Raw genomic sequence first — 914,863 nt, 5'->3', positions numbered from 1 at the left:
CTCGCGTCGGTCGAGATCCAATGACTGTTAGCAAAATATGGAATCGCTGGGTTCAGGAGGGAGCAAGTAACGCCGCGCTTGATCCCAAGGGTCTCGTATCACTAGCAGTCGAGATGACAGGCATCTTATCTGCACGGCTGTAACGGATCGTGCAGCCACGTCTCGATCCCTGAGTCAACAACCATCTGCACGAACAGTTCGACGACGTTTTCAGCAGCACGGACTATCAGCTCGGGGACCATGGCTGTGGTTACCCTTGATGCTGCATCACAGACAGGAGCGCCTGCGATGGTGTACTCAACGACGAACCTGGGTGCACGAATGGCAAAACGTCATTTTTTCGGATGAATCCAGGTTCTGTTTACAGCATCATGATGGTCGCATCCGTGTTTGATGACATCGCGGTGAACGCACATTGGAAGCGTGTATTTGTCATTGCCATACTGGCGTACCACCATTGGGGTGCCATTGGTTATACGTCTCGGTCACCTCTTGTTCGCATTGACGGCACTTTGAACAGTGGACGTTACATTTCACATGTGTTACGACCCGTGGCTCTGCCCTTCACTTGATGCCTGCGAAACCCTACATTTCAGCAGGATAATGCACGACCGCACGTTGCACGTCCTGTACGGGCCTTTCTGGACACAGAAAATGTTCGACTGCTGCCCTGGCCAGCACATTCTCCACATATCTCACAAACTGAAAACGTCATGTCAATGGCGGCCGAGCAACTGGCTCGTCACAATACGCCAGTCACTAGTCTTGATGAACTGTGGTATCGTGTTGAAGCTGCATGGCCAGCTGTACCTGTACACGCCATCCAAGCTCTGCTTGACTCAATACCGAGGCGTATCAAAGCCGTTATTACGGCCAGAGGTGGTTGTTCTGGGTACTGATTTCTCAGGATCTATGCACCCAAATTGCGTGAAAATGTAACACATGTCAGTTCTAGTATAATATATCTGTCCAATGGATACCCGTTTATCATCTGCATTTCTTCTTGGTGTAGCAATTTTAATGGCCAGTAGTGTATTTTACAGTAATAAAGAAACTTTCAAAAGGTTCTGCATAAGGTTCCATATGGCGACTTAATGGCAGAAGCCTTGCCATAGCTGGTGAATGCAGTAGCTTTAGTTGATGGCATTGTCGTTATATGGCATAAAATTACATAGCTGCTTCTGAAATTGCTCTTCAGCAGAAATTCTACAGTCAACGTCAGACCAAATTCCATAAATGCTGTAACAGTTGATGGTTCCTACCTCTACTATTGGATGATAAAAGGGAATTACCCAAAACACAAAGGCGCTGGAATTCAGAAGGCAATGAAAGTAACTCACAAACTCATTAGTGTTGGCACTACCAATAACAGACTCACAATGCAGGCTGTAAGACCATAGTGTAACACAATCTTCATGGCTATTGTGGGGTTTAGATCTATTGTTTCAACTGATTAGTTTATCATCCTGACAACAATTTGCAGAAAAGTAGTTATTCAATATTACTATTTAATTGTATCTGCCTATACCTGGGCATAATTCCCTTTTAATATTTTTGCACATACCAAAGTATCATTACAGTAGCACAAGCCTTCTATGAATTTACTACAATAAGACACATATCACAACATCGCGTTAATTCTGTAGGGATTGGCGCTCAGCAGGCTGACTAAAAATTATGAGTTACAGCTTCTAATGTGGCAGTCCTACAGACGCAATAACGAACTCACAGATACTGTATTCAATGTATCACGCGATCCTTATTCAATATCGCTCATAAATATTAGAACTTATTATGCTTTTGTATCTATATTTATGCTAATTACTAGTGAACTTGTCAACACTGACTACAATCAAGTTATATTGTTTTGTCAGATATATAAAAATTCAATTAATCAGATATGTAAACTCACTTATTGTTCAAAGTTAGTGTTTGATGAAAACTGACACACCGCTAGAAAATGTACTGTAAACTGCAATATACTGTAAATATTTGTATAACTATAATTACAGTAATTGTTTGGTTAATTATGACTTGATGATTATATATTGTTGAAACCACTTGTATTACAATTTGAAAATGTAATTATAATATTATTTGCTGTTATGTATCATCAGTCTGCATTTGGGCTTCATCATGTAAGCTGTATTGATTCTAAATTTCTTGAACTGTAATTTCAGTGTTGAATGTATTGATTTTAACTGTCCACTTGTACAGACAAACAGGAGTCTGAGGCCAGAAAGTCCGTGACAGTCAACAAGCTTTAGATCAATTTCCTATTAACTTCTGCATATGCTGTATTGGAAATATTACTAAGATTTATGAGAATGCAATAAAAATTAAAGATACTGCATTTGTCTTTCATTAGAATTTCCTATAAATGTTTTTTTACAAGTTGGAAAATATATATGTGCGCAAAAGAGTAATATCCCTCCGTAATGAGTGAGATGTTGAGCTCAGAAAGAGGAAGAGGTGTTAGTATTGTGCCATGCATAGCTTGGGGGTAAGTGTTTCTAGAAAGGGAATGAAAGAAGGAGAAAAACATAAAGTGAAGGTGTTGTGTGGAATGTTGAAAACTTTATAATCATTATTTTTATTATTTATTTTTATAACAGTTTTCATCAAACTCCTACTCTGTTTTAGCTAAGTAATCCTTCAATGTATAAAATGTACTGCATAACAGGTACTTCTTAGCTGCCTTTTTAAATAAGTGTATTTTTGTAATTTCTTTAATCTCTTTTGGTAATTTATTGTACAGTTTTATTCCTTGGTAGGAAATGTTGTTTTGAGTTTTATGTTTATTTTTTCTTGGTAAATGTAAGTTGAGTCTATTTCTTGTTGCATGGTCATGGACAGAGCTGTTTGTGCAGTAATTACCAACGTTACTTTTGATGTGTACAACTGACTGGTAAATGTATTCACATGGAGCAGTTAAAATCCCCAGTATTCTGAACAGATCTTTACAATGAGCTCGACTAGTATTTTTGGTTATTAGTCCTTGGCTCTTTTCTGGAGTTTGAAAATTGTGTTCATATTTTGTGCATTTGTTCCCCAAAAAAGAAGGTCATAGCTAAGAATTGAGTGTACATATGAATAATATGTAACTAAAAGACACTTCTTGTTACACACTGATGATAGGATTCTAAGGGCGTAACATGCTGATGACATTTTGTTGGCAAGTACCTTTGTGTGTTCACACCACTTCAACTGAGAATCAATATTCATTCCTAGAAATTTTGCATTTGTTACACAGTTTATAGAGGTGCCATCTGCATTTAATTTAACATAGCCCCATTTTTCCTCTTCAAACTGAAGTTCATGGCATTAGTTTTCTTTATGTTCAATGTCACTGTATTACTTATTGACCAATCATAAACTTCCTTGAGAGTTTCACTTGCTTTCTCAGCAAGGAGTTCTCTTGTTCTCTCAGTGACTATACTATTGCTGTCATCAGGTAAGAGGATTTTTTCACCATGAGTAACACTACTGGGAGAGTCATTGATGTATATCAGGAACAGTCTTGGTCCTAATATGCTGCCTTGCGGAATCCCTATATTAATGTATTTGGGTTCTGATAAGTGTTTTACTAAATGTTTGGATCTATTTGAAGTATGTATTATCTCTATTCTTTGTACCCTATCTATTAGGTATGATTGAAACTAGTCATTAGCTACCCCTCTTATTCCTAATGCTTCTAATTTATTTAATAGAATCTTGTGGTCGACTGTATCAAACACCTTAGAAAGGTCCAAAAATATGCCTGTTGGTTGGTTGGTTTGTAGGATTGAAGGGACCAGACTGCTAAAATATGCCTGTGTAATACTCATCTTTATCAAGAGCATCAAGAACAACTTTAATGAATTCTACTATGGCTGACTCCGTATTTTTGCCACTTTGGAAACCAATCTGTGATTCACTTAAAAGATTATATTTATTCAGGTAATTCATTAATCTGTCTTTCATAATTACTTCTATTATTTTTGAGAATGCTGACAGCAGGGAAATGGGCCTGTAATTTTCTGTGTGTTCTGCATTACCTTTCTTAAGCAAAGGTACAACTCTTGCCTATTTTAACTGGTCTGGAAATGTCCCTGATGTGAAGGATTCATTTATTGTATTTGTAAACGGGCCTTGTATAATCCCTATATATTGTTTCACTACACACATTGGTACTTCATCTAAGCCTACTGGCTTTATTTTTTAGTTTTTGAATTGTTTTACTGACTTTATTCTCTATGGTTGGAAGTAACATCATTGTATTTAGTGCAACATTATTCACAGGTGTTATTTTTGTTTGGGGGAATTTTTGCTGTAACTTCTCTACAATACTTGAAAAATGCTCGTTTACATAGTTTGCTAGGTGCTATTGATCATTTATTACTTTATCTCCCTCCCTTAGCAGTATGTTATTCTGCATTTGTTTACCTCTCCCCGTTTCCTTTTTTGTGGGCGGGGGGGGGGGGGGCAAAAGGTTACACATCTGATGTCATATGACAGCTGCAACACCTGCACATGTCATATTTCGCTGACAGCAGCAACAGCACTTCCTTATCTCCAAGTGTCGTACCAGAAATCATGACATCCTGCCACCTGCCAAGGTCAAGGAGGGGGGGGGGGGGGCTGCACTTCTGCAAATTGCGCTTGAAGTACCCCCCACCCCTCTATCCAGCATCCCATGCTCACGCATTCCGATATTATGTTTGCATTACTGACTTCCAAAAACCTAACAGTTTTGGTCTGAAACTGTATGTCAGTCGCCATGGAATAATGAAACACGTAGTAGTGTATTTCTCTCTAAATAATTAAAACCAAACACTTTCATGTGAAATATAAATAACAAAATACGAATTCTTATTTCTTGAATATGAGTGTCTTACTATAAACACTCGCTTAAAAGCCCTCAAAATTTAAAGAAAATTCAGTCCACTTTCACCTCCTTCTTGTTCCTGTCACCAGCAGATGATTGCATTCAAAAAATCTATATTTCTCCCTAAATAATTAAAAACCAACATCTGCTTGGAAAATATATATAACATTTTAGGAAGTTGTCTTCATTGAACATGAGTTTTATCTTAAATACCATCCCACAAATCCAGAAAAAGTGGATTAGAAGCAAATTCCAGTTCTTCCAGTTACCAGCAGATGGGTGCACTGAAAACATCGACCATAGTTCATTCTTTGCATCACACCAATAGATAGCTTCAATGGAAATCAAAAACGCAACAGAGTCGTGAATTCATTATTTTCCATATCTAAGATGTTTCAAACGTATTAGAATCCCTACAAAATACGTCAGCAGCGCGAAAAATGAGAAGTTTACATACATCAGCCACTTCAGCGGAAATTTAGATCATAGATCACGATTTCGTGCTGCTGCGAACAGAATGCTGCATGGTTACTAAAACGCAACAGAGTCGTAAATTAATTATTGTCCATGTCTAAGATGACGCAAAAATTTTAAAATATCCTCAGAATACAGCAGCAGTGTGGAAAATTTATAATTAAATTAATACATGAAAACCACTGTTTGATGCCACAATATTGCAAAAAAATCGTCTGCAATGTAAAAGAAAGCATGATTTAATTTCCACATACATATATTCACCAAATTAGTGTCGAGAATTCTGAAATATGTGCCTCATGTGGTAGATTTCAACAGTTCACCTCTTAGGAACTGAGCCTAAATTTTGTATATCAGAAATCTACTCTGAACAGACCTGTAGCTGCATAAAAATAAGTGTCAGCTAAGGAAGCACATAGACAGACCGCATGTAATTGCTCACAGCACACCTTCAAGTAAAATATTTCCGACAGGGAAAAATGTACAATGTCTACATCGCTAGTCGAAGTTAATACAAGGAATGTTGTCTGATGTCACAACATTCCAAAAAAAAAAAAAATGGTGGAAAGCGTAATTCGATTACCACATACACACATATTCGCCAGATTAGTGCCCAGAATCCGAAGATTTGAACAGCTGGCGTTTTAGGAATGAAGCCTAAAAATTCGATGTAAAACTACCCTGACCAGGCCTATAACTGCAGAAATATAAGTGTTAGCAAAGCAGACAAATAGACACATTGAATGTAACTGCTCACAACACAGTCTTAAATGAAATATTTCTGAGGAAGTGCAAAAAGTACGCTGTTCACGTGGCTTGCGAGGTTAAAACATGAAAAACTCCATATGCTGTCACAATAATGCGATAACCCCTTGCAGAGTAAAAGAAAGAGTGAGTTAATTTCCACACATACACATATTCATCAAATTAGTGTCTCCCAATCTGTTAGTGTATGCATCATAATGGATAGGATTTAAAGCCTGCTAACGAGTCACACTTTAGAGGTAAGGCCAAATAGCTTGTTGTAGTAAAACTACCCTGACTAGGTTTGTAACTGCAGAAAAATACACATTAGCTTAGCAGACAAACAGACGCTTTGAACTTAGCTACTGCCAGCACACCCTCAGAGAATACATTTCCGCGTTTTAAAACAGTTCTCAAGCACTATTTTAGGAGGGACAGTGATAATACATTTTGTTCTTCACTAGAAACAAGATAACCGTTTTTACTAATTGCAAATTATTCTCACTATTACAAATCACACAGGCCTAGTGCAGGCTACGTAAATAACAATAGTTTGCAGTCAGAAGGCTTTCTACAAGCTTTGCAGACTGTGTCTGTCCGGCAGTATTGCTCACAATATTCTAAAAAATACGTCAGCAGCTTTCAAACTGTGCAGTTGTATTTGCAGAAAATATAGCTCATGAAAATAAAAGCCTGTAACCAACTACACTGGTAATTTCCAAGACTGATTGCCTATCGAAGTCACGGGGTCCAAACATATATATCGAACGTGCGATCGTAAATCGATCATGCAAATCTGGTGGCGGGCGTTATGAGTATGTTTACGGTCGTCGCTGCAGCAGCGACAAAACAAGAGCGTTACAAAAATACTTGTATTTGCAAAGGATACGACTTACCTTACTCGTCGTCGGTGTTATCATCATGTGAAAGTCCATTACGGTGGTCTGGATGGATTATTTGGAAGAGTCGAACCATGTATTCTTCCTGATACTCGTTCGTTTTCCTCACTGTCCGCAATGAAATTGTAAACGGTATTTCAGCATCGAAACTGTTCTTACAAAGTTCTACACACTTCGCACCACCACAGTCTACATACTACCATCTTTCCTCGTCCAGTGGTGGTCCATATTTGCTACAAAAAGTCGAACAATTTTCTACACTGGATGAACATGGAATTAGATTTTTCCATGTGAGAGAATCCACCGAAGAAACATCAATAACACCAGACATCCCTCTCACTAACGACCTAAATCGCCTGAGTTTCCCTAGCAACTCACAAATAATTCGCAGAGGTATGTAATGTAGAGCAACTAAGTGAACGACGGAAAACAGATAAAAAAATGACGATCACAAATAATTGATCACAACGTCCGCCACAAGAGTCCCACGATCGATTTACGATCGCATGTTCAATATGTATTGTTTGGACACCGCAACTTCGATAGGCAATCATTCTTGGAAATTACCCCACCACAGACACAGACATGCAACACAATTGTCTTATTACGAAAGGAAGGAAAGAGACAACACAAGCACATTCACAGCTTAGTGAGTTTATAAACACACGACCAAAGATGTTAACAGTAAGACATGTACCATTTCCAAAGACAATGCCAGAATCGATATCTCGGAAAAAACTACATACCGTACATTGCAAGAAGCGTCTCACTTTGCAAACACAAGTTAAGTATTGTCACATCTAAATTATCTGTTTAATTTGAAAATGTGTGAAATCTTATGTGACTGAACTGCTACGGTCATCAGTCCCTAAGCTTGCACACTACTTAAGCTAAATTATCCTAAGGACAAACACACACACCCATGCCCGAGGGAGGACTCGAACCTCCGCCGGGACCAGCCGCACAGTCCATGACTGCAGCGCCCTAGACCGCACGGCTAATTCCGCGCGGCAGAATCTGTTTAATTGATTAAAATACGTGTCTATAGGCAAAATCACCACGAAAAGTCGATTTTGTACGCCTTGCAGCCACAAAGAGTCACTATAATATGCATAACACCTAATGCAAGACTATATATGACCACCTTACATTGCTATAAAGGCTATACAAACACCACAACATGAACTAAAGTGATGCTATTGTCTGTGGCATACAGACACCCGCGAGCTGCAAACAACAGAGCAAACGGCGATGACGATGCCTCAGGTGTAAGTGGAGTGAGGGAGCAAGGGTGTGGGAGGTCCCAGTTTGGGGATCCAACACACGAAATACGTGAACTGTGCACTGGTATGTGCGTGTTTACAACAGAATAACGTCAGCACCATACCTTACCACAGTGATCCATTTACGCTAGTTTGTAGATTCCATGACTGGGTTGGGGGCTATGTATCGGAATAAAATGGTATAAACAGAAATAGCAAGTCACATCTGGTAAGCAGTAAGTGTATATACATGAGAATAAGTATCGCAAGTACGGAAACACGTCACAAAATCTGTACAACTATGTTATGACATGTTCTTGCTGGATATCTGTACTCAGAATGTAGTCAAAATTTATCACTTCACAGAACAATTGCTTGGGATTTTACCTATCGTGCATGTATGGGTGTGTGCTCGAAGTCATTTAAAGAGACATATGAAAGAAGTTTTGTCACCTGGGATACATACATCAGAATTTTGAGCACTAACTTGACAGGAAATGTCTGCATTTCTTTTACATTGCATGCGTCTTTTGCAATATTGTGACATCAAACAGTGTTATTCCGTGTATAAACGTCAAGTGATGTAAACATTGTGCTTTTTGCACTGCCTCAGAAATATTTTAGTGAAGGATGTGCTGTGAGCAGATACACTCAGTCTGTCTGTTTAGCTGATAAGCTAACACACAATTTTCTGCAGGTATAGGCGTGGTCAGGCTAGTTTTGAGGCTTAGAATTTTTAGGCCTAATTCGTATGAGCATCAGATGTTGAAATCTACCATTGGAGCACATATTTCAGAATTCTGGGCACTAATTTGTTGAATATATATACACTCCTGGAAATGGAAAAAAGAACACATTGACACCGGTGTGTCAGACCCACCATACTTGCTCCGGACACTGCGAGAGGGCTGTACAAGCAATGATCACACGCACGGCACAGCGGACACACCAGGAACCGCGGCGTTGGCCGTCGAATGGCGCTAGCTGCGCAGCATTTGTGCACCGCCGCCGTCAGTGTCAGCCAGTTTGCCGTGGCATACGGAGCTCCATCGCAGTCTTTAACACTGGTAGCATGCCGCGACAGCGTGGACGTGAACCGTATGTGCAGTTGACGGGCTTTGAGCGAGGGCGTATAGTGGGCATGCGGGAGGCCGGGTGGACGTACCGCCGAATTGCTCAACACGTGGGGCGTGAGGTCTCCACAGTACATCGATGTTGTCGACAGTGGTCGGCGGAAGGTGCACGTGCCCGTCGACCTGGGACCGGACCGCAGCGACGCACGGATGCACGCCAAGACCGTAGGATCCTACGCAGTGCCGTAGGGGACCGCACCGCCACTTCCCAGCAAATTAGGGACACTGTTGCTCCTGGGGTATCGGCGAGGACCATTCGCAACCGTCTCCATGAAGCTGGGCTACGGTCCCGCACACCGTTAGGCCGTCTTCCGCTCACGCCCCAACATCGTGCAGCCCGCCTCCAGTGGTGTCGCGACAGGCGTGAATGGAGGGACGAATGGAGACGTGTCGTCTTCAGCGATGAGAGTCGCTTCTGCCTTGGTGCCAATGATGGTCGTATGCGTGTTTGGCGCCGTGCAGGTGAGCGCCACAATCAGGACTGCATACGACCGAGGCACACAGGGCCAACACCCGGCATCATGGTGTGGGGAGCGATCTCCTACACTGGCCGTACACCACTGGTGATCGTCGAGGGGACACTGAATAGTGCACGGTACATCCAAACCGTCATCGAACCCATCGTTCTACCATTCCTAGACCGGCAAGGGAACTTGCTGTTCCAACAGGACAATGCACGTCCGCATGTATCCCGTGCCACCCAACGTGCTCTAGAAGGTGTAAGTCAACTACCCTGGCCAGCAAGATCTCCGGATCTGTCCCCCATTGAGCATGTTTGGGACTGGATGAAGCGTCGTCTCACGCGGTCTGCACGTCCAGCACGAACGCTGGTCCAACTGAGGCGCCAGGTGGAAATGGCATGGCAAGCCGTTCCACAGGACTACATCCAGCATCTCTACGATCGTCTCCATGGGAGAATAGCAGCCTGCATTGCTGCGAAAGGTGGATATACACTGTAATAGTGCCGACATTGTGCATGCTCTGTTGCCTGTGTCTATGTGCCTGTGGTTCTGTCAGTGTGATCATGTGATGTATCTGACCCCAGGAATGTGTCAATAAAGTTTCCCGTTCCTGGGACAATGAATTCACGGTGTTCTTATTTCAATTTCCAGGAGTATATATATATATATATATATATATATATATATATATATATATATATATATATATATATATATATATACTGGGAAATTAACTCGTACTTTTACGTTGCAGACTTTTTATGTAATACTGTGACGTCAAACAGCGTTTTTCATGTATTAACCTCTACCAGCAATATAAACATCGCTTTTGGGACTGCTGCTCTATTATGTGGACATCTAGAATATTTTCAATATGTAGTGTTTCTTCAAAAAGAAGGAAGGAAGATTCGGTGTAACGCCTCATCGACATTGTGGTCATTAGAGATGGAGCACGAGCTCGGATTGGGTCAAGGATGGGGAAGGAAACTGGCCGTGTCCTTTGAAAGGAACTATCCCAGCATTTGACAGGAGCAAATTAAGGAAATCACAGAAAATCTAAATCTGGATGGCTGGGCACAGATTTGAACTGTGATCCTCCTAGATGTGAGCTCAGTGTGCTAACCACTGCCCCACCTCACTCAGTTTGCATTTTTTAAATTAATACTGGAGCTATCTATTGGTGCAGTGCAAAGATCGAAATATGGTCGCTATTTTAGAGTGCAGCCATCTTCTGCTGACTGGAGGAACTGGGATTTGCTATTATTTCGCATTTTCTGGTTTTTTGGTGTGGTGTGTAAGGTAAAACTCATGTTCAATAAATACTAATTCCTAACTGGTTGTTTATATTCTCGAAGCTAATGTTCGTTTTTAATTGTTTGTAGAGAACTATCGATATTTCGGTGCAGGCATATGCTGGTGGCAGGTACAAGTAGGATGTGAAAGTAGAGTTGCTTTTGTTTACGTTTTGAGACATTGTGGGAAAGCGTTTAAGGTAAAAACTCATTTTCAACAAACGGATGTTCCTGTTCGGTTAACAATATTTTATATACCAATGTAGCCCAGGTAATCGAAGCCAATATAAACTAACACAACTGATGGAAAATGCATCACTCTTCTAATTACACATCGAAATTGTCATGAAAAAAATAGCAGTCTTAATGAGTGGGTCATAATGCAACACGTGTACTGGGGCAAAATCGCCGTCCCAAAAGGCTGCAGAGAGGCCAGTAGTTGAATACGCGCTCTCCTGTGTATATGATCACAACTGCTGAAACTGGGGGCCCTCTTACTTCCCCTCACCCCTTCCCCTCCTTCCCCCCACCTTCAGGGGAACACAGACATTTTTTCCAAACGGCCAGCTGCTGCCACCAAGACCTGCTTTGTAGTCAAAAGCCATTCACCCGGCGGACGAGATGGTGATCTCCTTGATGTGACTGTCCAAACACTGGCCCTACACCAACACAAAAGGGATATTTAGCAACACTGCCCCGCTCACAGGCCACGACATGACTGGAGCACAGCTGCCTACAGCAAACACACACACACACACACACACACACACACACACTGGACTGTCCCTCACACCAACCCACATAAGTGCCCACTGTTCTCATTGTGGAAGCATTGCACTGTAACATATGTATTTAACGTCAACACACCTTCTGTAATCGAGTCTCTTAAACAAAAATACAGTCGTGACGATAATAAACGTCTTCTTTCATCAAAAATAGGCGCAATCAGCTTTCTTTTAGTTTTACGAGCAAATCGGTATAGTTTTTATGTTCGACTGCAGGACAGAATTCGCATCTCATTATTCTGTGATATCCAACAAAGACACCGCCACCACTTACAAATATCAGAATCAGACAACAGAGGCGTATATATGTCCACCCTGCGTAAAATTGGAAAAACATCTTCCACTATTTTGCTGCGCATATAACCTCACAATGTCCTCATTATTTCGAACGTACCATCGGCGTAAAGAAAAGGCAAAAACTTACACTTCGAAAAAACACAACTATGTTAAGCAATTTCTTTTACCTTGATGGAAAAATTACACGACCTTAGAGCGTTCAAATCAGTATCTGTAAGTAAACTGTCACGCACGTGTGTGTTACAGGCATTTCAGACACGTGAAACAACATTAGAGAATACACTCTTTCACGACATTTGGTCACACGTCGGAAAAAAACACAATTATTTTACGTTTGACAACAACGAACCGTAATTGAAGAGGACGTTGCTGTTTTGTACACCATCGCACGTTCTGTTTTACCAATGCGATGCCATATTACACTGACATGTAAGAAACAAATCGTGAAAACTTGTCTTGTAATAGAACCACTGGTAAGATTTCGCCGTGTCTCTCTCTCTCTCTCATATTACATCGAAACCGATCGCCAAAGTGTGCATATATTTTTGCTCCATAACTCTCCACTACCGACATGTCTGTAAAGTTTCTATCATACAGCAGATTATCGTATTCCTCGTTTGTAAGCAATTTGATCATCACAGCCTGTTTCACGCAATATACTCACATGTCGGCAAAGAAACTATCATTTCTATGTTCCACTGCGAGCTATTATTCAAGTGGTGTTTACTTTATAATTAGAGATTATGAAGTATGAAATAACACAGGCCTTGTGGTAACATCTGTTTTTTGAACACGCAATCGTGATGATAGTATTAAAAACAGTGATGATTTCATGAGAAAAGATTTGTATGAGCAAAATCGGTGTAGTTTTGAGAGTACCATCTGCATCCAGACTTTAACCAGTTATACCACTCCGTGTAATAGAACCTCACATAATACTGTGTCTCTCTCTTCTGATATATCGAAAAAACAAACACCATCTGCATGTTGACATCGAGCATATTACATATAGAAGTGCTTCTCCATTGGAGCATGTGGCCAGTGCACGATGCTGCTTGCACAGATCTGTCGACTGTCCTGGTTGATACCATATCCAACAGACTATTAAACAAAGAGACGGTTCCTGTATTGGTTGTTTGGTTGTTTAATATATTGGTTTTTCGGCTGTAGCACATCCACGCAGTGTATGACTAGACCTTTGTACACTGCCACACACTTCATTGTTCTACCGTGACTTTGAGATCTGTGTCGGCTACTAAACTGACATTAACATGTTTCGACCATTTGGATCTCACAGAAATCTGAACATCGCATGTTGTAAACTACACAGCTCCCACAACACACAGGTTGGTAGAAATAAGACAGAGAGTTGTTATTTCTCATTGACATGGAAGACATTGCAACGTATGGAAACTGGAAGCGTTTGTGGCACTGTAGAGCGTTTCCAACGGGTATCTGAAGGTGATGACGTATACAGTTCATCTCACCTTCCACAGTGACAGGGTAGTGAATGTCTCAGTGTTCTTTTTCAAAGGGCTTGTGTCCTCATGTGGCAGTCATGTACATTATTACTTTCCGGTGTAGACCATCGCTGGAAGGTGCCATTCATAACACCCCCAAGGTAGCTGAAATAAAAAGAGGTACGTTATCTTGTTGGTGAAAAAAAATAAAGAAAATAAAAACATGTGGAGAACATCACAGCATATGGAAGTAGGATGAGTCCGCAGCATTGACGAATGCTGCCAGACAACATTTAATCTCATACTCCATAGTGACAGGTAGTAGACATCCAATGTTCCGCCAAGTCCCCCTCCATCTCAATCAAGCCTCTCAGGTCGTGTAATTTTTCCATCAAGATGAAAGAAGTTGCTTGACATAGATGCATTTTCTTCGAAGTTTAAATTCTCGCTTTTTCTTTCCTCCAATGACGGTTTCGAAATAATATGGACATGCTGCGGCAATTTTCGCAGCAAAATAGTGGAAGTTTTTTTTCCCAATGTCATGCAGGTGTATTCAGATCATTTGTAATCGGTGGTGGTGCACTTCGTTGGATCTTACAAAATGAGATGCGAATTGTATCCTGTAGTCTGTAAGCAGGCTGTTTATGTTTTCTTATCGACAACGTTACGTAGCGCTCGGTATGAAAATCACTGGCTGTGCTGTGTGCAGTCTGTAGCTAGTTTGCATTGTTGTCTGCCATTGTAGTGTTGGACTACAGTGGGTCTGCATCTTTGATGACCCACCAATACCATTATTTCTACAAGGATTACAGTGGGTCTACACCTTTGATGATTGACAAGTACCATTATTTCTACAAGGACTGCAGTGGGTCTGCACCTCTGGTGGCCCACCAATACCGTAATCTCTACCAGGACTAGAGTGGGTCTACTCTGTGATGACCTACCTACCAATATTCTTCAAAATTTCGACTGACTCTGCTGAGGGTTTGCTCTGTTGTGGCCCATTACCTGTCTGCATGTCAAGAGTCAGCACTGTCTTTCCGTTGGAAGGACAACACCACTTCTTCAAGACTGCATGGAAATCCACTACTTCTGTGTGAAATTTCTTTTGTGAAAAAAAAAACTGTAATGCTTATTATGATGAATGATCAGGACTATCTTTATGGACTGTGAGAAAATTTTAGCTTTTGACCAACATTGTATCAATAAGTGTGTGCATTTGATTTCTTTGTTATTGTAATTATGAAAAATTTTATCAAATCATTATTGGCCACTGCCCAAAACAATTTGTAAAATTTTTTGTGGGGAGCATGGGGGCTATGTAAGTAGGCTGTTTATGTTTTCTTATCGGCAACGTTACGTAGCGCTCGGTATGAAAATCACTGGCTGTGCTGTGTGCAGTCTGTAACTAGTTTGCATTGTTGTCTGCCATTGTAGTGTTGGACTACAGTGGGTCTGCATCTTTGATGACCCACCAATACCATTATTTCTACAAGGATTACAGTGGGTCTACACCTTTGATGATTGACAAGTACCATTATTTCTACAAGGACTGCAGTGGGTCTGCACCTCTGGTGGCCCACCAATACCGTAATCTCTACCAGGACTAGAGTGGGTCTACTCTGTGATGACCTACCTACCAATATTCTTCAAAATTTCTCGGTATGAAAATCACTGGCTGTGCTGTGTGCAGTCTGTAGCTAGTTTGCATTGTTGTCTGCCATTGTAGTGTTGGACTACAGTGGGTCTGCATCTTTGATGACCCACCAATATCATTATTTCTACAAGGATTACAGTGGGTCTACACCTTTGATGATTGACAAGTACCATTATTTCTACAAGGACTGCAGTGTGTCTGCACCTCTGGTGGCCCACCAATACCGTAATCTCTACCAGGACTAGAGTGGGTCTACTCTGTGATGACCTACCTACCAATATTCTTCAAAATTTCGACTGACTCTGCTGAGGGTTTGCTCTGTTGTGGCCCATTACCTGTCTGCATGTCAAGAGTCAGCACTGTCTTTCCGTTGGAAGGACAACACCACTTCTTCAAGACTGCATGGAAATCCACTACTTCTGTGTGAAATTTCTTTTGTGAAAAAAAAAACTGTAATGCTTATTATGATGAATGATCAGGACTATCTTTATGGACTGTGAGAAAATTTTAGCTTTTGACCAACATTGTATCAATAAGTGTGTGCATTTGATTTCTTTGTTATTGTAATTATGAAAAATTTTATCAAATCATTATTGGCCACTGCCCAAAACAATTTGTAAAATTTTTTGTGGGGAGCATGGGGGCTATGTAAGTAGGCTGTTTATGTTTTCTTATCGGCAACGTTACGTAGCGCTCGGTATGAAAATCACTGGCTGTGCTGTGTGCAGTCTGTAGCTAGTTCGCATTGTTGTCTGCCATTGTAGTGTTGGACTACAGTGGGTCTGCATCTTTGATGACCCACCAATACCATTATTTCTACAAGGATTACAGTGGGTCTACACCTTTGATGATTGACAAGTACCATTATTTCTACAAGGACTGCAGTGGGTCTGCACCTCTGGTGGCCCACCAATACCGTAATCTCTACCAGGACTAGAGTGGGTCTACTCTGTGATGACCTACCTACCAATATTCTTCAAAATTTCTTGGTATGAAAATCACTGGCTGTGCTGTGTGCAGTCTGTAGCTAGTTTGCATTGTTGTCTGCCATTGTAGTGTTGGACTACAGTGGGTCTGCATCTTTGATGACCCACCAATACTATTATTTCTACAAGGATTACAGTGGGTCTACACCTTTGATGATTGACAAGTACCATTATTTCTACAAGGACTGCAGTGGGTCTGCACCTCTGGTGGCCCACCAATACCGTAATCTCTACCAGGACTAGAGTGGGTCTACTCTGTGATGACCTACCTACCAATATTCTTCAAAATTTCTCGGTATGAAAATCACTGGCTGTGCTGTGTGCAGTCTGTAGCTAGTTTGCATTGTTGTCTGCCATTGTAGTGTTGGACTACAGTGGGTCTGCATCTTTGATGACCCACCAATACCATTATTTCTACAAGGATTACAGTGGGTCTACACCTTTGATGATTGACAAGTACCATTATTTCTACAAGGACTGCAGTGGGTCTGCACCTCTGGTGGCCCACCAATACCGTAATCTCTACCAAGACTAGAGTGGGTCTACTCTGTGATGACCTACCTACCAATATTCTTCAAAATTTCTCGGTATGAAAATCACTGGCTGTGCTGTGTGCAGTCTGTAGCTAGTTTGCATTGTTGTCTGCCATTGTAGTGTTGGACTACAGTGGGTCTGCATCTTTGATGACCCACCAATACCATTATTTCTACAAGGATTACAGTGGGTCTACACCTTTGATGATTGACAAGTACCATTATTTCTACAAGGACTGCAGTGGGTCTGCACCTCTGGTGGCCCACCAATACCGTAATCTCTACCAGGACTAGAGTGGGTCTACTCTGTGATGACCTACCTACCAATATTCTTCAAAATTTCTCGGTATGAAAATCACTGGCTGTGCTGTGTGCAGTCTGTAGCTAGTTTGCATTGTTGTCTGCCATTGTAGTGTTGGACTACAGTGGGTCTGCATCTTTGATGACCCACCAATACCATTATTTCTACAAGGATTACAGTGGGTCTACACCTTTGATGATTGACAAGTACCATTATTTCTACAAGGACTGCAGTGGGTCTGCACCTCTGGTGGCCCACCAATACCGTAATCTCTACCAGGACTAGAGTGGGTCTCCTCTGTGATGACCTACCTACCAATATTCTTCAAAATTTCTCGGTATGAAAATCACTGGCTGTGCTGTGTGCAGTCTGTAGCTAGTTTGCATTGTTGTCTGCCATTGTAGTGTTGGACTACAGTGGGTCTGCATCTTTGATGACCCACCAATACTATTATTTCTACAAGGATTACAGTGGGTCTACACCTTTGATGATTGACAAGTACCATTATTTCTACAAGGACTGCAGTGGGTCTGCACCTCTGGTGGCCCACCAATACCGTAATCTCTACCAGGACTAGAGTGGGTCTACTCTGTGATGACCTACCTACCAATATTCTTCAAAATTTCTCGGTATGAAAATCACTGGCTGTGCTGTGTGCAGTCTGTAACTAGTTTGCATTGTTGTCTGCCATTGTAGTGTTGGACTACAGTGGGTCTGCATCTTTGATGACCCACCAATACCATTATTTCTACAAGGATTACAGTGGGTCTACACCTTTGATGATTGACAAGTACCATTATTTCTACAAGGACTGCAGTGGGTCTGCACCTCTGGTGGCCCACCAATACCGTAATCTCTACCAGGACTAGAGTGGGTCTACTCTGTGATGACCTACCTACCAATATTCTTCAAAATTTCTCGGTATGAAAATCACTGGCTGTGCTGTGTGCAGTCTGTAGCTAGTTTGCATTGTTGTCTGCCATTGTAGTGTTGGACTACAGTGGGTCTGCATCTTTGATGACCCACCAATACTATTATTTCTACAAGGATTACAGTGGGTCTACACCTTTGATGATTGACAAGTACCATTATTTCTACAAGGACTGCAGTGGGTCTGCATCTCTGGTGGCCCACCAATACCGTAATCTCTACCAGGACTAGAGTGGGTCTACTCTGTGATGACCTACCTACCAATATTCTTCAAAATTTCTCGGTATGAAAATCACTGGCTGTGCTGTGTGCAGTCTGTAGCTAGTTTGCATTGTTGTCTGCCATTGTAGTGTTGGACTACAGTGGGTCTGCATCTTTGATGACCCACCAATACCATTATTTCTACAAGGATTACAGTGGGTCTACACCTTTGATGATTGACAAGTACCATTATTTCTACAAGGACTGCAGTGGGTCTGCACCTCTGGTGGCCCACCAATACCGTAATCTCTACCAAGACTAGAGTGGGTCTACTCTGTGATGACCTACCTACCAATATTCTTCAAAATTTCTCGGTATGAAAATCACTGGCTGTGCTGTGTGCAGTCTGTAGCTAGTTTGCATTGTTGTCTGCCATTGTAGTGTTGGACTACAGTGGGTCTGCATCTTTGATGACCCACCAATACTATTATTTCTACAAGGATTACAGTGGGTCTACACCTTTGATGATTGACAAGTACCATTATTTCTACAAGGACTGCAGTGGGTCTGCACCTCTGGTGGCCCACCAATACCGTAATCTCTACCAGGACTAGAGTGGGTCTACTCTGTGATGACCTACCTACCAATATTCTTCAAAATTTCTCGGTATGAAAATCACTGGCTGTGCTGTGTGCAGTCTGTAACTAGTTTGCATTGTTGTCTGCCATTGTAGTGTTGGACTACAGTGGGTCTGCATCTTTGATGACCCACCAATACCATTATTTCTACAAGGATTACAGTGGGTCTACACCTTTGATGATTGACAAGTACCATTATTTCTACAAGGACTGCAGTGGGTCTGCACCTCTGGTGGCCCACCAATACCGTAATCTCTACCAGGACTAGAGTGGGTCTACTCTGTGATGACCTACCTACCAATATTCTTCAAAATTTCTCGGTATGAAAATCACTGGCTGTGCTGTGTGCAGTCTGTAGCTAGTTTGCATTGTTGTCTGCCATTGTAGTGTTGGACTACAGTGGGTCTGCATCTTTGATGACCCACCAATACTATTATTTCTACAAGGATTACAGTGGGTCTACACCTTTGATGATTGACAAGTACCATTATTTCTACAAGGACTGCAGTGGGTCTGCATCTCTGGTGGCCCACCAATACCGTAATCTCTACCAGGACTAGAGTGGGTCTACTCTGTGATGACCTACCTACCAATATTCTTCAAAATTTCTCGGTATGAAAATCACTGGCTGTGCTGTGTGCAGTCTGTAGCTAGTTTGCATTGTTGTCTGCCATTGTAGTGTTGGACTACAGTGGGTCTGCATCTTTGATGACCCACCAATACCATTATTTCTACAAGGATTACAGTGGGTCTACACCTTTGATGATTGACAAGTACCATTATTTCTACAAGGACTGCAGTGGGTCTGCACCTCTGGTGGCCCACCAATACCGTAATCTCTACCAAGACTAGAGTGGGTCTACTCTGTGATGACCTACCTACCAATATTCTTCAAAATTTCTCGGTATGAAAATCACTGGCTGTGCTGTGTGCAGTCTGTAGCTAGTTTGCATTGTTGTCTGCCATTGTAGTGTTGGACTACAGTGGGTCTGCATCTTTGATGACCCACCAATACCATTATTTCTACAAGGATTACAGTGGGTCTACACCTTTGATGATTGACAAGTACCATTATTTCTACAAGGACTGCAGTGGGTCTGCACCTCTGGTGGCCCACCAATACCGTAATCTCTACCTGGACTAGAGTGGGTCTACTCTGTGATGACCTACCTACCAATATTCTTCAAAATTTCTCGGTATGAAAATCACTGGCTGTGCTGTGTGCAGTCTGTAGCTAGTTTGCATTGTTGTCTGCCATTGTAGTGTTGGACTACAGTGGGTCTGCATCTTTGATGACCCACCAATACCATTATTTCTACAAGGATTACAGTGGGTCTACACCTTTGATGATTGACAAGTACCATTATTTCTACAAGGACTGCAGTGGGTCTGCACCTCTGGTGGCCCACCAATACCGTAATCTCTACCAGGACTAGAGTGGGTCTACTCTGTGATGTAGTGTTGGGCAGCGGCAGCTGGATGTGAACAGCGCGTAGCGTTGCGCAGTTGGAGGTGAGCCGCCAGCAGTGGTGGATGTGGGGAGAGAAATGGCGGAGACTTAAAATTTGTAAGACTGGATGGCATATATATTATGATTATTAAGGTAAACACATTGTTTGTTCTCTATTAAAATCTTTCATTTGCTAACTATGCCTATCAGTAGTTAGTGCCTTCAGTAGTTTGAATCTTTTATTTAGCTGGCAGTAGTGGCGCTCGCTGTATTGCAGTAGTTCGAGTAACGAAGATTTTTGGTGAGGTAAGTGATTTGTGAAAGGTACAGGTTAATGTTAGTCAGGGCCATTCCTTTGTAGGGATTTCTGTAAGTCAGATTGCGTTGCGCTAAAAAATATTGTGTGTCAGTTTAAGCACAGTCTTGTATAATTTTTCAAAGGGGACGTTTCAAGTCGAACGTAAAAACTATATCGCTTTTGCTCATAAAACTAAAAAAAATGGATTGCTCTTATTTTCGTGGAAAGAGGACATTTATTATCCACTGAAATGCCAAAGAAACTGGTATAGGTATGCATATTCAAATACAGAGATATATAAATAGGCTGAATACGGCGCTGCGGTCGGCAACGCCAGTATAAAACAACGAGTGTCTGGCTCAGTAGTTACGTCGGTTACTGCTGCTACAATGGCAGGTCAGCAAGATTTGACGTGGTGTTATAGTCGGCTCACGAGCGTTGGGTCGCAGTACCTCCATCCTAGCGATGAAGTGGGAATTTGCCCATACAACCGTGTGCGTGGAGGTGCGCACAATGAACTGCGGTAGCGTTCTCGCTTCCCGCGCCCGGGTTCGATTCCCGGCGGGGTCAGGGATTTTCTCTGCCTCGTGATGACTGGGTGTTGTGTGATGTCCTTAGGTTAGTTAGGTTTAAGTAGTTCTAAGTTCTAGGGGACTGATGACCATAGATGTTAAGTCCCATAGTGCTCAGAGCCATTTGAACCATTTGAACAATGAACTGCTCCATCTGCATGACTGCTCTGCAATCACACTTAAGTCCCAGTCAGAGGGTTCATCGAGCCGTCTTCATACTAATTCTCTGTTACTCCACTCTCGAACAATTTTTCGCTATTAATGTCGACGTCAGCAAAATATTTTCGTGTTCTGAGGAGAAAGTTGGTGATTCAAATTTTGTGAGAAGTTCCCGCAGCAACGAAAAACGCCTTTGTTTTAATGAATCCTGTATTCTGTCACTGACATTCTGTCCCCTATTTCTCGATAATACAAAACGTGCTGCCCTTCTTTAAACATCCTCGATATACTCCGTTAATCTTATCTGTTAAGGATCCACGCCACGCACCAGTACTTCAAAAGAGGAAGGACAAGCGTAGTAGTGTAGGTAGTCTCTTTAGTAGGTTTGTTGCATCTTTTAAGTGTTCTGCCAATAAATTGGGCGCTGGCCGCTGTGGCCGAGCGGTTCTAGGCGCTTCAGTCAGGAACCGCGCGGCCGCTACGGTCGCAGGTTCGAATCCTGCCTCGGACATGGAAGTGTGTGATGTACTTAAGTTACTAAAATGTAGACTTTCACGGCCGGAAATATCATGTCCATTATAATTATCCGGGCTGTTATGCCGTGGTCGGTTGGTGAATTCTGTGGTGATTCCCAACGTTTCGTCTCCGACTGCGGGAGACATCTTCAAGGGGGTCCGTAGCTCGATGGAAGGTCCAACACACCCACTGGCTCGCTACTGTCTGCCGCTAAATTCCGTGTCCGCGCGCCCACGCGCCGCGACGTGACGTCACGTGTTTTGAAAACGTCAGTGCAAAGAACTGTTTCTAAACGTTTGGAAGAGCACAAGGGAAATTGTAGAAGTGGAGTAACGGAACGATCAGCTGTTGCGGAGCATGCTTTGCAGCCAGGGAACCACAATATTCGTTTCGAGGAGACGCAAGTACTAGTGGCCACGAGCGGATATTACGAAAGACTCTACAGGGAGGCAATCGAAATCGCTAAACACCCAAATAATTTCAACCGAAAGCAGGAGGGCGTCAAATTAAACGGTATATGCATGCCGGTGTTAAAGAAGATGTGTACCACGCGTCCACTACTGGGTGATGGCAACGGCGATCGACGGCGACGGACAGCGGCCAATTGCACTGACGTTTTCAAAACACGTGACGACACGCCGCGGCGCGGGGGCGCGCGGACACGGAATTTAGCGGCAGTCAGTAGCGAGCCAGCGGGTGTGTTGGACCTTCCATCGAGCTACGGACGCCCTTGAAGATGTCTCCCGCAGTCGGAGACGAAACGTTGGGAATCACCACAGAATTGATCAACCGACCACGGCATAACAGCCCGGATAATTATAATGGACATGTACTTAAGTTAGTTAGGTTTAAGTAGTTCTAAGTTCTAGGGGACTGATGACCTCAGATGTTAAGTCCCATAGTGCTTACAGCCATCTGAACCATTTGAATAAATTGCAGTCTTTGGTTCGCCTTCCCCATAAACATTTTCTATGTGTTCTTTCTAACATAAGTTGTAATTCCGAGGTTTCTACTTCAATTTACAGCCTATAGATTTGATTGATTTATCGTGTAACTGAAGTTTAACGGATTCATTTTAGCACTTGGATGCCCTCACATTTCTGATTATTTAGGGCCAACTGAGAATATTCACAACATACAGATATCTTTTCTAATCGATTTGCAATTTGTTTTGATCTTCTGATGACTTTACTAGACAATAAACAACAGCATCATGTGCAGACAACCTAAGACGGCTGCTCTGTCTCCTAAATCGTTTATACAGATAAGGAACAGCAGAAGGCCTGTAACAGTACCTCAAGGAACGCCAGAAATCACTTCTGTTTTACGGGATGGCTTTCTGTCAGTTACTATGAACTGTGACCTGTCTGACAGGAAATAACTATTCCAGTCACATAACTGAGACGATATTCCACATGCATGCAATTTGATTACATGTCACTTGTGAGGTACTGTGTCAAAACCTTCCGCAAATCTAGAAATACGGAATTAATTTAAAATTCGTTGCCTATATCGCTCAGCACTTCATATTACAAAGAGCTAATTGTGCTTCACAAGAACGATGTTTTTTAAATCCGTGTTGACTATGAGACAATACAGCCTCTCTTCGAGGTAACTTACGATGTTTGAACACAATGTATTTTCCAAACTCCTGCTGCATGTCGACATCAGTGACTCGTGCCTATAGTCTTGCAGCGACCTGTGCAACTTTCCAGTCTTTGGGTACGGATCTTTCGTCGAGCGAGCGATTGTTAAGTATGGAGCTGTTGCAGCGCCATACTCTGAAAGGACGCTAACTGGTATACGATCTGGACCAGGAGATTTGCTTTTAATAAGTGATTTAAGTTACTTTATTATTGTGATCCATGTGGGGTCAGCTCCGTCTTTAGTTAAGTAATTTGATATAAATTTTCCAATTTCTGTCGACACTATTTCTTTGAATTCAAGCTACATCTGGTCTACACTTACGTTCTTGATTTGGTAGGAGTTGAGATTGTCTCTCAGGAAAAGCGTCAAGTGAATTTTTATCCGTTTTTTGGATAGATATATTTTTCGTTTACTTTTGGAGGATTTCAGTCTCGCTGCGACAACCCTGTGTTCACCGACCCTTGTACACGCTTTGATGCACGTTATTAGGTAATCAGCCTGAGCAGTGCTGCGGCTCGCGTTGGTGCTGTTTGCAGGTTTGCGCCCTCTGTTGGAGGCCAGACGGTATCGTTTACTTGGCATGGTTGCGGTTGTTTGTCTTCTTCTCGTGTTGACTCGTGCCACTCGGTTTCGCAAGCGTTGCCTGTCCGCTAGTGGCAGCAGCGGCGGTTATCGATGTGTAGTAACTGTTGCCCTATCTTTGGGGCGACGTCGTTCTTTTGCCGGGTCGTGTGAATATGCGAGTTCGATTGGGGACACTGGAGGAACAAGGTTCGCGCTGTGCGTCAATACCCCGGGACTGCTGGCGGCGCATATGGATTGCCGGATGGAAGGGCTGTGGTCACGATGGTGCACGACCTCGTCGTAAACCGGATCCAGCAAGCTTTAAGATGAGTGCATTTCAATCCAAGTAGAGAAACCTCCACCATTGTGACATCTCGCGATTCCCCAGTGCCTTGGGTTCGTGTTGCTGCTCGCAGTGTCGCCGAGGCGTAGAGTGGTAGTGGTTCCTGTCTCGTTCCGGGCGCTCTAGACACAACATTCTGCGGACGTAGGGCAGTCCGCCGGTTCCGGCTTTGGCGTATTGTCCCATCATTGCATTCGGTTTATCGGACATCAGGTAGCTTCAGCAAGATTATCATTAGTCATTCGTTAGACTGCCACTAGTCTGAGTTACCATCTTGTGAAGTGAATGCAACTCTTGGCTGCCTATCTCATCGCTCGCGGAAGAGTTTCTTGCCGGACCTTCTCAGAGGCCGATTCCTGGAGCACTGTCTGGTTCAAAATGGCTCTGAGCACTATGGGACTCAACTGCTGAGGTCATTAGTCCCCTAGAACTTAGAACTAGTTAAACCTAACTAGCCTAAGGACATCACAAACATCCATGCCCGAGGCAGGATTCGAACCTGCGACCGTAGCGGCCTTTCGGTTCCAGACTGCAGCGCCTAGAACCGCACGGCCACTTCGGCCGGCAGCACTGTCTGGATCAGTTGCTTGTTTTTTAATTAACTTTTGCTAATGCATTTCCTGTTTTACAGCAGGTTTCAAAATTTTTTTTATGTTATTGCCGTTCCTGGCGTGTATCGCCTTCAGCCGTGATTGTGGTCATTTGCCTTAAAATTCTAATTTGGTATTTGTATATTATCAGTAAGCCTTAAAACCTTATGTACTGCCGTTTGTGGCGTTTGATGCCTTCTGCTGTGTTTGTGGCCACTTACATTAATATTTCAATGCCTGTAAGTTGCAAACTGCAGCGAGTTCTTAAAAAATTCTTTATTTATTGCCATTCTGGGCGTGTAAGGTCTTCACCAATGATTGTGGTCATTTGCCTTAAAATTCGAATTTGATATTTGTATTTTAGCAGTAAGCCTTTAAAACATTATTTACTGCCATTCCTGATGCCTGATGCAGTCTGCTCTGTGTGTGGCGACTTGCCGTTATTATTTCAGTACCTGTGATTTGTAAGTTGCAGCGAGCTTTAAACAATTCTTAATTTATTGGCATTCTGGGCGTGTAAGGTCTTCTGCTCAGATGACAGTGGCTTGCTTTTAAAACTTTATCTGTTGTATCTGTATTTAATGGTTATTGTTGTTGTGGTCTTCAGTCCTGAGACTGGTTTGATGCAGCTCTCCATGCTACTCTATCCTGTGCAAGCTTCTTCATCTCCCAGTACTTGCTGCAACCTACATCCTTCTGAATCTGCTTAATGTATTCATCTCTTGGTCTCCCTATACGATTTTTATCCTCCACGCTGCCCTCCAATGCTAAATTTGTGATCCCTTGATGCCTCAGGACATGCCCTACCAACCGGTCCCTTCTTCTTGTCAAGTTGTGCCACAAACTGCTTTTCTCCCCTATTCTATTCAACACCTCCTCATTAGTTACGTGATCTACCCATCTAATCTTCAGCATTCTTCTGTAGCACCTCATTTCGAAAGCTTCTTTTCTCTTCCTGTCCAAACTATTTATCGTCCATGTTTCACTTCCATACATGGGTACACTCCATACAAATACTTTCAGAAACGACTTCCTGACACTTAAATCTATACTCGATGTTAACAAATTTCTCTTCTTCAGAAACGCTCTTTCCTTGCAATTGCCAGACTACATTTTATATCCGCTCTACTTCGACCATCATCAGTTATTTTGCTCCCCAAATAGCAAAACTCATTTACTACTTTAAATGTCTGATTTCCTAATCTAATTCCATGATCCTCGTTATGCTTTTGTTGATGTTCATCTTATATCCTCCCTTCAAGACACTGTCCATTCCGTTCAACTGCTCTTCCAAGTCCTTTGCTGTCTCTGACAGAATTGCAATGTCATCGGCGAACCTCAAAGTTTTTATTTCTTCTCCATGGATTTTAATACCTACTCCGAATTTTTCTTTTGTTTCCTTTACTGCTTGCTCAATATACAGATTGTATAACATCGGGGAGAGGCTACAACCCTGTCTCACTTCCTTCCCTTTCATGATGCCCCTCGACTCTTATAACTGCCATCTGGTTTCTGTACAAATTGTAAATAGCCTTTCGCTCCCTGTATTTTACTCCTGCCACCTTCAGAATTTGAAAGAGAGTATTCCAGTCAACATTGTCAAAAGCTTTCTCGAAGTCTACAAATGCTATAAACGTAGGTTTGCCTTTCCTTAATCTTTCTTTTAAGATAAGGCGTAAGGCCAGTATTGCCTCACGTGTTGCAATATTTCTACTGAATCCAAACTGATCTTCCCCGAGGTCGGCTTCTACCAGTTTTTCCATTCGTCTATAAAGAATTCGCATTAGTATTTTGCAGCTGTGACTTATTAAACTGATAGTTGGGTAATTTTCACATCTGTCAGCACCTGCTTTCTTTTGGTTTGGAATTATTATATTCTTATTATTATTATGTTCTTATTATATTATATTCTTATTATACTATTTAATGGTAATTTGCTGAATTGTAACTCACTGAAAACACTATTACTTACACTGTTGTTTATTCCTTCATTAATAACGTGTGGTATTTTTTTTTATTTATTGTTGAGTCTGGAATTACTGATTTTGAAATAAATTGTGTGTAACTGGAAAAGGCAACCAATAGCAACTGATTACGGCCCCGTCCACAATGCTGTCTCCCCTTGACTACCACCAGGTTTCACAACCTGTTGCTATAACTCTTTGGTAAGAATCAGACACGAATGCAGAGCAGTGTACCTGTAACCGGTCGACAGTGGACGGCATGCAGCGGCGAACCAGGCGGCATCCAGGGCTAGGCGGACGAGTCTACAGTCCGCCGCTGAACTGAAGAGCGAGCGAGCGAGTCCCCACTCTGCCAACCCGGCTACGTCACGAGGCCCTCCTACAGGCTGTTTCACAACGGAGTACTGGCCCTGCCGCGGCGCACGCTTAAAATCTGTCGCTAAGCCGATATACCATCTGACTTTCGGAAAAGCATCATCCACACAATTCCGAAGACGGCAAGAGCTGACAAGTGCGAGAATTATCGCAGAGTCAGCTTAACAGCTCATGCATCGAAGCTGCTTAGAAGAATAATATACAGAAGAATGGAAAAGAAAATTGAGAATGCGCTAGGTGACGATTAGTTTGGCTTTAGAAAAAGTAAAGGGACGAGAGAGGCAATTCTTACGTTACGGCTAATAATGGAAGCAAGGCTAAAGAAAAATCAAGACACTTTCATAGGATTTGTCGATCTGGAAAAAGCGTTCGACAATGTAAAATGGTGCAAGCTGTTCGAGATTCTGAAAAAAGTAGGGGTAAGCTGAAGGGAGAGACGGGTCATATACAATATGTACAACAACCAAGAGGGAATAATAAGAGTGGACGGCCCCTACTCTTCAATCTGTACATCGAGGAAGCAATGATGGAAATAAAAGAAAGGTTCAGGAGTGGGATTAAAATACAAGGTGAAAGGATATCAATGATACGATTCGCTGATGACATTGCTATCCTGAGTGAAAGTGAAGAAGAATTAAATGATCTTCTGAACGGAATGAACAGTCTAATGAGTACACAGTACGGTTTGAGAGTAAATCGGAGAAAGACGAAGGTAATGAGAAGTAGTAGAAATGAGAACAGCGAGAAACTTAACATCAGGATTGATGGTCACGAAGTCAATGAAGTTAAGGAATTCTGCTACCTAGGCAGTAAAATAACCAATGATGGACGGAGCAAGGAGGACATCAAAAGCAGACTCGCTATGGCAAAAAAGGCATTTCTGGCCAAGAGAAGTCTACTAATATCAAATACCGGCCTTAATTTGAGGAAGAAATTTCTGAGGATGTACGTCTGGAGTACAGCATTGTATGGTAGTGAAACATGGACTGTGGGAAAACCGGAACAGAAGAGAATCGAAGCATTTGAGATGTGGTGCTATAGACGAATGTTGAAAATTAGATGGACTGATAAGGTAAGGAATGAGGAGGTTCTACGCAGAGTCGGAGAGGAAAGGAATATGTAGAAAACACTGATAAGGAGAAGGGACAGGATGATAGGACATCTGCTAAGACATGAGGGAATGACTTCCATGGTACTAGAGGGAGCTGTAGAGGGCAAAAACTGTAGAGGAAGACAGAGACTGGAATACGTCAAGCAAATAATTGAGGACGTAGGTTGCAAGTGCTACTCTGAGATGAAGAGGTTAGCACAGTAAAGAAAAAAGGAATTCGTGGTGGGCCGCATCAAACCAGTCAGTAGACTGATGACCAAAAAAAAAAAAAAAAAAAAAAAGAAAGAAAGAAAAAGCCGTGTACAGATACGTCTCGGCTGCGTTTATTTTTAGACAAATGCATTAAGACCATAAGGAATACAAAAAAGATAGCTTCTTCCGAAACACAACTTTATAGAGTAAATAATACTAAGATAAGAACGGAAGTCAGGATTCTACTACAAACATAGAACCAAATGCCTGTTGATGTGATTGTGTGTTTCTTCTATTGCTAATCGTAAAACGAACCCCATAAATGCAATCAGTCTGTCGAATTTAAGGCTTGTCCCTACTTTGTGTTTCTACTAAAAAGTAGAAGTTTTCTTTGAAGGACTGCATTGAAACTTAACAATTCTTGCACCACAAAGAGTGTTTAAAAAGTAAGCAGAAGTTTATAATTTTGTGTGCTGTATTAGTCCAATTTGCACTGCTTTTATGTCACTGTCTTCATAAACACGCCTCAAAAGTATGTGTTCAATTTATGCATGTTGTGTATTTACTCTGTTGTCAGCTGTCAGAGAGGTTACACGTGTTTTGGTAGCATCAACGATTATTTGTTTTGTATAGAGATAAATTTGAGTATCTGTATTAAATGTTGTTATAAGAATGGAATAAAGTGTATGAATTTTTAGAAATGGTAAATATTGCTTTTGGTGAGCCTGTTATGAGTAAACCAAGGGCAGACAAGTGGTATAAATATTTCAAAGCAGGTCTTAAAGGACAGCAGTTTTACAAGCATGGAAGAGATCAAAATTGCACAGTTAAGAGACTATAAAGTATCCCGAAGAAACAGTTCCTAAAGTGTTTCGGGAATTGGAAAAAGCACTGGCATAAGTATATAGTATGTAATGGAAAATATTTTGAAGAGGATAACATTGCTGCAGATTAACAAATAAAGTTTTTACCAAGAAATAAAAATTAATATGTGAACGCACCTCATATGTCAAGATTTTTGCTTAGAAGTCCAGAATCGGTGTACATATTTCGAAGGAAATCTCAGCAGTGTTTTGAATAGCTATTGCGCACAAGTTTTAAGCAATATGTCTTAGAATCAGGTGAATAGAGACCGAGATTGAGATTTAGTGATCCATAAGCATCAAAGGTTTTACGTGATTTTGAAACTGTAACGATGGGTGTCCTCCTAAAATTATTAGTTTTCCTTCGTGGTGAGTCCAGTAAACCATGCCTCTTATTTCCCCATTCCTACTTTATGCGCCCTATTGGGTGAGACTGACGTTTGCATAAATTGCAGCCCTTTGATTGGGACTGGTAATACTAGCCAACATTTCCTTTTGGGTCGTCTCTTCAATACGAGCTGTAATAACATTAGAGACGACCGAAGACTCGTTACTCCGCAGATACCTCCTCCTCTTCCTCATATTCTGCACATTTTCGTGCAATGCTAGACGATTATCCATCACTTACACATATAGAAGTACATCAGTAAGTATACAAAGTTAGCTCGCTGACACTGGAAACTAAGATCCCACGAACAGAAACGACTTGTATCACTGGACGCCCATCGATACCACTAGACAGGTAACGGTCAAATAGGTTTTGGGTGCCCCTGTAGGCCGGTGGCAGCGTTCTTCCGGGAAAGGCCAATTCCCCCACCAAAAGCGCTGCTCGCTCTTGAGTTTACAGACAGACTAGAGCGGGACAGTCTGGGCGGTGGGCGCGGAGCGATGTGTGTGTGGGCTGGAGAGCGACGACAGGTGCTCGCAGGACTGCAACGCTCCTCCTGTCGCATTTCCTCAGGGTCCTCCTTGTAACGGTATTCGAATTACGTAACCATTACGGCAGCTCACCTGAGCCTCTCGATACCAGCAATATTTTACTGTGTTTCTGCAGAATAGTTAACATATTTCTGAGACAACATTCAGATCTTATTTCATTAATGTAGAGGTACTTTGATACATCGATATGTTTGTATTGCAATGATATTATTCTTATGTGTATTCTTTCTTTTGTCACTATGATCTTTGACGTGCTTGTAACTCGATTTTTGGGCGCCTAAGCGATTGTTAGTTAGAGTTAGAGAGTCGGACCTTGAGAAAGTCAAGTCTTGGACGTCATGTTGGAAAGACGCATATTGTAGCCAGTTTATAAAATGTGATCTTTAACAGTGAGGAAGATGTTTTCAAGTATGTTTTCTATTGTGAAGTGATGTTTTGTGTGTTACGTGATATTGCAACAAAAGTAATAAAAAAGAAGTGTAACTTAAATTCGGAGTGGCTCAAAATGGTTCAAATGGCTCTGAGCACTATGCGACTTAACTTCTGAGGTCATCAGCCGCCTAGAACTTAGAACTAATTAAACCTAACTAACCTAAGGACATCACACACATCCATGCCCGAGGCAGGATTCGAACCTGCGACCATAGCGGTCGCTCGGCTCCAGACTGTAGCGCCTAGAACCACACGGCCACTCCGGCCGGCAAATTCGGAGTGCTGATTACTTTTTTACATCACCATTGTCCTGCAAAAGTGTAATCTTCAAGAATGGTTTGTGAAACAGATCTATAAAACTTTTGAATATAGCAGAATAAAACCTAGGCCTCTTTGCGTCCGAGCTTAGAATCATCACCACCTACATTTTCGACGATTGAGCCATGAGTTCACAGCGAGACCAGCGTAGGAAACACGAAAAGATGAGTGCCTAGTTTATTCATTATTACATGAAATGACTATATTAACTGTGCTCTAATGACACCTGCCACATAATAACTTTGCAGCGTGAGCAACACCACAACCATTGTTAATTTTTGGTCTTTGTTGTGGTGGGGTTGTTAGATCCTGATATTACATCTGTCAGCTTTGTTCTGTTAAGAGTGACGTGTTTTGTTCCATTTGCATCGAAATCTTGAATCCAGTCGCAGGTCTGCTCCGATACTCGGTAAGCTCGCATTTTTCTCACCAGACGGCATTGCAGGACGGTGTCAAGTGCCTTCCCGGAGTCGAGGAACACGTGATCAACCTGAGCGAAGCTCTCGACAGCGCTGTGGTTCTCTTGGAGGAACGGAGCGAGCTGAGTTTCGCAACATCTCTGTTTGCCGACTCCATATTGCTTTTTTATAGATAATATTTCCGATCTCCAAAAACGTCATAATTCTTGAGCATAAAACACGTTCCATAATTTTACAACATATTTATTTCAACGATATAGGCTTCCAATTATGTGCATATGTTCTACGTCCCTTCTTGAAAACGGGAATGACCTGCGCTATTTTCCAGTCGGTAGGTAGGCCTACCTTTCGTTGCTCCAGCGATCTACGATAACTTACTGCTAGAAGGGGAGCCAGTTCTTTCTCATAACCTTTGTACAATCTTACACGTATCTCATTTGGTCAATATGTCTTTCCGCTAGGAAGCGATTAGAGTCGCATTCCTATTCCGACAACGGTTATCTCAATATCTGCCATTTCGGAGTGTACACGACGATTCAAATGAGGGATCCTTTACGATCGTCCGCGGTGAAACCATTTCGGAAGAGCGAATTCAGTATTTTGGCCTTCTCCCTGTTATCTTCCGTTTCGCTAGCTGCATGTTAACAAAGTGACTGAATAGAGAGTTACGAATCGCTTACTGGTTATTACGTAAGAAGGAAACATCTTACGGTTTTTACTCAGATAGGTTGATTTTCAAAGGCGCTGAATGCCTCTCTAGTTGCTCTTCTTACAATCATTTTCGCTTCATTCTGCTTTTCTTGACACCTAGGTTTTGACTTTTCTTAGATCTGTGATGAAGCTCACTTTGTTTACGTAACAGTTTTATAAAATGGCTATTAAATTACGGCGGGTCTTTCCCATCCCGTAAGACCTTGCTCGGAACGTACTTCTCCAAGACGTACTGAAAGACGCTTCTCAATCTTCTTCATATGTTCTCCACATCTTCGTATTTATCACCGAATATGTGGTGTGGACTACTCAGATGCTTTGCCATTTGTACCCTGTCATCCTTGCTAACCGTAAATATTTTCCTACATTTCTTAAGATTAATTGTGAAACCCATAGTGACTGTTGCTATCACAGACTCATGGTCATTGATACCTTCCTCTACATTAATTGATTACGTAAGTTCGAGAGTACAAGTTTATATGCCAACTAGCACTGCAGATGAGGAGTGTATTGAAGAAATGTATTATGAGATAAAATCAGTTATTCAGATTATCAAAGGGAGATGAAAACTTAATAGTCATGGGGGACTGGAATCCATATTAGGAAAAGGAAGAGAAGGAAAAGTCATAGGTGAACATTGACTGAGGAATGAAAGAGGGAGCTGCCTGGTAGAATTTTGCACAGAGCATAATTCAATTCAACAATTGGTTTAAGAATCACGAGAAAAGCTTGTATGCATGGAAGAGACCTGGAGACACCGGAAAGTTTCAGATTGATTATATAATGATTAGACAGACATTTAGAAACCAGATTTTAAATTGTAAGACATTTACAAGGGCAGATGTGGAAGGCTGAAATTTAAGGAGATGGGACCTAGATAAACTGAAAAAACAAGAGGTTGTGGAGAGCAGCATTAGGGAACGACTGACAAGAACGGCGGAAAGGAATACACTAGAAGAAGAGTGGGTAGCTTCGAGAGATGAAATAGTGAAGGTAGCAGAGAATCAAGTACATAAAAAATTGAGGGCTAGTAGAAATTCTTGGGTAACAAAAGAGATACTGAATTTAATCGATGAAAGGAGAAAATATAAAAATGCAGTAAATGAAGCAGGCAAAAAGGAATACAAACGTCTCAAAAATCAGATTGACAGGAAGGGCAGAATGGCTATGCGGGGATGGCTAGAGGACAAATGTAAGGATGTAGAGGCATATATCAGTGGAAAATTAAAGAGACCTGAATGAAAGTCAAGACTGCAGATGTAAAACCAGTCCTAAGCAAAGAATGGAAAGCAGAAAGGTGGAAGGAGTATATAGAGGGTATATACAAGGGAGATGCACTTGAGGACAATATTATGGAAATGGAAGAGGACGTAGATGAAGACGGCGGGAGAGATATGATACTGCATGAAGAATTTGACGAAGTGCTAAAAGGCCCCAGGAATAGCTAATACTCTGTTAGAGCTACTAATCACCCTTGGGAGAGCCAGCCATGACAAAACTCTTTCATCTAGTGGGAAAGATGTATGAGACAGGCGAAATACCCTCAGACTTCAAGAACAATATAACAATACCAATTCCAAAGAAATCAGGTCCTGACAGGTGTGAAATTACCGAACTTTCAGTGTAATATGTCATGGCTGGAAAATACTAACACGAATCCTCTACAGAAGAATGGAAAAACTGGAAGAAGTCAACCTCAGGGAAAATCAGTTTGGATTTCAAAGAAATGTAAGAACACGGAAGGCAATACTGACCCTTCGAAATCTCATAGAAGATAGGTTAAGGATAGGCCAGTCTATATTCATACCGTTTGTAGACTTGGAGAAAGCCTTTGACAATGTTGGCTAGAATACACTCTCTCAAATTTTAAAGAAAGAAGGGGTAAAGTACAGGGAGGAAAAGGGTATTTACAATTTGCATGGAAACCAGATGGCAATTATTAGAGTCGAGGGGCACAAAAGGGGAGCAGTGGTTGAGAATGGAGTGAGACAGGATTGTATCCTGTCTCTGACGTTATTCAATCTATGTATTGATCAACCAGTAAACGAAACCAAAGAAAAATTTGGAGCAGGAATTAGAGCCCAGGGAGAAAAAATTAATACTCTGAGGTTTGCCGACGACATTGTAACTCTGTCAGAGACAGAAAAGGATTTGGAAGAGCGGTTGAACGGAATGAGCAGTGTCTTGAAAGGAGGATGTAAGATGAACATCAACAAAAGCAAAAAGAAGGTAATGGAATGTAGTCGAATCAAATCAGGTGATGTTGAGGGAATTATATTAAGAAATGACTCACTTAAAGTATTAGATGAGTTTTGCTATTTGGGGATCAAATTAACTAACGATGGTCGAGGTAGGGAGGATATAAAATGTAGACAGGTGATAGCAAGAAAAGCGTTTCTGAAGAAGAGAAATTTGATAAGATCGTGTATAGATTTAAGTGTCTGGACGTCATTTCTGAAAATATTTGTATGAAGTGTAGCCACTTATGGAAGCGAAACATGGACAATAAACAGTTTAGAAAAGACGACAGTAGAAGCTTTTGAAATATAGTGCTACAGAAGAATACTGAAGATTTGCTGGGTAGATCACATAACTAATGAGGGGGTACTGAGTAGAATTGGGGAGACGAGAAGCTTGTGACACAACCTAATTAGAAAAAGGGACTGGGTAGTAGGACACATTGTGAGGCATCAAAGGATAACCAATTTAGTACTGGAGGGAACTGTTTCTCTTTTCCTGATGAAGGCTATGACCGAAAGCTTTGTTTAAGTGTCTTTTGATTGTGCCTGTCTGCAACTTCACGTTTCTTCTTTACGGTAAGTAGCAATTGCCTACCTTTTGACTGTGAGACGTGTCATCAAATGAATTCACTGTTACAAAACTGATAGCAACCCAACAGGAATGGAAAGATCTAAGTTGAGCAAGACAAAGAAAGACAGAAGGAAGGCAATTTATATCAGATAGACAACAGTGGTCAGCAACATACTGAAAAGAGTTAATACCTTTAAATGGCAGTGAGTTGGTCATGTCACTCCAAGACAAGTTGGCAAATGATCAAATGCAAAAATAAAAACCGAAGGAAAGACCACTGCACATATGGGATAGTGATGTAAGAAAGACAGTTGGGCTGAATTGGCAACAAGAAGCTCAGGCTACGCAGAAATGGAAGAACTGCGGGAATTGTATGTTGCACACAGGCTCAGAGAGGCCAATCACCAAGTGATCAAACTGCCTGCTAATGATGATGATGATATATGAAAGACACAATTTTACAATTTTGAACGTGAATCAAAACGTTCCCATCTTGCTGAGGCCCACTTACAGAGTTCATTATTGCAAGTTCTATCATACTTTTATTTGTACTTGAAGTTGTGCATTTATTTATGTTTGTCATTTCGTTACTTTACAAAAAAAAACATTAACTTTGAATGAGAAATCCAAGTCTAAGCTTCCTGTAAGATGTACAGATATGCACTTCACAAACCAGTTTAAATTACAGTTAAGGAAATATAGAGCAAAAATCAAAACTTTTATTGAAAGAAACTAAATTAATTTATGGCAGGCAAATTGTCTTAATGTATCTGGTTATAACTGAGAATGTTTGTCAGTTTGAGAGATAATAAATGTTTTAAGAATTTCTTTTGGTCGCAAAATAAAGGAATAAAGTATTAGTCTGCCAAAATTAGAAAGACGCATAATTTTAATTTTCAAGTCTCTTAGATATTTATATGTAACTTGAATAATGTTGAAAGTCAAGAAAAAAAGAAAAAAGAAGAAATTCAATTGAACATATTTTCAGGAATGACGGTGATAGACAAAAATTTAAGAGAGTTTCATCTGAGAATTTGATGATATGAGTTATTATTTTACTTATCATCGCATTTATTTGATCGTCTGCAATACAATTGATTATGTATGTATGCCAGTTTGATAGCGGAGCTGAACGAGAATTACTTTTGGTCCATTAGCCACAGAACTCTGTTGATCACAGACGTGTGTGTGTGTGTGTGTGTGTGTGTGTGTGTGTGTGTGTGTGTGTGTGTGTGTGTTACAAATTATATACAGTTTAGACCGCTCACATCTCTCACAAAATCCTGGTTGGTTCCTTGTGTCAGATCGCCCTCCATGTGCAAAGCTACATCTAAATGTTGTCCCACAAACTCTACTGTCAGCATTCTCATCCTGATCTCTGTTAAGATGAACTCTTGCATTAATTTACAGTATACTTTACACTTACATTTCCCAAGACAAGCATAGCAAATATTACACTACTGCCCATTAAAATTGCAACACCAAGAAGAAATGTAGATGATAAACGGGTATTCATTGGACAAATATATTATACTAGAACTGACATGTGATTACATTTTCACCCAATTTGGGTGCATAAATCCTGAGAAACCAGTACCCAGAACAACCACCTCTGGCCGTAATAACGGCCGTGATAAGCCTGGGCATTGAGTCAAACAGAGCTTGGATGGCGTCTACAGGTACAGCTGCCCATGCAGCTTCAACACTATACCACAGTTCATCGAAAGTAGTGACTGGCGTATTGTGACGAACCAGTTGCTCGGCCACCATTGACCAGACGTTTTCAATTGGTGAGAGATCTGGAGAATGTGCTGGTCAGGGCAGCAGTCGAACATTTTCTGTATCCAGAAAGACCCGTACAGGACCTGCAACATGCGGTCGTGCATTATCCTGCTGAAATGTAGGGTTTCACAGGGATCGAATGAAGGGTAGAGCCACGGGTCGTAACACATGTGAAATGTAACGTCCACTGTTCAAAGTGCCGTCAATGCGAATAAGAGGTGACCGAGACGTGTAACCAGTGCGACCTCATACCATCACGCTGGGTGATAGGCCAGTATGGCGATGACGAATACACGCTTCCAATGTGCGTTCACCGCGATGTCGCCAAACACGGATGCGACCATCATGATGCTGTAAACAGAACCTGGATTCATCCGAAAAAGTGACGTTTTGCCATTCGTGCACCCAGGTTCGTCGCTGAGTACACAATCGCAGGCGCTCCTGTTTGTGATGCAGCGTCAAGGGTAACCGCAGCCACGGTCTCCGAGCTGATAGTCTGTGCTGCTGCAAACGTCGTCGAACTGTTCGTGCAGATGGTTGTCGTCTTGCAAACGTCCCCATCTGTTGACTCAGGGATCGAGACGTGGCTGCGCGATCCGTTAAAGCCGTGCGGATAAGATGCCTGTCATCTCGACTGCCAGTGATACGAGGCCGTCGGGATCCAGCACGGCGTTCCGTTTTACCCTCCGGAACCCACCGATTCCATATTCTGCTAACAGTCATTGGATCTCGAGCAATGCGAGCAGCAATGTCGCGATACGATAGCCGCAATCGCGATAGGCTACAATTCGACCTTTATCAAAGTCGGAAACGTGATGGTACGCATCTCTTCTCCTTACACGAGGCATCACAACAACGCTTCACCAGGCAACGCTGGTCAACTGCTGTTTGTGTATGAGAAATCGGTTGGAAACTTTCCTCATGTCAGCACCGGTGCCAACCTTGTGTGAATGCTCTGAAAAGCTATTCATTTGCATATCACAGCATCTTCATCCTGTCGGTTAAATTTCGCGTCTGTAGAATGTCATTTTCGTGGTGTAGCAATTTTAATGGCCAGTACTGTAAGATACCAAAATTACAGCTGAAAACACCGTTAACAACAGTTTGTTAAACTACAGGGTGATTCAAAAAGAATACCACAACTTTAAAAATGTGTATTTAATGAAAGAAACATTATATAACCTTCTGTTATACATCATTACAAAGAGTATTTAAAAATGTTTTTTTCACTCAAAAACAAGTTCAGAGATGTTCAATATGGCCCCCTCCAGACACTCGAGCAATATCAACCCGATACTCCAACTCGTTCCACACTCTCTGTAGCATATCAGGCGTAACAGTTTGGATAGCTGCTGTTATTTCTCGTTTCAAATCATCAATGGTGGCTGGGAGAGGTGGCCGAAACACCATATCCTTAACATACCCCCATAAGAAACAATCGCAGGGGGTAAGATCAGGGCTTCTTGGAGGCCAGTGATGAAGTGCTCTGTCACGGGCTGCCTGGCGGCCGATCCATCGCCTCGGGTAGTTGACGCTCAGGTTTCATAACTAACCTTTTTCGTAGGACTCTCCATACAGTTGATTGTGGAATTTGCAGCTCTCTGCTAGCTCTGCAATTCGATTTTCCTGGGCTGCGAACAAATGCTTGCTGGATGCGTGCTACATTTTCATCACTCGTTCTCGGCCGTCCAGAACTTTTCCCTTTGCACAAACACCCATTCTCTGTAAACTGTTTATACCAACGTTTAATACACCACCTATCAGGAGGTTTAACACCATACTTCGTTCGAAATGCACGCTGAACAACTGTCGTCGATTCACTTCTGCCGTACTCAATAACACAAAAAGCTTCCTGTTGAGCGGTCGCCATCTTAGCATCAACTGACACTGACGCCTAGTCAACAGCGCCTCAAGCGAACAGATGTACAACTAAATGAAACCTTATAGCTCCCTTAATTCGCCGACAGATAGTGCTTAGCTCTGCCTTTTGTCGTTGCAGAGTTTTAAATTCCTAAAGTTGTGGTATTCTTTTTGAATCACCCTGTATAACACATGACATGACACGCTCAAATGACTACACAGCAGCAGCACCCAAAGATAGTCATCACCGAACAAAGCTGTGTCACGTTTCCAGCACCCTGCGAGCGGCTGAGTCTACTCACTTGACGGTGCAGTAGGCGGCGGTGAGGACCGCTGTCTGGGTGATGAGCGAACCGCCGCACACAGTGTTACTCTCGCTGACGACGAGGGCCTGGTATGGGAACTGGCCGACGCCTGCCAGGTGGCCGTCGAGGATGCGAAACTCTACGCTTTCAGCATCTCGGGAATATCGGGGTCGGGGGCACCCTGAAACAAGACGTGATGTCTGCTCTGAAGTCTCTGCTGTTTTCATCACTCCGAGGTGTGCAGAAAACACTCTATCAACGTCTAACCGTGACTTTACGGCTCAGGGTGTGGCTTTAAACTTTCTCTTGGTAGGGGAGTGGGTGTGGCGCCACTCCATTGATTGCCGTTTTGTTTCAGGTTCGAAGTGATGAACCCATGTTTCATCGCCTGTAACAATCTTTGACAAGAAATTGTCACCCTCAGCCACATGACGAGCAAGCAATTCCGCACAGATGGTTCTCCTTTGCTTTTTATGGTGTTCGGTTAGACAACGAGGGACCCAGCGGGAACAAACCTTTGAATATCCCAACTGGTGAACATTTGTGACAGCACTACCGACAGAGATGTCAAGTTGAGCACTGAGTTGTTTGATGGTGATCCGTCGATCATCTCGAACGAGTGTGTTCGCACGCTCCGCCATTGCAGGAGTCACAGCTGTGCACGGCCGGCCCGCACGCGGGAGATCAGACAGTCTTGCTTGACCTTGCGGCGATGATGACACACGCTTTGCCCAACGACTCACCGTGCTTTTGTCCACTACCAGATCACCGTAGACATTCTGCAAGCGCCTATGAATATCTGAGATACCTTGGTTTTCCGCCAAAAGAAACTCGATCACTGCCCGTTGTTTGCAACGCACATCCGTTACAGACGCCATTTTAACAGCTCCGTACAGCGCTGCCACCTGTCGGAAGTCAATGAAACTATACGAGACGAAGCGGGAATGTTTGAAAATATTCCACAAGAAATTTCCGGTTTTTTCAACCAAAATTGGCCGAGAAAAAAAATGTGTTGCATTACTTATTGAACTGCCCTCGTACAACCGATTTGAAAATTTAAAAAAAAAAAAGGGAGAGAGAGAGGTAGGAAGATTGTGTTTAGCGTCCCGTCCCGTCGATATCCAGGTCATTAGAGACGGAGCACAACTCGGGTTGTGTCAAGGATAGGGAAGGAAATCGGCTGTGACCTTTGAAAGGAACCTCCCCGGCATTGCCTCGAGTGATTTAAGGAAACCACAGAAAACGTAATTTTGGATGACTGAAAGCGAGTTTGAACTGTCGTCCTCCCGAATGCGTCTTTGTTTAGTCGACCTTTCAAGTAGCAGAAGTTGGTTACGATGTAAGACAACAGACGCTTTTGGTTACAACTGGAAATTTCCTACCCTGTGTTTACCTTATTACGCCATTTACTCTGCTTATATTTACTCAATCAGCCCTTATAGTACGATTCCAGTCTTCGCTGTACGTTTCGTTTTTAGAAACTGTGTCTAACGTTACTCATATTTATTAGAAGATAACATCACCTGCTCCTGGCAATCACATAACAGATTTCGTGTCTGACCATTACCAAGAACTATCTCAACAACAATGACAAGTAATAAGCACTGCTCTACATATATATGTTACTGTGAATGACCGAAATTGGAGAATGTCGACTTTCACCTGTGAATGTCAGCCGATACCAAATACGTAGGTGAAAGATCGAATATTTCATTACATTTTTTTGCCTTCGGACCCTCTCTGGGTGTGTGTCGACAATCACAGATATGTTCTGGTGAAGGTCCAAAACAGAAGAGTCAAAAAACAAGCGACTGGCTCTCTCCCGCCAAATCCTTTGTTCTGCTCGGAGTCAGTCAGTTTTGTCAGTCTTATGCAAGCTTTGATAACGCGAGCAACGTTTTCTTAATTTTTTTTCCGATACCCCAATTTATACTAAATGAATACTGCACTAAATCGTGATCTTTTTCATGAAAAGTTAAATGCATTAATTGCGGGTAAACGAGAAGACAATTATTTTTATTTTTCTCAAGAAAAGTATTCTAAAATACTTTCTGAAATGGTTTCGGCTAAAATTAAATGAATCACACCTTTGGATTACAGACGATTAAAACGTTTTAATGATGAAGAGAAGTTAATTGTACCATTAAAACCAGGGGAAACGAACATACAGTATTATGTTACCAATGAAGAATTATACGGTATACTATATCAAACTCACATCAGAATAGGCCACGGAGGAAGAACACATATGCTTAAAGAGTTGCAAGTTAAATACAAAAATATTACATATGAAGTTGTAATGTTGTGTTTAAATTTATGCAAACAGCGTCAAATGAAACACAGTGCACCTAAGAAAGGTACTGTTGTGAAGCCAATGGTTAGTTCTGAATTAAACTCAAGATGTCAAGTTGATCTGATAGATCTGCAGTCAAACAGAGATGGCGATTATAAGTTCATAATGGTGTATCAAGCTCATTTAACTAAGTTTGTCCAGCTACGACCTTCGAAACCTAAAAGAGCTGAAGAAGTAGCGCATCATGTTCTTTCAATATTTCTAATATTCGGTGCACCAGCAATATTGCAATCAGATAATGGTAGAGAATTTAGTAATAAAGCCATATCCGAAATATGCGCTACGTGGAAAGATGTTAAAATGGTTCATGGAAAGACTCGTGACAGTCAAACATAAGGCTCAGTTGAAAGGGCCAATCAGTATATACAGAATATGCTAACTGCATGGATGAATGATAACGATACAAATAAATGGTCAGATTGTTTATCCTTTGTTCAATTTGCCAAGAACACTACATACCACGAAGGAATACGCCAAAGTCCTTATGAAACCATGTTTGGCGTTAAAGCAAAAAGAGGCATAGCATCGTCTTTTTTGCCTGACGAACAAATCGCAAATATTGAAACTGAAGAACAACTCGAAGAAATTGCCAATACTTCTGAAACCGAAGACCAGCTTGAAGAAGCTGTTAATGCTTATAAAAAAATTTGAGGGGTGGTCATACCGAAATCCATATTTCAAAGAAAAATATTGAAGAGGACCTACAACGTCTTCACATCAAATTCTGTCTGAAAAACACCAGTTGATTTCCACAAAAAGAGCAGCCGCGAAAGAAAATCTTCTACTGCAAGCAACAAAGATGTTACAAACCTCACAAAAACAATATCCTCCTGCTCAAATTGGTCATAACGTACGAATACAAGTCCCTGATATCGACCGTGGTCGTACAGATAGCCGAAATGTGTTAGTGGTTGTTGTTGGAATAGAAGACTCCAACTTCTGTACACTGGTAAATAAAAGTGGTACCCTCAAGCAGCTTTACACACGTAATCATTTCGTAATTTGTAAAGAAAAGTTACTTTCCATAGATGAAATTTCTTTTAAAGAAATGTCGCTGAGAGAAGCAGCTGCAGCTAATTCGAGAAGTGGGGGACAAGGCTATACACGCTGTCACTGCAAAAGGAAGTGTTCCACAAATAAACGCAGTTGTAAAAGCAAGAGACTCTTGTGCAATTCAAAGTGCTTAAGTTGTTGCAATAAATTAGATTTGAATCACGTAAGTAATTTTTTACAACTATTATTTTCTTTTCTCATATAAAATGTGCTGTGTACTTTAAATTCTTGCTCACTCCTTTAAGAAAGAGAGGCGAAAAAGTTACGTCACCCTTGTGACGCTTTATAGCGACTGAATTACGGAGAAGAAAATATAAATCTCCAACATGTTCAACATTCACCATTAGTGCATGGTGAATGTCAACATTTACCGGTGTAAGTCACTAATAACGGTATTTAGCAAATATGTGAATGTTGACATTCACCGGTGAAAGTCGACTTCTCCCGATTTCGGTGTTCCACTGTAACATATATACAAGCAAGCCATTCAATGAAACTGAGATATCTCAGTCAGAGTACGTCACAAAATTCCAATTCACATATCTATGTCGTAGCACCTAAAAGATGACGTTTTAAGTAATATCAGATAAAATACCTTCCCTTGACAAAATCTGATTTCAGATTTGTACTTCCCCAATGAAATGCAACCGTTTTATACACGCTGACGTTATTTCGCTATTTTCAGTGATTTTTGTTCTGTTGTGTTCTTAGTCACTTTGATCATTGTTACTGGACGTCAAATCAGTATTCTGTAAACACAATTTCTATGCGAATAGAATTTTCAGTCTCAGAAGGATTGTATTGCTTACTGTGTTGCACTGCATCTTCCGTAAAACTCACCTTCAGTTTAATTTGAAATTATGTTAATAGATAGTTTTTGGTCTGAGAGAAAGTACGTTAATTGAGATAGGACTCAATTGCTGGTATTCAGGTGTTTCAGATATATGATTTTTTTGCACTAGAACATTCCGTATACTTTCTCTTTATAATTCAAAACTCAGCTTCACCTATAACATCAAAACGATGCCATGAATCTGTAACTATGGGCATAACGATATCAAATGAGTTAACTATATCCACAGAACTTGTCAATTTCAGTATCCACTAATTGACCTCGATCAAATGGCAGAAGATCACCAAAGGTTCGCTCCAAGGTCAATCCACACCCATCCGTTCCAGTTATCTACATCTACAGCTACATTCACGTGATTACTCTGCTATTCACAAAAAGGTGATTGGCAGAGGGTTCAATGGACCATCTACAAGCTGTCTCTCTACCGTTCCACACTCGAACGGCGCATGGAAAGAACGAGCACTTCAATTTTTCTGTGCGAGCCATAATTACTCTTATTTCATCGTGATGATCATTTCTCCCTATGTAGGTGGCTGCCAACAGAATGTTTTCGCAATCGGAGGATAAAATTGGTGATTGAAATTTCAGGAGAAGATCCCGCCACAACGAAAAACTCCTTTGTTTTAATGATAGCCACTCCAAGTATCATGTCTGTGACACTATCTCCCCTACCTCACGATAATACAAAACGAGCTGTCCTTCTTTGTACTTTTTGGATGTCATCTGTCAATTCCATTTGATGCCGATCCCACACCGCACAACAATACTCCAGAATGTGGCGAACAAGCGTGGTGTAAGGAGTCTCTTTAGTAGACCTGTTGCACCTTCTAAGTGTTCTGCCAATGAGTCGCAATCTTTGATTGGCTCTACCCACAGCATTATGTATGTAATCGTTTCAATTTAGGGTATTTGTAACTGTAATCTGTAAGTATTTAGTTGAATTTACAGCCTTCAGATTTGTGTGACTTATTGCGTAATCGAAATTTAGCGGATTTCTTTTAGTACTCATGTGAAAAACTACACACTTTTCTTTTTCAGTGTCAACTGCCACTTTTCGCACCATACAGATATCTAAATCATTTTGCTATTCGTTTTGGTCATCTGATGACTTTACAAGACAGTAAATGACAGCATCATCTGCAAACAATCTAAGACGGTTACTGAGATTGTCTCTTATGTCGTTACTATAGATCAGGAACAATAGAGGGCTTTCTTGGGGAACGCCGGATATTACTTCCGTTTTACTCGATGACTCTTCGTCTATTATTATGAATTGTGACCTTTCTGACAGGAAATCACGAATCCAGTCGTACAGCTGAGGCGATATTCCATAGGCATGCAGTTTGGTTAGAAGACTCTTGTGAGGAACGGTGTCGAAAGCCTTCTAGAAATATAAAAATATCGAATCAATTAGACATTCCCTGTCGATAGCACTCATTACGTCATGACTATTAAGAGCTAGTTGTGTTTCACAAAAACGATATTTTCTAAATCCGTGCTGACTACGTTTCAATAAATCGTTTTCTTCGAGGTACTTCATAATGTTCGAACACAGTATATGTCCCAAAACCCTACTGCAGATCGACGTTAGTGATATGGGCCTGTAATTCAACGGGTTACTCCTACTTCCCTTTTTGGGTATTGGTGTGACTTGAGCAATTTTCCATTCTTTAGGTACCAGTATGGATCTTTCTGTGAGCGAACGGTTGTATATAAATGCTAAATATGGAGGAACCTGACTGGTATACGATCTGGACTGGAAGCCTTTCTTTTAATTAAGTGATTTAAGCTGCTTTGCGACACTGAGGATATCTATTTCTATGTTTGTCTTCTTGGTAGTTGTTCTATAGGTTAGGGGCACCGAACAGGCTACATTTATCAAAATGAGATGACAGAAAAAAAGGTATAATGATTTGAGGCTTTAAGAAAACTTTCTTGTCTGCCTGTCTTTGAACACGCTTATCTGCGAAATTGCCTGACGAATTTTCATGGATTTCCGCAGGTATCTTGAGTACACCTTTAGGCATATTTTTGTCGTAATTTCATCAAAATCGGATCACGGAAAGAAATATAATCATATACACTGTAAAAATGTACGTATGTGTGTATGTAAGATTTGCATGTCCGCCGAAACCGTTGGACTGATTTCAACCAAACGTGGTACACATATCACTTATTGTGTGGGAAGAGTCTCTGTGCCAAAGGGGTGAAAGTGGGGATGAAAAATAAGTGCAGCCCTTACGCGTGAATGTGTAGATTTCATTCATGCAGTATTTCAGAACGAGAAAACTTAGTGACATGCAACAAATTTTATATGTACACGTAATTTTCAGTCTGATGCTACCGCAGCTCGACATGTGATGCAACCCTTAGTGGCCTGCCTCTCTGTTTTCTATTTGAATATTTTGTAACTAAAGCGTCATCGCTTCATATTTATTTTATACATGACATGTCGGTTTTAAATGTTTTATTTCTGTTAGAAGTGGCCCAAACCTAGGTCAAAAAGACTTCATTTTGGCGACCGAGGGCTACACTGTTTTAATTTTACCTTGCAACAGTCGCTGAAAATGCAGCCATGTTTAAAGCTTTAATAATTTCAAATCTTTAAGAAACTTTTCCTTACTGACCCTTCGACCCTCCCCCCCGCCCACTCACATGCAGTGAGGAAAAGAATTAAGTTTATCGCGTACTGCATTTTCACTGTTCATTCTCGGCATCAGGAACGACGTTTTAATTTCTTACATCATTACTACTAACTGCATTAGCTACTCATTTTGCAGACAGTATTCACTTTTACCACTAAAAATACCAGCAAAATTATATTGTTGTACGACACATCATTGAGTATATATGATGTAATAACTAATGAAAATGAAAAACTGCCGGATCATACATGACGTTTAAATTCATTATCGCACACATCAAAAAAAATTTTGTATCTCCTCGTTTCCGAGAGTTTCGGAACCTGTGCAGAAAATTGGAATATAAATCAACATAAACATCATTTTCGCCCTTTTTATTGCTCATGATAACCACACATTGCATGTTGTACCACCATACAGCAAGACCTTCAGAGCTAGTAGTCCTGATTACTGTACATGTCCTCTTCCATTGATGCATAGTAAGGCATATCCAATTCTGTAGAATTATAATAATTAGTAATATTTAATTAAAACTTTGTTTTTCCTGTAAACCAGCAAATTCAATTGTCTGTGGTTCAAAGAAAGAAACTGGAATTTTTGGATTATTAAGTCTCTCTTGTTCTAATTCAAGTGAACATTCTGGTTTATATTTAACAACAGGAACACGAATTTCCGTACTTTTACATCAATTTTACCTTCTTGTGGAAGTGTAAAATTATCATTTTAAGTAGTCCCACACAGAATAGAAACTTCTTTATCTTTCCTCAAACTCCAACTAAAAACAACAATTGAACCACTTTCATATGTATATTCTTTTTAATCTTTTAAAAAAGTTCACCAAATACTTCTAATGAATGAAGAACTTCATTGTGTTTAGTTTTAATTTTTCCATTGTTAAGAATATGACCCTCCATATTTAATTCATTCGAAAAGGAAGAAATTAAACAATTAAGAGTTGAAGAAGAAAATAAAAAGATGTTAGATTCTAGATTAAGTGTTACTACCTTTTTTAATTGTAATAATGTCAAACAATTTTAAAACAAGTATTAATCGGTTTAATAGCTGATTTAGCATCATGTGAAGAAAAATCCATTCACTCTGTGTGAATAACATCTAAGTCTTATAAAGTTGTGAAAAATTAGGATGAATGCAACCAGCAACATTATTAATATTAATTCAGTTTCCTTCTCTATGAAGATTAAAATAATTTTTTGTTTTCTCATTATCAAGAAATGAGTAATATTATTATCTTTCAGTTTGGTTCAATATTTATTAAGGAAAAAATTTATTAATTCATTTGTAAAACACCTGTTACATTAACACCATTGAAATCAATTAAATTCCCTTAATCATCAGTTATAATAGATTCTAAATTTTGAATAGTATCGAAAATTGTAATTTTTAAGGACAATTTGCTTCATAAAGTATCGGGCCACCAAATTTATAATTCAACTAAAATGAAGTGCTAATGCGACAATCTTAATGAAAACAATCATTATGTTTAATGAATATTCAATCAGCCAAATTTAAATTCACATTAATAAAATAAAAATGGAATAATTTTAGGAATATCTTTAATGACAGTTCTTTTATTAGCTTCAAAAATTTGATTATTAAATCCTAAAAAACTTCCAACATTATTTTCTTCTATATGAATGTATAACTTTTTTCAGTTTCTATTGCAATTCTATTTCAAATTTTATCTATTAACATGAGTATTTGGATTTTTCGAATGAATAAGTTTTCTACATTTTTTGAAGTATATTGATCAACAAGAATTTCCATTGCTTCTCATTTCGATGGTATACTTGGAAGTACAAAAGTTGAATAAAAACCAACTCTCATTGGTAGAGTTAATCGTTTTTCCAGAAGAGAAGAATTATACTCAATTGAAATAATTTAATCAGTTATTTGTTAAACATTATGTAAATAAAATTATGAAATGTGAACTAAGAAAAGAATCCAGAAGCGAAGTTAAAAATATATAATGTATACTTTTACCACATGCAATTCGATGTGCAATCTCAGGACCAAGTGGTTGTCGAAAAACAGCATTAATTATTGATAATTATATTTTAGCACCAGGGTAGTTACGTTGGAAAATATTTATCATTTGTATGTCCATTCAAAAGGTTTAGATCAATCAAAATATAAAGAGTTTATAAAAAGACGTGAAAGAATTGAAGATAAAATGAAAGAAAAAATTATTAGTTTTATTGAAAATAAAGATGAAAATATTCCATTGAATAAGTGAAGCTAATTCAGTTCAGGTTTTTGATAATTTCATCCTTGAAAGTCTAGATATGGTTACAGACTATTTTAACAGAGGAAGATTTAAAGGAATAGACTTTTTACTAAAGTCAAACTTATTCAACAATTCCAAAACAATTAATGGTATATAATTTAAATTTTTAAAATGTTTCTAGACACAATAATACAAATTTAAATCATATTTATCATTAATTTTTTGGTGGTGTTTTAAAGTTTGATATATTTAAAGAATTATATAGTAAATGTGGTGTAAAAATAAATTTGGTTTCATAGCAATAGACATGTCACGACAAATTAAGAAAGGCAAAAATTAAACATTTTTTAAACATTAAACATAATGAACAAAAACTGTAAACATAAACATTGAACATAACCATTACACATAAGATATTAAAAATAAATATTAAATGATAACATTAAACATAAACATGGAATGTAAATGTTATACATAAAACGTTGAACATAAATGATAAACATAAACATTAAACATAAAATAAAAAATTATTATCATTATTTTATTCTTAATAAATGTTTTCAAAATACGATCCAGAAATTGTTAAAAAAAACAAGCAAAATAAAAAAGTTAAAGATAAATTAAAAGAAGAATTTTCAAAATGGAAAAAACAACCAAGAACAGAATGTGAAAAATTTAATCAAGAAGATCAGCCGGTTATCGAAATAATTGAAAAGGTAAGCAAGGAAAACAAATGGTTTCTTATAATCAACACTATTGAAAGAACTTGACGATGTTCCACTACCTGATTCGATTGATGATAATCCTGCAAGGTATGACTTCACATTAAGTGAATCAGAAATAAGGAAACTGTTAGAAAACTGTGAAGAGGAAAGATCAAAATTAAAAGACAAAGATGTGTATAAAAGTGAATGTAAGTGAAAGACTTTAATAATTTATCAATCATACAAAAATCCTGCTTCTGTTTTGAAGACCTGTTGGTCCTTATAAATATATTGGTAACTACCATTAGAATTCTATGATGTTCAATTAAAAAATTGTGGAACAGGATATGAAGGGAAAGGCGGATTAAAGTAACTTTTAACTAGGAAACAAATAACTATTGATGATTTAGAAACAGAATTATTACTCTTCGTTTACAAAGTTAAGCAAGAATTTCATTTGATTCAAATGCCATATATAATGAATGTAATCAAGCTAAAATAAAATCACTTACAGGAAATAAATATACTTGTTTGATAAAAATGATTGTTTAATAATATTTTCATAATTTTTAGATAGAAATCTTACTGATTTATCAGATAAACTTTGTTATGGGTTACAAAAATATTCAGAAAAACCAATTGAATATATTTGGATGAATGATGTTAGAGATTTAACTGGTGAATAACAGTAATTCATAGTGAAGAATTAGCTGGAAATAAGAATTATTATAATGAAAAAGTTGGAATCACAAATGTTAACAAACAAATTTAGTGATTTTATTTTTAATGATCCAGAAAGAATATTAGTTAATTAGTTATTTATATTAAAAATATTTTTGAATAATTAACGACATACATTTTCGAAATGTCACTAACAACAAAAAGGATTAGTTAATACTTAAATAACAAATTACCATTTGAAGTATATCTTCCAAGCTATAAATTTTGTGACTCAGGAACCAAATTAGAAGAAGACTGGCTAGACAAGAACAAGGAATTACTCCACTAGATGAAGCATGTAAAGAACATTTTATTTATATAGAGATAATAAAGACTAAGAAAAAAGACATGAAGCTTAAAAAAAACTTCAATTAGTTGCAAAAGAAAGAATACTTGCAAGTGATGCTTCTTTAGGAGAAAAAATAGCTCCAACTGCAGTTAGAGGAATTAAGTATGGAAAATGTAAATTAGGAGTGGATTTAGAAGTTGTGCCAGCTGAAGAAGTCTTAAGCCTGCAGTTTGATAAAAATGGATAGAGTTCATAAAAATTCTTTATTATTTTTTAATCTATATAAATGAATAACATTTCGATTGATTATATTTTACTACCAACTGGTAAAACTACACCAAAATCAATTAAAATTAAATTAAATAATGAACATATTATAGTACCATTTTAACCGGTGTACATAAAAAAGAGAAATAAAAACGACAGTTCAAAACCCCCATCGTCAGGGTATTAAAACTGGTAGAGATTTACTTGTTTCATTATCTATAGCTGTTGTAGTTAAGGTTATTGAATATCTAACAAAAATGAAAGAAGGTTCAGGATTAACACAATACAAAGGTGGAATTCACCTATAACTATTAGCCACATTATCTTATTTAGCAGCTGTTGGTTTACTTCCTGGTGGTTCTACACCAATCACAAATGCAGTTCTACATTTAAAAAATGACATAAAGAATAAGAAGTACAAAAGACATAATTTTGAAATGGAGAACAAAGCACCAGCTAAAGAAGGCTCCAGCATGTAGCAAGGAAACCGAGTCAAAAAATTTGAAATAATTTAAGTATTTTGTAATCCTTTACCTAATTTTGGCATAGAAGAATTAGTTAATTAAAAATTAATCATTTTTGTGATGTTTGTATAATTGATGAACTACCTAATGAACCAAAAAATTTGGCATGTGGAATAGTAAATTTAGATACTTCTGATCGTGTTATAACTCATTGGATTTGTTATTATAAAAATAACGTCATAAAATTTGTTTTTGTTTCATATGGTGGAAATATTCCGAAACTACTAGTTAAATATTTGGTAAAACATAATCTTTAGTACAATATTGAAAGAACACCAAGTTTGGATGAAGTAATTTGTGGTCATTTGTGTTTATTTGTTTTGAAATTCTTTCACATGAATTATAAGATTAATCATATTTTAAATTTAATAAATGGTCATTTTTTGAAATAAACTCAGTAACGATTTAGGAAAATCAAAATATTTTCAGTCATTAGAACCTCAGGATCTTCAATCATAAAGTAGAGACATTAAATTTTCAGTATATAGACAAATAAATGATTTATTAGGCAAGTTCAGAAAAGAATTAATAGTTATTTTTAAAGTAGCTAAATATTATATTTATTTCAGAAGTCGAAGAGTTGTTAATCTTAACGATCCAGTTGATAATTTGATTGCAGTTATTAAAATATATTTGGAAACATGACATTTAGAACTTGAACAACAATATATAAATGTGTTAAACATGTTTCAAAATTATTATTCTTCAAGAAGGATATCAAAAAAATGTTTTATGCTATTATATTAATAAACAAGAACTAACTAACTATTTTACAAGAAAGGGAATTCAAGATTTTGTTTCAGCAATTGAGTTAACACCATACTAAAATGAGCTAAAAAGACTTAATTGCAAAATATGTGATATACAAATTATTGAATTTACTTTTAAGCCTGGAGGGGAATAGAATTACACAATTTCAATGAATATGATTTTATACTTAAAAATTTCGTGATGTTACTGAAAATATAAACAGTGTTAACATTTAATTTTTTTGATATTTTTTTAGTGTTATTGATAATCTTTATAAAATTACTCCTGAAATCCAAGGAACAAAAATAGTTCAAAAATAACATTTTCTACCTTTGGTTTAAAAGGTTCTGTTAATACTATTCCAGCTGCTGTAAAGATAATTGTATTTGGTAAAACAATTAATTTAATTCTTATTCTGTATAAATAAAGAATGTTAATCACATTTACTGTTTGAAGTGCAAACATTTTTCTGATACAATTATTCCTAGTAGGTTACCAACTAAAAATGTAAAGTAAAGAATTGAAGGATTTTGTTCAATTTGTTAAACTAAAAAAAGGAAATTCACTAAAGAAATTTTATAGGCAAAGGGTTGTCTCTGAAACACACCATTCAAATATTTGTGAATAAATCAGTAATGATTTGCTTAAAACCATGAAAATGCATTTGAAGAGGAAAATGTAATTTCTTTTGAAATAGATTATTTACAGCAAGCTGATTTAAACGAAATAGACACTGGAAAGTTGAAAGGAATTTCGAAAATAAATAATGGCTATAAATGTTTATTAACTGTTATAGACATTTTTTCAAAATTTGCTTGGGTTATTCGGATTAAAGACGAAATAGGTAAGAATTTAACTCATTCTGCATAAAAATATGTCAAAGAATCTGCAAACTGATAACCCAAAAGAACTTTAGAAGAAATAACTTCAAGTATTAGTGAAAAAAATAACACTTATAGTGAATTAAAAGCAACTGCTGTTGAATGGTTTAATAGATCATTTAAAGAAAAGATGTGGAAGAAACTTGCTCTTCAAGGTACTGCATATAATTTTCATAATGTTTAATGTTTCATTGAAGAAAGCAGAAGTTATTTTAAAATGCAAATAAAGGTTAACAAAAGGTATTTAATGTCAAAACCATTTGAAGATTTTAGATATTAGGTAATGGAATCAAATGATGGATTTATGAATTTTGCTTTTTAAATGTATATAAAAAAATATATTAAAACTGAATTATGAAAAAAGTATGTGGAAATTTAGTTTTATATTATAAAAAATGTTTGTAAGGTTGTTTCCATCTTCAAACAATTGTTCTCATGAAAAATTACCTGAAACATTGAAATAATTTCGATGGTAGTTTATTACTAAATCTTCTTTCAATTGGTTATATAAATTTACTGAACTTGGTACATCATTAATTCTTAAAGATTCGGATGTCTATTTCTGATAATATTTATTTTATTTTGTCAATTTTAATTGTGTTCAATCATCATAATACTCATAATTAAAATCGTAGTCAAATTTCTTGAAATATCAAAAGTAGGTCTTAAATTTTCACCAGTTAATTGAGGAAAACATGTGGTAGTAATATATTTATTTATTTATTGCTATTGTTTTATTTCAACTGCATCACAAATTACTTCCCTGAAACTGTCTATTCTTTCATCTTTGATATTATTCAAATTTTCCAAGTGAGCTATTTTCTCTTTCATATTATATTCACCATGTTGTATAATAGATAGTAAAACATCATTAGTGACCCACATTTAAATGGTTTTGCTTATTCTTTTTTAGATTTTATAGTTAAAGAAAATAGCACAGAATCAATAATGAAAACTGTTTTATTTTTTCATTCAAAGTCAGATCCCTCAAGTCAGTGAGTCTAAAAATTTCTTCACATGTTGTTATATCATCTACAATATTCTGAAAGATTAGAAACGTCTTTCGCTTTAAACCATACATTATATATTCTACAATAATTATTATAAAATTTTTGTTATTATAAATAAGTTTATTAATTTTTATATCCCCTAGCGATTCCATTTACATAAAAAAATTAATATCTTTTTCATTTTTATGCTAATAAATTGTTTCCTAATAAATGGCTATTTAGTTTTGTTTCTGAGAAATATTTGCGAGATTATTTATATCTTCACGAAACTCCTCTGGTGAATACTCTACCAAAGAATTGAAATAACTTCCAAAGTCCAAAATTTGCTTCCATTTGTTGATATAAGCCAGCCGCGGTGGTTGTGCGGTTCTAGGCACTTCAGTCCAGAACCGCATGACTGCTATGGTCGCAAGTTTGGGCATGGGTGTGTGTGATGTCCTTAGGTTTGTTAGGTTTAAGTAGTTCGAAGTTCTAGGGGACTGATGACCTCGGATGTTGAGTCCCAAAGTGCTGAGAGCCATTTGAACCATTTTGTTGATATAAGTTTATTGAATTTGGCACATAATTAATTCTTGAATATTCTTTACAATTACAAATCTATCTCTAATAATATCTATTTGATTTTGCAATTTTTTATGTGTGTTCTCATAACATAATAGTCATAATTAAAATCATAATCATTTTCATCACTTAATCGAGGATCAACATGTGGTAATAATGTATTTCAGAATGAGATTTTCACTCTGCAGTGGAGTTTGCGCTGATATAAAACTTCCTGGCTGACTAAAACTGTATGCCGGATCGAGACTCGAACTCTGGACCTTTGCCTTTCGCGGGCAAGTGCTCTACCAACTGAACTACCTAAGCACAACTCACGCCCATTCCTCACAGCTTTACTTCTGCAGGTAGAGCTTTTGCCCACGAAAGGCAAAGGTCCTGACTTCAAATCTCGTTCTGGCACACAGTTTTAATCTGCCAGGAAGTTTCAATAATGTATTTATTTCTTCATTTCTGTCGAGTAGTATTCCAATAGCATCATGATTCATCTACTGTGCAATCAAGATAAAGAAATTTATGAAGAAATTTAAATAACATGAATTATTTGCCTTCAAAATCATGTTGAAAGATTGTCAGAGAAAGAGACAAACAGAACCTCTTTCTAATTGGCAGATCAAAAACATTATTTGTGAAATATGTGGAATGGAAGTAAAATATTCTTCTAAATTTATTCATAACTGTGGTCATTCAAAGGATGAGAAGTAAAAATAAAACATCAAAAGGATAAAGAAATTATTTATCTAAAAGTTCAATGATTTTGTTGATAATGTGTTCATAAGTTTTATTTACCAAGACATCAAAAATTACAATATCATGAAAAAGTATTAAAAACTAATTATTTCTATTTTTATTTAATTTTCTATGGAACTGTTTCATTCTTTTAAGAAATAATTTTTATCATAATGTATTTTATTTATAATGACCATATGGTAAAGTATTAATTCCATCTTGCAGTACAACCCATTTAAAATCACTAGAAAAATTCTTTTGGAAGTTTGTGGTAATTTCCTGTGGGACCAAACAGCTGAGGTCATCGGTCCCTTTGCTGACACACTACTAAATCTAAGTTAAACAAACTTACACTAAGGAAACACATACACCCATGCCTGACGGAGGACTTGAACCTCCAACAGAGGAAACCACAAGAACCGTGGCAGGGGTGACCCAGACCATGCAACTATTCAGTGCAGCGTCATCATCAGAAATTATAACAATTTTATCACATTCAACTACATACAATTTATGTTTAAATGATATAATTAAATACATTCTATACTGTTTTATTTTGGCATCTCAACAATTTTTATGATCATCATAAGAAATGTCATTTTTTGCAACAGATTTTTTAACTGCTTCAGATTTTTTTATATTTTTATCTTCTACATTACAAGCATACATTTTTGCTCTTAAACTAACATGTTGTAACATAATGTTTCGTCAATTTTCATCTTACATATGGGCAAAAAATTTCTTATTTTCTTGGGGAGTCCATAAACATTATCCTACGGAAAATCACCTTCAGTTGCTACATCGTAAATGAAAGAATCAATATCCATATGACATAAACCAATATTTTCACCAGTTTTGGTTTCATAACATTGTTGTGAAAATCGTACGTTTTTATTTTCGAAATTTCTAGAATACTTGTTCCTATAGAAATTGGTTCATTGAACCCTATATTAATTTTCTTCATTTGAATTGCTACTAAATTTCCTGAAAATACAGTAGTATGTTCATAATTTGGTTTTGAAATATAATGTGTATATTTTCCTTCATGTGTTATAATTTTAATTTTTTTATATTTTCCCAAATACTGAAATATTCATTACCTTGTAGAAATCTTTTTCAAAAACGTTAGCTGCCCATTTTCTCAATTCTGCATTAAAATCAATATATTTCTTCAACCAATGTGATTGTTCAAATGAAGAAACAATATAAATTTTCTTTAATTTTAATCGAAGATTTAAATATTGTTTAAGATTTCATTATGTAAAATATATTTTTCTTTGTTATTTAAAGTTGTTAATAATTTATTTCCTCCTTCTGGTGCTAAAACTAAATCTTTATGTTAATCATGTCACTTTCTTCGATATTCAACTACTAAAATATAATGGCATTTATAATAGTCTGGTATTGTAAGAATTTTGTAGCATGAAAATATTTTGGATCCATCCAGTTTATATTTGTAATTGCTAAATGCTGAGTCATAGGAATCCATATAAATTATTTGCATGTAATATTCTAGATCTTATGATTGTTTTTTAATTAAAATTTACCATATATTTGTTATTTGATTTACCAATCTTTTAATACTTTGAAAAATTCCACCTCGGATTCATTTTCCAAGAAATTTAATCAAATCATAATCGTGAAATAAATCTAATTTACCTTATGTCATTATTACCATAGCATCCCAAGCTACTCCTGGTACAGTAAAATACTAAGATGGATCAAGTCTATATGATTTAATACAAGTAACGCAAATATTTTCGAAATCATCTGCTAAAATTGAAACATCAGATGTGTTTTACAATCTTGTATATTCATCTAAATTTTCAATATTAAATTTTTCCCAATCTGTTTCTGCTCTATTATAATCTTCATCAGAAATATTATCTTTATTAAGTCTTGAATAAACATGTTCTCTTTTTTTGGCAATTTTGTTTCTTGTAATTTATCTTCAGCATCCATATATTCATAAGGATAAATTCCTTTTTTAATTTTAATTATTAAGTACAGTTGTTAATCTTCTAAATACTTTGCTATTTCTCTAAATTGTTCTTTTGTAATATTTTAAGATTATTTGTCAATACCTGAAGACATAAATTTAAATGTATCCAAAATTTTAAAGTAAATCATCTTCAACAAGTTTAGTAAGAGAAATATATTTTGTTCATTATTTGGAATTGCATCCATATCTTTATTATAAACTGCTATATCTTTAATAAAAGGTGAACATCGTAATTTTGTTTACAAGTTTCAATATCTTTTAATAAACATTCGAAATGTGAGTAACTTAAAAAAGATACATATAAAGAAGGATTATCGTTTTTAAATTTAATTTTTTGATCTTTAAAAGGCATATCTATTTTTACTTCTTTGTTTTTTACAATCGTTTTCATGAATTTCTAATTTTTCTTGTGAATGAAAATATCTTAAACATCTACCACAAAGATAAATTTTAAGTCCATTTTTAGTTGTATGTGTACTAATTAATCTAGAAAGATTTTCATCCACCGATAATATGAGCTACTTTCATTTCGAATTAAAAGAGGATTGACATGTTTTTCTAGTTTATTCTGTGTATGGTAAAGAGGATATACAATATTTCTCGTACATAGCTTTTATAGGCATAAAACTAATTGAAATATTTGATTTGTTTTCAAATTTTAGAATATCTGTTAACTGAACATGAAGATCAATTTTTTATTTTTCAAACATTTCATCCAACTTTAATCCAATATTTTCATAATTATTTATTCAGTCTAAATGATCGTTTACCTGATATAAAGCTAATTTCATCCACTAAAAAACATTTTCGACATTTGTTTTCAGTATTAAGTACAGCTTTTTTATCTTTAATTACTTTTCATAAATCGATATAAGAAGAAGGAAAAATTGTATTTTGCCTATTAACATTTACTTCCAAAATGCCAATATAAAATAAAGACCAACCACAGTTTTTCCTTTGCATTTCTTCCATTTCAGTAAATAGTTTATTTGTTTATTTTTCCTAATAATCTTCTAAATCAGTTGTTCTACAAAAAATTGAGTGTGTACAGGATTAATGATTGTGAGAGAATATTTATGGGGCAGACTGGTAGGACATTTAGAGACAGGTGGAATCAGCATGTAGCATTAAACACTGTTTTAAGTTCTCAGCTTTGAGACAACACCTTCGCACTGAAAACCATACAGTGACCAGCATTGAAAGAAATCTCGGGGTCTTGTACATTCTAGAGAGAAGAGGAGCTATGAATGTCCTCAAAGAATTGAAAATTTATATTCGTACCCTCCAAAATCCAGAAAAGTTGTTAGATTGGCTGGCAGAATCTAAGAATAAGACATTTTTTGGCCAGATTAGACGAACAACATGAAATGTATTAAAGTAAGTGCTATCCGAGATAAAAGTTTGTCATTTTCATAGATATTATTGTTTGCATAAACCAGTGTGATAGTCATGTGTTGGAGATTGCTGGTCATGTAATATCTCAATGTAAAGCCATTGGTACATGTCCAACTTGCTGTGTACTGGTTATTTGTTGTTGAACTTTACGATATATCAGCTGCTATTCCATAATATTAGACAGTTGTTGTTCATGTTTGTATTTCTGCATGGATATATTACATGTCACACATGACTCTGCAGCACATAAGGCCAGTTTGATGCTCACTTAGTTGCGCATTTTATACAGCACACTCTTCTTTAGGTATGTTTATATACAGGCAAATTTCGTTGCATGCATATCGACCCTATACATAAACAAATTCGGTTCAACTAGTTTATGTCGCTGTCTTAGGACATGTTGTTATTTGTCTGACACTCTCGTTTGCTCTACATGTCTTTGTGGTGTCACCATATGTGAGTGCCTACTGTAAGTGCTGGTATGATCAGTGCAGGATGTCAGTTGTAATTACTTATGAATATGATGTTAAAACGTCTTCTGACGTATTTCTGCTAGGTGCAGATACTGGATATTTTCCCATGACACTTTCTTTTTGATGTCTTTCGGGAAAATGAAGCCACTACTTACTTAGAGCTGAGTTTTCTTTCTCATATTATGGTTTCTATACTACTGCAGTGTTCATTTAGGCGCCACAATCGTAGGTGATAGGCCATAATAGTTAGGTCACTGTGTTCTTAAATCTAGATCAGCTTCTCTTTTCATCCATATACATGATGTGAGACATTAGTGACCCACATGGTGGTTTTGTTTTCATAGTTAGTTTACATCATATAAATGTGCTTTATTTGTGTAATGGGTTCCCCCTGGCCCCCTTGTGTTCCATTTATATAAACGATCCTCACTGTCTTTCTCCTCTCCCCTCAAATTAATGTTTTTATTTCTCTACATTTTTATAGTTTTGATGTAGACAGTTATTCCATGTACCCACACTCACTCCACTTATTAGGTGTTACTGATCATTATGTCCAGATTACAGTTATCCATTACGTTGACCCATTGCATATACATGGTGTGTGACATTAGTGGCTTAGGTGGTAGTTTTGTAATCATGGTTATTTTAAATCATGTTTAGGTTTTATTTTATGAAATGGTTTCCCCCTTCCCACCCCGTAGCCTTCATTCTTTGCTAATTTGGATACAGGCTGATAAAACCTTTACTTGTATACACTGAAGTCATGAGATGATTTCTTCACTCAGTTAACAAATTCTTCCACAATACATCACAATAGTTAGGTTACAGTATGCTTATACTAGTCTCACATGATTTCCTCTTATTATCTTGATTCTTTACATGTATGTTATTTCCGATATTAATAGCCCATACTGTATATATGTATTGGTCCCACAGCCACTTTTACAATTTTCAGTGTAGGCTGTTATTTCTCTTATTCATGCCCACCAAAGTTATTTGTTCTGCTTCAGCACCGTTGCTTTTTGTCATGGTCAGCGAGTGACAGTGACCGATTTCAGTTTGTGTCTAATAATGCTGATATAGGAATGCACAGGCCGCACGAGTTTCTATCTATTTTTCTTGTTGTGCACGATGTGCGAGATGGATTCAGCCTATTCTCTTGCCACTTACTGTTGTCTTTGGTTAGCAGACACATTACGCCGATTTCACTTGATTCTTCTGATCTACATGCCCTGTACAGGTATCTTGAACAGTTACTAATGAACTCCAACCCTTAGTCTATTTTACTAGGTAATCCTTGGACTACTTAATCCACTATCCCCATCTATGGCTGCAAGCTTATGGTTGGATTACACTATATGGTCATTTTGCATGGCTAATTTTTTACGCATTTAATATGTCAAACCAATATTCATATGCCTTTCTTTCTTGGTATATTTTTCATAAGCTCTATGATGCAAGTTGTCCTGTTAACCCTTTATGCACCACATAATAACTTTTTAATCACAAAATATATCTTGTACATGTATCATAATACTAGTGGAGAGCACTTGTGAGGCACTGTAACGAGTTAGGATGGAGTTAACAGTCTGGTTGTATCCGTTTTGATGCAACTGTAGCAAATGTAAGGATTTGCATTCCAGTCATTCAATTTGTTCGAGTGACAATCATATATTATAAAATAATTAACTGTGAACAGAAATAGTAGACATAGGATAATCTGAGATAGTGAACTGTTTCATCTGGTGACCATGTTGTAGGTATTGTAATTGCCATAACAAACAATGCCTATAGTAACTGCCATAACAAACAACATCTACGTAGATTAAGCTTGGTACAAGAGAAACCGATTGAGTGGCACTTTATGCTTAACAGGGCACAAGTCAATTTAAAAGGCATTAAAATAATATCAATAAAGATGACGATGGAGTATGTGGATGAATGTGACGCTGTGTAAGAGGAAGAGGGTGTACGTGAAACAACTGTAGAGGAATGTTGGACATGGATGGAAACTGTGAGGATGCGCCGTATTAAAACTTGTCTGAGTTTCCCAAGTGATTTATTATTTCCAGCTACAGTGTCCTGTCCCTCTCGGTCTGCATCACCAGGTCCTACAATGCTGACGACACCACTTTGCTGTCTGCAAAACGGTTCGGCGTGGAATGGCTGCCTCAGCGACCCATGCAGCGCACTGCTGTGTATCGGCCTTGTACGGCTGTGGAGTTGTGACGTCAGGAGGCACCAGCAGTCAACTCAGTGGTCCCCACCCCTGTCACTTCAGCGCCGCCCGTTGGGAGCTGCAAGGCGGCCAGCGGCGTGCCTCCTTGCTGGCATGGCCGAGATTGCAACGACAACAAGCGTCAACGGTCCGGCGTCCCTCACCTTGGTACGCCTCCGGCATGTCTTGGGAGCCAACAAGACAGCCCACAGTACCAGGTCGTGGCATGGCCCGTCGCTGGCTGGCTGCGGACCTCGCATTGGCCTCAGAAGGTCAAACCAGCGACCTGCTGTGGACTGGAATGCTGGCGCCCCATCTGCTGCTGCATGTAGCTCATGGTGTGATACACCCCGCCGTTCAGGAGAGCTGTCACACTTGAATGCTTTGTTAGTGAACCGGCGCCTGTTTATACGTAGCTGTGGGCCTCTGTTTAGCTAACATGCTGCTCCGAGTCATGTACTCATAACATCTAGGTTGGGAAAGTGGGCGCCTTCTGCCTGTAACCTGCGCCATGCAAACCGCTGCATTTACTCTTTTCAGTGGGTCTACGGTCCTGTGGCCGCCAATCTACTTCGCAACGACTAGTAGCATAACTTACTGTCAACAAGCTGGGTGTAACTTGTGTGCTCAGAAATATTGCACTGAAGCTGAACTTTTCGCATCTTAAATGGTAGTGCTGCTACACAACTGACTCAAAAATCCAGTCAACAACAACAAGTACTGTGGGAAAGGCAGGTTCAACAGTAGGTAGAGTCAGGTTCAGTAGGAAAAGTGAACACTAATTTTGTGTTGAGTCACCTACTTAGTTTAATTAGTCAAATAAAAACTAAAATGAAAGCAGCACAATGTGGAATGGAAGCAAGTCAGATCAAGATGAAAAGCGATGTAAAAGTAATTAACACCAAATTAGAAAAGCTAGAAACAGAAATGAGAATTGGTCAGGCAGAAAAGAAAAAGAAAATGAAACAGAAATAACCGAAACATGGACAGGCCAAAGAAAAGTCGAAAATAAAATCACCTCTGATCCACTTAAACAAGAGGAAACAACTGCTTAAGTGGAAGCAACACTGACCAATGAACTGAAATATCCAAGGCAGGAATATGTTGGAGAAATCGAACAAACAGATAGAAAAAGCTGTAGAGAAGAGGATGTTGAGTGTTGCAGGTGAGGTGGAGTAGAGTGAAGCAAATCATAGAAAGACGAGAGGACACCTATGGTCCAGTCAACGAAGGAGAACTCTTGTACTACTAAATTTTTGTGTAGTGGTAGTAGGAATGTCATCAACAACATAGTGTGAGCATTGGGTTGGGGACAGTGATGGCATGTAAAGTTCGCCGTTTACGTTTTGTCGCATAACTCGAAAACTACAGCTTTTAGCGTAAATGTATCATTAAAAAGAATGAAGGTCCAGTCCTACAACATGTCCTGTATATTTTTTTCTCTAGGACTAGTGGATTCCACATTGCAAAAAAGTTCATAAAGTTAACACTGACCCTCTGCAGTACTGTGGGGAAGGGGGGGAGAGGAGTTTATTTTCCATAATGTGCGCCAACACTACATGGAATAGAGATATGAGTTATTAGTAATATTAAACCAAGGCACACATGTGGAGCGAATCATTCTACTCTACACAGCTGGAGAGCAAATAGATTCCCCCTGGCATGTGTGCGTACTGTGACACCGGTCATTTATAAGGCGAGCTGCAGAGTGTCAGTGCTAACTTTGTGAAACACCCTGCAGTTGTTTCTTGTGATGCGGTGGGTTATATGACTGGGGAATCGCCTGCCCCCTCTTCACTTTTGCAGATCTATGATGGAGGGAACTCGTTGATTACATTCTGGATATCTACCTACCCTTCGCACTTCTGCCCTCCATCCCCCTCATTATCCCCCCTGCCACACCTCCAGAATACGGTTTGCCTCTTGATATGGCTCTACTCCATTTAAATGTGGTACACATATGTAATATTTGCTCTTAGCCCACTTAATTTAACAGTATAAGTCAGCTGTATATCATTAAAATACTATTTCTAATTGCCTGAGATTTTCCTATTGCCAGCAGTGTGTCAACTAATATTCCTAAAAAAATGAATCTTCCTTTTTTTGTAGAAAATGTAATGTAGTTTAATTTTGTATGGTGAAACATTTTCGCTAGATCTAAATAAATTTGCAGAGTCTGAATATCTTAGTATCAGGTGTGTTAGGTGTAAGTGTGCTACCTATCAGTGATGTATGAACATTTGTGCTGGACAAGGACTTGAATCCAGCACAAATTTTCATATGTCACTAACACATAGCACGTCCATATATAAAACACCTGATGCCGATATACTCGCACTCGGTGGATTTATTTCGATCTCATTTTAGACAGCCATCAACTGTTGTTTCATACAGGCAAGTATTTCCGCTAGAAGCAGCGGTTTCGAGTTATTCAAGAGAAACTAAAAAAAGTAACCTTTAAACGCCCCCTCACCCCAACGCTCACGTCCCACACATAGTGATTTTCAGTATGTTGTTCTTGGCAGTACCACTGTACAAAAATTTGCGAGTACACGAATTTTCTCCTCTGTCCCCCCTATTTTGGTCTATGGTGACTGGGCAACAAGGCCAAAGTAGAAACTCTGCAAAAACAAATCATGGTATTAGAACCAAATATGAATATGATGTAGTAAGAAACAGAATAATGTTCCAAGATTGTTTTAATACTACATAGGATAGGGAATGAAACGTTTAAGTGTCACTGGGAAAAGGTGTAATTCAATCATTTTGAATGCAAAAGAGCAGCAGCTGTTCACACAGTAGATCTGATCCAAGAGCTGTGAAGAAATATACAGTACATTTGAGCGAATCGAAGAAAATAGAATAAGATTGCAGTGTGAGGGGAGAAGATATCCAGGAGTGGATGTACGGAGCATTACGTCAATGTCAAAAATTTGAGGTGTTTGTCCAAAAATTTTGCTCATAGGAAATTCTAGCTAACGTAGCAAGAGAATTTCCTTTGAGCTGAGGGTAGAGTGGAGACACTGTTTCAGCTTATTGTCAGAAGATGCTCAACAATTTATGCCACACAGATATGTTTCTCAGTGATGAATTAAAAGTTTCAGGACTGTGACAGCAGCTGCCAGCAGCAGTGTGAGGACTTGTAGGATGAGTGCTGTGAAATGACGTGGACAGTCTTATGAGAAGAGTTCAAAGGCCAGATGGCAACTTTAATAATAACTGTGCATTGGAGCACTGGAAGAATGGCATGCGCCATTTTTCACAAAACTATGGTAACAATGGGCAACTGAAGATAACAGGCCCTCCACACAGTAGTGATGTGCATTCCTACCATGCAGCTGCCTTGCAGCGCACAGTTTCTGCCAGTATGCAGTCACTGGATCTTTGCACTGATTGGCCCAACTGCAAACTGTGTGTTACCAAACACAATGTATTAATTAGTTTGCTACACAATCAGTTTCAGTCGTAAACACATCATCATCAAGTGTGTTGTGACATCAATGTCTAGTGTGTGACAACACATAACCACTATCAAACAACATATCATGTTCCAACATCTCATTTGAACTATAAATCGGGAGCACATACCTGTACAGCATACAATACAACTGTAATGAAGCATATGATAATACTATGTACTCTGCTACAGTGGAGGTGCTTGCTACCCTATGTAATATGGTATGGAGGGATTCAAGGTAATCTGATGTAGTGGAGGGTGCATTGCACAAACGTTATGTGGCAGAGGGTGCATCATACCAATGTTATACGCCAGGAGATGCTTCATACCAACATTCTGTGGATGAAGATGCCTCATACCAGTGTTGCGTATGGGAGAGTTCTTCCTACCAGTACTGCTAGTGTTATGTGGCAGACTATTCATGATACCAGTGCTTCATGATAGTGGGTACTTTGTACAAATATCATGGTGTGGAATGTGTTTCTTACCATTGTTACATGGTAGAGGGAGCTTCTTACCAATGTGGTGCATAGTGTTTTGTATCATTGTGACACTGGGACGGCTGTTCGTGCTAATGCTGTGAGGCAGGTGTGATTCACACCAGTGCTGTGTGGGGGAGGACACTTTGTAACAGTTTGTTGTCATGGAGGGTGCTTTGTCCCATTGTTATGTGTCAGAGGGTTTTTTATACCTATGTTGCATAGCAGAGGGTGCCCCTTTCACAATGTGTGCAGCCATCTTTGTGGAAAAATATTGAGATAAATGTATGACACAATGGAGATGAAATGCAAGTCTGAAATCCCTAACAGCTCTCAGCTAGAAACGTGTTGTACGTTGAACACACAAGTACTGAGTCAGGAGCTATACAGATTCCCATACAAGGGAGGCAGGCTGAGATCATCACATATGTAGTGTCCTGATCATCTGTCTGTGGCAGGTTGCACACCATTTTCAGCTGAACTAAGACGAGTTTTGGAGGAATATTACAGAAAATTTTTATGTGGAAATGACATAGTTCACTTAATTTGGCGTTCCATTGTAAAAAATGGGTGTAAAGATCAAGCAACAGCCATCACCAAGTGTAGCCTACTTACTTGACAAGTTAAGCCTATAGTCCCATTAAGAAAGCTACATGTGTCTTGTATTGCTTTGAAGATGTATTTACATATTTTGATAATATGCTCTTTTACTTTTCAAGAGAATATTGAATTCTGATCTGGGATCAGAGATCGAACTTAGTTCTGTGTGGAACCTTGGCCAAAGAAATTACTGCTACCGAGACTCATAGTAGTACACCAAGGCTTTCATGCAAACCAAGCAGCTTTCAGACAAACTAAGCAGCCACCATGATGTTAAGTGTTTACAAATGTTGTGTGTTATATTTGGGGCTTTACTTATACTTGAGTATTATGAACATATACCTTTACATGATACACAACATTAAAGATCTCTCCAAACCAGTCATATTAGTACAGTTTGTTGTTGTAAATTGTGAGAAAATGTGACATCAGTGAGTAAGTGTGCTATAGATCTTATCTTGAGATTAGTTCTTGGTATTATATGGAGTTAATAATAAGGAGGAAAATATATGAACTTTTTAAACAGCATTGACACCAAAGCTCCAGCTTCTAAATCTTGCACCCTTCCTCAATGTGGTAACCACATGCTGCACCTGTTCGAACACAGTGCTATGTCAGAACTTTCACTAAGTACAGCAAATATAAAACCAGTCAAAATGGCAACTGTATTCCTCTCATGTAGAACATGATGATCTTCTTCCTCCCCTGAAATGGTGTTTGGTAAGATTTTGTATTAATTAAAAAACACATGAGCTAAAGTTCATTTCTGTTTTGCAAGTATAACATAACCCCAAATAGAACAGATGATCGAAAACAATAAAAAGTTAAATCAGGTAGTCAATAATGGTAATTATATTTTTCTAGAGTGAACATGATAAATTATCTTACTCTCCTCTAAACTTGTGTTTGGTGCAGTGATCCATTACTGAAAAACTTCCAAAGATGTCATGTAAAAAAAGTTCCATCTGAAGTAGACCTAAGATCCTAAGTGATAAAAAGCTGTAACAGTCAATCAGCAATTAGATTATTTTTTTCTAGTCAAGAACAACATGCTGTCGTTATATACTTCCCCTGATACACCATTTGCTAAGACCTTACCTAATTTTACCTAACAAACTTCTAAAAATTGTCAGATGATAAAAGTTCGAGCTTTCACCACCAGTAAGATTACCTCAAGTAGACCTAAGATCAAACTGCCAAAATCTTTACATACTTTGATAAATATTAAAGATAATTTAAACTGTGGAATAACATTGTGCCACTTAATTTGAGGGTCCACTGTCAAGTTTTAAACATCGGTTGTAGCTTAACATGTAAGTCATACCAATAGTGCAAGTAACTGAGCAAAATGAGTTTTGTATTGTTATAGAACAAATCTTTACGTATTCTGCCAAATAACAAATAGAATTTTTCGGTTTTTTAAAGCTCTATTTTACTTTGATACTAATATGAAACTATAGTTGTTGCCAAGTAGGTTACAGAGAACAAGATAGCCAGCTCTTTGTACATGCTGTTTCTTCTTAATGGCTGTTGTACATGCTGTTTCTTTTTAATGGCCCAATACTGGGCTGTGATTAGGGGAGCAAACTATGTTTGTTTTGGCCTACGAGGTCTCTGGTTGGAGTATTTCGAAGAAAGAAGATACACATAATGAGCTGTAACTGGGTGACCAAAGTACATGAGTTTGGCTTAGAAGCTCTTTGAATAGCCTATTTCCAAGAAAAGGGCTTGGTGTGGGAGAGGAGGAGGGATGGAACATGATGGCATCATAATCTTGGCACTGCTGCTCTTATTGCCACAGCTGTGTCTCCTACTAACACAGCACAAGGAACGACAAGTGTGCAGATTTAATCAAAAGAGTACATTGTTTTCCTACTAAGGAAAATGTAATGTAGCTGAATTGAATCAGAAGATGCTAAGGAAATTGGATAAGGAAAGAAGAAACTAAAAGTAGTAAATGAGTTTTTTTTTTATCTGGAAAGGAAAGTAGCTCATGATGGCTGTAGTGTAGATTATACTCCGTTTGTTAGTAAAGTTCCAGAAAAGGTATTTTTTTAATAGAAAATTGCGCTAACCAAGTAATGATCCTAATTCCTGTCGAAGAAGTCCCTTAGGCTATGTATACATAGTTGCCAACGTTTCAGGAGTTCTCGGAAGTAAGAAGGGAACTTTTCATCTGCTCATTTGGCACAGCCAGTTGGATGTCTCGCGGTATCTCGATGAAGCTTTCCTTTCAGTCGCCTTTCGCTCGGGGAAACAAGAAAAAATGGCAAGGCGAGAGGCCGGCCGAATCTGGCGGATGTGGGGATACCAATAATAGAATGTCTAGCCAGATGCTCGGTAGCAGATAAAGCAGTATGGGGTCTCGCAATGGCATGCAGTGAGAACCAGTCCTGAGAATGCCACAAATCAGGAAGGCGATGTCGAACTGCTTGTCGAAAATGTTTCAAGACTTCGATGTAAGGAGACTGGTTCACTGACCTGTAAGAAGATGCTCATGGTTAATTAATCCATTACTATCAGATCATGCGATCAACATTGTGTTTATTGTCGAAGTTATAGTTTTACTTTTTTTGAGGCTGATGATCCAGGACTCCACCATTCAGCACCTTGACGCTTCGTGTGGGGGTCATACTGGAAGCACCAACTTTCATCGCCAACAGTAATCTTTGACAAAAGCGTGAGATCGCTTCTAGCTCCATCCAGTAGTTCAGCAGAAATTTTTCCTCTTTGCCCTTTCTGTTTCACTGTTAGTGTGTGAGGGACGAGTATCGCATTAAGTTTCTGTTCTCCTAAATCTTCACATAAAATCTTATGACACACATCACGTTTTAGATTAAGAACTTTTAATGTCGCACGCACAGTTAAGTGACGGTCTTATTGCAATAAACGCCTGACTCGCTCCACGTTTGCGTCGATATGTTCTGTGGACGGGCGACCAGCCCTCGGGTCACTCTAAAACCGCCTTCTTGTAAGTGCGTCGCCTGCATATTCTTGCTTTATCACTGTCCACATTTCACTAGAGGTTTTCCAAAGCTTAAGGTAGAAGTTAATGTTCACTCTTTACTCACAGTCTGCATCCATTGTGTCACTGTAACTACTGCACCAAGACCCCAAACAATATGTTGCTAAATACAGCAATGCCATCTAGTGTGTCTGCACAACATGGCCAAGGTCATTTCAAGGACGCACACATACCAGGTAACATATAAACAACAATTATTCCTTTTTAGTAATGCAAACTCAGAAATAAAAAAAGAACCTGCCCTGGAACTTTTTTTAACAAAGGAAGTATTTTCTTAAGGCATCTACGTATCGGGAGTGTACACAAGTGAAATGTGGACGATAAGCTGTTTTAGACAAGAAGACAATAGAATCTTTTGAAATATGTTGTTAAGAAAGAACGCTAAGGATTATCTGGATGGAACAGATAACTGATAAGGCTTATTCGAAATGAGGGGGGGGGGGAAGAACTTTATGCCACAACTTAAATAAAAAAGGAATCTGTTTTATGTTACATGTTTTGAGATATAGTGGTATTGTAATGGAGGGAGATGAGGTTGGGATGGGATGTGTGGTTAAAATGTAGAGGGAAACATAGACTCAAGTACTATAAGGCGGTTCAAATGGATGGGGGCTGCAGTAGTTATGTGGAAATGGAGAGGCTTGCACAGGATAGAGAAGCGTGGAGAGCTGCAACAAACCAGTCTTTGCAATGAAGATAACAGCAAAAACAAGACAGTGGTGCTGTCTCTCTCTCTTCAACCTGTGTTTTGGAGAAGCAAAAAAAAAAAAAAAATTTTACACGTGTAACACGTCCGTATTTTATGTATCCCCCTCGATCGGGATCTAATAGCAGCCCAAATGAATAATTAAATAATGTGATCGTGTACCTAATGGGGCTGGCAATCGGAATGGACTGCTACGGAGTTGTTACATTCCATTTTGTCCTTCTCAAATGCTGTAATAACGAAATGTCTGGTGACAAGAATAACACCAACACAGCTTCACTAATCAAGACTTATATTCGTCTCAAAAACACAAGAAAAAGGAGGAGACAGCCACTGCCTTCGTCATACACTTTTAATAACGGCTAATCTCAGCACAGGCTTCTTCGTTATTCATATTCGTCACACGCTGATACAATCACTGCCATCCAACACTGCAATCCAACACTGCAAATCCAAAATAATGCCGGCGCGGTAGACGCGAAATCAAAATAACGGCGCAGAAATACCACTGATCACTCTCGTAATTATACTTTATCACTTTCCCAGTATTATTCTAACACAAAGGGGTTAAACCGCGGCGATGGCCACTCCCTTTGTCGGTAAAACCTTGCATTACAACAACTGCCGGCTTCCGCACAGCTCGGCCCGCCACACGGGACTGACTCAACTCTCCACTCGCTCTCGCAACACGACACTATCGATAGTTTGCCCTACCGACCTGTGCCGAGTGCAAACTTATAGTAAGGGCCTACGGACCCCTTACACACGAGAGAAAAGATTCATAAGTTGGACTCAAATCGAGGTGAAAAGATAGCAATGAGTTTTGCATTGCTTGTAAAAGAGAGGAAGAATTATGTCACCTCTTTCAATAGAATGAACAGTCTTATCAGCTTAGAATACTGACTGAGGGTAAGCCCTATATAAATAAATGTGTACCTGAGACAGCAGAAAGAAGGGTGGTGACAAACCTAACATGAAAATTAGTGAGAACACATTTGATGAAGTGAAAGGTTTCCTTGCTTTGGACAGAAACTCGAGGATGACGAATAAAGCAAGAGAATGTAAGAAGCAGACTAACGCAGACAAATAGAGATTTCCGCCACAGAACACGTCTACTGTTATTCAGAGTAGACCAGGACCTGAAGTTTCTCAACTACGCCCACCTGGAGCCCAGAAATTTATATGAGTCGTAGACCGTGGGGAAGCTGGAAAAAGCGAGAATTGAATTGTCTGAGGTCCGTCGTTACAGAAAGTCCAAGTAGTCCTGTGTTCAGGGAATGAGTGTCGTGGGTATACACAGTAATTCTGGAATGCAACACTGCCACTCATGATGAGGATGTTTGCCGTTGTCTTCCTCCAACCTGATGTGAAGTATTAAGTGTGCATCTCTGTCACGTGAATAAACGTATTGAGTGTTTGTAGAGTGGAGTGTTGTGTCCGTGTTGTAAGTCGAATAGAAGAGAGACGCTGAAACCTTGTGCCAGCAAATAGCCCACTCCACTCGAATAGCACTAAGAGGGCTGCAGAATTCGGCTTCCTTATCCAGTGGACAGATCATCAGCAACAGTGTCACAAGCTATCAGTTAATGAGACACTGTGCAGGTGTTTGGAATATAAATCCAGACCTTTGGCCACCTTACCAGCCAAATGTTGCCACCTAATTTTTCCACCATCAAGATTCGAACTGACATTCTCCTAGTCAAATGCCACTGCGCAAACATGTATCAGTCGTCTGTACTAGAGAGGTAGGTGCTGTTACAGAAAGGTGTAGAGAATTAATTAGAATAAAAAGTGTGATATTTCTGTGCAGAATTGTCGTGGTGAGGAGTGTGTAGAAAACAGTGACTGAAATGAAAACAGTGTGGTGGGATTCGTATCAAGATATTAATAAACAACTGCAGGGTAAGTAGATAGAACCACTGGATGCAAAAATGATAGAGGAAGGCATACTGCAATATAGGGGGCGAACATTAACAAAACTGACAAACTGCTGGGACAGATTCATGACTAGAAATCTAGGAAAGAAGCTGTGACATGAACGTGTGTGCAGAAGTGCGTCGTTGCCATGGCACATGGCGCTGCTGAATGATGGTTTGTCTCACCACGTGCTGTGTGTTCCTTTTGCGTTGCAGGCTGTGTGATTGACACAGCGTACTGTAAACAACTGCTGTGTCAATCACACAGCCTGCAACGTACGGCATGTGCTCAGACAAGCAGCACCTGGTTCAAGAATCATTAAAGAAGGTTGTATACATGGAAGAAGCCTGGAGATACTGGAAGGTCCCAGATAGATTATATAATAGAAAGACAACCAGAGGTTGTAGAGAGCTTCAGGGAGAGCATTAGGGAAGGATTGACAAGAATGGGGGAAAGAAATACAGTAGAAGAAGAATGGGTAGCTTTGAGAGACGAGATAGTGAAGGTAGCAGAGGATCATGTAGGTAAAAAGACGAGGGCTAATAGAAATCCTTGGGTAACAGAAGAGATATTGAATTTAATTGATGAGAGGAGACAATATAAAAATGCAGCAAATGAAGCAGGCAAAAACGAATACAAACGTCTCAAAAATGAGATCGACAGGAAGTGCAAAATGGCTAAACAGGGATGGCTAGAGAAAAAATGTAAGGATGTAGAGTTGTATGTCATTAGGGGTTAGATAGATACCGCCTATAGGAAAATTAAAGAGGTCTTTGGGTAAAAGAGAACCACTTGCATGAATATCAAGAGCTCAGATGGAAACCCAGTTCTAAACAAAGAAGGGAAAGCAGAAAGGTAGACGGAGTATATACAGGGTCTATACAAGGGCGATGTTCTTGAGGACAATATTATAAAAATGGAAGAGAATGTAGATGAAGATGAAATAGAAGATATGATACTGCGTGAAGAGTTTGACAGAGCACTGAAAGACCTAAGTGAAAACAAGGCCCCAGAAGTAGACAACATTCGATTAGAACTACTGACAGCCTTGAGAGGGCAAGGGCTCACAAAACTCTAGCATCTAGTGAGCAAAATGTGTGAGAGAGGCGAAATATCCTCAGACTTCACGAAGAATGTAATAATTCCAATCCCAAAGAAAGCAGGTGTTGACAGATGTGAAAATTACCGAACTATCAGTTTAATATGCCACGGCTGCAAAATACTAACACGAATTCTTTACACACGAATGGAAAAACTGGTAGAAGCCGACCTTGGGGAAGATCAGTTTGGATTTCGTAGAAATGTTTGAAAACGTCAGGCAATACTGACACTACGACTTATCTTAGAAAATAGATTAAGGAAAGGCAAACCTACGTTTCTAGCATTTGTAGGCTTAGAGAAAGTTTTTGACAATGTTGACTGGAATACTCTCTTTCAAATTCTGAAGGTGTCAGGGGTAAAATACAGGGAGCGAAAGGCAATTACAATTGTACAGAAACCAGATGGCAGTTATAAGAGTTGAGGGGCATGAAAGAGAAGCAGTGGTTGGGAAGGGAGTAAGACAGGGTTGTATCCTATCCCCAATGTTATTCAGTCTGTGTATTGATCAAGCAGTAAAGGAAACAAAAGAAAAGAGGTTCGCCGATGACGTAATTCTGTCAGAGACAGCAAAGTACTTGGAAGAGCAGTTGAACGGAATGGTCAGTGTCTTGAAAGGAGGAACTAAGATGAACATCGACAAAAGCAATACGAGGATAATGGAATGTAGTCGAATTAAATCGGGTGATGCTGCGGGAATTAGATTAGGAAATGAGAAACTTAAAGTAGTAAAGGAGTTTTGCTATTTGGGGAGCAAAATAACTGATGATGGTCGAAGTAGAGAGGATATAAAATGTAAACTGTCAATGGCAAGGAAAGCGTTTCTGAAGAAGAGAAATTTGTTAACACCGAGTATAGATTTAAGTGTTAGGAAGTCGTTTCTGAAAGTATTTGTATGGAGTGTAGCCATGTATGGAAGTGAAACAAGGACGATAAATAGTTTAGACAAGAAGAGAATAGAAGCTTTCGAAATGTGGTGCTACAGAAGAATGCTGAATATTAGATGGGTAGATCTCATAACTAATGAGGAAGTATTGAATAGGGTTGGGGAGAAGAGAAGTTTGTGGCACAACTTGAGCAGAAGAAGGGATAGGTTGGTAGGACATGTTCTGAGGCATCAAGGGATCACCAATTTAGTATTGGAAGGCAGTGTGGAGGGTAAAAATCGTAAAGGGAGACCAAGAGATGAATACACTAAACAGATTCAGAAGGACGAAGGTTGCAGTAGGTACTGGGAGATGAAGAAGCTTGCACAGGATAGAGTAGCACGGAGAGCTGCATCAAACCAGTCTCAGGACTGAAGACCACAACAATAACAACTCTAAGCAGCAGAATAGTCCGGTGTTCACATCGGAACAAGCCGAGAAAAAGAGCTTGAATTGTTGTGTGACAGGATTGGTGTCTGTGAAGATAATTTCTTCGTATAGCTATGCTGCCTCTCGACTGTCCCCATCTGCTTGGCCATACACAAACACGATCTTTGCTTCTTCCTGTCATAAATACCGGACTATTCTGCTGCTTACAGTACAGTGCGTTAATCACACACCCTGCAACACACAAGGAACACACGGCACGTGCTCAGAGGAACTATCATTCGCCAGCGCCATGTGACTTGGCAACGAAGCATTGCCGGACACTCGTTCATAGCACCATTTTTTCCCCATTTCCAGTCACGAATCCGTCGGTGCAGTTTGTTGCTTGTTGTAATGCTCACACTAAAAATGTAAATGTCTTGTGACTAGGGCCTCCCGTCGGGTAGACCGTTCGCCGGGTGTAGGTCTTTCGATTTGACGCCACTTCGGCGACTTGCGAGTCGATGGGGGAAGAAATGAAGATGATGAGGACAACACACAACTAGTCCCTGAGCAGAGAAAATCTCCGACCCACCCGGAAATCGAACCCAGGGTCCTTGTGATTGACATTCTGTCGCACTGACCACTGAGCTACCGGGTGCGGACAATGCTCACACTGTATATGGTATTTTGTGTAGTAACACACTGTATTTATTATCTTTGAACTCTTACTTTGTCTCCATTCATCATACATTCCACTTGTTTTGGAACAATTTCGCCTGAAAACAGCTATGAAAAACAATAAAATCGTTTATTTTTCGTTAAAATAATCACACGAGCTCTATTTTCTACATAAAGCAAATAGTTGAGGATGTTGAACGTAAATAGTACTTTGAGATGAAGAAATTGGGAGAGCAGATCAAGTAGTAGCTGACTATAACAAAGTAATCAGAAGGAAAGAACAGAAATAGACACATAGATTAACCTTGACAATGGCAACAGGAGCTATGAAAATTCCTTGGAAACGAATTGGCCATTTTGAACATTTCACTGCATAATATAATCATTACTAAAAGTTCACTCACTCCTTTTCGCCATAACTGTCAGCAGAGCGGATATCACGAAGTACAGCGCGCGCACATCCATCGCTGCTGCTACTGCTGCAGGAGCTGCAACTGCAGCGGCCAGCCGTCGCACCGCCTTATATACCGCCACTGCCGCCTGTGTGACGGCCCACACACTCGGAAACTTTTCAGTCTCTGGCGAACTCGGCGCCGCCATCTGTATTAACTGTTACAGTTTCTACTTCTCACAAAGTAAGTGTTTCTAAGAAACATGTAATTCTTTGCTCTCTAACCTATCTCTACAAGCCATAAACATATCGCTGACATATACACTCTGTTCATTTCTTTTGCTGCATTATACCTTCCCCAACATTGGTTCATCCCAATAAGGTTCGCCTCCATAGCGTAGCGGCAGCGTTACTTCCTACCACACAGGGGGCCCCAGGTTCGATTCCCAGCAGGGGACTGGGTGTTGTGTGTCCATCATCATCATTGACTCGCAAGTCGCCGAAGTGGCCTCACGTAAAAAGGACTTGCTATACGGCGGCCGAACTCCCCCGAATGGGGCCTCCCGGTCAACAGTACCATACAATCATTTCATTTCATCCCAATAAGGTCATAAATGCAGCTCAATAAATTGATAAGTTCCCAGTTTCTCGTTCTGTCGTAACAAGTGCATTTTGTCACAGTAGGTTCAAGTAAATTTGTCATTTACAGCCAGTAAGGTTTATTTTCCAGCAGAATTTGTCCAAGACTGTCTTGCAGAAGCCACTTCATCAGGTAAGAATTTTTTTTTTCATTTAACCTTCAACGTTATTAGAATTCACATTAATGAACATAAACTAATAACAACATTAATCAAAAACATGTAGATTACTAATTTAGTTAGTTGAACCACAAGTCACATCCAAGAACTCTTCAAATTGTACATGTGGTACTTTCTTGGTAGGTCAAAGACAGTCGGTTTTTCAAATGATGTATCGGAATTATTTGAGTTTCGCAGTTCCTTGGCTTTCTTCCAGTATTGCCCAGTATCAACATTATCTTCTAAGGCTACAGCTTCTGCAGATGGTGGTTTTCTAGAGCAGAGTCCTTTCACATTTATGTAATAAGTGGACAGAGAAAAGTAAGTGGTTGATTGTTTTGAATCTTCATAAATTCCTCGCTGTTGTGGTGACTCAGGCTCAGTAGCCAAGAGCTGGGAGTGCCGTTAATCATGTCCTAAACAATTTGCACTGTGTGACAGTTCGGCGTCTCTTTTCTTGATGAAGGGTTGTTATGCTACGTGGGGAAGTAGCGTTCTGTCACTGAACGAGATAGAGGTAAAGGTGTTACTCACAACGTAAATTCCGAAGAGCTCCACGTAGATTCTGTATGATATTCGTTGCAGGGAGTTTGCAGCTGTCTGACCAAGTTTTCCCTGTAGCAGCAGCATTAACAGAACAACTTACAGTAGAAATCTCTGAGTGATTATACCATTTGTAAAAGTAGGATATTTCTCTCATCAATAGGTTATCATACGTAACCACCGACTTACCCTGTCCCAAAGAACTTGGTTCTGGTGGCTGTATTTTGCTTGCCAAAATCACCACAGGCTATTTTCACTCTTGGGCTGATTTCTTCCTGACTCAATCGACTAGCTATCTTCAGCTGCACGAAATACAAAAATTCATTATCAATTGATAAAGTCCGTGCAAAAATATAATCTACTTACGTGTTTGGGATAAAACTTTTTTATTTTTCGACACAGTCTCCTTTTAGACTTATACACTTCGTCCAACGCTGTTCTAATTTCTTGATCCCTTTCGAATAATAGGAATTGTCCAAGTGTGCAAAATAGCTATTAGTTGCTGCAATCACCTCCACATTTGAATAAAATCTTTGTCCCGGCAGCCATTTCTTCAAATTGGGGAACAAATAGTAGTCTGGGGGAGCCAAGTCTGGAGAACAGGGCGGATGTGAGACGAGTTGGAATTCTATTTCCATTAATTTTGCGACCACAACTGCTGAGGTGTGTGTTGGTGCATTGTTGTGATGGAAAAGTAATTTTTTGCGTTCCAATCGCTGGCGTTTTTCTTGCACCTCTGTTTTCAAACGGTCCAATAACGATGAATAATATGCACCTGCAATAGTTTTACCCTTTTCCAGCTAGTCGATGAGGATTATCCCTTGCGAATCCCAAAAGACAGTCACCATAACCTTTCTGGCCGAAGGAATGGTCTTCGCCTTTTTTGGTGCAGATTCTCCCTTGGTAACCCATTGTTTAGATTGTTGTTTGGTCTCAGGAGTATAGTAAGGCAACCACGTTTCATCCACAGTGACGAAACGACACTTTAAGTCCTGCGGACTTCCTGAACAGCTGCAAACCATCCTTGCAACACTTCACACGATTCCGTTTTTGGTCAAGCGTGAGCAATCGCGGAACCCATCGTGCGGATAGCTTTCTCATGTCCAAATGTTTATGCAAAATATCATGCACCCTTTCATTCGAGATGCCCACAGCACTAGCAAGCTCACGCATCTTAACTCTTCTGTCATCCATCACCATAACAAGGATTTTATCAATGATTTCTGGAGTCGTAACCTCCACAGGGCGTCCAGAACGTTCAGCATCACTTGTTCCCATATGGCCACTCCGAAAATTTGGAAACCACTTATAAACTGAAACTTCCTGGCAGATTAAAACTGTGTGCCGGACCGAGACTCGAACTCGGGACCTTTGTCTTTCGCGGGCAATTGCTCTACCAACTGAGCTACCCAAGCACGACTCACGCCTCGTCCTGGACATTGAAAAATAAAAGAAGTTTCAGTGATGTAAGTACTTTTTTTCTATTCCATTCCGAGAACTTTTCAAACCACCCTCGTACTATGTGTGTGATGGACTCTAGGAAGCAAATTATGTACAATGCAGACCCCTCCTTTTACAAAATGCTGACTGTTCTTTCTTGTTCTCCGATGTCAGAGGCAGATCTGAAGGGGAATTCTCCCTAGTGCGAATCTTCACGTGCCACCACAGACAATATCGGTCCTCTGTCGCATGCATATGGCAGACAATTCTGAATACTGTACGATTCGAGCAATTGGCCAAATGAAAACCTACAACGAGGCACCTCACAAACACTCTTAGGTGCTGATAAGGCTGTCTCACGTGAGTATATGGTATCTCCGTCTATTTCACAGTGATCACTACTCAACATCTGACGTTGTTCACGCCCTTTATATACCATGCCATGCCTTACAGCACTAAACACGAACAACACTAATTCACTCTGGTGCCCATTCTACTTGTCACAGGGAATACCAGCTCCATAATCATTTACATATCTGCCCTTGGTGTCTGCATGTATGAATTTATGTTGACATCTCACATTTCTTGTGCGTGTTTCGTTTCTTAATCAGACAGTATATTAATTATTGATTTCTAATTTGATAGCCCAAAGGCACATCGTACCACTGTCCCACTGAGCTCAAACTTTACGTATGCCATTTTTGATGGTAATGAATCAAACTGGGGGTAACATAATGAAAATTATAAAAAAATTTAAAAAACCCTTAATATGTGTGTAACTTCTTCACATAATATATCTGGATTGTTGTTGTTGTGGTCTTCAGTCCTGAGACTGGTTTGATGCAGCTCTCCATGCTACTCTATCCTGTGCAAGCTTCTTCATCTCCCAGTACCTACTGCAACCTACATCCTTCTGAATCTGCTTAGTGTATTCATCTCTTGGTCTCCCTCTACGATTTTTACCCTCCACACTGCTCTCCAATACTAAACTGGTGATCCCTTGATGCCTCAGAACATGTTCTACCAACCGATCCCTTCTTCTAGTCAAGTTGTGCCACAAACTTCTCTTCTCCCCAATCCTACTCAGTACCTCCTCATTAGTTATATGACCTACCCATCTAATCTTCAGCATTCTTCTGTAGCACCACATTTCGAAAGCTTCTATTCTCTTCTTGTCCAAACTAGTTATCGTCCATGTTTCATTTGCATACATGGCTACACTCCATACAGATACTTTCAGAAACGACTTCCTGACACTTAAATCTATACTCGATGTTAACAAATTTCTCTTCTTCAGAAACGCTTTCCTTGCCATTGCCAGTCTACATTTTATATCCTCTCTACTTCGACCATCATCAGTTACTTTGCTCCCCAAATAGCAAAACTCCTTTACTACTTTAAGTGTCTCATTTCCTAATCTAATACCCTCAACATCACCCGATTTAATTCGACTACATTCCATTATCCTCGTTTTGCTTTTGTTGATGTTCATCTTATATCCTCCCTTCAAGACACCATCCATTCCGTTCAACTGCTCTTCCAAGTCCTTTGCTGTCTCTGACAGAATTACAATGTTATCGGCGAACCTCAAAGTTTTTATTTCTTCTCCCTGGATTTTAATACCTATTCCAAATTTTTCTTTTGTTTCCTTTACTGCTTGCTCAATATACAGATTGAATAACATCGGAGAGAGGCTACAACCCTGTCTTACTCCCTTCCCAACCACTGATTCCCTTTCATGCCCCTCGTCTCTTATAACTGCCATCTGGTTTCTGTACAAATTGTAAATAGCCTTTCGCTCCCTGTATTTTACTCCTGCCACCTTTAGAATTTGAAAGAGAGTATTCCAGTCAACATTGTCAAAAGCTTTCTCTAAAAATGCTAGAAACGTAGGTTTGCCTTTCCTTGATCTTTCTTCTAAGATAAGTCGTAAGGTCAGTATTGCCTCACGTGTTCCAGTATTTCTACGGAATCCAAACTGATCTTCCCCGAGATCGGCTTCTACTAGTTTTTCCATTCGTCTGCAAAGAATTCGTGTTAGTATTTTGCAGCTGTGACTTATTAAACTGATTGTTCGGTAATTTTCACATCTGGATTTTCATATCTGGATATCTTCCAGTAACTCACAGGTTCACACACACACACACACACACACACACACACACACACACACACACCAAAATCTAAAGCTATACTACATGGAAGAGGGTACTTCTTATCACTGCTAGTAAATCCTTTCCCTACTCCACTCGCAGAAGGAGAGTGAACTACCAGGAGTGTGCCCATGTAATGGTAAGAAGGTAGGGGAGCTGGGCTTCATTTCAGAGGAAGACGACTGTACTAACGATGAGTCACATTTGTTTACTGGGTTTACTCCTGAGCCTGACGTCTGGGACCAACAGAAAGGATATCTAAGCATAGTTTCAATTTAACATGGTCCACATTTACAATATTACACAAGCACCAACTTATCAATATTTTTTGTCGCACATAATATCTAATCATCAACATATTAAAACACCAGTTGTGCAAACACATTATAAGTGTCCTTCCCAAATGTAGCTACATAAAATTTAAGTCAGTCTTAGTGCACTTCTGGCATATAGAAAACCGCTGTTGGACATTAAATTGCTACGGGGAAGTAGTAACTTCAAGCTTTACTCGTAATGTTGAGTACTATATGCTATAAATGATTGGCAATAGCATCAATGTGGTACAGCTTCTTCATTTAGATGACTGAAATTCTATTGTTGTATATTTATTTGCTGATTATTTTTCTCCCAGAACAACTTGACAGATCTTCAGCTATGTTCATAAAAATGCGCACACTGAGAACAGTTCCGAATCGAGATAAGAATCAGGCAGACTCTCGATGTATGGAAAGCTTTTGTGGGCATTTCTGGACCACTGGATCACATGTTTAAACAACGAAACTTGAATTGAACTTAAGACTCGAAAGGTATTTAATTGACACAGACAAATGAAGTATGCGTTGTGTGTGCAAAACCTGGGTAACAGTTGACTGACTCGTTTGTGCACTCTGAGTCCTTATATAGTTTGTGGTTTTGTGTGTGCGGTCGTTCTACACATTTGCTGTTTTGTAATTGTAATACTATTCTAATCGAAACATTAGTTTTAACAGAGTTTTGTATTTTTAGAATCTGCTAATTTACTGGCACAAAGTAGCAGAAATTTTTCTGTAACTTAATTTCTAATTTACTATGGAAACTTCGAAAATTCTTAATTTTGTTTACCTTAAGATTTTTGGCTGTATTACTTTAAACATACTGTGTTTAAAAATTAATTTCATAGATAGACTCAGATGTGTAATTAAGTATTTAACAATAAAGTTTACCTCGCAGTCTTCTAAATAAAGTTTTAACTATTGCATAATCTACATCTTCGTCATTCAGTGTTTATCAGAATTCACGAAAGTAAAAGCAAGTATTAATTTCTCCAATGTTTCCTGTTTTTGTCTTTCCTTACTTTTACCTATTCCAAAAATAAATGATAGGGTGACGATCTTTTGTTAAATATAATGTACTGTGCAGAAGTAACCGAAAAGATATTTTAACCTTAATTGTTACGAGTTATAAATATAGTTTCGTCTCAATCATCGCGTAATTTAGATATAAAAATGTATCATAAAATATGCATAAAAACCGGTATCGAAATTTTGGCTGTCTTCCTATCCGTTGAGAAATGATTTGTCAATTTTGTGGCGCCAGCGAAGTCAGGGAGCGTAGCGGCCCGTGCAGTGCTGTTCACAAAGATTGCAGTAAATGCGAAAACGCATGCTCGAGAAAAAAATTGATGTGCAAATTTTTGCACAACAAACTTTCACATAAGACGCAGGACATCGGCAAACAATAGGGAAAGATGTCGTGGCCAATAAAATAAAAGTGTTCCATGAAAGTGTGTTGTACATACAGAGCCACAATTTTGAAGGTCGTGCACACGAAACAACTCGTGCACTTGAATCAGAACTACATGCACCAATTTCGTACTAGCGATAGCAAAAACACCTTCAATAACGAAGCTGACGCTAGAATTAGTGACTTGCCAACTACCACCATCGTCATTTTTTTTCCTCGATAGGACTGACCGTCCAAAAGTGTTTCTTCAGGACTCTCAAAACTAGTTTCCGGAATATGTAGTGTAGACGAGAAGGTATCCTTCATCCGTTACCAACTATGTAAGAGTGTTATTCGATGGGCGGACAACAGAGCAGAAACATGGCATAACGTTGACGAGCTTAAAATGTGTTTCCTGAGATAATATTTGTTGAAGGATTCTCAGCAATAGACGCTGCGTGACTTGTGAATTGGTATAAGAATCAGTCAAACTATCGATGAATGGAAAGCTTTTGTGGGCATTTCTGGACTCATCTCAACTACTTCTACTCGATATATAGATACGAAAATTTTTGTGTCGAACAAAACTTATCATTTCGCATGCGTTGTAATGCGGTAGCTGCCCCCAGGAATAATACATAAAATGAATTTACAATGAAAGGAACACCCTTAGCTGCTTACAGGCGTGGACATATGTCAACGGCGAGAGATAAAATGTGAGCCCCGACCGGGATTCGAACCCAGGATCTCCTGCTTACACGGCAGAAGCTCTATCCATCTGAGCCACCGAGGACACAGAGGACAGCGCGACTGCAGGGATTTATCTCTGGCACGCCTCCCGCGAAGCCCACATTCTCAACGTATTGTCCCGCACTACATTCGTAGTGCCCCCGCCCATTGTACTCATTCGGACATGTCCGAAAGAACAGATATCATCTTGGTAAATATATATTAAAGGCTCACCGGCCACTTGACCATCTTCTTCTTCTGTGCGAATGCACAAACAGTACCCGAACTCTTACGGGAATCGGCAACGCGCCGCGGGTAATGAGTATAATGGGCGGGGGCACTACGAATGTAGTGCGGCACAATACGTTGAGAATGTGGGTTTCGCGGGAGGCGTGCCAGAGATAAGTCCCTGCAGTCGCGCTGTCCTCTGTGTGCTCGGTGGCCGCCGGCACCGTAGCTCAGCGTGTTCGGTCAGAGGGTTTAGCTATCCTCTGTAATAAAAAAACTGAGTGAACGGATCAACGAACAACCAGCACCAGTGTCATAGGACGTCCGCCACGAACAAAGTCAACGAGCAATATAGAACAAAATCAGATAAAAAAAATGGAGGGGGGGGGAGGGGGTTGCTCAGATGGATAGAGCGTCTGCCATGTAAGCAGGAGATCCCGGGTTCGAGTCCTGGGCGGGGCACGCATTTTCATCTGTCCCCGTTGACGTATGTAAACGCCTGTCAGCAGCTAATGGTGTTCATTTCATTGTAATTTCATTCTAACAAGCTGCTAGGACACTGATGGTGTCTGTTCTTTCGGACATAGTATAAATACATAAAATGTTTTTAAAGTCAATATTTTGAAAAAAAGTCTTCTTCAGCATTATTATGGGATGAACTGGATCATAGTTTAACGCGTACATGACTAAAAAGAAAGTTTTCTTTGGTCACTTGTACTGGAGTTGAAACATCAATGGAGATACAGAGAAGAGGTTGGCTTCGGTCCTCTGTAAGTACAGCATTAAGGCAGAGGAATGGCATCTCCATTTTCCGTGAGTATTAAAAGACGAATAATGTTTTTACTTCGAACATTAGTCCTGCTTTAGCTGTAATTAAGTTTACAACCTCTTTTGAAATCACCTTAGTACGCTGAAATTAATCAGTCTGTTTTTTTCTAGACGTTGTACGATAGGGCAAAGAACGCTTCTGTGTCCGTAAATAACCCCATCCCCTAAGATAATGTGCTCTTTCTTAATAGGAGGACCTCAGCAATATCATCTGCACTGCTCATAAGACATTTCCTGCACATGTTCATTTCGGTCTGTATTTTATGTAATATTAACTAGAAGTAAAAAATGAAACGATCGTACGGCATTGCTGGCCGGGAGGCCCCGTCCGGAGAAGTTCGGCCGCTGACTGCCAGTCTTGTTTCAGTCGATTCCACACTGGGGAACTCGCGCGCCGGCGATGAGGGCGAGATAATGATGAGGGCAACACAACGCCCAGCCCACGAGCGGAGAAAACCTCCGTCCCAGCTGGGAATCGAACCTGGGCCTGCTGCATGGGAGGCAAGCGCGTAACAAATTTTTTTTTTTCTGATCTCCTATGTTCGTTAAACTTCGTTGCGTTTGTCCAGGGGGGACGTCCCATGACAGCTGTTGAAGTTCATCGTTGATCCCTTCACTCAGTTTTTTTTTTTAATTACAGAAGGCAGCTTACCCTCTGACTGAACACGTTGAGCTACTGGTGACGGCAGAACCACTCAGCTAAGCAGTACTAGAAGTACTTACAGGGTGTTTCAAAAATGACCGGTATATTTGAAACGGCAATAAAAACTAAACGAGCAGCGATAGAAATACACCGTTTGTTGCAATATGCTTGGGACAACAGAACATTTTCAGGCGGACAAACTTTCGAAATTACAGTAGTTACAATTTTCAACAACAGATGGCGCTGCAAGTGATGTGAACGATATAGAAGACAACGCAGTCTGTGGGTGCGCCATTCTGTACGTCGTCTTTCGGCTGTAAGCGTGTGCTGTTCACAACGTGCAAGTGTGCTGTGGACAACATGGTTTATTCCTTAGAACAGAGGATTTTTCTGGTGTTGGAATTCCACCGCCTAGAACACAGTGTTGTTGCAACAAGGCGAAGTTTTCAACGGAGGTTTAATGTAACCAAAGGACCGAAAAGTGATACAATAAAGGATCTGTTTGAAAAATTTCAACGGACTGGGAACGTGACGGACGAACCTGCTGGAAAGGTAGGGCGACCGCGTAAGGCAACCACAGAGGGCAACGCGCAGCTAGTGCAGCAGGTGATCCGACAGCGGCCTCGGGTTTCCGTTCGCCGTGTTGTAGCTGCGGTCCAAATGACGCCAACGTCCATGTATTGTCTCGTGCGCCAGAGTTTACACCTCTATCCGTACAAAATTCAAACGCGGCAACCCCTCAGCGCCGCTACCGTTGCTGCACGAGAGACATTCGCTAACGATATAGTGCACAGGATTGATGACGGCGATATGCATGTGGGCAGCATTTGGTTTACTGACGAAGCTTATTTTTACCTGGACGGCTTCGTCAATAAACAGAACTGGCGCATATGGGGAACCGAAAAGCCCCATGTTGCAGTCCCATCGTCCCTGCATCCTCAAAAAGTACTGGTCTGGGCCGCCATTTCTTCCAAAGGAATCATTGGCCCATTTTTCAGATCCGAAACGATTACTGCATCGCGCTATCTAGACATTCTTCCTGAATTTGTGGCGGTACAAACTGCCTTAGATGGCACTGAGAACACCTCGTGGTTTATGCAAGATAGTGCCCGGCCACATCGCACGGCCGACGTCTTTAATTTCCTGAATGAATAATTCGATGATCGTGTGAGTGCTTTGGGCTATCCGAAACATACAGGAGGCGGCGTGGATTGGCCTCCCTATTCGCCAGACATGAACCCCTGTGACTTCTTTCTGTGGGGACACTTGAAAGACCAGGTGTACCGCCAGAATCCAGAAACAATTGAACAGCTGAAGCAGTACATCTCATCTGCATGTGAAGCCATTCCGCCAGACACGTTGTCAAAGGTTTCGGGTAATTTCATTCAGAGACTATGCCATATTTTTGCTACGCATGGTAGATATGTGGAAAATATAATACTATAGAGTTTCCCAGACCGCAGCGCCATCTGTTGTTGAAAATTGTAACTACTGTAATTTCGAAAGTTTGTCTGCCTGAAAATGTACTGTTGTCCCAAGCATATTGCAACAAACGGTGTATTTCTATCGCTGCTCGTTTAGTTTTTATTGCCGTTTCAAATATACCGGTCATTTTTGAAACACCCTGTATGTTAGACGTGATGTGGACCTTAGCCTCAACATTATTCGTATCCGCAATTGTTTTTTCATGTACCGTATCTCTCATCTTTATTGTCATTAGTTGTTTTATGAGGTCATCCATTTTTTATCTCCAACTGATACAGCGTCAGTCAAAAATAAATTTACAACTTGGGAATGATATAGAAATTTATTGAGATAACTTACAGAATTGGTAGATGTGTCATTTTGTAGCACACAACCTCAGTTTTGATTCACGTAGTGCATCAGTACCCCACTCGGCCACCAGGAGCGCCAGCATAGTCAAAACTTCAGATGGCTGCTTTCATTGGCGCAGAGTGTGTCTGGATCAGCCTGAGAAGTTTTTAATTCCACATATCAATGAAGATGATCAAGATGGATGGTTTACTACCAGGCAGAGTGTTCACCATCTCATTTCCTCACGGAAGCTCGAGGTCTCCTCGATAATCGCTTCCCAGCTGTGTGGTGGAGCTCATCGAAGACCGTGTGTATGTTCCTCTCCTACCAAACAATTTACCCCTGTGAAAAACCGAATCTGCGCCGCCGTTGGGCAAGTTACACCCAGTTTGCCTCAAGAGTGTGGGAAGAAACTGGTTATCGGTGGGACGCTTGTGCTATCACAAACGGTAGGCTGTAACACATCTTTCAAGGGAAAAGAAAAATTCTCTATTGAATAATTATGCCGAGTAGCGGCAAAGAATTCATTTATGTACATTTTGATAGGCGCAGGAGATAATGTCTCAGATTATTTTATTCCTGAAACAAAAGACAAAAACTTAAAGCTGTTCTTCTGTTCTGTCTGTTAGGCTGCGTTCACAGTGCCGGCCGGGCCGAGCCGAGCCTGGCCGGGCCGCCGCCCGCTTCGATATCAAACACATGGTTTTGAATTGCGGTGTTCACACTGGCGGCCGGGCCGCGCCGACACGGCGTGAGCCTCCCGGAGCCGAGCCGACGACATCCCGAGTGTCTCAATATTGCCGGCGCGAGCCGACCGCAGGCGCGAGCCTGTGGAGCAGCACTACAGCTTCTGCAGTACACGCGTCACTCGTCTCCCTTCTGCTTTCTTCACAAGTGTGACTGCACACGTCTTTTATTTTAAGATGTTACCTCACATTTCACAATAAGTGAGGAAAAATTACGTTTATTATAATGATACATGCGAAATTACTTTTATTTCATTTATTTAATCTACATGCATTTACAACAATAGCTTGCCAGCGTTCGCGGCATTGCCGCCACTGAATAGTTCGCATTTACTTGTAAACGGAGGCAGACATGAGTGTCACTGAGGGACGGAAATGTGTCCCTACCAGATGACAATGCATTGTAAAGTCATGTTGTGGCACGTTACTATAAGCTGTTGTCTGTGACATCTTTTTGCGATGTTCTTACTTTAATGGATGCAGAATAACATATGCATGACATTAACTTGTGTCCATCAATTTGGTATCAGAATTTCGGCTAGTATGACAGTAATGATGCAGTTTCCAGATTATGGAACGAAGTAACCAAGGAGTGTGTTTCAGATAGTACGCACAAATATAAATTATTTTCCTTTATAATTTTATTTGTTTTATTTACAGTGAAATGAGATACAAAAAAAATACAGTAAATAGCAAAGTAATTTCAATTCCAAAATTTATTTGAGAGGTTTTTTAATTATTTTAAGTTGCATTTTTAACGAAATATTCAACAAAAGTGTTCCTGACAGTTTTCGAACGTAATATGGAATTTCTGTTGAATGTGGCACCAGCTGTCTGCATATCAGCATTGTTACAAAACTTTTCAGCTTCAACATTGCATCTTTCTCTGTCAATGACAATATTATGAAGTAGACAAATGCACTTGACTATGTGATCAGCTACGTCAACGGATGTTTCAATTTCCTTCCTCAGTAGTCTCCATTTATTGGTCATTATACCAAATGCACATTCAACAACTTTTCTTGCTCTGGAATGCATATCATTGTATAGAATCTTCTCGTTGTCCAAATTTCTGCGAGGAAAAGGTCTCATCAAATTCTCTAATAAGGGGAAAGCTTCATCTCCCAAAATGACGTACGGTAGCTCCTGACACATTCCTTCAAGTCTTGTTGGTGGCGGTAATAACAGCTCCCCATTTGTAAGTTTCTTATATAACATACTTTCTTTAAACACGCCTGCATCAGACTGTTTACCGTAGGCACCAACATCCACAGCTATAAATTTGTAATTTGCATCAGCAACTGCTTAGAGTACAATCGAATAATACTGTTTGTAATTGTAAAACATGCTGCCAGAAAGTTTAGGACATTGGACACGTATGTGCTTCCCGTCTATACATCCAACACAGTTTGGAAATCCCCATCTCGTATGCATTTCACTGGCAATTTCTTTAAATCGAGAAACAGTTGGCGTTGGTAAATGAATGGGGGCAAGTGACTCCCATATGGCCATACAAACGTCTTTCACCAACACTGATACGGTGGACACTCCTAATCGGAATGACGATGCTAGTGCATGAAAGGAGATGCCAGTGGACAGATACCTGAGAAAAAAAATCGTAAAATGTGTTACTCAAGTGTGGTGTTGGGCGAAGTTTTTACAGTTTTGTTTGCACAGTAGATATTTACTTAGTCCATGTCATTTCATAGTTATACAACAATAAATAATTAAAGAGACATTTTCTTGCATCCTTCTATATTCTTTCAATTAAAATAATGAAATCGAAATGCAAAGACCTGAGAGACAGTTACAGAGAATAACTTGTATAACTTGGCAAAATAAGGTCATGTGATCCAGGGACTAGTATATTAAAATGCAATTCCACTCGGGCTTTGTTCTGTCATATGATTTTCCTAAGTTCCAAGAGCTATGCACAGTTCCTTACCAGTGGAAATAGAACCACTGAGTCAAAGGGCATATCAGTCTGTCTATCTTACAAGGTAATGAAAAGAATTCTGTGAGGTCATCAGTGGCTCCACATGATGAACCATCACCACTGCCAAGCGCTGCATCATGAAGAAAAACGAAGAAAAAGTTGGAAAATTCTGAAGGAGTGTATCTGCGATTCTTCGTTGAAGGCACAGCAAGACATTACCCAAAATGACGAAGCTAATTACTTACTGATGATTCTCAGGAGTCCCATAAACTCTCTTCCCCTCAGAGGTAAGCGTTTGTGAAATTTAAAATACAAAAGCATGACTACAATTAATTGGAGGTAGTGAATGCTGCACAAAGTTCAACTGCAAACCAAAAAGTGTGTACTAACGAATCTTACCTTATCGTTATACACAATTTTTCTTCTGCTGTTATACTTCTGCGAAAATTTGTGTACTGTTTCGAAATTTTGTCTTGAATGTTCTGCAGCACATACTGAAATGTATTATGATTCATTCTGTAATATGAATAAAATTTTTCAGGATAGTTTTTAAGTTCTTCATGTAAAGAAAAAAACTCTCCTAAATGTCTGTCGCTATTTATGGGATGAATCCATAACCTCCTAGTTCTTCTGTACTTCAAAACTCGACGAGTAACTGCAGAGTCAAAACAATACCAATAAAAGAGTGAAGACATTGTTCTACACGACAGCACACACTAGCCAAAGGCGAGCAACTGTTGACAGCAGCTGCGTTTTCTAGTGACTTGCTTGTCAGCTGTCGAAGGGTGGGTTTTTTTTTTAATTTATTTATTTGGCCTCCGGCAGCTGACATCCATTTAGCCAAAGAGTGGGGATTACCTTGACAGTGCAGCGCAGCCCGCCAAGGAAGAAAAAAAAACAATGAAGAACTATGAAACGCACATCTGTGTTGATGTAAAGTAATTTCATTAACTCTCCATTATTTTTCTGTCAAAGTAGACAACGAGACTACAGAATTGCGCTTCAGTTTCTGCAGTAAACGTATCACAAATCTCCACTTTGTTTTTGTGATTAGTTTTACACCAAATTTTATCAGACCTATGTCATTGACACTTCTACCTGTACATGTGCGCAATCGCGCGCACATGCAGACGATACATTTAGGTTTTTTAATGGGTTCACGTGTGTATGGCGTGCGTGCGTGGTGGGGAGAGGGGTTGGAGGTGGTGGGAACTCCCTGAAAGCCATTCGTTCCAGTTGCAGTCAGGCAGTAGCAGGTCATCATCATTGTTCTTTGTTACATGCTTCATACTGCTCTTGTCATCATGGATGTGGAGCAACTTATAAATGAAGTTAAGCTGCGCCCAGCTATTTGGGACCAGAGACTGGGCGAATACCACAATCGTGACGTAATTTCCAGTTTATGGAATGAAGTGGCACAGGAGTGCTGTTCAGATGGTAGGCATGAATACAAATTATCTTTCTTTATTCTTAATTTTTTTATTTATAATGAACCGATATGCAGATATAATGTAATAAATTAGTATATATTAGGAGTTATTTTGTTGTGGATTATAGTAATGTTTTTATTTGTATTTGTAAATAAATGTTCAACGAACGAGTTTCTGACTGCCTTCGAACGTAATGTAGAATGTCTGTTGATTGTGGTACCAGCAGCTTGCATACCAGCATTGTTAGAAAACTGTTCAGTTTCAATTATGCATCCTCCTCTATCGATGACGATATTAAAAGGGCAAATGCACTTAGATATTGATCAGCAATGTCAATGGATATTTTAGTTTCCTTCTTCAGTGGTTTCCATGCATCTTTCATATTATCGGATGTGCACTGAACAACCTGTCTTGTTCTGGAATGCATTTTGGTACAGTCTCTTCCTGTTCCTCAATTATATGCAAAGAAAAGGTATCATCAAATTCTCTAAAAATGGATAAGCCTCAACTTCCAAAAATACATGGAGATTCATGTGACATTTCTTGAAATTCTCCATCGGTAGACCTCTTGCACTAAGCACGTTGTTTGAACACACCTCCATCACTCTGTTTACTAGAGACGCCAATATTTCTGCCTAAAAATGTGTGACCAGCAACTGCTTGGAGTACAATTTAATAACATATTTTGTAATTTTAGAACATGCTGCCAGAATGTTTAGGACACTGGGTATGTATGCGTTTCCCATCTAAATATCATACGCAGTTTGAGAAATCCTATGTCAGACGCATTGAAATATTTCTTTAAATCGGGATACATTCAGCATTGCTAAACTAATAAGAGTACGTGCTTACCATATGGCCTTTCAGTCTTTTTTTCACAACCAATGATACAATTGGCATTTCTATTCACAATTATCATGATAGTGCATGATAGGCTATCCCAGTTGAAATATACCTGAGAAGCAACTTGATTAACTTGCTACTCAAACGGGGCAACGTGGAAAGCTTTTTGACAGTTTTATTAGAGAATATAATACACATTTACGTAGTTAGTCTATTTTCATACTTCTGTGGTAGTAGGGAACTATGGAACCAGTTTTCTTACACCATTTTATTGTTCTTTCAGTTAAAACGGCGAAATCTAAATGGAAACATCTGAGAGACAATTACAGAGCAGAACTTAAGAACCTTGGTAACGTTAGATCAGGTGACCCAGGAAAAAGCCCACAGAAACGCAATACCACTTGGCCTTGGTTCCAACACATGCATTTCCTAAGGGATATTTTAATTCCAAGAGCAATGCAGAGTTCGCTGTCATCAGAAACGGAACCAGAAAGTCAATCTCAACTATCTCCAGAATTTTCGTCTAACGACCACTCTAGTCCACAAGATGAACGAGATCAGTCTGATATATCATCATTAGTGGCAGTTGATGAAACGTCGCCACTGGCAAGCACAGTATCACAAAGGAAAAGAAAAAGAGAAGTAGTGGGCCAAATATTGAAGAAGAATTTTTAAAGCTCGATAAGGACAAATTAGCTGTGATGAAGGCACATCAAGACATGACCCAAAACGATGATACGTACCACTTCCTGATGAGTCTCAGGAGTGCAATAAACTCCCTTCCAGTTCAGCGGCAAATGTTTGTGAAACTTAAAATACAAGAGCTTGTTTATACTGAATTGGAGGCAGTGAGTGCAGCGCCAGGTTCTTCAAAACAATGACTGCGCTAATTCAACTTACTTCTTCATTACAGACAACTTTGATTTTTGTATTATATTAATGTGAAACTGTATTTCGTTTTGTAATTGTTGCCTGAAATGTTCTTTGGTAGTGATACATGTTATTACTCAATCTGCAATATAAATAAAAGTTTTTCAGGAACGTTCTTTATTATTGTAATTAAAAACCTTTACTAAATGCCAGTCGATATTCTTAGGGATAGTGAATGTCCACACTATTACAATCTGCTCAAAATTCGACGAGTCACCATAATGTGAAAACATAACTAAGATAACAATGAATTCATTGTCACATAAGACTATTCTAATTGGATAGTGGTGAAAAACTTCTGGCTGCACCTGTGTTACCTTCGACCTTCAGCTGCTAATGAATTAAGATCCCTTTGCCGCTGGGGACAAGATCACCAAGGGGAAAAAATACACAGAAGCAAACAGTGACACACACATCTCATCCTTTACACTGCTTTGAACTAGACGAGAATCCAACACATCAATCGACAATAATTTATTTACCTGTCCTGCTGTGCTTGAGGCTATGTTGAATCCGCGCATTTTCTTTCAGTTACAATAGAAAAATCGAAATGGCAGCACCTTACAGAAAACGATAACTTAATCATTTCGTCGTCAAATGATCCAGTAAAGCGTTGATTGAAACGCTGTCCCACTCAACCTTGGTTTCATTGCATTCATTTCCTAAAATGGACTACTTGTGAGAGCTATCCACAGATCTTTCTAAGCGGAGATAGGGTCGATCTAAAGAATGTAATTATTTACAGCTTGCAGTACTACACTTATGTGATGTGCAAAAAAATGAACTTTTTGCGCCTTAGTCAAACTTAGACATAGAAACATCTGTAAATGTATTTATATTTTTTAACATCTGCAGTTTATTATATGCAACTAGAAAGAAATCGTGTAGAATGTTACAAGCTTTTATTACAATGCATCAGGAGCAAGATCTCAGATTAATATACTCTTATCTTTTAGTTCGAAATACGAAATGTACATTATACTAATTGTACGAAGCTAAGATGTTACACTAGCACGTGTACAAAAATCAGATTTTTTAGCCGCATAATTTCTTCAAAATCGGCTGGGAAGCGTTACGAAACTAAGAAATCACGCGAAACGAAAAGTAGACTTTTTCTTTTTTCACGACGTAAGTAACGCTTTTAAGGAAAAAATGAGTTCATAAAACGATGTGGCGCAGTCTTATATACCTCTAAGAATTTTTAGAACATGAAAATCGGAGAAGTGGATTTTCCCCCATTCCGCCGACCCGGCTCGGCGCGGCGCGCAGTGTGAATGCCCTACACGTCGGCCTGAGCTGGCTAGGCACGAGCCGAGACAGTGCGCGTCAGCCCGGCCCGGCCCGGCCGGCAGTGTGAACGCAGCCTTATATGTGATAAAGTGTTTCCCGATATTTGTAGCATCGTGGTGTTACTTTACATCTTGAGTTATGCGATACAGACCAGTGTTTTCTAGTGGTGACATGTTGGTTACATCTTGAGTTATGCGATACAGAGCAGTGTTTTCTAGTGGTGACATGTTGGAACCATTTTCAATAGTCAAACGACTGTACCAAGGAGCGATTAGAGGACCTGCTAAACAGCCGCGTTATGCCGGTTGCATGCGAATCTGGCGAAATCCAGTTCAGGTCGTTCGGATACTTTTGAGCACGACTGTACATGTATTCCACTGTCATAGATATCAGAACGATTTTCGCTTGTAACTTACGACTCCTTCATTTACGTTACACGGATCCTTACCTCCTATATACTTCTCCATCATCCTTCGAAGTACGTAACGTCACCACGGAATTACCATTTACACTCATGCTCATAAATTAAGGATAATTGCAGAATGTGGTGCCACACAACGCGGCACTACACAAAACTGGCGCTAATACCATAGGCACATATGGAACACACACGACACAGATCTGTAAGGCCACGGTATTGGTGATAAGTTGACAAAACCGTCCCGAAACGCAAGTGCTACAAAACGCCACTGTTTCCTGTGCATGTACTTCGACATCAGTGTACACGTACACAGGCCGCACAACGGGTTGGCATACTCTGGATCAGGTGGTCGAGCAGCTGCTGGGGTACAGCCTCCCATTCTCGCACCAGTGCCTGTCGGAGCTCCTGAAGTATCGTAGGGGTTTGAAGACGTGCAGCGATCTACATCTACATCCATACTCCGCAAGCCACCTGACGGTGTGTGGCGGAGGGTACCTTCAGTACCTCTATCGGTTCTCCCTTCTATTCCAGTCTCGTATTGTTCGTGGAAAGAAGGATTGTCGGTATGCCTCTGTGTGGGCTCTAATCTCTCTGATTTTATCCTCATGGTCTCTTCGCGAGATATACGTAGGAGGGAGCAATATACTGCTTGACTCTTCGGTGAAGGTATGTTCTCGAAACTTTGACAAAAGCCCGTACCGAACTACTGAGCGTCTCTCCTGCAGAGTCTTCCACTGGAGTTCATCTATCATCTCCGTAACGCTTTCGCGATTACTAAATGATCCTGTAACGAAGCGCGCTGCTCTCCGTTGGATCTTCTCTATGTCTTGTATCAACCCTATCTGGTACGGATCCCACACTGCTGAGCAGTATTCAAGCAGTGGGCGAACAAGCGTACTGTAACCTACTTCCTTTGTTTTCGGATTGCATTTCCTTAGGATTCTTCCAATGAATCTCAGTCTGGCATCTGCTTTACCGACAATCAACATTATATGATCATTCCATTTTAAATCACTCCTAATGCGTACTCCCAGATAATTTATGGTATTAACTGCTTCCAGTTGCTGACCTGCTATTTTGTAGCTAAATGATAAAGGATCTATCTTTCTGTGTATCCGCAGCACATTACACTTGTCTACATTGAGATTCAGTTGCCATTCCCTGCACCATGCGTCAATTCGCTGCAGATCCTCCTGCATTTCAGTACAATTTTCCATTGTTACAACCTCTCGATACACCACAGCATCATCTTCAAAAAGCCTCAGTGAACTTCCGATGTCATCCACCAGGTCATTTATGTATATTGTGAACAGCAACGGTCCTATGACACTCCCCTGCGGCACACCTGAAATTACTCTTACTTCGGAAGACTTCTCTCCATTGAGAATAACATGCTGCGTCCTGTTATCTAGGAACTCCTCAATCCAATCACACAATTGGTCTGATAGTCCATATGCTCTTACTTTGTTCAATAAACGACTGTGGGGAACTGTATCGAACGCCTTGCGGAAGTCAAGAAACACGGCATCTACCTGTGAACCCGTGTCTATGGCCCTCTGAGTCTCGTAGACGAATAGCGCGAGCTGGGTTTCACATGACCGTCTTTTTCGAAACCCATGCTGATTCCTACAGAGTAGATTTCTAGTCTCCAGAAAAGTCATTATACTCGAACACAATACGTGTTCCAAAATTCTACAACTGATCGACGTTAGAGATATAGGTCTATAGTTCTGCACATCTGTTCGACGTCCCTTCTTGAAAACGGGGATGACCTGTGCCCTTTTCCAGTCCTTTGGAACGCTACGCTCTTCTAGAGACCTACGGTACACCGCTGCAAGAAGGGGGGCAAGTTCCTTCGCGTACTCTGTGTAAAATTGAACTGGTATCCCATCAGGTCCAGAGGCCTTTCCTCTTTTGAGCGATTTTAATTGTTTCTCTATCCCTCTGTCGTCTATTTCGATATCTACCATTTTGTCATCTGTGCGACAATCTAGAGAAGGAACTACAGTGCAATCTTCCTCTGTGAAACAACTTTGGAAAAAGACATTTAGTATCTCGGCCTTTAGTCTGTCATCGTCTGTTTCAGTATCATTTTGATCACAGAGTGTCTGGACATTTTGTTTTGATCCAACTACCGCTTTGACATAAGACCAAAATTTCTTAGGATTTTCTGCCAAGTCAGTACATAGAATTTTACTTTCGAATTCATTGAGCACCTCTCGCATAGCTCTCTTCACACTACATTTCGCTTCGCGTAATTTTTGTTTGTCTGCAAGGCTTTGGCTATGTTTATGTTTGCTGTGAAGTTCCCTTTGCTTCCGCAGCAGTTTTCTAACTCGGTTGTTGAACCACGGTGGCTCTTTTCCATCTCTTACGATCTTGCTTGGCACATACTCATCTAACGCATCGTCGACCGAGAGCATCCCAGACGTGCTCGACGGGGTTTAGGTCTGGAGAACAGGCAGGCCACTCCATTCGCCTGTTATCTTCTGTTTCAAGGTACTCCACGATGGCAGATCGGTGGGACCGTCCGTTATCATCCATCAGGAGGCAGGTGGGACCCACTGCACCACTGAAAAGGTGACTATACTGATGCAAAATGACGTCCCGATACACCTGACCTGTTACAGTTCCTCTGTCAAAGACATGCAGGGCTTTACGTGCACCAATCACAATCCCACCCCACACCATCAAACCACGACCTCCATACAGGTCCCTTTCAAGGACATTAAGGGGTTGGCATCTGGTTCCTGGCGAGAATCATTGTTCAGACTATACCTGGACTCGTCCGTGAACATAACCTGGGACCACTGTTCCAATGACCATGTACTGTGTTCTTGAAACCAGGCTTTAGGCGCTCTCCTGTGACCAGGGGTCAGTGGAATGCAACTTGCAGGTCTCTGGGAGAATAAACCGTGTCTGTTCAGTCGTCTGTAGACTGTGTGTCTGGAGACAACTGTTCCAGTGGCTGCCGTAAGGTCCCGAGCAAGGCTACCTGCAGTACTCCGTGGCCGTCTGCGGGCACTGATGGTGAGATATCGGTCTTCTTGTGGTGTTGTACACTGTGGACGTCCCGTACTGTGGCGCCTGGACACGCTTCCTCTCTGCTGGAATCGTTGCCATAATCTCGAAATCACACTTTGTGGCACATGGAGGGCCCGTGCTACGACCTGCTGTGTTTGACCAGCCTCCAGTCGCCCTAGTATTCTGCCCCTCATAACGTCATCAATGTGTTCTTTGAGCCATTTTCAACACACAGTCGCCATTAGCACGTCTGTAAACGTCTGCACACTTACTCGCTGCACCGTACTCTGACATGCACCAACACACCTTTACGTATGTGGACTGCTGCCAGCGCCACCGTGCGACGACCGCAGGTCAAATGCACCGCACGGTCAGACCCCGAGGTGATTTGAACCCGCAAACCGTCCACCAGAACGTTGTTTCACCATGTATCAGCATTATCCTTAATTTATGAGCATGAATGTATATAGATACATTTACAGGCGCTGGCGTGTTTAACTTCGACGTTCTGTAGCATCGTTGGACATGAGCTGCTATTCAAAATATTATATACTCACTCCCCTGTATAAATCCTATAGGTTTGTAACGGGGATTTCCGAACACGCTATAGATGTAACGGATAAAACGTCAAGATAGCAGAGGGTGCGGACGAACATGCATCAAAATCGGGGACCGGAGGGAGGGGGGTTCGATGGCCATGAGGTATCAGGTGAAATAGCTTATTCGAATCAAACGTCGTTTGGCCAAAGAGGTTAATGCACAGGTCTGCCGACTACCTCGAGCACCCAAGTACATAATCTTGATAAAAACAAAACAAAATAAACATTTCCCACTGGCCCTTATGAAAAAGTAATGAGCTTGTAAGTAATGGAAGTTAAAATTTCTGACTTCCAAAACATATCTGTTTGTTTCAGATGTCTTTGTGCAAAAGCAAACGAGCAACACTTTCACCCGTTACTTGCCTTTCTCTGGCCATATCAAAGGCACTCCCCAGTATAACAGTCGCACAATACTGTGAATGGTATCCCGTCTTTTCGGCTTGCTTTCATGTTTCCTCGCAAGAGGCACACTACAATACATCCACTCAACTCGGCAATAACGGTTTTAACACATTGACTGCCCTGGTATAGTTGAGTTACCGACCTCTTGGGGCCATTTACTTTTTTTCAATATCCTGCTTTAGTCTGCTCCAAGTAAACTTGTTAAGTACAAATAAAGTGAAAATGTAGCATTTTAGGACCTTTTTTTAAATTTTTTGTGTGAGTTACACATGATTCACACAGCCCCAGAGTAAAGGTACCAGGTGTGTTATTTGCTATGTCACTAATAATTTTAGGTTTGTATTCCTGTCAGTTTTTCATTCCACAGCACTATTTGTGTACAGTTCCATTATTGCTTTCCTGCATTGTTGCTACAGTCTTTATTCAGTGTTGTTTGTTCCGTAACAAAGTGATATTGTGGCAGAAAAAAATGTCTTATAGAAGTTATGAAGATGAAAAAAGTAATGTACAGCAGCTTTTAGATGAAGTTATGGACAAAAGTGATGGAGATTCTGTGGCTTTATTTGGTGATAGCTCAGACTAATTTTTACCACAGGAGACTAGAAGCGAAACCGGAAGTTCTGATGATGAAATCACATCAGTGAAGGTAGGAAGAAGAACTTTATGTCCACATTCAGTCAAAGAACCAGACTTCACAGCTGTAAAAACCAGGCAACAAAGCACCTCTAACCGTGTTAGTGCCACAACTACTGCAGTCAATTCAGGTTCAATTGAAGCAAATGTAATATCAGAAAGTTCTGAAGATGAAGATGACACACACAGAACGAATTCTAATGAGATTGTCTGGGGGCCAGTTACGTATAAAAATATGAAAAATTTTACATTTATTCACTCCAGTTCTGGTGTAAATATTTCTCTCAGACTGCTACGGTCGCAGGTTCGAATCCTGCCTCGGGCATGGGTGTGTGTGATGTCCTTAGGTTAGTTAGGTTTAAGTAGTTCTAAGTTCTAGGGGACTTATGACCTGCGATGTTGAGTCTCATAGTGCTCAGAGCCATTTGAACCATTTTTTGAACTAACTCTCAAAGGCAAGACTCCATACGTTTTCTTCAAATATTTTGTAACTAATTTTAGAATACGCGACTCAACAAACTAATTTGTACATGGGAGCAGCCACACGTAGGTGTACAGTGTGCTACGAAAAAATAAAGAATCAATTTGGACGAGAGCAAGCTGTCAAGAAATGCAAACAAACTGCATGGAAATATAAGACTTGTGAATCACATTTTCTTTGTTAGAGAAACAAAATGGAATGACCCAAATTTTTCAGTTTCATTGTTGTTGCAATTAGAGTTGAAGAATGTAAATGAAACTGTATGTGATTTGCAATCTACTGTTTTAGTAATATTTTAAACTAAATAATAAATAAATAATAAAAAGAAGAAAAGTCCAATACGACTGAGCCACGTGAGTTATATACACTCCTGGAAATTGAAATAAGAACACCGTGAATTCATTGTCCCAGGAACGGGAAGCTTTATTGACACATTCCTGGGGTCAGATACATCACATGATCACACTGACAGAACCACAGGCACATAGACACAGGCAACAGAGCATGCACAATGTCGGCACTAGTACAGTGTATATCCACCTTTCGCAGCAATGCAGGCTGCTATTCTCCCATGGAGACGATCGTAGAGATGCTGGATGTAGTCCTGTGGAACGGCTTGCCATGCCATTTCCACCTGGCGCCTCAGTTGGACCAGCGTTCGTGCTGGACGTGCAGACCGCGTGAGACGAAGCTTCATCCAGTCCCAAACATGCTCAATGGGGGACAGATCCGGAGATCTTGCTGGCCAGGGTAGTTGACTTACACCTTCTAGAGCACGTTGGGTGGCACGGGATACATGCGGACGTGCATTGTCCTGTTGGAACAGCAAGTTCCCTTGCCGGTCTAGGAATGGTAGAACGATGGGTTCGATGACGGTTTGGATGTACCGTGCACTATTCAGTGTCCCCTCGACGATCACCAGTGGTGTACGGCCAGTGTAGGAGATCGCTCCCCACACCATGATGCCGGGTGTTGGCCCTGTGTGCCTCGGTCGTATGCAGTCCTGATTGTGGCGCTCACCTGCACGGCGCCAAACACGCATACGACCATCATTGGCACCAAGGCAGAAGCGACTCTCATCGCTGAAGACGACACGTCTCCATTCGTCCCTCCATTCACGCCTGTCGCGACACCACTGGAGGCGGGCTGCACGATGTTGGGGCGTGAACGGAAGACGGCCTAACGGTGTGCGGGACCGTAGCCCAGCTTCATGGAGACGGTTGCGAATGGTCCTCGCCGATACCCCAGGAGCAACAGTGTCCCTAATTTGCTGGGAAGTGGCGGTGCGGTCCCCTACGGCACTGCGTAGGATCCTACGGTCTTGGCGTGCATCCGTGCGTCGCTGCGGTCCGGTCCCAGGTCGACGGGCACGTGCACCTTCCGCCGACCACTGGCGACAACATCGATGTACTGTGGAGACCTCACGCCCCACGTGTTGAGCAATTCGGCGGTACGTCCACCCGGCCTCCCGCATGCCCTCGCTCAAAGTCCGTCAACTGCACATACGGTTCACGTCCACGCTGTCGCGGCATGCTACCAGTGTTAAAGACTACGATGGAGCTCCGTATGCCACGGCAAACTGGCTGACACTGACGGCGGCGGTGCACAAATGCTGCGCAGCTAGCGCCATTCGACGGCCAACACCGCGGTTCCTGGTGTGTCCGCTGTGCCGTGCGTGTGATCATTGCTTGTACAGCCCTCTCGCAGTGTCCGGAGCAAGTATGGTGGGTCTGACACACCGGTGTCAATGTGTTCTTTTTTCCATTTCCAGGAGTGTATAACTCACGAATTCAAATGTCAAGGACTGCTCTTGAGCTCTTGGAAACCGTAGGGCACCAACATGATTTGTTACTGGGGCCATAACATACTATAACACCGAGTCAGAGCACACTTCTGTGAGTTACAGCTAGGGTGACCATGCGTCCCGATTAATCGGAATTGTCCCGTTTTTTGAGGCTCAAAAATTTGTCCCGACTTCTTTTTTAAAACAAGCAATTTGTCCCGATTTTCAAGGATTATTTTCAGACATTTACAAAGTGGTTAAAATATTTTCTGAGGGTCGATTTTATAAACTATCAATTAAACTGACATTCCGTACGTTGGTACCCCCTGATAATGTACAGCTTAAGCATTATAATTGTTGCGTACTCTTATTTCCTTTGCTTTTGCTCGCCATTGTTGTCAGCACTCAGTGTCAGTTTCGTGAAGTGCTAGCACGGCGTGGCGATGCCGAAACGAAAATCAGAGTTTTCGGAAGAGCTTCAGAGGAAATTTCCTTGCTTCACTGCTACAGACAATGAGTGTTCAGCAAAATGTGACGTATGTAGCTGTGCTGTATCCGTGTCTCATGGTGGTTCTGCAGAGCTCAAGCATCATATGGAATCAGAGAAACACAGGAAGAATCTTCGATCGGCAGGTTCCTCGCAAAAAATGACGAGATATTTCGTAACTTCAAATACACAGGAACAGAAAAACGTAGCTGCAGCAGAAGGAACCCTGTCATTCCACTTGTTAAACACCACCAAAACTATCGTTCTAATGACTGCAGTGTTCAGTTGAACAAAAAAAATTCCTGTTTCTAAGATTGCAGAAAGTGTTTCGTGTGGAAGAACAAAGTGTGAAGCAATTATCAAGAATGTTATAGCTCCGCATTCACAGAAACAGGTAATAGCTGCTGTAAACAGTGCAATATATGCTTTTCACTATCTACTGATGCTAGCAACCATGGGCATCAGAAAATTTTTCCTGTGATAGTTCAGTATTTTTCTGTAAGTGAGGATGCACTGCAGACGAAATTGCTTGATCTTGATGAATTGCAGAACGAAAAGTCCGAAACAATTTCCAATTATCTTTCTCGAGTTATACAGTCATTCAGTATCATCTCAAAGTTTGGTGCAGACATACTACTGTAATTTTGGCGGGTTAATGAAGAAAGAGGGTAATAATGTTTTCACACATCTGAAAGAAAAATTAAAAAACTCTTACATTGTTGGCATAGGTTGTCCAGCACATGTTGTTCATAACACACTTCAAAGTGCTTGTGATGTTTTACCTGTTGACATTGACTGCATTGTCATGAAGTTGTACAACCATTTTCATATTTTTTTCTATTTGTGTTGCAGAACTCACTGAATTCTGTGAATTAGTTGGTGTCACTTACAAAAATTTACTTTCCTTTTCCAAAACAAGGTGGCTTTCATTGTTGCTAGCCATAGAAAGGATCTTGAAAATGTATGAACCTTTGAAATCTTACTTTTTGTCACAGTCTAACTCAAAGTGCCCTGCAATCTTAACGAGTTTTTTCAGTGATCCTATAAATGAATGTTATTTACTTTTTGTACATTCACAATCCATTCTGAGCATTGAGAAACAGAATAATTCCATATGTGAAGTATTAGCAGTCTTAAAAAAAGCTCTGACAAGTCTAAATTCAAGGAAACATGGACATTTTGTACCTTTAAGTGTAAAAAAACTGCGGAATGATTGTGATGACCAGTCTGTTAAGAATTTGACATAGCAGTATCAACGTTTTATGATGCTTTAGTAAACTATTTATCCTCATGGTTACAGGGAATAGCTGAGTTTTCTGTATTCTCATGGATGATGCTCACAGAACCACCAGAATGGTCAGTAGTTGAAAACACTTTAATGTGGCTAAATGAAAAGGGCATTCTAGTAAATGACAGCCTCTTATTTGATGAAATAGTTCATATACAGTCATTTGTAAAACAACAAGTGGAAACAGACAGCGAACAATGGAATCAGTTGATGGCACATGAAAAATGGTGTAGGTTTTTCAGATCTTGCCAGTGTAATGAACAGTTCAGAGAATCGCTTAATATAGCGCAGTACTTCTTTTCACTCCCTGCCCATAATGCAAATGTTGAAAGAGTTTTCAGCTTACTATCGTCAAAGTGGACAGATGAGAGGAATAGATTTACGGTGAGGGGTGTTAAGTGTATTTTACTGACCTGTTTAAACTTCAGTAAATAGAGTTGCACTGACTTCTATTCATAGCTATGAGGCAAACCTGAGGTGCTGAATGAAATTTCATCTTCGAAGAAATATGATTGCAGTGTGGAATCCACAAAACCATAAATTCCTTGTGTTCACTAAGAAATTTTTTTTTGTAGTGATTGTTACTGTATGTCTTTCTACATTCTGTGTTATAAATGTTACATTTCTTAATAAGTAAATTTCTGAAAACTTGAAATGTACTTCTTTCCAGTCTTTCCATTCGTTGTTTGGTTTTGCACACACACACACACACACACACACACACACACACACACACACACAAATATCAGTGAAGTGTATATTTGCAGAGGAAGAAGAAACGTCAACATTAAAAGTGATATTTAACGAGAAATAAAAATTGTCCCACTTTTTGGCCAAGAAAATGTGTTAAAGTCCCACTTTTGTCCGAAGAAAATATGGTCACCCTAGTTACAACTGCACCACGGAGCTTTAAATGGAAAAATGTCCGTGAGTTGTATCTACTTCACGCGGCCCGAAAAGAACACTTCCTGTGAGTTATACCGTATTTAACTCACGTGACAGTCAATGTGTTACAATATCTGCTTGAAAATATCGAGCAATAATGATCAGAGATACGAGGAAGCCGATTGTTACCGGCTACCTCAATATCTTATTTTAACGTAATAGCGGTGTGGTTTAAGATTTCAGTGAAATTGTTTTCATGTAATCTGGATTGTTATCGTTTTGTTCAGACAATGGCTTTGAAGGGAGCGGGAGCTTATACTATAGACTGAAGGTGTGTTGCAGCGTTAATAGCTAGTTCAAAGAAGAGGGTCTACCAACGGGATGCGTGATTACTGGACGCGTGTGGAAAGCTGAAACACAACATTGCGTATTGCTTCTACGAATACTTTCGAGTTCGAACAGTTTCCTTGTTGCTATGGATAAATTGGTCGTACGTTTGTCGTCATCATCACTATCACCGACAATGGTGAAAAGCAAGTTCAGCAAAGGAATGCTAGAACGTGTCTTCTGCCAGTTCCTGTAGTATATCAGCGAGAAGTGTCGAGAAACCGTCAGGCAGGTCATACTACAAAGGATGGAAAAACACATTTCCTTCGATTTATTACGACAAAGTGTTCTGTAGCGTTCAAGATAAAAGTACAAAATCATACCTGCTTATATTTTAAGCTCATACTTATAAAGAACTATCTGTGAAATTATGTGATCCAAACAGAGTTAGTGAACTCAGCACCCACAGTACCCAAAGTGATCTGTTGATGCCAGTTAAATAATCAATACCTTCCATCACAGAAAGTGCACCGCGTTGTGCAATTTCACTGGAGATCAAGGTGAGTACAGTGAGGTTTTGTAAGTACAAATCAATTAAACAGAAGATAGACCTGTTGGCCTATGCTTATTGATACTGTCAGTCGCTATGATGTGTTTAATTTTTAATAACATTTATCGGTATTACTAATTTTTAATACTTCAAATATAGTAAACGAATGATGTCTTTCTTTATATTGCATGGGATTTTACAGGCCCCCACAACCGCACGAGTGGTCGACTGTGAAGAGCAGACAAACTGTATAGCTGGCCGGCAGCCATTAGACTGGTAAACTGACGCGCGGAGTTCGAATGTTTATACATCGCTTTTGGTTATAAAATGCCTTCCCTCGAGTTAGGTCACAAACATAATGCCTCATTTAAATACGTCACTACAATATACTTTTTAATTTATGAACAAACAGCAACTAGTCCCTGTTCATGAATTTATCTTACGTACTACATGGAATCTGCCGCAGCTAAAAGTTATGGACTGGACCCCTAGCATTTTTCGTAGTTCATTTACGATAGATGTACGCAAAATGCATCAAAATACTCGAAGATTTGCCCACTATATTAATAGATATTTTCTGACTCTACCTTGCTTTAGATTTTATGACGAGAAGTGCGTTATATAAAGCATAGTGCTTTGGCAACTTACGACCAAATTATCAAGTTTCAACCTAACCTAGACCATGAAAACACTACCGATCAGCCAACTTTCTTCAAAATGATCAGAACATATAAAATGGTATTCTGTCGGTCGGAAATCTTGCCTCCTGACAGCGTGTAACCATTTTTGTAACAGCTGTGGTTTTGAGAAAGGAAACCTGCAAATAGATGCACAGACATTATGCTAATACCGTGTTATAAAAACATTTATTAAGCAAGTGCACCGACATACAAAACAACTTAAAATATCCACATACCTGTGAAATGTAATATTCGTTCCTTTCTCGAATTTATTTGTACAATTAATCGCTGCACAACTCTTCACCATTGTACATCTTTTGATTGGAACGTACAGACAGTAGAATTACGAGTAACAAATACTGTATGTACGCCCCAACAAATATACAACGTTGAATCAGGGTCTTCATAAACAACAGTACTACACAACACATCAGACTACAACCACTATAATGGCGTCCAGCCGAAGGTTCAAATTATCCCGCGACTGCAGCGCCATCAGTGAGTCTAGTTATTTTTTACAAGGTCTTTGGGATTTTACAACGCACTCCATTAAATTCCTACCTGCTGTAATGAGAGCTACGTTAGTTAATGATAGGTTATACGTTTTATGTTAGCGGGTCAGGATTTTTATTTTTGCGGGCTCATATCGCGTAAGTTAGGCTTCTGGGTCTGCAGGTTCATCCAAGTACAACTGGACCCGAGTTCGTTCTCAATTCTGTTGCTTTTATGTCATCTGTTTTACCGACTAAGCTAGGGCAGTCTCAATGTACGCTTATAGTACCAGTATATTTTACTTTATCACAGCACAGATCTTTATGACACAGGCAGTGTTCATAAAAGATTATAAATAAAAGGTAACCATCGAAAAAAAAGAAAAGACCATCGAAACTCCCCAGAAAACATATACTACATTCTGTCATTGACATGCACCCACAGAAATTTTGGGAAGTCGGCGCCCGTGTTAATGCACAGTTATAAACTTAAAAATATTTACGAAAATAATGCAATAATGAAGTGGAGATAGTCTTTAACAATTCTTGCATTACAGACCAGTTCTGTACAGAGAAACTGGGTGCATATGTGAGACCAAGAACAGCATAATAACATCATGAACAATCTGAGGTTTGTCTGAGCATGCAAAGGCACACGAGACATTCCAGCAAAAATCTGAAGAGGCCAGAAACCTTAGGGCTTGTCAATTTCATTGGATATGTCCTTCACCATGCAGGATGGAAGGGTTCTTTGCTAAGTCTTACCTAGGTGTTAAGTGTTGTTGGTACGACAACATGTGGTCACAGCAGCAGCAGCATCGGCAACGATGTGAGTATTTCAAGAGCTCTCGTGTCTGCGACACTGTGTGAGGAATTTAATAATACGTGTCTTATCATACGCCATTAAAACGTTGAATATGCTCGAGATGAGTGTTCTAACAAGGGAACCTTCCCATCGCACCCCCTTCAGATTTAGTTATAAGTTGGCACAGTGCATAGGCCTTGAAAAACTGAACACAGATCAACCGAGAAAACAGGAAGAAGTTGTGTGGAACTATGAAAAAATAAGTAAAATATACAAACTGAGTAGTCCATTTGCAAGATAGGCAACATAAAGGCAAATGTGAAGTTAGGAGCGCCGTGGTCCCGTGGTTAGCGTGAGCAGCTGCGAAATGAGAGGTCTTTGGTTCAAGTCTACCCTCGAGTGAAAATTTTACTTTATTTATTTTCGCAAAGTTATGATCTGTCCGTTCGTTCATTGACGTCTCTGTTCACTGTAATAAGTTTAGTGTCTGTGCTTTGCGACTGCACCGCAAAAGGGTGCGACCTTGCGATTAGTAGACGAAAGGACGTGCCTCTTTAATGGGAATCCAAAACGTTTGATCGCAAGGTCATATGTCAACCGATTCCTCCACAGGAAAGCACGTCTAATACATTCTATACGACACTGGTGACGGTATGTGCGTAACATGACAAAAATATGTTGTCGTCCCACCTAACTTGTACACTTGACGAATGGATAAAAAGATACTTCGATCTTGCCCGATTTAGGTTTTCAAAAAGTAATGAAAACATAACAGTTTGTCACATAAACTGAAAAATTAAACTTTTCACTTGAGGGAAGACTTGAACCAAGGACCTCTCGTTCCACAGCTGCTCATGCTAACCATGGGACCACGGCGCTCTTCGGCTTACACTCTCCTTGATGTTGCCTATATTTCACATGGACTACTCAGTTGGTATATTTTGCTTATTTTTTCATAGTTCCACACAACTTCTTCCTGTTTTCTCGATTGATCTGTGTTCAGTTTTTCAAGGCCTATGCACTGTGCCAACTTATAACTAAATCTGAAGGGGGTGTGGTGGGGAGGTTCCCCTGTAAGAAATGTACGTCTTGCAACGACGTGAGAATTTAAAGAGCTCTGACGTCAGCCATACTGTGTAAGGAAATTACAAACGTGTCGTATTGTACGCCATTAAAGCGTTTAATATTCTCGGGTTGTGATTGTCCAAGGAAGGTGATAGCGTAAGTAAGTGGAAGCAGCTTTCAGAGACCATAACGAGCGAATGACAGAACTGTTAGGCCACCGAAAATGCGTTTATACCAGTCCGTAAGGCAACAGAAGACAACAGTGAAGGTCACACAGCTGACGGTTATAAAGGTTCGTTTACGCTGGGACAACATCTTAAGGGGGGATGTTGATGAAAATCACACACTATTTCAAAAATGCACCAAATCCACAGTTTTGGAGATACGGCAATGAAATTTTGCACCACACTTCACATGAAAGTAACACATTTACATATAAAAATCCTTTGATTATATATATTCAACTTTTTTTCAATTAAATTTGTAGTTTTATTTTCAAAAAATAATGTATGTCCCTTTTTCTCAGAAAGTATTCAAGAGATTTCTACAAAAATCTCTCTGCTTCATTTCTTTATATGTTGTAAGCTTCTCTCATGAGGCCAATAGGAGAATTTTCATAATTTTTTAATTATAATGCCACAAGTACATATTTAAATTAATACATAATTCCAAGCACTTTGCCCCATATCTCAGCTTGCAATCATAATTTCAAAATTTCTTGAGACAACGTTTATTAGGTTTACAGAAATATGTGTACAAAATTTCATAATTCTAGCAGTCATAGAATCTGAGGAAAAGGTACATAAACTTTAAAAAACAAACTTTTCAGGAAACGCAATTTAAAGTTCAACCTAACTTTTTTCCTTATGTCACTTCTTCAGAAGGAACCACATTTGTACTCTGGGTCGTCTTTCCCTTCAAGGCTTCTTTTCTGGTTTCTTGTTGCCTGTCTTCTTTCCTTTACCAGATCTCCAACTGACATTTCAGCTGCAGAGACGCGTTGTAAATCTACACTCCTGGAAATGGAAAAAAGAACACATTGACACCGGTGTGTCAGACCCACCATACTTGCTCCGGACACTGCGAGAGGACTGTACAAGCAATGATCACACGCACGGCACGGCGGACACACCAGGAACCGCGGTGTTGGCCGTCGAATGGCGCTAGCTGCGCAGCATTTGTGCACCGCCGCCGTCAGTGTCAGCCAGTTTGCCGTGGCATACGGAGCTCCATCGCAGTCTTTAACACTGGTAGCATGCCGCGACAGCGTGGACGTGAACCGTATGTGCAGTTGACGGACTTTGAGCGAGGGCGTATAGTGGGCATGCGGGAGGCCGGGTGGACGTACCGCCGAATTGCTCAACACGTGGGGCGTGAGGTCTCCACAGTACATCGATGTTGTCGCCAGTGGTCGGCGGAAGGTGCACGTGCCCGTCGACCTGGGACCGGACCGCAGCGACGCACGGATGCACGTCAAGACCGTAGGATCCTACGCAGTGCCGTAGGGGACCGCACCGCCACTTCCCAGCAAATTAGGGACACTGTTGCTCCTGGGGTATCGGCGAGGACCATTCGCAACCGTCTCCATGAAGCTGGGCTACGGTCCCGCACACCGTTAGGCCGTCTTCCGCTCACGCCCCAACATCGTGCAGCCCGCCTCCAGTGGTGTCGCGACAGGCGTGAATGGAGGGACGAATGGAGACGTGTCGTCTTCAGCGATGAGAGTCGCTTCTGCCTTGGTGCCAATGATGGTCGTATGCGTGTTTGGCGCCGTGCAGGTGAGCGCCACAATCAGGACTGCATACGACCGAGGCACACAGGGCCAACACCCGGCATCATGGTGTGGGGAGCGATCTCCTACACTGGCCGTACACCACTGGTGATCGTCGAGGGGACACTGAATAGTGCACGGTACATCCAAACCGTCATCGAACCCATCGTTCTACCATTCCTAGACCGGCAAGGGAACTTGCTGTTCCAACAGGACAATGCACGTCCGCATGTATCCCATGCCACCCAACGTGCTCTAGAAGGTGTAAGTCAACTACCCTGGCCAGCAAGATCTCCGGATCTGTCCCCCATTGAGCATGTTTGGGACTGGATGAAGCGTCGTCTCACGCGGTCTGCACGTCCAGCACAAACGCTGGTCCAACTGAGGCGCCAGGTGGAAATGGCATGGCAAGCCGTTCCACAGGACTACATCCAGCATCTCTACGATCGTCTCCATGGGAGAATAGCAGCCTGCATTGCTGCGAAAGGTGGATATACACTGTACTAGTGCCGACATTGTGCATGCTCTGTTGCCTGTGTCTATGTGCCTGTGGTTCTGTCAGTGTGATCATGTGATGTATCTGACCCCAGGAATGTGTCAATAAAGTTTCCCCTTCCTGGGACAATGAATTCACGGTGTTCTTATTTCAATTTCCAGCATGTCCTGAGTAAAATTTCCTATCTTGAAGCCCATTCTTTCTGATACCGTCACCCTCCCGACGTTCTCATCCTTGAATACAATAACCGCATTATAAGTTGCAATTCTATTAACTGTAGCAGATGCAAAAGTGTTTTTAGGGCATCGTTTCCATATGAGCGAATTTAGAGACTCATTTGGATTTTGGGTTTTGCCTTGAACACACTTTTTGAGAAGTGCAGGATCGTCCAGAAACCTGTAAGTGGGCTTGACAAGATCCAGGATACAATTTGGAAGCCTCTACTTGTGAATTTTTTGGGGTTGTTATCCCTCTGAGCTTGACGTGGCAGGGAGGTCGGGTCACAGTTTTAATTAATTTTCAGGCACTTCGGATGCGATTTCAACACTGAAACTTTGGGAACTTATTGTCCATGGGTTATACTAACAAATAAAAAATAATCGAAAATTGACATTTTTGGTCCATTTCGTCAACGTCCCCTCTTAAACGTTGTGGCATGCTACGTAAATTTGGCGTCTTGTAATGTGCTATGAAAGGCAACACCTTGCGGCCTGTGTTGCACGCGGAAGGTTAATTTACATCAAAGCAACAGAATTTGTGCCGTGCTGAGTCGCTCTTGCGGGAGAATGGGTGATAAAGTGATTGCGATGGCTGCTTGCTTGGTCATCGCACATGTAGGTAACAATGGACATGAAAATAAACGAGTCCGCAGCTCGTGGTCGTGCGGTAGCGTTCTCGCTTTCCCACGCCCGGGTTCCCGGGTTCGATTCCCGGCGGGGTCAGGGATTTTCTCTGCCTCGTGATGACTGGGTGTTGTGTGCTGTCCTTAGGTTAGTTAGGTTTAAGTAGTTCTAAGTTCTAGGGGACTGATGACCATAGATGTTAAGTCCCATAGTGCTCAGAGCCATTTGAACCATTTTTGAAAATAAATGGAGAAGGAAACTGTGTTGAAAGAGAAGAACATTTAAATAAGGCCCACGAACGAGTACACTAGGAGATCTGGCAATAGATGATGGTGCATTGTTTAGTAATTTTAAGAGAATGTGCAATGAAGACTTCAGTTATTTATTACAGTGAACTACACCTCTTATTCTAAAGAAAGAACCAATTGCCAAGACAGTATTTCACCAAGAATTCGAGTGGCCATCGCATTGCGATTTTTAGCAACTGGGGATTCGTACAAGTCACTAATGTACTTATTCAAATGGTTCAAATGGCTCTATGGGACTTAACATCTGTGGTCATCGGTTCCCTAGAACTTAGAACTACTTAAACCTAACTAACCTAAGGACATCACACACATCCATGCCCGAGGCAGGATTCGAACCTGCGACCGTAGCGGTCACGCGGTTCCACACTGAAGCGGCTAGAACAGCACGGCCACACCGGCCGGCTATACTTATTCGAAGTATCATATTCTGCTATTTCCCATACAGTGAAGTATGTGAAGCTATTTCATCAGTGTTGAAGAATTACGTAAAAGTTAATGTCCATTATAATTATCCGGGGTGTTATGCCGTTGTCGGTTGATGAATTCTAATTTCCAACGTTTCGTCCCCATCTGCGGAAGATATCTTCAAGGGGGTCTGTAGCTCGGTGGAAGGTCCAACACTCCCACTGGCTCGCTACTGACTGCCGCTGAATTCCGTGTCCGCGCGCTCCCGCGCCGCGGCGTGACGTCACGTGTTTTGAAAACGCCAGTGCAACTGGCCGCTGTCCGCGTGCGTTGAGACAGGCACGCAGAAATCATAGTGACGTACAGGCTACTGCAAAATCTAAGGTTTTCCTGCCGTTTGCTAAAAATGTAACGGAAAGAATAGGGAGGATCTTGACGAAGCGGAATACTACCGTAATTTACAAGCCTACCAGGAAGATACAGGAATAGCCTGCCAAGGACGCTCGCAAACCATTGGAAAAACCTGTAGTATATAGGATCCCATGCAGCTGCGGAGATGTTTATGTGGGTACCACTAAAAGAACTGTTTCTAAACGTTTGGAAGAGCACAAGGGAAATTGTAGAAGAGGAGAAACGGAACGATCAGCTGTTGCGGAGCACGCTTTCCAGCCAGGGAACCACAATATTCGTTTCGAGGAGACGCAAGTACTAGCGGCCACAAGCGGATATTACGAAAGGCTCTACAGGGAGGCAATCGAAATCGCCAAACACCCTAATAATTTCAATCGGAAGGAGGAGGGCGTGAAATTAAACGGTATATGGGTGCCGGTGTTGAAGAAGACGTGTACCACCCGTCCACTACTGGGTGATGGCAACGGCGATCGACGGCAGCGGACAGCGGCCAGTTGCACTCACGTTTGCAAAACACGTGACGTCACGCCTCGGCGCGGGAGCGCGCGGACACGGAATTCAGCGGCAGTCAGTAGCGAGCCAGTGGGAGTGTTGGACCTTCCATCGAGCTACAGACCCCCTTGAAGATGTCCTCCACAGACGGGGACGACACGTTGGGAATTGACACAGAATTCATCAACCGACCACGGCATAACAGCCCGGATAATTGTAATGGACATGACATTTCCGGCCTTGAAAGTCTACATTTTAGTAAAAGTTGATACACAACGTTCAATACTCACTTTAAATAACTTTTTATTTTCATTTTTAAGTAAGTTATAATCGAAATTAAATAACTGGTACAAAGTACAGTAGAGCGTCGATTATCCGAACGTCGGTCAACCGAACGGCCGCTTAACCGAACTGTGTAGTCCAGGGGCGGGCGAACGTTGCACGCGGCTCGTGAGCGCACAGCGCTGCACGTGTGCTGCTCGCGTACAGGCGTCGAATGGGGCTGTGGCGACAGCCAGCAGGTTGCGGCAGTGTAGTGCCAGGCTAGGCTGCGGACGTTAATGCGTAGCGACCACTACGTAGTGAACGTTGTATGTCAAGAACCGGAAAATGCAGAGTGAAACAAGGAAACGGAGAAGTGGAGATTTGCTATCTTTTAAAAAGTAATGGGAGAATCATTTTTTCTTTGTGCAAAAATGTGAAAATTCGAAATGTTTAATATGTGGTAGTATTCTCGCTGGTCAGCGGAAGTTTAGTATCTTGTTGTTGTGGTCTTCAGTCCTGAGACTGGTTTGATGCAGCTCTCCATGCTACTCTATCCTGTGCAAGCTTCTTCATCTCCCAGTACCTACTGCAACCTACATCCTTCTGAATCTGCTTAGTGTATTCATCTCTTGGTCTCCCCCTACGATTTTTACCCTCCACGCTGCCCTCCAATACTAAATTGGTGATCCCTTGATGCCTCAGAACATGTCCTACCAACCGATCCCTTCTTCTGGTCAAGTTGTGCCACAAACTTCTCTTCTCCCCAATCCTATTCAATACTTCCTCATTAGTTATGTGATCTACCCATCTAATCTTCAGCATTCTTCTGTAGCACCACATTTCGAAAGCTTCTATTCTCTTCTTGTCCAAACTATTTACCGTCCATGTTTCACTTCCATACATGGCTACACTCCACACAAATACTTTCAGAAACGACTTCCTGACACTTAAATGTATACTCGATGTTAACAAATTTCTCTTCTTCAGAAGCGATTTCCTTGCCAGTCTTCATTTTATATCCTCTCTACTTCGACCATCATCAGTTATTTTGCTCCCCAAATAGCAAAACTCATTTACTACTTTAAGTGTCTCATTTCCTAATCTAATACCCTCAGCATCACCCGACTTAATTCGACTACATTCCATTATCCGCGTTTTGCTTTTGTTGATGTTCATCTTATATCCTCCCTTCAAGACACCATCCATTCCGTTCAACTGCTCTTCCAAGTCCTTTGCTGTCTCTGACAGAATTACAATGTCATCGGCGAACCTCAAAGTTTTTATTTCTTCTCCATGGATTTTAATACCTACTCCAAATTTTTCTTTTGTTTCCTTTACTGCTTGCTCAATATACAGATTGAATAACATTGGGGAGAGGCTACAACCCTGTCTTACTCCCTTCCCAACCACTGCTTCCCTTTCATGTCCCTCGACTCTTATAACTGCCATCTACAAATAGCCTTTCGCTCCCTGTATTTTACCACTTCCACCTTTAGAATTTGAAAGATAGTATTCCAGTCAACATTGTCAAAAGCTTTCTCTAAGTCTACAAATGCTAGAAACGTAGGTTTGCTCTTCCTTAATCTTTCTTCTAAGATAAGTCAGTATTGCCTCACGTGTTCCAGTATTTCTACGGAATCCAAACTGATCTTCCCCGAGGTAGTTTAGTATTGAAGGCCATTATAATAAATTTCACAAGGACGAGTACAGTTTATTGTCGGATTCTGAGCGGATGGGGAAATTGACTGAGCTTAAGAAGAGTGACCTGACGATATTAGATGCATCTGTCCTAGTTGCCGTTGTCACGAGAGATCTGCGACTTTCTCTCGTAATGTCTCTCATCTAACTGATTTAACATTTTATGGAGCACTGTTTTCAATTTTTCAGGACGATAACAATAATAGCCCAGCGGTACATGCAAGCTATAAAATTGCGCTTAATATAGTGAGAGCTGGGAAAACCATTTGCTGAATTAATAAGCCTCGGGCAAGAACAAACATAAGTGATGAAAATTTACGTAACTGTTTGCGTTTGTCTGTATGCAGAAATTTTGTTCCAGATATTAAACGTATTGTAAACTCCACCGGCGATAATTAAATAAAACTTATCGTAGTTAATAGGTACTCTTTCAAACCATGATTTATTTCAAACACTCCTGCTAACCTTATTCCATCATTCAATAAAGCAAGCTAGGAAACAAAACGCATTACAGAGGAAGGAGTGGACAGAAGGTATGGTGGGGATGGGAGATAAGCAGGTGGCCAGCTTGCCCCTGTGTGCACGCGGAACACCTGTTAACTGCACGCGTGCTAGTGCACCGCACACGTGCAGGATTCCTGCCCGCCTCTGGTGTAGTCGCTCGCACCTGTTACTCTCCCACCCTACCGTCCATCATCCCCCTCACTCCCAAACCAAGTTTCCCACAGTAGTCGCCGCACTGGGACACCGCTGCTTCTAATGGGGCTTTCACAAGGCGCTGCTGACCGGCCGAGCCGCCAGTAGCTGTGTTTCAACAATCGGCACACTTGTGTCGGCTCGGCACTGGCAGCAGAAGTAGCGGCGGTATCAAAGCTGTTCACAGCAACAGCTGCGCCATCTTTAGAGTTGAGGCGTGCCGCTCCGCGCAGTTTGAAGGATCGCGCGCCCCCGAGAAGAGCGGTCACCTACTGTTCCCTGTTACGACCGCTTGTGTGCTGCTGCGTGAAGAAGTGAACTTGACGATACAGAATGCTTAAACGTAAACGTGTTGTCCTTTCTATGAGGGAAAAGTACGAGATTATTAAAAGGTTACAAGAAGGTGAATCTGCAACCACTTTATCCAGTTTTAATTTTGTATACAGTGTGTATTGTTCATGTAAACTGCGTATGTAATATGTACATATTTTTGTTTAATAAACTGTGCCACATACTATATATTCCTACTGAAGTTGCCTTTGTATGTTACTTTGTAATACTAAAAGAGATGCCTGTTTTTATGAATAAACTAGCTGACCCGGCGAACTTCGTACCGCCTAACAGTCAATGGATGTCGTGTTACATTTTAGCTGAACTAATTTAGGCTTTGATGAACGTAATACAATGATACAAAATAATATTAATATAGATAGAAATATAAATGTATTTTATTTTGATGAATGATGATGAATACATACAGAATGAGAATAAAAATTTTAAAAAAAATAATAATTAAGTATTTCAAACACGTCAGAAAAAAATCATTGAAAACTATGTTGTGCAAGTTGGGATACACTCTGATTAATTCATTAATCGGATTTTCATTCAAGCACCTTGTGGTAAACGACATTCTTTGTTTTTTGGTCAGGTGCAAGAACAAATAATGCGGATGGTTTGCCGACACGTGAGCATGCCACGTACATTTGACCATGAGAAAAACACGCATTTTCTAGATTGAGGCCACAAATAGTCAAGGATTGGCCCTGTGATTTGTTGATCGTCATGGCGAAGGCAAGACGAATCGGGAATTGAATTCGTTTAAACTCAAAGGGCATATCTGTTGGGATCATCGGAATCCTTGGAATAAGAACTTCCTCATCTTTAAATTTTCCTTTAAGTATCGACGCGTGAATCACATTGATCATCAGTTTTCTTATCACCAAACGCGTTCCATTGCACAGTTTTGGTTGGTTTAAATTTCTAAGCATGATGACTACCGAGTATAAAGACTCCTTTTATTACTAGGCTAATTACTATTTAGCTCTACAGGGCCTTTATACTGAAATGGTTCTCCACACCACCTAGTATTGACTTCTATGTGTGTGAGTAACTGTTTGTTCACTGTTGTGGGTAAATACATACAGCGTACACAGGGCGGTGTGTGAAACTGATAGCGATTACACTCTTCCGCTGTTGTAGAAATCTGCTCCAGATGCTGCAGATACCGTGTTGAGCTGAAAGTGGTAACCAAAGTACGGAGAAATATTCTTCGGGGCTCTGTTGCATAGCAATCAGATTGCTTTCAGTTCTGAGAAATGTCCAGTTCTATTGTGGATTTGAATGATCCATGAAGTGACTTCTTTTCCGAAGAAAACATCGAACTATTTCACTAGAACTGAACGCTCCCGTCGGAACTGTTCTCAGCTGTGGGATATTAGTAGATCACAATAGCAGTATATCGCTGGGTGTATAATAAGACGTACCTTCTTGAAATGAACAATATTTTTATTGTTCTATTAACTGATTTCCTTCCATATGCACTTATATTTTACAATATGAATCACAAACTCGCAATGGCGTCGATTTTTACATCACAAGAATGGCTCTCCTCTCCTCAAAATTATTCTTAACAAGAACAAAACAAAAAAAAACTATATCCTAAGAATAATTATGTGAGCGCTGACCGCCACAGAGTAATAAACAATATCTTTGTCTCTCTCTCGCACTGTCACAGCAAGTTACGCTGCATGATACATCATATATGCCCCTCTTGTGGACGAACGTTTTTGGGCAAAAGCAAACACGAGCGTTCACACAACACTATATCGATGATTGTTTATGACGCTGTATTAAAGTCCACTAGAGTATTAATGTCCACTGTATTTCTTATGATATTTGGTATTAGTGAATGACTATCTAAATGTAAATTATAGATTTGGTGCATATACTGCTGACAAAGGCTGTTCTGAATTCCTGATGCAGCATATATGCATAGCTTACATGCTGCTTTTATTCATTTGTCGAGGATGGCATGAGATGTGATCAGAAACCTTTTTCATCATCACTCAAAGCTTCTGTCACTCGCCTTGGGATGTCTCAAACGGATAATCTAGCCATTCGGCCAAGCCCCACAAAGGAAAACCAAGGAAAACCTTGGGGTAGATTTACCATCCTCGTATTTCTCATTTGCAAAGATAATTAATTGAATTACAATGGAAAATAAAAAAAATATTTACAATATGGACTTTTTTTTTGTTGAATGAATTTAAACACTGTTCACAAAAGAAACACAACACTGTTAATCTTCTGTGTCTTGAGGTGAACCGTCGACGCGTTGATTTACGTCCATCTACGATTCCCTTCTATCAGTCATCTCCGGGTAACTGATTGAATTCTATTCCCATTTCACTGTCTCCTCGTGGGTATTATGGTTTTCCGCATATGGTTAACATGAAAATAAGAGTCAGTGTAAGTTCCGTGGAAAAGGTGTTTGATCTATGCTGAGCTGAAATAGAATCTAAGATTAAAGTTCTTTCTAATTCTCTGTCCTGAATTCGAAATATTCGGAAGTCGTAAGGTGTTCTTCATTTCTATCAACAACCCTAGAATGCACTATACACAAATCCAACTGGAGCTGCCGTGTCAACTTATGCTCGTCATCCTTCAGATGGACTTTAACACTTGTTGATGTGCTTGTAACTGAAAGGCATTCGCTCAGTTGGTAACTTCGCGAGCAACAATTGATACAACATAATTTACATACACAGGTTCATCACAAAAGATTGAAACAAAGTGATATGCGTCCTTTTAAAACTGAGAACGGGTTACCCCTTCCGAACAGCATGACTTCAGCTCAGCGAGTAAAAAAAACAAATACAAACATACATTGAGATTGTTAAATTGACATAAGAAAAAAATATCTTGCCATAGACCAGATTCATTTGAGTTACTAACCCATGGTCATTATGCATTGTGAAACCTGATTGAAGTTACTATCAACTAAATAAAAATTAAAAAAATTTTAAAAGAAATCATTCATACTATAGCTAAATTCTCTGTATACTGAAAAGAAAACTTATCTTTACAGTGGAAAACAAATACATAATGCCAGCATATCTCTCGTACATTATGCCTGAAAAGAAAAACTAACTACTAAATTGCAAAAAAAAAGAAACTATCCTAAGTATGATTCATAGGTTTAATGAAAATTTTGTAATCAATATTATTTGATAAGAATAGTATTTTCAATCTTCAGAATCTTCAGTCATCATGAAATTGCTTTAACAAGTGATGAGGATACATTCCTTTCACCCTTCCATTCTTCACATCCTTCAAAACATAAGTTCCTGGATGGGGTATTTTGGTAATCACAAATGGTCCTTGATACAGTAATTGCCATTTTGTGTTCTTCCTCTGTATAAGTGAAGCCTTAGGATGAGTTTTTACTAAAACTTGGTCTTTCACTTTATATGTTTTTATTTTTCCAAGTCGATTGTCAAAATATATTTTCCTTTTTCTTGCCTTGTCCATTATATTAAGTAAGGATTGTCGTACTTTATTTTGTAGGTCTATTTTGTTAATAGCTACTTTAGGAATTGGTCGAATCCAGTCATTCTGTTCCTGTTTTCCAAACATCAGTTCGTATGGGGTGTATTCCGTCGTAGTATGTGGCATATTGTTTACAATTTCCTGAAAATCGTGAAGATAATCGATCCATTTGGGTTGCTGGTTGTGGCAATATGTTCTCATGAACCGGTTTAATTCACGAAAAATTCGTTCCACGGGATTCGCCGAAGTGTGGTACACTGATGTTAGAATTTGTTTTATATCACAACTGGCTAATGTTTGCCTCCAACGAAATCCAGTGAACATTTACCCATTGTCAGAAAGAATAGCCTCTGGTTTGCCAACCTTGACTATATAATCCTTGACCAGCTTCTTGGCTATGGATGCAGCAGTAGCGGATTTTAATGGATAAAGTTTGACATACTTAGTAAATATATCAAGAAAAGCTACAATATATTTGCATCCTCCCTTTGATGATGGTAGAGGACCACAGACGTCGACCGAAATGATTGACAGCGGTTTAGTGGGTATAATAGGATGTAGGAAATCTTTCACACAAAAATTTCCTGGTTTGGCTAGCTGACAAATTTTACATTTCCTTAACTGTCTGTGCACTTTCCTGCGAATGTTTGGGAAGTAGCAATATGCTTGAATCTTCCGAGCACACTTTAATACTCCAAAATGTCCCCAAGTGATGTGCGTGTGCAAAATTAAGTCATTCTCATTCTTCTCGGGAATACACACCTTCCAATTATCTGAATCAAGATGCCCTTTGAAGAATAAGACGTCGTTCTCAACTTTGTACAGTCTCTTCAGATCATCGTTTCCAGGCTTTGCTAAAGGTTCCTTTATTGAATGCCAACGAGGATCTTCATTCTGCAGTTTTTCCATGTTCTTACACATGTCAAGAAAATGTTTCCTATATATTCTATCAGTCATTATAAGAACATTAAATTCGGACGGATTGTCCGTGATGTTGATAGTTGACAAATCTCCATCTGGCATTCTAGACAGTGCATCAGCGATGAAATTATCCTGTCCGCTTAGGTATTTAATTTCAAATTGAAACTCTTGGAGTGAGAGCGTCCATCTTGCTAATCTTGGATGTAATAATTTACATGTTTGCAAAAAACTTAACGCTTTGTGGTCACAGTATACTGTTGTCTTCGCTCCATATAAGAAATAGTAAAATTTCTTAAATGACCAGACTACGGCCAATGCTTCCCTTTCGGTAGTCGTATATGTTCTTTCACAAGCAGTTAAGAGTCGGCTAGCAAAGGCTATTGGACAGAAAGTTGATTTTCTGTCTATCATCCTTACTTGGAAGAGGCATGAACCTATTCCAATTTCCGAAGCATCTGCCATTAAACCGAATTCTTGGCTCATATCTGGATGATATAATATTTGTGAATTGACTAAGGCATGTTTTATTGCTTCAAATGCATTCTGACATTGTTGCGTCCACACCCACGGACTATTTTTTGCGCAACAAGCTGTACAACGGTTCTGCGTTAATAGAGTGGTCGTGAATGAAACGCCTGAAGAAAGAGACAACTCCGAGGATGCCCTTTAACTGCTTTTTTGTTGTTGGAAGTGGAAAGTTTTTGATTGCCTTTAGTTTCTCGGAGTCCGGTAAGATGCCTTTTCCATTTATAAGATGACCCAAAAATTTGATTTTATCTCGAGCAAAGTGGGACTTTTGCAGATTTGCGGTTATGCCTGCTTCCTTGAAACGTTCTAACACTCTTCTCAATAAATCAACGTGCTCCTCCCATGTGGTCGTAGCTATGAGCATGTCGTCCACAAACAAAGTTAAATTGCTTCGAAGTGCAGGTCCCAATGCATAATCTAGAGCATTTATAAAAACTCCTGAGCTCACGTTTAACCCGAAAGGTAAAACCTTAAATTGATAGCTTCTACCTGCATGTACAAATGCGGTGTACTTTTTTGATGGTTCGTCTAGAGCCACCTGCCAAAATGAACTTCTCAAATCAATATTTGTTAAGTATTTCATCCCCTCGAACTTTTGAATTAGCTCATCGATATTTTCCGGATGAGTTCGCACAGGCACGATAATCTTATTTATCTGCCGTGCGTCTAGCACGAGACGAACTTTTCCTCCCTTTTTCGAGACAACATGAAGCGGACTACAGTATGGACTCGTCGAAGGTTCGATCAGATCCCATTCAAGCATCTGGTGGATTTCCGCATCAACTGCCTTTCGTTGGTGCCACGGTACTGGATAAGAAATACGGCAGAAAACTTGGTATGGTATCACATCTAAATGACATGTGTATCCCTTGATTACACCAGGTCTTTCTTGAAAGACTTCATGATATTCCTGTAGAAGATCATATAATTGCTTTCTTTGGTGTTGTTGCAAATATTCAGGTTCTTGTACCTTTTCATATACCGTATCTTCAGGGTTTAAAACTGGTTGCAAGTAATTAATTTGGTAATACCGTACAGGTTTGCTATGTATCCACTTTATTTGCAGCTTTCGTCCCTGACAATACTTTCCATGGGTACTATATTCCCTGAGAAGATTCACTTGATGTTTCTGATCCATTATTGTAAAACTGGCACGGCCTAGAGAAAAATCGATATGCCAATTTCTCTCTCTAAATTCATCTATACCCAGGATACAGTCCTCAACCAATTTTTTTATTACAAGGAACGTGCAATTTATAGCTACATTTCCTATATCTAACTGGAGTTGAGTCTGCACTTTAACCTGAGAAGACTTATGACCAGTAGGACCTACAATTCTACAACATTGAACAGGAAAAACCGGTGGATTTGCTTTCTGGAGTATTCTTTGAAATAACTTCTCAGAAACGACATTTACTGCTGCTCCTGTATCTAAAGTAACTTGCACAGTAATGCCTTCAATTGCCGCCTGAATTTTCGCAACAGGTTCAGTGATATGTTCCTCTTGACAAGGCATCATATCTTTCTGAAGTTCTTCTATTAATAATTTGCCATCATTGTACCGAAAGAAATTGACGCTTGATTTTTCGCCCCTGAAAACTTCCTCGACTGCACCGTCGGGGCTTCTGACAGTCGAGTTTAGTTTGACGATCGTCCATTATTAGTAGATCTCTGCTCCGTTACGTCGGTTATTATTGGTGGTTGATTTCTCCATTCATTTGCATTATCATTTGGTATCCAACCTGAAGTTTGTGGTTGGTTGTGATATTCTTGGGTTGGTTGCTGATATCGGCGTTTTTGCTGATAATTCCCTTCTTGATAGTATCCTTTCCTCTTCTTATTATTCTTCCTCCATTTCCGTTTATATGTTTGTTCACATTGTTGGTCATGATTACACTGGTCGGGATTTTCGTTACCAAATTTCACGTTTTTCTGGAAATAATTCACCTGTGGGTTTGGTGAATTGTGTGCAAAAGGTTTGTTTCCATACTGTTTGTTGTTACTATTATATTTGTTAGGTTGGTAACTTGGCTGGTTATAGCGCACACGTGATTCTTCGAACAGAATGTCTATTGAATCCAATGTGGCTAGAAAATCTTCCACATGTTGTTCAGGCACATGTAGAAGTTTTTCCTTAACTTCAAGTGGAAGTTTGCCCTTTAATATTCGAATGACATCCTGCGTCGGGATTGGTTCATTCCAGTATTTACTTTTATTTATATACTTCTCGAAATACTTTCTTAAAGATCCATTTTTGAAAGAAAAAGGTTGTGGGTCAAAAACTTCCTTACGTAGTCTTTCTTGTACTCCCTTATTCCAGTATTTGTGCAAGAAAGCGCGTTCAAATTGGTCATAATCTTGACACCAATCGGATGCTTCTGACGCCCACATCGATCCATCTCCATGTATGAATCCTGCAACGTACATAATTTTTTGTTGCTCAGTCCACATTTGCGGCAATATCCCTTTAAATTGCTTGATAAATACCACGGGATTGATCGACTTCCTTTCGGGAATAAATATCTGGAATTGACGATATTTAAGCATTTTTTCTTCATTCATGGTCACAGGTGTATTCTGGTGGCTACTTCGCGGCGAATGATAATCTCGATCATCTGTTTCTGGTTGATTACGTAAATATGCACCAATACATGGATATTGTTGCATGGATTCGGTTTCACTGGTTTCATCAGGAATAATGTCTGCCTTTGATAAACTGCAAGTAGTATGTGCCCCTCTAGTATTAACTAGACCTTGCTGGCATGCTTTTAATGTATTTTCTATCTTTGCTTTCCAAGCAGGAAATTCATCTCCTATATTCTCCTTAATCTCTTTAACTTCTTTCTACCTTAAGTTGTTCTTGTGCAGCTTCGTTGTTAACTTGCACGTTAGAAACCGTTTCTTTCAAGGTTTTGTCAACATAATTTCGCACTGTTTCGGTTTGCTCTTTCGCCCAATCTTCAATGTCCTTAGAGAATGCGATCTTATGTTCATTGAAAAGTTTCTCTATGTGTTTCTCGCCTTCGAGACTGAGAGTGTCTATCCTCCGAGTAAGCTCAATGACAGCTTGCTCGTTATCGTGCTTAATTGTATTCACGTCTTGCGCAATAGTGTTCTGTACATGAATAACTTCCTGCACTTGATGATTTAGTGTATCTTGACGACATAAGATGTCTTTGTATTTGTTTGTTAATTCCTGATACTGTTGTTCTTGTGTAACTATGAGTTGTGCCTGACTGGTAATCAAGTGACTCTGCTTTGTTTCCAAACTCTGGAATTTTTCAGTAATCTTATCATTTATTTCTTTTAGTTTATTAGATTGCTCCTGAGCCAAATTAAATTGCGCACTCTCCAATACTTGGAATCTACGATTCATGTCGTTTGCAAAATTAGATTGCGATGTTTCCAATGCCTTAATCCCTTGTGTTATGACAGTCAAACTTGACATCAGCTGGGATAACAAATCGGTATTCTCAGCAATTGGCGATTGCACTGGGCTTAATGAGGATTGTACCGACACAATTTTCGGTACAGTCATTTCGTTTTCGCACGCGTCTGTGTCAGAGATGAAATTCATGTTGTTTGTTGGTTGCTGCATATTTCTCTGGACTTCTTTCGACATATGAATGTCGGAACTAGCAACCGTTTGTGTCGACGGCGTGAGCGCATTAATTATTGCTGGTTGCTCAGCCGTAATCGACATATCGCTAACTACGGCGGTATTAAATTCTGTGGCACTAGTTGACGATGCATTCACACTATTTAATTCATTTTGTGGCATTGTGATGCGTGCTTGCTTATTGCCTTTGAACATACATCTAGTTACCACCATGTAAATGAGCAATTAACAGTTTCTCCTCTAAATAAGTCCTACAAAAGTGACTATTGAACTTTTACACACGCAAAAAAACGTTAATGTCCTAATGCTGTCAATGTACACTTTACAATGTGACACAAACACAGTACATAGATAACACATAAAATATTGTCTTACTATATCTACTGAAATACAGGAATTCTAGTAAAAGTAATATAGCAACACTATTTATACTTAGAAAATTAATAGCTGAAAGGTAACTAAATGCATAAATGCTCAAGAAAGCTAGTAATTCAAATGTTCTGGCCTTTTAGAAGTTTCTGCTCGGCTGCTGGGACGGCGTACTCGTTCTCTTCACAAGATACTCCCGCACCTTCAGTTAGCATGAAACATACAAAGGACCATAATGTAGTTACTCTATAAAACTAGACATATATACACACAATGAAACATTAATTACTAAATTACTAACATGGTTATATTTCATGTTCACTATGAGTGTTGTATCAGGATCGTGTCCTGTCTAACGGTAGACATTTATAAAGACTCCTTTTATTACTAGGCTAATTACTATTTAGCTCTACAGGGCCTTTATACTGAAATGGTTCTCCACACCACCTAGTATTGACTTCTATGTGTGTGAGTAACTGTTTGTTCACTGTTGTGGGTAAATACATACAGCGTACACAGGGCGGTGTGTGAAACTGATAGCGATTACACTCTTCCGCTGTTGTAGAAATCTGCTCCAGATGCTGCAGATACCGTGTTGAGCTGAAAGTGGTAACCAAAGTACGGAGAAATATTCTTCGGGGCTCTGTTGCATAGCAATCAGATTGCTTTCAGTTCTGAGAAATGTCCAGTTACTATTGTGGATTTGAATGATCCATGAAGTGACTTCTTTTCCGAAGAAAACATCGAACTATTTCACTAGAACTGAACGCTCCCGTCGGAACTGTTCTCAGCTGTGGGATATTAGTAGATCACAATAGCAGTATATCGCTGGGTGTATAATAAGACGTACCTTCTTGAAATGAACAATATTTTTATTGTTCTATTAACTGATTTCCTTCCATATGCACTTATATTTTACAATATGAATCACAAACTCGCAATGGCGTCGATTTTTACATCACAAGAATGGCTCTCCTCTCCTCAAAATTATTCTTAACAAGAACAAAACAAAAAAAAACTATATCCTAAGAATAATTATGTGAGCGCTGACCGCCACAGAGTAATAAACAATATCTTTGTCTCTCTCTCGCACTGTCACAGCAAGTTACGCTGCATGATACATCATACGAGCCAACCTTTAGTTGTAAATTGTGTGGTGGTAAACCAGGCACATCCAAGGAGTTAAAAAATTCAGTTGGATAATTAGTGGCTTCTTCTTCGTTTGTTACACAGTCGATAGATTTGAATGAATACAGAGTACTTACGATTTGATTTTGAATTATAAAATTGAGGTCATCTACATCTTTATTTTTAGCCGCCAAAATTGCTCGCTCACTTAACCATTTAGTATTTTTGTGGTTAGCAATGATATCCGGAAATACTTTGTTGATAAGCTCGTCTTTTGATGAGACGAAATTGCAAAAATTTGGAGGAAATGAAATCAAACCGCTCGATTCGTCAACAGGAACACGGCCATTACCGATAGTCAGCAATTGCTTCGAGAAATCATCAGCAGATAGATCGTTCAACAATGCAACTCTCTTATTTACAGACAGTTGAAGTTTGTTTACATATCGCCACAGATTTGATGCTTTGAGGCAAGCGTTTATTTCGTCGGCAGCACTAGATCTTGGAAATACTGGTAGTGTTTGTCGGAAATCGCCAGATAATAAAATCATTGAACCACCAAAACATCTCGAGTCATTGCGCAGATCTTTTAATGTTCGGTCTAGTGCTTCCAATGCGCGTTTGTGCGCCGTTGTGCATTCGTCCCATATGATGATTTTTGATGCTACTAAAACTTTGGCCATTGCGGAGTGTTTCGAAATGTTACATGTCAGTTGTTCAGTAGTTTGAAGGTTTAATGGCAATTTTAACGCTGAGTGAGCCCTACGGCATCCGTCTAACAATGTGGCCGCTATTCCAGAAGAAGCAATTGCTACCGCAATTTCGGATCTCGCACGTACAGTGGCCAAAATCAATGACATGAGGAATGTCTTCCCAGTTCCATCGGGCGCATACAAAAAAAATAAGCCACCATTTCCATCATCAATTGCATTAATCAGTGTATCATAGACTTCCTTCTGCTTAGGATTCAACAGTGGTACATTCGTTTGAACTGATTGGATTAGTTCATGTGGATCATATTCACGTTCACGTTCCAATTCTCTATTAAATGCGTCATTCATTCCGCGATCTTGCGCTGGCATTCCTAACCTAACAAACTGCCGCACATGAGGTAACACATATCTTCGATCAAGAGCAAAGCCTGGTTATGCATCTCCTCATTCGCCTCAAGATCGGGATTTCTTGAGCTGACACGAATTCGATATAAAATGTCTTCTGACATGTTATCTTTGTATTTGTTCCACAGGTCACGTGGGTTCGATGGGAAGCATGTCGAAATGATGATAGCAAATAATGTGCGTATCTGACTTGGAGATGCAGAAATAATTGCTTCAGCGATTGTCGTGTCCCAATGAGTATCGTTTTCAAGCAAATTCAGCTCTTGACATGCTGCACAAAATGTGGGGCACACTATACCATTAACAGTTCGTAGTGATTCAAATGATGTTGGCCCTCGAACATGTACCAGCAACAACCGCAAATAGAAACATTCATCATTCTTCGGATGAACTGTGTAAATACGACCAAGAGCATTAGCAGATCGCATATCTGGATGACCAGGAACTGCATCGCCTTGCTTCCGACGTTGAAATTTCTTCGATGTAGCGTTCCAAATGTAATAACGTGGCATTTCCGAGTAAGGCAACGTTCGTGCGAACGGATCGTTTTGACAAATCGCAAAGAAACTGGTCAATGTTGTCGCTGGAGGTGTTTCGGCTCGTTGAGCAGCATTCGACGCTGTGAAATATACTCTCTGACCGTTCTCTAGATGCACCCCCAAATGTACAACAGTGGGATAACGTTCGTGAATAGGGAATGAGAATATACGCCAAATTGCTTCATTGCAGTTCACATATCTACCAACTTGATAGCGCGTGATTTCATCGTTGATATTGGATGTTTGGATACCAAAAACCGCCATGTCGCTCCCTTTCGTGACATATTTGCAAATGTATTTAATAGATTTCACCGAATTGCAATACTCAACATTACAATGTGACTTGAATGTTTTGGAAAGAAGTGGCGAATATGGAACAATCCAACTGTTGTCAACTATGAAATCGTTTCCTTTCACTTTAGTTGTGATAGTTCTACCATTATCTTCGGGCGATCGGCGCCGATACAATTGATAACCATCGTTGCCTGTAATGGTCTCTGCCGTGAATTTTCGCGGATACCGTTTGGAACACTTGCCGTCGACCATGCACAGTGATTGGCGGTTGATAGTGCCACATGGTCCATGAATCATATTCGTGATTACAACATCATGTAGATCTGGATCGGTTTCAGGAGCAGCAATCTCCGCACATATGATGTCATCTATTTGATCTGGCCGAATTCTGTCTACTAACCATATTAGAATGTGAGCATGCGGTAGGCCTCGTTTTTGCCATTCGACTGAATACATCCAGCATCGATTAATCCCAAAGACGTGTTGCTTAACAATGTAATTTATTAGTGACCGAATTTTTTGCTTGAAAACCCGTGCGGTGATGTCGTGTCGATCACTTGATGTTTGTCCGGGAAGCAGCAATTGAATAATTTCCATCCATTTCGGATTACATGTAAATGTAATGAATAGATCTGGCCGACCGTAATGACGAACATATGTCATTGCATCTTGCGCATATTCATGCATATGATGCGGGCTACCTGTGTATGTCGCTGGTAAAATAGTCAATCGACCAACATTTTCTGAATCTCCTTGTGTGCTTATTGCATCGCGTAAATGAATATACTCTTCCGAACGCAATTTAGCTTGATTCAACCGGATGAAAGTCAGGCGCTCCGTTTCGATTTTAATGTACATGTCAACGCAGTATTGTTGAAGCAGTCGACGAAATCGCAACAAATAATTGTCAGAATTTTCACGAATCATCAAACGATATGCGTAATAATTCATCGAACTAACCTTCTTGGTAGTTTCCTCACCTGAAACAAATACAGTAAAAATTGTATTTTAGAACCCCTAATAGGTTAACGTCTCTTACAGCTACTCTCTACTAAATTAGGAGTGACAACTTTTTTTGTGTACCAAAAGCAAACAGAATAAAATGTATATCAAGTTAAAATGAAAACAATGATATTGATCTTACCATTCAATGGATTAATCATTTTGATATTAAAGTGATATCCATCGTCTCCTTGCCAAAACATCAGCGGGTATTGTAACGCGTCATATGAACGGTGTGTTTCATATATTCTTTGTAGTTGCCCAGTATTGCGTCGTGTAAGCACAATATCACGTGTTTCCAAGTTTTCACCAACAATCAGGATTGCCACTTCATCGATTGTTGGAGCATTAAATGTGCGTTCATGTGTTCCAGCTGGTCTTTTATCTGCTCTGATTACAACTTTATAGTCATCACTTGGCATGCGCTCTAAAGCAGTCTTGAACAGCCTGACCAATGCATGATGTTCATGAAGCATTTACTGCAAATCTTGGAGAATTGCTCTTTTCGTAGCTGTGTTGATCCCTTGACGCCGGTCTAGTTGTTCTTGCATATTGCCCATGAAGTATATTTGCAAGAATTTGTGCTGTGCACCTTCAATAGGTTGCAATGATCCAATGCGATGGCAAATCTGGCCTTGAATCTGTAAATTCAAAGCCATAGTTATAGTTAGATTTACAAACACTTTTTTTTCAAATAATAACATACCATTTTTATTTTAGAGACAAATACAGAAATCTAACAAACTACATTCATAGAAAATAAAGTTTTTAACGTAAATTACCTTAAATGTCGGATTATATCCGTGTTCTTCGATAATTTCCGCCCCAAATGAAGTCATTTGGAAACAGACATTGTATTTTTGAGTGTTCGCTAGAAAATGTCGTGATTCTAGTGTTTCGCCATAAAGCAGGGAACGCTATGGCTCTGGTGGCGGGACCACTAATGGCAATGTCACTTTACCACTAAGGCAGCACAAACCAGGTGTTTCACCAGCAAACTTCAATGCGCCACAATGCTGGCAAACAACGTCCATTGGACCAATGCAAACTAAACGATGCAAGCTGTAGTCGATGGTGCAATCATATCGAAACGCTGCTCGATTCAAATCAATACTTGAACCATTTCTTCTTGCACCTCGAAGATTATTCCTCTGTTCATCTGTACGATAAGCTCGGCGATTTCTGGTTTCTAATCTAGCCGTTTCACGGGCTGCCTCTCTTTGCTCTTGTGTTTGAGAAGCACGAATTAAGGCCCTTCTTTGCTCCATCCTAACGCGGCGCTCTTCTCGGGCAATTTCTCGTTCTTCGTCAGATAATTGACTCGCGATATTCCGTTGCCTAATTGCATTACGGCTCCGCTGGGAAAGATTAGATCTTCTAGGACGCGGCATGTTTATTAGTAGTAATACTGAATATGCACTCGCACAAAACCACATAAAACAATCGAGACATAGACAATAGCTTATCAAGAAAAATCATAGACAACCTATGAAAAGACATTTACATTTTTGTTAACCTGTAGAATAAATCTTTAATTAATTTAATAAATAATTTACACAAATTAATGTCTAAAACAAACAAATATAACAATACCTACCTGAACTTTCGAGACATTTTACACAAAATAAATTTCTGAACGCACACACAAATAGTTGTTACAGTATTTGACAGGATTGGACAACAAATGTTTGACATGTAATAAACAAATGAGCATTTATTGAAATGATTAAGTATTCATTACACATTTCTGAACGCACGCGTAACATTTTTCAATCTTTTTTTAAAAAAATACACATAATAGTTTATTCATCCATTTTAAATAGTTTATGAACGCATGCATAAATGTCAATCATTACTTACAGATTTTGACCAAAAAAATTGACAGCTCCAAAACTAAAGAACTTTTAGGGAAAATAACGCATTTTTCAAGTATTCGTCAATTTTTCATTATTTTTAAGATGTATTCTGCTATTCGGGGCGGAGACAAATCCAACAAATCAAAAACCATGAAAATTGGTCCAGCAGATCTCGAGTTATAAGTGTTGTAACAAACCAGACTTTGTTTTATATGTATAGATTTACTGTACCGTACTTCTTTTTGTGTCCGCAGCTCGTGGTCGTGCGGTAGAGTTCTCGTTTCCCACGCCCGGGTTCCCGGGTTCGATTCCCGGCGGGATCAGGGATTTTCTCTGTCTCGTGATGACTGGGTGTTGTGTGCTGTCCTTAGGTTAGTTAGGTTTAAGTAGTTCTAAGTTCTAGGGGACTGATGACCATAGATGTTCAGTCCCATAGTGCTCAGAGCCATTTGAACCAACTTCTTTTTGGCAAATAAACATGTAGAGTTCGATTATCCGAACAAACCAGTTTTCCGAACACCCATGTCCCCCAATTACTTCGGATATTCGACGCTCTACTGTATTTCACGTATTTTTTAAATCGCAGAAATTGACAGAGCTTTTCTAATGTGCCTGGTACTTCAATGAATTCTTCAGTCTCACCAGTACCATTGTCATCGTATATAATTTCGTAGTTAGCTTGTGAACAGCTTATTTCTGCACTGTTTTCCAATATGACAACCGCTAATGATGTGATTCTGGGAGTTCGCATCTCATACTCCCCCAACGCTGATCTGAACAGCACATCTCCAATGATGTGGTTCACATACGTTTGTATGGTGGGAGAAAATTTTCTCATTCACTGGCGATGAACTGTCCATACACACTCCATTCATCTCTGTTGCCAACAGTTTTTACAATCTGATACGCTTCCTCAATTCGAGCATCTCTCTCCATTTCTTGAGCTGTTTTGGGTTTAACAATTCTCTTTCTCTGTGTTTCCTCGGCAGACTTATTTCGTGTTTGAGGCACATCGTCTTCAGAAGGCTGACTTGCATCTTCGTATTTTGTTTCTGTGTCCTCTGTGTCGTCTTTTTGAAGAAAATGAAGAAACTAACGATAATGTTTTACTTTTCAGATTCTAAAGGATACTGAAGAATGAAAGAATGTCGCCAGAAATTTCGAAGTGAAGTGAACCACCCTCGCCGTGTAGGACCCACAGAAGGCAAACATGTGCAAATTATATGTCCTGCCAATACTGGAAGTGAATATATTAACTACAGAAAAACATTTATCATCGTCCTTATGGCGATTTCAGACGCAAATTATTGCATTCAATATGTACATGTTGGCAGTCAGGGCTGCCAATGAAATGGAAGAGTTTTTAAAAACACTTCGTTTCATAAAGGGTTAACGGAAAATAAATTAAACATTCGTCCCCCAGAATCTCTTCCAGGAAGAAAATTTGATACCATACGTTTTAGTAGCGGACGAGGCATTTCCATTGACCACAAATGTAATGAAACCGCATGCTGGACAGTTACCAAGGTCTAAGGAAAGAATATTTAATTACCGACTTTCTCGCGCACGAAGTATTGTCGAAAACACTTTCGGAACAATGTCCTCTGATTTACAGTGTTTACGAAGCCATTGTTACTTAAAGTCGAGAACGCTGAAACTGTTTCAAAAGCTTGTACGTATCTCCATAGATTTTTAAGGCAAAGTGCGACGTCCAGAACTATTTATTCACCTCCAGATAGTTTGGACACAGAAGAGGTAGAAAATGGTGTAATTACTCTTGGAGAGTGGAGAGAAGCTACTCGCAACTATACAGGCTTAATGAATTTATCAAAGGCACCTTGAAGACCTTCCGGTGTGATGCACAGGCAGTTCAAATGGTTCAAATGGCTCTGAGCACTATGGGACTTAACATCTGTGGTCATCATTCCCCTAGAACTTAGAACTACTTAAACCTAACTAACCTAAGGACATCACACACATCCATGTCCGAGGCAGGATTCGAACCTACGACCGTAGCGGTCACGCGGTTCCAGACTGAAGTGCCTAGAACCGCACGGCCACACCGGCCGGCCACAGGCAGTTACGAGAGGAATTCGAAGAATATTTAATGACACCACATGGAAAGATTGAGTGGCAAGAGATATACCAATAGTATCATCCTGCACCAATGTATGGTTCAAATGGCTCTGAGCACTATGGGACTTAACTTGTGAGGTCATCAGTCCACTAGAACTTAGAACTACTTCAACCTAACTAACCTAAGAACATCATACACATCCATGCCCGAGGCAGGATTCGAACCTGCGACCGTAGCGGTCGCGCGGTTCCAGACTGTAGCGCATAGAAGCGCTCAGCCACTTCGGCCGGCGCACCAATGTATATTAATTATATATGAAGATAGTAACTGTTCTTGAAAGAACAGATATCATTGATGACTGTGTAGCTTCTCTAGAATAAATGATAATCAGTTGAAACCATCAGCTGCCGACAGGTGTTGTTGATGTACCTCGATGGGGACAGCTGAAAGTGTGTGTCCCGATCGGGACTCGAACCCAGGCTCTCCTGCTTACATGGCAGACGCTCTATCCATCTGAGCCACCGAGGACACAGATGAATAACGCGACTGCAGGGACTTATCCCTTGCACGCTCCCCGTGAGACCCACATTCCCAACTGTCCACAATCTACATATGTAATGTTCCTAATAGATATTTGCCCATCCACTCATTACTTGCGCCCACTATGGTGCCGATTCCCGTAAGAGTTTGGGCAACCTGTGCGGATGCACAGACGAAAGTCAATGGCCAGGTAGAATTTAACTATATATGAAGATAGTAACTGTTCTCGAAAGGACAGGTACCATTGATGACCGTGAAGCTTCTCTAGAATAATTATCAAATAATTATCATTTATATTAATTAAGTTCATACTACAATGTATATTCATTTACGTAAATAAACATAATTATCTAGATGAACTCAAACTGTTTAGTTTCTTTCTTCCACTGTAGCAAAATGTATATTGAAATTTCTGTTTACTTCTATCGATTACATTCTTAACCGAAAGCCTTTGGTAGAAGGTATTTCGTGTAGCATCAATTTTACGAATATACTTATTGATAATTTTGTTGCTGTGGATTGATATACCACAGCACTCAGTTAAGAAATATGAGTAGTTATTGAAATCGAGATACTTACACCTGAGCTGTCCAATCCTGCACGTGGTTCTGTCACATCTAAGACGAATTTTAACGATTCATATGCGACACATTTTATTTCCGTATTACCCTGTGAGCCGCTCTTTTATTCGCCACACGCGTGTGTTCGCGACGAAACGCACTTCAGGTTTTTAATCTTCTTCCTCACATCATTCTCATCGATTTCATATCTTGAAGCGAGATTTCGTACGTCCATTTTCACTGCATTATTTCTATAATTACTTTCACGTACGATCCACAGAGCCTCAGTTTGTCTGCAGTTCTCTACGAATGCTAAATGCTTCTCGTTCGACCACTCCGTATTTTCAAATGGTTCAAATGTCTCTGAGCACTATGGGACTTAACATCTGAGGTCATCAGTCCCCTAGAATATAGAACTACTTAAAAATAACTAACCTAAGGACATCACACACATCCATACCCGAGGCAGGAGTCGAACCTGCGACCGTAGCAGTCGCGCGGTTCCGGACTAAAGCGCCTAGAGCCGCTCGGCCACCGCGGCCGGCGTCCATATTTTCGAATTTACTGCTGCCGCACAGAAAATGTGGCACACAAACCCACTCAGCTCGGGAGCTAGCCACGGCACATTGCGGCAGCTTGCGACGTGACGCACGGTTAAAAAAAATGGCTCTGAGCACTATGGGACTTAACTTCTGAGATCATCACTCCCCTAGATTGAGAACTAGTTAAACCTACCAGGTGTACCGGTATGAAATGAGCGTTAAGATACAAATGTGTCTATAGGGAACATTTGTTGTGAACGAGCCTTAATTTTTTTTTTTGTTTCGTTGGTATGACATCTGTCAAAGATATTTAGTATACACCAAGTCATGGAACAAACATCATCATATGTTTTCATCATGTTAACAATGTCGAATTTTGTACCAGGAAGTGAAGATTTGTGGAAAGCATTAATTTTTTGTTTTCATTTGAAAAAGAGTCACTTCAAATGCTTGTCGAGGCATATGGCGATCATGCTCTATCAGAAGCAACATGCAAAAGATGGTTTCAACGGTTCAGAAATAATGATTTTGATGTAAGAAATGAAGAACGTGGAAGACCACCAAAAAAGTTCGAAGATGCCGAATTGCAAGCAATATATTGGATGAAGATGATACTTTGAGTCAGAAGTGTGGTGTGCGTACTGTAAGACCTTCGGTACACACACCATCAGATTATTTGACTTGTCGCTCAAACGAAGTACGCGTGTGTCAGCAATATGTCTCGTGGTCTTATCGTGGCATGTTTATCTTCTGTCCTTAGGTCGGACGATAGAAATGCCACTTGCACGCCTAGAGTAGCAGATTGACGGTGACCAACTTTAAACAGAACTTGATTAATTTTCACACACATTTATTAAAATAATAAAAAGCATAGACATTACGTAACTTGATTCTGGATGCTATTTACAATTGACAATCTGAAGTTCCTTTGGTCTTGGTACGTTAATCTTATTCTCACATATCTCTGATACTTGATAAAGTCTCTATACATTTATCTTCATGGCTATGTACAGGAATATGATAATCTTATTAGGCGCAGACTGAAACTTGACTATAGGCTGGTACAGACTGGTGCAGACAAATGCAGACTGACTAATCAGATGTCTGTACACTCGTTATAATACCTCATGCATTCATGTATCACTGCGCGAGTGTGATCTGCGAGGAGAAAAGGTTCTACATTAGCAGCAATCTCATTGGCTGCGTTACATATTAATACGCAGATCGGCGGAAGCAGAATTTGGTCCGTCTCTAAGACAGCGCCATCTCGTAGTACGGAGACGGACGAGCGCTGCGCCTGCGCTGTTGTGCTTAGCGGGGCGCGCTCCAGTGGGAAAGTTGTGTATGTGCTGACTACGCGGAACTATGTACACAACAAGAAGCAAATGGCATCAATGCTAAATGTTGCACAACAAACAATTTCTGACTGTTTGAAAGCTATGGGAAAGATCCAAAAGTCTGGAAAATGGGTGCCACATGAATGAAAGAGAGATGGAAAACCGAAAAACCATTTGTCAAATTTTGCTTCAAAGACGTGAAAGAAAATCAATTTTGCATCAAATTGTTAATGGCGATGAAAAATAGATTTATTTTAAGAATCCTAAACAGGAAAAATCATGGGTTAATCCGGGACAACCATCAACATCGACTGCAAAACCATATCGATTTGGCAAGAAGACAATGCTCTGTGTTTGGTGGGATCAGAAAGGTGTTGTGTATCATGAGCTTCTAAAACCCGGTGAAACTCTGAATACTAATCGCTACAGACAACAAACGATCAATTTTAACTATGCATTGATCGAAAAAAGACCAGAATGGGCCAGAAGACATGGCAAAGTAATTTTTCTACATGACAATGCACCTGCACACAAAGCAAAACTGGTTCAGGATACAATCAAAACACTTGGCTGGGAGCTGCTACCCCACCCGCCATATTCACCAGACTTGGCCTGTTCCAACTACCATTTGTTTTCATCAATGGGACATGCATTGGTTGAGGAACACTTCGATTCCTATGAAGAAGTCGAAAATTGGATTTCTGATTGGTTTGCTTCAAAAGGTGAACATTTCTATTGGCGTGGTGTCCACAAATTGCCAGAAAGGTGCTCAAAATATATAGAAAGCAACGGTCAGTACTTTGAATAAAATGTTTTTACTTTTCAATTCAAAATTAGTGTTTCATTTTCACAAAAAAACGCTAATTTCATACCTGGTAACTCACTTAAGGACAGCACGCACATCCAAGCCCGAGGCAGGATTCGAACCCGCGACCGTAGCAGCAGCGCGGTTCCGGACTGAAGCCACAGCCACAGCAGCTCGGCCACAGCAGCCGGCCACAGCAGCCGGCTAGTCCAGTTTGAGAAAAGGAATGCTTCTGAGAATAATTAAGGCCCTCAAGACCGGGACATGTGTGCGCACTTTGCGAACTCTGGAAAATCTCGGGTACCTGCAGTACTGGTGCTCCGCCAGACCAGCAGCCGAAAGAAACCCAGTGTCAACTATACTGCATGCCGACGCGGCAATCTAGACGCACCGGCAGAGGTCGTAGCGGCGGCCGTGCTTCCCTTCCCAGTATTAGAAACCAACTAAAGGAGACACTGAAGAAATAAAGTTCTACCTCTGTAGCAGAGCATCACAGCAAAACAAACAAACTCATGTACAGTAAAAGACAAAGAGCGAAAAATGCTATATGATGAAGAGATGGAAAGACTGCATCGAGGAATTGTATGATGGAATGCCTTTATCAGAGGATGTAATAGGAAAAGAAGAGGAAATAGATGAACATGACAACGGAAACAACATTTTGCAAGCAGAATTTGAGAAAGCTGTACGGAAGGAAAATCAACGGATATTGATGACATTCCTGCGAAACTAATTAAGAATGTTGGTGACAAAATGAAGATGATGCTGCTGAAACTGATAGGGTCCATATATAACATCAGAGATATCAACATCTTCCAGAGATGCATAATGGTTCCTATACTGAAGCAGGCAGCAGCTATGAAATGCTAACTGTACGGAACCCTAAATCTAGTATTGCAGGCATAAAAAATTCTTACAACGATAATTCTGAGGAGAACTGAAGAGGAGATGGAGGATATACTGAGTGACGAGCAGTTTGGATTCAGGAGGGGTTTAGGGACAAGAGAAGCGATTCTGGCACTGAGTCTTCTAATTTAATAACAAATACAGAAAAATAAAGCAACTTATTTTGCCGTTGTAGACCTGGAAAAGGCATTTGATAATGTTATCTGGCAAGAGATGTTCAGAGCGTTGAAGAAAGCAGGTCTAAAATACAAAGACATGCTGGTGATATAAATATTCTATAAGAATGAAGAACAAACAACACGTAAGGTGGTAAGAAACTTGTGGTGGAAGAAGGTAGACATTTTTCATTCACTCAGGAGTGAGGTATCCCTGGTGTCCCAGGATTTCTTAGAGACAATTAAAAATAAGAATCCGTGCCCCATATTACCACTGACTGGAGTCTATTTTGTTGGAATAATGGGAAGCAAAGGAAGGTTAATTAAATAATAAACAAGGTTACCCCTAGATATAAATAACTTTAAGATCATGCAAACTTTGTTCAGTGGCACCAAATGTAAATTTTCGCAACTACTGCTAGATATTGATGGTTACTGACATGTAAGGAGAAATTAGGCTTTGAGGCTAAAGTATTGTACTGGAAGAATGAAGATTATAATTACATACCACTGTTTAATGTCAATCGTCCAGAAAATAAGCAAAATGTATTATTCGATAAAGTAGTGAGCCAAGAGGAAAAAGTAATGGACTTTGATTAATTGGATGAACATATACGGGTTAAAGCTTACACATCCAACCTTTTAACTGAAGAACGAAGGCGTGATTATCATGTTAAAGAAAAATACTGTATTCTCCTACACATGAGAAGCGATTGGCGAATATGTCTGCCAATACCTAATAAAAAGTAAATTTATCCCGTTCCTTTTAGTTTAAGACATGCAGTACAGGAAGAGGGAAATAGTATGGTGGAAAATAGAGTAACAGAAAGAAAAGTGTGTATAATAAACCCTCAGTAGTAGTAAGAAAAACCATAGCATAGGTGTGGTTCATAACGAACACTTAATAATCATTCAGAAACAGAGAAAGGCAGACCCATCTGTATTGACAAATAAATCTGAACAGGGGCGATAATTAGTTCTATGGATTTACAGGGTGACAACTATTGAACTATACGAAATAAAATCTTCATAACTTCTGAACAGTTTGCGTTAGGATGTTCAAACTGCACAGTTTGCCGTGGGGGATGATGGGAATTAGTATGCAGTATGTGGTTTGGTTTAGTGATGAAGCCCACTTTCATTTGCGTTGGCTCAATAGTAAGTAAAACTGGCACATTTGCGGGACTGATAATCCGCATTTCGTGATCAAGAAGTCTCTTCACTCTCAACAGGTGCAGTGCCCAGTCATGGAATAATTGGTGCGATATTCCTTGATGACATGGTCACTACCAAATGGTACTTGAAAGTCTTGGAAGATGATTTCATCCTCATTACCCAAATTGACCCTGATTTCAACGAGATGTGGTTCATGCAAGGCAGAGCCCAACCCCATTGACAGAGGAGAGTATTTGATGTCCTGGAGGAGCATTTGGGGACAGCTTTCTGGCTCTGGTGCACGCAGAGGCCACTGGCATGGGCCTCGATTGGACACCATATTCTCCAGATCTGAACACGTGACTCCTTTTGTGGGCTATAAGGCATACAGCAATAAACCCAAACCCACTTCTGAGCTGAAAACAGCCACTCAGGAGGTCACAACAGCATGGATGTTCCAACACTTCAGCAGGTCATGCAGAATTTCGCTATTCACCTGTACCACATTATCGCCAATGGTGACAGGCATATCGAAAATGTCATATCCTAAATCCGAAAACATGTAGTGACATTTACATGTTGAATAATGTGTGTGCACGCTGTAGTTTGTGACTAATTTACAGTTTTTTTCATGTAGTTCAGTAATTGTCACCCTGAGTCTGCCAAGTCCTGGTAGGTAAGCCTGAAGGAGAACTCCAGGAAGTATACTGTATTTTTATTTGACAGGAAGTTTTCTCAATTTCGAGTGCTGCCTTTTGGGATAAACATCCCAGTCTCAGTGTTGATATGAGCACTGGGTGAAGTGTTAGGTGACAGTAGTTTATCATTTATGTAGACTAAAATTGAAACAAATGAGCCCTTGATCACAATTTTGTAGTCTTATTAACCAGGTTTCAACACTTCTAAGAGCGCCTTCATCAGAATTTACACATTTAAAGTGGTCTGTAACATAATTACAAATTTACGGAAAGAAAAAGATTTTTTATATAAAAAGTGTAAGTACTGACTAACAATACAAGACAAAGACAGTACTCACATGTCTCGTATAAAATAAATAACAGGCCAGAAGGGCTTTAGTCACAAAATATTTAAAAGGAATATGTGAAGACGAGCCTCTAAGGGCTGCTCATACCTGTACAGCCACAGGTTGCAACGGACTGAGGTGCCCGCGTTAACAAGTGCAGCGGGTGAACATGACATTGCAGTGAGAGCACCATCTAGTAGCTGCGTGTACAACTTGGCTACCGTACTTAACATTCGAATATAGACAGGCGAAAATTATAATGACGGGCTTCCCAACCTTCTCATCTGGCGGACCCCTTCTTCAGTTGAAAATCCATGGCGGACCCCTAGTCAGTCAAGAGCATAGTAACATTAAATTTCAGAGCGAAACCCATGCTAACTGAAAGCTTCTTAATGCAAGTGCCATGTTCCCAATGCCCCCCCCCCCCTACCCGCCACCCCCGAAGTATCAATAGTCTTTGGTTTAGAGATGAATGAAAACACCTTGAAATTAACGATCCAATTTGAATTCCCACTGTATCCAGACACTTACTAGTGGATTTACTCCATTTGTTCAGCACACTATAGCCTGATTTAAATTAATTGGTAACTGACATTTCACTCGCTGGAGCTGCCTTCCTCCAAGAGCAATCAACGTCACGTCCAAACTGTTCGCTGTTGACAAGCTGCCGCTTGTGGTCTGTTCACTTCCACTGTTTGGCTACAGTTGTGCAAGGAGCATGCATATTTCGTAACAGTTGTGTGCAAGCGAGCGCGCGCGCGGTGTGTGTGTGTGTGTGTGTGTGTGGTTTTTCGTGAAATCCGAAGAAAAATGTTCAACTGTATGTAAAGTCTATGGGACTTAACTGCCGAGGTCATCAGTCCCTATCTTACACACTATTAACCTAAGTTTAACTTCCGCTAAGGACAACATACACACACACACACACACACACACGCCCGAGGCAGGACTCGAACCTCTGGCGGGAGCAGCCGCGCAATCCGCGATGACATGGTTTCAGCGCATCCATTGGAACTACTGAGGGCCTTGGGAGAGCCAGTCCTGACAAAACTGTACCATCTGGTGAGCAAGATGCATGAGACAGGCGAAATACCCTCAGACTTCAAGAAGAATATAATAATTCCTATCCCAAAGGAAGCAGGTGTTGACAGATGTGAAAATTACCGAACTATCAGTTTAATAAGCCACAGCTGCAAAAGACTAACACGAATTCTTTACAGACGAATGGAAAAACTAGTAGAAGCCAACCTCGGGGGAGATCAGTTTGGATTCCGTAGAAATGCTGGAACACGTGAGGCAATACTGACCTTAAGACTTATCTTAGAAGAAAGATTAAGGAAAGGCAAACCTACGTTTCTAGCATTTGTAGACTTAGAGAAAGCTTTTGACAATGTTGACTGGAATACTCTCTTTCAAATTCTAAAGGTGGCAGGGGTAAAATACTGGGAGCGAAAGGCTACTTACAATTTGTACAGAAACCCGATGGCAGTTATAAGAGTCGAGGGACATGAAAGGGAAGCAGTGGTTGGGAAGGGAGTAAGACAGGGTTGTAGCCTCTCCCCGATGTTATTCAATCTGTATATTGAGCAAGCAGTAAAGGAAACAAAAGAAAAATTCGGAGTAGGTATTAAAATCCATGGAGAAGAAATAAAAACTTTGAGGTTCGCCGATGACATTGTAATTCTGTCAGAGACAGCAAAGGACTTGGAAGAGCAGTTGAACGGAATGGATGGTGTCTTGAAGGGAGGATATAAGATTAACATCAACAAAAGCAAAACGAGGATAATGGAATGTAGTCTAATTAAGTCAGGTGATGTTGAGGGTATTAGATTGGAAAATGAGACACTTAAAGTAGTAAAGGAGTTTTGCTATTTGGGGAGCAAAATAACTGATGATGGTCGAAGTAGAGAGGATATAAAATGTAGACTGGCAATGGCAAGGAAAGCGTTTCTGAAGAAGAGAAATTTGTTAACATCGACTATAGATTTAAGTGTCAGGAAGTCATTTCTGAAAGTATTTGTATGGAGTGTAGCCATGTATGGAAGTGAAACATGGACGGTAAATAGTTTGGACAAGAAGAGAATAGAAGCTTTCGAAATGGGGTGCTACAAAAGAATGCTGAAGATTAGATGGGTAGATCACATAACTAATGAGGAGGTATTGAATGGAATTGGGGAGGAGTTTGTGGCACAACTTGACTAGAAGAAGGGATCGGTTGGTAGGACATGTTCTGAGGCATCAAGGGATCACCAATTTAGTATTGGAGGGCAGCGTGGAGGGTAAAAATCGTAGAGGGAGACCAAGAGATGAATACACTAAGCAGATTCAGAAGGATGTAGGTTGCAGTAGGCACTGGGAGATGAGGAAGCTTGCACAGGATAGAGTAGCATGGAGAGCTGCATCAAACCAGTCTCAGGACTGAAGACCACAACAACAACAACAGCGCCCTGAGCCGGCGCACAAACGACCCCCGTGAATGAAAAATTTAAGTAAGCAGTACAGTAATTTCAGAAACTTTTTTTTATTGACGATAAGGATATACGTAGTATAGGATTATACCACAGGGTGAGCATAAAGTCTCTTGCTGATCACAAAAATTTATTTCTAAGGAATTGTGCCTGATACAGCTGTTTGTTGCAAATGGTAGCTCAACTCGTGAAGTTTTTATGGACACCTTCTGGATTAGCTCTAACAGCATCTGATGTCTTTCCTTACTCTCTCTCTCTCTCTGTATGTCAGTCTGTCTGTCTGCCTGCCTGCCGGCCTGTTGGTCTCTTGTTACAGGTAGCTTAATTTGGGTGTGATACTGTCACTATAGCGTCTTGGATGAAACGTTTCCTGACAGATGGGCCGGCAGAGATGGTCGAACATCTTAGCCACCATGTTCACAAGACATAACGCATCTAGAGTTCCTTTGTGGAGTAACGTTAACGATAAAGTATTCAGTTCACCAGTTCCTGATGTACCTGCTCTTACAGCACGAATAGGAGATGCTGTAGAGACGGTGATGGACGTAATGTTGGCAAAGACGTGGGGAAAAATTAAGTATCACGTAAACATTGTATGGTCAACAAACAGAGTATATATGGAAGTGTTGAAACTTACGAAGTAAGGATTACGGTATTGTAACTGAATGAACATTACGCAAGTGTTACTTTTTACTTGGAAACTGTATTACTTTTAAATTCCAATACAGTGTCCCTCATGTATGCTGACTTAGAATAGTATTAGGTACCCTACATTTTAATATGAACATGACTGTGTAAATTAGTTTCTATGTGTGTAATGCCAATTAATTTAAACTGCATCTGACTAACTGTGAATGATACTGAATATAAGGAATCGTTATCAATAATACTCAAAATGGCTTCCTCTTCAAACAGTCTCAAACAATGGCTGACTGTGCTGTAGTAGAAAAACAGTCGATCAGAGAATTCGCATTCTCCGTCACTAAACTGTGTATACGTTCTCACTTAGGAACCGCAAATGCTTCTTGGAAATACGACCTGAAGTAAAAGTACACATGTTTTTCACAGGAAAAAAAATTGATTTTCACATTTTTATTCAATAATTTTACTCATTATTTTACACGATTTGGTGAAAGGTGGCCGCGGATCCCCTAGAAAGAGCCGGCGGACCCCTAAGGGGTCCGCGGACCACACGTTGGGAAGCCCTGTTATAATGAATATAGTTCAGTACATAATGTAAAACGCAATATTTTATTTAACAGTGACAGATAAAGTAACATGTTGTCTACATCGGATCTTAGAAGTACAGTTTGAAGCATAAAAACTTCATTGTAGAAAATACAGAAAGGGCTGAATGACATAGCCTGTAGATAACGATATAACATGAAATACAGCCAATAAACCTTTTAATATATGAAAAATTATGAGATGACTTAGATGGAAAAAAAAAAAACATTTCGATGAACTGCACGAGGAGGCCCGAAATTAAATGTCAAGTACCAGCTTTATACAGTTGAAGAAATTATTATTACACAACTGCAGCCGCTCATTGAGAATGAGGCTATCATTTCGGGAAATATGATTAAAAATCTCTAAGTCTTCAAGAATTTAGATGATATTTTACGAGTGTCAAAGACATGGGAGGAGTATAGCACATTGTTAAACAAAACTTTAAAAAATTTATACTTAAAGGGCATTACCATCGAGTTGCTGGAATCACATTTTAGGAAAGTATCCCAGACACTGGCAATGGGATGGAGTTGATGTCCAAGCTAGTCCTACAAATGTTCCATTGGAATCAGATCTGGGGATCCTACTGGCCATGAAATTATGTTAACACCACACAGATGATTCAAGGAGGCTTGTGCCACATTTGAATAGGCATTGTCCTGTTGCAAACAATACGGGAGATGTAACAAGTGAGGATGCAGGATGTCCGCGACATACCACTGCACCATCAGATTTCCCTCAGTAGCTACCAGCCATACTTGATGGCTCTCCACACCATGATACCACGAGTACCTCTGCTGTGCCTTTCCAAAACGTTGGAAGAACGGAAACTCTCTCCCGGTTGCCATCATACTCACTGACAGTGGTCATTACACCTACATCGATACTCTGCAATCCACCTTAGTGTGTGGTAGTGATGGGCTAAACTGCGATTTTCCGATATCAGTGATTTCTGTGAATGCTACTTTTCAGTATCTGTTATTCTTAACTGTGATTTGTCGCAGTTAAGAGTCGCAGTTAAGGAACATAGTTCGTGTATCCCTCCGCCACTGCTATTTCTGCGATTTCTGCTACTTCCGCGATTTCTGCTACTTCTGCGATTTCTGTGACTTCTGTGACTTCTGCTACTTCTGCGATTTCTGCTACTTCTGCGATTTCTGTGATTTCTGCTACTTCTGCGATTTCTGTGATTCCTGCGACTTACCACCGTATGAAAAAGTTACATCTGTCAACACAGAAAATTGCATCTCAACAAACCTGTCATTGGCAAGTATGTTTTACGTTTTTTCTTCCGTTGGCTTTAATTTTGTATTAAAGAAACAACTGTGAAAATATTAATAGTGTAATTAATATGTAAGTAGCGTACAGTACCGTAATAGTTCGTATTTAGAAAATGAATTCTAACATATTGTTATGTTCACAGGTACCTGAACTACATTTCAGTCACTCAGTAAAGTGATAACTCAAAATATCATTGTCAACAGATCTGAAGAAATTGCCACAGCGTCTTTAGACCGTTTTCGTCAGACGAGAGGTTAGTTTCTAAGCGTTTCGATGGACTTAATTACTTCAGTGAGATCGTTCTTGCAAATGTGATATTCATTATAGCAAATATTAGCAATCTACTCTGTCAATTATATTGCTAGTAATTAATGACAGCAAAAATTGTTTAATAATCCTTGTGTTTTTGCAGACACAGTTCTGACTCTGATTACTGGTTGCTGTACATATCTATCCACATCAAGGATGTTTTTGAGAGAGACTCTTGAAGATTCAAGACAGCTCTTAGACGATTTGCAGTTTAAAAGTGAAATAATTGTGAAATAAGTGTGTGAATGATTAAACTGTGTTTTATTGAAGTTGTAGTGCGATTTTAAAGGAATAATAAATGTCAAATACAGTGAGTGAATAATAAAAATCTCATTTTCCACATGTTTAAGTCGTCCTATACCCATCATTTTCCGCCACTTACTTATTGGTAAACACTTGTTGGAGAGTGACATGCCGCCCCCCCCCCTTTCTCCACAATCTTGGTGTGACACTGACCTGTAACATATCCCGAAGTCTACAATATGCATTTTGAGGCTGTTGATATGAAAGTGGGAAGTACAGATCTTCCAGTTAAATCGGGAATAGCTTAAGTGCATTACTTGAAAGTAACACAGGAAGAGCTTACTTATGTAGGTGGTAGTAGTGTCGGCAAAAAGTTCTTGTGTGTGAAGTTGCCATGTAGAACACCAGGTGTAAAACTTTTCTCCCGAGTCTTGAACTGTATCGGAACAAAAGTGAGGCATTCATATGACTGTTTTCATTTCTCTACACTTATACAGATGTCTGAGTTGTGCTGTGTTAACATTGCAAAGTCCTGTAGGCATGCGGAGTATTAACCAAAACTGTCATATTGGAAGCAGAATCAAACACATTTGTTACGTTACTTGATATTTTCAGGAGTAAAAGGCAATGTTGCTTCTTATTAATATAATACATTCAGAGTCACAGCAGTATTTGACCAATCATAACTGATGCTGAATGTGCATGTCGTCATATAATATGAAGGGCTTATTTCAATAGTGGTACAAGTCCATTAGCTCCACTTTTCTGTCTATAATGCTTCTGAAATTAGTGATCCAAACAAACATAAATAAAGGTTCATCTCTGGCAAGAAGCCATATGCTTGAATATTTCTGGTATCTCAAATGCCGATTTGTCAGCGCTCATTTAACTTTACGACTCTGTAACTCAAAATGAACAAAAATGGACTTGTACCACTATTGAAATAAGCCCTTCATATGCACACACAGCACATCGAACTCGTGAGCCACAAGGCTCTCATAACGAAGTACGTACGTCGGTCAACAGATGACACTAGGAAAAGTATGTTAACTGCGCTTTTTAGTTGCTACTTGCGACTCTTAGTTGCGATTTGTCACAGAAATCGCAGTTTGACTCGGTAGCGAATAGCGTAGTATGAACTTTGCTCAACAGATGGCAGTGCTAACTGCGCTTTTTAGTTGCTACTTGCGATGATGATGATGTTTGGTTTGTGGGGCGCTCAACTGCGTGGTTATCAGCGCCCGTACAATTACCCAATCTTTGCTCAGTCCAATTTCGCCACTTTCCTGGATGATGATGAAATGATGAGGACAACACAAACACCCAGTCATCTCGAGGCAGGGAAAATCCCTGACCCCGCCGGGAATCGAACCCGGGACCCCGTGCTCGGGAAGCGAGAACGCTACCGCGAGACCACGAGCGGCGGACTTGCTACTTGCGACTCTTAGTTGCGACTTGTCACGGAAATCGCAGTTAGACCCGATATCGTATCGCAGAGATGGACGTAGTACGAACTTTGGCCAACAGATGGCACTGTTAACCGCGCTTTCTAGTTGCTACTTGCGACTCTTAGTTGCGACTTGTCACGGAAATCGCAGTTGGACTCCATAGCGTACCGCAGAGATTGACGTAGTACGAACTTTGGCCAACAGATGCCACTGTTAACCGCGCTTTTTAGTTGCTACTTGCGACTCTTAGTTGCGACTTGTCACTGAAATCGCAGAAAGCAGTGCTAAATTCGACCAATAGATGGCTCACGTCTTTGAATATGAAATACTACTTGCGACTGCTAACTGTGACTGAAATCGCAGTTAGATTCTGTAAAGTTGCTACTGTGATATCTGTGACTTCTCAGTCACTGTGATTTCTAACAGATACGCGATTTCCTGCCCACCACTAGTGTGTGGCAGAGGGTACCAAAATGGTTCAAATGGCTCCGAGCACTATGGGACTCAATTGCTGTGGTCATAAGTCCCCTAGAACTTAGAAATACTTAAACCTAACTAACCTAAGGACAGCACACAACACCCAGCCATCACGAGGCAGAGAAAATCCCTGACCCCGCCGGGAATCGAACCCGGGAACCCGGGCGTGGGAAGCGAGAACGCCACCGCACGACCACGAGATGCGGGCAGAGGGTACCCTATACCACTACCAATCATTTCCTTCCCTGTTCCACTTGCAAACAGAATGACGGAAAAACGACTACCTATATGCCTCTGTATGAGCCCTATTTTCTCATATCTTATCCCTGTGGTTCTTATGCACAATGTATGAGGGTGGTTTGAAAAGTTCTTGGAATGGAACAGAAAAAAGTACTTACATCACTGAAACGTTTTTATTTCATCAGGTTACCTTCCATTCAGAAGGCTGTTGCACGCAGCGACTGTTACATTGACTTTTAAATAATAGGTTTCAGCTATCAGTCGTCCTTTTTAAATTTTATTGGCAGATCTGGATTTCAGCTAGAAACTACCCATTCTCAGTGCACTATCATTGAATACTCAATGAACTGTGGATGAAGGCCAACCAACAGGCATTACATGCATTGATCAAAAATGATAGTTCATTGAGAATGGCTAGTTTCTAGTTGAAATCTAAATATGCCAATAAAATTTAAAAAGGACGACTGATATGTGAAATCTATTATTTACTTGTTTTATTTTTCAGTGCAGTCTCCTTGTAGATTAATACACTTGGTCCACCGATGTTCCAGTTCCTTGATCCCATCTCGAAAACGACTTTCCTCCAGGTCTGCAAAATAGCTGTGAACTCCAGCTGTCAATTCTTCGATTCAAGTGTATCTTCGTCCACCAAGAAAAATTTTCAGTTTTGGGAAGAGATGGAAGTCTAACGGAGCCATATCACGGGAATAAAGCGGGTGTGGCAACAGTTCATATCTTAGTTTGCGTAATTTTGCCATGGCGAAGGCACATGGGTGCGGGCGCGCATTATCTTGATGGAAGAGGACTTTCTTCCTTGCTAAACCTGGCATTTCTTCGCGTATCTTTTGTTGCAATTTGTCCAGGAGATTAGCATAGTATTCTCCAGTAATTATTTGCCCAGTGGGGAGATAATCTACATCCCAGAACACTGATGGCATGACCTATCCAACCAAAAGAATTGTGTTTGCTTTCTTTGGTGACAGAGAACCAGCATGTTTCCATTACTTTGACTGTGGTTTTGTCTCTGTGGTACAGTAGTGCAACCACGTTTCATCTGTCGTCACAAAGGGGCACAAAAATCTTGATCGTTTCTCCTAAAAAGGGCCAAACATTGTACTGTTATGTCCATTCTCATGCGTTTTTGACCCAGCATCGAGAGTCGTGGCACCCACCTTGCAGATACTTTTTTCATTTCTAATTCTTCAGCTAAAACGTGATATACCCTTTCATATGACATCTGGCAAGCGTGAGCAATTACAAACACTTTGTCAGTGATCCTCCATGACCATTTTTTTGTGCTTTGGCAATGATTTCTGGAGTAGTGACACGTCTTGGCTGACCACTGCGGGGATCATCATCTAAGCTCTTCCAACCAAATTTAAACTCATTTGTCCACTTGACAACAGTTAAATACACTCCTGGAAATTGAAATAAGAACACCGTGAATTCATTGTCCCATTCATTGACACATTCCTGGGGTCAGATACATCACATGATCACACTGACAGAACCACAGGCACATAGACACAGGCAACAGAGCATGCACAATGTCGGCACTAGTACAGTGTATATCCACCTTTCGCAGCAATGCAGGCTGCTATTCTCCCATGGAGACGATCGTAGATATGCTGGATGTAGTCCTGTGGAACGGCTTGCCATGCCATTTCCACCTGGCGCCTCAGTTGGACCAGCGTTCGTGCTGGACGTGCAGACCGCGTGAGACGACGCTTCATCCAGTCCCAAACATGCTCAGTGGGGGACAGATCCGGAGATCTTGCTGGCCAGGGTAGTTGACTTACACCTTCTAGAGCATGTTGGGTGGCACGGGATACATGCGGACGTGCATTGTCCTGTTGGAACAGCAAGTTCCCTTGCCGGTCTAGGAATGGTAGAACGATGGGTTCGATGACGGTTTGGATGTACCGTGCACTATTCAGTGTCCCCTTGACGATCACCAGTGGTGTACGGCCAGTGTAGGAGATCGCTCCCCACCATGATGCCGGGTGTTGGCCCTGTGTGCCTCGGTCGTATGCAGTCCTGATTGTGGCGCTCACCTACACGGCGCCAAACACGCATACGACCATCACTGGCACCAAGGCAGAAGCGACTCTCATTGCTGAAGACGACACGTCTCCATTCGTCCCTCCATTCACACCTGTCGCGACACCACTGGAGGCGGGCTGCACGATGTTGGGGCGTGAGCGGAAGACGGCCTAACGGTGTGCGGGACCGTAGCCCAGCTTCATGGAGACGGTTGCGAATGGTCCTCGCCGATACCCCAGGAGCAACAGTGTCCCTAATTTGCTGGGAAGTGGCAGTGCGGTCCCCTACGGCACTGCGTAGGATCCTACGGTCTTGGCGTGCATCCGTGCGTCGCTGCGGTCCGGTCCCAGGTCGACGGGCACGTGCACCTTCCGCCGACTACTGGCGACAACATCGATGTACTGTGGAGACCTCACGCCCCACGTGTTGAGCAATTCGGCGGTACGTCCACCCGGCCTCCCGCATGCCCACTATACGCCCTCGCTCAAAGTCCATCAACTGCACATACGGTTCACGTCCATGCTGTCGCGGCATGCTACCAGTGTTAAAGACTGCGATGGAGCTCCGTATGCCACGGCAAACTGGCTGACACTGACGGCGGCGGTGCACAAATGCTGCGCAGCTAGCGCCATTCTACGGCCAACACCGCGGTTCCTGGTGTGTCCGCTGTGCCGTGCATGTGATCATTGCTTGTACAGCCCTCTCGCAGTGTCCGGAGCAAGTATGGTGGGTCTGACACACCGGTGTCAATGTGTTCTTTCTTCCATTTGCAGGAGTGTGTAAAGGAATAGAGTCCCACAGTGTATTCCGAAAATCACCATGTATGTCATTTGCTTTCATATTTTCCTTACAAAGTACTTAACCGCTGCTCGAATCTCAATTTTTTTCCACCTTTGCAAATCACTACATGGGAACAACAACAGAGACATGTCACCGTCACAACCCTCTTGCAAGACCACTGACATGGCACATGTTTACAGGCAACAGTCCAATGAATATCACGTGAACATCTCGTTGCGCTAGTGCTGGCCTCTCGTGGTGACTCCGAGAATTTTTCAAACCACCCTCCTGTGTTGTTGACAAGAGATTCGTTCTGCAGTCAGCATCAAATCCTGGTTCCCCATTTTTTCGACAGTGTTCCTCGAAAAGAAGTTTGCCTTCCCTCCAGGCGTTCCCATTTGAACCGATCAGTAACAAATCTAGCAGCCCGCCCCTGAATTGCTTCGAAGTCTTCCTTGAATCTGACCTGGTACAGATCCGAAACACTTAAGCAATACTCAAGAATAGGCCACACTAGCATCCCACATGCGGTCTCCTTAACAGATGAACCTCACTTCCCTAGAATTGTCACAATAAACCAAAGTCCATCATCTGCCTTTCCCACAAGTCCTCACATGCTTGTTGCATTTCATATTGCTTTGCAACGTTACACCCAGATATCTAAACAATGTGACTCCACCAAGCAGGACACTACTAATGCTGTATCTGAACATTACAGTTTGTTTCTCCCACTAATCCACATTAACTTATATTTTCCTATATTTAGAGCTCACTGGAATTCATCACCCTATCTAGAAATTTTGTCTAAATCATCTTGTATGCTCCTACAGAAACTCAACTTTGACACCTCACCGTACACCACAACATCATCAGCGAACAACGATACATTTCTGCCAACCCTCTCCGCCAAATCATTCATGTATACAGAGAACAGCAGCAGTCCTATCACACTTCCCTGTAGCAGTCCTGACGATGCCTTTGTCTCTGACGAACACTCGCAGTGGATGACAACATACTGCGTTCTGTAATAGGCTTCAAGTCAGTCACATACCTGGGACCCTACTTCATATGATTGTACCTTATTTAACAGCATGTGATAGGGTACCATGTCACACGCTTTCTGCAAGTATAGAATTAGGTAATCTGCCTGTTGCCTTCATCCGTAGTTCGCAGTATACCTTGTGTGAAAAGGGCAAGCTGAGTTTAGCACGAGTAATGCTTTCCAAAACCGTTCTGATTTGTGGACATAAGCTTCTTGTGCTCAAGAAAATTCATTATATTCAAACTAAGAATATATTCGAGGATTCTGCAGCAAACCTGGGTTAGTGGAGAACTGCAATTCATCACTAAACACAACATTACTCCATTCCTCAACAATCTCCACTTCCCACTTGTAGCACCACTCCATTATCAGCTGTTTGTGTTGTGGTTTTAATGGAAATAATTCCCTAGTACGGCTACTGCTAGTCTCTGACCAGTGGTGTGGAATGACACAGAAAGATGAAGGGAGTCCATTGTTTTCAGGTGAGATGCGCAGGTGTAAAGGAGTTATGACGTGCTTGCTGCACAATACAGCAGCCCTCCCATGCAGTTGACAGGTGTGGTCATCCGGAACCTTGACAATAAGAAGAAGGTCGCCATCACATTACAAGTTAAACTCTTTTTGTGTGTGTGTGTGTTTTTTTTTTCCCTGCCACTGCTTGAGAGTAGATTTTTCATCTATCCATTTACATTATACCTTCACAATTGTTAGTTTACATTACATTAGCTTAGATTCTGCTTCCAAAGAATTAATGCCTATAATTTACACTATGTGACCAAAAGTATCCAGACACCCCCAAAAATACACGTTTTTCATATTAGGTGCATTGTGCTGCCACCTACTGCCAGTCACTCCATATCAGCGACCTCAGTAGTCATTAGACATCGTCAGAGGGCGCAATGGGGCACTCCGCAGAACTCTCAGACTTCGAACATGGTCAGGTGATTGGATGTCACACGTCATACGTCTGTATGTGAGATTTCCACACTCCTAAACATCCCTAGGTCCACCGTTTCCGATGTGATAGTGAAGTGGAGACGTGAAGAGACACGTACAGCACAAAAGCGTACAGGCCGACCTCGTCTGCTGACTGACAGACGCCTCCGACAGTTGAAGAGGGTCGTAATGTGTAATAGGCAGACAGCTATCCAGACTATCACTCAGGAATTCCAAACTGCATCAGAGTCCAGTGTGAGTACTATGACAGTTGGACAGGCAATGAGAAAACTTGGATTTCATAGTCAAGTGCTGCTCATAAGACACACATCATGCCGGTAAATGCCAAACAACGCTTTCCTTGGTGTAAGGGGCATAAGCATTAGTTGATTGAATAGTGGAAAAACATTGTGTGGAGGGACTAATCATGGTGGTGTTATGGTGTGGTCATGTATTTCAAGGAGGGGGCTTGCACCCCTTGTTGTTTTGCATGACACTGTCACAGCACAGACCTACATTGATGTTTTAAGCACCTTCTTGCTTCCCAGTTCGGGGATGGCGATTGCACCTTTCAACACGATTCATAATGCACAGCCCTTGGCAGAGTGGTTACATGACAGTAACACCCCTATAAGGGACTGGCCTGCACAGAGTCCTGACCTGAATCCTATAGAACATTTTTGAGCTGTTTTGAAATGCCGACTTCTTGCCAGGCCTCACCGACCTACATCGATGCCTCTCCTCAGCACAGCACTCCGAAGAATGGGCTGCAATTCCCCATGAAACCTTCCAGCACCTGATTGGACATATGCCTGCGAGAGTGGAAGCTGTCATCAAGGCTAAGGATGGGCCAACACCGTACTGAATTCCAGCTTTACCTATGTAGGGCGCCAAGAACTTTCATTTTCAGCCAGGTGTCCAGATAGCTTTGATCACATAGTGTAGGTTAGTTGTGACTCCATTCCTTCTGTAAAGTCAGCAGCCTGTAAAGTTAGTGCCTTTACAGTTCTAGTATGTGAAATACTGTGACTCAGAAAATTATTTTTGATGTATTTTGTGCATTTCTGACTGCAGGCTTCTGTAAAGTTTTGAAGGTAGGAGACGAGGTACTGGCAGAATTGAAGCTGTGAGAATGGGTCGTGAGTCGTGCTTGGGTAGCTCAGTTGGTAGAGCACTTGCCCGCGAAAGGCAAAGATCCCGAGTTCGAGTCTTGGTCCAGCACACAGTTTTAATCTGCCAGGAAGTTTCATATCAGCGCACACACTGCTGCAGAGTGAAAATCTCATTCTGGAAACAAAACTGTTGCATCCTTGAGCCCCTGGTTCCCAATGTACACTTCCTATACACTATGATACACAGTCATATAAACAACAAAATCGAACTTTGAATCAGTTCCATGACCATGAACAAATACATGCACTGTGTCATCTTCACGCAATTTACACATACATCTAATATGAGCATACACAGATACAGATTTATACTTATAAAATTTAGCAGACGTGGTCGGTCCTCATTGCAGCCCATGTGTGATTGATCATAAATGTCCTGTGGTGATAATATCTCAAGGTGAGAAATCCTGCATCCTCGTTGCCAGCAGTCGCTGCCATAAGCCAGTGGTTGTCAAACTGCGGCCCACAGGGCACACGTGGCCCATTTCGAGAATCTGTGTGGCCCACAGTTGCACCTAGCAATTAGCACAGCAGAATTTCAAAATGTTAGCTAGTGGCAAGAGCTGCTCAGTTACAGACAAGAACTTAAAATAGACATTAATATTTTAGGATGTGCTTATCTTTAACTAACACTGTTTAATTTGGCAGTGGTCCAAGTAAAGTTGGCCACTTACCTCACATGCAGAGGGGGTAATGTGACCACTGCGAGGTTATAGGATGTGACAAGGGTAAATATTTTATTGGTTGGTTGGTTGTTTTGGGGAAGGAGACCAGACAGCGAGGTCATCGGTCTCATCGGATTAGGGAAGGACGGGGAAGGAAGTCGGCCATGCCCTTTGAAAGGAACCATCCCAGCATTTGCCTGGAGCGATTTAAGGAAATCACGGAAAACCTAAATCAGGATGGCCAGACGCGGGAGTGAACTGTCGTCCTCCCGAATACAAGTCCAGTGTCTGCGCCACCTCGCTCGGTAAATATTTTATTGTTTGTCTTCCAGTATGAACAACTGAAAAGCGTGTGCAACTCATACTGATCAGCTGGTATGCTATAAACATTAACACAAAAGTAATGTGGGTTTGTGAATGCGCATTAGAGAGACTGCACCTTCAAATTTGGTACCTATTTGTAGCAAGAAATTCGAATTATTGCTGTTGTAATAGAATGCAATGAGTCGAAGAAAAATTGCATAAGCACAATTACTGTTGTTAATGAATTAATCACCCCTTACACAGTCAGCACAACACTTTCCGAGGCAATTACAGTGCCACTACTTTGGAGCCACTGACGGTGCAAGCAATCTGAAACAGATAACAGTGACAACGTTTGGATGACTTCACAGGAGAGGTGAGATTGAGAAACTTATGAGAATGAAGAGGGATTAGTGTAACCCAGGAGTTTGGTACTGTTCACAGCACTGTTTCATGTGCACAGAGAGCATTCCGAAACACAGGCACTGCTGTGTGAAGGACAGGAAGTGCTCAACCACGGACAGCAACATCAGATTATTCGACAAGCAAGGAGGGATCAACAGCAAACAATGGGTGTAATTGCAACCACATTTTATAGGATTGTAAGGCACACCCTCTCACGCTTCACAGTGGCACAGCACCTCCGTGGGGTTGGTCTCTGCCCAACAGACAGTACTTTGTCTTCTGTTGACACCCACACGTTGATGGCACCGTTTGCAGTGGTTGTCAAGAGCATAAGGACTGGGCCAGTTAGCAGTGGGGGTCACCTGCTGTTCTCAGATGAAAGAAGATTCAGTCCGAGTAGTCATTTTGGACACTCCCTCGTGTGGCAAGAAATGGGAACACACAATGCATCTAAGAACCACATCGTACGTGATCATTTTCATGGTCCAGGTGGTGTGGTTGGTTGGTTTGGGGAAGGAGACCAGACAGCGTGGTCATCGGTCTCATCGGATTAGGGAAGGAAGTTGGCTGTGCCCTTTCAGAGGAACCATCCCGGCATTTGCCTGGAGTGATTTAGGGAAATCACGGAAAACCTAAGTCAGGCTGGCCGGATGCGGGATTGAACCGTCGTCCTCCCGAATGCGAGTCCAGTGTCTAACCACTGCGCCACCCCGCTCGGTAGGTGGTGGTGTGGACACGTATGTTGCATCACAGGTGTACCAGCCTCCAAATCTTTGATCATGGCACATTCATCAATGTACCTGCGACACTGTACTCCTTCCCCATGTGCATCTTTTGCGGGGCGTACTCGGCACCGGCTTCATTTTTATGAATGACAATGCGCAACCACGTCGAACAGTGCAGGTGAGAGAGTTTGTGGAATGAGAGTGTGTTGGGTGAACGGACCGGCCTGCCCATACTCTACAGTGAGACATATTGCAGCACGCCCATGTGCACCAATGACCATCCAGTAGCTGTCATCCGTGCTTTTTGAGGAATGAAAGGCCTACCACCAGAACACCAAACCAATATTGTGGTCAGCATGGGAGCAACTTCCATAGCACGCATTGACATCCTTTGTGATCAAACACCCCATTAACAACCATGTCCCCCGTTTCGTAATGTGCAGTGTACTGTCAAGAATCGCGGCGATTTCAGTGAGATTTATGTATTTGAATAACAGTGTTGTTTCCGTTCGTTCCATTGCATATTTCTGTGCGTTACTTCTGTATTACACCGTGGCTGTTCTTTCAATGTAAGATCCAAGTTTCATTGAGCTATGTTATTTTGTTGCGACACACTATGCAAAAGTTACTTTTGTCCTTAAGTTATGTACACAAGTGGAAGAGTGGTACACATACGGCCCAATGTGTCACACGGTGTTATATCCACACTATAACACAACAAATATTCCGTGGTAACCAAATTTATTTGACCTTCTGTCACTCAAAAAAAAACTTAAGTTCGACTACACAACACTTCACTTCACTGGCTGTAGCACCAAGGAGAAATCAGAGTCACAAGTAGAGAATACAAGTCCAAACTACTGCCAACCAGTCGATACCGACGCGTCGCAAGTTTCCATCCAGGGACACCACAGTACGGTTTGGTCGTCACGAATCCAGCAGCCGGGTAGTAACACAGTCATCGGTGAAGACTGAACTGGTTACACGGGCTCAGGGAGCTCGCTTAAATCCACAGGTCCGGCCAATCAGAGTGTTGATAGGTGGCGCCCTTATATGGTTTCTCACTCGGGTGGCAAGGGCAACGCCGCCAGGGTAATCCGTATCGATAGTGGTGTGTACGCTGCCGCTAACCCCGCGACGAAGCATTCACTGGCGCCAGTTGTGGACATCGTGTGCGGCGCCAGCGGTACAAGCTGTGTGCCGTGCGTGTTGTAGCACACCGCACCCAGTTGACGGCTGCTGTGCGGCAGCCGATACGACACACGGTGTCGACAGTTGATCAAAAACGTTTTACAATACAAACAGCACGATTTCCCTAAATCGCTCCAGGCAAATGCCGGGATGGTTCCTTCAAAAGGGCATGGCTGACTCCCTTCTCCATCCTTCCCTAATCCGATGAGACCGATGACCTCACTGTTCAGTCTCTTCCCCCACCAACCTAACCCCAAAGTTGTTACCACACGAACATGCCATCATGGTAATATTTTAACTAATGGCCAAGAACTATATTTTGGCCAAATCTAGCTCAAAATAACCTCAATCATGCAAGATTATGGGAGCATAAAAAATGGTATTCAAATGTTTGCCTATGTTTCATAAGAAAGATTTGTACACCACATCTGTCACCCTGTGACTGAGTAAACATGGAAAACACTAATAATACTGTAACTGAATTGTCCATTAGATCATAAAACATCGAAATAGTCGTTTAACAACTTAGGATATTTTCATGGCTGAGTCAACATCAAATCTTAAACATGTTTCATCAAATCCCTGAAATCTATTTGAATTGTTGAGAATTTCATGGCAAATGACTCCTCCAGGAGGGATTCAACACACACACACACACACACACACACACACACACACACACACACACACACACACAAAACCATCATCCGATCCGAACTACACACACACACACACACACACACACACACACACACACACACACACACACACACACACAAAAAAACCATCATCCGATCCAAACTGGCCTTGCAGGCCCAGGCTTAATGTGGTACCAACTGGCCGCCCAATTAGCCCCACAAGGGTCGAGTGCACCCCGCTCGCCAACAGCACTAGGCAGACTCGACAAAACCATCACTACACAAATAGCAGCTGAAGTGAAAAAGAACAAGACCTAGGTTACAAGTTACATAAAAAAAAGCTACAACAAACCCAAATTGTTTTTCCAGTTTGTAATTCTATCTGAGACATTACATAACAAGTGCCATATTTTAACACTGCAGATACGGACACCAGCACAAGCACGCTGACATGGGTGCAACTGCATTACTCACTTCCTTCAGTTGCTGTGCTTTTTTTTTCCAACAGTGGCAATGTTATTTATGACACTTTAATTGGCTCTGAGCGCTATGGGTCTCAACTGCTGAGGTCATAAGTCCCCTAGAACTTAGAACTACTTAAACCTAACTAACCTAAGGACAACATGCACATCCATGCCTGAGGCAGGATTCGAACCTGCGACCGTAGCGGTCACGCGGTTCCAGACTGGAGCGCCTAGAACCGCACGGCAACACTTTAATTGGAACAGCCTACTTTATTATGCATAAATGCTGGCGAAAGCAGTTACTCCACAAGACATCTTAAGCAGCTACGAAATATATCTGAAGGGTTAGACACTTTGATGAACCCAGATACATGTTGCATAAAGCCGACTTCAAACTGGTTAAAGATGTGGACTTGCAGAATTATATGTTTAATTGCCTCAGTATTACAAAGCCATTTAATTAGATTTGTTCAACTGGAATAAATATGTGACACCAAACATCAATTCATGCTAAACCTAATTATCTTGGGTGTATCTAAGGCAATTAGATGATATTCAAGGGATGGCAGCAAATGAAGCAGACATTCTGCAAAATATTTTATTACAAAGATTCCTGTAACACAACAGGAAAAAACAGAAATAAATTACACATTTATTGCAACATCTAGGAGGTACAGAAGTAGAGGGCTTAGTTATGTCACATTTAGTACATCCGGAACAGCTCTCTAGTGGACGAGGTAGCAGTGTCCACAGGTGTAATGTCTTCGTTGTCCTTCACCTTCTTGCTTGCTCCGGCGAGCAACAGAGCCCTTACTGCTTCTACCTGCTTCGTGGCAGCAGCCCAGTGCAGCGGTGTTTTCCCCCAACGGTCCCGAACATCTACTTGTGCCGACGATGTCAGCAGCACCCACATCGCTTTCAAGTTACCCCGGTATGCGGCCGCGTGCAGAGGCGTCTGTAGACTCGAGTCCTTCGCATTGATGTCAGCCCCCGCACTCAGCAGATACTTGACAGTCTCCGGATTCGCATCCATTGCTGCCAGGTGCAGGGCGGTGCACCCAGTGCCGTCCCTCGCATCGACGGGTGCTCCTGCGGCCAGCAGCCGCCGCAGTTCACCCACGTCACCAGTTCTGGCTGCCACTACCAGCCACTCGCTCAAGTCCTCTGTCTGCTCCACAGATGAAGTCCTGCAAAGTACAATGAAGTTCGCACAATTCTGTACTGACAGTGACGTCGCATGTGTAATACTCAAAACTCGCACAGGTGGCTGCCTTCGTTTGGAATGACAGCGTCAATAAATAGTGTAAGAAAATATACAAGGAAGTGCAGTAGCATATTAAAATTACAAAAATGTTGGTACTTTTGAGTTAACTTTGGGATAAACAATAAAACATATAAAATAGTTAATATTCTGCTCGGGTCATGTTTCTTAAACAAAAAGAATGTTTCGTTCATATGGAAATTCTACATGAAATGTTAGTCACATGTCTGGTTGACAATCTTTACAACTGTTGTGCAAACATCTTTACCATTCAAAATATGGCAGAAAATTACAGTTTGACTTGGGGTAGAAATAAAACACGGACAGCATATATACGCCCCAGGACAACCACGAAATCCAGGAAAAACATGGGAATTTTTTTAAAAATTCCAGGAATATTTCATTGTTTTAGTTTTTAGTTACATTTTTGCAATTTTGACTGTTAAAAACCGACACTTTAACAAAGAATTTTACTTTAGCTTGCTACTGCAGAATAATACTGCAGCAATAAAACAAACGAGAAAGTAACACCAAAATAAAACTTTAGTTTCAAAGAAATGTGCAATTTACAACAATAAGACACAGTGCAAATACAAACATCTACTGACAGCACAATGTGTCAAAGGCTTTAGGATGAAGACCACACATTATTTCGTAACAACATGCTGCTTTCGATGAGTGTGATTTCACAACTCTCTCTACTTCTAGCAGGTCAAGAAAAAATATCGTTAATGGTGGTTTTAGAAGCATGACTGGTACTTGCAAAGTAAATTTCCTTTTACACAAGATCAATTATGCTACATGTGACAATGTGCAATGAATTTCTTAAATTACAGAAGGTTTGATACTCATTCACAACTTAACATTTTAAGGTTCAGCCACCTGGAAAAATTTCAGTCCCAGAAGACCAGTCATTTATGCCATTATTTAAAATTTTACTGGCACATCAGTGTTTGATATATCTTAAAGAAACTAGAAATAGTGATAGTAATCCATCAAGCTTCTATTTGCCTCTGAAAACCCAACACCCCCAAGAAGAGAAAATTGAAACTGTAATATTACACACAATACCAAAAGAACTTACTATGAATTATTGAACTGGAAATTTATATTCATAAGGAAATACCCACATGAAATTCTAAACGAACACACATATTTTAAAGAGAAATGCTACCTAGAAAACTTTACTGACATGACAGAACATGAAAAGACACAGTGAAATAGTAAACAAAACTTACATGGACCATAGATTAAGTTTAAAAGCACCTAAGATCACCAATAGATAACATCTCTGGTAAGCTGTATTATCTTTGCAAACATATAGCATCAGATTAAAGAACTGTCAAAACTGAACTGTCGAAATATCTGCCAAAAACTTATTTTTACATTTCAATAACTACAAGAACTATTATACTTACCAAGTCATGACAGAAGAGCTTTACTACAGATGCAATATGATCGTTACTTCCAACTAGACTTAAGTACCAGTGCAAATGTAAATGTAAAACAGCCACAATTCATGTACAGCTAATCTTACTAATGTTATTTCACAAGTTACTTGATAATGGCAATAAACAAACAGGCATATAATTTAAAATATTAAAAAACCTACTACCTTATTGCAGCTCATTTGGAGCATTCATTTCTATAATGTCTTATACCGACATATACAATGCTATGGACCCAACAGAACATAAAATGTTTTATCAGTAAAATCTTCCGGGCTAAGTTGCCGTGGTCGATCTGTAGAACTTCTTCTTCCTGACGTTTCGTTCTCAACTACGGAGAACATCTTCCGAGGTGAGTCGACGACTGGCTGTTAGGAGCTGGGGACGCCGCTTATATAGAGATCGTAGGGGGCGCCACCACACGTCACGTGGCGTCGATGTGCAGCTATCTCTGGCTATCGTTCGTTCTCTCGATTGCAGGCAATCGATTGTCACGTGATTGATGCAACGTCGACCGCCATATCTTATCCAATTTTAATCCTTCTTCTTTACGATTAAAATTGTATTGATGTTTGTGGATTTCAATTGCCTCTCTATACATACGTGTATAATAGTGCGACGTCCTCGCTAGCACGCTTGTTTCACCAAATTTTATTTCGTGATCTCCATCCTTAAAAACATGTTCCGCTACTGCCGATTTGTCGATATGTCCCAAGCGACAGTTTCTTTTGTGCTCCGTCAGCCGTGTATTGACGCTTCTTTTTGTAGTTCCTATGTAAACCCTGCCACAACTACACGGAATTTTATATACCCCTGGAGTGGCTAGGGGGTGACGAGCATCTTTTGTTGATCTTAGGCATTCACTAATTTTCTTAGTAGGTCTAAAAATGGTCTCTACCTGAAACTTGGCTAGTACTTTTCCAATGCGATCCGTGATATTATGGATGAACGGAAGAAATACTTTTCCAGCTGATGGTTGTTGCTGTCTCCTATTTTTGGGCATTTTTCTATTTGGGTGAAGTGCTCGGTTAATCTCGTTCTTCGTATAACCATTTTTCGCAAAGGCCATTCGTAAATGATTTAGTTCTTCTTTCAAGTAGCCTGGTTCACAAATATTATTGGCCCTATCCACTAGTGTTTTTATGACCCCCCTCTTTTGCCTAGGGTGGTGGTTTGAGTTCTTATGGAGGTAGCGATCAGTATGTGTACCTTTCCTGTAGACCTTATGGCCTAAGGTCCCATCTGCTCGTTTGATAACTGATACATCCAAGAAGTTAAGTTGTCCATTCTTCTCCTTCTCCATAGTAAATTTAATCTTTGGGTTGATGCTATTTAAGTGTACCAGAAAATCATTCAAGTCTTCTTCCTCATGATTCCATATTACAAAGGTATCATCCACATACCGATACCACTTCGAGGGGCTTTTTTTGGCCGACTGCAGTGCTTGATGTTCAAAGTATTCCATGAATAAATTCGCAATTGCGGGACTTAGGGGGCTTCCCATGGCTACCCCATCGGTCTGTTCATAAAATTCACCATTGTACTGAAAATAGGTCGAGGATAGACAGTGTTGGAACAAGGCTACTATATCAATAGGGAACATATCGGCTATATGGGAGAGAGCTTCATCAACTGGAACCATCGTGAACAAAGACACTATATCAAAACTGACAAGTATGTCATTAGGACCGACAGTAATTTCCCTCAATTTCTCAATAAAGTGTAGAGAGTTTTTAATATGACTCTCAGTTTTGCCTATGTAAGGTTGTAACAAAGAGGCAAGGTGTCTGGCTAGTTCTTGGGTAGGAGCTCCAATTGCGCTGACTATTGGTCTCAAAGGAACATCAGGTTTATGTATCTTTGGTAATCCATATAATCTCGGAGGATAAACCTCCGTTTTACAAAGATACTTTTTAACTTCTGTAGGAATAGAAGACTGTTTTATCAGACGATTGGTGGCATTCATCACATTCGTTGTGGGATCCTTTTTCAACTTCTTGTATGTGCTGGGTTCCAGGAGATCACTGATCTTCTTGTGATAATCCTCAGTATTCATTAAAACAGTAACATTTCCCTTGTCAGCGGCAACTATAATAACATTCTTGTCTGCATTGATCTCCCGCAATGCTTTCCTTTCCCCTTGAGACAGATTGCTGCTGGGTGGCTTAGCTTTGCGTAATATCCTGGAGGTTTCCATTCTAATTTCATCAGCAGAATATGATGGTAACTGACGAATTCCTGCCTCTATATTAGCAATAATGTCCTCCACAGGAATCTTGGATGGAGTTATTGCAAAATTCCCTCCTTTAGACAGAACAGAAAGTTCTTCCTTAGACAATTCTTTTTCCGATAAATTAATAACCGTCTGGGAATTGTTTGGAATCGGTGTTTCCTGTCGACCCTCTTGTAGACGATCAAACTTCTCCTTCTGCCTATTGGAAGACACTTCTGCACTAATCTCCATGGATCTAAATGTTAAACTGTCTACTTTGTTCCAATGACTAAAATGCATAGTATTGCTAATAAGTAAATGAAGGTTTAGCAGTTGGCCATCACATACCGCCAGTCCTCGTCGTGTCTGATGTATCCGCTCACGTAGTAACGCCAGTTCCATACGAGAGTAAATACGGTTGGCTTGTGCCGAATGAAACATTCTTCTCACTTTTAAAAACTTGGGAACTATACCGGTATCACGACAGCGTAGCAGAAAAGTGAGTGAGCAAAGTTGTTGACCTTTCTTCTTGCGTAGGTTCTCCAGTCGTCGTACCCTAGTTGACATTTCCTCCCCGTAGAGGCGTCGAATCATTCCATGTAGGCTTTCACGGCCGGCGTCTTTATCAGTAAAATCTTCCGGGCTAAGGATCCCACAACGAATGTGATGAATTCCACCAATCGTCTGATAAAACAGTCTTCTATTCCTACAGAAGTTAAAAAGTATCTTTGTAAAACGGAGGTTTATCCTCCGAGATTATATGGATTACCAAAGATACATAAACCTGATGTACCTTTGAGACCAATAGTCAGCGCAATTGGAGCTCCTACCCAAGAACTAGCCAGACACCTTGCCTCTTTGTTACAACCTTACATAGGCAAAACTGAGAGTCATATTAAAAACTCTCTACACTTTATTGAGAAATTGAGGGAAATTACTGTCGGTCCTAATGACATACTTGTCAGTTTTGATATAGTGTCCTTGTTCACGATGGTTCCAGTTGATGAAGCTCTCTCCCATATAGCCGATATGTTCCCTATTGATATAGTAGCCTTGTTCCAACACTGTCTATCCTCGACCTATTTTCAGTACAATGGTGAATTTTATGAACAGACCGATGGGGTAGCCATGTGAAGCCCCCTAAGTCCCGCAATTGCGAATTTATTCATGGAATACTTTGAACATCAAGCACTGCAGTCGGCCAAAAAAAGCCCCTCGAAGTGGTATCGGTATGTGGATGATACCTTTGTAATATGGAATCATGAGGAAGAAGACTTGAATGATTTTCTGGTACACTTAAATAGCATCAACCCAAAGATTAAATTTACTATGGAGAAGGAGAAGAATGGACAACTTAACTTCTTGGATGTATCAGTTATCAAACGAGCAGATGGGACCTTAGGCCATAAGGTCTACAGGAAAGGTACACATACTGATCGCTACCTCCATAAGAACTCAAACCACCACCCTAGGCAAAAGAGGGGGGTCATAAAAACACTAGTGGATAGGGCCAATAATATTTGTGAACCAGGCCACTTGAAAGAAGAACTAAATCATTTACGAATGGCCTTTGCGAAAAATGGTTATACGAAGAACGAGATTAACCGAGCACTTCACCCAAATAGAAAAATGCCCAAAAATAGGAGACAGCAACAACTATCAGCTGGAAAAGTATTTCTTCCGTTCATCCATAATATCACGGATCGCATTGGAAAAGTACTAGCCAAGTTTCAGGTAGAGACCATTTTTAGACCTACTAAGAAAATTAGTGAATGCCTAAGATCAACAAAAGATGCTCGTCACCCCCTAGCCACTCCAGGGGTATATAAAATTCCGTGTAGTTGTGGCAGGGTTTACATAGGAACTACAAAAAGAAGCGTCAATACACGGCTGACGGAGCACAAAAGAAACTGTCGCTTGGGACATATCGACAAATCGGCAGTAGCGGAACATGTTTTTAAGGATGGAGATCACGAAATAAAATTTGGTGAAACAAGCGTGCTAGCGAGGACGTCGCACTATTATACACGTATGTATAGAGAGGCAATTGAAATCCACAAACATCAATACAATTTTAATCGTAAAGAAGAAGGATTAAAATTGGATAAGATATGGCGGTCGACGTTGCATCAATCACGTGACAATCGATTGCCTGCAATCGAGAGAACGAACGATAGCCAGAGATAGCTGCACATCGACGCCACGTGACGTGTGGTGGCGCCCCCTACGATCTCTATATAAGCGGCGGCCCCAGCTCCTAACAGCCAGTCGTCGACTCACCTCGGAAGATGTTCTCCGTAGTTGAGAACGAAACGTCAGGAAGAAGAAGTTCTACAGATCGACCACGGCAACTTAGCCCGGAAGATTTTACTGATAAAGAAGCCGGCCGTGAAAGCCTACATGGAATGATAAAATGTTTTATTTTAATTCTCTCATAGTTTATGAATTGTGCAATGCAAGAGTCAAAATGCTCGACGGAACATGCATTCAGCCAAGTAACCCACGAAATGTTTAGTACACAGCAGTGAATTTTTTTAATACTGCTTGTCAGAAATATTCAGCTGCTGCAATTTAAACTGTGCTCTTAGGATCCTTGAGAAGGAGAGAGGACGGGGGGGGAGGGGAACCTGCAAAAACATTTTTCCACAACCAATGCGAAAGCTTAACTTTTCTTGTATCTATACTGTATGTATATTAACTTAAACCACCAAGTTTCCCTATTTGTGTTTGTGTTTTTAGCAGTATTTTTCCTATTGGCTGACGACACTGTGTGTCCTACACTCAGAATATCTGCTACTATTGGCTGGTGAGATCACGTGGCATAAGCTATTATTGGCTGACAAAAGCACACTGCAATCTTAATTTCAACACTGTATTTGGTGGTATCCATATTTGCACTTTTGTAATATGAAATTATGCAGTGAACATGTTGCCACATATCAAAGATCTTTACAAAATGCGTTTTTTTTGCTGGGTTTTGTTTCTTAAACTGCCTGGAAATTCTATGTAGGTGTATAAAACCTTTACCAGTCAAAGGCTTGATAAGTTTTACAGCTCCGAGAGAAAGTATGTGGTCAGTTAACATGGAAAAAATGTATTTTACCTGTGGTATAGTGTATTTTAACTAGGAAATTCAAGAATTGTTTTTCTCGTCCATGTACTCACTCTTATATAAGTTAAGATGTAACAATGCACAGATTTTCGGCATGAGGAGTTGTGTCTGCTCAAGCTCTTGCTCATAAGCAGAGCATTTGCAGGAGGAAGATGTGTGCTCATTGTGTGGTCACGATTACACTGGAGAAGTGTCAACTGTGAAATAGGAGAGGGTTAATTTTCCAAGCAGTGCCACAAAACCAAGCTGAGAGGGGGTCTAGATTGACACCAACTGAATTGGTGTGTGTATGCCAACACAATTAGCTACCAGGTGCCATTGTTGGCTTCCAATTGCCTTTGACATAGGAAGTTGGCACGAAAAACATTGTGTTGCCAATGGCAAAAATAATTTTAAAAAGTACTGTGACTGACTTTGATCCATTTAGCACTTTTAAGCTGTACTAAAACAAAAAATAATCTTATTTCTACAGTCATGATTTTTGGCTTAAAAATATTAGAACGAAAATATTTTTTCCAGATTATTGAAACTTGTCACAAGTTGAAATAGTATTCCAGTACAGAGTCAACCACACATCTGACAAAGCAAAACAGCTGCACTAGTTATGGCACAATTTTTTGCTGATGTGGAAACCACTGTCTCCCAATATTTCTGTACTTTCATTGTCAGATTTATCTGTAACTTAGTGGGTGATGAAAAACTCTTCTAAATATCCATATTTTGCTAAAGCAGTTTAAGACAAAAGTCAATTAAGCATTATCAGTTACAAATGTAAAAAAGTACAGAATTCCACACACTACCGAGGGGGACCATATAATGGGAAGACACACGTGAAAATCATTACAGAACACTTTGTTTCAGAGTCGGGATTTCTATCTACAAAATTCGAAACTCAATTATTAGCTATACTTTCACCTGGGGGGAGGGGGGGGGGTGGGGGTGGGGGGGGGGTGGGGGGGGGGGGGGGAACCAGATGAAATGCAAACATGTTCAAAAAGAGTTTCTCCAGAGAAGAGACGACAGGCGGTTTCTATCATAAAAATGCCATGCTGTCAATGAGAATTTCATAAAACACACCTGACAATTTTATGCTGTTTTCTGTTTCGTGAAGAAATTCTTATTTTCTCTGCTCAAAATTATTAATTTTTTCTTATTTATATTTCACATTGATATTGATACAGTTAAGAATTATTTTGAAAACCTTGAAAAGACTCTACAAGGGATCAGCCTAACATCCTAAATTACGATGAAACGAACCTGTCGGATAAACGGGACGGAAAAGTGTGTATTCTCAAATGAGGTCAAAGTATCTGGAGAGAATAATGAACTCTTCTAAATCAGCAATGAGTGCTATGTTTGCTGATGCAATCAATGGCGAACTCCTACCTGCATATGTCGTTTACAAATCTGAACATATGTGGGATACTTTGACACAAGGAGGGCCTAAGGGAACAGATGTAACAGGTCGAAGTCTGGGTAGTTCGATGAAGTCACGTTCAAAGACTGGCTCCAGACTACTGTGATACCTTGGGACAACAAGGAGTTAAAGCAGTGCTGGGTGACAATCTGTCTTCCCATTTTTTATCAGAGGTGCTGAAAATGGGGAAGGAGCACAAAACTAAATTCATCTGTCTCCATCCAAATCCCACACATTAGCTACAACCTCTAGATGTGGCATTTTAAGACCCTTCAAATTGCATGTCGAGCAGCACTGTCAAAATGGCACCAGAAAGTAGACAGAAGACCAAATTCAATTCCAAAGGACAATTTTCCTGCTCTTGTTTGTGAGTTGACGGAGACCATCCATCGTAATGCAGCTGCTAGCTTGAAGTCTGGATTCTGAGTTTGTGCAATTTCTCTGTTTGAGCCACAGAAAGTCCTCAATAAACTACCATCATCACAGTCTGGTATAGTAGAGTCTCCAGAACCTCAGCCCACACCCACAGTAATGGGAGAAGCAGTCATAAAAGTGTTCCAGGGCACGAGATATGAAAAAATTGCCAACGGCAAAAAAAGGGGAAAAGACAGGAAAGTGTGTTGCCAGTACTGAAGGCAGAACATCTCGGCCAACTGAAGAAATCTTTCATCATGTGTTAACCGGGAAATGAAGAAAAAGAAACCGTGAAAAACAATAGGTAAAAAAAAACAGTGTTCTAGGATTCCATTGACTGTGACGAAGACAGGCAGTAATCCACTAAAGATTCGTTGGCTGTATGGGTTAAAGAGGAAGGTAACAATGGTGACAATTTTGATGATCCTAAACCAAGATATTTGCTTTTACTGGCGTTTCCAATGGGGGATTCTGGTTCATATGTCTATAAGCTGCTTCTAGTCCAAGTGGTACATCAATGTAACTGCTCAGTCATGGGTTGTGCTGTAATATGTTAACACGTGTTTGTGTCTCTCGTCACGGAAATCGAACCGCATAATACTGCACAGCGGTAGCCATTTCTTTTTGTGTTACATTGGGTGAAAATGCGACAACAACTTACGGTAAGTTTCAGAAGGCTTTTGGAGAGGAGCTTATGTCAAGAGCTAAAGTTTTTCGTTGGCATAAAATGTTTAGTGAAGGCAGAACGAATGTTGAAGATGAAGTGGACGACCATCAACCTCCAATTCCATGGGAATTGTTCATAAAGAGTGGTTGCCTCCTGGACAAACAGTTAACCAATATTACTACAAAGAAAAAGGAGTTCTTCATGTCCATGCCAACACTGCTGATAATTGGATTCTGCATCACAATAATGCGCCATCCCCTACTACTCCGTCAGTACAGCAATTTTTAACCTCAAAACAAATTTCAGTACTACCACGGCCACCTCATTCACTAGGTATCACTCCATGTGACTTTTTTCTATTTCCAAGAGTCAAAATGGCAGTCAAGGGACACTATTTTCAAACAACACAAGATGGCCAAAAAGGTGACTAGGGTCTTTGAGGATATTACAGAATATGAGTCAAGAAATGTTACCATCAATGGCAGAAGCGTTGGAAAAAATGTGTGCAATCAGAAGGGAACTACTTTGAAGGAGAACACTAAACTTGACTAAAACGGTAAGCAATATTTTTTTTTCACATCAGTCTCATTACTTTATCGTCGCACCTCGTAGAAAGAAAACCAAGTGCTCCTATTTCTATGGAATAAAGGGGACCTTTAAAATTTGTTGCAAATTTCCAGGGCTATCATATTAATTAGGAACTTCCCAAGAGAAAAACCATATTTACTATATTTTGGGGCTATTGTATTAATTATTTCATTAATAATTGTGATAATATTGTGTGTAGGCTGACATTTTTAAGTCCAGGAATTAAATACATCTGCACAAACATATATAATGTATGCACTAAACAAAATGTATTAGCTTGCACATTTTATGATCTTAAAGTTCCTTTTAAAAAATTAAAAAATAAGTGAATACAAATAAGTAACAAAATAATCCAATAGGGATGCCAATATCGACTGGAATGCGTGAAAATGTCCATTTACGTGTATTTTTAATAAGGTATTCCACTGAACACCGATTACTGGTAGAGTCGAATGGCACTTAAAATGTGTTTTCCTCCGAAATTGTCGTTGTTAATAAAAGGAAAATAACAGGGAACAGTGCCTTACCTGAGAGCTGCAAGAAACTTTCAGAGAAAATGCAGACTGTTTTGTTTGTGAAGTAGCGTCAAAAATTAAAAATGGTGCCATCTAATAGCAGCAAAGTCAAGTCAACATTCAGCAACACTGACAGTCTCTTCACATATCTATGCGCAGTGCAAGGAATCTGTCTTTTTACACAAAGAGTTGAGTTCACACAAATTATGGTGTATCACATGACAATGCATTCTTCCATTTAGTTTAATTTTCAAAGGCACTACAGGTCTTACCAGTCAAAGAATACAGAAGTAGAAAATAAGCACGTGGAAGTACAGGGTTATTACAAATGACTGAAGCGATTTCACAGCTCTACAATAACTTTATTATTTGAGATATTTTCAAATTGCTTTGCACACACATACAAAAACTCGAAAAGTTTTTTTAGGCATTCACAAATGTTCGATATGTGCCCCTTTAGTGATTCGGCAGACATCAAGCCGATAATCGAGTTCCTCCCACACTCGGCGCAGCATGTCCCCATCAATGAGTTCGAAAGCACCGTTGATGCGAGCTCGCAGTTCTGGCACGTTTCTTTGTAGAGGAGGTTTAAACACTGAATCTTTCACATAACCCCACAGAAAGAAATCGCATGGGGTTAAGTCGGGAGAGCGTGGAGGCCGTGACACGAATTGCTGATCGTGATCTCCACCACGACCGATCCATCGGTTTTCCAATCTCCTGTTTAAGAAATGCCGAACATCGTGATGGAGGTGCGGTGGAGCACCATCCTGTTGCAAGATGAAGTCGGCGCTGTCGGTCTCCAGTTTTGGCATGAGCCAATTTTCCGTGGGCTACGCGTGAAACTTGCCCGCACGTGTTCAACCATTTCTTCGCTCACTGCAGGCCGACCCGTTGATTTCCCCTTACAGAGGCATCCAGAAGCTTTAAACTGCGCATACCATTGCCGAATGGAGTTAGCAGTTGGTGGATTTTTGTTGAACTTCGTCCTGAAGTGTCGTTGCACTGTTATGACTGACTGATGTGAGTGCATTTCAAGCACGACATACGCTTTCTCGGCTCCTGTCGCCATTTTGTCTCACTGCGCTCTCGAGCGCTCTGACGGCAGAAACCTGAAGTGCAGCTTCAGCCGAACAAAACTTTATGAGTTTTTCTACGTATCTGTAGTGTGTTGTGACCATATGTCAATGAATGGAGCTACAGTGAATTTATGAAATCGCTTCAATCATTTGTAATAGCCCTGTAGTTTTTCAGCTCAAAAAGAAACACTCTGAAGAAGAGTACAAAAAAATCAAGTAAGTGTGCCATTTGGATGAGCTACAAAATTGCACTATTTTTAGCAAAGTTCATGCAATCTTTCACTGATGGTGATTTATTAAAAGAACACTTGGCAGCTGCAGCTGAATATTCATCCCTCAGGATCAATTTCCCTTATTAACACAAGTCTGCACACACATCCCCACCCTATTCCTCAAGATGGTGAGGTGGGGTACTTGCCACTCGCTATCTGCCCAGAGCATTTTTGTGGTGAGGCACAGATGTAAGTACCATCCAGCTGATTACTGCACAGTAAGGTCAGAGATCAATAACACTTAAGTAAAAGGGAGTGTGTAGTTGTCAAGAAATGACACACAACACAGCTAGGCAATATTACCTTCTCCCACCACTGTGCAGTGTATCTACTATACCTCCATGTCTCAGTCATTTTTGCATACTGACTGTCTTAGTGCTTGAAACTTAATGGCAGATTACAACTGTGTTCCACACAGAGACTCTAAACCAGAACCTCTGACTTTTGTGGACAAATGCTTCACGAACAGACATCTAGGTACAACCTCACAACTTTACTTCCACTGGTACTACTTCTACCTTCTAAGCTTCACAGGAATTCTCACGCATACCTTGCCGTACTAGAGCTCCTGCAAGAAAGGATATCGCCGAAACAGGGCTTAGTCACAAACTGGCAGTTTGCTACCACAATGAATTTTCACTCTGGAGTGGTGCGTGCACCAACTTTAAACTTCGACGAGTGTTAAAGATGTGAGACCAGGTCATGAGAAGTGCCTCAATATCTCAATCGTACAGAGCATCTGTGCACGAGAGGCAAAGATTCCGGGTCTGACTGATTGTCTGCCATACAGCTTTAAGCTGCTAGGAAGTTTCAAATCAGCACACCCTATTGTGAAGAGTGAAAATTTATTCTGGTCAATATTGCTTTATGCACTTTATGTTCTTAAAGTGAACACAAGAGATGTATAATCGAGAGTAATAAAATGACAGTCAGTTAAAACAATTTACCAACATATTATGCTAGCTCACAATATAGCAGAGGTAGTGCCTTTATTTCAGTGGATCATTCCCACATTTTGAAGAACAAAAGTCTAACAATATGAGCGAAAGAATCACTAACGTATTAGGTCATCACCATCCTCATCATCATCATCATCATCATCATCATCATCATCATCAATTCAATCATTAAATGATGTGGCCTCTTCGAGTCGTGGATTCAGGTAGGCTTTCAGCAGTCTCCTCCAAGTGAGACTGTCTTGGGCAGTTCTCTGCCAGGTGTTACCGCCGATCTTCTTGATGTCTTTGTCCCATCTGTCTGGTGGTCTTCCCCTAGGCCTCCAGTACTCTCTCGGACTCCACTCCAGTACTAGCTTCGTCCATCTGTTGTCTTTTCCTCTTGTGACGTGGCCAGCCCTCTGTCATTTCAAGGAACCTACTGTCTTTAAGATGTCGTTAACCTTCGTCACAAACCGGATGCCATCGTGCCCTTTTCCTACCCTTTCTTGCATAGCCCAGCATTGATCTCTCCACGGCTCTCTGTGCTGTCCTAAGGTTCCCTTTTATAAATGAGTTCAGTGTCCATGTCTCGCAGCCATACGTCATCAAAGGAAGAATGCATTGATCAAATACTCGTGCGTTGATAGATTTCTGGCCTTGTGTCTCCCTTCATATTTATAATCTGCCCAAGGTAGACATATTCACTGACCTCTTCTAATAGACTGTCCTCAACTTTCACATCTCCAGCTGGGACCCATTTTTTGGACATCAGGTAAAGCACATAAATTGCAAGTGTCACGAAAAGGTGCCGAGTATTCGGTGTCACTGAGTGTGACCAAGAAGTAGGGAGATCAGACTTGGGCCAATGACCAACTGAATGCATTCTAAATAAACGATCCCAAAATTTGTTTCAAGTGGTTAATGGAAACGACCAGATGGGGATAGGAGTCTAGTGCCGCAAAAGCCCTCTCGCTCACTCACAGTCAATTTTAAAGGTAACAGATAAAATCTGTCCACTGTTGAGCACACACGGAGGACGCTATTTGTGAAAGCTCTGAATGACCCTGCAGATTGAACACTAGTGCCTTCCTGCTATACGGAGTCCTCTGATAGTAATTCCAAAGATACTTGCCACCTCAGCTAGAGAGGACTGAAACACGCTGTATTCAAACAAGTGATTAATTAATGGTACCATGTCTACATCTACATGAACATCCATACTCCGCAAGCCACCCGACGGTGTGTGGCAGAGGGTAACTTGAGTACCTCTACCGGTTCTCCCTTCTATTCCAGTCTCTTATTGTTCGTGGAAAGAAGGATAAAGAAGGATTGTCGGTATGCTTCTGTGTGGGCTCTAATCTCTCTGATTTTATCCCCATGGACTCTTCGCGAGATATACGTAGGGGGGAGCAATATACTGCTCGACTCCTCGGTGAAGGTATGTTCACTAAACTTCAACAAAAGCCCGTACCGAGCTACTGAGTGTCTCTCCTGCAGAGTCTTCCACTGGAGTTTATCTATCATCTCCGTAACGCTTTCGTGATTACTAAATGATCCTGTAACGAAGCGCACTGCTCTCCGTTGGATCTTCTCTATCTCTTCTATCAACCCTATCTGGTACGGATCCCACACTGCTGAGCAGTATTCGAGCAGTGGGCGAACAAGCGTACTGTAACCTTCTTCCTTTGTTTTCGGATTGCATTTTCTTAGGATTCTTCCAATGAATCTCAGTCTGGCATCTGCTTTACTAACAATCAACTTTATATGATCATTCCATTTTAAATCACTCCTAATGCATACTCCCAGATAATTTATGGAATTAACTGCTTCCAGTTGCTGACCTGCTATTTTGTAGCTAAATGATAAGGTATCTATCTATCTATATATTCGCAGCACATTACACTTGTCTACATTGAGATTCGATTGCCATTCCCTGCACCATGCCTAAATTCGCTGCAGATCCTCCTGCATTTCAGTACAATTTTCCACTGTTAAAACCTCTCGATACACCACAGCATCATCTGCAAAAAGCCTCAGTGAACTTCCGATGTCATCCACAAGGTCATTTATGTATATTGTGAATAGCAACGGTCCTACGACACTCCCCCTGTGGCACACCTGAAATCACTCTCACTTCAGAAGACTTCTCTCTCCATTGAGAATGACATGCTGCGTTCTGTTACCTAGGAACTCTTCAATCCAATCACACAATTGGTCTGATAGTCCATATGCTCTTATTTTGTTCATTAAACGACTGTGGGGAACTGTATCGACAGGGAAACACCACTTGTGCAATGTTTGTCTTTGGAAGAATTTTTTTTAAAAAGATAAGATTATTATTTGTAATTTTTCACTCACACACACACACACACACACACACACACACACACACACACATTGGTGCTCAGACCTGTTCTTTGGTGTTGCTGCCGCCACCAGACTGCAAATTTGAGCTGCAGCCTCTGCATTGTTCCGCAGCACTTTTATCCAGCCGTCAGAGGTCATCACCTCAGGGTGCCTCACTATGAAGTCCACAGTGGCACTTTTGAGCTCCAGACACGAGTGCAGCACGGCGAGGAGTGAGGTGGCGGCGGCATTGTCCACACTCAGGCCCTGCGCCAGCTGCTCCTCGCACCTCTTTTTGAGCAACGGCAGGTCGTACTTATCGGCAGCACCTAACAGTTCCGTTGCCAATCTTCCCAGTTTCGGAACTGTGTCAGTATACATGAAACACAGCAACTGCCACAACACATCTTCCCGCACGTCGGTTATCTCAATTTGGCGGCTGCTGGCTTCTTTCATGTCATTCCGCAACATGGCGGCGAAGACGGGGCTCCTCGCTGCTAATACGAGACTGTGGGCCGGCAGCTGCGAGGCGCCGACCACCAGAGTCACGTCCGCACCCTCGCGAGAGGTTAGCAGAGCGCGCATGTCACTCGCGAAACTACCGTCCTTCGACTTTCTCGCTGCCATTGCAATAGCTCCTGAAACACGAACGACGTAGTTTCAATTTTTAAATGTTACTAAACAGTAAATCATTCTCTCTCTCGTAATACATCTAATTTGTCCTAATTTCACCACCCATCATGTGTCCTTGTTTAGCAGAATTGTTGTTTGTCAGTTAGCCACAGGTACTTGCCTTTCTGTCCTCTTAAACCCTGAAATGACTAAATTATTCCAGCACTGTACAGATCCCGACTTCACTGTTGCATCACTTGTATAAAGTAGCTGAAACAATTATCCTTCAGAACCACGATCAGAACTGCTTCTGGATGTGTCAGGATTCATTACAAGAAAAGGCTTTATCTCAAATATTGTGCATAACAATGCATAATGAAAGATTGTTTACTGTTGTAGAAAAAGAAAGTACAGCAATTGTTATTTTTGGTGTGATGACAACAGGACTGTTTGGTGCAAGACAGTGCAACCCCTATGTCCATACTAAATTTGATAAGACAGATGTAGTTAAAAATTCTGAAAAGTTAAGCACCTTCACCCTCACCCTAACCCAGAACTTATGTACGACAGTACCTAAAATGCTTAAAATAGGGAGTCAAGTTAATGAAGCAGTGACTGAGACAAAAAAGAGAGATGCATGTGGCTGGATCATCACTGCACGAAAAGAGGACGAGTTCACCACTTGGTGACACTAAACTCTCCAGTCTATGGGCTTAGTCCGTGATCCAGATGACCCACATTTTAGACGTTTTAAGAAATCTCTCATAATTAGTCAAGTTTTGGTGTTGTGCTACAGCAGTATTTCCAGTTTTCCATTCATCATCTTCACCTGAGGATGACAAGTAGGAAACTCGTCAAAACGTTGCAGCAACATGATATCACAACTTGGCAGATAACTTAAGAATATTGTATCAATGACGTTCGCTGAGAAAGCCTACACTCTGATTTTATATCCTCCTCTACATTCCACTCATTGTCATCCAATACAGAGCACAGGTCACCAGTCAAGTTTAATGCTATCATCTTGCAAGGATATGAAATACAGTATTAAAATGTGGCACAAGGTGCTTTGTATGCTACAACCATAACAGCCTACAGGGGCTGTGGCAAGGGCGAAGGCAAATATAAAGCCACACATTTATAAACAGTATACAAATCAGAGACAGTTCAAGGTGACTGTGGTGTCGAGCGACTGGTATGAGGTACATCACGGAGTTGGTTTCCTCGAGCACAGCTTGTCGCCTCTCACTGCCAGCCACTCCTGCCCGACTCGACAGCGAGATGCGATCCCACAGGTAACCACCACACTATGGCTTTCCCGTAAGCTTTTCAGCTGTGATACTTGCTCACTCATTTTCCCCATATTCGCACTTATCTCCACACTCTGCAGTGTGATACACACTGCTTCTGCTGTAAAACACCAAGAGTGTTCTACGTTCATTACTTGTTTTCTCTGCCGGGTTCTTAACTTTCGGTGCTTGTCGTGCACTGCGGAAATTAGACCAAATAAGAAACTTCTTTCCTTGAAACTGTCTCATGTGCTCCAGTACTGCTTAACACTTAATACTCTGTACCTGCTAATAAGTGTCCAAGCCTGAAGACACCTCAGTGAAGACTACTTATCAGCCCTGGGCATCAACTTTTTTTGTACTAAACATACACAAAAAGGTTTCCATATATGAAAAGGTTTTTGAAACGGTCCCAGTCGAATAGCAGTCAATATGGCTCTAAATTCTTTCCACAAACACAAAGTCAGTTCTAAAACAATTCTGGGCCTTGTAAGACGGCCAAGTCAGGTTTCTGCTCTAACTTTTGAGTACAATATTAATATCTACCACATGTGTTGTTGTTGTTGTCGTCTTCAGTCCTGAGACTGGTTTGCTGCAGCTCTCCATGCTACTTTATCCTGTGCAAGCTGCTTCACCTCCCAGTAACTACTGCAACCCACATCCTTCTGAATTTGCTTAGTGTTTTCATCTCTTGGTCTCCCTCTACGATTTTTACCCTCCACGCTGCCCTCCAATGCTAAATTTGTCGTCCCTTGATGCCTCAGAACATGCCCTACCAACTGCTCTATTCTTCTTGTTAAGTTGTGACACAAACTCCTCTTCTCCCCAATTCTATTCAATACCTCCTCATTAGTTATGTGATCTACCCATCTAATCTTCAGCATTCTTCTGTAGCACCACATTTCGAAAGCTTCTATTCTCTTGTCCAAACTATTTATCGTCCATGTTTCACTTCCATACATGGCTACACTCCATACAAATACTTTCAGACATTTTCAAAAGAAAATCCTTTGCACACAGTTTATATCTTCCAGGAAGGAAAATAAAAAAATGTTTTATTAAATCATCTCTCTCTATATGTATAAACTTTAGTCCCCTGGTCGCTTCTTTTTGTACATCTGGGCTGGCCTGAGGACTACTGCAGAGAATTTGACATGGTCTCTGAATTTACAGGATTAATTTGTTGCCAGTTTCGATATCAATAACACACAAAAATCATTACGATTCTTATGTATGTACATAATTAAGTTTGCATAGAACCCTCAGTACACGACTCCTACTCGCACATGGCCACATGGCCAATTGTTAGTTTCTAGGTGTGAGGCCATATTTCTGCCCAAAATCAAAGAAAAATGAAAGCTGTACTTATTTGTGTGTGCGAAAATTCAGTCAACCACACCACTTCCTAACTTCAGAGTGATTTACGTCCATTCTGGAGTAACATTCACATTACTATTGCATTGTGTAATGGTGTGAGAAATCAATTTCTCATTCTATTACAAAAATTTCACAATTTTCAAATTTTAGCTGGAGAGAGAGAGAGAGAGAGAGAGAGAGAGAGAGAGAGAGAGAGAGAGAGAGAGACTGAAAATCACCATTTAATATACATCTCTACTAAGCACACTAGACAAAATTTTAATTTGCAACACCAATTACAGCCTTGATAGTGGTCCAAATTCAGTGAGGAAGAGAATCAACAAGTTTCTTTAGGTAGTCCATATATGGCCGAAGTCACTGACAATTACATCCTGTATAGCTATCAAAATGCAGAGGTTTTGATTGCTGTATTTTGCTCAAAAAGGAACATTCTCAGGAGTAAACAACCAACCTTGATGAAACTTGGAGGTATGGAGACAGCTCAAAATAATGCAATGCACATTTTTTCCATTTGATAATTAAAGATGTCATCTGGTCTTAACTTTCAGTGCCAATTATAGCCAAACCATCAAGTTTCTGGTATCTGTTGATATGCTTTTTGAACTCCTGATTTTTCGGAATCCAGTGACACTCGTGTTGATGAGCAAGAGTCACTCATTAAAAATTACTAAAGTTTCAATGACTAAATTTCAGTCTACAAGAGGGGTCCTATGGTCATAAATCTGTAACTCCCAACTGCGTAATCACAAATTAATATTGCATATGTTGTTGAATGCAGCTCAAGAGCAATAATGTATAAACAAAATATAATAATAATAATAATAATAATAATAATAATAATAGTAATAATAATCTTGTCAGCCAGTGAAAGGCAGACATTCTTAGCTATAGAATTTACAAACTATTATACACTACTGGCCACTAAAATTGCTACACCACGAAGATGACTTGCTACAGACAAGAAATTTAACCAACAGGAAGAAGATGCTGTGATATGCAAATGATTAGCTTTTCAGAGCATTCACACAAGGTTGGCACCGGTGGCTACACCTACAACATGCTGACATCAGGAAAGTTTCCAACCGATTTCTCATACACAAACAGCAGCTGACCAGCTGAAACGTCGTGATACCTTGTGTAAGGAGGAGAAATGTGTACCATCACGTTTCCTACTTTGATAAAGGTCGGATTGTAGCCTATCGCGATTGTGGTTTATCATATCGCGACATTGCTGCTCGAGTTGGTCGAGATCCAATGACTGTTATCAGAATATGGAATCGGTGGGTTCAGGAGGGTAATACAGAACACCGTGCTGTATGCCAACAGTCTTGTATCACTAGAAGTCGAGATGACAGGCACCTTATCTACATGGCTGTAACAGATCGTGCAGCCACGTCTCGATCCCTGAGTCAACAGATGGGGACGTTTGCAAGACAAAAACCATCTGCACGAACAGTTCGATGACATTTGCAGCAGCACAGACTATCAGCTCGGAGACTGTGGCTGCGGTTACTCTTGACACTGCAAGTTCTGTTTACAGCATCATGATAATCCATGTTTGGCGGCATCGCAGTGAACGCACATTGGAAGCGTATATTTGTCATCGCCATACTGGCGTAATCACCCGGCGTGATGGTATGGGGTGCCATTGGTTACACGTCTCAGTCACCTCTTGTTCGCATTGACGGCACTTTGAACAGTAGACGTTACATTTCAGATGTGTTACGACCTGTGGCTCTACCCTTCATTCGATCCCTGTGAAACCGTACATTTCAGCAGGATAATGCACGACTGCACGTTGCAGGTCCTGTACGGGCCTTTCTGGATACAGAAAATATTCGACTGCTGCCCTGGCCAGCATATTATCCAGATCTCTCACCAATTGAAAACGTGTGGTCAATGGTGGTGGTGGCCGAGCAACTGGCTCATCACAGTACACCAGTCACTAGTCTTGAACTGTGGTATTGTGTTGAAGCTGCATGAACTGTACACGCCATCCAAGCTCTGACTGACTCAATGCCCAGGTGTATCAAGGCCGTTAGTATGGCCAGAGGTGGTTGTTCTGGGTACTGATTTCTAAGGATCTATGCACCCAAATTGCATGAAAATGTAATCACATGTCAATTCTAGTATAATATATTTGTCCAATGAATACCCGTTTATCATCTGCATTTCTTCTTGGTGTAGCAATTTTAATGGCCAGTAGTGTAAATTAATGAAGTTGAACAATATCCTAAAGCTAGTCTTTATAAGGCTAAAGAACACGCTTTTCAGTGGCTGCACCAGTTCTGATTTTGCCTTTGCTTTTGTTCAATTTAGCCAGTGCTAAAAGTTATATTTGTCTAACGAGGACTGAATGGGTATAAATAGTCATTAAAATGTATAATTTCGGTTTAGCTGAGGACTGTTGGCCATTATATTAACTGTTGTGAGCTGTATTTACAAAGTAGTGTGTGAAGCAACCTTTGATCACTTCATCTGTACTGTGTGCTCTTTTACTTTATGATGAGATGAGAACTATTGAGCCCTGCATGTGTCAGCACTAACTACCTGTTTGTAAATATTAGATACTGTAAGAGATCTGGTCATCACCAGTAAAGATCTTAAGCATGCAATTAAAAATTGGTGAACTTCCAATTTTGAACTGATAACAAAGAAGCATCTGGCTGCTCATTTTAAGAATAAATCCTACAACAGCATTTTCAAGTGGTGATCCAGCAAAACTGCACAGCTACCCTATACGTATACAACCACTGGTAGGTTTAAATACTTGACATGCAAAAGTCTGCCTGTAATGAAGAGAACTGTCAGTTCTGCTTGCCAGTAGTTCAAGCAATGGTAGAAATCTGGAGTAATGGTTACCCTGGTTAGTTATATCAAGAGCAGGGGCACCCTCTTCACTTTTGACAGTTTCAGAGTATACACAGCCTAAATACGTTGTGGACCAAAACATTTATTACAGTTTTATCATTGCTAAACTTAGTATTTATAAACCGTGATTTTTTTCCCTTGCTGTATGAATGGAGCTAAGACTCAAATGTGATGTGACATTTTACAGTCTTTAATAATATTCATTATATTGCTAACATATGATTAAAAAATGAAGGTGCAGAGCATCCGAGTGCTTACATTATTGGAATAAAATATAAATCATTGCTCCTGCAGACAAGCTGTATGTCAAAGTTTTAATTATAACATATTTCCAGAGTTTGGTGACTTGTCGGGAATTAGCAGTTTCAACCAACAGCGTTCCCTTACACAACTGCTTGACAGATTTCAGAGCACATGCGATGCCCTCTATACCTTTCTGAATATAAAAAGGCATCATCATCTCAGAGCTGCCCTCTTTTCATGTCACAATCACAAACACATTCTGACCAGCAGCAAGTGTCCTGTTACAATATACTGAATAACTCTGTATAACCCCCGAGACAGGACGGTCTACTCGAGTTCTCTTGTTAGACCGGTTGTTAGTACGTACCAGCAGCCCACCCTTTCCTGGGAGGAGAAAAAGAAAATTTCGGAGAATCCATTTTGGTCCCACAAGCAGCTAAGGAAGTAAGGGTCCACTCAGACAGAGCCCCACGTGCCTGAGTAAGCCTTATAAACTGAGACGCAGCAGGTTCCCTAGAGGTTGCCCGCTAATGACTGTTCCACCTCGACAGACACGCATGTCGTCAGTGCACAACACACCCCAGGACTGAAGGTTTTTCTTATAAGAGGTTTATTCTATCCTCACAATCCTGGCGGTCAAGCTTAGAGCCCCATTCCCGTGACAAACAACATTCCACTGCCGTGCCGTACAGTGGCCGCTGCAGCACACCCAGAGCTTACAGTGACAGCGGACTGGTGGCGCTTACCAGCCCCCAGCTCAGTGTAATGGATCTGCGAGACGTGTTATTTTCTACCGGATTTGTCGATACCAAATCTAATGAGAGAGACTGTAAATGTTTTCTTATATTTTGTCAGAATATTTTTTTTGTGTGAATTGTAATTTGCCTTATTTCATGCTAATTTGCTTATATGATTGAGAGTGACAGCATATTGATTAATATTAGTAGATGTGGCGAAGAATATCAAAGAGACTGGTTACAAGTGGAAGCTTGTGTGTTGTGTGAAATGTCTTTGACGCTGGAGTCGTCTTTGACCGTAGTCAGTCGGCAGTGAACTCTCTGTGTGTGTGTGTGTGTGTGTGTGTGTGTGTGTGTGTGTGATGGTGGAACAATGTGCAGGTCGCCGTTATAATCATTTGCAAGTGAACAGGAAAAATTAATTATGTTACTACTCTTTTATATAAACATCAAGAAGGAACCACATTCGAAGAAATGGTATTTGAAGCACCAAAAGTGACGCAAATGCATCGAACTGGGTCATTTCTACAGCCGACGAAACAGCACTGTGGAATCATACTTTCACTAGATGACTGAAGCCAACACAGAAAAGTCAAATATCACCTTACAAACATTTCATGGAAAAGTGAATACTGTCACGAAATATGCTAAATTCAAATATACAAAAATAGTGAGCATATTTCATCGGGAACCCCGGAGTCAGCAGGCCCGTACTCAGCAAGCAAATGCTGAGCCTCTGAAGGCACGCACAGCACGATGCATTGAAAATGTGACCCCTGTGACACTCCAATCTGTTGTGCAACGTGCTCTTTCTTGATTTCAACTTCTGGAAGAAAACAGTGGACAGCATATTTAGCACACCTTTCGCCTGTCTCTCAACAATAACAAACCAATATTATTTTGCTTTTTATGCGTTTTTGGAGCCATGACAATTAAAAACTGACTTTTTCCATCAAATGTGGTATGACCGTGCTGTCGTGGATGGGCTTACCTAAGTAACAGTGTCACAACTTTAGGATTGCCAAACATGTGCTGTCGTGCATATTGAATAGTGTTGTTGTTGTTGTGGTCTTCAGTCCTGAGACTGGTTTGATGCAGCTCTCCATGCTACTCTATCCTGTGCAAGCTTCTTCATCTCCCAGTACCTACTGCAACCTACATCCTTCTGAATCTGCTTAGTGTATTCATCTCTTGGTCTCCCCCTACGATTTTTACCCTCCACGCTGCCCTCCAATACTAAATTGGTGATCCCTTGATGCCTCAGAACATGTCCTACCAACCGATCCCTTCTTCAGGTTGTGCCACAAACTTCTCCCCAATTCTGTTCAATACCTCCTCATTAGTTATGTGATCTACCCATCTAATCTTCAGCATTCTTCTGTAGCACCACATTTCGAAAACTTCTATTCTCTTCTTGCCCAAACTATTTACCGTCCATGTTTCACTTCCATACATGGCCACATTACATACAAATACTTTCAGAAACGACTTCCTGACACTTAAATCTATACTCGAGGTTACAAATTTCTCCTCTTTGGAAACACTTTCCTTGCCATTGCCAGTCTACATTTTATATCCTCTCTACTTCGACTATCATCAATTATTTTGCTCCCCAAATAGCAAAACTCCTCTACTACTTTAAGTGTCTCATTTCCTAATGTAATACCCTCAACATCACCAGACTTACTTCGACTACATTCCATTATCCTCGTTTTGCTTTTGTTGATGTTAATCTTATATCCTCCCTTCAAGACACCATCCATTCCGTTCAACTGCTCTTCCAAGTCCTTTGCTGTCTCTGACAGAATTACAATGTCATCGGCGAACCTCAAAGTTTTTACTTCTTCTCCATGGATTTTAATACCTACTCCGAATTTTTCTTTTGTTTCCTTTACTGCTTGCTCAATATACAGATTGAATAACATCGGGGAGAGGCTACAACCCTGTCTTACTCCCTTCCCAACCACTGCTTCCCTTTCATGTCCCTCGACTCTTATAACTGCCATCTGGTTTCTGTACAAATTGTAAATAGCCTTTCGCTCCCTGTATTTTACCCCTGCCACCTTTAGAATTTGAAAGAGAGTATTCCAGTCAACATTGTCAAAAGCTTCCTCTAAGTCTACAAATGCTAGAAACGTAGGTTTGCCTTTCCTTAATCTTTCTTCTAAGATAAGTCGTAAGGTCAGTATTGCCTCACGTGTTCCAATATTTCTACGGAATCCAAACTGATATTCCCCGAGGTCGGCTTCTACTAGTTTTTCCATTCGTCTGTACAGAATTCGTGTTAGTATTTTGCAGCTGTGGCTTATTAAACTGATTGTTCGGTAATTTTCACATCTGTCAACACCTGCTTTCTTTGGGATTGGAATTATTATATTCTTCTTGAAGTCGGAGGGTATTTCGCCTGTTTCATACATCTTGCTCACCACATGGTAGAGTTTTGTCAGGACTGGTTCTCCCGAGGCTGTCAGTAGTTCTAATGGAATGTTGTCTACTCCGGGGGCCTTGTTTCGACTCAGATCTTCCAGCGCTCTGTCAAACTCTTCACGCAGTATCGTATCTCCCATTTCATCTTCATCTACATCCTCTTCCATTTCCATAATATTGTCCTCAAGTACATCGCCCTTGTATAGACCCTCTATATACTCCTTCCACCTTTCTGCTTTCCCTTCTTTGCTTAGAACTGGGTTTCCATCTGAGCTCTTGATGTTCATACAAGTGGTTCTCTTATCTCCAAAGGCCTCTTTAATTTTCCTGTAGGCAGTATCTATCTTACCCCTCGTGAGATAAGCCTCTACATCCTTACATTTGTCCTCTAGCCATCCCTGCTTAGCCATTCTGCACTTCCTGTCTATCTCATTTTTGAGACGTTTGTATTCCTTTTTGCCTGCTTCATTTACTGCATTTTTATATTTTCTCCTTTCATCAATTAAATTCAATATTTCTTCTGTTACCCAAGGGTTTCTACTAGCCCTCGTCTTTTTACCTATTTGATCCTCTGCTGCCTTCTCTACTTCATCCCTCAGAGCTACCCATTCTTCTTCTACTGTATTTCTTTCCCCCATTCCTGTCAATTGTTCCATTATGCTCTCCCTGAAACTCTGTACAACCTCTGGTTCTTTCAGTTTATCCAGGTCCCATCTCTTTAAATTCCCACCTTTTTGCAGTTTCTTCAGTTTTAATCTACAGGTCATAACCAATAGATTGTGGTCAGAGTCCACATCTGCCCCTGGAAATGTCTTACAATTTAAAACCTGGTTCCTAAATCTCTGTCTTACCATTATATAATCTATCTGATACCTTTTAGTATCTCCAGGGTTCTTCCATGTATACAACCTTCTTTCATGATTCTTAAACCAAGTGTTAGCTATGATTAAGTTGTGCTCTGTGCAAAATTCTACCAGGCGGCTTCCTCTTTCATTTCTTAGCCCCAATCCATATTCACCTACTACGTTTCCTACACTCGAATTCCAGTCACCCATGACTATTAAATTTTCGTCTCCCTTCACTGTCTGAATAATTTCTTTTATTTCATCATACATTTCTTCAATTTCTACGTCATCTGCAGAGCTAGTTGGCATATAAACTTGTACTACTGTAGTAGGTGTGGGCTTCGTATCTATCTTGGCCACAATAATGCGTTCACTACGCTGTTTGTAGTAGCTTACCTGCATTCCTATTTTCCTATTCATTATTAAACCTACTCCTGCATTACCCCTATTTGACTTTGTGTTTATAACCCTGTAGTCACCTGACCAGAAGTCTTGTTCCTCCTGCCACCGAACTTCACTAATTCCCACTATATCTAACTTTAACCTATCCATTTCCCTTCTTAAATTTTCTAACCCACCTGCCCGATTAAGGGATCTGACATTCCACGCTCCGATCCGTAGAACACCAGTTTTCTTTCTCCTGATAACGACATCCTCTTGAGTAGTCCCCGCCCAGAGATCCGAATGTGGGACTATTTTACCCCCGGAATATTTTACCCAAGAGGACGCCATCATCACTTAACCATACAGTAAAGCTGTATGCCCTCGGGAAAAATTACGGCCGTAGTTTCCCCTTGCTTTCAGCCGTTCGCAGAACCAGCACAGCAAGGCCGTTTTGGTTATTGTTACAAGGCCAGATCAGCCAATCATCCAGACTGTTGCCCCTGCAACTACTGAAAAGGCTGCTGCCTCTCTTCAGGAACCACACATTTGTCTGGCCTCTCAACAGATACCCCTCCATTGTTGTTGTACCTACGGTACGGCTATCTGTATCGCTGAGGCACGCAAGCCTCCCCACCAACGGCAAGGTCTATGGTTCATGGGGGGTGGGGGGGTGGGGGTGGGGGGGGGGGGTGGGGGGGAAGATGGCTCCCCGGCGGGGAATCGAACCCCGGTCTCCCGCATGACAGGCGGGGATACTAACCACTATACTACCGAGGAATAGTACAGGTGGCATAATGTGCAGCTCGAGCCATAGCTGGTGTGTTGCAATTCATCTGTCATTTGTGGCTGACCCAATTTACGTTAAGATGCTTACAGTGCCATCTACTTGTTAAATTTTGGTTAAATTTTTTGTTCCACGACATTTAGCCCTGCAGGAATAATTTGCTGTTAAAAATTTGATGTCATTCTGAGCAGTGGTTCTCTTTCTCCAGCATTTTGAAACTGGAACTTTAATTATGGACATCCTGTACTACAATATCTTTTTTATTTGAAGAGGAGGAATGGGTGGAACAAGCTGGTGGCAATGATAATGACAAGGGATCAGCACTGGAAGAAGTCACTGGAGCTGTTAAGGAGATAAGGAGCCACAGAGCTGTGGAGGAAGATAAGATACTAAGTATTGTGGTATGGAGACATTAAAAAAACACATGAACTGGCCTGTTAAATATGGAGAAGGGAAAAAATACCAATGAACTGGAAACATTCATCAATATACCAATACATGTGAAGATTATATAACAAATTGCAATATCCACAGAGGAATAACCATAGCGAATGCAGCCCACAAAATACTGAACAAGAAATGAAGACCATAAGCAGATGCAATGACTGGAAAACCAAAGCGGTTTCAGGAAAGAAAGAACAACAGATCAGATGTTTACTCGCAGATTAATAATTGAAAAGTGTTACAAGTTCAGTACAAGGGTGCATCAACAGTACGTGGATTTTAAAGCAAATTGTAACAGTAGCAATAGAAAGTCTTTTTAAGGCACTACAGGTGAAGCAACACCAACTGTAAGATAAAAGCTAATGGTAAACATTATGATAAGTTTCCAATCTTTCAAGGACTTAAGAAAGGAGATTCTATATCGCCAACGTTATTTAACTTGTCCCTGGAAGCTGTCATGCAAAAACTGTGAAGCAAAACAGATGTTACTAGTTTGAACATTACAACTCAGAATATGGCATTTATGGAAGGCACAGCCATGCCTGGAAGAAACAGAATATTTGCTGTAAAACTATGTATTTTTGCAATGTAAAGTAGCTGCACCTCAATTGGTCATAAGCAAGAAAAACACTTATATATGAAGAGCAGTAACAAAACTAGCTGGAGAGTTTGACAGAGTAAACCAGTTTTAAGTATTTGGGAGGAATAGTTACTGAAGACACTGTGGTACCAACAGAGATAATGGCAGCAAAAAACAAGTGCTATTGCAGCTTCCTTAAAATTTTGTGGTCCTCCAACATTTCAAGACAGCTGAAGAAATCAGTGTACAAAACAATTATAAAACCAGCTGTTATTTATGGCTCCAAAACACGGACAATAATACAACACATCAGGAATACCCCGATGCATGGGAATACAAAGCAGTGCAAGTGTGAAAATCACACTTGGAGAATTAGGACCAATGCAGAACTGTATGACCTCTACCACCGTAGATGTAAAGACACAAAGGTTGCAGTGGCTGGGGCATGTGCAAAGAATGGAGTAACAGCGACTGCAAAGAAGGTACTAACTGCAAAGCCAGAGGGTAGCTGTTCAGCGAGGAGACAGACTACAATTGCTGGATGATGTAGAGACAAACCTGAGAAAGGTAGGAGTTTGGAACTGGCGAAGTCAAGAGATGACTAGAGGAGACTTTAGGTAGGCCATGCTCGAGCTCTTCACAGGCTACAGTGTCAGAAAAGAAGATAGTATCTATTTTACCCATCATTACTTTGCAGCTGCTGCTACACTACTGCTTGACATCACAAGTACTGTCTTACAATTCCTTAAATGAATGTAAATATTTTTCTAGCAGAAAATCCCCCACAGTACACAAAACAGGTCTGAACGCTGTTGCAGAGGCAACGAAAAAACATGCAAAGTTCAGAAAAACGTGAAATCCCGAAGATTGGCTAAAATTTACAGACCCGCGAAATTTGGCACGGACTTCGATGCGAGATGCCTTTAATAGGTTCCACAACGAAATTGCCTCGGAATTTGGTACAAAATCCGAAGAAATTCTGGTCGTATGTAAAGTACATGAGCGGCAAGACGCAGTCAATACCTTCGCTGCGCAGTGCCGATTGTACTGTTACCAACGACTGTGCCGCTACAGCGGAGTTATTGAACGCAGTTTTCCGAAATTCCGTCACCAGGGAAGACGAATGGACTATTCCAGAATTTGAAACACGAACAGGTGCTAGCACGAGTTTCTTAGAAGTAGATACCTTAGGGGTTGCGAAGCAACTCAAATCGCTTGATACGGGCAAGTCTTCAGGTCCAGATTGTATACCGATTAGGTTCCTTTCAGATTACACTGATACAATAGCTCGCTACTTAGCAATCGTATACATCCGCTCTTCACCGATAGATTTGTACCTACAGATTGGAAAATTGCGCAGGTCGCACCAGTGTTTAAGAAGGGTAGTAGGAGTAATCCGTTTAACTGCAGACCTATATCATTGACGTTGGTTTGCAGTAGGGTTTTGGAGCATATACTGTATTCAAACATTATGAATCACCTCGAAGGGAATGATCTATCGACACATAATTAGCACGGTTTCAGAAAACATCGTTGTTGCGCAACGCAGCTAGCTCTTTATTCGCACGAAGTAATGGCTGCTATCAACAGGGGATATCAAGTTGATTCCGTATTTCTACATTTCTGGAAAGCTTTTAACACCGTTCCTCACAAACGACTTCTTATCAAGCTGCGGGCCTATGGTCTATCGTCTCAGTTGTGCGACTGGATTCATGATTTCCTGTCAGGAAGGTCACAGTTCGTAGTAATAGACGGCAAATCATTGAGTAAAACTGAAGTGATATCAGGTGTTCCCCAGGGAAGCGTCCTGGGACCTCTGCTGTTCCTGATCTATATAAATGACCTGGGTGACAATCTGAGCAGTTCTCTTAGGTTGTTTGCAGATGATGCTGTAATTTACCGTCTAGTAAGGTCATCCGGAGACCAGTATCAGTTGGAAAGCGATTTAGAAAAGATTGCTGTACGGTGTGGCAGGTGGCAGTTGACGCTAAATAACGAAAAGTGTGAGGTGATCCACACGAGTTCCAAAAGAAATCCGTTGGAATTCGATTACTCGATAAATAGTACAATTCTCGAGGCTGTCAATTCAACTAAGTACCTGGGTGTTAAAATAACGAACAACTTCAGTTGGAAAGACCACATAGATAATACTGTGGGGAAGGCGAGCCAAAGGTTGTGTTTCATTGACAGGACACTTAAAAGATGCAACAAGTCCACTAAAGAGACAGCTTACACTACACTCGTTCGTCCTCTGTTAGAATATTGCTGCGCGGTGTGTGATCCTTACCGGGTGGGATTGACGGAGGACATCGAAAGGGTGCAAAAAAGGGCAGTTCGTTTTGTATTATCACGTAGTAGGGGAGAGAGTGTGGCAAACACGATACGCGAGTTGGGATGGAAGTCATTCGCAAAGACGTTTTTCGTCGCGGCGACATCTATTTACGAAATTTCAGTCACCAACTTTCTCTTCCGAATGCGAAAATATTTTGTTGAGCCCAACCTACATAGGTAGGAATGATTATCAAAATAAAATAAGAGAAATCAGAGCTCGAACAGAAAGGTTTAGGTGTTCTTTTTTCCCACGCGCTTTTCGGGAGTGGAATGGGAGGGAGATAATATGATTGTGGTTCGATGAACCCTCTGCCAAGCACTTAAATGTGAATTGCAGAGTAATCATGTAGATGTAGATATTTTACTTCTGTATTGAAGTCATTCCCCTTGCATGTTCTTAGAGAGTTTGTTAAACTAAACCAAACCACTGACACATGGGCACCAACGTGCAATTTTTAATTTTGTTCTTTGCCAGAAGTGTTGTAATCATGTTCATCATTGCACTTAGTTGGCAGTCGTGTGTGGGCAAGTTGTGCTTGCTTGCGCTTGCGCGTCACACACACACACACACACACACACACACACACACACACACACACACACACACACACTAGGGCTAAAAGCTTTAGGTAGCCATCTAAATTGTGCCTGTCTGCAACTTGATGTGACTTCCTTACAGTAAGTAGCATTTTGTCTTCCTACACGTTTGCGTATGACACGTTTGTAGTGTCCAGCAGTGGAGTGGCTATTTCACGTTCATTTCAACCGTGAATGCTGGAATGCCATTCCCTGCTGCAATATGATTCTCAGGTGGGTTACCAGTCCGAGGATGACCGGAAGTAACATAAAGCAGAAGCCACTTGGTCCTAAGAAGATTTCAAAGGCGGGCAATAATCATCAGTGATGAAGATTGTTTTCATTTGAGTGGGGAAGTTAATAAGCAAATTTCTGTTACTGAGCTTCTGACAATCCGAGCATCATTCACGATGGTTGGTTGCTTGTTTGAGGTGAAAGGGACCAAACAGCAAGGTCATCAGTCCCTTGTTTCAAATAGACTCCATTCTGCTAACGGGACATCTCAGAAAAGGCAGAACAATAAAACGGAAAAAGGGGAAACGTAAAAGGGGCAGTCACGTTGTCATTAGTAAAAACAAACGAGGGAAGTTGGCAAGAGAACGAACCCAACACTATGCTGAAGCAGCATAGGCAAGACCACCTGTGACTTAAAAGGGACAACTGCTATAATGCAGAAAGTACGTATGGGAATAGAAAAACTAACCAAGCCTTAAAAAGAAGGGGTAAAAACAGAGTAAAAGGGAAAGAAAAGAGGATTCCAGGCAGGGAGGTGAATCGGGAATCTCTGAACACCGCCTACAGTGGGAGACACCCAAACACTCACCGCCCTGCCCCAACACCAGAGGGAGATTAAAAACCTCAAAACTGAGAATAAAAACCACTCTCCCGGAGGAAACCTAGAACCAGAGAGACCATCCGGGAATCGTCAGCCAACATCAAAGGTAAAGTGTGGGGGAGTCTGTACTTCGCACGCAGAGCCAAAAGAAGGGGGCATTCAACCAAAATGTGGGCCACTGACTGGAGGGCTCCACAACCACATAGCGGGGGTGGCTCATCACGCAAAAGGAAACCATGGGTCAGCCTGGTATGGCCAATGCGGAGACGACACAGTGTGGTCGAGTCCTTGCGGGAGAGGCGAAAGGAAGAACGCCATGGGCCTGGATTCACCTTAATGGCACGAAGTTTATTAGACAGTGGAGTAGCCTCCCAAGAACTGGCCCATGACTGTGCAAAGTGGGATTTGACGTGAAGCCGTAAATCCGCTGCAGGAGGGGTTACAGAAAACGGGGGGTAAGTAACTGCTCCCCCAGCCAAACGATCAGTGAGCTCATTACCCGGGATACCCACATGGCCCGGGACCCATAGGAAGTCAATGGAACAAGCAGCACGGTGAAGATCAGCGAGGTGGTCATGGATGGCAGAGACCAAGGGATGGCGCGAAAAACACCGGTCAATAGCAAGAAGGCCACTCATCGAGTCCGTACATAACAAAACGCGGTTGTGTTGGGATTGTTTAATAAAGGTAAGGGCCCGGGAAATGGCCATCAATTCCGCAGTAAACACCCCACATGAGGGTGGCAGCAGATGATTTTCCGTTCCAACAAAGGACGTGAAGGCATACCCAACATGATCAGCAGATTTAGAGCCATCAGTGTAAAAAACAACAGCATCCCGAAACTCCCATAAAATTTGGCGGAAAAAGGAACGGAACACCACCGGGGAGATGGAATCTTTCGGACCGCGGCGGAGATCCATCCGAATTCGAGGCCAAGGAACTAACCAAGGAGGGGTGGAGGGGAGGGAGCGAGGAAGACAGGACAAAGAAGGAAGCCGAAAATCACGGTTAAGAGACGCAAGGCGCAGCCCAACCGGTAAACCCGCCCGAGGGCGGGAGTCAGGCGGGCGACGTCCATGGTCTGGAAATAGGATAGAATAGGAAGGATGAGCGGGAGAAGAACGGATAGTAAGGGCATAAGACACCAGAAGCTGGGACCGCCAAACAGAAAGGGGGGGGATCCCAGCTTCAACCAGGAGACTATCAACAGGGCTAGTAGGGAAGGCACCGGTGGCCAAACGGATACCACGATGGTGGACTGGATCCAGCACGTGCAGCGTGGAAGGAGCAGCTGAACCATAAACTTGACAACCATAGTCCAAACGTGACAGAACTAGAGCACGATAAAGACGGAGGAGGGGGGAACGGTTCGCACCCCAAGAGGAGTGGGCAAGGAAGCGAAGGACATTGAGTTTACGGAAACATCCTACCTTCAGGAGTCTGATATGGGGCAGCCAAGTGAGCTTGTTGTCGAAAAGAAGACCTAGGAAACGAAACTGTGGAACCACAGGCAATCTTTGTGCAGCGAGATAGAGCTCTGGATCAGGGTGGACCGTAGTACGGCGACAGAAGTGGACCACCCGCAATTTTAAAGGAGAGAATGGAAACCCGTGTGAGAGGGTCCATGCAGAGGCACGCCGTATAGCCACCTGGAGCTGCCGTTCTGCAGATGGCATCGAGGAGGAACTAACCCAAATGCAGAAATCATCCACATACAGGGCAGGGGCGACTAAGGGACCGACAGAGGCCACAAGTCCATCGATAGCAATGAGGAAAAGAAGGACACTCAAGACAGAACCCTGTGGGATGCCCGTCTTCAGGGTCCGTGGAGAACTAAAAGCAGTACCAACTCTAACTCTGAATGACCGATGGATCAGGAACTGGCGGATAAAAATCGGGAGTGGGCCCCGAAGACCCCACTGATGAAGGGTTAGTAAGATGTGATGGCGCCAGGCCGTGTCATAGGCCTTGCGAAGGTCAAAAAACACTGCAACCAAATGGCGGCGCTGGGAAAAAGCCTGCCGAACTGCGGATTCCAAGCGAAGTAAATGATCGATTGGAGATCGTCCCTCTCTAAAGCCACACTGGTAAGGGGACAATAGATCCCGAGATTCGAGGACCCAAGTGAGCCGACGGGCTACCAGCCGTTCAAGTAACTTACAACCAACATTGGTCAAACTAATTGGCCGATAACTGTCAACAGATAGGGGGTTCTGACCAGGCTTAAGGACAGGAACCACAATGCTATCCCTCCACTGAGAAGGGAAGTCACCCTGGAGCCAGATACAGTTAAACACCCGAAGAAGATGGTGCCGTTGTGGAGCACTGAGATGTTGAAGCAGCTGGTTATGAATGGAATCGGGGCCAGGGGCCGTATCATGAGAAGAAGATAGAGCAGAAAGAAATTCCCATTCAGTGAAAGGTTCGTTGTAAGATTCTGACTCACAAGTGGTGAAACATAAGGCGACAGCTTCAGCCTGCTGTTTTTGATGAAGGAAAGCAGCTGGATAGGAGGCCGACGCTGATGCCACTGCAAAATGGGTCGCAAGATGTTCTGCGAGAACTAATGGGTCCGTACAAATGCCATCTGGGAGGTGAAGGCCTGGGAGGGTGGACTGCCGATGGCAACCTTGGAGAGAGCGAAGTGTAGCCCATACCCGCGACAGAGGGACAGTGGAACCAAGGGAAGAAACGAATCGTTCCCAACATATCCGCTTGCTCTGTTTGATTAAATAACGGGCTTTAGCGCGAAGGCGCTTAAAGGTAGAAAGGCTGGCTACAGATGGGTGCCTCTTGAAGTGTTGCAAAGCTCGACGGCGATCACGGATGGCAATGGCAATGGCCGTACTCCACCACGGGACTTGCCGATGACGAAATTGTCCAGATGAGCGCGGGACAGCAAGGGTAGCAGCGCGAACAATCGCGTCAGACACGTCACGTAGGACGTCATCAATACAACCCGACAAAGAGGGAGAAAACTCGACCTGTGCAGTGTATAGAGGCCAATCGGTGCGGTGGAAAGACCAACGAGGTAACCTGTCCATCAGGGAGCGGGAAGGGAGCGTGATAATCAACGGGAAATGGTCACTATCACAAAGGTCGTCGTGTGGCGACCAGTGTAATGAAGGGAGGAGAGAGGGAGAAGAAAGAGAAAGATCAATGGCAGAAAAGGTACCATGACCAGCACTGAAATGAGTAGGGGAGCCATCATTAAGAAGGCACAGGTCGTGGTCTGCAATAAATTGGTCGATAAGAAGACCTCGTCTAGATGGAAAGGCACTGCCCCACAAAGGATGATGAGCATTAAAATCCCATAGGAGGAGGAAGGGAGGAGGAAGTTGCTGAAGAAGGGTGGTTAAGGCAGCAGGTGTAAAAGTCCTGTCAGGAGGGAGATAAAGATTGCATACTGTGACTGCAGAGTCTAAGTGGACCCTAACAGCAACCGCTTCCAATGTAGTTTGGAGAGGAATCCACGTGCTAGCAATGTCTGTACGGACCAACGTACAAACGCCACCAGAAGCCCGCAAGGGTCCGACCCGATTTCGACAGAAAACACGGAACCCACGGAGGGTCGGTGAGTGAGCATCAGTAAAATGAGATTCCTGGAGAACCACACAAACTGCTGAGTAGGACGAAAGAAGGGATTTCAATTCCGGAAGGTGACGATAATAGCCATTACAATTCCATTGGAGAACCACAGAATGATGGTTTAAATGAGGGCTGAACACGCTAAATCCAGTCATACCGCCGGGTCCCCACCCGTCACCGACAAGGAGGGGGCGACGTCCATAAAAGACAGGTCAGAATCCGGTTGCGAAGTTGGGGAAGGGACCTCCGGTGATACCAGAGGCTCTTTGTCCCGGGACTTATGTTTCTTCTTCTTTTCAGGCTGAGATCGAGGAGGGCTGTGTGGCATAATGGAGCCAGCTGCAGCAAGATCAGGAACAGAAAGAGACCGGGTGACCTGGGGGCCGATAGACCGCGGCTCTCGCGGTCGCCGCGCTGCAGCAGACCTCTGACCTGGAAGGTGCCGGGAAGGGGCATCCCGGGAGAGGCGCCCTTGACCGGCAGACGCCGAAGGAGTGGGACACTTCTCCGGCTGGGGAGGGGGAGCAGCGCCCAGAGGAGAGGGTGTGGGAGCCGCAGGGGAGGGGGGAAGGAGAGGGGTCCGGGATAGGGGTAAGGAAGGGGGAGGAAGGGATGAAGATGTAACCAAGGCGTAACTAGATGTCATGGACACAGGGTGCAATCGTGCATATTTCTTACGGGCCTCTGTGTAGCTTAAACGATCAAGGGACTTATACTCCTGTATCTTTTTTTCTTTCTTATAGACTGGGCAATCTGCTGAACGTGGAGAATGACTACCATTACAATTTACACATACAGGAGGGAGAACACAGGGACTCCCCTCATGGGGTGGACGTCCACAGTCACCACAGAGAGGGTCCTGGGAACAGCGAGAAGACATGTGGCCAAAACGCAAGCACTTAAAACACCGCATAGGAGGTGGGATGTACGGCTTTACATCACAGCGATAGACCATAATCTTAACTTTCTCAGGAAGGGTATCCCCTTCAAAGGCCAGGATAAAGGCACCAGTATCAATACGATTATCCTTAGGACCCTTCTGAACACGCCGAACAAAGTGAACACCCCGCCGTCCGAGATTGTCCCGAAGTTCCTCATCAGTTTGAAGGATGAGGTCTCTGTGAAAAATCACACCTTGTACCATATTTAGAGACTGGTGAGGGGTAATGGACACGGGAATTGTGCCAAGATGGGTACAGGCACGAAGGGCCGCAGATTGGGCAGCCGAAGCAGTTTTTATCAGCAACGAACCCGACCGCATCTTGCTCAGGGAGTCAACTTCGCCGAACTTGTCTTCAATGTGTTCCACAAAGAATAAAGGTTTGACACTGGTGAAAGTATCTCCATCAGTCCAAGTGCAAACTAGATAACGGGGGAAAGGTTTTGCCCCTAGACGACGGGCCTGACCCTCCTCCCAGGGGGTAGCCACGGAAGGGAAGGCCGAAGGAGCAAGAGAAGCAGCACTTGAGGAATCAGTACCACGCAGAGAGACGGCCGCAGAAGAGCGGCCAGAGTTTTGGACCCGTATGCGTTTCATCTGCATAGCGTCCGCCCTGATACCACCCACTCCGATCAGGGGCTCTCCTCACGGGCGCCACCCAGCCACAGCAAGGGCCATGTGGCACGGCGGCCATTGCCGGGAGTTCCGATGCTCCAGGATGACGAGCAACCACTCCAAGGCATGCATGAGGATGTCACAGCTCAGGTATCAGAAGTGTGATCCCTGTGTGTTCAGGGGGCTCAACCAAAAGGGTACATAGCGACCCCACCACACGGGCTGGCTACCGTGCTGGCTATGCACCCTAGCATCAGACAACGACGTAAAAGAAAAGGTGGAATGTACTAGGAGGGCGCACGTCGGAGACACTAGGTAAGGTGCTCTTCCCCAAATGGCTCACACTACGGAAGAGAAATTTTGGAATGCAGGTCAAACCCCAGAGGGGGACCAAGGAATGCCACAAGGAGGAGATGAGTCCGCAGCAAAGCCGGAGTGTAAAACCAACAGAACCAGGAGGATAGCGGGGGCCAACATAAGCAAGGACACCAAGAGAGGGAGAGGAGAGCGCGAGGGGAAAGGGGTATGGAGGGGAAAGGAGGGGAAGGGAAAGGAAATGCAGCCCGGGAGAGAAAGAAGGCTGCAATGGCTCGGGGCCCCGTGCTCGCCACGCACGTGTCCACAAAAGAGTTGTGGACCCCCTGGGGGGATCATTCACGAAACAACTCCATCCTGAGTGTGTAATGGCGAGGTGTGCGATGCTATTAGTAATTTCAACAACATTGCCCCGTTTTCTTATACATGAAAATGGTGCACCACTGAACATTACATTCACATGCTTAACATTTTTTGTATCCACAATTATTAAAGTGACATCTACGCAACAAGAATAGTGTTCATTTTCAACAAAATTGTGCCACCCTGCACATGGCTCCATGGATGTGCTTATTGCTTGTGTCCAAAGAGGGTCATTTCCCCATTTCGATGACATCCCACAATTTAAACACTTGCAACCTTCTTTTTTTTGGGGGGGAGGAGGTTGGAGGTATACCTAAAATCATATTTTTTCTCACAAATGCCAATTTGAAGGAGGCAATCACGCTGAAAATGGAAGCAATTTATTGTGAAGTGTCGGACAGTGCTTACACTGATTTTCACCACAGGTTTCAAACCTGGATTCAAGAAAATGGACACCATCTGCCAGACATTACCTTTCATTCATATTATGGATTTCAAATGGGGGTAATTACAATGATGTAGTGGTTAACGTTGCATATTGGACCACCCCATATCTTGGTTGTGTTGGCAAACTGACCTGTAACGCAGCCAGAGGTCTAGATTAAGCTGGACAGTGACAAACTGGTTGAGAGTTGGCGGAGACAACAAGGGTGAAAGCAGAAAATCTGGTTGCAATAAGAAATTTGCCGATAGCTAAGACTGTTGTTTATAGCCGTGCTGTATTGAAAATGGTAAGAGGGAAACCAGTACATAACTTTTACTGATGTTCTTGTAATAACCTAACTTTTCCATTACAAATGAGGTGTGTCCTGTTCATTTCAACCCATTAACATAAAATCCTGGATTAGAAACTTAAAATCCCAAGCATACTCAGACAACTTGAGAACAGACCTTGAAGAAAAAAATAAAACTGTGCTTATATCCGCTTTGGCACTGATAGTTCGGCCCTCCATATGTAGCCTGGCTATCAGGTTTTGTTTGAGGGAGTTGCCACTAGATATCATCTTCACTGCGAGCAGCTTTGGATATGCAACAACAAAGCTTGCACTTTCAGCCTTGCTGTTTAGGCAATGCTTTAGAAAACAGGATGGCTATGGGATCCCAAGTTTGACATTGAATTTAGTGGCTCAGAAGTGAAGAAGAATGTGATGTTACTTCACTAGAGACTGAAAGTGATGACAGTTTGTCAGTAGAGTGACAACTGCTCAGTGGTACAAGATAAATACATGCACTGAGCTCCAGTCAGCTCCTCCAAGATCTTTGTTCACAGGAAAACATTGTGAAATATATGGTTAGACTTTGTAGCTACGCAGAAATTAATAAGTGGCAAGTTTCAGGATATTTCAGTCAAAGTCCAGTGGACGAGTGTACTCAGCATTTTATTATCGGCGATCTTCAAAATTTTGTAATTTGTGTTAACTGAACACTTTATGACGTGATACACTAAGATCTATCTCATGTCGAAGTTTTATTGACAATTATCAGCCTGTAAATACAAGTCAGTGTGAGTATATTTGCGATAAACTGCATGTCCCAATGATCCATCAACCTTCCTTCCAACAAAACATCAAGAAAGGGAAGGCAACCATCTTTTTCCACCTCCATCGTAAAACGAACGTTCAGGTGGATTGAGTTCAGATGTTCTAAAAAAGCATTCAAATTCTTCCTGCCATGAGGCCAAACAACAAAAGTATCATCAACACATCTGAAGGAACAGGTGGGTTTCAAAGGCGCCAACTCCAATGCACGTTCCTCAAAGTCATCCATAAACAAATTTGCTATCACAAGAGACAACGGGCTACCCATCGCAACTCCATCCGCCTGCTCATAATACTGGTCATTAAATAAAAAGTAAGTGGATGTCAACCTACGTCTAAAGAGATTAGTTAATTCCACACCAAACCTAAACTCAGTTAACTGCAACGACTCAGACAGTGGAACACGAGGGAAGATAGAGTCCACAGCAAAACATACTAAAATATCAGTCATTCAACCACATTCCCTGCAAATGACAAGAAATGAGCTGAGTTCCTGATATGATTTTTACAACTACCAACTTGTGGGCTTAACAGAGAAGCAAGATGCTTGGCTACACGATATGTCCGAGTGCCGATATTGCTCACTATAGGACAGAAAGGAACCCCGTCCTTGTGAACCTTCGGAAGGCCATACAATCTAGGGGGAACAGCACTATACGTGTTAAGACTCTTGGTAGTGTCCTGTGACAAACCACTTTTCTTCAGGAGGCTGTTTGTCTTTCTCTAAACACTTCTTGTCGGGTCAGCATCGATTCTGCGATATGCCAAGTCAGACAATAAACATTGCATCTTTTGTACATAAACCTGTTTGTTTAAAACAATGATAGCATTTCCCTTGTCCACAGGTAAAATAACAACGCCAGGATCAACTATGAGAGAGTGCAAAGCAGGTCTCTCTGCTGCTGTTACATTACTCTTGGGTGGACAAGCCCTAGTCAACACATGACACGCAACCCTTCTAAACTCCTCTACAGTGCCAGACTGGCAAACTCTTCAGTGTGGGTGCAAAATATAAACCCTTCCCTAGCACAGATAAGGTTGTGTTGTCAAAAGATTTCTCTGCGAGATTTATCACAGAATGTCGAGATATTAAATCAGACTCCAAGCGATGGAAATGTTCAAACTTTGCCAAATACCAAGCAGTAATAGAATTGCATTCCCAATCAGCTCGAGTCCATAGGCACCATCCAACAAATCCCAAGTGAAATCAAACAATTTCAAAGCACAATTTTGAAGCAACCATAAATCAAAACTAAACACTGCTTTGGAAACAGAATACAAATGTCGATGAGTAAAACAAGTCCTTTCACACACAAGAACCAACCCAGCATGTTGCTTGATGCGACTGGTGGCAGGAGAATTAATATGATGCACAACCTCAGCAAATGTTGGAACACAATTTTCATCACGACACCTCAATAAAAAACAATAAAGCACATTGCAGTCGAAGTCTACATCTATGAAGTTTATCCAACTTTCATAAACACTGATACATTTCCTCCCCGGAGAGGTAAACAATGTGAGACCCGAGTTTCTCTTTGCGTACAGAGAAAGACTACAAACTAGCAGCGAGGTAACACTGACTCTGTCCCTCTATTTTTTGACAAGGGAGATAGCAGGTTTCCAAGCAGAGTTTAAACAAAAACCTCCATCCCTGTTTACAAGATTGCTTTCTAATTAAATCTCAACAGCTTCCTTAGTAACACTGGCCCAATAGCTGGATGTGCATGCCAATATCTTGGCATTGTTATATAACACAAGGTGACCGGTATCCAAATAATGTTCAGCAATTTCAGATCTACTTTGCTGCAGTAATCGTGTGTGCCGTTTATGCTCAGTACAGTGTAAAGTCATAGTCATAAGTGTATAGGTCATTGTGTGGAAACATAGAAGTCTTTTTTGATAAATTAGAATTGTTTCTAAATACTTTTTACAGAAAAGAAACTGATTATTCTTTGTGGTGATTTCAATATTAATCTTCCAGTTGAAAGTCAACAAAAAAGGCAATTTTTGGACATATTAAAGAGTGTCAACATGTCACCACACAAACAATTCAACTAGAATAACAAACACCCCCAATAGCCTCATAGATAACATTTTCTCAAACATGTCAACAACTGACACAGAGGTAACAAACATAGATTTAGGATTGTCTGACCACAATGCTCTCATCATTGAAATCCCTTTAAGGTCAAAGGAAGATAAAGGTGTAAACAATATTTACAAAAGAAACTTCTCTGTGGGCAGCTGTCATCAATTCATAAGTATCTTAGAAAATGAAAATTGGTTAGATGTTATGAAACAAACAAGTACAGATGAGGCATATAATGTATTTGCATCGATTTATATGATGAACCTTGAGATGTGTTTTCCAAAGAAACTGACCAGAATCAAGTCTACTGGACACAAAGTCAAGTTCTTGGACGATTCTCTTGACATTAAGAAATCATGTGAAAACATGAAAAAACTGAATTCAGAGTTGAGGGAGTGTGCAGATACTGATTCTATAGAATATGTAAAAAGATATAGGAAAATATACCTCAGAGTAATTGCAAATGCAAAGTCACTAAGTAATGATATGGAAATAAAACAGCCCAGAAATAAATCTGAAATAGCATGGGAAATTATGAGAAAAGAAACTGGGGTACCTATCAAAGATAAGGAAATTATTCTAAAAGATGAGAATAAAATGGTAGAGAAATATGCCATGCCAAATTCTATAAATAATTACTTTTTAAATGTACCCCAGACATTAAGCAGGAATTTTGGAAAGCAGATTAAGATGGAAGCACCCAAGGCAGCCAGCAGTATCATGGTAGTTCCAACAAACGAAAAGGAAGCTTTAAAAGTGATTAAAAGTCTCAAGTCCAAGGTGTCAGCTGGAGTAGATGAGGTGCCAATAATACTAGTAAAGAAAACAGCTAATCAAATAGCGAAACCATTGGCGCACATAGCAAACTCGTCAATGGCTGAGTGCGTGTTTCCACAGAAACTGAAAATTTCTAAAGTCGTTCCCCTGTTGAAAAAGGGCGATAAGCTTAAAATAGAAAACTACAGACCTGTCTCACTTCTCCCAACTTTCTCCAAGGTTTTAGAGATACTAATGAAATATAGAGTCACACATTATCTTAATATCCACAATTTGATAAACAGTAATCAGCATGGATTTCAAGCTGGGAGAAGTACCAAAACAGCTATACTGGAATACACAAAATAAATAATCAGTAAATTGCAAGAGGGAAAAAGTGTAGTTGGGATAAATCCAGATTTGTCAAAAGCCTTTGACACTGTTGACCACAGCATACTTTTGGAAAAGCTTGAATCTATAGGTATCAGAGGACCGGTAAAAAAGTGGTTAGAAGTCGTATCTAGAAAAAGAGGATGCAGTTGGTTGAAATTATAGCACCAAATATGAACCAAAAAATTAAACTAAGATCAGATCCAAGGGAGGTCACAGTAGGAGTACCCCAAGGAAGTGTATTAGGCCCCTTGCTGTTCCTCTTTTACATTAATGATATTCAGGTGTCAGACAGAAAAGCTAGAATCATGTCATTTGCTGATGATACTAGTTTAATAGTTAGTGATATGAAGCAGTCATTGCACGGTACTGTGGACCATGTCCTACAAGATATACAAAAATAGTTTAGTGTTAACAAGCTAACACTGAATGCAAAGAAAAAAAACCTAATTATGTGCAATGTGGAAAAATAAGTGAACATGACATCCTAAATCCCACCATGGAGGGCAAACAGCTTGAAAGAGTACAGTGTGCAAAATTCCTGGGTATGCACATTGATGAGAAGATTAACTGGAAGGACCATGTGGTGAGCTTAGCACTAAAACTAAATTCAGCATGTTTTGTACTTAGAATAATTTCAAGAGTTTGTAGCAATGACTGTACCAGATTAGTATATTTTGGCTATTTTCAGTCCATCGCATCCTATGGGATAATATTCTGGGGAAAAAAAAATTGTCGTCTAAATGAGATTTTCAAATTACAAAAATGCGCTGTTCGGATAATGACCCAGAGCCCACATCAAACACACTGTACGCCCCTTTTTATAGCATTGAAAATTTTAACAATTCTGTCATTATACATTCTGAAATGTCTGTTGGTGATCAAAAGAAATCAGGACAAACTGAAAACCAATACAGACTACCATAATTACGATACACAGCAATGTAAAGATCTCCACATACAAGCTGTAACAAGGACCCGAAGTCAGAAACATGTATGTAATCAAGGCATCAAATTTTTTAATGCACTACCAAAACATATCAAAGGGCTAGAAAATGAGGATAAATTTAAAACTGTTATAAATAACCACATGCTTGACAAATGTTATTACAGTGTAAGTGAATTTCTACGCTCAACTGTATTAGAATATAAAGAGCCACATGCTTGACAAATGTTATTACAGCATAAGTGAATATCTCTGTGCAACTGTATAAGAATATATCGTCGCTAGGCAATGAAAACCTTGTAACTCCATCTGACAAAGAAATCCAAGTAACTCCATTACCAAACGTAGACAATTATGCTGCATACCCTGTTGAAACCTTCCTTCTTCGAGTTGTATGGTGCCGCCATCTAGCGGCATTAATGAAAAACTCTCATCTCCAGTGATATGTAGTTTGTGCCATAAACCTCGTATCTCCAGTAAACGCCATTGTTAATGTGAAGGGCGAACACATGCTCCGAGATTAAAATGTTTTTTGATGTGATAGTAACCTTTTTGACTGACAGACCCAACACTGCTTTATTGCTACAGGTACGTGTTAGTATTTCTAGGTAAAGAAATGTATTGTATTTTAATATACAGAATTAATAATGACTTCCTTAAATAAATGTTGATTTATGAGTTTTTCATCACGCGTAAAGCAGACTGCACTTGGTACATAATTTTAGAACTTAACAGAATCCTATACATTCTACAAATGGTTCAAATGGCTCTGAGCAATATGGGACTTAACTTCTGAGGTCATCAGTCCCCTAGAACTTAGAACTACTTAAACCTAACTAACCTAAGGACATCACACACATCCATGCCCGAGGCAGGATTCGAACCTGTGACCGTAGCGGTACCGGGGTTCCAGACTGTAGCGCCTAGAACCGCACGGCCACACTGGCCGGCTATACATTCTACAGTAACTAGTTTGTTTTCAGCTATGGGTAAAAAGAGTAAATTCACTCTTCACCTTGTGAAACAAGCCAACAACGGGTCATATCGTATAAAATCACCGGGAGAAGATTCTAGTCAGGTTCCTCCTTGTCCTCCACCAAAAGAAAGAGTATACCTACAAAATGAAGGTAAACCGTAGTTTTTATTGCTGTAACTTCACGTAAGATCCTTGTTTGAAAGTTGAGGTGATTACATTATTTAAATATCATTGATGACATTATTGTTTACACTACAGATAATGCGGAAAAATAAGCTAATACAAAGGCGAATTCCACTTCTGAGTTTGAAAGTCTTTTCGAACACAGCAGCGAGGATGATATCTCCAGTAGCAGTAGTGATGTGTATGATCCGGATAAAAACAAACATGACCATAGAAGCAACAACAGCACGGAAGACAATGATGACAAAGTTGATGTGGGAGTAAAAAGTACTAAGCAGTGCCGTAAAGGGAAAAGCAATCAATCACTTCAAAGTTTACAGAAAGAAAAAGATATGAGGGGACAGGATTATATAGTAATGCAAAAAGATGAGTTTGGCAAAAAGAGACCAACAATGAGCAGAAGTAGGAGGGAAATTAAATCATGATGTACTTGTAAACATTCTTCCTTAAGTTGGAACAGGAATTGCAAGGATATTACAGAACAGCAGAGACAGCTAATAATTAATCATTTCTGGCAGGATATGTCTTGGGGTGAAGTCATGTCTACTACGTTCCAGTTAAAAGACTCAGAAATAATTCAGAATCTATTAAATCTCACTGTTCTAACACACTATATAACAATTTTGCAATAAAAGGACAGAGAAAAACTGTCTGCAAGACTATGTTTCTGAATACTTTGTGCTTAGGTGAATGGAGTGTCAAAACATGGGCATCTAGTGCATCAAGAAGAACACTTGCAGAATGGCCTCAAATGCAGGAGAGGCCAACGAAAGTTTCAGGTGGACGACAACCAGCGTCAGATATTTTTGCAGTGTTGCCGAAACTGGAATCGCATTACTGCTGTCGCTCTTCCACAAAACTCTACTTGGAACCTAACTGGCAGAGTAAGTAAGAACTACATTTTGCAAGAATAGAGGACAAATCCCAGCTGCTTACAAACAGTATGCAATGAAAATAATCTTAACTTATTTTCTCCTAAAAAGAACCAGTGCGATCTTTGTTGTTCTCACCAGACAGGCAATCTCTCAGACAATGAATACTCTTTGCATATGGCCTGAAAAACTGAGGCAAGGGAAGCGAAAAATAGTAATAAATTAGGACCAGCTAGAGTGTTTTCTATGGACCTTCAAGCACTTCTGCTTTGTCCAAGACTAAAAGCATCTGCACTGTACTATAAAAGCAAACTAAAGGTCCACAACTTTACCATCTATGATTTAAAAAGTAAGAATGGTTATTGTTACCTTTGTCACGAGAGTGAAGGTGGACTAACAGCTTCGGAATTTGCCGATATACTCATGCATTTTATAGAAACATACGCCCAAAGTTAGATATAGGGGGAATTAGAAGTTCGGTGGCAGGAGGAACTAGACTTCTGGTCAGGTGACTACACGGTTATAAACACAAAATCAAATAGGGGTAATGCAGGAGTAGGTTTAATAATGAATAGGAAAATAGGAATGCGGGTAAGCTACTACAAACAGCATAGTGAATGCATTATTGTGGCCAGGATAGAACCGAAGCCCACACCTACTACAGTAGTACAAGTTTATATGCCAACTAGCTCCGCAGATGACGAAGAAATTGAAGAAATGTATGATGAAATAAAAGAAATTATTCAGATAGTGAAGGGTGACGAAAATTTAATAGTCATGGGTGACTGGAATTCGGTAGTAGGAAAAGGGAGAGAAGGAAACGTAGTAGGTGAATATGGATTGGGGCTAAGAAATGAAAGAGGAAGCCGTCTGGTAGAATTTTGCGCAGAGCACAACTTAATCATAGCTAACACTTGGTTTAAGAATCATGAAAGAAGGTTGTATACATGGAAGAACCCTGGAGATACTAAAATGTACCAGATATATTATATAATGGTAAGACAGAGATTTAGGAACCAGGTTTTAAATTGTAAGACATTTCCAGGTGCAGATGTGGAATCTGACCACAATCTATTGGTTATGACCTGTAGATTAAAACTGAAGAAACTGCAAAAAGGTGGGAATTTAAAGAGATGGGACCTGGATAAACTGAAAGAACCAGAGGTTGTACAGAGTTTCAGGGAGAGCATAAGGGAACAATTGACAGGAATGGGGGAAAGAAATACAGTAGAAGAAGAATGGGTAGCTTTGAGGGATGAAATATTGAAGGCAGCAGAGGATCAAGTAGGTAAAAAGACGAGGGCTAGTACAAATCCTTGGGTAACAGAAGAAATATTTAATTTAATTGATGAAAGAAGAAAATATAAAAATGCAGTAAATGAAGCAGGCAAAAAGGAATATAAACGTCTCAAAAATGAGATCGACAGGAAGTGCAAAATGGCTAAGCAGGGATGGCTAGAGGACAAATGTAAGGATGTCGAGGCTTATCTCACGAGGGGTAAGATAGATACTGCCTACAGGAAAATTAAAGAGACCTTTGGAGAAAGGAGAACCACTTGTATGAATATCAAGAGCTCAGATGGAAACCCAGTTCTAAGCAAAGAAGGGAAAGCAGAAAGGTGGAAGGAGTATATAGAGGGTCTATACAAGGGCGATGTACTTGAGGAAAATATTATGGAAATGGAAGAGGATGTAGATGAAGATGAAATGGGAGATACGATACTGCGTGAAGAGTTTTACAGAGCACTGAAAGACCTGAGTCGAAACAAGGCCCCCGGAGTAGACAACATTCCATTGGAACTACTGACGGCCTTGGGAGAGCAAGTCCTGACAAAACTCTACCATCTGGTGAGCAAGATGTATGAAACAGGCGAAATACCCTCAGACTTCAAGAAGAATATAATAATTCCAATCCCAAAGAAAGCAGGTGTTGACAGATGTGAAAATTACCGAACAATCAGTTTAATAAGCCACAGCTGCAAAATACTAACACGAATTCTGTACAGACAAATGGAAAAACTAGTAGAAGCCGACCTCGGGGAATATCAGTTCGGATTCTGTAGAAATATTGGAACACGTGAGGCAATACTGACCTTATGACTTATCTTAGAAGAAATAATAAGGAAAGGCAAACCTACGTTTATAGCATTTGTAGACTTAGAGAAAGCTTTTGACAATGTTGACTGGAATACTATCTTGCAAATTCTAAAGGTGGAAGTGGTAAAATACAGGGAGCGAAAGGCTATTTGCAGATGGCAGTTATAAGAGCCGAGGGACATGAAAGGGAAGCAGTGGTTGGGAAGGGAGTAAGACAGGGTTGTAGCCTCTCCCCGATGTTATTCAATCTGTATATTAAGCAAGCAGTAAAGGAAACAAAAGAAAAGTTCGGAGTAGGTATTAAAATCCATGGAGAAGATATAAAAACTTTGAGGTTCGCCGATGACATTGTTATTCTGTCAGAGACAGCAAAGGACTTGGAAGAGCAGTTGAACAGAATGGACAGTGTCTTGAAAGGAGGATATAAGATGAACATCAACAAAAGCAAAACGAGGATAATGGAATGTAGTCAGATTAAGTCGGGTGATGCTGAGGGAATTAGATTAGGAAATGAGACACTTAAAGTAGTAAAGGAGTTTTGCTATTTGGAGAGCAAAATAACTGATGATGGTCGAAGTAGAGAGGATACAAAATGTAGACTGGCAATGGCAAGGAAAGCGTTTCTGAAGAAGAGAAATTTGTTAACATCGAGTATAGATTTAAGTGTCAGGAAGTCATTTCTGAAAGTATTTGTATGGAATGTAGCCATGTATGGAAGTGAAACATGGACGGTAAATAGTTTGGACAAGAAGCGAATAGAAGCTTTCGAAATGTGGTGCTACAGAAGAATGCTGAAGACTAGATGGGTAGATCACATAACTAATGAGGAAGTATTGAATAGGATTGGGGAAAAAAGAAGTTTGTGGCACAACTTGACCAGAAGAAGGGATCGGTTGGTAGGACATGTTCTGAGGCATCAAGGGATCACCAATTTAGTATTGGAGAGCAGCATGGAGGGTAAAAATCGTAGAGGGAGACCAAGAGATGAATACACTAAGCAGATTCAGAAGGATGTAGGCTGCAGTAGGTACTGGGAGATGAAGAGGCTTGCACGGGATAGAGTAGCAAGGAGAGCTGCATCAAACCAGTCTCAGGACTGAAGACCACAACAACAACAACGCCCAAAATGACTCAGAAGCTACACACTGCCTCACATTTGCAATGAGAGAACATGTCCATGCCTAAAAAAATGCAGCCGTAAAATAAACTTGTTTACAGCCACCTATGACTGTGATTATGATAATAGCAGCAATAGCAACAAGAATAAATGTTAATAAACTGCACAAATGTTTACAGCAATAAAAGTTTAATTAAAGCTACCAACATCGTTTCTATGTTTTTTAAACACTGTAATTTATTAACATTCAGATTCCAATATTTTGATCAATGTGAAATTATTCATTTCACTTTATATCTGTAACAAAGTATCCTTACAGATGTTTCATAATACACAAATAATGCAAAGTTTAAGTGAGTATTTCTTAAAACAAATTAAACATTCATTCATTTCAATTTTTAACCATGCACTCGTTACATGCCTCTTATCTCCATCACTACCAGAAAAATAACTGTGAAAACCTCGGAACTCCAAAAACAGGCAGACAATTTGAAGTGCATAATAAAGTCTTATGTACCAATGATCGGATCCATATTGTGTAGCAGAACCACTACATTTGACTAATCAGGTCCCCATGTGATTTCAGTAATTAGTTTTTTGTTTCTCCTGTAAAATTTGACCAATTTGAGTTACGAGGTTTTCATTGCCTAGCGACGATATGTCTAAGTCACTGTGACAAATGAAATTATATCAGTGAATATGTCTGTCAAGCACAGCAGAAATTATGTTATAAAAACACTTATTAGTTGTATATTGTATTTAACATAAGATAGATTCATATGAATTCAGCATTGATAAAAATTTTGTACAGATATTATATAGTTGTTAAAATGTATCCTGACAAATCCTATATCACAGATGTGACCGTTGGGATGATAAAAAAAAAAAAATTAAATCTGTCCTCCACAGTTCTGATAGTCTGACCAATGTATGCCATGCCACAGCTACAAGGAATGCGATATACACCTACCTTACACAAGCCAAGATCATCCTTAACAGAACCCAAATGCAATCCAATTTTAGATGGAGGTCGGGAAACACATTTCAAATCATATTTCCTCTTGTACATTGCCTAACCGTTGCAGTTTGTGCCTTGAAAATGGCAGGTGTACTCCCGCCGAAAAATCAGCAGTCGCTGTAAATATTACCTGGCTAAATTCCGGTACATTGCTTGAAAATTTTATACGACAGGAGAAACTCTGGTCTTCCACACAGCAGGTTTTCATCGGCATGCATACCCAGAAATTTACAGCTCCTGTCAAGATTGCACACACACACACACACACACACACACACACACACACACACACACACACTATTTACAATACTACAGTGACAACAGCCTGTTTTTCTGCTTTACGAGTTTTATTCACCCAACTGTGTTTGTCCCTAAAAATCTGCAGAGTAGTACCTTTATAAATCAGGTTTTTATCACTTATACTTTTTTTTTTTTTGGCAGAGCTGAATATATGTAGTTGATCACCTGCCACCTGACTAAAGCGGTCAGAATACCAAAAATCTAAGCTCTAGTGGACCATGTGTCTATTCCCGAAGTGACCGAATTAACAATAATTAAAAGATTATAAAAGCTTAATACGTCAGTGAGTTTCCTGTTTATTACATTATCTGAATTTGCATCTATATTAAAGTCACTAAATATAGTAATGCCATTAGGAACAGTTTGACCAATTACATTGCTAAGTCTAGCCATAAAGCACATCAGATCAGCATTTGGTGGGCAATACAACTCAATCACTTTATACACTACTGGCCATTAGAATTGCTACACCAAGAAGAAATGCAGATGATAAACGGGTATTCATTGGTCAAATATATTATACTAGAACTGACATGTGATAACATTTTCATGCAATTTGGGTGCACAGATCCTGAGAAATCAGTACCCAGAACAACCACCTTTGGCCATAATAACGACCTTGATACGCCTGGGCTTTGAGTCGCAGAGCTTGGATGGCATGTACTGGTACAGCTGCCCATGCAGCTTCAACACAAAACCACAGTTCATCAAGAGTAGTGACTGGCGTATTGTGACGAGCCAATTGCTTGGCCACCATTGACCAGACGTTTTCAATTGGTGAGAGATCTGGAGAATGTGCTGGCCAGGGCAGCAGTCGAACATTTTCTGTATCCAGAAAGGCCGTACATCACCTGCTCCTGTCATGCATTATCCTGCTGAAATGTAGGTTTTTGCAGGGATCGAATGAAGGGGAGAGCCATGGGTCATAACACATCTGAAATGTAACGTCCACTGTTCAAAGTGCTGTCATTGCGAACAAGAGGTGACCAAGACATGTAACCAATGGCACCCCATACTATCACGTCGGGTGATACGCCAGTATGGCGATGAATACACGCTTCCAATGTGCGTTCACCGCGATGTCGCCAAACAAGGATGCAACCATCACGATGCTGTAAATAGAACCTGGATTCATCTGAAAAAATGACGTTTTGCCATTTGTGCACCCAGGTTCGGAGTCGAGTATGACATCGCAGGTGCTCCTGTCTGTGATGCAGCGTCAAGGGTAACCGCAGCCACAGACTCAGAGCTGGTAGTCCATGCTGCTGCAAACACTGTCAAAGTGTTCGTGCTGATGGTTGTCGTCTTGCAAACGTCCCTATCTGTTGACTCAGGGATCGAGACGTGGCTGCACAATCCGTTACAGCCATGCGGATAAGATGCCCGTCATCTCGACTGCTAGTAATACGAGGCCGTTGGGATCCAGCATGGCGTTCTGTATTACCCTCCTGAACCCACCGATTCCATATTCTGCTAACAGTCATTGGATCTCGACCAACGCGAGCAGCAATGTTGTGATACGATAAACTGCAATCGCGATAGGCTTCAATCCAACCTTTATGAAAGTCGGAAACGTGATGGTACGCATTTCTCCTCCTTACACGAGGCATCACAACAACGTTTCACCAGGCAATGCCGGTCAACTGCTGTTTGTGTATGAGAAATCAGTTGGAAACTTTCCTCATGTCAGCATGCTGTAGGTGTCGCCACCTGTGCCAACCTTGTGTGAATGCTCTGAAAAGCTAATATTTGCATATCACAGCATCTTCTTCCTGTCGGTTAAATGTCGCGTCTGTAGCACGTCATCTCCATGGTGTAGCAATTTTAATGGCCAGTAGTGTACTTCATCAAAGTTTCACAAATTGAGCACGTCTCTGAACATGTCTTCAGTCAGGAATCTCATGACTGGAGTACAATTATCTTCAGTGACGAGTCCCACTTAGAACTGTCAATCTAACACACCAATTGGAAAGAATTTGGCATGATGTCCCTTGGGAACATCCACCATCTATCAATCAATGCCAAGCCGAATAACTGCTTGCACAGCGGCCACAGGTGGACCAACACATTATTGGCAAGCTCGATTTGTGAAGCTCTTTCTCTTGAATAAATCATCCGATTTTTTTCTGAAACCTTATTCATTTGTTTTTCTGTACACGTACATCACATCTACCAATGTCCATTCCATTCGGGTAATTCCTTAGTGGTGCGTCTTTTTTTTAATCAATTTGTTTGCGAGATATTGAACATTTAAATCGACCACCTTTAAGGCGTAATCTCTTAATTTACCATTTTTCATGACTCGTGTTTTACATTTTTACAACAGCTATTGCATTAATAGGGGCTTTAGGACAGTGCTGCAATGACAGGTTACTTATTTCACAGCCTGACTTTTCAACAAAATAGAAGACTCGGACATATACAAACTACATACCTGCAACTAGTATTATGACTGTTTATCCAGGCACAGAGCAAAATACTTTTTTTTTCCCTTTATATCTTAACAAGTTGCTTACCAGTTGCCAAGGAAATCTTAGGCCAAACTCAGAACAGCAAAGTCCCAAAAGAAAAGCCACAAACAAAGCAAATATATTTTTATTGGTACAAATAATCAGCAACCATTTTCAAAAAAGAAATTTTATTCCTTTACTGGTTTCAGGCCTTCTTCATTATTAGGGAGCATCAAAAATAATTAAGTGTATACAGCATATTACTATAGTCATGTGGATTATAGAGCCTGTACAAATACAGTATAACGAAACCAAACAAGCTCCAGTTCTGGCATGATGTCTTCAGTTGTTTGATTTCCTTGCATTGCATTGTATTGTATTGTATTGTTCTACTGCCGTTTGATATTCAAATGAATACATATTCAGTCGGTCCATGTCAAATCACTCAGGTCATGTCACCCACTATCTCAGTTTCATGACACTTTGTATATTTGCTGATACTTATACATACTTCTGGAAATTCTTTTTTGGGCTTAGACTAAAACTTTTTTGTATTGAATTTTTAATATACTGATGTTCTGATAGTTTGGTTCCATGAGAATATCCATGCAAAGTGGTACTTACGTACATGAATACACACGACTCAGGGCTATACAAAGCCTATGATTTGGAATTTTTTTCAGAACTTAAAAGAGGCATACAGTTAACAAGAACACGTTTATTTAAGCCATAAAGTTACAAAGAAAATTACAAAATGTATTAATGTAGTTCACTTTCAAGTTTCTGGAAAAATTACAGGGATGTTGAAAAGCACTTATCACATTTCTCCAACCTGCTGGGAATCTGGTTTTTACTTCCAAGGTTGTAGGTTCTGTTGTTGTTGTTGTTGTTTTCAGTCCACAGACTGTTTTGATGCAGCTCTCCATGCTACCCTATCCTGTGCAAGCCTCATCATCTCTGAATAACTACAGCAACCTACATCTTTCTGAATCGGCTTAGTGTATTCATCTCTGTCTTCCTCTATGGCTTTTACCCTTCACACTTCCCTCCAATACTAAATTGGAGATCCCTTGGCACCTCACAACGTGTCCTACCAACCGATACCTTCTTCTAGTCAAGTTGTGCCACAAATTTCTCTTCTCCCCAGTTCTATTCAGTACCACCTCATTAGTTACATGATTTACCTATCTAATCCTCGGCATTCTTCTGTAGCACCACATTTCGAAAGCTTCTATTCTCTTCTTGTCTTAACTATTTATCATCCATGTTTCACTTCCATACATGGCTACATTCCATACAAATGCTTTCAGAGAATACTTAAGTGTCAGACTTTCTAATAAAATAAAAATATTAACGGGTTTTCTACGAATGGATACACAAACCTAAAATCAAAAACACTTTTTACTGAAATGAACCAACAGTCATTCCTAGTAAGCTCACCTGTGCATAATGCTCACGGCCTCAGATTTTTTACTTGTTACTTTTGTCATAGTAATATCCAGTGTAAAATTTCTTCCATATATTTCTTATAGTTTTTGAAGGAAAATATTGTAAAATTTTCAAGAAGCTTACACTGTGTCTAAAGCTCCTGATTTGCATTTTATTACTCAAGAAAGGGGGGGGGGGAGGGGGGGTGGAGAACAGAAGTTAGACAATTTTCAATGAATCACCATCATACTTTTCCAACTACCAGAAAAAGAATGTATCTTTATGGGAAAAAATATTTAATAATTTCGCTCAACTTCTGCTGATATAGAAAATCAACTTAAATTATTACGACCCAAACAATTTCTTAAATATTCAAAATATTTCTAGACAGAGCTGCTATCAGGCAAGTTTTTCTTGTAATTTAAACTCAAATATGATGTGATTAAAACCAAAGTAATGTAGTTCAGAAGGTCTTTCAAAACACATTATGTAGATTGCTAAGGTTTTTTTCCACATGGTAGTTCTCCAGGCTGTCTGGTCTTCTGCCATCCTCTTCAGGTCTACATAACTTCCTCTTCCCTTTACGTCGTCTATCACTTTGTATCTCCTTCAGACAAATGTTTAAATTTAAGACTTACGTGTTCAGCAGTGAAGAACCTTGGAGTTATCCAGTGATAGCATCTCTGGTCTGAATCCACTGGAAAATATGTTGGTTAACTTCACATTGTTTTCATTGAAGTCATACATTCTACCTAATGTGCTCGATTCAGGTACACCAACAGTTTTTCCAAAGGCACAAAACAAGTTGCCTTTCTCAGGCCAAAAGACTGACACTGACCATCCAGATGGGTGGAGAGATAGTAGTTCAGCATCTCTTCCTTCATGACTTAAATTCTTGAAGAAAGTAATGTATTGCCTGTCATCATATACAGCTGCCACAAAAGAGTTTTGTTGAGGACGGGTACATGTCCACTGCAGGGCATTTTGAATGAGAAAACCAAAGAAGGCTTTTCAGAACAAGTTAATTTTCTAATTCCTAATGAATCACAGGAAAGTGGTTTGTAATTGCGAAAATTCCTGGTACAAAGTATTGTGCACTGTCAAAAATTTCTCAGAGTTTCTTCCGTGAAAAACCACTTGTCAATATTAACCCTGCAGGAACTGAACACCAGATGCAGATGTTATTTGGACATCATCCAATTGAAGACTAGCTTTTCTCAATATGTGTTTTACAGTTCCTCTATCCATCACACAGATTTATCACAACCACTAGAAGAAGAAGAAGAAGAAGAAGAAAAAAAAAAGGAATTTTCAGTGTCAATTGAAAAGTCATTGTTGTGTTCAAGTTTTAAAGATTTTTTCTATTTTTTTACATTGAGCAGTGCATCCATTAGTGAAACGCAGTTTCTTGACTCATGGGTAGTGTTCAACCAACCACTTAACCACTCCTTTTGGAACAGCATTTACAAAGCGTACATTGTGATGCATATCACCACTTATAAAGCAATGGTTTCCTATTATCAATGTATTTTCCGCATTTATCACATAAACAGAAACGGGATGTCCAGTGGTAATCCTGGATTTCATCTCAAATTATGAAACAGTAGTTTTTCAGAAAAGCCTTTTAACAGAATTGGCACTGAGCACTATGGGACTTAACATCTGAGGTCATCAGTTCCCTAGAACTTAGAACTACTTAAACCTAACTAACCTAAGGACATCACACACATCCATGCCCGAGGCAGGATTCGAACCTGTGACCGTAGTGGTCACGCAGTTCTAGACTGAAGTGCCTAGAACCGCTCGGCCACACTGGTCAGCCTTAACAGAACTGCATTTTTTCTGTGGTTAGATTTTCTTTCATTTTTCTAATACATACATATAAATGAATATGGTTTAAGTGCCTGTAGTTTTGTTACCAACAAAGCAGTGCATTCCATCAACAGTTGCAGATTGCTTTCCCAATCCAGTTTGATAGTCTGCATCAATCCACTGGCTGTACTTATCAGCAGCATCTTTCTAAGATAATTTTTCTTGGATAACATAGACACTCACTGAACGAGTGCCTAGAGCACCAACTAAAATACATGACTTTGGCATTAGTGAACAAAATTTAGACAAACCACTGTTATTGTTTACGATGTACGAAAAGGTAGATTGGTACTTACCATAAAGATTACATGCTAAGTTGCAGACAGGCACAATTAAATATACTTATTTTTAAGGGAGAACACCCCAAATCATCTAAAGTTTGCTTTGACTTTTTAGCATTATCTCATGAAATATCACCTCTAGGTCACTGACACTTTCATTTCTATCACTGATTTCAGTTTTATGTTCACATATGACATGTTGTACGTAGTATTTTGCCCGATTTGGCATCGATTCTCCCAGCACTCAATGATTTAGACATAGTTAAAAAATCCTTGAGGTCAATAAGTTTGGCTGTCTGCCAAGGTACTTTGAAAGTATTATAAGTTCTTCAGGGGCTTTTAAAACCTTTAATTGTGATGTTACAAACACTCTGCATTACAAAAAGAATGATAAATGCCAGTACCATAAACAAATACTACCCATTTCACAGTAATACAAAAAGCAACTGAAGCCAAATGGACTGACTGTTGCATGTGAGTGATGTTCAACAACATATGACAGGGATTGCTGTAGTGTCTTCATTTATGTACTGATTTCAAGCAACCTACTGCAAATACATAGAACACTATCTCTGTGAGTTTGTGGTTAGCTGTACAGCTATAAATGCAATATACATTGTATGCTCTCAAAAATCACTAAATTAATAAAATGAAATATTTCATATTTGGGAGTAATTTGTCTGCCTAGAAAAACTGATATTTAAACATGATTATTTGAAATTCCTGCATCCAAGACAGTGGGTGTCAGACCAGGCTGAACATATATGCAGTGACTGTTTTCATCACAGTAAAAGGTTGTTTGATTTCCAATTCATTTGTGTGGTCATTCACAAAAAAAATGAATTAATATTTTTATTTTACTAGAAAGCTTACTACCTTAGGAATTTAAGACCACAACTAGGTTCTCAGCAAGCTGGAAAAAATTAACTGTTTTTAAACGTCCTTGTAATTTTCCCAGAAATTGGAAAGTGACATACATTAATATTTTTGTAATTTTCTTTGTAACTTTACTGTTTAGATAAATGCATTCTTATTAAATATGTCTCTCTCAACTTCTGAAAAAGTTAAGAGTATTTTTGCAGATAAGTACCACTTTGCATGGATATTCTTGCAGAGTCAAATTAACAGAAAATCGCTGCACTGGCTACTTAACATAAAAAGTAACACTTCATTCTGAGACCGAAAAGAATTTCCAGAAGTACTTACGGTATAGGTATAAGCAAATATACAATTCCATGAAAATCTGAGCTGGAGGGTTACAAATTCCAGAAATACTAGGTTATTTGACAAGGACTGAACCTATTCATTTTCACTGAAAGTATTGCAAAAATTCTGCATATCATTCTAAACAAAAGCTACAGACTTATACTCCCAGATCATCTAAACAAATAAATTGCAAGCTCTCAAAGACAGTAGGAAACTTCATAATACAATGAAAATAGATGACTTAAATAACAACATAAATTAATCAAGTGGAAGTGCACACTCCTGTATACAAATTCACAACATATTCACAAATACATAAGATTTTCATTGCAAAAGTGAAATTATAGAGGCAATTGTGCCTGGCCATGGTACAATAAAAACAAACCAGAATTATTTCAACACTGATACAAAAGGAAAGTTATGAAACTAATACCAAACATTTTATACCACCAAATTCACAGGGATATGAAAAAAATCAGTTTTTGTTCAGCAAGAAACAAATTATGGATACAATAACACACAGAAATCATTTATTCAGCCAATGGAAAAGCAATGGTGTTTTATCCAGTGACAAGACATCCTACAGTTAATAAACCTAAAACAACCAAATCATAAGAAATTGAAAAAATACCACTTATTGAAATTAAATTTTGCATGATGGAATTCAAGAAATTTACACAACTTATCAAGACACCATTCTTGGGAGAAATGTTTCCAAATTGCTTGAAAATCAATACATTAAAAAAAAAAAGGAAACAAATCAAAAAATTACAGACCCATAGCTCCTCTACAAGTTACATCTGAACGAGTTATGCACAGAAATTAGTTGCATTTCTAATTAAAAACGGGCAATCAACAAAACCAATTTGGCTTCAAGAAAGATAAATGCAAAGTTGATGCAGGCACAGATCTCACTGAGAATCTCATGAAAACTCACGATTCTAAAAATAGATATGTAATAGTTCTTAAGGATCTAACTAAGGCTTCTGACTGTGTGGATTTCAAAACATTAGATACGTTGGGTGTATGCTATATGGCTACGAGTGAATGCAGGAGATTGGATTCTATCACACCTGAAAAACAGCTGTCCGTATACAAAAATTACAAAAAATTTCGTGATCGACAATATAATATGAAGCAACTATTCTACACGTATCTGGCCCACGCAGATATCTTAGCCGCTTTTATTATCTCTCCACGGCGATGTTTTTGGTATGGTTTGTTGTGCTACAGTGTCGGGAAACGTGATGTCAACGTATAAAAACTGTAGCGCTTTTTCACATTCGCATGGATACTGAAATAAATGAGGACCCCCAAAGTACCATCGCCACGCACGAAATAAAATCAAAACGAGCGCGCACACATAAAAAGAGTACCTTTATGTGTCAGCACAGTTACAGGAAATTAAATTTTTAGCAACTCAGTCACAATTTAAACTGCAACGCGGAATGAATGTCTTCGGATTTTTTGTCACGTTGTCAGTACTGCGAAGTTTGCGATACCAACTCTAGGCTGCAGCATGTTCCAAAGAACAAATGACGTGAAGAGGAAACTTACGGTAGAATCTGCTGCGTATTGTGTTTAGGCACCAGTAGCGGCCGACCGTTCGGTTGGGCACAAACTCCGAAGGGATGGAGAATTCTATGTATGTAGTTGTATCTGAACACCTGACAGCCAAAGATCACTCACAGTCCCACACGTGCCCTTCGTCGAAGGAAACGTGCCGCACCTCACCTAAACACAAACAAATTTTGGCGCGTGTGCGCTGTCGTGCCAACCGCCTGACAAAAATTTACCTTCAGCCATTGTGCGCGGAAACAAACGTTGTTCAAATACGGCTAACCGTTAAGGTGACAGATTTTCTGGAGAAGTTGGAAGTCTGGAAATGTTAATGGGACACGTCGTCCGGTTGTACACATGCAAGAAACGAAGCAGTTGTTTCTTTTTTGAATGAATATTTAATGTGACACAAACAGACAGTAAAAAATGTATACGTTATGGATATAAGCCCGTCGTCTGCCTGAATTCCGGTTTTTAGATTTTATTTCCAATACTAACGTCCGAAATACAGACAGATTAGATTTTTCCGATTTGTATCGGAAAAAACTGAAATATAGGCTTTCTACAGATTTTTTATTCATATTCAGCCAATCGACACGCTTTCTACCATGAAGAGCAAAGTATAAGACTTTTTTTTAATTCTGACAGTTGATAAATGCTTCATTTCTTATGTATCTGTTACTGTAGTTATTACAATATGTGCGCCACCACCAATAAGATGTTGATACCCGTAATTTGAAAAAAAAAAAAACTTTCCTAAAATTATGAGGGATAACTTTTATCCTACATACATAAAGTTTACACAAAAATCGTTGGTTTATTTTTCTTTACAGTGTTGTATTTCATCAGCTGCTGCATAAATAATATTGCAAGAATCGCGAGAAAGAATGACTTAAAATGCCACTGTGCGCAATCTAATTAGCCCAATCTTGCCTAAGCACTCCTCATGAGAGTGATATTCCTTAAATTCTTAACGGAACAGTAGTTCCTAAAACAGCAAGTAGAGCTTAGCAGGATAGTTTCTTTATCTTCAGTGTGTGACATTCTCCCATGGGTCAAATAAAAACTGCGCACATCTGTGCTGTCTTTCTACATACCCAACACCCCTGTTAGTGCTTTGGCTATGGGTCCCATAAACTTTAGCAGTTTTCTAGGATGAGTTGTACAATGGTGTTGTAGGCATCTCCTCCATATACTTACTCCACTTTTCCACTGAATTGAAGTCTGTCACCTGCCGTATCAACAAATGAGCACGTCTTACACGATGCATTTCATATTTGTATAAAATTGTTACAGCAGCATATTTCATCAAATGCACTTCAAATATATGTTTATAAAATGTGTATGAAGTGTGACTGGACCTGGCAAGAGTGGGGCAGGGAGTTGGAAGTCTGCCGTGGCATTTACAATGGACCATCTCAGCATTCAGGCTAAAGACTTTGTAAAATCGTAGAAAACCCAGACCAGGCCTGAAACCAAGTCCTTAGGAGTATGAGTCCAATTCTACAATCTTGTGCCACCTAGTCTGGTATTTCTTCATAAACAAACAAAAAAATTCCATAACATATCTAGGGTCTCCAATTACATCAATCCATATGCAAGATTTGTACCAATTGACAGATTCCAATTGTCATTTATGTTCTAGTAACAGACATTTTTGCAGTTTGTGAAGTGCACAAAGTTAAATTTGTGAATGTATAAGCAAGTAGTCATTCTTTGCACCATTTTGAAAACCTATCAACATGTGCCTGAATATCTGTTGCTGCTGTTTCTCCTTTTTAGCAGTTGGACACTATGCCCCAGCTAAGAAAGTAATTACTGCTGTCACTGCGGCTCCTTCTACAGACTTTTTAGCTGATGTTCTTTGCTTTTTTTATTCTCTAATAGTTTGTTTCAGACTCGTTCTTTATATATATATATATATATATATATATATATATATATATATATAATAGAGGGAAACATTCCACGTGGGAAAATATATTTAAAAAGAAAGATGATGAGACTTACCAAACAAAAGCGCTGGCAGGTCGATAGACACACAAACAAACACAAACATACACACAAAATTCTAGCTTTCGCAACCAACGGTTGCCTCGTCAGGAAAGAGGGAAGGAGAAGGAAAGACAAAAGGATATGGGTTTTAAGGGAGAGGGTTAGGAGTCATTCCAATCCCGGGAGCGGAAAGCAATTATGTCTGCTTGTGTCTGTATATGTGTGGATGGATATGTGTGTGCGTGCGCGAGTGTATACCCGTCCTTTTTTCCCCCTAAGGTAAGTCTTTCCGCTCCCGGGACTGGAATGACTCCTTACCCTCTCCCTTAAAACCCACATCCTTTCGTCTTTCCCTCTCCTTCCCTCTTTCCTGATGAGGCAACAGTTTGTTGCGAAAGCTTGAATTTTGTGTGTATGTTTGTGTTCGTTTGTGTATCTGTCGACCTGCCAGCACTTTCATTTGGTAAGTCACATCATCTTTGTTTTTAGGTATATTTTTCCTTCGTGGAATGTTTCCTTCTATTATAACTATATATATATATTTTTTTCATGCTTGCTCGACAGTGTGTCTAAGTGTTCAGCCTGACTGGGTTGCCTCCAAACACATCTCCGATGATTGCCTGGTTGAAGGCACATGGAAGTGAATGTGATGCCAATCCTGAGTGGTCCATTCGGCATGTTGTTGGGCCCATCTGCACTGCACTGCATGGTGTCGTGGTTGCAAAGATGGACCTCACTATGGATGTTGGGAGTGAAGCTGCGCATCGTGCAGACTATTGCACACAGTTTGAGTCATAACACGACATCCTATGGCTGCATGAAATGCATTATTCAACATGGTGACATTGCTGTCAGGGTTCCTCCGAGCCATAATACGTAGGTATCAGTCATTCACTGCAGTAGTAGCCCTTGGGTGACCTGAGCGAGGCGTGTCATCAACAGTTCCTCTCTCTCTACCTCCTCCATGTCAGAACAACATCACTTGGGTTCACTCCTAGATGCCTTGACACTTCCCTTGTTGAGAGGCCTTGCTGTCACAAAGTAACAATGCGGACGTGATCGAAACATGGTACTGACCATCTTGGCATGGCTGAAGTACAGACAACACGAGCCGTGTACCTCCTTCAAGGTGGAATGACTGGAACTGATTGGCTGTTGGAGCCCCTCCATCTAGCAAGCGCTACTCATGCATGGTTGTTTACGTCTGTGGCAAGTTCAGCAACATCTCTGAACAGTCAAAGGGACTGTTTCTGTGATGCAATATCCACAGTCAACGTCTATCTTCAGGAGTTCTGGGAACCGGGATGATGCAAAACTTTTTTTGCTCTATATATAATAGATCAGAAATAACAGACTTATCATAAAATTCCAAAAAATCTGTGGCAGTTAACTTCCATACCACACAAATTCTCAAGTCTCCTGATTTTTTAAAAATAAAATTAAAAATTTAAAAAAAATTAAATCACTGGGCAGAAAGGGGTGGGGATGGTGGCAGCAAATTTTCACTTGTCACCACTGAATTTATTTCAAAGTCCAGTTGCAGCCAATGTCAGAATTTTATTTCATTTCATCATGTAAATCTGATTTACCAAATACTGTTAGTTAAAATATAATTTTGAGTTACTTTATATTCTACTTATATTACAGTTTACTTTTGTTGAACATATACTTGGACTCAATAACTACTGTAATTATAAATTAATTGTATTCTTTAGCCTGTGAGGTACATACATACTCTGCAAACCACTGTGAATCGCATGGCAGAGGGTACTTTATTTCTTCCCATTCCAGTCACATATGGAATGTGGGAAGAAAGACTGTTCATTCTTTGACTGTTTTCCACGGATCTCATAAAGGAGGAAAACTTTCAGGGATGTGTACCTAGTCAAGGTATACTTTAACATAAGATAATACATCAGAGAAACTTAATCAGTTTGCTGTGCTAACAAAAACTGTCAGTATGCTGCTTAATGCTATTCACACTTGTTGTTGTTGTGGTCTTCAGTCCTGAGACTGGTTTGATGCAGCTCTCCATGCTACTCTATCCTGTGCAAGCTTCTTCATCTCCCAGTACCTACTGCAACCTACATCCTTCTGAATCTGCTTAGTGTATTGATCTCTTGGTCTCCCTCTACGATTTTTACCCTCCACGCTGCCCTCCAATGCTAAAATTGTGATCCCTCGATGCCTCAGAACATGTCCTACCAACCGATCCCTTCTTCTAGTCAAGTTGTGCCACAAACTTCTCTTCTCCCCAACCCTATTCAATACCTCCTCATTAGTTACGTGATCTACCCACCTCATCTTCAGCATTCTTCTGTAGCACCACATTTCGAAAGCTTCTATTCTCTTCTTGTCCAAACTAGTTATCATCCATGTCTCACTTCCATACATGGCTACACTCCATACAAATACTTTCAGAAACGACTTCCTGACACCTAAATCTATATTCGATGTTAACAAATTTCTCTTATTGAGAAACGCTTTCCTTGCCATTGCCAGTCTACATTTTATATCCTCTCTACTTCGACCATCATCGGTTATTTTACTCCCTAAATAGCAAAACTCCTTTACTACTTTAAGTGTCTCATTTCCTAATCTAATTCCCTCAGCATCACCTGACTTAATTTGACTACATTCCATTATCCTCGTTTTGCTTTTGTTGATGTTCATCTTCACACTTATGCTATCTAAATTTAATCAAGTAAATTAGAAAGAAAACTGCTACTCTGAACAATGCTACTGCCTCTTCAGTTTTATTATACAGCTTTTGTGCTGTGGTTACAAGGAGCTCATCTTTCAAATGAAATAGTTTTACATTGGTAAGTACTTGCAACAAAGCAAGCTGGTCTTTTCCAGCTGTTATGTTTTTCTTCCCTCCAAAAATTATTATTTTTTGTTTTTGAAATGTCATGATCTCTTCAATAATGTTATTTGGATTATATGCACAGTACCTAAAATTCCAAATATTGACCCAGGGCTTAACCAGCCTAATTTTATTATCTACTACATTCCTTTTGTAATCAAAAGCCAATGAGCCAGCTAGTTTGCCTAAAAATTGCATTAATTGCAAAACATCAGTAATTTTGGTTTTCATTGTCATTGTTCATTTCTCAACATACATTTGATTACTAAGTTCCTAATAAAATAGATAAGAAAGATATGTAAATAAGTGAAGTACCCATACATCCAATGATGAAAATATGTTAGCATTAATTTAGTTTCAGAGTATTTAGCTTCCTTAGTAATAATGTTACTGAAAGAGAATTCCATATTTAGGAAAACTAGCCAGTGTAACTGAATAGGAGTTGTTATAATATCTAAAAGTACTTGTTGAAACAAATATCCCTGTACTTTTCAGTTATTTAGAAATGTAAATCTTTAACCATAATTGTGAAAATCTAGTAAACAACAATAGTTTACAAAGGTCTAATTCTTGTAAATCTACATAAGGATCTTGTTGTGAGCCATTTTGAGTTAGTTTGCAGAAAGAAGCACGACCTAAGTCCATCAATATTGTGTAATGTACCACACACATAGTGTAAAATACATGAGAAATGGGATCTCAATTTGTCTAAATTTCATGTTCAGGGGTTTATTCAATAATTCAGTAACTGTTTTAAATGATCAATTGGATGGTAAATGTGAAATTAATATCATAAACTGTGCCAATCTTCAATAATGCCCACTGTAAACTGTGCCAAACTTCAATATTTCTCACTGTGAAAATAGGATCAAGCTCTGAACAGGGCTACTGCCAATATTTACTGTGCATGTTAGTTTTGTACTGATATGACAGACTTCGAGAACTTAATAACTTAATTCAGTGACACTTAATTATAATTGTTTGCCACACATGAACTTGGGTGTCACTTCAGTGTTAGGTTACTCCAAGTCGACAGCAAGTGTTACTGTCTTTGTCAGAGTAACTGCATTGAACAGACGTATTTACATAAAAAATTACTTTCTATTCACTCATATTTATTCAGTTTAAATGTTTATATGTGATTTATTTTGAGGCTAATGTGCTTCATCACCATATACAGATTTACGGCCCCAGCTAAGCTCTGAGTTCTCAACTACCACTGCCAGAGACTAGGGGCATAAATTGGTATCTGATGATTAAGTGAATTACATTCGAAATTGATCCCCCACAATAATTTTATACCACTCAGTACAAGTAAACAAAACATTAAATCTGTCATGAGCAGTTGATTTTTCTATGTGATGCATCAGCATGCAAAACATAATAATACACGTTTACATGAAGTTGTTCTTGGCTTTTAAAAAAGAAATAACACAAAATGCTGATTATACATCATTTAATTCAATTTTGTATAAATATTGACATAAATATTACAAACAATATTGTACAGAAACACTGTGTGCTGGAAAAATCTGAAAATGATTGAATTGTAGCACAAAAGACAATATAGTTTAATAAAATGAATCTTCTTTGTGATCTGGAACACACAGATCACACACAACACACCTGTAATCTTTATGCCATTTTCTGATTCAGAAGTTACCGAAAAAGATGTTGACAACATTTGGCTCTGTAAGGCACTAAATGAAAACCCGATTCGTTAGGAACGTACAGTGCCCCACCACTGGGTATTTGCTTTCTATCACTTATTACCTAGCAAACTACTGAACACACACAAATCACGACTGAGAATTATCTGATAAAAGAAAACTACAAAGTTCGTCACTTCTATAAACTATGGCAGGAATTGTCAGAAGCACAAAAATGATGAAAGGTAAATTATGAGCAAGAAAAGTCAGCTATTTTGATGTATAGCACTCAGTCATGAAAACACACCAAACAGCATATGCCCCAGATAACAGAGGACTTCAAAACAGCAAGGGTTTGCTACGAAACACTCAGTTTAGTCAATGAACTTTGTAATAAACCAAAACATATTTCATTGAGCACATATAATGATTATAATAGGAATTAAGTCACAAAGGTACGAAGCATAAAACGTGGGTTTTGCAAGACACTACTGAACCTGCCGATTTCCGAGTGATATTGTGTGTCTCTCTGGTAATCCACAAGCAGGCTCTAAAAGTCCCGTACGAGACTGAATGCTGGCACTGCCCTCAGGCCGAAGACTTAGCAGCCTCGGATGGCTCCATCGGCCCCTCGTTGCCCGGTGGGGGTGATTCCTGACGAGTTCCACCATCCACCTTCTGACGTTTCCGCCTCTGGAGGTCAGCCAGTGTCTGCTCAATCGATCGGACATCCTTCTTGTTCTCACTAGGTACTGGAATGTTACAATTTCAGTTTAATTCACACTGACAAGTGTTAATATGAAACAATGGAATGCCAAATAATGCCTCACATCTACATCTACACGGTTACTCTACAATTCACACTTAAGTGCCCGGCAGAGGGTTCATCGAACCATTCATACTACTTCTCTACCATTCCACTCTCGAATGGCGCATGGGAAAAAGGAACACCTAAATCTTTCCGTTTGAGCTCCGATTTCTCTTATTTTATTACGATCATCATTTCTCCCTACGTAGGTGGGTGTCAACAAAATATTTTTGCATTCAGAAGAGAAAGTTGGCGATTGAAATTTTGTAAATAGATCTCGCCGCAAAGAAAACCACCTTTGTTAAGAGTGACTGCCACCCCAACTCGCGTACCATATCAATGACTCTCTCCCCCCTATTGCACGATAACACGAAACGAGCTGCCCTTCTTTGCACTTTTTCCATGTCGTCCGTCAATCCTACCTGGTAAGGATCCCACACCACGCAGCAATATTCCAGCAGAGGACGGACAAGTCTAATGTAAGCTGTCTCTGTAGTGGGTTTGTCGCATCTTCTAAGTGTTCTGCCAACAAAGCACAGTCTTTGTTTCGCCTTCTCCACAATATTATCTATGTGATCTTTCCAATTTAAGTTGCTCATAATTGTAATTCCTAGGTATTTAGTCAAATTGACATCCCTTAGATTTGTGTAATTTATCGTATACCCAAAATTTATAGGATTTCTTTTAGTACCCATGTGGATGACCTCTCACTTTTCTTTGTTTAGTGCCAATTGACACTTTTCGCACCATACAGAAATTCTCTCTAGATCATTTTGTAATTGAAATTGATTGTCTGATGATTTTACTAAACGGTACATTACAGCATCATCTGCAAACCGTCTAAGGTGGCTGCTCAGATTATCACCTACCTCATTTACATAAATTACGAACAGCAGAGGGCCTATGACACTACCGTATTTACTCGAATCTAAGCCGCACTTTTTTTCCGGTTTTTGTAATCCAAAAAACCGCCTGCGGCTTAGAATCGAGTGCAAAGCAAGTGGAAGTTCTGAAAAATGTTGATAGGTGCCGCCACAACTAACTTCTGCCGTCGAATATATGTAGCGCTACACAGGCATCCTTTGTACGCACAAAGATAAATACTGGCGCCAAAACCTCTGCGTCAGTAAATAAAATTAAAAAAAAATTGGAAGACGAGTTTTTTTTCTCCGCCCGAGTTTCGACCACTGCTTTTTCATACATTATCCAACGAAGTAAATACAAATTCCGTATTGTTCATCTTCGAATTTCAATGTACTACGAAAATCCAACTGGTAATACTGGGGTTTTTGTCAATATGGCCAACTCTACGTTCTGAATTTTTTCCTACCTGTGAGAAGAGATGGTTGCTAATAGGAACCTGATGAAATGTGAATCACATGCCGTATTCTCTTCACCATAAGAATAATACGAATATAAACATTTTGCCATGTATACTTTCGTGTTTGCTTCTATCTCATTTAAATCCTGTCTGCCAAATAAACTACGAAACTAGGGTGAGACAACAGCAAACGCGGAAGAATATACGTATCGTGTCATGTTTATATTCGTATTACTCTTATGCATAATAGTGATACAGTCAGAAATGAAGCACGGCAACTGACTAGATTTTTAAATCTAAGATGACTAATTTCTGTGCAGAATTTGATGTACTAAAGAAGCGGCCGCAAAGAGTTTCAAACGGAGAAAAATTTTCACCATACTCTCGTTCAGAACATGTTCTATCATACGCAGTCTATTATTTGGTTCTTGCTGATCATTATCAAAGAAAGCAGCAGTGTAAGTAACAACAAATAGCAGTCTCTTGCCATTGTTTCGCTAATGAGACGATTCCTCTCTTTTTTTAATTGTAGGCGGCGGTAGCGTGCACAAAAGCAAGCCATGCCGCGAGCAGCGACAGGCCGTAAACACGCACTATCGAATGCGTCAAACAATGCATGACACAGTATAGTAATGCATTTAGAGTGACTGACGTAAACACCTATAACATAGAAAACGGCACTTATCAGATCAAAGCAAAATACGCAATCGGTTCAAACCAGACGAAGCACGTGAAAAAGAAGGGTATCCGTATAAATACGAACGGAGCGCCTGACGCATAGCAATGGCTACCTGCTAAAGCTTAACTGCTAAGCTTTCGACTCTAACCAAACTACTGTAGCTGTATCGTCATTCATTCGACCTAAATTGTGTCTCATATTACAATTGACCAACTTTGTTTCGATTTGGAGGTGCGGCCTAAAACTTTTCTCTCCCCTTGAATTTCGAGTCTCAAATTTCAGGTGCGGCTTAGATTTGGGAATTTTTTTTCCCTTTATTTCGAGTCTCATTTTTCAGGTGCGGCTTAGATTCGAGTAAATACGGTACCTTGCGGAACACCAGATATCACTTCTGTTTTACTTGATGATTAACCGTCTATCACTGCGAACTGTGAGCTCTCTGAGAGGAAATCACGAAGCCAGTCACACAACTGAGACAATACTCTGTATGCACACAATTTGATTAATAGTCGCTTGTGAGGAAAGGTATCAAAAGCCTTCTGGAAATCTAGGAATATGATCTGAGATCTGCTCTTTATACAATACAAATATTTGAATGCCAATTGTTCTACTGAAGTTTCTGATGTCACTTTTGTTTGAATACATATGCTTCTCGGTGTTTGCAAAAGTACTTCATGCATTAAGATACTTTTGTGTTATTACAGTTTCTTTATGGTTTTTAAACCTAACATAAATGTTTTCTATAATTAAAATTCAAGAATGTAAAACCCCCCAGATAATCAGTTGTCCTGATGATTATAAATCGCATATAAGCAAATGTAAACAAAGTCATAAATTTTAAAAGATAAACTAATTCACATTACTCAATAACACATGAGTTTCTAATTTTTACAATTACAATTTATATCTTCATAAACCGTTCATAATTCATCTGTTCTGTAACAGTGTCTCTAGTTATGAGATCACATGGGGGGGGGGGGGGGGGGGGGGGGGGGGAAGAAACAAGGGATGTATCAGTATGAGTATGTAGTGGCTGGTTGTACAAAGTAGTCAGACACACGCAAGAGTGTCAAGAGTCCACGAAGGATACGGTGGCCGATGCACAGTGACCAATTTCCATCAGAAATGCTGAGCAAGTTCATTTGTTTGTTCGCAAGGGGAGGCTGACAGTGTTTGCCCCCCTTTCAGCCAGTTGCCAAGGACAGAATCGAGATGCATGACATGCAATTTTTTTCAAATGATTTTACAGAAACTATTTGTTAAAAAATTTCATTTTGCGTTACTTATAGCTTCATAATGATGTGCCCATCATTTTTTTTAATGGTCATAGTTATTGTGACATTTGCATGAAAGTAAGACACTCTGCAAAATTCGAAAAAGGTTGGAAGGAAAATTAGGGGTCGAGATGTTGTTGTGTTTGGTGCATATTACATATGTTGCTGCATATGAAATTTAGGCAATGTATTGAATTTTTCTTTAGACTTGGGTGGAGGTCTCTATCTGTCACCAATCTCAAGAAAATTGATCTGATCTAGCACACTCATTTGTGATCGTGCTTGTAAGTGATAAAGCCAGAGTGAAATATCCACATTCCTCGTATTTCATAAACAGTTTGAGATTTTGGTAAATGACAGCACGCAATGAGGAGAGTATTTTGCCACACGGTTATTATATGTTACAGTTATTATCTATCGAGTCATTCCACTAACTATAGACTTTTTCAACGAAAGGATGTAATTTTTAAGGGCCATCGACACATGGTGAAAGGAGAAATGCTATGGGTTTTGGAACAATACAAGTAAAGACATTACACCTTTTTTTCAAAAGCTATTGACCTTACTTTTCCTCACTTACTAAAATAAACCACTGTTTCAGTGTTCTCATGCAACTGTGTCTGCACAACACATCAGTGAGGTGAGACTGTGTAAACCCTGCTGTGTTTTGGCAAAAGAAGCAAATTTTAACAGGGAAACAAGAGCAATGTGTAGTTTTCACTCAAAATTCGCCACTTGTGGCACTTTTCTGAAAGTTAGAAATGGTTGACAAGCCAGGTGAAAATAAATTGCTGTTTTTTGTTGTATTTTCAGTGGAAGTCTTTTTAGATACTAACCAAAGCAGAAGTAACAAATCTTCTTGAATGGTCACAAAGCAAGTACGGGTGTGAAGGGGCCCCACTTACTCTCTCTGTTTCCAAGCATTAATCCCGACGTGCGGGGTCTGCTGATACGGTTAACCAGATTTGGCGTGCTAATTTGAAGGGGTGGCCGGATGCCCTTCCTGTCGCCAAGGGGCCCCACTTCATATTTACAGAAAATGTGAGCGTAGGCTTCAGTTTAGACTGGCACTTCTCCTCCAGCACTCGGCATTTCCCGTACAGCGCCTGTCCGTAACCCCCACCACTACCTCTCTCCGCATGCACACCCTGCCGATTGCACATCTAACGGCCATGTTATTCTCTGCAGACTCTTGAAAATTGTCTTTTGGCTTCTGGAAAAGCTTTGTAAACAGTTCTTTTGTAATTCGTGCTGTCTTGTCAACATCGTATTTGGTTGAAAACGTCGAATTACACTGAAAGAAGAAACTAGCACTTCAGTATAGTACTTACAAAGATCTAAGCCCGAATACTGGTGTTTTTGATGGAGTGATACATCTTCTAGATGACTGCTACCAGTGAAAGTTACGCAATTCAAACATTTTAACATAACATACTTACAGTGAACATTAAATCAGCTTTGCAATATTAGTGGTAAGTACTACAACTGAATGGAGTATTCGAGTTACTAATATGATTTATTTACTTAGGTGCCATCTTCACTCATCCTGCATCCACATGCTTTTTTCCAAGTCCTCTTTCTCCTCCGTTCTGCCTTCCCCTCCCAATGCACTCCTTCGCATCATCGTGTGCTGCACACAACGCCCCAGCCTGCGATCAGAGCAAGCTCACCGGTGCCAAATTCATATTCGGGACACCCGCTGCCTCTCCATCACAGCCATCAGCCACCCTTCCCTTACCCTCCCACCTGCTCCCTATTTCCTTTCTCCTCCCACCCATTCCAAAAGATGCAACCCCTCACTCCAGTTGAGTTGCAGTGCCATCAGCACAGTGTATTCTGTCACGCCAATGTAGCTATGCAGGTGTGTGTGTGTGTGTGTGTGTGTGTGTGTGTGTGTGTGGAGGAGGGGGGGGGGGGGGGGGGCACTCGTGTGCTCTGGCTCCGATTTCATCAGAAGGCTAAGGCAAGCAAAGAAGTTCTCTGCATTATTTATGTGACTACTGGTGTGAGAGTACAGAATTCTGAATAGTTAGAGTCCGGACTTTTCCCTCTTGGGTAATAGATGCAAAGTTTCCTGTACACTTGTGTCTTACATAAATGACTAAACATAATGTTTATTAATGTCACGTTAAAACATATGTTTCAAGTAACACATAGGCCTGCATTTTTTTGTGTGTGGTATGACATGTACTGTTATTTGTTTGAGGTGCTCCTTCAGTGGAGTGTGACATTTGGAGGTCCTATGCCACACACGTCATGGAGCATCTAACACCACGCAGACCATTACAGGGGTCCCTCAGAGTAGGTGAAGTTGAGAATCGGCAAGAAGGAATTTACATTCAAAAATGTATACATCTAATATGGTAAAAAAGCTCCTAGTTTGTTTCCGTGTAATTTTGATATCAACACTGAAATTACATTTGCAGATGTTCATGGAATAAATCTACATGGCTGTATAATCTAGTGAAACTTATTTATGAAGTACAGAAGAGAAAGGAATGCCTCATGATCAAAACTGGATTAATATATTTTTATGATTTTGCCACCCAGAACCCTACTGCTGACAACTCTGCACCTCACTTGTTTAATGAGCTGTTACCTATACTGCTCAAATAATAAAGAGTGCATCATTTTCAAAGAATATTTGAATTGAGGAACTGTGAAATCACAAGGATACAGAAGGGCTGGCTAATACTACCTTCAGGATATGAAAATCCATGAACTCATTGCTGGAAGCACTTAAAAGTAGGAAAAAATTTCTTTAAGCTTTCACTCCTTTATGTCCATTCCTCAGCAAGAGAAAATGGCAAGGAACTCAGATCTTAGGTCGAGCGGGACCCGCTTGTTTGGAGGATGAGGGAACACAAAATGAAGGGGGAACTGTCAGAGACCAGCAGGACAAAGGTAAGTGTGCCAATTAAAATATTATTTGCTCCACGCAGACATCATCCTAATACTGTGTAACAACATTTCCAGCCTCAATAATATCCCATTGCAAAAGACCGTAAAACCATCCCTCCTTTCATTCACCGTGCGAATGCTGAAATGGCAGATACTGAGATAAACAATCGCAAAATAGAAAAGCTTAGTAGTCGAAAACTTTCTGGACAAGATGAGATATGTCAATGATTCTACACAGATTATGCAAAATAATGGAGAAACAAAGGGTATCTAGTGACCAGTAAAAAGCACACGTCATCCCATTTTCAAGAAGGCGCACAGGACACACACATTACTATAGGCCTGTATTGCTCACCTAAATCTGTTGTAGAATTATCAAACATGTTTTATGCTTACATATTATGACTTTTTGGAGAATGAAAATCTCCTTTATAAAAATCAACACGGATTTCGGAAACAGAGATCTTGCGAAACTCTGCTTGCTCTGTTACTCTGTGAAATGCACAGTGCTGCAGACATCAACACTACTCTGGCTGATTTTGTGATAATCCAGGAAATTGCATATTTGATGGCTGTGTTTAGGGAAAAGAGATACTCAGTGAAGCAGATTCTTCAGGCTACGGAGTTTAGGCCATTCCTGGAGGTGCATCAGGACAAGAATAGATCTGTGGCCTCTATTCCTTAAACTTGGGCTGTATTGTTTAAGACTGGAAGAACTTTAAGGGGTTTAAATTTAAGAATGTGTTCCATCCACTTCCAAGATTAGGGCACTACTCAGCTCTGTCAAAGATGATTTGGGACTTACAATGCTTGGCATATACAAAATTCGATATCAATATGGAAATTCACAAAAGGCTACAGCAGCTGAGAAAATCGGTGGTACTGAAACACTGTGAACAAGGGTCATGGGACGAAAGTTGATGAGACTACAATGGTTGCCAGTTCTTCCAGGTTTTGGAACAATGTTTGAAAAGAGGCAATTGAAATTAGATTGGCAGATAATTTGATTAATAAAGACAAGCGTTTTCCTCTTAGCCCAGGGTTTCACATTCTGCTATCTCACATGAAAACGCAATGCTCTTTGGTGTGACCAGCTCGAGTGTTTGAAGATAGTCTCTGAGTGCAGTATATAGTTGGTACCGGTGTTCTACCACGAGTGGTTCTCCGAGTCCTGTCTAGGGGAGCAGCAACTGTGACGGGAAGTGCATGCACCGTGTACGATATATAAGGCCTGCATAGGATGAAAATTTACAGTCTTAGTTCAGTTTTCAGTGGGACGCAGTGGCAGCAGTGCTCTCCTGAAGACAGTAGACGGATGGATCACCGAAAGATCAAATTGTATTGATTTTAGAATCCGGCAGCACACTTGAGGAGACTACCAAAATTGTACTTAGTAATAATGAGCACGTAACAGTTTGTCATTTATTTAATTGTTTTGTTTCCATCTGATTAAACCTTAATTGTAGTTCTGTTTGAGGTCCTGTACTACTATATATGTAATATTCACAACTGTGTACATATTCTTCCTGTATATAAAAAAGATTCTAAATGTTATTTGCTATTAGGAGGAGATCCATAGTAAAATAACTTCTCTGATGATCCTATTAAGTCCGCAATATTTCAGATCTGCCACACTATTTCCAAGGACTGATTAATACTTTGGAGAGTTATGTCTGCTTCATTTTATATATTACCTTTCTTCAGCTGCAGAAAAAGTACCACTTGCACTTCATGAAATTTGACACTATTCTGTAATGTACATCAGTATATTAATAGACATGACAAATTTTGTTGAAGTGTGAATACCCATGAAAACCTCACGGATACTGTTCACCCATGGTCTGTGTCCGAATGAAGACAATAAAATGAAGGACGTAAGTCTCAATAACATTATTCAGTCCTTGTAATTGGAGTTGCTGGTCCAAAATGCATTGGACTCGAAACTGTATTATTTATTTAGCTATGTGATTCATAGACTGAAGCCACTTCTTCAAGTTAACATAGCACACTAGACTCGCATTCAGGAAAATGATGGTTCAAATTCACACCTGGCCATACAGATTTAGCACTCCGTGATTTCCCTACGTCATTCCAGGCAAATGCCAGGATGGTTCCTTTGAAAGGGTAACGCCGATTTCCCTCCTCATCCTTGAAACATTTTGTGTTTCTCCTCAGTCTCTAATGAGCTGCTTGTTGACAGCAAAATAAACTCTAATCTTCCTTCCATCTTCAAGTCAATGCCACCATAATGTTTTGCATGTCAGATGTTGGTCAGTTGTAACTTCTTCGTGCAAGCCACTGTGAGGAGAGTGTCTATAGCATAGTATCACATTTATTGTTGTTGTGGACAATGACAATGATGATGAGACAAGAGAAAGGGTCAAACCAGAGTTGGCACATAACTTATTCCTCAGTAATGAGAGGGCCACTAGAGTCACCTCTCTATCCGATACGCTGATAATCGTCGGTATTATATGTCCTAATTATGTGAGACAGTGTGGAGAGGTTTCCAAGTCTGGTAAGGACACCATCATCTTTCCTCCTTTGCCAGCAGCATAACAGTAGTAGTAGTAGTAGTAGTAGTAGTAGTAGTAGTAATCCCAGGGGGTTACTGTTCCCCTACCAGGTCCGTCCCCAGGTGTTGGATAGGAGAAGGCTCTATAGATATGCAGGGTAAATGGGAAATAAAATACCACATGCTGACCAACACAGAAATCAAAAACCAAAGGTGACTGTCCACAGATTGGGTGCCCTTTGGTCATTGTCTGTTCCCCAGGTTAGGGTCATCTGAGAAAAACCTCCAGGGCTAATAAACGTGGTTGTAAACCAGTGGCTCTAACAGCAGGTGCCACCCCATACACAATACCATCAGTCACGGAAGAGCGTGATGTGAAACAAATTACCCCAGGTGAACAATACACCGCACCCAAGAGAAGCAGACAATTAGGTAATGGGGAGTCTACAGCATAACACAGAGATGAGTTGGAGCATCTTGAAACCTCAAACAAGATTGAGTATAGAAAACGAAGTTACATAGCTACTTTCAACATCAATTCTCTTCTAAAAACTGGAAGATTAAAACACCTTACAGACAGCCCTAAGAACCACAAATGTCTGATAACGCCCATACAGGAAACTAGATTCTTGGATGAAAACAATTTCGATTCTGGAGGTTTTAGAATATGAAGAAAAAAAAAAAAAAAACAGCTCACCACACATTGGAACTGGCTTCATAACAGACAAAAATAAGTTGAATTCCATTATCAACATTGAAGTCTTTCTGGCCATGGAAGAATGCAAGGAGTAATACAAGTAACATAAATAAAACGAATCAGACAGAGAAAGATGAAAATTTACCTTTTAATATTGACAGCCTACAAGACGAAAGTATCAGAACACTCTTTGCGGCCAGGATGGAAAGGAAACTGGTTGAATCATTTGAAGGAAGTACAGAGGAAATATACGACTATATAAAAGCTAATGTGAAAATCATAGCAACAGAGGTGTTGGGTAAAAAAGATAGCAACCACAACCGAGCAGCAGAGTGGTGGTCAGAGGAACTAGAGGTCCTCGTTAGAGAAAAACGAAATGCATTCCTTCAGTGGTTGAATGATAAATCAGAAGAAACAAGATCAATATATAAGGAAAAGAAGAATGAAGTGATGAAAAAAATAAGGATGGCAAAAAATGAAGCATGGGAAAGAACATGTGCCAAGGTGAATAGCAAATTAGGATTTGGGAGAGCAAAAGAAGCATGGTCAGTATTGAAAGGGCTTCGACAGGATACAAAAAGCAAAACTAATCTCCAACTAATAACACAAAAGGAATGGGAAGAGTATTTCCAAAAATTATTAAATGAGGACAGAGAAGAATATCTAGGAGAAGGAACAGGGGAAGATAAAGGACATGAAGATGATGAGATCCAGATTTTAGACAGTGAAGTACTTCAGGCGTTGAGAACAGGAAAGAATGGTAAATCACCGGGACCAGGCAATATCAATCTGGAGTGTCTGAAATATGGTGGTGACAAAATTGTGAAACTGATAACACAGCTCTTCAACAAAATGATACATGGAGATTCAATACCCAACAAGATGAAGCTAGGTTACATTAATACAATATTTAAGAAAGGGGATCGCAAAATTTTTTCAAACTATCGAGGAATTTGTGTTACAAACACATTAATGAGAATTTTTGCGAAAGTAATTAAAAACAAACTGGAAAAAAATTTTAGAACCCAAGAAGAACAATGTGGATTCACGGCTGGGAGATCATGTGTAGACCATATTTTCACATTACGACAGAATTTGGAGAAACATAGGGAAAAATCAAAAAGTATAGGATTAATTTTCATAGATCTAGAAAAAGTGTATGATACTGTTCCAAGAAAATTACTTTGGAGAGCACTACATATGGCAAACATAAACCCTTCCTTGATCAAAATAATACAACAGATGTATAAAGATAACATTTGCCAAGTGAAAGTTGGTAATAAACTTTCACAGAAATTTAGAACAAGCAAAGGCCTTTTACAGGGCTGTCCCATGTCACCATCATTATTTAAAATCTATATAGATATTAGCCTTAGAACATGGTCTCATAAATGTAATAGTATGGGATTAGAAATAAGAGATGGAGTTTACCTACATCATTTATTATTTGCTGATGATCAAGTAGTCATAGCACAAGATGGGGAGGATGCTAACTATATGTGCAATCAACTAGCAGTAGCATACAAAACTTGGGGTTTGAAGATTAATAACCAAAAAACAGAATACTTGACTAATGGTTCAGATGAGCTATACATTGAAGGAAAGAAAATTAAAAAGATAAACACTTTCTGTTATTTGGGATCCATTTTAGAAATCGAGGGAAAATCAGAGTCAGAAATCAATAAAAGAATTAGTAGCGGACGGAGGGTCATTGGGATGCTTAACTCAGTCTTACGGAGCAGGAATGTAATGAGCAGAACTAAAAAATTAATATACAAATCCATATTAGAGAGTGTGGTTCTGTATGCAACGGAGACTTGGACAATTAACATGAAGCACATTAAAAAATTACAAGCTCTAGAGATGGACTTCTGGAGAAGATCGGCAAGAATCTCTAGGAAAGAAAATATAAGGAACACCGAAGTAATAAGGAGAATGGAAATAAAAGAAAGAATATATGACGTAATGGATAGGAAGAAATTACAGTGGTACGGACGTGGACGACGAATGGAGAAAGCCAGAATACCAAAATTGATACTGGAGTGGGAACTGGAGGGGAGAAGAAGAGGACGACCTATGACCACCTGGCTCCAAAATGTACAGCACACAATGAGGAGAATGGGCGCAGAGGAAGAGGACACACAAGATCGAAACACCTGGAGGAATATTTTGAGAATGTAGTTTAAGAACGTTTATTGTTTGTATTGTAATTTCCAAGTAAATTATTATGTTGGAGATAAGCCTCTGTAATGAGGAAAAGCTCAAAATAATAATAAAAATAAATTATCGATATTGAATCACAATCAGAAAGAGACTCTACACATATCTTCAAATCTTCCAATAAAGTATACACCATCGTGACTGCATATGCCCCCATTGCCCCCATAAATGACGACAATAAAAAAAAAAAAAAAAAAAAAAAGGGTGGAATGTTTTTAGGGCTAACTCGACGATGATGTGCAAAAAATACCAGAAAAACACAATGTCCTACTTCTGAGGGATTTTAATGCCCAGATAGAGAAGAAGAAGAAGAAATGCAAAAAAATTGTTGGAAACTACTCAGCACATAATAGAGCTAGCCAAAATGGCACCAGACTGACAGAATTATGCCAAGCATACAACATTATCCTTACATCCACAGCCTTTAAAAAGCTACCCTGGAAACATGGGTTCCACTGAATCCACACCTACTTGAATTCCAACTTGATCAAGTGGCAACAAAGTAAAGATCCATAAAGAAATACAAAATGTCAAAGTCCTCAGAGAAGACAACCAAGATTCTGATTGCTAACTTTCTAAAATAAAACTCAAAGCCATTCCAACCCTAAAAGAATAAAATGAGATTCAAAAAAGATAATAAACTCCGAGGAGTTTCCCCTCACAACTGAAGGCATGCAAAACCAAATCTGGTGTCAAATACATGAAAGCCTAATAAGTAAAGCCAAACAATTAGCATCCTTAACCAACGCCAAGAAACATGCTTGGTGGACAGAAGAATGCGACAGACTGATTGAACTAAGAAGAAAAACATGGCAACAGTGGCAATCACAGAAAAATGAATGTAACAGACAAAACTTTTTAATCATAAGAAAAATAGTGAGCAAAAATACCAAAGGAATAAAGAAAGCCCAATAAGACTAACTCCTCTTTCAGATCAACGAAGACTTCATCAAAAGCAACATAAGGATCTTCCACAACACCTTTAAAAAAACACACACACACACACACACACACACACACACACACACACCAAATACAGCCCACCAACCCTACCGCTCCAAGACAAAGATGGAAATATTACTCACAACAACAGGGATAATTGCAAAATATTGGCAGAATATTTTAGAAACATTCTCAACTGTGAAGAACCCATAGAAAAATGGACTTTAAGACCTCAACAATAACAAACCCTAACTATGAACCACCCTACACTGAAGAACTACAGACAGTTATTTCAAATCTCAAAAAGTATAAAGCCTTGGTAGAAAACCAAATCACAGCTGAACTTTGGAAAAATGTCAACAAAAATGCCATAGATTCTCTCTGAAGCATCTTTGAAGAAATCTGGTCAAATTAAAGAATACTAGCTGAATGGAAGACAGATCTCATATACCCGCTCCACAAGAAAGCGTCCAAAACAAACTCCAACAACTCAGTCCTAGATATAACATATATGATATTCTCTAGAGTCCTACTACACAGGACAGAACTCCAAGTACACCAGCAACTTTGAGAATACCAAGCAGGTTTCAGGAAAGGGAGATCCTGCCCAGGACAACCTAAACCTCACGGCATACAAAAAATCAAGAGCAAAATCATGTTTTCACTTTCATTGACTTTCAGAAAGCATATGACTCAAATGACCAGAAATATCTCACCTCTATACTAAAAGAGTTAAACCTAGGCAACAAAACAACTAACTAAATAAGAGAAACCCTTATGACTACATACTCAAATTCATGGGTGGACTCTCCAACTCTTTTGAGATAAAAACTGGTGCATGGCAAGATGACTCACTTTACTGCTATTTATGTGTCCTAGGAAAAGTAGTCAGAGAGTGGAACACAAAGATCCATACTGGACTCTGACTAGGAACAAAAAACAAAACATCAAAGTCAATTGTCTAGCCTTTGCAGACGATATGGCCCTACCAGCCAAGGCCTAGGAAGAAGCCACAGAACACATCCTTAAACTACAAAAACAGCTGAAAAAAATAGGTCTCAAAATCTCCTTTGAAAAGGTCAAGATACTGATGAACATAAGAAATCCTCCAAAACTGGCATTGTCAAAGAATTTAAATATCTTGGAGAACTGATCAGCTGGAACGCCCTTGAGAAAAAGGAAAGGGAATTTAGAAGAAGTAAAGTTGACCTGGTGTTCCAACTCACCAAACACACGCACAACAACAAGTTTCTGTCATGGAATGCAAACATAAGACATTACAATACAGTAATCAAACCAGAAGTCCTGTATGCAGCGGAAACATTGTCCAGCACCAACCATCGCCCGGTTGAAAGGTCGGAGATGAAAGAAAGGAAGATATTAAGAAAAATCCTTGGCCCCAGATTTCAAAACAACAAATTAGTTCATGTAAAAAATGCAATCCTTTATCAAACTACTGAAAAAATCTCAAACAATATTAGGAAACGAAGAACTGATTTTTATGGACACATCCTCAGAACAGAAAAAAAATTACTATTTCTGCAACGAAAATCACAACAAAATTGGTTTAAGGAAACAGAGGACTTATGAGAACTCCAAATCACAGAAAATATCTTCCGAACATAGTAGAGTGAAACAAAAGAAGAAGAAGAAGAAGAAGAAGAAGAAGAAGAAGAAGAACTGGCACTGATGAAATATCCATTTGCCAACTATGAAAGGGTCTTTACTGGAATCTGCACCAATTATTCACCTATACATCACATAGTCCTAGGTATTTGGGATGTTTCCAACTAGTGATGAAATATGAAAAGCAACATAGTTAACTCATTTGGTGTGTTTACTGTTATAAATCATAATAATACTGATAATAATAATGAGTTGTATGACCTCTGCTCCCAACCCAGATATCCCCCACACATCCGCATATCCAACTCCATGCATCTTTATCTCCCCTACAAATCTCCTAATGTCACCTTCCCACCTCTCATAGTCTCAGTGTTTCCCTGTTTCACCTCTCTGTATGGGGCCCAGACCACCTACAGTCATAATTATCTCTTCCTTTCAAGTCAGTCCCTGACACATTTACTCCTCTCCCAAAAATTCCAAATTCATGTTCCCAATGTTTACTGCATTACAAGTTCATATCTGACTGCCATTAGTCAGAACAGGTAATGCATTCCAATTGCAGATGTTTCTTTTGGACACAGTAAAATCTTAGATCAAGGAGAAAAAAAATTATGTTTGCAGATGACATTATAATACTGTCACAGATGGCAAAGGCTTCTAAAGATCAACCAAATGGAACAGATCATACCTTGAAAAGGGGTTATAGGGTGAATGTCAACAAAAGGAAAGAAGGTTAATGAAGTTATTTGAATTAAATCAGGTGACATTGAGGAAATTAGATTAAAGAATGAGAAACTAAAGTCTGTCAATAAGTTTTGTTATTTGGCCAGCAACATTCCAAATGATGCCCAAAGTAGAGAGGATGTAACGAGAGAGTGAGAGAGAGCTCTTTTCACCTAAAATACAAACTTCATTGTCAGGAAGTCTGTTATAAAGGGATTTCACAAGAGTGTAGCCTTGTGTGAAAGTTAAATTTGTATGATAAACACTCTAGGCAAGAAGAGAATAAAAGTGTATGAAATGTAGTGGTACAGAAGAATGCTGAAGATTAGATAGGTAAAAGAGGATGAGAGAAAGAAGGGACTGGTTGATAGGATACATTCTGAATCAATAAGGAACAGTCTATTTACTAACAGAAGAAAGCATGGAGGCGGGGGGGGGGGGGGAGGGGGGGGAGAATACAGTAGAAGGAGAGAGGAATACAATAAGCAGGTTCAAATGGTTGGAAGTTGTGGTAATTGTGCAGAGATGAAAAGAGGCTTGCTCAGGTAGAGGAGTGTGGAGAGCTGCACTAATACAGTCTTCGGAAGAAAGGAAAATCAATGTTTGATGTCTCACAGACAATGAGGTCACTAGAGACAGAGCACCTGAGTGTAAGGAAGGATGGGGAAGGAAATCAGAAGCACCTTTCAAAGGAATCATCCCAGCATTTGCCTAGAACAATTTAGGTAAATCACTAAAAACCTAAATCATAGAGGCCAGACAGAGATTTCGAGTGTCTTCCTTCCACTTGTGAGTCTGACCATACTAAGTTCCTGTAACTGATAATGTACATTTTTTTTTCCTGTCCAGCATGTTGAGCATGATGATTAATGGTACTTGAAACTGTACTAATCAACTGGAAATTAATAGCAGCAGTTGCAATTTTATTTTTTAACATCAAAACCAGCTTCACCAACCAGAGCTATTTTCAACTGGTTATCTGAATAAAGATACATAACAACATTAAAAAGCAAGGCACAAATGGATTAAATTACATAAAACAGAGAAAGTAACAACAAACATCATTAAGACAATACAGCATCGTATGAAATACATTATGTAAAATACACTGAAGAACGAAAAAAACTGTTACACAAGCCTAACATCATGTAGGACCCCTGCGAGCGTGCAGAAGTGCCCCAATACGATGCGGCATGGACTCGACTAATGTCTGAAGTAGTGTTGGAGGGAACGGACACCATGAATCCTCCAGTGCTGTCCATAAATCCTTAAGAGTATGAGGGGATGGAGATCTTTTCTGAACAGCATGTTGCAAGTCGTCCCAATTATGCTTAATAATGTTCATGTCTGGGGAGTTTGGCATCCAGTGGAGGTGTTTAAACTCAGAAGTGTGTTCCTGGAACCACTCTGTAGCAATTCTGGATGTGTGGGGTCTCACACACAGTCCTGCTGGAATTGCCCATGTCTGTCAGCATGCACACTGGACATGAATGGATGCACATGATTAGACAGGATGCTTATGTACATGTCACCTGTTAAGAGTCATATCTAGGCATATCAGGGGACCCATATTACTCCAATTGCACACGCCTAACACCATTGTAGAGCCTCAACCAGCTTGAACAGACCTCTGCTGACGCACAGGGTCCATGGATTCATGAGGTTGTCTCCATAACTGCATACATCCATCAGCTCAATACAATTTGAAATGAGACTTGTCCGAACCAGGCAACATGTTTCCAGTTATCAACAGTCCAATGTCGATGTTGACGGACCCATGTGAGGCGTAAAGCTTTGAGTCACGCAGTCAACAAGGGTACAAAAGTGGATCTTCGGCTTTGAAAGCCCATATTGATGATGTTTCGTTGAATGGTTCGCACACTGACGCTTGTTGATGGACCAGCACTGCAATCTGTAGCAATTTGCGGAAGGGCTGCACTTCTGTGTCGTTGAACGATTCTCTTCAGTTGTCGTTGGTCCCATTCTTGAAGGATCTTTTTCTGACCACAGAAATGTCAGAGATTTGATGTTTTACCGGCTTCCTGATATTCAAAGTACATTCATAAAATGGTCATACGGGAAAGTCTTCACTTCATCACTACCTCGGAGATGCTGTGTCCCATCGCTCATGCTCTGACTATAACACCACATTCAGACTCACTCAAATCTTGATAACCTGCCATTGTAGCAGCAGTAACCGATCTAACAATTGTGCCACACACTTGTCTTATAGCCAACCGCAGTGCCGTATTCTGCCTATTTACATATATCTGTATTCAAATATGCATGCCTATACCAGTTTCTTTGGCACTTCCGTGTAAATAACATTGTATAACAACTTGTCCAAATTTTAACAAGAAAACATAAATAATGAACAAACTTATGAGGCTAGTGTTATGGAAGTGCACAGATACAGACTGGTGAGAATTCCGAAGAGGCAATGCTTAAATAGGGGAGGCACAGCAAACGACAAGAAAACGCAGCATTACATAGTTCAGAAAATATCTATAGAGACACATATGAGGGAACAGCATAAAAAGAAATAATATGAAAAAAGTAAAGACAAGAGATTAAGCTCAGAGAACCTTGATGGAATAAGTGTCAAGGCTGGAAAGCCAGCATTGGTGAACAAGCAGTATCAGGAAATTTAACTCTGTACACAACCAAGATATTTACACAACATGAAGTCTGAAGTACTGAGCATGGGCTGCTGTTTACAGTAAGTGAGGTACACATACGGTGTAACAATAAGTGACAGTGCTAGGTTCATATACGTTTGAACATATTGAATTCATTTTGAAAGGCATCACGAAAAACAATTGTTTAGAGTATTTCTGTTCTTTAATAATTTTGTTCTTATCGTAGTGCAAATGCTTACAATATTGTATTTCTTACAGAAAGTGCATAGGGGAGTCATGCTCCACTTTATGCAAAATTGTAATGTTATTTTCAATATTAGTAACATTATGTGATTGGGTGGGAAGCAAATGTGGATTTATCTTCTACATTTTTTCTCCCTGTTTGTTACGTTAGTTACGGATCATTAACACAGGTGTATTCTAGAAGGCACTGACTCCTGGAACCAAAGTACAGGCATGTCTAGAAGGCTACGGTTCGAATGTACACAAAGATCTGAGAATATATGATTTTGGAATTTCATACACGTGTGATTTTGTAGTTATTGTGTGTTGTTTTGTTTCTGTGTGTGTGTTTCTTGTGCTACAAATGCCAAGAGTAAAGAAATTTAGCCCCAAATGAAAGTTTCGTGGCAACCAGTTCCAAACACAACCGAATAATACACATCAGTTGCTTCAAAAGTTGCCCGTGAAAACTGTTTCTACAGACAGTGCTTCTAGACGTAAACTTTCGCTTCCTGAATGTAATAAGAACAAGCCTAATAGTATTGTGAGCAGCAATAATGATGGAAATGTTATTGTGAACCTAAATATGCTGTGAAGACTTCTGAAGAGTGCTGTGAAATGTAAGTACTGCAATTGTGAAGATAATATTGACATTTCTGAGGATATTTCAGCAAGAAGAGGTCTTTCAAGTCAGTTAGTGATTACCTGTAACTCGTTTAAGATGCACAGTGATACTATGACATTGCCAGTAACTGATAGTCGACATTACCTATTCAGCTTGCTTATGCAATGCGATGTATTGGAAGCGGCAGGAGAGCTGCCCAGACTTTTTGTGCAGTGATGGATTTGCCTCCACTGAGGTTTTACAGATACAATAAATTAATGCACAGTGCTTTATATGGTGTAAGTGAACATTCAATGAAAAGCGCAGCAGAAGAAGCAGTAGCCTTGTCTGAGAATACAGACACTGTAGCAGCATTTGATGGATCTTGGCAGATGAGAGGTCATACTTCTCTGAATGGGGTTGTAACTGCCCCATTTATTGAAACTGGTAAGCTACTAGATTACGAACATCTAACAAAGCATTGCCACAGTGGTTCAAGTAAATTAATGGCACCCATGTTTCATGGCCCAAGTGGAAACATGGAAACAAAAGGATTTCTAAACATTTTTCGAAGATCAGAGGTCAGTTGTGGTGTGAGGTATGTGGGCTACCTTGGGGATGGAGACTGTAAAGGACACACTACTGTTGCTAATGACAGACCATATGGGTACACACTGATAGAGAAGCCTGAATGTATTGGGCATGTACAAAAAAGAATGGAAACTCGGCTGAGAAAATTATGTAAAGACTTCAGTGGAAAAAAACTGTCAGACGGAAAACACATAGGTGGTCCAGGTCATCTTACAAAAAGTGAAATTGCTTCTTTGACTCAATATTATAGACTAGCAATAAGGAGAACATGAGATGAGCTGTTTGGGCAAGATGGTTTCACAGATGACACCCCACAGCATTATTTGTGTCCAAAAGGAGAAGATTCGTGGTGTAAATACTGGTTGAGCAATGCTACCGGCATACAATATACCCACAAGCATTCCTTACCACTTGCTGTAATGAAGGCAATTAGGACTACCAGTATTCGTTGGGCTGACAGTGCTGAAAACTGGTGTAATGGATGCAATAATAAGATTCAATGACAGTGCAATTTCAAAAATCAATGTCATGAAGAAATTGAACATCCAGACGGGAAGGAATATGGCTTCAGCTCTAACTGCTATTGATAAGCGGCAGGTAGATGAAGCAGAGACAGCTGCAGAATCTGCTACCAAGGAGTCAAGGATAAAGAAAAGAATGAAGAGAAAGAGTATGGAGGATAAGGAAACAGGAGGACAACTGGAGCATGTAGCTGGAATGTTCTAAAGGAGCATAGTGGTAAGTTAATAAATGCGTAAATCATCTTTTGCGATTTACCAAAAAGTTGAGTTTTCATCATTCGGGTACTTTTCTCCTAAATGACTGAAGTTAAACTCACAAAAATTGGCACAGATATTTAGAATAACCTCTTCTACCTCCCTTGCCCACTATTTGGTGAAAAATTTAAAACATGATGATGATGTCGGTCATATTTGAGTAACATTTTTAAATATTTTTGTTGTAGTAAAATAAATTACTTGCCTTTTTCACAGATCAGCATCAGGGATGGAAACTGGAGGTATAAAACACTTACGTGAATGTTGTCTATACTCTGACTTTTTCCAAGCTGTGCAGTCAGTAGTTCCAAAGAAAATGGTACTGCAGTGAAATAGTGTTCCGTTTTTTATACTATTACAAATATTGTTGTCCGTACCAAAATATTAATAAGTATCTCAATGATTTTTGGGAAATGGTTTGACTAATGACCCTAATTGCAAGTAAGAATTTTGAGCTATGTCTCATTTATAGATCAGTTGCACTGTGAGAGTGAAGATAAAGCTACTAAAAATGCAGCCCGTTCAGGGGTGTGTCCCCCTAAGTTACACTCCAGTCCTTCCAGAACCACAATATGGTGGTTTTTGTATATTTGGTACATATTAACAGAAAAGGAAGAGTATTTTCTAAATGACACATCCCGTTCTGTCTGCTGTCAACTGAGCTGTGTTTATCCTGGTTGCATCAGACTTCCTTTGTCTATGCTTAATTTATTCTTTGACCACTGATATGCAAGTTGGTCAACTTGGTGATAAGCGAGTATAGGTAAAAGCTGAACATCAGTTCAGCATTCTGTCATTGATTTGAAATAATACTTATTTTAGGAAGTAAACTTATTGTGTTTATAGTTATATTTTATCCACACAGATCGTAAATATAGTCAGACAGAGGGAGTTTAACAGTAGGAAAAAGTTTTAACGTAACAGAGGAGCCCTGTCATTCTCTCTGTCCAGAAGTCTCCTTAGTGGGAATGCTTACCCAAAACAGTATTTGTGGGCCTCAAACCCCTAAAAAACTGGTATCTTGGTTACAGTGTTGTGTTCCAATGATGGGTTAGCCAAAGCTGAAAGTTTTCAGCAATATGGGCACGGAACCTGGTGTCAACGTGAGGAATGTTCTTCTGTCAAGCTTGAGCTGAACGTGTGGGAGGCTGAGAAAAGTGCCCTACCAATGACAAAATGAGGCCACCATTCAAATGAGGGCCACCAAATGTAAGCTGGAGGACACACAAACCCACAATGAAGACAGCTTGGTGAGTTTTAATTTTGAATGTATGCTGAAAAGATTGTAGCAATAGCTTTAAATGCATTTTCCTGAAATCATGAAATTTTTAGCTTTGGATACAATTTTCTCTAAGACTAATACATCTATGTCAATAAAACTTGTTACAGAGATTAATTACACAACTTTCATTAAAATGTACCAGAATTACGGCAGTCAAGTAAAAGGTTTAAAAAACACTTAGATATTATTTTTTGTAAATCCCAATGTTTTAGGTCAAATACCTTTTGGGAATTTCTATTGTGATAACAATACTATTGTCTCATAAGACATACACTTCGAAGAAAATTTGAGAACTTACGCACGTTTCAAATCTGGATAATTTGAAAAAATAGTTTTTGACACTAGTATGGTCAATCATAGGACATTCGCTTATGACCGGGTTCCCTTAACAGACATATTAAATTTTTCTCTTGTAAATGGAAACAAAGCATAATCCAAGATATCCCTAAGATAGAAAATCCACAATCGCCTTGTAATGACTGAGCAATCAGCATGTTACCTCCTGTTTCCAAAGCCCTGGAATATATTGTTCATGACCATATAACTGAACACTTGTGAGAATTTTGAGCTGGCGCCAATGTTATTTCGTTCATGTATCACTGAGGTCGATTGTGGTTGAGCTAAGCTATCTTTGCTTTTCGTGAGTCTTATCTTCCGGGTTGGCGGGTGAAGCGATTTGGTTGTTAGCCTTCGAGGGGTAACCCTCAAGATCTCATGACAATCGCTGGGAGACAAGTGTCAATGGCTGCCTAACGAGCATGATGACCGTTACATGTTGTGGTGTGAAATAGGTCGAGTGTTTTGGCGACATGGGCAGCTTGGAGATACAAGTTCTGTGACTTCGCTGGGAACTAAATTTGAAGTGAAGCTGTGGAACCTGCTCCTTCGTATTGTGTACGTGATATGAAGTAAGTGGTCGTAATTGTGTTTTGTTGACTGACACTCTGAGGCATTTAAATTTTATTATTATGATGAGACTTTCATAGTCGAACTTTAGGATGGTGTGGAAGAGTTCAGTTGGCCTAGTTAAATGGTGGCTGTTATTTGAAAGTTTACTCAGAAGTTTCACTAGTGGTCTGTGTTTCTTGTAATCAAATGATTTTATGTTGGCATTTTCAAATGCCTGCACTCTATTAATACAATTGTCCATGAGTAAAATGCTTAACGTCAAAGTTGCAGATTTGTCAGTAGTGTAACGTGTTCCTTTACATGCTTACCCATAAATCAAATCAAAGGTTCTGTTGAGTGTTTCTATGTTCCAGAGTTATTGGAATGTCTTTGTGATTCGTGCAAAAACTTTTGACTGTGCCAGTGCCTTGGGAGGGGAAGTAAATGTCACCCGAGGTCTAGGCCTGGCAGTGTTTAAGAACCTGGCCACTACCGGGAGTGTTGTTCACATACCACCTTCCAAAATTTAGTATTTATCTTCCTTCTGCCATGGCAGGGTAAGCTGGTAGATGTACAAACATATATTGTATGTAACCTGTTCTTATACGAACCTGTTTCCTTAAATATTAGCAACTGGCTAAACTTTAAATCGCATAGCATCTGCTGAGTTCCTTCGCAGCTCTTTCTAGTAGTCTTTTATTAACACGTCTGAGTGCCTGAACATTTATTTTTAAAGATCAGCGTTTCTGCTGTAGTTTTTTATGTAAGTGGTTCTACCATGTTATGTAATTGGATCTCAGCTTGGCACTATTGTTGAAGTGTCATTTAATCAACCTTTATTGGTAACTGTTTTCATTATACGTATTTTGAGGGAAATCCTATATGGGAGTTTGCATTTCTGAAGTTTGTCAGTAATTCTGTTTTCTTAATGAGGGAAAATAAAGCGAGGGGTATTAGTGCCCGGCAACGTTAAGTTTGTAATTGATCTCCTAACAAGTGTTTCTTTAACAGATTGAAATAGTAAGTTACCTTTATTGGTAACTGTTTTCATTATACGTATTTTGAGGGAAATCCTATATGGGAGTTTGCATTTCTGAAGTTTGTCAGTAATTCTGTTTTCTTAATGAGGGAAAATAAAGCGAGGGGTATTAGTGCCCGGCAACGTTAAGTTTGTAATTGATCTCCTAACAAGTGTTTCTTTAACAGATTGAAATAGTAAGTTTATAAGGGTATTTTGGTGAAGAATGTGCAGTGAGGCCATCTTAATGTAATAACTGGTTTTAAGGAGTTTGATGAAGTGACTATGTGAAGTATTTGATAATTACTATGCTTAAGGTTTCTATAAATGCCTGGCAAATTAAGTTTTTAATAACCTTCTCTTAACGGACTGTTTATTTGAGTACTGCGTACGTTGGGTTTCTACTAGTGGCTCGGCCACAATTTGTAATTGTCAAATTACTTTAAAAGACGTAATGCCAATAAACTGTCTTAGTTATAAATTGTGACTACCAACCATGATTCCATCCCACTTCCTCTTTTATGGTATCTAAGATATGGTGGGTAAGTGTGGTACGAATAAGGAAACACGTACCAAATTCATTTATTTGACAAATATCAGTCCAGCTTTCATAAACACTGTAGCACAAACACTGTACTAATTAAGGTCACTGATGACCTGAAATATGCCTTGGACAACAGAGAGGTCATAATACTGACACTATTAGACTTCAGCAAAGCTTTTGACTCTGTCAGCTTTCAGATACTGCTCAGAAAAAGTGGATTGAAAGTTACTTGAAAAACAAACAGCAAGGTGTTGTCTATGGGAATGAAAAATTGTCCTACAAAAATATTCTGTCAGGAGTACCACAACAAACAGGCTTGGACCCACTTTTGTTTTCCTTGTAGGTCAATTATATTTCATCCATTTTGTCCCGTAAATATCATAGCTGTACCAATGACTTCCAGCTCTACTTGATGATGATGATGATGATGATGATGATGATGTCTGGTTTGTGGGGCACTCAACAGCATGGTCATCAGCACCCATACAAAATCCCAACCTTTGCTCAGCCCAAACTCGCCACTTTCAGGAATGATGATGAAATGATGAGGACAGCACAAACACCCAGTCATCTTGAGGCAGGTGAAAATCCCTGACCCCGCCGGGAATCGAACCCGGGACCCCATGCTCGGGAAGCGCGAACGCGACCGTGAGACCACAAGCTACCGACAGCTCTACTTCAGTCCGAGACCTGAAGATCTACAAGGTGTGATCAATAAGTAACCAGAATTTTTTAATTTTGCAGGCTTTAAACATCCAACTTTCAATTTTTTTTCTTTTATCTTGCTGGTACACTTGTTTCTGTTATATGTTTGCATTTTCAGCTATTTTGAATATTTAATCAGTTGTTGATAGTCAATTTGTGTGTGTTTTTGAATGTTCAGTGAATTTTTACTTTCAATAAAGATGGCACAAAGAATTCGCATTAGATTTGCTTGAAAAATGGTATAAAGTGTAGCAACACATTTGATTTGTTGACTGTGGCTTTTAGTGAATCCACTACAGGACAAATGTTTACGAGTTGTATTAATGTTTCAAACAGGACTGAGAAGAAGACGACCACCCTGACATCCTAGCACATCAGTTACTGATGACAATGTGGAAGAAATAAAGAAAATGGTTCTGTAAAATCACCAAATCGCCATCAGAGAGGTTGCTGATGGTGTTGGCATATCCTTTGGCTCATACCAAGCATTTTTAACGTTTTTGGTATGAAATATGTAGAACCAAAGTTTGTCCGATATTGTTGAATTCTGACCAAAAGTGTCATCGTGCAGACACTTCTTACGAATTGCTGAATGAAGCTAACAACGATGCGGAACTTCTAAAGGAGGTTATCAAAGTTGGCGAAACACGGATAGATGGTTATGACATTGAAACTGAGGCCCAATTGCCCCAATGGAAATTGCCTGAAGAGTCAAAACTGAAAAAAATTGATTAGTCTGATCATATGCAAAAGCTGTTCTCACTTTCTCTTCAATTACGATGGGACAGTGCATCACGAGTTCCTGCCTTATCGTCATTCGGCCAATAAAGAATACTACCTGGAAGTTGCGTGCCATTTGCGAGACGTAGTACGAAGAAAATGACCAGAATTGTGGCAAAACCACTCGTGGAAATTGCATCGCGATAACATTCCTACTCAAACCTCAATGCCACTTCACAATTTTTTGGGAAAAAAACAAAACCGTTATGTTGCCTCAGCCACTGTATTTGCCAGGTGTGGCCCCCTTTCTAGTCTTGAGGTCGAAGAGAACCGTGAAAGGATGTCGTTTGCCACCACTGATGAGATAAAATCAGAATCGTTGAACGAGCTGAACACCACAATGAAAAGTTAGTTCCAGAAGTATTTCCAAGATTGGAAAAATTGCTGGCACAAGTGTACTATATCTGCGAGGGAGTACTTTGCAGGTGAAAAAGTTGATGATGATCAATAAATAAAGATTCTTAAAAAAAAAAAAACCATTACTTATTATCACTCCTCACATAAATGCTGTGATTACCTAGATGAATGATGATGATGATGATGATGATGTGTGTTCAGTAGGGCTTATGCAAAAGAGTTGCAAGTAATGTAAGTATTCCCCTTATGCAAAAGGGTTGAAGTATTCTTAGTATACACAAGAAATTAATAAGTTCGGAATTCTGCAATCAACTGCTTCCCGCTGAATTTGATGGATCCCAATACCACATCACAAAACAGTGACCGAGCTGGGTGTTTAAATTGAGCAGAGAATCATACAGTGTGTCAGAAGACTCCTGCTTGCCTCTATGTTCTCTAAAAGCTTTGTAACATATTTCCACAGGATTTGAAATGCAAACTCGTGTAATCGCTTGTTCTGCCAAACCTCCACTACTGTGATGTAATTCAACACGGTACGAGTAATGAGGACACGACACGGTTAGAGTTGTGTGCATTACACACACAACATTCATCGATATGACTGTCAGTGCTTCAGACACCCAGTTCGGGTGCTAGCAGCCAGACACGTTACAGAACCACCGCACGGTACGTCTACTTCGATGGCTCCTCAATTGTGCCAGCACCCAAGTACCTCAGCGCAAAGATTAAATATCTTTCATGGTACCCTAATATAAATACTAGGTCTCACTTATCTAGTATACTAGCTGTGCCTATTAATAAAACAAAAACATTTCCAATCTTCTTCACTTTCACTGCTGTCTGCCTCTGGAACAAGCCGCCCTATACTCCTCGCACAATTCAATGCCCTGTGACTTTTTACTAAAAGTTGAAGCACTTCCTTCTGTCATTGTCATAGGGCTTCCCCAGAATTAACATACCGTATTTACTCGAATCTAAGCCACACTTTTTTTTCTGGTTTTTGTAATCCAAAAAACCACCTGCGGCTTAGAATCGAGTGCAAAGTAATCGGAAGTTCTGAAAAATGTTGGTAGGTGCCGCCACAACTAACTTCTGCCGTCAAATACATGAGCGCTACACAGGCATGCTTTGCAGGCACAAAGATAAATATTGGCACCAAAACCTCTGCATCAGCAAATAAATTAAAAGAAAAGGTAGAAGAATGTAAACATAATGCCGTGTATTCCTTCGTGTTTGCTGCTATCTCATTTAAATCCTGTCTGCCTAATAAACTACGAAACTAGAGTGAGACAACAGCAAACACGGAAGAATATACATATCGTGTCATGTTTATATTCGTATTATTCTTATGCTGAATAGTGAGTCAGAAATGAAGCACGGCAACTGACTATATTTTTAAATCTAAGATGACTCTAATTTGTGAGCAGAATGTAATGTACTAAAGAGGCGTCTGCAAAGATTTTCAAACGGAGAAAATTTTTCGTTAAACTCTCGTTCAGAACATCTTCTATCATACGCAGTATATTATTTGGTTCTTGTTGATCATTATCAAAGAAAGCAGCAGTGTAAGTAACAACAAATAGCAGTCTCTTGCCTTTGTTTAGCTTATGAGACAATTCCTCTCCTTTTTTTTATTGTAGGCAAGCCATGCCGTGAGCGGTGACAGGTCGTAAACACTCATCAGAATGCGACAAACAATGCATGACACAGTACAGTAATGCAGTTTCAGCTTAGAGTGATGTAAACACCTATAACAAAGAGAATGGCACTTATCAGATCAAAGCACAATAAGCAATTGATTCAAACCAGACGAAGCACGTGAAAAAGGAAGGGTACCCGTATAAATACGGACAGAGCACCTGATACATAGCAATGGCTACTTTGTAAATCGTGACTGTTAAGCTTACGACTCAAACCAAACTACTGTAGCTGTATCTTCATGCATTTGACCTAAATTGTGTCTCATGTTACAATGGACCAGCATTGTCTCGATTTGGAGGTGCGGTCTAAGACTTTTCTCTCATCTTGAATTTCAAGTCTCAAATTCCAGGTGCTGCTTAGATTCTGGAAAATTATTTTTCCTTGATTTCGAGTCCGGCTTGGATTCGAGTAAATACGGTACATGGTAAACTTTCCCTCCATCAAACAGGAAAGCCAATGCTCCTATCTTTCCCCAATTATCCTTCTTTCTCTTATCCTGCAACTTGTGAGTCAGGCTACCCCCTCTTCTCTTATAATCTTTAACTATGTTATACCACACTCCTCTTTCCCTCCCTCCTCCGCTTCTTTCTCCATGCTCACTGCTGCCAGCACTCATTATTAAAAACCTGCTTTACCATAATCACTAATTATAGTTGTATTTATCGTGTACAAATATAAATTGTGTGTATTTTCTAAATTTTATATGTATCACTGTAATTTCTATTTTCTAATTTTAGTATAACATGCTTCCTGTAATACAATGTAAAATATATATGAGCGTAAGTCAATTATTATCCACAAAGTAGTTATAAAATTTTATTGTAATCAAATAGGAAACTTACAAGAACATTTTTCAACATAATCTGCTTGCGTTTCAGTGCACTTAGTCCATCGGTGTACAAGCTTCCTGATGCCCGCATAAAAGAAGGTTCTCGGTTGAGCTGCGGGCCAGGAATGCACCGCTTCTTTCACTGCTTTGTCCGAGGCAAATTGACGGCCTCCTAATGCCTGTTTGAGTGGACTAGACAAGTGATTGTCAGAAAGGGCAAGATGGGGACTATATAGAGGATGATCCAGTAGTTAAAATTTGAGTTTCTGGAGCGTTTCAGCAGTGTGGGCGGCAGTATGCGGACGGGCATTGTCTTGCAACAATGTAACACCTTTTGACAGCAATCCTCAGCGTTTGCTTCAAATTGCAGGCTTTAGTCTGGCAGTAAGCATCTCACTGTATCCCAAAAAACTGTAAGCATCAGTTTTCTGGTGGACAGTTGGGTCTTGAACATTTTCTTGTACAATGAATTTGGATGTTTCCATTCTGCCGTTTACTCTCCGGCTTGAAAATGATGGATCCATGTTTCGTCACCAGTAATGATCCTGTCTAAGTTGTTGTCCCCTTCGTTACCATAGCAATCCAAATGTTTTCTGCAGGTGTCCAAGCGTGTTTGTTTATGCAGCTGTGCTAGTTGTTTTGGGACCCATCTTGCACAAACTTCATGAAACCCAAGTCTGTTGTGGATGATTTTGTAGGCAGGAACATGAGTAATTTGCAGACAATGTGCCACTTCGTCAACAGTTAATCTTCTGTCTAAGAGAATCATTTCACGTGAAAGCTCAACGGTTTCTTCATTTGTGGTGGTAAACAGTCGTCTGACTCCTTCACCGTGCGTAACACTTGTTCGACCATTTCGGAATTTTTCAATCCATTCGTAGACACTCTGTTGTGGCAAAACACTGTTCCCGTACCGTCTTTGATGAATTTTGGCCCCTGATATGCCTTCTGATCACAAAAAATGGATCACTGAATGTTGCTCTTCTTTGGTGCAAATAGAAGGCAGAGCAACCATGATTAACAGCACAACAGTGATACCAAAACTAACCTAGCAGCTTGAAAACTGCGAAGATATAACAACGAATAAACAAAGCATGTGTCATCAACGTAAAATGACAGTACTACCAAAATAAACAAAAACGTAACTAAATTGCAGATAATAATTGACTTACCCTCGCAGAACACCTGATTAGATGTAAGAGAGGGCCTGATGGCCATGATCTTGCCAGGTTAAGTAAATCAATAAATAAAAAACCAAAAAGTCCTGGAATGTGCTACTTTCCATCTGTTGCCAGATCTGTGTATTTCCAAGTAGTGAGATCCCCTTTTTCAGTACTATAATGGGCAAAATCCATCAAGTGTTTAATGTTGTGGACTGTGTTTCGTGTCTCATCATGTTAACAGCAATTCTTGTCTCGTGTTAATAGCAATTCTAGAGATGATAAAAATGAGTAAATACACAGGAGTGCTTCACATATTTGCGTACCACAATTCTGCTTAAGTTAAAATTTATTTGTAATGACATGTGAGGGTGAGTTCAGCATATCGCTTCATGTTGATTATTTATTTCTACAGTAAAATGGCTGTACATTCACGAGCTTTCTATAGGATGTATGCCTTCAATGGCATGTCAAATACTCAGTTGGTGACACTGAAGACTGGAAAGTTTGGACTTTGCTAGACAGAAGGTGGGTCACCCACTACCACAAGTATTGTAATATCCCCTACATATCCCCCTCAGTGGAAGGAATTGACTGGTTATTATTTTATTATTATTTTTACTTCAATAATTTATTTAGTTATCGTTACGAATTAGGTTCATTCAGTGTGTCACCTGCACTATTTTCATCCAGAGAAATTGTTATCGTAGCTTTATCTGGTAAAAAGAATGATAAAAGAATCAGGAAACCATCTATAACATATTTTAGTATGGGAACAAAATGTAATCCTAAAACTATGTTATATTGTCGATACTAGGCAGGAGCACCTGTCTGCTTTAAACTTAAAATAAATATGGACTAATGGTGAGTAATTTAGTCAAGATGACTTTTTCAAACTTATCCATTTCTTATTATTATGACTTTACTTCTATAAATACTGCTTTAACATTATATTGTAAAATATTTTTCGTAACTAAACAACACAGACTACCTCATGTAACAAAACTCAAAGGTTATATTCAGATATTTTTGATTTGTTTCATCAGAGAAAGCCAGTGACAATAATTTTGCTGGTTGAAAATTTTGTAGATAACACACCGAATGAACGCAACTCTCAAGAATAATTAAATAAATTCCACTGAAATGAAAACAGCAACAGTAAAATAATAACTGATCACTTGCTGCCAATGAGGAGGGAGTTGTACAAGATTTCACTGTGTACCGTAGTACATCAATATCCAGAAATAAACAAAACTTGCATATGCAAAACTAAAGGGTATAAAAAAAACCTTATTCCCTATATATGCCCACTGTGTATCATACCATATGCCTGAATGTAATGTTAGAGCGTGGTGTTAATACAGAAGATGAGGTATCGTCCACTGCTGACAATGAAGTAGACCAGCATCTTTGGTCCTGGTAATGAAGAAAATGCTGTGGCATTGTGAATGTTTGGCTGTGCTGTACATGTAAGGTATTTAAATCAAAACTTCTTGAAATAAAAATGTATAATATGGATATGGTCCAGCTTTCATCAAGCTCCCAGCTGCTCTATAATACGACACACACACACACACACACACACACACACACACACACACACACAGAGAGAGAGAGAGAGAGAGAGAGAGAGAGAGAGAGAGAGATACTTTGGTACCTACCAAACCCATAAGCTCTATTTGTCTCAGTCTTTTTTGCAGCTGCTAGGGCAGCATCCTCGCCAATCAGGTGCCTGTACTTGTCCTTGTAGAAGTTGGAGGCAGGAACAAAATTTTTCTCATCACGCGAGGAACGTTTCTTTGATGCCTCCTCTGCTTCTTGCCGATCACGCTCTCTCTGGAAATACAGAAGTTGCACAAAAATAAAATAGAGCAGAGTTGATCAAAATGATGTATTCAAATGGCTTCATCTGATGCAGTTGTTTCTGATGATCATTATGACAATGATGATGATTTTGGTTTTAAAGTCCTAAACTGCTGGGTCACTGGTATCTTTACATAACAGAGGTATGAGTGTGGTTACAATGAATTCAAACAACAATATACTATGGTGTAAAAGAGAGGTAAAATATAGTGTGTACAATAACTCAAGAGAGAGAGAGAGAGAGAGAGAGAAGGCAGTGATGCACCCTTTCACCCCCACTGTTCAACCTTACATCGAGAAAGCAGAGACAAAAATAAAATTTCAGGAGTGGGATTAAAATTCAGCATGAAAGGATTTCAGCGATAAGATTTGCTGATAACATTGCTTTACTGGACCTGTTGGAACTTAATATGAAAATTGTGGAACACTGTACACAGATAAGGTAGGAGGATATAAGAAGCATATCTGCACAGGTTACAAGAGATTTCCTTGCTAAAAGTAGTATCAAACATATGACTGTGAGAAAACCAAAAAACAAGAGAAGCATTCTAGATGTGGATGATGAAAATTAAATGGACTTATAAAGTATGAGGAGGTCCGCCAGTGACAAAAATAATACACACATCAAAAAAGGTTTCGCATCACCCCAGTTCCCAGAACCCCGGAAGATAGACGTTGACTGTGGATATTGTATCACATACATAGTCCCTTTGACTGTTCAGAGATGTCACTAAACCCACCCACAGATGTAAACAGTCATGCATGAGCAGTACCTATTAGATGGAGGGGGTCCAACAGCTGATCAGTTCCAGTCATTCCACGAGGAAGGAGGTACACGGCTCGTGTTGTCTACAGCTCAAGCATGCCTACAGGTTTAGTATCACAGTTAGATCACATCCACATTGTTACTTTGTGCCAGGAAGGGCTCTCAACAAGGGAAGTGTTCAGGCATCTCGGAGTGAACCAAAGCGATATTGTTCGGACATGTGGGAGATACAAGAGAGACAGGAACTGTCGATGACATGCCTTGCTCAGACTGCCCGAGGGCTACTACTGCAGTGGATGACTGCTACCTATGGATTATGGCTGAGTGGAACCCTGACAGCAATCCCACCATGATGAATAATGCTTTTCGTGCAGCCACAGGATGTTGTGTTACGACCCAAACTGTGCGCAATAGGCTGCATGATGCGCAACTTCACCCCCAACGTCCATGGCGAGATCCATCTTCGCAGCCACGACACCGTGCAGTGTGGTACAGATGGGTCCAACAACATGCCGAATGGATTGCTCAGGATTGGCGTCACGTTCTCTCCACCAATAAGTGTCGCATATTCCTTCAACCAGATAATTGTCTGAGACGTGTTTGAAGGCAACCCAATCAGACTGAACATCTTAGACACACTGTCGAGTGAGTGCAGCAAGGTGGACGTTCCCTGCTGTTTTGGGATGGCACTATATGGGGCCGACGTATGCCATTGGTGGTCCTGGAAGGCACCATAATGGCTGTGCGATACGTGAATGCCATCCTCCAACTGACAGTGCAACCTTTTTGGCAGCATATTGGTGAGGTATTCGTCTTTATGGACGACAATTCGTGCCCCCATCATGAATCGCGTGAATGACTTCCTTCAGAATAACGACATCGCTTGACTAGAGTGGCCAGCATGTTCTCCAGACATGAATCCTATCGAACATGCCTAGGATAGATGGAAAAGGGCTGTTTATGGATGACGTGACCCACCAACCACTCTGTGGGATCTATGCCAAATCACCATTGAGGAGTGGAGCGGTCTGAACCAACAGCGACTTGATGAACTGGTGGATAGTATGACACAACGAATACAGGTGTGCATCACTACAAGAGGACATGCTACTGGGTATTAGAGGTACTGGTGTGTACAGCAATCTGGACTACCACGTCTAAAGGTCCCACTGCATGGTGGTACAACATGCAATGTGTGGTTTTCATTGGCAATAAAAAGAGCAAAAATGATGTTTATGTTGATCTCTATTCCAATTTTCTGTACAGGTTCCGGAACCAAGATGGTACAAAACTTTTTTTGATGTGTGTGTATTGAGGAAGACTGATTACAAGAAGGGTCGGATGAGGTTGTGTGTGTTAAGGCATCAGGGATTAACTCCCATAGAACTTTATGGAGTAGAGGGCACACACAGTACAAGATGACAGAGGGTGGGATATATCTGACAAATAATTTAGTGATTGGGTGTAAGTGCTACTCATCAGATGAATGACAAAAAGCTCTGAATTCACCCAGGAATCACAAATGAATACAAGGAACAGGATTTAGAATAAAACACTGGTGTAAAAAAGAAAAACACAGGGACAATAGATAAATACAACACAGAATAACTATTATCAATTATAATGCACAGAAAGTTCTGGTTGAGAATAATTAATTTTAGGAATAACGAGGTAGAACTGCTGTGTCATCATCAGATACACAAACAAAACAGAGTTTTGATTTGCTAGCTTTTGGAATGAAATTCCTTTCTTAAGCTGTAGGAGAAACACACACACACACACAGCTTTTGGAATGAAATTCCTTTCTCAAGCTGCAGGAGAAAAAAAAACACACACACACACACACACACACACACACACACACACACACACACACACACGCCGTCTCCCTATATTGTGCTCATTCGACCTCCAGATCTTTCCTCGCCCACGATGAGTGTACTGGGGTGAGGTGGGGGTGCAGGATGGGGTGGAATGAGGGCTGGAGAGAGGTGGGAGGGGGGAGGGAGGAGGTGAGCATCTAGCGGCTTGTGGGTGAGTGGGGAGCTGTCCATAGACCAGCTAGGGGTGCATGTAGAGGGGGCAGGTGGCAAACAACTGGGCAAGCGATTTCACAGGCTAGAGTGTGAAATGGCAGCACACAACTATAGTTCAATTCTTTTATCTTGGCGGTTCGCGCATGCCCGCCGAGATGCGGGAGATTGCTGCGTTGCCAGTTGTACGCGCCAAGAGAAGCAGCGCCACAGTATAGTTCGCAAAGTTACATTTAGGTGGGAGTGCGCAGTTTATGAAGTAAAGCCACCACGGCCGCATTAACCCTTTCGCTGCTACAGAGACGTGCTCCCCGCATTCCGCAATTTTGTCATCATTGCACTGCTCGCCTGTGCAGATACATAGTGTTTCGACTACTTTGACACATTTTATCATTCGATTTCACAAAAACTATTTGGCCCAAAAATTTGATTTTTACACATCTTCTTGACTGATACCTTCCCCTCATAAATTACTTAATTTTTTTTCGATGTTCAATGCAGTTATTGTGCAGCATTAGATGTAGTAAACCATTGAACGAAATTTTGAAAAGTATGCAGAGGTAAAGTCCATAGCGTATACTTTCCATATGGTCGATTTTAGTTGCCACTAGAAATTTCAAAAAATTACATTCAAACGAATAAAATTCATGAAGTAAGACACTTCGATACTGTTTTTAAAATAAAGAAAATATTAAGCACCGATCTAGGTTTGAACTCAGAACCTTTCGCTTAGCAGCCACACACTTTTAACCATTACGCTAACGCAGCTCGTTGTTGATTGTGTTTCCCGGAGGACTTTAAAATATCACACAAAATACCAACAAACACTGTTGGTATGATTATGAATTACTCACGTTTCGTCGAAGTACAATAGGAAATAAACAATTACCGCTGTTCTTTATTGCGAAAAAGCGGTTAGTGAGAATGATACAAACACCTATCCTTGCTATCGCCTGAATTAAAAGGCTTATTGCTTGTTTGGTTTAATTAATTAATAGAATATGAAGCAATTGGTATAAAGAATGCTTTTTCCAAACTTTCTATAAAAGAAAGTCTGCTATCATCACATTGCTTTTGTTCAATTACTTTATTTATGCCTGAATGTTTCTAAAACTGAAGACACTTGTCCGTGCTCTGCAATGCAGTCGAGCTCTGGCAACGTCGTTCTCTGTTCATTGGCTAACTGTGTTTTGTGACGTCAGCTGCGCAGAACGAATCTAAACTCGGCCACCGTCATAAATGATGCGCACTTTAGCTGGCACGTATTGGAAGGGGGTAATGGGAAAGAGATGGTGTACACACACACACACACACACACACACACACACACACACACACACAACACTCGCTATTAGGAGGGGGTTGGGCGACAGCGAGTTACCTTAGGTTTAGGCCACGGAGGTTACAGGAGTGAAAGACAAGCTGTAAAGCTTCCATTTTTGAAGCTCAGAAAAGCTCGCAGTGGTGTTGGTTGTTGGGAGGATCCAGTGGCATGGGTTGTAAAGCAGCCATTGAAATCTTGCCTGATGTGCTCTGTTGCATGTTGTGCCACAGGGTGGTCCACCATGTTTATGGCAACAGTTTCACAGTGCCCGTTCATTCTGGTTGACAGCTGGTTGGTTGTCATACCAATGTAAAATGCTGTGCAGTGGTTGCAGCAGATCTAGTATATAACATGGCTGCTTTCACAGGTTTCCTGGCCTCTATGGGGCAGGATAAGCCTGTGATGGGACTGGAATAGGAGGTGCTGGGTGGCTGCAGGTCTTGTGCCTGGGTGTTCCACAAGGGTATGATCCCTGTGGCCAGGGAATGGGGTTGGGAGTGGCATAGGGATGGACTAGGATGTTGTGAGGGTTGGGTGGGCAGTGGAACACCACTTTGGGAGGGGATGAAAGTATCTTGCATAGGATGTTCCTTATTTCTGGGCACGGCGATAGATAATCCGAGGCCCTGACGGAGGATGTGGTTCAATTGTTCCAGTCACGTGTAGTACTAGGTGACAAGGGTGGCATTTCTTTGCGGTCGGTTGTTAGGATAGATGCGAGGATCAGGTGTGTGTGAGGATATCGCACGGGAGATACGTTTGTGTATTACACCTGTGGGGTATTGTCTGTCTGCCAAGGCCTTTGTAAGGCCTTCAGCATACTGGGCAAGGGAATTCTCATCACTGCAGATGTCATGGGTGGCCATGCTGTATGAGAGGGATTTTCTGGTGTGGAAGAGGTGTCAGCTGTCAAAGTGCAGGTAATGTTGGTGATTGGTGGGTTTGATGTGGAAGTAGCCATCTGAGAGGAGGATATCGACATCTAGGAGGGTACACACTGGGTGCAGGACCAAGTGAACTGGATGGCAGAGGTGTTGAGATTGTGGAGCAGTGAGAATAAGGTGTTCTGGCTTTAAGTTCAGATTATACAGATGTCGTCAATAAACCTGAACCAGACCAGAGGTTTAGGGTTTTGGGAAGCTAGGAATGTTTCCTCTAGGTGGCCTATGAAGAGGTTGGCAAAGGAAGGTGCCATGCAGGTGCCCAGGACTGTGCCACAAATGTGTTTGTATATCTTCCCTTCAAAGGTGAAGTAGTTATGGGTTAGGATGATGTTGGTTAGGAGTATGAGGAGTGAAGTGGTGGGTTTGGAATCTGCAGGGCATTGGGAGAGAGTGTTCAATCATAGCAAGGGCACGGCATGTTGGTGTGTAAGGAGTTTGCATCTGCAGTGATGAGTAGGGACCCAGGAGGTAAGGGTGTGGGGATGGTGGAGAGCCAGTGCAGGAAGTGGTAGTAATCTTCTTTAATGAGGGAGGCTAGGATTTGGGCAACAGGTTGCGGATGTTGGTGAACAAGGGCCAAGATTATTTCAGGGGGGGGGGGGGATGGGGGGGGGGGGGTGGCGGCACTGTGACCAGCCACAATGTGGTGCCCAGGACTGTTAGGTTTGTGGATTTTGGGGAGTTTGTAGAAGGTGGGTGTGCGGGCTATTGTTGGGGTGAGCAGGGAGATGGATTCAGGGGAGAGGTTCTGGAAAGGGCCTAAGGATTTCAGCAGGGATTGGAGGTTATGTTGGACTTCTGGAATGAGGTCACTTTGGCAGAGCTTGTAGGTAGAGTGTCTGACAACTGACAGAGGCCCTCCACCAGGTAGTCACTCCGGTTTATCACAACAGTGGTGGAACCTTTGTCTGCCGGGAGAATGATCTGGTCAGGATCCAGTTTTAGGTTGTATTGTGCAAATCTTTCTTCTGCTTAGATGTTGTTGTTCTTAGGGAGGGACCTGGGGAAGGATGGTGAGGCTAGGTTGGAAGTTAAGAATTCCTGGAAGGTGACCGGGTGATGATTAGAAGTATGGTTGGATGGTGGTATGAATTGAGACAGGTAGGATTCATTGTTAGGACTGGCTTTGGTTGGTGGCAAAGAAGTGTTTCCTCTGTAGAGAGCAGGAGAAGGAGAGTATGTCTTTCATTTAAGCCATATATGGGGATAATGCCACTGGACAGAACACAGGAAGAAAATTGTTTTCTCGTTTTAAGGGCGATCATTTGACATCAGTCTCTCTCCACATTCAGGGGTTTGATGACGATTATTTAAACACATTAATCCACAATGATTCATGTCAGTGTACTGTAGAATTGGTGAATGTTCAAAAATCAGGTATCTGGGTACCGCAAGCTCTAATCCAAAATCACAAAAATTAGCAGGTGCATCTTTGCTTGCTCATCCTCAACTGGCTCGTGAACAACACTGACCATATCTATCCTGCATTGTTACTGGTGACGATAAATGGTGTCTTTATGCTAACGTAAGGAAAAGAACGGAATGGTTGAGTCTACACAAAGCAGCAACTTCCCATACACAGACCTGCGTGAATCCTCAAAAGATAATGTTATGGATCTGGTGGAACAGAAATAGTATGGTGTACTACTGATTGCTTCACCAAAGTGTAATCATCACTGCTGACATTCACTGTGAACAACTGAGATGTCTTGCAGATGCAATCCGAGAAAAAAGACCAGGAAGACTGCTCAAAGTGATGCTACTCCTCAATAACACTTGCCAGCATTCCGCTGGACTGTCAAAAAACCCTATACGTGAATTTGCACCCTCAGATTTTAATTTTTACCGCTTTCTGCCAAACAGTGTACAGGAAACTTCCTTTCCAGATGAATATGCGCTCCAAACATGTCTCAACGAGTCCTTAACCTCAAAACCTCACAATGTCTAGTCGCAGAATTGAAAAGTTACCCTTGCAGTTCCACATTTTTGTAAATAGTGAAGGATAACATATTATTTATAACTAAAGTCTCAGCGTTGGTTTTATTAAACTTATGGAAAATGCAAAAAACTTATGCACCAATGTAATACTTTCTGGCATACAAGTGCTTCCAACTGGCTACACCACATTGTCCACCCACTAACTGCCTCCTTTTGATACAATGATGCTCTGCCACTGTGTCATCTCACCTACACCAAGCGTATGCACAGTGCACAAACATCCTTTCACAAACTTTAGCACGAAAGAAATGACACGGAAGCAACTGTGTGATTAAAGATACATTGCGTGTCCCTCGCAATACGCACCTGCTCTGCAATTTCCTTAGCTTTTTCCGGAGTCCACTCCTCGCCTCTCCTCAGTACAGCCAGTTCATCCTCCGAAGGAGCAAACTCTCGTTTGTAAGCCACGACGTGCCGGTCCACACCTTCCTCTCCCACCATGAATGCCGATACTCCGGCCACCTCCACCACGTCCAGGCTGAGGACAGTGTGTTGATGTTACAACACATTGACAGTTTGAGTATTTAAGAAAACGTTTAAACAATAGTTAGCCACTATGCACAGTATTCTGGAAAAAATGGTGAATAAATGTGAAGACAGTAGTCCAGAAAAAATTGAGTTAAAGATTCAGCATCAGTAGTGTACTGCTCGACACATTCGCGTCTGTTAAATATCTGGGCATAACACTGCAAAGGGATATGAAATGGAACAAGCATATAAGAACGGTAGTAGGGCTGGCGAATGGTTGACTTAGGTTTATTGGGAGAATTTTGGAAAGGTGTAGTTCTTCTGTAAAGGAGACCCTGTATACAGCATTAGTACGACTCATTCTTGAGCTCTGCCCGAGTGTTTGGGATCCCAACAGGTTGTATTAAAAGAAGACATCGAGACAACTCAAAGGTGGGCTGCTAGATTTGTTACCATTACATTCAATCAACATGCGAGTACTACAGAGGTGCTTCATGAACAAAAGTGGCGATCCCTGGAGGGAAGACGATGTTCTTTTTGTGGAACACCGTTGAGAAAATTTAGACAACCAGCATTTTAAGCTAACTGCACGATCACCAATGTACATTCTGCCTAAGGACCACGAAGAAAGGAGATACAGGGTGTCCAGAAAAGGGCTCCCTGATTTCAAAATTAAATATCTCGAAAACAAAGATCGATAGAGGAACGCAGTAAACGGTATGTTTATTGTGAAAGCTGTAAGAAGTTTATACAGCAGTTTGAAATAATAGTTACAAAAGCTGCTAACAGATGGCGCTGTACAGCTCATATCAGCATACATAAGTGAAATAATCGTATGAAAACAATCTTCGCAAACAATCACATCACAATGTTTTCAAAATGTTCACCATTGGCACTACAGAGGTGGCGCAAACGAAGAATGAAATTTGCCATCACATTTTGTAGTGTCTTAACCGAAATGGATTCACATGCCACAGAGATCGCCGATTCGAGCACGTCCAGCATGGTGGGATGCTTCGGGTAGACCGTGTCTTTCACTGTGCCCCACAAAAAAAAAAGTCACAGGGAGTCAAATCCGGCGAATATGGAGGCCAATCCATGCCTGCACCAGTAAATTTGGGATATTCCAAAGCAATGACTCGATTCACGAAGTATTCCTCAAGAAAGCAAAACACTTGTTCGGTCCGATGTGGTCGGGCTCCATCTTGCAAAAACCGTTCAGTACCTGGTCGATCCTCTAATGCTTGCTGTGTGGCGACAAATTGTTCCAAAACGTAATGTGCACCAGTGACCGTTTCTCGAATGAAAAAAGGGCCAATAATGCCTCTGCTGCATACTGCATCCCACACAGTAACTTTAGGAGAATACAGGGGTTTCGCTTCACACCAATATGGCTTTTCGGAACCCCAAAATCGCCAGTTCTGCTTATTCACGTGTCCATTCAGGTGGAAGTGTGCTTCATCTGTAAACCAGATGCAGCCAACATCAGATCCTTCACTATCAATCATTGTGAGCATCTGATTAGCAAAGGCAACCCTTTGTCGCACAGCTCGTACGGGTATGGACTGGTGCATTTGAATTTTGAATGGAAACGTGTAGGCTCTTTCTCAGCATTTTCTGCGTGCTGGAACGCTTCAAATCAGTCTCAGATGCAATTCTACGGACGGATGACATTGGAGTTTGCTGAATAATTCCAGAAACTGGCAATATTTTCAGGCGTAACTGCGGTTTGCTTGCAGCCAACATGCCCCACTAGATCATCAGCTACACTGCCTGTTCGTTGAAATTTTGCGAAGAGCGTACGAATGGTTTTCGCATCGGGTCCTTTTGGAACATTAAATCGTGCTTGAAAACTTCACCTTGTTGCCGTAGGACTCTCTTCTAACCTGTGGTACTCTAGCACCAGAAAAACGCTTTGTTCAATGGAGTACATGGTTTTAATCTCTTCCTTCAGTACGCTACCCTCCTTTCACGTTTCAATAATGGAACTGATCGCTCTGGGCTTCGGATCACTATTTATACTAGGCATTACGATGGCGATTACAGCGCCATCTGTTAGCAGCTTTTGTAACTATTATTTCAAACTGCTGTATAAACTTCTTACAGCTTTCACAATAAACATACCGTTTACCGCATTCCTCTATTGAGCTTTGTTTCGAAGATATTTAATTTTGAAATCAGGGAGTCCTTTTCTGGACACCCTGTATAAGGGCTCATAGAAAGGTATGTAGACAATCGTTTTTCCCTCACTTTGTTTTTGAGTGGAACAGGAAAGGAAATGACAGAGTGGTACAAAGATATGCTCTACCACATACCATACTGTGGCCTGTGAAGTACGTATAGTCGCAGAAGAGGTGGCCACTACTTGCACCTGAACACAAGTCTGTATTACTCAGTTTGTGATAAACTGTGTGTCATGAGGCGCCATCGTCACTGTGATGAACCAAAAAATCTGAGAATGTAAGGCAGTGGCACAGTTCTCTAGTTTAAAATAACGGACATAAGTATTGTAATTTCAGTCTGTCAGCTCACTTTAAAGGTTTATTTTCTGTTTCACTACAATCCGCTGTAATGCAACAACCTTCAAAGAACTTCCTTTCTGGACGCAAAATGTGCTCCGAACACGGATCGACAAGTAGTTCTCCTCAAAACCACACGATTTCTAAAAGTTGCAGAATCGAAAAATTACTCCAACATTATGGGATTGTTTCTCCTATTCATCTGGATTAAATTACATTTTTCTACATTCAGAGCAAGCTGCCACTCATCACATCAACTAAAAATTTTGTCTAAATCTCTTGCGTCTACCTAGATTCACTCAGTGATACTTTCCTGTACACGACAGCATTGTCAGGAAATAGCTGCAGATTGACACGCACACTGTAAATCAAATTGTTTATGTATATAGAGGATAACAGTGGTTCTATCACACTTCCCTGGGGCCCTCCTGATGATAGCTTTGTCTCTGTTGAACACTTCTCGTTGAGAACAACATACTGGGTTGTATTACTTAAGAAGTCTTGCCACTGAAATATCTGGGAAAGTAAGCTGTATGTTTGTACCTTTGCTAGCAGTCTGCAGTGGGGCACTGTGTCAAATGCTTTCCAAAAATCTAGGAATACAGGATATGCCTGTTGCCCTTCATCCAAAATTCACAGAATATCAAGTGAGAAAAGGGCCAACTGAGTTTCACACAAGCAATACTTCATAAGCCTGTGCTGGTTTGCAGAAATTTATGACACTGAAACTGAAAATTTGTTCAAGAATTTTACAGCACAGCAAAAATAAGGCTATTTGTCTATAATTTTGCAGGTCGTTCTTGCACCCTCCTCATACACAGGAGTCATCTGCCCTTTCTTCCACTGGCTGAGGATTTTATGGCGGGTGCGAATTTCACGATAAATGCAAGCTAAGTAAGACGCCAATACCGTAAAGTACTCTCTATCAAACCAAACTGAGATTCCGTCTGGACCTGGTGACTTATTAGTTTTCAACTCTCCTCTGCACCAGGGATGCCTATTAGAACGCCCACCGTATAGGCGTCTGCTGGACGGTCGAATGACGGACTGTTTGTACGATTCTTAAATGGGAGATTTATAGCTCTGGCTTTCGTTTTGCCGTATTCTATTGCCACATCATACTGGTCTGCAAGCGACTGGATAGGAGCCTTCAACACACGCAGTGGGTGTTCTCAGAGGTTTGATTCAAGCACTCTTGATGAAAGTAATCTACAGGATGAGCTTTTACATTTAAAAAGAGCTTTTTAAGCAAGGCACTACTGATAAAACCTATAGTGGACTATGGAAGGTGAAGTAGAGAGATTATTTCATTGGTCGGTTGTGGGGTTATGGAACTAAACGGCGATGTTATCAGACCCTCAGTCAAGAGATAGTTCATCTGTAGTTAGTGACGTCAGCCAGAAATTTGATCAAATTATGAAAGAATGTATGAGTGGTAAAACCAAGGCACTGATAGCAATATTGGTGGTTAAAACCATGGCTTCCCTGCCATATGTGGCAAGTGTGTTGTCAGACATACGTCAGGAGCACAGAGTTAAAGTAATCCTTCAGCCTCCAGCAAGGACCATAGCAATTTTGGGTTCTGTCAAGGACGACTGGATGCTCTGCAAGGCTGGGGTAACGAGATGCGTGTGAATGTGGCCTTTCGTACACCAGGCAGATGAGACTTACAGTTCAGTTCATAACGTGCACAGAATGCCAAAGGTACACTGGCTTGTTACAGCCCAATTAATTGGCTGTGGGAGAGCACTGCATGGATTCTGGCCACTCTGTGCAGTACAAAAATGTTGAAATCCTAGTTCTGACTTCATCTTTTTTGGGACTTGCTCATTAAAGAAATAGTGGAAATTCAATTAACAAAAGATTTAACTGACACAGATAGCTATTTTAGTATGTAAAAGCACAGAACACAGGACTACTATCAACTCACAGCTGTGCAGTTCCTGTCAGTGCACTGACATCCCAGCACAGATTTTGTGTCTAACCACACGTAATTATCTGTCACAATATAACATACTGACCCTCGTGTATCCTGTTTTCTAAGTTCATTGTGGTGGCTGTCATGTTTAAAATAACAAATTTGAGTGCTTAACTTCTGTCTGTCAGCTCACTCGCAAGATGGCCAATAGAAGAAACTAAATTTGTGTGTCTGTTCACCCGAAATCAAATGCACTGACCAATATGCCGTGAAAATATGAAGATGCACAACTTACCAGGGCAATAAACAGGATCAATATGAACCTCTCGGGTTTCCAGCCAGGTGAGTTCATTGAAACGATATGCTATTTTGACGAGCTTCATGTTTGTGACCTTCAGGTCGAGAGAGGAACCAGTGTCTGAGTCGTACTACACCTTGCAGACAAGTATGTCTTGGACCGTGAACAAATGCACATAAAAAAGTCACAAAGGGCATCTTTTATGTAGGCCATCTGCCCCTCCTCCCCCCTGGTGCCACAGGCAGGTATGAGTGCACAGAGGTGCCACATTTGAATCCCAGTGAGATTAGTCCGGAAGTGTCAGAGCAACACACAAGGCTACAAATATAAAAATATCCCTGTGCCAGTGATACACATATTCTGTCAAAGATCAGGATCATCTATCTTCTATAGAAATAAGGTGTAAATAATTAAAGTTCCAGTTTCAAAATGTTCTACAAAGGGAATCACTGCTTATAATGACTTCAAATTTGAACAGCGTGTTATTGTCGCAGGAGTAAACGTTTGGAGGGGGGGGGGGAGGGGGGGGGGGAATAAAATTAAAAATTGACCATTATATGGCACTGTAAATAGGACACCCAAGGGTACGAAGAAAAGACATTGGTCCAATGTCTGCTAATGGTCTGGATGAGAAAATGAGTACAAAATACGAAAAGACAGGTTCTTTTGAAGGGCAATGTGGCAGAGGAAGGAAAGCACTTGATCCAATGTCTGCTGAAGATGTGGTCACAGTATTGAAGGAGGAGCTGAGCAGTGATATGCAGACGTGCAGTGCATGGAGACTTGCCTGAATGTTGGTCTTGCCTGTGAGAATGGTACATCAAATACTATGAAACATCCTGCATTAATATCCATACAGAATAACCCACATTCAGAATTTGCTTCCTAATGACCTGCCAGAAAAACAAACATCTTCTCTGGAATTTCTTGCTCTCATGGAACTGGACAATGAATGGCCATGGAACATTCTGTGCACAGCCAAAGCCCATTTCCATGACCAAGGACATGTCAACATGCAAAATTGCAAAGAACGGGCAATGGAAAATTCGCACTCACATCAAATTATACCACTCCATTCTGCAATGGTTACTGTTCGGTAGAGGCTGACAGCATCGATTATCGTAGGGCCTGTCATTTTGCTTTTTATACAGTTTTTGGCCTCATGACAATTAAAAAGTGGTTTTCCCCATCCAATATCGTATGCCCTTGCCAAGGTGGATAGGCTTACCTAACTAACAGTGCCATAACTGTTGACTGCCGAACTTGTGCTGTCGTGCACAGTGAAAAGTACAGGTGGTGTAACACACAGATCAAATCGTGCCCATCATACTGCAATTCATGAGTCCTCCGTCACTGACCCCATTTACATTAAGACGCTTATAGTGTCATCTATTGAAATTTTTTTACTTCCATGAAATTTCCCCCCATGTCAATAAATATGTTATTCAAATTTGACATCATTATTAGCAAATGATTCTCTTTGTGCAGTGTTTTGGTTGATTGAATGATTTTGGGGCAGGGGTGGAGGGGGGGGGGGGGGGGAGAAAAGGATGAGGAAGAAAGTCAACCGTGCCCTTTCAAAGGAACCATCCCGGCATTTGCCTGCAGTGATTTAGGGAAATCACGGAAAACCTAAATCAGGATGGCCAGACATAAGTTTGAACTGTTGTCCTCCCGAATGCGAGTCCAGTGTGCTAACCACTGCACCACCTCACTCTGTCAGTTTTGAGTTGAACCTTGTATACAAATTAAATACCTTTACCACAGTTTCTGGCTGCATTTTTGAGCTAGTCTCAGGAACTACTGTAGGGATTCTGGCAAGGGTTTGCACTAATGGACAGACTCATTCATGAAGAAGGTTTGTGTATCTAATTTATAAATATTTAATGCAAACTGGCTAAACTGTGATGAATTTAAAGTGCCTCCATCACTGTGAAAACTATGCATTGCCATCTAGCAATGCTCAGGAGATAGGTGTAAGGCTGCCCAACTACAGCACCAGCCAGCACAATTTAACACCAACTTCCTGAAAGACCCTGCAATAGAGCATGTCAGTGAGAACAGATTTTTAGGATTCCGTGGCCTAGTCGGTAAAAACTGAAACTTACAGGATTGCTTTGTTCCCTGTCTGTTGGTCTATCTGACTGTTACAAAACCTTCTTCTCGAGAATAGATACATGTGTCTATGGTTGACATTTATGTCACACACTAACGTCTATGGTCCATTGGTGGTGTGAAATATTTATGCTTTTAAATCAATGCAATAAAAAAATATGACCATTTATGTCACATATTTTGGTACACACAAAATCACTCATCAAAACCTATAGGGTACTTCCTGTTGACCTAGAATCATAAAATTTGGCAAGAAGCAAGGTTTCACAGCCCAAGTAAAGGAAAAAATCTGAACATTGTTAATTTGTAATTATATCACACATAACCTATTTTTTTGTTATCTGAGTGTCTATTTATCTATCTATTGAAGTGCGATCCACGAACAATGGCGGTTTGTGTATGTTGAGATATGGATGAGGATTCCTTACGCGGAATGTATCACTTACCATCACCATCCGCAATGACAAACGGAACATTCACTAAACAACTCCCTACAATAATGTTTAATGCTCGCATTAGCTATGTCATTCACAGCAGAGCAATCAGAACACTACGGAATGCTCGTTGGCTGTCAGAGAACGCGTTACTTAGGCGTGCAGAACAAGCCTAAACTCGACCGCCATCGTTCATGATTCCAACTATATGACCATTTTCCTCAGGAACGTGTAGACAAATGGTTCAAATGGCTCTGAGCACTATGGGACTCAACATCTTAGGTCATAAGTCCCCTAGAACTTAGAACTACTTAAACCTAACTAACCTAAGGACATCAGACACACCCATGCCCGAGGCAGGATTCGAACCTGCGACCGTAGCAGTCCCGCGGTTCTGGACTGCAGCGCCAGAACCACTAGACCACCGCGAACGTGTAGACATATATCTTGCCAGTATTCGATACAGATAACTGCAAAAATCTTAGAGATTCTAAACTCCCAGAATGGATGAGCTGTCTATATACATAATTAAATCTGTACTGAAAGCTCAGTACAGTTCTGTGTCAGTTCTACTCACACTTATCCAGATTTCTTTTGGTGAAAACGTTTAAGGACTGTGGAGGGAAACATGGGAAAAGGTCATACAAAAAATGTAGCTCATGCCAGACTGGTGCTGGATTCATAACTGCATACAGTGGCCCACAAACAAAGTTACTACTACACAAGACAATTTGCCCAGCTGTACATATCTGTATTTCTAAAATGCTATCCTGGAAACTGGTATCAGTTGCATTGTAAGGCTAGCAAAAATTTGATTTTCAATATTACGTAATCACGGACAGAATGTAAAAATTTAAATGCTCCCAGAATCTCCAAATTACAAGGTTCAATACCTTATTTAAAGTTCAACACAATACGACAAGTATTACGGTTAGAAACAGCGTGTTTGTCCTGAGAACGCGTGAATGATAGTGTGCAAATATAGGGAATTCATTCATTCAGTATTTCAGAATGAAGGCACTTAGTGACTTCCAACAAACTTTTCACATAATTTCAAGCCTTTATAAAAATTTTTATCGTCAACATGCACCCCCCCCCCCCCCTTTTCATGCAGTCAAACTTCAGCACCAGGCATGACATTTTAATCTATTATTTCTTTACTACAAATTCAATTCGCAACACATTTTGCAGACAGTATCCACATATACCACTGAACACACTTGCAAGATTATATCCTTGTACAACACATATTTCAGAAGATATGACGTCATAAACATTTAGATGCATGAAAAACTGACTTTTCCCTAAAATGGGGCACAGTAAAACACAAGCATCAGATATGACATTTTCATTTATTACTTCTCTACTACCAACTCTATTCACAACACGCTGTGCATCCAGCAGCTACATAGCATCAATGAACATATCTGCAAAATTATATTACTGTACAACACATTTTCAGGAGTAATGAAGTCATAAACACTGACATGTACGAAAAACTAGCTTTTGGTTAAAATGGAGTGCAAATCACCCAGTTTATATTCATCCAGTACTTCACGATGATGATGACTCCCAACAAACTAAGTATAATTTCAAACCTTTTCTATTCATTTCTCGCTTACATGCCCAAAGGCCAGAATACTGTAAATTAATCATACTTTTGAAGTAATTTTATACACTACTGGAAAACGAAAAAGGAAGACCTCAATGTAAGTGACTAAGGCATTCCGTACTTGCACAGGACACTACGAGAGGACAGTTAATGTGACGACCAAATGTGTCGCACTGCAGACAAACTGGGAACTGCATTATCAGCCGTGGAATGTTGCAAACCTCGGAGCAGCTGTTCAGTCCCAGAGCCAGTAGTGCCAGTTTGCTCCATCTGCATCTGCAGCACTGTCAGCATGCTGCGACAATGTGGACGTGAAGCGGTTGTCCGACTGACGGAGTTCGAGCGAAGACGTACGGGGAGTTTGCAGAGGACCGAGTGATCGTACTGCAGAGCTGTGCTACCTGTGGGGCCAGAGATCTCCACAGTGTGTCGATGTTGTTCCCTGTGGTCAGCAGGAGGTGCACGTGCCCGCAGCTCAGATCTGTACAGCAGTGATGCACAGACGCGTGCCGAGACAACCACATCTTACGAAGTGCCAGATTGCACTGCACCTCGACTTCACTACAAATTAGGGACACTGTCGATCTGGGAGAACCGTTCGCAAAGATCTCCGTGAAGCACGACTGTGCTCCCGTGTGCCGTTAGGACGTATTCCGCTCACAACCGGGCATTGTGCGGCCCACCTGCACCAGTGTCGTGGCGGGCGCTTTCGGAAATACGAACGGAGACCTGTCATCTTCAGTGACGAGAGTCACTTCTGCCTTGGTGGCAACGATGGTCGTACGTGTGTGTGGCATTGTGCAGCTGAGGGCCAATGTCTGGAGCGTATACAACAGAGGCACACAAGGGCAAAAACTGGCATCTCGGTCTGGGAAGCCGTAGGGGTTGTTCTCCTCTCGTGATCGTGGAGGGAATATTGAATACTGCACAGTACAGCCGAGCAATATTTAACCCATCATGCTACTGTCTGTGCACCAATAAGGCAAAGTACTGTATCAACAGACAATGCACATCTACAGGAATCCCAGTATCCCATGCTAACAAACATGTTCTCCAAGGTGTACGTCAACTGCCCTGGCCAGCACGATCCCTAGATCTGTCCCCACTGAGCTAACTGGGGACTGGGCGAAACATTATCTCACACAGTCTGCAAGTACAGCAGCAAATCTGGCCCAATTGAGGCACCAGGTGGAAATGTATATGGCTCTGTTAGTGAGACCGTTTGTTGTATATGTCTTCAACAGTGTGTCAACAAAATTTCCCCAACGAGTTCTTGATTTTTTCCCATTTTCCAGTAACATACATGGGAGTTAAATCCCCTTAAGAATTGTGTGTTTACTGGTCTAGTACTAACTGGGCGACGCCAGAGCAGCTCACTATATATTTTTTTTTTTTTTTAGCAAAATACATCTAAAAATGACAATTTGAAAACTACAGCATATGTTGAAAACGGTTCCCTGCACCTCCACTGACTTGATGCAGAACAGCAACATCGATTGTTTTAATGTACAGGTCTATGTTTCCCTTCCGTTAGTCTTCTGTTCCAGGGTTATTTTCATCCACTTTTCCTCTGAAATATCCCCTCACACACAGAAATCACAAACTGACAAGTCTGGCAGATGAAGTGGCTACAAAGCTTTACTTATGGAGCATTCACCCACGTATGATTAACAAATGAGGCAGTAACTGTCGAGACACGTAGTCCATAACTCCATATTGCCTAATGCTCGTGTGTCGATTGACCCTACCCGTAGCAAATCTAGCAGCCCACCTCTGGACTCCTTCAATGTCTTCCTTCAATCCGACCTGGTGGGGACCCCACACGAGGAGTACTGAAAGCGTTGGACTAGTGTTCTGTACACAATCTTCCTTTACAGATGAAACACACTCCAAAATTTTTCCTAATAAACTGAAGTCAGCCATTCGCCTTGTCAAGTGGCACACTAATAATGCCACGTTCAAACATCGGATTTATTTTTCTACTCTTCTGCATTAAATTACATTTTTCTACACGTCATTCTTCACACCAATTAGAAATGTTGCCTAAGTCATCTTGCATCCTACAGACATTCTACGACTCCTTCCCATCCACCACAGTGCCATCAGCAAACAGTTGCAGATTTCTGCTCACCCTGTCTGTCAGATCATTTATGTATACAGAGAAAAAGAGTAGTCCTACCACACTTCCTCGGGACACTTCTGACGATACCCTTAACCCTGACGAACACTCGAGGACAACCTACTGGGTTCTATTACTTAAGAAGTCTTCATACCACTCACATATCTGGGAACCTACTCCACATGCTTGTACTTTCATTAAGTCTGCAGTGGGGCACTGTATCAAATGCTTTTCACAAGCATAGGAATATGCTACGTGCTTTTTGCCCTTATCCACAGTTCACAGTGTATCGTGCAAGAAAAGGGCAAGCTGAGTTTTGCACAAGATGTGTGAATTTGTGGACCGCAGCTTGTAAATCACAAAGAAATTTATTACTATTCAAACTGAGAACAAGTTCAAGAATTCCGCAGGAATGTTAAGGATATTGGTCTGTAATTTTGCACATCCATCCTTTTACTCTTGTTATATACAGGCGTCACCTGGACCTCTTTCTAGTCACTTGGGACTAGGCACTGGGAAACAGGGTCACATTGAATGCAAACTAAGTAAGGGGCCAATGCTGCAGAGTACTCTCCGTAAAATCAAACTGGGATTCCACCAGGACCTGCCAACTTATTTGTTTTCAACTCCGTCAGTTGCTTCTCTACATCAGGGACACTTGTTACTATGAAATCCCTACAGGACTCTGAGCGACAGTCAAACAACAGTAGGTTTGCACATTCCTCCAGTGTGAATGATTAATGTTTTCTCATTTAATACAAAACTAATGTGAATCAAAAATTATTAACAGTCTTATACTTTCTGTACTCCGATGCAGGACTGTGCACACCACGCTCACCTGTGGCCCACTCTGCAGACTTCCTCACAACAAGTGCCGCATACAAAACCGTAGACGATTAACGGAAAGTACAGTACATAGGAAACGTAACGATGCCTTTACCATTACAGTGTTTGTGGTGAAGACTGCTGCAGCTGCAGCTCAGTTTACTGGGGTATCAGGTTTGAGGGCTAACTCCAATAAATAACCAAATACCACGACAACTTCTATGCACTTTTTTAATGGCATTCCTTCCAACATAGTTCACATTGACAGCTTGTCTATCAGTGGTTATACTGTAGATTTTCTAGGGTTCAGTACAGGGAACCAGCACCATCTCTTTGAATAGGCACCGAGGTCTTCTTTTTCTGGGCAGTGAAATGCCGTATTTATGTGCCACAAGTGGGCTCAGCCTCTAGAACTCAGCGACTTGTACGAGCAACGTTTCACAGCCAAGATAATGCCTTCAGTGCCTTCGGCATCAACCAGCTGACGAATCGGCCCCGGGGCGACGGTCAGTGACACTGTGTCGAGTTGTGTCCACCGATGCAGTCTTCTGGTGGCTGTTGCAACCCACCAGGCTTCTTGGGTAACCAGATTGCAGAAGCAAGAGGGCAGGTCACTTTGTCTCAGACAGGAAAATAAACTACGGCAGCTAAATGCAGGTACTTCTGATTTTGAACAAACTGAGTGCTGTGCAGTGCTAGTGGAATTTGGGATGGTATAATAAAGGAAAGAGCCAAATTAGAAGGAACGGTGGCCTCATAAATAGAGACAGAAGTTACCAACAGAGTTCTGTTTGGGACTCATTACCGCCAACAGTCCTGAACACCCCCAGCCGGAGACTCTTGTGCAGCCTCCCCCCCCCCCCTTCCCCACTCCCACTTGTTATGTGGAGTTCAGCAGGGGTAGACCACCTGTACGTCAGGGGGGGAGGGAGGTGGCGAACCCCAACTCCACCAACAAAATTTCAAAGGTTCTTCAGTTAAAACTTCTGGACTGAGAGGCCATAGTTGATAAATAAAACTTTATCCTGGTGTTTCACCTACAACTGTGGGAGACATCTTACCTACAACTATGGGAGACATCTTTGCAGGTAAAACAGCAGCTGCAATGAGGGCTCCAGAGGCACCCGAATTTATAGAGCCACACAGAAGGAACCACCATTCATCACCCGATGCCAGTTGTGTGATTATCTCTGGCTGGCACCATCCTTTTCAACTAAAAGTAATTGATCACCATTTTGTTGGCGCAAAACTGACATCTGTGTTATATCTAGCTTAAGAGCTTCTTATTTTCTGTTAAAATGATGACGTTTGTGAATCTCTACGGTCTCAACACACAGGCACTTGATAATGTGTCACCTTTGTTAGGAAACTCTTCACACTGAATTTTGTTTCATGGTATCCATCTCGAAAGACGTGTTCTGCTACAGCTGATTTGTCAGGGAATCCCAGGCAGCAGTTCCTCCTGTTTACAGTTTAACAGGTTTAATACTGTGGTGCCAATGTACACTTTCCCTCAACTACACAGAATTTTGTACACCTTCTCAGTGAGTATAAAGACCATTTCTACTTCACTTGGTCAACATTTTCCTGGTCTAGTCCATAATTTCGTTACTAAATGGGAGCAAAACTTTTCCTGTTGTTCCTCATTAGTACTGGCTTTCTCTCTTCTTTATTGGAGTTGTCAGTCCACCTCCTTACTGGCATAAATATTTTTCTTGGAAGCCAACAGTAAGTGACTCAGCTCATCTTATAAATAAAGGTTGGTTGGTTGGTTGGTTGTTTCGGGGAAGGAGACCAGACAGCGAGGTCATCGGTCTCATCGGATTAGGGAAGGACGGGGAAGGAAGTCGGCCGTGCCCTTTGAAAGGAACCATCCCGGCATTTGCCTGGAGCGATTTAGGGAAAGCACGGAAAACCTAAATCAGGATGGCCGGATGCGGGATTGAACCGTCGTCCTCCCGAATGCGAGTCCAGTGTCTAACCACTGCGCCACCTCGCTCGGTCACTCTTATAAATAAACCACCTGGTAGGTTTTAATGACACTTCTCTTTTGTCTTGGACGACGATTGGAGTCATTATGGAGGTATCTAGCTTTTCTGTTCACCTTATAGCCTGAAAAGTCCTGCCCGCCATTTGATCACAGGTACATCCAAAAAATTAAGTAAACCGAATTTTTGGGCTGATACTGTTAGTGTACCAAGAGGGCATCCAGCTCCTCTTCACCATGCGACCATACCACAAAGATACAAATGCAAGCTCAGAGAATCAGGTACCAAAATAGGCTGAAATCTGTTATTGAGCAGAGAGGACATACTTGGGACTGTATCAAAGGAGGAGAGAAATTTAAGATCTGTAATTGGAGGAGAACCATCATTTGCTAGCCATCAAATACATTGGAACAACATACAATACGATGATGATGATAACGAAAAGATAATCTTGTGAAATGCTGTCCATTTCTGTCAACATAAATCGTGACTCACAGACTGCTTTCCAGCACAGAGATGTACATAACAAACAAAAATAATAAGTCGTGAGTCACAGACTGTTTTCCAGCACGCAGATTGACATAACAAGCAAAAATAATGTGTTGTGTCTGCACACGTACTTTTGTATTTAAGTGGAAAATCGACACAGAGTCACTTATGCAGTATCGTTTCTTTAATGGTGATACTCATTTACCGTTCCATCAGTCAGCGTCCAGTGCGCATTATTAATTGTTTACTACAGTCTGATTGCTGATGGGACTAGCTGTTTCAATAGAAAGAGTGTGACTTCACTTGTATCTGGTCACTACCAACCTTAGCTTTCAATAATATGTGCAAAGAGTATCTTCACTGAACAGGTCAACAAATTTAAACAAATTCATTTGCATACAACATTTCTATGTTCTCAAACTCCACGTGTAACGTCTGCTTCGGTTTACAAGTACACAGATGTGCTGAACACGCTGTCCATTGCTAACTATGCCCGACTACATTGGCTGCGATGAAAATGCTGTCAGCAACAACTGAGACCATTTGACTCCCACTGAAACAGCTACTCCTTTCAGCCAATGCACTGCAGCACTTTTCAAGTGAACAAATAATACCTATTGGTGGTGTTTAAAGTTGAACTTCTGGCTTCAGTACAGGATACAGACAGTTTCACCTCACTGAAATAACAGAAGTTACGGAGGAGCAAAGGGTAACAGAAGAGATACACTTGTAGTATTTCTGCACAGTGATTTCCTCACAGCAGGTTCAAATGGCTCTGAGCACTATGGGACTTAACATCTGAGGTCATCAGTCCCCCAGAACTTAGAAACCTAACTAACCTAAGGATATCACACACATCCACACCTGAGGCAGGATTCGAACCTGCGGCCGTCACGGTCGCGCGGTTCCGGACTGTAGCACCTAGAACCGCTCGGCCACTCCGGTCAGCCCCCATTTATCCGACTGGGTAAAAGGGATATGCAGTTTAACATGGAATCCGAACCACGCATCTTTCCTGATGACTCTGCATATCACTCAGAGATGAAGCGTACACTAAAGGCAGACTGCCAGACTGTTTCAAAGGTGTTGTATGAGGCACTGGATTTTGAGGATGTCGTAAAAAAGAGGTTTAGTTATGCACTATCAACAAGTGTGCGTGCTGTAGGTAGACATCGTGAGCCTGTTTTGAGGGTACTGCAGGAATGCTGGACTACAGCTGTACCACCTTCAGAAGAAGGAACACCCAGGTTCACACCTCAAAATCTGTGTAGTTTTTGATCAAAACGTGGCAAAGTTTCTCACAAAAGCTCACATTATTTGCACATGACTAGCATATGCGCACTGTTTATGTTAAAAGTCAGCGTTGTCACATCTGGGACTACAAGAATCCATGCACTTGGGGGAGGGGGGACTATTGCACATTTCGACTGGAATCATCAGTACCTGTCACCTGTAGTGTGTGTCATATCGGAAGGTGATCCAGGTGGTCCAGTTGTGAAACATTCTGCCATTCCCGTCACCCTCTCTGCCACAATGTTTAAACAAACCTCATCTGCTCCACACTCCCCTACGGAGAGATGTACCTTCTGATGTGACACATACTGTAGGACCTGTACTGCCAGCACTCTTAGCCAGAGCACCTTGCCGCCAGTCCCTGTACAACACAGTTATAGAGGTGTGTCCACGAGAAGGCTCACGGGTGGATGTGCAGCAGCTCGGAGCAGTGTACTACGTGAGGCTCCAGCTAGTCAGGTCATTATGGCGCTATGTCTGTAAGGTGCACATCAGCAAGTGTCGAACATTTAGGGTCATTTTTCACGTCAGGTTAGATATAATGAGAGTATGTAGCCTCTGTAGTGTTCATTATGGGAAGCAGAAACAAGTGTTACGTTATGATGGGACAGCAATAATTTTCTGACTGTGTTGGTTTTTCTAGAGAGTGGCAGAAGCAGTGATGGTATGCAGCATTCACCTGTGTTGCCTATTACCAGGATAGGCAATGACTGTGGCAAAAAATAAATAAATTAATTAAAAGATAAAAAGTGGACAGAGTCAGAGTGCACAATCGTGCTGCTAAAAAGTATTCTCCATCTCTCTAAGTGCAGCACCCATCATGCAGTCATCATCTTACTTGTATGCCACTATAGGGATATGACAACTGAATGAAGCCTCTCCAACTCATACCAGAGCTCATACACCAACACAGCCAGGTGTTGGGTTTGAAGAACACTCCATAAATGGAGTAACAAAGTGTGTCCACCTTGTGAAATGCCTCTCAATTTATTTTCACTAAGGACACATCAACAGCATGGAGTGCAAGGCCCACCTTTTAAGTCTTTGGAAAAACAATAAAAGGAAAATATTTATTTGATGCATATCGTTTTACTGTTTCTCAAAATATTCACCTATAAATATATACACTTCTGCATGTGCTCAAATACATTCTGAAAATTTTGTTCCATTTATAATGTGTCAAAGCAGGAAAAGACATTATGAAGCTATCAATATCAGAATCGATGATCATCTCAATCCACCGCAAGTGGACAGAACACGCATACTGTTAATAATTACTGAGGTGTTCAAACTACTTTTCTCTTACAGATGAGTTTACAATTACTTTTTTGTCAGTTAGAATCATTTTCAGTATTCAATTCAGAATTTATTTTAGAAAGATTGGATCATCATCAGTTTCTGAAATCATTCTCTTCTACAGTATTTGTTTTCATAGAAATGACACATGAATACTGTAAAATGTCAAATCAGTATAATTGTTAGTATAAAAAAATGTGTAAAAATATGTAATTGAAGACTAATCTAGTGTAATTCTTTGGATGGTATGTTTCATTAATTTTAAACTGAAATTGCACACTAACCAACAACAAAATTATGTTAAACATTTCCACCTATTGTGTAAATCATTATGCCACACCAGACTTTGTGTGAAGTAATAATCTGTAATTATAACTTCAATTATGGTGTTATTGTACCAATGCTTTATTACAACAACATTGAAAATACAGATTGCTACTTACTGTAAAGAAGACATGGTGAGTTACAGACAGGCATAATCAAAAAGACACTTACATAAAGCTTTTGGCCACAGCTTTCATCAGTAAACAACAGACATACACCATTCATACACACAAGCAAGCACACCTCATGCACACATGACCGCCAACTCCAGCAACTCAGGGCAGAATGCAACTATCACTTTGATGAAAGCAGCAATCTGGAGAGGGTGGGGAAGGTGAGATGAATGCCATCTGATGGAGTGTGGAGGGACTAGAATGCCAACAGGTGCGGAGCCAGGAGGTTGTGGGGTAGGGAGGTGGGGAAAAAAGGAGTAAAAAAAGAGGAGCAGGCAAATACGGGCAGATGCGTTGCCAGAGGGTAGCAAATAAATAGGGTGGGAGACGAGAATGGGGAGGAGATGACAGGACAGAGGGGGTGGACACTGTTTGGTGGAGGGTGTAGGAACATGTTACCATAGGTTGAGGCTGGGATAATTACGGTATAGGAGAGTGTGTTATAAGGATAACTCCCATCTACTCAGTTCAGAAAGGCTGGAAGTGGAGGGAAGGATCCAAATGGCTCAGGTAGTGAAGCAGCCATTAAAATCAAGTGTTTTGTTCAGGTGTATGTTGTGTCAGAAGCTGGTCTACTTTTGCTCTTGGCCACAGTTTGGTGGTGATAGTTCGTGCTGGTAGACAGCTAGTTGGTAGTCATACCACCATAAAAGCCGTGCAATGAGTGTAGCACAGTTGCTTTCACAGGTGGCCTGGCCTCTGATGGGGTAGGATCAACCTGTGACATGACTGGAATAGGAAGTGCTGGATGGGTGGATTGGGCACGTCTTGCACCTGGGTCTTCCACAGGGGTATGATCCTAGTGGCAAGGGATTGGGATTGGGAGTAGCATAGGGATGGACTACTATGTTGTGGAGGTCGGGTGGGTAACAGAACACCAAATTAGGAGGGATGGGAAGTATCTCGAGTAGGATGTCCCTCATTTCAGGGCATGATGATAGGTAATCAAAGTCCTGGCAAAGGATGTAGTGCAGTTGTTCCAGTTCAAGGTGGTATTGGATAATGAAGGGGACACTCCTTTGCAGGAGGGGGGAGGATTGAGGTTAAATGGCAGAGGAGATTTCTTTGCGGACTAGGTCTGGGGGATAGAGGCTATCTGTGAAGGCCTTGGTGAGACCCTCAGCATAATGAGCAAGGGAGTTCGTGTCACAGCAGATAAGCCGTGACTGAATGGTGTGAATGGGATAACATCTGTCAAAATGCAGGTACTGTTGGTAGTTGGTGGGTTTAATGTGAACAGTGTTGCAGATGGAGCCATCACAAAAGAGGAGGTCAACATTTAAGAAGGCGGCACAGTGAGGACTACATGAAGCGGATGGGAGAGAAGGCACTGAGGTTGTGAAAGAACAAAGATAGGGTGTCTCGGTCCTGAATTCAGATCATGAAGCTATCATCAATGAACCTGAACAAGATTTGGGGTTCAGTGTTTTGGGAGGCTAGGAGGGTCTCCTCTAGATGGTCCATAAAAAGGTTGGCACAGGAGGACGCATTGTGGATGCCGATGGTTGTGCCACAGATCCGTTTATATACCTTTCCATCAAAGGAGACGTAGTTGTGGGTTAGGATTAAGTTAGTAGGGTGTATAAGGAATGAGATAATGGGTTTGGAGTCTGAAGGACATTGTTCAATAGCTCTAAGACCATGGGCATGAGGGATGTTGATTTATAGGGAGGTAGTGTCAACAGTGACATGTACGGATCCAGGAGGTAAAAGGGTGGGGATGGTGGACAGTTGGTGAAGGAAGTGGTTGGTGCCTTTGACATGGGAGGCTAGATTACAGGCAGCTGGTTGAAGGTGTTTGTTAATGAGTGCAGAAATTCTTTCAATGGTGTTACAGTAATCAGCCATAATGGGGCGTCCAGGATTGTTGGGTCTGTGGATTTTGGAGAGCATATAGAAGGTGGGTGTGCAGGGTGTCATTGGGGTGAGGAGGGAAATGGATATAGGGGTGACATTCTGGGAATGGCCAAATGCTTTAAGCAGGGAACTTCTGGGATGGGATAACTCTGGCAGAGTTTGTAGGTGGAGTCAGATAACTGGCAGAGGCCTTCTGCCAGGTAGTCACTGCGATTCATAACAACAGCAATGGAACCTTTGTCTGCAGGTAGGATGATTGGGTCAGGATTTGTTATTAGGCTGTGTATGGCTAGTTCCTAGTAGGTGACCAGCGGGTGGTCAGGTGGTTGAATGGTGGTACGAACTGGAAGAGGCATGTTTCAGTGTTGGAGTTAGTGCGGTTTCGGTTGCAGGGGTTTGCGGCAAAGAAGTGCTTCCATTGCAGGGATCGGGAGAAGGAGAGTAGGTCTTTGACAAGTCCAGTATGGTTAAATTTGGGTGTAGGGTTAAAGGTGAGGCCTTTGGATAGGTCTGAAACTTCTGTGGAGCTGGTGGAAAGGTTAACAACAGTGTTGTTGGGATGTTTTGGCTCTGGATTTGATGGAGAACTAGTAAGGTGTTTTGGGGGATGTGGCAAGTTGTAGAGATCAGATAGACAGAGTTCAGCTCCTATGAGGAATGGATGAGAAGGAACATTTTGGATATGATAGGGGTTGGATAATGGTCCCCCGAGGTGGCAGTAGGCAGTCAGCAGATTGGTAACTTATGGAGGTGGTTCTGCAGTGCTCCTCCAGGTGCTGGAGACCAAGGAAAATGGCATGGGAGATTTGTCTGTAACCTAGCCTCCTACATCAAAAACAGCAACCACTTCCTTCACCAACTCTCCGCCATCCCCACCCCTTTACCTCCTGCATCGATCTCATCACTGTTGATGCCACCTCCCTATACATCAACATCCCTCATGACCATAGTCTTACTGCTATTGAACACTACCTTTTCCGACGCACTACCTAAATCCTCAAACAACTTACTAATTTTATCCTAATCCACAACTACTTCACCTTCAAATGTAAGTTACATAAACAAACACACAGCACAGCCACGGACACCTGCATGGTACTCTCCTGCGCCAATGTTTTTATTTATGGGTCATCTAGAGGAGACCTTTCTAGCCTCTAAAAACCAAACCCCTAGTCTGGTTCATGTTCACATATATCTTCATGATCTGGACTCAGGGGCCAAGACACCATATCTTCATTCTTTCATAACCGCAACACCTCCTCTCCCATGTGCTTCACACGGTACTCCTCAACCCAACGTGCCAACTTCTTGGATGTTTCCCTCGGCCCCTCTAATGGCTCCAACTGCATCTCTGTCCACATTAAACCCAACAGCTGTCAGCTCTTTCACACAAAAAAAATCCCACCCATACAGTCTGACAATCTGGGAGCAATGTATCTGCAGTGACGTGAACTCCCTTTCTCAGTACGCCGAGGATCTTGCCGAGGCCTACACAGACAGCCACTCTCCCCCAGACCTAGTCCGCAAACAGATCTCCCGTGCCATTTCCCCTCACACCCCCAATCCTCCCACCACTCCCAAAAACCAGCCACAATGGAGTATCCCCTTCATGACCCAATACCACCTCAGACTGGAAGAACTGAAACACATCCTTCACCAGAGCTTTCATAACTCGCCATGCCCTGAAATGAGGGACATCAAGAGAAAAGTAGACTAGCCTGTGGCACAACATGTAGCTAAAGATACACCACCACCAGCTTTTCTGAACTGTGCAGATGGGAGATATCCTTAAAACACATTCACCACTCCCATAATTATCCCAACCCTCAACCTGCAGTAACATACTGTCACCATATCCTCCACCCAACAGTCTTTTCCCACTCCTCTCCTTTTTTGCCCCTTTTCTTCCCAACTCCCTGCCCCACAACCTCCTGATGCTGCACCTGCTGGCATTCTAGACCCTTCATACTTCACCACACAGCGTCCGTCTCTCCCCCCATCCATACACTACTATCTGTTTCCCTTTCCTGCCTCTCCAGACTGCTGCTTGCATCCCACGCGATAGTTGCATTCCTGCCTGAGATGCTGGAGTTAGGGGTCTTGTGTATGATGTGTGCCAACTTGTGTGTATGAATGGTGTGTGTCTCACTTTTACTGATGAAGACTGTGGCCAGAAGCTTTATCTACATGTCCCTTACACTGAAGTGCCACAGAAACTGGTACAGGTATGCATATTCAAATACAGAGATATGTAAACTGGCAGAATACGGCACTGGGGTCAGCAACGCCTACATAAGACAACAAGCGTGTGGCGCAATTGTTAAGACTGGTTGCTCCTGCTACAATGGCAGGTTATCAAGATTTAAGTGAGTTTGAACATGGTGTTATAGTCGGTGCACAAGCAGTAGGACACAGCATATCCGAGGTAGCGATGAAGTGAGGATTTTCCCGTACAACCATTTCACGAGTGTACCGTGAATATCAGGAATCCGGTAAAACATCAAATCTTCAACATTGCAGCGGCCGGAGAAAGATCCTGCAAGAATGGGAGCAATAATGACTGAAGAGAATCGTTCAACATCGTGGAAGTACAACCCTTGAACAAAATGCTGCAGATTTCAATGCTGGGCCATCAACAGGTGTCGGCTTGCAAACCATTCAACAAAACATCATCAATATGGGCTTTCAGAGCCAAAGGCCCACTTGTGTACCCTTGATGGCTCCACGACACAAAGCTTCACGCCTCGCCTGGGCCCGTCAACACCGATTTGGGACTGCCGATGACTGGAAACATGTTGCCTGTTCGGAAACATTTCATTTCAAATTGTATCAAGCGGATGGACATGTACACATATGGAGACAACCTCATGAATCCATGGACACAATGTCAGCAGGGGACTCTTCAACGTGGTGGAGGCTCTGTAATGGTGTGGGGTGTGTGCAGTTGGATTGGTGTGGGACCCCTGATGTGTCTAGGTACATCTCTGAAAGGTGACAAGTACATAAGCATCCTGTCTGATCAGCTGCATCCATTCATGTCCACTGCGCTTTCCAACAGCCTTCGGCAATTCCAGCAGGAAAATGCGACACCCACACGTCCAGAATTGCTACACAGTGGCTCCAGGAACACTCTTCTGAGTTTAAACTCTTCCACTGGCCACCAAATTCCCCGGACACGAACATTATTGAGCGTATCTGAGATGCCTTGCAATGTGCTGTTCAGAAGATATCTCCACTCCCTCATACTCTTACGGATTAATGCTGTCCACGCCACAGTGGGTTGTGGCACTTCTGCATGTTCGCTGGGGTCCTTCATGATATTAGGCAGGTGTATCAGTTTCTTTGGCTCTTCAGTGTAACTGTGCCTGTCTGCAAATTAACATGGCTTCTTTACGGTAAGTAGCAATCTGTCTTTTCCTACGCTGTTAATATTCCTACCTGAATTTTCCATTTTTTGTTAATGCATTATAAGATTTTGAAAGCTGTATTCATACATATGTTTTGGGAGGCAGCGCATGCCACAGTCTGAATGTAGGTAGTCATTAGAGGCAGTTCAGTCAGTAGTGTGGAGAAAGTAACGAGTAGTATTTATCGAATTGTGTTCATGTTTAATTTGTGAAAAACCAAAAGAGAATTGTGAAATGTACATATGAACAATGTTGTTGATGTCTGTTGCTAATGCAGTTAATAAGTAGAAGATCAAGTGTATACAGATGTCAGGTTATTATTAATGAAGATCGAATCCCTGGCAATGATCAACTCAACCTTCAAAGCTAAATAACATTATTATTCAATTCTGCCTCAGCATCTGATGCTGTTAACTCATTGTGATGTTCACTGGCTTGTTCTGATCAAATGACCTGCAAATCAGAAATTTAATGTTTTGCAAATTTTCAAATACTAAATACGGAAGCTCTATAATCAGATGGTAGTGTTGGATACTGTGATGTTGATGCCACAGAAATATGATTTTGCTACATTCTACAGCTCCTTGTGATGATGAATATCAGTGCCCACCAACTCCTCTTCTTTCTTCTTCTTCTTCTTCTTCTTCTTCGAAACAGAAGAAATTTGATAGGTAACGAACCAGGCGAATACAAGCAATATGAGATTAAGTGCATGTTTTTCTATGTCAGATAATTAATTGTTTGACGTGCTGTGTGACAAGTGGCATTGTCATGACAACGACACAATGTTTTCTGTTGGTTTTGCTGATGTCATTGATAACTTTTAGCAGACATACATTTGCGAACCATTCAGCATGAACTGTTCTCCAGTTGTCTGAAGCAGTGTTGTCGAGTTTAACAAAAGAAATGAGCCGTCATTTCTTTCAGCTGCTTTATAAACGAACCACTTTTGTTTGTTTTGGATTCATCTTGAACGATCAATACAACTGACTGATATTTAGTTTCTGGATCACATGGATACATCGAAGTTCTGTCTCCTGTTACTATGCTGTATACAGATTATTCCTTTGTCTAGTTTTCAGAGCATTTCCTTACAGGCATTGATATGGTCCTGTTTTTGAGCTGGACAAATTATGTAGATTCCTTCAGTAACAGATTTTTTCTGTAACGTAACATTTGTACAAAATCAAATGTGCCACAGTCTTCAATTTCTATGGATGCCTCTATTTCGTGCTAAGTCCTATGCTGAATGTCTTCAATCATATTGAAAAGCAGTGGTGGCTTTTGGAACAACTGACTTTGGTCCAATTTCCAAAAAATTCGATGCTGACAGAAGAATCACTAAAACAAAATTCCACAAACTGCATGTAAAGTCTAATCTGAGTGTTATCAATTACGGAAAGCCCAATTGGAGGCACTGTTGCTGAGTCAGGCCTTTAGAAAAGTATTAAAAAATCACCCAACAAAACCTTCACTCATCTGTCCTGCAAAAATTTTGGTAGGAAAGACAACAAATGAGCAACTGTAAGTGATTGGATGCTTCTATGTGCTCTTTCTAGTAGTTGTTGCCATTTTTTTACATAATTTTTCGATGACCAATACAGCTTTCTTCTTCAGGTGCTGAAGGGAAAGAAAGAGGGGCGAAGGAAAATGACTGGCGTGGTATATCCCTGTGACCCGGGGTTCTGGATAACTTTTCCAAACTCTGCTCCTTTTCATAAACCGCATCAGTTCTTTTCCTTCACGCCTCTTTCTTCTGCCAAAAGAAGGAGACACTGGCTCAGAAAACTTGCAAACTGTAATACCTTTTATAAATGTGTTCTCCTGCTGCTGCCTGGTAAGTAGATTTTTTATCTATCCAATTATATTATATTTTCAAAAAGTGATTATTTTTGTTGCTTTATGTATTTTACACTTCATGGAAATGCTGTCGTAACAAGCACCTGTGTTTAAAACTTGCAATGGTTGTGGATCAAACCTAAGAGCCCTAAATGACAAGTGAGCATTTGACCACAGAGACACATCACCTCTCAAGAAAACCTGACCTCACTTTAGCATATTACAGATCAGTACTCTTTAGAATTTTTGAGAGTTTCATCAAAGTGCTTTGGGTGATTAATAGTTGAGTTCTGAACTCCACATACCACAAATAAAAAAAATACAAAAATCCTATTGCCACATGGGCTCCTTGTCAGTTCAATTTCCCTTTACTTTTACCCTTCGATACTTTTTGGTTTTTCAGAGCCCAACTGATATTAGCTGAGACGCACATTCTCTCAGTGTTTCCCAGCCCTGGTTGATGTGGTGGTCGGTAAGATCTTAATAAATTGAGAGCCAGATCTCAAGTGTCGTTTGCATTGAAACATCTGTCCCTGTTGATTTGGCTTTCTGTCAACTTCATTTTGACACATACTTTAATTATGTTGTCCAGAAACTTCGAGTTTGCACCATCACACATCCTGTCTTGATTGTATTTGGTGCAGTGCTCAGAGATAGCCAATCATCTCGACTGTTTTATTCGGGCATGTTGACGATGCTCCTTACATCTCGCTTTAACTGTTCTCATAGTCTTCTTTGTATAAGATGTGTCACATTCGCATGAATGCAGTACACATCCGGCTTTTGGATATCTAGATCATTTGTAAAAATCGCCAAACACTGACTCAAATATAAACTGAAATGAAATAAGACAAGAGAAATGTTGTGATGCAAAAACCAAATTTATGGGACAGCATTAACTAAGGAATTTACCAGATTAATGCTGTCAGAAAACCTTATAAGAAAGGAGAGTGGTTACAATTTAAACCTAGAGTCAATTTAGACCTGAAGTCCAGCACTCAATTTATTAATATCCCATTGGTACCGTATTTACTTGAATCTAAGCCGCACTTTATTTCCGGTTTTTGTAATAAAAAAAACCACATGCGGCTTAGAATCGAGTGCAAAGTAAGCGGAAATTCTGAAAAATGTTGGTAGGTGCCGCCACAACTAACTTCAGCTGACGAATATATGTAGCGCTACACAGGCATGCTTTGCAGGCACAAAGATAAATTCTGGCGCCAGTACCTCTGTGTCAGTAAATAAATTTAAAAAAAGGTGGAAGACGAGCTTTTTTCTTCGCCCCGAGTTTCGGCCACTGCATTTTCATACATTATCCAATGAAGTAAATACAAATTCCGTAATTGTTCATCTTCAAATGTAGCAGCATTCCAATGTACTACGAAAATCCAAGTGGCAAGACTGTTTGGGAATTTTGTCAATATGGCCAACTCTATGTTCTGAATTTTTTCCTACCTGTGAGAAGAGATGGTTGCTAATAGGAACTTTTATGAATTGTGAATCACATGCAGTATTCTCTTCACCATAAGAATAATATGAATATAAACATTTTGCCATGTATTCTTTCGTGTTTGCTGCTATCTCATTTAAATCCTGTCAGCCTAATAGACTACAAAACTAGTGTGAGACAACAGTAAACGCGGAAGAATATACATATAATGTCATGTTTATATTCGTATTATTCTTATGCCTAGTAGTGATACATTCAGAAATGAAACACGGCAATTGACTAGATTTTTAAATCTAAGATGACTCTAATTTCTGTGCAGAATGTAATGTACAAAAGAGGCATCTGCAAAGATTTTCGAACGGAGAAAAATTTTAGCTAAACTCTCATTCAGAACATCTTCTATCATACGCAGTCTATTATTTGGTTCTTGTTGATCATTATCAAAGGAAGCAGCAGTGTAAGTAACAACAAATAGCAGTCTCTTGCCATTGTTTCGCTAATGAGACAATTCCTCTCCTTTTTTATTGTAAGCGGCGGTAGCGTGCACAAAAGCAAGCCATGCCGCGAGCGGCGACAGGTCGTAAACACACATTATCATAATGCGACAAACAGTGCATGACACAGTACAATAATGCATTTTCAGCTTAGAGTGACGTAAACACCTATAGCAAAGAGAACGGCACTTATCAGATCAAAGAAAAATTTGCAATCGATTCAAATCAGATGAAGCACGTGAAAAATGAAGGGTACGTATAAATAGGGACGGAGCGTCGGAAGCATAGCAATGGCTACCTGGTAAAGCTTAACTGTTAAGTTTACGACTCGAACCAAACTACTGTAGCTGTATCGTCACTTATTCGACCTAAATTGTGTCTCATATTACAATGGACCAACTTTGTTTCAATTTGGAGATGTGGCCTAAAACTTTTATCTCCCCTTGAATTTCGAGTCTCAAATTTCAGGTGCAGCTTAGATTTCGGATTCGCCCCCCCTTGATTTCGAGTCTCGTTTTTCAGGTGCAGCTTAGATTCGAGTAAATACGGTAGCCACACACTCTGAGGATCTGAGTTTCACAGAATATCACAGGAGGCTGTCAAAAATAAAGGAGCACTACAGTGGTGCGGGATAATGAGTAGTTGACAGTTAAGCCAGAGTATAGTAGGCAGTGAGTACACACGGCACAACTTTCAGTACCTGAAGGTGATGGTCGGGTCACTCGTCGAAATATCGTGGACAAAATGGAAAAGGACAACACGGCGCGCGCGCGAACACGCGAACACACACACACACACACACACACACACACACACACACACACACACACACACACACAGAGAGAGAGAGAGAGAGAGAGAGAGAGAGAGAGAGAGAGAGAGAGAGAGAGAACATCATGAATAGAGTTAGTTTTCAACATATACTTCGTAAGGTTGGCAAACCAACCAGGAGGAAACACATAATGGACTCACAATGTTTACACATCTTTAAAAGCACGGTGTTCAAACAAACAGCTATGACCAGTGGCAAAAGAATAATAGTGCACCACAAAGAAGGAGAAACGTGGTGAACAGTATGAAAAAAAAAAAGCTCGAAATACAAAATTGTGCTTATGTTTCGGAAATGAAGCAGTGGTGCGACCTCCAGACCAGACGAGAGAAAGCGCCGATGTCAACAAACTGTAAGTAATCACTTATTTAAATGAAAAAAATGCCATGTGAGATGTTTGATAATCTAGAAATAACAAAAACTACATCATTCTAGATCCCACTGAAGAAGATGCCTTAGAGTAAGAAAAAGGTGAAATGCGTGTGGGAAAGATGTACTAAGTTGCAGCAAGAAAAGGCGGTTTTGTTTACAAAACAACTATCACTGAGTTTAGTCCTGTTCAATGTCATGCACTCCATTGACTGACATACTTACACAACACTCCTGAGCACGTGCTCCATTGGTTCAAACACGTGCCTCCCCTTGCTGTCATCTTTGATGAATTCTTCTATCGTCTTCTCTACCTGCAATGTAAAGTGACACGTAAATTAAATACAGAGTACAGGGAAAACATTTGCTGTCAATACACAAAACAGCCAAAATAATTTAATGCTACACATCCAATGCTAAAAAAAAAGCTAGTGCAGTACAGTAATCACCACTGGAACATACAGTGACAGACACAATATTTTGACCTCACACCAGTCAGATTTTTGTAATATTTTATACTTGTGGTAAATTAAGTTCAGAACTCAAATATCAACTTGCCAGAGCTGTTTGACCCAACTATCAAAAATCCTCAAGAAAATCAATTTCTAAGTTTTCCGACTATCGTCAATACAATGAAGTGAGATCAGTCGTCCCACAAGCAGTACAGCTATGTGATAGAATGCTCACCTGCCACTTGGGGGCCAGCGGATTGAAATTTTTAAACAAAGATGCCTGTTCTACGAGCATCTCTGTGAAGCATAAAATACATAAAGATGGAAAACAATCAACAGCAGGCAGGAATGATAATCACTGAATCAAATCTTGTTTTGGACATCATTTCAAATACCTATCTCTTTTAAATATAACATTCATCAAATATGTGTTAATTAACACATACCTAATTATCTTTTTTTATGAAAAATACATGTATTCTTATTGCAAATGTAAATTCTTAGCTAGCAATCTTTTATAACTGACTGTTAATCAAGATTTTTTAAATTTAAAAAAAATACATTAAAAATTAAATACCTCCAATCTTTATGTATTTTATGCTTCATGGAAGTGGTCTTAGAACATCACCCTCATTTAAAAATACACCAGGAATTAAACCAAAGCTCCTCAAGTGGCAGTTAAACACTCCACCACAGAGCCTTGCTGCTTTCATAAAAAATTATTTTACTTTAGCATCTTCAAGGTGGTCAGAAAACTTCAAAGTCTTTTTCTTGATTAGTTTTTAGAGATGTAGCAAACTGCTTTGGCAAATTGATATCCGAGTTCTGGACTTCACATACAAAAAAAACCTGACTGGCAAGTTTTCATCAGTGCGTGGGCCGATGAACTGATCGTCAGTGGTCAGTGGGAGAGTGCAAAAGTGTTATTCATTTCCTCAGGCCTCTCATTCACCATGCCATCCTGGAAAGATACTTGAAATCCACCATAATCACCCAATTTGAGCCCGTGCAATTATGATATGTTCACGAAAATGAAAGAACCTCTTCGTGGCACGGGTTACAATACAAGAGAAGACATTATCTGTGCCAAAGGGCTGTCCTTGTAATACACTGACGGTATATGGGGCCGTATGTCTGTGTGGGGGAAGGTGATCGATATGTGGGGTGATTATATTGAGAGCATGAAATACGATGAACATCAGTCAATAAATTCTGGTATAAATTACAACAGTGTTGCCATTACTTTTATCCATCCCATGCATCATGGAAATTTGCACAAAGAATAGAAGTCTGTTGAGGAAATTCTGACAGCATTTGTCCGCTATTGGTTTCCACATGTAACCACAATGTACACTGATGAGTTTAAAATGGAATCATTTCCACTTTCCAAGTAACTAATGTCTTCTAGTCAACAACTGAATTATGCAATCTTATTGGCACACCATTTAAATGTGTGCTCTAAGGTTTTACTATGGCCTCCTGCTTCTCTCTCTCCGTGGCAAACGAATCTGCTCCAGTCCGGAATCCCTGAACCATTACACCAACAACCTAAAAACAGCTTTCGCATCCCGCAACTACCCTCCCGACCTGGTACAGAAGCAAATTACCAGAGCCACTTCCTCATCCCCTCAAACCCAGAACCTCCCACAGAAGAACGCCAAAAGTGCCCCACTTGTGACAGGATACTTTCCGGGACTGGATCAGACTCTGAATATGGCTCTCCAGCAGGGATACGACTTCCACAAATCCTGCCCTGAAATGAGATACATCCTTCACAAAATCCTCCCCACTCCACCAAGAGTGTCTTTCCGCCGTCCACCTAACCTTCGTAACCTTCCAGTTCATCCCTATGAAATCCCCAAACCACCTTCCCTACCCTCTGGCTCCTACCCTTGTAACCACCCCCGGTGTAAAACCTGTCCCGTGCACCCTCCCACCACCACCTACTCCAGTCCTGTAACCCGGAAGGTGTACACGATCAAAGGCAGAGCCACGTGTGAAAGCACCCACGTGATTTACCAACTGACCTGCCTACACTGTGAAGCTTTCTATGTGGGAATGACCAGCAACAAACTGTCCATTCGCATGAATGGACACAGGCAGACAGTGTTTGTTGGTAATGAGGATCACCCTGTGGCTAAACATGCCTCGGTGCACGGCCAGCACATCTTGGCACAGTGTTACACCGTCCAGGTTATCTGGGTACTTGCCACTAACACCAACCTATCAGAACTCCGGAGATGGGAACTTGCCCTTCAATATATCCTCTCTTCCCGTTACCCACCAGGCTTCAACCTCCGCTAATTTCAAGTTGCCGCTGCTCATAACTCACCTGTCATTCGACAAAATCTTTGCCTCTGTACTTCCGCCTCAACTGACATCTCTGCCCAAACTCTTTGCCTTTACATATGTCTGCTTGCATCTGGATATGTGCGGATGAATATGTGTGTGTGTGTGTGCGCGCGCGCGCGCGCGAGTGTATACCTGTCCCTTTTTCCCCCCTAAGGTAAGTCTTTCCGCTCCCGGGAATGGAATGACTCCTTATCCTCTCCCTTAAAACCCACATCCTTTCGTCTTTCCCTCTGTAAGGAGTCATTCCAATCCCAGGAGCGGAAAGACTTACCTTAGGGGGGAAAAAAGGACAGGTATACACTCGCACACAAACACACATCCATCCGCACATATACAGACACAAGCAGACATTTGTAAAGGCAAAGAGTATGTGTATGTCAATTGGCAGAGGCCTTACCATTTATCTCAAGGGATTCTTTATTGACACAGTCCTGTTGATATGTGCCAGAACACTTGTACAGTTGGAATACATCCCATTTTGGTGTCTAAAAAATTGTGCCCATTGGACACTGAAATCCAGCTGCACACCTACGAATGGTGTCGCTGCCAATCACACCGGGAAAACTGGGCAGTCCCACATGAATACTTCAATATTTGAAAGTGAGTTCAATATCTTTGAACATTAATTATAAAAACATTTGTGTGTGTGTGTGTGTGTGTGTGTGTGTGTGTGTGTGTGTGTGTGCGCACTGTTATACAAGATGTTTTCAAGCATCACATATTTCTGCAAGAGGTAGTATTTGTCTAAAATACAAAGGAAGTTCTTATAATGATATTTACGGACACCAAAACGTGTCGAGATAAGGGGCAATTTGTCCTCTCATTCCTATCCATCTGTTATGCAGAAATAGATACTGTAGGCAGTGCTGACACACATTTGAGTGTTTCTTCACAATGGATTCTGCACTCTTTAAATACACATGTTTGCATTTAGTTTGCGTCACACACAGTTGTTACACGCCCTGTAACATCTGGACACCGTCGTTGGGTCAAGCATACACCGATACATTTAAATGCACCCACAGCCAGAAAACCAACCGATTCATGTCCGGTGAACGGCAAGGACATGCTGCCAGACTGCCTCCACGAATCCATCATATGTGGAACAGTGCAATATGGCAACATCACATGATCCGTATGAGTCTGTCAACAACAATTCCTTCCCATACATTGATATTCTAGCGATGCTGATGTCTCACTTCTGTGCCTAGTCAAGGATTTGCATCTGCCTACACATGCACGCATCTCTTGTGAACAGTAAAACACTACCAAATACTACACATTACTCGTAACAAGCAAAACGGCCCAATCTCAACTGATATTGGTTTCCAGACACATAAATTATAGATACTTTTATTCAAGTTTTGATCAATACTACCTCCGTCAGGAATATGCGACACTTCTTTTTTGGTGTTCCTTAATCCATACACACTTGGTAATTTGAGGAGTCTGATGTAATAATGGGTTATACAGTAACGTCAGCTACTGGCGTACACAGGTCATTCATATGAAATGTACACAAAGCCTGTAATGCCAGAAATATTTGTCTCTCAGCTACAACACAGCGGTGTAGTTTAACTGGCAATAAGCTGTAACTACAGGATACTATTAATTTCCAGAGGTTACTGCACAGCACACAGTAATGATGTGTGCTAATTACAACCAAACAAGCAGGATGTGACTTTCCAAAGAGGTGTGACAGTATTGAAACCTATCATCACATGCAAGCCACGTATGGGGTAATCCAGTTGGGTGTTCAAGTTGTGCACCAAGTACCACAGTAGAAAACAGACTTCTGCTCTAAGATCCTGGTATGTTCATATTCTGTAACATCATTATCTGCAACCATCAACTTGGGGCACATTAGTCGAGGGTGCCACTAGCATTCCCAGCATTGATCTTTGGTGATGCGCACTGTTTGTCCAATATCTTTCACCATGTTGGCACGGAATCTAATACACTCCGTCCTTCCGCAAACTGAGGTCATCTTTGACACTTCTCGGTAATGCCTGCATATTATTGAGTGGGCAAAAGACAGTTTTTAAGCAGTGCTTTTTCAGTATGCACTCAACTTTTCCTGACAGCACTTCGGTGTATAGTATAAAGGCTGTGACTACCTCTTCCTCCACGATTTCTTCTGTTTCCACTCTCTGTACTGTAGGGGTAGGGTGAAGAGCGTGCTTAATCTGCCATTCTGATAATCTGTACACTCAGAACCTGGCTACTCATAATAGCAGATTAAGCGCGCTCTTCGCCCAACCGCTCCAGTACAAATGGCGAAGACAGAAGACACCAACGAGGAAGAGGTGATCACAGCCTAAATGGCGTACACTGACGTGCTACCGGGAAAAGTTGGGCATATACTGAAAAAGCATCATGTAAGGCCTGTCTTGTGCCCAATAAAATACGGGCATTATTGGGAATTGTCAAAGATGACCTCGGTTTGAGGAACACTGGGGTGTATCAAACTCCATGTGGCAACACATATTGCACAAACAGTGTGCATCGTCAAAGATTGATGCTGGGAACTCGACTAATGTACCCCACGAAGTCTGCAAATGCAGAGCAGTGTTCGTCAGAGAATCACGCAATGGAATTCAAACATACCAGGGTTGTAGTTCAGACTTAGGCATACTGGGACAGTGTCATTAGAGAAACCATCAAAATTTGTACTAGGGACAATCTTATCAATCAGGACTGTAGCTATAATCTCAGCAAGGCTTGGAAACCAGCACTAGGTCTAATTAAGAAGACATTCAGCAAACACAATGATCTGGCAACCAGGGCAGACAGAGTAAAGTACATCGAAGCTACCACACACTCCAACAAAGTGTCTCCACAACTTCCAATGCGTGCTCTCGGGTGCGGATCAGAGAGGGAATGGTTTGTGGTGCGAGGAGGAATAAGTCGGCTGAGCACCCCCAGAAACTAAGTTCATAAGCACACATGACAATGGCGCGCAAATATTGGACTGGTAGTACACCTGTGGACTGTTCAGTTGTGAAATATGCCGGGAGAATGTCAAGAATCACAATGCTGAAACAGCAGCTCGAGTGGATGTAACAATGGTGTAACATATCTACCAGGAACCTTGTTATTTGCAAGGGAGACACTTGTTGGGTATTGTCATGCTGAGAATGGGTGTTTCACAATTTGAGCATGCAAGTCAGTGGTGAGTGGAGTGGAGTGAGTGGAGTCCGCTCAGACTGTTTGCAGATGATGGAGTTGCCAATATAGAAGTTCTGTATCAAAAAACTGCATAAATATTCAGTCGGGTCTTGACAGGATTTCAAAGTGAGCAAAGGTTAGCAACTTGTTTCAGCACTGAAAAATGGAGGACTGAGCACCTAACAAACTGAAAAAAAGAACTGAGTATCCTATGACTACAATATCAATAGTTCATAACTGGAATCAGCCACTTCATACAAATACCTGGGTTGTAAGTATTTGTAGGGATATGAAATGGACAATCACAGAGGCTCAGTATCGACAAAGCAAGTGGCCATCTTCAGTTTTTTGGTAGCATTCTAGGAAAATGTAATCAGTGTATAAAGCAGACAGCTTACAAAACAATTGTGCAACATAGCCTAGAATACAGGGTGGGCCTAAAACATCACTACCCACCACAACCAACACTACCCACCACAACCAACTGTAAACATTAAGGTAATCATGCTTAGTTGTGGGAATTTGGAGTGATGAGGCAACTTTCACAATATCAAGCCATGTCAACAGATACAACAGTGCCTGATGGTAAACAGAGAAATATAGATTTTTTTTTAGCGACACAGTTAAGTCAAGCTGGTGTCACCATTTGGGGTGTCATCTCATGCCATGGAGTAATTGGGACTTGGGTGTTGCTCGAAGTAGAGAGAACTAACTGGAAATGTTGATGACCTACACCATTATGGACCACAAATAACCTACGATGACTTCCAGACACTTTCCTTTCAACACAACAGGGCCCCACCACTTCACTCGCCAGCTGTGCCAAACTACTTTGATGAAGTATTTGGAGGAAATGTTATTGGAAAGTGAAGGGTAATGTAAACGTGACACAGTTCCCCTGACCTGACACCTATGTATTTATTCTTTTTGGGGTATGTTAAAGTTTATGCTATAAAACTGCATTAGGTCTTGAAATAAGCTATTTACAACAATTTTGAAGATCCTGATTCTAATAAATCATTGTGTAAACAAATATGCTTACATGTCCCAATTTGTCTGATGAAATGTATCCACAAAACAACTCAAGAGTGAATGTTATAAATAATCGTTTAGCTTCAATAAAGTGTTCAGTTATTTCATAACTGCAACTGTTTGTTTTGTATTCAGTAAGATTACGATGAGTAGTGACTTTTGGCCCACCCTATATTGATCAAGTGTGGGACCAGTACCAAACAGGATTAATATATACAGGGAAAGGCAAAGGAATGCTCACAGGTTTGGTTGAGATGTGGGAGAGGGTCATGGAGAGGCTGAAGAAACTGTACTGTCACATGCTTGAAGAATCTCTTGAAAGCTTACTTACAAAGTTTAAAATACCAGTTTTAAATGACGTATCTAGGGGTGTACTGCAGCCACCTACGTATCACTCCCATAATGACTGCAAGCATAAGATTAGACTAATTACAACATGGACAGTTGCAATTAAATAATCATTCTCCCTGTGCTCCATATATGAATGAGTGGGAGGAAGCCATAAGTGGTTCAATGGGAAGTACCCTCTGCCATACACTTCACTTCACAGTGGTTACCAATGTGTGGATGAAGATGTGAGTCACTGTGGGAGACTGAGCCACTAGGTTTCTCTGTAAGGGGAGAATCTTTAGTGGAAATGTGATACTGAAGATTAGTAAATACTGAAACTGAGACAAATGTCATGATCGGGTGAGAAGTGGAAGTACAATATATGGAAGAATATTAGTTAAAGTAGTCAGAAGAAAGATAATAATAAGAAGCCATTTAAGAAGTTGCGTTCGATTTTAAATTGCTCATGAGTTTAAGATTGAAAATTGAATGCGCATGATGGGAAAAAGTAATAATCCTATACAATGTTTCATTTCATGTAAGCTTCAGTAATTTTTGTGGGGAGATATCCAGAATGGCACTACTGTACGGGAAACAGCGTTCTAAAGGTGATGGTTAGAGTGACAACGTACTGTTAAGTTGCAACCGTTATCCAACAAACACTGACTGTAACTACACTACGGGATCAAAAGGTTAGGGTATCCCACGAGTACCGCAGGTAAGTGCGACGTGACCATTCTTGTTCTCTACTCGTATAAATGGTTTGATGGTGCTGTAATGTCCAAGAAAGTGTCATCCTTGAGTGACTGTAAGAGTACATGTGATGACTCATGAGGGGACTGCAACTACTCGTAACAACTGCTTTTGTCCAAATTTATGGTGTTTGCAAGGCTCGACCAGAAATGGAAGCGATAGACGTGGGAGCTCCAGATGGCCACGCAATTAGAAGAAAAAATAGAAATTTTGACACAGTTCGTTTGAGTCATAGGACATTTATTTTAGTGTAGTTGACAGGCAGTGATTAGCATGACAGGAAAAGTATAGAATGACAATCTGAGGCTCTTGGGTTTGAGTCCCTATCTGGGAACTTGTTTTATTTTCTTTTTTCACGTTACTTACACAGAAAATAAACTGACATAATGCTTAATAATTGCAGTAATTAATATTTTCATAAAAGGCTTGAAAAGGAAAGTTTGGGATTGCAAGTAAATTTCCAGGAAGCAATTGTAAGCTATACATGAGAATTTTGTAGGTAAAATTAGATAGTTTTATTATTTTACAGTTGATGATTTTCATGTGCTCGGTTGATATTGATCATAAAAACAGGGTAAGAAGTAATTTTCACAGCATCTTGCCACATTTTTACATTTATATGGTTATTTATGGTTACTTTTTAAGTTTCTATAGAGAAATATTCTTACTATATCATCACAATGGGCTTGAAAATTGTACATTACTTGCTCACGATTCAGCAAGTGAATGAGCTCTTTAGCCATAGCTAGTGTTCTTCCCCAACGGCCAATACAGTCAATTTTACCTTCACCGGGAACCTACTCTTCACATGCTGCTGCCAAGGGCTGGTCAAATGTCAAAATGAAACTAACAGAATACGGAGTCCTGTACACATCAATTACAACCCTGTCTCGGAGAGTTATTTGCGGAGTTCTTGCAGATATTGTAAGTACAATCCTTTCTTGGAAATTTATTTGCAATCCAAAAATTTAATTTCCTTTCATTTTAATGTTATTTATAGAAATATTAATAAATGCAATGCACTGAACATTATTTCAATTTCTTTAGTGTAAGTAACATAAAGGTAGGGAAAAAAAGCTTCTATATACGGACCTGACACAAAGACCCTGGGATTGTTGTTCTGTACTTTTTCCGCTGCACCACCCACTGCACGGAAACTACACTAATATATACAGCTCGTGCCAAGTCCGACCCACACCAAACTTGGCGGCCTACTGCCTGTCAAATTTCTGGAACAATTCTGAAGTGAATGCCACGAAGTGGTTCCTTCATCTTCGGAATCAAATCAAAGTCACAAGGACTAAGCCCGGGGAGTACGGTGGATGGTACAGTACTTCCAGAGCAGCCACAGCTTGCGCTATATGCGCCCGCACATTGTCTCGCAAAATGATGGGTGGGTCACGCAGAAAGTGTCGCCGCTTCTTTCGCAAAACATGTTGCAGAAGATGCTCCAAAAACGAACAGTAAAACTGTGCATTTACGGTCTGCCGTGGAGGATAACACCGTGACAGTCGTACACGAGAATCACCATAACTTTAGACCGCTCCATTCACATCATCAACAGAACCGGCTCTGCTAACGATAGACGACGACTTCCACGTTGCTGGCAACGGGTTCTACACAATACTGGTGACAACTTTGGAAGGACAGTAACAGGTGCAAACATGTAACTCTTTTGTAGAGTGAACTGAGAACAGTCAACTGAGAAACATTAGTTCTTAGTGCTATTGTGGTATTTCAACCAAAGTACTGAAAACATGTCACTTGGTACAGCTGACCCCATTCTCCCTTCTTGTAGCTATCACTATTATCAGTCAATGAGTCAATATGTATTTCCTGAAAGATATTTATATATGCAACATTAACTTTTTATTTCTAAAAGTACAGTTACACTTGTCAATGACCATTTTGAATCTTGTATATGATATATCAATTCAAATTATTTTTGATTGTAGAATCAAAACGCACCTGCATTAATGTGGTGTCATGAAGGAGTTTGGGATATTTAAAATTATGTATTATTTTATTTCAGTCATTTCATTGCCATTGCAATGACCTGGTAAGAGCCAAAAGATCATACATGTTGCTGCTTTTCTATGATAAAATTTGCAGGTTTCTACTAACACCAAACATAATATTATGGATGCAAGAGTGTCTTCAGTACACAAACATACTCCTTATGTTGAAGCCCAGGCTGGTAAGGTCTAAGTGTCATACTCCCACATTTCGTACAGCAATGTTGTCAGTGGTTGCTGCGAAGTACAATGGGAACGAAAGACGAATGCCAGTTGCTGGTTCTACACAGCCAATGAGAGAGCAGAGGGCAGACAACATGTTTTGCAGCACGAGACAAAGGAATACTATGACATTCTCATACCAACATAGATGTATTCTGAGACAATGCTTCTTTTTACGTATACATTCGTTTGCTTTGCCAGTTCACCACTAAATTACCACCTACCAACCTAACCTATACTTCGGGCTATGCTATACACCACTAAACAACTTCCATTCCGAGAGATGGATCTTTTTACAGGACACATTCTTTGGTTTCACCGACTTACTGTCGGATTTTCAACCTAAACCAGACCTCAGGCTATGTTACAGATCACTCTGTTACTGCAACCTTTGTTAGAAGTAAGTACCCATGAATCAAGAGTGAAGATGGGGACAGTTTCAGTTTTGGCACTAGATATATATTGCCTGTTTTCTCATCTCTCATTAGTCATGGGAAACTATCTTCACAATGACTACGTGAAACCAACACATTGGCAGCATATGGGCAGTAAAGAAACACCACCACAACTGGCATTGGCCCAATCTTAACTTCAGCCAGGCTTGCTTGCTCCTGTCTGCAATCTGGAAACCAAAGTGGGGCAATCAGAATCACCTGAGGAAAGTGAATCTGATACTCCAGCAGTGAATGAGCACATCCCTGAATCATGAGACACTTTCCCTTGCCTCATATTCCAGATGGAACTAAATGATTTAGTTTGCAATCTAAAATTGCAAAACTGAAATTTTGGATGACAGATTGCAGCGAGGTGACCTCTTCATTCTAGGTACAAAAATTCATCATTCGGATCTGTACACAGTGGTTTGCCTGCATACACTAACAATAAAAATTCTGTGTCCCCACATACACATGCGAATTGTTTGATGCAAGATTTTCAGGCTCGCGTCTAAAAGCAATTTAAAAGTAATATTACTGAATAATGGCAATAAAGTCTGTCAGTACCACTGGTCAATTCAGTGAGTAAGAAGAAAAGATATGAAAGTATTGGTATGCTATTGGAAGTCATCAAACTTAAAAAATCATGAGTGTACAATATGCAGTTATTTAAAACTGTTTCATTACTTACAGCTTTAGAACCTGCTTTAGAACCTGGTTTCACAAAATATTGCTATTTATATGTTTGTGGGAAAGTTGAAGCAATCAATCTTATCACGAGTTGCACAAAATATACACAATGCAACTGGATCATTAGAGAAAAGATGACAGATAGGTCAACTGAAACACCTAGTACCATGCTCCAGCTTGGATTTGTGACCTTACCATGAAGAGACGTTTGATATACTCTATGAGCAGCTAATCCGAAAAGTGGCATGTGAGAAAAAGTCACTTTGCAACAGGTGTATAGCTTGAGGTTGTAATCTCTTGTAAATTTTGATAGTAAAGAAGTTCACGGTGTGCTGTTAATTCTAAAATGTGGTTCTAGGGAACTATTAGAGTCATCAATATATTCTTTGAAGAACAATGACATATGTTATGTAGATGGTGTTGGGATGTTTTTCTTCGTATGTTTCAGATGTAAATGTTGGTCTTATGTTTTGTTCATAATATGACATTTATGTCTTGTGGGCGGTGGCTTGGGTCATGTTGTTTACTAAGCCTACTAACTTGAGTGGAGATGTTAACCCAGAGGGGAATGATGTTTTGCATTCTGGTGAATTTTTTTTTTTTTTTTTTTTTAATTGTGTTGTGGTGACAGGCTGAACTACAACATAACCTGAGGTCTAGGCTAAGTTGAAAGGTGACAAATTAGCTGTGAGCTGGGAAAGTTAATGAATGTACCATGACTTCCTTTACAGCTGTGTCCCCCATAAAACCCTTATTTTCACAGAATACTCTAGCACGCACAAGGTTTCACAGGTTTGAAGGGATTAATAGCAAGAACAGCCCTGGCTCAATATCTCCTGCTCACATGTAGCTCATGTTAGTTTCTTGAATTTTGCTTTGCTAATGCTGTCATGTTGTAAGCTATGTCAATTACTGATTGTTTCTTAGTGTTCATATCTCCACAAAGTTAACTCACCCATTTGTTGGTACGGTACTGAGTTGTTAACTAATCCTGAACAGTTTGTATCATGGCTGCATGAGAGATTCAACAGTGAAGTACAACAGTCTTACGTTGGTGGAATGGATGTGTGACGTATTGAACACCATTACTTTCCTTCAGGACAATGGTGTACTGGGAGAATATGTTAAGTGTCATCAAAGATGAGGAAACCCTGCCAAAATGGTTGAGATTGCTCATTCTTGTAGCAGTGACAATTTCATGTGATGCTGTTGTCACAATTTGTGATGATCTATTCAGTGGGGTACTTGGTTCAAAAAATCTATCTCGTAATCTCGGGTACCACTTGACTATGCGATTTTGTGCCCATCCGATGGTGCAAGTGGTACTTATGTTACTGATTCACTCTGAAGGGGAAAGTGGGAATTTTATATTTTGTTCTGTTTTCTTGGAAAATAAATACACCAAGCTAATAAAAGTTTCTATTTTATTATCCAGCAACTACCTTCAACATATTAGGCACCTCCAGCAGAACTTTTAAAATTTTTCATAGTAAATATTACAAGCCCACTATTTTGATGATGCCATGGGTCAATGCCACAACCAGGTACATTGGATGCTTCAGTATCTCCACTTACAGAAAAACAGGTCACACTAATGCGTGCCCTAATTTGATATAGTGACTGGAAAGTGAACAAAGTTTTCACAGAAGAGTAAAACATATAGTTCGTGGAAGAAGATAGGAATAGTCACTGTAACTGATGCAACAAGTTGAGCCAGAATTTCTTAGTTAACTTTTCAGAGCTTTATAACAACTGCGTACTCAAATGATGCACAATTTTCATTATAATATCAAACTCTTGAATGCTTATACCTACAAAAGAACTCTGCTTAAAATTCCTAAGCACCAAACTCCATGCACAAAGCAGACAGGAATAAATATAAGTTAGTCATCTAATAAAGAATGGCATGTCCAAAGGAATAGCATTAGTGCACTACATTGTTGGCCAAGTCATTACACAAACCTTCACGGAACTTTATTAACACAAACCTCTTCCCTAAATTTCTTCAGTTTTTCCTTATCTTCATTTTTTTTCTTCAACATGGCTTCACGCTGTTCTGAAACATGAAAGCCACAATACATCATCAGCAAGCTAACAAAGCTGTCAGTATTACAGGAAAGAAAAAAGTTACAAAAGGTGTATACTACTTAATACACTCCTGGAAACTGAAATAAGAACACCGTGAATTCATTGTCCCAGGAAGGGGAAACTTTATTGACACATTCCTGGGGTCAGATACATCACATGATCACACTGACAGAACCACAGGCACATAGACACAGGCAACAGAGCATGCACAATGTCGGCACTAGTACAGTGTATATCCACCTTTCGCAGCAATGCAGGCTGCTATTCTCCCATGGAGACGATCGTATAGATGCTGGATGTAGTCCTGTGGAACGGCTTGCCATGCCATTTCTACCTGGCGCCTCAGTTGGACCAGCGTTCGTGCTGGACGTGCAGACCGCGTGAGACGACGCTTCATCCAGTCCCAAACATGCTCAATGGGGGACAGATCCGGAGATCTTGCTGGCCAGGGTAGTTGACTTACACCTTCTAGGGCACGTTGGGTGGCACGGGATACATGCGGACGTGCATTGTCCTGTTGGAACAGCAAGTTCCCTTGCCTGTCTAGGAATGGTAGAACGATGGGTTCGATGACGGTTTGGATGTACCGTGCACTATTCAGTGTCCCCTCGACGATCACCAGTGGTGTACGGCCAGTGTAGGAGATCGCTCCCCACACCATGATGCCGGGTATTGGCCCTGTGTGCCTCGGTCGTATGCAGTGCTGATTGTGGCGCTCACCTGCACGGCGCCAAACACGCATACGACCATCATTGGCACCAAGGCAGAAGCGACTCTCATCGCTGAAGACGACACGTCTCCATTCGTCCCTCCATTCACGCCTGTCGCGACACCACTGGAGGCAGACTGCACGATGTTGGGGCGTGAGCGGAAGACGGCCTAACGGTGTGCGGGACCGTAGCCCAACTTCATGGAGACGGTTGCGAATGGTCCTCGCCAATACCCCAGGAGCAACAGTGTCCCTAATTTGCTGGGAAGTGGCGGTGCGGTCCCATACGGCACTGCGTAAGATCCTACGGTCTTGGCGTGCATCCGTGCGTCGCTGTGGTCCGGTCCCAGGTCGACGGGCACGTGCACCTTCCGCCGACCACTGGCGACAACATCGATGTACTGTGGAGACCTCACGCCCCACGTGTTGAGCAATTCGGCGGTACGTCCACCCGGCCTCCCGCATGCCCACTATACGCCCTCGCTCAAAGTCCGTCAACTGCACATATGGTTCACGTCCACGCTGTCGCGGCATGCTACCAGTGTTAAAGACTGCGATGGAGCTCCGTATGCCACGGCAAACTGGCTGACACTGACGGCGGCGGTGCACAAATGCTGCGCAGCTAGCGCCATTCGACGGCCAACACCGCGGTTCCTGGTGTGTCCGCTGTGCTGTGCGTGTGATCATTGCTTGTACAGCCCTCTCGCAGTGTCCGGAGCAAGTATGGTGGGTCTGACACACCGGTGTCAATGTGTTCTTTTTTCCATTTCCAGGAGTGTATTTATCAAATGTAAAATCCTATAATAAGAAAAATTTATGCGATCTGAAGTTTTCCCAGCATATTTCCAATTGGAACAATTCTTGGGTATCCAACCGGGTAGCGTCGTAATTTCTCCACAATATTTCGGCAGACGTACACCATGCCATCTTCAGGTGGTTCCTGACTAATGCTAAGCTGCTCCTCTCAGCGCCCTATATATACTAGCAGTTACCCCCCCCCCCCCTCCATCGTTCCTCTCCTTGTGTCTTTGGCGCAGCGGCTACTGGTGGTGGTGGGGAAAGCGGCACCTGAGTCTGAACTGGGGTCTGCAGTCTCCCTGCTGCCGCCGTCGGGGACGGTCCTCGATGTCTGGGACCGCATCTTTCTCTCCAGGCTGAGTGCCTGACTAAATTGAAGGCCACTGTCTTTATTAATTAGATCGTGCTGTAGTCAGATTTCGATGGCCTCTTTAGTAATGCAGTCCCAGAAGTAGGAGGATTGACAGAGTATTTTTGTTTTTTCATAGTCCATAGTATGCCCAGTCTCTATACAATGGCCAGCTACAGCTGATTTAGTGGTCTGGCATAATTCGGAATGGCGCTTGTGTTTGCGGTACCTCTCTTCTACAGTGCGGACTGTCTCCCCAGTGTATGATTTTCCGCACTGACAAGGAATTTGATAAACGCCTGGTTTTCAAAGGCCTAGGTCATCTTTCACTGAACCCAGTGGGGTCAAGGTTTTTGCAGGAGGTCGGAATACACATTTCACATTGTTTCCCCAGGGTACTACCGATTTCTCTTGAGGTGTTTCCGACAAACACAATGCACGCCAATGACTTGTGTTATTCTGTTTCTTCTTCTTGTTCTCTTGGCACAGTCTGGCTGAATGTGTGTCTTATTTGCTTCTGGTTGTACCCATTTTTCCGAAATGCTGTCTGGAGGTCTGCTGGAATGCTCTCCTGATCGCAGATTGATCATGCCCTGTGAACAAGTGTGCGCAAAATGCCTTCACGCTGGGAGTTGTGGTGGCAACTGAAGGCATTTACGTACAAATTGGTGCGTTTAGGTTTTCTGTATACATTGTGTCCCAGCTTGCCGTCAGGTTTCTGTTTCACCAGGACGTCAAGAAACGGTAGGGCACCATCCTGCTCCACCTCCATCGTGAACTGTATGTTGAGGTGCAGCGAGTTGAGGTGTTCGAGAAATTCATTTAAGCTGTCCCATCCGTGTGGCCAAACATCCACGTAGCAGAAGAAACAAGTTGGTTTTTGTTTGGGTTGTTCTAGTGCCTTCTCCTCGAAATTCTCCATAAAAAAGTTGGCTACAACCGGTGAAAGCAGGCATCCCATGGCGATGTCATCTATCTGTTCATAATAATTTCCGTCGAACAGGAAGTATGTTGAGGTGAGCACAAACTCGATGAGCCTAGCTCAGTTGTTGTTGAATTTCTTGCTTATCAGATTGATTGAGTCTTTCAGTGGCACCCTAGTGGAGAGGGACACCATGCCAAATCTCACTAACAAGTCGCTACTCTGGATCCAAGGTTCTTGTATATGTTGTACAAAGTGGACTAAATTGTGGACGTGGTGTTCACATTTTTCCACAAATGGACTAAGGAGACTCGTCAGGTGTTGGGCCAGTCCATAGGTTGCTGCTCCTATGTTGCTGACTACTGGACGCATAGGTGTCCCATCCTTGTGGACCTTTGGTAGCCCATACAGTCGTGGCGGTGCAGCCGCTTGTGCTCAAAGTTTCTTGACAGTTTTTCCATCAAAGGTACTGTGAAGAAGTTCAACGGTTCTTCTTTGAAGGCAACCTGTCGGGTCTCCATCCATCCTTCTGTACGCTGCGTCATTGAGAAGTTTGTACATTTTTCTCTTATATTCTGAGTGTAGGAGCAGTACTGTAGCATTTCCTTTGTCAGCAGGCAAGATCACCAACTCAGGATCGCTGCGTAACTAGCGGACGGCCGCCCTCTCTTCCTTCGAGATGTTCTGTTTCAGTGGTGCAGCCCCGGTGAGCGCACGGCACGTTTCGTGACGTACTTCTGCTTCACTGGCTGGCAGAGTGTAGGTGGCCTGCTCCACACCGCTTATAATGTCCACAATCGGTAGAGATGTCAGGGTTGGGGTGAACCTAACAAGGCTCTTCAAGTTTGTGCTCATCTCAACATACTTCCTGTTCGACGGAAATTATTATGAACAGACAGATGGCGTTGCCATGGGATGCCCGCTTTCACCGGTTGTAGCCAACTTTTTTATGGAGAATTTCGAGGAGAAGGCACTAGAACAAGCCAAACAAAAACCAACTTGTTTCTTCCGTTACGTGGATGACACATTCGTTGTTTGGCCACATGGACAGGACAGCTTAAATGAATTTCTCGAACACCACACCTCGCTGCACCCCAACATACAGTTTACGATGCAAGTGGAGCAGGATGGTGCCCTCCCGTTTCTTGACGTCATGGTGAAACGGAAACATGACGGCAAGCTGGGACACAGTGTATACAGAAAACCTAAACACACCGATTTGTGCCTAAATGCTTTCACTTGCTACAAAAACTCCCAGTGTGAAGGCATTTTGCGCACACTTGTTCACAGGGCATGATTGATCTGTGATCAGGAGAGCCTTCCAGCAGAACTGCAGCATGTCAAGACATCATTTCGGAAAAATGGGTAAACCAGAAGCAAATAAGAATCACACTCAGACAGACTGCACCAAGAGAACAAGAAGAAGAAACAGAATAACACAAGTCATTGGCGTGCATTCCGTTTGTCGGAAACACCTCAAGAAAAATCGGTAGAATTCTGGGGAAACACAATGTGAAATGTTTATTCAGACCCCCTGCAAAAACCTTGACCCTACTGGGTTCAGTGAAAGATGATCTAGGTCTTTGAAAAACTAGGTGTTTATCAAATTCCTTGTCAGTGCGGAAAATCATACACTGGGGAGACAGTCCGCACTCTAGAAGAGAGGTGCCGCGAACACAAGCGCCATACCGAATTACGCCAGGCCACTAAATCAGTTGTAGCTGGCCATTGTATAAAGACTGGGCATACTATGGACTATGAAAAAACAAAAATACTCTATCAATCCTCCTACTTCTGGGACGGCGTTACTAAAGAGGCCATCGAAATCCGACTACAGCACGACCTAATTAATAAAGACAGTGGCCTTCAACTTAGTCAGGCTTGGAACCCTGCACTCAGCCTGGAGACAAAGATGTGGTCCCAGAGATCAGCTGGAAGTTACACAATAAAGAAACTCTAACACACCAGCACTAGAGTTTGCTGCTGAAGTGTTAGAATTTGTTTATTTCAACTTATTAACCACCGTGAACATTAAGATCTGAAGATCATCATCATACATGATCAAAATTGTCAGCTATTATGCCCTGTAAGCAAGAACGCAAAAATAAGCTTTTGTCAAGTTATATATAATTGCAATATCTCTCATGGCAACACATACTATGTTACAAATACCTAAAATTAGAATCTGAATTGACAGTTACAAGGTGAATTCAGTAAGCTCTAGCACACAGTAGATAAAATATCTTATGAACTTTTGGTGAATATTAAGTAAGTATATCATACTCCTTATTGGATTTACAGATTGCATTACTGTAAAAACAGACAATATTTCAAATACTGCTGTATATTTAATCAAATACTGAAGTCCAATTATAATACTACAATAAAAATTTATATGATTCAGTCCAACAGTTGTTTACAGTTCGAATTTTTTGTAGACATCTGCAGGTAATGCAGCGCATATAGAACTGTATCAATTATTTTTCTACACAGTACACTCCAATGGCATGTAAAAGGGGAAGCACAGCAAGAAACTCGACAGCAGCTTTTAATAGTCTTCATATCTTTCCAGTCACTTGTTGCAAGTATTTCAAATAACTGAAGATGAGATATACTTAGTACAAGCAGTACTGTCTGGTAAACACTTGTGCACAACAAGCGTAGCCCAAGATTTATCTGCAGTTACAAAAAAAATTAAATGAAGTGCTGAGTAGCAATTACTACGATTGTTTATATGCAGTTGTTCACAAGCCGCACTTCGTTAAGTGCTGGCGATAAACAATTTTACTGAAAGACTGGGATGTGACCAGCGAGATATGAGTAGGTACAATATAAATATTTGTAGATATTGGTCTACACGAGTAAACAAAGCGGCACTAGGCGGAAAAAGCAAAGATGAGGGGGAATGAAAACGTTTCTACATTACATGTAAAATACACAGAACTTCGACGGTCACATAATTCAAAGAATTGACGGTATACATAATATATTAATTAATTAGTAGCAACACACTTGTAGGTTATATTCTTACTTTTCATCATAAGTCTCTGTTTGTCATTTACACTAGGTGGCTTGTCCATTGCATTTAGTATTGAGCCTAAGAGATCCATAATTTAGTTTCCTGTTTACAGGCGTAAATAACTTAATATTTTTCTAAACAATTTCACAATGAAATATTCACACAAGGTCGACTACTTTTTCAAAACACTTCTTTGACACTGGTAACAAAGATATTGTAGTGTCTAATCAATGATCATATACTACATTTCATTACTCAAAGACTTTATGTAATTAATTGAAGCAAATTTACGGCAGTGACTTATTAATATGTAGTAATGTTTTATGTAATTGATATTCCGTTTTTAAATTAACATTTGGTCTAAAATCAACTATATTGGTCAGTAATTATTCGGTGTAATGCAATAATAAAAAATAAAGCATAAGTTTTTTGTTATTTATTATTAAAGTTTTAAGTTAAGGAAGTAAATATATTTAAATTTCAAAAGGGCAAAATTGTCGTTCGACGTTTACATAGCATTGGTCGATGGTGTTTAGTTCTTTGGCGTAGTGTTTAATGTTACTAAATATCTCTGTCAGTTTGATTCGATTTGTTCGTTCTCGTCGTTGTTGCAATGGTGGACAAATGTATTGAGTTGGCGTTCAATAAAGATAAACCTGAAATTTATTTTGTAGAAATCTGGTTAACCAATGTTTAAAAAACGCCAATATTTGGGTGATGTATTATCTGCGTAGGTGTGACACATCGTATGTTTCCCACTTATAGGAATTTGTGGTTGCATGGGAAAGAGGACATGCCCGCCAGCATCCATTTATTGTGTTTTATTGCTATAGCGTATAATAAAGGACGATCGTGTTGTGTTTTCATAAATTGCGGAAACATATCGAAATTGTTATGTTAATTATATGGGAGAAGCATCGTAGACTTTAGGTTTAAAAGTTGTAGTTTACAAAGCAATTCTCACAATGTTGCAAAGTGTGCAGTTTAGTCAACCTCCTCCCCCTATGCCGAATCTCTCCATACCACCTCCTAACTTTCCACCGCCCCAGCAACCCCCGCCGCAGCAGCAACAGCTTCGTTATGGAACCGATCCAAGAGGAGTACACAGGGGACATTTTTTCCAGCCTTTCCGTCCGTACACCAGACCAGGCCCTGTAGGTGCGGATAGTGAGTTTGATGGCAAACGATTGCGCAAATCGGTTATGAGAAAGACAGTTGACTACAACTCAGCAATAATTAAAATGTTGGAGGTATGTATAATGAGGGAAAGGCTAGAATGTATAGATTTCCTGTGACTGGTAGATTAATAGTGTTTGTTCCATGCCTCGGTGATTTGTGTATATGATTGCATTTCTTGTCATTACGAACCGAGTATACTGTTACTTATTCTCATCTGTTAACGTTCCTTCAGTATATTGACAGTTGAAGCAGTGTTATGTCATAATTGTAATTGGTACCTATGTTGGTTCAAGGGTTGTTATAAATGTATTAGGGTTCTCAGAAATAAGTTCTTTCGGTGCAGTCGCTTGCAGTAATTGGTTTTAATGTTTTCATTGAATTTTGTGTAACAGTTGATCATGAAACGGGAGATGTAGTTGAGAATAGGTGTGTGTGCGGAGCATTATAATTTGCTGTAATGTTTTTCAAATCATGTCCGTGTAACATTAGACTCACTGCTGCTATTTATAGCATTATAAACTTGTATGAGACACCTTTTTACCTGATTTTGACAATATCTCATCTTTATAAGAAACCTAGTTGAAACTTGGAACTTAGAGGGATATGTATTTGTTATATTATGTGGAAAAATCATAGTTCCTACACCTGTTTGGAAAGTATTTGAACTGTCAGATCCTTCACCTCCTCCTATATTTCTCTCTGCAAGTAGTGTATGATACTTTTCTAGTTTTGTTCCATGTGAGGTGACACAGTGGTTTGCACAAGGCACAATAGGAAGGAGTGGAGTTTATTTAGTCATCTGGCCATTCTGTTTTAAATGTGCCATGATATCCCAGTTGTTAAAGAGAATGCTGCTATGAGACCTTTGGAAAGTAACCAATTCAGTTTCTCACCCCCATTCTTGCTGTATTCAGGTTTGTCCCAAGTCTCTCACGACCTTTTTGTTTCAAACATCACTGATGACCTCGATGTTGAGCGCCCATAACCCCCCCCCCCTTGTTTCAATCTGTAGTGTCTTATTACATATACAGTTGATCACTTTCAGTGCCAGTTATTTTTCAGAGTGGAGCCATTGACAGCTTTAACAAAATGTGTAAATTATTTCTTATTTTCCCCCTGTTATGTTGCACAAAATAAATTAAAAAAGTTTGTCAACTAATGCTGCTACTTCAGGAGGGAGGTCACACATTTGGGGAGGGGGGGACAGTTTGTAGTTTGTGCCTTGAACAAGCGTCTGCCTATTTCCTTCTTTCACTCAACTGGAAATCGACTTACGTGGGTGGGTCTGCTAATCATATTGCAGATGGAACAACATATCTATGCTAGTTCCTATTTGTTTTTTGTTCATATTGTAAATATTTGAACTCTACTTTTTTATTAAGTTTCTGGATGTAAATATTTGAACTCTACTTTTTTATTAAGTTTCTGGATGTTCATGGTCTACTGTTTGCATAAGTTTGTATTTATTTGTTTATTTTGCACCTCGTGAGATAATTCACGGGTAAGATAGTGACATTGTATTTGTGAAGACTGGGTTCAAATCCCCATTCAGTCATAATGATTTAGGTTTTCATAATTTGCTTAGGATGAATGCCACGATATTCATTTTCATAATTTGCCTAGGATGAATGCCATGGTATTCATTTGAAAAGGACACAACCCTTTTCCTTCCCTAGTCTTGTCCATTGTGATTTCATATTTTTATTTTTAAATTTATTATCCTTTAATTTGATCTGCAACTGTTCTGAATCAAGTCAGATGTTTTGGTATCTTTGTTTATCCCATTTCTGACCAGTGATAAATGGTGTATTTAAACTCGGCTACAATAATGTAAACTCCTGTGTAAAACATTGTACTATACCATTTAAAAGCAGCATTGAACAGTATGTAGCTAGATAAATAATATGTTGAAATACTTGTCCCAATTATAAAGGATAAGGAAAGTGTTGGTAGCATGGACAAGTCGGGTCGACAGAAGCGTCCGATCCCACGCGTCGGCTTTGACCCGTGACGTAAGGGTGTTGTCGTGTGTGACGTCATGACGGCGCGGAGTTTGGTTTGAGTGTGGCTGTCTCCAGTTCTGTTTTATCTTATTTTATTTACTTTTCTGATCTGTTCGTTCTATCTCGTGAGATTTTTTTTAAAAAAAGACAAAAAACACTAATCAGCTACTGAAGCATCTTTATCTTCTGTGGGTTGCAGGGGTTACGACCCCTGGGGAGGTGGGTGGGTATTCATGCATGGCTGTCTTCACTTACACGTTGTAGCTACGCAAGGCGTCTAAATTTGTTTATATTTAGTTTGCCCCCCACCCAAAACACCCCATTTCCCGCACTTGTCCTGTTAGTGTCATTAGGCTTCCTGTGGAAAGTGTGTGTGTTTGTTTTTGTTTCCGCCATGTTTGTGACGTCATGGGTCAAAGCAGACTGGTGGGATCGGACGCTTCCGTATTTCCGACAAGTCAGTACCAATGAAGTCATCCTCTTACTGTTGTTTCATCTGTTCTGGTGGTTGGTCGTTTATCACATATATATCTGCATTTGTTCATTTACACATCATGCTCCCATCAGAGCCTTCAAGGATGTGGACTGAGTCCAGGTATACACACCAAAGCAGTCACTGCAGGTTACATCTCTAAAGTATTCTGACAACAAATTGTGAGTGATGCTAATTATTCACATTGATAATCATAGGATTTACTTCTTGGTTACCTTACTTAATGTATGGGGAAAAAACCAGCTATATATTTCATGAATAAAAGTCTGTTGACCACCTGCACTCCAGTCCTTCAAGTTCCCATTTCCGAAATATTTTTGAGAAGAGCAAAATGCTATAAGAGTCATAAAATTTGTTCTTTGGGACTGTTTTGTCCCTCATTTTATCAGTTCATTTCTGAATAGAAAGCAGGAAAATTATGTTATTATGTACCCTAATCTTTGTCATCTTGTTTGTAAGGTTGTTATAGTTTCCTTTCCTTTCAACGTACTCGTGTAGTATTCCATTATGTTACAGCTTTTGTGTATCTTATTCACCAGCTGAGAACCACAGTGGTTACATCACTTGTGTTATGAAAAAGATCATTGAAGTATTAAAAAAAAATTGTAACAGGAGAAATGCACAAAATTACACAGTTATCACTATGGTCATACTGTACTGGATGATTGTGAATCTGCTACCATCACCAAATTTGATTAGTGGAAAATGTAGGGAGAATTCAGGGAACAGCTGCTTTGTCATCGGATTCCTTAGTCATGAGATGTGTGACATGTGAGTGTCCATCTAAATTTGTTGGAAGAGAGAGAACAACAAACTCATTGCACACTACAACAGGTACTCTCCAACACAGCTTGGCAAATATATTACTTTCTGCCATACACACCTAAAATATTGACCATAATGATAAATTTAGAGAAGTAAGGCTTACTCTGAGGTGTAGCAAAATTATTGTACTCGCAAGTCATGTCTGAATGCAATTGGAACACTGCAAAATAATACATGAATCCATCAACACATTGCACAGTCACTTATTTAATAAGATGTAGGAGTTCATTATTTGTTTATTTGTGGCAAGAATGTATCCTCATCCATCTAGATACTGTGATATACATTCCATTAATGACATTTAACAATCATAATTACATACAGTATGGCATTCAACTGCCACATGTATATAATGTGACTTCAAAGTATGATCTACTAGTAATCTGTACAACATATTTCTATTTAACCTAAAATATATAAACTCTGTGAAAAACTGAAGACACGTAACTAAAAGATTGTGAGAGATATAATGAGTAGGAAATATGAAAGGAGAAAGATCCCATCTTAGTCACCAGGAGTTATAACTCATCCTATTACACACACTACACACCCCTTACAGCATCCTGTTAGTGTCCGCTAAGGAATATTTTGATATTTCACAAAATCAAAATTTTATTTTGCAGTATAGTATTGTTATAACTATAAGATTAATCTAATGTTAATACTGTGTAAACCTGCATGTTTGATCTCTGCTGGCTGTGGTAACAACACTTCGTTTCTCTGATGTTTAAGAGGAATTAAAAATGAGTGTTGGTTAGGATGTGGACATGCAACGATGGAGAGGTATGAGCTCCATGCGCATAATGTCATCATTGAACACTTCACTTTCATTACCTGCCATTGGCACTTTATCCAGATTTAGCCCACTGATTCTAAACTGTTTTGGAAGAAAAACTGAATCATAATTAAAGAACCAGCAGATAAAAATGAGTCTGTGGGTGGCTTGTTTAGATGTATTTAGAGGCAACTGTCAGGGCTGAAGAAAGGGGGGGGGGGGGTAACACCCACAATATTTTATAAAATGCCTCGTGAAACTGCAATTTAAAATTGTTATTGTTAAAATTATTCTTTTTAAACATGAAATGTGGTAGTTCTATGATCTAGTTTTGTTTTTTTGTTGTTTTCCAATATCGCTTTTGGCAAATGCTAGGATGGTACCTTCAGGAAGGTTATGGCAAACCACCTGTGGGAACAGATCCTGTGTCTTCGTAAAATGATCATCAGGTGAATAAATTACTGCTGCTGACCTGAGATGATGATAGTTCAAGATCTTCTCACATTATCCAATTTTAAGATTTTCATGGTCCTTCTAAACCATTGAAGGCAAATGCTGAAATTATTCCTTTGAAATCAACATGGATTTTCCTTCACCAGTCTGAATTTGTTCTCATTGTTTAATGGCCTCATCACTGACAGTTTGTAAAATGCTTATCTTTCTTTACTCCCACCCATTGTTGTCAAAGGAATCTGTTATGGTGATAGTTAAATGATAATCTGTAGTTTTTATATGGAAGCTTCTGGTTCCTGAAATAAGTTCCGATTTCTACAGTAGACCATTTAATAATTTATTCACTTTTTTGTTTTTTCAGTCTCGGGTGTGGCAACGTGATTTCCGAGACAGACGGTCGCTGCAGCCGGATGTGCTGTACTACCCAGACCTCCAGCCACCCCCAGCGTATGCAGATAATCCCATTAACTCGGTGACCACACGTTTTGTCAAGACTGCTACCAATAAAATGAGGTAATGTCATTGCTACCAGGCCAACGTTGTTGTTTTTCTTAAGACAGTTGCTGTGTTTCCTCACAGGTGATGGTGATGTAGGAACAGTATTTTAAGTCACCCAACTTTTCACTGTCTCGAATTTTTGATTAATTCTCCCTTGAGCCTATGTCATAAATGACTGTTTCTGTGATGTTTCGTGCACAGATAAACCTTACCAGTCTGTTCTCTTCGGACCTATTACTCCTTTCCCACAGGAGAAGTAAATCGTGGCTTACAAAGGTCGCAATTTTATGTACTTGTATGAGTTTTCATCTGCTGCCGATTGGTGAGTAAATGTTTCGTAGCCATGTTTGTGACATTTGTCTGCTCAGTGAGCGTTTACATAGTAATAAATTATGTTTAAGTGTCGTACATCCCCTCCCCCTTCCAAGATATAGGTTGTGACAACAGACTGATCTGTGGGGCAGCCTGTGGCCTTGGAAGATGACAGTTTGATTGCGAGTTGATGAAGTTAATACCTGTAGACATGAAATTAAAATTGTGGTAACAGGCTTAACTGTTGTGATTTGCATTCCTCACTGGCAACATTTGCACGCATGCGTGCAATCTATTTTTGACAAAGGCCTTATTGCCTGGAAGCTTACTTTGTGATAGTCTTTTTGTTGTGCCTCTCTGCAACTCAACATCTCTGTTATATGGTGAGTAGCAATTTTCATAATATTTTCGTTTAACTATGGTTGGTATAACTAGAAAATAGGAACGATTTTATGAGGACGATGATAAGGTACACATGGAGTCCCAAAACCCACCAAAAGTTTCAATAAAGTGAAATTCTCTAATGTAAATAATTAACAAGAAATTGTAATGACAATGTGCAGTTTTGGACACAGAAAGATCATGGCTACATTACAATGATATTTGATTTTGGAAATAAGTACATCTTGAGGTTTGAACATTCTGGAACACACAAATTTTGAATACAAATAAGTTTTCGAGTATAAAGTGTTTGGAAGAAATAACACACTTATTGGAAAGAGAAAAATGAGGGCTTTCAGATGAGCTGTACCATTTTAGAAAACTATTTGCTCATTGACAATTTCACCTCACCTGATTTGCGCATGTAGTAAATCACCAGTATTTTTGCCCATAAAATATTTGCTTTAAACTAGCTATAATATTATCATTAATGATGAGAAACTGCATAGTGAACACTAAAGTTTAGAGATTCCCTACTTATATAAGAAATTGGGTATTTCTTGTAGCTATGGTATGTGTAATATTAACAAAGACAAGGAGGAAAAAGTATTATTGGTGTCAGGAGTGGTACAAGAACAAGTAGGGGCGTCTCACACTGTTCTCTTACAACATTGAATAAAATTACATTGTGATTGACAGATTACAGTGGTGGGGGCAGTGTTGCCAGCAAACAGTTAGTCACGCTTGACTGGCACGTATGAAACAACAAACTGCTCTTGCAGCACTTAAGAATGAGTGTGTGGTGATTGGCTGACCCGTACTGCTCTGCCCCCCTGAAACATCGATCACAAAGTTGTTGTAATTGGAAAAGGTTTTAGGTAATTTCTGTTTTATTATTATATTACAGAAGTTAACGTACTTGGAAGACAAGTTGCTTGATACGATTTCAATCCCTATTTTTGAACTTGCAAGAGAATCAGATTTTCTAAGTGCCATACTTTCCTCCCTCTATCCTTGGAGATGAACATAACTGTGGTGCTATAAAATGATGCAGAAGTGGTGGTAGAACATACTTGCACAGTCGTGTTTACAGTTGCAAGCATACACAATTGATGATGGTTAATTGTAGGTAAGTATGGATGGATTTCTCATTCCTTTGTGTCTTGCCTTAAAAATATGTTGTCCCACAACTACTCTTTTATCATATAATTCTGTAATATGTGTGCTTGCTATTTATTTTACAGTTACTTTAGAACTCTGTAAATTTGTGTTGTGCATGGAAGCCATGTAGCATACAAATTTTCAGGTGGAAGGACAATCTCTTGTTGTTCTATGTTCTAAGTTTTATAATTATTTATAGTTCAAACCCCATTTTTTAAGCAATTGTTCATTGTTGCTCAGGAATTGCAGTAGTCACCAAATGATGACATTGTGGGAAAAAATCACATTAGCGGAGTGATATGGTTTTAAAATATTAAGAATGGCTGTTTTATTTAACACAATAAAAGCTTAAAAATACTAGGAGTATAAGACACTATAAAAGTAAATCATTTGGTTTTCTTATCGGCTAGGGAAAACAATTATTTCTTTTTTTTTTTTTTTTTTTTGTTTTGTTTTTAATGTGCAAGCAAATAAACTTTTTGAATAGTAGACATTGATTAAAGCTGTCGTTCTCAACCACACTGAAAACCCTTCCACGGCAGCAAGTGGGGGCACTGAGTTGAAAAAGGCTGAGAACCACTGGGTTAGAGAATGAATTTTGTGGTATCAGTAAGTGAAAACTTATAATCATCATGTGGTTGTTAAATGATGTGTCATTACTAAGAAGGCACAATGATTCTTTGTGTAGGTTGGTGCAAAATTCAGGGGAAAAAGGAAAACTAAGGAGAAGAAAACAAAAATGATATAAGTAACTGAGCCATCTGCTTCTTTGTTAATTATAGTTATAATGAAAATTGTTAGAAATAAAGTTTAAATGGTATAAAAAATCAGAATGATTATCTTTTTTGATATATACCTGGAGGATAGAGAGCGATTTTGTCAGTCACCCTCCTTCCTACAATAAGCATTTTGTTTCAATAAAAGCATGGTCTCTGTGCAATTTGGTCATGCTGGACTTGTATCTCTGTTTTAGTAACAGCTTAATTTGCTGTGAAGTTTGTTCTCCAGTAACATTAACAATGCAAATGTCAAGAAATTACTCAGTGGCTCGGTACTTTGGTCTGTTATAGTTCAGTGTGTGCTGTTTTCCAGGTGTCCCATATTCTGCATGGCGTGGACACCGGAGGGGCGCAGACTGGTCACAGGAGCGTCCAGTGGAGAGTTCACATTGTGGAATGGACTCACGTTCAACTTTGAGACAATATTGCAGGTGGGTTGGTTAACAATATCCTCACTGCTTCGCTGTGCGCTCGCTTCAGGACTCTGCTGGTTTGAATTGAGATTGACAATGTGCTGTGAGTATTTCCCATTTCTTCATCTGCATTATTCGTTATGTATTTATGTGTTTATTTCGCATAACAAGATTAAACTGATCAAGCCCACTTCTACATTTAACCATACCTCTTTCATGATGTGCATAATACTTGAACAGTAAAATAATGATGACGACGGTGATGTGGTAGTGATGATGATGATGATGATGATGATGATGATGATGATGATTACAGAAGCTGTCTGAAATGTAAAAAAGTTCATGGAGGGAATTTGTAAACTCTTTAAAATAAATATAGGTGTAAGACTAGATGGCAATTTAATCTCTAGTTATCTTTAACTGTTTGTTAGAGGGGGAAAAACAGTATGAATTTGGAATGAAAAATTACAAGATTAAATATCACCAGTGAAATTGGTAAGAAACAAATACTTTATTGCCTGGGATTTGTTAGCGATTTTGCTGTGTTGTCTGAACATATAGCAGATGCAGAAATACGTGGCAGTGTTTTGGAACAGATAGCCAATAGACCAGGATAAAATTTCTGCAGTTCTAGCCAAATTTATCACAGACACAAGAAAGATTCGCCAGTATTTTAGACAAACATTGGTCAAATGGAAAAGGGCAAATAATATGTACAAGAGAGAAGTCAGTAAAATGCATTAGAAGAAAATGAAATCATTCACAAGATGAGAAGGACGCATGGGATAACAAAAAGTAGTTACAGTAAAAATTGGACATCAAGAAATTACAATACAATAATGAAACCAGAATGACCCAGTCCAAACAAATGCCCAACACTGAATTGTAATGTAAACAAACTAAAAATATTGGAGAGAAGTATCATAAGGAAAATTTTAGGTCAAATAAGAAGTACAGAGCCCTGAAAATTAAGAAGCACTATTGCTGGTGAAATGTATCAAAAAATAACAGACCATACGGAAAAAACAAACAGTGAAAACTGCAGGTTCAAATATCAACAGTGTAAGAAAAAGATGGATTGCTACCTACTGTAAAGACGAAACATTGTCAGAGACAGGCACAGCTGGAAGATACTTACACATTAGCTTTTGGCCACAGCCTCCATCAAAAAAAGAAAAAGCAACCACATCCATTCACATAAGCGAGCACACGTCATTAACACGTGACCACTATCTCCGGAAACTTGGACCAGAGCTGCCGGACATGTCAGTCCTGTGCGTGAGATGTGCTTGCTTGTGTAAATGAATGTGGATGTGTTTCTTTTTCTGACAAAAATTATGGCCAAAAGCTAATGTGTAAGTCAGTGTCTTTCAGTTCCACCTCCTTGTGAATTAACGTGCCATCTTTATGGTAAGTAGCGATCTATCTTTTCCCCACTTTGTGAAACAATAAGTAAAAGAAGGCATATTCTTTGGACATTCATACTGGGTGATTTTTCGAAGTGGTGAAGAATGCAGGAAACAATCCCTAAGAGGATAACGAGCAAAAACAGTTATATGGCCACATGGTCAGAAATGTTTTCCAAGGGAGGAATATCCTCTTCAACGTGGAGATAAAAGATCTGTGACAGTCTACTATCAGCACACGGCAGGTGGCCACCAGCATGGGTTAAGCCAAATGACTGTGTGGGACATTCTCCACCACAACTGCCACTATCCGTATTACTTACGACACATGCAATCTTTATTAGCTACAAACTTGTCTCCATGGCTACAGTTTTGTTGCTGGTTCACCACACAGCCTCTACTGTGCTGAGATTTCTGTTATCTATGCTATTCACAAATCAGGCTATCTTTACTAGGGGCAGAACCATTAATCTTCACAACACTAACATGTGGTTCGCAGAAAATCCCCACGGAATGGTGGCAGTAAATCATCATTGGCGGTTCAGCTTCAGTGTGTGGGCAGGGATTATTGGTGACCAGTCATCCTTCCAAAAGGTATCACAGGCAAGGCATATCTGCAGTTCTACAGATGAACCCATTTTGTCTTCCAGAAGATGTGCATTTGGTGCTCCAGTCACTGCCCTCTTGAAAATGGGGCTAAAACAACACTACAGATGGAACATTCCCACTTGCCTGGTGTGTTCTCCCTGCATGGTACCAATTACAGCGTAGGGGCAACAAAAATTTGATTTTCAGTGTTTCGCGCAATTATTGATCGAATTTAAAGTATTGTTACAAAGTTTACACATAATTTCAAACCTTCATGAAACTTGTTCTTACTGACATGCCCAAGAAAATAGTGAAAGGAAAAAAAAACTTGATTGCTTACAACATCTTTGCATTTCATTCAGTCAGCAAGAGGTGCGACATTTTAATTTATTGCTTTTAGTACTAATTCTGTTCACAACACATTTTGCAGGCAGTACCCATGTATACCACTGAGTGCACCAGCAAAATTATATCATTGTATGACACACAGTTCCAGAGAAATGGCATCATAAACACTGAGATGTGTGAAAAACTAGCTTTTGCTTAAAATGGAGTGCAAATTGTCCAGTTTATATTTATCCAGTGATTCATAAAGAGAGCACTTAGCAACTTCCAACAAACTTTAATCATAATTTCAAAACTTACCTAAACTTTATCTGCCTTGCATGCTTAAAGGCAAATATTTAGCTCATTTGTAAACTAATGACTTTCAAAGCTGTTTTACACTTGGGAGTTCGATTGTTTAAAGAATGGGGGGGGGGGGGTGTTTACTGGTTAATAAGACACTGGAGCCAAGAAGTTAAAAAATATTAAGAAAGAAGCAACATTAAAAGCAGAAGCAGCAGCAGAAAGAGAGATTTTCAGAATGAAGGTGTTATATTTAGGTTGATTCCAAGGCAGAAGCAGTAATATGACAGATAGAAAGTGCCCTGCAGAAAGAATGTTGACAATTGAAAGAATATTGGAGGAACAGGAAAGAGCAGATTAAGGAATTGAAGTTTCTGTCCCTAGTTGGTCAAAGTGGGGGAGAGGGAAGAAATGATGATAATAGTTACACAAATGAATATAAGATACTTAAAAAATGTCAGTCTTTATAATAGCGTGTTAAGCAATTACTTTTGTATGTTCTTATTGCAAACATTTAAGAGATTTTTCATAGAACTACAAAAGACTGTTAGAAGGGAAAAATTGCTGCAAGTTCTGAATAGACTGGAACTGTCAAAATGAATGCAGTTCAGAACCAGAAACAATGTTAACAGCTGCCTGAATCGTGTTACAATAGATGGCAAACAATCCAAATAGTTTAGAGCAAGCTGAGGGATTTGATAAGGAAGTATGCTCTCACCAACATTCTTCAATATAGCTACAGATAACATCATAAGGAAAGTTTGCCACAGATCAACACCAGACGATAAGGAAATCTTAGTGTATGTGTATGATATGATGATATGTGGAGACAGGGAGCAGAAACTGGAAGAACTGTTAAATACCTGGCTGAGGGTAGTTGAGAAAACAAGCATTAAAGTAAATGTATCGAAAAGTGAGGTAATGAAAACTAGCAGGGGAAATAAAAAAAATTAATGTTGTAAGTTGTAATGGAAAAATTATTAAAGAAGTAGGTGCTTTCAAATATAAAGAAAATAATTTAACCAAGAGAGGAAGCAACACAGAACAAATTTTAGAAAGGATAGAAAACGGCCCAGAAATTTTGTTATTTTGTATCAGGCACAATTAGGAATTGCAAAACACCTGCCAAAGCATAGATCTTGATATACAAATCATCTACTAATTTTGACGCATGGATCAGAATGTTGGAACTGGACAAACAAATATCTGAATTGAATACAAGTGACGAAGGTGTTCTTTCTACAATGGTTCCTGTGTGAGATGAGAAAGGACGGTATAAAAACTGAAATGACACTAAATGCACCTCAGATCGATCCACTAAAAGGAAGTGTGGAGAGGAATAGGGTGAAATGGTTTAGTTGCTTTAACCAAAAGGGAAAAGAAAGACTACCAAGAAGAACCCTGGAATGGATGGAACCTGGAGAAGACCTCAAAACAAGATGGAGAGGCCAGGTGAAGGATGATGTGAATCTGAGAGGGCTAGAATGGGAGGAATGCTGAATGGTAGACTGTGAGGAAAAAGAGAAGAATGGAAGAAGCTTCATGAATGACCTGCATAAGCAGAAATATCTGAGGAAGAAGAAATGTATGGCAGCAGCACAAATAAGATCAAATGTGGAGATGTTGGCTGGTCAGCAGATGATTGAGCTATAATAAAGTTAGCATATTATATTGATGAAGGAGGTGTGGTTATTGTGTACAGTGTGACACAAATACTGGTTGGCAGAAGGAAACAGCGGACACAGGCTGAGAAGGAGGATGGACCAATAATAAAAGGTAGTGGTCTAAAATGCCTGGGAATTTATAAGTTTGGACAGATGCTCAGGATAAATGGGTGGGCAAATGCCCAAAATTCATAAATACCCCGGCATTTATGCATTTTAAAGATTAATTGATAAGCAGCACTTATAAAAAAAATGGGCTGATATTTTATATTTGAATATAATCTTCAATAATATTCTGAGATTTGGCACAGATTATAAAGTGTGTTACATACAAAGCGATGACTTAATGAGAATGGCTTTTTTTAATACTAGATTATCACTACGCAGCTGTTTAACGTGGTGTCCGTGTGTGTGTGTGTGTGTGTGTGTGTGTGTGTGTGTGTGTGTGTGTGTGTGTGTGTGTGAGAGAGAGAGAGAGAGAGAGAGAGAGAGAGAGAGAGAGAGAGAGAGAGCAGCGGGCACTCACCTTTGGTACAGCAAGAAAGAAACATTCCACATGGGAAAAATATATTTAAAAAAAAGTGCTGTGACTTACCAAACGAGAAAGCGATGGTACATAGACACAATAAAAAACACACAAACATACACACAAATTTCAAGGGAATGACGAAAGATGAAAGGATGTGGGTTCCTTCTCCTTCCCTCTTTCCTAATGAAGCAACCATGGGTTGCGAAAGCTTGAAATTTGTGTGTGTGTTTGTATGTTTTTTATTGTGTCTATCTACCAGCACTTTATCGTTTGATAATTCACAGCATCTTTTATTAATATTACCAAACGAAAGTGTTAGCATGTTGATAGACACAGAACCACACACACAAAATTCAAGCTTTTGCAACCAACGGTTGCTTCATCGGGAAAGAGGGAAAGAGAGGGACAGACGAAAGGATGGGGGTTTTAAGGGAGAGGGTAAGGATTCATTCCAATCCCGGGAGCGGAAAGACTTACCTTGGGGGGAAAAGGGACAGGTAAGTGCGCGCGCGCGCGCACACACACACACACACACACACACACACACACACACACACACACACACACACACACATATCCATCTGCACATATACAGACACAAGCAGACATATGTAAAGGCAGAGGGTTTGGGCAGAGATGTCAGTCGGGGCGGAAGTACAGAGGCAAAGATGTTGTTGAATGACAGGTGAGGTATGAGCGGCGGCAATTTGAAATTAGCGGAGCTTGAAGCCTGGTGGGTAACGGGAAGAGAGGATATATTGAAGGGCAAGTTCCCATCTCCGGAGTTCTGATAGGTTGGTGTTAGTGGCAAGTACCCAGATAACCTGGACGGTGTAACACTGTGCCAAGATGTGCTGGCCGTGCACCGAGACATGTTTAGCCACAGGGTGATCCTCATTACCAACAAACACTGTCTGCCTTTGTCCATTCATGCGAATGGACAATTTGTTGCTGGTCATTTCCACATAGAAAGCTTCACAGTGTAGGCAGGTCAGTTGGTAAATCACGTGGGTGGTTTCACACGTGGCTCTGCCTTTGATCGTGTACACCTTCCGGGTTACAGGACTGGAGTAGGTGGTGGGAGGCTGCATGAGACATGTTTTACATTGGGGTTGGTTACAAGGGTAGGAGCCAGAGGGTAGGGAAGGTGGTTTGGGGATTTCATAGGGATGAACCTTCGTAACTTCTTGGTTCATCCCTATGAAATCCCCAAACCACCTTCCCTACCCTCTGGCTCCTACCCTTGTAACCGCCCCCGGTGTAAAACCTGTCCCATGCATCCTCACACCACCACCTACTCCAGTCCTGTAACTGGTAAATTATACATTCTAAAAGTAAAAACTTCAAAAAGTACTTTTTTTTTATAAATGCCCAGATTTTGGGCATTTAAAACTGCTTTGGGCAAGCATCAGTAATAATAGGTAAACCTTTAATCTACTCTGGAGTGCAGAGCGGTTTTGCATAATAAGAAGCTTACTGGACAGTTTGTTTTCAACTTTTATGGCTGAAATGTTGAAGGAGGCTGAGAAAGATTTAGTGTTGTGCAAAGGTAAAGCCGAGATGCTTGACGTATCAAACTTTGTATTGCAGTTATGGAATGATAATAGACATTTCATATGCAAAGAAAGTTTTTAAGAATAACAGTGACAAGTCAGATGAAGACCATGGAGAATATGCAAATCACATTGCCTATCCAGTTGTGTCCACCTTGGAAGGATCGACAGGCTAAATGATAGATTGTCATATTTTTTTATATGTGTTTTATGGGTATTAGGTTGTAGTCCAAGGCATATTTATCTGCCTCATGTTTCATTTTCCAATTTTGGAGACATTATAAGAGGCTCTAACAACTCATAAAACAGGTACAACATCAAAAAAACCTCAACAAGCCAAACTATTTATACATATCCACACCACACTTTATCAGACTGCCGCCTCAAACTCGAAGTTGCGCCGAGAAGTTTTGTGGATCTTGTACTGCGGAAGAGTTTTGCACTCTTTGCTTTATTTATCACTAAGGTCCACAAATTGTTTAATTTAAATCCTCCTTTTCTGTCAATGTTGTTTTTGTACTTCTGAATTTCTTCCTCACTACAAGCTCCCCAACACATGGCAGCATGAGTTTGCGATATTAGGCAGTGGTTCGATGACATCACGAACTAACTGTTGCATGGATGTATATAAATATTGAGACTGTAACTGCTATCTGAGTTGTTAAATCTTCTGATGTCACGAGCAGAGAAATATGCCTTGGATCATGACCTAATGCCATAAAACAAAAATTGGCAAATACGCAAATACCAGCTGTGCAAATCTGCATTGTATGATTAATTGATTGTCACATTCTATAAATCATATCTTTTCACAAGCAAATGACAAACAACACTTTTTACTGGCGTAGTTAGACAAATTTGTACGATTTAGTAGATATAAACAGCACTTGAGTAATGCAAGAGGAAGAGTGGTGGCTTTTCTTCATAGTAGCTGTTTTTTGACCGTATAGATGCAGAAAGCGAGTGTCTTCTAAGAACCAGTAGATGTACTGTCCCTGGTGTCTAGGCAGGCATTTTTGCAATATGTAGGTAGTCAGCCCAAACAAATTCTTCTCATTATTGCTGCATGTCCGCAGCTCGTGGTCTAGTGGTGAGCGTTGCTGCCTCTGGATCACAGGGACCCGGGTTCGATTCCTGGTTGAGTTAGGGATTTTCTCTGCCCAGGGACTGGATGTTTGTGTTGTCCTCATTATTTCATCATCATCATTATTTGTGACAGTGGCTAGACTGAACTGTGTCAAGAAATTCGACTGTGTAAAAGTTGGGACTTTGTACAGGTACTGATGACTGCGCAGTTGAGCACCCCACAAAGCAATCGTCATCATCATCATCATCATCATCATCATCATCATCATCATGATTGTTGCATATGACATGCAGCAGGTGGGCAATGGTGATTTGAAACTTGTGGCAGACTGAAACTGCATGCAGGAATAGGACTCGAACCTGAGACCTTCACTGTTCACGGGCAAGAGCTTTACCAACTGAGCTATCCGACCATGACTTATGACCTGCCCCTCAGTCGGCAGTTTTTGCCCACAAAAGGTGATAGCCAGGTTCGAGTCCCATTCTGGCATACTTTTAATCTGCCACAAGTTTCAAATCAGTGCACACTCCACTACAGAGTGAAAATTCATTCTGGAATGTTGATTTGTTTCTCATTGCAAACACAATGTTTTTTAATGTTGTTTTTATGCACCAATTCATAGAATGGCCGCAATTTAGTTTAGAGCAGTGTTCTGTTTAACAGTATATGCTTACAGGGGCAGCAAAGTGCAGATAAGTAGGGCAAGGGAATTATAGTGAATAAGTTATAACTGATATTTAGATATCTGTTCTTATCAACTGATCTAGTGACTAAGAATAACCTATGTAGACACAGTACTCAGACGGGGTGCTGACTTGTGTGGAAAACCTAAAAAATTGGATATTCACAGGGAGGTCAAATCTACTAGAATAGTCAGAGAAGTCTCAGAGAATTCTGAAAAACTCTATGGTTAGTAGAACTATTTGTTGACAAAAATAAATATCTTTGTCATTTTGTTACAAATCTTTCTTAGACTGTGCTTTGGAAACAATCATTTGTGGCCTCTTAAAAGACTAGTCGAAGAAGGCAATGAATTGTTGTGACATTTGTTGCTTGGTGGCAACTAACTGCAATGCACTCACTGACCCAGGAGCCTTCATTACTGTCTATGGACTCTCGTTCCAGATTAGGTTTCCATTGCACGAATGTGTGTGACAGAATGCTGTGTGCGTGTCAGAATTTATCATGTACCTGTGAATTTTTTAAATGGCTTCATTGTCCACCTTCTTCTGTAATTATTTATTTATTTTTGTTGATAGTGACCCACTCTGCCTTCACACAAGTAGCACCAAATGTCTATGGCCAAAGGACTTAAGTGGCGTATGGCAATTATGTGCAGATTGTCCTCCAGTTCCAGTTTCAAAATGATGTAGAAAGAAGAGCACTGCTCAGAATGACATCAAATTTGAGCAGCATATAATCACCGCAGGGGGGGGGGGGGGGGGGGGTGGGGTGGGGCAGGGAAGAGTTTTCCAATTGATGCCACTGTAAGCATCTTAACGTAAATGGGGTCAGCTGCAAATGAAATATTAATCACACTACATCAGCTATGGTTTGAGTTGCACATTACACAATCCATACTGTTTAGCGTGCATGACTGCACAAGTTCAGTACTCAACAGTTGTGGCACTGTGTGTCATATAAGCTCGTCCACCATTGCAAGGCCGTACCACATAAGATGGCAAAAATCTTTTTTTAATTGCCCTGAGGCCTAAAATTGTGGGGCCAGAAAACCACATAAAAAGCAAAATAACATCATTTTTTAATTGTCCTGGAGCCAAAAATCGCACAAAAAGTAAAAATACATCAGTTTCTAATTGTTGTAAGACTGACGTAAGACATGTTCAATATGCTGTCCTCATTTTTCTACCATAAGCTGAAAACGAGAAACAGCATGTTCCACAACAGATCAGGGGTCACATTCAGCATGTGTGATGCATTCCTTGCCTTCTGTTCAGCTATGTATGTAATTGGAGCACTGAACATATCTTTCAAATAAACCCACAGCCAGAAGTCACACAGGTTAGGATTAGGTTATCTGGGCAGTCAGGCTGTGTAGGGAAGTAATGGCCGATAATGCTGGCATTTCTAAAATGCCTCTGCAGCAGCCGCTATGCTGGTGGTGCAATGTGTGGAGGAGTGCCATCTTCCATAAAAATGACCCTATTCACACATCTGTGTTGCAGAACAGTTGGAATGACATTGGTGTACAAAATACTCTCATAGCATTTACCAGTGACAGTATAAGTAACAGGACTCGCAAGACTCATCTCCACCCTTGCAGAATGAAAAGTGGTATTAGTTGATGTGTGTGCGGATTTCCCATTGCCAATATTTTGCAATTCTGCATAATAACATGTCCCTGGAGATAGAAATGGGCTTCATCTTTCCACAGAATGTTCCATCCCTTCATTGTCCGCTTCCATGCAAGCAGGAAATTCCAAGGAGCACATTTGTCTTGCTAGCAGGTCAGCAGGTAGCAAGTCGTGAACGTGCGTGATTTTATATGAATAGCAATGTGGGACGTGTGCACTGCATGTTTGCACATGACTACTCAAGCACTCCTGCAATGCTGTAGTCACATCTCCGACAGGCATCGGATCAACTGCTTCCCTCCCTTTCCCACATTCACTTAAAAAAAGAACCCATCTTTTCAAATTTTATAATTTTTTCTCCAGATCATTAGCAGACAATGGACCAATGCCTTTCTTCATACCGTTGAGTGTCTGGAACTCCTGCAGGGCTGCTGGTGCACAGTTACTGTTCTTGTAAAAGAGTTTTACCAGCGGTGTACGGTCTTTTATGGAGACAGTAATGGTGGACATCTCGGACACAAATTGAGGAACAACCGTGCACCACGCATTGTTTGTGTGCATATTCCATATTCTGATGCTTACAGTACCATCCATTGATCCAATTTGTTTATTTATTATTATTATTTCCCCCTCCCCATGATGATGGCACCTGCATCAATAATAAGCTGTTCAAATTTAATGTCATTCTGAACTGTGGTTCTCTTTTTACAGCCTTTTGAAACTGGAACTTCAATGAAGGATATCCTGGACTCTAACCTTCCATTTGAATCAGTCTATCTTTTAGTGACAACTATATCAAAATCCCTACAGTAGTTCTGTAAATTAACCTTCATATACAGACAGAAAAACACAGCATGGGACATAATATGTATAGATTATTAACAAATAGCTATTAAAGCTGAAAGTGAACGATGTTGTCATTAAAAAAAATAGTATTGTGGTATGTACTCGAAAGAAAGTAATAGCAATAAATTCATCATGGTATTTTTTAATTTTATGAAAACTATAAGTGCATATTTATATTTAAATATTCAGAATTTCTTTCTTTCTGACTTTCCCATAGTCTCATCCTTCATGGTAATAGTGAATATATTATAAAAACCATTTAGTATGAGACACAATCTATCACTGCTATTGAAGTATTGATCTTACATTCCAATGATAATAATAGGAAATGTGTTTTTGTTGATATTTCTCATATATCTGATATTATTGCACAGTGACAGAATGGCAATGGAGAAGGATAACAAAGGAATTTCCAGCAGGGATGGTTAGAGCTTACATCTTACAGAAAAATTGATAGAACTATCAATCCTTGTCAGATTTGGAATAACGACAAACAAGTGATGTGCAAATCAAAAAATTTCATTTGCAGCCACAAGAACGAGTAAAAGTTGTTCAGACATACAACAAAAATAGGTTCAGTAAAATTTGTAATTTCAAAATGGGAATATTTTCTGATGTAACAAAAATGCCAACCATGTCTTTATACGCCCTGCACTGTCTGTCTGTTGCCACGTAGTGGCACTACATTGCCACTTCGGAAGTACGGTTATTCTTTGTGTTTTTCTGTCCCACTTAATACATAGCCCAAAATCAAATATCACACTAGTTTGATTTGGATCTGCTCAGTCAAATAACATTTTGTTTGCGATGAGAGACAAAACCAAGTTTGGCATTGAGAATGAGTGTTGTATGAAATACATAGTTAGTAGTATTTGTTGGAGCTGACTCCATCTACCCATTCCAAAAACGAAATTTCAAAAATGTTTTAAGTTGTGTGTATGTGAGTGCACACACTAGCAACAGATTATTTAGCACTAATCTCTTTTTCTTGTCACATGTCGAAGAATGTACCGTACTCTTTGCAGGCTCACGACAGCCCAGTGCGGACGATGGTGTGGTCGCACAATGACGTGTGGATGGTGACTGGGGACCACGCAGGCTACGTCAAGTACTGGCAGAGCAACATGAACAATGTGAAAATGTTCCAGGCGCACAAGGAAGCGATTCGTGGCCTCAGGTACTCTCTCTCAGCCTGCTCCTCATGCGATTGCTGTGCCCGAACCGTCACCGAAACGGTGGGAGAACAGTTTCTTGTGTCTCGGGGTGTCGTGGTTGAGGCTACATCTGTCTGTCTGCTTGTTCCTGGTACTCGACACTTTTTCCTTATGCTCTACGTGTTTAGAAAGTTGATTTGAAACACGTTATGTTGCAGGAATGTACTCTTTCACCTCACATGTTTATCCACAGCTATTCATCGTAGTAACTCTTCGTCAGTTTATCTTAGGGTCTGTGATATTACTCGCATTTCTTTCTAAGTCTATAAAAATGGAAAAACTGATAGAAATCGATCTTGGGGATGATCAGTTTGGGTCCCAGAAAAATGTAAGAACATGCAAGGCAATGCTTAGACTTATCTCAAGAAGACAGGCTGACCAAAGGCAACACGAAGGTGTAGGTTTAGAAAAGGCTTTTGACAATGTTGATTGGAATAAACATTTAGAAATTAGGAAATTGCTGGTGAGAGTTATTTATGGCTTATACAGAAACCTGGACCTAGTTATGGGAATCGAAAAACGTGAAAGGGAAGCAGTACGAAGGGATCACCATAAAATTTTTAATATCACCTTAAAAAATAAAGTTATATAATTAATTTGTTGTTTGTTTACAGCTACATGTCTACAGTCCTGGTACACATTGAAAGCCTCGTGCCACAATACGGAAGCACACTGTTAGAATAGCTGAAACAAAATGACGCCACCCATCTCAACTTTATAAGTGGGTTGCATCATTCAGTTTTGGCTCTTCCAGCAGTGTGCTACGGTTCTGCGGCATGAGGATTTCAACGTGTATCAGGACTGCAGGCGTGTACCTACAAACGGACAAAAAACTGATTATGTAACATTATTTTTTCAAAGTAATAATTAAATTTTATTCAAATTTCCGTTACTGAGGAGTAGGACATGATTGTAACCTATTCCCTTTGTTATTCAATCTGTGCACAGATGAGTCAGTAAACAGAAACCAAAGAGAAATTTGAAGAGGAATTAAAGTTCAAAGGTTATCCTGTGCCATAATTCTGTCAGTGCTGGGAAAGAACAGTTGAAGATCTGTTGAACAAAATTGATAGTGTCTTGAGAGAAGATTATAAGATGAACATACACAGCATTAAAGCCAGGATAATGGAATTTAGTAGGATTAAATTATGTGATGCTGAGCTAATTAGATTAGTAAATGACACCACAAGTGATAGACGAGTTTTTCTGTTTGGACAGCAAAATAACCAGTGATGATCAAAGCAAAAAAGGAATGGAATGCAAACTAGCAATTCCAAGAAAAGCTTTCCTCATAAATAGAAATATGTTGTCCTGGGATGTCAAGGAATTGTCAGTTTGGTAATGGAGGGATGTGTGAAACAGTAAAGATTGTGATAGCTGACCAAAGCTGTATATGGAGGGAAGTGTGAAACAGTAAAGATTGTGATAGCTGACCAAAGCTGTATAATAATTCTGTAGGCAGGTTCCAGTGGATGTAGGGTGCAGTAGTTTTTTCAGAGATTAAGTGACTTTAACAGATAGACTAGCACGTAGTCTTCAGATAGAAGACAGCAGTAATGACAGTGCAAAGACTACCAAAACGTAAGATACACATCACATTATCAATGGAAGACTTATTTTTGGAACAAATATGATCATATTGTGGTCCAGCCATAATGATTTCCATTGTTGCTAATGGCTTTTATTAGGATGAAGTGTTTGGGGCAAAAGAAAAAAGACAAGTTTCCTTCCTCATATTTGCCCTGCCTGAGATTGTGCTGAGTTCTAATAATCCCTTCATTGGCAGGGTATTTAACTCTAAACTTCCTTTCGTTTGATTTTCAAAGGGTTCTAACTTCCTCCTTTATCGTTTTTTCCCCTTTTGATAATGCCTTACAGTTAGATGTGTGCACTTGTTGGGTTAGTAGAGATAAGACATTTTCCTGATATTTCACTGTGCGGTATCACAACATTTCAAAAGAATTTCCGTATAAATTATGTATTATTCTGGCTCACAGTTTATTTATGTTGGAACGTCTCTGCACTTTAGAGCTGTGGAACTGTATTTACTATCACATAAGGAAATTTACGTTCTAGGAATTTTTCAGTGATCATTTGCAACAAGTCTTAATTTTTGGTCCGTAAGTACTGTACTGTTTGTCGGCGAGGTGTATTCCCATTTTTGTGTAAATACTGTTGAGTAAAGGACGGAATTATTTGTATGTTATACATAGTAGGGATAGCACTGTCAGCTGCATTTACTTATTTTATTCATACGTAACAAGTTTTCGGTGTCATGGTACACCATCTTCAGGCCTCTCTGTGACAGAAGGTGATTACTTTGATACCAGGAGTTGTATAACTTTCTGTAGAAGGTCCAAAACATCGGTGTCCACTAAACTACAGCTTCTTATCGCCTATGGTGTGTACTGCGGCAGTACATCAGCTTAGTTTCTGTCTAGCATGCACCAATGTTTTGAGCCTCCTTCATACTGTATATGGGATTCTCATATCAATGTAATCACTTGGAGTTATAGACAGGGTAAAGATGCTGTATCTACAAGGGTTGGAACTTTAATAGTGGCAACTATTTATTTACAGCTTGTACAAAATAGATAAGTTTTTCAAAGTTTCACTGACCTTCAAAGTAGTCACCAGCATTGTGTATAACCTGTTGCCAGTGATGTGGAAGTCGTAGGATACTCTTAGCAGTGCCAGTTGTGTTGACAGTTCGAGCTGCACAGTCTATTGCCCAACGAATTTGTAGCAGTTCTGAAGCGAATGCCGTGAAGTGTTTCCTTCAGTTTAGAAATCGAGTTGAACTCACGAGGGCTTAAGTCAGGGGAGTGCAGTAGGAAGTATAGCACTTAGCAGCCCCAACAGTCAAACAAATCAGTAACAGCTTGCACTGTACGTGTGTGAACATTGTGTCATCACTTCTGTCTCTATGCTGTTCATTTTTGGAACACAACCTGCAACCAGCTCGGAGACAGAAGTGATGACACTTTCTGCAGGACCTGACCATCATTTTGCAGGACAATGCTCAAGCACATACAATGCAAGCTGTTACTGATTTGCTTCACTGATGCGGTTGCTATGTGCTATACCACCTACTGCACTCTCCTGACTTAAGCCTTCGTGAGTTCAACTCGATTTCTAAACTGAAGGAAACACTTCATGGCATTCGCTTCAGAACTGCTACAAATTCGTCAGGCAATAGACCACACCACTCGAACTGTCAATACAACTGGCACTGCTAAGAGTATCCTACGGCTTCCACATCACTGGCATCGGGTTATACACAATGCTGGTGACTACTTTGAAGGTCAGCAAAACTTTGAAACACGTATCTATTTTGTACAAGCTGTAAAAATAGCAGGTGCTGTCCTAACATCCACCAGTAGATGGATGTACAGAGAATGATTTGTGCCTTTATATTGTTTTCTACTGCTTAGAACTGACAGTTTATACCACGATAAAATTATTCAGGATATCGTTTGTAGAATTCCTCCTTTTGGTCAGGTCTTGAGCATGTTGGTTGTTGTCAATGTTAGTTCTGTAAACCAAAGAATTCCGTGTTGGCGACATTTTTATTAAATTAATGAAGTTACTGGTTTTTACTGTACAACGATTATCAGACTATAAAAAGGACTGTGGTGTGTAGGGCAGTTAGTTGTGAACTGAATTGCGTTAAGTAAGTTCAGTGTAGTGCTTTGCATCCTGTGTGTTACTGCTCTTTTTAAGATCCGATTATAACTGTAGAAGCGAAACAGGTAATCAATTTAAATAAGTCAAAATGTGACCAAAACTCTGAATTCTCCATTCTAAACAATGGGAATTCCAGGATGGGAGATCAACAATATGGAAAGGATGGATTGCTGTTCGCCACATAAAGGAGGTGTTGAGTCACAGACAGGCAGAACCAAAAGAAGACTAGAAATATTTAAACTTTCAGACAAAGTCCTGCCTCACGAGTAGAACTCACACATATTTAAACACCAACAACAACTCGTACTTATATGGCTACTGTCTCTGGGTGCGGTCAGGTCTTAATGACTGGAGACAAGTCACCTGTGTGTGTGTGTGTGTGTGTGTGTGTGTGTGTGTGTGTGTGTGTGTGTGGGTACACATGTGCGTGTTGTTTTGTTATTGTTTGTTAAGAGAGGATGTGAGAGTACTACTTCTGAAAAAGGACTTTATCTAAAAGCTTAAATATTTCTAGTATTCTTTCCATAGTGTCTTTCTGTGACTCAGCACTTCCTCTATGTGCTGAGCAGCAATGTACCCTTTCTATATTGTTGTAATTCTCCATGTTATATAGTCATCATGGCTATGAACACACTTCATAACATTTTCATCACATGACTTTTCGCCAGTGCGCACGACTAGTGTTTTCAAGGGCTTTCAGCCAGTGAAGCATCAGAAATAAGAAGTGGTAGTGGGTGGTGCCCAATATGCCTGAGATTCAAGGACCAGGTGAATTCTACAGTTCATGTCTGATTAGTAGTTACTTAACCATAAAATTACAAGGAGAGAGAATGGCCAGCCAGTACTTATCTTCACCAGGCAAAATTCCAATTGCTGCTGATGGACACATTTAAAGGTAGGAAAAAGTATACTTAGCTACCAGAGCAGTTAATTATTTTCTCCACAGGGGAAAACAGTAGATTGGAAAGCAAGTCACGGTCGCTCAGAGACAAGGTTTAGAAGGACCCACTTGTTGGGACGATAGGAGGCAATGATTGGACGAAACAACATTTAATTGTTTCAGAAACTAGGATTAATATTTTCTTTTTTTTTAAAAGCATTTTTATCAGCAGAAATAAAATTTTGTCTCCTAAAGGTAAATACTGGCTTGACATACAGTTTCCTCATAACTTCACAGTTTCATAGAGTGAATTTCTATTTCAGTATCATTAGCAGTGAATTATCTAAACATGATCTTGGAAAGAGAAGGAGCTAGAAATTTTATTTGTTCAGATTCTTGCTCAGGAAAGGTAAATATCGATATTTAATGTGTAAAATTACTTTCACAGTGTACACACCTCTGAAGAGTAAGTTATATTCTTGAAAAGACTTCCTCGCCTTTTGGTAAGCCATTCTCGGGCACAACATTTCTGTGAGGTGTGCCATTCACAGAATGTATATAGGGTGATCTTGCTAAATGTGGATAAATTGCAGAAAATGATTCATGAGAGGATAAGGAGCAAAAAAGATTGTATGGACATACAACCAGAAATGTGTTCCAAGACAGGTACTCCCACTTGGAAATGGACATGAAAGGTGTAGATCATGACCTCTGTACCAGCACAAGGAGAGTAGCCTGACAGAAAGAAGTAACCCAAAATCTGTGTGGAACATTTTCCACATCTGCCACTATTCGTATCACTTAGGTGTGCAGGCCTTATTGCTTACGGAGTTATCCCAGCAGTAACGGTTTTCTCTCTGGTTGTTCTCACAGGTGAACACCGTACTGGGATTTCTGTCATCCATCCTATTCACAGATGAGGCTACCTACATGGGGGTTGGCATCGACAACCTTCACAACTCCCACATGTGGATTACAGTGAATCTCAACGGTATGGTGACAGCAAAACGTTGACACCGGTTCAGTCATTCTTCCGCGATGCCTCACTTGTGAGCGTCCTGTCTCCCATGCTGGAAGATGAACCTGTGGTGATATGAAAAGTATTGTGATTATTGCATGATGATGGTCCAGCTCACTGAACTCTGGAGTATGGAGCTAAAACACTAGTACAACAGAATATTCCCAATTACCTGATGTGTTTTTGTGTGTGCTTTCAGTTACTGAATCCCACACTGCCAATCATCTTTTATGTTCACCTTCAAATGGTTGTGACTTCCTTGAAATGCATTTGCAGCCATATGTTTGTATGACCTTTTGTTTTTGCTCCTTTTCCCCTTGGGTATCATGTCTTACAGTTCATCCTCATTTAGCAGTGTTACCCTGTAGACTTTCCTCTTTGTACTTTGGGAGAGTGGGAGAAAGATACTGAGTTATGAGGTTTGCTGGAATTGGTTAAAAATTGCTGTGGAAAGGCTAAGGTCCAGCTATGAGTCCTTGGTGGCAAAAGTTTTAATTTATTAGGAGCTGTTGTCAGAAACTGTGCACTGTTGGATAAGAAAACCATAGAAATAAGGCGAGATTCTGGGTTCGAGTACCAGTTTGGCACACAGTTTTAGCTTGCTAGGAAGTTTCAAGGGTGGACTTGCCTTTAGCCTCGGCAGGAGTTTGGCTTAGTTTGATGACAACATGGAGGGATGCTGTAACTCTTTCCAATGTTTGTATTGTGGTGTAGGGCATAACAGCAGTGAGGAGTACCTGTTGATGAGTCGAGAAAACAGAGATTATCAGTTTTTGCACCGCCATAATTCATTTTACTTTCTATAGATTTTATTTGGTGAATAAGCAAGTTTTCACATCGTGGCTGCTCACTTCTCATCCAGGGTGTTGCATGAAACATAGGTTTCACACCCTATGGCAGCATGGTCAAGAAAATGCTTGGTTATCACAAATTCAGGATGTTTGTGCTGCTCCTTGTCTTGCTGAACATCCCCATTAGCCATAATGTAAATATTCTGCACTAATTTTGTACACAACTGCACATCACATTTCTTGACATTGATCTTGCAATTTGCTGACATAGAACATTGATGACATTTTGCAAATTTGAGTATCACGTTTTACAGTCAATAAATATTTCTTGAATGACATAAGTAGCAGTAGGATGTAGCTCCATGAATATTTTATTTACTAACACCTGGGAGATTTTTTGGGATAAAACCATCAACAGTCAAGTGTGAAAGTGTGGTGATCAACACATTGTCTTAGGCTGTAGTCAGTATCACCAACAGTGGCACGACACAGTCACCAGAGGTCACCCAATTACATCGGCTGACAGTTTGGTCACTGTGCATTCGGTCTCCTTTGTCAGGTTTTGATGAAGTCAGGGAGGTTAAGTTGGGTTAGGGTAGAATCTATGCTTTCACAGAGGCTAGAATCTATTTTGTGTGGCGAGTACTGTACACTTGTTCCTCTGTTATTGGAGCAACTGTACAAGTTTTACGAATTTATGAGAGAAAAGAGAAACATTCTATTCCAGACTCAAGATGATCAGTGGTGACATTGAAAAGCAAATTAGAAACACTCTGCACAACATCAAATAAGTGCAGCAAAATAGGTATATGTAAATCAAACTTTAATGACTGTCATTCAGCATATGTGTGAAAGACAAATATAAATTTTTCAATAAGGTACTGTGAACACTTAGAAGCACTGAACAGTGGAGGCCACAAACACTGCATTTGAAAACCACCTCACATAGCAAAATCACTACACTTCTGTCATAAAAACACCTGTAAGCAGTACTAATAATTTGTATATAGCTAGTGCTCACCCACCAAAAAAGAGAAACTATAAGCATCAAAATTGACAAATGCCGCTTTCCTCACTTGAATACACAATGTTTTGAGGTTACAATCCAGGCCTAAAATTTCCAATTTGAATCTGCATGTGTTGCAGATGATGTACTACATTAAGTATAGACATAAGGTTGAAAAAGTTAGATAGCCACAGAACATTCATAATGCACATGAGATACTGTTCAGTGAATGATTATTAAATTTTTAGTTCGTTCAAAACTTGACTTCCTATAAAGTTGTGATTTCAGACTGCAGATTCTGAGGCATACTCATATTATTATCTTTGTTGCTCCTCAGGATGCACCGAGCTCCTCCTTTCTTGGACTGAACTTAAAAGTTTGTCTCAGTCCTATTTTTCACGTGGGAATATTAGTTGATTGTCAAAGAAAACACACTGATTTTAATTGCAATGACACCATCTGAATTCTTCAGCCAGTGTCTTTCGTAAGCACAATCCATTGATGTGTGTGCCACTGTGATGACAGTCTTTTGCACAAAAACTGATGTCATTTGATTTTACTTCATTTCTCTCACCCACAGTGAAAATTGCTGAATCTAAGTATGCTGTTAAATTTGTGGCAAAGTGTATAGTTGTTTTAGGATATGTCAGGTAATAAATGGTTGTACTGTGACATCAATATGTAAACACTATTAATTCTGCAGCTTCAACATCTAACTATTGGTAATATGTTTATGTTGAAATATTGGCAACTAAGTACATGCTCTGCAAATTACTGTGAAGTGTATACCAGTTAGTACTTCCCACTGTACTGCGTATTCTGTTCCATTCATATATGGAGCATGAACATCTGCAGAAATTTTGTTGAGTCTGGGAGGGGGGATAGCAAGATTTCAAAAGTTGCCATTTTTTACTTATGTAATTGAGTTGATCAGTTAAATCAAACAATGGAAACTCCAGGTAGAAATATAACCAATGTAAGAAAAGACAGATTGCTACTTACCATAAAGATAATGCACTAAGTTGCAGATGAGCACAACTAAGAGGCACTTACACGTAAGTTTTCAGCCACAGCCTTCGTCGGAAAAAGAGAAACTTGCACTATTTGTTCACACAAGTGAGCACCCCTCACTCACACATGACCACGAACTCCGGCAGCTCAGGCCAGAATGCCCAATTTGGTCAATTTTTAGATATTTCCTGCCATAAGAACTAAATTTTATAAGTGTCACAGCAAGCTGTAATATCTCAGAGAAATGATGTTTATCCACTAAGTATATGAATAAAAACACTGTACTACAGATTCCAGGAGAGGGAGGCCAGTGCACCTTTCTTTGTGCACTATAATTAGTCGGATCTTGTCCAAGTGTTGATAAATAAAATATTCGTGCTACTATATGGTGGTCTTTGTGAAGATGTCATTCAGTAATTTTAATATAGTTTAATTATGAAGTTCACCTGTATCCTTGGTCACACAAGGTTGTCAACAGATTTTTTTTTCATCAACTTCTGTTTTTACAGTTCTGAAAAATTATGTACCATTTCCATCACTGGAAACATCAACTACATGTCTTAACATATTCTGCATGCAAAAATGAAATTGATCTTTACTTTTCAAAAGTGGAACTTCGTTGCCATTTCCCAGTTTAACATGTATTTTGTCGTGCTATATGAACTGTGCTACACAACGTTGTAGTGTTGTTCAGTGCAGAGAATAAATTTGGAGAAACGGGTGTATTGCTTGTATGCGGACATACTTCTTACTTGTATGAATAAAAATATTTTAAATCATCAATATTAGGGAAAGATAGAGCTACTCACTGTAAAGATGACACATTGAATTGCAGACAGGCACAACTGAAAGACACTTACACATTAGTTTATGGCCAGAGCCTTCTTCAGAAAAAGAACAACACACACACACTCATTCACACAAGCAAGTACACCTCACGCTCACATGACCGCCACCTCTGGCAGCTCGGACAGGAATGCCACCGGAATGGAATCGTGTGTGTGAAGTGTGTTTGCTTGTGTGGGTGAATGTGTGTGTGTTTCCTTTTCTGAAGAAGGCTTTGACCAAAAACTAATATGTGGGCCTATATGTCTTTTCATTGTGTCTGTCTTTACTCAACATGCCATCTTTTTGGTGAGTAGTGATTATCTTTTCCTTGTATTGCTGAGAATCCAGCCCAGAGTTTCCAAAATCACATGTACAAAGGAGCCAAATGAAAAAGGATTAAAACAAAGTAAAAAAAAGCAAATAATGTTGATATGGTGATAAAATGGATGCAGCAGAAGATTAGAAATAAAAAAAATATATTTGAATCAATTCTTTGATTTAAAATAACAATTGCAGTCATTTCAATATAGACAAAAAAAGTAGATTGTACCTGATGGGATTCAGACCCACAATGTTCAGTATACCAGCTAAAAAAAATTAATGATTATGCTAACGTTCCTCTTTGAAATTATGATAATTTCAAGTCTTTACAGGAAAAAAAAAATTCTGAAATTTTGTTTTTGTCGATTACACGCAAATGAGAGCCCACCAACGTGAATGACTGCAGAATGATACCTTGGGCACTAGCCTACACCATTGTGTGGTGGTTTTGGAAAATGTTTCGCTTGTGAGGACCTCAACTTGTCAGTCTCCTCCTTAACACTATGACTCTATCTCAGAATTAGCTCAAGACATTGAAGTATTCGATCTGCCCTTCCGAAATTGATTTGACTCCTTTGTTACACTTCCCGCCGCTTCATAAGGGCACACCTTTCAACAAATATGAGCGTGTCTGAGACTTCCTGAAAGTTAAAACTTTGTGCTGGAATGCGACTCAAACCTGGAGCCTTATCCTGATATCCCATTTGTTAAGTTGATTGCCTGCAGGAGGCACGGATCCAGCTTTGAGTCCCAGTCCAGTACACAGTTTAATCTGATAGGAAGTTTCAGACAGTAGATACTTTGCTGAAGAGTGAAATAAAAATTCATTCTAGACGACTGGGCTATCACTGGTAGAATTTTTCCACATTTTTTAAGGTAACTGCATTTCTAGTTAGCTGTCACTCATTATACAAACTGAATGTTTTGCCATGTATATTTTATATTGCATGATTGTCACATTGGCATCTGAAATTTTCTGTAGCCGTAATTACATTGTTCACACAATAGCAAAGATGGGAGCTTTATTTGAATACTCACAGTTTGCACTGAACAGACATAATTTTTTAAATCAATAGTAAATATTCTTATGCTAATTCCAAACTTGTTCTTTGCTGACTTTCCTACACTGTTGTGTTTCAAGTAAATTTCCACCACAGCACAAGAATCCAACTTGAAACATCATCCATTCTTGCTATCAAGATGTAATAACATTCTCTTATTACCATGCTAGGAGATAACATCATACACTTCAGATTACCTCACACTGTTCAGGAATAGCTCAGAATAGTGAGCCTTGTGACTTGCAGAATTGTTCCTGAAACTGTAAATAAACTCCTGTTTGGTTTTCTTTGTTTTTGTGTATAGATAATGATACACAAAATTCCCTGTCACTGTACTCTAAACAAATCTTCCTAGGATTTTAATCTGGCTTGTAATCTGGCTATATCATCTTTTAACTTCCCTGTTAACAAAAGCTGCAAGTAGTCTTCAGCCTGGAGCTAACCCTGACATGAATCAGAAATGATTGAATAAACTTGCTTCAAACTTGTGGAAAAGAACTGTCTTCACTACCCTCTGGCTGACGCTTTAATACATGAGTGCAGCAAATGCACAACATTCCTACAGTTGCACAGAAAAACCATCCTTTCTGGAGAGATATTCTGGTTGAAAAGTTGTAAATTTCAACATCATTAAACTGAACATAGAAAGGGGTGACTAAGTAAATGAGGTGTGTCTGGTTGAGAATAACGAAGAGACTCGGTCAGCAAAGTCTGCTGAGACTAGATTCCACCGAGCTTCACTATAGTTTTTGCACTGGAAATGATGCTTGTACTAAAACATTTTCAGTTTTTTATAATAACTTTGTTACAGTTTTTGACTCAGTATTATTTTTTGACGTTGGGTACTCACTAATAGGTATTGTGGCAACTAAAAAAAAAAATCCATTTGTGACTGAGCAGTAGTATAGCAGAATTTGCTGTCACGCGGCAAGAAAAACTAGTTGAAGAAAATTAAGAATTTTAACCTGTAAACCTCAGGGAAACTGCTTGGTAGAATAAATTAACAGCTTGGTGGTAGTTATTACTATGTCATCAGTTTGAGAATTTGCATAGTGTCTTATGCTAGCTTACTTTACAGTTCCTGGTGAACGTGGAAGGTCAGTTATCTTGTGTAGCTCTAACTGTAATCAATATATTTCTAATATTCCCACATGAGCATTTTTGGAAATTGGATCTAGTGTACACAAAATAGTTTTTTTCATCATCAGCTGATTATGTTTCTCGTAGTAGAAGGTGTTTGGGATGAATTGGGGTTTCTGTTTCCCAATTACCCATTCAAATTTAAGTTTTCCATGGTTCTCTAAATCAGTTGGAGAAACACTGGGATGCTACCTTAGCGAAGGAAATAGTCAGTGTCCTTTGTAAAATGTGAACTATCGACAGAAATGTCACACTTGTTAAAATATTCCTGGCTGTACTTTGCCTGGTGGGATGAATTTCTAGTTGAAACTTGCTGTTTTGTTTCCATCTGCCAAGGATGTCTTCAAAAGGGGGGGGGGGTCGTAATTTTTCTGAAGATCTGATGCGTACCCTATTTCGCTACTGATTGAAGTAAAATTCCCTTTCTGTGTGCTCCTGCACAGAGGAGTGCTGCCACATTCTGAAAACTCTGGTCTTTTTTAACCACTCTTTGAGTACTACCCATGTACAGGTCACCACAGCTCTGCAGTATAATATAAATTCTTACTTTTTCAGGTGGTTTGCGAGCATCCTTGGCCAACTTTAGGTGTTCTTGTATTTTCCAGTTGGGTTTGTAGATTACAGCTATAATCTATTTCATCAAGACCTTTCTGATTCAGTTGGAAAAGCTACAACGTCCCTTGATGATGTTATATGCAGATGGAGACAAAATGTTGTATTTCAAAAAGAAATTCATCCGACCATGGCATAACAACCAGAATATTTTAATAAGTGTTCCCAGTGTCACTGATTAAAGATTTTTTTGACCAGGGAAGATGGCACACTGTTTAAGACATTGGTCCAGCATTTGGAGGACAGCACTTCAAATCCCCATCCAGCTGTGTAGAAATCGATTCTCTGTGATTTCTCTAAATTACTTACAACAAATGCCAGGAGGATTTGTTTGAAAGAAGGGGGGGGGGGGGACGACTGCATTTTATTTTCCATTAGTACCCAGTGCTAGCTTGTGCCTATGTCTAAAAACCTTGTTATATTGTAAACAGGGTGTTAAAAGTCTAATATTCCTGTTGTTTCAAGTGATTAAGTCGTGAATGGGATGTTAAACACTATTTATTTGTGTTTTTTCAAATTTGTTTTGCTACTGCTGTGGCATAGTCAGTTGGCTTCTTTACTATTGTCCCAGAATTAATGTTAATTTTAGTGAGGTTCTTTTTTTTTTCAGAAAGAAGCAGTGAGCATACTTGTCAACAATGGTTTATTACATTTGAAATTCGTGTAAATACACTACTGGCCATTAAAATTGCTACACCAAGAACAAATGCAGGTGATAAACGGGTATTCAAAAAAATGGCTCTGAGCACTATGGGACTCAACATCTTAGGTCATAAGTCCCCTAGAACTTAGAACTACTTAAATCTAACTAACCTAAGGACATCACACACACCCATGCCCGAGGCAGGATTTGAACCTGCGACCATAGCAGTCCCGCGGTTCCGGACTGCAGCGCCAGAAACGCACGGCCACCGCAGCCGGCAAACGGGTATTCATTGGACAAACGTATTATACTGGAACTGACATATGATTACATTTTCACGCAATTCGTGTGCATAGATCCTGAGAAATCTGTACCCAGAACAGCCACCTCTGGCCATAATAACGACCTTGATACGCCTGGGCATTGAGTCAAACAAAGCTTGGATGGCGTGTACAGGTACAACTGCCCGTGCAGCTTCAACAAAATACCACAGTTCATCAAGAGTAGTGACTGGCTTATTGTGACAAGCTAGTTGCTCGGCCATCATTGACCAGACGTTTTCAGTTGGTGAGAGATCTGGAGAATGTGCTGACCAGGGCAGCAGTTGAACATTTTCTGTATCCAGAAAGGCCTGTACAGGACCTGCAACATGCGGTCGTGCATTATCCTGCAGAAATGTAGGGTTTCGCAGGGATCAAATAAAGGGTAGAGTGACGGGACGTAACACATCTGAAGTGTAACGTCCACTGTTCAAAGTGCCGTCAATGCGACCAAGAGGTGACCGACACGTGTGACCAATGCCACCCCATACCATCACATCGGGTGATACGCCAGTATGGTGATGACAAATACATGCTTCCAATGTGTGTTCACTGCATTGTCGCCAAACACGGATGCGACCATCATGATGCTGTAAACAGAACCTGGATTCATCTGAAAAAATGACGTTTTGCCATTCGTGCACCCAGGTTCGTAGTTGAGTACACCATCACAGGCGCTCCTGTCTGTGATGCAGCATCAAGGGTAACCGCAGCCATGGTCTCCGAGCTGATAGCCTATGCTGCTGCAAACATCATCGAACTGTTCGTGCAGATGGCCATGCGGATAAGATGGCTGTTATCTCGACTGCTAGTGATACGAGGCCATTGGGATCCAGCACGGCGTTCCGTATTACCCTTCTGAACCCACTGATTCCATATTCTGCTAACAGTAATTGGATCTCGACCAATGCGAGCAGCAATGTCGCGATACGATTAACCGCAATCGCGATAGGCTACAATCCGACCTTTGTCAAAGTTGGAAACGTAATGGTACGCATTTCTCCTCCTTACATGAGGCATCACAACAACGTTTCACCAGACAACACCGGTCAACTGCTGTTTGTGTGTGAGAAATTGGTGGGAAACTTTCTCCATGTCAGCACGTTGTAGGTGTTGCCACTGTCGCTAACCTTGTGTGAATGCTCTGAAAAGCTAATCATTTGCATATCACACCATCTTCTTCGTGTCGGTTACATTTTGCGTCTGTAGCACGTCATCTTTGGGGTGTAGCAATTTTAATGGCCAGTAGTGTATTTCTGTTACTATACCAGCTTCACGTTGAGGTTTTGTTTTTTTCCTAATAGCCCTGAAAAGAACGCGAAGAAAAATATATTATAAACAGACATACAGACACCCTTCGTTAATAAACTACCCAGATATATAACTAACTACATAAAATGTAAAATGATCCCACAGAATGACTCATGTGCTAAGGCTTTATCTCAATATCTCGAGCATCACCATATTGTGAGGCTCTTGTGGGTAGGCTGACTGAAGCCTTTACAAGATCTTATATAGAGGTGGATGTGCCTGTAAGAGCATTGCTTACAGGTTGACATTCAAGCACAATAAAAATTAACAAACATGCACATGAGAGTCTTTGACTGTAATAAACTATGTTATTGTACTGTTGCCTTCATTTTTGCTCATTGTTCTTATTCTTCTTTCTTATTACACTGTCTTACGGTGTGTCGTCCACACTTAAGGATTGACAGCTTTGCATGTGTATGGATAATGCGTAATGTCTGTAACACAGACAAATTGCATTTTATTAAGGTTGTTCAAAATTGTCCAAATTTTTGCATTAAAGTGTGGTTTTGTCAGAAATATGTATGATTTAATTAATGAAACAGTGCACCAATTATATATTTTCCGTACTTAGCACAACGTCTTTCAAGAATTTATTCTCATTGTCAAAGCGCAAATATTTACGAAAATATTATTTGTAATGTTTACATGTTTGTTGTACTGCCTCTCTTACACCATAGTCATTTGGAGGTTGTAAGATACTGTGCCTCCTCTGTGGCTACAGTGCAAGAAAGGCAGAACGACACACCTGCAAACATCACACAAAATACTTGTGTAAATATTTGCACTTGACAATGCAAATAAATTCTAGAAACAATGAAAAAATACGTAACTGGTGCAATGTTTTATTATTTAAATCATGAATGATATAGTTGCAGGCTTTTTGAAAATGTTGATGGTGGTGGTGGTGGTGATGAATAAAGTTACGGAGTATGTATGTTGAAATTTTGAGACAATTATAAGCATCCTTGATACTGTGCATCCTTGTGATGCAAATGTGCCGTAACTGTACACGTGCAAGTTACAAATCTGTAATGTGCTTATCACATGATGCACTGGTGTAGTATGTGAGAAATGTTAGGATGCGTGAACGTAAACGTGAGAAATTTTAGGATGCGTGAATGTAAACATAAATAGTGCATTAGTCCTAACAGATGTTAACATTAATTTGAGGGTTAATAGTAAAGAATTCTGGCCATATTGTTGTAAAAGAGAATGCCTTTGGTTGATGATAAAACAAAACCTGTATTTTGCACATGGTGGACCGAATTTCTAAAACTCAAAATTTGTCAAATATGAGCTTGCCCCACCCTTCAGTATAACTATTTTCTGCTGATACTGAGAATCCTTTACATTTATGCTGATATCTACCTCTGAGCTATTTATTTGGGAAACTTTCTTAAACCCAGTCGTCGAAAGAGATGGGCGCACTGATAAGTTTTTAAGTTCGTCGAACAATAGAACTGACTGTAATGTGCGTTTGCTGTGACTGTGCTTCCACCTCATTTGTTCCCCTTAATGAAATAGTGTGTATAATAATGGCAGGTCATTTGCTAAATTAATGCTGCTGGAGGGGGAAAAGTGCTGTGATGAACAAGTGTAACATGTTACATAGGTGATTAGGGAAAAAAACATGAGATACATGCACCAGCATGAATGTACATGCACAATAACTGCAATTTAGGACATAAATGCTGTTCAACATAATGTATGATGTTGCGGATTAAATATTTTCATTATAGCTGAATAAATATTTGGTTTTGCTCAGCAGAAGGATTTACTTTGTATTAGCATTTTGAATTATGCTCATATTTGGTAGAAAACAATTTGCTTGCTACCCAGTTCCTATTAATATTCCTGTAGGACAGTTAATATATGTTCTGCCAACTGATATAATTAAGATTATTTGACAATGTTGCTGAAACTTCTCATGTTGGATTTAGTTTCGCTACTGTGGTGAACCAGCAATAGAAATTACTAGTGGAATAAGCCCCATGTGATCGTTCTGTTATTGAGATTTGGAAACACTTTAAAAGTATGTATCTTGCCAGAATGAAGGTCAATAAAGCCGCGATGTTACGTACTCCTCACTGTAACATTTGTATGGCCACTCGGGGTTCAGTGTTCCCTTATTTTAAGCACTTCCAAATATACTACTGATTGTATATTTGTTGTCACTTGTTTGTAATCTGTGATGAAAGAACAAATAAAGGAAAAATTTCCCCTCACACAATATATGGAAAGCATTTTCTTACCTGCTCCACTTGTGGAGAGTGATTTAACTTGCTAACCAGAAAGTGGGCAAATGATGTAATATGTACTTGACATCAAATGTGAAAATTTTGCACCACTTTGTTCAAAAAGATACATTTTCTAATGGTGCAAAGTATTGATGATGTTTCCAAAGTTTTGGCTGGCATTCTTGTTAGTAGCAGTCAGGGGATAGATTTCTTTCTTTATGTGGGACTAAATTGTTGAACATATTTGAACGAGAATGCCAGGTATTATTTTGGAAAATTTTTGCCATTGTTTGCAGTAAGTCATCTGTGTCTACATGTAGAATTTACATTATTAAGTCCCATTTTTGTAGACAATGAAATGATAAAGAAAATAAATATTTTTAGTACACACACTTGAACTGCAAATTTTCAATAAAATCAGAGTATTGTTCTTGTGTATATCTATATATATTTGAACAGAATAGTATTGCAAAAAATAAAGTAATAAAGAATTTCCTAAATCCTTCCCACTTTTCTGGACAAAATAAAGAAAGAATAAAATTGATTTTGGTGTGGTGTTAATGTGTATCCTTCCTGGATGAAAGACAAATAAAGGTATCTCTTTTCATTATATGTGCATTCCCATAAATTTTTCTGCATCCTTTTATTCAAACATGAAGCCCATCAGGCATATGTGTGAGGGGTGTGATTGTAGACTATGTGATAATTCTCAGCCATAAATATTGTGCAAGAAAAAATCTCATAAGTTGTCTTACCTTTAGGTCATGCATCACATTTCTTAATTGTAATTTCTTGCAGTGACTAGGCACAACCATTAGAAGTTGTTGATGATTTCCTTACACTCAGTGGTAATCTTACAGCTTTTTTTTCTTTCAAGTTTCAGACCCATTTTTTATTCTATTTAGCAACTGATCCATTTATTCAGTTTCTGCAGCTTTGTTGTGATGTTTCGCCAGAACAGTAAAATATTAACAATAGAATCGAAAACAATGTACTTGGAAATAAAATATGACCCTTCCACATATGTTTCAGGTGTTGTAGTTGAATCTGTTGATGTAACCATTTGCTAATATTCAAAGTAGCATAATTTATGGGTTCTTAACTGGAGTTGTTGATATGGAGCAGTGTCCAGGAACTATTGAAGAAAACTTTTTTCTCCATATACAAGGGTAATTAGAGTTGTGTGTTTTTGAGACCACACATGTGCTTTCCTGCATCAAATCTGTATACTGAATGCTATAACATGTGTTATGAAACAGGAACATATTTGGAAGAGGTAAAGAATGATGAGAGAGAAAATATGTACTATCAAAGAAAGAAAGAAAGAGATTACCTACGTAAAAGTGCTGTCAGATTGAAAGGCAACTTTGGATGATGATGGTACGGAGTGATTTTCTCTGCTAGTAAGCTTAAAGGAGATATCACACAAAAAGGATGAAGCAGGGAAACTAAAAAGGACCAGTGGTCAAGTGAGAGACAGCAACATGGAACAAGGGAAATTCACAGCAAAATGCTGCTAACAGATGAAATTTGAAGACATCAACTTAGAACTCTCTGATAAACTGCAGGGAAAGAGAGAGAGAGAGATAATAGTAATAAGGGGTGCAGATGAGACAGAAACTAAAGTCAATCGAAAGAAAAAAAAAAAGGAAGTAGTAGTGAATAATGGATGTGACCAACAAAAATAACAACCAAAAGATTAAGCAAAATAGGGGAATACCACTTCCTAGAAGACTGAACTCTACTTCATGTAAGATAACGTATAGATATCCATTTTTATTATTAGCTAAATAATTGATGTACATTATAGAATATCGAGGAGAAACTCCCTTTACTTGATAGATTAAGAATGAAAGCATTTGATCCTGTTAACCATGTATTCTTTCCAGAGAACGTTAAGTGTAATGTAATGCTAAAATATGTACAAGCTCCCACAAATAATCATTGCTGGAAATGAAGATATGAAGAAGAAAAACAATTTCGGTGTTATGACGAAGATTCAGTATGCAGAAAAAAGTACAACTAAAAACACAACTTCCTCAATACACTTTTGTTTTCTGATTTTCAGATAATAATTACTAACAGTGAGAAATCTTTACAAAGAGCCTCTCTTCAATTCCACTTGGTAGTTGTGGACCACAAACTTATTATTTTGACCAGGAAAACTAGAACCATGAATTGTAAAGGATTGGACCCTATTAGGTGTAAACTAGTTATATATGCCTTAAGTGATCAGACTTTCCAAATAAGAAACAGTTGTTGTCGTGGTTTTCAGTCCAAAGACTGGTCTGTTGCAGCTCTTCATGCTAGTCTATCCTGTGCAAGCCTCTTCATCTCCGAGTAACTACTGCGGCCTACAGGCCTCTGAATGTGCTTACTGTATTCACCTCTTGATCGCCCTCTGCGATTGTTACCCCCTATGCTTCCCTCCAGTACTAAATTGGTGATCCCTTGATGCCTCAGAATGTATCTTATCAACCAGTTCCTTCTTTTAGTCAGGTTGTACCACAAATTTCTCTTCTCCCCAATTCTGTTTAGTACCTTCTCTTTAGTTACGTGATCTACCCATCTAATGTTCAGCATTCTTCCGCAGCACCACATTTCAAAAGCTTCTATTATTTTCTTGTCTAAACTGTTTATCGTCCTTATTTCACTGCCTTACGTGACTACACTCCATACAAATACTTTCAGAAAAGATTTCATGACACTTAAATCTATAATCAACATTAACAAATTTCTCTTCTTCAGAAATGCGTTTCTTGCAATTGACAGTCTACATTTTAGATCCTCCCTGTTTCGATCATCAGTTATTTTGCTTCCCAAATAGCAAAACTCATTAATTACTCTGTATCTTACTCCCTAATCTAATCCCCGCAGGATCACCTGATTTAATTTGATTACATTTCCTTATCCTCATTTTGCTTTTGTTGATGTTCATCTTATATCCTCCTTTCAAGATACAGCCCATTCCATTCAGCTGCTCTTCCAAACCCTTCCTGTCTCTGACAGAATAACAATGTCATCAGCAAACCTCAAAGTTTTTACTTCCTACTCCAAATTTTTCTTTGATTTCCTTTACTGCTTGCTCAGTATACATATTAAATAACATTGAGGATAAACTACAAACCCTGTCTCACTCCCTTCTCAATCACTGTTTCCCTTTTGTGCCCCTCATCTCGTATAACTGCCATCTGGTTTCTGTACTAATTGTAAATAGTCTTTCACTCCTTGTATTTTACCTCTGCCACCTTTAGAATTTGAAAGAGAGTGTGCTGGTCAGCATTGTCAAAAGCTTTTCCTAAGTCTACAAATGCTATAAGTGTGGGTTTGCCTTTCCTTAACCTATCTTCTATGAGAAGTCATAGGGTCAGTATTGCATCGCGTGTTCTTACATTTCTCTGGAATCCAAACTGATCATACCCAAAGCTGCCTTCTAGCAGCTTTTCCATTTTTCTGTAAAGGATTCATGTTAATATCTTGAAGCTGTGACTTAGTAAACTGATAGTTCACTAATTTTCATACCTGTCAGCACCTGCTTTCTTTAGAATTGGGATTATTATATTCTTCTTTAATCATCATCATCATCATCATCATCATCATCATCATCATCATCATCATCATTTAAGACTGATTATGCCTTTCAGCGTTCAGTCTGGAACATAGCCCCCCTTATACAGTTCCTCCATGATCCCCTATTCAGTGCTAACATTGGTGCCTCTTTGATGTTAAACCTATTACTTCAAAATCATTCTTAACCGAATCCAGGTACCTTCTCCTCGGTCTGCCCCGACTCCTCCTACCCTCTACTGCTGAATCCATGAGTCTCTTGGGTAACCTTGCTTCTCCCATGCGTGTAACATGACCCCATCATCTAAGCCTGTTCGTCTGACTGCTACATCTATAGAGTTCATTCCCAGTTTTTCTTTGATTTCCTGATTGTGGACACCCTCCTGCCATTGTTCCCATCTACTAGTACCTGCAATCATCCTAGCTACTTTCATATCCGTAACCTCAACCTTGTTAAGGTAACCTGAATCCACCCAGCTTTCGCTCCCATACAACAAAGTTGGTCGAAAGATCGAACGGTGCACAGATAACTTAGTGTCGGTACTGACTTCCTTCTTGCAGAAGAGAGTAGATCGTAGCTGAGCGCTCACTGCATTAGCTTTGCTACACCTCGCTTCCAGTTCTTTCACTATGTTGCCATCCTGTGAGAATATGCATCCTAAGTACTTGAAACCGTCCAACTGTTCTAACTTTGTTCCTCCTATTTGGCACTCAATCCGTTTATATTTCTTTCCCACTGACATTACTTTCGTTATGGAGATGCTAATCTTCATACCATAGTCCTTACATTTCTGATCTAGCTCTGAAATATTACTTTGCAAACTTTCAATCGAATCTGCCATCACAACTAAGTCATCCGCATATGCAAGACTGCTTAGTTTGTGTTCACCTATCTTAATCTCACTCAGCCAGTCTATTGTTTTCAACATATGATCCATAAATAATATGAACAACAGTGGAGACAGGTTGCAGCCTTGTCTTACCCCTGAAACTACTCTGAACCATAAACTCAATTTACCGTCAACTCTAACTGCTGCCTGACTATCCATGTAAAGACCTTTAATTGCTTGCAAAAGTTTGCCTCCTATTCCATAATCTTGTAGAACAGACAATAACTTCCTCCTAGGAACCCGGTCATATGCCTTTTCTAGATCTATAAAGCATAGATACAATTCCCTGCTCCACTCATAACACTTCTCCATTATTTGCCGTAAGCTAAAGATCTGGTCCTGACAACCTCTAAGAGGCCTAAAGCCACACTGATTTTCATCCAATTGGTCCTCAACTAATACTCGCACTTTCCTTTCAACAATACCTGAGAATATTTTACCCACAATGCTGATTAAAGAGATACCTCTGTAGTTGTTACAATCTTTTCTGTTTCCATGTTTAAAGATTGGTGTGATTACTGCTTTTGTCCAGTCTGATGGAACCTGTCCCAACTCCCAGACCATTTCAATTATCCTGTGTAGCCATTTAAGACCTGACATTCCACTGTATTTTATGAGTTCCGACTTAATTTCATCCACCCCAGCCGCTTTATTGCACTGCAATCTATTGACCATTTTCTCCACTTCCTCAAATGTGATCCTATTTCCATCATCATTCCTATGCCATTCTACTTCGAAATCTGAAACATTACTGATCGCATTTTCACCTACATTGAGCAACTCTTCAAAATATTCCCTCCATCTGCCCAAGGCATCCACAGGATTCACCAGCAGTTTTCCTGACCTGTCCAAAATACTTGTCATTTCCTTCTTACCTCCCTTTCGAAGACTGCTAATTACACTCCAGAATGGTTTTCCAGCAGCTTGACCCATAGTCTCCAACCTGTTTCCAAAGTCTTCCCACGATTTCTTCTTGGATGCTGCAATTATCTGTTTGGCTTTGTTTCTTTCTTCAACATAACTTTCTCTGTCTACCTGGGTTCTGGTATGTAGCCATTTTTGATACGCCTTCTTTTTCCTTTTACAGGCTGCCTTGACTGTATCATTCCACCAAGCTGTTTGCTTCATCCTATTTTTACGCACTACTGTTCCAAGACATTATTTAGCCACTTCTAGTACTGTGTCCCTGTACCTTGTCCATTCCTTTTCCAATGACTGTAATTGACTACATTCAACTAACTGGTACCTTTCTGAGATCGCTGTTATGTACTTGTGCCTGATTTCCTTATCCTGAAGTTTCTCCACTCTTATCCTCCTACATATGGACCTGACCTCCTGCACTTTCGGCCTCACAATCCCAATTTCACTGCAGATTAAATAATGATCAGTGTCATCAAAGAATCCCCTGAATACACGTGTGTCCCTCACAGCCTTCCTGAATTCCTGATCTGTTATTATATAGTCAATGACAGATCTGGTTCCCCTGCCTTCCCAAGTATACTGGTGAATGTTCTTATGTTTAAAAAAGGAGTTTGTGATTACTAAGCCCATACTGGCACATAAATCCAAGAGTTGTTTCTCGTTCCTGTTGGCCTCCATATCCTCTCCAAATTTACCCATAACATTTTCATACCCTTCTGTTCGATTTCCAATCCTGGCGTTAAAATCACCCATGAGCAGAACACTGTCCTTGCCCTTTACTCTAACAACTACATCACTGAGTGCCTCATAAAAACTATCCATCTTATCTTGATCTGTCCCTTCACAATGCGAATATACTGGCACAATCCTAATTTTCTTGCTAGACACTGTCAAATCTATCCACATCAGTCGTTCGTTTACATACCTTATTGCAACTACGCTGGGTTCCATTTCTTTCCTGATGTAAAGCCCTACACCCCATTGTGCTATTCCTGCTTTGACTCCTGACAGGTAGACCTTGTATTCTCCCACTTCCTCTTCTTTCTCACCCCTTACCCGAATGTCACTAACAGCTAAAACATCCAGCCCCATCTTACTTGCAGCCTCTGCCAGCTCTACCTTCTTCCCAGAGTAGCCTCCATTGATATTAATAGCTCCCCATCTCATTACCATTTGTTTGCCAAGTCATATCTTAGGAGTCCCTGGTTTGTCAGTTAGAGGTGGAACTCCGTCACCTCCAAAGGTCCGAGGCATTTTGCTCTGATTGTTGCCAGCATCATATTTAAAGTACCAGGGAAGCAGGTTGCTAGCCTTACTTGCCCCGAGTCCCATTGGGTTTTACCCCTAACGGCTGAGGGACTAACCGGTGGATTTGATAGTCTTTGCCGTATGAGCACAAAGGTGACCACGACTCAGAATATGTCCGAGATGCCCAGCCTTATTCCAAAGTAACTGGTATCCCGACTGTCAGGACCACTTACTTGGCCACTCATATGTTGCCCGTGGTTCATGAACTAGGACATGACTACAGGAACCCAGACCATGAACCACTTTAAGTCTGAAGATATTTCACCTGTCTGATACACCTTACCAGATGGAAGAGTTTTGTCATGGCTGGCTTACCCAAGGCTATCAGTAGATTTAATGGAATGTTATCTACTTCTGGGGCCTTGTTTTGATTTAAATCTTGTAGTGCTTTTCAAATTCTTCACACAGTATCATACTTCCCTTCTCATCTTGCTCTACATCCTCCTCCATTTCCATAACATTGCCCACAAGTACATCTGCCTTGTCTAGCCCTTCTATATATTCTTTCCACCTTTCTGCTTTACCTTCTTTGCTTAGGACTGCTTTTCCATCTGAGCTTTTGGTATTTATTCAGGCGGTTCTGTTTCCTCTCAAGGTCCTTTTAATTTTTGTGTAGTAGTAAATTTCCAATTTATTTTCTAAAAAGTAGTGTACATTGCATGTAAAACAAAGGTTCAATTGCTTGAAAGACGTGCATTATAGTAATAGTAAAAAGCAAAATTAGGAGACGGGCTAGAAAAAATTGTAAGTCATTGTGGCTATACCTACTCTGGTGTATGTAAGATGCATATGAATTTTAACAAAATCTAAAAAACGAGTTATAGATATCATGAGGTTTTCAAGAACAACATGATCATAAAAAAATTACACCAAAATTAATGATAGAATTAGAATTACCATCTACAAGGTACTGTTTATAGGATTATACAATAAAACTGATGCAATCATTTAAGAGTGGATCCCTCTTGTTCTTACAAAAATATATGCACACCAACCTGGGGTTGAAGACTATTGTCATAAGCGAAAGAACATGAGCAAAGGAGAATCAAAGGAAGAAGAAACATAAACTGTAAAATATTAAATTTTGAAAATGTGGGAAGGAGTGTGAGAATAGTTGAAAATTTGCGGGGAAGGGGCTTGTAGTTAAAGACTGAAAGAGGAAGCAAGTACTGAACAACACATGCAATTTTTACTTTAAGGCCAGGTGGTTAGTGGAATAGCAAACACATATCCATACTGTGAAGTCATGAACAAACTATTTTAGATAAACTATGTACGTCATTTAATCTACCGACGTAGTATCACTTTTCAATGTATTCTGCATTTATTTGCACGGACCTTTCCTGTCACTCTGAGAGAGCGTAAATTCCATAGCAGTATAAGTCCATTCTGGGATGCCTCCATACACTGATGTACCAATTTCTGGATGTCCTCCTGCATGTCATAGCATTGGCTTTCCAAATGTTCCTTCATAGAACTGAAAACATGATAGTACACAACCTATGTGAGGCTTCACATTATTGCGCTGCGGGGTGATCATCCGCCCAGGGCGTTTATTGTGTAATGCATCATGTAGCTTCAAAATTGTCTGTAGTAGCAGACAGCATTTGTGGTCTACCCAATTTAAACGAAATTGATCGGAAATTCTCCAGCCCAGAAGAGGCTGTCTGTAACTTTCCCAGCAGATAACTGTTGTTTTTCTTTTTAATAGTGAACCAAAATTGTGCTGTTCCATACTGTAATTCAGTCTCGTAATGATGGTTTTAGCTTCCATTGTCTGTTACAATAGTGATTAAAAAAAACTCGTCTCTGAAGAAGGCGTTGCATCTTTAGTCAACAAACACACAATCTGCTGGGCACAGCCTGAGCTTTGAATCATCTCTGCAATGCACTACATCCTTTGCAAACCATGTTGGTATTTCATTCACAACAAAATGTTCACCTTTTCTACTGATCTCATCTACTCTTTTCTTGTTACGTATCACAGAGGATGTTACTGTGTGACTGCTACGAGGTGCATCTCAGATGCTAGTGTTCCTTACCTTCGAACTGTTTCACCCCTCTTCTAACACAGCTACCATCCACACATACAGGTCTGGAGATGAATTTCGGCAGCTGTGTTTTCCTCTTCAAAAAGAAATTCAGTGATAGTGCGGGGTCAAAGTGAAACGATGTTGGCATTTTTGTAAATATAGCCTATGGTCACGTGGTAGAAAATTATTATGATGTGTCAATATATACTGTAAAGTTAGATTACAATAAAACAGTCATTTTTGTTGTGTTGTTAAAACTTTGATAGTAACAAAGTGTTTCTGGTGACTTTCATTATAAATCTTGTTGGCCATAGGTACTGTGATGATAAATAGAAACCACTTCAGTGCTGAAGAAGGCATCTTTAACATGGCTGCCACACTAAGGAATCTACCCTGTGGCAGGAAATGGTGTCATCAGTGCTTGACAGTACAAGTAATTATGAAATTCGTGAAACATTTAAAAACATTGTCATAGATAAATGGCTGAACATATTGTAACAAAAGATACCATAAATGAAAGACAGACTCAAAGCTTTTATTGAATGTGGAGCTAGCAAATTAGCTTTGAAAACTGCGGACAGGGATGCCACAGACCGTGCTGCAACCACTGACCTTGAGCCACTCGTTAGGTCACCACAGTCACCAGATTTGATGTGTGATTTTTTTCTTGTAGTGTAATACCAAGGGACATTGAACCCTTGTGACTCTACATCACTGCAATTATTCTTACCATCCCTCCTGATATTCTGGGTCTGGTGTGGGCAGGATTGGACTACCGATTAGGTATGTGCAATATAATGAAAGGTGTACACGTAGAACATTTCTAAACATTGTAAAAAATACTTGGAGAGTTTGTCTTTCACGTGCAGTGTCATTTGTTATGTTGTACTTGGCCGTTCATCTATACCAATGTTTTGAAATTTTTATGGACTTTATAATTATCCTGTATATTTATGTTAAATCGAAAATGATTGACAAAAATGTTTCATTTCCAGAATGGTGCAAAAGTCTTTCTTACTCTTTCTTCCAATAACAAACATTTTCTGTTGGTACAGGAAATGTGTACTTCTGAAACTAAAGACACTTTACATCTAATATATTTTGTTGGCATGGCTATTTAAATGTTTCCAACACTTTCTCCTACTACCTCTCCAAAATTTGTGTCTGACATTACTTTTTAATGTAAGACATCACTGTTTCCCGTGTGTGTCCACAGGTGCTGATGGTAACTTTCTAGTAGAGTTGTTCCATTGCAGCCTGCAGAATAGGCGTTTATTTGGCATATTGTTTCTAATTTTTAATAGTTATGTGAGGTGTACTGGCTTAATATTTTGCAAAAATATCAGCTATGTCTCATCAATGGCAAGAAAGTTCCATACTTTTCCTTCCTGAAGTGCTTCTGCTTATGCAGGTCATTCAGTGCTGGCACTATTCCTTCTCATGCCCTCACCATCAACGGGGTGTTAAATCTGAATCACCCCTCCTTTTTTAGTTTGAACTAATATGTGTTAGCAATATAGCCTTTTCCGATTCAGTGTGCCAAAGGATTCGTACGTAACATACTTGCTTTGTAATTTATTGCCATTTTTTGGTAAGTGGCTGTAATACAATAAGACGAAAGAGTATTCTTTTCTCTACATTTTAAACTTACAGTACATTTCTTTTTCATATTTAGCACTAGTTCTTTTAATGATTTTGTTTTCTCTTCATTTTCGTAGACTTTATTAACATGGAATTTTGCACTACCATTTTCTGGCCCATTTTTGGTTTTGTCACTGCCTATCGTCTCCAAATCACTACCAACTTGACTATTCCTCAATATCTCATGATGTGATCTCTCAACCAGCTTTTTCTTTTATTCAAGTTGCACCGTAAATTCCTTTTCATCCTAACTTAATTCAGTACCTCTTAATTAGTTATTTAATCTAATCTTTACCATTGATTTGTTGATAGCCACATGCAAAAGGAAGAAAACTTGGTAGCTTTCGGGGACACACACACACAGGTTTAAAGGTAACTGACTCCCAGCTACGTACATGAGAGAAGCTGATGGTGGAGGGAAGGGCCCATATGGCTCAGGTTGTGAAGCAGCCATTGAAACTTGTCAGACCAAGGTCCAAGACCTATCCAATCCACCCACCTAGTACCTCCTATTCCAGACCTGTCACAGATTTATCACACCCGTCAGAATCCAGACAATCTGTGAAAGCAGCCATGTTACATACCAACTGTGCTGTGTACACTGCACGGCTTTTTATGTCAATATGACTACCAACCAGCTGTCTGCCGTGATGAGTGGCCACTGCCAAACAGTTGCTGAGAACTAAGTTCATCATCTACTGGGACAACATGCAGCTGAGAACGACATGCCCAATTTCAGGACTGCTTCACAACATGAGCCATATGGATCTTTCCGCCCAGCACCAGCTTCTCTGAACTACACATTTGGGAGTTAGTTACTCTTACGACACATCCTCCACTTCTGTAACTGTCCGGGTGTCAGTGTCAGGTAAACAACTGTCCCCGCACCTTCCATCCGATAGTTTCCCCTTCCTCTGTGCTGTTACACCCTGCCAGTTCGTGTCTGCCCATCGCCTTCAGCACGTGCCGCTTCTCACCGACCACTATAATTGTGCCTGCTACCGCTCCCTCCCACATTCTTAGCCAGCAAACTGGCTGCCTCCCTCCAAGCTGCTACCCTCCAATCTCCCTATCTCCTGCCTCACTCTCTCTCTACCTGCCCCACTGAGCACTACACCCACCACAACCAGTCCACCTGCCGAAAAACGGCATTGGCACTGTTAGTCCAGCTAGGACCGTGTAAGGGCATAGGTGTGTGTACGTTTTCAATGTTTCTTACTCTGATTCATCAAAGGACAACTGCAAAAGATAACAAGCTTCTTTCTTTTGTGTGTGTTTATCAATAACTCTATGCTTCTGTTTTTTGCTGAGTGCTCTCCTTTAATCCAAAAGTATTTACTTGCTACAAGAACTTTACTACAACACTTAATCTTCAGCATTCTTTTGTTGTCTATTCTGTTCATCATACACATTTCACATCCTACACGAATAAAAATTCTATCCGCAGGCCTGTCGTTACCGACTGACTGCCGTGTCATCCTCTACCTGTAGTGTTATCGGATCCGATATGACGAGGAATGGGGTTGGCACGTGGCCCTCCCCGCCGTTATCAGTTTTTATGACCTGTAGCTGCTACTTCACAATCGAGTGGCTTCTCAGTTTGTCTCACAAGGCCGAGAACACCCTGTCCGGCCATCCCACCGAGGAGAAATTCCTGGCAGTACCGGGAACTGAACCCACGTCCTCCACACGTCAGTCGACCACACTGACCACCCGTCTGCATCTACACGGATACTCTGCAAACCACACTCGCCTGGCAAAGGGGTCATCGAACCACCTTCACAATAATTCTCTATTATTCCAATCGCGAACAGCACGTGGAAAAAAGGAGCACCTGTATCATTCCGTGTGACCTCTGATTTTCGTTATTATATTGTGATGATAGTTTTTCCCTGTGTAGGTCAGCATCAACAAAATATTTTCGCATTTGGAGGAGAAAGTTGGTGATTGAAATTTCGTGAGAAGATTCCACTGCAACGAAAAAGCCTTTGTTAAGTTATGGCCACCCCAAATCCTATATCATTTTGCAATAACATGAAACATGTTTTTCCTCTTTGAACTTTCTCGATGTACTTTGTTAATCCTGTCTGGTAAGGATCTCAGAGTGCACAGCGGTACTCCAAAAGAGAACAGACAAGCATAGTGTAGACAATGTCTTTAGTAGATCTGTTACATTTTCTAAGTGAACTGCAAATAAAACACAATCTTTGGTTTGCCTTCGCACAGCTCGGCTATGGAGATGGATTTTCCTTCCTGTGTTCCATCATATAGTTTCAGAAAAGGCTTCTAAACTCTTTCTCTTACTTTTTTTTTATTGCAAGTGTGTATTTTTCTTCCCAAGTAACTAAACTGATTTCCTAATATAATTCCTTCAGTACTGCCTGGCTAATTCTCCTCCTTTATTCTTGTATTTTCCTACTTTAGCTGGGCCCATTTCTGCATATTTAAGTACACCACTTCGATATATCACATCTTCTGTGCAGAGACCAAAGATGTTTGTATCTACGTTAATGACATCATAGCATTTCCACCTAAGTTGTCGACATGATCACTTGCCACTGGTACAGAATGTGCACAGTGTAGATGACAGTATTGTATTGTATTGTATGCTAACCAAGGGCCTAGAAACGACGGAGAGGCTCCGTCCCTGCCGCAGCCACAGTGGTCCACAACTCCACGACGACTATCGCAGTCCACAGCACCCGTCTGCTGCCCCACGCCGAACCTAGGGTTATTGCGCGGTTCGGCCCCCACTGGACCCCCCAGGGAATGTCTCACACCAGACGAGTGTAACCCCTATGTTTGTGTGGTAGAGTAATGATGGTGTATGCGTACGTGGAGAACTTGTTTGCGCAGCAATTGCCAACATAGTGTAACTGAGGCGGAATAAGGGGAACCAGCCCGCATTCACCAAGGCAGATGGAAAACCGCCTAAAAATCATCCACAGATTGGCCGGTTCTCCGGACCTCGACCCAAAATCGACGGGCAGATTCGTGCTGGGGACCAGGCGCTCCTTCCCGCCCAGAAAGCCGTGCATTAGACCGCACGGCCAACTGGGTGGGCCATAGATGACAGTGGTGCAGGTGGACTGACCTAAGCACTTGTGTATACAAGTGGAGCTGGCCTTTCCTAATTTTTTCCGTAATGGGAAAAACACAAAATACTTTTGAAATGAAGATTTGGAACTGTGCTGTGCAATTCAACTACACAATTGTGCTCACTAATGCAGGATTGTGCAGTGCTGCTCACAGAGTAGGTAGCCAGTTTGGATTGTGGTTGTGAGAAGAATGTCTGCTTAGGATAGGACAGATTTAGAATGGGTTCCAGATCACAGGATTGTGTATGTGTCATAGATCCCAGTGAAAACCTGTTTGTATTGTGACATTGTTGATGGCAATCCACCTGACAAATGAGAACATTAAGCTTGACACTTCTGCCCCTTGCCCCCCCCCCCCCCCCCATCTTTCCCCACCTTCCTGCTGTTACAAGAGAGTAGGCTGTGTGTTGGCACCAGGGTACTTTCTTCATTCGCCTATAATGATGAACCAGTGAGAATTCCATGGCTGAGAAAAAAATTGTTCATTTAGGGAGACTTCCTGTGATCACAATCATATGAGCGATAGTCATAAATTTTATTTCAATTACCGCTTCCAAAAGTACAAGCTGTAACCCGAAACCTGCTATTAGTCCTTCCCTTCACATTTTCCCTTCAATGCCACACACTTTTCCCAATGATGGATGGCTTGGCAGAGATCTTGGCTTTTCAGGAAATGTTCCATCTAGAAAATCATCTCATTGTCATTCTGCGTCTTGTGCAGAATTAGCTGGAATGTTGCCATGAACAGCTCCTCACTGTGCTTCATCTAAGACAGCCTCTTCTGGCTTAGTCATGAGATTTCAGTTGTATGCTTCTGTGGCAATTTGCCCCCTCACCAGCACAATTTGGTAGAAGTGTACTGTGACAACCGAAAAACACTCATCATCACTTCGTCCAGTGATGGCTGGGTCTTTGCCATTTTCGCCAGTGGCAGACCCACATTTGACTGTTTGTTTCCCTCCTTTGTTTTGAGGTCATAAGGTGCACTCAGCACACATCTGTAACAACTGTCATTTCAGCCTGTACCAGGACTACAGACATGTACCTGTGTTTACCTGCAATGAAAAAATAATTATGTAGCTTGATTTTTTCAAGGTGATAATTAAAACCTTGTGACTTGCCCTTGTACAGACTAGACATGTCATAACAGGCCAGAGGGAGTCTGCAGGCAACCACTTCCACTCCGTTGTTACCTTAAATGGAAATGGGAGGTTTCAGATTTGTACTCAGTTCTCAGGTCCTTTTTTAACCGTGCAATCACTACATTGTACAAAGCTGCTAGTATGTCCATCATTTAGTCAAACTGTACAGCTCTCCCACTTTGGGCACTTTTACGGAGATTGTAAGTACTTGTTCTCATTGATTCTGATTTCTGTCTGCAAAATAATTTTACATACAGTAGTTTGAAAGAACAGTATAGGATATGAGATGAACCAAGTGTGTGCTAGATTTTTCAGAAGTTGAGAACCCCACAATCTGCTGTGCTACTGCAATTGTTGGCAGCCGTACGGGCGAAGGAGTAAGATAGGAAATATTCTCCAAATACGAGCATATCGCAACACTCGAGAAAGATTTCAGTTCACAGTGAATACTTTCCTGGAGTTTTAGAGCTAGCCATTAAGCCAAATAGTATTCAGTTTCATGTGACATCATTGCTACTTTTCTGGTCATATGCCACCAGTGTTTCTGCCAAACAGCTGCATTGAATAGAGGAAGGTGTTGCCTGTAGAAGGGACTGAACTAGTGTGAACTCCATGGGGGGGGGGGGGGGGGGGGGGGGGTTACTCCCCATTCTTCTCTCAGGACTGTATCCTAGCTGCTTCCTCCTGTTGCTACACTCTGCTTTACTTGGTGCAGCCATTTCTTCTTCAGTCTTCTACCAGTCACGCCTATGTGTAGCCATTGTTTTGCTATCCTTACCTCTTCCATTCATTTGATGTGGCCAGAAGACCTGAAATGAGCCCATGTCACCCCCGTTTTTGTCCACAGGTTGTGTATACTCCAGTTTCTTGCCCTTTTTTCCTTACCCTATCTTTCCTAGTTTTACAGACCACAGTTCTTAAGAACTTTATTTCAGCAGCTTCAAGTTTGTTGTCAACTTGTTTGGTTGTTGTGCAGGGTTCTCGGCCATATGCAGTATGACTGGGGGAAAGTCTGTTTTGATCTTCAGGGAATTAATCTGCACCACGTATCCAACTCTTGCTTGCTATCTCCGAGATCTGTCATCTAGCAATGGTGTTGGTCCACTGGTCAGTCCATCGAAAGGACCTGCTACTGTGCAGGTTTGGTAGGGCAGAGGACTACCGAAGGCTATTGTAACTGACACCCCCCCCCCCCCCCCCCCAAACAGAAAATTTCCAGTAGTGTTGACCCTGGCAGGACAGTTGAAGGGTAAATGTTGATTGCCTCCAATCGCAAAACAAGTGTTAGATGTCAACTCAAATAGAAGTGTATTTGAATCCTGACTGGTGGAAGAAACATCTCATTCCAGTATTTGGGAGTCAAGGACAACAGTAGCATTATGGTGCAGTCCTTGACTGCCTGACTGTACCAAAGTCCTTGGTCACATGCCAGACCTGTCTGCAGTGTGGCACTGTCGACGGATATCTGTTTGTTGGATGGGGACTCTTAAGCTTGGCAGCCTTTTTGCTGCTGTTTCAAGAGAGTAGGCAGCGTGTCAACACCAGGTCTTTCCCTCTCCCTTCTCTGTCGTTATCATTATCAACAACAACACAAAACACTAACTAAAACTCCATGTTCACTTGACATATGTAAATGGTCCAACACACACTTTGTGAAGGGAAGGTAGCAACATTCTTTAAGAAAGAAATGTTTTCCAAATAGGTGACAGCCCATAGAAATAGTGGAGATGGGCTGTGCCACTTTGATTTCACTCCTCTAGAACCACGTTACGGTACTGTAGCTCAGGGATTTCAGTGTGTGTCCCAGGAGGGTGTAGTTACATGTGCATACAATCAAAAAATTAATTATGTAATTTTATTTGTTTGAAGTGATAATTAAAACTTTGACTACTCTGCTCATACTGCACTGTGTAATCTTACGCTTTGGTGTTATCGGTAGTAACACTCGACACACAGCTATCGAAATGGTATCGTCTACACAGTTTTGCCCCTTGCTGTAAGGCATACTAAAAAAAAGTACTGATTGAAATTATATATGTTATTCTGCGTCTGCATCTACTGCTGTAATATGCAAACCACTGCGCGCTGAGTGGCAGAGGGTACTTTTCATTGTACCTTTACCTGTTGCATTCCTTTTGGAGTGCAAGAAGAATGATTGCTCAAATGTGTTCTGTGCCTGCTGTAATTATTTAAAGCTTGTGTCAGTTCATGTTTTTCAGCTTTTGCGTAATGCTCTCTGATGGGGTGTACAAACCTGCAGTGTTCCTCGATGGCAGTAATGAGTGTTTTGTAAGAAATCTCCTTTGTTGATTGCAAGCCATCTCCTTTGTCAACCACCTGCATTTTCCTAGTACCTTTCCAGTGAACTAAAGTCTGCCTCCTGCTCCTGCTCCCGACTCCTCACTCTCTCCCCCATCCACCCCTCCACCACCACCCTACGACTGAGCTTATGCGATCATTCTTCTTTTCTTCTTCTTCGTCATCATCATCATCATCATCATCATCATCATCATCTTAGTGCTAATCCCATCCACCACATGCTCTGCTGTACTCAAGATTTTACAAATTTGTTTTATTTAACTTTGTGGTCTGATGCCCTTCCTTTAGTGCATCATAAGTTACCTAAGTGCACCACATGTCTGTGAATTGCGTAAACTTTGTTATGTGTGTGATCATATTTTAACTGTTTATCATATTTTCTGATGCAGAAATTGGAGACCAGGCCAGCATTTGCCTAAACGCACATACGAAACTGCCTGAAAACTGTACAGAGGCTCTTGTACAGGCTTTGGTCATTAATTCACAGCTCTGATTCAATCCGAGTCTGGCTGACATTACTGTCTCCCAAGCTGGCACACTGAACATTGCACTACTCGAGTAGTTGATCATTCTATTTCATATTGCCACAAATTGTTAGCCCCATGTATTTGTTTTAAGTTGACTGTTTCCAGTTGTGTGTCACTGATATTGTAATTGTAAGATGTTACTTGTTTCAGTTTTCTGCATCTGAGCAACTCAGGATACAGTACAGTTAGGACGCCCAGCGTAATCCTTCCCCTTCTCCCCCTTCCCATCACAAATGACTCATTCCCATTTACAGATGATGCGGGATAAGAAAGAATGAGAGACCAGTTCTCAATATAAGATCAAATACCTCTAATACTACCCCACTACGATCATTGCGCAAAACGCAGGACTTGGGAAATAACTCCTGCCTTTCTTACAGTATTTATAACTGAAGTTTGTTCTTGATTTCTGTGTCACCCTGTTTGCAGCTGTACTTTTGTTAAGCATCACACACTTATGAAGAGTATTTGGGAATCATTTGGATTAATATTTTGTGGCCAACTCACTTGTGAGTGAGATACATTGCCTTAGATTTCTTTCAGTCAAAGTGTCTGCACACATAGTTTACTCTATACAATTACAGACTGGAGGAAGGGATTATTGGAAGGGGGGGGAGGGAAGGAAGGAAGGAGGAGGGTGAATAGGAGATTCATGACCTTAGGTTTTGATCTCTTTAGGCACTAAGCACTTGCTCAGAATCAGAATTCTCCATACTGCACTGTTGGCAGTACGTATGGCGACATATAAAGTTCTCAAGACATTCGCGAAACCCAAATCCTTCCATCAGATTGCCACAGAGTACAGTGTAGTCCATCGCTGCAAACCATTATTTCCGGTCATCTGCTGTCCAGTTGCATCGCCCTTTACACCATCTCGAGCATCACTTAGTGTTGACTATAGAAATGTGTGCCTTATGACCAGCTGCTGAACCATTGTACCCCATTCTTTTAACCTCCCTTCACACAATCATTCTGCTAGTTCGACTTCTGGTAGCACTCAGAACTCACAAGCGACTGCCTCTGCTGATTTCATGCAGGTTGTGTGTGTGTGTGTGTGTGTGTGTGTGTGTGTGTGTGTGTGTGTGTGTGTGTGTGGTTCTTGTCTGTCAGTACACAAGGTTTGCTCCAACTTGGTGTACCTATGGTTATTTCTGTGCATTTCCATTTCACAATCACATCGTTAAAAGTAGACTTGGGTATCTTTAGAAGGGTTAAAATGTCCCTGATGGATCTGTTATTCAGTGACTTCAAGTCACTGAGCACTCCTAACAAACTTATTCTGCTGTTACCGCTTCCCTGCTGACAACACAATACTTAACAATGTTATATCTACCTCTTGTGACATCTGGTGGTCAACTCTGCATTACAAAGGGGTGTCCATATACTCCTGGTCAGACAGTGTGCAGTGTAATGTGAACAGTCATTTGAGAATGAGCCTGTTGGTTCCAAACTGGTAACAGAGCTATGTGTTTATAATTCATAAAATTATTGACAGTGTCTGTCTGTTGTTTTCACTTTCTTGTAAGAATTAAACTTCAATTTTGCAAAGTCACAGCTTCATGACATTAACTTTCAACAAAGTAACATTCTGTACGGGCAGAAGTAAAGCTGTGAGGACGGGGCGTGAGTTGTGCTTGGGTAGCTCAGATGGTAGAGCACTTGCCTGCGAAAGGCAAAAGGTCCCGAGTTCGAGTCTTTGTCCGGCACACAGTTTTAATCTGCCAGGAAGTTTCATATCAGCGCACACTCCGCTGCAGAGCGAAAATCTCATTCTGTTGTAGCTGGAGGCACAAACGGTGGCGGTCGAGTTCACGTCACGCGTTCTCCAACAGCCAGTGAGCGTTCAGAGTGGTCCGAGTGCTCTGCTGTGAATGTCATACCCACTGCGAACATTAAATGCAGTCGTAGTGAGTTATTTAGTCAATTTTTATTCCACTTGTTGCAATGGTGGTCAAGTGACAGATTCTACAAAAGCAAGTGAGAGATATAATTTGCAGAAAAGATGCTTACATCAAGGGCAAAGCACGTGTACGCGCATACCGCAGCTGTCACTTGGAACCGGCAAGAATGCAAACCCAGTCTGTATCCCGAAATGCATGAACTGCCACCGTTCGTGGATCGGACTATAGTTGTTTTTCAGGCGTTTCTTCTATTTTACGTACAAATGGCTTCAACATAATCTCATAAGCAGCTGAGAAGAGGGACACGATTATGTAGTTAACGTTTTGCTTATCCCATTTCCTGTGGACCAAATAGTTCAGCACTGTTTTGCATTCTTCTGGGATTCTCTCTGTTTCCCACACTTTGGCAATGATTCAGTGAAGGTTGTCTAGAACTTGTGGTTCTGCTCTTTTTAATACTTCTGTTAATCAAGTTGTTGTGTTTGAGATTCTTAATGTCATCTCCAACTTCTTCTTTTGTTGATGGTCAGTCATTTGGGAGTTTTCTTAGCTCCAGGATTTTTAGCCTAAGCTCCAGGATTTCTAGCCTAGAAGTTATGTGCGGGCATCTCAAGAGCTTTTGAAAATATCCAACAAGTGTCTCACAACTTCTTCGTTGTAATATCCAACAAGTGTCTCACAACTTCTTCGTTGTTAAGTCCTGTTTTGCCTTGCGCATTTCTAAAAAAAAACTCACTCTCTCTCTCTCTCTCTCTCTCTCTCTCTCTCTCTCTCTCTCTCTCTTTCTCAAAAGAAAGTCTACAAGGAATCTGCTGAGTTATGCGTAAAGGAGTCACCACTTGCAGGAGGTTTCCTAGCTGTGCTGTTTGAAATGACCATTCAGTCTTATGAAGCATTCTGGACATTCTGTCCTCTGTTACCTGAATTGCTCCAAATGTTCTGCGTTTCTAGAGGATTTCCATCTTCCCAATGTCTCAGATCTACTTTTTGCTTCCTGGTGTTCTTGATTCCACCAGATTTTTCTTCTCTCTTTATGAGTACAAGAGTCTTCTTTGCTTCATGTAAGGAATTCTTGCCAGCTTTACTTTTTGACTATGCAGATTCCTTTTCTGAAATTTTTAACAGTATGTTGGACAATGTTCATCTTGTAGTTTGTTATTTTGGATAGGTGTCTCTCTTGGTCCAGTAGAAGTAAGCAGATTTTGTCTTAGAATGTAGTGGTTAGAAATGACCTAACACTGGCATTGTTCATTAAACGGTACCCGACAGATACTCTAAACATGGTCTACAGTGGTTAGCTGGGCAGTTCAGCACACTGCATTACCACGAATAATTGGACTTTGAATCTGCCTGACAGTAACACTACCAGGGCTTAATGGCAGTGTGTTTATTGTGGTTTATGTACCACTGTAATACTGCGCTTTGATACACCCAACAGAAAGGATAGTTCAAATGGTCCAGGACACTACTTGCTACCTGCAAAGGCAGTAAAGGAGATGGCCTTCTGCTGGCCACTTGGCCACATGGGAATTGAGGCGGGACGAGAAAGCTGACAGAGCAACATATGCAGTGTGACAGGAAAACACAACAGTTCACTGTAATGTGTGCCCCCACCCCACAGGGTATTCTGTCATGGATAACAAAGAGAGTGATATCTCAGTGGGAAAGCCAGTGGCTGTAAGTGGCCAACAAGCCGCAGTCAGTCAAAGCCCCTGTTCGACCACGGCGCACTTCCTATGGAATTCGAAGAAGGAACGAGGTGGTCCTCTCTCGACTTTGTATCAGACATTGCCCACTGCCACATGCTTATCTCTTGTGGCATGAAGATTCACTGGAATGCAGTGTTTGTGGCATCATACTCGCAGTGGATCATGTCGTAATGCTGTGTGTCTTTGGTCTCCTGAAGGACTTACCGTCAGTTGTAGACGATGATGAGACAATAGCAAGAAAATTTTTGATACTTTGTCTGGCGTCAGGGCTCCTGCCCGACTGGACAGAGATTTTAATGTGTTTTGGGTGCCTGGTTCATTTTATTAATTATGTGATTAACTGTTCATATTCATGCCATGTACTGTTTTGTTAATACTATTAGTGTATGAGAACATTTTGAACAGATCTACTGGTGGATTTATGTGAAACTTTTTTTCTAATTGTGGGTTTAGATACATGCCCATTACTTTCTTTTTTAACAAGAATGAGTAATCATATAACAGTACCCTGATCTTGAAAAAAGGATTAATGGCCTTACCTTTAAGTGCCCAACAATTTTAAATCCATTCATTGTTGATTCCCTCCTGTCATGCCTCCACAGTCTTGCAACATGAACTCTCAGTTCTTCCGCAGCAATGTTAAGAAGTCTCGACCTCCTACCTTCAGTGGATATCTGCCATAATGACAAGCATCAGTTCTTGTGCTCTGAGAACACTGTTGCTACCACAGATACTGTGATGACACTTCCGGCTGATTTAAAACAGTATGGTGGTTGTGGACTATGAACCAGATTATCTCCTTTTGCAAGGTATGCTATTTCCTTGTGAGTAGTCTCAGCTCTCATTGCAGCCTGACTGAAAGTTTTGATTCCTAGTATAATTCTCCGTGCACTGTTAGGCAAAAAAGTTATGCAGGGGAGCTGCTTTGTAGTTTTGACCAATAGGAGAGAAGTCAAGGCAGATGAAGCTTTGGGTCAGTCACATAGTGAATGTGCGTAGCTCAGTAGTATTTGTTTTCTTTTCAGCTGAGATGTAGGAACAGTGGCGTCACAATGATGAAAGAGTCTTCCCTTAAATTCGTGATTTGTAGTGTGTTTGATTCATTTCTGCCAATAACATTTTCAGTTCTTTAGCTGAGAGCTTTATCTGAAAACATATCACTCAACCACCACCGCCACTTGCACCGTCATTCAGCAATTGAGCTAAGTAGCATGTTTTGATACCTGTTGTTTCCTGAGTGTTCCAGAGTCTCTCCTACTGGTAGGCTGATATCTCTACATTTAGAAAGAGGGCTAACCTGTCACATACACTTAACAAGGTAGCCCTCTTTGAAGGGGAAAAAAAAAGTTATTTTTGTACTTTTTTTCAAGTAGAAATAAAATGAATGCTAAATCTGGTGGTATATTTTTGTTCCTTACACTTTCATCTTTAGGAAACCATTTTTGTGTTGACATTGGATGTGTCCTGTAACCACTGCACAAGATGGTAGGACCTCTTGCAGCCAGAACACTGCTCCTAAAGCCCTCCTATTGGACTTGAAACAATGTAATTTTGTATACGTCATCTTCAATATATCTTTTGTGATAGCACATAGGATAACTGAAAATATTAAGTGCTAACAAAATGATGATGCGTTGAAAAAAATTTCTTACCCCCCCCCCCCCCCCCCTCCCCCGCACCCAAATAATCACGTGGACCAAAAATAGACTTTTGAAGACACTGCAAATTGGCTACGTAAATAGCTGTCTAAAGTTAAGTTTCCACCAATTTGAAAAGCGCATTTACATTTTTCGCGTTAAATTTTTTCTAGTTAAGTTGTAAACATACCTCTTGCCAGTCATTCCTGGACTGTACATCATCCTTCCAGACCCAAAAGGAGTTCCCCTTCCATCTTCCATGTCGCCATGGTGGTTCTGTGGGCCTGTTTGGGAGCTTCTGTCATCTTCCGCTCTGTTTGCTCGATCTGCCTTTCATCCGCTTTTGTGCAGGAGTTGTAGCAGGCTTGTCTGCACCCAAGTTAGAGCACTTTCATAATATCCACAGTGCCCGTTGGGCTGTGTTGAAATTGCGTGCAGCCACTTGGCTGGGATGTTGACTATTTTTTTTCCCACTGTGGATGGTTTTCAGAGACATCGACCAGACACAAGTAACTGACATATCCGGCGAGTGCATTCGGACTGACATTCAGCAGAACAGGGCATTTTTTCATGAATCGCCTTGTAACTCAATTACGGAACTTCTGGCAAACTTGGATGAACGCTGCAAAAAACTAGATATCCCAGAGAACATTTTAAGCCAAATAAGATGAATAGTTTTTTGAGGCTTGATTATTGTGCATATTGGACATTGTCCACTAACATTTCTTCTTCCAGATTTTCACCAGTGCACATAGGTAAAATTTCCTAGAACTCGGAAAACCTTTGAAAATGCTACCCGTGTGTGGTCATGAAATGTTGAGTGGAAGAACGTTAGTATACAATAATCACGAGGCCCAGTAATCAAGCACCAGGTGAATTCTACAATGATGGCCATAAAAGATTGAATAATTTCATCCAATATGTAACACAATCACTCCAGTGCTTCCTGTGCCACCCACCTTTCCTAAGTACACTTATACTGTCAATTCTTCATTGTGAGTCCTCATTTCTGACAATGTCTCCCCACGGAACATCTTTACTGCTCAAGTAACCTCATTTCAGTGGACTGCACCATCTATTCCACTTTTTTCATTAACTGTGTATGTTTTACATCCAAATAGAAGGGTTCACAAACGGCATTTTCTGTAAAATTTTATCCTTACTTCCTTTCTTGACTTGTTCCTTAGTCATTTTGTATTGTAATGCACAGTTTACTTTGTAATGCACAGTTTACTTGTTTTTGTCTTGGTTTCAGTGCCTCTAGCAACAGTTGAAGTACATTCTAGGTATTCACCTTGAGGCAATTTCTGTTTATGAAAACTCACTAGTTGTGTGTGTATTTGCTTTAAACAAAACCCCAAGATTCTAATTTGAGCAAAACATGATTTCTTGTTATTGCTTCACCTGTATGGAGATGATTTTCACCATAATCAGTTAAGCGTAACACAGTGAACAGTCAGTTTCACGAGTGAAGTTTATCAAGTTTTGACAGTGTGGCAACTATAACCACCAACTACTAAATGGAATTGTATTAAAATGGCTGCTGTAATACAGGAGCCAGACAGCAGCATCAAAAACAATATGCATTGTTAAGTGCAGTGAGGAAGAAACCATTGACGACGGTGAATACGTAACCCTATGTTTGAGAGATCACGCAGGGTCTTTTTGCAGGAGGGCCATAACTTTTGTTTTGCTTTTAGATATTGATATTCTATAGTCTCCGCAGAGTAAATGTAATCTGTACACAGCTCTTTGTGAATCATTTCACTTCCTTGTGTAATTACTATGCCATTTATATTTAAAACAAAATTTAAAACAATAAATAAAAGTAAAAATTGTCAAAAAATATCAGAAGGAACTAAATTTACCATGGGATCGCCTTTATTAGTGAACGTGTTCAACATACATTTGGAAGTAGTAGTTAACAATTGCCTTCAGGAAGGTGGATGAGGAACTGGATTAGGTAAAATGAGGTCATGTGTTTACACCTATATCTGTATTTATACACACACACACACACACACACACACACACACACTTCCACACACTTCTTTTCCTGTTTCTTGCACAAATAGAACATTGACTCTCAAGTTGCCTCTTTATAATAATGAAGTCCCCTTGCCTTTATTGTCCTTATGTGAAACGTACGCTGGTGCCAGTAGAATCGTGCTACAGTCAGTTGCAAATGCCAGTTCTCTAAATTTTCTCAATAGTGTTTTGCATAAAGAACATCGTCTTCTCTCCAGAGATTCCCATTTCTGTTCACAAAGCATCTCTGTAATACTTATGTTTATCTAACCTACCAGTAAGAAACCTAGCAGCCCTTCTCTGAAGTCACTTTGACCAAACACTCGAGCAGTACTCAAGAATGGGTTACATTGTTGTTGTAGTCTTCAGTCCAGAGACTGGTTTGATGCAGCTCTCCATGCTACTCTATCCTGTGCAAGCTTCATCATCTCCCAGTACCTACTGCAACCTACATCCTTCTGAATCTGTTTAGTATATTCATCTCTTGGTCTCCCTCTACGATTTTGACTCTCCGTGCTGCCCTCCAATACTAAATTGGTGATCCCTTGATGCCTCAGAATATGTCCAGCCAACCGATCCCTTCATCTAGTCAAGTTGTGCCACAAATTTCTCTTCTCCACGATTCTGTTCACTACCTCCTCATTAGTTAGGTGATCTATCCATCTAGTCTTCAGCATCCTTCTGTAGCACCACATTTCGAGAGCTTCTATTCTCCTTTTGTCTAAACTATTTATTTTCCACATTTCACTTCCATACATGGCTACACTCCATACAAATACATTCAGAAAATACTTCCTGTCACCTAAATCTATACTCGATGTTAACAAATTTCTCTTCTCCAGAAACGCCTTCTTTGCCATTGCCAGCCTACATTTTATATCCTCCCTCTTTCGACCATCATCAGTTATTTTGCTCCCCAAATTGCAAAACTCATTTACTGCTTTAAGCATCCCGTTTCATAATCTAATACCCTCAGCATCACCTGATTTAATTCGACTACATTCCATTATCCTTGTTTTGCTTTTGTTGATGTTCATTTTATATCCTCCTTTCAAGACACTGTCCATTCCGTTCAGCTGCTCTTCCAGATCCTTTGCTGTCTCTGACAGAATTACAATGTCATCGGCAGTCCTCAAAGTTTTTATTTCTTCTCAATGGATTTTAATTCCTACTCCAAATTTTTCTTTTTTATTTCCTTTATTGCTTGCTCAATATACAGATTGAATAACATTGGGGATAGGCTACAACCCTGTCTCACTCCCTTCCCAATCACTGCTTCCCTTTCATGCCCCTCGACTTATATCTGCCATCTGGTTTCTGTGCAAATTGTAAATAGTCTTTTGCTCCCTGTATTTTACCCCTGCCACCTTCAGAATTGAAAGAGGGTATTCCAGTCAACATTGTCAAGAGCTTTCTCTAAGTGTACAAATGCTAGTGTTCTATAAATAATCTCCTTCACAGATGATCCACTTTCATAAAAATTTTCCCAGTAAACAAAAGTTAACCATTTGCCTCCTCCTCTGCTGTCCGTACATGCTCATTCCATTTCATATCACTTTGCAACTTAATGCCTAGATATTTAGTTGACCTGATTGTGTCAAGCAGCACACTGTATTCAGCCATTATGGTGTTATTTTTTCTTCTCATCTACATTAACTTATAGAGCAAACTGCCGTTCATCCCACCAGCTAGAAATTTTGTGTAAGTCATCTTGCATTCTCCTAGAGTCACTCAGGGATGACACCTCTCCCAACACCACAGCATCATCAGCAAGCAACTGCAGATTGCTGCTTACCTGAAATTAGGGAAATGGAATCGGCCTGTGCCCCTCATTCGTGGTTCGCAGGGTATTACGAGAGAAAAGGGCAAGCCGAGTTTTACACGAGCGATTCTTTTTAAATCTGTTTTGATCTGTGGGCAGAAGGGTTTTTTCTCTCAAGGAAATTTATTATATTTTAATTGAGAATATGTTCAATAATTCTGCACCAAACCAATGTTGCAGATATTGGTCTATAATTTTATAGGTCCATTCATTTATCCTTATTATATGCAGGAGGCACCTCAGCTTTTTTTCCAGTCACTTGGGACTTCGTGCTGTGAGAGTGCTTCATGATAAATGCAAGCAAAGTAAGGGACCAATGCCATAGAGTACTCTCTGTAAAATGGAACTAGAGTACTCTGTAAAATGGAACTGGGGTTCCATCTGGACTTGGCAACTTATTTATTTTTAACTCTTTCAGTTGCTCTTTATGCCAGGGATGCCTTTTACTATGCCCTCCATACAGGAGTCTGTGTGAGAGTCAAATAACAGTATGTTTGTACAGTCCTCCTGCTTGAATGATATATTAAATGCGAAATTTAAAACTTCAGCTTTCATTTTGCTACCTGCTATTGCCACACCAGGCTGGTCACTGAGGGACTGGATGGAAGCCGTCAATGCGCTTAGCAGTTTTACTTAGGACCAGAATTTTCTCGGGTTCTCAGCAAGATCTTTTGGTAAAGTATGGTGGTAGTCGTACGCTTTTCACATCGATCTTTTGTACAAATGCATGAACTTTGCCTGTCGTCATTTGCCTATTCTTTTTGAACTGGTAGTTACATATGTGGAGAACAGAAGTCCTACCACACTTCCTTGGGCCACTCCTGGTGTCACCTGTGTCTCGTACCAACACTTACTCTCCAGCACAATGTACTGGGTTCTGTCACTCAAAAAAAGTCTTCCACTCCCCTACATTATTGTATGAGGAGCTACTCAACCTGTTACAACCTTTATGAAAAATCTATGGTGTGGTACAGTGTTAATAATTTTGTGTGGATCTGGGTTCAAGTGTAATTCTTTCAGTTGGGTACCACTTTGCCAACTTGGAGGCACCTAATGTACCTCGTTTATCCAAACAAGGAAAGGGAACCTATAGTTTAATGTGGAATCTGAAACGTGTGTCATTCCTGGCAACTCTGCATGCCACAGAGAGGTGAAGGACAAATTAAAGGCAGACTGAAAATTTCTGTTGGTGAATCCAGGATTTGATATAGTGACCTTTCAGTTTCCAGGAGTGCACTTTACCACTAGACCACCAGACCAGGTGGTACAGCATTGAAAGCTTGAAAAGAAATGAGAATGTGTAAACAAAGTCAGGTGAGACGCATGTTTTTCTCATGATTTTAGGAAGCGGGGTTAAAAGTTGCACAGAGTGAGGGTGGGTGCATTTGTCATGTCAAGCCATTTGAAACACCATCATCGTTAAACAAGAAATCACCACTTGGCTCTATATCTCACACCATACGAAACATAGCTTCATTAAGTGTAGATAAAGTGTCTGAGTAACAGCTTGACTGTTATGAACAAACTCTGATGAAATGCTTTCTTTTTCATTAAAAAGATAAACTAGAGGTTTATCTCACTAGGGGTAAGATAGATACTGCCTACAGGAAAATTAAAGAGACCTTCGGAGATAAGAGAACCACTTGTATGAACATCAAGAGCTCAGATGGAAACCCAGTTCTGAGCAAAGAAGGGAAAGCAGAAGGGTGGAAGGGGTATATAGAGGGTCTGTACAAGGGCGATGTACTTGAGGACAATATTATGGAAATGGAAGAGGATGTAGAAGAAGATGAAATGGGAGATACGATACTGCGTGAAGAGTTTGACAGAGCACTGAAAGACCTGAGTCGAAACAAGGCCCCCGGAGTAGACAACATTCCATTGAAACTACTGACGGCCTTGGGAGAGCCAGTCCTTACAAAACTCTACCATCTGGTGAGCAAGATGTATGAAACAGGCGAAATACCCTCAGACTTCAAGAAGAATATAATAATTCCAATCCCAAAGAAAGCAGGTGTTGACAGATGTGAAAATTACCGAACAATCAGTTTAATAAGCCACAGCTGCAAAATACTAACACGAATTCTTTACAGACGAATGGAAAAACTAGTAGAAGCCGACCTCAGGGAAGATCAGTTTGGATTCCGTAGAAATACTGGAACACGTGAGGCAATACTGACCTTACGACTTATCTTAGAAGAAAGATTAAGGAAAGGCAAACCTACGTTTCTAGCATTTGTAGACTTAGAGAAAGCTTTTGACAATGTTGACTGGAATACCCTCTTTCAAATTCTAAAGGTGGCAGGGGTAAAATACAGGGAGCGAAAGGCTATTTACAATTTGTACAGAAACCAGATGGCAGTTATAAGAGTCGAGGGACATGAAAGGGAAGCAGTGGTTGGGAAAGGAGTAAGACAGGGTTGTAGCCTCTCCCCGATGTTATTCAATCTGTATATTGAGCAAGCAGTAAAGGAAACAAAAGAAAAATTCGGAGTAGGTATTAAAATCCATGGAGAAGAAATAAAAACCTTGAGGTTTGCCGATGACATTGTAATTCTGTCAGAGACAGCAAAGGACTTGGAAGAGCAGTTGAATGGAATGGATAGCGTCTTGAAAGGAGGATATAAGATGAACATCAACAAAAGCAAAACGAGGATAATGGAATGTAGTCGAATTAAGTCGGGAGATGCTGAGGGAATTAGATTAGGAAATGAGACACTTAAAGTAGTAAAGGAGTTTTGCTATTTGGGGAGCAAAATAACTGATGATGGACGAAGTAGAGAGGATATAAAATGTAGACTGGCAATGGCAAGGAAAGCGTTTCTGAAGAAGAGAAATTTGTTAACATCGAGTATAGATTTAAGTGTCAGGAAGTCATTTCTGAAAGTATTTGTATGGAGTGTAGCCATGTATGGAAGTGGAACATGGACAGTAAATAGTTTGGACAAGAAGAGAATAGAAGCTTTCGAAATGTGGTGCTACAGAAGAATGCTGAAGATTAGATGGGTAGATCACATAACTAATGAGGGAGTGTTGAATAGGATTGGGGAGAAGAGAAGTTTGTGGCACAATTTGACCAGAAGAAGGGATCGGTTGGTTGGACATATTCTGAGGCATCAAGGGATCACCAATTTAGTATTGGAGGGCAGCGTGGAGGGTAAAAATCGTAGGGGGAGACCAAGAGATGAGTACACTAAGCAGATTCAGAAGAATGTAGGTTGTAGTAGGTACTTGGAGATGATGAAGCTTGCACAGGATAGAGTAGCATGGAGAGCTGCATCAAAACAGTCTCAGGACTGAAGACCACAACAACAACATATCATTGTCTGGTGTTGGACATCCCTCACTTACTGTTTTGGAAAGTGATGAATATTAATTTTTCATTTGTACTGATTCCTGCTCTGTAACACAATTATAGCACCAGCTGTTACTACTGGTAATGATTTTCGTAAGGAAGCGAGGATTGGCTTTCAAATGCAAGTTTTTCTGTAACTTGTCTGTTTTGCATATGTTCGTTGTTAATGTTGAGAATAAATGCAGGACACACCAACAAATTCATTAATTTCCTTGAGATATTTTTCTACAGTCATTTTACACATTTTCAAAATGTTTCTCTCTCTTTATTTTCACGTCTTTTCTTGTCCCGTTCATCAAATCCCCCTTCTCCATCTTCACTACCTTTTCTTTTGTTTGAATTCAACTATTGTATTTGTTTCCCCAGTATTTCGTCTGATTTTAGCTCTTATCTCTGGGTTATTGACCATCATTATCAGAACTGTCAAACTTGAATTGTGTCTGTCTGTGCAATGTTCATTGCTAAATTCTGGACTGTATTGTGTGTCTCTGCTGTTCTAGACTTTTGAGTGCCTTTTCCTTTTCTTTAGAATCTTCTTTGCCTTTATGGAGGAACGTCCAAAAATCCTGAAACTCGAGATTCAACTGCATGTTGTTAAATATTTCTGCCAGCCTTGCTGGTGCAGTTCCATATCCTGTGACTTGCAAGTTGATAACTCCTTAACACTTCTTTTCATTTTTTAAGATGTTTGACATGCACTTCATCCATTTCTGTATCACCAATCTGTTGAACATTGTAACTGGTACGTAATAAAAACTTTGATGGACTTTGTCAGGCTTATCTTGCTTGTACAAATCCTACTTCCTCTTTCACCGTGTTTTAGTCTCATAAAAAGGCCTCTGTGTTTTAGGATTATTCCGTGTCGTGCTTCTACACTGCCAGAAAAAAAAAAAAAGAAAGAAAAAAAAAAAACTGTGAAGCACCCAGAGGGAGAGGAGGAAACAAAATGAAACTTAACAGATTGAGAGGGTGTGTGATATTTCAGTGGTTACAAATTTGTGTCGAATTTACAAAGAACTTGGCACCATGAGTCCACTTACCAGAATGCCTTTGCATACCCTCTGTTCTGAATGCAGGCATCAGTTCAAGTGGAAAGGGTCTCATAAAGCTGTTGTATTCTCTCCTGAGGCTAGCTGACCCACAACTGTTGTAATTAGTTCTCGATTATCTGGATTCAAACACTGGTACAAAGTTGGCATCCAGAGCTATTCACCTACATTGTATCAGGGACAGATCTGGCGATTTTGCTGGTCAATGGAGCACCTTAACATCATAAACAGAGAGAGAAAAAAAAAAACATGTTGACACTGTGTGAAATGATGGAGACAGTTTATAAAGACGTGTGAAATAACATTGTCCTGTTGAAAAATGGCACAACAATACTGTCACATGAGAGATACTATATGCGGATGCAGGATGCCCATGATATACTGTTATGTTTTCAAGAGTCCCCTCAGTCACTACCAGCCATGACCTGATGTCACACCTGATGGCTCTTCCCTAGGACTGTAGATATTTTTAAAAATATCGAGAATCCAATGTATCAATATATATAATAAAAAAAAAAAGTATCATTATCAGCCCTTGACATACTGAAAAAAAAGTATCGATATATCGACGGACAGAATATTGGCTGCAGATTGTAAATATACTGCCAGTTTTAGAGCTGTATATTTAAGTTTTGATTTATTATTAGATACTCTGTACATCAACAAGCTAGCAGCCTGCCCACCCCCTTTAGAGCAAGAATTGAAAGGAAAACGATGCACTTCACCCTTGGCAATAGCCACTTTGCTAACAGTGGTAACAGCATAAAAGTGGCGCAGTAAGAGGTGCTTGATGGGTCCAGTGTTTGGTTTCGTCCCATATTAGATTTGTCTGGAACACTTCATGTCGACTTCCCTCTTCTTTCATTTCTGCTTATGCAGTGACCTAGCAGTTGTAATGTCAAAATTGCGTGGTGAAGTTAAACGTTGCAGTTTCTGCTGGTAGTGCCAAGCAGCGAATATGTCAGCATTCCCCTCACATGTCTCCACCCACTGCGGAGGCCAATCTTGTCGTTTAGACTTTTGTTCATCGTTTTCAGCTGGTGTGAAGAAATAGCACTCTAATCGTGTTAAAAAAATTTTTTTTAACACAGCTGGTGTGCTATTTCTTCACATTGAAAATCTCATTATTCCACTCACACTGCCCCCCCCCCCAAACCCCCCTCCCCCTCGCCTTCCCCCCCCCCCCCCCCCCAGTGCAATCAGACTTCTTCTTTATGCCACCCAAACTAGCTTTACACAGTCAAAGAGGAGGACTGGACATGATGAAAGCTCAAAAAGTAGTTATACTCTTTCACAAAGTGAAAATAATATTATGTTCTACTACAATTTTAAAAGAACAATTTCAAATATTTACCAAAAGTTGAGAAGAAAGTATAACATAAAATAAAAATTTCAGCCCTCGATATCAATATTTTGTGGAAAAAATATAGGTATAACGATATTTTTTTAACAGCCCTGCTCCTCGTGGCACGACCCCAGTAATAACATTGGTGTGCCTCTCTGAAATGTTGCAAGAAGGGGCCTCTCCCCAGGTCACTGCCATACTCGCTTACAATGGTGACCCAAGGCAATGCAGAACTGCGATTCATCGCCAAACGCAGTGTGACGCTGTTTGTCAGCAGCCCCTACTTCCCAGTTACAGCACCGTGCCAGACATAGCCATTTGTATTGTGATGTCAATGTGAAACAGTAATTCCCTACTGTGGCTGCTACTAGTGTCTGACCGATGAAGTGGGATGGCACAGAATGTTGCAGGGAGTCCATTACTCGCTCTCCAATGGCCGGCACAGATGTTTAAGGGTTCATAATATGGGGATCCTCCCTCGTGGTGGTCAGATGTGGTAGCTGGGAACCTAGGTGACGGGTATGCTCACCCTGACATTCTCATGCAGTCCAGCATCAGACCACTCTCGCATCTGAATGCCCCACAAATCTGGATATTGCACGATCTGACCAGCCAGTCAAATGGAGATCCAGAATGAGTCCTCTTTCAAACTCTTGTCATATGCTGATAACACTATCTCACATGAGTGTACATCATCTCCGTGTCCTTCACAGTCATGCCATTTTACTTGTCACAGAGAATTGCTGCTCTAATCCATTGCATACCTGCCAATGGTTGGTGTGTGGCGCGCACGCTTGCGTGCATGCCATTTCCAAGGTCTATATTTCATTCCCACAAATCTGTTTGCTGTATACACTGTATTTCACAACTTTTTTTTACTGGTAAAGTGCAGGGATGGATTCTTGACTGGAAATGGAGGGGAAAAAAAGAGTTCCTATGAACAGGTGTCTGGAAATGGACAGTGTGCCTGCAGTGACAACAAATCATTCCAGAACACAGGCACAGTACAGAGCTGCATCACATCCATGTGATGCAGTACAGATCTTCAAAGTGACCTCCATGGGATTGTAGGTGATAAGGATTGTAGTGGTTGTCATGCATGAGACACACAATTGTACTTTGCTTACACCATGTTGGTGGGCCATTTGTCTCGAGCTGGGACTAGGGTTCATCTCAATATCCTGCAGAACCCGATCCTCCAAATCTGTTGTATGCACAGTCCACCACCTCTCTGCATATTCATCTGTCTTAAAGGACCCGTGATTATCCAAACTCCCAAAAAGGGCTTTAGATATTGTGTAATGTGCTTGGTGTATGTGAGGGTACTTGTTTTAGTATAGCTGTGCTAGCTCTCCACACTTTCCATCGTCTTGGCCGTACACAAACACTATCTCAGCTTGGTCCCGACACGAATACCAGACTATTCTGCAACTTACAGCATGCTTTGTCAATCACACAGCCTGCAACACATGCCATGTGGCCAGAGGAACTGTCATTTGTCAGTGCCATCTCCATGGCTATGATGCATTTCCAGACACATGTTCATATGAGCTTTTCTCCTTCCATTTCCAGTTAGGAATCTGTCTGTAGTTTGTTGGTTTTATTAATGTTCCCCCTGTATATAGTTTCAAACAGCATGCTTCATGTACTGTGTCATCCTGCTCGTCATTCACATTCATCACTTTCTTTTTTTAACAGTACTTACTTAATAAGTTTGTTAAAGGCAACTCAAAACTGTTTGCAAAAAAAGAATAAAAGTTATCAATGTTTCTGTTGTAATTTCTACTTTGAATACCTCTTCCCTTTTCCTCATAGTATCATGACTGAAGATAAGGACTAAGTTTGATAGGAAAAGCCTTGCAGATGAAGTTTTTAATCAGTGTCCACTTTTATTTTTTGTACATTTTATCAAACTCTGTTGAACTTTGTTGACGTTTGTAAATACTGCCATTAGTTTGTGTGTGTATCTCTAACTTGTTAAAAAATATCTTCATTTCTTGCCTTCTCAGTGTCTTGGTAGTCTTTCCTGTAAATATAAGAATGTTAATTCGTGCAAACTACAAATTTTTTTCAAACATTTCTGTCCAATGTTCATTATTAAAGATGACTGCAGTTATATACTGTTGGGAAAAGATTTCTAGGAGCAGATACAAGTGTGTACCAAAACGGTGATATACAGATGCTACAGAAAGGAATCACTGTTGAGAACAAATCTATAATCAGGAATAAAGGAGAAACATCACTCTGGATTTGAGATAATGAGTCAAATTGCTTATCAAGAATATCCTAGTAACACATGAGACTTGCAAATTTGAAAAGCTATAGAGAGAGAGAGAGAGGGGGGGGGGGGGGGGAGGGAGTGAGTCATAGATGCAGTAGGGACACTAAAAATAGATGCATTATTTGAGATTTTTCAAAAGGAACCAGGGAGTTTGCATTATTCAGGAACTGTGTTTCATGGCATAATACTGCTTGACTGTTTTTAAATCTTAAACTTGTTCTTGTAACATCAAAATCAATCAGCTCCATGACAATGGACAAGCGGTTTACTACGTACATGTTTTTGTGCTGTGTATATGTGGTTTGACATAAAATAAACAGGACTTGGGCCACGAGTTTGTGTTCTTATATGTATGCATCAAAAAATGGTCATTTCCAAAGTAAGATCCATTTAAATCCACACGTATATGCATTCTTTCCTTCCACTGTTCAAACCATTAGTACTTATTCTTATAAAATTAGTATTAACACAACAATCATGACACTTGACAATACGTAAGATAGAATCAGGCTAATCACATGATATGGTAGTAGCCAGAGAACAATTTTAATGGTGAATATTGCCTCTGTCTCTGACATAATTATAGTGTCATCATCAAACCTTGAAAGATTTTATTTCTTCTCCCTTAACTTTAATTCTTTTTCCAAGTACCTCCTTGGTTTCTTTTACTGCTTGTTTGATGTACAGATTGAATAACACCAAGATTAGCCTATAACCCTGCCTCACACCATTCTCTATCTACCCCTTTCATGTCCATCAACTCTTCTAACTAAAATCTGGTTTCTGTAAGGTGTAGATACCTTTTCACTCCTTTTATTTTATCCTTGCTACCTTCAGTATTTCGAAGAGTTAAATCAGTGAACAAGCTTTCTCCAAATTTACAGAAACTATAATAATAATGTACTAGCTTAGCTGGATACCCAGAATTGCCTGAGTATATGTTTATTCCAAGCTATTGTCAGTCCATTTCCTCTCCCCTCTCTGTACATCTCTTCCTGTCCTCCTCCCTATCCATCTCCTGTCCTCTCCTTGTGCATCTGATCCTCCCCCCCCCCTCTCTCTGTCCACCTGATTGCCCCCCCCCCTCACACCACTGATTATCTGCTCCTCCCCCTATTACTGTCCATCACCTCCTTCCTGCCTCTAAGTCCATCTCCTCTTACTCTCTCTAAGTTCATCTTCCCCTATCTTAAGTCCATCTCCTAACAACTCCTCCCCCCCTCCTGAATTCAATCTCCTCCCCCCCCCCCCCTCTCTTTTAATCACCTTCTTCCCATCTCTCTGTCCATATCCTCATCCTCCTCTCTCTGTCCACTCCCTCCTCACTATCTATGTCCATCTCGTCCTTCCACCTACCTTTCTCCATCTCCTCCACTCCACTTTATCCCCAACCACAATAGCAGGCAGGTGGTTCTTACCACCACAACAAGTCTTCCCAGATACTAAGTACTATATGCACCAAGTGTGGTTGAAATTATTCCAGGAGTTTAGGAGGTTTTTCCAGCAACTTTGCCATAGTATGCACGTCATATATTTTCACTATATTTAACATATGTCGCACATATTTGTACATATATTTCACCTGTATCTGTAGTGAATTTTGCCCTGCAGTCTCATTTTCAAGCAGCTCAATGTTTATGAAGTCATATCTCCTGAAGAATATGTCATAGAATGATATAATTTTGCAGGAGCATTTAGAGGTAAATTTTTATATTGTCTGTAAAATTTTTTGTGAGTAGAGTTGGTAGTAAAGACATAATAAATTGCAACATCAGGCATGATGTGGCTGTTTTCTACACACCTCAGTGTAAATTTTTTTTTTTTTTTTTGCAATGGCTAGGGCACTACCTCCGGAGGAGTCTCAGTGCATGTGACTTTATGTCTCATGAAGTATGTGTCGTACAATGATATGATTTTGCTGGTACATTCAGTGGTATTTGTGAATACTGTGTGCAGAATCTGTTATGAATAAATTTAGTAGTAAAAAACTAAAGAATTAAAATGTCATCCCTGATGCGGCAGTTTTACCGCATGGCTAGCAGAAATGTAGTTAGCGATGAACTTCATTCCTTTCATTGTTTTGTGGGGGTTGTGAGTGAGAAAAACTTTCATAAAGATGTGAAATTATGTGTGAAGTTTGTTGAAAGACACTAAGTACTCTCATTCTGTTATGAAGGATGTGACAGTGTGGGAATTCACGCCTCATGAGCTATGATTGTTTTTAGTCCACACCCACCCATTTGATAGGTACATGGTGCTTACTCCCGCATAAGTTCATTGCACTGTACCTGTAACCTTCCCACAAGCGTAAGCAATAAGTACACAAAGTTTTATGGCAATCACATGAACAGCATGGCAGTACATAAAAAAATGAACAAACAAACAAACATTGAATTTTATATAATATGCAGACTGTAGTAATAAATGAAAATTTATACCAAGTCCGCATCTCTTGCTCATTAGGCAGATTCACTAAACACCATGCCATCCTGGCTCAATGGCTTTACACAACTGCACAGACTACCCTCCTCAAAGTGTCTCAATCCAAATTCCCATTCATGCATCAGCCCTCTTTGTTGTTGTTGTTGTTGTTGTTGTTGTTGTTGTGGTCTTCAGTTCAGAGACTGGTTTGATGCAGCTCTCCATGCTACTCTATCCTGTGCAAGATTCATCATCTCCGAGTAACTACTGCAACCTACATCCTTCTGAATCTGTTAAGTGTATTCATGCCTTGGTCTCCCTATACAATTTTTACCTTCCGCACTTCCCTCCAATACTAGGTTGTTGATCCCTTCCCGATCGCTTCTTCTAATCAAGTTGCGCCACAAATTCCTCTTCTCCCCAATTCTATTCAGTAACTCCTCATTAGTTATGTGATCTGCCCATCTAATCTTAAGCATTCTTCTGTAGCACCGCATTTTGAAAGTTTCTATTTTCTTGTCTAAACTATTTATCGTCCGTGTTTCACTTCCATACATGGCTACACTCCATACAAATACTTTCAGAAAAGACTTCCTGACACTTAGTCTATAATCGATGTTAACAAATTTCTCTTCTTCAGAAACACTTTCCTTGCCATTGCCAGTCTACATTTTATATCCTCTCTACTTCGACCATCATCAGTTATTTTTCTGCCCAAATAACAAAACTCATCTGCTACGATAAGTGTCTCATTTCCTAATCTTATTCCCTCTGCATCACCTGATCTAATTCGTCTACATTCCATTACCATCGCTTTGCTTTTGTTGTTCATCTTACATCCTCCTTTCAAGACACTGTCCATTTCATTCAACTGCTCTTCCAGGTCCGTTGCTGTCTCTGACAGAATTACAGTATCGTTGGCAAACCTCAAAGTTTTTATTTCTTCTCCATGGATTTTAATTCCTACTCCAAATTTTTCTTTTGATTCCTTTACTGCTTGCTCCATATACAGATTGAATAACATTGGAGATAGGCTACAACCCCGTCTCACTCCCTTCTCAACCACTGCTTCCATTTCGTGCCCCTCAACTCTTATAATTGCCATCTAGTTTCTGTACAAATTGTGAATAGCCTTTTGCTCCCCTGCCACTGTCAGAATTTGAAAGAGAGTAATCCAGTTAACATTGTCAAAAGCTTTCTCTAAGTGTACAAATGATAGAAATGTACGTTTGCCTTTCCTTAATGTATCTCATAAGATAAGTCGTAGGGTCAGTGTTGCCTCACGTGTTCCAACATTTCTACGAAATCCAAACTGATCTTCCCCAAGGATGACTTCTACCATTTTTTCCATTCGTCTGTAAAGAATTTGTGTTAGTATTTTGCAGCCATGACTTATTAACCTGATAGTTACATAATTTTCACACCTGTCAACACTTGCTTTCTTTAGGATTGGAATTAATATATTCTTCTTGGAGTCTGAGGCTATTGCACCTGTCTCATACATCTTGCTCCCCAGATGGTAGAGTTTTGTCAGGGCTGGCTCTCTCAAGTCTATCAGCAGTTCTAATGGAAGGTTGTCTACTTCCAAGGCCTTGTTTCAACTTAGGTCTTTCAGTGCTCTGTCAAATTCTTCATGCAGTATCATATCTCCCATCTCATCTTCATCTATGTCCTCTTCCATTTTAATAATATTGCCCTGAAGTACATCACCTTTCTGCCTTCCCTTTTTTGCTTAGAACTGGTTTTCCATCTTAGCTCTTGATATTGATACAAGGCTCTTGATGTTCATACAAGTAGTTCTCTTTTTTCCAAAGGTCTCTCTAATTTTCCTGTAGGCGGTATCTAGCTTATCCCTAGTGATAAATGCCTCTACATCCTTACATTTGTCCTCTAGTTGTCCCTGCTTAGCCATTTTGCACTTCCTGTTGGTCTCATTTTTGAGAGGTTTTTGTTCCTTTTTGCCTGCTTCATTTACTGCATTTTTATATTTTCTCCTTTCTTCAGTTAAATTCATTGTCTCTTCTGTTACCCAAGGATTTCTACTAGCCCTCATCTTTTTACCTACTTGATCCTCTGCTGCCTTCACTATTTCATGCCTCAAAGCTACCCATTCTTCTTCTACTGTATTTCTTTCCCCCGTTCTTGTCAATTGTTCCCTAACACTCTCTCTGAAACTCTCTTCAACCTCTGGTTGTTTCAGTTTATCCAGGTCCCAACCAATAGCTTGTAGTCGGAGTCCACATCTGCCCCTGGAAAATTCTTACAATTTAAAATCTGGTTTCTATATCTCTGTCTTACCATTATATAATCTATCTGAAACCTTCCAGTGTCTCCAGGCCTCTTCCACCTCTGTGCAAAATTCTACCAGGTGGCTTCATCTTTCATTCCTTACCCTCAGTCCATATTTACCTACCACTTGGTATTCCCCCAAAACTCAAACACCTTCACAGAGGCTCTCCAATTGTATTGGAATAGCACCTCAGCATCAAATGAAATGGAGGATCCTGCCTAAAACCCAGTCATAAGTACTTTAATCAAGTGAAGTGCTACATTTGATGTTGAGATGTTATTCCAATACAGCTGCAGAGCCTCTGAGTTTAGACGGAGTGGCAAGTGGGCTAAGGCATGAATGGGAATTTGGATTGATGAGGGAGACGTGCTAGGGTAATCTGTGCAGTTGTGCAAAGCCTCTGTGCCAAGCTGGCATAATGGTTAGCACATCCACCTAGTGAACAGGAGACCCGAGTTAGAATCCTGGCTTTGGTACAAATTTTCACTTATCACTTTTGTCTGCATATATACATCATAGATGTTTGAGACTGGAGAAGATCTCTGGAACCATACAGTTTTATTTGCTATAAATATAAGTTCGACTTTCTCTAATCTGTCTTCGAAGGTAAGTCATTGGTCAGTATTGTCTCTCATGTTCTTACATTTCTCCAGAACCAAAACTAATTTTCCCTGAGACTGCCTTCTACCAGTTTTTTTCCATTCTTCTGTAAATAAAGTGTGCCAGTAGTTTGCAACCATGACTTATTGAACTGCTGGTTCAGCAGTCTTCACACTTGCTTCTTTAATTCAGGTTATGTTCCCTGCCTCATATTGAACACTAGGTGGAATAGTTTTTTCACATCTGGCTCTCCCGAGGACATCGGTAATTGTGGGGGAATGTCGTCTTGTCCAGGGGCCTTATTTCCACTTAGGCCTCTCGGTTCCCTGTCAAGATCTTCTCACAGTATCATATCTCTCATCTCATCTTCATTTACTTCTTCTTCCCTTTCTATAATATTATCTGCAAGTTAATTTTCCTTGTAGCCCTTCTACATACTCCTTCCACTCTTCAGCTTTCCTTTCTTTACTTAGTACTGGGTTGTGTCGGAGTTCATAGTGCAGCTTCTCCTTTCTCCAAAGAGTTCTTTAATTTTCCTCTTGGTGGCATCTATCTTTCTCCTAGTTATGCATGCTTCTGCAGCCTTGCATTTGTCATCCAACCATTCCTACTGAGCCAAACTGCACTTTCTGTAACACACTTTTAGATGTCTATATTCCCTTTCACCTGCTTCATTTTTATATTTCCTCTTCTTTTCGTCAGTTGAATTGAGTGACTCGTGTGTTATCCAATAATTTCTATTGGGCTTTGTCTTTATGTATGTTTGATTCTGCTGCCTTCCCTTTTTCATCTCTCAAAGTTACACATTAATTTTCTGTTGTATTCTTTCCCTGTCTTGGTCAAATGTTACCTATCACTACTGAAACTCTGAACAGCCTGTGGTTCCATTAATTTATCCATGTCCAAAATTTTGAGTTTGAAAATTTACCAATGTGCCTTACAACCTCAGAGGGTGACCTTATAACACAGCCTAAGGCATATATGTCTGCAGTTCATGGTCTTGCGGTAGCGTTCTCGCTTCCTGCACACAGGGTCCCGGGTTCAATTCCTGGCGGGGTCAGGTATTTTCCCTACCTTGAGATGACTGGGTGTTGTTATGTCATCATCATCATCATCTATCACTACAGTCTTCGTCGCTACTATTCATTAGAATACCCGTGATTTCCTTGTGCGATAAATTGTGTCCCGACATGGCAAAGGCTACGTGCGCAAACGCTGTCGTCTCATCAGAAGCGAAAAGATGACTGGCCGAATGTCAGACTCGTAAGCAGAAAGGGCCAAGAGGAGGTGAAAACTATAGCTCTTTCTTACATTACAAAGAAAACCAGATAATGACATTGTTGTCAGAAATGCAGAAAACAGTAAGTAGCCGTTCTAATGTGTATGTTTATCTTCTCCCTAACTTGGGCGTATATGAATGCCATTAGCCACCTAGACTTTCCGCCTGCCAGACATACCTGAATGCCAGTAGCTGCAAAAGGGTTAAAAACATTTGTGATTGGAGAAAGGAAAGAAATATTTGTTACGAAATGGCTGGGAGATGCGAAAGCCACAATTTGTGCCAGTTCGGCAAACTGAGAAACTTTGTGTACTGCCTCCTTTTATCCCCACAAAGCCATGATGTTCAAAAACATTTAAAGTTTCATGTTTGCTTGTTGATGTTATGATGTGGAAGTCATTAAATCTCTGCAAATAGTAGTTGTAATACACGTTTATTACCGTGTAAATAAATAAAAAACTTTTTTATTTTAAATTCAGTGCATTAGTATTTGTAAAATGATTCTTTCATATAGCATTATTAAAAAATGATGACCATGCCACTTGGGACCTGTGGAATGGTACATTAGCTTATTTGTTTGAGTTGTAAATATTTGACATGTATTGTTGTTTTTCTGACATGTTCTACATCCTGGAGGACCTCCTCTCTACAGATCAATTGGAATGAAAGTAAATCTAATCTAATCTAGTCATTCATCCCCATTATGGTCGGAGGAAGGCAATGGCAAACCATCTCCGCTAGGACCTTGCCTAGTCGGCGGTGCGGGTCTCTCGCATCGTCCCCTACACTCCTCAGAGTATGAGACATCATCATCATCATCAAGGCTTATATAACCAATCTCATGAAGAATAGAAATACTGGCCATGAAAGCCTGCATTGTATTTTTATATGAAATTAACTGTGTCTCCATTTTTGAGTAATACACATGGTGACTTCTTTCACCCATCTCTAAAACGTTTGTTGGGGACACGTGTACTGGTGCCTAACATGTTATTTCGAAAAGAAACTATGATGGGACACACACCCACATGCAACACCAGTACAATGCATCCCATTTGTGTGTGTGTGGGGGGGGGGGGGGGGGGCGTTCTGTAATAGCAATGATCTGTAACATTTATTGATGATCTGTAAAAATGAGCTGGCTGGACAAAAGTCAATAACTAAAATAAAGTTTTATAATTTGTTCCCATGCTGTAATGACTGACTTTTAATAAGATGTGCACCTCATTTCAGGACAGAGGGATGAGAGAGAGAGAGAGAGAGAGAGAGAGAGAGAGAGAGAGGATGAGAGAGAGAGAGAGAGAGAGAGAGAGAGAGAGTGGTGTGTGTGTGTGTGTGTGTGTGTGTGTGTGTGTGTGTGTGTGTGTGGGCGCGCGCGCGCGTGTGTGCGTGCACCTGCGCGTTTGTGTTTGGATGTGCGCGCACTAGCACTGGCTGTCTCAAACAGAAACAATATCCTCCAGTTTTCATTTTGCTGTTTACTTCCTTTATCTATTGACATAATGAGGCAGAATATGTTTGTATCACGTGCTTTTTTTGTTTTGTCTGTTCCCCCCGCTCGAACTTTAGCTTCAGTCCGACGGACCACAAGTTTGTGACTTGCTCTGACGATGGCACCCTCAGGATATGGGATTTCATGCGCTGCCACGAAGAGAGGATACTCCGAGGTACGTAGCCTGTTATTAAATATCAATCCACAACTTTGATTAAGCCTGACAGTTGCCTCCATGTTCCATTTATGTCTTGATATTGCAGAAGTAGTTGGAAAAGCAGTTTCCGAAGGATATGCAGAGTGGAGATTAACAACCATAATAATAAATTCAAAGCAGGGTAGAGGTCAAAAGCTTTTCCTAATAGCTGTAGGTCAGAAAATGCAAAGTTGTGATACTAAGGCCATAAACTGACAGCCAATCAGTGATGAGCTTGCAGAAGTGTGCATTGAAACCAACTTCCTGCATTTAATACCCATTATGAACGCAGTTACTTATAATGAGGGTCACTCAAAAAGAGATCCATACTATTTTTTTTTCAAAACTCCAACTTTTGTTCTACATCTTTGCTATTCATGGATATTGTAGGAGCTCTCTTCCTGCTTGTAATCAAACTTAATTCAATCCGTTTCCCCAAGTGAGCCTGTTGTAACACTCTGTCAAGGTGGCCGGTGGATTTGAAGTTCGTCTGAATCAATCATTCAGAAGAAGTTGAAAAAGGTGTACAAAGATGATGCTGTAGATCACAGTATAGTCAGTCATTGGGCAAGCACATTATCTGGAGAAAGTGGGCACCTCAATACTAGGGACCATCCATGCTCAGACACCGAACACTCCACAGACTCCTGACAGTGTGCAGTGTATTCACAATGTAGTTTTGGCTGACAGATGCACAACAGTGAACAAACTGTTAATCCGAATGAGAATACGAGAAGTGAGTGTGTGCAGAATATTGAGACAGTTGAAGTTGGAAAAGATTTGTGCCACGTAGAGTCCAAAAATATTGATGTATTACAAAAAAAGTAGTAGTTTTGGAACATATGAGAATTCTGTAGGTGAATTCCTTGCAAGAAAGCAATGGAAGATGAAACCTAGTTGCATCGCTTTGAATGGGAGATGAAAAGGCAATTGATGGAATGGCATTTATACAAACTCACCATGGAAGAAGAAATTCAAAACGCTGCCTTTGGCAGGAAAAGTGATGGCTAATGTTTTTTAATCAGAATGACTTTAGCTTGTGAATATAATGCCACACACAATCACTATTTAAGTCTGATGCATATGTGGCACTCTTTGAAAAGCTCCACACTCGAACTTCATACTCAAAGGTCGCGTTCGGCAATGTTGGCAGGAACACAACATTTTGCTGTTGCTTAATGACACCTGGCCACTTGTGAGTTAGAAAACCACCATAGAGATCACAAATCTTGGATGGACAACACTGAAACATCCATCCTACCACCCTGAACTGACACCCTGTTATTACCACCTCTCTGGTAAACTGCAGGAATTCCTTCATTGAACAAGATTTGACAATGGTAACTCCTTGTGAAGGCTGCTAAACTCTGGCTCGTATGTGCTGTTCCTGATTTCTACCATGCAGGTGTACAGGCCACAGTCCGCCGATGGTGTAAGGCAGTTGAAAGGCACAGCAGTTATATGGAAACATGAAATTATATGTCTCTTAGAATATATCAACATACTGTAAAAAAGTCGAAGTATGGCAAATAAATTGGATGTTTGAAAATATATTGTTAATTTCTTTTGGAATAAGTAAAGTTCCGTGTCCCAGCCCTAAATGGACCAATCAGGACTGGCTAACCACAGCATCATCCTCTGCCAGTGGCATTATTGGATGCAATGTAGACGTGGTCAGCACACTTCTGGTCATTGTCAGGTTTCTTGACCATGGTGCTGCTCCTGCTTAGTCAAATAGCTCCTCAGTTGGCCTCATGAGGCTGAAGCCCGCAGCTCGCGGTCGCGTTCTCGCTTCCCGAGCACGGGGTCCCGGGTTCGATTCCCGGCAGGGTCAGGGATTTTCACATACCTCGAGATGACTGGGTGTTTGTGTTGTCATCATTATTTCATCATCATTCATGCAAATGGCAAGACTGGACTGAGAAAAGCTTGGGAATGTGTACGGGCACTGATAACAGTGCAGCCGAGTGCCCCGCAATCTAAACATCCTCCTCCTCATCATCATCATCATCATCATGAGGCTGAATGCACCCCACCCCAGGAAAAATCCCTGGCAGTCCCGGGAGTTGAACCTGAATCCACCACATGGCAGTAAGCTGCACTGACCACTCAGCTACAGAGGCAGACTTCTTTTGGAATGTCCCTCACAAATTAACTGAAGACAGTGGTTTCAACTGGACAGGCAAAGCTAAGGATGGCTAGTTGCATTAGATGGTATTCTCTGTGAGGTTTATTGGATAAAGCTTGGGTAATAAAGGAACTATGCTGAAAGCACCACAGTGCTGATAATTTATTAAGTTAGTAAGCTGTACCACAGAAACAGGATTGCCATGTGGTACTGGAGGTGCAGTGTTATCATAATTTTCAATATGATAGGGCCTGCAGGTGCAATGAATTTCTTGAATGATTTCACAATGCCTCCAGCTGCCAATCCCTTTACTTCATGTACGATTGTACACTTTCAGACTTAGGCGAGTTTCAAGTATCAAAACAGAAGCATTATACATTGGATCATTAGTGACACTTTGGATTATTAGTGACACTTGTGATTTTGACATAGGAACAAGTCGTATCGTTAGATATACTAGGCACATTACAACACACTTTATGGATGATCCTTTTGTAGTAAATTATGCCACGCATGTCCTTGCGCCTGTGACTGCATGTAATGGTCTTAAATTAGAAAGGTTTTTCAAACGGTGGAATATCCAGGATGAAATGTAACAATATTATGGGAAGGAAAGTTGCTACTCACCCTGGGGACTGATGACCTCAGATGTTTAGTCCCATAGTGCTCAGAGCCATTTGAACTACTCACCATATAGTGGAGATGCTGAGTCACATATAGGCACAACTAAAAGACTTTCACCCTTAAAGCTTTCAGCGATTTGGCCTTTCTCAACAATATACACACATACGCACACACATACACACTCACGCAAATGCAACTCACACACACAACTGCAGTCCCAGGCAATTGAAACCACACTGCGAGCAGCAGCACCAGTCCATGATTGGAGTGGCGACTGGGTGGGGGTAAGGAGGAGGCTGGGGTGGGGAGGGGGAGGGATAGTATGGTGGGGATGGTGAACAGTGAAGTGCTGCAGGTTAGGCAGAGGGCAAGGGTGGGGGGTGGAAACAGGGGAAAAGGAGAGAAATAAATAAAAAGACTGGGTGTGGTAGTGGAATGATGGCTGTGTAGTGCTGGAATGGGAGGAGGAAATGGGCTGGATGGGTGAGGACAGTGACTAACGAAGGTCGAGGTCAGGAGGGTTATGAGAACATAGGATGTATTGCAGGGAATGTTCCCACCTGGGGAATTGAGAAAAGCTGGTGTTGGTGGGAAGGATCCATATGGCACAGGCTGTGAAGCAGTCATTGAAATGAAGGATATCATCTTTGGCAGCGTGTTCAGCAACAGGGTGGTCCACTTGTTTCTTGGCCACAGTTTGCCGGTGGCCATTCATGTGGACAGACAGCTTGCTGGTGGTCATGCCTACATAGAATGCAGCACAGTGGTTGCAGCTTAGCTTGTAGACCATATGACTGGTTTCACAGGTAGCCCCGCCTTTGATGGGATAGGTGGTGTTAGTGACCAGACTGGAGTAGGTGGTGGATGGGACAGGTCTTGCACCTAGGTCTATTACAGGAGTATGAGCCATGAGATAAGGGATTGGGAGCAGGGATTGTGTAAGGATGGACGAGTGTATTGTGTAGGTTTGGTGGACGGTGGAATACCACTGTGGGAAGGTTAGTGGGCAGGATATTTCTCATTTCTGGGCATGACAAGAGGTAATCGAAACCCTGGCAGAGAATATAATTCAGTTGCTCCAGTCCTGGGTGGTATTGAGTTACGAGGGGATTGCTCGTCTGTGGCTAGACGGTGGGACTTTGTGGTGGGAGACTGGAAAGATAAGACACGAGAGCTTTGTTTCTGTACGGGGTTGAGAGGATAATTATGGTCAGTGAAGGCTTCGGTATATTTCGAAAGTGACTGTTCATCACTGCAGATGTGACAACCATGGGTGGCTAGACTGTACGGAAGGGACTTCTTGGTGTGGAATGGGTAGCAGCAGTCAAGGCGGAGGTATTGCTGATGGTTAGTAGGTTTGATATGGATGGAGGTACTGATGTAGTCATGTTTGAGGTGGAGATCAACATCTAGGAAAGTGGTTTGTTGGGTTAAGTAAGACCAGGTGAAGCAAATGGGGGAGAAGTAGTTGAGGTTCTGGAGGAATGTGGATAGGGTGTCCTCACCTTCGATCCAGATGGCAAAGATGTCATCAATGAATATGAACCAGGTAAGGCGTTTAGGATTCTGGGTTTTTAGGAAGGATTCCTCTAGGTGGCTCATGAATAGGTTGGCATAGGATGGTGCCATGCGGGTGCCCATAGCCATACCCCAGATTTGTTTGTACTTCAAAGGAGAAGTAATTGTGGTTGAGGATATAGTTGGTCACGGCGACTAGGAAGGAGGTTGTTCGTTTGGAAACCGTTAGGCAGTGGGGAAGGTAGTGTTCAGTAGTGTAAGGCCCTGGGAATTAGGAATGTTAGTTTACAGGGAGGTGGCATCAATAGTGACAAGCAGGACACCATGTGGTAAAGGGACAGGAACTGTGGAAATATGGTGGAGGAAATGGTTGGTATCTTTTATGTAGGAGGATAGATTCCGGGTAATAGGGTGAAGGTGTTGGTCTACAAGAGCAGAGATTCTCTCAGTGGGGGCACAGTATCCAGCAACAATGGGGCGTCCTGGGCGGTTAGGTTTATGGATTTAAGGAAGTATGTAGAAGGTAGGAGTGGTAGGGGTGAGTAGAGAGACGGAATCCGGGGAGAGGTTCTGGGATACGTCTAAGGATTTGAGTAGTGACTGGAGATCTGCTGGATTACTGGAATGTTGTCACTGTGGCAAGATTTGTAGATGGAAGTATCTGACAGCTGGCAGAGTCCTTCCACCAGGTAATCCTTGCAGTTCAGAACAACAGTGGTGGAGCCTTTGTCTGCAGGTAGGATTATAAGGTCAGGATCAGTTTTTAGGTGGCGGACTGTGGTTTTTTCTGTGGATGTAAGGTTAGTCTGCATGTTGAGGGATTTGGGGAATGATGGTGAGGCAAGGTTTGTGATTAAGAAATTCTGGAAAGTTAACAGGGGGTGGTTTGGGAGCAGTGAGGGTGGGTCATGATTGGATGGAGGAGTGAAATAAGTTAGACAAGGTTCGTTATTGGTCTTTGGTTGAGTCTGATTGTTAGGGTTGGTGGCGAAAAAGTGTTTCCACTGTAGATACCGGGAGAAGGAGAGAAGGTCTTTAACAAGTCCTGCATGGTTGAATTTGAGAGGGGGCAAAAGGTGAGGCCTTTGGAAAAGACTGATATTTCTGTGGGGCTGAGGATTCTGGAGGAAAGGTTCATGACTGTGTTGCGAGTCTGTTTAGTTTCTGGATTCTGTGTGGTGGTGGAAGGGAGTTTTGGATGGTGGGGTAAGTGTAGTAGGTCTACGAGACAGGGTTTGGCACTATGAAGGGGTGTGGGGGAGATTTGGAGGTTGTTGTAGAGGTGGTGGACAGTGGAACACCAAGGCTGGAGTAGGAGGTGGCCTTGTGCATGTTACTCAAGTTCCTGCAGGGCAAAAGTTTCATTGTGTTTTATGGGTTCCAGGAATTCGGGATTGCATAGCAGGAGAACCTTACGGATGGAGAAAAGGTACTGCAAGGAGGTTTGGGCTTGGTTGGTATGGTTTTGCAGGACTATGTTGGTGAGGGCTAAGGATTGGCATAATTTGAACAGATGGAAATCATTGTGGAAGGAGAGGTGGCAGCCAGAGATGGGTAATTTCATGGTAAAGCCGTTAGGGAGAAATCCGTGAGCCAAGCAACAATGCAGGAACAGTATGTGGGGCTGGGATCTGTCTAGGAATAAGGAGACTTTTCTCTATTGATACATGTGGAATGAGCAAGAATCCATGGTGGTGGAAAAATGCGAAAAATTTCGTAAATAATGTAGAATAACGTCCAAAAAATTTTGCAAAGATACACCCAAATACGTGTGAAAATATACAAAAAGGATGAAATTGATGCAGAAGGGGGAAAACAAGATGTAATTTGAGAGAGTCAACAATAGCGAAACATGAAAACTTGCTAAAATCGGTGAGAAGTCACAAGGGTCAAAGTAAAGAATAACTGATAAAAAATATATATTACTGTGGGTAGCAGGTCTGAGGATGGATAAGTGTGAAGAAGGGGGACGGAAGATGTGACTGGATGGTGGAATTAGTGGGTGTGAACTGGGCATGCAGTGTAGTTTCAGTTGCCTGAGACTGCAGTCGTGTGTGTAAGTTGCATTTGTGTGAGTGTGCGCATATGTTGACGAAGGCCATTGGCCTGTTGTGCCTATCTGTGACTCTGCATCTCTGCTATATGGTGAGTAACAACTTTCCTTCTCATAATATTGTCAGAAACGTTTTTACTATTTTAGGAGTACATTACTTTCGAGCAGTTGTTGCAGAGCTCTTATATATAAGGTTGATGTTTTAACATACTTGATACTAGGAAGATTGTAATAGTGAAATGAAGAGAGACCAGCAGCTGAAGGCATCAGTAAATCATTGAAAAGCAATGATATTAATAATGAAATTCAAAGAAATACCATACAGTTGGCAGAGAGATTTGCTACCATGACCCCTCGGAGAAGGCTGTTGTTTCACAAATTCTGGATGACAGGGTGACAGTATTGTTGTTGTGAGAGTTAATTGTTATCAGTGCCTGATCCCCATTTTTGTCAGGGTTAAATCTGTCATCGCCATTAATTAAATCATTTGCAAATATTTTAATAGTTTTCTTGGGAACTGAACCCCAGAAAATTGAAACACACTTTAAAATCTGGATGTTCTCATAGCCCATAGCATGGCATGGCTGTATATAGAATGAAACACGTGTTAAAATCTGGAATACAAGAACATCCAGATTTTAACATATCTTTCACATTTTGGGGATTCAGTTTTCAGGGAAACTATTAAAATATATTTGACTAATTATTTAATCAATGGCAAAGATGGTTTTAACATTGGCAAAATGTGGAATCTGGCACTGGCAATAGTTTACTTTCATAGACTATGGGTTTGTCTCTTGTGTACCAGAATTTGTGGAACATCCTTCACCGAGAGGACACGGTAACATGTACCTCTGCTGTCCGTATGATATTTCTTTCACTATGATGTGCCATTTATTCATATGATCTTGGCTTGCCCTATCAGTATATGAGGTGCGGCTGTAACATAATGGGACTATTGCTGTAAAAAAATTTTATTTCAAAAAATACATATTTAGTTATTTTCACCTTCAATATAACCCCCCCCCCCCTCCCCCCATCCCTACAATGCACCATGCGTATTTTCCACTGATGGAAACAGCGATGAACTCTTTCTCTGTGAGCTCACTGATGACGTGTGCTGCTCTCTCTTTCACTGCTTCGAAAATCTTGTTCCTTGCAACACAGATTTGACCTTGGGGAAGAGAGAAAATTCGCATAGTGTTAGGTCAGCTGAATAAGGTGGGTAGTCTAACACTGAGATGAAGTGCATTGCTAGAAACCTCTTGTCAGGCAGTGTGGTCTAAAGTGGTGTTTTGTCTTGATGCGGAACCCAAAACTTGACTTCCACATGTTGGCTCGTTTTTTTCTTATTTTCTTGTGGAGCTGAGCAAAAAACTCATCACAGTAATGTTTGACCTTCTCAGGAACCTAGTGAAGATGCACAATACCAAGAATACAGGGGAAAAAAACAATAATCATTGCTTTGAACCTTGATTTGCTCAGTCAAGATTTTTTTGTTCTCAGATGGAGCTGGGATCTTCCACTGCACTTCCATTGATTGGCACTTAGTTTCTGTATCATAAGTAAAAAACCAAAACCTCTCAGATGTTGTAATTCTTCTCAAGGAATTAGGATCATTTTTAGTGGTGTTCAAAATTCAAGCACACACCTTCCTCATGTTAAATTGCTTTTGTAAAATCTTCCTTACATATTCTTTGTCAATTCCTACAGTTTCAGCAATCGATTGGATACTCAACTGACGGTCAGATCAAATCAGATTACCATTTTTTTTTCTTCGATATTTTCATCCATTTTTGAAGTCGAAGGGTGTCCCAGGCATGAGTCATCTTCAGTATCTTCCTGGCCATCTTCGAAATGCTCGAACCACTCAGAAACTCATGTTCATGATAAACAGTCTTCACCATACAATTCTTTTAGCACAAGATAGATTTCCTAGCAGTTTTTCCAAGATTTATGTGAAACTTCATGACAGTTCATTACTCTATTACTACACTTACTTGTGTTTTCTGACAAAACAAGATATCAGCTCTTACACAAATGAAGACCATGGCCATACTGATTTGTCTACAGCCACCAGAGATGCTAAATTCAACAAAGAAGGCTTCAAAGCTGTTGGTTGTTCACCTTTGGTGCATGTGTACTTACTCTGTGACAGCATCAGTCCCCTTATTTTATAGCTGCACCTCATCAGTCTTTCTTAATCATGCTGAAGACTGCTAAACGGTTTACAGCTGGAATATGAGCAGCAGCCAAAGTTTGTTTATGGCTGAATTCTTGCAATTTTATGGATCCAGAATGAATGAACTTACAGCAGAGCCCAATAATCACAGCATAACATAGCAGGTGTTGACAGATGTGGTGAAAATTACTGAACTATCAGTTTAATAAGCCATGGCCGCAAAATATTAACATGAATTCTTTACAGATGAATGGAAAAACTGGTAGAAGCTGACCTCAGGGAAGATCAGTTTGGATTTCGTAGAAATGTTGGAACACGTGAGGCAATACTGATCCTACAACTTATCTTAGAAAGGCAAACCTACATTTCTAGCTTTTGTAGACTTAGAGAAAGCTTTTGACAGTGCTGACTCTTTGAAATTCTGAAGGTGACAGGAGTAAAATACAGGGAGCAAAAGGCTATTTACAATTTGTACGGAAACCAGATGGCAGTTATAAGAGTCGAGGGGCATGTAAACGAAGCAGTGGTTGGGAAGGGAGTGAGACAGGGTTGTAGCCTATCCCTAATGTTATTCAATATGTATATTGAGCAAGCAGTAAAGGAAACAAAAGAAAAATTTGGAGTAGGAATTAAAATCCATGGAGAAGAAATAAAAACTTTGAGGATTGCCGATGACGTTGTAATTCTGTCAGAGAGAGCAAAGGACCTGGAAGAGCAGCTGAACAGAATGGACAGAGTCTTGGAAGGAGGTTATAAGATGAACATCAACAAAAGCAAAACAAGGGTGATGGAATGTAGTCGAATTAAATCGGGTGATGCTTAGGGTATTAGATTAGGAAATGAGACGTTTAAAGTAGTAAATGAGTTTTGCTGTTTGGGGAGCAAAATAACTGATGATGGTCGAAGTAAAGAGGATATAAAATGTAGACTGGCAATGGCAAGGAAAGTGTTTCTGAAGAAGAGAAATTTGTTAACATCGAGTATAGATTTAAGTATCAGGAAGTCTTTTCTGAAAGTATTTGTATCCAGTGTAGCCATGTATGGAAGTGAAACGTGGATGATGAATAGTTTAGACAAAAAGGGAATAGAAGTTTTCAAAATGTGGTGCTACAGAAGAATGTTGAAAATTAGATGGGTAGATCACATAACTAATGAGGTGGTATTGGATAGAATGGGGGAGAAGAGAAATTTGTGGCACAACTTGACTAGAAGAAGGGATCAGTTGGTAGGACGTGTTCTGAGGCATCAAGGGATCACCAATTTAGTATTGGAGGGCAGTGCGGATGGTAAAAATTGTAGAGGGAAACCAAGAGATGAATAGACTAAACAGATTCAGAAGGATGTAGGTTGCAGTAGGTACTGGGAGATGAAGAAGCTTGCACAGGATAGAGTAGCATGGAGAGCTGCATCAAACCAGTCTATGGACTGAAGACCACATCAACAACAACAACAACAACAACAACATAGCAGCAGCTTAGTCAGACAAACCTGCACTGTTAGACACACACTTTCTATTTAGTTCTGACAGACATTTTAAATTTTGTTTTTATAGTGTGGTGATAGGACCGGCCATGGTGTGCAAAATTGCATGTGAGCCTGATGTGCCGATTGTGTGCAGTCCAATGCACGGCCTTCTTGGAAGTACTCAATACAGGGTGACATTTCATTTAGTATTGGGGTGCAGCATTTTTTGGTTGTCACAACTCTCTTCAGTTTTGCAAAACCTGTGTTGTCAGCTCTGCTTACTACCCTTCACTCTTTGTTTGTGGTATAAAGAAAGTTCGCAGGTCCCATGACTGCTTGCGCAAAAAGAGGCAGTCTAGGAATCTATCATCACAAGCTTTTAAAAATCAATGGGAATAACAGAAGAGAAGGACGAGAAGTCTCAATATCTGTTATGCAGTTGCATAATCAATGGTTATGGCAAATGTTATATGAAACAACATTACAGTACCATACAAAAAGAATTTAAAGATTTAGTTGAGAATTAGAGAGTAAAAAATTTCTATGGTCAAAAGACTGGGTTCATTGTTCTGTACATTAAGAAGCATTTTGTGCTAAATCTGGACGTGGAGCACATGAATAAATTGGTGGTACAATAGTAAATTTTTTGAAGTCGCATGCATTATTCCACTGTCAGTCGCAACTGCTTTCGATGGAACTGAACAAAGTTTACGATCTTAATATATTACTGTAAAGTGCGTTGGTTACATCGAGGCACCTGATTTTTTAATTTAAAAACAGACAATTGTTGAATTTACAGTGGAGAACAGAGAGCAGGAATGAAAATCAGAACATCCAGAATGGATTTCAGACCTTGCATTTCAAGTGAACTTGACTGCGCGCTGCCCACAGTAAGACATTGCAAGGTGTAAAACAATTTATTTCTGATTTGATGGGGAGATATTTAAAAAGAAAATCTCCTTGTAGGAGGGACAAATTCTGACAAAGAACACAGTTTACTGAACTCACCGACCATAAAGGAAATGTGAGGTTTAAGAATTCATTGTGGCCTTGAAGGAATTACTAGTTTTCTAAATGTTTTGAAGACACTCCTCTATCTTACTTGTTTTTAAGACTTGTTCGCCCTTCCAGTGGCCAGCATCCCTGTTTATGTGTGGATGGGATTGATTGATCTGCAGTGTAATTCCCATTTTAAAAACAAATCCTTTAACGCTAAAAGTGTCCAGAAGGTCTACATTGTTTTCCTTAGGTAGAGTTTTCACATCTCCATAGTGAGGCTGCATAAGTGACACAATATTTTGATCAATGTATGTGTGTGAAAGACCTTTTTTCAATTATGAAATTAAATAAGTTATGAATACATGGCAAACAGAGTGAAAATCTCAGAGAAATTGTCCTTACACCGACAGTCTGTACCAGATAAAAATTATATTATGTCTTTAGCGTGCCAAAAATAATCAAATAATACTGAAAGTTTCTTTTATTTGTGATATATGTTGTAGAAAAATATAAAATATGAAACCAAGACATATGCAGTGGGAGTGCATAGGAATCTAAATGTGGCTCATTGACAGTTCCCTCCTCCTCTTCTCCCTCTTCATGCTCAGACAGTGTGCCGTGGGGGCAGGGGAGTGTGAATCGAAGTGAGATACAGGTATGTAGCACGTGAACCAGAGAATGAGTTGTGAGCTGAATTCTTCCTCAACCCTGATGTAGTTTGAGCTAGGTGGAGAAAATACAGTGTATGACGTGTTTTGTGCTACTTCAAGGATCAACAGATAATCGCAGTTTGTATTTTATGACAAAAAAGTTTTTCTAAATTTTGTGGATGCATTCAATGGAGTAACCCAAAATTAGCCTAATGAAACATTTGGTTGAATGATATGTATTAGTAGGATGTAGGATGTCAAAACATAAAAAACGATCATTACTTGCACAATAACTGAGTGGCACTTGGTAGTAGAAGACAGCCAGCACATTGAAACGAGAAGGGGCAAAGCCCATGAGGAACGCATGGCATCCAAATGTTTAGTGACCTTCCCTTTCTGTTAAAAGTTTGTGAATGCTGCCAGCCAAAATGCATCATGGAATGCTTCACTTTCTGGGAATTCCAATTTGAATCACCTTTAATTCAGTTACTCATGAATGTGTGAGTGGTCATTCGTTTCTTGAAGTAATTATATGAATTATTGCTGTGTTGTGGAGTTTGGAAGCTGTAAGTCTCTTCCTCAACTTCCTCCTCCTTTCACTCCAAGCTATCACCTATCTCCCATGCGCAGCATGTTGTCGTCACAAATTTTGGAGCGTTTAGAGGAGATAAAAAGGACATTATAAAAATTTCACAGCTGCACCGTTTCCTCACTAGGTATCCATGAAGATTTTTTGACACTAGTAATGTTCAGTGACAGAGTTCAAACTGCCATGTGATGAATATTGTTATAGAAGTGTTGCTTCCCATCCTTTAGGAAGGTATCCTTGTTGGTATACAGAACACACATTTGAGCTTCAGGAAAATTTACATTTAAGTATAGATACCATTGGCAGAATTTGACGTGCTGGGGAAAACCATCAGCTGATGAGTCTGGTACCTTCTGATCCTTGAATGACACTTTGTATTCAAGTGATTCATGAGAAAAGGTTTCCAATGTGATTATGGACACATGAAGGGAATTAACCAAATTGCTTACAGACTACCAATAACAAATTGTTAAAGCTAGAGACGGCCTGGCACGTCAGATAGGCAACCAGCTACAACACTTTCGAGATGAGATTTTCGCCCATATGAACAAATATTAATGAGCATTTAGCATCACAGGGTGCCCCAGAGAGCTAAAACACCAAGAAGTATCGCTTCTCGGCTTTTGGCAAGATCAATGTGTAGTTTTTTAATAGATAAGGAATAAGGATAAGGAAGGGAACTTTATTTAATTTCTATAATAATGAGTCAGATCACCAACGAGTGTGATCTTTTTATAATTGTCAACACCTTTCACCCACACTGAGACAGATTCCGATTCATTTATTTTACGATGATTTCTGGTTCTGAGAACTAAAGGCATAGTCGACATGTAATATGATGAACCCTTATCTCTGTTGTAAACTTCACAACTCTGAAATGTCCGATAAGTGATGACATCACGTGAATTGAAATTATCTAGCCCTTTTACTTTATCGACTTTTGGTCCAAGTACAAGAGCAACGGTGACCCAGCTGTTACTCGCTAACAAGGATACGAACGAACACGGTAACAGCTGAGTCATCGTTGCTCTTGTACTTGGACCAAAAGTCGATAAAGTAAAAGGGCTAGATAATTTCAATTCACGTGATGTCATCACTTATGGGACATTTCAGATTTGTGAAGTTTACAACAGAGATAAGGGTTCAACATATTACATGTCGACTATGCCTTTAGTTCTCAGGACCAGGAATCATCGTTAAATAAATGAATCAGAATCTGTCTCAGTGTGGGTGAAAGGTGTTGACAACTATAAAAAGATCATACTCGTTGGTGATCTGACTCATTATTATAGAAATTAAATAAAGTTCCCTTCCTTATCCTTATTCCTTGTCTATTAAAAAAACTACACATTGATCTTGCCAAAAGCCGAGAAGCGATTCTTCTTGGTGTTGTAGCTCTCTGGGGCACCCTGTGATGCTAAATGCTCATTAATATTTGTTCATATGGGTGAAAATCTCGTCTTGAAAGTGTTGTAGCTGGTTGCCTATCTGCCGCGCCAGGCCGTCTCTAGTTTTAACGAGACGGCTGCTGCACTAAAATCAAAACTTCTGGTCAACACCCTTCCGCTTCCGCTGCCACTGCGCCGCAGCCCATAAATTGTGGTTTGATAACTGGCAGCTATATAAGTAACGAATCTGAAAAGACAGCGTCAGTCGTCGAGCAGCCGCATGTGCAGCAGCATCGAGATAGATTAGTTATGCCACGTTATTTTCGGAGAAGTAGGTGTTCTCGTCTTACAGTTTTTAAAGCAATAGACAACATTTACCTCTCACCATGGACAGTGCAGTGGCAGACGGTTTCACTTAACGGCAGAGAGCAGTGGCGTTTGTATAGAGTTGTCAGTGCTAACGTACAAGTAACACTGCATACAATAACCACAGAAATCAATGTGGGACATATGACAAATGTATCCATGTGTGCAGAAATGTGTTATTAATGGGCTATGGTTGCAGACGACCAACACAAATGGCTTGGCTGACAGCATGAAATCGCCTCAGTGCCTCTCCTGGGCTCATGACCGTATCAGTTGGACCCCAGACAACAGTAAAACTATGGCCTGATCAGATGAGTCCCAATTTCAGTTGGTTAGAGCTGACAGTAAGGTTGGAGTGTGGTGCAGACTTCACAAAGCCACGGACCCAAGTTGTCAACCAGGCACTGTGCAAGCTGGTGGTGGCTCCTTAACGATGTGTGCTGCGTCTACACACAGTGGACGAGAGCCTCTGGTTCAACTGTGAATGGTTATGTTTGGCTACCTGGATACCATTTGCTGTCATTCATCATGTGCCCATAAACTTTTGGAATTTTTATGGATGACAATGCATCATGTCACCATGCCACAACTGTTCTAAATTGGTTCCTACGGAACATTTATGAGACATAATTGAGATGTCAGTTCTTGCACAAAATCCTGCACTGCCAACACTTTTGCAATTATGAACTGCTATTGAGGCATTATGGCTCAGTATTTATGCAGGGGATTTCCACCAATGACTTGTTGAGTCCATTGCTGCGCTACAGCTGTCAAAAGGAAGTCCGACACATATTGCGAGGTATCCCATGACTTTTGACAAGTCTGTGTATCTCTCTCTGTGTGTGTGTGTGTGTGTGTGTGTGTGTGTGTGTGAGTGAGGGAGGGAGGGAGATCACGGTAAGTATGGTACTCACATTTGGAGCTGCAATTTGCTTCATACAACACTAGAGAGTAAACAAAAAGAGAGAGTGTGAGGTTAGCTTAGGGGATAGATGGGAAGGAAGGAAATTTGCCATGTCTCTCAAAGAAATCATCCTGCCATTTTGTGTTTAGTGATTTAGGAAAAAAAACCAGCAAAACTTAAATTTACATAACAGGACGGGGATTTAAACTGCAGTTGTTCCAAATGGCATCCATTGTGCTAAGTACTGCACCAATTTGGGTGGAAAATGAAGACTCGACAGTGACAGAGGTGGCTGTTTGTGAACTAAATAAGCTTTACATGTATATGCACTATACGGCAATTGACAGCGGAGGTTGACTAAGAGTAATTCTTAGAATATTGCAGTTTCCCAAGTCAGTGACTTTGTTACATGGAATACAGTAAAAAATAAAACTAATTTCACAAGTTTTTAAAACTCCTTTCAGGAAAAGTCATAACCGGACTTGGTAAACTGATTTCCGAACGCTGTTTCTGGTTGGTTAAGTAACATCCACAATCGAATCTAGAAATCGGGTTTTCCACTTACACAATCGATTTTCGCTCCCAGCAAACAGTTTTTGAAATGAGCTTGGGTTTCCGGTTAGTGCTGTTTTTAAAAATTGTCGACTAATTTGATCGGAGTAACTTTTCGTATAGTGAAGAAGTAGAAATATTAGACTGAGCATGAAGCTGTTTACCTCTAATATTAAACCGAGAAACAATCATTGTGCTGATTACATCAAAAACCTGAACAGCTGATTTCCAAACGTGATGTTTTACGGGTGTCGAAAATTCACTTCGGGTCTTAACATGTGAGACAGCGATAAACGGTTGCCGAAAGTCTGTTTTCGACGACCGGAAATTGTGTCGCGCATAAACGTCGTCTTAGTTGTTGCGTTTAGTCACGTTATAAGAATATTGCTTTGGAACGGTACTTCATATGTTTCTTGGATTTCCGACGCGTCAAATACGGAAAAAGAATAATTTGCCACATCAAAATTGCACTGACATATACATTACACGTATATCAAATAGGGACTAAATTAAAGAAACAAGTCATAATATTGCCTACCAATAAAAGATGATTGATTGTCAACAATAATGCTGTAAATAAAACTAAATAACATCAATTCGTATTGTAGCTCTTGAGTGTTAACTCCGAACGAATTTTTAATGCCATTTCCACAAATTTTCTGGAAGTTAAGAATGTTACTTATAATTATTCCACATGTGTATTGAGTCAATTGTGCCGTTTGAAGACAAATGGTATTATGGTTTCACCTGCATATTATCAGTGTTTTAGTTAATATCGGGTATGTTGCTGAAACAAATATTCGTGGTGTTGAGATAGTCGAATGAATTGTTAACTACAGGCTAGTCTGGCAGGATTTTAGGGCATAGTATGATCATTCCTCATGGCGCCATAAGACCGAGTGCCTGCACGTTTCGATATATCGATTTTCACGATGTTATCGTCCTTTTGTGGATCCGCCATATTGATATGTAAAACGTCAAATCCTGTGGTAGTTTTTAATTTTCATGTTAACATGAATGAAACATAAAACTATACATTTTTATTGCATTGCTTGACGATTTTTCAAAGAATATTTACTGTACGATGGTATATTTTGTCACTCAATACACACACAACATAAACACACACACAGCAAGGAGGGCAGATACGAGGTGGAATCAAAGCATTCGAAATGCGTTTGAACTGTTGACATATAGATGATCCGTGTAAAATGAAAAACATGTATTGGATTACATTTTAAAAACTGTACGTCATGATTCACGGAGTTTGAGCGTCCAAAGGTATGCTAAAAGAATTGCAAGGAAGAGCTTAAAGCTTGGATTGGACAAGGATGGGGAAACAAATCGACTTTGGATTTCCGGCATTTAGCTTGTGCGATTACTTCGAAACCCCTGAAATATTAGAACTGATAGCTAGACGACGACAGGAAACCTTCACCTTTTAAATGTGAGTCAAATGATTAATTCTCTTCGCGCAACGAGAAAAATTTGAAGCCGACCCTAAATTTTTTTTCCCTTTATTAGAGACTGCACACACCCACAAAAAGGTTAAAAAACGTCGACTATTAAATAAAAGAAAGAAGTGTACTTTAAATCATATGCAACCAATTGAATATATTAGAAACAAATGATGTAGAAAGAGGGGCATAACGTATCTCAGCGGTAAAAGTGCAGGCAACGTGTTAGAATGAACTTACCATTTAACTGGTTAACAAGGTTTTCGCTGTTCTGGTAATTAGAATATTATTGTTTTATTGTGCAAAAGTTTTCAACACATCAATTATGTAAAAAGTTTTTTTACATCCATAATTCCCAAAACTACAATTTAATACTGATATCGTAGAATAATCAGTGCCAGGCCTAACACTCAACACGTGAGCTCACAAATTTCATTTGAAGTTTAACCTTTTTCTTTTTTCAATTGGTCATTTGGTGACGCCCTGCTTACACCTAAAAGATTCTTTGACTTGACGTAATTCTATCAGAAAGCAGATATTAACATTTAATTTCCAGCCATCCCACATAAAGTGTCAGCACGAAACTGGAGGTTTTGATATAATGAAAAGAGAGAAAGGGATGGACCTTAGTTTATTGGGAGAATGTACCAAGAAATGTGCACAATGCTGGACTGTCTAAACTCATAATCAAATGCCCATTACATTTGTAATTTCTCTTACAGTAGACTTATCACTTTAGTCTGCTTTAAGCCTGCAGACTGCTGAAAGAAAATGGAGTTGCAGCATTTTATCTTTCCTGATGACATGAAGTTCTACTGTAAGGATTAATGATGATGGCATCCTTTTAGTTAGAATAGTCCCTATTTGAATCTCAAGACTACTCAGGAGGATGTTTCGCCGGGAATAACAGTACTGGCACTCTATTGGTTAGATCTCTTAAGCAGTTAGGTCAGTTAGAGAATTTAAACAGGAAAATCGATAGGTTGAAGTTGGATGGTGTGTGACAATTAGTGAAATGTGGGGGCAGGAAGAACATCACATATGGTCCTGTGAGTACAGTGTTGTAGATACAAAATGTCTTTGGTAATGTAGAAGTAAGGTTACTAATGGATAAAAACTAGGAAAGTAGGTAAGTTACTATGAATGGTATGGTGAATACATTATTTAAAGCTAAGATAGACATGAAGTCAAACACCCACTACAGAAGTAAAAATTTAAATGCCTACTAAGATTAGTACTTGTACTTGTACTTGATTCGATTCGATTAGTACTTGTTCCAGGCGATAGAATTGAAAGAATGTATGCTGAGATAAATTATGCCGATAGTTAAGGGAGGGAGAGAAAACATTAGTTTTGATGGGAAATTGGAATTCGACAGTAGGAAAAAGGAAGAGAAGGATAATATGTGCTTTGGGAGGGGAGGAGGATGAAAAAGAAGGGAAGCCTCCTGGTAGAATTTTGCACAGAAATTAATTTAATTATTATAAAAATTTGTTTTGAGGATCATGAAAGGAGGCTGCATATGTGGAAGAGACCGAGATACACCAGAAGGTTTGAGATAGATTATATAATCGTAAGACAAGATTTCGAAACCAGATTTTAAACTCCTTATATTTCCAGGAGCAGATGTGAACTTGGGCCATAGTTTATTAGTTATGAACTGGAGAACCTTGGAGAAAGGAAGGAAATGAAGGAGATGGGACCTGGATAGACTGAAAGAACTAGAAGTTGAGAGTTTTGAAGGCAGCATTAGGCAACAGTTAACTGAAATATGGGAAAAAAATATAGTAGCAGACGAATGAGTAGCTATGAGGATGGGATAGTGACGGCAACAGAGAATCAAATAGGCAAGAGCTAGTAGAAACCTTGGATAACACACAGTATATTGAAATTAATTGACAAAAAGAGAAAACACAAAAATGAAGCAGGCGTAAAGTAATTTTTTTAGTCAATTCTGACTCTCTGGGACCCTGTGAATTAAAGCACGCCAGTTTCTTCCCACCGATTTTCCAGATTGGAATTACACCTCTTCTGCAATGTCATTGATCCATCTCATTTATTGCCGCCCTCTTTACCTTGTGCCTTTGAGGGAGAAAAAATGGTTCAAATGGCTCTGAGCACTATGGGACTTAACATCTGTGGTCATCAGTCCCCTAGAACTTAGAACTACTTAAACCTAACTAACCTAAGTACAGAACACACGTCTGTGCCCGAGGCAGGATTCGAACCTGCGACTGTAGCAATCGCGCGGTTTCAGACTGAAGGGCCTAGAACTGTTCGTCCATACCGGCTGGCCTTTGAGGGAGACTCCATGGTATATAGCCACTGTGAAGAACCTTCTAAAGAAACAGAGATTACTGCATAATAGGCGTAAAATAAAACATAGGGCGTACATAGAGATATGCTAAATGAAACAAATTTGGCTGTCAGGAGAGCGATGCTTGATGCCTTCAATGAATACTGCAGAAGAATATTGTTAAATGATACTTCACAGAACCCAAAGAAATTCTGACTGTATGTAAAGGCTGTTAGTGGCACAAAAGTTAACGTCCATTCCCAGGCGAAAATTTTCATATGCTCCTTTACAAAGGAAAATACAGGAGAACTGCCCAATTTAATCCTTGTACCACCGAAATGATGAATGAAATAACTACTAATGTTAGAGGTGTTGAGAAACAGCTGAAATTGTTAAAATTGAACGAAGCTCCATGGCCCGATGGAATTCTTATCAGATTCTGTACTGAATTTGCAGCTGAGTTAGCCCCTCTTCTAATTATAATCTATCAAGCAAAAGCTGTGCCCATTTCCTGAAAAAAAAAGAAAAAAGAAAAAGTCACAGGTAACACCCGTCCACAAGATGGCTAGTAGAAGGGGACCGCAAAACTGCCGTTCAATATCCTTGCAATCGATGTCTTGTATAATCTTAGAGCCCGAACATAATGGCATATCTTGAACAAAATGACCTCCTCAATGTCAACCCACATGGATCCCAAAAACATTATCATGTGGAACCCAACTTGCACTCTTCTCATGTGACATACTGAAAGCTTTAAATCAAGACAGTCAGGTGTATGGAGAATTTCTTGATTTCTGAAAAACAGTTGACGCAGTACCATACCTACTCGTATTGTCAAAAGTATTATCATATGTGGTATCAAGTCAATTTGTGACTGGATTGAGGACTTTTTGATATGGAGGACACAGCATGTTATCTTGGATGGAGAGTCATCATCAAATGTAGAAGTAACTTCAGGTATGCCCCAGAGAAGTGTATTGGGATACTTGCTGTTTGCATTGTGTGTTAATGACACTGCAAACAATATTAATCACAGCCTCAAACTTTTTGCATATGATGCAGTTATCGATGATGAACTACTATCTGAAAGAAGCTGCTTAAATACTCATTCGGGTCTTGATAATATTTCAAAGTGTTGCAAAGATTGGCAACTTCTTTTAAATTTTCAGAAAAGTAAAATTGTACATTTCATAAAATGAAAAACCATAGTATCCTATTACTATAATATCAGTGACTTACTATTGGAATCGGCCAGTTCATACAAATACCTGGATGGAACACTTTGTAGAGTCATGGAATGGAATGTTCACATAGATTCAGTTGTGGGTAAAGCAGATGGTAGACTTTGGTTTGTTGGTTTGGGAGGATATTAGGGAAGTGCAATCAGTCTATAAAGGATATTGCATGCAAATCAATCATGCAGATGGTTCTAGAATATTGCTCAAGTGTGTGGGACCCATACCAAATAGGATTATCAGGGGATATTGAACATACACAAAGAAGGACAGCATGAATGGTCACAGGTTTATTTGATTCTTGGGTGAATATCACAGAGATACCAAAGCAACTGAGTTGGAATACTCTTGAAGATAGACATAAACTACCTCGAGAAAGCCTATTAACAAAGTTTCAAGAACTGGCTTCAAATGACAACTCTAAGAATGTACTAAAATCCCCTACATATCACTCCCATAGGGATCGTGAGGATAAGATTAGAATAATTACCACATGCACAGAGGCATTCAGTCAATCATTCTTCCTACACTCCATACGTGAGTGGAATGAGGGGAAACCTTAATAACTGATACAATGGGACGTACCCTTTCCTATGCACCTCATGGTGACTTGTACGGTATTAGATGTTGATGTAGAGGAGTATGCTATACAAAGATAAGTAGAAATAGATAAAGGTGAGATTGTGAGAATTAGAAGAGCAGTGAATGAAACAAGACCCCTGGAATAGCTGACATTCCCTCAGAATTGCTGAGATCCCTGGGAGAGGCAGCCATGACAAAACTATTCCACGTGATGTGCAAGATATATGACACTGGCAATATACCCTCATACTTCAATAAGAATGCAATAATTCTAATTCTGAAGAATGCGTGTGCTTACGAGCATGAATATTACTGAACTACCAGTTCAGTAACTCATGGTTACAAAATGCTGACATGAATTATGAATTATGTACAGAATAATAAAAAAAACTCATAGAACTTGATCTCAGGGAGGATTGCTCTCAGTTCTGGGGAAATGTAGGAATGTGTAAGGTAATATTGACCATATGACTCACCTTAGAAAACTGGCTGAAGAAATGCAAACCTACTTTTGTATCATTTGTGGATTTTGAAAAAGCTTTTGACAGTGTTGACTAATATACACTCTTTGAATTTATGAAAGTAACAGGAATAAAATGCAGGGGATGGAGGTTATCTACTATTTCTAAAGAAACCAGATTGCAGTTATAAAAGATGAAGAACATGAAAGTGAAACTGTAGTAGGGAATGAGACAAAGCTGTAGCCTGGCATCAGTGTTATTCAACGTATACATTAAGCAAGCTGTCAAGAAATGAAGAAAAATGTGTAAAGAGAATTAAAGTGCAGGGAGAAATAAAAACTTTTGGATTTGCTGTGTCTTCCAGAAGCACTTAAATGAAATGGACAGCACCTTGTGTTGAACTTCTACAAAAGAAAAACAAGGATAAAGGAATGTAGTCATATCAAATCAGGTTATGCTGAGGGTATTAGGTTAGGAAATAAGGCACGAAAAGTAGTAGATTAGTTTTGCTGTTTGGCCAGCAAAATAATCGATAATGACAGAAGAGATTAGATTAGATGTACAGTTTCTTCCAATTGATCTATAGTGAGAACATCCTCCAGTATGTAGAACATGTCAGAAGAACAAGAATACGCAATAAATATTTATGTTGAAAAAGAAACATACTAATGTACTTGCCACAGATCCGAAATGGAATAATTGCCATGGATGTGGAATGAGTAAAAAAAAAATTTTTAAACGTATTTTTATTTATGATGTAATCAGCACTGAATAGAAGAGTCATTTTACAACACTTATTTACAATGCTTGTATTATTGCACTGAATTTGTACAAAAAGGCTCCTCTCAAACTAAGCTTTATTTGTAGTTAATTTTTTTATGGCTGTTGACAAATTATTGAAAATGTGTGTTCCTGAATAATGGTGTCCTTTTTGGACCAAAGTAAGTGACTTTGATTCTTTGTGAAGATTATTCTTATTTCTAGTTCTGATTTTGTGAGCTGAGCTGTTGGTTTGAAAAAAGAGATATATTTGTAACAAGAAATTTCACTAAGGAATAATATATTTGGAAGTAGGTAGTAGCCAATATCCCTAGTTCCCTAATAAGACCCCTGCAGGATGTTCTTGAGTTCACACCACAAATAATTCTTCTAACACTTTTTTGTACCCAGAAAAATTTAGCTTGGTTTGATAAGTTACCCCAAAAAAATAATCCCGAAAGACATTGTGAAATGAAAGTAAGCGTAGTATGCAAGCTCTTTCATTTCATATCCCCTATGTCTGACAACATTTGCATTGCAAATAGAGATTTGTTTAGGCACTTCATCAGTTCTGTGGTGTGCTCCTCACAGATGAATTTATTATCAAGCTGTAACCCCAATAATTTACCACTGTCCACTTCTTCTGTCTGTTTGCCATTATGTTTTAGACATATACCAATTGATACCACTTACAAGTTCTGAATTACATTTAGTGACAAGGAATTGGCTACGAACCATTTATTAATGTCCATGAAAATTTCATTAACTGATCTTTCTAAGACTGCACTTGAGTTGCTATTTATTGGAGTCTTTGTATCACTGGAAAACAAAAGAAACTTGGTATATTGCAATGTTACTGGTGAAAGGTCATTGATATGTACAAGAAAAAGCAAAATCCTAAGGTAGAACCTTGTGGGACACCACATGTAATTAGTTCCCAGTTTGATGATGCGTGATAGCTTAATTCATATGTCTTTCCTAATGAAATCATTAAAAGAAGTAGGGAGCATATAAAATACAGATTATAAGCAAGAAAAACATTTATGAAAAAGAGAAAATTGTTAACATCTAGCATAAATTTGAATGTTAGGATGTCTTTTCTGAAGAAATTTTTTTAGATTCAACCATGTATGGATGTGAAACATGAGTGACAAACAATTTGGACAAGAAGAGAACAGCACTTTTGTAATGTGGCATTACAAAGGAATTTTGAAGATTACATCAAATAACTAATGAAGAAGTACTGAAATGGAATGAGAAGAAAATAAATTTATGAAATATCTTGAATGAAAGAAGGGATCACATAATTGGACATATCCTGAGGCACTAAGGAATTAGTTTGGTAATGGATGGAGAGAGAGAGAGAGAGAGAGAGAGAGAGAGAGAGAGGATAAGTTAGTGTGGACAAACCTGTCTGCACTGAAGACTATAACATAACAACAAATTTGCTGTCTTCGCTTTTATCTTTTCCCTTTTTGGTTAGATTATAGATCCATAGTACTGAATAACAATTGTATCTGCAGCCAGTCCATAGTTTGGAAAAAGTAGTTCATCAAGACAAAAGCCTTACTTAATTGTAAAGTTCACTACAACAACCATATAAAAAGATGAAGCTGTTCAGAGCTCTGTCTATACTGTGAATTGTTGTTTGTCAAGATTGTTTCTATTTTTCCTGAGAGTATATACACACCACCACCACACGCAGACACCCAAACAGACACATGACCATGTTGCTGTGATCTGTGATTATGGGAGTGTGCATTTGGGTGTCTTGTGTGATTGTGTGTGTGAATGTGTGTACTACTGCTGGAAAAAGAACTAGTATGAATGCTGTTTTTTGTTATGTGTTACTGTGCTCCACACACCTTTTCTGAGAGTATTTTCACATTAATAAACATTGAAAATGTGTTTTCACTGTGGCAGTAAATCGTATTTGCAAGTGTCCATAGAATATATGTCATTTTCAACCTGCTTTTAGTTTATGGTTAATGGTAATTGAACAGTTTTTGAAAGTTTTTGCTTAACATTATCCATACTCCAAGCCAATCATTGGTATTGAACAACACAGCAGAAGTCCACAATTCTGTGTATATACAACACACCTGCTTTCATATCCAGATATCTGGACACTCACCCACACTATCTAACATAGTGCTTTAAAATAGACCACCACTAATTGGACAAAATTTTTGCTTGTCTGAAATGTGTGTATTTCCAACCATCTCTCTCTCTTTTTTACAGGGCATGGAGCTGATGTGAAGTGTGTTCACTGGCATCCCCAGAAAGGTCTCATCATATCGGGCAGTAAAGATAACCAGCAGCCAGTCAAATTGTGGGATCCCAAAACAGGACAGTCTCTGGCAACACTGTGAGTATATGAATGTTCAATAAAATTTTTCTGGGTTTGTGACTGCATTGTCAATATATATAAAACTACCGACGTTTCGATCCCTGTTGCAAGTGACCTTCGTCAGGGTGTTTTTGTTTTCTGCTGAATGAGAAAACTTTGCTTCTTATATACCTGCAGACATGGCTGTTATCTAATTCCTATAGGCTGTTTAGGATGAAGGGGAGGGATGTTAGAAGTCTTTATTGGTGTTTTTGTTGTTTCTTTTCATTGGTGGAAATGCGACGTTTTGATTGGTGTTTGCATTACTGCTTGTAATTGGTGGAAATTGGCGAAATGAACACCAGGTGGCAGCCGTGACGTGGTGTTGTTTTCCTTCTTTCTAGCACCAGCCGAGGCGCACCAGTACTCTATGTACATGCAGCTACTGTGGTCTCTCGTGTGACCGTATGTGTTGCTTCACGTGAGCTATCATCCCGTAGTGCCGTTATTGGTGATAGCCAAGATGTCGGAAGTCAGTAGCCGTCTTCTCTGTTCATGTTGGCCGGTTGCTTGGCTATTTCTATTGCCTCTCTAATCTTCCTCCTGAAAGTAAGATGCTGTTTCGCTAGTATGCGAGCTTCACCAAAATCAGTCTGTTTGTTCTGCCACTGCTGACTTGGTGTGCTGTCTTACGCGGATATACCTTTTGTGTTCAAATATCCGTGTGCTGATTGATCGCCCTGTCTCACCTCCATACACTAATCCACATTCCCACCTGATTTTGTAAACTCCAGCAACATGTAGTTTGTTGTGCAAAGAACATCTTTTATTCTGTTGCCGCTTTGGAAAATCGGTGTGATGCCTGCTCGGCAGAGAATTGTGCCCACCTATTTAGTGACACCGTGAACATACGGTAACAGAGTGATGTTTTGTGTTTCCTTTTGCTCTCCTCTATTATCTTCACTCTTTGTCACCATAGTTTTATCTATTACTTTCATTCCGTAACCACTGGCACAAAAAATGGACTTCAGGTTTTGTAGTTCACCTTTTAGATGTTCCTCATCATTGATTCTGTGAGCCTTCTAAGTTAAAGTGTGCAGCGCGGATTTCTTCTGCGTAGGGTGATGATGCGAGGAGGCATGCAGGTACCTCTCAGTACTGGTTGGCTTCCTGTATGCTCTATGGCCCAGTTTACCATCAGACTTTCTGTAAATTTCCACGTCAAGGAAAGGCAGCACCCCATTCTCTTCCATCTTCATAGTGAATTGGATTCTGCTGTGCTTCCGGTTGAGGTGTTGGTGGAAATTTCATAGCTCTTCCTATCTGTGTGACCAGATAACAAAAGTATCATCAGCATATCATAGCCAACATTCTGGGCATAATAGTGCAGACTGGAGCGCCGATTTCATCAAATACAAGCAGTAATGCAAACACCAATTAACATGTCGGGTCTCCACTAATGGAAAAGAAATAATAAAAACACCGATAACGACTTCTAACATCCCTCCCCTTAATCCTAAACAGCCTATCAGAATTAGATAACAGCCATGTCTGCAGGTATATAAGAAACAAAGTTTTCTCAGTTGGCAGTAAACAAAAACTCCCTGAAGAAAGTCGCTTGCAACAGGGTCCGAAATGTTGGTAGTTTTATGTACGAGGGTAATCCCAAAAGTAAGGTCTCCTATTTTTTTATAAGTACATAGACCTGTTTATTTCTACAACGGTTTACATCAGTTTACAGCTGGAACATTTAGCTATTTTTCCACATAATCACCATTTCTGTCGATGCATTTTTGTAGACACTGTGGCAGTTTTTGTATGCCCATGTCATACCAGCTCGCCATCGTGCTGTTCAGAAAGTTATGAACCTCTTCTTCCACCTCTTCATCGGAGCTGAATCGCTGGGACCACAATTAACACTGTCTGGTACTGTGAGACTGAAAAAATTTAAATGGGCAATTCAGAACTGGAGAAGAAGAACATTGAGCAAGGGCGTACACATTCTCCATGACAACGATCGTCCACACATCGCTCAGCAAAACGTTGCTCTCCTGCAACAGTTTCAGTGGAACATAGTCACCCACCCACCCTATAGTCCTGACTTGGTGCCCAGTGACTATCACTTGTTCCCTAGGTTAAAAAACATTTGGCCGGAAAGTGATTCAGCTCCGATGACGAGGTGAAAGAAGAGGTTCATAGCTTTCTGAACAGCATGGCGGCAGGCTGGTATGACATGGGCATACAAAAGCTTCCACAGTGTCTACAAAAATGCATCAACAGAAATGGTGATTATGTCGAGAAATAGCTAAATGTTCAAGCTGTAAACTGACAAAAACCATTGTAGAAATAAACAGGTCTATGTACTTATAAAAAAATAGGAGACCTTACTTTTGGGATTACCCTCATGTATTGACAATGCAGTCACAAACCCAGAAAAATTTTATTGAATGTGACAACCCCCATGGAAGCGTTTGTTTATATATATGAATCTTGATCTATTACAAGCACTACAAGAATTGCATTTCATAAGACTCACATTGAGTGGAGCCTGGAATGTGGGAAGTAGTCAAAGATGTGTACTTATTTAACTCCACAATCATAAAATTTATCAAGTTATGTACCATTATGTGAGGGTCTTCAAGAAGTAAGTTACATATTATTATGGAAAGCCAAGTAATATTTATTGACTGCTGTACTACAATTCAAATTGACTCAGACACATGACAGTATTTTTCAACATAGTAACCAAGTCTCTGTGAACAACTGTCAGAATGTTCTGCCTGTTATTCAAGTCTTCAACAATAGAAATCCATTCCTTCATCCTGGAGCCATTCAAGAACTATGGTATGACCATCCTTGTCATTGGAAAATCTGCTTTTCCACAGATGTTCTTTCAACATTCTGAAAAAATCAAAATCGCATGGTGCAACATCTGTATTTTCCGATCATCACCCATGTCTGTGTAACTTGATCAAATTGTTGTTACCACCACAGCTGGCCACAACATTACATTTGGTTCATATATGACCAGAATACGACGGAGAATCTTTGTGAAATTTAGACATTTTGCACACAGGAATTGTACTGTCCTGTGTACTTCAGCTTTGGAGTATGTTTCCAATTGCCATGCCATTTCAATCCCACAATGTGATGAATCTATTATTTGTACCATGGCACAACTTTGTCTGCTGGAAACGTGGAACATGCACTCTCTTCTGACAATATGCATCTCTGGCTGGGCAATGGTCTCTATGTAACATTAAAGTGCTAATACATATTGTGTCATAGGTAAAAAGACTGTAACAATAATTTTCAGTTACATGCTGAATGGATGTCATTATCTTCCCTACAGTATTTTGACAGCTTTCCTAACTGTTTTTCTGACATGTATTTAGCAAAGATGACAGGTGCATGCTGTTTGAACTCAACCAGCTATTTAACTAGGCAGCAATTGTTTCACAGGACAGACTCTAGAGGTGGCGTACTTATAGTGAAATGTTTTGGGAAAAATTATCACACTAATCTCAGTGCAGATTGAAAGATCTGTAGGGAATGAGTTTCGCTGAGAAAGCTTTAATGGTCACAGTATATACAGTACGTGTGAATACTGCAGAAATATCTCTCCAGACAGCATCCAAAACTGAGACACTTTGAATTGATAGATAATAGTAACAATGAGCTTTCCAATGGAACAAGAGGTAGTAATGTACATGATTGTTGATAAAACTGTAAATAAATTTTTCTTTGTGTACTGCTAGTGAAGCATAGACACAAAACTCCCCATCAGTATACTCAGAAAATCTCACTAATAGATTTTGGCTGCTGGGAGTAATAATGGCTGATGTGTCACAAATAGACTGTGAATAAAGGTGTGTATATCTGTGTAGAGTTTTATACAAAACACAGGTGCAAAAATTAGAGAATTTCAGACAGCCATTTATTGAACACATCATCTGTTAAGTGTACAACGTCTCAATCTACCTCTCGCTATATCTGTTGGTTAAGATAGTGTGCAGACATTTATCACATCATGAGAAATAGCTTTTCTAATTCTGTTACTACCTATTGCTTACATTCACTGCTTGATTCGTTGCAAAGGGTGACAGTTCAAATTTCGTGACAACATGCAGCTTAGACCACTGGTCATGACGACGTGAAATGTGGAGGGAACATACATGTGTGACATAGTCACCCACTGGGAAAGCACTTTTCAAAATTCCACCCATAAGTAGGTGAAGAAGAATTTCAAAGCTTTTGATGAATCAGGGGCCAGCCTAAGCCGTTAATCATATAATAATGTCATTTGGCCGGGATATTTTTTATTTAGCTGTCTGCTCTTTGATGTTTCACCAATCTCATTCTTTCTAGTGATTGATCTCCAGTTGTGTAATCAAACAGTAGTGTGTCTTTCCTGTCAGTTTATGCACAGCACACTACATTTAATAATAATTATTATTATTCAGATTTGGTCAACTCTGCGTCATGTGAAACGGCAGAGTTTGTTACAAGATATTCTTTTGCATTTTTGTGGGTTCCCAATACTTATTCATTTTTTTATCTTTGGTTCTCTTCTTTTCTGTTCATCTCCCTCCTCTCTCCTTTTGCTTTCTCTTCTGAAAACCTTTGACTTTTTGTAGCTTTTTCATGAACTGATGTCTGTTTTCCATGTCTTTGTGTGTTATTGCCAACCATGAAATTTGGATTTTTCATCAAAGAAACTTATTTTTTTGGTCAGCAGCTTGTTAGCAGTTCTTTTTAAATTGACAGAAAATGTAATCCTCTGATTTTTCAATGTTTGTATTATATCGTCATTTTTTTCATATATCTTGTGTTTCCATTTCCAAATCCCATTTTCATTCTTTGAACACAAAATTCTTTAACTTTTCATCTTTTTTTCTTCTCCAAACTGTTTAATAGTTTGGCTGTGTTTATGGTGAGGAATTCTGCGCGTTTAAGATAGTTTTAAACACCACATTGCAATGTCTCAGTTTTGTATTAATAAATAAGAACTTTTTTGTTGTACATATTCTTTGTTAATTTGAATGCAATTTCTGTTTTTCTGGCTCTGTGTTTTTGGGTGCTTTGTCCAGAGCATTTGGCTGGACTGTTTCTCCAAAGTATTTAAATTCTGGAAGTTTCTTTATTTTTTTCTGTATTTTTATCTTGGTGTACCTTTAAACATTGGTCGTATATATATGGTAGTTTCAAACAAAATTTGTAATATGCTTTTTATGCTACTTCCTGGAGAATCTATGTCTGTTTTATCCCATCTAGTAGGTTTTCTGCTAAGAAGGCCAAATCATTGGCTAAAACTAAGCAGTCAATTTCAAGTTTCTCTTTCTTTCAAGTTTTAATTTATTTATTCCCTCTGTTCTTTTTCTTCATTCTCATTCTACTTTCTCCGGAGACAGTCCATCACCCTGCCTCACTCCTGTTTTAGTTTTGAAAGGGTTCGATATTTCACCTAAAAATTTACTTTTGAAAATTGTGTTAGTCAAAGTTTATATTGAGGTTAAAACACTGCCAATTCCTACACTAAGCACCTATTCTCTGAAGGCTATCCTTTTTTCCTGACAGTTTTGTAGCAGTGTGATGTGCCTGTAATTTACAGTGAAGTATATATACGAGCCTCTTTTAATCTACAGACATTAGTCACATTTTATTTTATTTATTTAGGCACGCTCACAAGAGCACTGTGATGGACATCAAGTGGAATGCCAATGGCAACTGGTTAGTGACTGCATCGCGAGATCACTTGCTGAAGCTATTCGACCTGCGGAACTTGTCAACGGAGGTGCAGACCTTCCGCGGGCACAAAAAGGAGGCGTCGTCTGTGGCCTGGCATCCATACCACGAGGGCCTCTTCTGCAGTGGGGGCAGTGACGGAGCTATCCTCTTCTGGCACGTTGGGTGAGTGCTCATGTGTTTGTGATGAAAATCATAGTTCCCAGATCTTAGCATGACTACTGCTGTTAATAGACTTCTGCTGAGAGTCTTAACAAAAAGTGTTAGGAAAATGTCCAGTACGGAAGCCTGCACTTTCAGTGCTGAAATACAATGACCTATGCCATCTATCAGCAAATGATATGTTTTTCTTGTTCAACTTAATGGCATTATAGACCAATTCAGTGTCTGTGAACTTGAATGTGCATTGACAGGCAGTACTGATTTATTTCAACTGGCTGTTCCTTCCTTGCTTTCTGGTTCCCTGTATCCTGTCAGTGTTGGGTTGGGGCTGGTATGGGACTTCTCCAATTTCATGGAGTGAAAAACAGACCATACCTGAATATAAGCTATTACTATGATTTGGGGGGGGGGGGGGGTCGCCTTTCCTAAAGGTTTTTTTAATTACTGCCTCTCCCCCTCCCCATAGGAAGAATTCCATGTACCCCTTTTCACTGCATATAGTGTAGTCATGTGGTCAGATGTGACACCATTTTTTAAAATGTTTGCCTTGTGTACCTGTGGTCGGATGTGGAAGCCAGCTCAATATTTACGTAGGTGGATGTGGAAAACCAAATAAAAGCTGTGTCCAGGCAGGACGGTAGACTGGTTCCTGTTGAGAGCCTTTCTCCTTCTATCTTGGATAACATGTGCAACGTAAATGATTCCATGATTTCCAGTAGTGTAGTCTGCCTATGGTCTTATCACTTTGCCGGTACATGAGTACATGAAATGGGAGGGAAAGAGAGAGAGAGAGAGAGAGAGAGAGAGAGAGAGAGAGAGAGAGAGAGAGAGGGGGGGAATGAATCAGATTTGTGTTATCAAATTACAAAATTACAAATACACAAACTGACTGCCTAGCAACTATTTTTGGATGACAACATGGTAGTCCTTCAAATAGGCACACATACACTGGTGTGTAAGTAAATTTTACACGATGTGTCATTGCCAAATAACATTGCTCAGCAAAACTTGGACCGTACATAGAGAGAACTCCTATAGTATAATACAGAAACTGACAGGAATAGGCAGCAAGGTGAACAGAAAAGACACTTTTATTCAAAGATAATAACCAAATTGAAGTCACTGCAATTTATGGTGTACCCCTAAACTTTATAAAGGACAGGTCATGGTTCTTAATAGGGTATGTGCCCACACCAGACAGCGGTGCAAGCTCTGTATGTGCATCCATGCTGGCCACAAGACTGATAAGGGGTTTTCACGGTACGGAATTTCGTTCCTCACCCAGCATGTTTGACAACTGCTGGACGATCATTGCTGCACATGGATGTGCTGCAATACATCTCCCCATTGCATCCCAAACAAACTCAGTGGTATTTACATCAGGGGAAAAGACAGGCCAGTAGCTTCACCGAATATCTTGCCAATCCAGAGCTCCTCCATTCCTGCAGTTTGATCCTGTCATCCATAAAATTAAGCTCAGGGCCAAATGCACTCCTGAAGAGATACACATGGGGAGGAATATAGTGCCACAAGGATGTTGACCGTGTCCAAAGACTTGGAGGACAGCATGCCCATGCAGCATTATGCATCTGCTTGCCGTAACACCTGAACCACCAAAACACTCGTGTTCAACAATGTTCTGGAGTACATTATCCGTTCCCACTTCTCACCACATGAGCGCACATCTGGCATTGTCGAACTTGATCATTTCAATGGTGTATGTGTTATGGTGTGGAGAGGGATAATGTTGCATGAGCATGCAGACCTCCAAATGTTTGAACATAGTACACTCACCGGTTATTCTGACACTGTACCCCTTCCCCACGTGCATCTTTTCAGGGATGCATTTGACCCGTACTTCATTTTTGTGGGTGGCAGTGTGCGACAGCATCAAACTGTGGAGGTGGAGGAACAAAAGTACAGGGTTATTACAAATGATTGAAGCGATTTCACAGCTCTACAATAACTTTATTATTTGAGATATTTTCACAGTGCTTTGCACACACATACAAAAACTCAAAAAGTTTTTTTAGGCATTCACAAACGTACGATATGTGCCCCTTTAGTGATTCGGCAGACATCAAGCCGATAATCAAGTTCCTCCCACACTCGGCGCAGCATGTCCCCATCAATGAGTTCGAAAGCATCGTTGATGCGAGCTCGCAGTTCTGGCATGTTTCTTGGTAGAGGAGTTTTAAACACTGAATCTTTCACATAACCCCACAGAAAGAAATCGCATGGGGTTAAGTCGGGAGAGCGTGGAGGCCGTGACATGAATTGCTGATCATGATCTCCACCACGACCGATCCATCGGTTTTTCCAATCTCATGTTTAAGAAATGCCGAACATCGTGATGGAAGAGCGGTGGAGCACCGTCCTGTTGAAAGATGAAGTCGGTGCTGTCGGTCTCCAGTTGTGGCATGAGCCAATTTTCCAGCATGTCCAGATACACGTGTCCTGTAACGTTTTTTTTCGCAGAAGAAAAAGGGGCCGTAAACTTTAAACCGTGAGATTGCACAAAACACGTTAACTTTTGGTGAATTGCGAATTTGCTGCACGAATGCGTGAGGATTCTCTACCGCCCAGATTCGCACATTGTGTCTGTTCACTTCACCATTAAGAAAAAATTTTGCTTCATCACTGAAAACAAGTTTCGCACTGAACGCATCCTCTTCCGTGAGCTGTTGCAACCGCGCCGAAAATTCAAAGCGTTTGACTTTGTCATCGGGTGTCAGGGCTTGTAGCAATTGTAAATGGTAAGGCTTCTGCTTTAGCCTTTTCCGTAAGATTTTCCAAACGGTCGGCTGTGGTATGTTTAGCTCCCTGCTTGCTTTATTCGTCGACTTCCGTGGGCTACGTGTGAAACTTGCCCGCACGCGTTCAACCGTTTCTTCGCTCACTGCAGGCCGACCCGTTGATTTCCCCTTACTGAGGCATCCAGAAGCTTTAAACTGCGCGTACCATCGCCGAATGGAGTTAGCAGTTGGTGGATCTTTGTTGAACTTCGTCCTGAAGTGTCGTTGCACTGTTATGACTGACTGATGTGAGTGCATTTCAGGCACGACATACGCTTTCTCGGCTCCTGTCACCATTTTGTCTCACTGCGCTCTCGAGCACTCTGGCGGCAGAAACCTGAAGTGCTGCTTCAGCCGAACAAAACTTTATGAGTTTTTCTGCGTATCTGTAGTGTGTCGTGACCATATATCAATGAATGGAGCTACAGTGAATTTATGAAATCGCTTCAGTCATTTGTAATAGCCCTGTATATTCAGTGAATGTGCTGGTCTTCCTGTTCCAAATTACATTTGTAATGTGTATGTGTGGGACGCATTGCACATGTCCACATTCACCAGTGACACTGCAGCATACGCCAACTACACTTCTGGAGGAATGGAACACCCTACCACAAGAACTCATTTTGGCTAGCATGGAAGCATGTTGCAGAGTGTGGTGCATTACCATCCATTGTGGTCACACGTCCTAAGAACCATGTCCAAGGGACAATCATAAATCATGGTGACTTGAATGTAATTATTTTCTTTGAATGGAAGTATCATTTCATATCATTGCATACATCTTTCAGTTTTCTCTATATATGGTAAATTTCATTGAGGCGTGTTACTTGGCAGTGACCTATCAGGTGTGCAGATTCAACGCGAAGCCACAAATGCTTCTGACGTTTGCTGCCATGTTTAGTTTTTGAGTACCTCTAGAGTGACATAATTTTTGACTTATTTTCTTCCACGAAGAAATTTATTCAGGCATTATGGGTTTAGCTTTGGTACATCATTGTGTACAATAAATAAATAAATAAATGATTTCTTCCTCAGGGAAGAGAAAGTGGTATGTTGTAGTTAGAAAAGAGGTGCAGGTCGCTTGGAATCATGAGCGAGGGGATCCCCTCCTTTTGAAAAATAATGTTCACGTAAATAATAGGATGGCCTAAATATTAACATTACCTATGATTCCTAACATGCAATGGGTACCAGTGCCCTCAATAGATTTCTGTGACACTACACTGTGCAACATGCATCGGTGAGTTAACGAAATCTCCAATTTTTTTGGGGAAGACTATTTTTAGGTGTTCAGTTTCCAATGCCTGTACAGCTATGGCTCTTCCTCTGACCGGATTAAATGTTTAACACATCATGTAAAACTTTGTTTCCACTATCAGGGCAGACAAGGAGGTGGGCGGAATCGAGCAGGCACACGACAGCATCGTCTGGACACTGGCGTGGCATCCCCTCGGGCACATTCTCTGCTCGGGCTCGAACGACCACACCAGCAAATTCTGGACCCGTAACCGTCCGGGAGACCAGATGCGAGACAAGTACAACCTCAACACACTGCCAGCCGGGCTGACAGGTGTCGATGACCAGGATGTCGGTAAGTGCTTCTGTTTACAGTTGGGAACCTAATATTGGTGTTATCACAAAACTGTTCCTATTTATTGTGTTGTTTTCCCAGAAATACTGTGATACCTTTTTTTTTCTGTCAGTATACTTTTGCTTTATTAAACCTACGTTTCTAGCATTTGTAGACTACGAGAAAGCTTTTGACAATGTTGACTGGAATACTCACTTTCAAATTCTGAAGGTGGCAGGGGTAAACTACAGGGAGCAAAGCGCTATTTACAATTTGTACAGAAACCAGATGGCAGTTATAAGAGTCGAGGGACATGAAAGGGAAGCAGTGGTTGGGAAGGGACTGGGACAGGGTTGTAGCCTCTCCCCGATGTTATTCAATCTGTATATTGAGCAAGCAGTAAACGAAACAAAAGAAAAATTCAGAGTAGGTATTAAAATCCATGGAGAAAAAATAAAAACTTTCATGTTCGCTGATGACATTGTAATTCTGTCAGACACAGCAAAGGACTTGGAAGAGTTGAACGGAATGGAAAGTGTCTTGAAGGGAGGATATAGGATGAACATCAACAAAAGCAAAACGAGGATAATGGAATGTAGTCGAATTAAGTCAGGTGATGATGAGGGAATTAGGTTAGGAAATGAGACACTTAAAGTAGTAAATGAGTTTTGCTATTTGGGGAAAAAAATAACTAATGATGGTCGAAGTAGAGAGGATATAAAATGTAGTCTGGCAATGGCAAGGAAAGCATTCCTGAAGAAGAGAAATTTGTTAACATCGAGTATAGATTTAAGTGTCAGGAAGTCGTTTCTGAAAGTATTTGTATGGAGTGTAGCCATGTATGGAAGTGAAACATGGACGATAAATAGTTTGGACAAGAAGATAATAGAAGCTTTCGAAATGTGGTGCTACAGAAGAATGCTGAAGATTAGATGGGTAGATCACATTACTAATGTGGAGGTATTGAATAGAATTGGGGAGAAGAGGAGTTTGTGGCACAACTTGACAAGAAGAAGGGACCGTTTGGTAGGACATGTTGAGACATCAAGGGATCACCAATTTAGTATTGGAGGGCAGCATGGAGGGTAAAAATTGTAGAGGGAGACCAAGAGATGAATACACTAAACAGATTCAGAAGGATATAGGCTGCAGTACGTATTGGGAGATGAAGAAGCTTGCACAGGATAGAGTAGCATGGAGAGCTGCATCAAACCAGTCTCAGGATTGAAGACCACAACAACAACAACAAAAACAAGAACAACAACATGTACTGTACTGATGACCCAATTATTTACTGAAATCATTAGAATATTAATGAGGCATTTTTGTCAATATGATGAAGAGTATATATGTGTGTGTTACACTAATATTATACTTCCTCAGGATAGTGGGAATATCATAACTGAAAGGGGAGGCAAGCAAGGAGATTCCATATCACCACAGCTATTTTTGGCAGTTCTAGAGGGGAGCAAAGGAGTAATACATACTAGTGGAACATATCTGAATAGCCTTCCTTTTATGTTTCTTGAAGTTTTGCAGTGGATGGAACATTCCATCATCCTTTAGTCGCCCATCCAGAATAGTATTATTTTTCATTCTGATATTTCGACCGATGACATTACAGCCCTCTTCCTGATGAGTCACTGGCAAAATTTAAATCACAAGATACAATAGTGAGAGTTAAATATGCCTGCATCAAATTTTATGCACTGAGGATTAAACATAACAAATGCAGTCAGCAAATCTGCAATACTTATGATTTTTGTGATTGATTATTAAAGTGTTGGCACATGTCAGAATGCCAGAAAGCGAAGACTCAGAATAATAATTCCTCCTGGTTTGTCAAGCTGAAGAGCCTCATCTCGTTTGATTAGATTGTCTGTTAATTGTATTTCTACAGCCTCTTTGGCTGCTGAAGCCCAATAAGATGAGTCTGTGACCAATATCTCAGAATTTCCCATAGTGACCAGTGGAAATACAATGTTCAGCCACTGCGTGTTTGTTGGCTTGGAGTTCTTTTTACCATCATCGTACAGTGCATATTGTTTGTCCTCTGTAACTTTTACATATAGACAAGGAATTTCATATACACCGTTTTATAAAAGTGGATCATGTTTCACAGACCACAGAAGATGTTTTCTTGGCCAGTGGGAGGAAGATCATAATCACATTATGCTTCTTCATTATTCTTGGCAATTTTTGAAGAAACATTTCCGACATACAGCAGAAAGACCATAGACTTTAAATCTCCTTCCCAGCGCAAGCGCTACTCGCTCTTCGGTTTATCGAAAGACCAGACAGATATTCATTGCCCTCGTGGCAACAAGTTTGAAGTTTAACGCACGGCTTGGCAATTCGCAAAGGAAAGGAATATCTGATTGTTCGCTTCTGATAGAAACTAGTCAGATGACTCAAATAATCAGAAACGTATTGAGACTTAACTTACATTTAATACAGTGGTTGCTCTGTGACCTACAGGCGATGCCTGCTTTTGCAAAAAAGTTTCTTATATAGCCATCTTAAAAGCGGACACTGCCTCGTGAAGTTGCGAAGATTTTGCCGTGTGGACAACCCCACGAGTGGCGTTCTACAGGCATTCGACAGAGTGGCTTGACGTTGCTCTTCCTTTAGTTGCTCTGGCATATTCACTTGCAGATCACTCTTAATTTGATGCTTTGTATATGCATTTTTACTGAATACCAGTTCCAAGTGTACCAGGTCACACTCTAGGATGTCAGCATCAGACACTTCATGGATTCTGTGTGTAAAGTGCTCTAAAAGGAATTGTTATTCCAATTTTTATCCCCCATGCTTCCCTCAATACTGAATTGGTGATCCCTAGGTGTCCCAAAATGTGTCCTGCCAAGTGATCCTTGTCATGTTTCACTTACAGACATGGCTACACTCCATGCAAATACTTTCAGAAAAGACTTCCTGACACTTAAATCTATATTCAATGTTAACAAATTTCTCTTCTTCAGAAACACTTTTCTTGCCATTGCCAGTCTATATTTATATCCTCTGTATTTTGGCCATCATCAGCTATTTTGCTGCCCAAATGACAAAACTCATCCATTGCTTTAAGTATCTTGTTTGCTAATCTAATTTTGCCAACAACACCTGATTTCCTTCGACTGCACTTCATTATCCTTATTTTTCTTCTTTTGATGTTCATCGTATACCCTCCTTTCAACACACTGTCCACTTCATCAACTGTGCCTCCAAGTGCTTTGCTGTCTTTGACAGAATTACAATGTCATCGGCAAACCTCAAAGTTTTTATTTCTTCTCCTTGGACTTTAATTCCTGGTACTTCATATAAATTTCTTGACCTCTGCATGACATCACCATTGGACATTTCCGCCAAATATTACGTTAAAAAAATACCAGCACAGCCAAAGTTGGCACATGATGATCCCGAGGGACACACTCATCAGAAGCTGAAGATATTGTTTAAACCTGTTGCAGCAATTAAAATTAGAGAATTTAAGCCAACAGATTTTTTTATCTATACAGTTTTATAATATTGTCAAAAATTGATTATTTTTGTTGGCATATTAGGAATGTGAAAGGTTGAAATTAGATTATCGATTACCACAAGGCTGTGGCAGGCACCGCAAAGCCTCACACCAGACACATATTCCCCAAAGTACCTGCCAGTGGCCACACTGCCAGGCCGTTACATGTCAGGGCAGGCCAGTAAATGATAACAAAAATATTTGTAAATCTTATTAAACAAAGTTATTTTATTCGATCATTATTTATACACTGAAGTGCCAAAGAAACTGGTATAGGCATACATATTCAAACACAGCAATATATAAACAGGCAGAATACGGCACTGTGGTCGGCAGCACCTTTATAAGACAACAAGTGTCTGGTGCAGTTGTTAAATCAGTTACTGCTGCTGTGACGACAGGTTATCAAGATTTAAGTGAGTTTGAACATGTTGTTATAGTCGTCACACAAGTGATGGGACACAGCATCTCTGAGATAGTGATGAAGTGGGGATTTTCCCATATTACCATTTCATGTACCGTGAATATCAGGAATCCAGTAAAACATCAAATTTCTGACATCACTGCGGGCAGAAAAAGATCCTGCAAGAATGGGACCAATAACAACTGAAGACAATCATTCAACATGACAGAAGTGCAATCCTTCTGCAAATTGCTGCAGATTTCAGTGCTGGCCCATCAAAAAGTATCAGCATGTGAACCATTCAACAAAACATCATTGATGTGGGCTTTCAGAGTTGAAGGCCCACTCATGTACCCTTGATGACTGCACGACAAAAAGGTTTAAGCCTCGCCTGGGGCTGTCAATACTGACATTGGACTATTGATGACTGAAACATGTCACCTGGTCAGACAAGTATCATTTCAAATTGCATCAAGTCAATGGACGTGTGCAGGTATGGAGATAACTCGTGGATACATGGACCCTGCATGTCAGCAGGGAACTGTTCAGACTGGTAGGGGCTCTGTAATGGTGTGGGGTGTGTGCAGTTGGAGTGATATGGGACCCCTGATATGTCTAGATACGACTCCGTCAGGTGACACATACTTAAGCATCCTGTCTGAGCATTTGCATCCATTCATGTTGATTGTGCACTCCAACAGACTTGGGTAATTCCAGCAGGACAATGTGACACCCCACCCATCCAGAATTGCTACAGAGTGGCTCCAGGAACGCTCTTCTGAGTTTAAACACTTCCGCGGCCACCAAACTCCCCAGATGTGAACATTATTGAGCATATCTGGGATGCCTTGCAACGTGCTGTTCAGAAGAGACCTCCACCCCCTCTTACTCTTACAGATTTATGGAGAGCCCTACAGGATTCATCATGTCAGTTCCTTCCAGCACTACTTCAGACATTAGTCGAGTCCATGCCACATCTTGTTGGGGCACTTTTGCGTGCTTGCGGGGGCCCTACACGATATTAGGCAGGTGTACCAATTTCTTTGGCTCTGTGTGTACATGTCCCTTATAAGTCAAAAGACACCACAATGTGAATTAGAAATAAAAACTGTTTGTAAACTATAGGCAAACTACAAACAGAAAGAAAGAAAGAAAATGATCATATATACATATGATTGAGAAGGTGAGGATGCAGCTACATAGCAATCAGTGCCTCTGTGAGTAGTTGTGGGTGGAGCTATTTGTTGCAGGTTTCATAGAATGGGACTACTTTCTTCACTCATTTTAAAGCTTCAGAGAGTCCATGAGTTTCAGTAATGTTCGGGTTACTCCGGACATCTCTTTCACACTTTGCTGTTTCTTGTTATCTTTTTCTTTGTGTAACTGTCAAACAACGACCTTTTATATTTCCTGACCCTGAAGCAAATGAGTGACAGTCTTTCTTGGTTCCTAGAGATTTTTGAACAACACATTGTGCCTGATTTATGGTTCACCAGCATTAACTCAATCAAGTAATGCAAAATTAATGCGCACTACTACAAGAAATCTACAGCAAGTAGAACTGTAAAAAGCCATTGCTGCGACTCAGGCTAAATTGATAATACACTGCCAAATCGAGATCTTATTACCAAATGAGGCGACACAGTGGTTAGCATACTGGACTTGCATTAGGGAGGATGACGGTTCGAGCCCACATCCGGCCATCCTGATGTAGGTTTTCCGTGATTTCCCTGACTCGCTTCCGACAAATGCCAGGATGGTTCCTTTGAAAGAGCACAGCCAGTTTCCTTCCCCGTTCTTCTCTAATCTGAGCTTGTGCTCCATTTCTAATGACCTCATTGTCGACAGGACATTAAACACTAATTTCCTCTTCCTCCTCCTTCTCTGAGAACTTATTTACAGGTCACTTTCATCCACAGTACACATTTCATTGACTAATCAGTGTGACTGTGACTTTATTAGAAACATGCCATTCAAAGACATACTGTGCTAAACACAGTGGAGGTTGCAGCTCCAGTGGGCATGCAGTGTCAGGTGTGAGGCTCTGCTGTGGCCTTGTGGCAGTCAGTGTGTTAAGAGGATTATAGGATACAACTAATTTTCTTTTCCTTCCCTGCCCCATGTGAACTCTCTGTTGACAACATTCCATTAAAATCTAATTTTTCTCACTTTAATTTTAGTGCTGTACTAATATTGCTAGTTTAAATTTGCTGCAGTTCCCTTAAATGACTTCAAACAAAAGTTGGCTTGCTTCTGTCAAAAAGGCTGTTGTTGTTTTCTCGAAAGTCCTTGGGAAACTGGGTCTGTGTTCAGTCTCCTAACAACACCAATGTCATTGGGATGTAAAAACGTGACGAGACATTCTTATGATTATCTGTTACATTTATTTCAGTGCAGGCTAGATTGGTAAGATACAATTCTGCAGTTCTGTCACTTGCCAGTTTTGCTCTTCATATTGACATAACTGCTGCGGAAGTGGATTTATCTTCAAAATGATGTACCCAGGCTGTGGCTGCCCTGACTACAAAGTCTTCTGAATTATATATTTGTATCTAAGCCTGCCTCTGCAATTCTTTCCTTCCACTATCTCTTGAATTACAATTGTCAGCAGTGGCTCGTGTCATAATGTGTGTCCAACCATTGCGTGTTTTCCGTTAATTTTTGTCTTTATCTGGCAGTTTTTCTCCTGTTCACTCATTGCAGGAATCTTCATTCCATACTCTGTCACTCCATACGATCTTCAACAGCCTCCCATCACACATTTCAAATCATTTCATGCCTTGTCTCCCTCATTGTTCTCATTTCAATATTTTTAGATATTAACAAGGGTCACATTTTATAGAGTCCTTTAACTTGTCCAATTTTTGCTGCTATGTATTTTTAGTATCTTCCTACTGTATCCACTCTACATACAAGGAAGCAAAATGCAGCCACTTCTTCTAGAGTGACTTGCTCAAGTTTAGCATTTAGCCACCAAGCATATCCACCTGATGTGTACACAGTTACTTTAGCTTTTCTTTAATTTATGTGCATATTGTAGCCATAAGCTATGGCACGTTTCATTTTGTTGAGCACCCCAGCAAACTGTATTGTGCCGATTTCCTGTCTGCGCCAAACAACTCTCACTTTCAGATAGTCCTTTACTGACAGTGAGAAACCCTGTATTACATCTTTCCTGATTTTGGGCTCTCGTGTCATTCTGTCAGACTACTCCGGTATGCTGCACAGAAAAGTGTTACCACAGTGCGTAATGCATACCCTTTGTGCTTGGGCACAGCTCAGGTCATGGCACTGTGTTCGAAGAACTGCTCCTGGCTGTATCATGGCCTGTGAATTTCATGATGCACTCAGAAACTGAAATAGTTTCATATAAAAACAACGTATGGGCATCTCGCTACCTGTCCCTTGACAGGTGCTGGCCTGTGTTGTCAGTTTACAGAATTACTTTGATAAAAGCAGTAGTATAAAAAAACATCCAAAGTTGCAAATTTCACTTTTTTTTATAATCAGTATTATTCATTCAGTGACCACAGTAGAGTCTTGTTAATCCAAACGAATTGGGACTGGACCTTGTTCAGATTACCAATTTGTTCGGATTAGCTGGAATTACGGTGACAAATTTCTAGAATGAAGTATACCCAACAGATAAGTAGGTACACCATGGTAACAAATGGGAACAAGTGTGGGAACAATGGCTCACTCCCACTCCCTGCCCTTTTTGTTGTGCATTGTTGAGACCTTTGTAGTGTTTGAGGTCAGTGCACTGCCAGTTGGCTCACAAAGCGCTTTGTTATGTTAGCTATCGATTGCTGGCGCACACGTAACAGTTGTATTGTATTCGTTCAGATGTAGTGGTATACGTATTTTCATCCTGAGTAAATGGAAACATACAGCGTTAACTCTCGAAGAAAATCTGAATGCTTTGAAGCGGATAGACAATGGTGAGAATGTATCTAAACTGGCGACGGAACAGGGTGTTGGTAAAGCAACCATTTGTGATTGGAAGAAGAACCGAATGAAGCTTGAACAGTCCTGTGCAACATCTTCCCAGAAAACACTAGAAATTTGGCAGACTTTGAAACAATCCCAGTACGATAAAGTGGATGGAGTTCTTTTCCTTTGGTTTACGCAGGAAAGAGAAACGGGAAATCCTTTGAGTGGAGCACTGGTTCAGGAGAATGCTGCGTACCTGAACAAGTTAATGAATGGTAATGAGTCTTTTAGTGCGAGTACAGGTTGGTTGGACAGATTCAAAAAAGTCATGGAATCTGTCAGTAAACAATTACTGAAGAGAAGCTTTCTTCTGATAGTGATGCAGAGAAGGAGTGCGTTTGAAAAAATGATAAGAGAGGGAAAGTATTCTCCCCAACAAATTTATAATGCTGATTAGACTGGCCTTAATTTTAGGGCATTGCCAACAAAAAGCTTTGGCATCAAAAGCAGAAGACCATGCTCCTGGTTTTAAAATGTGCAAAGATCATGTGACTTTACTAGTGTGCAGCAACGCTGCTGGTAATCACAAGCTGCTTTTACTGCTGATCGGCAAGTCTGCTAGGCTCAGAGCTTTCAGAAACTGCAACACGAAGTCCCTGCTCGTATATTATCGCAACCAGAAAAAAGCACGTATGGACGGTAAGCTGTTCAAAGAATGGTTTCACGGCCAGTTTGTTCTCTCTGTTTGACGATTTTCTAAGGAAAATCGTTTGTCTCCCGTGCAATCCTTTTGATTGATGACGCGCCATCTCACCCAAGCATTGAGGAATTATATGATGGAGAAATTGTGGCGAACTTTTTGCCGCCGAATGTTACACCACTTCTACAGCTGATGGACAAGAGCGTACTGCAAACGTTAAAACGTAATTTACAGAAAACAATTTTTAAGAATGCTAATTAAACATGATAGCATTCCTTTAGTGGTCAAAATAAAGAAGACCAGTGTGAAGGATGTTGTTTATTGGGCCGCTGAGGCGTGGCAGAATATTTCAGAAAATACTCGGAGAAAATCTTGGAGAAAACTAGGGACGTCTCCTAAATTTCAGGACAACCTAGTTGAAAATGAAGAGGAAACTCTACTACAAATGATACAGACGATCCCTGGATATGAAGAAGCTAGTGAAGGAGACTTAGACGAGTGGATGACAGCGAATGGGGCATGTGTGGAGAACCTTACTGATGCTTCCAGAATGAAATTTTCACTCTGCAGCGGAGTGTGCGCTGATATGAAACTTCCTGGCAGATTAAAAACTGTGTGCCCGACCGAGACTCGAACTCGGGACCTTTGCCTTTCGCGGGCAAGTGCTCTACCAACTGAGCTACCGAAGCACGACTCACGCCCGGTACTCACAGCTTTACTTCTGCCAGTATCTCGTCTCCTACCTTCCAAACTTTACAGAAGCTCTCCTGCGAACCATGCAGAACTAGCACTCCTGAAAGAAAGGATATAGCGGAGACATGGCTTAGCCACAGCCTGGGGGATGTTTCCAGAATGAAATTTTCACTCTGCAGCGGAGTGTGCGCTGATATGAAACTTCCTGGCAGATTAAAACTGTGTGCCCGACCGAGACTCGAACTCGGGACCTTTGCCTTTCGCGGGCAAGTGCTCTACCAACTGAGCTACCGAAGTAAAGCTGTGAGTACCTGGGCGTGAGTCGTGCTTCGGTAGCTCAGTTGGTAGAGCACTTGCCCGCGAAAGGCAAAGGTCCCGAGTTCGAGTCTCGGTCGGGCACACAGTTTTAATCTGCCAGGAAGTTTCATATCAGCGCACACTCCGCTGCAGAGTGAAAATTTCATTCTGGAAACATCCCCCAGGCTGTGGCTAAGCCATGTCTCCGCTATATCCTTTCTTTCAGGAGTGCTAGTTCTGCATGGTTCGCAGGAGAGCTTCTGTAAAGTTTGGAAGGTAGGAGACGAGATACTGGCAGAAGTGAAGCTGTGAGTACCGGGCGTGAGTCGTGCTTCGGTAGCTCAGTTGGTAGAGCACTTGCCCCCGAAAGGCAAAGGTCCCGAGTTCGAGTCTCGGTCGGGCACACAGTTTTAATCTGCCAGGAAGTTTCATATCAGCGCACACTCCGCTGCAGAGTGAAAATTTCATTCTGGAAACATCCCCCAGGCTGTGGCTAAGCCATGTCTCCGCTATATCCTTTCTTTCAGGAGTGCTAGTTCTGCATGGTTCGCAGGAGAGCTTCTGTAAAGTTTGGAAGGTAGGAGACGAGATACTGGCAGAAGTAAAGCTGTGAGTACCGGGCGTGAGTCGTGCTTCGGTAGCTCAGTTGGTAGAGCACTTGCCCGCGAAAGGCAAAGGTCCCGAGTTCGAGTCTCGGTCGGGCACACAGTTTTAATCTGCCAGGAAGTTTCTTACTGATGCTGATTTAGTTGCTGCTGTGACTTGAGACCAAGAAGAAGTGGTCTGCTGTGACGGAAATGACAATGAGCCTGAAAGTAACAAAGGAGAGCTGGTGCCACACAGTGTTGCAGCAGAAGCCCTTGACCTTACACTATATTATTTGGAGCAAAAGCCCACTGCTACAACTGCCAATTTGATGCTAACGAGATGATGGCACAACTATGCGTCACATAACAGACTGTCTTCATTACGCCAAAAAACAATGAGTGAGTTTTTGTCATCAAAAAAGTAGTGATAAAATGTCCACCGTGTTTTAGTAAGTTTGACAGCTTTTCTTTCATTTTTCTTCTCTGTTTAAACCTAATGTTTTCTTGCCAATTTTTTAAATACCTGTTTGCTGTACTGTGTAAATTAAAATAGTGTGTATGTACAGCAGTTTACCGCACAGTTTTCCATACTTAGACTAACATTTTTCATGTTCAGATTAACCGAATGTTCAGATTACCAGGGTTAGGATTAACGGGACTCTGCTGTATTTATAACTGTACGCATTGTAAGTGTTCGTTTACACATTTTCGACATGGATTTTGCATTTTGGGAAATACTATGTTTTGCTATGTCATGTTGATTTGAAAATGGGTCCCGGCCCAAAACTAGTCATGCTGTTGTGACTGACTGAACCATTTTGTGCTTACTTTGTCGTGAGATTCTTGTGTGTACTCATTTGGTTTTGATGTTTTCTGTAATTCTGGTACAAATGTGTTGTGTTTGTTAAGTGAGTAATAAGTCTGGATACACTATAGGATGAATTCTTGATTGGAGGGAGAAACATCTGACAGGAAACATTTTGAGGAAACTGGTGAAGAACTCTTTCAGAAAGGCACAACACCACACTAACTCAAGACATTTTTTCTGATGCAACTATCAGCAACAGGCTTGTAGGCTGACACTTTTCTGATAAAATTCCTGCCACTGAGGTGAAGCAGTGTCCAACACAGGTTTGCTGGAGTTGTCTGGAGAAGACGAAACAATCTACTGGCAAAGGAAGCAGGAAAGAAACAGGCTGGTATTGTCCTGAATGCAACCTACTTCTCTGCACACCACAGTGTCTCAGACTTTTCCATACAAAAGCCATTTATGTGTGAAATTGCTCAAGAGCTCACCTCGCATAATTATTTTTAATTATTTTATTATTATTATTTTTTTTGTGTGTGGGGGGGGGGGGGGGAGATAGTTCATAGTTATACTTTCTATCATTGTTATTGTGAAGTTTGTAATCTGCCGCAGAAATAAAATAAGGATGAAAAATAAACCTTGAAACTTAGTCTTTTTTATTGTGAGTTGTCCCTTAAGATATCTCAAACAGTGACGTGCCTGTTACGTGTTAAATAATGCTGTAAGTGGGAGGGCCTACAATTGTCCAGTTGAAGGGACCTCAGAGTGTGAATATGTGTTGTGGGTGGTTCTGTTGCAGATGAGCCAGCAGTGATTCCCGGCATGGGTCCAGAGGACAAGGTGGAGACGACCGATGGGACAACGCCAGCTCCTGCGGCCGCGTCTCAGATCCCCGGCCTCGACTTTGAGGGTGTCGAGGACAGGCATCGGCAGCTGCACAAAAAGGTGATACGCATTTGTCTGAATTCAACTGAAATGTTTCATTAAGAGCTTTATGTATGGCAGTACTCATACTTACTTCAAATGCAACTGAACTAATGTGTTTCATTAATGTATGGTGTGGATGTTTGAATTCACGTTGTTATTTGCCTGTACTCTCAGAAATATACAACTGTTTTCTTCTTGTATTTCATTGTTCAAGGCTTGTTTAGTGGTGGGATTTTTGATGCTTTATTTCTGCTGCAGTATAATTATTTGGCTTCATGTTTAGACAGAAAACACTACCTATTACTGCAAATACATTTTGCTGCCCACACTAAGTAAAATGTTTAATATGTTTTCTTAAATGCTTTATTTATATAGAAGTATGTCTTAGATTCCAATGTCATGCCTAGCAGGTACTGTTTTTATGCAACTGCACATGAGCTATTTATTTACATTTGCCAGCAGAGCTATTTATTTACATTTGCCAGCAGCTCTAATAAAGTTGTAATATCTGTTCTAAGGTTCCATACTCAAAGCCAATTCCACGCAACTTCCAAGCACAGTGGAATGAGACTAAACTCAATCATGAAGATGGGATGGGTAAGAAAATTAGTCTAGACATTACTACTCTAATTACAGTTAGATAATTATTGTTGTAATCTGTAAGCATATGTAATACCTCAACAATCGAGTGTTGCATATAAACTGTAGTATGAATATTTATTTCTTGACACAGTTGGTTGCTCTATTTTTAGCCACCGTACTAATATTAATTTTCAATTGTCCTTACTTTTTCATAAACCAAACAGTTTCTCTCTAATCCACTTTAAGTTTTCTTTTTCATTTTGGTGTATGTGATTGTAGGCTTATTATGTGGTAATTTTTATATATCAGCTATTGCTTCCTTTGGAAGTGTAATAATTGTATTCTAAGGACATGTAATTTATCTAGGAAGGAGATTGCTTACGAAAGACTTATCCGTATGATTCTTGGGTACAGTTCATTACTCTTAACAAGTTACATTTGTGAAAGCAACAGGAAATCCTACAACAAGATTGTGTGATCCACCTCTGGTTTGTGTTGTCACTGTTAGTGAATTTTAGAAATGCTCAACAAATTGCAGTCATGAAACTTTCATTACCACGCACATCACAGAAGGGCGTACTCAGTTCTGAAAGCATATATTCAGAGGTGAGCCCAGAAACGTACTGCATTGTCATGAATTGTGTGATAACCGTGTTGATATTCTTAAAAGGATACATTGCTACTCACAATATAGAGGGAAAGAGTCACAGATAGGCACAACGAAAAGACTGCCATACATTTTACGAAGCGGTGTCAGTAAGTAATACAACACTTTTTTTTCTGAAGGCAGGTTATTCCCTGCTCTTTTGGCTGCAAAACCCCATTTTTCAACATAATCTCTGTTCAGTGTGATTGCCTAAGGCCATCTTACTGGGAAGCCCCTCATGCCCGCATGATACCACTGTATTGGTCAGAGCTGCATCAATAATTTCCCCACTATTAGTGTACTGTTTCCCACAGAGGGCATCCTTCATTGGGCCAAACAGATGGAATTCAGAAGGTGAGAGATCTGGGCTGAAGGACGGACGAGGAAGAATAGTTCAACAAAGGTATCTGAGCTCCTCTTGGGTGTACAGACTTGTTTGAGTTCTTGCATTGTCATGGAGGAGGAAACATTCATTTGCATATTTGTGAAGACAAACATGCTGAAGTTGTTTCTTCAATTTCCTGAGGGTAGCACAGTACGGGGTGCATTCAAGTTCTAAGGCCTCCGATTTTTTTTCTAATTAACTACTCACCCGAAATCGATGAAACTGGCGTTACTTCTCGACATAATCGCCTTGCAGACGTACACATTTTTCACAACGCTGGCGCCATGATTCCATGTCAGCGGTGAAGGCTTCTCTAGGAGTCTGTTTTGACCACTGGAAAATCGCTGAGGCAATAGCAGCACGACTGGTGAATGTGCGGCCACGGAGAGTGTCTTTCATTGTTGGGAAAAGCCAAAAGTCACTAGGAGCTAGGTCAGTTGAGTAGGGAGCATAAGGAATCACTTCAAAGTTGTTATCGCGAAGCAACTGTTGCGTAACGTTAGCTCGATGTGCGGATGCGTTGTCTCGGTGAAACAGCACACGCGCAGCCCTTCCCGGATGTTTTTGTTGCCGTGCAGGAAGGAATTTGTTCTTCAAAACATTTTCGTAGGATGCACCTGTTACCGTAGTGCCCTTTGGAACGCAATGGGTAAGGATTATGCCCTCGCTGTCCCAGAACATGGCCACCATCATTTTTTCAGCACTGGCAGTTACCCGAAATTTTTTTGGTGGCAGTGAATCTGTGTGCTTCCATTGAGCTGACTGGCGCTTTGTTTCTGGATTGAAAAATGGCATCCACGTCTCATCCATTGTCACAACCGACGAAAAGAAAGTCCCATTTGTGCTGTCGTTGCGCGTCAACATTGCTCGGCAACATGCCACACGGGCAGCCGTGTGGTCGTCCGTCAGCATTTGTGGCACCCACCGGGATGACACATTTCGCATTTTCAGGTCGTCATGCAGGATTGTGTGCACAGAACCCACAGAAATGCCAACTCTGGAGGCGATCTGTTCAACAGTCATTCGGCGATGCCCCAAAACAATTCTCTCCACTTTCTCGATCGTGTCGTCAGACCGGCTTGTGCGAGCCTGAGGTTGTTTCGGTTTGTTGTCACACGATGTTCTGCCTTCATTAAACTGTCACACCCACGAATGCACTTTCAACACATCCGTAACTCCGTCACCACATGTCTCCTTCAAGACGAATTTCAATTGGTTTCACACCACGCAAATTCAGAAAACGAATGATTGCACGCTGTTCAAGTAAGGAAAACGTCGCCATTTTAAGTATTTAAAACAGTTCTCATTCTCGCCGCTGGCAGTAAAATTCCATCTGCCGTACGGTGCTGCCATCTCTGGGACGTATTGACAATGAACGCGGCCTCATTTTAAAACAATGCGCATGTTTCTATCTCTTTCCAGTCCGGAGAAAAAAGATCGGAGGCCTTAGAACTTGAATGCACCTCATACATCTCAGGGTTGACTGTTGCACCTTGGGGGGGGGGGGGGGGGGGGGGGTCAAACAGAATAATACCTTCAGAGGCCCAGAAAATCATCGCAATGGAGGAGGTGTGTTGTGATGCCACTTCATGGATTACAGTTTTGTTTTCCCATTCCAAGTGACAAACACACGTTTAATCACCTGTGACGATGCTCGACAAAAAATTTTCACGATTGTCCTCGTAACACACGAGCAGTTCACAGGTGATCCTTTGTTACTCCTTATAGTGTTCTGTTAGGCAGTGAGGAACCCAGTGTGTGCACATCTTTGAGTACCCCAACTGATGGACGAGTGTGTCAGTACTACCAACAGAGACATCCATTTGTGCAGTGAGGTGTTTGACGGTGATCCGTCAATCGACTCGAACGAGAGTGACTACTTGTTCCGACATTGCAGAAGTCACAGCTGTATGCGGCCAGCCAGCATGCGGGAGATCGGACAGGTTTGCGCGACCTCATTGTGGTGATAGCAGACGCACCGCCCAATGACTCACAATGCTTTTTTTCATTGCCGGGTATCTGTAGACACTCTGCAAGTGACTATGAATATCTGCAATGCTCTGGTTTTCCATCAAAAGAAACTCAATGCCACTTCCCTGCTTCGAATGCACCTCAGTTATGTACGACATTTTCATTGCTTTGTATAATGCTCCACCTGTCAGAATGTCATGAAACTATAGGGGCTGAAATGAGATTATTCCGTGATGTGCCACAACAAATTCTGCATTTTTTCAACTGAACTGGCCAAGAAAAATAAATGTGCTGCATTTATTATTGAGTGCCCCTTGAAGCTTTCGACCGAAAGGCACTCTTCTGAAGTATTAAACACACATATATTTGCACAGACACAACTCTCATCCTTATAATGGTTGTCTCTGGCTGCTGTTGTAATATTGTTGTTATTCCTTACTGGATTTTCCATTGTTTAATGGCCGTGATGTCATTATGGGAGATATTAGAAATTCTGCAGAGACATTGTGACTGTTGGTCTTCTCTTGCATCATCCACAAGAAAACAAAATGGATGGAAGTGAGAAGTCCCCTTACCGTATTTACTCGAATCTAAGCCGCACTTTCTTTCTGGTTTTTGTAATCCAAAAAACCGCCTGCGGCTTAGAATCGAGTGCAAAGTAAGCGGAAGTTCTGAAAAATGTTGGTAGGTGCCACTACAACTAACTTCTGCCATCGACTATATGTAGCGCTACACAGGCATGCTCTGCAGGCACAAAGATAAATACTGGCACCAAAGCCTCTGCATCAGTGAATAAATTAAAAGAAAAGGTAGAAGAATGTAAACATTATGCCGTGTATTCTTTCGTGTTTGCTGCTATCTCATTTAAATCCTGTCTGCCTAATAAACTACGAAACTAGAGTGAGACAACAGCAAACACGGAAAAATATACATATCGTGTCATGTTTATATTCGCATTTTTCTTATGTTGAATAGTGATACAGTCAGAAATGAAGCACGGCAACTGACTAGATTTTTAAATCTAAGATGAATCTAATTTTTGTGCAAAATGTAATGTACTAAAGAGGCGTTGCAAAGATTTTCAAATGGAGAAAATTTTTTGCTAAACTCTCGTTCAAAACATCTTCTATCATACACAGTCTGTTATTTGGTTATTGTTGATCATTATCAAAGAAAGCTGCAGCGTAAGTAATAACAAATAACAGTCTCTTGCCATTGTTTCGCTTATGAGACAATTCCTCTCTTCTTTCTTTTTTATTGTAAGCAGTGGTAGCACGGACAAAAGCAAGCCATGCCACGAGTGGCGACAGCTTGTAAACATTCATTATCAGAATGAGACAAACAATGCATGACACAGTACAATAATGCATTTTCAGCTTAGAGCGACATAAACACCTATAACAAAGAGAACGGCACTTATCAGATCAAAGCAAAATAAGCAATCAATTCAAACCAAATGAAGCACGTGAAAAAGGAAGGGCACCCGTATAAATACGGACAGAGCGCTTGACACATAGCAATTGCTACTTGGTAAAGCTTAACTGTTAAGCTTACAACTCGCGCCAAACTACTGTAGCTGTATCTTCATCCATTCGACCACAATTGTGTCTCATGTTACAATGAACCAACTTTGTTTCGATTTGGAGGTGTGGTCTAAAACTTTTCTCTCCCCTTGAATTTTGAGTCTCAAATTTCAGGTGCAGCTTAGATTCGGGAAATTTTTTTTTTTTTTAGTCTCATTTTTCAGGTGCGGCTTAGATGCGAGTAAATACGGTACTCTGAGGTTGGAAATCTTAAGCTAAAATATACGATTTCAGTCGTTCCTTTCATGCCTCCCTGCCTCCTGCTGTCCACTGCCAGTTGAAGCCTAGAGCTTCCTTCAGTTCGGATGATCTGCCTTGTGATCTTCATCTTTCTCTGGGACCCCTGCCTTTGACCATCTTCTGTAATTTCTCTGTGTGATACATCCTGCCCATTTTCGTTTTAGAGCCTTTACCCTTTCTGCAACAACCTGAACCTCTTTGAGGCCTAGGAGTAATCTTTCCATAACTCTCTGAGCTGTTGGAAGTTAATAAAAAACTGGTTTAAAATTCGTTTCATGTCCATGTTACTATGGGAAGAACACACTGTTTAAAAACAACCTTCTCGTAAAAGTTTGTTAGCATATTAGATTTAAAAACATTTGCATTTCTTTCATAGGCCTCTCAACATACCTTTATTCAGCAAAAATTTTCAGGTTTTAAGTCTTCTTGGATATCAGTTAACTCACTCGGATAGGCATATTTGTTAACAGTTTTAAATCAGTTGTTGTTCAGTATTAGTTCTCTTGCTGTTACCCACTTGTGCTTAACAGTTGTGTTGGACAGATTTATCTGAAGGCTTACTTTCTTGCAACTGTATAGTAAATCTTTCATAGAGGACTGCAGTTCTGTCGTATTGTTTGCTTTGACTACTAAATTAGCTGCAAATTTCGTTAGTGAGTCTCTTCTCATTTCTTCTAATTCCACTTTCTTTCCAAATAATTTGGGCAGAGTCATATCAGTGACAGCTGTAAATAGCTTTGGGGATGCAGCATCAGCCTACTTTATTTCTTTTCCAATTGAAAATTCACTCATGTGTTTTCCTTTGCTGACAGGAGGCATTAAGGTATTGTAGGTGTTACATAATAGGTTTATGTAACTTGTTTCCACACCTAGTGTGATCAGTGCCTGTGTAAATGCAGTGTGGCTTAAAGAATCAAAAACTGTTTTACAGTCTGTAAAAACTACGTACAGTGGCATTTTATGTTCATTGGCTCAAATAATTACTTCATGTAAGGTGTGTATTTGGTCAATTGTGCTGTAACAACTGTGGTTTTCCGATAATGGCTGTGGAGTCTGCCTTGTTCTATGCATTTTGTGTTTTTCACAATAACATTCTCATGATTTTAGGAGCTGTAACTACACATGATGCACGATTCCTTTATCTTTGAGCTGAGGTGTTAACCATGTTTGCACTGTGGCCAAAAATAAGAATTCACGTATCCTTAAAAATGTGCTGAATGTTAGATAGGTTCCTTTCCTACTCTTGAAAGTAATGGGGATTTTCCTTGGAGTAGAAAACAGCAATTCTCCCATGTGAACTGCAATATACCACACATTTGTGAGAAAGTAACGCTCACAAACAAGACACGGCATTTGGAAATTGAGCCAGAAAGGCATGGCAGGCTGCAACTCACTGCACTGTGTCATTGTCAGATAGGTCACAAACATCAGTCTGAATACTTTCATTTTCCAATCTTTTTAAAGTGATCACACTTTGTTGACCAAAGTATCTGAAGTTCAGCTGCTCTTTTATAATGGATTTTATTGAGGATGGCTCAGTTTGAATGATGGAGGCACACTTATCCTCTCACATTTTCATAAGTCTTGACACTTAGATTTGAGACTTTACTTAGTTCCTGTTATGCTGAATAGTGTATTAGGCAGTAAGTTCCCTCTAATGTACCCAGCTAACTGCATGGTTTTCAGCTTTCTCCCTTTCATGTTTGTGTGTTGAAGATCATTCCCAAAAGTTTATTTCCAGATGTTACAATGAATTCCTCTGCTTCTGTATCCATCTGTTTTTTTCCACAACAGTTCTGATTTGGGGATTTTCCACCTTTGATATGAAGAACATGCTCTGCAAGCTTCAGTATTCTTTCTGAAAGTATTTTCTTTTGGCTACGTAACAGCTTCTTCTCAGCAACTCATCGTTTAACATATGGTCGTGATAACTGATCTTCAGAGTTGATCTTGGGCATTGTTGCTGTAAAAGACAGCTTGTATGCCAATTTTACTGACATTTCCAGGTCTCACATGTATATTTGGCCATTTTTAGGATGATAGAAGACTGCTGTTGAAGCTTTGCGGACATACCTATAGAGTTTAACTATTGCATGGATCACATTCATTGGGCGACTGCAGAAGCTTTCCCGTTTTTGCTGCTGATGTGTGTATCTATGTCTCTGTTATTACAGATAATGCTACCAAGATCAAGGAATTGGTCAACATCTTGTTGTACCATACGTTGCACTGCAAATTGGATAGATACATTTCCACTTTTATGCACACAGTGTTTTATCACCATTTGTTTTCAGCCCTACAGAACTGGCCATTCCCTCCATCTTGTAAACCTTGTGATGTTTCTGCCAGAAGAAAGATGTTATCAGCAAAATCCAGACTCGTAAGGGTCGATTATTCATTCTAACTTATGCCAGTGTTGGAGTTGTTCATACTTTCTCACATGAAATCTATGACAGATATATCTGTGAAACAGTCCAAAAGAAAAGCACATTTCTCTCATTCGAACAGGGTAACTTAACAAGGTGCCATTTTGCCAAAGTGACCGCTAAATACACTCATTATCTCCGTCACTGTTTTCCCTCCTGTGGTCGAGCCACTAATCACTCCTAAACATTGCAACTGTATCTGCTCACACGAGCCACAACTTCACAACTGAAACGATATAGTACTGACATTAATGCTTTTTGTGAACTTCGAAGCAAGAATGTTGATGAAACAACTGTTCATCCCCAATTGTATAAAATCGAGAAGAGATCTCTCAGGCACCCCGTAGGTATGAACGTGTCGGAAACTGTTTCGCTTGGTGTGTTTCCCGTTTGCCGGTGGCTTTTTTTCCTATCAGGTAGCTTAGTCCTAATATGTGCTGTCGTGTTTCTCATCTCTCCTTTAGCAATACACACAATCGTCTATACTTTTGTCAAGTTCGTTTATATTGATATAACATATTTGTGTAATTTTTCAAGCAGACGAAGACAGTGACGGCGAAGAGGGCTGGCGAAACAGGCGGGGAGGATCCGCCAAGGACCCCATCAGCGAGGTCATCTCGCAGATCATGGAGACGAACCCTCCACCCGGGGTGGTGCCCCTGTCCCAGCTGCAGCCGCAGGCTATCCTCATCTACGGCAAACTCATTCCCGTCGAAGGTGAGTCGCCTCGTTAATCTGTCACACGGCACTTCTCAGAAACGAGGCCGTCGGGTTAACACTACTTGTTACAATACAGTGTCACTTTCATTGTTTTTGTTTGTTTGTAGCTGTAACTCTGGTTTACGGGAAGATTAACTCACGAACTGGCTCTCCTCAATTTCCTTCACTTACAGCATTTTAATCTGTGTCGGTACATCAATTTTATACAGCAGTCTGACAAGAAAATCATGTTTGAACATTAGGGTGCTGTTAAGGGGCTCCGGAACGCCCTATACTTGCAATGTTAAAATAACGCTTATAAATTACATATTTCCTCACGAAGTATTTGAGGTAGGAAGTTGAACTTTTTACTGATTATTTATTGGAATATGGGCTACAACTTAACACAGGGATTTTACAAAATTTTAGTTCAGTTATTAAAGATGATTTTTTTTTTTCAATTGTAATGAAAATTCACAACATTTTTTTGCAATTTTTTATTTATATATTCAAAAATATACAGTTTTTTGGAAAAAGGCTGTGTTAAATTATGCAGAAGGTACTGTGTAACATTTACTGAAAGTTTGAAACAAATATGTTTGGAAGATCCTTAGAAAACATGTAATTAGTATGAGAAAATAAAAGTTTTGGGAATCGAGCGACAAAGATTGGATTAACTTTTTAGTGCATTCCAGGTCCATAGGATGGATTATCTTCATCCTCTGCAAACTCCTCCTCCAGCTTCCTCTTGTTCCTCCTCCTGTTTACTCTTGCTTGTATTTCTAGACTCTTTACAGCCCTGTCTGCAGCCCGAAGGCGTTCCTTGTCTAAAGCAAGCGTTGCTCGTACCATGTTAGAACCTATCTTCATTCCCATATTTCTAAATACCTTGCACCTTACAATGTTGCCATCATTGAAAGTCGCAACAGCATCATACACACCAAAGTGAAGTGTTTCTATTCCAATTATTATACTTCAACAAAACAGAGACTCAAGAAACAGAATTAATTACGAATATTTTCGAGATAACGACAGAGTAAATAAACATGAAACAATCGACAATCACACCAGCGATATATATTGAACCATCACAGGTTAGCCAAAACACATACTTTATCTCACTAAAATGTACCTGATGAACACGGACGTTAATAATAACACCATTTGACAGCAGTTTAACAGCGCCACAGTGGGTCACGCCCATGTAGAACACATTTCAAAAAAAATTTTAAAATAGTTGTAGTCTTCGGAATTGAATAAATTATATATCTATTAAAAGGTAATAGTCTGCAGATTCAGAAAATGCAAAAAAGTAAAAATTGAACTTTTCATGATTTTGAGCCTTTCCGTAGCCCCTTAAGTACAAACATTTCCAAATAATCATTGTGATAACCAGAAGCTGAGTAGATAATGTAGAAGTCTTGCAGTAGCAATGTCAGTGGTTTGAATCTCACTAGTGGCAACTATTTTTTGACATGAAAAGTCTATTCACTTATTGGTGGAACTTTCTTGTGTGACCGAATAACGTCCAGTTTGTTGCGATAATAACTGCAAGACTAATAATGCATAAACAATGATTGAGCTCACAAGGGTTAAATCGTGTCTGTACATATGTGTCGCACAGTATTTGCTTTGACGTCATTTTATGAGTGTATCACATGTGCGTGATTGTTACGAATTAGTTTTGTTAAGGTTATAAATAAGTGTAGTGTGGGAAAGCATTTAGTTAGGACATTGATTCAGGAGTCATTGTGAAGAGCTTGTGGAGCTCTACTGGGACCCAAAATGAGACAATATAAATATTTGAGGGAATGTTGGTGAAAAGTATGTATTAAATTGAAAATTAGAAAATAATGAAAGATGCCATTCATAAATGTGCTCAGAATTATAAAAACTCTAGTCAGAGGAAAGTTTGCACCAAAAGGAATGACAAAGCCAAAAAATTCTAGTGCCGAGAGAATGCAGCAGTCAGAAGGTGGGGGGTGGGGAAGGAATAAAGCAATTACATAGCTTGTGCAGCTAGAAATCATCTATTCTTTAACTATACGCACTTCTCTATGTAACCATTATATTAAAGATGTTGATAATTAAATTACATATTAATGAAATACACTTGTGATGATTGCATTCCTACGTTTTCACGGAAAAACTAAAGCATGGAGCCAAATTGTGCATATATAATTTTTTTCTTTTATTTCGTTTTCATGTTTGCTTACAAATGGAAATAGAAATTAACATATATTGAATCATATTTTTTAATAAAATTTATATCTTTTTACTTTTAATCGCTAATTGCATGAAAGTCCATGTATTTTCGATAAATGGAAATTTGATATAAAAATGTGGAACATCAAACAATAAATGAAATACTTACACATTTGAAGAGACCAGACAGAATTATTGATGTATGTAACTATTTTTCATTTAACAATGAGGCATTTTGCACCTCTGCATCAAATTTTAAATTATTTTTGGAAGACCTGTAATTAAAAATAAAAGGAGGTTAATTTTATTGCAAAATTTTGATTTAATATTTGTTAATTGACATTTCCATTTGATAATAAAATATAGAACCAAAATAAAAACAAAAATCACAACTAGTGAGATTCGTACTAGTGACATTACAATTACAAAACTTTTATACAAAACACACTCACCTGCTCGTGGTTATTGAAAATGTTTACTACTTAACATCTCTCAAAAATCTTCAGATCTCATAAGATGATTGTTTTGAGAGTTGCATTACACTGATTTAGGAAACTGATGTCCTAAGCTTCAAATTGGCCCACCCAGATAGCTGCACTCGTCAGTATGCCACTTCCGGGATTAAGGGAGGCACACCAGCCCCGGATCGAATCCACTCGGTAGGGTAATGACAAGGACCAATTTGCTGGCTAGCCTGGATATGATCCTTAGGCGTTTTCTCACATCTGACTAGGTGAATACCTGGCTGGTACCCATGTTCCACCTCATTTACACAATTTGCAAACTTTTTGAAAAATATTGTCTCACTTTTACACGGGATAATACTGGATACTGGCAGATGGGGTACAAAATTCCGTCCAGCAGGGAAGGGATGGTGACAGGAAGCACATCCGTCCACCCTCCACCACTAACATTGTCAAATCCAAAGTAGTATGCTGACTTAGTGAAGACACAGGATAAGGCCAGCTAAGAAAGAAAAAATATGTCCTAAGCTTTGAATCCTGTAAATATGAATAAAACTGAAGAGAGCCAGTTTCTGAAATCTCCTTGTTAGACTGAATCATAGGTTTTGGAGACCTCTCACTTGACTGTGGTGTAAAGAGAAGACAGTAAACTGTCACAACTAAATTGTGAAAATGGCATTGCAGGTAACCCCGTGCTGTTGGAAGCGATCCAGCAAGGTGGCGAAGCCCTCCGCAGGCTGATCGACTCCGGCGAGATCGAGGAGCTGCAGGACGTGATGCCGCACAACGACGATTCCCCCGCACTGGGCGGCAATGCACGCGGGTCCAACACTGTGTCTGCGGCAGTCGTGACGCCCCGCGCGCACCCGCGGAAGCCCGAGTACAGGGAGCCCGTCGCAGACCGGTCGGTTAACGATTCCGACCGAGACGAGACCAGCAATGACTCCTATCGTAAGTTTGTATTCCTTTTCGTTTCAAAACCAATTTTTTTTAATCAATTAATGTCAGTGTCTTTAAGTAATGAAGCAGAAAGTATTGCAGAAATTATAGAGATACAACTGTAATTTGTTGGGCGGGTCGCTCAATCGGCGAGTCTCAAAAAAGCAGAACTGAGAAATATTTTAAAGAATCCAAAGACCATCATCAATTCAGGGCTGCTTCGCCATGTGTATATGGAGTTCTCATACTTAAACAATTAACAGAAAAATGAAGGGGAGCAAACAGCCCATTTAACATTCGTGTTCGTAGAAAATGTATATGACACGGTGCGATTAAGTAAGCCACAACATCCAGAGACAACAGTGGCCATGTGTGTGTCTCTCACGCATGTGTGAATAAGTTTCTTTATATGATGGATTTCTCCGGAAACTGAGCAGTATTCAACAGCATGCTTTTCACTGTGTCTGTCTGCCGCTCAACACTTCTTGTATGAGGTGAGTAGCAACCTATCCGAATGTGTATTGTTATTGTTTTCCATTGCAGATTTTCCATTGAGAAAATTGAGTACATGATGATGGGTAGTGATTAACTGCTTGATTAGATGCTGGGAATTTTAGTATTAAATGTTGCTCTTCTTTTAAATATCTGTGTGTAACTATACCTACAAATGGAGAGGAAAAAAGGGAAACAACTAATGAGTAAGTGTGGGGGACATAATGAGAATAGAGTGGAGGTGGGTGGGATATGTAACCAAGAGGATGGGTGGCAGATGGGGTGAGGAAGTTCTCTGCTAGACTCCCTATAGATAGGTGAGGAAACACCAAGATGACGGCATGATGGGATGTGGTTAGATGACGTCACAACACTTTTGGAAATGGGAAACTGTAGACGGGAATACATAGAGAAGTCTGAGGTAAGCTTTTACCCTGCAGTGGATAGCAAATGGTAGTTGCTGATGCTCTAATGAATACTGGAACCTTCCTATACACACATCAAAAAAAGTTTTGCATCACCTCGGTTCCAAGAGTTCCGGAACCTGTACAGAAAATTGGAATAGAGATCAACATAAACATCATTTCCACCCTTTTTATTGCTCATAAAAACCACACATTGCGTGCTGTACCACCATACTGCGAAACCTGAAGAGGTGGTGGTCAAGATTGTTGTACACACTGGTACCTCTGATACCCAGTGGAACGTCCTCTTGCATTTATGCATGCCTATATTCGTCGTAGCATACTATTCACAAGTTCACCAAGGCAATGTTAGTCCAGATTGTTCCACTCCTCAACGGCGATTTGGTGTAGATCCCTCAGAGTTGTAGGTGGGTCACGTCATCCGTAAACAGCCCTTTTCTGTTTATCCCAGGCACGTTCAATACAGTTCATGTCTGGAGAACGTGCTGGCCACTCTTGTCGAGTGATGTCATTATCCTGAAGGAAGTCCTTCACAAGTTGTGCACGATAGGGCCACGAATTGTCATGTACGAAGACGAATGCCTCAACAATACGCTGTGATATGGTTGCACTATCGGTCGGAGGATGGCAGTCATTTATCATACAGCCAACATGGCACCTTCTGTGACCACCAGTGGTGTACGTCAGCCCCACATGATGCCACCTCAAAACAGCAGGGAACCTCCACCTTGCTGCAGTTGCTGGACAGTGTGTCTAAGGCGTTCAGCCTGACCAGGTTGCCTCCAAACACATCTCCGACGATTGTTAGGTTGAAGGCATATGCGACACTCATCGGTGAAGAGAATGTGATTCCATGCCGGTCCATTTGGCATGTTGTTGGACCCATCTGTACTGCGCTGCATGGTGTAATGGTTACAAAGATGGACCTCCCCATGGACGTTGGGAGTGAAGTTGCACATCATGCAGCCTTTTGCGCACAGATTGAGTCAATACAACATCCTGCGGATGTACGAAAAGCATTTTTCAACATGGTGGTGTTGATGTCGGGGTTCCTCTGAGCCATGATCCGTAGGTAGTGGTCATCCACAGCAATAATAGCCCTCGGGCAGCCTGAGCGAGGCATGTCATTGACAGCTCCTGTCTCTCTGTATCTCCTCCATGTCCCAACAACATCGCTTTGGTTCACTCTGAGATGCGGGGACACTTCCCTTGTTGAGAGTCCTTCACAGCACAAAGTAATAAAGTGGATGCGATCAAACCGTGGTATTGACAGTCTAGGCACGGTTGAACTACAGACAACACGAGCCGTGTGCCTCCTTCCTGGTGGAATGACGAACTGATCGGCTGTCGGACCCCCTCCATCTAATAGACACTGCTCATGCATGCTTGTTTACATATTTGGGCGGGTTTAGTGACATCTCTGAACAATCAAAGGGACGGCTGTCTTCAGGAGTTTTGGGAACTGTGGTGATGCAAAACTCTTTTTGATGTGTGTGTAAAGAACAAAATATTCGGAATGACACTTCATTAACAGTCAATTTGTTTGAGTTCCTTCATAACTGCTGTCAGTGTCATATTTATATATTCTCCCAGGGCATTGTTCTTCTCCAGTATAGGCCAGTGATGTTAGGAGCCCATATCTTTCCATACGTGCAGTTATTTTGTCTCACAAAGTTTCTGTCCCATCTCGAACACACACTCGTAGTTTGACGTGGTTCTCCATATGCAAATAAAGTAATGCAATCACACAATATTTGTGGTGTCCCCTATAATAATTTGTTTTATGGTTTTCACATACGGATGCGTGTCACTCATCTAGAGTGGTATGTGACATCATACACTTCGCAGTGATTTTTTGAGTTGGGATGTAAATTTAGTAGATGTCAAAAACATTTTATTAAAAATATTTACTAACTTAGGAATTTTCTTGCCAATTGTGAATAATGGGACTCCACTTTTACTTTAGGTATGGACACCGACCCTCACAACAATACGAGGCACCACGATCAGCTACCGATGCCGGGCACGCGGCAGCGGCGGACTCGCTTTAGCGACCTGCCGGCGCCAGACCTGAGCAACGACGACAGCCAGCAGCAGATGCAGCGGCCTCAGGACCACGAGATCGAGGAGTTGCCACACCAGGACAAGGACATGCGGCAGACGCCACTTTCGCACCCACACCAGCACCAGGTGAGGAGTAACGCCTCATCTTGACATCACTTTGCTCAATGTCAAACAGTTGAAAGAAAACTCTAAATACTGGGGAAATGAATAGTGACAATTTTATGAAGCATTTTGTGTTTTGCCTGAGGACTGAGCAACAGAATTCAACAATAGGGATACACACTGTTGACTGATGATGTTAGAGAGAGCCTCTGTTTTGTCTGCATTTAATTTGTAGGGTAATATATTGAACTTCCTACTGTCAGTGTTATTACATGAGTTTTTTCCCGAAACTGGTATTCACTGTATTTACAAAACATGCTCCATTTCACTACTGTACTTAAGTTTTATTCACTTGAAACTGACAAGATATTTACAAAATTACACTTAAAAGACACTGTAGTTCGTATAAATTGCTTTCAGCTCACTGTCTGCAAGGAATTGGCCTATTCTTTTGTTTCTGTTGTAGATTCACTTTCCTTTTTCTCAAGGTGACCCTTATTTTCCAGAACTTTATTCTGCATATTCTAATAGCAGATCATCACATTTCGTTCTGCTTATAACAGTATATTTGTTTCATTTCTAATCCTTTGCCATGTCATTTTAATCACCATATTTACTTTTTTTATTTTCTCTCGTTTTTTACTTTCTTGTTTTCATTTTTCACTTTGAATGTATGCCTGTTATGTTATACCTGCCTTTTAACTGGAAGCTGGCCAGTATTCACACCAAATGTACAAACACAACACACTCAGTGCATGACAGGGACCATTCTATTGGAGTACACCTTTCTCAAGCTGCTGATCACAGGCCCTGCATTATCTGCACTCTAGGACAACATTACACTGTCGCACCTGCCTCTCTGACTAAGCCTGGGTGTTATCTTTTGGTAATATTTGATTTAACTGTTTCAAAACTTGGCTTTTCATCCATGCATATAGCATTACTACTTACATATTCATTTCCTACTGAAATGGCCCTTTCTCTACTTTCAATTGTAAGATTGATGGCCATTTCCTGTAGGCAATGAACCCAGAAAAAACTAAATTTGAACTTTTTTGTATTCCTGTGTTGTTAAAATTGACAATGACTATTAATCTTTTCATTTTCTATCATGACGATAATGCTAATATTATTTTTCCATTTTTGCTACATTTTGCTCTATGCAGCTGACTAAAATTTATCAAAATTATATTTCTTCGAGCCCTTGACTCACTACACATAAAAAGTTTAACTGTTGGAATAAAAGACCTAGGGCATAGTATAGAACAGTTCAACTGTTCTACACTGTCCCGTGCTGGACAAACTTCTTTTCGCCATTGTATCCACTCATGAGCAATGGCACAACAGAAACAATTCTTATGAAATTATTACGTCTTGTGTTAATAACCATTCAGTGATTGATTGATTGGATAAATAAGTCAAGAAACAAATGTGTGCAGACTCAGTCTTCACAGACACAGCTCAGACAATGGCTGAACAGGCCTACAAGTGCTTTGTAACTGACAGTTTAAGGATTAATATTGCAAAGACACATATTATGTAATTTCAGACAAGCAGTAATGACCTACTGGGATGAAAAGTAGAGATTAATGCTAATAAACTAAGTGAAACATACTCTCTTAAAATTTCATGTTGAATAACAAGATACAATTTAGTTAGCACATAGATTAACTAATCGTGAAACTGACTTCAGCATGTTTTTCACTTTGAAGGATCTCTCGTGCATTGAGCTAATAAAGAGAGTGTTGGCTTATTTTGCATGTTTTTGCTGTTGTGGAATTGTCTTCTGGGGCAGTGCATATGAAGTTAATAAAGCTTTCTTCAGCATAAGAAAGCTGTAAGAATATTGTTTAAAGTAAATAACTACACCATGCAGAAGCCTTCTCAAATACCTTGGTACTCTTACACTCACTTCGCTGTACATTTACTCATTAATGGTTTTTGTTGTTGATGATAAAAAACAGTTTCAGTTGAACTGTGATTTGTACATTCACATAGGAAAGACAAACAAAAGACTCAGTTATTGACAGAACACCTGGAAAATGCAACAAATCTACTAAAGAGGCTACCTACACTAAACTTGTCTGTCCTCTTCTGGATTTTACTGCACGGTGTGAGACTCGGACCAGATACGATTGACAGAAAACGGAAGAATTCAAAGAAGGACAGCTCTTTTTGTATTATTGAGAAATAGGGGAAAGTGTGTCACATATATGATCTACATTTATATCTAATGGCTACCCTACAAATTGCATTTAAATGCCTGGCAGAGGTTTCATTGAAGTACCTTCACAATACTTCTCTATTCTTCCAACACTCAGAAAAAATGGACACCTATATCATTCTGTGCAACCTCTGATTTCCGTTATTTTATTATGATGATTGTTCTCCCAGTGTAGGTCAGTAGGTCCCCACCATCAAAATATTTTCGCATTTGGAGTAATTTTCATGCAAAGATCCTGCTGCAATGAAATTCGCCTTTATGTTAGTGATGTGCACCGTAAATCCTGTATCACATCCAAGATACACTCTCCCCTATTTCTCGATAATGCAAAACGTGCTGCCCTTCTTTGAGCTTTCTTGATGTACTCCATTAATCATATCTGGTAAGGATCCCACACCACGCAGCAGTACTCCAAAAAGGGGACAGACAAGCACATGTAGACACTCTCTTTAGTAGATCTCTTGCATCTTCCAAGTGTTCTGCCAATAAAATACAGTCTTTGATTCACCTTACCCACAACATTTTGTACATGTTCTCTCTAATTTAAGTTGCTCATAATTGTAGTTCCTAGGTGTTTAGTTGAATTTACAGCCTTTAGATTTTTTTGCTTTATCATGTAACTGATGTTTAACGGATTTCTTGTAGCACTCATGTGGATAACCTCAGGATTTCCATTATTTACGACCAATTGCCCGTTTTCACACCAAACAGATATCTTTTACAAATTGTATTGCAATTTGTTCTGATCTTCTGATGACTTTACCAAACAATAAACGACATGATCATAAGCAAACAACCTAAGATGGCTGCTCAGATTATCTCCTAAATCATTTATATAGATAAGAAACAGCAAGGCGCCTATAGCACTACCTTGGGGAACATCAGAAATCACTTTGGTTTTACTCAAAAACTCTCCGTCGGTTACTACGAACTGTGAACCCTCTGACAGGAAGTCGTGAATCCAGTCACATAACTGAGACGATATTCCATAAGTATGCAGTTTGATTACAAGCTGCTTGTGAAGTATGGTACTTTCTGGAAATCTAGAAATAAGGAATCAGTTTGAAATCCCTTGTTGATAGCACTCAACATTTTGATGTTTTTTTAAGCCCTGTTTTCTAAACCTGTGTTGTCTATGTCTCAGTAGACCATTCTCTTCGAGGTGGAGTGGCAATCGGTAAAACCGAGGCATTTTTCACTGAGGTAAGATCTTTCCACAATATTTCAATAATCAACTTTCATCTCTGAATGCAAAAATGTTTTGTTGACACCCACCTGTCTAGTGAGATAAGATCATAGTGATAAAGTAAGAGAAAAGGGAGATTGCACGGAAAGAGTTAAGTGTTCATTTTTCCCTAGAGGAGAGTGGAATGGTTGAGAAATAGACTGAAAGAGGTTCTGTGAACTGTCTGCCAAATGCTTAAATATGAATTTCAGAGTATTGATGTAGATGCACAATTACATAACACAAAAGTAATTTTTAGGTAGACTTTGCCTCCCTCTCTAGAGTTCAAAATGGGGCGATGTTCTCTATTGGAAAGATATTCAGTGAGCTCCAATCTAATAGAAAGAAACTGGGAATTCTCTCCAAGTCAAAGAAAATTAAAAATGTATATCACCAGGTTCTCTCTCAAAAAATAATCTGAATAGGTAGATGCAGTGAGTGAAGAGATCTGTTAGCAATTTTGCAAGTAATTGTGTTTGGTGTTAAAGCTACATGACAAATATTAATACGCTATAAATATAACTCAGTATTTATATATCTAAAAACAAAGATGATGTGACTTACCAAACGAAAGCGCTGGCTCGTCGATAGACACACAAACAAACACAAACATACACACAAAATTCTAGCTTTCGCAACCAGCGGTTGCTTCGTCAGGAAAGAGGGAAGGAGAGGGAAAGACGAAAGGATGTGGGTTTTAAGGGAGAGGGTATATACACACCTGTATATGTGTGGATGGATATGTGTGTGTGTGTGCGAGTTTATACCCGTCCTTTTTTCCCCCTAAGGTAAGTCTTTCCGCTCCCGGGATTGGAATGACTCCTTACCCTCTCCCTTAAAACCCACATCCTTTCGTCTTTCCCTGTCCTTCCCTCTTTCCTGATGAAGCAACCGCTGGTTGCGAAAGCTAGAATTTTGTGTGTTTGTTTGTGTGTCTATCGACGAGCCAGCGCTTTCCTTTGGTAAGTCACATGATCTTTGTTTTTAGATATATTTTTCCCACGTGGAATGTTTCCCCTATTATATTCATAACTCAGTATTTAGAGACACAGGTAATTCTTTTATTGGAAACGTACCAGTGCAGTCAAGAAAATATGAAGTTACCAATAGCAGATAAACAGCAACTAAGTATCAGGGGATTTGGAAAAAAATATTGCACATTATTATGGCATGCCAAGTAACTTTTATTGAATGCTGCACTACACTTGAAAGTGACAGAGATACAAGATTCCCCCACTCCCCACCCTCCACCCCCAACATAGTCGTGAAGTCTTTGTGAAAATAGTCATAACTTCCCACCAGTCGTTCAATTCCTCAATGACAGAAATCCACTCATTGGTCACAGAGCCAATTGCTTGAATGCCATTATTGTTGGAAAATCTCTGTTTCCCCGATGTTCTTCAGTAATTGCCTCGACATTGTCCTTTGTGGTAGAAGTCAATCTTCTTCCTTCCCAATCATCACCACCCACATCTGTGCAGCCTTGGTCTAATTATTGGCACCATTTCTCTGTAGCTGGATATGATACTGCATTTTGGCCATACACCACCAGAATTTCACAGTGAGTCTGCGATGTAGACATTTTGCCCACAAGAATCGTACTGTCCAATTTACTTCAACTTTGCAGTTCGTTTCCAGTTGTTCTGTCATTTTGCTTTCAGATTGTGATGCACCTGTTGTGCGTACCACAACAGAACTGTGTTTGCAGCAAACCAGCAATATGTTCTCTCTCCTGACAATTTGTCGCTCTTGTACACAGAGAGCTTAGTGTGGGTTGAAATTTGTAGCCTACTTTTTGAAGTCCCTATGTAGTGTAAGTCAGAAGGCAGCAGCTTTTTCAGGGTAGCAACTATCTTTGTTTTTTTTATTGGGTTAAATTTAGTTGGCTTAAGCATGAATATCATGAAGTAGCACATGAGTGATTGTTAATACAGTATACAGATTAAGTTTAAATGATTTCCTTATATTTTGTTAATGTATATCTTGAGATCCACATCCCTAACTGTTCTCCTTTTTGATGGAACATAATTAATCATTGTGGGGACAAGGACAGGTTACAGTGTCAGGAGATAACAATCACTGTGGCAATTGTAAGATTAGAAGGGCGTGAAAGCAAAGCAGTGGTTGAGATGGGAGTGAGGCAGAGTTGTAGTCTATCCCCGGTATTAATCTATCTGTGCTTTGAGCAAACTGTGGAGGAAAAGAAGGAGAAATTTGGAAAGGGAATTAAAAGTTCAGAGGGAAACTTTGTGATTTGCCGATTGTGTCATAATTCTGCCAGACACAGTCAAGGAAGGACTTGGAAGTGCAGTTGAATGAATTGGACACAGTCTGAAAAGGAGGGTATAAGATTAAAATTAACAAAAGCAAAGCTAGGATAATGAGACTTAGTCAGATTACATCGGGCAATGCCAAAGGAATTAGATTAGGCTATTAGACATTAAAAGTATTAGATAAGTTTTGCTATTTGGACAGCAAAATAAGTGATGGTGGTCAAAGTACCAAAGATATAAGGTGTAGACTGGGAATGGCAAGAAAAGTATTTCTAAAAGAAGAGCAATTTGTTAACATTCTACTTAAATTTAAATATTAGGAAGTATTTTTTGGACACATTTGTCTGCAGTGTAGCCTTGTATGGAAGCGAAATGTGGATAGAAGCATTTTTGACAGAAAGACAAAAGATTAGATGGGAAGGTCAAGTAACTAATGAGGAGGTACTGATTAGAATTGGAGAGAAAATAAATGTGTAGCATAACTTGACTAAAAGAAGGGATCAGTTGGTAGAAAACTTGCCGAGACATCGAGGAGTCATCTTAAGGATTGGAGGGAAATGTATGTTGCAGTAGTTATTCGGAAACGATGAGGCTTGCATAGGCTACAGTAGCATGGAGAGCTGCATCGAACCAGTCTTGAGACTGAGGACTACAATAATTAAGTGTGTACCTATGGCTTAATGCCACACATATTCAGTTTATAAGTGATAGTTGACAGTGATTTGTCTTTTTAATTGTGAAGCACCACATAAATCCGATTTTGGTGTTACAGATTCCTTACTCCACTTCGGCACCAATGCAGAATATGTCCGATCAGGACATGCGGTTCCCAGCCGGTCCCCCCACCCTGCTGCCCACGCCGGGCAGCGGTCGGGATGTCGACCTGCGCAGCACAGACCTGTACAGCGACTTGCCGCCTCCGCTGATGAGTTCGCCGATGTCCGGCATGTTGTCAACAACAGGAGATAGTGATCTGCGCCGCATGCCACTGCTGCCGAGTGCAGGGCTGCCGCCGGTTCGCGGGATGGACGAGGACTTGCGAGTCCCGCCCCACGCCGACAGGTCGGTCTGCTACTGTCTAGTAATGAAAGGCGATTCGTATAATGAAATTCTGAGCTGTGGTGTTTAAATGAAAATGATGAGTATTTGCTTTTAAATAGGCTGGTGTGCAAAACTTAGGAACAAAAGTAACTTTAAGATGACGATGTCACTGCCAGGTAACATAGCTCAATGAAACTTGGACCATACACAGAAAGAACTGAACTTGTCCCGTGGACATTACAAGAGGCGGAGCACAGTTGTTAATCATGTATGTGATCACCAAAGACAGCAAGGCACCCTCTGCAGTGTACACCCATGCTGGCCACAAATTTGGTTAGGAGTTCTTGTGGTAGGGCGTTCAATTCCTCCTCCAATGAGGTAAACAGCTGCCAGATTGTCGTTGGTGTATGTAAATGTGCTACAGTACATCTCCCCATGCATTCCACATGTGCTCGATGGGATTTAAGTTGAGGAAACGGGCAGGCCAGTCCATTCATCACGTTTCCTTTCATTGCAAGAGCTCCTATACCTGCAGTGTTTGATGTGGTCACACATTGTCAGCTATAAAAATGAAGTTAGGCCCAGATGCATGCCTGTAAAGAGGCACGCAGCAAAAGAGTACAGCGTCCCAGTAACGCTTATCATTGAGTGTACAGTGTTTAAAGATTTGCAGGTAAGTAGATGTAAGCAATATTGTGCCTCCCCACACCTTTACACCTGAACCACCAATACAATCACATTCAACAATGCAGGACACACTCTCACATGGCAAGAGATGGGAACATGTAATGGAACCAGAGACATTGTCGACCATGGTCATTTTGGTTGTCCAGTTATTATGGTGTAGAGAGGCATAATGTTGCATGGGTTTACTGACCTCCACATCTTTCAACATGGTACACTCATTGGTCAACATTGTTGTGACACTGCACTACTTCCCCATGTGTATTCAGCCCTAACTTTAATTTTATGTATGACAATGTGCAAGTGCATCAAACAGCACAGGTGGAGGAGCTCCTGCAATGAGAGGATATTCAGCAAACGGACTGACCTATCCATTCACCCGACTTAAATCCCATCGAACATGTGTAGGATGCATTGGGGAGATGTGTTGCAACACATCCACATGTACCATCAATCATCCAGCAGTTGTCAACCCAGGGAATGGAACATCCTACCGCAACCATTCCTTACCAACCTTGAGGCCAGCCGGCGTGGGAGGATGTCACAGAGTGTGCATTGTCGCCCGAAGAACCTTGTCCCACCTTTTGTATTGTGCAGGGAACCATCATAAATTGTGATGACTTCTGTGTAATTATTGTCTTTGGATAAAATTGTCATATCTGCTTGTTTCATAACACATTTGTTTCGGTTACCTTCTGCACTATACTGTAGCAGTTCTTTCCATTTATGGTCCAAGTTTCGTGGGCTGGGTTACTTGGCAGTAACAAATCATGTGAAAGTTACTTTCTTTCTTAAGTTTTGCTCACCGGTGTGTATCTCTTCTCCTTTCCAGGTTTTCAAAACCAACAACCAGCTAATATTTATCAAATTTGGACTTCTTCCATTACTTTTTTTCTCCAATTACTGCAGCTTTGCATTTCAACTTTTTCTATAGTAGAACTCTTATTTAATTGTAATGAATTAGTGTTTTGTTATTGTCTGTCTTTATTTTCCTGAAGTAACATCTACCGTTTTTAAAAAACAATGAACATTTATTACATAAATGAGTACAGGTATCAGCTTTGAGAAGTAGCCAGACTCATACTGAACTAAAAGCTTTACAAGATTTTCAGTCATTAATTTTTCAACAATATTGTTGTGTTGCTTTGCCATTGATGTGCATTGTTGTGTAGTCAGGGTTGCCACAGGCTCTGGAAATCAGGGAATTTCAAATATGTCACATAAATCAGGGAAATTTGGGGGAAAAAAACAAAAAACAAAACCACTGGAACAATCTCGTTTTTATCTCAGTAGATGAAATGGTTTGTTTACTAAGGTATCATGCATCGTCAATGGCTGGGTGCAACTGAGTGCGTGTGCCACTTCCCTTCTCCCTTATTACTACTGCTTCTCCCTTTGTACAACTCCCCTCTGCTTGCAGTCAGTGCTGCCACCACTTTTTGGCACTGGCCTAGCAGCTGCCGACGAGAGGCAGGGAGGCATGAGGAGTGGTTTGTTTGGATTTGATTCTGAGAGACTGTAGAGGCAGTGGCCGGAGATGGCAGTCGTGTGTGAATGAGTTATGTCTGAGTGATTGTGTGAATGTGTGTGTGTGTGCTCTCGTTGTCTGACAAAGGCTTTGGCTGAAAATGTACTTGTGAGAGTGTGATTGTCTTCTCTATGTGCCTGCCTGCAGCTCAGCAATTGTCTTTACAGTGAGATGCTACCTGTCCTCATTATTATTGATTCTTAGAGTATTTGAACAATTTATCTGTTGCACAGATGATCACCGCAGTCTCATTTCATCGACGTACTGTCTGTGGCTCGTGAATAGCTGGCCACACGAGTGGACTTCCAAGGCGGGCCAAAATCGCAGGCCGTTTCTGTGGGTATCTGTAATGGATCGGGCCTGCCGATCGGAAGCCATTTGGTTCCCACTAATGTGCAGGCCCTGCCCACCAGATCTAATCTCATTGATCTGCCTGCAGGGCAAGTCTGTTTGTGTATCGTGTAATGCAGCAGATTTTCATAGCTTATCCGTGGACACAGAACTGCAGTGCTCCCCTGCAGGCCAGAGGCCGTGGGTGACGGATTTCAGGACTTGCGACTCTCTCGCCGCAAGTATGTTGTACAGTGTGGCATTTTACAGAAATTTTATTTGTTCTAGTACATTTTGGCAGTTTTAAAAGTAATTTATATGTTAGAAAGTATGGACGATAAGAAGAAGAAAATTGTGTCAGTCGCTGGTGGTTTGTACACTAAGTACTAATATATATTTCTTGAAAGTAAAATACAAAGTACCTGTAAGATAATAGATATAACACAGTGGGTAATAACCGACAATAACGAACATAGTAGAACCAACATTTTATTGGCTGTCAGCTACAGTGTTGGTTTACACAATTCTTTCCCACCTTACAGACTTCTTTCAAGAGATCCACTTTTTTCTGAGGTTATTTCCAAAATCAGAGAAGGTATTTTAAATCTGTCTTGCAACTGCAAGGAAATGTGTATTTTTGTCAAGAAATGTGTTTCATTTTTTGAAATAATATAACATCAGTAGTCTTAATGAAACGTGTATACCATTTGGCTTGCTTTCTCTAACCAAAAACAGTTTGTTTCAAAGCATGTTGATGTTAGCACATAAGATTTTTGCTCACATCAGAAAATGCTATCTGCTTGCAAGTTTTTGTTTTTTAAATATTTCCTCATTTGCAGTGTTGTTTCTTGTACCATAGCTGCAAAGACAGATGGTCAACTTACGTCTTAATGTACTCTTGAGATCTCAAAATCTATCAGGGAAAGACACTGAAACTTGTTTGAAAATCAGGGAATTTCACTTCTGTAAACTTTGGGCAATCACAGTAGCACTCTTAAGGCCTTCTTAGGCTCTCCATATGACATTGGTAGCTCCATACACCAACTGCCGGGACATAGGGATGTCTGCTGTCAAATTCCATTTACCACATGCTGTCCAATGAGTACCTCAAACAAATAATAAAATACAAAATAAATATTTGACCATTTATGGGAGATCATCTACATATAAGCAACAACTTTTGGACTATCCTTGTCCTATTTCCTTATTATAAAAATTATAATAAAATTAGTTGTAGATATGCATCGTCAACGGTGCTCGTGGATGTGGAATAAGTCAAAAAATCTTAAACATATTTTAGTTTCAGAGGTAACAACAAACTCTTCATAAAACATGTTAATGTACTGCAATGCCTCATCAAACAGAAAATCAGTTTGCAACACTTTTTTACATTGACCTTATTACTGCACTGAAGATATTCAGAACTCAGATAATATTCACTGTATTTGATGGTAGTACATTTCTATTCAGAAAAAACAGAACACCTTGAACGACTAGAGATAGGACGTCCATATTCACAGGAAATGTACATTAGTATGTTCTGCAGAAATGATTGGCATTTGAACCATGTTGGCCTGTGGGTTTAAGGTCAACATCGATATTGCAGTGCATCACCACCTACTGGTAAAATGAGCCTGCGGCTTTTGTTGCCACTTTAAACTGAAGGTAGTTGATCAGTGTGACTTGAGCATATGTTGAGGATGCCTCGCAGATGTACGTGCGAACTGTACCGTCAGATCAGTGAGTTTGAAAGAGGGTGCATTATTGGTATGATAGATTGTGATCTGACCATCCAGGAAATTGCTACTCGTGGTTGACGAAGTGTTTCAGCAGTGCAATTAGTGTGTGCAGAATGGTCCACAATAAGCTGTAGAACGTGACAAGATAGGTCATGTCGCACCATCCACACCATCCCCAAGGAGATCAACACCTCATCCAAATGGCATTGCAAGACAGATCTGCATCCTCCTCAGCTCCAGCACAACAGTCCAACAGTGGAACACATTGCACACTATCAAGGATGGCATTCCGTCACTTTTTATTATGGCAAAGGCTGTGTGTGCATCGTCCACTTCTCCGCCTACCTTTGACGAGTGTACAGAAACGTGCTATATGGTGGTGGTGTATGGAACATCACGGGGGACGGGAATGGCATCAGATAGTGTTTTTGGACGAATCTAGGTTCAGTTTGTTTGAAAATTATGGCACGTTTTGGTTCACTGCAGACATACAGTGCCAGCTCAAGGCCTGATGGTGTGGGGTGCTGTTGAATACAACCAGAAATCACAGTTGGTGTGTGTCCAAGGCAGTGTGAAATACATGAATGAGATCCTGTGACCTGTATCCCTAACCTTTTTGCACAATATCCCAGACACCATTTTTCAGCAAGACAATGCGCAACCACATGTTGCTGCTCGAACATGCGCTTCCGTGGTATCACAGGGTGTCAGCCCTTTGCCCTGGCCCACCAGATAACCAGACGTGTCACCAATCAAAAATGTGTGGGACACGGTGCAACAATGGGTAAGCACTGTGACCCTGTGCCAGCCATCACAGATGAACATTGGAACCAGGTGAATGCAGCAATGATGGCGATACCGAGGGACACTGTTCGCACCTTGTACGCATCAGTGGCATCACGGATGGAACAAGTTGTCTGGCCCCATGGCAGACCCTGTGCCTATTAGGCAACAGGACACATACTGAACTGAGGTGACTGAAATGCTAATCGTTTCTGCAGAACCTACTAATGTACATATCCTGTGAATATGAATATCATTTCTCTAATTGTTCAAAGTGTTCTGTTTTTTCTGAATGTGAGTGTAATATACAGCGTGAAGCAAAATTCGTGCACGCGGGCTTTACAGCATGGCTCCTCGCGTGCAAGCGATAAAAAAAGTGTCGCTCAAAATTTCATCCGGCGAGTACATCCGGCAGAAAAAGAGCGTTAAAGTGTGGAAATCTGGTAACAGTGTAACCACATGTATGGTAACTACCTCTATCAGCACATATTAGTCGTACTGTAGAGTTGGTGCAGTAGATAAAGTTTTGGGTTAGCTTGCAGGAGGTCGACGGTTCGATCCTGGGTTGGGGCGTATTGTTGCTAATTTCATTCTGACATTTCAAAATACTGTCATATACATCATTTCTTGGGTCACATGTATCCTAAATTTATGATATTTTGTAACACTGACCATAACAAATATGTGGTTAGATAAATAAAAAGTTGACAGTTGAAACAAATGACCTTTCATAGGACAGAATAACTACAAAAGCAATATCAATTTTGAGATGCTAAAGATGATAGCACAGTACAATAACACAACATCTACTTGTCATTTATACTATGTATAATATGAACGCAAAGCTGCATCCACAGTAATAAGAGCAGCAAGAACACGCGCTACATTTGTCAGCGAAGTAGAATACAGGTGTTCCCACAGGAAGAAATCAAGGGGATTTAGGTCAGGTGAACATGGTGGCCATATAACTGGACCTCCATGTCTGAGCCATTCCCCTGGAAATTTTCTGTCCAAATACTGTCGCACATTAATTCCAGAGTGTGGAGGTGCACCGTCACGTTGCAACAATACCCTCTGCCGAACATGTAGTGGAACATCTTCCAGTGCAATAGGTTGATAGTGTGACAGGAATGCATGATACCTTCATGCAGTCAACCAGTCAGGCAACATGCAGCAGCCCAAACACCAGTCACCCAATATTCCGGCCCAGATGTTGATACCAAAGCGAACTTGATATCGACATTTGAGATGTGCGGGTTAACCTCACACCAGTGGTTGGCATTGTGTGTATTGAAGGCACCCTCACGAGTGAATGCTGCTTCATCCAACCATATTACGGTGTTCACAAAATCATCGTTGGCTTCCTGTTGTTGTTGGAACCATTCACAGAGTTGTAGCCACTGTTGGAAGTATGCAGGATGCAAGTGTTGCGTGAAAGCATAATGATAGGAGTGCAGTCCATGCTCGTGCAGCTTATTAACGACTGTGCGTTGAGAGAGATGCAGCTGCTTTGCTAGACTACGTGTAGTTCGCTGCGGTTCTTGGTGTATCACCTCCAGAACAGTTTCCTTAGTACTGGAGTACGGCGAGTCCACGGATGACCTTTGTCACGTGATGGTGGAAGGAGAGAACCTGACTCCCAAAGGCGCAGCTCCAGATGATGAAACGCATTTTTATCTGGATGGCGTCGATGAGGATATCTAGCAGCATATTCATGAGCAGCGATACCAACCCGGTTATCAGATGCACCGAGGACCAGAAGCGTATCCACGTATTCATCATTTGTGTATGACATACATCTGCCACACTGGTTTAGAGGCGTACAATGAGAACATTCTATATGTGGATGCATGTACATTGGAGTCTGTCACAGGCGCATTACTCCACTCGCAACTAATGTAAACATGCCGTCAGTCCTGTGCGCTGTTCCATCTAATGCACATTACCCCTCTGACGGATATTGTTCTGCACGATTCATACCGACACCACTAATTGTGAAATGTTCGATTTCGAATTACACTGTTTCCCTAATGGCAATAGATGTGATGTTTCCACAATCCCATTAATAGAATGTGCAAGTAAGATTCGAAAAATTATCTTATGCATTCCATTGTCCCACACACTATGACAGTGTTCTAGGATAGGTTGCAGGAGTGTTTTGTAAGCAATCTCCATCACAGACTGATTTCATTTTCCCAGTAACCTACCAGTGATCTGCAGTCTGCCATGTGTTTTTCCTTGACTACACCTATGTGATCATTACATTTTCTACCCCTACAAACTGTTGTAACCAGGTGTTTGTATCAGCTGCATGATGCCAATTGTGACTGAGTAAATTTGTAGTCATGAGATACTATATTTTTACATGTCTGAACATTTAAAGCAAGTTGGTAACCACTGTATCTTCTCTGAATCTCATCAAGATCTGACAGAATGTTTGTGCAGCAATTTTTGTACAGTAATTCATTTCTGAAAACTGCGTCATCTGCAAAAAATCGGAGGTTAATATTAATAATGTTTGCAAGGTAATTAATATACAAAAAGAACAAGGGACCTAAACCACTTTCCTAGGGCACTCTTTGAGCTACTTCTATGCCACTCGTTCTTCCTAATAGTGTCCAGGCTGTTTTTCAGTCTTGTGGCTTAAATGGAACAAGATAATACACTTGTGAATAGAGATGATGAGGGCCTATGAGTAGGTATAATGTTTCCCTAGATGTTTACAGAAAGGTGAGCCAAAAGCTTCTCCCAGGCTAGCCATAACACTGGAATGAAAAACTTCCTAGGCTGTATGCTGGACATTTTTAAATTAGGAAGAGGTTTGAAACCTTGTACTGTACCTCAATGCTTTTACTGAAATACATACAAAATTAGCACTCCTCCCTAAAAATCTTATGTAAATATCAGTCCAATTTTAGTCGATCTGATTAGAGCACAGTACATGCACACCAATTCTCTGCAAATCTCTGTAAACTATGTGACAGACAGCTCTTTTTATACCCTACATTAAGATTATTTTTCCATTTAGTTCACAAATCAAGCAAGATAAGAATGACTGTTTGTATCTTGGGTGCTGTTCTTTGCATAGATTTAGTTGTGAGGTCTGTATTTGACAGATATATAGGGGGCTGCAGAGTAGTAATTGTTTCTCTACTGAAGTATAGCAGTTGAAGTTTTCTAAGAAGATTCTCATTAGATGTATGGAGTGTTTCAGGTTTCTGACATAGTTGATGGGATACATACGACACACTGCTGTAATACATGGTTTGAAGCTCTGATCCATATTTGTCTTGTCTTATACCTAGTGAGAAGCTTTCAGAACTTCGAGAAAAATACCAGGGGCCATGGGCTGGATATATAGGAGACTGTGAGTGATCATTTGGGGTGGCTTCTCTTGATAGCTGGCACAGTGCATCTGTTCCAAGCAAATCAAATTGAATCACCAGCTCCATGCCAAGAATGTCTGAAATGAGTAGCTGTCTTTCCTTATACATTACAGAGATTGTTTTTCAACCCTTTAGACCTACCACGTATCTCGTATAGCTGGGACTATCTTTTCAAACCAACAGCTCAGTTCACGAAATCATTACTAGAAATAAGAATAATCTTTGTAGATTACGTAATATTTAAAGTTAATCACTTGAGTCCAGGAAAGTGTCCATTATTGAGGAAAACACATCTTCAGTAACTTGCCAGCAGCCCTAAAAAGTTTAGCTACCAATAAAGTTCAGTTTAAGACGAGGTTGATGGATTTTTTGATGTTGAACTCCTACTACTCCATTCATGAACTTCTTAGTAGTACTGACTGATGTATACATGATGAAGCAAAATTCACGCACTCGGGCTTCGCAGCACGACTCATCACGTGCCAGCGATGAAAAAATGGCTGTCACAAAATTTCGTCCAGGGAGTACATCCGGCAGAAAAATGACATTAAAAGTGCCAATCTGGTAACACTATAACCACATGTATGGTAACTACCTCTGTCAGCACATATTAGTCATGCTGTACGGTTGGTGCAGTGGACAGTATTTGGGGTTAGCATGCAGGAGGTCCATGGTTCGATCCTTTTTTTATTTTTTAAATAAACAGCATCTGGCATCTTAATCATCAACACCGATTGCAATGGGTCCTCTAGAAAACATTTGCACTTACATACTACTATCGCAGAAATGGAAGATTGGTCAGCTTTTAGAGAAGCCCTTTCCATGTCGTGGGCATGAATTCATTCGCACCACTTTATCTACTAGATGCAAAAACTGTTTTCTTTGTACTATCCTCCAGTGGTCCCATAGATTAGTACCAACTACAGTTCTTGCCTTGCCCAGGTCCATTACATTTCGTTAGGGCCCGTATGTTACCAGTAGGACTAGTAACATGCTTTGCGAATAGTGTCCAACCTCAGTTACTATTTGTATGTGTTATCACCATGGTCCCACTGATTATGCCCTTCTACGTTGAGTCTTGTAACCAAATACTCTTTGGAACATATCTGAATGCATTATTATTATTATTATTATTATTATTATTATTATTATGCCATCTATATGGTAAATAATATATCTCTTTTTCAAGCCAACAGCTCAGCTCATAGACTCAATACCATAATAAATAAGAATGAAATCACAAAGCTCTAGTCACCTACTTTGGTCCTGAAAGGAGTCCTGTATTCAGAAATATATATTTTTAATAGCTTTCCAACTGCCATAAAAAAGTTCAGTTGCTAACATAGGTCAGCTTAAGAGAAGCACAACGGATTTATTGTTAGCAAGCTCTGTGTACAACATTGATAAATTTGTTAGTAGAGCCAGTTGATATATGCATTATTATTAATATCGTTTAATGTAAGTGTTACATAAAATCTGACATAGTGTATCTTCAGTGCAGTAACATTACCTGTGTAAGTGAGCATTGTAAAATTATCTTAATTCACTCCATTGTATATTCATTTATATGCTTGTCTCTGATTATTAATTTATTTCACTCCTGTGAGAACCAACTTCTGTTGTTGTGGTCTTCAGTCCAGAGACAGGTTTGATGCAGTTCTTCATGCTGCTCTATTGTGGGCAAGCCTCATCTCCGTGTAACTACTGCAACCTACATTCTTCTGAATCTGCTTAGTGTATTCATCTCTTGGTCTCCTTCTACGATTTTTACCCTCCACACTTCCCTCCAATACTAAATTGGTGATCCCTTGATGCCTCAGAACGTGTCCTACCAACTTTCCTCTTCTTCTAGTCAAGTTGTGCCACAAATTCCCCTTCTCCCCAATTCTGTTCAGTATCTCCTCATTAGTTACATGGTCTACCCATCTAATCTTCAGCATTCTTCTGTGGCACCAAATTTCAAAAGCTTCTATTCGCTTCTTGACTAAATTGTTTATCGTCCATGTTTGCAAGTCCATACGTGTCTACACTTCATACAAATACTTTCAGAAAAGAATTTGTAACACTTAGCTGTATATTTGATGTTGACAAATTTATCTTCTTCAGAAACACTTTCCTTGCCATTGCCAGTTTACATTTTATATCTTCTCTACTTCGACCATCATCAGTTATTTTGCTCCCCTAATAGCAAAACTCATTTACTGCTTTAAGTGTCTCTTTTCCTAATCTAATTCCCTCAGCAACACATGATTTAATTCGACTACATTCCGTTATCCTCGTTTTGCTTTTGTTGATTTTCATCTTATATCCTCTTACTTATATCATCTTATATCCTCCTACTGTCTATTCTATTCATCAGCTCTTCCAAGTCCTTTGCTGTCTGACAGAATTACAATGTCATCGGCAAACTTCAGATTTTATTTTTCTCTCTGGATTTTAATTCCTACTCCAAATTTTTCTTTTGTTTCCTTTACTGCTTGCTCAATATACAGATTGAATAACATCGTGGATAGGCTACAACCGTGCCTCGCTCCCTTCCCAAACACTGCTTCTCTTTCATGCCTCTCAACTCTTGTAACTGCCACCTGGTTTCTGAACAAATTGTAAATAGCCCTTTGCTCCCTGTATTTTACATCTGCCATCTTCAGAATTTGAAAGAGAGTATTCCAGTCAACATTGTCATTGGCTTTCTCTAAGTCCACAAATGCTAGAAATGTAGGTTTGCCTTTCCTTAACCTATCTTCTAAGATAAGTTGTAGGGTCAGTATTGCCTCGTGTGTTCCAACATTTCTGTAGAACCCAAACTGATCTTCACCGAGGTTGGCTTCTACCAGTTTTTCCATTCATTTGTAAAGAATTTGTGTTAGTATTTTACAACACTGCCTTATTAAACTGATAGTTCGGTAATTTTCGCACATGTCAACACTTGCTTTTTTGGAATTGGAGTTATTATATTCTTCTTGAAGTCTGAAGATATTTCGCCTGCCTCATACATCCTGCGCACCAGATGGTGGAGTTTTGTCATGGCTGGCTCTCCAAAGGCTATCAGTAGTTCTAAAAGAAAGTTGTCTACTCCCAGAGCCTTGTTTCGACTTAGGTCTTTCAGTGCTCTGTCAAATTCTTCATGCAATATCATATGTCTCATTTCATTTTCACCTGCATCCCCATCCATTTCCATAATATTGCACTCAAAGACTTCACCCTTGTATAGACCCTCTGTATACTCCTTCCACCTTTCTGCTGTCCCTTCTTTGCTTAGGATTGGTTTTCTATCTGAACCCTTGATATTCATACAGGTGGTTCTCTTTTCTCCATTTTGCACTTCCTGTCGCTGACATTTTTGAGAAGTTTGTATTCCTTTTTGCCTGCTTCATTTACTGCATTTTTATATTTTCTCCTTTCATCAATTAAATTCAATATATCTTCTGTTACCCAAGGATTTCTACTAGTCCTTGTATTTTTACCTACTTGATCCTCTGCTGCCTTCACTGTGTCATCTCTCAAAGCTCTCTACTGTATTTCTGTCCCCTGTTTTCGTCAACTGTTCCCTAATGCGCTCTCTGCAACCTCTGGTTCTTTCAGTTTATCCAGGTCCCATCTCACTAAATTCCTGCCTTTTGCAGTTTCTTCAGTTTTAATCTACAGTTCATAACCAATAAATTGTGATCAGCATCCACATCTGCCCCTGAAAATGTCTTACAAGTTAAAACCGGGTTTCTAAATCTCTGTCTTATCGTTATATAATCTGTCTGAAACCTTCCAGTGTCTCCAGGCCTCTTCCACATATACAACCTTTCATGATTCTTAAATCAAGTTTTAGCTTGACTAAGTTATGCTCGGTCCAAAATTCTACCAGGCAGTATCCTCTCTCATTCCTCACCCCCAGTCCATATTCACGTACTACTTTTCCTTCCCTTCCTTTTCCTACTATTGTATTTTAGTCCCCCATGATTATTAAATTTTCGTCTCCCTCATCTATCTGAATAATTTCTTTTATCGCATCATACATTTCTTCAATCTCTTCATCAAGTGCGGAGCTAGTTGGCATATAAACTTGTACTGTGGTGGTAGGTGTGGGCCTTGTGTCTATCTTGGCTACAATAATGCATTCACTATGCTGTTCGTAGTAGCTTATCCATGTTACTATTTTTTTATTCTTTATTAAACCTACTTCCATACAGACCCAGCCAGAGGCTGGAAACTGTCCAAGATGATGATGATGATGATGATTAAACCTACTCCTGCATTACCATTATTTGACTTTGTATTTATAACCCTGTATTCACCTGATCAGAAATCTTGTTCCTCCTGCCACCGAACTTCACTGATTCCCACTGTATCTAACTTTAACCTACCATTTCTCTTTTTAAATTTTATAACCTACCACCCAGTTAAGGGATCTGACATTTCATGCTTCAAACCATAGAACACCTGTTATGTTTCTCCTGATAACAACATCCTTCTGAGTAGTCTCCGCCTGGAGATCCGAATGGGGGACTATTTTATGTTTGGAATATTTTACCTAAGAGGATGCCATAATCATTTAACCATACAGTGAAGCTTGTGCCCATGGGAAAAATTATGGCTGTAGTTTCCCCTTGCTTTCAGCTATTTGCAGTGCCAGCACAGCAAGGCCGTTTTGATATCTCTCTGTTGTGGTTGCACTTAAGGTACAGCTGTCTGTATCGCTGAGGTGCGCAACCCTACCCACCAACGGCAAAGTTCATGGTGTGCTTGGGTGGGGGTTGGGGTTGTAGGATAGATTACATCTCTCTGTTCAAGTTCACGGAATATACCAACAGATATTTTCCTTGTTCCTGGAAAACTGAGATATCATTACAAATTTTCAACTTATGACCCATGTTGTTATCCAGATATCGAGATGTCGGCCCAGTGGAGGATCACGACATGAGGCAGCAGTGGGCACCCAGTGGGGGTGGGGGACCTGCACCTGTCCCTGGAGGCCCACGGAAGAGGCGCTGGGGAGCGGACAATGGCTCGGACGATGGACGACCGTCTACTCCACAGGTGCTCACTCTATGGACTCGTTATAATGTTACTGACTTACGTTGCCTCAAGCTTCTTTTTGAAGTTCACCTTAGAGAAACTTGTTTAGCTAATTAGCAGGTTCAGTCACAGTAAATAACAACTTGCTAGCACAAGACACTCAAGTTCACTTGTTTTATTCATTGCACGTATTGCTTTAAACCGACCATTATCAGCTTGTATTTTGTAATTTTAACAATTAATATATCAATGGTCAGCACTTCACACAATCTCTGAGTGACTTGACAGAGTTTCTCAAATGGTGATACCAATAATGAATAGTAGCTTTACAATAACGTCACATAAATGTTCACATTTTGAGTATTGAACACAGGCTGTTAGAATAAAATAATAAGATAATGTCTGTACTGATTGAACGAAAATGTGCCATTAACAAAAATTATGCAGTTAAATGCAGATTGTACTTGATTTCACTGTTAGGCCCAGACTAACATAGATTTATGCATTCAGGCTACTGAGCACTGACTGACAGACTTCTTGCACAGGGCCTGTTAATAGGCACATGTGTAATGGGAAAACTATAGTTTGGTAAAATATAAGTTTATTACATGCTAAGTATTAACATAAAAATGGGAAAATTAGAAGATACAAAGATACAATAGGCATTTAAATGAGTTTGTTTAACTAATAGCTATATAACTAGAAAATGAGAAAATTGTCAGTACTATTTTATGGGACAGCAATTTAATGTGTATTACTTTATGCCTTAGGATGCATCCTATCACCTGATTCATTTTTTTATAATTATGTCATGTCATAACTATCTGTTCTTAATTTGATTCAGTCTCTCTTCGTTACTTGTCCTATCTACCCATCTGACCTACAGTATTCTTTATAGCACTGTAATTCGAAAGCATCTATTCTTGTCTTGTCTGAACTGCTTATCATTCATGTTTTGTTTCCAAGTCACATATTTTCAGAAGAGACTTCACGACACTGATTCTACATCAGAATGTTTCTCTTTTTCAGAAAAGATTTTCTAGCTATTACTACTATGCAATATATTGTAGAGCCATTACTTCTGCCATCGTCAGTTAGTTTGCTCCCCAAATAGGAAAATTCATCTACTCCTTTCAGCATTGTATTCCTTTTCCAAATGTATCTTTAGTTTGTATTATTGGTTCTTCAACATACAGATTGAATAACATGGGGTACAGGTCATAAACTTTTTCAAGTCAGTTACGGGAATGCGGCTATGTGACAGATACAACAACTGACGATATTTTGACAGGTGCCATTCTTGTCATTTTCGAGGCAAATATGCAACCATAAAGCATTGTGCTAGGAAATTTAAAACCTTGGTATGCAGAGTGTATGTGGAAAGACAAAAGAAACACACAGGGTAAACACTATCACCAGTACAAAATCAGAGGTGATAAATGTCAGAAGTTGAATAGTAATAATTAATAGCTGAGGTAGCATTAACTCCATCCTTATGATCTGGGGAAGAACAGGAGTAGATTCAGAATTTAAGCAAAAAACCTGCATTTCTATACATAAGATCACTTGCTTATTTAATCTCAACTGATTCCTCAGTAACACTCTCCCAATAGCTTGAAGTTCATGCCAGAATATTGTTGTTGTTTTATTCTATAGAATGACTGCTGCCAAGATAACGTTCCACTACAACAGATTCATTTGGCTTTCGTAAGCTTATTTGACACTTACACTCAATACATCAGCCCTCCACGATCCTGAGAGTTTGACCAATACTTGAGGCACCACAACTGCACAGTGGCCATCATAAAATCCACATGCCTTAAAAGAAATGCCATTGAACTGAGAGAAAATTGGTGTGTTGTGTGTTTCCATAACATGGGCGCGTATTATAACGTCAATCTTTTTCTATACTCTTGTTACTTCTGATGTCCCCACATAATTTATCCATTATTGCTCTGCTGAATGAAAATGAGATGAGTCATTCATTTTTTCAACAAGGCAATGCTACTGCTCATATGGCACATCATTCCCTATGACTTATACATGTAATATTTGGAGACAGAGTAATTACAAAAGGTCCCTGGCCCCTGCACTCGCTGGATACGTCACCACCCGATTCCTTCCTTTTGGGTGTGGCTAATGAGCCAGATATAGAATACACGAAGAAACTTGTGGACCCTCTTGTTTGTCAAATGGGGTCATTATCGAGGCAAGAGGTAGTGTTATGTGGTATTAGTGTGATGTCTTGGGCCAGTGTCTAATTTTTTGTCCAGTATGCTTGGATGGGTATGCATGTTACCATGAAGCCAATGTGAGCATAGTTATGGTTAATTGATAATATGCAACAAAGGAGACATTGCATTTAGAGTGCTAAAATTGAAATAGTTTGATATTTTCAGGGATTCATTAAATTTTCATCATTATAGCCTTGATGTGTTCTACGTCTTGTTCGAGGTAAAGGTCCCTCTTGTTCGATATAAAGGTCACAGTGACAGACTGGACTGTAATGTAGCCACATGTCTGCGCTAGGTTGATAGGTTGCACTTCGTCTGCCTCTACATACATAGTGTCCTATATGAGGTCTCCTTTATAGATGAGCTACAAGTTCCTAAAACTAGCCCAATAAACTGATGTCAACTATTCTCCTTCCCTACTACTGTTCATAAGTGCTCATTCTGTAGCGTATTACTTAGAAAAGTTACACCTAGATATTTAATTGATTTGGCTCTGTCAAGCAGCTCACCATTAATACTGTCTTTCAACATTACAGGATTTTCTTTCCTACTCATCTGCTTTAACTTACATTTTTCTACATTCAGAACAAGCAATTATTGCACTAAGTACAAAGTCTGTCTAAGGCAGTTTGTATCCTTCTATAGTTACTCGTCGATGACACCTTCCTGTACACCACAGCATCATCAGCAAACGACCACAGATTGCTGCTCACTGCGTCAGCCACATCATTTACATATACAGAAAATAAGAGTGATCTTATCACACTTCCCTGGGGGCACACCTGATGACACACTTGTATCCGACGAATACTCGCAATCGAGGACAACATACTGAGTTCTACTACTTAAAAAATCTGTAAGCCGCTCAGACATCTGGGAACCTGTTCCTTATGCTCAGACATTCACAAACAGTTTGCAGTGGAGCTCCACGTCAAATGCTTTCTGGAATGTGAAATCTGCCTGTTGCCTTCCATATGCAGTTCTCTAGTTATCATGTGATAAAAGGGCAAACTGTGTTTTGCACGGGCGATGCTTACTGAATACATATTGATTTGTGGACAGAAGCTTTTCTGTCTCAAGAAAATTTATTATATTTGAACTTAGAATGTGGTGAAGATTTTTGCAGCAAATTGATGTCAAGGATATTGGTTTGTAATTCTGGGTTGCATTCTTTTATCCTTCTTATCTACAGGAGTCATGTGTCTCGCTTGGGACTTTCTGTTGGGCAACAGGTCTTGATAAATGCAAGCAAAGTAAGGGGCCAGTGCCATTGAGTACTTTCTGAAAAACCAATCTAGGATTTCATCTGGACCCTGTGACATATGTGTTGTCAACTCTTTTAGTTGCTTCTCTACAGCAGGGTGCCTATTAGTTTGTTCTTTATATGGAAGTCTTTGTGACATTGAAACAACAAAATGTCTATACAATCCTCCTGTTTGAGTGATTTATTAAATGTGAAATTCAAAACTTCACTTTGGTTCTGAGCTGGTGAAGCCAATAACTGTGATGTGACATGATGTTATTTATTGGAAGGAAAGTTGTGGTGACAGAGCAATCTGCAGTGTAACCCGAGATCTTGGTTAGGTAAAAGATGATAGTTTGGTTGTGTGTCGCTGAAAGCAATAAGTGTGATGCATCAAGAAGCTGGCTAAATTTACCGAATGTTTCTAATAACTATTCTGAAAACAGCCAGTGGCCACAGGTTGGTTACACCTTGTATAACTTTGTTTTGTCATTTTGGACTGGTAAAATTCTGTCTTCCCCCTTTCCCATCCCTTCTCAAAGCCTTAAAATGATGTCTATCTGCTGATTTCATTGGCAGCTTGTAACCAGCTGTTCACCATTAACAGTGAGCTGAGCTGTTCCTCGTCATTTTGGATTATTAGTTCATCCATATTGGAATTCTTAAGAGTGTGAGAGAAATTCATAAATTGACATACATTTATTTCCTGTGGCAGTCATATAAGTAACTCTTAGTAACGTTGTCTTCTTTTGTTTTGATTAATTTTTCTAACTGTAGGTTCTTGAAATGATGCAATGTGGAAAGCAGTGTATTATTTCGTCATTGATCACCCACATTTGTAAAATAAAATTCATTGAAATAATGGATATTAGGGTTATCTTCTGTGAATATCATAATTATGTTTTTTCCATTACTTTATTTTACTCCAGAAGAATTATCAATATTTTCATCCTCACTGTTGTAACTTAATAAATTGACGTCAAGTTAAAAGATTAATTTCTATGATACTTGATTTCAGATAAATCTTCTTGTGTAATAGTTTATAGAATTCTTGATACATCTATTGACTTGTCTAACTGAGTGGCGCTTTTTTTAATTTTTATTTATTTATGTATTTTTCCAAGAGCCTTCTGTTTGGACTGATACAGCCCCTCCCTGAATTCCTCTCAAGTGCAAACCTCTTAATCTCAAAGTAACACTTGCATCCTATTGTTCTCAATTGTTTGTTGGACCTATTCCAATCTATGTCTTACCCTACAGTTTTTACTGTCCGCAGCCCCCTCTAGTGCTCTCTGACTGTGTACAATACAAATAAAATCAGTATGAACAGATGACATTGGCCATCAGTCAGCTATTGAAGACCAATAAACATTTATGTCATGCTAATTGCAGAACTCAATTACAAATTTTCTTTTATGCTTTTGTTTAATTACACTGGGCAACAATGAAAATGTTTCTGGCTTAAAAATAGTAAATTTACATGTATTTCCATCTGCTGAATTTAAAAATCACCATAAAAATGACAGATTAGCTCTTGTTTTGAAGATAAAGTGACATTTCATATTTTTAGAATGAAAATTTTAAATTTGGGGGGGATTTTTTTTTTTTTTGGGGGGGGGGGGGGGGGGGGAGTTGGCACACCTGTCAAATAACAAAACACAAATGCTCTTCAGCTATTTGTAAGTCATAAGCGTAGATACTGTTGCTGTGACTGTGAATTACATGTAGTTTCTACTCAAATTAATGCAAAATTTCTGGTTTGCAAGTGCTTTTTTAGTGTAAAATTTGTAAAAATGCCACAAAAATGTGTAAATATGGTGAATAACTTTTGTTATATTTGTGGTGAAATAACATTTTCCTCACAAAAACACAAACTGATGCCTCTTGTAAAGACTGCCTATCAGTATTATTTCGGTATGAAAGTAGGGGACCAGGATAAGTCTTGGGCTCCACATATATGTTGCAATGCATGTTCAGTTACACTGCGAGAATGGCTGAAAAAGAAGAAATGATCTATGGTTTTTGCTGTGCCTATGATTTGGCAGGAGCCTACAAACCATACAGATGACTGCTATTTCTGCCTGACTCCACCTACAAAGGCAGGATTGTCTATGAAGAAAAGACTTTTCCATCTGCTATTCGACCCATTCCACATTCGGTTAGTTTTCCAGTTACTACTCCACCCGAAAATTGTGTGTTTGAAGTAGAAAATGAAGACAGTGTGGAACAAGAAGAAGGATCAAACAAGCCTTCCATATCCCATGACCCTTATTTTGAGGGAAAAGATGATAAACCGCACAGACTGAGTCAAGCAGAATTGAGTGATCTCATTAGAGACCTTGGCCTGTCAAAGGAGAATGCAGAAATTCTTGGGTCTCGACTATAGCAATGGAATCTTCTCCAAAGTGATGTGAGAATCTCACAGTACAGAAAACATCACATGGAACTGCTTCCCTTTTTTGAGAAGTAAAATAGTCTCGTTGTTTGCTGCGACATTAATGGCTGAATGAAATCTTTGAATTTGAACCATGATCCAACTGAATGGAGGTTATTCATAGACTCCTCCAAGCTTAGTTTGAAAGCAGTGTTCCTTCACAATGGGAACCTTCTTTCATCTATTCCTGTTGGTCATGCTGTTCACATGAAGGAGACGTATGCAAATATGACAACTCTCTTGGACTCAATTAAATATCATGAACATAGATGAAAAATCTGTAGTGATCTAAAAGTCATTACCGTACTCTTAAGAATGCAACTGGGTTACACAAAGCATTGCTGCTTATGTATGTGGGACAGTAGAGATAGGAAATTGCATTATATTAAAGAAGACTGGCCTGCAAGAAATCTTCACCCTAGCGAGAAAAATGTCGTTGCCAAGCCTCTTGTGGACCCAAAAGACGTTCTTCTTCCACCCCTGCATATCAAGCTGGGTTTGATGAAAAACTTTGTCAAAGCTATGAACCGAGAAGGACAAACCTTTAAGTACATAAGAGAGAAATTTTTGAAATTAAGTGATGCAAAAGTTAAGAAAGGCATTTTTGTCAGACCACGAATAAGAGAACTTGTAAAGGATCCTGCATTTGACGAAGTTTTGGAGGAGAAAGAAAATGAAGCTTGGGAAGCCTTCAAGGGCGTTGTTCATGGATTTTTAGGCAACAAAAGAAATGACAACTACAAGCATTTGGTGATAGTGCTACTGAAAAAATACCGTAACCTTGGATGCAACATGTCCCTTAAGATCCATTTTCTCCACTCCCACCGAGACTTTTTCCCTCCTAGTTGTGGAGCTGTTAGTGATGAACATGGTGAGAGATTCCATCAGGACATATCTGTTATGGAACAAAGATATCAGGGCCGTTGGAATGAAGTAATGCTTGCGAATTACTGTTGGTCTTTGTGTTGGGATTCTGTGGAACTCCATTACAAGAGGCAAGCTAAAAGACGACGAAGTCAATAGGTCACCACACGATTCTCTGCAAAGTATTTTTCCAGCAATTTAGAACTCTTAGCATGTAATTACCAGTTTAAAAAAATCAAATGCACTTTCATTGTTGTTAGCATGTGTATAATTAAAATGTATCCTTTTCTCTCAATCCGTTAATATGTAATACTTCCATCTTGTGTATATCATAGAAACTAGAGCTAATAAAAAATTTTCATTGTCATATTTGTTTTTCTCAACCCAAAATTAGTAGGAATTACCTCATGAAGTGCTCCAAACATTCAAAAATTATTTTTTTGTTGCCCAGTGTTAGTGGTCTGAAACACCACAAGACTCCTGACAATACAGATCCCATCTTCACACGTTTGCTGTCTGTCGGCTAAAAGGACACACTGATGACACTGTAAAATATCACGTCATTAGAGAACGAACTACTATAGGCCTTATCATGATTTTATAAAATACACACAAAACAGAAAGAAATAAAAAATGAATGAATATTTTGAAATAGTGCTAATGTAAATACACTAAAATATAAATTTATAGATGTCTACTTTGCTCTGGCCTGAAAGACATCAATGTTACTGTGGTGTGCGTACTGAAAGACCTTTGGTACACACACCATCAGATTATTTGATTTGTCGCTCTAACGTAGTGGGCGAGTGTCAGCAATATGTCTCGTGGTCTTATCGTGGCGTGTTTATCTTCTGCCGTTAGGTCAGACGATAGAAATGCCACTTGCACGCTTACAGTAGCAGATTGACGGTGACCAACTTTAAACAGAACTTGATTAATTTTCACACACATTTATTAAAATAATAAAAAATATAGACATTATGTAACTTGATTCTGGATGCTATTTACAATTGACAATCTGAAGTTCATTTGGTCTTGGTACGTTAATCTTATTCTCTCATACCTCTGATACTTGACAAAGCGTCTATACATTTCTCTTCATGGCTATGTACAGGAATATGATAATCTTATTAGGCGCAGACTGAAACTTGACTATAGACTGGTACAGGCAAATGCAGACTTAAAGCAGACTGACTAATCGGTGGTCTGTACACTCGTTATAATACCTCGCGCGTTCAGGTATCACTGCGCGAGTGTGATCCGCGAGGAGAAAAGGTTCTACATTAGCAGAAATCTCATTGGCTGCGTTACATATTAATATGCGGATCGGTGGAAACAGAATTTGGTCAGTCTCTAAGATAGCGCCATCTCGTAGTGCGGATACGGACGAGCGCTGCGCCTGCACTGTTGTGCTTAGCGGGGGGCGCTCTAGTGGGAAACTTGTGTACGCGCTGACTACGCGGAACTATGTACACAACAGTTACCATCAGTATTTGTGACACTATAGAATACATTCTTGTGATGTCCGTTATTATTTAGGTTGCAATAGTTTGTCGTAGTTTCTAACATTTAATTTGCAACTGTTTTTCTTTTTGCAGCCGTACCTGCAGCGTAGCAGTAGCGGATCGGTGCGGACCTACGACCGCGACCAGCGAGGGAGGAGCCCCATTCTGCCCGACTACGAGCCTTACGGCCGTGCGGAATATCGGCGTGGTGGGATAGGCTCCGGCAAGCTACCACCACCCAGGTACAGGGACGAGGGCTACGACGGCTATCCGGGGTCCCCCTCCGAAGGCGGCGAGGACGTCGGCCCGGAAGGAGACGCTGGTCACGACTGGCCACCCCCCACTGGCGGACCCAGGGTGGCAGGAGGTGGCCTCCTCCCACATCCGTACCCACGCCCGAGGGACAGCACCAGCAGCGGGGCCGACCTCGGATCCGGTGGCTACCGGGGCCGCTCTCCTAACAGCTACCGTGGTGACACGAGAGGGGGTGGGCGGGGTGGTGGCCGCGGAGGTCGGTATTCGTCCAGGGGGCGGGGGTCGATGAGGGGTGGAGCCGGGAAGAGAGGAGGTGGAGGCTTCTGACAGAGTCCGCAGCCGGAGCCGGACAGTGAGGACTGAACGTGGATCGGAGTCCCGTCAGCTGCGGCTCTGTCGGACGGCCACCCCTGACGGTATCAGTTATTTGTCGGTGACTTGTTTGCAAAGATAGGGTTGGCCATTTGTCCCTACACGAGGTTTGTCACTGCAATATAGGGAATTGTAAAACTATTCAAATTATTACGGATGCACGGAAGAATATTACGTTTAGTGTTCTCGAGTGATGTGTATACGCTACAAGACTGTCTGTGGTGTGACCTCCTCTGCTCCTATGGGAAATTATTTCCTGAATTGAAAAAGAAGAAGAAAAAACCACTTAAATTCTGACAGTCGTGCTTATTTGATGCTTTGGGAATGGACCCTTCTGCACTGTTCCATGCCCACACACTGAGAATGTGATTTGGCCAGCCATTCACTGCCAGTCTAGCCTCCTTATGTAGTGTAGGGTAGTGTAATAAGATGTGCCTTGACTAGATGAAGAAATTTTCAACACTTGAACGCTTGCCTTAGGGCTAACTACAGAATCCTAAGTATATAAATCTTCACCAGATGCTAACTGATCTTAAAGCTCCTCCTAAATGGCCCACATTTACCTATGGAAGCAAAGCATGTATCTTTATGTTTAAGTCTGAAAGTGAGAAGTTATTTTTTTCCACTGTGCATTGTACAAGCTTTCATTTTGCAGTGTTGCACCTCAGTTGACCATTTAGTTCTTTTATTATTACTGTTACCTTTCCTTATTTTTTGGTGATTTGGTGAGATCTTATCATGAGAGGAGTACAGAAACTTACATTTATATAATGATTTATTTTTGCAAAATATTCCACACTTTTTTTGCCAAGTAAGCAAGAAGAGCACAGAAACAAGATAAGTTCATATAGTTCCTGTAACCCAAAGGGAAGCCATTATTGTAAGCATTAAGTACCTCAAATGAGGAAGATGACTGAACATGAAAACAAAGATTAAGAAACTTTAGATTGGAAAGTTAGGAAGTGGGGCGAGAGAGCAAATGGAAATTGGACTAATTTTCTGAAGACTTTCACACATGAAATTTCACAATCAGTTAACAGAGTTGTTGTATAAATGATTCATCTCCTCTTTACCTGGGTGGAAAAAACAATATTTGTATTGGCATCACCAGGGGGAGGGGAGGTGCCAACTTCAACGTATTATTGAAATTTAGATTGCGTTGAACTTTTAAAATAAAATGAGTTCTCATTTTCAGTTACCGATGACAGCACTAATCAGAAAGTATTTTAGCCATCTTGAAGCACAGTTGTGAGCTGTTAGCGTAATTTGAAAATACATTTTTTATTTCTCTGGATTCAACCTAAAAGGCAATGGTCCTAAGAAAATGTGCGGCTGTCTTGCATTTGTGTGTGAATCAGGGTGTCGGGAGTGACACAAACATGTGCTTCTGCAGTTATTCATTTTTGTCTTGGTCGTAGTGCTCCTGTTTATACAGTACCCCAAAGCGAGAAATCACCATCGTTTCTCAAAAGTATGGCCAATTTGCATAGGAATTTGTATCTAATTCTCTTGGGAACATAAAAGAATACCAGCAGTGTTCATTAATTGGGGTGTACAGAACTTCGCTGTATAAGGTTGTGTTGGAAAGAAACATGCATTGATCTGAAGCAGGGATGCTGTAAATTAGTGATTATTTTTCATGCCAATAATTTTTAGGCATTAATGTATATTTAACAGTATAGAGCAAGGACATATCATTTTTCGCCTTTCAGGAACTTGTGGCCTTTGTGGAGGTTTTTGGGATACAATGTGCTTCCTTTAGAACTGCGTAGCTCAGTATGGGTTTCTCTGCTAGTTGACTGTCTGTCATTTCATTCATTTTTTGTTGCAGGCTTTGACAATGCACAGGATGTGGCTCTGTGTCAAGGGAAAGAGGAAACACATGGAGCAGAATGATAAATGGGCACAAATAAGAGTAAAACTGGGGACACTAAATGTGAATTTGTGTGTGTTATGTCTGACTTGTTGGCTGTCTGATGTAGCTGACACTCAAGATCGGATCCCACTGTGTAGCAGTTTTTAGTTTTCTTTCTACTTGCACAGATTCCGTGGAAATATTCTTTTCAGGAGCGAGTAGTTTACCTACATTATCATTTTAATTTTCCTTTCAAGATGGTATTTGAAGCCATTTTCAAATATTTTTATTATTATAATTTTTATACAACATGAATAGTGATTTTTTCCCCCTTCGTTGTTACTTGGATGAGAGGGTGAATGGAGAACAAGGTGGTGGAAGGTTTGAAGTGAAGTTGTGTACTTAAAGAAAATGGGAAGAGTATGAGAGTGGATATGGGTCTATGTAATTTGTACAAGTAGCCTGCAGTGTTACAGAAACTGATATTTGTTACCCTGTTTATGTTACTTCCACTGCCGGAGGATTTATGTCGTAATTTCGAAGCAGGAAGCACTGGTGTTTTATCTTTTCATGTGTCTTGTAGAATCCATCACAAAGACAATCAGTGGTGCACCAGATGTAGATTAGTGTGCTTCGAGAATATTTTCTGTCACGGTCATCTTGCATTACTACTAAAACATTTTATATTAACTGAGACCTAATGGAGCAGAGGGGTGGCATCAGCTTGTGTTTTGATACCAAGTAAAGAAACGTATTGAAAAGTGTCTTCCTTTAGTTCAGAGTTTCCATTGTGACAATGTTTCTGGCGCACGCATGGATGAGCCTGTGTGTGTGTGTGTGTGTGTGTGTGTGTGTGTGTTTTGTGGGTTGAGTGGGGGGACAGCATCGCTTTTGATCATATAAATGGGAGTGTTCCTTTAGAAACGTGTGTTGATCAGGTCGTGTTGATATCTGTGATCAATACAATGCATTACGAGCAATCAGAGATTAATGAACGTAACAACGAAAATTTTGTGATAAAGTTGGCCTTAATCCAAATTATAGGAAGGGGGTACTGGAGTTGATAATGAGGTATTGAGGTAGGATACGTCTCACTTGTTCTGAGAAATGTCTCTTACAAAACATCGGATAAGGTACACAGTTGCTGTATTGTTTCCCTTACTGCTTTTGCTGTTCTAAAAGCTTACCTTTCTGCAGCTCACTGTTTAATTTCTGTGAAATAAATTGCAAAATGTGGGACTCCGACTGCACTTTGCCTGTGAAACTACATTCCGCTATAGCAACTAACATGGGAACATAATCGGCAGCTTCCTGCTGAAATGAATAACACTACAGTAATTGTTTTCGACGTATGAAATCTAAGTTCTGAATTGTGGAAATATGATACTATCTGCAGCAGTGAGAGATCTACAGGGGATATATACTGCCTTCGGGAAACTTTCAACATTATATAGACATCTGGAAACATTGCCTGTCCTGACCCAAATCTGTTGATGTGAATTAGTAAAAATATTTTTGAGAAATAACTTTCCCTATGGAGTATACAAGTTTGACATGGAAAAAGATAGTCAATTGTGCACTGCCAGAACTGTTATTTTCAGTTTCTGCTGTGCTTTCTGTAGACTTGCATCATAGTAGTGCTTAGCCATAAACATTATTAATACAGGTTAACTTGTGTCCACCAGCATTCTGTGTACTTAAGAGAATTATGTATTATGATTTTTTGTCTAGTTTCTGTTTCATACCGATTTCCATTGTGATTCAAAGAAAACTTACTGGTCTTGCGCTGTGAATAAGACTGACTGGGTTCTTCACCCAATGCATCCTTTTGCAATTTTTTTCCAATCTTTTTTGTGGAATCTTTTAATCAGTGTCATATCAGTGAAGCTATCATTCATGATAGGCATAATTGGCAGAGAATTGTATTAATTTCTTTTTTTTAAGGAATGGTTGCAATTTTCTATAGTGGCCCAATAATTTCCTCTGCTGAATTATTTTCCTGTTACCAAAATCCTGTATAAAATGTTGGTAAATTGTTATGTATTGTATTTATGTTATGAACAGAATTTCCATGTATTTTTAAAAGTATAATCAGTTCTGTGTGTTCCTTCCTGTCCATCTAAATGGCCAGGGACTGAACATTCACATTACTTTTGCATGTCAAGCTGAAAGAATTGTTATTTTTGTATTTTATTCATGTAATAGCTAAATGTAAATGTGAGCGATCCTTCCTTTTCCTGATTTGTATGTCCTAACCCTGTACTGGAAAAGTTCTTTGAGTATTGCACTTTATCTGTGGTAATTATATATTTTTCCCTTTTTTTAAAAGGCAGAGTTGTGTACCAGGTAAGTGATTTAAGGATATATGAGACTCCTTGTATTTATCAAGCAGTATGAAAAATACTTTTGTTGACAGTTTGTGTGCCAGCCACTCAAATGTAGGGTTCTACACATCTTGTTTTTATAAAACTGTGAAATGGAAAAAGTAAAACAGAACATTAACAAATTTGAGACTGACACTTATGCTGCAAAATGTGCCTTGTATAACCCATTGTTGCTATTTGTGTCATTATGCTGGTATTGCACTTTATGAGTTGTATGTGCATTTCATCTCACTCTTTAAAAAAGAAAACACCCACACCCTATCAGCCTCCTTCCATATATCTGTGTTCTACTTGAGATTTAATAATAATAATAACTACTCCCCAGTGGAGACTGCCCAATAATCAATAGATGGTGGGTAAAATCAAGGAAAGGGTATGGTGAAAACCAAAAGCAGTTTTCAGTTCTCCTTTAAATTTTTTGCGAACTTGCTGTTCTTCTGTTGAAATGATGAGCTTATTGCAGTTTTTCTGTAGTAATTTATCATGATCATTGTATGCATGTTTTTTTCCTTTCTGTACTTTTGCCATTTCTGATATGTTCAGTTGTTTACATTACCATCATCATCATCATCATCATCATCATCATCATCATCTCAGTACTGTCCTTGTTGATCGCTCTTAAGTGCCATGTGCAAGTTTAGACTCAGTAAGAGATTGTGAGTGTTCCAGACAGTAAACCTTTTCCCGACCACTGATAGAGGCTGTGCGGGGAGCGGAGGGAGTGAACTCTGCCCATATCACAGACTGCCGCGAGGATAACAGTGCAGATGGAGCATTCTTTGCCTCTCTTACGCAATGCTCACTATGCAATTCAAAAATACCAGTGTTAGAAAAGAAGATGCCTTTTTTTTGCCAAAACCAAATTATTTATTCTTCAACACAGTCCCATTTCAGGGATATACACTTTCCACAATGTCCCGCTCATTCTTTTTAATCCTTAAAAAGTGTTTTTGAGCTTTCTTTAAAATATGCCTCTGTGTTGGTGATTCCCTCTCATGTGAGGACAATTTTTTACCTGTGAGACATTTCTTGATCTTTGGGAATTAGAAGAAGTTGCAGGAAGGCAGGTTGGGTGAATGCAAGGGTGCATCAGCATTTCGTAACACATCTGAGCTATTTTGTGGCAACATCTTCAGATGAATATGGTGGTGTTCTATCTTTGTGAAGCAGTGATTTCATGTTCATCAAATGGGCCCGTGTTTCCTTTAATTTCTTGTGTGAACCATCCACTATCTCACTTGTGGTATCTTTTTGATTTTTTTTTTCTGAGAAGTCTGTAATATGGAATCTTTCACATCCCAAAATATTGTCACTATTTCTTTTATGGCTGATGTAGCCTTCTTTGTAGCAGATTCACAGGAAACAACACATTGTCTTGATTATCACTTAGTTGCTGGAATATAAAGATAAATCCAGGTCTCACCGTCTCATCAGTGGCGATGGTTTGATGCAAAAAGCCTTTCCGATTCCGATATTGATTGCTGTTTTCATTAGTAGACATATGACGGGCTATTTCACACACTTTCATTTGACAGTCATTGAGAATCATATCATGGACTATTTCAACAACTTCTACAGCAACCACATTTCCTGTGTATCTCCAGTGATTGCTATAAAAAAAAGACTGTTTGACCATCTTTAAATTCGTTGAACAGAAGTCTAATTACTGTCATAGATGAAGTAAGGACACTACAAACATTCTCCAATTTCACTTGTATCTCATCACAATTTTCAAATTTGTAATTACACAATCTCACTGCATATACCTGTGCTGCCCATATAATATCATTGCATATGCTTGCATTGCACATGTACAACCTCAACTACCGGTGTCGCCTGTGTGTACATTTCACAACTCTTGTGTCACACATCATTGAAATTTGTCTGATGCTACATTTGCCTGACAGTAACCACTGATTGAGAATAACTGTTGATAATGAGAATAAATCTTTAAATATATTGCGTTAAGCATAAAAAAAAGACGCGATAACTTTGTGACTGTAATCATTATTGGATATGTTTGCAGACTTCCTGTAACGTCATTTACAATGGATCAAATTCAGTTAGAATAACCTACTCATAAGAAGTTTCATGAGAATACATGATTATGATTGCATAATGTTTAGATTGGTCCGTGTGTGGCACCTGGCTATATTTGTGCCACAAAGTTGGTAAGCTTTGTGTGATGGCATTTGGCGGAGGTTGGTCATTGTGTAGTTGGTACGAATTTTAAACAGCAAGCGTTTAAGGAGTGTGGGAATTATAAAGATTTAGGCAGACATTGCTACATTGTACTTGTAATTTAAGTGGAGCATTATTTAATTTTTGTTATATTCCATTAATGTGAATTTTGTGTACAGAGTAGGCCTAGCAATGAAGAACTGTATTCAGAACTTTCCAGATGTCACAGAACACACTTGTCATAAGCATACAACAACATAACTAATTTTCCCTTTCTGTTGAAAGCTTTGTCTACAGTCTCCTCATTGAGAAAAATTTTAAAAACTGTGGGAGTAACTTTCTTTTTGTCACAAGTGTCACCATATAGGCTTACTGATACTAGTTAAACAATACACGTGACTTATTCTGTCTTCCTCAAATTGCCATTACCTTACCAAACAGGTTGATGCACTGATAAGATGCTCTAGTCAATCTGGGAGAACAGTGGTTCAAGTCCCTGTATGAAAGTCCAGATTTAAGTTTTCCATGGCTTCCCTAAATACCTTAAGCCAAGTGCCAGAATGAGTTCTTTTTCATATCTGAGATTGTGCTCCATGTCTAATGAGTATCTCACCAATGGGACATTAAAATCCTATTCTTCTTCCCTTGAATCCCATATCCATCTCATAACTGTTCACCACTCATTCTCCAATCTGTATTTCTTCAAGTCACATTTCATATTTGTGCAGCAGTACTAATTATTTCTTTACGGAGTTTTACCCTTGGTACTTAAATTAGTACTGGGTTATGTATATTTATTGGACTAGTAGCTGCTCTTCTACAGTCTTTCTTGTGTGCCATTGTCCCATGTTTGTCTTAATTGACTATTAAGGAAGAAATTCTATATAGCTGCCATAAGTGATTAAAGAATGTAAATAGACAGGCACAACCTTAAGGATATAGGCAAGGATAGAGACAAATTTCTGCCACAATTATGGTGAGTTAAAGATGTAAAGTAATATGCAGTTGAGGATAAAATTTTGTCTTGTAGATACTGAACTCTATCTTTGGGAATATTCTTGCCTTCTATCTGATTATTGGGCATTTAATTTCCTAACGCTCTCACAAGGCGTTTGTGTGAAATTTAATGATGGCTGTGCTAGTATTCTCCAAAATCATATCTACTGCTTGCTTTTGTTTCTGATAAACTTTGTTAAGAATTTTGCAAATGTGTTTGTGCGGTACCAAATTACACTGTAATATTTGATAGCACATTATTCCGCTTAAACGACTCGGAGGGGGGGGGGGGGGGTCACCGTTGCTTTAAACTATCTGGAGTGATGCAGTGTAAGTACCCAATCGTGTCAGGAGTGGTGCTTAAGGGCTCTTAAACTCTGGCCACTATCAGCAGTCTTTCAAGTACATCCCGGTGCCTCGTAAGTAAGGTACATGTTACGAATTCTTTCGTAGTTGTAAACAAACTTGTGCGTGTGCCCAGAGAATAGATTTACTGCCAATTCTCTCGTAACTGCCACAATTGAGACTGGCGGTTGTACTTTTATAGACGTCTATTTTATTTGGCTGACGCTCCAAGTGGGAGTCGTTTGTTTAGATTGGTCCGCGTGTGGCGCCTGGTTATATTTGTGCCGCGAGGTTGGTAACCTGGGTGCGGTCGCATTTGTCGAAGGTTGCTCATTGTGTTGTCGACAAGAATGTTAAACAGTGAGAGTTTAAGGAGCGTGAGAACGATGAAGATGTGAGGCAGACGTTGCTAAGTTGTACTTATAACTTGTGTGAATATCAACTTTTTTTTTGTTATAACGTGTTAGTGGAGTGGAAGAAAGAAAGGCTTGCCTATCTGCAAGCGGGTGCGTTTGTTTACTTCGCGACGAAGCGTTAACTATAGTCCGACCAACACGTCTGCTGCGTCAGTGTTTGTGTTAAGTGATTTGGAAGGACGATAAGGACCGATCCCTGCAGGAAATAGTGTCGTAAAAAGTGTGTCTATGGCGTGCACGTACGATTTTGATGACGCTTGGTCACGCTACTGAAATAGCTCGAGCTGTTTATAACCGTGCGTCATAATACATCTGGCACCGCGGCATTCCAGAGCAAACATGACAACTGCCAAAGGTCCTGGATTGTACGAGTTCCTCATCGAAGCGGAACTTCAGCAATACTATGCCGGTATCAAGAACGATCTCAAGGTAAGTTAAGTGCTGCATTTGCGTGTGAAAGTTGTACATAGAAAGCTGTGGCGCGTGAACTAGTTTACGTGATAACTAGGTTGCGGTGCTGGGAGCTTTTCCGGGATTGGTACACTGGCTGCGCTTGTCAACAGAACGAAGCTACTTGACACTTGTTAACCCAGTGCAGTTCAGTAAATATTTCGTTATTGGTGAACCAATTTCGTCGACACGGCAGCTTTTGTGCTAGCCGAATAATGTTCGCGATGTTCTTGTATGATATAATTGTCAAATCAGCTGTTTAGTATGTCAAACGTATGTAACGCTGTCTTCATTTTCTGTGACAAAAAGCATCGACATTTCCCCACATTTGGAAAGCAAATAATAGATCGCAAACATAATGAATAGGTGTTTGGTTTTCTGTTGCGTGTATGTGGTGTGTTTTTTTAGTGTGTAACATTTCATTGACAAGATATCGTATTTCGGGACTTACCCTTTTGTATAACCCGTACATTGTGACACTGCCGAAACGAAGTTGTCTTATTGCGGGATCAACTCTTGTGCTGACCTCTCACATTCAAACTAAAAGATCGGGATAGTGAACTGAACTAAACAATACACCTAGAGAGTGATCTATTAAGTACATCCAGTGCAAGAAAACATTAGCTTACTGCATTTCTGTTTATGTAATTGTAAATCATTATTTAGCCGTAACATAGTTCTTAATGAAATTCAGTGATTGGTGTTTAAGTTTACGTTTGACAAACCAATTTTTTCTAAGAAAATATGTACTTATATCTGTAAATACTTGGTACTACCTATAGTGCATTACTACTATTTACGGAGCGTCACAAAAAACACTGGGACTTGTCTTGTACATGATAGAACTCTTCAGTTCTTGAAACTAGGTATCCATATAATATGTAGAAAGAGTGGTTAATGCAGTATATTTTTAATATGGTGGAGTCCCAGTTTCTTGTTCTAAGTTGAGATGGCAGCATGTTGAATTTCTTCCCATCAGAGGACATAATTCCATTATGAGTCTAGGACAAGAAGGCAAAGTCTACATGTCCGCAGACTGTAGTCCAACTGAAACTGATTTTTACTGTCAGGAGCAAAAATAGTCTGTGGGTAAATGTGTTTAGAAGTGTTTTTTTAAAAAAAAGCCTTGTGGGGAAACAGCCACCCCTCCCTATGTAATGGTCCCAATCAGGGACTTCCCTTGGTAGTATTTCTTTTGTGTACCACGTTGTTCTATTCCACAATGCATGATATGTGAATAGTGCAACATATTAATATTTACTGACTCTCCTTTTAGTGAACAAAGGATTAATTCTTCCTAACTTAATAACAAAAGCAATATATATATATATATATATATATATATATATATATATATATATATATATATATATATACCCCACCAGTCTAAAACATTTCAAGACTGGATTAATAAAAAATAAAGAAAAGTTGAGGTGTTAGTATTAATGCTTCACTTGTTCCAAATGGTCTTCCATGACTTTCGATGCACATTCAACTAAGTGAAGCTGTCAGAAAAGCCCTTTTCAGAATATTGTCCACCTCACACATCATATCAGATTAAATGCCTGTTTAGTAGTCCTCGAAGCAGTGATCCTCCATGTCAATTTCTGCACTTTATAGTAGGTTTATATTGATAACACAAAGTCTTATCATCTGTGATGATTTCCTCCAGAAAAGAACTGTCTGCATTTAGTTCAAGTCACTGCAGGTGTCTGTGTGTCGACATTTTTGTTTGGGAGTGAAGGTGTGCAGGACAAGCTTTGTATGCACTTCACAACAATATTGACACTCTACGGCTGCATGCCACTACTTAAAACTGCCTGGTCAAATATACGTCTTTCATTTAAGGTTGTTAGCTCAAGTTGCCACCACAGTTACTGTGCTGATGTCTTTTATATGCTTTTTGGTCAGATAATGTATATTGCATGTCATATAATTATTCTCCAAAACTGATGACTGCTGACAAAGATATTCTTGAAACTTCCTGGCAGATTAAAACTGTGTGCCCAACCAAGATTCGAACTCGTGACCTTTGCTTTTCGTGGGCAAGTGCTCTACCATCTGAGCTACCGAAGCACGACTCACGTCAGGTACTCACAGCTTTACTTCTGCCAGTATCTCGTCTCCTACCTTCCAGACTTTACAGAAGCTCTCCTACGAACCTTGCAGAACTAGCACTCCTGAAAGAAAGGATAGAGCGGAGACATGGCTTAGCCACAGCCTGGGGGGATGTTTCCAGAATGAGATTTTCACTCTGCAGCGGAGTGTGCGCTGATATGAGCATATCAGCGCACACTCCGCTGCAGAGTGAAAATCTCATTCTGGAAAGATATTCTTGCCACCCATTTTGTAGCAGTGTACCGGAATACGCTGGCTGTCATCAGTGCATCTCCACATTACAAAAAAAAAGGCAATAGTTTTCACATTAAGTTCTAGATGCATCTCTATTAACATTTTATTTTTTATACACAAACAGAAACAATTAATTCAGTTAATTAAACACACATCTAGTATTTGCTTGGCTCTGAAGGTAAGAAATGGGATGTACTGAAGGGTTGTCTCACAACATTTCTTAGTTGAAACAGCCCTACAAAATCCAGTTTTCCTACAAAATGCAACAAGATGAATTCAAATTGCAGTCATGTGGTTTGATACAAACTAGTTGGTACTGTAAAGATACTGAATTTGTGAAGCAGAATGGTGTGTGCATGTAAAATAGAAGACCCTAAAGGCAGAGCAGTTTCTCAAACTTGAAACTGTGTACTGGACTGGACTCGATCCCAGAACCTTGATGATAGTGGGGAATGCTCTTGCCAACTGAGCTGTACGGGCACAGCTCACGATGCATTGCTGGACTACCCTTCCTGGGAGAAAGGAAATTACAGATAAATGGCTTAGCCAAAGCCTAGAGGTTATTTAAGTAATAATAATGGGGGGAGGTCGCTACTTGCAGAACTGAAGCTGTGGGGGTAGGTTCTAAGTCTCACCTTGCTACCTAAGTAGGTAAGACTGTTCCCTGTGGAAAGCGGGATTCTCGGCTTGAGTCTGTCAGGCACAGACAGACCATGAAGTTTCAGAAAAGTGCACACACTGTAGGCTTTTGTGGCTGGTATTTACATCCTTGCTACGTCAGTACCCAAATGGCTAGTGTTGTTACCTTTGGTGCCAAAAGATCCAGATTCCATTCCTGGTGCCACCTTGGCTTTTTATGAGTTACAGTCACTGGAACGGGTTTAATCTCTCTCATGAGGCTAAATGAGGAGCTGCTCGTGGAATGTCTGGAGGGACTGGTCACATGTCCCACAATCCTGGATTACGCAGTAGTTGGTAAGTCAGAACAAGTAAAATGTATAATCTGAGTTGTGGTCATGGTCACAGGTTTGTTTGACCCGTGGGATAGTGTTACGTGATGCTAAAGAAACTTAACTGGCATACTCTTAAAGATAGACATGAACTATCTCTATCTCGAGAAAGTCTACTAACAAAGCATCAAAAACTGGCTTTAAATGGTGACTCTAAGAATATACGGGTCGACAGAAGCGTCTGATCCCACGCGTTGGCTTTGACCCGTGACGTAAGGGTGTTGTCGTGTGTGACGTCATGACGGCGCGGAGTTTGGTTTGTGAGTGTGGCGTGTTTGTAGATGTCGTCGTGTTGTGGTTTGTTGTGCTCTCTGGTGGTATGTTCAGGGTTTTCGTTTGTGTGGTGTAATGGGCTCAGTTTGCTTTTGCTCATTATCCAGAATTGTTCGAGCGTTGGCTGTGTTTGCAGTGGAATTCGTTCCAGTGAGTTAACGATTTTGTGTGAAGGTTAATTTAGTGTTGTTCGCTGTACGTCATGTGGTAATTTTAGTAAAATTAATCGGTTGTCTTTTTTGTTCAGGAATGGATATGACGGATAAAATTAACAGTGCGAAGGTCAAGGGAATTGTTTGATCCCAATGTGTGGCTGTGTATGTTGGTATTGGTATCGGGAGATGTTTTTGAGCTAAATAGGCTAAGGGAAGTGTTGGATCCTAATTTATGGGATCGGGAGCTGTTGTTGAGCTATATAGGTCAAGGGAAGTGTCCGATTCCAGATGCTATTGTGTTTAGTGGTATTTGGGGAGTTTTGTGATGTCAGTTTTTTCGTTGTTTTGTGTGGTTTTGTATGGGGGTGGATGTCTAAATTTGTTTATATTTAGTTTGCCCCCACCCAAAAACACCCGATTTCCCGCTCTTGCCCCGTTAAGTGTCATTAGGCTTTTTGTGGAAAGTGTTTGTTTGTTTTCCGATATATTTTCGTCCTCATAATGTGTATGTAACGACTTTATATGCGCCATGTTGGAATCATGATTTATGGTTGTTTCCGCCATATTTGGGACGTCATGGGTCAAAGCAGACGGGCGGGATCGGACGCTTCCGTATTTCCGAATATACAAAACTTTTTGTGTGCCGCTCACATAAGGGTCGTTATAGCGCGCACGCGCGCGCGCACACACACACACACACACACACACACACACACACACACACACACACACACACACACACACACACACACATTCAGTCAATCATTCTTCCTTCGCTCTTTACATGAATGGAACAGGAAGAAAGCCAAATGAATGGTATAATGGGACATGCCTTTCACAGTGGTTTGCAGAGTACAGATGTAAATATACACTATGTGAGAAAAAGTATCTGGGCACCTCTAGAAACACGTTTTTCATATTAGGTGCATTGTGATGCCACCTACTGCCAGGTACTCCATATCAGCAACCTCAGTAGTCATTAGACATCATGAGAGAGCAGAATGGGGTGCTCCACGGAACTTACAGACTTTGAACGTGGTCAGGTGATAGGGTGTCACTTGTGTCATACGTCTGTATGAGAGATTTCCACACTCCTAAATGTCCCTAGGTCCTCTGTTTCCAATGTGATAGTGAAGTGGAAATTTGAATGGACACGTACAGCACAAAAGCTTCCAGGCCATCCACGTCTGTTGACTGTCGGAGACTGCAGACAGTTAAAGAGGGTCGTAATGTGTAATAGGCAGACATCTATACAGACTATCACACAGGAATTACAAACTGCATCAGGATGTACTGCAAGTACTATGACAGTTAGGGGGGAAGAACTTTGATTTCACTGTCGAGCAGCTACTCATGAACCACACGTCACACCGGTAAATGTCATACGACACCTTGCTTGGTGTAAGGAGTGTAAACATTGGACAATTGAACAATGGAAAATGTTGAGTGACGAATCATGGTACACAATGTGGTGATCCGATGACAGGGTGGGGCTCTGTTGAATGCCCGGTGAATGTCATCCGCCAGCATGTGTAGTGCCAACAGTAATATTCGGAGGCGGTGGTGTTACGGTGCAATCGTGTTTTTCATGGAGGGGGCTTGCACCCTTTGTTGTTTGGCATGGCACTATCACAGCACAGGTCTACATTGATGTTTTAAGCACCTTCTTGCTTCCCGCTGTTGAAGAGCAATTCGGAAATGGATCTTTCAACACGATCGAGCACTTGTTCATAGTGCACAGCCTGTGGCAGATTGGTTACCCAACAATAACATCCCTGTAATGGACTGGCCTGCACAAAGTCCTGATCTGAATCCTATAGAATACCTTTGGGATGTTTTGGAATGCTGACTTCATGCCAGACCTCGATACCTCTCCTCGGTGCAGCACTCCGTGAAGAATGGGCTGTCATTCCCCAAGAAACCTTCCAGCACCTGATTGAACGTATGTCTGTGAGAGCAGAAGCTGTCATCAAGGCTAAGTACATCTAGGTATTGTGCATTGAACTTGCTGTACATTATGCAACAAATGTAATTTCTTAAAATGTGTCTTATGTTCAGTGGTGTAAAAAAGAAAAATTGCTCCATTTCCTACTTCACCGTCTTACATATCTACTTTACAGTCTTATTTTTAGTCATTTGTGTTTTAACTTTCTAAAGTAGCCCATGTTCCTCCTCTGGGTCCAAAATATCACTATAACAAGTTTCGACAAAATTGCTTCAGTGGTTTAGTTCTGAAAATCTGATAGGCAGAGTTACTTTTACATTTGTAATATTAGTGTGGTTAAGGACTGAAGAGGTTAATCTAAGAAACATTTCCAGCCTAACGTTTCCTCTCCAGTCCATTAAGATGCAGTTAGTATTTTCAAATGGGTGACAAGGAGAAAAACGGAGCACTAGATCCTGAAGAACATAGAGCTTCTCGTGAAAAAGAACAAACTAAAGGGAGTGTACTGCTCCTGTTGCTGGTTGCATCAGCAGAGTGCTAAAAAGACTTGGTGTTAACACAGTACTTAAACAAACAAGAAAAGTGCCTGAAAATTTGACCATGTCAAAGTAATCAGGCCCACAGCAAGAGTCTATAAAATCTTCTAGACATTCGGTCAAGTACACATCTGTGTAACTAAAAAGCTAACATGGTACACCGTCCCAGCTGCATGTTGTCTGTCCAACGAAAACTTCATTTTCAATGTTTAACGTAATTGTCGGCCGAATTTAAAATGATCTGATAATCTGTTCATTAAGAGGTATAATTTTATGTTAAAGGATTAGCAAAATAATAAAGTCAGAGACTAGGTGTAAATCTTGAGGTAGTGTAACTTGTAGTGCACAAATTACTCGAACTTTATTCATCTAGTATTTGAGAATGAGAGCACTTAGCAACTTCAGACAACCTTTACACTGAATTTCAAACAGATTTGAAACTTTTTCTCATTGAGTCACCCCCTACACACCCACACACACAAATAATGAATGAGTGAAAGGAACAAAGTTTGTTTAGTAAATTTTCACTGCTTGTGCAGTAAAACTTCATCATCACGCATGACATTTTTTAAATTTATTATTTCTTTACAAAAAATCTCTATTAGGAAAATATTTTGCAAATGGTGTCTAGGTGTAACACTGGATATATCAGCAAAATTATATCACTGTACAACACACAGTTCTGGAGATAAGATGGCATAAAATTCATGTGCAGGAAAAACTAACTTTCGTTAAATCGCAGCACAGTCAAATTCTTTATGGAACTGGGTATGAGGAGTTACTGATACGAACTTTTAAAAGAAGCTCCAATATCTGGCATAGAGAACACAAAAGCAATTATTGTCAGGGCAACATTGATAAATTGGCAATGATATATTGTGGGATTGAGAAGCCACCAAACCCATTTGTCCCAAACTATGGTTTTATCAAGATCCCATCATTACTAGGCTAGGATGTGGAGAAGGGCCATAAAAATTCAAAGACAACCAATAAGAAAGGAGGAGGATTGAAATTATGTGAGTTGTGGACCAAAGTGCTAAAAAAAGGAAATGGGACTAACTCTATCCTAAAAGCTCCACAACACATGTTGCAACTACACAATCTTGGGAAGTGGTCTCTTGAAATCATGACCCAACAGTTGCACAATTCAGTATAAATACTGGGTGCTGCCCCCCCCCCCCCCCCCCCCCCCCAATAAACCATGGACCTTGCCGTTGGTGCGGAGGCCTGCGTGCCTCAGTGATACAGATAGCCGTACCATAGGTGCAACCACAACAGAGGGGTATCTCAAGGCCAGACAAATGTGTGGTTCCTGAAGAGGAACAGCAGCCTTTTCAGTAGTTGCAGGGGAAACAGTCTGGATGATTGACTGATCTGGCCTTGTAACACTAACCAAAATGGCCTTGTTGTGCTGGTACTGCTAACGGCTGAAAGCAAGGTGAAACTACAGCCATAAACTTTCCCGAGGGCATGCCGCATTACTGTATGGTTAAATAATGATGGCGTCCTCTTGGGTAAAATATTCCGGAGGTAAAATAGTCCTCCATTCAGATCTCCGGGTGGGGACTACTCAGGACGACGTCGTTATCGGGAGAAAGAAAACTGGCGTTCTACGGATCGGAGCGTGGAATGTCAGATCCCTTAATCGGGCAGGTAGGCTAGAAAATTTAAAAAGGGAAATGGATAGGTTAAAGTTAGATATAGTGGGAATTAGTGAAGTTCGGTGGCAGGAGGAGCAAGACTTTTGGTCAGGTGAATACAGTATAAATACAAAATCAAATAGGGGTAATGCAGGAGTAGGTTTAATAATGAATAAAAAAAATAGGAGTGCAGGTAAGCTACTACAAACAGCATAGTGAACGCATTATAGTGGCCAAGATAGACATGAAGCCCACGCCTACTACAGTAGTACAAGTTTATATGCCAACTAGCTCTGCAGATGACGAAGAAATTGATGAAATGTATGATGAGATAAAAGAAATTATTCAGGTACTGAAGGGACATGAAAATAGTAATGGATGATTGGAATTCAACAGTAGGAAAAGGAAGAGAAGGAAACGTAGTAGGTGAATATGGATTGGCGCTAAGAAATGAAAGAGGAAGCCTCCTGGTAGAATTTTGCACAGAGCATAACTTAATCATAGCTAACACTTGGTTCAAGAATCATGAAAGAAGGTTGCATACATGGAAGAACCCTGGAGATATTAGAAGGTTTCAGATGGATTACATAATGGTAAGACAGAGATCTAAGAACCAGGTTTTAAATTGTAAGACTTTCCAGGGGCAGATGTGGACTCTGACCACAATCTATTGGTTATGAACTGTAGATTAAAACTGAAGAAACTGCAAAAAGGTGGGAATTTAAGGATATGGGACCTGGATAAACTGAAAGAACCAGACGTTGTGCAGAGTTTCAGGGAGAGCATAAGGGAACAATTGACAGGGCTGGGGGAAAGAAAAACAGTAGAATAAGAATGGGTAGCTTTGAGGGATGAAATAGTGAAGGTAGCAGAGGATCAAATAAGTACAAAGACGAGGGCTAGTAGAAACCCTTGAGTAACAGAAGAAATATTGAATTTAATTGATGAAAGGAGAAATATAAAAATGCAGTAAATGAAGCAGGCAAAAAGGAATACAAATGTCTCAAAAATGAGATACACAGGAAGTGCAAAATGGCCAAGCAGGGATGGCTAGAGGACAAATGTAAGGATGTAGAGGCTTATCTCACTAGGGGTAAGATAGATACTGCCTACAGGAAAATTAGAGAGACCTTTGGAGAAAAGAGAACCACTTGTATGAATATCAAGAGCTCAGATGGAAACCCAGTTCTAAGCAAAGAAGGGAAAGCAGAAAGGTGGAAGGAGTATATAGAGGGCCTATACAAGGGCAATGTACTGGAGGACAATATTATGGAAATGAAGAGGATGTAGATGAAGATGAAATGGAGATACGATAATGAAGAGTTTGACAGAGCACTGCATGACCTGACTGTTATCAAGGCCTCACGAGTAGACAACATTTCATTAGAACTTCTGACCGCCTTGGGAGAGCCAGTCCTGACAGAACTCTGCCATCGGGTGAGCAAGATGTATGAGACAGGCGAAATACCCTCAGACTTCGAGAAGAATATAATAATTCCGATCCCAAAGAAAGTAGGCGTTGACAGATGTGAAAATTACCGAACTATCAGTTTAATAAGCCACGGATGCAAAATACTAATGTGAATTCTTTATAGACGAATGGAAAAACTTTTAGAAGCCGACCTTGGGGAAAATCAGTTTGGATTCCATAGAAATATTGGAACACATGAGGCAATACAGACCCTACGACATAGCTTAGAACCTAGATTAAGGAAAGGCAAACCTACATTTCTAGCATTTGTAGACTTAGAGAAAGCTTTTGACAATGTTGACTGGAATACTCTATCAAATCCTGAAGGTGGCAGGGGTAAAATACAGGGAATGAAGGCTATTTACAATTTGTACAGAAACCAGATGGCAGTTATAAGAGTCGAGGGACATGAAAGGGAAGCAGTGGTTGGGAATGGAGTAAGACAGGGTTGTAGCCTCTCCCCGATGTTATTTAATCTGTATATTGAGCAAGCAGTAAAGGAAACAAAAGAAAAATTCGGAGTAGGTATTAAAATCCATGGAGGAGAAATAAAAACTTTGAGGTTCGCCGATGACATTGGCATACTGTCAGGAACAGCAAAGGACTTGGAAGAGCAGTTGAACGGAATGGACAATGTCTTGAAAGGAGGATATAAGATGAACATCAACAAAAGCAAAACAAGGATAATGGAATGTAGTCGAATTAAGTCGGGTGATGCTGAGGGAATTAGATTAGGAAATGAGACACTTAAAGCAGTAAAGGAGTTTTGCTATTTGGGGAGCAAAATAACTGATGATGGTCGAAGTAGAGAGGATATAAAATGCAGACTGGCAAGGAAAGTGTTTCTGAAGAAAAGAAATTTGTTAACATCGAGTATAGACTTAAGTGTCAGGAAGTTGTTTCTGAAAATATTTGTATGGAGTGTAGCCATGTATGGAAGTGAAACATCGACGATAAATAGTTTAGACAAGAAGAGAATAGAAGCTTTTGAAATGTGGTGCTACAGAAGAATGCTGAAGATTAGGTGGGTAGATCACATAACTAATGAGGTGGTATTGAATAGGATTGGGGAGAAGCATGGTATTGAATAAGATTGGGGAGAAGCGAAGTTTGTGGCACAACTTGACTAGAAGAAGGAATCGTTTGGTAGGACATGTTCTGAGGCATCAAGGGATCACCAATTAAGTAATGGAGGGCAGCGTGGAGGGTAAAAATCGTAGACTGAGAAAAAGAGATGAATACACTAAACAGATTTATAAGGATGTAGGTTGCAGTAGGTACTGGGAGATGAAGAAGCTTGCACAGGGTAGAGTAGCATGGAGAGCTGCTTCAAACCAGTCTGTGGACTGAAGACCACAATAACGACGACGACAATGGGTGCAGACGTTATTTAAGTTTTGACTCTGATGACAACTCCTCCATTGCAAGATATACTTAAGCATGCCTCAGACCATGGCCTTAAAAAAAAAAAAAATCACCCAGGGATGTGTGTACTCTGCTGGGGAAAAATTTTCACTTGAATTTTTGGAGACTTTATGATATTGCTCCATTTTAAGTTGCTTCTCACAACATAGTTGTGACAAAACTCACGAGTATGTTGGCACATTGTGACATATGTTGTCAGATTGAATTTATGACATGACAGACAGCTCAGTGTGGTTTTGGGAGACTATATTGATTACATTTATCCAGACGTCCCTCCCAAGATAACGCATCCATTATACAAAGTGCATTTTCTGAAGTAGTGAAATGAAATGTACAATAATGTTAACTAGTCTAGTAAAGGAAGTCAGGTGAATGGTAGCTGTCCAGCAGAGTTGTCTCAATTCCTCTAATACGTAAAGGAATTTTGTCTCAAGAATGTTCCTTTGAACGTTTGTATTGACAGTGTTCTTAAAAACTGGAAACCAGAAAGTTATCATAAATTAACTTGCGTAAATACAACAACATAAATGCACTGCTATTTGGAGGTGCTAAAATGATACTACATTTATCTATAAATATTGAATTATTGAAATTACTTGACATATCAGATGATTAAAAAAGTGTGGACTGATTCATTTTCCTTGCAGGCACAGCAGGTGATGACATACATATATCAAAACCATACACATTCAGATTTTAAGCTTAAGTATTCAGAATTGTTCAAGTAAAATTGTATGGCATGGTTGCCTGGGAGACCACAAAGAGCAGGTTCGGCAACCTAACTGGAAAGGTTTTTCCTTCTCTTTTTTTTTTTTTACACTGGCACTTCGAAAGGGTGAAATGCAGTGCCAGCTCCTTGGCTACTCCCCTTCAGTAGCACCAAGGGGGCCACTGAGGTTAACGTCCCCATTTGAAGGATGAGTAACCATTAGCAGTCTCACATGCCCTCACTTCATGAGACACTGGAGAGAGGTTTGGAATTTAATTCATGACATTAGCACAAAGATGGTGATCGGCTGCTACCTCTCTGCCACAATCGTAAAGTAAAGCAGCATACCCAGTTGATTACCCTTCCAACAACTGGCCATGCCGTATGTTGCTCAACATCAGTGATATGACCAGAAGCAGTTGGCATTGTGTAAGTGTCACTGCACCAGTTCAGAATTAAACATGACAACTTTCAAAAATATCACAGTAAAGCTTAATGAGAGAAGTTGCCTCCAAAAATAAAATATGATTTAAAATTTTTTAATACTAATTTTGCAGCAGGGTCATTAAAACGGTCTTTTTCAACGTGCTAAAGCATGTCCATTGGGATATAGTATGTCCAGAATCTGTTACTTTTGACCCTCATTTAGCAAAACTGACGTCAGCCAACAGGACATCTGGCTCATTGGAGTACTTATAAAACATGATATGGAACTGAAGATTGGACCATTGCACCCTGTTATTTTGTGTCGACACTTTACAGTTACACGTGTATCTGTAAATGTACTGAGGACATGAAATCATTCCTTGTCATCAGTATAGCAGTGAAGCGTTGTTGTTATCATGCAGTGATAGTAACATTCATCCACACAGAGGGTGTGTATAGGTTCAGTGAAATTTCCTGTTCACATGGTAGGTATGAATGCCCTTTGACTAGGAATTTATGGTGAATTACTTCTGGTGTGAAGTCTGCCTGCAGAACCATGAATTGATACATTAAGGCCATTTTTATATTCTGATTTTGCCCACCACATTGATCAGAGTACATAATCAATCGCTTTGTTTGGATGTTATGTTTACTGTAATGCATGAGACATGATGCAATTTCTTGCGGTCCTCGGGATGCTTCCCCCTCACTCCACACATACATGGTAACTTTTTGGTACTTAGGTCGTGTATTGCAAGGCAGTATGTCCACAATTGCCGCATGTAGTAACAGATACCGGTGTCGGTGAAGTCCTCATCAAATCAAAGGCAATCGCAGCCATATTGTTGTCCTGATGGCTCCCTTCTGCTGCATCGTGATGCATTCCCATCCGCATGATGTCGGCTGCAGCACGTTTGATGTTATAGAGGTCTCATTTACGGCAGGAATCACTTACAGGAGAATGAAAGGACAGATGAAAAGTTGTATTAAATATCTGACCAAACATGTAGAATGAGACTGGATCATCATCCTCTGTGCCGGCCGAAGTGGCCGTGCGGTTAAAGGCGCTGCAGTCTGGAACCGCAAGACCGCTATGGTCGCAGGTTCGAATCCTGCCTCGGGCATGGATGTTTGTGATGTCCTTAGGTTAGTTAGGTTTAACTAGTTCTAAGTTCTAGGGGACTAATGACCTCAGCAGTTGAGTCCCATAGTGCTCAGAGCCATCATCCTCTGTTTTATGTAAATGGTATAACTTCCCCATGCTCGGGTCTGGTGACAAATACTTCTGATCCACTGTTTCATTCATTCGTGCATAATGGATCCAATATGATGGAAACTATTTTAGGAAGTTCTCTACCGCAACCATCTTTGCTATTGGTATTTTGTTTTTAACAGGGCATCCACCTCGCTTATCGATGGGGGGGCCTGGTGCTGCACTGTGTGGGAAAGAACCCATGTAATCCTACTGTCTGATATCTGCAAAATGTTCTTAAAGAATGTTTTACACACCTTCACGTCCACTCCCTCTGGAAATGGTATAGGCGTTTTGTTACTCATCGCGACTCTGTAATACCAGAGGAATACACATGTACTGTAGGGACTACCTTCACCATAGCAAGAATGTATGCCAACTGCAAGTCAAAACTACCTAATGCATTGAACAAGTCAAATAGATGTTGCTGGTATTCAGGTGGAAAATGTCGACCACATTCCTTCTGACGCGCGCTTGCTCAGGGGGTGGGAGATTTCTTTGGCACTACATTTCACTTCACGTTAATATATTCTCCCCCTTTCGATCGCTTTTCTTTTCGAACGTTCCGTGCCCACAGGTGTGCTTTCCGGACCTGTTTTTTTCCTCGTTGGGGTGCAATTACGGTACCAGTACTACGATCCCCCTCCGATACGTCTATTGTTGACATAGTGGGTATGGTACCCTTCGATGTACTGGGTAGATTGTTCTCTGTTAACATGACATGTAACTCATATGCGGTACCACTTGCACACTGGCTGAATCGGCCAGGTGCACATTCCCCGTCTGAGACATCGGTCATAGTGTCTGATCCAAATAGGTCTGAAATGAAATGGAAATGTTCCTTATCTGCACCGGTGTCCATATCAAATCATATGAGTCCAACAAGGGAACATAACACCATCATTACCTCGCAATGTGGCTTCAACATTGTCACCAGGGCTACAACACATGTCGTTCTGTAGTACACACACACACACACACACACACACACACACACACACACACACACACTAGTGACGGTTCAACAGTGTGTCGACCACAATACTGTGAGTCTATACTGCAGCTGTGTCCTCCGTTGGCTGTCACGTGCTGTATGACGTATGGTACACTGTCTCACTGGCCTACTCGCTATGCATACATGGCCCAATAGTGGCCTATGGGGCATAGGACACCTATTGCGCCCCATTTTGTGTGGCACTGCACGGTGCATAAACAACATCTGACACTGCCGTATTGTCATGGTGTCAGAATATATGTCCGGCGATTGTAAGACATAATTATATTATTATTATTAAGCATTACAATCCATGAAGGCTTTTTGCTGCAGAATGGACAATGTTGAACCACTTTGCTCTGTCTTTACAAGTAATTTGCCACTGTAAGACATAATGGTAGGGCGTAAAGTGATGTTCTGTGTGAATATCTCATTTTTTTCCAAAAATGTGGGTTAGGCCACTATTGTGCCGATAGCCTCACATATATAAGTATATTAAAAAACTAAAAAGCCGCTTCGATTGTGAAAAAAGCACCTAGTGTTAAGTGTTAACCCAGGTTTTGGCGTAGATAATTACACCTTCTTCAGAACAACAATAAAACCCATAAGTGCCTAAGAAGACCTTTGTCAATGATTAAAAGAACACCATAGCTACACATTTATAAACGAAAAAGAAAAGGAAAACACAAACAGTACATATGTACAAAGTCAAAACCAATACTTAACTTACTGGTGTGTGCTCCACCTCATACCATAAAGTTAAGTAGTGGTTTTGACTTTATACATATGTACTGTTTGTGTTTTCCTTTTCTTTTTCGTTTATAAATGTGTAGCTATGGTGTTCTTTTAATCATTGACAAAGGTCTTCTTAGGCACTTGTTAACCTGGGTTTTTCGCAATCGAGGCGGGTTTTTAGTTTTTTAATATATTAACCAACGATTGCTGACGCACTGCGATGTTGAACGTTATCATATATAAGTGCTATTCAAAGAAAATAAACTTGAAAACAAGTTTATAGAAAAGGTGAGAGGAAGTTAATTAAGATGAGATCAAAAACGGGATTCTGCAAGAATAATTTGATAGCATTGAAAGACTTAGCTGGAAATGAGTCTCCCAGAGTAGATGACATTTACATAGAATTATTGAAATCCTTGAGAGTGTCATGTGAGACAGGCTCAGACTGCAACAGAATTTAATTTTTTTTTTTTTTTTTAGGAGGAGTGGGTATTACTGGACTACCAGTCTAAGAAGTCTTGGTTGCAAAATATCAACATGAATTATTTACAGAAGAATGAAAAAAATTGATAAGAAACCAACACAGGGGAAAATCTGTTTGAGTTTCAGAGAAACTGTATGTTTATAGCGTGTCTAGGTATAGAGAAATCTCTTGGGCAGTATGACTGGAATACATTCTTTGAAATTCTGAAGATAGAACAGATAAAATACATTGAGTGAAAAATTTCTACAGAAAGCAAGCTGCAGTTACAAGAGTTGAAAGATATGAAATGGAAGGAAAGGTTTTGTTGAGAATGCAGTGGGATGGTGTTGTAGCCTATCATTGATATTGTACAACCTGTACATTGCACAAGCTGTAAAGGAAACAAAGGTGAAATTTGGAAGTGGAATTGAACTTCAGGAAAGAGAAATAAAAACTTGGAGGTTTGTTGATCACGTGTTGGAAATCTTGTAGGACTTGAGGGAGCAGTTGAGCAGAATGGACAGTGCCTTAAAAAGATGTTATAAGTTGAGCATCAACAAGAATAAAACGAGGATAATGGAGTGTAGCTGAATTAAATCAAGCAGTGACGAGTGAATTAGGAATTGAGGCCTAAAAGTAATAGATTTGTACTGCTGCTTCAGTGCCAAAATAATTGATGATGGCCAAAGTAAAAAGTATATAAAACTCAGACTTGCAATAGCGAGGAAAGTGTTTCTTAAAAAGAGGAATTTGTTTACATTGACTGTAAAGTTAAATGTTAATCAGTCTTTTCTGAACGTGTTTCATTACTGTGTAGCCGAGTGAGAAGATAACCAACCAAATTAGGAAAAAGAGAAATTTTATGGCACAACGCGACTAAAAGAAGGGATTGGTTGATAGGCTATAACACGAGGCATCTAGGAATTTTCAAATTGATACTGTTGGTGAGTGGATGGGTAGAAATTGTAAATGGGGACCATGCTTGAATACAGTGGACTATTGTTGCAGCAGCTATGAAGAGATTAAGAGGTTTGCACTGAATATAATGGTGTTGAAAGCTGCATCAAACCCAGTCTTCATACTGAAAACAGTAAAATCATGTAACATTGTTCTAAAAACCTGAAAAGTTCCATAATAATCCCCATTCAGGGCATAAATTTCATATCAGGGCATACTCAGTTTGTGGATGCATTTATTATTACTTTCCAAAAAATCTTTTAGTCTTAAACAGCCTCCTTTGGTATGTGATTTGCTTGAGAAAGATCATCCCCCCTGAGCCATGGACCTTGCCGTTGGTGGAGAGGCTTGCGTGACTCAGCGATGCAGGGAGCCGTACCATGTGTGCAACCACTGTTGCACTGTTGAGAGACCAGACAAACGTGTAGTTCCTGAAGAAGGGCAGCAGCCATTTCAGTAGTTGCAGGGGCAACAGTCTGGATGATTGATTGATCTGGTCTTGTAATATCATCCAAAACAGCCACACTATGCTGGTAGTGTGAAAGGCTGAAAGCAAGGGGAAACTACCACTTTAATTTTTCCTGAGGGCATGCAGCTCTACTGTATGGATCTCCAGGTGAGGATTATTCATGAAGATGTTGTTATCAGGAAAAACAAAACTGGTGTTACACAGATTGGAGCATGGAATGTCAGATCCCTTAATCAGGCAGATAGATTAGAAAATGTAAAAAGGGAAATGGATACATTAAAGTTAGATACACTGAGAGTTAGTGAAGTTCAGTGGCAGGAGGAACAGGACTTCTGGTTGGTGAATACAGTTTTGTAAATACAAAATCAAATAGGGGTAATGCAGCAGTAGGTTTAATAATGAATAAAAAATTGGAATGTAGATAAGATAATATTAACAGCGTAGTCGATGCATTATTGTAGCCAAGATAAACGTGTTTATGTGCCAACTACCTCAGCAGTTGATGAAGAAATGTATGATGAGATAAAAGAAAATATTCAGATAATTAACATAGGTGAAAATGTAATAGTCATGGAGGACGAATTCGATAGTAGGGAAAGGAAGTGAAGAAAAAAAATAGTAGGTGAATATGGACTGGGGGGGTAGGAGCGGAAGAGGAAGCCGCCTGGTAGAATTTTGCGCTGAGCATAATTTAATCGTAGCTAACACTTTGTTTAAGAATCGTGAGACTCCGGAAGGTTTCAGATTGATTACGTGATGGTTAGACAGAGATTTAGGAACCAGATTTTAAATTGTAAGACATTTCGAGGGGCAGATGTGGACTCTAACCACAAATTACTGGTTGTTAACTGTAGATTAAAACTGAAGAAACTGCAAAAAGGTATGAATTTAAGGAGATGGGACCTGGATAAACTAAAAGAACCAGAGGTTGTAGAAAGTTTCATAGGGCGCATTAGGGAACAATTGACAAGAACAGGGGAAAGGAATGCAGTTGAAGGAGAATGGGAAGCTTTGAGAGATGAAATAGTGAAGGCAGCAGAGTATCAAATGGGTAAAAATACGAGGGCCAGCAGAAATCCTTGGGTAACATGAGATATTAAATTTAATTGATAAAAGGAGAAAATATGAAAATACAGTAAATGAAGCAAGTGAAAAGGAATATAAACGTCTAAAAAATAAGATTGACACAAAGTGCAAAATGACTAAGTGGGAATGGCTAGAGGACAAATATAAGGATTTGAAAACATATATCACAAGGGGAAAGAGAGATGTTGCTTACAGGAATATTAGAGAGACCTCTGGAGAAAAGAGAACAGTCTGTTTGAATGTGACGAGCTTAGGTGGAAAATTAGTCCTAAACAAATTAGGGAAAGCAGAAAGGTGGAAGGAGTGTGTGGAGGGTTTGTACAAGGGAGTTGTAGTTGAGGGCAGAATTGTGGAAATGTAAGAGTTTGTGATGAAGATGAGATGGGAGATATGATAATGCGTGAAGAATTTGACAAAGCACTGAAAGATAGAAGTTGAGTAGACAACATTCTGTTAGAACTACTGATAGCTTTGAGAGAGCCAGCCACGGCAATACTCTCCCATCTGGTGGGGTGGGGTGGGGGGGGGGGGGGGGGATGTAGGAGGGGACCAAGAGATGAATACACCAAGCAGGTTCAGAACGCAGTAGGTTGCAGTAGTGACTCGTAGATGAAGAGGCTTGCACAGAATAGAGAAACATGCTGCTTCAACCAGTCTTCGGACTGAAGCCCACAACAACTGGTTCAATCAACACTCGAGTGTTATGAACATTCTCCATGAACCATAACAACAACAACAGTGAAAAAGTTAACTGTATAAGTGTGGATCTTCAGATAGAGAGAGAATTTTTATGGAGAAGAAATGCCTATTATACAAATCACAAAAGGAGGGCTCTCTACACAAACTACATGTAGAGGTTGAGCCACACTGACTCCAAAGGAATTTTGTCCATCAGAATTTATTGAAGGTTTTGAAACAAAAATAGTGAATCAAATGACATCAATCTTACACAATGAACACTGTGCAATCTGTTCAAATGTTTCATAGCTTTACCAGAATTGTTCACCAAATTGTAACACATACAAAACAGCCAACATTTTTGAAAAATCATTATGGCATTCTTGCCATCCCTATCTTGAGAGATTCCTACACACAAAGTGTTGAAAATTGTGGGCTAGAAATTTATAAATATCCCTTGAACCATTTAGCAAATCAGCATAAAAGATTTGGAAGTAAAATCTGATATCTCTTGGTATGTAAATGGTCATGATTGAGGTGGTGCTTTCTGATATTTACATTATGTTTGTCAGAAAGCACCTTGACCACATTGCAACAGTGTACAATTTTAGTTTTAATATCACAATTTTTGCAAGTAATTCTTCTATTTATAATTAAGCACAGTATTGTTGTGCAAATATTAAATATTGAAATAAACTGTTGGCAGTGTCTTTAAACCTTCAAAATAATCACAACTAGTACCATTCAACTTGTACAAGTACCTGGGTGTAACGGTTAGTGGAGGTATGAAATGTAGTGATCACGTAATGAATTGTTGGTAAATCATGTGGTAGACTTCTTTTCATTGGGAAGATATTGGGAAAATTCAATCAGTTTACAACGGTAGTTACTCACAAACCACTTGGGGTATCGATCCTAGTATACTGAAGTGTGCAGGAGCCATTGATTCCGAATAGGACTATCAGAGGATATTGAACACGCACAAAGGCAGCACAGATAGTTGTAAGTTTGAAACTTCTTTCCAGATTAAGACTTTGTGCTGGAGTAGGACACGAATCTGGAACCCTTGCCTTTTGTTGTCAAGTGCTCTACAAACTCAGCCATCAAAACACAACTCCTGACCTGCCCTCACGGCTTTACTTGCACCAGTACCTCATCTCGTACCTCCAGAAGTTCTCCTGCGCAGCTTGTGGGACTTGCATTCATGGAGTAAAGGATACTGTGGAGACTTGGTGTAGTCACAGTGTGAGGGATTGTTCCCATAATGAATTTTCACTCTGCATTACCATGTGCACTGATTATCACACAAGATTGTGCTTAAAAAGACAGACAGAGAGAGAGAGGGGGGGGGGGGGGAGAACTGTTTTAAGTTTTAAATGAGAAATATTTTACAAGCACCCCTCCCATTGTATGTAAATCTATGCAATTCATAAAAAGTGCAATTAACATTTCACCTTAATTTGCTGGTGCATGCTTAGTGGCAGTGTGAGTTGTTGTTGTTGTTGTTGTTGTTGATGATGATGATGATGATGGTGGTGGTGGTGGTGGTGGTGGTGGTGGTGGTGATGATCTGCATGTGCACTTGCTGTTCTAGTGGTGAAGCTGTTGTCTTGCCCATACAACAGCACACACACACACACACACACACACACACACACACACACACACACATATTTACAAGCAAACTAACAGGTTGTTCAAACAAACACTCTAGAGCATCATTACATTACTGATACTTGCAGAGGAAGGAACTTTAGATTTTTTAGGACCTGATCTGGCATGATTCTGTTTTCTGTTGTGGAAGAGAGTACTATTGCGCCTCTTGAAGTAGTGTTCACCACACTTGTATTGTGGCCACAAGGTAAAATAATAGTATTGATGATAATGGGATGCACACATCTTCCACTGCTACTATGACTATACAGTGTTCCCCAAAGTCCCAGTCAACTGTGCGTATATTTCAACATCGGAATGCGCAGAATTTGTCATGCCGGAACGATAGGCTGCAGTGTCCGTCAGTTCCCTGAGCGTGTTGAACAGAGACTGGAGGTAAGCAGCTCCAGTTAAGCATGGTGGCACAGGTAAGGGAATTGGGAGGTTGTTGCCAATTATTCCAGCCCAGCTGTTCATGGGAAGAATTTTTTTTTAACTACAAAGAAAATGGTGAGTCCTGAAAGTAATACAAAAAAATGCAACCAAAAGTTAGTCTCTGGACTTAGCTGGAGAAGCGTGCACAGTGCGGAAGTCTCGCACCGGAGCATAGATAAACAGTGTGGGAAGGATGAACTCGGACATTTGTCAGACTGAAATGTTGCTGTTGCTACATTTGTTGTGTGAGGCTCCACATCAGCTGTGTAGTTAAAAGGCGGATAAAGCCAGATGCGGGTCCAAAGTTCAGTTCTCGGGAAGGGGCGTACATATTGTTACTGAACCACCCCCTTACAGGATCCAGTTTTCCAGACTTAAATGGCATGTTGTTGTTTAACTTTGTGGCCAGATGCCCTTCCTAATGCCACGATTGTCAAAGCAACCTGTGGGAGGGAAATCATATTTTCCTTCTGTCAGTGAGTCATGTAAATGTTTTGCTTTGTGTTATCATATTTTAATTGTTTTTGCATTCTACTCTGTCAACCATAATTTGCCAAATTGAGTGTGGAAAACCATCTGGAAACCACACTCAAGTTGGCCACTGTACCAGACCACGGTAGCTAATCTGCCATGTGGTTCAGTCTGGGCCCTGCTAATTTTCCTATCTCGCAAGCTAGTGCACTGCACTTGTGCTATATGAGCTGGTATGAAAACACTTTTAATAATAATCATTATTACTATAAATGTTTAGGTAAAGTAAAATACACCCTAAGGGGAAAAAATGGGGTGGAATTCAGTAAATAGGATGTACATGTATAGACAAACAAATGATTCCAATTTCAGAAAAACTGGATGATTTACTCAAGATAAAGAGCTTCACAAATTGAATCAGCCTGCAATTTGTTGATCCACCTGTGGTCCTTAAGCAAACAATTATTCAGCTTCGCATTGATTAATAGTTGTCGAATGCCCTCATGAGGGATGTTGTGCCAAATTCTGTCAAATTGACACATTAGATTGTCAAAGTCCTGAGCTGATTGCAGGGCTCCACCCATAATGCTCCAAATACACTACTGGCCTTTAAAACTGCTACACCAAGAAGAAATGCAGATGATAAACGGGTAGTCATTGGACAAATACACTCCTGGAAATGGAAAAAAGAACACATTGACACCGGTGTGTCAGACCCACCATACTTGCTCCGGACACTGCGAGAGGGCTGTACAAGCAATGATCACACGCACGGCACAGCGGACACACCAGGAACCGCGGTGTTGGCCGTCGAATGGCGCTAGCTGCGCAGCATTTGTGCACCGCCGCCGTCAGTGTCAGCCAGTTTGCCGTGGCATACGGAGCTCCATCGCAGTCTTTAACACTGGTAGCATGCCGCGACAGCGTGGACGTGAACCGTATGTGCAGCTGACGGACTTTGAGCGAGGGCGTATAGTAAGCATGCGGGAGGCCGGGTGGACGTACCGCCGAATTGCTCAACACGTGGGGCGTGAGGTCTCCACAGTACATCGATGTTGTCGCCAGTGGTCGGCGGAAGGTGCACGTGCCCGTCGACCTGGGACCGGACCGCAGCGACGCACGGATGCACGCCAAGACCGTAGGATCCTACGCAGTGCCGTAGGGGACCGCATCGCCACTTCCCAGCAAATTAGGGACACTGTTGCTCCTGGGGTATCGGTGAGGACCATTCGCAACCGTCTCCATGAAGCTGGGCTACGGTCCCGCACACCGTTAGGCCGTCTTCCGCTCACGCCCCAACATCGTGCAGCCCGCCTCCAGTGGTGTCGCGACAGGCGTGAATGGAGGTATGAATGGAGACGTGTCGTCTTCAGCGATGAGAGTCGCTTCTGCCTTGGTGCCAATGATGGTCGTATGCGTGTTTGGCGCCATGCAGGTGAGCGCCACAATCAGGACTGCATACGACCGAGGCACACAGGGCCAACACCCGGCATCATGGTGTGGGGAGCGATCTCCTACACTGGCCGTACACCACTGGTGATCGTCGAGGGGACACTGAATAGTGCACGGTACATCCAAACCGTCATCGAACCCATCGTTCTACCATTCCTAGACTGGCAAGGGAACTTGCTGTTCCAACAGGACAATGCACGTCCGCATGTATCCCGTGCCACCCAACGTGCTCTAGAAGGTGTAAGTCAACTACCCTGGCCAGCAAGCTCTCCGGATCTGTCCCCCATTGAGCATGTTTGGGACTGGATGAAGCGTCGTCTCACGCGGTCTGCACGTCCAGCACGAACGCTGGTCGAACTGAGGCGCCAGGTGGAAATGGCATGGCAAGCCGTTCCACAGGACTACATCCAGCATCTCTACAATCGTCTCCATGGGAGAATAGCAGCCTGCATTGCTGCGAAAGGTGGATATACACTGTACTAGTGCCGACATTGTGCATGCTCTGTTGCCTGTGTCTATGTGCCTGTGGTTCTGTCAGTGTGATCATGTGATGTATCTAACCCCAGGAATGTGTCAATAAAGTTTCCCCTTCCTGGGACAATGAATTCACGGTGTTCTTATTTCAATTTCCAGGAGTGTATATTATACTAGAACTGACATGTGATTATTTTTTCATGCAATTTGGGTGCATAGATCCTGAGAAATCAGTATCCAGAACAACCACCTCTGGCCGTAATAACGGCCTTGATACGCCTGGGCATTGAGTTAAACAGAGGTTGGATGGTGTGTACAGGTACAGCTGCCCACGCAGCTTCAACATGATACCACAGTTCATCAAGAGTAGTAACTTGCGTATTGTGACGAGCCAGCTGCTCGACGACAATTGACAAGACTTTTCAGTTGGTGAGAGTTCTGGAGAATGTGCTGGCCAGGGCAGCAGTCTTAACATTTTCTGTATACATAAAGGCCCATACAGGACCTGCGACATGCGGTTGTGCATTGTCCTGCTGAAATGTAGGGTTTTGCAGGGATCGAATGAAGGGTAGAGCCCCGGTCGTAACACATCTTAAATGTAACGACCACTGTTCAAAGTGCCGTTGATGCGAACAAGAGGTGAACGAGACGTGTAACCAATGGCACCCCATGCCATCATGCCGGGTGATACGCCAGTATGGCGATGACCAATACACGCTTCCAATGTGTGTTGATCGCGATGTCGCCAAACACGAATGTGACCATCGTGATGCTGTAAACAGAACCTGGATTCATCCAAAAAAAAAAAGTTTTGCCATTCGTTCACCCAGGTTCGTCGTCAAGTACACCATCGCAGGCGCTCCTGTCTGTGATGCAGCGTCAAGGGTAACTGCAGCCACGGTCTCAGAGCTGATATTCTGGGCTGCTGCAAACTTCGTCGGACTGTTCGTGCAGATGGTTGCTGTCTTGCAAATGTTGACTCAGGGATCGAGACGTGGCTGCATGATCTGTTACAGCCATGCGGATAAGGTGCCTGTCATCTCGACTGCTAGTGATAAGAGGCCGTTGGGATCCAGCACGGCGTTCCGTATTACCCTCGTGAACCCACTGATTCCATATTCTGCTTACAGTCATTGGATCTCGACCAACGCAAGAAGCAATGTCGCGATACGATAAACCGCAATTGTGATAGGCTACAATCCGACCTTTATCAAAGTCGGAAACGTGATGGTACGCATTTCTCCTCCTTACACGAGGCATCGCAACAACGTTTCACCAGGCAACGCCGGTCAAGTGCTGTTTGTGTATGAGAAATCGGTTGGAAACTTTCCTCATGTCAGCATGTTGTAGGTGTCGCCACAGACGCCAACCTTGTGTGAATACTCTGAAAAGCTGATCATTTGCATATGACAGCATCTTCTTCCTGTCGGTTAAATTTCGCGTCTGTAGCAAGTCATGTTTGTGGTGTAGCAATTTTAATGGCCAGTAGTGTATTTTCAATTAAGGAGAGATCCAGCAACCTTGCTGGTCGAGGCAGGGTTTGTGGTGACCACAAATACGAGCAGTAGAAACTCTTGTTGTGTGCGAGTGGACGTTGTAAGCCCAGGATGCCGTGAAGGGCAACAAAATGGGGCATAGAATATTTTTGGTGTACTAATATGCAGATGACAAACAAAGATATCCTGCTATGAGGAGGAGTGGCACCCCAGACCTTCACTCCTGGTTGTCAGGCAATACGGCAAGCAACAGTCAGGTTGAAATCCCACTGCTGTCCGGTCTATTCCAGACACGTCTTCACTGATCATTGGGGCTCAATTTGAAGCAGGACTCATCACTGAAGGTAGTTCTACTCCAGTCAGTGAGATTCTAGGCTGAATGTAGCCGACACCTCTGGAAGTGGGCTTGTCGGTGTACTGAGGCCAACGGTAGTCAGCATAATGGGTGTGTGAGCTTTCTGTGAGCTGCCTATTAATGGTCCGTGTGGACAGCGCAGCACCAGTTGCACATCGGGTTGATGATAATGATGAATGAGCTGTGAGTGCCCCTCTGATTGCTCAGACCTCACATTCTGTTGTCTCTCCAGGTTGACTGCTTCCTTATTTATGCTGTGGTCGGCCACAGTTCACTCGTTCTTGCCAATATCGTCGTATAGTGGCACTGCTTGTAATCAAATGTTGAGAAATTCACCGACTACTCCGACAGGCTTCCTCGAGCCTGACTACACACCCTCATTGTTCGTTTGCCTGGGTGCAAGGCATAGTTTGTCCAACTGACTACACAGAATGAAATTCGCAGTTCTATTTATGACCTGTCACCGACGTGTCCCGTGTTTACTATCCGTGCCAGCTGTGCTGTGAAACTGTTCTGTAGTGTCACTCATTTATCCAGTGGCCACCACCTCAGTTTACATTTTTGCATTTTCCATTGATACCTGTATGAATTTGAATTTGCAGAACTCATTTGTGGTACTTTTTTTTCTTAATGCGTATAAAAAATAATGCACGGAATTTTTTAGAGGAAAAGTATTAACATATCAGGTACCCAGTTACTATTTTAAACAACCAGATTGAGCTCTGGAAATAAATAATGAGGACAATTGTAAACTCTTAGGCTGGTATTACACTATCAAATTTCTTTGTCGAAGATTTGATCAAAGATTCCGTCGCATATATTTGACAAAGATCTTTGACGTATTGCTAGAAGGGGTATTACACTGTCGTCATATTTTTTGTCAAAGTTCAAGATGGCTAACAACAAAAACTTGTTATTAACCACAGCCGTTGCATGTACCACAATTGCACTGTGTGCATATGCGGAAGAGAAGCGGGGAAAAAAAAAGGAAACATACCTGCGTGAAGCTGTGTGTTTTACGACGACCCGATAAAAGCATTCAACAAAACTTGTTACGTGAGGTTATAGTGGAGGACGTGAAGTCGTACATGAATTACTTGAGAATGGATGAGCATACGTTTCTGCGTGTGCTCAATGAAGTGTATCCTCATATCACAAAGCACAATATTCACTTAAGAACTGCTACATCTGCAGAAGACAGGCTCACTGTAACACTCCGATTCCTTGCTACAGGAGAGAGTTAGGTTAGGTCAGGTCAGGTCTCCAATCTTCTTCATCTATTTTTGTATTCAGGGTGCCTCACACTGTAAAGCGCCTCATCAGCTTCATACATCTCTATTAATTTGGTAGTTGTCGGAACACACCAATTGTATCTACCCGCAATGTTTATAAAAACACTACAGACGACAGAATGCAGTGATGCTAGTGCTCCATGTGGTAACATGTCACATTGCAGTGAACAGAAGACAAGCGACTTCTTTGATCAAATCTACAGTGAGGCCCTAGATTTGATCAAATATTGGACGACATTTGACAAAGTTCCCTATTACACCATCAAATATCTTCAACAAAGATATTTGACAAAGAAATTTGATAGTGTAATACCGGCCTTAGCGAACTACTCTGTACAGTGCAATTAACCTGGTGTTGCACATCTTTGCTGCAATGGATAGCTGTTAATGGTCTTTTTTGTGCCATTTTCAATCAGTTCTGAGGCCGCAAATGCGTGCAATCCACTGCAGTGGACACTGTGAAGACTGACTGAAAGCTCCAAAGAAGCAACCGTTAACAGCTGCCCACTGCAGTGGACCTGGGTACCACAGAGTTAAGGGGTGACTTCATTGAAACACTGTACTTGTCTTCTATTCCAATGCATAACTTTGAAATTTAGTTCAAAGGTGTCTACAACCTCACTCTCTAATGGTGTATTTTTAATGTGCTCAACAAAAGTGTGAGGTTACACTGAGGGTGTTGCCGAACTGGGTGGTTTCAGGGGGCCCTCGGCCATTTTATTCACTTTTGACTCAGTGTCAAACCCCCCCCCCCCCCCCCTTCATGATCACACAACTAGAGGGCTGAAAAACCATAAATGACTTTTGCTGCTTCAGCTTGCATACAAACTTCATCGAATGGTTTCGAACGGTCCCTAGAGATCCACCTGTAAACCTGAACAAATATTGCAACAGCACTCCACTCAAAAGGGGTGCAACCACGTTTGGTGCCATCGCCGACCCAAAATGTTCTTTAAGAAGGGTTGAAGTGTCCGTGAGATGTCATCGGTGTTAAAGATTTTCAAGAATGTTGTCCTGTTGCTCATCCCACTGTGAACAAAATGTGTGGGAATCAACACCTGAAGGAAGGGGTTGTTTCATGGATGTCCTTTATGCACTCCCCAAGAACTTTTTGTGTCGATCCTGAGAGCTGGTGTGCCTGAAATATTTTCTTCTGCCCCCCGTAAGCAAAATGTAAAATTTCAATGCCGGGCGCCGCGGTCCTGACACCCGTTACAGAGGCGCCAAAAGGGGGGATGAAATGTGGGTAATGGGGTGTGATGATCTTTCCACCATGTAACATGTTGTGGTTGCCACTGGGCACCATTCTGATAAAATTTGGTGCCAATGTACATTATTAACCTGCTTTGCGCCTCACATCAACTTATGAGCTCGGGGCTTATTTTCTGCCTGTGTTGACACCATGCTGTTTGAAGTGTCACTGAGCCTGAGGGTTAGTACAGAGGAAGGTTGTACGCACCTTTGAGCTATATTTCAAACTTATGTGTCACAGTGGAAGACAATTACAGTAATTCAAAAAATGGTCATTTAATTGTATTGCACAGTGTACTTTGAATACCTTTTAAATTGGGACTCTGCCACAGTCAGATTCATGTTTGTAAAACCTGAGTCAAACACATAATCAGAACCCTCGACAAAAGAATGGCAAAGCAGTACGTGGATATAAAAACAGTAAAGCTGCAGAGGGTAGCATTCATCTCACGCTAGGTGAGGAGAGCCCTACGTCATAGTGACGTAACGCTACATCATCGTGACGTAAAGAAACCTAAATCGAATTCGTGAGTACGTATATCGATCTTTGCAGTTGTACCACAGAGGTTGCATGGTAACGTGAAAGCTAAATGTAAATACATGTGTAGAAACGAAATTACAGTAGTTGCGTGGTTTGTTCAGCCCAGTTGAATTACTTCTTAAGCTGTAGTCTCAACAATTTTTGATGTTATTGTGTGTTTCTTGATTTAATGAATGTCTGAAGGAAGGAACCATAACAATATCAAAAGTTAAAAAAAAAAAAAAAAGGAATAGTCATTTTTTTTACAGATCAGATTAATTGCGCATAAATCATGTGGACAGAAACGTGAAATACGGAGAAATTAAACTGTTTTGTATTTTTATTTAGGCCAGGGGATCGTACATAAGTTTTCCAGGCAGAAAAGTTATACCGAGAAATTAATGTGGTTCCAAAGATAATTCCGAATGTTGGAATTTTAATTTTGCCTTCATGTTGCAGATCCACTCAAAAAATTTTGCTCTTCAGAAGTAAATTATTGCTGATGATTATGATGTATAATGTAACCTGTTTATAACACGTCATTATTTTTCTATATACGCTGTATACTGTGAAAAAACAATGATATTTCACCTATAATTGTTACTCACATTTTAATATTTAAGCAGCCGGCCGGAGTGGCTGAGCGTTTCTAGGCGCTACAGTCTGGAACCGCGCGACCGCTACGGTCACAGGTTCGAATCCTGCCTCGGTCATGGATATGTGTGATGTCCTTAGGTTAGTTAGGTTCCAGTAGTTCTAAGGTCTAGGGGACTGATGACCTAAGCAGTTAAGTCCCATAGTGCTCAGAGCCATTTGAACTAATATTTAAGCAGTATTAACTATAAAAAAAGTAAGTTTCCTAGTAGTTGCCAAATGATGTTGAACACCCACTGTCACAATGGGTGAGCTACTTGACAAAAGAACCTCAACAGCCCACAGTTTTTAGCAGCACGAAGTGATGTTTAATATGCAATAGTGGAATACTGTGTTTGTTTATTCTCTCAATAGACATGGTATAAATTTTGGGGGTGTTTGGCATGATTACTATACCTCTTTCCATATTGCCTGAGAGTCATACAAAAAGTAGCTGAAAATGGCAACAGCACTCATTGCTTTCATTTGCTTAAAATGCTGGTAAATGTGACTTGCATGTCATTGTTTTTTCACGGTATACAACGTATGAGAAAAATAATGACGTGTTATAACAAGTCAGTACATTGTAATCATCAGCAATAATTTATTTCTGAAGAGCAAAAATTTCTGTGCTGATCTACAGCATGAATGCAAAATTAAAATTCAGCAACATTTGGAATTATCTTTGGAACTACATTAATTTCTCAGTTTAATGTTTCTGCCCCGAAGAATTATGTACAATCCATTGGCTTTTATAAAAATACGAAATACTTTAATTTCTCTCTATTTCACGTTTCTGTCCAATTAATAGCATGTTTTTAAAAAATGACTAGACGCTATTTTTGACTTTTGTTACTGTAATGGTTCCTTCGTTCAGACATTCATTACATAAACCTTACATTTAGCTTTCACATTACTGTGCAACCTCTGTGGTACAACTGCAAAGATCGATATACGAAGCTCATGAATTCGATTTAGGTATATTTACGTCACTATGAAGTAGAGCTTTCCTCACCTAGCATGAGATGAATGCTACCCAGCTGCAGAGGAAGATAGGATAGTAGCAAAAATTTGGAAAGTAGACGGTAAAAGCCTCGCACATCAAATTCGTAAAGTTCTGACAGATATTTGGCTGGAGGAAACAATCCCTAAAGAATGGCAGTGTGCAATAATCCGCCCATTACACAGAAACGGGATAAAACTGATATAAAAAACTACAGAGGAATTTCGTTGCTGCCAATTGCTTATATATTTCTTTCAAACATCATACTTACAAAGCTTGAGCACAAACTGACCGTTTAAAATGGCGAATGTCAGACAGATTTTAGGAAAGGTAGGTCCTGTGTGGAACAAAATTCATAATCTCAACACACTTACAAATCCGCAAGGACAGATGAACAGTGATCACATTTGTAAACTTCCAAAAAGCATGTGATTTAATAGATAGTTGTACACTGTTTAATATAGTGTTAGAGTTGAAAGCAGATAGAAAGAGAAGACAGTTGATCAAACAAACATTAGCTGATACCAGCTCAAAAGTTAAATTCCAAGGCAAAATGTCAACCTTTTTATATAAAAAACAGGTCTGACTGAGATGAACTATTCCACTTATCGTTCAATCTTGTACTGGAAAAACTAATTAAGAAATGGGAAAAAGAAGTAAAAAGAATTAAAGTTGACAGGCTACATGAAACTAAGATTCATTTACGATTTTTGCCTTATGGAGAGAGACTAGCGATCTTATAAACAACACAGAAGAGGCAATTAACTCCCTTGTATAAACACCATGAAACTGCAGCTAAAAGTGGACTGAAAATTTCTTATGAGAAAAACCAGTAGAGGCAAACTTCCCCTCAGTACCTAGATGGACAACCCGTGTTTCCACAGCTTAGCAAAATATCTCGAGCATCAAAATTTAAATACGTTGGAGAAATTGCCCAACCCTGTGGATTAAATCATGAAGCAAGCAAAGGGAATACAATCATAGAATTACCAGGTATAGATACAATAAAAAAAGTCAGTATTTCACGATGCAAGATAAAAACATTACATCAAAGTAATCAATCCTCAAGTGTTGTATGCATCAGAGACTGTAATCATTGAAGGCAGATCGTTATCTAAAGATATAAAAAAAATTAGAAAGGAAAATTTTAAAGAAAATTTTTAGGCCAGTTTGTGTCGAGGGGATCTGGACGAGATGGAAAACAACAAATTGTATCAAAATTTGTTGAAAATCTTGGAGACTTTTAATCTCAGGAAATAGGCATTGCAAGCAAAATTCTACAGGACAGAGCGCATTCAAAAATTTAATTGACAAGCGCTAGTTTAAAGCTAAACCAAGTGTGGTATCTGAGAGGACATGGACAGAAGAATGTAAGAAAAACCACAGTGAGAAAATGAAGAGATTGTGGGGGAAGACAAAAGCAAGCACATCTGTGAAATGACTTCATTCCTACACCATAGCTGGGTATACTGATAAGAAAAAAGGTACTATTCCCCCCCCCCCCCTCCTTTTTTAAGGTAACGATCTGCCTTCAAAGATTATAATCTCTGATACATGCAACACTTGAGGTTTGATTACTTTGATGTAATGTTTTAATCTTACTTCATGAGATACTGACTTTTTTATTGTACCTATTGTACGTAGTGCTTTGCTTTAGCATAACTCTAGAGAAATAACCAGCTCAAAATCAAACAATGGAAAATCCAGGGTGGAACATAACAGTGTAATGGAAAGGATAGTTGCTGTTCACCATGTAGTGGAGATGATGAGTCGCAGAAAGGCACAACAAAAAGACTGCCACACAGTTAGCTTTCGGCCAACAAGGCCTTTGTGAATCAACACACACACACACACACACACACACACGACCATAGTATCTGGCAACTGGAGCCAAATTGCGAGCAACAAGGCATTATGGGAGAGGCAACCAGTGGGGGTAAGGAGGAAGCTGGGGCAAGGAAGGGGACAGATAGCAGGATAGGGGTGGGGGATAGTAAACTGCTGCTGGGAGTGTGCAGGGACGAGGTGGTGCGCGGGCCAGCTGGGTGCAGTCCAGAGGTTATGGATGCATCGGTGGCACAGAGGACTGTATAGTACTGGAATGGGAACAGGGAAGGGGCTGATAGGTATCGACAACGACTGACGAAGGTTGAGACCCGGAGGGTTATGGGAGTGTAGGATATATTGCGGGGAGAGTTCCCACCTGTGCAATTCAGAAAAGCTGGTGTTGGTGAGAAGGATCCAGATGGCACAGATTGTGAAGTAATCATTGAAATGAAGGATGTGATGTCGGGTGGTGTGATCGGCAACAGCTTGGTCCAATTGTTCCTCGGCCACAGTTTGTCGGTGGCCATTCGTGCGGACAGACAACTTGTCGGTTGTCATTCCCACATAGAATGCAACACAGTGGTTGCAGCTTAGCTTCTTAGCTTCTGGTTTCACTGGTAGCCCTACCTTTGATGTAATAGGTGATGTTTGTGACAGGACTGGAATAGGTGGTGGTGGGAGGATGTATGGGACAGGTCTTGCATCTAGGTCTATTACTGGGATACGAGACGTGATGCAAGGGGTTGGGGGCAGGGTTTGTGTAGGGATGGACGAAGATATTGTGTAGATTTGGGGAATGGTGGAATACCACTGTGGGAGGAATAGGAACGATACTGGGTAGGAAATTTTTCATTTCAGGGCATGACAAGATGTAGTCGAAACCTGGCAGAGAATGTAATTCAGTTTCTCCAGTTGTGGGTGGTATTGAGTCATGAGGGGAGTGTTCCTCAGTGACCAGACAGTAGGGCTGTAGGAGGTGTTGGGTGGCTGGAAAGATAAGACACAGGATATCTATTTTTGTACAAGGTTGGGAGGGTAATTACAATCTGCAAAGGCCTCAATGAGACCTGCGGTATATTTCGAGAGAGACTACTCATCACTACAGATGCGGTGGCCACAGGTTGCTAGGCAATATGGAAGGGACTTCTTGGTATTGAATGGGTGGCAGGTGTCGAAGTGGAGATATTGGTGGTAGTCAGTAGGTTTGATGTGGACAGAAGTACTAATATTGCCATCTTTGAGGTGATGTCAACATTGAGGAAGGTGGATTGATGGGTTGAGCAGGACCAGCTGAAGCGAATGGGGAGAAGGTGTCGAGATTCTGGAGGAATGTGGATGGGTGTCCTTATCCTCAATCCAGATCATGAAGATGTCATCAGTGAATGAGAACCAGGTGAGGGGTTTGGGATTCTGGGTTTTTAGGAAGGATTCCTCCAGATAGCCCATAAATAGGTTGGCATAAGATATGCCATGCGGGTGCCCATAGCTGTACCCTGGATTAGTTTTTAGGTAATGCCTTGAAAGGAGAAGTACTTGTGGGTGAGCATATAGTTGGCCACGGTGACTAGGAAGGAGGTGGTTGTCCTGGAAACCGTTGGGCATTGAGAAAGGTAGTGTTCAATAGCGGTAAGACCAGGGCATTATTGGTGTTAGTGTAAAGGGAGGTAGCATCAATAGTGACGAGCAGGGCACTGTTTGGTAAAGAGACAGGAACTGCGGAGAGTCCGTGAAGGAAATGGTTGGTATCTTTTATGTAGGATGGTAGGTTCCGGGTAATAGGTTGAAGGTGGTGGTCTAAGAGAGCAGAGATTCTCTCAGGAGCAGCACAGTAGAGGGTGTCCAAGGTGGCTGGGTTTATGGACTTTAGGAATCATGTAGAAGGTAGGATTGCGGGGAATGGTAGGGATGAGGAGTGAGATGGACTCCGGGGAGAAATTCTGGGATAGGCCTAAAGATTTGAGTAGAAACTAGAGATCCTGCTGGATTTCTGGAGTGGGGTCACTGTGGCAGGGTTTGTACATGGATGAATCTTGACAGCTGGTGGAGTTTTTCTGCCAGGTAATCCTTGCAGTTCAAGACAACATTGGTGGAGTCTTTGTCAGAGGATTGTAAGGTCGGGATTAGTTCCAATTACACCACACCAATGTAATGGTTACAAAGCAAATTTCTAACAATAAGAAGATAAAACTATTAAATTTGACGTAGAATTTGAATTGTAAAATAGCGTATTTCTGTGTATATTGGCTAACAATAAGTAACTAAATTAATTAATTAATTCTGAGATATGTGGCATTTGAAAAACATTCAACCGAAAATCTGGTAAGTATGTGTGTCGTGCAATTATAAATTTTAACAACTATAATAGTAACAAACTCTCGCAGCTTTGGCAACGTGATGATAGAAACACAGTGTGTGTACTCACAATTATCAGACTAACCACTGTGCTCGTAAATGTGACGGCCTGCACGTCTTGGCAGGCTTGCTGGCACTCTTCCTCGAGACATTTCAGCCAACCTATTTCCACCTGTTCACAGGTAGAACCAGCAAACAGCAGAAAGTGGTGTAAGGAAAGACAGACAGGACAAGGCTCTCCACTAAGAAAGAAACAAACAACAAAGATGGAATTCCCAAATGGATGCAGAAACAAGTGAAAGAAACAGCATTTCAATCGCTTACATGTCCACATAACCATACATTGTATGTAAGTGATTGAAATGCTGTTTCTTTCACTTGTTTCTGCATCCATTTGGGAATTCCACCTTTGTTGTTTGTTTGTTTCTTTCTTAGTGGAGAGCCTTGCCCTGTCTGTCTTCCCTTACACCACTTTCTGTCGTTTGCTGGTTCTACCTGTGAACAGGCTGAAATAGCTTGGCTGAAATGTTGTCTCCAGGAAGATGGGTAGCAAGCCTCCCAAGACGTGCAGACCGTCACACAAGCAACTGAATAATATCCCGTGCTAAACATAGCTTGTAATTTCTAGAATCCCTTGCCATTCTTGAGACTCTTGGTCTTCATGCTGCAGTACTTTCTAAGAGTCAGTTGACAGATTTGGTTTATGTAAAATATAAATGCTTTTAGCTAATGTTTAACTAAGATTCTGAACTGGCATTGCCAATGTGAAAGAGAGCATAATTTAAGGCAGAGAAGAAATGAGGGGGTCCAGGAAGGTGGCTATGTAACATTACTGGCGGCCAGTAAATATACTGAGTTGAAAAAGGTCATAGAACAGCGATATGCACAAATACGTATTACTTACACGAGGTATAAAAGGGCAGTGTATTGGTGGAGGTGCTGTTTACACTCAAGTGATTCATGTGAAAATCTTTATGACACGGTTATGCACCCCACGAAGGGAATTAACAGACTTTGAACACAGAATGATAGTTGGAGCTAGACACATGGCACATTCCGTTTCAGAAATCGTTAGGGAATTCAATGTTTCTAGATCCACAGTGTCAAGAGTGTGCCGAGATACCAAATTTCAGGCGTCACCTCTCACTACGGACAATGCAGTGGTTGATGGCCTTCTTTTAACGACCGAAATCAGCGTCTACACCTACATCTATAATCTGCAAACCACCGTGAAGTGCATGGCAGCGGGTACACCCCGTTGTACCAGTTGTCAGGATTTCTTCCTGTTCCGTTCACATATGTAGTGTGTGAAGAACGTTTGTTTGAATGCCTCTGTGAGTGTGCAGTCACTAATATATTCTCACTAACCCAATGTCAGTGATAGGTAGATAGTTTTAGTATATTCCTAAAGTAATCATTTAAAACCGATTCTTGAAACTTTGTTAATTGACTTTCTCAGGATAGTTTACGCCTGTAGTCCAGTTCAGTTCCTTCAGTATCTCTGTGAAAGTCTCCCACGAATTAAACAAATCTGTGACCGTTTATGCCACAACATAGCAGTGTGCTAGCAGACAGGCAACACTGTGAAATAACCACAGAAATCAAAATGTGGGAGGTACAATGAGCGTATCTGTTCCGGCAGCGCAGTGATATTTGGCATTATTAGGCTACGGCAGCAGACGACCGACGCGAGTTCCTTTGCTGACAGCACATCGCATCCTGCAGTGCCTCTCCTGGCCTTGTGACCACATCGGTTGGACTATAGATAACTGGAAACCGGTGGCCTAGTCAGATGAGGCCCGATTTCAGTTGGTAAGAGTGGACGGTATGGTTAGTGTGTGGCACAGATCCCGTGAAGCCGTGACCCAAGTTGTCAATAAGGCACTGTGCAAGCCGGTGCTGGCTCATAATGATGTAGGCTGGATCCTCTGGGCCATCTGAACCAACCATTGACCGGAAACGGTAAGTTTCGGTACTTGGAGACCATTTGCAGCCATTCGTGGATGTCGTGTTCCCAAACGTCTTCACTGGACTGCAATAGTTTCCGTATTTGCTTTGAAGAACATTGTAGACAATTTCAGTGCGCGATTTGGTCACTCAGATAGCCCGACATAAATTCCATTGAACATTTATGGGATGTAATAGAGATTTCAGTTTGTGCACAGTTCCTGCACCGACAATACTTTTTCAATTATGGACAGCTATAGAGGCAGCAATGCTCAATATTTATGCCGGGGACTTGTGCAATTTTTATATATATACATATGATGATGATGATGATGATGATGATGAAGTCCCATACTCCGAGGAGCATATAGCAATAATAAAGGGCACATAAATAAAGAGATTAATAGAAATCAGTTATTTTCAGTTAATGTTCAAATTTTGGATTTTTATAGTTTCTCTCCTTTGAGTCCGTTTTAACATGAACTTACTTCTTGTGTCCGTGGTTATAATTTATCTCTTGACCGTGTGTTTAACATTAGTTCTTGATCGGGCTTCTTCTTCTTCTGAAGCAGACCGCTGGCATTGAGATGATGTGCAGAAGAAAAGAAAACTTTCATGATTTTGCACGAATAATAATTACTATTCAGACAACACAAATGGCTACCACACACATCTTACAAAAAATACATCTTCTCCACTCGAGAAGTAATAATTGACAAAAAAATTGAAAGGAGTTTTTTATCATTTGTTATGCGCCTTCCAATGTAGCAAAATATATCTTTATCAATGCCTACACCAGCCGCGCCAATAATTATCATCATTGGTTTTAAATTTTTGTCATAGCTTGTTGGGGCTTTTCCTTATGTACCTATACAGACTTCCAGTGACTTGTTCAGTCCGTACCAAGCACGTTGGTGCACTGTGCTGAGCAAAAGAAGGTCCAACATAATTTATTTTTTATTTATTTACACCTCAAGTTCCGTAGGGCCAAATTGAGGAGCAAATCTCCAAGGTCATGGAATGTGTCATTACATGAAATTTCAACATAAAAGTAATACCAGCTAAAAATAAAATGTTCATCAACCCGAAAAAAGTCAGTCCATAAGTTTAAGTAAATGCAGTCAACTATACAACAATCAGCTTACTTTTTCAAGGAATTCCTCGACAGAATAGAAGGAGTGACCCACGAGGAAACTCTTTCAGTTTCGATTTGAAAGCACCTGGATTACTGCTAAGATTTTTGAATTCGAGTGGTAGCTTATTGAAAATGGATGCAGCAGTATACTGCACACCTTTCTGCACAAGAGTTAATGAAGTCTGATCCAAATGCAGGTTTGATTTCTGCCGAGTATTAACTGAGTGAAAGTTGCTTATTGAGAGGCCAATGTCAAAACTCCCAGACTCATGAACAGGGGTCGACAAGATGTTCGTGGATTTACACCAGTTATTGCCCGAACCGCCCACATTTCTGAGCCAAAAATAACCTTTTAGAATGGGAAGAGTTACCCCAGAGTATAATACCATACAACATAATTGAATGAAAATAAGCAAAGTAGACTAATTTTAGTGTGGAACGATCACTCACTTCAGATACCATTCGAATGGTAAAAATGGCAGTATTAAGTCTTTGAACAAGATCCTGAACATGGGGTTTCCAAGATAGTTTACTATCTATCTGAACACATGGAAATTTGAAATGTTCAGTTTCACTAATGATACGCCCATTCTATGAAATTAAAACGTCCGGTTTTGTTGAATTGTGTGTTAGAAACTGTAAAAACTGAGTCTTACTGTCATTAGCATTAGTTTATTTTCTACAAGCCATGAACTTACATCATGAACTGCACTATTTGAAACAGAGCCAATGTTGCACACAACATCCTTTACTACCAAGCTAGTGTCATCAGCAAACAGAAATATTTTAGAGTTACCTGTAATAATAGAGGGCATATCATTTATATAAATAAGGAACAGGATTGGCCCCAACACTGATCCCTGGGGCTCCCCCCCACTTGACCATACCCCACTCAGAACCCACATCACAGCCATTCCCAACATTGTGAATAATGACCTTTTGCTGTCTGTTGCTAAAGTAAAAGGTGAACTAATTGTGAGCTACTCCCCGTATTCTGTAATGGTCCAACTTCTGGAGCAATATTTTGTGATCAACACAATCAAATGCCTTAGTTAGATCAAAAAATATGCCTAGCATTCGAAACCTTTTGTTTAACCCATCCAGTACCTCACAGAGAAAAGAGAATGTAGCATTTTCAGTTGTTAAGCAACTCCTAAAGCCGAACTGTACATTGCACATTTGATAGCCAATTGTGTGATATAGAATGATCAATTATCCTTAAATACACAGCCTTTTCAATAACTTTAGCAACCACTGATGATGTAGAAGTAGGTCTAAAATTGTCTCCATTATCCCTTTCTCCCTGTTTATAAAGCGGCTTTACTACTGAGTACTTAAATTGTTCAGGAAACAACTTTAGCAACCACTGATGATGTAGAAGTAGGTCTAAAATTGTCTCCATTATCCCTTTCTCCCTGTTTATAAAGCGGCTTTACTACTGAGTACTTAAATTGTTCAGGAAACTGACCATTCCTAAAGGAAAAGTTCCAAATATGGCGAAATACAGATCTAATATGTGCAGCACATTACTTTAATATTCTGCTAGACACTCCAACATAACCAAAAGAGTCCTCAGTCTTCAGTGATTTAATTATTCACTCAATCTCCCCCTTGTCTATATCACAGAGGAGTATTTCAGACATCAATCTCGGAAAGGCATTGGCAAGGGAGTTGTACGATTCACTGTAGAAGCTAAATTTTTATTTAATCCACCAGCAAAGCACAAAAAATGATTGTTAAATACTGTACATATATCTGATCTATCAGTAACAGAATGTTTTTACTACAAACTGACTTTATATTGTCGACCTTGTGCTGCTGACCAGACACTTCCTTCACAACTGACCATAAGGTTTTAATTTTATCCTGTGAATTAGCTATTCTATTTGCATACCAAATACTCTCTGCCTTCCTAATAACATTTTAAGCACCTTACAATATGGTTTGTAATGGGCTACTGCAGCTTGACTGTGACTACTTCTAATATTTTGATATAATTCCCATGAGACGGGTGAAATACCCTCATACTTCAAGAAGAATATAATAATTCCAATCCCAGAGAAACCAGGTGTTAGCATGTGAACCAAACTATCAGTTTAATAAGCCACGGCTGCAAAATACTAACACACATTCTTTACAGACGAATGGAAAAACTGGTATAAGCTGACCTCAGGGATGAACAGTTTGTATTCCGTAGAAATGTTGGAACATGTGAGGCAATACTGACCCTATGACTTATCTTAGGAGATAGGTTAAGGAAAGGCAAACCAACATTTCTAGCATTTGTAGACTTAGAGAAAGCTTTTGACAATGTTGACATGAAGACTCTCTTTAAAATTCTGAAGGTGGAAGGGGTAAAATACAGGGAGCGAAAGGCTATTTACAATTTGTACGGAAACCAGATGGCAGTCATAAGAGTCGAGGGGCATGAAAGGGGAGCAGTGGTTGGGAAGGGGGTGGGACAGGATTGTAGCATATCCCCAATGTTATTCAATCTGTATATTGAGCAAGCAGTAAAGGAAACAAATGGAAAAATTCTGAGTAAGAATCAATGACATTGTCATTCTGTCAGAGACAGCAAAGGACCTGGAAGAGCAGCTGAACGGAATGGACAGTGTTTTGAAAGGAGGATATAAGATGAACATCAACAAAAGCAAAACGAGGATAATGGAATGTAGTGGAATTAAATCGGGTGGTTGCTGAGGGAATTAGATTAGGAAATGAGACACTTAAAGTAGTAAAGGAGTTTTGCTATTTGGGGAGCAAAATAACTAATGATGGTCGAAGTAGAGAGGATATAAAATGTAGACTGACTATGGCAAGGAAAGTGTTCCTGAAGAAGAGAAATTTGTTAACATCAGGTATAGATTTAAGTGTCAGAAAGTCGTTTCTGAAAGTATTTGTATGGAGTGTAGCCATGTATGGAAGTGAAACGTCGAAGATAAATAGTTTAGACAAGAAGAGAATATAAGCTTTCGAAATGTGGTGCTACAGAAGAATGCTGAAAATTAGATGGGTAGATCACATAACTAATGAGGAGGTACTGAATAGAATTGGGGAGAAGAGGAGTTTGTGGCACAACTTGACTAGAAGAAGGGATCGATTGGTAGGACATGTTCTGAGGCATCAAGGGATCTCCAATTTAGTATTGGAGGGCAGCTTGGAGGGTAAAAATCATAGAGGGAGACCAAGAGATGAATACACTACACAGATTCAGGAGGATGTAGGTTGCAGTAGGTACTTGGAAATAAAGAAGCTTGCACAGGGTAGAGTAGCATGGAGAGCTGCATCAAACCAGTCTCTGGACTGAAGACCACAACAACAACAACAACAACAACACTTCCCATTTTGCTGTACATGATATCCTTATCCCACTAGTCAGCCTACCGGAAAGGCCTGTTACTGCTAGTACCCCGTTTAGAACATTCTAATGGATAGCAACTCTCAAAGAGCATGAGAAATGTGTTAAGGAAAGCATCATATTTATCATCTATGTTATTGGCACTAGAAACATCCTACCACTCTTGTTCCTTGACGAGGTTTAAAAAATGCTCTATTCCTGTTGGATTAACTTCCCTACATAGTTTGTAATATTATTGTGATATTATGAGGTACCTATCCCGTGGCCTTTTCCACCTCATCGTACAGGATATATTAACATTACTACAAGGCACTGCCAAGGCAGAGCAAGCGTAAAGGAATGCAAAATGCAAAAACAGATGTCTCGAGAGGTCAGTCGGGAGCAGTCAGATACAGATTTGTTGGAATTGTGTGCTGTGTCACAGCAATGTGTTGATAAACAGTGGCTGAGGTCAGATAGCTCACCTCTTCTCTGTCTGGCAGCATGTTCTGATACAGATGTGCAGCCTCACATCTATTACTATGTTTGTGCTTCTACATACAAAACCGTATCTGGCTGCTCACAACATGAATATCCCATTCCAGTTAAACAGAACTCTTGTAAGGTAAATTCCCACCAGTACAAACCTGGAACATTTGAGTCAGACTAACCTCAAATGTAAGAAATAAACATTTCTCCACAGTAACATATTGCCAGTGAGAGTACTAAAAAGTGCATCCCCAGACTGGATTGGACTGATAATATCATTTAATTATCTATTGAAATGAATTTTAATTGTTAATTACAAACTTCATCTCTGAGATTTCACTTCAAAATGTATTGAATAGGAACTTCTCCACAGACTGGCTGGCCTTTATAGCATACCTTCAACAGGCAAAATTTTAAGTACTGCTAAAAGACTTGTAGTATTTTAGTAATGATATTCCTTCATCAGGGAGGAAGGGCTGGTTGGGTAAGAGGGATGGCTCACTCAGACACAAAGTCAGTAGGGGGCGGGAGGGAGGGAGGGGGGGGGGGGGGGAAAGAGGAGGGTGCATCTCTTCTGAGAATGAGTGAAGGCAAAAGAGAAGGGGAAGGAGAGGTTGAAAATACTGCTTCTGTTGTAAGGTTCTTTTTATTTAGAACGGAACCAGTCTCGGGCTCTTATATGCCCATCATCAGATGTTATGACTTTGTGCTGTAGCCCCAAGTGCCACAGCGGACAAGTACAGGACACGGTGTATCACTGGTGATACACCGTGTCCTGTACTTGTCCACCCCAGCGCTTGAGGTCAGTTCCCAGCCCCATCAATCAAACAAATCAGTCACAGCTTTCACTATATGCATCTGAGCATTGTCCTGCAAAATGATGGCGAGTCCTGCATAAATCGTCACTGCTTCATTCTCTAAGATGATCATTTTTGGAACACAGCCTACAATCAGCTTAAAGAAGCGACGACACTTTCAGCACGACTCGTCCGCAATTTTGCAATACTGTGCTCGGCAACCTACGATGTGAGTTGTGACTGATTTATTCGATCAGTTGGGATGGTAGATGCTGTACCACCAAGAACACTCCCCGAATCTGAGCCCTTCTGACTTGAGCTTGATTTCTAAGTGGAAGGAAGCATTTCGCAGCATTCACTTAGAACCATTACAGAGATTCATCAGACAATAGACCACTCCATTTGAAGTGTCAACACAGTGGGCACTGCTAAAGTTATCCTGTGACTTCCACATTGCTGGCAGTGAGTTATACACAAAGTTGGTGACTACTTTGGAGGGCAGTAAAAATTTGAAATGTGTATTTATTTTGTATAAATTGCATATCAATAATTCCCACTATTAAAGTTCTAACACTTGTAGAAAGAGAAGAGGAAGTAGACAAAAATGAGATAGGAGATACGAAAGTGCAAGAAGTGTTTGACGGAGCACTCAGAGACTCGAGTCGAAATGAGGCGCTGAAGGACACATCGTTCCCTGAGAGCTCTTGAGATTCTGGCAAGAGCCAGCTGTGATAAAACAGTTCCACATTGTGAGTGAGATATGAGGTAGGTGAAATACCCTTAAACAAGAATTCTAAAGAAACCAATGCTGGCAGAGGGTTGTAAGTAAGCTGTGAAGGAAACCTAGGAAAAATTTGGGAAGGGGATTAATATTCAGGTATAAGAAATCAGAAGTTAATTGTGTGAATACTACTGTACTATCAATTTAATAAGTAATGGTTGCAAAATAGATACGAACTGTTTATAGGAAAATGAAAAAATTGGTAAACATCAACATCGAGGGAGATCAGTTTGGGTTCCAGAGAAATGTAGGAATACAAAAGACACCACTGACACTGCTACTATTTTGTACAATGCTTGGGTTCAAGAAAAGAAAGGCAAACCTACATTTGTAGCAGTTGTAAGTTTAGAGGAAAATTGTAATGCACTGACTGCAGTACAGTCATTGAAGTTATGAAGGTAGCAACAGTAATATAGATGGAGTGAAAAATTGTCTAGAACTTGCACTACAGAGACCAGACCACATTGTGAGTTGAAGGAGTGAGTGAGCTGTGAAGGAAACCAAGGAAATACTTGGGAAGGGAATTAATAGCCCAAGGAGAAGAAATCAGAAGTTTATGGTTTGGAGGTGACATTGTAATTATGTCAGAGACTGAAAAGGGTTTGGAAGGTCAGTTGAATGCTATGGATAGTGTCTTGAAAAAAAGTTATAATATGAATATGGGATGGAGAATACGACGACTCTCCTTGGTGGGTCAAGTGTGCTCTACACAAAGGAAGCAGATGCTCAGATAGGGTACTTGTGGAGTGCACATGGAGGTTCTTTAGGCTAGGCAGTCGTTTGAGGTATTATGACAAACGCTCGCCAATCGGTACACAGAAAAAGAAATCGGGCCATGTAGAAAATAGACGTTTCGACTTTCAAAATTTTAACAGTAAATTGTTCTCAAGTATTCATTATGAAGTTCCTGAACTTACTCCCCTCCAGGAAAGTTGTTGCACTCAAATTGTTTTTAAATATTTAGTAAGGCATAGAATGTATATAAAAAAAGACAGATTAGATGCCGTGGGGGGGGGGGGGGGGGGGGGTTCGTCGCAGTGTCTATTGAGGTCTAAATTGAGTCAGACTGTGAAGTTATCTGTATTGTTTAACAGATCTAGACAAGCTCAAATTACTTAAAGAACTGCATTTTTAACCATAAGCTGTACAAATAAACCTTTATAGTTTCAATAACTCAGACCATCATTGCAGGAAGAAAAGATAAAAACATTGTGTGGAAAAGCAGTTCATCTCTCTCTTTACACATTTGGAAAGTCCTCAATGTTACAGTGTGTATACTTGCTCATCTATAACATATGGTGACCTTAAATTGCATCAAATTGGTCTGAAGATAACACACGACCGAATGTAAAGACACTATCATGAAGAATGATCCCACTTCATTAATCGGTAGCTTTCTGTGAATCTACCTTTTCTGAGGGAGAGGAGGAAGCAAATACTGTGCAGCTTTCTGAATCATTTCAGTCCATTGCCAGTTATCGTAAGAGCTGGTATGGTATGGCATGTGACAGAAATGTAAGACAATCAAACAATGGAAAATCCAGGATGGAATGCAACAATACGAGAGAAGGAAAGTTGCTACTCACCATACAGTGGAGATGCTGAGTCGCGATAGGCACAATAAAAAGGCACACACAATCATAGCTTTTGGCCATTAAGGTCTTTGTCAGCAGTAGACACACACACTCATGCAAGCGCATCTTGCACACACATCTGCAGTCTCAGAGAGCTTTGTAGTTTCAGCTCTCCGAGACTGCAGACGTGTATGCAATTTGCGCTTGTGTGAGTGTTTGTGTCTACTGCTGACAAAGACCTTAATGGCCAAAAGCTATGATTGTGTGTGCCTTTTTATTGTGCCTATCGCGACTTGGCATCTCCACTGTATGGTGAGTAGCAACTTTCCATCTCTTGAAATGTAAGACATGTTGATAGGCTGCTCCTGCTGGGGTCTTTTTATGTACACAGTATTGCTTGATTTGCTGTACACATACAAAGCTGAATAGAGTATTGGCCGTTAAATATAAATGAATGCTGTGTACAATAGCTGTTTTGATGCCACACTGTATATGTGAAATTCCTTTGGCCTTTGATTATGTAAATCAAAAAATTCTACAAGAGAACCTGACCCTTACGGTACATGCATAGATGATGTCATCTCTTCACAGTGGAAAATATAGGGACACAATAACAAAAAGCTGAGTAGTGCCTGCTTTGCACTCTCTCTCTCTCTCTCTCTCTCTCTCTCTCTCTCTCTCTCTGTGTGTGTGTGTGTGTGTGTGTGTGTGTGTGTGTGTGTGTGTGTGTGTCACACACACATATATTTGTGGCCTGCAGACAGGATTGCTAGCATACTGTCACTAACTACAATCTGAGTAGCCATCTTGTAAAGTCATCAGATGATCAAAACGACTTGCAAAATGATTTAGATAAGATATCTGTATGGTGTGAAAAGTGGAAATTGACCCTAAATAAGGAAAAGTGGGAAGTTATTCACACGAGTACTAAAAGAAATTGGCTAAATTTTGATTACGCGATAAGTCACACAAATCTGAAGGCTGTAAATTCAACTAAATACTTAGGGAATAAAATTACAAATAACCTAAATTGGAATGATCACATAGATAATATTGTGGGTAGAGCAAACCAAAGACAGTGATTCATTGGCAGAACACTTAGAAGGTGCAACACGTCTACTAAAGAGACTGCTTACATCATGGTTGTCCGCCCTATTCTGGAATTCTGCTGTGCGGTGTGGGATCTGCATCAGGTGGGACTGACGGATGACATTGAAAAACACAAAGAAGGGCAACTGTTTTGCATTATCGAAAAATAGGGGAGATAGTGTCACAGACATGATACGTGAATTGGAATGACAATCATTAAAACAAAGGTGATTTTCATTGCAACAGGATCTTATGAAATTTTAATCACCAGTTTTCTACTCTGATTGCGAAAACATTATGTTGGCACCCAACTACATCATCATGATAAAATAAGACAAATCAGGGCTCGCACAGAAAAATTTAAGTGCTCAGTTTTCCCATGTGCCGTTGAAGAGTGGAACGGTAGACAACTTGAAGGTGGTTCGTTGAACCCTCTGCCAGGCAGTTTATTGTGAATAGCAGAGTAATCGCATAGATGTAGATGTGAACACTATCCTGTGGTATTACCTTCTGGAGCAATGCAGCTAACATAAAAAATGCATTTAGTATATAGAAGTCTGAAATAACAGTACTATGTAAAGTTGACAGCTGAGAAAATTAGAGAGAATTTTCACTGATGTTGGAATATCTTACACTCGTGCTGATACACTGAAGTAACAAAGTAACATGCACATGTACAGATGGCGGTAGTATTGCATACACAAGGTATAAAAGGGCAGTGCATTTTCGGAGCTGTCATTTACTCCAGACCAAGCGATTGGGCACTCAACGACGGACGCGACGACGCGCACGGGCTGCTCACGCACGCACGGACACGACGCGGAGAGTGCACGCACGCACGCACCTCCACACGCTGACGATCGGACATGGCCGGACGCAGGAAGGGCAGCAAGATTGCGGCCGCGCTGGAACTCCTGGTCGATGCGATCGGCAAGGATCGCGAACGCAGACGGCGCCGCAAGAAGAAGCGCACTGAGCAGCAATGCTTCAAGTGCCAAAGGATGGGGCACATTGCAAAAGTGTGCAGGGGCACGTTGGCGTGTCTCAAGTGTGCTGAGGCACACGACACACCAATTGCACCAAGCTCCGTGACGCGGCTGCCAAGTGCGTGAATTGCGGCGGTGCCCACGCCGCAAACTCGCGCAGCTGCGCCTACGTGCGGGGCTACAGAAGTAAGATGGCCGCCCCACGCCCTGCAGAGGTACCTGGCGTCGAGACGGACGTCCCACCCCACCGTTCCCGCGGGGGTGGTGGACCGTGCCGTCACGAAGCCGCCACGGATGGCGCAGTGGCCGCCTTCCACACCGCTGTCGCGGCCGAGAGGGCCACCATGAGGGAGGAACTCGTGGTTGTTCACCGCCAGCTGCAACAGCTGCATGAGGAGCTGCGGGTCCTCAGGAAGACACCTACCCCCACCGCCAGCTCCACTGCGAGTCGGCCAGCGGGGGTCGACGCCTCCACCCAGACAGAGCCACCCGCGCCGCCAGTTGACGTGACGGGCGGCGTAGAGGCACTCATGGACATCGAAGTGGAGCAGCCTGCTCTCCCTCCTGACTAGGAGACGCACACTGAGACACCCCCACTTGCTGCGGCGGAGACTGAATGCCTGCCGCTCCCTATGGAGTACAGCGTGCAGCCTGTGCTGCAGAAGGTCGCCGCGTCTCTTCGTGACGGGACATACCCGCACCTGGACAACCCCTATCCATTTACTCCACCCAACAGGACGATACCGGCCCTTCCGCACCAGCCCTACGGACCAGTGAGGAACAACAAGGCTCTTAGAGGACTGGTATCGAGGAAGGACCTGACCATCATCAACCAGCACCCCATCTTCACGCCCACGGACTGGGAACACATCTTTGTGGTCTCAGAACGGGGCGCAGCGACTGGGAAAGTGCGACCGGAAGTGCAACAGCATCCAGCATACCAGTAATTCCTGGAGCTCGGAAAGAACCCCACCAAGGAGAGAACGCACCAATTCATGGCCCAAAACCCGGATTTCTTAGAAGTATTATGCCGTCGAGACAATCCTGAGGACAATCCAAGTAGTTAGGCCAACAATACAAAAGAGAGGTCCATGCAGGAACAGCAGACACGCTGCTTACCCTGCTCTCACATCTGGCAGATGACGCCAGAGATATACAGTGAGTGAGTGAGGAGCTGTCATTTGTACTCGGGATTCGTGACAAAATTTTCTGGTGTGATTAGGGCTGCGCGACGATAATTAACAGACTCTGAATGCGGACTGATAGTTGAAGCTAGACGCATTTCGGAAATTGTTAGGCAAATCAATATTCGGAGATCCGCAGTGTCAAGAGTGTGCCGGGAATACCAAATTTCAGGCATTGCCTCTCCCCACGGACAATGCAGTCGCTGACGGCCTTCACTTAATGACCGAGAGCAGCGGTGTTTGCGTATAGTTGTCAGTCCTAACAGATGAGCAACACTGCACAAAATAACCATCCAAATAAATGTGGGATGTGTGACAAATGTATCTGTTAGGACAGTGTGGTGAAATCTGGCAGCCGTAGGCCGTGGCAGCAGACTACCGACTTGAGTGAAACTTCCTGGCAGATTAAAACTGTGTGCCGGACCGAGACTCGAACTCGGGACCTTTGCATATCGCGGGCAAGTGCTCTACCGACTGAGGTACCCAAGCACGACTCACGCCCCGTCCTCACAGCTTTACTTCTGCCAGTACCTCATCTCCTACCTTCCAAGCTTAACAGAAGCTCTCCTGCGAACGTTGCAGAACTAGCACTCCTGAAAGAAAGGATATTGCGGAGACATGGCCTAGCCACAGCCTGGGGGATGTTTCCAGAATGAGATTTTCACTCTGCAGCGGAGTGTGCGCTGATATGAAACTTCCTGGCAGATTAAAGGCAAAGGTCCCGAGTTTGAGTCTCGGTCCGGCACACAGTTTTAATCTGCCAGGAAGTTTCATATCAGCGCACACTCTGCTGCAGAGTGAAAATCTCATTCTGGAAATACCAACTTGAGTGTCTTTGCTAACACCACGTCATCACCTGCAGTGCCTCTCCTGACTGTATCGGTAGGATCTCAGGCAACTGGAAAACTGTAACCTGGTCATAAGAGTCCTGTTTTCAGGGATAAGAGCTGATGGCAGGATTTGCGTGTGGCACAAACCCCACAAAGCGGGACCCAAGTGTGCAAGCTGATGGTAGCTCTGTAACAGCATGGGCTGTGTTTACACGGAATGGACTGGGGCATCTGGTCCAACTGACCTGGTCATTACAGTAAATGATTACGTTCAGCTACTCGAAGACCATTTGCAGCCAAAGAGCGATGGAATTTTTGTGGATGGCAACACACCGTGTTTGCGGCCACAATTGCTTGTGGTTGGTTTGAAGAACATTCTAGCCAATTTGAACGAGTGATATCACTGCTGAGATCGCCCGACACGAATCCCATCGAACATTTGTAGGACGTAATCGAGAGGTTAGTTCAAACGCAAAATCCCGCGCCGGGGCACTTGTGCAGTTATGGATGGCTATAGAGACAGTGTGTCTAAATATTTCTGCATGGGACAGTCAACAACCTTTTGAGTCTGTAAGAGATTTGCTGCACTTCGCCGAACAAAAGGGGGCCCGACACAATATTAGGGGATATCTCATGAATTTCATCACCTCAGTGTACACTACTGAGTGATATTTGTGGTTGTTAGTAGGACTCACCCCCCATGAACCATGGACCTTGCCGTTGGTGGGGAGGCTTGCGTGCCTCAACGATACAGATAGCCGTACCGTAGGTCCAACCACAACGGAGGGATATCTGTTGAGAGGCCAGACAAACGTGTGGTTCCTGAAGAGGGGCAGCAGCCTTTTCAGTAGTTGCAGGGGCAACAGTCTGGATGATTGACTGAACTGGCCTTGTAACAATAACCAAAATGGCCTTGCTGTTCTCGTACTGCGAACGCCTGAAAGCAAGGGGAAACTACAGGTGTAATTTTTCCCGAGGGCATGCAGCTTTACTGTATGATTAAATGATGATGACGTCCTCTTCAGTAAAATATTCCGGAGGTAAAATAGTCCCCCATTCGGATCTCCGGGCGGGGACTACTCGAGAGGACGTTGTTATCAGGAGAAAGAAAACTGGCGTTCTACGGATCGGAGCATGGAATGTCAGATCCCTTAATCGGGCAGGTAGGTTAGAAAATTTAAAAAGGGAAATGGATAGGTTAAAGTTAGATATAGTGGGAATTAGTGAAGTTCGGTGGCAGGAAGAACAAGACTTCTGGTCAGGTGAATATAGGGTTATAAATACAAAATCAAATAGCGGTAATGCAGGAGTAGGTTTAATAATGAATAAAAAAATAGGAGTACGGGTAAACTACTACAAACAGCATAGTGAACGCATTATTGTGGCCAAGATAGACACGAAGCCCATGCCTACTACAGTAGTACAAGTTTATATGCCAACTAGCTCTGCAGATGACGAAGAAATTGATGAAATGTATGATGAGATAAAAGAAATTATTCAGGTAGTGAAGGGAGACGAAAATTTAATAATCATGGGTGACTGGAATTCGTCAGTAGGAAAGGGAGAGAAGAAAACATAGTAGGTGAATATGGATTGGGGCTAAGAAATGAAAGAGGAAGCTGCCTGGTAGAATTTTGCGAAGAGCATAGCTTAATCATAGCTAACACTTGGTTCAAGAATCATGAAAGAAGGTTGTATACATGGAAGAACCCTGGAGATACTAAACGGTATCAGATAGATTATATAATGGTAAGACAGAGATTTAGGAACCAGGTTTTAAATTGTAAGACATTTCCAGGGGCAGATATGGACTCTGACCACAATCTATTGGTTATGAACTGTAGATTAAAACTGAAGAAACTGCAAAAAGGTGGGAATTTAAGGAGATGGGACCTGGATAAACTGAAAGAACCAGAGATTGTACAGAGTTTCAGGGAGAGCATAAGGGAACAATTGACAGGAATAGGGGAAAGAAATACAGTAGAAGAAGAATGGGTAGCTTTGAGGGATGAAATAGTGAAGGCAGCAGAGGATCAAACAGGTAAAAAGACGAGGGCTATTAGAAATGCTTAAGTAACAGAAGAAATATTGAATTTAATTGATGAAAGGAGAAAATATAAAAATGCAGTAAATGAAGCAGGCAAAAAGGAATACAAACATCTGAAAAATGAGATCGACAGGGAGTGCAAAATGGGTAAGCAGGGATGGCTAGAGGACAAATGTAAGGATGTAGAGGCTTATCTCACTAGGTGTCAGATAGATACTGCCTACAGGAAAATTAAAGAGACCTTTGGAGAAAGGAGAACCACTTGCATGAATATCAAGAGCTTTGATGGAAACCCAGTTCTAAGCAAAGAAGGGAAAGGAGAAAGGTGGAAGGACTATATAGAGGGTCTATACAAGGGCGATGCACTTGAGGACAATATTATGGAAATGGAAGAGGATGTAGATGAAGATTAAATGGGAGATATGATATTGCGTGAAGAGTTTGACAAAGCACTGAAAGACTTGAGTCGAACCAAGGCTCTGGGAGTAGACAACATTCTTTTAGAACTACTGACAACCTTGGGAGAGCCAGTCCTGACAAAATTGTACCATCTGGTGAGCAAGATGTATGAGACAGGCAAAATACCCTCAGACTCAAGAAGAATATAATAATTCCAATCCCAAAGAAAGCAGGTGTTGACAGATGTGAAAATTACCGAACTATTAGTTTAATAAGTCACAGCTGCAAAATACTAACACGAATTCTTTACAGACGAATGAAAAAACTGATAGAAGCCGACCTCGGGGAAGATCAGTTTGGATTCCGTAGAAATGTTGGAACACGTGAGGCAATACTGACCCTACGACTTATCTTAGAAGAAAGATTAAGGAAAGGCAAACCTACGTTTCTAGCATTTGTATACTTAGAGAAAGCTTTTGACAATGTTGTTTGGAATACTCTCTTTCAAATTCTGAAGGTGGCAGGGGTAAAATACAGGGAGCGAAAGGCTATTTACAATTTGTACATAAAGCAGATGGCAGTTATAAGAGTCGAGGGGTATGAAAGGGGAGCAGTAGTTGGGAAGGGAGTGACACAGGGTTGTAGCCTATCCCCGATGTTATTCAATCTGTATATTGAGCAAGCAATAAAGGAAACAAAAGAAAAGTCTGGAGTAGGTATTAAAATCCACAGAGAAGAAATAAAAACTTTGAGGTTCGCCAATGACATTGTAATTCTGTCAGAGACAGCAAAGGACTTGGAAGAGCAGTTGAACGGAATGGACAGTGTCTTGAAAGGAGGGTATAAGATGAACATTAACAAAAGCAAAACGAGGATAATGGAATGTAGTTGAATTAATTCGGGTGATGCTGAGGGAATTAGATTAGGAAATGAGACACTTATAGTAGTAAAGGAGTTTTGCTATTTGGGGAGCAAAATAACTGATGATGGTCGAAGTAGAGAGGATATAATATGTAGACTGGCAATGGCAAGGAAAGCGTTTCTGAAGAAGAAAAATTTGTGAACATCGAATATAGATTTATGTGTCCGGAAGTCGTTTCTGAAAGTATTTGTATGGAGTGTAGCCATGTATGGAAGTGAAACGTGGACGATAAATAGCTTAGACAAGAAGAGAATAGAAGCTTTTGAAATGTGGTGCTACAGAAGAATGCTGAAGATTAGATGGGTTCATCATATAACTAATGAGGAGGTATTGAATAGAATTGGGGAGGAGTTTGTGGCACAACTTGACAAGAAGAAGGGACCGGTTGGTAGGACATGTTCTGAGGCATCAAGGAATCACCAATTTAGTACTGGAGGGCAGCGTGGAGGGTAAAAATCGTAGAGGGAGACCAAGAGATAAATACACTAAGCAGATTCAGAAGGATGTAGGCTGCTGTAGGTACTGGGAGATGAAGAAGCTTGCACAGGATAGAGTAGCATGGAGAGCTGCACCAAACCAGTCTCAAGACTGAAGACCACAACAACAACAACAACAGTAGGACTCAATTTACAGTGAACTCTTGTATGATCGCAGTTCATTGTAAATTCAATCACATTATTATCCACAAATAACATTTGATAGTATATGTTTCGGCACATGAATGTAAGATTCCCCAATATCATTGAAAAGTCTCTAATATGTTCAGCTATCAGCTTTTCATAATATTGTTATTTCACAAAATTGGGTGTGATAAATACACTTCTCTTGTTCAGTGCATTGCCCCAGAAGCAATAGAAGCTTCAGATCCTTAATGAGTCATAAATTGAGTACTCTAATGAAGCTTAATAATGGTCTTTCCACAAGAATCAGTACTAGCCCCTCTTCTGTTTTCTCATGCGGTAGTCGTGCCTAACGAGTCTTCACAGAAATTTGGATACGCTGACAATTGGGCTCTTGCTTGCGAGCCACGAACACCTGGCGTTGCTGAGTCTATCTTGTCCTGAGACTTACAAATTGCTGACAAATACTTCCATGAATGGAGGTTACACCAGAGTGCTGTCAAATCAGAAATCGCCCGTTTCTGTCTTAACAATAGACCTGTGCAAACAGGGAAATAAAAGTAGATTTTGAAGGGGAGCAACTAAGCCATAACAAAAGTTTACATTATGTAGTGGTCCCTCTTGATAGGACCCTTTATTTGGCAAATGGTGAAAATGAAAACAAATTTTTTTACAGTGCTTATATTTATTTATTATGCTTAAAGAAATAGAATTCAGTCAGTTTTAGAAAATTTTTGGCAAAAATTATGAAATGTTGCTTACAAGCAACATTGCCAGCAGTAGACCACATTTATACATATTACAGAAAAAAAGTGTTTGCCAATAACCTCAAGCAAAAGGTTTCCTGTACGTGAACAATTTAATTTATAAACACAGTTATGCATTCCTGCTGTGTAATAGAACAGTTTCATTTTCGCTTCTAGTTCTTCTTGCAATGGAATTTTTGGAAACAGTTCCTCTTTGGAATGAAACACAATACTAGATTGCATTTTGAACACATGACTGTAGAAAATCCAGATGGACAATAACGACAACGACCTTTGGGGCCGTATACAGGCCAATGCTCCGTATTATCAAACCGGACATCTTATGTAACAGTTGGAGCTGTTGGCTTCCTCCTCTTCTTTTGTGGTGGTGTTATGGCTATTAACGGCCTTCCTACTTTCCTTTTCCCTGAAAACATCAAACCATTGGCAATATCTGCCCTGAATGACTTGAATGAGGTCTTGTTGTCCAGAGATTCTCTTCGAAATACCAGCCAGGCATTTACAACGCTCAGATCTAGCATAAATCCAAACGATCTCGTGTACCAACGCCTAGTTTTCATTGGTACTCTGTAAAGCTCTATCAGCATACTAGTAAGATCAACTCCTCCCATATGCTTGTTGTACTGACGTACAGTACTGGGGCAGGACACATAAATTCTTCTTTTTTCATTGCTGTCCCATCGTTTCACTGTTGAGAGTGGTTGGACACCACAAAATGAGCTTGCAAGTGCCACGATTTTATTGTCTGCCCACCTTACTAAAATGAGGTCTGAGTGACTGCCCTTCCTGTAGTCATAGCTGCCGTGTCCTTGTTTCAGTAACTGCTTCTCATCTTGTAGAGGACAGTTCTTTATTCGATTCTTCCTTATGGTGCCCATGGACTCAATGTTTTGATTTTTTTGAAGTATGTTATAAGTTCAAGGCTGCAAAAGAAATTGTCAAAATAAACTCTGGGAGAAATATCTCTGGGAATACTTTTGCAAAGTGTAACCACAACTTGTCCTCCAATTCCAAATACTTTCTCGTCATCAGATCAGTTATCATCCCCTTGCCAGTATAGGGAAGAAAATCATAGACAACTCCAGACACACCAGCACAAACAAAAATCTTAAAACCCAACCCGGGTGGCTTGTTTTGAATATACTGGCGCAAATTACTTGCTCTTGTACCTTTATATGGAACCATCACCTCATCCATAGAAAATTCCGTCTCTCGTTTCTGCTCATGGCAGTTCTTTACAATTGACTCAAGAACAGGTCTTATTTTGAAAAGTCTGCCAGAAGGGTTCACAGCATTGTCATTGTTCGTAAAATGCAGGTATCGGCGGAGTTTCCGAAAGTGCTTCAAATTGAAAATGCTGGTGATTTTTTTCACAATTCATTGACTGAGACCAATAGTCAGTGTATGAAGGCATTGAAACAAGACACTTGTATATCAGAACACCGATAAGTTGTTCCATTTCATTTATATTGGTGTTTACTGATATGGTAGTTCATTGCACAGAGTATAAGCTCGTTTCCTGCACAATTTTGTCAATTAGTTCTGAATCAAAGAATCTTCTGAAGTAACCCTGTGGTGTATTGCCTTCATCAGAAAACACAGGAGAGAGACTTTCTGCCCTAGCAGTTATATTCCTTTACCCACATGTGACTGCTTTTGTAATTTTCGTTTTCACATGACTTTCACTTGCACTAGAAGGATTCACTGCAGAAGGCCCTTGCACATGTTCAGCTTCTGAGATTTCACTTCCTGAATCAGAATCAGTTTCTGGTATAACTAGGTTATGGAACTGAGATTGGCGCATTGGAATATAGTCTGGATCATCATCACTACAGTCTGCCAAAACTTCGAGTTCAGAGTCTTCAGATTCACTTAGATCAGACAAAGCTGGGTTTTCTGGTGGAACTATTATCTTCTCGCATTTTTAATTACATAAAATTTTCTGTAATGTATAGCTAAAGAACCCCCGAAAATAAAAAATCTACTCTGTCACGCCGTAAACATATGTAATATACTAATGGCACATGTCCCAACTATGAGCAATGTTGCTCACAGGCAACATAAAAGTTTTATACTATTTACGTAATTCAAAACAATATTAGATTGAAATATTTCTGCTGTAAACTCACCTCTGGGTATTTCTCGAAGAAAATCTGCTAAGATTACTGCCAATTTATTGAAATCCAAAATAAGACACCCCTGTTGCTCACACGAGATCTCTGTAACACCACTGCAGAAACTGCCATCTCGTGTGGAAAACCTTGAACTATTCCAACAACTGGCATTCGCAGTGTGTAAAGGAACGTTGCCTGGAGGCAACAATGCCAGTGAAAGGCACTGGGAAGTGTTTGTTGTCCCATAAAGCCAACGTAAATTTGATGATGCTAGAGAGCAACACTGCCAAATAAAGGGTTAAGGAGCATGTGTTGAAAACTGTTACTAATATGAAGACGAGAAACATTCTTGCTGATACTTTGTGGTACGACCTGGCGATCGTCAGCTCTGACTCTAAAAACTTCTGGTTTTGTTGTGGCTGCAGTCTGGATCAACAGCCCATCACAGGAACATTCAGAAACACTCCAAATTTCTGGTTGCCTGTTCTCACCCATTAGCCCCCCACCCCCCTTTTTTTGTGACAAGAATCTGCTCTCCAGCAGGAGTTTACAAAAATAGCTGGTGATCCTTACCTCCTGTATATGAGAATGTTTCTTCACTCAGTCAGGGTGTATACGACCCGGGACAACCGGGAGATCCGGGAAAAACCCGGGAATTTTTCATTGTTTTAGTTTTCAGTTAAATTTTTGTTATTTTGACTGGTAAGAACCGATACTCTAACAAAGGATATTACTGTATCCCGCTACTGCAGAGTAATACTTCAACAAGTAAACATAAACGAGAGAAAAAAAATGAAAATAACTTAAATTGCAAAGGAAATGCGCCGTATATAACAACGACACACAGCGCTCATGCAAGCGTCTGCCACCAGCAAAATGTGTCAAAGGCTTTAGATAGACTGTGCAATGCTTCATAACAACAAATTGCCTCCGATGGGCGTGAAGTCACAGCTGTTTACATTAGATTCGTTTTAGAATTACGAGCCGGCTCATGTGCATGCGCAGTCGAGTCGCGTTTGAGTTGTGGATTCTCCCGCTTCTGGCTACAGGAATGTGGCTGTTGGCTGTGCAAGCAGTCGCAGCAAGCAGCTAGATGCTACCGGGAAAAGGGGGCGCCAAATTCATATTCTTGAGGAAAAGAACTTGTTTCACAAAGCGCCTAGCATCCAGTGCACGTTTGCCTATCGATTATTCTTATGATTTTGATACGCGTCCCTGTTGGCTTTTGAACATTTTTGAACACATTGTAAGTTGATTTCTGAATGAAACATAAGTTGATTTTTGAATGCGCGATGTCTCTGTCAGGAGAATCCTCGTCGCATCTAGAAATAAACTTTCAGCAGACAAAAGGGGACGGGGCTATACGAGCTGAGCGGAGTGAAACCGAACGGATGAATGCCAATCGCTGTCTGATGATGTGGTTGACTGGGTTTGCGAATGATTAGCGTTGCTATAATTACTAGCGAAATCTATAGATTCAGACTACCAGAATGGAAATAAATGACTGACAGGAATAACAGGTGAGAAAGATTACGTATTATCTTCTCGGTTTATCCAAGAAAATGAAATTTTGTGGCTACGAAGTCTTTCGCGACGTATTTCCCGAGTAAAAATTTCTCGGTGTACATGCCGCGTCAAATCAGGATAAAACCTGAAATACAGGTATTTGGAAAAATCTGCGGTGGCTGAACATAGCCTGCTTAACAAGCATAAGATTTTATTTGAAGAAACCAGAGTAATAGCCCACACATCGAATTACTGGGACTCTGTGATCCGGGAAGCAGTCGAAATTAGACTTAGCGATAATAACTTTAATAGAGACAACGGCTATGTACTCAGCAACACTTGGAAGAGTGCACTGGATAAAGAAAAATCGCAGAGAAAAACTTCTCGCACTTTACCTCCTGATTTAAGGGATGGCGCTGCAAGCAACGCGGCATAGCAACTACATCTATGGAAGTAGAGGGCACCACTTCGCTACGCGCCATATCGCTGACGTATTCCAGCCAATAAGAAGCCGTCATTTGCATATAAAAGTGGGAACCTCGCTAGTTCACGACAGTCAGTTTTAGCCCTGACGACGACCATGGAGGTAGTGGTCGAAAGCTCGGAGATTTATCCTGATTTGATGCGGCATGTACACCGAGAAATTTTTACTCAAAATGAAATTTTGACAGAAAATGTTTGGCCAGATCGCTATACTAGTAAGGACCAGTTGTACAGTCCCGTGCTAGCATCCGCTTAAGTTCTATTTTGGAAGTAACGCGGAAAACGTGTTGTACGAACACGTAATAGCGCCTAATCGGAAAATAATCACGGAATAACTAAACCTGTGATTCTGGCAGGGTTAGTGAAGTTAATCGGCGAACAAATTTTGACAATGACAGGAATAGCTACACAATTGGTGATGAAAAGATTGTTTGTTAGAACGAGGAAAGAGAAGAAACGGGGACATCACACAAATTATGGAAGAATAAGACGATTCCAAATTTATATAAAAATTTCTTAATACTACTTTTCGATCTCATGCTTGAGAAACTGGTGCGTATGAATGAAATGTGAAACTGTTTCCTAACACAAAGATTTTTGCTTGTAGTAGGCCTAATAAGCATTTGATTTTGGTAGGCCTAATAGGCATTTGATTTTGGTACTTCGTGAATTATATTCTGTCTTTTTATAAAAATGGCCATTTGTGCCAAAACAGTCTCGTTTATTTGGTGTGTGTTACAAAATTGCTGCAATATTAGGAAGGCCTATTTTGTTTTATCTAGCAGACAATGACAAAATAGCCGTAATCAGATCGAGAAACCACACCAGTCTTGGGTATTATTTGTGTTAACAGCTTTTTCAGTATTAGATAACGACATTCCGATTTTTCATGTAGCAAAACGTTTTACGAACTTTGATGAGGTAATAGATTCTTTCGCAGAAAGGAAAGCACGCCATGTAAAGCTGTAGCGAGATTAGAGAGTGAAAAATGCTAGGAGCTAAGGATTGAAGATATGTCTAATTTCTTGCTTATCTCTTGTCTTTATCGGTTTTATGTATCCTATATTTAATTTTATATCGCACAAAACAGCAAGTTATTAGCTAATATGCAATAAAGAATGCAAATTCTCTGAAGAGTTCTTGTTCTCCCGATTACAAATAATCCCATCCGCTATTAATTGCGAGATTTATTTTTTTAAGAGGGGCAGGCTGTCAAACGGGCCGACTGGGAGCAGGAGAGGCACCAAAGGACATTTCAATATTTCTACTGTCCTGAATATAGTTTCATGGCATCCATTGCAAAATATACACGTTTCAATTCCACAGAGCGAAATACAGTGATGTGCGGTAGAAGAATGCTTTATGAAGAGGCACTGCACTTTGGCACACTTAAGACCAAATAATGTCTTAACATTTCCTCGAACACACATGTTTTATGTTTCGGCCTTTGAGAAAGATATGCGGTACAAGACGAACATTTTTGAAAATTCGATTTATTTTTATTTTTTATTTATCCGGTTCGCAAATATCGTAGATCCGGGGCTGATGCGCAGAGCAGTCTGAGTTATATTTATTTATTTAACCTGGCAAGATTAAGGCCATCAGGCCCTCTCTTACATCTAACCAGGCATTCTACTTATTTTACATTCATATGTTTTAGTAGGCATGTTAAACTACATCTAGTACAAAAAGTGAAATAAACGATTGCAAAAGCACAACTGGAAAAATACACACATATAGAGTTTATATTCGTAGATCATAAGTACTGTCATAATTAGACATTATTGAAGAGAGAGATTTTAGATAGGAGTGCTAGCAGCAGGGAGTATGAGGGAGACTGTTGGTGAACGGAGGAGAAGAACAGAGACATGATGAAAAAGAATTAAGGAAATATAAAGGAAAAGAAGATTGCGTGACTTACACAGATAGATGAAGAGGAAGGCATCTCAGGAGCAAGTTAGGAGACGCTTTGCTTTGCTATTTGACAGATGAGAGGATTGGCCTGGTACATTAATTTTGTGGAGAACGTCGTGAGGTTGACAGTAGAAAATGCTTCAACTTCTTCTTAAAAGCAGCAGGGGATTGAATTTTGCGCAAGGTAAGGGGCAGTTTGTTCCAGAGGCGGACAGCAGCAACTGAGAAGGCGTTTGCAAAAGCTTTTGTTTTGTGAGTGGGCACAGTTAGGATACCAAATAAGAGTGACCTCGTGTTTCGATTAAGATAGCATGACAGGTGTTTAATCTCTGAAGCAAGGTACTGGGGTGCTTGCGCGACGAGGAGTCGGTGAAGTAGACATACAGTGTGGTAGTCACGCAATTTGTCCTGCCGCAGCCACCCTAGCTCGGAGTATGAAGCGCTATCATGATCATATCGGCGAATGTTGCAGGTGTAACGCACACAGGCATTCAAGGTTAGTTCTAGCCATCTTTTGTTTTCACTACTCATGCGTTGTTTTGAGTTACATCACAATAGTGGAGGTTCGGTAGAACGAGTGCTTGCACGACCTGGCGTTTCAAGTCCTGTGGAAATATGTTCCGAAACTTTTTGAGAGCATAGAGACAAGCAGACGTCTTCCGGCACACTGCGACTGTATTCTCCGCCCAGTTGAGATGCTCATCCAGAGTTACACCCAAGTTCTTAACTGTTTTCTGATATGGTATTGGAGTACCGTCGAGCAAAATGGGAGGTAGCCGTTCGCGGAAATCTGAACTTTTTAATTTCTGATGGGCTATTAAGATTACTTGCGTCTTTTTTGCATTTAGTTTAAGTGGGTAGTCTCCACGTGAGCCGTATTTACATTTAGTGATTTTACTGTTTCCCCCTCGTTTACTCTCACGTCAAATGAAAACAAAACGGATATCTATGGCCGGGAGCTATCAAGTGAATTAAAATGCATTCACATAATTACGGAAGGCTAAAATATGTCATTAGTTTCAGATTTTATTTTATTTACACTTTTCTGACTCTCAAGCATTGATCGCCTTGCGCAACAGTGAAGTTATTTTTGTCTGTTTGCTAAAGAAATTTGACTTTTATAAACTTTTTCCGCAGAGGAAGTTAATATATTTGAAACGAAATGTTTAATTCCACAGTACTGGCTAGTTTCAAGTGCACGTTTTCATCTTCTAGCATATATGGCATTTTGCCATAATAAAGAACCAAACATGATATAATACAATACTGGTGGTCCAAGAAAATTTACATTCGTAAAACCACACTGATAAGCTTAATATCAGGTCGAGGTCTACTTCATTGGGAATCTGGACATACGAATGTGCACTTTAAGTATGCAGTAAATGTGCACATTTTAGTATGGTTCACGAAATTCAGATGCGCTTGGAGTATCCTCTTATCTCTTGTTTCTTTTATGACATATTAATGTTTTACACCTACGTACATACGGGCTTCGTACGTCGTGATAGCTGCGCTAGCGCGGCGTCGCCTGTTATCTGCGCTCTCTGGCTTCTGCTGAAACGAACCTGTTTCTAACAGGTCTCGGGAAAATATTTGCGAATGTTGGCTTGAGAAGCGTCACTTTCAAAGTAAATATCGTTGAACTATGCGCGAGAATGTACCATGAATTTATTAAATCACTGAGCGTTTGACTCTCATTTAAAAAATCAACTCTTTGATGACGAGCCATTTAGAAGAACTTCGAACCCTGAAGATCAGACATTTATGTCATTATTAAAGATTTTACTGGCACATTTGTGTGATATATTCTTACGTGTAACACGTGCAAAAAAAGATCTACATTATGTGCGAAAGCTTAGCTTCTCTTGCAGCTTATTAACCTTAGAGACCAATATTATATGTGAAAGCTTTGCTTTTCTTGTAGCAACACTATGTATATTAATTTAAACTATTAACTTTGTTACTTAACAGTTTGGATTCCGTAGAAATATTGGAACACGTGAGGCAATACTGACCCTACGACTTATCTTGGAAGCTAGATTAAGGAAAGACAAACCTACGTTTCTAGCATTTGTAGACTTAAGGAAAGCTTTTGACAATGTTGACTGGAATACTCTTTCAGATTCTGAAGGTGGCAGGGGTAAAATACAGGGAACGAAAGGCCATCTACAATTTGTACAGAAACCAAATGGCAGTTATAGAAGTCGAGGGGCATGAAAGGGAAGCAGTGGTTGGGAAGGGAGTGAGACAGGGTTGTAGCCTATCCCCAATGCTATTCAATCTGTATATTGAGCATGCAGTAAAGGAAGCAAAAGAAAAGTTCGGAGTAGGTATTAAAATCCATGGAGAAGAAATAAAAAACTTTGAGGTTCGCCGATGACATTGTAATTCTGTCAGAGACAGCAAAGGACTTGGAAGAGCAGTTGAATGGAATGGACAGTGTCTTGAAAGGAGGATATAAGATGAACATCAACAAAAGCAAAACCAGGATAATGGGCCGGCCGTGGTGGCCAAGCGGTTAAAGGCGCTACAGTCTGGAACCGCGCGGCCGCTACGGTCACAGGTTCGAATCCTGCCTCGGGCATGGATGTGTGTGATGTCCTTAGGTTAGTTAGGTTTAAGTAGTTCTAAGTTCTAGGGGACTGATGACCTTAGAAGTTAAGTCCCATAGTGCTCAGAGCCACAACCAGGATAATGGAATGTAGTCGAATTAAGTCGGGAATTAGATTAGGAGATGAGACACTTAAAGTAGTAAAGGAGTTTTGCTATTTGGGGAGCAAAATAACTGATGATGCTCGAAGTAGAGAGGATATAAAATGTAGACTGGCAATGGCAAGGAATGCGTTTCTGAAGAAGAGAAATTTGTTAACATTGAGTATAGATTTAAGTGTCAGGAAGTCTTTTCTGAAAGTATTTGTATGGAGTGTACTCGTGTATGGAAGTGAAACATGGACGATAAATAGTGTAGACAAGAAGAGAATAGAAGCTTTCGAAATGTGGTGCTACAGAAGAATGTTGAAGATTAGATGGGTAGATCACATAACTAATGAGGTATTGAATAGAATTGGGGAGAAGAGGAGTTTGTGGCACAACTTGACTAGAAGAAGGGATCGGTTGGTAGGACATGTTCTGAGGCATCAAGGGATCACGAATTTAGCATTGGAGGGCAGCTTGGAGGGTAAAAATCGTAGGAATACACCAAGCAGATTCAGAAGGATGTAGGTTGCAGTAGGTACTGAGAGATGAAGAAGCTTGCACAGGATAGAGTAGCATGGAGAGCTGCATCAAACCAGTCTCAGGACTGAAGACAACAACAACAACAACTTAACAGTGATGTTGCTGTTGGCTGACTACATCACGTGTCCTATGCTCTGAATATCCGCTGCCATCGGCTGGTGAGATAACGTGACATGAGCTATGACTGGTTTACAAACGCACATCGCAATCTCGATTTCAATTATACGGAAAGTAACATGCGGTGTTTGGTCGGATTCCAATGTATACTTTCGTAACACGAAAATAGGCAGCGTACATTTCGCTGCACATCAATATTTCCAAAACGTGTCTTTTTCTCTGAGTTTCGTTTTCTGAAGTGCCGGGGAATTCTACGCCCATGTATAAAACTATAACCATTCAAAAGATTGATAAGGGAACATATACTGTCACTTAACCGTAGGCCGCCCAAGCCTTTTTTTCTTACTTGGATGCCTTGAGGAGGGGGGGGTGGGGGGGGGTTCAGCGAGCCCACAGGTATTAAATAAGTTTACTGGCGAAAAATTACAACTTTCAAAATGGTTTATGTATTTTCTGCATAACAAAGGCATTGGTTTATAAATGTTGTTAACCGTTGTAAATATTGGATTGAGTGAATAAAAATTGACATATGGCAATACAAAATACAGATGCGTTCATATACAATAGACTACTCTGAGTCTTCAACTTCAAGACAAGAGACACACTTCACAATATTTTCTCAATGTGTGTTACACACGTGTTTATGACACTGTCCACAATACTTTTTTGGTTTACTTAGATTGTTGTACTTCTGCTTCTTTGTTTTAGCTTTTCTTACACAAATATGGCACCGACCTGTCCCTGCAGGAGGCTGACGTGCTTCTGTTGTCACTTCTTTAATTTTCTTTTGTAGAATAGTCTCCATTAATTGAACAATTTGGTTAGATAACACTCTTGCATTGGCACTTCTTTCTTCTACCTGCAATTTCACTAGTTCCATCCCAGTTTCCGTTTGTTGTGTTTCTTTTCATTCCATCTTGGATGTTGCCGGATGAATATGGTGGTTGCATTGATAGCACAAATGTCGATGAGAGAGTAAAATACAGATAGTGGCCATCTCTCTGTTCCCCTCTCGCAGGTGTACATACGCGCCATTTGATCAATGGTATCAATTCCACCTTTAGTGGAATTATTATATGCATTTATCTCGGTTTTATTCTTCTCTCCTCCAACAGTGCCTTTATCTTGGTGCAATGTTGACAACATCAGTAAGTTTTTACTTGGTTTCGTTTTTGCTGTGTAGGACACCAAAGTTACTGGAGGCCTACCTGTTGATGGGTCTGTGAACAAGAACATTGGCGAATATAGCTCTCGATTTGACGTGTTCTCCATTATGTCTGGAATATGCTTCCTGTTTGACTGGAGAGTTCCTACTGTAGTAACTTTGTAGTGTAGGTATAACTCTTCCGCCAAATCCACCGATGTGTAGTATCGGTCTGTAGTAATATTCGACAAGTATTTTTCACAGGTGCTACCAGACGTTTGACGATAGCTGCTGAACCCCGTTCTTCTTTCCACAAATTCTGAACATTTCCTGCATAGGGTTCCATATTTAAGACGTATTTGTCAACTGCATCGGACATCATGCGTATAAGGATGTCATACTTGCCCGGTTTATCCTTCATAAATAATTTTTAACATTTTTATGCGGCGACAGCAACTGATATTGTTTATATAAGAATATACAGCCTACAGTTGCAGGTTAACTTTATCGTTTACCTAGGTTTCAACGGTATTAATAACGTCTTCTTCAGACCCTGCAAAAAGTTATTATAATGTGCTAGTAAATTATATTAGATATGGTCATCCTACAGGATGCAACGCGTGGTGGTGTTGTTGTTGTTGTGGTCTTCAGTCCTGAGACTGGTTTGATGCAGCTCTTCATGTTACCCTATCCTGTGCAAGTTACTTCATCTCCCAGTATCTACGGCAACCTACATCCTTCTGAATCTGCTTAGTGTATTTATCTCTTGGTCTCCCTCTACGATTTTTACCCTCCACGCTGCCCTCCCTTGATCCCTTGATGCCTCAGAACATGTCCTACTAACCGGTCCCTTCTTCTCGTCAAGTTGTGCCACAAACTGCTCTTCTCCCCAATTCTATTCAATACCTCCTCATTAGTTATGTGATCTACCCATCTAATATTCAGCATTCTTCTGTGGTACTTACGTAAAATATTATTTAAATGTTTGCCTAAAACAAGCCATGCCCTAAGTCACTTTGTAAAACTTGATGCATAACCATAAGGTTACGTCACTTCTATTAAAACACGCTGTAGCAAATTCACTTTACGCCCGTTGTATGGGCCTCGTCGTGTGACTAGGGCTTCGCGGTCTGCCTCACAGAGGGCGGCGCGCATGCGCGAGACGTGTAGATTGGATTGGATTATTACGGTATATTAAGAATTTTTACTTATGGACCGTCTGACAGCAACTGAATAAAACACAATAGTGCCACACGCGTTTCGCCTTTATTTTCTGCAAGGCATCATCAGTGGCAGGTTGCGTGGACAATTTCCTACATATTACGCTCCTGTTGCATTTTTGGTGTTGTTCTTCTTCTTATGAACGCCAATTTGCGGTTTTTTTCGCCATTCCACAACACTATGCACTGAACGCTTGTTTTAAAGCAGTCTTTTGGATTGGATTGTTTGGGGGCAGAGACCAAACAGCGAGGTCATCAGTCTCATCGGATTAAGGAAGGAAGTCAGCCGTGCCCATTCAAAGGAACCATCTCGGCATTTGCCTGGAGTGATTTAGGGAAATCACGGAAAACCTAAATCAGGATGGCGACGCGGGATTGAACCGTCGTCCTCCCGAATGCGAGTCCAGTGTGCTAACCACTGCGCCACCTTGCTCGGTGTGAGACGTGTAGAGTCACACTCTTTATTACGCACGCGTCATATAACATTTTTGCTATGAATTAATTTTATACTTTACTATTCCAAGTTAATTACAGTATCCAGCATGACTACGTTTTTCATTCTACTACAGCGCCTTATAAACTGACCAACAAATCTCGTATGAACATCTGTAGGAAAGGTTCTATAATTACAAAAACTGTAATGGTCACATGCATTATGAATTATTGTAAACCTAATGTAGGCTGGAAGCCTTCGAAGTATGCCCTATTTTTTAGATACAGTTGATCGTTTAGTAAATTGCCTCTATCTGTAATTAGGTGTGCATAAATTTGTAGTTCCTCAAGCGTGTCGAGTCTATAGCCCTTAACTTCATGATGTAGTAGCTCTATGTCACGTATGAGCCATTTGCACCAGATGTTCTGCAAAGGCTGACCCCCGTGTTCCTGCGCCCTTTATTGGAAGATGTGCTTTCAACCTTACTGCTATAGCTCTGCCTGTTTGACCTATGTAATAACAGGGGCAATCATCACACTTAATCTTATATACGCCTGATTTCGCTGACTTATCATAGTCTTTCTCAAGGGTATGAACCAGATTTCGCTTTAAACTATTACTCGTCGAGAAGGAAATTTTAAAACCTGAATTTTTCAACAGGCGCCCTATCTTGTAGGAGACATTACCTATATAAGGAACCGACAACCATTTCTTGGTCTGATCTTGGGTTTGAGTATTTGTGTTTACTAAAGTCGTCGTCCTTTTTCGCGTTTCTTATGATATAATTGCCTCACTATCTTTGGAGCATAGCCATTATTCTGTGCAATACTCTCGAGGATTTGTAATTCTTTTTCGAGGTTGACGCCTGACAACGGGATAGAAATCGCTCGATGGATACTAGAATAGAAAAAAGGCATTTTATGCGCTTGGGGGTGGGTTGAATCGGCCGGGATGATGGTGTCTGAATAAGTTGCCTTCCGGAATATGTTGAACTCTATTTTAGCATCTTTAATAGTCAACGTTAAATCAAGATAATTGAGTGATCTATCAGCTGATTCCAATTCTTGTGTGAATTTTATTTTTTCATGTAGACTGTTAAACGTTGCGAAAATTTGCTTTATTCCTTCTGAATAGTTATTAACCAGTAGAAGAATGTCATCCACGTATCTCGCATAAAAGATGATGATGATCACTAATTCCGGGTAATTTCGGAAAAAAACAATTCCAGAGAACTTATAAAAATTTCAGACATGATACATGCAAGTGGACTCCCCATTGCTAGACCACATGGCTGTTAATATAATTTTTTATTGAATAAATACTTTGAAGGGGCATCGAGCTGAGCATCTCATCAATGGTTAGGTGGACTCCTGGTTTATACAATAGTGGAAACCTATCATTCACTGTGTTGAAAACATCACAGATTGCTGTGAACTTGTCTGCTTCTCTTCTTAGCTGGCGGGTACTTTTGTCATCAAACGTTATGATTGCAATAAGTTCCTTGAAACGTTCTCTTGCCATAATACCCTTGTAAACTGGCCGGCCCATTAGGTCTGACCAAAGATCGTGGACACTGATAGAATTGGCCTTTATTTGCCCCCATAAGTATCAGGATTCCTATAAAGGCATACAATTCTTTTTCATTAGGCAAAGTAACATTTCGCCTAACTGCCTCTTCATTTGAATGTTTTACTATAACATCCATTATGTCAGGCGTAAGAAGTAACTTCAAGACTTCTCCAGGTGAATGGCAAACACCAGCTGGAGTTACTCCTGCCTGCTCTCTTACTATATCAGCAACAGATCTCTGAGGAATTCTAGGCTGTGTGGTTACGTACCTTCTTCCAGACTTGGCCACAATAACATCCTGATGGTCACTGCCCGAATCTGCGCTATCTTCATCTTCTCTAACATCCACATCACTTTCCCGATCTGAATCATCCTCCATAACACCATCCTCATATTCGCTTTCACTCCTCGAGTCAGAATCTTCATCTAAAATTTCATTCAGAACTCTTCCTAAAGACGGGTCACGTATTCTTTTAGTCATTTCTAAGTCTGGGTGTGAACAGTAGGGAACTGCACTAACTCACTGCACGTTTACAAGATAAATAACAGCTGACTGACATCAACAATCACTTCCTCTGAAGGTAAACCGATTGTTGTGAATATCAAGAATACCAACCAACAAGAAACTAACTTGCATTGTTGTAGAGATGAGAAATACGAAATCCTACTAAAGGAAATTTTCTATAGCATGGAAGCCTAAGGGGGGGGGGGGTGTTTGTTGGACCCATAATAAGTTTATTTATTTTTTCTTTCGAAGCAGGAATTTTCTATAAAATATATTGACAGTAATGTTTCATAAAATAGTCAACAAACAATAACTCAAAGGGAATATGTAGTATGAAACTTACTTGGGCAAAAGCAGGGGACATAAAAAAATTGTGGTTTCAACGAAACCCTCCCTTAGGCGTCCTAGGGTTAACTCGGAAAACGCGTGTCTCCACCCGGGAGAAAGTATACTTTTAACCGGGAAAAATCCGGGAATTTTTTTTCCTTGTCTCCGTATACACCCTTACAACCGGGAGATCCGGGAAAAACCCGGGAATTTTTTCATCCGGGAGAAAACCGGGAAATACCCGGGAATTTTTTTTAGAATTCCGGGATTTTTTTTGTTTTGTTTTAGTTTTCAGTTCAATTTTTGTCATTTTGACTGGTAAGAAATAATATTCAAACAAAGGATATTACTGTATCCCGCTACTGCAGAACAATACTGCAGCAATAAACCATGAACGAGAGAAAAAACTAAAATAAAACTTAAGTTGCAAAGGAAATGTGTTATGTAGAACAACAAAACACAGTGCTCATACAAGCATCTGCCACTAGCAAAATGTCAGAGGCTTTAGGAAGGCTATGCAATGCTTCATAACAACAAATTGCCTCCGATGAGCGTGACTTCGCAACTGTTTACATTAGATTCGTGTGAGCTAGACTTAACTACTGTTTCTATGTTTCGATACAGTGTATCGATACGTGGAACTGTTTCAGTGTTTCGGAACGGCTACGGTTCACTGTTTCGAAACAGTGGTGTTTCATTCCGCCCCTGTCTCGGGTAATTGGGCCAGATTCGTTCTCGAGCCAGACACAGAAACTGTATCGTTGTTTCAAAATAAGGCTGTTTCAGTCCACCTGTGCTTGGAACGGACTAATTGTATCGAAACAGTGATGTTTCATTCTTTGTCGGACGAGATTCGGGCTCGGCACAGGTACTGAAACACATTTAACATACCACTTCATGAAACATTTTCAAGAGTGTAGAAATCTTTTTGACATGCAATAGCATGAAGCTTAAGATATCCGAAAATAAAGCTTCGTTTCTAGCTGACTGTCATATTCCGAAATGGCGTAACATCTGCTTTATAAACACTAACCAAACAATAAAACAACGCATACTATTCACATTCAAAATCATAAATATGTGAAAAACATTCAGTTAAATTACACTTTTTGATAACATTCGCTTCTCTGTTCATTTACAGTAATCATATTAAGAAACGCAAGTAAGCCTACAACATTTTTTAATAAAAAAAAGGCGTAGGGTGATAGTTATTAGACATCGGTACACAAAAATTTGATGTAGGTATAATTGCAAGCAATCTGTTTGACATATCATTAATAGTGTAATGGTGGACGGGAAGGGCTAGCAAGCATGGTGAATTTATAATAACGGTTCGAAACACCTTGAAAGACAGTTTTTTTCTGTTATATTTTGTTATTTATTCGAATTATTTGGCGTTATTTGTGAGTCTATAGTCACTGTGCCTATTATCCTCAATGATTCCTTTTGTGTGCATGGAAATTAGCAGGCTGGGAATATTACCCATACTAACGGAATGTGGGAATCCCAGTAGCATATCCGTTGTTTCTGCAGTTTGCTCCTACCTCCAGTTCCGTTCGTGGTGGTTCTTCTGTCTTCAGCTATGGCTGTCCTCAGCCAATTGAAAAGTATGAAAGTCACACGACACGAAAGCAGCGCATTTGCTGCAGGAAATACGAAACTGCCTAAGTGATAGTTTCATACTTTCTGCGACATGATTAGCGCTCTGGCACCTCATTTGTGTTTCTGTGGACATACTTTTACAGTAGACAATCAAGATGATACAATGTGTAGGTTTGTTAGATTACAATACACAAACTGTTTCACTGTATCGAAACATTACATTGCACTGTTTCATTTGTTTCGAAACAGTTACGTGTTTCAGTTTGCCCATCTCTAGTGTGAGCAGTTGCGTGCGGGCCCATGCGCATGCGCAGTTGCGTCGCGTGTGTGTAGTACCTTCTCCCGCTTCTGGCTACTAAAGTGTGTCTTTTAGCTATATATGAATAGCAGCAAGATGCTATTGGGAAAAATTTTACTGTCGCGCGCAAGCTGCCATATTCACTAGGAGCGAACCCGGGTATCTGCCCCGGGCGGCAATTTCAGTCAAACATTAATCGACTTGCAGAACAATTAAGTTATTTTTGTCTGTTTGCTAAAGAAAAGTGGTTTTTATTAATCTTTTCCGCTGAGGCAGTCAATTTATTTGTAACGAAATGCTTAATTCCACACTATTGGCTAGTTTCAACTGTTCTCTGCATTTCAAAAGAGCATGTTTTCGTCTTCTTGCAAGTATGGCATTATGCCATAATAAAGAACCAAAAAGAAATAATACAGTACTGGTATGCCAAGAAAATTTACAACCGAATCTGGACGTGCGAATGTGTACTTTAAACCGAATTATGCACGTTATTATGGTTCACGAAATTCCGATGCTCTTGGAATATTCTCTGATGTCTTTTTTCTTTTATGACGTAAAGTAAGATCTTTTAATGTTTTACACGTACGAACATACGGGCTTCTTGCGTCATCGTAGCTGCGCAAGCGATGTGACTCCTATAATTGGCGCTCTCTGACAACTGCTGAAACGAACCTCTTTCTAACAGGTCGCAGGAAAATATTGCGAATTATTGAGAAAAGCGTTACTTTCAAAGTAAACTTCCTTTTACCCAAGATGAACTATGTGCGATGAATTTCTTTAATGACAGAGCGTTTGACTCTCATTTAAAAATAAACTCTTTGAGGATGACCATTTACAAAATTTCGAGCCCAGAAGATCATACATTTATGTCGTTATTAAAAATTTTACTGGCACATGTGTGTGATGTATCTTAAAGTGTAACACGCACAAAGAAGATCAACGTTATACGTGAAAGTTAAGCTTCTCTTGCAGCTTATTAATAGTTGATACCAATATTGTATGTTAAAGCTTTGCTTTTCTTGTAACAACACTATGTATATTAATTTAAACCATCAACTTTTTCCTATTTGTGTGTACGCACTACTTAACAGTGATAATGCTATTGGCTGACGACATGACGTGTCCTTTGCTTTGAATATCCGCTGTATCGGCTGGCGAGATCACGTGACTTGAACTGCGACTGGCTTACAAAAGCGCGTTGCAATCTCTATAATTGATAAGTTTTACAGTTCCGAGGAAAAGTATACTGTCACTTAACATGGAAAAAAGTGTATTTTCATCCGGGAGAAAGTGTATTTTTAACCGGGAAATGCGGGAGAAATCCGGGAATTTTTTTTCCTTGTTCACGTATACACCCTGTATTCAGACAGTTGAAGTTGGGAAAGGTTTTCACCAGGAAGAGTCTGAAAATGTTGAAAGATGGCCACAAAAAGAATGGAACATATTTGCAGTAAACTTTTGGAACAATATGAGAATTCTGTAAATGAATTTATTTCAAGGGTGGAATGTCGCGGGAGATGGAACATAGTTGTATCACTTTGAACCGGTGACGAAAAGAGGATTTGTGCAATAACGTTATGCAAACTCCCTAAAAAAGAAGAAATTCAAATACATATATCTCACACAACATGCAGGGATGCATTCCTGACTGGAAATAGAGGAAAAGAGGTCCTACGAACATTTTTCTGAAAGTGGATAGTTTGTGTGGAATGACAACGAACCGTCCCAGAACACAGTACAGAGCTGTATTGCATCCGTGTCACAACAGATGTTCAAAGTGGCTTCCATGGGGTTACAAGTGATAAGGATAGTAGAAGTTGTTATGCAGGATACACATATTCATACTTTGGCTTACTCTGCATCGGCGGGCTGCTCCCCTGGAGCCTTTACTAGGGTTCTTCTCAGTATCCTGTAGAACTGGTCCACCAAATCTGGCGTAGGCACAGTCCGTCACCTCACTGCACATTTGTCTGTCTGAAAGGACCCACGATCACACAAACCCCCAAAAAGGACTTGAAATGTTATGTGATGTGGTTGATGTCTGTGAAGATACTTGTTTTAGTATAGCTGTGCTGCCTCTTGACCGTTTCTATCTGTTTAGCCGTACACAACACCGTATCATCTTGTTCCTGACATGAGTACCAGACCATTCTACTGGTTACATGTGATTCTGATGAAGGTGAGATGAAACGGTTAGGACAATGCAAACACTCTGCCCCTGAATGAAGAAAATCCCTGACCCAGACAGGAATCAAGCCCAGGATCTTGCAATTGGGAGCCAGTGACGGTAACTGCTCGACCACAAACTGCTGACCAGCTGGGGGTGTAGTGGGGGGAGGGGGGGAGCGAGCGCGGTCGCGTTTTCAGGATAGCTGCATCTCTCTTAATGTCTTTACTGCTTCTGCTTATTCATCTAGAATTTCACTCATTCTGCATCCCTGAAGCTTCTCTTTATTATGGGATGCACGAAGCATGCTATGAATGAAAAGGAACAAGAAAACTAGTTGGCATGTAAGCAGGAATTTCAAATAAGTCTAATATTCTTTTTTGTGTATTTGTAAGGCCTTCCAGTTGAATGTTCATTAAAACAAACTTGTGGAGAATTGTTTAGTTAATGTAACAGATTCATCGCTGTTATCTTTTTAAGTGATTCAGTGTCCCCTGAAGATGTCATTTTTCCTTTATTGCTTGTATGATTGTACCATTTTACTCTTAGACTATTATCAAGTACTTAAAAAAATTGTTGATGGCACATTATGCCATACAGGAAATGCAGTATTTAAGTAGACCCATAATTTTTTCGTACTAATAAAAAGAAAGCATGGAATGCTTAAAGGAGAATGAAGGAAACTAGAATACAGTATGAAGTGTGCATTGAAAAATATAGGCTGGTGTATTTACATAAATAAAGGTGAAGTTGTATTGTAATTAAATCTTGAAAATCCTGAGTAGCATGCAAAAAAATCGAAGGATACAGATGACTTTGATTTCTAGTTCAAGCCTCGAGTGGTAGACATACACGTAAACAAGATTGAATTTGTTTCTAAGCCTGAAAGCGATTTCTTAAGCCTATGCATGTCGTGGGGGATCAAGACAGTGGAATGAATTTACCTTAGCGGAATACTCCACTACTCAAAAGAATTAGGGGAACCTGACACTGGGTGTCAGCCACACCCCCACTGAAGAACAATTGATGAATGGGTATGTTACCAAATTATATCTTTTATCTTTCACAAATTAAGTAGACGGCAAAGCATTACATCCTAGTTAATTTACATAACATGAAGCGAAATGTCAGACAGGTGTCAAAAACAAAGTGGAAACAATCATTCACCCCATCATACTGAGTGCTTTTTGTTGGATTTTGAGAGCTTCAATAATGGAATGCCCTCTGTGAGCATTTATCACCACCAGACGCCTCCATGGTGCCCTCCATGTAAGTCTACAGAGGTGACTTTGTGGTATCTTTTCGCATTCTTCTATAACATTCTTCAGATAATTTGGAGAATCTGTGGTGGAACAGGATGACCACAAACACATCTACCAAGCATGCTGACTGAGCAAGGTGGTGCAGTGGTTAGCACACTGGACTCACATTTGGGAGGATGTCGGTTCAATCCAGTCCGACCATTCTGATTTAGGTTTTCCGTGATTTCCCTAAATCGCTTCAGGCAAATGCTGGGATGGTTCCTTTGACAGCGCACAACCGATTTCTTTCCCCTTCCTTCCCTAATCCGATGAGACCGATGACCTCCCTGTTTGGTCTCTCCCCCCCTAAATCGACCCAACCCGAGCAGCTGTTCTCGGTGGGTTAAGGTCAGGACTCACTGCTGGCCATTCCATTACATCAGTGTCTACAAGACATCCCTAGTGATACCTCCACACGGGCCCTGACATTATCGTGCACGAGAAGGAATTTGGGACCATCACCCTACGCAACAGCCACCAAATTTCCCAGCAGCACCTTTTCGATGTACTGTGTGGCAGTAAGCTCCATACACCGTCACAGTACCTCGGCCATATCCGTCAATATCATGGAGGGCATTTGGCTGGACCACTCGTCACGGGATCTCCACATACAAACACGGCCATCAACTTGCATTAGAGGAAATCTGGATTTGTCTGTGGATAATGTTTCCCCAGTGACGAAGTTGCCATTTAACAACATGGGAATAGCAGAACTGGAGGTGAGCTTTGAGATGTCGTGTCGGGCAGGGTACTCGAACGGGATGTCTGGATGGTTTGGACCTTTCTTGTAACCTATTCCCTACAGTCTGATCAGGCACAGGGCCTGCAGTGACCCTTCGGAGATTGTCTTGCAGTGGTCTGGTGGTAACCCTAAGATGCCACAGTGCGAAGATAGCCAGATGTCGGTCTTCGTGTGGGGTGGCAGAGCGTTGACGACCTTCTCCAACTTGCCTTGTGTTCTGACTTGTCTCCCTCTCTGTTCACACCCTAAGGCCGGTATTACACTATCAAATTTCTTTGTCAAAGATTTGATCAAAGATGTGATCCAATATTCCGTCCAATATATTTGACAAAGATCTTTGACGTAGCGCTAGAGGGGGTATTACACTGTCATCAAATTTTTCGTCAAAGTTCAAGATGGCTGACAACAACTTGTTATTAACCGCAGCAGTTCTACGTACTCCAATTGCATTGTGTGCACATGCAAAAAAGAAGTGGGGGAAAAAATTGAACCATACATACGAGGTTGACAGTGTTAAAAGTCCTGGGATTACAACTTGGTAATAAATTCAGTTGGGAGGAGCACACCACAGAACTGCAGAAAGGCCTTAACAAATCTGTATTTGCAATTTGAGTGTTAGCAGACATAGGCAACATAAAAATGAAAAAGCTTGCATACTTTCATTCCATAATGTCATATGGGATAATATTTTGGAGTAAATCTTGAAGTCAAACAAGTTTTCAAGGTCCAAAAGCATGTAATACGTATTATTTGTGGAGTAAATTCACGGACCTCCTGCAGAAACCTCTTCAAAGAACTGGGTATACTAACTACTGCCTCTCAGTATATTTACTTCTTAATGAAATTTGTCGTAAATAATATATCTCTTTTTCCAACAAACAATTCAGTTCATACATACAATACCAGGAACAAAAATGATCTGCACAAGGACTTAAAAGCACTTACTTTAGTTCAAAAAGGGGTCCACTACTCAGGAACACTCATCTTCAATAATTTGCCGGGAAACATAAAAAAATTAGTTAGAAATAAAGATCAGTTTAAAAGGAGCCTGAAAGACTTACTACTGGCCAACTCCTTCTACTCCATTGGGGAAATTTTTAATAGAAACAAATGATGTCTTGTATTTATTCATACTATTAGTATTGTTATTTCAGCTTAAAAAAATCGACAAGTTCTACATCCACGAGGCTCTCCTCAGCACGGATCTATGGAACGAAAAACTAATATAATCTGGGTGAAGCTGTGGGTTTTACGACGACACGATAAAAGCATTCAACAAAACTTGTTACGTGAGCTTACAGTGGAAGATGTCAAGTCGTGCATCAGTTACTTAAGAATGGGTGAGCATACATTTCTGTATGTGCTCAGTGAAGTGAAGTGTATCCTCATATCACAAAGCACAATATTCACTTAAGAAGTGCTACATCTTCAGAAGACAGGCTCACTATAACACTCAGATTCCGTGCTACAGGAGAGGGTTATGTTAGGTTAGGTTAGGTTAGGTTAGGTTAGGTTAGGTTAGGTTAGGTCAGGTCAGGTTAGGTCTCCAATCTTCTTAATCTATTTTTGTATTCAGGGTGCCTCACGTTGTAAAGCGCCTTATCAGCTTCAGACATCTCTATTAATTTTGTAGTTGTCGGCACACACCAGTTGTATTTACCGGCAATGGTTATAAAAACACTACAGACGACAGTACGCTGCAGCGATGCTAGCGCTCCATGTGGTAACATGCCACAATGCAGTGAACAGAAGACAAGCGGTTTCTTTGATCAAATATACAGCGAGGCCCTAGATTTGATCAAATATTGGACGACATTTGACAAAGTCCCTATTACACTATCAAATATCTTTGACAAAGATATTGGACAAGTGTGTGTGTGTGTGTGTGTGTGTGTGTGTGTGTGTGTGTGTGTGTGTGTGTGTGTGTTTCCTATCTTTTCTGAAGAAGACTTTGACGGAAAGCTCATTGTGTAACAAACGTTTTGCTAGGGTGATTAAAACTCTCCTGAGTTTTATGCTGCCCTATTGTATAAAATACATTAATTATAATCTAAAACCAATGTTTTGAAAGTATTCCAGTGGCCTTCCTCAGGGCAAGACACAACTAAGTATTTTCTAAATGTGTCATATTTATGGTGAGTAGCAGTCTATTGTTTATATGATATTTAGGCTCACTGGCTAGATGCAGACTTGCTTTCTTACCTTGAGTAGCCTCTGCTAGTACTTGAGGTAGATTACTTGGAAAAAGGCAGGACCGTAAGGCTAGACCCTATTATGTTTTATTGTTGCATTGTTTGAAACTTGGGTTGGCTGAAGAAATACTAAATTTGGCACAAAAAAAGTGCTCTTTCACCAGGATAATAAAACATCCCACACATCAGTGATAACAATGGCGAAAGTCCGTAATCTAGGCTTTGAGTTGGTCTCTCATCCACTCTATTCACCAGACTTAAACCCAAGTGACCCCTTCCTGTTCCCTAACTTGAAACTTTTTTCTTACTGGGAAGAAATTTTTATCAAATGATGAAGTGATGTACGCAGTCAACAAATGTTTTGCAGAGCTTTTGACAAAACATATTTTTCTGATGGGGTGAAGAGGCTGGAGGATCACTGGATCGAGTGTGTATCCCTCAAAGGAGACAATGTCAGGTGAAATGTGTATGAAACGAACATTTTTTCCCTGGACTTTTTACGAGACTTATTAAACGACTGTCACGGATAATCGATTTTTCCCTCTCTCCGTTTGTGAGTGCAACAGGAAGGGGAATGATTAGCAGTGGTACAAGGTACCCTCTGCCAAGCACTGTGTGGTGGCTTGTGGAGAGTGTCTAGAACAAATGTAGATGGTTGTACATTGTTGTTGTTGTCTTCAGTCAAGAGACTGGTTTGATGCAGCTCTCCATGCTACTCTATCCTGTGCAAGCTTCTTCATCTCCCAGTACCTACAGCAACCTACAACCTTCAGAATCTGCTTAGTGTATTCATCTCTTGGTTCCCTCTATGATTTTTACCCTCCATGTTGCCCTCCAATACTAAATTGGTGATCCCTTGATGCCTCAGAACATGTCCTACCAACCAATCCCTTCTTCTAGTCAAGTTGTGCCACAAACTTCGCTTCTCCCCAATTCTATTCAATACCTCCTCATTAGTTATGTGATCTACCGATCTAATCTTCAGCATTCTTCTGTAGCACCACATTTCGAAAACTTCTATTCTCTTCTTGTCCAAACTATTTATCGTCCATGTTTCACTTCCATACATGGCTACACTCCTTACAGATACTATCAGAAATGACTTCCTGACACTTAAACCTATACTCGATGTTAACAAATTCTCTTCTTCAGAAACGCTTTCCTTGCCATTTCCAGTCTGCATTTTATATCCTCTCTACTTTGACCATCATCAGTAATTTTGCTCCCCAAATAGTAATACTCATTTACTACTTTAAGCATCTCATTTCCTAATCGAATTCCTGCAGCATCACCCGATTGAATTCGACTACGTTCCTTTATTCTTGTTTTGCTTTTGTTGATGTTCATCTTACACCCTCCTTTCAAGATACTGTCCATTCCGTTCAGCTGCTCTTCCAAGTCCTTTGCTATCTCTGGCAGAATTACAATGTCCTTGGTGAACCTCAAAGTTTTTATTTCTTCTCCATGGATTTTAATTCCTACTCCAAATTTTTCTTTTGTTTCCTTTACTGCTTGCTCAATATACAGATTGAATAACACCGGGGAGAGACTACAACCCTGTCTCACTCCCTTCCCAACCACTGCTTCCCTTTCACGTCCGTCGACTCTTAGAACTGCCATCTGGTTTCTGTACAAATTGTAAATAGCCTTTCGCTCCCTGTATTTTACCCCTGCCACCTTCTGAATTTGAAAGAGAGTATTCCAGTCAACATTGTCAAAAGCTTTCTCCAAGTCTACAAATGCTAGAAATGTAGGTTTACCTTTCCTTAATCTGTTTCCTAAGATAAGTCGTAGGGTCTGTATTACCTCACGTGTCCCAACATTTCTACAGAATCCAAAGTGATCTCCCCCGTGGTCGGCTTCTAGCTGTTTTTCCATTCGTCTGTAAAGAATTCGTGTTAGTATTTTGCAGCCGTGGCTTATTAAACTGATAGTTCGGTAATTTTCACATCTGTCAACAGCTGCTTTCTTTGGGATTGGAATTATTATTATTGTACATAAGGTGAGCTAAATTGAGATGATAGCTTCTGCACAGATAAGTTGGATGTACTATTGGGTTCCAGTGGTTCATAACAGTTCTGTTCCTTTTCCACTCGTACACTCTGGAAACTGAGGCTGACACAGTTACCGCTTTTAATTGCAGGTGCAGAATGTGCCACAACTCAAGTACGTCACCGAGGACGACCTGCACAGCATCGGGATGTCGCGGCCAGAAGTCCGGCGCCTCAACAAGTACTTCCAGAAGCACTTTCCACAGAACTACCTCTCAAAGCTCAAAAAGGTGAGCCTGCCTGTGCTCCATTATTACAGATATTTCCATTGTTGCTGGTTGCCTTTCTTGCTCATTCTTCTCTCCCCAGTTCAGTCTGGCACGTTTGATGTGCTCCGCCACGGCCTCCTCTCCAGTGCCAACCACTCTGTAACAGGTGTGTGATAACAGTGTTGCACGGTGGTCACTTCCGCTACTAAAGCAGTGTTGCAATGTACGCTGAGGTTACAAGGGATTCTGTAATAGTGTAACTGATTTGCTGGATGTGGTAATGTTGACTGCGGAAGAACAGTTGGGGTGTAGCAAGCACAAGTCAGTATATTTATGGAGTCACCTTCTTGATAAAGAGAAGAGGCAGCACATAACAGTTTCACATTGGATTACTTAGTTATATAATTGCCTATGTCTCAGTGCATAACTTGGTACATATGTTAATAATGTAAGGTGTGCTTGTCTTGCTAATCATTGGATTTGCTGGGTATCTGATCACTGAAATGGCACTCCCTAAATATAAGAGCTCTTCAAAATAGTTCAAAACTCAACTTTAAAGCATAGTAGCAGGGATAATATTTTGGACATTAAAGAACATGTTTTATATAAAGATTAAGTTCTAAGGATGTTTCAGAACCTCTGCACAATAAGTTATTGTCTTTTATTGTGAAGGTACTGTTCAGTTTTCGATCTATGTACAGCAAAATGAGTATTTCGTATGCCACACCTTTTAGGCAAAAACGTGATTAAACAAAAGAAGAGGTGTGAAACTGCCAAAAAGTGGAGTGCCCTTAAATATGTAAATAATCTGATGATTGTCTTCAAAACCGCTCACTCACCGATAGATCTGTACCTACAGATTGGAGAATTGCGCAGGTCGCACCAGTGTTTAAGAACGCTAGTAGGAGTAATCCATCAAACTACAGACCTATATCATTGACGTCGGTTTGCAGTAGGGTTTTGGAGCATATACTGTATTCAAACATTATGAATCACCTCGAAGCGAACGATCTATTGATACGCAATCAGCATGGTTTCAGAAAACATCTTGTGCAATGCAGCTAGCTCTTTATTCGCACGAAGTGATGGCCGCAATCAACAGGGGATCTCAAGTTGATTCCGTATTTCTAGATTTCCGGAAAGCTTTTGACACCGTTCCTCACAGCGGCTTCTAATCGAGCTGCGGGCCTATGGGGTATCGTCTCACTTGTGCAACTGGATTCATGATTTCCTGTCAGGAAGGTCGCAGTTCGTAGTAATAGATGGCAAATCATCGAGTAAAACTGAAGTATATCAGATGTTCCCCAGGGAAGCGTCCTGGGACCTCTGCTGTTCCTGATCTATATAAATGACCTGGGTGACAATCTGAGCAGTTCTCTTAGGTTGTTCGCAGATGATGCTGTAATTTACCGTCTAGTAAGGTCATCCGAAGACCAGTATCAGTTGCAAAGCGATTTAGAAAAGATTGCTGTATGGTGTGGCAGGTGGCAGTTGACGCTAAATAACGAAAAGTGTGAGGTGATCCACACGAGTTCCAAAAGAAATTCGTTGGAATTCGATTACTCGATAAATAGTACAATTCTCAAGGCTTTCAATTCAACTATGTCCCTGGGTGTTAAAATTACGAACAACTTCAGTTGGAAAGACCACATAGATAATATTGTGGGGAAGGCGAGCCAAAGGTTGCGTTTCATTGGCAGGACACTTGGAAGATGCAACAAGTCCACTAAAGAGACAGCCTACACTACACTCGTTCGTCCTCTGTTGGAATATTGCTGCGCGGTGTGGGATCCTTACCGGGTGGGATTGACGGAGGACATCGAAAGGGTGCAAAAAAGGGCAGCTCGTTTTGTATTATCACGTAATAGGGGAGAGAGTGTGGCAGATATGATACGCGAGTTGGGATGGAAGTCATTAAAGCAAAGACTTTTTCGTCGCGGCGACATCTATTTACGAAATTTCAGTCACCAACTTTCTCTTCCGAATGCGAAAATATTTTGTTGAGCCCAACCTACATAGGTAGGAATGATCATCAAAATAAAATAAGATAAATCAGAACTCGAACAGAAAGGTTTAGGTGTTCATTTTTTGCACGCTGTTTGGGAGTGGAATGGTAGAGAGATAGTATGATTGTGGTTCGATGAACCCTCTGCCAAGCACTTAAATGTGAATTGCAGAGTAATCATGTAGATGTAGATGAATAATATAAGGTATTTAGTTTTACATATTTCCGGCACCTCAACAAGTTCTTCCAGAAGCACTGTGCAGGTCGTCCTCGGTGACGTACTTGAGTTTTACATATTTCAATATTGTAACATTGTAAATGCATGATGGCCATGTTTAGAAATAATATATTTGACTAATGTAGTGTCACGTGACCGGACACAGGACAGAGGATAGGGGACAAAGGTCGTGGTCTTTTGATCGTGGTCCGTCGGAGCGGTAAGGTCGGTGCGACTAAGAGCTGCCGACATAGTATCACGTGGCCATCAGTTTGTTTTGTGGATGTGATTTAGTAAAATAAAAACAGTTTTCATTCTGAACTGTTGTCGGTGTAAATCATTTGTGAACGATCTTGATCTAGACGTATACTTGAATTCATTCAGTGCTGTACTTAGGCTGGCTATTTACTCAATATAGGGCGCGAATGCAATTGTGCACAACCGAACCCCTTCTGCAGACATGATAAAAGGTCGTGTACAAGCCCGAGTGAAGTTGCAGTACCTGAGGAGGATTTGGTAACTTTCTTCTGTTGCCTATCCACAAAAGGGCAAGTGCATAACCTTAGACTGTTGCACGGCTCGTCAGCACTAGGGTTCGGTTGTACACTGTTTTGATATGCCATTATGTAAGCAACGAAAAGTTATCTATGAGGGTTGAATGAAAAGTAAAACCTCCACCTTCATTGATTGGGTTTTGTTTCGGATATTTTAATAAATCAAATGCAGAAACAGTCCTTAGAACGTGATCTTTAATTACCAATATTCACTTTTCCACATAATCACCAGCCAGTTGGATACATTTCTGGCGACGACGAACAATTTTTCTGAAGCCGTCACAGAAGTAGTCCACACTCTGTTTCCGCAACCACAGTCTCGCAGTTCTCTCAACGTCTTCTTCAGAGGCATACTGAGGTCCCCGCAGATCGTCTTTCGTTATTGGGAACAGATGGAAGTCGGACGGTGCTAAACCTGGACTGTACGGAGGATGCCGTACGGTGGTCAGATTCAGTCTCTGAAGTTCTGCTGTTCTGCTGTGGTGGCATGTGAAGTGTGTGGTTTGGCATTGTCACACTGCAGGAGAACGTGTGACCTACACTTTCTTGTGGAAAATTGTAATGAGTGCTTGGCGTCAATGGCCAGGAGGCCCCTCGCGGGGCAGATCCGGCCACCTTGGTACAGGTCTTACTACATTCGACGACACACTGGGCGACCTGCGCAACGGATGGGGATGAAATGATGATGAAGGCAACACGACACCCATCTCTGAGCGGAGAAAATCCCTGACCCTGCCGGGAATCGAACCCGTGCCCCTTGGGACGGCAGTCTGTCACGCTGACCGTTCAGCTATCGGGGCGGACACATGTTTTTGTGAAATGCCAATTGTGCTCATAATTTCTCTCCGAGTGATAAGACGATCGTCCTGAATCAATCTGTCAACATTTTGCTTGTGAAACTCGGTGGTTGCTGTCGCAGGACCTCCAACTCTTTGTCTGTGACACAGGTCAGATGTTCCCGCCTCAAAATATTTAAACTTACTCGCCCAATGACGCACAGTACTTACATCGGCACAATCACCATAAACTGCTTACATTCTCTGATGAACCTCCTTTGGGGTGACATCTGCTGTCAAGAATTCAGTGACTGCACGTTGTTTAAATAACACTGACCGACAGTCTGTGCAGGGTTCCATACTTTACACTGTAACAACACAACCGTTCATTGCTGAGGCTTCCCACGAACTGGGGCTGTAGAGAAGAGGCTACAGAACGAGCCAGTACCTGCCGCATACCAGTGCTGCCAACTGTTGAATAGTTACGAAGGTGGAGGCATTACTTTTCAGTCAACCCTCGTAGAATACCTAGGGAAACAGGCAGTGGATGATATGTAAATTCATTGATAAATACTCTAGGGTCATACAGAAAGTAAAGAATGTTTTGTTTTGATACCAGACCACAAGCACCCACCACAACTGCCATTCGACGACTGACCTCGGCACTCGTCCGCTTCAGTGTGGCGTCACGTACGATCCGGTGCAGTCGTAGCCGTGCGACTTTAAAATGTCTGACAAAACTGATGATTGCCAGAGTCTGATCTGCACAGTGTTATCTGCCTTTTAAATGTCCAAAACGTGTGACACACCAAAATTTATAGGCAGATAACTGAGGTTTACGGTAATGCGATGAACGAAGCGTCTGTTGGAAAGTGGTGTATCGTGTTTAATGGCGGATGGAAAAACGTTCACAATGGAGATTGCTTGGACCGGCCCTCATTGGTGACTGATGGACTCGGAGCAAGGATTGAAAGACACATCCGAGAAGATAAACGTTTCACAATTAGTGGATTGCAGTGGCCTTCTTCCAGAGACTTCAACCAGTTTGCTGCGCTCTTAAAAAATGAGCGGTGCTGAATGCTTTCCCCCTTCACGTTAATGCAAGTCCCTGTGCAGCAGGAGCGGTGCAGGACTCGCCTCAGCTGGTTCGGTGGGAAATGTTTCAACATCTGTCGTACAGTCCAGACTTGGCCCCAAGTGATTATAACTTACTCCTTAAATTGCAAGATTTTTTGAGTAGACAACACTACAGAAGTGATGATAATCTTAAGAAGCCTAACGTGAAATGTTCAACAACTTGGCAGCAACTGGATATCCAGAAGGTATAGCAAAGTTGATAAAATGGTATGACAAGTGGCTAAATTTTAATGGTGACTATGTAGAAAAGTAACTTCAGTATCAATTTGTACATGAAATAGTTTGATTTAATTATAACAAATAAGAATTTATGTAGGAAAATAGTTCTTTGTTTTTTGAATAACTCTCATAGATAATTAAATAATAAGTAATTAGGCAGTGATCACTAGGGATATAAATGTTGGCTTACTAAATGTTTGAATTTTACAGAAGATTTGACTGATGGCCCTATGTAGTATAATACTATCCATGACGGAACAGATGAAATTGGAAATAATTATCTGTCATAAATGCTGTGTCCAGGAGGTGCAGAGATAAATGCAGCTGCATACTAAGCCGGATGTCTTTGGTTCGGGTTTGGGCTCCAGTGCAGCACCCATTTTCACTCGTCGCCGGTGATTCTGCATAAAGTCCTGATGCAGCTGTTACCATTAGTTCTCCTCCTTTCCTTTCCCTCTCCCCACCCCCCCCCCCCCCTCCAACTTCAATTACAGATAATGAGATATAATCGTTCTAGCAGAGTGAGCAGAGCAGTCACAGTCAATCATTAACATAAAGCAAATGAGTTGTTTAGTGCAATCAGATTCAACTCTACTGCATAAATTCCTAATGCTTCGTAAATTCAGTGGAATGTTTTTGTAATAATTAGACCACCATACCGAAGTTCGGTCACTGTTGACTATTCTTATCTGCACAGTTTAAAAGTCTCAAAAATCACGAATCGACTAACTTCCGAATTAGTATAAATAGGAATGTGAAGTGTGATCAGACAGAAAGTAACAGGAATTTCTTTAATTTCACAGGCTATCCGATTTTCATTTTTTTTTCTTCTTCTTCTTCTTCTTCTTGGTACACATTTTCCTGATGTATTTTTACATTTTCAGCTGTTTTGAATATTTAGTTTTCAAAATGTTGACTGTGACTTTTGGCAGAGCTACTATGAGTAAACAAGAGTTTATGAAGTGGTATAGACGTTTCGGCGAGGGTCGAGAAGACGCTGAAGACGGCAACCGCCCCGGATGCCATAGCACATTGATTACTAAGGAGAATGTGGAAGAAGTGAAGAAAAGGGTTTTGGAAAATTGCCAAATCACCATCAAAGAACTTGCTGATTGTGTCAGCTTATCTTTTGGCTCATGTCAAGCAATTTTTTTCAGATTTTTTGGGCATGAGACATGTAGCAATGAGGTCTGTTCTGAAATTATTGAATTTCACTCAAAACCAGCACTGTGTAGAAATCACTCAGGAATTACTGAATAAAGTCTACAAAGATCCAGAACTTTTATAGAATGTTCTAAGAGGTGACAAAATGTGGATATACAGGTGTGATGTCAAAACAGAGGCCCAATTGTCACATAGGAATTTCCTTAAAGAATCAAGACCAAAAAAATCGACAAGTTTGATCACATGTGGAGGTTCTTCTCACTGTTTTCTTCAATTATAATGAGATAATGCATAAAGAGCTCTTACTTTATGGTTGTACGGTCAATAAGGAATAGTACTTGCAAGTTACCATCTATGTGAAGTGGTCAAAAAAAAAAAAAAAAAAAAAAAAAAAAAAAAAAAAAAAAAAAAAAAAAACAGCTAGAATTGTGGCAAAACTTCTCGTGAAAATTGCATCACAATAATGCTCCCACTGACAACTCAATGCTTGTTCATGATTTTTTTGGCAGAAAAAATGTACCGTTATGTTGCCTCATCACAATATTCACCAGACAGATAACTGTGAAAGGACATCATTTTGCCACCACTATTAAGAAAAACACAGATTCGCTGAAGGAGATTAATACCATAACGAAAAATAAGATCCAGAAGTGCTGACACTAATGTATTATATTTGAGGGGGATTACTTTGAAGAGGGACAAAATTGATACTGATGAATAAAGATTCTTTCAGAAAAAAAGTTCCCATTACTTTTTAATCACACCTAGTATTCTTTTCCATTTTTGTAGTCAACCTCCTTATTTCTTACCTAGTCAGTCCACTGAAAAATTAGCATCTTTCTGCAACACCAGGTCTCATATGCTTTGATTCTCTTCTTTTTCCTGTTTTCCAATAATCTGTCTTCTACTTTCACATGATAATGTGCTTCAACCCTATATTGTTATGGCTGCAGTCTGTATTCTTCAGTACAGTCCAAAGCCTTTGTAAACTGTCATTTGTATCTGTGTTCATACAGAAACGTTCTGTGGTAGTTAATATTTTTGGAACAAAATTATGTATTGATGCAATTTTGTGAAGTAGTGTAGTACATTGTTCACTCAACAGATTTTGGCAAGTGTTTTCCAGCAGTTGACAGTGCAGCAATGAATGAAGTAAGACTGTTGGCCGAGCAATGCAAGGCAGTATTGAAATGATACTTGAAATATGAAAACTTGATGGAGGTACGACGACAATGACGTAACGTGTACGGAACTCGGCCACCAATACATGCAACAATTTGTCATTTTGAGGATAAATTTGTAGCCGACAGTACTGTTGAAGATGTGTGTAAGGAATGGTCTGGCCGACCAGAAACATGAATAAGTCCAGCTTCCAGTGCTGCTGTGTTGCAACATTTTACTAAGTCGCCCCAAAAATCTGCAAAACAGGATGTGCGTGAAAGCAGGTTAAGCCGAATTGTGAAGGTTTCAAAATCGAAAGTGTACATTCCAAGATTGCTGCAGGCTATGGACGAGGACGACACGGATCGAAGAATGAAGTACTGCAAGTGGTTTGAAGTCGCGCATAGTGGTGGTAAACAGTTCGCAGCTGTGGTTATCTGGTCTGATGAGCCACAATCCAAACTGAATGGTACTGTAAACTGACCCAAGTGTGTGTACGAGCTCCTGAAAATCCTCACGTTCACGTTAATCTACCAGTTGTTCATTTGTGGTGTGGTCTGCCACTGTACTGTTTGATCGGCCATTTCTTCTTTGAAGGTACCGTAACTGGTGAGGTGTATCTTCATAAGCTGCAAAACATCTATTTTACCTGCCATCAGAGAGGTGTTTGGAAATGAAATATTTTAGGTGCAACAAGATGGCTCTCCGCCTCACTACCCCAGAGATGTCAGAGCCTGCTTGGATGAAAATCTACCTGGACAGTGGATAGGTTGAAGAGGATCTGTTGATTAACCACGACAGTCTCCAGACCTTACAACTCTTGTCTTCTACCTGTGGGGGGACTTTGAAAAAAGAAGTTTATCAACAGAAGCCAGCTGAACTGAACGAGCTATGAGAAACCGTCAAGGCATCCTGTGCAGCTATCAAAATGGCAACGCTGACAGCTGTAGTTCGGTCAACAGTCCAGTGTCATCGGTGTTGTCTGGTTGCTAATGGGGGTCACTTTGCATACATAAAATAAGTTTCTCCCCCGTGCAAGAACTGTAACAGTATATCATTTTGTTCCAGAAATGCTGACTATCAAAGAAAATCTACATTTTTCTGGACCCCCTATGTATATTATTATGAGGCATGTTTTTTAAGTAAGTACCTTTTTGAAATTAAGAAAAAGATGTGCTAAGATATCTCAATAATTTATCTCAATAATTTTATTTTTACATGAAAGCCTGTACCTTAATCTACTTTTCTACAAAATTTCTGTCAATATTGAGGCACTTGTCATAACGTTGTACCAGTTTTTGAGTATCCTCCTCATAGAAGTCTGCCGCCCGACTTGTTAACCACTGCATCACCACTGTTTTGATTTCGTCATCGTTTCGAAGACACTGACCACCCAGGTGTTTCTTGAAGTGCAGGAACAGACGGTAGTCACTGGGCGCAAGATCGGGGCTGTACGGAGAGTGACCTAGAGTTTCCCATCGAAAACATGTGATGAGATCTTTGGTCTGATTCGCCACATGCGGACGGGCATTGTCTTGCAGCAAAACGATGCCCTTGCTCAACTTGCCGTGTCTTTTGTTCTGAATTGAACGGTGCAGATTGTGCAATGTCTTACAGTAAGCTGCTGCACTGACTGTCTCATTACGAGGCAGAAATTCCACAAGCAATACTCCTTTTCTCTCCCAAAAATCTGTGCACATGATTTTCTGGGCAGAAATTGTTTGCTTAAATTTCACTTTTCTGGGTGAATGTGAATGCCGCCATTCCGTGGACTGTTGGTTTGATTCTGGTGTGACGTAGGCCACCCACGTTTCATCACCCATAACAATTTGGCTTAGAAAACATCACTGTCGTCGTGGTACCGCTCAAGGAAAGTCGGTGCACTGCCTAAACGTTTGGTTTAGTGCACATCTGTCGACATATTCTGTACCCAACGTGCGCACAATTTTCGGTAATTCAAGTGCTCGGTCACAGTGGCATACAAAACACTACGAGAAACATTAGGAAAGTCGCCTGGCAAGGAGGAAATCATAAAGCGTCTGTTTTCTCTCACCTTAATGTCCAATTCGTGCACCAAACTTTCATTAACGACCGAAGGACGCCCACTCCGTTGTTCATCGTGCACATTTGTGTGGCCACCTTTAAATGCTCTCACCCACTTTCTTACCATTCCATCACTCATCATGTTTTCTCCGTAAACTGCATAGATCTCACGATGAATATCGATCGCTTTTAGGCCTTTAGCACTCAGAAATCTTATAACAGCCCGTACTTCACATTCGGCAGGACTCACGATTATCGGAGGCATCTTAAACACTCGGTACACAACGTAAACAGGGAAGAATGAGATTGTAATGGCGTCAGTGCGTAGATTAAGGTACAGGCTTTCATGTAAAAATAAAATTATTGAGATATCTTAGCACATCCTTTTTTATTTAATTTCAAAACGGTTCTTACTTAAAAAACACGACTCATATATGTGGTTTGCAATTCCATATACTAAATAAATAAATAGCGGTTTTTCACAGTCTGTTATAAAATTTGTGAGGTCTCCAACTCGAGACACGTCCTCTGTAACTAGTGACTGACAGTGTAAGACTCGATGTCTTACACAACTCGGTTTTGACAGGTTCGGCTATACACATATTCCTAGCAGGCTCTCAGTCTGTTCGTCATTTCTCATTCCCGTAATGACACAGTATACTTGTGTTTTTAGACGGTAAGATTTTGTGGAGTCCGCCTCACGACGAGGGAACTGCTCTGCGCAGATGATCCTGCCGGGCAGCCGTCGGGGCGACGAGCAGCAGGTGGCGTCGATGGTGGCGATGCTGCCGGACGAGGGGCCCGACAAGCCGGCGGTGCGCGTCCCCAACAAGCACATCATCCCCGCAGAGGCCATCATCGTCAACAAGGAGCTCGGCTCGGGGGAGTTCGGCGTCGTGCAGCAGGGCGTCTGGACCAACGACGGCGAGAGGGTGAGTTGTCGGAGGACAGCGTGGTGGTCACCTCGTCTGGTGACACGGGTGGCAGAACGGCAAGATCTAATATTGTTACAGATTGCCACAGGGCTCTGGTGGAGCTAGGGAGAAGCCATGGGGTGTACCTAGTGTGGGTCCCTGGCCAATCAGGGATCTGTGGCAATGAACAAGCCGATACATTGGCTAGGATGGGGGCAACAACTCCATTTATTGGACCGGAACCTGTCTTGACAATCGCTGCGGCTACAATCAAATTAGAACTGCGGAACTGGCTTAGGAAACAGCTCGTAGGATACTGGACCGAGGTCAGTAAACATGGTAAGGTAATGATGCCGAAGCCGTGTTTTAAAAGAAGCTCTGTAATCCTGGGATTGAACAGGAAAGAGGTCAAACCCGTGACTGGACTGATGACTGGCCATGGTAACTTCAAAAAACACCTACACACAATGGGTATAATGGAAGAGGACCCTAAATGTAGGATCTGTGATGAGGGTGAAGAAACTGCATCACACCTAATCTTTGAATCCATGGCATTGGAGAGTAAAGGGTACAGAAACTTCGGGACAACTAGGCCTGCAGGAATTGTGTCTAACAAAAAACTGGTAGAGGGACTCCTTGCACTATTTATGGGCACTGGTTGGTTTTACTAGATATACAGGGAGCGATACCCCACAATAAATCTAGTTTCGGTGCGGGCAGTGGCGGTTTAGACCTAAGCTATTTTAGCTCTCCTGTTAAAATCAATCAATCAATGGCAGTGAGAATTTGTTTCATCACTCTGCTGTTACTGGCTAATCCATCCAGCTGTGTTATTGGTGATATTTAAGTCAGGTGATTCATCTCAAAATTATGCTGGTTCATCCTGAATGTGGTTCTGGCAGTCCAACTTGGACAAAACACTGAACTTCGAAAAGTTATCCAAAATGTAAACTACGTTGTTAACCACTAGTGCTTCTGTAAGAATAAAATATGGTGGTTGTTTTGTGCACCAAATATGAAATCCAAACATTGTGGTGTTCAAAATCTTTGGTTTACCTGTTAAAAGAGTGGCAGGAACAATAATTTCCTCTAGGGTATGAGGCACATTAATTCACAGGTTTTCGAATGTAATATAATAATTTTCTACACTACTGGCCATTAAAATTGCTACACCAAGAAGAAGTGCAGATGATAAACATGTATTCATTGGACAAATATATTATACTAGAACTGACATGAGATTACATTTTCACGCAATTTGGGTGCATAGATCCTGAGAAATCAGTACCCATAACAACCACCTCTGGCCGTAATAACTGCCTTGATACGCCTGGGCATTGAGTCGAACAGAACTTGGATGGCGCATACAGGTACACCTGCCCATGCAGCTTCAACGTGATACCACAGTTCGTCAAGAGTAGTGACTGGCATAATGTGACAAGCCAGTTGCTCGGCCACCATTGACCAGACGTTTTCAGTTGGTGAGAGATCTGGAGAATGTGCTGGCCAGGGCAGCAGTCGAACATTTTCTGTATCCAGAAAGGCCTGTACAAGACCTGCAACATGCCTTCATGCATTATCCTGCTGAAATGTAGGGATTCGCAGGGATCGAGTGGAGGGTAGAGCCACGGGTCGTAACACATCTGAAATGTAACGTCCACTGTTCAAAGTGCCGTCAGTGCGAACAAGAGGTGACCGAGACGTGTAACTCATGGCACCCCATACCATCACGCCAGGTGATATGCCAGTATGGCGATGACAAATACACGCTTCCAATGTCCGTTCACTGCGATGTCGCCAAACACGGATGCGACCATCATGATGCTGTAAACAGAACCTGGATTCATCCGAAAAAATGACTTTTTGCCATTCGTGCACCCAAGTTCGTCGTCGAGTACACCATCGCAGGCGCTCCTGTCTGTGTTGCAGCATCAAGGGTAACCGCAGCCACAGTCTCTGAGCTGATAGTCCGCGCTGCTGCAAACGTCGTCCAACATGATGGTACGCATTTCTCCTCCTAAGATGAGGCATCGCAACAAAGTTTCACCAGGCAATGCCGGTCAACTGCTGTTTGTGTATGAGAAATCGGTTGGAAACTTTCCTCATGTCAGCATGTTGTAGGTGTCGCCACTGGCGCCAACATTGTGTGAATGCTCTGAAAAGGTAATCATTTGCATATCGCAACATTTTTCTTCCTGTCTGTTAAATTTCGCTTCTGTAACATGTCATCTTCGTGGTGTAGCAATTTTAATGGCCAGTAGTGTATATAGGGCTTCAGCGCAGATGACTGCCTGGTAGTGCTTCATTTTTATGTTTCAGGAGAGACACCTTTTGTCGTAGGTGCTCTCGGTCAGTTTGTATGCCAACCCCAATTCACACGTTGGAGCCAGTAGTGCTGTTTGTTCAGAGAGACTGGGTTCCAGCTCTCCTCTCGGGTATTTAAACCTGTCAGTTTCTTCAATTTCCCCCTGCTCCAGGTGCAGACTGAAAGGAGAATCACTGATGTTTGTGATGTATTTTGTTTTTTCAAGTCATACATTTTGCCCTGCCCTTGAAGTTTCTTTTCATTTTGAAATATTTACAGAAGAGTTCCTCTGAACTTTGCTTATAATTTGGTGTAATTTGAAGTCTGTCAGACAAGATTACATGTCTTCCGGTTTAGCCCTAGTTATTGCAGGATTTTCACGAGAGTAGGTCTGATGATATAGTTGTATCTTTCCCTGGTACTGAAGTCTCTAGGCATGCTTTCTGTGCTGAGGCAGCTTTTGTTACAGCTGGTGCCTGGGCTAAGAGGAAGCGTTCTGGCTGATATATTAAAAAAAAAAAAAACCCTTGTCACCTGATTTTTCAAAAATTATTAGGCAAAAAAAAATAGAATTTTGCACATGTTACAGTCTCGTATCTTCATTCAATAAAGAATTGAATTTTTTTTCACTATCCATCATAATTACTGGACTGTGTGAAATTAAGTAAAACATTGCATGCAATTTCAGTATTTGCAGAGGTAGAAAAGCATTGCGTGAACTTAACGTATGGTTGATTTTAGCTCAGACATTGCCAGGAGTGAAATGTAGACAAGATATCGAAATTTCATGTATAATTCACAGAAGAATGATATTACATTCTCGAGTTATTGGGTGTTATATCTGACGGATGGCTGTATGCGATGTGACAGCTTCTGCCCATGCAGACTTGGCAGCTGCTGTTAAATACGTGTCGTCCAGTTTTTATTATTGGGTGAAAATTTTGATTTTAGCGCATTCTATAGTCTGAGATGTATGAGACAAGCGAAATATCCTCAGACTTCAACAAGAATATAATAATTCCAATCCCAAAGAAAGCAGGTGTTGACAGATGTGAAAGTTACTGAACTATCAGTTTAATAAGTCACAGCTGCAAAATACTAATGCGATTTCTTTACAGACGAATGGAAAAACTGATAGAAGACGACCTCGGGGAAGATAAGTTTGGATTCTGTAGAAATGTTGGAACACGTGAGGCAATACTGACCCTACGACTTATCTTAGAAGAAAGATTAAGGAAAGGCAAACCTACGTTTCTAGCATTTGTAGACTTAGAGAAAGCTTTTGACAATGTTGATTGGAATACTCTCTTTCAAATTCTGAAGAAGGCAGGGATAAAATACAGGGAGCGAAAGGCTAATTGCAATTTGTACAGAAACCAGATGGCAGTTATAAGAGTCAATGGACATGAAAGGGAAGCAGTGGTTGGGAAGGGAGTGAGACAGGGTTGTAGCCTCTCCCCGATGTTATTCAATCTGTATATTGAGCAAGCAATAAAGGAGACAATAGAAAAGGTCGGAGTATGTATTAAAATCCATGGAGAAGAAATAAAAACTTTGAGATTCGCCGATGACATTGTAATTCTGTCAGAGACAACAAAGGACTTGGAAGAGCAGTTGAATGGAATGGACAGTGTTTTGAAAGGAGGATATAAGATGAACGTCAGCAAAAGCAAAACGAGGATAATGGAATGTATTCGAATTAAGTCAGGTGATGCTGAGGGAATTAGATTAGGAAATGAGACACTTAAAGTAGTAAAGGAGTTCTGCTATTTGGGGAGCAAAATAACTGATGATGGTCGAAGTAGAGAGGATATAAAATGTAGACTGGCAATGGCAAGGAAAGCGTTTCTGAAGAAGAGGAATTTCTTAACATAGAGTATAGATTTTAGTGTCAGGAAGTCGTTTCTGAAAGTATTTGTATGGAGCTTAGCCATGTATGGAAGTGAAACGTGGATGATAACTAGTTTGCACAAGAGGAGAATAGAAGCTTTTGAAATGTGGTGCTACAGAAGAATGCTGAAGATTAAATGGCTAGATCACATAAGTAATGAGGAGGTATTGAATAGAATTGGGGAAAAGAGGAGTTTGTGGCACAACTCGACTAGAAGGAGGGACCGGTTGGTAGGACATGTTCTGAGGCATCAAGGGATCACCAGGTTAGTATTGGAGGGCAGCGCGGAGGGTAAAAATCGTAGAGGGAGACCAAGAGATGAATACACTAAGCAGATTCAGAAGGATGTACGTTGCAGTAGGTACTGGGAGATGAAGGAGCTTGCACAGGATAGAGTAGCATGGAGAGCTGCATCAAACCAGTCTCAGGACTGAAGACCACAACAACAACAACAACAACAACAACATAGTCTGATATCTTTGCTTGATAAAGTACTGATTTTTTTATGTACCAGAGTTACTGTGCTGCATTAAATTAAGTAAAACATTACAGGAAATTTTAAAGATTTTGCAGAAGTAGAAACACATTGCGTAAACTTGGTGGATGGTTTATTTTAGCTTGTATATTGCAGTGTAGATAAGATATCAGAATTTTATTTAAAATTATTTAGAGTGGAACAATATCCCATTTCATTCTCAAGTTATTTGCTTTGTGCAATGCAGCCATTCACATCGTTGCAGATTGTAAATTGTGACATTATAACAATCATCATATTGCATAAATGATTCAAGATATTGAAGCGAGGTTTTCTGCGAATAATAGCACGCAATGATAGATACTCGAAACTTTTTTTATTCGCCAAAATATGGAAGTAACTCATCCACAGCTGTGAGAGGTCGGTGGCTCAGGACACGTACAGACATCTGTAGCACTGTAGGAAAACTGTAGTGGCACATGGGGGAACAGCATAGCAAGATAGCAAGATGTGTACGCCTGCCCACAGCGGCGAAAGAATTGAGATTGATGAAGATGATGACTGTGTTCCTCTCGGCCACTTTCACATGGTGTATATGGCTGAATATATGTGCAGTACAGGGATGCCCTATTCTGAATCCAGTAACAGTGTATTAAAGAAATATAGTGGAATGCCCCTAAGGTTCCACATGTGGAGATCAACCTGTCAGACTGAGACTTTTGTGAGAAATATTCTATAATTATGAGATAGAATTGCTCACCAATACTTACCTCTGGGTGAAATGTCAGGACTGCAAACAGATCTTAGTGTAACCTTGTCTTCATTACGCGTGTGCTCCTTTCATCCTGGGGTGCCCTTCCATTTCCACCTTCCCCAACCTATCCCTCTACATATCGGCAGTGCTGACATTTGTCATGAAGATAATTAATGGCCAACAATTATGTTTCATAATTTTGTACAGTGTGTTCAGAAAGTCAGTGTGCACTGGACTAACAAAACAAAGTTGGCAGAACCATTTCTTCATAGTTATGCAATAGTTTTTTAATTTTTTCTACAGTTGTGTAGCATTTAACAGTTTTTTTTAAACATAGGAATTTTACAGCCAACTGGTTGCAAATAACTGTTTGGTACAATTAATCTAAGTTTTGATACCTACTACGGGTGTCTTCATCAGTATGAAAATTTGAAGAATCATAAAATTACATTGCGAAGAAGCAAAAATTGAAATAAAATACGTTCCAGCCTTGTCATGTATGCCCAGCTAGGAATAACATCTGACTGTTCTTATTCCTAGCTTGGCATACATGACAAGGCTGGAAAGTATTTTATTTTAATTTTGACTTGAGCATAGCTGCTCTAAATTCTGACCTTTTTTGCAATGTAATTTTATGATTATTCAAAATTTTGTCTGATGAAGACACCCTTATTAGGCGTAGAAACATAGGTCAGTTGTACCATACAGTGATTTTCAACTGGTTGGCTGTAAAATTCCTATGTTGAAAAAATTGTATAAGGTTGTTGAGAAAGAGCCATGTTCAAAACTGTAACATTTAACAGTTTTGTTCAGTTGATGATTGTTAATGAATGCAATGTATAGAGTTCAGGTGTTCAGTCCGTTTCTAAATAATGGTACCTGGAACCTGAACATGTTTACAAGAAGCTAGTAAATACACAGATTTAATGTAGGAGACATTTCCTGAAAAATTTCTGGAAACATCTGTACCTCATCATAATACAGTTCTTCAACTTGCTGAGAAATTCTGAGACACTGGCTCAGTGTTATAAGCCGAATGAACCGGAAGATCACTTAATCTAAACGAACAAAAGTTGTTGGATATTTGTGACTCTATGCAGCAGAGCCCAACAAAATCGTTCTGTAAAATGACACAAGAAACAGATATCTGTCTTGCAACTGCACATAAAGCAGTTAGGCACACACTGAAATTGTTGCTGTATAAAGTAACAACAGTGCACAAATTGAAGGATGTGGATTGTGAAAAGTGAATTTGTTACTGCAGATGGTTTATATCATTCATAGAGAGGAATACCACTGACAGTCTCAATGTTTGGTTCCTCCTCTCTGACCATGTCGGTACAAAAACCACACGATTACAGTCTGTGGAGAATCCTTGTGCTGTGCTTGAAACTCCATTGCATGATCAAAAATTTGAAGTGTAGTTAGATTGCACATTGTTGGACCTTAACTTTTTGCAGAAACCGTGAGCAGTGAATGTTACTGTTTAATTACTCACAGTTTAAATAAGATGGTAATACTGCACGCACAGCTGACGGCATTACACGTCTTCTGGAGGAGTTTCTTGGGAAACGTGGCTCTGCAAAAGCTTACGGCCACCTCGCTTGCTGGACCTTAATTCCACCAGAGTTTTCCTTGGGGGAGCAGTAAAATTGTCGGTGTATTGCAGTCACCCAAGCACACTTCGTGACGGAAAAACTGAAATACCAGCGTACTTCGGAAGCGTATTACAATCAGATCTGCAGAAAGGGTTTTCCAGTAAAATTAAATTAATGGGTTTTGAATTGTATAACCATCTTTGGACATCATTTCCATTGTATGTTGTAACAGCCAGGGGATGGGGGAGGGGGAAGGTGGATTGCATAATGTCATAATTCCAAATAGTGGCACAGTTCAGGTGCTGCTTGTCTCTGATAATTTTGCTGTGTCGGATCTGTCGCTCACCTTTATATTAATTTTTGGCCGTTTAGGATAACTTTTATGAATTGTTCTGGCGGTCCAATGGTCCAGCTACACTGTCCCACCACCATGTCGAACTTTTTCTTCTTCTGGACTTCAATCCTTTGCAGGGTGATGCTAAAATATAAGGTCATGACGACTACTTTGAGCTGTGAAATAAACTTCCAACTCCTAAGTTTCACTTCTCTGTACAGGGTGTTTATAAATGAATATCAGGGTTTTAACGCTTTACAATATTTATTACATTACACTTACAGTTATAAATGATATGTCAAATGAAAGAGCAACTCAAACAGTTTTACCAAGAACATTATAAATGTTCAATGTGAGCACCATTTGTCACACGGCACACATAAAGTCTATTTACCCGTGTACCCAAGTGCTGGATGGGCCGCAAGAGGCCCAATGACAGGGCTTGCTTTGCATGGCCTCCACATTCACCCGACCTAACGCCATGCGATTTTTTCCTTTGGGGCTTCATCAAGGATTGTGTGTACGTGCCTCCACTGCCTTTTTTTTTTTTAAACTAATTTGTGCCTCCAGAATGAGATTTTCACTCTGCAGCGGAGTGTGCGCTGATATGAAACTTCCTGGCAGATTAAAACTGTGCGCCCGACCGAGACTCGAACTCGGGACCTTTGCCTTACGCGGGCAAGTGCTCTACCAGGTCCCGAGTTCGAGTCTCGGTCGGGCACACAGTTTTAATCTGCCAGGAAGTAATTTGTGCCTGATTTTATTCTGAGAAGCTCAGTAACATGTGTAAATACCAAGTGAAGTGCAGTTGGACAGCAATAAACTCTTTAGCGCACAATCACTGCAACGATAGTAGTTGTGAATCTTTGAGTATGGACTCAAAAAGACAATTGATTTTTATTTTATTTTATTTTATTTTTTTTTTTTTTTTTTAAAAAAAGGAGGACTGTTAATCTGTATCTTGTGGAAAGAGGACGTGTTGTTAGGCCGTCACTCAGAACATATTGTTACATTTAATGAAAATTGATATTTTAGTAATAAAACCAAGTAAAGTATGTGTAAGAGTTTCCAAACATTTATGTATACAAATTTTCTGGAAGTGAAGAATGGAAATATTTTGTTTTAGGAAAAGGAGGTGAACTTCATTGTCATTGCCGTCTATCAATTCACAGAATTGTAAATGTACAAAGTTCAATAAAATACAGGAAAAGAAATGCATTCCTATAGTTTTCATTCAGCACATAACAACCTCTCGTAAATTCTTAATTACAGTAATTGGATTATGATCTTGTACAATAGTATGGTGCTGAACTCCACTGACCAATTTTGGCTTAGCAGGACGTGTAGTTTGAAAGAAGTTTGTGTGCCAAGCAATCTCATCTTCTCACGAAAAACAGATTGCTGTTTGATTGTATTTACTTAAAACAGTGGTCCCTTAGGTATGATAAGCTACGAAAACTTGGGCTCAAAGCTATCCGTAGTACAACCGAGTAACCAACAGAGTTGTACTTTAAATAACTTCCTCCAAATTATAATACGTCACCAACTGGTGCAGAAGCTGATCATTTAAGGAGGCAGCAACCAAAATGCAGGTACCAGTTAAGACTTAAAGTAAAGTCTCAAACAAAATCAATCTCTCTCTTGCCAAACACATACGAGGGGGGACCCAAAAGAAACCGGACTCCGAGGGCACTGCCACTCATAGACGTAGTGCAGGCTACTCACGCTAGATGGTGTTAGTAGAGACCTTCATGAAACAGCTGTGCAGACGGCGTCAGTGTAGAGCTGAACGTGCAAGTGTGGTATTGTGTTTCTCTGACTGTTGGCGCATTACCTCTGCGAAGTCATTATGACAACTTTAAAAGAACAAAGAATGTGTGTGAAATTTTGTTTCCTGCTTAAAAAAAACTGCAACGGAGACACACCAAATACCTCAGGAAGCTTTCCAGGAGGACGCTATGAGCCGCACGCAGATTTTCGAGTGGTTTGGGCGCTTTAAACGTGGTGAGATGTGTGTCGAAGACCGAGCTCGTTCTGGACGCCCTTCAACATCACAAAATGAGGAGATGATTGAAAAGGTCTGCCAAAAGATCGAGGATCGTCGCCAAACGATCGACCAAATTTCAGCAGAGACAGGAATCAGTTGGAGCTCGTGCCAGCGGATTTTGAGTGAGGATTTGAACACGAGACGTGTTGCTGCTAAATTTGTTCTGCGCCTTCTCACACAGGAGCAAAAAAAACCATCCGCATGAATGTGTGTCGGGACTTGAAAACAAAGATTACACGTGACCCAAACTTCTCGAACAAAGTCATTACAGGGGACGAGAGTTTGTGTTACGGGTATTGCCCAGAAACTGAGCAAGCGTCAAGCCAGTGGAGGACTCCCAACTCTCCCAGACCAAAAAAAGCGAGGCAAGTGAGGTCAAATGTGAAGACGGTGACCATTGTCTTCTTTGATGTTCGTGGAATTGTGCATTGGGAATTCATACCCCCTGGCCAGACTGTTAACCGGCACTTTTACTTGGATGTTTTAAGACGTCTGCGAGAGGATGTGAGGAGGAAACGCCCAGAACTTTGGCGATCAGGTGACCGGTTTCTGCATCATGACAACGCTCCAGCACACAAGGCCCTACGAGTGACTCACTATTTGGCATCTCAGAGGTGGTCTGTCGTTCCCCGCATTCCATATTCGCCGGACCTAGCCCCGTGTGACTTTTTCCTGTTTCCACAAATGAAAAAAAAGCTGAAAGGGGAGCGTTATGACGATGTGGAGGCGGTAAAAACAGCTTCGCAAAGGGCACTGGACAATATCAAACTTGAAGAGTTCCAAACATGCTTCCAACAGTGGGAAAAGAGACTTGACAAGTGCATCGCATGTAATGGAGAGTAGTTTGAAGGTGACTGAAGTAATTTTGTAAAAAGGTTCATCAATAAATTTTTTATGACAACAATCCGGTTTCTTTTGGGTCCCTCATTTATAAATATTCATATTATTAAGATAAAAGTCATTTTATACGCTACAAGCAGACCTCGCTGAATTAAGAAACTGGATTGAAGCAGCTGTTGCTACAATGATTGAAGCCACACTTATCAGCGTTTGGGAAGAACTCGGCTATAGACTTGATGTGTGCTGTGTGACAAATGGTGCTCACATTGAACATTTATAAGGTTCTTGGTAAAACTTTTTGAGTTGCTCTTTCATCTGACATATCATTTATAACTGTTAGTTTAATATAACAAATATTATAAAGCATTAAAACCCTGATATTCATTTACAGACACCCTGTATTTTAAATTCTTCATCACTCACAATGGCAGATCCTCTTAATTATCTCTCAAAATAATCTAAACTTCCAATGCAATCTTATGCTTGTGACTCATAGGCCGTACTTCAAATTTCCATCTTTTTACATCAAAAAGTGATTCATCAGGCCATATTTCAAATGTCCATCTTTTTAGATCAAAAAGCGATTCATCTGTTTCAGGTCCCCGTTCACATTGTCGGTGGCCCTCTCGCTCCGTACCGTCTACCACACCGACGACTTGGAATGTCAGAGTGTACCTACATCGTCGCGCAGGGAGTGAGTGCGCACTTCCCCCGACAACTGGCCACTTCTTCAGTTGTTCCTGCTCGAGCACCCTCTGTACAAACACAGACCGGGGCACACAGCATCTGTTCCGTTTTCTATACTGATTAATGTACATCAGCTCCTGTTGTGGAGCAGGGCATTATTAAAACTCTGTTACACTATCCAGCACAGCAACTCTCTGAACATTTTGATGTTTTCAAATAAGGTTTTTCTTGCGTAGATTTACATTTTGCAGTAACATAACTACATTGTCAGCTTTACAAAAGCTTTTAAAACTAATAATTTTTGCTGCATTCAAATACGTAAATTGAAACTGGCCATAAAAATCTTTTGTTACATTTATTCTGCATACAACACATGTTGTTGTTGTTGTTGTGGTCTTCAGTCCTGAGACTGGTTTGATGCAGCTCTCCATGCTACTCTATCCTGTGCAAGTTTCTTCATCTCCCAATAACTACTGCAGCCTACATCCTTCTGAATCTGCTTAGTGTATTCATCTCTTGGTCTCCCTCTACGATTTTTACCCTCCACGCTGCCCTCCAATACTAAACTGGTGATCCCTCAATGTCTCAGAACATGTCCTACCAACGGATCCCTTCTTCTAGTCAAGTTGTGCCATAAGCTACTCTTCTCCCCAATTCTATTCAAGATCTCTTCATTAGTTATGTGATCTACCCATCTAATCTTCAGCATTCTTCTGTAGCACCACATTTCGAAAGCTTCTATTCTCTTCTTGTCCAAACTATTCATTGTCCATGTTTCACTTCCGTACATGGCTACACTCCATACAAATACTTTCAGAAACGACTTCCTGACACTTAAATTTGTACTCGATGTTAACAAATTTCTCTTCTTCAGAAACGCTTTCCTTCCCACTGCCAGTCTACATTTTATATCATCTCTACTTCTACCATCATCAGTTATTTTGCTCCCCAAATAGCAAAACTCCTTTACTACTTTAAGTGTCTCATTTCCTAATCTAATTCCCTCAGCATCACCCGACTTAATTCGACAACATTTCATTATCCTCGTTTTGCTTTTGTCGATGTTCATCTTGTACCCTCCTTTCGAGACACTGTCCATTCCGTTCAACTGCTCTTCCAAGTCCTGTGCTGTCTCTGACAGAATTACAATGTCATCGGGAACCTCAAAGTTTTTATTTCTTCTCCACGGACTTTAATACCTACTCCAAATTTTTCTTTTGTTTCCTTGACTGCTTGCTCAATATACAGATTGGATAACATTGGGGAGAGGCTATACAACACATAGTAGAGTAGTATTAACAGCAGCTACATATTTTTAGAGTTGTGGTGGCGAGGCAGCTCTTTTCAACTCTCCTGTGGTGGGATGCCTTCAGTCTGCCGCACCTCGAGTCACGTCCGTACTCGCTCGAGGTAGTATCTTGGCGAGTCGTTGCCACGGGCTCTTAGCTTATGACGGTGCAATGAAAATGGCCTGCAATTTAACTTTCTAATCCAGAATTTAATTTAAGGCACTCATTCTAGTAGTTGAATTGTGGAGTGGAATTAAGGAGATGACGTGTCACTTTCTTTGCTGTGGTGAGAGGGGGAGAAGTGTCCCCTCTCAGCTCCATTGCTGCTCAGGAGACATCCACTTCAAACATTTGCTGCGTGAACTTGAGATCTATGTATTCATTACACTGAGGTGACAAAAGTCATGGAATAGCAATATACACATATACAGTTGGTGGTAGTACCACTTACACAAGAAATAAAAGAGCGGCGCTTGGGCAGAGCTGTCATTTGTGCTCTCGTGATTCACGTGAAAAGTTGTCTGACGTGATTACGGCTGCACAACAGGAACTAACTCACTTTGAACACTGAATGGTAGCTCTATAATAGCATCCAGTTTTCAAATATATTTCCAGCTCTCCTTCAATATTATTTAGTTTTGGGTCTCTCATACGAGGGTGAGTCAAATGGAAACCTTAAATTTGTAATAACAAATCGAAATTTCGTGCTGTCATCCTGTAAGTTGGTAAGTATGCTACAAACAGCGTGCAGAATGGCCCGTAGGTGACAGCATAGTGCAGATGCACACATACCGTCGCAGTACCAGTATAAAGATGGTCGCCCCACTTGCGACTTGCACCAGGGAAGAATAGCGTTCTGTTATTCGGTTTTTTGCGTAGTGATGGTGTGAAATCTACTGAAGTCCAGCGGCGAATGTAGGTTCAGTACGTTGATGCCCCAAGTCTACAAATGGAGTTGGAAGTTCGCAAATGGTGTGACTTCAGTGGAAGATGCTCCTCGTCCAGGTCGGGTACAACGAATTGTGATTCCACAGAACATTGCAGCAGTTGCAGCCGTAGTGAAGGAAAACCGCCGAGTGACACTGAATGACATTGCAGCATGTTTACAGATTAGTCACGGGTCAGCACACCACATTGTGCACGATGTGCTCCAGTTTCACAAAGTGTCTGCAAGATGGGTGCCATGGCAGCTGACTCCTGAAATGAAAGAACAACGTGTTGATGCTCGTGAAGAGCTTCTTCGGCACTTTGAACGAGAAGGTGACGGCTTCCTTGCAAGAATCGTTACTGGGCACGAAACCTGGGTTCACTTCCACCAACCAGAAACAAAGAGAGCGAGGAAGGAATGGCGCCATTCCTCATCACCGAAACCAAAGAAGTTCCGAACAGAACCGTCAGCAGGGAAGGTTATGCTGACTCTCTTTTAGGACAAAAAAGGCGTCATTTTGGAGCATTATATGCCTAGAGGGACCACTGTCACCACTGCATCGTACACACATCTCCTAAAAAATCATCTGCAGCCTTCAATCAAATCAAAGCGACATGGATTGCTGTCAGCAGGTGTCTTTTTGCAACATGACAATGCAAGGCAGCACACTGCCCGTACAACAGTTGCAACAATCACAGACCTGCATTTTGAGTGTCTTCCTCATCCACCGTACACACCAGACCTCGCCCCGAGTGGTTTCCGTATGTTTGGACCACTCAAAGACGCAGTGGGAGGAGAGAAGTTCCGTTCTGATGAAGAGGTACGCCACGCGGTGCATGAGTGGTTGCGCGGACTACCAAAAGAATTTTTTTCTAAAGGAATGTATGCACTTTGTAAGTGCTGGAGGACTTGCATTGAGCGTGGGGGAGATTATGTTGAAAAGTGATACAGCTTTGTACCACTTCTGCACAATAAATAATATTTAAAAAAATATTTAAGGATTTGATTTGACTCACCATCATACATATGTACATGTGACTAAGTAACACGCAAGTTGCTCTATATCTATTCTCATACTGATGCAGAAAGTTGTGGATTACACTTTTTGAAGATAAGTTTCTCATATATATTGGACTGCAGTTGAAGAAGCGTCTATAAGTTCTCCTTCTCAATAGTAAACACTTTCACTATTACTTTGACTAACTTTTTGACACATCAGTGTTAACTGTCTGACTAGTGGAACTGGTCAAAGGTAGAGACGGCAGATGAGAAATGTCTGATGCCAGAGGCAACTGTCTCGTAACTGGAACCGAGCAATGACTGGCAGAGTGTCGGTGTGTGGCCACTTAAAATAGTAAGCTCAGTGTATTAATATGCAACTGCAGTCTGTTTAGCAGATATATCAAATAGTTCTGGGTTTCAGCATACTCTGTGGTGCTGTGCGTAACTATTGTCAGATAAATGACCCATTTGGTTGTCTTATAGTGGAAACATAAAGTAGTTACTTTCATGTGCACTGTCTAGGAGGCAACTGACCACACTGTATGTGGCACCCTCTGAAATCTGGTGCTGGGTACAGCATTTACTTTGTTCACATCCTAATAACACCTTTCCATTACCGAATTTACACCTCGCATTATGTTAGTTATCTGTGAAAATTGTTTACGTGCAGTCACGTTTATGCAGATACTGGAAAAAGTTTGTGAAACTTCTAAGTAATCCATTCTGTCTGTATTCCACCCTCTTCTTAACTCTAACTTGTTATGTTTTTTCTTTCATCCTCTCATCTCATGTAAGTCAATTCACGATATTTATATTAAATCATTGTTCAATGCTACATGCTTAATAATATTTTAACTCATTTCTTCAGTGTGCTATGCTCACTGAGAGCATTGGCTGCAGTGTCTACTAAACTACCGAGTGCAGTTTCTTCATGCTTTGGAATCACAACATTTATTGTAATAAGCCTACAGTGAGTGTGGACCCAGACAAAAGCACCCCAACAAAGACTACAGGCAACAGAAATGACGTTTCTACTCTCAACGTCTAGGACACAAGAAAACTAATCTCATCCAGAATTAAGGTATAAGACTCAGTTTAGGTGCAAGGAGGGTACGAGAAGAAATTGCAGCTCAGATAGAATGGCTAGATCAAGTTGAAAGAATGGACACTAATAGATATACAAAATTGATCAATAACTGCAGAAGTATAGGAAAATAAAGTAGGTGAAGCCACAGAAAAGATGGAAATATAATCTTTGAGAACTTTGTAAGTGGAACAGTCTTAAGAGGACTGGTCCTTGATGTTAATGACAACAATGGAAAAAAAGAAAAAGTCTTAACTGCAGTTTATGTCTAATGAAGGGATTGTGGGAGATGTAAATGGGTACTCTACAGACCATCCAGTGTGTTGAAGAAGACATAGTGCAGTATTGACTTATAATTCAGTCCTTCCACTATGACACTCACAGTTGTCACTTTGCCTGTGGCATGTTTAAAGAGTCCTTCAAAAACTACACTGGTCTGGAGTTACATAGCACATTTTTGTTTGCGAGTTTACCACATTATTATCTATCATTTCGATTTCCATAAACATTCTGATTGTCGCTTCAGTCTGAATTTTTTGCAATTCTTCAGTGTGTGCTCAACTGTGGATCAGTGTACTATTGCACAATGAGAGCTATCAGTGAAAACATTTAATCAGAATGAAGAAAGTTATGTAGCAAATGTAAGACATTTTCATGTGATTATGGGGCACCATGAGCAGTGTGCTGACCACATGACTCTCCGTATCCACGTCCAGTGATGCGTATCGGCTGAGGACGACACGATGGTCGGTCAGTACCGTTGGGCCTTCTGAAGCCCTGAATGTATCAAGAGTATGGAGGCTTAATTGTAAAGTTCAGTGAAACAGGTTCAACAGTGAACAATAAAGAGTTGTGGGCACCCTTGTTATGGCAGATATGTGCGAAACATTGCAGTCGTTCATAAAATTGTGTCTGTTATGTGGTCCAGCAAAGTTGGGCCTTTGCCAGTACCAAGAATTGGGCATAAGATAGTCTTCAATATGGAAAATTCTTCAGTACGATTTCCACGGAATTCAGTTAACGCAGCAGCTGAAAAAATCTTATTGTGAGAAAAGACAACTTTTGTTGGCTGGTTTATGAGAAAACTAAAGGAAGACAACAGTTTTGTGAGGAACATAATCTTTAGTGAGGAGGTGTGCTTGCATTTAAATGAATCTGTGAATAAACAGAACTGTCTTATCTGTGGGGCAAACATCCTTGCACGGTTCAAGAGAGGGAACTGCATCCACAGCAAGTGACAGTTTGGTGTGGTGTTTATGTCAGTGGCATTATCGGCCTTTTCTAAGATGAGGCAGGACAACCCGTGACAACTAATGAAAACTGATACCCTGTGGTGATAATAGATTTTTTGCGGATTTCAGTTGATCAGATGTTAGAGACTCGTGGTTACAACTGGATGACACAACCTGCCACATTTCCCCTGATACAACTGAGTCGATGTGCGAGTGATTTCCAGATAGCCTCATCTCGCTACCAAGGTCACGGGACTCGAATATGTGTATTTTTTGTTTTCGGTATCTCAAATAGTTGTCATATGCCGATAAACCCTGAACGTCTGCGAGTTAGAAGTAAGTGGACGTGCTGTTGGCAAAATGTAAGTGGAGTCTTTAGTCAGGCAATCATAGCAGATTTCAGTGACAAGAATTCTTGCATGCCAGCACAGTAGAAGAGGTCGTATGCTAGACATCAGTTTCCACACCTGAAATGGGAAGGTGTGATGAACATGTTAATTAATGTGTTGTGATAAAACTAGGTTCATAATTTCATATTTGGAAACTAGCATACTTTTGAAGGAGTCTATACATCTGTATTCTGCTAGCCACTGTATGAAGTGTGCCAGAGGGTGCTAGTGTCCCTATACTTTTCACTGCCAGTCACAATTGGAAGTTTTGGCATGACATGGTGATAGGTACTGATGTTTGACATAAAAAGGAAGTCATAAAATTGGTTACTATTTTTTTGTTTGCAGATCCAGGTTGCCATCAAGTGCCTTAGCCGTGAGAGGATGCAGAACAACCCGATTGAGTTCCTGAAGGAAGCCGGCATCATGCATTCCATAGACCACGAGCACATCGTTCGTCTCTACGGGGTGGTCCTCGACACGGGAGCTCTGATGCTGGTGAGTGACGAATGGCTGGTGGCTGCTTACTGAACCAGTCAAAAGTGTTTGAGGATTATTGTACTCTAGGTCCTGGTTTTAAATTTGGGACAGTAAGGAAGCAGGCTTCCTAGTTACACTTGTGCTTTTTGGTTTTCTAGAAGAGTTAACTGTTCCAATGTTGTGCACAATATTTTGATTGTCGACCTAATTGTCTTACTGAGGAACTCTGAGCAGGTGTCTCTTTTGCACTTGTTGCACATTTTCCCAACAAATAAAGCACACGAATAAAATGCGCTCCAATATCGAGTGGACGCAGTTCTTCAGGGAGACTGAATCATAAAATTATATTAATACATTTTTAATCTTAAAATGTTACTTATCTTTCCATGCTTTATAAATGAATTCCACTGAAATTCTACGTATATCCTTGTACATTTATTGTGTGAAGATTTAAAAGTGCACTGCCAGTGTAGCTACCTGAGTATAACTTTAACAAAAGTAACAGCATCTCATTTTATCGATACATCCTTTTTTAATATACTATCGTCCATGCTGATTCTCATTGTTGCTTGCTCCTAGGGCCTCCTTCAGCATCTGAAGGCCTACTTACCATGATGTGAAATCAGCTGCTGACAAACTCTTGAATGCCACTACTGCCCGAGTAGTACTGCAAATAAATAATGCTGACAAATACGTGTACTGTGCAAAAATGTGCGGATGTATGTGCTATTTGAAAAATCCACTTTTGTATAACGTTGATAGATTACTCAAACAATGGAAAATCCAGGATCGAACGTTTCCATTCCAGCAGTACACAGCTGTCATTCCACCCCCACACACAGTCTTGTTATTTCTCTCATGTTCCACTATTTCACCTCCCACCCCCGCCCCTTTCCCGTGCCCTCAGTCTAACCTGCAGCACTTCGCTGTCTGCCACCCCCACCATACTATCTCTCCGCCTCTCCGTTTCAGCCCCCCCCCCCCCCCCTTACCCCGACCCAGTCACCTCTCCTATCATGCACTGGTGCTGCTGCTCGCAATGTGGTTTCTCTGTTTGCCTGAGACTACAGTTGTGTGTGTGTGTGTGGGGGGGGGGGGGGGGGGGGGGGGGTTATCCTGCTCCCCTTCCAACAGCCGTGTACCGCAAGTCTCTAGAGGAATGGAAGGTTCCAAATGATTGGAAAAGAGCACAGGTAGTCCCAGTCTTCAAGAAGGGTTGTCGAGCAGATCCGCAAAACTATAGACCTATATCTCTGACATCGATCTGTTGTAGAATTTTAGAACATGTTTTTTGCTTGCGTATCATGTCATTTTTGGAAACCCAGAATCTACTCTGTAGGAATAACATGGATTCCGGAAACAGTGATCGCGTGAGACCCAACTCGCTTTATTTGTTCACGAGACCCAGAAAATATTAGATACAAGCTCCCAGGTAGATGCTATTTTCCTCGACTTCTGGAAGGCGTTCGATACAGTTCCGCACTGTCGCCTGATAAACAAAGTAAGAGCCTACGGAATATCAGACCAGCTGTGTGGCTGGATTGAAGAGTTTTTAGCAATCAGAACACAGCATATTGTTATCAATGGAGAGGCATCTACAGACGTTAAGGTAACCTCTAGCGTGCCACAGGGAAGTGTTATGGGACCATTGCTTGTCACAATATATATAAATGACCTAGTAGATAGTGTCGGAAGTTCTGTGCGGCTTTTCGCGGATGGTGCTGTAGTATACAGAGAAGTTGCAGCATTAGAAAATTGTAGCGAAATGCAGGAAGATCTGCAGCGGATAGGCACTTGGTGCAGGGAGTGGCAACTGACCCTTAACACAGACAAATATAATGTATTGCGAATACATAGAAAGAAGGATCCTTTATTGTACGATTATATGATAGCGGAACAAACACTGGTAGCAGTTACTTCTGTAAAATATGTGGGAGTATGCGTACGTATTTGAAGTGGAATGATCATATAAAATTAATTGTTGGTAAGGCAGGTACCAGGTTGAGATTCATTGGGAGAGTCCTTAGAAAATGTAGTCCATCAACAAAGGAGGTGGCTTACAAAACACTCGTTCGACCTATACTTGAGTATTGCTCATCAGTGTGGGATCCGTACCAGGTCGGGTTGACGGAGGAGATAGAGAAGATCCAAAGAAGAGCGGCGCGTTTCGTCACAGGGTTATTCGGTAAGCGTGATAGTGTTACGGAGATGTTTAACAAACTCAAGTGGCAGACTCTGCAAGAGAGGCGCTCTGCATTGCGGTGTAGCTTGCTGTCCAGGTTTCGAGAGGGTGCGTTTCTGGATGAGGTATCGAATATATTGCTTCCCCCTACTTATACCTCCCGAGATCACGAATGTAAAATTAGAGAGATTCGAGCACGCACGGAGGCTTTCCGGCAGTCGTTCTTCCCACGAACCATATGCGACTGGAACAGGAAAGGGAGGTAATGACAGTGGCACGTAAAGTGCCCTCCGCCACACACCGTTAGGTCGCTTGCGAAGTATAAATGTAGATGTAGATGTAGTTGTAGACCTTAACGGCTGAAAGCTATAATTGTGAGAGTCTTCCTGTTGTGCCTATCTGCGAATCAGCATCTCCGCTATATGGTGATTATTAATAGATTGCTCATTTATGTGTGATGATGAGGGTACAGAAGGCTTTGCAACTCTGACAAACGTGCGAGAGAAATATACTGAATTTGAGTACGAAAAAATTTCTGTACCCCAAAAAGTTTAATAGAAGGAATTTAGTCAGTTTAGTTGAAAGTACTGGTTGCAAAATACTGACATAAATTATCAACAAAATGATAAAACAGCTGATAGGTGCTGTTCTGGGCAAAATCAGTTTGGGTTCTGGAGAAATGTAGGAAGACGTGAAGCAACACTAACCTTACAGTCTGTCTTCGAAGAAAGGTTAAAGAAAGGCAAAGAGGTGTTCATAGTATTTGTACATTTAGAGAAAGCTTTTGACCATGTTGAATGGAATACATTGTTTGAAACTGTGAAGATCTACATCTGCATCTACATGGTTATTCTGCAATTCACGCTTAAGTGCCCGGCAGAGGGTTCATCGAACAATTTTCATACTACTCTACCATTCTACTCTCGAATGGCGCTTGGGAAAAAGGAACACCTAAATCTTTCTGTTCGAGCTCTGATTTCTCTTATTTTATTACGATGATCATTTCTCCCTACGTAGGTGGGTGTCAACAAAATATTTTCGCATTCGGAAGAGAAAGTTGGTGATTGAAATTTCGTAAATAGATCTCGCCGAAAATAAAACCGCCTTTGTTTCAGTGACTGCCACCACAACTCGCGTATCATATCAGTGATGCTCTCACCCGTATTGCGCGATAACAGGAAACGAGCTGCCCATCTTTGCACTTCTTCGATGTCCTCCGTCAATCCTACCTGGTAAGGATCCCACACCGCGCAGCAATATTTCAGCAGAGTACGGACAAGTGTAATGTAGGCTGTCTCTTTAGTGGGTTTGTTGCATCTTCTAAGTGTTCGCGAACAAAGCGCAGTCTTTGTTTCGCCTTCCCCACAATATTATCTATGTGGTCTTTTCAATTTAAGTTGCTAGTAATTGTAATTCCTAGGTGTTTAGTCGAATTAACTGCCCTTAGATTTTTGCGATTTATCGTATACACGAAAATTTATCAGTTTTCTTTTAGTACCAATGTGGATGACCTCACACTTTTCTGTTTTTATTGCCAATAGCCACTTTTTGCACCACACAGAAATTCTCTCTAGATCATTTTGTAATTGGAATTGATCGTCTGATGATTTTACTAGATGGTAAATTACAGTGTCATCTGCAAACAATCTAAGGTGACTGCTCAGATTATTACCTAGATCATTTATGTAAATCAGGAACAGCAGAGGGCCTATGACACTACCTTGCAGAATGCCAGATATCACTTCTGTTCTGCTTGATGATTTACCATTTATCACTACGAGTCCAGTCACCTAACTGAGACAATACTCCATAAGCACACAATTTGATCAATAGTTGCCTGTGAGGAACGGTATCAAAAACCTTCTGGAAATCTAGGAATATGGAATTGATCTGAGATCCCTTGTCGACAGCACTCATTATTTCATGGGAATAAAGAGCTAGCTATGTTGCACAAGAATGATATTTTTTGAATCCGTGTTGGTTATGTATCAATAAGTCATTTTCTTCAAGGTGATTCATAATGTTTGAGTACAGTATATGCTCCAGAATCCTATTGCAAATTGAGGTCAGTGATATGGGTCTGTAATTCAGTTGATTACTCCTATTTCCTTTCTTGAATATTAGTGTGACCTGTGCTACTTTCGAGTCTTTAGGAACAGACCTTTCGTCAAGTGAGCAGTTGTATATGATTGCTAAGTGTGGTGTGCGTACAGTAAGACCTTCGGTACACACACCATCAGATTATTTGACTTCTCGCTCTAGCGAAGTAGGCGAGTGTCAGCAATATGTCTCGTGGTCTTATCGTGGCGTGTTTATCTTCTGCCGTTAGGTCAGACGATAGAAATGCCACTTGCATGCTTACAGTAGCAGATTGACGGTGACCAACTTTAAACAGAACTTGATTAATTTTCACACACATTAATTAAAATAATAAAAATCATAGAAATTACTTAACTTGATTCTGGATACTGTTTACAATTGACAATCTGAAGTTCCTTTGGTCTTGGTACGTTAATCTTATTCTCACATATCTCTGATACTTGACAAAGTGTCTATACATTTCTCTTCATGGTTATGTACAGGAATATGATAATCTTGTTAGGCGCAGACTGAAACTTGACTACAGACTAATGCAGACTGACTAATCGGAGGTCTGTGCACTCGTTATAATACCTCGAGCGTTCAGGTATCACTGCACGAGTGTGCTCCACGAGGAGAAAAGGTTCTACGTTTAGCAGCAATCTCATTGGCTGCATTACATATTAATGCGCGGATCAGCGGAAGCAGAATTTGCTCCGTCTCTATGGCAGCGCCATCTCGTAGTGCGGAGACGGATGAGCGCTGGGCCTGCGCTGTCGTGCTTAGCGGGGCGCGCTCTAGTGGGAAAGTTGTGTACGCGCTGACTACGCGGAACTCTGTACACGACACTAAGAAAGGCACTATTGTGTCTGCATACTCTGAAAGGAACCGGATTGGTATACCATCTGGACCGGAAGACTTGTCTCGGATAAAACACAGGTGGCAAGAGTTTATCTGCAGCTTTTACAGAAACAAAACTGCAGTTTCAATCAGAGGATTATTTATGTAACAGAAGCAGCAGCAATAGCAGCAGAAAGAGCAAAACTCTTCTTCATTCTGAGGTAGTAAAAGTACAAAAAAACAAACATATGCCGTCCGAACAGGCCTCGAAGGCGCAACTGTATTGACCGGCCGCCGTGTTATAGTCGGCCTTTAGGCGACATCGTATGGGGATACGGAGAGGCACGTGGTCGGGACACTACTCTCCTGGCCCCTGTCAGTTTTTTGACCGGCGTCACTGCTCCTCAGTCAAGTAGCTCCTCAGTCGGTCTCGCAAGGACTGAGCGCACGCTGCTCGGCGACTGATGTTGGCAGTCTGACGAGGTCCGGTGCTACCACTGGGGCAAGGCAGAGGAACGGCAAAAAAACGGGGAATCTGAGGCAGAAGCAAGCAGTACTGAATCGGGGGTGTGTATGCCAAGAGACAAGCAGGAAATCTGGGGGGGGGGGGGGGGGGCTATGATTTTGTTTATTAATAACAAATCCAGGAAAAACCCAAGAATTTATTAGAATTCCAGGAACTGTTCGTCATTTTAGTTTTCAGTTAATTTTTTGTAATTTTGACTGGCAAGAAATGATACTCCAATAAAGAATTTCACTTTTGCCTGCTACTACAGAATAATACTACAGCAATAAAACATAAACAGGAGAATAACACAAAACTGTCGCAAAAAAAAAAAAAAAAAAAAAAAAAAGAATGTGCCCTTTAAAAAAACAGATCAGTGCATACACAAGTGTTTGCTAACAACAAAATAAGTCAAAGACTATGCAATACCTTATAACAACAAACTACTTACGATACAGAGGCTGTGAGATTGTGGGCCTTGTTTTGATGAGTGTGACATCACAACGGGTTACATTCCTGACAGATTGCTGAAAGTATTGCAAATAGTGATGTGAGAAGCATTACTTTCAAAAGAAGAATTTCAGACCCAGAGACCATCCAGCAACGCCACTATTAAAATTTTACTGGTACATTTGTGTTTGAAATATCTTAAATGGTAACACACACTAAGAATGTTGAGTTTAAAGATTAGTTTTTAATATTTATTTTAGTTCTTTCATAGATTACATATTATGCAATAATGATGGCAAAAAGTATAATTATCCTTAAAAAAAAGGGGCAGAGTTAGTTCTTGAGCAATTTGACACATAATCGCCGTTTCTATGGAAAAGTCAAAGTGCTTGATGGAACATGTATACAGCCAGGTAAGCCACCAAATGGTCATTGCACAGAAATGAAATTTACAATCCTGCTTGTCAGAAATATTCAGCTGCTGCAATTTAAGCTGTGTTTAGGGTCCTGCCTAATCACATCCTTGGGGGAAAATACAGCCAAACATTTCTGACAACCAATATTATATGCGAAAACTTAGCTTTTGTTGTAGCTACACTGTATTTATATTAATTTAAAACATTAACTTTTTCCATTTGTGTATTCATGCCATTCAACAGTGATGTTATTGCACAACTGCATCAAGTGTCCTATGCTCTGAATATCTGCTGCGATTGGCTGGCAAGATCACACGGCACGAGCTGTGGCTGACTAATAAATGCATTATAATCTCGATTTCAGTGGTGCAGAAGCTAACACGCCGTATTTTTTTAAATTGGTGTTTATAATTTTATAATACGAAAATATTGTATGTACATGTTACCGTGCACCAAAGATCTTTCCAAAATGTGTTTTTTTTGCTGGGTTTCACTTCCTAAAGTTCTGGGAAGTTCTATGCCAATGTATAAAACCTTCCCAATTCGAAGGATTTAGGAGTTTTACTGATCTGAGGGATCCCGGGTTCGATTCCTGCCGGGGTCAGGGATTTACACCTGCCTCGAGATGACTGGTGTTTGTTGTCCTGATCATTTTCATCATCATACTGGAAAGTGGTGATATTAGACTGAGCAAAGGTTGGGAATTTGTACAGGCACTGATAACCGCACAGTTGAGGGCCCCACAAACCAATCATCATCATCATCATCATCATGTTCTGAGGGGAAGTATATTGTCATATAACGTAAGAAAAATGTGCCTTTACCAGGGGTATAGTGTGTTTTCACTTGAAAGGAAGTGTACTTTTACCCAGGAAATATGGGAAAAATCTAGGAATTTTCTCACATTTATACCCTATAAAAACAAGCTTGTTCGGAAAGAGCAAAGTGGGCATTAATGTTGCCAATAGCAAACTAAGAGACTGAACCGAACAAATCTGCTTCCAAAACAGACACGCAGCACATATTGACAAATTCACATTGTCGTGCAGATGTTTACCGGGTCCTACAGACACAAAGATAAGCTGTGGTAGGGAAGGCAGTTGCGAACAGAATAAAGGTGGGTTCGGCACGCGTGGCGGTTGCAGGTGACGGAGCTGGCTCCGCTGCGCTCGCTGCTGGAGTGCCTGAAGGAGCCGTCGCTGAGGCCCAGCTTCCCCGTGCTGACGCTGTGCGACTTTGCCGTGCAGATCTGCGACGGCATGCAGTACCTCGAGGCCAAGCGGCTCATCCACAGGTGAGGTGCTGAGAGGGCTCCCGTAATACACTCTGGTTGTCACCTACGACTGGGAAATCTTGACGGTGTCAGTTCTTCTCTATACATTAACCCTCGTATTCACTGCATATTAGGTTGGAGCACAACTTTGTAATGTTTTTCTATACATTTAATAAACAGAACAGAGGCTTTAGTCATCAATAATATATTCTCCTTCACTATTTACATCAGTCTTCTAATGACGGGGTAAGTTTTTCATTCAACTGTAGAAATTGCGTGGTTTTGTGACAGTGCACTTGCCGAGCCGAGTTCGAAGTGCATTTTCGTCTAGGAAAGAAGTTCCTCGAAGGTTTTTCGATACAGAGTGGAGAACGTTAAAATCTGAGGGCGCGAGATTAGGTGAATAAGATAACTGCAGAATGACTTCCCAGCATGACTCTGTGACGTCCCCTTCTCTCTTTGCTCCATTTCTTTCACTGATCTTTCCCCTTCTTTCTTCCTTCTTCGTACCGCAGCTATATCTTGGGGTTTTCAATGCAGAAATGTAGTAAGAAGGGGGCACGTGTTCGGTGGTTCACGATATCGTAGTACTGTGAGGGAGCGTCACTCGTGCCTCTGGTTTGAGAAGACTGACGACTGAAGTACGGACATTTCTCAAAAGAAAAAAAAAACAGGTATGTGCTCTCTTTTCCTTTAAAACTATAAATAGTAGCGTAGCTAGTACTATCTACCGCTCTACTAAACTGAATGAACGCGACACGATTGATGAAGTTTTATCCTCAAAAGAAGTTTATTAATACAAAATAGCTGAAAAAAGAAAAAAACTCATCCAATCCAGAAGTCACTCACAGTTAGAGTAATTAGTTTGTGATGTGTGGGTAGTGGTCATTAATACTTAAAAGATCGTTTCAATAATCCTATCACTGTCCATTTATGAGTTGCTAAGCAACAAGCTGGCTATGCAATGATTAATATTTGTCGTATGCCGACAGTAAATTACTTCTCGTTTACTTTAAGGATCAAGTCGATTACTGTGCCGTTCGTGTAAGTCTTTGATAGATATTATCAAGCTAATGTTCGTAAATTACGGACAATAACGCCCGATATCCAGCCATGTGTATTAAACTCCGCACCAATATTTGAGAATTCTTGCGCAAATTGTTTGCACCCATGTTGAGCGGTGGTTCCCTGGAATAGTTTTTAAATCAACTGCGGGTTGTAAATTAACAATTCTATGCCCATTCGTGAAAGTTACAGCAGATCCGCACTCGACTAGTTGATCGCGCACTCGAGCAACATGGAAGTTTTTGTTCTTACAAAGAGAAAACATATAATGCATAATGCAAAAAGGTTATTTGCTATGTCAAAACATATTTGTATCTATCTCTTTAAAACTCATTGCTTCTTAAATGTTGTACATAATTAAATTCTTTACTCTGTAAATAATCAATAAAATTTAGAAATGAATGACATCTATAAAAAAATCTCAAGTTGATATGACGTCATGGGTCAGTACTTGTTTCGACTCCCGTACACTCACGTGACGCAAAGTAGATCCGACTATATAGGACATACTCGTGTAATGTTACAAGTCCTAATTTCATTACATGCTATATATTTTGGTGGCGGTAGGATTGTTTTGCAGTCAGATTCAGCTGCCGGTTCTCTAAATTTTATCAGTAATGTCCTTCGAAGTGAATGTGTTCTTGCCTCCAGGGATTCCCATTGCTTTGTCGTCTTCCTTCAGTCCGACCTGGTACGGATCACAAACACTCGAGCAATACTCAAGAATAGGTTGCACCATCATCCTATGTGCGGTCTCCTTTACAGGTGAACCACTCTTTCCTAAAATTCTCCCAATAAACCGAAGTTGATCATTCTCTTTCCTACCAGAGTTCTCACATTCTTGTTCCATCTCGTACCGCTTCACTGATTGACGCCTGCAGGATGACACGATGGCTGGTAGGCATCCCTTTGGCTTTCACGGCCTGAACGAGGAGCTCACTTTTTTATTAAGTCATTTAATGCAATTCCATCACATATTAAATGTCTTCATAATCATTGCACAAACTCAAGCTAACTCCCAAACTGCACCCAATAGTTTCTATACAATTGATGAATACTGACAGTGAGGTGAAATGAATATCACTGCTAAACTTATAATTATTTTAGAACTAGATTTGATTAATTTTTGTGTTAGGAGACCAAATCCAAACATGATTGCAATGCACCTCTTAACAATCAGTGTAAACTGAAGTGATTGTGTTGTATTTGTCATCTTTTCTGTCATTACTGACCTTGCAATTGTTTTGGCACGAGTTTTGATTGATTTTGTATTAGAAACTGTATTTTAAGCATGGCTGTGTTGTTCCAATCAAGAACAGTGTAACCTACTTGTCTGTATCATATGTTTCATCTTTACTGCCTTCTTAAATGTGTGTTAATTCTAACTGTTACCACTCTTACATTTTTGGGCACTATTGTAGCCAAGTGAAAAATTTTGTTTTTCTATTTGTGTGATTATTTATTGTAATATTTAGCATAGCTTTGCTTCCTATATATTAATGACCCTCCCACAGTGAAACACAATTTTCATTAATTTAATATACGTTTTCAAACAGTGGAAACTCCAGGTTCGAATATCGACAATGTAAGTAGATAGTGTCGGAAGTTCCATGCGGCTTTTCGCGGATGATGCTGTAGTATACAGAGAAGTTGCAGCATTAGAAAATTGTAGCGAAATGCAGGAAGATCTGCAGCGGATAGGCACTCGGTGCAGGAAGTGGCAACTGACCCTTAACATAGACAAATGTAATGTATTGCAAATACATAGAAAGAAGGATCCTTTCTTGTATGATTATATGATAGCAGAACAAACACTGGTAGTAGTTACTTGTGTAAAATATCTGGGAGTATGCGTACGGAACGATTTGAAGTGGAATGATCATATAAAATTAATTGTTGGTAAGGTGGGTGCCAGGTTGAGATTCATTGGGAGAGACAACAAGCTTCGGGCCTTGAAACCTCTTCCCGCGGCTCGGACGTACTCCTCACGCCCTTCTCGGCGAGAGGAGGTCGTTGTGGCCTTGTTACGAATTGGACACTGCCGGTTCAGCCATCAACATCTGCTGACGGCTGCGCCGGCACCGTTCTGCCCGTGGGGGCAATTGCTGACGGTCCGCCACATTTTAACGTCCTGTCCAGATTTTAACACACTGCGTCTTGATCTTGACCTGCCATGTACTCTAGATGCCATTTTAGCGGATGACCCACGAGCAGCTGCTCGCGTTCTTCGTTTTATCAACTTGACAAACCTCTCTAAGGACATTTGATTATGCTGATTTTTTAATCCAAAAATTGGAAGAGTCCTTAGAAAATGTAGTCCATCAACAAAGGAGGTGGCTTACAAAACACTCGTTTGACCTATACTCGAGTATTGCTCATCAGTGTGGGATCTGTACCAGGTCGGGTTGACGGAGGAGATAGAGAAGATCCAAAGAAGAGCAGCGCGTTTCGTCACAGGGTTATCTGGTAAGCGTGATAGCGTTACAGAGATGTTTAGCAAACTCAAGTGGCAGACCCTGCAAGAGAGGCGCTCTGCATCGCGGTGTAGCGTGCTGTCCAGGTTTCGAGAGGGTGCGTTTCTGGATGAGGTATCGAATATATTGCTTCCCCCTACTTATACCTCCCGAGGAGATCACGAATGTAAAATTAGAGAGATTCGAGCACGCACGGAGGCTTTCCGGCAGTCGTTCTTCCTGCGAACCATACGCGACTGGAACAGGAAAGGGAGGTAATGACAGTGGCACGTAAAGTGTCCTCTGCCACACGTTGTTGGGTGGCTTGCGGAGTATAAATGTAGATGTAGATGTAAGGAAAAGATAGATAGATTGCTGCTTGCCTTAAAGGTGGCACGTTGAGTTGCAGACAGGTACAATAAAAGTGTGTCCACTAGCAAGTAAACTTCCTCTAGTCTCTTGCAGAGGCCACTTCCTGCAAGTTATTTGACTTGGAAACAGCCCCAGTAAGTCGACTTCAGCAAGTTCCATCTACTTGCCGAACTAGCTTTTGCAAGCTAGTGGAAACAGTTTCTTGCACCTTGCCGCAAGTATTTGCTGAATTCTCCACCTGCTGGAAGTTTCTCTCAAACTTTCAGAAGTTTCTTGCGTGTTCAGTACTGCTACAACGTCTGTATCAAAAAGTAGAATGCCACAAAGACAGATGAACCAAAAAAATGTACAATGTTTCTGTGATTCCATCTTTTTTGGTGGAATGGGTCTGTGGGTGTTCAAAGACTTTGAGAAAAGAGCTACTGACAGCCATAATTTTATTTAATGCTTTTTAATATAATTTTAAAAAATTATTAAATAAAATTACAGCTGTCAGCAACATTTTTATTTTTTTTTTTTTTTTGAGAGAGAGAGAGAGAGAGAGAGAGAGAGAAAGGTACCATGGGAATGCCATAAATATCCTTTACCACCGTCTGCCAAAGAAGTGTGAAAAAAAAAAAAAAAACTGATTACTTCATTTTCACCAGAAGGAAAAGCAGAATGGCAGTAAAGATGTCTTTAAATTGTAGCCGACATGTAATCTTAACATAAATGTAAATGAATTATGTTGATGTTAAATAGTGCTCCCAAAAATTGTAGAGTAATTACAAGGTGAGCTTTTGGTGACAGAGCTTGCAGCATTTTTGTATCCTGTTTTCAAATATTTTATTGTCCAACAGAGAGGAGATTTTCGAAAACTGCATATGACATTCTCCTAAAGTTTTTAATCTGAACAAAGTCCTTTGAATTTAATTCCTCGAATAGTGTTTCTTCATAAATATGTATACACCTGTGTATCCATTTCTTCACCCAGAAATTTTTTTCTTAACTTTTTGATTTCTGTCACAATTTTTCTTCTATATTAATAATGCAACAACTACGGCAGCTGCTATGGTTTTTAGTACGATACCGTAAACATCCACTTGCTGATCTCATTATGCATCTCTAGTGGAAACACTTCTGTAAGTACTTGAAGCAAGTTGTTGAAATCAAGTAGCCCTTCCGACTTGCAGAAGTAAACTAGACCAAGTTTTTGGTCCAGTGTAAGCACCTCAGCAAGTACTTGGAGAAGTTGCTTTCTAGTGGACACGTGCCTTAAGACACTTGCAAATTAGCTTTCAGGCACAGCCTTCATCAGAAAAATGATAAAACACACACACAACAGCAGGCAAGCACATGACTGCCATCTCCAGCAGCTCCAATCAGACTTAATGTGTCATATTTATGGTAAGTAACAGCTATCTTGTCCTTACAATCTCTGAATATGTTTTGTGATTGATATTTTATTTCCTTTATATTGTTATTGTCATATAAGTTATATTTCGTCTCTGTACAATTTAACATTTTCCATATCATTGTGATTCACTCACTACCTGGATCTAGAAAGTAAGAAATAAATAAATAAATAAATAAGTAAATCTCACTGACTCAACATGGATTCTCGTAGCATTGTTCCACTAAGAATGCAGGAAATGCATCACGTCATAGTATTCCACTTTACCAGTGGGCTGCACCATCCTGTTTTGGGTTCTGTTGTAAAAGTTCAGGCCCAACCTCTGCCGCTACCTTACGCAACCGTAGTTCGAAATGCTTTCCACCTAAAATGGATGCGTTAAAGTGTCCACATAATAGTAATAGTAGTAGTAGTAGTTGTTGTTGTTCGTAACTGATAATAATTATTGATTGCACTGCAAATTTAAAATCTCCTAATAAAAAAACTCCCCTTACATTTTGTATTCCCTGCAGAGAATACTGAACTAGTGGGCTCGGATTTTTGCAGGGACCTTGCAGCACGTAACATCCTAGTGTTCTCGAAGAACAAGGTGAAGATTTCAGACTTTGGCCTCTCGAGGGCGCTGGGTGTGGGAAAGGATTACTACCAAACCAACTTCAATGTCAACCTCAAGCTGCCTATTGCATGGTAAGAGACTACTCATTTTATCTGGATTTGATGTCTTCTTTTTCTTTGTATTTTTTCTTCATTTATTTTGCTCCCTATTGAGTAATGTTTTTATTACAGTACATGATGCTTATACAGATGTTATCAGAGACTATCCATTTTCTGATTGAATAGATGTACGTTTCATGTCAATTTACTCTTTATATTTTTTTTTACCTATTGTACACACTTTGAGTAATGTTTTTATTACAACATACAATGTTTTTACGGATGTTAGGTTTCTCTAGAACTGTAAACAGAAATGAAATATATACAATTAGGAGGATTAAATGAATAATTGGTGTGCTGGATGCTGTTTATAGGCTCTGGTTCTTTAAAAAATCGGTATTTTCTCCTTTCGAAGGACACAGAGTTGTGAGTTCATCTCCTTTTAGAATTTATTCTTAACAGTTCACAAAGAGCTTAGAAGTCCATTAAAAACTGACTTCAGAGCAAATTCAGTTCTGAAGTTCATTGGACGAAGTGTTAAATATTGTTCACCACTCACTCTGAAAGTAAATATTCTGGCAAAAATTGATTATTAATGAACAAGGTTACTGAAATAATTCTGCACAGTGTGCTGTGTTTAATGGATGCCACAAAACACTTGCAGAAATGTTTGGTACAGGAAAACAAACATGAAAAAATCGAACAATGGAAAATCCAGGATTGAATGTAACAGTATTATGAGAAGGAAAGTTGCTACTTACCATATAGCTGAGTGAGATGCTGACAAGGGAACCTCCCCATCGCACCCCCCTCAGATTTAGTTATAAGTTGGCACAGTGGATAGGCCTTGAAAAACTGAACACAGATCAATCGAGAAAACAGGAAGAAGTCGTGTGGAACTATGAAAAAATAAGGAAAATATACAAACTGAATAGTTGATGCACAACATAATTAACATCAAAGACCCTGTGTACTCAGGAGCGCCGTGGTCCCGTGGTTAGCGTGAGCAACTGCGGAACGAGAGGTCCTTGGTTCAAGTCGTCCCTCAAGTGAAAATATTAATTTTTTATTTTCGGTTTATGTGACAAGCTCTTACGTTTTCATCACTTTCTTGGGAGTGATTACCACATCCACAAGAAAACCTAAATTGGGCAAGGTAGAAGAATGTTTTTACCCATTCGCCAAGTGTACAAGTTAGGTGGGTCGACAACATGCAGTCACCAGTGTTGTACAGAATATATCAGACGTGTTTTCCTGTGGAGGAATCGGTTGACCTATGACCTTGCGATAAAATGTTTTCGGTTCCCATTGGAGAGGCATGTCCGTTCGTCTACTAATCGCATGGTTTTGCGGTGCGGTCGCAAAACACAGACACTAAACTTATTACAGTGAACAGAGACGTCAATGATCAAACGGACAGATCATAACTTTGCGAAAATAAAGAAAGTAAATTTTTCACTCGAGGAAAGACTTGAACCAATGACCTCACGTTCCGCAGTTGCCCACGCTAACCACGGGACCCCGGCGCTCCTGAGCTCACAGGGTCCTTGATGTTAATTATGTTGCGCATCAACTACTCATTTTGTATATTTTCCTTATTTTTTCATAGTTCCACACAACTTCTTCCTGTTTTCTTGATCGATCTGTGTTCAGTTTTTCAAGGCCTATCCACTGTGCCAGCTTATAACTAAATCTGAGGGGGGTGCGATGGGGAGGTTCCCTTGTGAGTTGCAGATAGGCACAACAAAAAGATTTTCACACTTAAAGCTTTCAGCCGATGGCCTTTGTCAACAATAGATATACATGCATGTGCGCCACTCCCCCCCCCCCCCCTCCTTCACACACACACACACACACACACACACACACACACACACACACACACACACACACGCGCGCGAAACTGAAGTCTCGGGCAAAACGAAAGCACACTGCGAGCAGCAGCACCAGTGCCTGATGGGATTGGTGACTGGGTTGGTGACTGGGTGGGGGAAAGGACAAGGTTACGGTGGGGAGGGGGAGGGGTAGTATGGTGGGGAGAGCCAACAGTGAAGTGCTGCAGGTTTGGCGGCGGGCAGGGGAGAGGTGGGGGAAGAGGGGGGGGTGGAGTAGCGGAAAAGGAGAGACATAAAGAGAAATAAATAAATAAAAATAGAAAAAATAAAATAAAGAAAAAAAATACTGGGTATGGTGGTGGAATGACGGGTGTGTAGTGCTAGAATGGGAGAAGGGAAGGGGCCGGGTGGGTGAGGACAGCAACTAACAAAAGCACTTTCACAATCCAGGTCCAGCAGAGAAGTACACTCTTTTGTAACAAGGCTTGCAACAGGTGGGCTAGTGTTGCCTACCCAGGTAGGAATTTTTGGTAGCAGGCTATTTTCCCTAGGAAGGCTCGAAGCTCCTTCGTGGACGGTTGGCGAGGCATAGTCGTAACAATGCAGATGTGGACTGGCAGGAAGTGAACCCCATCCCACGAGACCTCAAACCCCAAATAAACAATAGAAGGTTGAAAAAAAACTGTACTTTCACAAGGTTACACTGTTAGCCTGCGGTCTGTAAGACAGAAAACAGAGTGCGCAGATTTTTCAGATGATCAGATGTGGGAGAGTTTTTTATAACAACATGATCCAGATAATTAATGCAACCCGGGACAGGCATAATCGTTTTCTCTAAAAATCTTTGTAAAATAGCAGAGGTACTAGCCACAGCAAAAGGAAGGTGCAGTTATTGATAGAGACCAAAAGGAGTGTTCAAATATTGAGACTCTTTGTCCACAGGAACCTGCAGGTGCACTTCAGACAAATCAATTTTAGAAAAGTACTGGCCACATGATATTTTCACCAATAGTTCCCCCTGGCGCGGGAGTGGATACGTATCCACTGTCGACCTCATTTTATCAGTAGAACTGAAGTCTCAACAGAGGCAAAGTTTTTCCCAATTGCGGAGATGACCATTCAGTAGCCATAACAGGTTGCAGGCAGAAATGAGGCTGAGCTGTGCATTTGAAAGAAATATGAGTAGAAAAATTCGTATCACACACTATACATTCCAAAAACAAGTCTGAAAACTCCTCACACAGTGCTTCCAATTGAGAATACAATACCCGATTGGATACAGGGTGAACTGTGTCAGTGATAGAAAATCCGAAGGCCTGAAATGTGTCCGTCCCGAACAAGTTCTCAACGATGGCGTCGGCACTCCCCAGAAACGTCGTGGGACGAATGACTGACTTGTAAGAGGCAGATCTTTTGTCCCACCAGTGCAATGTTCTGTTTGTTATAACGGACCAGATTACGCGTGACTGGTATTGACTGCGGCAGGCCTAAACTCGCACAGGTTTGCTGTAGCACTTGGAGAAAACACTTAACTTGATAAACAACTTAGGAGAAGTGACAAGCATTGGAGTTCCGCATCTTACTTCCACATCCATATCCTGAGACATTTTTGATGAGACACAGGAAGACGATGCGGCCTGTCCAGAACACAGCAAGTAAGTCTGCTTAATCCTCTGGGTCCTCTGATCCAAACTCGAGCTGTCCCAAGATTAGTAAAATCTATTTTTCCATATGGAAGTAGTGCTAACTTTATAAGATGAATTGCAGATAGCGATGTCAGTACAGTTAGCTTTGTGATGACGTTTCTTGCACATAGAACACGAGGCCTCGCTCGTCGCAGGGCAGTTTTTAGCATTATGACCTCGGTTAAAACATATAAACCAACAATTATCTTGCTTTTAATTCATCTGTACATTGTTGACTGTCAGTTAAGCTGTCAGCATGCAGACAGTGCTGTCAAACGTCGGCATTGAGCATGCCATGTTCGATGTGCTGCTGAACACTCAGAAACAATGCGACTTGTGTATATGGTATGTGCTCCCAACAATGTAATCGCAATAGCAGCATGCTCCAGTGGTAGTTTTTGTCTATATCTCGCTCACACATCACACTGTTTACGAAATGGACGGGCATAAAATACCCACGTTAGCTCTATTAAAACAAACATTTTCTCCATTTTCCATATACTAGTCATATTGTTCTCTCTGTGATATGCATCAAGTGTACAGGCTCTAGTGCATCCAAATAATCGAGGTGCACCTGCATAAAATGATTGATATCTCCCTACCAAGTCAATAAAATTTTCTTTGTGTCCTTGTATGTATTAATTGTTGTAGGTATTTTATCGACTAACAGCTTGGGTTCGCCTGACGGATGTCCTCGTAGGAAAACATGTTTATTTATTGTAGAAAGCAAGAGTCTCTATCAATAGTCTATTCAGATTGTTCCCAAGAGCAGGACCTCATTTTGACATCTCGTCCAAATGGCTGAAACTTAATTGTTGGTAGTTTGACAGCATGGAATACACTGGGGAGAGTGGGCACTGTAGATAACGTGAGATTCATCTGCAATGTTAAGGCTGGAAGCTCGTAATAAACCACTTTCTTAGCCTTCTGTATTGTGCATGTAATTGTATGTATATATTCCTCACATCTCAGCATGTCTGCATCATATTCATCATCAGAGAGAAAATTACAAATAGCGTCATTTAATAAAATGAGCTTCTCTAAAGTGCTTATAAGATTTTCACTATAGTGCTCAAAATTATCAAACGTGCTTTTGGTAGTAAGTCCACCTACAGCCATATAAAAACGCATTGGATTAGTCCTCTCCCTAGCTTTCTTTCTTTTGAAGTTTGCTAGTTGTTTTCTTAATTTGTCCAGAATTATGTCTTACTAAAGAATGCTATTTCAAAATTGTATATGTGTGCACTTGTGAATAGCTTAAACACCTGTAAAGGACACATGTGCATATGTAAAATGAAAGAAATTTTTATTATCAAATTAGCTACTTGGGGCAAAAGTTAGACTTGCAATATGAAGCAAAGTTCCTGAACAATGCCGCAAATGTAGTGTTGTAATGAGCAGTTTATGTGATCATTTTATACTGAATCGAATTATCTCATAATGCAGTTTGATGTCGTCTCTCATTTCCAGCAGCGTGAAGTAAGCTGTTAATTGTTCAAATCATGCACGAAATCGTAATTCCTACCGAGTTTTGGCACCAGAATATTACAGATACACAACACTGTGATTCCAATATGACGCTTATTTATTTTTGAATGTTGGGCTCAATAAGGTTCCCTTTATGTGCAGCCGGCCGGGGTGGCCGAGCGGTTCTAGGCGCTACAGTCTGGAACCACGCGACCGTTACAGTCAGAGGTTTGAATCCTGCCTCAGGCGTGGATGTGTGTGATGTCCTTAGGTTAGTTATTTTTAGGTAGTTCTAAGTTCTAGGGGACTGGTGACCTTAGAAGTTAAGTCCCATAGTACTCGGAGCCTTTCTGTGCAGCGACCGTGGAATATAAAAAATTATAAAGAATGTAGCAACCAGTTGTGGAAATGTAATTTATTTATCTTGTTGCAAATCGATTTCTACTGATATCAGTTATCATCGGTTAGAAAAATGCACAGATGATGACTGATATCAGTCGAAATCGATTTGTAATGAGATAAATCAATTATATTTCCACGACTGGCTGCTACATTCTTTATAATTTTTTTATTACTTATTTATTTCATGGGGTATAGTTGATTGTTTACGAATTTAATTCAAAATAATTTTTGTCATACGCAGTTATGGAGAAGTTGATGTTATTAGAATAAGTTAAACAATAGGTAAGAAACTCGCATCTTGTATCCTCCTGACTGCGGAACCTGTACAAAGAAGAATGAAAGAGGGAAAAAAATTGGAAAATATGTTAAGGGATTGGTCCTTAGGTACTGGAATGTTTGAGACTTGTGCAACACACATTTTCCTCATGGCTTCCAGGTGCGCCCCAGAATGCATCAGCTATCTGCGCTTCACGTCCGCTTCGGATGTGTGGGCGTACGGCGTGACTCTGTGGGAGATCTTCAGTTACGGCTTCCAGCCGTGGGCCGCGCTCACCGGCCATCAGATCCTCGAGGCCATTGACGAACCAAATTTCCAGGTAAGACCGTCGCAGCTCTGTTCAGAGATAACACTGTCTTCGTGTGTGATTATTTGAGCTTCGATACATTTTCAATGCAGATGAAAGAAAAGGAAAGATTACTTAGGGTGGTTGACGACTAGTGGGTTGTGCTGGTCAGTGGTGACTGTTGGATGCAAGTGTGTCAGCAAGGAAAAGGAAAAGGAAAGCGTAAGCGTGTAAAACTGGTGATGCCGACAGACTAGGTGTGGGGGCATTTCTGTACATGGCCTCATTACGTGTGGTGCCATGGGACCCTGTTACATTGGCTGTAGTGCATCTCTAGCAAATAAGAACCTTCAACATCACAGCACGTCAGCAATCGTTGGTTAATATATTAAAAAACTAAAAACCTGCCTCGATTGCGAAAAAGCACCTAGTGTTACGTGTTAACCCAGGTTTCGGCGTAAATAACTACACCTTCTTCAGAACAACAATAAAACCCACAAGTGCCAAAGAAGACCTTTGTCAATGATTAAAAGAACACCATAGCTATACATTTATAAACGAAAAAGAAAAGGAAAACAGAAACAGTACAAAGTCAAAACCACTACTTTACTTAATAGTGTACGCTCCACCTCACACCAGCCTATGTTCGATGGGCCATGACCCGCCATAAACTGCCGCTACAAATGGTCGCTCACTTACAAGCCCGACCAGCTACCTATGCACATGCGCAAGACAAGGGAAGTTACTTGAATGCGCATGCGCATAGGAATACGAAAAAGTTTATACATGGGTCGGGGCTAAATAACCCACATATTCCCAACTGTGGATCAACGTATATCATAAAATGGAATGGATAGAATGAGTGACGAGCTAAATAGGAGATGAAACCTAAAAATAACTGCACACGGTTACTTATGCTAGGAAAGAAACATATATGAAGCTACGTATGACAACAGGAGGAACTCTTAAAAACTATACCTAAAGCCAGTAGTTAGTCTGGGGGGGGGCTAAGGGGACGTAATCTAAAGACATCGTGGTAATAAAGATATAGGGATAAAACGTGAGGTGTTCAACGGGCTAAAATCATCTTCATCGTAAAAGGAAAATGAGGATAAAAGAAAGAAGATGAACAGCTTCCTAGCATAAGCAACAATGTGCGGTTATTTTTAGGTTTCATCTCCTATTTAACTCATCACTTATTCTATCCATTCCATTTTTTGGCATACGTTGATCCACGGTTGGGAATATATGGGCTATTTTTTCTCGTATGCGCATGCGCATTCAATGACAGGTGAGGTATGAGTGGCGGCAACTTGAAATTAGCGAAGATTGAGGCCTGGTGGATAACGGGAAAAGAGGATATATTGAAGAGCAAGTTCCCATCTCCGGAGTTCGGATAGGTTGGTGTTGGTGGGAAGTATCCAGATAACCCGGACGGTGTAACACTGCGCCAAGATGTGCTGGCCGTGCACCAAGGCATGTTTAGCCACAGGGTGATCCTCATTACCAACAAACACTGTCTGCCTGTGTCCGTTCATGCGAATGGACAGTTTGTTGCTGGTCATTCCCACATAGAATGCATCACAGTATAGGCAGGTCAGTTGGTAGTTCACGTGGGTGCTTTCACACGTGGCTCTGCCTTTGATTGTGTACACACCTGTCATTCAACAACATCTTTGCCTCTGCACTTCTGCCTCGACTGACATCTCTGCCCAAACTCTTTGTCTTTAAATATGTCTGCTTGTATCTGTATATGTGTGGATGGATATGTGTGTGTGTGCGAGTGTATACCTGTCCCTTTTTCCCCTAAGGTAAGTCTTTCCGCTCCCGGGACTGGAATGACTCCTTACCCTCTCCCTTAAAATCCACATCCTTTCGTCTTTCCCTCTCCTTCCCTCTTTCCTGACGAGGCAACCGTTGGTTGCGAAAGCTAGAATATATATATATATATACACCTAAAAACAAAGATGATGTGACTTACCAAATGAAAGTGCTGGCAGGTCGACAGACACACAAACGAACACAAACATACACACAAAATTCAAGCTTTCGCAACAAACTGTTGCCTCATCAGGAAAGAGGGAAGGATTTGGGTTTTAAGGGAGAGGGTAAGGAGTCATTCCAATCCCGGGAGCGGAAAGACTTACCTTAGGGGGAAAAAAGGACAGGTATACACTCGCACACACACATGTATCCATCTGCATATACACAGACACAAGCAGACATTTGTAAAGGCAAAGAGTTTGGGCAGAGATGTCAGTCGAGGCGGAAGTACAGAGGCAAAGATGTTGTTGAAAGACAGGTGAGGTATGAGCGGCGGCAAATTGAAATTAGAAGTTAGCGGAGATTGAGGCCTGGCGGATAGCGAGAAGAGAGGATATGCTGAAGGGCAAGTTCCCATCTCCGGAGTTCTGACAGGTTGGTGTTAGTGGGAAGTATCCAGATAACCCAGACGGTGTAACACTGTGCCAAGATGTGCTGGCCGTGCACCGAGGCATGTTTAGCCACAGGGTGATCCTCATTACCAACAAACACTGTCTGCCTGTGTCCATTCATGCGAATGGACAGTTTGTTGCTGGTCATTCCCACATAGAAGGCTTCACAGTGTAGGCAGGTCAGTTGGTAAACCACGTGGGTGCTTTCACACGTGGCTCTGCCTTTGATCGTGTACACCTTCCGGGTTACAGGACTGGAGTAGGTGGTGGTGGTGGGAGGGTGCATGGGACAGGTTTTACACCGGGGGCGGTTACAAGGGTAGGAGCCAGAGGGTAGGGAAGGTGGTTTGGGGATTTCATAGGGATGAACTAAGAGGTTACGAAGGTTAGGTGGACGGCGGAAAGACACTCTTGGTGGAGTGGGGAGGATTTCATGAAGGATGGATCTCATTTCAGGGCAGGATTTGAGGAAGTCGTATCCCTGCTGGAGAGCCACATTCAGAATCTGATCCAGTCCCGGAAAGTATCCTGTCACAAGTGGGGCACTTTTGGGGTTCTTCTGTGGAAGGTTCCGGGTTTGAGGAGATGAGGAAGTGGCTCTCGTTATTTGCTTCTGTACCAGGCGGGAGGGTAGTTACGGGATGCAAAAGCTGTTCTTCCCGTAACTACCCTCCCGACCTGGTACTTTTTGGATCTCATAATTGTATACGAGATCGTGCCTCAGATAATGGGGAAGTCAGAGTAACTGCGTTTTTTCATTTTTGCAGCGCCTCGAACAGCCGGACTGCTGCCCTAAGGAGTACTTCAACGTGATGCTCAAGTGCTGGCAGCACGACCCCGGCAAGCGGCCCAGGTTCGCCGACCTCATGGAGCTGCTGCCCGAGGTGACGCAAGCTTCAGAAACTGTGTGGAATTTATTTCGAGTAGCTGTCGACCCTGCTGTAGTGGTTAATAAAAAAGAAAAAGAGAAGAAAAGAAAAGAAAAGGTTGAAAATATGGGAAGAAATGGTGAATAAAAATGGGGTTTTAAAATTGTAAATGGCCGTGAAAAAGGGAAAGAATGAAATGCAAATCGGACTTCGTATTACAGAAAAGCTATCGGACTTTGTGATTCGGAAAAGCTATTGTTGGGGTGGGCCTTGTGGTGTTTCTGAGCGCAAGTTAAACCAATTTCCACTACAAAAATTATTGACAAAGAACAGAGAGTAAAAAAATGTAACTGACAGGGGGAAATGGCGTAGATAAGAGTTCATCCTTTACCGTGTTAACATGTCTTCTTTCGTGCGGTGTCCAGGTCTTCAAAAATCTCCTACTTCATTTCTGCGTGAAAAGTCTGCTCCGAATTCTTGCAATTGTCCAGGAATCACTAATTTATACAAATTAAAATCATCTTGATACTGAATGCAATTTATTTTACGTTGCTACTTCGATCCTCCGAATTTCATAACAACTTCCACAATATGTCTACACCTTAATAAGTTTTTCCGTCTTAATCAGATCGAGACTAGCTAATAAGTTTTTTACGTCTGCATTAAGCTTCCGCTCTCGAGAGACGGATAGAAAAAAAAAGAGTTACAATTTTAGTATTTTCTCTGCCGTCGAGCACACCTACCGCTGCGACGGTGAAATTTATATCTGAGGGAACGAGTGTAGCGCGGCAAAATTCAAAGTCTCGCTACACTGCTGTTGCCAGCAGTTGCACTATATGAAGCGGGAGGGAGCCAGTATAAAATGGGTCTCTTCAGATGTTGAGCTCACCGGACACTTGATGTGTTCGAGCTTCTGTGGTCACGTGAGGAGTAACGTCCGGATGGGATCGTCGACCTCGGGATGCCTTGCACTGGCTGCTGGAGCTGACGGAGGAAAGAGTTGAAATTCTGCTGTTGCGTAACACGTCTCTATTACTAAGCAACTATCCCAGAACCCAGTACCACTGCCAGGTTGCGTATCTAACAGCCTCCACTGGCAACAAAATTTTGATTTTTCAATATTTTGTGTAGTTATTGACGATATTTAAAAGTTTAAAATGCCGTCGTATTCTACTCGTTAAGCGGTATAATCGTATGCTAAAAGTTTAACACATTAAGACTAGCATTACAGGTAGAAATTGTGTGTTTGTCTTGAAGTAGTGTATATATGGTGCACATATACTCGGACGTTATTCGTCCGGTATTTCAGAATGACAGCCCTTAGCAACTTCCGACAAGCTTTGCACATAATTTCAAACCTTTACGAAACTTTCTCTTGCCGACACCTCATACAGAATGATGAAAGGATAAAAGTTTATCACTTAGCACAGTTTTACTGTTCAGACTGTAAAAATTTGGCATTGGATGTGACATTTTGATTTATTACTTCTTTACTACCGTATATACTCGAATAATCTGCGCCCTCAAATAATCCGCACACCCCAATTTTGAGGAAGAGGGGGAAAAAATTATTTTTTGCTTTAATTTTTTTTATTTACAAAAAGAAATTGTTCCAGCTTTATGATGTGTTCAAAAGTATGTATAATAATTACTGCTTTGAAGCAACGCTACTGTACAGGTTGATACATCGTTACGCAACCAATTCAGTGGCGTGCAGCTGTCCGGCTGGCCCATTACACGGGCGGGCAGCCGGGGAACATTATCAGCGCCAGCCGGGACTCTATGCGTACCTACAATAGCAAAAAAGAAATGTGAATTAACTTGTTTAAGAATTTGTTAATATGGTATGTGCAATAAAATATTTTAGTCAATACTGGTACGTTTCCTCTCTTACCACTCTATTCATCACTTTGATCGTCAACACTAGCGGGAGAATCATTGTCGTCTTCCCGTAGAGCGTCATCCTCTGTTCCGTCCAGTGAATTTGTGATTCCACATTTTTTGAACGATTTTTCCACTGGTGGTTGTGGAATGGAGTCCTGTGCACTTTTCACCCATTCACAAATCTGGGACAAATCCAGCCGTTTGATTTTTCCACTAGGTGTGAACGTACAGTTTTCATCAGCCACCCATTGCGTATATTTCTGTTTAAGTGCAGCTTCAAATGGCCGATTTATACACACATGTAGTAATTGTAGGATGGATGTTACGCCTCTAGGGGTAATGACCAAGTCAGTTTTCCCTTTTTGTAATTTGTCTCGCACTTCCTTAGTTGTATGTCCGCGGAAGCTGTCCAGGACCGACATGTTGCGTAAATTCAGTAACGCACCAGGACGACGTTGCCAAACGTGTGTCACCCAGTCAATTATAAGTTTGTTGTCTATCCACCCTTTCGGATTCGCTCTCACTAATACTGGTATGCGTTTTACCGATATTTTCGGAATAGTTTTCCTTTTAAATATCACATAAGGTGGTAGCTTTCATCCCTTGCCAGTTATATAGAACATCACTCTACATCTTTGTTTCTCACTGCCGCCAGTTCGTATCGTGATGCTGGATTCTCCTTTCCTGTTCACTGTGTTTTTGAGTGCCATCTCAAAATAGACTGGTGTTTGATCCGCATTACCAATTTGCGATAATATAATTCACTATTTTTTCCTCGTAATTGGCTGGAAGCCGCTGAGCGATAGTAGTTTTCCTCCGGAATCCTAAACCATTTCAGTTGAAAAATTTAGATAGCCAACACTGGCTACCTTTGAAACTGGTAGTGCCTAGTTCTTTGGCTAAAGACAATGCTTTAAGTTGGCACATTTCACTCATCACCGGGCATCCGTATTGTCGCTTCTCATCTACATAATCCCAGAGCCTTTTCTCGAGGTCTGGGTACTTCGCTTTTTGGCCACGAAATGCCCGGCGATTACTATTAGTTTCTTGAAGCTGTGTTTTATTTTTTCGCCAGTCGCGAGCACAACTCTCACTCACGTCATACTTTCTCTCTGCTGCACGGTTTCCAATATTCTCGGCTTCTTCAGCAGTTTACGAGCAATAACGAGAACTTCTAGCCATAATTAACAAGTTTGAAGACGTCAGTACTTCACTCCTAACGTGCTACTGATGCATCACAGACTGAGGCCGCAACAATGCAATAGTATAATGGTATGTATTTGTTGGAGGTGGAGCAGTATCAACAATGTTTCGAATAATCTGCGCACCCCAGTTTTTCGTCCTAAAATTCGGGAAAAAACATGTGCGGATTATTCGAGTATATACGGTACTAAATCTATTTGCAACACATTTTCTAGACAGTACCCACATATGCCACCTAATTTACCAGCAACTTTTATCTTTCTACGACACACAGTTCGAGAGATATGATGTCGTAAACATTGAGATGAGTGAAAAACTTACTTTTCCTTAAAATGGAGCAAAAATTACCCATATTATATTCATCCAGTGTTTCATAATGAGAGCACTTAGTGACTCCCAACTTGCCGTACTACTCTGTGTTAAAAAGACTATGCCCGAGTATAGGTCGGACCACAATTTTATCGACACGTGAGGCATCTGTCGCTCGAGAACTGAACTCACTGCGAATGAGAACAGTATATGGATGTCTCATTACCTGACCCCTGGCTCGTGCCTCCTTCTGCTGTCAATTTCTAGAATTATTTTGAGCGAAACATTAGCGAACATAACAGGTGCTGTTGTGAACAGCTGATCCAGTTTGATCACACTGACATAATTTCATGCGTGTACTCATTAGGTTTTGCAGTTTGCTGTGATTCTGTTACAAATACTACATGTTTGTTCAGTGAGCATGAAATTTTGGAAGCCAGAGACAAAGACCTGTTGGCTGAAAGCTTATTTCTTTAGCACTCTTCTTGTTGCGCTTTTCTATGACTCAAGATATTATCCGCTATTCGAGGAGAAACAGACTATTCATAATATTGTTACTATTCCATTGCTTATTTTCCATTGTTTGATGTTTTAGGATGTGCTTGATTTTAATTGACATTGGTGAATTTGGCCATGAGCTAAGTTAAGTTGGCTGTGACCATTTCCAGGTTATAAGATGTCAAAGGGGGGAATACTTTCTTGTTTGTGTTTCAGTGCTGACAACTCGTGGATGCACATGCCACGTACCAATCAGTTGCTATTGTATACATATCAGATCAAAATAACATGGATTTGTGAAGGCACATGATAGAGACAGTCATCTTCAAATGTGGTACAAGGAATATGAAATTAGATTAAGGTTTTTGAAACACAACACAATGGGTAGAAGAAAAATTTTATTCAAAATGTTTATTCAATCTTTGTGATCGTGTCCCATGTTGCTTAATGCCTTTAAATTTAAGTAGAATTTCTGTTATTAATTAGATTAGATTAGATTATATTAATACTTGTTCCATAGATCATGAATAAGACACTTCGGAATGATGTGGAACGTGTCAGGTTAATGAAAGATGTCTGTACAAGATATTACATTACACAAAATATTGCATGACACTAATGTTTAAGTTTTTTTTCCCCTTAATTTATATCTAAAAATTCAGCCAATGAGTAGAAGGAGTTGTCATCTAGAAATTTTTTTAATTTATTTTTAAATGTTAGTTGGCTATCTGTCAGGCTTTTGACGCTGTTTGGTAGGTGACCAAAGGCTTTTGTGGCAGCATACTTTATCCCTTTCTGTGCCAAAGTCAGATTTAACCCTGCATAGTGAAAATCATCCTTTCTCCTGGTGTTATAGTTATGCACACTGCTATTACTTTTGAACTGGGTTGGATTATTAACAACAAATTTCGTAAGTGAATATATATACTGTGAGGTTACTGTGAGGATCCCTGGATCCTTAAATAGATGTCTGCAGGATGACCGTGGGTGGGCTCCAGCAATTATTCTGATTACACGTTTTTGAGCTATGAATACTTTTTCTACTCAACGATGAATTACCCCAGAATATGATGCCATACGAAAGCAGTGAATGAAAGTAGCCATAGTAAGCTAATTTACTGAGATTCTTATCACAAAAATTTACAATAACCCTAATAGCATACGTAGCTGAACTCGGACGTTTCAGCAGACCATCAATGTGTTGCTTTCAGTTTAACCTCTCATCAATGGGCACACCTAAAAATTTTGAAGATTCTGCCTTAGATACAGACTTCTGTTCAAAGTCTATATTTATTACTGGAGTTGTGCCATTTACTGTACGGAACTGTATATACTGTGTTTTATCAAAATTTAAAGAGAGTCCGTTTTGCTGAGAACCACTTAATAATTTTGTGAAAAAACATCATTTACAATTACATCACTTAGTTCTTGGTTTTTGGATGTTATTACTATACTTGTATCATCAGCAAAAAGAACTAACTTTGCATCTTCATCAATGTGGAATGGTAAGTCATTAATGTATATCAAGAACAGTAAAGGACCTAAGACCGAACCCTATGGGACCCCGTACTTGGTAGCCCCCCAGTTTGAGGAATCAGCTGTTGTTTTAACATAACATGAACCACTTATTTCAACTTTCTGCATTCTTCCAGTTCAGTATGAATTAAACCATTTGTGCACTGCCCCACTCAAACCATAAAAGAATCCCATGATTTACACCAGGGATCCCCAAACTATTTTGGACAAGTGACCCCTTTTCCAAAATGAACTGTTACCTCAGACCCCCAAATAGCATCAAATAGAGAGCAAGGAGAGCAAGTCAAAACGCACCTGAAAGATGTACGCTCGAACTCATTATCTTGCACAAACTTGTCCACACAGACTTGCCGAGTTTTGCATCTTGTACGATCTTGAGACTTTACATTACTACAACAATGCTGTTTTATACAAAAATATTAATTATTTTTAGTACACGTAACGCAACATAAACAATACAGTACCTACCTATCTTGAAAGTTTTGAATCAGAACTTGTGTTAATTTAATAGGGGTCGATTTTTAGACCTCGTCGACCCCCAAAATCAGTTTTCGTTTATGTCGACCCGCAGGAAACCGATATCGACCCCAAGGGGCTGATATCGACCACTTTGGGAATCCCTGATTTACACAATCAAAGGCCTTTGAGAGATCACAAAAAATACCAATGAGTGATGTCCGGTTATTCAGAGCATTTAAATTTGATCAGTGAAAGCGGATATAGTATTTTCTGTTGAAAAGCCTTTCTGAAAACCAACTTTTCACTCAGATAACATAACAACAGTTTGTCAAGCAATAAGTGTGTCACAACTGTGGGATCACTCTGGGTGGCAGCAATCTGAGAACAGTTGATAAGAAGTGTTGCGAATGTTGCCAACTTTTAACAATCAACTACTTCAGCAAATGTTGTTTGGTTAGCCAGTCTATTGGAGACTCATAACACACCCATTTACACACGTTACCAATAAATAATAAGATTCGTGCATATGCAACCCAAGGTACTTCCTCTTAATGCCAGTATCGGCTCGTGAGCAAAAATGTTTGACGACCGCTGCACTAGAGTGTGCCGGTAACAGTTATTGTGAAGATGCAGTACTGTATGGAGAAAATGAAACACTGAGACTGAGAGATGCAATCCCAATGAAATTTATTCCACCGATTAGCAACACGACTGTACACAAATGATTAAATTTACAGATCTTTACATGCACTGTGACTGGAAATTCGGTACAGAGCAGCACAACTGTGTGCTGCAATTGGGGCCACTATACATCGTGGCACGGAACCGAAGAGCTCCCGAATATGCTGGTGGGGAATTCTCTGCCACACAGTTCCTAGATATGTCCACAAAGCAGCAACTTCGCTACAGGAGAACTCGAATGAACAAGTTGCTGAGCGACACATTTATTAACACGTAGTCAGCACAGTTTCAGAAAATATCGGTCTTGTGAAACACAACTAGCTCTTTATACTCGTGAAGTAATCAGTGCTATCGACAGGGGATGTCAAATTGATTCCATATTTTTAGATTTCCAGATGGCGTTTGACAGCGTTCCTCACAAACATTTTCTAACCAAACTGTGTGCCTACGGAGTATCGCCTCAGTTGTGTGACTGGATTCGTGATTTCCTGCCAGGAAGGTCACAGTTCATAGTAATATACGGAAAGACATCGAGTAAAACAGAAGTAATATCCGGCGTTCCCCAAGGAAGTGTTATAGGCCCTCTATTGTTTCTGATCTACATTAACGACATAGGAGACAATCTGAGTGGCCGTCGTAGATTGTTTGCAGATGATGCTGTCATTTACCATCTTGTAAAGTCATCAGATGATCAAAACGAATTGCAAAATGATTTGGATAAGATATCTGTATGGTGCGAAACGTGGCAATGATCCTGAATAAGGAAAAGTGTGAAGTTATTCACATGAGTACTAAAAGAAATCAGCCAAATTTCAAACTTCCTGGCAGATTAAAACTGTGTGCCCAACCGAGACTCGAACTCGGGACCTTTGCCTTTCATGGGCAAGTGATCTACCAACTGAGCTACCGAAGCACAACTCACACCTGGTCCTCACAGCTTTACTTCTGCCAGTATCTCGTCCTGCGAGAGGAGAGCCTCTGTAAAGTTTGGAAGGTAGGAGACGAGATACTGGCAGAAGTAAAGCTGTGAGGACGGGGCGTGAGTCGTGCTTCGGTAGCTCAGATGGGAGAGCACTTGCTCGCGAAAGGCAAAGGTCCAGAGTTCGAGTCTCGGTCGGGCACACAGTTTTAATCTGCCAGGAAGTTTCATATCAGCGCACACTCCACTGCAGAGTGAAAATCTCATTCTGCAGCCAAATTTCGATTACGCGATAAGTCACACAAATCTGAAGGCTGTAAATTCAAGTAAATACTTAGGGATTACAATTACAGATAACCTCAATTGGAAAGATCACATAGATAATATTGTGGGTAGAGCAAACCAAAGACTACAATTCATTGGCAGAACACTTAGAAGGTGCAACACGTCTACTAAAGAGACTGCCTACACCACGCTTGTTCTGGAGTATTGCTGTGCGGTGTGGGATCCGCATCAGATGGGACTGACGGATGACATCAAAAAAGTACAAAGAAGGGCAGCTCGTGTTGTATTATCGTGAAATAGGGGTTATAGTCTCACAGACATGATATCTGAATTGGAGTGGCAATCATTAAAACAAAGGCATTTTTCGTTGCGACAGGATATTCTCGTGAAATTTCAATCACCAGTTTTCTCCTCGGATTGCGAAAACCTTCTGTTGGCACCCACCTACATAGGGAGAAATGGTCATCACGATAAAATAAGAGAAATCAGGGCTCACACGTAAAAATTTAAGTGCTCGCTTTTTCCCGCATGCCATTAGAGAGTGGAATGGTAGATAGACAGCTTGAAGGTGGTTCATTGAACTTTATTGTGAATAGCAGAGTAATCACGTAGGTGTAGATGAGATGTAGACCATATGCCAGACATGTAAGATGTGCGACACGTCAGGCCAGGGATGCACTGGTACCTGCGTCCTTCCAAAAAGGTTTGCACATTCCTTGGTATGTGCGACCAGGCATTGTCCTGCTGAAATATTGCATATGGAATGACCTACAGGAGAGGCAGTGCCACGAGCTGTAAAATCCCCCCGATCTAGCAGTAGCTGTTCAGATTGCCGTCAAGACGTAGCTTGCAAGATCGTGTGTTACAGACAGAAGCACGCCAAATTACTGCACTTGGTGTTTCTTTGCTGTGCTGCTCAAAATTACTGTCTGCCTCACTGTGTTCAGCACGGTGGTGTCGGATAGATATTTGGCCATCACTGTAGGACAAGTTGAAGTGTGACCTGCTCAAAAACACTATATTTTGCCACTCAGCACGTCAATGTCAGCATTCGGGTGCTAGCACAGGGAATTTTTCCAGACAGTTTGAAATACATAATTGTCAGGCCTCTTCATAAGAAAAGGGACAAGAGTGACTTAAATAATTCTAGACCAATCTCATCGCTGACCTCATTTTCTAAAATATTCAAAAAAGTTATGTATTCAAGAGTAGTCTCACATTTAAGTTAAAATGATTTACTCAGCATGTCACAGTTCAGATTCCAGAAGGATTACTCGACTGAGAATGCTGTCTACACATTTACCCATCAAATAGTACAAACCCTAAATAACAAATTATGGAATTTTTTGTGATATTTCCAAGGCATTTGACTTTGAGGATCATGTCCCACTCTTAGAAAAACTCAGGTTTTATGGAATTGAAGGCTGTACACACAGCTGGTTTGAATCATACTTAATGAACAAAAAGCAAAAAGTTGTGCTGAATAACACAAATAATGTTGGGGGGGGGGGGGGGGGGGGTAAATTCCAGTGAATAGGGAGTTATCACAAAGGGATCCCAGGGTTCAATTTTGGGTCCTTTGCTGTTCGTAATTCATGTGAATGATCTCTCACCTAACGTTCAGCAAGCAGAACTAGTACTTTTTGCAGATGACACAAGTGTTATAATAAATCCCATTCCAGAAAAAGCAGCTGAAGATATTGTTAAGGACGTCTTTCAGAAAATGGACTTCCCCTTGATTCTGAAATTGAAAATACTCGCTATATCCAGTTCTGTACACCGAACAGAATCATACCGACAATTAATGTAGCAAATGAACAGGGCTCAATTAACACAGTAGATTTCTTGAAATTTTTGGTGTTAACATTGATGACAACTTGAACTGGAAGAAGTGTATTACTGAGCTTCTCAAACAATTAAGTTCAGCTTCTTTCGCTCTTCGTATAATCGCTAGTCTTGGTAATAAACAGATCATCCTCCTAACGTACTTTGCATATTTCCACTCAGTAGTGTCTTATGGAATAGTTTTCTGGGGTAACTCACCACGTAGACATAAAGTACTGATTGCGCAAAAGACAGCAGTGAGAATAATTAGTGGTGTTCATCCAAGGACGTCATGTAGGCATCTATTCAAGGAGTTAGGTGTTTTAACTGCACCATCAGAGTACATATATTCGCTAATGAGATTCATTATAAATAATCGCATCTCAGTCACGAAGAACAGTAATCATCATACGTACAACACTAGAAGGAAAAATGATGTTTCCTATCCATTATTGAAGCTGTCAGTTCCTCAAAAAGGAGTACATTATTCAGCAACAAAAATCTTTGATCATTTGCCTAACAACATAAAGCGTCTGGCAGGTAGCAGACCAAGTTTTAAATGTAGCTTAAAATCATTTCTTTTGGACAACTCCTTCTATTCCATGGACAAGTTTCTGTTTCAGAATTGGTAAAAATAAATAAATAAATAAAAAATAAATTGTACCTTTAAATGTAGTTGCATGTGTAGAACTAAAAATTTCAGTAATATTAATATTAGCACTATTGATGTGTGTATATACACTCATAAATTAAGAAAAATGGTGATACATGGTGAAACAATGCTCTTGTGGGTGGTTTGCGGGTTTCAATCACCTCAGGGTATGACCAAACGGTGAATTTGACCTACGGTCATCACACGGTGGTGCTGGCAGCAGTCCGCATACACAGAGGTGTGTTGGTGCGTGTCAGAGTACGGTGCAGCGAGTAAGTGTGCAGTTATTTTCAGACGTGCTAATGGTGACTGTGTGTTGAAAATATTGATGATGATATGAGGGGTAGAATATTAGGGCGACTGGAGGCTGGTCAAACACAGCAGGTCGTAGCACGGGCCCTCCGTGTGCCACAAAGTGTGATCGCGAGATTACGGCAACGATTCCAGCAGACAGGAAACGTGTCCAGGCGCTGCAGTACGGGACGTCCACAGTGTACAACACCACAAGAAGACCGATATCTCACCATCAGTGCCCGCAGACGGCCACGGAGTACTGCAGCTAGCCTCGCTCGGGACCTTACCGCAGCCACTGGAACAGTTGTCTCCAGACACACAGTCTGCAGACGACTGAACAGACACGGTTTATTCGCCCAGAGACCTGCAAGGTGCATTCCACTGACCCCTGATCACAGGATAGCCCCTAAAGCCTGGTGTCAAGAACACAGTACATGGTCATTGGAACAGTGGTCCCAGGTTATGTTCACAGACGAGTCCAGGTATAGTCTGAACAGTGATTCTCGCCGGGTTTTCATTCGGCGTGAACCAGGAACCAGGTACCAACCCCTGAATGTCGTTGAGAGGGACCTGTATGGAGGTCGTGGTTTGATGGTGTGGGGTGGGATTATGATTTGTGCACGTACACCTTGCATGTCTTTGACATAGGAACTGTAACAGGTCAGGTGTATCGGGACGTCATTTTGCACCAGTATGTTTGCCTTTTCACGGGTGCAGTGGGTCCCACCTTCCTCCCGACCGAGCTGCCATCGTGGAGGAGTACCTTGAAACAGAAGATATCAGGCAAATGGAGTGGCCTGCCTGTTCTCCAGACCTAAACCCCATCGAGCACGTCTGGGATGCTCTCGGTACCGTCTTCAAACCCCTAGGACACTTCAGGAGCTCAGACAGGCACTGGTGCAAGAATGGGAGGCTATACCCCAGCAGCTGCTCGACCACCTGATCCAGAGTATGCCAAACCATTGTGCGGCCTCTGTACGTGTGCTTGGTGTTGATGTCGGGGTACATGCGCAGGAAACAGTGGTGTTTTTTGGCACATGTGTTTTGGGACGGTTTTCTCAACATATCACCAATACCGTGGACTTACAGATCTGTGTTGTGTGTGTTCCCTATGTGCCTACGCTATTAATGCCAGTTTTGTGTAGTGCCCTGTTGTGTGGCACCACATTCTGCAGTTATCCTTAATTTATGAGGACGAGTGTATATCTTATAATCTGACTTGTTCCACATCATATCAATAAAATAATTGGGAAAATGATCCACGGAAAATGACATAACTAAACTAAAACCAAACATTGCATTCTGCGGCATTGGCAGGGTTCCGGTCAGCGGAAGCTGACACAGTGGCACATGTGCCGCCAGTCCATCTCGCAGAAGATGGCGTCGAACAGTCGATGCGACCGTGTCCAGTGCTCCAACATTGTGCCGACACTGTAGACGAAGCTGTTTGATCCATTATCCTGAAGTGGGCAAGATAACTGTCATCTTGCGCTGTCACACGTTGTATCGTCCAATTCCTTGTCAGTGTGTACGGCCCTCTTCTCTTCACCGGTTCCGCATACATTTCACTGTTGAATCAGTGTGCCCTGTACGAGCACAAATTTCACAGAATGAGAGACCTGCCTCCCAGAAACCAATTGAATGCACTTGCATACTGGTATTACATGTTGCAATGTTGGTGAGGCGTAGTAGTACTCGGTTACACATTTTCGTTTCATAGGTGGGAATTTAAGGAGATGGGACCTGGATAAACTGACTAAACCAGAGGTTGTACAGAGTTTCAGGGAGAGCATAGGGGAACAATTGACAGGAATGGGGGAAAGATGTACAGTAGAAGAAGAATGGGTAGCTTTGAGGGATGAAGTAGTGAAGGCAGCAGAGCATCAAGTAGGTAAAAAGATGAGGGCTAGTAGAAATCTTTGGGTAACAGAAGAGAGATTGAATTTAATTGATGAAAGGAGAAAATGTAGAAATGCAGTAAATGAAACAGGCAAAAAGGAATACAGACATCTCAAAAATGAGATCAACAAGAAGTGCAAAATGGCTAAGCAGGGATGGCTACAAGACAAATTTAAGGATGTAGAGGCTTATCTCACTAGGGGTAAGATAGATACTGCCTACAGGAAAATTAGAGAGACCTTTGGAGAAAAGAGAACCACTTGTATGAATATCAAGAGCTCAGATGGAAACCCAGTTCTAAGCAAAGAAGGAAAAGCAGAAAGGTGGAAGGAGTATATAGAGGATCTATACAAGGGTGATGTACTTGAGGACAATATTATGGAAATGGAAGAGGATGTAGATGAAGATGAAATGGGAGACACGATACTGCATGAAGAGTTTGACACAGAAAGACTGGAGTCGAAACAAGGTCCCAGGAGTAGACAACATTCCATTAACACTACTGACAGCCTTGGGAGAGGCAGTCCTGACAAAACTCTACCATCTGGTGAGCAAGATGTATGAGACAGGCGAAATACCCTCAGACTTCAAGAAGAATATAATAATTCCAATCCCAAAGAAAGCAGGTGTTGACAGATGTGAAAATTACCGAACTATCAATTTAATAAGTCACAGATGCAAAATACTAACGCGGATTATTTACAGACGAATGGAAAAACTGATAGAAGCCGACCTCGGGGAAGATCAGTTTGGATTCCGTAGAAATGTTGGAACACGAGAGGCAATACTTACTCTACGACTTATCTTAGAAGAAAGTTTAAGGAAAGGCAAACCTACATTTCTAGCATTAGTAGCCATAGAGAAAGCTTTTGACAATGTTGTCTGGAATACTCTCTTTCAAATTCTGAAGGTGGCAGGGGTAAAATACACGGAGCGAAAGGCTATTTACAATTTGTACGGAAACCAGATGGCAGTTATAAGAGTCGAGGGGCACGAAAGGGAAGCAGTGGTTGGGAAGGGAGTGAGACAGGGTTGTAGCCTCTCCCCGATGTTATTCAATCTGTATATTGAGCAATCTGTATATTGAGTAGGCATTAAAATCCATGGAGAAGAAATAAAAACTTTGAGGTTCGCCAATGACATTGTAATTCTGTCAGAGACAGCAAAGGACTTGGAAGAGCAGTTGAACGGAATGGACAGTGTCTTGAAAGGAGGATACAAGATGAACATCAACAAAAGCAAAACGAGGATAATGGAATGTAGTCGAATTAAGTCGGGTGATGCTGAGGGAATTAGATTAAGAAATGAGACACTTAAAGTAGTAAAGGAATTTTGCTATTTGGGGAGCAAAATAATTGATGATGGTCGAAGTAGAGGGGATATAAAATGTAGACTGGCAATGGCAAGGAAAGCGTTTCTGAAGAAGAGAAATTTGTTAACATCGAGTATAGATTTAAGTGTCAGGAAGTCGTTTCTGAAAGCATTTGTATGGAGTGTAGCCATGTACGGAAGTGAAACATGGACAATGAATATTTTGGACAAGAAGAGAATAGAAGCTTTCGAAATGTGATGCTACAGAAGAATGTTGAAGATTAGGTGGGTAGATCACGTAACTAATGAGGAGGTATTGAATAGGATTGGGGAGAAGAGAAGTTTGTGGCACAACTTGACTAGAAGAAGGGATCGGTTGGTAGGACATGTTCTGACACATCGAGGGATCACCAATTTAGTATTGGAGGGCAGCGTGAAGGGTAGAAGTCGCAGAGGGAGACCAAGAGATGAATACACTAAGCAGATTCAGAAGGATGTAGGCTGCAGTAGGTACTGGGAGATGAAGAAGCTTGCACAGGATAGAGTAGCATGGAGAGCTGCATCAAACCAGTCTCAGGACTGAAGACCACAACAACAACGACAGCCCCGCACCGACTGAGCACTGTATAACACTGACCTTTCCGGCCAAACAAAAGATGGCACTGTCGGTCCTACGTGCACACCTCCCTGCCGTTTAAATCACTTGTTACGGTTCTGCTGTTCCACACATCCTCCTATCGTGACGTGTTGCTAACCACTGGTCCTTAGTGTTTCACTTTTCGTGAACAGTAGGGTACATGAAAAGACTGTTTGAATGTAGTAAGTGTAACTTTGTCTTTTGTGCTGTTGCAGTGCAAACCGGAGCAGGTCCAAGCCGTCCAAGACTGCTGCGAGGAGCCTGCAAAGGCCAAGAGGGAGCAGCTGCTGTACCGCGTGGGTGACGTCATCACCGTGCTCGACAAGGGGTGAGTGTTCGCCGCCACCGCCGGTGCAGTGTGGTACTGGGGGGCAGTGTAGGAGAGATGTGTCCCACTGTGTCACCAGCGACTGTCTTCTAAATTGGGTGTGGCCACACTCGCCACTGTAGTTACGGCAGCGTCTAAACGGACAGAAGCACACAGTCAGCGACATAACACAGTACTTGCTAATCTTGCACACGTACACTACATGATCAAAAATATCTGGGCACCCCCAAAAACATACGTTTTTCATATTAGCTGCATTGTGCTGCCACCTACTCCTAGGTACTCCGTATCAGTGACCTCAGTAGTCATTAGACATCGTGAGGGAGCAGAATGGAGCGCTCTGCGGAACTCACGGACTTTGAACGTGTGAGGTGATTGGGTGTCATTTGTGTCATACGTCTGTATGTGAGATTCCCACACTCCTAAACGTCCCTAGGTCCACTGTTTCTGATGTGATAGTGAAGTGGAAATGTGAAGGGACACGGACAGCACAAAAGCGTACAGGCTGACTTCATCTGTTGACTGACAGAGACCGCCGACAGTTGAAGAGGATCGTAACGTGTAATAGGCAGACATCTATCCAGACCATCACACAAGAATTCCAAACTGCATCAGGATCCACTGCAAGTACTATGACAGTTAGGCGGGAGGTGAGAAAACTTGGATTTCACAGTTGAACAGCTGCTTGTAAGCCACACATCACGCCAGTAAATGCCAAACGACGCCTCGCTTGGTGTAAAGAGCGTAAACATTGGACGACTCAACAGTGGAAAAATGTTGTTTGGAGTGACCAATGACGGTACACAATGTGGCGATCTGATGGTATGGTATGGGTATGGCGAATGATCTCAAAACATTGTAATGATTGTAAAGCACATCACCATTGCTAATAGCAACCATTAAAAATTTATGCGAGTTACCATAGCAATACAAACTAAATAATTAAATGAATGTTACAAACAAAAGTGTTTGGCATGTGCCAAAAAGTTAATGGAAAGAAGACAAGTAAATTTAAGAGATCTAGGGGGGGAAAAAAAAAAGAACAGCTGCTACATTATCTTATATATAACATCATGTGCTAAGGATAGACATATTTTACGTGTTTTGTCTTTTGTAATGCAGATGCTACTGAATATGTGCACGTACTTGACACTAATGCAACAATAAAACAAAAAAATAACATTCTGTTGGGCACCTTAATAGAATGGTAGGAGATGTTTTGTTGCAAAGTGCGACCAGTCACATACAAATCAGGTCTTGCTACACTCTCTACCTAGTATAGCAAATTACCTTACAGTGTGTGGCAGACAGTAATAGCTTTCCCCCTTTTATTGCAAAATTCTTTATTAACTTGTAATTACTCCAATTTCTCATTGCGGCAGTTTTGCGAGACATGGTTGGGAATAAGTAATTTGTCACCCAACTCTTCTTAGAATGTACACTCTGAGAACTTCAACAGTGTACCGTTCTGTGATGTACAGTGCGTCTCTTACAGAATTTTGTGTGTGTGTTTGAACATTTATTGATTGAGTAGTTCGTGGATGTACTGCCATTTCGTAGGGTCTGACGGGGACAGTAGACTGGTAGTCTGACGTGTCGGCATTATCAACATCGCAGCTTGTCAGCAATCGTTGGTTAATATATTAAAAAACTAAAAACCCGCCTTGATTGCAGGTCAGGCTTGTAAGTGAGCGACCGTTTGTAGCTGCAGTTTTTGGCGGCTCATGGCCCATCGAGCATAGGCCGGTGTGAGGTGGAGCGTACACCATTAAGTTAAGTAGTGGTTTTGACTTTGTACATATGTACTGTTTGTGTTTACCTTTTCTTTTTCATTTATAAATGTATAGCTATGGTGTTCTTTTAATCATTGACAAAGGTCTTCTTAGGCACTTGTGGGTGTTATTGTTGTTCTGAAGAAGGTGTAGTTATCTACGCCGAAACCTGGGTTAACACTTAACACTAGGTGCTTTTTTCGCAATCGAGGTGGGTTTTTAGTTTTTTAATATATCATCAGGTGTGCCAATGAAATGAGCTGCCGTGTGCGCACAGCCGACTTGTATCCCCTCCCATTTGCGAGCCATTCCCTCCGCCGTCTGCACGTATCTGACGGAAGTACCTGCTGGGAAAACCATTTCTCGCCACACGCGCTTGGATTCTTGCAGCATCTGGAGAGGTCTGGGTGATGCCTAGTGTATGTTGCCATTTTTGAAAACCTTTTGTAATGTACAACATTGCTGAGTAAACAGTACATCATCTTTACTGAACGAATAGAGCAGGTCTATTGCGGGTCACTGTTGTCCCCGAGATTCCGAAGCTTTCAGTGGCTCACAATTACTTCCAAGCCCATAAATTCCTATACCAAAGTTATTACATTTCTATACCAAAGTTTTTACGTTCCGTCTGTTTGTGTACTGCCTTTTGAATTGCCCCGTAATTGTGCCGTCACAAAGTTTAGTGGCAATGTTCCTTTTACAGGCCGATCCCGAATGTGTCGGGATGCTGGAAAGGTGTCCTGAACAGTGGCAAGACGGGCCTCTTCAACCCGGCGCACACGGTCGCCTACCTGGGCTCGAACCTGCCTGCAGCGCCCGGCGGAAAGCCCGGGGAGTTCGTCCGAGGAGGTGAGTGCCGGGCTGTGCGGTGTGGTGCGGGGGATTGTGGGAATGTGCTCGCCTCACTTCACGGTGGTCTCGTGGGAACTCTTCTGTCGCTTGTGGTTTCGCTTGCTCCTCAGTAAGAACGTGTGTAACGACTCCTGCACAAATGCGCAGTCTCGTGACAGAATAAAATATTCCCGTCCTTCCGGCTGCCTCGAGTGGTCGTACGTCTGCGAGCTTTCGGTAGCGTGCTACTCGCCCTTTGTCGGTTTGTAACCGATTGCCGTGTGGCTGTGACCCTCCTGCTAGTACAGAGTGTGAAGAGTATGTAGAGGCAACTTAGTAATAAACTTTTGATAAGGAACCCGTGTCAAAAAATGTACCATTTAGATGTAAAATGAGTTTGAATATCGAATTTTCAAACCTCCCTCTTCGCACGAGGGAGACAATGAGCACTGACCTATGTGCTATACGGCAGATGCTCCACACAGTGACCCTGCTGTTAGCTGCACAAGGCGTATCTCCCACACACGATCCACGAGACTTGGTGCATGTCCGTGAAGCCCAGTAGCCGACCCTTCTTGTTGCGAACATACCAATTTCTCTCGGCCCCTGTTACAGGGGGACGAAAATGGTATGTGATGGACTTCAGTGAACTGGAAAACATTCCCAGTACATGCATCGTGCAGCACTAACATTCCATGCTGTACCCTGAAGCGGAAGATTTGAAAATGACCCAGTCGTCAGACTTATTTTACATTCAAACTATACATTACTGGACATGTGTTCCTTATCAAACCTTTACATACTAAGTCCCCTCTACAACTGCTAGAAGCTGACCAAAAGCTCATAGACATATTTCTTTGCATTTGATGCCTGCTAAATATTGTTTCAAACATTATACACTCCCTCTGAATCCTTCTTGGGCAGCTTGTAGTTTTAACCTCTCTTACTTTGATTGAAATTACGTTGGTGTTCACATAGTCTGTTCCCATTACATTGAGAGTAAATAAGAGATAAAATTACAAGGGTGAGTCAAATGAAAACCTTAAATATTTTTTTAAATATTATTTATTGTGCAGAAGTGCTACAAAGCTGTATCACTTTTCAACATAATCTCCCCCACACACAATGCAAGTCCTCCAGTGCTTACAAAGTGCATAAATTATTTTAGAAAAAAAAATCTTTTGGTAGTCCGTGAAACCATTCGCGCACCGCGTGGCGTACCTCTTCATCAGAACGGAACTTCTTTCCTCCCATTGCATCTTTGAGTGGTCCAGACAAATGGAAATCACTTGGGCCAAGGTCTGGTGAGTATGTGGATGAGGAAGACACTGAACATGCAGGTCCGTGATTGTTGCAACTGTTGTACAGGCAGTGTGGGCCTTGTATTGTCATGTTGCAAAAGGACACCTGCTGACAGCAATCCACGTCGCTTTGATTTGATTGCAGGCAGCAGATGATTTTTTAGGAGATCTGTGTATGATGCACTGGTGACAGTGGTCCCTCTAGGCACGTAATGCTCCAAAGTGACGCCTTTTTTTTCCCAAAAGAGATTCAGCATCACCTTCCCTGCTGATGGTTCTGTTTGAAACTTCTTTGGTTTTGGTGACGAGGAATGGCGCCATTCCTTGCTCGCTCTCTTCATTTCCAGTTGGTGGAAATGAACCCAGGTTTCGTCCCCAGTAACGATTCTTGCAAGGAAGCCGTCACCTTCTTGTTCAAAGTGCCGTAGAAGCTCTTTACGAGCATCGACACGTCATTCTCTCATTTCAGGAGTCAGCTGCCGTGGCACCCATCTTGCAGACGCTTTGTGAAACTGGAGCACATCGTGCACAATGTGGTGTGCTGACCCGTGACTAATGTGTAAACATGCTGCAGTGTCATTCAGTGTCACTCGGCGGTTTTCCTTCACTACGGCTTCGACTGCTGCAATGTTCTGTGGAGTCACAACTCGTCGTGCCTGACCTGGACGAGGAGCATCTTCCACTGAAGTCACACCATTTGCGAACTTGATACTCCATTTGTAAACTTGCTGCTGTGACAAACATGCATCACCGTACTGAACCTTCATTCGTCGATGAATTTCAGTAGGTTTCACACCTTCACTACGCAAAAATCGAATAACAGAATGCTGTTCTCCCCTGGTGCAAGTCGCAAGTGGGGCGGCCGTCTTTATACTGATACTGCAACGGTATGTGTGCATCTGCACTATGCTGCCACCTACAGGCCATTCTGCACACTGTTTCTAGCATGCTTACCAACTTACAGGATGACAGCGTGAAATTTCGATTTGTTATTACAAATTTAAGGTTTTCATTTGACTCACCCTTGTAGAACTGTTCATAATTTCATGTTGATGTTGGGAGAAAAGATGTTTTACTTAGCTTCAATCCATTGTCGAATTACTACTACTCATTCTTGTTGTGAGAATAGCTTTTCTAGCGGTATGATCCTGTTTGCAAAATAGATTTCAGTGTTCCAATTTTTTCAATGACATTATTGAATGAAATGTACCAGGCCATGTTAGACACTTCTCCCTTGTTTTATTAATGATCTTCTTTGATAATCACATGCAGTCAAGATAAGTTCGAGAATACAACACCGTGCAAATGTGCTCTGCACATCTCTACTATTTCCCACTAAGACAACTTACTTCAAAGCACAAACCCCCACAGATATTGATCAAAACATAAATAAAAGTAGTTAATTCATATTATACATTCATTCATTATTTTCTAAGAATAATCAATAATAATAATAACAATTATAATAATAGTTATGATGATACCAACAATCATAAATACAAATGTAATCATAACATCAAAAATTTCCAGATAAATTAGTTATATAAGAATAACAAAGTTTTCAAAATATTCTCGAAACAGTCATCAGTAAGATGCAATTTACTCATGTATTTCATTTTTTAATTGTGTATGTAATTAGTATGAATATAACTTAAGTTAGGAGTATAAATGTAAAAAGAAATTGTATATAAAGCTTTATTGGATCATGTAAATTATGAGCATATCATGTTCTTCATTAAATAATGAGAGTGCACTACTGACTGGAGCTCCCACGTTGCTAAATATATACGTAATCAAGTCTGTGACTTTTATTTAACATTGTTCTTAATTGAAGACATGTTGTCATAAAAAACTGACTACAGTTGGTACAATGAAAGAAAACGCCATCTGAATCACAATCATTTAAAATTAAAAAATGAGCTGTAATGAGAATGAATGGGATAGCCAATAGAAACCATGCAGGAACATTTTTAAACAATTTAATATTTTTGTTCTCCCAAAACATATATTAAACCCCTGGAATAATCAAAATATTAAATTCTTTAAAAATATTCCTTCGCGATTCCGTACTGGATACTGCTGTCATTGTAAAATTTAAACAGATAAGAATGCAAACAATTGTTTCAAAAAATAAAAATGAGAGGGACTCACTTTCTTTGATGCAGTGCTTTTTGCACAAAGGCAGGATCATCATGTGAATGGTTGATATCGTCATTCTCACTGCCATTGTTAATGTCATAGTCAACAAAATATTGCTCCAATTCACACACAATTTTGTTGCCCATAAGAAAACGTGAGGCTGTGTCTTTCATTTCTTCAGGTAGGGAACACAACTTGATTCCATAAAACAAAGATAATCTACCATCTTAGTTACAAACTACAGTTCTGTGATATATTGGCTGTTTTAAAATCTACATGTCCCACACAACACAACAAAGACCAATCTAACTCATTGACATACATTATTTCATATTTAAAAATGGGAAAAATTGTACCTCTATCAAATGATGACATTGGCAGTCTACTGAAATTTTTGTGTTCTGTCAGTTGATGAGTTTTCCACACAAATTGTTGAGAACCCTAACAGTTGGATGTCTCTATTACAACACTGCAGACCTACCCTGACCTAAAACGTGGAACCCAACTACTTCCATCACCAGGGGAGGTGGCACAGTGGTTAGCACACTGATTTCTCAATCGGGAGGTCATCCAGAGTTAGGTTCTCGTGAGTCCCCTAAACTGTTAAGGCAAATGCCAGGATTGTTTCTTGGGAAAGGACACAACCGATTTCCTTCCCCACTTCATTGTCCATCTCTCACACCGTGGTACAGTCATGTGGGGTAGCAAACAATTTTGTGGCTGGGTTGAGAATTTATTGGTAGGGAGGAGGCAGCACGTCATTTCAAAAGGGGAGTCATCAACAGAAGTGGAAGTAACATCTGGCGTGCCCCTGGGAAGTGTTGTATATTAATGACCATGGGGGCAATATTAACACTCTGCCGTCCGGCGACACCACAGTGGTGTCATTTGCATAGGATCGCTCATTGGCTGGCAAGAGCACTTTAGTATCTTTTGCATTCTGTTGGTGTGTTGTTTAGGTAACAATAAGTTACACACGTCAAGAAGTTTTTTGTTTTTATTAGTACTTGTGCCAGTTCATCATGGAAAACGAAAGAGACGATACGATTATTTATGATGAATGGGCGGATTTCTTGTCTGACGTTCCGGACGACTTGGCCGATTGGGAAGAAGACATTGGATATTTAAAAAAAAAAAAAATAAATAAAATAGAAAAAAAGTGAAAGTGAAGCAGAATCATCGGAAGATAGTGAAATACATCCAAGAAGAATTCAGTGAACGCTAAGGTTGCCAACTGATTTGGATGAATCGGCCATGAAGACAGTACACAGTGGTCAGACTTTGATTTACTGGGCACCAATAATAAATTTGAAGGATCTTTGGGTCCAAACATATTTCCCAAAGATACACAGAGCGTCAAGTATATCATAGAATTATATATTGGGAATGATCTATTTGAATATATTAGCTACGAAATCAACAAGTACTACAGTCAAAATTGCAATAGAAGGAGATTAGATTAAAAAAATGACAAATTTGTTGACATTACCGGACGAGAACTCAGAAAATAGTTTGGGCTTGCTATCCATATGGGAACTGAAAAAAAAGCAAGGATCCATGATTATTGGTCAACGAATCCATTGACACACACACCGATATTTCGCAAAATGATGTCCCACAACCGATTCAGACAAATATTATAATTTTTACAATTTTCTGACAACAACAATACACCAGATAATGCTGACTGGCTTTTCAAAGTGCGATTCGCAATTGATTATTTTCCAAAAAACTTTAAATAAACAAATATTGGAAACAAACAAATTTTGTATTTATTTACATATGTATGTATGTCTTTGAAATTTCATGAAAGTAGGGGAACAGGGTTGAGCACTTATGAGAGCCAACGATGAGGTTAGTAAAACTTAACAATTTGTAATCTCCCGATAGTGGCAAATACGGCTGGCAACAAGCCAAGTAATCTGAATCAGCGCTGCCGGCATCGAGCGAATCAATTTGTACGAGATGTGCGGACAGCAAAGTATTAATAGTAATCTGAGACTTTTTGCAGATGATGCAATGGTGTAATGAAATACTGTGGAAAGAAGCTGTATAAGTATTCAGTCAGCTCTCAATAATGTTTCTTCTAGTTTTTGTTGGGCGTTTGTCCCACGCTGGTGTAGGGTCAGCACGGTTATGAATGTACTTTGCATGGTTTAATTTAAGGAGTGGCTGGATGCCCTTCCTGTTGCCTCGCCATTCATTCCTCCTCCCCCCTATCCGTGCCCCCTACCCCCTCCTCTGGGCTGGGGTGGGATGTGTGTACACCAACTGTTTGCATGCAGCACGAGTCATATGAAAGTATGCAAAAGTTTTCTTATTGTTTACGAATCATGAACTGAGGCAAGACTTGGGTACCAGCACAGTATTCACCTTACCAGATGTGAGAAACTGCTTGAAAACCACACCCAGGCTGGCCAGCACACCGACCCTCAGTGTTAATGTGCTGGATGGATTTGTTTCAGGATCGGCGCACCTCCCCATCTGGGAAGCGGTGCTTTAACACGCACGGCTATACAGGCGGGTATCTTGATAATGTTCCAAAATGGCGAAAACGTTGGTAGCTTGCTTTAAATGTTCAGAAAGCAAAATTATGGTCTTCACAAAAATCAGAAAGAAGTGTCCTATGACTACAATATCAGTGATTCACATACCGTACTTACTCGAATCTAAGCCGCATCCGAATCTAAACCGCACCTGAAATTTGAGACTCAAAATTCAAGGGGAGAGAAAAGTTTTATGCCGCACCTCCAAATCGAAACAAAATTGGTACATTGTAATATGAGACACAATTTAGGTCGAATGAATGAATGACTATACAGCAACAGTAGTTTGGTTCGAGTCGTAAGCTTAGCAGTTAAGCTTTACCAGGTAGTCATTGCTATGCGTCAGGCGCTACGTCCGTATTTATACCGGTACCCTTCGTTTTTCACGTGCTTCGTCTGCTTTGAATTGATTGCTCATTTTGCTTTGATCTGATAAGTGCCGTTTTCTTTGTTATAGGTGTTTACGTCACTCTAAGCTTAGCGAAACAATGGCAAGAGACTGCTGTTTGTTGTTACTTACACTGCTGCTTTCTTTGATAATGATCAACAAGAACCAAATAATAGACTGCGTATGATAGAACATGTTCTGAATGAGAGTTAGACAAAAATTTTTCTGCGTTTGAAAATCTTTTGCAGCCGCTTCTTTAGTACATCAAATTCTGCACAGAAATTAGTCATATTAGATTTAAAAATCTAGTCAGTTGCCGTGCTTCATTTCTGACTGTATCACTATTAGGCATAAGAATAATACGAATATAAACATGACACAATACGTATATTCTTCTGTGTTTGCTGTTGTCTCACTCTGGTTTTGTAGTTTATTAGGCAGACAGGCTTTAAATGAGATAGCAGCAAACACGAAAGAATACATGGAAAAATGTTTATATTCGCATTATTCTTATGGTGAAGAGAATATTGTATGTCATACACATTTCATCAGGTTCTTATTAGCAACCATCTCTTCTCACAGGTAGGAAATAATTGAGAACGTAGAGTTGGCCATATTGACAAACATCCTAAACAGTCTTGCCAGTCGGATTGTAGTAGATGAACAATACGGAATTTGTATTTACTTCGTTGGATAATGTATGAAAATGCAGTGTTCGAAACTCGGGACGGAGAAAAAAAGCTCGTCTTCCACCTTTTTGTTGTTAAAATTTATTAACTGACGCAGAGGTTTTGGCGCCAGTATTTATCTTTGTGCCTACAAAGCATGCCTGTGTAGCGCTACATGTATTCGATGGCAGAAGTTAGTTGTGGCGGCACCTACCAACATTTTTCAGAACTTCCGCTTGCTTTGCATTTGATTCTAAGCCGCAGGCAGTTTTTTGGATTACAAAAACCGGAAATAAAGTGCAGCTTAGATTTGAGTAAATATGGTATGTAATGGGTCCACTTTGTGTGTGTGTGTGTGTGTGTGTGTGTGTGTGTGTGTGTGTGTGTGTGGAGGGGGGGGGGGTAAGGTTGTGCATGTGCATGTGTGTAGTGTAATGTTTGTGTTGTGTGATGGTGGTGATGATGATAATGAGAGAAGGGTGAAACCTGGTGCCAGCACATAGCCTACTCCACGTAAATAGCACTGAGTGGAGGGGGGGAGCGGGGAGGCTGCTAAGCTTAACGTCCACATCCAACAGGTGGGTCACCATTAACAGTGTCGCATGCCTTCACTTTCATAATACACTGTGGAGGGGTTTGGTATTTACATCAGGACACTGTCATAAAGTCTGGTGATCAGGAACTTCATACCACCACTTCTTCCCTTGCCAGCAAAATACTGGTAGTGAAAATTTTTACCACCACTAGGATTTGAACTGGCTTACCGCCAGGTCGAGCACCACCGCTCGAGCGTGCATTAGTGACCTTGGCCGTGGAGACAGGTATTTGTAGGGATATGAAATAGAATGGGCTTGACCGTGGGAGAGCATCGCGAGGATGCTACACAAATTGATTTTCATGATGAACACTACTTTAAAATTTTCAAGAACCAGCTTTGAGAGAGGACTCTATAAAGTTCTTCAGCCCCCTACATTTCACCCCTGTAGGGACCGAAAGGGCAGGATTATACTGTTTACAGAGTGCACAGAGCCATTTTAAGTAGTGATTCTTCTCACGCTCCGTTTGGAAATGAAGCAGAAAGGAATCGTAATATGTGGTTAATGGGAAGTACCATCTGCTATGCATTTCACAGTGACGTACAAAGATTACTGTAGACATAGACATTAAACCCTGACATTTGTATTTCCTTTTTGGAAACTGGTTTGATGAGAATCTTCCAATAAGTCAAAAAAAGCTCTCCTCCCATGACCTGTCACATAACCAAGTTCAACTGTACGTTTTACCCTGCATAAATGTTAAATCGAGTCTTGTGATATATCTTTTGTTATCTGTAACAAGTTTTGGAATGGGTAACTGCTGGATGCAACCTTCTTGTATGGCTGTTTGTGTAATGTTGCTGGGTTACTGCTTGTCTCCCATAACTAGTCATCATATTTTGTACTGTTCGGCAGCATCGCTAGTATGGTGGCTCAGGGCTTGGTAGGCTATCTATGTGGGCAATGTTCTCTGTTGTCTGTCCTCTTGTAGTGTGCCAAATTCAACTTCTCACGGTGGGTTCTGCATCTCGGTCTTAGTGACTTGTCAACTGGGGTGTGGTCATTACCGGTATTCGTCATTGCCACAGTTTTATGTACGGTTGACATTTCTTTTGCAGACAGCGTCAGGTCCCTCAGGTCGTCGACATCCGGTAAAATGTCAGGTACGTAACAGCAGTGATCGAAAGAAACTGTAAGAAGATAGTCTTCTGCAGCAACTTGCTTTGGCCGTGATTGTGTTAAGATCGTGTATCGTACTGAGCAAAAAATGGCATTACGTGGCAGAAACTAAAACTTCACTGTGTTCTGGTAATTTGTGCAAACTACAACTTTTAGCTTCAAGTATGCATATGACAAATATCTAATAACTGAATTAAAAAGGGGAGAAAACTATAATGACAGAGCATTAAATACAGAAGATTTCAAAATGAAGTGGTTACATAGCTGCTGGGCTGCACTTTCCTGATAGCAGAGTGCTTTTGGCAGTCTGCTTTCACTTTGTTGGTTGTCAGTAGCAAACCTGTAGTGTACATCTGTATGGATAAGATGACACATATCTATAGAAATATACTCTATACATTTGCTACTTTCAACTAACAAAGTGAAAGCAGATTGTCAAAAGAACATTGCTGCAAAATCCGAAATGTCCTTTTACGTGTCAGGAAAATGTTCTCCAATATAGCAATTTCACACATAAAATTGCCATCAGTGGGTTTCGAACTCTGGACCGATACCATGATGATTTGACGCTCTACCAACTCAGATATGCTTTTCCTATACTCCACAGTTCTGGTGTTAATTTTAATTACTATTTACTCATGTTCTACTGGATGACAGCACACAGCACGAACTAAATCGCTGTTTTGGTTGATACTCTATCGACATACAATGTTTAATACTGATCTGAGTGTCTGACATCTGGAGGTTTGGGTGTTAGAGGCAACCAAAAAGAGGCCGCATTCATATTATGTAACTATAAGAAATTATGTTTTAAAAACCATGAATTTCAGAATGTATTTTGAAAAGAATGATTTCTCAATGTAAGTTTTGTGACAAGGTTAAAAATATCTGAACTTCTGGTTTTTATGGCTGCGGGATGATGGTGTGTCTGAAGAGCTGCATCCCAGTGCCCAAAATTTTTACAATGAAGCACTGAAAAGACTTATTTATATTACTGTGTGTGTGTGTGTGTGTGTGTGTGTGTGTGTGTGTGTGTGTGTGTGTGTGGAATGCATACAAAATGAAAGTATTAGAGTATTGCACAAAACGTGTTCGCAGTATAAAAAAGATATTTGTTGGCCTACCACAGGTGTTTCCCTCATATACACAACCTGACAAAAAAAAGTGAAGCACACAGGAGTATAGGAGGAAATTAAATGAAAATTCGTGGCTTGAGAGGGTATGTGATTTTGTTTCAATGAGTATAAAATCAAGTCAGATTTAGAAAGAACTTGGCAGCATGAGCTCACTTATCAGTGTGACATGCATACACTGATTGGGTTGGGAAGGGTGTCCTAAAGCTGTTGTATCTGTTCCTAAGGGCAAGCCGGCCCACAACCATTGTAACTGGTCTTTGATTTCTTCAGTACTGGCTCTGCGACATCTGACCTGGTCCCAGACATGGGATCTTGGTGGCCACGGGGTTACCTCAACTTTGTCCAGGCTGTTTGTAGAGTCACATGTCATTTGTGTGCAAGAAATACCCCGTCAAAAAAGACACACGAGCAGTAACACGTGAGGATGCAGGATGTCCGTGAAGTACCATTGTGCCATCACAGTTTCCTCAGTCACTACCACCTGTGACCTGAAGTGATATCCAACAACTCCCCACACTGTAACGTCAGAGTAACATTGCTGTGCCTCTCCAAAACACCAGACACCACCACCTCTCACCAGGTTGCCACGGTACTTGCTGGCAATGGTCGTCTGGAGCACTGCAGAATCACAATTAATCACTGAATACAGTGCGATTCTATTCATCAGCACTAGATTCTTCCCGGTCCTGGGACCATTCCAGACACAGCCATTTGTTTTGTGGTTAGGGCTATTGATAAAATATCGATGTATTTATATTTTTTTTTTTTTAAATATCGATATATGACAGCAATATTTTTCTCCTCGGTATATCGATATCAAAATGGTAATGTGGAGTGCTGGTGCTTTTATTTTGTATTATATTTTTTCGCAAGTTTTAGTAAATATTTGAAGTAGTTCTTTTGAAATTGTAGTGAATGTAACTTCATTTTCACTATGGAAGGAGTCTCTTGGACTGTGTGAAGCAAATATAGGTGGCACAGAGAAGTAATCTGATTGCACGGGGAGGGGGGGGGGGGGGCAGTGTGAGTGGAATAACAAGGTTTCTGATGTGAAGAAATGGCACACCAGTTATGTTAAAAATCAATTTCCAACACAACTAGTGTGCCATTTCTTCACATCAGTAGTCTTGGAAAACAATTGCTGAAATTGGTGAACAAAATGAATATGACAAGATCGGTCTTTGCGGAGGGAGGGAAAATGTTGACGTAATCGGCACTCGGTGCTACCGACAGAAACGGCAACGTTTAGCTTCACTATGCAGTTTTGACACCACAACTGCAAGGTTGCTGGCGTTTTCAGAAATGAATAAAAACAAGGAAGTCTACACGAAGTGTTCTGGACAAATCTGATATTTGAGGAAAACGAACAACGTACCAGTCAGGCAATTTTATTGTGCCACTTACATGCAGGTACCACTGTTACCAAAGTGGTTATCACTAAGTGTGAACATGCATCATTTTCCTTTCAATTCTTGCTCTGACAGGGATAAAGCTTGTTGATGTACAGAATACCTAATAATAAGTCAATGCTTAAATGTACAACTCTAAAACTGACAGTGTATTTACGATGTGTAGTCAATATTTTGATAGGCCAGTACATCGATATTTTTTCCCTCAATATATCGATACTTTTTTCGATATATCGAGGGCTGACAATTAAATTTTTTTAAATATCAATAATTTGGATTCCCGATATTTTTAAAAATATTGACAGTCCTAATTGTGGTGTCAACGGCAGCCTACGCAGGGAACAGTAATTCCCCAGTCCAGTTACTAATAATAATAATGTCGTGTGACAAGGGCCTCCCGTTGGGTAGACCGTTCGCCGGGTGCAAGTCTTTCGATTTGACGCCACTTCGGCGACTTGTGCGTCGAGGGGGATGAAATGATGATGATTAGGACAACATGACACCCAGTCACTGAGCAGAGAAAATCTCCGACTCAGCCGGGTATCGAACCCGGGCCCTTAGGATTGACAGTCTGTCACGCTGACTACTCAGCTACCGGGGACGGACAGTCCAGTTACTGCTAGTCTCCAACTGATGTCGCGAGGTGACGTAGCACTTTGTAGGATGTCCATTATTGATTCTCGGATGACAGAATCATACGTGAAGGCATTACTGTGTCCTCAGTGCACAGTAAGGCAATACTTCCTCGGGGTGGTCACGTGTGGTCGACCGGTACCTCGACAATGGTATGCCTTCCCTCGCGTTCCCATTCGGCCCAGCTTTGGGCCACTGTCACATTTGAATTCTCCACAAATCCGGATGTTGCACAATTCGATGAGCTGGTGGAATAGAGGCCCACAATGAGGGACCTTTCAAACTCTGTCGTGTACTGATAACGCCATGTCATAAAAGTACGCAGCATCTGCACATCCTTGACAGTGATCACTCAGCATTTCAGGTAGTTCACACCCTTAAACACCCTACCAGACCTGCTGACAACACTAGTGTACTCTGGTGTTTTGTGCTAGTGCGTGAAGTTACATTGACATCTGCCAATGTCTTTTGGTTACTTCATTTTTTTGCCAGACAGCGTATACAGATTGAATTGCATAAAACTTGTACTGCAAATATTGCAGAAATGGAAAGTCCTATTGATGTGCAGTCTTCACAGAATGGATTCGTGCTCAGAGTCTCATATAATTAGCCAATAATTGTAATAATACTTAGAAAATGTATATTTTGTGGAAACATACCCTTTTTTGATGGAACAGTGCCTAATGACATTGACAGACTGAGATGATGACGAGGTCCCATACTCCGAGGAGTATAGGGGATGATGCGAGAGACCTGCACCGCCGTATTAGACGAGGTCCTAGCAGAGTTGGTTTGCCATTGCCTTCCTCTGACCGTAATGAGGATGAACGATGATGTTGAAGAAGTCGACACCACAACACCCAGTCATCCCGAGGCAGGGAACATCCCTGACCATGCAGGGAATCGAACCCGGGACCCCGTGCGCAGGAAGCGAGAACGCTACTACGAGACCACGAGCTGCGGACTGACAGACTAAAAGTAGGGTAAATTAGAACGACAGTGGTACTTGTTGCAGGATTCTAATGTGAACCATTTACGAGATACTGTATTTTGAAATGTTCTCACACTGAGTCTTGTACAATATCTGTGGTAGCCCACACTAAAGAACAACTTAAGTGAACATGCTAGTTGTGTGGGTTCTGACCAGTAACAAGACAGCTGACTGTGAGAGGTTGTGTTCAGAATGACCACCACCAGCAGCAATACACGTTTCCAGTCTGATGTGGAACGATTACTGCACAGGTGCTAGCATTTCAGTGGAGAAGTCCAGGCTGCTGTAGTACATCATTGTGTATCATCGGGTGTAGTCGGTATGCCCTTGTACACAGTATCTTTCAGCTTTCCCCACAGAAAAAGGTCTACAGGCGTCAAATCTGAGGAACAGGCCAGCCGAGGTACAGGTCGTCTGCATCCGATCGAATGATTCGGAAACAATTTGTGGAGACGTGCTGTAGTACTTTGTGCACTGTCGACTGGACAGCCGTGATGTCGGTACCACAGGTTGCTCTTATTCTGTAGGTTGTGGAAGATGGTGTCTGTTAGGAGGCTGCGATAACTGTGCGGGTTCAGTGTTCTATCTGTGGAAAACGGGGCTATGAGGTGACAGTTCACTATTCTGCACCACATGTTTACACTCCGAGGATGCTGACATACCACCTGACAAAGCCAATGGGGATTGTCAACAGATGAATAGTGTACGCTTCATAGGTTTCCTGGCCACAATTGGTAAACGTTCCTTCATCACTAAATAAGATACGAGGGACATTTGAAAAGTCCATGCAAAGATAAAAACTACTTATGTGTTTGGGGTAAACCTTTTTTATTTTTCGACATAGTCTCCTTTTAGACTTATACACATCGTCCAATAATGATCTAATTTGTTGATCCCTTCCGAATCATAGGAATTGTCCAAGTCTGCATTTGAATAAAATCTTTGTCCCGCCAGCCATTTCTTCAAATTGGGGAACAAATAGCAGTCTGAGGGAGCCAAGTCTGGAAAATAGGGGGGGGGATGTGAAATGAATTGGAATCCTATTTCCATTAATTTTGTGACCACAACTGCTGAGGTGTGTGCTGGTGCATTGTCGTGATGGAAAAGGACTTTTTTGCCGTCCAATTGCCAGCATTTTTCTTGCAGCTCGGTTTTCAAACGGTCCAATAATGGTGAATAATATGCACCTAGTTTTACCCTTTTCCAGATAGTCTATGAGGATTATCCCTGGAGAATCCCAAAAGACAGACGCCATAACCTTTCCGGCCGAAGGCATGGTCTTTGCCTTTTTTGGTGCAGATTCTCCCTTGGTAACCCATTGCTTAGATTGTTATTTGGTCTCAGGAGTATAGTAATGTATCCACGTTTCATACACTGTGACAAAATGACGCTTAAAGTCCTGTGAATTCTTCCCGAACAGCTGCAAACCATCCTTGCAACACTTTACACGATTCCGTTTTTGGTCAAGCGTGAGCAATCGCGGAACCCATCTTGTGGATAGCTTTCTCACGTCCAAATGTTTATGTGAAATATTATGTATCCATTCATTTGAGATGCCCACAGCACTAGCAATCTCATGCACCTTAACCCTTCTGTCATCCATCACCACATCACGTATTTTATCAATGATTTCTGGAGTCGTAACCTCCACAGGGTGTCTGCAACGTTCAGCATCACTTGTGCCCATATGGCCACTCCGAAAATTTTGAAACGACCGTAATGTTTTTCAAGCTTCTCGTTAGTCTCCCGAGACATTTTACCTTTCATAAAGTAATGTTTAATCACCCAGGAAATTCTTTTTTGTCCATTTTTTGACAATCACTCGACTTCCTTGACTCGCACGAACGCCAAACACAAAGAAATAGACCAATAGGGCTGAAACTTGGTGTGGGTTCTTTCCAAAGATGCTGCTAACTAAACATGACCTCGCTATGCACCAGTGGTGCCATCTCTCGGACTTTCCACGGACTTTTGAAATGCCCCTGGTACGTGATACATTGGGGAGATGGAGAGAGATTTGATAGGGTAGGAACGTATGTCAATGGAGAACGCGTAGGACACGTGCCCGACTCGTGCCACTTCCTCGTGCGATTCCACTGGAGCTCATGTGAGGATCAATATTGACAGCAGCAAGAACGTAAATTTCCTCTTCTTCCATGCTCACCTGTTTCTATCTGTCACTACCACTTTCACATAACTTGGTGAGGAGGTTGATAAATATTTGCACATTTGGTTGCTGTGTATTTGGATATCTCGCTGCATACATCGTACAAGAACGAACTGCATTCTTCCTACACTCTCCGTACACCGTGAGCTACTTGACTTTTTCTGCATCGGTGAATCCTGTTGTCCACTTACCTGTAGTACTCTGACTGACTATCAGGTCGCAGTGCACTCGACGAACACACAAGCGCACTACAGCAAATATAACGGTGTCGTACCTAGTCACTATGCAAGCTGAATAGCACAAACAAGTGATGGTGTGGAAACTTTTCAAAATACGATATCTCGAAACTGACTCGCACTAGAATTCTGCAACAAACACAGTGGCATTCTAATATACCTTAATTTTAATCTGTTATTGTCAACAGGTGTTGTTCCACTTAAAAAAGTGTATGTTTGCACTAAAAGTACACTTTGTAAGTATTATTGCAATCTGTTTGTTGGCTAACAATACAAGCCACTTAAAACCAATCCATTCTGTGAAAACTGCATGTAAGTAGAACTTTACATTTCCACAATCTTTCCAGTGCAAGTTGTAGGTGGTTCACCTTGGATCCTGGAATATGTAACGAGTCCAATGTGATTCGCCCTTTTACTTCCACCGCTGTAAGTATCTACATCTTTTGAGGTCTTTGCTTTTTAAACTGACATATAATCACAGTTTAATGGAATAGATCTTCAGTTTTATTAATGAGGCTGTTGATAATGCACACAAAGTTGTTAATGGAATAGATCTTCAGTTTTATTAATGAGGCTGTTGATAATGCACACAAAGTTGAAAATGTGTTTAATACATGATAAGTAAGTATAACCTCCAATAAAAGCTGTTGAAGATGTATTATGTACAAGGTATGGTCATAAAGTTTTAGCTTTCACCTTGAGAAACTAAAGTTATGTAATTAATCTTTTATTTCTACCACAGTAAAAGTCACGTAGTGATGTTGTGTCAGATTGTAATGAAAAATAGCCGGGAGCACCAGTGTTACACAAATAAAATACTGCACAATTAAAACATAGAACATGTTGTATTGATGTCCAAACACACAGTGTGTTTGTGACATGCACCATGCCACATTTTTTTACGAGGCGTGTTTTTAAGTAAGTACCATTTTGAATTTAAAAAAGACGTGCTGAGATATCTCAATAATTTTATTTTTACATGAAAGCCTGTACCTTAATCTACACACTGACACCATTACAGTCTGATTCTTCCTTGTTTACATTGTGTACTGAGTGTTTAAGATGCCTCCGATAATCGTGAGTCCTGCCGAATGTGAAGTACAGGCTGTTATAAGATTTCTTAGTGCTAGAGGCCTAAAAGCGAACGATATTCGTCGTGAGATCTGTGCAGTTTATGGAGAAAACATTATGAGTGATGGAGTGGTAAGAAAGTGGGTGAAAGCATTTAAAGATGGCCACACAAATGTGCACGATGAACAACGGAGTGGGCGTCCTTCGGTCGTTAATGAAAGTTTGGTGCAGGAAGTGGACAATAAGGTGAGAGAAAACAGACGCTTTACGATTTCCTCTATGGGGGATGACGTTCCTAATGTTTCTTGTGATGTTTTGTGCAGCATTGTGACCGAGCACTTGAATTACTGAAAACTGTGCGCACGTCAGGTACCGAAAATGTTGACGGATGTGCACAAAACCAAACGTTTAGACATTGCACTGACTTTCCTTGAGTGCTACCACAACGACAGTGATGATTTCTTAAGCCAGATTGTTATGGGCGATGGAACGTGGGTGGCCTACGTCGCACCAGAATCAAAGCAACAGTCCATGGAAGTTGAGCAAGGGCATCGTTTTGCTGCAAGACAATGCCCGTCCGCATGTGGCGAATCAGACCAAAGATCTCATCACATCTTTTTGACGGGAAACTCTAGATCATCCTCCGCACAGCCCCAATCTTGCACCCAGTGACTACAATCTGTTCCTGCATGTGAAGAAACACCTGGGCAGTCAGTGTCTTGAAGACGATGATGAAGTCAAAACAGTGGTGATGCAGTGGTTAACAAGTCAGGTGGCAGACTTCTGTGAGGAGGGTATTCAAAAACTGGTACAAAGTTATGACAAGTGCCTCAATATTGACGGAAATTATGTAGAAAAGTAGATTAAGGTACAGGCTTTCATGTAAAAATAAAATTATTGAGGTATCTTAGCACGTCTTTTTTAAAATTTCAAAACGGTACTTTCTTAAAAAGCACGCCTTGTATTACAACTTGACAGAGTGTATACTGGGACATCAGCACAACATGTTGCGTGTTTTAATTGTGTGGTATTTTTTTGTTGAGATGCTCGTGTCCCCTGCCACTTTTTATTACATTTCAACACAACATGACTGTGTCAATTTTAGTGTTGTAAAAAACACGTAGATTTAGTAATTTTAGAAGATCTGATGATCTGTCAAAACTGGTAGCAGTAATAAAAAGACTTAATAGCTATCTCGACAAACTGAAGTCTTCAAGAATAATATAAAATATCCAAACATATAGCTTTCGTGTTCGTTATTTGACGACGGAGTGTGTGACTGTGTAAAGTGAACGACGTAAGCTTTAATCTGTTCTTGTGCCTCACTGCTTGTCCTTCATAACAGTGTTGCATACTCTGCTGCCTCCAGACGGGAAGAACCCATACTCGTCCCGCCGGAGGCTGCGCCCGGAGATGATATCGCGGCCACAAGGCGACCTGAAGCACACCGGCCACGTGGGGCTGGACGGCTCCTACTTCGGGGACATGTCCTTCCTCGGTGGCAAGGTTAGTAAGGCAGCGCGCACCGGGGTGACCCAGTGCGAGCCACCAAATAGGCCTGTACCACTAATGTCACGTGGAATAACATAACATGGCTTATACGCATATATTATGACATTTTTGGAAACTGAAAATCAGGTTCTGCTGACTGAGGGCTAGTGAAACTTGTCCGAGTCTGTTCATCTGCCAGATCCACAACTGAAAGCTGTGCTCCTTGACTTCTTGAAGACATTCATGTCTGTTTAACAGTATCCCAAAGTAGACAAAATATGAGCTAACCAAGTATTTAACTAGATTTGTGATTGGCTTCAGGAGTTATTTGTCAATAGATTCTACATATCATCTCAACTTGATGAAATCCGCAGATGTAAAGATAATTTTGGTATTTATAGCATGTAGATAAATTAAGTAAAGGCAACACTGTGTTTCTAGCATTTGTAGACTTAGAGAAAGCTTTTGACAATGTTGACTGAAATACTCTTTCTCAAATTCTGAAGGTGACAGGGGAAAAATAAAGGGAGTGAAAGGCTATTTACAATTTGTATAGAAATGAGATGGCAATTATTATAGTCAAGGGATATGAAAGGAAAGCAGAGATTGGGAAAGGAGTGAGACATGTTTGTAGCCTATCTCCGATTTTATTCAATCTGTATACTGAGCAAGCAGTAAGGGAAACAAAAGAAAAATTCAAAGTAGGACTTAAAATCCATTGAGAAGAAATAAAAACTTTGAGGTTTGCTGACGACATTGTAATTCTGTCAGAGACAGCAAAGGACTTGGAAGAGCTGTTGGAATGGAATGGATAGTGTCTTGAAAGGAGGATACAAGATGAACATCAACAAAAGCAAGACGAGGATAATGGAATGTAGTCGAATTAAGTCGGGTGATGCTAAGGGAATTAGATTAGGAAATGAGACACTTAAACTAGTAAAGGAGTTTTGCTATTTTGGGAGCAAAATAACTGATGATGGTCGAAGTAGAGAAGATATAAAATGTAGACTGGCAATGGCAAGGAAAGCATTTCTGAAGAAGGGGAATTTGTTAACATCGAATATAGATTTAAGTGTCAGGAAGTCGTTTCTGAAACTATTTATATGGAGTGTAGCCATGTATGAAAGTGAAATGTGGATGATAAATAGCTTAGACAAGAAGAGAATAGAAGCTTTCGAAATGTGGTGCTACAGAAGAATGCTGAAGATTAGATGGGTAGATCACATAGCTAATGAGGAGGTATTGAATAGAATTGGGGAGAAGAGGAGTTTGTGGCACAACTTGACTAGAAGAAGGGATCGGTTGGTAGGACATGTTCTGAGGCATCAAGGGATCACAAATTTAGCACTGGAGGGCAGTGTGGAGGGTAAAAATTGTATAGGGAGACCAAGAGATGAATACACTAAGCAGATTCAGAAGGATGTAGGTTGCAGTAGGCACTGGGAGATGAAGAGACTTGCACAGGATAGAGTAGCATGGAGAGCTACATCAAACCAGTCTCAGGACTGAAGACCACAACAACAACAACAACATGCATATATATTAAATCAGTGTTAATGAAAATGCATTCTTTTGTATTCATTTGCTTGTGTTGCAGTATTTTGACACCTGTATCATCTGCAGTAGCTCCACCCTGCAAGCTTTCAAACAGTAATGAAATGAAATGATGTGGTGGCCCTCAAATACGTACCCTCGGACTTAGAGTTGCAATATTAATAGTTTTGGCTAGTTTCGTGGTCTAGGGGCTGGGATACGTAGTTACTGCATTACAAGCCAAATACTGCTGAGTCTACAGTATACAATATGAATACACGCACGAATCGAATGATCAAAGGTTCCTATCAGTCAGCAATTGTGAATTAATGTAGAAATTTATAAGTGAAAGATTGCAACTAAACAAAATCTGCAGGTACTATTTTAACGACTTTACATGATGAGTATGATAGCAGAAGTATTTTGAGAATGCTGCATATTTCTGCAAAACACTTATTGGTGTTGATGGTAGATTCCTACAGCACATAATTAGTTATGAACAACAACGCAGCTCACAAGATATTCACTTTTAAACGCACACTACATCTTCTCTGTAGAAGCCACGGAAATCTCACAAGTGCACAAGTCGGCGCTCCGAAGTATTTCTATCTGCCACTACCACGCACAAACTGCTCCACTCTCTCCAAGTCTGTGCCGCAACCGAGCATCTGTCACGCCGTCAGATCCAGCACTTCCCGTGTCCTGTGCTGTACTGTCCAGAACTGCCCTCTGTCCCCTTTCGAAACGATCCTCCTCCCCCACTTCCATACAGTCTCACCATCAACGAGTGCTGTGATTGGCTGGAATGCTCCCTCCATGTCTCCAAGCCAGTGTACACTCACAAACATATTTAAATGCATAAAAAATACTGGAATTACATTTAAATAACTTGAAATTAAATAAATATTCCTATGGCTGGGCCATAAACACGCTCTAACACACGTTATTAAATACATAACAAATTAAATAGATATATATATCAAAGGAATAGCAAGCAAAAGTAGGCCAGTAGCCTAACATTTGTGTGCTTTCTAAAAAACAATAAATAATTGACCAATTTCTTCATGAATAGCGTATATCGAATATAAACAATGACATAGATGAATAAATATATTTATAAGCAAGCTGCTACCATTTTTTCGTGTAACTCTGGAGTACTTCTGGCCTGACGCGATCTATAGTAATCGGACACTTCGACCTCCAATAACTTGTGTACTATTCAAGTTACATGCGTGTAATTTATACCAATTTAGGTTTGCCCTAAAATCTTTCTTTAGACATGTAGATTGACGACATTGGATGAACCGTTTAGATTTTGGAAATTCGTTGCTGGGTGTTACTTGTATAATTTACTGTCAGATACTAAACTTTAAACTAATAAAGATATTGAAAATCTGTTTACACTATCGGAATTGTCATGCAAATAAGGGTAATGTACATGTTTCTTTTTGAGGTATTATGATTCATCTGGCTACTGTTAATTTCTATACGAACTGTGAAATGTCTGCCATTGAGGTTTCACAAAGTCTGCCATCTTTGGCACTGCCAGCGTGTCTCCTTCATCGACACAACGCCACCAGGGAATTCCCAGCCACGCGGCTGGACCGGCCATTGTGCGGCATCACGCGGTTGCTAAGCTGACATTCAGCACCACGTGGCTGCTGCCGGGCCAGGGCTTTGATGAGTGTCCTGTGCGGCCGGTCCCAACTCTGGACGTATAATATTTCCAGGGCGCCACAACTCCCCGTCACCTCACAGCCCTTATCTGCTTTTCCAAATTAATTACTGCTCGATACGTCAGAGTCCCTCCCCGTGAACCGTGGACCTTGCCGTTGGTGGGGAGGCTTGCGTGCCTCGACGATAGAGATAGCCGTACCGTAGGTGCAACCACAACGGAGGGGTATCTGTTGAGAGGCCAGACAAACGTGTGGTTGCTGAAGAGGGGCAGCAGCCTTTTCAGTAGTTGCAGGGGCAACAGTCTCAATGATTGACTGATCTGGCCCTGTAACACTAACCAAAACGGCCTTGCTGTGCTGGTACTGCGAACGGCTGAAAGCGAGGGGAAACTACGGCCGTAATTTTTCCCGAGGGCATGCCGCTATACTGTGCGTGGAGAGCTGCATCAAACCAGTCTCAGGACTGAAGACCACAACAACGACGTCAGAGTCATTTTCTAGTCATGTTAGGCCATACGTTTCTTTTCTCTGCAGTTCAATTCAGTACATTTTTGTCAGTTATGTGATCTAACCAGGTACTCTCAAATGCTGTTGTGTAGTACCAGAGTTAGGTATTTCTGTACTGTTCAGACTGCAGTATGCATTTGTGATATAGGCTATGCCATTAGAATATGCTACCAGGTATTAATGGGAAATACAGATTACTTTAACTAGGTGCATTTATTAATTTAGCACTGCGCAATTTGGAAGATTATACCTCAGTCACAAAATGAGCTCACATCACTTAATAATGCGTAGCTGTATTGCTTGTACGACCCTATGGTGATGTCTGGTAGCAGAATACAAAAAACAAAATACTATTTACAACAAAGCTCAAAACTTTATGTGGATATTTTGGTTGCATAGTTCAACAGTGAGAGAGTGAGCTCTGCCATAATCAAATTGTGCTTGCTCTCTCTCTCTCTCTCTCTCTCTCTCTCTCTCTCTCTCTCTCTCTCTCTCTCTCTCACCCCCCCCCCTCCTCCTCCCCCCTTCTCTAACCCCCCCCTCCCGTGTGTGTGTGTGTGTGTGTGTGTGTGTGTGTGTGTGTGTGTGTGTGTGTGTGTGTGTGTGTGTGTGTGTCTGCACACATGGCCGTATGTCCCAATTTCACTATTAAATTCTTATTATAAAAGTAATAATAATCAAAAATGTTATCTAAAGACTGTTGGCAGCATTATTATTTTGTATATTGTTTGCCCTTGTTAGCTCGTAATAATGCTGACTATACATAGCTCAGTTTTATGCAGACACAACTGGAAAGACAGCTGTTAAAAAAAGTCATAGAAAGATTTTTGCGTTTATTTTACTGTTCATCTACTCAATGAAAACATTTAAATATCTTTGAGCTTTGTTCTAAAGTAATTTCATGTCTTCCGCTGTCAGACAGTGCCACAAGTTAGTTGAGAGCAGTACGTACAGTTCATCTGTGCCTTATTAACTGCCATAAATTCTCCTGTTGATGGAAGTGTAGTCCTCTGAAGAGCATAGTGAAAAGTATAATTAATGTGACCAGTTAACAGTAATTTGTACTTTCAGTTGTTCCAAATGGTTGGTCCAGCCTGACCTAAAATGTCTGCATTTAAAGTGCAAGGATAAATTAAATACAAATGGGATTTTATTTTTAAAAAGTGTTTATTGAAAAACAAAAGCATATATAATTTATTTTTCTACAGATCTTCCTCCTTTAAAAATACATTTTCCCAGTAAGAAGAAAGTTTTGTTATCCCAAGATCGTACAGTGAAACTAGTTGCATCATGAACCGAGTGCGCATAAATCCTTCCTCACCCTTGTCATCTTCAGATGGTTGCCCTTTACAGCATCTTTAAATGGCCCAAACAAATGAAAATTGCATGGCGATAGCTTCCAGACTGTCGAGAGAGGACAATCGACTTAAGTCCAGTGCTGCATTTCTTCAGGTTTTGAGATTGTTAAAGCTACAGTACGGGACCTGGTATTGTCGTGGAACAGGATGGATTCTCGAATTGGTTGGTTTGACATCGATATGCAGTTCTCTTCTCATTCAACAGTTCATAGTAATAAGCAGCGTCGATTATGCTAAATAACAGTGAGCAAAATGATCACCAATTGAAAGAACCTCACCATCTGACAGTCAAGTTTTGGCTTTCACCGAGGCAATCTGCCCTCTCCTCTGCAGTTTGATACTGGCTTGTTTCGGCTCAGGAGTATAGTGGCGGACTCACATTTTGTCACAGGTGGCAGTCCAACTCGAAAATGCCTCACCTTCTTTTACAAACCTCACTGTAAGCCTCTGACAGTACTCCAAACGTCTCAACACACGCTACATGGAACTAATATCATTGACAACTCCAGTAACTTATTCCGACACATTCTGCAATTTTTTGTACATTCACCTGTCAATCTCCTTCAGGAATGTCTCGAACTGTGTGAATATTTTCATCTGTATCACTGGGTCGAAGACGGTGATCGCGTTCCCAGTGTTCCACTCGTTCTCATCCTTACTCGATCTCTTTATGCCAGGCAAACACACTAGTCCTTGACAATGCTTTGTCCCTGAACTGTGCAGTCGATCTCAAAAAAATTTCTGTTGCTCGAACTCCTTCACGTGCAAGAAAATTTATAATTGTGTGTTGCGCGCTGGAAGGGAGCACCTGTTTCTCCAACATTGTGAGAGCTACTGATGAACTAATTGGAAGTGTGGAATGGGAATGGCCATAGTCAGCTCTGCCCAGTCTTAAATTTGCCCCCCCCCCCCCCCCCCCCCCCCTCCTCCTAAGTGTACTAGAAATGTGGGCCCAGTTCTACCAACTGTAAACGGTTCGGAACAAAAATCCTGTTTACATTTGATTTGTTCTTGTACATTGTGGGAGTTGGGTTTTTGGTGGAGCCAGAATGTGTGAAGATGTTAGCAGTGGCATTTCCTCTTTTGCAGCAATACCAGCACCTGCCACACCAGGTGGTGGCGCCCTACAAACCGCAGGAGGACTCGGAGCCCGCGGGTCGAGCCCCGGGGCAGGACCAGTCGGATCGCGCTCCGCTGCTCAAGCCGGTCCCCCAGAAGATGGCAGGTATGTTTGCCCAGAGCTTGGGCCAGTCGACACCTGATTTAATGAGTGCAGTGCCTTGTTAAACTGGTTGACCGACCGTTTTACATTTGTCGAGTTGTAATCTGTGTATGAATTTTTGCTTTTAGAATCAATATGTACTGTTAGATATGTGCTATCGTGCAAATTTTAAAGATGTTTAAAATTACGTATTAACATATTTACTCGAATCTAAGCCGCACTCAAATCTAAGCCGCACCTGAAATTCGAGACTCGAAATGCAAGGTGAGAGAAAAGTTTTATACCGCACCTCAAAATCGAAACAAAGTTGGTCCATTGTAACATGAGACACAATTTAGGTGAAATGGATGAAGATACAGCTACAGTAGTTTGGTTCAAGTCGTAATCTTAACAGTTAAGCTTTACCAAGTAGCCATTGCTATGTGTCAGGTGCTCCGTCCGTATTTATACGGGTACACTTCCTTTTTCACGTGCTTCATCTGCTTTGAATCGATTGGTTATTTTGCTTTGATCTGATAAGTGCCGTTCTCTTTGTTATAGGTGTTTACGGCACTCTAAGCTGAAAATGCATTATTGTACTGCATCATGCATTGTTTGTTGCATTCTGATAATGAATGTTTACGACCTGTCGCCGCTCGCAGCATGGTTTGCTTTTGTGCGCTCTACTGCCGCTTACAATAAAAAAAAGAGAGGAATTGTCTCATAAGCGAAACATTGGCAAGAGACTGCTATTTGTTGTTACTTACACTGCTGCTTTCTTTGATAATGATCAACAAGAACCAAATAATAGACTGCGTATGATAGATGATGTTCTGAACGAGAGTTTAGCGAAAATTTTTCTCCGTTTGAAAATGTTTGCAGACGCATCTTTAGTACATTACATTCTGTACAGAAATTAGTCATCTTAGATTTAAAAATCCAGTCAGTTGACGTGCTTCATTTCTGACTATCACTATTTGGCAAAAGAATAATACCAATATAAACATGACACGATATGTATATTCTTCCGCGTTTGCTGTTGTCTCACTCTAGTTTCGTAGTTTATTAGGCAGACAAGATTTAAATGAGATAGCAGCAAACACGAAAGAATACATGGCATAATGTTTACAATCTTCTATCTTTTCTTTTAATTTATTTACTGACGCATAGGTTTTGGCGCCAGTATTTTTGTGCCTGCATAGCGCTACATATATTCGATGGCAGAAGTTGGTTGTAGCGGCACCTACCAACATTTTCCAGAACTTCCGCTTACTTTGCACTTGATTCTAAGCTGCAGGCAGTTTTTTGGATTACAAAAACCAGAAAAAAGTGCGGCTTAGATTCGAATAAATACGTGTCTTGAAGTTTTCCAACTGAATAGAATATTTTGTCACGTTTTGGGTGTGTACCCACTACAGCAGTATTTCATTTTCCAATATTCCAGTTGTTAACCGTGTAGCCACAGTTACTGGAATACATGATAGGGGTCCCAGGGTGTGTGGGCAGGAGCAAGCCACAGTGAGTGAAGCTCAGCTGTGTTTGCCTGTGGTTATATCCCTCTTATAGCTGCGCCTCTGTCAAATCTGGCTGATAAGTGATTGGCTAAAGGAGGCTATTTTATTAGGTCTACAACTTTGCTTCCACCATTTTGCAATAGACAGCAGTAGTGGAAAGTAGTTCTGCAAGTCGTTCGGCATAAGTGTCATACGGTAAGCTTAGGCATTTGAAAACGTAACACCATCAAAATATCAGTCGATTTTCGATTGCACCATAAAGTTATTCTCGACAGAATACGTCAACTTACGAGCCCAATTCCCGTCATCTGTGGGAGGTTTTAATGAATATGAATATGAATATGAATATGAAGAAATCTGCAGCTGAGGCTCATAAAAAGCTGGGTAATATCTATGATGAGATGCCTGTTAGTGACAGAACTTCACAGAAAATGGCTTCCGTGCTTCAAGAATGGTGATTTTGACGTTGAGGCATTTGAGAACGTAACACCATCAAAATATCAGTCGATTTTCGATTGCACCATAAAGTTATTCTCGACAGAATACGTCAACTTACGAGCCCAATTCCCGTCATCTGTGGGAGGTTTTAATTTTATGCTTTGATATGAAGAAATCTGCAGCTGAGGCTCATAAAAAGCTGGGTAATATCTATGATGAGATGCCTGTTAGTGACAGAAATGGTTTCCGTGCTTCAAGAATGGTGATTTTGACGTTGAGGCATTTGAGAACGTAACACCATCAAAATATCAGTCGATTTTCGATTGCACCATAAAGTTATTCTCGACAGAATACGTCAACTTACGAGCCCAATTCCCGTCATCTGTGGGAGGTTTTAATTTTATGCTTTGATATGAAGAAATCTGCAGCTGAGGCTCATAAAAAGCTGGGTAATATCTATGATGAGATGCCTGTTAGTGACAGAAATGGTTTCCGTGCTTCAAGAATGGTGATTTTGACGTTGAGGCATTTGAGAACGTAACACCATCAAAATATCAGTCGATTTTCGATTGCACCATAAAGTTATTCTCGACAGAATACGTCAACTTACGAGCCCAATTCCCGTCATCTGTGGGAGGTTTTAATTTTATGCTTTGATATGAAGAAATCTGCAGCTGAGGCTCATAAAAAGCTGGGTAATATCTATGATGAGATGCCTGTTAGTGACAGAACTTCACAGAAAATGGATTCCGTGCTTCAAGAATGGTGATTTTTGACGTTGAAGCCCGGCACGGTTGTGAAAGAGAGAAAGCTTTCGATGCTACTGCAACTGACGGGAACAATCACAGGAGATCATTGTCGAAAGCGAGTGCAGAGCATTGAAAGACAAACAGCCACACTACAGTGGTAGACATGAGAAAAATGATTTTGCAGCATGACAGTGCACAACCCCATGTCGAAAATCCCGTCAAAATGTACTTGGAAACATTGCAATGGGAAGTTCTAACCCAGCCGCTGTATTCTCCAGATAGCCCTCCTTCTGACTACCGCCTATCCCTGTCTACGACACAGGACCTAGCTGACTGGCACATGCAGTCATATGAACAAGTGCAAAATTGGATCGATTCATGGCTTCCCCAGAAGATGCCCAGTTTATACACTGCATGATTCATATGCTGCCCTAAAGCTAGGAGAAAGCAATGGCCAACGATGGCTAATACTTTGAATTGTAAATTTTTTGCAAGTTTTTCACAATAAAGTCTTGAACTTCGAGTGAGAGAGAGGTCTCGGGGGAGGGGGGGCAGAAGCAAAGTTGTAAACCTAGTAAATGATATGGTCCACACCAGGTTTTCTCTCCACATACTTTAATTGCCCTTTGATATCTGTTATATTTATACAGGGTGTTACAAAAAGGTACGGCCAAACTTTCAGGAAACATTCCTCACACACAAATAAAGAAAAGATGTTATGTGGACATGTGTCCGGAAACGCTTAATTTCCATTTTAGAGCTCATTTTAGTTTCGTCCACCTACGCTCAATGGAGCACGTTATCATGGTTTCATACGGGATACTCTACCTGTGGTGCTAGAACGTGTGCCTTTACAAGTACGACACAACATGTGGTTCATGCACGACGGAGCTCCTGTACATTTCAGTCGAAGTGTTCGTACGCTTCTCGACAACAGATTCGGTGACCGACAGATTGGTAGAGGCGGACCAATTCCGTGGCCTCCACGTTCTCCTGACCTCAACCCTCTTGACTTTCATTTATGGGGGCATTTGAAAGCTCTCGTCTACGCAACCCCGGTACCAAATGTAGAGACTCTTCGTGCTCGTATTGTGGACAACTGTGATACAATACGCCATTCTCCAGGGCTGCATCAGGGATTCCATGCGACGGAGGGTGGATGCGTGTATCCTCGCTAACGGAGGACATTTTGAATATTTCCTGTAACAAAGTGTTTGAAGTCACGCTGGCACATTCTCTTGCTGTGTGTTTCCATTCCATGATTAATGTGATTTGAAGAGAAGTAATAAAATGAGCTCTAACATGGAAAGTAAGTGTTTCCGGGCACATGTCCACATAACATATTTTCTTTCTTTGTATATGAGGAATATTTCCTGAAACTCTTGCCGTACCTTTTTGTAACACCCTGTATATCATAAAGCCACATCAAAAATTGTCTGCCCAGAAATGTGCAGACATAGAAGCTTGCTTGTTAAGAATGTTGTGGCAGTTCTAAAACAGAATTCATACTAACGTCTTTTAGTTGAGTGTCTGACTTGGTGATTTACCTTTTCTCCCCAAGGATGTACAACAGTGCGGTTGTGGCTGCGGTGATTATTCTCTCCTCGTGTTAACTTTGTCTCCAAAAGTGTCCGTTTGAAAATGGAATTTCTCATTGAATCAGGAGAGGGAAATTGGGACATAGCTTAGTAATAGAATGGAAACTTGAGACTACTGCATATTATAGCTTTTATTTAAGACAGCACATTACATATGTCTTTATCACACCAGCTCAAAAGATCAACAGATAGCAAGAATGGTGAAAAAAGACAAATGAGGTATGTAAAATAATTGCTACTTTTGTTCTTCAATTTTCTGTCAGCATAGATATAATCATACATCTCTACAATATCTTTGCCATATGGAGACAGCACACATATTTATTTATATGTGTAGACCATTTAAAGACCTTACACAACTTACTTTTTATTTTCAGATTGTGTCTGATTTATTATACTCCGTGTGCAGATAATTGGCTGGCCACATACCACACTCTGTTAAAGTCCTGTAATGATCATTCTTCTAGTGCAGTAGCCTAACACTGAAGTGACCAAAAGTTTCCACATATCAAGTAAATTGTTAATACATTTGCTAATTACATTGTCCTTCAGATATAACAGTCATATTGATACAAGGAAAACAGTTTGTATGATTTGGAAGTAACGCAGGTCACTGTCACAGTTCGCAGAATGCATTGTTGGAGATAAATGCATTTCATAAAGTTAGGTACAAGCTCACAGTCGATCATTACAATCTCAGACTGGATTTTCAGATAAAACTTGTCACCTTCCTGCTACTTGTGATTTGTGCCAACTTGTCTGCAGTACATCAGGTCTTGCTTGTAATAGTTTTTACATTCACGATTAACTGAATAATGGATAGAGGTTCTTCTGAGTGTGAACTTATAGATACAACAATAATTGCTATTGAATTCTTCAGTCTTATTTGCCAAAATATGTTATACTGTTTCAGTAACAATTTTTTTTTTACGTAAAGTCGTAATTACTCTGAAACTAAATGAGGGCCAACATATTTCCAACCTTAGCTGTGGGGATACTTCACTTATTTATATCTACTTTTGATCTACTTCATCTGAAGATTAGTAATTGGGTATATCTTTACATACGGAGATAATAGTATGAAAAGGATGTATTGCTAATCACCATATAGCAGAGATGTTGAGTTGCAGATAGGCACAACTAAAGACTGTCAAACAAGTAAGCTTTCAACCAAAAAGGCTGTCATTGCAATTGGACAACACACACACACACACACACGACCATAGTATCTGGCAATCATAAGGAAGTTTGAAGTTACTGGTATCTGTTAATAGCACAGCTTTTAGGTACATTAATTTCACAGACAGATTCTAATTAACCAGATGAATGTGAAGGATGATAATGTCGAGTTCTGTAAGCTCTGGGTTAATGAGATATTTGGTATGGTACACTTCGTTATCTAAATAACACTATTGAAAATATTAGAAAAAAATAAATAGATAAAATAATAATAATAATAATAATAATAATAATAATAATAATAATAATAATGGTGGGGGGGGGGGGGGGGAGGAATCCACCTGCTGTGTCACATGTTGTTGTAGCAGTGAGTCCTGCCACTGCTCACCAGCCCGCTGTGTTGTAACCTCTCGTGCTGTCATTGCACTTTTGAATGAATGTTAGGTTATTTATTTGAGTGTGAATTTGTCTCAGTGATTGACAATTAAGTGTAGAGTCACACTACAGTCATCAGTGCCCTGAGAAGTCTGAGACTATGTTTTGAACTTTTTTCAGTAAAATGTAATTGTTTGCTGGGTAATCGTGAGTTGTACTAACCACTGCAGACGACAACAAAAGATAAGAACTAAATTTCATAGAATTCCTGATAAAAATAACACGAACAAAACACTTTTTCATTCTCAGTTGGTAATGCTTGTGTGTCCTCAATGTATTTTGCTAATTCAGATTACAAAATGGATTTGAAAAGTGAACTGGTGAATCTTCCTCTGAAATGTAAATTGAAGCCTGATGTGATTCTACAGCTGTACAGGGTGAGTCAGGAGAAAAGGTACATGCTTTGAGGGTTGATAGTATTAGTGATTCTGAGCAAGATATTTCGTATGAATGTATGAACTACTCCAAACAATGGAAAATCCAGGATGGAATGTAACAATACGAGAGAAGGAAAGTTGCTACTCACCATACAGCAGAGATGCCGAGTCGCGATAGGCACAATAAAAAGATTCACACAATCATAGCTTTTGGCCATTAAGGCCTTTGTCAGCAGTACACACACATACACATACACGCAAGCGCAACTTACACACAAGTCTGGAGTCTCAGAGCTGAAACTACTACACTGCGAGCAGCAGCACCAGTGCATGATGGGAGTGGCGACTGGGTGGGGATAAGGTGGAGGCTGGGGCGGAGAGGGGGAGGGATAGTATGGGGGGAGTGGCAGACAGTGAAGTGTTACAGTTTAGATGGAAGGTAGGAGAGAAAGGGGGAGGGGGTAAGTAGTGGAAAGGAGAGAAATAAAAATAAAAGAAATTTAAAAGACTGGGTGTGGCAGTGAAATGACTGTCCTCACCCATCCAGCCTCCTCCCTGTTCCCATTCCAGCACTACACAGCTGTCATTTCACTGCCACACCCAGTCTTTTAATTTCTTTTCTTTTTATTTCTCTCCTTTCGGCTACTTAACCCTCCCCCCTCCGCACCTTCTCCTCACTTCACTGACCGCCACTTCCACCATACTATCCCCCCCCCCCCCCCCCTTCCCTCTGGGCCCCAGCTTCCTCCTTTTCCCCACCCAGTCGTCACTCCCATCATGCACTGGTGCTGCTGCTCGCAGTGTAGTTTCAGCTGTCTGAGACGTGTGTGCAGGTTGCGTTTGCGTTTGGGCGCACGCGTGTGTGTGTGTGTGTGTGTGTGTGTGTGTGTGTGTACCGCTGACAAAGGCCTTAATGGGCCAAAGCTATGATTGTGTGAATCTTTTTAATTGTGATTATCGCGGCTCAGTATCTCTGCTATAGGGCAAGTAGCAACTTTCCTTCTCTCGTAGTGTATGAACTACTCCAAATGGTTTCCAAGATAGAACATATTTAATGTAGATTGTTGTTTATTTTCTGTTTTATTCAGTACATTGCCATTGTTTACAGTGAACCACAGTAGTATAAAGGAAATTTGAGATGAATAATTTAATACAGTACGCTAATGGCCTATCAATTTGAGAAAACTGTCTCAAATTGTTCGGCAAAAACTACCTGAGCTGCAGTGCATGTGCGATGCATGAGATTTTGAAAATTCCAGCCCAAACTATTGGTCATAGAGAAAAAACGACTGCAACCTTTTTTTTGTAGAACATTTAATGTAGTTTAATTTTGTACTGTGGCATGTTTTTGTAGAAGCTGTGTTTCTGAAGTTATTCAAGAGAAACTTACAAAACTGACACTAAAGTTGTTCTCTCTCGAAAACCGTCAGAGTAGGGCATATCTCCACATGAAGTTTTCTGTTCAGAATCACTAATGGTATCATCCCTCAAAGTGTGTCTCTTTCCTTCTGACTCGCCCTGTATTTCTCTGATGTCCAGACTTGATGTAGGCCATAGTTATGATCCTAATAATGAGAGAAAACTTCAGGCACAAAAATGAAGTTATTGTAAAGAAGTAGAAGAGATTTTTACAAGTAAACATATTACTAACTAATAAGAAAAGTACTACTAGAAAAGAAACAGTAATTACGAAAACAAACAGTGCTGTAATTGTGCCGACACCCATTTGTGTCAATGGTTAGAAATTATGGAAACGAAATGTTTCTCGTGCTATAATGCTGAGTTAACAATAATAAAACTTTTTAAAAAGGTATTTAAGGGTTCTTCCAACTGCCAGCAACAAGTGATTATCAAGTGACTGTGTACTAATTGGTCATCAGAAGATACTGCGAGGGCTGTGTGTATGAGCAGGGGGGGGAGGAGGGGGGGGGGTGGCAGAGATACGACTGAAACCACATTTTAACTCCACGTCTAACACCAGTTGCTGCCAGTTTATTAAGGGGGATTTCATGGTAGACAGTGCCAAGGACTTGAGACAGATCTAAATTGATTCCTGCTACTCTTCCCCCCCCCCCCCCCCCCCCCCCCTCCTTCAAATATTTAATTATTCCTTGGGAGTAGTTTTTTACTACAGTTTATGTACTGCATTTGCATGTAAACCATGTTGATTGCAATTCCAGATTGATCTCAAGGTAACTAGGGGCTCTCAAAGGCCCAATGATACTGACCGGCCACTGTGTCATCCTCAGTCCTTAGGCGTCACCATATACGAATATGGAGGGGCCTGTGGTCAGCACAGCGCTCTCCCAGCTGTTGTCAGTTTTGCTGACCGGTGCCGCTTCTTCTCAGTCGAGTAGCTCCTCGATCGGCCTCCCGAGGGCCGAGTGCACCCCGCTCGTCGACGTCACTCGGCAGATCCGGACGGAGCCCCACGGCACTTAACTTCGGTAGTCTGACGGGAACCGGTGCTACCACTGTGGCAAAACCACTGGCTCACAATTTCAGCAGTTTCTCTCACAGTTTGGAAAAATTGGAGAGAAGTGATACAGATGACAGTTTTCTATTTTTTGTCTGTCTCCATTTTTAAATAGCGGTCTTACTTTTGAGACCTTTAACCACTGAGGACAACACCTTCACTAAGGGATAAATTTGCAATATGTGCTAAATCGTCTGCAACCTGCATTGCATTCTTTACTGTTATCGAAACTAGTACTTCGTCTACGCTTGCTATCCATTTTGGTTTTGAGCTCGTAGTCACACTAATTACTTCCTGTTCATTTTGCTGTAATGTTTGTGCTATAGGCGGCCTTTATTATGATGATTTTTGCTTTGTGAATTTTAAGTTTAGTGAATGTGGTATATTAAAAAGTAGCTACTTATGTAGTTCGCCATTTCCTTCTTTTCTGTATTATAATTTTCACTATTTTTTAGTGTTATTGCTTCCTCTTCTCAGATATACTAGTTTCATTTCTTACATTATCTCATAGAGTGCAAGCTCCAGGTTGGAATATTAAAAATATAAGTTAAAGATAGATTGTTCCTGACCATAAAGAGTTCTGCATCTACATCTACATCCATACTCCGCAAGCCATCTGACGGTGTTTGGCGGAGGGAGTTGCAGATAAGCACAACATTGTGCTTGTCTGCAATTCAGTGTGTCTTCTTTATGGTGACTAGCAATCTATCTTTTCCATATGTTGTTCAATTTATACTTTTTTAAATTGTTGTCCAAGTTACTGATTTTAGCTCTTGTTCATCTGCGGTCTTCATCTTGGGTATCTTGCCAGTATCTCCTGAGTCCATCACTCACCACCTCCTTTTTTCTTCTGAGAGAGCCTCCTTTGTCTTTTAAGTTCTTCTACCAGCTTAAAATCTCCGTAATTTTTCACCATTTGTCTAAATTCATTCCTAGCCATGATTTTCTCCTTTGCTATACTGATGATATTCAACACGCCTTTCAACTATTATGCTTTTAAATAAAGGCAGGTTTGTGAATCTTCAGGTTTTGGCGGCGCAAAGACTGTTCCATTAAGTTTCGAGTGTGCAGCCGCAAGAAATCTTCTTCTTCTTCTTCTTCTTCTTCTTCTAATATTTCGGCTGTACAACGTTCAGCCATCTTCAGAGTGAGCCGCAAGACTGCCGCTCCAGTGCTCGCTGCGTCCCTTTATACTGTTGTACGGCGCGACTGCGCACGCGGCCACAGATGCAAATGCGCAAGAGACGTTGGTCGGCGGCAGAAACGTGCATAATGCGCGAGTTGTATCTGTGACTCCGCAGTCGGTCTGTGTTGGCATATCGATATATCATTGTGAGCTGCACTGTGACGAAGTCTTTGTGAATTTATTACAGCAAGTGCCGGACTCCATGATTTATCAAGATTGACGACGAATTTAATTAATAGAGATAGTGGTTTCAATCTTGATAAATCATGGATTCCGGCACTTGGTGTAATAAACTCGCAAAGACGTCGTCACAGTGCAGCTCACAATGATATATCGATATCCCAACACAGATCGACTGCGGAGTCATAGATACAACTCGCACATTATGTACGTCTCTGCCACCGACCAACGTCTCTGGCGCATTTGCATCTGTGGCCGCATGCGCAGTCGCGCGGTACAACAGTATAAAGGGACGAAGCGAGCACTGGAGCGGCAGTCTTGCGGCTCACTCTGAAGATGGCTGAACGTTATACAGCCGAAATATTAGAAGAAGAAGGAGATTTCTTGCGGCTGCACACTCAAAACTTAAGGGAACAAAGGCAGGTTTATTTGTTTGTTTAACTAACAATAAGTAAATAATGTAATTGGGTAGATAAGACATCTACTCACCAAGCAGCAGTAGAACAGACACACATAAAAAGAGATTACAATTAGGCAAGCTTTCAGTGCCAGTGACTCCTTCTTCAGGTGGAAGGGTTGAAGTGGAAGGAAGAGGGGAAAAAGAGGAGGGCTGGAGAGGCCTAGGAAAAGGGATGGATTTCAGAAAAATCACCCAGAACTGTGGGTCAGGGAAGACTTACCACACAGAATGAGAAGGAAAAGACTGATCGTTGGGGCCTGCATCGTACGAGATTTGAAAACGTGATAACTTAAAGGTATGAGACAGGGTAATATGCAAGGCGTAGATTATTGCTTAAACATTGTGCACGAGTTAACAAGAGTGAAAGGCTAAGTGCATTGTAAGTAACAGAGGTGGGAGGGGAGGTGGTGAAAAATAGGCCGGTAAGACTATGAAAGAAAATGAAAACAGTGTGAAGAAAAGAGTAGTCACTATGAAGAAATGCTTTAGAAATTAACATAAATTAAGGCCAGGTGGCTGGCGAGAGCCGAGGACGTGTTGTAGTGCTAGTTCCCACCTGTGGAGTTCTGACAAGGGAACCTCCCCATCGCACCCCCCTCAGATTTAGTTGTAAGTTGGCACAGTGGCTAGGCCTTGAAAAACTGAACACAGATCAACCGAGAAAACAGGAAGAAGTTGTGTGGAACTATGACAAAATAAGCAAAATATACAAACTGAGTAGTGCATGGGAAGATATGCAACATCAAGGATAGTGTGAGCTCAGGAGCACTGTGGTCCTGTGGTTAGCGTGAGCAGCTGCGGAACGAGATGTCCTTGGATCAAGTCTTCCCTTGAGTGAAAATTTTAATTTTTTATTTTCAGACAGTTGTTATCTGACAAACTCTTATGTTTTCATCACTTTTTTGAGAGTGATTATCACATCCACAAGAAAACCTAAATGGGGCAAGGTAGAAGAATCTTTTTACCCATTCGTCAAGTGTACAAGTTAGGTGGGTCGACAACATATTCCTGTCATGTGACGCACATGCTGTCACCAGTGTCATATGGAATATATCAGACGTGTTTTCCTGTGGAGGAATCGGTTGACCTATGATCTTGTGATCAAATGTTTTCGGTTCCCATTGGAGAGGCACGTCCTTTCGTCTACTAATCGCACGGTTTTGCGGTGTGGTCGCAAAACACAGACACTAAACTTATTACAGTGAACAGAGATGTCAGTGAACGACTGGACAGATCATCACTTTGCGAAAATAAAAAAATTAAAATTTTGCAATTGAGGGAAGAATTGAACCAAGGACCTCTCGTTCCGCAGCTGCTCACACAAACCACGGGACCATGGTGCCCCTCGGCTCATGTTCTTCTTGATGTTGCCTATCTTGCGCATGGACTACTCAGTTTGTATATTTTGCTTATTTTTTCATAGTTCCACACAACTTATTCCTGTTTTCTCGATTGATCTGCGTTCAGTTTTTCAAGGCCTATCCAGTGTGCCAACTTATAACTAAATCTAAAGGGGGGTGTGATGGGGAGGTTCCCTTGTTAGAAGTTGTTGTCTGGGGGAAGAATCCAGATGGAGCGTGTGGTGAAACAGCAACCGAGATCAGGATATGGCACGTTGCCAGTATATACACTCTTGTCTATGTTCTCCGGACAGGATGAGAAGGTAAGTCTTTCCTTTTGATCCCATCTGGTAAGTCACCCCTGATCGGCAGTTCTGGGTAACTTTCCTGATATCTACCCCTTTTCCTAGACCTCTCCACTCCTTTTCCTTCACCTCCTTCCTTTCCCTTCACCTCCTTCCTTTCCCTTCAACCCTTTTGTCTGAAGAAAGAGTCAGTGGCTCCAAAAGCAATGCCTAATTATAATCTTCTTTTATGTGTGTGTTATGCCACTGCTTGGGAAGTCGATGTTTTGTGTATCCAGTTACAGTATATTGTCAAAATTTGATTGCTTTCATTACAGTAAGTAAATAATAATGATAAACACACTACAAAATGGAAGAAAACTTGATTGCATTTACAATTGGGTATGAGTTAAACATGTGTGAGCTGCACAACTCTAAGCACCTACATACACAGACACAAATGTCTGCTTGTGTCTGTGTATGTGCGGATGTGTGTGTGTGTGTGTGTGTGTGTGTGTGTGTGTGTGTGTGTGTGTGTGTGTGTGTCTATACCCGTCCTTTTTTCCCCCTAAGGAAAGTCTTTCCGCTCCCGGGATTGGAATGACTCCTTACTCTCTCCCTTAAAACCCACATCCTTTCATCTTTGCCTCTCCTTCCCTCGGGAAACATTCCACATGGGAAAAATATATCTAAAAACAAAGATGATCCTCCCTCCACTCCACGGTTCATCCTTATGAAATCCCCAAACCACCTTCCCTACCCTCTGGCTCCTACCCTTCTAACCGCCCCTGGTGTAAAACCTGTCCCGTGCACCCTCCCACCACCACCTACTCCAGTCCCGTAACCCGGAAGGTGTACACGATCAAAGGCAGAGCCACGTGTGAAAGCACCCACGTGATTTATCAACTGACCTGCCTACACTGTGAAGCTTTCTATGTGGGAATGACCAGCAACAAATTGTCCATTCGCATGAACGGACTCAGGCAGACAGTGTTTGTTGGTAATGAGGATCACCCTGTGGCTAAACATGCCTCGGTGCACGGCCAGCACATCTCGGCACAGTGTTACACCATCCGGGTTATCTGGATACTTCCCACTGACACCATCCTGTCAGAACTCCGGAGATGGGAACTTGCCATTCAGCATATCCTCTCTTCCCGTTACCCACCAGGCCTCTACCTCCGCTAATTTCAAGTTGCCGCCACTCGTACCTCACCTGTCTTTCAACAACATCTTTGCCTCTGTACTTCTGCCTCAACTGACATCTCTGCCCAAACTCTTTGCCTTTACAAATGTCTGCTTGTGTCTGTGTATGTGCGGATGGACATGTGTGTGTGTGCGCGAGTGTATACCTGTCCTTTTTTCCCCCTAAGGTTAGTCATTCTGCTCCCGGGATTGGAATGACTCCTTACCCTCTCTCTTAAAAAAAAAACCTGGAAAATCTACAGTAGCCAAACATTGTATTTCCACTGGCCATTCTGTGCTTTACGAGAATGTCATGGTGCTGATTACAGCCTCATCCTATTGGGATCCAGCACTCAAGGGAGCACTGGAAATAAAATTGGCAGACAACTGCTCAATCGAGGCAAGGGTTTGACAAATTCTGGAAACCACTCACTTCATGTTTGTACTACCAGAGAATTTGCTGCATGTCAGTCAGACACATGCCATCCTTTTTAATAAATAATCGTATTAGTAATCACTGTGAATCTGCTGACATGGCAGTGGCTATATTTTATTCTTAGGCACATAAAGTTTAATCTGTGACTGGCACCATTTTGCCAACTGTCTTGTCTGTGACGTATGTACATTTTACTCCACAGCCTACTGTTGTTTCAAGTGGTTTTGATTCAGTCACTTACTTACAACAAAGGCGATTGCACAGTTAACAGACGAAATATCGGAAGATGAAATAATGCTATCCCAGGTGAATGCCCAAAAGATGGTAGAATATGTATTATATATTTACATTTTTTTTCAGTTTTTTTTATTTTGCTTCTTTATATATTTTATTCATCTGCATTCGTAGGACACAAAAATTTAATGTATGTATTCACTGATGTGAAGGGATTGTTGTCAGATTTGGGTGTTCAGCAGAAGCCTCAAGTGGGTCACTGTTTATTGATACATCTAACAGTAGCTTCAAAGCTGTGTTATTGCATAATGTAATTAATCTTCAGTCAGCCGCATTGGCTTATTCAGTGTATAAGAAAGAATGACACTGAAAGTATGGTCCTGTTACCGGAGATCATCAGATAGAAAGATCGTAAGTGGATGAGCTGCTGTGAATGGAAAGTTGTTACACTTATTAGAGGTTTACAGGCTGGTTTCACTAAATATTGTTGTTTTCTGTGCTTGCGGGAGAGCGGAGACATCAGCAACAAATACAGTGTCAAGGAATTGCCTATGAGACAAACGTATATTGTTGGAAGGATAACATTAAGCACTGGAATACGACTTCTGCTTCATATTAAATTAACAAGGAGGACTATGGAGCAGTTGGATTTTTGTATTTTTTTAAATATTTGTGGTATGTGAAATTCAGAACACTAATATCAATTTCCGGAAACAGTTCAGTGCAACTCTCAAAAAAATTGACTCCTCACCCCCCAAGGAACATCAGAAACTTTAATCCCCTAAAATGTAAAAGATTTTTCACAACCGGCATCGTGGCTTACATGGTAACATTAAAGAGTGGCAGTCGGGTATACAAAGGATTGCCAGTTCAAATCTCGCTATTGCTTATTTTTCCAGTTTCAATACCTACATCTTTTAAATATGAAGTTCATGAAATATGTACTAATTAACACATACCTAATCATTATTTTTATAAAAAATGGATGTTGTCTTGTTTCTAATTATATATCACACAAAATGCCAGTCTTCATTGCAAATGCAAATTTTTAATTTCTGATATTTTATAAATAATCTTTATTAACAATTTTTTGTAAGATATTGATAATTAAGAATCTCTATTTGCAATGAAAACTGGAATTTTGAGTGCAGTCTGTAATTAGATTGTGTGCAGTATGTAAACAATAAAACATACGTTTTTCATGAAAATAATGGTTACACATGTGTTAATCATCATATATTTGTTGAAATTTATAATGATGTAGGTATTCGGGGAAGGAGAGAAAAACCTGAGGGTGATACAAACCAGTGATCCTTTGATCACTGGATTTGCATTGTCCAGTGCTACCGAGTGAACTGCTGTGCCTGTCACAAAAAGCCTCCTACGTTTTCAGGAATTTAAGTTCCTGAAGTTCCTTTGAAAACTTCAAAGGTGATTTTTCTTGAGAATTTTTGAGAGTTGTATTGAACTGCCTTGGGATACTAATATTTCAGTTCTGAACTTCATGTACCATAAATATAAAAAATTAAAAATCCAGTTGCTGGGGAATGTCTTTGTGAGCCTAACACAGAAGTATGAAAAAGTTCTAGATAAACAGGGTAGGGCTTTCAATCATGTGAATATCAGTGAGGCCATGTTGGAAGGAGGTTTGTTTATCAGACCAACAATTAAAAAAATTACTGATTGATGACACTTTCAATACTAAACTCATGAAAGAGTTGGATGCTTGCACTTCTTTCAAAGCCATTCTTTGTGGCGTTTTGGGCAACAGGGAAGGAAGAGAATTATGTTTCCATTCTGACTTAATTTCTGGACAACTTCAAATGTCACTAAGAGTACACTTTTAAGACACACCTTGATTTTCTCTGTCAAAATTAGTATATTATTAGCAATGAACAGGATGTATGCTTCCACAAAGACATGTTTCTCATTGAACATCACTATCAAGGAGACCACAGCCCTTTAATAATGAGTGTTTACTGCTGATTTTTTTTCTGAGAGACAGGCAAAGACATCTAATAAGGGAAAAGCACCAGTGTCCTGTTTTTCCAATAAACTGATGTCAAACTTTTGCTAATTATGATTATTATTTTGGTGTGTGTGTGTGTGTGTGTGTGTGTGTGTGTGTGTGTGTGTGTGTGTATTTTATCATCTGGAAAATGTAACATGATATATGAAATCTGGTTTCACCTCTGAATTCCGTGTCCCAAACTAAGTGAATACATCAATTTACAAAGCAGACACAGAAAAAAATTTCAGTTCATTGATCAGCAATGCTAGCATTTAGGGCTGATGCCTGTAAAAGTAGTGGTACAGTTGGCCCTGCTGGAAGTGTTGAGGTGTTGACAATTCAAATCAAAGTATAAACAAACATTGATGATAATTCTAAGATATCTTTGAATGTCTTCACACACATGTGAATGTGCCCACCTTTTGAAGGCAAACAGTATGTGACAGATATTTGTCTTCTGTTCAAAGCAAGCTAGTCAGTATTATGTGGCTTTCTTTGTTTTATCTGCACTATGGTGATCAAAACAAAAAGAAAATTATGTTGACGTATCGAATTATGGTTCCAAACTCTGAGTGCAGTTTCCATACATCATTCTCTTCAAAACTATGGCAGTTATATTTGCATTTTCAAGGAGCCTGTACAAGGAAAGTATACAAATCGGTCAGGTAATAATGAAACACAAAATTAGGTGTTACCACTGAATGTAATGAAGATGGAAAATACAGGGTTATTACAAATGATTGAAGCGATTTCACAGCTCTACAATAACTTTATTATTTGAGATATTTTCACAATGCTTTGCACACACATACAAAAACTCAAAAAGTTTTTTTAGGCTCTCACAAATGTTCGATATGTGCCCCTTTAGTGATTCGGCAGACATCAAGCCGATAATCAAGTTCCTCCCACACTCGGCGCAGCATGTCCCCATCAATGAGTTCGAAAGCATCGTTGATGCGAGCTCGCAGTTCTGGGACGTTTCTTGGTAGAGGAGGTTTAAACACTGAATCTTTCACATAACCCCATCACTTCATCACTGAAAACAAGTTTCGCACTGAACGCATCCTCTTCCATGAGCTGTTGCAACCGCGCCGAAAATTCAAAGCGTTTGACTTTGTCATCGGTTGTCAGGGCTTGTAGCAATTGTAAACGGTAAGGCTTCTGCTTTAGCCTTTTCCGTAAGATTTTCCAAACCGTCGGCTGTGGTACGTTTAGCTCCCTGCTTGCTTTATTCGTCGACTTCCGCGGGCTACGCGTGAAACTTGCCCGCACGCGTTCAACCGTTTCTTCGCTCACTGCAGGCCGACCCATTGATTTCCCCTTACAGAGGCATCCAGAAGCTTTAAACTGCGCATAACATCGCCAAATGGAGTTAGCAGTTGGTGGATCTTTGTTGAACTTCGTCCTGAAGTGTCGTTTCACTGTTATGACTGACTGATGTGAGTGCATTTCAAGCACAACATACGCTTTCTCGGCTCCTGTCGCCATTTTGTCTCACTGTGCTCTCGAGTGCTCTGGCGGCAGAAACCTGAAGTGTGGCTTCAGCCGAACAAAACTTTATGAGTTTTTCTACGTATCTGTAGTGTGTCGTGACCATATGCCAATGAATGGAGCTACAGTGAATTTATGAAATCGCTTCAATCATTTGTAATAGCCCTGTATTATTTACCACTTTGTATGGAACATGTTTTGGAGGCATTTTGTCATACTAACAACTCCGAGTAACATTGCTACTGAATAAATAACAGTAATAAACGGCTGGGCACAGAGTAAAAGTTGGTAACTGAGTGTTTTGTTTACTTACTCCCGTATATAAGTGCCAGCTGTGATATTAACAAGTGCCATCTTGCGTCATTTGTACAAATGCAACAGTTCACAACTTTGAGATTCTGCTATTTCCGTGCCACCGACAGTGTGACTTACTACCTTTTTGGTAGAAAATCTGAAAAAGGATTTGTTTTGACTTGCTGTCTTTCCCATGTCAATGCCTCAGTTACTTCCTACTGGAGACTGTCATTTTTCTGTGTGTATCCTGCCATTTTATACTGTGCCACGCAGGGCAGCCACGCAGCTCCACCCTTCGGAGGCTCGAGTCCTCCAGAGAGAGAGAGAGAGAGAGAGAGAGAGAGAGAGAGAGAGAGAGAGAGAGAGTGTGTTGTCCTTAGCATAAGTTAGTTTCTGTTAGAATAAGTAGTGTATAAGCCTAGGGACCGATGACCTCAGCAGTTTGGTCCCACTGGAATTTACCACCTACCTACCTGTACTGTACTGTACTGTTATGTGAGTGTGTATTTATGTGACATAAACATCACATTATTATCATTATCATCATCATCATCATCATCATCATCATAAGCAGCAGCAGCAGCAGCAGCCATTCCTATCAGTACCAGGTGTACTGGTATGAAATGAGCTTTTTTTTGTGAAAATGAAACACTAATTTTGAATTTAAAAGTAAAAACATTTTATTCAAAGTACTGACCATTGCTTTCTATACATTTTGACCACCTTTCTGGCAATTTGTGGACACCACGCCAATAGCAGTGTTCGTCTTTAGAAGCAAACCAATCAGACACCCAATTTTTGACTTCTTTGTAGGAATCGAAGTGTTCCTCAGCCAATGCATGTTCCATTGATGAAAACAAATGGTAGTCGGAAGGGGCCAAGTCTGGTGAATACGGCGGGTGGGGTAGCAGCTCCCAGCTGAGTGTTTTGATTGTATCCTGAACCAGTTTTGCTTTGTGTGCAGGTGCATTGTCGTGTAAAAAAATTACTTTTCCATGTATTCTGGCCCATTCTGGTCTTTTTTTTTCAATCAATGCATAGTTCAAATTGATCATTTGTTGTCGGTAGCGACTAGTATTCACAGTTTCACCGGGTTTTAGAAGCTCATGATACACCACACCTTTCTGATCCCACCAAACACAGAGCATTGTCTTCTTGCCGAATTGATCTGGTTTTGCAGTCAATGTTGATGGTTGTCCCAGATTAACCCACGATTTTTCCCTTTTAGGAGTCTTAAAATAAATCCATTTTTCATCGCCAGTGACAATTCGATGCAAAATTGATTTTCTTTCATGTCTTTGAAGCAAAATTTGACAAATGGTTTTTCGGTTTTCCATCTGTCTTTCATTCAATTCATGTGGCACCCATTTTCCACACTTTTGGATCTTTCCCATTGCTTTCAAACGGTCAGAAATTGTTTGTTGTGCAACATTTAGCATTACTGCCATTTGCTTCTGACTCAAAGTAACATCTTCGTCCAATGTTGCTCGCTATTCGGCGTCTTCCAACTTTTTTGGTGGTCTTCCACATTCTTCATTTCTTACATCAAAATCATTATTTCTGAATTGTTGAAACCAGCTTTTGAATGTTGCTTCTGATAGAGCACGATGCATTCAATGTGACTCTGCAGCACTTTTTTTCAAATGAAAACAAAAAATTAATGCTTTCCGCAAATCAACTCGACATTGTTAACATGATGAAAACATATGATGTTGTTTGTTCCACGACTTGATGTATACTAAATATCTTTGACAGATGCCATACCAACCAAACAAACAAAAATTAAGGCTCGTTCACAACAAATGTTCCCTATCGACACATTTGTATCTTAACGCTCATTTCATGCTGGTACACCTGGTAAATGATGTGGGCTCCTGAACCCAAATGTGCTCACAACTTCCTCTTCCATGAGGAACGAGCTTTGGTGATATTCATCCATTTGACTCCATTGGTGTTGCTCGTGGTCTGCCTCTGTCTGCTGGACTGGCTTTGTCCATTGGGCAGCATTTGTTCTGGCGACATGGTCGGACCATTGCCATTTCATAACGGCTCTTCTCTCCAGGATATCTTTGTCATCTGTTACTGATCTTTTGTCTTCTACACTCGTTTTGTCTTTCCTTTCAAAACCCAGCATAGAACTTTCCATGGTAAGTTTCCATCTTGTGTATTTGTGATGTGTTCAAGTCTAAATGACCTGGGTGACAATCTGAGCAGTTCTCTTAGGTTGTTCGCAGATGATGCTGTGATTTACCATCTAGTAAGGTCATCCGAAGACCAGTATCAGTTTGCAAAGCAATTTAGAAAAGATTGCTGTATGGTGTGGCAGGTGGCAGTTGACGCTAAATAAGGAAAAGTGTGAGGTGATCCACACGAGTTCCAAAAGAAATCCGTTGGAATTCTATTACTCGATAAATAGTACAATTCTCGAGGCTGTCAATTCAACTAAGTACCTGGGTGTTAAAAATACGAACAACTTCAGTTGGAAAGACCACATAGATAATATTGTGGGGAAGGCGAGCCAAAGGTTGCGTTTCATTGGCAGAACACATGGAAGATGCAACAAGTCCACTAAAGAGACAGCTTACACTACACTCGTTTGTCCTCTGTTAGAATATTGCTGCACGGTGTGGGATCCTTACCGGGTGGGATTGACAGAGGACATCGAAAGGGTGCAAAAAAGGGCAGCTCGTTTTGTTTTATCACGTAATAGGGGAGAGAGTGTGGCAGATATTATACGCAAGTTGGGATGGAAGTCATTAAAGCAAAGACGTTTTTCATTGCGGCGAGATCTATTTACGAAATTTCAGTCACCAACTTTCTCTTCCGAATGCGAAAATATTTTGTTGAGCCCAACCTACATAGGTAGGAATGATCATGAAAATAAAATAAGAGAAATCAGAGCTCGAACAGAAAGGTTTACGTGATCGTTTTTCCCGCGCGCTGTTTGGGAGTGGAATGGTAGAGAGATAGTATGATTGTGGTTTGATGAACCCTCTGCCAAGCACTTAAATGTGAATTGCAGAGTAATCATGTAGATGTAGATGTAGAGGTCTAAAGCTGTAAGTCGAAAGGGGAAGGAAACACTGATGGAAAAACTATTTTGTTTTTACTGCAGTGTTTGACCTGATGATAGTTGAATGTCTTCCAAATGATTGCCGACCTAGCTTGATGCTTTGAAAGATTTCCAAACTTGTCTCTCCCATCGTGTGTACAAGCTGACTGAGATATATGCAGTCTCTGACAGTGTCCAGTAGTCTGTTTTTGGGTTGTATGTTCCCTTCTGTGTGCCATTTATTAGACACAATCTTTGCCTCGGAAAGGTTTACGTTCAGTTGCACTGTCTTACATTCCGAGGCGAGATGTGAAATAGACATTTCCATTCCTTCGAACTCGTTCACGAGTAGCTCCACATCGTCTGCAAATCTCAGGTTGTTGAGTGTATTCTCTCTGATTTTAATTCCTCTTTCTTTCCAGTTCAGTTTTGATATTGCCACTTCCAGGGCAGTAGAGAAAAGCATGGGTGAGGTTGGTACATGTTGGTTCATTCCTGTGTGAATTGGAAACTCGTGAATTGGTTCTCTGACACTAACAAAAGCTGTAAAATTTTTGTGTACAGGGTACAGGATTTTAATGTAAATCACTTCCACCCCTTGCTCAGCTAAGGTTTGCACGACCGCATGTGGACTAACTGAAACAAGGACCTTTTAAAAATTGACAAAAGCTATACATAGAAACCTTTAGTGTTGTTCTGCTTATCACTTCCTGGAGAATAAAAATATGGTATATGTGCTGAAGCTGCTACAGAATCCAGTCTGCCCGATGTGCTGAGCTGTAACAAAGACGGGACTTATGCAGTGTAACAACAATCTTGTAAAAACTTTGTACAAAGTGCAGATTAGGCTTGTGGATGATGAATTATTCTTTTATTGCAAGTTGCTGTAGGAGGAGGGGGGGGGGGGGGGGGAGGGGGGGGAGGAATCTTACAAAACATTCAGAGAATGTAGCAACTTAGACAGTGACATAGGAGTACTGTTCTCAGTTTATTGTTTATGCTGTTGCTATAGCAAGTATCAGCAATGTTGCTTCACACGTGGTTCCTGAGAAGTTATTCAGCTCCATCAAATGTATTAAATTAATTTCTCTTAGCCAGTGGTTGTACCAGCAGTGTGTATAACTTCTCTCTTTATTAAAATGTATAATATTTGAATCTTTGTCAGTATCATATACTTCATATACTCCTATAATATGCGTATGGCTGTTTCCTATCTGTACTCTTCTGTTTTGTGACTTTATAAAAATACCATTAATCACTTATTTTGCATTTTTGCACTACTGGAAGCAGACTGGTTAATAAGACAATAAATTGAAACCTCCTTGCAGATTTTTAGTCTTATGCTAGACCAGGACTTGAACCCGGAACCTTTGCCTTTCGTGGGCAACTGCTTCACCGACTGAGCTGACCAGCCACAACTCGTGGCTAGACCTCACAGTTTTACTTCCTCCAGCAACTCTCCTACCACTCGCAGTGGATAACTCAGTCAGTAGAGCAATTACCCACAGAGGCGAAAGTCACAGTTTCGACTCACGATCTTTCACCATTTTAGTCTGCTAGGAAGTTACCAATTGGTGCACCCTTCAGTGCAGACAGGAAAATCATTTTGTATGATAATAAATTCTTCATCTGTCATAACTTATTCATGTTCCACAAGTAAAATATTTATTTTCAATGTTTTTGCACTATTAAACTTAAAAATACAAATGTGCTGTAGTTGTAATCCTCTTTAAAATGACAAATACTCTCTTGAGTCGAAATAAGAATTAAAAGACTAGCATCACATATTCAGTAAAAATTATTTTGAATGTTCTTTTCATGTGTTTTACAGTTACAGTCTATAAATTATGAGCCCAGGGAATAGATCTCTTCCGATCCATTGTGGATACGGGACAGCGACCAGTCAAATATTTACCGAGGCAAAATTGCCCAATAGCCATATGTTTTGAGAAGTTATTTTATTTAGACAACTAGTTTTGGAATCTCAATAATGCTATCTTCAGGCTCCTATGATCCATGTACAGGCAATCTGATTTATAAATACTTGCATATTGGAGCCACCAAATCTGGATTCCGTGAATTTGTTTTTGGGGTGTTTACTTCTACTCATCCAAGTATTCCTTGGATCAATATTTTCCATAATACCATTCTTTTATTTTTCTCAAACTCTTCAGTTTCTCCTGTTTTGTTGAGGCCTGAATATACTTCACTTTTATAACAATGTTCTATTCTTGAATTTCTCCTTTTACTGTGAGACCATATTTTTTTCTGTCCTTTAGTAACTGGTAAGCTATTTCCATTTTCTGGGCTCTGTTTTTGTTTGTTTTTTTATCTAGACCGTTCAGCTGTATTATTTCCCCTAATTACTTACTTTTATTCACTCTGTTGAGTCTACCATATGTTGCACTTACCTGGATTTTGGAGCATTTTAAATGTTCCGTTATGAATTCTGCTTTCACTGAAGAAATTTGTAACCTCGGCTTATCCGCCATCAGTTTGTTCCGTGGCTGTCTCGAAGTTTTCAGAAAATATTGCTAAATCATTTGCAAAGCCAGACAGTTCAGTTCGACATTTAATTTTTGTATCCCAATTTGATTTCTTGGATTCCTTTTTCTTGAAGTCTAACATTCCGTTCCCTTATTATATTTTTGAGAAAACAGCTGAACAGGATCAGGAAGAGGCCATCACATTGCTTTAAACTAGTTTTAATTTAAAATTGTTCTGAAGTTTCTCTATGGAATTTTGTTTTGGACTTGTTTCTGCCAGTGTTTTTTAATTATTGCCAAGCCTTTTTGTCTGCACAGAATTTAGGAATTATAATCGGTAAAATTAACTAAACATGTTGTATGACCTAAATTTACCTTACGTCATTCTGGTGATAAAGGTGGCAGTGTGATAAACTAAAGTGTCACAGCAGTGTATAATGGTGTTGCAGACTGTGACGTGGCGCCAAAGAGCAAGGTGCAGCTGGTGACAGACCACGAGTACCACGAGATCAGTGACGAGGAGAGCCTGCCGCCCCCGGCCGACAGCCCCTGCTTTGAGGTGAGAACGATGATGAAAGCTAATAAATAAGAAAATTATTTTGTTTGACAGATGTGAAAATTATCGAACTATCAGTTTAATAAGCCACAGCTGCAAAATACTAACGCGAATTCTTTGCAGACGAATGGGAAAACTAGTAAAAGCTGACCTCGGGGAAGATCAGTTTGGATTCCGTAGAAATATTGGAACACGTGAGGCAATACTGACCCTACGACTTATCTTAGAAGAAAGATTAAGGAAAGGCAAACCTATGTTTCTAGCATTTGTAGACTTAGAGAAAGCTTTTGACAATGTTGACTGGAATACTCTGTTTCAAATTCTGAAGGTGGCAGGGGTAAAATACAGGGAGCAAAAGGCTATTTACAATTTGTGCAGAAACCTGATGGCAGTTATAAGAGCTGAGGGACATGAAAGGGAAGCAGTGGTTGGGAAGGGAGTTAGACAGGATTGTAGCCTTTCCTCGATGTTATTCAATCTGTATATTGAGCAAGCAGTGAAGCAAACAAAAGAAAAATTCAGAGTAGGTATTAAAATCCACGGAGAAGAAATAAAAACTTTGAGCTTTGCCGATGACATTGTAATTCTGTCAGAGACAGCAAAGGACTTGGAAGAGCTGTTGAACGGAATGGGTAGTATCTTGAAAGGAGGATATAAGATGAACATCAACAAAAGCAAAACGTGGATAATGGAATGTACTCGTGTTAACTCGGGTGATGCTGAGGAAATTAAATTAGGAAATGAGACGCTTAAAGTAGTAAAGGAGTTTTGCTATTTGGGGAGCAAAATAACTGACAATGGTTGAAGTAGAGAGGATATAAAATGTAGACTGGCAATGACAAGGAAAGCATTTCTGAAGAAGAGAAATTTGTTAACATCGAGTATAGATTTAAGTGTCAGGAAGTCGTTTCTGAAAGTATATGTATGGAAGTGAAACATGGACGATAAATAGTGTGGACAAGAAGAGAATAGAAGCTTTTGAAATGTGGTGCTACAGAAGAATGCTGAAGATTAGATGGGTAGATCATGTCACTAATGAAGAGGTATTGAATAGAATTGGGGAGAAGAGGAGTTCGTGGCACAACTTGACTAGGAGAAGGGATCGGTTGGTAGGACATGTTCTGAGGCATCAAGGGATCACCAATTTAGTATTGGAGGGCAGCGTGGAGGGTAAAAATTGTAGACGGAGGCCAAGAGATGAATACCCTAAGCAGATTCAGAAGGATGTAGGCTGCAGTAGGTACTGGGAGATGAAGAAGCTTGCACAGGATAGAGTAGCATGGAGAGCTGCAGGAAACCAGTCTCAGGAATGAAGATGACAACAACCACAACAACAACAACAACAACAACAATGTTCTTCTTGAGACAGAATCCTCGGAATACATCTAGTGTACAAGTAAACAGTAGTGAGGAAACAACCTCAGGGTGAAGTGTTGTTCATGATTTTTGTGTGTGTATACTTTTTTTAGAGTAAAGTGGCTCAGCTTTTGCGCTCGTTGTAGCACACCTTTTGTTGGCCACAGCAGAAGTCGTTTGACCTCGGGCCGAGCCTGCTGGACGAGATGGAGTCGATGATCCGTGGACTCGGCAGCTCCGGTTCCGGCGCCGGCTCTGGCGCGTCCACGCCACCCCCTCCCTCCCCACTGGACGAGACGACCAACGTCCGCAACGAGCTGCGCGAGATCGCCGCCAAGGTCACGTCGACCACCGGCCGCAAGAAGCAGGCTACGGTAAAGTGAATAATGATTTATTTGCCTCATTACATACACTTACTAATCAACTGAGGATACAGGGGACATATAAACAATTAGTAATAATAAAATTATAACTAATGAGATGAAGCCGCCGGCCGGAGTGGCCGAGTGGTTCTTGGCGCTTCAGTCTTTAACCGCACGACTGCTACGGTCGCAGGTTCGAATCGTGCCTCGGGCGTGGATGTGTGTGATGTCCTTAGGTTAGTTAGGTTTAAGTAGTTCTAGGGGACTGATGACCTCAGATGTTAAGTCCCATAGTGCTCAGGGCCATTTGAACCATTTTTGAGATGGAGCAGTATTCTAAAGCTCATATTTTTTCTTGTCAATAATATATTTACATACTGCTGCTTAAATTATCAGATTGTCTTTATCGACTCCTTCACTGTGCAGTAACATTTCTGTGTCAGAGTATCATGTAGATTGTTTTTCATCTCCAGCTTCATGTTTTTAGAATGTCCTTACCCGTAACCCTGTTGAATATTTTCATTCTGATGGTTGGAGCACCTGATTATAGTCAATGAATGGGAAGCATAAAATTGTCTGTCGCTTGCATTATTCAAATGATTCTGGTTTGTTATTTAAAAAACATTATCATCTCACAGATGTTCAGGGTTAAGTATAAAGTCTGTGAAACATTTCAAGGAATGCTTACAGATGAATGGGCAAAAACAACTCAACAGATGATACAGTATGAAAATCAAACTCACAGGATATTTTTTTATTTTTTACAGTATTTATGAAGGTTATCTGTGTTCGCTCTTTGTCACATGACACACACGTAATATGTAGACCAATTCTACCTACACCCAATCCGAGGTACGAGGAATGATTGAAGTTTGCACCACAGATGGTATTTTGTTTTCATGTGCAGCTCTACTGAGAGAAGTCTGAACTACTAAACAAAAATGGCACAGATGTTAATATTGTCAACACATGAAGAACAGCGTGTAGTTCAATATTTGTGGGGCAAAGGACATAAACAGAGTGAGATTCGCAGGGACAAGCGTGGCATGTATGGAGATGACTGTATGGACTGGAGCGATGTCTTCAGGAAGCGTGCATTCGTACAAGAGGGCTGTGTGAAACCTAGCGATTTTTCCACGCTCCAGGTGGGCGGTAACATCTGCAATCGTGCAGAATGTCGGAGCCATCAAGGCAGCAATTTTGAATGACTGGTGTGTGCAACTACAAATCTTATTGCAGCAGTCAACATTTCCTCCAGTGTGATGTATGAAGTTGTTCGTGACATGCTGAAATCTCGTAAAGTTAGTGCTCACTGGGTGCCTAAGGACCTGGTAGACAACAACGAGGGCTAGTGAACGAGGACAAGCTTGGATCAGTTAAGGTGTTATGCCACAGGTGGGTGTGACTTTCTGAAAGGAATCGTCACTGGTGATGAGTTGTGGGTTTACTACTACACTTCCATAACTGAGCAGGCCTCTATGGAATAGAAGTATGCTGGTTCCCCAGTACAAAAAAAATTCTGAGTGGCTCAGTTTGCTAGAATAGTGCTTGTGACAGTGTTCTGGGATGTGCACAGTGTGTTATTGTTGGACTTTGCTGAACAGGGAAGCACTGTGAATGGTGCAGCCTACATTAAAACTTTGGATAAGTTGCAGTGTGCCCTTCATGATAAATGCCCTACATTAATGCTGACCGTGTCAAGCTTCTTCATGAAAATGCGCACCCCCGTGTTGCTGCTCCTGTTTGTGAGAAAATTTCCAAATTTGGTGGGAGGTGCTCTAGCACACCGTACAGTCCGGACCTGGCATTGTCAGACTTCCGTCTGTTTGGTCCCGTGAAGAAATCCCTGGCAGGCCAATGCTTTGCAACAGATACGGAAGTGAAATCGGCAGATCACTATACTCCAATCAAACGGATTTCTACAAATAGGGCATATTGGAACTGATACCACAATGGGAGAAATGTGTTGAGAATGTTGTGACTACCGTATTTACTCGAATCTAAGCCGCACCTGAAAAATGAGAATCGAAATCAAGAAAAAAAAAGATTCCCGAATCTAAGCCACACCTGAAATTTGAGACTCGAAATTCAAGGGGAGAGAAAAGTTTTAGGCCGCACCTCCAAATCGAAACAAAGTTGGTCCATTGTAATATGAGAGACAATTGAAGTCGAATGAATGACGATACAGCTACAGTAGGTTCGAGTCGTAAGCTTAGCAGTTACGCTTTACTAGGTAGCCGTTGCTATGCGTCACGCGCTCTGTCCGTATTTATACGGGTACCTTTCCTTTTTCATGTGCTTCGTCTGGTTTGAATTGATTGCTTAGTTTGCTTTGATCTGGTAAGTGCTGTTCTCTTTGTTATAGGTGTTTACGTCACTCTATGCTGAAAATGCATTACTGTACTGTGTCATGAATTGTTTGTCGCATTCTGATAATGAGTGTTTATGGCCTGTCCCCGCTCGCAGCATGGCTTGCTTTTTTGCGCGCTACCACCGCTTACAATAAAAAAAAAGAGAGGAATCGTTTCATTAGCAAAACAATGGCAAGAGACTGCTATTTGTTGTTACTTACACTGCTACTTTCTTTGATTATGATCAACAAGAACCAAATAATAGACTGCTTTTGATAGAAGAGGTTCTGACCGAGAGTTTAGTGAAAAATTTTCTCCGTTTGAAAATCTTTGCAGACGCCTCTTTAGTACATTAAATTCTGCACAGAAATTAGAGTCATCTTAGATTTAAAAATCTAGTCAATTGCCGTGCTTCATTTCCGACTGTATCACTATTAGGCATAAGAATAATACGAAAATAAACATGACATGATATGTATATTCTTCCGCATTTGCTGTTGTCTCACCCTAGTTTCGTATTTTATTAGGCAGACAGGATTTAAATGAGATAGCAGCAAACACGAAAGAATACATGGCAAAATGTTTATATTCGTATTATTCTTATGGCGGAGAGAATACTGTATGTGATTCACAATTCATGAAAGTTCCTATTAGCAACCATCTCTTCTCACAGGTTGCGAGTGTATACCTGTCCTTTTTCCCCCTAAGGTAAGTCTTTTCGCTCCCGGGATTGGAATGACTCCTTACCCTCTCCCTTAAAACCCACATCCTTTCGTACTTCCCTCTCCTTCCCTCTTTCCTGATGAAGGAACCGTGGGTTGCGAAAGCTTGAATTTTGTGTGTGTGTTTGTGCTTGTTATTGTTATTGTTTCTATCAACGTACCAACGCTTTTGTTTGGTACGTTACAGAACTTTGTTTTTAGATACATTTTTCTCACGTGGAATGTTTCCCTCTATTACAAACTTAACATAAGAATTGATATGAAAATGAAATATCAGAATATGAGAATTTAAAAAGACTATCCCGCTCGACGTACTATACACATACTTATTATATAATAAATTTGTGACACTTAGTGTGGAATTGTAATTTTACAATTAATGTAATGCCCTTGTATCCCCTAATTTGAAAAGAAAGATTCATGTAGTGCCCTTTAGATAAATCAAAGAATAAAAACAAAATAAAAGAAATAAAAACTAATAGGGTTTTGAACACAGTTCACAAAATTAAGAAGCCCCAACACTGACCACTGTGCCTGAGGGTATTGTGTGGTAAAAAGCACTTAAGGTACCTCGAAAACTTTGACCGATATTTTTTCAGAAACGGCCAAGTGTCCACGAAAAAGCCGAGACACCGAATGAAGTTCTCGGGATATCAGGTGCTGACACTTGCCGTGTTCTCCCCGTGAGGACCGATCGGCTAGCAACGCAGCTGTCTGCTGTTCATCCCCGGTCCGGAGGCCGTCGGTGCTGTCTCAGACTACTGTGCTGACCAGTCGTAACAGATACGTAGTAAGTCGGGTCGTCACAATTTGCTTCTCGTTTTGTCTTCCAGGTGAAGCCCATCTCGGCATCGGACGAGAAGACTCTGGACAGTGCGATCGCGATGGCGCACGAGCTCGCCGCGCGCTCCATGTCGGAGCTGGACAGCGGCGGGGTGGCGGGCGGAGGCGGCGGACCGAGGACGGGGTCGGGGGTGGGGAGCATGCAGGTACATCTACATCTACATCTACATGATTACTCTGCAATTCACATTTAAGTGCTTGGCAGAGGGTTCATCGAACCACAATCATACTGTCTCTCTACCATTCCACTCCCGAGCAGCACGCGGGAAAAATGAACACCTAAAAGTTTCTGTTCGAGCTCTGATTTCTCTTATTTTATTTTGATGATCATTCCTACCTATGTAGGTTGGGCTCGACAAAATATTTTCGCATTCGGAAGAGAAAGTTGGTGACTGAAATTTCGTAAATAGATCTCGCCGCTACGAAAAATGTCTTTGCTTTAATGACTTCCATCCCAACTCGCGTATCATATCTGCCACACTCTCTCCCCTATTACGTGATAATACAAAACGAGCTGCCCTTTTTTGCACCCTTTCGATGTCCTCCGTCAATCCCACCCGGTAAGGATCCCACACCGCGCAGCAATATTATAACAGAGATTGAACGAGTGTAGTGTAAGCTGTCTCTTTAGTGGACTTGTTGCATCTTCCAAGTGTCCTGCCAATGAAATGCAACCTTTGGCTCACCTTCCCCACAATATTATCCATGTGGTCTTTCCAACTGAAGTTGTTCGTAATTTTAACACCCAGGTACTTAGTTGAATTGACAGCCTCGAGAATTGTACTAATTATCGAGTAATCGAATTCCGACGGATTTCTTTTGGAACTCGTGTGGATCACTTCACACTTTTCGTTACTTAGCGTCAACTGCCACCTGCCACACCATACAGCAATCTTTTCTAAATCGCTTTGCAACTAATACTGGTCTTCGGACAACCTTACTAGATGGTAAATTACAGCATCATCTGCGAGCAACCTAAGAGAACTGCTTAGATTGTCACCCAGGTAATTTATATAGATCAGGAACAGCAGAGGTCCCACGATGCTTCCCTGAGGAACACCTGATATCACTTCAGTTTTACTCGACGATTTGCCATCTATTACTACGAACTGCGACCTTCCTGACAGGAAATCATGAATCCAGTCGCATAACTGAGACGATACCCCATAGGCCTGCAGCTTGGTTAGAAGTTGCTTGTGAGGAACGGTGTCAAAAGCTTTCGAGAAATCTAGAAATACGGAATCAACTTGAGAACCCCTGTCGATAGCGGCCATTACTTCGTGCGAATAAAGAGCTAGGTGCATTGTACAAGAACGATGTTTTCTGAAACTGTGCTGATTACGTATCAATAGATCGTTCCCTTCGAGGTGATTCATACTGCTTGAATACAGTATATGCTCCAAAACCTTACTGCAAACCGACGTCAATGATATAGGTCTGTAGTTCGATGGATTACTCCTACTACCCTTCTTAAACACTGGTGCGACCTGCGCAATTTTCCAATCTGTAGGTACAGATCTATCGGTGAGCGAGCAGTTGTATATGATTGCTAAGTAGGGAGCTATTGTATCAGCATAATCTGAAAGGAACCTAATCGGTATACAATCTGGACCTGAAGACTTCCCGTATCAAGTGATTTGAGTTGCTTCGCAACCCCTAAGGTATCTACTTCTAAGAAACTCGTGCTAGCACCTGTTCGTGTTTCAATTTCTGGAATATTCCATTCGTCTTCCCTGGTGAAGGAATTTCGGAAAACTGCGTTCTATAACTCCGCTTTAGCAGCACAGTCATCAGTAACAGTACCATCGGCACTGCGCAGCGAAGGTATTAACTGCGTCTTGCCGCTCGTGTACTTTACATACGACCAGAATTTCTTCGGATTTTCTACCAAATTTTGAGACAATGTTTCGTTGTGGAACCTATTAAAGGCATCTCCCATTGAAGTCCGTGCCTAATTTCGCGCGTCTGTTTATTTTAGCCAATCTTCGGGATTTCGCATTCTTCTGAACTTCGCATACTTTTTCCGTTGCGTCTGCAACAGCGTTCGGACCTGTTTTGTGTACCATGGGGGATCAGTTCCATCTCTTACCAATTTATGAGGTATGAATCTCTCAATTGTTTTTGCTACTATATCTTTGAATTTGAGCCACATCTCGTCTACATTTGCATAGTCAGTTCGGAAGGAAGGCTTCCAGTGACACTTTCTTTCTTTTTCTTTTCTTTTTTTTTTTATTTTTTATTTTATTTTTTGTATAAAATTATTTTGCGTTTGTTTGTGGTGGATTTGGAAGAAACGGTATTGAGGTAAGGGAGCGCTCTGCCATCACTCGGAGGGGGCGGTGTCATCTCGTCACATCCACTGGATGTCAGTTGAGTTTCTGTAGGTGGGTGCCGCTGGGTGTGTTCTGTTCTGTACTCCTTATGTCATTATAAGAGTGTAATGTGTGCATTGGCTACAGCTGTAGCAGAAGAAATCTCAATGATTTGTAGAAGCTCTCTCACTACCATTGTGAGACTGCATTTATAGTACCCCTGCCACGGGCTACATATTGCCTGTTCAGTTGATGGAAGGTATCGAGGAAGGGCAGGTTGTTCAGATCACAGAATGAGAAGGACCCACGTGCTCTTTCTCTCTGAGGATGAGCTTGGACATCAAATCTTTATTTACTAACAGCCCAGTAACGATATTATGGAGGTTGTTGGTGCTAAAATTGCCTTACATACACGTGTGTTCCAAAGTATCTGGACACCTGACTTAAATGTTCGTGGTGCCCTCCGTCGGTAATGCTGGAATTCGGTATGGTGTTGGCCCACCCTTAGCCTCGATGACAGCTTCCACTCTCGCAGGCATACATTCGATCAGGTGCTGGAAAATTTCTTGGGGAATGGCAGCCCATTCTTGACGCAGTGCTGCACTGAGGAGAGGTAGCGATGTCGGTCGGTGAGGCCCGGCACGAAGTCAGTGTTCCGAAACATCGCAAAGGTGTTCTTTAGGATTCGTGTCAGGACCTTGTGCAGGCCAGTCCATTACAGGGACATTATTGTCATGTAACCGCTCTGCCACAGGCCGTGCCTTACGTACAGGTGCTCAATCATGTTGAAAGGTGCAATCGCCATCCCCGAATAGCTCTTCAACAGTGGGAAGCCAGACGGTGCTTGAAACACCAATGTAGGCCTGTGCTGTGATAGTGCCATGCAAAACAACAAGGCGTACAAGCCCCACTCGACCATACCGTGACATCACCGCCTCTGAATTTTACCATTGGCACTAACATCCTTTCAGAATACGTTTGCTGGGCATTCGCCATACCCACACCCTGCCATCGAATCACAAAATCGTGTACCGTGATTCGTCACTCCACACAACATTTTTCTACTGTTCAATCGTCCAATGTTTACGTTTCTTATATCAAGCGAGGCATCGTCTGGCATTTATCGGCATTATGTGTGGCTTATGAGCAGTCGCTTGACTATGAAATCCAAGTTTTCTCACCTCATGCCTGACTGTCATAGTCCTTGCAGTGCATTATGATGCAGTTTGGAATTCCTGTGTGATGGATGGCCTGGATAGATGTCTGCATTTTACACATTACGACCCTCTTCAACTGTTGGCGGTCTCTGTCAGTCATCAGGTGAGATCGACCTTTACGCTTTTGGGCTGTACGTGTCCCTTCACGTCTCCACTTCACTATCACATTGGAAATAGTGGTCCTACGGATGTTTAGGAGTGTGGAAATCTCGCGTATAGATGTATGACACAAGTGACTCCCAATCACCGGACCACATTCAAAGTCCGTGAGTTCCGTGGAACACTCCATTCTGCTTTCTTACTATGTCTGATTAGATTAGATTAGATTAGATTAATACTTGTTCCATAGATCATGAATACGACACTTCGTAATGATGTGGAACGTGTCAGGTTAATAAAAGATGTCTGTACAAGATATTACATTACACAAACTATTGCATGACACTAATGTTTAATTTTTTTTGTCCCCTTAATTTATATCTAAAAATTCAGCCAATGAGTAGAAGGAGTTGTCATCTAGAAATTCTTTTAATTTATTTTTAAATGTTAGTTGGCTATCTGTCAGGCTTTTGATGCTGCTTGGTAGGTGACCAAAGACTTTTGTGGCAGCATAATTTACCACTTTCTGTGCCAAAGTCAGATTTAACCCTGCATAGTGAAGATCATCCTTTCTCCTGGTGTTATAGCTATGCACAATGCTATTACTTTTGAACTGGGTTGGATTATTAACAACAAATTTCATAAGTGAATATATATACTGTGAGGATCCCTAGATCCTTAAATAGATGTCTGCAAGATGACCGTGAGTGGGCTCCAGCAATTATTCTGATTACAAATTTTTGAGCAATGAATACTTTTCTACTCAACGATGAATTACCCCAGAATATGATACCATACGAAAGCAGTGAATGAAAGTAGGCATAGTAAGCTAATTTACTGAGATTCTTATCACCAAAATTTGCAATAACCCTAATAGCATACGTATCTGAACTCAGACGTTTCAGCAGATCATCAATGTGTTGCTTCCAGTTTAACCTCTCATCAATGGACACACCTAAGAATTTTGAAAATTCTACCGTAGCTACAGACTTCTGTTCAAAGTCTTATATTTATTACTGGAGTTGTGCCATTTACTGTATGGAACTGTATATACTGTGTTTTATCAAAATTTAAAGAGAGTCCGTTTTGCTGAGAACCACTTAATAATTTTGTGCAAAACATCATTCACAATTACATCACTTAGTTCTTGGTTTTTGGATGTTATTACTATACTTGTGTCATCAGCAAAAAGAACTAACTTTGCATCTTCATCACTGTGGAATGGTAAGTCATTAATGTATATCAAGAACAGTAAAGGACCTAAGACCGAAGCCTGTGGGACCCCGTACTTGATAGCCCCCAGTTTGAGGAATCAGCTGTTGTTTTAACATTACATGAACCACTTATTTCAACTTTCTGCATTCTTCCAATTAAGTATGAATTAAACCATTTGTGCACTGCCCCACTCAAACCATAATGATTTAGTTTATCTAAAACAATTCCATGATTTACACAATCAAAGGCCTTTGAGAGATCACAAAAAATACCATTGGGTGATACCCGGTTATTCAGAGCATTTAATATTTGATCAGTGAAAGCGTATATAGCATTTTCTGATGAAAAGCCTTTTTGAAAACCAAACTGACATTTTGTTAGTACTTTATTTTTACAAATATGGGAGGTTACTCTTGAGTACATTACTTTCTCAAAAAATATTTGATAGAGCTGTCAGAAGAGAGATTGGGCGGTAGTTACTACTGAGGTCGCTGATACGGAGTACCTGGCAGTAGGTGGCAGCAAACTGCACCTAATATGAAAAACGTATGTTTTTGGGGTGTCCGGATATGATTGATCACATAGTGTGTGTTTATACAGTGTTGGCCATCCAAAGTGCAACACCTGAAGGAAGCGTCCAAGTCAGATGAGATTTGCAGCAATGAGACATCTCCGTGACTAGCATTTCAGCTCAGGTGCCACTAGTGCAACTTGCAAGCGCTGTATAAAGAGGGAACAGGTGGCTGTGTGGACGTATTGAAATTGTTCATTAGTGCAGTTGTTCCACGTATGCCTCAAAGAATACAGGTGTATCTTTTGAGCCTGTTTCAGAATTTTGAGAGGAAGAATAGCTGCCTATAGGAACTGCAGATCATCCTTCAGAGAAACTGTTGCTGCTGTTTAAGGAATTCAGATTATCAGATTCTTTATAAATATGTTCCAGATATTTTGGTTTTTATGATATGTTTCACATTGCCCAGAATCTCATCACTGCAGGCTTACTGAATGAAAAGTGTGTATAATCTAATCTGAAATTACAATGAAATTCAGACCTTTAACTACTTACAGGAGTTGATAAAAATGTGTGCTCCAACCGGGATTCGAACCCCAGCCCTCCCGCTTATATGGCAGACACACTATCCGTCTGAGCCATCGAGGACACAGAGGATAGTGGCCCGTTGTAACGGTACTTGAATTACGTAACCATTACGGCACCTCAGTTCAACCTCTCAATACCAGCAATATTCTACTATGTTTCTGTAAAGTAGTTGACATATTTCTGAGACAACATTCATATTTGATTTCATTAATGTAGAGGTACTTTGATACATCGATATGTTTGTATTGCAATGATATTATTTTTATGTATATTTTTTCTTTTGTCACTATGATCTCTGACGTACTTCTAACTCTGATTTTTGGGCGCATAAGCGATTATTAGTTAGTTAGTTAGTTAGTTAGAATGTCAGACCTTGAAAAAGTCAAGTCTTGGACATCATGTTGGAAAGACGCATATTGTAGTCAGCTTATAAAATGTGAACTTTAACAGTGAGGAAGATGTTTTCAAGTATGTTTTGTATTGTGCAGTGATGTTTTGTGTGTTACGTGATACTGCAACAAAACAATAAAAAAGAAGTGTAACTTAAATTCGGAGTGCTGATTACTTTTTCTACGTCACCATTGTGCAAACTTTCAAAGGTTTAATCTTCAAGGATGGTTTGCGAAACACATCTATAAAACTTTTGAATATAGCAGGATAAAACCTAGGCCTCTTTGCATCCACGCTTGGAATCGTCACCACCTAGATTTTTGACGATTGAGCCACGATTTTACAACGAGACCAGTGTGGGAAACACGAAAAGATGAGTACCTAGTTTATTCATTATTACATGAGATGACTTTATTAACTGTGCTCTAATGACACCTGCCACATAATACAACTTTGTTGTTGCCCAAAAATGCAGTATTTAGCAGCGTGAACAACACCACAATCATTATTAATTTTTGACCTTTGTTGTGGTAGACCTGCAGGGACTTAAATCTGTCACGCTCCCCATGAGACCTGCGTGTCCAACTTACTGTCCACACACTGCATTTGTAATGCCCCTGCCCACATCTTCATACGGATAAGTCTTACCGGCCAATGATCTTCTTCAGTGCGGATGCACTCGCATTGTCTGAACTCTTATGTGAATCCGTAGATTGACTGCCGTGAGTAATGAGTATAGTGGGCAGGGGCACTACAAATTTAGTGTGTGGACAGTAAGTTGGAAATGTGGGTGTCACGGTCTAACAACCCTACCACAACAAACAATAATGAATTGTGGTGTTGCTCACGCTGCTAGTAACTGCATTTTCGGGCAACAACAAAGTTATTATGTGGCAGGTGTGATTAGAGCACAGTTAATAAAGTCATTTCATGTAATAATGAATAAAGTAGGCACTGATCTTTTCGTGTTTCCCACGCTGGTCTCGTTGTAAAATCGTGGCTCAGTCGTCGAAAATCTAGGTGGTGATGATTCCAAGCTCGGATGCAAAGAGGCCTAGGTTTTATTCTGCTATATTCAAAAGTTTTATAAATGTGTTTCAGAAACCATTCTTGAAGATTAAACCTTTGAAAGTTAGCACAATGGTGATGCTAAAAAAATAATCAGCACTCCGAATTTAAGTTACACTTCCTTTTTATTGCATTTTATTTTGTTGCAGTATCATGTAACACACAAAACATTACTGCACAATACAAAACATACTTGAAACATCTTCCTCATGTTAAAGTTCACATTTTATAAGCTGACTACAATATGCGTCTTTCCAACATGACGTCCAAGACTTGACTTTTACAAGGTCCGACTCTCTAACTTTGATAATCGCTTACGCGCCCAAAAATCAAGAGTTACAAGTACGTCAAAGATCATAGTGACAAAAGAAAGAATACACATATGAATAATATCATTGCAGTATAAACACATCGATATATCAAAGTACCCCTACATTAATGAAATCAAATCTGAACGTTGTCTCAAAAATATGTTAAGTAGTTAATAGAAACACAGTAGAATATTACTGGTTTCGAGAGGTCGAGTTGAGGTGCCGTAACGGTTATGTAATTCAAGTACCATTACAACGGGGAGTGTGCGAGAGAGAAGTCCATGCAGGGGCACTATCGTCTGTGTCCGCGACGGCTCGGACGGATAGAGCGTCTGCCACGTAAGCGGAAGGTTCCGGGTTCGAGTCCCGCCCCGTCGATATTTATCGATGCCTGTAAGCAGCTAAATGTCTGAATTTCTCTGTAACTTCATTCTTCGAGAGCTGCGAAATCACCAACAGTATCTGTTCTTTCGGACATGTCAGTAAGAACAGATACCATTTTCATACAATTTAATCTAATTCAGTGGTAAGTTTAAAATCAGCTGCTGCAAGTTATACAGCCCAAGGTAAGAAATATGTAGTATTTTCACCTTAGAAATTTTCCGAAATCTTCACCAGTTAATGTGACAATGTAAGGTGAGCTTTCGGGTTTGACTCCCATTCTGGCACACAATTTTACTCTGCGAGTTCGAAATTAAGATAGAGCTGTTCATACCGCGAAGTTCCAGTATTTTACCGACGTGACCTGGTCTCGTGTCGCAGGGGAGCCCCCCGGAGTCACCCCACACTCCGGCTGGAGGGCGACGCAAATTTTCGTTCCGCTTCCCTGCCCCCTCCGCCTCCTCCCTGTCCGGTGGCGGCGGGGGTGATGGCGGCGGTACCGGCACGACGGGGCGTGGCCGCCGTCACGAGGTGCGGCGCACCTTCTCCGAGGAGGCGGCGTCCATCCCGGACATTCAGGTGAGTGCGACTCCTTTCAGGAATTCCACAGTATATCCCTACGTGTCTCCTATATTCCGTGAAAGTGGAGGATGGCAGTATTCGGCTTTCACGTACTTCCTTCGAGGGTTCCAAATGTCTATATTGAACGGATAAAGAAAATTGATTATGGAGAACTTACTTTTCTTTCGTGACTTGTTTCAGAATATCAAATTTCTCTCTGGAGTTCTACTCCAGAAATTGCCAATTCCTTTCGTCAGCATCACGATGTCACTCAGCTGTGCAGCTAAAAACTTCTCAATTAACTCGTTACATCAGATTCTGATAAAGTCCAGATTTTTTGACGATTGTCTACATTGGTATCAGGACTGTTGTGATACTGGTGAGGCCGTCACTCTTAAAGTCGGAGGATGGCATCAAACTGGCTAGGTAATGAAACTTCCTGGCAGTTTAAAACTGTGTGCCAGACCGAGACTCGAACTCGGGACCTTTGCCTTCGCGGGCAAGTGCTCTACCAACTGAGCTACCCGAGCACGACTCACGCCCCGTCCTCACAGCTTTACTTCTGCCAGTCTTGGTCCGGCACACAGTTTTAATCTGCCAGGAAGTTTCATATCAGAGCACACTCCGCTGCAGAGTGAAAATCTCATTCTGGCTAGGTAATGTCAGAGTGACATCACAGATATGCCAAGTTCTGAGGTGACACCCTCTGGGGCGTGGATTGTTTATGCTCACTCTCCGGCCTCACTTGTGGCACTGCCAATTGTATCGGTTGGTAAACAGTGTGAAGTCTTTATCTGTGATCTCTCTTTTGTGAATGCCCAATTCTGTGTATTACAAAAGTGTATAGCCAATGTCTTAATTGAAGTTGGCACACATTTCCACTGCTTGCCTAATCACAAAGTCCCAGTAGCGCAAAGTGTGAAACAGACTGTTTTGTATATTCAACACACTGTGCTGAGCAGTATGTTTGTAATGACCGGCCTGCTAGTAACTGCTGCCAAAGTCTGAATGTGTGGTAGAGTGCCACTGTGATGTTGCAAAAGACACAGTTTATACGGGTGCACTCCAAAATGAAATTTGATATTTTGAAACAGACTGTGTGGTCAGATCATTGTACGGTTGTCCTGGTTTTTATCTTTCCTGGCTTCCCCGTATCATTTAAGGCTCAGTCAAACAGAGTGTGAGCACACGCAGTGATGCAGCTGCCTGAGGCATTCGTTGCGAGTTAATTGTTTCCTTTGAGGAAATTAAAATCGTAATTATATTACATTAATAGTAAAAGAGAAGACTATTATGAATTTCACTATCTTTGCAGGGAACTACAGTCTTGTGAAGACCACTTCTTCAGATATTTTTGTACATCTTTTGAAAAGTTTAAAATGTTAACACGAGCTCTATAAGCAACTAAAGTATCAACATTTCGACCATATTTTCAGAAATCTTCTTCAACGCAATGGAGTGGTAGATTCTGGAGACAGTCTTTACTTGTACTGTTGTATTTCTTTTGTCAGGTCTACATCTACATCTACATCTACATCCACATCTACTTCCACATCCATTCTCCGCAAGCCACCTGACGGTGTGTGGTGGAGGGTACCTTGAGTATCTCTATCGGTTCTCCTTCCTATTCCAGTCTCGTATTGTTCGTGGGAAGAAGGATTGTCTGTATGCCTCTGTGTGGGCTCTAATCTCTCTGATTTTATCCTCATGGTCTCTTCGCGAGATATACATAGGAGGGAGCAATATACTGCTTGACTTCTTGGTGAAGGTATGTTCTCGAAACTTCAGCAAAAGCCGGTACTGAGCTAATGAGCATCTCTCTTGCACAGTCTTCCACTGGAGTTTATCTATCATCTCCTTAACGCTTTCGCAATTACTAAATGATCCTGTAACGAAGCACGCAGCTCTCCGTTGGATCTTCTCTCTCTCTTTTGTCAACCCTATCTGGTTCGGATCCCACACTGCTGAGCAGTATCCAAGCAGTGGGCGAACAAGCGTACTGTAACCTACTTCCTTTGTTTTCGGATTGCATTTACTTAGGATTCTTCCAGTGAATCTCAGTCTAGCATCTGCTTTACCGACGATCAACTTTATATGATCATTCCATTCACTCCTAATGCGTACTCCCATATAATTTATGGAATTAACTGCTTCCAGTTGCTGACCTGCTATATTGTAGCTAAATGATAAAGGATCTTTCTTTCTATGTATTTGCAGCGCATTACACTTGTCTACATTGAGATTCAATTGCCATTCCCTGCACCATGTGTCAATTCGCTGCAGATCCATTTCAGTTTAATTTTCCATTGTTACAACCTCTCGATATACCACAGCATCATCCGCAAAAAGCCTCAGTGAACTTCCGATGTTATCCACAAGGTCATTTATGTAAATTGTGAATAGCAATGGTCCTATGACACTTCCCTGCGGCACACCTGAAATCACTCTTAGTTCGGAAGACTTCTCTCCATTGAGAAAGACGTGCTGCGTTCTGTTATCTAGGAGCTCTTCAATCCAGTCACACAATTTGTCTGATAGTCCATATGCTCTTACTTTGTTCATTAAACGACTGTGGGGAACTGTATCCAACGCCATGCGGAACCCGTGTCTATGGCCCTCTGAGACTCCTGGAGGAATAGCGCGAGCTGGGTTTCACACGATCGTCTTTTTGAAACCCGTGCTGACCTACAGAGTAGATTTCTGGTCTCGAGAAGAGTCATTATACTCGAACTTAATACGTGTTCCAAAATTCTACAACTGATCGACTTTAGAGATATGGGTCTATAGTTCTGCACATCTGTTCAACGTCCCTTCTTGAAAACGGGGATGACCATTGCCCTTTTCCAATCCTTTGGAATGCTACGCTCTTCTAGAGACCTACGGTACACCGCTGCAAGAAGAGGGGCAAGTTGCTTCGCGTACTCTGTGTAAAATCGAACTGGTATCCCATCAGGCCCAGTGGCCTTTCCTCTTTTGAGCAATTTTAATTGTTTTTCTATCCCTCTGTCATCTATTTCAATATCTACTATTTTGTCATCTGTGCGACAATCTAGAGAAGGAACTACAGTGCAGTCTGCCTCTGTGAAACAGCTTTGGAAAAAGACATTTCAGGTCACTACTGATATCACATTCTGGGATGACATAGGGTGTTACTCGGGCAGGTATTTGCTAGGCAGTACCGAAGCGGTGCTGCACGGCAGTTCTCTTGCAGCCGCCTGATTATAGCATTGAACTGGGGTCATGTGGAGCCGCTGGCTGGTAAACACACGCAGTCTACTGGAGTAGCATCTCCAGAATCAGGGCTATCGGCAAATTGTGGCTGTGCTTGTTTGTTCTGTTAGGGCACTTAATTATTTTGACAGCCTCTCACATTTTTTGCTGTCACTTTTGCAAGGCAGAGTGATTTCCATTTGTCTGGACCACTCAGAGACGCAATGGGAGGAAAGAAGTTCAGTTCTGATGAAGAGGTACGCCACGCGGTGCACGAGTGCTTGCGCAGACTACCAAAAGAATTTTTTTCTAAAGGAATTTATGCACTTTGTAAGTGCTGTAGGACTTGCATTAAGCGTGGGGGAGATTACGTTGAAAAGTGATACAGCTTTGTACCACTGCTGCACAATAAATAATATTTAAAAAAATATTTAAGGTTTTCATTTGACTCACCATCGTATTTCTTTCCACACTGAGCCTGTTTCGATGAGTTTTTGTATTCGGTGTGGCTCGTATAGTACAAAAATACATTTACACACACCAGATTGATGAAAGCATTTCATTTCTTCTGGCATTTTTCACACTCACTCGCCACGTGCCATTTAGAATACTGTCAAATGCCAGCCTCACTGCCGTGGGTGACAGTAGTCTAGTGTAGGGGCTCACCTCCCATTTTGACTGGGACGGTGCCACGCGGAGACTGCGCCAGGCTGCTCACTCCCTGTTTGACTGAGCCTTTAAGGTGAATGCTGTGATTGTTCCTTTGACGAGGCTGCTACTAATCCGTAGCTGTTGCTCATTTTGTAACGAGTGTACTGTGCACGGGATGTGGAATCGAACTGTACTTTTTCTCGTTCTCCATTTCCAATGTGTTGGCGACAGCTAGCTAGGTCGAGAAATTTGCTACCGATCGATTAAATTACGTATTTACAATCGCAGACTCTCGTGTGATGCCAGACTGCCGTTCTTATCGAGTGTTATGTTTTTTGTTGTTTTTTGTTATTCTCATTAGATTTAATGCTAGTATGATGATGCAGAGTGGTTAGCATTTGCGCTGCCCTGTCTGACACGATGCACGGTTTTGTGAAGGTACCGTCGGAGCAGTCTTCTTCGGACGACTCCAAAAGCAAAGATTCGGAGCATGTAAGTTTGGCAAGAAGCTATAAAGTGAATTTGCACCTGTGCTTACTGTTTCTGCAAATCTGTCAGCTGCCGACAAAAGGATTGTGCTTGCGTGTTCTCTTCTGTACTACGTCGTGTCAGTCGTGTCGCCTTTCCTATAAACTTCTTTCGCAAGAGCAGCTGGTCGGTGGGGCATAGAGTGGGGTGAGAAAGGGGGGGGGGGCAATCCATCATGTTAATAGCTACTGAAATAGTCCAGTTTTCAATCAGTTTTATAGTGAAGCCTGGAGGAAAGTAGATTGCTGATTAAATCACACAGTAGAAGAGTTTTACATGCAGTCACTGACACACACACTATATCACCTATGAGCAGTTTGATATTTTTGTCATCATTGAGTAGCCTGCCTCTTCTAGCTCACAATTTGTCTGCAGACCCTGTCTCCTATAATTTTCTGCTTTGATGTACTGTGTGCCTCCATTGTATACCTCATGCAAACTCACTAGAAGAGGTCAACAGAACACGTATAATAGATTGAGCCAGCTTATTAGGGAAAGGGTGCAAAAATAATTTCCTACATTTTAAATTAAATTTTCGGAGTTCTGTCACCGGCTTCATTACACTTTACTGATGTCGAGACTACACGGTACCGGGTGCCCGTAAAGTCCCATTACTATTTCATAAGATTACAACTTTGAAACTATTAGAGTTAGAGCATTGAAGTTTGTAATAAAATATTTAACAGATCTCGTAGTTTTTTGACAAAACTTCAGTGTGTGCCCCTCTCATTGCTGGTATAACATCGTGACACAGTATTAGAGTTCTGCCCGTGTAAGTGTCAGTATTACAGCAGCAACAGTTCTGATTGCCGCATCAGTTCGTGTACTAATGAGAGCAATGTCATTGACTGTTGTTGTGTACATACAACCTTTGACTTAACCCACAAAAAAAAGTTTAATTGTTCAGTGTTGGGAGAGATGGGGTTGTGCTGTGGAGCAATTGTAACCTGTCCACCTCTCAGAAATTTGGCATGTGGGCACATTCAGTCTCTGATGCGGGGGTGCATCATCGTGCTGCGAGATGACAAACGGCTGCAGCTTTTCGATCTGTGATAATAGGAATTTTCTCAGGAGAAAAATAAATGGGCCTGTCACCCTATTGTGCACTAGAACACAACAAAAGTTAAGCTTCAGGCTACCACAGATGTGTTCACATCTCTCGTGTGGGTTTTTCGAGCCACAGATCTTAATGTAGTGATTCAGGTGTCGAGAAATGTGGAACGTTACTTCAGCTGAACGCGGGCACTTTTTCACATAGTCGTCATCCGCTTCTATGGAGGCCAGCACAGAACACACAAATGTGTACCATAGAGGGCAATTATTTCACTGCTTTGCTTGTACCATTAGCACTTTGTATGCATTAAGGTGTAACTGCTTATTATGTAACACTTTACATACAATTGATCTTGCTTTCTGCAGTTCACTCAATGCACATCGAATTAATATCTTGGGACTGTATTGAAATGCAGCTTGCGCCCTATCTGTGCCTTTGGCACTACCTGTCTCTATAAAAAAATTTAACCACCCCATTATGTTCGTTTTTGCCAGTGATGCCCTTCCTTTCTGCCATCAAATGCTGTCACAGAGCTAGATTCTGCATACCAGACAACACATTGCACCGTCTCCTGGTCTGTTGCCATTTTGATACATCCAGAGTAAAATCTGTGACAAGAACACTAAGAAAAACATGATTGAGAGCTGCTAAACATTTTACAGCAAATCACAATCCTCTGCAATAGTTTCCAAATTATGATTTTTTGAAATGATAGCAGAGCTTTATGGGCAGGGTGCAAACTTTCATCACAGGTTTCCCCTGTTCATAATGTACAGAATTAGATTTATACCTAGTGTTAATTTGTTCTGTGTATTTCACTTTTTATGGTTTCACATTGATAAAAACTAACTGAATCAGTTTTTAAATGACAATAATATGCTGCACTGGCTATCGTAACTTGCATTAGAATATCCTTTTATTTTGTGTTTTACACTACTGCACAATTTCAGCTGTGTAGCCATTTTCAAGTGTACTGTATCACCTGACAAGTTCCTTCACATTTCTTTTTACTCTCAAGGCACATCTATTGTTAAGAGTTACAATCTGGTGATGATATCGGTCAACATTTCTTTTACATGTACTATTTTTCTACACAGTCATCTTCATTTTGTCTGACCTTATGCTAACGTTGTATACGAGCTTACATTTCCTGTTGGTGAAAGCTCCTGTCCTGATCTTATAGCCACGTTTTCAATGCACTACTTCCACTTTAATCATCTTCAGTATGTGGCCCACATAAAGACTCTGTAAGTGGCACAAACAAATACATACCCGAGAGCACCACGTCTGGGCTATAGGTGGATAAGGCAGTGATCTCCAAACCAGTTTTGTGATGTGTTCCTGGATTTTGAAACTTGTTTGCTTGTGCACATTGTCGTGTTGGAGCAACATATCTTTTGGATTTGTGCCAGACTGAATGTGTCGGTAGTGGTTAACGAGTTTGTCTCTTCACATATGACTCTGAATAAATTATTTGAATGTGTGGTGTCTGTTGTTCATGGAAGCCGTAGCTGTGATACGTGTTATGTAAATTGAAGGTGGAGGGAGAGAAAGGGAAGTGTGAAGTGAGGGAACTGGTGATGTCAGCTGCATCAGAACTTGACGCAGAATGAGTGGGGACAAGTGAAAATGTTTGCCAGACCAGGATTCGAACCCTGGGTCTCCTGTTTACTAGGCAGTTGCATTAACCATTACACCACCCAGACACAGCGTTTATCGTAACTGTGTGCACCATCTTGGCATTCCTCTCGACTGACCCACATTCCCACTTGGCACCACCTGTCCGCAGACCCTGTCCGTGTCCTCTGTGCTCACTACTTTGAGATTCCCACAGGAGGTCGGACTTAATTGTGCATATGCACTGAGGTGGTCTGAAAGAACAGACACTACGCATTCATATAATTGATTTCCCTTAATGGGAAATGAATCCACCATAGTCAATGTGGATGCACAATTACGTACAACCTCCAGCAGGAATCTCAAAGTAGCGAGCGAGGGGGACGTGGACGGGAACTGTGGGTAGATGGTGCTAGGTGGTAATGTGGGTCGATCAGGATGTGTGCAATGATGGTCTGCACAATCGTGCTAAACACCGTGTCCGAATGGTGCAGTAGTTAACGCAACTGCCTAATAAGTAGGAGATCGCAGGTTCGAATCCTGACCTGGTACACATTTTCACTTGTTGCACCGGGAGCCGAACCGCACAATAACCCTGGGTTCGCTGTGGGGTGGCGGAGGCGTGAAGTGAACTGCGGCAGTCGTCGTGGGGTTGTGGACCACTGTGGCCGCGTCGAGGACGGAGCCTCTCCGTTGTTTCTAGGGCCCCGGTTAACATACAATACAATACAATACAATACATTGATGACATTTTGATGGTTCGCTAGAGCTCTTTCATCTGTTAGAGTTGTTCAAATCAAGAAAAAATGTCAGATTGGAAGCCCCTGAAAGGATATTTTCCTGTGTCTGTTAATGAATTTGGAGCATTATTTATTGAATGACCCTCATATGTACATCTACATGTACATCTACATCCATACGCTGCAAACCAGCTTAAAGTGCATGGCACAGGGTACATTCCATTGTACCATTTATTAAGATTACTTCCCGTTCCATTGACGTATGGAGTGCCGGAAGAGTGACGGTTTGAGTGGCTCTGTGTGTGCTGTAATTATTCTGATCTTGTCCTCAGGATGCCTGTGTGAGCACTGTGTAGGGGTTGTATTACATTCCTAGAGTCATCATTTAAAGCCAGTCCTTGAAACTTTGTTAGCAGAGTTTCACAGGGTAGTTTATGTCTATCTCCAAAAGTGTGCGGTTCAGTTTCTTCAACATTACTGTAACACTCTCCCAAGGACCAAACAAACCTGTAATCATTTGTGCTGCCCTTCTCCGTGTAAGTTCAGTATCTCTTGTTAGTCCATCTGATATGCCTCCCGTTTTCAGGTTACAGTCAAAACTTGATTCAGCTGGGTGATCAGACTTTAAAATAAACCGCACGAGACCAAGTGATTCTCATACGGTGATTCTATACCTGCAAGTCATATGTTACATCTGAGTTTTTATAGAAAGACTTGGCGTTACGTTGTCTGTTTTAAAATTGTGCAGCCGAGCTGCATTTTAACGTTCTATGATTGGTGTAAACTTTTACCCCAACTTTTAGGAATAAAATAATTTTTTGTAGGCACATTTATCTTATTTATGGCCTACTGGAAGTGGGGGGTCCTCACAAAAACATAATGGAAGTTACAACAGCCAGTCCAGAGATTACTATCATGTTGTGGACCTCATTGCAAGCAAAATTTTGGAGCGCCTCTAACATCTGGAACAGGTTTCTGGGTGTCGAACAGCCAAGTGTGTCGTAGGTTTTCATCCACGCCAACAAATTTTGTGCATTGAGGATGACACCTCTTGTTGAACTTTTCTCTGCACATCAGTTTGACTTACTGGGCATTACATTCTACTGAGCCATACATTATATCTGTGTCCACGAGTTACTGCAACGAGTACCGCTCTGTCTTTGACAGCCAGTCACCAGCAGCAGGCTGTAGTAAGCTCAACAGTGGGCACATCGCACGTCACTGTATCGTTTTTTGAGGCAGCAGTGCCGACATCAGTGCTGCTGACTCGCACGTATCACTCGTTCGAGGCTGTGTACCACCTGAAACATTAATTTCTGGCCACTGCTCCCTCTTCTCAAACTCTCAGCTTAGAATGTTTTCTTGGCTATGTAATGTTGACCTTAAAGGTCTGAGATACTCTTCACATTCTTCTATCAGGAACACAAATGTCTTAACTTGGAATGCCCTTGCATAGTGACATTATCATCTTTGCCTGGGCAGCTGTAATAAAGCCTGGCTATTGCAAAATACCAATATATTCACAGTGTTATTTAGGCACACAAAACAGTTCGTCTCTTGTTCCACATGTCCATTAAGAGTCCTTGTGAACATTACACTACTGGACCCACTTATATGTAAGTTGTGTAGTCTATCCAATAAACAAAGACTGTGGGTATAACTCCCGTGTAACACACAAAATGCAGTGAAAACAAATTCGATTATACTTTCCTAATATTATGCAAATGAGTTCAAAAGTCTTGTCAAAATTCTTATATTACTTCCCCCCCCCCCCCCCCCCCCCCCCATTTTTTTTTTTTTTTTTGCCTGTCATTACTTTTTTCACTAAACTCTAAATATGATGTGCGACAATAAGGTAATGAGACTGATGTGGGGAAAAAAAAAAGTTGCTTACCCTTTTAGTCAAGTTTAGTGTTGTCTCCTTCAAAGTAGTTCCCTTCTGATTGCACACACTTTTTCCAGCGCTTCTGCCATTGATGGTAACATTTCTGGAACTCATCTTCCGTAATATCCTCCAAGACCCTCGTCACAGCTTTTTGGACATCCTGTGTTGTTTAAAAATCATGTCCCTTGACCACATTTTTGACTCTTCTAAGTAGACAAAAGTCACATGGAGCAATATCTGGTGAATAAGGTGGTTGTGGTAGTACTGAAAGTTGTTTTGAGGTTGAAAATTGCTGTACTGACAGATTTTTGGGGACCGTTTTTGCACAAATCTTTCTCATACCAAGATCTTCTGTTATTATTAGACAAACCGTTTCTCGATTGATGTTCAGTTCTTCTGCAATGATTTTCACGGATAATCTTCGATCAGATCGTAAGAGTTCCCGCAACCAGGGCAAGCTGACATCTGTCTGTGAGGTTGATGGTCGTCCACTGCGGTCTTCATCTTCAACATTCGTTCTGCCTTCACTAAACATTTCATTCCAATGAAAAACTTGAGCTCTTGACATAACCACCTCTCCAAAATCCTTCTGAAGCTTACCGTAAGTTCTCGTCACGTTTTTACCCAATTTAATGCAAAAAGAAGTGGCATACCGTTGTGCAATATTATGCAGTTTCATTTTTGTGACGAGAGACACGAACACGTGTTAACTTATTACAGCACACCTCACGACTGAGCAGTTGCATCGATGTGCCGCTTGGACTAGAAGCAGCTTATAGACCGAGGTCAAAGATATTGTGCCTACGCAAGCCTACAGGGTTGCCACATCTTGCAAAGAAAATCAGTCTCATTACTTTATTGTTGCACCTCATATAAGCAGTTGGCAACACTGTCTGACTGTCTCATAATTCTCATAGCACAGTATGATCAAGTATTCACGTGAATCGCGTTCTCTGGCATGTGTCAATCATACGGTCAGCTGTGTTGTAACTAGATAGAGACCTTCAGTTGTTATAAATTGCTTCAAGGAAGTGTCCAATTGTGCCTTCTATAAAAATGTCATCTTGTACATTCAGGCTGCAAGCTAAGGGACTGGGATAACTTGTAGGAACCACATACACCTTCTATTACATGTTGGTCCAGCCTTGTGTGTATAAAAAGAAAGGAACAATGGCTGCAATATGAGTTTACTGATTAATTAGAGGGTGGCCACCAACGACTGTTCTGATGAGTATAAGACTTGGTTTGGTGCAAGGAGATAATATTCATCAACACCAGGAGAAAAGTTCTATGCACAATATGTATGGAAAGCAATACCTGTCAAGATATGGGCCAGTTGAAACTTCAGAATGAAGCTCAACTTATCTTGGTTGTGTTGTAAGAGCCCTGAGGTCGGTGGCAGTCATAAACAAAAGACAGTCGACATGAAGATTACCAATTTGTACTGATCATAACTTCGGAACAAGTGTCGGTACTCTATACACCCAGGTACACTGCATACACACGCAGCACCTCTTCCCATGCCGCTGCCTATTGCATCGAGGTGGTCTGCCGTTGTCACATTCAGTGGTGCTGGCACAATGACAAATTACAGTTATATAGTATAGATCTTATAATTTATTTTTCCTCGAGACATTTGAGTCTCATCGTTGTCTATGATAATGATGGAAGCTGAAGAAATCAATTAAAATTCGTGTCACGGCCAGGACTCGAACCCGAGTCTCTTCACTTACTAGACAGGAGTGCTAACCATTACACTACCACAGTACTGTGGCTAACGTAGCTGTGGTGGTATAATGGTTAGCATTCCTGCCTAGTAAGCAAGGAGACCTAGGTTCAGATCCTGTCCGTGGCACGAATTTTAACTCATTTCTTCAGCTTCCATCATTATCGTAAATTAAGAGTTATGTTGTGATTTAACACTTGTACTATTTTAATGGTGACTTGTTCCAGTGAGTTAAAACAAAATCCCTGTGAGGTGCAGGAATGCTGTTTCGGCCAAAATTAAGACCTTGATGTCACCTGTGACAGGCTTTTATGTTAATGTGTATACGAGGTTCGACAATAAAGTAGTGAGACTGATTTTCTTTGCAAGATGTGGCAACCGTGCAGGCGTGCATAGGCACAATATCTTTGACCTTGGTCTATAAGCTGCTTCCAGTCCAAGCGGCACATTGATGTAACTGCTCAGTCATGAGTTGTGCTGTAATAAGTTAACACGTGTTGTGTCTCTTGTCACGGAAATGGAACCGCATAATATTGCGGAGTGGTGTGCCATTTCTTTTTGCGTTAAATTGATTGAAAACACGACAACAACTTACAGTAAGCTTCAGAAGGCTTTTGGAGAGGAAGTTATGTCAAGAGCTCAAGTTTTTCGTTGGCATAAAATGTTTAGTGAAGGCAGAACAAATGTTGAAAATGAAGACTGCAGTGGGTGACGGTCAACCTCACGGACAGATGTTGGCCAAGATGTGTGAACTCATACAATCTGATCAAAGATTATCCTTGAAAATGATTGCAGAAGAACTAAATGTCAATTGAGAAACCATTCATCTAGTAGTAACTGAAGATCTTGGTATGAGAAAGATTTGTGCAAAAATGGTCTCCAAAAATCTCACACCACAACAGCGAGAAACACGGAAAAATGTGGCAGTCGATCTGTTAGAGCAAACGGGAAATCAATCCAGAATTGTTGAGCCGTGTTATTACTGGTGAGGAAAGTTGGTTTTTTCAGTACGATCCAGAGACAAAACGCCAAAGTTTGCAATGGTGCTCAAAGGGATCACCCAGACTAAAAAAGCTCGCATGTGAAAGTCAAAAGTGAAATGTATGCTTATGTGCTTCTTTGATTCCAAGAGAATTGTTCATAAAGAGTGGGTGCCTCCTGGACAAACAGTTAACCAATATTACTACAAAGGAATTTTAGAAAGACTTTGTAAAAGAGTTCTTCCTGTCCGTGCCAACATTGCTGATAATTGTATTCTGCATGACAATAACATGCCAGCCTATACTGCTCTGTCAGTACAGCAATTTTTAACCTCAAAACAAATTTCAGTACTACCACAGCCACCTTATTCACCAGATATCACTCTGTGTGACTTTTTTCTATTTCCAAGAGTCAAAATGCCGGTCAAGGGACACCATTTCAAACAACGCAAGATGTCCAAAAAGCTGTGACGAGGGTCTTGGAGGATATTACAGAAGATGAGTTCCAGAAATGTTACCATCAATGGCAGAAGTGCTGGAAAAAGTGTGTGCAATCAGAAGGGAACTACTTTGAAGGAGACAACACTAAACTTGACTAAAAGGGTAAGCAACATTTTTTTTCCCACATAATTCTCATTACTTTATTGTTGCACATTGTATGTAGTCTTTGCCTACTAGGTACTGCAAACAGCTTATGTCCAAAAGTGCCCAGCTGTCAGTGTTCATTGAGAAATGTTCCTGGAAGAAGTGAATATTTTTACTTGCGTAAACAACCCTGTAAATATGTTTGACAGTTTGACTGCCAGAAGTTACTGCAGTTGCTCAGGAGTTGATAATACTGTCACTCTGGTGTAAGTAATAATAGTCTACCACTTACGTGTTCTTTTATACAGATAGCAATGTCGAGATACTGCAAAGGCAGGTCAGACGTGTTTTAAACAAAATTTTTGAGATGCTGTGCTACGGTATGCAAGTTTGAGACACCAGTGGTGATCCTGTGCAAAAATGTTTCTTCAGTTCATACAGTGTGTATGATTTGCACCACTGTTCTTGCAATATACCTCCTGATAAGGACCTAGGATTGAAACATGAGTATTGGTGGAAAATACATAAAAAGGCAAAGATCATGTCTTTTGTAAAATTCTAATAGATGTAAAAACTGATCATGTGAAAATTATCTTGCAGTTGTTACAGAGCTGTATTCTGAGAGCTGTGGAGTGCTTCATTTGTTGTATACCATTATTCTGACTGGCTGACAGTGTGTGTCTGTTAGTTGCTTTTCCTTTTACAAATGCCTGTTGGCCAAAATTGCTTAATAAATAGCTCTAATTCTTCCTTATAGGTAGGGCACACTGTAATGCTATCTCCTTTCACTTCTTACAGAGGCGACTGATCAGTACATAGAATTGTACAATTGTTTCGATTTGATCGAGCTGTTGAAGTGGGATGTGTGCTACGTAAAAGTTTACACTGTGGAGTGAAATGCAGATTACATAAATGTTAGTGATACGTTTTTCAGTAGTAATGCCACCACTCAGTTGGGTTATAGTGGATCATTATCAAAATATTTATTACGAATGCAAATGAGGGTTTGCTACATTTTAACTTTGTTCTCTGGCAGTTTGTAACTGGAAATTGTTAATGTTGAAGGATGTTTATGTTTCTGATCACTGATATAATTGTTGTTGTTTTGTATACATGGGTTTGCAAAGCTTATATTTCTGTTATGCAAATAATCTAATTTGTTTGGTTACAGACTGTGATGTCTAATTGTGCATGTATCCGCATAATTAAATAAAATAATATGTGCTTTTGCTGTACATTATGTGCTGTGTACTAATTTAAGTGAGAGCCTACTGCAACAGCAGGTGCGTGTAACTTTCGGACATTGGAAATGTCGGTTTTGAAGTTTTTTGTGTGGTCTTATTCTTATTTCAATTCATCAGGTTCCATAGGCACATGTGAGCCAAATCTACCTCATTGTAGACGAAGTATCTATATAATTCACAGAAAGTCAATAAGCAAATAAAAAATAGATTACAGCACTATACACAATAAATGATGTGGTGTAGAGCCCTCCAGGTGCAGAGCCTATCAGTGGCCTAGGTGTTGCTGCAGTGTGCTAGAGAGAGAGAGAAAGAGAGAGAGAGAGAGAGAGAGAGAGAGAGAGAGAGAGAGAGGGGGGGGGGACAGAGAGAGAGAATACACTGTATACAGGGTGTTACAATAAGGTATGGCCAAACTTTCAGGAAACATTCCTCACACACAAAGAAAGAAAATATGTTATGTGGACATGTGTCCGGAAACGCTTAATTTCCATGTTAGAGCTCATGTTATCACTTCTCTTCAAATCACATTAATCGTGGAATGGAAACACACAGTAACAGAATGTACCAGCGTGACTTCAAACACTTTGTTACAGGAAATGTTCAAAATGTCCTCCGTTAGCGAGGATATGTGCATCCACCCTCCGTCGCACGGAATCCCTGATGCGCCGATGCAGCCCTGGAGAATGGCGTATTGTATAACAGCCGTCCACAATAGGAGCAAGAAGAGTCTCCCCATTTGGTACCGGGGTTGCGTAGACAAGAGCTTTCAAATGCCCCCATAAATGAAAGTCAAGACGGTTGAGGTCAGGAGAGCGTGGAGGCCACAGAATTGGTCCGCCTCTACCAATCCGTCGGTCACCGAATCTGTTGTTGAGAAGCGTACGAACACTTCGACTGAAATGTGCAGGAGTTCCATCGTGCACGAACCACATGTTGTGTTGTACTTGTAAAGGCACATGTTCAAACAGCACAGGTAGAGTATCCCATATGAAATCGTGATAACGTGCTCCATTGAGCATAGGTGGAAGAACGTGGGGCCCAATTGAGACATCACCAACAATGCCTGCCCAAACGTTCACAGAAAATCTGTGTTCATGACGTGATTGCACAATTGCGTGCGGATTCTCGTCAGCCCACACATGTCGATTGTGAAAATTTACAATTTGATCACGTTGGAATGAAGCTTCATCCGTAAAGAGAACATTTGGATTGAAATGAGGATTCACACATTGTCGGATGAACCATTCGCAGAAGTGTACTCTTGGAGGTCAATCAGCTGCTGATAGTGCCTGCACACGCTGTACATGGTACGGAAACAACTGGTTCTTCCGTAGCACTCTCCATACAGTGACGTGGTCAACGTTATGTTGTACAGCAGCAACTTCTCTAACGCTGACATTAGGGTTATCGTCAACTGCACGAAGAATTGCCTCGTCCATTGCAGGTGTCCTCGTCATTCTAGGTCTTCCCCAGTCGCGAGTCATAGGCTGGAATGTTCCGTGCTCCCTAAGACGCCGATCAAATGCTTCGAATGTCTTCCTGTCGGGGGACCTTCATTCTGGAAATCTGTCTCGATACAAACGTACCGCGCCACGGCTATTGCACCGTGCTAATCCGTACATCAAATGGGCATCTGCCAATTCGTAAACATTGCACTGACTGCAAAACCACGTTCGTGATGAACTCTAACCTGTCGATGCTACGCACTGACGTGCTCGATGCTAGTACTGTAGAGCAATGAGTCGCATGTCAACACAAGCACTGAAGTCAACATCACCTCCCTTCAATTGGGCCAACTGGCGGTGAATCGAGGAAGTACAGTACATATTGACGAAACTAAAATGAGCTCTAACATGGAAATTAAGTGTTTGCGGACACATGTCCACATAACATCTTTTCTTTATTCGTGTGTGAGGAATGTGTGCTGAAAGTTTGGCCGTACCTTTTTGTAACACCCCGTATAGCTTGGTGCAATTTGCTGAAGATGACCAATTCCACCTCACCTGGTGACACAGCTGCGCGAGTGCAGGCCACAGTCCTGCAGAAGTCACACGCTCACACTAACTTGTGTGTAGGCTGTGGATTTGCTGCGTGCACACTGTCAGTGCGCTTCCCTTACCCCACTAGATGCTGCGCTTACTTCCTGTTTTTGGACATTACAGTAAACATTATCAACTGCAATAAGTATTGGTATGAGGGGTAGTCAAATAAAAATTGAACACCAGTTGACCGTGGAATGGTTCCATTCAAAAGTAATCCCCACATGCGTTAAGTCATTTATCCCACTAGGAGATGAGGTGATCGATTCCCATTTTGTCGAACACGATCAGCTACAGATGGCTCTAATGCCGCGCCCATCCTCGCACTTCCTCCTCTGGCAGATAGCGATGTCGGTGCGTGTCGTCCTTCAGGTCGTCAAAGATGTGTAAACCACACCTTAAAACATCTGGACTGTACAGAGGATGTGGCATTGTTTCCCAAGCAGTTGTCTGGTCAACATTGAGGGAAAGGGGGAGGGGGGGGGGGGTGCAACAGTATCATTCTGTCAGACAGCATTCCTGGGCGTTTTGACTTTGCAGCACATAACATTTACGGCATTGTGTAAAAGAGTACGTGCCGGGAAGGGGGGATATAATTGTTACATCCCACTTCTGACAACAAATGTAAAAGAGTACATGGTTTGGGGGTGGGTGTCAATGTATAAAATGGCAGGTAAGGGGGAAGAAGGTTGTTAAATATGCTTCGTGGCATCAGTGTGCAGGAGGTCAAGTGGTCAGGATTTGATAGTGGTCATCGGTGGCTGCCGTTAAATGACAAAACAGGAATTTAAGTACAGTAAAGAGGATATATTTCAATATACGGAGTACAAAGGGCTCACCTATGGTTGGAAGTTATCAGTTTTAGGCCAGTCTCGGAGGTCAAACAGTTAATTAAAATGGGCACTGGAAGGGGAAGCAGCTTATGTTAACTTACGTTGGTGGCAGGCCACAAAGAGCAGAGCCAGAGGCTCTGCCTTCCGAGAAGATGTCTGCTCTGCTCGAAGTCTGGATTCCGAGAGAGCGAGGCGACGGTGTTCTGACCCGCAGGACACTCCGGCATCCGCACACGTGATCGGTATCCCGTGCACGCTGTTGGCTAAAATCAGTGAATTTGCTAGCAGTTTCAGCAGAGGGCTCAGGGCATCTCCTGTCAGCAGCTTTAACTGGACAGAAGTGCCTCAGTTTTGAAAGGCAAGCGACTTGTGTCATGTAGACAAGGCGTAAATTACTCTGGGAGAAAACTTGTAAAGATTCCAATGGGCCTTTGAAATAAATTTCTTAAACTAATTCTCTAAATTTTCCTTGACTGGCTGCCACCTGTCAATGGATTGTGGTTCTACACTCGACTGATGTGACGAGCAGAGGGCCCCCTGCAGTCGAAGGAGAAGGTTATCGTGATCTTACCGGAACTAGTGCGAATGGCTTTAGATTTCTGTATCCGGGTAGATGTGGGATTTACTGCCAATAAGACGAAGGCTACACTTCAGTGATTTGACTGGGAAACATTGCACATCCTACATACAGCCCAATCATTCACTATGTGATTTTCACATTTGTGACAACCTGGAGAGACATGCGTTCACATTGTTTCAGTCAGGTGAGGTGATGGTGGATCCATCAGCAGCGGACCACGTTCTATAAAACAGGAATTGATCATGTCATCTCCCAGTGGGTTAAATACTGAGGTGGCAAAAGTTGTGGGATGTATCCTAATATTGTGCTGGATCTCGATTTGCCTAGTTTAGTGCAGCAACTTTACATTATGTGGACTCAAAAAGTCTTTGGAAGTCTGTAAGGTGCCTCTTACGCGAGGAAGACAGTTTTACCAGTTTTAATAAATTATTCTCTCTTATTTATGTATTCACGATAGTTAGGAAGTGCTGTAGCCCGTAGCCAGCGACGAGTCGCACAGCATTTCCCACGCTGGCTAGCTAGGTGACGAAGCGACCGTATGTCACGCACAGTGGGGTGGGGCTCGGCGCTGGATCGTAGTGACAAGCATCAGCCTGGGAAATATACACGACGAGAAGTACCGCCATCTTGGTGCCAAAGTCACCGATTTTGTTTATTTATATTTAATAATTAAAGTCATTTATGACAACACGGATACTAGGAGGCGCCTCTGGATGTTTTAAACTATTTATCATAAGTTTGCCTCATTAAAATTCACACCCGTTCATTAACAAATGTGTATCTTAGTAAGTACGAACTTGATCGGATATCCACAAACTGGGACGAAACTAGTAAGAGATACGGACTGCGCACCAAAGCCAGCAGTCGGTGTTAAGAACTCTTTCTGTCTTGTTTGAAGGTAGCCGTGCTCTCAGTTACGAGTAGTTTGTGGCATGAGTGTTTCATTATTGATCTAATAGGAATAAAAGTGACATTAGGGCATTCTGGATGTTAATTTCGGGTAAACAGATACCCCAAAGTTGATACACAGCAATTTCAGATAATTAGCTTCCACCGACAGAGACATCCAGTGCGCCAATGAAGAATCTGCACGGGACGACATTTACGAGAGCTGCACCGCGCACAGGTAGGAGGAAATCCAACGAGACGGCCCACCGAGGCGGATCGAGGAAGGTCCGACTTACACTCGCAAATTCCCGGTGGAAATGCTCACCAGTTATACTGTACGTCACGTATACCACCCTCTACGGACTTGCGGCTAAGCTGAGTAATAACAGTAACAGTGAAGAAGTGAGGGGATCTTGCAAGTCCCCTGCACAAATATTGGACCACGCTGCCTCTGTAGCCGTCCACAGTTGCAAAAGTGTTGCCAGGGCAGGAATTTGCGCACGAATTGATCCCTCTGTTATGTCCCACATGTGCTCGACGAATTACGTGTTGGGCTGTCTGGATGACCAAATCATTCGCTCATATTTTTCAGAGTGCTGTTCAAATAAATTGCAAACAGTTGTGACCCAGTGATACGGTGCATTGTATCCATCAAAATTCCATTGTTTGGGTACACGAAATCCTTGAACAGTTGAAAGTGATCTCAAAGGAGCTGAACTTCGGTCTACCACTCCCGTTTTTTGGAACTTCGTTCGAAGTTCATCAACATGACTTTCATTTATACAGATGGCTCTAAGACCAATGACGGGGTCGGGTGTTCCTTTATTGTCGGGGCACAAAGTTTCAAATACCGGCTCCATGGCCATTGTTCGGTCTTCACAGCTGAGCTCTTTGCCCTCTACCAGGCTGTTCTTTACATCTGCCGCCACCGACATTCTGCTTATGTCATCTGCTCAGATTCCCTGAGCGCCATCCAGAGCCTCAGTGATCCGTACCCGGTTCACCCTTTCGTACACCGGATCCGACGCTCTCTTCGGCAGCTGGTGGACGTCGGTTCTCCGGTTAGCTTTATGTGGGTTCCTGGCCGTGTCGGTATCCCTGGGAACGAAGCTGCAGATGCCGCGGCCAAGGCTGCGGTCCTTCAGCCTCGGACAGCTTCTTGTTGTGTCCCTTCGTCCGATTTTAGCAGGGTCATTTGTCGGCGCATCTTATCGCTGTGGCATGCCGATTTGGCTGCACTTACCGACAACAAGCTTCGGGCCTTAAAACCTCTTCCCGTGGCTTGGACGTCCTCCTCACGCCCTTCACGGTGGGAGGAGGTCGTTTTAGCCCGGTTAAGAATTGGACACTGCCGGTTCAGCCATCGCCATCTGCTGACGGCTGCACCGGCGCCGTTCTGCCCGTGTGGGCACTTGCTGACGGTTAGACACATTTTAATGTCCTGTCCAGATCTTAACACACTGCGCCTCGATCTTAACCTGCCAAATACTTTCGATGCCATTTTAGCGGATGACCCACGAGCAGCTGCTTGTGTTCTTCGTTTTATCAATTTGACAAACCTCGCTAAGGACATTTGATGATGTTGTTTTTTAATCCTATGCCTGTCAGTCTGTCTTTTATCGTGTTTTCCCTTTTAGTTGTTGTCAACTTGTGCCTCGCGGTGCATTCTTAGAGTAGTCAGGGCGCTAATGACCATTGAAGTTGTGCGCCCTAAAACCACCAAAAAAAAAAAAAAGGAGCTGAACATAACCATTTCCAGTCAATCATCAGCTTGGTTGTACCAGAGGACCCAGTCCCCCATGTAGACACAGCCTACACCATTATGGGGCAACTACCACCTTGCACAGTATCTTGTTGGCAACTCGGGTAGATGGCTCGATGACGTCTGCTCCGTACTTGAATCCTACCGTCAGCTTTAATCGACTGAAATCGGGACTCGTACGACCAGGCCACAGTTTTCGTCTAGGGTCGAAACGGTACGGTCACGAGCCGAGGAGAGGAGCTGCAGACGATGTCGTGCTGTTAGCAAAGGCACTCGCGTCAGTCGTCTGCTGCTACAGCCCATTAACACCAAATTTCACCACAGTCCAAACTGATACATTTGTTGTATGTCCCACATTGATCTGTGTGGCGGTGTCACGAAGTGTTGCTTGTCTATTAGCACTGACAACTCTGCGCAGACACTGACACTCTAGGTCATTAAGTGAAGGTTGTTGGCTACTGCATTGTCCGTGCTGAGGGGTAATGCCTGAAATTCGGTATTCTCAGCCCTCTCTTGACACAGTGGATCTCAGAATATTGCACTCCGTAATGATTTCCGAAGTCTAATGTCCCACGCATCTATCTCCGACTACCATTACATACTCAGTCTGTTATTCCTGTCGGAAACCTTTCCGTGTGACTCACATGAGTACAAATGACAGTGGCTGCCCTTTTATACCTTGTGTATACAATACCACCACCATCTAGATATGTGCATACCGCTTTTGTCACACCAGTGTGTGCATGGCAATTGTTCAGTTTTCATTTGACTGCCCCTTGTATTTCATTTGCTCACTTCACTTGTTAGAGCCTACCATGTAACTGGATTGAAGTTTTTTTGTTAATTGTAAACAAAGCTAACAATCAAGTCAGTTGTCATGTTCCTCAACATAAATACAGGGTGTCCGAAAAGTCTTTCCCTGATTACATAAATTGATAACTCAGGCTTAAAGTAAGATACAAATATGCAACTGGTGTGTAACTGTTTCCAAACTATCAAAGTTTTTTTCATACATCAGTAAACTTCCACATGAGCACCCTTGGTAGCATGTAGCACATCTAGGCGACATTCAATTTCCGTCCACACATTAGCCAACATCATTGGAGGGATCGATTCGACTGTGGTTATCCGTTGCCGCAAGGTTTCAAGATCTGGTATACGTGTTCGGTAGACCTCGTCCTTGACATAACCCCATAAAAAGAAGTCTAATGGGGTTTTGTCAGGAGAGCGTCGAGGCCAAACCTTTGGCCCATCACGACCAATCCATCGCCAAGGAAAGATCATATCGAGATAGGTACGGACGTCCAAATCCCAATGAGGCGGTGCACCGTCTTGCTAAAACAAGACATCGTGGTGATACTGAAGCAGCTGAGGAACAGCATACGGTTGCAACATGTCCAGATACACTGCAGATGTGACGGTAGCCTCAGCGAAGAAGAATTGCCCGATAATTCGATCGTGCAATAGCGCGCACCAAACATTCACCTTTGGACTGCCTCTGGTGCACTCCGTGACCTTGCCAGGGGGTTGTGAACCCCAAATGCACACATTATGGCGATTCACTACTCCACTGACAAAAAAAGGTCGCTTCGTCGGAAAAGGCAATTCGTCTGAGATAACCGTCATCGTCCTCAATACGCGATAGCATTTCGACCGCAAAGTCATATCGACGTGTACTGTCATTGGACAACAAGGCCTGAACGATTTGCACTTTTTATGCACGAAACAATAAACGTTTGTGTAAAATGTCACGGAGAAAGCTTTTTGGCACCTGTAATTCGCGTGAGGCCCTGCACACCGATTTCTTCGGACTTCGCAGAAAAGACTGCCTTACAGCTTCCACCCTGTCTGCTGAGGTTCTCAGTCGACCAGACCTCGGAAGGTCAGCAACCGATCCTGTGTTCTTGAACTTCTCACACCAGACTTTAATGCTCTGGACATCAGGTGGATTCCTTCCAAATGTTGTCTGCAAGTGTGTCTGCACTGTGATTGGTGATCGTGTCTCACGGTACCACAGGACACACTGTGCCTTCTCCTGATTGGTGAACATGGCTTCTTGGGCACTGCACCTCATCCACTACTTGCGTACTGTGAACCTAAAACAGGAAAAAAACTTTGATAGTTGTAAACAATTCGACACAAGTTTCATATTTGTGTCTTACTTCTAGCCTGAGTTATCAATTCATGTAATCAGGGAAGGTCTTTTCGGACACCCTTTATTTTTGGTTTGTTATATCCTAAGTATATCTGGTTGCCATTGTGCAGATTGAAAGTAAGCATTAATGTATCACCTATTTATTCAAGCAAATTTACAGTTCCACAATCAGAAACATTCAGTATTCGTTTAGCTATTTTTCTATGTAATCACCAGTGAAATTGACGCACTTATCGTACCGTAGCACACGTTTTTTGGCACAGTCTCTGTAGAAATCTGCTGCTGAAGTTGCAACAACTGGTTTATTTTGGCACACAGTTCGGCATCAGTATCAAAGCGTCGGGTAGTGAGCCGTGTATTCATTCCTAGAAAGGGGTGGTAGTCGCTCAGTGCCAAATGGTGGACGGTCAAACACACCCCGTCCAAAATACTGTAGCAGCTCTGCCTATGATGTACCTTGTGTGGCCGTACATTGTCATGAAAAATCAAAACTTTTGTGCTAAGTTTTCCCTGACGCTTGTTTTGTATCACCTGCTTTAACTTTGTCAGTGTTTGGCAGTACCTCACAAGTTAATTGTGGTGCCACATTCGAGGAAATCAGTGGGAACCACTGCCCTGGAGTCCCAAAACAAAGTAGTCGTGGTCTTCCTTGCTGACAGTGTTTGCAAACACTTCCTCGGTTTCTCAGGAGAATTTGTGGTCCCACTGCTATGGACAGACAAAAGTGGAAGTGGCCTAACCCGTGACAAGACCTGCTGTAAGGTAGAATACCGTACTAATACTATTGCATCGACTGCCTTTCTGTTTCACAGTTGATAAGCTCACCCGAGTCTCGTCCCCAGTTACAATACGATCAATAACTGTGTTACCATTTTTTGTTGTAATCTTCAAGGCACATCAGTACTGCAGCAGTCTCTGTTTTTTGTGGTCTCCCATTAGAATGTTTGGAACCCACCTAGCACAAAATATGTGGCAACAGAGATTCTCCACAAAACGCCGTGAAATTTGTGCAAAATGTTGCGAAAGTTCCACAATCGTGAAAAAACTTTCAGGAATTTTGTCATTGATTTTTATTACCAGTTTGTCAGCCACAAAGTTGTGCCTACCATTGCAGTCCCAATCACAAAGTTTGGTACGGTCATTTTTAAAATCGGTGCACCATTGTCCCCGCTCACTTTGCTTTCACTCATTATTCCATTTCTATACACATCACAAAGATTGCGATAAATTTCAGTTGGTTTTTTGCCGACAAAGACCTAATCACAGAATACAACTCACAAGTTGTCTGATTTTCTGTGCAGAGCATATTTTAATAAGGCACAGAAAGTAAAGTAGCCAAAGACACAGAGTACACACTACACTGTTGGATGCCTGCTGAGTGCAGGTACGTTACGGCACCAAAATGACCCACTGCCGCAATAGACCAGAATGGACAGCACTCATACAATAGAAAAATACTATCACAGCTCAGTATGGCAGTTATGGCATTCAAATTATGTCCCCAGAAAGAAATTGTGTGATTAATTTTATAGCATTTTTGCTAGTACATGTCTGCAGTCAAAATATGTTTGAAAATCCCTGTGCCACAATACCTTGACACACTGCTAGATGTTCCAAAACAGGATGGCACAGTTTATCTGCATTTAATCAACCAATGGGTTGCGCCATTTTCCTTTGGCTCTTACAGTGGCACTGTACGGTACTGTGGTACAGAGATTTCTGTGCATATTTTGACAGGAGACATGCACCTGCAACTAAACTAAAAATTAATCATGTAGCTTTATTTTGTTCTGGTGACAATGTAAACTTCTACTATCCTTCCTATTAACATGTGTGCCAGAGGAAGCCGAAAACAAAGCACTTGGAAAAATGAGTGAGAGATAGGATCTCCTCACTAGGTGACACAAAAAATGACGATGTGAAGTTGCAATGTCAGATCCCAAAAAAAAAAAAAGTAGTAGTAGTCCCTTACTCAGGAAATGAATGTAGGGGCGTAGATGCAGGGGAAACTGGACAAAGATTAAAAAAAATTTGACTTCCTCAGTTTCAAGGAACATAGAATCAAAATATATGGTGTATCAAAAAGAGTCATTTTATTTGGCACATCTGTGTTTCTGAAACTAATAAACATATCCGATTAATTTTGTTTTTTGATGAACGGGAAACTCGGAAAGATTTTTTCATACCTTTTCATAGGTGTTCAGTATGCCCCATTGAGATGCTCAGCACATGTCAATGCAGTATTCAAAATGTTCCCACATTGCAGTGTGCATGTCTTGATGGCTTCCACAGTTGCTGTTATGTGATGTCTCAGTTCATTCACTGTTGTTGGTAATGGAGACAGATAAACAGAGTCCTTTATAAACCCTCACAAGAAATAATTACCTGCGATCAGGTCCGGTGACTTCGAAGGCCAGTAATGTAAGGCTGAATCATTTGGTGCAGTGTGACTGATCCACCCTTCAGTAATCCTGTGATTTAAAAATTTCCACACTTCCAGATGCCAGTATTGTGGTGCCCCAAACCTGTTGATAAATGAAGTCATTCGAATCAGTCTCCAACTGTAGGAAAAGAAAGTTCCCAAGCGTATCGAGATATGTGCTTCGTGTAACAGTGTTCTCAGCAAAGAAAACAGGACCGTACACCTTTTCCCATGAAACTGCACAAAACACATTAAATTTTGAAGAGTCCCTTTCATGTTGCAAAACTTCATGTACACCATATTCTCACATTATGACGGTTCACCTTTCCATTTAAATGGGATGTTGCCTCGTTATTAAACACTAAGCATGGAAGGAAACTGTCATCCTCCACCTTCCAAGAACAAAATTACAGAACTCAACACGTTGTTTGTCACCTTCACGAAGAGGTTGCAGTAGCTGAATTTTGTACGATTTCATGTGTAAATGTTGATGCAACACACGCCAGATGGACATCAGGGTCATGTTGGGCTGTCAATCTGCACGGCGCACGGATTTCTGCAGACTCCTTGTGAAACGGTGGTGGATGTGTTCGACATCTGTGTCAGACACTCGGGGATGGCCCGGCGATTTGCCTTTACACAAACAACTTGCAGAACAGTTATTACTGACCCACACTGCACGAAACATAGCACACAAAATATTTTCTGTTATCCACACACAATTTTTACTAGAACTGAAGTGGGTGCACACTGCTGCTACCAAGCAGGAACCGTGCAAAACTTGAGAGTTCACTCTTTCCAACAGTACGTCGTTCACACACATATCTCAGATACCATAATAGCTACGATTTTTTTTAAACTTCTGTGCGGTTTTTTTTGTTGTTGCATTGACTGTGTTACTGAATATGCTCCTACTGTTGCACTTTGCTCTCACTGCGTTCCTAAAACAGAATGCGAGAATGCGTGCTAATATCTAACCTTTCTTTTTTTTCTGTTTTTCTCAACACTCCCACACGCACACGTCAATTAATTACCTTTTACTTTTACTGTTCCTTCTTCATTCTTGCAAAATCTGCTCTGTCTTACTGTCGTTCTGTCCACATCGGTCTTCTCCCGCTGTGTATATTGGCACCTGTTGGCTCGTTGCTTGTAACGTTCCTAAGGAACTGCTTTCAATTGATGACATGTAACTTAATGCAATGTGTGTTCATTTCCTTTTGCTGGTCAAATTTTCCTGTTGTGCTTTTTGTTGCTGTGTGACTTGACATTGTTTTACATATCCTATCGACCTTTTTTTTTTTTCCTTTTCAATTTAACTGAAATATTTTGTTGTTATTATTATTATAATGTTACAAATTTTTCAAAAACTGAAACATTATTTTATTGATTTGTTTGTTTATTTTTCAATAAATATACATGTGTGATCTGACACATTCATGAATTGACACATTGTCAATATTAATTCTTGATGTCCCACTGTAATTATATTTTTTCAATATTTTCTAAATTTCTCCTTCTCACGTTCTCAAAAATGTCACGTCATTTGAATTAAAAATGTGTAAACCTTTTTCAACAATTAAAATTGGAAACAAAACTGAAAACTCCCTGTCACTGGTACTGCCACTCTAACCCGTCATAACCTGACAAAAATACCATTCTTTTATACAATACAATAAATATGGTGAAATTTTGTGTACAAAGACTCTGATGTCCACGAGTGCCAGTTGCACACCACCACCGAGCCCTGCCCACGATATACCGTTTGCAACGGTGGCCCTCTGGTCTAAAGCCTCCACAGAGTTCTGTTTTGCGAGATGTCGCGAACTGCTCGAGACGACCCTTCGTGCTGACGGCGGTCTCGGCAGTCCGCCGTCTGCCGCTTTGCGACTGGGGGGCGGAGAGACGAGTGGCGGTATTGAGTCACCGGACGGGACTGACGGTGGCGGAGCGATGTGTCGGGAGCAGTTTGATAAATCTGCGTCCGGACGTGCAGTGGGCGAGACTGGAAGTGGCGGCCGCAATTCGGCAGACCGCACAGAGTACGTACGAGCTCGGACGAAATACGGGCTGCCGACGCCTCCCGCGTTCCGGCCCCGTCGTGCGACATCTGTGACGCGGGGATCACTTGCCGACTTTTCTGATTCTGGTGGAAGTAAAGAAGTTTTAAACAGTTACGGCACGTTTTCTAGAGACTGTGAGAGGCCACCGAGTAAACAGAGGGCGAGGAAGTGTTCGGGTCACTCGGGTGTCAAACTTTCTCACGAGAACTCAGTTTTTGAGCTAAAGAGTACGGGAGCCAGCAGTCTCGACTCCCCGTGTGCCGACAGACGGGAGGAAATCTCTGCCGAGGTGGAAAGCTCCAGGAAAGCCGTCTCGGCCGGAAACAGTCCTCGCAGACTGAAGTTCCCCGTATCTGCGAAGCCTGCGACGTCCGTGTCGGCTGACCACTCGCTGAGAAGTCTAGCTGTGGTGGACAATTTTGGTAAGCTTGACGTACGGGCCGAGCAGAAAGGACAGGTGATAGGCAGGGTGGCAGACAGCAGAAGAAGTGGACATTCCACAGAGCTGCCGGGGAAACAGTACGTGAGAAATGTGATGTCAAACCTCGGCAGTAAACTGCCGTTCGCTAAAAGCTGGCAACAGCAAAAGCTCACCAGGAGCCAACCGGAGGTGTCTGCTGGTGCGGTCGACGTGCCGGGAAGAAATTTCGGTTTGCGCGGTGCGAGGAGGAGGAGGAGCAGCGTCGTGGGTGCCGAAATGTCTCGAAGTACGGAGAGTGCCGACCGTAGAGGAGCTTCCGGAGGGAACTGCGCCCCCTGGGAAGTCCGTCCTTCCGAATCGGGACTGCAGAGGTGTAGCGAGGACGGGCTGCTCGGCAGAGCGAGGAGTCACTCCTCACCGTTCGATACTAATTCGTGCGGCGAACGTATTCATACGAGAGACACCCGGCTGGCCTCGGTCGAATGTGGTGCGTACGGAGAGCGTCACACGAGAAACTGGGACGGGGCATTTGAAAGACAAATTCGCGGCGGTGCACGAGATCCTTTTGACGCACCACATCTGTCGGGAGGCTGCCGAGATGTGGGCAATTACGTAAGTTCGGGAATTCTCGACGGATTGTACTGGCCGAAGCTAGCCGTGGGGTATTCGTGTGACGCTCGGTGCGAAACGTCGTTCGGTGTGAGAAACTGTGGACAGAACTCATCACGTGAGGAGTCAACTTCCTACAGTGTTCAGTGCCAGCCGGTGAGTGAGTTCTCTCAGGGTACACAAACGGAGGGACACGACCAGAACGACAGCTCGCTTTTCCGCACGTATTCTAAAGTGAAAGAGGCTTCCGAAGCAAATGCTTCTCCTATTGCCAATAACAGCCGTACCCAGGTGTTTTCAGAAAGAGTTGTCCGTGTACCGGGAGCTGCCAACACCCTAGTATTCGGTAGTTATCACAGTGACACAGCAGATTGTGGTAGGTATCTGGGAAATTTGGCTTCACCGATGCGAGACGGTACCTCACCGGGAACTACTTGCGATATTAGTTCCCCGGAAAGTTTAATTAGCGGAATACCGAAGAGTTTTCCCAGAGGGAGAGGAAGAGAGAGGAGAGAGACCGGTAGTGGAAGCAGGAGAGTGGTCCCACTGCTGGGCTCAGAGTTTCCCCACCCACCTTCCACCAACTCGTCCTCTTCGTCAACTTCCTCCTCCTCGTGGGACGGCTCGGAGCCGTGGGACCTGACCCCGTACCTGCGACGCGTCCCCACCATCCCGGCAGCACTGTCAGACGTCGCAGTTGCGGTGAGGCACGTCCCAGAGAGGCCCTCTTCGTCGTCCACGCTCTCCCTGACCACCACGGGCTCTTCCACATCGGTCAGTGTCGGCTACCCGGAATTCACGGACGATTTTGCTATTTTCAATGCGGGTTACCGCTATTGAACTTTCCTCGGGCTCTCGGTCTCTCGTAGCACAGTCATTTCGTCTTAATTTTTTTGTCTAATGAAAATTGTGTGCCAGCCTGCGTCTCGGACCGAGACCCTTGCCTTTCGCAGACAATCCTCTTACTGACTAAGCTATCTGGGTATGACCTGTGACCCACTCTCAAACTTTATTTCCACCAGTGCTTCTTCCCCTGGTTTCCAAACCCCACAGTAGTACTCCCACATACTTGCAAGACTAGCAACCTCAAAGAAAGGATGGTGCAGAAATATGGCTTAGCAACAACCTAAGAGATTGTTTCGGAACGAATCTTCCACTCTGCATCAGAATATGCGTTGGCTCTGAACTTCCTGACAGACCAGAACCCTTATCTGGAACCTCAACTTCTGGAGTTGGTGCTATTACCGATTGAACTATGCAGTACTGTCCTCATTGTTTAAAATCTGCCAGCACCTATCTCCTGATTTCCAACAGTGCGGACTCAATTATAGTTTGAAATATTCATTCCTGACTGGGTGTCTGGTCTAAGTGAGAAAATGAGAGGAGAAAATAAAACTTCTGAAGGTAAAGACTGTTGTACCAGAGTGTAACTCAAACACATGCTTCTCTGCATTTAGCCAGTCTCCAAGTATCGAATTAGAAAAAAATTAATAATTAATCTTTTACATACAAATATTATGTAGATGGCTGCCTTGGTAACTTCACCCCTTCCGTATGCCTCTTCTATTTCACCTATTTTGGAAGTTAGTTTCCCTCCAAACTCTGATTCAGAGGAACTGACTTTTTCTGAATCCCTCCCAACCTTCTGCTATTTCGTCCTTACCATTGGTGCTATTCCAGCAAGCTGGTAAAGTGTATGAGAAAGTAATGCAGAGATTTATGCAGATTAAATTTTTGGGGAAATAAAAATTGGCATACAGATGAAAACACGACATAATAAAGTCACTATATTTCAAAGTTTTTTTGCTCCATTTAAAGTGCACTTTGGAGGTTTAGCTCAGTTTTCATGTGGCACTTTTGGTGTTCAGTTGAGATGCATTGCACCTGGAAAACCAATTATGTCAAACTGGTATCATCATCATTATCATCACTACAAGCATTATGACTTTTTCTTGTTTTGCTTGTTATGATACCCATTGCTTCCTCGGTCTTCCTTGATTTCTCCCAACTGTCTTAAAGTTTCTTATCTGTAAAGACAGTCTTTCTCCACTCTTCCTTTCAAGATGTTCATTCTAGTTTCTCCTATTTTCTTGTATTTTATTAAAAAGATTAAATATATTCAGTTCTTGCCTAATTTCTGAATTTTAAAACGTGTCATGTCTTGTGCGTCACATTGCTGCTCTTAGAAATCTCATCTCTGTTGCTTGTATGCTACTTTCTTGTCATTTATATATAACCCATGATTCACTTCATAACTAAGTATTGGAACTGTCATTGTCTTGTTTGTTTCCTCAGTTCGTTGTTGAGACATTGGTTTATTTTTCCCATATATATTTGCAAATTTTGTTAATTTCTCCTCTGTCTTCTTCATGTTTGTATGCAGTGAGAGAAGGCACTGTAAATTCCACACTTTCTGACGATGCTCTTGTTGAATTGAGCAAAACCGCTCAGTAAAAAATTATCCCGAATAACTTAATACTCGTATGTCATGTCACAACCTAAACAATTAAGATGTTTGACCTGCTCTATTGTTAATCCCAATTTTTGTCTGTACAGGATGTTTTCCTTTAAAGGCCATCAGTTTGACCTTGTCTTCTGAAGCCATCAAATGACACTCTTCACAAATCTTGGCTAATAAATATATTCCCCTTTGTAGGCCATCTATATTCTCCACCAGCAGTGTGGTGTCATCTGCATATAAAGGTAACTGAAGTGGGAATTACCGTTAATTGAATTACCCTGCCAAATATTTTCTTTCATTTCTGGATTGCATCATCTAAATAAACCTTAAAAAGTGTGGGTCTGACTCCTTTGTTTGTGGCTATAGGCTGTGTTAAGAGTCTCATGTACACCTACAATTATGTTTCTTTGTTTTACAGACTTTGTAAAACATTTGTGAGGAATTGTGTGTATCTTCATTCCCCCATAATTCTCCACAGTTTCTTTCTTTCAACATTACTGCATTCCTTGAATGCTGAATGGGTTTCCCTATTGTATTCTCCATTTTTTGATTAATTTAATTACAAATGCTGCATCTTGATCTGCCCCTCCGAAATCCCACTTGTTCTTCGCCTAATAAAGTTTAATCTATAACCTGTAATTTGTTGTTCACTATTCTTGCATAAACTCTATATGCTGTGTCCAGTAAGCTTGTTCCTCTATAGTTCTCATAATTATAGCTATCTCCTTCTTTAAACAATATTACCTTTGCTTGTAACTACACTTCTGGAATAGCCCCATTTCTCCAGCACATATTAAATAAAAATAATAATGTGCATTTCAGTGTTTGTGCCGTCCATAGCAGTAGCTTTCCTATTCTTTACAGAGCTGATTACTTCTCTTAATTCATCCATACATAAATCATCTACAGATCCTATTTGTTTCATTCTCTTTATTCTCTGTAGAACATGTTTCTTTATACCACAAGTTTCTGTAATGTTCTATCATTTTTGCTTGTTGTATGTTATGTATTTAAGTAGCTTCTTTTTCTTCTTGATTGAGCAGTTTCAATGCTTTATAAGCTATCATTTGCCTTGTGTGAATATAATCTTCTATGACACTTTTGAAACTATCCCAAGATTCATGACAAGCTCATTCCGCTGTTTGATTTGCTACATTTCTCTCTTGTTTGTAAATTTGATGATTCTCCTCTGTTGGTTCATTGATGTACATAACATAAGCATCTTGTACCTTTTTTATAATTGTTGGTAATTCTGGTCTCCAAATTTTTAACTGTTTCTTCCTCCATATCTTTTCCCCAAAGCTTCTTCAATGCTTTCTTAACTGCTCTTTCTGAATTTTTACAATCCTTGTCTATTTCTTCCGCTTCATCTTTCCGCTCTAGTTCTCAGTTAAGTCTCCTCTGGTGCAGATCTTGTATGCTTTGTTCATTTAGTAGATATATTTTATAGATTTCTTCCTTCATCATGTCTTCTGTCAACTTCTTGTACATATCTAAGTGAGATATCACCAAGGAATGGTCAGAACCTATGTCATTATCCCTGTGTGTACCCTCTTGTCTCTCTTATCTTTCCTACCAATTTTTCTTTAAAGCTGTTGTTGTTGTGGTCTTCAGTCCTGAGACTGGTTTGATGCAGCTCTCCATGCTACTCTATCCTGTGCAAGCCTCTTCACCTCAGAGTAACCACTGCAACCTATATCCCTCTTAATCTGCTTTCTGTATTCATCTCTTGGTCTCCCTCTACGATTTTTACCCTCCACGCTGCCCTCCGGTACTAAATTGGTGATCCCTTGATGCCTCAGAACATCTGCTACCAACCAATCCCTTCTTCTAGTCAAGTTGTGCCACAAACTCCTCCCCCATTCTATTCAATACCTCCTGATTAGTTATGTGATCTACCCATCTAAACTTCAGCATTCGTCTGTAGCACCACATTTCAAAAGCTTCTATTCTCTTGTTGCCTAAACTATTTTTTGTCCACGTTTCACTTCCATACATGGCTACACTCCATACAAATACTTTCAGAAGCGACTTCCTGACACTTAAATCCATACTCAATGTTAACAAATTTCTCTCCTTCAGAAAAGTTTTTTTTGCCATTGCCCGTGTACATTTTATAGCCTCCCTACTTCTACCATCAACAGTTGATTTGCTTCCGAAATAGCAAAATTCATCTACTACTTTAATTGTCTCATTTCCTAATCTAAGTGTCTCAGCATTCAACTACATTCCATTATCGTTGTTTTGCTTTTTTTTATGTTCATCTTATGTCTTCCTTTCAAGACACTGTCAATTCCACTCAGTTGCTCTTCCTAGTCCTTTGCTGTCTCTGACAGACATTGGGAAACCTCAAAGTTTTTGTTCCTTCTCCCTGGACTTTTAATTCCTACTCCAAATTTTTCTTCTGCCTCATTCCATCCTGAGTTTCCATTGTTTGATTTTTCTTTTGTTTCCTTTACTCCTTGCTCAATATACAGATTGAATAGCATCGGGGATAGGCTAAACCATGTCTCTCTCCCTTCTCAACAACTGCTTCCCTTTTGAGCCCCTTGACTCTTACAACTGCCATCTAGTTATTGTACAAACTGTAAATAGCCTCTTGTTCACTGCATTTTATTCCCACCACCTTTAGAATGTGAAAGAGAATATTCCAGTCAACACTGTTAAACACTTAGTCTCTAAGTCTACAATACTACTTAGGTTTGTCTTTCCTTAACCAATTTTCTATTAAAAGTCATAGGGTTAGCATTACCTCATGTGTTCCTACATCCAAACTGATCCAACTTTAAAGATTAATGTATTCAATAGGAGGCTTAAATACTCATGCTAACCGTATGTACTTATGAATATCTTTTTTCCAGAAGACAGTGTTGATTATCTTTAGTTTGTTCAAAGAAACAAAATCACTCAGGAATCTTCCATTTATCATGTCTGCTCCTGCTGTCCCCAGCATCTTTGTGAACATGTATATTCCCTACTCTTGTTTTTAAATCTTCTGTCAATCTTATTTCATGCTTATTGTTATACTTTTCCAAAACTGATTGCAGTTTGTCACAGAAAACTATAGACTCCTCTTGTTTGCTGCCGTTAGATGCATGTACTGCAATGACGGTCAAGTGTTTTCTCTTCTTTTTGAAAGTTAAAACTATAATTCCTTCATTTATATACCTACAGCAGGTAATTCTCTTTCCCCATCTCTTATGTTAAAATATCAATAGGATGTTTTAAGTTCATTTCTTTAATTGCAAAATGCTTTTTGTTTATGGGTAACCATACCCATCTACCAAAAAAGCGTGAGGCCATAAAAATGATCATTTTAAAACGTTGTAGATATTTTGACATCATTGGTGGCACTAGTGTAATGCACCTCAACTGAATACTGGAGGTGTTACTTGATGTCTAAGCAAAGCTTCCGAAACCCACATTAAGTGAAGGGAAAAAAACTTTTAAACATAGTGACTTGTTACATTGTATTTTTATATATTTTTTTGAACATACAGTTGTGGAGCAAAGCTATCAAATGTGTGTTTGATTAAACAAAGATTAGGGCGTAACAATATGTCCACGAAGATGGCATTAGATATGGAACACGACCTGTGGAGGGAAAAAGGACAAGAAGAAAGAATACGAACTGTGTGTGTTCTACATGCATTGTCCACCCTTCCTGCTCATTTCTGAAGAATCCACAGAAAACCTAAACCTGGAAGGTTGGAGACATATTTTAATGCCTCTTCTGTGAATGAAAACTGGCATTGTGTTGATAAACTCGAGTCGTGTTCCAGAGGGTGCCTGTTCAAATCCAAAGTGGACACACATGTTTAGTAATTTTGCGGCCTGTGGGTCCCCGTCCACGATTAGTTTTCTTAATGACCACATGGCGTGACAACTGGTTGACTATATAAACTTTGTGTTATTTCTGTTTCTGATGTTGGGCCACATTTGAACACTTGACTAAAACTAGTTCCATTGGAAGATGGGTTGGCAAAAACTGCTCAGTGTCAAAAAAAAAAAAAAATTCTTAGATCCTTCCTCTAGTATGCAGCGACACTACCCACAGCCTGGCATATCAAAATATCTGTTAATTTTGTTGCTTTAGTTCAGGCATTCAAAACCAGGCCAACTATTTGAGCACATTAAAAACCACCCAAGTCCATGACATAGGAAGGCACTCTGGCCCCAAATAAAACCTGTCTCGATCGACGACAGGGCTGTGTGTGCTGGCAAGTCAGGATGTGGTTTTTAGGCAGTTTTCCATATCAACTTAGGTAAATACCAGGTTGGTACCCATGTCCCACATAACTTACACACTTTGAAAAACGTTATATGCATAGTAAGGCAAAATACTGCTGTATTCAGAGACTTTTTATTGAGATGTTATTTTCTGGTGCTTTAAGTTAATTTCGCCTCCACAGCCATTATCAAGCTATTTCCATAAATCATCATTAACGCTGTTGCTATTTAATAGCTTGTATTGCTGCATAGTGTAGGTGTAGTACAGACAAAATTGTTATTCTCTAGATATGTAATGTCTCGGCAGCAGAATTAGTTGCTGATTAATACTGGGTAAGTCCTATTTAATATTTTCTGAAGTTTGGCAGTAGTGGAATTTGCTGCTGGTCACTATTCAGTAAGAATTTTGTTAAGTTTGGCAGCTGTCAAGTTTATGAAAATATTAAATAGATCTATCATATATTGAATAGAATATAAAGAAACATTCCACATGGGAAAAATATATTAAAAACAAAGATTCCATGACTTACCAAACGGGAAAGCGCTGGTAGATAGACACAATAAAAAAACACACACACAAAATTTCAAGCTTTCGCAACCAACGGTTGCTTCGTCAGGAAAGAGGGAAGGAGAGGGAAAGACGAAAGGATGTGGGTTTTAAGGGACATATCTGCCTGTGTCTGTATATGTGCCGATGGATATGTGTGTGTGCGAGTGTATACCTGTCCCTTTTTCCCCCTAAGGCAAGTCTTTCCGCTCCCGGGATTGAAATGACTCCTTACCCTCTCCCTTAAACCCCGCATCCTTTCATCTTTCCCTCTCCTTCCCTCTTTCCTGACAAAGCAACTGTTGGTTGCGAAAGCTTGAAATTTTGTGTGTGTGTTTGTGTGTTTTTTTATTGTGTCTATCTACCAGTGCTTTCCCGTTTGGTAAGTCATGGAATCTTTGTTTTTAACATATCTTATCATATATTGATTGACGACAAATTCCATTGCTGATACTTCACGTACCAGTATCTATAGAATAAAAATTTCATCTGCACTACATCTCCAATACACAGCTATACAAGCTATTATACAGCAACAGTGTTAATATTGTGTTTTGGAAATAACTTGATAATGACCATGGACGCGAAGGAATTTTTAGCACCAGAAAATCATATTTTATTAAAAAGTCTTTGAAGATAGCAGAATTTTTTAACCTTAATATATGTATAATGTTCTTAAAAGTAATATAGAATGCTGCAGGCCCAAAATAATTTAAAAAAAAATGATGATATTTTTCACTGTGCAATTACACTGCACGCAGACAGAATAGGTAGACAGATTTCTCCCCTGGAGGGCAGAGCAGCAACAGCAGCTTTATAATGCCCTAAGGATTGATGAAACCGTTGCTAACACTAGTCTTTGTACAGGTATGGTTGGTTCACTGTGAAACTGGAGGTGCATCTTACCAATTCCGACCCACCGTCGGCTCGATAAAGGGTGCCGACAAGGAAGGAGGGGAAAAACTTAACTTTATTAATTTAAAAATGGGCGGACAGCTGAAACTGCAGCAACACAAATAAAGTTTACAAATTCTACCACTTGTCAAACTGTGTTGTCATTTAGAAACTCCTGGGGTAGGTTTTGTGTGGCTCTCCAGAATCCATTTGTGCAATTGCCGTGTGGTAGCATTGACGAAGACACTGTCAGTTTCTTTCCAATGATCTAAGCCTATGCTCGTATGCTAATGACCACACCATTGATGGGACTTTAAACCTTAATTCTCCTTCCTTTCTTCCTCCTTACGACCCGTCGAGTCCTTTAACCACTGTGCCGCCTCGCTCGGGTGGATACCTTTGGGTCGAGCTGTGGGATGCAGGAAATTGAGTGAGGAGAGTGTAAATCTCGGTTATGGTCATCCTCCGAACTGAGGTTTAATCTAGCTGGGATGTTAAGCATATTTTTTGCTGCTCTTGGGCTTGGTAAAATGCAGATTCACACCAACAGGTCTTCCTTTTTTTATGTCATTCAGAGTAAATACCTTTATTAATCTTCTACAAGGTTTATATTTAGTTCAGCTCACTAACTCTGTACCTCTGGGAATTGGAAAAACATTTACAGTTGTCTGTGAAGAATGTAAACAGTTTGCTCAGAATGTTTGACTTCTTCCAGAATGCGTGCCCATTGTAATGCAGCCAATAAAGAGGGTACTGTCTGTATACCTACACGTTCTGCAATGCCCCGCTGCTTGAAACTGTGGTTGGTTGCCATCTCTGTCATTGTATCCACGTGAAAGCAGCATGCCATTGCTTGTTTTACATTTGGAAATTTTTAATTTAGCAGAAACAGTGCGGCACCATTTTATCATTCATTTTCTCTTTGCAAACGAGCAAGGGGATCGTCTTACAATAACAAATACTATTGCATTTGCCGATTATTAGTGTCACGGAGCTACCTATTGAACTGTGTGCACAGCTTGTAGAAAAGGAAGTGCCTGCATTCGTTTCCAGGTCGTGCCCAAATCTCCGTCCTTTTCAGACATTGTTTCAGTTTCGTTTCATGAGAAAACAGTTTCTGTTGGCCACAACTGTGAAGCCATATTACACTTTTTTGTCCACACTAACTGGGAATAACAAACTCCTTTAGTGTTTGGTTGTAGTAGGTAAACAAATGTAGTAATAAAATCCCCGTAGTGGCATCTGCGAAGTAGACATTGTGATTCCTTTGGATTGTACCTAGAAATGAGTAGTGTCTCATACTGTTAAATTACATTTTGATAATTAGTGGTACTGAATTGCTAAATAGTTTTGAGAGCTCATCTTTTTCTTTCTTTATAGAAACTTTCCCCTGCATGAAATGTGTTGAGTTGTGTGGTCAGTTACACAGAACATGGCTTGCCAATTGTTTTAGTCTTCCTGTGCAAGTTCACAAGCTTATTAAAATTTTAGGAAATTATTTTTTGCAGAATTATCATAAGTTTGCTGAAAGTAAAATAGTCATTTTTTTTTAATTGTTAGTGGCTTTGATGATTTTTTGCACATACTAGGCTTGAGACTTTATTAATCCCTTTTCCCCATTCCTCACATGTTATTTAATATATTAATGTAACGCTTTCATACCAGTAGCGTATTTTCTCAGCATAGTAGATTGTTGTGCAAGATTTGAATATTGTTTAACTTCCTTGTCAAATATTGTGCAGATGACTGCCTTAAGCAGTAAGGCAGATTTTATCTTATTATTAGTCTAGGATATTCTCTTTGCCTCTGGTGCCTTGCTGACACTCCGACCACAACTCTGATTGAGCCAAACGGAGTTGCAAGTATACATAAACACGGAGTGCTAAACAGTCTGTGTTAACATGTGTGAACTGAGTGCACTCCTTTATATTGTATGGACTAACGTGTGTGCAGACCGAGACGAACTAAATTGCTTTTGCAACTTGGATGTCTTATTATCTGAAATGTCACATTACACAACTCTGGGCACTTTTATCTGTCGAGTGACCGAAGATTAAAAATGTAAGGCAAATGGTTGAATGGTGAGTGAGTTTTACTAGATTGATCATCAATTGTGGGATTGTTTTATTACTGTAGAACTATAACGGGTGAAATCTGTCAGCACGGCACTAATCTGAGGTGAGATATACTTGTTCTCAGTCTCTCTGCACACATTTTGAAGAAGCTTGTAATTTTCCATTGACTTCCCTCCCTGTACCCCAATTTCTGTTCTTCTCTCTTCCTCCAATTTTGGCCGAACGGTGCTGTACACCTTGTGGCCACACTCCTTCCGTATACTGTATCTATTCATTTTGTTCTTAATTTTTACTTTTTTTTGAATTTTTGATTCGTTTTTGTTTTCCTTTTTCTGCAACAATATAAATTTGTTTCGTTCTCATTTTCTGATTTTTATCTTTACTGTCCTTCATTTTATTTTGAATTTTGTTTCTTTTTTTGCAATTTCCACCTTTCCCACTCCTCCCCGAACCTCCGATTCCTCCAAATTGGCTCGCACGGGAATCTGGCGACACCTCCGGCTGCGGAACGCCTGCGGTCCACGCCGCTGCACTTTCTGCCGTACACCTCGTGCTGCTGTGGAAACTGGGTGTACGATTCACCACTTCCTGTCGCCTCATCTGCACTTAAAACGGATCTCTGAAAAATTGTCGCTCATTCGACTGTGATACGTACCGACCGAACATTTTCGAATTGTAATGTGTGTCGTCAACATTTCACAAATGGAACAATGAAAAAATGTGTTGTCTGTGTTGTAATACCAATTGGAATTTTTCTGTGTTTCTTAAAATTATCTTTAATATTTTATACAAATTAATTATTTAAAAAAAATTGTAATTTTTGGTGGAATGGCGGCTGTATTTTTTGTTGGTAAATTCCGGAATATGATTTTGTGTGGCCACGTGTCGTGATAATTTTGATTCGAACTGTATTACGTATTTGATGTGCGCACTCAAAAACTGTGCGGTACCGTCACCACTGTCGGACGTGCGGTGTCCGAACACCGGTACACTCCGACGCATTACCCGCACACTGGTGCGGAAATTGTCGCTGTGGGTGCAACTTCTGACTACGGCGTCCACTCGCCACGTCGTATGGGGTACGCAGTCGTCTCTGACGGAGGAGGCGCGTGCCGCCTACACGACGCTGGTGGAGGCTCCCGCTGCGGCAGTAACTGTGCCGGTGCCGGGCGTGGCGAGCGCGGTCTCCGGCGATGCCGGTTCCAACCCGCTGCGGCTGCTGCGGTCGGGGCCGCTGCCGGTGGCCGTGCGGCGCCCGCGGGGGGCGCAGCAGCCGCAGCCGCTGCCGGCGCCCAGGGCCCTCGGGGCGCCGCCTCCGCCCCCCGCGCAGGGCAGACCTCGTAGCAGGGAGGTGAGTGCCGGCTTCTGCCACCTTCTCGGTGGTAGGTATCATTCCGCAGTACGGTTATAGCTTAACTAAATGCTTGTGTACCCTGTCACCACATTAAATTAATATTAGGTTGGCGCACACATGCATAGCATTTTTCTGCAAGTTTAATAAACACAACAGATACGTACAGGGTGTTACAAAAAGGTACGGCCAAACTTTCAGGAAACATTCCTCACACACAAAGAGAGAAAATATATTATGTGGGCATGTGTCCGGAAACGCTTACTTTCCGTGTTAAGAGCTCATTTTATTACTTCTCTTCAAATCACATTAATTGTGGAATGGAAACACACAGCAACAGAACGTACCAGCGTGACTTCAAACACTTTGTTACAGGAAATGTTCAAAATGTCCTCCGTTAGCGAGGATACGCGCATCCACCCTCCGTCGCACGGAATCCCTGATGCGCTGATGCAGCCCTGGAGAATGGCGTATTGTATCACAGCCGTCCACAATACGAGCACAAAGAGTCTCTACATTTGGTACCGGGGTTGCGTAGACGAGAGCTTTCAAATGCCCCCATAAATGAAAGTCGAGAGGGTTGAGGTCAGGAGAACGTGGAGGCCACGCAATTGGTCCGCCTCTACCAATCCGTCGGTCACCGATTCTGTTGTCGAGAAGCGTACGAACACTTCGACTGAAATGTGCAGGAGCTCCATCGTGCACGAACCACATGTTGTGTCATACTTGTAAAGGCACATGTTCTAGCAGCACAGATAGAGTATCCCGTATGAAATCGTGATAACATGCTCCATTGAGCGTAGGTGGAAGAACGTGGGGCCCAATCGAGACATCACCGACAATGCCTGCCCAAACGTTCACAGAAAATCTGTGTCGATGACATGATTGAACAATTGCGTGCGGATTCTCGTCAGCCCACACATGTTGATTGTGAAAATTTACAATTTGATCACATTGGAATGAAGCCTCATCCGTAAAGAGAACATTTGCACTGAAATGAGGATTGACACATTGTCAGATGAACCATTTGCATAAGTGTATCCGTGGAGGCCAATCAGCTGCTGATAGTGCCTGCACACGCTGTACACGGCACGGAAACAACTGGTTCTCCCGTAGCACTCTCCATACAGTGACGTGGTCATAGTTACCTTGTACAGCAACAACTTCTCTGACCCTGACATTAGCGTTATCGTCAACTGCACGAAGAATTGCCTCGTCCATTGCAGGTGTCCTCATCATTCTAGGTCTTCCCCAGTCGCGAGTCATAGGCTGGAATGTTCCGTGCTCCCTAAGACACCGATCAATTGCTTCAAACGTCTTCCTGTCGGGACACCTTCGTTCTGGAAATCTGTCTCGATACAAACGTACCGCGCCACGGCTATTGCCCCGTGCTGATCCGCACATCAAATGGGCATCTGCCAACTCCGCATTTGTAAACATTGCACTGACTGCAAAACCTCGTCCGTGATGAACACTAACCTGTTGATGCTACGTACTGATGTGCTTGATGCTAGTACTGTAGAGCAATGAGTCGCATGTCAACACGAGCACCGAAGTCAACATTACCTTCCTTCAATTGCGCCAAGTGGCGGTGAATCGAGGAAGTACAGTACATACTGATGAAACTGAAATGAGCTCTAACATGGAAATTAAGCATTTCCGGACACGTGCCCACATAACATCTTTTCTTTATTTGTGTGTGAGGAATGTTTTCTGAAAGTTTGGCCATACCTTTTTGTAACACCCTGTATAACAGAGACTTAAGTCATCAATAATGTAGTCTCGTCACTGTTTACAGCAGTCTGCCAATGCTGGCGTAACTTCTCAATACTGCAACTGTAGAAATTGCAAGATTTTGAGATGAAGATCTTGTTGAGCTATGTTCAGAGTGCATTTTTATCCGAAAAGGAAGTTCACAGGTCTCAGTATGTGGCTGTATGCCATTGCTCTGAAAACTGTATCACAAATTGACACAAACAAAGTATACAATCTTTTTTATAACAATAAACAAGAAATACAGTTTTTATTTTCATTTCATTAGCAAACCTCACTCTATTATAACAGCCTTTTTTGGGCAAGCTAACTTGCAAGTATTTGTCTAGTGATGGTGAAAAGGTTTAATAAGAATACTTACGCTCTTTCCATGTCAACAAATCCTACGAATGTGTCTCGATTTTTCTTTAGTCTCGCTTCCATTATCAACTACAGTGTGGTGGTGACCGTTTGCTCACAGCTCCGTGCAGTGCCGGCTTCTTGTGCCATTATGCAACAAATTGAATGCAAAACTGGCATAAATCGAGCAGGTCACACGCCACATAGATCGTGCCCAGGTCAAATTTTAGTTCTGAAACTATTTCTCAGATATTAAAAAATTAATAACAATAGTTTTTCTAAAAGAGCAGGCATTGCCTGCAGCAGGGGTGACTGTTAAAACAAGTTTTTGCAAACAGCCACAAGCGTGCTTTTATTGACCAGTTTCACTCTTCTAATGAACAAGAACATTGTTAGAATATCCAGTTTAATGGATTAAAAATTGTGTTTAAAATTGCTGACAGCTCTAAAGATTAATCTGGCTGTACTATAGTACCTCTAGCTCCGACTACCATTATGCATTCACAGTCTGTTAATTCCCATCGTAAGGCCACAGTGGTGTGGGAAAGCTTTCCACGTCAGTCACCTGGCTACAAAGGATAGCTCCGGCAATGCACTGCCCTTTTTATACCTCGTGTATGCGATACTGCTGCCATCTGTATATGTGCATATTGCTGTCCCGTGTCTTTTGTCACCTCAAAGTACATATACATATACGTACATAGTGAGTGCTATTGAAAGTGTCTGTGTTGATATGTGTAGTGTTAAAACTGTGTCTCAGCCGTGTTTATATAAATGATGCAGCACAGCAGACCACCACCTCCCCTTGCTATAGTGTGGGTGAGAGCTGGGGGAGCGCACTTGTTCCGGTACGGTGAGTCGTCGTCTACTCCCACATCCTGTCTGGATTTATCTCGGCTAGGATGACTCGGTTACGAGAGACAGGTGCAGCTCACTCGCTAGCCACCACTTCTGTTTTTCGAGGCCACCGTTAGTCCTGCCACTCTTTATCGGCTTTATAAGGACAACCGAAACAACATTCCGACCACTGAGCCAAAACAACGTAACAGTCGTGACACTCGTCAAAGCATCGTACTATTTCAATAAACTGATGCAGGTCAAAGCCGGAGAGTTTTGCATCGGTTCAACTCACTGAGATGATATCTCCTGCAACATTTGGAAACAAGTAGAGAGTTAGTGGGAGAAGTAATGCTGTTAGGGCAGGTCGTCAGTTGCACCCGAAGAGTTCAGTCGGTAGATGGGCTCAAATCGCAAGTGCGGCAAGTGGAGTCTGTAACGTTTTAGAGTATCAGAAAATTCCAGCTGTCTAGTTTGTCCATTTCCAGCCTCGTACCCTACTGCCACCTCACCAGTTGCAGACTGGCTCGGAGGACGAGGGACCGTCGCCAAGCCCGACGTCCAGCGACGGAGCCAACCCGATCCCACTCCCGCCGCGCGACCGTTCGCGGCCTCCCGCACCTTCCAAGCCGCGCCACCAGCGGAAGCACCCGCTCATCATCCCCGGTGGGGGCGTGTCGCGGACGCTGGCACGCCTCGGCAGTGTCGACTCCGACGAGGGGGCGGACGATCGCGACCGACTGTCGCCGCAGCTACAACGGCGGGGCCACTCGCCGCCCCCGCGGCTCGACGAAGCGGAGGAGGAGGAGGGCGGTGACACGTCGGAGCCACCTCGGAACGGGCAGGTGGCGACAGAGACGACGGCCGACGCTGATAGGACGGGCAGGTGAGTGTTGCTTTAGCACTCCGTACTGGTGTAGCACAGTGTATGTCGAGTGCACCGCTTGTCATTTATACCGAGTCGAACCGTTATAACCACTGGCCACTGTGAGGTTGAATGCCACCTGACAGTGTCGCAGGTACGTGACGCGGTAAGCGAAGAATGTAAGTGGAAGAGAGACATACGGGTAGTCGTTATAGCGAAGATACAGGGCACAAATGCGGAAATTCACTGATATGAGTGGTTTTAGCAAAAGGCACACTGTTAGGGTGCTGCGGCTGGTAAGTGGCGAAGCTATTGTCTGTTGGCGTGTTAGTGTCATAAGCACCTGTGGAAAGTGGTCGAGCCGGCCGCGGTGGCCGAGCGGTTCTAGGCGCTTCGGTCCGGAACCGCGCGACTGCTACGGTCGCAGGTTCGAATCCTGCCTCGGGTGAGGATGTGTGTGATGTCTTTAGGTTAGATAGGTTTAAGTAGTTCTAAGTTCTAGGGGACTGATGACCTGAGATGTTAAGGGGCTCCGGAAAGGCTCAAAATCATGAAAAGTTCAATTTTTACTTTTTTGCGTTTTCTGAATCTGCAGACTATTACCTTTTAATAGATATATAATTTATTCAATTCCGAAGACTACAACTATTTTTAATTTTTTTTTGAAATGTGTTCTACATGGGCGTGACCCATTGTGGCGCTGTTAAACTGCTGTCAAATGGTGTTATTATTAATTATAATTTATTATTATTATTATTATTAATTATAATTTGAGTGTATTGGACACGTACAGAAGCGAATGGGAACAAGGCTTCGGCGACTGAAAGCTTCGTACAAAAAACAAAAACTCAGTGATGGTAAAGGGTTGGATGGGAAGGGAAGGTTAACTGACAGTGTAATTGACAAAATACAGAACTATTATGGAATGGCTATTAGGCAAAATACACAAAGTGTCGACGAAATGAAGAAGGCTGTTTGGGCTCTTTTTTTTTTTTTTTTTTCATACTTCTTCAACCGATGAAAATCCCCAACATAGCTTGTGTCCCAAAGAAGAAGACAGTTGGTGTAAATATAACAAAGGATTGCTAACTGGTGAAGTGTACACACATAAGCATAGTCTGCCTCATGCAATAATGGAGGTGATAAAACCTATTTTCAGGGACTTAGCAGCACCTGAACTGTTGAAAAAGTGTATTCACGGAAAAACTCAAAACCCCAATGAAAGTGTAAATAGTGTTATATGGTCGAGAATCCCCAAGACTGATTTGTTGGAATAGAAACACTTCACTTTGGTGTGTATGATGCTGTTGCGACTTTCAATGATGGCAACATTGTAAGGTGCAAGGTATTTAGAAATATGGGAATGAAGATAGGTTCTAACACGGTACGAGCGATGCTTGCTTTAGACAAGGAACGCCTTCGGGCTGCAGACAGGGCTGTAAAGAGTCTAGAAATACAAGCAAGAGTAAACAGGAGGAGGAACAAGAGGAAGCTGGAGGAGAAGTTTGCAGAGGATGAAGATAATCCATCCTATGGACCTGGAATGCACTAAAAAGTTAATCCAATCTTTGTCACTCGATTCCCAAAACTTTTATTTTCTCATACTAATTACATGTTTTCTAAGGATCTTCCAAACATATTTGTTTCAAACTTTCAGTAAATGTTACACAGTACCTTCTGCATAATTTAACACAGCCTTTTTCCAAAAAACTGTATATTTTTGAATATATAAATAAAAAATTGCAAAAAAATGTTGTGAATTTTCATTACAATTGAAAAAAAATCATCTTTAATAACTGAACTAAAATTTTGTAAAATCCCTGTGTTAAGTTGTAGCCCATATTCCAATAAATAATCTGTAAAAAGTTCAACTTCCTACCTCAAATACTTTGTGAGGAAAGATGTAATTTATAAGCGTTATTTTAACATTGCAAGTATAGGGCGTTCCGGAGCCCCTTAAGTCACATAGTGCTCAGAGCCATTTGAACCATTTGAAAGTGGTTGAAGGATTGTGAAATAACGGGTAGCTGTACAGTACTGGATGTCCACACCTTGTCGCAAAATGTAGAAGTCGGAGCATCCTCCCCCTATCCTCACGCCCCCTCCCCCACTGTGTAACCCAGGATAGGCAGCAACCCATGGCATGTCTGATGTCACAGTACAATCCTGGTGCAGGCACAACTGTTTTGGAGCACAGTGTTCAAAACACGGAGCTCCACTTCACACGGCCCCCTGCGTGTACCTGTGTTGACCCAATGACATTGTGTGTTACGGTTGCCGTGGGCACAGCATCACTGAGATTTCACTTTGAATCAATAGAAATGTGTTGCGTGTCAAATGAATCATTTTTCTCGCTACACCAGGTCGACGGTTGGGTCCTTACACGCCGTTATTGAGACAAATGGCTCCTTCGAACGTGCGTCGTGCCACAGGTGCAGTCTGGTCAGAGTAGCATTATGCTGTGGGGCACGAGTTGGGCTTCTATGAGACCTATGGGAGTACTCGAGTACACCATGACAACAGTGTACTATGTGAACACAATTCTGGAACACCTGTTACCTTCATAGCTGAAGTCTTCTCCGATAGCAGTGATATCTCCCAGCAGTGTAACTCTCCACAACACGAGGCCAAAATTGTCCTGCCGTGATTTGAGAGGAACACACGTCGGGCACCAGCTGCCTGCCCGTAAACCACCATCCTCTAATTTGCGGGAATTTAGTGGCCTGTGATCAGACATCTGGTGCGTCGTACTTATGGAAACATATTAAGGACTTGTCGAATCCGTGCCAAGCAGAACTGCTGCTGTACTGTGTTTGAAAAGTGGACCAACACGCTATTAAACAGGTGATGATAATGTTTTGGCTCATCGGTGTATGTGTGCAGTTTACAACTTTGCAAATTACGTATGTTCATGACCAGAGGCAGGTACAAAGGATAGTTCAAACACGAAATGAGTTATAAAAGTTTAAATAAAAAAAAACAGTAGCACATCAATTTCAAGAGTTGTTGAAAAGAATTTCCTCTTATGGGGTGAGAACACCCCTGTGTTGTTCAAGAAATATTTTTGAAGTCTATGAGAGAGATGTGAAACAGTGTAGGTTGATCAGACATAAAGCGGACAGAGTACATGGAAATTTCTGCACTTACCTGCATGCAGCCAGGATACTTGTGCTCATGAAATGATTCTCTTAGACAGATGATTGACAAAGTGGCACATCATCTGCAAATTAGTCATGGTGCTGCCTACGAAATCATCCACAACAGACTTGGATTTCTTAAAGTTTGTGCAAGATGGGTCCCAAAACAACTCACACAGTTGCATAAACAAATGTGCTTGGACATCTACAAAAAACATTTGGATCACTATGGTAATGAAGGGGACAACTTCTTAGACAGGATCATTACTGGTGACAAAACACGAATCCATCATTACAAGCCGGAGTGTAAATGGCAGAGTGTGGAATGAAATAATCCAAATTCACCATGCAAGAAAAAGTTAAAGACCCGTCTTGTTGGTCATGTCTGTGACTCTGACCCTGCCACCCACCACCAGACTCTCTCTCTCTCTGTCTCTCTCTCTTTAAATATGTCTGCTTGTGTCTGTATATGTGTGGATGGATATGTGTGTGTGTGCGCGAGTGTGTACCCGTCCTTTTTTCCCCCTAAGGTAAGTCTTTCCGCTCCCGGGACTGGAATGACTCCTTACCCTCTCCCTTAAAACCCACATCCTTTCGTCTTTCCCTCTCCTTCCCTCTTTCCTGATGAGGCAACAGTTTTGCGAAAGCTTGAATTTTGTGTGTATGTTTGTGTTCGTTTGTGTGTCTGTCGACCTGCCAGCACTTTCATTTGGTAAGTCACATCATCTTTGTTTTTATATATATATATATATATATATATATATATATATATATATATATCTTCCCCCCTCTCCCCCCTCTCCCTCACCCCTCTTCCTCACCCCTCTCTCCCCCCCTCACCCTCACCCCTCTCTCCCCCCCTCACCCTCACCCCTCTCTCCCCCCCCCCTCACCCTCACCCCTCTCTCCCCCCCTCACCCTCACCCCTCTCTCCCCCCCTCTCTCCCCCTCTCTCCCCCCTCTCTCCCCCCTCTCTCCCCCCTCTCTGACCCCTCTCTCTGACCCCTCTCTCCCCCCTCTCTGACCCCTCTCTCCCCTCTCTCCCCCCTCCCCCCCTCTCCGACCCCTCTCTCCCCCCCTCTCCGACCCCTCTCTCAGCCCCCCTCTCCGACCCCTCTCTCACCCCCCCTCTCCGACCCCTCTCTCACCCCCCCTCTCCGACCCCTCTCTCACCCCCCCTCTCCGACCCCTCTCTCACCCCCCTTTCTCCCCCTCTCTCTCCTCCCCTCCCTCTCTCTCCTCCCGCTCTCTCCCCCCTCTCTCTCCCCCCTCTCTCTTTCCCCCTCTCTCTTTCCCCCTCTCTCTTTCCCCCTCTCTCTTTCCCCCTCTCTCTTTCCCCCCCTCTCTTCCCCCCCCTCTCTTCCCCCTCTCTCTTCCCCCTCTCTCTTCCCCCCTCTCTCTTCCCCCCTCTCTCCTCCCCCCTCTCTCCTCCCCCCTCTCTCCTCCCCCCTCTCTCCTCCCCCCTCTCTCCTCCCCCCTCTCTCCTCCCCCCTCTCTCCTCCCCCCTCTCTCCTCCCCCCTCTCTCCTCCCCCCTCTCTCCTCCCCCCTCTCTCCTCCCCCCTCTCTCCTCCCCCCTCTCTCCTCCCCCCTCTCTCCTCCCCCCTCTCTCCTCCCCCCCTCTCTCCTCCCCCCTCTCTCCCCCCTCTCTCTTCCCCCCTCTCTCTTTCCCCCCTCTCTCTTTCCCCCCTCTCTCTTCCCCCCACTCTCTTCCCCCCACTCTCTCTTCCCCCTCTCTCTCTCCCCCCACTCTCTCTCTCTTCCCCACCTCTCTCTCTCTTCCCCCCCTCTCTCTTCCCCCCTCTCTCTCTCTTCACCCCCCCCCCCCCTCTCTCTCTCTCTCTCTCTCTCTCTCTCTCGCACCCCCCCCTCTACACACACACACACACACACACACACACACACACACTACCCAGGCCCAGTTTGGCAAACATACTTTGACAGGTTTGCTAAATCACTCCCTCTTAACTGCATAACAAATCTTTGGGACTGTTTGGCACGAAGTCTGAAATGTAGCAATGAAGACCCTGCAGTTTGGTTACGATGATCGGTGTGTGGCTTCAGCTGTATATGGCGTACTTGTAGAAACCTGTGGACTCGTATTGCATGAATTTTGAGAAGCTTTTGTGGGATGTTTCCTCAGGGTGACCATTTTTGTCTAGTTTGCTTGTCACTGCGCGACATATTCAGTTTAGAGATTTCGGGATAATTCAGTTTGGTGGGTTCAGTTGTAATTTTCCATTTGCCACAGCCCCTGTGACGGGGACGACAGCTTCGAGAGGCACATTGCGGACGAGCTGGAGGCGTTGGACGCAATGGAGGAGGAGCCGGGGGTGGGCGCGGGAGCGGGCCCACGGCCGGACGGCCATGCCGTCTCGTGCGAGGACCTGCTGGAGTTCGCGTCGCCGCGGACGGCGGGCCCGAGGCGCGGCGCCGACTCCGACGAAGTCCGTATCATGCGGAAAGTCCTCGGCCCCGAGGTGAGTGGTGCGATTCGACTCGGATGCACCGAGTAACTGGAACTGCCACAGTAGTCCACTGGTGTGACGGTGTCTGTTGCAGAATACTGATAGGTGGGATAAATATTTTATGCTTTTTGTGCCTCACAGCTGTTACACAGGGTGTCACAGGAGGAGTGGTTAATATTGGGAGATATGGCAGGAACAATCGTTTGAAGCAGAAATGTCTAGTAAATGTGACCTCTACCACTTATACCTTAAGAGCTAGAAGTACTTCTTCATCTTCGATACTGTGAAACAAATCTCTTCTACTATAAACTCTTTGCTTTCCCTATGTTGAGAGGTGGTAGTGTGGAACAAAACAAGAAAAAAATTTCCAGCAAACACGAGAGGTAAAGCGTGTACCTGAATGTCTACAAACACTTATCCATCTTCGTTACTGTGTAGCATGTCTCTTCTACTGAAAAAGTGCCAATAGTTCTTAAGGTATGCCCATGTTTACTATACAATTTCTTCTTGTTTTGATCGATACAATCTCCTCCCAAAATATGGAAAACAAAGAGCTTGCAGTAGAATACTCACCCCCCCCCCCCCCCCCCCCCCCCCCCCCCCCACGCCCGGACTGATTGTTGCTGTCGTATCCTTGAATATTAACTGTTCGTCCTGAGACAACCTAAATAACATATAAATGGATATATTACTATCTGCTAGAACTGCTGTTTAATGTTTTTTTACTGCACTACTAATTAACAATTTGAGAATGTCATTGTGGAGTACAACAACCTGTCACTTTATTTGATAGCAGTGCTAGAGGTTGAAAATATCACTTCAGTTGTAAATTTCTTTCATTATCACGACGGCCACAGCACAGTTGCGACACCTAAGGATGGGCTTATGAGAGCCCGAAACCGGTCGTGATAGTAAAAGAAATTTACAACTGGAGCAGTATTTTCAACCTCTAGTACAATGCTCAGTTGCGGTTGTTCTTCCAACAGGATTGTTTGTTCATAGCAGTAGCTGTGAAGTCAGTAATGTATTGTGATTTTTGTACTCGCATTCTCACGGTGTACTGAGGTAAAGTCAAGTCAGGTGATTTTGAGTTTTGCCATTGGAGCAGTAAAATAACTGACATCATCAGAAATAAAAGAGTGTATAAAGTGCAGACTAGCAATAACAAGAACAGATTTTCTAAAAATAGTTGTATGTGCATATTGAATATAAAGCTATATTTTGGAATATAGCCTGATAATACCTGAGGGGGTAAAATTGATTGCTTGCCACCACTCACTTATCACTTACATGAGGTGCAATGAAATATAACAGACATTTTTGTTTTTCAATGTCAACTTTCTCCCCTTCAAAGCAATCCCCCTCAGATACAATAAACTAGTGTCAGTACTGTTTTGGATATTGGAAGCACTTCTGGAATCCAATTTTTATTAAGGTGTTCAGCTCCTGTTTCTATGTCATCAGTGGACACCCTTTCATGGTTCTCTTCAGGCTCAAGAACAGAAAGAAGTCTCGGGAGGCAATGTTTGCCGAATATGGTGGCTGAGGTGACATAACGGTTGTGGTTCCTTGTTTTTTGCCCACAAATCATCAATAAGCACTGAGGCATGAGCAGGAATGTTATCGTGATCCAATCTCCACGAGTGGTTTTACCACAATTGTGATCATTTTCTTTGGAACACTTCACACAAATGGTGCCTAACTTGCAGGTAGTATTCTTCATCGACTATTCGACCGTAAGCCAGAAACTCGTGATGCACTGTCCCACTGTAATCGAAGTAAACAGTGAGAAGAATCTTCACATGTGATCGAACTTGTTGAATTTCTTTCAGTCTCGACCCTTCAGGCAGTTTCCATTGGGACAGTTGGGCTTTGGTTTTGTCATCATATCCGTATACCCATGTTTTGTCACTTGTTATAACCTTCGTTAGAAGTTTCATGTCTTTACCGACTCTGTTCAGCTATTCCTGAGTGACGTCTGCACGACGTCGTTTTTTGTCGAAATTCAACAGTTTCGGAGCAAACTTTGCTGTTACACGTTTGATGCCCAAAATTTTTGGAAAAATTGCATGGCGTGGTACAAAGGAGTGGTTTGCCAGAACTCTTTTCTTTACTTCTTCCAAACTGTCTTCAGTAATTGATGTGCTAGGGCATCCAGGGTGGTCATTGTCTTCAACATCTTCTTGCCCCATTTTGAAATGCTTATTCCACTTGTAAACTCATGTCTACCTCATAGGAGATTTTCCGCAGCCAACACATCAAATTTGGCTGCACTTTATTCTATTTTTCAAACAAAATTTAATGCAAATTCTTTGATCCATCTTTTCCGAAAGTAAAATCTCGCCAGGCACTCAAAAACGTGTAACCTTTTTGACTATCGATAATGAACTAAATATTCAAAACAGCTGAAAATGCAAACATACATGATGAACATGTGTACCAACAAGATAATTATTTTTAATTGGATTTATAAAGCCAGTGAAATTCAGAAATTCCTGTTATTTTTTATTACACCTCATACAGTGTACAGGAGCAGTGGTTTGCTGTGGTTTGGGCAAAAGATTTCTGCATTAAGACATACATATGAGTAACATGTTTTTTTTTTTTTTTTTTTTTTTTTTTTTTACATGTGCTGAAGCACAATTATGCATTAATATAAACAATGTAAAAAAAGATAGACTGCTACATGTTAAGTTGCAGACAGGCTCAACTACAAGACACTTAACATTGACTTTCGGCCACAGCCTTTATCAGAAAAAGAAATGCACACACATTCTGCTGCCAGAGATGGTGGTCATGTGTGCATGAAGTATGCTTGGATATGTGAATGAATATTTTGTGTGTGTGTGTGTGTGTGTGCGTGCGTGCGTGCGTGCGCACGCACGCACGCACGCACACACACTTATTCCTTTTTCTTACAAAGGCTGTGGCCAAAAGCTAATGTATAAGTGGTGTTTAGTTATGCCTGTCTTTAACTTAATGTGTCATCTTTATGGTAAGTAGCAATCTATCTTTTCTTTACATTGTTGTTGATATTCCAACCTGGAGTTTCCCATGTTTGGTTGTTAGGTAAATAATTTTGCAGTCAAACTGTCCTTGATGCCCTTCAATGAAATAAAATTGCTAAATAATGAAATAAAGTGAAACTTCTTGGCAGATTAAAACTGTGTGTCAGACCTGTGCTCGAACCCCAGACCTCTGCAAAGATCCCGGTCTGGCACACAGTTTTAATCTACCAGAAAGTGTCATATCATATGCTCTGCTCCAGAGTGAAAAATTTGTCTGGAAATGAAATCGTGTTTATTTCAGAACAAAACAGGAAAACGACTTACTTTAGGAAATTTGGGTGGGGAGTAGAAAGTTTAAATTTAAACCGAGGTCTCAACGCATTCAGCAGTTTCTGGTGGATGCATGCAGTAGTGATAAAGAAACCTGCCTGGGGTAGACTGGCGTAGAGTGGTGCATCAGACCAGTGTCTTGAACAACAACAACAACAACAACAACAAAGTAATGAGACAGGCTGAGCTGGAATACACGGAGTCCAGTCTGTCGTGATATTCCTATTGTGTGACACTTAGCTACTATAGCTTTCCCACTCTCCCTGCTTACTCCCTCATCTAGAATTTAATGGACTTGGACATTGTAGGGGGGTGTTTCTCTGTTTGTCTCTAATGTTCAGTTACACTAGTCTAGCTTTTCCATTTACAGGGCACTCACATTTCCAGTACAGAATGCTAGTTTTGAAGTTTATCTGCTGTACCCATTGCAGCAAGAAGAAAGTATGCGTGCACCTACTAGTACCTATCACCTCTTGCAATAGATTGTTTACCTATTAATTTTTCCTTATTGTCTGCATTTTTTGTGTGTAGATGACCGAGATGATGAGCAGAATGTGGCTACTTAAGACTTGCAGTAGCTGCCTGTTCGCCTATTGCTGTATGTCTCGCAACTGCTGCTTTTTTTGTGTGCTCTTGCGCTCTTACTTCTAAGTAACAAATGATTTTGATAACTATTTCTGTATTTAATAAGTACCTTAATGCATCAGTAGTGACACATTTAAAACTGTGCAGTGCCATAGGATGTGATACTGCCAGTAGTATAGTACAAGGGAGTATCCAAAAGAAACCAAAATAATACTGTCGTGAGCGGAGCTTGTGTAGTACACATTTCTGGCGCTAGGTCTGTATAGCACAACTCATGCCAGTTCAGTGCCACCTTTGTTGTCAACCTGGCTTCTTATGTTCATCTGCAGTGAGTGTTTTTGGTAGCACCGTTTTGTTCTTGTTCCGGTTTTTATGAAATGAACAACGTGCAGCTGTGAAATTCTGCTTTTTCTGCTCAGAAAAATGCTGCTGGAACTGTATTAATGTTGAAAACAGTTAACCAAGATGATGCTGTGGGAAAAACTCAAATGAGCGAGTGGTTTGCAAGATTTAAAAATGGCAACATGTCGATTGATGACAGACCGTGTTCTGGATGTCCATCAGCTGCCCGAACAGACAAAAATATTGAAAAAAAGTTGGACGTCTTGTGCTCACAGACCATCAATGGATCGTTTATCAACTGCCAGAGAGTAGTGGGTTATCTTGGAGTACAGTTCAGCGAATTCTAACGGAAGATTGGGGAACGAAAAGGGTTGCTGCCAAGTTTGTTCCTTGGGTTCTGACTGACAATCAAAAGAAACACCAAGTTGAAACATGTCGTGCTTTGAAACAACACCTCGAAACGGATCCCAATTTTCTGTCAGAGGTCATTACTGGTGACGAGTCGTGGCGTCGGTGTAATTGCTTCGTCCACCCTGGTCGCCCGTTCCTTTTCTTTGCCGAGTGTTTTTTTTATAGACTCGTCGCTGGTCCTCATGCCTTGCTGAGGTTATAGCCGCAATCTCAATTGATGAGTCCGCCCTGGTACGAATTTTGATAGCCTCTTTAATGACGCTGTCGCAGTATTTAGAAGTCTGTGCCAAGACTCCGGTATGTCTGTAGTCCATTTTGTGATTTTCGGACAAACAGTGCTCTGCGACTGCCGACTTGTTGGGGTACCAAAGTCGAGTGTGCCTCTGGTGTTCTGGCGGGGGGAAGGGATTTAAGATGGTGCGCTCTCAGGAGCTCAGTTCCTCAGTTCACCTGATGATGGCGACACGTCTGATCGCCGAAATATTGTGCCTGTTGGACACTGTGGACCAGCAGTACACCCGTGGACTGTTCGAGAAATAGAAATATATTTCAGGATCTCCTTAAAAATTTGGTGAAGGGCACCTCACTCTCAAATCACAACTACTTGATTTTTCAGCCAGTTTACATTCTTTCAGCTAGCAGCTCTTTATGATTTGTTACAGATTTTTCAGTTTACTGTGTAAATAAAAAATCCTCAGGTTGCAGCACAGTCACCCAAAATGGCTATCTCTTATCAGTTTCCATTATATACACTCAATCTTCATTGCCTTTTTCATTTATGCTGGGTTTTCTTGAATTGCAACATACCTTCATAATATTTCTCGACTGTACATAACTGTTTCTACTTCTTTTATGCCCTCTTGATATAATAACAGCAGAATCACCTGAAATGTCAACTGAACTCTGCTGTTTTGACTGTTACAACCTCTCTAAAACTGACAAGTTTACAGCACACTTTATGCAGACAATGTCAGATCAGAATTGCTACAGAACTTCTCCAGTATCACAGGAGCAAACCGTACCCATATATAGGGTTTTATTATGATGGAGGTACCACTCCCAACGACCTTTTTAAAGGTACTGTACTGCGAGCCCACTGTCCCAAGGGAGGACTCTGTGCAGTCCTGCTATTTACATCTTTCAGTCAAATGCGACATCATTGTGTAACTGAGGTGGGATGTGGCAACTAGCCTGGTATTTGCCTAATTGTATGCAGAAAAATGCCTGAAAACGACACCCAGGCTGGTGGGCATTAATTCTCGAAGTGGATTCAATTGGGGAAGTGGGCACTCGTAATACACTTAGCCATCAGGATGAGTTAAGGACTCATTGTAATACTTTAATGAGAAGAGGTTGGTCAGGTATGAGTGGGACTCTCATACTGACGGTTCCGTCCAGACTTAATTATGTATGTAGACAGTTCATCCATCCTGTGACTCAATAATCGCAATAATTTTTGCTTAATATTGACATTGATACCAGCAAGATATCGGTACCAGGGGTTCCGAGACTTTCAAAAATTTTTAAATTTCAAGTTTGAAGTTGGATAACAAATGAGAAAAGAATGTTTTTCCATATGATATAATTACAGAATAATAGTTTTCAGATTTTTTTCCCTTTATTTGTGCTGTGAAACCTTTTGTCTTGCCAAATTTCATGATTCTACATTAAGGGAAGTAGTCGTATAGGTTTTAATGGGCGAGTTTCCAAGTATCGACATATGTGACATAAATGGCTGTATCGTTTGATTGCATTGACTTTAGAAGCTTCACTTTCTTGCTTTGTCAAGGCGACATAGGCCTTAATATGTGACATAAATTTTAACTTGATACATCAATCTGTTCCTGGGAAAAAGAGGACTTAACAGACAATCGGACAGACACAGTCAGTCAGTCAGTCAGTCAGTCAGTCAGATAACAAATGACCTTCTTTATCTAATATCATTACTTATTGACAGTTTCAGGATTTTGTTCCTTTACTTGTGCAATGAAATCTTGCTTTATGGCAAATTTCATGACTTTACGCTAACAGAACTACCTTACAGGTTTTGATGCGCGAGTTTGTGAGCATCAAAATATGTGACTTAAATGGCTGTATCTCTTGTTTGCATTGCCTTAAAAGCTTTAGTTTTTTTACATACCTAAGTGACCATAGATTTTTAATATGGACACAATACATATACCCATTCCTGAGAAAAAGGGTTTTGAAAAGACAGACAAACAGGCAACAAATTGGTCCTGTGAGGGTTCCATTTTACCAATTAAGGTACGGAACCCAAAAAAGGAGGGAATATGGAACAGGTAATGTTGAGTAAAGACACACAATTGCCCCAAATTACACCTCTTACACATGTGTGTTCTGTACATCTCATATGTACCAGTCATAAACATTTTGCAGCCATCCTGTCTCATAGTTTTACGTTTCTCTTACATACGGTGCATGTCATTGAAGTATACTTTGCCGCTTTTCAGAACAACCGTATCCCATAGTTAGGTAGTATTCATGCTTTTGAAATAGTGGGTAACCATGTAAATGATGATGATGTGGGCACCCACAACTTCCCGAGAAACAAACAGCACTACTGGCCATTAAAATTGCTACACCAAGAAGAAATGCAGATGATAAACGGGTATTAATTGGACAAATATATTATACTAGAACTGACGTGTGATTACATCTTCACGCAATTGGGTGCATAGATCCCGAGAAATCAGTACCCAGAACAACCACTTCTGGCCGTAATAACAGCCTTGATACGCCTGGGCATTGAGTCAAACAGAGCTCGGATGGCGTGTACAGGTACAGCTGCCCATGCAGTATCTACACGATACCACAGTTCATTGAGAGTAGTGACTGGGGTATTGTGACGAGCCAGTTGCTCGGCCACCATTGACCAGATGTTTTCAATTGGTGAGAGATCTGGAAAATGTGCTGGCCAGGGCAGCAGTCGAACATTTTCTGTGTCCAGAAAGGCCTGTACAGGACATGCAACATGCAGTCGTACATTACCCTGCTGAAATGTGGGGTTTCACAGGGATCGAATGAAGGGTAGAGCCACGCGTCGAAACACACATGAAATGTAACGTCCACTGTTCAAAGTGCCGTCAGTGCGAACAAGATGTGACCGAGACGTGTAACCAATGGCACCCCATACCATCACGCCTGGTGATACGCCAGTATGGCGATGATGAATACACACTTCCAATGTGCGTTCACCGCAATGTCGCCAAACACGTATGCGACTATCGTGATGCTGTAAACAGAACGTGGCTTCATCCGAAGAAATGATGTTTTGCCATTCGTGCACCCAGGTTCCTCGTTGAGTACACCATTGCAGGCGCTCCTGGCTGTGATGCAGCGTCGAGGGTAACCGCAGCCGGGGTCTCCGAGCTGATAGTCCGTGCTGCTGCAAACGTCGTTGAACTGTTCGTGCAGATGTTTGTTGTCTTGCAACTGTGCCCATCTGTTGACTCAGGGATCGAGACGTGGCTGCACGATCCGTTACAGCCATGCGGATAAGATGGCTGTCATCTCGACTGCTAGTGATACGAGGCCATTGGGATCCAGCACGGTGTTCCGTATTATCCTCCTGAACCCATATTCTGCTAACCATCATTGGATATCGACCAACGCGAGCAGCAATGTCACGATACGATTAACTGCAATCATGATAGGCTACAATCCGGCCTTTATCAAAGCTGGAAACATGATGGTATGCATTTCTCCTCCTTACACGAGGCATCACAACAATGTTTCACCGGGAAACATTGGTCAGCTGCTGTTTGTGTATGAGAAATCGGTTGGAGACTTTCCTCGTGTCAGCACGTTGTAGGTGTCGCTACCGACGCCAACCTTGTGTGAATGCTCTGAAAAGCTAGTCATTTGCATATCACAGCATCTTCTTCCTGTCGGTTAAATTTTGCGTCTGTAGCACGTCATCTTCATGGTGTAGCAATTTTAATGGCCAGTAGTACAGGTTGTGGAAATTTAGGGTAGGTTTTGTTTCAGTTCATCACACAGATTAATATAGCCATGATATTTCAGTTTTCAGTTCACCAAATCCAGAGTTCAATGTAGGTGTTGACAATGATAGTATCTTGAGGGGCCCAGTAAATGGAAGTCGATGGAACTGTCTGTGGCAATGCAGATGAACTTTTCATATGCTCGATTAAACACAGGTACACACATTGCAGTAGACCTATGAGATGCAGCCAGTGGTGCACACCTGGGCAAACAAATTGAGATGTTAGGATGACACGACTCGCTGAGCTCAACAGAGCTGCTGTGTGAGGTCATCCAATATTCTGTAGTGGCAGAGGTCACTAATGTACAGCCGAACTGGGGTGTGCGTTCGTACAGTGTCAACCGTCAAGGTAAATGGATGTGTTTAGGTTACAATCAACAGTCAAGATTCCAGTAATACAGGGCTATTACAAATGATTGAAGCGATTTCATAAATTCACTGTAGCTCCATTCATTGACATATGGGCACGACACACTACAGATACATAGAAAAACTCATAAAGTTTTGTTCGGCTGAAGCCGCACTTCAGGTTTCTGCCGCCAGAGTGCTCGAGAGCGCAGTGAGACAAAATGGCGACAGGAATCGAGAAAGCCTATGTCGTGCTTGAAATGCACTCACTTCAGGACGAAGTTCAACAAAGATCCACCAACTGCTAACTCCATTCGGCGATGGTATGCGCAGTTTAAAGCTTCTGGATGCCTCTGTAAGGGGAAATCAACGGGTCGGCCTGCAGTGAGTGAAGAAACGGTTGAACGCGTGCGGGCAAGTTTCACGCGTAGCCCGCGGAAGTCGACGAATAAAGCAAGCAGGGAGCTAAACGTACCACAGCCGACGGTTTGGAAAATCTTACGGTAAAGGCTAAAGCAGAAGCCTTACCATATACAATTGCTACAAGCCCTGACACCCGATAAGAAAGTCAAACGCTTTGAATTTTCAGCGCGGTCTGCCAAATCACTAAAGGGGCACATATCGAACTTTAGTGAATGCCTAAAAATACTTTTTGAGTTTTTGTATGTGTGTGCAAAGCATTGTGAAAATATCTCAAATAATAAAGTTATTGTAGAGCTGTGAAATCGCTTCAATCATTTGTAATAACCCTGTATTTATTTACCAGTTTCTGCTTATGTTAAAGCCATCTTCAGAATTTTTGCACCCCTGTGGTTGGTGCTGTCAGCTCTTCGGTTTTTTCGTGGTACCACAATCATACACCGACAATATACAATCGTGGTATCACGAGGAAACCGACGAGCCGCCAGCACCAGCCATACAGGGCCAAAAATTCAAAAGATGGCTTTAACATAAGCCGAAACTATCAAATAAATAAATATTATTGCGATCTTGACTGTTTATTGTAACCTAAATATTCAACCAGATCGCTGCACTCCATAGACAATGTTGTCTAAATTTATAAATGGATGTTCATGTATGTAAATAATGAGATGCCACCGCAAAGTCGAAAGCAGTTCGTAGAGGAGTTAATTGCAATTAGCCACTGTGAATTTCATTTGTGGCAACCTAATTGTAAAGATTATTTTGATAATGAAAAGAAGTGAAATGGTCTTATCCAAAATTAATAGATAACTGAGAAAGAGACAACGTGCTGCCACCGAATTCACTGTAGATCAAACAGTAAGAAGCAAGCCTATTAGAAGCAATTAACAGAAGAAACTGAAGAAGGCTAAGTAATCTTGAAAAACAGATTGTTGATTTGAAATACACTAGCCAAAATTAAGGTACTTTAGTTTCTTGAATAATCAGAATGTACCTTAGCTGCAAGCAGTGTGTGCTGATCGTAGACTCTCAGTAGGTGTCACATCAGTCTAATATATTCAGGTGCTGTCAGGTTGGTGAAAAAAATTATATATTCAGATGCTATCAGGTTGGTGAAAAAGTATTTCTTTTATATATGCATTTATTAGCAGAGGTATGTTGCCTTACAATGATAGTTAACTGCTTTTTGTTTTGCGTTTATATGTTTTACATGAAAGATGTTGCTACCATTTTTGTATTTCCTAGGCTGATCTGAATAGGGTCATAATTTATTGAAAAAATCTCTGAATAAAAAGTCTTTGTAATCAAAGGCACTCTTGATTGTGGCAGTATCACATGTCATCATTGTGGTGTTTTGATTGTGAAATGCAGTTATCATCATAAATCCCATCTTTTCAATTACAAATAACATTAGGGAGTATATGTAAAGGCAAGTACATGTAAAAATACGTACGTTCCTGAGGAGTCTTGTGCAAATTAATCTGGACACTACAGTTAATTACAGACAATGATTACCTGCTTGTTGAGGCAGCCACATGCGTAACTGCACATTTGACAAGCACACACGATGAAGCAATTTGTGTATGCGTGCACAAATACCCTTCCCCTCAACACAGTCCAAACGTGCTTATACAAGTATAATTCTGTGTTTCCAATATGTGAAACAATTATGAAGGCGATTATTCGTTAGTTTTAGTTGGCTTTACTTTTGTGATTGGGTGAGAGGAGGGGGAGGGGGGGGGGCATTGGGGAAACTTGAACATGATGTGGAGCAAAGACTGGATAGGGAAATTAAAAATCTATCTCACATTAATTTATTCTGAGCTGAAGATATATCCTCGTTATTGTTATAATTATTTCACATTAAAAGGAAAAAAATCTTGAATTTAAAAAAAGATACAACAGTGAGAGAAGCTGTTATGCTATTCAAAAGACTAACAACAGTACTGCAATTTCTCGCATCTAAATGTGTCTATGGGGACTTCAGATGTTCTCTTCTGTAGTAGACAAATGCTGACTTTGTATGTCATCTGTTCCTGCCCTACATTTATAACTATCTTACCTTTTTTTGTCCTGTAGTTGGTTCTGGGAAATTCATATCTTTAGTAATAGCATGTTTGCGTAGGCCAGGGGCATTGTGTAGTATTTTATTAAAAGTAAAAACGTACTATATCCCTATTGGGCTTACTGTCACAGGCTTTCGATTTAATTCTGTTAAAACAAGGCTAGGTTCGGTATACTCGGATAAATTTTTCAGCAATTTGAAATTGATTTGCTACATAAAACTTGATACAGTGACATTGGAAGATTGTCTCGTGACTGATGTTTACTTGTGCAGGCACGCATATTATCAGTACACGCACTGTGGCATATGCACTTTTGGGCGATTGTACAAGCTAGCACGACTGACTGTCAGTCGAGCACTGAGAATTTCACTCAGTTCTAATAATCACACAAAATTAACCTACAGATGGTCGAGCGAGCTCATACTTAGTGCCGGATCGTGCACATTTGTCAAACGTGCAGTTACGTACTTAGCCGTGTGTAGTAATGTACGAAAAATATGTAGGTTGCAACTTAAATAGTGACAACACTGCTTTTGAGACACTGTGCAATGGAATCTACTATTGTCGCTGATAGCACACGTTCTTGACATACCTACTTTACCTGCGAGAAAATGGACTCGCCTGTCCCACGTCACCGGCGTGTGCACAATCGAGGGAAACACAGTCACTCTAACATAACGGTGATTCTCGTGTACAACTGTGATGCTGTTATCCTAACACATTACGTTCCTCTACAGCAGACCGTCAGTGCACAGTATTACTGTTCATTTTTGGAACATTGTCGCGCCCCGAACATGGGTATTGCGAGGGATTGAGCGAAACGGTTCGTGAAAAGGATTTAGCCGGTTGACCTTAGTGAGAGGGAGACTTTTTGATCTGGCTAAGATGTGGATATCCCCGGTGTTGTATGTACGAGGCTAGGAAGCGGGTAGAATTAAAGTCTCGCTAACTTTAACAAATTGCAGTTTATTCCGAATAATTACAGCTCACCCTAACTGCATGGTGATTGCATTCGCAGGAAGGCCAAGTCTAATACAGGGACGGTGACTGATTCCACCGTTCCGACTGCCTACTGGAAGCTCTGCAATACTTCCTAGTGCCCTACGTCAGAGTCCCGCGGCTTCACCCTAACGCTCTTCGGTGACTATTTCCGGCTGCCTGCCTACAGCCTGTTCCTCAGCCCGGGTCGGCTGCTGCTATCACGCTGACTACTGTCGAGAGACGAAGAACGACAAGACAAGAAGACCGCAGAGCGGCGTGCTATCGAGTTTTGTTAGCGTTCCCCCTTCAACCTCGCCAGCACGTGGCATGACGTAGCGTCGAAGGCAACTTGTCCTTATTTGTTATCGTTAAAGTATTGTTGTTATTGTTCTTCAGAGGCTGGGTGGAGTGATAGAGGCACCTCTCCCTATATGGTGACACACTGTGTCCTTCCTGAGCCCTTCATTGGCTCCTCGTGACATAGCGCTGTCCCCACCGAGGGCCCTCTTTCTTTCTCTCTCCACTCCCAGACCTCTCTAGCCAGGAATGCTTTCTGTTGATACTCTTAATTGATTGCTTATCACGAGTCCCTACACAGAGCTTCGTTTGTATCTGTTAGCTGTTTGCTTTCTTATCAAGCGCCGCTGCCCGACAGTTTGACTTCTGCCTCGGCTGACCCTTCGGCCACGCCAGGTGTCCAGCACTACAATTTTAACTCCTTCCTGCGTACTATTCTTGCCCTACTGCCTGAAAATGACTGTAATTAGACTTGGCTTGTTCCTGCGGTTACAACAGCATCACTTGCGACCAGCTTTGCGAAAGAAGCGTCGTCACTTTCTGCAGAACTCGCACGTCATTTTGCGAGACAATACACCGGCGCATACAGCGGAAGCTGTGGCTGCTCTGTTTGGTCAGTGGGACTGGGAAGTGCTGTACCGTCCACCGTACTCCCCGGACTTAAGTACTTGTGACTTTGATTTGATTCCGAATATGAAGGAACCACTTCGTGGCATTCACTTGAGCACTGTTCCAGAGATTCGACAAGTAGTAGACCACTCTATTCACACCATCAACAGAACAGGCTCTGCTAACGATATACTACGCCTTCCACATCACTGACAACGGGCTCTACACAACACTGGTGACTACTTTGAAGGACAGTAACAGGGGCAAACGTGTAACTCTTTTATATTGGTTGTGAATAAATAGTTGCCACTATTTAAGTTCCAACCCTCATATAATCTATTCAGCCCACAGGAAGTAAGTTGGTGAAATCTTTGAGGAACAGCTGTTCTGTTTGGCGCCACTGAGGGTAATCCTTTATAACAACATCTCTTAATAATTTTGCAAAAGTTTTCTAGGGTGGCGCCGAAAGCGGAGGTCACAGGTGTGCGGCTGGCGAAATGTGCTCCAGGTGTTCGTGTTTGTACGCGTGTGTGAACGGCTGTGTTCAGGGTAAGAGTGAGAGCGGCAGCGACAGTGACAGCCGGAGCAGCAGCATCAGCATCACCTTCAGCACCGGCAGCTCGGACGAGGACGGCACGCGAGGCGGCGTCCGCGGGGGGGAGGGCCGCAGCCGCAGCAGCTACGCCGCGGGCGCGGGCACTGCCGCGAGCTCCGACCCTCTGCCTCCCTGCATCCAGCCCTGGGAGGTGGAGGAGGACGGCATCTGGGTTTAGCAAAGGTTTGCACCCTTCTGGGACTCTCCGATCCTATCCCTCCTCACTGTCTCGCACAAAGTTCTCGAACCTCACGTGCGTACGTCGAGTGTCTGTCGAGATACTGCAGTTCTGTAACGTGTCTGGATTTAAAATTGAGGGGAGTGTAGCAGGACTTTCAATTTCGCTGCGCTACACTCGTTCCCTTAGATATCAATTATACTGCCGCAGCGGTATGAGCGCTCGACGGCAGAGAAAATATATAAGAAAATGAAGGTACTAAAATTGTAACTCTTTTTGTTTTCTATCCGTTTTTTGTCTCTTGAGAGCGGAAGCTTAACTTACTTATTAGCTAGTCTCGGTCGGATTAAGACGAAAAAACTTATTGATGTGCTGACGTATTGTGGAAGTTTATATCAAATTTGGATGGAAGCAGCAACGTAAAATACATTGCATTTAATATCAAGACAGTTTTGTATTCTTTAGTAATTCCTGGACAATGAAATTTATTGCAAAATAACGGAGCAACTACTACTTTTCACGCAGAAATGAAGCAGGAGATTTTTGAAGACCTGGACGCCGCATGAAAGAAGACATGTTAACATGGTAAAGGCTGAACTCTTATCTACGCCATTTCCCCCTGTTAATCACATTTTGTTATTCTCTGTTCTCTTTCAAATAATTTTTGTAGTGGAAATTGCTTTGACTTTTTCTCAGAAATGCCACAAAGACCATCCCAAAAATAGCTTTTCCGAATCACGAAGTCCGATAACTTTTCTGTAATATGAAGTCCGATTTGGATTTCATTCTTTCCCTTTTTCACGGTCATTAACGATTTTAAAACCCCCTTTTTATTCACCATTTCTTCCCACATTTTCAACCTTTTCTTCTCTTTTTCTTTTTTCGTAACCACTACAGGAGGTTTACTATCTTTGGCCCGAAAAAAGCATGTTCTTTGAGAATTTTTTTTCCTCGGCATGTGTTGCAGATATCAATGTCAAATTTGGTCAAAATGTTTATTAATATTTCTTCTACAAACTGGAATTTTTTTGACCAGAAATGTTGAAGAGCAAAGGCGGAAGTGCTGTCAGAACGAAACAAAATTTTGATGTAGACCTCCATACGCTGTATGTCACAGGTCACCCGGCTCGTCTGAAATTAAAATTTAGTTGAAGTTAGTGAAGTAGATAAAATTCTTTAGGAGTTGTACCTCGCTTAAGGGGGGTAAGATGACAAACGGGCCGACTTCGAGGAGGAGAGGCACCACAGGACATTTTAATTTGCACTGTCTATACTTCTACAAATAAATTCATAAAACTTTGTCAGCATGACCAGGATTCACACTCATAGCAGTGGAAGTTCAAAAACACGAAAAAATAATATTTTTTAAATGTGAAATTTCATGTTTTTTTTTCACTTACTGTTGGCTGCATTTTTTGCTATAGGTACACTTTTCTTCATAAGTTAGAGAGATTCTTCGATGAATTTTGCACAGTTTACATACTGTACTTACAGGTGTATGAAACTCTGTGCAAAATTCATCAAAGAATCTCTCTTACTTATGAAGAAAAGTGTATCTACAGCAACAAATGCAGCTAATACCAAGTGAAAAAATGATGAAATTTCACATGTAAGCCCACATCTCGTGGTTGTGCGGTAGCGTTCTCGCTTCCCACGCCCGGGTTCCCAGGTTCGATTCCCGGCGGGGTCAGGGATTTTCTCTGCCTCGTGATGGCTGGGTGTTGTGTGCTGTCCTTAGGTTAGTTAGGTTTAAGTAGTTCTAAGTTCTAGGGGACTTATGACCACAGCAGTTGAGTCCCATAGTGCTCAGAGCCATTTGAACCATTTTTTTCACATGTAAAAAAAAATTGTTTTGTTATAATTTTGAACTTCCTCTGCTATGAGTGTGAATTCTGAATCCTTCCTGGTCATGCTGATGAAGTTTTATGAATTTATTCGTAAAAGTATAGACAGAGGGAATTAAAATGTCCTGTGGTGACTCTCCTGTTCCAAGTTGTCCCATTTCACCTCCTACCCCCCTTAAGTTATTTGGACCATAGGAAACAAAATGGCAGCCATTTGAAGAAAAATAGGGTTTCTTTTCATGTATTTTTCGACTTCGTCGGCCAAGTAAAAATATGTATAGTTGATGGATCAGAATAAAAGTGGTACAACTCCTAGACAATTTAGTTAGCTTCGTCACAAGCAGAGAATCGTGCCAAATGGTTCAGTAGATTTGAAGTTTGCATACCACGCAATTAAAAAAAAAGTCATTTCGAGAAAAACACGTTTGAAGTTTTGACTACATATAAAAGCAATAGTATGCAACGTCCGTTCAATTTGCTATTCCGGGTCCATACACTAGTCCTTCCTCACAGAGGGCGTTCTGCTCGATCTGGGCCATCCTGTGCTGCTCCAGAGCCACTCGTACGGCCGGTGACAAGCGGATTTCGGCCGCTTGAATCCAGTGGTCATCTGAATGCTTGGCGAACTGCATCGAATAGAGTCCCAGGGTGATGTCCGTCGTTGTCGTGGTCTTCAGAATTGCTGAATACCCTTCGTTGAAGCTGCTCACTGCCAGGAAAGTCGCAATCTCCACAGTCTTCGCACCAGAATGCAAATGCTTGGGGGCTAACTTTCAAACACATGCGTTGAAACTTTCATTTGAATTTTGTGTGTTTGCTCCCAAGCACCGGTACAATAACTCGGCCTCCGAAAGAAAAAACTGGTGTGTGAAGAAGGCCAATTTCAGGCAGGTGCATTTTTATGTTCAACTGCAAATAACAAACCTTTTCGTTCTGTATTCAGAAGAACCGTTTCAGGGGTGGATTCTAAACACTTTTATGGATCCAAAAATGCAATTTTAAAAAAATCAGTTGTGAACCAAAATATATTAAGCCTCCCCTTAACTACAGTGTGGATGGGCTAAACTATTAATCACAAGTAATAGCTTAGAATGTTTGAGCTTAACCAGATGAAAGATTCCAGAAACCTAGTAATTAAATAATTAATTAATAATGGAGAATGTGTACAAAAGCTACGGAAACCTGGAATTGAGGACATTGCCTCCTTATTTTTGCAGAAGGGTTGAAGGGGATGGAAGAGGGATGAAGAAAAGGACTGGCGAGGTTTAGGAAATGGGGAGAGTGACAGAAAAATTGCCCAGAACCTGGATCTGGGGAGACTTGGCAAACAGAACGGGAAAGGCTGAGTGTTGGGGACTGCACTAGATGAGATTTGGAAACCTGAGAGCTTAAAGTGGAAGATAGGGTAATAAGCAAGACAGACATTACAGCCAAAACATCGTGTTAGAGTCCATAAGAGTGGAAAGCTAAGTGCATTGTTCGTGGTAGACAGGTGAAGTGAGGGGAAAACAGACAGGTCAGAAAATAAAAGATGAAGGAAAGTACAAGGGAGTGAAGAAAAGGAATAGTCACTGAGAAGAGATGCAGAGACCGAAGAAATTAACACAAATTTAGGGCAGGTAAATTTAAGCCAGTTGGATACTGTCTCGGGGGTGCCATTGAAGAGTCACAGTTGCAGCACAGAACATCTGCATTGGAACATTACAAAGAAATGAATATGTTGCCAGCAGGAGCTTTTTTCAGACAGTTGTTCGTTACAGATAGATAACTGCATCATCTGCAAATAGTTGAAGGTTACTATTAACATTGTCCACAAAATCATTAATATACAGCAGTGTTCCCAACACACTGCCCTGGGGCACACCTGAAGTTATTTCTACACCTGACAATGACCTCCATTGAAGATAACATGCTGCATCCTCTCTACCAAAAAGTGCTCAATACAATCACAAGTTTCACTCGATACCCTGTACGATCGGACTTTGTCAATAAGGTTAGGTGTGGTACAGAGGCAACTGCTTTTCGGAAATTGAGAAATGCTACACCTACCTGACTACCTCGATCCTAAGTCTTCTGTGTGTCACATAGGAAAAGTGTGAGGTGTTTACTTATTTATTTATTTACACGTCAAGTTCTGTAGGACCAAATTGAGGAGCAAATCTCCAAGGTCATGGAACGTGTCAGTACATGAAATTACAACATAAAAGTAAAAACAGATAAAAATAAATTTTATTAACGTGAAAAAAGTCAGTCTGTAAGTTTAATTAAATGCAGTAAACAATACAACAAGAATCAGCTTAATTTTTCCAGGAACTGCCCAACAGAATAGGAGGAGTGACCTATGAGAAAACTCTTCAGTTTCGATTTGAAAGTGTGTGGATTACGCTAAGATTTTTGAGTTCAAGTGGTAGCTTATTGAAAATGGATGCAACAGTATGCTTTTTGCACAAGAGTTAAGGAAGTCCAATCCAAATGCAGTTTGATTTCTGCCAATTATTCTTGGGAATAAGCTGATATTGTTAACAAGAAACAACAGTGAGAAACATATACATATTGTCAGGCCATGTCAAAATATCCAGACTCGTGAACAGGGGTCAACAAGAGGTTCATGAACTTACACCACTTATTGTCCGAACCGTCTGTTTCTGAGCCAATAAAATATCCTTTTAGAATGGGAAGAGTTACCCCAAAATCGATGTTTTCAGAATCCATGCCAGTTGACGTGGAGGATTTCATTCTGCTTGAGGTACCTCATTATGTTTGAGCTCAGGATATATTCTATGTACAACAAATTGATGTTAAAGATATTGGATGGTAGTTACGTTAAATATCACCCACCTGGTAGAGTACAACAATGAAAAGGGGAAAATGGCAGGGACTAAAATATTTTCTTATGTCAAATGAATTTTGTGCCAAATGATGCTTGCGAGAAAAAAATAATTGTATATTTGATCTTGCCAAATGTAATTACAGTATGGCACTTCAATTTCCTGCTACTATTTGCTCCTGTTGGTACATATTGTACATTGGAAGTCTCTACTGAGTTTTCTGAAGAAGATCTATTATTGTTTATCCATACTGGGAATACAAATCAGACACCACAAGAACTCTGTGTAACATTTTTTCAAATAAATATAGTTGTCTTTTACTCATTGTCGACAACTACAAACAAAAGTGCAATATTGCTTATTGTGCCTCCTACATGTAACTCGCAGAAAGACCGTGAAGATCTAATTGGAGAGATTTGAGCCAACACAAAGCCTTCAGGCAGTCATTCTTCCCACAAACCACTTGCAACTGGAAAAGCAAAAGGGGAAGTGACAAGAGTATCCTCCACTACACACCTTGAAGTGACTTGCAGAGTATACATGTAGATGTAGAATACTGATATTGAGAATCCATTCAGTGAACATAGGGCTGTCAACTACACTTGTTTGTTCACTGTATATTTGACAGGTAGTGATGACAAGTTTGTAAACACTCTGTTAAATTAGTCATATTCTGTAGTTTGCACAAAGAGGAATCTCTGGAAAGTGGCAAGGAGTCAAAGATATACATTTAATTTAATTTAAATGCAATTCAATGAAATGACTTAACATTACAAAAGACTTGTATTACAGTGGTGATGGTCATTATAAAATAAACCAGAACATTAAATGCAAGAGTTTCTTAACGATGCTTTTCGGTGAAGTAGGAGTTGCCAAACATAGAATTCTTTAATTCAGTCTTAAACTTCACCACATTACGCAGGAGACATTCAGTGTATCCTGGCATATTACTAAATACATGTGTACCTATGTAGCTGACTCTTTCCGGTACTAATCTCAAGAATGTAAAGTCTTTGTGGATGTTGTCTTCTCAGTCGAAGTGTTACTTTCGTGCTTTTTGCTATATTCTGGGAAAAGAGAAATGTTGACAGTAGCATATGACATCAACATTGATGAATATGTATTAAAAATCTCTTGTGAAACTACAAAGTTTTTCAAAGAGGTTTCTGCAAAGGTTCATGAAAACACTAAATATAATTCTTATAATACATTTTTGTATCTGAAAATACCATCCCTGTAAATTGACTTCCCCCAAATTATTCTGTAACTTATTATTCAATGGAAGTTCATTTATAAATTGCTAGTACCTGTGACCAAGCATATCGCACACACAGCTGAACTAAGGTGCTTTTTAATACAAAGATGTGCATCTTCAAATATTAAGATTGCAACTTATCAGTAGGTCTAAAAACTTAACACTTTCTACTTACTGTATTTCGTTGTTCTCAAAGATGTTTTTATGTTTTGTGGAGTTCTACAAAAATTATTGGATCCTGTCAAATTTCAGTGCATTGAACAGTCTGTTGACGTTTTCAATTATGCTCTAAGACAAGAGAGTAAACAAGCATCCCAAAGGAACTACCCAAATGGGACAGAAAATGGTAGACCTGATGTGCATGTACAGACAAGCAAATGATTACAGTTTCAGAAAAATTGAATGATTTATTGAAGAGAAAGAGCTTCACAAATTGAGCAAGTCAGTGATGTGTTGGTCCACTCCTGGCCCTTATGGAAGTAGTTATTCAGCCTGGAATTGATTACAGGGTTGTTGTTTGTCCTCCTGAGAGATATCGTGTCCAATTCTGTCCAATTGGTGTGTTAGATTGTCAAAATCTTGATCTGGTTGGAGCGCCAGCCCGTAATGTTCCAAACGTTCTCAACTGGGGACAGATCCGGTGACCTTGCTGGCCAAAGTATCTACACCTACGTCTACATGGATACTCTGCAAATCACATTTAAGTGCTGGCAGAGGGTTCATCGAACCACCTTCACAATCCTCTATTATTCCAATCTCATATAGAGCGTGGAAAGAACGAGCACCTATATCTTTCCATACGAGCTCTGATTTCCCTTATTTTGTCTTGGTAATCGTTCCTCCCTATGTAAGTTGGTTCAACAAAATATTTTCGCATTCAGAGGAGAATGTTGGTGATTGGAATTTCGTGAAGATTCCATCGCAACGAAAAACGCCTTTCTTTTAATGATGTCCATCCCAAATCCTGTATCATTTCTGTGACACTCTCTCCCATATTTCGTGATAATACAAAACATGCTGCCTTTCTTTGAACTTTTTTGATGTACTCCGTCAGTCCTATCTGGTAAGGATCCCACACCGTGCAGCAGTATCCTAAAAGAGGACGGACAAGCGTAGTGTAGGCAGTCTCCTTAGTAGGTATGTTACATTTGCTAAGTGTCCTGCCAAGGAAACACAGTCTTTGGTTAGCCTTCCCAACAACATTTTCTATGTGTTCCTTCCAATTTAAATTGTTCGTAATTGTAATACCTAGGCATTTCGTTGAATTTATGGCTTTTAGATTAGACTGATTTATCTTGTAACCGAAGTTTAACGCATTCCTTTTAGCACTCATGTGGATGACCTCACACTTTTCGTTATTTAATGTCAACTGCCACTTTTCACACCATTCCGATATTTCTAAATCATTCTGCAGTTTGTTTTGATCTCCTGATGACTTTATTAGTCTATAAACGACAGCATCATCTGCAAACAACTGAAGATGGCTGCTCAAATTGTCTCCCAAATCCTTCATGTAGATAAGGAACCACAAAGGGCCTATAACACTACCTTGGGGTACGCCAGAAATCACTTCTGTTTTACTCGATGACTTTCCGTCAATTACTATGAACTGAGATGATATTCCATAAGCACGCAGTTTCACTACGAGCGGCTTGTGTGATACAGTGTAAAAAGCCTTCCGGCAATCCAGAAATACGGAATGGATCTGAAATCCCTTGTCAATAGCACTCGGCACTTCATGTGAATAAAAAGCTAGTTGTGTTTCATATCAGCGCACACTCCGTTGCAGAGTGAAAATCTCATTCTGGAAACATCCCCCAGGCTGTGGCTAAGCCATGTCTCCGCAATATCCTTTCTTTCAGGAGTGCTAGTTCTGCAAGGTTTGCAGGAGAGCTTCTGTAAAGTTTGGAAGGTAGGAGACGAGGTACTGGCAGAAGTAAAGCTGTGAGTACCGGGCGTGAGTCATGCTTCGGTAGCTCAGATGGTAGAGCGCTTGCCCGCGAAAGGCAAAGGTCCCGAGTTCGAGTCTCGGTCGGGCACACAGTTTTAATCTGCCAGGAAGTTTCAGTATCATCTGAATTGGGAGGTCAGTAAAAGGATCCAATTATTATTTTATTGCGGTTGCCAATAATTACTTCTGCCCATACTGGTTTGTTAAGCACGAAGACAAGCGGTAGAAACTTTAACCGTATGCAGGCAGGCATTATCTTGCTGAAGCAGAGGAACAGAACAGGGTATCAAATGTCACTGATGTACCGCCGTGGTGTAAGGGTGCTGCGGGTGATAACCGAAGGGCTCCTGCTATGGAAAGAAGTAGCACCCCAGGTATCCCACCACTGTCCGAGGCGTCTCCAGACACGTCTTCGCCGGTCATCAGGGCCGAGTTCAAAGCGGAATTCGTCACTGGAGGCAATTCTATCCCAGTCAATGAGATTCTAGCCCAAAGACGTGTCTGGAGACACCCTGGACAGGCGTGAGGTACCGACCTGACTGTCACCTACCATATGGCATGACAGCAAAGCTTGACGATTGTCATCCACGACAACCGTATATCACTGCGGTACGTCAACTACCTTCTATCTACGCCTTGTTTTGTTTTGTTTCGAGGCAAGCCATCCTGGGCTTACATTCCAGCACGATAATGCCCACCCGTGCATGATAAGAGTTTTTACTGCTTGTCTTCGTGTTCACCAAACCGTACTTTGGCCGGCAATGTTGCTGGATCTCTCTACAGTTCAGAATAGTTGCAGTGTTATGGGCAGGACCCTCCAACCGGCGTGGGATTCTGACTATCTGCCTTGCCAATTGGACAGAGCTTGCTGCAGTGTCCCTCTGGAGGATATCCGACAGCTCTATCAATGAGTGCCACGCCAAATATCTACATCTACATCCATACTTCGCAAGCCACCTGATGGTGTGTGGCGGAGGGTACTTTGAGTACCTCTGTTGATTTTCCCTTCTATTCCAGTCTCATATTGTTCGTGGAAAGATAGATTGTCGGTATGCCCCTGTGTGGGCTCTAATCTCTCTGATTTTATCCTCATGGTCTCTTCACGAGATATACGTAGGAGGGAGCAATATACTGCTCGACTCCTCGGTGAAAGTATGTTCTCGAAACTTCGACAAAAGCCCGTAGCGAGCTACTGTGCGTCTCTCTTGCAGAGTCTTCCACTGGAGTTTATCTATCACCTCCGTAACGCTAATATCTGCTTGCGTAAGGGCCGGCCCAATCCACTATTGATTTCCTCAGTTTGTGAAGCCCTTTCTCTTCAATAAATTGTCCAGTTTTTCTGAAACTGTAATCATCTGTTTGTATATGTATATCACATCTATCGATTTCCATCTGATTCAGATAATTTCGTCATCGTGTGTAATTATTATTATTACTATTAATTTTTCCTATTGGAGTGTATTTATTACCTGTCTTTCCAGTAAGGCAGCTTGCACTACTTTTTATTCCTGTACTTACATGACCTGGAAGGAAGACAACTTTTGCTTCTTCTGAAACTGCAAATGGAAGCCGAAGAAACACCACTGTTTTTAACTTTTCCCAGGGACAAGTAAGGTCAGTTCTTGAAATCAATGTGAATTGTGTCCTGTCATTATTGTATTCTTCTCTTAGACATATTCCCCCACAATTGTGGTAGTCAGTGAAACAGTAATGTTTTATTGGACAAGCAGCAGTAAAACAAGCCAGTCTTGTCAGCGTGAAAATAAACGATCTGATGTAAAATATACAGGACCCATTAGTGGAAATTAGTGTGATGTGCATCTGTGCTCAAACTCTGCTGGGGACACATTCATTGAGGTTTCTGAATGTAGGCGGAGGAAAGACAGCCCATTGTTCCTGAAAAGCCGAAACCAGGGAAGGTACTGATGTCAGACGATGAAGTCTGGAGTGAAGTGGACTTTCTAATTCATTGGAATTGTATTCCATTGGGTTCAGGTTGGGTCTCTGGGAAGGTCATTGCATTTCAGGAATCTTATTATCCCCAAACAACTGCTTCACAGATGCTGCTTTATGACAGAATGAGGTCTGGTAAAAAAATTCAGGACTTTCATAATTTCGTGCCAGTGGTGTGTTGTAGTGGAATGCGGTTGATGTCCCTGCACACACCTGTATTTAATGTGTAACTGCCGAAAGTTTGTTTGTTGTATGTCCATTAGTTTTTGTTCAGTGCTGTATTGAGTAGAATGTTGTGTTGTACAATTTGTGAATTTCAAGATGGTAGACTGAGAGGAGCAATGAGTTTGCATTAAATTTTGTGTGAAACTCGAGAAAATCTCTACAGGGAAATACCAAATGATGCAGGAAGTCTAGAGTGACGAGTGCTCAAGTCGTACTCGATGTTACGAATGGTTCACACGGTTTAAAAATGACCGGATGGAAAATAACCTTCGTTCAGTAACCCATACGACATCTACCGCATATGGAACATCGACAAAATTGTACGTGCCATTTTAAGACTGATTGTCTGAGAGATTGCAGAAAAATGTGACATTTCAGTTGGATCGTGTCACAAAATCCTGGCACCGCATCTTGGAATACATTGTGTTGCCACCAAGTTGGTCCCACGGCTCGTGAATTGAGACCATAAAGACCTTCACCTCGCAATCTGTGAATAGCCTCTGGATCGAACAAATGAGAATGAGATGTTTCTAAAGAGAACCATAATGGGTGGTGGGACGTGGGTCTACGGTTACAAAGTTGAGTCCGAGGTTCAATCTTCACAGTGGGTCGGGAAAGGTTCTCAGAGACCAAAAACAGGTCATCGGGTCAAGTGAAATGTGAAACCCATGTGATAGCTGATGCTGATTAGTTCATTATGAATTAGTGCCACAGGGATAAACTGTTGGTACTGTTGCGATGCCTGTGAGAAAATGTGAGGAAGGAACGGCACAAAATGTGGTGAGACAATTCACGGCTCTCGCATCACGATAATGCACCTGCACATTCATTGCTGTTGGTGTGGGACTGTTGCACAAAAAACGAAATCACTGTGCTGCCTCATCCTCTGTACTCTCCACACTTGGCCCCTGCGGACTTTTTTTTTTTTTTTTAATATCCAAAGTTGAAAACCCCATCAAAAGTACAAATATTTGCAACAATAGATGCTTCACGCTATCTGGCAAGAGGCGTACCTAGGCTGCATCTACGGTGTACCAATTGTGGAGTAGTGTAACAATATTATGAGAAAGATAGTTGCTACTCACCATATAGCGGAGATGCTCGGTCACAGATAGGCACAACAAAAAGAAAGTGAGATTTTGACCATGAGCCTTTGTCAGAAAGGGACAACACATGCACATGCACATGCACATGCACATGACTGCAGTATGTGACAGCTGAGGCTGTACTATGCAAGCAGCAACTTGTGCCTATCTGTGATCCAGCATCTCCGCTATATGGTAAGTAGCAACTCTTTCCATAATATTGTTGCATTCCATCCTGTTTTTTCCACTGTTTGATTGTGTAGGAGAGTATTTCGAAGGAGACAGTGCGCGAAAAGTAAAAGGTAAGTGTAGTAAGATTTTGTGGGTACAGTTCTGGAATTTTTTTAACAGACCTCGCACTTTTTTGAAAGGCAACAACTGCTCGAAAGTAACACGCTCCTAAAATAGTGTGAACATCTCTGGTTTATTTTATGAGCATAACACGATGTCATAGGAGCAACGATGTATGTGACATAAGCTACTACTAAAAAATCATCCATAATATACTTGAAAATGGCCTAAGGCTGAAATTGTACAATCCTAAAGGAAATAAAGAGAATGGCAGGTGAAGGCTTCGAGAAATCTTTCAAAAAATTCGTCGCAGCTGTGGGTCCTATCGCATTGAAAATTATAGACCACGTACTTGCCGTTACAATCGCTCACGATCTCCAAACTGTTCCTCTACTGTGTACCATATGGAATGCTGTAAAATGTGTTCATATCTATCTGCACTGAGTGTTTTCTTAAGCACAATATAGCGACCACACCTTAATCCTGAAAAAAAAACTACTGTAACACCTGAACCTCACTGTAGGCACTAGATATGAGGCCAGGTAAAGTTTCCCAGGATTCGCCACACCCAAACCCTTCCGTCAGGGTATAGCGTGATGCTCTACACGGACTCACTCGTTTCCAGTCATCCACCACACATTGGCATCACTCTGCACACCATCTCAAGTGCCACTTAGCACCGACTGGAGAAATGTGTGGCTTACGAGGAGCCGATCGACCGTCACTCTTCATTCCGTTTAAATCCCTGTGCACACCCATTGTGCTAACTGTAATGCTGGTATCAGTTTCAAACTAATGATTGATTCCTTCCTCTGACGATATCCCATTTTCTACAACCATCTTGCGCAGTGCTTGACACTTCCTATTCGTCAGTACGTGAGGTCTGTTCCATCTCGGTTCAGCTGACGTTGTTCCTTCACGTTTGCACTTCACAATCGCATTACCGACAGTCAGTGTGGGCAGCTTTAGAAGGTGTTGTAATGTCCCTGTTGGACTTGTTACTCAGTTGACACCCCACGAGTAGTCCACGTGCAAAGGCACTGAGCTCTCGTGACCGAGTCCGCAGCTCGTGGTATAGTGGCTAGCGTTGCTGCCTCTGGATCACGGGGTCCCGGGTTCAATTCCCAGACGGGTTAGGGATTTTCTTTGCCTGGGGACTAGGTGTTTGTGTTGTCCTCATCAGTTCATCATCATCATTCGCGACAGTTGCTAGATAGGATTGAGTTAAAAATTGGACTGTGTAAAAATTGGAACTTTCTACAGCCACTGATGAGCGTGCAACTGACTGCCCCACAAAACATCATCATCATCATCATCATCTCCTCCTCCTAACTGACCGATTCTGCTGTTGCTGGTTCTCTGTTGACAACACAACACACAACATCTTTTTTAAATTCTTGCAGTACCAACTCTCGAGATATCTGGTTGCCAGTTCTACCAGGTGTACCAGTGTGAAATGAGCGTAAAGATACAAATGTGTCGATAGGGAACATTTGTTGTGAACGAGCCTTAATTTTTTGTTTGTTTGGTTGGTATGACATCTGTCAAAGATATTTAGTATACATCAAGTCATGGAACAAACATCATCATATGTTTTCATCGTGTTAACAATGTCGAATTTTGTACCAGAAAGTGGTGATTTGCAGAAAGCATTAATTATTTGTTTTCATTTGAAAAAAAGTGCTGCAGAGATGCATTGAATGCTTGTCGAGGCATATGGTGATCGTTCTCTATCGGAAGCAATGTGAAAAAGCTGGTTTCAGCAGTTCAGAAATAATGATTTTGATGTAAGAAATGAAGAACGTGGAAGACCACCAAAAAAGTTCAAAGATGCCGAATTGCAAGCAATATTGATTGAAGATGATACTTTGAGTCAGAAGAAAATGGCAGCAATGCTAAATAATGTTGCGCAACAAACAATTTCTGACTGTTTGAAAGCTATGGGAAAGATGCAAAAGTGTGGAAAATGGGTGCCACATGAATTGAATGAAAGACAGATAGAAAACTGAAAAACCATTTGTCAAATTTTGCTTTGAAGACATGAAAGAAAATCAATTTTGCATCGAATTGTCACTGGCGATGAAAAATGGATTTATTTTAAGATTCCTAAAAGGGAAAAATCGTGGGTTAATCCGGGACAACCATCAACATTGCAAAACCAGATCAATTCGGCAAGAAGACAATGCCCTGTGTTTGGTGGGATCAGAAAGGTGTGGTGTATCATGAGCTTCTAAAACCCGGTGAAACTGTGAATACTAATCGCTACCGACAACAAATGATCAATTTGAACTATGCATTGATTGAAAAAAAAGACCAGAATGGGCCAGAAGACATGGAAAAGTAATTTTTTTACACGACAATGCACCTGCACACAAAGCAAAACTGGTTCAGGATACAATCAAAACACTCAGCTGGGAGCTGCTACCCCACCCGCCGTATTCACCACAATTGGCCCCTTCCGACTACCATTTGTTTTCATCAATGGAACACGCATTGGCTGAGGAACACTTCGATTCCTACACAGAAGTAAAAAATTGGGTGTCTGATTGGTTTGCTTCTAATGACGAACATTGCTATTGGCATGGTGTCCACAAATTGCCAGAAAGGTGGTCAAAATGTATAGAAAGTAATGGTCAGTACTTTGAATAAAATGTTTTTACTTTTCGATTCAAAATTAGTGTTTCATTTTCACAAAAAAACGCTCATTTCATACCGGTACACCTGGTATATTAGAGAGGGGCGTCTGAATACTTTTGATCAAATAGCTTATTTTTCACGCAGTATTGTTACAATGTTGACAGCTATATAGATCACATTGAGTCGGTGGTCGTACCCAATAAAACTTGTCAAACTTCACTGTAAACATTTTTCAGCACGACACTGTCGCTCTTCTTGAAACATTACAATCAGCCTGAATATCATTTTAGCAACTACTCAGTTTTCCACAATAAAGTTTCTGTTATCAGAACATTCCAAGACCTAGCTTCTTTGAACTGCACTAGCAATGCAGTCTCTGTATCTTCGTGTTTAACTGTTCTAGTACAATTTCTCTCTGGCTGCGGCATTCAGCTTCAAACATTGCTGTAATGTGATATACACACATCAAAAAAAATTTTGCGTCACCCCAGTTCCCAGAACTCCTGAAGATAGATGTTGACTGTGGATGTTGTATCACAGACACAGTCCCTGTGACTATTCAGAGATGGCACTAAACCCGCCCATAGATGTAAACAATTATGCATGAGCAGCGCCTATTAGACAGAGGGGGTCTGATAGATGATCAGTTCCAGTCATTTCACTAGGAAGGAGACACACGGCTCGTGTTGTCTGTAGTTCAACTGTGCCTAGGCAGTCAATACCGCGGTTCAATCGTGTCCACATTGTTACTTTGTGCCAGGAAGGGTTCTCAATGAGGGAAGTGTCTGGGTGTCTCAGAATTAACTGAAGCAACGGTGTTCAGACGTGGAGGAGATACAGAGAGACAGGAACTGTCGATGACATGGCTTGCACTGGCTGCCCGAGGGCTACTACTGCGGTGGATGACTGCTACCTACGGATTATGGCTTGGAGGAACCCTGACAGCAATGCCACCGTGTCAAATAATGCTTTTCATGCAGCCACAGGGTGTCGTGTTACGGCTCGAACTGTACGCAGTAGGCTGCATGATGCACAGCTTCACTCCCGACGTCGGTGGCGAGGTCCATCTTTGCAACCACGACACCGTGCAACGCGGTACAGATGGGCCCAACAACATGCCAAATGGACCACTCAGGACTTGCATCATGTTCTCTTCACTGATGAGTGTGTCGCATATGCATTCAACCAGACAATCGTTGGAGACGTGTTTGGAGGCAACCCAGTCAGGCTGAACGCCTTAGACACACTGTCCTATGAGTGCAGCAATGTGGAAGTTCCCTGCTGTTTTGGGGGGGCATTATGTGGGGCCGACGTACGCCAATGGTGGTCATGGAAGGTGCCATAACAGCTGTATCGTATGTGAATGCCATCCTCCTACTGATAGTGCAACCATATTGGCAAGTCTTCATGGACAACACTTCACGTCCCCCATCGTGCACATCTTGTGATCGACTTCCTTCAGGATAACGACATTACTCAATTAGAGTGTCCAGCATGTTCTGCAGACATGAACCCTATCGAACATGCCTTGGATAGATTGAAAAGGGCTGTTTATAGATGAAAAGGGCTGTTTATGGATGACGTGTCCCATCAACCACTCTCAGGGATCTACGCTGTTGAGGAGTGGGACATCAAACAGGTTTTCACAGTCTTCAGGGATGAGAATGGTGATAACGGTGGTGACGATTATGACGATTAGTCAATACCTGTCAATAGTGTGACAGTGTCCTCAGGATAAGATCTTGTGAACGTGATTTCAAAAGTGCTGAGTAATTTAAGTTTGTGTTTGGTACACAGTGGCAGCTTACTCAGACTTGCAGTGGTGTAACAGTTCTTTTAGTGCACTTTGTCTCTATCTGAGATGAGGTTCCATTCCTACTCGGTCTGTTAAGTGGTCACAAAAGAATGGTTACATTGCGACTCATTTTGTGTGTTGGTGTTCTTGTTATTTAATCACTGTTTGTGTCTTTGCTAGTATTTGTAACTGTAGTTTGTTCTGTCCACTATATACGTGAAGGTCCTGTGAGTATACTGATACTTTTGAATCACTGTAATTGTTTTACTCAAACGGTGTTGTGGTTTTTTTTTTTTTTTTTGTATTTTGCTCCTCGGAAGTTTTAACACTAATGTTTTTGAAGGTGAGGCGTTGATACTTCAACCTTGGGGGTACTTTTATAATATTAAAATTTGTATTGTTTTGCAAAATTTCTTGTCCACGTGTCATGGGACATTGTTTTCTTCTGCATTTCATAGGTGAAAACTGGCTAAAGCCACTGTTTTCATGCGGTATCTTTCTTTTTAACACAGTAACTGCCTAAACACCAAAGTTTATCTTTTAACATTCACAGGGGTCTTGCTGTTTTGTGTGTGTGTTAACTCAAGCATTTTGCTGGTGCTGCAAGGTGAAATAATTTTTGTAGTGGACTGAAAAATTAAAATCCCAGATGCGAGAAAATGATAGATGGCAGTTCCTATGAAAACTGTTTCTTTTTCCATTCATTTGACAGAGTATTGTGTATCGGAATAAGTGTATACTTATTTTCATAAAACATGTATACTTTTTCCTCCACATTTTTTTACAATGTGATTTTTCAAAAGTTATTTTATGTAAGCTGGAAGTGCAGGATGTTTTTTTACAGATAGCATATATAATGCTTTTGGCTTTCTGCTTTTTTATAAAATAAAATGTAACAGCAGTTTTCCTTGTCCCAGTAGTACAAACTTACCCAATGGTCCTTAACAATCCGCCTCTCACTGTTTTCTTCATGGGGTGCCAGCCTTTGCTAAACCATCACTTGTTGTCTGTTCTACACTAATTTATGTTCCATGTTTGGGATAACTGTGTGTGTTTGTGTCTTTACTTTTTTTCTTCCTGCAGCAGCGTAATTCAGAATGTCTGACTAACTATGACACTTCTCTCCTCTTGTGTTTGTTTTGTTTTGTGATGCTTCAGGTCCAACATCTGCAGCTGTGACAGCAGTGGGGACTCATTTGCCCGAGTTCTGCTGGCGGGTGTCTGTAAATTGTGCTGTAATAATGAGAAAATGTTGGAGTGGCGGTGATGTTGTGACACTGTGCATGTTTGTTTGTGATACGTGTTATGTGCAGTTAATGAAATGAAAGTGAATTGTAATGCACATCTCTCGAGGGAGAGTAGAGGGGAGTGTAGGCTGTGCATTGTCAAGTATGACATGTGTAAATAGTTGCACTCCAACCCAGTGACAATGGGTAGCTAAAAATTGTGTGAGTAAGACAGTATTGGATGGCTTAATACTTAATATTAGTGTTATTACATTGACATGTTACAGGTTTTTAAGTTTTCTTTCATTGTCATAAAATTAGTTTTGCATATTTACTAGTATTATATAAACACACAGGGTGAGTCATGTAAGATGTAACACCCCCTTTATTCTGGGGCCAATTGCACGTATTGGCATGCGGTTTTCGGCGAATCATAGTGGACTATTGGGCACATACGTTGGTACATGCATAATAATCACAATGTTTATATTGACCGAGATAATGAGGCAAGTACATGTTTTTTAAATGGGACGGTATAATTTTTTTACCATCATTCGAACGCTCTGGAAAAGACGCGTATAGTGATGTGACGCATGTTGCTATTGTGATTCAAACTTTGCTTAAAAGAGGGCAGAAGAAGATTTACCTATGTAGCATAGGCCGTGCATGCTGCATAGAACACGGCAACTCGGCCTGCGGGTCGCGCGAGGCGTGTTTACAGTCTGCAGCCGCTTCCAAGCGCCTCGACCTTCAATCGTACCATATTTCCCAGCGTCTTTTAAACGAAGTTCGGGTTTGGTCCATAAAGGAAGTAAATTCCACATGTCAGGCCACAGTCATAATCACATACAGAATATTTAAAAAAGTGTCACATTTCCTACAGTGGGTAGTGTTGGTCAAAACTAGAAGAAATGTTCCCATAATTATATGTCCGGAAACCAGTACCTGTTGAGATACGGGCCAATCAAGCATCTACTGTACATGTCCATCTACATCTATGTACATACTCCGCAAGCTACCGTACGTTGTGTGGCAGAAGTTGCCAGCGTTACTGCCTCTCGATCACGGGGTCCCGGGTTCGATTCCCGGCGGGGTAGGGGATTGTCTCCGCTTGGGGACGTGGTGTTTGTGTCATCCGCATCATTTCATCATCGTTCGTGAAAGTGGTGAGCCTAGACTGTGTAAAGATTTGGAATTTGTACAGGTGCTGATAACCGCACAGTTGAGCGACCCACATTCCAAATATCATCAGCATCATCATCATCTGCTCACAGATTGAACGAGGGCAAATCAACTGTCTATATACCTCCATATGAGCCCTTATTTCTCCTATTTTATTATTGTGGTCCTTAAGCAAAATGTATGTTCGCGGCAGTAGGATCGTTCTGCAGTAAGCTTGAAATTCTGGTTCTTTAAATTTGCTCAGTAGTAGTTCACGATAAGAACGCCGCCTTCCCTCCAGGGATTCCCTTTTGAGTTCCTGAAGGATCCCCGTAATATTTGAATGTTGTTTAGAACTACTAGTAACAAATCTAGCATTGCTGCAATGTCTTCCTTTAACCCGACATTTTCTGGATCCGAAACACTCAAGCAGTACTTAAGATTAGGTTGCATTAGTGGTCTATATGCAGTCTCCCTTACATGTCAACCACATTTCAGTAAACTGAAGTTGACCATTCAGCTCACCTACCACAATCCTCGCGTGCTCGTTTCATCGTGTATCATTTTTGTAACGTTACACCCAGATATTTAACCAATAAGACTGTGTTGTGCAGGACAATACTAATGCTGTAGTCTAACATTATCGGCTTAATTTTTCTACTCTTTTGTATTAACTTACATTTTTCTACATTTAGAGTTAGCTGCCATTCATCACACCAACTAGAAATTTTGTCTGAGTCATCTTGTATCATTCTTCAGTCACTAAATGATGAAACCATACCATACATCACAGCATCATCAGGAAACAACCACAGATTGCTGCCCAGTCTGTCCACCAGATTATTTACGCACATAGAAAAAATAACGGTCCTATCTGACTTTCGTAGAGCACTTCTTATGAGACCACCTCTGACGAACACTCGCCATCGAGGGCAGCATAACACTCGCCATCAAGGGCAACATGCTGGGTTCCATTACTTTAGAATTCTTCGAGCAACTCACATATCTGGGAACCTATTCCATATGCTTACACACTCATTAACAGTCTGCAGTGGGGTACACATCAAACGCTTTTTGCAAATCTAGAAATATTGAATCGGCCTGCTGCCCTCCATTCGTAGTTCACAGTATATCGTGTGAGAAAATGGCAAGCTGAGTTTCAAACTAGCAATGCTTTATAAAACTCTGCTAATTCATGTATATAATCCTCTAGGTCTCTAGGAAATTTATTATATTAGAACTAAGAATATGTTCTAGACTTATGCAGTAAACGGATGTTAAGGATATTGGTCTGTAACTTTGCAGATCCGTTCTTTTACCCTTCTTATGTAAAGGAGTTACCTGTGCTTTCTTTTTTCACTCTCATGTGACTTTGTACTGGCTGAGAGATTTGCTGTAAATACGAGGTATTAAGTGGCCAGTGCTGTAGTGCACTCTTTGCAAAATAGAATTAGGATTCTATCTGGGCCTGATGAATTATTTGGTTTCAACTCACTCAGTTGTTTCTCTGTTGTTGCTTATTACTACTTCGTCTATACGGGACTCTGTACTATGACTGAAACGATGGTATGTTCGTAATATTCTCCTGCGTGAATTATTTCTTCTTCAACACAGAATTTCCGACTGCCTGTTACATAGAAGAAGACACTGTAGGCATTGCTGCATGTGGTTGCCACACATCCTGACATATTCTTCACCTTCATTGTGGTGAATTGCTTTTACATAAAGCCAGCTCCATTCAGGTTGCATGACATGCAGTGATCACACATTCCCATAACATCCACACATTGCCGACGGGTTGTGCATACACTGACACCTTTAAATGTCCCCATAACCAGAAATCCAATGGATTCAGGTTGCTACTGAACCACCTGAGCCAATCCATTGGCCATGAAACATTGTGGTGAGGCACTGTCGCACAATCCGTAGAAAATGGGGTGGTGCCATGTTGTGCCTAAACCACAGCTCTTGTGTTTCTTCAATCGTAACGTTCTCCAGTAGCCTCGGTAATTCGTCGGTGATACACAGAATCTGTTAATCTGTTTGGTAAACTGTGTTCACTATGACTGGGTCTCTGACAGTTTGATACTGAAGCAATCCTGACACCCCACTTCCACGATCAAGGATTTGCATCTGTATGCATGTGCCTATTGCAGCAATTTACTTTGCAATCCCTTGTGAGTCCTGCCTAATCTATAAATACTGCACATTACTTATAACAAGTAAAATGGCCCATATCTCAACAGGCATCAGTTTCTGGACATATATTAGGTTGGTGCAAAAGTTCATAGCATTTTTGTTGTGTCTGTTGGTATTGTGGTTGCTATGGGTTTGTTTGTTGAGTGTCTTTTTTATTTGTATTTCATCGTTGTTATTCAGATTTACAAATTGTCATTTGGAGATGATGAGTGGAGCTGTGGATGCTAGAAAATGGGAGTGCCATGTGGAGTAATCGGAACATTTTCGACATTCTCTTCTGTCTGAGTTCAGTAGAAGGGTGGCAGCCAGAAACATTTGCACAGTGTATACGGATAATGCCACTGGAGAGAGCATGCCAAGAGAATGATTTTCTCATTTTAAGGAGGATCATTTTGACACTAAAGTGCGAGTCATTTATGACGGCGGCGGAGTTTAGGTTGGTTCTGCACATCTGACGTCACAAAACACAGTCAGCCAATGAACAGAGAACGACGTTGCCAGAGCTCGACTGCAGTGCAGAGCACGGACGAGTGTCTTCAGTTTTAGAAACGTTCAGTCATAAATAAAATAATCGAACAAAAGCAATGTCTTGATAGCAGACTTTCTTTTATAGAAAGTTTGGAAAAAGCATTCTTCATATTCTATTAATTAATTAAACCAAAACAGCAATAAGCCTCCTAATTCAGGCGATAGCAATGAAAGGTGTTTGTATCATTCTCACTAACTGCTTTTTCGCAATAAAGAACAGCGGTAATTGTTTATTTCCTATTGTACTTCGACGAAATGTGAGTAATTCATAATCATACCAACAGTGTTTGTCGGTATTTTGCGTGATATTTTAAAGTCCTCTGGGAGGCATATTGAATGATGATCTGCGTTAGCGTAATGGTTAAAGTGTATGACTGCTAAGCGAAAGGTTCTGAGTTGTAACCTTGATCGGTGCTTAATATTTTCTTTATTTAAAAACAATATTGAAGTGTGTTACATCATGAATTTTATTCGTTTGAATGTAATTTTTTGAAATTTCTAGTGGCAACTAAAATCGACCATACGGAAAGTATACTTTTACCTCTGCAAACTCTTCAAAATTTCATGCAATGGTTTACTACACAATAACTGCATTGAACATCGAAACAAAATTATGGGGGGAAGGTATCAGTCAAGAAGATGTGTAAAAATCAAATTTTTGGGCCAAATAGTTTTTGTGAAATCGAATAATAAGTGTGTCAAAGCAGTCGAAACACCGTGTGTCTGCACAGGTGAGCAGTGCAGTGATGACAAAATCGCGCACAGCGCGGAATGCGGGGAGCACGTCTCTGTAGCAGCGAAAGGGTTAATGCGGCCGTGGTGGCTTTAGTTCATAAACTGCGCGCTCCCCCCTAAACGTAAGTTTGCGAACTATACTATACTATGGCGCTGCTTCTCTTGGCATGTACAATTGGCAACACAGCAATCTCCCTCGTCTGGGCGGGCATGCACGAACCACCAAGATAAAAGAATTGAACTATAGTGACTCTCCACATTCAGGAAGACCTTTGGGGTTTGATGAAGATCATTTAAATCCACAATAATCCACACCAGTGTACTCGAGAACTGGCAGATCGTTCCACCATTGTGCGACATTTGCGAGCAGTGGGGAAGGTTTTTAAAATTGGGTATATAGGTACAGTGTGACCTAAGCTAGAATCACAAAAATCAGTAGGTGACCCTGTGAGCATCTCTGCTTACTCATCATCATCATCTGACATGTGGTCCTGTGCCAATACTGGTGACGAGAAGTGGTGTCTTTATGCTAACATAAGAAAAACAAATGAATGGTTGAGCCCAAACAAAGCAGCAACTCCCTGTACAAAGAGCTGCGCACATCCACAAAGGACGATGTAAACCATCTGGTGGAACAGACGATGTAAACCATCTGGTGGAACAGCGACATTGTGGTGTACTCTGAATTGCTTCCTCTAGGTGTAACCACCACTGCCGACACTTATTGTCAACAACTGACACGTGTTGCAGATGCAGTCCGAGAACGGTGACCAGGAAAACTGTGTGTAGAGATGCTATTCCACGATAATGCCCATCCACATTCTGCTAGACTGACAAAAAACATCGTAGAGGAGTTGGGTTGGGAAGTCATTTCACACCCACTTTATTCACCTGATCTCGTGCCCTAGATTTTGCCACTTTCCACTGAACAACCTTCGAGGGACTCCCTTCCTGGATGAAAATGTGCTGCATACGTGGCTTGGCTAGTTCTTTTCCTCAAAATGTTAAGATTTCTGCAGTCACAGAACCGAAAACTTAGCCCAACATTGGCACAATGTTGTAAATAGTGAAGGAGGCTATATTATTGATAAACAAAGCCTCTATTGACTTTATTAAACTTGTGGAAAAATGCTACACACTTATGCACCATTCTAATAATTATAAGAACTTTACTTCTGGATCTGACCAGTACCCCACTTCCTGCAAATATATGTGACACATTTTAAAAAAAAACACACTGTATATATTTATAGTCACCATCTCTTGTTGAATTTGAGTGGTGGATGGAAAAAAGTGACAAGTCAGTAAGTCGTTGTATGAGCCCTAATTTGTTTGATTCTCTTGTCATGTTGATTTCATGGAACATATGTTGGACAAAATACTAACGCGAATTCTTTACAGACAAATGGAAAAACTCGTAGAAGCCCACCTCGGGGAAGATCAGTTTGGATTCCACAGAAATATTGGAACGCATGAGGCAATACTGACTCTACGACTTATCTTAGAAGATAGATTAACGAAAGGCAAACCTACATTTCTAGCATTTCTAGACTTAGAGAAAGCTTTTCACAATGTTGACTGGAATACTCTCTTTCAGATTCTGAAGGTGGCAGGGGTAAAATACAGGGAGCAAAAGGCTATTTACAATTTGTACAGAAACCAGATGGCAGTTATAAGAGTCGAGGGACATGAAAGGGAAGCAGTGGTTGGGAAGGGAGTGAGAGAGGGTTGTAGCCTTTCCCCGATGTTATTCAGTCTGTATCTTGAGCAAGCAGTAAAGGAAACAAAAGAAAAATTCGGAGTATCTATTAAAATCCAAGGAGAAGAAATAAAAACTTTGAGGTTCGCGGATGACATTGTAATTCTGTCAGAGACAGCAAAGGACTTGGAAGAACAGTTGAACGGAATGGACAGTGTCTTGAAAGGTGGATATAAGATGAACATCAACAAAAGCAAAACGAGGATAATGGAATGTAGTCGAATTAAGTCAGATGATGCTGAGGGAATTAGATTAGGAAATGAGACATTTAAAGTAGTGAAGGAGTTTTTCTATTTGGGGAGCAAAATAACTGATGATGGTTGAAGTAGAGAGGATATAAAATGTAGACTGGCAATGGCAAGGAAAGCATTTCTTAAAGTATTTGTATGGAGTGTAGCCATGTATGGAAGTGAAACGTGGACAATAACTAGTTTAGGAGTTTGTGGCACAACTTGACAAAAAGAAGGGACCAGTTTGTAGGACATATTCTGAGGCATCAAGGGATCACAAATTTAGCATTGGAGGGCAGCGTGGAGGGTAAAAATCGTAGAGGCAGACGAAGAGGTGAATACACTATGCAATTCAGAAGGATGTATGTTGCAGTAGGTACTGGGAGATAAAGAAGCTTGCACAGGATAGAGTAGCATAGAGAGCTGCATCAAACCAGTCTCAGGACTGAAGACCACAACAACAACAACAACAACAACATGTTGGACAAAGTAGTATGATGGTTGACTGTTCTGGGAATGTACGCTCTCAGAATTTGGATGAAGTATCAGTTTTTGTATTGTCAGTTTATTATACAAATGGTCTCTGGAAATCAGATATTCCATTTTCTGGTGTAGTCAACAAGTTCCTATTCCTTTAAATATTGGGGGCAGACAGCATCATGTTCAGTCTAATATTTCTACTTCTCCTTCAGTGCACAAAAAGCCACTGCATCCAGATTATACAAAAAATTAAAAAACAGTTGTGTGTTTACATGGGAGTGAAAATAGATTCTGGAAGTAGAAATCCAATACCCAAAACTGCATTGCCAGAATTGATACTAGAGTGTTTACATGAGCAACCAGAAGTAGTATCGGAAAACTGATTTATGAAATCAAGTTTTGGGATCCTCTTGTAAGCATAGTGTGTGAACTCGATGACTGTCTCGTAATGCTTGCCACTGTAGTTGGCTGAACATTTCTGTCACAGTTTCATGCTTGCTAAATGAACATATGATGAAATACATTAATTTTTTGCTTCACCTCTATTTTCTCTATCAATCATTTCTGATATGGGTCACAGACTGAAGCAATATTGAATTATTGGGTAGATGAGGAGTTTGTTAGCTACCTTCTTCATGGGTGAATTAGATTTTCTGTCCATTCTTCTAAGTGATTCTCAGTCTGAGGTCTACCTTTCTTTCTACATCTACATCTACATTTATACTCTGCAAGCCACCCAACGGTGTGTGGCGGAGGGCACTTCACGTGCCACTGTCATTACCTCCCTTTTCTGTTCCAGTTGCGTATGGTTCGCGGGAAGAACGACTGTGTGAAAGCCTCCGTGCACACTCGAATCTCTCTAATTTCACATTCGTGATCTCCTTGGGAGGCATAAGTAGGGGGAAGCAATATATTCGATATCTCATCCAGAAACGCACCCTCTCGAAACCTGGACAGCAAGCTACACCGCGATGCAGAGCGCCTCTCTTGCAGAGTCTGCCACTCGAGTTTGCTAAACATCTCCGTAACGCTATCACGCTTACCAAATAACCCTGTGACGAAACGCGCCGCTCTTCTTTGGATCTTCTCTGTCTCCTCCGTCAACCCGATCTGGTACGGATCCCACACTGATGAGCAATACTCGAGTATGGGTCGAACGAGTGTTTTGTAAGCCACCTCCTTTGTTGATGGACTACATTTTCTAAGGACTCTCCCAATGAATCTCAACCTGCCACCCGCCTTACCAACAATTAATTTTATATGATCATTCCACTTCAAATCGTTCCGTACGCATACTCCCAGATATTTTAGAGAAGTAACTGCTATCAGTGTTTGTTCCGCTATCATATAATCTTACGATAAAGGATCCTTCTTTCTATGTATTCGCAATACATTACATTTGTCTATGTTAAGGGTCAGTTGCCACTCCCTGCACCAAGTGCCTATCCACTGCAGATCTTCCTGCATTTCGCTACAATTTTCTAATGCTGCAACTTCTCTGTATACTACAGCATCATCCGCGAAAAGTCGCACGGAACTTCCGACACTATCTACTAGGTCATTTATATATATTGTGAAAAGCAACAGTCCCGTAACACTCCCCTGTGGCACACCAGAGGTTACTTTAACGTCTGTAGATGTCTCTCCGTTGATAACAACATGCTGTTTTCTGTTTGCTAAAAACTCTTCAATCCAGCCACACAGATGGTCTGATATTCCGTAGGCTCTTACTTTGTTTATCAGGCGACAGTGCGGAATTGTGTCGAACGTCTTCCGGAAGTCGAGGAAAATAGCATCTACCTGGGGGCCTGTATATAATATTTTCTGGGTCAATTGGATTTATGTCACCAATCGACTTGAAATCGCTCTGTATGTGTATTCCAAGATATGTAATGCAATAGATCGCTTCCAGTGATTGTCATTGCAGAATTATGTGTAGCGCACAATTTTTGTATGACAAGATGAGAGTGATGTATCCACATCTGTTATAGATGCAGTTGAAAATGGGCCATGTTCTGCAACTAGTAACTAACTCCGCCCGAACTGGCTATGAAGGCCTAACGGTACTGAGTGGCTGCCATGTCATCCTCAGACTACAGATGTCACTGGATGCAGATATGCAGGGGCACGTGGTCAGCACACCGCTCTCCCGGCCGTATGTGAGTTAACGAGACCGAAGCCGCTACTTCTCAGACAAGTAGCTCCTCAGTTTGCCTCACAAGGGCTGAGTGCACTCCGCTTGCCAACAGCGAGTGGCGGAGATGATGGTCACCCATCCAAGTGCTAGCCCAGCCTGTCAGCACTTAACTTCAGTGATCTGACGGGAACCGTTGTTACCACTGCAACAAGGCCATTGGCACTGAAACTAGTAGTACTGAATAAATTACATTTTTAAAATACAGTCCAGGGGAATGATGACATTCCTCAAATATATCGAGGCTGTGGTGCCCATTGAGAAAAAAAGGAAAATGATTGTTCAGTAGTTGCATATTGTACAATAATGGATATTTTCACCTATTTATGTGCAGTGTCGAATTAAGTCGAGTGATGCTGAGGGAATTAGATTAGGAAATGAGACACTTAAAGTAGTAAAGGAGTTTTGCTATTTGGGGAGCAAAATAACTGATGATGGTCAAAGTAGAGAGGATATAAAATGTAGACTGGCAATGGCAAGGAAAGCGTTTCTGAAGAAGAGAAATTTGTTAACATTGAGTATAGATTTAAGTGTCAGGAAGTCATTTCTGAAAGTATTTGTATGCAGTGTAGCCATGTACAGAAGTGAAACATGGACGATAAATAGTTTAGACAAGAAGAGAATAGAAGCTTTCGAAATGTGGTGCTACACAAGAATACCGAAGATTAGATGGGTAGATCACATAACTAATGAGGAGGTACTGAACAGGATTTGGGAGAAGAGATGTTTGTGACACAACTTGACTAGAAGAAGGGATCGGTTGGTAGGACATGTTCTGAGACATCGAGGGATCACCAATTTAGTATTGGAGGGCAGCGTGGAGGGTAAAAATCGTAGAGGGAGACCAAGAGATGAATACACTAAGCAGATTCAGAAGAATGTAGGCTGCAGTAGGTACTGGGAGATGATGAAGCCTGCACAGGATAGAGTAGCATGGAGAGCTGCATCAAACCAGTCTCAGGACTGAAGACCACAACAACAACATGTGCAGTACATTAAAATTGTTTATGTTGAGCGTCCACTGCTAGTCCTTGCACTAAGTGTTGATCATATAAAAGGTCTTCCTGCACTTCTCTGCAATTTTCTGGCATTGTGACTGCTCCATGTATGACAGCTCGTATGCAGACAGCCTTGTGAAACTCGTGACATTATCCACTTGGTAATTTATGTACGGGCCGAATCTAAACTCTCCCACAAACTCGGAAGTGTTACAGAATGTGCTGTAAGCAACAAATTGAAGATGGAACTGATGTTTGTAAAAGTCATTGAATGATGCTATTGAGGTCAGAGTAACAGGGATTGACACTAATAGCTAGGTAACTCCTCGAACTTCTGTTGTCAGCATACTCAACCGTCCCTACAGTCTCGCTTTAAGTGGCACAGGTGTTTTAGACATCAGCTGATGTCCTGAATGCGGTCAGCACTATTGCGAGGAATTCAGCTTGTGATCCGTCAGAGTTTAAACTCAAGTTTGCTGACGTTTGGGTGGCCTAGTAGCTGCTAATGCCTGTAACTCTGATGCTGCGCAGTGTTGTAGGATGACTTTTTGGATGTGGGTTCTTTTCATCGGTTTGTTCCTTAAGATACCCTCCATTAGAGTTAGGGTCCAACTTGTATATAGTTATAAGGGAAGTGCGAATCGTAGATGCTGATATTTATTTCGTCGAAACATCTAAACATAGATGGCTGATAATAATCAAACCCCAAAACATAGGTAAACTTATACAATGGCGTAAAAAGCAGCATACAACTATATCCAACATCACATTTATTAATCAATAAATACAACAATAATTAACATTACATAACTGACACCTTTTTCTCTGCAGACTGTAAAAATAACATTTTTAAGAGAAGTTTTCTCTTCATCAGCAACATTGTTGAGAGAGAGCAAATTCTGATCTTGAGAAGCTATTTCAGAAGCTGATAATGTGGCTATACAACTTCAGTAATTTAATAGACTGCTCTTGTGTTGTTGGATGGGTAGTATGAATGATAGTTTTCCATACTTCTAATGGATCTTGTTCAAGATGGTTGGCCCATTTCAGTTCTACTGTGCATATTGTTCTTTTTTGTTCAAACGTGGAAAATCCAGGATGGTATGTAACAATATTATGTGAAGTAAAGCTGCTGCTCACCATATAGTGGAGATGCCGAGTCACAGATAGGCACAACAAAAAGATTTTCACACTTTTAGCTTTCGGCCAATGGCCTTTGTCAGTAGACACACATACGCGCACGCACACTCACGCAAATGCAACTCACATACATGACTGCAGTCTCAGGCAACTTAAACAACACTCGTGAGTGTTTGTGTGTGAGTATGTTTGTGTATTGTTGACAGAGGCCAATGGCCGAAAGCTACAAGTGTGAAAATCTTTTTGGTGTGCCTATCTGCGACTCTGCATCTCCGCTGTATGGTGAGTAGCAACTTTCCTTCTCATAATATTCTTCTTTTTTGTTGTTTTGTAATATTCACTTCATAAATCAAATTTGGTTTCTCTGTTTTCTTCTACTTATCACTGTGTTGCTTGTCATTGACAGTCATTTCAACCGCACGAACAAATCTGTAATGCTTTTAATTGCCTTTGAATATACTACAGTATTCAAAGTGTTTGTTCTTGTATGTACAATTGAGCTATGTTCATGTGGTGTATCTAGAATTGAGCTATGTTAATATGCGTTTGGCAGTATGCACATTTTGAATTCCGTTATTGAGTTGCTGTATAGATTCTCCCCAACAGTCTGTTTGGCTGCATAACAGTTATTTTCGTAGTCAACATACTGCTTATTGGGTTTGTTTTACTGCTTGCAATATACTTTTCCGTGCAGATTTGGCAAGCCACAAATGTGTTGCACTGGTGTCATTATGAAACACGTTCAGAAAAAGATTTGTTTAATCGACGAAAGAAAAACTTACCGACAGTGTTACTGATTAGATAATTTCTAGCCCTTGTAACGTGCCGGGCTGTTTCCTCACCCAGTGCACCACATGTAATGTGCTGGAACACATCCTTATTTATTAGTGCCACTTAAAGTTCACGTCACAACCGGATGTACCGGTATTGAAACATTTCCTCACCAATAGATAGTGCCCAGTGTTCTTGACCTACCTTGCTTTGCTTATTCGATATTGTCTTCCCGGTAGCTGCGTCCATCTCACCTAAATCACACTGAAATTAAGAAGCCAGGATCCTAGGCTAAGTTTTCCAAAATCAAAAGTCAAGATCGTATTCACTGTTGAACATTTATGTCAACCACAGTATGATTTATTTGTTATCACTCGCACACACAATATTCGTGTGACCGGGCCTCTTACACTTAATCGTCACATTAGGTAGGTCAAAAACTTCCAGTATTTAACAAAGTTCACAATTACAATTACCGAAAAATTAACTGACTTGCCGAACTTTTGCTCCGAGAGAATCTGACCGAGAACTAACTTAGAACTGCACCAGCTCGGACCTTATGTAGAAGAGCGCTTGAATATTTCACTATTTCTGTTAATATATTATAGTTTATAATTTCCCAGGGTTAAAATGATCCTTTCTAACTGGTTTTGAAGTTAACTATAGGGTTTTATTATTTAAATAACACAAGTGAACTGTATCAACTTAAATACGCGGAACTAACTTGTGCATCCGCCGTGGAAATACCCGACTTATAACCACGGCAGCCCTTTTGAACAATAATTTTTACATATTCAAATTTACTTAATTCTTAATTAATGCACTTACAAAGTTGAGACTGGACTTATTTTACGTAGAAAAATAAAGGTAGCAAAAGTATCGAAACAGATCTCGGAATTATTTGGTAGTTTGGTCACAATTGGCAGTGAAAGTCATACAGGCTACAAATTTTAAGTCTTAATCTCTATTTAACTAATAGACTTTAGGTTAATTTAAACACTTTCCTGGAATCAATAAAATTTAGGCTTTCTTTTGGATGCAGTCTTATAGCTGAATTCGATCTATTAGCTCACTCAAATTTTACTTAATATGTATTGCACAATATACGTCATTGTCCATAACTGTTAATAGTATGCATTTCCAATAAAACTGATTAGCTCATTACTTTCAGAATAGACACTAGAATGTACTGAAATAATAGATTTTACTAGGGGAATTTTATTTAAACTATTTCTGAAATCTGTACTATGAAGCTGAAGGCCACAGAATCTGTAGACGGAATCTGAGTAGTGAAAAAGAAAAAAAAAGAAAAAAAAAAAAAGAAAAGTTCATTGCTTAACCCTCTCATGGATAAAATTCATTTTTTATAAATTTTTAAAATATTAAGGTGATAATGTTTTCTTTTCAGTCCCCTTATTATATTTTCACCAGCAAAATATTTTTTAAGTTCTCCATTTTTTCACAACAGGAAGTGGGACACACATGTCCCATGAACCAATGCGAGATACCTTTTCTGCTGACTGACTGATTTTGTAATTTTATTTTTTTTAGCCATAAACTGTAGTGTGTGGAGAATAAAATAACTACAAATTATACTTGCTTGTAATCTTTTTATTTGTGTAGAGCTAGTGTAAAAAATATTCATTACATTTCAGTTTTCATGATACATGGCCAATACTTACAAAACTTTACATTCCACGAAACTTGGAAAAACATGGTGTGGCACAAAGTGGTACACCACAAGCAGTGCAAACAACTTTTGTTCTCAGAATGAGATTTTCACTCTGCAGCGGAGTGTGCGCTGATATGAAACTTCCTGGCTGATTAAAACTGTGTGCCCGACCGAGACTCGAACTCGGGACCTTTGCCTTTCGCGGGCAAGTGCTCTACCAACTGAGCTACCCAAGCACGACTCACGCCCCATCCCCACAGCATTACTTCTGCCAGTATCTCTTCTCCTACCTTCCAAACTTTACAGAAGCTCTTCTGCGAACCTTGCAGAACTAGCACTCCTGCCTTTGCAGTGCAGTCCCAATTTTTTCTAATGTTCAGTACAGTCGTCCCTAGATGGCAGCACCGTGCAGAGCTGGCTAACACATATCCCGACATTCGAACTGGGCCCCCTTTTTCGAAGATCAGTATTTTGTCCTGAACATCTATCTTATGATATTTGAAAGAACTCAGTTTCAATATTGAAACGTCAGTGTGTAAGCTCTGTGCATCCCTAGTTGTGAACAGTTACAGTTCTATAAGATTCCTACCGTTGTCGCAACCGTAGTCGCTCCAGTAGTAGGATACCGTCTGTTACGCAGGCGGCGGGCCCGGCGGAGCTGTGCGTGTCGGCGCTGGAGGCGGCAGGCTGGGACGTGCACCGCGCCATCAAGCTGCGCCGCCTGCACGCGCTGCTCCTGCACCACCGCGGGGGCGGCGGCGAGGGGGAGGGGCCGTGCGACGAGGCGGCGCTGCGGGCGGCACTCGAGGGCGCGGGCTGGGACGTGGCGCGCGCCCTGCTGGCCCTGCAGGCGCAGGGGACGCTCCTGCCGCCTGCGATACAGGTCTCTGTCTCTTCTGTCTCTGCATCTACATTCGAAACGAGACTGCAAAGTGTGTAACAGACAGTGATTCCCACTGTACGACATGTTAGGGTGTCTCCCTGTTACATTTGCATATGGAGTGCAGAAAGACAACAGATGGCTCTTGTCTTTGTGCCCCGGTGTGGTTATACAGTGTGTTACAAAAAGGTACGGTCAAACTTTCAGGAAACTTTCCTCATACACAAATAAAGAAAAGATGTTATGTGGACATGTGTCCGGAAATGCTTAATTTCCATGTTAGAGCTCATTTTAGTTTTGTCAGTATGTACTGCACTTCCTGGATTCACTGCCATGATTTCATACGGGATACTCTATCTGTGCTGCTAGAACACGTGCCTCTACGAGTACGACACAACATGTGGTTCGTGCATGATGGAGCTCCTGCACATTTCAGTCAAAGTGTTCGTATGCTTCTCGACAACAGATTCAGTGACCGACGGATTGGTAGAGGCGGACCAATTCCGTGGCCTCCACGCTCTCCTGACCTCAACCATCTGGATTTTCATTTATGGGGGCATTTGAAAGCTCTTGTCTACGCAACCCCGGTACCAAATGTAGAGACTCTTCGTGCTCGTATTGTGGACGGCTGTGATACAATACGCCATTCTCCAGGGCTGCATCAGCGCATCAGGGATTCTGTGCAACGGAGGGTGGATGCACGTATCCTCGCTAACGGAGGACATTTTGAACATTTCCTGTAACAAAGTGTTTGAAGTCACGCTGGTACGTTCTGTTGCTGTGTGTTTCCATTCCATGATTAATGCGATTTGAAGAGAAGTAATAAAATGAGCTCTAACATGGAAAGTAAGCGTTTCTGGACACATGTCCGCATAACATATTTTCTTTCTTTGTGTGTGAGGAATGTTTCCTGAAAGTTTGGCCGTACCTTTTTGTAACACCCTGTATGTGGGGATTGAAGTCTGGGTGTGCGTACGAAACCTCTCTTCAGACATGCCAACTCTCCTGATTTAAGCAGGAGACTCCCGATTTTTCCTTCTTCTTCCCAAACTCCCGATTTTCAGACCAGTTTCAATACTTTCCTTACTATTTGAAAATCCTGCCCCTTCGATATATTGGTGGATGACAATGTACGGCTGCTACTTGTCCTACGTTAACTTGGAAGATTCGTGCAGTGGCTGTCGGGAGCGGCAGTAGGCGTAGCTCGCACTTCGTATCTACGAGGAAGTGAGGAACTTATCGTTGGCAGCATTCGGAGACAAATGAATATCTTTCGACCGGTGCCAATTTCCTCCACTTCTGGTTGCGTCAGTGCAATCGTAAAGTTATTGTGCGCAAGGAGTAGTTGACAGTCGTTCCGAGCGAAGTGATTAGCGTTGTTCTTTCTACGAGGAAGTGTTGCCGAGTTGGGGGAGTTCCTCCTAAATTTAGGGGGAATTAAGCTGCCTGGGGGAAATTAGAGGGATAAATGTTTCAGTGGGAAAAATATTTAGGGTTACTACTCCCCCTCCCCGCCCTTCCGCTCGACAATTTCATTGTTGACTCCCTTTTACCCCCCCTCCGGTTGCTTACCCGACAGTGTGACAAATTTTTTTGGGCAATTTGAAGTGCAATATAGGGGGATACTGTGCACCAGGGTTGGCATCATTGCTACATGACCATCGTCTAGAACGTAGGACCATTGTGTTCTCAGTTCTGCTGCAAGATTTGTGTACTCTGTAGTAGTTGTTGTCTGCGTATCGTGGAGGTGTTGATTATTTTTTGTGCAGGATGGCGAAGAAATGGGATGCAGTGTTCAGGAACGTATATAAGGAAGAGTTTGCATGTTTAAGTGAATCGAGGAAGGGACAAACTTAAGCATTTTGTAGTGTATGTAGATGTGACTTTTCAGTGGCTCGTGGCGGGAAATGCGGCATTCTTAAACATGTGCAAACTAAAAAACACAAGGAGAGTGTCCATTGTATAGAACGGAACCAGAAACTTAACTTCTCGTGTAAACCGCAAAATGTAGATTGTGTGATTAATGCCGAGGCTTTATTTACCTCGTTTATTGTACAGTATAATGTGACTATAAACTGTGCCGACCACACTGGGCCTTTGCTTCTCAAAATGTTTCCCGATTCTGAAATTGTGAAACAATATGTGTGTGCCAGGTACAGGTACTGAATTATTGCGACTTTGTCAGGGATGTGTTGTAATTCACAATAGTACAGCGCTTAAATTCTCCTGATTTTTCACTTTTGAAAGTTGGCATGACCGTCTCTTGATTTCAAAAGCAATTTAAGAAAAACTGAGAGACATACACTGAACAGCTAGAATGGCACGGTAGCCACGAGGCGTCGGTATGTCGCTGGAGGGAGCTGGAAGCACATCTGCACACAGAAGACACCTGATTTCTGTAAAATCCAGGGAGGAGGACAATGAGCTCTGATGTCGTGTTCAATCACATCTCAGATGTGTTTTATCAGGTTCAGATCTGGTGACTTGGTGGGGTCAGCACACCAGTTACGACTCGCCACTGTGTTCATCAAACCACTCCACCACTCACCTGGCTTTGTGACACGGTGCATTATCTGGTTGAAAAATGCCACTGCATTCGAGAAACACGTTCGCCATTAAGGGGTGTACGTAGTCTGCAACCAATGTACGATACTCATTGGCCACATCACTGTGCTGTGTAAGAGCTCCACTGCACCCACAGACGCCCGTACGAATGTTCTCCAGAGTCTATTGGAGCCACTGTTAGCTTCTCTCTGTCCCACAGTACAGGCGTCGAGGAGCTGTTCCCCTGGAAGACGACGGATTCGTGCCCTACCGTCGACATGATGAAGTAGGTATCAGGGTTCCTCAGACCGTGCCACGCTCTGCCACTGTGCCAACATCCAGTGGCGACGGTCACCTGTCCATTTCAGTCATCCTGCTGATGTCGTCGTGTTAACACTGGCACATACGACAGGTCGTCAGTTGCAGAGGCCCATTGTTAGGAGTGTTTGGTGCACTATGTGTTCAGACACACTTGTACTCTGCCCAGCATTAAAGTCCTCGGTTTCGCCATGTTATGAAGATACTCACTCCTCAAACATCCGTCAACTTGTGCAGTTCCCGAAATGCTCACGATGAGCCTCTCGGCCATCACAATCTGCCCTCAGTCAAACTCAGGTACATCCTGCACCTTCCCCATTCTACACACGTACAGCACGCTCACTGATACTACGTGGACTGTGTGCGTGTCTGATTAGCATTCATTTCTCACTGGGTGACACTGAAATCACCCAGATGTGTTTTATTGATAGTAGGCTGGCAGTTGTAATGTTTTGGGTGATCAGTGTACATACTTGCAATTTGTGGCATCGTGTAGAGCAACTGAAATAGTTTTGTACAAAAAATTATTCACTTCCACTCAGGCTCTCCCCATGAACAATGGACCTTGCCGTTGGTGGGGAGGCTTGAGTGCCTCAGCGATACAGATAGCCGTACCGTAGGTGCAACCACAACGGAGGGGTATCTGTTGAGAGGCCAGACAAACGTGTGGTTCCTGAAGAGGGGCAGCAGCCTTTTCAGTAGTTGGAGGGGCAACAGTCTGGATGATTGACTGGTCTGGCCTTGTGACACTAACCAAAACAGCCTTGCTGTGCTGGTACTGCGAACGGCAGAAAGCGAGGGGAAACTACGGCCGTAATTTTTCCCGAGGGCGTGCAGCTTTACTGTATGGTTAAATGATGGTGGCGTCCTCTTGGTTAAAATATTCCGGAGGTAAAATAGTCCCCCATTCGGATCTCCGGGCGGGGACTACTCAGGAGGACGTCGTTATCGGGAGAAAGAAAACTGGCGTTCTACGGATCGGAGCGTGGAATGTCAGATCCCTTAATAGGGCAGGTAGGTTAGAAAATTTAAAAAGGGAAATGGATAGGTTAAAGTTAGATATAGTGGGAATTAGTGAAGTTCGGTGGCAGGAGGAAGGGAAATTTATGGTGCAACTTGGCTAGAAGAAGGGATCGGTTGGTAGGACATGTTCTGAGGCATCAAGGGATGACCAATTTAGTATTGGAGGGCAGCGTGGAGGGTAAAAATCGTAGAGGGTAACTGAGAGATGAAAACACTAAGCAGATTCAGAAGGATGTAGGTTGCAGTAGGTACTGGGAGATGAAGAAGCTTGCACAGGATAGAGTAGTATGGTGAGCTGCATCAAACCAGTCTCAGGACAACAACAACAACAACAACAACAACACAGGCTCTTTTCATAACCCATAAAATATCTAGACAATCCTTTATCTCGACCCACGAGTGCACAACATCTGAGTGATCGATTCTATTGCATCCACAGCTCTTCTGTTCAAATGTTCAGTCCAGAAAGTCACAAACATTTAAACTCCAGTGCAGTGGTGCATTGTCCTGCTGGAGGATCACATTTAGTTGAAGGGGAAGAAGCTGACATATGACAAATTGCTCGAGTGTGTCCAGATAAATGTATCCCGTTAATGTTAGCTCGATAAGGGAAAATGGGCAGACTACCCCGTCTTTTTGTCAGCACACACCACACTTCCACCATCTCAGATGTGATCCTGAAAACTGTGGGGGTTCTCCAAACCCTAGATACAAATGTTGTGCTTATTAACCTCCCCCCATACATGGAAGGCTGCTTTGTCAGATAAAACATAATATGCTATATAGTTGGGGTTTTGCCTGATCCAGGGCAACATCTCAATAGTAAATTTGTGAAAAGCTGGAAGTCATTTTGCTTCAACACTTGCAAAATATGAACTTCATAAGTGCACAAGCAGAGCTGCTTGTGCTGTTTAACTCTCATGATGCTAAGTGAACTGATTTTGATAGGCTTCTTTGGCAGGTCTCTCACCACCTCTACTATTTCACCAGATGTGTGTTTTCTGCTCGGGCCAGACAGTCGGTTTACACTTCCAGTGGCTAGGAACTTCTTTTACCAATCCTTAATCAGCTTAATGCCTGGTGGCTCCATTTGACAGTCAAATCAGAATTTTCGTTGGGCAGTAATGGGTGATTTTGTTTTCACATACCGTGCTGCGCATTGGGCTCTCTCTCTTCAGGTGTAGTCATTCGTGGTCATTACTTAACACCAAAAATGAAACAAAAGAAGTTGTTTAGGGAAAAAAATCTACACAAAATTTTTTGAGTTGTTTTACATGCTGCAAACCACAAGTACATGTGTATCATAGTTTTTCTTAATTGTGTATGGAAACCGTGGAGAGCTCAAGCAGGCATCAGTACTGTCTGCACGCTGCCAAAATTGCGTTCTGTTCCCTGCGGTAATAGGTAATCACTTTGCAGTCTCAGTCTCTATCCAAAATCGCATAAAAATTCTGATATTGATGTACATGATACACTTGCATAGCATATTAAACCTTATGAAAAATACATTCTTAGGGTTTATTGGGGCCAGCGTTATGCATTTGCTGAAATAGATGAAATCTTCACGTCTTGAAAGTTTCCGTTATTACTTAATTTCTTGAAGACTACTAAATCACGGAAGTAATTCAGACTTTGTGAACAGTGAGTGTCACACCCTAACTGGATGCTTTCACTGCATCTCTGGAGACACAGGTCAGCACGGTGCTTGCCATGACATTTGCTTTAATACGCACCAACTACTCTTTGGGTTATTTCTTTTCAGTTATTTTATTGTTTCTGTGGTGCAAGCTTCTATTGATATTGTCTCCAAGAATGTTTTATTAACTTCTCCTGTTTCATTCAGTAGTGTTAAAAAAATGGCATTCTTGCTTTTCCATTATGCAGGATTTTTTATGTATGTTTTTGTAGACATCTTCATCAGTTGTAATTTTCCAGCCCTCTTTTTCTTTCCGTACCCGCCAGTATTTTTTTAATGTTCTTTCTTTGACATACCAGTCTTCTACTTTGCTTTGAGTTCAGTGTGAATCTCTTACATCAGTAAAAACTATCAGCCTTACCACTGTAATATAGTATTTTAGGGTGTTACCAGTAAGCCCAGCAGAATTGAATTCCCTTGTATAAAATGTTATATCTGCCGAACTGTGTGGTACGTTGAAATGATTTTTGCAGACGCATAGAGTCTGCAAAATGTGCTGTGCAGAGAGTTAGTAGTAAAGAAGTAAGAAATTGAAATGTGTCGATTGATGCTGAAGTTTCAGTGCATGAACAGTGAAACTGTATGATGGACAGAAAGCAAAAAGAAAGAAAGAAAAGGAGAAAGATGCGAGATGAGATACTGAGCAATTTCTCCCTGTTGAGCTTCCAAAATTTCTTGCTCATTGAACAAACACGAAGTATTTGTAGCAGAATCACAGAAAACTGTGAAACTTAATGAGTACACTCATGAAATTAGATAAATGTGATCGTATTGGATCAGCTCTTTGTTGCAGCTCCTGTTATGTTCGCTAATGTTTTTTTCAAAATAATTCTAGAAACTAACAGCAGAAGGCAGCACCAGTCAGGGGTCAGGTAATGAGACATCCACGTATTGTTCTCATTCACAGTGAGTTCAGTTCTCGAGCGACAGATAGCTAGTGTCGATAAAATTGTGGCCTGACCTATCGCAGGCACTGTCTTTATAACACAAATTGTAGGTCTAGTTGGAAGTTGCTAAGTGTTGTCATTATGAAGCACTGGATGAAAATAATTTGGGCAATTTTTGCTCCATTTTAACGAAAAGTAAGTTTTTCACACATCTCGATGTTTAACATGTCGTATCTCCTGAACTATCATACAAAGATATAACGTTTCAGTTGAATTAGGTGGCATATGTGGATACTGTCTAGAAAATGTGTTGCAAATAAATTTAGTGGTAAAGTAGTAGCAAATCAAAATATCATGTCTGATGCCGAAATTTTACTGTGTGAACAGCAAAACTGCGGTAAACGTGAACTTTTACCCTTTTATCTTTTTGTGTGAAGTGTCAATGAGAAGTTACATCAAGGTTTGAAATTATGTGTTAAGTTTGTTTGAAGTCGCTAAGCAGTCTCATTCTCAAATACTAGACAAATAAAATCAGAGTATTAGTTCACTGTGCACACTGTCTCAAGGCAAACACACAGTTTCTAACAATGAGGGTAAGTCAATTATTATCCGCAAAGTAGTTATAAAATTTTATTGTAATCAAATAGGAAACTTAAAAGAACATCATTTTTCAATATAGCCTCCTTGGGTTTCAATGCACTTGGTCCATCGTTGTACAAACCTCCTGATGCCCTCAGAAAACAAGGTTCTTGGTTGAGCTGTGAGCCAGGAATGCACCGCTTCTTTCACTGCTTCGTCAGAGGCAAATCGATGGCACCTTATTGCCTGAGTGGACCAAACAAGTGATACTCAGAAGAGGCAAGATCGGGACTATACGGAGGATGATCCAGTAATTCAAATGTGAGTTTCTGGAGCGTTTCAGCAGTGTGGGCTGCAGTATGTGGACGGGTATTGTCGTGTAACAACACAAAATCTTTCGACAGTAATCCTCAGCGTTTGCTTCGAACTGCAGGCTTTAGCCTGGCAGTAAGCATCTCACTGTAATGTACACTGTTTATTGTTGTGCGCCTTTCCCTACAATGTTCCAGTACTGCACCTTGTTCATTCCAAAAAACCATAATCATCAGTTTTCCAGCGGACGGTTGAGTCTTGAACTTTTTCTTGCACGGCGAATTTGGACATTTCCATTCCGTACCCTGCCATTTACTCTCTGGCTCGTAATGATGGATCCATGTTTCATCAGCAGTAATGATCCTGTCTAAGGAGTTGTCCCCTTCATTACCATGGTGATCCAAATGTTTCTTGCAGATATCCAAGTGCATTTGTTTATGCAACTGTGTGAGTTGTTTTGGAACCCATCTTGTACAAACTTTACAAAACCCAAGTCTGTTGTGGATGATTTCATAGGCAGAACTGTGGCTAATTTGCAGACGATGTGCCACTTCGTCAATAGTTAATCATCTGTCTAAGAGAATCATTTCACGTGAACATTCAATGGTTTCTTCATTTGTGGTGGAAAACGGTCGTCCGGCCCCTCCATCGTGCGTTACACTTGTGCGACCATTTTGGAATTTTTCAATCCATTCGTAGACACTGCGTTGAGGCAAAACACAGTTCCCGTACTGTACCAAAAGTGTTCGATGAATTTCGGCCCCTGATATGCCTTCCGAGCACAAAAAAAACAGATCACTGAACGTTGCTCTTCTTTGGTGCAAATAGACAGCAGAGCAGCCAAGAGTCACAGCACGGCGGTGATAACAAAACTAACCTAGCAGCTTGAAAATTGCAAAGATATAACAACAAATAAACAAAGCAAGCATCATCAACAGAAAACGACTGTGCTACCAAAATAAACAAAAATATAACTAAACTGCGGATAATAATTGACTTACCCTCGTATAACACTTGTCTTATTGTGTTTCTACGTAAGATTATACCTTTTAATGAGTAGATGATTCTAAATTTTTAAATTCAGTCTATAATTATACAAAATATTGAAAGTTCAGTCCGTTAGATAGGCAATGTGCAGCAGGATGATGGATTGTGCACCATTTTAGCCGCACTCTAATACAGATAGATTAGCAGTCCTAGAAGAAATGGGTTTGGATAAGAAAAATACTAATATCATAAAAGTGACCTTTACAATTACATTTTCGAAAGTTAAATTCGTGGGTGAACTATCAGAAACCTACAAAACAAAAATGGAGGTTTGACAGAGGGTGGGCTCTCACCATTGTTGATCAATTGTGCGCTTGAGAAAAAAGTAGTAAGTGGAACACAAATGTAAAGAGTGGTATAAGACTGGGTTGTACCTTAAAGTAAATTGATGGAAGAAGCAAAGGGGCAAGTAATCGAACTAAAGAAACAAGCAGCTAAGACAGGTCTTCACACCTTAAAGAAAAAGAAATAAGATCATGACAAACATCAAGAACCCACTAAAACACCTCAACAGTCGAGAACAAACGATTGAAATAGTAAAAGAATTTAAATATCTCAGAGAATGGATTAGTTGGAATGATAGGAAAGCAAAGCAATGGAATACAGAAAAAATAAACTTGAACTGGCCTTCCAACCAACAAAAGATACCTACATACAGCAAAAAATCCCTTTCATGGAGGTCCAGAGTTACACATTACAAGACAGTGATTAAACCAGAAGGAGTGTATGCTGCAGGAACACTAAAGAACAACTTCAAATGCCAAATGGAGAAACTTGATATAAAGGAAATAAAAATTTTAAGGAAATTTATAGTACCAAAATTCCAAGATAATAAGATAGTATAAATCAAAAATGAAACACACTACAAGAAAATTGAAAAAAATTCAGATATGGTGCAGTAAAAGGAGGATAAATTTTTATGCGCATATTCCCAGAATTGACTCTTAACAGATTAATCAAACAAATCATTGACTTTTTCTGTAACAGCAAAACAAAACCCATTTGGTTCAAAGAAACTGAGAAATATGTAGTAGAACTAAAGATTTCAGAAAAATCACTTATCAATTGAATGGCTAAATTAATTACTGAAGATGAAAATATAAGGTTCCGAGACAAATCTACATAAAAACCCAAACACATGATCTCAGGAGAGAGGAAAAGAAGATCGGCAGAAAATGATTGATCCAACATACTCCAAAGATTGTGAAACAGATGAAGAAAAGATAGTGTTTTGTTATACAGGATCACCTCTTGTCTTTATGTGTGCTCTTTCCATATTAGAAATTCTTACATACACTGCACTTATTTCTAATCCATTCTGCAGTATGTTTTCTCAACCATTTTTATTTTATCTGTTGGTATTGCTATTTATTTTAGTGCATTTAGTTTATTTCAGCTGAAGTTCCAAGACCTGTTCCATTTCTTATTTTACATAAAGGACTGATTTGAGCAATCAATGACCTCTCGGATTGGTGGAAAGAATTTAAAGTTATATTTATGTAAACGGCTTTTAACTGCTTTTAGGAATTTTTGAAATTGTGTTTCATAATACACAGCTGTCTTCTTTCTTCATTGTAACAATTAATTTCTGATTTTAAAAGCAACAGTCAACAATGCATGTTATAAATCCAACCCTTTGTCATAAATTGGAAATATTCCGTCACAGCAAGATGTGTACATAACCTAATCATTCAATCCAGTCTTCAGTATTCAGTCTGAAATATGAGTGAAACAAACCGTATTGACCGTCTACTGCTTAAAACAGTCCCTAAACAGGATTTACATAATGATTATTCCTTTTAGAGTTCAAAGATGATGAGAGTATAAAGTGTACTTGATTGTTACAATAGAGAAACATTACAGTTGTTTATAAGAGTGTTAGTACAGTCTCTCCCTGCCTATAAAACGTTCTTTCTAAGAAACTATTCAGTTTCTTGCAAATGTTAGCTTAACTTGTAATTTTTTTTTTACCACTGTACTTTCAGAATGGCTCCATTTGTTTCCAAAAGAACCTCTACAGAGTACTCTATTTCCCGCCATGTTTTTGACAACTTTCTTCTGTCACCATCTGTACAGTATCTCATACAGATGCTGTAACAGTTTGCACATCAGGAACTTGTGAACTGAAAGCTTTACCCTTACCTTAACTCATCAAAAACAGTCAAGATGGGTTGTGTGTGATGACTGTGTCGGCCATGGTGTTGGACCGTCTGTGCTAAACTGTCTGTGTGGAAAGGTTTCACCCAACCAAAACTGGCAAACTGGCACTGGCCCCCAGTGTGGTGGAGCATCATTGCGTTGAAACACTACCCATTGTTCAAATCACTGCCACTGATGTGCAGTGTGAAGAGTAGAAGAGTGCTTGTAAGAACTTCATGAGTTAAGCTACCATTTGCAACAAACTGCATAGCTCCTAAGAAATATTTTTTTGTTAGCAAGCAAAGACTTAATACTCACCCTGTATTATGCTGTTCTAAAAATGCTAGGCAAGTGACCTTAATTCCATTCAAGTTCCTGCGTAGAATAGACGGAAAGTCATCGAGTAAAATAGAAGTAATATCCGGTGTTCCCCAAGGAAGTGTTATAGGCCCTCTATTGTTCCTGATCTATATTAACGACATAGGAGACAATCTGAGTAGCTGTCTTAAATTGTTTGCAGATGATGCTGTCATTTACCGTCTTGTAAAGTCATCAGATGATCAAAACGACTTGCAAAATGATTTAGATAAGATATCTGTATAGTGCAAAAAGTGGCAGTTGACCCTGAATAAAGAAAAGTGTGAAGTTATTCACATGAGTACTAAAAGAAATCAGCTAGCGTTTTGATTATGCAATAAGTCACACAAATCTGAGGGCTGTAAATTCAACTAAATACTTACGGGTTACAATTACAAATAACCTAAATTGAAATGATCACATAGATAATATTGTGGCTGGGACAAACCAAAGACTGTGATTCATTGGCAGAACACTTGAGATAGTGTCACAGACATGATACGTGCATTGGAGTGGCAATCATTAAAACAAAGGCGTTTTTCGTTCCGACAGAATCTTCTCATGAAATTTCAATCTCCAGTTTCCTCCTCCGATTGCAAAAACATTCTGTTGGCACCCACCTGCGTAGGGAGAAATGATCATCACAATAAAATAAGAGAAATCAGGGCTCGCACAGAAAAATTTAATTGCTCATTTTTTCTGCATGCCGTTCAAGAGTGGAACGGTAGAGAGACAGCATGAAGGTGGTTCATTGAACCCTCTGCCAAGCAATTTATTGTGAATAGCAGAGTAATCACGTAGATGTTGATGTAGATGTATGTGATGTTTGAACTCCAAATTTATGATCTGTGTAATTTTTTCCTAAAATTCAGTTAAACTGTAAATGTGATAGCCCATCCACCTGTCTTAGACCTGCTTTTAATTCCAGTGGCTGAGGCTTTCACCCATAAATCTGCCTTCGGAGATTATTAATAATTTTTAATTGATCAACAAATATCACACTTCAGTTATTTCCCTGTGTTTTGGCCATTTAGGTACATTAAAGTTACTGCCTTGTCAAGTGTCTGTCACACTGCAGACACGTCAACTCCAGACGTAGCTGACGTGCCCTGTGGGTCGGTTGCAGGTTTGAGCGGGCTCCCTCGCCCCACCCGCTCCTCCCCCGCCTCGGGCAGAGCGGAGCCTCCGCAGCAGCTCCGGCGCGCCTCGGGCACACTGCACACCTCTTCGAATTGGTCTTCCAGGGTCTCCTTCTTTTCTACACATTTTGTATATAATTGCATTTTTGTTACTCTGTACATTGGGTTTGTTACTGTAGACCCATTGCAAATCAAAACGAGCACAGATGCTCGAGATTTTTTTAGACAGTGTATTACAGTATTTAAGCTTTTTACAGCGTATTTTAGTGAGCAGATGTGAATGAGCCTTTTTGCTACTTCATGTGGTAGTACTGTGTGTGTGTGTGTGTGTGTGTGTGTGTGTGTGTGTGTGTGATGCTGCCACACTGTAAAAGAGCCCAAAGTGTTTTGTTTTTAATAGTTTATATAAGTTACATAGTGTACAAAGATTGCTGTACTGATACCCTGCAAAAGCAGCATACAGCCATGTGAAGTCGTGACAGCTTTGAAAATGTCATCTGGCAACACAGATCTCTCTCTCTCTCTCTCTCTCTCTCTCTCTCTCTCTCTCTCTCTCTCCCCCTCCCTCTTTCCCCCCCCCCCTCCCCCTTCCCCTCCTCCCCTCCCCATCTCAAGAAAAAACTACCTATAGAAATACCTCTTTATGAAAAGGAAGATTCACTTCAAAAAAAGTGTAACATTACAGTCCGGCTGAATGAGTGACCAGTACTTAACATTCAGGAGACAAAATTCCAAGTACTAACTATAGACACTTGTCAGGCCTGGTGGTGTAGCGGTAAAGAAAATTTGCAGTCTGCATTTAATCTGGTCTTCACCTGTCAGTGATGTGGACAGTGACTAAGAGTGATGTGAGGTTCACATTCTCCATTACACTGCAGGTTATCTCTCTGGCAATTGGGTAACTGGGGCATACAAGTTGCCAGAGTGGTGTCCAAAAAGTATTATAAACACTTTTACCAGTACGGAAAAAACTTTACTCTGCTTTCAGAACTGTTAGTTCGTCTCTCTCAGGAAGAAGATAGGACAGGCTATGAAAGATTGCAAAGGAGCAGGAGCTCATTCACCACTTGGACCTACTTTTCTGTGTGTACATTGGCAGTGCTTGAAATTGCCTCTCCTTGAGGTCAATTCTAGAAGTATCTCTGTTAGTAGCATCACTGAGAATTAGGAGTGTCACCTTTTGTTTTTGGAAACAAATATATCCCACTTAATACCCGTCACTTGTCTGAGTTGAGTTAGCTTGGGGGAGCAGTATTTCACTCTCAGTAACAGTTCACCAGAGAAATTAGCAACCTATAAGCATTACTCGAACATGTATTGAATGTGGTGCTAATAGTCTAATCTCTCTCACTATTTTTAATGGTTTGTTCAAATCAGAAGCATCAGACTACAAATAAAGAGCAAAAAGAAGCAAGTCAAAGTTATGGGTGTTGAACAGACAAGTAAACTTTCAGCATTTGTATCAAATGCACACAAAACAGACAGGTAAATATGTGCAGAGCACTAGTTTAGCCTAGAAGCGAGTGATATCAATTGAAGACTTGAAACGAAAAAGGCTCTAGGTGCCAAAATCATGAATTTGAGGAAAATGAGTTTTAATTGTACTGGATAATTAATGTCTATAATTGCACTATTAATGTGTTTTATTTGAAAGTTAAGCATAGTATGGACCTAGTTTCCAAAGGAAATTATGAACATTCTATTGTAATAGCATGAAAAACTTACCGAAAATGGAAATTCAATGAAAAGCTCAGTTTACTGAGCGTACTCGGCAAAAAGGTTGCACTTTCGTGATGCCCCTTACTCGTACACCTTTTCTGAAAATAGGGACACCTTCCCAGGCCTCCTGGTCTTAACTACAGGAGGCTTAAGTTTATCCAACCAGAGCCACTGTACTTTTGATATGTTTAGATTTGCTGTGTTTGTATTACAATCTGCTGCTTTCTTGAAATCAAACAAGGTAGATGCATTCATGTTACTGATTATAGATGGCTGTATCATGTCTTTTACGTCTTCTGGAACAATACATCTGGTAATTCAAGAATAAACATTCTGTTCAGTTATGTGCAGATTAACGACCAGTAATGAGACTTATTTCTTGTGCTGGATGAGATTTTACACAATGGATTTATTGCTTGAATAGTGTATTCATCCCCTCCATTTTTCAGCTTTTCTCTTATTGCAGCCACAGTACCTTCTCCTTTAATTTGTCATTTCTTTCCATTCAAACTGTTACAAACATGTGCTGCCTCCGCCATTTTATCTAACACTGAGGAGTAAGCGTGTGGAACATAGAGCCTTAAATATCTTAACAGCAGTGGCTGTTAAACTGCATCCCATCTATTGATTGCATTTGTTATTACATTTTGTTTGTGGCAGTTTGAGCCTTTTACACATCATTGGGCTTCACATGTCAATCACATTTAACACGAAACTTCAAAATTCCCTGTTGTGCCACTTAGAGCCTTGTTTATTTCAAGTCTTCAATTGTGTTAGCATCCCAACATTCTGACTAGTGCTACTATACAGAACCTGTGAATACAACAATAGTTAAAATACAGTCAAACAGGATGATTTCGGACGGTTTTGTTGTTATTTTGATTGTAACTTTCGTATTGTGTTAGCATCCCAACATTCTGATTAGTGCTACTATACAGAACCTGTGAATACAACAATAGTTAAAATACAGTCAAACGGGATAATTTCGGACGGTTTTGTTGTTATTTTGATTGTAACTTTCGTATATATCGTTAGATTAAATTGATTGTAATGGAAGTGGTAGGGTATATGTGTAACAAATAAAATATCGCAGAACCAGAAAGTGTATGTGTAGGTATATTTGAGGCAGTTAAATAAAGTGTCCGAAGTCACCCCCATGGATTGGGGTGATTTCGGACACGTGTGTTTTTTAAATCTCTGTCCGAAGTTACAGTTATAGAGGGCAAATTTGGACAGTTACTGCCTTTTTTTTTTTTAATTCTACATTCTTTTTATTTGATTTTGGTGACATTTTACACATTTTAAGGCAGCCATTTGTTACGAATAAGTGATATGGAATGATATAATGGATTTGAGATATTACAGATAAGTTTTTTATTTTGCAAGAATTTAAATAAACAGTCTCTTTGTTCACTCCTGCACGAGCTCATTTAATATTTTTGCTTAAGCGAATGGAAAGATCTTCTGACTGTCGTTTGAGGAGTAAATGCACCCATTCTTTTCCTCGCAAATTATTACAAAATTTCTTCTCTTTTTGGCTAGATTTATCAAGGTAGCCTTCAACTAAATATCTAATATCCAATTTAGTGAAGGAAATCCCCAATGTGCAGCCCTCAAGATACCTTCTTCTTTATTTGGCACTGGCTGTCCCCCCCCCCCTTTTTTTTTTTTTTTTTTTTTTTTTTTTTTTTTTTTTTTTTTTTTTTTTTTCCATGTACTTTGTAGGGTTGATTTAGGTATACCATACAAATCACATGCTTTTCTGTACGATTATTTACCACTCTGAATATCATGAACAGCTTTATCTAAAAGTCCCACGTCATAATTACACCATACTGTAGCATCTCTCCTGCTCTTATACGTTCTTGGCATTGTCCGAAATCAACCCACACAGTACACAGTTTTACAAAAAATGTCGTTATTTTATAACCTTGCACAAGAAACTCAACAAACTTGTACAGAAATTGTCTCAGTGCTGTTAGCTATTGAGCACATCGACAATTACAGTTACAATAACTTCCCGCTCGGCCCAACAATAGAAAGTTTCCACTTTACGATAATGCACGGATTTTTAATACTGAGACTGTTCGTCAATTATTCACCTAGTGAAACAATTGACGCAAAATAAAAGTTGTGGAAAGTGATAAACGCAATCTTGTGCTTAAAATAACTGGCGCACGGACGTCGAAATAAGTATCTCTTTGTTTCTATGCAGTAACAAAGAGCAAATAAGCCATAATGTCTGAATTCGCCCCGGTGTCCAAAATCACCCCGTTTGACGGTACTGTTCAGAAGCCAAAACCGTGCACTTTTGAACATGTGCTTTACAGTAATATTCATAAGTTACTGCTATCACAAGTTCATTGAGATTTTGTCATGCAATAGTCGATTGTTCATCAGTAGTCGTGTATTAAGCTTTAGTTGTCACAGTTCAGTAAATTACGCATTTGTTCATTGAAAGTGTTATACTGTATAACACTTCATCGAATAACATCAGATAAAATAGCAAATGCGCTCCTGTGTACTTACAAAGCATTGAGTAATAAAGCTGCAACCTATAGGGTCTCAAACTTTGCTCAAATGGACCAGAGAAGGGCAACACAGAAACTACTGCCAGAAACTGGTTAAAGGCTTTTGTGATGGATGCATTGTGTTCCAGGAGGCTCTTTTAAATCTTCTGATTAAAACTTGTTCACCTTACACAGAATTCTGAAGGTTTTATATGGTTTTGCTTGTAGTTAAAGGAAAAGGGGGAGAAAGAAACTGGTCATGAAATAATAAGAAAAAGACGAAGTGCTACCTAAGCCCACTGCATAACTTGACCAACAGTACCAGAAAACTGCTCTTCTTAACATCACAAACCACAATTTTGCCAACTTTGCAAGCATATTTTTGGCACTCCCATCACAAGATATCTATTTCCTGAGGTGCTTTGAGATGCATTTCCTTTGCTGTACTTTTCCAAAAATTTGACCCCTGAGCACATGACTGTTTGCTCTGATTTTCTTGAGCTCTGGTAGAGTGTGGCATGGAACCAGAGAGAGTGTTCCCCACCTCCTGCCTCATGTTGTTTCTGCAGTGTGTCTGCCAGAGTAGAATTGCTCCATTACGACCCAATATCACACTTTATGATCCTGCTTTACAACTTTTGGAGATTACCATCCAGTTTTCTAGTACTGGTGTTTCCCTATATTATTTGTGGCTCTTTTTTGCAACCCACAACTATTGCCTCTCCTGTACCACCCTCTCAGAGTAGCACTTGCACTCAGCTTTGTCAGTTATTTGATGTATACAGGGTGTTACACAATTCGTATTACAGGCTTCTGCAGGTTGCGGGAGAGACTTAGCAGGTAATACCTATACATATCCAGGCCCTGCAGACCTTGACCTGCTTCCACAAGCTGCCTCCATTCCTTTCTGTTTTCTGATCAGTCTCCAATACCCAGCGCCAGCACGTCCTTCTCCGGGTCACCCGTCCCGCACCGCCTGGGTCATCATGTGGGGCGTCTGGTGTTCGGTTTCCGCCCGGGTGCTTTCTTCGCCTGTCTTTCTTCGGGCATATGGGCTGTATGGTCTGTCTACTGGAGTTTTGCTCTTCAGCTTCTGTAGGATTGCTGTTTCTTGTACCAAGGGGTAGAATTGCTCATTCTTCCTCCTCCTCCTCCTCCTCCTCCTCCTCCTCCATTATTCTTTATCTAAGTTGGATCCCCACGTCTTCCTCATTGCTATTCTTTCAAGTATTAATAATTTTTCCATCTCTCATTTAGTCGTGCTCCAGATTCCTGAGCACTACACGACTGCTGGGCCTATCTATGCATTGTAGATTCTCACCTCAGTGTTTGCTGATCTCGATTTTGAACTCGGCGTTTACCCAAGGGAATACTTGCATTCCATTCCCACTGCTATTCTGTACATAATATCAATTCCTATGCAGTTTTCACTGGTTAACCAATATCCATGTATCTGGACTGCTGAACTCTCGTGACATTCTTCCTGCTCTCGTCTTCTTCCTAATTGCATAAACTCCGTTTTGTGTCTCAGTTCACTTTTAGCCAAGCCTTCTGTGTGTAGTTGTCCATTTTCTGGTAAATTTATTTCAACTCGTGGTGTGATTCACTCAACCTACTACACTACGTCATCTCCATATGTGAGACAATCGAAGTTACAATCCGTTTGTACTCCAGTCCACTCCTATTGCCTACATTCCCTTATTACGTTTTCATAATTAGCCCATTTCTGGAAATGTACCGTTTGGATGTAAAATAAGTTTGAAGGTCAGACGACTCATATTTCCTTCTTTACGGTTCACAGAGACCAGAGATGACAATCTCTGACCTGTGCGCTCGACAGTAGCTGCTCCGTGTGGCGAGTTCAGAGCTCGTGGTCTTGTGGCTAGCATTGCTCCCTCTGCATCACGGGGTCCCGGGTTCGATTCCTGGCCGCATTGAAATTTTCTTTGCCAGAGACTGGGTGTTTGTGTTGTCATCGTTATATCATCATCATCATCATCATCATCATCATCATCATCATCATATGTGACAGTGGCTAGATTGGACTGTGTAAAAATTGGGACTTTCTACGAGCACTGATGACCACGCAGTTGAGTGCCCCATAAATCAAACATAATCATCATCATGCACATGGCAGTGAGGTGTATTTGCTGTGTATGCTTTGAGACACACAGTCCACAAACCCACCCTACCAGTCTCTTGCAGCTGTTGTTACAGTCACAAAAAGATAGTATGTTACGGACTGAGGCAATCCAGAAAATGTTCTCGATGCAGGCATTGTGTGGCTTTTCCTTACATACCAGACTGTGTAGCGGGGGATTTGAAAGTTATCTGAAGGTCACACTTATTTTACATCCAAATGGTACATTTATGTAGGTAGGTTCATTGTCGAAACTTTATCTGCTAAATTCCCTCTACAGTCCCTAAAATCCTGAAACTAATTTTGAAACATACTGTATTTTCTGATCTGTCTTCCTGTATAGTTTTTACTCTCCGTCACTCCCTCTAGTAGTAAGGAAGTTATTCCCTGCTGTGTTAACGCATGTCCTGCCATCTTGTCCCTTCTTCTTGTCACTAGTTTCCACGAATTCCTTTCCTCAACAGTTCTACGGAGGTCTTCCTCATTTCTTATCATTCCACTTAATTCTCAACATATTTCACAGCACTACATCACACTTACTTCAACTCTCTTTTTTCTGGTTTTCCCACAGTGTGGGATTCACTTCAATACAGCGCTGTGCACCAAATGTACATTCTCAGGCATTTATTTCTGTAATTAAGAAGTTTTATGATAGTGATGTCTTTTTGTGAAGATGCTCCATTTGTCTGTACTAATCTACTTCTTTTGTCCTCACTATTACCTTCATCGTCCATTATTTTGCTTCCGAGCTAGCAGAAATGTTTCACTTCATCTACTGTGTTGTCCCAGATTTCCGTGTGTAAGCTTATCGGTAATCTCAAGTCTGCCGCTTCTCGTTACTTTTTTGTCCCTTTGGTTCTCTCTCTCTCTCTCTCTCTCTCTCTCTCTCTCTCTCTCTCTCTCTCTCTCTCTCCATATTCTGTAATTGGCAAGGTGTCCATTCCATTTGACTGGTATTGCAATTCTTCCACAGATGGCAGCAATGCAATTAGCTGAATCATATTGATATTTTTTCGCCCTGAATTTTAGTCCCACTTCTGGATGTTTGTTTTTCCTTCCCCTTCATTGCATCTTAAATATCTAGTTGAACAGTAGAGGGGAATACAGCATCCGTACCTTACACCCTTATTAATCTGATTACTTCTCTTTTGGTCTTCCATTCTTATCGTTTTCTCCTGATTCTTTCACATTATGTGTGTGGTAGCCAGAGTTAACACTGCTGTTTGCATTGAATTGCCTTGCACACTTTTCTTGCAGAAAATTGTGTGCCAAGTTACAGAACAAAGTAGTGCTCGAGCATATGCATTTCGACTACCAGGTAATGGGAATGACCGAGCTATTGGAGCCGCAAGAGGGTCAGCCGTGTTCTTCATTGTAGAACAGGTGGTCTCGGACACGATTGTGGAGCACAAGTGGCTAAGAAAAGTTGGTGGACTCGTACTTGGAAGAGGCGAGGTTCGGGTCCCAGTCTGATTTCCCACATTAAAGTTTTCTCTGCTTTCTCTAAATAAATTGGGGAAAATGCTGACACTGTACCTTCTGCAAGGCTCTCTTGTCCGATCTTTGCAAGTTTTCAATCTCCTTTGACATTGTTTAAAGAACACCAAATTCAGAAACTAGTTGCTTTACTATAAACAAACAACATATTTCAGAACAGTGCTTTTAAGGTGCAAATAATTTATTATTCAACCAATCTTTGGGGCTACGCAATTGTCAGGAATCTTACTGTGACATTTATCATATCCGAGTTGGTGTCACATACGGTGGCTAGCTACTTTCTGTTGGCATCACTTCACTTAGGTACACCTCCCGCTCCCAGGAGCAACTGGTAAGTTTGTACCTCAGCCGTACTGCTGGCGTAAGACAGAAATACTGAGAGCTTCTAGAAACTGGTGAACTCTTATTTCGCACACTGAGTATATTTTCAATCACATCAGATTTTCGGCAATCTTCCTGACAAAATAAAAGTACAAACACCCATATTAGCTCAGTGACCTTGTACCACAAGTACACACATTTGCCAGTCTTGTAGCAAGGAGAGCTCCATATATGTGAAACTGATGAATGTTTTGAAAAGGGGGCAGCATTCAACATAATATTGAGTGAAAGCAGGAGCAAAAACAAAAACGTACATCAAGTTGTCTGATTGTCTCTCAGCTTCAAATGCAATGAATCACAGTTACCATAGCTTTCCCTTACCATCTAATTTATCCAAAAATGGTCATTTTGATGCTATCACAATGAGACGGTGTGTTTTTATGGTTTGTGACTTATAACACAGCTTCTCATTGCAGTAATGGTGACAGCAATATTAAATTCAATTTTCAAATCCCTTTTGATATATTGATGAAAGGATGGTTTGGTCTAAGCTTTTTGTAATAAACTTGACACTAACATCCAACTTTGATCTACGTTATAATTTTGCAATATGAAACTGCAGTCTGTTCGTCAATTGCACTACATAACAAGTCCCCCGTGACCTCAGACAGATATACATCTATATGTTTGTAACAGTTAGATCGGAACTTTACGTTATAACAGAGTTCATCAAAATCACTTTTACTACTTTATATTAATTTTAAGACATTTATTCCTTTATGAGTTGTTTACTTTTTTCTTTCACCTAGAGAACAATATTTTCTGTTACAAAATGGTATCGGAAGAGGTTGTTATTTGAATGATTTCTTTTGGCTGCAAGGCACAGATCTTACGAGAGTTCGGATGTGTCGACCTTGTGCCAACAGGGCATCAAACACCAATCTTCTACCTCTTGTTTCAATTCGTATCAATCTTCGTCACTCAGTAAATGACACTGTTGAACTGTGGGGTCTCCGCCTTTTCAGCATCCGTTTTAACTAGAACCATTTTTGTGATACTATTCCTTTCTTACATTGTTATTGGTAAACAACCAATCTTGAACTGAAATTCCCATCTTTTATTAAGGAATACAAGTACCCTTGAATCTCTAGTATTTTATTTAACTGCACACTGCTTCCGTATTACTTCTGTGTAAGCTACTTTATGGTTAAAGTAGAGATCATGTTTCTGGCACTGTTGTGGAACCTGTCCAGTTTAAGATACTTTCTTAACCTCCCCACCTTGCTCTTGTTGTTAGATTATCTGGTACAATGTAGGAACTCCTAATATTTTGTAGATGATTTAAAACACCAAAGTGAAATTTGGAACAAGTGTTGTGCTGAATCATTAGTTCTCATAAGTTTTTGTTTGTATCAGAACATTTAAGCAACTGTTATTTCTGTTACTGTACAGCTTACATTGTTCTTAAAGATGTTAAAGACGTGTTGAACAGTATCGTGTGTGCACGAGAGAGAGAGAGAGAGAGAGAGAGAGAGAGAGAGAGATTGATTTTACATTAGAGTCAGACTTTCAGTCGTTCTAATGTTGAGGTGTCTTTGAGTCATTTTTGTGTTCAGAATCTTTTGGGCTCAAACAAATGTGTGTATGTGAATGACCTTGATTGCTCTGAGTGACTAATAAAAGCAATCTACATAGCGTTTTGTGTATACAGCGACTGTCCTCTGTGATTCTTGGTCAACAGTGCCTAACAGGAATAAATTTCACATCATTCTCCCTCTGGTGTCCAAGACAATGGTCTCATGTAAAAAGCAGAGGAGAAGAAACTGAAAATTACAGTCAGAAGCCTTTTGTTTTGCAATTTTAGCCTCTTCAGACAAAGTATGTCTTTGTTCTCTAATGTTATGTGTATATATTTATATATTTTTTTCTGCATATATTCTAGCAGTACATGTAATAGGGACAGTCGAGTGTTACTGTGTGTGTAATGGGTAATGTGCAGTCAGTGGTATCATTCACTCCAGAAGAGCCGAAGAAAAAGGAGATAAAATATATATTAGTGGCTGTGGAAAGTGTGGAATTGTAGAAAAACAACCACTGCTTAGTTATAGATATAATAGGCAATAACAGGACTTGCAACAGTCCTCCGTGAAAAGTTAAAACTGGACGTACGACCTGTATATGTGCCTAGCATGGACTGTGCAATATCAGTCACGCCATCTGAGCACACTGGGAATCTGCATTCAGGTCACAGCCCAGTTCATATTTTTAACTGTTCACTGTAGCAAGTACTCTGTAGGCAGTAAGATAACTCATTTTCAGAATTTGTGATTGCTCAACCTTTTAATATTCAGGATTCTTGAAAAATATTGTGTATTGCAACTAAGTGGTTGTGTGGGTACCTTTTCAGTTGCTGTCTGCACTTCTGTTGGTGTAATCAGTAGGTAAATGTATCATGCCCTCCACTGAATGTATTACTTAAAAGCTTCTTAAAAATGCAAACATGATTGTGTACTTAATGGTATATGCATAGTGAATATTGGCAAGTCTTTTCTACTGTTTGAAATTCAAAAATTGGTGAATGAAGATATCAAGCTCTCACTTGGCACCTCCATTTTCTTTACTTCCCTATCTGTTGGTTGATACGGAAATGGAAGGGTTGATATTCAACATTGAACATAGACTGCACATGTCAACATCTTACATCATTGTTAGACAGAAGTGTTTGTGTTTCAGCTGTTTCTTTTTTTTTTTTAAAAAAATCATCCTCCTTTGTACACCTAGTTTTAGTTTAATTTTTTGTGGAAAGGAATTCTGCAATATATGTACTTATTTTTCACTAGATATGTGAAGGATGTGTGTTTCACAGTTTTATGTTACTTTAAACTGCACATTGTACTTAAAGATTTCAGTTCGAGATAATAGGCTCAGTGAACAATGGCGACCATTTGGGTACATAAATAAAATATAACATTAAGCATTGGTAATGTCAGTTCAATTGTACGTGCCAATACGAACTGTAATGCCTTGTCCAGTATGTGTAAAAAATCATGAAAAATAGCCTCTCGGGAGAGCTTGATGAATTGGAGAGAGAGAGAGAGAGAGAGAGAGAGAGAGAGAGAGAGAGAGAGAGAGAGAAGCACGATACCTCTAAAGCATGCATTTATCCTCTCTGATACAAGAAATGAAACATAGGGGAAGGAAACACATTTCCCTCTATATAAGTTATAATTTCATACCATCAAAAATGCAAAGAAAACAGCTTGATATTAGGGTCCCCTAGTTTGAACGAGAAAAATATTTTATGAATTTTGTTCAGGGGTTCTGTGCAGCAGCAAGAACAACATTTGTCAACCCAGCCTCTGTGTGGAACATGGTGTTCTTCTGCATTTTTTCGAGTGTCTCCCATCTGTTTCTAATGTTCACCCATTCGGCCTGCGGCTACAATTACTGCTGCCATTTGCAACAGGAGCTGTTTGCTTCATAAAATGCTAAGACACTCCCAGCTCACAGGCCTTGTGTATGTGACAAAATTCTGCTGTACAAAGATAGATCTCCGACAGCTGCATAGGACCAGTGGAAGAGTGCAAGAAACGCTGCTAGTTAAAGGCATTAGCACTCTCAGTGCTAGTACAGTGACTGCTGGAAATCAGTGTCTCTTGAGATCAATATTGTGAGTTAAGGTGTTAAACTATTGCAGCAAGAGAATTACATATAAAAAAGTGGGGACGTTCTCAATAGAGATGCTGCTGTATCTCTTTGCTGCCTGTCTTGTAGTCTGTAGGGCATTTGTGTTTGGAGAGCACAGAGGAACCTACAAACATGCCTGTAGATTTCTCATTACTCACACATGTTTAGCACCTGTGACTTTAGGACTACAGGAGGTGTGTACTTAATGGCATATTTATTATGCTGCATATGTTTCTGAGAACCAAAGTCTGATGTAAAGTTTCAGCAGCAGCAAAAGAAGAATAAGTGTAACCTGCTTATTTTACAAGTGATGTCATTTTCAAACTGTGCAATGTAAGCAAGTCTACTTTCCCCATGGGGAGACTGATACCACTGCCTGTGTTCTTACCCAGGTGTGAATTATTGGTAGCAAATTCCTGCATAATGTACCCCACATGTATTCATTAATAGCTTTGTTGCAATCTGTGTTTTTATGCGGATTAGTACTAAGCAGTGGTTTTTTTGCATAATTCTGAACTTAAGAGTATGTGTCACTTTTTACGTTTTCTGTTCACTTAGTTTGCAGTTTTCATGTGTGTGCCTTACAGGAAATGTGATTTCTTATATGCATTTATATAATATATATTGCTACATTATTTGAAATGTAAATTCTTTATATTGCATTGTGCACTTATACTGTGAGCATTTATTACTAAAGATATACAAATATTTATATGAAGCTGCAAATGGGAAGTAAAATATAGTGTTTGATTTTTCGAGCCTTCCCTTATTTCCCCCAGTGTTAAAATGATTGTCAGTCATGAATAATTTATAACTGAGAGCTTGATAATGTAGTAGTGCTCTCATCAAAGAAGCAGAAAGTTTTTGGACATTGCATTCCATTTCCACTTATGAAGTAAGGACTGAATCATTGAGATTGAATGCTTTCATTCATTATGTATATTTGCCATTGAATGGCTAGAGATATAAAGAAAATATAACCTCTTAGGTTTTCAAATCTCATCCGACGCAGTGCTCAACGATCAGACTTTCCTTCTCATCCCGTACGGTAAGTCTCCCCTAAACCGCAGTTCTGGGTGACTTTCCCCAAATCTACCCCTTTCCCTAGACCTCTCCACTCCTTTTCCATCACCCTTCTTCCTTCCCCTTCAACCCTTCTGCCTGAAGAAGGAGCCACTGGCTCCAAAAGCTTGATAATCACAACAGTCTTTTATGTGTGTGTTGTGCCACTGCTTGGTGAGTAGATTTTTTATCTATCCAATTAAATAATTAGAGATATAAAGAGTTTCATTTACTAAATGAATTTATCATTAATGTACTGGATGGTTCAATTAAAGTGCAGCTACTCACAGAGGTCCAGTGTGAGCTTTAATTCTCGTATGGCAGTGAAACTCGGCAAATGGGCTAAAGCATTAATGTGGAACTGATATAACCTGGATAAAAGTAGTTCCAATTTTGATCACCAGATGCAAATCTGACACTGTACAGCATCTCTTCAACTCCTCCAATGCTCATATTAAACAAATTGTGTAAGAGGCAGTTAATGATAAAATCAACATTGACTTTCTCACTTATTTGGCCTTTTCTGCCCACGTCCCGTCCCTAATCCATTACATATGGAAACATTTCTATATATCTTTCTTGCATTCACAGTGCTGGATTTGCATCTGGTCGCTAAAATTGAAACTATTTTTTTTCCAGCGTAAACCGGTTCTGCATTGAATGCATTCTACATCTACATCTACATCTACATCTACATCCATATTCCGCAAGCCACCTGACGGTGTGTGGCGGAGGGTACCTTCAGTACCTCTATCGGTTCTCCCTTCTATTCCAGTCTCGTATTGTTCGTGGAAAGAAGGATTGTCGGTATGCCTCTGTGTGGGCTCTAATCTCTCTGATTTTATCCTCATGGTCTCTTCGCGAGATATACGTAGGAGGGAGCAATATACTGCTTGACTCTTCGGTGAAGGTATGTTCTCGAAACTTCAACAAAAGCCCGTACCGAGCTACTGAGCGTCTCTCCCGCAGAGTCTTCCACTGGAGTTTATCTATCATCTCCGCAACGCTTTCGCGATTACTAAATGATCCTGTAACGAAGCGCGCTGCTCTCCGTTGGATCTTCTCTATGTCTTGTATCAACCCTATCTGGTACGGATCCCACACTGCTGAGCAGTATTCAAGCAGTGGGCGAACAAGCGTACTGTAACCTACTTCCTTTGTTTTCGGATTGCATTTCCTTAGGATTCTTCCAATGAATCTCAGTCTGGCATCTGCTTTACCGACAATCAACATTATATGATCATTCCATTTTAAATCACTCCTAATGCGTACTCCTAGATAATTTATGGTATTAACTGCTTCCAGTTGCTGACCTGCTATTTTGTAGCTAAATGATAAAGGATCTATCTTTCTGTGTATTCGCAGCACATTACACTTGTCTACATTGAGATTCAGTTGCCATTCCCTGCACCATGCGTCAATTCGCTGCAGATCCTCCTGCATTTCAGAACAATTTTCCATTGTTACAACCTCTCGATACACCACAGCATCATCTGCAAAAAGCCTCAGTGAACTTCTGATGTCATCCACCAGGTCATTTATGTATATTGTGAATAGCAACGGTCCTATGACACTCCCCTGCGACACACCTGAAATCAATCTTACTTCGGAAGACTTCTCTCCATTGAGAATGACATGCTGCGTCCTGTTATCTAGGAACTCCTCAATCCAATCACACAATTGGTATGATAGTCCATATGCTCTTACTTTGTTCATTAAACGACTGTGGGGAAGTCTATCAAACGCCTTGCGGAAGTCAAGAAACACGGCATCTACCTGTGAACCCGTGTCTATGGCCCTCTGAGTCTCGTGGACGAATAGCGCGAGCTGGGTTTCACATGACCGTCTTTTTCGAAACCCATGCTGATTCCTACAGAGTAGATTTCTAGTCTCCAGAAAAGTCATTATACTCGAACACAATACGTGTTCCAAAATTCTACAACTGATCGACGTTAGAGATATAGGTCTATAGTTCTGCACATCTGTTCGACGTCCCTTCTTGAAAACGGGGATGACCTGTGCCCTTTTCCAATCCTTTGGAACGCTATGCTCTTCTAGAGACCTACGGTACACCGCTGCAAGAAGGGGGGCAAGTTCCTTCGCATACTCTGTGTAAAATTGAACTGGTATCCCATCAGGTCCAGAGGCCTTTCCTCTTTTGAGCGATTTTAATTGTTTCTCTATCCCTCTGTCGTCTATTTCGATATATGTATCAAGATTTGCTTTCGTATGATATTACAGCCCACACTGGACCTCTGTGAGTAGCTTCACTTTGAAACACTGAGAACAATAAGGGCCTCAAGTATAGAAACAAAGTTTTGAGAAAAATAGACGTTTGTGAAAATCAAATTTACAGACAAACCACCAACCGCACAGACCTAAATTGTTTTTTAACCAAGTCTTGACACCCCATACTTCCTACAGATAAATAATATATCCACTTTATATTACAAAATATCAATTAATATATCTAAAAACAAAGATGATGTGACTTGCCAAACAAAAGCGCTGACATTTTGATAGACACATAAACAAACACAAACATACACACAAAATTCAAGCTTTCGCAACCAACGGTTGCTTCATCGGGAAAGAGGGAAGGAGAGGGAAAGAAGAAAGGATGTGGGTTTTAAGGGAGAGGGTAAGGAGTCATTCCAATCCCGGGAGCAGAAAGACTTACCTTAGAGGGGAAAAAGGACATTTGTGTATGTGTGGATGGATATGTGTGTGTGTGTGCGCGAGTGTATACCTGTCCTTTTTCCCCCCAAGGTAAGTCTTTCCGCTCCCGGGATTGGAATGCCTCCTTACCCTCTCCTTTAAAACCCACATCCTTTCTTCTTTCCCTCTCCTTCCCTCTTTCCCAATGAAGCAACCATTGGTTGCGAAAGCTTGAATTTTGTGTGTATGTTTGTGTTTGTTTGTGTGTCTATCAACATGCCAGCACTTTCGTTTGGTAAGTCACATCATCTTTGTTTTTAGATATATTTTTCCCACGTGGAATGTTTCCCTCTATTATATTCAAAATATCAATTAATATTGACGATTATATTTACCATCAATATTAATTCACAAAATTTGCTTTTATAGGCTAGTGATATTAGTGTCTTATGATAGATGTAAAGTTTATAACTAATGCAAAACTAGAATCAGGAGATAATGAACAGATAACAGATGCACCACTCACACAAGTGTGACATATTCCAACACTTCTTGGTCCTTATTGTAATAATTTTTATTGAGCACATTGTTTGGCTTCAGGTTCATATAAAACTGCCAATACACCTCAGATTGTGAAATATTACCACTATGTACATGATTCTTTCTTGCTTTGGGCCTTGGTCCCACTTGCATCCAGGGCCGGCTGTATTATTACGGATTTGGCAGTGTTAGTTGCAGAGGGTGGCCGGATGCCCTCCGTGCTGCCACCCGGAACCCCCCAGGACGTAAGTAATGTACCCGAAGCTGTCTGCGTCTGGTGTAAGCCGTGAAATAGTGCAAATGTTTTCAAATGTCTGAGAGTCGTGGAACTGAGGCGGAACGCGGGGACCAGCTCAGTATTCGCCTAGCAGGATGTGGAAAACCGCCTAAAAACCACATCCAGGCTGGCCGGCATACTGACCCTCGTCGTTAATCTGCTGGGTGGATACGGCCCGGGGCCGGCACATCTACCTGAGTCCAGGAAGCAGCGCATTAGCGCTCTCGGTTACCCTGGCAGGTACTACTATGTACATGATGTAAACACTAAATTATATTGTCAACTCTGGATAACAATCGAGCATTGCAGAGCAACAAGCAACAAAATAGTGTTTTGTGCTTTAGGCCCGCAAGGAAATGAATATCTGAAAAACCTGAGAGGCAGATTTTTTTGTGAATTTTCATATATACAATGTTGGGGCTAGAGAGATAGATAAAGCTGGTTCACAATAACATCAACAGATGTCCATTTACATGCTACGGTCATAAAACTGATGACAGTGTGCTTTAAGCTTTTGTGGTTCTCAGCATCTCGATTATAAACGCCCAACATGTATGCAGGGTGTTTGGGGGGGGGGGGGGGGGGGGGGGAGACAAAAATGTCATGTAAACATGGGCTCTAAAAGCGCATACTTTAAAAGCTATAAGCACTTACTCATCTTTGCTAATGTGAAATACATCTCTTCTACTGAAAGCCGTTTGCTATTACAGACAACCTACAGAAACACAGTAATCAAACAAGAACGGATTTTTCTGTTACTGTCCATGGATTCAGCATGCAGTAAACATCTGTTAGTGTTGTTACTGTAAATTGTATCCACAGTTCTGGGTAAGGGCTGTGCTTACATTAGTTCTCATGTGGCCAGCTTATGTTTCGATAAGTTTGTAAAATGCTTTTACATTATAGTTTTATCCTTGCACTTACCAGTGTAATTTAAGCATATTATTCCACTTAGGAAATGGCAGACATGATCTTCTTGTAGGGTATGGAAAATCGAAGCAACTGTCGAGCTGATGTCCTGTGTGCTGAAAAATATCCAGCACGCAGATTTCCATCTGCACAACTACAGTATTATGCCATCTTTTCTAGAAACTAAAAGACTCTGGCTCCTTAGCTTCAACAGTGGCATGTTGTAGCAGATCTTGCACCATTCGTACTCCCGTTGTGGATGACCGAGCATTGCAACATGTGGAAGAACAACATGGAACTAAAACTGGCAGAAGTAAGGCTGTGAGGACGGGGCGTGAGTCGTGCTTGGGTAGCTCAGTTGGTAGAGCACTCGCCCACAAAAGGCAAAGGTCCCGAGTTCGAGTCTCGGTCCGGCACGAAATTGTAATCTGCTAGGAAGTTTCATATCAGCGCACAGTCCGCTGCAGAGTGAAAATCTCATTCTGGAAACATGGAACTAGTGTATGTAGCATTTAAGCATCTATCAGGGTTACTGGGCCATCCTACATGACAAGTTGCTCTATCCATGTCACACAGCGTGTCTTTCCCCTCTGGCCACAAGATCGGCCCGACCGAATGTGGTTCTGCCAAAGGCTGTTGCAAGGGTGTAGTTAAGATCCACTTCTCACAACAAAGATACTGTTCACAGACGAGGCCACTTTCATGCAAGATAGGCTAGTCAGTTTTCTTAACAATGTGTGTAGGCTAATGCAAATCCACACAAAGTTGAAGAGGTGAGGCATCAGTGTTACGATTCTGTTAATGTACACACAGGAATTATTGGCAACAAAGTAAGGTCAGAGCAGGATAGGCCCCAACCCGTCTTGTGTGCCCATGTTGAGGAAGGAACTAATCATCCAAAAGCTAGGATAATGTTGTGTACTTTTATGTTTACATGTGTAGGTCACCAGTATTTAACATTTCATCTGCTGAAGGTTATTACTGCTCTGCCATTTTGATTTACATATGTGATGAAAATCAGTAAAAATTTACTGTCCATTTCCTCGCATTTGCGCATGGAAATTTCAACCTGGTTGGAAGTAATCCACCGATAGTAAGCCAGACAACTACCATGCAAGAGATGCGTGTTGTTCCTGACCGTTAGTTGACACTGGATAGAGAAGATGGTGAATATCTTGTGCAGCTTGAGTTTCCACACAAATATGTCATGGCTTCAGCATCAAGGACATCCAGGGTGCCCCACATAAAACCAGTACATTTCATGCCTGAAACTCACGTAACAATGAACTAACTAAAAAGAATCAATAACAGTAACATTAGAAAATATGTAATTACCTGTTTATAAAAGGTGCTGGAAGTGGTGGCCACAGTCATCCAGGCATCACTGACTTCGTATGATGATGTTACCAGCAACATGCGGATGTAATGTTCTTAATTTCTTTAGATATGTTCCATCTGAGGGTGTCTATTGTGCGAGAATTGTCAACATGCACTTTGCTTTGTAGTGTGCTACATAAATAAAAATCACACAATGTTATGTCCAAGGACCTTGGAGGCCAGAGGCATCTAGTGATAAGTCTGGCTTCAGGTAACATGTTGATGTGGGCCATATTTTGGTTTGATGTGCGAGCATTTGCTGGATCTTGTTGGAATACTGCATGCAGCTTCTCTGCATGGAAACAGTCAAAGATCTCTACATATCTGGCACTGTTTAAGGTGTAATTGAAAAATATGGTGCATGCTGGATCATGCGCACCATGCACCTATTTTCTCTGAGGGCAGAAGTTCTTCGTGCAGAATATGTGGGTTGTCCTGCGACCAATATCTGCAATTCTGTTGATGTTAACAGCCAGTTACAATAATGAACTCTCTATTTTTCTGATCCTCAAATTTCAACTTTTATACCTCACTCACACAATAAGCTTTTAATTTCATACCTTCCAGTACATGATGTACGAGGTACACCGACCTGCTGCCATAACCTCCTCATTGACTTACATGGAGTTCTCATAATGTCCGTGCTTATTCTGTCTGTAGTTTCAGGAGTCCTCACTGCCAGTTGCCTATTTCCCTGCACATTCTGAATGGAACCTACAGTCCTCCATTTCTTGTACAGATCTTGGGAATAGTGCTGTTAGTTGGGAATTTTCTATCAGTATACTTTGCTTGAAACATTTCTTTACATTCCTTGATGGAGCCTGTCTTTATGTAACATCCAACATTATCAATTCACTGTTCTAGTGTAAACTGCCCTATTTCTGTAACAACTTGACAGTTTGAGCTTTTCACAACAACTGACGCCCGAACATACAGCTGACCTTAACTCTCCAATAAAATGCAATGTAGCCAACTTTCGAGACGGTGTTGCCATTTCACAAGCAATGAAATGAATGGTACACGAGACATACTGGTTTTATGTAGGGCACCCTGGATTATACACAGGTGATAACCCATCAGTCTAAAAAGTTTTGAGACTTGGTTAGTAAATAATGGTGAAGCGATAAGATGGAGGTTCTAATGCATCTGGTGTTCTACATAGTCTTGCCCACTTCAATGCAACATGTAGAACATTCAAAGAATCATGTGAAACTGTCAAAGTACTTCTTTGCGATGTTGTTAAACTCACATCGTATATGCACCCTCTTCGGTCGTGGCAAACTATTGTGTCGAGCACCTGAGGAGTTATTTTTTTGAAAGACTTTCTCAACACTTTCACACATTTCATCATCAGTCTTGTACTAATGCTAAGCAGCATGAGACTCAATTATTCATTCCACAGAATGTCTTTTTTTCCCTGAAAAATTTTTTTTGATAAAAAACAAAAAAAAAATTATTAAGTAATTGTCAGCATTTTTCAGTGAAGTCGGGGCAGACGTCTATGCGTCATTGTTTTTTGTTCAGGAGCCAAGGTGTGAGGGACAAGCTTTGACCATAATTCGCTCTTCATCAAAACATTCTGGAGAATGTCTGAAGTACTTGTTATAGTGGTGTAGCTCCATTGCAATTTGTGACACAACGAAGTTGGCACACCACAGTTGTACGTGCATTACTTAATATTGCTTGCTCACAGCTAACTGGTCAAATGCACATCTGTTGTCTACAGTTGTTAGTTCAAGCTGCCACTTCAGTTACAGCAATAAAATAGCCTCAGAACTTTTTGAACAGGTAGAGGACACGTTGGTGGTCTCAAACAATTTAGCCACATAATGCTACAGATTTGACATACATAGCATTCAGTGTATGCCAAAGACAGTGAGTATATGGTGTGTTTCGGAAACCCCTCTACTTGGTCAAACTGGCATATTCTATCCTGGAGAACTTGCACACAAAAGCTATCTATCCTGTGGACTCACGTGAGCACAATTGTGTCTTACACAGAGATCTACCATGTGTGTCTCCTAGACATCTTGCAGAGCACCTAAGGAGTTATACTTTGAAAGGCTTGCTCAACATTTGTGCACTATTCTTCAACAGTTGTGTAGCAGTGCCGAGCAGCATGGTACTCGGTTTTCTCAGTAAGGCATTGACTAGTGTGGTATGTTCTGTGCTCAGTAGTGGCCATTTCCGTGGAGCTGCGGACGCCACTAAACCGTGCCCGATCCAGTGACTTGCGAGATCATTCATTAAGAACTCGTCCACCTTAACAGCAAAATGTGCTGGAATTGTGCCCCATTGTAACAATACATGACACACGATTCCATTGTCTTTCAGCTGCGGTACGAACCACGTTTCAAGTTGCCCAAATAGGAATTTCCTTTTACATACCCTTCAAAAAATAAAATCTGACATGGTATCATGACACCATCCTGGCTCTTACCATAACTTGAGATGAATTTATTTCCATCTGTTGCATATAATCGTGATTTACATTACACCAGAAAACCACATTTTTTCTGTGAGAATTGTGATGTATCACACATACAGCATAAAATAACACATTTCAGTGAGATACTGTAATAATCAGTGTAGAGTTTAATCATCCAACAATTAACTGTGAAAAAGTACAGCTTTGTTAGTGGGGAGCATGATACGACATCCTGTGAAACATTACTAAATCCTTCCTCTGAGGACTACCTAGAACAGATATTTAGAAATGCCCACTCATTATGGAAATATATTGGATCTAATGGCAACAAATAGACCTGACCTTTTTGAGGATGTCCACATTGAAACTGGTATCAGTGATCATGACACGGATGTGCCAACAATCATTACCAAAGTACAAAGAACAAGTAAAACAAGCAGGAAGACATATATGTTGTAAACTAGATAAAAAGTCAGTAGTGTCAAATCTGAATGAGGAACTTGCAACATTTAGCACAGGACAGGTTCACTTAGTGGGAGGGACCCTCCACGGAATAAAGTTTCCGTAAAGAAATAGAGACTACTCCATAACTGATGTAAAACAAAGCATAAGTCTATAGATAGAGAGATGCTGGATGAAACACATTTGTCAGTCAAGAGACCAATGCATGAAGCCTTCAATAACTACTGTGGCAGAATATTGTAAAGCGATCTTGCACAGAACCCAAAGACGTTCTGGTCATATGTAAAGGCTGTTAGTGGCAGCAACGTTAGTGTCCAGTCCCTAGTGAGACAGCAACTGAAACTGAGGGTAGCAAAGCAAAAGCTGAAATACTTAATTCCATTTTCAAATGTTCCTTTACAAAGGAAAACCCAGGAGAGTTGCCCCAATTTAATCCTCATGCCACTGAAAAGATGAATGAAATAAGTATTAGTCTTAGTCATGTTGAGTAATGGCTCAAATTGTTATAATTGAAAAAGGCTCCATGTCCTGATGGAATATCTGTCAGATTCTATGCTGAAATTGTAGCTGAGTTAGCCCCTCTCCTAGCTATAATTTGTTGTAGGTTCCTCAAACAAGAAACCATGCACAGTTCTTGGAAAAATGCACAGGTTACACCCGACTACAAGAATGGTAGAAATAGTCGTCCACAGATCCACTGTCCAGTATCTTTGACAGCAATTTGTTGTAGAATCTTGGAACATATTCTGAGCTCAAACATGACATATCTTGAATAGAATGACCTTAATGCCAACCAGCAGTTTTAGAAAATATCGATAATGTGAAACCGAACTCGCAATTTTCTCACATGACCTACTGAAAGCTTTTTATCTGGGCAATCAAGTTGATGCTGTATTTCTGGATTTCTGACAAGCATTTGATCCAGTACCACACCTATACTTACTGTCAAAAGTTCTATCATATGGGGTATCAAATCAAATTTGTGACTGGACGGAGAACTTTTTGGTAGGAAGGACACAACATGGTATCTTGAATGGAGAGCCATCATCAAATGTAGAAGTAATGTCGGGTGTGCCCCGGGGAAGTGTATTAGCACCCTGGCTTTCCTTGTTTAATATTAATGACCTTGCAGCCAACCTGAACAGAAAAAAAAAACAGGCTTTCTGCAGAGGATGCAGTTACATGTAATGCAGTACTATCTGAAAAAAGCTGCACAAATATTCAGTCAGATGTTGATAAGATTTCAAAGTTGTGTAGAGATTCGCAACTTGCTGTAAATGTTCAGAAATGGAAAATTTTGCACTTCACAAAACGAAAAGACATAGGATCCTATGACCGTAATATCAGTGAGTCACTATTGAAATTGGCCAACTCATCTAAATACATGGGAGTAACAGTAAGGGATATGAAATGGAATGATCACATGGGTTCGGTCGTGGGTAAAGCAGCTGGTAAACTTCGGTTTACTGGTAGAATATGGGGAACTCCAATCAGTCTACAAAGGATATTGCTCACAAATCACTTGTGGAACCAGTCGCAGAATATTACTAAAGTGGATGTGACCCGTATCACATAGGACTAACAGGGCATATTGAATGTATATAGAGAATGGCAGCATGAATGGTCACAGATTTGTTTCACCTGTGGAAGAGTTACAGAAATACTAAAGGAACTGAACTGGAATACTCCTCAAGATACACACAAACTAACCATAGAAAGTCTGTTAACAAAGTTTCAAGAACAGGCTTTAAATGATTACTCTAGGGATATACGAGGGTGAGTCAGATGAAAACTTTAAATATTTTAAAAAAATATTATTTATTGTTCAGAAGTGGTACAAAGCTGTATCACTTTACAACATAATCTCCCCCCTGCTCAATGCAAGTACTCTAGCACTTAAAAAGTGCATAAATTCCTTTAGAAAAAAATTCTTTTGGTAGTCCACGCAAACCACTCGTGCACCGCGTGGCGTACCTCTTCATCAGAACGGAACTTCTTTCCTCCCATTGCGTCTCTGAGTGGTCTAAACATATGGAAATCACTTGGGGGCAAGGTCTGGTTACTATGGTGGATGAGGAAGACACTCAAAATGCAGGTCTGTCATTGTTGCTACTGTTGTACGGGCAGTGTGGGCCCTCGCATTGTCATGTTGCAAAAGGACACCTGCTGACAGCAATCCACGTCGCTTTGATTTGATTGCAGGCAGCAGATGAGTTTTTAGTAGATCGGTGTACGATGCACTGGTGACAGTGGTCCCTCTGGGCATGTAATGCTCCAAAATGACACCTTTTTCGTCCCAAAAGAGAGTCAGCATAACCTTCCCTGCTGATGGTTCTGTTTGGAACTTCTTTGGTTTTGGTGATGAGGAGTGGCGCCATTCATTGCTCGCTCTCTTCGTGTCCAGTTGGTGGAAGTGAACCTAGGTTTCGTCCCCAGTAACGATTCTTGCAAGGCAGCCATCACCTTCTCGTTCAAAGCACCGAAGTTCTTCACAAGCATCAACACATCGTTCTCTCATTTCAGGAGTCAGCTGCCGTGGCACCCATCTTGCAGACACTTTGTGAAACTGGAGCACATTGTGGTGGGCTGACCCGTGACTAATCTTTAAACATGCTGCAATGCCATTCAGTGACACTTGGCAGTTTTCCTTCACTACGGCTTGAACTGCTGCAATGTTCTGTGGCGTCACAACTCGTTGTGCCTGACCTGGACGAGGAGCATCTTCCACTGAAGTCACACCATTTGCGAACTTCCTACTCCATTCATAGACTTGCTGCTGTGACAAACATGCATTACCGTACTGAACCTTCATTTGTCGATGAATTTCTATAGGTTTCACACCTTCACCAGGCAAAAACCAAATAACAGAACGCTATTCTACCAAGGTTTTCATTTCAGTCATCGTCATATGAAATGGAATGATCACACAGGCTCAGTCATGGGTAAAGCAAGCAATACTGCTTGTACATCAGAGCCATTATCCAGGTGACCCCTCGATATTTTGGATTAGTCGTTTTTACTAATTGTATCCCCTGACGTGTGATATTGAGTTTGTGAGGTGTCTGATTAGGTTTAACACGAAATGGACACAGTTGTGTTTCAGCAGGATTTGGACGAATTTTATTATTAGAATAGTAGGAACTCAGCTCTCTCAATGAATCTGCCAGGTGGGCATCAATGGCTCCTGATCGATGTCAGAAGGAGGCTAGTTTTTGATTACGCAAAGGTTTCTGTTATCTTTATGTAATCAGTATGAATTTGATGATTACCTAAGGAACCTTTAACAATGAACAATAAAAAAAAATTGCATTTGCAAATGAAATCATTAATAAATGGGGCAGCTATGAGTTGTATAGAAGATAAGGAGTGGCCTTCTGTCTACGACAAGGATGCCGCAGTATTTTCTACTGTAGTAAAGGCTGTTTGACAATTATAAAAATAATATGACATGGAGGTAAAAAAAAAATAAAGGAAAAGAATAGAATAAGAAATCTGGTAAACAGTAAATATATTCAAATAATTCTCACAAGCAATTAGGGCTTATTTATAAACAGTATAACTTACATATGTAATTTTCTAACTGTATGGTGCGATCAGATTTCAGCCTGTCCTGTGCTAGCTTCTTGGTTAACGTTTTTTTTTCTTGTCACAAATTACAGTCATTACTTTTCTCCTTCCTTTGAGACAATTCTTGCACCATTCAACACCTTCATAACAATAACTTGCCGGTTTACAGTATAGAACATAAATTACTTGAATTTTATTAATTAATTACTGTTGTCTGTACGCTGACAAGACCGCTCACTTTTATGGCTTAAAGACGACCTTCTTTATGTTTTCACATTACAAGCAGAAGTACGATAAAATCTGAATATCTACAAAGGTTTTTACTGTCATCTCTTATTTAGATCGAAGCGGAAAGTTCAGTTCAGCTTCTGTTAAAATATTTCTCTGACTGCGCAATCGACGTATTAGCGTCCGCGGTAGATGCGCATCTTTACAGTTACGTATATTATATAAAACAAATGTCTCTCGAAGAATAGGTCTCATCTCATAAGTTGATCAGTTAATATACAGCTAGGTGAATGCCTTTCCAAGGGTACTCACAGCTTTCATACAACGGAAAGCCCAATAATATTACAAGTGCCAAGTGGAGAAATCGGAACATTTCTGACATATTCTTCTGACTGACTTCAGTCGAGGGGTGACAACAGGGGAGACAGAAATATTTGCACGTGTTTGTGGATAATGCCATTGGGCAGAGAATGCCAAGAAAATGGTTTTCTCGTTTTAACGAGGATCATTGCGACATCAGTACTCTCCATATTCAAATGGTTCAAATCGCTCTGAGCACTATGGGACTTAATGTCTGAGGTCATCAGTCCCCTAGACTTAGAACTACTTAAACCTAACAGACCTAAGGACATCACACACATCCATGCCCGAAGCAGGATTCGAACCTGCGACCGTAGCAGCAGCGCGGTTCTGTACTGAAGTGCCTAGAACCGCTCGGGCACAACAGCCGGCTCTCTCCACATTCAGGAAGACCTTCAGAGTCTGATGAAAATCGTTTAAATGCATTAATCCACAATGATTCAGATGACTATATTTGAGAACTGGCAAATTTGACGAATTGTGATCATTCCACCATTGCACGACATTTGCATGCAATGATAAAGGTTCAAAAATTGAGTGTATGGATGCCGCATGCCATAAGCCAAAATCACAAAAATCTGCAGGTGGGCCATACGTGTGTGTCTGCTTGCTCCTCGCCAATTGTCTTGTGAACAACACTGACCATTCCTATCCTGTACCGTTACTATTGATGAGAAATGTGTGGATTCCTTAAGCTAACATAAGGAATAAAAAGGTATGGTTCAGTCCAAACAAAGCAGCAGGTCCTCACAGAAACATCTGCACCTATCCATAAGAGAGAATGTTCTGCATGTTGTAGAATAGCAGTGTGGTGTACAACAAATTTATTCCCCAAGGTGTAACCATCATTGCTGACATTGATTGTCAGCAACCGAGATGTCTTGCAGACGTAGTCCAAGAACGATGACAGGAAGGCTGCATGAAGTGATACTACTCCACCAAATGCCCACCCACTGTTTGCTAAACTGAGAAAGAACTTTACACAAGAGCTGAGTTGGGAAGTCATATCGCACTCACCTTATCACTTGAAGTTGTGCCATCAAATTTGCACCCTTTCCACACTCTATCGAACAACCTTCAAAGAACTTCCTTGTCATATGAAAACGCACTCTGAACATGGCTCGACGAGTTCTTCACCTCAAAACCACTTGATATCTACAGTCATGGAATCGAGAAGTTATCCTAGCTTGGCAGACTGTTGTAAATAGTCAAGGAGAATATATTATTGATGGCTAAAGTTTCTGTTATGTGTATCTGTTTTGTTTATTGAGGTTATGGAAAAACCCAACAAACTTATGCACCAACCCAATATTTTTTTTTCCAGCCAGCAAGATCCCTTCGGCAAAACATCGTTATTGAAGGGATCAAGAAAATTTCCCAATGGTTCTTGAGTGTAAACACTTAATAATTCCCACCCCACTGCGTAGATTACGCGATCGATCTTTGCCACTCCAGTCTCATTAAGAACAACACTACTCAAGTCTAACCTCTATCGTTACTGGACGTATCCCGTTACAGCTAATTTTCCTAAGCGGATCACACAGCAGATCCGTGATTAAGGATCTTCTTCACATCACTTGTTCTCTCGAACACTTGGCCTGTACAGTTGGTATCGCCATCCATGCAGCTAGTGGCAGCACTGGCAGGGTGATAACATCCAGTAACTTCCATTCTGCGTCGTGGTTGCGAATTGTGACTCGAGTTGGAGATTGTAGGCGGTGCATCCTGCCGTTATACGGACACTTTTTTTCAGCAACATTCATCGCTATAGAAAGGTAAACACTTATCCATTAGTGTCCTTGTTTTTAATACACTTCAGACGTGGCGATGGTACATTTACGTTGTCAAATTTTCGGCATCGATGTCAGTGTGATAAAAACTAGTCTGGTGTCGGTTATTACGCTCTAAAAATATTTCCGAAAATTTTATTTAAATGTTTTGCCTGTCGTAGAAGGCATTTTATTTGTTTATTCGTGTTACGTTGCTCCAGTATACAAGAGAATTGCATGGAAATGGAACGAGTTATAATTATATATGAGAACAGTACTTATACGTTATAATAGACGCAAACTGTAGTATGCTAGTAATTTTAAGCTAAGGCATTCTGTACAGTGAACAGAGGTATAAAACAGTCAAATAATAAACCATAATTATTCCACATTACAAGTTAAAGATGTAACAAATTTCCGTGATGACGCAGGTTATCGTGTTGCATTACAACGTGGTAATAGCAAATATTTCAAGTACAATGCATCATATTTAAATTAGAAATGTTTACATTGTAGAATCCATTAAGAGAGTAAAAAGAGTTTCCCAGAAGATAACCTTCAATTTACTTTTAAATTGTGGCATTATGCTGGTAAGATTTTTATGTCCGATGAGAGTGACTTAAAACACCTTTAGGCTTCAGTAGTGTACCCACATTTGTACTAGGCTCAAGTTTTTCTATCAACATGCAAGTCGTCGCCTTTATTGCGATAATATCTGCTGCTTTCTGCAACTGTCGGTTGCCACAACAAGGTCGTTGCCATAGAGACGCGGAAAGTTGCGGAAGTTAACGCTCGCTAGTCGCAACGCCAAGTTAATTTTAGGAACTTTCCGCAAGTCTTCAGATTTCTAAGGGAGTCGCGTCATGAGATAGGCAAATGGAAGTTTGCAGTATCACGCAAAAAATTAAGAGCAACTACTACAGCTGTAGCGTTGTTATTACATTAAAATCGAGACACAAAAATAGCGAAAAAGAAGTTTTTGAGCTAAGAAATGCATACAAATCCAAGTTTTCAAGAAATAGTGTAATAATTGCCTGCCCATATCGTTAGCAATTTGTGATTTTTTTTTCTTCTCTCTCTCTCTCTCTCTCTCTCTCTCTCTCTCTCTCTCTCTCTCCATGCTTCGACGTCAATTGGCTCAAAATCTGCCACTATGTTTTGTAGTGCGTCCTGCTATGTAACCGTATTTTTCAAATCTACGTATTTCGTGTCCCATCAGTACAGGAAAGTTATCCACTTTCTAAATTAGCAGTTGCTTTGTTTTACTGGCCCACATGTACCGGATTTTCTAAATTTTTGTTAGACATTTTCGCAGCGGTACTGAACACACAATATTTAGACAAGTGTGGGAAAGACGTATTGTAACTGAAAAATAAATAGTGCAAGATGCAAGAAAATTGGGAATAAATATATTAAAGTTCGACCATTCATGATATGTACAAACATTTTGTGACGTTTATTAATGAGTAACACCACGGGATAGTTAAGAGAGAACTTTTGGGACTAAAGATTTTTCTTCTGTGCAGATGTCAAGTTAAGACAAACTCCAGTAATTAATTGCCAAATGAAACAGATGGTCAAGTCTACTTAGATGTTACAAACCCCCTCTTGGCTTTAGCAATAGATATCACACTAAGAGTAACCTGTTTTTGTTGGTAAAATACCATAAGCCACTTTTAAAATGAAGCATTTATTTTAAACCTCAAAAGTTATACAGTATTGAAAAGCCAATAAAAGTACATGTTCAGTGTACAGTGTTATTTCCGTTGCATGTTGCTGTTGGTAATGGTTGGCAGGATGAATGATGGGAAGTGAAAGACGAAGCACAAGTCGTCTGTTGATACAGTCAATTGGAATAATTTCTCTGTATTTTGAAAATACTAGACAAAAGATAAGTTCCACATCACAATAGATATTGTAACTTTGTGTATCTATATCAATCGGGTGCTTAAGAAACTGAAAATGCACACTGTCACCTATTAGAGTGAAATTTCTGTTTTAATACTGGTACAAAGTTACACTGTTATTTGGGGTAACTTTAGACCAGACTTAAGAAACATAGTATTTTTCCTGTATCCAATGCTCTGGGTAAATTTAGATAATGCCAGAAGTAAATCAAGTGCTGAGAAGAAGTAAAAACAAATTATGTTATTCAGTATTACAGGTTTACTTTGAAATATCAATATATTTGTATGTACCTGGCATTGTTCAACTTAAATCACTGTTTCCAGAAGCTCTCTTCACAGCCAGTGCAATTCAAGCATATCACAAGCTTGAGAGATTGTAACCAGGAGGAATAGAACTGAAATACTAACAATAAAACACAGAGGCAATAAAGCTGTTTCTTTTGGTACAAAATAATGCAGGTAGATGGAGCAGCAGCCATTTGAAACAAAAGAAGTAAGTTGTACAAAGATACCCTGTCTGGTAAAAAGTTCTCTAGACAATCAGAATGCTCTTTCATAATTATCTTACAGTTATTAAATAAAGTTTACTGGTATTTTGTTGTATTAGGGTAAAACACCATTGGTATTTTTCTCACATTATAACCTAACCTAGGGCTCGTGCTACACTACCAGCCAGTCCACCAGCACATCTAGTGTACTTCCAAGTGTCAATCTTGAAAACAAAACACTTCATTTATTCTGCCAAAGGAAATCGTTAGTTTTATTTATTCTTATTAGGTACCATACACTGTCACTCGACTGACTATGACTGATGGAAACAAGTCATTAACAGGAGCTGCAGCAGAAGAGCATCGTACACCACAAGTCCATCAACCAACCAAAGCAGAACCAACTAAGAGTATCTGAGATGTCAAGTTATAACTTGAAAATAATATTAGACATATAATAACACAGAAAATGCAAGTACTTTCACATTCTTCCACAACATATCACAATACCAAGTCCCGTCATCATCCATACCTTTGCAAGTTTGATTGATTTATTGATCCATTTCATCTACAGCTGCACAATGTGCAAGAGATATTTGGATTTTTTTGTTAATATTAACAGTTTTACGTATAATATAGCTTTGTACATAATAAATCTAAAAACAAAGATGATGAGACTTACCAAACAAAAGCGCTGGCAGGTTGATAGACACACAAACATACACACAAAATTCGAGCTTTCGCAACCCCTGGTTGCTTCATCAGGAAAGAGGGAAGGAGAGGGAAAGATGAAAGGATGTGGGTTTTAAGGGAGAGGGTAAGGAGTCATTCCAATCCCGGGAGCGGAAAGACTTACCTTAGGGGGAAAAAAGGACAGGTGTACACTGGCACACACACCCATATCCATCCGCACATACACAGACACAAGCAGACATTTGTAAAGGCCATAATAACACACATTAATCTATCAATTAATGATGAATACTTAAATAAATGTTGTTACGCTATATACAGAGAGATAAAACACAAATGTTCTTCTGAATGAGACTATGTTGGGTAAACACACAAAAATTTAGTTTTGTAGGTATTCATTTACTGTGTAAAAGCAGTGATCAACCGAGTACGACTTCAGTTTAGATTTGAAGTGACCAATGTTTTGTATGTGTTTAATGGTATCTGGTAAGGCATTGTACAGTTTGATACTAGGATGGATAAGGCTGTTTTGAAATAACTTTGTGTTGGTGCTTTGAACATGTACATCCAATTTTTGTCTCGTATCATAGCTGTGTATTGTGTGATTTTGAGTGATGAGTGGTCTTTTTGTATGTAAGTTTTGCTTTAAATACATTACATTTTCAAGTATATATATGCAAGGAAGTGGCAGGATCATCCTTTTTTGAAACAATGGTCTACATGATTTGTGATTATCTAGCCCTTCCATTATTCTTATAATTTTTTTTTTTTTTTTTTTTTTTTTTTTTTTTAATATTGAATGTTTTGATGGCATCTCCAGAATTTCCCCAGAACATAATTCCATACCGGAGGTGAGAGTGTAAAACTGCATAATATACACACTGAAGGGTGTTGTAGCTGGTACAATTTTTTAATGTATGCAGCACAGAACAAGAAGTACTTAATTTTTTGTTCATTTGCTCAATATATGCTTTCCATTTCAAGTTGTCTTGTAGATGAAGTCCAAGAAATTTGGTACGGGCTGTTTTGGCAGTTGTCTGTCTGTATAGCTCTAGATTGGGTGATATCAGATTTTTTGTTTGTGCTGTGTGTATACCCATAGCTACAGTTTTTTCAGTATCTTCTGGTAAACCTTCCGGGATGTAAGGTCGTGGTCCATGAAACTCTTCAGCTCCTAACGTTTCGTCCAGAGCTGCGCTGGACATCTTCAGAGGGCTGTTTCTCCTCCGGTGAGTCTTGCCGACTGACTCACCGGAGGAGAAACAGCCCTCTGAAGATGTCCAGCGCAGCTCTGGACGAAACGTTAGGAGCTGAAGAGTTTCATGGACCACGACCTTACATCCCGGAAGGTTTACCAGAAGATACGTCATCCGGTCGTGAAAGCCTTCATACTATAGTTTTTTCAGTGTTTATTATGCTAATCCTGTGATCATAACGTCTGCTGGTTGGTGTGCAGTTCACTCTAAAGCTTCCCTTCATCAACTAGTTGACAAATATAATGATATTGTGTCTATATGCGTTGTGATCATTCATAAAATCCTGATCCATTAACAAATTTCGTAATGCTTTGGTTACTGTTTCTATTTGTGAATGGGAACTGAGGACGTATCATCAGCTGCAGTTTCTTTCAAAAGTTATCCAACCAAACAGGTGATTTAGAGGCTCCCCTGCAGCCACACATTCTGTGCCTCCATTGAAGGAGCAACGCACTGCTGTAATTTACTCGTCAACACAATTGGACCTCCTTGAAACTTGGGTAGGATGCCACTTGTTGATCCTTGTGTGTTTGTTCCCACCCTGAACAGCCTTACTACACTCCTGGAAATTGAAATAAGAACACCGTGAATTCATTGTCCCAGGAAGGGGAAACTTCATTGACACATTCCTGGGGTCAGATACATCACATGATCACACTGACAGAACCACAGGCACATAGACACAGGCAACAGAGCATGCACAATGTCGGCACTAGTTCAGTGTATATCCACCTTTCGCAGCAATGCAGGCTGCTATTCTCCCATGGAGACGATCGTAGAGATGCTGGATGTAGTCCTGTGGAACGGCTTGCCATGCCATTTCCACCTGGCGCCTCAGTTGGACCAGCGTTCGTGCTGGACGTGCAGACCGCGTGAGACGACACTTCATCCAGTCCCAAACATGCTCAATGGGGGACAGATCCGGAGATCTTGCTGGCCAGGGTAGTTGACTTACACCTTCTAGAGCACATTGAGTGGCACGGGATACATGCGGACGTGCATTGTCCTGTTGGAACAGCAAGTTCCCTTGCCGGTCTAGGAATGGTAGAACGATGGGTTCGATGACGGTTTGGATGTACCGTGCACTATTCAGTGTCCCCTCGACGATCACCAGTGGTGTACGGCCAGTGTAGGAGATCGCTCCCCACACCATGATGCCGGGTGTTGGCCCTGTGTGCCTCGGTCGTATGCAGTCCTGATTGTGGCGCTCACCTGCACGGCGCCAAACACGCATACGACCATCATTGGCACCAAGGCAGAAGCAACTCTCATCGCTGAAGACGACACGTCTCCATTCGTCCCTCCATTCACGCCTGTCGCGACACCACTGGAGGCGGGCTGCACGATGTTGGGGCGTGAGCGGAAGACGGCCTAACGGTGTGCGGGACCGTAGCCCAGCTTCATGGAGACGGTTGTGAATGGTCCTCGCCGATACCCCAGGACCATCAGTGTCCCTAATTTGCTGGGAAGTGGCGGTGCGGTCCCCTACGGCACTGCGTAGGATCCTACGGTCTTGGCGTGCATCCGTGCGTCGCTGCGGTCCGGTCCCAGGTCGACGGGCACGTGCACCTTCCGCCGACCACTGGCGACAACATTGATGTACTGTGGAGACCTCACGCCCCACGTGTTGAGCAATTCGGCGGTACGTCCACCCGGCCTCCCGCATGCCCACTATACGCCCTCGCTCAAAGTCCGTCAACTGCACATACGGTTCACGTCCACGCTGTCGCGGCATGCTACCAGTGTTAAAGACTGCGATGGAGCTCCGTATGCCACGGCAAACTGGCTGACACTGACGGCGGCGGTGCACAAATGCTGAGCAGCTAGCGCCATTCGACGGCCAACACCGCGGTTCCTGGTGTGTCTGCTGTGCCGTGCGTGTGATCATTGCTTGTACAGCCCTCTCGCAGTGTCCGGAGCAAGTATGGTGGGTCTGACACACCGGTGTCAATGTGTTCTTTTTTCCATTTCCAGGAGTGTATATGCTTCAGTACTACTGTCTTCACTCTTCTGAAATGTAATGCCATCTGTGATTGTTAATTTTAAGATTTCTGAGAATTCGTTCCAGCAATGCAAAATGTGCCTTTGTTGGTGAGTCTTGTAACTCCAGAAGTATGTTTAACAGTATTGATAAATCTATTCTTGTACCTTCTGTTAAAAGCATCAAATTTTCAACTATTTCTCAATAGAATACAGTATTATTAAAAGGAGATAACCCTCCTGGTATCCAGCCTGTTTCAGTTGGTAAAGATGCTTTCCTAAAATTTTCTTCACATGATTTATTTGAATCCAGCTGTCAGATTTCTTGGTTTGTAAGCCCAGGAAGTAATCAATATTTTCAGTGGTGATCTAAAAAATTCACCCAATTCTTCCATAAATTAAGTTTTTGTGTCAGTAGAGCCCATAGCCATCAACATTAAAAACATCAGTACCAGGGTTTTACTATGGGACATACCTGGATCTGAACAGCTATCCTATAAATTGCATTTTGAGGTTTACTTCAAATCATACAGACTGCAGGAATTGACATACAAGTCCAGTACAACCATCGCAGCACTCTGGTTGGTACATGTAAATTTCCTCCTTCGAAATACCATTGAGAAATACTGTTCTTACAACAAATTGCCTTAGACACCAATCATGTTGAACTGCAGCACTCAATATGGCTCTCATCCTTTCAAATCTTGCTACAGGGCTAAATGGATAAACATAATCTATTCCTAATCATTGATTTTATCTATTTGCCACCTGTGGAGCGTTACATAAAACCACTTTGTTAACTGCATTTAATTTTCTAGCAAAACCCATTAATTTTCAATCAAGTATTTGTTTTAGTTTTGTAAACTAGTTTCCATGTCTTATTTTTCTTCTTAGAATTCAGTTCTTCCTCCAGCACTTTCTTCCATTCTTCAGATTTTTCTGTCTGCACGGCTTCTTTATAATTCTTGTTGTTTGGCTGAAACTTCACAGGAACATTAGGGTTTCTTCAAATTTCACTGTTCACATAAATTGTATGCTTTGTCTTTAATCCTTGTTTCTTAGTTACTCTCAACTTGTCTCATATTGTCATACAAATGGTTGCTAATATTTTTGTTCCTTAAAACTACATTGTAGTTCATACAGTCCTGTTGACTATCCTCTTAAAAAGCAACATTTTTTACATTCAATTTCTGTAACCGCTTCCTTTTCACCCATCTCTGATATACTGACAAACCTGTAATTGCTTACAATTGATCTTACACCTTTGCATACACCGATGTAATTCTTTTCAGGAAAATAGAAAATGTTACTCATAATTATCATAACCAACAACAAATCCTTCTCAAGATTTAGCACCAAACTTCATATATCTTTAATCTGTTGATCCTCTTCAGGAGAGGAATGCGCGGGAATCTGTGCATAGTATTTCATTCCAAATATCATCAAATTATCTAAATACTTCTTAAGAAGTATAGCAATTGGAATATTACCTTTAATTTTTGTAGGACCAGTCCGATTCAGAGTGTGTGTCGCATCCAAAACTGCCTCACCCCACAATGCGTGTGGTAGACGTTCGGCAGAGCAAAGCCGAGAATGTGCCATCTCACATAGGATCACATTTTGCACTCACCAGTTCCATTCTGCTATATAGCGTACAGTGTAGTATTTGAATGTTACAGCCCAACTGAGTAAGCAAACTTGTTGACATCTTTACTATGGAACTCCTTGCCATCATCTCTGTAATTCTGTGACAATGACTTCAGCTTGAATCTGTCATTTTGATAAACAGTGGTAACTTTTAATTTCATCTTTGTGTCACGAAAGCTACTTTACCTTTAAACTGGAAAAATCATCACTAAGAACAGCAAAGTATCAGTAACCCTGTAAATAAATTTCTTCATTGGTCAGCAAACAACTGCATAAACTAATTCTCCAGGTACAGCGGTTTTGTGCACTCTTTCATCAAATGCCAGCCGATTGCACCCCTTACAGAAGCTGCTGTCAATCGTCTCTATTTACGAGTTTTTTATCCTGTCTCTGTAAGGTATCATCTGTTTCAGTGACTACCCGACTCTTCCTCTTTTTTTTTTTTTTTTTTTTTTTAAATGAACAATCCTCACAGCCAAATGGTAAAACTCATTTTCACTGCTGAATGCAACAACAGAAACTAAAATATAATTTTTGAAAGATGCCCATGATTTACCATATTTTTTTAATGTTCAGTCTACATCCTACCACAAGAACTCCTTACCAACATTGAGACCTCTATGGCAGAACATTGCAAAGCACACATTGCTGTCCGTGGTGGTCAAACACTGTATTAAGAACCATGTTCTGCCTTTTGTAATGTCCAGGGGACCATCATAAATCACAGTGACTTCAGTGTAATCATTATTTTTGAATAAAATGGTTATTTCTATTTGTCTCATTGCATATTTATGTCAGTTGTCTTCTATATATGATTCAAGTTTCATTGAGCTATGTTACATGGCAATGACACATTGAGCAAAAGTAATTCCTGTGCGTAAATTTGCACGGGAGTGTCTTTGTTGTATTTATTTTAACTAGTGTACTTACATTTTTGAATCAGTTAACTGATGTTATCAAGTGCAGTGAAGTATATGGTCACAATACCAGGACAAAATGTAACTACTTCCAGCACAGAACAAAATTAAAAAGGACAGATCATAGAATGTACATCAGTGGTTTGATTTGGTTCATCAAATTCTTGAAGGACATGCAAGAGGGTTGGTTTTATACAAAATTAAAATCTTGTGTGATAGAAAAAAAATTTATATTCATTCAGTGAATTTTATGACATTGCTTGTGATATGATGCAGTAGTGTAACAGCTGTAAAGTAATAAATTATAGAGGGGATACAAGATGCAACAGTTTTAGTGTGTAACGTATTTTGCAAGTGTAATTTTTGTAGCACTGTTGTTTCTGGTGTTTGAAAAAGCCGTAATTTTGATAGCTCTGTACAAAGAAAATATCAATAAATTTAGTGTGTATTGGTCAGATTTCTTGGCAGTGGCACTTCTTTCTTTTCACAGATATCAGGTGATATGAGCTTTGTCCTTTCAGAGATTTGTCATATTTTTTATTAATTCTGAAAAACTCAGAGGAACCTTTTCGTCACCTAGCCCATTCATATGCAACCCATACAGACTGAAATGGGATTTATTTAATGTCTCAGCTGCAGTATTAAAAGCTGTCATGCATTTGTTCCTATTGAAGTTCACAGAGACAAGTATACTATTAAATAAAGTAATACTAGGATTTAGCTCCCGTTTCTCATGCCTGTTGAGTTGGGTACTAAGTATTACACTTGTGATACGTTTGATTGAGGAAAGTACTGCAGTTTCACTGTTTGTAAGACTAATATAGTGTAACTTCCAGAATGAGATTTTTCACTCTGCAGCGGAGTGTGCGCTGATATGAAACTTCATGGCAGATTAAAACTGTTTGCCAGACCGAGACGCGAACTCGGGACCTTTGCCTTTCACGGGCAAGTGCTCCACTAACTGAGCTACCCAAGCACGACTCACGCCCCGTCCTTACAGCTTTACTTCTGCCAGTACCTCGTCTCCTACTTTCCAAACTTTACAGAAGCTCTCCTGCGAACTTTGCAGAAGAGCTTCTGTAAAGTTTCGAAAGTAGGAGACGAGGTACTGGCAGAAGTAAAGCTGTGAGGACGGGGGCTGGCTGAAGTGGCCGAGCGGTTCTAGGCGCTACAGTCTGGAACCGCGCGACTGCTACGGTCGTAGGTTCGAATCCTACCTCGGGCATGGATGTGTGTGATGTACTTAGGTTAGTTAGGTTTAAGTTGTTCTGAATTCTAGGGGACTGATGACCTCAGAAGTTAAGACCCTTAGTGCTCAGAGCCATTTTTGAGGACGGGGCGTGAGTCGTGCTTGGGTAGCTCAGTTGGTAGAGCACTTACCCGCGAAAGGCAAAGGTCCGCAGTTCAAGTCTCGGTATGGCACACAGTTTTAATCTGCCAGGAAGTTTCATAATGTAACTTGTTTCTGTCACAGGTGTATAATTTAGTCGAAATTCTTTAGCAAGCTTGTTTATGTCTGCAGCTGTATCTCTATTAAAAGTGTCATTCTGTGCTGTATTGGTTAGGAACTGGCTTGCTAAATTTTTTTTTTTTTTTTTAAGTGATGAACCTATTGAGCCATGTTCAGAGTGCATTTTCGTGTGGAAAGGAAGTTCCTTGAAGTTTTTGAGGTGTTGTTGTTGTGGTCTTCAGTCCTGAGTTTGATACAGCTCTCCATGCTACTCTATCCTGTGCAAGCTTCTTCATCTTCCAGTACTTACTGCATCCAATGTCCTTCTTAATCTGATTAGTGTATTCATCTCTTGGTCTCCCTCTACGATTTTTACCCTCCACGCTGCCCTCCTATACTAAATTGGTGATCCCTTGATGCCTCAGAACATGTCCTACCAACCGATCCCTTCTTCTAGTCAAGTTGTGCCACAAGCTCCTCTTCTCCCCTATTCTATTCAATACCTCCTCATTAGTTATGTGATCTACCCCTCTAATCTTCAGCATTTTTCTGTAGCACCACATTTCGAAAGCTTCTATTCTCTTCTTGTCCAAACTATTTATTGTCCATGTTTCATTCCATACATGGCGACACTGCATACAAATACTTTCAGAAATGACTTCCTGACACTTAATTCTATACTCGATGTTAACAAGTCTCTCTTCCTCAGAATTGCTTACCTTGCCATTGCCAGTCTACATTTCATATCCTCTCTACTTCGACCATCATCAGTTATTTTGCTCCCCAAATAGAAAAACTCCTTCACTACTTTAAATGTCTCATTTCCTAATCTAATTCCCTCAGCATCACCCGACTTAATTCGACTACATTCCATTATCCTCGTTTTGCTTTTGTTGATGTTCATCTTATATCCTCCTTTCAAGACACTATCCATTCCGTTCAACTGCTCTTCCAAGTCCTTTGCTGTCTCTGACAGAATTACAATGTCATCGGCGAACCTCAATGTTTTTATTTCTTCTCCTTGGATTTTAATACCTACTCCGAATTTTTCTTTTGTTTCCTTTACTGCTTGCTCAATATACAGATTGAATAACATCGGGGACAGGCTGCAACGCTGTCTCACTCCCTTCCCAACCACTGGTTGCCTTTCATGTCCTCGACTCTTATAACTGCCATCTGCTTTCTGAACAAATTGTAAATAGCCTTTCGCTCCCTGTGTTTTACCCCTGCCACCTTCAGAATTTGAAAGAGAGTATTCCAGTCAACATTGTCAAAAGCTTTCTCTAAGTCTAGAAATGCTAGAAATGTAGGTTTGCCTTTCCTTAATCTTTCTTGTAAGATAAGTCATAGGGTCAGTATTGCCTCACGTGTTCCAACATTTCTATGGAAGCCAAACTGATCTTCCCCGAGGTCGGCTTCTACCAGTTTTTCCATTCGTCTGTAAAGAATCCACGTTAGTATTTTGCTGCTGTGGCTTATTAAACTGATAGTTCGGTAATTTTCACATCTGTCAACACCTGCTTTGTTTGGGATTGGAATTATTATATTCTTGAAGTCTGAGGGTATTTTGCCTGTGTCATACATCTTGCTCACCAGATGGTAGAGTTTTGTCAGGACTGGCTCTCCCAAGGCTGTCAGTACTTCTAATGGAATGTTGTCTACTACCGGGGCCTTGTTTCGACTCAGGTCTTTCAGTGCTCTGTCAAACTCTTCACGCAGTATCATATCTCCCATTTCATCTTCATGTTCATCTACATCCTCTTCCATTTCCATAATATTGTGCTCAAGAACATTGCCCTTGTATAGACCCTCTATATACTCCTTCCACCTTTCTGCTTTCCCTTCTTTGCTTAGAACTAGGTTTCCATCTGAGCTCTTGATATTCACACAAGTGGTTCTCGTTTCTCCAAAGGTCTCTTTAATTTTCCTGTAGGCAGTATCTATCTTCCCCCTAGCCTCTACATCCTTACATTTGCCCTCTAGCCATCCCTGCTTAGCCATTTTGCACTTCCTGTCGATCTCATTTTTGAGACGTTTGTATTCCTTTTAGCCTGCTTCATTTACTGCATTTTTGTATTTTCTCCTTTCATCAATTAAATTCAGTATCTCTTCTGTCACCCAAGGGTTTCTACTAATCCTCGTCTTTTTACCTACTTGATCCTCTGCTGCCTTCACTACTTCATCCCTCAGAGCTACCCATTCTTCTTCTACTGTACTTCTTTCCCCCATTCCTGTCAACTCTTCCCTTATGCTCTCCCTGAAACTCTGTACAACCTCTGGTTCTTTCAGTTTATCCAGGTCCCATCTCCCTAAATTTCCATCTTTTTGCAGTTTCTTCAGTTTTAATCTACAGTCTGCAGCTGTATCGTGAATGAGGCACATGGTAAATGTCTTCCCAATCCAAATGCTGTTTAATGTTTTTTATCAGTCTAGTAAAATGCAGGTGGGTGTTACGATGGAATAGTATCAGTTCACGGGGCCGTCCCGATCACTGTTCTCGGATTTCATCTTTAAGATATATCAGTTGTTGACAGTAAATGTCAGCGGTGATGGTTACACCTCGGGGAAGCAATCTGTAGTTCACTACGCTGTTGCTGTTTCACCAGATGCATATCATTATCTTTTGTGGGTGTGTGCGGGTCTTTGCAAGGGGAGCCGCTGCAGTGTTTGACCTCAAACATTCCTTTCTGTTCCCTATGTTAGCATAACGACACTGTTTCAGGTCACCAGTAATGATACAGAATATGAACGGTCAGTGCTGTTCACGAGCCAGTTGATGACGAGTCAGCAGAGATGCACATATGGGCACCTGCTGATTTTTGTGATTTTGGCTGAGAACATGCGGTACCTGTGCACCTAGTTTTTTAACCTTTCCCATTGCGTGCAAATGTTGTAAGATGGTGGAATGATCACAGATCATCATGTTTGCCAGTTCTTGAATGCGCTCATGTGGATGATACTGGAATTGACGTGTATAAAAAATCTTCCTGAATGTGATGAGTCACTAATGTCAAAACATGTCAAAACAATCCTCCTTGAAATGAGAAAACCATTTTCTTGCCATGCTGTGTCCAGTGTTCTTTCTGGATGCCTCTGCTGCTGTCATCCCTCTATTGAACTCGAACAGAATAATATCTCGAAAATGTTTCAATTTCACCATGTGGCACTCCATTTTCTAACATTCACAGCCCCTCTTACTATCTCCAAATGACAGAATGACCATATGTAAATTGAAATAACAACAGTGAACTACAGATAAAAACTGGCAATTGATAAATAAACCCATAGCAACTGAAGTACCAAATGTAAAAGAAAGATGCTACAAACATCTGCTCAATGCAACATTTTAAATTAGATACTTGTATATAAGTAGGCTCCCTCTTTGTGTGCAGATTCTTGCCGGGAATATTTATTGGTAGCATCCAGATATCTTTTGCAGTTTGGCCTACAGTTTAAAATTACTGCATCAGACAGTTTATATTTCGCTATGATAGCAGCTGACTGTGTTTAACTTTTATTCACTCGTAACCAGACTGCATTTCTAGAGCAAATAGCAAGACTTGAATTTTTTTTTCGCTAGACCAGAGGTTCCCAAGCTTTCTGAGATTGTTACTTGTGAGTGCAGGCAGGTAATAGGTAGAACCCCCTCTCCCCTTTTCACAGGGTTGTAAACATTAGTGCCTAACTGAACTTTAGAACGAAACGGTATTTGTTTGAACACTTTCATTTTTAAAGTGTTGAAAGATAATTAATTGATGTGTCATTTGTCAATGACACTGCTTCTTTCCAACATATTTTTTTATTTTTTCTTATTTATTTATTTTTGTATAGAATGATGAAGCAATTCTCAGAGCGTTGCAAATGTTCATGCAGCGGTACATGTTATTATTTGATACAGCAACACGTCTCACTCCTTTCTACTGTACCAATGAAAAATGTTCTTGAGAAACATTATTTTAATTAGTAGTGTAAAAGGGATTGCCAATTGTCCGCACATTTTTTAGATTTAAACTGACAGAAAAAAAAATTGCAAAACCAAGAAATAGTTAATGTAGAGTAATGAAATTTTTGCAATACATTTGTCTAGGTATCATATTTAAGTGATTGTAAGATCACAGGTTAATGTAAGCACAAGATAAGCCATTGCAATATGAAATGCTGTTACATTAGTAAGTGATGTAACTGCCAGAATGTTGAATGCAAGCATGCAAACAAGCATACATTGTGTTGTACAGGTGCCAGATGTCAGTTTGTGGGATGTAGTTCTACGCCTGTTGTATTTGGTCGGTCAATATAGGAATGGTTAATGCTGTTTGTGAATGACGCCGGAGTTGTCGGAACAGTGATGTCGCGTATGTGCTCAATTGGACACAGATACGGTGATTGAGCAGAAAAGGGCAACATGTCGACACACTGTACAGCATGTAGAGTTACAACAATAGTATGTGGGCAAACGCTATCCTGTTGGAAAACATCCCTTGGAATGCTGTTGGTGAATGGGAGGACAACAGGCCAAATCACCAGATTGATGTACAAATTTGCAGTCAGTGTGTGTGTGTGTGTGTGTGTGTGTGTGTGTGTGTGTGTGGGTGGGTGGGTGAGTGGGTGGGTTTCATGTGAGCGTTGTTTGCTGATTTCATATTGATTCCTACATAGGATATTTTTGGTCTGCAGAAAAGTCATAAATCCAGAGCAACAGCAATTGTTACTAATTTCTGTAACAGAATGATGTCAGTGATACAGCTCTATGATGTATTCGACCATTTGTTAAACGACCCTTCTTGGAAGTGGCTGTGGTTTGCATCTATTTCCAATCAATCAGATTGCTTTGTTGCTCCAGTGATCTTAGGTGCTAGAAAAAGAGGAAGCTCCTCAAGCACTCTTTGTGGTTGCTCAACTCACTTTTGACAAGACTGTTGGCAAATTGATGATTCACACTTCACTCTTTTACAAAGAGTACTGTACAGCATTGACCCCTTACCTAACTTGCATTTATTGTGAATCTCTCACCCAGCATTAACTCTCAAGCGACTGGAAAAAAGCACAGGTGACTCCACTATATAAGAAGGGTAAAAGAACAGACCTGCAAAAATTACAGACCAATATCCCTAACTTCTGTTTGCTGCAGAATCCTTGAACATATTCTCAGTTCAAATATAACAACTTTCTTGAGACTGAGAAGGTTATGTCCTCAAATCATCACAGTTTTAGAAAGCACTGCTCATGTGAAACTCAGCTTGCCCTTTTCTCGCATGATATACTGCAAATGATAGATGAAAGGCAAAAGGCAGATTCCATATTTCTAGATTTCTCGAAAGCATTTGACGTGGTTCCCCACTGCAGGCTGTTAACGAAGGTACGTGCATACGGAGTAAGTTCACAGATACGTGAGTGGCTCGAAGACTTCTTAAATAATAGAATCAATATGTTGTCCTCGATGGCGAGTGTTCCTCGGAGACGAGGGTATCGTCAGCAGTGCCCCAGAAAGTGTGACAGGACTGCTGTTGTTCTCTGTGTACATTAGTGATTTGGCAGACAGGGCGAGCAGTGATCTGCAGTTGTTTGCTGATGATGCTGTGGTGTACAGCAAGGTGTCGAACGTGAGTGACTGTAGGAAGATACGAGATGACTGAGGTAAAATTTCCAGTCGGTGTGACGAATGACAGCTAGCTCTGAATGTGGATAAATTTAAGTTAATGTGGATGAATAGGAAGATCAAATCTGTTATGTTCAGATACAGTATTAGTAGTTTCCTGCAAGACACAGTCAAGTCATTTAAATATCTGGGCATAATGTTGCAAAGTGAAATGAGGTGGAACAAGCGTGTGAGAACTGTGGTAGGGAAGGTGAATGGTCGAGTTCAGTTTACTGGGAGAATTTTAGGAAAGAGAGATGGCATATAGGATGCTTGTGCGACCTATTCTCGAATAGTGCTCTAGTGTTAATTATTTGACAGTCTTTTTGTTGTGCCTATCTGTGACTCGGCACCTCCGTTATATGGTGAGTAACAACGTATGCTTTTTATAATACTGTCAATATTCCGTACTGGATTTTCCATTGTTTTATCTTATTAATCATTTTTGATACATATGTTTTGCAAATTATTGGATCAAAGCATATTAAGTCTAACACGTTTTCCTTAAAATTGCAGATTGATTGATCTTTTTCATGTTTTTAGAAGTAAGTCTCAAACACGATAACTTCATATTTTACAATATGCGAAAAATTTCCCAAGTTAAGATTATCAGTTTTTTGCTTCCTCAGTAAAATTTTATTTTTAGACATAATACTTTGCATGCAGTCTACATTTTTATAATTTCTTTGTAACCGAGAAAACATGCAACAGGAAATGACCATAATGAAGCAGATTGCAGCTGACAGTGATTATGCAGCTTCCATGGCTGGTTCAGTACTAGAAAAAGTAAGGGGACAACCAGACACAAACCACACCACAGAAAATTGGCAATACATCACAAAAGATCGCAAATATCTTCAAAATCCATAGAGTAAAAACTGGGTTCTCTACACCTAATAAACTATCATGACCCTACATTCAGACTCTGGAATATACAAAATAACATGCCAGGAATGCTCCATACTAAGGCCAAGATTTCCAGACCAGATATACGTAGCACATTAAAGCTTGAGGAGGAAGTTCGGAACGGTTTCACCAAACAACACTCCCATTTTACAGTAGTTCATTTATTCACCTCTTTACACAAACAAGGCTTACACAGAACTGAATTGTGGAACTGCACAAAGATAATGTTTAGCTTAGTTCAAAGGCGATACTTAGATCAATACTGGTGTCGGCCTCATCGGCGCCACGTAGCCCCCCCCCCCTCCCCCCTGCGGTTTGAAGTACTCTTTAGAGGACGGGGGGGGGGGGGGGGGGTGAGGTGACTATGGCGTCGGCAGGGGTGGTCCCCGGGAACCGGACCACGGTCAGCTCGACAGCGTCGTCGGGGAGCTGAGTGGGTGGGTGTTGTGACGGAAGATCTGGCCACCGAACCTGGAAGTTAAAACTTCCTGGCAGATTAAAACTGTGTGCCCGACTGAGCAATTTTAATCTGCCAGGAAGTTTCATGTCACCGCACACTCCGCTGCAGAGTGAAAATCTCATCCTGGAAACATCCCCCAGGCTGTGGCTAAGCCATGTCTCCGTAGTATCCTTTCTTTCAGGAGTGCTAGTTCTGCAAGGTTCGCAGGAGAACTTCTGTAAAGTTTGGAAGGTAGGAGATGAGATACTGACAGAAGTAAAGCTGTGAGGACCGGGCGTGAGTCGTGCTTCGGTAGCTCAGATGGTTGAGCACTTGCCCACGAAAGGCAAAGGTCCCGAGTTTGAGTCTCGGTCTGGCACACAGTTTTAATCTGCCAGGAAGTTTTGTATCAGTGCACACTCTGCTGCAGATTGAGAGTGAAAATCTCATTCTGGAACCTGGAAGTTGTTGAAGTGCGCCGGGCGTCGTACTGGGCGTGCCGGTCGATCGGTGACAGGTAGGCCGGTGGTTTGCGGGAGGAACGGAGTGACGACGACGATGTCTCCGGTGGGCGTGGCGAACACATGAAGCGCGTCCAGGTCGACGTCGGGCGAGAGGGGAACACATTTCACAAGGTGGCTGGGAATGACGGTGGTCGTGTCACGAGCACCGGACGAAGGGAAACACACGACGAACAGTGTATCATCGCGTAGTATTATAGAGATGTCGTGGATTATGTCCGGGGGAACAGGCACAAACACCTCGAGCGAGGGCACATTCAAGAGGGAGGCGGGGGGCGTGAGAAACCTCGACAGGGCAAGGCAGGTGAAGGGGGAGAGGTCGAAGGGACCGGCGAAGGGCCCGGCGGCGAGAGCGTGATCGTACGTAAGCTCGACGTTGGGAGCATGTGATCAAGTCGGGGTCACCAGTGAGGAGGAAGTTCGGGTCGGTTTCACCAAACAACACTCACATTTTACAGTAGTTCATTTATTCACCTCTTTACACGAACAAGGCTTACACAGAACTGAATGGCGGAACTGCACAAAGATAACGTTTAGCGTAGTTCAAAGACGATACTTAGATCGATACTGGTGTCGACCTCATCGGCGCCACAAGCTTATGCATAACATCAATCAGCAATACACACACACACACACACACACACACACACACACTCTCTCTCTCTCTCTCTCTCTCTCTCTAACGTTTTCCTGATGACCGGAGATTGTGTGTACTGGGGTGCAAGACTCAGATGTCTCTCACAGGAGATTTACGTATCGTGTGCAGCCGATCTTCTTCTCAGGACAGACGGCTGCGTCGATCTTCACAATGCTTCTTCTGCGAAGATTTCGTGCTGTTAAGGGAAACGATACTGAACTACTTCTCTACTTTTGAAGTGATTTCTTACTCTCAGAATACTTTCATATCAACTTCGCTATATTTTCTTCTTCACAATAAAACAACTACACAAGTTTCACACGCGCTGTCAAGTCTCGCAAATCGACCCCGCCTGGAAAACCTTAGTACTTAACGTATATCATTACAGTCTCTTTCGGTTTTAATAACCGTTCTCAACATAGTTCTTCCTCCTACCAAGTCCAACAACAGATTATAAGAGTCTGTAGATTAAAACATATTTCATTTGTTCCCAACCGTCACTACTATTTCACCGCCGAAGAGTAGCCCTCGATTACTCCTCGTAGTGGATATACGGCTTCCGAGGCGTGCACAGCCACCACTTGTCAGTGCTGATAGGCCGCCACAACTTTACTCCTCTCGTAACACACGCCCATCCTGCACACACATACACACAAACCGTGGCGCAGTAGACACATTTCCACTCTCACACACTCATCCTTAAAATATTGTGTGTTCGAGACAGTGAAATAGTAGTGTCTCTTGAATTTCCCCCGAAATTCTCGAGGCACTATATACCCCTACCCTTGGCTCGAACACACGATATTTTATACGTGTTCATTATGTACATCAAGATTGTATTCACATAACGCTAATTCACATTTCAATCAGTTTATATAACATTTTTTCTAGCAATCGTGTGCCTAATATGTAGCACTTCTTTTTCTTTTGGTTTCAGTAGTAATTATCTGAGTATTGCACTTAATATTGAAGTTAGGACTTTCATTTCTTTAGTACGTATTAACTTCATTAACTACCATTTCCCGTAGTCTGGAGGAACTCTGGGCAAATGAAAAGGTTCCTTCCAACACTTTATAAATATAAAACCTGACAATGCTAGTGGAATAGAGAATTCAAACTTACCAGAATAATCTCTACAAAATGTGTGACTTTTGTCACGATACTGCCCTTTTCCTTTTAGGCACAGTACCTATACCTTACATAAGAGTTGATACTATGAATGCTCTTCCTCCTTCCTTTTTGGTAGGTACGCCCCTTTAAACTTCCTCATCTACTACGGTACAGGTCAATCCCCTTCTTGGTGCCCCAGCCCGCACAGTATAGGTCAACCCTTATGGGTCTGCCTACCTGCCCTTTTCCATCCAGTAAATGCTGGGTGCGCCCTCCTTCTCCTTCCTATGTAGGCTTCACGGTTCATTGCCCTGGTATACATTTTCATGTATATTGTCGCTAAATATTACCTGGCAAAATTCTGTTCTACTTCACTCTCACCTCTGGGTACCTTATATGATCCCTTAGAGTCCTCCACTACTTTTCAACTTATACGGTTTCAGCAGACCTCATATTTATATATAATTCAATATATCTTACCTTTCTTTATTCTATACTTGTCCCACTATCCTACAAATCATCAGAACAAATATTCGACAGATATTGGCAAATAATTATCACCATTAGTTCCTCCCTGACTTATGCTCATTAGTTCTTCCTTAGTTTCTGCTCTCCTTCATTTCTCACACTTCCTCGTGCGATATAGAACCGTCTCTGTTTTTTCTTTATATAAAAAAACCACAGGATGATGCAGAACCATCATCTATCAACCATACAATATGTGCATCTACCCAGATGTACCCCCTTCAACCCTTGGCGGTTCTGATATCGCTTTAGGTTTCTAGCCCGTAATTTTCATGTTTGTGTCTAAGTGTAATTTTGTGTGTAAGTTGATGTGTGTTCGTGCAGCCTGATTCTTCGGCCTACTTGTTTGAAATAAGTTGAAGGCTATAGGAAACCACGGAGAATGAGGACTACAGCGATAGAAGTATATGCGTATGGAAAGAGGGAAAGATAGACTAACAGATGAGAAGTAAGAAAGGAAAAATAGAGATAGTTGCAAAGATCAAAGCAGAAAAAGAAGACAGCCCCAAAGACGGGAAAACCCATCCCAACCCCCCTTCCCCAGGATCCCTACTTTGCTGGTACTTGAGTGAGAAGGGAGGAGGAATGGTGTTAAACATCTTCTGCAGAACGGACATTCTCACCTTCATATTTGAAGTCCCTGTAGAAAAGTCTTAGCAACACCTATGGAATGGCAAATGGTGAAGAATCAGTCACACTTGTTTGCGAGGGTCATCTGAAATGTGTGTGTGTGTGTGTGTGTGTGTGTGTGTGTGTGTGTAGTGTTAGTCATGTATTTACCTACACCACCCACCCTTTTCAAGGTCGATACAAACCCTCCCATCTACATCTCATAAAAGGTATAAAATATTCTATAAAATTAGAAAATTATACACTATTGTATAAAATAGTCATCTAATTAGTCACTTCATATTATCTTTTATACCCACATAAAATACTGTGTTTGGTCCATGTCTCAATATCATTCTGCTTATCTAGTACCATCATACTAATTTTCCACTGAATTATTATTCTGTTTGTTTCATTTTATGTTTAGAGATCACTGTTTATTTGTGATTCTCTTAAATTAGTCACAATGTTGTAGTCATATTTGGTTACTTAAATACTAACATGATAGGATAGTGTAGGAGGTTATGAATAGATTACGGAATAGTTGAAGATTTGAAGGGAATTCGGTGTAGGAAAACTAATGTGGAAGTAACACTGAAAACAGCTCAGGATCTGACGGTCGTCACTCCGCTCGTTAACACAGAATGTTAACGTCCCTGGGGAACAGATGTGCCTCTGCCCAGATCCCACGGATCTGACATTAACCTCACTCGATTGCTTACGGACCAATACTTCTCGTTAAATTTTATGTGGAAGTCTCCCCGTAGAAAAACTATTACCATTTTACTAGGAAGCATGACATTAAGTAAAGTTATTCTATGTTCTAATCTGTCCTAAACAAGTTTGAATTCTTTCCATGAGTCATCTCTAACATTGGTATTATCATGAAGTTTGGAAAAAGCAACAGTCGAAATGTTTCCGGAGATTATACTCTCAGTAATTTCTCAATCTATAATTATCTCCTAAGGTTCCACCAGACTACTTACATTTATCATGTCAAAGTTGGCTAGTTTTTCATTAAAATTTCTCTCTACATCATCAGCTCGAGTGTTGACGCCTGTAATTTGCGATTGGACAATAAGGATCGTCTTATCCTGTCTTTCTATATTATCTTTCAAGGTGTGTAGCATCGAACATAGCATTGCGTACATTCTGAAGTGATCCAGATTTTTCGTTAAACTCCAATTCTACATTGTTGTACTTACCTTCAATGTCAAATTGTAATTTCTTAGTTAAATCTTGAAATTTCACTTCCTCTGTCTGGTTAAATTCAGTAAATAGTTGATTAACAAGAGTATTTAAAGAACTGGTTAGTTCACTCTTTAAATCTAACTTCAGATTCTTGACTTTATTATTCAGAGAGTCAAATTAAGTCTTTAGCAGACTTACATTTGTTGCTTGACTGTTTAAGATTTTGCTTTGTCTACTTAGAACCTCACTCTGAGCATCTAGTTTGATGTTCACTTGTGTATTTACTGAATCTGACTTAAGACTTTGAGCACTTAAAGTTTCAGTCCTTTCTTAAAGAAACACTCAGTTCCTGGCTTAGCGAAGCATTTTGAGCATTTAGTTCTCGTCTTAAAGAAGCTGAGTCTGCTCTCTGTTCATCTAATCTAGTATTTAATTGTATACTCTGAGCTTTGATTGAATTTATTACTTCAGACAAGTGTGGCATTTCCTTATTCACCGTCATGGACGTGGCTGGTTCTGAAGTTTCTCCAAATTACTGAATATTATCCATTTCTCAATTTTTTATTTATTTATTTTTTTTTTTTTTTTACCTAGGAATCATCCAACCTAAAATACAATATTGTGTACAATAACTACACCAACAGTTCATTGTCCCGTAGTTCTTTCAACTTTACCAAACAGTTGTCGATTTTCGCTCACCTGTCGTAGAGGTCTAGGCTGCATTGGTGAGCAGGTGTTGAACTGGCACCGGTGAACAGCACGGGTGTCAGCAGCGTTGAATGTTGGTTGCGGCGTTGGCGAGTGGACGTGAAGTCGGCAACGGAGAAAGGCAGTTGCAGTCGGTGACGGTGGCTGGTTATTGCACCAGTGTCATTGGCAGTATACTGTGTTAGCATCGGCTGGATCGATGTATGTTTGAGGACTGCTTACTTCCCCACACCAAATCTCCTTAGTAATACTATTCTCTGCCCTCGATTACTCCTTGTACTGAACATACCAGTCAACATTGTCAAATGCTTTCTCTAAGTCTACAAATGCTAGAAACATAGGTTTGCCTTTCCTTAATCTAGCTTCTAAGATAAGTCGTAGGGTCAGTATTCTGAAGGTGGCTGGGGTAAAATACAGGGAACGAAAGGCTATTTACAATATGTACAGAAACCAGATGGCAATTATAAGAGTCGAGGGACACGAAAGGGAAGCAGTGGTTGGGAAGGGAGTGAGACAGGGTTGTAGGCTATCCCCGATGTTATTCAATCTTTATATTGAGCAAGCAGTGAAGGAAACAAAAAAAAAAAAAAAAAAAAAAAATTCGGAGTAGGTATTAAAATCCATGGAGAAATAATAAAAATTTTGAGGTTTGCCGATGACACTGTAATTCTGTCAGGGACAGCAAAGGACTTCGAAGAGCAGTTGAACGGAATGGACAGTCTCATGAAAGGAGGATATAAGATGAACATCGACAAAAGAAAAATGAGGATAATGGCATGTAGTCGAATTAAGTCGGGTGATGCTGAGGGAATTAGATTAGGAAATGAGACACTTAAAGTAGTAAAGGAGTTTTGCTATTTAGGGAGCAAAATAATTGATGAAGGTCGAAGTAGAGAGGATATAAAATGTAGACTGGCAATAGCAAGGAAAGCGTTTCTGAAGAAGAGAAACTTGTTAACATCGAGTATAGATTTAAGTGTAAGGAAGTCGTTTCTGAAAGTATTTGTATGGAATGTAGCCACGTATGGAAGTGAAACATGGATGGTAAATAGTTTGGACAAGAAGAGAATAGAAGCATTCGAAATGTGGTGCTACAGAAGAAGGCTGAAGACTAGTTGGGCAGATCACATAACTAATGAGGATGTATTGAATAGGATAGGGGAGAAGAGAAATTTGTGGCACAACTTGACTAAAAGAAGGGATCGGTTGGTAGGACACGTCCTGAGACATCGAGGGATCACCAATTTAGTATCGGAGAGCAGCGTGGAGGGTAAAAATCGTAGAGGGAGACCAAGAGATGAATACACTAAGCAGATTCAGAAGGATGTGGGTTGCAGCAGGTACTGGGAGATGAAGAAGCTTGCACAGGATAGAGTAGCGTGGAGAGCTGCATCAAACCAGTCTAAGGACTGAAGACCACAACAACAACAACCACAACAACAACAAATAACTGGACATACGGCTTCCGAGGCGTGTGCGGCCACCACTTGTCGGCGCCGAATTACCGCCACAACTTTAGTCTTCGCGTAACACACGCCCGTCCTGCACACATACGAACTGTGGTGCAATAGACACATTTCCACTCTCACACACTCATCCTTAAAATATCGTGTGTTTGAGACAGTGAAATACGAGTGTCTCTAGAATTTACCCCGAACACACACACATGCGCGCGCACACACACACACACACACACACACACACACACACACACAAAATACAGGACACCTAATTGGGAAAATAGAGCAAAATGTTGGTGCATTCCACCACTTACATAAAGGTCATAAAATGGAGATGTTGGAAGAACTAGAGATATATGAAATAAAAAATTGAATGAAAACCTGGAAAGTGAATCAGTACATTTCTCAGATGCTTCCACATCATACTTTAGTAAAAATACTGAAACGTAGAAAATAAGTAGCACAGTAATACGTGTAACCGAATAATGTTCGAGATTATTAAGATGCGTACTTTCTGTACAAAAGTACACAATACTGTGTGGACAACCTGTGGCTTTATTTCTGTTGACTACACGTAAAAACAACTCTGTAACTGTTTATGTGTGTTTGCTATTTTAATTGTGTTCTGTGCTCAGAAAATTGTGTGGTGTTTTTTATATTTGTGAGCTGCCGTACAAGTGGTGAACGGAAAGACCCTAAGTGGAAGTTTCTCCCAAATTTTGCTGCTATCTTTAGATAAAGATCAATCGGTAGTTATAATTTCGTACAGTGCCGGAAGAAAATAGTACACCTAGAAAGATGACTTTGATTTTTTACCAATGACGGAATATGCCTCCTGGGGGATAGTACTTGTACAAATGACGGTTTCATTATCGTCTGCCGACAGATGGTATAGTGGCACAGGTATCGGAGTGCGGTCTTTTTCTACCCTTTAATAGGGAATTCTCTTAGCCGGCAGGCACAGAGTGGTGCAAATGTGTGTAGCAAAATATGCAATCGCACCACGGAGATGCGCTTGTGCTCACTTCAGCCGACCGAGCGCGTTTGAAAGGGGTCAAATTGTGGTCTTCTGAGTGGCGGGACAGTCCTTTTGGACTTGCCACACAATTTGGACATACTGTGTCATTTGTGCGACAATTCTCGTATCGGTGGTCACGTGAACATTCTCACACCCGTAGACGAGGTTCTGGACATCCACACGGCACCGGTGCCCGCTATGATCATTGTAAAGGCAGCAGTGGCAGATCGTACAGCTACCACAGCACAGGTAAGATGCCAGAATGAGATTTTCACTCTGCAGCGGAGTGTGCGCTGATATGAAACTTCCTGGCCATACGCGTTTTGCCTTTGTTCTCTGCAAGGCATCTTCAGTGGCCTGGAATATGTACATATTTTTTACTATTTAGTTTACATTCTGGGACAATGTACCTATAGGTTATAAACATTTCTGATGGTTGTTTTTGCTATGATTATTAATATTTTAAATTCTACTTACAGGTTCCACAGATGATTTTCTACATATTGCGTTTCTGTTCCATTGTTGGTGCTGTTCCTCTTCTTATAATTGCCACTTTGGGTTTTTTTCCAGATTTCACAGCACTAGGAGCTGAACACTTGTTTTGGTGCAATGTTTTGGTTTGTGTGCCAACTGCCAGATGTTATTGCCAACGATTGGATGTGTACATGCAATCAGATCACAAATACTTCAAACATTACGCTCAAAAGTTGACAATAACATTCAATCTTTGGTAACAACATCTGACAATTGGCAACACAAAGCAAAACCTTGCATCCCGATCTTTAGGCGTTCAGTTCCTAGTGCTGTGAAATGTGGAAAAAACCCAAAGTGGCAATTATAAGAAAAGGATCAACACCAAAAATGGAATAGAAACGTAATATGTAGAAAATTGTATGCTCAACTTGTAAGTAGAATTTAAAATATTATTACATCATAACCAAAAGCAACCACCAGAACTGAAATTTCCTGGCAGATTAAAACTGTGTGCCGGACCGAGACTCGAACTCGGGGCCTTTGCCTTTCGCGGGCAAGTGCTCTACCAACTGAGCTACCCAAGCACGACTCGCGCCCCGTCCTCACAGCTTCACTTCTGCCAGTACCTCGTCCCCTACCTTCCATCCCCCAGGCTGTGGCTAAGCTGTGTCTCCGCAATATCCTTTCTTTCGGGAGTGCTACTTCTGCAAGGTTCGCAGGAGAGCTTCTGTAAAGTTTGGAAGGTAGGAGACGAGGTACTGGCAGAAGTAAAGCTGTGAGGACGGGGCGTGAGTCGTGCTCGGGTAGCTCAGTTGGTAGAGCACTTGCCCGCGAAAGGCAAAGGTCCCGAGTTCGAATCTCGGTCCGGCACACAGTTTTAATCTGCCAGGAAGTTTCATACGGGTAAGATGGCTTGTGAGCCCAGATGTGTCAACACGAACTGTCGTGAAACGGTTATTAGCAGTGCGACTGCGAGCACACACACCACTAGCCCATCTTCCACTTGTGCACGGATCAACTGGTGGCATCGGAGGATCAGTTGGAAGATGGAATGGTATGCTGTGGTCGTCTGCAATGAAAGCGGATTCTGCCAGCATGCAGGTGATGGCCGTTTACACGTAACATGTGGACCAGGCGAGCCGTGTGTTGCGGCAGCGCGGTTCTTTCTGTCCCTTTACGACAAACCTGCACCTACCTGTGAACATTGTCTCAGCATTTCATCAGTAGGGAAGCTGAGCGAATCAGTAGGGAAGCTGAGCGAAACCTTCTGTACTTCGATGTGAACCCAGTTGCAATTAAAGTCACTAATCTACGTTTCGGGAGAAAGTTTTCACAAGAAATGAAAGGTTGGAAATTTTGTCCTCGATTAATATATTCTGAAACTTAGGTGAACAAGTATCACTGCCAAGCCCGTCCTAGTCTTAACAGTCACTCACAATCCCTTTCACTCACGTTAGCAAGTTTACGGTGTTGCATTTCCCGAAAACGTAATAGCTACGATAATACTTATTGTTTTTGAATGAGAATGCTCGCCAAATATTAAGTCTGTCAGTACCAAATTCAGTCACAGGTTTTAGCCACCGACCTGCACAATACGCAGTGTGGAATATATGTGTTTTCTTGTCACAAAATTCACTTAAAAATTCTGAAATTTCTACACGTCCATCGGAACAATTATGCCGTCACTTTCCAACACTTTTGATGTACGAAACACTGCTAGATCCGGCAACTTAACATCGGAACTACTACTAGATACGTCCTATCTGTTTCGTGGCTAGGCTTCGACTCTTCTTTAGAATACTCTTAAGTCTTTTCTACCAGCAGAGAAAGGCACGCGAAGAATATTGCTTTACCATTGGTCAGTTTACTCGACAGCCAATAGCAAAGCAACATTCTCCCGCGTTAGTCCGCACTTTTCATTCGTAACCGATCGCAAAATAGTAAACCTGATGACTGCACTTTTTACCGATGTAATTATCTAATATGCTGAAGTTTTATTTATGCATAAAGTTATTTACTATTGTTATTTATACCTGAATTAACTATCCCTTTACCATAAACCTACTTTACAAATATATTCTACAAAAATCCCCTTTGTCCATATCCATACTTCTTTGAAATGTTCCCACATTAAATCCTACTACATAATTCATTAAACAATTATCTTCATATTAACCTTAAACCACACTCGCACATAATTCATACTGCTAAAACACATTTATAACATTTTACATATACAAAAAGACATAATACTAGAACAGTTTATGAAAAACATTTTATTACTTTAGTGCACTCTAGTGGGCACAATCGAAACTAAAATCACAGTCCCCCTATCCAATATTGTCCTCTATTGGCTGATACATAAACTACGTGCGCATCCAGTCTTGCATCACCACCTGTTCTATCCAGCTCTGAGACACATCTCCCACTTAACTGCAATCACCACCTGTGTCATCACCACCTGTTCTCTCCAGCTCTGAGACACATCTCCCACTTAACCGCCTCCAAGGCAGGATTGGTATACGGCGCTACGCCTCAGTGTCATAGAGTGCATTTATACAAGACACACTGACCCACCCCAAGTCTTGTGGTCTGGTGTGCAATAAGGTGCAACTTTATTAACGTTTGGTGTTTGTGGGCGGGATGCTATCCAGCACTCGGTACGTACAGAATATTTTTAGGCCTGTTCTTTTGCCGTTCTTGCAAGAGGAAGGCAATGTGTATTTCCAACAGGATAATACTCATCCTCACACTGCCTGTGAATGTCAACGTGCACGATGTGCAACAAATTCCCTGGCCAGTATTCATCGTCCATACTTGTCTCCAATCAGCACACGAGGGATACGTTGGGCCGAGGAGTGTGTCGTGCGACTCGTTAACTGACAACTCTTACGGAACTACGTGAACAGGTCGAGCAGGTGTTGCACAGTGTTTCCCAGGTCAGTATTTGCCATCTGTGCAATTGACTGGATGCCAGAATCGCCTGCATTGCCACCAATGGAAGCATTACCACATACTAATATGGACATTTCAGCATGGGTCGATACCTGGTATCTGAGAACCACTTGTACTATTGATCTGTAAATTTAATCATTTCATGTACTTCATATGCACCATTGCAACAATAAATCTTGAGTGAATTGGAAACCTTTAAAAGGGTGTACTAATTTCTTTTTTTTCCCAGCAGGGTGTATTACAATAAAGGGAACAACACAGCACCTCACATTTTGAAAGCATCATGAATAAATGGCATAGCACACAGACACATTTTTGCAGGCACAAGCATTCATGAACCATTTCTAATGGATCAAATTAAATAAGTTTTTATATAAGCACCACAGTTTCACTGCAGCTTATATGGGCAGCTTGAAACAAGGGGATGCACTTGGCTGTCCAATAGCCTTCCCTGATACTTCTGAGTACATAGTGTCTCTGGACACCCCAGAAACAGTTTTTCATATTAGCTGCATTGTGCTGCCACCTACTGCCAGGTACTCCATATCAGTGGCCTCAGTAGTCATTAGACATTGTGAGAGAGCAGAATCGGGCACTCCGCGGTACTCGCGGACTTCAAACGTGGTCAGGTGATTCGGTGTCACAGGTGTCATATGTCTGTATGCGAGATTTCCACACTCATAGACATTCCTAAGTCCATTGTTTATGATGTTATAGTGAAGTGAAAATGTGAAGGGAGACGGACAGCACAAAAGCGTACAGGCCGACCTAATCTGTTGACCGACAGAGACCAGCGACTGTTGAAGAGGGCTGTAATATGTAATAGGCAGACATCTATCTGGGCCATCACACAGGAGTTCCAAACTGCATCACGATCCACTGCAAGTACTATTACAATTAGGCGGGAGGTGAGAAAACTTAGACTTCGTGGTCGAGCGGCTGCACACATCACGCCGGTAAATGCCGAACGACGCCTCACTTGGTGTAAGGAGCGTCAACATTGAATGATTGAACAGTGTAAAAACATTGTGGGGAGTGACAAATCGTGGTGCACAGTGTGGCAATCTGATGGCCCTATCACAGCACAGGCGTACACTGATGTTTTAAGCACCTTCTCGCTTCCCACTGTCCAGATACTTTTGGTCACATAGTGTGCATCTGCAGGTTTGAACTTTTCAATAAGTGCAGAGTACTTGCTGCGAAGCAATCTCAAAGCAGATAAAATGATTTAATGGGAAGAAATTTCTGTTTTGATGTGTGCATTCACATGAACTTGTAGAAAAATGTTTTATTTTTTATACTAGTGTCAATTTTTTACCTTTTAGACATTCAACCATATGTCTGATCAGATTTTTGAACAGATACAGAGGACCTCGACATAATGCGCCCAAACGGTCCTGTCACGTTTGCACCGAAGATGACTTCTGCTGTGCTTTTTGTTTCTAAAATGGTAAACAGTCTTTCATTCTGCAGTGTTTGAGACTAAGGTTTTTCCAGGAATGAAGAAGTGGTTCTGGCCATCATTCTGTAAGATAATCATTTCATGTAGTTGTAAAAGCAATGAAACAGTAGAATGAGATGACTCTGTACAGTCACTGAATAACATTTCACGGACATTTCACGATTTCCAAAGTAAATACAAAAAGCAATTAGACGTGACTAACACAAACTACAATTCTACTAAACGAGGATGAATGTTAGGAGGCGAAATAAGTATATATTAGATAAGATGAAAGATGAAGAATTCAGTAACATTTTAAAATTCAAGTTGCGTTCTGTTTCAGGAGTGACTGCAATGGCGGCAACAGACACTAAGGACGGCAGTTTCGCGAGTGACCTGAAAGTGCTTTTGGAATCCGGCGAGGGTGCGGACGTGACCCTGGTGGTGGGTCCCTCACAAATGCCGGCCCACAGTTTCATTTTGTCAGCTAGGAGCCCCGTCTTTGCAGCCATATTGCGGAATAACATGAAAGAAGCCAGCAACCGCCGAATTGAGATAACTGATGTGCAGGAGGATGTGCTACACCAACTACTGTGTTTTATGTATACTGACACAGCTCCGGGCCTAGCGAGCGTGGCGGCCGAGTTGCTGGCTGCCTCTGATAAGTACGACCTGCCGCTGCTCAAAAGGAAGTGCGAGGAAGAGATGGTAAAGGGCCTGAGTGTGGACAACGCCGCCGCCACTGCGCTCCTCGCCGTGCTGCACTCCTGTTCGGGACTCGAGAGCGCCGCCGTCGACTTCCTAGCGAGACACCCGGAAGTGATGACCTCTGACGGCTGGATAGATGTTTTGCGGGGCAATCCGGAGGCTGCAGCACGAATCTGCAGGCTGGTGGCAGCGGCAACACCGAAAATCAGGTCCGAGCAGCCGCTTTTGTGTAAGAAAAGCGTATATGACGTAATTAGCTTTTATTCTGTTTCTTCCAAAGACAATTGCTGCAGAAGTCGTGTTTCTATGTCATATGATGTACAGGGGCAAGTCAATAAGTATCTGTAGTCAATTTTTTTATGCTTTATTACAGTAAGAGTTCACAATTTTTGTTGATACCATTTAGATATAGTGGGAATTAGTGAAGTTTGGTGGCAGGAGGAACAAGACATCTGGTCAGGTGACTACAGGGTTATAAATACAAAATCAAATATGGGTAATGCAGGAGTAGGTTTAATAATGAATAGGAAAATAGGAATGCGGGTAAGCTACTACAAACAGCATAGTGAATGCATTATTGTGGCCAAGATAGATACGAAGCCCACACCTACTACAGTAGTACAAGTTTATACGCCAACCAGCTCTGCAGATGACGAAGAAATTGAAGAAATGTACGACGATATAAAAGAAATTATTCAGATAGTGAAGGGAGACGAAAATTTAATAGTCATGGGTGACTGGAATTCGAGTGTAGGAAAAGGGAGAGAAGGAAACGTAGTAGGTGAATATGGATTGGGGCTAAGAAATGAAAGAGGAAGCCGTCTGGTAGAATTTTGCACAGAGCACAACTTAATCATAGCTAACACTTGGTTCAGGAATCATAAAAGAAGATTGTATGCATGGAAAAAGCCTGGAGATACTGACAGGTTTCAGATAGATTATATAATGGTAAGACAGAGATTTAGGAACCAGGTTTTAAATTGTAAGAAATTTCCAGGGGCAGATGTGGACTCTGACCACACTCTATTGCTTATGACTTGTAAATTAAAACTGAAGAAACTGCAAAATGGTGGGAATTTAAGGAGATGGGACGTGGATAAACTGAAAGAACCAGAGGTTGTACAGAGTTTCAGGGAGAGCATAAGGGAACAATTGACAGGAATGGGAGAAAGAAATACAGTAGAAGAAGAATGGGTAGCTTTGCGGGATGAAGTAGTGAAGGCAGCAGAGGATCAAGTAGGTAAAAAGACGAGAACTAGTAGAAATCCTTGGGTAACAGAAGATATATTCAATTTAATTCATCAAGGGATCACCAATTTAGTATTGGAGGGCAGTGTGGAGGGTAAAAATCATAGAGGGAGACCAAGAGATGAATACACAAAGCAGATTCAGAAGGATGTAGGTTGCGGTAGGCACTGGGAGATGAAGAGGCTCCGAATGTAGCAGCATTTCAGTGTACTACGAAAATCCGACTGGCAAGACTGTTTGGGACGTTTGTCAATATGGCCAACTGTACATTCTGAATTTGTTCCTACCTGTGAGAAGAGATGGTTGCTGATAGGAACTTTTATGAATTGTGAATCACATGCAGTGTTCTCCTTACCATAAGATTAATACGAATATAAACGTTTTGCCATGTATTGTTTCGTGTTTGCTGCTATCTCATTTAAATCCTGCCTGCCTAATAAACTACGAAACTAGAGTGAGACAACAGCAAATGCGGAAGAATATACATATCATGTCATGTTTATATTCGTATTATTATGCCTAATAGTGATACAGTCAGAAATGAAGCATGACAATTGACTAGAGTTTTAAATCTAAGATGACTCTAATTTCTGTGCAGAATGTAATGTACTAAAGAGGTGTCTGCAAAGATTTTCAAACGGAGAAAAATTTTCACTAAACTCTTGTTCAGAATAAATTCTATAATACGCAGTCTATTATTTGGATCTTGTTGATCATTATCGAAGAAAGCAGCAGTGTGAGTAACAACAAATAGCCGTCTCTTGCCATTGTTTCGCCAATGAGACGATTCCTCTCTCTCTTATTTATTGTAAGCAGTGGTAGCGTGCACAAAAGCAAGCCATGCCGCGAGTGGTACAGGCCGTAAACACTCATTATCAGAATGCGACAAACAGTGCACGACACAGTACAGTAATGCATTTTCAGCTTAGAGTGACATAAACACCTATAACATAGAGAACGGCACTTATCAGATCAAAGAAAAATAAGCAATCAATTCAAACCAAACGAAGCACGTGAAAAAGGAAGGGTAACCGTATAAATATGGATGGAGCGCCTGACGCATAGCAATGGCTACCTGGTAAAGCTTAACTGCTAAGCTCATGGCTCGAACGAAACTACTGTAGCTGTATCGTCATTCATTCGACCTAAATTGTGTCTCATATTACAATGGACCAACTTTGTTTCTATATGGAGGTGCGGTCTAAAACTTTTCTCTCCCCCTGAATTTCGAGTCTCAAATTTCAGGTGCAGCTTAGATTCTGGAAAAATTTTTTTCTTTGATTTCGAGTCTCATTTTTCAGGTGCGGCTTAGATTCGAGTGTGGCTTAGATTCGAGTAAATACGGTATCCGCCCTCTTCTGGAGTATTGCTGTACAGTGTAGGATCTCTGTCAGATAGGACTGTATTATTATAAAGTAGGGGAGAGAGTGCTACTGTTGTGATTGTGAATTGGGGTGGCAATCATTAAAACAAATGTGTTTTTCGTTACGACAGGATCTTCTCGTGAAATTTTGGTCACCAACTTTCTACTCAGAGTGTGAAAATATTTTGTTAGCGCCCGCCTACATAGGGAGAAATGGTCATTGTAATAAGAGAAATCGGGGTTCGCACGGAAAGATTTAAGTATTCGTTTTTGCCATGCTCGTGCTGTTTAAGAGTGGAACACTAAAGAAATAACTAGAAGGTGGTTCGATGAACCCTCTGCGAGGCACTCGATTATGAAATGCAGAGTAATCGTGTATTTGACAAAATAATTTAATTGGACAGATAAAAAATCTACTCACCAAGCAGTGGTAGAAAACACACATAAAAGAAAGTTATAATTAGGCAAGCTTTCGGAGCCACTGGCTTCATCTTCAGGCAGAAGGGTTGAAGGGGAAGGAAGAGGTGTGAAGGAAAAGGACTTGGACAGGTCTAGGAAAAGGGGTATATTTCGGGAAAGTCATCCAGAATCACGGGTCAGTGGAGACTTAACGGACGGGATGAGACGGAAAGACTGATTGTTGGGAACTGAACTGTATGATTGGAAAACCGTATAGATGTCCTTCCCTCAAGTTGAGTCATGTGAGGACATGTAGCATACACTTGCCTCTTCAATTATCCCCATTAGAAGAAGTCAGGGCAGTCGGACTAGGCGACCGTGCTGGCCAGTGAATGCCTCCAGATCTGAAAACCAGTTGACCAAGAAAAAGGCCCCATAAGATAGCTGTGGACTTGTGGGTAGTATGCCCTATTGCTCCTTCCTGTTCGAACTACACATCGTTGTTCAACTGTGGAAGGAGTAAGTCATTTAACCCTTTCTGTTTCTGCGATTCTAAATGACATCATTAAGTATTCCCGGCTCTTTTGAGCTCCCCAATGCTTCAACGATACCGTTTGGCATCGCTTCACATAGTTCCAAGTTTGGCCAACAGATCACAGTGGCGTACGCTTTCGTGACTCGCCATTTGTTTGAAGTGCAGAACAGAGAAGTGTTGTGAGTTGTACTACTGCATTTGTGAGTAAAAAATAACTGTTGTGTTTATAGTTTTATTCTGTGTATACCAAAATTCTTGGTTATGGAACCAAGTTTATGTAGTTCCTCAAGGGGAAAAGAAAGAAATACGGTAAATTTACAATACAGTTATGTATGCATTTCTTTGAGTAATTATTATGTAATTTCTAATGATGCCATTTGGAATCATTATTTTATTTATTAACCAATAGCTTCAAAAGAACTTTTGCAATGGATATGGAATATGTTCAACATGTATACAGTAAATATTCATCACAAAAAAAATTTCCCCCAATTTTTTTCTAAATGTGACGCACAAATGGTTAAAATTTGGACATAGCAATCACTGGTCTCTGTTAATGCATGGCCTTGAAGATACACAAAAAAATATGAGCTAATGAGACCAAACAAAGCAATGCTACACTACGCAGTCACAAGGATTTCTGACGCAGCTGACGAGGATCTCGGTTATGTGGTGTCCTGTACCTGTAATTCTGTTTATTTACATGACTGTCCAAATGATAATGGGCCTTATGTATGTTGTTTCGCTTCTATGGGTCTGCTGCTACAAGTTCCAGGAAACGCGAGGCAAAGGTTCATCGGGCAGCTTTATCTTGTTCATTTAGTCTCTGTATAAGAAGCAGTCTCCGTGTATGATGCACTGCAGGGAATACTCTGATATTGTTAGTACTGAAGCGTGTCTGGCAGTGGAATGGTGAGGATTTGGGAAGAGTGCTTGACGTGCTGGCTCCACTCACTCTCCGGTGCACTGCGCCCACGTGTCCTCCTTTGCCTGGACTTTTCTTCTTTGCAAAAGATGCAGTAGTCCTGAATTGTTGCATCCACCATTCAATCGAACAGTGATCCGGGACTTAATCGTGTTGGTTCAACTCAAAATGATGATGAAAGGTTCACTGAACTGTGATGGGAGACTTGCTATTTTTTAAATACACCTCGACAGCAAATGATGCTCTGAACTCCGACTTGCTATTAACTGCGCAATTATTTACACTAGGAAGCATGTGATGACTTTCAGCGTACCCCTAATATGTACCGAACTGTCAAAAATCGCAAGTCATTTTAAACGCACTGTAGGTTACGAATAACAACGGAGATTCTTCTCTTCTAAATCGATCCACTGAATCCGTCCTTTCGGTCCAGAGATATTCTACACCACTGATACGTGCTCTCTGGCTTTTGTCACCACGCTGTTAATGTTTTGCACTGTGCAATCACTGTTTCATTATGCCAAAACGAAAGTGTAATTTTAACAGCAATATAAAAAGCGAGTTTCCTATTATCACTGGTACTGGAGAAACTGTAGAATGTACGTTGTGCAGATCAAAATTTGCTATTGGTCACGGTGGAAGGTCTGACATTGTGAATCACATTAAGACGAAGAAACATCGCATGAGTGATCAGACGAAAAGAGCAAATAAATGTGTGAGTGACTACTATGTAAACTTAAAATCAGTAACAGAAATGGATAGGCAGCTGGCAGCACAAGAAGCTACGTTTGCATACCACAGTGCAATGCATAACCGTAGCTTTAAGTCAATGGACTGTACTACACCAATTGCTAAAAAAAGTTTTCAATCCTAAATTCACATGTGGACACACAAAATGTAATGCAATCATTTCAAATGTTATTGCACCGTATGCAGCTCAGCAGGTTTTAAATGAACTGAAAAGTGCTCGATTCATTTCTGTAATCACTGATACATCGAATCATCTGGATTTGAAGTTGGTTCCTCTCCTTATCAGTTATTTTCACCCTGAAAATGGCATCACGGTGAAAGTGCTCAAATTGGTTAATTTAGCTGGAGAAACTTCAGATTTACTTCAGAATTATGTGCTGGAGGTTTTAAAGAAATATGATCTTGAGGGAAAGGTAATCGCAGTTTCTGCAGACAACACTAACACCAATTTTGGTGGTAAGCAGAGGAAAGGAAAAAACAATTTGTTATATAAACTGCAACAGAACACAGTGAATAATATAGTAGGTGTTGGCTGTCCAGCACATGTGGTGCCCAATTCCTTACAAAATGGCTCAAATTGCCTACCCATTGACTGCCAATTAATTGTAAAAAAAATCTACCGGCATTTCCACATATATACAGTAAGGGTTGAATCTCTGAAGTCATTCTGTAAGTTTACTGAAACTGAATACAAAACTGTACTTGGGCACAGCAAGACAAGGTGGCTATCTCTGCTACCAGCATTTGAAAGAATTGTAGAGATATTTCCTGCTTTGAAATCATATTTCATTTCCCTTGATAAGTGTCCTGTTATCCTTAAACAATTCTTTGACAACCCTGTTTCTATTGTTCTCCTACATTTTCTTGTTAGCCAGCTAAAACCTTTCTCCACAACAATTAAATGTATTGAGAAACAAGAAATCACAATAGTGGAAATTTATCAAGAAATAAACAAATTATTGGGCAAATTACAATGTAGAAAATCTAAAAGATTTCTCACATCCTTTGTACATGAGACTAAGAAAGCTGGAAGAAGAGGGTGAAATCACTGTAGAACAATTTCATATTTTTGCTGACATCTTCTGTGACTCTTACACTGACTATATTAAAGTATGGTGTTTACCATTTATCACACCTTTTAAAGCATTTGACTGGGTTAATACTGAAAAGGAGCAGCCACAGTGGAAGGATATTCAGGACTGTTGTGTTTTTGTTAAAAGTATTGTACCAAATTTTCCTGTTGATGAAGACAAACTATTTGATGAATTTTCATGTACACAGATCTTCATAAAAAGTGAAGAAGGAGACAAAGAAAGTGTTAGTACAACATGGTGTAAAATATTTGCTTATTTCAAAAGTAAAAACATTAACATGAAAAACATAATTCATTTGGTGGTGTTTTGTCTGGCAATTCCTGGGTCAAATGCTGCTGTGGAACGTGTGTTTTCGTTAGTGAACTCTTTGTGGTCAGATGGAAAAAACAGAATGAAAGTTGAAACAGTTAGGGCCTTGCTCATTGTCAAAACACACTTTAATGGTGTATCGTGTACTGACTTTTATGATATAATTTCAAACGAAAATGCACTTCTTGATAAAGTACAAGTATGGTGATAGTGTGGCAGAATAATTGTAAAAAGTGATTTGGTATCATCTGAGTGCACGTTGTAAAGGTAAACTTGTATGTGTATTAAATTTAGTCAGTACAATATTTATGTCCCGGTTTTTTCTTCATTGTCCCAGGTTTTTCTGTAATTTATTTTAAATGTCCCCTTTTTCAATGAAAATGAAATGGACACCCTACCATAATTACATACGTCTGACCTTCCTGAGGCAACACACGCATACTTTCTTTGCGCTGGCTCAGCAGTGTCTCTGAACTACGTGACTCAGGTGGTACTGTTCATTCTGCCGGACCCTGTATTATCGAAGGACACCGTGCAGCAGGAAGGCACTACTGTTCCACATGCAGGGTTCTGCAGGGCTGCCACAAATGCCATACACAGTTTGTTCTCAATAATGTTCAGATTTTATCCCTTATCTCTAAAATAAACTTTGACTGAGTGAGAGGGCAGTGCTCTTAAGGCAATGGACTCAGGGCAGTGGGTTCAAATCCCTGCCTGGCCATTTCCAAAACCACTTTAGGCAAATGTTGGTCTGTCTATTGAGAATGACTTCAGTTAGTCTCTTGCCCAAGTATGACACTAAGAGCATGAGCTCTCTCTAACGACTGTTGCCAACTCGACTCTCAATGTTTCTTAATAGTGGCACTGTATGCGCTTTGTCTAATAAATCAGTGATTCTTGTGCTCGACTTGTTAAACAAAATGTGTTCTTCAAAATCTGGGAATGAGCCATTGAAATTTTGCTGCACTTAGTACTAGCATAATAAGTTAGTGCTTTATTTTAACATACTGTCGTTCAATTTTATAGAATTAGACATTTGTAGCATTCACTTCCAGTACAAATTATGTAGATAAAGCAATAGGACTAGAATAAATTTTCACCCTACAGTGGAGGGTTTGCTGATTTGAAGCTTACTAGAAGAATAAAGTAGTTAGCTGGACAGCTTTTTCTGAGCAATTGCTCTTTGTGAATGAGTTATCGAAGCATGACACGTGACTGACTCGCGCAGTTTTAACAGTTTTAATCTGCCAAGAAGCTTCACGGCAGTGCACACTCCATCGTAGAGTGAAAATTCATTGTGGTAATAATCCACAGTTGTGGCTAAGCCATTTGTATCCTTTTTTCCACAAGTGCTAGTCCTGTAAGGTATGTGTGAGAGATTTTCTGAAGTTTGGCCGCTAGAAAAGCTACCAGGGGAAGTAAAGTTGTGAGAGCGAGTCGCAAGTCGTGCCTGGAAAGTTCAGTTGTTAGATCATTTGCCCAGGAAAGGTGAAGGTTTTGAGTTTGCATCACGGTCCAGCACACAGTTTTAATCTGCTAGGAAGTTTCGAGCAGTAAAATTATTGTTGTGATGTAGAAATTGCTAAGACAGTGAGCAGGAGTAGGTAGTGACATAGGATGGAGAGAGATGATAATATTGCCTTGTCATTGAGTTTACTTCTGTGCCTAGATTTCTAGGAAAGCAGCAACTTTCGTTTACTTCATTGTTACTGACCTTCCACCTTACTGCTACTGCAGTTTCATGTACATTTTCTTACACTACTTTCCTGGTACAACATTGTCACTCCAAACAGCAGCGACCACCTGCATCAGGTTTGAGAGTTACACTTGTCACATTGCTTTTGGCACAGAGAGTTGTTCAAACAACGGTTTACTTTGCAGGACTTCATCTGTGGAGCAGCCGGAGGACTCGGCCGAGAGGCTGACGGAGGCAGCTAGAACCGGCAAATTGGACGAACTGCAGAACCTGCTGGCCGCAGGCGCACCGGTCGACGCGAAGGACGGCAGCGGATACACCGCCCTGCACCTCGCAGTGACGAACGCCAGTGTAGACGCCGTCAAGTGTCTCCTGAATGCGGGGGCAAATGTCAACGCGAAGGACTCGAGTGAGCAGACACCTCTGCACGCAGCTGCATACCGAGGTGACTTGAAGATCATGTGGGCACTGCTGACGGCGTCAGCGGAGGTAAATGTTCAGGATCGTTGGGGGAAGACGCCACTCCACTGGGCTGCTTCCACAAATTACACCGAAGCAGTAAGAACACTGCTGCTGGCTGGAGCGGAGAAATTTAAGCAGGATAACAGACGCAGTTCACCTACAGACATAGCGACAAATTCCTGTAGAGATCTAATCTGGAATTTTTAGTACGTCTTTCGATAAATAAGCCTTCTACTTCTGTACCACATAAATTTTGTGATAAATATGTAATTTACTTCTATTTTTCCTGTTGTATCACAGAAAGTTTCGTAATAGAATATTTTACAGGATTTCTACTCCATTTGCAGCCAAATAGGTATAACCTTAGATACACCCATTAACTACCTTCTCTTGGAATGAATAAAACCCTAATCCAAAATAAGCTACTGTCTGTTATCAGACAAAATGGTAATGAAAGATCACGTGCTATTTCACCCTTACACGGTTGTTCTTTTATCTTGTCAAAAGCTGCCTCACTCCACTCCCACATGGTACTTTCTCTTAAGAGGCTGTTCAATCATGGTACATCCAGTGCCTGTGTTTGTACATATTTTCTATAATAATTGGCTAACTGAAAAAATGGTCTTCATCCTTATTTTGATTTTGGAAATTTTTCTATTACAAAAACATTGTCACTGTCAGGCAAAATTCCCTTTTCACTTATGCTGTAGTAAAAAAATTAGTTGTCTTACAAAAAACTAACACTTACATAGTTTCAGTGTCATTCCCCCTTCCAAATTTCTGTTTGTGCATAAACACATGAACTCCTGTGCACATCATATTCACCTATATCCCCCTCCCGGACCCCTGCAGGTAACAAATCCCTTTCAATTTCTTTAAATTCTAATCCTTTTTCCTCTTTTATTGATGCTTCTAATGCCCCCAAAGAATCAACCCCCCCCCCCCCCCCCCCCAACCACCAAATCTGGATGCATAATCTGACAAATGTCGTTCAGAACACCAGGAACTTCATTAGCATTACCCATATAATTGTAATATGTTACTCTTGATATTTTGACTCCAATAAGCTCACCTTGTTTTTTGACATCTTTATGAGTCAACACTATTTCACTGATTTGCTAACAGGTACAAGGTGATTACCATGTTCCCCTGTTCATTCGTACCGCAGACAGCTATATTCGTAGTATCATTTTTCACTAATTGTTCTTCCTTCACTTCAACATAAATCATTCCGTCTAAGTCGTGACAAAGTAAAACATGTTCTCGTTCTGCATTGCCAGAAACCTCACTTTTACCATCACTGTCTATAATATTATCATCTGTCAGTATCTTTTCATTAACTTGAATACTAACACCACATCTCAATATCCTCCTTACAGTTATTACATATCCTGCTATCTTCCCCATCTAGTACACAATTTTCAATCTCTGCACCTCAAACCTGAGCAGTAATAGGTTCACAAGCCCCCTCTACATTTTCATCCTCCATTAATCTTATATTGATCATACAGGTATACATTCAAATCTACAGAAGAGTGATACGACAAACAAAAAAAATCACCAGTGGTAACTTCATACCAGAATCGGCAAATAAAAGCCAAGCAGTATGCAAAGTCATAAAGAAGGAAGCATATAAAGTTTGATTGATTGATTGATTTCTTTATTAATCCATGTAACAATTTACATTGTGTGGATTTCGTCAGCAAAATCATATACAATACAATATACCTACAATTATACACATAAAATTTGTATTTACACACATTTTTGAGGTATCTTAAATTAGTTTTATATCCTTGTGTAATTTGTAATTTTCTTATAGTACTGTACAATTGTTGATTTCCTCATGTATTACAATGCAGGCTACTTTAATTACACTACATGTTTTAATTCAGATAATCCATTACTGCGTAATAACTTTTATTTAATAAAAAAAAAAAAAAAATTTAGTTTTGTTTTGAACTGTCCGATTGTGTCAATATCTTTTATTTTTTGGGGTAATTTATTACATAATTTAACAGCATTGTACAACAAGCTCTGCTGAGTTTTAACTTTATTTTTCCTTTCTAGATGCAAATTGTATTGGTTTCTAGTTTCATAGCTGTGTACTAAAGAATTTTTCATATAGCAGCCAATATTTTTTTTTACATACATAACACTTTGAAAAATGTATTCACAGGGGACAGTTAGGATTTCCAGCTTTTGGAAATGTTCAAGGCAGTGAGCCCTACTGCCACTCTTGGTTATTATACGAATTGCTCTTTTCTGTAATTTGAAAACTATTTGAATATTTTTACTGTTGACTTCCCAAAATATTATTCCATAGGTAATAACAGAGTGGATATAAGAAAAATAAAATGAAAAATATCACTCTTAACCATGAGAACAAGAGTATAACTGATCCCAAACACATCACAGATCTTTTTAAATGTTACTTTGCAGAGATCGCAAATAATTGATAGTCAGTGACAAAACAGATACTAAAATGAAACGGAAAAACAAAGTGCACTCGTGTTCCTTTTCAATCTACATTGATGGAACAACCTCAGATGAAATCATCAGTGTTGCATCAGCTTATAGGAAAATGTCGTCAGGGATTGATGGTATTCGTGATTAAATCATAAAGCAATGTATTAAAAACATTTCACTTCCTCTTGCAGATATAGTAACTTCGTCCTTTCTGACAGGCACATTTTCAGACAGTTTACAAACTGCGCAAGTGGTCCCTATCCGTAAGAAAGGAGACAAAACAAATATAGAAAACTATAGATCAGTTTCATTATTATCAGGCTTTAGTAAAATCATAGAAAAAGTAATGTATAATAGGTTAATGAAATTCTCAGAGAAAAACAAAATTCTCACTGATTCTCAGCATGGATTCAGGAAAAATAAATCAACAACCAGTGCAATCTATGATTTTATAGAAAATGCCCTGCAAGCAATAGACAAAAAACAAAGAGCCATGGACATTTTTTTAAGACTTAAGTAAAGCCTTTGACATACTGGTCCACAAGAAGCTCCAAGTATATGGCATTAGGGCACTGTACTAAAATGTTTCACTTTGTACTTAACAAACAGGAAATAAAAAATACAAATAAAATGTGAACTAAAGGAAAAACAACAAGACATGCTTGTCAGATGCAGAAGTTCTAAATAAAGGAGTCGAGTCCCTCAGGGATTAATTCTTGGGCCAATCCTCTTTCTCCTGTATATAAATAATCTAGACTTGAACATTGAGTTACAAACAAACACTTTTTTTGCAGATGACATCCTAATTACAAGAAATACCCTAAGTCAGCTTCAAACGGCTGTTAATAAGACTACAGAACAGCTAAATGGATGGTTTGAGGAGAATAAATGTATGACAAACGCCAAAAACACAACATTCCTAAATTTATGTTTAAAAGGTGACACCAGTATGACAATAAACTCAACAAAATTTCATCTTCTCCAGAAACAAAGTTTTTAGGCTTATGGCTTCAAAATAACTTCAAATGGCACACACGTATAAACAAAATTAATGGAACACTTAATAAAATATATTACAGTCTGCATTTTCTCTCTGTCAAAGCAAGTTATAGCACTGTCCGAACTGCCTACTTTACCCGATTCCACAGCATCCTACTGTACTGAATTATATTCTGGGATAATACACTACCTCATTCAGTCATCTTCTTAACTCAAAACTGAACTGTAAGAGCAATGTAACATGCTCAACAAACAGATTCTTGCAAATCCCTCTTTCAAAAGTCATCAATAATCCCTCTTCCCTGTACGTATATGCTAGAAATCTGTAAATATATAAGAAAGAATTTAAAAGATGTAAATGAAAATTTTGATATCCATGAACATGATAAAAGACAAAAGGAAAAGTTTCATGTCCAGTCAATAAGGACATCAGCCTATAAAACCTCCATAGCAAAACAACACTATACAAATTTACAATAGTCTTCCATATAAAGCTTTCTTTTTTCCTTTCTTTTGAATAATTTTTTCATTCTTTCCCTATGTTTTTATCTTTTTTTCTGCTGTCCATTTTGCAACTATCTTTTTCTTTGTTTTCTCCTGGAAGCCCTTTAAATCTTCTACTTTTGCTGTTAACCTTTCTCTTTCTCTTATTTCTTTCTCTATTATTTCCATTTTCCTTGGGTCTGCTTTAACTTCTTATATTCTTGTCATTGATGTTTTGTGGTTTTTTGTCAAAGAAGTTAAAAATTCTTTTTGTTATCCTGTTTTCATCCAGACTTTTAGGTGTCCATAGAATGCAACTATTCTCTTCCTCATTGAGTCTGATATTCACTCTTATTTTTCATAAACTTCTTTATTACTTCTTAATTTCAATTTCTCATTTTCATATTTTGATCCCAAGATTTTCCTGATTATTTTCCTTTCCTTTGTTTCTATTCCACCTGATTATTTGGCTGTATATAACGAAAGGCATTTTGATGCATAAAGGCATTCCGGTTTAATGACAGTATTTCAATGCCGAAGTTCTGCATTTATGGAAATAGATTTCATGTTATACAGTTTTTTTGTTAGCCGCCTCCATTTTCCTTCCCCTTGCTAAGTTAGCTTCTTTCTCTAAAGCATTTGGTCATATTATTTCACCTAGCTATTTAAATTTTGTATCCTCGTTAGTCCCTCAGACTGAATTAGTGAAGCACTTCCAGCCGGAGAAACATAAGGAGCAGTGAGAGAAAGACTCCCGAGAACAAAGACATTGCAGTGGCACCCACACCACCACTCCCTACAAGCTCAGCGTCTGAGGATGAGGTGGAGATTCTGACGTCCGCTGAGGACCTCGACCTTGTCGGACCCTCAGACACAATGGATATGAGCCTCACACGTACTCAGTCGGTGGCATCACGTGACCTTGAGACGTAAACTGCCTCCTTGAGCGCTTGATGGCTTCCCAGCCTCAAATATAACATCATCCTCCAGTGGAATTTCTGTGGTTTTTTCTACCATCTGGCATAGCTACGACAACTGTTAAGTTCTACACTTGCTTTCTGCCTTGCCCTCCAGGAAACCTGGTCCCGACAATGCAGACCCCTGCTCTCCGTGGCTATAGAGGATATTACAAAAACCGTAGCGAATATCATAGTGTGTCAGGTGGAATATGCGTCTGTGTCCTGAACTCTGTATGTAGCAGACCGGCGCCCCTCCAAACTCCTCTTGAAGCTGTAGCTGTCAGGATAAGGACAACACAGGAAATAACTGTCTGCAATGTATATCTTCCTCCGGGTGGTGCAGTACCCCTGAACATATTGGCTGCACTGATTAATCAACTCCCTAAACCTTACATACTTCTGGGACTTTTAAAGCCAATAACACCCGATGTGGTGGCACCGTGTTCACTGGCCAAGGTTGTTGTTGTTGTTGTTGTTGTTGTTGTTGTCTTCAGTCCTGAGACTGGTTTCATGCAGCTCTCCATGCTACTCTATCCTGTGCAAGCTTCTTCATCTTCCAGTACCTACTGCAGCCTACATCCTTCTGAATCTGCTTAGTGTATTCATCTCTTGTCCTCCCTCTGCGATTTTTACCCTCCACGCTGCCCTCCAATACTAAATTGGTGATCCCCTGATGTCTCAGAACATGTCCTACCAACCGATCCCTTCTTCTAGTCAAGTTGTGCCACAAACTTCTCTTCTCCGCAATCCGATTCAATACCTCCTCATTAGTTACGTGATCTAACCACCTAATCTTCAACATTCTTCTGTGGCACCGCATTTTGAAAGCTTCTATTCTCTTCTTGTCCAAACTATTTATTGTCCATGTTTCACTTCCATACATGGCTACACTCCATACAAATACTTTCAGAAACGACTTCCTGGCACTAAAATCTATACTCGATGTTAACAAATTTCTCTTCTTCAGAAACGCTTTCCTTGCCATTGACAGTCTACATTTTATATCCTCTCCACTTCGACCATCATCAGTTATTTTCCTCCCCAAATAGCAAAACTCCTTTACTACTTTAAGTGTCTCATTTGCTAATCTAATTCCCTCAGCATCACCCGACTTAATTCCACTACATTCCATGATCCTCGTTTTGCTTTTGTTGATGTTCATCTTATATCCTCTTTTTAAGACACTGTCCATTCCGTTCAACTGCTCTTCCAAGTCCTTTGCTGTCTCTGACAGAATTACAATGCCATCGGTGAACCTCAAAGTTTTTATTTCTTCTCCATGGACTTTAATACCTACTCCGAATTTTTCTTTTGTTTCCTTTACTGCTTGCTCAATATACAGATTGAATAACATCGAGGAGAGGCTACAACCCTGTCCCACTCCCTTCCCAACCACTGTTTCCCTTTCATGCCCCTCGACTCTTATAACTGCCATCTCGTTTCTGTATAAATTGTAAATAGCCTTTTGCTCTCTGTATTTTACCCCTGCCACCTTCAGAATTTGAAAGAGAATATTCCAGTCAACATTGTGAAAAGCTTTCTCTAAGTTCACAAATGTTAGAAATGTGGGTTTGCCTTTCCTTAATCTCTTTTCTAAGATAAGTCATAGGGTCAGTATTGCCTCAAGTGTTCCAACATTTCTGTGGAATCCAAACTGATCTTCGCCGAGGTTGGCTTCTACCAGTTTTTCCATTAGACTGTAAAGAATGCGCATTAGTATTTTGCAGCTGTGACTTATTAAACTGATAGTTCGGTAATTTTCACATCTGTCAACACGTGCTTTCTTTGGGATTGGAATTATTATATTCTTTTTGAAGTCTGAGGGTATTTCGCCTGCCGCATACATCTTGCTCACCAGATGGTAGAGTTTTGTCAGGACTGGCTCTCCCAAGTCCGTCAGTAGTTCCAATGGAATGTTGTCTACTCCGGTGCCCTTGTTTCGACTCAGGTCTTTCAGCGCTGTGTCAAACTCTTCACGCAGTATCCTATCTCCCATTTCATCTTCATCTACATCCTCTTCCATTTCCATAATAGAGATACCAAAAATTTACTGTCTCAACTCGACCTCGACCTCTGCCTCTTAAATACGGGGCCCCCACACAATTCAGTGTGACTCACAGCACTGACTCGGCCATTGATTTATCCCTCTGCAGCCCAGGACTTCTCCCATCTATCCACTGCAGAGCCCACAATGACTTGTGTGGTAGTGAACACTTCTCCCATCTTCCTGTCGCTCCCCCAGCGTCATCCCTCTGAATGCCTACCCAGGTGGGCTTTAAACGAGGCAGACTGGAAAGCTTTCACCTCTGCCGTCACCAATAATCTCCCCCTTACGGTAACACCAATGTGGTGGTTGAGCGAGTAACCGCAACGATCGTTTCTGCAGTGGGAAAGACGATCTCTTGTTCCTTAGCGGGCTTCTGGCGAATGAAAGTGCCTCGGTGTTTGCCGGAAATCATCGAGGCCATTAAATATTTTAGGCAGGCTCTACAGCGACATAAGCGGCACCTGTCACCGGAGTGCCAAATAGCCTTTACATTGCTCTGTGCCCACGTTCGCCAGCTCGTAAAAGGACGGAATCAGGGGCGTTAGGACAGGTACATCTCAACCACTGAGTACCATATGTCGCCTTCACAATTCTGGAAGAAAATCGGACATATCTTTGGGCACCAGACCACGACAGGTATCCCTGGAATTAATATCAGTGGAGTGCTATCTACCGGCGCAAAGACAATTGCCGAGCACTATGCCCGGGCCTCTGTGTTGGAGAATTATCCCCAGCCTTTTGTACTCTAAATTGGTGGATGAAAGGGAAACTCCTCCCATTCACTACATGCCACAGTGAACCATATAATACTCCATTTACTGAGTGAGAGCTCCTCAGTGCCCTCGCACATTGCTCTGACTCAGCTCCTCGGCCAGATTGGATGCGCATTGAGATGATCGAACATCTTCAACTGCATCTGGAGCAAAGGCGTATTCCCATTGCAGTGGTGGGAGAGTATAATTGTTCCATTGCTCAGACCTGCTAAAAACCCATTTGGTGTGGCTACGTATCAGCCCATCAACGTCACCGACATTCTTTGTAAGCTGCTGAAATGTGTGGTGAGTCGGCAGTCGTGTCGGATCCGGGAGTCACAGTACCTACTGGCTCCGTGCGAGGGTGGTTTCTGCCAGGGTCACTCTGCCACTGATGATCTAGTGTCCCTCAAGTCTGCCATCGGAACGGCCTTTTCCAGATGCCAACACCCGGTTGCTGTCTTTTTGATGTAAGAAAAGGATACAACACGACGTGGCGCATTATACGAGTGGGTTCTCTGCGGCCCACTCCTTATTTTTATCCGAACCTTCCTGTCGCACCACACTTTCCGTGTCCGAGTTGGTGCCTCCCGTAGTTGCCCCCGTATCCAGGAGAATGAGGTCTCAGTAGTGAGTGTCTACTTATTTTTAGTGGGCATTAACGGTCTAGCAGTAGCTGTGGGGCCGTCCGTCACACCTTACCTGTATGCGGACGACTTTTGCGTTTCATACTGCTCCCCCAGTACTGGCATCGCTGAGCGGTGCCTACAGGGAGCCATCCACGAGGCGCGGACACAGTCTCTAGCCCACGACTTGCAGTTTTCATCTGCGAAGTCGCGCGTCGTGCACGTCTGTCGGCATCGCACCGTTCGTCCGGAACCGGAACTTTACCTCGATGACGAGCCACTCGTTGTAGTGGAGACACGTTTATTTTTAGGACTGGTTTTGGACGCCCAATTGACTCGGCTTCCTCATCGTCGTCAGCTGGAGCGGAAGTGCTGGCAGCACCTCAATGCCCTCCGTTGCCTGAGCAACACCGACTGAGGTGCAGATCGCTCTACACTGCCGTGGCTGTCTTGTTCCATCCCACCTCGACTATGGGAGTCTATTTTAGGGTCTGGGGGCTCCCTCCGCATTGCAGTTACTAGACCCGTTGCACCTCTAGGGGGTTCGATTAGTGACGGGAGCTTTTAGGACGATTCAGGTGATCAGCCTACTGGTAAAGATTGGGGTCCCTTCGTTGCAGATCAGGTGCCAACAACTGCATTTGTAGCTCTCCTGAGCATCCAAATTACTGTTTCCTTTTCCCAACCACGGCAGTCCATCTCCTGCGTCAGCGGCCCAGGTCGGGGATTACGATCACGGTTCACACCTGATCTCTTCTGTCTGAACTAGAGTCCTTTCCTTTACCACCTATCCTCCAGGTCCATTCATATACACCTCCACAGTTTATACCTAGGCCCTAAGGACTCAGTTCCTCATGAGGTTTCTAACAACCCTACCACAACAAAGGTAAAATTTAATTACGATTGTAGTGTTGCTGATGCTGCTGAATATTGCATTTTCGGGCAACAACAAAGTTACATTATGTGGCAGGTGTCATTAGAGCACAGTTAATAAAGTCATTTCATGAAATAATGGATAAACGACACTCATCTTTTCGTGTTTCCCACTCTGGTCTCGTTGTGAATTCACGGCTGTATCGTCGAAAATTTAGGTGGTGATGATTCCAAACTTGGATGCAAAGAGGCCTCGGTGTTATTCTGTGATATTCGAAAGTTTTATAGATGTGTTTCATAAACCATTCTTGAAGATTAAACTTGGTGATGAAAAAAGTAATCAGCACTCCGAATTTAAGTTACACTTGTTTTTTATTACTTTTTTTGCAATATCACTTCACTTCATAAAATAAAACATATCTTCCTCACTGTTAAAGTTCACATTTTATAAACTGACTACAATATACGTCTTTCCAACATGACGTCCCAGACTTGACTCTCTAATAACCACTTACGTGCCCAAAAATCAGAGTTACAAGTACGACAAAGATCATAGTGACAAAAGAAAGAATACACGTACAAATAATATCATTGCAACATAAACATATCAATGTATCTAAGTACCTCAACATTAATGAAATCGAATCTGAATGTTGTCACAGAAATATGTTAACTGTTTTACAAAAACACAGTAGAATATTGCTGGTATCGAGAGGTTGAGGTGAGGTTCTGTAATGGTTACGTAATTCGAGTACCGTTACAGGTTCTATGCTGTTACTTGCTCTCGAATCTCGATGCGTGCTGGGGCTCTGAAGTCGTCTACAGCGACGGCTGTACGGTTGACGGTCACGTTGGCTTCACCAATGTTCACACAGGACGTATTGAACAACACTCCTTTACAGATGGGTACAGTGTTTTACTGCAGAGCAGATGGCCTTATCTCGTGCTCTTGAGCATTTGTATTCGTGCTCCAGTGAGTCCTTCCTTGTCTGTAGTGACTCCTCAAGCGGCTTACAAGCTACCGACCGGTGCTACCCTCGCCATCCTTCGGTAGCGACCGCCCAGGAGGCCGTCTGTGCCCTGGAAAGATCCGGTCATTCGGTGGTGTTTGTCTGGACGCCGGGACACGTCAGAATCCCAGGAAATGAACTTCCTGACAGGCTGACCGAACAGGCTATTCGGAAACCGCTTCTGGAGATCGGCATCTCTGAAACTGGCGTGTGCTCGGTATTACGCTGCAAAGTTTTTCAGATTTCGGATACCGAATGGGTTAACTTCGGTATGCACAATAAACTGTGTACTGTAAAGGAGACTAGAATGTTTGGAAGTCCTCCGTGCGGGCCTCTCACAGGAGCTCTGTGCTCCTCTGCCGGCTCCACATTGGCCACACGTGGATGACCCACGGCTACCTCCTGTGCCGTGAAGACCGACCCCAGTGTCGATGCGGTGGCCAGTTGACGGTGGCCGACATTCTGCTGCACTGTCCCACTTCAGCTGCCCTGTAATGGCATTATCAGTTACCGGACTCGGTACCCTCAGTTCTAACAGACAATGCCTCATCAGCTGATTTAATTTTACATTTTATGTGTGTCTGGTGAGGAGGGAGGGGGGGGGGAGGTGTTATCACTCCATCTAAGTTTTAGCTCATGTCCGTTGCCAGTCTGTGTTCTCTACCCTAGTGCTTCTAGGCTGGAGGTTTTAATGTGTTGCAGAGTGGCTGGCTTATCACTTTTTATTCTTGTGATCAGCCAGCCATGGTTGTCAGCTTTCTTGTTTGAATCCCTTCTATCTGTTTCTTGCGTCTCTCTGTGGTTTTCTTGTCCTGTTTTGTCCATTGTAGTGCTTGTTGCACTTCTGTATTGTTCTTGACATTTTTCTTTTCTCCAAGTTTTTTGCTGTTAATCTTGTTTGCATTAGTCTTTCCCTGTGGACTTCTTTTATAGAAACAAGGGATCAATGACCCAGCAGTTTGGTGCCCCCCCCCCCCTCGCCTTTTCTCCCCTTTTGCCTCACCCAACCAACCATTTTTTCCTGCCATAATCAGTGTCTACATATTTTTGTGCCTCCTTCACATCTGTCATGTACTCTGTTATGTAGGCCTGCTTTTGAAGCTATCTCTTGTAGGAGATTTTCCCTCCTATTATTATTTTCCTGGTAATCATTCCTATAATATCTTCGTTCTCTCCTTCTATATCTAACCTCATAATTGTATCTAAAAACAAAGATTATGTGACTTACCAAACGAAAGTGCTGGCAGGTTGATAGACACACAAACAAACACAAATGTCTGCTTGTGTCTGTGTATGTGCGGATGGATATGTGTGTGTGCGCGCGAGTGTATGCCTGTCCTTTTTTCCCCCCAAGGTAAGTCTTTCCGCTCCTGGGATTGGAATGACTCCTTACCCTCTCCCTTAAAACCCACATCCTTTCGTGTTTCCCTCTCCTTCCCTCTTTCCTGATGAAGCAACCGTTGGTTGCGCTCAAATGTTGTGTGTATGTTTGTGTTTGTTTGTGTGTCTATCAACCTGCCAGCGCTTTCGTTTGGTAAGTCACATCATCTTTGTTTTTAGATATATTTTTCCCAAGTGGAATGTTTCCCTCTATTATATTCATAACCTCGTAATTGTTTTGAGACCACTCGCCATTCTGGTTATGATCCCTGTGTTTTTCATTCCTTTCTCACTCCTTGTCTAACTTGTCTACAGATCTTAGAAATGGTCATATAGAATCATCTGGCCCATATACTAATCCCCATTGAACTTTATTTGGTACGTTCCTCATTAAGGCATCAAGCTGGATTAATTCATCAAGTGGCTTCTCCAAATGCACTAATGTCTTTAACTGTTGCTCATAAATATCCTTCATTCTACCACTATCTTCCCCGAAATCAGGTCCATTTAAGAATTCAATTTTTCTTTTGCTTGTTTGCTTTCTGACCAAAATGCATTTAAAAAATATTTCTCAGACTCTTTGACAGCCATATCTGTACTAATATTTTGGTTGGCCAGAGGTAATGCTTCCACATCCAAAAGCTTTCTTCAAATTTAATTTTTAAACTTTCAGGCATCCCTGATACAAAATTGTCTTTGCATTGAAAGATAAAGTCAACTAGGTGTAATCCATTTTCTTCTGGAAAATTATTCATATTTATATTTCCACAAACATTACCACAACCACTACTAAAACTGTTAGTAAAAAGAACGTCTTGTAAATTACACAATTTTACTATTAACATCTAATATGTCACTTTGACATGCATCAAGATTACTATTTACATTTGCTAATTTTCTGTCAATAGACTCTTTACTTTTCATTAATTCCTATTCAGACATTTCCATTTCATATTTAATCATGTCATGCCATACTTTTAAGACTCCTATCATTTCTCTCTATTTCATCAAGTCATTCATTTTCTACCATACTCACTTTGTCTTCTGCTGCTGTAATATGAGTGTCAATCTCCTGGTGCTCGGTCTTGAAAAAACTTTTGAAACTGTCTACTTACTCCTTTGTCATCGATCTGTGTGACTGTATTATTTAACTGTTAGTTAACTTGTCTTTTCGCTTTTGATAACTCCTTCCTTATCCAACTAAGAACATTGTTTTGCTTTTCAAAATTTTTTACACTGTTGAAAGTTTTTCTCCATGTGCTGAAAATTTTCGCCTTTGCACTTTCCTCTTTGTCTAACTTCTTCCCTAAGAACTTAACAACCTGTTGAAATAAGCCACTGCTATTACCTAACAGTTCTCAGGGGTCGAATCCTCGAAAAGGAGAGCAAAGGCAACTTTAAGCCCTGTCTACAGTACCCTCGTTGTGACTTTCTTCATGTAAATTGTCATTATCACTAAAACCTGCATGTCATCACTGTCATTTTCTGAATGTGCATTCTCATCTACTTCCTATCCCTGTTCAACAATTTCGTCAGATGCTTTCATTTTCAGTATGTTACAGCTAGCCGAAACAAAAAGTTTTTCTCAAGACCTAACCACACTACACTGAATGAAACAAATAAAACTGTTTTTCAAGAGTACTTGTCTTGTTTGTTGTGAAGTCCTCATTGTTGTTTGTCACACATCTAATTTTGGTTCCAAAATTTCGATTTCTCTCCAGTTGGCTTGGCTTTGGCATTTTGTCCCAGTGATTTAATTTGTGATTGTTGAGTCCCATTTTTTATTTTATTTCCTCATTTTTGTACATTCTGCGTAACTGAAACTTAAAACAATATTAGGACTTTGTCTACCATTACCTCAGATTCCAGCTCACTCTACCATGTTATTACATTTCTCTTTGCTTTTGCATGGCACTTAAATATTCCATTGACTTTGCGTCATAACATGCCTGATGAAATAAAACAGTTATGAATAATACTTAGCTTGAGCTCCGCTCATTGTCCTGGAAGTCTTGCCAAGGGTTTATACAGTTCGTAATGTGAAATAAGCTCAGGAACTATAACTCTCGCTCTTCGACTGTGAAGAAGAGTTACACTGGCAAAGGAACTTATTTGAGAATGAAGATATGTAGACTCATACTCCACTGCCAGGGTAAGAGGATCACAATGTCTTACTCGTGACCGTGTTAATTATTTACTGTTAGTAATGATATGCACGAGATGTAGAAGATGGTTGATAAATGTTCATCAGCAAGCTGTTATTCTGGAAAGCATTACAAATACTTAACATAAATTGGAGCAACTGGTCCATCAGCTGTGAAAATCGTAATCATTAGTCTCGAAATAAACACAGGTACGCCATTTCCAGTTAATGCAATTATTATTAATTAAGAAGTACAAATACTTACATAAGTAATGGCCAAGACAGGAGAAAGCAGGGTAACTCAAGAAGAAGAACAAGAAAAAAGTGTGTAGAAATGAACGATGTGCAAAAATGCAGAGATAACATTTTGTTGATTTTTATTGTAATTACTGATATTACATTTGCCTTTTCTGGCCATGCATATAAAAGGTCATTCAATAGCAATTTCAGTAGCATTTGTAACACAAATTATATACAGTTTTACTAATCATTTGATATATCATTTCAATACACCAAGAAACTTTTTAGAATATTTTATTTCACAATGCAACACAGATCTTGTGCTGCGGAACTCAGAACAACAGTAAGCCCCACGTCTCATAATTCATATGCTTATATACATTTCACGAATTAGAGCATTGTTGATAGCATTGATGTTACGAGCTACAATTAAAAGTCATCACATTTTGTTGATTTAACATAGAGTTTTGTCATTTGATCAGTACACACAATTCAGTCCAAAAACAAAGTTATCACAGGAATTTACATGAAATATGCAACACAAACAACACATTTTACAGTTTTGTTAATTACGCAATAAATAAATTAGGTACAGGATTCCTACCCTATATTAGGCACTTGATTGAGTAGACCTTTTTATCAGTATGAGGGAGTAGGATATAGTTGTAGGTAAACAACTAGAATTCTCTCAGATACAGATTTATTAGCACTTCGCTTCTACACAGATACAAGTCCGGAGGCTAACTGCTGTTAGCGGCCGACATCCTCCCAAAGCCCTCTCCTCAAAGATAGCACACTCATACACTGAACAAATATCGATATTTATTGGCGCTCTATGCCACATAACCCCCCCCCCCCCCCCCCCCCCCTGCAGTATGGAGTATGTCCCTGTGAATCGACTGGTAGGAGACCGGGGGGTGAAGCCCGGTACGTCAACGGCGAAGTCAGCAAGCGACGCCGGCGGCTGAAGACGACGTCCCGTCCTGGAGTGGAGGTGTAGCACTTCGTCAGCAGGCAGGCGGAGAATCACCTTGCCAGAAGGCCTAACAAAGGCACGCAAATTGCCACACGCAGCATTTGTGCTCAATTTAAAGTGGCACACCACACGAGTTTCTGCACTACCTCCCTCAACGTTGTCACACGTGAGTACCACACACACCGTATTGCCATCTACGACAACAGATAATTTATGTATGTCATCAGGGTGTACATGTGTTGTAAATTCCCGGGTGGCACCTGTACGAGCAATGGCAGGGAGGTGTGGACTGCGCAGGCGACAACCTCGGGCGATCAGCTGACGGACGAGGGAGCGTGACCGAAGGCGACGAGGAGCCAGCGTGGATTGAACAGCGTGACAAAGAGCTGTCACACGAAGATGGTAGCACAGTGGTTGAATCCGAGTGGTTGGCAGTTCGACTGCGAGGGCTGTGAGGAGTGAAGCCTCGAAAAGATTGGCCACTCGAATTAGATGTACGTGGAGAAGGAGCAGTGCTCGGTAGAGGAGCACGCTGTGGAGAATCGTTACCCGAATGTATGGTATGAGAAGATGGATGGCCGGTCGAAGCAGGGGTGGGAGGAATAGGGGCAGAATCAGTGAGGTTCAACTGAGGCTCAATGAAAGCTGGTTTCACTCGGTTGAGTGAGACCGTGGTTACAGAGTCTTTTATGAGGAGATCCATGTTATTCTTGGAGCATTTGACAACCTTGTAAGGACCTGTGTAGGGCGACTGAAGTGGGGCTTTGATTGAATCATCTCTGAGAAACACGTACTCACAAGAGTCTAGCGTGCGCAGTACGTACACGCGCGGAGGTGTATGAGCAGCTGGAGGTGGCGGCTCAATTTTGCTACAGTGCAAGTGCACTCACTTGAGAAATGAAGGGAGTTCTGAGGGCCATGGAAGTGGAGTGGGAGTGACTAATTCTCCCGGCAAAACCAGAGGTTGCCCATACAAAAACTCGGCTACGGAACCCTTGAGATCTTCCTTGAAAGTCGCACGAAGGCCGGGAAGCACGAAGGGCAGTGCTTCTGTCCGTAGTGAGTCATGGCAACGCATGACAGACTTTAAGGTGTGATGCCATCACTCGACAAGCCCATTGCTGTGGGGGTGGTATGCGGAAGTATGAATTTTGACAATACCACACATTTTACATAAGTCTGAAAACTGAAGACTCGAACTGTCGTCCCTTGTCAGTGGAGAGGTAAACAGGGTGAGCCAAATCTAGAGATCCACGAATCTAAGAATGCTCGATTTACTGTCTCAGAGGTAATGTTCGGAATAGGCACAGCCTCAGCCCGCCGAGTCACCCTGTCAAAAGCTGTAAACAAGTAACGGAAACCCTCGGAGGGGGGCAAAGGGCCTACGAGTTCCACATGAACGTGGTGAAACCGGCCTGGTGGTTGGGCAAAACAGCCAAGGGGTGGGGAAGTGTGCCTGGAAACTTTGTTCTGTTGGCACACCATGCATGCCCTTGCCCAAGACTGACAGTCGCGGCGCATGTCTCTCCAGACAAACCGTTCAGATACCAGACTGGTGGAAGCTTTGACACCGGGGTGTGCTAATGTGTGTAATTTGTTAAAGACCTGGCGTTGAAGGGGTTTAGGAATGAATGGCCGCAACATCCCAGTCGATTCATCACACCACACTAAGTCAGATATGCTAGGGAAAGTAGAGCGTACCGGTTGGAGAGAGGAGCTGTGGTCCAAATTTAACTGCGCGGTATTGGGGTCTGCCAATTGCAACCGAGGTAGGTCCGTTAAGTCAAGGTTGTGACAGCACCAACACGCGAGAGAAAATCAGCAACCACATTGTCCGCTCCTCAGATGTAGCGAATGTCATTTGTAAATTACAAGATGTAATCGATGTGACGAAAGTGTCGTGGGGGTGGATCAGCTGCAGGATTTTTGTGGCAGGAACCAACGGCTTGTGATCAGTGAGCACATAGAAATCTTGTCCCTCAAAATCAGTTCTGAAGTGTCTTATGGCCTCGTAAACTGCAAGTATTTCTCTGTCGAATGCTGAGTATTTCTTTTGTGCGTTGTTTAGCTTTTTTGAGAAAAACTGCAGGGGGTCGTAACATCGTTGTATGTCTGACTCAGTACTGTGCCAACAGCATTGTCACTAGCGTCAGTAGTGATAAACATTGTGGTGCCCGCACGTGGGTGAGCAATAGTGGCAGCAGAGGACAACAGCTGTTTTAGTTCGTTAAATGCCTTGTCCGTGTCTGGTGTCCATGGGACCTGGCAGGTGCCAGAAGTTTGTGGGCCAGCGAGAGCATCTGTGAGAGGAGCCTGCACCGCAGAAGTGACTGGCAAATGTTTATGGTAATAATTAACTGTTCAGATGAGCCTGCGTAATTCCCTACAGGTCTAGGGGTGTGCCATCTCGAGAACAGGCTCTATCTAATCCTGCAGTGGTGTCAGACCGTCCGACGACACAACATAACTTAGGAATGTGACGGCTGACTGGTGCAATTGAGTCTTTTTATAATTTAGTTCAATACCAGTGGCTGCTAAGATATCTGTCACGACTTGAACACGCTCCTCACTCTGTTCCAAAGTAGAAGCAAAAACTAATATGTCATGCATGTATACAAAACAAAAGTCTAGATGGGATAAAGTTTGATTGATGAAATGCTGCCACGTTTGGGGGGCATTTTTCAATCCAAATGGCATAAATTTGTATTGAAACAGCCCTAAGGGAGAGGTTATGGCAGTCTTTTCAATATCCTCTGGAGCCATAGGAATTTGATGAAATGCGTGCTTACAGTCCAAAACAGAGAAGTACTTTGCACTTGCGAGCGCTCAATTGAATCTGCAATGTGTGGGACCGGGTATTTATCAATGACAGTGCGGGCATTTAAATGCCTATAGTCTCCAACCATACGTACCGTCTTTCTTTTGCTTAAACAGGATAGGACTAGCCCAGCAACCGGAAAAAGGTTCAATTATTCCCTTTTGTAATAGATCATCTAATTGTTCTTTTGCAATTTTCATAAATTCCGGCTCGAAGCGGCGTGGGCGTTGCGATACGGGCAGCCCATCGGTTAGACGTAACCGATAAACTGAACCATTAGTGACCACTGCAATACGTGGTGCGGCACGACAGTCAGATGTCCGTGAAGCAGAGCAGGTGGTGGCGGACAGGCAAAGCTGTGACGCTGAGGTCACGGAAGTACAGGCGTGCCAACCGATCGTAGGCTGCGTAAAGGCCGCACGCATGTTAACACAGGCGAGGTCGGTACACTGATTCTCGGTAGCGGGCCGTGCCGCTACAAGCGCCGTAGGCGCGAGTGAGCGTGACCGAACAGCAGATGGCCGTAGTTCATTGCCACGAGCTTGTGAAGTTAATTGTCTATTCGGAACGTGAGCACTCGGGCATACACTGTTATTGCAAGAGGGGGTGCTGACACAGTTTACAGAGTTCACAACATTGTCGTTAACGTGCGCGGGCACGGGAACACTAGATTGGCACTGACTGCCCTCGTCTGTAACCGACGAGTCGTCTGCTTGTAGTGCCGTGAGGCGGTGTTGTGTGGAGGTCAACTCGTGGTGTATGTTGCGGAGATGCAGCAGCATTTCCGTACGTTCCATCCGCAACTTCGAAAACTTGGCGCACTCCACTAGCCACTTGTTCGTCCACAATTGCAGCTCCGAGGACGGGTTTAAACACTTCTTAGCACAGCACACACGTTTGGTGTTAGCCGAACTGTCACTCGGTGGAGCGAAAGGAATATGTTCATTTGGTGGGGGGTAAAACACAGTATTTTGCACAAAATCTAGTGACAACTGATAGTGCTTGAGGAAATGAATTCCGAGAATAGGTTCTTCAATTGTTGACACTAAAAACGTCCACTCCAGCTCACACTCTGGTGAAAATTTCACTGTGTACAGAGTAGAACTCGAACACTGTAGGGTAGACAAGTTCACTGCACGAAGTACTGTTTTGTGTGGTTGCACTTTATCGGTTGCTAGGTGAACTGGCAGCAAGGAGACGTCTGCGCCAGTGTCTACCAGAAAATGTACACCCGATTGTAAATTGCGAACATAGACTCGACCACACTTACTGTTGTTGTCCGAAACGGAATGCGATGTCGGGTGGTGCCCGCCGTTTACATCGCAGGAGGTGGCACTGCAGCCTACCTGTGGTCAGAGTTTGGGTAAGAACACGGTGACTGGCATTTGCGAGCTTGCTCCCCGAATCTTGCGTGGAAGAAACAGTAAGGTTGGCCTTGTGCTCCTGTGGGTAGTTGCTGCATGACGGAGTATGTGACCCAGAGTCTTCCACAGAGGCCGATGCACTTGAAGGTGTGGGCAGTGCGGCTAGTTTAACAAACTTGTTATTCGCAGCACCGGACTAGGGCGTGGTGTCAGAAAGCTTCTTAGTGCGGTCACGTCCAGAATGCAGTGCATGGAGCTCACGTTGCCTGGCGGAGTACGCTCTGTCGGCGGCACGTAAATGTTCATTTACTGGCCTATCTTCGTACGCAGAGATTGCAGTCTGGACAGAGACGAGAAGACGGATGCACCGCCACAGCTGGGACGGAGACCTGTCGCTGAGACGCTCTTCGTAGATGAGCTGTCGCACATTTTCTCTCCTGGTTTTCGAGACGCACTCCAGTATCGTCTGTTTCGTCATAGCATACTTCCCTGCTAGGGGGGGTGCTTTGACCAGATCGTAAATTAAATTGACGCGGTCGTGAAGATGGTTCTTGAGGCAGGCGAAGCGTGCGTCATCGCCAAAGCACAGACATTGACTGTTTGCTCGACCAGGTTAAACCGGAACTCCGGGTGAGTCGGTTTCAAGTCTGGTAGTTTCGGCAGATTCGGCACTGCAGTCACTGCGGAGGTGCACCTATGTCTTCGGACGGAAGTAGAGCGTGCAGAAGATAGCGAGTCCGAATTATTGGTGTCCCGTAATGCGGGTATCACGAAATTTACTTGACGACGGGGAGGGGGGGGGGGCGGGGCGGCTGAAAAGCGACGGACGCTCAAACAGTGTGAGGATCGTAGTCAAAATGTGCTTTCTCATTGACGTGGTAGCTCGGAGAGAAGCCACAAGTACTTAAGTACGCCGGTGAATGTCTGTATTATGCACACAGTATTGACTCGACTGTGACTGGTGGGGCTCGTTATAGATGTCCGGGTAATTACTGTCCAGCAGAGAATTGCTGACTTGATTAGAAGCAACACAAGGATCCCACACATGTCCACTAGGATGCACACTCGGTGTGATATTTGCTGTTTGGCGAGCATTCGGCACCTGTTGACTAGCCGGCACGGAAGGATACACGCGTGGCGGGAACTGATTCGAGTTTGAATTTACAACTGGATTTTCCAAAGTAGCAAAACTTCGCTCGACACCATGAACTGTATTGAATTGTGCGTTCGACACAGAAGTAGGAATGTTCCGAACAATACTCTGTGGAGAACACGTGGAAAGGTCTAGGCTAACAAAGCCAGAATCTGCGACCGTTGGCAGTTGGAAGAAACTGGCGGCACGCGATGAATTCCACTGCATGTTCGGGCTGAAGGATTCCGAAGAGTCTTGCGGCATGTCCACTGCAATGGCAGGAGTGCTGGAGAGATGTTGCTGAAATCAGGGCAGCAGTGAGTGCTGAAAGGCCATTGTCTGAAGCTGAACAACGGCCCTCACGATCGCGAAGAAACCAGACACGGTAGGCGCGTAAATAACCTTCAGGTGGTAACTCGGACGCGTATTACACAATAAATGGGGTCACCAGTGAGGGAATAGTATATAATTGTAGGTAAACAACTCGAATTCTCCCAGATACAGATTTATTAGAACTTCGCTTCTACACAGGTACAAGTCCGGAGGCTAACTGCCGTTAGCGGCCGACATCGTGCCAAAGCCGTCTCTTCAAAGATAGCACACTTATACACTGAACAAATATCAATATTTATGGCGTTTTACACCACAAGTACTTAAACAGGAAGTAGTTTTAGTCATATGTTTATAGTTTCTGATCGTCAGTTACTCATAAAGTTTCAAGATTATTCTGAAAATTAGTGAATATTGTTACATGTATACATCATAAAAATGAATAGTAGCTACCCGCTGAACATTGTCTGAGGTATTTTGGCTGACAACTGTAAATGACCAAACTGTAAAAACACAATTTCATGATCTACTAATTACAGTTGAACGTGCCAATTTCAGATGTTCCTACCAATTAACCAAGTTCTGTAGACTTGTTGCATTGCTCTTTCAAGGTCATATACATCACGTGACATTCACAAGGTAGTGATTACGGGTACTGACATTTTATTTACACTACAATTATACTGTGAATTATTATTATAGCCTTATCTGACTGATTACATTTCCTAACTGAGCTAACAGTAGTGGTATAAGACCATTCAATTTGCTTTTTAAGCTGATCTGTTATGTTTCAGCCCCCTCCATATTTCAAGTTTCTATTTTTAGTGGTTTTGGGCTGGCCAGTGATGAGTCAGTAAGCCAGTCAGGACATTTCCTTTTATGTACAGAGATAATTATCAACAAGGTGTGACAACCAAAGATCCATTGTTTCAGTGCAGATGCACAGCAAACTTGATCTCTTGTGGCATCCAAAATGGCAAGTGAAGCATTCATAGGTAGGTGACACTATGCTAGTAGTGTGCAACAGGCTGGGAGTTTGTGTCAGATGCCCGAGGTGGTTAATGTGACTGTTTGCATTATGCGGGAGATCTGGGTTCAAGTCTCGGTTCGCCAAAAATTTTCACCCGTTGCCATTGATTGATTTCAGTACCTAAATGCAGCTAATCTTATTGAATAATAGGCTGGGGATTTAGGTCAGATGGGAAATGTGCTCAGATGGCCAAGGCAGTTACAGGGTTAGGTTCGAGTCCCGGTCCGGCACAAATTTTCACCGATTGCCATTGATTCATTTCACTGCCCGAATGCGACTGATGACATTGAAAACCTTCGAATTAGGATAAGTAACTCCATGAAATCAGTGGAATCCAAGATTTGGTCATCCAAGATTTGGTCTAGTGAACTCTTGAGTACTGCTTGTTCTTGAGTATTGTCTGTCTTGGTCCTGCAAAAACAGTTGGTGTTCTGAGAGTTACACAGTGTATTACAACAGACGTTCTTCAATCTACAGTATTCACAGTTTTTCTAGGGAGGCATTAATGTAATATAAAATTACTATTATATTTAATACAGAACAGGTTTCTTGTGTTGGCCATTTTCATAGCAGCTGTATACAAATTATGTAAATTACAGTAGTTCAAAAGAAAATTGCCTCCTGCATGCTGCAGCCCACATTTTTTTATTTATACTGTGCAGAAGATAAATAAAAAACCTTAATGCATAGCACACAAAGGCATTTTTCTTTTGAACTACTGTAATTCAATACGGTACTTCTGAAAAGAACATATAACAATTGCTGCCAAAATTGTGATAGAAGATATTTCTGTTAAAAAAAAAAATGTTCTGCAATATGAGAAATAACTATCATAAAGACTTTTGCTGTAGTGAAGCCTTTATAATACTGTATATTCAATGAATTCATTTACTTCCTTCTTATGATATTTAGGCAGTGCGTGAAGCTGAGAAGCAAGCACAATGACTTAATGAGCTATCTGTTGAGTGTTGGATTCGCGACTAAAAGTGATGGGATTATATAATGCAATGGGTTAAATACTCCTTGTACATATTCCGTGATCCAAAAAGTCTTATATGTAATCCAGTTAATAGGAACAGCAATGTATGAATTTTAAAAAGAATGTTTCTGATGCATTTTTTCTAAGAAAACAAGAATTCATCTTAAAATGCTCTGAAATTTGGTATCTGTGACTCTGGAAGCTATTGTATGTTAAGTAAAATCTGTCAGAAAATACCAGAGTTCATCCAACATTTTGAGGTTATCATGTCCAGTTTATGTCATACTGAAGCATATTTATGCACTGTTAATAATTTAATATGTGGAGTAGACTTTGATTAGAAATTAGATACCACAGGGACAGACTAGCGCAAAAGGAGACACCGAGCAAAACTTTTGAGAGCCTCTGAGTCTAAAACATTAAACGTTTTTGCATTTTGACAACAAGGTCTACGCCCGGACTCTTCTTTGTCATTTAGGATACAGGTCACAGCACATAATATCGATTACATACTTGATCTGTTTTCTGTTCCACAAAGAAAAGGAAAGTGATCAAATGTAAATTTGCAAACGCAAAGATTACCACTTTAGCCTTGGTTCAGTGTTCCAGTTTATGTACCAAGGAGAATACTGGATAGAGTAGTGACAATTTTATGAAAAGGATAATTGCCACCCACCACTTCTGACTAGCCTCAGCAGCTAGAGACTGTGGATGTGGGTGTGGCTTAAATGGTTCAAATGGCTGTGAGCACTATGGGACTTAACTTCTGAGGTCATCAGTCCCCTAGAACTTAGAACTACTTAAACCTAACTAATCAAAGGACATCACACACATCCATGCCCGAGGCAGGATTCGAACCTGCGACCTCTGCGGTCGCACAGTTCCAGACTGTAGCGCCTAGAACCGCTCGGGCACCACGGCCGGTGACGTGTGTGTGAGTTGCGTTTTTCTTGAGTGTGCATTTGTGTATGTTCTCTATTTCTGATGAAGGCCTTTCTAGCCGAAAGCTTATTCGCCAACAGCCGTTCTGTTGTACCTGTGTGTGACTCAGCATCTCTGGTATATGGTGACTAGCAAATATCCTTTTCACAATATTGAGCTTATTTACCGCAATTTTCCCAAGAAAATCCCACCCTAAACATACTTCTCTCTGTGGTGCTATGTTCAAGGCCTAGGTATTGTTTCTTTTTTTCCATTATTTGTCTTCCATTTAAAGATTGATTTGACTCAGCTCTAAATGATTGTTCTGGACATCCATATAGCATGTGGAATTGACCACTAGATGTCATAAGAGGCGGAACCAACATCGGATATGGTGGGAAGTATTCTGTTGTCAGAAGAGCAGTAACGCCAAGAGCAGATCTGTCACAAGAGTCTGTGACTGCGAATGTGCACAGGTAACTGGATCTCAGCTGAATATCAGATCCGTCGGTAACATTTCAACCCGAGAGTGCTCATGTGATATTCTGTATGGGGGGCCAAACTGGCAGGGGGGGGGGGGGGGGGGTATGAAGTATCTGTAATATTTTGGAAGACGAAAGGTGACTTGGGAGTGGCAATAATAAAGTTGCAGTTCCAACCCTCTTAAAAATCTTCATAAAACCCTCTTTTAAATAAATTTTTGAAAGAAAAACACCTGACTACACTATATTCTTCAGTTTCCCTGAGAGATAGGGATTTGGGGGGGGGGGGGGGGGGGGGGCTCCTCCTCACCCCAGGATATGGTCGCCCTCGTTTCAACCCTTCTAAAACTTCCCGAGTCAACTGTCAGTGATGTGATGACAAAGTGAAATCGCGAAGGAAGAATCGCTGCTAAACTGAAACCGGGCAGACCCAGTATGCTGATGAGCAGGGCACATTGAGTATTGTATTGTGAAGAGTGTAAAAAATCACATGAAAATGGCAGAAGGAATCACTCGTAAGTTCCAAACTACTTCCAGCAATGCAGATGACATAAAGGAATGTGATACAGTGCTAGAGCAGCTTCTTATAAGCCCAGGTTTCTGTGGTCAGTGCTAAGTGATACTCGAGACTGAATACAGAGCTAAGCCACTGGACAGTGGATGACCGGAGTGAGTGAATCTGAGTTACGGATCAGGCTATACTCTGTGACGATCTGAAAGAAGGATTTAGGTGCGGTTAATCCTCGGAGAACATTACCGGCCATCGTGTGTAGTGGCACAGTGAAGTACAGAGGATGTGGTTTTAGGCTGCTTTTATGGTTAGGGTGTGGTCCCCTTACTGCACTTGTCATTGTGGTGTTCAGTCCATAGACTGGTTTGATGCAGCTCTCCATGCTACTCTATCCTGTGCAAGCTTCTTCATCTCCCAGTACCTACTGCACCCTACATTCTTCTGAATCTGCTTAGCGTATTCATCTCTTGGTCTCCCTCTATGATTTTTACCCTCCACGCTGCCCTCCAATACTAAATTGGTGATCCCTCGATGTCTCAGAACATGTCCTACCAACCGATCCCTTCTTCTAGTCAAGTTGTGCCACAAGCTCCTCTTCTCCCCAATTCTATACAATACCTCCTCATTAGTTATGTGATCTACCCATCTAATCTTCATCATTCTTCTGTAGCACCAAATTTCAAAAGCTTCCATTCTCTTCTTGTCCAAACTATTTATCGTCCATGTTTCACTTCCATACATGGCTACACTCCATACAAATACTTTCAGAAATGACATATTGACACTTAAATCTATACTCGATGTTAACAAATTTATCTTCTTCAGAAACGCTTTCCTCGCCATTGCCAGTCTACGTTTTATATCCTCTCTACTTCGACCATCATCAGTTATTTCGCTCCCCAAATAGCAAAACTCCTTTACTACTTTAAGTGTCTCATTTCCTAATCTAATTCCCTCAGCATCACCCAACTTAATTCGACTACATTCCATTATCCTCGTTTTGCTTTTGTTGATGTTCATCTTATATCCTTTTGGTATATATCGTTCTTGTTGAGACATGCTTTAGACGATAATTATCAATTGCTATGTAAGGCTAATGGCGCCTTGCTAGGTCGTAGCCATGGACTTAGCTGAAGGCTATTCTAACTATCTGCTCGGCTAATGAGCGATGCTTCATCAGTGTAGTCGCTAGCAAAGTCGTCGTACAACTGGGGCGAGTGCTAGTCCGCCATGTGGTGGCGCTAGGTCTGCGATTAGTGACAGTGGCGACACGCGGGTCCAACATGTACTAATGGACCGCGGCCGATTTAAAGCTACCACCTAGCAAGTGTGGTGTCTGGCGGTGACACCACATAATCTATCTGATACCTTCTAGTATCTCCAGGATTCTTCCATGTATACAACCTTCTTTTATGATTCTTGAACCAAGTGTTAGCTATGATTAAGTTATGCTCTGTGCAAAATTCTACCAGACGGCTTCCTCTTTCACTTCTCTCCCCCAATCCATACTCACCTACTATGTTTCCTTCTCTCCCTTTTCCTACTCTCGAATTCCAGTCACCCATGACTATTAAATTTTCGTCTCCTTTCACTACCTGAATAATTTCTTTTATCTCATCATACATTTCATCAATTTCTTCATCATCTGCAGAGCTAGTTGGCATATAAACTTGTACTACTGTAGTAGGCATGGGCTTCGTGTCTATCTTAGCCACAATAATGCGTTCACTATGCTGTTGATAGTAGCTTACCCGCACTCCTATTTTTTTATTCATTATTAAACCTACTCCTGCATTACCCCTATTTGATTTTGTATTTATAACCCTGTATTCACCTGACCAAAAATCTTGTTCTTCCTGCCACCGAACTTCACTAATTCCCACTATATCTAACTTCAACCTATCCATGTCCCGTTTTAAATTTTCTAACCTACCTGCCCGATTAAGGGATCTGACATTCCACGCTCCGATCCGTAGAACGCCAGTTTTCTTTCTCATGATAATGACATCCTCTTGAGTAGTCCCCGCCCGGAGATCCGAACGGGGGACTATTTTATCCCCGGAATATATTACCCAAGAGGACGCCATCATCATTTAATCATACAGTAAAGCTGCATGCCCTCGGGAAAAATTACGGCCGTCGTTTTCCCTTGCTTTCATCCGTTCGCAGTACCAGCACAGCAAGGCCGTTTTGGATAGTGTTACAGGGCCAGATCAGTCAATCATCCAGACTGTTGCCCCTGCAACTACTGAAAAGGTTGCTGCCCCTCTTCACGAACCACACGTTTGTCTGGCCTCTCAACAGATACCCCTCCGTTGTGGTTGTACCTAGGGTACGGCTATCTGTATCGCTGAGGCACGCAAGCGTCCCCACCAACGGCAAGATCCATGGTTCATGGGGTAAAGTAAAGAATTAAAATATCAAAACTTTATGTAAGGTGCAGCATCTTTCCATGCACCTCAGTATTTGTGATATCATATCTTTTGTACTGTGTGTTGTACAATTCTGTATTTGTGTAGGTACATTTAGTGGCGTATGTGGATACTGTTTGCAAAATTTTTTGTGAATAGAGTTAGTAGCAAAGAAGTAATAAATTTAAATTTCACACACAATGCAGCAGTTTTCAATGCATCTCAGTATATATGATGTCATTTCTTGTCAACTCTGTATGGTACCATGATATAATTTTGTAGATGTGTTTAGCTGCATGTATGGGTACTGCCTGCGAAATTGATTGTGAAGGGAGTTAATAGCACAAAAGTAATAAATTTAAATGTCATACATGATGCGGCAGTTTTTCTCGCATCTTATTGTTTACGATGTCATATCTCCTGATCTGTGGCAGGTAGGTGGCTCTTAACCCAACAGTGATTGTTGCCAGATAGTAAGGGATATGTGTCCAAGTTTGGTTGAAATCAGTCCAGTGGTTTAGGAGAAGATGTGGAAAAAAACACACACCCACATAACATGTATCCATTTTTATAATATGGATTACGGATTCTTTATTGGGCCTACTCCTGCATTAGCCCATTTGATTTTGTGTGGATAACCCTGTACTGGCCTGATCAGAGGTCCTGTTCTTCCTGCCATGGCACTTCACTAAAATTCTCTAACCTACCTTCCCAATTATGGGCTCTAACATTCCACACTCCAGGCTGTAGAATGCCACTTTTGTCTCTCCTGATGATCACACCCTCCTGAGTAATCCCGACCCGGAGTTTCAAATGGGGAACTATCGTGCTTTCAGAGTATTTTACCCGAGAGGAGGTCACTGTCATTACATCATACAGTAGAGCTGCATCCCTTGGGGAAAAAATTAATATTGGCAGTACTTTCTCCTTCAGGGTGTATACGTGGACAAGGAAAAAAAATTCCCGGTTGAAAATACACTTTCTCCCGGATGAATGAAAATACACTTTTTCCTTGTTAAATGACAGTACTGTAAAACTGTAAAACTTATCAGTCCTTAGAATGTTTATGGTTTTCTACACAGACGTAGAATTTGCCGACACTTTAGAAAACGAAACCCGGGGGGGACACATTTTGGAAAGATCTTTGATGTGCAGCAACATGTACGCTCCATTTCTTCGTTTTACGGAGGTATAAATTCGAATTCCACCAAACACTGCATGTTACTTTCCAAAGTAATGAAATAGAGATTGCGACGCGCTTTTGTAAGCCTGTAATAGCTCATGTCACGTGATCTCGGCAGCTGATGGTAGCACAGGGCACGTGATGTAGTCAACCAATAGCAAGATCCCTCTTAAGTAGCGTGAACACACAAAAAGAAAAGTTAATAGTTTAAATTAATATACATAGTTCTGCTAGGAGAAAAACAACACTTTCACAAATAATATTGGTCTCGAAGATTAATAAGCTGCAAGAGAAGCTAAGCTTCCACATATAATGTTGATCATTTTTCGCATGTTACACGTTAAGATACATCACACAAATGTGCCAGTAAAATTTTTAATAACTACGTAAATGTCTGATCTTCTGGGCTAGAAATTCTTCTAGATGGTTGTCCTCAAAGAGTTGATTTTTAAATGACAGTCAAACACTCTGTGATTTAAGAAATTCATCATACATTCTCGCACATAGTTCATCTTGCGTAAAAGAAATTTACTTTGAAAGTAACACTTTTCAAACCTCCATTCGCAATATTTTCCCGTGGCTTGTTAGAAATAGGTTCGTTTCAGCAGTTTCCAGAGAGCGCCAGATAACAGGCGTCACTGCGCCTGCACAGCTACGATGACGCAGGAAGCCCACATTTTTGTACGTGTAAAATATTAAAAGCTCTTGCATTACGTCATAAAAGAGACAAGACATCAAAGGATACTTCAGGAGCATCGGAATTTTGTGAACTATAATAAAATGCATAATTCGGCTTAAAGTGCACAATCGTATGTCCAGATTCTGATGTAAATTTTCTTGAGTACCAGTACTGTATTATCTCATGTTTGGTTCTTTATTATGGCATAATGTCATACGAGCTAGAAGATGGGAAACATCCACTTGAAATGCAGTGAACAGTTGAAACTAGCCAACAGTGTGAAATTAAACACTTCGTTTCAAATAAATTGACTGTCTCAGCGCAAAATATTAATAAAAGTCAAATTTCTTCAGCAAACCGACAAAAATAACTTCATTGTTCTGCAAGGTGATTAACGCTTGACTGTCAGAAAGGTGGAAATAAAACCTGAATCTAACAACATATTTTAGCCTTCCGTAATTATGCGAGGGTATTTTAATTCATTTGGTAGCTCCCAGCCACAGAAATCCGTTTTGTTTTCATTTAATGTGAGAGCAATAAATGAAGAGGAAACAGCAAAATCACTAAACGTAAACACAGGTCACGTGGAGACTACCCACTTCCCCACTACAACTCTGCTCTGTGCATCAGCCCCGGATCTACGATATTTCCGAACCGGAGCAATTTAGATAGTGGCGCCCAGTCACACATCTGTAGCCAGAAGCGGGAGAAGGTACTACTCTTAGGCAACTCAACTGCGCATGCACAAGAGCCCGCCCGCAATTGCGCAAATGAATCAAATGTAAACAGCTGTCATGTCACACTCATCGGAGGCAATTTGTTGTTAGGAAGCACTGCATATTCTTCCTAAAGCCTTTGACACACTTTGGTTGGCAGACGCTTGTATGAGCACTGTGTTTTGTTGTATATGGCACATTTCCTTTGCGACTTAAGTTTTATTTTAGTTTTTTTCCTCTCGTTCATGTTTTTTTGCTGCAGCATTATTCTGCAGAAGCGGGATACAGTAATATCCTTCGTTAGAGTATTGGTTCTTACCAGTCAAAATAACAAAAATTTAACTGGTAACTAAAACAAGGAAAAGTTCCTGGAATTCAAAAAAATTCCCGGGTTTTTCCCGGTTTTGTCCCAGACGAAAAAATTCCTGTGTTTTTCCCGTATCTCCCAGATGTCCCGGGTCGTATACACCCTGTCCTTCCATACAGCCATTCGCAGTACCAGCACAGTGAAACTATGTTGACTAAAATTACAGATTAGATCAGTCAATCATCGAGACTGCCATCCCTGCAACTGGTGAAAAGTCTGCTGCCCCTCTTCAAGATCCACAAGTAGCCTGACCTCACCACACATACCTATCTGTTATTGTCAAACCAACAGTATCTATCTGTATTGTTGAGACACTCGAGCCACCTCACCTCGGCAAGCCTCTCAATTCAATTATTGTAGTTAATAAGTGCAACTATGTGTTCAGTACAGAGTAATTTGTAAGATAAATGTCATATTGTTGACAGTCAGGGGCAGTGGCAAGAGGGGGGACACCCCCCACCCCAGTGGAGTGTTACATTACACTGGATAAAATGTGTGCAAAAATCAGCTAATATACTACTTCAACAGATTCAGAAGGAGAGCTGAAACTATGGAAGAAAAAGTGAGTTGATGAAAGTAAAAGATCTGAAACAGCAACTGAAGATTTAAAGAATTGTGACGAGCAGTTTTTCTCAAATGTATATGTTTTACTTCAAATATTTGGGACTATTCCTGTCACTGCAAGCACTCCTGAATGAAGCTTCTCTACTCTGAGATGATAAAGACTTAAATGTGTAACACAATGGGGCAGGATATGAAAGAGATGTGGATATTGAAAGTATCATTGACATATTTAGTAAAAAGAAACGGAGACGAATAAGCATGGCAAATTGGGCAGTCAATTTTGTTACAGAATTTTTTTTATATTCATGTCAAGTTCAGGTTTTTACATTCATATCAGCTTCTGTATCCAGAAAACTTATTTGTTGTAAATTGACCTTTTTTATGGTTTATGTAAGTTATAAAATCTCCCATGTTAAAATAAGTTTTTTTTTTTCTTTCCCCTCCCCCTCCCCCCCACCCCCCCGAACTCCAAAACAGGTACCAAAAACGACTTCTTTAAGTAACACCAAATTTTACCAATTTGTCGGTGGAGGACTCTCCTTTTGTTAAGTGATATTCCATTTCACAAACCCTCCTCACCCCCATTACCCCCCCCCCCCTTGACCGACTTCTAGAATTGCCTCTGTTGACAGTATTTGGTAATTTAGATTTATTTGTTATGATGTTCCAAAAATATAGAGACGATGTAGAATCAGTGGTCAAGCAAGTACTGTTTCAGCTTCATTTTAAATATGTTTGATCTCAGTATGTGTTTTAAATAATGGTGCTCATGATCCTAGGATGTAACTGTAGAAGTACATACCCCTTTTTTGCGTATCACACACACGACCACAGTCTCTGCCTCGTTAGCTGGAGACTTTGGTTGTGTGTGTGTGTGTGTGTGTGTGTGTGTCAGTTGCATTTGCACGAGTGTGTGAGTGAGTGTGTGTGTGTGTGTGTGTGTGTGTGTGTGTGTGTGTGTGTGTGTGTGTGATGAAGGCCTTGTTGGCCGAAAGCTCACTTTCTGACAGTCATTTTGTCATTTTGTTGTGCCCATCTGCACCTCAGCATCTCCGCTATATGTTGAGTAGCAGCTCTGTTCATAATATTGTTACACTCCATTCTACAGTTTCCATTGTTTGAGTTTATTCTTATTATGTATACACAAAAGTTGAGCTTGTAGCTGTTTTCAGTGAATGAAAATCATATTTCTGTTTGAAGACAAAAGGGTGGTTTGAAAAGTTCTTGGTAAGAAGTAGAAAAAAAGTTCTTACATCATTGAAACTTTTGTTATTTTTCAATGTAGTCTCCTTGTAGATTAATGTGCTCGGTCCAGTGATGTTCCTGTGTCTTGATCCCATATCTCGAAAATGAGTTTCCTCCAGGCCTGCAAAATAGTTGTCTACTCCAGAATGAGATTTTCACTCTGCAGTGGAGTGTGCACTGATGTGAACATCCTGGCAGATTAAAACTGTGTGCCGGACCGAGACTCTAACTCGGGACCTTTGCCTTTCGCGGGCAAGTGCTCTACCAACTGAGCTACCCAAGCACGACTCAAACCTCGTCCTCACAGCTTTACTTCTGCCAGTACCTCGTCTCCTACCTTCCAAAATTTACAGATGGTAGAGCACTTGCCCTCAAAAGGCAAAGGTCCCGAGTTCGAGTCTCGGTCCGGCACACAGTTTTAATCTGCCGGGAAGTTTCATAGTTGTCTACTCCGTCTATCAATTTTTCATTTGAAGTGAATCTTCGTCCACCAAGAAAAATTTTCAGTTTTTGGAAGTCTGATGGAGCCATATCAGGTGAATAAGTGGGTGTGGCAACAATTCATACTTTAGTTCGTGTAATTTTGCCGTGGCGATGGCGCAATTTTGATCTAGCATCAAGAGTCGTTGCACCCATTTCGCAGATAATTTTTTCATTTCTAATTCTTCAGTTAAAATGTGATGTACCCTTTCAGATGACATGTGGCAAGCATGAGCAGTTTTATGCACTTTCAATCGGTGATCCTCCATGACCATTTTGTGCATTTTTGCAATGATTTCTGGAGTAGTGATACATCTTGGCCAACCACTGTGCGGATCATTATCTAAGCTCTCCTGAGCAAATTTAAATTCATTTGTTCACTTGGCAACAGTTGAATATAAAGGAGCAGAGGCCCCCAGTGTATTCTGGAAATCGCCACGAATATCCTTTGCTTTCATAGCTTTCTTTACGAAGTACTAAATCACTGCTCGAATCTCGATTTTCTTCCATCTTCACAAATCACTATGTGGGAACAACAACAGAGTCACGTCACTGCCACAGCTCTATTCCAAGAGCACTGATGTGGCTCATGTTTACAGGCAACAGTCCAATGAATATCACGTGAACAACTTGCACTTGCGCTGACATCTCGTGGTGATTCCAAGAACTTTTCAGTCCACCCTTGTATTTAGCTCTCTTTATCACTTTGACAATATTTTTCTGTATGCTCAATGCCTCTTTGCAAATTGTGGGTTTTCCCCAGAAAATAATTCTGCACGCCGATAGTAGCTCTGTACTGTAATTGGACATTGTCTCCGCTGATGAGGAAATTGTATTTTGAGGGAGAAGAGCTTTTTGATTTAGATTACTAGGATGGACGTCCTCATTTAAAATCCTCCATAATAGTTATGCCAAGAGTTTTTTCTCGTACCGTAGGGGTAAAAAAGATCTGCAGAATGGAGGTTTTATGCAATGTAAAAGTTACATGCCACAGATTTTTTAAAAATTATGATGAGCCTGTTAGTTCTCATCGTCATCATCATTTAAGATTGATTATGCCTTTCAGTGTTGTCTGGAGCATAGTCCCCCTTATAAAATTCCTCCACGATCCCCTATTCAGTGCTAACATTGGTGCCTCTTCTGATGTTAAGCCTATTACTTCAAAATCATTCTTAACCGAATCCAGGTACCTTCTCCTTGGTCTGCCCCGACTCCTCCTACCCTCTACTGCTGAACCCATGAGTCTCGTGGGTAACCTTGCTTCTCCCATGCGTGTAACATGACCCCACCATCTAAGCCTGTTCGACCTGACTGCTACATCTATAGAGTTCATTCCCAGTCTTTCTTTTATTTCCTCATTGTGGACACCCTCCTGCCATTGTTCCCATCTACTAGTACCTGCAATCATTCTAGCTACTTTCATATCCTTAACCTCAACCTTATTGATAAGGTAACCTGAATCCACCCAGCTTTCGCTCCCATACAACAAAGTTGGTCGAAAGATGGAACGGTGCACAGATAACTTAGTCTTGGTACTGACTTCCTTCTTGCAGAAGAGAGTAAATCGTAGCTCAGCACTCACTGCATTAGCTTTGCTACACCTCGCTTCCAGTTCTTTCACTTTGTTGCCATCCTGTGAGAATATGCATCCTAAGTACTTGAAACCGCCCACCTGTTCTAACTTTGTTCCTCCTATTTGGCACTCAGTCTGTTTATATCTCTTTCCCACTGACATTACTTTCGTTTTGGAGATGCTAATCTTCATACCATAGTCCTTACATTTCTGATCTAGGTCTGAAATATTACTTTGCAAACTTTCAATCGAATCTGCCATCACAACTAAGTCATCCACATATGCGAGACTGCTTATTTTGTGTTCACATATCTTAATCTCACCCAGCCAGTCTATTGTTTTCAACATGTTTGTTGTGGTCTTCAGTCCTGAGACTGGTTTGATGCAGCTCTCCATGCTACTCTATCCTGTGCAAGCTTCTTCATCTCCCAGTACCTACTGCAACCTACATCCTTCTGAATCTGCTTAGTGTATTGATCTCTTGGTCTCCCTCTACGATTTTTACCCTCCACGCTGCCCTCCAATGCTAAATTTGTGATCCCTCGATGCCTCAGAACATGTCCTACCAACCGATCCCTTCTTCTAGTCAAGTTGTGCCACAAACTTCTCTTCTCCCCAATCCTATTCAATACCTCCTCATTAGTTACGTGATCTACCCACCTTATCTTCAGCATTCTTCTGTAGCACCACATTTCGAAAGCTTCTATTCTCTTCTTGTCCAAACTAGTTATCGTCCATGTCTCACTTCCATACATGGCTACACTCCATACAAATACTTTCAGAAACGACTTCCTGACACCTAAATCTATATTCGATGTTAACAAATTTCTCTTCTTGAGAAACGCTTTCCTTGCCATTGCCAGTCTACATTTTATATCCTCTCTACTTCGACCATCATCGGTTATTTTACTCCCTAAATAGCAAAACTCCTTTACTACTTTAAGTGTCTCATTTCCTAATCTAATTCCCTCAGCATCACCCGACTTAATTTGACTACATTCCATTATCCTCGTTTTGCTTTTGTTGATGTTCATCTTATATCCTCTTTTCAAGACACTGTCCATTCCGTTCAACTGCTCTTCCAAGTCCTTTGCTGTCTCTGACAGAATTACAATGTCATCGGCGAACCTCAAAGTTTTTACTTCTTCTCCATGAATTTTAATACCTACTCCAAACTTTTCTTTTGTTTCCTTTACTGCTTGCTCAATATACAGATTGAATAACATCGGGGAGAGGCTACAACCCTGTCTCACTCCTTTCCCAACCACTGCTTCCCTTTCATGCCCATCGACTCTTATAACTGCCATCTGGTTTCTGTACAAACTGTAAATAGCCTTTCGCTCCCTGTATTTTACCCCTGCCACCTTCAGAATTTGAAAGAGAGTATTCCAGTCAACATTGTCAAAAGCTTTCTCTAAGTCTACAAATGCTAGAAACGTAGGTTTGCCTTTTCTTAATCTTTCTTCCAAGATAAGTCGTAAGGTCAGTATTGCCTCACGTGTTCCAACATTTCTACGGAATCCAAACTGATCTTCCCCGAGGTCGGCTGCAACCAGTTTTTCCATTCGTCTGTAAAGAATTCGCGTTAGTATTTTGCAGCTGTGACTTATTAAACTGATAGTTCGGTAATTTTCACATCTGTCAACACCTGCTTTCTTTGGGATTGGAATTATTATATTCTTTTTAAAGTCTGAGGGTATTTCGCCTGTCTCATACATCGTGCTCACCAGATGGTAGAGTTTTGTCATGACTGGCTCTCCTGAGGCCATCAGTAGTTCCAATGGAATGTTGTCTACTCCGGGGGCCTTGTTTCGACTCAGGTCTTTCAGTGCTCTGTCAAACTCTTCACGCAGTATCGTATCTCCCATTTCATCTTCATCTACATCCTCTTCCATTTCCATAATATTGTCCTCAAGTACATCGCCCTTGTATAAACCCTCTATATACTCCTTCCACCTTTCTGCTTTCCCTTCTTTGCTTAGAACTGGGTTGCCATCTGAGCTCTTGATATTCATACAAGTGGTTCTCTTCTCTCCAAAGGTCTCTCTAATTTTCCTGTAGGCAGTATCTATCTTACCCCTAGTGAGACAAGCCTCTACATCCTTACATTTGTCTTCTAGCCATCCCTGCTTAGCCATTTTGCACTTCCTGTCGATTTCATTTTTGAGACGTTTGTATTCCTTTTTGCCTGCTTCATTTACTGCATTTTTATATTTTCTCCTTTCATCAATTAAATTCAATATTTCTTCTGTTACCCAAGGATTTCTATTAGCCCGCGTCTTTTTACCTACTTGATCGTCTGCTGCCTTCACCACTTCATCCCTCAGAGCTACCCATTCTTCTTCTACTGTATTTCTTTCCCCCATTCCTTTCAATTGTTCCCTAATGCTCTCCCTGAAACTCCCTACAACCTCTGGTTCTTTCAGTTTATCCAGATCCCATCTCCTTAAATTCCCACCTTTTTGCAGTTTCTTCAGTTTCAATCTGCAGTTCATAACCAATAGATTGTGGTCAGAATCTACATCTGCCCCAGGAAATGTCTTACAATTTAAAACCTGGTTCCTAAATCTCTGTCTTACCATTATATAATCTATCTGAAACCTGTCAGTATCTCCAGGCTTCTTCCATGTATACAGCCTCCTTTCATGATTCTTGAACCAAGTGTTAGCTATGATTAATTTATGCTCTGTGCAAAATTCTACAAGGCGGCTTCCTCTTTCATTCCTTCCCCCCAATCCATATTCACCTACTATGTTTCCTTCTCTCCCTTTTCCTACTGACGAATTCCAGTCACCCATGACTATTAAATTTTCGTCTCCGTTCACTACCTGAATAATTTCTTTTATCTCGTCATACATTTCATCTATTTCTTCATCATCTGCAGAGCTAGTTGGCATATAAACTTGTACTACTGTAGTAGACGTGGGCTTTGTGTCTATCTTGGCCACAATAATGCGTTCACTATGCTGTTTGTAGTAGCTAACCCGCACTCCTAATTTTTTATTCATTATTAAACCTACTCCTGCATTACCCCAATTTGATTTTGTATTTATAACCCTGTAATCACCTGACCAAAAGTCTTGTTCCTCCTGCCATCGAACTTCACTAATTCCCACTATATCTAACTTTAACCTATCCATCTCCCTTTTTAAATTTTCTAACCTACCTGCCCGATTAAGTGATCTGACATTCCACGCTCCGATCCGTAGAACGCCAGTTTTCTTTCTCCTGATAACGACGTCCTCTTGAGTAGTCCCCGCCCGGAGATCCGAATGGGGGACTATTTTACCTCCGGAATATTTTACCCAAGAGGACGCCATCATCATTTAATCATACAGTAGAGCTGCATGTCCTCGGGAAAAATTACGGCTGTAGTTTCCCCTTGCTTTCAGCCGTTCGCAGTACCAGCACAGCAAGGCCGTTTTGGTTAATGTTACAAGGCCAGATCAGTCGATCATCCAGACTGTTGCCCCTGCAACTACTGAAAAGGCTGCTGCCCCTCTTCAGGAACCACATGTTTGTCTGGCCTCTCAACAGATACCCCTCCGTTGTGGTTGCACCTACGGTACGGCCATCTGTATCGCTGAGGCACGCAAGCCTCCCCACCAACGGCAAGGTCCATGGTTCATGGGTTTTCAACATATGATCCATAAATAATATGAACAACAGTGGAGACAGGTTGCAGCCTTGTCTTACCCCTGAAACTACTCTGAACCATGAACTCAATTTACTGTTAACTGTAACTGCTGCCTGACTATCTAAGTAAAGACCTTTAATTGCTTGCAAAAGTTTGCCTCCTATTCCATAATCTCGTAGAACAGGCAATAACTTCCTCCTAGGAACCCAGTCATATGCCTTTTCTAGATCTATAAAGCATCGATACAATTCCCTGTTCCACTCATAACACTTCCCCATTATTTGCCATAAGCTAAAGATCTGGTCTTGACAACCTCTAAGAGGCCTAAGCCCACACTGATTTTCATTCAGTTTGTCCTCAACTAATACTCGCACTTTCCTTTCAACAATACCTGAGAAGATTTTACCCACAACACTGATTAAAGTGATACCTCTGTAGTTGTTACAATCTTTTCTGTTTCCATGTTTAAAGATTGGTGTGATTACTGCTTTTGTCCAGCTGATGGAACCTGTCACGACTCCCACACCATTTCAATTATCCTGTGTAGCCATTTAAGACCTGTCATTCCACTGTATTTGAAGAGTTCCAATTTAATTTCATCCACCCCAGCCGCTTTATTGCACAGCAATCTATTGACCATTTTCTCCACTTCCTCAAATGTGATCCTTTTTCCATCATCATTCCTATCCCATTGTACATCGAAGCCTGAAACATTACTGGTCATATTTTCACCTACATTGAGCAACTCTTCAAAACATTCCCTCCATCTGCCCAAGGCATCAACAGGATTCACCAGCAGCTTTCCTGACCTGTCCAAAATACTTGTCATTTCCTTCCTATCTCTCTTTCAAAGACTGCTAATTACACTCCAGAATGGTTTTCCAGCAGCTTGGCCCAAAGTCTCCAACCTGTTTCCAAAGTCTTCTTGGATGCTGCAATTATCTGTTTGGCTTTGTTTCTTATTTCAACATAACTTTCTCTGTCTACCTGAGTTCTAGTATGTAGCCATTTCTGATACGCCTTCTTTTTCCTTTTACGGGCTGCCTTGACTGTGTCATTCCACCAAGCTATTTGCTTCATCCTACCTTTACACAGTACTGTTCCAAGACATTATTTAGCCATTTCTAGTACTGTGTCCCTGTGCCTTGTCCATTCCTTTTCCAGTGACTGCAATTGACTACATTCAATTAACTTGTACCTTTCTGAGATCGCTGTTATGTACCTGTGCCTGATTTCCTTATCCTGAAGTTTCTCCCCTCTTATCCTCCTACATACGGACCTGACCTCCTGCACTTTCGGCCTCACAATACCAATTTCATTGCAGATTAAATAGTGATCAGTGTCATCAAAGAATCCCCTGAATACACGTGTGTCCCTCACAGCCTTCCTGAATTTCTGATCTATTATTATATAGTCAATGACAGATCTGGTTCCCCCGCCTTCCCAAGTATACCGGTGAATGTTCTTATGTTTAAAAAAGGAGTTTGTGATTACTAAGCCCATACTGGCACAGAAATCCAAGAGTTGTTTCCTGTTCCTGTTGGCCTCCATATCCTCTCCAAATTTACCCATAACCTTTTCATACCCTTCTGTTCGATTTCCAATCCTGGCATTAAAATCACCCATGAGCAGAACACTGTCCTTGTCCTTTACTCTAACAACTACATCACTGAGTGCATCATAAAAACTATCCATCTTATCTTGATCTGTCCCTTCACAATGCAAATATACTGACACAATCCTAATTTTCCTGCTAAACACTATCCACATCAGTCATTCGTTTACATACCTTATTGCAACTATGCTGGGTTCCCTTTCTTTCCTGATGTAAAGCCCTACACCCCATTGTGCTATTCCTGCTGTGACTCCTTACAGGTAGACCTTGTATTGTCCCACTTCCTCTTCTTTCGCACCCCTTACCCGAGTGTCACTAACAGCTAAAACGTCCAGCCCCATCTTACTTGCAGCCTCTGCCAGCTCTACCTTCTTCCCAGAGTAGCCCCCATTGATATTAATAGCTCCCCATCTCATTACCATTTGTTTGCCAAGTCGTATCTTAGGAGTCCCTGGTTTGTCAGTTAGAGGTGGGACTCCGTCACCTCCAAAGGTCCGAGACATTTTGCTCTGATTGTTGCCAGCATCATACTTAAAGTACCAGGGAAGCAGGTTGCTAGCCTTACTTGCCCCGGGTCCCATTGAGTTTTACCCCTAACGGTTGAGGGACTAACCAGTGGATTTGGTAGTCTTTGCTGTCTGAGCACAAAGGTGACCACGACTCAGAATATGTCCGAGATGCCCAGCCTTATTCCAAAGTAACTGGTATCCCGACTGTCAGAACCACTTACTTGGCCACTCGTACATTGCCCATGGTTCATGAACTAGGACATGACAACAGGAACCCACACCATGCCTGTTAGTTCTGAACAGTTATATTAACCTTTATGAATATTACAGCTTCCTGCACATTTCTGTCACTGTGTAATCTAATTAGATTATTTATGTCACCTGCCAAGAGTCCTGTGGTTCCATCTGCCAAATTATTATTATTTTTTTCATGTAAATATGTTACTCCACAATTTTACTTTTTGCTGTCATAATGTAAGTGTCAGTACTTTGATTTTGTTTGATTTGTTATTTGTCCAGTTTTATCGTACATCACAAATTGTACAATTGACATTGGACAGTTCAAATTGAGGATAGTGTTATATGTAGTATCAGGAAAGGAAATTAAAGTGTGTAGTTAGGTTCTCTTGTAATCTAAGTTTTTCAGTAACTGTTAAGGGGAAGGTCAAAATAAAGTTACAGTAATACATAGTACCAGTAGTGGGCAAATTAAAATTAGGTTCCTATTCTTACAATTAAATTGTTAAGTAGCATTTACTACACATAGTCAGGCATTATTTTTCAAAATAGACACAGTGCTTTATTAGATATGCCCTTAATTTTATTAGTACTGGATATGCACCAATTTTTATGCCCTGTGGTATCTTGTGTATTACAAGTGTCATTCATTAAGTCCTTAGAGAATCCAAGAGATGATGCTCATAATATCAAAACAGTTTGCTGTTAGTAAGTGCCATCTGTCGCTAGAGAGCATGTAAAGTTCCAGCTGTGGTTTCATTTCTCAGTCAATTGAAGCAAAAAGCTCATGTTTATTTTGCAAGATAAAAAAGTGAGTTGTGATCAGTGATTAAACACATCTATTTCAGTGGCTTAACACAAAACAGATTAAAGTGGAGTTGGATGAAGTTCACAGCACATCTGCTCCTGCATCAGCAACTGTTTACAGTTTAAATGTGGTCATATAGCCACAAAAAGGTGAACAGCATTTGGGGCATCTGATGTAAGTGACTACCCCCGAGATGACTGACGAAATCCTCAATATGGTTTTGAGTAATCGACGAATCGGAGTGCATGAAACAGTTGAAGCTACAGGCGTATTGCAAGGTACAGTGTTTTCAATTTTGCATGAAAAAGTGTGTGTGAAACAAAATCTTCGCAAGATGGATGCCGTATTTGCTCTCAGTGGAGAATAAATGCATCTTTACAGTCGACCTGGAGCTATTTTAGCACTTTTCCTTCGAAATCCTTTCAAGTTTCTCCATCAGTGCATAATTGTGGACAAAAAATGGATACACTACTACCATCCAGAGACTAAGGAACAATCAAAACTGTGGAATTTTTAGAGGTGAATGGGATCTGAAGGTGACAACGGTGAAATCAGCCGCAAGGTGTAGGCCACTTTTATTTGGGATGCACGCAATCATCTACATCCGTGGTATCAAACCTGGTCCCTACTGCTGCCTAGTGGGCATTTCTGCTTTCATGGCAGACAATAGAGTTTTGTAAACTGCTCCCTTAGGTTTTCATAAAATTTCGACACACAGTAATTCTTAATTAATTATTGTTATATGCTTTAACTTGCTGTAGCTCTGCTTTATAAATTCTGTAAAGGAAAGTTACTTCCCTACTTTATAAATCATTGGGTGGTTAGAAAATTTTAATGCTAACAGAGATCAGAACTGGGAAGTAAGTAAAAAAGTTGACTATTCGCGATTTACAACAATTACTTGAAAAGGGGGCAAACAATAACTGTAGAGTATCGGGCATCGTTATTGCACCAGCTGAGTGAAGAAACTGAGGAAAAACATCCTCTTTTGAAAAAGTGAAAGATGCTGTTCCATAATGACAGTGGATGGGTGCGTACCTGCACAGTTCTGATGGACAAAATTTATGGAATTAAAGTCAAAATTATTGCAAAATCCACCGGATTTATCCCCAGTGATTTATTTTTTTAAATTTTTTCTGGACTTGAAAAACTGGCTTTGCAGATGACAGTTCAGATCAAATGAGGAGGTCATCGCACAAACAGATGCCTGTTTTGCAGATCTTCCAAAATCCTACTTTTTGAATGGCGTAAAAAAGTTGGGGCAATGCATGAAAAAAGTTGGGGCAATGCGTGGAAAAGTGCTTAGAGCTAAAAGAGGATTATGTTGAAAAATAAAATAATATCAAATCTGAAATAATTTGTTTTTCTATCAGTTTGTAAGGACTTGTACGATACTCGTATGAGACCAGTGTTGTTTATGCTGCTCTGCAGGATGTTATTCTGGAATAAGTTGTGGTGGTTCTTTTTTATGTATTGGTAGTTTTGGAATCTGTTTGTTATATAAAGTTGGAGTTAGTATTATTCTGTCTGCTTCACAACTGGACAGTTACGGTACTTCTCGCAGTTAGTTTGCCGGACATTTATTTTTATTATTTGTCAAAATTGGCAAATATTAAAATATTTATTACAACTCTGGGCCATTACCATATGTAACAGTGGTATTGACCTCTGCACCAATGTTCCCCTATAAAATTTGCAAAAATTAATCAAGTGATATAGTTCACGAATATAGGAGTTGTTACAGTAAAACATTAGCGACACTTTTAAGTAATATTTGATTATACTTAGTCTAAATATAACATGAAACTTACATTTTTTTCGTGCCTCATCACAAAATGGCTTCTTACACTAGCAAGAAACAAAATGGAAGTGTATCCATCCTTTTTCAAAAGGAACAGAGATTACAATAACATTCACAGATCATATTAATTGATTACAGTCTTTGTTATTTTTCTGTGATAATATTTATTTCGTTACTACATCAGTTTTGTTAAATTTGCAAAATTCTTCAATATTATTTTTTCACATTATGTAGCGTACTGCCACAATGTTTGGCATAAAACTGAGTTCCCTCTAGTACAATAGCTTTGTATATTTTTGTTCTGTAATAGTTTACTCGTTTTAAAGCAGTAGTTCTGTTTTAAAGCAGTAGTTCCTAGTCAACAAGATAGTTTCATCAGTAAATAAGCATGGAACATTCACAATACCAAACTCAGTAAAGTGAAATTTACAGGGCTTCATTCTTTTAAAATCACAAATTAGTCTTAGAGCTGTTTTTTCTTTTTCTTTTTGCTTTTAAAAAGCATTTATACTATGAGTAGAGTGTTCTCAGAAAATGATCCCAAATAAGAGCACTGAGTAGAACAGTGCATAGTTTGTCAGCAGTACTTTTGTTTTGTTTGTTGTGTACTTTAATTTTCTTAGACAATAGACTCATGAATGACAGTTTCTTTGAATAGGTATTTATATGCATGTCCCATTTTCTTGATAAACCAACAGACCCTAAAAATTTTGTCACATTTATATTTTCTAGGAGATTATTTTTAATAGTTCTTGAATAGACATTTGGCTAGATGACAGAAATAAATGAAAGTTGACACACACACACACACACACACACACACACACACTTTTTCAGTATTTACACTTTTTTGTGGACCACTCTGTTAGTCTTTTCATAGAACTTTCTTCTGTTGACTGCAAGGTTTCCGGGCTGGATCCAGCAAGCAATATGCTGGTTTCATTGACAAACAGGGTTTTTTCATGTGGTGGCTCACTGATAAAGCCAGAAGACAAGAAGAGCAGTGGTTCTAGGACTGAGTCATGAAATTCATACTGAAGTGATACCTTCTGCCTGTGTTTTTTTTTAGGCGCGAACACAACCAGCTATTTGTGACACCTCTTACTCCCTGTCTTTCATAAAACCATCTTTGTATAATTTTTGAGATGGAACTTAATTGTAGCACAGATCAGTTTGATGTTTCATCAGCAGAGCTTTATTTTTTCCAATGAAATTTCAATCCATGTCAAAAAAACTGCAGGGGGACTGAAAATTTGTTTTATAACATATCTTGGTATGCTGAATTCAGCGGGTAAATCCAACCTGCTAAACAATTTGTTCAACACTTCTGAATTTATAGACTGTTGAAAAAAATCAGTATTTTTTTCAAACCCACACATGGAGTTGTTGGTCATTACAGAATGTACTCGCAAAAATGTTTTGTGCCAAAAAATTGTAAAATTGACAGAGGAGCAGCATTTTTTGTCTCAGACATTTTGAAAAGTGTAGATAAACATTCTGTTTTTATAATACATTACAAGAATTTAGCCACAAAATAGAAGTACTAAGAATTTACAGAAAATATGGCCCAGTATGAAAGAAAAGTAAATAAAAGATGATTTGACAGTTTGAAAATTGTACTCTTTATTTTCAATGTACATGAAAC

General features: G+C 40.9%; 6 protein-coding genes, 1 long non-coding RNA gene and 4 other non-coding genes across 13 annotated transcripts; 7 read left to right on the top strand and 4 right to left on the bottom strand.

Moving 5' to 3' along the window:
- Positions 1–81,806: 81,806 nt before the first annotated feature.
- Trnat-ugu (transfer RNA threonine (anticodon UGU)) lies at positions 81,807–81,880 on the bottom strand. The gene has a single exon. It is a non-coding gene; the product is annotated as a tRNA-Thr (tRNA).
- Positions 81,881–89,315: 7,435 nt separating this feature from the next.
- LOC126108907 (uncharacterized) lies at positions 89,316–91,014 on the top strand. The gene is made up of 2 exons (XM_049914275.1): positions 89,316–89,449; positions 90,569–91,014. Exons 1-2 carry the CDS (start codon positions 89,317–89,319, stop codon positions 90,958–90,960), a joined length of 525 nt encoding a protein of 174 aa, XP_049770232.1. The 5' UTR covers position 89,316; the 3' UTR covers positions 90,961–91,014.
- Positions 91,015–142,985: 51,971 nt separating this feature from the next.
- Positions 142,986–143,599, top strand: LOC126108141 (uncharacterized). The gene is made up of 3 exons (XR_007523515.1): positions 142,986–143,080; positions 143,234–143,344; positions 143,504–143,599. It is a non-coding gene; the product is annotated as an uncharacterized LOC126108141 (long non-coding RNA).
- A 13,018-nt stretch (positions 143,600–156,617) lies between these two features.
- LOC126108886 (poly [ADP-ribose] polymerase tankyrase-2-like) lies at positions 156,618–216,005 on the bottom strand. 2 transcript variants are annotated; one of them, XM_049914246.1, is made up of 3 exons: positions 215,677–216,005; positions 172,506–173,079; positions 156,618–157,359 (listed from the first exon to the last, which is right to left on the bottom strand). In XM_049914246.1, exons 2-3 carry the CDS (start codon positions 173,066–173,068, stop codon positions 156,876–156,878), a joined length of 1,047 nt encoding a protein of 348 aa, XP_049770203.1. In that variant the 5' UTR covers positions 173,069–173,079; positions 215,677–216,005; the 3' UTR covers positions 156,618–156,875. The 2 variants fall into 2 exon arrangements, with proteins under 2 accessions (XP_049770203.1, XP_049770204.1); XM_049914247.1 differs by lacking the exon at positions 215,677–216,005 and adding an exon at positions 215,496–215,619.
- Positions 183,932–184,003, bottom strand: Trnad-guc (transfer RNA aspartic acid (anticodon GUC)). The gene has a single exon. It is a non-coding gene; the product is annotated as a tRNA-Asp (tRNA).
- Positions 216,006–221,981: 5,976 nt separating the features above from the next.
- Positions 221,982–308,578, bottom strand: LOC126108747 (sperm-associated antigen 7 homolog). The gene is made up of 6 exons (XM_049914091.1): positions 308,381–308,578; positions 302,472–302,539; positions 289,261–289,349; positions 261,226–261,397; positions 253,653–253,827; positions 221,982–222,941 (listed from the first exon to the last, which is right to left on the bottom strand). Exons 1-6 carry the CDS (start codon positions 308,457–308,459, stop codon positions 222,778–222,780), a joined length of 747 nt encoding a protein of 248 aa, XP_049770048.1. The 5' UTR covers positions 308,460–308,578; the 3' UTR covers positions 221,982–222,777.
- A 394-nt stretch (positions 308,579–308,972) lies between these two features.
- LOC126108925 (pre-mRNA 3' end processing protein pfs-2) lies at positions 308,973–484,289 on the top strand. Of its 2 annotated transcripts, none has more exons than XM_049914295.1 (16): positions 308,973–309,618; positions 314,458–314,609; positions 317,541–317,658; positions 329,281–329,432; positions 389,068–389,165; positions 413,635–413,761; positions 419,399–419,632; positions 423,804–424,015; positions 435,732–435,877; positions 436,378–436,456; positions 444,233–444,409; positions 447,745–448,011; positions 450,883–451,106; positions 457,577–457,866; positions 471,170–471,323; positions 479,676–484,289. In XM_049914295.1, exons 1-16 carry the CDS (start codon positions 309,334–309,336, stop codon positions 480,162–480,164), a joined length of 3,204 nt encoding a protein of 1,067 aa, XP_049770252.1. In that variant the 5' UTR covers positions 308,973–309,333; the 3' UTR covers positions 480,165–484,289. The 2 variants fall into 2 exon arrangements, with proteins under 2 accessions (XP_049770252.1, XP_049770251.1); XM_049914294.1 differs by having other exon boundaries at positions 444,230–444,409.
- On the top strand, positions 433,867–433,941 carry Trnas-cga (transfer RNA serine (anticodon CGA)). Its single transcript has one exon. It is a non-coding gene; the product is annotated as a tRNA-Ser (tRNA).
- A 3,996-nt stretch (positions 484,290–488,285) lies between the features above and the next one.
- On the top strand, positions 488,286–811,649 carry LOC126108160 (activated Cdc42 kinase-like). The gene is made up of 23 exons (XM_049913403.1): positions 488,286–488,815; positions 566,548–566,685; positions 576,666–576,872; positions 594,058–594,207; positions 601,807–601,955; positions 607,764–607,904; positions 613,697–613,856; positions 617,026–617,142; positions 631,734–631,846; positions 634,322–634,467; positions 643,146–643,190; positions 652,219–652,355; positions 658,504–658,639; positions 682,470–682,579; positions 684,103–684,306; positions 688,201–688,302; positions 696,684–696,881; positions 736,147–736,410; positions 739,881–740,245; positions 745,611–745,839; positions 759,800–760,018; positions 791,622–791,752; positions 811,529–811,649. The coding sequence occupies exons 1-23, from the start codon at positions 488,726–488,728 to the stop codon at positions 811,647–811,649; spliced, it is 3,672 nt and encodes a 1,223-aa protein (XP_049769360.1). The 5' UTR covers positions 488,286–488,725.
- A 19,634-nt stretch (positions 811,650–831,283) lies between these two features.
- On the top strand, positions 831,284–872,693 carry LOC126108530 (speckle-type POZ protein-like). The gene is made up of 3 exons (XM_049913808.1): positions 831,284–831,419; positions 861,724–862,297; positions 870,593–872,693. The coding sequence occupies exons 2-3, from the start codon at positions 861,735–861,737 to the stop codon at positions 871,074–871,076; spliced, it is 1,047 nt and encodes a 348-aa protein (XP_049769765.1). The 5' UTR covers positions 831,284–831,419; positions 861,724–861,734; the 3' UTR covers positions 871,077–872,693.
- Positions 857,781–857,855, top strand: Trnas-cga (transfer RNA serine (anticodon CGA)). The gene has a single exon. It is a non-coding gene; the product is annotated as a tRNA-Ser (tRNA).
- Positions 872,694–914,863: the final 42,170 nt, after the last annotated feature.

This window comes from Schistocerca cancellata, chromosome 11 (genome assembly GCF_023864275.1).
Source record: "Schistocerca cancellata isolate TAMUIC-IGC-003103 chromosome 11, iqSchCanc2.1, whole genome shotgun sequence".
NCBI lineage: Eukaryota > Metazoa > Arthropoda > Insecta > Orthoptera > Acrididae > Schistocerca > Schistocerca cancellata.
The sequence above is the reverse complement of the archived record's forward strand: the minus strand, read 5'-3'. Positions and strand labels throughout refer to the sequence as shown.

What these genes read in the sequence shown, in the direction of transcription:
- LOC126108925 (XM_049914294.1), top strand. Translation starts at nt 309,334, where the DNA reads ATGTTGCAAAGTGTGCAGTTTAGTCAACCTCCTCCCCCTATGCCGAAT. An exon ending in GAAGCGATTCGTGGCCTCAG is followed by an intron (nt 329,433 to 389,067) that starts GTACTCTCTCTC and finishes CTCGAACTTTAG; the next exon opens with CTTCAGTCCGACGGACCACA. An exon ending in CGCACCCACACCAGCACCAG is followed by an intron (nt 451,107 to 457,576) that starts GTGAGGAGTAAC and finishes TTGGTGTTACAG; the next exon opens with ATTCCTTACTCCACTTCGGC.
- LOC126108530 (XM_049913808.1), top strand. Translation starts at nt 861,735, where the DNA reads ATGGCGGCAACAGACACTAAGGACGGCAGTTTCGCGAGTGACCTGAAA. An exon ending in GCGGCAACACCGAAAATCAG is followed by an intron (nt 862,298 to 870,592) that starts GTCCGAGCAGCC and finishes TTTACTTTGCAG; the next exon opens with GACTTCATCTGTGGAGCAGC.
- LOC126108160 (XM_049913403.1), top strand. Translation starts at nt 488,726, where the DNA reads ATGACAACTGCCAAAGGTCCTGGATTGTACGAGTTCCTCATCGAAGCG. An exon ending in CTCAAGCTGCCTATTGCATG is followed by an intron (nt 607,905 to 613,696) that starts GTAAGAGACTAC and finishes CATGGCTTCCAG; the next exon opens with GTGCGCCCCAGAATGCATCA. An exon ending in GGAAAGTCCTCGGCCCCGAG is followed by an intron (nt 745,840 to 759,799) that starts GTGAGTGGTGCG and finishes GGCTGTGTTCAG; the next exon opens with GGTAAGAGTGAGAGCGGCAG.
- LOC126108907 (XM_049914275.1), top strand. Translation starts at nt 89,317, where the DNA reads ATGGATGTGGAGCAACTTATAAATGAAGTTAAGCTGCGCCCAGCTATT. An exon ending in ACAGGAGTGCTGTTCAGATG is followed by an intron (nt 89,450 to 90,568) that starts GTAGGCATGAAT and finishes TTGTTCTTTCAG; the next exon opens with TTAAAACGGCGAAATCTAAA.
- LOC126108747 (XM_049914091.1), bottom strand. Translation starts at nt 308,459, where the DNA reads ATGGATCTCTTAGGCTCAATACTAAATGCAATGGACAAGCCACCTAGT. An exon ending in CACGTGCTCAGGAGTGTTGT is followed by an intron (nt 261,398 to 289,260) that starts GTAAGTATGTCA and finishes CACTGTCCTCAG; the next exon opens with CCTGGACGTGGTGGAGGTGG. An exon ending in AAATAGAGCTTATGGGTTTG is followed by an intron (nt 222,942 to 253,652) that starts GTAGGTACCAAA and finishes GTAACATTCCAG; the next exon opens with TACCTAGTGAGAACAAGAAG.
- LOC126108886 (XM_049914246.1), bottom strand. Translation starts at nt 173,068, where the DNA reads ATGGCAGCGAGAAAGTCGAAGGACGGTAGTTTCGCGAGTGACATGCGC. An exon ending in GCAGCAACACCAAAGAACAG is followed by an intron (nt 157,360 to 172,505) that starts GTCTGAGCACCA and finishes TGTACTTTGCAG; the next exon opens with GACTTCATCTGTGGAGCAGA.